General features: G+C 39.1%; 60 protein-coding genes and 6 long non-coding RNA genes across 174 annotated transcripts in view; 32 read left to right on the top strand and 34 right to left on the bottom strand.

The window, feature by feature from the left end:
- The window catches only part of golga4 (golgin A4), a 27,332-nt gene extending 10,444 nt beyond the window's left edge, over positions 1–16,888 (top strand). For 6 of the 9 annotated variants that reach the window (XM_077612746.1, XM_077612744.1, XM_077612741.1 and 3 more), the window contains 19 exons: positions 1–15; positions 107–205; positions 646–787; positions 886–1,076; positions 1,840–1,923; positions 2,768–2,915; positions 2,999–3,177; positions 3,349–3,447; positions 3,533–3,688; positions 3,792–7,465; positions 7,579–7,700; positions 7,940–8,070; positions 8,854–8,940; positions 11,199–11,222; positions 11,739–11,807; positions 12,166–12,241; positions 14,243–14,340; positions 15,388–15,474; positions 16,305–16,888. The exon at positions 1–15 is cut by the window's left edge and continues 42 nt beyond it. In XM_077612746.1, coding sequence (XP_077468872.1) covers positions 1–15; positions 107–205; positions 646–787; positions 886–1,076; positions 1,840–1,923; positions 2,768–2,915; positions 2,999–3,177; positions 3,349–3,447; positions 3,533–3,688; positions 3,792–7,465; positions 7,579–7,700; positions 7,940–8,070; positions 8,854–8,940; positions 11,199–11,222; positions 11,739–11,807; positions 12,166–12,241; positions 14,243–14,340; positions 15,388–15,474; positions 16,305–16,322 — 5,499 coding nt within the window. In that variant the 3' untranslated portion in view covers positions 16,323–16,888. The remainder of the gene's footprint in view (positions 16–106; positions 206–645; positions 788–885; positions 1,077–1,839; positions 1,924–2,767; positions 2,916–2,998; positions 3,178–3,348; positions 3,448–3,532; positions 3,689–3,791; positions 7,466–7,578; positions 7,701–7,939; positions 8,071–8,853; positions 8,941–11,198; positions 11,223–11,738; positions 11,808–12,165; positions 12,242–14,242; positions 14,341–15,387; positions 15,475–16,304) is intronic. The other 3 variants (XM_077612742.1, XM_077612739.1, XM_077612740.1) reach the window with 2 other exon arrangements.
- Positions 16,889–17,337: 449 nt separating this feature from the next.
- On the top strand, positions 17,338–59,861 carry itga9 (integrin, alpha 9). Its single transcript, XM_077612485.1, has 28 exons — positions 17,338–17,971; positions 18,200–18,327; positions 19,546–19,652; positions 23,080–23,203; positions 24,149–24,216; positions 26,185–26,314; positions 26,392–26,477; positions 26,571–26,633; positions 27,586–27,723; positions 27,978–28,083; positions 29,220–29,314; positions 30,238–30,328; positions 30,632–30,677; positions 30,759–30,910; positions 32,152–32,312; positions 45,481–45,633; positions 46,355–46,431; positions 47,365–47,512; positions 50,618–50,704; positions 50,793–50,872; positions 51,393–51,476; positions 51,844–51,952; positions 52,024–52,131; positions 53,388–53,513; positions 53,594–53,713; positions 53,780–53,875; positions 56,167–56,286; positions 57,551–59,861. Exons 1-28 carry the CDS (start codon positions 17,796–17,798, stop codon positions 57,647–57,649), a joined length of 3,078 nt encoding a protein of 1,025 aa, XP_077468611.1. The 5' UTR covers positions 17,338–17,795; the 3' UTR covers positions 57,650–59,861.
- A 2,658-nt stretch (positions 59,862–62,519) lies between these two features.
- On the bottom strand, positions 62,520–82,285 carry zc3h6 (zinc finger CCCH-type containing 6). 33 transcript variants are annotated; one of them, XM_077612457.1, is made up of 25 exons: positions 81,777–82,285; positions 79,933–80,149; positions 79,740–79,862; positions 79,427–79,670; positions 79,197–79,342; positions 79,000–79,125; positions 77,782–77,896; positions 77,294–77,696; positions 76,825–77,216; positions 76,566–76,751; positions 75,077–76,490; positions 73,830–73,995; positions 73,449–73,754; positions 73,175–73,377; positions 72,981–73,092; positions 69,298–69,451; positions 69,001–69,213; positions 68,689–68,825; positions 67,012–68,332; positions 66,686–66,931; positions 66,001–66,045; positions 65,827–65,904; positions 64,416–64,473; positions 64,275–64,325; positions 62,520–63,080 (listed from the first exon to the last, which is right to left on the bottom strand). In XM_077612457.1, exons 1-13 carry the CDS (start codon positions 81,860–81,862, stop codon positions 73,611–73,613), a joined length of 3,762 nt encoding a protein of 1,253 aa, XP_077468583.1. In that variant the 5' UTR covers positions 81,863–82,285; the 3' UTR covers positions 62,520–63,080; positions 64,275–64,325; positions 64,416–64,473; positions 65,827–65,904; positions 66,001–66,045; positions 66,686–66,931; positions 67,012–68,332; positions 68,689–68,825; positions 69,001–69,213; positions 69,298–69,451; positions 72,981–73,092; positions 73,175–73,377; positions 73,449–73,610. The 33 variants fall into 33 exon arrangements, with proteins under 33 accessions (XP_077468583.1, XP_077468588.1, XP_077468582.1 ...); XM_077612462.1 differs by lacking the exon at positions 64,275–64,325 and having other exon boundaries at positions 64,371–64,473; XM_077612456.1 differs by lacking the exon at positions 64,275–64,325.
- On the top strand, positions 71,351–73,782 carry LOC144084254 (uncharacterized). Its single transcript, XM_077612486.1, has 4 exons — positions 71,351–72,278; positions 72,946–73,116; positions 73,209–73,381; positions 73,454–73,782. Exons 1-4 carry the CDS (start codon positions 71,421–71,423, stop codon positions 73,599–73,601), a joined length of 1,350 nt encoding a protein of 449 aa, XP_077468612.1. The 5' UTR covers positions 71,351–71,420; the 3' UTR covers positions 73,602–73,782.
- Positions 82,286–82,916: 631 nt separating the features above from the next.
- Positions 82,917–94,191, top strand: fbln7 (fibulin 7). The gene is made up of 8 exons (XM_077612769.1): positions 82,917–83,165; positions 83,895–84,057; positions 85,006–85,182; positions 88,089–88,214; positions 88,281–88,418; positions 89,956–90,093; positions 90,440–90,578; positions 93,014–94,191. Exons 1-8 carry the CDS (start codon positions 83,091–83,093, stop codon positions 93,384–93,386), a joined length of 1,329 nt encoding a protein of 442 aa, XP_077468895.1. The 5' UTR covers positions 82,917–83,090; the 3' UTR covers positions 93,387–94,191.
- On the bottom strand, positions 82,985–86,783 carry LOC144084399 (uncharacterized). Its single transcript, XR_013303791.1, has 3 exons — positions 86,105–86,783; positions 85,110–85,174; positions 82,985–85,025 (listed from the first exon to the last, which is right to left on the bottom strand). It is a non-coding gene; the product is annotated as an uncharacterized LOC144084399 (long non-coding RNA).
- A 2,174-nt stretch (positions 94,192–96,365) lies between the features above and the next one.
- Positions 96,366–103,470, bottom strand: tmem87b (transmembrane protein 87B). Of its 2 annotated transcripts, none has more exons than XM_077612768.1 (19): positions 102,926–103,470; positions 102,015–102,075; positions 101,858–101,949; positions 101,653–101,787; positions 101,519–101,572; positions 101,269–101,434; positions 100,977–101,038; positions 100,336–100,519; positions 100,153–100,252; positions 99,976–100,069; positions 99,521–99,592; positions 98,835–98,943; positions 98,700–98,758; positions 98,508–98,611; positions 98,359–98,432; positions 98,203–98,273; positions 97,865–97,917; positions 97,733–97,763; positions 96,366–97,638 (listed from the first exon to the last, which is right to left on the bottom strand). In XM_077612768.1, the coding sequence occupies exons 1-19, from the start codon at positions 103,070–103,072 to the stop codon at positions 97,597–97,599; spliced, it is 1,710 nt and encodes a 569-aa protein (XP_077468894.1). In that variant the 5' UTR covers positions 103,073–103,470; the 3' UTR covers positions 96,366–97,596. The 2 variants fall into 2 exon arrangements, with proteins under 2 accessions (XP_077468894.1, XP_077468893.1); XM_077612767.1 differs by lacking the exon at positions 99,521–99,592 and adding an exon at positions 99,751–99,821 and having other exon boundaries at positions 98,835–98,944; positions 102,926–103,177.
- Positions 103,471–103,627: 157 nt separating this feature from the next.
- On the bottom strand, positions 103,628–116,706 carry mertka (c-mer proto-oncogene tyrosine kinase a). Of its 2 annotated transcripts, none has more exons than XM_077612765.1 (19): positions 116,451–116,706; positions 115,444–115,759; positions 113,707–113,807; positions 113,477–113,647; positions 111,041–111,130; positions 110,127–110,242; positions 109,865–110,054; positions 109,374–109,519; positions 107,819–107,954; positions 107,099–107,249; positions 106,512–106,600; positions 106,277–106,372; positions 106,118–106,198; positions 105,944–106,036; positions 105,724–105,842; positions 105,277–105,386; positions 105,022–105,181; positions 104,426–104,562; positions 103,628–104,348 (listed from the first exon to the last, which is right to left on the bottom strand). In XM_077612765.1, the coding sequence occupies exons 1-19, from the start codon at positions 116,530–116,532 to the stop codon at positions 103,937–103,939; spliced, it is 2,796 nt and encodes a 931-aa protein (XP_077468891.1). In that variant the 5' UTR covers positions 116,533–116,706; the 3' UTR covers positions 103,628–103,936. The 2 variants fall into 2 exon arrangements, with proteins under 2 accessions (XP_077468891.1, XP_077468892.1); XM_077612766.1 differs by having other exon boundaries at positions 111,041–111,127.
- A 967-nt stretch (positions 116,707–117,673) lies between these two features.
- sft2d1 (SFT2 domain containing 1) lies at positions 117,674–126,091 on the top strand. The gene is made up of 8 exons (XM_077613297.1): positions 117,674–117,899; positions 118,582–118,668; positions 118,949–119,031; positions 119,715–119,796; positions 120,035–120,070; positions 120,142–120,200; positions 122,539–122,568; positions 124,497–126,091. The coding sequence occupies exons 1-8, from the start codon at positions 117,834–117,836 to the stop codon at positions 124,534–124,536; spliced, it is 483 nt and encodes a 160-aa protein (XP_077469423.1). The 5' UTR covers positions 117,674–117,833; the 3' UTR covers positions 124,537–126,091.
- A 1,007-nt stretch (positions 126,092–127,098) lies between these two features.
- Positions 127,099–129,075, top strand: prr18 (proline rich 18). Its single transcript, XM_077613295.1, has one exon. The coding sequence runs from the start codon at positions 127,284–127,286 to the stop codon at positions 128,010–128,012; it is 729 nt and encodes a 242-aa protein (XP_077469421.1). The 5' UTR covers positions 127,099–127,283; the 3' UTR covers positions 128,013–129,075.
- A 12,371-nt stretch (positions 129,076–141,446) lies between these two features.
- tbxtb (T-box transcription factor Tb) lies at positions 141,447–146,720 on the top strand. Of its 2 annotated transcripts, none has more exons than XM_077613307.1 (8): positions 141,447–141,832; positions 143,001–143,265; positions 143,343–143,477; positions 143,637–143,698; positions 144,254–144,315; positions 144,393–144,578; positions 144,865–144,997; positions 146,210–146,720. In XM_077613307.1, the coding sequence occupies exons 1-8, from the start codon at positions 141,624–141,626 to the stop codon at positions 146,487–146,489; spliced, it is 1,332 nt and encodes a 443-aa protein (XP_077469433.1). In that variant the 5' UTR covers positions 141,447–141,623; the 3' UTR covers positions 146,490–146,720. The 2 variants fall into 2 exon arrangements, with proteins under 2 accessions (XP_077469433.1, XP_077469434.1); XM_077613308.1 differs by having other exon boundaries at positions 146,214–146,379.
- A 1,355-nt stretch (positions 146,721–148,075) lies between these two features.
- On the top strand, positions 148,076–203,158 carry pde10a (phosphodiesterase 10A). Of its 10 annotated transcripts, none has more exons than XM_077614233.1 (24): positions 148,076–148,418; positions 148,496–148,809; positions 148,877–149,154; positions 178,472–178,603; positions 187,499–187,527; positions 188,295–188,418; positions 189,170–189,219; positions 189,310–189,450; positions 189,754–189,909; positions 191,821–191,871; positions 192,384–192,442; positions 192,562–192,613; positions 193,438–193,580; positions 193,731–193,823; positions 193,945–194,131; positions 195,030–195,172; positions 196,029–196,112; positions 196,199–196,349; positions 196,452–196,607; positions 196,902–197,074; positions 198,663–198,774; positions 198,867–198,947; positions 199,912–200,000; positions 200,553–203,158. In XM_077614233.1, exons 3-24 carry the CDS (start codon positions 149,082–149,084, stop codon positions 200,650–200,652), a joined length of 2,379 nt encoding a protein of 792 aa, XP_077470359.1. In that variant the 5' UTR covers positions 148,076–148,418; positions 148,496–148,809; positions 148,877–149,081; the 3' UTR covers positions 200,653–203,158. The 10 variants fall into 10 exon arrangements, with proteins under 10 accessions (XP_077470359.1, XP_077470360.1, XP_077470361.1 ...); XM_077614234.1 differs by having other exon boundaries at positions 148,076–148,423; positions 148,527–148,809; XM_077614235.1 differs by lacking the exon at positions 148,496–148,809.
- Positions 203,159–209,102: 5,944 nt separating this feature from the next.
- On the top strand, positions 209,103–211,698 carry pla2g12b (phospholipase A2, group XIIB). 2 transcript variants are annotated; one of them, XM_077614247.1, is made up of 4 exons: positions 209,103–209,604; positions 211,074–211,138; positions 211,276–211,441; positions 211,561–211,698. In XM_077614247.1, exons 1-4 carry the CDS (start codon positions 209,160–209,162, stop codon positions 211,677–211,679), a joined length of 795 nt encoding a protein of 264 aa, XP_077470373.1. In that variant the 5' UTR covers positions 209,103–209,159; the 3' UTR covers positions 211,680–211,698. The 2 variants fall into 2 exon arrangements, with proteins under 2 accessions (XP_077470373.1, XP_077470371.1); XM_077614245.1 differs by having other exon boundaries at positions 211,074–211,150.
- A 7,856-nt stretch (positions 211,699–219,554) lies between these two features.
- Positions 219,555–258,824, bottom strand: mcu (mitochondrial calcium uniporter). Its single transcript, XM_077613568.1, has 9 exons — positions 258,617–258,824; positions 242,620–242,730; positions 228,660–228,726; positions 226,327–226,497; positions 225,863–225,967; positions 225,628–225,788; positions 224,959–225,162; positions 223,445–223,561; positions 219,555–222,675 (listed from the first exon to the last, which is right to left on the bottom strand). Exons 1-9 carry the CDS (start codon positions 258,731–258,733, stop codon positions 222,595–222,597), a joined length of 1,134 nt encoding a protein of 377 aa, XP_077469694.1. The 5' UTR covers positions 258,734–258,824; the 3' UTR covers positions 219,555–222,594.
- Positions 258,825–264,293: 5,469 nt separating this feature from the next.
- micu1 (mitochondrial calcium uptake 1) lies at positions 264,294–283,747 on the top strand. Of its 3 annotated transcripts, XM_077614242.1 has the most exons (13): positions 264,294–264,431; positions 265,439–265,606; positions 267,332–267,515; positions 268,106–268,268; positions 268,967–269,010; positions 270,707–270,718; positions 276,552–276,666; positions 277,420–277,502; positions 278,175–278,375; positions 278,934–279,071; positions 280,910–281,018; positions 282,578–282,667; positions 282,749–283,747. In XM_077614242.1, the coding sequence occupies exons 2-13, from the start codon at positions 265,443–265,445 to the stop codon at positions 282,907–282,909; spliced, it is 1,464 nt and encodes a 487-aa protein (XP_077470368.1). In that variant the 5' UTR covers positions 264,294–264,431; positions 265,439–265,442; the 3' UTR covers positions 282,910–283,747. The 3 variants fall into 3 exon arrangements, with proteins under 3 accessions (XP_077470368.1, XP_077470369.1, XP_077470370.1); XM_077614243.1 differs by lacking the exon at positions 270,707–270,718; XM_077614244.1 differs by lacking the exons at positions 264,294–264,431; positions 265,439–265,606; positions 267,332–267,515; ... (1 more) ...; positions 268,967–269,010; positions 270,707–270,718 and adding an exon at positions 274,759–275,870.
- Positions 283,748–285,203: 1,456 nt separating this feature from the next.
- On the bottom strand, positions 285,204–290,967 carry nolc1 (nucleolar and coiled-body phosphoprotein 1). Its single transcript, XM_077612734.1, has 14 exons — positions 290,801–290,967; positions 290,504–290,559; positions 290,161–290,312; positions 289,995–290,092; positions 289,810–289,918; positions 289,633–289,730; positions 289,355–289,463; positions 289,167–289,229; positions 289,018–289,107; positions 288,827–288,943; positions 286,353–288,734; positions 286,176–286,294; positions 286,012–286,095; positions 285,204–285,926 (listed from the first exon to the last, which is right to left on the bottom strand). The coding sequence occupies exons 1-14, from the start codon at positions 290,909–290,911 to the stop codon at positions 285,768–285,770; spliced, it is 3,747 nt and encodes a 1,248-aa protein (XP_077468860.1). The 5' UTR covers positions 290,912–290,967; the 3' UTR covers positions 285,204–285,767.
- A 406-nt stretch (positions 290,968–291,373) lies between these two features.
- mrps6 (mitochondrial ribosomal protein S6) lies at positions 291,374–292,510 on the top strand. Its single transcript, XM_077612737.1, has 2 exons — positions 291,374–291,825; positions 292,213–292,510. The coding sequence occupies exon 1, from the start codon at positions 291,487–291,489 to the stop codon at positions 291,817–291,819; it is 333 nt and encodes a 110-aa protein (XP_077468863.1). The 5' UTR covers positions 291,374–291,486; the 3' UTR covers positions 291,820–291,825; positions 292,213–292,510.
- Positions 292,511–293,675: 1,165 nt separating this feature from the next.
- Positions 293,676–300,262, top strand: psap (prosaposin). The gene is made up of 14 exons (XM_077612736.1): positions 293,676–293,844; positions 295,961–296,094; positions 296,221–296,295; positions 296,375–296,500; positions 296,742–296,945; positions 297,029–297,169; positions 297,450–297,506; positions 298,070–298,231; positions 298,328–298,420; positions 298,497–298,680; positions 298,760–298,923; positions 298,996–299,076; positions 299,163–299,270; positions 299,606–300,262. The coding sequence occupies exons 1-14, from the start codon at positions 293,676–293,678 to the stop codon at positions 299,639–299,641; spliced, it is 1,734 nt and encodes a 577-aa protein (XP_077468862.1). The 3' UTR covers positions 299,642–300,262.
- Positions 300,263–300,999: 737 nt separating this feature from the next.
- On the top strand, positions 301,000–309,089 carry slc29a3 (solute carrier family 29 member 3). The gene is made up of 8 exons (XM_077613675.1): positions 301,000–301,141; positions 302,235–302,300; positions 302,615–302,937; positions 303,114–303,196; positions 304,118–304,344; positions 305,089–305,251; positions 306,445–307,077; positions 307,741–309,089. The coding sequence occupies exons 3-7, from the start codon at positions 302,653–302,655 to the stop codon at positions 307,049–307,051; spliced, it is 1,365 nt and encodes a 454-aa protein (XP_077469801.1). The 5' UTR covers positions 301,000–301,141; positions 302,235–302,300; positions 302,615–302,652; the 3' UTR covers positions 307,052–307,077; positions 307,741–309,089.
- Positions 304,215–315,032, bottom strand: LOC144084874 (uncharacterized). The gene is made up of 6 exons (XR_013303938.1): positions 314,842–315,032; positions 314,582–314,667; positions 313,389–313,510; positions 313,207–313,325; positions 313,025–313,143; positions 304,215–304,225 (listed from the first exon to the last, which is right to left on the bottom strand). It is a non-coding gene; the product is annotated as an uncharacterized LOC144084874 (long non-coding RNA).
- A 5,899-nt stretch (positions 315,033–320,931) lies between these two features.
- unc5b (unc-5 netrin receptor B) lies at positions 320,932–363,926 on the bottom strand. 3 transcript variants are annotated; one of them, XM_077613464.1, is made up of 17 exons: positions 363,316–363,926; positions 336,090–336,320; positions 335,727–335,870; positions 335,417–335,520; positions 334,550–334,730; positions 334,022–334,189; positions 332,926–333,090; positions 331,373–331,405; positions 328,502–328,696; positions 327,753–328,121; positions 326,853–326,940; positions 326,506–326,680; positions 326,179–326,418; positions 323,573–323,722; positions 323,245–323,409; positions 322,993–323,171; positions 320,932–322,082 (listed from the first exon to the last, which is right to left on the bottom strand). In XM_077613464.1, exons 1-17 carry the CDS (start codon positions 363,404–363,406, stop codon positions 321,917–321,919), a joined length of 2,844 nt encoding a protein of 947 aa, XP_077469590.1. In that variant the 5' UTR covers positions 363,407–363,926; the 3' UTR covers positions 320,932–321,916. The 3 variants fall into 3 exon arrangements, with proteins under 3 accessions (XP_077469590.1, XP_077469592.1, XP_077469591.1); XM_077613466.1 differs by lacking the exon at positions 363,316–363,926 and adding an exon at positions 356,048–356,204; XM_077613465.1 differs by lacking the exon at positions 331,373–331,405.
- Positions 363,927–375,732: 11,806 nt separating this feature from the next.
- On the bottom strand, positions 375,733–433,538 carry ly6pge (lymphocyte antigen 6 family member pge). 2 transcript variants are annotated; one of them, XR_013304036.1, is made up of 10 exons: positions 433,177–433,538; positions 432,151–432,295; positions 421,899–421,991; positions 415,071–415,157; positions 408,759–408,778; positions 401,169–401,274; positions 397,236–397,344; positions 393,399–393,498; positions 392,867–393,025; positions 375,733–375,866 (listed from the first exon to the last, which is right to left on the bottom strand). XR_013304036.1 is itself a non-coding variant. In XM_077614222.1 (5 exons), the coding sequence occupies exons 3-5, from the start codon at positions 430,648–430,650 to the stop codon at positions 428,482–428,484; spliced, it is 372 nt and encodes a 123-aa protein (XP_077470348.1). In that variant the 5' UTR covers positions 430,651–430,736; positions 432,151–432,295; positions 433,177–433,538; the 3' UTR covers positions 427,881–428,481. The 2 variants fall into 2 exon arrangements, 1 of the variants encoding a protein (XP_077470348.1); XM_077614222.1 differs by lacking the exons at positions 375,733–375,866; positions 392,867–393,025; positions 393,399–393,498; ... (3 more) ...; positions 415,071–415,157; positions 421,899–421,991 and adding exons at positions 427,881–428,675; positions 429,800–429,916; positions 430,590–430,736.
- A 433-nt stretch (positions 433,539–433,971) lies between these two features.
- Positions 433,972–470,098, bottom strand: tacc2 (transforming, acidic coiled-coil containing protein 2). 23 transcript variants are annotated; one of them, XM_077612537.1, is made up of 24 exons: positions 469,580–469,606; positions 466,893–466,971; positions 465,890–465,952; positions 462,565–462,791; positions 454,329–454,778; positions 451,757–451,954; positions 445,431–445,531; positions 443,614–444,988; positions 443,203–443,238; positions 442,339–442,396; positions 442,071–442,263; positions 441,849–441,895; positions 441,645–441,754; positions 441,395–441,548; positions 440,927–441,064; positions 440,601–440,693; positions 439,810–439,869; positions 438,114–438,257; positions 437,414–437,490; positions 436,929–436,972; positions 435,744–435,904; positions 435,440–435,546; positions 435,157–435,277; positions 433,972–434,884 (listed from the first exon to the last, which is right to left on the bottom strand). In XM_077612537.1, the coding sequence occupies exons 2-24, from the start codon at positions 466,923–466,925 to the stop codon at positions 434,819–434,821; spliced, it is 4,056 nt and encodes a 1,351-aa protein (XP_077468663.1). In that variant the 5' UTR covers positions 466,926–466,971; positions 469,580–469,606; the 3' UTR covers positions 433,972–434,818. The 23 variants fall into 23 exon arrangements, with proteins under 23 accessions (XP_077468663.1, XP_077468662.1, XP_077468664.1 ...); XM_077612536.1 differs by lacking the exons at positions 465,890–465,952; positions 466,893–466,971 and having other exon boundaries at positions 469,580–470,098; XM_077612538.1 differs by lacking the exons at positions 465,890–465,952; positions 469,580–469,606 and having other exon boundaries at positions 466,893–466,970.
- A 296-nt stretch (positions 470,099–470,394) lies between these two features.
- On the top strand, positions 470,395–472,536 carry LOC144084279 (uncharacterized). Of its 2 annotated transcripts, XM_077612543.1 has the most exons (2): positions 470,405–470,553; positions 470,670–472,536. In XM_077612543.1, the coding sequence occupies exons 1-2, from the start codon at positions 470,538–470,540 to the stop codon at positions 472,139–472,141; spliced, it is 1,488 nt and encodes a 495-aa protein (XP_077468669.1). In that variant the 5' UTR covers positions 470,405–470,537; the 3' UTR covers positions 472,142–472,536. The 2 variants fall into 2 exon arrangements, with proteins under 2 accessions (XP_077468667.1, XP_077468669.1); XM_077612541.1 differs by having other exon boundaries at positions 470,395–472,534.
- A 283-nt stretch (positions 472,537–472,819) lies between these two features.
- On the bottom strand, positions 472,820–477,301 carry LOC144084280 (zinc transporter ZIP9). 2 transcript variants are annotated; one of them, XM_077612545.1, is made up of 7 exons: positions 476,963–477,301; positions 476,651–476,765; positions 476,433–476,570; positions 475,278–475,340; positions 474,255–474,340; positions 473,538–473,672; positions 472,820–473,453 (listed from the first exon to the last, which is right to left on the bottom strand). In XM_077612545.1, exons 1-7 carry the CDS (start codon positions 477,056–477,058, stop codon positions 473,202–473,204), a joined length of 885 nt encoding a protein of 294 aa, XP_077468671.1. In that variant the 5' UTR covers positions 477,059–477,301; the 3' UTR covers positions 472,820–473,201. The 2 variants fall into 2 exon arrangements, with proteins under 2 accessions (XP_077468671.1, XP_077468670.1); XM_077612544.1 differs by having other exon boundaries at positions 476,433–476,573; positions 476,963–477,299.
- A 4,722-nt stretch (positions 477,302–482,023) lies between these two features.
- On the bottom strand, positions 482,024–487,011 carry pdlim1 (PDZ and LIM domain 1 (elfin)). The gene is made up of 7 exons (XM_077613944.1): positions 486,763–487,011; positions 485,471–485,622; positions 484,948–485,032; positions 483,759–483,940; positions 483,517–483,662; positions 483,231–483,348; positions 482,024–482,599 (listed from the first exon to the last, which is right to left on the bottom strand). Exons 1-7 carry the CDS (start codon positions 486,853–486,855, stop codon positions 482,413–482,415), a joined length of 963 nt encoding a protein of 320 aa, XP_077470070.1. The 5' UTR covers positions 486,856–487,011; the 3' UTR covers positions 482,024–482,412.
- A 1,281-nt stretch (positions 487,012–488,292) lies between these two features.
- sorbs1 (sorbin and SH3 domain containing 1) lies at positions 488,293–527,072 on the bottom strand. 6 transcript variants are annotated; one of them, XM_077612962.1, is made up of 27 exons: positions 526,834–527,072; positions 517,483–517,532; positions 517,311–517,397; positions 516,457–516,567; positions 515,474–515,565; positions 514,979–515,120; positions 514,749–514,778; positions 514,077–514,219; positions 513,885–513,945; positions 513,668–513,742; positions 511,847–511,882; positions 511,646–511,748; positions 510,398–510,512; positions 509,104–509,187; positions 505,317–505,366; positions 502,846–503,024; positions 499,420–500,754; positions 498,630–498,694; positions 497,589–497,759; positions 497,132–497,178; positions 496,864–496,978; positions 496,649–496,774; positions 496,338–496,532; positions 494,142–494,237; positions 493,492–493,676; positions 492,532–492,638; positions 488,293–491,876 (listed from the first exon to the last, which is right to left on the bottom strand). In XM_077612962.1, exons 1-27 carry the CDS (start codon positions 526,938–526,940, stop codon positions 491,809–491,811), a joined length of 3,975 nt encoding a protein of 1,324 aa, XP_077469088.1. In that variant the 5' UTR covers positions 526,941–527,072; the 3' UTR covers positions 488,293–491,808. The 6 variants fall into 6 exon arrangements, with proteins under 6 accessions (XP_077469088.1, XP_077469092.1, XP_077469093.1 ...); XM_077612966.1 differs by having other exon boundaries at positions 493,492–493,544; XM_077612967.1 differs by lacking the exon at positions 499,420–500,754.
- On the bottom strand, positions 495,518–496,332 carry LOC144084799 (uncharacterized; the record flags this gene model as incomplete). Its single annotated transcript, XM_077613564.1, has 1 exon — positions 495,518–496,332. A coding segment is annotated over one exon (723 nt), but the record flags the coding sequence as incomplete, so codon positions are not given.
- Positions 527,073–527,535: 463 nt separating the features above from the next.
- On the bottom strand, positions 527,536–603,808 carry pik3ap1 (phosphoinositide-3-kinase adaptor protein 1). Its single transcript, XM_077612969.1, has 24 exons — positions 603,697–603,808; positions 603,029–603,139; positions 598,811–598,961; positions 570,444–570,510; positions 560,916–561,041; positions 552,521–552,633; positions 539,203–539,919; positions 536,276–536,502; positions 534,438–534,869; positions 533,606–533,814; positions 533,399–533,543; positions 533,070–533,212; positions 532,856–532,988; positions 531,836–532,032; positions 531,625–531,730; positions 531,488–531,550; positions 531,187–531,408; positions 531,058–531,108; positions 530,099–530,292; positions 529,949–530,021; positions 529,701–529,868; positions 529,095–529,165; positions 528,926–529,014; positions 527,536–528,546 (listed from the first exon to the last, which is right to left on the bottom strand). The coding sequence occupies exons 8-24, from the start codon at positions 536,307–536,309 to the stop codon at positions 528,432–528,434; spliced, it is 2,445 nt and encodes an 814-aa protein (XP_077469095.1). The 5' UTR covers positions 536,310–536,502; positions 539,203–539,919; positions 552,521–552,633; positions 560,916–561,041; positions 570,444–570,510; positions 598,811–598,961; positions 603,029–603,139; positions 603,697–603,808; the 3' UTR covers positions 527,536–528,431.
- On the top strand, positions 553,549–567,498 carry fam204a (family with sequence similarity 204 member A). Its single transcript, XM_077612975.1, has 7 exons — positions 553,549–553,850; positions 554,102–554,192; positions 554,553–554,583; positions 555,460–555,562; positions 557,221–557,310; positions 566,856–566,965; positions 567,168–567,498. Exons 1-7 carry the CDS (start codon positions 553,692–553,694, stop codon positions 567,217–567,219), a joined length of 636 nt encoding a protein of 211 aa, XP_077469101.1. The 5' UTR covers positions 553,549–553,691; the 3' UTR covers positions 567,220–567,498.
- On the top strand, positions 603,759–692,520 carry rab11fip2 (RAB11 family interacting protein 2 (class I)). 6 transcript variants are annotated; one of them, XR_013303826.1, is made up of 11 exons: positions 603,760–603,964; positions 605,012–605,556; positions 607,527–607,924; positions 608,315–608,669; positions 609,278–609,350; positions 611,096–611,297; positions 641,969–642,092; positions 671,073–671,111; positions 687,957–688,099; positions 691,554–691,656; positions 692,411–692,520. XR_013303826.1 is itself a non-coding variant. In XM_077612971.1 (9 exons), the coding sequence occupies exons 2-8, from the start codon at positions 605,204–605,206 to the stop codon at positions 678,065–678,067; spliced, it is 1,479 nt and encodes a 492-aa protein (XP_077469097.1). In that variant the 5' UTR covers positions 603,759–603,964; positions 605,012–605,203; the 3' UTR covers positions 678,068–678,072; positions 687,957–688,455. The 6 variants fall into 6 exon arrangements, 3 of the variants coding, with proteins under 3 accessions (XP_077469097.1, XP_077469098.1, XP_077469096.1); XR_013303825.1 differs by lacking the exons at positions 641,969–642,092; positions 687,957–688,099; positions 691,554–691,656; positions 692,411–692,520 and adding exons at positions 648,396–648,529; positions 675,246–675,578 and having other exon boundaries at positions 603,759–603,964; XM_077612971.1 differs by lacking the exons at positions 641,969–642,092; positions 691,554–691,656; positions 692,411–692,520 and adding an exon at positions 678,009–678,072 and having other exon boundaries at positions 603,759–603,964; positions 687,957–688,455.
- Positions 687,191–691,288, bottom strand: emx2 (empty spiracles homeobox 2). Its single transcript, XM_077612974.1, has 3 exons — positions 690,453–691,288; positions 689,469–689,653; positions 687,191–688,300 (listed from the first exon to the last, which is right to left on the bottom strand). The coding sequence occupies exons 1-3, from the start codon at positions 690,844–690,846 to the stop codon at positions 688,133–688,135; spliced, it is 747 nt and encodes a 248-aa protein (XP_077469100.1). The 5' UTR covers positions 690,847–691,288; the 3' UTR covers positions 687,191–688,132.
- Positions 692,472–700,372, bottom strand: eif3s10 (eukaryotic translation initiation factor 3, subunit 10 (theta)). Its single transcript, XM_077612968.1, has 22 exons — positions 700,222–700,372; positions 699,705–699,895; positions 699,384–699,520; positions 699,097–699,260; positions 698,525–698,724; positions 698,193–698,401; positions 697,933–698,104; positions 697,358–697,462; positions 697,172–697,270; positions 696,962–697,078; positions 696,674–696,859; positions 695,961–696,308; positions 695,793–695,897; positions 695,621–695,734; positions 695,262–695,384; positions 694,978–695,131; positions 694,695–694,876; positions 694,550–694,629; positions 693,833–694,482; positions 693,512–693,605; positions 693,250–693,428; positions 692,472–693,066 (listed from the first exon to the last, which is right to left on the bottom strand). The coding sequence occupies exons 1-22, from the start codon at positions 700,268–700,270 to the stop codon at positions 692,894–692,896; spliced, it is 3,831 nt and encodes a 1,276-aa protein (XP_077469094.1). The 5' UTR covers positions 700,271–700,372; the 3' UTR covers positions 692,472–692,893.
- A 955-nt stretch (positions 700,373–701,327) lies between these two features.
- On the top strand, positions 701,328–720,728 carry dennd10 (DENN domain containing 10). The gene is made up of 10 exons (XM_077612671.1): positions 701,328–701,373; positions 701,566–701,620; positions 718,852–719,048; positions 719,120–719,199; positions 719,268–719,416; positions 719,496–719,607; positions 719,703–719,803; positions 719,973–720,080; positions 720,166–720,260; positions 720,340–720,728. The coding sequence occupies exons 2-10, from the start codon at positions 701,575–701,577 to the stop codon at positions 720,505–720,507; spliced, it is 1,056 nt and encodes a 351-aa protein (XP_077468797.1). The 5' UTR covers positions 701,328–701,373; positions 701,566–701,574; the 3' UTR covers positions 720,508–720,728.
- LOC144085165 (uncharacterized) lies at positions 711,104–712,531 on the bottom strand. The gene is made up of 2 exons (XR_013304038.1): positions 712,189–712,531; positions 711,104–711,975 (listed from the first exon to the last, which is right to left on the bottom strand). It is a non-coding gene; the product is annotated as an uncharacterized LOC144085165 (long non-coding RNA).
- Positions 719,236–724,213, bottom strand: sfxn4 (sideroflexin 4). Of its 2 annotated transcripts, XM_077612673.1 has the most exons (15): positions 724,058–724,213; positions 723,843–723,908; positions 723,708–723,764; positions 723,620–723,646; positions 723,438–723,492; positions 722,624–722,649; positions 722,489–722,542; positions 722,341–722,403; positions 722,140–722,208; positions 721,855–721,945; positions 721,493–721,608; positions 721,338–721,423; positions 721,151–721,268; positions 720,954–721,079; positions 719,236–720,219 (listed from the first exon to the last, which is right to left on the bottom strand). In XM_077612673.1, the coding sequence occupies exons 1-14, from the start codon at positions 724,094–724,096 to the stop codon at positions 721,002–721,004; spliced, it is 945 nt and encodes a 314-aa protein (XP_077468799.1). In that variant the 5' UTR covers positions 724,097–724,213; the 3' UTR covers positions 719,236–720,219; positions 720,954–721,001. The 2 variants fall into 2 exon arrangements, with proteins under 2 accessions (XP_077468799.1, XP_077468798.1); XM_077612672.1 differs by having other exon boundaries at positions 719,236–721,079.
- Positions 724,214–724,320: 107 nt separating this feature from the next.
- prdx3 (peroxiredoxin 3) lies at positions 724,321–726,689 on the top strand. Its single transcript, XM_077612674.1, has 7 exons — positions 724,321–724,463; positions 725,153–725,243; positions 725,350–725,491; positions 725,787–725,922; positions 726,116–726,219; positions 726,297–726,462; positions 726,549–726,689. Exons 1-7 carry the CDS (start codon positions 724,428–724,430, stop codon positions 726,597–726,599), a joined length of 726 nt encoding a protein of 241 aa, XP_077468800.1. The 5' UTR covers positions 724,321–724,427; the 3' UTR covers positions 726,600–726,689.
- A 78-nt stretch (positions 726,690–726,767) lies between these two features.
- On the bottom strand, positions 726,768–734,581 carry tm9sf3 (transmembrane 9 superfamily member 3). The gene is made up of 15 exons (XM_077612670.1): positions 734,358–734,581; positions 732,781–732,976; positions 732,043–732,165; positions 731,325–731,485; positions 731,155–731,232; positions 730,827–730,958; positions 730,588–730,754; positions 730,273–730,367; positions 730,061–730,191; positions 729,135–729,274; positions 728,878–728,946; positions 728,660–728,806; positions 728,510–728,593; positions 728,339–728,415; positions 726,768–728,251 (listed from the first exon to the last, which is right to left on the bottom strand). The coding sequence occupies exons 1-15, from the start codon at positions 734,448–734,450 to the stop codon at positions 728,184–728,186; spliced, it is 1,761 nt and encodes a 586-aa protein (XP_077468796.1). The 5' UTR covers positions 734,451–734,581; the 3' UTR covers positions 726,768–728,183.
- Positions 734,582–735,437: 856 nt separating this feature from the next.
- On the bottom strand, positions 735,438–739,543 carry LOC144084643 (lysophosphatidylserine lipase ABHD12). Of its 2 annotated transcripts, none has more exons than XM_077613261.1 (13): positions 739,232–739,543; positions 738,040–738,149; positions 737,853–737,958; positions 737,654–737,773; positions 737,525–737,555; positions 737,399–737,444; positions 736,987–737,116; positions 736,635–736,672; positions 736,483–736,565; positions 736,293–736,375; positions 736,116–736,191; positions 735,911–736,032; positions 735,438–735,817 (listed from the first exon to the last, which is right to left on the bottom strand). In XM_077613261.1, the coding sequence occupies exons 1-13, from the start codon at positions 739,306–739,308 to the stop codon at positions 735,796–735,798; spliced, it is 1,044 nt and encodes a 347-aa protein (XP_077469387.1). In that variant the 5' UTR covers positions 739,309–739,543; the 3' UTR covers positions 735,438–735,795. The 2 variants fall into 2 exon arrangements, with proteins under 2 accessions (XP_077469387.1, XP_077469388.1); XM_077613262.1 differs by having other exon boundaries at positions 736,483–736,562; positions 739,232–739,539.
- A 186-nt stretch (positions 739,544–739,729) lies between these two features.
- On the bottom strand, positions 739,730–746,189 carry mocos (molybdenum cofactor sulfurase). Of its 3 annotated transcripts, none has more exons than XM_077612934.1 (15): positions 745,235–746,179; positions 745,089–745,178; positions 744,944–745,010; positions 744,181–744,825; positions 743,987–744,063; positions 743,713–743,912; positions 743,503–743,619; positions 742,942–743,295; positions 742,596–742,770; positions 742,391–742,478; positions 742,016–742,143; positions 741,561–741,657; positions 741,278–741,407; positions 740,919–741,023; positions 739,730–740,830 (listed from the first exon to the last, which is right to left on the bottom strand). In XM_077612934.1, the coding sequence occupies exons 1-15, from the start codon at positions 745,344–745,346 to the stop codon at positions 740,711–740,713; spliced, it is 2,505 nt and encodes an 834-aa protein (XP_077469060.1). In that variant the 5' UTR covers positions 745,347–746,179; the 3' UTR covers positions 739,730–740,710. The 3 variants fall into 3 exon arrangements, 2 of the variants coding, with proteins under 2 accessions (XP_077469060.1, XP_077469061.1); XM_077612935.1 differs by having other exon boundaries at positions 739,732–740,830; positions 742,608–742,770; positions 745,235–746,170; XR_013303822.1 differs by lacking the exon at positions 739,730–740,830 and having other exon boundaries at positions 741,575–741,657; positions 745,235–746,189.
- A 967-nt stretch (positions 746,190–747,156) lies between these two features.
- On the top strand, positions 747,157–756,623 carry LOC144084473 (poly(rC)-binding protein 3). 2 transcript variants are annotated; one of them, XM_077612937.1, is made up of 14 exons: positions 747,157–747,743; positions 748,806–748,839; positions 749,863–749,971; positions 750,052–750,075; positions 750,156–750,188; positions 750,275–750,391; positions 750,472–750,603; positions 750,991–751,119; positions 752,099–752,191; positions 752,917–752,955; positions 753,349–753,424; positions 754,411–754,460; positions 755,010–755,179; positions 756,280–756,623. In XM_077612937.1, exons 3-14 carry the CDS (start codon positions 749,894–749,896, stop codon positions 756,314–756,316), a joined length of 978 nt encoding a protein of 325 aa, XP_077469063.1. In that variant the 5' UTR covers positions 747,157–747,743; positions 748,806–748,839; positions 749,863–749,893; the 3' UTR covers positions 756,317–756,623. The 2 variants fall into 2 exon arrangements, with proteins under 2 accessions (XP_077469063.1, XP_077469062.1); XM_077612936.1 differs by having other exon boundaries at positions 747,164–747,743; positions 755,476–756,623.
- Positions 756,624–756,787: 164 nt separating this feature from the next.
- On the bottom strand, positions 756,788–758,548 carry LOC144084330 (uncharacterized). The gene is made up of 3 exons (XR_013303777.1): positions 758,376–758,548; positions 758,125–758,275; positions 756,788–758,056 (listed from the first exon to the last, which is right to left on the bottom strand). It is a non-coding gene; the product is annotated as an uncharacterized LOC144084330 (long non-coding RNA).
- On the top strand, positions 758,370–776,679 carry vwc2 (von Willebrand factor C domain containing 2). Its single transcript, XM_077612652.1, has 4 exons — positions 758,370–758,567; positions 764,338–765,035; positions 766,400–766,529; positions 775,903–776,679. The coding sequence occupies exons 2-4, from the start codon at positions 764,418–764,420 to the stop codon at positions 776,052–776,054; spliced, it is 900 nt and encodes a 299-aa protein (XP_077468778.1). The 5' UTR covers positions 758,370–758,567; positions 764,338–764,417; the 3' UTR covers positions 776,055–776,679.
- Positions 776,680–793,120: 16,441 nt separating this feature from the next.
- On the top strand, positions 793,121–807,482 carry ikzf1 (IKAROS family zinc finger 1 (Ikaros)). The gene is given in 9 exon segments (XM_077612651.1): positions 793,121–793,200; positions 793,202–793,413; positions 797,553–797,606; positions 797,731–797,844; positions 802,554–802,823; positions 804,058–804,225; positions 804,821–804,946; positions 805,668–805,802; positions 806,040–807,482. Coding segments are annotated over 9 exon segments (1,851 nt in total). The 5' UTR covers positions 793,121–793,138; the 3' UTR covers positions 806,750–807,482.
- On the bottom strand, positions 801,312–811,975 carry fignl1 (fidgetin-like 1). 3 transcript variants are annotated; one of them, XR_013303775.1, is made up of 3 exons: positions 811,846–811,974; positions 808,154–808,289; positions 801,312–802,764 (listed from the first exon to the last, which is right to left on the bottom strand). XR_013303775.1 is itself a non-coding variant. In XM_077612649.1 (2 exons), exons 1-2 carry the CDS (start codon positions 811,890–811,892, stop codon positions 809,286–809,288), a joined length of 1,968 nt encoding a protein of 655 aa, XP_077468775.1. In that variant the 5' UTR covers positions 811,893–811,975; the 3' UTR covers positions 809,199–809,285. The 3 variants fall into 3 exon arrangements, 2 of the variants coding, with proteins under 2 accessions (XP_077468775.1, XP_077468776.1); XM_077612649.1 differs by lacking the exons at positions 801,312–802,764; positions 808,154–808,289 and adding an exon at positions 809,199–811,206 and having other exon boundaries at positions 811,846–811,975; XM_077612650.1 differs by lacking the exons at positions 801,312–802,764; positions 808,154–808,289; positions 811,846–811,974 and adding exons at positions 809,199–811,206; positions 811,696–811,836.
- A 228-nt stretch (positions 811,976–812,203) lies between these two features.
- ttl (tubulin tyrosine ligase) lies at positions 812,204–817,080 on the top strand. Its single transcript, XM_077614111.1, has 7 exons — positions 812,204–812,871; positions 813,214–813,292; positions 813,415–813,647; positions 813,850–813,985; positions 814,056–814,325; positions 815,341–815,484; positions 815,781–817,080. The coding sequence occupies exons 1-7, from the start codon at positions 812,703–812,705 to the stop codon at positions 815,971–815,973; spliced, it is 1,224 nt and encodes a 407-aa protein (XP_077470237.1). The 5' UTR covers positions 812,204–812,702; the 3' UTR covers positions 815,974–817,080.
- A 5,547-nt stretch (positions 817,081–822,627) lies between these two features.
- Positions 822,628–824,308, bottom strand: nanp (N-acetylneuraminic acid phosphatase). Its single transcript, XM_077613503.1, has 2 exons — positions 824,166–824,308; positions 822,628–823,306 (listed from the first exon to the last, which is right to left on the bottom strand). Exons 1-2 carry the CDS (start codon positions 824,253–824,255, stop codon positions 822,665–822,667), a joined length of 732 nt encoding a protein of 243 aa, XP_077469629.1. The 5' UTR covers positions 824,256–824,308; the 3' UTR covers positions 822,628–822,664.
- Positions 824,309–838,530: 14,222 nt separating this feature from the next.
- On the top strand, positions 838,531–844,889 carry cyp1b1 (cytochrome P450, family 1, subfamily B, polypeptide 1). 3 transcript variants are annotated; one of them, XM_077613551.1, is made up of 3 exons: positions 838,531–838,625; positions 840,660–841,660; positions 842,768–844,889. In XM_077613551.1, exons 2-3 carry the CDS (start codon positions 840,672–840,674, stop codon positions 843,327–843,329), a joined length of 1,551 nt encoding a protein of 516 aa, XP_077469677.1. In that variant the 5' UTR covers positions 838,531–838,625; positions 840,660–840,671; the 3' UTR covers positions 843,330–844,889. The 3 variants fall into 3 exon arrangements, with proteins under 3 accessions (XP_077469677.1, XP_077469679.1, XP_077469678.1); XM_077613553.1 differs by lacking the exon at positions 838,531–838,625 and adding an exon at positions 840,425–840,584; XM_077613552.1 differs by lacking the exon at positions 838,531–838,625 and having other exon boundaries at positions 840,598–841,660.
- Positions 844,890–846,573: 1,684 nt separating this feature from the next.
- rmdn2 (regulator of microtubule dynamics 2) lies at positions 846,574–857,373 on the bottom strand. 3 transcript variants are annotated; one of them, XM_077613629.1, is made up of 12 exons: positions 856,989–857,373; positions 856,321–856,360; positions 855,369–855,829; positions 853,128–853,308; positions 852,945–853,047; positions 852,203–852,263; positions 850,238–850,313; positions 849,414–849,491; positions 848,817–848,915; positions 848,167–848,220; positions 847,999–848,079; positions 846,574–847,715 (listed from the first exon to the last, which is right to left on the bottom strand). In XM_077613629.1, the coding sequence occupies exons 3-12, from the start codon at positions 855,818–855,820 to the stop codon at positions 847,635–847,637; spliced, it is 1,266 nt and encodes a 421-aa protein (XP_077469755.1). In that variant the 5' UTR covers positions 855,821–855,829; positions 856,321–856,360; positions 856,989–857,373; the 3' UTR covers positions 846,574–847,634. The 3 variants fall into 3 exon arrangements, with proteins under 3 accessions (XP_077469755.1, XP_077469756.1, XP_077469753.1); XM_077613630.1 differs by lacking the exon at positions 856,321–856,360; XM_077613627.1 differs by lacking the exon at positions 856,989–857,373 and having other exon boundaries at positions 856,321–856,962.
- A 7,444-nt stretch (positions 857,374–864,817) lies between these two features.
- On the top strand, positions 864,818–871,089 carry cdc42ep3 (CDC42 effector protein (Rho GTPase binding) 3). Its single transcript, XM_077613286.1, has 2 exons — positions 864,818–865,331; positions 869,472–871,089. Exon 2 carries the CDS (start codon positions 869,635–869,637, stop codon positions 870,688–870,690), a length of 1,056 nt encoding a protein of 351 aa, XP_077469412.1. The 5' UTR covers positions 864,818–865,331; positions 869,472–869,634; the 3' UTR covers positions 870,691–871,089.
- A 19,305-nt stretch (positions 871,090–890,394) lies between these two features.
- Positions 890,395–896,442, top strand: opn3 (opsin 3). The gene is made up of 4 exons (XM_077613542.1): positions 890,395–890,734; positions 892,863–893,182; positions 895,000–895,251; positions 895,621–896,442. The coding sequence occupies exons 1-4, from the start codon at positions 890,416–890,418 to the stop codon at positions 895,885–895,887; spliced, it is 1,158 nt and encodes a 385-aa protein (XP_077469668.1). The 5' UTR covers positions 890,395–890,415; the 3' UTR covers positions 895,888–896,442.
- A 605-nt stretch (positions 896,443–897,047) lies between these two features.
- Positions 897,048–904,188, bottom strand: kmo (kynurenine 3-monooxygenase). Its single transcript, XM_077614175.1, has 15 exons — positions 904,034–904,188; positions 903,738–903,807; positions 903,551–903,648; positions 902,977–903,066; positions 902,612–902,660; positions 902,244–902,331; positions 900,603–900,768; positions 900,454–900,525; positions 899,481–899,602; positions 898,875–899,022; positions 898,755–898,812; positions 898,598–898,680; positions 897,984–898,085; positions 897,847–897,906; positions 897,048–897,332 (listed from the first exon to the last, which is right to left on the bottom strand). Exons 1-15 carry the CDS (start codon positions 904,094–904,096, stop codon positions 897,186–897,188), a joined length of 1,416 nt encoding a protein of 471 aa, XP_077470301.1. The 5' UTR covers positions 904,097–904,188; the 3' UTR covers positions 897,048–897,185.
- A 736-nt stretch (positions 904,189–904,924) lies between these two features.
- On the top strand, positions 904,925–917,181 carry ide (insulin-degrading enzyme). Of its 3 annotated transcripts, none has more exons than XM_077612434.1 (25): positions 904,925–905,450; positions 906,039–906,223; positions 906,484–906,691; positions 907,409–907,578; positions 908,186–908,308; positions 908,644–908,756; positions 908,851–909,013; positions 909,126–909,218; positions 909,306–909,397; positions 909,534–909,614; positions 909,731–909,834; positions 909,971–910,073; positions 910,178–910,300; positions 910,421–910,503; positions 911,685–911,829; positions 912,732–912,842; positions 912,960–913,080; positions 913,349–913,440; positions 913,537–913,648; positions 914,908–915,075; positions 915,204–915,476; positions 915,664–915,725; positions 916,550–916,622; positions 916,688–916,755; positions 917,045–917,181. In XM_077612434.1, exons 1-25 carry the CDS (start codon positions 905,365–905,367, stop codon positions 917,138–917,140), a joined length of 3,048 nt encoding a protein of 1,015 aa, XP_077468560.1. In that variant the 5' UTR covers positions 904,925–905,364; the 3' UTR covers positions 917,141–917,181. The 3 variants fall into 3 exon arrangements, with proteins under 3 accessions (XP_077468560.1, XP_077468558.1, XP_077468557.1); XM_077612432.1 differs by lacking the exon at positions 911,685–911,829 and adding an exon at positions 910,948–911,092 and having other exon boundaries at positions 904,931–905,486; XM_077612431.1 differs by lacking the exon at positions 911,685–911,829 and adding an exon at positions 910,948–911,092 and having other exon boundaries at positions 904,932–905,450.
- A 590-nt stretch (positions 917,182–917,771) lies between these two features.
- Positions 917,772–924,968, bottom strand: marchf5 (membrane-associated ring finger (C3HC4) 5). The gene is made up of 6 exons (XM_077612438.1): positions 924,555–924,968; positions 922,698–922,900; positions 919,374–919,504; positions 919,060–919,243; positions 918,810–918,976; positions 917,772–918,725 (listed from the first exon to the last, which is right to left on the bottom strand). Exons 1-6 carry the CDS (start codon positions 924,755–924,757, stop codon positions 918,609–918,611), a joined length of 1,005 nt encoding a protein of 334 aa, XP_077468564.1. The 5' UTR covers positions 924,758–924,968; the 3' UTR covers positions 917,772–918,608.
- An 859-nt stretch (positions 924,969–925,827) lies between these two features.
- Positions 925,828–945,432, top strand: cpeb3 (cytoplasmic polyadenylation element binding protein 3). Of its 3 annotated transcripts, XM_077612435.1 has the most exons (11): positions 925,828–925,952; positions 927,165–927,998; positions 931,865–931,949; positions 933,591–933,647; positions 935,758–935,781; positions 936,698–936,865; positions 937,236–937,325; positions 939,430–939,548; positions 939,828–939,942; positions 940,027–940,208; positions 940,971–945,432. In XM_077612435.1, the coding sequence occupies exons 2-11, from the start codon at positions 927,177–927,179 to the stop codon at positions 941,196–941,198; spliced, it is 1,890 nt and encodes a 629-aa protein (XP_077468561.1). In that variant the 5' UTR covers positions 925,828–925,952; positions 927,165–927,176; the 3' UTR covers positions 941,199–945,432. The 3 variants fall into 3 exon arrangements, with proteins under 3 accessions (XP_077468561.1, XP_077468563.1, XP_077468562.1); XM_077612437.1 differs by lacking the exon at positions 935,758–935,781; XM_077612436.1 differs by lacking the exon at positions 925,828–925,952 and having other exon boundaries at positions 926,050–927,998.
- Positions 945,433–951,019: 5,587 nt separating this feature from the next.
- btaf1 (BTAF1 RNA polymerase II, B-TFIID transcription factor-associated) lies at positions 951,020–964,648 on the bottom strand. The gene is made up of 38 exons (XM_077613502.1): positions 964,228–964,648; positions 963,312–963,435; positions 963,007–963,121; positions 962,177–962,311; positions 961,515–961,714; positions 961,268–961,401; positions 960,850–960,976; positions 960,500–960,568; positions 960,324–960,413; positions 960,163–960,258; positions 959,831–960,007; positions 959,598–959,738; positions 959,345–959,469; positions 959,007–959,127; positions 958,795–958,899; positions 958,536–958,685; positions 958,129–958,271; positions 957,833–958,007; positions 957,534–957,737; positions 957,038–957,458; positions 956,740–956,924; positions 956,504–956,657; positions 955,645–955,754; positions 955,263–955,464; positions 954,994–955,142; positions 954,761–954,913; positions 954,413–954,534; positions 954,157–954,324; positions 954,000–954,077; positions 953,791–953,920; positions 953,559–953,700; positions 953,372–953,502; positions 953,165–953,287; positions 952,809–952,961; positions 952,517–952,728; positions 952,287–952,446; positions 952,044–952,214; positions 951,020–951,839 (listed from the first exon to the last, which is right to left on the bottom strand). Exons 1-38 carry the CDS (start codon positions 964,239–964,241, stop codon positions 951,690–951,692), a joined length of 5,559 nt encoding a protein of 1,852 aa, XP_077469628.1. The 5' UTR covers positions 964,242–964,648; the 3' UTR covers positions 951,020–951,689.
- A 667-nt stretch (positions 964,649–965,315) lies between these two features.
- Positions 965,316–968,782, bottom strand: ccnj (cyclin J). The gene is made up of 6 exons (XM_077613231.1): positions 968,594–968,782; positions 968,266–968,358; positions 967,520–967,730; positions 967,135–967,434; positions 966,386–966,545; positions 965,316–966,278 (listed from the first exon to the last, which is right to left on the bottom strand). The coding sequence occupies exons 2-6, from the start codon at positions 968,332–968,334 to the stop codon at positions 965,936–965,938; spliced, it is 1,083 nt and encodes a 360-aa protein (XP_077469357.1). The 5' UTR covers positions 968,335–968,358; positions 968,594–968,782; the 3' UTR covers positions 965,316–965,935.
- Positions 968,783–969,610: 828 nt separating this feature from the next.
- znf518a (zinc finger protein 518A) lies at positions 969,611–975,884 on the top strand. The gene is made up of 3 exons (XM_077613701.1): positions 969,611–969,764; positions 971,879–974,023; positions 974,126–975,884. Exons 2-3 carry the CDS (start codon positions 971,893–971,895, stop codon positions 974,773–974,775), a joined length of 2,781 nt encoding a protein of 926 aa, XP_077469827.1. The 5' UTR covers positions 969,611–969,764; positions 971,879–971,892; the 3' UTR covers positions 974,776–975,884.
- A 50-nt stretch (positions 975,885–975,934) lies between these two features.
- Positions 975,935–980,125, bottom strand: blnk (B cell linker). Its single transcript, XM_077613608.1, has 16 exons — positions 980,012–980,125; positions 979,737–979,802; positions 979,389–979,435; positions 979,289–979,317; positions 979,076–979,193; positions 978,721–978,824; positions 978,483–978,589; positions 977,868–977,975; positions 977,764–977,788; positions 977,664–977,694; positions 977,487–977,565; positions 977,386–977,414; positions 977,197–977,246; positions 977,033–977,116; positions 976,806–976,961; positions 975,935–976,239 (listed from the first exon to the last, which is right to left on the bottom strand). Exons 1-16 carry the CDS (start codon positions 980,056–980,058, stop codon positions 976,075–976,077), a joined length of 1,245 nt encoding a protein of 414 aa, XP_077469734.1. The 5' UTR covers positions 980,059–980,125; the 3' UTR covers positions 975,935–976,074.
- Positions 980,126–984,053: 3,928 nt separating this feature from the next.
- On the top strand, positions 984,054–1,010,610 carry dntt (deoxynucleotidyltransferase, terminal). Its single transcript, XM_077613187.1, has 11 exons — positions 984,054–984,244; positions 985,726–985,900; positions 986,525–986,635; positions 988,267–988,437; positions 989,824–989,895; positions 990,115–990,238; positions 991,101–991,233; positions 995,067–995,169; positions 999,794–1,000,042; positions 1,000,309–1,000,392; positions 1,010,506–1,010,610. The coding sequence occupies exons 1-11, from the start codon at positions 984,054–984,056 to the stop codon at positions 1,010,590–1,010,592; spliced, it is 1,500 nt and encodes a 499-aa protein (XP_077469313.1). The 3' UTR covers positions 1,010,593–1,010,610.
- Positions 1,010,611–1,023,768: 13,158 nt separating this feature from the next.
- Positions 1,023,769–1,043,440, top strand: hs3st1l1 (heparan sulfate (glucosamine) 3-O-sulfotransferase 1-like1). Its single transcript, XM_077613333.1, has 2 exons — positions 1,023,769–1,024,018; positions 1,040,768–1,043,440. Exon 2 carries the CDS (start codon positions 1,040,940–1,040,942, stop codon positions 1,041,831–1,041,833), a length of 894 nt encoding a protein of 297 aa, XP_077469459.1. The 5' UTR covers positions 1,023,769–1,024,018; positions 1,040,768–1,040,939; the 3' UTR covers positions 1,041,834–1,043,440.
- A 9,707-nt stretch (positions 1,043,441–1,053,147) lies between these two features.
- LOC144084784 (uncharacterized) lies at positions 1,053,148–1,053,976 on the top strand. The gene is made up of 2 exons (XR_013303911.1): positions 1,053,148–1,053,470; positions 1,053,619–1,053,976. It is a non-coding gene; the product is annotated as an uncharacterized LOC144084784 (long non-coding RNA).
- Positions 1,053,977–1,057,152: 3,176 nt separating this feature from the next.
- Positions 1,057,153–1,058,460, bottom strand: LOC144084767 (homeobox protein vent1-like). Its single transcript, XM_077613496.1, has 3 exons — positions 1,058,064–1,058,460; positions 1,057,632–1,057,867; positions 1,057,153–1,057,544 (listed from the first exon to the last, which is right to left on the bottom strand). Exons 1-3 carry the CDS (start codon positions 1,058,308–1,058,310, stop codon positions 1,057,320–1,057,322), a joined length of 708 nt encoding a protein of 235 aa, XP_077469622.1. The 5' UTR covers positions 1,058,311–1,058,460; the 3' UTR covers positions 1,057,153–1,057,319.
- A 212-nt stretch (positions 1,058,461–1,058,672) lies between these two features.
- On the bottom strand, positions 1,058,673–1,084,723 carry kndc1 (kinase non-catalytic C-lobe domain containing 1). The gene is made up of 28 exons (XM_077613606.1): positions 1,084,397–1,084,723; positions 1,082,595–1,082,793; positions 1,081,936–1,081,994; positions 1,081,456–1,081,602; positions 1,081,248–1,081,365; positions 1,081,046–1,081,170; positions 1,079,803–1,080,438; positions 1,079,358–1,079,472; positions 1,078,838–1,078,909; positions 1,078,493–1,078,554; positions 1,078,231–1,078,389; positions 1,077,867–1,077,944; positions 1,077,700–1,077,784; positions 1,077,468–1,077,593; positions 1,066,093–1,066,505; positions 1,064,976–1,065,069; positions 1,064,777–1,064,874; positions 1,064,523–1,064,692; positions 1,064,254–1,064,364; positions 1,064,014–1,064,161; positions 1,063,623–1,063,772; positions 1,063,233–1,063,427; positions 1,063,021–1,063,103; positions 1,062,593–1,062,752; positions 1,062,329–1,062,451; positions 1,061,904–1,061,963; positions 1,061,571–1,061,728; positions 1,058,673–1,060,849 (listed from the first exon to the last, which is right to left on the bottom strand). Exons 1-28 carry the CDS (start codon positions 1,084,460–1,084,462, stop codon positions 1,060,621–1,060,623), a joined length of 4,239 nt encoding a protein of 1,412 aa, XP_077469732.1. The 5' UTR covers positions 1,084,463–1,084,723; the 3' UTR covers positions 1,058,673–1,060,620.
- On the top strand, positions 1,069,415–1,071,488 carry LOC144084856 (uncharacterized). Its single transcript, XR_013303933.1, has 3 exons — positions 1,069,415–1,069,464; positions 1,070,332–1,070,399; positions 1,071,423–1,071,488. It is a non-coding gene; the product is annotated as an uncharacterized LOC144084856 (long non-coding RNA).
- A 4,758-nt stretch (positions 1,084,724–1,089,481) lies between the features above and the next one.
- On the bottom strand, positions 1,089,482–1,153,174 carry adgra1b (adhesion G protein-coupled receptor A1b). Of its 2 annotated transcripts, XM_077613335.1 has the most exons (19): positions 1,152,497–1,153,174; positions 1,146,783–1,146,854; positions 1,142,552–1,142,623; positions 1,141,048–1,141,119; positions 1,140,789–1,140,860; positions 1,140,555–1,140,718; positions 1,139,158–1,139,371; positions 1,134,434–1,134,598; positions 1,133,172–1,133,391; positions 1,132,715–1,132,864; positions 1,131,949–1,132,110; positions 1,131,550–1,131,768; positions 1,118,409–1,118,619; positions 1,117,851–1,118,059; positions 1,102,756–1,102,883; positions 1,099,450–1,099,573; positions 1,096,407–1,096,552; positions 1,093,412–1,093,507; positions 1,089,482–1,093,161 (listed from the first exon to the last, which is right to left on the bottom strand). In XM_077613335.1, the coding sequence occupies exons 1-19, from the start codon at positions 1,152,721–1,152,723 to the stop codon at positions 1,091,751–1,091,753; spliced, it is 4,134 nt and encodes a 1,377-aa protein (XP_077469461.1). In that variant the 5' UTR covers positions 1,152,724–1,153,174; the 3' UTR covers positions 1,089,482–1,091,750. The 2 variants fall into 2 exon arrangements, with proteins under 2 accessions (XP_077469461.1, XP_077469462.1); XM_077613336.1 differs by lacking the exons at positions 1,117,851–1,118,059; positions 1,118,409–1,118,619; positions 1,131,550–1,131,768; ... (9 more) ...; positions 1,146,783–1,146,854; positions 1,152,497–1,153,174 and adding an exon at positions 1,117,170–1,117,740.
- Between the last annotated feature and the right edge of the window lie 259 nt (positions 1,153,175–1,153,433).

The following is a 1,153,433-nucleotide window of genomic DNA, read 5'->3' as shown; positions in this document are numbered from 1 at the left end:
GGAGAACTACGAGAGGTTGAGTGACTTTGGTTTTTAGATTCTCAATGATTTTTTTAAAAAGTTTTATCTGGCTAAATGCAGTCAAACCCTAAACCTATTTTTGAAGGAGTTACAAATGGACCATCAGGCAAAAAAGCACCTTCAGGATGAGTTTGATGCCACACTAGAGGAGAAAGACCAAATGATTACTGTCCTGCAAACTCAGGTAATTGTCCTGACACGTGGATTCCCACTTTACCAATTTCGTCATACGCAGTTTCTGGATATGATGACAATTAGGCTTTTTGTCGAGTCAATGATGATGACAAAGCCTATGTCCGATTATTATTATTATTACTAGGTTGTCTACCCTAAGTTGTGGAGACTAAGGCACCATTTGTTGAATGAGTTTACTCATTTTGGCTTTTGTTACTTGTGTGAAGTGCAGATTCTTAGTGTTGGGTATGAATATAAAGCTATGGTTCAGTGTACGATTCAGCATGATGTGCAGTACGTACTGTGTTTGAGTGCTAATACGTGTGCCTCATACTTCTGAGGTATTGGTTTCGAAACTGTGTGGAATTAGCAAGTTCTTTCCATTTGGCCTTTGTTTTCTCTTGGTACGCCAGTGTAAATAACAGTTTAATGAAAGTGTCTTGACAACAGGTTGGTTTGCTGAAGAAACGAGTCAAAGGAATCGCTGACGGTGCGTTAGTCGTTGAAGGTGATCAGCCGGTTTCTGATGCTACGGAATCTGAATCCACCAGCTCTTCAAATGACCAAGAAGTCGAGTCTCAATTGAATGAAGGTGTGCATGTCTTTTTTATTTCTGTAAAATACAGCCTGGGTGTCTTTTGAACATATAAAACCTTTTTAATGAGGCATTTTGTTGTTGTTTTTTGACAGAAGAGGGCGTCAGTGATCCAGCTAAACTTTTGGAAGCACTGCAGAAGCGAGTAAACAGACAAGAAAACCTGTTGCAAAAATGCAAAGATATAATTCATTTTCACAAGGATCGCAGCACCCACATTGCTACTGAGAATGAAACTCTGCAAGAGCAGCTGCAGGAAAGACTGCAAGAACTCGAAAGGATGAAGGTGGATCACTATTTTTATTTTCACCATAACTCTGATCTTCTTCAAGTTGTCAGCATATTAAGTCCAGTGCCATTACCTTGCTATGCACTCTTCCTTTTCAAACATTATTGAAAGAATGGGTCCGTAAGTGTATGTTTATTTTTTGCTACCCCATACAACCTATTAGAAGTTGTCACGTTCCATCTTTAGGCATAAGTATGGTGAGTATTAAGGTGTATTATAGATAAAAAGCACTGCAATTGTTGTGGTTTTGTCAGAAAAAGTGAGAAGCCGGCTGTGAACAAAGGCTGGTGAAAGCTACGGGTACGCTGAGTTCTTATTTTATCGTCCATGTTCAGGTTTTCAGTTTTGCGGAAGCCATGTCACTGTGACATCTCTGTAAAAGTGTTTTTCCAAATGTTCCCAAAATACAGCTGATATGGAATGGCAGGATTGCTTGGCATTTTGCAGTGTCCCAGCAGATATTCTTCTTGCAAGAACTGTGGCAAAGGGCAGTTTGACTTTATTGCTGTAATTCTGAAAACGGACCCAAATTAGTAGTGAAGGTTTTCATTAAAGTTTGGATAAGCAGTGGTGAAAATATATTGCTTCTACAAGCCACTACCACTTACACTGTGATTTGCATTATCTTGTTCTCTTTTACTGGTTTTAAGCGGTTTGGTTTGTGGGTGGGTGGTGAAGAAAGTGAAACTTATCAGAAAATCTTATAATCATTAAGATCAAAAGTGGCTTTGAACAAGTTGTGAATTTTATTTTCTTGTAGGAACTACACATGACGGAGAAGACGAAACTGATCAATCAGTTGCGTGATGTCAAAAACCAAAATGAACAGCTGGAACAGGATAAGGTTAGTGTGAGGCTTTTTGAAGATTTCAGTTTAAACTCCAAATTCTATTATCTTGAGGTAATTTTGTTTTTCATTAACCATTCCACTAATGTTAGCAACTTAAGTAAGGCCAACCTACACTTTGTCCTAGCCTACTTAATTACAACTAATGTGCCAGTTCTGAACAAAAGTTTTATTTAATGAAAAACAACAGCGACAGGGCAACCTGGCATGCCAGATTAATTATTCCACATATCCATTACGAATATATTACACAATCAATCTCAGAAAAACATTGGATTAAGTCCTTTTTCATGGGAGGAACCTTCAACCTAATGGGTGCCGATTGGACGATGGCTCTTCTGATCACACTCATCCCTGACCAATCCACATGAAGCCACAGTACGATATATTGGTTGAAGGATCTCCACGAAAACATTGTTGCCCATCATAAACGCTGTTAGTGACGTTCTTTGATTGTCTTCTAATGAAAAAATTAAGTGTGCGTCAGACAAAACTTGGGAAATCGACCTAGCGACAAGAACCAAGTTGCATTCTACAATGGCCAACCAAAGGCGTATAATCCACTTTGAACCACAGTATCACGTATTGGTTCACGGAAGGCCCAAAACATTGTTTTTTCTTGAATAAAGCAGTTATGCACTTAAAGTTGTCAAGATGGTACTGCATGCTGAATCAAAGAATCAGGCAGGACATGCAAAGCTGGAGGCAGGGAGTCTCCAAGAAAAATATTTTTTTTTAAATCTGAATGAGTGAAGGAATCCTGCAATAAAGTAGTTGTCTTGAGTTAGCACAAAAGTTGACTACGACCATTGGAAGCAAAACTGATGCTAATGACTTTTAGGGCATGGTGATTGCCGAGACAAAACGTCAAATGCACGAGACTCTGGAAATGAAAGAAGAGGAGATTGCCCAGCTTCGCTCCAGGCTCCAGTTGTCTAATGCCCAGAATGAAGAGTTGCTGGACCAGAAAGAAAAGGCTGAGAAATCAGGTAAGCGGACATAGTTTGTCGGAGCAAACTGTTGTTGGTGTATTGATCTATTCAGATGTTTAATGTTTTATGGATGGTTGTAGCATTTGAAGAACTTGAAAAGGCGATGGGTTTAGCTCATAGGGCTGACGAAGTACGGAAGCAGCTGGAGGTTCAGATGGAGGAAAAAATGAATGAAGCGGAAAGGGTCAATGAAGAAGAGAGGAAGAGTTTGCAGCAGGAGCTCACGCGAGTCAAACAGGAGGTTGTCACAATCATGAAGGTCAGGGCATACGGTTTTCACACAGTGTCGTTTTATACATTTATACACATTCCATTTCATCTGGTTGCACATCCTTCCCCGTTTTGGTAAAAACATTCAGTTATTGACTTACCAAGTAAGAGATTACAAATGTAAACTATTTGAAGCGTATTTTGTGTTTTTCAATATTAGAAATCATCAGATGAAAGGGTAGTCAGCTTGCAAAAATCCCACAGTAAAGCTCTGACTGCAAAAGAAGAAGAGATCATTGGGAGAATCAACAAAGCTGTGGTATATCTTAATGTTGGACATTTTTGACACAAAATCCTGCTATAGAATGTCAACACATTATGGCATTATCTTCTTGGATTTTCAGGAGCAGTGTAGAGAAGAGTTTGCTCAGCAAACCAAGGAAAAGGAGCAACAGGCCTTTTTGGCTTTGGAGGACGCAGAATTACAGAAGACTGCTCTTGTTGCAGACGGCGAGAATAGAGTTAAAGATATGCAGCAAGAGCTGGAAGTAGCAAAAACTGTGAGTTCTTATTTTTAATGAGTGTGATGTTACAGTATATTCCATATTTTGACTGGTTAACAACAACTCTCAACATTTAATGGAACACCCCCTATGTTCTCAGAGAATAATGGAACTGGAGAGCTCCCTTGAGAAAATTTCCCAAGATGGATCGTTGCAGTCCAATGAGCAATCCAATCTGTTGGGCCAGCTGAAGGATGACCATGCTGGGAAAATGTCCAAATTAGAGGAAGATCACCAGGCACAACTGGAAAAGCAAAAGGATGGCTTAACTCAGCAGCACAATGCTGCTCTGGAAGAGCTGAAGGAAAAACAGAGGGTTGATATGGAGACACTACTTAAAGAGAAAGACTTGCACAGAGAAGAAATGGACCAGAAATTGAATGCGCAGCAGGGAGAGCATGAAGCACTTTCACTTGAACTTTCTCAAGTTGTGACGAGTAAACAACTTTTGGAAGAGAAGTTGGTTGAAGTACAAGATGCACATTGTTTGGCTCTGCAGGCTCAGGTGGCAAAGCACAGTGCAGAATTGGAAAATATCAAGCAAGAGCATGAACAGTCGCTTGGAGGGGTAGAGAAATTGCTGAAGGAGGAACTAAATGCTTTGAAAATTATTTTAAAGGAAAAGGAGAAAGCAATTAAAGTGCTCGCTGAAGGAGAGAAAACACTAAGAGATCAGGTCCATTCCAATATAGAAGAACTAGGCATCAAAGCAAAACAACTGGAGGATTTGCAGGAATCATTATCTAATCTTCAAATGGAAAATTCTAACTTAAAAGAGGCTACCAAAGAATCAGAGAAAATCTCAAGCGATCTTGTTCAGTCCAAGAACGACTTGATAGATTTGCACCATCAGCTTGAAGTCGCAAACAATGACTGTCAACACAAAGAAAAAGTACGCCAAGATTTAGAGCAGCAGTTACAGCAGATCAAAACAGAGCTCTCCGAGCGAGAAAAGTCCCTCGGTGAAGATCTAAACACAATGAAGGAAGAGAAAACACACCTTCAGAAGCAGCTGGAAGATGAAAAAGCCTCTCAAGAGAAAAAGCTAAACAACACAGTTACAGAAATGGAAGCAAAACTAAAAACACAAGAAACAAAAATGGAAAAGATCAAAAAGAAGGCCAAAGAAATGCAAGATAATTTAAAGAAAAAGTTCCAGCAGAAAGAAGAATCTATGAAAATGGCACTTGCAAAGAAAGATGCAGAGCTTCAAGAAAAAGAGCAGGAAGTTCAAGGGAAAATTTTAGAAATGGCACAAAGAAATTCCCAAGGCTTGAGCGACACAATGTCGGAACTGCAAGCTAACCATTTGGGGGAGATGGAGAAACTACGAGATAATCATAAACATGAACTCTTGGAGCTCGAACGCTATTTGCAAGAGAAGTTAGCACAGCAGGAAGAGGAATTAACGGAAAAGCACTCGCACATACTTCAGGAAAAGATACAGGAATTGCAAGAATCTTCTCGAAATCTTAACAGGAGCAAAGAAGATTATGAGAAAGTGCTTACTGCCATGAAGGACCTAAGGGAGGAATTTTCAATTCAAGAAACTACTGGGCAAAAGCTAAAAGAAGAGCTTGGCGAAGCAGCGTTCAAGCTTGCAGGTTTGTCATCAAGCGACGCTTTGCTGAGAGAGCAATTGGAATCGGTCGAGAAGAACCTCACCCAGGCTACGAATGAGCAAGACTCCTTACAGGAAAAGCTCAATAGGACAGAGGAAGGGAACCGAGAGAAATTAAAAACGCTGTCAGACAATTTAGAGAACATGGAAAACCAGCTTCGAGCTATGGAAAGTTCCAGACTGAAGGATAGTGAGGACTTGGAGAAGAAATCTGAGGAAGTCGCCATTCAGCGAGAGGAATTGGAAGCACAATTCCAACAGAAAATCATTTTGTTTAGCAATCGAATGGAGCAATACTGTAGGGATGTCCAATGCAAAATGGTGGATAGGATCTCTGAAGTTGGTGAGAAAGTTGAGTTAAGAGTTTCGGATTTAAACCATAGACTTTTGTGTAGCCAGAAGAATATTTTGCACCTTAAAAATGTAGTTTCTAGCAAAGTGGATAGAGTTTGCACTTTAGAAGAAAATCTCCGTCAGAAGAGTGAGGAGAATAGCAATCTATGCATTTCATTAGAACAGGTGACTGCTCAGGTAAATGCTCACATGGAGCAAATTGAAGCCTTAACACTTCAGAATGAGAAGAATTCTGAAAAGGATCGGAAGATTCAAGAGTCCGTCGAATTAAACAGAGTCATGTCAATTACTTTGAAAGAAACAGAGTTTCAAGTGAGTGACTTGGAAAGCATCATCAGCGATTTGAAACGTCAGCTCGACGTTAAGGAGAAAGCCATACTCGAGCTGAAGCAGCTGCACAAAGAGGAGACGCAAAGGACTTTAGATCAGACGGAAGAGACCTTTCAGAGGTTGAAGGAGGAGCGCGAGTCCACTTCCGAGCAGGCCAATGCACTTCGAGCCAGCTTGTCTGAGAATGACAACACGGTAGCCTCTCTGAAGGGCAGACTCGAAGAACTGGAACGCGCCGTGTCCGAGAAGAACGAAGCTCTGCAAAGGCTGACGGCGAATTTTGACAATCAGTCCATTAGCAAGTCCGAGATGGACCAAGTGTTGAGCGAGAAGGAGCAGAAAGTAAGCAGGCTGACTGCAGAGCTGGAGAACTCCCACCTTCGGCTCTGCGAACTCCAGGAGCACTTGACCTTAAAGGTAAAAGAGTGCGAACAACTTGCATGTAATCTGGAGCAGCAGGAAAGCATCAGGGAGAGGGAGAGGAAAGAATTGGTTGAAAAGATGCAACAGAATGGCCACTTGGCACAAGAGATGGTGGACAAACTGCACCATCTTGAAGAGGACAACCACAAGTGCAAAAGCCAACTTCAATCTCAGGAAGCCGAATTTGAAAGGCTGAAAGAAGAGATGACAAAGAGTAAAGAGGAGTGTGTGAAGAAAACGGAGGAGAGGCTGACGGCGGAGAGTACTCGGAAAATGTCTGACCTTAAGAAGAAAGCTGAGCAGAAAATCAGTCAAATTAAGAAGCATCTTACGACTCAGCTTGAAGAAAAGGATGGCCTTATCAAAACGCTCGAGGTTAGCCACGAACAGCTCAAGAAAAATGAAACTTCCAATAAAGAATGCATCGACACGTTAGAGGAGAAAAACAGATCTCTCGAGGAGGTCCTGGTCGAGCTCAAACAAGAGCAGGAGCAGCAATTGGAACGGATCAAAACTGATGAGAAGGGGGTGACGGAGAAGTCTTTAGAGGAACAGAGGTGCATGTATGAAGAGAAGCTGTCTGCACTTCAGCAAGATTCATTGCAGCAAAAGGATCTACAACAACGAGAAACTCTCGGAATTGAAGAGAAGCTCAAAGAAGCAGAAAAGCAAAACCAAGAACTTCTTCAAGAAGTCAGTACTTTGAAAGAAGAAATTTGCCAGAAAACTGCTCAGTGCGATCAACATCAAGCTGCCTTGATGCAGGCCCAAATGGTTTCTGAATCTGACAAGAAGATAGAGTCTAATACTCTTCAACAAACTAAGAGCATGTTGGAAAATGAGATGAAAAACCACTCAGCGGATCCGGATGATGATTCTTTTGATTCTCTTAAGAGCAAACTAAATCAGATGAGGAATGATAAGGAGAAAATCCAAAAAGATTTTAGTAGATTGCAGAAAGATATCAGATTAATGAGGAAAGAGCACGATCAGGAACTTGAATTTGCAAAGAAACAGTTGTTTGAAGAGAGTGAATTGAAGTACAAGTAAGTTTAAGTTTCATTTTGTTTTATGTAGAGAGGCACAACATTAGCTTTTATATATGTAAACGTAACCGTTATTTATATATTCTTTCTGGTGTTCCATTGTATTTCAACAGAATGGAATTGGAAGACATCCAATGGAAGCACAAGTCAGAAATCAAGCAATTAGTGATGGAGTTTAACACGCAAATAGCTGTAAAAGAGAAGGAGATAGACACAGCAGTCAAAGAAACCATTGGTGAGATGATCATCTTAAATTGCGTCTTATAACAACAGTCTTAAATTGGTGAAGTTGAACTTTAATTTGAATTAAGCCTTTAGTTAGATAAACGATGCATATACACACATGCTTGGTGCTGTCTGAAAGCATCATTCGGGATAAATGGTCTAAACCAAATTGGTGGGTGATTGATAATTTCCGTGTGTTGGTAGTTTTTAAATGTTTGAATCTGGTTATTGTGTTAAACTCTCTGTTAGGTAAGGCCCAGCTTGTGGAGGCAGAACTGCTCAGTAGCCATCGAGAGGAAACCAGCCATCTGAAGAAGGCGATTGGCGAGAGGGAGGATGAATTGAACAAAACTGTTGAGAAATATGAGCAGGTCATACAGGTATACTTGGAAAATTTCTAAAAAATATAATTCATATACATAAATATTGGTTCATTTGCACTGTATATTTTTTTTGCTTGTTAACACCAAAACAATGGATCTGAAATGAAATGAACAACACAATTTTTTTTCGATTTATATTTAGGGACTTGTTTGCCTATCATTCACAGCCATCATGAAGTGCGTGTTCCATTTGAAATCATTTTCTTCTAGGCAATATCCGTGATCAAGATGTCTTAGAGCACATGTGTCAAAGTGGCGGCCCGGGGGCCAAATCTGGCCCGCCGCATCATTTTGTGTGGCCCGGGAAAGTAACTCATGAATGCCGACTTTCTGTTTTAGGATCAAATTAAAAAGAAGAGAATAGATGTATATTAAATTTCCTGATTTTCCCCCTTTTAAATCAATAATTGTCATTTTTTAATCTTTTTTTTTTGTGTTTTTAGTTCAAAAATCATTTTGTAAAATCTAAAAATATATATTAAAAAACTAAAATAAACATTGTTTTAGATCTATAAAAAACTGAATATTCAAGGCTTTTAATCCGGTTCTTTTAATCCATTTATTTAAAAAAATCTAAATATTATATCTAAAATGGTCCGGCCCACGTGAAATCAAGTTGACGTTAAAGCGGCCCGCGAACCAACCCGAGTCTGACACATGTGTCTTAGAGGGTGGGAGTTTTGAAATAACAGTGATATGACCAACATACTTGAGGGATGATGCTTTATTGACACATAGGAAATGACTCAGCCGTCGTTGTTTTTTCTTTTCTTTTTTCAGAGTCGAGAGGAGGAGATGGGGGTTCGAGTGTGGCAGGTCCAGAAACAACTGGAAGAGCTGCAAGCTAGTAGCCACAAGACTTCAGAGGTACTTCTTTTTTTAGCGCCATTGGCAATTCTAGTAATCCAATCATGTGGCTCATTTCATCCTGCTGTGAATTCAATTAACTTTTCACTAGTAACTGTCCAGTCCATTTTGATGGAAAAGTCTGCCAACAAATGAACAAAAATGGATTGGATGCCAATGAGTTAATGTTTTGTGACCTACCACAGCTCTTTGTATGTTGAAATGATACAAATTCAAGGAGTGGAATTTAAGTGCTATCTGTGCTTCTACCTTCTAAATATATATGATATATATCATGTATATTTGCTGCGTGTTAAAAGTTAACAAATAGTTGCAATTCCATTTTCAACCCTAGACTCTACAAGAGTAACTGGTGATTGAAAATTGAATAGTTCATCACCTGAAATTAAAACAAAGATTTCTTAATAGTACATTTTTGACGATGCTGGACAGGAAAACAACACGGCCTAAAGCCTTGTTGGTTTTGGTTCCTATGCCATTGAGCTAGCTGGCATTCTAACCATCTGACACATCTCAATTGGTCAGTCTTGAGGAAATTTAGGATTAAAACAATAGAAGAGACTACTTACCAGCTACATTCACTTTCGTGTATGCGTCCAGTTACTAAATTAAGCCTTCTCACGCAGTGTTCGTGTTGTTCTACATTCCTACACAACACGATTTTCCAATAAAACGATTGAATTTGTTGGAGGGGGGGAACAACTAACACGATGATCGCCACAATAAAGGAACTAAGCGGAAGGGAACGAAGTGCGTGAAGATGCTACATTTATGACGTCACTCCGTAGTAGTATAGTAGTATTCTATACAACGAAATCGGGCTGTTTTACTGCTTTTTGGGGTTTATTTTGTAAAGAAAAAGACTATCGATCGAGGCTCAGCAAAATCCAATCTATAAAGTAAAGTACTCCCTCCCCCCATACGCAAGCACTCGCGATAGGGGGTCTTTATAGTTGGGAAACAATTTACTCTCATGCTTCTTTCCACTCAGTCCTTCTGACCTCAGTGGAGTGTCTTCTTTCCAAAGTGTAGCGGAAGCTGTGGAGTTGATTTGAATTGCTTAGGAATGTTCTTTTTGGAAAGCAAGCGATGGAAAGGCTGTGGCCAGATTCGGTCTCTGCTCTTAATTATTAGTCTTTGAGGTGACTCAATGCATGGGCCTCATTCAGCAACACAGTCATACATGAGAATGCTCACTGGAAGGCGGCCAGGTAGGACAAAAGCACCTCTGGGTGATGGTTGACCCAGGTGATGTTATACTTTGGGAGCCCAATGACAATTCTTCCATCCTTAGAACACAATATTAGATACACAAGAGTTAGTTGATCTTGGTGAGGTAATGGCTTTATGTACGGATTGTGAGTGTATGATCATGCAGGCCTTAAAGGGCCTCGGAAGCCATTTGCCGTTAAGAGTTGGACACTTAGATGGTCCACCAGCAATTCATTGTTCAATAGGCACTTGGAAAATAGGCTTTTTGGATATTTCTTCAAGTCAAATTTGCAAATCTTAATAACGTCGGCGGGAGTCTGGAGTCGTTTAATCACAAACAAAATTTTAACAGGAATTATATACAGTTAGAGCGGTACAAATGCAGTGCTATCCTCTGATGAATAGATTTTTGAAAATTGATCGTGGTAGTCTGCTTGGGTTTTTAAAGTAAAAGCAGCTGGGTCTTCAAAAAGTCTACACATAATCAAGTGCGGGGTGTAGTTTGCGTGTGGGACTGTCTGCAATTGTGGCACTGAATTATGGATTTACAGCTGCAGAATGGTGAATTTGGATGACTTCATGTCTTGTCTGCTTAAGTTGAACTTGAATCTATCGTTCTTGATTATTGGCATCATGATTCGTAAAGAGGGGGGGATCTGTTGATTAGATTATTATGTTCAACTAAATGTTGGTTTTGACATATTACACTTAATAATATTAAACCCAGCTTTATTGTTTTATTTTATTTCATTTTGGTTTTATTTATGTGATGTAGTTGTGATCCATTACAAAGAGGAAGGCACTGAATATTTTATTGAATTCAAATTAATTTAGGCATTAAATTACATTTACATTTTTACATTTAAAAACGTTTTGAACAATGGAGCCAAAATGTTATATACAACAATGCCATTGCTATTAAAATGCAACACAACTTCCAGAATTAACGGATTCTTTAAAAATGTCAAATGGGAATTAACACTAAGTACGTTTTAATTCCGCTACCTTATAAAAAGCTAAATGTTTTTTTTCTTTTATCTTTCAAGCAGATGAGCCCCGAGGGACTGCTGGTATGTATATATTGTATACATGTACACATGTAGATATTGCTGTTTTTTACCCCTTTTTAGAGCTCATTTATTCACTGAAATATTAACTTGACATTCATTTGACACATCATCATCATGTAGTTCTATGCCAACAACTTACTGTGCTCTTTCCTATTTTTACAATTTAACATAGCTGTCAGTTCTCTTCAATTGACAATTTATTGTTTCGTTACACTAATTCATCTTCCTTCAGATTTTCAAAGCGAATGTGTGATCCAAATAAACTCTTTTCAGCTATCCCATTCCATGTTTTAATAGCATAACGCAGGCCCTTAATTTGTTTATTGTACATCATGACTGTTAAAAAGATTTTCTATTCCCGTGATAGCTTAAAAAAAAGAAGCTAGTAACCGCATCAATTGTTTGACCTTGTTGTTTCCCATTTGATGAAGAAGCATGATTGTAAGAACACACATGGCTTTGCTTCCTGTTCCAATATAAGTCGTGTAGTTCTCACCGAGTTTATTTGCTCTTTAGGCGCAGCTTGCTGAAAAGACGACTATGCTAAGCGAAGCTCGACTGAAGGAGCAGGGCTTTGTTGAAAAGGTGACTACCTGGACGAGCATTGTACACTTCCACCATGAGCAAAGAAACACCAAATTTCGTGCAGTGCGTTCCCAGATGTAATTAAGTGCCCACCAGCAAGTGCTACTGCTCCTGCTGCATCAACCTAATTACTGCACATCTGTGTACATTTTGTGTTTTACCCATAATAAACAAGTAGAGCAATGCCTCCCGCAGTTTCGCTCCCACGCATCATCTTTCTTCCAAATATCCCCAGGGATGCTCCGCTAAGTGATGCTCATTTATTCCTACTTACCAATTAAGCTAATGACCGGTATTAACCTACCGGGGTCGAATGATTTCTTCCATGATCATTTTTGTGCTCGTTTTTTTTTTTTAGATTCACTCACTTGAGGACAAGATTAAATGTTTCCACCGGAACACAGTGGTCACTCATCTGGGGAGCACGTACAAAGGTAACACTGTAAATCACTTAGTACTTGCTTCTGGAGTACGTTTCTTCTTTTTTTTTCTCGTTTTTATTTATTTATTTAGCTCAGTAGCACAAAGATTTTTTTTAAATGATCTGCAGTACCCAGACTCGAACATATGCACATAAGCTTATCTGTTCCTGGCCATGTCTACTCATACATCAGAGGGGACTCAGGATGTGCAGAGGTAGTGTGTGGGGGTGTTGTGGCATGCAGCCGTATGGTCTGGTTTAACTATTCTTAAGAGAACAATATATCCAACTGTGATCGAGGCCTCAGATGAGCTCTGCGGTTTGAAGTGGGCTTTGGTCTTGGCGTAATGTAGGATTTGGCATGTTGAAGGTGTATCTTAACCCCGTGGGATTGTAAATCAGTGGCATATCTTCATGTACAAAGGTATTATAAACCTATCATGGGTTGAAGTGGATGACCCTCTCCTTTTAAATGTTTCCTGCTGCTTCTGTAATAAAGTGAAGCTGCTGTCAGAAGGTGAAAGGTGGGAGGGGTGTCTGTGAAGCAACTATACTCAGAATTAAGGACTTTTGCAGGGGGGGGGGGGATGTTAAATTATTTTACACAGTGTTGGAAGTCTGTTTTTAATGCCACTATTTTTGTGGCAGTTTTTAAGAGCCACCATTCTGAGCTGTGTTACCTTTTGGAGCAGAAGATTACATAAACTAATTTTAAACTTAATATCCGTAACATAATATCATTTCTCCCAACATGACAATAATTTACTTGACGAATGAATGCATGATGTATATGGATTTGCACCAAAACGTTTGAAAATCTTTTGAGTGGAAGATACATGAATGTATGCTGTAGATGTGATATTAACCTCTGAGGACCTTGCGTCTACATCTGTGGAGGTCACATTTTTGGTTGTCACAAGACTACAATGTTAAATTTTGGACTACAAGGGCCTGCCGTCCACTTATGATGTGGACATTTTCTCAGAAACATCATGTAAAAAGATAATTCTTTGTTTTTACACTAAATATCAAAGAGAAAATAAAAATGCATGCCTTTCAAGAGTCTGGGTCTTAAGAGGTTAAGTCGATTTAAAAAGAAAAATAATAATTGAATTAGGTAAGAAGTCAGGAACAACTGAAATATTAAATAGCTTACTAAAATATAATTAATCTCTTTAAATCAGCCCAATGTTTTCTTACTGTGAGATAATAACATGGTGTCTGGGGCATTGAGGGGTCAGGAGGACCAAGGCGATATAGAATTTATGGACAGCCATAACTTCATACCAGGAGATCAAAGGCGTGTTTGAATTTGTCAGACATCTCTTTCCTGCCTTTCCACCTCTCTGAGCGTCTCTCCACAGGCACACACAATCAGTTGTACGTCAAGAACTCCCAGCAATTTAACGTGTATTAGAAGAGGAAATGAATCAACGATTCTGTTAACATTTTTATAAAATCTTCTAAAGTCTTCTCATTCAAGTCTTCAGAAGGCAGAAGCAAAAATATTTAATCAAGATACCTGCATTTGCAATGTAATTCAAAAGTTTGATAACCAGTAATTGTCAAACATTGTTTTTTTGAATTGAAAGACTTTGTGGACTACCACCTGAATGTTGTGGTCTGAGCTAGTATTCCAGAGTTATAGCAAATTAAATGCAGTGCTTGTTGAATAGTAGTAACATCTGTGCCAGTAGTAAAAGTTCGAGCAGTTCTTGCCAACAATGTACATTCATTGATTTTTAAAGTGTTATGTCATTTACCTTTCGGCCAAGAATTAAAATGCTCATTCAGGCTGATCATGCTGAGCCTGGACTCTAAAGCCTGCACTTTTATTTAGTGTTTAATTTTGCGGCCATGCCACAGTGAAAGTGCCCCCGTTAGTTTGTTACTAGAGACGCTGGGGGTCTAGCAAGATAAATTTGTAACAGCTTGGAGCATGTCATTGGATTATTACCGGTCACCTAAGGCATGCTTTGTTTTCACTTGACTTTCTCGATTTTCTCTTTTCTAGATGCTGCACTCCACAAACCTGAACCTCTCTCGGAAGCCACCGAATTGGAGTACCTGAAAAAAGTCCTCTTTGAATACATGATGGGACGAGAAACAAAAGTATGACGTTATTTTTCTCTTCTTTTTTTATATAGTTGTGAAAACATAATGCCAATAAATCTCCTTTTTCGTTACTAAAAGATTGTTGCCAGGCGGAACTTTTTGGCACTGAAATGTCATTTCCTTGTTTTCCCAAAATGTGGTTTGTTATATTTTATGGACCTATTAAAATATTTGAAATAACCTCAAACACTTAAGTGTGGAAGCTAATAAAATTTAGAGATTAAAAACACAAAACAAAAGGTTTCTTTTAGTTCCAGTAGTGTTTTTGTATTTATTGTTTTAAGGCAATTTCACAATTTTGTACAAATACTTTTTCACTTACAAGGCATATGAAGATATTGATCATTTTCTCGACTCAAAATGGAAAACAATAATTCAAAACAAACTTCTATGTGATCTAATATGTGTCGTGTTAGTATTATTAACGAATACCAAAAGGAAAAATGTATCCTACATCATTATATTAATACAGTAGCTGTTTTTTTTCCCGTTTAAGATGGACAAATCGGTCCAGTTGATTCAAGGGTGCTTGGTGACTTGGTGATGGACTCTGCGGCAACTTCTAATTGACATTGATCTCCTTAATTAACAGTGCCGTTTCCATGGTCCTAAAGTCAGCGGGACTTTCCCGGCACCTTCCAAAGAGTCTACATTAATAGCAACATGGCAGGGTTGTGTGCAGGATGTCCTGCAGGCAGACTGCGAGCGCATACGTGTTGCATGACGCACACACTTAAAGACACGCTGCCCTTGTTTATTGTTAGCGAAGCAGTTGGGTTTCTCAGTGCAGCAGCCCTGGTCCTGATTATCCCCGTGGTTATGGCTTAGGCACACTGGCAAATAGGCCTGCTGTTAATTATGTGTGTGAGATCTTTTTTTTTCTCTCTTTATTTTTGAAATGGCTAAAAAAATTCATTTTTAATTGGTTGAATTCATCAGAACATCACATTTTTTTCCACTTCACTCTTGAAAAATAGAATGTTTAGCGATGACACATTAAAAATCTGTTGAGTTTCAACTTATTGTTTTTCATGTGTGTGACAGACAATGGCCAAAGTGATAACTTCCATGCTCAAGTTTCCTCCAGACCAGGCTCAAAAGGTTTTGGACAAAGAAGAGGCCAAAGCAATGGTAGGATAAATATATATCTGTTTACACTTCAACTCATTAGTGTTAAATAAACTTGACATGTTAACTACAATGACAGTATACCATAGACCTCAACTAAACCAGACTAAATTGGACATCAAGTCATATAGACTTGTAAACATCTGTCAGTTATGGTAACAGACTAAAAAAACAATCTTCAGGTATCTGTTCCTAAAACTATTATTTTTTTTAAATGGCTTCTTGTACTTTATCCTTTTTTTATAGCATCCAGGTTTTTAGTGCTACTGCAAGATGATGGTGATACTTAAAAAAAGGCTAACTCATTCACTGCTATTGAAAGAGACATCAATTTCAATTGAACTGGAATGCCTGACATTGACTGGCTACATTAAACGGCATTGAGGGCGATAGACGTCCAATCCAATTTGACTCCAGTCAAAATTGATTGGACATCTAGCGGGGTCAATGGCGGCCACGCACTTGTCATAATAGCAGAATAAAAACAGGGACACCATGACACGAACTTACTTGAATCATATCGCATTTAAAAAAATACAAGCAAGATAAATCCCAGTCATTGACACACAAGGCAGTCATGATTTTTTTTCCCACCAAAGCTCCTGAGACCTAAATTAACAGTTAGTGTGAGACTGCAACATCTCAAGAGTTCACAGCAAATAGTTGACATCTCCCCATTCATATCTGTGTCTTCTATGTTTGGTTGTCCCCATTTAAGTACAGTGATGACTTGAGATGAACATTTAGTTGCTAAACAATATAGCAATAAACATGTTTTATTACTGGATACAATATAAATATTGTCCTAATGATCAATGTTGCTCTCGCCACAGCCTTGGTTGAGTGTTTAATGCAAAGACAAAAATCAGACTGCTGCTACTGCTGAAGGGGAAGACTGCCAAGGATTTGCTCAAACCCTTCACTCTGCATTATGTCTCTGTGTGTGTGTATGAATGGCTACACGTTGGGATTTTAGCGTGCTTTGTAGTTTGGAATGTATGATTAACACTACAAGTATAAGGGAATTTCAATGCAAATCTTCCATAAATCTGCATTTGTTTGGAGAGCGACTCGTGTTTTAGAAGGTACACTATTTAATGTGTCTATACACAATGGCCTGTGCAATAAATGGTACTCTTATCACATATCAAACCCGACGGTCAGTTGATTTAGAGGTTTTCTTGTTTTGTATTGTTTGGTTCCCTTGATCTCCTATTCTGTAATCTTTAAACTCTGTCCTCGTTACAAATTTTATTTAGCCGTCAGTTGACCGTGTTTTCATTCCCCAAGCTTTGTAGTTCACCCGATACCCCAAAAGACACTGTAATTTGTATTTAAAATGGAACAGGGCTCTCTATATGACTTGCTATACATTTTCTGTATAACAAATAAATTAAAATAATATTTACAAAATGTTCTCTCTGCCTTACTCATTTTTAGTCACTTTTGTGCGATTGGCTGGCCACCAATGCTCCAGCACCCCCTGCAACCCTTATGAAGATAAGCGGTACAGAAAATGAAAGAATATGCATGTGCCAAACAATCAGCCACCCTTGTTTTCTTGTCCATTTATTTAATTACTCTTTGTGATTGATAGATAAAACAAAAAAAACATTTATAAAATCTTATTAGGATAAGAATGTATTTGCGGTATTGCACAGTATTAAAATATAGTGATTAAAAAGCTCGCCCAAATTAAATGATGGGACAGTTTTATGTAGCTTCTTTGTCCCGTCCCGGAAAAAAAGACATTTGTAAGAGTTACTCCCAGAAAATAAATCGAAATAGATTTTTATATTTCCAATATAAAATGGGTGGGTTTGCGTTCACTGTCAGGGTGTAACCGCTGGAGGGCGCCAACGCGCTCTTATTTCACCTCAAAATGAACGTGTGGATTCAATGCTTCTATCCACATGCATCACTATTCTCCTTTCACACTAAGTCAAACTCACCGACCGCCACCAACCACCGCCGTCCATTTCACCGAACGCTCGTGCTTTTACTTTGTTAAAACGTACAGTTCCCTGTTTTTCCTTTGTCAATTTCCGCTAGCTTGATGTCGAATGACCGCATTCATATCGGCGTCAATCTGCCAGCGTGCAGCAACTTTATCAGATGACCTGAGAACGAAGAGGAGCTGACGCACCGTTATTTCGTGGACCCGAACTTTCCTAAACGAAGCTTTTCCTCATGCCATTCCAATCTGGGCGCTACAATCGAGTGGGAAAAAAACGCTCTACGTTATTTTGAAAACTTACCCTGAATACTTTAGCCCTGATTTGGAGACGTTTACTGCGTAATTACGCACCAAACGCCAAAACGGAATGGCTCCTCGACGAAGACAAAAAACGGGAGTACAAGCTATTTTACACGTGTGCCTCTCTGTTTCTGTTGTTTTGTCATATAATATAGACTTAAAACACCCATCGGTGTTCCATGGACCTAATTCTAGTTTTTTTGGCTACTCGGTGCTGGAGCATTATAATGACAACACTCCCTGGTGAGTTATTTTATTCTATTATTTTATTTTTGCAGCTGTATTGACAATGAATGGCATTTTAATAGTTCAATTTAAGTTTATTTTGATAAATAAACAATATATTTTTTTAAAAGTATAAAATTTCAAGACAATCAATGTAAATAGATCCCAGATATCTTCAATGAAACTACATTTCATGCATCTATTGTGATGACTTTTCTACATTGCTTCTTCTTTTGGTGTGTTCAGGGTCCTTGTAGGGGCCCCCAGGGCCAACTCTACCTTTAGTAGTTCTGTGCATGTTCCTGGTGCAGTTTTTAAGTGCAGAGTCCATAACAACCCGGAGCGCCGCTGCACAGAGATGGACTTGGGAAGAGGTCAGTCGGGCTTGCAGCATCCTCACCACAGCCATGTGTTAAGTTGAGATAACACACACACAAAATGCCTATACACACAGTCTCACCTTCCAAAATCGACAAAAAAAGCCGCCAACATCTGCTTTGTTTTATCCAGGAGTGCAGCCCTTACTAATGTTTTCTTTTAGTCACATAACCTGCAATATTCACATGAGACAAGAGGCTTCTGTGTGCATTGATTTGGGGATTTATTCCTCAACTAATATTTTCTATGCCAAAAAAGCTTCCGCATCCTATCTTTATGTTTTGATTTTAAGATGAAGAACACTAATTAGGTCATAAAACATTCTGGTTTACATTAAGTACTGTAACATCATGATCATGTTCAAAATTCAAAGGATGTGTTGAAAAGGGATTAACATACATCTATAAATACAGCATTTTTGATTAAGTATGACACACAGGAGAACATTACAACTTGGATCTGTCACTGTAATTTTCATGCGGTAATTTATTAAAACAACTTTATGAACATATCTCAATGTCATCTTATCACAATGCAATCAAATCTCTCAAGTAAAAAAAACATTTTTATTTTGGTTGACTTTCAAACTGTTCTAATTTCATTCACCCATCATCACCCGCACATTGACTTAATTTAGTCCATGCGTTTCAAAACCTTTATTAATATTATGGTCATTTTTAAAGTTGAATTTTCACATTTTAAACTTCATAATATGACTGACTTTCATAATTCTTGAAAGACAAAGCAAACTAATTTATTTATCATAGTCATTTGCCATCACCACATTCCCCATCTTACAATCTCCCAGTTAAAATTTGCCTGTGATTAAAATACAAGTGATTTGTCTTATTATCTGGCGCTGTCAGATCCTTTCATATATCACCATAAATTCCACTTCCTATTTTATATAATACTACCTTTTTTCACCCGCTGGTGTCCTTCTGTTAGATCACAAACATTTAGTCTTTTAATCGAGCAATAAAAGTAAAACACTTATGACCAACACGTACAGTATGTTTTTGGGCCCACAGCTTTTTTTTCTACCTAGCAACAACCCTTGTATAAACAACAATCAACAACAAACACTGGTTTTAATGTTAAAGCATATTTTTGGCCAAGCTGACAGGACGAGACTCAAAAGGGTGACAATGGCAGACAATTTTATTTTTGTGCTGATGTTGTGACATCCGCAAACGGATCTCATTGTCCATCAGGAAACAAGCCCCGAGAGTCCTGCGGGAAAACGTGCCAAGGGAACAGAGACGACGAGTGGATGGGAGTGAGCTTGGCCCGTCAGGACAAAGCTGACGGCAAAGTACTGGTGAGCTGATTAATGAGGACTGGGCCACATTACAGCTAAATCGTTGTTCCAAAAAAATAGTTACACCATGTGCTTTAACATCACTTATTTTCTTCGTTGTAAGACAACAGTTGCCTTCTTCTGTAAACTGCTAATTAATTGCCTGGGGTGGTTTTATTTCAACTTTGTTTTATTTATATTTCATCCACTTAACAAAAAGTGGAAAGCACCGCTAAACAATATAGACATTGGGACTGTGTAGCCCAGGGGTGTCAGACTCGGGTTGGTTCGCAGGCCGCGTTAACATCCACTCGATTTCATGTGGGCCGGACCATTTTAGATATAATATTTAGATATATATTTTTATAAATGGATTAAAAGCCTTGAATATTCAGTTTTTTAATAGATCTAAAACAATGTTTATTTTATATATTTTTAGATTTTACAAAATGATTTTTGAACTAAAAACACAGAAAAAAATGATTAAAAAATTACAATTATTGATTTAAAAGGGGGAAAATCAGTAAATTTAATATACATCTATACTCTTCATTTTAATTTGATCCTAAGACAGAAAGTCAGCACTTACTTTCCCGGGCCACACAAAATGATGCGGCGGGCCAGATTTGGCCCCCGGGCTGCCACTTTGACACATGTGGTGTAGGCAAATTAATTTTTGAAGGGGTAATGAAGAAATCATGCGCACATTCCTTACCACCAATTAACCCTTTTCACAAAGCACTGCTTTCATAATTCATAAATTGAAAAAAAAAACAATACAATAAAATACACTATTAATAATAATGTCAAAGTTAAAGCAAATAAAATAAGATATTAGGCTGCACTCTCATGTTGTGTTTCAAGGTAAGAAATACTGATTAGTTTCATTGGAAAGTGTGGGTGAGTTTTCCCATTCGCACAGGTAGGTCTTCCCTTAGTTTTCAACCAGTCATAGAAAAAGCGCTTTTTTCACAGAGTTTCTGTTTATCTGGGTGATTTGAGTGCCAATTTGGAAGATTTATACCTTGGAGATTTACTGTATATGATGAGCTCACTTCTGGATACTTAGAGTTTATTTATTTCAAACATCATCGACAACTTACTTTCTGAGAACTTGTAAAGGCTTTACTGTAACCTGCAATCTCACTTTGTGGGTTTTTGCTGATAGTAAAGCCTAGTTCGTTGAGTCTGGCTGTTTCGGGAATGGGGTTTGACTAAATTGTTTTGCTAATGATAGAGAAAATATAGCATCTAGTACAAGAAAGCATGTTTTTGTTGACATTACCCCCCTCTGTGGTGGTCCGTGTATTACCGTGGAAGCAAAATGGTTTGCAAGGTACTATTGTTCATCATGTAGGAGAGGGTAAAGATTTCAAAATCATTATGAATCACCGAGATCTGCTGTAATCATTCGTTTGTGTTGACATCCTTCCGGCTGACTTCCTCTTCAGGGAGAAAAAAATGACTGGAATCTTTCACTCTATAAGGATTTTGGAGTCTTTTCAATGTAAATGTAAAATAGATACTTGTGGAATCTATTGTCATGACCTCAAATCAAGCTCTTATGCCTAGCTCCAGTGTCAGGAATGCGAGTGAGAAGTTACGCAACCTTTGGCTGCTACGTGTTGCGGCTGTCTAAATAGGTAAATGATAAAAGAAAGGTGCTGACTTTTCAAGCCCACGTGCTGCTTAACCGCTCGAAAGCGCATTTTAACCATTTTTTGGTTCTCGTCATCTGAATGAGCTCATGTTTCAACGCGACAGGGGGGAACCAGCTGCTTGGCAGATGTTTCTTCCAAAGGTCTCGCTAAAGTAGAACATGACAGTAAGCTGCAGCTATATTTGCAATGTATTCTTTTAGGCAATCACCACTTGACTTTATGATGTAGTAGTTACAACCGGGGTTAATCGAATCCAATGGTCCATAGGTGTGAATGTGAGTGGGGATAATTGTTTGCTCAGGTTTTGTGGATCAAATCAGGAGCAGTTTTGAATTACAATTATCTAATAATATGCATTGAATAATGTGATTAAAATACGTCACAATCATGTATAAGTAGTAAATGCTATTGCATTTTTTTTATATTTACTGCTTGCAAATGCAATGAGTAAATTGGCTGCAAATGGCTAAAGAGGTTTATTTTTTCTTAGTCAAACTGGGCTTGTTTTGACCAACCAATAAGAGGCCAAAAATAAGAAGGTACATATTTGAAATCTGATGGAGAAAAAATGGAAATGTAGTCCCAATGTCATTTAAGTATTTCAAGACAGAATTAGGGGTGTGTGGCCCTTTCTGTGTGGGATTCGCATGTTCTCCGGCGCTTGTGTAGGTTTTCTCTGGGTTCCCCAGCTTTTTCGCACGTCCCAAAAATATACATGGTTTGCTGACGGAAAACCTTACGTTTTTCGTGTGTGTTGTTTCTCTTATTGTACCCTGCAATTGTCCAGTTAGCCAGGATAGGCTATAGCACCCCGTGACCCTGGTGAGGATAAGTAGTTCAGGAGATGAGTGAATGAATAAAAGGCCACCACTACTGATTCTCAAGACTTTGGGCAAAACATGGAGCAAAAATTTCAAATCCATAAACAGTCCACTTGTCACTGCAGCCAACAGAATGTATATCAAATAAAAACACCACATTAAATCAACACAATTTCATGGATATGTATTAGAATGAACAGTACCTTGTAATTATATGTCAGTACCTCACAGATCTGAGGTCCTGGGTTCAAATCCAGGTCATGTCCATCTGTTTGGAGTTTACACGTTCTCCCCTGGCCTGTGTGGGTTTCCTCCAGGTACTGCGGTTTCCTCCCACATTCCAAAAACATGCATATTAGGCTGATTGGACACTCTAAATTGCCCCTAGGTATGGGTGTGAATGTGCATGGATGTTCGTCTCCCTGTGCCCTGCCATTGTCTGGCCACCGATTCAGGGTGTCCCCCGCCTCTGGCCCCGAGTCAGCTGGGATAGGCTCCAGCACCCCCCGCGACCCTAATGAGGATAAAGCAGTTCAGAAAATGAGATGAGAGATGAGACTTCTGATACTGTTTAGGCTAGCTGAAAAGGCCTTGCTAATCATGATTATTGGCCACCGGCATTATCATGAACGGTGGTGTCCCGTCTGGTTCATTATTGCCAAAGCCTTACAAAGTGTTCCAGCGTCATTACAGAAATGAACGATGAACTTTTCACTCGCTGTGTTTTGTTGCTCTGTTCCAGTGATCTCTACAAATCATTTCAATTTTATATTCTCTAAATTAGATACAACTCCTTCCTACTGCACGTTTAACATCGTGAGGGCCTCATTGAGTTATGTATCCTGTAGAACGGAACATTGATGATGGTTGCATATCCTCTTTAGACCCATCGACTCCAGCCCAGCACGATATTAAGCAAACACAATGTGGTGGAGGTCAATCTAAGTTTTATTTTATATCCACCAGGCTTGTGCCCATCGCTGGAAAAATGTCTACTACCACTTGGAGCATATCCTCCCCCATGGATACTGCTCCATCATCCCACCCAATCTCGAGGGCAAGACGCAGCCTCTCATTCCATGCTATGAAGGTACAGTGGCTCTTTAGACAAGTTATTATTTCAGATTATGTGTCTGTCGTGTGGTCTTGCCAGCCCACTTCTTTCTTTTTATCTAAGGCAGTATTATTCTCATCTATTTGCATCGAAGTGAGCCGAGAAATATCACACTTTTCAGTCAAAGTAAATGGCATTGACAGTAATCGATAGTGGAATGTCTAAAGTTAAACACAATTAGTAGCTGTGCTGCTTGAAGATTTCCAAGTTGCTCTAAATTAGAAATAATAATTTCTACTTCAGCTATTCTCCCTTTGTCAAACCACTGCCATTATAGTTTTATTTAACTTTCAAACTCATGCTGGGCTCACACTAAAAGATGTTCAGTCTCAGACTGAAGACCCAAAGCCAAAAGGAATGTTGTACAATGTTTTTCGGGCTCATTTTCCTCTTGTTTTTGACAAATTAATATGCTCCAACTTGTTTCAATTTTGCACTGTGCAATTACATAAAAGTAGAGGGAAGTGTAATGTGCCAGTCCAACAAAAGTGCACTTACAAAATCGAAAGTATGTTGTTTTGGTCCATCCTGGAAGGATATTTGATAGCCTATAGCCGCTTTTCCAAAAAGTTCTGAATGCATTTGCACGGCCAGTGACTCGCACTTCCTTCCATGACTTCGAAGCTGCAGCATTGGCAGAGCGAGACTTGTGATTTGTGTTGTATTGAACTTACTGCGCATTTTGCACTGATCCAAGTTGAGCTTTTTTTGTAACTTGAGAGGGTCGCTCTCAAAGCGAGTGGTCTCGTTGGATGTCGTGCTGCTTGCTCCTTTCTGCCTACGCTCAGCTCCCCCAGACTCCTCTTGGATGTGACCGCCTCCTTGACTAGCTCCATATGGAATGCCAAGAGGGAGAAAACTTCAGTAAATGTTGGATCAAGACACAGTGAAATAATTTGCGGTTTGTTTTTGTGTGTCCAGATTATAAGCGGAAGTATGGGGAAGAGCACGGATCCTGCCAAGCTGGGATAGCAGGAGTTTTTAGAGAGGTCAGTGACTGTTCTCGTTCATCTCCGAAGGATTATGCAATTGACAAATTATGTTTATTCAAAAATTTTATTGCGTATACTTAATAGGACTCCTTACCTTATCTGCTCAATATTTGTCTTCATTTGACTTCTTGACTCTTTGCCATCACGAGAACATATTTACATTTGTCGCCGACGTCTTTTTATACGTGAAGTTATGTAAAAAAAAAAAAAATAAATAAAAAAAACTAGTAAGCGATTCATGAGGCCTGATTAACTGAGGTTGTTTCCTTTGGCTGGACCAGTCCCTAATTTTACCTCTGGGGTTGATTTATATAAAACCTTTCCCTTTTTTTCAATAAAGCGGAGATGCACTAGTGACCAGTGACATCATCCTCTATCGCACAATAACTTTTTGTACAGCACTGCATACCTAAACAGCCTGAATGAAGCCCATCTGAGCAGAACAGATGAGGTCAAATTGCCTCATTCCATCACATATACTGTTATGTTAGAGGAAAAAAAGTGCACGTGTGTATAAGGTATGCATTAAAATGTCAGGTTTTCAATACATTTGCAATATAAAGTTTTCCTGATGGAGCCCTGAAGTAGAACGTCTCAAATTGCTGTCAGTTTAGGTGAAGGCGAGAAAAGACATATTTGAACTTGGAATGCATTCTACTTCAACTGCTGATAAAATTGTGTTTAAAATTATATTGTCGTGATGGAATTGAGTCACATCCTTTGTCATTTTTAATTAAACTGACAAAGCACTTTTTAAAACAACAATTAAACGTTAACTTTGAAGAAATTCAGAAAGAAAACTTTTTAAAAAAAATAGTATGACAGAAGCAGCGGAAATCGTATAATTTGCCCTTAGAAACACTGTAATAATAGTTAAAAAAGAGGCCACACTTTTATGAACCTTAACTTAATATGGCTAAATGTTTAATATTCGATGCCTGAATTTTGAGCATGGTGATATTTTTTATTCCCTTATAAAAACTGATGGATCATATAAATATGATCCAAATTTATGACAAATTATATTTGAAATTTTGTAGCCTTTTGGTTCATAGGAAGCATTAAAGGCTCACTTTTTGAAGAATTTTAATGTGCTGTCAATTGTTTAGCGGTTTGGGCTTAAAAGATGTTGACCAAATTCTCACACAGCTTTCAATAATCATCAAACCTTTTGACCATGACTGTCCAAATTATTTTTTTTTAAATTGAATATAGAAAGTGCGGTTTTAAAAGAGTGAGCTCATCAAAGACATCAATAAAATGAGTTGCTTAGACTTTTGAATGACACTCCACCCCCCACCAACTATCCATCACTCTTGAAAGAATGTATGGAATTCTTTGAAAAGATGTCCAACTGTTAAATTTTAGTTTCGTCTGCCGCATGGGCTGATGTTTGCCATCTGTGAACGCTTACTACGACGGTGTGTGCGTGCATGTGTCACTGGTTTACCCAAATTTAGTGCCATAAGAGACACAATAGACTAGGATGCTTCTTACTTTTCATTCATTTTTTTAAATAATTTTGAATTTATGAATGACTGGTGACCAGTTTAGGTCGTAGTCCTCCTTTTGCCCCAACGTCAAGCAGGGCTCCAGCACCCCGCAACCCTAACAAGGATAAGTGCTGTTCAAAATGAATGAATAAATATGTAAGTTAGCGTGTGGTCAACCTTATGTATCATTCAGCTGCAATGACATTGCATCACCGTGCCAAACCGTGACAATACAATATAAAGTCATCCAACAGCTGCCAATTCTGCACAAGCCCTTGCAATTCTCGTCCTACTCATCGGCCTCCAACCAGGCGGTTTAGCGGCAGATAGCGCGCGACCGCCTGTGGCCTTTGGTTAACCAAAATTTCACCCTGCGGGACTTGGCTTTTCAACTGAAGCTGTGCAGATAAAAGTTATTCACAGCCGCAATGAAAGAACTGCTTGGGTGAATGTAATGATTGCTCATTTTCAGGAGCTGGTGGTGATGGGGGCCCCAGGGTCTTACTACTGGACCGGGACAATTAAGGTTTACAACCTCACGTCTGACACCTTCTACAGTCCTAACAAAGAAGATATGGACTCCCATAGATTCAGCTACCTTGGTGAGAGGCTATTGAGAAGAATTAGTGTGGAATATAAAACCCCAAATTAAGCTAGCTGACTCCACATGTGTGTACAGGCTACGCTGTAGCTGCAGGACACTTCTCCTCTCCTAATGTAATTGACATAGCTGCGGGGGCCCCTCAGCACAATGGCAGCGGGAAGGTAGTGACCTCATCTTTCTGCTTTTATTTTCTAAATGGTGCCGCTTGCTACAATAATGCTGTTTTTTTGTTTTGTTTTTATTTACCCACTCAGGTTTACGTTTTCAAAATTGATGGCGGATCTTTGGTGAAGAGCTTTCAAGCCTCAGGGAAAATGGTAGGAATACATAGTATTAAACATTTTATGCAGATGCTACTGTTTGCTGAGGGTCAATAATTGATATGATGCTGTTCTTTAGACAATCTAATACTGCATTGTTGAGATTTACATTGAAGTAAATGAGTTCATGTTTTCCAATCTAAGCCCAACACAGTACTGGCCTACATTTTATATAAGAGCAAAATGATTGCTAATTAGTTTGACTTTTTCCCTGGAAATGATTCAAGTGTTATTAGTTGTGTTGGGCATATTAATGAAAAATATTTTCCAAATTTGTGGTCTTAAAATTTTTATGCCTGTATTTTTTTGTTTTAGTTTTAAACACATTAATACAATCTTTTGATAATTTATGTCACATTTCCAAACAAGCAATATCCATTTACGCTGTATTAGATTAGATTAGATAACTTTATTTATCCCATATTTGGGAAATTTCATTGTCACAGTAGCAAGGGTGTGAGAATACAGACACAGAAAAATACATTTTAGACATAAATCGATAGGCAATAAATACGTTAATAAATAAATACATAAATAAGCGTGTTGCTGAAATATATATACGTATATATATATATATATATATATATATATATATATATATATATATATATATATATATATATATATATACATATACATACATACACATAGATGTACATGTATACATACGGTTGGTCTTAACATTCAGCCATTAGGCCATATATACAAACTTTTATAGTGATTCCACAAAAATTTTCAAACAACTCATCAATATATGGATAAAATATATCTGGAACATATACTAACCTGTATAGTTTTCTGTTTTTGACTATTGAACTATTCGTTTGAATTTCAAGCACCTTTACAAGGAAACATACCATCTGTCAGACTGTCTGCATATGTCAATGATGAAATAGAAAAGAAATGTCTGTGATCTGACACAATGCTCTGTGGCTCGGCTTGGTTCCAGATGGGCTCTTACTTTGGCTCCTCATTGTGTGCAGTTGATCTGAACAAGGACGGCCTGTCAGACCTGCTGGTGGGGGCACCTATGCACAGCCAGTTGCGGGATGAAGGCCGCGTCTCTGTGTACCTCAGCATGGGCAACGTGAGTAAGGACCTCGTGGGTCGGCACTATTATACAATGAACAGTATGTGCTTCAGTTTACGACACATTCAAATCATCTAAAATGAGTTCCACATTGGTGCACGCTTTCTCAGTATTCACTTATTTCGTTTCCAGTATAATATAGTGTCATGGCTGCAGTTTTCAAGCTCCATGTGATTCCATCGTGAACATCCATTTGCTGTCGAGAATTTCCTGTGTTCATTCCTCCTTCTTTGTCTATATTTTTTTTTCAGGGAGTAATGGAGGAGCAGGCTATTTTAAGTGGGGACAGTGCTTACAACGCCCACTTTGGAGAGAGCATTTCCTCAATTGGAGACATTGATGATGATGGCTATCAAGGTCAGTGAAAAGTAATGGCATCACGGTTCACTTACTGTGTGACTCAAGGGCCAGCATAGGCCGCCACAGCTCAGGTGGTCTGATAGCCATCAAGTAATTGCTGGTGGTGGTGGTGGACTTTCGGCTTATCCCCTCAGGAGTACATGACACTATTTTCTGAAATTGCAGTTTAGTATGCTCCTTGAACTAGAAATATATCCACTTAAGTGATCTTGGTTAACTTAAGACCCCGTATTGCATTTACAAATTGTGCAAACGTAAACTAAACAGCCGAATCAGAAGTAAATTGATCCTGTGTGTGTCTTTAAACGGGCAATCAAGAACTGGTTTTGCCATTTCAGTTACTATTATTATTATTGTCCATTGGCCACTCTTATGATTTGAAAGTGAAGGAAATCGTGACTGTTCGGAACAGCGTAGTATTTGTTCAAGCCGAATCATGAGTGAAATAGTCCTGATTTGTTGACTTAAAGCTCAAACTTTCACTCTGACATTTTATTAAGTTGTTGAAACTGTCAATTTTCCTGACTATTACGTGACTTGAATTTACGGGTTTGACTTGGCACCTTTTCATTTTTTTTAAAATTATTATTATTATTTTTTTCTATTTCCCGGTTTAATCTTTGCAGCCTAACCCCGTTCTTCTGTAAGGAGGGAAAATGCCAGCTAGCAGTTATAAATTATGTTAGAACCCATCATCATTATAACAGTTTTGATGGCAAAAGAGCCTCACTGACTGACATGACTACCATTTTATTTTAAGGAACATCTGTAGAAATAGCAGTTTTTATTCAAATGTCTTGTTGAGTCATAATTAGTTAATTACTTCATGAGAGAAATTGAAATGCAGCGTCCCATTTTACCACCTCTGCTTTAGTATGCTTTGTGGCCATTGGATATGGTAATGCTATTTCACTGAGCTTCCCACGCTTTATAGGCATGTTTCCACTCTCTGAGTTCACACAACTTTTTATAGCCACTAACAACACTTAATTGTCTATTAGGAGTCTATAGCTAGCTGTTTGTGGCCCTAGTGTCTACTGTCCTCCAAATCGCAAAAAGAAACTGAAGCCTCAGTGCTTCACAAACATACAGTCTGCCATTGTTGGACTATATCATCCTGTATTTCCCTGCAGACGTTGCCATAGGTGCACCGAAAGAGGACGACTACGGAGGAGCTGTTTATATCTATCACGGGGATGCGAAGGGAATCATCAGCAAATATTCAATGGTAATACATTGAAATGAAGGTTTACAAATGTATTTATCTTGTGGCCCCCGTAGTGAATTTTAAATCAAAACATATGGTCGCATGCATTAGAGTTAAACAGCAAGTCTTGAGGTAAAGTCTTTGAATATTGTGAGGTTGCTGCGGTCTTGGGTATTAATGTTCGTCCCACAAGAATTATATAATTGAGCTGTGACCATCACGACCCACAATGCTCAAAATCACGTAATTCACATAACAAGCCGTTTTGGGCTATACTAATGATTTCATTTATTGGTTCTGAATGGTAAAACAATATATTGGCTCATATTTTCATTTTTGACATGTTTTATTTTAGTGTGAGGAACAATGGGATTTTTGTTTGGGCGAACATATTCTCTCCATTTTATTGTTAATATTAAAAAGACAGGATTGTTTTGTTTTTGCTGTCATAATGTCTACAATACATGACATTGAAGTCCTGCTCAGTGTAACACGTGTAAGCTAAATTTAGACCTTTAAACAAACGAACGTTCTTCTATAATGAAAAAAATCAGTAGAGTCAGTAAGTAAGCCTTTATTTGACCCACAATGCAGATTTTTTGTGCCATTTCTATACCTTTAATGTAATACAACATTGCATTTGCATTACAGTAATATACTAAACCTATTTCTGTATTTTGTAAATGAGGAGCTTTTTTTCCCACACTCAAAAACAAAACAGCAGAGCTGAATTTGATCTGCCAATTTTTTCAATTCTTGTCTTAAAGACAACTTCAAGGACACTTCATTCCATATTTGACATGTTTTGGTAATTAACTTTATTAATGATGACTGTTCTTTGACTCAACCCCAAGTGATTTTAAATCTGTCACTGTGAAAAACAAACAAACAAGTGCTCGTCTTAGCTTGAACTGTGCTTTAATGGGGGCTATCTTGTGTTGCAGAAAATAACTGGGCGTAGTGTCAATCCTGGTCTCCAGATGTTTGGACAGGCCATATCTGGCAGTGTGGATATGGACGGCAACGGATACACAGGTAGGATCTGGGAGATTTGATAGATTTCCCAAACCACATCATAAGATGGAACGAAAACCTCAACATTGAGGAAAAAGAACCTTAAATATTTGCCTCTTTTAAAGTCAAATATTTGACACCCGTTCCTCTGCAATAGCAGCAATAGAGGCTCGTGACAAAGGCATTTTGTTGACAGCATTCCTCGGACGACATTCAATCTGAACCAGAATGACTTTCAATGAGTGTGTTTATCAGTTTGAATTGCAGTTGCAGGTGTATTGAGTAATGAGGTGTACTGTAAGTTGTGGTGTGCTCTTGTTGCAGATGTCAGTATTGGAGCTTTCATGTCGGACAGTGTGGTTCTACTGAGGTGAGGATCGGTTTAACTGTATTATGTTGGTTGCACTGTTTTTCTTAATTCAATCCTTATTCCTTTACAATGCAATGCAAGGTCCCGGCCAGTTATTACAGTGGACGTCTCCATCTTCTTGCCCGTGTCCATCAACATTTCTGTACCTCAGTGCCACGAGGGTTATAACACAAATTGCTTCAACATGACGGTCTGCATGCGCTTCCATGGAAAACAACTTCCTGGACAAATAGGTGAGGATGAGTCAGTTGGTTTAGAACACACAGTCCATTTCCATCATACCCTTGAGCTGTTTCTCAGCACCTAAATAAAACTAATGTCAGCTACTTAAAACACTTAAAAGTTTTCGCAGCTTATGAATATAATTTTTTTTTCACCCTGGCTGCTCTAAATTCAATTCGTAATGGGAAAATAATGGAAGCCAAAAATCTCATTTGGCATTCACTTAAGTACGAATTTTACTTCTTGACCTTCTGGCGGTCATTTGAACAGAGGGAACCTTTTAAATGTTGAGCAATACCGCTTGGACAGGAAGAGAGTCTGTGTGGTTGGCCTTTGCTAAGGGCTTATGGAGGTGCAGAGCGGTGACGTGCCGTCCTGTTCCAGTGTTTGGGTGTGGTCTCTCCCAGTTTTCACCCCCAGGAGAGTAGGAGCCGTCTTGCATAATGACTGCATCCTGGTTTGTCAGAATAAAGCCCGTCTGTTTGGCCGTCTGGCTAACTGCGTGGAAAGAGCTGCGCCATGTGTTTGGTGACGTCCTCAATCACGAGTGAGCTCATGGCACTCCTTCCACTGGATGGTGGAAACAGAGGGGTTTGGTCCTGCTGGAGTGTTTGCCCCTCCCAGTGTTTTACCAGTGTAACACCCTGTGAAGAAATTAGCAGTACTACTGACTGAGGGTGATTCATTCATGGTACTAGAGCTTGAATGACAGGAGGTGTGTGTGTAAGGCTTTCTCAAAAAGACCAGGAACACATGACTAAAAGTTTATGATTTTTCTTTCAAGTACTTTGGGTGTTCATTTTTCTCCATCACTAAAGCTAGTGGTCGAACCAGCAAGGGTGTGTGACCAGATGGAGGATTGGTTTCCTTTTTACAGTCATTTTCATCATCTTCTCACCTTAAGATTCATTATTACTCATGTTTTTTTTTCTTCAAAATCAAAATAGCTAACTGCTTTTATAAGACACGTGGGGATTTGGTTGCAGTCAATGTTTTTTAGAGCACCAAGAAAACATTGCTTTTATTATTTCTGTGGGTAATCACGGATTTCGGAACATTCCATGAAAAATGCAATTTTCATTTGGTAGCTGATATTCTACAAACAAATTTGGAGAATTTTCCATCATTTCTCATGACTGATGTGCTTTATTACAATAGAGTTATACTTGAGGGCTCAATGCCCATTTTCAATTTCATGGGAGATTACCAGTTGGTTTTAGTTGCCACTGTATTTGTGTGTGATCCTGGTTAGAGCTGCTGTACAATCTGACAGCAGACGTGGAAAAGAGACAAAAGAACCTTCCTTCCCGGGTCTACTTCATTCAGAGCGGCTCTCAGATCAGCCAGAAAAGCCAGCAGCTCAGCCTGGACGTCAACAAGGACAAGTGTCAGCCCTTCACGGCCTACGTCAAAGTAAGTTTGGACTCTCTGCTCTTCGTGTTTGCTTTGCTGCTAACTCCCTTAAATAGTCTCTCAGTTTGTTTCCCATGCTGGAAACACTCATCATCCAACAGGACATTAGGACCATTTCTCTCAGAAGTTTGTTTTTGTCTCCATCTGTTTATTTGAGAGGCCAAGTGCACACTTTTCCAGTTAAACATGTTCACAGTGTTCAAAAACAAGCAAAATTACCATCCAGGAAGTGACATTATAGAATGCGGAGGCTACGAAAATATTGGGATCCTCCCTATCACCAGTTGCCGAGGGTAATGTAACAGTCATGCGGTTGATGGCGCGTGAAAAATCATACTGTCACAAGGCCGCGTTATTTCTTTTAAGTGTACGTGTCTCAGAAAAAGATAGAAACAAAGTCCTCTTTGTCATCACAGTCCCTCTATTGTGTTCCACTGTGATTAAAATTGCGACGCTACTAGGAGGGTCCACGTCCTGAGGGCGTAGGCCACGCTCGCCTTTTTAAAGATGGCAGCACATGGCAAAGGCGTGTAAATTTCATGACCTTTTCTTACAAAGCAATCCCTGGCACTTTCTCTGTGGGAGGCTTTGCTACCAATGATGAATGGATAAGTAACATTTTTAAATAGCATGTAGTGTAGCAAAATGCAGAATTTGAAATACAACATTTTAAGAAGGACATTTTTTTAGCACGTGTTTGTCCTTAAGTTCATAGAATCGCCATTTTCAGAGGTCATCTGGTTGCCTTTTCAATGAGTCTTCCTGACGGGTTGCATCGTGTATCTTTCTTACGTGTTTTCCACAGCAATTAGCCAGTTCTCCAATACTCCTGAAGAGGTATGCTAAATGGAAGCACCTGGTTTCTCAGATGCATCCTCATGGGTGGGTTGTCAGCCACACTGGGGAGCCGTATACAGTAGAAGCACAGAACATAGGGCGAGTGGCTCAGCAGGGTGCAGGTCTCGTGTTGCTTTTATGTCAGCCAGACGTCAAAGCTGATTTCTTGAGCTGTGAAATGTGAGAGTTGCTGGGTGTTGCATTTAGGCTATCGAATAGGGCAAGAAAAACATTCTAGCTGGGACTCTTATTAGCTGTCAAGCCTATTTGTTGACTGAATTGATTGGTTTTGCATGCCATTTTAGGAAAATATTACAATATACTGTTAAGGATTTGTTCAGGGTAATGGCCAACAGACATGCTCAATTTCTACCATCTGAGTTCACGGCAAAGTCTAGACCGCCGAATCAGGAAGTCACCGCACTTTGAGAAAACATAACATGACAGCAGGTATGCCACATACTTCAGCTCATATTCAGTATTAGCACCAGAAATTATGCAAGTCTTTTATGTTGACTATTTTTAACATGTTTGCATTGGCATGTGCTTGAAGCACACTGACTGTCCAGATGTTCCATATTTGGTTATTTTTAGTTAAATAAACCGCACACTTGATGTTGCCCCCGTTAGAGAAAAACATTAAATAGAATAGAATATGAATGAGGGACTGAATAAATAGGAATAGAATGTCACTGTTAACGCAAGTCATCCATATCTATTGGGAAAATCAGTTTGGCGTCTCCACTTGACAGCATGGCACTAAGAAAAATGACCAGAAACATTATTAAAGTGCAGTGAAGGAAAATATAGTATTAAACAAATAAATGATGGTCCATGTTTGTTATTTTCAGCTAAAAATGCACTTGCTTTTGCCCCTGTTTGAGACTTAAAAAGAAGTTTGTACAGTTATGACTAATTTAAATGACCAGAGGTGCAACATTTTGTTGCCTTACCTGATTTGAAATAATTGACATCTTTTTCTGCTATCAAATCAAATCAAAAGCTTTTATTGTCATCATACACAGCTGTGTGTAACAAAATTGGTGGTGCTACTCCACAAAGTGCGTTTTCCCAGTGAAAAAAAACATAAGTAATATAAAAATATAAAATGGGGAGGTTATGTGCCCTAATTGGATCCAAAAATATTTTTTAGGAAACATTCCTGACTTTACAGGTGACAACATACCAAATTCAGCATATGCTTGTGTATTATATTCAGCAAAGTGCAATTAGGCATTTGTTCAACCTGGACTACTCTATTTAAAATAAAAGCCTTGATTCCTGAAAATAGCACAACAGCATATGTAATCTCTATTAGAAAATGAAAATGTGGGAGAACTAAGTAAGAATGATAGATTTATGGTAATTGGCAATTAGCTGAACAATGGTAAATGTGTTTAAGTCAAATGAATGCCACAAACACTAGAGCGATGTGCTCAGTTAATCGCATAACTGAGTTTAATGCAGCTGGTGTGGAAGTCCAACTCTTCGCAATTTTCAAGACTGCAGCATGTTCAGTGGAGCGACAGGTGGAGGGTTAACATTGCATTGTGATAAACAATATGTCTCTATATGGCATAGTTATTATTCACTATGTCTCTGCATAGAGTCTACATGGCTTGCATTGCTTTGATTCATAACCCGTCCTAGTAAACAAACCCTTTAAACCCATCCCTTATTAGGTGCTCTGCACTTCCCCTGACCTCCGTCTACAGTTCCGTGTCATGCTAATGGACTTGTTTACATGCTCTGACAAGTGTCCGTCGTCATATGTATGTTCTTGTGCATTTGCAAGGGCATTTGTGGGCATTAACCAGAGTTTTGAAGTTCACTAGAGGCATTGCTGTCTCCATAGAGGGACTAAAATAGGCCCCCAAAGTCCGGGCTGTAACAGTTGTGTGTTTAATTTAGCTTGTAAAGTGTCATGCTTGCTACACCCCAAACATGTGCACTTTACTCTGGCCTATATTCCACTGCCCTACTAACATGTGCTTAGCAGAGCACGCAATTTCAAAGAACATTGTCTTTTGACGGTGTTCACCAGAACAATATCTCACAAATTCCCATTGTTTTGTTCCATGATCAGCCTGTCAGCAGCCATATTCTTAAACAAGTACTTAAGAGACTGTGCTGAGCACCACTAAGCATCCAGTTAGTACATAAGTTATCTGATATAATATTTAAGAAAAAACAGAACGGAACATATGTCAGCTAAAGTACTGTATTCACAGACAAAACAAAATTGAAGCCGTCACGATGACCACAAACTGTTATATTATTCTAAGATGCATCATGATCTGGGTTTTAGTGATTTCACTAGCAAAAATATTCTTATTTTCTTCCACCGCAGTCAGCAACAACATATTATATTTCAACAGTCATGTGACTGTGCTGATAAATGAGTTTTCTCTGCAAGGTGACTGGTCTGGCTAACTTCCCCATCATTCCGGCATCTCTGGTATGTGACGCACTGGGACTCTCGTATCGTTCCATTCTTCCCACTGTTGATGGATGGTGGCCTATGGGAACAGGCAGACTAACTCCGTTACACCAGACGTAGACTCTAGACTTATTCTCTCTGCTTTGACTCACTGTTGCTTTGTGATTACACTGTTTTATCCTGATATATTCCGTAAATGATCTCACAGGTTGAACACTATCTGCTCCAATTTGCTCAGATTATTATTTTTTTAACCAAGGAAATACAAATAATATAATCTTCTAATCAAAAACCTATTTTATTTATTGGAGGCATTTTATAAGAAGGGTAAAAATTAGTTAGTTAGCTTGTTTTTGTTAAACAAAAGACTCATTCACAAGGTGAAATTTCATGAAATCCAAGTAAAAGTTGAATAAATGTAACTCACCTATGGATTTATCAACAACCTAATAAGACACAATTGTCAAATGTAAAAAAAACAGTGTAAACTGACCCATCTGTAAAATCAAGATTTCTTGTAACTTAGTGAATTACCCGAATTGTATATTGATGCGCTAAAATTCTCTAATCCACTCATTTAAATATGTCAAAACAAATCAAATGTGGCATGTCACCGGCCGGCACATGGCCACTTTCTTTTGACGGACAAACAGGAAACCCTGGTGAGAGAAAAGCAAGCCAGAAGTTCCTGTAACAACCTCCCAATGATTCCCCCATGCGGATGCGTGTCCCAGAGACGGACGGCATTTTGTGGCACGTGGAAGCCCAGAACCGGGGCCGCTGTCACACTGCCGGCTTTGTTTGCCTTTTGACAGACAAAATACAGACCGGCCGAAACGCGCAGTTCCCTTGAAGCCGTCCTCTTGGTTTCATTTACATTTTACAGAGAGAGCTGATATAGTGAAAGTTCGTAGCGGGAAGCTAATCATATCCAGCTGTCTTCTGTCACACACGACTGCACGTCAAGCATCGTGTCTTAAGAATATAATTAAAATGTGCTGTAACAATATCTGGAGTGGAAAACGTCAATAGCTAATACTTGGTGCTTTGTCCCGAAATTTTTGCTTTTTATAACACGATGTAGTAAAGATGAATCATTCCGGTTAAATTTAGCACACAGACTAATATTTTTGTCAGGATTTCCCTACATGGTGGTGCCAGGGGAACGTGAGACAGTTGTTCTGCAGCCTTGTTTTGGGAGTGCTCCGCTAATAGACTTTTTCTTGCAGTAAAACATCTGAAATTGTTCTCGTAAATGTGGGGTGGAGTCATTAGTAAGGTGCTGTTTCTACTACGGATCATTATACCCAGTCTCTTCTTGCAGTCGTAATTCCATCATCATATCTGAGTAACCAAAGCTTGCGTTGATTGGATGATTTGTTGACTTTGGCAGTTCGGCACACTAGGCAAAATGGTCGTGCTGGATTTTGGCCGTGTCCCTACCGCATGATGCCACCACAAGCAAATTATGGGTGGCCAAGTCTGACCACAATGAAGGGGATTCTCTAGCCATGTTTCCCCGACTTCCACTGCAGAGGAAACACAAGCGAGTATACTAGAGAGCACCGCGTTGTCATCCTACTGAGGGAAAAGACAAAAGGCTGCCATTACTTCATCACTTGGCGTCTCCACGGCACTTCCCTGAGAGAAATGGCCGTGTCTGTGTTGTCATTCCCCACTTGTTTTTGCTAACAGTTGTTATTTTACATGTCAACATCATCCTGTGCTTCTTTTACGAATGGCCATCGTCTGCTGAAGAGCAAATGTATACACTAGATATCTGTTTACTTCCAGAAAAGAGAGCTCTTGGAGAATAACTATCTCAATTTAGGTTTGCGGGGTGCAGGTTTATTGGGGTTGGCCCCATAAATAATGTCTCCAATGACAAGAACAAAGCAGAAGTGGCCAGAGGCGTTTGCAAAGTGTGACAAAATCAGCGACAGGAAGCATCTGGAGCCTTCCTCCATCGCTAGGATGGAACTGTCTCAAACACAAACACAACACTTTTTTAGGCCACCCCTCCCTGTTGCTTTTTAATGCATTAAAGAGCTGGTAATGCTTTATGGAACTTATTTGAGGAAATTCAACAGTTGCAAGTGTGTCATTTTAACGATATTAGAACCATCCGCATCTGGGCAGCTTAACTTGGAGATCAAAAGATAAAACGCTTCCTGTTTATGGAGAAAAGTTAATCATGGTGTTTGAAGAAGTTAATTTCTCAAAGTGAAGAATGTTCAGAAGGCCCAGCTTCTAAGAATTTTGTCTCGCTCAGTGAAATATTTTAAAATTAAACTCCCTGCGTTCATACAAATAAACATGTTTATTTGAATGCAATTATTTGCCTATCTTTCGTATGAGCTTTACAAGATACTTAGTGGAGTGGTGACCTGACTCTGTTTGATTATACATTGTTCAGAAACCAAAATGCTTCCTTAAAAGGATGTCATCTGGATTCTGTTTTTTTTTCCCCCTCAAGATGAGCTTTAGTTTCTGTACTTGCACGTGATTCAACAGTTCACCCATCAGCCATGCTGTTATAGAGGGGAAACTTCTGATTATACTGATGAGGGTTGCAATAATGATTTTGTCAAGTTGGGTTAAAAATTTGGGGATTGTAGAAGCAGCGAGAGTAAACATATTGAGCAGCCCACCCCTTGGTTCTGCTGTTGTGGTGCTACAGGGTCATTTCCAGAATGAAACCCTGTGTTTCTGAAAATAGAACAGAAACAAATGTCTGATAGAGAATAAAGCAATGTGGGAGGGTTGAGTTCGCTGTGAGGGAACCCATCTGTGTATTTATAGGCGATGGGCACGCTTTCATTCAAATACCGCTTAACATAACACTGCAAAACACTAACAGAATCAGGTATCTGTTGACAGAATGTAGTAAAAATAACAATGCAGATGATTTTGGTATGTACGAACAGTAAGTATTTCCCATCTGCTTATATCTAGTAAGAACGTGAGGCACCTATATCTCTCTTCTTTTATGAATCCCAGCTGTGGTTTTCACCATATCCAAAGGGTCAAATACCTTCATCATGACACATAGGAGGCTATAAATGAACATAATTTGCATTTATGTGAGCAATGTATTCATAAGATGTACTGTACTTGGAATACATTTTTGAAGTGAGGATGTATTGCTCCTTATCTGCTCCCAAGGGAACATATTCTATTGGCTCAGCTTGCAAAGCTGAGGAAAAATGAGTTGGTCAGCTTCATGAGAAAAACACTCATTTAAAATTGAAAATCTTGTTATTTTGTGAGCTTGTACTTAGCATGCCCAATAAGACGCTTTTTATATGACAGTGCAGATGGTCTGTTTCCCATCTGTTAGCCGGTGAAGAAATATGTTTGCTCATAGGGTGTATTTCAACATTCGTACACTATCTAGCAGTTTGCTATTTCGCAAGACATTTAGATTTTGATCTACTTTTTCATGTACAGTGGCAACCACATGAACTTGGGTTTGTCTAAAATGAATCAAGGCGCAACTGAATCTGTTCCTCTGTGAACTTTGTGTTTAAATAAATTGCCAAATGTAAAACACAGCATGTCCATAATATTTACAATTTGAGATAACATTTTTTGTTCTGTTAGTTTAGTATAAGCATACACAAAAGAGCCCTGTATATTGTTTTGCCTATTATAATTAGGTAATGACCCAACTTAATGAAACCTGGTTTCTCGAAAAAAAATTGCCCTGATTAGTTGATTTAATATTTCATTGTTGAAGCTCCAATTGCTAACAAATTGACTTTTGCAACGCAATAACCTCTTCAGCGCTCTGTTTGTTTGGATTGTGTCAGGTTCACTATGTTGTGATGGACAGCAGGTTGTGGAGGTTATCAGGTTAATACCTGAAGCTGGACAAACATCTCTGCTTACCTCAGCCACTAACATCACACAGACCGAATGTTTGACCGCTTGTTGGATATTTGTTGAAGTTTTTCGGTGTATACATCTGGTGCGAGCTGTACTTTCCAGTGACTCTTAAACTTCCAAAGTCCAAATGCTTGTTTTCCTGGCTTGTTAGTTATTTTTAGTTTTATCAACCTGCAGATACGAACAGAGTTGTAAGATTTTGGTGATGACGTTCTTTCTTTTGAACTTCGCAAATAGTCGTGTGAAAATTTGGGTTTTTGGCAGGATGCAAATATGACAAAAATATACTTGAACTACATTCAACATTTTCACACAGTGGAAGGAGGAAAAGGTTGGGGTCTTAAAGTTATAACCATCTAGGTCAGGGGTAGGGAACCTACAGTTCGGGAGCCATATGTGGCTCTATTGATGGTGCATATGGATCCTAGGTCAAATATGGAAACTGCTGGTGAGAGAGCGGAGTTTCGAACGCACCAATAGGAGCGTCACGTCGTCACTTTGGCGCCGACGCTACCTTTAGCAACGCTTTGATCTTCATTAGAGTCTTCTTCATGCATATTCTCATTGATACTCATTGATTAGCAACAGCGTAACAATGTTGTCTAAAGAATTCAGAGGCTTTTTATAGTTTAAAAGTGGTGAAATGACAAAAAAGGAGATTTACATGTATTTTGACTTTAAAATTGGCTCTCAATGAAAAACATTCGAAAATATTTATTGTTGATGGCTGTCTCCGTCCAAAAGGTTCCCGACCTCTGATCTAGGTGTAGGATCTGGCAATATGTCATTAAGTGAGAAACAATACACGGAAAAAGATCATAAACAGCTCGCAATAAACGTACACACCCGGTCTCTCTGTCCTTGACTCTGACACAATGACAACTGTCGCATGGAGGTGGCAGCTATTTGACACGTCACTGTGTAAAAAGTCTTGTATGTACTGGCACAAAATGACATGGATAAAACTTAACTTGCTTGGTTCTTCAGAAGTTATGGTCAAAGTGAAGACTTTAATGGATTTGATCAGGGGTGTCAGACTCGGGTTGGTTCGCGGGCCGCGTTAATGTCAACTCGATTTCATGTGGGCCGGACCGTTCTAGATATAATATTTAGATTTTTTTATATAAATTGATTAAAAGAACTGGATTAAAAGCCCTGAATATTCAGTTTTTTGTAGATCTAAAACAGTTTATTTTAGCTTTTTTTTTTTTATATATTTTTAGATTTTACAAAATGATTTTTGAACTAAAAACACAGAAAAAAATGATTACAAAATTACAATTATTGATTTAAAAGGGTGAAAATAAGGAAATGTAATATACATCTATACTCTTCATTTTAATTTGATCCTAAAACAGAAAGTCGGCACTCATGATTTACTTTCCCAGGCCACACAAAATGATGCGGCGGGCCAGATTTGGCCCCCGGGCCGCCACTTTGACACATGTGGATTTGATAGTGATTTAGAGTGAGTTCCAAAGTTTGGTAAATAACAAATTTTGTTGATTAGGCTGTTGTCATTTGAATGACTGCTGATATGTAATATGAACACATACTCATTCAGCCTATTGTTCTCCATTTTGTGTTAATACTATAATGTATAATGTCACTCTTGGGCTTTGGTAAAATAAAATTGCCCCCAAAAATGACTTGTATATTAAATAGTTTTTTTCTTCATTGTGCATTTATTTTTCTGACGGAACTTTAGACCTATAGTCTGATAATTATGGTAATTATTTTTAATTATTCAATTATGCAGCAAAAGTATCTTTTCTGTGTAGGTCATAGGGTCATTGGAGTGATCGGATGGATAGATAGATATCTGACACGTTTATTAAGTGTTTGGGCACAGGTTCTGCTACTTTGAAAAGTCTTCCATGACATTGTGATTGAAGTTTGGCCATAACTTGGTGCTTGTTTTCATTTGAATTTTCACGTGAGCAACTTGGCCAGTAAACAGACACCTATGGCGCTTCAAAAGCTGAGAATCATTTTCCTCAAATGCTGCTTCCCTTTACTACATCATTCTAGTTCAGACTTCTCACGTCTTCAAACAGAATTGTGGTTCTTGAGAGGCCGTTTTTCTAAACTCCTCTGGACTTGGCGCCGCCGTACACTGTATGGCAAGTTATGCATGTCTCATCATACACACAGCTCACCCTAACGTTCGACAGGCCGTATTCATTCATCACTTAACCAAAAAGGTTTTTCCATTGGATTTAAGTTTCCCTGGCATTCATCCCGCCAATGAAAGGACCTCAAGCTGCAAGTCATTTAAACGCCTATTGTCCTAATATGGAGTAGTGTGTGTATTTGCGCGTGTTTGTGCATGTATTTCCCTCACAAGTTAATAAAGACTTCCCAGGAGCACAATCCAGCCATGTGCTTTTGAGGGTTTGGCTAAGAGAGGAGCTCTTGTGCATTTCAGGGAAGCGTGAGGCCTTTAAAGATCAGAGCCCCCTGCACCCTGACGTCACTCCTCCCATAGACCCTCTGCGGTGGAGCTCAACTCTTAACCAAAGAGGTGGTGGGGGGTGCCTTGTTTTTTAAGAATTATTTTGATGAGATTACCATGATCAGAGTTTCTAAAGAACTACGAATGTGGAGTTTGGGAATGATCCGCGTTCAACCGCATTCATTGAACGCTTTTAAGTGCAAACATGCATTATGTATGCATGTAGCCAACAAATACGTTGGTTCTGAGTGGGAACATAAACAGAACGTTGGCTTAAACTTTGCTCCATAGTGAGGTGGTGTTTTTGATAAAGCTTGGTGCCTAGGCTGTTTTCTTTCATAACACATGAAATGGCAAGCATCCTGGGATTTCATGACATGAATGCAGATATGGAAAGGAAGAGGACTGAAAAGAACAGCACAAGTGAAGGAACAAGAACATTTGTCATGTTAGGTTTGAGGATTTACAGTTGCCAAAGAATCGTTGGAAATAAAATACTTCCTGCTGGGCTACAGTGTGACTGGAAGCATGAATAAGTCACTATTGAGATGGGATATGGGATTACTGTTACCGCGCAGTCATTTGAACCTTTTTAATGAGCTTCTTTTATTTCAAAATAAATCTTTGCCAACCTCTATTGGCCTGCTCAATCCAAGTGTTGTTTTTTTTAGAAACCCACTGGGGATGATGTACACACAGAAACTGTATAGGGAAAACTAAAATATTAATATATCACCTTTTTTATCACAATAATGAATCACAGTAGTTGAAAAAATATATTAAAAGGCTACATCGGACTTTGTTAAAGAAACAATGGATTTGTCATAATTCAACTTTTGAATTACCAAAATGTGAGAGTCAGAAAGTACATCGTAAATCTAAATTTTCTTATTAAAACGAGAGGCACCCGCCAGAAATTCCTTTTCTGACCTATGTGACCTATGACCTTATTACCCCAAAATTCATCACTTCTTCTGTTTCATTTTACAAATATATGCAATCCTTATGCAACATGTAGGGTAGTAGACTAACAGTTTGTTGAATGTTTTAAGTCAAGTTGCCAGGATTCTGGGTCCTAAAAATGCATCTCCCTTTGCAGCAATATGTTTTTTTGGTTTGTTTTTTTATCCTACTTCCTTGACAGTGTTAAAATATGAGCAGTGTCGCTGCCAACCGCTGAACAAGCAGATCTTCCTTAAGCATGGGACTTTCTTTTGTCCTCTCTCTCATCTTGGCAGGCGGCTCCGTCAGTCAGGGATTAAACGGTCATCCTATTGACTGAGGTCAAGTACCGTGTCAAAGGGGATGTCAGATGATCTGCAAAAAAAAATAGCCCCTAAAAATTCCGACACACTACACTTCCTCTGCTAAATTTTTTGAGAGTTAGCATGCTGCTACTGAAGCCACAAAAACTGACAGACACTATAAGTACTTCTTTTTCCCTCTGTAAGTTGCAAACTCTACACATAGGTTATAAGCACGTTCCTGTAAAATTTGACATCTAAACCTTATGGAAGCCTTTGTTGCAAAAATGGCCCATGACAAGCTTTCTGTTGTCAACTGTTTTGCGTCAAACAGTTGTTTGACTGTGTCCATGAATTTAGCCAGCAGTTAACACTACGCTGGTTGCCTTAGGAATTCTTATGAGCAATGTCGGCACAGGATCAGAAAAGTGTTTGCGCCAAGGGGTGTGGTGCCAATTGGGAGCATTGATCAAGGGATAAGTGTACCATAGATTTGCAGAGTATTAGCCAACAGTCTCTAGCGCCTAAGATGTGAGCTAGTTGTAAGTTGTGAAAGTTACCCAATCAGGCAGCTTGTGTTTCTTAAGATAATGGGCGTTCTGTTAAAAGGAGACATACAAGTCCCTCCACATAACAGTCATTTAATGAAATGATTAGGTCTATTTAGTGGTAGACTAGAAACAAAAGTTACTCTTTCAGCATGCAATTGTACAAAAACACAAGTCATTATGCCCCATTCCATGCTTAAACCCTCACGTCTCATGTGGCCTGTGAAAATGTGAGATAAGCATGAGACTTTTAGGGGCTACAGGGCCTGAGGAATGAAGTCCCAGGGGGTTCAGTTCACACAGGGGCCAGTGGACAGGGGCCATTTGAAGTATGCTACTTTAATGGCTTCTGGGGTGGAGACACTTGCCGTCAAGACTACTGCCACTTCTTATGTGCTGACTCCAACACTGGTCATGTTACCACTCTCCAAGTGAAAGGCAACACAGCCCCAAAAACACTGTGTGTGTCCAATGGGGCGCCAATCTTCAGTCCATTGATGAACTGAAGTCTGACCTCTGTTTCCGACCAGCTGTTTTATCGTTATTGATAGTATGTAGTTCCGTGTCAGTGGGCACTGAATGACTGCAAAAACAGTAGGATGAAAAAAAGCATGTGTTTCAGGTTTTTAATTGGACTTTTATTGTCGTTAGGCGCATTAGAAGAGTTAAGTATCCACCTAAGTTGCCAGAGTAAACTGTAGGACGGGGAAAAAACTGTTCAAACTTACTATAGGAGGTTGGAGCTAGAATTGAAGACAAAGACTGACAAAAAAGTAATTTGGAAAACCCAGAACTGGAGTTTTCACCTAATGTACGGTATCAGTGGAGATCAATCATCCTATGCAGAGCCTTTTTTTTAACAGTTACATATATCATCACCATTGCCAGCTCTTTATCTGTGTGTTGCACTGCTTCCCAAAGCAGACCCAAATCTTCTGTCTGTTCACGTCCTGCTGTAATGAGCAGGACGTGAACAGACAAACTGTTTCCTGCTATTACTCTCTCAGTAGTGATGAGCTGTGTGGGTTCACCGCTCATGATCTTCACTGTCTTCAGAGCCCAACTGGCCGCGTGCCGGTGTGAGTAAAACGGATGGGTGGGCGGTCAATGGAAAATCTTGTGAAAGTGGGCAAAAGTGAGTGTGTGATGCCCGGAAATAAAGGGTGTTTTCATTGTGGATTTTGGCACGCCGTGGTTAGATTACTGATGAAGCCTGTGCGTGGTTATACTGTTGATTTTGAGACAACGTGACCTGACCCACTCTTTATATATAACCGACAAAGGAGATGAAAAAAAAGCTTTTTCCGTATTATTCTGTCATCTAATAAAGATAGTATGTGAGTTGATCAAACGTAGCTACACTTTCTTTCTCAGCGTGTTTCCAAAGGTGATGCCAAATCAAACCTGTTCTCACGTGGTCTCTGATTGAGCTGCTGGTTACTGAAGAATAGTTCTCACAACCATCAGGTTAAAAACAATGTTGAGTGTATTCAGATTACTACACTCCAAACTTGGCCCCACTTTATTATATTCAGTACATTTTAGTGTGTTGCGTAAATCCGACAATAAAAGCAATGAAATAAAACATCCTGTTTTGCAAGCATTCAATGTGGATTAGGCCTTGTGTGTTGGATTTCTACAAAAAAATCAAACTAAGGGGGGTATCGTTAACAAACAATTAAGAAGAATGGGTTGTTGTGAGCAGCTTTTTAGTAAAGCAGAAATCACAGCAACGTTTTGATGCTTTTTTTTACAGAAGGATGTTAAAGAGGTGTTCACAGCCATCACATTTGAGGTGGCCTACAGCCTGGGGAAGCATGTAATAAGTGGACACCAGGAGGGAGACCTGCCTGCCCTCACCCCAGTGCTACGCTGGAGGAAAGGAAACAAGATTGCAGTCAGGAATGAGGTACGAGACTTTAAAAAGACGGTAAGCCTTGTTGTGGCTTTGCCAAGCTGATTTACAGGGAATACAAGGGAATTTCATTCCCATCCGAACAAAATTATTATGGTTTTCACCTAATTGCAAACAGATATTATCCCTTTCCATCAAAACAAGTTCACATTAAATAAATAAAATTAGGAAGGGATCCTCCTGCACCAATTATGCATGTGAGTGTTGTGTAAATGCGTTTTCACCAGTTATTAAATCATAAATGCAACTGAGAATGGAGCACACATTAAGATCCTAATGATGTGGTGGTTCCCATTTTATTATAATGTATATGAGATTTCCTTGAGGGGAATCCAAGTGACATAATTATTATTTTTTTTACATCTGTCACCATTAACTTGACACATTTTTTAAAGCTGTCACCACCAACTTGACACATTTTTTTAAGGCTGTCTCCACTAACTTGACCCATCTGTTTTCAAGAGGGGCTAAATGTCTTAAAAAAATGGAAAGGTTTCTACATTTCAGCATCCACAAATAAACAAAATTAGAAATTCATGAATGCCATAGAATTCAAATTTCTGATCTGTTAGGATCAAACTTTCCCAATGTGAATTAGCTGGACTGGTGTAAAAAAAAAATAGCCTAACTTTCTATAGATACCAATCCAACATCTACACAACACTGCCCCCTATATTCAATAGGAAGTCATGCTGAAATGTTTTGTTGTCCTCAGACTTGGTTTGAGAAGAACTGCCTGTCAGATGACTGTGCTGCAGACCTACGTCTCCATGGGAAGCTGCTGCTTTCTGGGTAAATACAAAGCTACGTCCTTCTTGTCTCATCCAGTCTCTGTTTTGGACCTTTTTAAAAAGAGGACACATCATCCCTTGTGGGTGTGGGTCCATCATGACGCATGCTTGGAGGATATCCATGTGTTTTTCCATGCGCAGGGAGTTCCCTGTTTTAATGCAGTATTACTCTATGAATGTTCAGTTGGAGTAATTTGTTCTTGTAGGTTCTAATATTTAAATGATAACATTTAGACCCGTTTTATTTAATGAAGCAGTCCTATAATAACATAATCTTGTAGAAGATTTAGTCTGTTGTAGTAAAAGATGCTGCTAGCTTCTCTTCATGTGGCCTTTTTTTGTCATTTATATTATTTATGGACATGTGGAAATTTTATTCCAATACTCAGGCAGATGTTTTCTTACTTTCATCCTCCTTCTTTTGTATAAGTGGAAACCACCTGTTGGCATGCAGGATTTTTAGACACCTCCACAATTGGTTGTCTTTGAAATCGGTGGCCACTTGGATTCATTTTGGCGTTGTTTCTTAGTTCAAGCGACGTGTTTGTGGTCCTAAATGTCCTATTCAAGAGCGTCATCATTTTTTTATTTAGTAAAAGTTTGTTAATGTTAAATAGTGTGCTTCTAGTTGAAGGTTTTTGGGAAAAAAAGGGGGGAGGGGTCCTACTACAATGTAAAAAAACAATATTAGACACAATGCTAATTCATATACTTGAGGCTTAGACAGATTTGTCTGCAAATGGAAACTGAACTATTGCATTCTCTTTACAACGGCAAAACATGTATTTTGACGCTCTTTTATAGGCTGTCGGTAATGTTTATAGGTCTACCTAATGCTGTAGGTTTTTAGGAGCTAATATCTATTCCTGTGACTGTTCAGATTTGTTGAGACAATAGTTTATTGGCTGCACTGTTTACGTTCTGTTCCAATCAGGGCACACATCAGGCCTCATTTGGCTCTGGGAGGAGTCAGGAATGTCTCCTTGAACTTGACCATCTCCAACGCTGGGGATGACGCATACGACACCAACGTCTATCTCAATTTCTCCCGAGAGATTTTCTACATCAACTTCTGGCAGAAGGTTAGTTTCTAGGTTTTCATGATTGCCATTTCCCTTTCTTCATTTTACCTTACTAAAATGAAGACTTACCTGAAATAAATGGATGATGGTCCTAGATGTGGGCACAAATTCCAATGGTGATTTTGACATCTTTAAAACTCATTGCGCTGCACTGTGTCATGCAAAATTGATTAGAACGGCTACTCATGGAAATTCACAATTAATTACCAATAAAATTCAACCCACTGCCATCTCCTGTGATACCTGGGAGAAAGATTTTCTTATATGTAGATGGGTTTCCCAGTGGCAACCCTTCCCTGTGATCACATTAGTTGGAAGAGAACCAAGCAAGCAATGATGGATAAAAGCTCACGTCTAATAACACACAATAAAGAATAGATTCAATTCAATGAGGTGAGGGCGTGTATTATTAGAAAAGCAGGTTTAGGGTGCCTTTGTTAATTTAATGTCCTGACTGACCTCATTCGTCAGGTTGCCAGATTTTGCGAAGCCTCATTCGTCAGGTTGCCAGATTTTGCAAAGCCTCATTTGGTGCAGGAACCCGAATGATGTGCTGCACAAAAAACAGGATGGCTTTATGAAGCACTGACAGAATAGCTATTGATCACATTAACTGCGCTTTCAAACATTTCTAATTATGATGATGAGTGTTGTTTTTTTTAGTTGCGCAGCTTTCTATCCTCCCCAGTGACAATTTCCTCCAGTAAACCCAGCATGAACTTGTCTAGTCTTTAGATTTAAGAGTGAGGGGGGTCATAGCTGGCTGTTTTTGTTGCAATGAACGCTGTCAAAAATCTGCGGAAGCCAATTGCTTGGACAACATTGCTGGCAGCTGTGGTAGCTTCAGCCTTTTCTTTCAATTAATGCATGAAAATGGGCTCTTTTTTCCTCTTAATACAATTAGAATCATGATCATTGCTAAATATCTTTTGAATCACTCTTACTTTGTTTTCAAGAATGGCAGGCTTTGTCAGTGGAATATGTTAATAGCTGCTTGGAAAATGACAAGCTAAATTATTTTTTTTTTTAAATAGAAAGAAAAAAGTATCTTAACTTAAGGTTATTTCAGTTAGGTGGAGCCCGTTTGAATTCAAATTTCAATTTTAAACACATAGGTTACTTGTTAAAATCCTTGGGCAATCATGCTTCTGCCTTCTGCTGCAATTTAATTATCTTTGGCGATGGTAGTGACAACACCGGGTTCTATTTCTCGTTTGATCAGCATAAGTGGACAGCATATCGTAGCTGTTTATATTTGCTATTGGATTGGTGATTCAATTATATATTGAGATAGCCAGTCATGAGATTGACAAATCTAGCCTTTAGTTCTAGGTTGTCTCCAGCTGATCAAGGCCTTTTAAATTTCGAGATGCTTATTTTGGTCGTACAGCATTTAGTGTTTTATTTAGCAGCTAAACGCACTTGACTTTATGATGGGATCATCAAAACTAGTTTAGTAATTTAGCAACCACGTAAAGCCAAATGTTTACACATTGGGAGGCTACATCCCTCCCCAAAAGACACCACCTGTTTATTGTCATCTTCATGCGCTTACTCCATTTGAGGCTTGCTATGAAATTCACGAACACTAAACAGTTACACGACATTTAACGGGCCTGGTATTTGTGAGAATGCGGGCGCGCGTTTTCACGTGAGGCCAGACAAAGTATGCCAGAAGACAGCAAGAGAAGAAGTGCTGAATAAACAGACTCTTTTCATAGTGCTCCCCATGGAAGCAGTTCACGCCACATGTATGTGCTCTGCTCTCGCTCAAGGGCCGCCAGGTGGGTGATGAGTAAACAGGCCTCCTTTCCCCCTGTGCGCACAGCCCCAAGGGATGGGTGGTGTTTGTAGGGAGGAGTACAGGAAAGAGAGGAAATTCCATCATTGCCAGTTGTGCTTGCCCCCCACCTCTCCATGAAAAAAAGGGCTTGTTTAAGTTGTGTTAATGAAGACATGGTAGACTCCCACAGCCTTCTCGATCAGCAGAACCATAGCAAGGATCGAGGAAATGCGGCTTGAAGCGTATATTGCGATATGATCTAATATGGATGTTGCAATTTATCGGGCGATGCTTGTCTTTTTTTTTTTGTTTACAGTTGAATGCAAACAGAAAATGTTTGTTTAACCATTTATTTATTTTTTTACTCGCTGCTGTAAACAATTTACAGGTTATATTGCCCAGCTCTGGTCACCAGTCTTGCTTACTGCTTATTGATTTCGCCTTTTTGGAAGTATATTTAAAAGACTTGTTCAAACAGTGCATTCAGAAATCTTCCATGTCTGACCCCCCAGCAGAATGTTACGGGAGTGAACGCTTGTGAACGGTCTGCCCTCGTTCATGCTCCCACTCCACAAGCTCGGCCAAAACCCTCCCGGTGAACCTTTTGCTATACGAATCCTCACTGCTCGCAAGGTCAGGGCCTGAATGTTTACACAGTGCAGCCGGTGGAGCTCCATATTGTTTAGACAAGCTTCCAAACACACAGTCTGGAACCTGGCCAATTTACCCACCCGCCAAGATTAGTGAATGTGTGTGTGTGTGCGCACCGTCTCCGCTTTGTACATTCTTTGTACGATATAGCACATGTATAAAATCAAACAATGTATAACAAGATAAACTCACCAGCCACAAAACTATCATCACTAGTTTAATCTCCCTATCAAAACTGGGCCTTATTATCTTTGTAAAGTTAGAATATTTGATATTACCCTGTATTAGATGAGATAATGCTGTGCAAGAGCAACCTCACATGTACAGGTATTAGTAGCATAATGTCAGACTGGTTGTTACATATGCCGCACTGTTGCCGGGCAGGATTTGAACTTCGACTGTGGATAAACAATTATTAGGCGAGAATGTCTTGCCCGACCCTTTTAAGTTGACTTCCCGTTGGTGCAATGAACAGGTGTTTCAACAATGTTGCCTTTATATTTTACACACGCCGCCACTGACAAACTTCACCTGCTATCAGAACTGATTGCACGGTCATGATTAGCTTTGTCTATACAGTGGCTTCCTTTTTACAATTCCCACGTCACCTTCGCCGTCTCCAGTCCGTCTGGCAGCCCCCCTACTTATGTGTTCTATCTCTCTTTTTGCAGGAAGAGAAGGGCATTTCCTGTGAACTTGTCGAATTGGACTTCCTCCGATGCAGTGTGGGATTTCCTTTCATGAGGGCTCAGACTAAAGTAGGTCCAAGCCATCTGTGAACACATTCTTTGTGCTAAAATTTTTGAAACATTTCATTATTGCCACCATCTTTGCTTGCTTCTTCAGTATCATTTTGCAGTCCTTTTTGACACAAGTCAGCTCTCTGGGGAAAATGATACGCTGCAGTTTTTGGTGCAAGCAAAGAGGTTAGTTCTCACCTGCCGTTTCTTCCAGTACACTGACGCAATAAATCGATATTTATTTTTGGTCGGACCAATAAAAAACAGTTTTAAATACGACGCTATGAAGTTGTACACATTAGGGAGTAATACCTCGCCACTTCGACTATTGCGGAATCACCACATGGCGGCTTGGACCAGACAAATCCAAATAAAATGTTTGTGTAGGAACAATAATACAAACAGGAAACGGGGAAAAAGAGACAAGTCACAATTATTGTGTCTACTTTTGAGTGTTAAACAACAATACAGAGAGGGTTTTTAAGGTCCAAATAATATTAACTACACAGCATAAAAGCACTCCACTTACATTGCGGTTATTGACGCAGGTCTTGGAACATATTAACCGCCATAAACGAGGTATTACTGTACTCCCATCCAAACGATACATCATGTTAGATTGTGTTTACGATTGCATGTCATGTTTTCGGCTTGGAACGTTAGAATATGATCCAATCAATTGAACTAAATAAGTTCTTTGTTGCAGCGCCAATCCTGAGCACAAACTCTCGGACAATAATCTGGATCTGTCCATCCCGCTGATTCATGAGACTGACACAACGATTACTGGGTAAGAAACCATATAAAGCGCTGGCGCTAATACTTTAGCGGGATGACCATGTGGCCGGAGTGAGGAAACGAGGGAGTCGCACCGGAGGTGTACATCAACATGAAAGGCCTTATCTCAAAATGTTTTATCACCGGGTAAAAGGAAGAGAGAGAGAGAGAGATGTAAAACAGCTTAAATCCGCCAGAACTTTGACATGTGATAAGGCGGCTGTGTCTGCTGTCTGTAACGCGAGGGGAGGCGTCACAGACCATCTGGCTCTTATCACAACTACTACGGTGTAGAAGGGATGCTCGCATGGAGCTAATACCACTATAAATCGCTAACTTGTGAATAAAAATGTAAACATGACTTCTCCCCGGTCCTACAGTGTGGTGACACCGACTTCTTTTGCGTATGGAAACTCCATCGATGCCTCGCGCTTTGTCCAGCTTCAAGGCATGGAGTGTAGCTTTCAGCCTCTCAATGTGACTTTCCAGGTAACATAGGCAGTCATCTGTATTTATTGAGCTTTCAAAGTGCGTTCATGCCTTGTCTCTTTGTGTTCCAGGTGATTAATAACGGGCCCAGCCGGCTACCAGGCTCCACCGTGGATATCAGGATCCCCAACCGATTGGCTGGCAATGGAGCTGATATGTTCCACATTGTTGAAACACAGGTGAAAGGCAACAGTGGTTTCATTTCCAGATCAAATCCCAACTTGTTTTTTGATACAACTTTAGGCAGCAACATCTTTTGCCCGTTCCTCATCTCGTTGTCAGTCTGACAACTTGTGGTGTGAGGCGATAAGTCAAAACTGTTGACGTTGCTACTGAAGCCGGCCAATCGTTTGGTTTCACGAGATTTTGCATTTGGATAAAGGAACACAATATTCCCAGTTGGCTGCGATATTTTCCTAACCTTTGCATTGGCCTTTTCATTGAGGTAGATCATGGGGGAGCTCAAGCTGTTAATTGTATTTACTATGAATGGGCGGACAGAGTTTGACTATATCCCACCCTCCTTGAGCCCATCTGGAATCACTTTTAAGGGATCAGACAGTTTGCACGGAATGGGAAAGGGACACCTGAGGAGCAGACTAATGTGCCACGCTGCTCCCAGTTTGGCATCAAAATGCCTAAAATTGTTGCCTCAAAGACAGCAGAAAGATTCCCACTTTGACTTATTAGCCATCTATTTGTTTGTATATATTCCTGCATTTATTTTTGATAAACTTTCTTGTCTCCTGGCCCATATGTTCCTCATTTTTGGGGGGTGCAAATCCCTCAATCTTTCTCACTTGACGTGTAAATAGGTTTTTCCAGCAGGTTTAGGGCCGATGAATCATCGCGGCAGAAATGGCACGATGAAGGCAGCACATAAGAAAGCAATGTTTTGTGAAGTTTGCGGTCTCCCGTGCTGTGTGGTAGCAGAGCAGACAGGAAGTTGGGAAAATGGGTTCTTCATGCAGTCGTATCAGCTTCCAATCGTACAATACATTGGTTGTGGAGGGCTTCTTTTTTTTTACCCTGTGCTGATAATATTTGACAGTTTGGTGTTGTAAAGATTTGGGGTCACATTGTGTTTTCTTGATAAATGCTGGAATTTCAGATGAACCCTGACAATGGAAGCCATGGAGTGTCACCTCCAGAGCTTCGGGTCAGACTGAAGAAAGGGCAACATGAGAAGCTTTCTCTAGAGGGGGAAGGGAGGCTCAGCTGTAAACTTGCTACCTCTAAATCACTCCATATGAGAGACCTTATGTTGGGGAAAACTTCCTACTTTCCCCAACTCAGTTCATTAGTGGGGTCAGATCATTTTAGGTCACGGAAACCGTTGCTGTCACTGAAATATTCAACTCTAACACGTTTCTTCTGAAATTACATCAATTATACTATGTTGGAATAGGGAATCAAAAATCATGTCTTTGTTCAGGTGGCCGACAGCCGCGGAAACTGCACCCCGCATAGGAACCCGGCACCGTGCATGATCCCCCAGGACCGAGAGAGCATCTTCTACACTTTATTTGCCTTTTTCACCAAATCAGGCCGCAAAGTCCTGGTAACTGTGCGCCATGCATTCAGAATTAAGTAGTTTTTGTTTCTGTCTGCTCATTACAATCCCTTTACGATTTGTCTCAGGACTGTGACCGGCCTGGAAGAGCGTGTATGACAATCTCCTGCACGTTGGGGCCACAGCTAAAAGAAGAAGCTTTGAACGTAGATATCAAACTGTTGCTCAATACTGAAATTCTAAAGACGGTAAGAGTTGCTCGCTGCGTGCGTATCGTTGTGATCTTCTAAAGCTAAATGCAATCTTTTCCGCAGGATACTTCCTCTGTGGTGCAATTTGTGACGCGAGCCCACGTCCAAGTAAATGATAGGACGGTGGAGGTCCCGAAAGGCTTGCCAGAAGATATCTCTGTGAGTACAAATGTATGAGTGTTACTGAATGGTAATTAACAAGAAGTCAAAGTTCCACGATCCTCGATTTCATGTGGGCTGGACCATTTTAGATATAATATTTCGATTTTTTTTAAATAAATGCATTAAAAGAACCGGATTAAAAGCCCTGAATATTCAGTTTTTTATAGATCTAAAACAATGTTTTACCTTTTTTTATATATATTTTTAGATTTTACAAAATGATTTTTGAACTAAAAACACAGAAGAAATCGATTAAAAAATTACAATTATTGATTTAAAAGGTGAAAAATCAGGAAATGTAATATATCTATATTTTAATTTGATCCTAAACCAGAAAGTCGGCACTCATGATTTACTTTCCCGGGCCACACAAAATGATGCGGCGGGCCAGATTTGGCCCCCGGGCCGCCACTTTGACACGTGCTTTAACAATACAGACAAAGAAGACACCAGAAATATTGACTATAATCAAGTTATTTCATCTCACCTTCAAAAAAAAAAGTATCTTAGTAAATCCTTTTGCTAAGGTTACTTGGAATTTTAGGCTTCTAAAAAGATTAATTTTGGAAGAAATATGTCAAACTTCTGTGTGTTTTTTAAATGTCTTGTAAGGTCTCTTCCAACATCAGATATTTTGAGGGTTTTTTCATAGGTTTATATTAAAATGCAATTAGTTACAGTTTTCCATGGTATATTATTTGATCAATTTACTATTAAAATCCTTTCAAATTAAAACAAACACTTACATGCTAATACGTTCTAAAAATTGCATTTGATTTTGTGTGTGTATGGACTTCCAATTGTTTCATTTCTGTTACTGTTCCAAATCCACATTTAACTGTAAGACTGCTTTTGAACGCTAAAGGCTAGCCTGACATTGAACAGCTGAGGCTCTTGGATAAATGGTGGCACCTCAATCCCATACAAAGACCAAAAGACCCCGTGCTGTCATTTGCCGACTGATTGAATGGCTCAAAAGATTAAATTGAAGACCCCCGGATCCTCTAGGTACCATCTCTCAAAAAATTACGTTATAGTGACCCAGCAAGAGGAATTCTGACCTCATCTGTGCTTAGCCCCATCCTCCACCATCACAAGTCGTAAATAAACATCCACAGTAAAGTTGGATTTGCGGTCCCAGGTTACATTACCCGCCGCCACTGACCAACAAGCTGGGTTCCTCATTACTCGTTTCATGTAAACACAGGGACATACAGTAAATCCCTAGCATTTTAACTTTTACACGGAGACTCTCATTCACAAAAGGAACCGCTTGCAGGTTGCAACAGTTGTCGAATTCTTGAACTTAAAGTCGAAAGAATGCGTTAATGTGGGAAAGTATTTGGTAAAGAGATTAGAATCTTCATTTCGCACTTTCTCGCCAGCTCACGGCGTAATTGGGTTTCAAAGCGCAGGCAGCTGCCTTTACTATGACGTCGTACAGCTTGTGTCATTGGGGAGTGTCCTTTATTCTCTGGTAAAATGGAAATAATTTGGCCTAGAACATTTTTGCATGAGTAAATAAACAGATCTCATGATGTTCCATTTGCCAGCATGAAGACAAGCTTCGAGTTGTTTGAGAAACAAAGTTCTTTTTTTATTTGAGTGAAGTGAATGCACTGTAAATACATGAAAGCATTCGGAGTAATTTGATTTGTGAAAGGGAATTGCAAACTTCTTGATGCCAAGATAAAGCACTTATTTCAATATGGGGGAAGCAGAAGTCACAGTGAGGAAATCGAACAGTGGTAAAGGGATGATAACAGAAGCTTTAGTGTTCTAGTGTTCTTTAAACCAACTGCACATGGCTGACAATGATGGATGATCAGTGGATCAATGTACTGAAAAGCACTCTTAAGCAGAGGAAAGAAAAAAAATACTCTTGATATGTGAAGACATTCATTTTACAAAGGGAATGGATGATTTAGTGATCCTCTGACCTTATAAGATGAATGAAGTTACATATTAGTGACCAAAAAATCACCTTCATTTATCAGAAAACATGTTGAATGTAGTCGTCTAGTTTTTCAGCTCAAAATCTGAATTATAAATAGTTCAGAAACAGGACCCAAACTCATTAAAGTACATGAGGTACTGACTGATAACATGTTGATATTGTACTCTACATACATTTATACATTAAATGCAGCTTTGAACTTAAGTAAATCAGGTCGCAATTATTCCTTTCCAAACCATGCAGCTAAACGTAAAAGGAATTTCCAGCTATTTCCCTCTAAATGTTGATATCCTTTCTGTTATGTTTATTTTACTGTATCTGTGTTTTGCAGCTGATTTTTGAGGCGCTACACAGTCAGGAGCCCAGAGGCTATGTGGTGGGCTGGATCATCGCCATCAGTCTGCTGGTGGGCATCCTCATCTTTTTGCTGCTCGCTGTGCTGCTATGGAAGGTACAGTTAAACATCATTTTACTTTTTGCTAAAGCAAAATCCACAGCCGGGTATACAATTAGGGTCTGTACATTTTACGTTTCGCAAAAGTCCCAACGTCACGATACTTTTACACACTAATTAAATCGTAGAATCTGTCAAAGTTTTCAAAAATCAAACATCCAGACTCAAAAAGATTCATTAGTATTTGAATTGTGTTAGAAAAATAATCTTTGGAACAGTTTTGCCTCTGCATAGATGAAACCGATCATGTAATAGAAGGTAAGGTCATCAAAGGCAACGATTTTGGCAGTGAACGTAAGACTCGATGGAAAACATTAGTCGAGACACGTTGACTTTATCGTGCGACAAGTCGGAATATGAAACTGAAAGTGGGTCAATATTAAAGCCATAATTTTTGGTGATGCTAGGGCCAACAACACAATTTCCCACACTACACATTGTCCCATACACAACGCGTATTAATCATTTTTCCAATACAAATTATTGAATTTCTTTGGTGGGGAAAAAAACTCTGGCTGAGCTAAACAGCTGAAAGCCTGCTTTTGATTACATTACGTCCAGTTACTGACTCTGGCGTCGTGGCGAACAGCGAAATGCCATTTGCGCGTTTTGGGTTGATTTTATGGTACACGGTCGATTGGTCGCCGGTCTTTTGGTCGCCGATCTTTTGGTCGCCCGGAAGGTTATTGATAATTACCATTTAAATCGTTGCTCAAATTCCCTAAAGACAAACAGCGAATTACTATTTAGTCATACTTAATGCCCTAGTAATTATTAGGCTAAAGAAAAGCTCCAAATTTCGCGGACTTTTATTGTTTTTTTGTTGGAGAACTTGTTAAGACCCTGACTGACATCGCTTCTTAAAGGGACAACGCATGTACATACAAACTCTTATACACTCACATGTCGGCTCAGTGAAACTGCTCATGGCCATTGTTGGCTTTTATTGATGTGTAGACCGTGTTGTTTTACCTCGTTTTGTCGCCGGTCTTTTGGTCGCCGGTTGTCGCGGTCCGGGCAACCAAAAGTCCGTGACCAAAAGACCGGCGACCAAAAGGCGGCGACCAAAAGACCGGCGACCAATCGACCGCACACGGATTTTATAAACAAAAGGCCGATGAGTCGTGGCTCAGTGAAGTCCTTATTTATAGAATTCAATAATCGACCCCCTGAGGTGACAGTGGGACTATAAAGCTTATTATCGTAAAGTTTCACCGATATATTTTGTTAAGTACAGTTGATATTGAGTCATTTTTGACAGATGGGCTTCTTCCGTCGGCGGTACCGCGAGATCATCGAGGCGGAGCGGAACAGAAAGGACAGCGACGATAGCTGGGACTGGATGGAAAAGAACCATTGAGAGTTGTGGGGGTCCTGGTGGAGCCAAAGAGATTTTAGGGATCGGGTCGGGACCAACGGGGGCGCCCCCTTTACACACGACTGCCGCCCATGTCGGCTCCGGGCCCAACAAGCCTTCCATATGTGGAAGAAGAAGAATATTCTCCATATTTTCTGGAGACTTGATATGTTTTCGAGCGTGGGGATCCGGGAATTTCAGAGGTGACGGAGAATAGCCAGAACTTGCAGCTGGCGGCGGCGAGGAGCTGCAGGTTGAATGTCCCAATCTGGATTCTGGTGGACAACAAAAAAAAAAACTCAGGGCTGTGTTACATAAGCAATTTTGACACTTTAAGCCATATTGTGCAAGAAGAGAAGTTGGGGCCATTCTAAACATACTGCGCCTGTCGTATGTTTTCGTAAAAGCACTGATGTCTGATACGCCTGAATTTCTCGACTCCAGAAATGTATCTTACCCACACTAGAGTCGAAATGTTCCCTACTTAGGGAGAAGACCATTCTATCTTCTCTGCCCCCCCTTCCTTTATCGATACCATCAAAAACTAATGTTTTTTATACACAAAACACACACGCACACAGTTTAAAACACTGTAGCCTCTCCTCATTTCGCACAGTTGGCCCACACAAGTGCAGTAATTATTTTGGCTGAGGTCTTGAGAAATATTAACACCTTTTGGGTCATAGTTTTTTTTTCTTTTAAATCATCTACAGCATTTCCCATCCTTTTTTAGAGTCAATTCACATAGTTTACATTAGGGGGAAAAAAAAGCATATCATCAAGCAAAAAATCGAATTAACAATCAACCGGAATATTGATTTACAGTATTGTGTGGGGAAAAAAAATATGGAAGGGTATCCGTCCATGTTAACCAGCAATATTTCAACATTTTCTACAATGTTTCACATGAAGGATTATTTTCAAAGTGCAATGTGCAAGTTATTCTTTTTTTTTTTTTTTTTGAATATTCGGAATGTAGATGACGGAACCCCCAAATTAATGCATGAACTCTCTGGCACCAACATTAGGTGCGCCTGCATGTTCTCGTTTCGGCTAATGCTGTGGAACATAGTTAAGCAGGACCGATTCATAGCGGGTGTGGTTTTCAATTTGAATCACAATGTTATTCTGGGACATGTTTCTTATAATGTTTGGTTTGTTTAGTTGGTTGCTTGGCCAAACGTCTTTAAACAATTATCAGTGGAGTTCATTCTGTGAACACAGCCCTTTTTTTGGAGCTCAATTAACACGGGTGCATCTCAGTGTGTTTTCTTCATCTTAATTCATCATGTTATAAATTAATTCAAGTCGTGTTTGACTTGATGTCAGGACCTAAGATGTTATGATTTAGGATTTTGAAGCTGCGTGTATTAGGCTTGATTACGTTACAGAATGCCACAAAATTAATTTGAGTCGGCCTGGAATGGAGTGTGAGTCAGATCCTAAATATAGGTGGGGATAGGCTAAACTACATCACTATTTGTAAATTTATTCTTTAGGGCCTACCTTCAAATTGCATCAGCAATCTGTCAGCCTGATAACATAGTTGCCCAAATCATGTCAAACCCCCACGAGTTCATTTGCCTGGATTTAACCGCGACCACTTATCATGACCCTGTTGACTATAATGCAGATATAAAACATAACAGGAAGGCATTGGTATATTTCATTTGTATTGTCTCAAGTTAAAAAATGACTTGGGACATTATCCTATCAGTCAGCGAATAGAAAATAGGTTTTCATGGTCTTGTTTTTAACTGACTTTCCTCCCACATTACTCACTTTTTAAACCCAGATTCAGTTGTGAAAAAATTTAAGGAATAGAAAGGTGCAATTCCAAGTATCAATGTATTTTTACATTTGTTTCAGACTGTAAGACTGAAGTGGTGAGAGGCTCGCATTTTTTTTATTTTATTTTCAAATATTTCCTGTTGTGTTGTGTTGATTGGATGGAACACATTTCTTTAGTTATCAATGATTTTCACTGGCATGAAAAAATACTGTGCACACTTTCACATCTTCAGTCCACGTCATGGCTAATTCAAAGCCTAATGTTATTGTAATGGAAATCATCTTTCACCAAAAATCACACGTTCTAGGGGGCTTTATTCTGAATATACTACTGTCACTGAATATCAATTCTAATATAGTGTTCGGTGTTTTTAATGATGTTAAAGTTGTATATTTATCGAACGATAAATAATTTTAGAGTGACTATTTGTGTTGAATGTTTTTATTTGTTTTCTGGCGCCCTCTAACGGTGATGGTGTAAATGTACACAACATGGTCACTACCCATTAGACATTTATACTACTAGTATTTCAAATCTCAACTCTCCAAAACATAATAGCTTAAATGCATTTTTATTAATACAATAAAGTGCCTGTGTGATAGGTTTAGTTAAGCATTAAGGCTTCAATTCAGAGTTCGATTGATTCAGATGTAGCTGCAATACTGAAAGTGTAGATGTGAAATGCACAAAAAAATATGTAAAAGATTGTTTTCATAATAACGTGTATTAGTCTAAATACACGTTATTATGAAACGTGCATTAGTCTAATACACGTTATTTTGAAACGTGTATTAGTCTAATACACGTTATTATGAAAGCAATGTATTTTTTCGTGACTGTTTGTAATGCGCATGACCAAGGTCGAAGTTCTAAGGGCCGCCGCCATTTTCAAAATGGCGGATGAACCGGCAGCCTGTACGGCAGTGGACTGCAGAGCAGCTCAAACGTGACGATTTACCGAAGAAAGACTTGATAAAGTGCTTCCAGGACAATGCAGCGCATTCGGTACGTTGTAATTTGGGGATTTCGAAGTTCCAGTTCTCAATTGAAGAGTGCTTTTTGACGGTAGCATGCTTGGTTCGCGTGATGTAGCCCCGCGTGGATGGACACACAAAATGTTTGCAAACAAATTGGCTACATTGCGCTACCTCCTAACTATTTATGTTTAAAAATAAATCATTCCATTGTGTTTTTCAGTTCGTTAACGAGCACAGACATGAAGAATGTCGCCCAAACGGCCAAAAAGGAGCAGCTTGTTGACGCCATGACGAGCTGTTTGTCATCGACGTGAGTCATTTTTTAACTACTAGTTTCTATTTTCTCTATCCGTGTAATAATTGTCAGCGTTCAATAGTCAAGGCGTTGCTCAATTGGCTTGTTTTTCATTAGGATACATTCAACTTTTCAATGAAAACACACTAACTGGTCTGATATTGATTTTTAATAGCAAGAACCTGTGTGCATAACTCACACCCACTTAAGTGTCATCATTGGTGTAAGGAATAAAGCGTACACTTATAGAATAGAATAGTATACCTTTACCTGGGGATTTTCCCTTCACTTAAAGCACGTGTCAAAGTGGCGGCCCGGGGGCCAAATCTGGCCCGCCGCATAATTTTGTGTGGCCCGGGAAAGTAAATCATGAGTGCTGACTTTCTGCTTTAGGATCAAATTAAAATGAAGGGTATAGATGTATCTCATTATTTCCTGATTTTCCCCCTTTTAAATCAATAATTGTAATTTTTTAATCAGTTTTTTTGTGTTTTTAGTTCAAAAATCATTTTGTAAAATCTAAAAATATATTTAAAATAACCATTGTTTTAGATCTATAAAAAACTGAATATTCAGGGCTTTTAATCCATTTATAAAAATTAAAAAAATCTAAATATATCTAAAATGGTCATGCCCTCGTGAAATTAAGTTGCCGTTAAAGTGGCCCGCGAAGCAACCCGAGTCTGACACCCTTGACTTAAAGTAAGACCTCAGGGCTTGGACCTTTTCATTTTTAGTTTTAAATGCAGTTTTGACAAAAACCTAAGTGAGACATTCATTCAACAATAGTGCAGGAGTTAATTTTGACTCAAGTTCAAACATATGGTAAAATAACCATTTTTCCCCCTGAAAAACTCATTCAGGATGAAATATGGGAACTGAATGTGGGTCATTTGTGCATAGTTAAATAAGCGATTACATTAATCACTGTTTTGTAGAGGTTTAAAGCCACGGTGTAAAGGTGATAAAGCTGTCAAAATTGACGAGAAGAGACCAAAGAAGTCAAGGCAGAAGTTTGGCATGAGGTAGAACCCAAGTGTTTCATGGTTATTTTATTTCTCATTTTCATGTAATGTGTACTAAACCTACTCATTTTGTATCTTACGTCGCTTCAGGGTCTGCCCAAGTCAACCAAATCAAGGCTAAAGAGAGGGTGACACGGTGAGCTGCTGGTATACGGGGACATCGGAGGATGGCAGTCGTTGGCTATGGAGAGCAGGGGTCTTCAACTCTGGTCCTCGAGGGCCCCTAACCAGTATATTTTCCATATCTCCCACCACATCTGAATCAAATGATCAACTCATCTGCAAGCTGTCAAGGAGCTTGATCATTATCCTGATTATTTGATTTTGGTGGAGGAAGACATGGACAATAGACTGGATAGGGGCCCTCAAGTACTGAAGTTGGAGACCCCTGTTATAGAGACTCGAATCATTTTTGAGTCTCTCTGCATCGGACAAAAAGAAAAAGCAGACCAAGCCAGGAAGCTTCAAAGTCATCATGGGTAGGTCTAATAGTTTAATCTAACCCACCCCCCTCCTATGGCTTTAATGTTGCTTGCCTTTTGCAGTGGGACACAGCCCTGCTGAAAGAGTGAAGGAGAGATGGCATAATTGGAAGAAAAGCCTTACTGGTAAGAATCCTTTTAATTGTGACAGAAAATACCTAACTTGTTTTTTTTGTTCATTTCCCAGAGGACTTTTGCACTGCTGGATGGCCTATGTGAACATTTCTCAAATTGAATAAAAAATGTTCTTGAATTGTGTACATGTCTTATTCTTCATTTACCTAGCAAAATAATGCACATCATTTGACAAGTATAAGACTTTATTAAAAGGAAAACATTAACATCACATTGAGGTGTTGGTTGTTTGGGTCAATCACTTCTCCACCTGCAGACATGATGAAAACACTTAGAACAATAATTTTTTGGTACAATTCTAAGTGTTTAATCTTAAAATATCGACTAAATAATATCCTTTTAAGGTCTAGTCTCACTTTGCCAGAGAGCTGCAGACTACTTATATGAAACATACAAGATAATGTTTTAATATTGCATTTAACTTGGATGAGTACTGTACAATATTATACAATAAACACTTGCTAAAGTGGAGAATCCATATCTGCAACCAAAAGAAATAGCGTTATAGAGACTGTAGATTCAACAGATAGGATTGGGTGTTTTTTTTAACTAGTTTACCTTGATCTGGCCCAGTGTCCTGGCAGAAAGGCCACTTCCTTCAAAAAGTGAATCCCACTATGTCAGCACCTGCAACATCTAGGCCAGGTGTCAATCGGCCATCAGTTGCCACGGAAAGGCCACTTCCTCCAAAAAGTGGCTAGCTGCATGTTGATGCTAAACAGAGAAAACTTGCAACAACAAAAAAAGCAAAAGTGTATATAGTAAGGCTTTTTTCTTTAAAAAAATCGACATAGTATAGTAAGGCTAAGAAAGTCGGAGAATAAATCTGACTTCTGATTCGTCTCCTAGTTATTGCTGTGGTCCAGTGGCAAAAATATTGATTCAGAACTTGAGGTGGGAATCAGGAGTGAGTTCAATTCCACTCTTTGCAATTCACAAATTGTTTATTGAGGTGATGAAAATGATAAATATAACTTCCAATCATATCATTTCAGAAGTCACTGTGGTCCAGTGGCAAAGACAATGGGTCAGAACTTCAGGTGGACTCAAGTTCAAATCAGGAGTGAGTTCAATTCCACTATTTGCAATTCTCAAATTGTTTATTGAGGTAATGAAAAGGATAGATATAACTTCCAATCATATCATTTCAGAAGTCACTGTGGTCCAGTGGCAAAGACAATGGGTCAGAACTTCAGGTGGACTCAAGTTCAAATCAGGAATGAGTTCAATTCCACTCTTTGCAATTCTCAAATTGTTTATTTAGGTAATGAAAAGGATAAATATAACTTCCAATCATGTATAGGCGGGCCGCCTCGTGGTGTAGTGGGTAAGTCACCTGCCTGCGACGTGGGTGTCGAGGGTTCACGTCCCGGTGTCGCCGGTCAACGACTGTATGGTGTCGGCAGTCGGCCGAAGGCCGACTGTCGAACACCACCAGGAACCCCCCCTCCCAACTGTCTTCCGGTCAGCCTTCGGCTGACCGGAAATATTGTTTTGCTGAAAAAAATGACTAAGTCTTTATTTGAATGAAAAAAGGATTACCCATTTACTGAACTACTAGCGTAGTGATTAGTCAAACGAGAGCGGGATTCGAACCCCCATCTCCCACATGGCAGTCAAATCCAGTAACTTGAGGTCTGTCTGACCCATTGTCTTTGCCACTGGACCACAGTGACTTCTGAAATGAGATGATTGGAAGTTATATTTATCATTTTCATCACCTCAATAAACAATTTGAGATTTGCAAAGAGTGGACTTGAACTCACTCCAGATTTGAACTTGTGTCCAACTTCAATTTCAACCCATTGTTCTTGCCACTGGACCACAGTGTCTTCTGAAATAAAGTGATTGGAAGTTATATTTATCCTTTTCATTACCTCAATAAACAATTTGAGAATTGCAAAGAGTGGAATCAAACTCACTTCTGATTTGAACTTGAGTCCACCTGAAGTTCTGACCCATTGTCTTTGCCACTGCACCACAGTAAAGTTGGAAGTTGTATTTATCCTTTTCATTACCTCAATAAACAATTTGAGAATTGCAACGAGTGGAATTGAACTCACTCCTGATTCCCGCCTCATGTTCTGACCCAATGATTTTGCCAGTGGACCACAGCAACAACTAGAAGATGAAGAATCAGAAGTCAGATTTATTCTCCAACTCTCTTAGCCTTACTTGCTATGTCATTTTTTAAAGAAAAAAAGCCTTACTATACTATGTCATTTTTTAAGAAAAGCCTTACTATACAATATCGTTTTTTAAGAAAAAAAAGGCTTCCTCTACTATGTCATTTTTCAAGAAAAAAAGCCATGCTATACTATGTCGTTTTTTAGGAAAAAAAAGCCTTACTATACTATGTCGTTTTTTAAAGGAAAAAAGCCATACTATACTATGTCGTTTTTTAGGGGGGAAAGCCATACTATACTATGTCGTTTTTTAGGGAAAAAGCCTTCCTCTACTATGTCGTTTTTCAAGAAAAAAAGCCATGCTATACTATGTCGTTTTTTAGGGGGGGAAAAGCCATACTATACCATGTCGTTTTTTAAGAAAAAAAGCCTTACTATACTATGTCGTTTTTTAAGAAAAAAAGCCATGCTATACTATGTCGTTTTTTTAGGGGGGGAAAGCCATACTATACTATGTCGTTTTTTTAGGAAAAAAAGCCTTACTATACTATGTCGTTTTTTAAGGAAAAAGCCTTACTATACATGGTCTTTTTTAAACAAAAAAGCCTTACTATACATGGTCATTTTTTAAGAAAAAAGCCTTACTATATATGGTCTTTTTTTGTAAATAAAAAGCCTTACTACACTATGTCGTTTTTAAAGACAAAAAAGCCTTACTATACTGTGTCATTTTTAAAGAAAATAAGCCTTACTATACTATGTCGTCTTTAAAGAAAAAAGCCTATACTATGTTGTTTTTTAAGAAAAAAGCCTTACTATACTATGTCGTTTTTTACGAAAAAAAGCCTTACAATACTATGTCGTTTTTTTAAAGAAAAAAGCCTTACAATTCTATGTCATTTTTTAAGAAAAAAAGCTTTACTATACTATGTCGTCTTTTAAGAAAAACGCTTTACTGTACATGGTTGTTTCTTTTAAATAAAAAAGCCTTACTATACATGGTAATTTTTCAATAAAAACCCTTAATATACATGGTCATTTTTAAAGAAAAAAGCCTGACTATATACATAGTATTTATTTTTTTAAACAAATAAAAGCTTTACTTTACATAGACCACTTTTTTAAAAAGAAAAAGCCTTACGATGTCCAGCCATTCAAGTCATTTTGCATGCCAGCTTTACGTTTGTACCAAATCTCGGGGTATTCTTTGCTCAGTTATGAAGCACGTCTAATAAGATGAATAAATATTTGACATTATCGTCGACAAGGAAAAAGAGTGTCGCCAAACTTTCGTCAAAACATATACATATAGACTGGAGATTCAACAGATACGATTAGGTCTTTTTACCTTGATCTGGCCTAGTCTCCTCTCCTGTAACCTCAAGGATGCATGTCCTGGGCGCACAGGAATAGCTGCATCTCGATGCTAAATAGGAAAAAAATGTGGGAGAAAAAAGCAACAGTTATCATATATAGATATTCAATAGATAGGCTTAGTTGTTTTTGTTGGCACTAGTTTTACCTTGATCCGGGTGTGTGTTCTTAGCACAGGAAGAGCTGCATGATGCTAAACAGGGGGAAAACTTGATTTAACCAAGCTATTTAGGAGTTGCCAAACAATTATTACAGGAAAGGCAAATCTTCCAAGAAATTTAATAAACAATCAAGATAAAGAATGAAAATAAGTTACTGAGTACTTCGTGCTATTTTCCCCCTTTCCAGACAAGGCGATTACATATGCAGACTATCATTAACTGATAGGAGAAAGTTGGGTTAACAGTTTTTGTATAAATTATTTTTTTGTGAAAACAGAACAATGACAAATTGGAAATGGGCGCTTAGCACTCGCAAGGAAAACTATCATTATACACTACACACCGGGAACAAAATGCCTCTGGATGTCATTTTAGTGTGAGCTTTTTCCCAACAAACTGTCTACTAATGCCGCGGCTTTGTTTGATTAAATTAAGTCTTTCTACGCGACTCAATAATGGAGAGAAAACGGACAACATACTTTATAAGTCAAATGGCTAGCGTCGTCGTGATGCTAATGCTAAAAGGAACCCAAACTTAAATTGTCGACGGTGTGTTCAACCTGGCATTAAACTAATAGATTTGTTAACATTTTGGGCTCAATTGATTGTTAGAAAATCTCCCGGTAGCGTGATTAAAATGCACTTAGGCCAGTAAATTGCTCAACGCCTTACCTCGTCGGCATGCTAGTCGTCCCTCAGCGTGGAAACGGCCGTTTGAAAGGGCGAGATACTGCGCATGTGCAGCTGCCTCGGCAATAGGCGTAACCACGCCCATATTGTCCCGTCATATTGATTGCGTAACCACGCCCATATTGTCCCGTCATATTGAATGTGGAAAAGATGGTGGTTTGTCGTCCCAACTCGATGTCCATGTTTTGAAGATGACATACAATAGTTGTGATTTTTGTGGTCTTGATGCTATAAAACAGTATGTGTCAGTACACTAATTTGACCAAATATTGAGTAATATTTTTACTTAGTATTCTACACCAACTCACCTTTATTCCAGGCCACCTGACTCCATTAAAAGTTTAACATTTGAAACACAAAGAATGCTTCATTGTATTGTATACAATAACTCAGTGGTGGACAGTCAGGGCCTGCAAGGCCTTCTCTGCTGCTAAAAATATCTGAATCACAGACAGATGTTAATTATTATTTGTCCATGAAACTTATTAAATAATTCCAAATTGTCTCTCAGCTTCCTTTCATTGCTTTCCCCTGGTTGCGCTATTTCCAAGTGTGTTTTCATATTTAAGCATTTAACCCGATGTAAGCGCTGGATCCAAAAACAAAGGAAACTATGCGGGGGCTTCTTTCTCTCAGTGTTGAGAGAAATACGGATTTACATTACCATCTGTACACTAATAAATACTAAAGTGTTTAATGGGACGTCGGGCAAAATACAAAACGACCTGATCACAGCTATTGCTGAAATGATGGGGGAAGAGGTCAGAAGGGAAATTAATAATGCACCGTTTGAGACGACAGACGCGAGTAATCAGGGTCGCAGGGGGTGCTGGAGCCTATCCCAGCTGACTTTGGGCCAGAGGCAGGGCACACCCTGAATTGGTGGCCAGCCAATCGCAGGGCACAAGAAGACATTCACGCTCAGTCATATCTAGGGGCAATTTATAGTGTCCAATCTGCCTACCATTCTTTGGAATGTGGGAGGAAACCGGAGCACCCGGAAAATACCCACACAGGCCTCAGGAGAACATGCAAACTCCACACATTTGGACCGAGCTGGATTTGAACCCAGGTCCCCCACTGTGAGGCCGACACGCTAACCACTCACCCGTCGGGCTGCACAGGTTATTATTGCTTTTTTAATGTGTCGCAGCTGTAGCTGGAGTAAAGGTTTTATAGTCATAAATTAGTTATTGAGGGTGGGATTGATTCAGATGCAGCACTACTGAAGGCCTGCACGGCCCGCCACTGGTTGGAACGAAAACCCGCACCCACTGTGGGCCTTTCTGGAATAGTTTGGAGACCCTTGTACTAGAGTAACTATTTGGTCATGTGACACCCATTGCTAAGTAACCTTGTCATGGAGCCCTGCATTAAATTATTAACCGGCTGCATGGAGCAGCTATTTCCAGTTGAATCGCCTTGAAGCTCTATGTACACAATGTCTTTATTTCTGTACCACGACCTGGTAAGAACAGCAGTGGCCGACCAGGTGGTCGCACCCTTTGCTTGTCACCTGTGTCACCTTGTGCTGCTGTGTGAGAGCGTTGAGGAGCCAGAACACTTCAGCCAGCTAGTGGAGGCAGCTCGAACCTTGGCAAAAGCAACTGACAACATGACAGCAGTGGCCTGGAAGTAAGAAGGATTTATATCAAGCGGAAATGAACAATTTTCACTGTATTTACAATTTTTTAAATATATATATTATATTTAGATATGATAGTGTTTCCATATGGTTATAACTGTAATACTTAATTAATACACTTCTTCATAATTGTACTTGTATTTAGTATGGTATGTAGTAATAACTGTGGCCATGTCTACTATATCTGTAATATTGGAGGGATTATTGTATACAGTTTATGTGGTTTGTTCTATTTATCTAAGATTTTGTGTTGGCACTCTAGATTAGCAACATATTGGGATTCATTGGTGTATCTAAACTGTATATCAGTAACACTGATAATCCAACAACAACAAAATACTTTTTGTTTATTTCCAGACAGGTCAGCGAGACTGATGATGATGTGCTGCGTAAGGAGATGGGCTCACTATTAGAACCAATCACAGTGTCAGGCCAACATGTGCTGTTGGTAGCTCAGAAGCTCAGCATCCAGCCCACCTTGACGGAGCACAAAGAGGAACTTGTCAATGCTGCGCAAACACTTTTTCTGGGAGTGGTCAAAGTATGGATTGCTTCACCATAATACGTTTCTCCATAGCAATGACCCTCACATAGACAATGATAATTGTAATACTGCATTGCAGTGCTGTGGTGCAACAGTGTAAAACCTTACCGAGGTTGTTGTATCCACGTTCTAAGACTTCCTATTTTTGCCCTTTTTTGCAGGTTCTGCTGGTGCATGACAATTCTACAGTGAGAAAAGTCCTTTCAGCTGCCACTCGGGTGTCCGAGCACCTCTCTGAGCTGGCGTCCTGCTCAGACCTCCGCTCTCTGCTCAGGGTATTTCAGGTCTTCTCCGATGCCTTGCTTCTCCTCAGCCATCTGACTGGGGAAAGGGCAGACTCATTAAAGGACCCCCTGCAGGCCAAAGACCTTCGAGACTACCTAGAGACTCTCAGGCGGTGCGTACCCATGATTCACACTGCTACCTGCACCGCCATCAAACACCCGACGAGTAAGGAAGCTGAAGTTGCCAAGAGCTACATACTTGACAAGGTGAAGAGCACGGTGTCTGACATTGTCAGCACACTGAAAAACGAATGTCAAGGAGGACCTCCAGGACCCTGTGGTTTTTACACAAAAAAGAGGAAAGATTTGTCTGAAGTACTAGAAAGTTGGTCCAACTCGTCGACGCCGCCAGGTCGTGACTTGGACTGCCTGCTTCGAGATCTTGTCTTTCACTGCATGGCCGTGGCCAGCTGTTCTCGGGGAGAGTTCCAGCAGGAGCTGGTGCTCCACTGTCGAAACCTTCTTCACTTGTGGACTGACATAAAACTGATTATAAAGTCCCTGCAGGATCATGAGGGTCGTCTTCAAAACATTTGCGCTTCATTACAGGAGCTCCAACAGGGTCTCGACAGAGCAATGATGACCGCCATTCTTCACCAACTATTGGATGTATTTCTGATCACAACATCTGCATTCCAAGAACTTTCCAGAGCGGTGAGACAAAGTTTAGATGCAGACGCCTCCACACAGATCGATCTTGGCTTTCTTCAGGCACAAGTGGAAGAGTTCAGTTGCTACTTGGATAGAATTATCCAGGTTGCCATTTTTTTCTCTGCTGTAGCTAATGATGCCAAGAGCCTCGAGAATGTGGAGAACTCCCGAGTGTGTCTCACCAGATTCGGAGCCCAAATTGCTTCTTTGGCCCTAGAACTGGCTGACAACACTGTGGAAACACTTCAAAAGCTTCAGGAAATGTTTCCCAAATGGAAAGAAGGGGTGAAGCAACTCCAGGATGCGCTCAGCATTGTCATAGACATCAGGGCGTTTACGAGTTTTGCCATTAAAGAGATGATGAATGAACGCGACGGTTGTGACATTGCATACAGTAAGCGTAGCTTCGAGCTCTTCAAGGATCACACGACCAAGCTAATGTGCCACATGAAGCTGGTGATGGACTTCACCAGGAGGTACCTGGACCACAGCGAAGACGCTATTTACAGGAACGGCCTTTTGGTGCTGCTTAAACAAGCTCGGCATTGTCAAAGCAAAATGAACAGATTGGTCAGTGACATGCTTTTAGGTCAAAAACTGGATGTGGAGCACTATTCAAACTTTTCTGACAATGCTTCGGCTGCTATCCACCTTTTTGAGGTTCTCATGGAACGACTGGATGGCACCCGGCAACCAGATCTACTCAGTCCTTTGTGGGAGGATGCGCATAAACTTGATCTTTCAGAAGATGAGTCTTGCAACTTCGAGGAGCCTGGGCTGGGAAACTTGGGCTCCCCAATTCTGGATGTCATTGAATCAGAAAGGGAGGAGTCAGAGTTGGATAAAGAATGGATGGAAATGGAGCTGTTTTCTGAATTTGCTCATAATTCAGACATAGAAGACGATTTGGAGGAGCTTAAAGTTGAGCAGACGCCTTTCGAATTTGAACTTTTACCCCTCCTACAAGAAGTTGTGACCGTAACAAAAGCAAAAGATGTGGCAGTCCTCAGCCGGGCGTGCACTGGTGTTCTGGAGCTGTCGAACTGCTACTCCCAGGCAGCAAGGGATGCTTTAGCCATGATGGACTGTAAGATTTTGGAAAGCTTTCGGGCTGAACTGCTGTCATTAACACCTCAGCTCGTCCAGACGGCTCAAGAAATGGCAATGAGTTCCTCACTGGGCATGGAGAACGTTGGTAGACTCTGCACTCGGTTTTCTGACCTCGTCAAAAATATTCGCAAGGTTCTGCTGCCGGAAAGCGAACCCTGGTTTCACCTGGTTCACGCTGATCTGCGTCCAGGTCAGTCAAGGCAAGCCGATGTGAAACGGGAACTTACTGAAGTGATTAACCGGTGTGCTGACACGGTGCAGCTGCTGACATCGTCACACGTGAGCCCTCCAAAGGAAAACCAGGAGACGCTGACTCTCTTGCACAACAAACTGAAGAAAGCCCAGAACAACACGAGATGCCTGATGGAGTTCATGGCTTCATCTGACCCTCAGGTCGATCAGCTAGAGGGGCTGTGCGTCCTCTGGGGTTTATCCGTTCAAATTCTACTGAATTCCCTGGACCGGATTTTAGGAACGTCAGAGATGACCAGCCGTCACACTCCTCAAATGCGACTTTCATTTTTATCGGAGAGCTCGCTGAGAATCCAAGACGCTACAAAGCTAACGAGTCTGAGTTGTAAAAGTCAGTTTCAATCGAAAGAGTTGACTGCTTACGAAGGGGAGCTGAAGATGTTGACTGAGCACTACCTCAAAGCTGCGGACGATCTTGGGATAATGCCTTGTGTCATGCGGCTCATAAAGACAGAGCTCCTTCATAGGACTCTTATCATTAAGATAAAAGAGCTCTTTGGGCTTTTAAGCAAGGCAAATGAAAATTATGAGACAACACTCAACATGTTGGTCACCCTTGCTCATTTTGCAGCAGAGCACGCCGGGGAGGGCGAATCCGACAAAGCGAGGGAAAGTTTCGAAAATTCAGCCAGCTTACTTCTTGAAAATATAAAAGACGCTACCCGAAATGTGGAGGACAGCTTCGACTACATGCAAGATTCCTGCGAACGGGCTACCCTGCGCGCCATTAATGCCAATATGTCTTTTTTGATGTCTGACATCTTCAGCCAGCTACGCCTGATGGCACAAACCTGCTCAATTACTGACACATTCGATCTGGAGGTCAAGATTCAATGCTGGTCAGCCAAAGCTCACTATTTGGTTGAAGAGATTACAAAGCAAGATGGGATCACCCAGGAGGTAAAGGAGAACATCAGAACGGGACTTCAATGCACGCCAACAAAAGGATCTATTCCAAATGTCATCACAACAACCATCGAAAAGCGATACAATGATGGAAATAAAGCTTCATGGCAGACATGTGAATATGTTGCCGGACTAAAGATGTCGGCTTGGACTCAATTTGGATCAACAAGTAGAGCAAAATATGTAAGTAGTCATATTTATTTTGTGGTTAACTCACCTACTTCACGCCTTCCGAAACATTAAGTGCTTTAAAACGTGCATGCAACTATTATTGTTGTTGGTTCTTGTTTTTTCGGGGTACTTTGGCTTTGTCCAATATTTTTATTCATTTGTAGGACTCTGGGGGTGAATTTGAAAAACACGCTCACAAATCTAACAATAATCAAATCAAAAGGAATGAAAATAATGGTCCATGTCTGGTAATTAATGAATCAACAATTCTTGATTGTTGATGGCGTACAATGAACGTGTTTTAGAATTTGTTTTAATGTTAAATAAAACAGATCGATGTCGTTATTTCACGTCTGAAATGATTCCTCAGTATGTCTGCCAAATGGTAGCCGAGCTAACATGAGTAGGGTTCTTGTAAAAAATATTAGCCATGGACGTTTTTATATTTCTGTGCAGCTATCTGGCTTGTGTGGGTTTTCTCCGGGTACTCCGGTTTCCTCCCACATCCCAAAAAAAATGCATGGTAGGGTGGATAAACATTCTCAATTGCCCCTAGCTGTGAGAGTGGACGTGAATGGGTGTCTAAATCTTCCATAGTTGTCTGAATGGCTACAGCACCCCCCGCAACCCTTGTGAAGATAAGCGGTATGGAAAAAATACAGAATGAATTTCTGTGCAGGGTGTTTTTCGATTTACAGACGCATCTTCACTGACCTCCACCTCCTTATATCTGAAGCAAGAAAGCGCCATCTGGGATCCCGAAGACAACAAGATAGTCCAGGAGACCACAAAGATGGCGGAGACACTGTGTCACATGACCCATTACCTGAGAAAAAGAGGGCCGTTACTGGTATGGACTTATAAGGGAATAATTTGTTTTATACAAATATCCTACTATTTAATATTACATTATCTTTTGAATTTTGCTGTTGATTCATTTAGAACAAAGAAGCGTTTGTGATCGCCGTCAAAGATGTGATGTCGGACTGCCAGTCGGTGACGAACTTTCTTCAAGTCATAGCCAACCGTTGCCTGGATGCACAATGTGGACTGGAACTGGCCCACATCGTGGAGCAGATTCTCACCATCACCAACCAGCTCAGCATTCTTTCTAGGTGAGAAAAACACAGGCTCAAAAATGAAACGTAACTACAAAAAAACGTAATGATACGTTATACATACTCTAGCGTCAATTCTCTCACACCTGGCTGCAAGTCATCTGATGAGATTGTGGTGAAGAACACGCAAAATCTTCTGCATACGGTCCTGAAAGGCGTCCGCGCTGCAGAGACGGCCTGCGTCACAGTAAATAGGACAGACGTGCATTTGTTTTAGTGAATGAGATTAGAGAACCTGAAATGGATGCAAATTCTCCTTTTGAGGGTTTAAAACAGCCTGAGCCAAACTCAGATGAAGCCGAGGCGACCGCATTGTGCTTCCAGTGGAGGAGGAAGTTGGAGATGCACAGATTCCAAAAGACCTCCAACCCTGAAACGGAAGAACGAGGTTTGAGGAACATTACACCAAGTCTCGCATCGCCTTTTTAAGGTGGCTTCGACTTGCCTCCTCAAAGGAAAGGTCACAATAGACATGTCCCACGATGTTTGCCTTAAAGAGATATTTTGCTTTGTGACATGTTAATTTTATTTGTAAATTGTGTAGAACGATAGAACTGCATACGGTAACACGCAAAATGCCTTTTGTTTTGAAGTGAACAGCATTTCTCAACCTGAAAAGATAGAAAAGCCAAACGTTACACACAAAAAATTGAAACGTTTCTACACAAGCTGTGAAACTTTGAGGTCATTCCAAGGAAAATTGTCAAAATTATTGGCCTACGAAATGGGGTCAAACATTTTGGAACACCCTGTATTTAATGTAGTCTGTCACCCAGCTGGAGTGAAATACATTCCAACTCAATACTTTTCTACATCAGGTGCTTGCGCAGATATTTAATTCATATTTAGATATGGACAGGACAACGTATTCAAAAGCTGATTAAAATAAAGGATATTCACCAATACACATACAATGAACATGTCATTTAAAAATGTTTTGAAATCAATTTTTAAAAATCCAATATGACTTCAGTTTCAAATACAAACCCTTTTGAGGCAACACATCTGATATAAAAACATTTAAAACAAGTCTTAATTGAAGTTCAGCTGCAAAAACAAGTTTTAGTTCAGTTAAAAAAAGGGACACTCGAATCTCCTTAATTCACATTAGAGAACATCATTTCCATGTCAGAGATTAATTCAATTGTTTCTCATGTAATGAGTATTGCAATTTCTTTTGACATTTGGGTTTAACCGGAAGCTATTATCACAATTATATAAATGTAATGAATATAAATATATATTAATTTTAACGATGAAAAGATACTCCAATTATTATTGTTTTTGGATAGACCTATTATGTTAAAAGTTACTTACAATTGTCGCTAAAAAAAGTTTACTTTATGAAATGTAGACCATATTAACATAACTATCGATTATGTGTAAATTTGATATTCACTACACTAAATGTAGTTTAAAGAGCATTTCACATTTCCGGTTGAAATATATTGTGAGTGAATGCAATACGTAAAGACAACATGAATCTTGTTGTATGAATTTGGTCTAATAGTGCAGCTATTTAACTTCCTAACAAATCCATAACTAAACTAAATTACCACAGATCATTAACATACTCACTCTCAAACCACCCACATGACTACCGACCGGTATGTGAAAAGCGAAAGTACATAAATAGAGTCATAGCTAAATATCAACTGGCATGTATCATCATATAAAAATTCAACGCTTTACTGGGAGAAAGGAGACGCTGTGGGATCAAATGTTTTGAAGACCTCTTTAAGAGTCCTGTCTTCCAGATCTTCTTCCTTCATCTGCTTGAGTTCATCCGCGAGAACGTCCTTCTGTTTCTCAGTAATCTCAACGGGAGCTGGTCCTGCCAATTTGGCCTGTCTGCTGCCCTCGGCGTACTGCGGCCGAATCAAGCCCGCCACTGCCAGGACCGGCAGATTGTGTACTGCGTGCGGGGTGCCGACGCAGTCCTGATGGGGGTGGCGTGGAGGTGAGCCGTCACGCGCTGTCTGATTGTGAGCAGTGCCCCCTTCTGTGATTTTCGTCTCACCTGCTGAGACATGACTCGGGGTTGGAGGAGTATCTTTCTTCACCGGGTTTTTGAGAATACCCACTCTTCTTGGTGGGTCTCCCTGATCCTTTTGAACTGGCTCGGTCTGGCCGCGGGGGTCGTATAGACTGATGCCCCCCAGGATTCGCGTGGGGCTTTCCAGGACTCCCCCAGAGGAAGCCAAACGTGGTGCGTAAGGCGGCAGTTTCTCCGAGAGAGAGGGGCTCACGATGGTTTTTGGCAACTCGGCTTCCACGGCTCCCTCTGCCGTGGCTTCCTTCTGACCTGGCAGCTTAGAATCCAAACTTCCCGTACGCTTGAGTCTGGGGTCTAAGTTCTTGAGCTGACGCGGGTCTACAGGTCTCTCTGTCGAGGAGCCCGACGACAAACGAGCGAAACGTTCCTTTGAACGAGCGCCCGCCAGTCTGGGGTCGGTCGGAGGAGGACTGCTCGGAAGGGAGTGGTCCGGAACACTTGTTCTGTTCATTTGAGCGTCTGCGATTAGAGGCGGCAGTGGTAGATTGATGGAGTGCTCCTGTTTAGGTATGAGAGATGGGATCAGGTCTTCAGCGGCCCAAACCACTGTTTGGGCGAAAGCCGGGCGTTGAAGCAAAATATCCATCCGAATATGGCTGGATTGCTTCAGCTGGCAGCGTGGGTCTCGTAGAACCACACCCGGACTGGCCTCCAGTGGGATAAGGGCCGCTCTGTCCCGGAGTTCCCTCTCCCCGTCCTCGTCTTCATCCCCGGGGAGTTTTTTCTGTGGAACTGACGGGTTTTGCTGGCGGTAAGCGCTGGACTCCACAGGTCTCGGTTTCCTGGGGTCCCTGGATAGTCGTGGTGGATCCATACCTGCGTCAGACTCCTTTTTCATTTCTGGAGCTCTCTGCCGGGGTTCTGCCTTCACACGTGGGTCACTCGGTTGAGTTCGCTCCTTGACAAGTCGAGGGTCACCCACAGGTGGTGCGGGGGCTGCCGTTGTGGTCTTGGACTGCTGCATCTCACTCTGCCTCTTCAGAGATTTGAGGATGGACGTGACGCTGCTCACGTCCTCTTCATCACTGGAGTACCAGTTGGTTATTTCATCTGAAGGGAAAATAAAAACGAGTTCTTATCTCCAAGGACAAAAAAAACAAGTTTAGGACCCGAATGGAGACTTGCCTCTAATTGTATTCTTATCATCTTGACTCTCTGCACCCCGTGAATTGCTCTCATGTGGCTTTGACTCTGCCTGCTGCTGAGTCAGGTGTAGAATGATGGCTTTCTGCACCGCTGACGGTAACGACTCTAACGGGACATCTGGAATTTGCTGCTGGAGTTTTGGGATCTGCTTCGGTCCGGGTTCTACTAGCACAAAACAAAAAGATCCACTTTACTTTAGGCGCCTGTTCTGTCACACTGCTATTAACATGACACTAACCTTGATGGCCCACCGACTGTTTTTGCAGCAGGTTGTTGAGAAGCTCCAGTGGGTTCTGGCCCATTGGTGGAAAAGGAAATAGGTTCTGCAGCATCTGAAGTTCAGGTCCTGGAGGGAATGGAGGCCTCTGACAGTTTATATTTCCATGAAAACCTGGTGGCGGACCAGATGGAATTGGCTGCTGCATTGGGTATCCATGGGGGATCTGCTTTCCGGGAGGACTCATGGCACTCATGGGTGGTCCAGGTGGGTAGCCCACAGGACCTGGTGACCCTATGGGGGGGATTGTGGTAGCGTCGGGGCCTGGAGACATCAAAGCTCCACTTTGTGGTTCCTCTGGTCTTCCGCTAAACTGGTCAGTGGTTTCGTTGGGATCGGGGCAGTTGGACTCACTGGTAATAAAGAGAGAATGCAGAATTCATTGGAGGCTCGCGGAAAGAATATTTGACCATCTTTTGATTTGACTTACTTCAAAGCAATTTTATGAGCTAGATCGACAGTAGGTTGAACGCTGATTTCAAAGATGGAGGGAATCTTCCCTCCCTGAGAAGACTCATCTGTTGGGCTGGCGTGACCTGGTGTGGGGAGCAAGCCTACACCTGGAGGTGGCTTGGGAAGTGGGGCAATGCCTTGTTTTCTCAGATCTTCCAGCTCCAACTCATCCTCACGAGCATTCTCCTCCTCAGTATTCATGATCTTATGCGCCCGAGAGAGCAGACGGTTCGATTCTTCTGCCTTTGATTCGCTTTGAATATGTCTCACCTTATGGAGCAGATCTTTTGTCACATCAGTCAGGTCATCATGGGAAAATTTGCAGTTGTCGCCTTGATAACATTTGGCTCCGGTGTGAAAGAACTTGCAAGGATATTCACGTTCAAACCCAAATTAAGGAGCCTCACAGAGTCAGCACTTTGCTTTTGCTTTACATGCGCATGCGTAATTATCAATGAAGGATATTGTGCATGTAAATGCAATGATCTCCTTTGCTGCAGTATCCCTGGAGGTAGAATTTACAAAGTTCCCTCTTTTTATCCGGGATGACCAGCTCATGTTCAAATTTACACTGCTCTCCCTGCAGAAGAGATACTCGGGTTTACTGTTTGATGCATTTTTTGAACACCAGGAATTTCCTAGGATTTTCGCTCTACCTCGAGCAGAACCTTGAAAAGGGAGTTATCACATTCATCAGTTTGTGTGCTTATTGAGGGACTTGTTTGATCTAGTTATAGTTACACAAGTTTCTCATCTATTTTGCGACCTATGGAGACCAAACCCGTCAAATTTACAGAAGACACCTGTAATCTCTTACCATATCTTGACAAGTTATGGACATCTTTTTGCACTGTAACAATGGAGAGTTTCTTCATTGTCACTTGCCTGAGTAACTTTAATGATGCCAAACATTTCAAGGCTTTGATTGAGTTATAGGCCATCATTTCCAAAAAGTCAAGTCAGTATTTGGCAGTAATCACTCACTATCCAAAACAAATGTTCACAACTGAAGTGCTGCCCCCTACCTACCCTGTCCAGCATCTACAAATCACGGTGCCTTAGAAGGGCATTCATTATAAAAGACAATATGCATCCTGGCTTCCACTACTTCAACCTGCTGCCCTCTGGAAGGCGCTACAGAGCCATAATAGCCAAGACAAACAGACTCAAGCACAGTATCATCCCAAGAGCTGTCACCATACTCAACTCGAGTTCTGCAACTAGGACCTAATCAAGACTTATTACTACTACTTATACTACTTATTTATTATGTTGACCACTTATTTATCTATTACTATTTTGTGATTATTTATTTATCATTACTATATACTGATTATCAATGTGTTTGTTGTGGTGAAAGCTTTAAATCTCATTATACTTATATACTGACAATAAAAGCATTCAATTCAATTAACTCTCCAGAGCAAGGGCTTTTACCTAAGATGCATTTTTTTCCAAATGACTTCTCTAGTGTTACTAGGTAGAAAACAGCTCTGCCCTAGGCTTTCTAGTTTTAGTTGACCCCTGCATATTTACGGTTTGGCATTTGCACATTTTTGGGAAACCCCATCACTAATTTTGTGACTTGTGTCAAGTCAATAAAACATCTTGTGGAATCAATAGGCAATTACAAAAGTTTTACAGCATTTGGCACGCTTAATAGGTAGATAATTGGTAGTGAACCTTGATACATCGGCCCTCCAGGAAGTACTTGCAAATGTATCTTCCGTTGTGTTCCACTGTGTGCTGACTGATGAATTCTTTGCTCATAATGAGTCGCTTTTTCTGAAAACCAGCATTTTTGACTTCCTGTCAAATAAAAGGGAAAATGTTAGCAACCCCACAACAATTTGCTGCAGGAAACGGTTTTGTGAACATACAGGGGGCATGTCTTCCATGTCCATATCAACCCCTCTGCCTCGTCCTCCACGTCCAATCCAGTGTTTGCCCCCCTTCATCTTTCTATTAAGCGACCCACGTCCTCCACGGCCAGATCCAGGTCCTTTGCCTCTTCCTCTTTGCCCAACTGCAGAGAAAAAAAACATGCATTTGATTACTAACATGCTACCTTGTTTGAGATGAGATATTTAATACGTAAATGATTCCTTACATTTATGTTTCTGGCCTCTCATGTTCCCCCTCCTCCCCATCTGGTCTTTCGGATAGCGGCCCTTCCCCGGGCCAGATGTGGACTCATTGGACTGAAAGTACTCTAATTGACCATCATAGTGGTCCTCTTCATCTCCGTAGTCATAGTTTTCATCGCTGTAATCGCTATATTTGTCAAAATTGCTGCTTTTGTGAGGCGGGGACTTGTGCGAGCTGCCGCGTGGCCCTTTCTGGTCTCTCCCGTGCTGGAAAATGAAGAGTGATAACTGGTAATTATTATCCATCTCCAGGTATATTAGGGTGTATAAACATACCTGAGCATTCTGGAGGTCACAATCGCGTACAGATCCGTGAGTGGGCCTGTTTTTGGGTCTCCCTGGGCGCTCATAGTCAGAGTCATAGCTCTCAGAACTGGAGCTACTCGAAGATGAATGATGCTGAAGAGAGGGATATAAACCGCAAATTGCATTTAGAAACAAATATGCGTGGTAAGATTCTGTATCTTACTTTTTGTCTGTCCCGTCGCCTCCTTTTGGCCTTTCTTTTCTCTCTGGTCTTTTTGTGGCGTTTCCTGGAGTGCCTGTGGGACTTTTCTTCTTTTTCTTTGACTTTTTCCCGGTCCTTCTCCTTTGGCTTTTCTTCGTTTTCAATCACCTCTTTGTGTTCCTCCTCTATCCCTATTCCCTCGTCGTCAATTTCTCCATCTTCCAACTCTCCATCCTCTCTGAAATGATTTAACCATTTACAGACAAAAAAAATGAATGAGCTGTCAAAGATGAATGTGTCATTGCTTTAATGCCAAAATTGTTTGGATATTGAGCATCATTCTTTTAAAGCGCAATTCTATTTGCATTAATATGCAATTTCGTCCAAATATTGTCGAGATTGAACTATTCATTCCTTCATTTTCAGTACTGCTTATCCTCACAAGGGTCGTGGGGGGTGCTGGAGCCTATCCCAGCCAACTACACGACCTGAATTGGTGGTCAGCCAATAGCAGGGCACAAGGAGATGGAGAACCATTCACGCGCACTCCTGCCTAGATTGCAATTTAGAGTGCTCAACCAGCCTAGCATGCTTGTTTTTGGGATTTGGGAGGAAACCGGAGTACCCAGAGAAACCCTACGCAAGCAAAGGATAGTCTGAACCTTAGATTGAACCCTCTCTCAGTATTGTGAGGCCAACCACTCGACCACCGGACTGCAAGATTAGAGTAACACTTTTTTTTAACCAAACTACCATGAGCAATTCAAATGACTTTTTAAATAAAGCACTTTTGTTCAGTTACAACAATGGTTGTTTGTCTAATCATTCATTTTCCATACCGCTTATCCTCAGAAGGGTCACCGAGGGTGCTGGAGTCTATCCCAGCCAACTATGAGCAGCAGAATCAATCTCACACTGTCCATTCCTAAATCACATGCATGCACCACTACACCATCAGTGTAGGAAGCCAAATTTGTCTTCAATATGTTTGATATCCAGACTGCGATCAACTATCCTTACTAGTGAGACAATTTAGCAGACTAGTAGAACAACGGGGGCAAACAAATAGAACATTTACTACGTGACATTTCAGCACATTTGGAAGAAATTTGGCATTGTAGAATAAGCCAGCTACATGTTAGTAGTGATGGAAATCTCTGCACTAGTTACCATCTGCAAGTACATGAGCAGTTAGTTCGTGTTTTTGGAGGTCATTTGTGAGCATTTATTGGATGCCGTTGATACTCATCTCAAAAGCCAATTTACAAATATGCTCATAGTCCCCACTAGAGGGGAACTAATTATATTTCTGGTGAGGCTAAAGTACTTTAAAGCTAGCTTTATGCCCAGGAGATAGTTGTAGTCTGTGACAAAGGTGCTGTCACAGGTTTCTCTAAGCATGAACCATCAGCATCAACATCATGTTAACCCGGAGTGAACAATGGTTCAGCTGCAGTACCTCAAGCGGCCAGCAGAGGAAGCACGTTACTAAAATGGGCGTGTTATAATACGTCATTGCTGCTTGCAGATGGCAACAATGCAGCCAGGAATTTATCCCACCAACACAATGATCAATCATGGTCATGATGATGAGGACGAGGATGATCAAGTTTGCCATTGTATGTAAATGCTCGTGAGTGAGTCGGTTTTTAAAGACACAGAATAGCAGGACATTTAAAGCGACACTTCAATGTACCCAAAAAGCATGCAGGGATTGTAAAAGGGGGGTGGGGGGCACCAGAAAAAAAATGTATAAAGTGGCAAATGATGAAGAGGGGGGAGAAACAGAAAACAAGCATGTCGAGGCACCGCACCGAAACGCACAGATGATTGTGTTAAGAATGACATTAAGATTGTTACTCGACCTTTCGTCCCCTGCCAGCTCAGAGTCTGTCATATTTTTGTCAAAAACGGGGACTGGGGGACTGGAAACCAGGCTCACAGAGGCCATTGGAAATCAAATCTGCTTCACTTCTCTGTCCAGTACGAGATTAATTAAATCAAGCAGTCAATGAGACGATGTGTTGTGACAGATGCCTGAAGACTTTCGACTGCAGGAGAAAAAAAACTCACGGTGTTTCATGTCTCGACAGAGACAGTGTACAGACACTCTCCTCTTTCATACCAATGACGTTTTAACCCTGTGAGCACAGCTCGATACCCCGCTTTGCTATTGTCCCGTCGGTTGACAGCCGCCATGGTGAAAGAAGAGAGCAAACGGAGGGAGAAACAATCTGTGTTGTAACCATGTTCGTTGATTTCAGCATCTTCACGGGATTTCTCAACAGCGATATCATCTCAAAATGGCTACTGAGCACCGCCGCACACATTCCCCAACGCTGTATTCGTCCGCACGTTTATAGCCCAGCGCGGATCTAAGTGGAGCCCACAGATGAGCGCCTGTGATTGGTCTGATTTGCTGAGCGTCACTATAACGACGTTTGCTATTGTTCCAATTTGCAATCAGTCATCTCGCTCACACACATGCACAAGATTCGTAATTTCATTTATGGGAAAATGTGTATTTTTAAATTAATTTCCCATGCCGTTCACTTTTTATATTCTTCATTTTTAAATTTGCATAAGAAAATATGCAAATTGTTTTATTTCGATAACTCATTTTGAGGTATCCAGGTTTTACACAATTTGACCGCTAGAAGTCGCTGGAACCCTCCAAAAATATAAATAAAACAGATTGAAATATCCCATTGCAGACGCAAGTATACAACAATTAAAAATGAATGAAAAACTCACTTTTTCGTCAATGAACATGTTTTTTTAATTAATAATAGCAACAACTCCAATTTATTAGTATAGGCAACAATTTGAATTGGGCTACAATTGCAATTTCTCACTAATAAACACATCCTTAAGGTCACAATTCTGTAATAATACAGTATATTGGACTTTCTGTACACACAAATTATTAAAATGAACTTATATCGCCGCTTGTATGAACCCTAGAAAATGAAGAATGTATCTTAGATTGGTGGGAGGGATTCCTGCAGCAGGAGGCGACGTGTAGAACTCAGAGAGCAAACTAACTATCCTTAGAACTCCGATCCATCTTAGACACCTGATGAGCATCCCACAAAAAGATTGAAGAACTGAAATACAATTCTCAAATTAATCCAAGAGTGATTTGCTCCAAGAAGAAATCGTTTGCTTGACTTGGAGGTATGGGGCTGTCTTTTTGGTGCAGGTGTTTACTTTTGCTGGGTTTGACAGCTGGACATGGCCATGCTGCAGTTCAGGTAGGAACATTTGTTTTTAACATCATGATTATAAGTTTAAGGTGAATAGCATTTTCCATCTCATTCAATGCGTAACATTCTCCATTCATGAAATCATCTTTGTACTACTACTCGAGTCTTACTGCGGCATCTGGATGGAAGATTTCAGATTCTGGTGTCTTGTCAGATGGAGGCATTTCCCGTTAGCCTCGAGCATTTAGAGCAAAGTCTAGAAATTGCACAGGTCAAAACTATGTACAAGATGATTTTTTTAATGTCTTGAAGCTATTTGCTGTTGTAGCAAGCCCCCTCTTTACAGGAATTCAAGGTATGCCGCCACTGAGAAATTGCTTCAATGAGCATGTGATTAATAAACCTTACAGGAAGGATTAAATGCAACTCTGTACTGACTTGGCATCCACTTTTTTCAAGTAAACTCCTTGTGGCATTCATGCTACTTTGATTTTGGTCATTCAGAACCATCCAATGAGCTTCCACTGTCCTGCTGCGTGCAAAATATACAAAGGAACCGCGTTTGGATTGAGGTCCTTCAAACATCTGCCAGACAGATTTTTGTCTTGCCCTGTTTGGGTTGCACTTAGAAAAGAAAAAGGTTGACTTTGTTTACCTACTGTCTGATGGAAATAGGGATTTATATGTCGAATAGTGTATCTTTTACAGTCAGTTACAAACAGAATGCATCATTTCTTCTATGAGTTTGATCCCCAAATGTTATCACTTGCTCTGCAGACATGCATGGATAAACACCAAGTGGTTGGGGTGCTGCGACAGATGGAGAAGTTTCTGAAAGGTCAGGAGCTTCGATTCACTGAGGGCTTCCGGATTATGAAGTCCAAATTGGCAACACTTCAGAATTCAGTTTCCAAGTTGCCTCAAGCGGATCAGTCAGCTGGTTAGTATTTTTTTTTTAATATTAGAAATATGCTAAGAGGCCCACAATATAATAACATCATCCCCCTTTAAAGGTTGAAGGTGTCAGGTTTAAGGATTTTTTTTAAATGTACTATGTCTTTAAAGCACATTTGGGGTTTTCTGACCATTTAAAAATCATTTTCTTTGAAAAGGAGCCTAATAATGCAATGTGCAAAACCATCATTTCATTTTCCTTTCAGATGTACTACAGACACATGCTATTGTTGAAATTTTTTTTCAATCTATAATGATACAAAATCATGTGTTACTACGGTTGTCATGTAAAGGATTATTGTGGTTTCTGTGGGAAAACTTTGCCGCAAAATAGTACATAATAACATTATGTTTGGATTTAGTCAATCAACATTTAAAATGATATCTTCTCAGAATAGTTTTTTTTTAAAGTGAAACGAATTCTATGATTTTTCCTCTGAATGCCAAAATAAAAAAATGTAAAGTAGTAAATAATAACATTGTTTGGTTATAGTCAATTCCAATTTAAAACGTTTTTCCCCTCAAAGTAATGATTTTTTTTTTAAAGAAGCTAGACGACTTCCATTATTTCTCCGCACACATTTTTCTCATGTGTTGCGTTTCCGTCATGAAGCTTATCCTGTTCATCTGGAAAACATTGAACGGCAAAATTGGTCTCAAGGCACAAAAGAACAAAACACATGAGTTGTTATTAAACACGTTCTCTCATAACCTTCATGGAGGAAGCATAAATGTGCCATTAAGTCGCAATTGGATTGCATTTATAACATTATGTCATGCGAATACACTATATTATGCAGACATTCAACTTTCCAGCCCATTGCTAATCATCACGTGTCCAGTGACACGTGTACATCCCCAGGCTGAGAATGCCACTGGAACTTGGGAGGCCTATGGCGTTCACCTCATTTGATCAGCCTGCTTCTCCCTGCAGCCCCTGCCACTTGCCAGCCCCTGAAAGAACCGGAGCACGGGACCAAGTTTGGATCCAAACACTTGGCCGGGCACGAGGTGCATTTCGCTTGCTCGCACGGTTACCATCTGGTGGGTTCGGCCACACGCGCTTGCCAGGACAACGGCACCTGGAGCGGAATAAACGCCATCTGCAAAGGTGAGCGTGACCTGCACTCAATACCAGTGATAGCTGGGACAAAGGACACTGAAATGTAACTCCAACTCCAAGTGCCATTCATTTCAAATAACTCCATCTATCAGGACATCCAATACCTGTATTGTTTATGCCACATATGTCAAAGTGGCGGCCCAGGGGCCAAATCTGGCCCGCCGCATCATTTTGTGTGGCCCAGGGAAAGTAAATCATGAGTGCCGACTTTCTGTTTTAGGATCAAATTCAAATGAAGAGTATAGATGTATATTACATTTCCTGATTTCCCCCCTTTTAAATCAATAATTGTATTTTTTTAGTCATTTTTTTCTGTGTTTTTAGCTCAAAAATCATTTTGTAAAATCTAAAAATATTTAAAAAAAAGCTAAAATAAGCATTGTTTTAGATCTATAAAAACTGAATATTCAGGGCTTTTAATCCAGTTATTTTAATCCATTTATTTAAAAAAATCTAAATATTATATCTAAAATGGTCCGGCCCACATGAAATTGAGTTGACGTTAACGCGGCCCGCGAACCAACCCCTGCTTTATGCTGATTAGGGTCATGAGTGTACTGACCCCCATACCGGATGATTTGGGGTTTGTAGCCAATTATACCAAATAAAGGCAAACAATCATTCACAACTTAAGACAGCGAGCCAGAAGTGACCCGCTTGTACGTATAGAATTAAATGCTCTCATTTTTTCGAGAAGGGCGCCACAAAAACACAAGCTTGTGAGTTGTGTGATCAATTCCATGCACTTCTGCATTTTGCTCAATTCTCTATCTGCAATCACATTCATTCATTCACCCCATGCCGTCAAAATGGCAGCCAATGAGTTAATAGAGAACCTTAAATTGCGCCCAAACCGACAGAAAGTAAACAAAAAAATGCCCAAGAATCATCAGTAACATACCATACATACCACATATATTGTATGCAGGGGTGGGCAAACTATTCCACAAAGGGTGGGTGCAGATTTCCATTCCAGCCCATAAAGAGGGCACCTTTTCACCAATCTGGTGTCCTACAAGAGCAATCGGCAGATTGCAGTCAGGTGCTTCTTGTTTTCCGCAGAAATCTCATTGGTCAAAGTGTCTGTGCTGGATCGGTTGGAACAAAAACCAGCACCCACAGCGGCCCTCGAGGACCGGGTTGTCCACCGCTGTTTTGTCCAGTTCAATTTTCATAGACATGCAGCCTTCTTCCCACTGCTTGGACTTCTTCGACATTCCAATAGAAATCCTAGTTAGATGTGGTATCTAATGTCCAAGGACACTTCAAACTACCTGTAGTATATCATTCCACATTGCAATGTTTTCCCAAGCCAACTTTGTGCCTCCTCTGAACAAGCAATGTCTGTAAGACTCTTTCATCCCCTCACGCTATCTCGCTCATGTTTCTTGACAGGAGATTTGAGCCTGAAATGATACTCCAACTCTGGTCTGATAGTGCTGAAGTATGCTAAGCATGTACTTTGTAGTCCTTCAGGCCAAGTTAGCAGCCAAATAAAAAAATCCCATTTTTTTTACTTATTTGTTGGCAGTGACTCTTCGAGCAATATGAGTGGGCATGACTATGCAAGTGTTTGTATTTTTTTTTATAGCTGGCATCAGGATTGTACTTTTAACCATGTAAACAAAGAATATTGACATAGTGTTTAATGAGTTTAAAATATCCAGCAGCTTGACGTGGGCTTCTAAAAGTTAAGACCATACACAAGCCAACCAAAGTATTAAATGAGTTGGTTGTCATTCAATATTCAGTCGGTATAATCCTTGGTTTTGAACATTAAAACCGGACAGTGATGAATACAGATTTGATTTTTTTTGTGGCTATGGCAGGAGGATCAAAATATTGAAAATGTGTATTTACCTTTATGTTACTATGCCCTAACATTTTTAATTAAGGTTCAGTCCTTTTTACAAAATTCTAAAATAGTAAATACATTTTTCTAACAATCGCTTAAATTAGATTATAGATTTTTTTTTTTTTACTTTTGTTTTACTATTGTTTCTAGTGCCTGTTTCGTGCATGTCAATAAAAGAGATAGGTCGCATTCAAATCTTGCTAATAGTTTTAATAATATATGATACCATTTAAGTGGGAGAAAATACTACATTTGAAATTCTCACACATTTGTCCTATCACTGCTGAAATTGCAAATCTATTTTTTTTATCAAATGCAGTCCTTCACAAAGTTGAACAAACATTGAAATACAGAACATACAAGAAATTATTTATTATGAAAAGCTGTATAAATGGTAAAATCATCAATAGTGGAACCAGATTCCCCACATCCCTGTTAAAAGAATAAATCATGTGGACGAGGGGGCAAATTTGTTATTTATAGTTCATGTCTGTTAGCATATTAATTCGCCTTTTATACAGCCTTATTATTATCTAGTCATTTTCATGTCTGCGGTACTCCAGCTGATGTAGTGTTTGCAAGTTTAAGCGGAAAGAATTTTGTCTGGCGAATTCACCGCCATGAACAAGTCCATTAAAGACAGTGATGTGGATAGACAGCGTTAATGTCAATGCTTAAAGAAACGTTACTTTTACAGAAACAATGTTATAACATAGTCATTGTTTCCATCATATTAAACATTTCAGCTTTGTAGTCAAAATCGGATTTTGGAATATCGGACTCAGCACTAAAAAGGATGGAAATTACTAAGGACTTTTTTTAAAAATATATTTTTTCTTCTTCTCGTGGCAAGACTCAAGCTGTATAAACAAATTGTGTTTATATCTCATAACCTTTTTTTTTAAAGGTATTTTTGTATTAATATTGGAAAGTTGCAATGTGATTTACTGATTTTTTTCCAACTGGGAGAGATGATCCTGTGAAGAAAAAATGCTTTCAATTTTTATTGATTTTATTTTTCTTTCTTCTTGGACTTCAGACGTTAAGGCATGTGCAAGTAACCCCTGCCAAAATGGAGGTACCTGCGTGGAAGGTGTCAATCAGTATAAATGCACCTGCTCACAGAGCTGGAGTGGCTCTCACTGCCAGCACCACACTCAGACTGGTATTTTCGCCAAATAAATCCCACAGATCTTTCCCAGTCTAAAGAACATTGTCTCCTTTTCCGTAGCTCCTCCCGAGTGGAGCGTAATGAACGATCCGGCCTTCAGCCGAAAACCTCGCTGTGCCCAAGTGAACCGGGCCCAACACTGCAGCTGTGATGCAGGCTTCCACATGAGCGGCACCTCCGACAACAGTATCTGCCAGGGTGAGCTCCTGTTAGAGTTCATGTGTTAGTTACTTCTGCCAAAAGACAGAGTCTGTCCAATAATTATGTCCCAGGGTAATATTTTAACAAGAAAACATGTGCTGGAAAAATCAGAATCTTCAACAAGTAAGTCTGTAAGTCTGTAACAAACAAAATAAGCCTCTCAAGAGCTGATTAGCATACATTTAGGTCAGAGTTCGACAGCTTTAAGGATGTCTGATACAAGTATTCACTGTATTCTATAGCAATCATATGTTTTTTTTGGTAAACAATGCCCAATTATTTATAGAAATGCACAGTATAGTATAATATAGTAATACCTACTAAACTTAATTTGACCACAAAGTGGTGTTGCTCTGAATAATCCCTGTAAAACAGTTTTTGTGGGGGCATATTTGCGTACTATAGGATTGCTATGAAGTGGTGTGTTGATGTTGAGTGACATTAGAGTGTCCTGAATTCATGTTTTCTTTGCTCCTGAATCGTGGACTAGTGGTTCACACTTTTGCCTCGCAATTTGCTCCCGCCCACATTCCCCAAAAACAGGTTAGGTTGGGTTGGTTGGTAAATCTACATCGTTTATAGATGGACTCAGCCGTGACCCTAAATGAGGACAAGTGCTGTATTTAATGATTAGGAGAAGTAGGAATAAAAAAAGAGTATTTTTTTCAAAAATATTTTAACAGTTCAAGCAACACAGTAAACAGGATTGCATTAGTTTTATACAACCTTGGCACAGTCTGTAGTACCTTGGTTTTGCGCATAAAGTGAAAGTTTTTCTTTCTTAAAATGTTCCAATTTTGCAAAACATGGATGGTACAGTATTGTACTAGTGAATAGCTTTGTTCAAATGATCCATTATTCACACATAACTTTGATGCCTACTTGTTACATCATTAAAATGATGAAAAAATCTGGATAGATTGTGATAGCTCTAGGTATGTTACAGATACATTCAAACAGAGTAATGATGTAATATTTAGAATATGATACCATGTACCAACTATCCAATCACAATATTCATGTCTTCCTTAAGCTGTCATGTATTCACTGCACATGCATAATTCTTTTAATAAATCTTGATAACATTAGATTTATTTGGTGCCCCGGTGGCCGAGCGGTTAAAAATATAAATATATCGAAAATGGTCCGGCCCACGTGAAATCAAGTTGACGTTAAAGCGGCCCGCCAACCAACCCGAGTCTGACACCCTTGCTCTAAATTGACCCTAGGAATGAGTTGAAATGTGAGGGGTTATCCATCTCCCGGTGCCCTGCGATTGGCTGATGCCGGTAGTTGACTGGAATAGGCTCCAGCACTCCCCACGACCCTTGTGAGGATAAGCAGTATGGAAAATGAATGAATAGATTCATTTGAATTGCATATTTTTTAAGCAACCCAGTAGACAGAAACCATCTTTATAGTTTTGATTTTTTTTAATGGTAAATTTCCTTCATCCCAAACATTGCTGCCGTCCTCTCTACAACAGCCCCGCATGGTCCTAACTGAGATGCCTGCCTTTTCCTGTTTTGAACAGATGTCAACGAGTGTGAAGTCTACCGTCTGGATCAGGGCGGGACGTTATGCGTCCATGAATGTGTCAACGTCCCGGGTTCATACCACTGCTCCTGCCCCGGTGGCTACAAGTTACTCCCAGATGGGAGGAGCTGTGAGGGTGAGTGACAAGAGGGCACAGGGGACAAAGGCTATATTCACAAGGCCTTAGCAGCTGCAGATCTGACTGAGTATGTCGGAGCAAAGGGGGTGCTTACCTGCAATTTGCAATAGTGCAAAGCTTTCCAACGCTTAAATTCTTCTCGTGACCAATTTTTTGGAGCAAAATTTCTGGCTCCTGAATGAATGAGCTCACCGTTTCCCAGCAGAAATGATCTTGAAGACATGGAGCATTTATATGAGACCAAACCAAAAAACTAAATAAACAAGTGGAGCGTTCAGACTGCGGACGCTCTGGCTGCCGGCCCCTCGCTCTCCTTACATGCCTGTGCTGTTTTGTCTTCCAGATGTGGACGAATGTTTAAACGAGCAGCACAACTGCAGCCGAGGAACAACATGCATCAACACCGGGGGGGGCTTTCAGTGTGTCGACCCAGACTGTCCCCGATCCCATGGCAACATCACCTACGTCAAAACATCTCCCCTGTGCGTCTACCCTTTCGACTTTTTGGCCCGTTTATTTGTCTTACCTCTTCGCCTTGGTACTCGGACGTTTGGTCCCCGGACATTTGGTCCCCGGACGTTTGGTCGACCGGACGTTTGGTCGACCAGACGTTTGGTAGAACGGACGTTTGGTAGAACGGACGTTTGGTAGAACGAACCCGGCGACCAAACGTCCGTTCGACCAAACGTCTGGTCGACCAAACGTCCGGTCGACCAAACGTCCGGGGACCAAACGTCCGGGGGCCAAACGTCCGGGGACCAAACGTCCGGGGACCAAATGTCCGGGGACCAAACGTCCGGGGACCAAATGTCCGGGGACCAAATGTCCGGGGACCAAACGTCCGTGGACCAAACGTCCGGGGACCAAACGTCCGGGGACCAAACGTCCGGTCACGCTTCGCCTTGCGTTCAATGAGCGCTTCACGTGAACGAGAATGGCGCTCTAGGGGGGCATTTTTACTGATAACAGAGAAAAGAGCGGCAAAAAGTAGGACATCCACTCCAAATTATTTAGTTTGCAGAACTTTCGATTTCATTAATGTAGGCTCATATTCTATTCATTTTGTTCATTACACCCTTGAGTTAAAATAATGCATGTGTCAGGTAATCTTCATTCATTCGTTCACTAATTCATTCATTTTCGGTTCCACGTATCCTCACAAGGGTGCAGGAGCCTATTCCAACCAAAAAAACTTTTAAAATATATTCCTGTGACGATTCATAATATGAACATTTTTTGCAACAAGACATCTTATGCACACTGACGGAAAATAAGGGATACATCTGGCATGCATACATCCCCAAATTAACATTAAATTGCCTTTTTTACCACTCTTGTCAAACTAGGGATAAAACTTGAATCAGCTAATAATCCGAGTATTAGACTTACCACTGCAATTATTTTGTTTGAGGCAGAATTTTTGATTAACTTTTCAGATGGGACATCATTACTTGTGCAAGTGATTGTGATTGGTGAGGTTTTTTTTAAAATCATTATTACCCTTGGAGTGCAGCTCAAAAGAGGACGACACACACACACAGAAGCCACATGAGAAGTCCAAAACTACAAAAAGATTTGCGGTTATAGCGGTGTAATCGTGACACAAACCATATGTGACAAGCGCATGCCTGCTCAGCAGAACCACAGTGCCAAACATTAATTTCTCTTTAATGCTGTCCAATTGCTGAGAAACATTACAACATCTCTGTAAATCCAAACTGCTCGGTCTTAAGGACTGAAACCTAGCCCTGAGTGCGCTCACTGAACCGGCAGTGTGGTCGCACGCCAGTGCCAGCAGAGGAGATGACTGAAGCTCTTGGCAGACACTAACATGGACAAAGACAAGCATTGCTTAGCGCCGCAGTTTAGGCCAATCAGATACTACATTCCAAAAGTGATAGCCTCACCAAACACACAGGTTTCGCCTTTGCAAAGCAAGTCATATGCCAAGTTTTGAATGACGCTATCAGAAAGGTAGTGATTCCAAATATTTGTATGATTTTAATTGGTGACACAGCTTATGAAGTCAGCTTTTCAATTCGTTGGAAACGGTTCTTCGTAACCGCGTGTTCATTTCGAGTGATACTAACTGATGTAAAATATTATTTGGAAAGGAAATTGCAGATGATACGCATTTCCCATAATTTCCTAGATTTGCTAGTGTTTCGCAAATATTGGACGCCACCATGTATTTGGAATGTTCCAATCTTCAAATGTATCTCAATGTAGTTGTCTTTAGGATTAAAATTCTTCTTTGAATAGTGATGTAATGGAACTGACATGGGGCATTAAATGCAAAGTTAGTACCAAAATACACCCAAAAAACATTACATGGTTTATGAAAGTCTTGGCCTTTCATGAACTTGTTTGTAAGTGGTGCATATACAATCCGGAAGACTTAAAATTATGTTGTGAATGGTGAATTATTTGAGATTCAGTATAGCTCAATATGGCTGTTTTAGGAGTATCGGATTTGGTTGCAAGTTTGAATTCAATCCTGTAGTCGCATGAGTTTTGAGTAATGATGTTCTTTTCGGCTGCTGCAAATCAAAAAACTTGGCAAACATGTCCACTGAATGGGACTACTTCTTTAAAACTAACCATATAACGAGCCTTATGTAATATTTGTAAATAGAGCATTTTAAGGAGGTACCAGTACTGCTCACTTTAACACACAAAACATGTGATTAGTAGTCATTTCCTGGATGCATTAATTTAAAAAAAATCAATTTTATGGTCTATAAAGTTTCAGATAGGCGCCGTATCGTTATGAGCAAAACGTATATTGAAAAAACTAAACGGATTGGAACAAAATTACAAAAAACTACATTGGGACATCCGTGTTTTTGGGAAGATAACGTCAGGAAATCAATGCTTATCTTTGCGTGCCCTCACTATGTGTTTCTGCCCCATGTAGTCAGTGTGAGAGGAATCCCTGCCCAATGGAAAGCCGCTCATGCCACCTCGCTCCCAAGACCGTCTCCTTCCACTACCTCTCCCTCCCCTCCAACGTCCACACGCCGGCCACCCTTTTCCGAATGGCCACCACGGGGGCTCCGGGCCGGGCGGGGCCCGACAGCCTGCGTTTCGGCATCGTGGGAGGAAACTCCAGGGGGATCTTTGTCATGCAGCGCTCGGACAGACAAACTGGCGAGCTGATACTGGTTCAGCAGCTGCGCGGGCCGCAGGAGATCAACGTAGACGTGGACATGTCGGAATACGCCGACCGTACCTTTCAAGCAAAACATGTGGCCAGAGTCCACGTGCTGGTGTCACCTTACAACTTCTGAGGATGTTGAGGGCTAACTGTGCTGATCCTCTTCATCCTTTTCCATCCGCTCGCAGGCAAGAGCGCGCTTATCCGTAAGATTTTAGAGTGAGAGTAAGACTTTGCAGGTATCCTATTTGGATTATAAATTACAATCAGATATTTTATTCAGATCATATCAAATTTTACCTCATCGCAGATTCTAATTGTGGTTTTGCAAGATGGAATTTAAAGAACATATCTTGAATTTGGACACATTAAATACTGGCGCCAGTTTTACAATGGAATTCGTAAAACTTTTCATAGGGAAACAGAACAGATTTTTAAAAATATTCTGTAAAAAAAGTAGGACATTTTCCATAAGACTTCAGGCAAGTTACTGAGTACTGAAAAGAAAATGAATATGATTCAAAAGCAGGTGTACATATTAACTAAACTCTTCAATTAAGAATTCTTTACAATATAGTGGCAATCAGCCCAAATTTTGGCATTTCCAATTTAAAAAAAAAAAAAAAACGATCAATTTCCCTAATCAAGGGATTATTTTGTTAGATTGTTGTGTTATTGCATAAAACTACCACCAATAGAAACATGGACACCTGTAGTATTAATTTCTGGATACATTACTGCTGATTTTTGCATCATTTATTTACACAATATACTGTATATAAGCACGCTAGTCATTCCTACAGTATTTTTTCCCTTAGAATTTTAGCTGATCTACAGTAGCGGGACATTTCATATATCACGTCATACAGTGTGTTTTGAGGATAACCACTGCACAATTGTTATTACAATAAAAGGAATAAACTCAGTGTAACATTTCAGCTTTTGTTTATTTATCTCACTTAATCATGATCACTATCCCAGCACTTGTTGTCATGTAAGAGTTAAGTAGTTGAAACTACAGCACAGAAATCCTGGATAGTGATTAAATGTTCTCTAAATGAATGAAAAGAAAGGCTTTAGCATACTTCCAAAGCATTTTGGAGTTCATCCGAGACATGGCAACTGTCAAAACTTTAAAAATACATCTCACTTTTTTCCCTTTCCAAAATTAAATGCTAATGTTCAACATGTGTGCCATCCTGGGTTTTACATTTGTGGAAAAATTACATCTTTTTTTCCCAGAAAAGTGGACACAAAACATTACAGAATGTCATGTTTGAAGTATATTTCAGGTAAGGATAAGGTCACAACAGAGGTTAACAAATTTAGTTTGACGTCACGTTACGTATAACTCACAAATGTTACATTAACTGGGAGCGCGTTTTTCGTCTACGGTTTGTTTTTAATCTTCTAAATATCAACCTGTCTCAACAGGGAGTGTCGAGAGGGGTCAAGAATCAAGAGAGAAGAAAAATACATACTGCAATTAGCGATATATTGCATTGCCTTAATGAAATGAAGACAGTGGAGGTTTGACGAATAGGGATATTGAAATAAAATCAACGTTTATTACCCAAATTAACTTTGTTTATTATCACTGTGCTTAACATTTGGAGGTTTTGTCTTTGCTACCTTCCTGTGCAAGGGTGTCAGACTCATGCAGGTTCGCGGGCCGCTTTAACGTCAACTTGATTTCAAGTGGGCCGGACCATTTTAGATATAATATTTAGATTTTTTTTAATAAATGGATTAAAAGAACTGGATTAAAAGCCATGAATATTCAGTTTTTTATAGATCTGAAACAATGTTTATTTTAGTTTTTTTATATATTTTTTTAGATTTTATAAAATGATTTTTGAACTAAAAACACAGAAAAAATGATTAAAAAATTACAATTATTGATTTAAAAGGGGGAAAAACTGGAAATTTAATATACATTTACATTCTTCATTTTAATTTGATCCTAAAACAGAAAGTCGGCACTCATGATTTACTTTCCCGGGCCACACAAAATGATGCGGCGGGCCAGATTTGGCCCCCGGGCCGCCACTTTGACATATGTACTGTAGAAGGTTTGTATGGTCCTCCATGCTTGTGTGGGTTTTTAAATTCTTCCCATTAATTTGAAGGATTTAAAAAGTCACCAAGCCTTAAAAGAAACTAAAATCAACACTAGTGACATTACCAAAAACTGGACATCCTTAGAAAATTGATGAAAAGACAGGAATATACATAACTATCTCCATCATAGGAAGATGCTTAGATGAGAAAAAAAATCTTGTACGACCGATAGTAACATCTTAATTAAAAGATTGCCTGAAGAGTTAATAACTGATGCACAGTGATTTGTAGTTTGACTGTTGAGCAGATTATTTCCATGTTTTTTTTTACTTTTTGGAAAAATCCAACTCAGATTAAAGGTCGAGTAGCAGCATCCCATAACCAATCGTGTTCCACCTCTACTCGCATTAGCGTGTTTTGTTTTCGAGGCTTATCCTCAGGCACATGATGCGTCCATTCCAAGGAGAAAGGACGTTGCCAGCGACAATTGGAGAATGTCAAACTTCCTAACACAAGCCATTTGCTGTGGAAGGGGAAGAAGAGAAAGAGAGAGATAATATACAAGAAGGCCTTGAAGCAAAGCCAGGTTCCAGTGTATTTTGGCCAGGGGATCTCAAACCTGCAGCAGCTTGAGTGCTTGCAACGGGCCAAACACGCAAGTCACTATGATACAAATGAAAAGTTACAAAATGATGCGGTTAACACATTTCAAAGAGTATTGCAACTCACTGACTCTATGTTGAGTATATTTTTACTTTCAAATTTGACCCAAAGCCATTAAAAGATTTGAACATATTAATCAACATGCTGTTAGTTCTCTGTCAATTTCAGGTCACAGTGGAAGTTTTGTTCTCATAGTTTTTCCACATCAAAGGATCCGTTTGAATTTCACAAGAAGCAGCTTACCCTAAGAAATAGTTTTGAGGAAGTTAACCATGAGAAAAAATAAAATAAATAAAGGGTATTTGAAACAATGTTGTTTAGTTTTTTTCATGTTAGTTGGTTTTAAAATGTACTATACATCTGTGATATGCAGGTATATAGTAAATGATTCTAAAATAAGTCTTTTTATTGAAGTAATCACAGAGCAAATTTCATTCAAGGAAACTCAACATACTTCTGTAATTAAATCTAAATTAAAACGCTTCCCCACACATAATAAATTTAAAATTACATGAAAAATAATCTCAAAAAGGAAAAAAAAACAACCCTCATGTGTCATCTTCATAATTCAAATAGAATTATGAGCATAAACAAACAGGCATCTGTATAAATACTCAAGGTGCAGGTGTCTGTAATTCAAATAAACCAAGGATCGAGCGCCATCATAAACACATTCCGTGTTTCCGACAACCACGAAAATGGAAACGATCGTCAACACGGACATAACAGTATTCTAACCCTCTCGGTGATCAGCTTGTGCTTTTGCTAACCACTGATAGCATGGCAATAGTACTCCTACTCCAAACTACAGCGACAACACCATCCAATGGAAATCTCAAGACAAAAACAAAAGGGAAAAACAAGAATATTGATCATGGAATGCAAACACAGCAACGAAAAATAAGACAAATTTGTTCAGTATATTTATAAATTGGTCCAGCTTTGAAGAAGACAAGTGTAAACGCATTAAGAGTAAACATAGCGAACAAATGACTTAAGTACACTTTTATAGCAAATAAATAAGGGCACTACACACTTGCTGACTGACATATTGCTTGAGACACACAAGAACCCCCAAGTATACTTAACTACTCTATATGCCCGAGGTTTATTTGTACAAATGACGTCGTCTTCACCCAATCATGCACGACAGATGCATCAGCACTGAGACTATTGGAATGTCACATCAAGCTCCATACAACAATGACATGTAGGCACAGTTTTGATGGTAAGAGTGCATAGAAGCAAAATGTTCTCTTCCAATGTCATCTCCCTCCCCATGACATGCATACTTCCAAAATCTCACTTTAACTCAATGAGATAATAATATTATTGATTCCTTTTGGCTTCCTATTGATCTGCACATCTTTATAAATAAGCTTCCCATTGAACTCATCATGAACACAGTGTGTCTTTTGAGTATGTACATGCACAAGGTCCTGTTTTAACTTGTAAAAACCCGTTTAATGCAAATAAATACAGCACTTAATATAAAATCTCTTCATTTCTTTGGAAAGAAAGGGTTAAACTGATTATCTAAGAGGAAAAAAAGATCAACCAGTCATTACGAGTCGTGAGGAGCCACTTGCCATCTCCCTTGCTGAGAGGTTCGAAGGTCATCACTCCAGCTTGGACATCTCGTACTTTGTCGTCATGATCTCCTACAGAGCAAGTTAATATTTTTTTTATTGAAATCTGCAATCATTCCTAGCATACGAATGGTCAAAACAACTGAATAGATTTAAAAATGAATACCTCGTCAGAATCGAGCAAGACTGGAAGGGCACTAAAAGGTAAAAAGAAAGCTTGAATATCATACAAATCATTTCATTTCATGGAATCAAAAGCTGTACTGAGTTAGATAAATATGAATGCTCAACGACTTACACATCAGTGAGGGAGCTCGGAATGTTTTCCTCAACCCATTTTAAGTCTTCCTCCTGGATGGAGACAAAAACAGAATCAACACTGCCGCCTGTAGGAAAACACGGACTGCGGAACACTTGTTGCACTATTGCAGGCTTTTTAGAGCTCCATTTAGAACATTGTTTTATGTTAAATTAAGCAAAATGACTAAAACACACTATACAAGCCCAGACATTGTGATATAGTGGTAACCATGTTCCTGCTTTGTGATTTCTAATAAACTGCTTATCGTCCCCGACGTAATCTTTACTATTGAAAATCATTTGCACAGTCAAATCAATTTTAGGTGAATTACTGACCGAGTTTGTCTCCGGAGATTTCACAGCACCGTTAGTTTCATTTTTTGTGACTCTCAGTTTAATACCATCCGCTGCGGGAGGAACAAAATGTTAACCAGAGCCAACAAACTGTCCATAACAAGATGGACCCATTTCAGCGTTTGCATGCTGTCTCACCAATGTTTGAGGAGGTGATAAATTCCTCGATTTCCTCGTCATCCGAGTCGTCGATGAGTGGCGTGAAGGCGTACCTGTGGGATTTGACATTAGATCATGGGGAACTAAAAAGGAGACTGAAAGGAAAAAGGCCTTGTAAAATAACTTGCCTTTGGTTGTTTGCAGATGGTCTCCACAGAAACATTATGACAAGTAGAATGAGGGAGAACAAAAATCTCCAGAAAGCATCTTCCACCCACAATTCGATCCAATCCTGCAAACAAATTAGGCCCCGTTTGTCGTCATTTTCTATTCAAGATATAAAACCCAGCTAACGCATCTACTTAAAACATACTACGTACCGACTGGCAATCTACAAGACGGAATTTCTTTGTTGTCCAACCCATGAAAATGATGGAAGCTGATGAACAGAACATGGAGGACAAATTAGGGGACTGGAACACATTTCGACGACAGGTAATGCGCATTTCACTCACCAATAACTGCAAATATGAGGGTGTTTGTGAAGTGTCTGTAGAGAGACAACTTGACTGGATTTTTTCTCAACTTCAAAGTCTTGATGGTTTGAGCCAGGCTGACAAATATGTAACAGGAAGTCAAGGCAAAAGCGTAACTCGATTGGAATTCGATTGAAGTAATCTGGAGTCACTTTGCACCCTTCATTAAAAGATTTTTTCTCAATTATTGGATGACTCAGGAGAAAGTATTTTATGGTGCAAAGTAAGATAGTATTTCTTGCATTTATAATAACAGAACTTGAAAAAGGTATTAGCAAAACAAGATTGTATTTTTGACTTTACTCTAAGTGCATTAACCACAATTTTTCAACTATCTCCTTGCCATAATTCAATCGCAGTTTCTAGAGCCGCAATGGCAAACACCTTATAAACAGATGCCTCTCTGAGCGTGTCGATTAAAATTAGGCAGCAATGGCTTTAAAAGGGCAAAAGAAGCTCTAGTTCTTGAGCACTTGACTCCATTCCCAATGTGGTCAGTGAGTAAAGCCGCATGCAGAAGCACGTTAACAGTTGGGGAAGAACAAATGGCATCAAAGCAATGAAATGTGATTAATTTGAATTCAAGAGAGCGCTACACCAGGTTGAAGTTCTCCTGAAGAAAGGGAGCCACAGAAGGAAAGGTATATATGTGCATGGAAGAATATCCACCAGCATAGAGAGGAGTCAAGCAGAGCCAGGGGAATGTTAGCCAGCAGGGCCAAGTCAGAGTCTTTGGCCTGGAAAAAAGGACACAACGGGACAATCGCGCATGAAAACGACGCGAAAGTCGACAAACGGGGAAAAAGGGGACACAGAGTATTGAGTTTTGGGTGGAAGGAACGATAGATTAGTGGAGATGAGTTGACTTCTGAGACTAAAACAATGAAAGGATATGAACCAGATGATGATGGAGTCTAACACAGCCAGAACAATCGCCGTAATGAGAGCTGGGCCATTGTCTCGACTCTTAAATGCAGCAGAAAAACACACAGACTTATTTTAACATTGATCATGGATGCATGGTAGGCATTGCAAAACTGAAAACCTGCCATAACCGGAGGTAATTTTGTCTTTTATCAAATCAAATATTTTTTTTATATATGACGTGGCAAAGTCTCACCCCGGTGATCCTCAGTATGCCCTCAGTGGCAGCGAAAACAAAGTATAGAACTCCAAGTCCAACCACGCGGTGCATCACAGTTCCCAATCGAGGCCTGTTGAAACAGAGGCTCATAATTGTCATGGCTAGATCAACACTTAATCATTCAAAATCAGACGCAGTACGTCGTCGACCTACTTTACAATTCCGTAGCCCAGGCTGACGATGATGACGAGCAGTCGGGCTATGGTTCTCTTGAGGGCCGAAACCAGCTCGGCGAATATCAGCAGGCCTGGAGCTAAATGACCCAAACAGCAGCACCATTAGCAACAATGGTGGCAAAACTGCTTCTTTTAATGCCAAATATTAGTCCACACTCACAAGCAGAGCCAACCGTGTTGGTGTTTTCATATTCAGCGCAGAAGACCGCCTTCTCCACCATTCCCAGGAAAATAACACTGGCGATCCAAAACTGGATTCTAAGTAGATCTTTCCAGTAGCAGGAGGCCCAGATGAACCAAAACAGCGCGAAGAGGATGTACACCACGCACATGACCATGTAAAACTGTCAACACATTGTATTAGTTGTTCCAATGGCAAGACAGCAAACAGCAGAACAAGGAGCTGAACCAAAACAAAGACTTCTATGATGATATGCTGTTTTATGAGAACAATGTAGTATATTTTTACTTATTATAGGAAAAACTGCCCAGTTCACATGGATTGGACATCTTTCACCTTTAATGGAAGCTAATGACTTTCCAGTTTTGTTTTATCCGTGCGCCACGTTTCAAGTCGAACGTTACCATTCCGCATTCTTAAGTTAAGTTTCATCACTGTAGAGTTGAGTAGAGTGAATTTTTATAATATTATTAAAATTGACCATAGTGAAAAGGAGAAATTTATGATATATAATTTGCCATTTTTTTGCAATTTATACAATGTTAACAATCTATCACCAGCACTACCAGACAATGATTTAAAAGCAACAAAGTAAATGTAATTTCATGTTGTCTACTCACAATCATGAGAGGGTATTCGGTGATGGAAATGTAACCATGTCTGCCTTTCATCACCACATTCACTGCAAAGAGGGGAAAAAAACGCATGTAAGATGTCAAATATCCAAAGTACTATAATTAGTTTTCATTTTCATCCATTATCTAGAACACCCCCCAAATACCCCATACATACTGGTAGTAGCAACTGCAGAAAAAAAACTACTAACTTTACTTTTTATTTTTTTTAAATGTTTATATTTTTATTGATAAATGTAGGAAACTATTGTAAAAAACAACAACTAAAAAAACTCACTAGTTAAATTCCAGTTAACATCTTGTTTACTGGGCACGATCTTCACCACAAGTAAATAAGGCCCATCCTTCCAAGTGGAAGCGATAACATTGTCTTGGATGGCTGTACTGGTATTTTTCACTCTACCACTGCTGTATTCTTCAGTAATCCATTTGTCAGTTCCATCCTGTATAGTTGAAAAGATAGCACATAGAATAATACAAGGTGAAACTGATATAAAAAAAAAAGTACAGAAGACAGTTTTACTGACCACCACTTTTCCTTCAACAGGTGGTTCGACAGGTCGAGGCGCTGCCTTGGCTTTCTGCAGGAAGTGGAGCAGGTGAAATCATAAGACAATAATTATATGACTCGACTGCAATGAGTGTTTTAAAAAAAACCTACTTTGAACATTGGAAAGGAGCGCAAATCACTGTTACAGATTATAGGCTTGTGTTTGTGCTCGATGTACTCTCCTTTTACAAGGGGATTTGGATCAAGACTCTTCCCATGACTGAGTGGTGTTTTTTCATACATTTCCTACAGAAAAGAATAATTCTTGTTGTAAAAGGGGGGAAAAAACTCAGATTTTACATACAATTATACTTACATCAAGATTGTTGAAATCGTTGTGGCATGGATAGTATTTCAAATACCAATGAATGGTGAATTTGACCTCTTCAGGGCAGCCAAATGACAAAACTGAAAATGACACGATTAATGGTGTCATTAAAAGCCTCAAAGTGATATTTTTTTTCATGTCCTACCTTTCAGTTCAATGTTAGTTTCTTTAAACATGGATTTCCTCAACAGTAGCGGTCTTGAGGTCTGTTGAACGACATTTATTTTCCTTTATTACACCACAGCTTTAACATGACATTGAACATAACAAATCAAATTAACATATCGATGTAAAAATGCAAGTGTTTATTAGAATTGCACTCAAAAGCCAAATATGAGTAGTCCATTGTTCGTGCCCAATAAGTAAGGCATTGTTGGATTAAAAATAAATAAATAAATAAATGTCTAAATGGGACATCTGTCTGTGTTTTCTGTTTACTTTTGATGATTTGTGAAAGAAAACTAACTCTTCCAGGTTAAAGAAAACAATAAATGGCCATTTAGAGACAACACCTGAAACGTCTCTACATGTTTAACCCGATGGTTGCCATTGACGACCATAGATGTTGAATCCATATTGAATGGGACGTCTATCACTGTCAATGACAGTAAACCTCACAGTTCAAATTGATTAGACGGCTATTGCTGTCATTGGCAGCGAATGAGTCAATTATTGATTATCTAAACTAGCTTTAGAAACAAAACCTTAACATTTTTATGGCGATAAAACTTCCAAGTTAGAAATAACCTAAACATAAAAGCACACAATTAGGAATTCTGGGAGAAAATAACAACCCGAAATCCAGTACATGTACGTTGCCCAACAAATTTGGAGTAAGATAGCTAGCCACATTGGAAAACAGCATTTCTCGATCATAATATTTATATTTCATACGACATCTAAACATTAACAAAATAGGCTTCAGATTATTTAATGACCTTTATCTGTAAATTGTTATGGAAGGTTAAATGTCGGACACGGTTCTTAGATGACAGCAAGCTAGCATCATAGGGCTAACACAGTTAGCCTGTCAGCATAACTTGACTCCATACTTACTCTTGAAGCAGTAATTCTCCATAAACCCGTCTCTGGGGCAGCAGCAGCAGTTTCGAAAGTAACGTGTAAGAGTATATAAAGAAATGTCAATGTATAAAAATGATCCCTGATCAAACAGCTCCACGTACACATTTTAGCAGCTGCCATAATGTCAAAACGTGTGAACACTATTTATTACGAGTTGTCTTGAACGCACCGTAGGAATGAACTCATGAAAGAATCTCACATTCAGCTCCATATAGGCCTAGTATTAATGACGCGTGACGTTTAGGGACATCACTTAAAAATGGTAGGCTTTAGTGGTAAAATGGGGCCAGAACATATCAAAACAAGATACAAAAATGAAAATTGTAGTCACACGAGTTGGCACATTTATCAGAATCATCTATATCTGCCAAGTATATATGTATGAAGGGTACATGGAAATTGACTCTGGTATATAGAGCCACTCTAACATAACAAGAAAAGACACTTTCTAATATAATTATATAGTCATAAAGTAAGTGACAGAGAGCCATCTAGCAATTTAAGGATAGCGGTAGTAGTGCAAAGGCAGCAACAAAATTGTCTAAAAAGGTCACGTATAATGCCCACCACACCTCAATGGATCTGTCAATTTACTAAAATACACATTTGCAACCCATGTGAGGACCATAATGAGCAACATTCCAAAGAATATTTACAATAACAAAAGAAAAAAAGTAAATGTCTATAAATTATTTATTCTGACAGTATACAATATCCATTCATGTAAGTTATTTACTTTACAATATATACATACACAAAATACTAGTTTACATGAAACCATTTCACACTGTTGTGAATTCTAAGCTTTATGTGCAAACATTTTTAGGTTGACATATTCTGCGGGCAGACCAAAACATAATTGTTTTATAAAAACTAATACCGCTACAAATGCTGCCAGTGCAACATAGCAAAATGTTTAGTATACAATCCCTATAGTTTTTTTTTACTACAATACGATACTTAAAAATGCCTTGGTACCAAACTTTACAGCAGGTGAGAAATATCACTGGAATTGTGATCTGTCCGTGTACCATCTGAACCGCTCCTCAAAAGAGGAGTGTCCAATGTTCCAGATCTTGGTGAAGTATCTGGGCCGATGACCACCACATAACGGCCATCTTCATCCTCTTGCTCCATGTTCCCGTGAATGTCTGCAGTAATTATTGAGTTTTCTGCCTCCTGGCGGCTGCATGATGGCGAGGAGGTGAGGACAGGATTTTCTGACGCCTCTCCATCAGGGCTGTCATCCTGGAAGCTGGTGTTAATGTAGATGATATCCTCTTTGCTAAAAGACTCTGGGAACCTTTCAGCAATTTTATCCAGCATTCCTCTCAGTTGGGAAAAATGGGGCCGGTCCAAAGGATCGGCTCTCCAGCAGCTATACATTATTTCATACCTATTGACAGACGGGCAATGATATAAATCACCTCTGATTTCAAGTTTCAATTTGTGAATTGAGTTGAAGTCACTTACAGGTCATCCAAACAGTCTGTTGGCTGCTTCAGCCTATGTCCTTCAAGGAGGTAGTCATAGATCTCATGGTTCTGAATACCAGGGTATGGCGTCATCCCTCGTGTAGCAATCTCCCACATGGTTACACCAAATGCCCACTGCACGTTGAAACAAAGTTCAATTTCACAGTGCTTCTTATAATAGGCTATAGCATTCATACTTTTTAATCGTAAATATTGAAATTTTTAGTTTAAGATAATTTGGGACCATGTTTTTAGGGGGGGAAACACTTGAACACACCTCACAGTGCTGCTTAATCTTATAAAATAGTCTAGCTTTTGTTTCCCTTAGTCAGGAAGAGACAACATTGGTATGAAAACAGCCCTATTATCCTGTGGAAAGGGTACTATTTAAATTAATTAATTCCAATAGCCTTTAGTCATTTTTTATCATAAAACTGTACTTTTATAGACAAATGTTTTGACGAGATTTACAAAAACAAAAACAAAAGAATTAGACAGGGAAAAAAGCAAGGCAAGGTGGATAATGTCTTTGTGATGATATGTATTATTTAGAGGCGGGACTTTCAAGAAACGTGTACTAACTGGGGTGCTTACCACATCGCTTTTAACAGTAAATACTCTGTCGGCCAGACTCTCAACAGCTATCCATTTAACAGGCATTTTGGCAATTCTGCCCTGTCTATAATAATCTCCACTGTAGATCTTCTTGGATAAGCCAAAATCCGCCACACAGACCGTCATGTCATCTCGCAGCCTGGAAGGTTAATAATAAAATAATAAGTAAGATGACAACTGTTACTAATACTTTATACTTGTACTACAAGTGTAGCATCTTTGGCAATAACTCACATGCAGTTGCGAGCAGCCAGGTCGCGATGCAGAAAGTTCCGACCGCTGAGATACTCCATACCAGAGGCAATGTCCACCATGAACTTCAGGAGCGTCTGGGTTGGTAAGAACTGGGAATAGTTGAAAATTTAATGAGAAAATGTTAATTTGATCTACAATATTCCCTCGATTATCGCCACTTCACTATCGCAAATTCACTTCTTTGCGTTCATTTTGCTATTAATCATTTAAAATCTTTTTTTTTTTAAAGTTCATAAAAATGTGAAAATCCACGCTTAAGCGGAAGCCATCTTGCTACTGGGACTCAGCACTGAAGAAAAAAAAGGTAGTTATAATAGGTGTGACCCTACTTCACGATTTTTCGATTATTACGGCCATGTTTGGTCTACATTAACTGCAATATTCGAGGGATTACTGTATTATACCACTGCTAATTAGTTTCCTTACTAATGGATTCTCTCCCAGGCGTGAGCGCAGCAGGAAGGTGTGTAGATCTCCATATTTCATAAAGGGCAGGATGACCATAGGCTTAGGGAAGTGACCAGCAACGGTTTCCAAGCACACACCTATAGAGAGCAGAATTTTACACAATTTTCAGGATGGTAATGGTAAATAACGATTATTTTCTTTCCAAACCAAGAAAAAGATGTAATGTATGTGTTCTAACCAAGCAGCTTGATGACATTAGGATGATGGAAGTCTTTCATGCAGGCTGCTTCATAAAGAAACTCTTCTATTTCTCTCTGAGAAAAGCTGTCCACTGTTTCCAAAAAGATTTAATAATGACTACATAATTCAAATCATTAAATGGTATCTGTAAAATTGAAGGAATACAACTTGCCTTTCATTGTCTTCACAGCAACCTTTTCTGACATCCCATCTGGTTGTTTTAAATGCCCCTCGAACACAGAGCCAAATTCACCTAGTTAAGGGGAGAGGCTATTAAATAGGCTTGAAAGTAAATACAATTTTCTTTCGCGCTTATTTTCTCCTCATGTACCTTCGCCGAGAACCTTTCCTATAGACAGCAAGTTCCTCACGACCATCACATCCTGCAGTTTGGCATGAAGTTCATCACTGACGCCGAGATTTACCACTGCACACAAAAGTAATGTATAGATGAGTCATTAGAATATGCAAATGTGAAAAGTCATCCAAATAAAAATGCATATATTTCATGACTGTGACTGAAAAATTTGGATTTTGCAGTTATAATGTAGTATTTGGGAACATACATGTTATTCCAACAGCTGACCGATTGTAGGACCTCTGCGGTTTGTATTGGACGATTGGCTGTTGCTTTTGTCCACTTCCCAACAACCGTCTGCAGGGGGAAACGTTAACAAAGAAAAGACAATGAAGACCAATACATTCTCCACACTCACAGTATGGCAATGCTTTTGTAGATCTAGACAATGAAATATTCCTACAATCTCTCGAAGATATGTCTTCGGATATGCTGCTAATTTCCTGAATGTGTGTAATAACAATATCCGCATCCTGAGAGGTAAGACTGAGTCACGAGTCAGCGGGAATGTAGAGTACTTGTCAACTTTTGCAAACAGCAGCTGCAGTTATACTCACTTTAAGTCCAAAGAGTGAGGAAGCGGGGACAGTTTAGGAGTACAAAGCGTCATATCTTTTTCAAGGCTGACACTAGTTATAAATAGATGACTCATCTAGACGTATTGGCTACTGAACAGCGTAGCAGTACAAGAGGTAAAGGTGCAGGCAGCCATGCCATTTCAGAGATAAGATAGTGGAACTTTAAAAAAGGGGGGTCTTGATTAAATTAACACTGATCAGAGAAAATTTAGCATACCCAAGCCAAGAGTCAGATGTCCTGTTGCGTACACAGATAGCCACCCAGAGGACAAGCATCAAAAGAGAGAATCCACACACCACACCCAGAACAACACTGACAGAATCTGGAATTTTGGTGCCAGGGCTTGAGGATGGTGATGGACCAGATTCTGAAGGAGATACATAATATAAATTCCAGGATACTGTTACAATCAGAAAACCGTTATCAACTGTGCAGGAAAATAGTATCGTTATACCATTCTTTATGGTTCTTCAGATCTACCAATATAAGATGCTAACCACGGTAATTAGAAAATAATCACAGTTTAATAAAATGTGCCAGAGGTGGTGGACAATGATTGGATTAAAAAAGGTATAGTGTTTAATAATTTGAAACACCACTTAAAAAAATAGACACCAAATTATGTCTGAAATTTTGTAGTCTTTTTGTTTTGAGGGACCGTTTAAGAATCGGGATTTTAAAAAAAATAATTTGCTGTAAATGATTTAGTGGGTTGGGCTTTAAGCAGTGAAACAAGTCCATATTTTACACAGGACACATTTAATATTTTTTAGATTTTTTTTAATCATGTAAAATATGTAACTTAGTTGGCAAAGGCTCCTTCAATACATTTTCCCAGACAAATTACAACTGTACATTGTACTTTTAATGTTTCTTTGTCATTTTGAGGGGTGCAATTCATCGAGTAAGAGGAAATAAATCACGAGATGAGCTTACTGTCTTCTGGCACAAACAACCACACTCGTGGGCTGACCATGCCGCTCCCAGCACGCGTGCATGCAGCCACCTCCACGCTGTACGTGGTGTTGAAATCGTGCACTGCTATGAAGGCTATGTTGGTGTAACTGTGGATCTGAACAATAATAGTAGTGTCACAATCAGTTTTAAAAAAAGAGGTTAATCATTCCACATGAGAAGGTCACAGGTTCAATAAGATAAGTACTACTTAAAAGTGAAAAATCAGCAGGGCCGACATTTTTTTGACAAAACAGAGTCAGCGTGAATGACAAAAGTATGTGTCGCTGTCATCACCTTTGTTTTTTGTTGCACCTTCTCCCTTTTCTGCCCACACATTGTACCGTTCGATTACAAACAAAAAGTGCAACCATAACAGGCTCATTTACAGGAAGAAAATTCCGCTACCCAAGAAATTCTCCAAAACGTGTGCTGGCTACCACAAATAAAATGCCATGGAAAAGGAAAATATTGACCAGTTGCAGTAGAGGACACCATGTGACAGACAAAGCCCTGTATTTCACAAGAGTGCATGTTAGCATCTGCAGTTCCTCTGTTCTCCCAATATGCTGACTGTCTGACATCCCATGCAGAACCCATGATTCAGACGAGCGGTCATGTCTGAGGCACCAAGCTAACCTATTGCTTACTACACTAAGTGTGGTATAGCTTTACATGCACGCATTTCCAGTCAGCGCTGAATAATGGAAAGCTTTTGTCTGCATCCACTACTGTGACGTCAGCAACAATGAAGAACACAAAGGAGATTAAAGCCTACAATACACATCCTGCTGTATTCATATTCACTTTTCAGTGATTCACAGCCAAATGAAAAAAAACATTGACTTTTTTTTCCACATGCGTATCCTTAACTTCATCACAGAGAGGAAGATAAGGAAATAATATACCATTGTCTTAGAAAACACTAATACAAACCTGTCATCAAAAATATGCTATCCTTACATAGATAATATTGCTATCATTACTTAGGGGAACTGTCCTCAATACGATGTTTTCGTGTATTACATTGTTTGCATATTTTTTTTCTCATTCATCCAAAGATAAATTATCCGAACTCTGTCTTAGATACATCGTCACCACATTAGTCATTCATTGTCCTTTTTCAAGGAAGGAAACTAACTTATACACTTACGTAAGGTCGGGATATTTAGTGGAAACTCACAATTCCGCCTCATTGGAGTAATGGGCATACCATAAACACGTGTTCTTGATAAATGCAACATATACATAAATCTGTACTTTATGTATAGTGAAAAATATGGATAGCACGACTAGTAATTGATTGACCAATTATCAAATTACCCCATCTGATTTGATAATTGTTTAGAAATGCTGTCCACCTGAACTTATTATTTCGGGCATTTTTACTTGGAAAAAAATGACAGTTATATAGTAGCGACATAGAATTTATACTATACCTTTTTGCAAGGCATTATTTATATTTCCAATGGTCAAATATTATATATCATATCGGATAGTAATATAACTGCACATTAAATCTGAATCAATTGCTCACCTTGTTGGCTTGCGTCCCATGTCGGACAATAATGTCGTAGCCTTGCAGGATACCGTTGATCTTATCATCTGGTGGAGGCTTCCATCTGATCACCAGCCACGTTTCATTCAGTAGCATGGTGACGTTTCGAGGATAAACTGATGGCACTGGGAATAATGGAAAGCAGAAGGATGACACTATTGTATAGTTGTATTACACTTGCCCTTTTATGGAAAAACCAATTATTTAAAGAATGTCCTGTTTAAAATTTGATAACAGTTTGGTATGCGGTCCTTGCCCAGCCAAAATAACCCCCACAGTGGGCCTTGAAGGGAAACTCCACCCATCAGGAACCCTTTCAACAACCCATTTCCTACATGGTTCTTTAGGAAAAGTGGTGGAATTTGTCGGTGGGAGATCACATTTCAATCCACCTAATGGAGGGCTTTTGATGAATGGTACATCTATTAAGAATAATAATGATATTAGAATAAGTCCTTTTCGTTACACACCTCCCTCTGTTGTGTTGCTTTGGATCCAAGGGGACACCGGCGATGTCCCCACCTCATTGCTGCAAGAAACGCTCATGTTGTAAGAAGTCATGGCTTGCATCCCGGAGACTTCACACTGGAATGGCGGCACTGTGACGTTGATGAATCTGGTAATTGTGACTTCCCCTATCCTGCGACTCACCTCTTTCACCTTGGAGGCAGAAAACATGCAATGATCTATCCGAGGGGCATTAAAACATGCACGAGCAGAAGTGACACTAACCCTGATGTGGCATTTGGACAATGGAGAGAAGCCATCATGTCCGGGCATCCAGCTTAGTGTTAGTTTACTGGACTCTCTCGCTATAACGGTCACGTTAGACACAGAACTGGGAAGCGCTACAAAACAAATACACCCATATTACTATATATACACATCTATTTATTCATTCATTTTCAGTCCCGCTTATCCTGACAAGGGCCGCATGGGTGCTGGAGCCTATCCCAGCCAACTGCGGGCAGTAGGCGGGGGACACTGAATTGGTTTCCATTCAATTGCAGGGCATGCTGAGACGTACAACCAACGCACACTGATACAAATGGGCAATTTAGAGTGCTCAACCAGCCCATCATGCATGTATGTTTTTTACCCTGTGAAAACAATAACAACATAACAATATTGGTCGTACACATTATACATGAAAAAATATACCAATATCTAAGTGCTAAGCGCACTATACTTTGTATTTTTTTAATCACTTTTTGCTGGAGAATACACAGATCATATGAACATTTTTCTTTTAATTTGCTTTAAATTAGTATTGTAATCACAGTTTAAATCAGGGGTGTCAAACTGGTCCTCAAAGGGCCAGGATTTGGGTAATCAGTTGATTGCAGTCAGGTGCTACTTATTTTAGAAGACACCGCATTGATTTTTAACCTTGCGATTGTACAACTTAAGACGTATTTGAAAAGGTGCCATTGTGCCAAAAAATATAATAGCACAAAGTACAGTAACACCGCCAAAGCACTACATCCCGTGCAGATTTGAGAATAGGGATGGCAATACATGTAATGTTATAGAAGGCAATTGGCAAGGTTTATGAATTCAATATTTGGCATGGACAAATTCACCGTTGGAATGACAAAGAAGCTGTTCTTGATGTTAAAGAGTTGTAATCATTACTGGTTGCATACCTTTAATGTTGATGTTTGCCTCTCTGGATGTGGTGACCCCTTTTAAGTTGTAAGCTTCACAGCTGAACTGAGTGAACATGTTGACACCTGCTGTAGGTAGACACATTCAAAAACAGGAGTCAAGGTCATTTTCAAAATTAGATCTCTTGCGGTAAACACTAAATACCAATTAAAACTAATCTGTACAACAGGTATACTGCATTCATAACATGTAAGACTAATCTTCACTGGAAAGGAAATAATGCAATGAACATATGAAATAAAAACATCAGTGATGAGTCAAAAAATATATGTTTATTGTCATGTAATTCTATTTTTCTAAAAGCTCCGGCTTTGCTCAAAGAGGAGCGGAACAAACATCCCTTTTGTGCTTCGTTTCGGAAGCCGAGCTGACCACAACACACTGAATGTTTTGTTTATATTTCTTGACCTTCTCTAAAGCACCAGTATGAAGTGCGCCACACTTTTGACGCAAACATTTTTCTTCTTTTAAATTTAAATGGCAGGTGCTCTCAAAGTCTAACATGCAATTATATGGAGCTTTGGAGAAGCTTTTTGGACTAACGTGCAAATACCTTGGCAAATGTTTAGGTAAATTGTAAAAATTCCATGACCGCATGCCTCACTCTGAAAGTACGCAGCAAACAGATGTGGGAAGCAAAGTGGGAAGTGAGCAGGTTTGACTCAAGTCACAACTAGAAGAGGTCATTTGTGACCCATTCTTGTAAATGTGGAAAAACAAGAAAGAGAAATTTCAATCTTAAATAGTTTCGAGGGAGATTGTGACACCAAAATCACTGCTTTACATGTCTATTCAGATACAGAATATATACATAGATAACAACATGAAATTATTTATTTTTTTAAAGTTCCTTAATGGCTACTCTTGGCTAAAGAAAAAATACTGAAATAAAAATAAACATCATGTATTGTTATTTCATTATTGTTATGTTTGCATTAAATCAACCACTTTGAAATGACAAATGGTGGGTTAGGAGTCGAGTAGAAGGAACTTTTGCAGTGTACCTCCAGCAATCTATAATTATGAGGTTTCTAGAAATCCGGCTGAAACCTTATGTTTCCATAAATAGAGTGAAGTATTTATGGGCATACGGGCCGATTTTCCAACAGCAAACCACCACATTTTAATGAACCCAACTGTAAGACATAGAACACTACAGTACACTACGACTCCTACACTACTGTCCTATTATAATACTTTAATACTAATAACTCTGGTTGATCATGTCTCCTAAAATTGACATTCAAAGCATTAGTAGAAGTACAGCGTGTTTAGATGGAGTGTCCAGCATTAATCTTAACAAACACCCAATGGCATCAATGATGCCCTGAGTGACACCAACCTGGATGGTGTGAATGCCTTTCCATCAGCACAGCAGAACTGCTAAGGTAGTCAAGATGAAGCAGAATAGAAACCAGACTAACGGATGCTTAATGAGTTCAAATGCTTGTATAAAGCCAATGACTGACTAACTAAGTGTCATGTTTTAAAAAAAATGTTGGTATTGCAAGGCCTTTGGGGAGAATATAACTTTTATCATCTATTTTGCATTATTAATCTTCATGGCCATTTCCAAAGATTATTTTTAATCAGTTGAAAAAGGCTCCATGATGTTGTGAGACTAGGTCAGCCGGCGTCTTAAAACAGATTGTAATTTTTTCATTAAGCTATATTAATGACATTTGACATGAAGTCCATGGAAGCCTTCTGAGGAAAATGAGGAAATGAAACATTTGTTCCCCACGACAAGTGCAATGTGTGCCGTGAAACTACTGAGCTAAGATTGCTGCAGCCCGCAACCCTTCCCTGCGTCAGTGGGCTGTCCTGTGAATGAGGTCTTTGTCCCTGGAGCCAACCCCCGAACAAAATACCAGTATAACCCCCCACTTCAGCCCCTTCCTGCCCCGGCCCTTGCACACACTGGACCAAAGCACAGCTCTGAACCTTTAACCCATTCTGCTACTGGCTTATCATCAAACAGCAGGAGCGCTTAGCCTGAGGCACGAGGTTATGCTTCTCATAACAAAGTAAACTGACTGCATTTCTGAAGAAAATATGAAATCACCCCTTAAATTTTAATCAGTAATTTAGGCTGAATTCTTTTGAACACTTAAATGTATAAACATATCTCAAAACACCACCTTGAAAAACTTCCCTGCACAAATCGCCAGTGTTAAAGGGACATTAACAATGGTCTCATAAACACCCATAATGGGTAAAATCTCTTATTATAAGCACATTGTGGATGCTGACATAGCTGCAAATGAAGCAGAATAGAAAGCACCAAGAGCACAATGAAAACTGAACATATATACCAGATCAATTTGTCTCCAAAGTTCGGGTTTACATCAGACTGATTATTTCTTTTGCATCACAACCTTCCAATGTAAAGAAAGAAACAAAAATGGGCTCACCTTCCACATTGAAAATGCTTGGAGAGTTATTGTAGCCACCAACAGGAATTCCATCACGTAGCCAGCGAATATTAATAGGGTCTGGAGGTCCCACAGCCTCACATGACAAAGCAAAAGGAGTGTCCTTTGTTACGTTTTGATCCTCGGGTTGCAGGATAAAGGTTGGAAGACCTGCAAAGAAAATTCAACATAGTGATGACAGGAAAACAACAAGCCTGCTATGGATTTACCTTCTACTTTGATGGCGATAGGTTGAGAGTCCACCATCATGTTGCCAATGCTGAGCCTGCAGCGATATTCGCCAGCGTCTGCCTTCTGAACCTCGGTAATGCTGTAAGACATTTTAAGATGTCACATGTATGAAATTGTATAGAAGAAACTACACGGACGCTGAAATATTAAAGTGTAAATAACCTAAAATGTCTGGTAGAACTGTGTCAAAGTGGAGGCCCGGGGGCCAAATCTGGCCTGCCGCATCATTTTGTGCGGCCCGGGAAAGTAAATCATGGGTGCCGACTTTCTGTTTTAGGATCAAATTAAAATGAAGATTATAGATGTATATTAAATTTCCTGATTTTCCCCCTTTTAAATCAATAATTGTAATTTTTAATTATTTCTTTCTGTGTTTTTAGTTCAAAAATCATTTTTTAAAATCTAAAAATATATATTAAAAAGCTCAGATAAACATTGTTTTAGATCTATAAAAAACTGAATATTCAGGGCTTTTAATCCAGTTCTTTTAATCCATTTATTTAAAAAAAATCTAAATATTATATCTAAAATGGTCCAGCCCACATGAAATCGAGTTGACGTTAACGCGGCCCGCGAACCAACCCGAGTCTGATACCCTTGCCCTAGGGCCATTTAAAAAATACAGGCCTATACAAGCTCTTCCCACACTCCTTTGCCTTTTACCCCTTCACAATAGTATCAGTACCATAAAACAACAATTGCCACGAAAGAAATCTGATCACTAAATTTAAACCACGCTTCTGTTGAAAAAAACAAGACAGCCAACGTGTTAATTTTCAGTTAAAACCACTCGAAAGCAATTCTCATTAAAAGGACACTTTCGCTTTCATTTATGGTAAGCAACGTTCCTTTACTTTCATGACAATAAAACAATAGCTGCTCTCCAAAGAGGTCACTTAAAAAGTAGTGTAAAGTATATATTAAAGTACTATATATTTAAAAAGTATATATTTTCAATTATTTTCCAAAATGTTTTAACACATAGGTGTCAAATTCAAGCACCAAAGCCCAAATCTGGCCACTTACGTCATTTTTTGTTGCCCTCCAAATGCAAATCTTTCTATAATTTGTTATGTTAATTTAACATTTTGACAGACCGAGCAAAACTATAACAAAGATGTGACCCACAACAAAAATTCGATAGACACCCTATCTAAACTGTGGCTGAACAATACTGGAGGAAAAAACGACATTGCAACGTTTGAGGGTTGCCATATATTGCAATATTAAAAATTGAAGATTTTTTACAACTAGATGACCTGGTTCACTCAGTATGAACATATTGCATCATATAATACAGTTTAATCCAAGCAAAGGGGGTTGATCTGTGAATTATGAATGAAGATTGCTGTATTTACTAATGGGTGATCCAGGTAGCTTTTATAAAGCAAAACAAAAGTTTGTGTGCTCAAAAAAAATGTACATCTTGCAATAGGGCTATTGCAATGGCGGTGTTTTAATGATAGATTGTGCAGGTCTAATCTAAAGCATTCAAAAGTTGAGGGAGGGAAGCTTCCAGAAATCGACATTGTTTTGAGACGTCACACAGTAAACACAAATGCCCTTACACTTTGAATTAAAAAAAAGTCATCTGCGTAATCTGAGAGGACGTTCCTCAAACATTCTTGTAGATCAAATCTTACAGCCTTTCTTTTTTCATTTAAAAAAATGCATTATTAATGAACGAGAAAATGACAAATTCTGGGCACCATTACCTGACAGTGGAGAGAAGCCTTGTTGCCCTATCCATAATGGTCTGAAGTTCATTGATCAGTACATGCATGTTAGTAGCCAGGTCCTGACCATTCTTCATCCACAATATGCTGGGCTCCAGTTGAGTATCGGGAATATCAATGGAGCAGCTGAATTTGGTTTCATGTCCTTCTGACAAATGGATGGAGTCCGCAGTGGTCTTGAAATGGAGTCTTTTAAGCTCATCCGGGCTGAGGTATTCTCTTGAGGCATGGCTCTGCACAATCAGGGGATCAGAGGTCCTGACAGGCCGCTGCAGATTCTTGCTGGATTCCTGGGCTGTTTACACAGTCGCATTAGGTTTGAATCAAACTACTTCCGAAAAACAAAGCCGAATATTTACAAATCACATGGCTGATGAGTTCAACTATGTTAACTATTATTTATTTTGACTACTTATTATGTTGACAACATTATTTATTACTTATTTATTTATTATTTCTCATTGTTATTCATTGATTATTTATTTGTGTACTTCATGGTGAAGTTTTATATCTCATTATACTTGTATAATGACCATAAAAGCATTCAATTCAATTCAACTATTCGTTTGGTTCAAACATTGTAAAGTTTACTTGGACTATAATCTGCACTTTACACAGAATCTAAACTCCAGCGCAACAATATTACGTATTACTGGAACAGATTCAGCCCGGGTTCGATTCCCGGTCAGGCAACTTGTTTTTAAGGGACTCAAGATGGAAATTAGCCTTTGGCTACAATCTTACATATTTACATAAATATGTTCATTAACATGAACATGAATATGAATACTATGCTCATTAATATGTTCTGTCCCTTATTAAATAAATCAAATACTCAATACCTATTTTGCTGGAAAAATAATTCCATAAATCACCCTGTAATGATAATAGATACCAACTGTATTCGTCTTTCGTTGAATTAATTGTTAATTGAATAAAATCTGCATGCCTTTATGTATTCTAGAAATTAAAAAGCAATAGTATACCACTGATGGAATTCCACACAGCCAGTGCCATGGTTGCAGAGCAGAAAATCAATCCAAGCGTGCCAGATGAAGTCTTTGCCATTTTCCCCCAACTATTCTTCGTCCAAGCAGGAAGAAAACAGACTATTTTATCGAAGCAATGTAGAGACGCCTACATCACATCAGTAAGCGCTTTGACGCAGTTTGTTTGGAGACTTGTCGACGCAAAAGCAAGTTTCCCAGTGGAAAGAAAAAGTTTATTCGCGTCGACGTCACAGGTGGGACACCATGGAGGCGGGACCAGCAGTAGGGGGGCGCGGGGGGATTGTTTACTATTGATTAGCGAAAATAATAAAGCAACAAAACCATCTCAAAATGGCTATATGTGTTTATTTAAAACTTTAGAATTAAGAGCAACATTTAATTTGTACTCCCCAGTAATGATACTCTCCTAGATACATAATTACGGATATAACTGCGAAGTTGCATGAACCTGAAATTAATGATCAAACACCTGTTTATTATAAACTTGCTTGATTAATCTCTAACTCTGGTATTTTAAAAGGTATATTCATTAAAATAAAAGCAGAAGGGAAAACAAACGGATCCTATGTTAGATTGCGTCACCGTGTGGTCAATGTTAGACACTAACATTAACTCAATATTGAAGCAAAAAAAAATAGTATATAGGTACTTGAGTAGATTTCTATTTCATAACAGTTCTGTGGCAAAGGATTCAAAGTAAAATGAAAGTTTAATCTATATTGCCCGAAAAAATCCAAAGTCAGTCCTTTAAACGGACACTTGTGTACGTGGTGTATGTGTGTAAGTGTATCTATGTGTGTGTACGTGTGTGTGAGTGTGTGTGTGTGCGTGTTTGTTTTAACCAAATCTCAAAAGACACAAAAATATGCGTGTTTTAAATTGCGCTGAAATTTTTATACCACTAGAGGTCAACAAACTAAGGAAGAACTCAAGTAAAAAGTGTTCCTGGGTACAAATACGTTTGCCAGTAGACATTTAAGTAAAATATTTTTCTTTTTTTTTCATGTTACGATAATAATAACACTAAATCCCAAATGCAATTGAAATTTTAAAAATCCAATTTGATATTTTTCTAACACTCCGTGTTGACGTTTCACAGGAAGTGGATGCGTGGAAAGGAGGAAGTGCCCACCCTGCACTGACATGACTGATCTGGAATCAGACAAAACAGATGATTACACAAACAGTCAACGTAAATATTTGCATCATAGTGACCTCAAATCAGTTTGTACGAGTGGGGGAATCCAGGAAGTTGCTTTGCTGCTGGGAAGCTTGAACTTCTGACAATATTCTTCAAATGATCAGAAGTCGTTTTATAAATCAGCATCTTAGTTATTAAATCGTCCCATTTCTGAGACCATGGATAAGCTTCGTCGCGTGCTAAATGGCCGAGAGGAGAACGAGGAACTCGGTCTCACAGCGCAGGTATAGCCAGTAAACGGCAGCATACAGACGATGCTAATGCTGTCAATACTTTTAAGTTTACTCTCCTAAAAAGGAATATTCTCCCAATAATTGATGGCATTTTGCCATTGTATTTTCTATGGTATGGAATGTTTTCAAAGTGTCAACTGTCGTTTATTGAGGCTGTGAAGTTGTTTCACTCAATGGCGTACTTTTTGTATTAAACTATGAATATTGTCATGATATGTCTGTATTAACGAATGAATACTTGTTACACGCTATCCAAAGGAGGATAAATTAAGGTAAGATTCTGACATTACATTCTTACATGACATGAGTTGGATTGGTTGAATATGACCCAATTCAGATGCATATTAGTTCTTATGTTTTGATGGACTTTAACTTGAATAGCTCTTCACACTCGAGTTCATCGTGTGATTAATTTAGCTATTATCGTTTTAAAAATGTAGACCCATTCTAATTTATGTTTTAAATAATACAAGTGGACATACAATTGACACTTCCACCCCATCACATACAGTTTAGTTTGGGCTAGTTGTGTTGAAAACTAACTATTCTGTTAGTGTCAGTCAGCTCATTGCAATTTTGCTGATGATAAAATTTGTGAACCATATGTAGTAAGTGTGCAGGCCTTTGGGTGACATGAGTTTGTCTTGTGACATCCTCCCATTGTTCTCACTAGGTTTTCGAAGCCACCTCGCTCAGCTACAGTACCAGGGTGAAATGGTTCGTCATATGCTTTGCCTCAGGCATCCTGTGCTCAATACTTGTGAGTTTTGCCACTTTCATTTCATAATTCATTAGCTGTCTTGTATGTATTTATACATGCCCTGGGGATGGGGTGCAAAAGTAAATCAATGTTTTGTTTGTAGTAGTGGACGTCCTAGAACTTGGCATCAAGAAACACAATCTAAATATATATATTTTTAAAACTATCAATCTTTATTTCTTAGATATATGAATGCTTAAGTCAGCGATCACATCTAAGTTGTAATAATGTAAAAACATTATTGTTTGTATGTAAGAAAATGTATTTGTTTACAATTCAGGGCTCAGCATTGCTTTTCCTTCCAAATGGACTCAAACTCTTTGCAGTTTTCTACACACTGGGCAATATTGCTGCTCTTTCCAGGTAAGATTTAAGGTATTCTTAGAGTGGTACTAGTAAACAATATTGCACCTTCTGGCCATTTGCAATCCAAATTTAGACTGTATAGTTGTTCATCACCAACTTTGGAAACCACGAAGTCAATATTTCAATTTGTTTTTACTTATCACTGTTTACATGGTCAAATGCTATTTTTCTACTAATTTTTCCACATACAAAGTAGTTCTTTGCTGTCAGAGTGGGGGCGGCTGCGTTTTACTAGCACATATTACAACAATACTAGATATAGTTTAGTAGCATAGACTCGCAAAATGGTGGTTGAAATTTGTTACGCCTCTAAAGTAGTATCTGCGGGTATTTGGATGCTGTATTGCCTTCTAAGTTTTAACACAGCTCCCACATAATCTCATCTAACTGACGTGTTACTTCACACTATCATCAGCTGAGAAAAGAGCTGTGCTCATTAGGGGTGGGGGGCTTCATCATTTTACACTCCTTGACGTCATTGAAGCATCGGGAAGGAAGCTTTGAATGTGTGTGTGTTCTGCTGGCATTTAGTTCTAAATATTTATTTCACCTTTGTAATTGTGTCTCTTTAGATCCAGGAAAGTTGCTTTCTTAATTTAGCATTTTCAAGAATTCATTTTTCCAATAAATTTGGATTGAGTCCATGTTTCTATTTTATGACCACCCTGTCTCGTTTATAGCACCTGCTTCCTTATGGGACCACTAAAGCAATTAAAGCGCATGTTTGAGCCTACAAGACTAATAGCAACCATCGTTATGCTGGTAAGACCATTACTGGCATCCCTTACTCAGTGTTTTCATCAAGTGGTAATTCATTTAAATACTGCATGTCTAATCTTTATGGACATGCACGCTTAAAGCATTAGGGTCAAGTAATTGTTTATTTTCCAGAGTTCTAAAGCCAATTAAAACTTTTTTTTTTAAAACAACTTGTGGACATTAAAAAGCCGTTGAGAATGTTCAAGATTGGCTGATAAACTGTCTGTCACTTCCCCTTTAGCTTTGCCTCATCTTAACGCTATGCGCAGTGTTTTGGGTAAGTTCACAAACGAAGTTATGATTGTTTTGAGTTGCGACCTCAATTAAAATGCACACTTTTTTTGACAGTGGCACAAAAGGGGCCTGGCCATCATTTTTTGTATCCTCCAGTTTCTAGCAATGACGTGGTAAGTATGAACAACTGCTGCAATAAATGCATTTTTTTTTTTAAAGTTCTAGAATAACAAAATATTTTAGATTTTAGAATAATTAAAAAAATAAATGCAGAAAGTTTACCTTTCCTTGGAAAGCGGTTTAAAACTAGTTTAAAATATCTTGTAACGTTACAATAGTCCAAATTTGAATAACTAAAGCTAAAATGTGAACAGTTGGTGTTTTTAACACATAGTAGTCACCAAATGATAAGCAACAAGAGAAAAATCTGTTCCGGAGTGACAAGGTAATGAGATTTTTTTTTGTTATCTTTGTTTGCCTTTCCACCCTGGCCACCATTACACATTTTAAAATGATGTATACTCATTGAAATTAACTATTGTGTTTCATTTTCTTTCTGCCTTGAAAGGGCGAGATAACAATTTCAGAAAACAATCTTCACACACGTATAAAGATTGGAAGGACCAATTGTCACTAAATATATAGTTCTTGTTATTTTATCCAGATAGTGAGCAATCTTAAACTGATTCCTCCCTTTATGTGGAACTGAGTAGCCTTAGTTTAAGACTTGCACGACAGTTGGCCAGGTAGGTCAGCTTGGTTTTAGCCAGGTGGTTCCTGACTCATCATCAGCCTACTTTAATCTAACTCCGACTGTATGTGGTCCTGGCAAGTGAGAGATGGAGGACATGTTTTTATCCCACTGTGCTGTTTACACACAGGACTAAGTCTTTGCCAGCCTCTTTATCTCTGCCATCATCACTCGTAAATACACCTTAGCAACAGTGAGGGATTTTGTCACGCTACCGTATGATTTAAACTACAACCTGAATTGGCCACTAAACAGTCCAAACCACATATACAATAAAAACGTACAATTATTCACCCTCGTATTCACACTATAATAGTTGATTTGCTGTTTTTATTTAAATTTCTTTGCAACAGTTAACTATTGAAAACTATTTTAAAAGTCGATAATACTAAGCTTCATTTTTGTACATGTCGGTGTTAAATGCCACTAGGAAAAGAGTCACAAAATATGAAAATTCTCTTTACCCACTACAAAATAGTTTTTTTGACATTTGGCTGCTCTGAATTATTGTTTGATCACTCTCAATGTTGTGATCATGATATATGGATCAATAAAAAATCTAACGGAAAGTCCACACAGACTCCTTGGGGCAAGGGTGTCAGACTCGGGTTGGTTCGCAGGCCGCTTTAACATCAACTTGATTTCACGTGGGCCGGACCATTTTAGATATAATATTTAGATATATTTTTTTATATATAAATGGATTAAAAGAACTGGATTAAAATCCCTGAATATTCAGTTTTTATAGAGCTAAAACAATGTTTATTTTATATATTTTTAGATTTTACAAAATGATATTTGAACTAAAAACACAGAAAAAAATAATTTAAAAATTACAATTATTGATTTAAAAGGTGGAAAATCAGAAAATTTAATATGCATCTATACTCTTCATTTTAAATTGATCCTAAAACAGAAAGTTTTTAAAAGTAACTGGAACTGTTTTAGAAAGTAACTCATGATTTACTTTCCCGGACCACACAAAATGATGCGGCGGGCCAGATTTGGCCCCCGGGCCGCCACTTTGACACGGGCCTTATGGGGATTAGCCACATATAACAGCTTGATTGTCTCATTTTATAAAGATTTTTAAATACAATCTGTGTCCTACAAAACTATACCCAGCCAGATTTTGAGAGTTGTCATTCTTATTCTGACATTACATTATCTGTATAATTCTTATCCTAGTCTAATTAAAAGATTGGAGAAATTATACTTTTGACTATTTGAAGGTCACGGAGGTCAAGGTCTAGCTTTTCTGTAAATCTGAATTCCATGTGTGATGTGAATATGAGCGTTTTTTCGCTTAAGTACTGTAATGAGCGTATTTGTACAATCCCAACAAAGGATGTCAGTGAAAGCCCAAAGGGAGGTCCGTGGGTGGAAAAAAGAGAGCGTTTCATCAGCATGACTGTCAGCGTCGTAACAACCCACCATTTCACTTACGTACGGAACATTCACTTCCGCTTTTGCTGGAGTGGCAACCGGGATCACCACGGAAACCACAAATCACACATGCCAGCCTCATTTCGAACAAACACTGCTAAAGTTCACGCCCACGCGGGAGCTGAGCCGTCTGGCTGAAAGCAGTTCTACAATACGGGCATAGGCACTGACCCACGCACTGGACTGGGACTGGGCAAAGTTCAGAATTCAGCCTGAGTGTGTAAATTGTAATCTAAATTTTGCAATACTCACTTCCTCTTATTCTTATTATACATGCTCTTTTGTTTCATCTGCATTTACATTTTGTTTTTCAGGTACAGCATCTCTTATATTCCTTTTGCCAGGTAAGACAATCATGATCAATAGTAGATTGGAGTAAAGTGTCTCTTCTTGAATCTGAAAGGCAAAAACAGACTTTTTGTTGCCATCATCATCTTGATTGTTTTTATCTTTTAATCTCCGAGCAAATGACGCAAGAGAGAATTCTCAGTAAGGCGACTGGACAACAACATGTTTTTATTTACTCTCAAATGTCCTACTGTTTTCCTTTCCCATTTGGTGGTAATCCTCTCCTCTACCACCAACCCTGATTCACTCCATTTAGACCCAAACAAATTACGGCTTGTTTTTTCACATGGACTTTGTAGCGTTATGATGTTTTCTTTAATCGTACCATCCCAATACAATATTTTATCTTGAGCCAGATTTATTGTATTTTACCAGTTTTTGTCTGACATCATTGTGGTAAGGTGTTTTTCCTCAAATCACCAAAGAAAATTGTTATTACAATCCTCAAAATGATGGCTGGTCCTCAACCTCATGCCCCATTTTTATATTTTCAAGAATGGCAACATCTTTTTTAAGCCAAATGTCTTGAATAATTATTGGCAGTGAATGCATTTTGGGATTCCCCAAGTAGTGACAGTTTCGGACCCTGCTGAGTTCACCTGTCACATTCCTTCATATGGACATCCTCCAAGCACAAGGAAGAGGTGCGATGTTGTTTTGCCAATCCAGATGCGGTCAGGATTATGTCTAATTTGGAGAGATGACCCCCACTCAACAAAGCCTGGGTTCTGCGTGTGTTTTGGTGTCCCGGTAATCCATCCTAACAGCTGAGAAACATGCTATAACCTCCCAGTTGTCCCCCTCCCCCCAAACCAAATGCTGACAGCAAAACAAAGACACTCTTGCTGCCCTTCTACAAACCAAATTCCTCAGAACAAAAGTTGGACTGTTTATTGTGTTGACATTCTAATTCTGGTTTACGGATAAAATCAAATCATTTCTCAATATGTTTAAATATACAGTCCCCAACAAATGTATAAGCTTATTAGCAATTTCCATCCAGATGCTTAGTTCCCTTTGAATTCAATTCTGACACTAAATGTAGGCAATCCACAACGACACATGGCAAGTGGACTTGATCCTCTAATGAATTTTACCTTCCTGCCTGCTCATAAGCTCCCTCGCCTAAAGTAGGAAAAGTACAGAAGCATGCCGTATGTGCGCTTCCCACAGTGCTTTGAGGCGAGCTTTGCTCTACATTTTCATAAAAAAAAATGGGGGAGGTTTCAGGAGGAAGTGTATTATTTATTCATAGCGCAGTGAGGTGATGCAAAAATAGCATCAAGAGAAATTTAAAGCCAACCCTGGGCTGTTCAAAAAGGATGCTGGTCCACAACAGCTAAAGCTTCACAAGGAACAAGTCCTCTTTCTTACACATTGACCTCCCCTCCCCCCAGGCCAGGCTATGATTCAACCCCCCCTTCTCCTTTTAACCTTGACGGGCTTCACACCTCCTCCACTGAAACGTAACTGTGGCTGTAGGCAATGTCTGCATAGCAACACTCTCATAGCAAGAACAGAATGTGGCGAGGGGAACGGAGATGGCAATGGTTTGTGGTTGCCATGGCGATGACTCCTCTTGCATCATTGCTCAACACAGATCACCTGGCAAAAAGGGGGGGCCCCGCCATCACTATGAACATGTGGAGCTTCCCCGCCAAAACACATTCACTTATTTATGAGACGCCCCACCCCAATCGTAGTAAGAACGGCTGGAAAGGCTTTTATTTGTCACATTTCATTTCCTACGCATCACAGCATTTTGTCCCCTAGGATGTTGGCCTATATATTACTGGATCTTTTTTTTTTGGTTCATATGCTCCATATCCATCATAGCACATGGATTTTTCAATATAGTGTGTCATTTTGAAGTGTATTTGATTGTATTTGAACTAATTAGGTCATTTTCTACCCCCTCCTCCAGGGATGCTGTGATGAAATGCTTCACTACCTGTCTGAGCTAGAATTCTGGAATCCACATTGGTCCTCAATATGCAACTGCAAGAACTGCAACTCTGCACAATATAAACTTTTTGTTTCACCTCCCCATTATGCCTCAATATAGTGAGTGACCTGTTGATTTACCCCGGATCTGATTTTACTTCCTTTTTTCTATGATTGCCTTGAGTGCTTAATATATTTCAGATTGGTTAAGAACAGATGTTTTGGATTTGAAGCGATTGGACATTGCTGTGCATTGTAATTTATAACAATTGACGGCTGTACATGTCTTAAACTGTCTTACACGCCATTGCTTTTCATAAACCCTTTTGACATTAGTACAGATAGATGCAGTGCTTCCAAAATGTATTACTATTCCTTTTGTCGCTACATGACCAGCTGCCCATTATATTTTCATAGAAATTTCCTTCTTGACTTTTGGGCATCGGAGGCAGTGCCTCACTTACTCGTCACTGGCATCTTTGATATACACACCGCTTTTGATCTTTTCCAGTTATGCAGTGTAAAAATAGCCGCACATGTCGGTATCTGATGTGTACGATACTAGCATCCTCCCCCATCCAGTAAATGACATTAAAATTGAGCATTTGTAAATGAGATTTTCTACCAGACACAACAGTGACCCAGTTAATTATGCTTTTCCGAGCAGTGCGGTCTTGGCGTGACCTAATAACCCATTACAGCTTCCAACGGACTCCCTGTATGCTTCAACACGATGGCATCATAGCCTTTGAGATTTTAGTTGTCATGACAACCTGCCAGAACATTCATTACCTTAGCTACCCCCATCCAAGAGGCAGATGTTCATGTGGTGGGGACGAGAAACTACGGGTTTTACATTAAATACATCCGTGCATTTGCCTTTCATTGAAGAAATTATTTCAAAGCTGTTTTGGGGCTTTTTTGGAAGCCATTTTCAAAAATATCACAAACCCTGTTGTGCAAGCCCCTCCTCATTTCATTAGGCTTGCGCAAAGAAGAAGAATTAACAAAGTCCCCCATAAGTACAACTTGTTAAGTAACAAGGAAATCCATCTGGACCGTACACCTTGTAATCTGAGGGATCAAAAAATGCCACAGATTGAAAGAACCCATGTATTTTTCTTTTTTCTGTGTTGGGGGAACAGTTTTAGCTGCTGTGTTTGGATTGAAAGTTGTATTTTGCAGATGGTTCCAACTGTTTGGTGATGAATTTGATTTAATCCACAGGTCAGAAAAAAAGTGGCGGTCCAATCAGTGCCAGCCTTTATAAAATAAAATAAAAATAGTATTCATTCTGCTGAACAGGACAAACACAGTTCCAAAAAAATCCCTGCACAAATTAGACATTAAATTAATTGAAATGTATTATAATGGTAATATTTATATATACAGTGTTCCTTTTCTTACGCATTCCTGTTTGTAATGTGACTTATCTGTACACTGAAACATTTGTAAATGCCATCTAAAGTTCTCATTCAATGATGATGTGATGAGTATGCTACATGATATCGAGTTCAAAATGTATTGCAAAAAAAAAGATCAAACCATTTTTAATAAATTATGTATACTTACTCATAGGTGCTTATGTTTAGACTCCATGCTTTTAAATTGTTGGAATCTTTTGTGTACTATGGACTTTTGACTCATCAGTTATTGGACATTTTAGTTTGATGGAATGAAAATGAAGGGTTCCAATCGTATGCGTGTTTAAAATGTCTCTTGTTTTTAGATCTTTATTGACTCACAATGTGCTGGTCTTTTTATTATTATAAAATTGGGGGTTAGTTTACCTTTCTTTTAGCAAATTACACTCTTCTCCCACTTAACTACTTTTTCGGAGTGCCAAAAATACCCATGTGATATTTTTACGTATTAAAAAATATGAATACACATTTAAATAATATAATTGAAAAAAATAAAGTTTATTTTTTATTTTTAAATGGCATTTCGTTTTGATTGTTTCAAATGACCAAAAATAGTCACTTGTCCTATGAAGGGTTAAAGGTGTAACGCATGCTTTTGGGAATTAAAAAGGATTATCGAGCCAACTCTTGACAATTTAACCCCTTAAATTCAACTGTGTTGTGATTGTATTGTGTTGTGTCTGTATTCTCACCCTCTTGCTACTGTGACAATAAAATTTCCCGAATACGGGATGAATAAAGTTATCTAATCTAATTTCATGAGCAATCTGTGAGAGATATATATTCACATTTAGGCTACCTATAGAACTTTTTTTTAACCTATTTCCTTACCATGTTTAAATTCAAACCCAACCTAAACCCACTCCTTCCCAAACGTCGAGGATATGAAGATCTTTCAAGACCCCCCTCAAACACATAATAATCCTCGGATCAATGACTCCCAATAAACAGCCTAAGTGACGTGGAGCATGATGACACGTGAAAGCAGCAGAAATGAAGGAAATAGCACCCCCATCTCGCGCTTTAGCGTTTATGATTCATATTTGATGGCGTGTGTGAAGCGTCTCTCTCTCTCATCGGAAGTTAATAGCTTCATGACATCAGCGGCTCCTCTCCTTGCCTTTGTTTGGCGTTTCCCTTGGCCACGCCCCCTCCGCCCTCCCTCCGATAAAGTGGTGGGGCGTGAGCGCTCACCACGGTGGGATTCCACGCTCGCCAAGCTGTGGACAACAGGTGCACTCGGCCCCCCGGACCCGGACCATGCCCCTTTGCACTTTCAAGCACTTTTTGCACACTTTTCTATCCATCTTGACGCCGTGAAGTCGTGGGGGAGAAGAAAAAAAATGCCTTTTCCGCCTCTCAGTCTGCAGCAGAAGATCCCCTCACCGGCGAGGGATTTCTTCGGCAAAAAGAAAGCCGTCGTGGAGAAGAGGGACTCCGGGAAGGAGAAGCAGACCTCCACTTGGACGACGGTCAACTTGAGAAATTTGGGGCGGCGGTCCCAGCAGGAGAAGTGCAAGATCCCCTCGCAGAAGGACACGCAGGGGAAAGCTTCCTGGATGCCCACCAGTAGAGCTCAGGACCCGGTTCCGGCTTTGGTGAGGCGCTCCTCCTCGGTCGATAACGGCAGGCCGTTCCCCAGTAAAGAGGAGGGCAAAAAGAAGGAGATCCAGTTTACGCTCAGCCTCACGCCGGAAGCCATCGTGGTCATCCAGAAGCGAAATTTGGAGAAGCAGATGCTGGCCAAGCAGCAGAAATGTTGCGCGAGCACCGACTTCCGGCACAGGCGCGTCTTCCCGTCTAAGAAAACCTTGCAGGGGGGCTCCAAAGGGGCACCTGTGGTCAAAGTGGAGGAAGCCGAGCAGGATATCACGGCCATCGTGAAAATCTCGCTTTTGAACGACCAGCACAAGTATGACGATGTTGAGTATGAGGAGGAGGATGATGGAGACGTGGACGAGACGGTGATGAGGAAGTGTAAAGAATGGCTCAAGGGGGTCGAAAGTGCTGCAGCTTTGGGAAAAGTGGACAAACTTTCCACTCTACCGCACCTCAAAAGCTGCTGCTCGTAGCTGGACTCGAACCATGATCCACTGATGCAATGGAAAACAAAACGTCTTCAGGTTGTTGTTGTTGTTTTTTTTATGAATTATGAACTGAGGAATACTTCCCAAAATGACTCAATGAGTTGCATTTTTTTAACTTAAGATGCCTTCTGAATAATGGTTTAGACTTTAGGCTTAATTTCAGTTTTTTTTTTTACAAATGCGGTTTTGGGTTTCATGCAGCGCCCCCTGTCGGCTCAAGCAGGGACTTGCCCAAAAGAAGCGCCGCTTTGTGTTCTCACAACGATAAACCCACTTCATTTGATCTTTTATTTCCCGTTAAATGAGAGGTTTCTATCATCTGATGTACAGTATTTAATATTTGCACCCGGAAATTTATAGTCAGTGCCATTTAAAGTCATTTTGGATTGTCTCACACAGCTATGAAATATGAACTTGATTGTGCCTCTTTGTTTAGGGATGTTGATTTACTGTCAGTTTGACTTGTTGGATATGAGTGACTCTTTCTTGCCATTGTAGCTACCTGAGGTCATTTGGGTATTAGTGTCCGAATAAGCCTCTTAGATTTCCTGCTAAGCAGGGTTGACCAATGTACTGTAGGGACCAAGTACTGGAACTCCATCAGAAAATTGCCTCACCGAGAGAAGTCTTTTTGTAACTCTCTATACTAAAGTGTAAGTGTGCAATTTCCTGAAATGAATACAAAGGTACTGTACTTTTTTTTTAAGCCTGACTACATCTCCTGGCCACGATGAATACCAGTGATGGATATTTGATACAGAAACATTTACTGTATATGTACATGCAAATGTGCATTGGAAAATACTTTTGATCTTTGTACTTGGGACCCACTGCCATATATCGTCGCTGACCAATGAAAAATGTTTTTACGTTATCTCAAACAGGGAAAATATTTTGGGTTTTTTTGGGATAATATTAAGAGCATGAACATTTTGACTAAACTGTTTTTCATTGGATAGTTGAGTCGGGCCATATTGAGGTGACGGACTCATTGTGTCCTTTTGTGTACTTGAAGGTCTGTCACACTAATAAACCTTTTATTATGATATAGTTGTGTCCATGGAATTAATTCATGATTTTGCTGTATATACATAATCCATACATTTCTGAACCATTTTTAATGAAACCGCAAATATTTCTTATTCTTATATATAATATATCTTATTCTGAGACACTGCTTCATTCAATGAAATCAGACAAAAACAGATTCACTACAGCATGTTTTAGAATATTTCTATACAGTGTATATATACTGTATTTATATTGAATCTATTGAAAGAAACCTTGCAGTCAAAAATTAAATCTTATAACCAATCACAACTATAAAGTAGCTCAATTTATCACAATGGATGTATCTGCTGTGCAAGTTTATTTCTGCAAGATACATTGTTCAAACATTTTGTTTGGTGCTGCACCAATTTTCTTTCTTCCATTTTATAAGATTATAAAGTTGTGATAGCTCTCTTTAAATTAGGTGGACAAAAGACATTTGAATAGAGTACTTTTCCCCTCCTTTTCACATTTCCTAGGTATCGGATTGGGACTCTGGGATGCTCAAAATGAGGCAAGTTGGATTTACACATACAAAAAGATGCGATCGGGACATCCCTAATATGTATAGTATTTAAAGTTCAAGTACATATCGTAGTTTCCTGGTGTTGTGGATTTATTGGGGCTGAATAGATAGGCTTGTTGGATGAGGGTCGTCGCTACTGTAGATGTTGACAAAGTCTACAAGTACATGTATTGTAGCACGCGGCAGGCTGAGATCACGGCTGAGCACAGCCGTACCAAGACTTATCAGGGCCCCCTGTGATGCCGGGCTGATGATACTGACTCGGTGACCCAAAGTTGTGTAATCCTTGGCTATTGTGCTCTTTCAATCAGCCTTGTTACAAGCCTTCTAGTCTTCCTTTGCTCACAACACTCGTATTCATTCCAGTCTGTTGGGGGCTTGAATTTGTGCTATTATCGCCAATACTGGAGTCCAAAAAAAAAAAAGAGTCATTAGCCCTCAAATCTATGGACAATAAATACTCCTCTATTTGTTACCAATGAATCTTAACTGCTAATCACACAGAAACATTTTGAACAGATTTGTTGGAAACATTTGCATAAAAGCCTTTTTGATTTCTCAATGGAAAAACCAAGGTCCATAATGTATGAATGTTGGGTTTGCATCAAGTTAATTAGTTGGAATCACTGTTCTAGCCTCTCACAATCTCACATTTCTTTCAGGATCAAGTATTTTTGCCCCCCAAATGCCCACTTTAATGGGTTGTTTGGATTTGTCAGCATGACATATCACACTATTATTCCTTGCTGGAGGATGATAGCATTGGAGCCTAGATAACTGCTACCTCAATGACAACAAGTAAACAGTGTGTGTGTGTGTGTGTGTGTGTGTGTGTGTGTGTGTGTGTGTGTGTGTGTGTGTGTGTGTGTGTGTGTGTGTGTGAGACTTGATTAATGCTGAACTAGCTTTTGTGAATTTCAAACACAGAAACAAACATACAAAAACAAAGCAAGACATTTCCAGCAAAAATAAGCTCATTGGAGGAAATTATTGGTTCAAGTGCATGAATAAAACTCTCAATAATTCATGCAATTCCGATATAACATTCATTGTTGGATGTATTGAAATTTATTGAGTTTTTGTACTTATTTACAAAACTGGGCATAGCAAAAACACAAGGTTAGGCTACTGTGTGGTTACTGTTGTTAGCAGAGGACAAACAGCAGTGTCTTTTAGACAGGTTTATGTTCTCCAAATATATCGGTGGAGACTGTTTTGGCTGGAGGCAGACCTCAGTTCGGAGAAACTAAGAGAACTGGAGAAGGAAGGCAGGCAGTGGAAGACATTCACCAACACACTATCTCACATCTCTGAGGAAATATTTTTGGCACATCCTTCCATCTAGAAATGTTTGAATATAGCAATACTAGAGGGTTTTTGGGCATGAACAATGCTGTAAGAGTTTGGCTTGGGAATTGAAAGGGAATTCGAATAATTCTGTCAACCTGAACTGACCCAGAACTCAAGTGCGCTACAGCTTGAGGTCACAAACAGATGGCAAAGCATTCTCCTTCAGGATTTTCTAATGAAGAATTCATGGTTTTATCATTTGCAGCAAGTTGTTTATGTCCTGAAGTAGCAAAGCGCCCCCAGTCCATCACATCACACGAGCACCATGTTTAACTGTTTATTGCAATTTACTTATTTCATCCATAAAATGCACCCCTTATCTTGAGAATTATTCTGCCGTTGTTTATTTGATTTTATGACATCTTTTTGTGCAAAAGTATGATGAGCTTGTGTTCTTTTTTGTCAGAAACTGTCTGGAAAATAGCTGAATTGTGAATATGTAGTTATTCAGATGTTTTCCTGAGTTCCTTTGTGACCTTTTGGATGAGTTGTCGCTGTGCTCTAGTGGTCATTTTTTTAGGTCGGCCACTCACTCACTATTATTCCATATTTTCGTGATTAGTGGATTATGCTTGTGCTTTAGAAATGGTTCATAATCCTTTTTTTTGTTAAAATAATATTAGATTTCATTTACTAAATTTCACATCAGTTTTAGAACTTCTTTGGATTTTTTGCAGCTTTTTATGAAGTTTGAGCCAACTTCAATTTATCATACTTATTTTATTCCAGTTTGGAGTTAAGCAGTCACAAATGTGGTTAGTAAAAAAATTGACAGGTGTCTTTCAATAGTTTTGTTGCATAGTCCCTTTTGTCTGTTAAATTTAAAGAGTTTTTTTAAGTATAACATCATTTGTCCTGCAGCGCTACCTTGTGGCTTACTGGTAAATTATATGCCCCCTATAAAGCCAGTAATAAACCTCAATAGAATTACACATACATAATAAAGTTGCAAGAATGACAGATTTTATTTTAAAATAATATGTACGGGACATTAAAATTTAAACATCCTTTTATTTCCAAATGCAATATACCCAACAGCCCAATTCACAATCTGACTACTACATGAATGATTTGGGACTTGATGAATATATTTACATTTTCCAAAGTATGCAGTGATCCACATTTTGACTGGCCTCACAGCTCTGGGGTCCTGGGTTCAAATCCAGGTCACGTCCACCTGGGTGGAGTTTGCATGTTCTCCCCAGGCCTGCGTGGGTTTCCTCCGGGTACTCCGGTTTCCTCCCACATCCCACAAACATGCAGTTTAGGCTGGTTGAACATTCTAAATTGCTCCTAGGTACGATTGTGAGTGAATGGTTGTCTTTCTCTTTGTGCCCTGCGATTGGCTGGCCACCGATTTAGGGTCCGTAGTTAGCTGGGATGGGCTCCAGCACCCCCCATGAGCCATGTGAGGATAAGCAGTTCAGAAAATGAATGAATATATTTTGGTCATTGTTAATCAAAGAAGATTATTTTAGTGCATTCAGTATAATTAAAAAGCAAAACGTGTAAAAAATATGTGTCTTGAAATGACCACTTGTAGGAAAGTTACACATGCTAAGGAGCCAGATGAGTAATTAGTAGTTTAGGTTATTAAACTTCCTGAATGATGAGACACAGCCCCGCCCACTGTGACACTTTATCTAGGCTCAAATACACAAAACTCCAAAGCGCATCTGTTCTGACTGGGATGCTGACACTTTCCCCTTTAAGTCTTGAAGTCAAATGAATATTCATGAAGATTGTCACTGCAGTGCATTCTACATTTCCGTGTTAGAGTTCGAAAGAGTTCATTAAACAAGCTTTGATCAAATCTTAACTAACCATAGTTTTATTTTTATTTTTTAGGGATATTTGACCTTCCTCTTAAAGCACTCTGCTGGGATTGACTTTGATTTTGACTCTCTTGTTGCCGTCTTGACGAGGTGTGAAGAGAGCAATAAGCTTCACAGACCATCCACTTTGGGGTCCGGGGTGGGGGTCAAACATGAGAGAGATCCTGTCTTATCTAGCCCTCCTGTAAACGCCCAACTTCTATACAGGAGGATGTAATTGTCTTCTCTAATGACTTGTACTTGAGGGGAGGAGACAAAGAGAACACCATAAAGAACTTTAGAGGGCTTTCAGTACGAAAAGCGTGGTCCTAAAGTGCTGGGCAAATGAAACTGGCCGTTGTTTCCTCACCTCAGATGGAGAGGCTCCGTCACACAGACGGACATTGAAGTGAATCTGGGCCAAACAAGACCAAGGCAAGGACACCTGCGGAGGCCTAATTGGTCCTCGCTGCCATTAATGGTTTCCTGTGGCTGTGTGTTTACTTCTCATTTGTTCTGTGTGCTTGGTTTCCCAGCCCCCGATACAAGCGAGACTTGCTTTAAATCTCAATTTCCCACCATTCTCTGAATGTCTGTCTGCCAGATTCGGAAACAATAGCTGTTGGTGTGACCTATACGTTTCTTTTATTTTTAAACGTAGCCTTTATTTTACTAGGTAAGACCATATAAGGTGCCTTGTTGATGATGGTGACCAACCATATGTCTCGAAACTTGGTAAAAAGGTTGAAGATGTTACTTGTAGATCAGGGAATGTAAGTGTGAGTACACGTGCACATTCGAGAGGTCGCCAATTACAATTCACATACAGATCACGATACAGTGTCAGTTGACTGCATCCCCGCAAGTATGGCAAAACACTGTAATTAAATGGAGTCCAATGAGCCAGAAGATTTTGTAAAAGCACTCTAATAATGCTGTATTTTGCGGACTATAAGTCACACTTTTTTTTCAGAGTTTGCGACAAATCCTCAAGTGTGACCTTATGTTTTTTTTTTCTCTGACCAATGAAAACATTTTTTTAGGCTATAGTTCTCCATTTAACTATTTTTAATTTAAAGTATGTCTGTTCTTGGTCTCCGATTAAAAAATAAAAATATATAAATATTGTATATTATAAATATATAATATAAATATAAATAAAAAATATATAATAACATATAAAAAATGAATATAATAAATGTTGTCAATAAATATATATTTATTTATATATATATATTTATTTATTTATATATTTATTTATATATTTATTTATATTTATTTATATATATTTATTTATTTATTTATATATTTACTTAATTATATATTTATGTACATATTTATTTATATATTTATTTATTAACTTATTTATTACCTATTTATTTATGTCTAAAATGTCTTTTCCTGTGTCTGTATTCTCACCCTCTTGCTACTGTGACAATGAAATTTCCCGAATACGGGATGAATAAAGTTATCTAATCTAATCTAATCTAATCTAATGTATGTTCTTGGTCTCTGATTAAAAAATAAAAATAGCCCTACCTAAAATGCGATTTATATTTCAATGCCAAAGGTGGCACTCTTTCAGGGGCAAGTAGAATTTACTGCAAAAGAAGAAAAGTCTCTCACTGGGTTTTGGGCTGATTTAAAATATGTGCAATTTAATAGTGAATTATAGAATTGCAGCTGTTTGGAGCCAGGCAAAAACTAGAACTCTCTCTCGAAGTTAATCGTTTTTTGTTTTGTTTTTCTTAATGACATGAGGCCTCAAATATTATTATTTCTGCTGAATCTCTCCAATACATTTGTTATATTCCATTTTACACCAAATTGCACTTTCCCTCATGTTTTTACCACTAGAGCACATCAACTTTCATTATCCATTTTTTTAAAAGTCACGATATGGCATTAAAATATGGTCACATGGAATGGAGTGAATATTTGAATTGCCTTTTCGTAAAGTAAGAACACACTAAGGTTGGAAAATATAGCCATGCTCGTGTTGACCACAGCGTGGGTAAAACAACGCCCAGCCCCCCTAAAGGTGCGTTTTTTCCTGACTTTAAGAGCAAACACAGTTCCCAGTGGATGCTTGTTTTATGTAGACCCTCCTGAAGGAGAGACCTGATTACTCACATGGAAGTGAGAGGGCCACAGAGCATATTGACTGTCGTCCTCTCCTGGAAAACCACTGGGAAGAAAATGTTGTGATTATGTCTTCTGCAAAATGTGATGATTCTGTTGTCAAATAATACCAGCAGTATGAACAGACGTCAACATTTTTTTTAAATTCTCTTTATAATTTGTTGTGGTCCAGACCAACCATATGTATATATGTACTTCTATGTGTATGTATGTATATGGATATATTTTTATATATATATATATATATATATATATATATATATATATATATATATATATATATATATATATATATATATATATATATATATATATATATATATATCAGCAACACGCTTATTTATTTATTTATTAACTTATTTATTACCTATCTATTTATGTCTAAAATGCCTTTCCTGTATCTGCATTCTCACCCTCTTGCGACTATGACAATGACATTTCCCAAATACGGGATGAATAAAGTTATCCAATCCAATGAATGACTATGACTTCTATTTTGTTGTTAGAGTGTTTATATTCAGACGTTTTCTGCCAAAGTGTGACAAAGTGTAATTTTGCGCAATTTCATAATAAAATATGTGCTAAAATTTGCTGTTGTCATTTTTTAAGAGGTGGAATGTTTAACACAGCCCGTCAGAAGGAGTTCATCAAACTGTATAGACATGTGATGGTATAATTTTTGAACTTGCTCACATGTTTTTAATCAATATTTTCTCTAAGAAAATAGAGAGGTAGTATCTTCCCCCCGCTTGCTATTTGTTGACTGTAACAGTGTTTAGTGCAAGTATACAGTGCAGATGTTAGACGAGGCTCCCGTTGTGGCCACCATGTTGGCTCCACGACATCAGGAGCTTGCTCCAGAGGCGAGTGAGGTCTTGACGCTGACAAGTCTTCCAGCAGTGTGAAATCCCACCACTGCACAGACAAACATGGCGAGACAGCAACTCCCGATGCTCCACCTCAACCCTCCCATGAAAGTACATTCCTCACAAGCTTGAGAAATACCCAAAATAAAAGCAATTAGACGCAGAGACAAAACATTTTCACATTTCCTACCTCAGACACGTTATTCATTCGATTCATTCACTCAATCTGTTTTTACCACTTAATAATAAACACCGTTGTTTGTATCAAGTAGTAGTTTATTTGAATCTTGATATAATAATTTGCTGTGTTTGTGTCCATCTTGTCATTATCTCGTCAGCATGTTGAATTTCACAAGTATGCAACACTGACCTCCAAAATTAGATTGACCATAACATACACAGTACACATATGTACCACATAATAATTTTCTACTACCAAAACAGTACTCTCAATTCTAATTTAATAGTATTATTGTTTCTACACTCGCTCACAGCATTGTGAGACATATCTAACATTTCATTGGGCCCAACACAGAAATTATTTAACTCCTTTACCAGATAAAATTGCTTTCAAGTGTGACAATTACAGTTAAAAAAAAACAAAAAAAAACCTAACGTATTTTCCGGACTATAGGTCGCACTTTTTTCATATTTTAGCTGGGCCTACAACTAATACTCAAGTGCAACTTACATATATATATATATATATATATATATATATATATATATATATATATATATATATATACATATATATATATTTTTTTCTTTTTTTTCTGACCACTGACAGCCTATTATGCTCTTTAAAAGACATAGTTATCTGAAATATGGTTATGTTCAACAGATGCCTATTTAACCTGATATTCTCCATTTTCCTATTGTTAGTTTGACGTTTGTTTTTTTCTTTGTTTCTGATCAAATAAAAGGCTTTTAGGCTATAGTTATCTGAAAAATGGTTACGTAAACAGATGCCTTTTTGGCCTGCTGTTCTTCATCTTACTTTTGTTACTTGGACATATGTTTGTTCTTGGTTTCTGATCAAATAAAAAATTGCCCTCCCAAAAATGCCGACATATCTGATCCACTTCATTTTGAATTGTTTGACTGGTGCGACTTATAGTCAAAAAATACGGTAGGATTCTCAACTTAGTGTATACTATGTGACAACATTTGGGCGGATAAACATCCATTTTGGAGCTGCGAAAGGCATTAATTGATGTTATGCACAGATCTTTTCATATTTTTGTATTGGATCCAACCTGATTTTGCAGGTGTACCTAATGAAGTGCCTATAGGACTGTTTGAGGTCAAGGGGGGCTTGTATAGATCTGTTAGCCGCTTCACAGTCCCGTGAGTAAACGCTGCCTTGCTCAGGAGTCTACTTACGAGCCAGTTTGCACCCATCAGACAAAGTGTGCTATCACCCGAGTGTGCAGTGTTATCGGGTGTGAGTTGCACCACACTAAGGCTTCTCTTGAAAAGTCGCACACCATTAGGAATATATTAACAAGTTGACATTTTGTGTACAGGTCACACATCACAGCAGGAAGTAATAGTCAAACAAGTTTTTTTATTTTACGTGATTAGAAATCTTTTATTGCTTCCCTTTAAATCCTTTTCCGTTTTGTGGTTACATCCTTTAAATCAGGGCTAAAAATTAGCTTGTCTAGAATGGTGTATTAGGAATTGGCCTTATTATTCAAATATCCGGTTGTATGACTTTTGCTTTTCATACTATTTTTGGGTGTATTTATTTCAATTTCTTAGCTGCGTCTTGCTGGTTTTCATTTGATAAAAAGCACTTTGAATTGCCTTCTGTTTTGTAGTGATGTACAAATAAAACTGTCTTCCCCTGCATTGTAAAAGCACGCCACAAAATAACACTATTACGTAGCTTTGGGCCAGGGGTGTCAAACTCATTTTTTTGTCACGGGCCACGTGGTAGTTTCGATTACATCCGGAGGGCCGTTATGTCTTCTAACTAGGCTGCCAAAATTAATCGATTAATAAATTGACATCTATCTCGATCGTGCTAATCGATAGATCATTTTTGGACATTCAAATTAGTACAAATTGTTTGCAATTGTTGATTGAAAATGAGGAAAGTCAGGAAATAATCTACAATCTTCATTTGAATTTCATCATAAAACAGAAAGTTGGCACTCATCATTTACTTTCTTGGGCCACACAAAATGATGAGGTGGGCCAGATTTGGCCCGCGGGCCGCCACTTTGACACATGTGCTTTAGGCGGTACACTTTCAAATCGATGAAAAATCTGTAAAAGCTTCTGTAGTTTACATCATGTATACGATAGTGGCTGATGAAAAAGCACTTCACAGACCTAGAATTTAAATCTCCATCAGCCCTGACAGAAAAATTCTGCTGTGTAATTTTAAAAAGAAAGATTTACTCAGGTGTCTTTATTTGACATTTTCATATCACGTCAGGATCTTTGGGAAAGGGCAAACATTGGATGTGAGGTGAATCTATGGAGGTGAGACAACGATATACACGCACACACATACTCACACAGGCATGCAGGACTCATCTTTCTCTCACCTCTGTGCCAAAATGGGCCAGAAGAGGATGGGTCTGTTTAAAGGGAAAGAGCATAAACTTTGGGCTGCTGAAACTAGCAAAAAGCAGGCGATAAATTGTGTTTTCTGGTGATAATGCAGATCCAGCATGGCCGCAGAAGCCTGCCACTCTAAATTATATGTATTTGTTCGGCCTGTGACAAGATTAATCAACAAAAAAAAATATTTTCCCAATGCGTTAAAGTGCTGAAGCCATGTATCATGTTTAGAAATGGAGAAAATGGCATTTTATTCCACTTCTATTGCAAACCGGGTTAACTCACAACAATGGTCTATTATTGATAAACAATTGAAACTTATTAAGACACACTACTCTCTTTGTAATGCAATTGATGTAATGCTTCATATCAAGATGCTTAAACAGTGTTAGTGTGAGTAGTTTTTCATTTAATTTAGATGGTATTTTTACCGTGTTAAAGTGAATTTTGCAACATTTGGGAATTTTAGAGAAAGCGTTTCATTTTACTTGTAGTTTGTGCTTAGATTTGCTTCAACCATTGAAATTACTCATTTAAAACAACTTGTTACAACGCTTTCAACCCTAAAATGTGTTGTGTCAATCATCTTGACAATTTTTTTTATGTCTGTGTCGAATAAACTCCTATTGCTCATCATGTAAAGTTGAATAAGATATGCATAAAAGCACTGTTTTGCATGCCAAGTAGACAAACAAGGTCAATAATGAATTTATTTATTAATTTTTCACAAATTTCCCGCAAATATTGCAGAACAAATCATTTATTTTGGCTGGTTGGACAGAATCAAAAGTGCGAAATAATAAATGGTGAAAATTGGAATGTATGGTCACCTCAAAACGTGATAAAATAGAAGAAAACTAGTATTATTTTTCAATTCAGGGCCTCCAACTTAGCCAAAATCACCAAGTTGCATAGCACTCTGGTTGGCATCCACTAATCTAATGAATAAATAAATAGTATATTTAATAAAAAGTTCATCGAGAATTCCAGAAACTAGTTCTTTATCCTTGAAGATACTACTGGTCCTTAATAGATTTGAACACAAGGATGACTGACAGCTGACTTAAAAGTTGAATTATTTTTGGGTTGTACCCGTACTGTCCTGTGTGGAGTCATATACTCGCAGCATACAGACCAATAACGTTAATTCAAAGTCCTCCCGCCACACAGGAAGTGGTCTAGTGTGACACTTAACGCTGTGCATGGTGTTGGAGGAGGAGAGCGAGGCGCCAAATGAAACACCGGGACTGTGGGAAATGACACTGGCTATTACACCTCTGACTTTTACATCTCACTTACCTAAGCTCCTGTATAGAAAGAGCGGGGGTGCTTTTTTTTTTCCAATCATGCAATATTCATGGAGTAGGAAATAATAAATAAATGTAAAATGCCACCCCTAGATGAAAGTGCCAACATTTGCAACATTACAGCCAAAGTTTATGAGTAAATTAGTTGGTCTTTTTGGTACTCCTTCAATGCATGAAAAAAAAGGATGTTCGTTTATTTTTTGGGCCTAAACCAAATGATCCCCTAGCAAAATTTAACCGAGAGTGTTCAAGTAAATGACACGTATTTATCTGAGTCTTTTCCCAATTGATGACCCAAGATTGGTGATTTGAACCATTTAGATAGAATCTTGTGTAATATTTAAAAGAACCAATGAGAGATTGAGGTAGTCTTTTTAACTGTTCCTTTAACTGACTTGGTTTGTTTTTCTCTGCTTGCTGTCAACTTGGGTCCAGACTTTTGGACATGGAGACAGACTCTCTCTGCTGACTGCAGTAGGAAAGAGGCGTCCAACATTTGGTTAGTAACACAAAGCAGCCACAACACACCGCCGCAGACTTACGGAAGTTTGCATGGAGTTGTTAGACACTATCGCTGTTTAATGTTTATTTTTGTTTTGTTGCGTATCTTTGGAAACAGGTAACTCATCTGCACTATTTAAATGGACTGTACTACTTCTATAATAAGACCTATAATAGTCTCTTATTTGGTATTCCGTCTCACAATTGTTGCCCTTCTCATGAGGGAAACACCACTGCAAAATACAAGCGCAATAAATTCATTATAATATTCCATTGCACCTAGAATGAAGTGTAGACATGATGTGTACTTGTGCTGTGTATATAACGTTGACAAATAATAACACCAAAATAATATTAAGAATAAAACCCAACTTTCCAGCAAATAGCATCATTTGGTGCAGTACTCTTAAACAGTTTTTTTAAAGTATTATTTAGGCTTCAGATAGAGGTGATTAAAGCTATGCATGTGAAAATTTTAGTTTGTATATTGGCAGCAAACAGATTGTAGTTTTATTTTTTTCTTCATAAAAGTCCAACATTTTAAAAGTTATTCCCACTGTCTTGTCTTTTATGATCGTTTTCTAAGAAACATATCCCTTTTTTTTCTTTTTAGTCAATATACTGTAATATATTTGTAGATTCTCCTCTAATTTTCTTTCTTTCTGATGATGGAAAGAAGTTTGCAAATGTTAAGTTAACCCTTTGTTGATTCATCTGGCCTGGGACAGATAGTGCTGTCAATGGCAATGAAATATGAATATGCACACGCAGTTTAAATGATTTCCATCACCATCAATGGCATGCAGTGAGTTAAATGCTACAAAAAAATAAAAAATAAAAATAAAATAAAAAACCTTTAGAATATTTACATTTTTTAAATGACCAAAAAACAGTCACTGAGTCACTGTCCCTGAAAGAGTTACTTGCCTTTTATTCTGCTCATTTGACCTGTTATATATTAGATTGGTTAAACGCAAAATCATTTAAATGACATGTATTAAAATGTTGCAGTGTATTTTGACAAGAAATAATTATTCCTTAAATATTTAGAGTGGAAACAAATAAAATCAAATGTAAATGTGTGTAAGCAACTGATCCTTTTATTTCTTCTACAGGTGAGCCTTTGATCTAAGTGTCAATATTTACTGGTTCTTGTAATCAAGTGGTCTTAGCTGCTTCATTGAAGGACCGTGGGTTCCTGTGGATTCAATGGGTTTCCCCCCCAGCCAATGGGAAACAAGTCGTCAAAGATCAAAGAAAAATCGAGCCAATCAGCTTTGTTCTAAGCGACCATCCTGACGTGGACCTTCTCCTCTCTCTCCATATATATTTGACTTTTTTAGCGCACAGAATGCCTAATTCATCCACGAGTGGCAATTTTTGACTTTTATTTTTAATTTTTGTTGTTGTTCACGAGTTTTGTCGAAGTCGTGCGCCTGATTGCACCTTGGTCGGAAAAAAGGATGTCTATAGCCGGGGTTGGAGAGTGTCCCGGGAAGGCCGCTCAGTACCGGGTGGATCATCTCCTCAACGCCGTGCAAAGTGAGCTGCAGGCCGGCAGCGAGAAGGGAGACCCCACGGAGAGGGAATTGAAACTTTCTTTGGATGACGGAGAACTTTGGGGCAAATTTAAGAACCTGACGAACGAGATGATCGTGACAAAAAACGGCAGGTGAGCCTGTTGCATTGCAATCCGACATTTAATCCTGAAATGCACGAATTGTTTTTTAATTTAAAAAATGATGATGATGATGATGATTATTATTATGATCATTAGTTGTTCTTGACGAGGCGAGAAAGTTCGTTCAATCGCCCCTCCCAGTCGAAAAGTTACGTATTGGACAGCAGACTTAGAGTATTCTCGGTTGAAATAAAGTAGAAGTAGTAGTCTATAGCCGTCAATTGCATGCAATGAGTTAAATACCCTGGGGGAGGGAGACAACTTTAACATGTTACTTGAAGTTATAAACTGTATGTATTTATATTTTTATTCATTTCTATCCCAATAATTTAATCTTTATAAAGATTGTATGAATGCATTTTTAATGGCATGCAATGAGTTAAATACCCTGGGGCAGGGAGACAATCGTAACATGTTACTTGAAGTTGTAAACTGTATATATCTCGGTTTTTATTCATTTCTATTTCAATATTTTAGTCTTTACAAACATTGTAAGAATGTATTTGAAAAAAATGGAATACAAACAGCTATACATTTACAATGTATAGAATAATCATTTTGGATATATACGTTTTGAGCCAAATATAATCACATGATTGCCCTAAAAAATAATTTTCAAATGACCAAAGCTAGTCAATTGCTCTATAACATGTGTCAAAGTGGTGGCCCGGGGGCCAAATCTGGCCCGCCGCATCATTTTGTGTGGCCCGGGAAAGTAAATCATGAGTGCCGACTTTCTGTTTTAGGACCAAATTAAAATGAAGAGTATAGATGTATATTAAATTTCCTGATTTTCCCCCTTTTAAATCAATAATTGTAATTTTTTTAATCATTTTTTTCTGTGTTTTTAGTTCAAAAATAATTTAATAAAATCTAAAAATATCTATAAAAAGCTAAAATAAACATTGTTTTAGATCTATAAAAAACGGAATATTCAGGGCTTTTAATCCAGTTCTTTTAATCCATTTATATTAAAAAGAAATCTAAATATTAGATCTAAAATGGTCCGGCCCACGTGAAATCAAGTTGACGTCAAAGCGGCCCGCGAACCAACCCGAGTCTGACACCCTTGCTCTATAAGGTAAAGGTCTTGGGTGTCAGTGAACTTTTGACCACTGTAGCCACCACTTTAATCCACTTTCCCCCTTTTTCCTTCCAGGCGTATGTTTCCTGTGATGAAAGTCAACGTGTCCGGATTGGACCCGAACGCCATGTATTCTTTCTTGCTCGACTTTGTATCTGCGGATAACCACAGGTGGAAGTACGTGAGTGGGGAGTGGGTTCCAGGGGGGAAGCCTGAACCACAAACCCCCAGCTGTGTCTACATTCACCCGGATTCACCAAATTTTGGCGCGCACTGGATGAAAGCCCCAGTGTCTTTTTGCAAAGTCAAACTCACCAATAAACTTAACGGGGGAGGTCAGGTAATACATTTCAGGCCTTCTCATTTTCTCCTTTCCATCGCTGGATGCAATTCAACAAGTTTACCTCGTTTCAATAGATCATGTTAAACTCCTTACACAAGTACGAGCCACGCATTCACATTGTGCGGGTTGGAGGCCCACGGAGGATGGTCACCAGCCATTCTTTCCCAGAAACACAATTCATTGCTGTGACAGCCTACCAAAATGAAGAGGTTGGCCCAAAAACATTATATGTTTATTAATAATACACAAATAACCACAAGTGTGCAGTTGTGTGGGGGTTGTGTGTATTTGTATTTATTTGTTTTATGCACGATACATGCTTCTTTTTTTAAAGTACAGTAAATGTTGTTTTCATTGTTATATTTTAGATAACCGCTTTGAAAATAAAGCACAACCCTTTTGCCAAGGCCTTCTTGGATGCAAAGGAGAGGTAATTTGGGGGCATGAACCTTTATAGGGGTAAATATTTTCAAAATTTTTAGCTTAGACGATTTTTTGGGGGGTATTTAGATTTAATTGAGTAACTTATGATTGTGAGTGCGAATGGTCGTGCCCTACGGTTGACTAGCGACCAGTCTACGGTGTAATCTGCCTTTCGCCCCAAGTCCGGCATCCCCCGCAACCCTTACGAGGGAGGATGCGTGGTACGGAAGAAGAATGAATGAAAAGCCAATTGAATTTAGTGAGATGTGTTTTCATAAATATGCTGTACATAATGTATTATTTGACTTTAAAATTATCATTAACAGTCTCTTAGTTTTTGTGTTAGATTTGTAAACTTCATTTTTGTTCTTGTACTTCTAAGTGAGATTTCTGACTGCTATTGACGCCGATAGACGTCCAATCTTTTTTTAGCTTGGAAGGCCTATCGTGATTTTTCACCGTGGCAAAATGAATAAACGTCTATTTCCGTCAATGACATCTCATGAGTTAAATTGAACTCGCTCTCCCTTATCCTGATCTAAAAGTGTTTTTATTTCCACAGATGTGATGACAAAGATATCAAAGATGAAACACCTGAGCACCAGCAATCTACCTATTCTCCATGTAAGTGTCTTTATTGTGGGGAAAAAGATGAACATCACTAAGGGATGCTTCACCCTTACAACCTTTGTGTGAAACAGTAGGCAGTTGGTTTCTTCCCGGGTCGGGCTCTCTCTGCCCCCCTGCAGCTGCAAGTTCACACAGCCAATTTGGGACCCCCATCTCCCTGTCGCCCTCCCAGGGCTGCGAGCGCTACTCCACATTAAGGACCCACCGCTCGGTACCCTACAGTGCATCTTCTTACAGTCATCGAACTAACTCGCCCAGTGAGTAACCTGGCCTTCATATCCAAAACACATCCTCTCCACGTCTTAACAATTACGACAAAACAAATGATACTCTTTGAGACATGGCCTGCATTCCGCTCGCTTTTGTCCGAGCAGTGCACCAAAGTTGTAAATTGCTCGGCCATCAGATGAGGAATGTTTACACCTTCATTTGAAGGGGTAAAGGTCATCGAGAAGAAGCCAATTAAAGCGACCGCCTGCTTGGTGGCAATAGTATCTGCATTTAAACCGGTGTAAAACTTGACTGCTTCTGTTTGTGTTGCAGCAAATTACACAGATAACTCCTCAGCGTGTCTGCCAATGCTGTCAAATCAAGACAACTGGTGCGGTCTACAGATGCCAACACATTCCGGCATGATGTCTATGACGCACAATTCAACCTCTGTTAGCAATTCCAGGTCAGTGTCATCCAACAAAGTACACTAATCAGGGGCACAAGGGTGATACGTTAAATTAATCTATTCAAAAATAAAAGTGCGCCTTTTTGATCACGTTTGCAGGATCTACACACTGAGGTATTTTTATTAATATTATGTTTCTGAAGTTATATAAAAGAAATGTGCGGAAAATGCAACAAAAAAATATTAACCAGAATGGAACTATAAACTGCATCTGATCAATTACGATGAAATATTTCAATCTTTTGACAGCAGCAATATATAAATTTCTTTAAATTACTGTAGCAAACTTTGAAGAACAAAGAGAAAATATACAGTCAAGAAAAGATAGCTCTTTATCAGACAGGATTAGGTTTTTTTTTAAAATAAATGCATTCACATAAAACAAAATGCGGAAATTATACAATTTCCTACATTGATTGGAAATAACGGAGAGCCACTGTTTAAATTTTAGTGTAAAGCAGAAAATTGCAATAGAGTGAAGGCTGTCTTTAGTGGGCCAAACTTAATGTTATTTTCCGAATTTGCTACGGGGCAAATAAAAACTGGGCAGCGGCCCTACTTTTGTTCATCTGAAATGCTACTCGGAGAAGAGTAAGCAACCGTGTGCGGTCGATTGGTCGCCGGTCTTTTGGTCGCCGTCTTTTGGTCGCCCAGACCGCGACAACGGGCGACCAAAAGACCGGCGACCAAAAGACCGGCGACCAAAAGACCGATGGTCATTTTAGCGTGTGCAGTCGATTGGTCGCCGGTCTTTTGGTCGCCAGTCTTTTGGTCGCTCAGTGTTTGGGTCCAGGCGACCAAAAGACCGACGACCAAAAGACCGGCGACAAAACAAGGTCAAACAACACGATCTACGCATCAATAAAAGCCAACAATGGCCCTGCGCAGTTTCACTGATCTGACGTGTGAGTGTATAAGAGTTTGTATCTACATGAGTTGTCCCCTTAGGAAGGTACGTCAGTCAGGGTCTTAACAAGTTCTCCAACAAAAAACAGTAAAAGTACGGGAAATTTGGAGCATTTCATTAGCCTAATAATTAATAGGGCATTAAGTATGACTAAATAGTCATTCGCTGTTTGTATTTAGGGAATTTGAGCAACGATTTAAATGGTAATTATCAATAACCTTCCGGGCGACCAAAAGACCGGCGACCAAAAGATCGGCGACCAATCGACTGTGTACAGTAAGCAACATATCTTCTTTCTCAAGTCAGTACACCAGCCTGTGGTCGATGAGCAATGCAGCGCTGACCCCAGTTAGCCCGGTCTCCCACCACTCCAGCGGGATGAGCAACAGCAACTTGAGCTCCCAGTTTCTACGAGGCTCCAGTAATCACTATCCCAACCTGGCTCACTCGGTGTCAGCGCTTTCCTCTGGGCCCCCCATGTACGACAGCAGCGGCGCGGAGGGGCACGACTCGGCTCAGTACGAAGCTGCTCTTCAACGACATTCTCCAGCTTGGACTCCTGTCACGCTTCCCTCTGTGTGATGGAATAAATAAGACTCTCATTCGATCATGTATTTGCTTTTCACGAGACTGTTTTTAAATTCCATTTCTCAAGGAGATCCTTTCGAGATCTTCAAATGTCTAACATTTTGTGTAACAGATTAGTTTTGTATCATTTTTACAATTTCTATATTTATGATCACTCAACATGACTGACTGTTTATTCTGCGTTGTTGGGAGGACAATTTCTGTTTTCAATGTGCTTATATTAAGTGCAAATTCATGATAAAGCCATGATTTTTACTGCGAGTGAAGTTCAATACAATGTCAAACTAGAACTATTTTGTAAACCTTATTTGCTTTATACATTTAGTGTACAGTAATGTTATTATAATGAGAGGTAGGGGTTATGCTAAGTCCACTTCTTTGAAAACCCCAAATCAAATTACTATTATAAATTAACAAATTAATCCAATTATCTATCAGATTTTTTGCCTTTAACTGACTTGAAGGAGATGATTCCAGGGCAGGTAGAACAAGCTAAATGACTGAAACGCATACAGTACTTTGATTTCAGCTCTAGGCCTATTTTGTATGTGTTTTTTATATTTCTCACAACAGTCCCGTGACTTGAAATGGGAATTTGTCTGGGAAATTGCGCCCTCTTGTGGAGAACTCTCGCTCTTCTCAACTGGTCTCAGCATCACTGAGTACCAGGTGCTGACCTAGTCACTTAACTTAATATAGTACATTTGTCCTTGAATCATACATTCCTTTTGGTTTATATTACCAAGTCAGCTATACTGTTTTTGTTTGTTTGTTGTTGCCAAAGAAAAATTCATTATTTAATAGGGCATATATTGGAAAACTCATGCAGCTATATTGACTCCATTGAGGTGAGAAATAGGAAAGCTATTGAGGTAAATCAAGGCTGACCAACAGGAAGTAGAGTTGCAAAAGGTCAGCATTTAAGGACATCATAACACTCTTCTTTATGAACATCATCTGATTTTTTTGTCTCTATAGCATGCATATCATCCAGCCAAAGTCCTTTATAAAAAAAACTTAATTTCTTTTGTCTTTCATCCCTAAAACCACTACATTTGAAAGAGATAACAAAGAGACCACGAGTATAATGTTTGACTGCAGAAAATACATTATTGTATTGCAAGAAAAAGCTGGGTGATCGATCATGTTTTGGAAAGAAAATGCATGTAAAAAAACATGAAGGCAGGGGTTTTTCTCTAAATCTAATAATCCCATTATGATCACAATGAAAAAAGCCTCTCTGCCAAAGTAGGCAGCATTGACGCAAGCATGTGTTGACGTCAGCAGCTGCAGTGGAAGGGGGAGGGGGGCATAGAGAAAGAGGTGTTTGCATTTAGAAAATACCACCAAACACCAGCGTCAGCGAATGCACCCCTTCACAATTAAAGACTATGTGCGAAGACGCTGGCTAAATTAATATTTTTTTTCAATGTAAATAACACAACAAAAGCTCCCCGACCCCCCCTCGAAATCAAATGCGCTGCTATGGGCGTTACATTGGAAATGTAAACCAGATGTGAGGAAAGGAATATGATCTAGTGACCCTCATGGTGTGTTCATGAATAAATCAGGATGTGGGAGAAATGAGAGAAGGAGGGAGAGCCAGAGAGGAAGCGTGTCTATGCGTGTGTGTGCTCAACTGGTGGCACCCATCTGTGACTTTTTGGAAAAGAAGAGACAATGTGTGATATTTGGTTATCACTGCCGGTGTTTGAACACAAAGCGAGCGAGTACTTTATTTAATTTTGAAGTCATTTAGATTTTTACGCAACATCACCATTGAATTGTTTGATTGTGACTGGTCAGCAAAGGCCACACACTTCCTAGATGCTCCTCAAAACACACCGCGTGTCAATCACCCTCACGTGTGGAATGGGGTGTTCTTCGACGTCCAGAAAGCTTAATGGAGCATTAAAAGAGACGGTAAAGTAGGCTTATCATCGCGCACCGATCGTTCATTTTTACGCACACGCGTCCACCGACGCACACGTGACTTGCAGATTTTTTTTGTCCCGAATGACGTGTTTCAAGTATATGTCAAGGTACGGTTGATTTCCAATGAGTGGTCGCCCCTTCATCGGGATATCCAAGAGTTCCCGCTGTGCGTCATCCTCTCGCCCGATTGGCCGTCTGACGTCGTCACGAGCCATCCGTCTAAAAAAAAAGTAAATAAAGCCACCTAAACGTTTTCATTGGAGAATCGCTAGTTTCCCCAAACTCGAACGCGATGCAGTGACAACATCCACTTTTCCACGGCACACGAGCTCGTGCGTAAATTCCCATTTCAAGTCCCGCACTGTAATCCGCCGCACACGTGAGTGTCAAATCGCTTGATGTTTTTTCTTCGGCTTTTCACCCCCTTTCTCTCTCTCTCTTTGTAGAGGCCACGCGATCGGGTGGCGACAAAGTGAGTAGACTGGATAGATTACGCACAAGCGACTCTTGGAAGAAGGATGCACGAACACACACGAGTCTGAATGAGCGCCCCTCGTCGTGGTCGTCACCCCACGCAGCACCGTACCGTTCCACGTGTGGTGTATCCTGCCGGTTGACGACGTCCGAGTTGGACGCTGTCACACCCGGCAAATGTCGAAAAAACGGAAAAGTCTTGACGATTTGGGTTTCGAGGAGTCTCCTCAGCAAGGATGCAGTGATCAAGGTAGGAAAGATCTTTTTTTTTTTTTACAACTGGCTTTGATCACTTCCATTAGAAGAATGTGTCTGTCGGTCGTCCCTAGCTATTTTTAATCTCAATCTTGTCTGGGGCTGTGGATTATTTGCTGTAATCTTTTATCTGTTAAGGCACATTTGTTGTGTCTTTATGTTAGGATTGGTGCAGACTTTAATATTGTGACTGCATGAGTATAAACTTCCATATTCAATACAGGACATACATACATATATACATATAACATGTATGTGTATATATGTGTATGTGTGTATATATGTATGTGTGTATATATGTATGTGTGTATATATATATATATATATATATATATATATATATATATATATATACACACATACATATATACACACATACATATATACACACACACATATATACACACATACACATATATACACACATACACATATATACACACATACACATATATACACACATACACATATATACACACATACACATATATACACACATACACATATATACACACATACACATATATACACACATACACATATATACACACATACACATATATACACACATACACATATATACACACACACACATATACATATATACACACACACCCATATATACACACATACACATACATACATATAGAAATTTCCGCATGTTTGTCTGCTTAAAGAAGTCAAATGATTTGGCATTGTTTTGAAATGTGAAAACTAATGTCTAATTTTTACTCCTTACATTGTTTCAAGTTTACTGTTAGAACATTTAAATTTGTAGAAAAATAATGCTGACGTATCAAATGAATCTGCATATAAAAACTGTTGTGTACTGTTGGTTAGAAACCGAAAATGGGTCACATATTCATAAGTGATTTGTCGTTGACAAGTTGTAAAATGAAATTAGTATTGGTGCTGACAGTAGGATTTATTGTTTTTCTTTTTTAATGAATTACATTGATAGATATTATTCAAACATTTTATGTACCTAGGGGAATATGTAGTCCGTTCCAAGTTGAATTTTCCTTTTATTTGGAAAAGTAGCATTATTTTATTAGACATGGTGCTGAATGGATGTCATGTACAGTATTCACACATGGATTGCATTCAGAGCTATTTGAAAATATAAGCGTTATGTTTACAGATTGGAGAAAATTCTTAAACAATAACTTCTCCTTGGCTCATTGTAACTCGTAGATTGACAACAGTTAAATCTCTGTTTCCATAAAAACATTCTTATTTTCCTTACAACACAAAGTCAACGTTACACTTTGAAGTTTACAGTGTAACACGCCCAATTGTGCTATAGCACATTACCGGCTGAAGGCTGTGAACCGAGCATGCCCACTACTTGCTAACTTGTAATCTAGAGTGAGTGAAATGATTTTGCAATTAATAAATCACCCCCATATAAGAAAGCCCTCAAATTTCAAGACAATCGGTTCACGAATGACGGAGAAGTAGAACTTCAAAGTTGGTGTCCATTGATGCTACTGCTTTTTTTTTTGGTAGTGATGTCTTGATCCGATACTCAGCCCGATACGGCAATTTTTGAAGAATCGGTCAAACATGTCCGCGGTGTGAGACTACTTCTCGTTAGAAAGTAATAAAAGTAAAAAAGTCTCTGTAAACAGACCATTTGTAAATGGTTGTTTATCTCATCTTGTCCCTGTGATTGTAAGGTGACCTGATTAATCCTTAAACTCATAAGTGAGTTGACATCAGTAGCGGATTTGATCATGTGATGAACAATATCACACATGAGTATTTGAACTTGTAGGTTTATTTGACTTTCGTATTATCCAGAAATATTTGGTTTTAGACTTTGCCACTTGCGTTGCACTGAAAAAAAAAACATCAGTGACAACGTGCATGTATTCAAAGAGCGATAGCCTTCCGGCAACAAGCTCATTGTTAAGTACAGGTGTTTTCAGAGACACAGTAAAACCTGTTTTGATCCTTCAAATCAGGGGTGCCCCTTACGTAGATCGCCAAGGAACTATTGGTAGATCGCCAAGGAGCTATTGGTAGATCGCCAAGGTACTATTAGTAGATCGCACCACAATAACATTTTGATCCCTCCCCTCTGTCGATTTCCTTAGTAAGGCTCTTATGAATTTGACGGTAAGCTTTAGCATGAATCGAGAGTGGATTTTCGCCCCCGTTCCCTGCCGCTCCCATCCATGTTGATAGTCTACTGCGAGATATATCATTACATAATTGCTGAGCTTTGTCAGTGGCCTGTAAAAAAAGATAGATCGCGGAAGGTAGATGTTGGAGCAAAAAAGTTTGAACATCCCTGTAGTGAGTCATGTGTGATACCTTTCCACAAATGTGGTATGTTCTAAATGCCATCGGTGGATTGCAGTCAGGTGCTTCTCGTTTCAGCACAACCCCCATTGGAACAAAAAGCTGCACCCCCATTGCGCCCCACGACTGCTTTGCCCACCCCTGAATTCTAACCCTAACACCAAAGTAGATCGTGGGAATTTGGCTCATTGTTAAGTAGATCTTGGAGCAAAAAAGTGTGAGTGCCCCTGCTTTAAATTTATTAAACATGCTTCCATATACAAGTTACCCTAATACTTTTTTTTAATTACAACTATCTCACCACCTGCAAATGACTGAACCCTGACAACATTTTTTTTTCATTCTTGAGTTTGACTGCTGGGTGCAAAAGGTTCACTGCTTGACAATAACATCCATTCTCTGTTTGTGCCTCGGAGGCATGTCATTTCCTCACAATACTAGTTCCCTATGCTGAATGGGGACAGGGGGCCCCACATTGGCTCCCAAACCATTTATGTCACAAGTCATGTCCGTACAGGCCAGACGGAACATTTTCATCATTGCGTGTGAAACTCGTCTAGTGGTGTCAAACTGCACAAAGCAAAATGTCTAACTGCTAGAAGTTGATGTAGAGCTATAATTGTTATTATTATTATTATTGTACACTGTGGAATTTCTGAATCCAATCATATTTAATCACAATAATAGTACCATAAGGCGGCCTGGTGGAGCGAGTGGTTAGCGCGTCAGCCTCGCAGCTCTGGGGTCCTGGGTTCAAATCCAGGTCATGTCCACCTGTGTGGAGTTTGCATGTTCTCCCCGGGCCTGCGAGGGTTTTCTACAGGTACTCTGGTTTCCCGTGTGCGTCGTTTGGTCGCCGGTCTTTTGGTCGCCGGTCTTTTGGTCGCCGGTCTTTTGGTCGCCCGTTGTTTGGGTTTGGGCGACCAAAAGACCGGCAACAAAATAAGGTAAACCAACACGGTCTGCGCATCAATAAAAACCAACAATGGCCCTGAGCAGTTTCACTGAGCCGGCGTGTGAGTGTATAAGAGTTTGTTATTTACATGAGTTGTCCCCTTAGGAAGGGACATCAGTCAGGGTCTTAACAAGTTCTCCAACAAAACACAATAAAAGTACGGGAAATTTTGAGCTTTTCTTTAGCCTAATAATTAATAGGGCATTAAGTATGACTCAATAATAATTCGCAGTTTGTATTTAGGGAATTTGAGCAACGATTTAAATGGTAATTATCAATAACCTTCCGGGCGACCAAAAGACCGGCGACCAATCGACCGAGTACCCTGGTTTCCTCCCACATTCCAAAGACATGCATTGTAGGCTGATTGGACACTCTAAATTGCCCCTAGGTATGAGTGTGAGCGTGAATGATCGTTTGTCTCCTTGTGCCCTCCGATCGGCTGGCCACCGATTCAGAGTGTCCCCCGCCTCTGGCCCGGAGTCAGCTGGGATAAGCTCCAGCACCCCCTGCGACCCTAATGAGGATGAAGTCGTTCAGAAAATGAGATGCGATGAGATAATAGTACCATGACAAAAATGTCACTCAGTTGAAAACAAATCTCGGTGTCATCTGTTGTGAGTTAGCACATTCATGGAGGAAGACTAATATATCATGACTATGTGGTGGGTGCCATTTTTTTTAAATCTAGAAACTCTGAATGATTCAATGATTACCCGGTGACTCAAACCACAAAACTAAAACTGCAGTTGAAGAAAATACAATGAACTGTTCCTTGGTCTACGTTCTTGATCCAGAAACATGAGCTTGTTTAAAGTTGTGTAAAGTGCTTCATCAAGTTTTCCGAAGATGCATTCATAGCGGAGGAACACATTGAGGATTCATTGTCTTCCTAATGATTTGGCCAGCAATTATACTCCCCAGTTCAGGATTCAACCTGTTCTGGGACAATGCGTCACAGGTTTTTAGTTCTTTCTGGACCCACGCCCAAGTGAGAGGTTCCTCTGGCTAACACAGAAGGAATACACGAGCACTTCCTCACCACGACTGTGCCTGACATCTGTGAACACTCAGGGGCGGACGCCCACTCAAGATGCTACTATTCTGCATTTGACGATGATGAAATAGAGACAGAAACACGGGGTTCCTGCATATTGGCTTTAACGACACTTTGTCGTCAGGTTGTTTCATCCTGCATTTTGCAGGTGCCCGTGAGGTTATTAAACACTGTCACCACGTTACATTGACCCCTCTGGTCCAAATGGCTGTTTATGGATGTAGCGCTATTAGTGAGGCAAGTAAAAGTTGCAAAAGAGGAACACGTGTACTTTTATGAACCAACTTTAGTATCTTCAGCATCTGGAATCGGATGTCAAGAGCCTATTATCCAAAACATGTTGAAACAAGAAGTTGTGTATCGCTGCATTGCATCTACTGAATATGGCGGCGAGTGTGTAGGGAAAGAGAAAAATGGAGTGCATGCTGTTGTACTTGCTTTTATACTTCATATTTGTAAAATGTAAATTCAGGCAACAACACAACTTTTGAACCCAGCAGTTTTCAAACAAAAGGGAAAAATTGTAAAATCTTTTTTTTTACCAGACTTGACTTTATTGATAAAATAATGGAGTTCTTAATTTTAATTTATTGTTGTGTAGACGATGACAATGATTATTATATTTTCCTCTCACACAACCATAAAAACGACTTTTGTATATATATATATATAGGCGGCCGATAGGTGAGTGATGGGGTCATGGGTTCGATCCCAGGTTGGTCCTCACTGTGTGGAGTTTGTATGTTCTCGCCAGGCTTGCGTGGGTTTTCTCCGGGTACTCCGGGTTCCTCCCACGTCCCAAAAACATGCAGGGTAGGCTGGTTGGAGACGCTAAATTGCCCCTAGGTTTGAGTGTGAGCATGATTTTTTTCCTTGTGCCCTGTGATTGGCTGGCCACTGATTCAGGGTGTCCAATGCCTGGTGCCTGTAGTTAGCTGGGATAGACTCCGGCACCCCCTGCGACCCTTGTGTGGAAAAGTGGTTCAGAGAATGAATGAATGAAGATGTATAAATATATATATTACGCTTATTACTGGTTGAGTCTGTGCGGGTATTTGCGTGTGATGCAACCATGTTAAGAATGTTTTGTCTTTTAAATGATTTATTATACGTAATGTGAAAAAAATCAGTAGTCCGCACATAGTGACACTCTACAGTCTACAACATACAATATGAAAGTGCATAAATTTGTGGACAGATCCAGTTTACTGTTGAGAAATTTAGAATGTCATCAGTGCAAGCCACCTGTTTCACAGAATAAAAGTCCTGACCTTTCATAACCTCTATTTTTATAAAATGCCTCCGTCATGATGCTTAAACTCAATGAAAAGTAGACACTAGGTGGGGCTACAATATAAAAAAAAGGAGGAACATAAGGGATCTCCACTTCGATGCATGCATTCAGTGAATGAATGAATGATTGTCAACCTACCTGCCCACTTGGGGTAGGAGTGTGTGAGGGGTCTTTTTGCGAGTGTGTCAGCTCGACTATATCCATGTGTTATCGGTAAACAAGCAGAGCTGACGTCTGGTCGCTCATCTTATTTGGCAGACATTCTGACAAGCCTGGACGTCAGCGCCCATATTTCTCACCTATGATTCATACTCACTTTATTTGGCTTGTGATGAGGATTGCTGCAGGCAGCCGGCTTGCACTAGTCTTCTCAGCCACACCCTCATTTGTGGCTATTTTGTCATCTTGAAGGTCTCCTTATCTTTTCTCTTTGAGGCATTGGATGAACTTTAGTCAAAATGGGATGATTATTATAAAAAAAAAAAATGCAGCCTTTCTGTCAATTTTTTTCTACTTTGCTATTTGCATTGTATATTTGTTGTTGTTGTAATACTTTGAATTCATTTTAGACAGGTTACCTTTGATTTTCATTTACAAGTGATGCTTTTGAATCTGACATTTGAAATCAAATTGTGCTTGCAATTTGTACTACTGTTATGTAATTGTATTTTGCACGCTACCATCATTCGATGCAGATACGGAATAACAACATGCACTATAACAACACAGTTTTTCGGGCAAATAATATTGATTATTTCTTCATAGTATTTCCTGGATCTGAAATTTTATTAAAAATATATTAAGTTCCTCGAGATTTTTTTTGCCTGAGCCGATACTAAAACACTTTAAAATTACATAACAGCTTTTAAAAATATAGTAAAACCTAAAAGCAAACTCTTGATATTGTTCCTAATGCCTTACAGATCTATTATAAGGTAATTTAATAGAAGGTAGTACATTTAAAAAAACATTTGGATGCTCATTCAATGACAAAAATAGATTGTGTCGGTGTATATTATTCTATATTCCTGTGGTATTGTACTTTAGATGCTTCTGCTAAATGCTTTCACAACAGGAACATTTTAACAGTATATAATTCAAGATAATTTGGGTTTTAGTGTGCCCAACAGTGACTTGACACAATCACTTGCCCTACAGTAAACACACGACCTTTTTGTGGTGCAAAACCCTCGACAGCACATCTCTATTGTGGCGACATTTCTCTCATTTTGTCTGGTTTGCAGAATAAAAATGATGGGACGAGCTCCTTTCAACCCCTTAAGATTGCATGTTAAAGGATGTGTGGTTAGTGGTTTGAGGGGGGCTGCCATGTGTCTCTCGTGTTTGCGTCATCATATAAAAAATCAAAAGGTATTTCAACCCACAAGCCACTTGATGTTATATTATGTTAGCAGCATAAATCTAAAGCTATGTAAATTAGCACTTGTAACCATTCGTGTGTGTTCTTGTAATGACACCCACAGACTCATGCGCATTTCATATTGCAATTTTACCGGATTGGACAGTGAAGCGTTTTCTATGGCTTAGTGACGTCAGCGAAGCAAATGAACGCTTGTGAACCACATGCTCGTCATCGCCATAGTCTTCCTCTCCAATTACACATGCAAAATCTAGGTCACAATTGAGGGCCAGTAGAAATAGGCGGGGTTTACATTAATGGCAGACGCATGACTTTGTGTGAAATTCATTTTGTGCTTTGATATATTACACTCGCCATTTGGGACGAACGCTCGGCTGAATTCCCGTGACGAGTCTGGCGATCGATTCATTGTCTTCAATATTTTATTTTGTTTTAAACAGAGACTCGGAATGTTCTGAACTCCATTTCCATCCAAGTCTTGTGTTGAGTGGATAGTGGGGTTGACTAGAAGTGTGGCTCTGGCTCAAGTTTCATAAGATCGTGCCATGTCGTTTGTCTTTTGAGCTGAGTGAATTATTACAAATGTATCAATTACATACCTGTCAACCTCTGCCGATAACTGCCCTTATAAATGATTATGATTCCCCTTACAAACCCCCAAAAAACTTTACAAACACCGTACGACTCGTACGGTGTTTGTAACGTTTTTTTGGGGTTTGTAAGGGGAATCATAATCATTTATAAGGGCAGTTATCGGCAGAGGTTGACAGGTATGCAATTATTTATAATTGTCTCATTTACTAAATTGAACTATAGTACAAATGAAATAGTTGCTGATGCAAGGTAGGATTTGTCTTTTTTTTATTGTTAGTTTACAGTAAGTCGGTGGATGTACGTAAGACATATGGATTGTATATAAAGTTTCCACGTTGAATTATTTTCCTTCTCGAGTCATATTATTAATAGATACTAATAGCGCATCATCATAATAGGTTTACGCTAATGGTAGCAGCTTGTTTTTTTTGTTTGTTTGTTTGTTTTTCCGATAAATTACATGAATGAAAAGTTATGTTTGCAAATAGACCAAACACCATAAATCCACTTGGATTCACCATTTGATGGCACCACCTTCTTTCACTGTTTAAAATATAAAATTGCACATTGCTAACCTCTGCCATATAGAAATTACATCCAATTAATTCTATAACCTTTTCATGACATACTCTTTTGTGGCCTAGTTTTTCATAATTTCTTGAACAAATTTGACAACTAGGAACAATGAAACTTGGACGTTATACTATATGTACTGTAACATAGGAATACCAAATTTTATCGACTAAACACCAACCAATATAGATATAAGTCGCATTTTCGGAAATGCAATTTTTCATCTGATCCGAAACCAAGAACAAACATACTTGAATGGAGCTTTGTACGTATGAATAACGTGCAGAAATTCCATTCAACATCATGAGCGACATAAGAAGAGGGGCTTAATTAGTGCCAGCTCTGTGACGTTGCTGACGTGATGCCCTAACGGCTGCTGTGAGTGGCGGTAACCCGCATGCCCCCGTCTCTGACTTCACTTCCTCTGGCTCTGACGCAGATACCCCCTCCGTCCTCCTTCCCAACACACACCTACACACACACACACACACACACACACCCACACACCACCTAGCCTAGCCCTAGCCTTCCCCCACTCTCAGCATCCATGCCCCCTCATGCATTTTCCTCACTCATTTAACCTCTTTTTTATTTAATTTAAATGCTTAGCCTTGCTGTGCCGTGCTCTACATACCTGTGTGATGTATTCTGCCTACTACAGCTTTGACTCATGCTTCCAAATTGTTAACACATTCTCCTTCATTTATAATTGCGTTAGTCCAGCATTGGACGGGTTTGGTACAAGCAAATAGGTGACCACGAAAAAAACCACCGCTGGCAAAAATATATTTTATTTGCATGTAGCATGCTTAAAAAATTACATTTAAAATGAGCATTGACATATATGGCAGGCAGAAACCTGAGGGGTCAATTCAGGATTACTGAAAATCAACACAGAACCATTTTTTTTCATCCTGGATGCCAAAATGCATCATGATGTAGGGATTTGTCCTTCACCCCGTACCAAACTTGTCACCGTTATTCTCGTCAGGTGGCCATAAAAGGCAAGCCTTCTCTTGATCAGCATGTTTCCCGTTGATAAGCCGCCACTGCCTGCAACTCTGCTGCAAGTTAGATGCAATATGCAATACGTAATGTTACCGTAATTGGTAAACGGGCCCGATCACATCATTTTCAGAGCATGAAAATAGTTTTTTTTTCCCTTTATATTTTTATCTTTAAATATGAGCTCATTTAGTGCCATTGACAGAATTCATTAATTAATTCATGCTCAAGTGATATTTTATTACAATTTTATTTCCTACTCCTGTAAGTATGGGTGGACAATATGCAAAGTTCTATTCAGAAAGGCTGCATATGATATTAAGGGTGCACGTTTATAGCCAAATCGAGATTACAGTAATCCCTCGAATATCGCGGTTAATGTAGACCAGACATGGCCGCAATAATCGAAAAATCGCAAAGTAGGATCACCCCTATTATAACTACCTTTTTTTTCTTCAGTCCTAGTGGCAAGAGTGGTTTCTGTTTACGAGTTTCAGCATGAATTTTCACATTTTTATGAACTTAAAAAAATAAAATAAAATAAAATTTCTTCAGTGCTGAGTCCTAGTAGCAAGCACAAGACAGGGGAGTGGCTGCCGCTTGCGAGTTTCAGCATGGATTTTCCTATTTTTATGAACTTATTTATTTATTTTAAATAATTAATAGCAGAAAAAAATCGCTAAGAAGTGAATTTGTGATAAGTGTCTGTATTCCTCACAATTATTCATAGGGACAAACATAATGAAAGTGGTTTTAAATACAAAATACAACTATTTTAGAGAATGATTAGGAAAAATTACCCAATAATTTCAATTTCAATAAATGTACAACATTTTTTTTATATTAAATTTTAAATTGAAATTCATTTTTAAATGTCATCACCCAAAAAATTAGGTTAATTCAATTGTGGTTGCCAAAGCTGTGATCAGAATTAAAATTGGATTATTTGTGCAGCCCTATGTCTTAGCCATTTTTGCTTTCTTATTTTAAAATGCATTTGTATGTATAATTAAGTGAAATGACTATTAAGGGGTTTTAGGGGCAAAGTATCGCTAGCTCTCACTGTTTTCTATATTTATTTGTCATTCCTGAAAAAGTTTTGAAACTATAGTTGTGCCATTACAGGGAAAATGTGGTACTGATGTGTGCGTGTGTCCTATTCTGGAAAAAATATCCCAAAGACCCTTGTAGTGCACCACAAAGAGTAGTGGAGCCGACGCAAACAATGACGGTTACATAATGTCAGATGTAGACGACAGGAGAGCGAAGTGTAAGATGAAAGACTCATGTCCTAATGGCGACTTTGCAGTAAAATCCAAACAAAGATTGAGTTATAAACAAAGAGCTCATCTTTTCTCCGAGGCCTGCGCCTCTTCTCTGGGTGTTGCATATACCGCAATCTGACAGCCACTCTTGCAAGGCAGCGACTTTAATGATGTGCTCTGATTTGTATTTCCATTAACCTAAATTATGTACTTATCTCACATTTGTCCTAATGGATCACAGTGCACGGTGACGTCCATTGACGTCACAGCAAGATGATCCGCAATGCAGTCGCATGCAAATTTTGTCCACGGCGGGCTTTGTGTAAATGTAGGGCTTCGTTTTCATCTGCTTCTTCTTTTTTTTTTTTTCTTTTCTTTCTTTCGATTGCATTTTCAGACAAATAAAGAGCCAAGCCTAACAGTGATCTGCCGCTTGGTTGTCGAGCTAGTTACGAGCCAAGCTGTGAAGATGTGCATAGCTCCCTCAGCCCCCCAGGGACCCTGTATTTTCATGGGCCTGCCTCTGACGTCAATGCGCCGGCTGTCCTGTGGATTGTCAGAACAGACTATTCAGTTGGGGAGGAGGGGACTGCAAGTCTCTGTGGTGTGTGCGAGCAAGCCGGTGTGTGTGTGTGTGTGTGTGTGTGTGTGTGTGTGTGTGTGTGTGGGTGTGTGTGTGTGTGTGTGTGTGTGTGTGTGTGTGTTCTGCATGTGATGTGTGAGAGCCTTTCTGTGTGCCTCAGTAATTGTGACCATGCACCTCTGTGCGTGTATGTTCCTGTTTCCGAGCTCGCATGTGATCTGTAAATGTTTCACTCACATCCCACTCGGCGTGTAAACGTACGTGTATGGGGTGTGCAAAAAAACTAAAAACTAAACTAAACAAAAAAAGCACCTACTGTAGATTTCCCCGAATTGGAAAATGTACTTAAGTGGATAAGGTTGGTAGAAAGCACCATAGAGAGAGAGCCGACGTTAGCGCGTGAACGGGAGACAGAGGTTGCAGTCATCATTGTTCAAAAAGAGCCGAGAGGCCGGAACGTTTCATCATGGCCGCCGACCACTTGGAGTCAGATGGTGATCCCGCTGTGGACACGAGTGTTGCTACAACCATAAAGCAACTCTATACATGTGACAGAAAGACAAATGCATGCACTGTAGAGCAGTGAATCTTAACGAGGGGGTCGTCAAATATTACATGTACAGTATATTCATATGCTGATAATAATAGAAAATCCAGATCCCACACTGAAAACAATTCAGAAATACTGCTATTAGATGGATACTGTGTATTGCTGGATGATGATTAAAAAAACTCCATTAGTAACTTGCTTTTTTAAGAACTGAGGGTGAGAACAGCTTCACTGGGTATCAAACGGGGAGTTGTGGCATCCCTTGTGATCTCTCACATTTCCCTTTAGGTTATTCGTCCAGAACCGTTTCACATAACCTAATAAGCGCCCAGTCACGAACTTTGGAGGGTACATTTTAAAGCATTTGTTTTCTAATTTGAGACAATGAATAAGCTTCTTGAAAGCCCTGAAAAAAATCTTCATCTACTTTTTGTTAATTGATATACTGTTTTGCGTTTATGTGGGTATTAGGGTTGACTCGTCTGATCTCTATGGATTTAAAGTGGGTGGAGCTGCAACTCAGTGACAGTCTTGCCGTTCCTGACGTGCAGCTGTGCGAGAGGAAAAGTCGAAAATAAAAATAAAATTTTGCATTAATTATTTTAACATCAGTCGAACTGAAAGCTGTTCGGGGTCTGCGGACATCAACTTCGATGACGTTAGGTCGGTGTGAAAAAAATAATTTGGGTGGGATTATTTCATTCCTGATAATAAAACTTTTAATAAGAATGACTTTATAATGTTAATATAGGTGACAGTTTTAAATTAATATAAATAATAAATATTAATAAAACCTAAAAATAAAAAAAATCATAAAAAATATAAATAATAAATAAAAATGAGAAATAAAAAAATAATACGAAATTAAAAAAATCATAAAAAATATAAATAATACATAAAAAAGAAAAAAAAATACAAAATTAAAAAATTATAAAAAAATATAGATAATACATTAAAAATAAATAAATAAAATCATAATATAAAGAAGATTTTCAGCTAGTGGTGTCCCTTGAGATTTTTTCAAAGTGTGCCGCAGCTCAAAAAAGGTTGGGAAACACTGATGTAAGAGAAGGGGAACTAGATATTGTTTGTTCGCGAGCTTGTCTGGTCATTTGCTACACTCGAGCACTGTTTCAATGGCATGCTTTTGAGGTTAAACACCTGCTCGAGGGAATTGATTTTTCTTTGGTGCACGGCAATTCAATTGATTGACTTAAATATATTACTTGTGTCACAAGTTTCAAGTCTCCATCACATCCATCATGACATCTCTTAAACATTAATTTCAATCACACAGAACGATGACTTGACCTTCAGATTTTAACTACTTGTAGTTCCTGTAGACACCCTTTGGAACATTTGATATTCTGATTCAGATTTCTGACTCTCCACATGCGAGGATCATTCAATAAGTAAGGTCAATTTTTCAGTATAAGGACTACTAATGATAATAATAACAACTAGTAATAAATAATAATAAAAAGCCTACTTTTCAACATAGTATCCCAGTACTGACACATCGTACTTTTCCCATCTGTGCACAAGCTTTGTGCCTCTCGTCAAGACTTTGAAGGGAGCGAACAAGCGAAAGTCTGAAGGTCTGTGCTGCAAGAGGGGTTGAGGGAGCAGTTCCCAGCGCAGCTCGGTGATGGCCTGCACCCGTTTGGGCTGCTGTGTGAGGCCTTGCGTTGTCATGATCAAGATTACTCCTTCTGACTGATGACTGATGATTGAAAACTGATGATTTTTCTTTGTTTTTCTTGACCTGCCTCAGCAGTTCACAGTAGTTGGCACTAAGTTTGAAAGTGACAAGAAGTCAAAAGTGTTGTGAGCGGCTGGCTGGCTGAAACATCAGTCCAAGGGAAGACGGAAGCTTGTGCATAGATGGTAAAAGCGTGTGCGGTCGATTGGTCGCCGGTCTTTTGGTCGCCGTGTTTTGGTCGCGGTCTTTTGGTCGCCGGTCTTTTGGTCGCCGGTCTTTTGGTCACCGGTCTTTTGGTCGCCCCGACCGCGACAACGGGCGACCAAAAGACCGGCGATCAAAAGACCGACGACCAAAAGACCGGTGACAAAACAAGGTAAAACAACACGGTTTACGCATCAATAAAAGCCAACAATGGCCATGAGCAGTTTCACTGAGCCGACGTGTGAGTGTATAAGAGTTTGTATGTACATGCGTTGTCCCTTTAAGAAGCTACGTCAGTCAGGGTCTTAACAAGTTCTCCAACAAAAAACAATAAAAGTCCGGGAAATTTGGAGCTTTTCTTTAGCCTAATAATTACTAGGGCATTAAGTATGACTAAATAGAAATTCACAGTTTGTATTTAGGGAATTTGAGAAACAATTTAAATGGTAATTATCACTTACCTTGCGGGCGACCAAAAGACCGGCGACCAAAAGATCGGCGACCAATCGACCGGCGACCAATTGACCGTGTACCTATACCAAGAGCGTTATAGTGCTGGGAGACTATGCTGAAAATAAAAGTACTCAACTGTATTAGAAGTCCTTTTACCAAAAAAAATCACCTTAGTTCTTCAATGACCCCTTTAATTGTAGATCGTAATTGGCAGAAATTAGAAGTTAAATATTCAAACCTCCCCTCACTATGGGGCAGGATATTTAAAAAAAATAGCAGGTAAATTATTACTACTACTTTATAATGTCAAGCAAAATCACTGTGACGCAGTCGTGCCTTGACTTACGAGTGACTTTGTCCCCTCACTTTCTCTCTGTAATGAACATTATAGATTCATATTTCACAAGTGCTGGAGATTTTTGCCATCAGCACTAATAAAATGGGAGAAAAAGTCATAGCAAGTTATTGTACCTTTTTTACACCACTTTCCCAAATGGAAGTGAAGAGCGACTGAATGCGTCAGCCAGAATTCATTATGTTCGCCAGTACGTGACCTCTGAATGGACCAGCTGCCGGAGAGTGTAGGAATGCCAGTGATTGATAGTGCACATGCTGACGTAACCCGCCGTCGCTCCCACACCTTCCTCTCTGACTCTCGATATGATCAGAATGTAGCGCTGCGGCACAGAGGGTTTATGCTGGATCATGTTGCCTGACCATTCTGACGAGCTGCTAAGGTGCACTCGGTACTACTAAGTCAAATGTTGAATGCTGGAAAATGGGGAGCTTTTTTTCCATTTTGTAACCCACGACTTGGGCGAGCTAAGAAAAGAGCTGATAGTTTATTCATGTAGGGTCGGTCTATAGTCAACTTAATGATCAATGCTTTTTTGAGGTGGAATGCAACTGTTGTAGAGTGGTACAAAGTTAAATATGTTGCTCAGGCACGAATGTTGGATATTTTGATGGCGGTAATTTGGAGTATTACTTCAAGTCATATAATGACTGTATTTTTCAGATTATAAATCACTGTATATGTCGCACTAGACAAAGATTGTACAAAGAAATGGAGGATAAAAATATACACTGGAGTATAAGTATGTTCTGCAGTTTTGGGGGAGGCAATCTTTATTTTATCAGAGACAAAGAGCAAAAATATCTCAAACTAACAATAGTAAAATGGAGAACATGGCAGTTTTTTCAGATAACTCTAGCCTTTAAAAAAAAAGAAAAAAAAAGCACAACAGGCTGTCGGCAGAGAAAAAAATAATACATATATGATATTAGTTGCAGGCCCAGCCAAACCAAGAAAAAATAGGTGCAATTTATAATCCTGAAAATACGGTATATTGTATTGCATCAATTAATATCAAATTTGAGAGTACAATATCATTACTATGATGAGTTGATTCATATAGATGGAAGAAGTAGCTCCCAAGTATGAATATTTAACTACACTTCAGAAGTCATTTTAATAATTCGATATGATTTGACTTGCTGTAAATACTTGGGAAGCGCATGAGCCCTTTACAGAAGCAGTAGCGCAAAAGAAAAATATTTTTCATGTCACGAAAGAGAAGTTAACTGCAATCTTTTGGTAGATAAGAAACCATTTCGACCTTGATAACGCGAATATTTCGAGTCTAAATTTTAGACTAACGCTCCATGCACTTCCAAGTCATTGATGGAATAGCTCATCCACTCTAAAAGAGGATTTACACTGCAAGTACAGTATATAGTGGCTAATTCTAACTAGTGCCAATGTTGTATTTTTGCACTTGGCGCAGTACATTCACATGCAGATCTCCAAAAGAAATCATAATCGGATTATATTTCTGTTTTCATTTGAATTGATTTATTTAGAGAATATATGAATACAATTTGGGCAGCCCGGTGGAGCGAGTGGTTTGCGTGTTGGCCTCTCAGCTCTGAGGTCCTGGGTTCAAATCCAGGTCACGTCCAACTGTGTGGAGTTTGCATGTTCTCTCCGGGCCTGCGTGGGTTTCCTCTGGGTACTCCGGTTTCCTCCCACATTCCAAAAACATGCATGGCTGATTGGACACTCTAAATTGCCCCTAAGTATGGGTGTGAGTATGCATGGTTGTCCGTCTCCCTGTGCCCTGCGATTGGCTGGCCACCGATTCAGGGTGTTGTCCCCCGCCTCTGACCCCGAGTCAGCTGGGATAGGCTCCAGCACCCCCGGTTTAGAAAATGAGATGAGATGAATACAATTCAATACAATAATATACATAACCAAAAAAGAATAAGTCATGAAAAATAGAATTATCAGTTCATTGTGAGTTATATTTTATTAATGACTAAAAAATAGTCATTTGCCTTGTAAATATTTGGAAACATATCCAAAACTTACAGACGCGCGTGCGCGCACACATCAGTACATAGCGTATGTGGATTGAATTTGTTCTCGTTAAGATAATATCCCAAAATTCTGGGTGAAAGCGAGCATAAGGAGAAATCACCCCAATCTGTTGCCTTCAAAGGAGCGAAGAAAAGGCGCATGTGTCGTTTTATTGTGAAACCAAATCATCGGAAAATGCCTGCTTGTGGCTGACTTGACAACCACGCTCTTTCTCGCTTTCTCTCTCGGCGTGCGTGTGTGCGTGTGTGCGTGTGTGCGTGTGTGCGTGTGTGCGTGTGTGCGTGTGTGCGTGTGTGCGTGTGTGCGTGTGTGCGTGTGTGCGTGCACGTGCGCGCGCGCGCGTGCATTTGACTGCGCTCGCTTCCTCCGCCGTCGCCTCTGCTCGCTCGCCCAGTCTGCTGCTGCACATCCACGGCGGAGCCAGACGCCGAGGAGGCGGACAGACTGGAGCTACGCTCGGCCAGCGGTGCTGGGTGGAGGTGCGGTCGGTGGTGGCGGCGCGGCGCGGCGGCGGCGGTGGTGGGGGGACAGCACACGACCCTCCTCGCCCTTCCCTAAATTTAGGACCCACTTTGTCCTGGAGTAGTTTTCTTTCTTTCTTTCTTTCTCTTCTTCTTCTTTCTTCTTCTCCTTCTTAATTTTTTTTAAAATACCACATTTTGGGTTTAGCGCACTTTTTCCTCTCTCAGTTTGCGCTCTCTGTCCGACATGGAAGATGGTCCGTCTTCGACTAGCTGTTTCAGAAGGTTAACGGACTGCTTCCTGGGTGCAAGTAGGTAGACTTTTTATTTATTTATTATTATTATTATTATTTAAAAAAAATCTTAAGGTCAATGATTTAAGATGATGCCCAAGACTGAGTGCTGCAACAGTTCCGTGCGACGCAGCGACATTTTGACGTGGGTTGTCTCCTCATGTGAGCCCACTTAAGTTTATGAATGACAAATTTATGGCTTTTCCACGGGTGGGGACCCGGGAAGGAGCCTGATTCGCTGTCTGGCTAGCGTGTGCGCTCCAGTTTAATAAAACATGGAGTGACACAGAGGGAGCAAAGCATGGATGCAACCTTAAGAGCGCCAACTCAAGTTGCAGCCAATTTATGAAATGTTCTTTATTGCTCGCATGCTGTATTTATATTTTCTGCAAAAAGTCAACTCTTCTATAAATACAGTCAATTGCCTCCCTGTTGTGCTAAACAGAAATAGATTTATGGGGGCCCTTCTATTTTACGACCAATAATTGATTATTATCCACTATGAAGTGATTGTAAAACTTTTTCACCGCAACATTAGACTTTGTCAACATTCAATATATTAAAGAGCCCAATGGAATGATGAAAAGCAACAAAGCCAACTAAAAGTAAGAAAAAAAACATTTAATTTTGTGAAAATGTGAAATGTGTTTTTTTAATGCAACAACCAAAACTAATTTGTGGACAGGAACAACATAAAAAGGACAAGAAAAAACACTGGACTGTTTACAATAACTTAAAAATGAACAAAGCTTCCTAAAATAAGGAAATAAAATGGCAAAGGAAAACAGATACATTGTTGGATTATTATTATTATCAAACTATAGAAAAAACGCAAAGGATCTAGTAAAACAATTAGTGAAAACAACAATTAATCTTTTCCTTACTGTTTTTTTCTCAATACTCTTCCAATTATTCCTTTTTATCTGACTTAATTGGTGCTTTTAAACATTTGGCGAGCTCTGTACGAATTCATGACCTATTTTTTTATAACCAATCAAGTAACTGTCGTATTAACTACCACAAAACATAACATGAAACTGGTTTCCTTGTAAAAATTAGTGCCACCTGATTACATGCTTGTAAAATTCTTTATTTTCAATTCTCTTGAAGTTTCATTTCTCAGATACGGTCACATCTAAGTGTGTATTTCTCATTCCACATTACCCACCGCATGGATAACGTTGTGTTTGATAGTATTTGCGATTAACTGCGGCACATGCTGTCATGCCATTTAGGATATTCCGACAGTGTGTCCGATGACCTTTAGGGAATTGCATTTCTTGGAAAGCTTACACGCAAAAACAAGCTGTTGGGGAATTTAGTAAAAGCCATTTTTGTGACATTCTGAGAGAATTAACAATGAAGAAAAATGATGTCATTTTTTGGCCCTAGCTATGATTAGATGTGTAATTACCGCGCCATTAACATTGTCGAAGCTCTCAGTAATCGGCTGTCTAAACTTACAATGATTTATAATGCCGTTGTCAAAAAAAAATCCTCAAGTGCGGGAATTGATCGGACAATGGTTTTTGACAAGACAACAGAGGATGAAGAAAATACACCTTTATCCCTTCAAGGCCATGACGTGGAAATTATTTGTATTTCACCAAAACTAATGATGCGTTCAGCTATAATGATATACATGTTTTGTAGGGATTTGTGACATGAAAGTAGGAGTGTAGATGGAGTAACTCAGTCTTTATTATAACGGAGTTCAAACAAAAGGTTCTACTGACAAGTAGGTTTGGTATGTTCACAAATAACAAACCTGGTAATACTCAGGAGTGGGTGAAAAGTTCGCACTTAAAAGAATAATTACCAACGAATACGTAAATGTCTTCCTTAGCTGCAGTATTCTCAATCACATAGCTTGAGAAAAGTAAAAGCCTTGGCCACGGCTTTTTTTCGTTCGTACATCAGACGCTGATGACGTTGGTAAAACCATTAGCCATGACATTATATAATGGCCCATTCCTTTAGGTGTCAGAAATTCTGTAAAGCTACCTTGCATTTTTAATCTTATTTGTCTCCTCAAGGAGGAATAATTCCATTTAATGATGATAGCATTGTTAAAACAACAGACTTAATTGTGGCCTAAGACGTTTCATGTGACAGGTCAGTATGAGTGTGTGGACTGGACTTTCTGTGGTTTGTTTTGGAGCAAGTAATGCTATGTTTACCATTGTTTGTATCCTCTGAATTTTGGCTTGATACAAGAGGGACAAACTAATGGGGACTCGAATTTGTTGACGTGGCTGGTTGCTCATCTCATTGTAAAGCTCGTAAGCCACCTAGTTAGATCCAACTGTTTTTGGTGGCTGTATTGTTGGTCAGCTGTGTTCATTTAAGGTCAGCCTTAATGTGATCTTGCAGGCGTTTTTTTTTTCCTTTTTTTTCAAACCCAATTGGGTTTTCGACAAATTGGTTAAATGGATGAAGAACGCTAAACATTGCCAGGCAGGAAGTCCTCACTCTGGACATTTCCTCCCTGACCGCATGCCTTCTCGCTTTCATGGACATCTTTTCCTGACACTTAGTGAAAATGTAAACATACACTCGGCTCAATCCCATGGAATAAAAACACAAGCTTGAGTGAAATATGAATGTCAAATGATTCCATTCATATTTTTGGTGTGTTTTTGTGTTCAAAATAGCTTTCAGCTTTCCTTGTAACATGTACTGTATACAATGCAAGGTTAGATAAATATAATGATGCACCTCTGCTTACCTTTGGCTTTTTACATGACGGTGTTTCAGACGGCGTTGTGTCTTTGACTAGCCGAACTGCCAAGTTATGGGCAGAGAAACATGACATGAGTGTAATTATACTTTTGCGATGTACTGTACCTGTACCAGGACCAAAAAAAAATCGTAAAATTCACATCAGTTGATCTACTTGGGTAGTTGTTTTAATAATGTACTATGGACTTTCATATTGTGTTAGCTTTAGCATCAGGGCTGAAATTAGCACTAAGTATTTTTGTAATGTCCAGAGATGTCCTTGATTCGATTTTGTGATCGGAAAGAATACGCAAATAACTGTTTTGCACCAATAAGCCAACTTCTTTGCATTCCCTTTAACTGTGGTGCTTTTTTGCACAGTTGGGCAAGTTATCCTCCCATACAGATTACGCAAATCTGACTTGGGTAATCGACACGGTGAAACGAGCACTTTGACACTTTAAAACCACATTGCACAACATATTTTAAAAGTATGCTAAAGACAATAACAATTCTCTGTCATGTTACTATTACAATGATTCAGAGAGTTTTGAAATATATATATATATATATATATATATATATATATATATATATATATATATATATATATATATACATATATATATATATATATATACATATATATATATATATATATATATATATATATATATATATATATATATATATATATATATATATATATATATATATATATATATATATTCACAAATGAAACAGGTTGAAGTCCACCTCACATATCAGCACAAGAAGAACAGTATCTTATGCAAAAGTGATTAGTTATTCTACAAATATTGCCCAGACATTGCAGCACATATGGCACATATTAGAATGTTTGTCTATTTAATGAGACAAAAACTCACTGTAAAATACAAAAGCATTTGAAAAAAGGCATTTTTTTAATAATCAAATAAAACCAAGAATGGTAGAAGATGAAGGAAATATTTATTCGTAGTGACTGATACCAGGATTTAAAAAAATAATAATAATAATGACGTCCTTTGAAAGGTGTCCTACTGTTTGAATGCATTCTTGAAATCAGCTGTTGACCACTGTTGAAAAAGACGGGAATTTCTGAAGTGTGGACATGCGCAAGTGGCAGCACTGCGAGACAGTGACCTTGAGTAAGTAAACACTCTGCCATTTTAGTAACCATGGTGAATTCAGGATAAAATTCATAGTATCCCAGCTGAGATATTGCAGCGGTTAATGCAAAAGCTCAATAGAATGCATTCAAACATCCTAAAAATGTGAAAATTCCATAACCGTTTCTTGAATTCCACATCTCAGACTTCAATTCCTCTGAACAACATATTTTTCTCCCATCACTCATGGTTTATTAATTGGCATAGGCAGCCAATGATCTAATGTTTCTCTCTAATGTTCATTTACATTGAACACCTTTAGAGGGAGCCCTGCATCAAGACCATTTCTGTTGCTTTAACAAAACATTTACGTTCAAGCCAAAGTAAATAAGCATGAGCTGCAGTTTAAAACCTTTTATTACCAAATATGTGACACCCTGGAACGGTGCCAGGGCACAGTGCATGAATTTAGTGACAAAACAGATGACAGGCTCCTCAAGGCATCCTCTATCCAATGACCCCTCTGTCAGCTGGTCAACGTCTTGATATCTGAGGGGATGGGAAAAGGCCACGGAAGGATAGATTCAATTCCAACTTGACCTCATGTTGGAACTCGGCGAAAAATGTGACACAGGAGAAGACTTCTGGGGTTCCCATTAGATCTTCCCATCAGTTCAATATTAGTCCAGATGTGCGGTAACGTACGCGAGTCCTCGTAGGTGATGCCGTTCTTGAAATTGTAAGGCTTCATACTCACTTTTACGCCGCCGTGCTCGACTCCAGCTCGGTAACACTCAACTTTTTCTATTATCTTGAACAGGATAAGCGATATAGGACATTGCTGTGTAATCATAAAGTTGAGATGTGATGTTGCACTTGATAGGTGTCTGTACTATGTCTCTACTTGATTGCCTGCTAGGGCACACACCAAGATGTTTTATCTACATCTCGGTTTGCCATTTATAGCCCCCGCCCTTTATGTGTAATGACCTGTAAGTGGAAATAATGCAAAGTACATTTCCATGGAGATCTTTCTCACTTTCTGTCTCCTTCTCCGATTCCCCAATGTGATTATTTCAATATAAAATATTTCTCTTTTATACATTGTGTTGCATGGCATGCAGTTGTTTTGTGAAAAGTTAGCGATTATTTAATGACCATAACAAGTTAATTCTTTTCAAACCACCATTAACAATAGTGACCAAAAAAATATGTATATATATTTTTCAGTTTTTATTTCTTAAAAATGACACCTGATTTGGATGTATAAATGTCTGGGTAAAATTAGATTAAAATGGACTGAGTATTGACGCATAATACAAATACATAAATTATTTTTGAGTGCTTGCACATCGAGAACATCTTGGATATTCCATTATAGGTATAAAAATCCTCCGATTTTTACCCCAAATCAAGTGTGACTGACAGAGAGGAGTAGAAATACTGCATGTGTACCTGTATTTTCACACACATGCACACACACACACACACACACACACTCCTCCCGGCTTGGTGAACAAAATAGGTGAAAAATGGGGGAGGAGAAATCAAAGCTTATTTTAGGTGCCCGCTGAATGTGGACGTTGGCCGCTGTGCTGTGCCCCTCTCACACGACAGATAAGATAAGAACCATATGCTCTTGAAACCTCCTGGCAAGGGAGTCCCAGGCGGAGCTGCTGACGCACGCTCCCTCCATCCAGCCCGCCGCTCCCCACCCCACACACATCCTCTCCCTTCCTGCCTCAGACTCTTGTCATGAAAAGTGAAAAGTAGTACCCTGGCTGCTTGCCCTTGACTCTCTGCCAGGTGGTGTAAGCTTCAATAGAAGTGGTCCTTTCCCCCTTTTGCTCGTTTTTCACGAGCGTGTAACTGAGGAGAAACTTGCTTCCCACTAAAGATCAGCAAAACTTATGGCATTACCACTTGACATCATCTGACCATAGCATGGAAAGCACACGCTCACTTAACATGCTCCTGCACAGCTCACTTAGAATATGACCACACTAACACTTAACCATCACCGCTTATCCTTGTTATTGACCTGCAGGTACATGACAGCGAGTCACATCTTGTTTTCCCACCAACACATGCACAGTCAACGACATATATGGACAGACAGATCAAAACTAGGTATATGCCCCAAATTCGATAAGGGATCAGAAATCGAGCCGATCATGTCATGGAGTGGAACCAAGTGAAAAATAGTGTATTTAAAATGTAGTTATTGATTTTATTTCAATTCAAGGGCTACAAAGCAACTAAATAATCTGCAGGATTACAAGAGGCATGTTTGTAAATAGATATGCTTGTAAATCCAGGTCACGTCCACCTGTGTGGAGTTTGCATGTTCTCCCCGGGCCTGCGTGGGTTTCCTCCGGGTACTCCGGTTTCCTCCCACATTCCAAAAACATGCATGGTAGGCTGATTGGACATTCTAAATTGCCCCTAGGTATGGGTGTATGAGTGTGCATGGTTGTCCTTTGTCTCCTTGTGTCCTGCGATCGGCTGGCCACCAATTCAGAGACTGCTGGGACTGGCTCCAGCACCCCCGCGACCCTAATGAGGATAAAGCGGTTCAGAAAATGAGATGAGATGTGTCTTCTGACTCTTCCCCTAAACTAGTGTTGAAAAATTAAGTCGCCTCAAGTAATATATTTCAGTGAGTTAACCCTTGAATTTTACCATAACAGAATTTTCGGGATTGTATTTTGTTAATCTATAGCAGGGGTCACCAACTCCGTTCTCAAGGGCACCAATCCAGGCAGATATAGCGAACAGACTGGATAGGGGCCCTCAAGGGGCAGAGTTAATGACGCCTGATCTATAGGCAGGCTTCATTCTTACATACAGACATACATTATATTTTCTTTGTTTGTTTTATATGCAGTGTTTGTAGAAATAGGGTAAACAACATCATTTTGTGTCATTTAAAATTCAGATAAACCATCATGTGTCAACTCAAAAGTGACAGTTGTTGGTACCAAGCAAAAAATACATCAAATAAATAAAACATCACATGATTGGTGCTATCCAAAACACTTTTGGGACAATTTAGCTTCACATGTCATCAGTCATATCACAGTTGTCATTTAAGACAGGCTTTGAGGACACTTTGACTCAAAACACAGGGTTTTTTTATTAGAGTGGCTTCAGTTTAGTCTGTCCATCTAACAATATTTTGACATTCACCATAATGAGTTTTGTTTTTGTATTCAAAACAGTTTCCGCTTTTTTGTAACATGCACTGTATATAACGGAAGGTTACAGAAATATAATGATGCAGCACTGGATTTTGAGTGAAGCTGTACTTCAAAAGCAATAATCATCATTTGTTTTCTTGGGCTCTTTTTTGTGGGATGTTCTTGTTGAAGGTCCTCCTTGAAACTCCCATGTTAACAAGTACTTGCTAAGCAATATACATTTTTGGGATATATGTAAACATTACCAGTGACAGAGTGGTTGGGACGTCCGGCTTAAAGTTTTGAGATCGAGGGTTTAAGCCAGGGGTGTCCAAACTATTCCACAAAGGGCCGCAGTGGGTGCAGGTTTTCATTCCAACCCATCAAGATGACACCTTTACACCAATCGGGTGTCCTACAAGTGCAATCAGTGGATTGCAGTCAGGTGCTTCTTGTTTTCTTCAGAAATCTCATTGGTCAAAATGTCTGTGCTGGATCGGTTGGAACAAAAACCTGCACCCACAGCGGCCCCCGAGGACCGGTTTGGCCACCCCTGGTTTAAGCCCTGGCTCCAGCCTTCGTGTGTAGAGTTTGCAGGTTCTCCACATGGCTGTGTGGGTTTTCTCCGGGTACTCCGGTTTCCTAGCCTGACAGGCGAGACGCAACATTCCATGTATCCTCCACGGAAATATTGTAGTGTAGAATTTAAACCAATTCAGGGTGTACCCCGCCCCGTCTACAGACCATAGTTTTCTGGGATAGACCTCCGCGATCCCCATGAGGATAAGTGGCATGGAAAATTAATGAAAAAAGTATCATAGCGCCACCTCTTGTTTTGGCCTGCTCTGGACATGAAGACAGTTTTGAAAAAGTGTTGACACGCTTTTCCCATGATCCTCCACTACGGCATTTATTTCCTTAAGGTCTTGACATTTAGTGCTACATCACCCCCTCACACTTTCTTTAATACGTTCAGACTAAAATCTCCTCGTAAGGGAGGAATTTCCTTCGTCACTTACCTAACAAGGCCTGGTACCTCATTGGCTGTGGCAGTGACAGACTGAACTCAACTTAATAACATGCGCGTTTGTTTAGACTGCTGAGCAGGAACTGTTGTGCTGATGAGTTACCAAGATTATTAGATCATTGGCTGTGTTAGTAATTTGATGTTTATATAGACAAATGCAAACAAATCTTGTCTGAGTCGTGCACATGTACACCACATTCATGGTTATCTCTTCACAATGAGACTTTCGGAGATGAGAAGCAACTTGAAAATCTGCCATCTTGGTTGCCAATTGACATTTCATTCCTGTATTTTAACGAATCTAGCAGACCTGCAACAGTAATAAAAACATAGAAAATCAAATATGTTGCCCAAGAGTATAGAACATTCCCATGCAGTCCCAGTTATTGTTCTACACAAAGGTTGTGGTTAGAAAAATAAGGCCTTGCTTCATAGCACTTTCTTTTTTTCCCACCAATTCTCTAAAGGAGCCTCATATAAAAGAGATGTGCCGTTAAATAGACTCTGGGGCTTTTTCTTCTTGTGTGAAAGTGTAACAGGTCAAATGTCGTCAAGAAGTTCGACATTTTCCAGTCCTGGTTGAGACATTGGAGGAAAATATTAGTCGCTAAGAGATGTTGGATATATTAATAAATGACATTGCCGTTTTTTTGTAGGTGGTTTGACGTCTGCTTGCTTCAATGCTTTGAATTCAGTGCAGCATAGCAAGTACTTTGAAAGCAAGTTTTAAAAAAAAAAAGCATTTGAGTCAGATCTTATCAAATGAAAAGGTTGTAAACTGTCATTCTTTCTGGTAAGAATCTATTGTTTTGCCATGATTCCACATAAATGTTCATAAAATACGCAAATAACAGTATAGTATGTTATTTCTAGTTGATTGGGCCAATTTTGACGCAATCGGCCCAGCGATCCAGACAGACTGTGACTCGGTCGGCCTTCCTTTTCCCAGTGTCAGGGTGTGGCGTGTTGTCGTCCAGATAAGTATTACGTAACAATACCTCACTGCATGAACTCAGCCTTCAGCTTTTACACAGGAAGCACAAGTCTGAGTCAGGCATCATATCTCTGCCAAATGGGCTTGACTCACCCGTGAACATGCAGCGCAACAAGCTGCTGGCCGCTAATATACATCACTCTAAACCTACGTTTATTCAGTCAATATAGTTGCAAACTCAAATCCTAGTTTTGGTGTGATCATCGAAATTTTAAACATTTGAAAATGAGCCTGTTTTACTTCTTACTTAGTCGTTGATTCCTCTCATGCAGACCAGCATGTGTTCAAAGCCGTGTTTGATTTTATTTTATTTTTCATGTAACAGCAAAATTCCCTGTTTTATCATCACACCGCCTGAATTGCAAACTTTCCCTCTCAAATACACCATCATGTAGAAGTAAACACTCTCGAGCTGACCAGTTTTTCCTAAAGAAACATCCCGTTCTCATCCTGTTAACATTTGCTAAAAACGACAGAGCTTAGCTGTTCTTTCAGGGAAATGAAAGCATTCACCCGTCACCTCTTTTTAAAAACATCCTCCATGAGATGCCAGTTGTGCAATTTTCTGCATGTACATGAACAAATAATTACCAGAAATCTCGAACAACTTTACTCTTATTATAAACGGCAAGCCTTGGATTTTTTTTTCTGACTTTACAGGAACGATCAATACTTTTTCTGTGTTAAAAACCTGCCGCATGACAGTGTTCCAAATTGCACAAAAGTCATGCCCGATTTTGCCGACTCTCGTAGCTCTCTCTTCGGAACGCCCCCGCTCCCTTTAAGTTGCTTTGATTTATGAAGCCATATTCTGCCGATTTGCGTCAGAGCTGGCCAGGAGTTTCATGAGGCCTTGCACTTCTGAAGCACTGTGTCTCGTGTCTGGACAATGTCAGAATGCAGAGCCGCGTCCTGCAATTGGAAAAGCCTCCTTACCTCCACCTTACATTTCCTTATTTGCCTGCAAATTCAGGTCTTTTATGACCGGCACTCGGACGTTTCGTCGAAAGACGTTTGGTCCCCGGATGTTTGGTCGCCGGACGTTTGCTCGCCGGACGTTTGGTCGCCGGACGCTTGGTCGCCCGGACATTTGGTCACCCGGGTGAATATAATTTTGAGAGCTGGTTTCAACAGTAAACTCTCTGTCATGTTGTCAAATGTCCGGCGACCAAACGTCCGGGCGACCAAACGTCCGGGCGACCAAACGTCCGGGCGACCAAACGTCCGGGCGACCAAACGTCCGGGCGACCAAACGTCCGGGCGACCAAACGTCCGGGCGACCAAACGTCCGGGCGACCAAACGTCCGGGCGACCAAACGTCCGGGCGACCAAACGTCCGGGCAACCAAACGTCCGGGCGACCAAACGTCCGAGTACCAGCGAACCCGGCGACCAAACGTCCGGTCGACAGCCCGTCCGTTCTACCAAACGTCCGGTCGACAGCCCGTCCGTTCTACCAAACGTCCGGTCGACAGCCCGTCCATTTTACCAAACGTCCGGTCGACCAAACGTCGGGTCACCAAACGTCTTTCGACGAAACGTCCGGTCACGGGTGCGACCTTGACATGCATTTATGTTTACTTAAACGAATGTTTTTTTGAATTATTTCAAAGGCCGGCGGCCAATGGCATATTCACCTGAGGTGCACGCTGCGTAAGGCAGATCAACTCTGTGATGGTGTAAAAGTGTGGGTGTTGGTTGGTGTGTGTCTTGTGAGTAACTGGTCAATCCAGATTGTTGTCTGTTTAATGGTTCTGATTGGGATTATATTAAAAAGAACTCAACTTAATCAAGAGTATGCAAGGGGATTTTTTCCCCCTTCTCATTATACCTCAACATTTGTGTGTGCGATTAAAAAGTCTAAGAAATTAAATGAACGCTTTCAGGGACAGTGACGAGTATAAAAGCTGTTTTCTTTTCTTCAAATTATAGCTCAACATTTGTTTGTGTTATTAGAAAAAAATGTCTAATAATTTTAAGTTACTCAAGGGTATTGAGCACTACAGTGGACAGCTATTGAAATATTGACACTTATGACTTAGCTTTAACCCTCAACTATTCTCATCATTAAAATAACCTAAATATTAGCAATTATTATTTATATTTTGATTGTGAACCATTAGATTAGAACTTTATTTCATCCCGTATTCGGGAAATTTCTTGGTTGCAGTAAAAAGACAGACAAGACACACAAGACATTGTAGACCTAGGTAAAAAATATTTTTATTATTATTATATTATATATATTATATTATATAAAAATTATTGTATTTTGGTAATGTATCGGGGTGTCAAGATACTAAATTGTCTTCACCCGACCTGAAACAAAAAGCCAATTTTTAGAACTAATTTGCAGGCAGTGTGTGTTTGAAAAAGTTGTCATTAAGAAAATAGCAAATCTAATGTTGTCAAAAATAAGTGCCGTATTTTCCAGACAATAAGTGTCTTTTTTCTTTGTTTGGTTTGGGCCCGCAACTTATATATGTTTTATTTTCCCACTCTGTTCCACCGACAGCCTGCTATGTTGTTGTTGTTTTTTTGTAGGCTATTGTTATCTAAAAAACTCTTGTATCAACAGGTGCCTATTTAGCCTGTTTTTCTCCATTTTACTATTGTTACTTTAACCTGTGTTTGTTATTGTTTTCTGCTAAAAATAAAAATTGCTCTACCAAAAATCCAACTTATATTCACTCCAGTGTGACATATATATTTTTTCCTTCTTCATTGTGTGTTCTTTACAAGTGTCAATTTATTCTCAGGTGCGACTTATAGTCTGACAATTTACAGTATAATAATAAATCGTATATGAAACCAAATCCTCTAAACAATAATGGGGCAAAAGACTTTTTCCTTGACAACAAAGACAGACGGTAAACAGCAGCACTTAGCGACCTCTCAAGATCCTAATTGCCTATTATGCACAATCAAGTCCTTCTTCATTCTCTTGCCTCTGTTGGGGGCTCCGATCCCCCGAGACTCAGCTTGACTGTAAACATAGACGATCGTGTCCTGTTTATATGAGTACATAAAGTACTGCCATACTTACCAAACAGTAACTGTATGCCATGTGTTGTCACATAAGAGCACTTATTTCATTTCCCTATATCTCGTTTTCCTCATATACCGCCCTAATATGTTTATACCAAATCCGCCCCGCATTATTTATTCACGAACACTGCTGTGCAGTAAGTGAGCTAAAACCCTGCTTTGCTCCTGTGCTTCTCAGGTTTGACAGATGAGAAAGTGAAGGCCTACCTCTCTCTGCATCCGCAGATGCTGGATGACTTTGTGCTGGAGAGCGTGAGCGCTGAGACGTTGGACAGATGGCTGAAAAGGAAGACCAGCAGCAGGGCTGCAGGTACACACGCCAACACACACACACACACGCATACACACGCACACTTGTTCAGGCGTAAACTTTTCGGCATCACGCCCGACTCATGATTGGATCTGCTTATTTAAGTATATTGACACAGAGTTCGACCATTTGTCATGTTGTTCTTAGGTCACATGTTTGTGTGTTTGAGGCCGCATAATCCCAAATAAATCGACCACAAATAAGAGCTGCCCTGGATATCAACATTCATTTTATGCTTTTACAGTGAAACTCCATTTATCATGGTGGATATATTCTCCATCCACCCACAGCCAAAATATGCTGCACAGACCAGCCATTGTTTTTTTTGTTTTTTTAAATCTGTACTTTACCTTGCTATTTACATTTCTGACAACTTGAATTTATATAATACACTTCCTAAATAAAATGGATCACATACGAAAATTATAAAATACTTTCATTACTTGATACTGCAAAATCAAATCAGAAAATGATGCAATCTATGTTCTGCAGAGTATAATTTTGAACAATAATCTTGCATAAATATAGCAGAAAGTCCCTTGAACTCCTCCTAGTCATTTTCATTTTTAGATTAGATTAGAATTTTATTTCATCCCGTATTTGGGAAATTTCTTGGTTGCAGTAACAAGACAGACACAAGACACACAAGACATTGTAGACCTAGATAAGAAACTGGAGCCACACACAGGAAGTCCACAAGGTGGGGACCTTCTGCAGACTGAGACTGAGGGTACCACACAGTCCCTCAGTAGATTCGGTACACACTACATTTATTTTTAATTTTACAAAAATCTCCTTCCTAAACGGTAACAAATCATTTGAGTAATTGATGACAGGTCGCCACAATTTTATGTTAATCGGCATACATCTTTCAGTAATTCTATTCCTTTTAACATCTTACATGAACAGACCATACAACAAGTACTCACAGTCAAATACTCTCTGTGCCCTGTAAAAACAATAGCAATAAAATAGTAAAACATGCTAGTTTATTCTGTTCAAGGGACATCCTTTTAATCTCAAAGACTTTAGCCCTCAGTTAAGGAGGACTTGAATATATTCTTGTAAAACCCCATACTAACTGTAAAACAGATGCTCCATGTGTCATGCCTTCCTGCAAATGCAATGGCTTTGTATTCAATTAAATAATACCATATTTCATGTTAAGTACATTAGCTAGTGAGTATATAGAGACAAGATCATCCCTTCCTTTTGTGACATTTTTGTCTTGTTTTTTTCTTCTGAAATATGGTTTCCTCGGGTCAAATTAAATTAAAAATTGCTACAGAGAGCACTATCATCTTCCTCGTATGTCATTGGTTGGTGGCCCACGATTTATTTTAGTCACCAGACCGAGGTTTTTCTCATGAGGCTTTTCTGGGGCATGTACTTTTAATTTACCTCTTTGGTTGTTTTAACGTACAGCTCATTCAACTCGTTCAATCGTCAAAGTGTGTGATAGACGGCCGAAAGAAAGGGAACGTGTCCGCGGGGTGTTTACAGGTCGTTGGATGTGTTCGAACGGGCCATGTCGAGTGTGCGCCGTGTGCGCTGCCGCTCTCAGCGAGCTGTTTCCCAGACCAACGGCATCCATCAAGGGCCCACAGCCCTGGCGAACAGCCCAGTCGAGCTGCTGACGTCAGAGGCGTCCTCCAGAGACATGCAGCTAGGCTGAAGGGGGCCCAAGGGAGGGGTATGGGGCTTGGGTTTTCGCTAGTTGGCGGTGGCAGCTAGGGTGCTGGCTCCTTGTGTGTTGTACCTAGAAAAGGAGGAAACTGGCACAGGATAGATTTGTCACTTTTTTTGGCAGCCGTCTTCATACAAATGGAAGCGTGTCCACGTCTCAAGGCCCTAGTGGTAATCAAACTCTCTGGCGCCGGGTAGGAATAACTCACTGGAGGCATTCAGCCTGGGTCAGTGCAGAAGAATCAGAGCAGAACTTTATCACAGAGTACTGAGGGAGAAGATGTCAATCACTTTACAGAGGAAACATGCAAGAAGAGACGATCAGTGCACACATCCTTTACTCTTTTTGACCCTGGAGACGCTCACCAGGACCTTGTTTTCATCGAAAAATACTACACGAAGAGAGGATCAGTGCCACAGAGCCTTTGCACTTTTTGGCACTGGAGTCGCTCACCAGGACCTTGTTTTCACCTTACGGTATAAATCTGTTCAGTTAAGCAGTGTGCATTTTATTGTGGTTTTGGTGTATGTGATTGGTTAGAAACAGCCAAATCTTTCGACTATGCGTTTTTCTACTTAGTTTTTTAATTGGGCTTCCTCTATGGTAGAAACACTTGTGACTCCCCAACTCCCAACGATCAAGATGTTGATCAAGACGAAGTTTCTTTTTAGACCGCGAGGAGTGAGGGCTCTAAAAGTCTCTCGCTATGTACTTCTTGGTGAGGACACTAACTTAAAATGACCACTAGTGTCGCATTTGTTGCTCAGATCGGAACCAAATTTGGTATGTACATTCTAGAGATCTATACGCATGAATCCCCTCATTTTTTGGGGGCTCAGGGCTGATGAATTAATTACAGAAAACTGGAAGTCTTTAGGCTCATGTGAGCGAGTGTATACGCTTCACGCTGTTTTGTGCCTGCAGTCGATCACAAACCTCTACCAGGAGTAGCTACTCTGCCGTGTTTTTTTTTTGTGTGTGGAAGGGTCCATTACACCTAAAAAAAATCTCCGGATTTGACCCATGTTGACATTGCGCGAAGCATTGCCGTGGGTTCGTGGAACAGTGTTGAACAAGTATAAAGTGAGCATGAGCTGACAAAAGCGCATCAGTCCATTATTTTTATGGTTTGCTAGGCAATTTCATGTGCCGTTTCAAACGATCACGTGAAGTTGCATGTGGAAAGAAATGTTTCTATTAATGGGAATGTTGCTGGGAAAAATAAACTAGTTATTTATAACTTAATAGGCCTAAAACATACTGATTCGTTCTACTTGAGCTCTAATTGCCATGAATGTGGCCTGCGAATCAAAATGAAATTGACACCCCTGCTCTATACAAATTATAGACATTTGCCCACCAATATACCCATTGTCAACAGCCACAGGAGGTCTTTATTAGAAATATACATTTATTCAATCCAAAAAATAGAATTCCCATATTTAAGTTTTTTTATTTTTCTCTATATATCTTTTGAACCTTAAGGGCACTCAAAGTGCTTTAACTTTGTCTCCTCCTTCAGCTGATAATGACACAACAGCAGGAGAAACTGGCAGTTCAGTATCGTGGTCAAGGACACATCTGCATGGTCACACAAGCTCAAAATGGAATTCAGAAATTTCAGCTAGGGAAATGCTCACTCTCAAACCCTTCACAAAGCCCTGCTCACAAACAAGAAATAAGATCATCCCGATATATATATATATATATATATATATATATATATATATATATATATATATATATATATATATATATATATATATATATATATATATATTTAATGATTTGACAGTTGGAAGGCAAAACACCCAAACAAATAACAGTATTATACGTGCTATTGATAGACAAACCTTTTTGTTTATTTCACATTGGTAGTAAAAACAGATGTTTTTGTTCTATTTAGAGTTCCATTTCCGTGTTAGCCCTATTCTTGTGACACTTTTAGGACTTGATGAGTTTTGGTGTTGTTTCTAAGTGCAGCCAGCCCCTGTCAGCAGTTGACTAGCACTGAGTTAACAGCTTCCTGGAAGCAGTCCCTGCAGCATGTCCCGTTCTTTCTCATCATGTGATGGACAACAGCGGATTACATCAGACTTGTGTGTATGGGGGGGTGCTCATTGGTGTGTGTGTGAGAGAGAATCAGAGAGCGATAGGCAGAGATAGAGAGATTGTAAAGGTTATGCTACAACATGTAATTCCTGATCCCCAAAAACATAACACATTTTGATATACCGTAGAATAAGTCTGCAATTGACTGGCAATCAGTTCAGGGTGTATTCGTCTCCTCTCCATCGTGAGCTGGGATAGCACCGCCCTCTCCGCTGCTGCTGTTTAGGTGATAGACTATTTTAGGAGGATCTAGGCAAGGAAGATGATCTTTAAAACCTCCAGACTACTGAGGGACTGTGCGGTAACCTCAGTCTCAGTCTGCAGAAGGTGCCCACCTTGTGGACTTCGCGTGTGTTGCTCCAGTTTTTTACCTAGGTCTACAATGTCTTCTGTGTCTTGTGTGTCTTGCTACTACAACCAAGAAATTTCCCAAATGCGGGATGAAATAAAGTTCTAATCTAATCTAATAACAATCAGTTTTGTATTGATGATAATGAATGTATTGATAGAGCTCTTTCAATCAAAATGGTTTACAGATTTGTAAAAACAAACACGGAAAAAATGAGACGGGTAAATGTACAAGTAAAATAGTAGCAGGAATATACTCGCCAATGTATATTCACTTCTTTATCAGTAATTTAATATTTCATCTCAGACATTCAAACATGGTTTGCACCCATGACCTAATACCTTTTAACTGTTCATAGTCAAATTGTTATGGACATTGTTGTTTTAGACAACTTTACATTTTTGTATCTACACCACAAATTCATCTATATACATCACAGAATGCTGTCAGAACCTTACAGAATCCTGTTTACACTGGACACAGCGTCAAGGCAGAGGCACAGATCAGATATTTTACTTCGTTGTTGTTTCACATGCATGTCTGGTTCTACTGGTACATGACTGGTACTTTGCCTGAGTTAATGAGTTCATTCAACATTGACATGATTAGATCTTATCATTTTATTGGTTAGAGACTAAATTAATTGAAATTCCCCTTTGCAAAATGCAATTTAACAGCAGCTGTGTTAGAGTAGTGATTGGCATTTAGCAAAGAGCAAGGTCACTGTCCTGTCGATGGCAACTCATGATTCGGTTTGCGATAGTTTTGGAAAACTTAATCACAGCAGTTGGGTTGTCACTACGTGGACTGGATAGAGTGATTTTGGGTGTGTTATTACCAAAGAGAAGAATTTTCACACTGGCACAGGTGTCAATTATTTGTGGAAATTCACTATCCATCGTCCCCATTTTCTGTAGATAGCAGGGGCCCCCTCTATTCTATTCTGTTCTATTTGAACTGCGCTAATTCAGATCAACGGGGTTATCCATTCAATGCTAGTTTGAAAAACTGCTCGGAAAAATGTGTATTCAGTTTCAGATTAGACGGTTTCAAGTGGGCCTAAAGGGCAAGTGTGTGAAGCAGCTGATTCCCTATTTTAGTTCAGAGTGTGGATCACAGTGACACGGAGACAAAGATGTGTTTGTGTGGCATGCCCCAATTCCACATGCCCCCCACTGGTGGGATAAGAGCTCCATCTCACCTGCAGGGCCTGCCACCAGGTAGTGGGGGCGGTATGCGGGAGTGCATGCCAGCACAACACGATGTCTAAAAACCAGCTACAAGACGATATATCATGTTAGATAGCCAAGATATATGAATAAATGTAGTGTATATCACGTGTTACTTGATGATAACCCATTTTATGTGACACCAGGGAGTTATATTTGCTCCTTTTTATGAGCAAGACCTCCAACTCTGGGTGTCATTGTTTTGCATTTTCTACAACCGGAGGTCTGCCATGTCCACACTAGCGGAAGACAACTGCTCTAACCAGTATGTCCACCATAAACGAGGTCAATGCAAGACCACCACTCGCCTGACATGTATTGAGCGCTGAGTCGTTGGCCACTCTGCATCCTGTGGGAGATTATGTAACTGTGGCAGCAGATCAATAAAGCGCCTGTCAACGATCCTAGATGTTAGAAGCAGCCAACTGAGGGATTGGGCGTGGGTGAAAGGTCTCAATCCAGACTAGTGTCCACGCACCTTATTCCTGTTTGCATCTTGTCAATATGTTACTAAAGAGCTTTGAGTTTGACAGCAGCATCGTAGCATCTTTGTTCATTACGTAAAAAAGTTTTTTGTGTAAAGGCTATGACTTGATTTGTGTCTGACGTCTCGGCAGTTTATTAATTGATCGCGATATCGTCATTAAAATTTTTTTATATATCGTCACAATAATGAAAAGTCTGAACAATAACAGTGCTGGTCCTGAGTGGTCTAGACAGAAAATCCATAGACACGCCAATCGAGTAGTCCATAAGACCAAAGGTTTTGGGAGTCAAGATCGAGAAAAGACCAAGACCGTCGAAATGCACAAGACCAAGATCTGTCTTCAATGTATTACAGCACAAACCTGTGCGTTTTGATTCCAAAATAAGAATTAGCATGTCCAAAGGACCAAAAAAACTCTCATTAACACCCATCATTAAGTATAAAGTTAATCGAACAACGACTAGTTGATGTCCGCAATAGATATATTGGATGAATTGATTTGGCCTAATTTTTCTAAGAATACATGTTCCCTAGGTTTACTGAAAGCATATGCCATTTGATTTCCAGTAGTCTTGGTCACTGTGGTGGGAACATGCAGATACTGAGTCAATAGGTTAGAAATCAATCCTTCCTCACTCGCGTGATGGAACCAAACTGAACATGCGTTACATTTGACGATTGAATTTTTGGCTTTCTTGCTTTATTCCAACGCAGCACAGTTTATTTAGACAGTCGACCATCTTAAGCATCTCGCATAGTTTCCCATCCCATGAACCCTAATACATACGGTATACAGTGAAAACGACTACAATATTACGTCATACTGCGTCAAGACTGTTGGGATTCCTGTCATTCAATCAACATTGTGTTTCCTACCATTCTTATTTAAATGAAATCCTATACTCTAGTCTTCAGTAACAGATGAGTCACGTGATTATACTGCTATTTGCTCATGTATTTGTGCTGCATTTTGTAAAAGGAGGGTATAGATTGGTATAATTGGTTCAAGTTGGTCTCAGGCGTCAACAAGTCACATTACAAAAATAAAGTTGGCTTGTCCCATTTTTCTCAAAGGGGTTGCATTCTTCAAGTGCAGCTCCCTGCCGTCTGTTTGACGTCACACATGGCCAGGGGTTCACGCTAAAATAGCTCTCACGGCTAAGTTAGGAAACTAAGGGAGGCCTGTTTAAAACAGCAAACAATATGGCAGGCTGTAATTCTTTCTTCACATGCACAGAGGGTTATTTCAAAGCTCTCACCGGCTTCAGTCAGCAAGATTTCTTTTCTACAACGCACCCGAGGCTTTGCATGGTTGGATCACATGAAATGTTATCAAAGAGATCGGAGCAGTCTCTGCTCTTGTGCTCTGTTGACTCATGTGTACTGAAGACTGCTCAAATTGGGTGGGTATAAATCCACTGTAACTGTTATCATTGGCAATCACCAGTTATTGTCGACGTCTACATCCAAAGTCAATTTCCACGTGTTTACTGTCTTCCGAATAGCCTCAAATCCCTCCAGGAATTTGCTCCAGAGGTCTCAGAATTTTGTATTTGTCCAGTCAAATGATTTCTCGCTAGATTTGACTTTCAATAGCATCGGAACCGAAACAAATGCCTCCACGAGTAAGTGTAGAGGAAACATAAATCCATAGTTAATGTTCTATGTGTAGTCATTATCTTAATTTATTCATTTGAGTAAAATCTTGCAACCAGTCCTGAGAATTCACCAACTTTTCAATGGCCATTTCCTACTGAGCGTCTTGCATTTGTATTACTGCTGAGAGAAAATGGACGTAAACATTCATTCATTTTCCATACCACTTATCCTCACAAGAGTCACCGGGGTGCTGGAGCCTATCCCAGCCAACTACGGGCAGCAGGCCAGGGAACACCCGGAGTCAGTGGCCAGCCAATCGCAGGGCACAACGAGATGAACAACCATTCGAGCTCACACCTATACCTAGGGGCATATTAGAGTATTCAACCAGCATATCCTGCATGTTATTTGGGATGTGGGAAGAAACTGGAGTACCCAGAGAAAAACCATGCAAGCCCAGGGCCAACAGGAAGGTCCAGACCAGAAATCGAATCCTCGATCGCAGAACTGTGGAGTTGACGCACTAACCACTCGTCCATCGGGCCCCCTAGGCATAAACAGTCAACCCGAATTTGACAATACTGCTTCCTAAATGTTTAAAACTGTCTTGGTTTAAGAAACTCCACTAGAATGACCAGTGGTACTAGCATGCAAATATCTGATTGAAGAAGAGCATGATTCTTTTCTTGCCTTCACCTTGTATTTGAAATTGTTCTTCATTTGATAGTCGCCAGATCTAAATGTGTGGAGGGTTAACGAGAGGGTGGTCACATGTGAGTCATTTGCTCCAAAAATACGGTCGATCAGTGTCTGGCTTGCGTAACGGAGCAGTCACCGACTAGAAATACAAGATGTTTTTGTTAAGCGCCACGTGACTGACATTATTAAAGCTAGGTCATTAATAAACACCGTTGCATTACTCTTATCGATAACATCTATTATTCACACAGTGTTGTCTCAGTTCTGTTCAATAGACACATAATCGCGTTAAACATCATAACCTGACAATAAGTTAAGAAAGAAAATTAAAAAAAATCTGAATAATATAGTTTCTGTGTTTACTTACACAAATGTTTCACTGAATTATCCCGTCTGAGAAAGACATTTTTTAAACATTGTCTGCAACAGTATAAATAATAAACATTGTTCATTTTTCCATTTAGAGATAGCTTGATTTTCTCTGTAGTAGTTATTAGATTAGATTCGATTAAACCTTTCGTTGAATGATAACATGACCCATGTATCAATAATAGTTGTATCGCCATATTGTGAGATAATAGTTTTCGTGAGCCTTGTTCAGCAAATCGTATTGTATTGGAAGGTCTCCAAAGAATCTCATCCTTAATACCAAGTAATCCTATACAACATGCTACTATGGCTTCTTGTTCTTGGTAATCAGCTTCTCTAATATCAGTTTGTTTTCTCTTCACAGATGACACTTCATCTAAAGAAGTCAGCAGGGTACGTTTTGTCTTGAACACAGTGTGGTGTTGACCTTTTCATGAGATTTGTTCCAAATGTTTTGTCTAAAAGGGTTAGGTTACTTTTCAAGCCTTTGAGCCGCATGTTAGTACACATGTCGCTGTCACCTGAATGAGAAAATCCCTAAACACTTGAGTGAGATGGAGTATGTCTTAACTGGGCCATTGGATCAAATTCCCTAGTAAAGCTAGCCACACCCCGCTCACACTATGCCTACAGGAGTCAGTATCTCTGTCCCCATCGTGGGGACAAAGAAAAAAACGAGGGTCGCTTAACCTTTTTGGTGCGTCATCCATACGTCCGTACAAACAGGATGTGGGAGGGTCAGATGTATCCCTCGAGGGAGGCTTTCTAGCGCGCCGCTCTCCTCGCCTCGCCGCACCCCCTTTTTCACCCTCCCTATCGGGGCAGACATGACAGGTCTTTGGCCCCGTACGAGGCGGGAGGTCTGCTTGTTACGTAAGCACACTTTTAGATGAATGTGAGCATCAAAGCTGGTCAGCGCTTTAATCAGAGCTGTGGGGCTACGACGACTCTTCTCTCGGGACGCCGGATACAGTTGGTGATTCCTCGGCTAGGATGCGGGGAACATTGTGATGAGAGCGTTTTTCCCTTGTGAATGTCAGAAGATCCTAGTAGTTCATTCACCCTAAAAATATTGGAAAATTTATATTTCCTTAGTATATTTAGCTTTTTCCCTTTAGGTTCACCGTATGGAAAACAATATCTCCGTGTCTTGTGTCCAGCAGTACCAGGACACCAACATGCAGGGTGTGGTGTATGAACTCAATAGCTACATAGAGCAGCGCCTGGACACTGGAGGAGACAACAAGCTGCTGATCTATGAACTCTGCAACATCGTTAAAACAGGTACAGAGGTTCAGGACTGCATTGCGGTCGTTTATCTTTGTGCATTAAAAACCTTTACTATTTGTGTCCGTTGGTTTAAGTCCCGAGCCCTACATGAACTTATCCCTTCCAGTGTTGGCAGTCTGTTTTCAACTCAAGCGTTATGGCATGTTAATAAGTACGATAATTAGGGCTAGGCAAAGTTTTCATTTTTAATCACAATTTTTAGCCTGAAATAATGGCCATTGATCACAATCGGCATTGTTATTCACAAAGTGCAACAGTAAATATAAAAGTGTTGTATAGCAGATTTTTATTTTAAATGTACTGGCATAGCATTTGTTGGGCAAACACTTTTTACCCCTCTCATGTACGAATTATGATGTATTTTTGAACTCTTTGCACACCACTCATTTTAGCCCTTTGGTGCAATTGACAGTGCTTGATGTCCATTCCATTGCGCTGAAACATTGGACATCTATCGCCATGGAATGAGTTAAAAACTCGGAGAAAAACAACAACTTTAAAGTGCTACTTGAGTAAAGCGTGCATTTGAATTTCATTACGTTTTTATTAACATTGTAATCATTTATAAAACAAAAAGGCCAATGACTTTTCCTTTGTTGGCTTTGAAGCTGAGGTACAATTCAAATAATTGTGTTAATTCATTTGTGAGTTAAGGCAGAGTGACGTTCTCCAAGCTTTTATTATTATTATTATCATTCATTTAGACTTTTCTAAACTGATCATTTGGATTTGTTTGTTCCTACAGCAACAAAAGCTGATGGATTTGCACTTTACTTTTTGGGAGAATGCAACAATGTAAGCACTAAAGCACAATTCTGAAACTAGAATATTTTTGCATTTGCCATTATTCTCTCACTTTCTTCTCTTTCCTGTACTTCCACACAGAGTTTATGTTTGTTCACCCCAACGAGGACCAAGGATGGTCGCCCAAGCCTCCTCCCTTCTGGCCCCATTGCATTTGGGACAACCATTGCAGCTCACGTTGCCAAGACTCGCAAAACACTTTTAGTAGAGGACATCATAGGGGTAAGCTTTCTATTTGCCAATTCATCTTAAATAAATAATTGTAGGAACCAGTCAATTGTTCTATTCTATTAGCTCTATTATTGTATTGTTAGAGCGGGGCCTTTTTCCCGCAGCTTGTGCGTCATTGCGTCAACAAGCATGGCCGCAAATCTAGCATGTAATCAACAGTACTTGCAAATGTTTTTGTCTGTATTTTCAAGTGGATGAAGTTCTAGGGTTAAAAAGTTTGATATTGTTTCACTGGACCACACAGTGAGTCCGCCACTCTTTGCGGAATACACTTCATTGTCTTGTGTGATTCAGGACGAGCGCTTCCCAGATGGCACAGGGCATGACTCAGGGATCCGTGTTCATTCTGTCTTGTGCCTCCCCATCCTCACTGCCATCGGAGATCTCCTCGCTATCCTGGAGCTGCATCGGCACTGGGGAAAAGAGCCCTTCAACCTCAGCCACCAGGAGGTAAATTCGGGTAAATTCGAGTAAATTCTGCCAAGAAGAAAACACCACATTTAAAATAAGATGCTTGGTTAATATTTGAAACAATGTAGTATATCCAATTTTCTATTATAAATGAGTCACCTATTCCCCAAAACATTTAGGAATGATTACTATTTTGATAAAAACTTAATTTAATTCACATTTAAAAAGTAAATGCTCACTGATTACGGCCTCAACTCACATTTAAACTGGAAAGACTATCTGTGTTTTAGTGTCTTTGACAATTGTAGGCATCAATGGCAGCCAGTGGTTTAGATTAGATTAGATTAGATTAGATTAGATTAGATAATTTTATTCATCCCGTATTCGGGAAATTTCATTGTCACAGTAGCAAGAGGGTGAGAATGCAGGGAAAGACATTTTAGACATACCGTATTTTCACGACTATTCGGCGCATCGTATTTTTAGCCGCAGTGTCAGTAACGAGTGCTATTTCTGTATTTTAAACACACAAAGCCGCACCGTTTTTTTAGACGCATATATATATTATATATGGATGAACATCGAAACGCAATAGCGCTGGCTACCGGAAGTAGCCTATTTCCGGGTTCCGGTGCGCAGTGACTGCTGGGAAATATAGTTCTTGCACGCTACACCCACATGCTAAAAACACGTTTTTAAAAAGGCAACGGAAGCAAAACTAAGTTTGGTTGTACTTTATTTAGACATTTTACAACTTACTCGCGTCATCATCACCCACAAATCCATCAAAGTCCTCATTTTCTGTATCCGAATTAAACAATTGCCCAAATGAGTCTTCCAAAACGCTGGGTCCCACGGTTGTAGTTCTTAAGCCTCCGGGAATGACGGCAAGCTCCGAGTTATTATATATAATATATATATAGTTCACAGTCTACCTTTGAATGCTCCGTTGAAGCCAACATCTAGCGGCAGGATTTCTTTTGTAAATACAGCCGAAATGACGGCGAGCACCAAATTAGTGTGGTCGCCGTCATACTGAGTGTATTGAAGAACTCTATATCCCAGCAGTCACTGCGCAGTACTTTATCAAAGGGAAATAGTAGAGTCTGGGGCTGCTTGGCGTAATTGTATATATATATAGTTCACAGTCTAGCTTTGAATGCTCTGTTGACACCAACATTTAGCGGCAGGATTTCTTTTGTAAATACAGCCGAAATGACGGCGAGCACCAAATTAGTGTGCTCGCCGTCATACTAACTGTATTGAAGAACTGGGTGTATTAAGAACTCTATATCCCAGCAGTGACTGTGCAGTACTTTATCTACGGGAAATAGTAGAGTCTGGGGCTGCTTGGCGTAGTTGTCCTATCGACTGATTTATTTTATTTTATCGTGATAACAATTTTAGTATTGGTCCATATATAAAGCGCACTGGATTATACGGCGCCCTGTCTATTTTGGAGAAAATTTTAGACTTTTATGTGTGCCTTAAAGTCGTGAAAATACGGTAAATAAATAGGTAATAAATACGTTAATAAAAAGTACTAATAAATATAAATAAATTAGTAAATACATAAATATAAATAAATAAGCTTGTTACTTATATATATATATATATATATATATATATATATATATATATATATATATATATATATATATATACATATGTATGTCTAAAATGTCCTTTCCTGCATTCTCACCCTCTTCAAGTGGGAAACTTTTGTCTAGTGGACATTTTTGGAAGTAATCAAAATCCAACAAACCTACTTTCTGACCTCCCTGCCAAAATAGATTGGACATTTATGGCAGCCAGTGAGTTAAATAAGTCCCCTGTAAGGGTTAAAAATAATAATAATAACAATCAGTGCATGAAAAACTTAAATGACATTGTTTTCAAAAGATCCGTTAGATTTTTTTTTCCACAACCCAAAATTTGACTTCATTTCAGGTTGCTACGGCAAACTTGGCGTGGGCATCAGTTGCCATTCATCAAGTCCAGGTGAGCAAACGTCCACAGAGACGTAAGCACACTCTTGCAAATTCTGTATATACTACCATGTAATCGACTCAATACGTGTTTGGGTATAAGCAGAATGCTGAATCGCCCGCTTATTATGATGTTAGTGGCATTGTTTGTTCTGGTTCGGCACCCTATTTTTAATGGCAAAATCCACTGTGTACTGGTACGGCGTCGCCACCGAGCCCTGTCCAATCATCTAAGCCGTAGATTCAACAAACAGGTCTCGGAGGACGTCATTACGCCCCGGGCGCTGTTTTTATGTGAACCCATGGCATAAACACCTCAGAAGCAGCGTCCCTATGCAGGACTGGCCACGGCGGGCCTCCCAGACTCTCTGAGCGGCATAGCACTGCAGCGCTCTGCACTCCAGGGCTGGCTGCTTGCAGCAAAACACTGACGCTAGACAGACATGTTGCCGTGTTTAGAGTACAAGCAGAATGCTGCACGCGTGCTACCAGTTCACGTATGACCTGACCTACTTCTTCTTTTAGGTGTGCCGAGGCCTCGCAAAACAGACTGAGCTCAATGACTTCCTACTAGATGTGTCAAAGTAAAAGTCACTCTGTTTTAGCCACAGCACTGCATTCTCACTGGAAAATTCATGTTTACTTTCACGTCTTGAATGTTTTGGGAAATGTGTCAGTGCGTCTTTTTTTTCTCGTTTCACAGGACGTACTTTGATAATATCGTGGCAATAGATTCTCTACTTGAACACATTATGGTAAGTTGGTTTCTGTTTGACGTAAGTAGTAGTCTGTTTATGTTTTGTATTTATCACTGAGAGGGCCAGTTTCTATTTTGTAGCATTTTTTTTCAGTGTAGATTTTTTCATCTGCAGTGGTACCTCGAGATACGAGCTTAATGCGTTCCGGGACTGAGCTCGTATGTCGATTTACTCGTAACTCAAATGGACGTTTCCCATAGAAATGAACTAAAAACTAATTAATTCGTTCCAACACTCTGAAAAAACACCAAAAACAGGATATTGCATTAGAAAAACATTTTTATTTATTCTAAGTCACCATCTATTAACAAAGTAACAAATAACTAGTGGTTTAATAGTACTAAAATGTGTTTAATATTACTAAAGTTAGACGGATTTCGCGGCGGGGGCAGAGACCTTTTGCACGTCAACGCGCTCGTAACATAACATAAACAAATTTAAATGAACTTGGATTACAATGAAGACACACTCAAAAATAACTTTAATCTAACCTTACACTAAACTTAATTCTAATTTTGTTTTACATTTTTATACCCTTCTTCTCCCGGGTTGGCTCTATTTGCCCTGCCTCCACCCTGACATTCAGCTGCAACTAGAAGCAACCTATCGAGGGTTGTTTGCGTTTGTCTTCCCTACAAAATATTCCCAAAATGATGCACACAAATGTCCTCACAATAGGATAACGCACAACTACTTGCCAACGAGAAGTAGTATCCTCCTCTCGTATTAGCGAACAGTGAATTAGTGAATTCTAAGTTGTGCTACACCGGTTTTGGCTTTCGGAAAGATTTCGGGACTGGCTAATTTGTCTCTCTTCGCAGATATATGCAAAAAACCTGGTGAATGCCGACAGGTGTGCACTCTTCCAGGTGGATCAAAACAACAAAGAACTGTATTCTGACCTGTTTGATATTGGTGAGGAGAAAGAAGGCAAGCCAGTCTTTAGGAAAACCAAAGAAATTAGGTAACAGTACAGAGCACAAAGTTAAACTTCTCAATCACATCTTGTTTTGCCAATGGTTTTGTATTTGCTCCGTCTTGACTATTTTTTAAATCATTCTAATATTGAACTAGCATGTTAAGTGACTGTTCCCCTTTCATGTGACCAATACAGGTTTTCTATAGAGAAAGGAATTGCTGGACAAGTGGCTCGGACAGGAGAAGTCTTAAACATCCCAGATGCCTATGCAGACCCGCGGTTTAACCGGTATACACCAAACATAATTGGCACTGCTTACTTTGAATGAACTCAAGCTTTTCTCCATTTTGAACACACCATAAATTGACATGCGGACCTGGCGTAGTGATGGTTTGATCTTCTTTGACAGAGAGGTGGACCTCAAAACCGGTTACACCACACGGAATATCCTGTGCATGCCCATCGTGAGCAGGGGGACTGTTATTGGAGTGGTGCAGATGGTGAATAAGTTAAGCGGTAGTGCCTTCACTAAAACAGACGAGAACAACTTCAAGATGTTTGCAGTCTTTTGTGCCCTGGCCTTACACTGTGCAAATGTGAGTTGCTCAATCAATATGCAGCTCAATAACAGCAATGTTACCTTTTTTGTAAATGATTCTTTCATAGCAATGATCTATAATGAGGATAGATGACTCTAATATGGAAGCGTTCATTAGTTTGATGATTTCACGGATTATAGCTCTAAATCAACATGCTCATCGATTTGGATTACTTCATGTACAAAAGTATTGTTATACCTGTGTCACCTCACCCACGTCAAGCAATAATATACTTTGGCACAATCGTTCCTACAAAACAGCAGATCATTATGTTAAATATTTAGTTTTATCAAGATATATAAATACACATTTATTGTACTGTGATTAACTAAATGGCACACCAGTGTTTGCCATGGTGACATGCCAAGCAAATGTTTAAAAAAAGGCTTGAATTTTGGACTGCTTTAGTACACTTGCACTCAAAGCATAGAGTTAGGGAGTCGGATTGAATTTCCAAATGCGCCCAAATGAGCTGACCAAACCCGTTTACACAGGCGGAAACACACACTCACCTCATGTCTCAAGCAGCTTCCTTATTTTGCAACGACACATTGCATTGGTTGATTTTAACAAACACCTACTCAAATACAAAGTACAAGATTTTGACCACTTTTTGGTCACAGTTATTGTCTAAAAAAATCCACTGTAAACCACTGACATTAGTTTGACATCGCAGGTTTCAATTTGAATGTGGGCAGGCCAAAATACATACATACACTATAACAAAAAGTATAAAGCTGAAACTCACTGCTGAGTGTATTTTTGGGGAGATTTTTTTTTTTTAGTCTATGACAAGATCTTTAGTAATTTTCGGAGAAGGGAGTGTTGTCATTTTGTTAACCTTTGCGTGTACATACTATATGCAGTTGCTTGAACCTTTCCACTTTGTGTCTAGATGTACCATCGAATTCGCCACTCTGAATGCATTTACAGAGTGACAATGGAAAAATTGTCATACCACAGCATCTGCACCTCAGAAGAATGGAAAACACTCACTCAGCTCAACCTTCCCACTCCCATTTATAAAGAGATTGAAATGTGAGTGACCGTCTTGTAATGCTTTGTGGACTTCATCTCTTGAGACCTGCAATGGTCTTAAGCAGGGTACACATTAGTGATATCCCAGTCCAACACTCAGTATATGCTATTTTTGGAGTATGGTTCGATCCGATCCAGTGTTCTGTTTTCAGAACCATCAAGATTTTTTATAGCTGTAAATTCAACCACTAGGCAAACATGGTACTCGGACGATTCGCCGAAAGACGTTTGGCCGAAGGACAGTTCGCCGAATGGACGTTTCGCTGAACGGACCGTTTGGCGAAACGTCCGTTCGGCGAACTGTCCTTCGGCCAAACGTCCGTCGGCCAAACGTCTTTCGGCGAATCGTCCGGTCACGGGCAAACATGTATGCTCTATTGGACGACTTCTTTTTAGAAATTAGTGAGAGTAACAGAGCATCGGGTAATATTTGTAAACAGAGGACATCTTGAGATGGTAGCAGCAGGAACCATTTTAATACAGAAATATGATGTGTCATTTACTGGTTGCATTTTTTTAACTGGTCTTAAAATATGGGCATCGGATCAATATCTGATTGGTATCGGCAAAACATACTTAAAATACAATCAGATCGGAAGTTAAAAAAAATAGCATCGGGAAATTCTAGTACTCACATACAACCAATTTTCAATATTTTAGAGCCCCGGCAAGTGTTGAGACCAAAATCTGCTATTTTTCTGCTTTTCCATTTTGTGGTGTTCAGTACTTGAGATGACCATGGCTACTGTATGTTATTTTCAATCAGTTGGGAACTTGATTCTTCTTTTACCAGATTTTTTTTTTCCGGTTAGTCTCTAGTAGTCTCAATCCAAATTCACTCCTTTTCTTCCTTCAGGTTTCACTTTGACATCAGCCCATTTGAGGAGATCTGGCCTGCCGTATTCATCTATATGGTTCACAGCTCCTGTGGAAAGAGCAGGTGAGGTGCAGCACAATTTTTAGGGTGTAAGTATCCCATTCAAAACATTATTTCACATTGTTCCATCTCTTCTCTGCTTGGTTTAGCTTTGAGCTGGAAAAGCTGTGTCGATTCACCATGTCCGTACGCAAAAACTACCGGCGTGTGCCCTACCACAACTGGAAGCATGCTGTGACGGTGGCCCACTGTATGTTCGCCATCCTACAAAAGACCCCAGAGACCTTCACAGAATTAGAGGTTGACTGCTCATTGGGTCACATTTTGTTACCACTAATTATTGAAATAACATGATGTGAGGAAAAGGTTGCGTGGTTGCAAAAATTATGTTTCATTTTACAGAAGAAGGGTCTCTTGATAGCCTGCCTGTGTCACGATCTGGACCATCGAGGGTACAGCAACACCTATCTGCAGAAGTTTGACCACCCGCTGGCTGCTCTCTATTCCACCTCAACAATGGAGCAGCACCACTTTTCTCAGACTGTCTCCATTTTGCAGGTAGAGCTCCATTATGCAACACCTTCTTCATATCTACGGTCAGATTTTGTACAATTCGAGTGCTACGGATCAGGCCAATGGACCTTTGTGTAACAAACACTGATTAGTATGACAGGTGACGACAAAATAATCTACCTTAACTGTGTTCATCTGGAATGTGGGAGTTTGTTCATCAGTAAAGTCCTGGAACGAATGGTCATCGGATCTGTCATGTTTTACAATTTTTTCCTTTTCTCTTAAGTCTGGCTTATAGTGGAGCTTTTGCTTTTTTATTGATCTCTTTGTTTCTCATAGCTGGAAGGGCACAATATTTTCTCCAACCTGAATTCCACCGAGTACGAACAGGTGCTAGAGATCATCCGAAAGGCCATCATCGCCACGGATCTGGCCCTTTACTTCAATAACCACCAGCAGCTGTCAGAGCTTCTCAACACAGGTGTACTCGACTACAACAACCTCTCACACAGGTAACGCTACAGTCAAGTTGCCCAAGTTGAGTTGTAATATCCGGATCTTAAATTCAAAACATGCTCAACTTTAACTCTAAATGCTTTCTATATCTTATAAAATGAATGCCCAGCTGACTATATATATAATACAGTAATTTGCTTGTTACATCCAATTCATTGCAAAATATTGGTAGGAAGGCTCCATGGTGGAAAGCGCTTATCTGATTATCATCTGGCTCGAACTCAAGGTCTGATTCTCCATTAGAATGTAATTATGCCTGCGTAAGATTTCAATGGGAATCTTTTTCTTCCCGCGTCCCCAAAATAGACTGTTTATAGGTTTGCGTTTTTTATTTTTATTTCACGTTTAAACATACATGGAAACTCAATAGTGATAAAACCTACAGTAGTACCTCCCAGGTCTTGTCTACACTTGTCTTCCTCACTGCTGCATCTTCAGTGCACCAAAAATGTCATTGGATTGGATTGGATAACTTTATTCATCCCGTATTCGGGAAATTTCGTTGTGACAGTAACAAGAGGGTGAGAATGCAGATATAGGAAAGGCATTTTAGAAATACTAAATTGTTTTTCTCTTCTTTAAATGACTCTCATTTACTTTTTTCTTCACTACGGTTAGACCATATAAAAAGTTGCAAAGTTTAGACACACTAACATCATGAGTATCTTCCCTGGCAAAATCTATAAAGTAGCATTATCGCCACCGATTGTTCCGGAGTCAAAAGTTACCCAACCACACTTTTGCATTGTCAACTTTTTAGACAGTTAATGTTGTCAAAATTTCCACTCTGGAAGGAGTTTTCCCATTTTTGCATTTTCAGTCCACCAATAAGTCGTCGGCATTAGGGAAAGGTTTTTGCGTTTTCACCCGTTACTGTTGTCGTGTAACTTAAAAATTCTGGCGACCCATCCAAGAGTAGAGTAAACAATGGATTTTTTTATATCGTACATAGGCAATTTAAAACGACTTACTACAACTACCATAATTTTTTTCATGTTGAACGTTTCGATGCTTAATGATAATCTTTGGTTAATGCCCAAGTAAAAAAAAAAAACTTTTGCATGGCAAACCGCTCGTAACATAACATAAACAAATTTAAATGAACTTGGATTACGATGCAGACACACTCAAAAATAAGTTTAATTTAACCTAACACTAAACTTAATTCAAATTTTGTTTGACATTTTCATACCTTTCTTCTCCTGCCCGGCCGGGTTGGCTCTATTTGCCCCGCCTCCACACTGACTTTCAGAGACATTACAAAGAGGGAGTTGCAACCACAGAGACATTACACGAGGGAGTTGCGGAGAGAGAGACTGCCCATGATGTTCTTATGAGCAGCATCTCGCATCCGCTGTTTGTTCGTATATCAAAATTTGTCTCGTATCTCAAGATGAATATCTGCTCAAAATTTTACTCGTATCTCAAATTGCTCGTATGTCGAGGTACCACTGTAGTTCGAAGCTGAAGTAAAAGCTGTAATCTTCAGTTTATTACAGTTGAGTTGGGTAGAGTTCCACACACAGAAAATCAAGTGAGCAGTGCGTCAACACTAAAGGCGATAACAGTTTTACTCACCGCCAGGGACCGTGTGATTGGCCTGATGATGACAGCATGTGACCTCTGTTCTGTAACCAAGCAGTGGCCGATCACACGACTTATAGCCAACGACATCTATGCTGAGTTCTGGGGCGAGGTATGCATTATAGTATTAAAGCAGTTTACGATGCCTTTTATTAAATCTGTGTTATATCGATTTAAGTCATCTCCATTTTTGCTTTTTTTAAGGGAGATGAAATGAAGAAGATCGGGATACAGCCCATCTCAATGATGGACCGGGACAAGAAGGATGAAGTTCCTCAAGGCCAAGTAAGAGCCCCACTTTGACTGACCTGACATAAGTCATTTGTTTTGGATCCAGTTCTTTATCAAGAGTATCATTTTTCATTCTGATCTTAAATTTTAAACTCTAAGTCGATTCAAGGGAACATTGTCTCCCACCGACATACATCAGATAGGTAAAGTTTAAATCAGTAATTAACCTAATTCACCCCTAACACAACTTTTTTACAACTTCTATTGACTTGTGTTCTGTCTTCAATTTAAGAAAATAAAGTAAAATAATTAATTGTCACAGTGTTAATTATTTATGATATTGGTTAAAAAATGTCACTGTACAGCATTTTGTGAATTGCTAAATACTGTATATTGTGTGATTAACAAATTGAGTTTTTGTAGCCATTACAAATCACATCCATTCCATTTTGATTGGAAACGGCAATGAATATTTATTCGTTTTTCCCTATTAATCTAGCGCTGTCCATGGTACGGAAACATGAGCATGTGCAGCCAGTCTTCCCAGTTTAAATGACTTAGATGTCCATTGCCATCAGTGTATGTAATGAGTTGAATACTATGAGTAAAATAATCAACAAGTATTACTTGCACTTACTATTCAATTAAATTAATTTAGTTTGTATTATTGTTGTTTTCATTCTTTCTTAACATTATTAGATTATAAAAGTGTTTATAATTACATGTATTGATTTTTTTTAATGACTAAAAATATCTACTTGTCTTATAAAGGATTTACTCCCATATAAGCCACCCCCGCGTATAAATTGCACCCTTAAAATTGCCTTAAAATGTTTGAATTTCACATAATTACAAATGCTTATATGCAAGTAAATACGGTAAACGGACTGTGACATTGAATGTGAACTTTTGCATAGCTGGCTACTTAAGTTCATCTTGAATTTTCTATACTAACTATGGACAGGCAATATGTGTATTTTATGGTAAACAAATGTTTGTCATTATTCTCCATTTCTAGGTGGGATTCTACAATGCCGTAGCAGTTCCATGTTATACGACACTAGCAAATCTTTTTCCTCCATCCATTCCACTTCTCAGAGCGTGCAAGTAAGAGTTTTTATACTTTGTCTCACAGACTACGACGAGATATTTTTTTACCTTTATTAGTTACAAAAAAAATTGAAGCTTCGCATTAAAACTAGAACATTTTATTCTTGGAGAAATTACAATGATTTCTCTGCATTCTGTTGATTTTGGGGCATCTTGGGGTCACTTCCTTTTGATTCAAGAACATTTCGGAGTCACTTCCAATTGATTCTGGGCCTTTTGAGATGACTTCTCATCGATTTTGGGCCTTTCGGGATCATTTCTTATTGATTTTGCGTGTTTCGGGGTCGCTTCCTATACATATTGGGTCACTTTGTGTTGATAAGGGAGCATTTTCAGTTGAATTGGGGTTTTGATTGAGTTTTTGGAGCTAAACTGCAGTAAAATATATTGGTGTTATATAGTTAGCATGCAGGGTAGGCTTCAGCCTCCTGTTGGAAATTGTACAGTACAACCTCGTGTTTTCGGGACACGCTTTCAATTTTGTACTCGTGATAAAACCAAAAATCCTTGAAAGCAGGCCTTTAAAAAGAAGCACTACATGTGTTGCAGGGAGAACTTGAACCAGTGGGAGAAGATAGCCCACGGCGAGGTGGAGGACGTCGTTCCGAGCCGCCCTTCTGAGTCAGGTCCTGTTAAGGTGGACAACTGAAAAACCAAAGGCTTGTTTGAGTGACCGTCGTTACGCATTCAATCTGACCCCTGCCACAATTATGAAGCTTTTATTTAGAGGGGAGAGCAGGAAGAGCTTGATCATCAAAAAGTCGCCTTGACTTAAATAAAAGAAAAAAAGAAAAAAAAACACAAGTTACCTCAAGGGTGACGGGCGGCGTCAACGTTGACGGTTTTACCGTTCCCAGAGACTGACAGCTAACAGGGAGGGACAAAAAATAATAATAATTAAAAAAAAAAAAAACATCACCCCTACATCCACTCTGTTTGGGAATTTATTTGTTTCAATGGATTTGTGCCATTTTTGGGTTTATTTGGCTTTGTTTATGTGTTTTGTTATGGTGTTTTTATTATTGTCGTTCTTACTATTATTATTATTATTATTTGAGTTGATTCTTTGTCGATTTGCATTTGAGAGGCCTTACACTGAACATTTCACAGTAAGGTGATGTGAAACCTTGGTGTGTGGGTTCATATCCTTTTAAAATGGTACTGTTTGCCTTCTGCGGTAAATGAGTCGCTACTACTTCAGCTAGGTATTCAGAGGCAAAAGGAATGTGCAGTACATTGAACACGCATGGTTTAATAATGCCACCTTAGAGAGGAGGGGGACATCCGAATGTTTTTCTTTCTTACTTTTGAGCAAAAATCCTTTGCAGTACTTGAATAAAGACACAAACCTGTTTCAACACAGAGACGACAGAAATCCCGCACCATATATTTTATAACAAACAAGGATGAACTGCGACCACAAGCAGACCAGGATTACTGATCGTCAACACTGTCACAAGGGAGTCACGATGTGTGGCTCTGAAGTTGACCCCTTCGACCCCCCTTAGCCCCCCCACCCATCACGACACTGCCCCCAGGCCATCGCTAGCACTTGGAACCTGCTGCAAGCAGTCACATGTGTTTAAGACAGCTTTTATATGGGATTTCCAAACATAGAACGCGACTGGTGAAAAAAAAAAAAAAGAAAGACTTGAGCACTGCTCTGTCGTCAGTGTCAAATCTGATAAGCTGCATGTAACTCTGGGATTGTGCCGAAAGATTGTCGCTTGAGTTTTTGCAGGTGTGTTTTGCTCGAACACCGACCGCCCGTTCTCCTGCAAACCTTTTTCCGAGATCTTCCTGAATACTTTTTTTTTTTTGCCGTCTGTCCTTAGCCGTCATTCCAGTGGACGTAGTCCCTCGAATTATGTGATTCCCTGACGCAAAAGTGGCCCCAACAGTGTGAATGTACATTTTGAAAGTGGATTGATCAAAAAGTCTACACACCCGTCTTCCAAATGCCAGAATTCAGATCAATCTTTTCAGAACTTTGCACTATTACTGATTTATAACCTTTTCAAAACATTTGGAAGTCTTTTCCTAAGGGTAATTCAAACACTTGCATAAGTGCGCACCCTCTTGTTTCACTGAAACTGAAAATTGACCATTCAAATTCAAACTTTAAAGTCCCACTTTCACATTTTTTCCCACACTAAGCAAAAGATTTGAATCTTGTCAAAAGATATTCAAATAAAAATGATAATGACTCACACAGATCCATAACTATTGAAATTGTGCAATTTTTTGTAGTGTTTGGCCTCTGCATAGATGAAACCGATGACGTACCGAAAGGGAGGGATCATGGCACGAGGAATATTAAAGAGGTACTCGAGGATCATTGACAACTACTTTGTTTTATTAATTTAAATTATGAATCTATTCGGGTTTTTTTTCCTTGACAATGTCTTGGAATTTTGTTCAAAATCACAAATTTAACATGCAAAATTTTAAATCAATGTTTAACTTTTAGAAGTATTAGGATGGGGAGGGGGTTAATGAAATGTAGTTTAGATTATGTTTAGGCACTTTGTAGGGTGACTTGAGTATAAAACGGTGTGCACACTTTGGCAAGCATTTTTCATTTTTGATATTTTGTTTTCCCCCCACTTTCCCCCCCAAAAATTCTTATAGATAAGTTGTAAGCGTTATAGGTCACAAAACCCTTTGAAATGTTTTTTGGGGTGTTATTATTCTTCTATCACAACTGGCACAGGAGGGGTGTGAATTCTTTTGATTTCCACTGATTGTTCTTTTGATCCTGAATGTCGCATGTGAATTGATGTGTTCTGTCTTACTCTTTGAAATTGCTTCCAGTAAGTTCCAAACAAGAGCAACAATTAGCATGCACTTAAACTGAAGTTGAATTTGCATAGAAAGTACAGTAATAGGTGTGTACTGTGTACAATCTAGAATCGATATTTGCTCTAATGGTGCTAAACTGAATGGCAGTCATGCACTTTCTGAGTGTGTTCGTGTGTATGAGTGTGTGTATGAGTGTGTGTATGTGTGTGTGCGTGGGGGTGTGTCTACAAGAGTGCGTGCGAGCATATTAACTTTCACCCCACTTGGTTGCGAACACGGTGAAGTCCACAACACTGCACTGTTCCTTCTACTTTTCAGCACCTGTTATATCATTATCTGCACTATGTTAAGCATATCTTTATCAATATTCTTGGTGATGATTATCAATATTATGGCTATTATACCTATTATTTTCTTAATTAGAATTCAATTTAAATTAACTTATATTTTTTATACAAAGAAAAATAATGTTGGCCTCTTTTGTTTGAAACAAACAAAATGGTCTATACAAGTTTCTGTTACCCAGAATAATTGAGGAATGTTTCAAATGTAAACGTAAGAGCAGTAGCCAAAATGACTTTTATTAAATACCTGAAAAGTACAGAATTGTGTTGTTTTTTTGTGTGTTGTTGTTATTTCTCACCTCTTTTTCTACCACTAGCATATTTTAGATGTCAAGGACAAATGATATGTAACTTATCATGTGAGATCTTGAATGCAACACAAAAAGTGCCATCTGAACCCAAAGAAATATTTTTTCATGTCCTTGTATAATTTTCAAATTCACAATTTTCAAAATGTGGTATTTGTATATTTTGTGGTTGTTGTTTAACTACTTTTAGTTATTTTGTTTTTTTGTTACACACGCTCTTAGTTGATTTTGCCTTAATTTTGCTGAATTTTATTTCCACTCTTGGCTTATGGTTTTCTTTATGTATAATTCAATTCATTTAATTTGGTCAAAATACATTGTAATCATATTTTTTTGGGGGGGGAGCAAAAACATGATAGTAACTACTTTGCCTAAATGATTTATTTACACTTGTGACTGTCATATAATAACTTTTAAAATGATTCATATGCCTACCAATTAGAACGGTAGTCACTATGCATTATTTTCACTTTAACCAGTGTAACCTCAAATTGGTTATATATGTATATGTATATATGTATGTATATATATATATATATGTATATGTATATATGTATATGTATATATATATATATATATATATATATATATATATATATATATATATATATATATATATGTATATATATATATGTATATATATATATATATATGTATATATATATATGTATATGTGTGTGTGTGTATATATATAGATATATATATATATATATATATATATATATATATATATATACTTTCTATACATATATATAAAAACTGTGTATATATGTATATATATATATATATATATATATATATATATATATATATATATATATATATATATATATATATATATATATATATATATATATATATGTGTATACACAGTATTTTATGGGATGTTGGTTAACCACGGAAAGGTTTGGAAAGAATTTTAGAACTAATATTCTCATGGGAATAACATTCAGATGGAAAAGCAAGTGAGGTTTCCCAAGATTGTTTATGGTTTCCTGGAAATTATCAAACATATCATCATTTAATCAACTAAAGATCATGTAATGCAGAAGACCGTGTATGTATGGAAACTGTTGATAGTACGTTTTAGTTTGGCAACAAACTTATTAAATTAAATATACGAAGTAGAGGGAATACAACTCTTCAACTGCCATTGATGATAATAGACACCTAATCTAAATGTGGCACGTTTGTCTTCCTTCTGCTGTAAATTTAAATGAGTTTGTCACCACTAGATGTCCAATCTATTAGAAATGGGGGGCATGGCAGCATTTAAACGTCTATGGCTGTCAATAGTAGCCAACGAGTTGAGTTGCTTCTTTTCTTTAAATCTGATAGTGATTTTATGACTGCAGTTCAGTTGTAGTTTACTCTGAAGTAAATTATATTTGCAATTACCATTTCTTCTTTTTCAAACATATCTTCAGATACAATTTTATGTACTTTGTGTAATATATTTGAAATCAGTATTTTAGTGTTGATTTTGTGCCAATTTATTCAAATTAAGAGCATTTGGGCCTATAAAGGAGATGTAGTTCATTGTTAGTCATTCTGGATGTTTTCATTTCACCACATTGGAGTTTTAGCCTATCACACCAAATGCAATTTGGCCTGTAAACTTGAAGACATTCACATTTTTTCTAATGCAAGTTAAGATGTGTTTCATCGCAAGGATCAGAAGATAGAGTAGGATATGTTCAACAGAGACCGGCTGGCGGTGTTCGTGACGTCTGATGATGTATGTGAAGGCTCATCTGTATTTGGATGAATCCTGAGGGAAATTAAACTTGTTCCATTTCCTCTGTACCTAATGGCTGTTTTTTCTTTCTTTTTAGGGATCACGTGACGTGTCAAAGAGGACGGCGAGTCCCCGGCGTCTCGGCGTCAGACGTCAGACGTCAGGTTCAGCAGTTGGCTATCCATTTTATGTGGAATGGACAAAGTTAACTTTTTTCTGAGTTCAACGCTCTTTTGATAATAATAAGGAAAACTGTATTTTTATATTAATACTCTATATATATATATATATATATAATATCTGAATCATATACTATATTTTGTCCATCAATACTTATTAAATAATTCCAAATTGTCTGTTAGCTTCCTTTCATTGCTTTCCCGCTGGTTGCACTGCTTCCAGATGTGTTTTCATATTGAAGGATTTAACCAATCACATTTCAGCCATTATTTGTTGCCAGGGTCAGAAATCTGCCTCAAGTCCTTCACAATCAGTTCTGCAGGCTCTGCTGCATTAAATAAGTGTCGATAAGACTTGCTTTAACAAATCAGAATTCGATTTTGGGACACCAAGGCCTTTTCGCAGGCGTAGGGATACGTCATTGTCTTCTCGCAGGCGTATATATTTGAGGTCAAGACTAAACAAAGTTAAGTATGTCTACTTCATGGTGTAGAGGTTCGCTCACCTGCCTGCCATGTGGGCAGACAGGGTTCAAATCCCAGTTGTTAATCATTTTTCCCTTAAATAAAAACAACCGTGTGTAGTCAAGACTCTCCAATAATGACAATGTCAAGTGTTGCTACTTCACTTCATTTACTGTGGTGCAGTGGCAAAGACAATGGGTCAGAACTTCAGGTGGACTCAAGTTCAAATCAGAAGTGAGTTTGATTCCACTCTTTGCAATTCTCAAATTGTTTATTGAGGTAATGAAAAGGATAAATATAACTTCCAATCAGTTCATTTCAGAAGACACTGTGGTCCAGTGGCAAGAACAATGGGTTGAAATTGAAGTTGGACACAAGTTCAAATCTGGAGTGAGTTCAAGTCCACTCTTTGCAAATCTCAAATTGTTTATTGAGGTGTTGAAAATGATAAATATAACTTCCAATCATCTCATTTCAGAAGTCACTGTGGTCCAGTGGCAAAGACAATGGGTCAGACAGATCTCAAGTTAGTGGATTTGACTGCCATCTGGGAGATGGGGTTCGAATCCCGCTCTCGTTTGACTAATCACTACACTAGTAGTTCAGTAAATGGGTATTTTTTTTTTTCATTCAAATAAAGACTTAGTCATTTTTTTCAGCAAAACAATATTTCCGGTCAGCCTTCGGCTGACCGGAAGACAGTTGGGAGGGGGGGTTCCTGGTGGTGTTCGACAGTCGGCCTGCGGCCGACTGCCGACACCATACAGTCGTTGACTGGCGACACCGGGACGTGAACCCTCGACACCCACGTCGCAGGCAGGTGACTTACCCACCACACCACGAGGCGGCCCGCCTATACATGATTGGAAGTTATATTTATCCTTTTCATTACCTAAATAAACAATTTGAGAATTGCAAAGAGTGGAATTGAACTCACTCCTGATTTGAACTTGAGTCCACCTGAAGTTCTGACCCATTGTCTTTGCCACTGGACCACAGTGACTTCTGAAATTATGTGATTGGAAGTTATATCTATCCTTTTCATTACCCCAATAAACAATTTGAGAATTGCAAAGAGTGGAATTGAACTCATTCCTGATTTGAACTTGAGTCCACCTGAAGTTCTGACCCATTGTCTTTGCCACTGGACCACAGTGACTTCTGAAATCATGTGATTGGAAGTTATATCTATCCTTTTCATTACCTAAATAAACAATTTGAGAATTGCAAAGAGTGGAATTGAACTCACTCCTAATTTGAACTTGAGTCCACCTGAAGTTCTGACCCATTGTCTTTGCCACTGGACCACAGTGACTTCTGAAATGATGGGATTGGAAGTTATATCTATCCTTTTCATTACCTCAATAAACAATTTGAGAATTGCAAAGAGTGGAATTGAACTTGAGTCCACCTGAAGTTCTGACCCATTGTCTTTGCCACTGGACCACAGTGACTTCTGAAAGTTTCAGTTTCTAATCAATACACTATGTAGTTCAGTAAATGGGTAATCCTTTTTTCATTAAAATAAAGACTTAGTCATTTTTTTCAGCAAAACAATATTTCCTTTAGTCTTCATGTCATCACTTTCATTTAAGCCGTCTTGATAAGAAAAGCAAATGTCACCATATTCAAATCTGCCTTTTTCCCCTCTTCTCGAATTTGGAAAATAATATCAAGGCAGTGCTGTAATTAAGAAAGAGTTCAAGATGGTAAGATGTTTTTTTTAAATGTTTTTAATTTATTTATGCCTCTGTAAGAGAGTTTTTCTGTGTGCTTATTTCTTATTAGGACATTATGAACAAACTAACTTGCGAACTTTATAATAATGAATATTTTGAGTAACAATAATAGCAGAAGCTTGGGTTTCTACGTAAACATTCTAAACATTAAAGTTGAAGTTTAGAACAGTTCCTTGGTGGCTTTTCTCTTTTCTTTTTTCCAATCATAGAAAATTGATTTTAGTCAAAAATTGTTGCTAAAATCAGGAGGGTGTGGGTGAGAAGACAGAAAAGTGGTGATACATTCAAACATCTTAAATTTCAGTATTTTCTTGGAGTTAACAAGTGCCTAAATTAGAATTAAATATTTGGTTTCTTATTTTGCAGTGAAAATACTTCACATTTTGGCACAGCTTGCATATTATACAGCAGATATTTGATGTTTATTTTACTAAAACTTTACGATAAAAATGAGTAATAATTTACAGGCAACATTACTTGAATTCAACATTTGCTGAACATGAACTAAAGAATGTGAATAGAAGCAGCAAGGCCTCCAAAACTGAATAATGAACACAATGTCTAAACTTTTCTCTTTTCACACTAGAGGGCAGCAATGAATTGAAGGAAAATCTTTTTCACTCTTATGTATATACTATTTTGGTAAAATGCATAAAGTTAGTGACACATATCTTTATCTGTAAGGTCACCTTTTGCAATAACCATAATTATTTTGATGACAATAAATGACAAAATAAATATTTCATAGTGTATTCCAGCAGCCCGGTGGCGCGAGTGGTTAGCGTGTCGGCCTCACAGCTCTGGGGTCCTAGGCTCAAATTCAGTTCACGTCCACCTGTGTGGAGTCTGCATGTTCCCCCCGGGCCTGCGTGGGTTTCCTCCAGGTACTCCGGTTTCCCCCCACATTCCAAAAACATGCATGGTAGGCTGATTGGACACTTTAAATTGCCCCTAGGTATGAGTGTGAGCATGAATGGTTGTTTGTCTTCTTTTGCCTTGTGATTGGCTGGCCACCGATTCAGGGTGCCCCCGCCTCTGGCCCGGAGTCAGCTGGGATAGGCTCCAGCACCCCCCGTGACCCTAATGACGATAAAGCGGTTCAGAAAATGAGATGAGATTCTCAGGGGGACGGTACTCACGTCAAAAGGTTATTGACTCGCATGATAATTTAATCAATATACTGAGTACTCTTTTTTTTCTTTATGTTTTTGTTATTTTAAATATTATTGTATCAGGCCTTTTCCACATACTAGTATTTTTCACTCACAACGACATTTGTTTACATCTCTATCTCGTGAGAAACGGTTAGCCATTAGTGATGGAAAAAAATCCGTTTAGCTTAAATTTGTGATGACATCAGTCCATCAATAGATTCTAGAAAAAACCACCAAGAAAAAGATTAGTGTAACATAAAAATTGATGAGAGTTGACTTTTGCCCCTGGTAAGCGAGTGCCCTGCTGTCTGTTGGAGCCTAATCACAGGTCAAAGTCCACTTCCAGTAGGAGTGGATGCTTGTTGTCGTCACTCACTCTCAAAGCTCCGCTCACCCTGTTGACAACACATTTGACATTCTTCTAACAATGTTGTTCCGGGCCGTGCCTCTTCTACTGCTCCTTTGTGTGTCCGTTGGCATTTGTGCCACGCTGGGTCACTACCAATCCACAATACAGCAGGAGGAGGTTGCTGTGACGGAGCCTCAAAACAATGCTGTAGAAGAAGTCCCACTACAGGACCAAAACAGCCAATTTTCTGAAGTATTACCGGACAAAACTCCCGAAGTGGCCGAAAGGACAGGAGATGTTGAAGGCCAGCAACAACCTTCTACGGTCGGAGACAAGGCAGAGGAGAGAAATGAGATTGAGCCAGTTCTGATGGACATTTCTGCATCCCTCAGAAAGAACAGCAGTAACGATTGGGGTCTGATGTCAATTAGAAACAGTTTCCAAACCGTGCACGGCTACTTTGACTACCTGGTTGAGCTAGTAGGGGGCCACGATGGCGTGTGTCAATACCGTTGCAAATATGGTGAGTGACCTGAATTTTTCATTCATTCATTTTCTGGACCGCGTATCCTCACAAGGGTCGTGGGGGTGGGGGGTGCTGGAGCCTATCCCAGCTCACTACGGACACCAGGCGGGGGACACCCGGAATCGGTGGCCAGCCGATCACAGGGCACAAGGATGACAAATAATCATTCACGCTCACACTCAAAGCCATGAGCAATTTAGAGTGTTCAACCAGTGTACCCGGCATGTTTTTGGTACCCGGAGAAAACCCACACAAGAAAACTCCACACACTGAGAACCAACATAGGATCAAACCCAAGACCCCAGAACTGTGAGGCCAACGGTCTAACCACACGGCTGAGTTGTATTACTTGATCAAATTGACATCAAATGAGGTTCTTGTTTTCATAACACTGGGTGAATTACCAATTTCGTCATACGCAGCTGGGTATGATGACAATTAGGCTTTTGTCGAGTCAATGATGATGACAAAGCCTATGTCCGATTATTATTATTATTAATTGATGCGTGTGGTTTACCTGGTCAAGCACAATTCAAAAAAACTTGGGAGCTTCAAATTAGACGTCATGGGTGATGTAATACAGAGACAAGCTCATATAATCTTCCATCTTATCTTTTAAAAGGTCAACTTTGACTTAAGACAGAGGGATGGCTGATGACATCACACTTGCAGAGTTGAGATCTCACATGGCAATAAACAGATAAACACTATCATTATTATAATAAACATATTTAAGGTCCTCAATAGTCCAAATATCATTTTTCATTTATTACAACAGCTTTCTACTACCTTAAAAGGTTCTTATGCATTTTTCAAAAGATGTTTATATTTTGTGTAAAATTGCCAAAAGTACAAAAGATTTTAAATCAGCTTACCATAAGGCGCACCTTCAATGAATGGATTATCCTAAAATTTGTTTCATTTATAAAGGTGCAACCGATTATAAAATGCAGTAGTGGTGGTAGTAGTAGTAATAGTAGTAGCATGAGATTGTGTTATGACGCCACTAGATGCAGCTGTAGTACTAGTAGAGGGCTGTGTTATGCATCAACTGGACGGAGTTGTGCTAAAGGGAATTTCATACAATGATTCACCAATATATCGGCTGGCCACCGATTCAGGGTGTCCCCTGCCTCTAGCCAGAAGTCAGCTGGGATAGGCTCCAGCACCCCCCGCGACCCTAATGAGGATAAAGCGTTTAAGCAAATGAGATGAGATTCACCAATATTGCTCCATATATAGTAAATCACATGGGATTATAAGGCACTCTGCCAGCTTTGGAGAAAATATAAGTATTTTAGTTGCGCCTTTTAGTGCGGATAATACGGTACCTAAAAGTGTTCAGTGCGCCCTACATGTAAATAACTTACTTTCAAAACTGGTCATTATAATCTTGAAAAGTCCCCTGTTTTGATGCAGCTCGGCATCACGTCTCAACATAGGTGTAAGGTTATTTGTGTTTTCAGGAGAACCCCCCAAACCCCGTCCTGGCTACGAGCACCAAGAACCCAATGGCTGCAGCTCATCCATGGTGGGATTCCAGGTGGATGTTACCCTCGGTGACCTGCCCAAGGCACCAAACAGCCACCACACACAAACACACATTCTGATTAGCTCTTGTAATCCCCATCAAATGTTTAAAATGAACAAGTGTTTCATCTGTGCCAGATGGATCTTGGCATCCCTGCCATGACCGAGTGCTGTAACCAGCTTGACGTGTGCTACGACAACTGCGGCATCGAAAAGTATGACTGTGACACCAAGTTCCGTTCTTGTCTTCGTAACATTTGCTCTGACCTCAAGAGAAGTCTTGGATTTGTGTCCAAAGTGCAAGGTGAGACAAAGCCATGTTCACTATTGGAGCCATTTTGAGTACTATTAGGCAATAGTTCTAACTTTGTCACTATTCACTACTAATGAAAGTACTCTGCTCGTGGTTTTCCTACCTCTTAGCTTGCGAGTCTGTAGCAGATGCCTTGTACAACACGGTTTGGACTCTCGGATGCCGGCCTTACATGGACAGCCAGAGGGCAGCCTGCGTTTGTGAGGGAGAGGAGCGGGATGAACTGTGACATTGAATGTAAGGGACATACATTTTGTGTGCAGAAAAATATGACACTTCTGTATATTTGATATTACAAGACAAGGAAGACAGAAATTGACAGAGACCAAATTGAATGTCATTACAGGATGCCTATGGAAAAGTGCATTTCTACTCTTCCTATTTGTTCAGGCTCAAATTCAGGCGTGTATCACTCCAATATTTCTTTCATAGTCCAAACAAAACAAGTGTTTTTGTGGACATGAAAGACCAAAACACATTGTAGGTAAATTGTAAATTGTAGAGTGATTGTAAATTATTTGTTATTTATCAATGTAAGCAGAACAGCTCCTCATATACTAAAAGTTTACCAGCCACAAACATTGCTTTTCAAATTACATTAATAATAAAAGTAATAATCTGATCATCTACATATGCTGCAGGAAATTATCTGACTGAACACGTTAAATGTGCTTTTATGATATGATGAATTGGTCCATCTTTGGCTGAATTGCATTTTTGATGCAGTTTTGGAATGACATTACACAATCTGGATCTCATTGGGGTACCTAATGTTTGTTACTGGCAATTTACATGAATTTATTGCTTGACATGGACAACAATGGACGTCAAATTAATGTAAACTTGGAGTGGGTGTGGATTCTACAGTTTCTGTGCCATAGACGGTTCTAGACATCAATCCATTTCAACTCTCCCAGTCAAAATGGATTGGACGTTTAACGCTGTTAATGGCAGCAAATAAATTCATGGATTGGCTGCTTCCTTATACTGTATAATAATGTTCAATGATGATGTAAAATAAAACTACATATAAGTCAACCTACGTTTCATCTTTTACAGATTAGGCTTTGTGACCAGAGTTATGACTTCATATAAATGTCGCTTACCATATCTTTCACAATTTTGTGCGGGAGCGTGGAGTGTAGTAGGACCCAAACGTGGATAAGTAGGCAAGGACAGGGAATAGAGTGCACTAACGAAACTTTAATAAAGCGTGGTAAGGTTCTCTAAAAATAACAAAGACTTTGGAATCAAATAAGAAAATCCAACCTGACGGGGAGGACGTGAGGAAAGGAGGATCATGGGATATGGGTAACACGGGCAATCCAACAAGGACTGACAAAACACACAGGGTTTAAATAGACAGACATGAGTTGACGAGACAATCAGAAACACCTGGGTCATACAACAGCCAGCAAGCAGAAGATATAACTGGGGCGGGGAGACGACAGGTGAACGCAATGGGCAATCACATGGACAGGTCACACAGGGGGGAAAAACATAACAAAACCAATCCCTAACAATATCTATAAATTGGCATCAGCATACGAGCACAGCAATGTATTGAATTTAATCTAGTTTCCGGCAGAGAGTTTTTGTTTCTGCCCATCACAGTACAATATGGAAGCCATACAATGATTTGTATTTCCTTTACGAGATGTGTACGATGGATGGCAATAACTGCGTCATCTGTGTAATTCTTTGACCTTGTAACTGCAAATGAATTCAACAATGAAGAGCAACGTCACACAGCACGATGCACAATGCTGATGTCAGCCTTGTTCCACCCTGGGTTTGTGTTTAACAGATTGTCCAAAAGTATTGATATTCGCTAGCCCCTGTTTAAAAAATGATGGAACAATTTCTTACTAAATACAATGTAAATTTAGGAGTTGTGGTCAGAAATGGAAACTGTAAATATGGCAAAAAATGGGAGAAAACAACAACAAACATTCTTGCTATTACCCCATTTTTGGAACCACGGACACAGTAAAACATGGTGGAACAGCAAGAACAGGTCCCCTACAAGGCTGAGTTCAATGAGAATCTCCCAAGCTACACAGCAGCACTTGACAATGGCAAAACACCTGCTTGTAAACACACAGGACAAATGCGCCGTAATCACACAATCTATCCAGCATTGTTCTGGTATAATGCAGGCAAGCATCAACCCTCATCCTCTTTTGGCCAGCTGGCTCCCAGCAGGCTGCTTTACTGAAAACAGGAACCTGGTATTGCCTGGATAGCTGGTTTTTGGAGGAGTACTGAGTCACTGTTTCACTCGAAATGCAGCTGCTCACAAGACATTCAGCTTAAGTCCTTACTGGGCGCTTAATGTGCTGTTTACTCATAAATATTTATCCATGCATCCTCGCAAGGGTTGCGGGGATTGCCGGAGGCTATCCCAGATGACTTCAGCGAAAGACAGATTACACCCACGACTGGTCGCCAGTCCGCCGTAGGGCACACAGAGAGAGACAACCATTCACACACAATCATACCACCAGCAGCGAGAATCAAGCCCTCGTCCGCACGCACCGAAGTCAGGCGAGTGAACCCCAACACCATCAGAACAGCCATAAATATTTATATATGAGAGATATTTATTCGGTTTTTTTTTAAAGGAAATTCTTTAGAGTTTTATTTTATTTTTTAAAGGAAATTGTTTAAAAACCTAATTTCCTTTTTGGTATGGAAAGAGAGACCTTTTTGGCAGCAAAAATTAAATTGAATCACAACATTATTCCAGTGGAAATAATCTCAAACCATCTGTGTGTGTGTTGTTATGAGATTCCACTTCATTTTTTTAAATGTTTTGGCGCTATCTTGTCTATCAATGTAGGCAAATATTAAAAATGCGATGATAACCAGGGGACAGGAAATTGAACTTTAAAGAAGGATGTGGTTATGCATTTCAATATATATGCAATGTTGTTACTTACTCAAATCCATTGCATGCAGATGCTCGTGTATTATCGTGTAGTGGTTAATGATTCTCATTAAAATGCTCAGAGGAGCACATAAACAGATGTTCCTTGCGTGCCAAGTGACATATAACGCTTCATCAAGTCCAGCAGTAATGGGTGAGCATATTTCTCTGCAATTACTTAGGTATACTTTTAAGTTAAGAATAATGCAAATGATTGGACTAAAAAGCCCTTAAAACCATGCGTTAAGTGCCTTTCAGGTCATGATTCTGAGAAAGACCTCAAATGTGAGAAAAAAAGTTCTTTATTTTTTAGCAGCAGTTCACAGCCCACTTTTGGGTTAAGAATCACAGATTCAAAAACATTGCATTAAAACTAATTGCATGATATCTAATTGTCATCAAATGGATTGTGGTCATTTTAGCAAATGTCACCGAGTTAGGGAAAAAAGTTAATCTGCTATACAATTTAATTAATAATTGCTTATTTTTATGTTTAATGGGTTGATTTTATTTGCCTTTTGTCATTTTCAGAACGTTTTGCATTGCGTTGTGTAAAATGTTTCTCAATAAGATGCCTGGAAAATGAAATTCATTGGGTTAATAAATTAACCTGAATTGATGAATGCGATAGTCAATGTTTTACTAAGGTTATGTGAGGTCTTCTTGAAAGAAAACTAAAAATATTTTGGCTAGCGACCATTCAAAGGGTCTTCCTTGCTTGATGGATGGATTAAAATTGCATAAGACTTTACAGTGTGATTAATGCATGACTTCCTCCAAAGACAGATTTTTTTCTCACTCCGAGCTGTCGTCCTTATCCCATTGAGTTGAGGAATATAATTCAAGAGAAAGTGTGTTCCTGATTTATTTTGAATTGTTTACAAGACGGGAAGGTGCAATATCACAGAGTGGGCGAGGGTGTTGAATCCCTGTTATTATTTTTTGTACTCTGCTTTTCTCACATTCTGGTAAACAAACGGTTTGTTGTAAAAACAGCCCTTTTCTTAGGAAGTATGTAGTGTTATTTGAAGGTTTTGTTATACAAGTCTAAATATTTTAAAGGTCTTTATTTTTTTATGTCAAAACAGACTTGCATAGTTCAGAGTTTTTGGAAAAGGGTATGTGTCAAAAATATGAAAATATATACTGTATAAAAGTCAAAGGCACCTATTGACAGTGGCAGTTGGTCAGTCCACTATGACTGGACGAACGACCACAATTCATGAAATGACATTAAAACATTGTACAACAGTTGTTGATCGCTTTCTAAATTTGTGGTAATACACCAAAATTCCTGTGATCAATGTATCAACAATTAAGAAGAAAGAGGTGCAATCCTATAACAATATCTTTTGGCAGTGACATGGTTGCACTCTATTGGCACTGCAGGAGATGGAAATATTTGTATTAAAATAAAAAATAATTAGACATTGTAAACACATTCTGGTAGTGAATTTTAAACAGGTTGCCGTCAACGCCATTGTTACAATTACTACTCAAGCACCCTGACACTAAGCTTCTGGTAACCTTCTATAGAGCCACTGTGGAGAGCATCCTGGCATACTGCATTACAGTGTGGTACGCTGGAAGCACGGCAGCAGACAGAAAGGCCATGCAAAGAGTGATCAACAATGCCCAGAAGATCATCGGCTGCTCTCTGCCCTCACTGGATGACATTGCCAGCCCTCGCAACCTCAGCAGAGCCAGGAACATTGTCAGGGACCAATACCACCCTGGTCACAACCTGTTCCAGCTGCTGCCCTCTGGCAGACGCTACAGGTCTCACAAAGCACGGACAAATAGACTTAAGGACAGTTTTTTTCCCACAGCCATCAGGACTCTGAACTTGCGTTGACAGGACACACAATCCCTTCTGTGCAATAACTTTGGGGTGTGCAATAACAATGTGCAATATCTTAGATTGTGCAATATTTCAGAATTTACCTAGCCCGGATGTGACTTTTTATACTTCTATATTACTATTTATGTTTTTTTTTACTGGGAAAATGCACTTTGTGGAGTAGCACCACCAATTTCGTCATACGCAGCTGTGTATGATGACAATAAAGGCTTTTGATTTGACGTGCGTGACAGCACAGCCACAGTTGGCCTTCTCACACTCATTCACATCTGAACGTAACACACACCTGGGTCACACCACGTGGTTTTTAATTGACTTCAGTGCTGGAGGTACTGAGATGAGTCACCTACAGGGATGAGTATGATGAATTCCTTTGCAGGCCGACTTCATAATACGGAAGGGACAAGTAATGATAAAGATGGATAGTAATGGGGCAGAACAATGTCACCATCATTTATTCTTCCATCACTTACCATACAAGCACCTTTAATGCACTAAAACGGAATAGAAAGGAGGACGTTTTAGTATAAATAACATTATACTGTAACCTACGCAAATACAAAGAAGGGTGGCATGGCATCCCCCGCCAGTCCTGTCACATGTGGTTATCACAGAAAGGGACCCCAAAAGACTGGGTGATGTGATACTGTGTTTCTCCATGGTTCATTTAGGTTGATGTAGGAAGAACATGGATTCACGACTGAGGGCAAAGATAATAGCTAATAAAGCGATAATAGTGAAATGATAATAGCTTGGATTTATGCGGCACCCATGCCGTAACACAAGGTCATTTTATAATATTATGTCTGCGTGATTAAGATGGTGACATTGGACGAGAATAATGGGTTTAGATTGTATTTCAAAAATCCTGTTGAATGCACCATTGTGGTTTCGCGCAGGGCTTCCAAAAATGTAAAGTAGGAGTCTAAGGTAATTGTCTCAAATTCTAAAGCTATATGTTAAAAACCATCTGTGTCAAACAGTGGAGGGTTGTAGCCAGAGATACTGGAAGAGGGCTGGTTACAATATCCATATAGCAATAGGAATAAATAGCTTATGTATATCGCAATATTACATTACAGTTGTAATGAAAACACTTCTACTTGTAGAAGAAAGAAAAAAATCTGTTTGCATCACTTCACTCTAATTATCAAGATGTGAGGAACCTTCTACCTTGATGTTCAGGGATAACTTGAGCGTGGAACAAAAGCCATTTGAGAACAATAAACAAAATAAGACATTGATGGCTCTTTACTTCTAGTGTAATTAGGATGCAAAAGGAGAAAAATCGGGGGGATGTGACAACATTGTAATCGTTGCTGCTGGCTTTCCATTTAGTTCAATTGATACATAAAAGTAATGGTAACATTAACACCAAACTGCACTAAAAAGGCCTGTTAAATTTACCACAGTTGAAGGGAAAAAAATACTATCCTTATCGTTAGTGTTGCGTTTTAAATGTCAAAAATAGAAGTAACTGTGTAACATCAGAGACAATGTTACAACATTTCATGTAAGAATCATTAAAATAATAATCCAAATGCCTTGAGATATGGATTTAGCCTTATGTAATTCACATTTTTCCAAAACTAGGCAACATATAAAAAGATTCTCCAAAGACTTTTGGTAAATGATGCAATAGTTCTTCTGTTTTGGAGCAAATGCAATGAATTTGCACACCATTATTTTTATATTCACTGACAGCTGCTAACTGAAAAGCTTCTTGTAAAGGAACCCCAACCCAAAAATCAATATGGGGTAAAAATCATTGTTCATCATCAGGTCAGTAAAAAGTAGTACTTATTGTTCACCTTTTGGGAAATCCTTTTTAATAGGCACTTCTCTGCAGACATGTGACTGTTATGGCTTACCTTGACCTTCAAAACACAAAGAATCATCCTCCCGTTGTTATACGCTGTTTTTCCTCCCCGGACTTTACAAATCAAGCTTCCTTTAGCCGCTGCATGGGTGAAAGCATTTCAATAGTGTTACGTCGTGGCGAGGAAACGTGGAAATGGACCCAATCGCATGGGAAGCAGGCAAGGACGAGGGAAGTGGCGCTCAAATGAAAACTTTAATAACTTAGGAGGGATCTTTGGAAAATAACAACGACTTAGAAATCAAATCACAGAATCGAACCTGATGGGAAGACAAGGGGAACTGAGGAACATGGAACAGGGAGCATAGCATGGCTACTTGGCATGGTCCAAACAAAGCAAACGATCTGACAATGACCAAGCAATCAGTGGGGTTTAAATAGACTGACATGGGGTGACGAGACAATTAGGAACACCTGGGGAAACACACAAGGGAGGAAGGATACACAAGGGGTGGCGAAACGACAGACCTGAACACAATGGGCAATCACTCAGACATGACACCAGGAGGAAAAAAAGCATAACAAAAGAAAGCAACCCAAATAAACAGTGTGTGGGAAATTGTATAACCATATTCTGTTGCTGAACCTGTGAGCCTTTCAGTAGTGTGTATGAGAGTTTATCCCAAAATACCCAGAAGGCCCCTTGTGCTTTGTCATTTGGCTTCGTTGACATGGCAACCAAAAGAAAGCAGATGCTGCAAAAAGCCATATTTGGAAGTTACGTTTTCCCAGTATATTTATGTCATGAAATCTATGAAGACATTTATTTAAGATGCTCTTGAAGTAATGTAATGAGATGGAAAATATCATGGCTTTTTTCAGTAGCTACTCTTGGAAATAAGACATTGATTTTCTGCTGGCTCAGGCAGGTTTAATCAGATTTGTACACTACATTATGGATGCAGAGAAGGAATTGCAGACAAGTATTGGTCTTAAGCAACAACTGGTATTAGTGTGCAAGCTAATGACAGCCAGTGCAGAGATGGATTGTTGAACCGCTTATCTTCACATGGGTTGCAGGGGTGCTGGAGCCTATGCCAGCAAAGTACAGCCAAATGCGGGGCACGAAGAGACAGACAACCACTCATATCTAGGGGTAATTTAGAGTGTTCAGCCAGCCTACTCTGCATGTTTTTGGGATGTAGGAGAAAACCAAGTACCCAGTACACCTGGGATCAACCCCTCGTCCCCAGAACTGTGAGGCCAACGTGCTAACCACTCGGCCAGACCGCTATAAACATATTTTTGGGACAGGTAATGTATTATACTAAATATTCTATACATTTCTGACGCTTCCTTAGATTTTCGGGGAGTTAAATATGTCTCACAAGACATAAAAGGAAGATAGTCAAGGTATTGTAAATAATGTCAATGCATTAATTCAAGATAGTGTGGCAGAGAAAAATATAAACAAATTAGCCAGTGGACCCCGAGCTCCAAAACCTGGATAAGGATTTTATTGATAATTGTATTACATTTCTCTTTTATACATATTTCATAAATGATACAGGATTTTACACATTCTTTTTTTTTGGCCAATATTACAGCATCATGTCATCAGAACCATAACGTCCAGAAAGAAATACAAAAAAATAATAATAATTGGAGGTCAGAATGAAGTACAAGATAATTATACTCGTATATGCTTCACCCTTTAAAACATAAGTGCACGCCAGAAAAAAAAGATTTAAAAAAGCCACCACGTGGCACCTGACATTTTTTTTAAGTATCTGAAGCAGGACGTTAGGAAGTGAGGTCAGCAGCCAAAGACCCTCTTTACTGGTGCACTGACGATGGACTTTTTCTTTCCATTCTGGGTGGGAATGCAACACACAGTAAAGAAAAATGGATGTGGCTAAGGTGTGATGGGTGAGGAACAAATTCGGCAGAAATATTTCTAAACACGCAGGCCGGTTCCTGCATGGAATCTCTACAAACGACGTTCTTAAATTGTCTTTTGCCTACTTGGTCTTTTGCATAAACATTTTTTTTGTTTGCTTTTACATAATTGCCCATGTAAACATACATTCATGCAACACCCTCTGTATATAAAGGTCTCTATATTTGATGTATTTAGATTTTTAAAAGACATTGTAGCCCGGGGTAAACAAATGCTGGACGGTGTGATTAACAAAAAAAAAAATCAATAAATGATCACCTTCAACATGGAAGCGACGGATATGAATGGCACGAGGGTGCAATGGAATTGATCACTATTGACAGGCAGCAATGGTGGCAAAGGGTACACATCAAGGCTAATGTTAAGGTTCACTCAACATCAACGTGTCTTTCTAACGAGTCTCTTCACTTCAAATATTCCAATCCAACAGTCCTTCCTAATTGATGTTTTCCCTAATTGCTTTCGTATCAAGTGTGAAAATCCTTAACCATCCCAAAAGGCACCTTATCCCATCGCTACACACACCACATGATCAACAGATCAGACCAAATCCTATCTGCATGGGTTACTTTTAACCAGATCTAAACACATGCAATTCAATAGGAAATCTGCAGTTAAAGACCAGGATCTGGTCATAGGATGAGGTCAACTGTCAGCTCACATGAACACATGCGTTCGCGTACTATGTGATGACATGACAAGGTCGCGGCTGAATCTTCTCGGCGTGGCGAACTACGTTTTCACCGCACGCGAGAGATGGGAAACGAATGAGTTTAGACCTTTCCGAGCGAAGGAATATTGTGACCACAGAGAAACCAAAACATGAGAAAAATGCAGGGTAAGGTATTGCCACTTAATTCAACTGTCTGTAGTACTTTCCACTTAACTCATTGGCTAACATTAACGGCGCTCTTTCGTTCATTCGCTCCTCCTACTCAATGAACTCAATGACGCTGAAACATGAGCATTCACTGCCAATCTCACAGTTCAAAAGCTTTAGTCGTCTATTATTGTCAAAGGTTGGCAAAAACGTAATAGTTTAAGGATTAAAAATGAATAATCCAAATCCCAAAATGTTTATATATTTTTTTCCTTTACAGTGCAGTCCTAATACAGCTTTTATTTTACATTTTGAGACATAAAGTGTCAGAGAGAGGGCCACCACCAAATCCTCACTCAAAAAACAAAAACAAATCAAACATGAGTATTTGTCCAGAGAATATGGCTTCTACAAACACAAATACAACCAATCAAGGGCTGACAGAGTCCCTCACAAACTACTAGATATATGAGGCAAAGAAAAGATTGCATTGGAGTAAAAAATGACTAGGGCACGCCTACACATTCACAAAGTTCTACTGAGGGCATACCACCGCATGCAGTCTACCCTGCCTTGTCATGGAGGGAGCAGGGACGTGGGACAACGACAGTGGGGAGAGAAAGCTCACACGGAGACTTTTGAAATGTATTTCACCTCATGACTTGAAATTCACTTCAACCCAAACAGGGAGGATGCAATGTTATTTTACTCAAGAACGGACGATTGCAGTTGAATAACAGTCAAACTGGATTTGTCAGAGTGAAATGTTAAAGAAAATATGTATATGCTTTTTTTTTGTATTTGGCTGACAACGTGATTGAATCCTTAACGGCGTGGGTCACATTTTAAGACGAGCTTCTCTCCCCACTGGGAAACAACGAGCATCTGGTCATTGGGTTTATTTGATTGTATACATACATATAGATAGATTCATTTTAAATTCATTTCATAACAAATATACTATGGCTTTCAAAATAAAAAGTGCCAAAATATTTTTTTTTTGGAATAAAAGAACACACAGTGATGTTGTTGTCGGTAGTATTCTCATACTTGCGTAGGCCGGGCCGCTGCGGGGACAGGAAACCGGGTTCTAAACGGACTTCCGTCAAAGGTCAAGTTGAAGAAGGATGGCTGTCCGTCAACCTGGCGGAGGCGTGGCCAGAGTCTGGAGAGGCAGAAGAGTTCAGCCAGAGAACGAGAGGGTCTCTTTGAGCCTTGCTTGTAAACTTGTTTCATGTGTGGGATTGCGACGCTTCTCAGAACTTGCCCCCATGCCAATTTGTGTGTCTGTGTGTCTGTGCATGTTGTCGTTATGGCGAATGTTGGTTCTGCCTTGATGTCACACACACAAACACACACAGACACACAAATAAAATAGAACAATAGTTTCTCCTGTGCTGGAGGGTCAGCTTGTGGTATTTCCTGTTTGCCCTTCAGGTTCACTGCAGGCTCTGTGTCCGTTCAGAGGCTAAAACAAATAGCCAAGTAGCAAGTTTAACGTTGCCATCACTGCGAGGTTTTTTTTTCCAGCTCACCATCGTCCTTTCTTTGATTTTCAGTTGCAATACCAAACAGTAGCTTCAGTTAGGGAGGTAAAAAGGGAAAAGAAAAGGGCAAACACTCCCGACTTGAAGAGGAGGATGCAGGAGAGATGTCGAGGAGGAAAGGTTTTATATAAGGCAGGGGGAGGGTGCGGGGTCAGATCGGGATAGAAAAGGGTATGCCGGCAGAAGAGGGGGGGCGTTACTTTTCCCATCAATCTTTACCAGCGTTGAGCTGTTGAACTGGGAGCTGAAGCTGTAGCGGGTCTCTAAGACGTTTCAGATCCAACTCCACCTAGAGGACAGGTAAGAAGTGAGACAACAAAAAAGTGCCTCTACAACGGATATTAAAAGTCTACACGACCATATTTATGTCACATTCTGCTGGTGGTGTTTTCCAATACAGAACCTGCATCTCAGCTGGCCAGCAGTGTTTAAAAGCTGACGATGCCAAGGTATCACTTTGCTCGTCACCATTGCAAAGTTTAATTTTTTGCAGCCTTTTGCTGTCTGTTATTCTTTATTATTTTTGTTTATTTGTCACATTTCTTGTTTTGTATCCTCCGACTTGTGACATGTTTTGTTTTGGCCTCAAACCCTTCTCTAGAGCGGCATTTCACCCATCGCCTACTTAGCGCTCTGTTTTTTCTTACTCCTGACAACAACATGGATGGAAATGCCAAAATGTATGCCTCTTATCTTCATACTGTAGATTTGGACTATGTGTATGTTGGAAAGATGGAAAATATGCCATGTAGTGTCTGCTAAAATATCTGAACTTTATTTGCAGTTCCTATGAAACACTTTAAAAGGTGGCAGATGAGTGCTGACTCCCATTTAACACAATCTCAAATGTGATTGCATAATTCTATACACGTCCGCGGTTATAAGAGGGTACGGGTACTTGAGCACCCACATAAGTGTAGTTATTTTTTTACTTGTGTGGTACTTAATATGTTGGAACAAGCTTTCAAATAATGTATCTTTTTATTTTGATTTCGTAGACTATCTCTATTGTATGTATGGAATGTATAAGCACAAAAGCATTTTGACAACCATTGTACCTCAGTTATATCCTCTTTGAGCTTGTTATACTTTTCAATGTCAAAGCGTGTCCTTTTCACCCCCTTGTGGAGGAAGAGTAGATACTGTCGGTCCCTGGCGTCGGGGTACAAGTACTCCTGCAGGTGAAAAAGAGATACCGCATTTTGTAAGCAGTCATCTACCAGACATTGTCTTTGACGTTCTGCCAGATAGATTTGATTATGGGTTATTGAAATAGCTTGGGTAGAGGTGAATTATGAATGCCGAGTCAAGGGCAACACTGTCACGGTGTCAGGCTAACATATGGCCAAAAATTGTTTAATTGGGGTGGGATGTTACAAAGAACAAATTATGTTGAAAAGAGGAACTTCCATTGTGAAATTGCATTTTACTGACAAAATGTACTTTTTTGCACGGCAACGCGCTCATAACATAACAAACAAATTTAAATGAACTTGGATTACGATGCAGACACACTCAAAAATAAATTTAATCTAACCTTACACTAAACTTAATTCTAATTTTTATTTTTTATTTTTATACCTTTCTTTTTATACCTTAGGCTCTATTTGCCCCGCCTCCACCCTGACTTTCAGATGCAACCTATCGAGGGTTGTTTGCTGTTGTATTCCTTTCAAAATATTCCGAAAATAATGCACACAAATGTCCTCACAATAGGATAACGCACGACCACTTGCCAACGAGAAGTAGAATGCTCCTCTCGTATTAGCGAACAAGCTCCGCCATTTGCACTGACTAACGGGGTGAAAAAAACACTGAAAAAATGGCAACGCTCCGCCCAGTGCTCGTAGAGACATTACACGAGGGAGTTGCGACCAGAAAGACAGTACGTACCCATTATGTTCTTATGAGCAGCATCCGCAGTATGCTCGTATATCAAGATAAATATTTGCCCGAAATTTTACTAGTATCTCAAATTGCTCATATGTCGGGGCACTCGTATGTCGATGTTTTACTGTGTGTCTAATAAGGATATAATCTAACATTTAGGTTCAGGAGCAACTACCACAATATAGCAGGTAATCACAAGGAAATACAGAGTTTTTGTTTAAGGACTGTGACAGAATAAAAATAACTAAAATTACATTATTGTTTCAAATGCTCTTCTGACAATAGAATTCCCTTTAGTGTGGATATTCGTGCATATGTTATTGCCCTGATGCAAGTTAAAGGTGAAGTCAAAAAATTGAGTAACCCCATCTGCAGTGGTTGTGTAAAAAATTCTCAAGGGGAAGCTAAAACCTGAAATTACATTGATTCAAGTCAGTCTTACAAATGATATTCATTCATCCAATAATGCGAGGAGACATTCCAAAGTAGAAATGCAATTGGGGTGAGAACTGGTAATGGCAAGGGTCAGAGATGAGTCATATCATTTTCATGCTCATCAAAGCTTTTATGATCCCCTTTGTCCCCTGGTTGAGGCACAATCAGATCTCAATTTCAAAACCAGGATTTTCCTTTTGATTTATTCCCCGTCTGAGTGAATTGGCAACAGTGTCAATTTTCTTACCTGGCGTGTGAGCACAAAATAGGCATACATAGCCATGGCTGTGCCATAGGTGATGAAATAAGTGACAGGCTCCATGATATCCCAAGAGTACTCCCACCAGGTCAGTCTGGCCAGGATGCCAAATTGGGTGGCCATGTATGCCATGCCGCCCCACAGCACCCAGGTGGTACGTCGCTCTGCCTTCCTACTCAGCTCCTGCTTCACCTGGTGAAATAAATTGTGGTAGGAAGTCATGCACCGTGTGTTAAACAGAAACTCATGTATACCTAAATCCCTTGGGCAATATGAAGCTATCCACATACAGTTTTGGTCAGTTCTGAAAATCTTGTTGCATGTATAGAAGACATTTTTTTTTAGACTAGAGAAATTTCAGGTGCAATTCTGATGCTATATCGATTTAAGATAGATCACCAAAGAAAAGGAAAATTGATTTTATGATTGATAAATAATTGGCCTGTCCAGGGATGATTGTTTTTTTTCCCATTTAAAATGTGAAAGTTTTATTTATTTTTTACATTGTTATGTGTATATTTATTATAGATTATATCCAATGACAGTGAAGTGAATAGATTTGGGATTATCTTTTTTAAAGATGCTTTTACAGTTGATTTTAACATATTTTTGGACTTGAGGATGAAAACAACGATTATTCATTAACAGTTAAAGGACCTTCTCAAGAGGGCGGAGTTCAGAGTTCAGGTCCTCCAGTCGTCCAATGAGCTCGCGCTCTTTACTGAGTTGGTGTTCCTCAATGCGTAAGGTGGTGTAAAGCTGCTGCACCAAGAATTTGACATCGTTCAACCTTTCTGTCTCCTCATGGGGGAGCAACTCTGAGGAGAAGGCAAATAAATCATGAAAATGATTTCTTGCTTGCCCTACAGGAAACGGCCACGGATATCCTTACCTCTCCTTGGTGGTCGCACAAGGTGGGTCGTCTCATTGATGACGAGTTTGAAATCATCCAGTAACAGGATGTCTATTCCTGTAGAGGAAGCGACCCTTGCTCCATCTGAGGGTTGAAAAAAGAGAAACATGGTGAGAAAGTAAAGTGGAGCAACAAAAGAGTTCCTAGTAAAGCACTCCACACACCCTCCAGCTCTCTTGATCATCGGCTCGCTCCGATTATCACAAGAGGGAAAGCAGAAATCTTTCTATGCTAAGAGAGGATTGTGTGCCTCATTGTTCTTCCATAGTAAAGCATTGAAGCGGTGAAAATTTGCCGATAAAACTCTTTTGCAAATCTCAGCAGCAAGAACACTTAACATCATCAAAATACACTTAAAACATGAAAGGGCTTGCAGATGTGGGAGTTGGATGCATTGCGCGTGTACAGTAGATGCATGTGTACAAAAGAAAGCGAGAGAATACCCGTGGAGTATATGGCCACCCGATCGATGCCTCTGTCCTCTGCTTGCAGCTGTTGCAGGAAAACTCCCACACAATCACTCAGAGGCTTGAGAGTGAACTGACAACGTTCTCGCCTGGATGGCAAACTGACCGAGATGACCGGCAGCCCATTCTGGTAGACCACTGTCACCTCTGGGGGAAAAAGGACAAACATTAACAAGATATGAAATCAAGCCGTTCACAATGCAAGAATTTGTCTGGAGACTGCGAGTGATGGAGCCGTGACATCCAAGTTTTATAACAGAATTTCAAATTATAAGAATGCAAAATGGACACTTTGATCTGCTAGAAATATAAGCCTTTAGGACAGTGCTATGGACCTCAAGATTGTTTAATAAGTTTGTGTTACTGAAAAGCACAGTCAAATATGAAGACCATTTTGACCATCCCTGCCATCACTGTAGTAAAATGAACAGACATCCACTTTCCATCCTTTCATTTTCGAAAGCACTTACTGTTCACTGCACACTCCAAGCCTGACTTAAAAGGAAATTGCATTTACAGCCTCCAATGGCCAACTGTCACTCATCTTGAATTGGCAGATGACAGCGACGATAAATAAAGAACCAATGTACCCGATGTCACCACACCACCATAAACCAAATCACCTATCAGACAGATAGAATGACAGAAAAGTACCAGAATCCAAGTAAAAACGATATACAATCGAACCCAAAACACATACAACACGCCTTCCAACTAAGACGTCTACAAAAAGCTCTTTTTTTAATCTTTTAGTGTGCCAATAGACGTAAGAGTTGTGGAAGTACATCTTGTGACTGCTTCAGTGTGATCATTGTGCCTATGCTTCTGTTCTGTTCACAGTGATATTACTTCTGTTGGGTAAGTTAATCTTATGATAAAGTTAGTAAACTGTTTTGAGACACAGTCTATGTGACTGTAATTAATAACATTTTCCTAAAGATATCCAAATATCTTTAACAGATGTGTTGTATTCTAACAACTCAAGCTGCATTAGAGACAAGAATGAATGCCTTTAGGATATATTTTTCATTTGAAATCATTGAATTAAACCTATGGAAAGGCAAACTTGGAGGTGCCCTTTTCCAGTTTCTCCACATAAATAAACGCTGCATCAGAAAGAGTGCTGTATACACATGATCAATTAAATAATGTATAAAAAAGTAAGTAAAAAATAAGCATCAAATAGTGTACATGTATAGTTTCATCAAAAATAAGCCCTCTTTACACTGCCAAGCCTGCAATCAATACATTGTAATATTGCTGACCTTTCCTTCTTCGGGCAGTTACGTCAATTCCCCGATGCCAACTATTGATATTTTGTATTCCCATGCACAAGCTTAGAGGCCTTTTAAATTATGCCTGCGTGGTTAGACTGACAAATGTGAAAACTAATACACACTTTCTCCAAAACACATTTCCACAAGGAAATGAAGACGTGAGAACATCATTAAGATCATTAAACCCCATCTTAAAGTTGGATAGAGATAACATAACAGTGTGTAATCCAGCTCTACTGGAACCTGCACGATCCACTTAACTCATGAGTGCTTCTTAATGACAGGGCAAGTAAATCTACAATGGACGAAATCCAAGCTGCAGTGCCACCACAGTAACCTCTCCCTCCTTCTCAAGACTACTGCAGTGAATCAGCACATCAGCTGGCACAGGCGGCACTGGCCAGGCCCAGCTAGTCTGGATCGTCACCAAATACAAAAGAAGTGTGCACATTAAATCACCCGCCCACCGCTAAGTTTCTCTCCACCTCTGCCTGCTGCCTTTAATTTCCCCTCTGCGGTCATCATCGCTGAGGGTATGTCTCATCTCATAATCCCATAGCTATTACATCTGAGTTTAAGATAAGATCAGCAACTTTTCACCCCCAATTTATCATTCCTCCCATCCCCCCTGACAATCACTCTTGCTTTTATCAAAGAAGAGCAGAAGCTACCCTAAGAGAGTTTCTTAAATGAGAGGCAGCTGCCATTTGAGACTTTACTGTGTATATATATTTCAGCAACACGCTTATTTATTTATTTATTTATATTTATTTATTACCTATCTATTTATGTCTAAAATGTCTTTTCCTGTACCTGCATTCTCACCCTCCTGCTACTGTGACAATGAAATTTCCCAAATACGGTATGAATAAAGTTATCTAATCTAATCTAAAGCCATGGACCATTTTTTTTGAGAGTATCAAAGGCAAAATGAGGGGGTTTCTCAAGTAAAAGAATGATTTTTGCTTCACCACTGGGTTTATGTTCGTATGTTCAAGACTCAAACGGAAATTACAAGGAGGTGAAACCTACCCTCTGATGACGCCGGGGTAGTACACAACATTCTCTGCCCGTGCCATGAAGGGGAGCTTCTCCAAATCTGGACGCACAGAGAGAAAAAATGACTGTTATTTCACCACAGTAATAATAGCATCCATGAACTTATTTGCTGTGGAGGATTTGAGAACCGTCTGAAATGTTCAATCATAGTTTTTGGCTTTTTTTCCCCAAGATGACAGCCGCATTGTTAGTTATAAATGTCTTGTGTATTAAAAAAAAAAAATCTAATTAATTAAATCATGTTAATTCTTCTGAATTTAAATAGATTTTTTTGACTTCTTTTTGCAATCTTAGTAATGTTTCTATTTTAAAGTCATTGACAGCCACAACATAACCATCAACAACATAGATGCACCGATAACAAGAGCATCAAGAGAAACTGCAGTGTGCGAAAGGCAGCCTAGTTACATTTTTCAGTTGTGCCAGAAACTTGAGGGAGGAGGGGGTGCAGTTGAGCACAGCTTGGGGAAACCCTTTTTCTCATGCTGCAAAAGTAGGAGTGTGCATATGCACAGCACGTTTCAAATCACACAGCTCACGACATATTCTGCGGAACCATGATTAATCAAGCCTTTTAAGGCAATAGATTTCCTTAGTGAAAATGTAGCATACAAGAATGGCAAAAGCTCTTCAATTTTCTAGTCTAATTTATTTCCATACAATCACACATACGTATTTGTTCATTGTATTTGGTATATTCATTTTCCATTCAATTACATATAACCATACGCATTCATTTTTATTGCTGTTCTGTTACTGTCTTCAGGCTTGTGCCTATTCTCCTTTCTGTAAACATTTGAAGACTCTTAAAAGACAAAATAGGACATAGGAATTTATTGTTTAGACTTTGTATTTTTCCACCACATATCTTTGCCAGAACACTATAAACGCTGGCCTGGTGGTCACTCAGGGCGGTCCCCCAGAGAAGAAGCTTTTTCTTTCTAGTCCGCCCATGTTGGGGGAGGAGAGGCCCAGGCAGGTTTACAATTGGACTTTATAATAATGATTCTTTCCTGTCTTTCAGTTCTCATTTAATTTGATACTTTGTTCCATGTTTTATTCATAATTCCCATTTTAATTTGTTACGAATCGTGTCTTGTCATCTTCTGTTCATTTGAGATCATTAAAAAGCTTGAAGAAAAGAAAGTTGACGCCAGCTATCTTTTGCCTTGACTTTTTCCTCATCAGTATGCATAAAATATGCCACAGTCGTAGCACGACAACCTTAACTAAGCACAAAATAGACTCAATTTAGCAATTTTTCATACTGTGAGGAACATGCAAGGTAGATAATAGTATGATAATGTATGCAGAAACAGTTTGCACAACTTTGACATCATGTTGTTATAGTATACTAAATAAATATAGTAAACATGTTGGGGTTTAGAGTAGTGCAAACACACAATTTGCAGGTTAGATTTCTTGTCAAAGTTACTACAGTTTGACTAGATGCCATTTAAATACAAAGCAGAGAGAGACTATCACAGTACCTGATGGGCAATCGTTGTCTACTCGCGTTGGTTAAATCCAGAGTGACAGTGCTTTTAGTCAGGTATTTGACACAAAACAAACTGCCAACAATACAAGCCCTGGCAGTGGTGACATGATTAGATGAACAAAGACAGGTAAGTCCCAGCTAAACTCTATCCATCAAATTATTTTCTCCCATTACTTCAGTGTTACGGGGGAGCTTGCGTCCATCTCACTTCAGGTGAGAGACAGAGCACAGCCTTAACCGATTGCTAGTCAACCGCTACACACATAAAAACAATCATTCACACTCACTACATTGTTGGAGTGACCAGAATATTCTTTTCTTTTCTTCCAAAACATCCAGTTAATTCATATTTGATTACATCAGCTCGTGTACATAAGTTTCTTTAATGTAAAGCCGCCCTGCGATTAGCTGGCCACATATCAGGGTGAACCACGCCTGGTGCCCATAGTTAGGTGGGATAGGCTACAGCACCCCCGCAACCCCTGTGAGGATAAGCGGTTTGGAAAATTAACAAAAGAATGAATGAATAATGAAAAGCCATCCTACAATAATCAGACACCCCACTACAATAAATCATAAATCCCAGTTGTTTGTAATGACCCTTTTTGATTTTGCATGTGACTATACCAGTGTTTCAGATGAGATTTTTTGAGGAATGCAAAAAGGCTACACTCATTAAGCACACAAATAAATTTGTGTATTGCACTGATTGCAGTCTCATGGTATCATGGGAGGCCAAACACTGAGAAACATTTGTGATCGTCTTGAATTGCTGCACGCGCAGTCGAGCTCATTTACTAATTTTAAGCAGCAGGGAAAAATTGCAGTGGGGTGGCATCATTCACAAACACCAACATGACTCTGACGTGGGCATGTGACCATCTGCGGTGAGAATTTAAAGTGTGTTTGCAGGTGGCCTAAGTTTGTCCATCCGTCTGTTCAGCAGCCTGTTTGAAAGCAGCAGTTGCAGTATGTCTGAGCTAGGCAAACCTTCCAACGCTGCCACATCATACTCTCAACACACACACACACACACACACACTCAAACTCCTCCCATCGCCTCTCACTCCCTTGGCATAGAGCCACTGAGATGCTGGGTGAAATATTTAAGAGCGAAGCTGCAGTCAATAGCACAACAACCTTGGAATCAATGTCATCCCACTAAAAGAGTGGCAGAAAGGGAGACGCTGGGCACAAATAGGGGGGACGAACGGATGATCTGAAAGGGAGGGAAGTAGAATGACACAGAATGGGAGGATAAATGGAGCAGCAGCAGGGGAGTGATAGAGATAGATGATGGCTCAAGTAGAATGGTGAGAGTCGTGAGTGTGGTCGTGTGTTTCAAACCATGTGCTGCTGCATATACTGTGCCCTGCAGCAGACACGCACACCAGCCCACCTCAGCCACGTCTCAAACGTGTTTTCCCTCTTCAATGTGTGTGGGGGGTGGGGGGATATTGAAGGGAAGCAGCAGCAGTAGACAGGTCGGGAGGAGGGAAGTTGCTGCAGTAAAGGAATTCCTCGTCTTGAATCAGGGGGTTGCCCCTTGCATTCCCCCTCCTCTCGTTGTCTCACTCTCACTGAATCCAGATATGCTGGTTTCATCATCTCTCCCTAGCCATCTGCACTGCGCTTCACCTCACACTGCATTTCACTGGACCTCTGGACAGGTTATAAACGGTGTAAAATTGGTGGTAAAAACGTGTGAACAACTGAGAGCATTTAGTGCTGAATTTCTCAGAAAACAACATTCATAGAGAATTATCCAAGGAACTAGGAATAGAGCAAAAGAGGAAACTAAATACATTCTACAATTTCTACTTTCATCAACATTTCTGGTTATACCATTTGCACATGATAAAGAAGCACCTGTAATTGTTTTATCATTACTTGGGCTGGACGGAATTTTGATTAAGCTTTGGTATCAGTATTTTTAAGTCTTCATGTTGTGGGGGATGTAAAACAGTATTTACTAGGACTGGGAAATACAGAACAAAAAGTCTGAAATTTAGGCTGAATATTGTACGTACGATATAGTATATTTATTGTGATATTTTATGCTTACACTTGGAATATACTGCATCAATATGATAGTCTAATTCCATATCACATTTAAAAATAAATCCATATTTATGTATGTTATATCAATATACCACCAAGCTTTAGAGAATGAAGAACTTAACAATATAATTTGGGGAGTGGATATTATAAAAAGTCCGAGCTGTTTTCGTGACAGAACTAAACCACAATCTGCATTCATTCTCAGTGTGGAAATGGTAACACCCGTTGACTGACAGGTTTGGCTTTATTTCAGCTGAAGTGAAAACGAAGCATTTTAACAGATTCTCTACCTCAGGGAATTGAATCTTAAGCATGTGATAGTTTGCTTGAATGCAATACAGCATTGGTGAGGAATAATTTCAGTGACATAATTCCCATTTCATTATGACCTTCCGGCGATTTGAAGCACTCTGTCATTTAGCTTCACAATGGCTTCATCCATCTATGTGCTAATACGCTTTTCTGGGCGGCTACATCACAGATAATGCAGCTGATATCTCAAAGTCATTCATGACATCCTGTGTTCATAGGGCTGCGTCCCATGTTGCATATAATACTGCCTTACTGAAAATGACAATTGTTTCAATAATCCTATTTAACAGATACCTGGTTAAGGTCATGAGACAAGGACATATTTACAGTAAAATGGATATAGGTTCGAATTTACCAGCATGCAAGTCATTTGGTATTCTATCATGTTGTCATTACAGCAGTGGCGGGCCGTCAGGGCCTTCAAGGCCTTCTCTGCTGGCCTAAGAAATATCTGAATCATTATATTTTGTACATCAATACTTATTATTCCAAATAGTCTGTTAGCTTCCTTTCATTGCTTTTCCCCCTGGTTGCACTGCTTCCAGATGTGTGTTTTCATATTAAAGCATTTAACCAATCACATTTCAGCCATTATTTGTTGCCAGGATCAGAAATCTGCCTCAAAGCCTTCACAATCAGTTCTGCGGGCTCTGCTGCATTAAACAAGACTGTTGCTTTTAACCAATCAGATTTCGAGTTGGCAACACCACAATGCTTATTAAATGTATCGATGTAAAAGGGGCTGTTATTTACTGTAGTTAGATAATAGGCAATGCCCCAAAAAGAACCTTGCTTAATGTTCTGAATGACTTTCATGTGGATTGTAAGGAAAAAGGAGAGTGGAATTTATGAGCTATTAAATTAGAAAGACAATGTTGTCTATGATTGCACCACATGTGAGAAGGAATGAAAGCAAATGACACTCCCATTACTTAACCCAGCAAGGCAACGGCAACACGGTTGTTTACCGATTTATTGCACTTCTATGTCACGTTAAGGGACTGCTGAGTCTCACACTTTATTTTCTATTTTTCCCGCTGTTCAAATGACACACATAATTCCCCATTCCCGAGAAAACAAAATGTCAAATACACTTAACCAAGATGTAGCTGTACACAACAATTGAGAATAGTATTTCATTAGCTGCATATTTTTAAAATGGCTTGAATCAATTAGGTTAGGTTCATGAAATCTCAGAAAAGAAGATTACAAACTTTAAGTGGTGGATTTCAACTTGTGACATTCTAAGAAAAGAGCATGAGATTGTAATCTAAACATAATCGGAAAACGAGTGTATCCTGCCTTGTAAATGAGATGTAGAATGATGTAATATATGGGACAAGAGTTACACAATTGTTTCCAGAACCAGGTTGAATTCACCTTCATTTGAATTTTCAAAACACAGTTAAAATGTCTCTAGTGCAAACTAAAATAAGAATGTGATCTGCTGGTATTTTGCTCAGCATCAATATGTAATTCAGTAATAAGCAAATGTTTTTTTTCTTCAGATCCAATGTCACAATTATAATGAGTGCAATGATACTGATCCCTAAATTCCCCACCAGGATTTTTGCAGGTTGCACCTAAATACAGTAGTGTTTAAACATAGGAACTGAAAAGTAAATCAATCCACTGTCGACTTCCCTCTGAAAGATAAGGCAGCCATTCAGTACTTGCCAGAGCAGGAAGAAGAATTGTGTGACAGTTATCACAGTGAAACTTATGCAATAGAGAAAAGGCTGAAAGCTATTGACTGATAATGAAATCTCTGGTCCTATTCTTTAATGCCACATTACTACACAATCTCCACTTACACTCTGAGCAAACTCTTACAAAGCACAGTAGGCCAAACATAAGCTGTTCACGATCTGATTTCCCCACTGCAATGCAGACTTGGCTAGCTCAAACATTAAAAAACACAAAACAAATAGTGGTTTAATTTAATCTTAATATTCTATTTCATTTTGCTAAATTGCCTTTAAAACCCTGGGTGTTGATCTATTGATGCCTGCTCATAGTGTGTATATTACAGAGGACAAACAACTAGCGTTAGATTGTATATCATTTGGCTGGCAGTAATAAAGCCACCTCACATGACTTCTCCACGGGCCAACATTGTAAGAAACCTTTGCATTATTAAATGGCGGAGCGGGCTTTCATGCTCCCGCACTAAAACATGTGCTCTATTGTGGAATTCTCGTAAAGAATTTGAACCTCGTGAGATGCAAAAAAATGTTTTTTTAAAGTCCTGTAACCACAGCAACACGTAAAATGACATTTACTCCGTACACATAACACCGTATACCCAATGCATAGACAAGGGTGTGGGAGCAGGTGCTATTTTTACAGGCACGATATGACCCTTTTTGATCGCGTATACACCAGATGGCACTTGCTGTTCGTGCCCGTGATCATTGCATTGCGAGTCACGCAACACCCATCCCTTTTTCGAGCTACTATGAACCTGGAAGAAGCGGCGTCTCCCCTGCTTCTTCAATCTTTTTTTCCATCAGTTTACCCTAGACCCGGCTGATTATCAAAAACTCTATGCAGACCCTGTCATTTACGCAGACACCTGCTATTCCTTTTTACTGGGCCCTGATCTTAAGGTGATCCTACTATTCTGCAGCTCATGTCCAGCAAGCCCTTGCATCCCAATTACTTCTGCTGAATAAGCAGTGTCCTTATGCATCCTAAATTCCTTCTCCCCATTTTTATGAGTAACCAAACGAATAGCCATTTCTGTCTGCTATACTGGTTTTATATATACATCATATGTATATGCTGATTGTGCAGATTGTATTATTATATAATAGTGTACATGTACTATTAACCTGGATTGTTAATGACTTCATTTCCCAAATGTTGAATGCTGTTCAAACAATTAATGTTTGAGTAATTTGGTTAGTTCTGATTTATTGTGCTGCAGTGGCTGAAGGCAATGAATAATTTCTTCACAGGTTTTAAACAATGTTAATATTTGGATAGTATGCCAGAATTTAGTGATGATCTCTGGTACCTTGGAAAAGCAAAAATTAAAGTAGTTACCGCAGTAGAAATATTTTGTGCATATGCCAATAATTATGCTGCAATTTAAAAAAAAATCTTTAAACATGTATTTAACAACAGAGATATTGTATAGACAACTGTCTTAACTTGTGAAGCAAATGAACTGTAAGCAATTATACGTATGTCACAACCATATATTTATTATCTGTCTATATTCTGAAAACAAGTTCATAATATATTTGCTTTAACATACTGGTGTAAGTTGCCAGGACACTTTAAAACAATATTAGAATATGTTTTACCATTATGAACCCAGTAATGAACTGTGTGCTTGTGTTGTGTGAGTCCAAGTTTGACATTCAAGCCAGACTACAACATTGCAGCCCAGTTAAGGCAATGAATTCTTCCAGAGGCCACAACTGCTATTTATGAAACGGGCCATGGGAATGTTCCTTTTGAAGAAACATTGACAGTATTCTTCCCCGTGACAGCCTTGTTCCACTGACACAAAATGCCTTGGCTAGGAGTGAGACCAACTATAGAAGGCAGCGCAAGATAAGACAACTCAAGAGTTTAGCTATCAATCAGTCTTGGTAGATTTCTGATTACATCACTTTGTGCTTCACAGCGAAATGGAAAGCGAGCGAAAGAGAGGACCTGAAATCGGACCCCATGGAATTGCTGTTCTCTGCCTTCTCAGCTGTGTCAGCAGCTTGGTCTGAGCTTTACTTCGCTCCATTCCACATAGACATGTCATGGCATGCAGCAGGAAGGGCTCCAATGAATTGACAGACGGGATCAGACACTTCAGAGGTTGTTGTTTAAGTTTAATTTGGAACTTTTGCCCCCAGGACGCTTGTCATTCAAGTGGACATGATACACACTCTTATACGACCAACATTAGCATGTAATAAATATGTAGCACCTCTAAACGAATACAATTTGTTTCAATTGAACTTGGACAAGATCCAAGCTGCTTGCTAGCAGCATGTGAAAAGAATCACACGTGTTCAAGCCCATTTTAAGTCAAGCGGCATTGCATCAACATTTCATCCAAATTTAATCTATAAACATTTTTCTTCGTCTTTTCAGTAATATTTATGAAATGTCAACAGGTTACCAAACATTGGACTTACGGTCGAGGAGGAAATAACGCCAATGCCAATACCAACGTCATATCAATGTGTATTATTTTTTTCTCCATTTCTTACAAATGCACAGTACCCATATTTTTTTCTCAACACTCTATTTCACAACACACTGGTTGATCAGAGAGCTTGCTTTCCATTCAGAGACTATGTATGGCAAGACGCCAGGAGCGGTAGGCTGTTCAACCTCTAGTTTGTCCCTAAAAGCAGTGCTTGGAGAGTAACACACTATCAACTCATGGTATCCAAAACATTTACATGAAAGATTCGAGGTGTCAAACCATCTATGGAAACTAACTGTGGTAAAGCAAAGAGGAGATGTTGGTCCCATTATCCAGCATCTACGTCACAGGTCAGCAACCAAGCTCAATGAAAGTTATTAGAGTTGTATGGATGCACAGCAGATGAAGCTTGATCCATTATAGAAGACAAGGCTCAAGTACAAGTGTCATTACTAGGAGGAAAGGTGACTTGCACTGCATACTAATATAGTAAATGGAAATACTTGAGCAGGGAGATATGAAGACCGAGTTTTTTTTCTGAGGATTATGGAGAGACTTTTTAAATTTGAGGGCTCTGTCATTTAGGGCACATGAAAGGGCAACAATAGATGACACACTGAACTGAGATTAGAGAAGAGGGACAAATTTAATAATAGTCTTAGGCAAGCTAAGAAGTCGGATCCAGCACTAATCTCAGTTGACTTTATTAGCCGTTTTCCAGCATCATCAAGTATCCCTGCCTCAACCTCTTGTGTGGTCTGTGCACTGTGTTTGTCATCCCTCCCAGAGCTGTCGAAGCTGGACCCAGCACGTCAAGCTCACAAACACACACACACAATGCACAACACAATGAGATACTGCCTGGGACTCTTTGCCATCTGAAAATTGGACTGTCTGCTTATTTGACTGCTACATCCATTCCCTAAGCCCTGGAGGTGGCGAGAATTATAGATTTAGAGATGCTGGCCCACTTTTTGTTGAGTCTATTTGAGTTAAGAGGTGGACCTGTATTGCCTACAAATATTTGATGCAATTTGTATTAAATAAAGAATGAGGTGGCCCGGTAGGCGAGTGGTTAGCACGTGAGCCTCACAGTTCTGAGATCGAGGGTTCGATCTCATGTCTGGATCTTCCTGTGTGAAATTTGCATGTTCTGCCTGGGTTTGCATGGGTTTTCTCTGGGTACTTCGGTTTCCTCCTGCATCCCAAAAACATGTAGAGTAGGCTGGTTGAGATCTGTAAATTGCCCTAGGTGTAAGTGGGAGCGCGAATGGTTGGCCGTCTCCTTGTGCGCCGCGATTGGCTAGCACACCAATTCAGGGTGTCCCCCACCTGGTGCCCATAGTTGGCGGAGATAGGCTCCAGCACCTCCTGTGACCCTTGTGAAGATAAGTGGTATGGCAAATGAATGAATAAATAAATGAGTGATTGCACAATGAGATGAATACAGGAAAAATACAATTTTACATTGCTTAACACATTACATTGCTACAGTGTACTACACGAAACCTTTTATGTGACAGCTACAACTGATAGCCATTAGCCTTCAGTATATCAGGCGCGATGACAAGAAATTTTAAGCGGGCTGTCTGCTTCAAGCTTAGAAGACAAGATAAAGAGGATTTTATTTTTCCATTTCTGAAAATGCAGGGATCTGGATTTAAAGTTATTTTAAACTTATATTTTGAAGGTTAAAAGAACGCGTGTGGAATTTGTGGTGTCTTGTTCCCAATAGCAACAGCAAATATCCACTAAATTACTAAAACAAGATACACATGCGTGTGTCCACACGCATAAGTAAACACACAAAATACACAGGTCAATCAATGTCATCATTAGACAATGTAATGTCATCTCAAATTTACAGGCCACTGTAGGCTTTCTAAGTCGTTAAGCGTTAGTGATCTGTGTGACATGATGGAATAATCAATTTAATTTAAAACGAAATGATAAAAAATATAATAATAATATAGCACTATAGTCAAGGAGCAGTTTAGCAATAACCTATATGATTTATTGTGAGCATTTAGATATTTAATTTGCTAGATGAGAAATGCCATTTGAAATTAATAACATGTATTGGCTGTTCTGCTTCAACAGTAGAACACCTTTCCTTACCTAATATATTTTTAATTTAGGTAATTAAAGTTGAACAGATTTTACTGTGGAATTATGAAAGTAAAAATTGAAAAAAACGAATACATTTTAATGAATGTTTATCAAAAGCTAACGGTGCTCAATTGCTATTACATGTCAAAGTCTCAAATAATAAAAGAATACATTGAGATGTTGACCGCACAGGACCAAAAAGTTGACCTTTTGTCTTATCAGTTTATGGCAAACTAAAACTAATGCCAAGGTAAAATTTTGAGGCACTGCAGTAGGAGTAGAAATCCATACAATAAGTATGAAAATAAAATGGGTAGACAAGGTTACGTAATGGAATGTCTACTTAACAACAACAAATTCTGAGTAACTTCATAGCCCACAGCTTTGCAGAGGAAAATCGTCGAGCCATTAATTCCCCAACTTCTTCACACATTGAACGATGACAGAGGTTGTGCATTTCCGTAAACTAGTAGTATATCTTCGAAACAATCAGAAGAACCAATTCCAAAGCAAGTGCAAAACATGGATTAAAGAACACCTTGTTCAAGAGCTTTGTGCGCAGATTTGCCCTCATAACTTGATTTATGATGCGTAGCGTATTTACTGCTGGAACTACGAAAAAATGACAACAAGACAAAACTTTTTCATTGCAATCCATCCACATAAGAAATTAGTCAAAGATGTGAATTTTCGAATCAAGGTATCCTATATACTGAAATTAAAAAAATGAAACTCCTAGCAATTTGGTGGGTTTAATATCCGGAAATTCAAAAAAAATGCTAACAGTTCAGAGCTGTCTACATTTATTTTTAAAAATTGGACAACTTATAGTTTGATTCTCATGGGAAGGCTGCAGTGAAATTGATGCATGCCAAGCAGCAACCTTTGGATGGATCTGAAGGCTCAGTTTTACCCGAGGGGAAGATAAGTGCCGATGCTGCAGTAATGAAGTGATGGAGGAGGAGCATGATTGATTGAATGGGGAAAAAGAAACACAGAAAATAAAAAAGGTATAAAAAAAATACAATACAGCTGGTGTAAGAGGCCTAGCTAGAAATTAGGATAGCAAGGTGAACTGACCTTCATCCAGGATGATGTATGATATTTCAGCTTTGCTGATTCCTCCACTGTCCACCAGTAATATCTGGCAAGTCAAATACTCCCAAATGAACCTTCTTTGTCTCATCCCTGTGGATGCTATGTTTCATCTCCTTGTGTGTTTATATCTCATCTCATCTCATTTTCTGAACCGCTTTATCCTCATTAGGGTCACGGGGTGTTTATATTCAGACAGCAATTTAAAACTATCACTGTGCACACTTACCTCTAACAATTCAAAATTTAGGGATCAACATGCCAAGCCAAAAGTTGGCAATTTCACAAAACACTGCAAGTGTGTCTTTCTGGGTTTCATCAAAAGGTCTTTTGAAATAATTTGTTACTTTGTGTATTTTTTGAATAATTGCTCAGTGAGGAGTTGATAAGTTGGACTAGATCCTGATTCAATTAAATTTAATGTTGGCAGAGTCTAGTTGCTACTAGACTGTTTATTTAATTTCAAATAGTTTGTGGTATCACAAATTGATGTCAACTATGGTCAAAGTTAAAAAAAAAAAATGCTATTTCATGAACTTACTTTTCTTTTTTAAAAATTAAAACCTAATGTAATCCAAACACTGAAAGATCTTGAACAATATGATTTAAAAAACATTGAGGCGGTGGTATTTTTTCAGGATAATGTATGTTATAGTCAACCCGCAATAACAGCACGCTTTTTCCTCACTAATGTCATCCTAACGTGTTCAAAACCACATTATTTCCACCCATATTCTGTTTTTTAAGAGGCCCCTCATAACTACAGCTCCGAGATTTTTCTTGCACAGCAGTGGACAAAAAAGAACACAAAGTCTGACCATCCATAATGCACAATAAAATCAAATGTAAACACAGGCTGATGGCCCATCCCTCCCTACCTTCTCCATTTGATAAGATTATGACACAAAATCCACATTCACCAACACAAACAAAAGCACATTAGACATTTTCTCACTGACCCTGAGCAAATAAGCGCGCACACACAGACACACACACACACATGACGGCACTGTAAGAGGTACCTGGCTAACACACTATCCAGATCGGGAACTGTAAACACTAAAGAAACAAATAACATGTTCTCATTAAATTTCCGTCCAATACAAACTGGAGTGTGGATAAAGGTCTTATCTTGGAGGAAAAAAGAGCTCTCTTGACCTTGAGGTGCTTTTAAGAACATCATGTGTCTGCATCCCTGGATATAAGCAATGGTGACCAGATGTAAAGAGTTGTGATCTTAACAGGCAAGTTGAGATAAAAAGACAAACTGACAGTGTACAAAGCTGGAAAACAGATATAACAGAAGAATAATAGTGTTGATAAAATCAAATGGGAAACAAAGCAATTTAGAAGCAGCATTGGAGTCAAGGATGTTAAAGACTACAACACCACGAAAAACAGGTATGCTCATAGTTGAACCAAAGTGTCATAATTGTTGGGTTTAAATTCTCATCATTCCTATGTGATATATCTAATTATGGAGACACAGCCTTGCTCTATAAACCACAAATTATTTCAGGTTAATATTAAACATTTATTTTATTCTCATTTTTTGTATTAAAATTCATTGCTGATAATGTTTTCTCCATGTGTAATATAACTCAGATACGCACCTAATTCAGGTTTGATTGAAACAATTAAAAAATCACTTTTCACATACAAAAATGAACTATTGTCCCTTTTTTCAGATGGCAATCCTCACCTTATATAGAGAAAAAAATCAACTTGACATACTGTTAACAAGGTGAATTAAAAGACTGACAAAAATTTATAAGTAGGCTTCAATGACTATAAAGTACTGTAGTTACTAAAAATCAACTTCTAAATACTGTTAACAAGGTGAATTAAAACACTGCCAACAATTTACAAGTAGGCTTCAATAATAATAATCGGACATAGGCCATGTCGTCATTACCACAACACAAAAAGCCTACTTGTCATGTCAATGACTATAAAGTGCTGTAGTTACTAGTTACTAGTTACCCAAGGAAAGACTCATTAATTGCTTTGCTCTATATGTAGAATCTGCTTTTTGGGCCAGAGAGTACGTACAAATTTGTACAGTCTATATATCTATTATACTAGATTTGTGAAAATATTCTTCAAAGCAATTATCCCGTCAAAAATGATATTTTTATAATGGTCACTGTCGCTTTCAGTAAAGACTATTTGCATAGCTCCAAACATGTTTATGCACTCGTAATGCTGTATAAATTGCATTCCTGATTTGCCCTAGTGTACACTCTTGTCAAACCTATATCAAGATTTTCTTCACATAAATCTGGCCTCACATAACTAACTGCACAGGCTGCTTTAGATCTTCAACAGCTAAGTAGCACAATGACACCCCGATGGAGTGTTTTGCTTTGAACTCCATGAATACATTTCCACTGTTAATGAGCTTAATCAAAGAGCTTGGGTGACTTGCATACTAACGATTTCTAAACTGAAGATTATAGAAAACAACTATTAATTAGTTGTCAAGAGAGACACATTTCAAAAAAGATGTTTTGGGTGTAGCGGGTAGAAAATCTAAAATTCAGTTAATGTATAGTACTGAAACCGCTAATGAGCCCTTTTGCACATACCAAAACAGTTTACTTAAATGGCTCATACTTGGATTGGTAATGTCAATAATATGTGAATTCTAGTATAACCAATTCTGGATATTCAACCCACATGTAAAGAAGGCCACTAACCTGTGAAGACAGGGCAGTGGGAGGTTGAGTGAAGAGTGTTGATTGAGTTGCTGGCCTGAGGCCATGTGCTCTCCTGACAGTCTGGCGAGTGAATGGCGCAGACAGTACCTCCTGCGTGAGAAAAAACAAGAAAAAAAGGAATAAATAGGTTGGGGAACACCATCACCAGTCCTGAAAGGAAATAGAATGACCGAGTTTTAGTATAGTGAAGCACCAGCAGGGTTTAGAGTAGCTTCCTTAAAGAGGATTAAAATAATGAAGCGTGAAAGCAGATGCTCTTTGGCTTCCCTTTCTCATCGCAGAGTACAACATTTAATGTTTGGTGAAATTTAAATACACCATGTGGTTGCAAACGTCTGTACAAGATGTTATCAAATACAACCAGTACATTCATGTGTATGTGTGCATTCTTATTCCCGCACAAACAGTCAGTCTACTTAAGGCAGCAATAGCATGGAATACCATTTACTTAACAATGACAATACTATTAAAGCAGGAAATAGAGTTGCCATGGCAATGACTTTAATGCAAGCTAATCCACCATATTTTTTTTGCATATGTCAAAGAATATTCATGAATTTTAGGTCCAAGCTACAGTAGTTCAAAATGACACTCAATGTACATATTATGCTTAATCATAAACTGGAGCTGCTGCTGGTACAGATCATATCATCTGTGTTAGCCATTTTTATGATAACATTCAGCCTCGATAAAGTAGTGTTACAGAACTTTTAAACAAAGAATAAGGGAACATTAATACGAAAGACGTCAGAACACCATGCCACAAAGCAAAACCTTACTGTATTTATATTGCTAGGAAGTCTTTCATATATTCAACAGCTTAATACCAAGGATACTGTAACACTGGGAAGAATAGTAATATATAAATGTTTGCTTTCTCTGTGACTGGAAGCAAGGACTGTTAGGTAGATGGTCAAGGAAAGTTTTTTTTTTTAAATCACATATAGGTTAGTGGGGATTTCAAACTAAACTTCTCAGATTAAGCAATCCTATGCATAGATCCGTATTTCCAAACTGGACATTGCACTAAAGCTCGCCATTAAGATAAGCATTGAACCTTGGTACGATGCTCGAGTGTTGCTGCATGATTATTGCCTCTTGCTTATCTACTTTAGGTCAGGCATACTGAATCAACCCTTTCTCAGGGCGTGCCGTCAAGAGTCCAGTGATCACAAAAATTGTCTAAGAACAGGTCCCAAACTCCCAAGTGTTTTCAAGTGTGTTCAAAAGAATGGGCTCATGTATATTTCAAGCCGTCCAGTGCAATAAGGGAACTTTTACAAAATGTCTCAAAGTTAACAATCAAAAAAGAGACAAACAAAGCATTACCAGTAAAAACATCACTATTAGATGGGCATTGTTTTCACATTTGTCATGTCATTTTCATTTTGCGATATGTGTTGGGATCAGAGACTGCTTTATACGGAGTGAGCAAGGAATGAAAGACTCACTAAGGGATTAAAAAATTTAGCATGTTTCCAGACATTGAACTGTGACAGCTTTCTTTAGCAGAGGAGTATATAATACATGAAGTGTGTGGAGTCTATCCACTGTGACCTATCTGGACCATGAGGCCTGTTGGCCAAGGAGGGGAGGCCCAATCTATTTCTGGTTATTTGATTGTCAAAAAAGATAGCAGCTGTTCTCTCTAGATAGCTGCTCTCCAACAGACCAAGTAGAATCCTATTGCAACCGACACGCACATAACACATATGAATCGTCTGATAGGAGAGAATCAGCAAAAGACACAATAAAACGTCTCCTTTCGTGGGAGAACACAACAAAAAAGGTTTATTTTTTTCTTCCTGAAGTGGAAAGTCAAATTGAAGATTCAATGTTTCATCTGAGTTGCATCTACTCTGAGTCGTCATGTTTCAGCATTTGTCCCAATTTGGTTCTTTGGGACAATGCGGAAATATTAACTGTGCAATAAATCTTCTACTCTCTTATCTGACAATCTCTCATTCTCTTATCTTTCAGTTCCTTCAATTGCTCGTTCACCATCTCTACAATTGTAACGGAAAAGCAAACAGCGTGCTGGAAATGGGGAAAGATGGTGGAGGGTAAGAGTGGGCAGGCGAAAGGTAATCACTAGCCACGGGGAAGAGAATGAGGAGCAGACGACTAAAATGACATTCCCGACACATTAAGCCCATCTGGTAAAACCAGTGGCTAACCATGCAGAGTTAAGTCGGCGGGCTACTGCTGAGGGACTCCGGGACAGTGAAAGACGGGGGAAAAATGTATCCACTTAGGGCCTCCCTGGAAGTTCAGTGATGTCAAGCAAGAACTCAAGAAAAAGAAACATTGTGCTCAAAAGTACTGAGTGCAGGTCTCAAACTAAATTCAAAGGAATTGCTAAATCATTCAATTTTCAAAAAAGCAAGTGGTTATTTACTTTTGCAGAGAGCAGGCAAAAGTTCTCATGTATACAACAGCTACTTTATTCTACTTGCTGTTATGTTGTAAAGCCAACACAGCAAAAAAGCCACTTGGTTTCAGGAGGACAAAGAGCTGATCTGTCATGTTGGTCATCTAATTAAATGCATTGCAACCTTTAAATGAGACAGGAAACATGGAGCATTTTCCTCAGTTTTCAGGAGTGATTATTTAATCAGATAATGAATACCAGCTTTGCAAAATCTTGGGATTTAAAAATTGCATCCGGTATGTTTTACAGCCCTCCTCCTCTCACAAAGCCGCAAAATAACTGCTCTGCAATTTGCAAATGCACTCATGGTTATGACCAGTAGGTAAATCAGTTTTTGAGTGGAATCAAATGTGCCCATTTTTGCACATGCAGACATTTCTTCATTCAGATTCTCTCTTGAATCATCCTTTCAGTTTTTTTTCCAATCCGTAACTTTTGCTCTTACCTACATATAGCAGTGCATACATAAAGTCGCCCTGTAAAAATCAACTTTACAGGTCCAATGCCTTCTTTGCTTTATACTGTATCGTAGTAGAGAGTTATTATGTTTTAGATTGCAGTACACAAATCAAGTAGTTTAAATCATTTATTTTCCTGAGATGAAAAAAAGGACATTTTAGTCTTTGGGGTTAGTGGCTATTTATTCAATTGTACAATTAACATCTAAATTAATTGAGGCATGAGCCACATGATTATTGTAGAAATACACCAAAAATCTTATCTTTGTGGTTATCTACAAATAGTACAAAGCTTGGTGGAAAAAGAAAGAATCACTAGAAAGATGTGAGAGCAATATTAAGCAGACAGAAGGAGAGATGGTGGCATCATCATCAGTATCTTGCTTCACAAGTTGGCGCTCAGCGAGCATAGAGACACTCACCCCCGCGCAATGTGTGATGCAATAACGACTTTCATGCATACGCAAAAAATGAGGGTCATAGAAAGGCGGGTGAACAGGAAGGAGGATGCTGTCATCTTAGCATCACTCACTAAAGTGCTGATGAATGGGCACGCTATAAACAGCCCTCATTCATAATAAAAGACGTCAACTACAGAGGCTTTATTCCAGCTATGTGGAGAATAAAATGTGCATTCTAGAAACAGACGGAAACTGTCCTTTAACCATTGACTAACATTGTAATGCACGTCTCATGCTGTAGTCGCAATAAACCTAAAATATCAGGATCATCATAAAGTTGGAAAGGTCGATTAACCCCAAAATAACAAACTCCTCCAGGTTTATTACACAATTGAAACCCATGCTCCTCAGCGTTGATGTTAAATGGAGCTCCAAAGGGCTTGTAGGTAAGAATCACCTAAAAATGAAGACAGGAAAAATTGCAATTTGAAAAAATACCTCAAGGACACCTAAAAACACTGCACTGAATGTGTAATTGTTTTAATTTCATATAAAAGGCCCAAACGCACCCCTTTGGCTGCTGGGATTAAGATGACGATCAGCAGTACAGAGAGCAGAAGTGTGGATGTGAGGGGGAGGAAGCGAGTGAAATAGCATAAGAAAGATGAGGAAAGGCTGTGGAGGGGAAAATTCTATCTTCATGCATGTCTGCTGTGAGTGTCTTTACAAAGCACTCATCCTCAACATCAACTACCTACCGATTCCGCTACAGTGCATCGCCAAGGTCATTTAAACAACTAGGAGAGACAGTGCATACTGTATAAGCAGCTTTTAACAATCCCCGAATCTAAGTGGCTTTAATTTTACACATCTATGTAACCTTTGCTCATTATTTGAATGGGAATTCCTCTGTTAAAACGATGCCTTTAAAAAAACATTTTTAAATCTTCAATAGTGTTACAAATAAAGAAAATTGTGTGTAAAAAATAGTCGTTAGATGTGTTAGCCACCTGCTCCAAGGGGTTTTCATATGGCTGCATGTTTGATACGACGAGTCGGTGCTTTTAACTGACGTTCACTTCATCAATCTCATTTTATGGCTTTTTCTCTACTGAACTGACATACCATGTTGGGTGGCTCGCCTCAGGACAAGATTCAATTCAGGAGACTTATCTACTCAAGTTCAAATTCAATAAACGTACTGTCTGTCTCAATGACCATATATGTTGACAATAAATCCATCATGCTCATTGTAAAAATGATAAAAACAGAAAAGTCTTGCATACAATTTATAATTGAGATTACAGATAACAGTCAAACAATAGGCACCGGCTCAGCAGAGGAAACGAAAGAATCTACAGCATGGCGCCGATAATCACTTGTCTCACATCTAGGGTGGACAAGTATGTTGAAAAAGAAATGTGAATTACGTGTGGTGCAAGAGTAAAGGGATGATGAAATAGACAATCTCTATAAAGTAGAACAGAAAATGACACTATCACTGCAACAGCAGCACAACAATGTGAAAAGCTCACAACAATGTCAGAAATATCAAATTAACCTTTTCTTTTCTTTTCTTTTTTTAAATCAAGCTTAATGGGGCGGCACTATTTACCAAATACCTTCTTGGCACGCAGGGCAAGCATAGCCTCAGGCTGACAAAGAAAAAAAAAATGAAATGTTGTTGGAATTCTCCAACCACACCCATCTGTTTAATCCTTCCATTTCTTTGTGCAGCATCTATCAAGTTCATGTGCAGGTTGGGTTATCCCTAGTGTTACCCCCTAAAGATCAAAACTGGTAAGTGCTCAAGCAGTGCAAGTTCAGAGTGTATTTTAAATACACTGATTTGTTTCAATCAAAAGTATGAATTTTCTACAATTAAATAAGATAGCTGTTGTCACTAAATGATCAACATTTATTTTTTATTGTTGGAGAAATTTTTTTTTTAAGACTCTACATGATTATAAAAGGTGGTTTCAATTCTCTGAGCATAGATGACCTACTTAATCCACAAATAACGTCAGAGTTTTTCCATGTCCATAAATAGAGCCTTCACACCTCCAATGGAACACAATGCTATTTTAATTTGTCATGGTATTTGGTTTACAAAAACGTTTGATTCTAGACAAACCAGTTGCGTTAAGCCAAAAAATGACCCTACTACGGAGCAACATTTTGAAATGGAATAAAAAAATTGTGCATTATGAGGACCAAAACGACCATAGAAATGGGACTTCAGATTTTGGGGGGATTTTTTTTTTAAATTGTGCGTCACATCAAGCCAAACACACAATCTCCTGGGGTAATAATTCGCTTAAAATTTTATGCAAATACCCAAAATGACATCACTATATTTTTCAGAGTTGACTTCGATTTAGCTTCAGAACCACAAGACTACATCATCAAATTATTCTTTTTCTACAGCCTTTTTAAGAACAAAGGAAACACAGAAATCTGCCCTATTTGCACGACCATAAAGCCAAAACTAAACACTGTCTCCATGGCAATTCTCTAGCAACGTGTCCTCCAACATCTCCTTTATACTATTTATAGGCTACTGAATGACTGGTTAGCTGAGAAAGCATGAGTAACACTGTAGTGAAACTTGAAACATTTCTGCAACACTGCATGCTGTTTGTCTTTCTCCTCACAAGTATGCTACAAATCAAAGACTAAACAAGGGAAACAATGACAAGCGTTTGAAAAAAGCGGGTTCAATGTATATATGAAGTGTGACAGGTTTCTGGGGATGAAGCTGGTGGAAGACATGAGAGGGATATGCACACACACACAAGGAAACTTCTAATAAAGAACTCCAAGTAGAATTCTTACACTAAATTGTTAAAAAAGCATTTAGTGACACTAGATCTTGAGCATGACATTCAAGACCTGAGTCAACTCACTCAAAGAAACTTTCACATATATAGATATACACACAATTGTGTATTTTATGCATTTGTCTTAGCTTTTTAAGCCACTCCAGAAGAAGGACCTAGCTTAAAAGGACATGAACTAAAATAATGCGGGATGTTTAGTTACCAGAAGCATTCAGTGTCTATGCTTAATTTACAGTTTTGTTATTTTATGTGAAGAGTTATTGGAAAAAAAACATGTGATATTTTTTGGGGGCTTTATTACAGTAATGTTTTTCTATTTTATGAAAGTAATGAATTTTTGCATTATATTTAAATGAGTGCACCCGCCAGAGAACAGAACGTAATGGGTGCCACCATGATCTATTCACCTCAGCACAAGCGAGTGATTACTTTTCAGGAACAAAAAATTCTTTGTTAAGCAATAAAAATGTAATATTCAGAGGGAAACAAGCCACTTTCAACACTTTTTGTTGGTGGATATTTTTAAAATATAGAATCAAACGAGGACTAAAACCATATAATTCAATTTACAACCTGAAATAGACCAAATAATAAGATTTGGTCTAACACTAACTATATTCTAATGTATTGATGTTGAAACACATTTAAAAAAAATAAAATAAAATAAAAAATATTAACTAAGCACACTTTAAGCAAGTACTTCGAAAGACCAAAATTCTGAACAAATAAAGTTTGTTGCTAGCACACGTTAGAGCGATTTAGCTCTATTTGAACAGTTACACCCAAAGATCAGTTTTTTTTTTAAATCAAAATGGTAAACAATATACAAATCTGGAACATATCATCTTCAAGTTTGATGCCTGATCAACAATGGATTACAGTTGCAGGACTATTTACATAAGCAATCCTGTTACAGCCCAGCCTCCTGGAGGTGCCTTTCAGTTGAGATAAGATTGTATCCATCACCTATCATCCCGTTATACCCACCTGACTTTCATGTGACACAAGAGAGAACATTTTAGTCCAAATAGGTATAGGACACTTTATGGCAAGGTTGGAAGACAAGTCATTCAGAAATCACATACATTTGAGTTAACAAGGCCAACAGCTGATAATGCTTTTAGTTTAATAGATATTTAAAATATTTCTTCAAATTTGCGTCATAATTTTACAACAAAATTAAAAGAAAAACTTAGTTTGCATTTACTTAATGAACTGCCATATCTAAAATAGCATGCATATTTTGCATACTATATATCAGATATTCCACTTTCTAATATAATAGGCATTCAAAAAAGGAGCTCAATCTGCACATTGGTTTAAAACCAGTAGGCTAGTAGACATGGAGACTGAGCAGAAGCCAATTAGCCACTAAGACGCTACACTTTAAATGGTTTTCCTTCAATGGAAGGGAAGTCTGCTGAAAAGATGTGTGCATCCTTATTATCTTCATGCCAAGTTAATCTCCTGTGTCTGTCTTCCATGGCAATACTCCAGTATGTTTAATTACAGTGTAAACAAGCCAGGTGATGAAAGTGTGGTTCCCTGGGCCTCATCGACTGATTTTATGTGCTCAGAGACCAACTTGTCGCAGTTAAAGCTCAGTCAGTGCTTGACTTCTACCACTCTAATGAGATTGTTCACAAAATAACTCCAGCAAATACAAAGAAATCTTTACAAACGTGTTTAAACCGGTGGAAACAGTTAGAAATGTAATGCTAGGGAGATAATGCACATAGGTCTGACAGTAAAAAAAATAAAAAAATAGATCACCAAATGTGTATTTTTATGCATGGTTGCTATAATAATCAATTAATTTATTCACTTTTTACTGCATCTTCTTTTCAAGGTAGTGGGACAAGCTGGAGTTTACATCTGACCCAGATCACAATTGCAGAACCACACACAGGCAAACAAATACATGAGGTTAAAATCTTCAATTAATCTAACCTCCGTATTTTCAAATGTGAGAAAGCATTAAAAAAAAAAAAAGCTCTAATGCAATTTTAGCTGGAGTCGGTTGTTTTGATTTCCAACAATTGGGATTAATAACTATTTCATTATCATCTGCTTAAATTCCAATTTAATAGGCGTGTTGAATTTCCATGCTCATTTAATCGCCTTGGGCACAATTGAACAGTAGTAATAAAGCTTCCACGTGAAGGCTGCAACTAACGTGCCAATCGCTTAGCGTAAATAGCTGGCCGGACAAAAAGGAAACCGCCAACAGACAGCAGCGTGCTTCGCAACGTGAGTTTCTAAGCCACTGTAGAGAAAGAACCTTCTCAAGTGGAAACTAACAAGCACTCCCATTACCCGTGATGTCCTCAACACAAGAGCAATGTCACATTCATCCAGTTTAACTGAGACCAACAAAGCCCTTATTTACATGGCAACATAACACCACTAGGTCTTACCCAGTGGGGAAAGTCTCCATGGAGAGTGGTTAAAAGGAGAGAAGCCCTATCCGTCTTGTAGGCATTGAAGGAGACACCTGATCTTACTGTATGTTTAAATGAACTAGACAAAAACAATGGAGGCTGTTTGTGACAGCAACCGAAACGAACAGTGTGGGGTACAATTACGCCACTTTAACTGCTGAGCATCAACAATACTAAAAACTGTATGACTGAATTTTCATGTGGAAAAGCACGGTATTTGGGCAAACAGGGTTGTCTGTTAGCTTATTTCATTTCAAACAAAGCAACGCGATTTCTTTCTGTTTCCTGAATATTTTTGAGTGAAAAACTGAATGTTCCAGACCAAAGCAAGTGGAGCAAAAGTGACCCATACCATGTAGTAGTATAAAAGACAGAACCATTAACCTTATTTGCACAAGTCCCTATTTGATAGTGAACCATAAAAACATGTATATATGTTAAATACCGTTCACGTTTGTCTCCAGTGTGTCATTTTCTCATCTCTCATCTCTCAAATGATAACAATTAGATCATTACACTTCCAAATTTCTATGGGGCTTTTACGACATATTTATTGCTTGCTCCACAAGCACTTCCTTGTGGAGCAATATTCCTGCCATCAGAATGCCTCAAAAAAAGAACGTCCTCTTGAAAAAGCATACCAGACAAGTACTCCATCATTTTTTGTAGTTTGTTGTCTGATTCAATGTGTCAGGACGGAAAAGAAAAGAAAAAAGCTTTAACATTAAAGTTGCATGGAGTGTCCATCTACACAACTGGTGTTTGAAACTGACTTTCCAGGTTGTTACGATGCAGGATTCTAATTCCTATCGTGCTGGTACCATAAAAGAGGTGATCTTACCGGTGTGGGAATCCTGTCTTTAACAGGATTTTAATGTGCTTTTCAGCAACTAATTGAGAAGCAGTGCACTGTGAGCCCGATGAGTTTTCCTCCTGATGCCAATCAATTGTTGATGTGTCTTCTCTTTCTGTCCCGCGCTGATAAGATTGTGTCTCTTATTGGCACTGTTGTAAATATTTATATGCCTGTTTCAAACACATTATTCATTTTCTGAACCGCTTATCCTCACAAGGTCACGGGGGGTGCTGGAGTCTAGCCCAGCGGACTTCGGGCACGAGGCAGGGGAGACCCTGAATCTGTGGCCAGCCAATCAGAGGGCACGAGGAGACGACAACCATTCACGCTCACACTCATACGTAGGGGCAATTTAGTGTCCAAACAGCCTACCATGCATGTTTTTGAAATGTGAGAGGACACCGGAGTACCCGGAGAAAACCCACACACGCCTGGGAAGAACATGTAAACTCCACACAGAAGGACCGACCTGGGATCGAACCCAAGAACTGTGAGGCTGACGTGCTACCACTCATCCGCCGGGCCGCCCCAAATACATCATAATGTTTATAATGCACTGAAATAGTGGGATAACACCCTGGTATATGCACACAGATACATCATGATCTAAAAATGGTCAATGCACAATAATCTGATTACACTTTCATTTATATTGTTTGAATATACTACATTTAAACATGACTAAATGCATTCTAATAATGTTCAGTTCAGATGTTTCACTGGCAACTGAGGAAATGCTGGACTTGCTTCCACAACAGATTTGGGGAAAATAAAGTGAAATAGGGAAATAAAAAGTGTAATAAAAACCAACCATGAGTGAAGCATTTAATAGGACCAAAAAATAACTAAGCTTTGATTAAAATTTTGAAAAAACAATTTTGAGGAAGATATTTTAGATCATGGTGAGATGGCAAATACTGCTACAGACACACAAACATATTCCAAATAAGACTATGATCTGTACTCTGTGTTGGTTTTATCACAGGAGTTAGGCGGGTGATGTTCAACTTTACAAAGTTGTGACAGTGTCTCTGGTTGGTATTAAAAATGTATTATTATATGTATTTAGTACATTTTTCCACCATTTATATAAAAAATCTGTGATTACTCATTTACACTAAGTATCTGTCCCATAATCACAAAAGACCAAGAATAACCATTTAGGCTCATCCCAGTTCCAGATGTTCAATTCTGCCAGCATCATTTTGCTGCCTGCATTAATTTGTGGCAGTGAACTTGCAAAAACAAGGGTACAATAAATCGATACTTGGTGAAGGAGAGGTTAGACCTTCCTTTTCTATCCATAATTAGCTGTATAAATTAGACAGTCTTCATGTTTTTGGAGGGCAGAGCTCTAGCAACGTGATCGATGTGGGAAGCAAACAAAGTAGAATTTGGATATATATGTGGTAATGCAGTCACCATATAGAATAAATCAACACAGCAAATGTTTTACAAATCCACTAAAAAGTCAAATTAAGCATTCCACGCAGGTTTTTAGTAATTTCACAATTCCAAGAATAAGAAAACATGAACTGACAGCAGAGCATTGCGTTTTGAAAATGTGAACTGCTATCAGAGTATAATGAGCTTCATCTGAATTTGATAACCATACTGTGAGTGAAGGTGATGACCTTCATCTCTAAGCAGAAGTCTTACCTGTTCCCCTGGCAGCAGACACAGCAGCAGTCTGCTGCCCTCGGGAGGCAGTGTAACCGAGCAGTATGTCCATTCATCACTACAATACCGAGTGTATTGTCCTTTGCAGACTTCAATAGAGACACGCTGGTCCACCCATAAACACGGGGCAGCTAATTAGTCTATGTCAAAAGCTCAGGTTCGCCAGGCGCTTGCCAAGGGTGCAATCGCTTTCACTATGCTAACGAAGACGTGACCGATCACAGTATCTTCTGCACTACGAAGAATAGATTTTAGTGGCAGACAGCCATGCAGTCACTGCAGCCTCCGCCTGACAAGGAGTTAAAGAATGAATAATACTGCACTGTGTGTACTGATGAGGCAGCAGAAAGAGTAAGAACACTTTCTGTATTAGTATTCGTGCCTATCAATGAACCCATCCAGGCCTGCAGGGACATGGCTGCTGAGTATGAAAAAAAAGGTCCATAATGCAAACACAATATAATTGATGAGTGGAAGACATTAAGATACACCACTAAGAGAGCCATGGAAATTAAGACGAAATCGGTGTACTGAAGATATTGAGGAGCCCAAAGCTCAATATGTACCTTTTTCCCTCGAGGACGTTTAGGATGAATATCAAGTGTCCAACTTACAACTATTTATTTTCATAGGTACACAACGGCCAAAGGCCTCACCGCACCCCTTTTGCCTGCGCCATATCTTAAATTTTTGCATAAAATGTACTCTGGAAATTGATAAACAGCACACAATCAGGAAACATACATACTAGTTGGGGTAGGAGGGCAAGTTAGAATGGTACTTTGTCTATAATGTATGGGCCCAGCTATTGTCTGGCGACCATTTAGGGTGTGCACTGCCTCTTGTTCAATATCAGCAAGGTTGGAATGTTGACCGACATAACACAGCAAACATGTTAGACATTTGAAATGAATACATTTAAAACAGCAGAGTGACTAATACACGATACAAACCACACTGGTACTTGTATACTTTACAATCGACGTTGATATGACAACCCATTCTAAAACTCTTTAATACTCTTTTTCTAGCTTCAATGGTTCACTGATTCAGTGAGAAATCGGATTATATAAAACAAATGAAACAGCCAAGATGAAAAGAGTCAAAAATAGAAAAAGCATATTTGCTGAACAAATGCAACGCTGGTAATTAGGGAGCAGAGAGCTTGCCAAAACCCATGCACACAATTCATATCAGGCCATGCTGTCTGGTCTTCTACACCTCAGTGGACAGCATGTCTGTTACAGGCAGTGCCACTGGGGCCGTCATTTCAAAAGTGAGAAAAAATACTTTTTGTTTTTGTGAGGGTGTGACACACCGCATCACATCAAGCTTGTCAGAAAAAGTAAGAACATAGAGGCAAGTAAACACAAGTTTCTTTTACTAAGAGTATTTTGTGCTGGGAGACAAAGCTACTGGCAAGCTTGTCAGAAAAAGAAAGAATATAGAAGCAAGTAATCACAAGTTTCTTTTACTAAAAGTAATTTGGTACAACAATGTTTGCCACCCCTCTACTTCCTGATCTGGACTAAGCAGCATACTATGGAAACTTTACTCTAAACCCGAGAAAGCAGACCACCATAGTGATGGGAATGTTTGTAATATTCTTTCCTTTCCATCTTTCTTTTATTAAACTGGGTCAAGATTCTGCAGATGTGCCAGCAGAATCAGGTGACATGGAATTGTGGAAAATCTATAAAAATGAATTTTGCATACTGTGTACAGTAAGTCATATCACTACCTGATCACATTATGCAAAAATATTAAATACTACATGACTTAGATCAATGTCATATTATCGAAAGAAGCATTTTCTTTCAATTCATGTTCCTTAAACGTCACAGTGAGAAAATGTGGACAACAAAGGCGGGATGTGCAACAATAATAAAAATGGAGAAATAAGATCGATTTTACAGTGGAAGACTAGCGCTGTCAAAATATCATTTTTTTATAGTTTGCCTGACCAGCATACCAATATAATTTTATTCATCGTAATTCAACCGTCGTAATCCGCCCATCGTAACAAGAGACACAAATATTTATTCGACATAAATACCATGCATGACCACATGAGGGCAAAGTAATAACCATGCTGCATATTTAGGGATTAACAGTTAAATGTATTGACATGAGCAAAACAGATGAGACATATTACACTGAGAATGAGTCAGAAAAGAAAGGCAGGGGTTCAGTCAACCCTGAAATTAATCATTGATGAGTCGATCTCCATTCTGAGACAAGTTTTTAGGACCTGATGCTTAGTTCTAAAATTGTATGATTTTGAGGGTTAGGGGATTTTAAGATTCCATTGTAATTTAAAAAAAAATGTATCATGGTCCCTTGCCAATGCTGTACAAGAACATTTCTAACTGAAATAACAGGATTTCCACTCCTCAGTTAAACAAAGTGAAAGAGCAATTTAGTCCCATATAACATTCTTTAAAACAAGAATGACACGCTTTAACTCCAAAAACAACATGTACACATCATACCTCAGACACCAACCACACTTTCAAGGACAAGCTCACAGTAAAGTGCCAGCTGCTGATGGCATGTTTGTCAGTCACTTAAGCAAAATGACTTTTCCCAGTTGACAACCAGTCTTTTATCACACTAATCTGGATAACTTCAGAGCAAAGTCAGTGAAGGCAGCACGGATAAATGAGTTTACGCCTACATTAATTGGATTAGAAGCCGGGAGGTGCTTGAGCTGGTGACCCCTAGGACTAAGACCAACTGCTCAGACTCAGTGAACACAAGAGTTGGTTGCAAAAAATAAAAAAATAAAAAAAAAAAAAAATATATATATATATATATATATATATATATATATATATATATATATATATATATATACATATACATATACATATACTATGTATATTTATGAGAACCCAAGTTTGAAATAATATCTGTTTATTATTGGTGCAGTATATTTCAATACTGAATCCATGCAGGGTTATGTTATCACAATTCACCAAGTGATTTATCATATGTATTTTTTTACAAGGACAACTTACCCGCAATGATTTCACTCCCAGGACACTCTTTACAGGAGCTGCATTTTATATGACAGCAGACTCAATAGTAATCTGGAGGAGGTTAAACGTAAGCCTTTAGGTTCCTGAAGCTGTTATGCTATGAAGACATGGGAAGATGCAATCATGCAACCACAACAAAAAGCATGTTTTTTGTAATGTCCCACTTACACAAACTAAAATTTCACATGCATAACAGTGACTCTGAGTGAGTATCATTTACTGGTTATATATCTTTAAAAAAAATCAGATTGAAAATCAAAAAGTCAATATTGAGACATCCTTAGTATGAGCTGTTGTTGAGTTGATTTGAAGGGACAATATGTCAAACATACAAATAGAAAATGAAAAAACTCATGTGGGACATGGAGAAATACTATCACTTGCAAAATTGATTGGCTCCAGGCTCCTGACATTAACATCATTAACTTAAACGCATTATTTTAAGTTACATCAAAACATTATTGTACTTGAGTGTGTGTATAACTTTAGGCATCGATAGACTATATACTGTCTTTTAATATTTACAAGATTTAGGAGGTTGGCTGGAATAGATTAATTGCATGCCCATACATTTCATTCATCTTCCATAGCTAAATCAAATGATCAAATGATCAGCAAGCTGTCCAGAAGCTTGATAACGATCCTGATTATTTGATTTGGGTGTGTTGGTGCGGGGAGACATGGAAAACAGACTGGATAGGGGCCCTCGAAGACCAGAGTTGGGCAACCCTGCTCCACACCAGCAGGCGGCCAATACATTTCAATGGAGGAAAAAAGTGAATTGCTTTTCAAGTTGAATTAAGATATTAAATCCATAAGGTGAAGTCCATAAGGTCCCAGTGCACATTGTAGTATAAGGGAGGAGTCACAGATTACTACATTTGTGCTGAGAGATGCAACGCAAACAAGGCAGAGCGTGAAAGGAACTGCATGGACTTCCTCATTCTTTAGTCCAGGCTAGGGAGCTGCTCTCTCATTGGGGCATTGCGGTTGTAAAAGCTTTGAGCAGAGCTTCAGCATAAGACAAGATAAGCAAGTACTGCGCTGTAGTCTAACCGCTTCATAAAAATCTGTACCCGCCTGCAGGAAAACACATGGATGTCCCAGATGTATGGGGAAACACCCACAGGGAGGGGAGAGCCAGCAGGCAGGCTGACATCATCTATACTGTGAATGTTACTGTGAACTATCATGTTCGCTCTCCGTGTTGATGTTTATAACTATCCAAGGCACACAAGTCCAACTGAGACATTTCAGGATGTGTGCAGCCATTGGTGTTACTGCAGCAAGCACACCATCCTCCAAATTGCTGCAGTTTCCTTCAGTATCTCTAAAATACAAACTCAACATTTACAGAAAACTCTCAAAAAGCCTTGAAGAAATCACCGGGCAACACTTCCACACGTTCAAAAAAAAAAAAAAAACACACACACACACAACAAAGTTGAAGGGTATGATGGCAAATGAAGAGTTTAGTAGTGAGCCGCCGGGGCAACGCCAGATGATGGTCTTCACCAGCAGGCGCTCCAAACAACTGCATTGCCTCCTTGTCAAAGCTCCCCGTTCCACTCTGCGTGGAAATATGGTCGACTCTGGCAGGCGACGCCAGATCGAGAAACGTTTCCTGACTCATAATGTTACACAATCTTAAGGCAATGGCATGACGAGAAACCTTGAGGCTAGTTAGCTTTACTTCCGTAGCAAACCCAAACCGGCCGACGCCGTGCTCCTCGCTCCGGGCAGACCGTTGCTCCGCGTCCTCCTCTCCCTCACCCCCTTGTCTCTCTCTATTTCTCTCTCTCTCTCCCGGACACGTCCTGGGACTTACCGGTCTTATGTGCTGCTGGTGCCGCGGAGAAGAAGCGACGAGTGCGGGGAGGCTGCCGGTCGCTGCTCCACCGCTTCGGGACAACAGGAGGACCGATCTGCACACTTTCGCAGCCATCTCTGAAGTGAAAGCTCGCCGGGGAAGGAGACTGCTGCGGGCTGACCGAGACGCAACGAGGGGAAGAGGGAGGGAGGGAGAGAGGAAGTGTGGAAGGGAGGCGAGGGAGGGAGGGAGGGAGGGAGGGAGGGAGGGTTTGGAGTAGGTGGAGAGGGGGTGCCTGTGGTGGGTGTGTGAGTATTGGCCACAGCAAAATGATTTGCATGAACCTTGAAAGCAAACACCCTGCCAAGAATGCCAGCACATGCTGCTGGTTTCTGTACCAGTAAGACCAGTACCAACACAGAACAAATACAGCTGAATTGGTTGATTTTTTTAGTACTGATCTTGTGAATGCAGAAACCAGTGTATATGCTGTATTTTGTTTTAGCAGGGTGGTCAACAATTCATTCATACATTCATTCAAGCATTCATTTTCTGAAGCGCTTTATTCTCATTAAGGTCGCAGGGGGTGCTGGAGCCTATCCGAGCTGATTTTGGGCCAGAGGCAGGGGACACCCTGAATCCAAGACCAGTACTAACACAGAACAACTACAGCTGAAGATTGCTGGATTTGTTGATTTTTTTAGTACTGATCTTGTGAATACAGAAACCAGTGTATATGCTGTATTTTTTGCAGGGTGGTCAACAATTCATTCATACATACATTTATTCAATCATTCATTTTCTGAACTGTTTTATCATCATTAGGGTCGCAGGGGGTGCTGGAGCCTATCCCAGCTGACTTCGGGCCAGAGGCGGGGGACATTCATGCTCACACTTATACCTAGGTGCAATTTAGAGTGTCCAATGAGCCTACCATGCATGTTTTTAGAATGTGTGAGGAAACCGGAGTACCTGGAAAAAACCCACACAGGCCCGGGTAGAACATGCAAACTCCACACAGGTGTACCGACCTAGATTTGAACCCAGGAGCTGTGAGGCCGATGTGCTAACCACTCAAGCCGCCGGGCCGCCTCGATAATTTTAAATATAAAAGAAAACATCAACTATAAAATAAACAAAAATAAATTTTCCCATTAAAATGTATGAATGGGCGCTAGCCCCGAGTGCCCAAGCAATTGCTCAATTGATTTGTATTAAATAACCATTGAGTTACATTTTCATGTTTTTCAGTAAAATGTATTTGTTGCTTTTGTTTCTAAACATCGTCATTTTGTGCAGCTTTGCATGTTTCTTTTGTTCATTATGATTTTGAATTTGAAACCAAAAATAAATGTAATTTTGGGGGGTTCGTCAGGAGCTTACCATCAACAAGGTTATTATCATTTATCATTTTACATGGAGGTGGACTGATGACATTTTATTGAAATAAATGAAAAGAGCCACCTGATGGTGTAGTGGTTCATTAGCCTGACTTCAGCGCAGGCAGTGTAGGATCGATTCCCGGTTAGTGGTGGTGCGATTGTTAGTGCAAATGATTGTCTGTCGGTGTGTGCTTGTGCCCAACGAGTGGCTAGTGACTAGGTTAGGGTGTAGTCCAAATTTCTCCCAAAGTCAGCTGCGATAGGCTTGATGATCGATGAGAGGAGTTAAAATTAATGAAAATTATCACCATGACATGAAAATACAGAGGCATCAATGATTGTTTCAGACCACATCACTCAAATGCTAAGATTAAACTCTAAGGACGATTGTTTATCGATAAAAATCAATCAGCAGTTTCAGGTAATCCGATCTGCTAAAAGACTGCTGATCAAAGGTTGATGGTCATCGATCATGTGTCAGCAGTCTGCTAAACATATTTTAAAACACATTTTTGCCACCTGTTTATTCATACGTAGCTATCCATCAAAGACAAGAATTACGTATTTTCAAAGTAAATACATTAATATTATATTAATATGTTTGAAAATATAGACATTACATTGGTGTATGATTTCCGACTTTCCAAAAAATGCGTGTTAATTTCACTGAATATACTCTTAGTTGTCCATGAATGTTTATTTTTAGCTTGTACCCAACGTTGAGAGATGACCTGTCCAGCATGTGACTTGCCTCTTGCCACAAATTCAGCTGCCATAGATTCCATTAGTCCATCCATTTGTTTTGGTGTTCCCTTCACCACAGCTAAACAGTAAATCTGTGTGATAGAGTTAGTACATAACTTTTTACAACAAATGCATTTCCTGAGGCAACTCATAAGAGGGAATCAAACACGAGCTCTATAATTGCCTCAGGGTGCTCAGACCACTGAGCTAGCACCCAGGTGGTTCCATCTCACTAGTACTTTTGGATATATGCAAACTAATTGTTAATGGAAAAATGCCATACAAGAGTCTAGAAGGAAAATAAAGACTGAGAGACACTGATTCTGGAACATAAACATTTACATAACAACATTGCAGAAAATACAATTTACCAGATGCCTCTACATCATCGGATAAAATTTTACTTTCATTCATTCATATTCTAAAGCGTATTATCCACGCGAGGGTCGCAGGGATGCCGGATTCTATCTCAGCTAATTACAGGCAAGAGGTGGAGTACATTCTGAATTTGTTGCCAACTAATTGCAGTCAAAAGAGAGAATTCATATTTCACATGTTGTAATGTTTAATACATTCATTTATCTGAGATTAATTGACATTTTTATGGGCATTAGCACTGCTGTCAACCGAGGTGTTTGGTTTCTTCAGAATTGCTTCCCCTATAAATGCAGTTAAAGACGAGGTAATGACCCTATTTTGTTAATGAGTGTTCAACAGACCCTCCTTGGTGGAATGTAACCTGATCTTTGACAAAGAAATTTCAACTGCCGCACCTGTATCGGTCAAAGGAAAGAAATAGATAACAAATTGTACTTTGAATAGTATTCTGATTTATAGCCTTCTATAATATCTTTATTCCATTAAGTGAACATTGTACATATGTCCTTGTTTTACTATAGTCAAAAAGATTTGGGTCCAAACACCACTCATGCTGTCAGTTGTTATACGCAAAAAAAAACCTCTGTCAATATTATAGTTTATCTAGGATTGAAGATTGTTTTTCTAATCTTTTGACTGATTCAAACAATTTTTGTCCATCTATTTTATGTTTATTAAATCAACACCATCACATAAAGGGTGTTGAATAAAAGGCAATTAAAGTTCAAAAGCAATTTCAGACATGAATGATTTGTCAATACCTTGAGTCCTCACCGCATGTCACACATTTCATACATACTATTTTTAATGAGCAAGCCAAAACAAAAGCAGTGTTTGCTTTTACTACATGTGCACACACAAAGACTCAGGCACACTAAACTGAAACTGGAGCCCATTATCAGTATACAGCGACAGTACTATATAGATTGAATTTCATTCTAATATCAAGCAGCTCAGCAAAGACCCATCACATATATTGCTGGGAAATTAAAATTAAAATATTGATATTAACCTCTTAAGGCAGGGGTGTCAGACTCGGGTTGGTTCGCGGGCCGCGTTAACGTCAACTCGATTTCATGTTGGCCGGACCATTTTAGATATAATATTTAGATTTTTTTTATATAAATTGATTAAAAGAACTGGATTAAAAGCCCTGAATATTCTGTTTTTTATAGATCTAAAACAATGTTTATTTTATCTTTTTTAAATATATTTTTAGATTTTACAAAATGATTTTTGAACTAAAAACACGGAAAAAAATGATTAAAAAATTACAATTATTGATTTAAAAGGGGGAAATCAGGAAATTCAATATACATCTATACTCTTCATTTTAATTTGATCCGAAAACAGAAAGTCGGCACTCATGATTTACTTTCCCGGGCCACACAAAATGATGCGGCGGGCCAGATTTGGCCCCCGGGCCGCCACTTTGACACGTGTCTTAAGGGGACACTCATTTTACACTAAAAAATTGCATGGCTCTCAGAGAACCAGATTTTCCACATTCAAACGCACAAAGTGCAAATGTTAGTGTGAAAAAAGTCCTCTGCTCTGGAGCTGTGGTCGTGAGTTATTGGTTCTCAATGATAGCATAGTTTGACTGTGGTTATTAGATGGATTTAAAAAAAAATAAGATGGATAAGGATTTATGAATAATGTTTGGGATTGGCCCTATGGCCGACAAGGTGGCTTCACATAAAACACTTGAAATGTACACATCCTGTGATTGGTTGCTCGCTAAGGTGGCTCTATTCAGATCAACAGTCACGCCAGAGCCACATGAGGACAGCCAATCCCCAAGATAGCCAACCTGTCCCAGGTCTTAAAGAAAATAAGAAAAAAACACACACAAAGAAATAGGCGAGGTTGTGACTGCTTGGGTGCGGCTTTTAGCATTGACAGATGGAAACATAAAGTATACAATCTAGTCACTGTAGTCTCATTTTAATCACTGAGGTGAGTTTATTGATTTTTACGATTGAGGTGAGGCAACACCCAGAAGTGCACAAGGACATTTGTGAATATTATTTCCTCAGTTGTGGTGTCATGAATATGGTTTTATTATGGAGGGAATAAACAGTTTCTGTGAATCAATTAATATATCCATGTAAACATAGTCAGCTGGGATCCTAATATTTTTGCTGTTCTACTTATGTATTTGAGATCATGTTTCACCCTTGCATTGCTTACACAACTGAGCAATGATATTAGCATTGTACTAAATTTAATATAGTAGTGAGTTTCTTGTTTCTTGTGGAATCCTTCTGTGAGGTAGCCCTTCAGTTTTCTGTGTCAAACTGACCCATTTTCAACTTTTCTCTAAATTTTGGAAATATATTCTTCTACTCGCTTCATATTTAAAAAAAATATATCACCATTTTGGGCTATTCTTTTTCCTTTGTCTTCACTAAAGGGACAAGATGAGCCTTTGCCAGGACACTGTGTGAAATTACAGTTAATGTTGAACGTATTAGCAGTCAACTGGAAGTCAGAAAATGCACAGAGAAGGTGCCAAAAAGGAGAAAAGGGGATTTTCAAATCCCCCCAAAATTTTCACCGAATTTAAGTTGGTTTAGTTACTTTTGCCTTCTTTTTTTAGGTTTGGGTGTAAGTGTGCATGGTTGTCCGTCTCCTTCTGTACCTTGCAGTTGGCTGGCCACCGATTCAGGGTGTCCCCTGCCCCTGGCCCGGAGTCAGCATGGATAGGCTCCAGCACCCCCCGCGACCCTAATGAGGATAAAGCGGTTCAGAAAATGCAATGAAATAAGATTTGTTTTTAATTGGCCCTGATGATTTTTTGTGTGTTTTAAGAGAGAATAAAAATGAAAGACAAACATGAAACGAAGCAAAGAGCCATAGTATACACAAAATGTGTTAATTAAGAAGCAAACAGTCGCATTTATTTCACCCAGGAGCCGCATGTGGCTCGAGAGCCACGTGTTCGCCACTCCTAGAGAATATGATCCTAAAAAACGGCGAGAATTGTTTTATACAAAAATCACTCTCATTTGGTTCCCATTCAGTTACTAGCATTATAAATATTTAACTAATTCTTACAGATAAAGAAAATGCATTGCGTACAATTAAGTAACGGGAGTGTGTAAGTAAAGTTACGTGGTAATTTTGCTTGCGCTACATCATATTTTTCAGGTAGCTCCTTATATGGCTGGAATTAAGCCCCTCCTCCTATTTGACGGCTAACGGGGAACACGGAAGTGCGTTTACTGCGCTGTTTTTTTTCTTCTGCAGGCGTTCTGTTTAAACGCGCTCTGGAACGCCGAGGATAGTTTTATTCCCATCTCAGTGGTGTCTGTGTTGCCATTCACGTAAGCAATTTCATATTTTCCTTACCAATGATGCTCTTCAACCGAGAAAAACGATACGGCTCCACCAATTTATTTGCATTATGTGCTAGCGTTAGCTGCTTGAGCGAAACAGTGTTTACTGTACTATATCCGTGGCATTACTTCCACGATAGAATGAAGGTGATTATTGGTTAAGGACAATAAAAGATCATTAACTTTTAGCATGACCCATTACTTTGGTTCAAGCTGTGTTCAATAAGTTTTGTTATGTGTATGCGATGCTCACAAGTTAAACCCTGACTTGTAGTTAAACATAAGTCCAATCTTTGGCTGTGGAATTGTCATTGTCCTGAATTGGGATGACAAACCCCTTTTTAAAATGTGAGAACTTGTATTAATGGTCCTTTGTTATTATGCAGGTACAAGAAGGAAGGAACTCTAACTTCATATGAAAATTAATGACCTCCCAATAAGTTAAATGCGGTTTTGGTTGGTTGTTTGTTTGTTGTTCTTATTTGTGCTTTTCTCTACTTATTTATGTTGTTGACTACTTATAATGTTGAATAGTTATTACGTTGATTACTTATTGCGTTGATTACTTATTACGTTGACTAGTTATTACGTTGACTACTTATTATGTTGACTACTTATTATGTTGACTACGCATTATGTTGACTACGTATTATGTTGACTACGTATTATGTTGACTACGTATTATGTTGACTACTTATTATGTTGACAACTTATTATGTTGACTACTTATTATATTGAGTACTTATTTATTTACTACTTATTATTAATTGTTATTACCTATTGATTATTTGTTTGTTGTTGTTATTTGTGGAGTGAGTGGTGAAGCTTTAAATCTAATTATACTTTTATAATGACATTAAAAGCATTCAATTCAATTCAATGTTATAAGACTGAAACATGTTTGTGCTAAACTCTGCTTAGCCCAAACAAGGAGTGACTAGCTGCTCAATTTTGCTTCGCTATACTAACGTCTCTACCCTGACACTGTATTCTAGCAATATGTTCCGCTTGCGGGCACTGTCCGCTGTGTGGGTTGGCATGGCACACTTGCCTCGAAGCTACCACAATGGGGCAGTGCGAAAATCTGGACGAAGGAGACTGATGCTTGCAGCTCTGGTTGGTGTAACTGGTGTCTCTGCTAGTGCTGGACTACTCTGGAAAAGGTAGGACTGAGTTCTTTCAAAATCTCAATAAACCTCTTGTTAGACAAATTATCAAAATTATCACAACTTCCAATAAACATGATTTGTTGCTTCACATCAGGGTTGCATTGACAGTGTATTCTAAAACTGTGTGAATCCATGCAATTTTTTTCATTTTGCCAAGATGGGTATCTAAACTGTGACACATGGTCCCATAAGCCAAAATGTTATGATTTGCACCTTTTACTAAAAATCCAGGAACATGAACTTGAATATACTCAATGATTTCACAAAGTCATTTTATCTTCATTTCATGCAGTTTAGCTGGCCAGGTTATTGATGCACTATATCTGGAGTGTCCTAAAAACATGGCACCTATCATCATCATAATCAGGAGCAAGACTTTAAATGTGTCTGCACCTTTTATGTTTATATGTTTATGACTTACTGCAAGTGTTCAAACTTTTTTGCTCCAAGATCTACTTTTCAAGAAGTTAACGTTCCACGATCTATCGCTTTTACAGGTCACTGACGAAGGGCAGCAATTATGTAATGATATACCTCGCAAAATCCACTCTCCATTCGCGCTAAAGCTTACTGCGGACAAATTCATAAGAGCCTAGCTAAGGAAATCGAAAGGAGGGGAAAGATCAAAATGTTATTGTCGTGCGATCAACCAATAGTTCATGGTGATCTACCGGTAGATCGCAATCTATGTAATGGGCACCTCTGGTCTAAAATGTTTCAATACTGCAATGTGAGCAACATAACAAAGGGTGCACATCACTAAGCTTGTAGTCACTGGTGACTAACAGGATACCCAGGTAGGGTGTTAATTTTGCATCCCACTGTACAGTCTTTCATTTAAATAACTCCCATAAATCATGTAACACAGCAAGACTACAGATGAATTAAATGGTGATTTCTTGCCAAGTTACACAATACACGTGATATGGCAGGTCATGTGGCATATTTTCCTTTCCGTGCAGAAGGTGTCACTGAGTTTTGATTGCTTTGCATTGCTAAGGAGGCTGGTGTTTATTTAAGACAAATTGTTGAATAGGGTGTTCAAGTGCTGACACGAGATCCCAGTGGCGATACGATAACTGTTCTGCAGGAGCCAGCGTGATGGATGATACAATTGGGTGTTTGCGACCGTCTGCAGGCTCTCACCCTCGCCACCGCTCTGTTTGTATCTCATTACATCAAATTATTATTATTCAGACCACCCAAGACTGTCTCCGTAGATCATTATTATCGTGATTTGTCAAATGTTACAGGAGGATAGTGGTCAGGGAATTGACTGTGTTAGAGAGTTCAGCATTTCAAAGTCATATTAAAGAGATAGACATAGCCTAGAATGCCGTTAAAGACCTTCATGTAAATGATGGTAGCTCAATTAATCGAAATATGCAAATCACAAATATCTGAGAACTTTGATAGTGGAGAAAATGTTTAAACACAGAAAAAGACACCTCATAGACGTTGGCATTTAGGAATTGGACCAGTGTCATCTTTAACAAGGCATCTTTGGCCCTCAGAGACATACTGACATTCCCCTCATTATCTCATTTTTTTTCTTCAAGTAAAAGTAACACTATATATATGTAAGAATACACTACAAAACTCCTAATTTCTCCTAGGAGCAATTCTGTCTACTACTTGGAAATATTTGCTGTAATTGACATTTTTTCTCCAGTGTTCAACTTCTCATCTAACTGTAATCTGTCTGTTTTTGGAAACTAGAGCGTATGCTGATGCAGGGCCATCAGTACGTCATTCCCATCCCCAAAATGGAGAAGATTTTGTGAAGGCTTCAGACAGTGAATCAGAAAACACAGTGGAGACAAGCAGTAGTGATGACGAGGCCAAGAATGAAAGTGGTGAAGGGAAAAAAAAGAAGCCACGCTCTGGATTCCGTGACCGCAAGGTAATCAATAACCAGCCAATTCGAACAATCAGCCACTCTCCTGTTTGATTCCTTTAAAGGCACGTCTATCAGAGGCCCCAACAGCAATCAATATGCCCTACCAGGTTGTTTTGACAGAATATTTTAAAGAGGCAATCATTTTGCATTTTTGCCATCATAAACAGGAATGCTAATTAGGGAATGGGTGGGAGCTGAGAAGAAAGTTAAGTTGTCTTCTGTTTAATGCTTGTTGATTATTTCAACTTCAAGGATGGAAATTAGGATTTATGGGTAATTTCTATTGGAGTCTGCTGAAATATCCAGCGTGTCAAAGCACTTTTGTGACTTGTGCTGCCATTTTAGCATTTTTGGTGGTAAAACTTGGGGCTTGTCCCATCTGCGGTTGCCATAGCAAGCGCTAGCATGCCACATAGATGCGACAACAGGACGATTAGGATGAATGATCACCTTTTGTCTACATCGGAGCTTTGCAACACATTTCATGCTGCACAATGACCTGTGAGAGCAGGAAGAATGAGCCCTAATGTTCCCTTTATAGCTACTGCTGCAGTTTGATCTATAGAAAGATAATAATTTAATGTGTTCGACAGGTAATGGAGTACGAGAATAGGATACGTGCGTACTCAACCCCAGACAAGATCTTCCGGTATTTTGCCACATTGAAGATTATTGGTGAGCATGGAGATGCAGAGGTTTACATGACACCCCAGGACTTTATACGCTCTATCACCCCAAATGAGAAGCAGCCGGAGAGTAAGTCACAGTTGAATCTTACCACAGACATTTTTGATGCCTGAATTCCATTTGTTCTTCCTCTTTTTTCTTCTTCCTGGGTTTGGCCTGTTTAAAAAATACAAGTGTAATCTTGTTTGTACTGCTTTCTGGAAAAGGCTACTAATGCATGTTTGCAGGGGCAGATTTGATGATCACAAGGGGGTGTGTGTGTGTGTTCATGCCTGCTTCATAATGCTGTTGGTACATGCGTGTCAATTAAATAAAAAAAAGGAAAATATACAATGCTAGTGTCATGACAGTACATGATTGGAATTTTAGTTTTTGATACATAGATGGATATTATTTACCAATCCAAGCAAAATCCTTGGATAATTAATTGTAGTTGTTTCTCAGTTGAAACATTGCGTGCTTGAAATTTTCCATCATACAGGTATTTTCTTTTGTTACCTATTTTATAGCATTTTACAATTGTTGCAGGGTTTAAAATGATTCAAAGACAAGCATGGATGACTAATGATCACAAATGTTGAGTCTTTAAAAAAATCTGCTATGTGGAAATGGGTTGTGGATAATCATTATTATTCATTTGCACGTCAGTGATCGAGAAAAATGTTAGTGCCATTTACTGTGTCATATGATCATGCATCACGTTTTTAATGAGGATGTTTAATCTAATACATCACTGTATTTGTTATTTTCTTTTTTTCTCCCTCCAGATCTTGGCCTTGATCAGTTTGTCGTGAAGCGCTATGATGGAAAGGTAAGCAATGGCAAAGAGACAGAGTCAAAAATATAGTTTTGTTATGGTTTTGTACTTCCAGCTTCAGTGTTTTTTTTAATCTTAATAAACTACAGTTGTGGTTTGCACTACTAGCTGCAATTAACTTTTTATATTGAAATGAATGGTTTAGCCATGAAATCAGATGGAATGTTTTGTTCTTTGTTTTTAATTTTAAAAAAGCACTGTATTGGAAAATATAATAATGAAAATGGGATATAGAATATAAAGAAAAATGGTTTTTTGAAGTATATATATTTGCGTGGGAGTCCTCCACAATCCACCCACACACAACATAGTACATTTAATTGATGCTCTCCACTAGATAATGCCTTATCAGACCCCCTCCTTCACCGCAATCTTCAGTAGAGAGGATTGATGAGTACTTAAGAGCTTAAGGGATGCTCTTCACAAATTTCAAGGTTTTTTAGTTACACAAACAGTTGAACATGCTCCTTGGGAGCCATACAACATTTTCGTAAAAAATGAAATAATTAAAACATGATTAAATAAGTGAGGCACAGAATTAATTATGTTTACATTCAGTCAGAGAAAGCACTAATGGCAAGCTGTTTGGAGGCGTTTATCTTGAACCCAAGCAATATTTGTCAGTCAAATGTTCCAATAAAAGCTCTGCCACCACAATTTCTTTTTTAAATTATTATTTTTTTAATCTCTAAACTTTTGGGAGCCAGGATTTCAAAGCTCACAATGGCCAATTGACAGTTTCTATCTTAACACGTACCACAAGTTAGGGTAACTTTTATGCCAATGCTTCCTCTTTTCCCTTTCCCATTATTTTTAAGTCAATATTTTAACTTTTCATTTACGTGAACATCAAAAAGAGTTTCATCTTTTCTTTAATGAAAAGGAAAGTTTCATAGTTTGTGCAGCACTCAGCGTGTGTACTGGTCATTTTCTTTTTTTTTTAGCCTCTTTTGTTCCTCTTTACAGGCCATATGCTTCCTTTATTTGTTAGCCAAATTTCTGTCCATATCACTTTGTCTTATACTGCATTTAGATTTTCTTGTTTCGCAGCATTCCCTCCAGTGTTGCTAAAGATGTATTAGATGGCCTTTACGTGTAAGAATTTGAAGTATAGGTGTTATGTGCATCTCAATAAGTCCCCATTGGTTATTTATTGCACATTTATTCCAGGTTCAGCCCACATATAAGGCAAACACAACACACCCAGTGTGACTGTGAATGAACATCTAATGTGTTTACCGACTCACCGTGTGTGTTTTAACTGCCCAGAGAACAGAGGCATTCTGAAAGTATTAATGGGATTTCTTGTTTTCCCCAAAAAACAATTTGTCATCGTGTCCATCGTTGTGTGTTTTCCACCCAATGAGTTCATGAAATTGTACTTTTTGCAGCCACTGTTAACATGTAGCTGTTGTTACCATTTTATTGTTGTTGATTTTATCATGTTTTTGTGTACTGTCTCATTCTCATAACAAGTAATTGCACCATTTTCTCTCTCTTCCCCTCCTTGTGAATTTCCATCTTTCTCAAAACCCCATCTTTCAAATCTCCACATTGTTTGTCTTGACCCCGGCCTCCAATAAATCCATCCGGTGATGCCTGGTTTCAACCCAAAATCTCCCCGCCCCTTCTTCCTTGCTTCCCCTTCGCCCTTGCCCCCAACCCTGCTTCGGCCCCTCCCCCACTTCAGGACTTCTGGCAGGTAATGGGTGTGTAGTAAATTGCATGTGTGCACTTGAATGAAATGCTCCACATTGTAGTCAATATTCAACATATGCCTCTCCTTTTCCTTCATACTCTTTTTTTTCCTCCCTCTTTCCTCCTAATGTTGACTTCAACCTTCTATTCTATTGTTAGTGCGGGAGAACAGTTAAACATTCTAATAACAAGTAATTTAACAAATCATTCCAATGTGCACAAACAACACTGGGTGTCACCCAGGGTTTGTTTTGTTGTTGATGTCCCAGGTCAAATCACGTGATCGGAAATCGGGCCCGATCATATTGGTAAAAAAGATTGGGTTGTTAAAATGTATTTGTTTACATTTTCAAGTATTAATTTATTAGCTTACTGAGTAAGGTAACAAATAAAATAATTCATAAATACTATACAAACAACTATTACATTGTTATATTTATAGTATTAAACCTCACCCTTCTATGTGATTAATGGGATAGGCATTCGGATATACTTTCCCCCCCCCCCCCCCTTAATATTACATTTCATCGGTATCAGGATTCTCCAAATCTGGTGTCTCAGACTCGCATGCAAAAAATATCTAATCGGGATTTCCCTATTTTGTGTAGTAGCCTCAATTAGGTTAAAACTTAGTTTAATAATGAAGGAACTGTGATAGAGACACATTACCAATTGCAGCTGCAGTTATTGTCTAGTGTTTCAGCATTAGACAGTCTAACACTACGTTGGCCATTATACTAAAGATTGTCCACGGCTCTTCGTTTATTAAACCTGCTGCTTGCAACTTTCTGCTATACCAACCATATTAAATTATTCAAAGGGAACTTTCGACTTTATTTCTCTTAAAAATACTAAATGCTTCAGCAGCAGAAAGGAGGAGCAACTAAAATATCGACCTCACCGGAAACTATGTAGACCAATACTTTAAATATAGATGCCATAATCAACGGCAAATGTATATATATATATATACATATAAAATATACATATAAAAATCCCATAGTCGCTGTTCCCCTCCACTCAATCTTTCTTGTTCTTTATAAATAAAGTTTTCCTTCATCTCCTTTTGTTTCCTTTTTAAGAGTTACGCTTCCTTCTATGTGCCTTGGTTTGGCGCACATGCCCGTTTCGTCAGCATGCTCCTTTACCAGTGTCCTCTTTAAAAAGTAGCTGGTGGTGGCACCCTATTTCCTCGCATGGTGGCAACACAGGGGCGGTGGAAATGGCTCTTTTAGCTAGCGCTGAGGCTGTATGGATGTGCTTCGAAGCCTTCACCAATTCATCTTTTGAAATGTTCACATTTAAACACTGCATGGTGCCTGAAAAGCATGGTTTAAAGTCACTTAAGGCAGGAAGTATGTACACATCTCTCGTCGGCAAATGGTTGCCTACATAATACGGGCCTGTGAATGAAACGACACCAGTCACTGAGATTGCGTGTGTGAGATTCAAATTAACAATTTTCTCGTCACCATAGCTGTTATGATGTTCACTCTTTTTGATTTTACAGGAAGTTCCAGGAGCCCTCGCGCTGTACTTTATTTAAAAACAGTGGTACCTGGAGATACGAGCTTAATGCGTTACGGGACTGAGCTCGTATGTCTATTTTCTCGTGACTCAAACTAATGCTTCCCATAGAAATGAACTAAAAACTAATTAATTTGTTCCAACCCTCTGAAAAAACACCCAAAACAGGATATTGGATTGGAAAAACATTTTTATTTGTTCTAATTCGCCATCTATTACCAAGGTAACAAATAACTAGTGGTTTAATACTACTAAAATGTGTTCAATATTATTAAAATTAGACAGATTTCACGGAGGAGACAGAGACGGACAGAGAGAGAGGGGGGACAGAGGGGAGGGGGAATTTTTGCACGGCAACGCGATCGTAACATAACATAGACAAATTTAAATGAACTTGGATTACGATGCAGACACACTCAAAAATAAGTTTAATCTAACCTTTCACTGAACTTAATTCTAATTTTGTTTTAAATTTTGATACATTTATTCTCCTGGGTGAGCTCTCTTTGCTCCCCCTCCTCCCTGACTTTCAGATGCAGCTAAAAGGAACCTATCGAGGGTTGTTTGCTTTTGTATTCCCTTCAAAATATTACGAAAATGATGCACACAAATGTCCTTACAATAGGATGACGCACGACCATTTGCCAACGAGAAGTAGTATATACGCCATTCGCACTGACTAATGGGAAAAAAAACACTGAAAAAATGCAAGGCTCCGCCCAGTGCTCGCAGAGACATTACAAAGAGGGAATTGCGACCAGAGAGACATTACACGAGGGAGTTGCAGGGAGAGAGACAGTGCCCTTGATGTTCTTATGAGCAGCCTCTCGCGTCCGCTGTCTGCTCGTATATCAAAATTTGTCTCGTATCTCAAGATAAATATTTGCTGAAAATTTTACCCGTATCCCAAATTGCTCGTATGTCGGGGCACTCGTATGTCGAGGTACCACTGTAGCTATTTTATTCAGTTTTTACTCTGCTCTCAACTCCATCAAAAATTGCACATAAACAGTTGCAGAATTCTTTTCTTTTCATCCACCTACGCGCTTCTAATGAACAAGGGGTTTTGGGTCACATGGTCATCTGAGGTCATACTTTTTTTCTCGTGAGGCAACTGCCATTTCTCGGCAACCAAAATGCGTCGGCTGAGCACTCTGTATCAGGATAAATTCTGAAGTCATGCTCCAAGAATAATTATGACCTATTACAGCACACCTGTTCTGTAGGATCTCTGAGGACCAGAGACAGACAGTTAAAATGTTCCATCTACCCACACATCTACTGCATGCAGTTGGTGGTCATTTTGTCCCATAGAGAATTTCATAGGGGTGCTTCATCCAGAATAAGTGGCAAGGTCGGAGAAGCTCTTCATAAAATTGCACAGTATAGAGGTTTATGTAGTATATAAACGTTCTGAACGCACTTATTTATTCATTGATTTCAAGCTTTTTAGCCGAGGAATTACTGCTTCTGAGCAATGAATATGTAAAAAAACACATGCCTCAATGACAGAAATCGTTTCATCTAGCCTTTCACAGTCAAAAATATATATATATATATATATATATTTTCTACACTGAGCTTTTAGTAGAATATCGCACATGTTCTAAGAGCATTTTGTCAGAGTGTACTTAAAAAGCATTTCCGTGGCCTGATATGAAATGAGTAGAAGGAGCCACTTGGCACGCTATCTACTGACTGCAAGACCTCAGTGAATGATGAATTAGATTTGTTGGATTTAAGATGTTAGTTCAAATGTGTCTAGTGCCGCTTTCTGGCTGCTAGGAAACAGAGGAGATTAGCCTTGACCAAACTCTCGACCTCCCTTGGGACTTGCTCAGTTATATATAACAGTGATTCATTTGACAGCATCGTCGGCAGCTCTGTCCTTACTAACCATATCTGTGCCTTGACTCGCAGACTAGTCACTTGCAGTTTCATAATTTTCCTGCAGCTATAATCTTAGATTGATGAGAGAAAGATTGGCATGCAAACGTGATCTGTCTTAGTACACATATTTAATAAGGGAGCATGCTCAGATTCCCTCTGACAGCTGCGATGTTGACACGAATCAGGAGCCACACATTGTCAATTGAAGCGCTATCTTTTAATTAACTTGAGTACTAGTAATTAGGACTACACTCATTTGTGGATAAGTAATTTGTGACCCCTAACACCATTAATTAGCACTACATATACATGCTCTCATTTAATTTGTTTTTAAATTCAATTGATATTGTTTTTTTTATAATTAATTGCTTTGCAAAGAAAAAAAACATGCCACTTTATGAGATTGACAAAAAATGACTTTGGAGCAGCCTCTTTCCCAATGTCACATTTAAAAAAAAAAAAATTTCTCTCTTCACAAGAATTTTCTCAACTGATGTTTTTATTTTTTCCTTATGTATTTTTCTGCTTCTTTCTTCTAGTCATATTAAATGCAGGTGAATCAGTCATAAAACTAGTTGTGGAGTACAATATTTACATTCACTTGTACGTAGTTATTTTTATTTTATTTTAGAAAAGACTGGATGCAAGTATGATCAGCAGTCCAAAAGAGATTCAAAGGCTCAAAGTTGACAGGGATAAAAATCCCAGATCCAAAACCCCCAAATGGGCAAGGAATGGCCTATTTACATAAATAAATTCAAGCTAAAGCCGTGGTCTCTTAAAGTGTATTTGCCATTTCATTTAATGTTTTTATCGATGGTCTTATTTTTAAATGTAATGAAGGAAAGGGCTAGATCCGGTTAGGTTATTTCACATAAATGGGATTTTTCATATTCAATTATCTCTCACACATTTGTTTTGAGGCTCATCTAAGTATCAGCTTCAAATGCAATCATCTGTCTTGCAGATATTTTAAAAACTTTCTTTTGCAGAATTACAAAAAAAATCAGTGAGATTCATTTTATTTGCTAGAATCCATTGCAACGTAAACTCACAGGGATTTGTTTACACAGCATCTTAACATTCCATAAACAATTTTAAAGACTGCATTAACTTTAATGACAAGTAAGGAAAAATTCTGACGAATGTTGCTGATGTGAATTAATTATCATGTGTTAGAGACAATTAGTGAATTTTATGCAAAATCTTTCTACCAAATACATAAAACTTTTTTCTATATGTGACAATTATACAACATCGAGTTAGTTGGTGGCAAAAGTGTATAAATCTCATCTTAAATGTAGTTGCAGATAAGCATGTAAGAGTCATTTACCTTTGAAAATGGCCACCAATGAAACACTTAATACTGCATGTCTGGTGAATGTTTTTCTCATCCTCTTATGACATTCTTCTCCTTGCATTAGTTTTTTAGGATGACTCGCTATAATTCCATTTCCTCTGTTCATTGCACAATGTGGTATTTCCGTAACTCAATAAGATTTTTGAGTTTTAACCACAACAGGTGATTACGAAATGGTAAAACAGTTTTTTTTTACTCCTTTTTTATTTTTAAAGTAAATGTTTTTTTATTATTATTGACGTGTTTACATTTGTTTCAGTATGTTATGTGTGAAAGACAGTAGTTGGAGACCCTGCTAAAGATAGCAGAGGCCATGCTGTCTCTAACAGTTCTTTCTCATCCTTCCTCTTCCTCTGAAATGGACCTCATACAGACGGAGGTAACTCCACCGGGGCTCAGTTTTTTAACCCCTGACCCCCAACCCAACCCCTCCCAAGGCATGCGCCGTTTATACAATACAACCACTCTTTGGTAGATCAGTTGATTGGAAATGTTTCTATTTGACCTTTCTTTCACTTGAGTGTGCAGTGTGCATGCGATTAGGTTACCCTCTCATGCAAGGCTGTAATATACACATGCAAACAGAAAACAATGTTAGTTGTGTGGACAGTTGTATATGTGTGAAAACCCGAATTCCCTTTGTTTGGAATAATACCTTTTGGTTTGTGTTCCAGATGTGATTTATCTATAATGTGTATGTTTGTACTGCGTTCTTGTGATGTTTCCCTCTCTTGTTATGTCGATGTCACACTGTGAGTACAGTCTCTGAATTATGAAGTTTTTTTCACCTAATATTTGCCATGCCCACTCTCACTCACTTGTATGTATAGCGTTATGTGTATGCAGCACTTGCATGATTTAAAATGCACGTACATAATGTATTCAGTTTAATGCACACTGGTTCTCCTATATTTTGTGAAAGAAAAGTTTCTTTTTGGGGTGTGTATGTGTTATAGACACAGCACTGGGAACTAATAATGCTTGTTCTTAACAGAATACCTTTGTGCTCTTTTAATATAGTAATGATCTTCTTTGTTTTTTTCTGTGGTACTTTGAGCAGAAAATAGCCCAAGAAAGGGAGAAGTTTGCAGATGAAGACAGCATATTTTACACTCTGGGGGAATGTGGCCTCATTTCCTTCTCTGACTACATCTTTCTTACCACTGTGCTGTCCAGTAAGTGCCGATTTGTCCTTTTGACCCAATGTTCCTCTAGCCCAGAGTTCTTAAATTTAATACAAACTAAATATCTTTTATATTTTAAAACTGTGACGTATGAAAAGGATATTTTGTCGTCAAATTCAACGGGATTTTACTTTTAACTTTTGTACATCACAATGAAAACTCTGGAGCTGACTTCCCAGTTTCCAATAGCTACTTTTAAATTTATCCGCAGCTTAAGCGAGGCTATTTTAATCCGTTCTTTTGATTAAACTTCCGCAGAACATTTCAAGGACAAGTCATTTTTAGGCGGACAAAGCAGGCAACTTTTTGGTTTCTTTCGTTCAATTTCATATAGCCACATAGCTCTATTATAGAGAACTTAAATGTGACACATTCTACTGACATTCATTTTAGTTCTGAATTTTAGTGTCTATGTTTTTATTATTTTGTTCAAATGTAAGGCAACAACCGAACAGATTTAATGCATTTGACACATTAACTGCCTTTGACAGCAATAGACGTCCAATCCATTTGAACCCTCCCACTTCAAATGGATTGGACATCTATTGCTGTCAGAGGCAAGAAGAGACCGAGAAGATCTGAGGTTATTTCAAGACAAAAGAGCAGTTGGTGTGTAATCTGGTGTTAGTCAGCCCTGAATTGTTTTTAGCAATCTTCAGGGTCTGTGAAGTGTAATGTGTCATTTCCATACTGCTTTATCGATTTCAGAATGAATTTCTTTTTGTGTCTGTTTGTTGTCTCCAGCTCCCCAGAGGAACTTTGAGATTGCTTTTAAGATGTTTGATCTCAATGGTGACGGAGAGGTAGACCTGGAGGAGTTTGAACAGGTTCGTCTGAGATCAGCAACATTCATTGTAAAAGCTTGTCACACATTAACAAAAAAAACAAGAGCGCAGCACTCGTTTCAGGCTTAGATAATTGTCTCCGGAAAAACTAATGAGGCAATTTTCGATATCGATAGCTAGAAGGAAGTAAAGATTTATTCAGGATTTCTTTTAATTCAAGTGAATGGATTGGATGGGATAACTTTATTCATCCCGTATTCGGGAAATTTCATTGTGGCAGTAGCAAGAGGGTGATTAGACAGAACAACAAAGCAAAAGCACAAAGTACAAAGCAAATCAAAGTAAATGGGATCATTGAGAATCACCAAATCAGATCATTGAGACAGAAAAGCAGCAAAAACACAAAACGAGCAAGAGTGGACGGAGCTACCGCCGCCGGCTGCCACTTGAACGGCGCCATCTTGGTTGCGGTAGCTAAAACGGATACAGACTCAAAAAGACGTAAAGTTGAAAAAAAACTGGAACCACACACAGGAAGTCTTCCACAAGATGGGGAACTTCTGCAGACTGGGACCGAGGTAGAGGTTTTAGTTTAGTGGAGAAGGCTCTGATCATTTTAAAGAAAGGCAACTCCAATCACTCTTGCGGCATCCTAACAGAAACAACCTTCAACAAATTATTTCTTAAAGTGATCTATTCGGCATCTGTCTGTAGGTCCAAAGCATCATTCGCTCTCAAACGAGCATGGGCATGCGACACCGAGACCGCTCTACCACAGGAAACACTCTAAAGACAGCCGGCTGCAGCTCGGCACTCACCACCTACTTCTTTGGACAAGACCTGAAGGGAAAACTCACCATCGGCAGCTTTCTTGAGTTTCAGAGGAAGCTGCAGCATGATGTGCTGAAGCTAGAGGTATCCATTAATGCTTAGTTTTAATGGCTAAAAACTATGTAAAAGGGTTCTTCTTCCTAAACATAATATTTGTTCTTGCTGTCAGAAAACCTACTTTTGAACATTTTGTCTCAGAAAGACTTAATGCCTCCCTGGTTTATGATTGGTCAGCTCATCTAGTAATTATTGCGGACTCATCTTTTGCTTAGTAACAAGCTCCCTCTTATGTTACGAATTAGCATTTTGAGAGCTCGGCACCTTCTGTGACAAAAGAATGAAGGCTGCCGTGCTGCTGTCAGTGCTACCGCAGATATAAATCGCCAGGATTGGCCTGACAGGACCAAGGTCCAGTCCACTACACTAAGACTCACTCAGCTGGAACAAAAAATGAAAATGAAAAAATGCACACTAAGATTTAATGCTACCGCTCCATTTCTGTTCCTGATTCAACATAGTGCCTGACACTAGAATTTACCGTTTCCCATCGTCCCGAGACAGCCTATTCATTTGTTTGTTCTCGTGTGCCGCACTTCGTTCTCATTAGTCTCCCCCTTTTGTGCTCCCCCCTCCCCCCTCCAGTTCGAGCGGAACGATCCAGTGGATGGACGAATCTCTGAGAGACAGTTTGGCGGTATGCTGCTGGCGTACAGCGGCGTTCAGTCTCGAAAGCTCAAGCAGATGCAGAAGGGATTGAAAAAGATGTTTAAGGATGCACAGGTGTGTGAGGTTGTAGGTATTTCATGTGAACATAAACTCTTCAATTGCCACTAATTGACATTGTTGTTAGAATGTGTGATGGTTTTGTGTGGGGTGTGTGTGTGTGTGTTAATAGTAATCAAGATTGTCCACCTGGGCAAGTTTTCCCCCTTTTCCTCATCTTTGTCATCTGCTATGGGCTCTTTATAGGACGATCGGACTAGGTTATTGAATTTTAGGTTTAAAGGTGATATATGTTTGGAGAGATAAGAGAGACTGTCGAGATGTTGACAATCTCACAAAGCCAAAATATCATTAAGTCGTCTTAATAGGATTGAAGAACATATTGCTCCCAAGCCATATCTTTTGATGTGCACATTTTCTACAATCTGCCAACTTCGTACAGGTGCTGCACCTGCCATAAACCATTGGTGACAGCTACTCGTTAAGAAATACATTGATCCTCCCACATTCCAAAGACATGCGGGGTAGGCTGGTTTGACACTTTAAATTGCCCCTAGGTATGAGTGTGTGCGTGAATGCTTTTCTGTCTCCTCGTGCCCTGCGATATTACTATATACTATTCCACAAAGGGCCGCAGTGGGTGCAGGTTTTCATTCCAACCCAAAGAGAGGGCACCTTTTCACCAATCTGGTGTCCTACAAGTGCAATCAGTGGATTGCAGTCAGGTGCTTCTTGCTTTCTGCAGAAATCTCATTGGTTAAACTCTCTGTGCTGGATCGGTTAGAACAAAAGCCTGCACCCACAGCGGCCCTTGAGGACCGGTTTGCCCATCCCTGGCCTAGACTCAACTTTCCAAGAGACGGCCGACTAGCCCGAAAGTATCTGTGCATTCCAGCAACAGGTGGCAACATATAGTAGCTACTTGCCAATGGGTTACTCTCAGGCCAGATAAAGTTGACAAATTTGTCCTGTCCTCCTCACTACAAATCAGTGACTGTGATCTATCATATTCATGTATGTCCCTAAGAGAGATAAAACAATGGTAAAAAAAAGAAGGTAATTGTTTGAAATTGTTGCACTTTAAAGGGAACCAGTTTCTTAAGTTTCAGTCTAGAGAGAAATATTTGATAACTTTTTTTTAAAATCATGACATGATCTTTTTGCCATAACGCATACCAGTCCCCCCAATCCGTTTTGAGGTCTAGCACTATAAATGGATGCTTTTAAAATGCGTATAATGGCCGTGAAAGAGTTAATATGCATGCTTTGACTTTACTATTTAAGATTATTATGACTGCTGACAGCAAACTCCGAATGTGCACTTTGACTCCCTTTAACCACCATGCTCACTTGACCATGGTTTCCTGCTGGTTGCGTGTCTCTGTAATGAGCCCTGTCAGTCAGGGTACAGAGCTCTAGTCTTGCGGATTAGATATGTCCCATCCCTTCGTCTTCGAAGACAGCATACGCCCCGTGGATGGCGTTCAGGTTTCTGCAGTATTTGACGGCGTGGCTGATAAGCTCAGCTGGATAACGCTAGTGTGATGGGTAATATGCAGCGTCGAGCTTGGCCTCACCTGCATCTTTAAGAGAGTCTGTTTAAAGAAGATTTATTTTTTTGAGCAAATGAGCAGTTCAGCGCGGTGGCGGTCACGCTGTATTATGTATGTGGGCCTGTTCTGCTGACACTCCATGGCGCACTGTTCATCCATGCATGCCCAATGCCTTTGCCCATTTTTGTCACACTGCTGAGCTGCATCGTGCTCGCGGCTCGCAGGAATATTTGGGCGACCTTTCCATTATTTCGCCGTGACCCGGTCACGGTGGGTTACATGCCGTATTGGTTTTCAATTGTTTGCCTTTTTTCTCAGCCATGTTTTCCTCCGTTTGGGCAGGGGATAACATTTGAAGAGCTGGAGAATTTCTTTACCTTCCTGAAGAATGTCAACGATGTGGACACAGCGCTCAGTTTCTACCACATGGCCGGAGCGTCCATAGATAAAGGTGAAATCACTTTCACGCTGACCTTCTCTTATAATGACTTGAAGGGCTTTCATTCAAGCTGGAAATTGTCTTCTCACTCAATCTGCGAGTTGTTTTCAAGTCTCCCTTTAAAAAAAAAGCAAAGATCATTTTGATTGACACCATTCCAACTCTTGTGATGTCCTGAGCCAATACTCACTATCACTAAAATAAAAAACAAACGACCCACCTCAAACATTTTTTATTTAATGGTTGTTTCCAAAACAGCCCATCTGTCACTCTTTAAAGTCAACCAACTACAATTTGTGCTTGCTGAAGCCTGAGCATTGTTAGTCAGCAGCAGATTATGGCTCATTTCGTCAGAGTCACGGTCAATCAGCACATCGCAGTTGTTTGTCACATAGATCTGTTGCTTTATTCACATCCACATCTTCCAAAATCAAAGTGCACAGGGAAACAAATATCGCGCTTTTATCAGCTTCCTAATGAGTCAGCGGTTTCGCCATTCTGAACAATGATTCAGCTTTTTAGTTCTGTCTGCACATTTATTGGCTCTGATTCACCATGGAAACAGCTAATAGAATTGACCACAGCCTGGGCAAAGTGCTCGTTTTGAACCTACGCTTTAGTTACATAAATGCATAAACTTACAATGTCAACATCAACTGATGGATCGTCTGTCCATATTTGAGTGTTATCCATTTTATATTGGTGTGCATGTATGTGTATGTACTACATATATATGTAAACACTAAATTGTCCCTAGGTATGAGTGTGAGCGTGGATGATTGTTGGTCTTATTGTGCCCTGTGATTGAGTACCAACCAATTCAGGGGGGGTGTTCCCTACTGCCCACAGTCGGCTGGTATCGGGTCTAGCACCCCAACGCCCTTTGTGAGGATAAGCGATACAAAAAGTAAATGCATATGAATGTGTAAGTTTAAATACATGTGTGTGTATGTCGGTATGTATGTATATATATTTATGTATATGTATACACATGTATGTATGTGTATATATATGTATCATCACTTTATTTTATTTTTTTACACATACATTCAAGATGCATTATGGGATTTATGGAAGCCATAACCTCTACTCACTACACTTTCCAACAGTGCTACAAATGGGAACTGACTAAAGTGCTTCTGAGTTAAGTCATTGTGTCTCTTGGAGTTGGGCCAAAAAGACCAGTCGTAGAATCGTTTTTATTAATTTTATGGCAATCCTTCTTATCCCATCCTAGCTTTTTTTTTTATACGTACTCCTCCCCAGCTTTCCCACTCTTTCATACGATGCCCATTTTAAGCGTGCCCATCAATAACAGTGGATAAGATGAATTAGTTTTTCCACATTTCATTTATTTCGTCTGCCCGGGGCTTTTCCACCCCGCCTACTCAGTTTTTTGTCTTCAAATCCCTCCATCTTCTCCGTCATTTCCATATCTATCGAATTCTGTACACTGCGAGTGGGACTCCGCAGCTGCTGATGTACAGGCAATTAATTGCGGCGTCCACCACACAGACCATTATACTTTTCCACTAATGAGTTTTTTTTTGTCTGTGTTCCTCAACTCCCAGTTACCATGAAACAGGTGGCTCGTACCGTCGCCAAGGTGGAGTTGTCGGATCACGTGTGCGACGTTGTCTTCGCTCTGTTCGACTGCGATGGTAATCAGACGCTAAAACGCGGTGGTCTCACACAAGCAACTATTGAGCAAGAAATCATCTTTTTCTCCCCCTTTACTTCAGGGAACGGAGAGCTCAGTAATAAGGAGTTCATCGCCATTATGAAACAGAGGCTCATGCGGGGGCTGGAAAAACCCAAGGACATGGGCTTCACACGTTTGGTCCGCGCCATGTTGAAGTGTGCTCAGGACACCGCTTGGGACTTTGCAATGCCAAAAACTTAATGGAAACCAAAGGTGAGGCGAGTGGGAGGAACAAAGTTTTTACACACATTTTCATTCTACACTTCCAAGGACGGCACCCCTGAGGGGCTTCGTGACCCATTCTGGTGTTAGAAAGCACGTAGCATGCGCCTGGAAGGCTTGCCATGAATGCAGCACACGTTTGTAAAATGGAAATTATATAGTAAGTATTTATTTATCATTTTCATATTCAGTGCAGACATTGAGAACATGCAACCTTTTGTTAAAAATCTTGACTTTTTTTCTTTTCCTCAAATATGGCTTGTTAAGTCTATAGCTAGTAAATTCTTGTAACATTTGAGAGTTTTGGGAGGGTTCATAAATTGTCACTCTGAAATGTATCGTTCAATGTGTGTATTATGCAAATGGTTGTATGCTTACTAAAACACTTTATAAAAAGAAAGTTATCCAAATTAAAAAAAATGTATTGGTTAAATTTTTCACCTTTTCCCCCCACACGATAAATAGGTGCCATGGGATTTTTTTCTCCCATTCTGTGTTGAGCAGGTTATATCCAGTAATACGGTGGCTCCATTAAATCTAATGTCCAATCAACAGGAAATTATTTTGCACTTTCATGGAGTGAGCAATAGAACAGTGGCAGTCTGGAATCCTGTAGAGCTTGAAAGGGAAAAATATTAGTATTTTCTTTTAGACACTATCACTAAAAGAGCAGCTATAACCCCCCAAAAAATTAAAGTCTTATCATGATCACCTAAATCAAACGAGCAGTTGCTTTGCTTATTAAAAGTGGGCTCAATTGAAATAGGCGCTTCGGTTAGTTATGCTTAACACTTGGCAGTAAAATGATTTTATGATGGCTCGGCTCAATCTGTCTTTTTTTTTTTACTGTAGCACATGCCAAGGAATTTTCTGACAACAAAACATGAATAATGAGCAATTTCTGTCAAACAAAGGATTCGGTATGCTGACACAAGACTGAACCAAAGCCTGTCATGCTGCAGTGACAATGACATTTTCATTACAGGATTGCATCTTTTGGGTGCCAATACAATAAATTTGTGTATGCAACCACTATAATCATGTTTTCCAAAACACTGTTCCAAGCAAATCACAATATCTCATCTCTCATCTCATTTTCTGAACCACTTTATCCTAATTAGGGTGACGGGGGGTGCTGGAGCCAATCCCAGCTGTCTCCGGATTAGAGCCGGGTCCAGTACACCCTGAATGGGTGGCCAGCCGATCGCAGCAGGGCACAAGGTGACGGACAACCATGCACACTTACACCCATACCTAGGGGCAATTTAGAGTGTCCAATTTGCTTACAATGCATATTTTTTTGGAATGTGGGAGAAAAGCGGAGAACCCGGAAAAAACCCACACATGCAAACGAGAGATGAGAATATGCAAACTCCACACAGGTGGAATGACCTGGATTTGAACCAGGGACCCCAGAGCTGTAAGGCCAACGCGCTAAACACTTGCCCCACCGGGCCGCCCCAAATCACAATATACTATCACCCAAAATTATAGAGATAACATAAGGACATAGTACTATTTTTTAATACCTTGGTCCAATTGGCTGTTACTCCACAAAAAGAGTTTTGGTCCTAGAAAATTCTGGGTAGAAAAATATTATTAGAAAACATTTTGATTTTAGTTACACGGAAAAATATCATTATTAAATGGATTATCTCTTGGTTTTAAAATTAACAAGGTCTCTTTGAACCTAGGCTATTGAAGTGCTGACTCATTTCCTTGAAATAGGCTCATGAGAATAGAAATAGAGGCTGAAACGTGCACTAAAATCCCCAACTCCTGAGGAATTTCAGACAAGAAGCCATGACACAAATATTAAGAATAATGTTAAAATCTGGAGATGGCATTAGGCTTTCATTTTGTATGTTAATCTTATCCAGCATTAAAGTACATACATTATTAGAAACCTCCATGATGTAATTACCCCCTTAAAACAGACTCCATCTAATGTACATAAGGCTTAAGCCCACAAAATGCTATTGACATATATAGGGAAAAAATGCAATATTAATTTTGAAAATGCATTTGGGGAAATTAAACATCCCCAACCAGTTTGATTGGATAACCTGGCATGATTTAGACATGTATTGTGCCCTTGTACAGAAACTAATTATGCAAATAATAAATAAATTGGCAGACTTTTGTATTGTCAATTTGCTCTACTTTGAATATTCTCCAAATCCCACAATTTGGTTGAAAACTGATGGCGGGTTCTTTATTCGTCTATATTGCGACAGCGCCACCTAGGGCCGGCAAAATATACAACGACACCATTCTTGAAAATACAGTTCCATTTTAATTTCACATTCAGGTTGATCGACCAATAACAGTAAAGTAAATGCAAAGAGAAACATGTTTATCCATTAGCCAACTGACACTACAAACAAACAAGTTAAAAATTAAATTTCCTGTGAAAGATTGAACGCAAACTGCCTTATGGGGAACATTGAAAATATGTGAAGTCCTAATTGATGAGCTGCAATAAAACAATAAATATACAGCATAAAACAGCCAAGTTTTCCACTAAATTGTTTAAAGTAGAAACACTAACACGTCCAAACTCTCACCTATGCTCGCATTATGACTTGACACTCTGCGATCATGAAGTATTCATTATAAAAAAGAAAAAATTTACATTAGAAAGAAACAAAATTAAAATAACCTTACTGGTTATTTTCTTCATGTTTCTTGCCTTTATGGTGATTTACTGCCTTGTGGCTATGAGCAGCCAGTCGGCATCCGCAACTAATATAAACTTTGTCAAAGTCCTAACTGTTTTTGGAAGGTGGTCTGTGCCACTACAGGTGGTGTACAGTTCAGTCAGGGTCATGGGCTCTTCAATCACTGTCAAACTTGATGGAGTTGACCCCCATGTCTATGGGGCCACCCTGGTAGCTTCCTCTCTTCTTCTTGGTCTTTTCATGGCGAAAAGATTTGCCTTTTGTAAAGCGGAGAACATCGTTGGCTTTCTGGCCCCAGTCGCCGTAAGAGCCCATCTGAAAACAAGAAGTACATTATTTAATTTTTTTTTAAAAAACGGGACAAATGAGCAGGACACCTTTTGCTGGTTCTTCCGCTTACCTTAGCGTCAAAAGAATTGTCTGCGAACCGGGGATCCACTTCAACGTCTTCTTCCCTTACTCTTCGGTAAGGTACGTTGGAAGCCTGGAAAATATCAGAAGTGGTGGGTTCACAAAATAATACTCAGGTGTGTTTACGTGGGTACATAAAGCGGGGGGCTTTACCTTCTTGGTTTTGGGAAATGTTTGGGGTGTGGTGGCATCTTTTTTGATTTTGGGAGTCGTTTGTTGCACTTCCTCTTGATTTTGCTTCGACTTTTTTGCATTTTGCTTGCCGTTGGTACCTATGACAATTGAGATGATCATTTGGCTCGGCCCGCTGTTTTGAATGCGTTCACTTACCGTTGGCCTTGGGTCTGGTGGCAGCCTCGTCGTCATCATCATCGGAGCTATCTGAGGAGCTGCTGCCGTCTTTGGCCTTAGCAGCCTTGGGGGTCTGCGCAGGTGTAGAAGTTTTACCCGTGGTTTCCTCCTCCGAACTGCTATCACCCGACGAGGATTCTGCGGGTTTAGGTTTAGATGCAGCCATGGAAGCTTTCCCATTGGCGACGGCGGCCTTGGCAGGGGTTTTCTTAGATTCCGTTTCTGAGTCGGAGCTGTCGGACGAGTCGGAGCTACTCTCCTCCGCCTTCTTGGCCGGATTTGCTTTTGCCGGTGTAGCGACGGCCGCGGCTGTCTTGGTAGGTTTCTTTGCTTTAGCGTCGTCCTTGGAAGCTTTCCCATTGGCGACGGTGGACTTGGCGGGGGTTTTCTTAGATTCCGTTTCAGAGTCCGAGCTATCGGACGAGTCGGAGCTACTCTCCTGCGCCTTCTTAGCCGGATTTGCTTTTGCCGACACCGGTGTAATGACGGGCGCGGCTGTCTTGGTAGGTTTCTTTGCTTTAGCGTCGTCCTTGGAAGCTTTCCCATTGGCGACGGCGGACTTGGCGGGGGTTTTCTTAGATTCCGTTTCAGAGTCCGAGCTACTCTCCTCTGCCTTCTTGGCCGGATTTGCTTTTGCCGACGCCGGTGTAACGACGGCCGCGGCTGTCTTGGTAGGTTTCTTTGCTTTAGCGTTGTCCTTGGAAGCTTTCCCATTGGCGACGGCGGACTTGGCGGGGGTTTTCTTAGATTCCGTTTCAGAGTCCGAGCTATCGGACGAGTCGGAGCTACTCTCCTCCGCCTTCTTGGCCGGATTTGCTTTTGCCGACGCCGGTGTAACGACGGCCGCGGCTGTCTTTGTAGGTTTCTTTGCCGGGGCTTTAGCATCGTCCTCGGAAGAGTCTGAGTCGGAATCTGAGTCTGTGTCCGAGCTACTCTCTGCTGCAGCCTTTGCTGGAGGAGCTGGCGATTTAGTCGCAGCGGCCGCTTTAGCCGTAGCGGCCTTGGATTTAGGAGGTTTGGGTTCTTCCTCGGATGAGGAGTCAGATTCAGATGTTTTTTTTGCTGGGGTGGCAGCCTTAGAAGAAGAGGTGGTAGCCTTAGTCTTCGCTGCTGCCACTGGCTTTGCTTTCACGTTCTCGTCTTCAGATGAGGAGTCAGAGTCTGAACTACTCTCTGCAGCAGGAACGGCAGCCTTTGCAGCAGGAGCGGAAGGCTTGCCGGTAGCCGGCTTGGCTTTAGCAGGCTCTTCATCCTCAGATGACGAGTCAGCCTCAGAGCTGCTTTCTGCTTTGGGGGGAGCAACGGCTTTTGCCACTGGGGCCTTTGAAGCTGGAGTAGAGGTTTTCGCAACCGCAGGCTTTGCTTTGACTGGTTTGTCGTCTTCGGATGACGAATCTGAGTCGGAGCTGCTTTCTGCTGCTGCGGTGGCAGCCTTTGCGGGGGTGGCAGCCTTTGCGGGGGTGGCAGCCTTTGCGGGGGTGGCAGCCTTTGCGGGGGTGGCAGCCTTTGCGGGGGTGGCAGCCTTTGCGGGGGTGGCAGCCTTTGCGGGGGTGGCAGCCTTTGCGGGGGTGGCAGCCTTTGCGGGGGTGGCAGCCTTTGCGGGGGTGGCAGCCTTTGCGGGAGTGGCAGCCTTCGCAGCAGGTTTACTTAGCGGCGTCTTGACTTTAGTAACGGGTGCCTTGGCCTTTGCGGGCTCTTCATCCTCGGATGAAGAGTCAGAATCTGAACTGCTTTGAGCTGTTGCTGCTGCCACAGCAGGTTTCCCCGTGGGCTTCGCAGGCTTAGAAGCCGATGCGGCGGCTTTAGCTGGCTTCGCCTTGGCTGCTTCATCGGACGACGAGTCATCAGAGTCCGAGCTGCTTTCTTTGGCAGCCTTCGCCGCAACCGGCTTGGCTTTGGCGGGAGTCTTAATGGCGGGAATGGCAGCCTTCGCCGCACCTGGCTTGGCTTCGGCTGCTTCATCGTCGGATGACGAGTCATCAGAGTCTGAGCTGCTTTCTTTGGCAGCCTTCGCCGCAACTGGCTTGGCTTTAGCGGGAGTCTTGGTGGCGGGAACGGCAGCCTTCGCCGCAACTGGCGTGGCTTTAGCGGGAGTCTTAGTGGCGGGAACGGCAGCCTTCGCCGCAACTGGCTTGGCTTCAGCTGCTTCATCGTCGGATGACGAGTCATCAGAGTCTGAGCTGCTTTCTTTGGCAGCCTTCGCCGCAACTGGCTTGGTTTTAGCGGGAGTCTTGGTGGCGGGAACGGCAGCCTTCGCCGCAACAGGCTTGGCTTTGGTTGCTTCCTTCTTCTTGGAAGGTGCCGATGGTGTGGCGGTTTTAGCGGTGGGTTTTGCTGGAGCTTCGTCTTCTGAGCTGCTGTCTGAATGTATGAGAAATAATATTGTTAAATGCACAGCATGTACATCAGTGCTAATACTAACTTGGGTTAGAGTGGGGGGGAAAATTAGTTACCGGAGCTTGAAGAATCATCTTTTTTGGCAGGTGTCGGTTTAACCGGAACTGCCTTCGCTGGTGTGGCCTTGGCCAGGGTTTTCTTTGGGGGCTCTTCCTCTTCATCTGAACTTGAATCTAACAAGACACACACACACAGAATAAATAAAACAATGTATAGTTTGAAGCAGGCCAAGTATGATGGTTTATACCTGAGCTATCTGAACTGGACGACTCCTTTGCAGCAGGCTTTTTCACAACAGGTTTCGGAGCTGGAGTCTTCTTTACCGGTGTGGGTTTTGCTGCAAAAAAAGTGTTGTTAGACTCTCAACAATGAGATTACATCTTTAATTGGTCTCACCAGTTGCTTTACTAGGTACGGCATTCTGAATAGAAGTGGGAGGTGGGACAGCACTGTATTTTCCTGTTGAGAATTAAACTTCAAATGTTAAAGGCAATAACTGGCAAGCTAATTTGCTGATAACTGCCGCAAATGGAAATATGTCATGGAGTCCATTGACATGTATTGAATTTCTAAAATGAAAACACCTGTTTTAGGTTTCTTGATGGGCGGGGCTTCCTCTTCAGACGATGAGACGTTGTTGCTGGACTCTTTAGCAGCAGCAACGGTTTTCACTTGAGCGGGTTTTGCTGGGGCCTAGCAAACAAATAAAATTTAAAATGGTCAAAAATACTGAACTAGAATTACAATTTAGTAATTTCTACCTGTGGGTAAAAAGCAATGCATGGTGCAACAATTATTACCAACAGTTTAAAAAATTGTTTTTAATTCTCCCCTGTATTCAACAAAATGCCAATTTGTTCACCTTGGCTGGTTTTTCGTCCTCCGATGAACTTTCTTCACTGCTGCTCTCTTGTTTCTTAGCAGGCACTGGAGTTTTGGGCTTTGCGGCAGTCACTGGCTCTGTAATACAGATGAAGATATGGTTGATTATCTATTTATAACAAAATGTAGTAGGATATGAAAAGGCCGAAACACTCACTTAAAGGAGCTTTGGTAGGTTGCTCCTCTTCAGAGTCTGATTCCTCACTGCTAGAGCTGCTGTCTTTCTTTCTTTCTCCACTAACAGCTGCTGCAGGCTTTGCGGGAACCTAGATGAGTAAAAAAAGAAAAACGAACAAACTTATGATTACAAAAATGTTTTGTTATTTAATATGTGGCTACTACCTTGGCAGGAGCCTTCTTTTTTCCTTTCGAGTCACTTGTGTCTTTGCTTCCGCTTGATGCAGCTTTCGCTGCCACAGGTTTAGTTGCTATTGCTTTGGCTGGTGAAAAGGAAAAGTGTCTTGATACTGGTTTCGAAAAATCGATCCTCACAGTGCAGTAATATTACCAGCAGGAGTCGTCTTTTTAACTTTGGGAGCCGGTTCATCCTCCTCACTGCTGGAGCTGGAGCTCTCTTTACTGACTTTGGCCTTCTTGGCTAATGAACCAGCAGCTCCAGTCTTGTCAGCAGTTGTTTTGCGTTTTCGAGCTTCAGGCGATCTAAGCATTTATAGATATACAGTTATACGATTTAGTTTCGTAAGGTGAGGCATGGCTGTGAAAATCATTGACACGTGTTTTGTTAACTTGTTCAATGAAAATATTGTATGAAGTTCATGAATACTTTAACAATTGTTATACTGAAATGCAAACTCCCCCAAAGCAATATTTCCGACATAAAGACAACTTACTTCAACCAGAAGTCGTAGATGTTGAGAAGGCGCTCTTCATTTGGATCCTGTGGACTCTAGTAAAGAAAATACAGAAACAAGTGAATTCCCCAACCGCTGCACAAATCTAGTCGATCAGAAAATGTAAATTAATTATTCAATTCTTAAATCAGAAACATCCCGCGGGCAGATTTGGTCTTGGCTAATCCACGTGCTAGCTTCTATACGCACAAGGCTGTAGTTTGGAATATATAGTAGCACGAGATTGTCGAAATCTTAAGAGGCGGACAATGCAATGATCTGATACCAAACACTTACCACTTTAATCTGCTTGACAAAGTGCCCAGCCGCCTTGGTGAACTTATTTTCCAGCAGAAACGAATACACATGTTTGTACAAATCGCTAGGCACGGACTTTTTCTCCGCCATCTTCAAACACGCTGAAATGGAGGAAAGTGACCAAGACTCTTGAGCACATGTGCGCATGCGAATTGGAATGACAAAAAAACTGAAGATACCTCACTCCCAGAAAAAAAAGTAATAGTTATCAAACGGGAATTTCTACGTAAAGGACATAGCTCATTCAAAATATTTCTAAGAAGTTAAAATACAGCAAAATATCTCTGGAAAGTTCAACTTATTTAGAAAGAAATACTTTAATTCAGAGCGCCAACAAATATAGTACAGAGTGAGGGGTCTGTCACCATGCTTTCTTGCTAGCACAACCATCTATGATAAAATAAAATAAAAATATTTCAAAGCGCAAATTACATTCCTCTTTGAAAAAAATACACAATAAATGATAATCAACAGTTTTTAATAGTTGTTGACATTTTTTTAATTTCGTCTCAAACGACGCGTGCAGGCGCAGATATTACACGTCATCAAAGAGTTCCTTTCTTCTTCCTTTGGTCGTAACATGGTGGTCGACTTTGAGGAGATGCTGGCAATGACAAGCACCGATTAAGCATTTGCTTCAAACTGTCGCTAAAAAGGCGGAAACAATGCCACGCTACGAACTCGCCCTTATCCTCAAGGCGATGCAAAGACCGGAGACGGCAGCGGCTCTCCGGCGGACCGTGGAGGCTTTAATGGACCGGGGCGCTGTGGTGAGAGACATGGAGAATCTTGGACAGAGACTCTTGCCTTATGCGATGTATAAACACAACCAGAAACACCAACGAGGATCATACTTTTTGATCGACTTTTACGCATCTACAAGCATCCTCACGGGCCTTTATGATCACCTACAACGTGATGTGGACGTGGTGAGACCTACTGTTCTGAAGAAGGACAAGGAGACGTCCCAACAAACATGCTGTGGCTCCAAACAATAATAGGACGTAAGTATGGTTGTATGGTGTTATTTTTTGTAGTATAGTCATGATAATTATGTTCCTTGTATATATATATATATATATTCAGCATGACATATGTACCCGACACGACACTAGGGGTTTATTCTGATAGAATTGATTAGTATTTTGCATTTTCGGTTTTCTTAAATAGGTATTGACAGTGCAACATTGATTGTTGTGCTCTTGCAGTACAATAACTTTTTTACACGACTAATTTATGTAGTGTTAATCCAATGTCTCATTGTTAAGAATGTTTCAATTCCTTTTTATTTAAAAACATGATCACAATTGTGAGATCAATGTCTATTCTGCAAATGCACACCATGCTATGCATACAAGGTTGTAACTCATTGATTCTGTTTTATTTTGCAGGTGTTTGTTTAGATGACAAGAATGTGCAGTATGCTGCTGCCCTGAAGTTTTTCTTTTGTTATAAAAATATTCTTTTTTTAATAATTATGTGAGTGAGTGTATGAAGAACTTTGTGTAATAACATTTGTCCTTTGTGAAAAAACTGGATCGTGTTATTAAAAAGTTGTGCACATCAAATCATCCTTTACATAAAAACAAATTAGTAACAGTTTGTTTAATGTTCGTTTAAACAGTTAACATTTTATAATTTGGGTAAAAATACAATTTATGGAAAATAAAAGTGTTACTTTGTGTGTTATGTACTTTTGTTTTTCTCCCTAAATAATACATCTATTATATTGCTGAAGAATATTGACACACCAGGTCTTAAAATTTGAAAATGGCTTACATTTGTGATCATTTGTTAAGAATTGGTTAAAAAGTAATACAAATCACTCAAGTATTTACATCAATCAATCAGCTTTATTTACAGTCTAAAGGTCTCAGCTCAGACAAGCAGGATACAACAAATAGTCACATACAAATATAGTTACATGCCAATAAAAGCATAATCAAAAAGAAAAGAAATATACCACGTATAAATACATTTATTTTTTAAAACTAATATTACTCTACAAACTGTTGCGACTGAAACTCAAATGAGCACAGGTGTTTCTGGGGTCTCTCAAGTCTCCAAACAATAAATCTATTTGTTTATGCACACATCAATGCACAAGAAATAAGTAAACAATGTATAAATCAGAGCCATACATACATAAAGCATTTTAATAGAAAATGTAATATTAAAAATAAGGTAGAATGAACTTATACACTTAAGTTTCCCTTTTCACAAAATACAAAGTGGTCCGGCGGATGAGAAATTAGCGTGTCGGCCTCGCAGTGGGGGACCTGGGTTCAAATCCAGGTCGGTCCACCTGTGTGGAGTTTGCATGTTCACCCTCGGCCGGTGTGGGTTTTCTCCAGGTACTCTGGTTTCCTCTCACATTCCAAAGACATGCATAGTAGGCTGATTGGATACTCTAAATTGCCCATAGGTATGAGTAAGAGTGTGCGTGTGAATGGTTGTTTGTCTCCTTGTGCCCTGCGATTGGGTGGCCACCAGTTCAAGGTGTCCCCCGCCTCTGGACCGAAGTCAGCTGGGATAGGCTCAATCACCTCTCGAGACCCTAGTGAGGATAAAGCGGTTCAGAAAATGAGATGATATGAGACAAAGGGGTCCAATAATAGCGTCAAGTGCGGGTGGGGGCTTCTTGGCTGGGGCCCCAAGCATCTGCCTTACTTGCCTGCCTGCTAGCCCCGAATGTGATCCACACACGCTAGTACTTTACTTAGAAAGGGGTATAATGAGGATTATTTTTTTTTACAAATTACCCCGAATAATCACTTGCCTGTGGAGGACATCAAATAATGTCCAGAAGTAAATGGTCGGTGGTCAGGTCACGAGTGAAGTGACGCTAAGTCACATGTTTATGCCGAAAAGTCAGCTGACTTGTCGTGATAAAGGCGTGCACACAGGGCTCAATTCGCAATTGCGAAAGGCTTCGATCGAGGTGACCAAAGACGGCAGTGCATCAGCCGTGTTTGAAAACAGCGGAATCATGCTTCTTCTCACACTTCTTTTTGTTTCCTCAGGTAATTTCTTAACTCATATGTCAAAGTCAACATTGAGAAGATATCCAATTTCTCGCCGTAAATATACTTTGCAGTTGTGTAACTCGTTCTCCAAAGGCGGAAGTGTTTGTTTGTAAATAATAACAAATGAACGCCAGTCCAGTGCAACAAAATGCGACCGATAGTTGCGATTTTAAACATTCGTGTCTTATTTTTTTGCTACCTTGTTGTACATTTATTAAGTGTGTAGGCGATTTATGAATAGTATTTGTCGACGTTGAGTGCTTATCGGCACTGTCAGGCAAGCTAACGTCGTTAGCATTCAAGCTATCGGCCCTGCCTCAACTAAAGCTTTGTTATTCTTGATCAAAGACAAAGTTATCAATTTGAAATTTCTGATTCGGTCGATTCTTAAATATTTTTAAGTTACTCCCACCATCAAAGCTTTTCTTTTGTACATGTTTAACGTGACCTTATTTCATTTATTTTGCTTTACTCTGATATGTTGAAAGGGAAGTTGTAATGTGATCATCGACAGCCACTTTCATTTCAGCATTTTAAAGTGTGCAAAAAGACTGTTTGGCATTTTGTTCTGCTTATTTTCACATTTCGTGTCATTTTCAGTTCCCCAAAGCTAGATAAAAGAATTAACATATACTTGGAAATGTAGAAGTCACCAGACACCGTTTGCGGAACCCTCAATGAATTTCCTCTTTATTTTACTGCCAAATCAAATACAATCAAATTAAAACCTCACTTCTACAGCACGTGTCTTTTGTCCTACTCAATTATGGTCGAAATAATCAATGGTTAATTTGACCGTTGATCTTTAACACTTTTGAAAATGTCTACTCTCTCACTCATTTTCTGAACCGCTTTACCCTCACTAGGGTCGTCGGGGGGTGCTGGAGCCTATCCCAGCTGACTTTGGGCCAGAGGCGGGGGACACCCTGAATTGGTGGCCAGCCAATCGCAGGGCACAAGGAGACAAACAACCATTTATGCTCACACTCCTACCTAGGGACAATTTAGAGTGCATAATCAGCCTACCATGCATGTCTTTGGAATGTGGGAAGAAACCGGAGTAGCTGGAGAAAACCCACGCAGGCCCTGGGAGAACATGCAAATTCCAAATTCCAAATTGACCCATTTATTTCTTTTACAGACTAATTACTAAAACTAAATTGTTACAAATGCCAAACACGATAATCTTCTCTAAACCTTTTCATACTTGTAAACTGACCCATATTCATAAGTCAAAAGTACCGCTTAATGTTTTGTGGATTTAATGATGATCTATAGCCACTGCATAAAAAATAAAAAATAAATCTTCAGTGCCTCTTTGTGTAGTGTAACGTGTACGGATCATCAAGGACTGAGCCCTCATCACAATACTTGCCCTTTTTCCCCCTCAACATGTAATCTCATTATACTCGTATAACGACAATTAAAAAGGATTCAATTTAATACAATGTTACTCTCTTATGCCATCCAGTGGAGTTATATGCTAATTACTAATTGTGGACATTTGGTTATGACCAGGGTTGGCATACTATCCCAATGTCAGTGGCCCCTTTCCATGTCAGATGTGTGAGGGGAAAAAAGGAAGCTGTATTTGATAATGAATAGGCTAGTCCCTGTCAGGGGACTAACCATTTTGCGCCTCCCAGAGGGCCCCCTCAGAATACCAATAAGTTGAAGGGCTTTACACTTAATGCTCTGTTATAAATATACTGACACTTAAAAAAACATTTAAAATATGTTTTTTTTTTTTTTCAAATGAATTGTGACATCAATTACCTCGTCCGTTACCAGCCATTTTTCCACAAGACGATCCCTAGTGTATCACCCTATTTCGATGAGTTTAACTGATCTTCCAAGAGCCATGGAATGTTCTGTTCGATGATTACATGAACACAGAACCCATTAAAAGAAACATACTTGGCATCTTTTAGCAGATAAAAGGTGGTTTCTACTAGTTTTTTGTTCTTTCGTATGAACATCAATTTTTCAGGAAAGCTTCATTTGCCGAATTCCGAGGGAAAAACATTTTTTTGCGAGGAAGGGAATTAAAAAAACATTTAAAGCATTAGTAAAAGTGCATATTAAATGACAAATTTTCAACTATATTTTGCAGCTGTGGGCACCCCTCTGCTGGGCACTGAGCAATGTGCTCGTGGACCCCCATACTGGTGTCAGAATGTGAAGACTGCATCTTTGTGTGGTGCTGTGACTCACTGCCAGCAAAACGTCTGGAACAAACCCCAGATGGTAAGACTTGACTTTGTACATAACTACTCTGATTATCCTTATTTTTTTAAATAAAGCATTTTTTATAGCTTTCAGAAATACTCATTTAGATTATTTTTTTATTCCTGATTTTCAATTTTGTTCCAGAAAAGTGTGCCATGCGACTTATGTAAAGAGGTGATCACAGTAGTAGAACATTTTTTGAAAGACAATGCCACCCAGGTAATATAGACTCATTTCTAATGTCTTTGAATATAGTGCCACCCCCTTTTCCTATGTTAAGTAAATTGTATGATTGCAGATTGAGGTTCTTGGTTACATGGAGAAAGCCTGCCAGCTCATTCCTGATGAGAAATTATCTTCAGAGTGCAAGGAGATGGTTGCCAATTACTACCCTATTGTCATGGCAATCATCCTTGGAGAGTTGGTGAGTGGGCTTCTTTCGTATTCTTAGCTTGTGGTGCGTTATAATGATGACTCTGGTTCTATGCGAATTGAACGAAGAAGCATTTTCTTCAGTAAAGTGCAAAAAGCTGACTCAGGCCGACTGATAAGGTCATTGTGCAAGATGGAACCTTGTGACCGCCTGTGTTGCCACCTTTCACCTGCTTTGGTGGTCAGCATGTCATTTGTTGACTGTTGTGGATTTCGCTTCTTTTTTTTTTTAGGACAATCCCGGTGTGGCTTGTGGAGCCATTGGCTTGTGTCGCTCCCAGCAGATGGCCTTGGCTAAGTTTCAGGACCAACTTCTGTCCAATGAGATTCCACAGATTGACCTCTCCCAGTCAATGTCTCCTTTTCTCCTGAACGTGCCTGAGCTCTTGTACCCAAAGGAAACCTCCGAACCAGAAACTCCGGTCAAAGCATCTACCGTAATGTTTCTTGGCTGCACTCTTGTGATAAAGTATATTCCCAATCTGTCTTTTAACGTTACTTGATTGCGCTCTCTTCTTAGGCAAGTGACGTTTGTAATGACTGCATCAAGTTCATCACTGACACCCAAGAAGAAATGAGGACGAACGCCTCATTTTTAAATTCTTGGATTGAAAACGTGATGGAACAATGTAACAATTTAGGACCTGGAATGAGCGAGATGGTGAGCAGTAGACACTGCTGTCATGGTTGTTTTTGCAAACCTTAAATATAATGAAGATAGCTTGTACTGTGAAAAGTCAATGAAATGTTCAACCTTAATTGAATGTAGTTAACAAGACAAATTAAGACACCCTAACAAGCTTGCACTGAGAGAAACAATTCACTTCTGTTTGTCCTAAAAAAAAATCAGCAGCTTTAAGAACGAATGAAAAAAATCTCAAGATGGCAGACCCAGCACTTGTAATGATTTCTTACTGATTTTGTTTCTCTTCTCTCCACAGTGCAAGAACTACGTCACTAAATATGCTGATCTTATCCTTGCGACCATCAGTACAATGGTGAGTCCGTCTGCGAATTCAGTTGGCTTCGTCTTTTTTAAAATTGTTATTTTAAATTTGTATTAATGTTAGTGCTACTCCAGTGTGGTTTGCTGATATCTTTTGTGCAAGCCCCTTCATTCTTCATTCATGTCTTTTCTTCCCTTTTCTCTGCTGATCTGCAGGATCAGGTAGGTGTTCAGCATTTAGATCTATCCTTCTACCTGCACTAGTTTTACTTGCCATGCTCTGTCTGCCACCTGCTTGCACTAGCTTAACATAAATAACATTTTAGCTTAACGTGCACAAAAATGGCTTGTGTATGAGTGATGTGTACCTGGGTCTTATGATCTATTTGAGAATGTCAGCTCTGCCTTTAGCAATGGAATCACCATCGACAATCATTCAACACCTCACTCACACGCACATTGGCATTAATGGAAGGTTCCAAAAATGAACATTAAAGCTTTTCTAACTTTGGGGCATGATGACTTTAAACTGCCCCAGTTGTGTTTTGGCACAAGGCTTCTTCATCCATGGCAATTTCCCCAAACTAACTGTATTTTTTTTGTCCCTATCCGCAGGAACCTAAAGAGCTTTGTTCTTATAGTGGTTTCTGTAGTGCTGTCAAAAAGTCCACTCCCATGTTGAATTTGCAACCTGCCAAAATTCTTCCTGCTGTCAAAACCTCTCCTGCCCTCAAACTTGTTCCTGCAACTAAGGTCGATTCTGCCAAGTTGATCAAAGTAAGAACCAAACCTTATGTTCTCAGTCACAATTTATTAACATGATAATTAGTGGTTTAAAAGACCTTATCGTGATGAAGTCCTTCTGCGTTGCAGCCGATGGTTCGTGTAAGGGATTCTGCCAAATGTGCAATCTGTGAGTTGGTTATGAAGGAAGTAGAAGAAATGTTGGAAGATCAGAAAACGGAGGTGGGTCATGTTCCATGTAAAGGAAGCTGACCTCATAGTTGCTGTTCTATTTGAGTCCCGTCTTTGACGCTTTCAGGAGGAAGTAATTGAAGCTGTGGAGAAGGTTTGCAGTATTTTGCCCAAAACCCTAACTGATCAGTGCAAGGACCTGATCGAGACCTACGGACAGGCAATCATTGATCTACTAGTGCAACAGGCTGACCCCAAAACTGTTTGCACTTTTTTGTCACTCTGCAATGGTGCCAAACGTGCATATGTCCGTAAGTACTCGTAATTCATGACTTTTTATTTTCCTCGGCATGGAGCGTAAAAAGCCTTCAAGGTATGCTTTCTCTCCAGCTGCCCTCGATGAAAGCGCCTTCAAAAGTGGTGGTTACTGCAAGGTGTGCAAGATGGCTGTCACCTACATTGATGAAATCCTGGAAAAAAATGCAACCGAGCAGCAGATAGAAGAAGCAGTGAGGAAAGTTTGCAGTTTTTTGCCTGACTCTTTCCAGACAGAGGTGACGAGATTGATGTAAAACTACAAACTTTTCATCCGTGCATCATGCTAATTCTTGATTGGTTGGTTATAGTGCGACCAGCTAGTTCAACAGTATGAGCCTATGCTTGTGCAGATGCTCCTTCAGGTGCTTGACCCAGACTTTGTTTGCTTGGTGGGTATATTATCATCAACTTTTGTAGATTAGCCCAATTTGGTCCACGCTAGTCACACAGATCTTGTGCATCTTTGTGTTGATAGCAAGTGGGCGCCTGTCCTGAAGCGCTGCGTAGGCTGCTGGGAAGAGAGCAGTGCATCCTGGGACCTTCGTTCTGGTGCAGGAACATGGAGACGGCAACCCGATGCGATGTAAGTCAATCGGATATACACTACTTTTAACAAAGTTGGGAATATTGGGTCTAAATTCAGCATGAATGTAAAATACCCTTTATAGGATAGCTTGATTAAACCTTCAAACTTTTTAAATCCACACATCTAAATGTTCAGTGTTGTTTACTAGAATGTGCCAACAATTAATTAATATTTCACCTATGTGAGAATTTGAATAGGATATTTTAAGGTGTAAGACTTTACAGACAGGCAAACAACTGGGTGCTAAATTTATTGACTGTTTAACATGTGGTGAAACAGTCATTCATCCTGATTGTACGTAATAAATTAATATTATGTTAATTGTCTTTCAGGCTGTGACTCACTGCAAACGCCACGTTTGGGCGTAGAAGAGGAATAGCACCCACTGACACTTTTTGGGGAATTAACTGCATTGCTGCTTCATGTTTTTTTTCTCCAGAATTTTTTTTATTAGACTAGTGACTGCTTGATTTAAGGAAAGGGACTGGATCCCCAGCCTCTCTGCGGTCAGGGTTGGGGTTGTTGTTGATTACATGTATAGACCTGCTTTCTCTAAACAGGCCAATTTATCACTGTAAGATTTCTCAGTTTGGCAATTTTGATTTGCCTACTTGTTCCTGCAAAATCTAATGATGTAGTAATGAAATTGATCTTCCAGATGTGCTACAGTATCAGAAACGGGTCATTATTATGGCTTTTCTCCTTGCAGAAGCAAAAGATGTTTGAAAAATGACTGATGGATGTAAACTTTAGGAGCATGTTGGATACTAAAGCAAATGTTTATTTTTGTCAGTCATGTTTTATTGTGGTGTATTTTAGCAAATAAGAAGTAATAACATGGCCTTGAGTGTTTCTTCCATTATTTGCACTTACACAGCTGTTTGTAACTGGTAGTTTTCCACCAAGCGTATTGTGTTCTGCTCCATATCTAGAACTAGCTGTAAATTGATCTGAAAATTTTAACTATTAAATGAGCCAAATCACTGGAAGTTTGTCTCATTTTAGTTGACACTCTTTTTCACAGCCTTTTGGAAATTGCATGAGATTTGAGAATGGTAAAACTATTTATGGCCAATTCTTCAGACCAGAGCAGGCTGTTTTTTTCCCACCCAGAGCGCCATTCACAATAAACTGCAACTAAAAAGTTGCACACATCAACACAGACATTATGATAAATTATGTTTAAATGCTTGTAATAAAAATTTAAAAAAAGTAAGTCACATGGCACTCCTGTTTGTAAAGAGCCTTGAAAAAATACTCCAGATTTATTTGGGTTGAAGTTCAGCATTGTGGAATAAATGCTGATGTTGCTTACAATAAATGATTGTAACATAAAAATGTAAATACATTGCAAAAAGTGAGCTTGCCTGTGTGACATGACGTTCTTAATTTAAAAAAAAATGACCATGTCCACCATAGAACCAAAACAGTCATTGTACTTTTGCTGCAACTTTATTTTGAAAAATCACCACCGGTCCTCATTGGTGCAACTTTATTTTGAAAAATTACCACCGGTTCCCATCAAGATTTTCGCCCAGTATAGTACTTTTCAGAATCACAACACCTTTATTACTTAAAAAAACGCGTTATGGAGTTTTCATGATTTTATGCAGTCTAAATGTTTCAAACAAATATATTTTGAATATGAGTGACCTACCACGTTTCATGTTTACCAAATTGTAGAAGATCAAGTTTGACTGAGTTCTTAGTTTGAAAAACCAATACCGGAAATGTTAACTAACTAGTAAACAGAAGGGCTGGCTGGTTGTAAACATTTGATTCGCCTCACTCCAGTGTCCACAACTGAAAACTATCGAGGAGCGACAATTTGAGTCATTTTGACACGAAAATGCACAAGTACCAGTACAGTAAGTGTTTTATACGTTTTTGTGTTTTTGTAAAAGCTCAATAACAGTGCGTGTGTGACTCCATTTGTTAAATGTTTTGTGTTAAATGCCTCAAAAGAACCGGGGTCACGTTTTGTCTACTCTGAAAATCAAACATATATTCTTAAATAATTCAAATGACAACCCGTCCCAAGACGTGGAGAAGAATTTGTCCTCAAAGGAGTGGGGGAAAAAAACTTACTTCCTCGCTTGAAAACGCTCAGTTTGCAGTCTCGAGTTGTAAAAGCGAGTCATTGCAGTTTACAGACTGCAGTCATGTGAACAAAACGCTTCCTCGTTCTTACAATATAAAATGCACATGTTTGCCTTTCTGCTGACTTGCTACTTCCCACTGAATTTTATTGTTCACCATTAAAAAGAGTGTCTTTAAATGACACCAACCGTGCAGATGGCTAAATACTGAATTGTGTAAAGTATGGTCATGTAAAGTATAATCCAGCCCACTCTGCAATTGCTAAACCAAGTAAACCACGTGACTAGAGGAGCACAAGAATATTTCACTTACTAATAGTAAGTGAAATATTCTATATAGAATTGATCTATTATCTTCGTATATTGTTATACATAGTAACTATGTATAACAATATACGAAGATAATAGATACATTCTTAAATTAAACCATTGCCCATCATTATATCAATAAACGTCCATTGAAGATAGAGATTTTTTCAGAACGCTTCCAGTAAAAATAGATTGGACTTCATATCATACCTGTCAACCTCTGCCGATAACTGCCCTTATAAATGATTATGATTCCCCTTACAAACCCCCCAAAAACCTTACAAACACCGTACCTCGTACTCGTACGGTGTTTGTAAGGTTTTTTGGGGGTTTGTAAGGGGAATCGTAATCATTTATAAGGGCAGTTATCGGCAGAGGTTGACAGGTATGTGACATATCCTTATCAAACTGCCTGCTGTTGGCTGATTTAGGCTCCAGCACCACCGCGATCCTCGTGAGGACAAGCGGCTTGGAAAATGAATGAATGGACCTAAAATGAGGAATTAATTGGTATTTGATCATGATTTTTATTGTGTATTTATTTTCATCCTAGGTAGTGGTACGCATAGAAGACAATGCTTACCCAGCATATAGTTGGTCTTCTGGACAAACAAAAATGGTAAGCTTTTTCAAACACTACTTTAGAATCTTATAAGATGGTCTCTGACTGTGATTGACACTCCCAGATTTTTTTTCCTTCACATGTTGCCATTATAAACATAACAAAATAAGGCAAAGAAAAACCTTAACACATTTAGAGTAAATCCTCCTTGAATTAGTAGTCTCACAATAGGATAAGGTGATGTATGTTATTTTTTACTCTTCACTCATATTTTGTGGTATAACTTTAAAGGATACATCTTTCTTTCTTTGTAGTTTACTGTACTATGTATTTGCTTTTCACATCAGTGTGTACTTTGATTGTATTTTCAGATTTCTATATAACACTATATATACACTGCAAGTGACAAATGGACGAAAGGGTCCCTATGCCCCCCAGCCTCAATTCCTCCTACATTCCCGTTGCCCTTGACAATTCTACTTCATTCGAGGATGAGGACAGCGGGGATCAGAGTCCATCAGATGCTTCCCTGGCCATACGCTACACCCCCGATGACCGCTGCTGTTTGGTCTACATCATCTTCTTCCTCATGGGCATCGGCTCTCTGCTGCCTTGGAACTTCTTTATCACAGCCAAAAGCTACTGGCTTTACAAAATGGGCAACGGCACAGAGGAGCTACGGTCTGACCTCAGCGTGAGTGAGATATTAAAGCATTTTCTCCAATTTTGCCCATGTACTGAAATAAGCACAGTAGAGCTCTTGTATATGTGTATAACAGGAATGCATGTGACTGACTGAAACGCTTTAACAACATTAGCATACTTTTGACAACTCTTTGAACAAATTCTTATTTTTCTCCCTTTTTTCAGGACTACTTTGAAAGTTACCTGACATTTGCTTCAACGGTGCCTTCCGTGCTATGTTTGATTCTCAACTATGTCCTCGTGAACAGGTCATTTGCATAATCCTCATTACAAGTGATGTCCTATGAAAAGAAGCAAACACTATTATAAAAAAAAAGGAAAACATGATCACATTTTCCACTCACTAACACTGAGCATCATACATTTTGTACTTTTTGGGCTTGACATTGGGTTTTAACTCATTTTTAGTATTAATAATTTCAAATAAAATGAATAAATCAGAAAGATTTGGGAATTAAAAAAGGATAAGTAAATAAATACATTTAAAACCTGCAAAATATGAATATCCTAAAAAAATGATGATTAAAAAAACATTAAAATTAAAACAACTGCAATTGGCTGGCAACGAGTTCAAGGTGCACCCTGCCTCCTACTGTCTCCAAATTGTTAAAATAAATAAATAAAGAATAAAGTCAAATTCAATTAAGTGTGATCCACTTGTAGTTTACGCTGGGAATTTTATTTATTTAGTTTTTGTTTTATAAATCTCTAATGACCTTACAGTTGAACTTTTTGGCTGCCATTGACGGCAATACACATCCAATCTATTTGAACTGAAACGTCAACTCCTGTTAAAATGGATTAGATGTCTCTTGTCATCAAGTTTTTTTTAAATAAAAAAAATCCATATTTACTAACAACTGCAGCACATACTCTATGGCCTGGCCTAGCATTGAATAAATTCAGATAAAGATTTTTGAATACCTAGATGTCCCCTTTTCCCAGAAAGGGTTCAACTGTGGCGAGATGTGACAGAGGAGAAAACATTTTCAGTTTTGGATTCTGCCCCCAACAATTAATTACACAGGTCGCGGACAGCAAGAGATTTCTTGGCTTTCAAATTATTGCACGGTGTGACCATATCAACAGATCAGTCTTCTCTTTCTTAAATGTTGTGTGCATTTGTTTCCTTGTCAAAACTCTACAGTGTGCTCCCTTGCGTTTTCCAGGGTCTCACCAAATGTGCGAATCTTGTCGTCTCTCATCGTCATCCTACTGGTGTTTGTGGTGACCACTGTGCTGGTCAAGGTGGACGTGTCCCACTGCAGGGTGGAATTCTTCACGGGCACACTGGTTAGTGTGGCTGTTGTCTGTGGAGCTTCCAACATCTTCTCTGGCAGTGTATTTGGGATCAGTGGACACTTCCCTATGAGCATCTCGCAGGCACTCATATCAGGTAGAGTAGAGGATTTGTAGTTCTCCCCTAGGGCTTGTTTGGGTTTGCTCCGGGTACTCCGGTTTCCTCCCACATTCCAAAAACATGCATGGTAGGCTGGTTGAGCACTCTAAATTGCCCCTAGGTATGAGTGTGAGCGTGTATGTCTCCTTGTGCCCTGCGATTGGCTGGCCGCCAATTCAGAGTGCCCCCCTGCCCTGGTGCCTAAGGTCAGCTGGGATATGCTCCAGCACCCCCTCCCGCGATCCTTTGTGTGGGTGGATAAGCGGTACTGAAGATGAACGGAGGAATGAGTTCAAATAGTGATGGCTCTGTATGATTCTTAATCATTTATTTTTTAATACTCTTGCGCTCAATATTCCATAATTTAATTAATGTTTAAAAACTTGTGATTGGGCGGCTTAAAATCTAACAAAACGGCTTCCCCAAATGATCAAGAAGTCAGAACTCATTGACCGACAGCAAATCTAATGAACATGAATATGTGAGATAGCGTGAGCACCTGCCAAAAATGCTACTCAACAAAGCAAGCAGTTAATATTCAAACCATGAACTTCAAAAGTATTAAGCAAATGTCATAACTATTGCAATATTGGTTGCGTCTTGATTAAGCCTCTGCGGCAAATATTTTCGACCGTTCCAAGTCAAAAACTGAATGTCAACGCCCCCCCCCCGGTCCGGTTTATTGTAAATATGTTCTCGCCAGCTTCCGTGACTGACTGTGTAATCCATGATGTCAAACAGGTCAGGCGATGGGAGGCACATTGAGCGCCATCGCGTCAATAGCAGACCTCGCTCTGGCAGAGGACGTGACAGACAGCGCGCTGGCCTATTTTCTCACCGCGGACGTCTTCATTCTGCTCTGCATCGTCGCGTACCTGTTGCTCCCCAAACTGGCCTTTTCAAGGTGCACAAACACTCCATGGAGATCCATTCACAAATGATCTTTTTTTTCAAATAGCACATATTTTTATGAAGAGAAATGTGCACATTGGTAGCTCGGATAAGTCTGAGCTTGTCTTGTGGACCGTGCAGTAGCCCCGAGATGAGTTCATCCTTCATTAGTCACACAGTGGAGCAAATTGTTGTGACGATTACAAACTAGTCTAGACTTGAGATAATGGGTGAGGAAAAAAACCATACCAATTTACTCACACATTTAGATTATTAATAAACCTATTGATCGTTGCCAAATGAAGAAAATTACAGTTTGTTTGTTTTAAATGTGGATACTGAACTTTTACTGTACTGTTGCTTTTTTTCTTATCAAAATGAATAACACCATGCACAGTCACGTTTGTTATTGTTTAGCTGACAGTAGATTGACGTCTGAGCTGTCCTAATTGCTATTTATTTTGGCACATCACCTTGAGATGAAAGCTTGGAGTAAAGCGCCACATTTGCCACATCATAGCTCCAAATGGCGTCACCAGAAGACAAAAGTGTTGTCTTTGTCTCAATTGGAAACATTTGGATGCTTTTTTAAAAAGAAGAGTTGGCAAATATCATCAAGATGTGCTTCTCTTCTCCAAAAAGTCAAACTTCATTATGATAACAGTACAAGGCTAAAAAGCTATCCTGTATAATTTGTATATTTTGACTTTTTAGGGTAGCCTTAATACTAGGTTGTGCTACCAACTTAATACACCCAAAAAAAAAGTATACCTATTTTGAAATATCCTGGCCAAACATTGGAGTCAAATTGTTTGTACTGTATTTTCTGGACTATAAGTCCCTTTTTTTCTCCATATTAAGGCTGGCCTTGCGAGTAATACTCAAGTGTGACTTATAGATCTATTTTTCCCCTGACAACCGACAGCCTGTTATGTTTTTTTTAAGGTTATCGGAAAAACTCATGTTTACAGATGACTATTTATCCTGTTGTTCTCCTTTTTAATACTGTTACTTTAACCAATGTTTTCTCTTGGTTACTGATAAAAATACAATTGCCCTCCCAAAAAGGCGACAAATTCTCCAGTAGGAAAAATGCCGTACATGTGTTTATTTTCCATTATTTGATGTCTTTATCAAAATAAGTAAATCCATGATACAACTTTTTTTCCCTTTTTGATCTCATCATGCACATTCGTTTTTTTTTAGATATCACATGATGGCTGCCACATTTAGCATTGCAGCAGACGAAGCAGCAGCATCTCCCAAAACGCCTCCATTAAGGCCCATTCTCAAGAAGACGTGGGTTCTCGGCCTGAGCGTCTTTTCCGTGTTCTGCGTGACCATCATGGTGTTCCCCGCTGTCGTCTCCGGCATCCAGTCGGTCGACAAGGACAACGGGAGCCCCTGGACCAACACCTACTTTGTGCCGCTCGTCAGCTTCCTCTTGTTTAACGTGGCCGATTTCTGCGGCAGGCAGTCCACCGCCTGGCTGCGGGTGCCCGGCCCCACCAGCCGACTTCTTCCCACGCTGGTCTTGTGCCGCTCCTTCTTGGTGCCGCTTATCGTCCTCTGTAACTATCAGCCCAGGGACCACCAACACAGTGTGCTTTTCGCTCACGACGCATATCCCATCGTCTTCATCTGCCTGTTAGGCTTCTCCAACGGCTACTTGGGGACTCTTCCCATGATGTACGGGCCCAAGGTGGTGCCCCGGGAGCTGGCTGAGGCCACCGGAGTGGTCATGTCTTTCTTCCTCACTCTAGGACTCGCCGCCGGATCCACTCTGTCCCTTGCTATTGTACACGCTATCTGATTATGGGCACGCGTGCAGCTCTGAAGGTACGTTGCAATATATATGGCGGGCGAGTTGACCTCTCAGTGAAGACTAGGCCTGGCCGATGCATTGCAAAAATACACCGGTGACTCATGCCTATCCAAAAATGTTTACGTGGCTCATTCCCTTGGTGCCATAAAGTAGTGCCAAAGAACCTCTTTAATTCAAGTGAATCTCCTCAACTCACTTCATCATAGGTTCATACCAATCCGCCTCCAAGTTGGCTGCAAAGAAACTTTTACTGCTTTGGCAGAATCCTAAACATTCAAATCCCACTTTCTGTTTGTTTGTTATCTTACAGTATTTGAAAAAAATCAATCAGTGTACAGCTTGTGTAGTAGTCATTGCATGTCCTATGAAAATTAGTTCAAACAGCCATTTTCACGAAAACACGCAAAAGTCACCAGAGCGAAAAAAGAAAAAAATAGCACAACTTCACATGTTATCCATTTTAATGTTATTAGAAATTGCTCCAAGTGAAAATGGTCAAAACAGTTTAACAAGACGTCTATTCTATGAATGTAGTATGGGGTATTCCCAAATGTTTGACCCCATTCCGTAGGCCAATAATTTTGACAATTTTTGTTGGAATGACCTCCAATTTTCACAGCTTGTGTAGAAACGTTTCAAGTTTTTGTGTGTAACATTTGGCATTTCTATCTTTTCAGGTTAAGAAATGCCGTTCACTTCAAAAGAAAAGGCATTTTGTGTGTTACCGTATGCTCGGACTCAGTCAAAGAAGGCACCAACTACAAAACAAATTAGGACTTGGCACCAAAAATTTGAAGAAAAGGGCTGTAATGTGGGTTTCCACACTTGCTCTTCTAACACTCTTTCGAGGACTACGCAGGAAGGCTTCACAAACCTGCCCCACTGTCCCTCCTGCCTAAAAATCAATGGCCTACGAAATGGGGTCAAACATTTTGGAAAACCCTGTATTTGCGGGCCAAACTCAATGAAAAATGCACTAAACAGGTAAAAGTTTGGTTGTGCTCAAATTATAGGAACTACTCAAAATATTGGATCTCATGTCTTAGTTGGGTTTATGGTATATGTGCTATCCTGAAAACGCCTGATGACGTCTGATTTGGGAAGGTAAGCGGGGTCGGGCCTGGTTAGCACTTGGATGGGAGACTAGCTGGGAATACCAGGTGCTTTAAGCTCTAAAGGGAATTAGCTCAAGTGGTAGAGTGCTCACTTAGCCTGTAAAAAGCAGTGGTATCTCTAATTTATATAGATGGTGGGAGAGCGCCCGCTTATCATGCGAAAGGTAGTTGATTCGAATCCCGCATCCCCCAAAATAGTGCAGCGTTGGGAAGGACACTCAGGCTATCTGACCTCATATAACCATGAGTTAAAGATTTCTTTAATTTACTTCAAGGAGGAATTTGTCTATGTAACTGTAAAATTCTGTTTTTTTGTACGTTGATTACCGTGATTGTCTTAAGCTTTTTCTTTGTGGAATTTCTTAAAATCTTGTGGGGTATACAGTTTGTATATAAAAATCAACAATTTGGTATATACTATATTTCAGTGGCGGTCCGTGAATTTTCTAGTGACGCCTGCAGCTGTCGGAATCAATCCAACCCTCAAAAACTATTTTATGGTTACAAAACCTCTACTGCAGCTACAGCTATGACACATAAAAAATCATCAATAATAACCTCACACAATTGAAATATTATTTAGGAATATAGCCATATTTGACTCACCAAAATCCATCCTCCTTCTTTTCATGTGTAATTTTCCCTTAAATAGAAGCAACCATGTGTACTCAAGAGTTTCCAAAAACGACAAGGTAAGGTGTGGCCACTTCATGGTGTAGACTGTAGAGGTTCGTTCACCTGACTGCCGTGCGGGCAGTTGTGGTTCGAATCCCAGTTGGGAATTATTTTTCCCTTAAATAGAAACAACCTTGTGTAGTCAAGACTTTCCAATAATGACAAAATAAAGTGTGGCCACTTCATGGTGTAGAGGTTCGTTCACCTCACTGCCGTGTGGGCATGCAGGGATCGAATCTTGGTGGATGATGAATCATTTTGCCATTAAAAAAGACTAAGTCATTCAGTCTTTCCTTAAATAAAAGCACCAAATGACCATGTATAGGTGGGCCGCCTCATGGTGTAGTGGATCAGTCACCTTCCTGCCATATGGGAGGTGAGGGTTCATGTCCCAGTGTCGCCAGTCAACGACTGTAAGCCATTTTCAAGACGGACTTTTCAAGAAAAAAAAGCTGGACATCATTAAGAAAGGTTGGTCAACTCCAAAGCAAGCAAGCCTGTCACAACCGGGACCGAACATTTTCAGCACTAAATTGAATAAAAACGTTTGCCAGAAATGCGACAGGATAAGCTCGACTTTCAGAATTAGCTTCGATGTTGATAGAAAAGGAGGATGGATATTGTTTAGTGGTCATTTTTGCAAGAAAAAAGCCTTACTATACATGGTCATTTTTGCAAGAAAAAAAGCCTTACTATACGTGGTCATTTTTGCCTTACTATACATGGTCATTTTTTCCAAAAAGCCTTACTATACATGGTCATTTTTTCCTAAAAAGCCTTACTATACATGGTCATTTTTGCAAGAAAAAAGCCTTACTATACATGGTCATTTTAAAAAAAAAGCCTTACTATACATGGTCATTTTTGCAAGAAAAAAGCCTTACTATACATGGTCATTTTTGCAAGAAAAAAGCCTTACTATACATGGTCATTTTTGCAAGAAAAAAAGCCTTACTATACGTGGTCATTTTTGCAAGAAAAAAGCCTTACTATACATGGTCATTTTTTTTTAAAAAAAAAAGCCTTACTATACATGGTCATTTTTGCAAGAAAAAAGCCTTACTATACATGGTCATTTTTTCCCAAAAAGCCTTGCTATACATGGTCATTTTTGCAAGAAAAAAAGCCTTACTATATATACATGGTCATTTTTGCAAGAAAAAAGCCTTACTGTACATGGTCATTTTTGCAAGAAAAAGGCCTTACTATATACATGGTCATTTTTGCAACAAAAAGCCTTACTATACATGGTCATTTTTGCAAGAAAAAAACCTCACTATACATGGTCATTTTTGCAAGAAAAAGCCTCACTATACATGGTCATCCATCATAAATATTCATGGACAAAATATAATAAACATCAGTCTGTGTTTCAGATACTATTTTAGACCAACAGAGAAGGCCTTGCAGGCCCTGATGGTCCACCACTGAGTTATTGTATACAATACATACAATGAAGCATTCTTTGCGTGTCGAATTTTAAACTTTTAATGGAGTCAGATGGCTTGGAATAATGGTGAGTTGATGTAAAATACTAAGTCAAATGTTACTCAATATTTGGTGAAATTGGTTTACTAATACGTACTGTTTTATAGCATCAAGACCACAAAACTCACGACTATTCTACGTCATCTTCAAAACAAACAATGAGTTGGGAGGACAAACCACCTCTTGGAGCGCGGTAATCAAGCCACTATCTTTTCCACTTTCAATGCGGCGAGACAATATGGGCGTGGTTACGCCTAGACGCAGCCGAATTAATTCAGCGCATGCGCAGCAACCATTCCTTTTGGAAGCCTTTCACACGCTGACGGTCGCGAACACGCCAACTAGGTAAGGAATATTCACTGGCCTAAATGCGTATTTATCACGCTATCGGGAGATTTTTCAGCAATCAATTGAGCCCAAAACGCCAACAAATATCTTAGTTTAATGCCAGGTTTAGCACACCGTCGACAATTTAAGTTTGCGCTGCTTTTCCTCACCTGTGTGGCGTATGCTACTAGTTAACATTAGCGTTAGCGTCACGATTTGCCTTCAAAAGTATGTTGTCCGTTTTCTCTCCATTATTGAGTCGTGTGGCAAGACTTTAAATTTAATCAAACAACGCCGATTCATCAACCGACAGTTTGCTGGGTAAATGCTTACTCTAGACATCCATAGGAACGATTTAGTTCCTGTATGTAATTATAGTTTTCATTGGGAGTGCTAAACACCCGTTGCCGATTTGTAATTGTTGTTTAAAAAAAAAAAATCACTTGTACAAAACTGTTAAGGCAACTTTATCCTAGCTGTTAACGTCAGTCTGTATATTTAATCGCCGTATACAAAACTATTAAGCCAACTTTCTCCTAGATCACTGGTGTCAAAGCGGCGGCCTGGGGGCCAAATCTGGCCCGCCGCGTCATTTTTTGCGGCCCGAGAAAGTAAATCATGAGTGGCAACTTTCTGTTAGGATCAAATTCAATGAAGACTATACATGTATATTATATTTCCTCATTTTCCCCTTTTTAAATCAATAATTGTAGTTTTTTTAATCCTTTTTTTTTCCTTTTTGTGTTTAGTTCAAAAAGCATTTAGTAAAATCTAAAAATAGATATATTTAAAACATTCTGTTTTCCACTCTAATATTGAACATATTCCCAAAAATATTGTTTCCTTTTGAAATGAAAAACAAATTATTATAAGATATTTTCCCTCATAAAGAAAAAAAAGCTCAAACTATTTTTTAGATCTATAAAAACTGAATATTTAGGGCTTTTGATAGTTATTTTTAATCCAATTTAAATAGAAAGAAATATCAAAATATTATTTCAAAAATGGTCCGGCTCACGTGAAATCGAGTTGACGTTATTGTGACCCGCGAACCAACCCGAGTTTGACACCCTTGTCCTAGCTGTTAACGTCAGTCTGTATATTTAATCGCCTTGTCTGGAAAAGGAAAAATAGCACTTGGCACTCGCTAACTAATTTTCATTTTTTATCTTGATCGTTTATTAAATTTCTTGTAAGATTTCTCTATCCCGTAATTGTTTGGCAACCCCCAATCCCTTGGTTAAATCAAGTTTTCCCTGTTTAGCATCAAGATAAAACTACTTCCCCAAAAAACAACTAAGCCTACCTGTTGAATCTCCAGGCTCTATATATGCTAACTTATGCTTTTTTGTGTGCAAATTTTCCCTGTTTAGCACCAAGATGCAGCTCTTCTAGCATGCCTAGAGCACTATTGAGGCTATAGAAGAGTTGAATCTCCATTCTATATATTCTAACTTTTGATATTTTTTTTGCATGCAACAGGCCTGAGAGATCTTCCTCGCAAGTTGTCCACTTGAATCATATGGTGTCTCTGTACTTCTGAAAATCCAAATTAAATAAAAGCCTAAATCATCATGGTGATGTTTCACTGGCCATTTATTTGCACAGCTCTTTGACTAAATCTTTAAGGTAAGAAGGATCTCAGTTAATGTTAGAGCAGGAATTCAAAGTATTTATTTCCCCATTTTTTTTTATTTCTTCTAATTTTATTTAAAGTGTTTATTCCCCCATCTTTTTCTTTCTGAGTGTATATACTGTTCTTTTTTCCCTAATTTTATTTTCTAAGTGTTTATTCCCCCAGCTTTTTCTTCTAATTTTATTTTCTAAGTGTATATACTGTTTTTTTTTCCCTAATTTTATTTTCTAAGTGTTTATTCCCCCAGCTTTTTCTTTCTAAGTGTATATACTGTTTTTTTCCCTAATTTTATTTATAAGTGTTTATTCCATGTTTATTTTTCTATTTATGTTTATTCTCCAAGTGTATTTTTGTTCATCTATAACCATGTCATCATCTGCAGGTGGAGAAAAGACTGGCCAAACCAATCAGCCCTTCAATGATGGAAACACTTAAGAGCAAGTTAAAATCTTTTCCAGTTAATAAAAAGACATATATACTTTGCAAGATATTTTATTTTGAAAGAGTTTGGAGAGAAGTTCTGGCATAACACCCATATACATTGTAAAATCTTTTATTTTGAAAAAATGCATAGATTGGTTCGCACAGGCCCTCCAGCATTTTGAAAAATCAGTTTTGCCTTCATCCATTTTCAAATGGACAAGGGCACCAGGTGGATTTCTGAAAATAAAAAGGGGTCAATACACAAAGTTAAGTAAAAAACCATTCGCAAGGTCTTACCTTTTATTTTGAAAAAGTTTGGAGATAGGTTCTGGCGTAACACCCAGCACCTAGAAATGAGGGGGTGCGTCAGCCTATCTGTACATAGGCAGGAAACCTGGTCCCCCTTGGGTGGAATTCTGGAAAACAAAAAAAGGAGGTCACTACACAAAGTTAAGTAAAAAACCATTCGAAGGTCTTACCTTTTATTTTGAAAAAGTTTGGAGATAGGTTCTGGCGTAACACCCAGCACCTAGAAATGAGGGGGTGCGTCAGCCCATCTGTACATAGGCAGGAAACCTGGTCCCCCTTGGGTGGAATTCTGGAAAACAAAAAAAGGGGGTCACTACACAAAGTTAAGTAAAAAACCATTCGAAGGTCTGACCTTTTATTTTGAAAAAGTTTGGAGATAGGTTCTGGCGTAACACCCAGCACCTAGAAACGAGGGGGTGCGTCAGCCTATCTGTACATGGGCAGGAAACCTTGTCCCCCCCCTTGGGTGGAACTCTGGAAAACAAAAAGGGGTCAAGGCACAATAAAGTTACATAAAAAAAGAAATAGACTAGGGCCTAATTAAGTCAAATAAAAAAAAAAACTCCTACGTTTAGCTTTTTTTTCCTATAAAACATCAAAAGGGTACCCATTATTCAGACACTGCAAAAGAAGGCAATATTAGACATACTCCTGATAGTCTGGTTTTCTTTGTCTGCTGCAGAGAGACTAAAAAATGATTCGAGTCTTTAAAAGCCCCTATCCAGTCTATTTTTCATGGTTTCCTCCACAAACAAATAATCAGGATCCTGATGTGGTGGGAAATATAGGGCCCACAAGGTACAAATTGCATGAAATACATAAATAAAATAAATCCTACTTCTGCCTTGAGTTTTTCAGTCAATTATTTCAAATCCATTCTTTCTTAAAAAAATAAATATCCAAAAAGCTTCCGTTTTTCTCTTATGTTGAGGAAAAAAATGTTTAAAGGAGTCAAAAATGACACCTGCACTATTGTTGAATAAATATCTCACTTAGGTTTTGTCAAAGCCCTGAGGTCTTTAAGAAAGTCAACAGGGTAAAAGTATATAATCTATTCGAGTGCACAGTTCCACTACATGGCAGATTTTTTTGTACCAATTACCAATTTCGTCATACGCAGTTATCTGTGTATGATGACAAAGCCTATTTTTGATTATTATGTGCAAGTTCAGAAAGATGTGAAACTCACAAGCGGAAGTTACTCCTACACTTGCCACTATAGTATTTTTTTTTAAAATTAAATTCAATAGGGATGACCCTACTTAACAGTTTTTCCTTTATCGCAGCCATGTCTGGTCTACATTAACCGCGATAATCGAGGGATTACTGTTTATTCCTTACACGTCCACTAATGGCATTTGTGTGGGTGACTTATCCACAAGTTTTTGCTACTAAAAAAAACACCCAGCTAGTTAGTGTTTTCATTCAAAAGTAGAATGTATCATGATGAAAAACGAGCCAATTGCGCAAAGCCTTGAATACTGAACGCTGACGTTTAAATATTACACGGATAGAGAAAATCGGAACTATTTAAAAATGACTCACTTTGTTATGGCGTCGACAAGATGCCCCTTTCTGGTCGTTTTGGCCACATTCTTGATGTTTCCCAGCAGTCTGTGCTCGATGAGGGACTGAAACACACAATGGAATGATTTCTTGTCAAACAAAGAGAGATCGGTAACGCAATGTAGCCAATTTGTTTGCAAACATTTTGCTGTCTGCACACACATGGGGCTACATCACGTCAACGAATTATGCTCTTAAGACGAGAACTGGGGCTTCGAAAACCCCAAACGACAACGTACCGAATGTGCTGCATCGTCCTGTGAGAAGTTTGTCAGGCTTTCTTCGGCAAATCGTCACTTTTGAGCTGCTCTGCATTGCACGTCCGTCTTGCCTCCTGGCTCATCAGCCATTTTGGGGTTTGACGTCGGCTATTTGAACTGTGACATCCGGCCACGCCTATTAAAAATAGACACACACAAAATATACATTGTTTTCATAATAACGTGCGTTAGTCAGTGTGTGTGTGGAGGGGCTGTAAATGCTTTTTGGTTGGACTTTAATACTTAAAAAAATACATTGTTTTCATAATAACATGCATTAGTCAGTGGGTGGGGCGGGGGCGGGGCTATAAATACGTGTTGATTGGGCATTCATACTTAAAAAAAACCACATTGTTTTCATCATAACGTGCATTAGTTAGTGGGGGGAGCTGTAAATCTTTTTGGTTGGGCTTTAACCCTTTAAAATACAGTATTGCACATTAGGAACATTGTGATGACATGCACTTTAGTGTTTGTTTTTTACTTCTAGACATATGATTCAGATATTTCTTAGGCCTTGAAAGCCCTGACGGCACACCACTGCTATATTTAAATACATTAAGGAATGCTAGCCTTTTCTTATGTCTATAGCCAACAGGGGGCGGCAAATAGAAACATTAGGAGCACCGCTCTGTTTGTTATGAGGAATTACATGTAACTCCAGACAATCATTTTGTACATTATTACAGTGGTGGACTGTCAGGGCCTGCAAGGCCTAAAAATATCTGAATCAGAGACTGATGTTAATAATATTTTGTCCATGAATACTTATTGAATACTAATTCCAAATAGTCTTTCATTGCTTTCCTGGTCCTTAAAGGGCCGCAGCGGGTGCAGGTTTTCATTCCAAACCAACAAGCGGACACCTTTTGCAAGTGTAATCAGTTGATTGCAGCCAGGTGCTACTTATTTTAGAAGACCCTGATTGGTTAACATGTTGACACTGGATCGGTTGAAAAAAAAAAACCAGGACCCATTGCGGCCCTTTGCGGAATCGGTTTGAGACACCTGATTTAACCAATCATATTTCAGCCATTATTTGTTGCCAGGGTCAGAAATCTACCTAGTTAAAAAAAAATATATATATATATATATATTGTTTACATAATAACGTGTGTTAGTCTAATACACGTTATTATGAAAGAAATGTATTTTTTCATGTCAATTTTTAATACGCATGATTTTAATACGTTCAAATTGGCCGCCGCCATTTTCAAAATGGCGGATGAGCCAGGATGGCAGTAGACTGCAGAGCAGCTCAGACGTGACGATTTACCGAAGAAAGACCTGATAAAGTTCTTCCAGGACAATGCGACGCATTCGGTACGTAGTCATTTGGGGATTTCGAAGCCCCAGTTCTCATTTGAAGAGTGCTTTTTGACGGGAGCATGCTTGGTTCGCGTGATGTAGTCCCACGTGGATGGACGCACAAAATGTTTGCAAACAAATTGGCTACATGGTGATACCTCTAGCTCTTTATGTTTAAAAAGAAATCATCCCATTGTTTTTCAGTTCCGCAACGAGCACAGACTGCTGTGAAATATCAAAAATGTGGCCCAAACGGCCAAAAACGAGCAGCTTGTCGATGCCATAACGAGCCGTTTGTCAGCAAAGGGAGTCATTTTTTAACTACTAGTTTCTATTTTCTCTATCCGTGTAATAATTGTCAGCGTTCAATATTCAAGGCTTTGCTCAATTGGCTTGATTTTCATTATAATACATTCAAATTTGCAATGAAAATGCACTTTAACTGGCCTGATGTTGATTTTTGATACCAAGAACCTGTGTGGATAACTACACCCACATAAGTGCCATCATTGGAGGTGTAAGGAATAAACCGTACACTTGTAGAATAGTATACGTATACCTTTTACCCTGGGCTTCACTTAAAGGAAAACCTCAGGGCTTGGACCTTTTCATTTTTAGTTTTAAATGCAGTTTTGACAAAACCTAAGTGAGACATCCATTCAACAATAGTACATGGGTTATTTTTACTCAAGTTCAAACATATGGTGGTAAAATATTTTCCCCCCCTGAAAAACTCATCCAGGATGCAATAATATGGGAAATGAATGTGGGTCATTTGTGCATTCAAATAGTTAAATAATAGCTAATAGTTTCATCTAACCCCCCCAGCTTTAATGTTGCATGCCTCCTTTTGCAGTGGGACAAAGCCCTGCTGACTGAGTGAAGGAGAGATGCATTTGAGTGGTGTTATAGGAAGAAAGGCCTTCCTGGTAACAATACTTTTAATATTGATAGAAAATAACTCACTAGGTTTTTTTATTGTTGATTTATAGGCCCCTGACTTTTTCTTCTTCCAGAATTCCAACACCAAGGGGAGATTTTCCATCCATTTACCTGGGGACGTCTGCACTGCTCCATTTTTAAATGCTGGCTGGCCTATGCCAATCTATTTTGAGAAATGGAAAAATTAATGTTCTTGAATCATATACAAGTCTTATTCAGCAAAAAAATGCAAGCAACATGAAAAGTAAAGATTTTATTAAAAGGAAAACATTGAAGTGTTGATTGGTGTGGCCAGTCTTTTCTCCACCTGCAGACATGCACAGAATCCATTGTCTTTTTCTTTTTTAAATTTCTTTGGGAGGATCTAATTCTAAGAACAAAACACTTAGAATAGAAAATACTGCACAAATGTTTGACTAAAATGTCTCGCTGTGTGTGGCCTTTACCTATAAGATGGGGGAAGAAACAACTTATGTTCAGTGAAACCTCACTATGGTGATATAATTCTGATATCACATCGAGTTATACAAGATGATTATATTTTAATTAATTTGGATGAATATTATACATTAACCTGCCAACATTCTTCAGAGTGTGGAATTTAGAGACACCACATCTGCAAGGAAGATCAGTTGGAGATGCTCCAGATTCTAGATGCATGCCAAAAGAAAAAGCATTATATATAGAGACTGGAGATTCAACAGATAGGATTAGGTGTTTTACCTTGATCTGGCCCAGTCCCCTCTCCTTTAACCACAAGGGTGAGTGTGTCCTGGGCACAACTGAATAGCTGCATCTTGATGCTAAATAGGAAAAACACGGGGGGAAAAAGCAACAGTTATCATATATAGAAACTGGAGATTCAATAGATAGGCTTAGGTGTTTTACCTTGACCTGGCACAGGATCCTCTCCTTTAACCCCAAGGGTGAGTGTTTCTGGACACACAGGAAGAGCTGCATCTAAACAGGGAAAAGTTGATTTAACCAAGCTATTTGGGAGTTGTTAAACAATTATTAAAGGAAAGACAGACCTTACAAGAAATTTAATAAACGATCAAGATAAAGAATGAAAATAAGTTGGTGAATGCTCAGTGCTATTTTCCCTTTTTCCAGACAAGGCGATGAAATATACAGACTGACGTTAACTGCTAGGAGAAGGTTGGATTGACAATTTTGGTATAAATGATTTTTTTGTGAAAACAGAACAATGACAAATTGGAAACGGGTGCTTAGCACTCGCAGTGAAAACTATCATTACATACAACACACCAGCTGGGTCGCCAATAGGCGTAACCACGCCCATATTGTCCCGCCATATTGAATGTGGAAAAGATGGTGGCTTGCTTACCGTGCTCTAGGAGGTGGTTTGTCCTCCCAACTCAATGTTTTGAGGATGACGTAGAATAGTGGGTGATTTTTGTGGTCTTTATGCTATAAAACAGTGTCAGTACACTAATTTGAACAGTTTTTACTTGGTATTTTATATTAACTCACCTTTATTCCAGGGCATCTGACTCCATTAAAAGTTTAACATTTGAAATGCAAAGAATGCTTCATTGTATTGTATACAAAAGCAGATATTGTATACAATACAATGAAGCCTTCTTTGGTTCGTTTTGCCAGGGAAAACCTTATTGGACATGGTCACTATTTTATTTTTGTACAAAAAATAGCCTTACCATACATGGTCTTTTTTAACCAATAAAAGCTGTAGAAAATAGTAAGGCTATCTTTTTTTTGTACAAAAATAAAATAGTGACCATGTCCAGTAAGTCTTTTTCCCCCTGGGAAAATGGACCATGTATTGTAAGGTTATTTTTCTTTAAAAAAAAAAAAAAAGTAGACCTTTTTTCCTGTTAAAAAATGACAATGCATACAAAGACCTTTTTCTTAAATAAATAAATAAAAACAAACAAACAAGATCATTAGGCTTTTTTCTTTTAAAAAAGGACCATGAATAAGGTCTTTTTTTAAAAGACCATGAATAGTAAGGCTTTTTCTTTAAAAAAAAATAGAACTGCTTTTTTTTCTTACAACAAAAGACCATCTATAGTAAGGCTTGTTTAAAAAAAAAAAACACCCTGTATGGAGAAGAAAAAGGAAAAAAAAATCAAAGATTTACGCTGATGATTTAAAATCAAATACAACAGAATTTGGAATGTTTTAACTGCACTTTGCAAATCACTGATAAGCACGCCTAAGTGATGATCCCAAGCCGTAATAATGTAATGTCAGGCTTTCTCAACAATAACAACAAACTACACAAGCTATTTGTAAACTAAGAAATATAATTTATTGCATAAAAATTATTTTTAGTTACAGGTACGAAGGCTAGATGTTTATTTACAATTGGTACTTAACAGAGTTCAAATGTCACGCAAATACATTTTTAATTTGTAAAAACGTTTAATTTCTTTCCGCGCCAAAGTCTTCTCAAACAGGAACAAAGAGGAATAAAGTCCATCGGCAGCAACACAGAGCTACATTAAAGAATCCCCCCAACATCGTGGGACAATAAATACTGGTCTACAATACCAGTACCCGCAACAAGAAAGCCACAAATAGCGTCCATATCATTAATTTGATTATCCAGTCCAGAAAAATCACACCACAGAAAAAACAAAACAAAGTCAAGCAATTCGATGCCACTTTTTGTTTGATACAAAATCAAAAACCCTGTCTATGTTATGCTCTTATTTGAAAAAATAGAATTACTCTTCTGGGAGGCAAAAAAGTCAAGATGCTTTTCTTTGCTTTTGCGCTTGCATAGCACTTAAGAAATATGCACCCCGCCTTATCCTGAAACACACACACACACACACACACACACACAATCGCACGTACACACAACCAACCAAGGTTAGAGCAGCCAAACGTTCAAACAATCGCTCATAAAGGTAGGATGTGAAAAAAAAATCAAATAAAAACCAGTACACACCCATTGCAGAAGGGATACTTCTGCTCTTTTGGTTTTGAGATTTCAAAGATGTCAACACTTTTTTTTCCCCCTCTCTATTTTTACACGCTCTGTGATAATTGTCAGCCAGCGTTTCCTTTCTGAAAATAGCTGGAGAAAAAAAAAGGATGGTGGGGTAACACTGTTAATGAAAATAGCTTGAGGGTCCTGACCACAAAACAGGCAGCATAGGAAACAGGGTTGGGGGTTTAATGAGCTACAGCTTAGATTCGAGGTAAAAGTCATCCACTTTTTGCCAATTCATCAATTGTGACAAACGGAGCTGTGAACCCTCCCAGCACATTTTAACCCACCTTTCTTAATCCAGTGGAACCCCCAAAGTGGAACGCTTGAAGTGTAAGCGAAGAAAGCATGTTGCTGAACGCAGAGCAGCTAAAGTTAAGCAGTGAAAATCAATTTGCAATTTGCCAACAAACAGTGGACTCACAAATCTATTGAAAAAAAATGCAGCGTATAATCGACTCAACGGCTTCTATAAGCGTCCAATCTTTTTTGAACAGCCTCTCCCTGTCAAAATGGATTGGACATTTCAATAAACATTCCATCGCAGTTAAAGTGTATGCATGAATATTTCTAAGCATGTTATCAAATGTTGTTTATGTTTTCTATTTATAATAGCAAGAGTTCAGATAGAAATAGGTGTAACCACAAGGTGGCAGCATCGTTCTTCGAACACGTTTCTGTTCTCAGCGTGCTTTTGATTGGATTGTTTAGTCTGATATACTTTTGTTAAAAATGCTGTGTTGCGTCCAATTGTGAGGACACTTCCACAAATGTTGGCTTTTTTTTTTTTTAAATATCAGACGGAGCTTTGCCCTGAGCACAAAAATGGTTTCGATTTGCAGTGAACGACAGAATAAAAACGTGTAAGACCATCGAGAGGGCTGAAACGTTACTTAAAACATTGCCTGTAAGATTGAACGCTAAAGACAGGTGAATCTGCATCCTTCAAGGGACGGCGTTCGACTTTGGCGGCTCCACTTAAAAAAAAAAATGGCGTCACCCCCGTGACAGAGTGAGCTGCCCTCTGCTTAAAAATCCACTACGTCCCTGGAAATGGTTCACAGGGAACCAAAAGAGAAGAGCAATGATAAACAATCCCCAAATATGGATGCTAACTTAAAAAACTATACCGCAAAGGAAACTTTTAAAGGATGACCAGAGAACTCCTGCGATGAATTCTCGCCGGCGAGGAGGGCTGCAAAGTGGGAGGAGAGATTACACACCAGCATCCCCTGCCAGTTGCAATGATATAGTGTGCACGCCAAGGCTTTGAGGCATTTCGTTAGTACAATAGAAACAGTCACTCCTTCAACATGGCGAGATAAGAAGAGCTCTTCCCTCGTCCCGGTTTGATTCGCCCCGCGGCCAAAGAGCCAGAAACTCCGTTCGGGTTGCTTCTGCACCCCGAGGTTCACAATGGTGACAAAGCAATCGGGCGAATGGCCCGAGGTGCGAAGTGGCGTTCAATCAGGCGCTTCCATGCCGCTACTCAAACGTGGGTAATCCCACGTCTGCTTTTGTCATATCCTTCCGGCTTCAGGGATGCCAACCGACTACATTCCGTTTTTGTTTTTACCCTGACAGCGGCTCTATTTATATACAGAACGCGGACGTGGTCAGTTTCCGACTTTTAAGGACGAAGCGTCTTCGAGCTTGCTTTCAGATCTCGACGACGTTTCGGAGGATTTGGACGGAGCGGCGAGGGGAATGATTGGCGACGAGGTGACCGAGAGGTAATATGGCGTACTGGAAAAGGAACTGAAATGCGTTACCATCTGTGTCGTGGTGGAAATATTTATAGGCATGTTCATGATTAGTCGCCGATCAACAATCCCCATCTGTCGTCATGACGACCAGCACCTCGCTCTTGCCCATCTCTTCTAGCGCCGTCGCCAGAGAGACCAGATCTGCGTCACCCTGGTGACAAGCTTCCCATAAGTCCAGGAGAACTCCTGTGGGGCTGGGCTTTGTTGCAAAGTAGTTCAAGTACCTTTGGGGAGGGGAAGGAGGAGTTAATATTTACCAAGTCAAGTGGAAATTCCTTCATGTAGATTTAGGAATTTGGAGATTTCTTTATCGGCCACCTATAATACCATCAAAATACCTAGTGTGATGAGGTCGGGCAAGTTGACATTTTCAAAAAAATGATGAGGAAAATGGGTCTTTTAGGACAAAAAGCGGAAAAGCAGCAGGTCGGGACCTTAAAGGTACTCAGCGGTTTTGAAGCAGATGTACTGACATCCAATCAATGTTATGTTGGTACATTCCTGCTGATCACATGTAAGTTGTATATCAAGCAAGAATGGGGGGAAAAAGTATATCAAGCAAGAATGGGGGGAAAAAGTCCACCTAAAAAGCTTGAAAAAACTATCCAAATGTTCATTATTAAGAGCATTTAAACATGTAGTTTGTAGTAAACATGTCTATCTTTTTTTGGGGAATGTTTTGCAGGCACCAAATTCCAAATGAGAAAATGGCCAAAAATTTGAGGAATTTAACCATTAAATTACCTCTTTCTTTTTAAACATATTGCTCAATTATTGTATTGTTTTGTTTACATTTTATACAACTTATTTGGTCTTGGGGTTTGATTATGTGATTAAAGGTTTTAAAAAAAAAAAAACCCTGTGCTGTCAATGCTATGAAAACATGCCTGCGGAAAATTTAAATAAGGCATCCCTTCATCGATTTCCCATATTGTGGGAGTGAACTGGAACGCAATACTTGCAATCAAGTGGGACTGTAAATCAATATAATTTCCTACATGTGAATGAGCAAACTTGGGTGGGCTCTACAGTGATATTAGTTCTCCTAATGTAAAAAGTGTGCCTTGGCTAGTTGGGGGGGATAAAAACAGCATGAAAGTGTAAGCAAGGTCTTGAAAGAGTAAAAGGGCTGACCTGTCAAAGCCTAAACTGCACGCCAGTAATCTCCAGTCGCACCCTCGGGCGCTCGGCGCGTCCAGACTGGCGCAGATCTTCTGGCGGATGGAGCAAGGCAGGCGGAAGGCATATGGTCCTACTTGAGAAGAGGGCAGGCAAGAGCCTGCTGAGGGGAGCGGCGAGTGCGGGGGGAGCGTCTGGATGGAGTCAAGAAGAAAAAAAAAGTGGCGAAAAAATGGTTGGAGGACAGTCTAGCGCGGCTGCCGTTACCTCCTGGATGTCGGTGTGCAGCTGAAAGATTTGTCCCTCCCCTTCCACTTGTCGCACACAGATTTTACAAGAGAGCAGTGATACCGCCAAGCTGCTTCGTTCCAGGCTGAAGGTGCAATGCAGAGGTCGCTGACTGCCGCTCCAAATGTGATAGAACGGGATCTCCTGGTAGAAAGACCAAATGAAGCTCAACAAGAGAACATCTATGATTTGTTTACATTTTCTGTTACACTTCTCGGTTGTCCGTCTATTGTCGTCAATGTGTGTTTTTCACATTTATCTTCTTTTTCTAACAACCACAACGTGTCGTCGTGAAAGAGGTGCTCACCTGGTACTTGGCCAGTAGTTTGCTTCTCCAGTAAGTGTGAGGGATGTCGTGAATGGACAGACGCAGGTTGTGGTAGCTGTCTTTAAACAGAAGTGGTTTAGGGTCCTCCAGTAAGACCCCACCGAGACTTCGCTCCAGATCCAGCACTTCCTGTAAGAAGAAAGGCTTTGGCATTTAATCCCTGTATTGATTTTTCTATGGATTTGGGCATTAAATATACCTGCACATACGATGAGAGCAATACGCGTCTTACTGTCTGCATTATAAATACTAATTCCTACAAATAGTGGAGTGTAATATTTGGTGACATTTTCTCTCTGATTGGTGGCTTAGGCAATGAAAATGTCTCACTGTAAAAAGTGTTTATGAAGGCCCAACAATAGTTTTTAATACAGTCGTACCTCGTGATACGACCGCTCGTCATACAACATGCTCGTGTTACGACGGAAATTTCTATCGAATAATTCGCCCGAGATACGATCAAAATTTCGTGATGCGACCAAGCCAGGTGGCCATGGCACTGTCTTTTTTTGCATCTCTTTCGTGTATAAAATATATCTACGAGCACTGGGCGGACTTTGCATTTCCACACCCGTTTTTTTCCCCCACATTGGTCTACATTTACATACAAGGTAAACAACAATGAATCGGCAGAGTTTTGCAAAGAAAAGATCTGGAATACACTCGGTAATCAGACACGGGGAAGCGGCAAGTTCCAAACAACTCTTGATGCGTTCGTTTTGAAGACTCCGGCGGAACGTCCGGGTGGGGTCAACCCGTTACAAAGGTGAAAGAGATTAAAACAAAATTAGAATTCAGTTTTGTGTGAAGTTACATTAAACGTTGAGTGTCTGTATATATTTATCCAAGTGAATTTAAATTTGTTTGTTTGTTTACGAGTGCGTTGTTGCCGTGGATAAAGTCTCCCCGAACACCTCCCCCCGCCTCCGTATGTATGTCGCTGACTATATCCCCGGCGAAATGCGTCTAATTTTACTTCTATTAAACACATTTTATTACTATTAAACCACGCGTTATTTATTACTTTGTCAATATATGGCGAATTAGAAGAAATAAAACATTTTTTCCAATCCAATATCCTGGTTTTGGTGTTTTTTCAGAGGGTTGGAACGAATTAATTTGTTTTTAGTTCATTTCAATGGGAAACGTCCGCTCGAGTTACGAAAAGCTCGTCATACGGTCTCAGTCTCGGAACGGATTACGATCGTATGTCGAGGTACCACTGTAGTAGTGTAAAGTCAAAGAAAAAAATGAATAAATTGTTGGATTGGGCGCAAGTAAAGACCGATGTCAACAACCCTGACAAATTCGCAAGTTGGCCGCGACTGTCAGCCTGGTGCTTTCTAGCATTGATGTGGTTAGCACGTTTCCTCTCAATACAATCATGCATGTTTGAAACATCCGCGGCTGAATACAATTATGAAGGAGAAGACTGCTGTTTTTGAGTATATTTCTCAGTCTGCCGCAGTATATTGTTCTTTTAAAAATATATCAATACAAATTAGTCACTGTCTGCACATCTCGCGTCACCCGTTTTAGTATAACATACAATGGAGAATGAAATCAACATATAACCTAACAACGTGCTTAAATGTAGGGAAGAAATGTCAACTTGAGAAAATTACTTTTACAGCACATTTAAAGTTTTTAAGTGATCTCAGGTGAAATAGGTACAGTCTGGTGATTGAAACATAATTCCGAAGTGATATCAGGTGAAAGGAAAAATATATCCTGTCACCTGTTCATATATTTCTCAAAACCTGCCTTGGAGAGAATGTAGCCAATTTCAAGGGAAGTGGGAGACAGAATAATTTTTAAGAGCGAGCTATGTATATGTATGCACAGAGAAAGTTGCAATACTTGAGAATTATAGCATAACATTTCATTACTCAACTAGACGCGCTGAGGAATATAAGCAGAGAAATGAGGGAGGTCAACAATCTTTTGCTGAAGAACTCTTCATGCATTCATAAAGATTAAGGAGACGGTATAACTCATACATATTTTTTTGAATATAGAGACCAGGGAATGATTCCGTTTGAGACGTCTGATTTAATGGCACTGTGTTACTAACCCTAAACATCCCACCATCTTATTTCAATAAGGAGTCTATGCTTATTTTTTTATTTTTAGGCAATCACCACACCCTCTGAAACCTCTGATAAGATTAAAATTGTCATTATACAACCAGCAAGCAAAGTCATTGTAATTTACCACGGCAGCAGATAGTTGAAAGCCGTTCCAAAAAACGTCAAAGGACCCGTGAATGATAGATTTCTTTATCCTTTTGAGATGTGCTGCCCAATATTCGGATTTCCAAATAGGCACTCCACAATTTGACATTTCAGAGATACCTTGTTGAATAATCCGTATTTTTCAGGGCAAAGGTGTGATGCAAGTCAAAAAGTGAAGGTGAAACTGAAGGTATTCAAAGGCAGTTAAAACCTCGAATTTTCAAATTGTTGTGATTTTCAAGTCTGAAAAGGATATTTTTCACAAACAACTTTTTGCTGAGTGACTCGGAGGAACGTGGGATAGCATTCAGTCCTTCAAAAGATCTCAGGAAAAGAAATGCCCTCACCAACCTTGAGTGCGTGAGGCGTGTCGTGGATGCAGTAAACGCGAAGGCTGTAGTCCAGGGAGAGGCAGGGTGCTTTGGGCGCAAAGAGTGCCAACTGAAGGCGCTTGCAGGCCGGTTGCGGAGGGCACGACTGACCCACCAGGCCGTACGTGCCCAGCTGCTCCATGAGAACGTGACAGCACTCCTCCTCCAACTGCAGATAGCAGGGAGAAGACAAACTTTCCTCTCCCACCGTCAGCACCTCCTGGGGGAGATAACAGGAGCCAAGTGGGTCTCAACAGTAGCGTCCAATGGGGACCACTGTCTCATTTCCGTCGCGACGCAGCCTTACCTCCCATGCTCCCTGGTGGGTCTGCGTCTTGAGTGTGAGTGTCCAGTCAAGTGTTGGCGTGTCTAACTGGGCACAGTGGGGCAAGGTGAGGACGACGGGGCGGTTGAGGAGCATAGCAGATGGACCGCAGCTCACGGCGGGGCTCAGCACCGTCTGACTGCCTTCAGACGGCAACCTGTGAACGTCACGCGAAGACGGCTCGTTTCAAAAGCTGCCAAAATGTCACATTCGACTTCCAGGAGAACAAGAAGAGGAGTCACAACGCGATATTTCCCGCTCAAGTGAGATTAAGGCCCGCGGCCCCGTGCACGTGCGTGGCAAATTGCGCCGAGATAATGGACACTTACGTCGTTTTGTCCCATTTGCTGATAATGAGGTACATCTCGTAGAACTTCCCCTGGGGGATGGTCCCAGGCGGGACCAGCAGACTCACACCTAATGGGGACATTACATTTTAAAAACCATATATCGACCCTTTTTATATTAAATATGCAGTAATACCTTGACATTTGAGGAATTTGAGATACGGGTAAAATTCCGAGAAAATATTTGCCTTGAGATACGAGACAAATTTTGAGATACGAGCATACGAGACAGCCAGGTGGCCGAGACGCGAGAGGCTGCTTATGATTTCAGCGCACTGTCTTTCTCGCCGCTTCTCCCTCGTGCAAAGATCTCTACGAGCACTGGGCGGAGCGTTGCAGTTTTTTGGTGCAATGAAGGGTAGTGCAAAGACAAGGCGTATGATGACAATCAATATTAAGCATGAAATAATCGAAAAACATGAGTAGTGTACGCGTGACTGAGCTAGCTCGCCAATACGTATGGAGAAGCAGAAAGTTCGCTTGGAAAGCCGAGGTGGAATACATTAATCTCTTTGCCTAGGTTATTGCACAAGAAGGATTAAATTCAGTGTAAAGTAAGATTACAACTTTTTTTAAAGTGTGTGTATAGGATTTTAAGTTAAATTTGAAGTGTATGTTATGTTACGAGCGCATCCGTCAAGTCTTTCTCTATCTATCGCTCTCACGAAAAAAATATTTAACAGGCAAGAAAGCATCCTAAATTAACCGCCCTTTCCCGTGATGTCATGAACACCATTATCTCAGGCACCTGTGCGCGAATCTTTCAGTGTGTAAGTGTGTGGGTAGAATTGATAAATGTATATACATGTCTATATTTTCTCCATTATTCACACGAAGGTCCTTTATTTTAGGTGTTGTCTCTCGATGGAATGCATTGACTACCTGTGTTGGGGATGGTGAGACGCCCCCCCAGATGACCCAGGGTGGCGCTGGTGCTCAACCCTGGATCTCTGGACAACGTATGGCTGTGGAATTGTCGCTCCCTCCCTCCAGTGCCCACAGACTTAAGGCTGAGGATCTCGCCGTCTGCTGAGCACACGTCAGCGGGGATCTCCAGCGAGGAAAGAGTGGAGGAGTTATAAACCTTGATCTTGAGATTGGGCAAGGGGTCCAGCAGGGGGGAAGTGGTCATGGGAATTTTGTGGTGGCATTCGTTAACACTCTGCTGCAAAGAGAAGAGTGGCCCGCGGAATGCTCCCGCTGTGACCGTCAAGTCGGGGGGTGCTGATGGATGCTGAGGGTGAAGGTTATCTGTGGACACACACACAAACAAGAGTTCGAGAAAGGCTTTTCTCTTATCTGCAAAAATGAAGCTGCCCACAGCTGAGAGTGCAAAAAGTGATGCAAGTGAACTGGATTAATGTTGCTAATTAATATTTGATGGTCCGAACAAGAGAAGAGATACCATGACAAATGCTTTGAACTCTAAAAAAAAAAGGAATGTGGGGAAGAAGGGAGAACTGTCTACTTGAGTGGTGTTAATGGTATGACGCTATAAAAAAAAAATTCCGGACAAAAATAGAAAGATGTACTGTAAGTAGAAACCAAATGGGAAAACATAAGTCTATATCAAGGGGGAAAAAAGGCAAAAAGAAAACGCTGTGTGTTTGTTTGTGTTAATAATACCTTACCTTGTCTGGGAGGTTTGTAGTTGCCAGGGTGAAAGGCAGCAGTGAGAGCAGAAGAAGAGTCGGTGATGTCTCCGTGGAGATGGGCGCATCCGCGGCGGTACGCCAATACGCCCACGCACAGCACCAGAATCACGCACAACAGAAGCGCCCCCACTATACCGGCGTAGAATGCCACACCCATTTCTGGAGCAGGTGCTGAAAAAAAATGTTTCAGAAAATGTGAGTACACCAATGTTCACATTAAAAAATCATTCAAGGGAAAGAGAGGTTAGTAAGTATCGCGAGTACACACACAATTTTGAATTCATCAATAATAGGATAGCGGCTGAGTTGTTAGCGCAACGGCCTCACAGTTCTGGGGTTGAGGGTTTGGTACTTGGACGTTTGGTCGCCGGACTTTTGGTCGCCGGACGTTTGGTCGCCAGGAAGGTTATTGATAATTACCATTTAAAATTGTTGCTCAAATTCCCTAAATACAAACTGTGAATTATTATTTTGTCATAATGCCCTATTAATTATTAGGCTAAAGAAAAGCTCAAAATTTCACATACTTTTATTGTGTTTTGTTGGAGAACTTGTTAAGACCCTGACTGACGTAGCTTCTTAAAGGGACAACTCATGTACATACAAACTCTTATACACTCACACGTCCGCTCAGTGAAACTGCTCAGGGCCATTGTTGGCTTTGATTGATGCGTAGACCGTGTTGTTTTACCTTGTTTGGTCGCCGGACTTTTGGTCGCCGGACTTTTGGTTCCCGGACGTTTGGTCGACGCACGTTTGGGTCCGGGCAACCAAACGTCCGGCGACCAAAAGTCTGGCGACCAAACGTCCGGTCACGGAGGGTTCGATCCCAGGTCAGTCTTCACTGTATGGAGTTTGCATGTCCCCCCCCGGGCTTGTGTGGGTTTTCTCAAGGTACTCCAGTTTACCCTCACATCCCAAAAAGCAGGTAGGCTGGTTGAACATTCTAAATTGCCCCTAGGTATGATTGTGAGTGTGAATGGTTGACGGTAAAACGTAAAAGAAAAAAAAAAATATATATATATAAAGACCTGGTTTGGTTGACCCAGATATGGCTTTCGTCCAAAGTTTAAAAATATAAAACGAGGACAGAGGATTTCGTCATCCGCCTGTTTCTTTGAGGAAAAAAAATGTAAAAAGCGAATCACTTTACAACAGTTAAGGAGGAGCAGCAATCTCAACGAATCGTGCCGTTTCTAGTATATAAACACGTGCATGTAATTTGATGGATCTGCCAATCTTCCTGCTATAATGTTTTCTCTTTCCACTGGATTTGGGGTTGTAAAGGATAATCCAGCAAAGTAAAAATGATCGTCAGACATAAACCCAACCCGGATGAAGATCTTGGCCTCATGTTCACCTGCTCCCTACCGAGTTCCATCTCTTTCCTCTCCTGCTGTCTGATTGCCGGTTGGGATTAGATGGCTCAACGCAGCCTCTTCAGCCCTGACTACTCAAAACAGCAATTAGGCATAATTGCTGTTTTTATTTGCTCCTGGGCTCTCCTTACAGTTGTGAATAGTAATTTACTTTAAAGCCCATGTGTTAAACAAAAATGCATGTGTTGACAATACAAACGAGTGAAGGTATTGAAGGCACTAGCAGCTTTTGCGCTAGCCAAGTAAGCCACCCTTTATTAATTTTTCGCACCATCCTCTGTGAAAGCCGTAATTGAGGCGGAATGTTGTCAGCAATGACAACGTTCAAGAAGCGACGCGTCGCTCTCAAGACGCTGGCGCTGTTGTCAACATTCAGCTGCGTGTCAAAATCCTACTTTGATGAGTTCTACCCTTGAGCTTTATCAAATAAAAATGTCAGAATGGCAAAAAAATGCCTTGCAAGTCGTGAAAAGTGCATTGTGACCTGTTGATTTGAAAAATGTTCAAATTGCATATTAGTTTTTATTATTTGATAGTTCACTGTGTAGTAAACCTGTTCCAATTTAACGATATAACTAAATGAACCAGATACGACAGAACCTGTCTGCATTATAAAATTGACCGTTTTTAAAAACAGACTATTTTAGAGTGTGCCAAAGTTAGTGCAGAAACGACTGAACCAGACTCTAAAAAAGTAAGACACTATGAAAAGAGTGTTCTAACTGGTGGCACCATCGCGCGATAGACAAGACAATGCCGGAACTCTCACACTTTTCCCATACTGCAGTCAGAACCTTGTCGAAATGAAAAAAGTCGATATCAGGTAAGTTGCATGAGTGGAGACAAACAAGACAGGTAAGAAAAAAATCAGGTGGTTAACAAAAAATAGAGAGGAGATTGCTAAGGTTATTTGTTGACAAGGCAGAACAAGAAGACGACAAAGAACAAGAAAGAAGTGGAAGGTGATGTACAACGAGTAACAGTGGAAAGGGGTGAAAAAAGCGCAGGAAAGCCAGGGGCAGACTTGTTTGAAGGGGAGCGCCTCCACGCTCATGTGGCACGATGGAACCAAATCCGACAGGCGTCCGCACTTATTACCAGAAATGGAACAATAGGGAATTAGGTGCATTACTCCAGCCTCACTCCCCTGAGCCCATGTCACATTGCTCTGAAGGAATTAGCATCACTTTAACGCTAAACCAAATCACAGATTAGCTGAACAAATCAACCGTGCTGTCTTTCCACCTCACAGCTGGTAACTGGCAACTTTCTCTTCATTTCACACACACTGTGTATTTTAATTTATTACCAATTGCAGGACACTGTGATTCAGAGGCATGAAAGTAAGGCGAGACATCCTATTTTGAGGGAACGTACGACAATAACACTGAACACAACACAGATGTTAGGAAGTCACGGCAAACAACACGGAGTATGAAAGGAAAAAAAAAGTGGCTAAATGACTTACGATGGCTTGCATGTTCAATAGAAACCTTTTTATCTGTTTGAACAGGAGAGAAAACAAAAGACAAAAAAAAATGAAAAGAATGGACCATGTTTTTGCAAATCAAAGACAGAAACAGAATCCAAAAAACAAGAAAAGTATACACGTTTACATCAAAAGATAAATAAAATAAATAGTCTGCCACAGCTACATTAAAATAGTTATTTAGTCAAATCCAAAAGACTGGCAATAAAAATTGGTTACAAATACCTAACAGCCATTCTTTGTCTGTGCTGTGCAAAGGAGATGATTAAAATTGTGCTATCAAATCTGGCCATGACATTCTTTTCCCCCTGGCAGGATGCAAAACTAACTTCATTCCATTTTTATAAACACCTTTCCCTAGGCAGGAGCACCCACAATATTATATTACAAGACCAAAATACACATCGGCACACTTGATACAATGCAGGCGTACCTGATAAAATGACCCCTCAATCCTAATGCCTTCAATTCCCATTCGTTCAACAGTGGGAGCCGCCAACGACAACAAAAAAGACAGTAACGACAGCTACATTTGTTTCCTCTCAAAGCAAAAACAAACGAGACACGAGCGAGCCAAATAATAACACCAGAAACGATAAAAACCAGTCAATCAGTGATCCGTAGAACGCCAAGTGACACATTCACAGATAGTCTACGGTGGAACGCTTCCCTGTGTCACAATGACTTGTGTGTATCTTTCCCTGGCAACCTCATGAGTCCGTTGTGTTCGCTAGATCACAGAGGGTTTTTGTTTTATCTGCTTCTCCATGCAAGAGACTTTATGACAGGAATTGCGTAAATAGTGTAGAAGTAAAGCTCAACCTATACTGCATCCACCCACTCGTTTGCTTTGTCCAAATAATTAGGCGTGTTGCGATAGATGGTTTTGTGTGTGTGTGTATGTCTTAAGTGGCCTCCGTGGATGTCTATGTTGTTGACTGTAACACACTGTCAGCTGAATCTCTCCTTGCTCATCAAGGGAAACGCAGTTGGCGTCAGGGTGAATCTGACTCAAGTTTCATATGCTTTACACTGGGCTAATTTTTCCACTCTGATGTATCATGCTTTTTTCCCATTCATCTTCTCGCCTTCTTTCACTCTCCATCTGTGCTGTTTTGACGAAGCCTTCTTTTGCGGGCTAACATGTTCCTTCTTGAAACATCCGTTTTTTTCTTCTTTTGTTCTTTTTCTTTGGCACTATCATGTCCTTCCATGCTGCTACTCAAAGTTTCACACCTTGGGGAATACATTTCTGTACAAAAATCGCTTGGACACGCACCGCACCCTATAAATGTAGTCTGACTTTCCAAAAGAATCACTTTTTTTTTCTATTATCCTCTGAATGACCACCTGGGGCGGCAAATAAAATCGAAGGGGATTTGTTCTGATGGAGGCCTTCGGCGCGCTACATCTTCTCAGATACTACGCAAATGAAAGCTTTGCACAGATTTAGTCTGTATTCAGGGTCCAGTAAAGGTAAGGGTTGAAATATGAAATGCGTGACGTTGACTCGGTACATTCACGTTACTTACTGCGTGAGCAGAGCCCCACGGTACAGTTTTTATTCTCCATCATGCTCCCGCTGCAGTGCTTGCCCCCATTCCTAGGTGGAGGGGCTTGGCATTCGCGGCTTCTCCAATGGGTGCAATCAGTGCTACAGGCAGACCACTTTGCCCATTCGGTCCAGCCTCCATCCACTGGAATGACACAACAGAGGCGAATACGTCAACCAGCAACAAGAGCAATGAATTGAGCATGACTTGAGTCATAATGAATTCTATGTAATGGGTTAAAGTGTCTCATTTGGCAATCTGTAGATGCTTTCTTATCTGATTCATTACATCTGGCCGACAAAGCTCCAAGTGTCACGGCGGTGTATAACATGTAATTAACACAGTGGTTCTGACGTGAATGACAAAATGAGAGCAATCTTATTGCGCGACTGATGATGGGAGCAGTGGGGAACACAATTTGTCTTGTTTGACCTTGTCTGACATCTGTTTTTAAGCAATGTTTAGCTGTGGAATCGATAGTTGATCTCAGCTTTTTGTCTATCATGTCAGATTTCTGAACTCTAGAATTCTAAAAAATATTACAATCACTACACTTTACATACTGTATGTCTTTGATTTTTATACTATAATATAGACATGCATGCAATAACATATGAAATAAACAAGCAATACTGCTATGTTAATTTAACACTAATATTTTACAAAAGATATGGCTTGTTGTAAGGATGTAGTAAAATGTAAAATAGTCGTGTGTATATATATATATATATATATATATATATATATATATATATATATATATATATATATATATATATATATATATATATATATATATATATATATATATATATATATAGGGATTCTATTCATTCATTTATTTATTTTCTGTTTCACTTATTCTCACATGTATTGCATGGGAATTCTATTTGCACTTTAATTTTACCCATTAAAAGCCTTTTGGAAAAAAAGAGGGTTTGGACTGTCACTTATTTAAAGTATTTTTTTTAAATTACAGGGATAAACTGCAAAATAAAAAATCTGTCCGTCTCATCTGAAAAGCTGCATGACTACAGGCGACAAGGACTAAGACAAATGAGACTGTCATGCTAACCTGGGCACAGTGTGGTGCAAGTCACTCTCTGGAAGGGTTGGCCTTCACAGAAGGCTCCTCCATTGAGTGGGGCAGGGTTGGTGCAGCTTCGCGTTCGTCGTTGCCAGCCCCGCCCACATTTGGTGTTGCACTCGGACCATTCGGTCCATGAGGACCATCCGCCGCTCACTGACAAACAGACAACCAACAAATGCCGAATGCATTACTGTACTAGTACATTTTTAAAAACAGAAAAAACAATGCCAGAAAAAGCAGTCTTGGCAACAGCTTGAACACAATAAACCTAATATATAATGTCTCGCTCTCCCTCTCTCTCTGCACACACAAACTCAAGCAATGCAGCACAATTTGTAGAATTGAAGACCAACTGGATGAGATTCAGTACCTTTCAATACCATAATCCAATACAGGGTAACTGTATCAAACATTGTAGAACTGTTTGAGAACTCAGTTTTGAAACTTTGAAAGTTGTGTTCTCGTTTTGAGTGGGAGGTGTAAAAATGATGAGAAGGGAAACTTTGACATTACCGTAAACAATGAGAGTTGCTGTGCTGCTTCGTCTTTTGGCCACAACATTACGAGCCAAGCAGGTGTAGTTGGCTGTGTCTGAGAGTCTGGCCTGTTTTATTATCAAATTGTTATCAATGGTGATCATAAAGTTGGAGTCCTGCGAAGGGACAATGACATCTTCGTTCTTCAGCCAGTCCACCTGAAAGATAAAAGAACCTCATTCGTAGATCATTCTTCTAAAGGAAGAATCAAAAATCATCCATGACAGTCTTTAGTAGTTCTGTTGAATATTGGCAGTCAGAAAAATCATTAGAAATGGCTAAAAGCTCGGTAAAGATCTATTGGGTTGTTGCTGGGATATATAAAAAATATAAAACCAAACTGCAGCTAAAGGTAAAACAAAATGTTGGGGTTGGCAAAAGCAATCGCTAATTATTAACAATACAGTATTTTTGCTTAACTCATTTATGTAACCAAAATTTAGAGCATTGTTGGAAACTATTCTGTGCTTCTGTATTGTTTGAATACCCATACGTAGATACTATTTAATAAAAACTGTAGTAAATTCTAAAATGTCAATAATGTTTTCAATTATCTTTTAAAAACAAGCCCCTTTTTATTTTTCCTTAATATAGATGTCATATTTGGAGAGAAAATAGTTTTAGTGGTTGAATTTAGAATATTGCGATTAATTTCTGACTTCTCAGGGAAGCCCATTCTTCAGTTTTATTCAAAAGTGTCAATTAAATAGTAATTTCTTCAATCCTAACCAAAATGTTGAACCCAGAGGCCACCAAAATTGATAATTGTCTATCGAACATCTGAGACGACAGATGGAAAGCAATTTATCGAAAGTATTCTCCAGTGATTGTGAGAGTGTTCTACCTCAGCAGCGGGCATGCCCTCTGGGGGGCGGCACTGCAACAAAACCTCCTGTTCAAGTCGCACCTCCCGCCCCAATGGTTCCTGCTCAAAGTTTTTCCTCAAGTCTAGGGCGCAGAAACACAGATCAAGAATTAGCGATACTTATGTTGTGACTTCTAACTGAACATTCACTTTACCACTGACATTACATAATAGACGTACAGTGTAACAATCACACATCATTTCACAAAATCAGGCCGGATGAACATGTATTAGCTTGATAGATGTTCTGATAAGCAACAAAAATTGCCCAAAAACACACATTACTGACATGCTATGCGGACATAGGCGCGGTTGCTCTTGGTGGTGCCGGCTGAACTCCAGGCCACACACTGACACCAGTAGTCCTCCAAGCCAAAGAGCTCCTCCACTTGGGTCCTCGACACTGAAATGTCCACCTCCCTCACCACCAGGCCTATGGGGAGACAGCAATAAAGCGAGATAATGCACATCAACAAGGAGTTGGCAGCAGGCCAAATGCAGTTATTGCACACATAAAACCTTGAAAGAGCTAATGGAACATGCAGTTGAAATGATGTTTGTAATTGAGTATGCTGTTTAGGTCTGTAAAATACAAGGTGACATTGCCATGTGTTTGAAGATTGGTTTACTGGCTATCTTGGAGCTACTTCACCTGTGACCTGGTCCAAGCTCTCTCTGGTGACATGATCATTTTGATTGACCCACTCCCCGTTGCACTTGAAGTAGATCTGTGTGGCCGGTGACGCCCTGCATCGCAGCTGAACCGGACGGTTCTTCACAATGAAAGCATCTTCTGGTTCAAGCAGGAATTCTGGGAGTGGTTCTGCTGGCGCTGATGGATAAGAGTCCGGGAGAACCTCGGCGTCACTGTAGTCGCTGCCCTCTGAAAACATTGATAAGACATATAAAATTGATAAGAAATAATTATTCTTCCTCAGGAAAAGTGCAGAATCTGGTAAATCAAAGCCTTACAGAGAGACCACAATCGTCCATGTTTCTAAATAAGAGCGAAAAGGATGACCTTCGTTGGACAGGCAGCTCAGATCCTGACATTATCTGATGACAAGCTCGATACAACACGTCCCCACTGACATTTGTGTAAAGAGCTTTTTCTAGCAGAATGGACACAAATCTCAGGCCCTGTATTTGATATTCAAACGTTTTTTTATGTCGTTGCCATTTTGGCGTCAGCTTAATGCAACTTTAAAGTATGAACGCTGTAGATCTGGATCTTAAAACGTAGGATTTTAAAATGAATTTGAGCCACCACCCGAAATGTTTCATTCAAGAGCTGCTATCTGTAATATAGATAAAGCTGTTCAAAAGCAGTTCTCATTAATATTTTTACATGCTTAAAAAAGTACGCTCATCCACAACTTCAGGATGCGAACCAAAATGATCGTTTTTGAAGCAATATTCGTCCATAAAAACTGGCTAAAATGCATGGAGTGTGCGAAACTACAACTGAGCAGTAACCATAGTGCATGCTTTCAAGACATTTTGTGTCATTATTTTGAAAGGCTTTGAATTTTACTGTATTTTTTTTTACACATCTCCAAGGGTGCATAAACAAATTCCATCAATCTGTTAAATTCATCATTCCTTCAAGCTGTTCAACATTCAAAAACCGGCAATATCACAAAGATATGGCTCTCGAAACTCCATTTTACATCATTGTTCTATTTGATAAAACAAAGACGCGTGAATGTGGAAATTGTGAGGCTTTTAACAACAGACTCGGGGCAAATACATTTTCATGGCGTTATAAATGTATCAAGCTCAACGTGATCAGCTATTCCACAACCTTAGAACAAGAGAAACTACTTAGAGAGTTACACACTTCTATTTTAGGAACATGAACAGTTTTCCACCAACCACCCCTCTAGCCCACTTTTCCCCCTGACAAACTCTGGGCTTAGACATGAAAGCAAAGCAAAGCGGAACACAGAAAGTGACGGCAAGCAGGGAGCAAGTTTGGAAGGCTCGCACGCCCAAATCAGTAGGGATTTATATGGGATTCAATGATAGAGCATTGAGGTGTGTTTTCGAAGTACACTCAAAAAGCACTCTAAAGCAAAACCCAGCCATTAGTCAGTCATCTTTACACAGAATCTCCTGACAATCTCTCAAATAAACATATCCAAAGAATTTCTACCCAGTGACTTTGTATTGAAAAAAAACAAACAAACCTGTGAGTGCAACCTGAACCAACAGATAATACTCAAATATGTAACTTAAATCCCTTGCACAAAAATGCTTTACCGGGGCACCTGATGTCAGGTCTTAAGGTTCACTTGCTGAGGTAAGCGCTTTTTGATAAAAATAAATAAAAAAAACTCCATATACAACAGACCAGCAATTTCCTCTCCCATATCCAAACATGTTGAGCAAAAAATGATAACGTAAAACATCTTAGCACGCAACTATTTTCCTTGCAGAGAGCAGGCCAGTGGTGTATGTGAGAAAGATAGGAAGACAAAACTGATTAATACTATAGAATTTAGCAATAAGTGGAGCTTTTAATTTCCCCAGCTGGAATTTCTACCCAAAACTTCAGTGGTTCAGCAGAGGCTTCATGTAAAATAGATGATTGGAAGTTCATTTTTTTCATATTGTAAATATATTTGCAAATTTAAACAAATCAGAGGTAAGCTAACATCCTAAAAGAACATTTCACGGTTGTTAGCTCTTCTAATTAAGTTGCCTCATAACCTCAAATTCAAGTTTTAAATTGTTCAGACCAACAAACAGTCAATGGAGATAGTGGGACCTGCTTTTTACATTGTGTTTAAGTATGAAATCCCACGTCAACCTTGATAAAAATGACATGAAGAACTACAAGTAAGTACACTTGCAGGTTCATAAAAGTTTGGTCGAAACGTTAACACATCTAAACATGGATTACAATTGTCACGGTGCTTCTCTCACGCCCTCTCTGTTTGTTCTCTCCTTCTGTCCTGTTGCTAGAATGTCGCTTCCAGCCTTTCAGACTTTGAATTCTCGGTCAATAACCAATTGTGTTGCTCCTCCCCAACCCTTACCCACGCTTTTTTTTCACTTTGCCCAGCATTGATTGTTCGGTGTTCAAACAGCATCTGAAAAAAAAACAGCCTGTCACTCTTCAGGCATTGGGAAAGCAGGCGAAGGGAGAGTAAGAGGGCGGAAGAGTGTCACCAGAGACAGCCCGATGAAGCAAGATGGGTATTCACTCAGAATAAAAGACAAACCCTCCAAATTTGTATAAATATCTTACTTCATAAGCCTCAGTCTGTGTGTTCTGGGGCCTGCAGAGTTTAAACAACACTTTAAGATTATGAAGAAAAAAGAGCAACAATAGTTTTTTTTGGGGGGGCAACCTCACTCCGGGATAATGGAGCTGGGAGGTTTTAAGTGGAATCTGTGTTTTTGGGCCAGTGTACAGACGTCCATCAGAGCTTAGCAGCCGGCAATTTGTGCAGATGGGGGGGGGGGGGGGCTTCAAGACAACAACTCCTTGCAGTGCAGCACAAAAAGACTTTTATTGCTCTAATGGCAGACAACAGACAGCCGGAAAGCACAGGCTTCTGGACATTCTTTTCAACAATTCTGTACACGTACAGAGGCACCAGATCCTAACCAGTGTTTATCAAGTCAATCACCTACCTTTTGCTATAAAGAACCATATCCAAGTGTAAAACACTTAAGTGTGATGAAATGGTGAGCATGTCAAAAAATGAAATAGTAAATGCACTACATTTACATGTAAAAAAAACAAAGTTGGCACTCAAATCTGGCTGGTTTTTAATACTTGATAGTTATTTGACCAAAAGCAATGCTTCAGGGAACGCCCACTTTTTCAGTAATTCTGGTTGTGACATCACGATGAGAATTGATGATCACGTCTAGCTAGTACATGGTGAATGACAGAAGGCTCACATGGCATCATGGGAATAGAAAGCCAATTGATAGCATGCCAGCAGACTACAAATTTCTGCAACTTTTTCTGGTTGCCATATAATTCTTTGGAGATTTTTAGTGGGCAAGGCCAAGTAAGCTGAGAAAGAAAGACTAAGTAGGGACCAATGTTATTATTAAGCCTTTTTGGTCAGTTTCCTGAATGAATTTGTGTCCATAATATGTTCTGCTATCATAAAATCTATTTTGCTGTATTATTTCATAGTAACTTTAATATAAATAGATTTTAAATAGTCGGATATATTGGGACATTTTTGTCACATTGTCAGCCCGGTAGCATAATTGTCCCCATGTAACTAATAAACTAGTGAAATCCTGTTGCTTGCTAAACTAACAAATGCTCAACTTTTTATGTTGATTGTCACACACTTTACAAACACATCAAGTCAAGGTTTTCTGTACCACATCGTACTACTGTGGTTAGGTGCAATGGACAATACATCTAGGTGAAAATGTGTGTAGTAAGACTAAGGCTGTCGGGAGTGTGGCAAACCGAGAGCCTCAGCACTGTGTAATCTAAGTGACAGTAATGGAGCGTGGCCACCAAAAAGGCAGGACTGGGGGTCTGGAACAAAGAGACATGATGGAAAGAAAAGCAAAAGCCACATCAAGAACCACTCACCGACAAGAAAAGTGGCGGCAGGACGGGGATGTGAAGAACTTGAATAAAAGTTGTTGTGGTATGGTAAACCTTTGATTCCAGCATAACTGGTAAACACAATTCTAGTCAGGATTCAAAAGAATGGAAGAGGCTGTTTCACACTGCGCTTAAAGGTTGCAAACCATAAGCAGAAATTTGAATAAAGAACATTGTTGTGAGTTGGAGGTATTGCACTGTATGTAGAAGTACAGTACATCTCAGGTGTCGTGCAAGTACATAAACTCACAAATAACAACAAAATATTCCCATTCTTCTGCTACAGCTGGGAGTAGAACATAAAAATGCTCCTCGTCTTTCCCCCTTGACTCCAGTCTTGCCTGCTGGATTCAAATGGCTTCAGTAAACACACAAATAGGTACAACAACAGCCCAAAGCTATGAAGTACAAGCACAAGTGACTCACTGAGGACAAACATCTGCGTGAACAGAAAGCCAAAAGTGCTGCTCTTATCAAGCTGCACAGTATCATTCAGATCAAAACAAATAGCTTATAGCCAGATGAACTAAACTTTACCTCTAAATGTGACAACACAGGCATTTATAGACTACCTCTAAAATAATGACTTTCAGAAACCATTGCGTAACAAATCTTCACCATGATTATCGCACATATATAGTATGTATAAATCAAACAAGCTGCGAAAGAAGACGTTTCCTAATGAATTTGGCACATGCAGCTATTCATCAGTGAATTGCAGAACAAATCTCTAGACCAAACTGATGTCGTTATGATTTGGCTCTCATGCGTTTGTTTTGCCATAATTACATCTGCCAGTTACAAACCATGTATGGCCCCAAACAAATTATTATATTGTGCAAGTGCTTTAAAGATATAAAGAAATGTGCCAAAGGAAAACCCTCAAAAACTTGAATGTATGGCTTAACAATGTGGCCAAGACATGGCCCACACATGTTTTAACTCATCAGGACTCAGCCAGAGGAAGCAGATACGATATATGGGGTTAGACAGTCTCTCCTTGGCTTTCTAAAAGGTAATTAAATTGAATGATTAATGTAAGGTCAACTGACTTCATGTTGATCAGTGTAAAGAGAAGGCTACAGAGGAGCTCGACGGAAGAAATGCATATCATAGAAAGTTACATTTTAGATGGAAAAATGAGACAAAATTAGACAAAAGCCTTGTGTGCACATTGTCTGAGTGCAGATTGTCCACAGCGTCTGTTCACACACCAACAAACGCCGACTGAGTGTGAAGATTCAAACAGTTTGCCCATCTGACCTCCCTCAAACACACGTAGACTTGCACAACCAATTACACTTCAAAGCAGCCTCTTTCCACATTGGCATGTGGAGAGGCACAAGTCATCTTTTAATAGGGAACTCACTTGCAAAAAAAAAAATACACACGTACACACAAATTTATTGTGGTTCCAAAGACGGCAGGAGGCCGGAAGCTGAATTTGACGCCCCGCTACGAATGCGCAGATCGAACACTGTGAATTCCCGTGGCTTTGACATGATGGCCTTGTGAATTTCTTGTTTGGATATTTTGATGCAGCCACCAGCATGAGCAGCAGCCACATGACTCTGACACTTTACACGCCCCACGAAGACTCCGACAGACTTAATCTCTGACAAAGACGGCCACAGGCATTAAAAATGCTTTGATTCTTACTTATCTCTTCTGCCTGTACCTCTTCACATTTTAATACACCATATCAATTTCGGTGAATATTCCTACTTATCATAAATTTGTTAGCTCGATCTGAAAGTAGTGAGAAAAGTTAAAGAGTTTCGAATAGTGGTGCTCAAACTCTTTACAGCTGTCAAAGTACAAGGTAACCGCAAAAGGTTCTGTGTTTTATGACCAACCATTCGATGAAGTAGAAATACATATATGCGCAATACGTGAAGCAATTAGGCGTACTGTGAAGCGTTTATTGATCCCAACAGGGACAAAATTAACACAGTTGCTACCATTGATAAAGCTTGACGTCCAAACCCTTTTGACTTAGTCATAGTTCAAATGGACTGGACATTCATTTGGGTCAACGGCAGGAATTAAGTTAAAATACATTATTGTAGTAGGCCAAAATGCTAAGAAAAAGGAAAATGTTTCATTTTTTTGTTATGGTTTTTATAAGTCACAGTTCGAACATTAACTATCCTTTTTTGAGTGGGATATTTAAGGATCGAGATAAATAGTATTATGCTTAAAAGGTTATTACAAAACACTTGAAAAGAAATTGTCTTTTGTATTTTGAGTTGATTATAACTGAACTGTAATTAGTTAATGGACTTTAATGAATTAAAAACAAGGTAGTCTAAACATTTATTATTTAACGTATGACTAGAGGGAGCCCGAGCGCAACTTGTGGTACTCTTAGCACGCTTTGACAACCACTGATTTAGAACCAATGAGTCTTTTAAAGCCCATTACGTAATGGACAAATTAAAAATCTTTAATCTCTGAGCCCCTTAATGGTCACTCACAACACAAAATCTACAACATTTAAAACAATTTGTCATAAATAGGACATATCAGTTTTTAATCACAGGGAAAAAAATATCACATTGCTCAAAATTCATGTACCAAATATGATACCAGTATTAAATGTTAAATGTATGTTGAATCAAAATAAATATAAAGTTTGGCTCTGTCACAACTCTAAATGATTTTCTACTAAATCAAATATGACACCCACAGAATATACACTTTAGGGTATTCACTTATTGAAAGGTTAACATTTGATGTTTTAAAGGGACAACTCTTGACTAGCAGATATGTGTTTTTGTGAAGAAAAAAGGAAGCTAGAGGTGACCAAAATAAATAAATAAATTGAAACAAGATTGGCAGCGGAGGAAGGCTGAGTAGACGATGGAAATGCAAAGTGACAGAAACGCTTCTCTGGTCTGTCCAGCATGGCTGGTTGATGGAACTGGAACAGACCAGGCAGGTTTGATGACATGACACACATGCACACACACAGCACACAGACATTGAGCAATAAGGAGACAAATTAAAGATCGGTTGCATGGCTTAAAGTTGTCTTAACCTATCGCACATTGGCATCCTTTCAACCACAAGCCTGGTCAACCGGAAGAAGAACAGATTGCTCCTCACCACATTCCAATGTGCCTGGCTGTGTATGTGTAGACCAGCACACATTTACTACATTTCCAAATTGTAACTCACAGAATTTGTCTACAAAAGGATCATGCATCCAATATGTGAGAATCTCTACTGATTAGAATCCACTGCGGAAACTGGAGGAAAAGATCAACAAGAAGAGTAACTACTATTACGTATAAATAAATACCACAATCAGCAGTGATCTTTTGACGATAATTGATTTTGCATAATGTACTACCTGGTTTATATTTATCCCTGAGAGTACGAAGAGGGACAGCCTACTCAAACAGAGATTGTATGAGTGTGTTTTTAAATATGTGGGTAAGTGTGACTGCAAGATTGGGCGCGCTAAGAGGATTTCGTGGTTGTGTTGTAGCAGCCAACCCACTGGTGCCACCAGTGCCGTAGAGCGAACTGGACAGGCAGGGGGTGGGCTCCAATTTGGCTGGGGATGTCTTCTGTCGCAGCTAGAGGGCGCCACCCCCGCGGAGCTCATTAATCATAGCCCATCAAAAAGTGGCCCTTTGCCGTTTGTGTGCGCGCCCCAGAGACCTCCCGCCGTATGGGAACATGGGAGTAGGCAAGTAGCACAATCAATCACTATCAAAGGTGCAGAGGGAGAGGCTGGGAGAGAGGGAGGAGGAATGGCGCCTAAGACAATGTTGTTTTCCTATTATCCTCTCCAAATTACAGAGCAATGTCGCACTTGGAGGTCAAACTACTACGTGAGGTGCGCCGCGCGTGCGTGTGCTTTTCTAGTGACAACAGTACAGTAAGTGTTTTGTATGAGGCGCCACTGCTCGGCTGCCACACCACAGTGCGGCTGCCTGATGAGCGTTACGCAAATCTACCCAGTGTGGCCGGTTGCCATGGTTGGTATTCACTTGGAGCCCATTCCTCTTGAGGCCTGCGGTCCCCACAACTACAGGCACCACATGACTCCATTTTTTTCCCCTCTTTGTTTTGCCTGCTTACCTTGCAAGAGTTGTTTGGGGATTGTTGTTTATTGGATGTGTGTATAGTATGGATATGTGTGCGTAGGGCAATAAAGACGGTGAAAAGGTGAGCAGTACACTGGAAGTTGGGGCTATTTAAATGGGAGTAATTACATGAGAAGATGAGCTGCATTCCTTCCCGAGGGCAAGCTGATTATAGGCCTCTCCTCTCTGGGCCCCTGTAATTACACACACTTACCCACCCCTCCACCAAGCCCCTCACCCCACCCCACGTCCCTCTCTACTCATCACAGACTTGATGGTAAAGTCACCCGTCACACTGCTGCATCTTAAAAATTTCCCAAAAGTCCACCTGACATTCTCCACGTCTTTATTGCAACATGCACCCACTTGTTCACATGAATGGTTTGTCAAACATTTTTTGCCAGCAAGTACCAAAAGTTTTGAGAATTGCATCAAGTAGATATAAATAAAATTATAGCCGATAGTTTAAAAATCAAATCCATACAAATCTGATAATAATTAAATACAATAGAACGGGAAAGTATGTTAATTACTAGATTAAAAAAAGTTAAAGCCAATATATTGTAAAAAGGTGGAACATTAAAATTAGTGATACTTCATGTAATACGAGAGAGATGCCATAATCCACTTTGAGAAACAAATGCCTTGTGACTACCAGGAAATTATCCAAATTTATATTTTCTAACTGATGGATCAGTCTTACTTTTTTTTCCCCCTTTAAATCGCAGTGTTTGGATTTTAACACATGCCAAGCACTTCTCTTGACCACTCCACGATAACAGATTTTGCCCTGCAGATGAATCTGTTTTGTTTCTCACCCCAATTTAGCATCCTTCAGCCCTGCTTTCACAATGACCTCACACTTTACAGACTTTGTCAAAACCAGTCAGTCTACCCCAGTCAGCGAGTTCAGTCAGAATGGAGACGCACAGTCTGCTAATTACACATTCCTCAACCTAGCGCCCCAAATTGTTGCAAACAACCAAGGATTAGACGACTGCTACTCTTTCATTTTTCCTCGAACACCTTCAAGTTGCTGTGTGACAAAAAGGAAACAGTGGGTGTGGTTCTGGGGATTTACTTACTAAAGTTACAATATGCTCCCAACAACATCAACAAAATAAATCACATAACCCATTATTTACCCTGATTTTTTTAACGACAAAATTTGGAACGTATATACTTCTAATGTTGTGGGTATACTTTTGGGCACGCAATTGATGATTACAAGAAAAGTTCAAAAAGGAAAGCTGGAATGAAAATGATGTGATGAACTAAAGAACCCCCAACCCTTTTAAAATAATAAATGTTGTTCTGGGTGAAGAGACAGCAGTCTTTTACTCGACCATAAAATAAAACAGCCGTTCTTCCCCAATCAAACACCATTGGTCAACCTTTCAAGTTAAGCTTGTTCCATTTACAACAATTCTTTAAATTTCAGGCTGGTTATCAGGGCATGGCTATTCACTGCACATGCATATAATGGTAATTAGAAGAAAGCCATCAGTACAATAAAGATAAAAGATTAAAAAATATAATTTGCAAATGATAAAGGAAATGTAAAGGCAGTCCAGAATTAAATATTCCCCTAATTCCAACTTTCTGGTTCGATGTTCAGTGCCAGGTTGACCGTGTGGTTAGTACAAGATCGGATGCTCAGCATTTTTTGGAGGGATCTAGCATTTATGTAGTTCATACAGCTGTGTACTATTGCCCTGTCTCACATGAAAATATATGGATGCATGTTGGATTGAAGATTCTGAAATTGCTAAGTATAGCTCAAAATGTGAGGTTGACGTCATGCTTGTCTGTCTCTTTTAGCTCTGCCACTGGGGTATAAGCTCCCTTTCTGTTTATCAGTTTAAGAATTAATTCGACCATTTAGAAGATAACTTTTTCTTTTGTCATCTTGTATTCTTAATGACATAATTCCCAACGCAAGTAACATAAAAAGGGCACAATCAAGTCGGAAAAACTTTAAGACAGTATGTGGTGAAAAAACGGCTATTCCTAGAAGCGCGTCTGTGTGCGATTGTGAAAGGGGTTGGCAGAAGGCGTTGTGTTTTTCATTATTTGATATGACAACTTTGCATGCCCGAGGGACAGGAAGTGGCCTGGCCCCATACAAATGAAATCAGACACTTGGATCAGGTGAGAATTGAGAGAGAGGAGAACATCGGAGATATTGGTGAGAGAGGATGATTCATTGCAGGAGAAAACGGGATTAAAAATGAAAGGTCTCCCTTTGTTGGAGCTTTGCAAAGACAGAAATAGAAGTAATCGAGGAAAGAACTTGAGCGAAAGGACGAGAAAATGGGGGTGATGGAGGCGCAAGAACAAGGACTCTTGGAGGAGGGGGAGGAGGGAGCCAAAGGTGTAAGACGGTAGCTGTGCCAAGTGTTATGTGAAAAAGGAGGGACGGCACGTTGCTGGAAAGAGCACGGGAGAAAGAAATAGAGAGAGAGATGCAGAAATAGTCCCTGGGTGCAGTTGGAGTGCAACTCTTGATAACTCTCAGTGAGTGAGTGTGTTTGGGTGAGTACGCACATTGCACACTGGCCATGGTTGCCACAGTATTTGCTTCCGATGCCTCCTGTAATGTGTTGTGACAGGGGCTGATTCTTGTGACTAACTGCTTTGGCAGGAGAGCCTCTCTGTCATGCTAATGAACAGATGAGTCGGATTGACAGCGGATCGACGTGCCATGCGTGTGTGACGAACGTCACTTCACACACATGCGGGCGCACGTACACGACGTACTCCAGAGAGCGGCTTCGGCAATATCTGCGAAACTCAGGGCGGCGTGAACGAGCCCCTGTGCAAATGAAACACATGGATAAAGAAGGCGAATAACAATCTACACAAACATTGCGACGTTTGCGTCACTCTGCTCCTTCATTATGTCTCATTGCGTCTGAGAATTCCCAAGACATATTAGCCTAGGATCAGTGAATGTTACCTAGTTGTTACAGAGAAAATCCTTTCAATTGTATTTCCAAGTAAGAAACTGTGGAGGGAAGAGAAAAATTGAGAAAATACTGTAGGTGAACAAAAAGAGCTGCTACAATACTCAAAAACGGTCTCTAACTAAATTGATCCAACACTTGCTCTATATTTAAAATCTAGTTATCTTTCAGTTTAACGACATTAGTTCTCTTCCCCAGTGTGATGAGTCAGCATCCATGTGTCAATCATTCATGAGATCTTGGCTCCTGTCTAATGTTTTTTTTTTTGCTGTGCTGCCCTGCAGTCAAGGAACGTGTCCTTGCCCTGTAGCGGGGTAAGGAAAAAAAAAATACTAAAACTAAAAATCTTATTTTTGCACCATTGGGAATGCTTAAGTGACTATTTGCCATCATTTTGGGATGAGTTAACAGTGCATTTTGATATGTCATTGTCCCAAAATGTATATTATGTAATGACAATAAAAGCTTTATGCACAAACTAAGATTACAGCCTGCATATTCACTTATGAGAAGTTAAACTTTTAATTTAACAATCAGTTGTTCTCACACAAGTACTGATGAAAGCTAAACAATCTGTAAATTAATTCAATGTGTTCTTGTTTGAACTGCTGTCATTTAAAATGAAGATACTGTCATCCAACATTAGTCATTGGCCTATGAATAGATGTATACATCTGTGGGGCTAAAATGGACAAATGTTGTTACCAGTATGTTTTTATGAAATATCTAAACTGTCTATCTTAACTGTTTAAACTAACCTAGAAAAAAAAACAATGTTTTCTAAACCCTTCGTTGAAGTATTGATTTTTGTGATATTAAGAAAAATGTGACCAATAGAACTCTATTTTTTACCTATAATCTGTAAAACACAATTAAGATTTTTTTCAGGGGGATCGTAAAAAGACAAGATAATTGGGCAGCATTGTGGCATAAAATGTCGAGAAAAGTGTTATAGAACAGATAATTTGAGGTGTTTAATCATTAGCACATAAGTGATGTAAGAGTTGAGTTTTTGAAAATACTTTTGAACAAACCCACATCAAATTATTTTTTTACTTCCCCTAAAAAGATTTTTATTTTAGTCACCGTGCTTTTACATTAAAGGTGAAACAATATTCAGATGATTTATCTTCGTCTCAATTTTTCAGATCCTCAAAACCTGAAATTTGGACAGCCAAATGTCAGCTTTTGTTGTATACATTTATTCAGATTCATATGGAGAGAATGTTCTCAAGAGGTGCTGCTGTACTGTAATGCATTGGCGTAATCTCGCAATCTGAAAAAGTAATTATTTGAATGGTTCTGATCCACTGAGCCTCTCACAAACAACAGGCAGCCCAGGGTCAGGAGGCCAGTAACTCCCAACAGCATCATATTGCTATGTTTACACGGCACATTGTTTTCAATCGTGGATTTTTTTCCCTTGAATTGCTGTGTGTGGACTGACTCCCTCCTTGCCTGTCCCAGTCAGTGCTGGTGAAGAGGTTTGTGTAACCCATTAGGATGATGAAGAGGCCTTTCATCAGTACACAGCCTCGAGCCAGGCATTGACAGGAGCTTTACTTCGACAAGCCTCTCAAACCCACCGCTCAACACGAGACGGCACCCAGAGAAGAAGACCGCAGGCGATCCCCACTCACAGAGGGTCCCACACATTCAGATATACCTAAAAAGAGCAACTTTTCACTTCAGCTATCACACAAGGGAACAATTTCAATTACAACCAAATAACAATCAACGTTAATGTTGATGACAATAATTTACAATTATCCAGGCTAATGTATATTAATCGCTCACATCACCACAGGCACCACTTACAAAAGGGCATTTTGAGGCAGCAATTAGCTTGTCAACATGTTGAAATTGTAAAACAAAATCATCGTCTACAATAAACAACAAAAACCAAAACCTTTCATTTTTCGATTGACACCGTGGCCTTTTATTATACACTTAGAGTATTTACTTTAGTTTCCAAAACAATCCAAAGCACGAGCATTCATGGAGTCTCTTCCCACTCTCTGTTTTGAGTTTTACTTTGAGTTCGCTGCATGATTGCCACAAGTTACTTAAGCCGTCGACTCTACGTCTAGCCTTATATACGTGATATCTATACTTTGGCCACCCACTGCATCTTTGCGAATACGAGATACCCCAATTTGTCAACTCTCTTAAACGAGACCCACATATTAACACAGGAGCGTATATAACAGCACCCCCAGAGGTCACAGCCAATAACAACTACTGTTGAATGTAATACACCACATCTGTGACCATGTCTATAAGTCCATTACGGCAAAGCTGGGTAATAAGGTGCGTAATAAGTCCCGGAACATGTTGAATCAATCAATAAGAAGTGGATGCTGTTCCCGTAATATACGGCACAAATTAACCCCTGGCCTGGTCTGTTTCCTGCAAAATGACAGGTGCGACTTTGGAGAAAGACCTAATACTTTTTGTTAAATTAAAAAAAAATGATTCTGACAAGCATTATAGTCAAGGCTCCAGTCATCTGTGACCTAATGACAGAAAAGCAATTTGGAAAACTGAAAGATTGTGTGTAAAAAAAAAAAAAACTACCTAAATGTGTGATAGCATAACAAAGGCACTTTGGTAGCTATGCGGTAGATAATGACTGTATTTTAAATCTGCCAATATGTGTATGAAGAGGAGAATGGGACAACGCTCGAGAGAGATCTCCTTGACTAATTTCTCGCTCAGCATTCCGATCTATTTTTAATCATCGGCGCACATAGACTAATTGCGTGCCGGGCATGCAGGGCTCAGTCCAGATGGGCCAAGTCATTCATCAAATGGGTAGTAAGAGTAGGCAGGACTTGAGCGAGGGATAGAAAGAAGACAGGTATGGAGGAAGGGGAGTGATGAAGATAAAGTGAGAGCACAAGCGACAAGTGGAAAAAAATGAAGGAGGGAGTGAGAAATTGATAAAGACATGGGACAAAAAGGGAACACGAGCCAGAGGAACCACAGGAGACAGGACGACCTGTTTTCATAGGAGCGCTATTGATTACTTAAAGATGAAAAGCCAAAGAAAGAGTTCTGCTTAGAGAGTAGATAAATGAACTCGCTAAAGTAGGCTAAGAAACACAAAACTGGGCTAGAGTAGCGAACAAGATTGCACAATCTAATAAGGTGGAGGCAACGCAAGCAGCTGGTGGCAGATGCTTAATCCATTGCGAGGGTGACTAATAAAGTCTGATGGATAAAAGGTATGACAGGTTGGGAGTGGGAATACTGGGCTAAATATATACACCAAGAGCATTAGAACACTGGATATAGGAGACAACTCGCTCTGATTAAATATTATTTTTAAAAACAACCAGTTTTCCGGCAAAACTTTTAAACAAAACCCAGTTGTTAAACATTTTGTGTACGAGTCAGGAAGCTGCAACACTGTTTTTGATATAATAGCAAAAAAAAAAAAAAAAGAACTCAAGTTGTTGCTATTTCTTAATCAAGGTCACGTTTTGGAACTTTCAATTTGTCAGAAATGTTCTTTTACTTTGCAGAAATAACTACTAATGACTATGTTGAGCTACTTGATTAACTGATGGACGACATCTTTTTTCCCCCAACAATGCGACTTAAATTTTCTGTATGGCATGACTTACCAGAAAAAAGGTGAGACAAATTAATAATTAGAATTGACACATCTATCCAATTTTGTCTTCAGGTTCATCACCCAACCTAATTATGAAACAAGTAAAGCGCATCACTGACTGTAGGACCTAAAGGTCTTGAAGCCTAACATTGTGATCTGACAATTACACTTGTGTGTGCCCCTTAAATACACCTTTTTTTCCCATGTGAAACAACAGCAAACATCAACCTCTAGTTATTTATCAAGTAGAACGTTGGGTAGTTGTCTGTGCGCTTTCCCATCATTAAATATTATTCAGTGCAGAATGAAATGACTAGGACATTAATATGCATTACATATTATAGCCTCCAATCACTTTAATGGCAGTGGAGACAATAAAAACAATCAGTGGGGCAAATAAAAGGAAATGAAAAAAGGGACTGGAGGAATGGTAAATGGAGAAAAGAGGAGAGGTTACCCAAGTGCGATACATGGCTAGTGTGACAAAGAGAGCAAAGCACGTACACACACACACACACACACCTGAACCTCTAGAGGAGTACAAAATAATGAAAAGTACACTGCAGCACGCTCTCCCTTCAAGCCCCCAACAACTAGCACAAACACAGGAAGACATTTTCCCACCTAACTCCCTTTATCTCCTCCATGACCACATATGAGCAATAATTCCAATCTGTGCCTGGTCGTCCACTTTCCATCTTCCCTCCCACATGCACAGGCCCTGGCTAAAGTTGCATATCATGTGGTCCATTAAGAATCCAGGGGGTGTGAAGCACTGAGACCAAAATATCCACAGCGCACTCTGTTTCTCTCACCAACTCATAGACAGAACGCCTCAAGGTAATATCACAATAGGATCTCCTTGTCCCGGTGCCCCCATGCACTTCTATCATTCATTTTAATTGAAAAAAAAAAAAAACAAGCACTGAAGGCAGCACTAGAAGGATTTAAGCGGCAGCTCAAGGGAATTTGTGTTTTCTATCTGAAAAGTGAAATGATAACAGTTTACTGTTTCTAAATATATTGACCTTTCAGTAGATGGTATTTAAAAAATCTTTTTCCCCTGGTCACAACTGAGGTACTTTTAAGCCCATATAGAGGGAAGAAAAATCCACTGTAGACAAAAGTACGGTGTAAATACTGTCAGAGCAACAAGTTGAGCAGAAATGTATTAAATGTCTTATTAGAGGAAGAATGAAAGCAAAAGGCTAGTTGAGAGAAGGCTAATGGAGTTGACTCATCCATCTAGATCTGATTGACAGATTGAATGTGGCAGCGAGAACGCTCACGCAAGTTTTTAAATCTCTCTTGGGTTTTTCAAGAACAGTTTCTATCAGCTCTTTTGAGATTTGGGGCTTGGCGAAAATCAATCTCTGGTGTTTCAAATTTCAACAAGAAATAACTCTGGATCACTGGTCGATCAAGGCCCATCTTATATTTCATCATACAGTTGAACATTTTGAACTATGTTGATATATGATGTTCAACCAATACAGAAGAAATGCATGAGAATTAAACGGGATGTTCATAGTGGTTTCATAACGGGGGATGTTTTTTTTTTTTAAAAAAAAAAATTATAAATACAGTACAGTAGCGTTTATGTTTGGTGTATTTTTATTTTTACCCATGCTTCAAAGCCTGCTCTATCTAGGGCATTGGTCAGCAGTTTTAATCAATTTTCAAAACACAGGAGCACTAAGGCACCCAGGATTTCCCAGCAGGGCTGGGGAGAGTGGACATAGCAATAATAATAACAACAAAAAATCTAATCTGAATTATGCTCTAAAGAGATTAGGTCAGAATAATCCCTAGAATAAACACAAATAGGGAGCGCGATGGAGGGTGCCAGTTCAAATAGAATGTCCAGCCAAACTGCTTATATGTATGTACACTCTACATATATTTTGGCATTTCTGTTTGATTGTTTGTGAAAAGAAATGGTGTTCATTTTAACAATGATTTTTAGCCGGGTTAGATTAGATTAGAACTTTATTTCATCCCGTATTCGGGAAATTTCTTGGTTGCAGTAGCAAGACAGTCACAAGACATTGAAGACCTAGGTAAAAAAAGGCGTCACACTAAGTATTCTAAAGGGGATTAGAATATAGCCCTTAACTAAAATTACAATTGGCATTTTGTTCCGGTTCTTTAGCCCACATGTGACATCAGGAAAGCACAATTCATATTAAATTAATACAACTATGTCTGCCAAGTATTATCTTGGGTTGCAGATTTGATAGAAAAAAAATCACAACATCCAATTTACATTCCTTCCTTCCTTATACCTGCTGCTGCTAGTTCTATTACTTACCAATATTAACCAATTGTAACCCACGCTTTGATTGACTCATTAGTTGTGGCTTTGCCCGGTGCTGACGTTGTGTGGTCAGGGGTCGGAGATCAGCGTGGACTAGGCCAGAAGAGACCTTGAGGTCACTGGCTGCCTTTCTGCTGAGACATCTTTTGTCCAGCATGCGTGGCTGCACCACTTCATGTCTATTCAGAGTCTATTCAGCAGCTTCAGATAAGTGTAATAGAAGAACCTGCTCCATTGTCTGATGCAAACTCTGTTTGAGCTGGGCTCACTACATCTCCCAGCGAGTTCAGAGAAACAGATAAGTCTCAAAGAATAGGGGCGGATTTACACAAGAGAAAAAAAAAAGACACGTTGAACACATTCAGGTCAATTCCAGCTCTCTAACAACAAGCTGCTTGAACTCATTTGATGATCTTCGTATAGTCTCAAAAAAGAAGAGAAAAAATAGACTTCTAATTCCATGTACTGCCTGTTCCTCTAAGCAGGGCATCTAAACTCATTCTCTCAAATATAAGTATGAAGGACTAAAATTAACCAGATTCAAATGTTGCCAATTAGATTTGGCTGACAAGAGATCAATGACACTGCTAATCAGTTCACAATTCCCAAAGTGTTCTGTAAGTGTATGATCATGCCCACAAAATGACCATATTGCTCCAAAAAAAAAATCCATCTGGCGGCATCAGCACTATTGTGAGGACAACCAAGTCAGAGTGCTACGGCTTTCTCGTTTAAAGTGCCTCCATTATTACCTTCCCAGAATGCAAATGTGCTACGGGGCAATTAGAGGTTGAGCCAATACCAGTGTTAGCCCATAAAAATCTGCCCTTCCATGATCATTCGGCAACATGACTCATTGGAAAGACTGAAACACCGGTCTTTAATTGTGTCATAACTATGAGTCTATGCTTAAAATTAACTGTGGCCCTTTGTATTTTTCTCTTACGCTGCTGGATCCAAGCCACGCATACGTTAGTGTCAGGCTACGCTAATGAAATAAATAAACTTGTAATTGTACTTGTTAGGTCAACATAAGTGGCAGGTAAAGACAGGGGGCCTTTGGGGATAAATGTCTTGTTTAAGATCTTTCCCCATCAAGAGGCATTTAGGCAGGTTAGTGGGGGCTGCTATTTTGTTTGTAGAGACAGGCACCCTCATCCAGGATGTCTCAGTATAATTACACCCTACACGAGACCTTCATTGCTGTTCTCTTCACACGGAGAGATGAAAGACATGAGAAGCAGGCATGTAATCACTCTTTTTTTTCCAAAATAGCAGTAGCAAAAGATAATAGAAGGACAACAGGTTAGAGAGTGTCTGTGAGATTTTAATGAACCTCCCTTGTCTCTTGTTTAGTTTTGTCTACTGTCTTTCATTACCCTCACAGTTTTCTGTTGTCTGCGCCAAGATGTGAAAACTGCAGGGTTATCTAAAGCCTCCTTTTTGGAGTTTTAAGATGGACAGAGATTTACTCACTCCACACCAGTGACCAGCACTTGCAGACTGAATTAAGAGAGACAACTGTGAGGGACAACATGCAACTCAAAAGCTCAATGAACTGTATGCACATTTGTAGGTATTCATAAAAGTGCACTGTGCCTTGTGAATGGAAAAATGACAAGAACACTCACGAGCTGGCTTGTATAAAAAACAGAAATCAGACATAGGAAGTTATACCACTAAAACCTTGTAAGTGGGAAATCCTCTTACCAGCTTTGGTTGAATCAAGACAACATCGACAAAAAGAGTTTAAAGAAACACAAAAACCCCAACATGTCTTAATTTTGGGGCATGCGCGTAGGTGTTTGTCCATAATAACAGTTTTGAATATAAGGATGCGAATGAAGAAAATCAAGAAGGCAAGAAAGTACATCTGAAAGTCCCGAGATTCTTCCGATAGTGTTCCGGTATATTATTTCTAAAAAAAAAAACAGCTCAACATGATTGTGATGTTGTAGCTGCAAAGATTCTCACAAAAGGTATGAGTCATGACAATAAAGGCTAGAATGGCATGTTACATCCTTGGCGGTTACTTCAAATGTATAGTTTTAAGTTTGGATTTAAAAATACTTTTTCTGTCACAGCTTCTGTTTTAACATGCTTCTTTGACACCCAGGTGTCATGCAGAGAACATCCTGGAGTCTGGCTGTCGTTATCATGTGGCCATGTCACCTTTTATAGAGTCCAGGGGGTTCATTTGCGAGACTGAGAAATAGCTTATCATCACTGAACATTAGGGGCTGGAAATGTTGTGGGGCAAAAGGAACCAGTAACATTTCGATGAAATTTACTGATAGGGAACAAATTTTCATTGAAACTATATTCCTTTTCATCTTTCTTCCCCTCTGGTTTTACTGCAGATCCCATTGCTGCCAAACCTGCAGGACACTATGTTCGCCTGTCTAACTGTGGTACAAAGGCCCCCAGGGAGGGGCTACAAACGACCCATCTGCCAAGGAATCTGCCAGTCCGTCTGTCTGGCTCTCCACAGGTATGTCTGTCCGTGCATAAATCCATGTTTCATTTATTAAGTCATGGAAGAGGAGGGCTGGTGTTGGCTGCAGCGTGAAGGTTGAATCCATAGACAGGCATTGCTCTGTGTTTAATGACCCACTATAACTATACCTATTCATCTCCCGCATCACAGCACTGAAATGCACTGGAAATGGTCTTTTGCCGAACATATTGCGCCATGTTCAATCATAAGTCTTCAATGATGTTTTTCCCATGGCCTTCCGTTCAAAATTCCTCCCATTAGATGTGCAAGAAAGTCATTGAACCTTAGCGTACACGTGACTACATTCTAATGCTATTAGAATGACCAAAAAATGTCGCCCGCCTGTCTCCGAGGAAGTACTTAAGCACAAATAAAAAGTATCCATCTCTGATTCATAAAGGTCAGTATTACATTCATTAGTGAAAAGTGCAATCTCTATTTGCACACACAACACACACACCTTACTGGCTTTCAACAGAAGCAGCCATCAGAGCAGAAACACACAAAGTTAATGAACCCTTACCAGTCAGCATGGCTGTCCATCTGCTTTCGTAATCCCCATTAACTGCTGGTTGTGGGTGCAACCCAATCAGCCATATGAAAACACACACATTGAGAAAGTGATTTTTTCAAAATGTTTCCCAGAGAAAAAAAAACCTTGACTCTTTGTTAGTATGCTTTTGAACACAATTTTAGAGGCTTTCTGTTGATTTACCTGTCATAATAACAGCGTGCCTAGTTCAGCCTCAGTAGCTAATCTAAGCAGAGTGAGGTGAGCATGAGGTCGGGTACTGAGCCCATCTGGTCAAAAGCAGGTAAGCGGCTTGAAATACACACACCCACCGACACATTTGATGCACACTTAAATCTTACCTTAATTAGATGCAAGTACTGTACATCTGTCACATCAGGCCAGACCTTGTCCTGCTACTTACTCCACACGTGGCACTTATTTTGAAACAATGTTGAGGTCGTCAATCAAGTAGGCTTTTGCCATGCTCACCTGGCATGACGGATAAAGCAGATGGCTAAACAATGAGGTCTCCTGTACAATTTGAAGGCTTGACAAAGCAAGAAAAATGTGCGTGTGTAGCTGATAGAGATTGGGATCGTGATCCTACACTGGCCTTATGCAGGAAAAGGAGTAATGCCTACATAACATAGCTGGCTTCCCATTAGTGTGCAGCCATTGCAAACTGTCATACACCCACACAACTCGGGCCAAGATGAGCCTGTCAGCTTTTGATTAAGACCTACATTTAACGGAGTGAGAAGTGTGGTTCTAGAAGTGCCGATTCAAAAAAAAGTAGGAAGATTTAAATCCTGGTAGTGACGATGGTTGAGGAATTAAAGGGTACAGAAAGGGCAGATCTTGTCTTGCTTTTTCTTTCACTTGTATTACTCTGAGAAAAATCGGATGACCGACTTGTGAGTTGGTTCCAATGGTGTTTGCACAGGCCCCAAAAAGAAGTAAATAAACGTGAGACAATGACTATCATAGTAATATCGCGGGAAAATGTATTCTATTTGCTGTTGTGTGCTTAAAAATTCAAGTTTATCTGAAAAATTCAAACTCCTTCAGATACTGACAAGTCACCAGAGAAATAAAATTATTCCAAAGAAAGTAAGGCAAACCCAGTATGATTTTTTTCTCCTCATGGCATGTATGAGCAGGTTTGATTGTTTTTAAGTGTCACGTGTACAGTACAATGATAACAAGGTCAAAAACAAAACAGCGGTACATGCATTTAAAAGAAAATAGCACCAAGAGACAATACGCTGTGAATGTGTGGTAGTATCCTATCTTTGACAAAATCAGAGATTAAGACGCATCCTGAGGACCTCACGAAAAAGTGGCCAATCAATGCTCTATTATTGACAGACGCATTGAGCTATCGAGCAACATGGTGGTTTAAGTCCACCTCAATCACCGCATAAATATCACCTCGGCGCTCTCTTGACATGCAACCAATCAGTGTCGCTTTGATTTAAAAACACGAGGGCAGGGAAGGTTCAGGAGGGAACTATAAGTTGTGTGTAAGTCATTCTGTTGCCTCATGCAAGTATGTTGGGATCAAACCACATGCACACAAAGGGTAGGTTCATTTGTGTCTTCGCATCTGAAGATATGCACTTATATGCTCAGTGTTGCCATCACTCCAGGGAGGTCTATGTGTCACTCTCTTACTTTGGACACACCAGCTGCTCAGTGTGCGCTTTGCAGTGTTAGAACCCCCTTCCCACTTCACAGAGGGGTGTCACCCACATCCACTTCCACACATCACAAAGCTCTCTCCTAACATCCGTGTCTTACCGACCCATGGCAACTCGAAAAGCCCCCCCCCACATTCAGTGGCACCCTGGGGGCAGCTGGGACCCTAATAAGCGTTACACTCGCAGAAATGGGATTCTTCATGGTGCTCTTTAAAGAGCCATTCCTAACTCTGTGAGAGAGCTGACTGGCTAAAAAATGATGGTGTGACACTGATATGGATGACAGAGATTGTTATATGTGGGGACCATAAAGCTATAAATACACTTGATGAGCCTATCAAAAGAAGGAAAAAAGGAAGACGAGGAAATGGGGATGAGAAGGGAGTTATTTATTAATGTGGAGGTAGTGAAATGTAGCTTTGAGTGTTCGATTCAAGAGATGAGATTTACAAAAAATATATATCAGCACGCTTGTGTGACTCCTATCTACGCCCCTAAAGCAGTGCATATGCTATCCTACTGCAGTATCTTATTAACATGCTTCAAGCAGAGTTTTCCTCTGGTTAAGCCGAGGCTCTAGACACACGCATACAAACAGGCACAAACACGAGCATTAACAGATTGACTTTGGTCTAAGCTCAGAGGGAACTTGGCTCAGAGGGCTTCTTGAAGACAAAAAAGCCACTGCTAAGAAGATAAGGGGAAATCTCCATGCCCTGAAAGAACTTCTCGGTCAGGGACACATGCAGAGTGCTGGACCACAGCACCAGCCAATCAAATGCTGACCGTGCCTCTGATCTATGGATCTCACCGAGACTGTGTGTCCGCACTCGCGGGTGTGTGTGTTTGTGTGTCCATCGAAGGGGGTTGCTCGGGATCAGGCATGACCCCCTGTAGCGAGTCCTTATCCTATTGGTCACGATGCTCTGAGTACTGCTGAGAACTCAAATGAAAATTCCTGCACTCATGCCAGTGCACCAGCAGGTATCTCACATTAAAAATACAAATTTAACTTCTTCAAAAGAGGCATCATTTCACACAACTGCTGTCCTATTTAGTATTTCATTTTTTAATAGGCCTATCTTGCATTTCAATCAGTCAAACCATGCAGGCGTGATCAGATCCCGTGCTTCTGTGGGTTATGCGTTACTCATCATCAAGACGCCCTAACACACACCTAGGTTAAGATTGCTCTTGGGGAACTTCTGAATGAATTCGGAGTGTGTGTTCTCCCGTCACCCCTTTCACCCCATACAAAGGGGCATAAAAAGCCCGACGGAGTCTGCTATTCATCCAAAGCACAATGGAACCCCACAGAGGTTTTCTTCCTATTTCCCCGCCTGTCCCACCCATCTTCCCCCACAGGGCAGGACAGAGGGGCAGTGGGGGATCCTGCCAGTCTGGCCAAGCAGCAACTCAGGCCCCATCTGCCACAAAAACTTCATTCGAAGCCAGCTTTCTACCAACTGCACTAGTACCCAATGAGTTGTTCTTGGAAATCCGCGATTCAAACAATACTGTACTTGAGTTGTTGAATCACTGAAACAATCCAACTTCTTACGTGAAAGCACTCAGGTAGGAGAGAACGTTGGTTGTGTTGTTATTGAACATAACTCCACCACATTCTTGAGTTCAATAAACAAAGCTTATTGGAATATTTGTATGTTGATCACTTACAGACCCAAATTACGGGGAAAGAAAAAATAACCTCTAGTCATCTTAAACCAGATGGCCAGTCTGAAATGCTCCTCTGCCTCTATGTCTTCTTTCAAATGTTCATTGTCAGCTTCCTACTCCATTTACCTTGCGCTTTTGCTCCTTCTGCGGAACCCCTTGCTATTTGCGGCAGATTTATGGCCCAGCCTAACATGCACAATATTGGCAAAGCATTAAACATGTCTACTCTTATACTGTGAGCTCTCTCCATCGATAAGAGCCTTAATAAAAACATCTCCCTGGAGGATTTGTGTATATTTCTTTTTCACATTATCCTCGATGCCCCCCCCCCCCCCCCCCTCCGACTGATTATAGACTTCTGTCTAAACTTCTGCTTCTTCTGTGGCTTTGTAAGCTCTAATGCTGCTCCTTTTCACATTCTCCTCTTCACAGCCTCATTCTTCAGTCAGTGCCAGAGGTTTAATGATGCTTGAATGGCACTGCTAAGGAATTCTCTTCTCATTTCATGAAGGATATTTAAAAGCCAAGCCTTGAGATATCAATCTATCTTTCTGCGTCTCCTATAAATGTAGCCCTTATCAATCTGCTCGTTCTGGACTCAGAGCTTATATGTGATGAACCTTGCATATCTAGGTTCCCTGTGGATAAGCACATTTGGAAACTAAAGTTTTTAGGAAATATACGCCAAGTTTAGAAAACGAGTGACTTGTCAGATTGTCATCACGGATGAAATTTAATTTGTTTCATGACTACACATATTTTTGAAAACACTTGTCAAATTGGTTTTCCCAATTGAAAGGAATTGAAATGCAATTATGCCATTCCAGCCTTCACTTAAAATAGCCCGACTTCTTTTAAAATGATTTTTTTCACCATTAAAAACTTATAACTCAGCAGTATTGTGCTGCATAAAAGTAGAAAGAGATAAATACATGTTTTTGGCTTATATACCTAAAACTTTGCAAGACAAGGCAATCGTATTTCAAGAAACCACTCCATTGTGAAACCTCTGTATAGTCATGATGAGAGCTCAGATCAGATTTAGCGCTACCATAGTGGCTCCTGGCAACTTTATACAATGTACGTGTTTTACATGAGTTTTTAAGAATAAAAGATCACAGAAAGCCTTGGTTGTTGAGTTAGTTAATAAAGGTTTTATTACAGTGACAGACCTTATCACTGAGGCTTTTTATTATTTCCTATGGGAAAAATTGCTTCCAAATCTGAGCATATTGCAAGTCGAGAAGTCTCCTGAAAAGAATAATATTCAACCGAGGAGGTTCTTTTGTAGCATGTTCACATCCTCTGGGCGCAATTGGCACACTTGTTAGAACAGCCACTCTTTCATCTTGTCTTTAATAGCCTTTTGGTCCCCTAAAATCCTTCACACACCCCTGCAGCCCCCCGGGTCAGTTATGTCGATGAGAGCTAAGCAGCTGTTACCCTCCCAGTTCCTGGTCCTTTGCCGTCCACAATGTGAGCATCATAAGCACATTTTTAAATATTAACAAAGACCACTTTGCACATATGAATAATACAGCAGAGAGGCCAGTGGCTGGCCAGCGATCCCATCCACTGCCGCCTGATGGCCATAAAACTAATGCATTGCTTCAGGACACAACAAGCCCGTGTCTCGCATGCTGACAGGACCAGCCTGACGAACCACTCTGGCTGAAACTCGGCCAAAAGAGAGATTTCTCTGGCTTTATTCACCAAAGTCTTCTGTCACCTGTTAGAATATACAAAACTAGGGATGTCCCAATGCTGAATTTTGGACATCCAGGTTGATCTTTTTTTTTTTCTTCTTCCAAGTATTTTTTTCCAAAACCCAGCCAATAGCCACAATTTTAGTCCAGTAAAAATAATGTTAACCAGTAAATGACAAATCATATTTTTTTGTATGAAGGTGAGCCAGGTGGTATTTCCTCAAGAAATGCTATGTTTACAAATATTACATGATGCTCTGCTACTATCATTAGTTTCAAAAGAGAAGTAGTCATACTCAGCGGACATGTTTACCGAGTGGATTAATTTACAGCAGCCCAAAAAATACAATGGTACCGAAAAGATTTGCGACTATTGGATCGAATACGATATTACGAACAAACAGATACTAAAAAAAAATAGTCGTATTGGGCGGAGATACCGATAGTGACATCACTATTGTAGCAGTATACGTTTGAGTCAAGTAAATCACCACCAAAATTGAAGCAAATGTACTCAATTGAAAATCAGTGTCTTCCGACAAACAATTCCATTTGGTCTTCAAGTTGATACGTATAAATCAAGAAGAAAAGAAAGAACAATACCACATTCATCAACACTCATCCAGACCTTCAAGGGAGTGTCTGACCCATAAAGGATTCTAACTTCCAAATATTTAAGTGGTACTTTGATATGCCTTGCTTTGCTCAAAGTTTGTCTTGACCTCCCAGTCCGGACTGGTCTGCTGACATTCCTCCCACCCCAACAACCCCCAGGGCCATCTCGACATTTGATTGCCATGTGTAGTAAACATGGTAGAAATAGACCTCCCACACGCCAGTTCAGTAAATCTAATGAAGTCACTGATAATGACAGCATACAAGTTACTCTAGACAAGTGTTCTAGGTAATTCATGAGTATGTCAACACTGAGAGATTATTGCAGTAATGAGAGCACATTCAGCCAGAGAGCGACACAGGAGGCAGAAGAGTATGTAATAGAGACAATTGTGTCCCATCATGCATTTCCCTAAATTTAGTAGTATCTATGGCTCGCTCTCTTCTATACAAAAACTGAGCTATTGTTCCCTCCTGCCAGCCCTGTACAGGACCTCAGTTCAATATTACACACAGTTAATAATAAAAATTTTCATGCAAGCATTTCGGAACAGTCTACAATTTTAATAAACATAAGCTGCTTTTCTGCTCTGCCTGTTCAGTGAATAACACAAAACACACACACACATACATGTGTATTGTGCATAACAGTCAAGCAAATAACTGAAAGTCCTAAAGAGACAATCCATGTGTCCGATTACTTCTGTTATTCATGCCAAGAGTAAACCAGTGTTTACTGCAGAGGTTTTTTGGGGGGAATCTGAATTGCTCTTTTTTAAATTGCTACAAAGTTTATGCTACAATTCTGTAAACCCCCAGATACTACTGTATCTCTGTTTTGTATTTCAAACGCAACAGAGGGAGAAAAAAAAATCCTGGCTCTAAACTGGACCAACAAGGGAGAATGCCATTGTCACCCCAGTGTCCAAGTCCCATTAGATCACCCACAGTGACCTGGTCTTTGTGCCAAGTGAATCATCTCCATGTGAGCTGGCTGTTGTGTGGGACAATCCAAAAGCCTACACTCACTTCAACTAATGCAGCTCTAATGATGTATGAGCCGCTGAGTAAATTAAAACCTACTTAAACAACTGGCACAATCAAATTTCCCCCGTAATGATCAACAAAGCAAATTTAAAAAAAAAAACAATCATTTGCTGTCTTTTAATGTGCATTTTAATTAGTCCAAATTCTCTGTGGGGAGTTTTTTTTTTTTAAATTAAACTTTAAGTAGAATTTTTAAAATATGCTCATACCAAGTGGAGGTTTTCCACGTCCATTAAATAAAACTGGATTCCAAAAGAAATATTAGCCAAATGTGGTCTAATTCCCTTTGGGGATTTTTTAAAAATTACATTTTAAATAGTATTTAAAAAGGTCATACTAATTGGAGGTCTTCCACGTCCATCTATACTAAACTGGATTCCAAAAGAAATATTAGCCAAGTGTTACAGTATTGACTTATTGTCTACCTGGAAGGACATGCACAATAATAGTGTAGTAATCATAACGTCACGATGTGTCATCCTCTAAAAGTGAATGACACTGATCAAGAGAATATTTGAGTTTGGAAACTTACCGGTATCACACACGACATTTCCCCCGATCAGAAGCAAAAACAATATTGGACCGCAAGCTTGTCCACGCTGCATCCGAACAGAGAGCATCATTTCCGGCTACGCGTCTGCAGCAGAGCGTCCAGGGGTCCGCACACGGCGTGGCTCAACCACACAAGTCTCTTTTGTCCACTAAAGTGATGTCGTAGAATATCAAACACCGTCCGATCCCACCATCAAGTCACAATAAACGTATCCGAATCAGATACGATAATAAAAAATATTAAAAAACGCCTCGGTGCACTTTTCCTCCGTAGTGAAACTTAAGACTAAAAAGCATATGAAAACAAAACAATATTCCCATCGGCGTTCATGTCCAGCTTGATGAAAGTCACTCAAAAGTTTGAAGCCGAACGAGCGATAAAGTGATGCTGAGCAGCGTCATTAAATTAAAAAATAAAAACTCGCTCCCACAAAAAAGGTGATGTTTTAAAAGCTGTGCTCCACGCCGACTGGCCGCTCGAGGTGATCTGGACTTGTTTCCGGTCCGCCAGGTGTAAACACACGCCACCCGCACCAACACAATCAGGATTGGCCAATCACATCGCAACCTCCTCCTCCTCGTTCTTTTCAGTGCAATGATGACCGAACAAGTGAATCTAAGTTGAGCGAGGAGGCAATAAATTGCAAATGAACGAGAGAGAGAAATATCGAGAGAAAGAGAGAGAGAGAGAGAGAGAAATCCCGGATTCACCAAAGTTTATTATCATATGTCTGTCTTTCTATTATTTCTGTCTGTCTGTCTATCATTTCTGATCCCTTACCCGTCGACTATTAATACATAAATCATGGAAGGTTTATTATCTGCTGTCAATCCGCACTTCTTCATCATAAATGTTCCCCTGGTGGCCACAAGGGAGCAGCCTTTCATTAATGAGTCTCGCACCTATGCGGATTACAACGGTGTTTATACAGTGCCCTTCATATATGATGGTCGTAGGTGGTTTGTTTAATGAGTGGACAGCACTAGGATATTAAAAAGGAAGAACAATTAAATCCACACTACAGGGAAGGATTGCTTATGGAAATGAAAATGGGTGTGAGAAGAATATATTGCAGATTGAATGTTTTATGCTGTGAATAATGACTGCACAACTAATATAACAAAGTACTATACGTACTGCATGATGAGTGTTTGATTGTGTTTTTAATTTTGGTTTTATTTTTCTCTATTATTTTTTGTAACCCAGAAAAGGGCAGTAAATGATAGTGTAGTTATACATCTGACTGACTATGCGTCTTGTGGATTAAAAACACATTAAAATATGAATAATAAAACATTTACGAAAATAGTTTTGTTAGAAAGGTGTATATAATCAACTTGTATAGCCATTTTTCCATTCACCTTCTGATACATAACTAAAAAACAAAGCTCAGTTCTGTGCTCTGATTCAAAGAAATGAAAATTGCCTTGACCCATAACCCAAAAACTGCAAAAGGCTGACTACACTTCAAGTGCATGTGACACTCTTGTCTGGAGTCAATGGGTAAAGTTTAGGGAATTTGCGTCCACAAAAAGCCATGGTTGTTCATCAGACACAGACCCCTCGGGCAGGATTGTTGAAAGGACCTTTCTCCTAACTGAACTACTACGATTCAACTTTTTGAGTTTTCCTGTACTCATCATAGTAGGTTAAAGCAACTACACTGTATGTGTGACTTGCAATCTTTCCAAGAATCTTTGTATACTCACCTTAATTTCTAGGGCAAAAAGGAGTACCAAGTTATCAATAAATGGAAAATAATCCAACATTTTGTTAAGAATTATTGGATAACTTCATTCATCCCGTATTCGGGAAATTTCATTGTGACAGTAGCACAGGGTGATTAGACAGAACAACAAAACAAAAGCACAAAGTACAAAGCAAATCAAAGTAAATGGGATCATTATGAATCACCAAATCAGATCATTAAGACAGAAAGGCAGCAAAAACACAAAATGAGCAAGAGTGGACGGAGCTACCGCCGCCGGCTGTCACTTGAACGGCGCCATCTTGGTTGCGGTAGCTAAAACGGACGTTTTCGACGTTCATAAAATAACTAACACACAATATAGGCTTGAGGACAAATTTTTTCAACCTTAAACCAAAGTCATTCTCCTAGTTCAAAGGATTTGGACTTTTATTGTGGTCAATGTCAGTTTAGGCGTGAGAAGACTTTAAATGTCTTGGCTGGTAATGGTGATACCTTTTCTAATTAAAGTAGTCAAAGGCACCTACTGTTTAATGTAAAATGAAAAAGCAGAAGGTAGTTGGGGATGTAAGCAATATGTTGAGAATCATAAAGGCTCCACCAAAAAAATAGCTATTATTAAGAAGATAATGAATGGGTCATTAAAGCAGACTGTTTGGCATTACAGAGTCTCAAGTGCATTGTATTGGAGGCTTGACATAAAAGAGTGCAAACTGCATATCTCTGAAAAGCAGAGGGGCTCTAAAAATAGGCGAGGTGTTCCAGAAGATGCGATAATTGAATATTATTTTCAGGAATGATTAAGTTGACCTATTCAGTAGACTAATTATTTTTTTAGAGCCCTGAGGAGAACTTGTTTAATAGATTGTGGTTGAAGTGAATAAGGCAAAAAATAAAGCCTCCAGGCTTTTGGCACGACACTAAAGAATTTTAACCTTTTAAAGAATGAATACTCCTGCCGACAATAAGATGTCTTTCTGGTTTTGTGTCCAGTATCTCTTTCTTCAGATGTGTTGAAAGTTTAAGGTCAGAACTTATTTTCAGTTTTTTCAGTTGCAGTGGAAGTGAATCTGTGCTCAAGCCAGTTTACTGTGATTACAGCAAAAGAGCACCTGCAGGATTTTACTTGGAAAATATATATCTAAAAAAAAGTCATTTAATGATATCACAAGGAGGGCTATTTTCGAAGTTTCTGTAGTTCATATTATGGTACAGCATACTAGACTTGGTTTAGCTCCATCAGAAGTTTGTGTTTTTCTGGGTTAGGACCTCATCCAGTTATGAAATGTAAATCAGCTTCAAGTCATACTGAAGAATACAAACTGATTTACATAATAATTGCCAAAAACGGAGTTTCAGTGAATGACTTTGAAGCGACATCTTGGCTATACTGTCTGAAAATTTATCATATCATATGAAAGCCCAAAGGTAGGTACAGCTGCACTGGGTTTTGCTGTGTATACATAGTTTTATAACCATTAGCTTTAGGATATTTTGTAAAAAAAAAAAAAAAAAGTGCAAACCACATCTTAATCCATTTAAACCAGAAAATGTTGATTATGGTGTGCAAGTAGAACTATAGCATTATTTTATATTTCTGTGCATGATAACCTTATATCTGTGTATGGAGTTATTCATTCATTTTCTGTTCCGCTTATCCTCACAAGGGTTGCAGGGGTGCTGGTGCTAACTTTAGGGCAGTAGGCGCGGCACACCCTGAATTAGTTGCCAGCCAATCGCAAGGCAGACTGAGACGAACAACCAATCACACTCCCACTCATACTTAAGGACAATTTAGAGTGTTCAACCAGCCTACTGTGTATGTTTTTGTAATGTAGGAGGAAACCAGAGTATACGGAGAAAACCCACACAGGCAAGGGGAGAACATCCAAACTCCATACAAGAAGTTCAAAACCAGGGATTGAACCGTCAATCTCAGAACTGTGAGGCAGAAACGCTAACTACTTGGACGTGGTTCTACCTGGACTGACTTTTATGCACGTTTTGTAGGAAGTGTTTTATGTGTACGTGTGTACGGGTGTGTGTGTGCATCCGTGCACGTGTCTCTTTGTCACTTTTCATTGACTTCACCTGTCCTCCACCCATGTAATCCCTGGACACACCTGAGCCCATTGGCTTCAGGGCTTTTAGCAGATTGCATGTGTCGCACTTAGGACAATTACATTGATTGTTGCCCTAGAAACTCTGCTGACTCCCTGCCTTGCAGTGGAGGCATGTACTAAGATAAAAAGTCTTGCGAGCTTTCACCCCCCCAACCACCCCCCCATATTGCATTGTCTAACGAAATCAAATTTAAAATAGTGCTAAGTAAAATGAAAGAAGTAGTGTAATTTAATTGCTGATCTGCAAGCAGTAGATATGATTTCTGGAAGATAATCACAACAACTTTGTATTAAATCTGTAGATAGTATTGTCACGTTCTGTAACATGCAATGATTTTCAGTAGCTAATTACGCCAAAGAAGGCGGGGCTGTGCAACCCACCCGCGGCGAAATAGCGCACCCAGTATTTAAGGACCGCTGCGACAATCAGCGGATTGTCGGAGAATTGCTTTGTGCTTGCTTACCGCCATGTGTGCCTGATTGAGATCTCCTGCAGTCATATGGTTGTATATTTTTGTGATTATTTTGGTACTTTGCGTATTATTTGTTATACCTTTTCATACGCGTGCTACCTTTGTTAAATACATTCTATTGTGTGTTTTGATTTCCTTTGTCTGAGTTGTGTAAGTATTCACAGAAATATAATAGTTCAATTACATCAGAGTGCCAACAAGAAGCAACATGCTTGTCATTGATTGTCAAAATTGTCCAAAATTGGGATATCCAACCCCTAATATTATTTATAAGTGAACTTGTTTGTAAAAGAAAAAACGAAATTGATGAAGCTATTAAAGATCTTACAGGAAGTTATTTGTATAGGTGAGACATTTTCTGTTGCATTATACTATATTGGTCTATTAAAATTGAATAAAATATATACTAGGGTCCATGTTGCCGTATTTTCCGGAATATAATTCGCGATTTTTTTTATAGTTTGGCTGGGCCCGTGACTTATACTCAAGTGCAACTTATATATTTTATGTTGTGCTTTTAGGCTATCCAAAAAATCTTATGTAAGGTTATTATTATTATTACTTTAACGTCTAATGTTTTTTCTTGGTTTCTGGTCAATTAAAAAATTGCCCCTCAAGAATGCAACTTATGCTTTAGTGCGATGTATGCTTATTCTTCACTGTGCATTCTTTGGTTGGTGAAACTTGTAGTCTGAAAAAAATAGCCAATCTGAGCATGTTGATATTTTTGAATGAACACATTCTTACATTTTATTAAATAAATTGTGTTTATTCATTTCCATGCGTTCAATGGATATTTGGCGTGGATGTTTCAGTAGAGTGATGAATGGATTTAATAGAAGCTGTAGTTAAAGGCAAATTGGACTCGTTTCATTTGCCTAAAATAATTGATTTTTCGCAACTCTTTTCATGTTGTGAAGCATTTGGTCTAACATTGATTGGAATTGATGAAAAGAGGTGTTGTGGGACTAGATTGTGTCAAGAAGAGTGGAAACACTAATTAAACTTGCATCAGCAGGAAGTTAAAAACACTGAAACACATTCATCGTCTGAATCACAAAACAAACCTCATCATTGAAATAATTTGTTTGTTGCCATTTGTTCAACGGTTCCCAATGCCAACTTCATAATGGATTAGCATAACCTTTCAGAGACGTGCAAGAATCGGGTCTTTCTTGACTTTGATCGAAAAATGCTGAAATTTGGGCCAGTTATTTTTATTTGCGTACCCAAGGCTGTGAAATGATTTGCTTAGGATAGTATATGCCATCCCCTGTAGGCCTGTGTCAGGTAATGTCTTAGTCTATTAGCCCTGATATGAACTATAAACCTAAATTTTGTTTATTAGAGGGGCATTGGAGCATTGTTGAGTGATGATATTTCATAAGGGAAGCATTATGTACACTTCATGATATTGCCTGCTCAACACATTTTTGCTCTGCTTGTCCAGCCTTCCTGTTTATGGTTCCAGAGGGCTTTAGGACACTGTAAGTCAGTGCTTCCTGTGTGAGAGCAACATTATGGTTTCATTCCTAGATCTAATTGTGTGATACATTACAAAATGTATTAAATGTGCCATCATCTCCATTTTACTTTATTTTTGTAGTTTAGGGTATTACCTGTGTTTAGACAAATATTGTACCCTCTTTCTATCCTTTGGTTTATCTCATTCATTTTACATCTCTTCTGTTCATATGTATCCTCTCTTTTATGATTCTTGAACAGCTGTGATTTGTTTTGAGAGGCGGCAGGAGGAAAGAGAGAAATGTTTTTGTTTTTTTTCCCCTGCAAGAATCTTCAAAGAACGCCATAGGCTATGAATGAGAATAGTAGACGCAGGCACACAAGCAGGGATGCCACCAAATGATCCGAGGCAATATGAAGTTGTAAAGGGAGGGCAAAAGAATCGTCTGGAACGGAAGCAGTTGTCCAATTTTACTATTCACACTTTTGATCTAGAAGGAAAATCCTCAACGCTGACCAAAAAAATCGTGATTGGACGTTTCGTCGAAAGACGTTTGGTCCCCGGACGTTTGGTCGACCGGACGTTTGGTAGAACGGACATTTGGTCGACCGGACGTTTGGTAGAACGGACGGGCCGTCGACCAGACGTTTGGTCGCCGGGTTCGCTCACTGTCAAATTATGAGAGAGGGAGACAGAGAGTTTACTGTTGAAAGCGAGCAACCAGGTAATCTCTTGCTCTCAAAATTATAATCATGAGAGAGAGAGAGTCCGTTCTACCAAACGTCCGGTCGACCAAACGTCCGGGGACCAAACGTCCGGTCGACCAAACGTCCGGGGACCAAACGTCCAGGGACCAAGCGTCTTTCGACGAAAAGTCAGAGTGCCGAAAAAATACTATAATGCTGCCATTACACACTTTTGCCTGCCAGGAACACAAAATTACACTTCTAATCCTCAGACGCTGAGAGATACGATTTGGGATTATATTAAGACTTTTCTAAAATGATTCGGATAGGTTATTGTTAAGAAAAAAATGAAATACCATGAAATGCACATAATTGCCCTCACACACCAACACGTTAGTCCTTGTGCCGAAACTGAGACTGCCTCTGAAGAGGACTGAATTCAGAACGGCTTTCAGATAACATTGTTTCAAATGCGTTGGGCCTTTAAACAGATAAATTGAGTTATGTGCTGACATTACAATCATGATGCATTGCTTTTATGCTAGAGCATTGATGTGCACCCTATAAAGTAAAGCCCCAACATTTACCAAAGGTTAACAGTTACTAATTTCTTGACTCAGCATGGAAGAGTACTTAGTGATCCATGCTTGACCCAAGTATTGTACAGTAGCTGTGCTTGTCAAGTTGCCAGACAAGATGAATGGTGGCAACATACATCTTTCTGCAGACCTTTATGTATTCTGTACCTAAAGCCGATCGCCATGTGCAATACAAAAAAATAACTGATCCCTTTGACGTAAAACATTAGTGTTTCAACTTAAATTGCTTTTTTCTTAATAGGACTTTTTGTACTATGTTATATTAGGAACCATAAGTCTACAGTGTTTTTTAGGACAGAACAAGATGTAGCAGCACAATGTGTTCGCATACGGTGTAGCTAATTTTCTTCCGTTCAAAAACACGCGCACACTCAAGCAGGCACACAAAAGGCAGAAATGAAAATGATTGGCTAATGGTCAACTTGCCAATTGAATATGAGAAAGAATGATTGCCCTTTTCCATGAGTCAGACAAGCAAATGAGCCCCGGTCTTTGCAGGATGTAACCTGCCTCAATTGGGAGGGATTAGCTCCCAGAAAACCTCCAAAAGATAATCAGTAAAACATCCTCACAGTTCATATGCATTTCCTATTTGGAGGAATTGCTATACTCTCATGTCACTATTTAATACATTTTCAATTTGGCACAGGAGAGTTCACCCTGGGAAAGTGTATTGTAATTGCACCCCAACTCATAAAGCAGTAGTATATTTGTCGATGTAATAAAATTTAAAGTACTTTCTCAGCAGCTACAATAAAATAAAATAAAAACAACAACAACAAATAAAAACAGCACTTTAAACTATGTGTTAAAGGAAAAAAAACAATCACAAAACTAAAGATGTTTTGTGCATAGTGAATAGTTTGATTAACAAGAGTCATGTTTCACTTCACATGATCAAGCAGTCTATGAAAATAGTCTAAATGCTTATTTGTTAATATTTTCAGGCACAAAAAAAGCCAATCAAGATAACAGTGAATTTTTGAGTTGAGTCTGACTAGCTGCCGCACTAAATGGCCAATTAAAATGGTAATAATAGGTTGGATTCGTGCAAGCTGGCCATGAAAAACAGAGGCTGACCTCACTGTGCAGCCAGTTAGTGGTCATGTTATTAGCTTGGAAAAGAGCTCAGGTGTGGGGGCGCGTTTTGTTTGTCTTCACATCATCTCCCATCATGGTAATATCACCTCATTTCAGAGCAACAGCAACAGGGGAGAAAGAAAAAGAGGAAATATGAGCGAGAAGGAGGTAAAAGTAAACCAGAGGAGTGAGTAGAACTAGAAAAATGCAATTTCCCCCAATAAATGGAATATTGTTGTTTTTTCCTGTGATGAGTCAAATTATACACTTCAATGTCATCAGTGAATGTGCGCAGTGATCACAATCCTAATCAGAAGTCCTTGTGATTTGCCAGTTGCGGTACTTTTACTTTTCATTAGATGCAAATGAGCAATATGTTTGCCAAGCAAATATATGCAAATCATTTCAGTCAGCTGAGAATACAATCACAAATTAGGTGCTGGACATTATTCAATACTGAATAAGGTCAGTCAAAAGCAATATTTGAACCATCACTATTAAGATATGTATTCACATGTAAATAAATATACTGTATTTCCAATAAACCTTTTCACCTGTGGAATATGGTGACTTTTCTTTCATTCTTTCAATCCTGCAGTCATTTGTTGCATTTTTTTTAAATGTTGGCGTTACGAAATATAATATGAATAATTGCCAACTATGTTTATACACATCGTGTATTTTCAGTGCTTTCAGTCTAATTTAGGATCAAATGGTTTGTATAATCATTTGTTTTTATTTAATTTTAACTCAATATTCCTATTTCATTGCCATTGCATAATTTTAAGGTAAGAGATTGGTTCAAATTTGACACTATAAAAGGGAAAGCAATATGAAAAACCAATCTGTTTACATTTTAATTCATCCGGAATGCCTTTGTTGAAATTTAAAATCAAATAGCAAAATTATATTATTTCTTTTTCGAGCAAAGTGCAACACCAATAATCTGTCTTTATAAAAAAAATGACAATACTACATGCATAAAGTCGCAAGGGGACTTGTTGCTGTAAAACGCTAATGACATTATTATGATTATTCATCTGGCTCCATCTGAAGAGCGCAGTAGAGAATGCTTATGTTTACATGCTGCTGGAATTTAGTATTTCTTGTGCAAGTTGTTTGCTTATTGCCAAATCATTTCACTAGTCATCGTATCTGGTCAGAAGCCAAGATGAACTGTATTTCTTGCCATGCCCAAAATATTGTCAGGTAGTTCTTCATTTGTGTAAAACCAATACTGACAATATGACATTTTATGTCGCCCCAAATCACATGCCATGAGTTTAATTTGATCATAATAATCGAGTGACCAGGTAATCATTTCAAGTGCCAGTCATGCGCTTCAGAAAAGATGTTCTAAATATAAAGGTGAGTACACGTATCTACCTTCATGCTAGCTGTCCAGCGTCAAGTCACTTAAGAAAAAAAGGACAGCCAAAAGGTGAACCAGTACACATTAATCAGAAGCTGGCAGTGACTGCTTTCCTAGCCAAGAGACAGGGGTAAAAACACTAGAGACACATCTGCTACATGTGGACTTTCGTCTTCATTCTCATCATTTGGAAAACAACTGTCTTTTTTTTCGTTTCGTGGAAACTCATCTGTGACCTCTTGTCATGCAATCAAAGTTCAGCCATTTCAAAAGCGAGTGATCCCTTGAGGTGAAAAACAGTGATAAATCTGACGCTGAGAATTTCACAACCTTCCACCCAGGGTCTTTAAAGTCACAACAAAAGGGTGACGACAAGATACAAAAGAACAAGCACACAACTAACTCTGTGTTAACATGCTCCCAAGCTGCCTCGTTCCCTTTGGATGGCACATTGCAGCCTTTCATCTGTGTATGCATCCTCTCATCTCTGTTCTTTATCGCTGCCTTATGAGCACGCTTCAAACATTGGGGACCAGTTTAAAAAGCGGAGGTTCCCAGTGCAGTGCGACACTCAAATAAATCCTACAGAGATATAAAAAGAAGCCTTTGCTTTTGACCATTTTTCACTGTCTACGATTGCATTTGTATGAATGGACCCTTTTTCTTTTAATTAAAGCATATTGAGAGCTGTGTTGTTACACTGGTCGTTAACTTTAAAAGCCGATGCTATTAACGACCAGGAGAGGACGGATCCAGAAGGACGCAAATGGCTGAAGCCAGAATATGATATACCAGCAGAAAAAGCAATGCAGCTTTTCAAATGTAGAAATCAATACACACACACACACACGCACACAAGCTAAATAAATGAAAGGAAAGACAATTCACGAGGGTCGATATGCGCAGGGGATTCAGAACAAATAGGAGCCTCGCGTGTTTATTTACATTTTCTGTACATTTAGGGCCATATTTCAACCATGTATTGACCATTTGTTGGACACTTGTGTAAGAAGAAAAAAATATCTTGTTTTTGTCATGTATCATTTGGATGTTGACTTCTGGCCTACTATCACTCTTATTCTCTTGCTCGATTTGTCAGGAAAAAAAGCTTCCTTCAAGTAAAGAGTGGGCTTCACTGAATGGCAAACAATATGAAGCAAAGCAAAACAACTTGATGTAACCCCTAAGAACCTCATTGGGCAAACTCACTAGCATATAGCAACACTCAGCTTCCACAAAATTCAGACAATCCAAAACATCCTTCTGAACGCATGGCAAAAAGGCCTCACAGAGTCAAAAACGGGAAAAAATACAAGCCAATAGATTCACAAGTCACCGAATTGATTGTGTATCCGACATAAAATCTCGGAAGCCAGATATTAAATAATCATAAATTAGATTGAGCTACTAATACCTCATTTCAATTACCTTAATACTGCACTTCCGTCAACTGTGCATACCTGTGCGATAGGGTTATTGTGTCATGAGAAATTAGATTACACAATCACAAACGTCCCAATCGGGACTCATGCATATTTCATCCCGTCTGCCTTTCGTAATTACTTAATTAATTCACCGCACAAAGAGATAGACCAATGCTAATCCCCGCCCCTGCCCCCTTTGGGGAATCCCAGCAGTACAAAACAAGTTGCAGGCCATCACAATTTTCTTTCTCTTTGTTTACTTCAACAATGTACGTAGGTTGGGATTGAGGATTCTAAATTCCGAGTTAAGACCTTGCTGATTCAAGTTAAGTTTTTCCAGCCCACTGCAAGTCTTACCAAATTTCATCACCTCTTGTATCTGCTCTCAGAGAAGAGAACTGATTACTTTATTTTTGGTGGCGGAAGGTAGGAAGACGATACCTGCTTGCATAATTTTGCGAGCAATGTACAGCTTAGCTTCAGTTGTTTTTTTTCTTCCTTTGCCTCTTTTACTTTTTTGTTCTGTTCCTTGGAGTGGTAAAATGCCTCATGCACTCCATTTGGCCTGCAGGCAGATTAAGATGTATAAAAGGGAAGCTTTTTATATGCACTCCCACGTTGTCATGCTTTTGAATACTCAGCATGGGCACAAACATTGGGCAAGGAAACATTTAAACATCATTTTTGCGCCTTTTGTTCAGTGTTAAGATTTGAGCTTTGAATGTTTAAACACTGAAAGAGCTTTAAGGACATTTCCTTAGGACTGATGAAGTAATTTTGGTCTTTTTCTATATGTGTAGTCTACATTTCCTTTCTTTCATTGAAAATTGTGGAATGCAGTTGGGAGTGTTTGGCACTGCTACCTCAAAGTTGTTTGGTTCAGTTCACTATCATTCAAAATCAGTGGTGTCTAACTTAAGGCCCGGGGGGCCAGATCTGGCCCCACCATATCATTTTGTGTGGCTGACAAAAGCACACCAGGTTCACTGATAACACCAGTGTGACCAAGATTTAAAAAAAATAATTGTTATTCTTGAATACGTTAATATAACTATTACGTAGAGAATGACAAATATAAGTTTGACCAAGTCCAAATGATCAAACAAGAGCCCTATGATAATAATTGCTAAAGAAAACGGTTGATGAATCAAGGAGTAATTTCACTTGGTTCTAAATCAAAATAAATTGGCTTTATATGAAATAATGACATTTATTTAGAAGCACACATGCAGTGATCACCCTATATGGGTCCTTTCAATTCATTAAACAGACAGAACCCCATAATTATCTAAAATATGCTGATATTTTACAAGCCCTCGAGTTAGGGTCATTCTGCTTTATGGGCTCATGTTTTTATACACTTTGGGTGCTGCAGTATTTTTTGGGACTTTCTGTATAGTTTGCTTTATAGCAACAGTAAACAAACGCATGAGTATTTGCAAACATTGTAACATTCATTTACTCACCTCTCCTGAAGTCCAGTGACAATGCCAAACAACATCAATCGCTGGAATGATGTTGACCTAAAATATCAGTCGTCACGCCCTTGAATCCTTTTGCCATGATATGAGAAATGAATGAGGCTGTGCCCAGTAAGAACCTGCAGAAACAAATAATTTGTGTAATTCAATATCCACAAGGAGATAAAGGCATCCCAGTTGAGCTTGCGTAAACATCCGGCAAAGTAACTGGTGACCCGCGGCTCTAAGTTCCCACACTGGGACTGTAGTGAAGACACAGTGTCGTCAGTGAGGGAAAAAAAACACCTAACACTCCAATCATTTTGATTGTCTCAGGGCTAAATCCGTATAGATAATTACAATGACTGTTTGGGTGGTACGAAATTTCCATTGCAGGTGCCCAGAGGCTCTTGGGGGACTTGCACCGTCTCTTCCCCTCATTAACTCTTCTCGTCATTGCCCCTTGTCCGCCTGATCCTGTGAGCAGTCTCGGCTGCTGGGTAATTCCGAGCCAAACAGTTGCCGGAGGCTTCAACCGTACCCTACTGATTTTTAACCTTTATTAGATCGTGCAGTTTTCTAAAAAATATTTCCAGCAACACTTCTTTGCCCAGTTATTTGATCTCAAATACAAGGAATCCTCAAAGGTGGAGGACAATTTTCACATCATGGAGGAAGTTATCCACTGTTAGATCATGTCGGATTTGAAAATAATTGTTCTCTTCAAAAGAAATGAATGGGATTCTACAGTAAATAATCCATTCCAAGAGGAAACACACTCTATTTTAAAGCATTTATGAACTCTATTTGAAAAGGTATTGTTATTCATCCTTCATTTTCCCAAAACCTCTTTACGAGCTTTTTGTTTTGAGTTGATTGCAAATTTGATATACAAGAGATTCTGTTATGAACTCTGAAAGTGAATGCAGAAGCCATATGAATGGCACCCCAGTCTCCCGTTAGCTCATTAGAATGTATTACATAGCGTTTGACTCAACATTGATTTTGCTTTTGTCTTCAATACCGGAGCTTTGATGCCCTTGAGATTATTACCATGATAGAAATATAAAGGAAAAAATACGCTCACACAATAAAAACATAAGTCGAAGCGGTCAAGAGGTCCGATAGAATGCAGGTTGAAAAACATGATTCTGTGTTGTCATAAATTTGATAAGGGCCGTGCAGGGATGCTGTTCTCATAGAAATCCACCCACGCATGCACGCACACAGTAATGAGTTAGATTTCACATTATGATTTTGCACATAGCCGTTAAAGCTTGGCTACAATGTAATTATTGCCTGTGACAAATGAAGAGGTTATATTCAAACTATTAAACAGCTCATAGCTTTTGATGGAAGACATATATGATCTTTTAAAAGTAGCTTGGCCAGAAACCAGATTCTACTTTTTCCTTTTTGTTCCTAGCTCATTCGAACACAATACGCACAAAATATTACGTGTGTCGTGTTTTAAATCATGCCATAATGTGGGATTTGACATTTATGGAAAATAAATCAAACAACGCACATTTCCCCCTCTCAGAAATACAGAGTTGAATGAGCGTAAATGTGAATGCGCACACATTCCGCACAGAGGTGGACTCTCAAATTCTAATCATTGAAAATCAATGGAAAACAGGTAACTTATGGTGACAGCTGCAACACACTTCACTGAGCTGCTTCGCTTTCCGCCGCATTGTGACATGGTGAGCTGGTCTAAGCAAAGCGACGACTGTCACCGCTAATCTCCCAAATCCAATAGGCGCATGCTCACGCTTAGAAATGCATCAACCACCACTGGCGCGGAAATATGTTATGCTTTACACTCTGCATGTCTCATGGTATCCTGAATCACCCAGAGGGGAATCAAAGTCAATGTTCCCCAGAGGCCCTGTTCTGTGCACTCCCAAAGGTTTTGTCCCATCTCATGCTGGCCAAGCCCAGGCAGGCAAGCTGTGCTTTGATGACTTCCTTCTGCCTTCAGTTACAGCTCTGCATTTTAGGTTTGGCTGGCATCAAAATAAAAGGAAAGGGGAGGTGGGGAGGATTAGCATATCAGAGGTACAGATTAGCGATGATGTGGTGTTTGCGTGTACTGACAGAAGGTGGTAATGAGAAAAAGCCCCACCTTGCTCCAACGCCAATGCTAAACCTGATAACCCCCCACCCGACTCCACCCGATGCGAGCAAAAGAGTTCAATTGGAACGACCGATAGGGGAGCAGGACCTCTGCTTCGTTATCTTCCCCTTTCAGGAAGACAGGCTGCCTGTTTTTTTTTTCGTTACCAAGGGAAAGGCTGCTGAAAATGGGAAATAATGCATTGAAATGACTTCCAAGGACCTATCATATCAAACAGAATGTATATTCTTATTAGGAATTACATTCAAACTCTAAGTAGTACTAAGCAACCTTTGTTGAAATACATTTGAAGACATTTTACTGGTGAGGCTGTATTTGGCTTATTTCCCTCTGTGCGCAACTACAAAACCTCAGCCTGTAATACAGGAGACATGACCTCTGTTGCCCTTTTTGCCACAGGACTGATAAGATCTTAACCTAATGGATTTTTCATTTGTTGGTCTTGCAAAATCAATGTTCTGTTTTTGCTTTCGTAGATGTTGAGAAAGGATTACAATATCCGTTTGGACACTTATATTTCTTCTGAGATTGGTTTGTATTTCAAGGATGAATTTTTAGGATTTTGTTTCTTTTTACAGGACATCAACGTTATGGTACAGGGGCCAGAAAGTTTTCATTTAAAACACTTTGCAAAAGAATTTAAGAAATACACACAATGAATACAGAATACCATGATGGAAGCAGACTTGCAACAGAATCAGACCCAGTTACTGGTATTATTGTTTACGGTATGTTTGACTTACACTTTGGGGGCTAATATTTGGGTCAACCGCAGACTAGCCAAGGACAAAAGACGCAGTTCAAACTTAATTTTTACTGCAGCAATAATTTAGGGGTTGACCACAGGTTAGCTGCTGGTCAAAACAGGGATTGTAGGAATCACATATTTATAGCTCTACTAACAGAAATAATAAAGTTCATCTTTCTGGCAAAACATTTATGATAGCTTTAGAAGGGCAAAATCGATGTCAGTCTACAAAATCTGTCCTTGAATATTACTATCAAGGCTTACAGCGAAAATATCTCAGACAGTCAGACTTAGGCCTACGCCAGGTAGAACCTGTACGAGTAAGAATGTAGGGATGTGTTGTTTTTGCAAACACGAATTGTCTGCTGTAACAAAAGCTCTTGGCCTCACTTGGCCAAGACAGAGGAACGTGACAGCCTGGAAGGAGCATGACAAGACCGCCCGACACGATGATGCCTGGATTCTAATTGTTTGATTTGCGCACCACACCGTGAAGTACTTGTGAGGTCACGCCTTTGTAGTACAAACGTACATCATAGGTGGGCTGAAGGACAGTACAGATAATTTGCTGTAAATTGACTTTACGCTGGTCAAGGGCAAGATAACATCAGCAGGGTCCTGTATTGTACTTTGAAATGGCAATAAATGGTTAAATTTTCTACTGATTTTTAAATAGCGTCTTCTTTCATTAAAGACAGAGATGGAGTAAATTAATGGAACATTTAAAAATATCACACCTTTTTGTCAACATCACACCTGAATCATACCTAGATTCTTACGATTTGCTATGCCAATCTTGTTTCTAAATCCACCAGGAATTCAGTGAGTAGTAGTAAGAGTGTTTTGGGAGAGGAAATCACGCTGGTTACATTCTCAGCAATACAGCTCTCCATAGATCTCCCCCAACTTGTGCCACCAACATATAGCCTTATAATACTATGCATACAAAGATATCCACTGATTTTAGCGGCTATGACCATGCTAAAAACAGGGATGAGCATATTTGGCAAAAGCGTCGCCTTGGCAAGATGTCACCATGGAATAATAAGTTCACTGCAGAAGAGGCAGCAGACCTTGGGTTTTTGTAGTTAACTCTGTCCCAGATTCCGACATTTGGGTCAATTTCTTAAAATGTTCACTTAATACCTCATTGAAGTAGGGCACTTTTTATGATGGCTGCTGCTTCAACTGGGCTTTGCGTTAGGAGTTGGAAAACTCCCACGCAGCTTTAATTACCATTCTCAAGAGTCGAAGAATAGCAATATAAATAGTCAATCAAAGTGAGGGATTTAATTGAACAATTATGGCAAGCATGTTTATTTGTCTGCTGAAACTTGTTAAATGCTACAGACTTCAGGAAACAAGATGATTTAAATTTGCTCCAAGATATGTTTCTTCACAGTTGATATAAGCAAAGAAATGCAAAGAAACGGCCAAAGTCAGAGGGTGACACAGCTATCTATAGTTTAATTTAAATGCTTCAAATAAATTTGTCGGTTTTCTAAAGGAATATTCCTGCTTCAAAGTCATGATCCATCTTTGTCCCATCAACATTCCACCCAGAAAGCTCTTATCTTTTATATGGGCTACCATATTAGATTTTGTCATTCCCATAGTTGGGCTAGAGTAACACATTTTCTCTCCCAAAGGTGTGGCTTCTCCGTCACACCTATCTAGCCTTTCTCCCCAGATTATTCTCACTACCCCGGGTCCTGTTTTGTTATGCAACACTGCCATGTGCCAGCCATTATGCGCTAGCCGCCAAATAGTATCAGTGTCCAGCTTTATTTCCATGACTCCTTTCTCTATAGCCAGGGGACAGATTAAAAGCACGGGTAAGAAGTTATGCAGGCCTTGCTTCTCCTCCTCATTCTGCCTCTTCCACCAGATATTAAAACCCACCCACACCCTTGGAAAGCAGAGCGGCTGTAAAAAGCACCGCAAGAGGAGGGAGGGAAGGAGGAATCATTACATGCAATTTATAAACCATTAAAGGCCCTATTAAAAAGCCTGCAATCTAATTCATCCAGCAGTGGGCGCTGGCAATGATGGTAGGTGTGGGAGACAGTTCAGTCCTTCATTTATTTACACAGTGTGCTTGGGCACTCGTTGAGGGTGTGTGATGAGATCCATAGTGTCATTGTGACCAAGGCTAACTGCTTGCCCCTGTACGGATGCCCAAGTCAGCAGAGGGAGAGCGTAAAACATGACAGACGGAGAAAGATGGATGGCATCTCATAATACAGTTGTACCTTTCATTCATTCATTTTCTGCACCACTTATCCTCAAAAGGCAGTGATATGTCTACTTACGAAATTAAGTCGTTGCAAAAGTGGTTTCGTAACTTCAATATTCCGCAATTAGAGTTGCATTTTACATGTAAAAGCCCTAATCTCTTCCAAGGGTGCCCATACTACACCAAAAAAGCCTTTAAAAATTCTAAAACTAGACCAACAAGGGTCAGAGGCACACGAAATGCAATGTGGAGATGCGACCACTCTTAGGCAATGAGAGGCCAGCGGGGTGTTGAGACATAGCCAATGGGAAAGAACCTCTACAATGCCAATTTTAAAATAAATTCAGGATGCGCCAAGTGTATTTACATTTCGGTAAGTATTGAGATTTCGTAACTTGAATTTCTTCTGTTTTCTGAGATAAATTTTCCCAATGAGGCCTTTCGTAACCTGAATATTTTATATCTAGAGATGTTCGTCAGTCGAGGTACCATTGTTGTTATGTTTTGGACAAACAACAACAGTGGATTTTCTGTCCCGTTGGAGAAAAAAAAGGAGACCAATTTTCATGGACTGAAGCTCCTGCCCTATTTTCCTGACAGCTTGCATCACATCTTCAATGTTGACGTGATCTCCAAACTCCGCCTCTCGGTGTTCCAGCAAAATGCCCTGTTGATCACGTCCGACAACAAAGACACCACCTAGCACAAAACCCTCTCCCAAGATGTTCCCCTTGAAGCCCTTTCCAAAGGCTCTGAGGCCATTCCGCCACACTCCCGTACGGAGAAACGCCAGGAGGGTCAATCTGCAGTCCAAAGAGTCAAGTGACATCAGTGTAGCTATCACTGCGAATTAATGTTTTTTTCGTTGTGAAAATGGTCATGTTTTGTAGTTTCTCAAAGTGCCGAAAGGCTTCCTCAATTAATTGTGATTAAATTTGGGGCACTCTGTCTTTCGCCACTAATTGATATGCAAATGGTGACTGATTTAGGTGCAGACCATTTTGTTTGGCTAACATAAAAAGACCTTACAGTAAACAGTAATATAGGAGAAGGTCAAAAGGGTCAATAATTGCAGCATTGACAGCGTCTTGCTGGAGCCTGAGGCGTTATCACCCCCCTCTTATCCATATCATAACAACACCACAGTCAATACCATCCAAATTGAGCTTTCGTGCAGAACACAGTGGAAATCAATATTCTTAAAAAGGTAACACGTCAAACTATTAAATAATGCATTGATCTCTATGTGATACGTAGTGCCTATAAAAAATCTATATACATTTTATCCCCGTTTAACGTCGCTAAAGCTGTAAAGCAAGCTTTCATATGATGGTTTTATCGAGTATGACACGGTAAAGTAGGTTTTAGAGAAATTCAGATGACTCTTATTTAATAATGCTGCTTACCACTTTTTTCTCCTGGGAGACAATTGTCAAACTGTACGCCAACGGTTGACAGTTCATTGTTTTTCTAGTAGTGTACGTAGTTTGATGAAATGTTCTCCCTCATTCATAAGAACAAAGATGCAAGGGATGACTGAATCTTCCAACTCAGCCCCTTACGTAAGCTATGTTTGGAATATCTCTGCAAACAGGCGGCACATCCCAATTTGAACCCATTCAGCTTTTGTTTTACAGCTGTCAACATTTGGAAGACAAATTTAGCTCCTCAGGCTGACTCAGTAAGACAATTGCTTGAGGGCATCAAAAACTCAAAAATGATCTGAACATGAAATTCTTCCAATTGTGTTAAATAGATTATCAGAATCAGGTTAAAAAAAGATTGGGTTTTAAAAATGTATTTATTTTTATGTGTTAGCTCATTAGATGCCATTGATGACGATAAATGATCCAATTTGACTTTCGGGCTGGCAGCGATTGACTCAATGACCTTGAAACATGTTCACTCAATACCAGCCTTCCCAGTTAAAATGGATTTGTTTAGAACTGCCCTACCTTGATTTTAACATGTCAGGTTTTTACCACTGCAATAACGGAGAGGGAATATTTAAGTAATTGGTTCTGTCTGGTGTTAGAGGTGAATACTGCAATGGAATGTAGCTGAGTTCAAGCTTCATGTCCGAGGCATGCTCAATTATATTAAAATAATTTGCTGAAAGGGGTACACGGTCGATTGGTCGCTGGTCTTTTGGTCGCCCGGAAGGTAAGTGATAATTACCATTTAAATCGTTGCTCAAATTCCCTAAATACAAACTGCGAATTACTATTTAGTCATACTTAATGCCCTAGTAATTATTAGGCTAAAGAAAAGCTCCAAATTTCCCGGACTTTTTGTTGGAGAACTTGTTAAGACCCTGACTGACGTCCCTTCCTAAGGGGACAACTCATGTACATACAAACTCTTATACACTCACACGTCGGCTCAGTGAAACTGCTCATGGCTATTGTTGGCTTTTATTGATGCGTAGACCGTGTTGGTTTACCTTGTTTTGTCGCCGGTCTTTTGGTAGCCGGTCTTTTGGTCGCCCGTTGTCGCGGTCTGGACGACCAAAAGACCGCGACCAAAAGACCGCGACCAAAAGACCGGTGACCAAAAGACCGGTGACCAAAAGAGGGCGACCAAAAGACCGGCGACCAATCGACCGCACACGGCTGAAAGGCTAGTAACAACTAGTCAGCAGGCTGCAGTGGTGATTTTGAGACCCCTGGTCTATGTAAACTACTGAGTCTACAAACAAAGGTAATAAAAGCAGTATGTGACACCGCTGGATATTTATTGTTCTAAAGGAGGAAAAGGAATCGCCTATTTTGAGAGAAAAGCTTGTTTCGCAGTGACAAACGCAGCCAGAGATTATCGGCTTCAGGGCGAAGGTAATTGTTTGTGGAAATAATACGATGCCGTCTAGCAGATTTGGCAGAAAATGGGGTTTAACCGAGATGCAGAAATATTGCTAATCAAGGTGAAATGCGTACAAGCACAGAAGAAAATGCAAGGCAAGGAAGAAGTTTTAGCAATTAGCTGCCAGAAAAAGGTTATCCAGAGATATTGATGTAGCGCTATTGCATGTTATTATTTGTGATCAAATTATAGTGAGTGGCATTCACAGGTTGGGTCTTCTGTATTAGCCTTTAGGACGATGAGTGTGAGAGGAACATCCCATGTGGGACTTCAAATGAAATTGCCTCTGATATGCAGGGAAGTACCAGAGGCAGTTATGAATGCAGAGTCAATACAGAGACTGAGAATAGACAGGGAGGGAAAAATCGAAAAAGGGCAATCGCAAGGCAAAATAAAGTGAGTGGGATCCGGACACAAAGGAGTGACAATGAAAAATGGAGGCAGTTAAACAGATCTGAAAGAGTGATCTGTTATTACACAAGGGTGGATACAGACTGTAGTTTTGTTTTTTGCAGAATAAAGACAGTCATCAATTTGAAATGTCAAGGTTCCAGGATCCGACCTGAACGGTGTCAGTTATAGAGCGGAGGAGGCACGCTGACCCTCCCGTTTGTACATTCATCACATGCGTGAAGAAGACACCCCTCTCGGGGAATTCTGGGTATTCTTGCGTGGCCAAACAGCATTGGGAAAGGTGGCCGTGGTGGAGCGGGTGGCAGCCGGGCTTCTTGTTATTTACTGCTCACTTAGCCCTTCTGCACCCCGACACACACACAATTTATGAGGACAATTGTAAGGCTGGGCGCGCTCCACTGGAGCACTTCCTGATGGATGTACGGGGAGCCACCAGAGGAGAGGGTGTGAGACAAGGTTGGTGTTTCCGGTGGTTTTCATTCACTATAAACCGCTCCTTGAGCCTTAAAACAGGTCAGATAAAACCAAGAGTAATGAAACTCATTTTGTTACAAGAAAAATATGTATGGAGTAATAAAGAAATGTGTTGTGACCGAGCCGTTGTTGTACAAGTGCTTCAGAGGAATTCAGATATGTTTGCAAGCTGAGTTACCCACTCTTATGTCTTTTGAAATGTCACTGACACGCCAAATGTCACTAGAATGTCAGTAGTTTTCTTAATGATTTTTTTCATCAAGGTCACGATTTATCCACTTTTCCAAATCTAGGTGTTTAATCAGAAATGGTGTGCAGAGCTCAACGATCCATCAGAATGATTACTGATTGCAAATCTTTTTCAATGAAGAAGAAAGGGATTCACAACTTTTTTTAATGGATGACAGTACTTAAGTTTTGTAAATCAATAATGCAATAATGGTCTGGCTTAGTGGGGGCAACAAAGCCCTGAAAGCACCAACCCCCCCATCCATAAAGTCTTATTTGAGCTGCTCCTTAGTTTGCAATAAAGTTGTCTTTTGGGACAGCTACTGCTATTTTTTTTAGTCACTTTGACCTTTGCCCGGGTAAATCTGGAAATATGAAAAAGTATGTATGTATTGTGGTTTGTGAAGCACTTTACCTACAAATTAAGACGGAAAAAAACACACTGGTATTAAGTAAATAATTTTCAACCAACAATAGCTCAATTCTTTTAAAGGGCTTTAGTTTTGGTTATTTTCAAGTTGAACAAAGCTATTATTCCCCATGTGGATATTAGCGAAAACGGTAAGGAAATGAGAAAATACTTTTTGTGATCATTTCTGACAGCGTGGAATCTTTTACAAAATGTTATTTTCGAACACTTCCTGATGTTTATTTCATGGTAAATAGATTTTTATTCAAGAGTTTAAAATTCAATTTATGAGGAAATGGCAGTTTTCAAAAATTTCACCTCATAAATAAAACATTCTTGAACATTAATCTTGCCACCACAGTTTACATTTCTTCTTTTCATTTCTTTGTGTAACTGTTTTCTTTACATAAAACAAAATACAAAACGGCTTGGCCTTCACTCTTCCCACAATTGACAGACTGAGCACATCTGGTATGAATTTTTGCTATCATGCCAGTCAATTACACAAAAACATCATCAACATAAGCAGATAAAATGTATTTTTTAATACTCTGCATCCATCTCAAACAGTATATCCAAACTATGGCCCGTGGACCAACTGCAGCCCAATTCCTAGTTTTTAGTGGCCCTTGGCAAATAATGAGAATATCATTGAATATATTGGTTGTGATTTTCTCGACTGTTTTTCTTTTTCCTGCAAAGTTTCTATGAATCTTAATATATATATTTTGCAATATCCTTATTGTTGCCTTCCTCCTTAACCCATTCACTCCCATCGAGTGTATCATTCAATAACTTCCAACCCTCCCAGTGAACATCAATTGGATGTCTACCACCATCAATGGCAACCAATGAGTATAAACCTACAAAAAACATTACTACATACATGCAGTTTAAAAAAATTGCCCTTGCATTCCTAGTTTTACTGAAAGCGGCTCTTGAAGAAAAAAAATGAGACCCCCTTGATCTAGGCAGTGTTCCAACCTGACGTACACATAATTCCTTCCCTTAAAAGATTTAGTGTTGATCTTCAACACACTCTTAATGACCCCGTACAACACCTGTATCTTAGCAATGAGAACAGTATTGAAGCCAGAATGCAAGAAAAAAGGTGAGCGATAATGAGGAGCGAACTGAACTGCAACAACAAGATAGCAGAGATAAAGATAGAGGTTTTTTTAAAATTATTATAACATACCTTTGTTTGTTCGCGCTTTATTTTTGCATCTCACTCTTTATCGTTATTTTTCCACCTCACCATGATAGCACATAAGTGATTCGTGATTTGTTGTTCATCCACAAATTGATAGAAATGACAACATGATTGAATTATTGCAGCAAATAATGACTAGTTCATTCAGTAGATTAAAATATGGTACATAATTTTTGTCTCCTTTCTAATTTTTTCACTAGTTCTAAAAAACCCTGCGACTAGATGGCAACCAATTCAGGGTGTACCCTATCTACTGCCCATTAGGGTAGGTAGGCTCAAGCACCCCGCAACTCAAATGAGGATAAGTGGTTTGGAAAATGAAGAAATGAATAGTTCTAAACGTTTTTTTTTAAATTTAGATAAAGCTAACCTAGTAGCTTCTCAGGAAGTGAACTAACATCTCCCCAGTAACCTGCAACTGTCAATATTTTCCGTCTGTACTAGGTTTTACAGTGTCATTGTACTGCCTCAATCAAAACCACTTTTACTGTACAAGAGATGAATGTTGAATTAATGACTTTTGTGATTTTCTGAGTGCTGAATGACTTTTGGAGCACCAGCTGGCAGTTTTCTTCTTTTCCTTTTCTCATTTGGCAGCTCAATCCTCCACATGACATTGAATACTCACGTGCCAACACCAAGCCCAAACATAATAAAGTATTATCCTCTCAGCCTGTGTCATTGTCTGCAAATTAGAGAATAACTTATTTCATCGTAGATATTGTTTTCATCGATATTCGGTTAGTAGTATCCTGCAGACAGAACCCTGATGCTGACTCCTGCTTTGCCCTATTTATATTTTAGCTGACTCAGCCCCCATTGCCCTCCAGTGCAATATTTACAATCAAGAAAAGTAAGGAAGGTGATATTCTAAAAGACGATAGCTCACTCAGGTAAAGTTCCCTGCCCTCCAAACACTATCTTGCCATATTATGCAAGTAAAGCAGATTAGAAATGGCATGTTACTCCTGTTACATAACAGCATAATGGGCTGGAACTATGTGGGGAATCTGTGCAATACTATCTAATTGGAACCACGACTTCATTAGAATAACTGCCACCATATTTGTGAGATTTATCCTATATTACTATCAAGTGCAGCATCTTAAGAGTGCAACATAAGTTCAGCATTCCCAGATGAGATAAGGAGAAGACAGTCGTAAGAATGAAAAAGTGCCAGAGGCCATCTGCACGTGCTATTAAACCGTCCATTGCTTTGCACTAAATCCCAGCAGTGGAAAGAGTCCAGCAATCAAAGCGCATATGGCGGATGAATGGTGACTGAATTATCCTTCAAATGTAGGTTAATGAATTCAGGAGCTAACTGCACTGGTGAGCATCACATCCTTAACAACCTGATGGACACACCTGTCCATGGGGAGAAGCCAGGGAAGGGAGAGTGCTCGGGGGCGTGACTATCGCGGGTGGGATCGATGAGGCTAGTCTGTCGAGGGCCGGGACACCCAGGGCAAGGCCGTTCATCTGGGGCTATCACGAGCTAATGAAACACGGTTAAAGAATGATGAAGACAGAGATGCCTACCTAGTACAATGTCAGGGTCTTGTGTGCGATACATTCATCACCGTCGCTGTCTACAAGTCTTCATATGTAGAATTACTGCATTAGAGGCACCGACTGCTCCAGTTTGGTGGTCAGCATTAATTTGCTAGGGAAGGCATAGGCAAGGTTCCGTTGTCGTCTTTGGATTTGCCCTTCTAAATGATCCATTGCCTTTGTGATTGTGCTAGTAAATGTTGATGATCTTGAGCATCCCGTCAAGGCTAAAAGGCTGCTCATAATGATCGTTAAACCACCAAAATAACATAGTGGACTCACTTAACTCAAAATGTAATCATTTTGGAGGATTAAATGTAGTATTTTAGACAAAAGCACGCAATGTTAGAAGAATTATTGATATTCAGATACTGCAGGTATGGAGGCTGCATGATTAGGAAACTGTCAGGATGTTCAATTAATGCTTCGGATGAATGGGAAAAGCTTATCCACGTGTCCAAAAAGGTTTCTTTTGGTGTTTTGTTTGTGTGTTAGGTCGCTGCCAGCTCCTCCCGGTCCAAATACATTGGACATCTATCATGGTCAATGTCAGCCAATGCTAATTTATGAAATAATATTAGCAAACAATATTAGGGACTGTGGTCTACTACTGTGGGACAACTGAACAAAAGTTGACATTTAAAACCTTCAACCCTTCATGGACAAGTTATTACTTTTAGTCATTTAAAAAACTGCCAATTTCAGCAATTACTATTAATAATGTAGTTTTAAAATGATTAATAATAGTTATATTTTTTATAAATTTGTTTCTAATTTGAAATACATTCACAAATTGGGTTAGAATGAGGTTTAATTACTTAGCTTTATTGCTTAGCAAGCAAAGAGACTTGGGCTGAGTATTTATTTCCGTTAATTAAAGTGGGAGGATTTTCTGTCCCAACCCTTGTTATTAATTACCGTAAATCTCTGTCTACAGAAAAGGGAAACCGCACCAAATCCAAATGTCATTCCTAACCAGACAAACATACTTTTTTAGAATAGGCACATTTGTACTAACAGATTTTGCTATCTTTCGCCAAGGTCAGCAAGCATTCTGTATAGTGGCTTAGTTTTTCTCTTTTCAGAGCAGATATGGACAACAGTGAAGTGCAAATGAAATATGAATAATCCCTAGAATGGCTCATGTTCTCCCATTATGTTCAGTGTTTTCTCAACCACACCAACTGGTATTACGACCTGCAGAGTGAGCAAAATTGCTCTCTCTCATTTTGTCCCTTCATCAGTCGCACTTGTGTTGCTGCAAATGGGACAGCGACCAAGGGGTCTGCACTACAAGCAGCAGATTAGAGGATTATCATTAATTAGATGTCGGGGACAGAGAGGGGCTTTGCCTGTCTTGGCCATGATACAATATCTGTTAATCTGCTATGCTCCTGGATAAAAAGGAATCAACCCATTGACAGGAAAATTGGAAAAGAGCGACAGGGCCAAGGAATAATAGGAAATAAGAACAAAGAGGTAAAGGGCAATTGCGGGTATACTACAGATAGGAGGAAGGATGAAAGAAATGAAATTTAATATCACTGAGGTCCACTTGAAGGTACACTCAGTTTTCCTATAGATGCAAAGACGTGAAGAGAGGTGAAATATATACACAAAAAAGGTAAAAAATAAAGTTTGCTTCTTACAAGACCTTGTGATTATTTCACGTGGAGAGTCATTTTTCCGTATTTCATATTTTTCCACAGCTCAAACTAAGACACGTATTCCAGATTTGAGGGCTATTGCATTAAAAAGATCAAGTCAAAGTGATTTCATATCATGTCTAGGAATTAATTTGAATAAATTAACTCCTAGACATCATAAACTCCATTTTAAGTAACATTTTAACATCCATCCATTTCCTTTAGTACCATCTTTTCAGGGGCTGCCGCTAAATTAAAGCCTATGTCCAGGGACAGCCCGGACTGGCATTTTACCACCACTTATCATCAAGGTATGAAGAGAGATTGACTATATCATAAAAAACTAAATGAAGATCTCAGCCAAGTAAAAAAAAAAAGTAGCCGCTCTCTTTCATCTGAGTTACTAGCAATGATAGCATTGGCGAACATACTGAACATCACCACATCTACAATTGAAAGAGAAACAAAGAACAAGCAAACTTCTGGATTAAGTCTTGAGAAATGTGTTTCTCACTGATAGAGCTACTTTGACCATTTCCCTAATTAACGATTCCTCAGACGCTTGGCAGGTAAGTGAGGTGACTGACAGATGACTGGCTCCAGTTTGATAAGGCACTGGTCTATAATGGAAGATCTGACCCTCATTTTTTTATGCCATCAACCCAGCCCGGAGTGCCTGTGTTTACTTCGTCTTATTTGACAAGGAGTTTGATGCTGTGCCTGAGGCAAGCAATGGAGCCAGTAAATACCTCCTAGTAGCAGGGAGATAACAAGCACCCAACAGCCACTATGTAGCTATAGCAAATGTCCTCCTCATCTGGACAGATCACCCACTGTACGAGACCCAAGTTGCTTCAACGCTTAAGGCGCAGCACGTATTTATTTTATTTTTTTTACCCCCATAAATCAGCGAGTAGCACCTAATTTGAATTATAAGGAGGTAATTGATGGAAAGGGTGTGGGACACCACCTTTCATAGGGCATTCCCTCTATTTGAGTAGAGTGACTCCAGGCACCCCTATGAGCCCCTCTCGCCTGAGACTCTAATTACATTGGGGACCTGGAGAATTCAAAAGATTTAGATATGAGGTGGGGTGAGGGAGGATTTCCAATTTACTGCGCTACTTGATGTTTGCCCCCGTTTGTGCTGTAACTTGTGCTTGAGGAAACACGCGCCAAAGTGCAACATTTGTGCATCCTGATAAAAGCTGAACATTATTAGAATGCTGTCACGCCTGTATTTATCTCCAGGGAGTGTTGGATGCTAATCTTTGGACACTGAAATCGCTTCTAGAACTAACTAAAGCTCACTCTAATGTTGATTTGAGTCTCTGGTATTTAAGCACGAGGAAAAACATCTGATATTCATCGATGCATTTTTATATTGTGGAACATGAGAGTTTGAGCTCTTTAAAGGCTGTCGCACTTGTGGTGTATTCAGATCTTTTTTTAATATGCCCTAATAGAAAGGTACAGGTAAGTTCAAGTGTAGTCTAACTGGATTTGGATATTTTGTAACTGCTGTTGTATATTTAAATCCCATGTGCGCTCTGCTCTTTCTTGCTAAGGAACACTAACTAAAGTCATAGGCAGATATGTTTTTGAGCTACCCAAACAAGTCCTGAAAGCTTTGTTCTGAGGGTGTCTAAAAAAATGACCGTCTTTGTTGTGATACTTATTCCAAAAGCATGAGCAACCTCAACAAAGAGAGTTTAGAAAAGAACAAGACGGTACAGAATATCAGAGGTTCCACAAAATATGGTAGCTGACTAGTGTTACAAAAATGGCCTGCACTTAGAAAACTTAAGGGAGACTTTTGTTCGGGGTGGCAGTTCAGCTGTTAACTTTTGATTATAGACTTGCCGAATGTTAAACGTGATGGATGAAACATCCTCCATTTTATTGTTATAATGTAATATAAACTAATAAATAATAATGGGGAGTACATGCACTACAACTTTCATTGTTGACTGTAAGACTGTCACCTATTATTTCTATTGCCTGTGGGAATTTTTCCATATTTAAATCTGAAATGAATTTAACTATGGTCTCTAAATCTGTTGCTATTCCTAAAACCTTCCACACTTAATCCACACATAATCTAGGAAAGATGACATTTTATTTCGATCATTTGATTTCTAATAACGTTTGTCACCGATATTTACATCTGCAATATCCAGAGAGATCTATAGTCTGTGAGACATTTCATTAGTTTTAACTGATATCTTTTCATCCTCCACCAATTACAATTTTGTGATGAAATTCACTTTTTGGGAAATGATAGTGCGCAATTTACCTTCCCCCTGTTTTCTTTTAGTTTCTGGCTTAGATTACATTTTTGCTCGACTGAGAACAGCCCCCTGTGGAGTGTGGAAGGTGCTGTCTCAACAGTTTAAACATTGCTTCCTTGACAATAGACTCTTTGAAGCATGATAATCAGAAACACATTTTGGTTATGAGGTCAACCGACAATAATTGGCAGGCAGGTTGGTCAATTAACACTTTTCCTTTCGGAAGTATCTGGGTCTGCAAGTGCACGTTAATACATGGCTCACCTTCATTTAGTAACTATGAAACATGTTCATTTCTTCCATTTGCATGAATGGTTAACAAACATTAAAGAATGCTAATTACACGAGCGGTTGTTAATATCAGCGAGCATGCATGACTTTCATACAGACTTTGGAATTATTAGGCTGTAAAAACGAAAAGGGATTTCTTTTAGGAGCGTTCCATTGTTGTCTCATAAAACACATGAAAAAGTTTAGAGAGAAATGAGAATTTAGTAGTGTTGGGGGGGGGCTTTGAAAGTTCCCAGTGATTCAGTTGTGATCATTTGAGATCAACAAAGACAAAACAGGCAGCGTGAGTGCGGAAAGAAAGTGTGAGAAATGGACAGTAAACTTCTTTCATGTTTAACGGGGATGTTTTGCAATCGCTCTGAGTGGCCGGCATTATCAAAAGCATGTTTGACGTACTACTTGCTTCTTGTTGACAAAGATCCAGCACAAAAGAGAAAAAAGGCAAAGTCATGAAGGACATAGAGCAATGTGATCCTTCCTCGACACAATCTACAAGTGAATGATTTAACGGCACAAATTTACTCTTTAATTGAGCATCCAGTAGGCGAAATGTCAAATAGCAGTTCCCCATAGGGTGGCATGAATGCTGTTTTGTTTGTTTGCTTTTGTACAATGTGTGTGTGTGTGTTAGTCTCACCTGTGTGGGAGTGGGACGGACAGAATGAGGCCTCACAGCACTGGGAGACAATCAATATGTTGCAGGCTTTTTTTCCGTGTGGAAATTTGGAGTCCGGCTGAGGACGAGCCCGGGGAGCATGGGAATGTGCTGCCAAAGGTCTCGTGACGCTGGCCTTCCCTGTTTTTTTATGATACGTGACAAGATAATGAGTCTGTAGCACCCCTGAAAAATCCCCCAAAGGTGTATTGTTGCAGTGTGGTGGAGTGCTACTGTGCTTCGAGCATCATTCATAGAGGCTCTTTTATTTTAAGTGTGATGATGGTGCAAACAGAAGAACTATATATGAGGATGTTACACTAGGTAGTCTATAGAATTTCCAGAATGTGCAATTGTAGGGTGTTTAATTAAGAGGCCTCATTATCTGCTATTCTAAATGTGGTGTTGGCAAAATTATAATTCAAACTAAATCATTCAAGCATTGTACAAAGCTGTATGACAATTCTGTGAAACCACATCCATATACCACCTTTTTTTTTTTTAAGTTTCATACCTATAAACTTCGCCAAACTGCTGATATTCCTCCTTAGAAAACAGAATACAGGAAGGAGTCCAACAGCAATAGAATAATGATACAGCATCTTCACAGGAGTCTTGAAGGGAAATAAGAAAAAATATTCATTTAATAGATGGAATATTAATGCCAGTGAAAACAGGGCCAATGAACTTTTGCTAGTGGTAAAAATCAAGCTTTTTGGACATGAAGTGAATCAATCTTCCACACTTTTTAGATCAAAGGTTGCAAGATGTGCTGATTGAGGTGTGCATTACATTTAAGTGGAAGTGAAGCCTCTTTGATTTCTTCAGTATGACACTGGAAGTACAAAATGTATTGACTCTTTCCCATTGACATTTTGATACACGATCAGCCAAGATTCATGGAAGCCAATGCCATGTAAATGACACGACATCTGAAAATAAACCATAGATTTCAACTCTATGTTGACTGGGAGGACCAAATGGCAGCCAATAAAGTGATATAAAACACCAAACTATCTTTCTAAAATGTTGCTGTGATTCACAACATTATAAAAAGCAACAAAAGTAACTTCACTACACACTGGGGAATAAAAAACAGACGGAATGAAGTGACGATGTTACAGCAATTAGGCTTGATTTAATTATGTTGCAACATATTTAGGATGCACCGTAGGCAGTGTTAATTGGGACAACTTGCTTTTTCCACCTTTTCTTTGGTATTTGCAGTCAATTATTTACACTCGTTTTGTGCACAAATTAAGATCTGATGTATAAAAAGAAATATTGATACTTTTTGCACACTGTTTCAATGCGTGCAAAATATGCCGAATGTTGACATTAAATTGGAAAAGGGCATGTATTCAAACGGATAAATGAATTTTCTTATCTAGCCATTTGTTGCTATTGTTGCATTTGGTTTGAGTCAACCTGAAATATGGCGTTAACAAAGGTCACAACCAATCTCCGACTCCCATTTTTTTTTTAAATAACATCCTCATTTTCTCCTACTTTCTCTTCCCCTGACTAAATATGGCAAGTTGACTCACTCAGAAGGACTTAGGGGCAAAAAGTAGATTCATAATATAGCTTAGACTTGAAAGCCTTTCCAACGCCTGTTTTTTTATTTGTTTTTTTGTTGTTTTTCCAGAAGCGACAGGGCGCTGCAGGTGTGGTAAAGGCCGTTCACTAGCAGATAGAGCCCAAGGATTATAGCCACTCTAGATAAAACCACCAATGTTGCCTCCTGGGAATTCTCACAATGATTAGTCTTGTGCTTCTGGGATGTGAGACTGACGGGGGAGACAGTGGGGTCCTGAGGCAGAGCAGGAGGAAGCCCAACATCGGCTGTCAGGCGGCTAATGAACATCAGTCTGTCACATTAAGATAAACAATGCCCGCAGGGCAACTATATTACAGATTACGAACATTTTGAGAAGATGGCTTCCACTATGCTATGTCATGTGGCTGGCTGAACAAAAACAACCCATATGACTCTTGCCATTTTGTTTCTGCCAGCATCCGTGACTTCGCGCTGGCCACTGCTGCTGGGGCTGAAAATGTGCAAGGTAAGTGCTCCCTTCGGCCACCCACTCCAAATCAGGAGTCGTTTTGGTGCCTGTTGTAAACTGATGGGCCCTTAAGATGCCATGTCGGGGAGAAAGAAGGGCCCGGAGTTATGGCAATAAAACAACATATGCTGCTCGCCTGCATTTTTTGCACTTAAGACGCTCTGTTATTCCGTACGCTCCGATTCCTATGTTAAATTCCCGTTCGCCTACTTTTGAGAAGTCATTGAGCGTCTTTGACAAAAGGCGGGCAGAGTGAAAATCTGCTGTTGGCCTTGTTGACTCATCGCGGAGCAGGTCATCTGACCATTGGCAGCAGTTTGGGCCGAGCGGGGCCATTAGTCCAACCTGAGAGAGCTGTGTAGTCACTGCTGCCAAGCTGCTCCGCTGTCCTTCAAGCTTCAGACCCACCCCCTTTGGGGGCCGACTCCTGCTCAGTCAGATCCCACTAAAAAAGTAGAAGGTAAATCCAGCACACGCTCGTGTGTGCACGCTTGCCTGTGTGTGCAATGTCGTTGAGTGGCACAGATATGAAAGACCACCAGTGGCAAAATGGCTCTCCTAAGTGGAGTTGTCAAAGGAGGTTCAGTCCCAGGTGGGCTAATTGTATTTGGTTGGCCAGGTGACCTTGATCTTGGCTGCTATGGAAACGTTTCACCCGTGACTTTGCGAGGTGTCTTGGTGGCGCCGCGTTTCTGTAGCGACAAAGCCCCCTCACCTCACAACAGAGAGAAATTGCCTGAAGCAAAAGGCCGGAAATATTAGGCGGGCACCTTGAGTCCACAGAGGAGAAGACATTTTAGCTGGAAATCTTTTGTTGTGCATCCGCCATGAGCCCACTTCAGAATGATAGTTCTATTGATGCCGTGGTTCAATCGATGGAGCAACAAAGTAGTGGCACACAGAAGGTGAAGAACTGCATTGGGCAATTTCTTTTAATTTGGCGAGTGAGCCTCCTGATGACGTCCTGGTACACCCGGCTTCACTTTGGTGCGGGCTCGGTGGTGGTATGATTGTGAGTGCAAAAAAAGGATGGAATACCTCAAGCTCACAGAATGCAAAATTGAGCTAAAAGACTGACATCCACAGGTTTCATCCACAAAAGGAATCCTCTCTAAAAGGTTATGTACAAAAAAGCCCATTAGGAATTTGCCAGGGTCCAAACTAAAAAAGTTGAAGACGAATGGTGTTCTCTATACTCGGGAAGGATGAGCCCATGATGAATGTTTTTGCATATGCTGGCTTTCAAACCAAATGACATTCCTAAGGATGACAAGCATGAGCTGCTTCCGGAAATAATGCTAATCGTAGTGTCTCCTAGTGTAGGTCTTTACGGTGCGGATGTTCGTAAGCTCTGATTTATTGATGGAGTCATTAATTCCCATATTCCTTTCATGCTTCTGAAAAAGACCCTTACTGTTGAGCGTCACATATCTTTTTGTTTCCATAACATTGGATGAAAAACAAATATCAAAGGAGGGCACTCAGTGGCCAAGTAGTTATCCTGATCTAAACTGAACTCTCTGGAGAAATTAAGAAGGAAATAAATAGACCATCTTTCCAACCCATTTGGCTCCAAAACATGTCATTTGTTGGAGTGCAGTTAGGAAGGTACATTCTGACTTTATCGAGAGCATTTTTTTTAGATTAGACAACTTTGCTCATCCTGTAATGAATTGAACTTGCACTTAACCTCATTCTTCAATCCCTCTTTTTTGTCATGACTCATGTTCATGAACTACATAAACAGGATTTGTGAGGAAGAAGAGAGAAGAACCACCTCTCATCTTGCCGTATCCCGCCCACTGTTAGCCGGTCTGCTAATTTTATACACAAAAACAGCAGGAAATACAGATTGTGCTCTTGAATTTGGTTGCCTTTCTTTCACCGACAAAGAAGCTTGAGAAATGTGATTTTTTTTGCAAACACTGCTTACGAATCCTTTTTTTTTACCCCTTGAAAGGAATTTGGACTTAGATGATAACATTGATTGAACAGAAATCAATTCCAGCGAAACCCTACTCTAAATAGAGACTAAATAGCTTTTGGATTGTGATTTAGTATTTACACCAAGCAAGCATCTGAAGCTGCTATCTCTGCTCTTGCAAAGTGCCCTTGGAAGCAGTCTTTTATATCTCAATTAAAGCGCTTTCCCTGCGCTCCCTTGCTCTGAGCGCGGCCATTATCACCATGGCTCCCGATAGCATAATTACGTCCCCACCCCGCATTACTCCATCACCTCACTACACCCACGCATGCTGCATTTTGGACCTTAGCAAACTCACCCCAGTCTCTTGCAGCAAACACAGCACATTGGGTCATCGTTAGAGTTAAGCTGTGTAGCATCGGTGAGTGTGGCCAGGCTGAAGAACTGCACCCCCGCGTTGCTCAAAGCTGATTAAGGAAAGCCAAAATATTCATGTAAGTAATTACTCTTTGACAATAAAGTCATTTGCAAAGTATACATCCCTGAAACAAAGTAAAATATTATGAATATTTTGTTCAGCTCCATTTTAGGACACAAGACGTTGTAATATTGATTAGAAAGCATTTGGGGCGATTCTGAGAGATTCACCTGAAAACTGCGTGACCGGATGTTTCGTCGAAAGACGTTTGGTCCCCGGACGTTCGGTCGCCCGGACGTTTGGTCGACCGGACGTTTGGTAGAACGGACGTTTAGTGGAACAGACGTTTGGTAGAACGGACGTTTGGTCGCCGGGTTCCCTCGCTGTCAAATTATGAGAGTTTACTGTTGATATTTTGATATTAGATATTTAGATATTAGATATTTAGATATTAAACTCACTCTCTCTCTCATTATTATAATTTTGAGAGCTGGTTTCAACAGTAACAACCCGGCGACCAAACGTCCGTTCTACCAAACGTCCGTTCTACCAAACGTCCATTCTACCAAACGTCCATTCTACCAAACGTCCATTCTACCAAACGTCCGTTCTACCAAACGTCCGTTCTACCAAACGTCCGTTCTACCAAACGTCCGTTCTACCAAACGTCCGTTCTACCAAACGTCCGTTCTACCAAACGTCCGTTCTACCAAACGTCCGGGGACCAAAGGTCTGGGGACCAAATGTCTTTCGACGAAATGTCCAAGTACCGAAAACTGAATATCTCTAACTTTTTGGGAGTTGTGAATGTGATTAGAACTGCAACACTTTACAGATTTTTTTTGTGACCCAATATTCATTTTGCGGCATTTCAGATTCACATTGTTGTTAATTCATTTGGACCCAAATCAAAATGAATTGGATTGAGTGTATAAACAACTGTCATGCATTTCTTTAGAGTAACTGTGTTTCTATGCTTTGTTTATCATTTTCTCATTAATAATTTGAGCCACTTAAACTCACGAGGGTCGTGGGCGTGCTGGAGCTAATCCTTGCCAACTATTGAGCAGCAGGCAGGGGACAACTTTGAATAGGTTGCCAGCCAATTAGAGGGCACAAGGAGACAAACAACCAGTCCTGCTCACATTCCTACCTGGTGACAATTTAAGTTTGTTCAACCAACCAATCATGCCTTTTTGGGGGGCATGTGGGGAGGAGAAAGCCAAGCATTCACGGGAAGAACTTGCAAACTCTACACAGGAATTTTCAGAACACACCAGAGCTTTAATTCTCAATCTCAGAACTGAAATGCGGATGTATTGACCACTCCACTCCACCATGCTGTCTTCATGAATAAATATACAAACAAAGAATATGCACTGGACAACTTATGTGTGGTGCCCACGTGAAGAATGATTGAAAGACAATGTTTACTGTGGTCTTCAGAAAAATAATTACTCCTGTAGCGTGTTTCATGCAAAACAACTTGCGATTTCTTCCTGGTGTTCTTGGAATTGCTTTCTAATTCATTTAGCACCATGCAACGTGTCATCATCATTTCGCTGCGTGCTTGTCCCGCATGAGAACTGCTTCTGCACCGCAGGGTGCGCTTCGTTCTGTAAAATAGCAGCATATTCTGTAGCTGGTATGCAATCTTGCAGTGTAATCAGCAGGCCTAATGATCCCCGGTAGATGTCTGCCTCTTCTATTACATTTCCGCTGCCATGTTTAACAGTCGGCAACAGACATTGTGGCTTGAAAGCGTCATTTTCTTTTCTCAGAAGTCTGAAGGAGATGAAAGATTTCTCAGATGATATTGGCTCACAGCATCGCTTTGAGTTTGGATCAGGGGATGCAACGCTTTCTTTAGATGGACCTTGTCACTCAAATCTTTCGAGGCCAAGATTTGTGCTCCTCAAGAAGTGAAGTTAAGTAGTATATCATTTACTTGCATTTATGCTTCCTGCCAGGATACCTCAGTACCTACAGTTTTTTCTGCAACATCTTTGAAATAATTGGCTCCTGAGCTGCAAGTTTGAGATCTCTGTCCAATGTGGATGTGATAAAAAGTTTTGAGAGAAGAAAAAAAAGAATCATGCATAACATTGTTAACCTTGTTTCCATGAGAACATGACACTTATTGATCATGAATGTCCAAACTGAGAATAAATCAAAACCTGACGCCGAAAGGAGAAGGAAGAAAAAAAAAGCTTTCTCAGACTGTAAATATCAAAAACAGATTTTACACTATGTAGACTGACAACATTGCTCTGAATTCGGTCTTCATTTTGGAAAAGGTAAAACTCCGGATATCCCATATTATTGAAATCACCATATTGGTAAGTGCATTGATAGTTTCCTCCTGGTTGAAATAGCGTGGAGATTTTTGGAAACATATATAATTACAGTATGAGCTCACTTGCATACTCATAATGGCAATGAACATGATGCATTTTAAAACCCAATGACTATACATTTTGAAACATTGCTTCACCTCTCTTTGCTACATCGTTACTGAGTGTAAAAAAAAGCTGATGAATCAATTTCTAAGTGAAAGAGTAAAAGGGGCGAATCAGCCTTCTGAACAATTTGTATTAATCAATTTGTACCATTAAAGGCAATGAAAATTGTTGGCAGACAGCTTAGGTAGCACATTAATTCTAATGGCATTTCTGTGCTAAGGCCTTCAGGTATTGTGGCCCTGTTAACCTCAGTGAGCTTGTCTGTCTGCATTGTGGGGCTACACATCACATCACTGTTCACACTACACACACACACACACACACAAGCGCGCACACACACACGACATCATTAAGAGTCCATCTATCAGTGCACCGTCTGTGCCGTTTCCCCCCTCAGGTCATTGTGAATCATCCGGGAAAGAGCGAGCGAGCAAAAGAGACAGCGATACTGTAAATATTTTACGTACTTTTGTACGACCGAGCTCTCCTAAAATTCAAATGACAAAGTAGCATTCAGTTTCCGTGAAAAAAAAGATATAATTTTAATATTGGCTAAAAATATTGAGAAGCTTTTGTTTCTTCATTTAGCTGCTGAGGCTTTGGACTTATAATAGTTGATCTTTAATTTAGAACCTGTTTTTGTTTTTACCTCTGTTACAAAATACAGTTAAAAATATCAGCGTGGATGTATAAAATTTAATTGAACTGCCGCTACGTTCAATCAATATTTTTGTATTATCACAACAATAAAAAAGTAGGACGAGGCATGAGAAAAGTGAGCTGAGAGAACAAATTATGCAGCGAGCCAATTAAAAGATGTCTGTTTTTGTTGGAGACTAATAATGATTAGGAGTGAAACATAATAATTACAAATTCATAGACATGGAAACAGACAAACAGCTATACATCTTTTCATCAACAATTAAAAAGGACAGCCCACCAAAATAGCCTTATCACATAATTTATATTGCCAGCCAGTTTAATGCCAACCAGACTGTCTGCTGATGAGGAAAATGTACTAGTTGAAAATAAAAAATAACATCAAATGTTGAAAAGGCCTAAATAGTTTGAGCTGCATTCAATATTAGAATTTCTTAATGTCAATGTATTCTTATATGGTAAATATTAGAAAACAGATTTAGAGGACTCTGTCATATCTCTTTAACTCTTTGGGCTACGCAATTTGACTACATGAGAAGGGAAAAATACCAGAAACACCTCCCGGCATAACACATTTAAACTAAACCTCCTACTGCTATTAAGATGTCTTTGACTAAATCGGGCTTGACGAATATTTTCCGGTCTAGCACCTATCTGAAGCCTCACGTATAAGACAAGTAACAGCATGGAAGGAAGTAGCAAGCAGGGCACGTAATCAATACATTGATAATACTTCATAATCCAAACTCACATGAAAAAGGAGGATTCGGACTTTAAATTGGCTGTCAGAATGAAAGACGACACATTTTGATGAGGCGGCCGTAGCATGGACAAGCAATCTCAATGTCAGACATGGCCTGGAAAACAAAACAAAATAACTCAACGTCAAACTTTGTGTGGTCTCCAATGACCAAAGATACATGGGAAGGTGGACTGCTTCTTCAACATACAACACACCAAAAATTCACGAAATCAACTTGTCCAAAGTTTATGCAGCTTCTCACCAAAAATGCACAGTTTCACCAAACTGACAAATTTACCTTGCCAGGATGTGACTTTTTATATTTTCATATTACTTATTTATATTTCTTTTACTGGGAAAACACACTTTGTGGAGTAGCACCACCAATTTTGTTATAGCAGCTGTGTATGATGACAATAAAGGCTTTTGATTTTATTTGATTTTTATTTTTTTAAAAATATTCCCAGTCATTTGTAAAGGCCTCATTTAGTTCAAATGGGGAGGGGGGAAAAACCCAATATCAACAATAACCTGAAAAAGCCCTATGATCTACAGGAAAATACCCCAAATCAAGAGGAAATGATACCAAATGTACAGGAAATTACAAAATAAAAATACTAAAATACCCTAAAATTAACAAGGACATGACCCAAAATTACTTCATTGACCTCCATTGACAATGATAGATATCCAATTTATTGAAATAAGGAGGAATGGCTGTGAATGCTTAGGCATCCCATTCGTTTTTAATGGGGGGGACGAACCAACATTCACTACATTCGTTCATTCGCCATTCCCAATCAAAATAAATTAGGTGTCTGTAAAGGTAGCCAATAAGCCAACAAAGAGGTGATCTAAAAAAGTTGCAAAATTAATAAGAAATGAATGAAATATTACATTGGGTGACCCGTGGGGGAGAGAAAGCATCACTCTAGGCAATTTCCCCAGAAAGTGTATTTTCCTTTTATCCAGAGTAGTTCACATGGGATCAATAATGCTGCTCTTCAGGAACTTTGAGACTCGTTTGTTTTTAGTTTCACTAATCGAAACAGCGTCGTAGAGCAAAATGGCACCATTGTACTTAGTTTTTATTGTTTAATTATGTTTGCAGAACTAATCATAAGAAATCAATTTGGGTTCAAGACGAAAAAAAAAGCCAGATGGTGGGGCTGATCCATTCCTTGACTGCTTTGACATGTCCCTCTTCTCTTTGACAAATGGGCATAAAGTGGGTTGGGAGAAGATCACCGCTCATGAAAAGGTGTAATCACAGAGGGGGGAAAATGGAGGTTGCCAGAAAGGAAAATAAAAGAACGGGTGAAGACTGAGTGTGAGTGAGCAGAAAGGAAAACTTTATCATCCAACGTGTCAGTCATGTGTCTGTCATCACATCATAAAAGCAGCACCTTGCTAAAACGTTAACTGTTTCCGACAACTCTGCTCAATGAAGGGAAGATGCGTGCAGAAGGAACAAACTTTGGATAGAAATATATATAGTAGTTGGAAAAAAGGGAAGAAGCAATAGATACAGACAGATGCCTTGTGATGTGGAGAGAAAATAAATAATAAATATCCAATTGGATAGATGCTGACCATTACATTTGCTCTGGTAAATGGAATTCTGCCATTGACTTTTAGGCACCTACGAGAGATATTACCCTCGAAGAAATATAATTTTCTGCCTGGTGAGTTTCTTCGCTTGCATCTCCCGCCTTTCACTCCAGAAGGAGTTTTTACATTTTTGTGGTTTCAGTTACCAAAACACCATCTCCAGCTAAATGATAGGATACGTCAACCACCACCATCCATGTCCATTGTCGTATAAATGGCCCCTGAGAGACCATCTGTTAACTCACTCTTTGAGTACTTCTCCCTTTTCAGAGTTGGATGGGGTGATTAATTATTACTGTCTATCTGCAACAATGCAGCAATGATAATGGACTATATTCCAGTAATGGTAAGAAGACTGCAACACACAGTTAAAAGAAAGAGAAGTTAAAACGCTTGCCAAATTTGAATGAATAAAACAGTGGCATGAAACAGAATCGACAACAGACGTTCAGAATTTGCACCTTTTTAACCCAATACAAACATACTACATTTTCTAAACAACAAGAGTCGAGGAGTGTTGGATGGAGCCCAGCTAACTATGGGCACCAGGCGGGGGACACCCTGAATCAGTGGCCACCCAATAGCAGGGGACAAGGATACGGACAACCATTCAGACTCACACTCATACCTAGGGGCAATTCAAGTGTTCAACCAACCTACCCTGCATGTTTTTAGGATGTGGGAGGAAACCGGAGTACCCGGAGAAAACCCATGCAACCCCGGGGAGAACATGCCAACTCCACAGAGTGAAGACCGATCTGTGACAAAATCCTTGACCACAGAACTGTGAGGCTGAGGCGCTAGCCAATCCTTTGACCCAATGTGGACATTTTAATAATTCAGACTTTCACCGTTTTTAAATGTTTAAAAGACTTCTGAACTAAGTGGGATCTGTAAACTGGAAAAGAAAATTCCTGCCTAGCTTTCACAGGTAAGTTGGTGAAAAACGTTAATGTTGCTTCACGGGGGAGCAGTCCCACTGGTGTTTGGCTCCGGCTGTCCGGGCAGCAACTCTCAGCTCCCACGAGACAAACGAAGGAATAATCAGTCATTAACTGGTGCGGGCCCAGCCACAGCTCCAGAGTCCTGTGTCCCTGGGTGGATCAATAGTCCAGGGTAATTAAAGAGCTGACCAGAGAGGGTGGGGGGCATGTTGCCAGTAAATCCACCGCAGCGACAGGATGCCTGCAGCCACAATGACTACAGCTCTGACACTGAGAATGCCACTAAGGCAGCTTGACTGACCACACGTATAAGAAATCGGACACATGAACCGAAACATCGCACACAGCAGACCTGAGCGTGTTCCGTAATTACCTGACGTTTTGGATGAGTTTGTTACCGCAAAGAGAGCCACGCGAGTTAGTGGAGCCTGCTGTAAAAATTGGCAGAGATCATCATAATGATGGTGATTTAGAGTTTTATCCTGAGCACAAACAACCGATGATTAATTGCGCCTTCTCGTGCATCCATGCAGAGAGGCAAATCTGTTGAGCTGTCAGTACACATGGTGATTTCAGTTCACTAAGCTGCCTTATTATGAGGAATATTTGTTTGGAAAAGGTAATTGCGCAAGGTAAAGCTAAAAAAAATTAAGCCATGCATCTTTTCACGTCCAAAATATCAAGCGAGCACGGCTCATTTTGAGTTGGATATATCCTTCTGCGTTGCTCAATCAAAACAATTATGCATGAAAGAATAGGGGCAATCTCCATGGAGGTTTAAAAGACTCATTGCCAGATACAGAAGTTGTTGCTACACAGGGTCGAGGAACTATTAGGCTTAAAGGGATTTAATTTGTTGACGTTTCTGCTTGCTTTCTGCTGTCTTTCATGAATAAAAGCACCAACATTATCTTTGTCTGGTAATTACTTTTGTTTGATGACCTTATGCTTTAAAGTGTTATGTGTGCCTCTGTGTCTGTCATTTTCACATAATTTGATATCAATGAATCGATCAATAACTATTTTATCTTTGCATTTATTCCATGATATTAACTATTCTTCTTTAAGAAAAGATAAACGACTCCTGTCACTTTTTCATCTCAGGTAAATTAATAAGGTGACATTTACTGTATAAATACAATAGCCTCTTTATGTATCATCTCTGGACTTCATTATCAAATAAACATAACGAGAAAACTAAAATAAAGTAATAGAGAAACATAGAGATATGTTGAATTGGCACTGGACATTTTTAACTTTGTTCGAGCCAAAGTTTGTCTCATGATATGAAGGACAATGTTCCACAGTTCTGCTGCATGAAATGGAAATGTACCTTAAGTGTGATTATTTTGACTCTGGCCATTAGTAAAAGCACTGTCCCTGAAGCTCTCAAAGTGCAGATTGGTTCAAATGGAACCAATAGCATCAGACAATAACCATCAGTAATTGAAAAAGCATAGCTGTTCTGTTTCTGTGTGGTTGAGGCTAGAATAAAATTTTCTCTCCCGTTACTTTCTATATACGAGTTATTTTAAAAACTTTAATCTTGTGCTAGGCTGCAAGGTAAACTGGACTCAAATGTCGCAAGTGGTTACAACTCTGATGGGAATAATTTATTCAAAAAGTAATTGTGAGGGGATAAATGAAAGGAAAGCGCACTACTTTCTTTAGAGAAAAAAAAAACTTGACCAATCACCTTGCATTTTTTTGCACACATGGAGTGAGTGACTGTCCACAACAGTAAGAAATTAAGCTTTGGGGAGCAGATGAAATACAATAATCACCTGTGAGTAAACTTGTGACTCAAGTTTCTGGTGCCAACTGAATCCCCCACATTTTGCATGCTCCATTGCTCACTTTAATCTGATCCATTAGTGCCCCACACTTCTGTTTAACAAGGACACCCAGGACTCATGTAGCTGTGAACCCTTTCACGCTTGGTACTTTTTCCATCTAAGTCCAGAAGGCTCTTTGCTTACAATGACCAACAGCAGTCAGTACAAGATTGTGTGGCGTATTCAGATGCAGGGAGATTGTGTCGACTGATGAATAATTAGCTCCTACATACGGTGACATATCACTTCCTATATTGAGATCGTTAACAAACAGAGTGTAATGTCAAAGGGGACAAGGCACCGCATTTGTCACAGAAAATGTCAGTCATCTCGCAAGATGTAAGGTGGCTGTGGAAGAAGCAATAGAACGTAGATTTTAAAGTGAGTGTTTGAATATTAAGTAGGCTATACCTATAAAAAGTTGTTGTTTTTTTTAAATCAAGCTATAAATGCTCGCATTACCTAATGTTTACATGAGAGATCCCATTCCTCCGTCTATTTAATCCCATCCATTATCTGCGGCAAAACATGTGTATCCCGTGTAACTCAAGCTTTTTTTCCCTCTTGCAACTGGGCTGATTAAAACTCACACAACTCTTGTTTGTACATAGAATTAATTTAGTTGGATCCTTTAAATGACAGTTTTTCATTTTGTGACATTGCTTTTAGCCTATATTTTAGTTATTTATTTATTCATTACAACTAGTCCCATAGCATATTACAAACATGCCTTGTTATATTTTAGATGGCTAGCAAGTCATTATATTTTAGCTTGAACATCCTACAACAAAGTGGGTCTACAATTCTACAATCAAAAGTCCTGCTCATATAAACAAATACGCTTTCTCGCTCACATTCACAATTTAGATTCTTCAAAGAAATTCATGTATTTTTTAATGTTAGGAAGACAGACAACCTATACAAGAACAATGAGACCTAGCAATGAAAATATTGCATTTTCTATGTGTCTATAATGTGCTGCTACGTCTTCTTTAACAGGGCCAGGCAACTAACATTACCCAGAAGCTTAATGTCATCTCGGACATTTTAGAATGCATTTTACATGCCACGTAATGTTTGTCCATAATACAAATACCATGGTTTCACTTTTATGTCTGTCTAATTCCCAATGATAACATTTGTTTTCTTGTTGGGCCAACAAGCATGTTAAATGTTTATTCGTTGGGGATGGGACTTCTCAAAGTTTCCCTTCTACATTGTTAATCTCCGTTATTTTCTGTAATATTGCAAGGGCCATTTGGTAAATTAGAGTTGATGTGCTTGTCAACTGTAGAGGTTTTGCCCTGGGTATTTTTATTTTGAACAATAGACACACTAATGGACTAAATTACTCAGGGATGCTTAGACGTTGAGGGCCTGGAAGATTGCAGGTTCACATCTCACATCTCCGTCAGTATTTTGCGTACAAATGAGAAGTACATTAACAGAACATCTCAGTTGTTATTTGCGTCCCTTTCCTTCACAGAACATACTTGTTTATAATGCCGTACGTACATTCAGTCCTTAAAAGCATTAGTTCAAGTGTACTACCAATCTTAAGAACTTTTGTAAATTTTGAGTATTTCATATAATTGTCGTATTTGAGCACAAGATGAACTTTGAAATTGCAGGGATATAGAAAAATGAATGAAAAAGAATGTTTTTACACGAGATAGATGACATCATAAAGTGGTCCAGAAAAAGAAACCAAAAAACATTCCAACTCCAGTGCAAACCTTTTTTGAGGGGTCCTTTCCTTAGCATCATCAGCGACTTTGTAATAGGAGAAGGCTTTAAGGGTATTTAAAATATTGTATTTTCTAAACCGATGTGCAATGACTAAATCAAAAATTTGGACGACGCAGCAGAATAATGTTCAAAATGCTTATTTGCTACACTGCTAACACTCCAAATAGTCACCATCTTTCTTTATGCTGAACATTTTAAAATTGCCACTGAATATCTATGCTACCTCTAAGGACCTGCCATACTGATGACTTTCCAGGCAAAGAACCTGACCTCTCACTGAGTTAATCCTTCCAGGGACTCTATTCCTCATTGACTATTGATCGGACTGATGTTCTTTCCATTAGGACGTACAGGAAAACTTTGTCCAGCATTGAAGGAAGCAGTGAACAAGACAGGAAGCTGCAGGAGCACAAGTCTATTGATTCTGTGGGACAGTGACTGTGATGGCTTTGAACAGCCTCGGATCAACAAGAAGTCCCCAGACGAAGGATAGTTTTGTTCCGAATGTGGGAAAAACAGCCGCCAAAGGGTGTGTCACACAGCAGCAAATATGCCACTGTTAAAAAAGAAACAAGTGGGTATTAACTCTAGGATACCCATTGGCAGAAAACTCGCAGTCGGAAAGACCTGCTGACTGATTCAATTTATCGGGAGACTGAGACGTTGCAAAGAGGACAACAGCATTGTTAAAAAGGACATTTTCGTAATCATCACGGTGTCACATAAACAGCACTGATTTGAAGCCACATGGAACCACAACATTCTTGACCAAAACAGTTTGTAGCCAATTATTCAATAATTTCTCAATTCAACCTAATTTATTTGAAATGGCAGATTATTTTTATTTACTCCCAATATATAAGTGATAACTTGTGTAGAGTTGTCTTAATATTGTGGTAAAAAGCACACGTGTAAGGAAGAAAAGATGTGATGGGGACACAAATTGTCCTCTATGTTTGAGCTGAATTCTGTGGGATGTCGAGTGCCTCACAACCCTCAAATTACATTTCCTTTCACATGCTGTGATGTCTAAACCATGAGGCCTCTGGCACAAAGGCAAGTTTTTACAGACAAGCGATGTGGGAGATCTGGAAATATTTGCATGGAACCTGACAACCATCATTGTGTAGGGGGGAATTGAAGGGCTGCATAAGATGCACTTTAAAATGGTGTTTTCAATTTCCAAGGAGAGATGAAAACGTACTTTATACACACTACATATTTACAGTTTAGGTTAATATCTAAGTCTTCGTTTCACTGTTTCTGGACTGACACTATGAAATTACTCAATAACCCTGTTCTCTTTGTTGATTGAAAATGAACTGTCTGTTAATTAAAGATAAATCGAAATAAAGGGCCTGTTCAAACCATCAATTCAAATTCATTTTGGCAATTAAACGCACTATACTTCATGGATGCATGAAATGATGTTAAAGATGAATACAAAAATGTTTATTTACCTCTGCATCATGAAGTCCACCTGTTGAAAGAAAAACAAGTTTGATTTAGAAGTTTTGCAGGCAGTGATGTAAAGGTTAAGCTGGTAAAAGGGCTTTTCTAAGTGGATGGAAATTTTAATTCCTTAAAATAGCATTTTACAAATAGTTTACTTTGATTAAATTTGCCCCATTTTTGTTTCAAATAAGGGATTTTATCCCTGTACATTATTTTTTTTATTAGTCATTCAGGATAATGAAGTGTATTGTGTAGTGATAAACCACAAACAATATTCTCTCATTCAAAACTAAATATTTCACCGGTGTAAATATAAACTCTGTCGTCCACCCCGGAATTATTCCCCCCCTGGATGATATGATTGATTGATTGATTAATGTCCACGGGAATGAAGTCACCACCCGATTCTTTTGAAATGCTAGAGTGAGTGAGCGAACTGACAGTTTGATGAAGAACCAATCTAGCAGCAGAACAAGAAAAGCTTATTGGAATTCATTGCTTTTGAACGGCTGTCATATTTGAGCAGGTCAAAATTTGCTCTTCCCAAGGCTGCAATTAAAAAGGGCTGCATGTGACTAACTGCAGTCATAAAAGACAAGCAGTTGCTCTCTAATCATACGCACTCAGATGTCAAAGAATGGATGTGTCTTCAAATGGCCCAGCGACGAGTGAAAAACTGAAATTTCTGAGAAAATCATTTCACTGAAATGTTTTCTTTAAAAGCTTTTTTTGTGTGTCTGTGAAACTGAGTCATAACAATAAGCAGGTAGGCAAGCAGTCTCGATATTTAGTAGTAATACGTTATGAAAAGTAAATTGAACTTGTTGATGGCTTTTTGGACTCGGTATGAAGAATTACTAATAAAATAAAACAAATCTCATTTATTGAAGGGGGGGGCAATGTTTCATGCCTACTCGTGACAAGTGGACCTTTGAATAATTTGAAAACTCCTCACTGGAAGCTCTGAACCTGGAATTGAACCCTTAATCTCTGAACTGTGAGGCCAATGAATTAACCACTCGTCCACTGGGCTGGTCCTTATCTATACAAGGATTTGATTTTTTTTTTTAAAGAAATGTTTTACCCAAGTAAACAATGTGAGAGGAAAAATATGCACCGTTATTTTATGAGTGGAACATTTTGTTAAAAACATTTCTTGCTGCAATTGGTTGGCGACCAGTCCCGTGTGTATACTTTTTGTCAGGGGTAGACTCCAGCTCAGCCATGGCCTTAATGAGGACAAATGCTACAGATAATAAGATTATTTTTATTTATAACAAAAATTTTAGGTTATGCATCCATGACCTCACCTTCTATCTTTGCTTGCGAATAATGTGAACACAAACTAACCCACAGTGAAAGGTATTTGGGTTACATCGGGTCCTTGCACAATTTTAATAGATTTCATTCTAACAGATGCTGAAGATTTTCTCCTAATTTAAATCTCCAATTGCCAACGGGTCACTAGAAGTGTACAGCGAAGATGGAAATGTCCCAGGAATAGATTAACAGAGCAAGCTTTTATGTTTTATCACTGAAACACACACAGATGTGGTCAGGTTGCTTTGAAATAACTGAGTCAATTAGCTCGTCCATATGGTGCAACAGCGATTTGGGTATGAAAGAAAAGCAGAGTCGAGTATGAAGAGATTGTCTCAAACCCCCCCCATGCACCCACCCTAACTAGCAAATGTCCCTAAAGGCAATACTTATGAACACCTGACTGACTGAAGGATTTGCGGCGGTGTGCTGCTTGCGATAGCTTCGGCACGACACCTGATCCAAGACAAGCTGCTAATAAGAGACTCCCAATATTAGATTCACATCACTGCACCTTTTAAATATGTTTTTCTGCATCTGTCAGGTCTAGAATACTTAACGCACACTTGTGTGATGCCAGTAACTTCTTTACAGTAACAAATATGATACAATTAACCGAAGGGAACCGAGCTATGAAAAATACGCAGCGTGTACTAAAGCGGCGGCATTCCACTATCATTTGATGAGAGGTTATAAAAAGGATTCAAATCACTCTGCTTAATATTATCATAATCATGATGTACTTCTTGTGTGTTTGGCAACCAAAGTGTGATTTTCCTTCTAGTCTAATCCAGTTGTCTTCCAGACCGCGGTGAATAATCCAAGTCATCAAATGGTTTTAATGCAATATGGCTTGTGGAAAGGTCACCTACAGATCTGCCATTTCTTATAAATCCTGTCCACTCCTCCGGTCAGCCAGTCACTAAAGGTCACGGCAGACTCCTCTCTTGCAGAGGACAAGGAGCTCAGCCAGGGTATTTTGTCATCCAAAATACATTTATAGTCAAATTTTAACGCAAATACATCCTTTCCAGACAGTTTAAAGGCTTTTTTAGCACTGGATGGAATTTATTGCCTTCATCAACTACATTATGCGGAAATTTGACAATCAATTCATCAGTAAATACTTAATACATGTTATTTATGGCTGTGATAAGTTTTCTTATGAATATACATGATTTTCATTTTCCTTTCCTTCTTTTTAAAATCAGATGTTTTCACAAATCACACAATTGACCAAACAGAAGAAAATCTAATCTCCCTGCAATTGGCTGTTAAGCCAACCAGGGTGTACTCTGCCTCTCGCTCCGAGTCAGCTGAAATAGGCTCCCGTTAGCTGCGACTGACTGTAAAGGGGATGAGTGCTACAGAAAATAGATGGATGGACTATTTTTATTGAGGTGGGCGTATGCTCTGATCTGCAGTTTTAAAGTCAGTGTGACCAGAAAAATGCTCTCCATCCAGAATCAACAGCTCCCATAATAATTGCAGCCAAGCAGTTTGGTCCAATTAACTACTTTTCAAAAATGAATTCCATGTGATATCATTGGCAAGTAGAGGAGAGATTTTGCAGACATGTTTCACTATTTCCTCACCAATGAATATTAACCATGTCATGCACTAATAAAAAAAATTCTAACACTGTCCATGAGTTAAATGAATGTTCTACCTAAACGCCTAATTAAAATTATGGTTATGGGTTGTTAAAAGAAGGAGTCAAAACACTCCAGATGATTTATTGATTGCTTGATTACTTCCCAGAATATTAAACTTTTTCCTAGAAAAGTGCCTTTCTGGCGCCTTCAACACCTCTTTAGATTTTCTGCTGAAATTCAATGTGGAATCTTCAGTTTCCATAGATCTAAACAGTTTAGTGGCGTACCGGGACAATCTGCAACAAAGTGACACATTGGAACTCTATAGCCAGCCCCTGCACTAAAAACTCTCTGAAAAAGTACCAAATGCGTCTCCCCTGAGCGCAAGCATATTTATTATTAATATGGGAAATCATGAGTGGCTTTTAATTGGAGATGCTCTGGTGGGCGTCTCAGAGGAAAGCGGGGTGCTGTCACTGTCAATCTGCAAACTAGTCCGGCTCTGAGGAAAACGACGGGATGTCACACTTTCATCTGCACCTCCTGATGACTGTGAAGGATGTAATTTGAAGACATCCTTGTCCTCTCACCACAGTTTCTGATTAGCAACCTCAACTCCAAAGCTGGAGCGTGCTAATTCAGGAACGGCGGCTCGGGAATCACCAGTGGCAGGTATAGCATAAAACGGCATGATATTCAAATGGGAGTTGCGAATCATCTTGTCTGTCAATCACAGACAAAATTAGAAGAGGAAATTGCATGACCCAGAATAATGACCACTCCATCAGAGGGAAAAGAGATGCATTGAGGATATATTTAATAAGTAGTGCAGGAATCAAAAACCAAATGTTCTGCGTGGACGGTACGCATATGAGAGCTAGGGTTGAACAACCACTATTTTGGCACAAGAGGAAAATTTCTTCAAGTTATGATATCCATCCCTATTCTTTTATCTTGACGTCCTAAAGTTCAAGTAATGATTGCCGCCGGGCATGCTCGTTAATATAAAAGGCATACTGAAGGAATGACTCTTAGCTGCATTGAATGACTTCCTGTCTGTATTTGAACACTTTTAACAGTACTCTATTCACAAGTGAGGCCAGATGTCAAACATTTTAGAAAAAAATATTTTTCTAAATCATATTCAATCCTGGCGGCCCGGAGGACAAGTGGTTAGAGCATTGACCTCACAGTTCTGGGTTCACTCCTAGGTGGGTCCTCACTGTGTGGAGCTTGCATGTTCTCCCCGGGCTTGCATGGGTTTTATCTGGGTACTCTACTTCCTTCCACACCGCAAATCCATGCAGCGTAGCCTGGTCGAGCACTCTAAATTGCCCCTAGGTATGAGTGTGAGCGTGAATGGTTGTCCGTCTCCTTGTGCCCTGCGATTGGCTGGACACCGATTGAGGCTGTCCCTTGCCTGGTGCCCATAGTTAGCTGGGACCCCCCGGGACCCTTGTGAGGCGGTTAAACTGCCTGTGAATGTTTATCTTTCAGTGCCCTTGACAGTGCTAGACGTTCAATCCATCCAACGAATGATTGTTGCCACCCCTTCCAGTCCAATTGGTCAGTGGCAGCCAACGAGTGAAATGAAGGGTTCAAGTTCCCCTTTTTCATTTACACCTTCTTGCCATGCACAGGTGTTTATATGTGCTACTTCCTACAGCTGCAACCTACATTCGCACTTCCTCTTAACACATGTAGGTAGCAACAGCTGCTACTACTAATATATATGTGCCTCTTGGCTCTATGGGTGAAGCAAAGGTTAACCTAAGCCCGACTGACCATGCCATGGCAGCGGTTTGCTGCCCTCAAAGCCACTTAAACACAATCATTTCACATCTAGGCAATCAGTCAACAGCCACGGGCTCAATTCTCACCCACAGAGCTGTGAGACGGGGAGCGCTATCAACCCGTGATGGCGAGCCTGCCTCTCCCTCCTTTGTCACCTCACTTACTGTGAAATCAAGTCAACACAAAACATCATACATCTACTATTATAATCAGTCAGATTTTACATTTGCGTCACAGCTGCCAAGTTTGAGAACTCAAGAGTGAGAGAGCGAGATCCTGGCACATTGTAGAAGAGAGAAAGCATGGCTAATTATAAAAGCACTCTGACTGCCTGCTTGTAGGGAACCATAGCTTCCAAGCTGCTCCATGCAGAGTGGGGAAAATGAGCCTGTCAGTCCGGTCCCAAGTTGCAATGATGAGGGCAAATGAGGTAAGGTCCTGGGAGTCTTTTGGAGGGGGCATACAAGAGAGGTTACACAGAAGGGCGTGAAAACACACAAACTTACACACATGCGCATATATATATAAATATATATATAGTGTACATAACCTGATTGCCTTGATGTGTGAGCTGTCAGAGGCAAAGTGGGTCAATATGTGACAGACAGGAAGACATTTCACATCCTCGTGCCAGCCATCCTAGTGACTAATTATCAATGGGAACAATCTTACCGATCATACATTTGCAGATGTTCTATTGCCTTTTTGTAACTTGTGATATTAAAATGACAATTCAAATGGGGGATATTTTAAATGTGCATCTAGTCAGCTGTTATAAGTATTCATTCATTCCTTGTCTGAATGCTTATCCTCACAAGGGTCACATCGATGCTGGAGCCTATCCCAGCTAACTATGGGAACCAGGATAATAGTAATAAAAGGGTTAATATTAGAGTCAATGATGTGTTCTCTCTATTATTAAAAAAATAATAAAGGTAACTGTTATGTTTTTAAATTTGGACAGATGGGAGGGAGGACATAAATAGAAACGCACAGTGACTTGGATAAATTATACTTCAATCCAATTAACATTGAAAATAATGACCAAAAACTGATGTTTTCTTAAATACAAAACAAAAAAATACTGTATTGGATTCACATTTTACTGTCATAATTGCATACCATAATGGCAAGGAGGAAAACTGTGATAATTAACAGAAATCTTAGGCGACTATCAAAATAGTACTACACTAAAACTAAAAACTTAATTTTCATAATATGAAGAGATACACCACCTTTCCCCCTCAAGGAAAAATATGGAATCTTCCAGTTCATTCTAACAGGTTCTGATGCATTGTATATTATGGACTTGTCAATTAAAATGTTGCTGTAAACATAAAAGCACAATGTGCCTCATCCAAAGTCATAAAACCGCCTTCATTACGAGAAATTTTAACATAGGTGACTGTTCCAAGTCATTTGTGGTAGGTTGTCTGATTAACTAGATTGCAAGCAATGAAGTCCCACTTGTTCGACTTCCCCTCTTGCTTTTTAGGACGGACGGCATCTGTTGCTTAGCCATGCATAACAGAGAATAGCACATCCGCCGAGTGTAGAGGTGGAAATGAAGCGATCAATTAGATTTTAAAAAATGACACTGTGTATTACCTAGCAGCTGTTAAATCGGTCAACCCTGGCAACAGTCCTCTCTCGGCGGAGCGGATGAAGGGGCTTGTCTGCGCCGTGTGTTACATCCTGGAAAAATACAAAGAAAGTCAGATGTGGCCTGGAGCTGGAGTTTGCTTTGTGGACTCTCGCTGTGGACAGAGATGGAGGAACAGAGGATGGAGGTGGGTCAGCGGGACCCCAGGGCCCCCAGGAGGGATGGTGCAGGGACTTGGGGTCAAGAGATGGGCCCCTTACAAATGGAGGTCCACCATTTCCTCAGGCAACGGCCGAGCGAGCCATTTTCTTAGTTGCTATTCTTTGTAAATCTATCAACTAGAAGTAGCCGTCATGCAAGTGTCGACCTTCACCAGGACTGAACGTTCCTCATTTGGATACATACCAAACCCTACGCCTTTACAGCCCCCACCCCCAACCCGAGATTACAATTTGGATTTTTTGACTTTGACACCATTCAGCACTACACTGAGGGCAAACAATGGTAAAATTGGATCAGTACCAAGTTGCAAACCACGCCAACATAATGAACATGATATAAATATATTGTGGTTTTACTATTGTATTGGTAAAACGATGTTCAGGCTTCTCAATTAAGCCATACTATATTGACCTCCCAAAATGGTTTGTTTAATTGTAATGCTTTTAGTTTCCTTAAATATATGCATGTATGCAATTAATTGCAGCAAAAATAAACAAATAACAATATAAACAAACCACAACTCATTACATAGATTTGAAACAGAAAATTATAAATCCAACCTATCACTATTAGCATTTTACTGTAATGTATATTTTCACTGTTTTCATTTGTTATCATGAATATTGTAAAGAATGGAAAAGGGTAGGGCAAAGTTGTAATTTCAAAGTTATAATTAGAATCATTCTTTCATTTTCTGAAACGCTTATTCTCACAAGGGTCAGAAATTCACATCATACCAATAAGAACCCTGTGGACAAAACCAAAGTACAATGTTTGAATCAAACTGCAATAATGATAATGCAGCTCTATCCAGAAACAATCAAAAACACAGCAACAGTATAATAAGAAGCTCAAAAACAAACAGTGATAAAAATACATCTTCCTAGGTAATAATACTTGTGCCTGACTACTGCACTGTACATTCATGACCCCAAACTCAATTGAGGCACATACCCAGATTTCATTCTCTCAATAATCTCCTCCTTTCAAGCGGTCAAGCCACAGTCAGCCCACAAAATAAGGAAGTTTGAACGTTAGAGCCCTGCCGTTGCCTCATAAAAGAATTCTAAAGACATTTAAAACCTAGCAGCAAACCGCTGAAGTGAAAGTGGAAACGAAACAAAAACTTTAATGAGCACACATCTGAGTGAGAAGCTGTTTCTGACAGCAGCGAAGGCACGCGATGTGTGATTTCATTTGCAGGCCTAGCTTCAACATTTCACTTGCTTGGTGTTGTTACATAGAGGTGTACTCCACTGGGTGCCTTTTCCACAGCTTCCAGATTGGTAATGCTTGACGAGAAACGGATGTGTTATGAAGCGAAGGAAAGTTATTCCCACTTTGGAAGCATACGCCGTTTTAGAACGGTACCTATATACAATAAGGTCAGAAAATTGTGAGAGGCTGCTCGCATAAGAACAAAATGACCAAAGTCGTGACATTATAATCATTGAGCACAATGAGTTGAAGTGATTTAATCTACAGGAAGTACAGCGAAATTGCCGAGTGCTTGGTTCAATTAAGCTTTCGTAAGTGTTTGACGTGATAACTGCTAGTGACGGAAAGTTACGTATGGTTCCTTTAACAGGAACTTACTGAGATTTTTTTTTCTAGTAATTACCTCCACTTTGCTCCAAGTCTAAGTACTGCCTTGACCTTATTCTTCCACGCCATTTTTGTGGTGTGGACCTTTGTACTAATGGGGCAAAAAAATGTCATTAGATGTCTAGGTTCTGATGGTGTTAAATCTACAAGAGAAGGAATCTTCAATTGATTTCCAGGCGAATACATAACTTGCTTATTTGAACTGTTGGTGTATTTCATAGATGTGATGCATAAAATTAAAAAAGAAGTTTCAGCCTATGAACTGCGATTACATCTAAAATTATATATATAGATATATTATTATTTTTTTAATTCAGGCCATTTCATACAACACAGATTGGAAAATGTTGCAAAGTACACAAGTATATGACCGCCAACTATAATTATAATTTTCCATTACAAGTTCAAAAAAGCGTACTCTCAATTATTGCATTTCCTAATTTGAATACGAAATGGTTATGTTGGGACACATTTGGACCGAGACTGCTGTTGCTCTTTTAATTCAGGGAAGAAAGACAAAACTGTGTTACATTGCCGCAAAATGTGAGCTGTAGGCACAAGCAGCTATTTAATTGCTTTGGGTTCTATTTTACATTCAGACTGTGTCTTCCTCATAATATTCTGTCTACTTCGGTCTCTTGTCTAATGTTTTACTCTGTCAGTGCACCTCTCTTTGGAATTATGATTTAAGCGCAATATCAAAACACACACACACAAATGTATTAAAGTGTAACTTATTTTAGAATGATATATTTTCTTATGTTGGTCTGCCCTTTTGTATTTCAGTCGTCAGATTCCACATGTTTTGAGTTGACTTCCTCAGAAGTATGTCAATGAGTGAGATCACAGAAAAACAAACCAGCCATGTTGATTTAAGACAAGTTTAGCCGTACCAAACCAGCTAGTAAACAGGTTCTTTTTTTCTCACACATTTGGAGTGCAGTCAGGGACTTTGATTATGATTTTTTAGAGTATCACTTGGGGGTCGTAACCACTGTGCATTTCAGGTTTTCATTTTCATTTTATTGTATGAATTCTTACGTTTATTTATAGCTATGGATAACTAAATAAAAAATAAGACCTTTAATGTTTTATAAAACAAATGACTATTTCTGTCATTTAAAAAATAAACTATCCCAGGTAACTACAGGCCCCAGTAGGTGGACACCTTGAAGTCGTGGCCAGCCAATCACAGGGCACAAGGAGACAGGGTTTCCAACCAGCCGAGCATGCATGTCTTTGAGATGTGGGAGGAAACCGGAGTACCCTGAGAAAACCCACGCAAGCCTAGCGAGAACGTGCAAATTCCACACAGGGATCGAACTCTCGACCTCAGAACTGTGAGGCTGACGCACTAACCACGAGTCTACCGGACCGCTTTTCAAAATACAGTCGTACTTAAATTATTAAAATTTTCATTTAAGTTTTTTTAATGACCAAGGTCAGAGTCTGGAGCAGATTCAAATGATTTCCAATTGGAAAAGTAAATAAAATAAATGAATTTTCAAGATTTAATCTGGAGAGCACGATTTTTTCCCTAGTTGAAAAAGTCAATTTTTATTCCAAAGAACATAGAAAAGGTATTGAGAGTCACACAGGTGATTTGCATGCTTATAAAAAAAAATTAAAAAAACATTTCCGATATCCTTGAAACTCATTTGGGTATAAAGTGCAAAAGTAAACATTATTTTGAGGCACCAGCACTTCACCTTAGGTTCTTTGCGGCTTCCACCTCCTTCACATTCTGCTCTCAAGAGACGATAGCGTTTGCACCATTTCGCTTTCTGTTATTGCTGAAGCAAAGGCTGTCTATTTTTGTTACTCCCAATAGGAACAGGATTATACAGAGAAAGAGCTCTTTTGATGAGCTTTTTGTAGAATTACCTCCTTTCCACTAATTTGATCTGCCTTGGAGGAGGAGCACACAGTCTGCATCTTCACGTCAGGATGCGTGATTTTACTTTTTTTCCCCCAGAATACAGAAATTTTGGAAAATATAGTCGGCGGTTATGTAGTGTTTGTGGAAAATGAGGTTTGCAGTGCTTAGTGAGTAATCAATGCTATTGAGTGTTCAAAATGAATTGAGAAAAATGAGGATAACGCAGTGAGACGAGGGGAAAGTGGACTTTGGAGCCAAAAGCAAATCGCATCAGTAACTGCTGCAGTCCGGGGTGAGGGCAAGCTCACTCAGCCGTACCGTGCAAGTTGTTTAATTAATTTTGGAGCGCAATATCAACCGATATAATTGAGCATTCTCCACTAATGAAGATCCTCTGTGTTGTCACCAGTGAGGCGCTAATTGATGGGAGAATGATGGGAGACAGAAGAGAGGAGGGTTGGGGGAATAGGGGGGTCCTCTGCGGGATATGATGATGGAAGTGCTGCTCACAGTTTTCAGCTTGGTTGCTTTCTACTCGACAAGTTTTTTTTTAATTTAATTTCACCAATGACTCACGGTCTGCTTTCATTCACTTTGAGTTTGCGATGTGTTTGAGAGAAGCTGCCTCAACAATGTTTACCCTCGGAGTAAACGAGGAAAAAGAAAATCACAGGAGTCCGCAGGACGGGGATGGAGGCAGTTTCGGGGTTGCACAGGTCGTGTTGCGAGTTTCTATTGAGTAAAGCGGAGGGTCAAGGTTTTGTGGAGTGAGGGGTTGTGTGAGGCGGGGTGCTGGTGAAATCACTTGAGGGAATAATAGGACAGCTAATTGGTTTTGACAAGTTTGGCGAGCTGGAAGCAATGTAGGACCTTTTTTTTAAAGCCGAGACAAGAGAATATCCAGGAAAGCTATGAGATAATCAGGGGTACCATTCAGGAGTCGAATGAAGAAAAAGAGTGTGAGGGGCCCGAGAAATAACACTGGGCCCGCTCACGACCCTGATGAGTCTGAGAGAGGACGTGCGGTCTTGTGCAGTCTCAAAACAGAAAAAAACAGAAAACGAGCAAGGTCGAACTTATTCTTCATCGTTACATCAGCTAAGAATGACATATGCATGCAGATGAATCATCTAATCGTCATTTAATTGTTTTAAATTGCAATTTTGTTGCACAGAAATTGCATATCAAGGCCAAATGTATTAAGTCCACCCCAAATTTTTAAACATTAATTACATGATAGTATTCAAAAAAAAAAATCTAGACTCACAGAGATCCATAACTATTAGAATTGGACTATAACAATAGTTTATGTAACGGTTTGCCTCTGCATAGTTGAAACTGTTGACGTAGTAGAAGGTAAGGATCCGACAAAGGGCGTATAACTCAATGGAAAACTGTATTCGATACTCATCATTCTTTTTATGTATAAAAAAATCCCTCCAAATCATTTTGGGAAGAAAAGATTCTTGGTACTTGTACAATGTTTGTACAGTAAAGGTTGTCAGATGTTAGTAGGTAAAGAAAAATATCTGATTCAGCTGAAAACAAAGGAGTTTATCGATCTGCTGTGTGTGACTCGAGTCAAGAATCGGACATCATCCGATAGTGCATACTGCCACTTCAGGTCGACTGGCAGCCTGATTGACAGTCAGCTTCCAGCATCCGCTGAGGAGACACACTAATGCACCGCAATGAGGTGTTTAAACACCGCTTCAGGATTAACTGACTTGTTGGGTGTGGTAAATAAAACAGCAAACACACCTACTTAGAAGGAGAGGGATGACCACACGGGCATACAAAATTCTATTCTCAATTGAATGGAATGTCAAACGATGCAGTCACGGCTCTATTAAAAATGCAGAGCAAGGCGAGCAAAGCATCCAGTCAAGATGATCCCTTCAAAAAAAGGAATGCTGAAATATGGTAGTCAGATGGCAGTCCTTTGTCAGACTAAAAATGTGTGAAGTAACCAGTTGAGATAATGACAAATACTAGCCTCAAGCCTGCTGACAGCTGCATTGCTCCATAAGCCTTTCAGATGGCATCACATAGTAAATATGCCAAAAGAAAAGGCATTAAATGATTGATGTGAAAGCGCCTACTTGGGAATGATATAAATTGAATGCATTACGTTATACGACTTTTAAAGCTTCACCTTAAAGTGAATACGTAAAAAGTAGGCATAAAAACATATAATTAAACCATTTTCCATTTGGCTTGTCCTCACAAGGGTTGCGGGGGTGCTAGAGCCTATCCCAACCAACTATGGGCAACAAGTGGGGGACACCTTGAATAGGTTGCCAGCCAATGAATGCACAATGAGACAAATCAGCATTGGTCAATTAGCCTACCGTGCATGTTTTTAAGATGTGGTAGGAAACCAGAGTACCCGAGGAAAACCCACGCAGGCACAGGGAGAACATGCAAACTCCACACAGGAAGGTTAGAACAAATCAGGGATTGAACCTTCGATCTCAAAACTGTGAATCAGATGTGTTAAGCACACATCCACCATGCCCCATATATAAAAGTCCCTTTTAGTACTATTACAAGTAGGTAAAATGAAAAGTTCAGATCACATGGAAAAAATATATATTTACATTATAATAAACATAAGAAAGCAAAAAAAATGTCTTTGTTCAGAAGTGAAAATGTAACACATTTTCATGCTAAAATTAGACTATCTCTAGATAGTTAAATTTAAGACTGAAAGAAATTTTTAGACCTTTAATTTTAATGCAATTTCCAGGGTAAATCTAACAGACAATTTAATGCAAAGCAGCTGAAAATAAAATTGAAAGACTAATATTACCACACAAAATGTAAGTAGGAAACCCAGAAAAGGGCGAAATGTCACTGTTTGAAAACTTGAAATAATCTTTTATCATTCCTTTTAGTGAGTTATGGATTTCAAAACCAGTTATTATTAAATTCGTTCTGTATGTATTATGAGGCAATCCTACATTTAAAATGTTTTACAGTTATGTTTGCTCTCCGAGGTACATCTAACGAGAATGAGTTCTACAGCTCTGCTCGAATGTCATTTATCTATTTTAATCATACTGCAGTGGTTAAATGTAGGAAATGGTAACTTCAGTGCAAAAGCAGAAATGTTCACATGTTTCACCTTGTCCTTGTTTTCCGCGTGACTCCATGTTGTTTCACATTAGTTCAGCGCTGCGAAAAGGCGCTTCAAGAATCAGCATGCGGTCAACTGTGACTGTGGAGGAAAAGAAGAGAAGAAAAAAGAAAAATAGTTAAGGCCTTGCTCTCTGTCAGCTTTCCCCTCACTTCCTTGCTTGCTCTTTAATCCTGGCCCCCAACACGAAGCGGTCACAGGTTTTGACAGCAGACTGAAATGACCTAAGCAGTTGCCGGTGGGGGGTTGGGAGAAGGAAGGATGATGAATAGAGGTGGACCATTATTTAATGAGAAAGGATTTGGTATTTATTACCAGGTGTACTGCAGTTACACAACATGGTCTCCTGGGGACTGACCTACATCGAACATTTCTAAGAAGCGTTATTAAGAGCATCGGCGTCAACAGGTTCTCTCCTTAAATTTTCCTTCGTGTAATGCAACGGAGGTCGGCCTTTTAACCGAGTGTTTATCACATCCGACTCACAGTTCTGAGATCGCGGGTCCGATCCCGATGTTTTACGGCCTTCCTCTGGGGAGTTTGCATGTTCTCCCCGGGCCTGCGTGGGTTTTCTCCAGGTACTCCGGTTTCCTCCCACATCCCCAAAAAACATTGTGTGTGGTCGATTGGTCGCCGGTCTTTTGGTCGCCCCGACCGCGACAACGGGCGACCAAAAGACCGACGACCAAAAGACCGGCGACAAAACAAGGTAAAACAACACGGTCTACGCAGCAATAAAAGCCAACAATGGCCATGAGCAGTTTCACTGAGCCGACGTGTGAGTGTATAAGAGTTTGTATGTACGTACATGCGTTGTCCCTTTAAGAAGCTACGTCAGTCAGGGTCTTAACAAGTTCTCCAACAAAAAACAATAAAAGTCCGGGAAATTTGGAGCTTTTCTTTAGGCTAATAATTACTAGGGCATTAAGTATGACTAAATAGTAATTCACAGTTTGTATTTAGGGAATTTGAGCAACGATTTAAATGGTAATTATCACTTACCTTCCGGGCGACCAAAAGACCGGCGACCAATCGACCGTGTACCAAAAACATGCATGGCAATCTGGTTGAACACTCCAAATTGTCCCTAAGTATGAGTATGAGCGTGAATGATTGTTTGTCTCCTTGTCCCCTGCAAAAATGAGTAAAGTTTCATAACTCAGCAGGTATGGAATCCATCGCCCACTAATTTGAGTGTGGAAAACCCATCTTTCGCCTTCAAAAGTGTTGCTGTTACAGTAATTGCTTTCCGCACAGCGGCAGCAACTAAATAAATGTCTTCGTTAATAAGCATTTGACCATTGAATTCTCTTGACAGGCAAGAAGGGATGGTTTGCCTCAGACAGATGTGTCATTTCAATGCTTCAATTCATCAAATTCCTGAGAGCAGATTTATAAAGTAGTGAATGGCTTGTTTTGTTTACAAATGTAATCCCACCTCCTGCGTGTTAGTTTTACCCCCATCTGTTAAACAACGCTCATCCCATTAGTTTCCATCACTTCACATGAGAACTGGCTCACTTCTTGTTGAGCCTCCAGCTTAGACAGACAAAAACTGCAGCCCAAATTGAGTCGGATGTTCATATTCTAAACACCAGTATATCCCCTGTGTTCTCTAACCTTTCTATAGTCCATATATTAGCTATGTACATTTCATCTCTCATATGCCAATCAAATACTAAATTAAAGGTTTAATTAAGAAATATTGGACTGGAGGATTTAGGGGTTTGCGGATTGTTGGCTAGAAACGGGCCAGAAAATTCTATCGAAACATTTCAGTCATAGGGGGCATCACACAGTGGCGGAATTACCGTAATGCATCAACAGGCGGATACCTATAATCTCAAATTCGAGTTACACGGGGCCACATAAAATTCCTCATACATAATATTCAACACAGTTGTGACTTATTTACGCACATTGTTTTTTAATTAAACAGCTGTATTCTATGGACTATAAGTCGCACCTGAGTAAAAGTCATACCACTCAAAGATTTTTTTCTTTTTTTTAAAGTTTGGATTAAGAAGTCACGCCATAAAGGAACATTTTGGTTATCATTTTGGTGATGAATTTGGTGTTTACTGAGCAGCAACAGAAGTTATGTACTATAGTGGGCTATTTCCCTCAGAGATAGAGAAAATCCTGAAATGTAAACAGCACATTTTTATTCTATTACAATACATCAGTGGCGGGCCATCAGGGCCTTCAAGGCCTTCTCTGCTGGCCTAAGAAATATCTGAGTCATATATTATATTTTGGCCATCAATACTTATTAAATAATTCCAAATTGTCTGTTAGCTTCCTTTGATTGTTTTTCCCCCTGGTTGCACTGCTTCCAGATGTGTGTTTTCATATTGAAGCATTTAACCAATCACATTTCAGCCATTATTTGTTGCCAGGGTCAGAAACCTGCCTCAAGGCCTTCACAATCAGTTCTGCAGGCTCTGCTGCATTAAACAAGTGTCGATAAGACTGTTGCTTTAACCAATCAGATTTCGAGTTGGCAACACCACAATGCCTTGTCGAAAAGCTCCAGTATTTGTATTTAATCATTAAATGTTGCTAAGAAGTGGATTTTACCCGTTGAAGGCGCAATGAGAAAATGCACGGACCGCCACTGCAATACACACGTAGGTATCTGCTTTGTATGTTGTCCTCTTATTCCAAATCTCTACCATTGCCTGCGGCCCCAAATTTCTTAAATCCACCCTTGGTGACACATAAGCCTCACCTGTCCAAAGCATAATAAAAGGATATTTATTTAATATCCAGAAGCTTACATAAATGTCACCATCCACTTGGCCCTTTGTAATAAAAAATAAAAACTCAATCGAGAAGAGAATACAAAAAATATACTTTTCCCTTTGTAATCACCTTTCCAAGCAAACACACTGTAGTGTAGGATTCATCAAAATTAATTGCAGTGGAAATGAATTTCAAGCCTAAGGTACGTCTCATCAAAACCACACTCTCCTTTATCAGGGTGAGTCACTGCATAAATTTTATTCGGTGAACATCCTCTGTGTTGCTGCCACTACTTCATGAGCTTCTGACATATCTGATTCTATTATAAACTGAATCTACGTATGCAATGCCTACATTATGCATTGAGGTATTCACAGCCAGTCATCCATATGCAAAACAAACCACATACAAGAAGTTAAAATGATACAAATTGTGGACAAAAAAACCTTCTACACAGACTGCTGCATTCATAAAGCCATTGTATGTACTATGTATGTATACAGTGGTACCTCGACATACGAGTGGTACGACATACGAGCAATTCGAGATACGAGTAAAATTTCGGGCAAATATTTATCTTGAGATACGAGACAAATTTTGATATACGAGCAGACAGCGGACGTGAGATGAGGCTCATAAGAACATCATGGACACTGTCTCTCTCCCCGCAACTCCCTCGTGTAATGTCTCTGGTCGCAACTCCCTCTTTGTAATGTCTCTGCGAGCACTGGGTGGAGCGTTGCATTTTTTCAGTGTTTTTTTTTCTTCCCCCATTAGTCAGTGCGAATGGCGTATATACTACTTCTCGTTGGCAAGTGGTCGTGCGTTATCCTATTGTGAAGACATTTGTGTGCATCATTTTGGGAATATTTTGAAGGGAATACAAACTCAAACAACCCTCGATATTGACTGAAAGTCAGTGTGGAGGCGGGGCAAAATACACACACACACACACGTATACACAAAGTCAGGAAACTTTAACATACGTGAAACACCATTCCCTCAGACAGACCTTGGTACTATAAAACTATAAAAGACTAAATATTTCAAAGGAAATATAAAGGTAAAAAATATACAAAATATATTCATTTCATACTTTGGACAATATAACCAATTTGGCGATTTTATTTTTCATGAAGTGCAATTCCTAAATACAATGTATATGTCGATGTGTTCGGACCGTGCAATAAATTTTTGACATTTCTCAAAAGTGGAGCAGAATATATATTTTTTCTTCTTCTTTTTTGTAATTAGGACTCCATTTGATGTAGTTTGAGGCATTTTTCTAGAGTGTCACTTTGTCCCTGCCCTCGAGACGGCCAGCTTCACAGAAGGTGGGCCAGTTAGTTATGTTGTAAAGTAGCTCAGGCAGGGGAACACACTCATTAAACAATTCGTCCTCTCTTCTCTTCATTATGGTCCCCTTTCTTGAACATCTCCTTTCTTCCCCTTTCTTCATTTTCCCTATTTCTCCTCTTGCTTGTTCCATAAACTAAAAAAGTACTTCTCCCGGAGTCCAGAGGTAGATCACTTTAATTCTGCTTCATAGATCTTTTTCAAAAAGACCCAAGACCCGAGGACCTCGGAACCAGTGACCGTTAGATGAACTCTGGCCAGCAGGCTGGTTCCTGGACGCTTGTAAACATGGCCATCGTCTCACACGCTCTTATTGCCCCTTATTCCTCCTCCCCTGGCCTCTAAAGGCATCCGTATTTGAGTGTTTTCAACCACTTGTCACACTCTCTGGTCTTGTTGGCTGTCACTTTGTACAGAGAGACCGCTTAATGATTTAAAGGTACATGGCTAACACATGACTCATTAAGTTGTTTTTGGAGGAAACGTGGATTGTAAAGTCAGTTGGGCTTGAAAAAGAAAACTGTGACTGGACTCATAAGAAGGAGTATCTTTTACGTTTAGAATTCACAATTTTTATCATCTCATTTGGAATATTCTTCCAATTTAAGCCAACTATATACGTGTAGTTTGGAATTGCTTTATTGCAGTACAATAATCGCAAACTGGGCTTGCAAACCTATAAACTGGTGGTTTCAACAGTAAGAAAGATGAAATACTTGGTTTTATTTTGCTTTCTTTGTTTAAGTGTCCTTCCTTAAAGGGCAGGATTGGAGGATAAAACATATTACAATTGAAAGAACGCACCTATGATGATGACCTTTGCTTAGATGACGTACATGCACAGCGTGTGAGAAATATGATGACTGACATAACCACAGGCCTTGGAAATTATTGGCTATATTGTTTATCCTGCTTAGGGTCACAGAAAGCTGGAGTCTATCCTAGCATTCTATATTAACAAAAGGAGAAATAAAACCTTAGACGGGTACCAGTCAATAATAGCGGACATCCAAACAGAGAGCATTCTCAACGGGACTTTACAGTTTGTGGTGTGTCCTGCATTCTCTCTAATGATTGAAAAAAATGGCTTATCAATGAAAATGGTTGCCACCCTCTGCACGATAAACCATGAATGATACCAACCTTGAATACTGCACCCCATAATTTGTGGATTGTGTCCTTCCAAAATGTGTCTTCACCTGACCTGATGTCCCTCTTAATTCCAATAGTATCCTGCCATCACATTTAAGGGAACATTCAATGCTGTATGAAAATAACTTACACAACAAAGAAAAGATATCATAACTTACATGGAAGAGAATTATGGTAATCATTAGTGTGAGGACCGTAAACAAAAGGCTTTAGTAGTTGGTGGAAAATTTTTGATTTAGACAAACAGAGCTCGTGAAAACAAATATTTTGAAAATAAAAATAAGCATACACAAGACATTAGGTGAATATCATCACTGTCAGTGAAACTTAAGTGTGGTTAGAGCGCCTTCCTGTGGTGGTTGCGCACCTTGCATGATGGAAAATTGCCGTGTCGGTCGGTAGTGAATTATTTTCTTTTAAAATACCCAGTTTCAGCATTTGAAAATAAAAATGTCTTAAGATGTTTCAATGAAAACACTCCATCTCTCAATGTTTACTTGAAGGAACTCGAAATAGTGTCCAATTAAAATATATTTTCATCTAAAATACCTAGTATGACACACATTCAACAAAATCAGTTACTTGGGGAAAAAAAAGACCAAATTAATAATTCATTTTTTAAATGTTTAATTTATTCATTTTGACATATACATCAACACAGAAGCATTGAAAATTACATGCATTTGCATACAATTCAGAATATACAGTGTACTACAAAGCAATGATACACCAGGGTAAACAAATAAAGACTTGCATAAATAGTATTGTTTAAAAAGCAGGTAAATATTAGTGACGCAATTGTATGTCTTCGATAAACGTGAAAACTTCCCTTTTATGCTTGAAATCTTTGTGTACATAATATTGATATCGGACAGTTTTAATACTCGGAGTTTCTATTCCTCAACCATACAAAGCACCTGTTTAGAGGTTTAGGTTTTCTATGGATCTGCAGTTATTGCTAATGACTTTCGCACCACATTCCAAAATAGCTCATCAAACAACCTTTGGGTGAGAACACAATAGCACACTAACAGACTTCTACTCACCCTTTTCTTTTTAACCTCACTTTTGAGTGAGTGGAATGAGAGCTTTAACTGTGCGTGTATGTTTTTTCGTGGAAATAAATCCCTAACAGATAATGAAGCACTTTTTTTGTCTCTCTTATTTAACTTGTTTAAAGTAAATAAACCATCACAGCCACGTGAGCTCTTCTTAATGGCTTTAATCCTATGTGGTGTGCATAATCCAACAGGCACATCACATTTGAGCACCTCTATGCAATGTAACTAACACATGCATCTTGTGAACCGGGTAAACTCTACCTGAAAAAACTGTGGTACGACAACGTAAAAGTCAATAATATATAGCTGAGTGTACGCGGTCGGTCAGCTGTGTTTGTGATATTGCAGTCGCTGCTGTAGCAGCAGTGAACGCTCACACCCGGCGTCTTGCTGCTCTGACTGTTAGCCTGGCTGCAAAAGGACTTGTAGGAGCAGGATTTCATAACTCCACCTTAAAAGACATAAATTCCCTTCCACTCATTCATTTCTTCTTTGATTAGGGAAAATGTAAATTTGTGTTCCGAATGGCTAAAATCTTTCATATCTTATCCTTATTTGCGATTTCTAGTGTTCGGCAGTATCTAGGGATAATGAAAAACAAAGCAGACATTCTAATATATAGTAATGCCTTGCCACTTTGCAGATCGACTATCACCACATTTCTGCTTGTTTCTGCCAAATATATATGAAAATTTATAATGTTGAAACAATAATACAAACGAGAAATGGGGGGAAAATACGCAAAGCCCAATTACTAGTATTTCACTGCTCCTCAGAGGGCAGTGTCTACCTTCAGGAGTTAAATAAGAATACAGAGGGATTTAAAAGGTACAAATAATATTAAATAGACCATGAAAAACTGTGTCTTAACGTCACGGTTATTCATCTATTGCGGCGGGGCTTGGAACCTATTGAACGCGAAAAACGAGGTTTTACTGTACCACTAACAAATAGAAATTTCCCACAAATAAGAGGTCTGATGAAGTACAATAACTAACTAAAGTGTGACTGGGTGAACCTCAGAACCCCACACTTAGCGATTTTAATTATTGCACAATTTAAACTTTTACACCCTATTTACTAGCTAGAGCAGGGGTGTCAGACTCGGGTTGGTTTGCGGGCCGCTTTAACGTCAACTTGATTTCACATGGGCCAGACCATTTTAGATATAATATTTAGATTTTTTTTAAAAATAAATGGATTAAAAGAACTGGATTAAAAGCCCTGAAAATTCAGTTTTTTATAGATCTAAAACCATGTTTATTTTAGCTTTTTTTAAATATATTTTTAGATTTTACAAAATGATTTTTGAACTAAGAACACAGAAAAAATGGATTTAAAAAATTACAATTATTGATTTAAAAGGGGGGAAATCAGGAAATTTAATATACATCTATACTCTTCATTTTAATTTGATCCTAAAACAGAAAGTCGGCACATGATTTACTTTCCCGGGCCACACAAAATGATGTGGCGGGCCAGATTTGGCCCCCGGGCCGCCACTTTGACACGAGTGAGCTAATTAAGGTATAAAAACGGTGCTACTACTACACCGTCACGCAGTGTTGGACTCACTGTTATGTCCCACAACAACAGCACAAGCATCAGAGAAGCTGGGACATGTTCTTGAACCTTGACGGTTGCAATCTTCATTGTTGGAGCCCATACATGTGTAACATTGTAGGGCTTTACCTGAATATGAGGCAACAGAGGAAAAAGTAGTAGTTATTATGAACATGCACAATTATAAGAATTGAGTACAAATGTTTGAATGCAAATTCCCATCAAACTACCGCCATATTGGTTAAGCCCAGATCGGAATAGAGTTTACAGTATATGAATATTTAGTCGGTTACTAAAAGGCTTTGGAAATGATGTGGTGCATGAGAGGGGAACAACAACCTACATTTATTATTATTATTTTATAAATGCACAGTTCCAGATGTTATTTGATGGGTTACATGATATTTCCTGTCACTGTGTGAAGATGAGTCCCAGCTAGGGAAGTGCAGGTGTTATACTTGGCAAGCACATGCCTCATACTGACTCAAATCAATCCCCACAGCATAAGTGCTCTACACACACGCTAAAAGCATTAGCTCGCAGTCCTATTATAGGATTAGATGTTGAGATTGCACGGTAGTTGATAGACAAGGACTAATTTAAGGCAAAAATAGCAAACATGACAATGCTTCATTTATATAGTGCATGTCTAATAACAACCTATCTAAAAGTAACTAATTTAAAAATAGGAATACATTTTTGTTTAAAAGACTGTATACATTGACAAGGTAGAATAAACTTCACTAGCTAGTGTTCGAAAATTGGAATAGTTATATTACAAGATAGATCAAAATTAACTTACCATTTGATATGAGCAAAACTTCACAAAGCAGGATCAGCAAACTGTATCGTAACGCTCTCATGGTGCTTTTGTCTTGATCCCAGGATGTAAAGCAGGTTGTTGTTCCCGATGAATCCCCCGGCAACCTCACCCAAAACCTAATCTAATCTGTCAGACAAGCTATTATTTAGAACAGATAAGATTAGCAGGCCCTCAATATGTTCACTTTGTTGGAACTTTCCGAGTTACTAACTCCCAAAACGAACACAAAGTACAGTTGTGGAGTTCCATCCTGAAACTGGCGCATCTTTCCTCTAGCCACGCCCATTCTTGTCGTGAGCGCTCACCATTTTCCTTTTCTGCTCAATGCCGTATTGTTATGTGCAAAACAACACCCAATTATAAATGTCATTCATTTAATGACAATGGGATAAAGTATTTAAGTATGCAAAAAGTGGAATTCTTATACCTCTGATAATTGATTTTTAAAGGACATTTTATAGTTACAGCCACTTTGTGATGTTGGTTATACCATGTACGTGATAATGGTTTTAATGCCAGGCAAATTGAGACGTGCCCCCGTGTGAAGTGGCACCTTTCCAGCAATATTGACTTTTAAATTACATTTTTCTCAATTAAATATTAGAAAAATGAAATTGTGGGTTTTCCAGGTTCTTAGGTTTTCCAATTCTTAAATAGAGTTCTCTCCGCTGAGATGGAGACGGTTAATGTAAAATAACCTCTGAACTTTTCCTACAAAACTGAACTTTGTAATAGTTTTTCTATTCGTTTACATATGCAATGATCACAGACACCTAATACATACATACTGTGTATATTTTTTTGTAAAATTCATCAAGTGACCTAGCTACACAGAGGGCACAGAATAAAACAGTTGTCCTTTAGTTTATAACTTCATATATTGTAAAAAAAACATGTTTTATCAGTCCAAAAATACAGTGTATTAACCTGGAGGATTTTTCGCAACAGTTAAATATTAGCAAAATAACAGTTTTTTCCCTTCTTCAATAAATAGGGGCTTTTCGTTGGGATGGAAACAATGGTGTTATTTTTCCCTATAATGTAAAATGACCTCTGAACTTTTTCAACAACATAGCATTTTGTAATAGTTTTTCTATTTGTTTAGATATGCAATGATCACAGACACCTAATACTATGTATAATTATTTTGTAATATTCACCAAGTGACCTAGCTATACAGAAGGCACAGAAAAATAACTGTTGTCCTTCAGTTTAATAACTTCATACATTGTCAAAAACAGGTTTTATCGCTCCAAAAATACAGTGTATTAACCTACTGAAAATGTGCCATTACAACACAGCATACAAAAAAATACAAACTTTTTTTGCAATCAGACTACTTCCTGACTTGAGTATAATCAAAATATATATTTACAGACACAAAACATCCTAAACTAGCATATGCATTATCTGCACTTTGACATATTGTGCAAAGGTCAAATCAAACAGGTCACCTCTTGCACAGATTATGTACAGACCAGTTACTGTATTTCCAAATAAGTCCCTTACTTGATGACAAAAATACTGCAAGAAAACTGACCTCCCAGCAATTTGTTGTTGTGAAATTGCCTTGTTTACGGCTTGTTGTCGTTCGATGTCTCGGTCTGCTTTGGAAGCAATGCTGCCCAGGGATCCTCCAACATGGACGGACTAAAGTACCGCTCGATGGACTCGGACGTCTCACGCTGGAAACAAAGGAAGAACTGGCTTGTCATTTCATTAACGTAACAGTTTCTTTGTTTTTACAGTTTTCATCTTTTTTATATTACATTTTAATATTTCTTAATACTTTATACCTTTTACTTCAATGTTTTCATGACCTTTATGACTCGACTCCAACCATCTCGTGTGAGAGGCAGTCATCGATCTATTACCTTAGTTTCTTTATGCTAGTCCTGGACACCATTCAGGCCAGGAAGGCTATTGGTCCTGATGATCAGCCATAAACTACTGAGGGACTGTGCAGATCATCTTGGAAGAGTTCATTCTACATATTTTCAACCACAGCATCAGTCTGCAGAAGGTTGAAGGTTTTATCTAGGCCTACATTATCTTTTCCTGTGTCTGTGCTTGCTACTGCTACAAACTGAATTTCCCAAATACGGGATGAATAAAGTTGAATCTATTTGGAAATCTTAACATGGTGACCAAGTATTCAAAGTCAATTTGCAATTGGTTGGACTGAAAAAAAAGTAAAATAAATGGCATGGGGTTACTTCCCTTAATTTTGGGGCATTTACAATACACTTACGTTTCAGCTCATCGTCTGCCATTGACGACGTAGGACGTCCTTTCATACGTTTCGAGTTATTACTAGTTATATTTCCCAATGAAGATCCTTTTTAATGGACGGTACGGTTTAGCCACCTTAGTGTTCTGATTTCATTAATTCGTATATTTTGTAAATTAGATTGTTTTCAAATGTAGGACGAGATTTTGATATTTGAAATGTTTTTTTTTTTGCCATTGGAAACGAGTGGTGCATTGATTGCCCAAAAATTGCGTTTTGGACAGAATATAAAAGTCATTAGAGCTTTCCCAAATTAATAAAAATGTTGAAATTCACCTGATTTGAAGCTGGTGTAAAGTTAGACGGCGACCCGAAACTGTTTCGCCCTCGTGGCTTCTCTCCGTAGTAACGGCCGCCGCTTCCGGACATAGCCGGAGAGCCGCCGAAACTCCGTCTTCCCCCACCGGACCTATACGGGGAGCCTCCCCTCTGCCCCCGGTTAAAGCCAGGGGAAAACGGAGGAGAATTGGGCGAGTGCTCGTGGTAACCCCGGCCAGAACCACCGCGATGTATTGGGCCTCTATAGGGTGAGCGACCCCAACCCGAAGGCGGGGAGGAAAACCCTTCGTTCCACCGAGGTCCAGACGGATGCCCATCCATGTTGATTGAAAACTGAAAACAATTTCCTCCACGTGACGAACACCACCCGGAACAAGAAATATCCCTCGTACGGAAAAAAAACCCTGTTTATAACTGCAGCGCCACCCAGTGGTCACCTCACACCACTTGTTTTCCCACAAAGCTGTTTCAAGCAAATCTTTTTTTTGGTCATAATCAGATATATTGTGTTCTTTTGAATAGTTAAACCCTCTTTTCATGTAATGTTCCAGTAGGTTTAATTAGCCATTTTGACATATTCTGAAGTGGTGGGCAAAATTGTTGTTGCTAATTGTTTAGTCTCAAAAAACAGTCGGAATGTTCCCAAAATATAAATTTAACCTTTGTTGAAACCATGTTTAATGATGTTTTTTTTGGGCCACTTTAAAAAAAAACTCAAGTCACTTCCCCCACAGGTGAATAAGCTCCATCATTGCATTTGTTTTAACCGACAATAAATCATACATAAATAAATTACGTCTTAAATTGACATCTTTTATTGCACTTTGTAAGCAGATGCTATACAGCAGCTGTGTAGACAACTTTTAGTCATAAGAGTGACACAACCACCCAAGCAGGACTGCAGCACATCTGTATACAGTCACAATTAGTTTGGTTTATATCAAAATAAAATAATAAAAATAAAGTCCAAGAATATCCTCATGATTGCTATGACAAGTATGACAAATATCTACAAAGTTACATGAAGAAAACACAATAATGTAATAATTAAAACAAAAATAATCATGTTTGTTTCACACGGAGCACACATCTCATCCCTAAATAACACTTTCTACATTGTATACAAAATAAAGCAAAAAGGGTTTTGTCTTCTCTTGCATGCAATAAGCTACTGAGTTTTCTACTCTAAGCATTGATGAATTGTATAAAATGGGTCAATGCTCCATTTTCTTTTTTGGAAGAGGCATTACAGTGGGTAAACAGTCTTCTCCCTCAGTGGCTGTCATGGCAACAATAAATCCCACAGGCAATCATCATCATATGTTCATTTGCACACACACACTCATACACACAGATAATCACACACACACGCACACACTGATATCAAAGTAATTGACTTGGGAGTATATTCCAAAATTTGAAACGACAACCCTGATACAGAACAATACAGTGATACATCAAAAATATACAGAGTGATTAAAGAAAACTGTCCGTGTTCATCCTGTACGTACATGGTCAGTAGAAAATTCAAACAGTGTGGTTTCTAAAGTCCTCCTAAGCATGTTTTCCCTCCCACTGAAGCTACTCACATGTGAACAAGGCTGGTTGCGTAAGACTGATTCACAATGGTGTCCGTTTGCTAACACCTGCCCATTTTGGCTATTAACTCATCGCAGATCTTCGTTAACTCCTCGATCTCTTTGTTCTGAAAAATAAACAGTTTTACAAACAAATCATGAATTGAGGAAAGAAGAAAAGCCTCCCATATTTGCAAAAATCACTTCTAATTAAATGCAACTTTAAAAGTCAACATCTGAGGGCACTCATTGAATTAAAGGAGTTTTTCAAGCTATTTACATTTAGCGTCATTGATCTGTTTTCTGTAGAATTGAGAGCATTCCTCTTTCGGTACATTGCGTCCATTGTGCGGAGCCTTTTAAGTGATCAAAGGTCAGATAAAATGCTCAACCAACAGACCTTTTGTTCCAAAGTGCGCTCCAGAGAATCCACTTTCATCTGCTCCTTCCTCAGACTGGCTTGGTGGGCTGCCTGCTCCTGCTTGGACTTGACCCTCACCTGAGCTATTTCCGAATTAGCCCTGGAAACACAAGAGACCCTTTTCTAGAACTCCCATAAGCTCCAGGTTTGGAAACAGTTCATAAAAAGGATGAATGTTTCTCAAATCAAATCAATCATCTATTGTTTTAATTGTCTTTCTTTCGATAAATAGCAATTGAAAAAAATTAACATGCCAACTTACTTGTCTAGCTTCTCCTCTGCATGAATTTTCAAAGCTTGGTATCGCTGTTCCTCTTTACGGACCCGAGACAGATATTCTTGAGCGCATTTCTTCAAAACCTCTTCATTCTAGACAGGGTGACACACACCTACTGCGTCAAGTTTACGATTCTATCCGCCACGTCATATTTCTGCAGAAATGTGTCAGATTGATTCATATGCTGGAGATTACCTACAACGTCATGAACGCAGCAAATTTTGTCATAGCTGCAGGCGGTGTCACCTAGCCTTAATGTCTAAGTAAAACAAAAAACATACTACGTTACCTTGCGGAAGCCCTCAAGCACATCTTTCATCTTCTGGTAGCGTCGAAAGAGGTCGGCCAGTGACTTTTCCACAGAATTGAGGTCGGCTAAGGCCTGGTCCTTTTCCACAATCAGCTGTTGAATGGTGTGGTGGGAAAGAGACTTCTCTTTCTGGTCATCTTCTAACATGTGCACAAATATAGTAAATGTATCAGAGAATTTGATGGAGAAATAGACATTTAAAACATGTAACACATTTGTAAAATGTTTTAGGTTGACAGTTTATATACACTTGATAGATTATGTTAATTAGAGAAGGACAATGAAAAATGGGGGCATCCATGATAGAAAAAGAGGGGTTAATTTTATGTTAAATGTCATTATGTCAGCATAATCCACGGAACCATTTCAAAACATTTTGATAATATTATTGATAACATTTGTTTTGTGGAAATTCACACTGGTTTTGTTGTAATTATCGCAGTTAGCACCTGTATTTCAGTAATTCTTAAAAGCACTAGTGGTTGGATAATATAAAAAAAAGGATGATACACTTTTAGCCGACTAAAAGGTAAAGTGCCTCAAAACACTGCAGGTGTAAGACATATTCTTGTAATTGCAACTTCATCACTTAAATACTTGACATTTCTTTTTTTTTTTCCATCTATTAAAAAGCAAACCAAAGTCGCGATTGCTGTAATCAAATAAAGCACGTGGCAGGCGCATCAAACAACATCTTGACCATGCTGGCCTAAAGCTAAAGTGACAAAAATGTTATGGCTTGTACACAAACGAGCATGGTGAGTGAAGTGGAATGACAACAAACAACGTGAGGCAATGCTGGATTCCCCTTTTATGACCAATGATGAGCAGATATGAGCAGGCACACACAACTTGAAGTCTGCAGTACTCACCTGGCATGCCTGTCAGAGTTATCAAAAAGTAAGAGGCAAACATAGGAGCAGAACAGAAACAAGGGAGTGCGTTAAATCAAGCTGGGAGCCGACAAGGCGTGTGAGAGAAGAGCTTTAGCAAAGTGTGACAGAGTATCAGATTTCCAAAGTTCTGTAAAAAGACATCAGCAAGCACCCAAGCTGGCATAAATTTCTAATTTGCAGTGCGGCAAAAAGTGGCATTGGGAATTGTGATTCAAAACAAGATTCATGTGCATTCAAACAGCTTGTGGAGCTCTTTGTGCAAACTCACCTATCATCTGCGCAATAGTCTTCTCATACTCAGAAACGATTCTCCTATGGAAAAGAATTGGGATGTTATTAGACGGAAATATGGCTCGGCACTTCATATATTTCAGCAATGGGTGTTGCTTGAAAACCTGAAAAGCAAAACGACTAACATTTGAAATGCCCTTATCTTTGTTTTTATTTGCCTTCTTTTTTTGCTCGCAATAAACTTGATTGAAATTGGAAAATGTAAGAGGATTCATAGTCCCCGTCCTCCCATCCTTCTTATCCTGGTAATCATCCATATGAAATAAGCCAAGACTAATTGAAGCTTCTGCTAGCTGGACCCTGACCCACCACCTTCTGATTGCCATCAATGTTACTAGATATCAAAATTAAACCACAGACATTTACGCAATTATTTTATTAGTTCAATAAGAGCATTCTCAAAGCTGTGGCATTTTGCTTTGCAGGGCTATATTCATGACAATTCAAACCTCCAAATAATACCTCATTTCTTGAACTTCCTGTCGGCTGTCTTCATATTTCCTCTGCCACTCCAGCACCTCCCTTTCTTTTGTCAGAATCTAAAACAGGAAGCATCTTAATGAATTTGGTGTGAAAGGCTCGTGGATACAAAAACAACACCATGTGACCCATATTTGGTATAATCAAAATATATGTAAGCTGATTTTATAATTTAGAGGAACTCTTTCAGTGCCAATGGTGTGGCTGTTTTTATCATTCTGGTGTGAATTTAAATTTGTTTGTCACTAGAAGACGCCTCGTCTATTTGAACTGGGAGAGCGGCCCCCCGCAGTTCAAATGGAATGGACATCTATCGCTGTCAATGGGAACCATTGTGTTCATAATAATGCCAGTATATATTTGTGATGGCCATTTATGGTGATTCTAAAAATTTAACAGGGAAAACACTGTACCATATATAGCAAGCAAACTTTGGAAGAAACATTAACAAAGTATTTTCCAAATTTTAGCAATATGAGCTCCATGAACAAAATTATTATTCTTATTATGTTCTCTCAGGGAACAAAACCCACTTCTCCCCCATAAGATGGATTTGACTTCTTCATGTTACAGTGGCTATACAGTCTGATTGAATCGAATTTATAATAGAAAATTCATAACCAGGCTAAAAAATTCCAGCAAAAAAATCAATAAATAAATAAAATAAATCACATTTGCGCACCTCCTCTTTGGCGATTTCCAACGAGTGGTCAAGGTCTTTAGGAAGATGTGGACTATCTCCGTCAATATAGCTGGGACCGGTCCGGACATACAGCGAGTTCTTGGAGAGCGAAATCTCTGACGTTGAAGAAGCATCTCTGTGCTGCTTCCAGGTTTCAATTGAAAGAAGAGAGAGGAAAGGAAACATAGCCAAGTTACAATCCAGACAGGTTTGAACACGCTGCCCCCGGCTGGCTACTCTGACCGCTCTCAAGGGGTCGGGGGGTAACCTCAACCCGAGCTACAGGGTGTCATATGTAAATGAGGCAGGCTAGCAATGTTCCTGAAGACTTGGTCAGCTGCAGTATGAATTGATGGAACAGTCTTCATAGCCAAGTGATTGGCTTGTTAGAAAGCATAGCTTGTTTGCGATTGGTACAGGCAGAGGAGGAGGGCAGAAAACACATACTGTATAAAAAAGAGGGGGGGATGAGATAGCAGCCTTCACAACATGGCAAACGGGTTAGTGTTATGTTAAAGCACTTTATATATTATTTCTTACAACGGTCAAGTGCTGGCTGATTCCTCACTTCTCTTCAAATTACACCAGATGAGGCCTGACCCAAACGTTAAATTTAATTTTAAAGGGCAGGGTCGATAAACCATGGTACGTTTTAATGTTTAAGGACCTCTCTAGGTCTCTAAAACTATTATGTCCTGAAGGATTTATTCAATGGAGACGGATTAGGCTTAGACCACATGGAGGTAGATAAATGACATTGAGACTTGTATGCAAAAAAGGGACGAGAGGGAGCATCAAGAAAAAGACAGAAAATTGTCTACTTCAACTCTAGACTTCCATTCATGGGGCTTTTTCCTGGCATTGCTTCAAATGTATTTAGTGTGCATACAACAACAACAACAAAATCTTAAATATTGACAGTGGCTGCATTGAATGAGAGTAAGACCACCCCCCTCAGCACAGAGCATTCTGACTTAAATCACATACTAAGTATGATTTCCATCTTGTGATGCAATGCCTCTCATTTGGCAAAAAAGTAGAACACATCACTTTCTGCAGCAAGGTTACTAACAGAGATAAAGTTTACAACATTTCAGGGATGAAAAAGGAGGATGACGGAGACTTTAGTAAAGGATACTACAGTTCTAGGGATATATTTTCTCATGACATATGTAGCAATACAAAAATCTAACACACATACTACAAGGGAGCGACAAAGTGTATTATTTCTAAAAGAGCTAGGGATACACAATGCAGTCGCCTGGTATTTGGACAGTGATTTTGTTGGTTTAAAGCCTAAGAGAATCATGAGTATATTGGCACTTTGTTTTGATCTTTGTGAGAAGTGCAAACATGTAACCTTCATGATATTGTAAAATGAAAATTATTATGCTGCAAATACTGTCTTGTAAAGTGTTTACGCAGCAAAAACACTGGCTGTAGGTATTTTGCGCCTACATCAGTGTTTCCCAACAATTATTGCATCAAGGCATATATTTTGCAGATGTACAAGAGCATATTCATAGTTATTCCTCACTGTCACTATACATTCCAAATCAGCACACTGTTGGGAATCACTGCCCTTTTACAAATTCAGTCTGTACTGAGATGCAAAGCTAGAGGATTGACTGTCAAAATGTCCAAGGACTGAGCAGACGTGGTACAAGGATGGGTTACATATAAGTGTTCCTCTTACTTTCAGTAAGGGTGAACCGTTGATGTTCCACCGTCGTGTGCTGGGTTTCTTAAGGCGCGACTGTGAAATGTGTGGGACAACGCTTGTGAGAAGCACTCAGAGTGGTGTATACAAAGCATAATCGGTAACCGTGAGACTGAAGTTAAGCACTTGTGTAAAATATGTCAGAGGAAATACTGCTATATATTCCAACGCTGACAATAAATTGGGGATTTAAAAACCGGAGTAACTGATTGACATCTACTAAGAGACCATATCTGATTTTTTTTGGTACTCTCTCCATTTGAGGAAAAAACGGAATAAGGAGCTTTCCTAATAAAAATATAGTTTGACACCCTGTAATTCTTTCTTTTAGAATTTAGAATCTGTTTGTTAGCAGTTTTAGTAACACTAAATTCACAGAATGTTATAAAAGGAACAACCCAACAAAAGATGTCAATGATAAGCAATGAATGCCTTAACTGCTTCTCCAGTACAAGAATATACATAAGCAGTTGCATTCAAGCCGCCTGTAAACAGCCAACATGCAAAAAAGAGGCAGAATGGCACCAAACTCTGTTCCTAGGGGGTCAGCCTGAAAATACTTTCTGCAAGTTTTTCTAGATGAGGGAGACTTGACACTGGACTCTGCAGTGGTTCACTGAAAATGGTGTGTTTAAGGACAGGGATACTCATGCACCATTTCTACAGCGCTGGTCATCAAGATGCATCCTGGCAAAATCCCTTCACCCCGCAAACACACACACACACACACACACTTACAGCAGGTGCAGGCTAAATCAGCGGAGTACCTGGGGGGCTACATTGGAGAGAGAGGGGCACTGAGAGATGTTTTTGGCTACTTGCAGAGCTTCTATCCTCAAAGCAGCAAGCACCAGCTCCTCCTGGGCCGCACAATTTGGGGGAGTTGGGGGTGCGACCCAAGGATGTGAAAGTAAGGGAAAAGCATATAGAAGACTTGAGTTGGTCACACACACGCACGCAACACTTGGCACACTTCACTTATAAGCTATCACAAAAAGGGAGGAATGAAAAGGAAAGGGTGGAATGTTTACACAGAAAAACACACACAAAAAAAGGAAAATGAAACGTGAAAGTTATCAGGTTGTTAACACACCTGTAGTTTTTGGGCGAACACATTAGGGTTGGTCTCAGCGAGGTCAGGCTCCAGGTACTGCACAGGATCGTCACACTCAGACAGTCTTTCTAACAGTGACGCGGTCAGGACGGAAGCAGGGATCTCTTGGCTACTGAGCTATAGTGAATGACCGGGATGGGGTGGGCAAAGGGCGGAGGGGTTGGTTGAGGTCAGCGTGGTACAGCAAGCGCTCAGAAGCTGAACTAGGAATGTGTTTAGTGTGGATTTCCATATCCTGTTGTCAACCTGACTAATGAGGATCTTACTGGGGGCGTACTTGTGGTTATCTAACTGTTGTAGCCACACAGTCATGGGAAACATACCTTAACTTAAATTAAAGGACAGTGGAATGACAGCGATGTTTTTTTAACTCCACAAACAATCAGCTGTACAGTATACAAATCTACCACATTCATCCCAACATATATTTATGTTTTTCCAACACACCTGCTCATCCCTCTCCGTGCTTTGGGTTCGACTGAGCACTTCGCTTTCTCTTTTCCTGCCTTTATCTCCAGCAGATCCCTCAGGACCAGGCCTGGCACTTAGGACTGGGGACTTCATACTGGCTGTTATCTGAGCTTCCATTTCCTCAAAGCTCCTACAGAGAAAAAGTGAACATTCACTTTCAAATTGTAAAGCTTGGTTCATGTAAAAATGCAGAAATAAAATGTCAACTTCACGATGACAGACGTACCCTGTACATGGGGAGTTGGGTTCAGATCCATGTGCATCTGTATCCTTTGGTACGTTGTTGGATAACGAGTCCAATTTAAGGTATAAGGATGGTTTCTTCACAGAGAGCGGCTTCATACACGAGACAGTGTGTTGGCAACATATTTTTGATTTTATTAAATAAAAACTGATCATACCGTTGATACATCTTAGATAACATACTCACAGGTGAAGAGCCAATCTTTTCCATGTATTCTATTTCATAATCTGGCACTGAAAGGCAGAAAAGGATATATCGGATGCAAATGAATGAATTTTTCGTTAAAAAAATAATCTGCAATACGGGATGAAATAAAGTTGTAATGATCTAATCTAAATATTTTTGTTTTTATTTGAGTTTAAAGGTGAATGTACAAGATCGGCACAGGTAGCCGAAAGTATGTCTCACCTGAAGACTGAAGACTTCTTTCATTAACAAATGATGTCAGATCTGACGGCTGAGGGAAATCTTGTTGGTCAGAGTTCAGTTCTGCATCCACATCATGCAAGCCTCCCCACTTGTGAGTGGTGGAAGAGGCCAACTTTTCCTCATCCGTTGCGTGGTCGTCCTGTGGTTGAATGGAGGCAGGATCATCGGCATCCTGACGTACAAAGAAATCAAGTTAGACAGAACTAATACAGCAAAGTACAGTGATATAACGGACGCCTGAGTTTACCAGTGAGCTGTCGGACAACTGTGATTTCTTTGGTGATTTCTTCACCCTGAAAGTGTTACTTAGGGAAAAGAAAAGTCATACATTATGTTCATCATTCTTTACAATTTCTAACTTCTTCTAGCTTTTGATTCTCGAATGTTTGCAAAGCCGTAAGATTTAAAAATCTATTTGATTCTTGCTTTGGAAAACAGTCAACTTGCCAAGCTAGCAGGTTGGTTAGGAGGATATCCATGACAAAAAAAATATCATCAGTTGTTACAGGAGGCATGAGGCAAAATGTAGAAAGCATTAAACAAAATCTCTAATATTCCAACACTAATTGATGGTTTGTACCACTTAGAATTGGATAATTAAAAAGCATCATCAAAGGGGTGGGGGGGTCTGCCAATTATATTATTACGCAGTATACATGATTTGATGTAGTTAATTATTGCCAGAAGGTTTTCCATTGCTTAGTCCTCAAGAGCACCAAAATATTACAGATGTAAAATGTTTCCTAAAGTATATTCAAGTAATACTTTGTGGTACAAGTTATTTGGTAAAAATGACAATTCCCATATCTGATAAATGTGGATCCTAGTATTTTATTAAAAATTCGAAAACAGAGCCACATTGAGGCTACTGGATTAGAATTTAGATCAAACATTTAATTAGCATGTCATCTAGCCTGTGTGTATTGTTACTGTAAATAAGATAAGTTGACAACTTGTTAGGTGTTTAGTGTTGTCACGGGTGTTGAAATATTAAAGTATAAAGCGCTTTGATGACCCACCAAAAAATAAGTAGCGATCATGCGGTTTTATAGGGATCCTGATGAAACTGAGAGGGAAATATGGTAAATAGTTGCATTATCCCTGTACTTACAACAAACAACATAGACTTGAAGCACCTCTGGACTTCCTGTGATATGAGAATACAGTACATAGCATGGATATGTAAAATCTAAAATCTACGCACCTGTGATCAAATGCCAGGAGGGGGATTGTGTAAAAAAATCTGATATTGACAAATAGTTAAAAAAAGGAATGTAGGCGATAAGCTGCGTAATGTAATTGAAAACTAGACATCCTAGGGAAGTAAAAATAAACAAATATAATCTGCCATTTGTACAGAATTGTGTAGACTTTTCATAGCCACTGGTCCAGGTGACTTCAGAGAGACAAAAGCCAGTAGGGTAAAGAAGTGAAGGGCATATTTTACAGCAAAACTAATGCAAACAAAGAGACAAAACACAACCGACAGTGTCGATACCTTGAGTGTCAATACTTAACTTACGATTTGATAGGAGCTTTCTTTTTTTTGGCTGGTTTGTTCTGATTTTGATCCTCCAAATCCCCGATACGGTCATTGTCATTTTCCAAGTCGTCATTTGACAACAACTCAAAGGAGGCTGAGGCTTTAGGAGGTGAGGACGCTATCTGGTTGGAGGATTTAAAACGGTCCCCTACGGAATCATCAAAATCAAAACTGTAAGAGGGTCCGGATGCTTTGGGAGAGTCGACCACAGCTGTCTTAGTTAAAAATGGATTGAAATTTGGATCGTCCCATTTATTTGATTCAAAGTTGTAAGAACCTTTGGATAGAGGCTTTTCCTCTTCATTAACATTGTGTTCTGACGGAAGGTGGTTGTCCAGTTGCTCCGCCTGCCCCTGATGGGGCTTTTTTAATCCTAGTTTTGGCTTTCTCAGAGGCATTTTGTGACCAGGTTTCTTGCCTAGTTTCTTGGGTGGGGGACAAGCTGCGTGTGATGCCTCACTATTCTCTTCCGAGTAGTCAAACTCCAGTCTCACAGACTCGCGTTTGGGTGGAATGGGATGGTCTTCGGGGCTAATAACCGGTGCTTCAATTGTAGCTGGATGAGGAGACACCCTCAAAGCAGGGATAGGGGAGCTATCTGACGGGGTAGAAATTGGGGCAAATGCTAGGTCTTTGCGACCAAGATCTGGTGAGTTGGCAATCTTACTCCCACCAGTCTTGAAAGGGTCGATGCCCTCAAAACTCTCTGGATCCCATTTGTAGGAGCCACTTGGAGGGACAGGGAGGTCTTCTGTTGCGGGGGGAGGAGAAGGGTTGCTGTTCTTCTGGCACGTGGGTGAGGCAGAGACAGCAAGACTGTCGACTAATTCTGTATGAGTGCTTTCTTCTGGTAGTGGAGGTGGAGAATCTACACGAGTTTTTCTGGTCTTTTTGATGGTTCCTGCAGGACTTCCCCCTAAAATAGGACTACTACTTTCTTTTACCTCCTGTGTCACAGTTTGAGGCTTTGCACGCTTAATGATCTCCGGGGTGCTACTAGTTGAACTGGGTTTCTCTGGGTTGGAGTTCTGCCTCAGAAGAGGCTTCTTCTTCACCGATCCAGGGCGGACTTTCTTAAGCCTGCGGAGTGTTCCTGAGTTGCTTTCGGTGCCTACACTGAAAGATTCTGAATGTGGACGGAAGCCTTGTGTTCCAGATCCATCCAAGTCAAAAGTGTCAAGTTCTCCTCCCTGGAGGCTGAGGGAACGAGTAAGTGGTTGACTTGTTGACTCTGGGGCAACTTTTTCAAAGTTGTATGAGCCACTGGCAGCAATCGGCTTATCCTCATCAAAAACAACAGCGAGGGGATCAGAAATCAAGTTAGACGAAGGATCTCCTTCTGAAGCGTCTTGACCTGAAAAATATGGAGAAAGGAACACCCTGAGTTTATTAGTTTCATTTATTTATACAGAATCTGTGATTAATATATTAAGAATGGGAATTCAATCATCCTTTTGGGACAAAGGATCTGCAAAACATGGTAATCTCTAAGAATGTACTAAAGTGGCTGGTGTTATCGTATTACTTTTGGGAAACAAAAATGTCACAATTGCAATTCTGCTGGGTGAGAGTGTTAATCTACTAAAAATAATCAAGACTCACTTGAGGATTAATAAATCTTCGGAACTAATTACAATAAGAGATCTCCTGTCGATGCAGACAGGAATGTGTAAAGAGGATGAAGAAACTCCAGAAACGTCGACAGCATGGAGCAAAACAAGCGTAATATTGTGTAATTCCTAGGAATACCTTTCATAGCTCTTCTGAGGTTACCTAGACACATTTTTTTTCCTCACCTTTGCCATCAATAGTTAATAGGTGACTTTGCAAATCTGCGGGGCCCTTCACAGGAGTTGTCGATTCAGGGGTCTCGAACGCTCCATCAGAGTCAGAGCTCCTACAGCAAAAAGAAAATCACATATTGAGTCAATTCTGCGTTGAATCAGTCCAACACCTTGACTGTGAAATAATGATCTTCAATGATTTACCAGAGGAAATATATTGGTGTCAACTTGGAATCGATGATTAAAGATGAAAGAAAACGATCCAATATAAATACATTTGTCTTTCCCAGCACAGGCCACAGCACCAAAGAAAAAAACCCATTCTCTTGGATCGATGCAGATGATGATGATTATGGTGTTGTTGAATAGCATGCGTTTCTCGCATCCCATTCTGTCTCACCTCTGCCTGACCAATTCCCTTGCAGTCATAATCATGTTTTCATGATGGGGGCTCCAGGAGAGACGCCGGAACAGTCCTAAAGTCGGATCCAGGTCTGGACTGCCTGCTGCCCCTCCCAGCAGCGTGTCCCAGCCCCAGCGTGCCCACTGCAGTGGAGAGAGAGCCTGCCACGTACTCACCGCCATATCGTCCAAAAAACACACGCCACTGTCTGATATACACGTAGATGCCCACTATTCTGCACAAGTTATCTTCTGCTGTGATTTTCGATATTCAGCTCTTATTTGTTCTATGTTGCATATACGGTATTTTTCACCTATAGAACCCCAGTCAGCTCTCTTTCCATCTGAATGAGACGGCAGACTGCTTGCACTCTCTCACTTCTCTCATCCTTCCTCTTTTCATCGACTTTCCCCCTCCCTGCGCGTCCTTCTCCAACACTTGACTAAATCTAGAAATAACTTCCATGTTTAAAATGTTACCATGGACACAGACACACCCTTTGTTTTTGGGATATCACCACTGTCGCACAACGTAGCTGAATGTGCACTGTGGAATGAGTCCCAAATGGACAATAAATAATAAACTCCATGGCTTTTCACTCAAAGTCCATTAGTAGATGCTGAGATGTGAAAACCCAGAAGCTAGCAAAATAAGTGAGTAAAAAAACCTGATGTTTTAGGTGAGCTACAACAACACAAGAGTAAATGAATTTCTTAATGAATGTTGAGCTATGTTTTATTTTGGGTTAGGTCATGGCACTTATTTCGGTCCCACATGTGCAGTACAATGCTAATTTTAAACACCCCAAAAAATGGCAAACAGTAAAAAAAAAAAAAAAAATTACAACCTCTGGAAAATACTTTGCAATGAGAAATGTGTAGTTTTACGACTAAGAAAAGGAAAGCTGGATTTAAAAGACAATAACCAGGATTTAAAATCTGGATTTATTTCCAAGGTTGATTCTCACCCACTAATGTACAGCAACCTATTGAGACAATTAGTCTTCAAAACTAGTTCAGAACATTTTTTGGGGGGGGTGGTCACCCTGAATAGAAAAAGGATAGACTCCAGCACCTCCAGCATTGAAAATGAATGAATGAATAATGTATTCCACCACCCTTTGCGCAAACCAAGGCTGGACAATCGAGGCCACAGGCAAAGTACGTCTGCCTTGTATTGATGACCAGTCAAAATAAAATCCCAATAGCTTGCAAAAGCATGTTATATGCTGGTTAAATGTTCAGCTCAGAAAGCCATTTTTCCCTGCAACTGCAAAACTGATGTTGTCATAGTAACTGGAATTGCCACCATATGTTTCATTCATGTGAAAATATATTGGTTATGCAAGGCAGTCTTGCAAATGGATTTTACCCAGACAAAGCATGCAAAATATGCAAAATATAAGTGAACAGTGAGAGAGGAAATCAGAACAAACGTAAACAAATGAAGCAGCCACACCCCACAAAATAAATCCAACAGCCATGACACTGGAAAAAGGGTGCGTGGTTTCTTGCAACTGCTCTTCACAAGGATTAACTGATCCCTCTAAATCTGTTTAATCGGTTTTGTGAATGATAATGATCAATAATCTCATCCTATATCTCTACACACTGCATCTAAAGAAATGTTGTTTTCTCTTCCCACTACCTTCTAAACACCAACTTTTTTCCACCTTTTTTTCCCGTGTTACTAAACAATTAAGTGTAAATGAGCGTGAGGCTATCATGTCAATATAGACCAAAGTTTCTTGGTGAATGCATCCCACTAAAGAAGAAAGCAATTTCGATGTGTAAAAGTGGTCCCACTCTGTTCTAGCAAGGTAATAAAGTGGTTGTGTTTGTTCTTCACAGCCATAAATTAGAGGCAAATACACCAACAGAGAAAGCCACTGTTTGTTATGACACTGTGCAACAGTGTCAAGAAAAGTGTTGATGTCGACGGTCATGGGGAATATATGAAATAGCTAATTTTATTTAATAAGGAACGATCTATTTTTAATTACAGCTGTCAAATCGGGATCAGTGCAAGTCAAGGCGTTTTAAAACGTATAACAAGCGATCTAATTAGCTGCGGTTAAGGGTTAAGACAAACAGGATTTCATACAGAGAAGAAAACAATCCGATGAATAATGATTTTCAAAACAATGAAATACATTGGTTTTCCTTCCTGCCTTAAGAAAGAGGTTATCCCACATGGCCTAATCTGACATATTAAGAGCAGGCAGATGGCATATCAAAAACAACAGTGCTGCAAGTGCAGCAAAGACAGGGTTAAAAGGATTATCATTATGATAATGAGATCAGATGCAAGGCACCTCTCAAAAGTCCCAACATCCATCACAACCGACTGTAACACAGCTCTTCGTTTGGATTCAAATTTTGCGTTTTAAAATTTTGTCTCAATATTGAACACAAATACAAGAGCATAAAGAATACATTGATTGCTTGCCAGTAAAATAAACAAAGCAATATGACATAAAGAACAACTTAAACAACCATCTACCTCTCGAGTCCAGATTTAGAAGATTTTTCTTGTAATAAATCATTCATTCCTACATTACAAATGACATCTCTCACATACTCGCTCTGCACGAGTCCTCGCTCCCTAGTGCAAAAGTGTCTGAGCTATAAATAACACAAAATGGAGCATTCTTGCCCTGTCTCTTAGCTCGATTCTCGTCCAGTCATCTTCCTGCACCCCGTCCCCTGTTTCGACTCTGACTTCTGCCCATAGCAACAATGAGAGCAGGCCAAAACATTAGCCCACCAGCTTGAACTTATTCCCTCCATCTGCTCCATATAACATTGATTCACATGTGTACGAATGTGCCTCTGACTGCGCATGTGCACTGATCCCTCTACTATTTACATCACAAAAGCAAAATGACAACAAAGCTCCGTTGACTGTACTGGTTAAAGAGACAAGTTAACGGCTAAATGAAGGGGATGGGAAAAAAAGCAACCAGCCTGAGACTCACATATGTTCTTGAGTAGGACAGGAGGTCTGTCCTTGCTCCATGGATTCGTTGGCTCCCATTCTCAGCTTACTCTGCTCTTTCCACCTGCCACTGTCCACATGCACCTGCTTCCACTTAAAACTCCTTCTTGCATTTGCTGTGATCCTTGCAGCAAGGCAGCAATAGAGGCGAGTACGACCTCCTAGAGCTCTACAGAAGAAAATAACAGCGTCCCGCTCGTCGCATCGATTCACCGGATGATTAAATGCTCGTCAATTTATGCATAGCGTCTCTCATCCTCGGCTTCTGCACACGCCGGAGCCATCGTTCCTTTTATCCCAAGCCCAAAATTGCTGACTCAATTAAGTTCAAGCACAGAGTAATCCAAAACGATACAATAACAATTCAGCTTTCTTCCTGTCTTTTGTCTGTCTGAGGTACCTCGTCCCTTGTTTTTATGTGGCTGAGCTCTATGATGCTGCGCACACTGCCTCCTCCCCCTTCTATTCCCTCTGACACCCCCCACAGCAGCAGAAGATGCCTGTGCCTTTAAAAATTCAAGCAGCCTTTCCGAGGTGACTACCATAGCCATTAAAGAGGGAGTCAAACAATAGCCCATAAAAAAGGCAATGCCTTCATTTTGCCTTTCTTTCACCTCCTGCATCCAAAAGCTTGATGGAAAAAATATGCATACACCCGTAGTGATGTCAGAAGCTAAATCCTTGACAAGAATAGTAGTTATAAGTCATCCAACTTTTGAGGTCCGTCCCATTTCATTGTAGTAGTAGTCATAAGATCCAACTCTATTGTTGCAGCAAATGCAAATAAACAGCCACATCTAGCAAACATATTGCCTCTTAATCCTTAATAGGGCAACTTATTATTCATGGGGACATTCCATTTGGGGTCATGCAGGCTACAATATTAATATTTGGCATACCACTGTGGCCTACATGACCCGAAATGTGAAGTCCAGGTACATTATTAATTTTATATTTTTATGTATTTTATCAAATACCATTATAAATGATTAAAACAAATTAAAATGAAAACTGGCCCAGATAACATGCCCATTTTTTCCTGATAATTTCATGGTATTTAAGTCATTGTGTGCTATTAACAAAAATAGATATCCTATTCATTAAAATGTAGACAACTGGCTGCGAATGCTCATCTTTCATTAAATTATCACTGTCAGCCCTCCCAGTATAAATTAATTGGACTTCTAGTAGCCAACGAGTCAAATATTTGCCCTATAAGGGTTGAATTATCCCACGTCAACCCGAAACAACCACCCACCCACTTTTAATGCTGACTTAGCGAACTCAAGACCGTCCCAGCTGACTTGGGTCAAAGGTCTGGTATATTTTGAACTGAATATATGTGCCAGTCTTATTAACTGAACTCCGCACCAATTTTGAGCAGCATTGTAAAGTCCATTAATGTACTCCACTTTGTCATTTTTAGACATCTGCTATAGAACAAGTCCCATGAGATGGAATAAGAGCTGGAACATGTTTCACTATGTTCCTATCGAGTGTCCAAAAAGAAAAGAGAGGCCTAGGGGTCCGGTCTGAAATTTAAGGAGGATGAATCTGCTATGCATTCATGGAAAGGTGTGTGAATTCGGGCTTACAAAAACAGAAAGTGCCTGCAGCACTGAAAATCTGGGAACAGAGATTCAGGACTAATTTTCACCAAAAATGGGAATAACAATATAATGAATGTGAAAATGAAAGTCGTTCATCTACAATGCAACATCAAGTCAGCTCTCTGGGTCAAATGACATTTTCTTCAATGGGGTATTGCATGTGGGTTATCCAAAAATGTGCATTTAAGGAATGCTAACATAACTAATTAAATGCCACCATTCAAAAATGAAGTTCCTTCTTAGTATGGCCAGGTCAATGTTCAAAGCATGCAACGTCATCTGGTCTTGAATTTCAGCGTCAAACGCAAATCAAAGGCAGTAATAAAATATTCATTGCGCCGTGGAAGTAAGAAATGGTCTTTTCCTTGAAAGATTTATCAGATGGCACACGTGAAATCAAGGTCACTGCCATCAGAACTAAAAGGCTCTTAATAAAGAGATTGACGTTTAGTGTAAGCGGAACTAAAGTAAATTAAACCTCTTGAGCGTAGTAATATTTGGTTGCAAAGGAAAATTTCTATATATTTCCTAATATATACATGATAGATACGGGAACCAGGAGTAAATAGTAAACATTTCTTTAAAAATAACCCACATATCAAGAAATCAAAGAGAGCCAACTTGAACTGAAATAAAACCCCTTGCCAAGTTGACATTAAAAATAACAAAGTGCAATACTAAATCACTATGTAAGGTATTGTGGAAAGAACTGTTCATAAAAATTACAGTGGGTAGAGGTAGCTTGTAATTGGGTCATAGCAAAACAGCAATACTTCAATCAAAAGTCTAAGGAGAAATAAGATATTCAGCCATATGAACATGCAAATGGAGCTTTCAGGGAACCTTAGATATCAATATCAAGTTGTCAAGACAGTAGCAGTATACCTTGCAGTGTTCATAACATCATTTATCTATTTTAAAGTCAACTCTGCGTGCCAAGAGACGTACTACTCAAAAATACGTTTTTTTAAAGGGAACATTTCTATCTGCTGGTTGTAAAAAGTACTGCACCTTGTACTACAAGAAGCGACTAGAGCACTAGAAAAAGTACAAGGCACTGTTTGTGTTGTGGGTAAAACTAATTAGTGCATTGTCCACCGCAATATATTTTTTACAATATGTGAAGTAGACTTGCTTATTACAAATTATTCTCTATTTATTGTCATATTCTGATTTAGCAGCCCAAAAGGACTAGTGTCAGACGTGGGTACAGCTACCATCTGAGCTGATAGGATGAACAAAAAGAATCCGCCTAACTCAAACAAACAGTTGTATGTATACAGTTATATCACACTAATAAAAAGGACAGTTTGGGGAAAAGTTGATACCTTAGAAGGAGGTGGGGAGATGAAGAGGTGTGGCAGGGGTCCTCACACTTGTGATCGGAAGGTGCAGTAGTAGGAATGGCAGACTGGTGGGAAGATGCAGGTGAAGAAGTGGGGAGCTCAGGAAGGGGAGTAGGTGGGATGTGTTTGGGTAAAGTTAAAGGGAATTCATCACCCTCCGTGTGCTCAGTGATAGGGGGTCTAGAGGAAGGGGGACACATTAAATCAACAGTTGCATCTTCTCAAGTGAAATAGACGTACCTCACAAGTCCTCTGTGGCTTCAGCCTCACCAAATATTGAGTTGAAGAATGACAAACATATGAAACATTTCCAAGTATGGCTTTGTATTACAATTTCAATCGGTTGCCTGGCGTGCATGGACAAACTTACTCGAATATGTCAAGCTCAGTTGTAATAGGCTAACTAGAGGAGTGGATTTGGCCCTGATCCAGGTTCATCTTATCAGGAGTGTTAGGCCTTAATCTGACAGGCAATGTGGCGGACACCCATGCAGCTGCTAGCACTTTGGGCAAGCTTCCTGCAAGCTCTAAAAATATTCAGGGAGTCTACAGAACTAAAGCAAGTTTAATTTAAAAAAAACTCAGGGGTTTGAGTATTGTGACTGAAATGAAGAATTTAAAAAATCCCACAACTCATCCATCCTATTTGGCTGTGTTGCATGTCTCATTTTCTAGTCAACTTGGCAAATGCATGCCAGAAATAGACAAAGTCACAACATAGAGTCAAACAATCTACTTCAGGCTATAAATCAGTCAAAAAAAATAAATCAAGAAAAACCTTACAATTGAGACATTTTATTTTTGTGTGTATATATGAATGTCAGTTGATATATTGTATAAGTTAACAGGGGGTCAATTCTTACTTGGGCCAAATTAAATTCCAAAGAAGCAAAGAGAAAACCAAAAGAATGAGAAGAAGAAAAAAGAAGAGAGATCCTTTTCAGTGACACACTTTAAAGGTAGTTGAACACTTATGGAGTCTGTCTGTGTATCTGTCAGAACACGTTTGGCTATGACTGGTTCTTGGAAACCTCATCAAAAGCATATTTGTTGACTTATTAGTGGAAGTTAACAGAGGTGGTATAATTTATATATACAAATGACTCCAATAAAAAACAAAAACACCATTACCAATTCTTGACCCACGAGATTAAAACATATCAAGCAGGTGAGGAAGGTAAAACATGATTTGAATAAGTCAATTCAACTCTTTACCACCTTCTGGCCCCTCATCTAACTACTTGACCCTCCCCTATGCCCATCTGCTAAGGTCAGCAGAGTGCAGTCATCACCTCCACACCATATGCTATATCCACCTAGACCTACTTAATCAAGTACGCAAACATTAAAAAAAGGCATTGACTTTAAAAACAACTTACCCCCATTTTTGCCATTGGGTCTAACTAAATTAGGGGAAACGCTTCCGTAGAGTTCCAAACCAACAGAGGTACAGTGCTTCAAAGAATGTCCCAGGGCTTCCCTTCCAATCACTATTTCACTCTGATCGAGTCAGTCATGCACACTCAACACACAGCACATGCTCAAGTGTTTGTCTTCAAGTCTGGCTTTTGTTCAACTGTCTGCTTGGTGTAAATGACTTCAGAGGACCGGGTAGAAGAGGGCAGGCTGGGAAGGGAGGGACATGTTCATCTAGGGGTGGAGTAAACACATATGGGAAGACTTGCCCTGCGAGAGCATTTTTGTGTACATTGATGAAATGTCTAATAATTATTCTATTGTTTCTTATTAAAGTATGTGATTAAAATGCCTTGAATAGAAAAACGAGCCATAATTTGAAGGCTTGTCCACTTAATCCCAGTTGGTGGCAGTAATGGAAGCTAACTCATTGTGTGGACAACTGTCAAACAAATTGCTCATACTGCATTTTTAAGTGGCCAGTTGCAGGAACAGAACGTGGGCTGTGACTGGCAGAAACAAATGCTAATCTGGCATGTCACACGGCTGCTGGGCTTTCACTAGTGAAGCGAGAGTCTCTCATAAAAGCCATTGAAAATAATTGTGGACATCATGATACACAATCCGTCAACCGTGACCTGATTTAATTCTTAGCAAAAGTCAGTGAACATAAATGTATCTCTTTGAATGGCAAAAACCAAATGCAAAGGTACCAAAATCCTCAGTATAAAATAGAGCATAACCATTACGTCAGCGTAATCTCATCTGCAAATCTCACATAAGAATTTTATTTTAAAAAACACTTAATGTGGTAATTTTCCCCATCGAGTCAAGAGTTCTTTGAATCTCTTTGAATCATATAAGTGGCTCCGTAGTTATGGATTACAAACATGTGACTTTCCATCCACTTTGAGAATGTTAAGGAGAAGCATGACTCCCATTGTTTATTCTTACTACAGGCGGCTTACTGAACTGACAAGAAAAAAAGATTCATCAGGTTTGTTCTTTAGTAAAATCTGGTGTTATGAGTAAAAGAGGTGTGTCATACCTAAGATTTCATCTCAACATTGAAAGAAACTTGAATGTTAAAAATAGAATATTAGTTTCAAGCAAGGATACTAGTATTTTAGCCACTTACCCACTTTCTTGTTTCGCCCAAGCAGGTTCATTGATTGTTGTTGTGGTTTCCTGCGCTGTGTTTTCTGGTTCCTTCTCTAGATGTTCACTGTTTGGCCTTTTCTCCACTTCTTGGTGGCTTGTAATTTTCTGACCTTGTTTTAAGGGCTCCTGTTCTACTTTGCTCTCCTTTAATTCCACAGCCTCAACAGTGATTTTTGATGATTCTGTGGGCTCAGCTTGATGTTCCAATATTGCTCTGCTTCTTATTGGATGCTGTTCAATACATTCCTCTTCATTTTTGTCAAGTTCTGTTTTCTCCTTTTCAAGTTGCCCTGTTAAATCCACCTCGAGTTGTAGCACTGTGATGTCTGTTTGCCCCTGATGGATCTGATCTAGCCCCACAGGAGCAACTACCACTTCAGTAGGAGTGAGAAACTCTTGCTGGGGAGAGTCCAGAGGTGGGAGGGGTCTGTAAAGTATCATAAGAAGAGAAGGGGGAGATGGAGAATTGTTTAGTTTTACACACATGTCCAAGGTACGACTGTCAAACTACAAATGTGTTTGGTTTGCCAAGGTACAGCTGCCTAGGGTTTCTGGTTGTTTGTTTTAAAAGCTGTACTTTATTTAATTGGGCGTCACACTGTGTCAAGCTAAGGGTGTCGTGTGGGAAAAAAAAACAGCTCCATTCAAGATGTGGAGAGATGTCGCAGTTGATGTCATCCTTTCGATATAAAGGGCTGCATTACTTCCATTAGGCTCCAACATCTGACCTCAGCTTCAGTCAACACAAAGTGAAGCACTGTACTCACCTCCTCATTCATATTCATTGTGGGCCTGTTCTCTTCAACAATACTATACACAAATGATAAACATTGTTTCACTCCATACAAGTGTAATTAGTAGCTATAAAAAGATGAAAGTTAACGGTGATGTGTTTATGTTGTAAAAAAAAAAAATCATTAGGTGTTTTTTATTGCCTAATTTATTGTTGAAAAATAAAAAACCCAATCACACTATATATGCATTGGGCATCTTGTGAAGTAGACATGCAATACATGTATTTTAAAAAATATTCAGAAAACTGTAATATTTATGCACTTAATAGTGTAACCTGAATAGCAACAGATAAGAATCAAGAATAACAATGGTGGAAAACTATTCAAGCCCCCGTGTAGTTCTGTTTATTCCAATTAATTTCATGTAAAAAGGCATTTACTTAAGAGTAAAAATCTATAAGGTTTCTTAAAACCCTTCATGCTTTACCTTAGGACTTCTGTGCTCTCGTGTTCAGCCTGAGCAAAGGCAGCAGCTTCTCTGAGAGATCTTATCCATTGTGAATCAGATTCTTTTTCCATTAGTCCAGTGGGGGAATTGTCTGACGTATGTGGCAGTATGGTGTCTGCAGATGCTTGTTCAGAGTTGCAGGTAGAATGACATGCCACACCCTCATCCAGTGCATTTGAAAAGGAGGTGTGATTAGAAAGTTTTACATTGTGCGATATCACTGGCTGTGGGAGTATTGAATTATCATCTTGATTGTTCAACACTACACTGGTTGTGTTTGAGGCAATGTTGAGTTGTGACTTGCTAGTTGTGTCTTTGTCATTTTCCATTGTCTTCAAAAGACTCAAGTTGTTATCAGTATGGCAAAGGTTTGAAATGTCAGCAGATGGTGGGTCTTGAGGAACTCTTGTTACACTTGGTTCATTCTTTATTATTGCTTCATTGTGTGCTCCTTTTAACTCACTTGTTTGCATTACCAGGATATCTGAACTGTCTTCACATAAAGCTGCATTGTTGCCCCTGGCAAGCTCCTCTACATGTGCTCCTGTAGGAGTTTGGAGTGCTGAACCATGTGCTAGGGCTGAGCTTTTATTGGAGCACTGGGGCTCAAGAACCTCACATACTGTATCTGGGATTTTATTTTTCTCAGTTTCACTCTTTTGGGTGTTCACAGCCTGTGCAGCACTCTGATCCTTTTCTCTGGTACTATTGTTTATATTTTTATGCAAGTTGGAATCCTTGTTATCGCCCATGCTGACATCTGTATAAAAGTAATTATTTTCTATGTTGTCTTTTTCAGATCCAGAAAATCCTGAAGGCAAAGGGTCATGATCATCCAATAAAGGAACAACAGAAAGGGTGTTGCTTCTAAAGTCAAAATGATTTTCTGGTAACAGTCCAAATGATTCCGATGGGCTGTTTTCGGTCTTGGCTTTACAATTTTCACTTTGGCGAAAGTCATTGTCCTGCATTAAATCTGTGCTTGAATCCTTCTCTGCTAAACCACATTTTCTTTCAGTACTCATTTCTTGTTCAAGCTCGTTTATGTGATCTGTCTTTGTTTTCTCTAGCCCATTTACTTTTTGACTATCATTTAAATCACAGACAAAAGGCGCAAGGATCCTGTCAACTCCAGAAATTATATGTGATTTGTTCTTTTCAAATGTATCGACAGCAACAGTTTGTTTGCTGATACTGCTGTCACTGTTGGACAACTCATTCTGACCTTCTGATGTCTCAAAAGAGCCATTGTCTCCTTCTATGGTGTCTGTCACCCCAGATACCGGTGCTTGAAGCAATTTAACCTGGCTGCCCGTCTTTTCTCCCTCTTGAAATGGGTCCCTGCAACCACCCGGAAATCCATCAGTGGAATATTTGTCCAACAAACTCTGCTGCAGTTCCTCCTGTTGCTGGGCCAAACTCTTCAGTTCAGTACTTGAACTAAAATCAGGTGGAGTGTCCCTGTTCTCGTGCTCAGAAATCGAATGGTTTTTTTGTTGCATTTCTTCTTCCAATTTTATAACCATATTTGGTTCAGTATTTTGGATCTCTTGTTTGGGAAACAGATCCATGTCTGCAGTTGCCTCTTTAGCGCCACAATCTGACTCTTCATTCTGTTGTGTCACATTTCCTATATCGATGTTACCACTGCTTTCTGTTTCCTCTAGATTAGTGAGCTTTTCGGTTTTGTCATTGAATGACACAAAAGTTTTCTCATCCATATTCTGTTTTTCCTCAACATCGCATAGTTCTGCAATATTACCCTTCACATTGGGCTTGTTACAAGAAGTGAGGTCAGGTTTTGCCTGAATCATTATATAATTGGAGTCATTATTTGCCAGTACAAACTCTGGAGGCTTTTTCGCCTCATGTAAAGTTGTCAAGGTATTGTCAAATAGCAAATATTTGCCACAATCAACATTATTTCCAACCAAAGATTTGTTTTCAACTCCATCGTTAGCTTCCCCTTGTTCCTGATCATCCAGTAAAGGCGTATGTATCCTGCTTCTGTTACAATCAGCATTGACATCACTAATACCGTCAGAAAGAGAGACTTCTGATTCATCACCCACTTTTAAGTCACTTAACAAAGGGCCTTGGCATTTCAATAATAATGTAGGTTCACTGGCACATTGCTCACTAACAGGAATTGGCCACTCAGTGACTATAGCCTCTGAAATTACTGACTCATCCCTTAGTAGGTCAACAGAAGCCACAGACTTCGGGTCCTCCCTAGATTCCATTGGCTCTGTGCTAATTAGTGCGTGTGATTGTGGATGATCGAAGTCAGCAGCAGGCTGAGAGCTTAGTTCTCTCTGTTGTGTCTGAGGGGGTACGGAGCAGGTCAACATCTGAGTTTTAGGCTCAGAAAAGGAATCAAGATCATTTGAACGCTGTCCCTCCATAGAATCAGTGAAGACATCTTTGATTACCTTACAGGTAGCATTACTGACGGAAAGGGAAGTACCTATTTCACTGACCACAAACGTTTCACTTTTTATCTCCTCTGGCTTGACAGGACTGATGTCCACATTAATTTCAGGTGTGTTAATTCCCTCTGGCATTTGACATGAAATTCCAATGCCATTTTCTGGAAAAAATTCTTCCTGATTTGTAAGCACTTGAACCCTTTTTTGGCATGGTTGATTACTGATTGACCTAGGGTTTGTCATCTCCTCATGTTGCTCGGGCGGCTCCTTATTTGTTGGTTCATTCACTTCACATTTATTGTTTTCTGAAGGGTCTTCAGTGTTTTTTGCTGGTTCTGAAGCAGCATCTGTTGAAAAATCTGCTTTTTCGATGCCAATATGTTCAGTCCTCCCAAGACTTTCCTCAGTGGGCCTTTTTCCATCTCTACCTGACGGATCACAGTTAGCATTCTTGGATTTATCTTCGTTATCTAAAAGAATATCATTCCCAGACGTTGTTGTGACATTTTGAATTGCCGCTCCAGCTTTAGTAGATGTTATGTCAGTGCTGGTTTGTGGCTTTTTTAAGCCGAGAAAGTCTGGGTAAGTATAACTCGCCTCGACAACAGGATGGTACAAACTCTCGTGAACTGTCAATGGGGGCAATGAAGCGCATCTCATAGCAGGCATAGCCATATTTTGTACCTCTACTGTAACACTATGGTCTTCGTTGACACTGTCCACAAAGCGAACTCTGTTGCTGCATCCACTTTTTTGACGTGCAGACTTACCCCCACTTGTGGTTTGGTTCCCAGCCTGTTCTTGGATCTTGACTTCTGTTATAGGTGCCGTGGATTTGGGTATGACACTTTCCGGTTGCACCTGTTGAATTCTTGTAGTAGAAGTAAGTGACGTCTCGGTGATGGCCGACGCCTTGAAAGTGGCTCCTGAATGTCGTAGCTCCTCCAAATTTAAATTTTCCTGCGTTCCGGTTCCGCTTTCTGTATTGCTTTGGCCGCTGTGAAGTGGAATCGGTGAAAATGTTGCAGCGAGCTCCTCCTCAGTGCACAGGGTGTCTGTGACAGTAATGATCGTCTCATCATGGCTCGGTGACTTCACACATGACTCTGCAACATCAGTGGGTGGACATAGCTTTTTCTCAGCTTCCAACGCCTCTCTAGCAGCCCCCTCCGGAGGGCTGAATGAACTGCAACCAGCGACATCTCCACCCTCCAGTCCTGCAGCACTATCATTCAGATGATGAGCAACAGCAAGTATCCCATGGGGGAAATGATTAAAATTGCCTTCAAGGCAGAGAGGCTCAATTTCTCTGTCGCTTTCTTCCGCGGGGGAGATTGCTGCATGTGCGGTGCTCGTCTCCCTCTGTCCTTTTGAGCAACTCTCAGTTGATGTGTGTGGCATTTTGCTGTCGGAGATTTCTTCACTAACAGCCTGTTTCCTTTCGTTTGTGAAATCAAGTGAGTAAAAGTCAGATGAGAGCTGAGCACTACTATCCAGGAGTGTCCTCTGTTCTTTGTATCCCTCCGAGTGCCTTTCCGCCTCTCCTTTCCCAATGTCCGCAATAGAATTAGTAGCTACTCCCTCCAATGAATCAGAGCTCACTTTTACTCCCTCACATTTTATCACTTCTTGTATCGTAGGTGTTGTTAGTGGCAACGCAGCAGCCTCCACTAAGGCATCTTCAATGGACCCATCTACGCAACTCTCTCCCACACATGCTGTGATGCTACATAGGGCGCTCTCTTCATTGTTTACCCACGCCTCAGTGTTAAAAACATCATGATTTGAATTATTTTCTGATTTATTATTGAGATTATTAGCTGTAATTTGGTCTGTTCTCGTATCCTTTTTTATGAGACTTCTGGTGGTATCTTGAGTCCCCGGTAGTATTTTGTCGATGTTATTTTTTCCAGACTGAGCATCACTTTCACTGATCTTATCAGACGGATTAAATTGTGAAGGAACAAGATTGGAAGCAGAAGGGACAGAGTCGATAAAATGATCCTTCTGGCTATGAGAACAGGATGGGGAGGTGCGTGGCATCCTCTTACTACAAAATTCATCATTATGCTGTGTTATACATGTCATTGTCTCTGTGATTGGGACTGAAACAGACTCTGAATGATTCCCTGGATTTACAAAGTGTGGCGCCTGTAATTCATTTTCATCCTGTGCCATTGTTCTATGTTCCATTTCAGTCTCTTTGTTTGTCCCCGCCCTTTTCTTTTTATTGTGCTTTTTTCGATCTCTCTTTTTCACCCTTTTGCCTTGCGCAGCTTCACCCTGTTTGTTTAATGCAGGGATCACTTTTACGTCATCAACACTGCTTGATCCCACTTCCTTTTCTGAACATATTTTCCCAATTAAATCTTGACTCTCAAAATATGGACAATTCAACTCAGGTGATTCTTTAAAAGAATACAGTGTCCCAATATTACACGTGGGACTCTGATTTTGGCTTTTTAAATCCACAAGCTCATTTTTTTGTTCTCCGTCTTCTTCCAAATTCTGTGGGCTTATTTTTCCAGTGGCGGAGTTACATTCAACATATTCTTCATTCAAACTGCAATTTTCTGCCACTTGTTCAAACATCTCTGGGGACTTTTCTGTACATGTATCAGATGAATTCTGCTTATCCTCTGTGATTGATTGTTCTGATTCCAAATTCTCTGTTCCAAGTATGTAGTCCCTGAAACTAAACAGAACTGTATCCATCTGCTTGCACTCTGCCTCACTATTTCCATATGCACTTTTGTTTATGAGCTTATTGCTACCATGATCCAACAAATCTTCAAATTTAGGCGGTGATGATGAATCATCACACTTTGTAATTGTTTCTTGCCCAGCTTTTCTATCCTCTTGATCTAATGTTTCATGCTTTGGCTTGATGGATTCTTTGAGATGAGGAACACTCAATGAGGCCATTTGTTCCTCACATTCCTGATAGGCTGCCAGAAGTTCCTGGTCATGAAGCACACACGGAGTGAGAGTCAAAGGTTGGCCAGCTGGGTGAGGTGTGGCAGTGTGCAGAGGTAAAGGTGGAGCATCTGGAAGGAGTGGCTCAGCCTCGTGAGGCCTGAGACGAGGGTAGGGTGACACAGTTAAAAGTGTGGATTTGTAGGCAAACAGCTGCTAATTCCACGATGCCACACAGCACCACTTGTGGCGGACAAGGTTCATGCTCAAGCTCTGCACCAATGCAACTTCAGGAGAAATGCCGATCATACTGTATGTCAGCTGTTTCCAAGCATTTGGTTGTTAATAAAATACCAAGTTTAAATCCACAGCACCAATTGTTAAAAGCCTACCTTTAAATATCCAGCCATCACCAGGTTATAACAACTGCAATAGGTGCAAAACAATCAGTTATTTAAGCACTGGGAAAGCATTATTAAACAACAGAGTTTAATAATGCAACAGTTGGGCCACAGCTGACCTCAGTTAGCCATACATCACAATGCTGTGAGATTATCACTTATATATGCAGTGTCTTATATAAATATTTTTGAAACTATAACTCCATAGTTCTAGTTTTGATAATCATATATTTCACAATCTTTATCATTATGCTGGCACCAAAATACCCAGAGTCCTAAGCAAACTGAGCATTAATTTGTGGCTGAATCAATTTCTACATTGTATTCCAAAATGCCTTTTATTACCAATTTATTGAATTAAAATGTTATTTTTATTCCATGTGCTGACAATGAGTTTCTATAATTCAAATGGATGTCCTAAAGAAATTTTGGCATTGTTGATAGAATGTATATACAAGCATTAAAGTTAAGATTTTTTTCCAAATTGTGTAATGTATTCAGGTTTGTCTTTAAAATACAAAATACGTATAAAAACAGTTTTTTTTTACATATCTAGTTGTGCAGCAATGAGTGATGTATAAGGCACCATGCCTGGTGTTTTGGTAACTAATCAGGACTAATGAATTAATTCATCCAAGCATTGAAGGTCCTCAGTTCTCAACCCTTCAATGGAAAAAAACACACTATAAAGCTATCAATCATGAACATGTAAAATAAAAAGGATAATTCTGTTAGCTTCATGGCATCATTCCATGCACACTGATTATTTTACCATCATGAAGTCCAGTACCTGTTATCTAGAACTACTGGAGGATGATTGACTTCCCTGTGATGCTGCAAACCAGCCAGCAAGGAGTTCACCTGCTCATATGTCCTTTCTCCTGAACTAGTCTTAGGTCTGTCAACACAACCCCGGGATATAGGCATATACACAGAGAAAAGGAAGATCTCTACCATGAATTCATATGTTGTGCAAATCTGCAGCCTTAAAACAACAAATACAGTCCACTTGCTGCCGAGGAAAAATTATGTACATTTATTCAATATGTGGAGCAATTGTGCCATTAATGAATAGGTTGTAATTAAAAAAAACAAATTAAATAACATTATATTCCTGATTTAAAAAAAATTGTACTACTGTTTCTTCTCCAATCGGTAACAATTACTGTGGACAAGTCATCACAAAAAGCTGCAAAAAAATAAATGTTTTCCATCCCACACTTACCCAAGAGAGGACTCCCAGATGTTAAATTCACTGCTGAAATCTAGACTGGGCAGCAGATCATGGGGAAATTCCAACTCCTCTTTGTCTTCAAGGGCTCCTGTAGCACTTTGGCTCTCCTCTACACCTTTGATGACTGGGACATCCAGGAGCAAGGGCTGGGATGGCAGATTTTGTTGGCTGATAGGCTCCTTGGACAATTGCACGCCGGCATCTTTAAGTGCCTCAGTCTTTAAGGAGGGGGAAAACCATAAACGGTGAGTAACAAATACAAATGTGAGAAAAAGTAAAGTACTAATCACCAACCTATTCTTGGTTCACTATACTTTAACTCAACATTTCGCATTTTCTTTCACATGCACACCTGCAGAATTCAACCTCGAAAATAAACAAAGAAGAGCAAATAACTCCACCCAGAGCTACACAACATAATAAAACTTTTGTGTGTACAGCCTGGAGTGATGCACACGTAATATTAACGGATACTCCATTGCAACTTCCCAGTGTGCTTTTATAACAAGTAAAATGTATACCTAAGCAATACAGCTTTATTAATATTCAAACACCTGCTGTTGTTTACTTGAATTTTAAATGAATATAAGTTGCATCAAATTCCAGGAGTCTTTTTATACCCTTCCTCGTCTATACTTTTCAAAATATATAGTCTAATGGTTTATGGCAAGTAGTTGTCACTGTCAGCATTGAAATCCATGACTAGACAAACCTGTCTTTATCGCTTATATTCTGATGAAATATAGTCACTAACTGTAAGCAGCTGTCTAAATAACATAGCACCCTTAAAGCATATCACTTAGTAATGTGTGAACTAAACAGTGACTTAAATGTAAAGCTTTTAAAGTCCAGTACATCATTATTATTTTCAAAAAAAAGTGCAGATGGACATTGGTCAATTGGAAATGCCTAAAATAAAAACTACTAAAGTATAATGCGTACAGTATGAATTATTACGATTAAGAGGACTTGTGAATTATTTATGAATGTTTAAGTGCAAAGAAAGCAAGGACACATATCTTAGCTAGTATATTTGTTGGATAATAGTGAATACTAGATAATAAATCGATGTGGTTGACTTGCCCACTTCCTTGATTTATATCAATTATTTCTCTTCCATCACTAATGTGATGTCACACCTTCACAGTTTAGTTAATTGGGTGTAAATATGCAGTTCAGTTAAGGTGGAGACCAAAAATGCTAATTTGGCTGGTGTCACCTGTATTGTTTTGTTTCTTCCCACGGTCAGTGGGAGGGAAAAATGAGTGCAATTTTTCCAGTGTATTCACCTAATTATGGAAATCCAAGACATACAACATGCAATTGCAAGAGAATTTGCAATTGCATGTTGTATGTCTTGGATGAAAGTTCATAAGAAAATGGATGATAAGATCACTGTGAAAATTCTACATTAATTATAGCTCAACTTCAGTTTTTAAAAAATGGTTTACTGCGAATCACTTTTCTCACATTGGAAAAATATTCAAATTTACGTTCACACTTGTGGACTCATTTGAGCCTTGTAATCAACCTGACACACTTTTTAAATTGTGGAAGGATCTGAAAAATAAGGAAAAACAGAAATGCATGTGGACTCCTCCCAGAAAAACAGACATCCAATCCATTTTGACAGGGAGGGATGGCAGCAAAGCTCTAGCACCCTCAGTGGCACAGCAACATCAATCCTCCCTGTTTAGATTAATGTGACAGTTCCCATTGTTATTGACAGGAAATAAGTTAACAATACTACAAAAAAAGACTAGCAAAAACAGATGCAAACTTTCTGACCCCGTTTCTTCCATGTGAAATCTGAACATTATCAACATTTCAAAATGTATTTGTGAGGTCCAGGTGTACCCAATGACACATCAAGTGAATGTATCCTCTCTTTCCAAAGAACACCTAATGTCACTTTGATAACTGTCCACTCAGCACAAGCAAGGTTACTAAGACACAAGAAGCCCTTTAATTAAAAATCTATTTCCTAACTCATGTCAGTCCACCCCAAACATAAATAGTACACGCTTGGTTACTTATTAAGCCGACTGGAAGCGAAATGACTCACACTCTTTCAATTTCCACAGCAAGAAGTTCCAACAAATATGTACTTACTCAGTACGCTCAATGAGATTCTACCAGCTTTCCTTTCTGTCCTCGCTGTCAACAGGGCGCCATGGTTTGTTTTGAAACACACAAACATGCCGCAACGCGTGCAGCCGCTCTCTTGGTCGATCCTTGACTGAGTGCTCTTGGCCGCCCCTCCTTCTACTGCTTTCTGCCGCCTCCCTTCTAGATTTCCATGCAACTCCAGGGGCTCTTTAACTGCGCAGACACGTGCGTGTTGCTAGTACAAACACTGCTGCTGCTGCTGCTGAATCACTCGGCTGGCAAGGGCTGGGAATTCTCCTCCCCCATCCAGCCCCGCATGCTTCCTACACCCTCCCCTTCCTCACCCCTGGTTTCTGGGCGGTGCCACCCCTTGCTTCCCTTCCTTCCCTGAGGTTTACCGTATTGACCCGAGTATAAGACGATCCCCTCCTTTTCAAGACTCAAGTTTGAAAAATAAAATAAAAACACTTCAAGTGGTTAGCGCTCACAGTGGGAGACCTGGGTTCAAATCCTGGTCCGTCCACCTGGGTGAAGTTTGCATGATCTGTGTGGGTTTTCTCCGGGTACTCCGGTTTCCTCCCACATTCCAAAGACATGCATGGTAGGCTGATTGGACACTCTAAAATTGCTCCTAGGTATGAGTGTGAGCGTGAATGGTTGTTTGTCCCCGTGTGCCCTGCGATTGGCTGGCCACCAATTCAGGGTGTGCCCCGACTCTGGCCCGAAGTCAGCTGGGTTAGGGTCCAGCACCCCCTGCGACCCTAGTGAGGATAAAGCGGTTCAGAAAATGAGATGAGATGAAAATAATGACAGCACATTGGAAACAAATGATTATAACAATATATTGTTACTCAAACTCATACCTAGGGGCAATTTAGAGTGTCCAACCAACCTAACATGCATGTCTTTGGAAACCGGAGTACCCGGAGGAAACCCACGCAGGCCTCATACACACACAAGGTTATTCCTCTAGTCTTCCTTATTTGTATGATTTTAAGATTTTAAGAAATATCAGACTATTTTTTCCCTATATGTACTTAGTATGTTTTTTGAAATAGAATATCAACATATTATAAGGGTGCCAAATGTCCATAAGAGTTATTATGTAGCATTGTAATAACAAAAATGTTTGTTTTTCACACAAGCAGTGCTTGTTTAATTTTTCACTCAACACAAATTCACACTTTTATTCCCATTCATTTTGTACCTGTTCTGTGTCATTTTCTTGCGGTGGAAACAGAACAACATGTTCTGTAGTGCCCTCTTCTGGCTGAAATTACAAATTCGATGGTTCAAGACTAATTCAGGGGATGGGAAAGAAATTATGCTGAGTGCTTACAAAACATAATGAGGACTAAATGTAAGTACTATGCAGCATCATTGTTTTCTATACCATCACATTTATAATCCACCTTTTTGGTGTGTTTGGGGGGGCATGGGGTGGTCTCTCTGTATGAGAAAGAAGCCAATTTACATTAAATCCCATCAAGATAATCCAGAATTCCAATTCAAGGTCTCACATGTGCACTTGTGTGTGTGTGTGCGTTTGTATATATTCATAAATATATGCACATAGTACACATATATTGAGCAAAATAAATGCAATGATGCACTATACACACACTATACTATGTACTGCAGAGGTTGTATCATTATGATGATCATTATTATTAAGTAATGTGGTGCTTTACTATGGTATAAAAAGCTTTTCACCTTCAATTGCTTTTCATTTGATATCATACCAGTATCAACACTAATAGTAGTACTATATCAAAGTAGTTTTAAAATTATAGTACAGTGACTGTGCTAGTTGCACTAACAGTACCAGTAATTGTTTGCTGAATTTTCACAAGTGTTAATCTGAGTACAGTTGCAGTTTTAGTGAAGCATTAGAAGTAGTTGTAGTACCAGTAGAGGTAAACTATTTTTTGAGTAGTAGTAGTAGTTAAGTTATTATTTTACCCATGGCAGTAGTATTTGTCTGAGTTATAGTCTACTAAAAGTAGTGATGGGAGCAGTTTTGTGGAAACATTACTACTACAGCAAATGTAAGTACTTATTTGGAGCTTTTATATATACGTTAGTTGTTGCCCTGTAGCATTTTTAGTAAGTAAGTAGTTGTGTGGCTATAGTATTGTTTGTTTTTATTATTATTGCTATTAGTAGTAGTACTAGGAGCAGCAGCAGTAGTAGTAGACAGATTCTCTTACCAAAGCCTCAGTTGTGCTGCTCTCATTCCCCATGTCTCATCAGGCCAAGTGGCATAAGGACGCTTCAGGCCTTCCCAGACTCAACAGAGAGAGAAAAAATGTGAATGCCTTCTTCCACGGGATTAGAGCAACAATATGTACAGGTATGTATAGGTTTTAAGATTAGGACGTGGTGACGCAGCACCACTTGCTCAGGCCAAAGTTCAACCTTAATAGCCTGAAGAATGGGTGAAAAGCCAGAGAGAGTATGTTCAACAAAAACTTAGTTTCATCCCATTAAATTCAATGAGTAAGTTATTCTTTTTTTCCTCAGAAAGGGATTATTTGGAATAATGTTGGTGTTGAGTCTTTATCAATATTTCATGTTTTTATTAATTGTAGTATTTAACGACACAAGAGGTGGAAAATACATCTAAAATACAAAAAGTGACCAAATAAAAACGGAATAAATGTCTTTTACACACAAAGGCTTGCAGTCAGTCATTATATTGTCATCTACAGCTTCACTACTCTCACAGGAAAGCTTGTTTCTGCATGTCTGATACTACACAAAAGTGCACACGCACAATTAGAAAGCACTGACCCGCAAATACAAGATTTTATAAATAGATACTCTCTCGTTTGACAGTTTTCCCTCAGGTTTTCTGAACTGTTTGTCACAATTCATTGAAAACAACATCACGCTCAGTATCTCACAAGCTCAAATATCTTTTTATCAAAAATCATGACACCAAAACTGGCATCAATAATCCTCGCATTTTCATTTTAAAACATCTTTTCCTGTGTTCCAACAGCATCAATTCTTCCCAAATCCAAAATAGATTAAGAGCTTGCATTTTTCAAATCTCCTTAGACTGTATGTTATATTTGCCCTTTCACCAATTTTGCTAGTGAGTGCATTATTATTATTATAAATAGGAACATGACATGGCTGTAATGTGTTTTGTGCTGTTTATTCTGTGGCGCAGCAACACTTCTCTCCTCCTGTCTGCTTGCTCTTTGGATGAAAGGATGTAATTTCAGCCTTCAAGCTGTAATTGTGTACGCACTTGAACTAGGGGTAGCATTTCGGAGTTTAATGTAGCAACATAAGAATAATAGTTAAAAATTGGATCATAAACGCCTGTCAAAAACGACCATTCAACAACAAGGCCGAACTGAAGATTGCAATTTACTGCCCTTTTTGCAATTCCTCTACTTACATAACTTCAAACAAAACCTGTCTTTCTAATAATACTCTCTATGAATTGTATGTCCAATCTATATATGCATTCTGCACAATGTTCCTTCAAAATGACAGATAATTATTACAAAACAAAGAGCAGCATTTCACTACTCACCACCGGCAAGAAGACGATACGTCTCCTTCAAGCTTGCACAAGCTACTCCGGTCTGTGTTTACTATCTGACTAAAGTTCTGTCCTCTCCTCCGTCACGCCTCAGTTTCTCTGATGCTATTTTTGCATTGCACGTGGGGCGAGCAGGTGGGGAATGGGCGCTAAAGGGGGTTGACAGCGGCCTGAGGTGAACGTTGGACCGGAGAAGTGAAGAGAGTGGGTTTGAGGGGAGAGAAGGGCAGTACTGAGGGGCGGGAGGGAGAGAAAAACGGAGCCCAGGAGGCCATCATTGCTCAAAGTTAAAGTGAGAGGTCATTCTGCTGAGTGTTCTTTCAAGCACTACTTGGCGTATGAATGGTAGAGCATAAAGTCAAGAGACTTTGTCCCAGTGGGAAAGAACTTAGTATGAACTGTAACAGAATCTAGGATGCAGGGGCACCCTAAACCAACAAGTAACCTCACAAAAGGAAGAGTAAAAAAAAGAGTGGGTGTTATAAATGCGTGCCCTCATTTTCGTTTCTTATCATGGCTTTATCACATTATTGGACAAATAATTTTCCAAAATAGTCTTCTGCATGATATTTGAAAATACAATTAACTTAATCCACATATTTATGCATGAAAATAATAGCTTGTAGCAGATATTTTGAGGCACAACACGGGTGAAAAGTGAGCCAGCCTTTTGTTCTGTATATCTATGATTTAAGTTCGGCATTCTGTATTCAAGAAATTCCTCAATTTACTTGTTTTTAATCATTAAACATTCTTAGTTCTTTTCTGAATGAAAACATATTTTGATTCAATACTCTTCAAATGTATAACGCAGGTCAAAAGTGACCTGAATCCATTTTTTTGTATGCACTATAGCGTTATGAAGAGATATCTTTTTAAATACATTATTTTTTGTCAATTTCAAGAAGTATAGAGTAGTTTTTCATTTTCATGGCACAACAAGCAACAACAAAAACAGAGCGATCCAAGGGTTAATATCCCTTGCAGTTCAATTTCTTAATTTCTCATACCTGTAGTTCCACAAGCATGAAAATGTTGATACATATTTCTCTTCACTCACCTGGCACCAACTACTAGATCTGTAATTGCGTTGTTAAGGACAGATTTCAGCAACACATCTTAACTTTAGTGCACTCAGCATGTTTTCAACCCAAGTAAAAATGTCAACGGACATTAATTTAATCAAAAATCCTGCATCCCCCTCTGATATTTCATCCTCCCCATCATCCTCGCTCTTACTCCCCCTTTCTCAGCTCCCATTGCCATAACCAAGAGTACCATTTACACTGTCACAAACAATAAAATTAACGCTGCGCAACAACTCCGACCGCCATTTACCTGTCTTGGTGATATTCCAATGCAGCCCCCCATCCTGTATTCCATGCCCTCCTCGGGTGAAGTGACTCTGGCACTACAAGGCTTGCACAGCACCTTCCTGCAGAACTGCATCCTCGTTAGTCAGCCGCAGCATCGCAGAGGGAGCAGAATCTTTGAAAAGATGCGCGCCGGAGTGACTCATGAATACACTGCCTTGCATTGCCTGTGGGGCATCTGTGACATTCTTTCAAGCCATCGTTATATAAATACACATAAAATCTACATTACATAAGGAATTCTGGGTAATAAAACGAGTGATGGGAAGTGATGCTTTCCAGCCTTGAGTGCATCTCTGCCTCACGTCAATGTGAGGATGAAACACACACAAAAAAAAACGGGTTTGGAGGGAAACAGAGGAGGAGGAGACAGAAATGAAGGCAAATAAAGGGTGCCTTTCCCTTTAAATGTGGCAGTAGGCAGTGAGAATGACGAAAGTAGATGGTGATGGAGAGCAGTACAATTGCAGCTAGATTAACAGGCAAATAAGAGAAACATGCCATCTGTATGTACGTGTGTGTGTGTATATATGTATACTATATATTTTTTTCAAATGCAAAGACAAATAACAATTTGCCTTTATAGTCATCATAATGTATGCCATTTTCCAACATTGCTTTTGTGAAAAGTAGCAATAAAATGAGAAAAGCAACACGGCCCCTTGATAATTTTGCCACTGCTGAGGATACACTTTTACTCCGAGCGCTTTTATCCGAGGTATGAGGATAGACGCCATGGATTGGTCACATGTACAAACTAATCCCCTAAAGACTGCGTCACACCGGATAACTAACTGAGCCGTGGTCCACTTTCAAGCGCCTCACTGCACCTTTCCCGTCAGATAATCATCAGTCTTATTTCAATATGGGAGAAATGAGGTCGCCTACGCCTCACTTGGATCTGAACAACTTTGACTCTGCTGATGCAGAAAAAAGCAGGTATGTTTTAACCAGCCCACGCTCCTTGGAGTCCTGTGCGCGACTTGGCGTCAAACCTGTGGAGCTCCTTATGAAATCGCTGAATGACTTGTGTGAGCAGTGTGTCTTGCCTGCAGAAGCGGCGAGACTCGTGTACGAATCCAAGGAAAAGGAAAGAAGGAAGCTTTTGCAACTGTGCCGAGACGAGAGGGAGAGGATTATCCAGCAGGTTGCCATGAGGCCGAGCCCTACGAAAGTTGCCGGGCGAAAGGATGACGCTGCACTTGCGAAGACGGTGGATCCGTTTCCTTACGCAGATTTGTGCAACAGGGACAGTTGTGCCCGTAAGACATCCTGCTCTACTTGGGAACCAGACAGGAAGACGGTTTGCAATCTAGGTGGCCTCAGGCCTTCTCAAGCTATCCAAATGAAACTTCAGAGACTCACTGAAGACATCAAGAAGGAGATGAATGTCCCAATATCGCAGACGGATCGGAAAATCGTGGCTCTCATGCTGCTGAAGCACCAAGAAGAGTTGGACCGCCTCGGCGACAGGCAGCGGAAGGACGAGGAGCGAGAGGAGGCCCGCAGGCTGCAGGAGGCACGGCAGGCAGAGGAGGAGAAAAGAAGGAGCAAAGAGCTAATGCAAAGTGTCCAACGTTGGCACGAGGAGCTGGAGGCTCGTAGGAGGCTGAGGGCGTGTCGGGAAGAGGAGAGAGCGGGACAACTCAAAAGGGAGGTGATGTTGCAAGAGGAGAGGTGGAAGAGGCTGAAGGAGCAGGTGGAGGCGCAACGTAGAGGACAAATGGCAGCAGCGCAGAAGGACGCACAAGTGAGGAAATATTGCCAGGAGAATGTATTGAGGGAAATGGAGGAAGTGGACGCCAAGCATCAACGCTTGGAGATGCAGAGGGCTGTGGAGAAGGAGTGGAAAGCCAGGAGCAGCAAATTACGCCAGGAGGAGAAAGAGATGAGGCGTCTTCGGGAGGAGAACGCAAGAGAGCTGTTGCATCACATCCTCCGAAAACAACAAGTGGAAAAGCAAATGGAAGAGGAGACAGCGCGTTTGAAAGAGTCGCTGCAGAAGAAGATGCATCGTTCTTGCGAGAAATACGCCCGTGACGCGGCGGCTCGGCTCACAGCGCAACAGGAACGGGCGGCCCAGGAAGAACAACAGATTCATAAAGCGCAACTTCGAGCCAAGCTGCAGACCATCCAGCATCTCACGCACAAACGTAAACTGGTCAGGATGAGTCAGGACCGGACGCGGTGGGCCGCCGAGAATGTGGCCACCCGCCAAAGAAAGAGAGTCCAGCAAACGCATCGGCACAACAGCCGGAGGCAGCAGCGCCACCAGCGGCTACGGGAAAGCGTTCGGAGAGAGGAGGAGGCTTTGAGGACTGCGAGAGAGAACAATGTCGCCATGAAGCAACGGAGGTGCCTGAGGCTGCTTAAGGAGCGAGAACACGTCCGACAGGAGTCGCGCAAGCAAGCCATCGCGTCCTTTCATTTGAGGGAACGAGTGAGGCAGGAGACGCAAAGTCGAACTTTTGCTCAAATGGCTCAGGAAGCTCAATTGACCGCCTCCATCGCTCGCCTGAACCTCTGAGACATTATCCATAGCAAGGGGTCACCAACTCCAGGGGCACTTATCCAATCTGCTTTCCATATCTGCCTTCTGCAACACACCTCAATCATCTAACCAGGATTGTTATCAGTCTTCTGGAGATATTGCTGAGGAGTTGAATCAGGTGACTTTGAGGAGGAAGACATGGAAAACAGATTGGACTGGAAATGGTGACCCCTGATCTGTTGTGACAAGCAGTACAATCGATGCTTTGCCGCTAGATGGCAGAATTCATGTGTACATGTATCCATATGTTGGCATCCATGCAGCAGAATAGCTTTTAATTCAACCAAACAAGCCAAGATTCCCCCTGGGAAAAGTTAAGACTAAATATAAATACTAAAAGATGTAGAAATGTTTTCCTATGTGCCTTGACTCAATAAAGTTTGGGAAATAAACGTGCATTTTCTATCAAGACAGTCGTTTCACACTTTAGTGATACATGACAGGTGTCATGAACATTAATGAATGATTGGGAAATAAACGTGCGTTTTCTATCAAGACAGTTGTTTCACACTTTAGTGATACATGACAGATGTCATGAACATTAATGAATGAACACCAGCAATGACGAGTGTCATTAAGGTTAACCCTAAAAAAAAATATGAAAAAAAAATAACCGAAAGACATTTGTCAACTTTTGCCACAAAATTGACATGATTTACTCAATGACAGTTTAATGGCACTGTAATAAAAATAAAGTCTAAACTTTTTGTTCATGCCTACAATGTCCTTAGCTTCCACCTGATTTTATTACTGCTTCAAAATGTAATTCTCTATAAAAGAATGTGAGGTCATAATGTTAAAAACAGTGCCTCAAAACAGTGCTCCTTGTAATATCATGGCTACAGAACAGGAAACTGAACCCTACAGTTCTAAAGAATCTTTTGTGCTGTTTTTAATCAAAGATTTTTCTTCAATTTGTGTAAAGCACAAATTCATTCATTAGCGCCATCTGATGGAACAATGACCTGTTTGTTCCTAAGGCAAATTGTTCAAAAATGTGTGTTTTTTCTCGTAGGTGTGGGCAACCGAGCCCTTCTTAGTCATCATGAACCACCACAGCCAGCAGCATAGGAAGCCCCACTCCGAGAACAAAAGTGAAACTCTCCTCAAGCCCCAAGTTGCTCTGCTGCTGTGGGGGTTCTGTTTGTTGTTGACTCGCACGACCGCGTCTGCTACTGCTGATGATGTCAGGAAGAACGTGCACCGTGGCAACAAAAAGGAAAGTCCCACCTGAGAAAAGCATTCCAATACCAGTTGCACCGATTTGATTCTGAGACGACGTGCGAGTCTGGAGACAGAAACACATTCATTCCTGGTCATGACGGTAATTGAATCAAATGCATCAGGGGATAACTTGTCGGTCGTGTCTTACTGCGTGCAATATAAAGTAGGTCGCAATGGCAACAATGGGTGCGGCGGCTGAAAATGCCAACAAGTGTCCCTGGATGGATTTTTTTTCCAGTCCCGCATGCATCAGAAAGGCAACCAAACCGAAAGATGCAGGAGCCTAGTAGACAAAGGAGAAATGATTTTAGTAACGTGGCAATATTACTAATTTTGTGGGAATTTCTATTCAAAATTAGCCCTTGGAAACAATCCATAAACACATTAAACAAAAAACAAGCAATTAATGTATACACCAAGTATATATAGACCATTTGCTAACTATACTCAACTTTAACATTATAATATATTATTGGTACATTTTTGTAAGCAAATTAGTGTCTTTCTTGACATAGACACTTTTGTATTGGAATTACAGCAACAATCTGTTGGTTATTTTATTAAACAGTGAGACCTTTTTAAAATGATACCAGTGTAAACTGTTGGTTTAAACCAGTTCTAAACCAGTTCTGCATGAGTTGTCATCCAAGCATTTTTTCACTGAGATTCAGGAACGGTATAGATGAAAACTTAATTGTCCTTAGGTATGAATGTCTGCATGCGTGGTTGTTCATCTCATTGTGCCCTGCGATTGGCTGACAACTAAATCAGTGTGTCCCCCGCTTTCTGCCCAAAGTTGACTGGGACGGGCTCCAGTGCCCCCATGACCCTTGTGAGTCTGAGTGGAACATCACAATATTCTCACCTTGTGTAGAATAACAGCCAAAAAGACAATGATCTGCACCGTGACCTGGCCCGTGGCTACCACTGCACCCAAGGCGAATCCATCAACTATTTGCAAAGCAAAAAACAAACAGGTCAGTGCAAGTAAACACAGCTTTCAAAGCCCAAATACCTATCAACACATTAGTTAGTTAAAAGAAAAGTTACATGTTTCATTGATTCAGTAAAAGCCATCTTTGGCAAGATCACTGGTCAGCAGCATTAATCTGCTCAAACCAAATTGGTATTAAAAACAATTCTGACATGCCTCCTCAAATCTTAATATGACAATACACAAAGGTGCTGAAACTAACTGCCAATGATGTTTTTTTTTCGTCCTCTGCACATTTAACTAATGATTTATTATTTTTTTGGTTAGGCTGCAAAAAGAGTCTCTGGTGATTTTTGTATCAAAGTGCACCCAAATCTTGGGTGTCACTTAAGGGGGTGTTGGGGGGTGAGGACGCACCCGGGCCTTGAGGAAACTCGGTTTACGGGCGTAGAAGGGGCGCGCTTAGGCTAGGGCAGAGTGCAAAACAAAGCTAAAATGATACACGGCGGTAAAATATAGTGTTTAAGTTTGAAAATATTTTTGTCAGGCTGCCCCTCTTTGACTGAAGCAGCCTGGTGACATATGTGGTTTTTTTTGTCTGACACGAAGTTCTACAGGTAGAACTGCTTCGATCTTTTTGGCAGGGTATAAAAGTAGGTTAGGTTTTATAACATTAGGTTCATAACCTCAAGGTGCTGTAAAGTTTTGCTGTCATAAACTTTTTTCCTCAACACTAACACTGAGTTCCTTCCAACCCACCGAATGAGAAACGCTGCTCTAAATACAGGCCTCAGAGAAAAAATAAAAATAAAACAGAGAGAAAAAAACACATGGTGGTCACATGAAGTCTGGATATTGCTTGGTGGATGATCCTTTGTACTTAAATATGTTGTGTCCCAGAGGCAAAGACACACTAACAGATGTAAAGTTTTTAACTTTTCTAATTTACTGTACCTGCAGCGTGAATAACCAACCCCAGTGTTGCTGTGATGGCGTCAGTGTTAGGAGTCTTTTGTCCTGAAATTACAAAGATTTCATCTGGGTCACCTGGCCAGTTTACACAATCAAAATTACAGATTTATATTCATATTCCATTAAATTGTATTATTTTCGCAATTGTCTATCTTCCTCATTTCACAGCTTTTCTTTTCGCTGCATTGTGAGACTTAAAAGTATTTTTCCATTCTTTTGTTAGTCAGTTTCAACCAATCTGAATAAAGCGTCTGATCATATTACATTTAACCGCCAACAGGGAGAGGTAATCACTAGAATGTTGTTTTTGCCACGTTGACAAGCCTTTTAACCCTTTCATAGGACAAGTGACTATTTTTGGTCATTAACAAATGTTAGCAGTTATTATTAGATAGAAACAAAATTTCAATTTATTAATCATCATTGTTTTTTCCGTTATTTTTTTGATAAAATATTTATAAATAAATGTTAAAATTATATAATGAACATTCATTCGCCCCTCCCACTCAAAATGGATTGGCGCCAGCAATGGCAGCCAATGAGTTCAATGCGTGCCTGTAATTCCTGCATGAAAAGGTTAACAATGCGTCTCTGCTTAGTTTGATGAATAGTTTGTTTAGTGTTGATTCTGAAATGCTTTAGGAGAAAGTTGCTATATTATTTGATGAACTGACATTATCTACCTGTGGTAATATGAGACTAATTTGAGGGGTGGCAAACATGTGGCTCTTGAGTCGCATGTGGCTCCCGGCTAATATGAATGCGGCTCTTTGCTTCTTATCATATTTTGTATATAGGGTCATTGCCTCGTAGTTGATGCGTGAAGCCTGGCTAAGTTGATGTGTGTTGAGGGTGGACAGGTACCTTGAAATGAACACATTGTTGTTTTGTAAGGGGAAGAGTGTTGGGGTGAATAATATGGTTTTAATTGGGTGTTTGTGTGTGTGTTTGTCTGTCTGTTTTGGTAGGTCACTTTGTGGTGTAGCTCTTTGACTCACCCAGGTTTTTTTTTTTTTGCTCTTTGTGCCTAATGTGTTGGCCACCCCTGGATTAGGTGGTGTTAGTTAGTACCCAATTGAACTCCTGGTGCCCAGATTTGACAAGTGAGTTCTATGTTTGCAAATCACATCCACCTACCACACAAACAGAAGTAAGCCCCCAGTTGATCCACAATGAACATGAAGGTGAAGCCGGACGTCAAAGCCACTCCGATCCACAGCTGAGGCAAGGGAGCTCTTTCATTGGTGGGCGTTGCATTCACAGCAAGCACAGAAGCTGCTAAGAGAAGATTCACAAATATAAGGCCAAACAGACATCAATGGAAACGAAATATATAGTTATGATATAAAAGAAACCATTCTGGTGTTTCTGGGACTCTTGCATTAAGCCCACTCCTTCGGGGATGGTGATGGCTAAGGCTGTACCACACAAAAAGCCTGCACCCAGGATGGAGACAAAGTGCAGGCTTCTCTGGAAACACACAAACACACACACACGCACACGCACATGCACGCACACACATATGCACACAGATTTTAACTCTACAACAATGACTGGAAACCCACATTTCTTCCCCACGTGGCCATTTAGGGACACAAACCACAGTGTTTTTTAAGGCCATGCGAGCAAAACGAACACTTAAAAATCCTCTTTTTTTCAAGACTTACCTCCGAAAGTCGAAACAAGAGTGGGATGAATCCAAGTAGGAAGCAACCGACAAACATAGCTACCGATATTAAAGTAATACTCAAACCCCCATCCATTTTAGCGACTGCTTTTTCAGGACTGATTTATTTCCAAGTCACGGGTGATGTTTTTTCTTCATCTTGCCTTGTGAAACCCAAGAATAAAAATGTCTTCATGAGGACAACATTTGTCATAAGACATATTTCCCCATTCTCGTCTTCCACGTCGATGTTCCTGTTCTTGCGACTCCTGCCTGTCAGAGATTAGGTGGAAGTTGACCCCACCATACTGGAAATAAAATTACTTATTATATAGTATTTCATTCGTTTATATTGAGTTTGTCCCCGCCCCAACAACGTCCGATTCGCTGCAAATTGTTCGCAAACGTTTGTGCTACGTTTGTCCAGCAAAATGTTGTTTCTGTGTGTACCAGGGTCAAAATGCATAAATCTTATCTGAAATAAGTAACAGTTACACAAAACTTGGTTACTAATGTATTATTTTATATTGTTTATCTAAATATCAGAACTAGTAGTTTGTGCTTTGTTTCCTGTACGTCAGTTGTTAATGTGACACGTTTTTCTTGTAGTTTTTTTTTTCCGGTATTGTGGTCTCTTTTTTCTCTATAAGTCAATAAGGAGGTAAGCACAACGTGCCTGAAGAAATGTTTGTTTTTGGTTTTAAATTTTAACGTGTGCAGAATAATTTATTGCACTTCTTTATTATTAAATTTGAATAGTGGAGTGTTGGCATCGCTGTGTGTTTGGTAGAATTTTTTTGTTTGGTTTTGACATCTTTGTCATAGCTAATAAAACGAATTGTAATTACATTACCTCGGCATGTTTCTTTAGTCCTACACTGCCCCCGTCTGGAAAAAGTGGTAACTGCATTTCTTTTATGCCATGACATTAAAGGTGCTATGAAATTGTAAACATGTCTGATCTCCTTTTCTGAACCGCTTTACCCTCATTAGGGTCGCGGGGGGTGCTGGAGCATATCCCAGCTGACTCCGGGCCAGAGGCGGGGGACACCCTGAATCGGTGGCCAGGCGATCGCAGAGCACCATCAGACGGACAACCATTCGCACTCACACCCACCCATACCTAGGGGCAATTTAGTGTCCAATCAGCCTAGCATGCATATTTTTTTGGAATGTAGGAGGAAACTGGAGTACCCAGAGAAAACCCACGCCGGCCCTGGGAGATCATGCAAACTCCACACAGGTGGACCAACCTGGATTTGAACCTAGGACCCCTGAGCTGTGAGGCCGACACGCCAACCACTCATCCGCCTGGCTACCCTATTAACATGTATTATTGTAATGTAATAAATGTAACCCTAAACATATACAAACAATAATTATTCAGAAAAAAAACTAAATCTATAATTGAGAGCTGTTGTCCACATAAGTAAACGACACATTTTGGGTCACTTACTTGCACCACACCAAAATATGGTGGCGCAAATCATCCTTTTAAAACGTGACCGTTTTTTAATGACTAAAAATTCTCCTTTTATCCTACACCCCTTTCCCCAATAGAACAATAAAAATCAGGCTTGGCGAAGATAATCTTTATGCACATCCATCCTAACATGTCCTTAGACTGGGGGGAGAAAAAAAAGAAGACAAACAGAGGACAGCTATTCCACTGTAATTGGTGTACACTGGCTTCAAAAGCTGAGGTGAGACCCACAAAGCATCCCTCGTCAAAGGGAACTCTAAAGCACATTAAAAGCGAATTGCTTTTTGTGTAAAGTGTGTTGGGGGTCATTCCGGTCACGACGAGCGCACCTCTCCAAAAGCGCACGCGCACCCAAAGGCGCACTCCATACTTTCTAAAAGACGCTCACATTGTTTGAAGGCTTCCACAAGAGCTGTACATATGGCATCCGGGTTGCAATTAAATGTTTTTAAGATGTTTTCCCTTTCTTGAAGAAGTTTCCTTTCCCTTTTTTTCTCTCTCTCTCACAGCAGCTCTTTGGCAGAAGGAGGGAAAGGAGGGGTGCGGGTGTGGGGGGTTCGCATTGAATGGCGTCCCTGATAACAATCTGGTCAGCGAGTTGTTGGACTTCCATTGGCCTTCTCAAAACGTCCTTCAGACAAAAAAGCCCAAGACGGAAATAAAGCCCCACCTGGTACCCCTGTTTGTTAAAATAATAAATAGATTTTGTTTGATAAATAAGCAGAGGAGGGCGTCAAGTATAAACCAGGCGCATCGGGGCAGGTATCACCTGCTCTTTCTTCTAGCACGGTCATTTGTATTGTTAAATATTGTTAAATGATCACTTTTCGTCCTCATATCTGCCACGTTTGCCCACGCTTTGCATAACAAGCAACAAAAAAGGGGGGAAAAAACAAGCAAAAGGACTCGACTGCTTTAAACGAACACCTGTCCGTCATATCGCAATATGGATATGCTGACATTATTTGTAAGGTGAGGTCTTTCGTTTACTTTACAGCTTTTTTTCGGGACTTTTACGAGAGCAAAACGACCAATCATATCTCGCCTGAGTGTGTATTTGGACACTTTATCGAGCGCATATGGACGATTACATTGCTTCCAAAACATATTTGAACAGTAAATTAGGGAGCGTTTTTATTTTAAATCCTTAAGAAGACCATTATATTTGAGAACTGCATTAAATACGTACTAAATAAGACGCCTATTGACATACAGGTCTTGGAGCATCCTTTGTACTATCTTTTGCCATAATAGGATTTTTGTTTTTATACTTTGGTTTTTGGTTGGTGCCATGCGTAATAATATTTGTGCACATGGTTTATTTTTCAGTTTTGTTGGTTATTTGGCACTTTATACCACATTGTGGTTTTCTTCCTTTTTTGTTTTACGTTTCATCTATTTTTATATTAACGTGCTACATACATTTCCCCGCATTTTTGCTATACAAGGAATGCGTAAAATGTGCCACCACACGCCAAAGAAACGTCAAATAGCGAATCAAAAACAAAATAAATGTTCCAGCTATACGTTGGGGGTAATAAATTAAGACCTGGTTGTGCGTTTTCTAACAGAATGCCGATATTAAAATGATATAGTTGAAAGAGGATTTCGATATTTAATTATGAAAATTTCTCACCCTACAAATCACCATTCAACTATTATATTTAGTTTTTTTTCCAAACAGTATATTCCATCAAGCGATAAGGAAAAATGAATCACAAGTTTGTTATTACAAAATTTCCCGCAATTATAACTTTAATTAGCTCCCAGAATAATAAGTGAATGGACGACTGCCTTTGTTAATGGCAGGTAAGCCTATTTAGACATTTAAAAAACGTTTCTGGACCTGAAATCAAGGAAAATACTTTTAATTTAAGCTAAATCAACCGTTAAACGTTAAATCATTAAACAATTTATATTTTTCATTCCCTTTTTTTAAACCACCAAACCACACACAAAGAAATACAGTAGTGGGTCTGCATGAGAGGGGGAGAGGGTGCAAGACGTGCTTTCTAAAAGCTGATTGGTCACCTGACACATGCTGTTGATTCAGGCGTACAAAAAGATAAGATAAAGGCCTTATAAAATGGCAGGGATGCGCGTGCAGCACGCACTGTCGGATGCCTCCTGCTGCTAGGGTGAATCAGAGCTCCAGGTAAGTGCATTTTACTCAGGAATCTATCGGGGAATGCGGGGTTGGTTGTCACAGTTTCACTATGTCGTGAATATCTTCCGATATCTCTAAGAAGAATCTGCAAGCTATTTTATGAAGCTTAATATCCACGATGTTCCAACTTTTATGTTTTATTTTTAGAAAAAATATTTGTGTTTAAAACATGTTAATATCAATCAGAAAAAGACTGACGCTTTTTGACGGCTGATGTTAATATCAATCAGAAAAAGACTAACGCTTTTTGACAGCTGGGATGCTATTACAGACAATGAGGTGATTGTCACTTAGTTTAGATGAGACAACTAAAAAAAAACTTTAGTGTTTTTAATTATCTCTACAATTTTGTAACCGCTCAGAAAAAAATAAGGAATAATGTAAAATTTTAAATTGAACCTAAAAATGGTTGCCTCTTACCTCAAAGTGATGTGTGACGTCACAGTAGAAACTGTTTTTTTTTTTCTGGCCACAATTGTGATCGTTTCAATACCAATATTTTACAACAACGTCCTCTGGCGGTTGAAGTAGACAACGAACCCCACTCTCACATATCTATAAAAAATACAATTAAGGGAATGAAGTCATTCAAAACATAATACATGTGTTAATTATATATGTTGCGGTGAAGTGTAGAAAATACCAATAATTAACAATACATGACTCAACATAGCTTTTGGAATGCAGAATGTTATATATTATCTCATGAGTAATATGAAGTACAGCTATCGTATTTATATCACATTAGAGAGCCATAATATTGAATTCCTAAACCGTAAACTTCTTCACATTTGTTTTTATTCTAAATAGGATGTTTCCCCAAGAATTCTGTGCCCCAACTGATGCGGAGACAAGCAAAACCGCAGAGTCGCACATGAATCCAAAAGACGACGGTGTGCACGCGCATCCAAACGAAAAGACCCCATCCAAATGCGCACATTCTGCACTACGCGGCCGACGAAGGGTGAAAGCCAACGACAGAGAACGTCATCGGATGCACAACCTCAACTCTGCTCTCAACGTGCTTCGAAACATTTTGCCGACTCTCCCCGAGGAGGCCAAAATGACCAAAATAGAAACTCTGCGCTTTGCCCACAACTACATCTGGGCCTTGACTGAAACTTTACGCATAGAACAAGCGGCAGACTACTCGCCTGTCCTCGGCCGTCCACCTGCAGCTTCCTCAGCACCGTCTGATCTCAAATGTTGTGCCTCATTATCATTTTATCCCAAAATACTCTATTGTGAGAATACTATGTTTGATCACGATTGGCAGTATTAGAAATTCATTTTCCCAGCCTTATTTATGCACATTTTCAGCAGCCATTGTATTGTTATGACCGAGATCTACGTTTAAAAAAAATATTTATTGTAAAGCTCCGATCAGTAAATTGAGAAAAGGGGCACCTTAGTTAAACTAAAATACGTATTTATTTGGCATTGACATTAAAATGTTTGAGATATTTCTGTGAAATAGTTGGTCTCATCAATAAAAAAACAAGTACAAAAATTGTGAATTGTGTGATGTTGAGCATGACAGTCCCTTGTCTCAAAACAATAACAAAAAAAGAAAAACAAACAGATAGTGGTTCCTCTCTTGTGAATAAGTCCCTAATTACCATTCAACTCAATGTAATTCAAATAAGAATTTACCAATTACAGATACTAATGTTCTCATGTGCAAATCATGGTTTGTCAACTCTTCCAGTGTGTACACAAGAAGAGTAACTAATTCAAAGCTAAAAGTTTGGAAGTGTCTTAGAAAGCAGCGTGCAGTCTGAGGCCGAACTTTCATCTCCTTCTACTTGGGAAAGACCGTGACCACGTCGTAGCCTTCGGGCGGGGTCATTCGCTCGCGGGCGTGCTTCTCGCAGTAAATCTGATCCTCCACAAAGAAATGTCCTTTCTGTTTCAGGTTGACGTCACAGTCTGTGCAAGTGTAGCACTCGGGGTGTCGGAACTTGTCACGCAGCTTTACCAACATCCCCCTGTGTCATAAAAGCAATACTTCAATCTCCACTGCAAGACGAATTACTAAGTGTAAAACTCAAATGTAACAACCTAGAAAAATTAGAGCTGGCAATGTTTACACTAATTTATTCCCGGCATTTTTGTAGGATTATATATTAGTACCAATATACCTTTTAGTTAAGCAGTTTTTACACTGAATTTGACAATTTAGGGCAGCAACAATTCCAACTGATCAGTAGTGGGTGGGAAAAAAGTTTTTTTATTGGTTGTTTTACCAGAATGACCAGTTTTGGTAAACGTACCACTTACCGAAAGCAATTCTTAAAGTGATAGACATTACTAGAATATGTGAAAACCTCTCTCAGTGACAGGACATTGAACATCTCCCATGAAATTGTGAATAAACAAAATAAAATGTCATCTTTCTTTGGGCAACACGCACGCAAAAAAAAGACCGGCCAGTTAAACTGGATTGGTGTCAATAGATCATTCAATGATAGCCATCTCAATTGAAAAAGATTTGATAGCCAAAATTACAATTCCAAATTGGCAGGGCTGAACTACAGCATAAGATGGCATTGTAGTAGATGCTCAGTCCAGATGTGTAATGTGTGTACATTAAAATGTAAAAAAGGCTTAAATACTTACACAACCCCTGATCCACACTTGTCACAGACAGCCAGCTTCTCGGTATTTCCAACAGAAGAGCCAATCTTTGTTGTAGGTGCTTTCACACTCCTGAACCCTGAGGGTCTGTCAGAATTGCCTAAAAACAACCATCAGTCACGTATGGAGAACATTTTTAAAACGGGTGGCCTGCTGTTCTATATACAGGGAGTAGGTAACATAAATGAAACATGCAAACATTTACTTCTTCAAAACAGATTGAAAAGAGAGGAAAAGTCACTTGGAGAAAAAAAAGGGTGATCTGTACCTGTTTCAAGAATCTCCTGAAGCACCTTGAAGGAAGCGGACTGTCTTGGGGGCTCGTCTGACTCCTGGTTCTCTTGCAGCATTTTGTAGACTTCGGAATCTTCAGCTGTTGGTGGTCGCTTAGTGGACTTGGATGGATCTGCAGCTCTACAAGGAAAGTATCAAGGAATGGATGTTTGTTTGAACCACAAACAAAAGATGGCGTCATGTGTTGACCCCATCGGCGCACGAGTTTGTTCTCACACGTCAGGCTCGTTGGTGGTCGTCGATGTTTTGACTTCGTCCACGGCAGAGTTGAAATTTTTAATGTTCTCGGAGGAGTAGAGGCCAGCCGGGTTGTTGTACTGGTTGGTCACAACATTGGAAGCAAAACCTGAGAACGGCAGAGCACTCCTGTTGTGGCCGGAGCCTATTTGTTTCATTTCCTGCCAAAGTCAGAGACAAGGATGAGAAAACTGTGGCATGTAACAGTTAGTGTTGCACCCATAGCACACTAAAAGAACGTCAGTGGTATCAGCGTGGTAACATGGCGTGTCCAAGATCTACTTTCCAACCGTTGGTTGACCTACCCAAGATGGCTGCCAGCTATGCACGCCACAGTAAAAAAAAGGAGCGCTTGTTGCCCTTCCCAAAATGATAGACATCCAATCGCTTTGCATATTTTTTTAAATTTGTTCAGTATTAAATCAATAAAGCCTTGACTTTGATGTGAATGTTGCCCCTACCAAGATGGCTGCACTGAGACCATTTTGGTAGGTGCGAAGAAAGGTCAAGCTTCTGCCGTGAATTGAAATGAGTTTATCATTAGTAGATGTCCAATCCATCTGAAGTGGGAGAGTGGCCACCCCAACTCCCACCCCATGTAAATTACTTTACATTTGAGAATATTTCTTGGTATTGGGAGCCAAAAAAATGATTAGTAAATGTCGCACAACACATTTTTAGGAAAACAATGGGCTCATCAGGCCCAAGGAAATGTTATAACAGAGAGAGAGCAAGCCAAATCACAGATCGACCAGGTCACGCCACACACAAAAGTATAAAATAGCAAAAAGGCATCCAAGTGACAAATCGCATCCAAGCATTCAACACGCGTGCTGGTGACAAATCTGCACAGCAACTAGACCGTGTGGCCTTTGGACAACACACATCCGGCTGGCCTTTGCTTTCCACTCGGTAGGCAGGAACCGACCGAGTCTGACGTCAGAGCTTGGCAGATAAAACTACTGTCGTCTAGGAAACCTCCTGTTAGGAAGTAAACAATGACTTCATCGTTTGCCGCAGGGGTGCGGCGAGGACAAGGTTCAGACTCGCAGAAAATTATACGGCTACCAGTAAGTTGAATGCGCTGAGTTTCTTTTAAATGGCTGATGAAAGAGAGTCATTGTGCAATCCTCAGTTTACAGTCCATGTTGAGTCTGCAGACACGCACCCTTGGCTCTGATGCAAGATTCATCTTGTAGGGATGTGATTTTCCTTCTTCCGACGACAGCGGCGACCACAACTTATTTTCTGATCTGAAATCGAAGGAAAGGATAAAGAATCTTCAGGTATGATAGTAGCCATTTCAACCCTTTTGGGGACAATGGCAACTAAAGTGACAGCTATTCAAAAGTTTTTGTATTTAAGGCCTTTAACCATTTATAGTGTAAGTGGCTAATTTGGAACATATAAAAGTACTTTAATATTAGCATTTAAATAGAAATGATTAAGCATTATTGTATTTCATATATATATATATATATATTAGATAACTTTATTCATCCTGTATTCAGGAAATTTCATTGTCACAGTAGCAAGAGGGTGAGAATAGACACAGAAAAATACATTTTAGACATAAATAAATAGGTTATATATATATATATATATATATATATATATATATATATATATATATATATATATATATATATTTCTATGGTAATAAAACCCATTTAAGAATTGTGGTGTCTTACCTGTCAATGGAAAGTGCCATCTCCTGTATGCACCCCTTAATTTTGTTCTGCGCTTCCAAGTGAGTCATGCTGTTTGTGGCTTCGCCATCAATAGCTAAAATCACATCACCAATACAAAGGTTGGCCTGGGCTGCTTTGCTTCCAGGTGTCACCTGCACATGAAAAGGAATACTTTGTAGAAGAACAATTTCATTTCAATGGAGTCTTTCATCCGAATTGCTCCCGCTCTGGGAAACGGACCCTCATCAAGTGACTTCAACGCGTGTTATTGTTTACAGTATACACCGAGGCGAAGTTGCCTGACCTGATGCAAATGATGCCCTGGAGACAAGAAACTCTGGTGCGGCTTAGGAATTTGCAATTATTTTAATGGGTGAGGTGAACAGAGTACTGAAACACCCAAAATAGAGCTGTCATTTTACTAAAATCCTTAGAGCCAATGAGAACATAACGCTAGTGTATGTAGTACACTCATTGCTCACATTACAAAACACAAACTTCTAATTATAGAGTGAATTTAATTTGATGAGCAATCTTAACCTGTCTACTCTATGTTTCCAATTTCAGCGCTGATTTGGCATTTAAGAAGCCCTGGGGGGGGGGAAAAATCTCTTCTAGTCAATTTATCTAAGTTTAAATGTCGAGCACTACTTTACTTAAGCCTTTACAGGGCATGTGACCACTTATAGTAATTGAAAAACAAACAAACAAAACTTTACCCCCACAAGATCTGGTGTCTATATAAACAAATGTGGATATCACTTTTTGGGTTAAGTAGGCCAAAATATTAACATTTTGTATACAAAGGTAGGCGATATAAATCCAAATGTGAGGTACATACATATATTTGTGTATACAATTTTAATTTAAAAATTCAAATTAAAGTAAAACACAAATAAACCAATATAACACGCTTAAGTCAATTTGAAAGAACAAATAATAAACTCTTTGGCTGCCATTGGCGACGATGGACGTCCAATTCATTTGGACTCAGAGAACTTGCATTTGCTGCCAACTTTCCCAGTCCAAATGAATAGGGCGTCAATCTTAAATGGGTGGCTTATAAAGGGTTCAGCTATCAGATTTATTTAATTTCTTTGTGATCCAAAACACATGTGATGCCAGCTAGGGCCTTGACATTCATAGATCAACTTCATAACACTTCACCACATGTAACTTGATTTTAATCATCGGCACGTGCGTTAAAATGCATGCTAGTGACAATTTACTTGAAAAATGGAGTTTAACCAAGCCATGTGTGACCTGGGTAGCGGATTCCCATCTAAACTTACCCGAGAAATAGTCAGCGGTTGCTCGAAGTCTTTTCCTCCAACTAACCTGAATCCCCAAGGCCCGGGACCTTGCACCACTATCCGCAGAGGCATAACTAAGAAGTTCCGTACAAGTTGCTGTCGAGGAGCTTCAAGTTTTTGTCAGGATGTCTGTCTGTCACTTGCTTCTATTTCCTCGCTCTAAGTGACCTGCGAGGTGATCAATGGTCGGGAGGGGCGGAGCCTCAGGTTAGTAGGACGACAGGCATTGGGAAACCTTCATTTTGTTCAGGAGAATCACAAGATCGTCTATTGCCCAAAGCGCGACTCTCGCTACTACTACAGGCAAAAAATACACAATACGATATCAAGTAATGCAGGGGTCTCAAACTATTGTGGGGGCCATTACTTGATATCTATTTTTTCTTCTTCTTTCAAATTAATGTCAGTTTTCATGGGCATTTGTCATTAGGTTATTGTCCAAGTGGATTTGTTGGTCAAAGTCAAATCATTCAAAAACATAAAATTTGTTCAATTCCTATATTTTAAGGCTTTTAATCATTTTAAATGCACTTTTATTTGTAATGATTACAAAAATAAAAATAGGGAAAACAGTAAATATTCAGTTTTAAATTAGTTTTTCCCCAGGCACTTAATTCATTTTTAAAGGGCGACAGAAAATGATGATGCCTTGACTTTGACAACTGTGATTTAGAAGATTGGCATTTTTCTTAAATATTGGAAATGTTGATTTTTGTGGACTATTTGATGTGGCCTACACTCACCCAACGCACAAAAAATTACGTATACTTCTATGAACAACTGCCATGGAGACTCGAGAGCGATATCGCTTTAAAACGCGATCTCCGACGCTCCATTTGCAACAGTAGGATTTCCTTGATGTCGGTGCCGTGTTACATGCAAGTTTACCATTTATGGTAGAGTTTAATTCCAGGATGTGGAATGTGCCGCTCCCAAAACTTGAATTCCTTCCAGCATTGCTGCTGAAGTGGAGTGGGAAAGCTTCCGTATGATGACTGAATCAAACATTTATGCTGAGTTTACTAACACAGCTTGGTTCTTCAATTGTTTGAAGTTTGAAGATCAATCCAACATTCCAAAAAGTCTATGCAAAACACACCTTTGAACCCTTTCAGGCACATGTAAGACATTTAACCCTTTACATAATAATTTGAATAACTTATTTTTCCAATTAGTATTAATTACAATGGATTTTTTCTACTATTTCGTTCAAATAATATTAATATGTTCAAAGAATAAAATGGTCATAAAATTAATTTAATAAAGTAAAATGAATAAAAAGGGAAATACACTGGTCATGGCACACTAACATTGAGTTTTTTTCTTCATAAAATTTAACTCATTGCATGCCATTGACAGCGATAAATGTCTGTGAATGCTCATTTTAACGCTCATTTGGCCCTACCGTTCAAAATGGATTAGAAGTGTAGTGCGTCAAGTAAATAAGGGGTTAAAATAAATGGTAATTTCTGCTTGAAAGGCTTATTAAATACTGCGTAACACAGCCACAGCAGTGTATAGCGTTTTATTCTAATATTGTCAATGTAACAACACTGCAAATGGAAGCAAACAAACCAAACTCGCTGCAGGTTTTGTGTTGCACACACTCAATCATAACATGATCAATATATATGGAAAGCACTTTGTTGCTCTTTTGAAATGGACAAGTTCCAAGTGAACATACTCCCAATACAGAGACTAGAATTAAATCGGGAAAGCATGACAACGGAAGTATTCCACAGAAACATTGCAGAAATACTCATAAATGAAAATGAGGCACAATTTTGCATTAAACGTAAGGCATTTTGAGCTCACAAATGGCAGAGAGATGTTCCTATGCATCAAACTTCCTGTGCTCAGTAACGTTCCACACTGTGACAAAATCCTTCAGGTAGATAAAACGCTGCACGTGATTAAAAGCTTAAACTGAAGCTCTGATCAGATGCAGTCTATTTCTTATTTTACATATTTACAATCCTTCTTATGCAATCACCTTTCACTATATTTTGCATACATGGAATCACATTCATATATCGTACATTCATACATCCGGTGATGTGTTATGACGCATAAAATGACAAAAGCAAGTTGTTTTTACACAATAATTCCTGTTGCTCTGTAATAAGAGAGAATGTCAGATGACTTGGAACACAAAAAAATTGGATGAGCTCAAGTGATACAAAAACTTAAAAAAACAAACAAAAAAAACAGGTCAACAGCAGAGAATAAATCATGCTTTTGTTAGGTGACAAATAGTGTTGCACCGATACTAGTATTGGTACCATTTTACCACTAAAATACTGGGGAGTACTAAGTAATAGGGTGTGGATATTTTGAAAAATAATGTTCAAAGTCCTGTTACCTACTGCCGGTTGCCCTACCCAAGATGGCTGCCAGCTACGCATGCTGCCATAAAAAAGAAGAGCCTGTTGCCCTTGTTATGATAATAAAAGTCCAATTGTGTGGGAACAATCATCCATTTTGCTGTGATTTAATCCATTAGAAGTGGGAAGGTGGCAGCAAAAAACAGTAATTAATTTACTCACCCAATTCCAATGGACTGGATGTTTAATGCCTTCAATGGCAGCTAATGAGTTAAACAGCTATTGACCAAGCCGTGATTACTTTACATTCAACTAGTTATGCTGAAATGTTGCATGAAAAAATAAATAAACGTGACTATCGCCTGAATCGGGCCCAAAATTGGGTATCAGTGCAACACTAGTGAAAAAATACCGCAACATTCTCTAAGTAATTGTATGCAGGCACACTCATAATACAGTTTATTGTAGTCATTGTGACAACGGTAAGGAAGAAACACTTGATTTTTGCCTCAAAAAGCACACATCAGTGAGGGCGAAGTGCAGATTGCTACCTGTTAAATAAATGTTTTTAAACCATATCATGTGACACTCATCACTGCACAATGTATCGAATATGATGTAATGCAATATCCTTCTATAGTCTGTATAATACTGAAGGGCTACTGATAGTCTGGCAATGTTTGTTAGCTATTTACTCTTAAACACTTATATAGTATAAATATTGACTGTTTATCTTTTTTGAACTGCCCACTTACTGGAGCGACAAGCACTAAGAATAACTCTAAGTACGTAGTAATATACATGTTGTCAAGCATAATACAGTCTGTGAATTGTGAATTTGAGGACATTGTTAGGATTGCAGTATTTATAAGGGGGTTAGGAAATTAGAGTCAATACACATTTTTGGATTACATTGTGATTTTGACTGGTTATATGGTGCACTGGTGTTGACTACACTGTTCAAATCAGTTTTGAAATCCAACCTGATTTACAAAAATATCTATCCATATTCAAAAGGCCTCTAAATTGCTGTACGTTTACACAATTGGTAATTTACCGTATTTTCCGGACTATAAATTAAACTCACGAGCGACTTATATAATGTTAAAATATTGAATTTTGCTTCGGCAGAAATGTTAGTAAACCCTGACTGACCATGGAGTAAAAATGATCCACGATCGGTCGCGGCAGGGCACTCTTGGCTTGTGAATAGGAAGCACCAAGAAAGAGAGAAAGATATATAAAATTTGATTAATTTTTTTGTCGTTTCAATTATTTGATTTAATCCATTAGGTTCTGTGTGCATTTTTATTTCCATTCATTTTCATACTGGAGAGGTAGTTTTTTTTAACAGAAATATTTTCACAGCAATCTGGACAGTCTAAAATTATCTCTGGAGTTGAGAGATGGAAGATATGAGACCTGAGCGAAGAATCGACAATGCAGGAACACCTTGGAGCGAGGCTGAACAACAGTTTGGTCACTGGAAACTAGTAACGAATGTGACGCTACTAGTAAAGCTAAATTAAGGTAACGGGACAGCCGTGGGTTACCAAAACTGTCAGTGTAAGGCAGTGTACGATACAAATGTTAGAAAAATAGCAGACGATGCGGCCGTTATTGAGCCCAATTGCTGTAAAGTTGTAGCTAGCTAATCTGAAGGAATCTCACGTTAGCATTAGCACTGCGAAACTGTGCAATGCCAAGTAAGGCAACTATTTATTTCTTGTAAAGTAAAACCAGTGACTGTGTAAAGATACTTGGCGAACGACATAGATTCTTGCCCCAAAATGGCAGTCCAGTGTGAACTTTTTATGTTTTTTTGCTGTCATGAGGCATTTTTGACATAAACACTGGAGCAATTTATAGTCCAGAAAATACGGCAGGTTGAATCTCACAATGCTTTATAAAAAATAAAATAAAAATCACCATTTTCTGAGAGACACTGTTATCTTTAAAATGTTGATGATTAATCCTGTAGTTATTTGGTTTGGCTGGATTTCCCCAAATGACCAAGCAGGATGTTACATGCTACCACGCCTGTTCTATGGTCACAATGACGCGAGCATTTTACCGTGCTATGTGTCAGTAAACATGTTTATGCTTTAAAATGAGGTAAAAATGATAAAGTGTCAGAAAATATTTACACAGTTGACCTCCGTTATCATGAGTTAAATGTCATTGTTAAACATGTGCTTTGATTGTGGTGACATGGTTGCTGAGAAAAACAGACGGCGGAAGCACATTTGAAAAAAAAATCAAACATGCACACGTGAGATACTGGTTTGGAAAATTTTTTACACTGTGAATATTCTAGCAGTGCTACCAAGGATTAAAAAAAATGTAAATCCAGTTCAGGTAATAAAATCTATTGCTTCATTCATCTTCTGTTGTGCTGCTTGACTTTGTCTGAGGTGCTACATAAACATATGTTGTGTAAATGACATGACGTGATTGGAAGCTTGCATCTGCAGGATAAAAATATCTTGATATATATATATATATTTCCATAAAGAATATACTCAAGGAGACCAGCATGTGTGTAAAACATGTATACATCATGCTGTAGTTTGGGCATTGAACATACTATACAAGGACTGTGCAATTTTACATTCTTAAGAATGAACTATAATCAATTCAGATTAATGATAACCCTACCACACGTCCAAAGCGGGACAGGCAAAAGTGTGTTAAAGTTGCTCTACAGTTTCACCTCCTTTACGTAATTCCCCGGAAAAGTTCCAAACCGATTTGTCCTTTTGGACGTACCTGGAAATAAAGAGAATACAATCAGATTGTTAGCGTGTTTACTCACACAACACAAAGAACAGTATTTAAAAAAAATCAATTGTCCGCAAAGTCTGTTTTGATCATTTTCCACTTGTTTTAGTCACCAAAAATGACACAATATGGCAATGAATCAGCACCCTAAGAGTGGTCACAAAAGTAGACATCTATTAGAAACCCCCCCATCTCAGAACAGTTATTTTAATGCATTTCTTTTGTTTAAAAAATGTTTTAATGCATTAATATATTTTTAATAAATATTCACTTTAATTAGAATTATAGTTCATATTATACTTGTGTTTTTTATTTTGTGTTATGTATTTCTATTTAAATAATATACTCCCTAAAATATGTTCAATTAATTAATCCCCTTCACTTAAAATCATTATTGCATTATCTTATTGCCCATCTCTACAAATATCAAACATACACTACAAAATATATTTCTTGCGAGCTACAAGTATGAATGTATAAAAATGTCATCAAAAAATGTAAGGAAACAAAAAAAAATCCTAATTCATGCATGAAAGGGTTAAAAGGATTCACATCAGTCGGCAGAAGCCCAATATAGACGCATACAATACGACACAGGAAGACTGACTGCATTCTCTAGGAATGTGAGGCCTGCGGTACATACCAACAAACCAGCCGTCATCGCATTTTTCCATGACGCTGACGAGATCTCCCTCCTGCAGCTCCAGCTCGTCTTCGTTCTGCGGCGCGTAACTGTACAGAGCTTGGAAACTGGAGCGGAGCAAAAGAGACAGACACTAAGACAGGGCGGACATTTGAGTGCCGCAAAAAGGTATCAATCAAACCAATGACAAATCAAATCCACCATATGGCTTTGCTTTCTTTCTTTCTTTCTTTCTTTAGAATGGACATTCTTGAGTGGGGACTGCATCAAAAAATGATGTTTGTTTTAAAAGCTTTGGTTTTACCTTACAAACACATTTTAATGTATCCTATGGATTAAAAATGACATCATCTTGTTCACAAATGTTACAATAACTTCTAACTGAAATGCCCTAACCCTAACCAACCTGACAAAATGTGCCAAGTAATCCAAATGAGTATTTTGAAATTACAAGATATTGACAGCTGAGCATGGCAATGAAAAAAAACTTTTTTAAAAAATAAATAGTAATAAAAAAAATTGATTCCTTGAATTGGCTCAAACATGAGGAAAAAAAGTATACCATATTTTTGCAGCAACACCAAAATTGTTTAATTTCATTGAGCCAGAATCAGTAGTTTGCTTTTGATATTAAATCATTTTTTAGTAAACACTATAACACAATACATTTTATACCATTGCATTGCCGAGATTTCTACCGCCCTGCCCATATATTGAATTAAATTGAATTGAATGCTTTTATTGTCATTATACAAGTATAATGAGATTTAAAGCTCCCACCACATTTGATTATTGAAATATTCTTTTTTTTTGTGTGCCTGCAAGTACTGAAGCAATTCCATGCATGCTTTCATTTTCACTTCCTATTACAGTACAGTCGTAATGACCACATGTCGAAATAGTTCTGAGCCCAATATGTTGTTGTGACACCCAAATGTACACATTTATGGTCCTACTTACATTCCACCGTTGAGACGGCTGGGCTCCGGACTGCTGCTGTGGGACAGGGGTTGCTGGGAAATGATGACAGATTGTTTACTGGGGTGGCAGTGCAGTCTGTGAAGTGCGTCGAGAGGGTGCTGGGACAACTTGCTGCAGTAGCTCACTGAGATCTCAGTTATATTCAAGATTTCATTACACACTGCCTAGTAGTAGTAGCAGGTGAGTCCCAGGAGAAGTTTAGGTTGAAATGTGGGGAGTGAATGAAGGTGTTAAAAGAGTGAGGCAGAAAATTGGGGCAGGAAAGTAGGCCCAAAAAGTAGAAAAGAGGAAAGGGAAGTGATCCGTTAAAAGCCACAGAAGAGCAGGTGAATGTGGAGACCAGGAAGGAAAGCATGGAGAAGCAAGACAGCAGTATGAGTTCATGTGAAGGAAAAATGAATTATTAGTGTGTGTATTTATTCTGAAACTATATTATTTGCATGCAGCATTTAATAAAAGAGATGGATGCAGCTGTTAAGATTGCAGTTAATTTTTTTGTGGCAATGCTGAATGGATGAACAGGAAGGATTCAAACTGTATGTTTTTTAAATAAATATAATTGGTTAAATTATTAATTCTACAAAGTCAGACAGAATTCTGGTTGAAGATCGACTGAGGAAGACACTTACCGCCAAAGAGTTTACGTTGTTGTTATCATGGATATCAAACAGCATGACAGGGCTTCTGGAGTTGCGGCCGTGGTAATCAATGTCATTTGGCGGGGGCTACAAGACAAACGACATCACATTACCAATTAAGACCACCAAAAAAGAGCTTACATTCTTAGCATATCACCGTAGTCCCATTTAAAATCACGGAATAACACGGTTTGGAGAAGAGCTCTACATCTTAAGCAGTACATCTTTAAGTCACTTATTTCCATCTATGCCACGGATTCAAATATACTGTATGTCCAAGGAATTAGCGATTAAACAAAAGATCAGACTCAGATGCATAACATAACGCATCATAACGAGAAACATAAGCGCCAATCTCAACAATTTTGGGTTAGTTGCACACGGCATGCAAACCTGTACCAATAGCACGTCGTTTAAATGAAGTTTAATTTATGCTAAAATAATGGTCAGTACAGTTGCGAGAATATTACTTTGAAAAAAGGGTAGAGTAAAACAAAAACAGTACTATTGTGCTTCTCTAATTGTAAATGTTACACTATTTCTATTAAACTAATCATTTCCTCCTTTACCAAGTCTCAAAACCACACTGCCATTTTGGTAGTGGAATGTTTAGACCAATGAGATAGAAGCTGGAAGTTAAAATAAATAAATAAATACTCCCTGAGAACATAAAAGTGTGTGTGTCGACTGAAACTAGATTTGAACTATCCTCTCAGTAGTCAGTACCCTTGACTGTCACAGTTTAAAAATCTACATTAAAAAGGGTTAAGAATGAGAAAGACTGGTTATACATATGCGCTTTTAACATTCATTTGCTGTAAGAAAAAAAACTGCTAACATGTAGTTCTTTTTAAAATGTTTTTTTTCTCAATTTGGCAGTAAGGGTAAAATTCTGGCAATCGCACAAGCCAGTATTTTACCAAACTTATTTATTCATTTTTTTAAACGATTCCTTTATAGTAGTGTGATCCAACTGCCAAAACACTCATGTTAGATCACAGGTGTCAAAGTGGCGGCCCGGGGGCCAAATCTGGCCCGCCGCATCATTTTGTGTGGCCCGGGAAAATAAATCATGACTGCCGACTTTCTGTTTTAGGATCAAATTAAAATGAAGAGTATAGATGTATATTAAATTTCCTGGTTTTCCCCCTTTTAAATCAATAATTGTATTTTTTTAATCAATTTTTTTCTGTGTTTTTAGTTCAAAAATCATTTTGTAAAATCTAAAAATATATTTTAAAAAAAGCTAAAATAAACATTGTTTTAGATCTATAAAAAATGAATATTCAGGCCCTTTAATCCAGTTTATTTAATCAATTTATTAAAAAAAATCTAAATATTATCTCTAAAATGGTCCGGCCCACATGAAATGGAGTTGACGTTAAAGCGGCCCGCGAACCAACCCGAGTCTGACACCCTTGTGTTAGATCAAACCTTCCACACGCAAATGTTAGCCGCACTACAACAGCAAACACTTATTGGAGGGGTCCCAAAATCCCAGGGTGAGCCTGAATTCTATCACGGCACACCATGCAGAAGGTACCTCTGGGGGGCTATTTTGTCTGTTCCCAGTGGCGGCACAGCTACTGCCCCCGTTACCCTCTGCACCTTCCAGCCAGCCTTCCAACACCGGCCCGCCACAAGGGCTAATGCTACGCGACAAATGCGTAGATGGAGGGGAAAGCAGGAAGCTCTCCCCTTGAGGAGGAGTGAAAGTGAGGTAAGGAGTGGCGGAGTTGGGCCTGGGTGGGTACGGCGGGGGTAGGGGGGAGGCAGATGGCGAGGTCATGGGAGAGATGCAGTATGGGCTGCCGGTGATGACTGGCACGGGGCTGGCAGAGTAAGGAGGGGGCAGGTATTCGCCGCAGCGGTAAGACACAGAGGGGAGAGGGGGCAAGGGGGGCGTCGGGGCGGCAGGTGGGCTTCCGCCTCCCACGGTCAGAGAGATCCACTCAGAGGACACGGCGTGGACTTCAGGGGACACGGAGCGGCAGGGGGAGCGAGGGAGGGGCAGCGGCGAAGTGGTCAGCCGATTACGATACAACTTTACGAGACGGGGGTGTGAGAGGAAGAAAATGGAGGGAGAAAAAAGAATGAGAAAACTTGACAAGACGGAAGAATGAAAATTAAAAGACGGTGTGAAGGTGGACGTAGATGGAGTCAAACTGTTGTGTTGTCGGTCCTTACCTGAGGGGAAGCGTTAGTGCTGCGCTGTGGCGAAGAGGAGAGAGGAGGGTCCGGGTAATCCAAGCCATTTTTCACACGCGGTCGTTTGTGCACTTCGACATAGGTGACAGGGAAGATTCCTTGGCGGTTTGTGCCTGAGATTTTGCCTTCATACCAGTTCTCGTCCACTCTCCGAATAAGCGTGATCCTTTCTCCCTGCAGTCATTTTAGAGCAGGGGTGTCAAACTCCATTTTTTGTTTATTGTAGTTTACATATGCTCACGGTGTCACAAAAAAGCCAAAAAAGTTTCTATATGTTGACTTTGTCATACCTTTCTGAAAGACATCTCCACCACCGTATCTCCTGCAAAGTTAAAGCGAGCAATAGCATCGCCGTATTCCAGCACCTGCACTGGCACGCTTTTCTTAGGCTGTGCTTTCTGAGTGGGGGGCAGAAGCTGTGCAAGAAGACGTAGCAAATCTAAGTGATTTTGAAAAAAAGGTTCTTAAAAGGCAAAAGAAATCCCTTAATCAGGAGCTCAAGTACCTCAACGTAACTTCGAGGGAAAATCCCAACTCTTCCATGATGCTCCCCTTCATACCAGTTCTGATCCACCTGTCTAATGATGTACACGATGTCTCCCTTCTGAAAAGGTAATTCCCTAAAAAACATTCCAGACACATTCAATCCTAGTAAATGTGTGCATCTGAATACATGTACGTTTCAATGACTGTATGTAATTGTAGTACTAAGAGTATTGCATCAAGTGAATGTATTAGGATCACAACTGAACCTTATGATTATATTCACTTACTTTAGAGTTTCCGCTCTGAAATCGAAGCGTGCCATGGCTGGCGTTCTCTGTGAGGGGAAAAAAAAAGAATTGTGAAAAAGAGACATCCAAAATTCTGGCATAATGTTGTTAAGTAGATATTTGAACTGTATCTCATAGTTCAAATAGTAGAAACTCCTAAGAGAATGTAGTACAGTTGCACAATACTTAAATATAAAACATATGCTTGATATTTTTTCAAAGTTAAGATTCTATTCATCGTGTTTTATTGTGGAACGTATCAAGTTAGCAAATTCGGATTTTTCTTAATTCTGTGAAACATTCTTTCAATTAAAAAAATGATTACGACTACCTTTTGTTTGAAAAACATTTTGTAGGCAGAAGACAACCCTCTGTATTTCCACTCAAGCTTGACTCATGCACTAACGGACAATGCAGCCGCTGTCTTTTTCCTGTTTGCAACAGACTGTATTTGTACCTCAATGCCTGATTTCCGTTTCTCTGTGTTATCTGTAATGTTGAGCAGGTCTCCAAAGCGCTCATTGGTGATGAACTGGTGACATGTTGGGACGATGCCAGTATGACGCCTGGACGCTATGTCAGCTTCTTCCTGTTCCCGCTTAAGCCGCCGCTGCTCCTCCAACATTTTCTGCCAAGGAAACAGACTGGACTGTTTTTCCGTTCAGATAAACTTAAACCCCTGATGCAATAATAGAGTTGTTCAATATAGTTCATTTTCTTCTGTTTTCTAGCAATGTGACTTTCAATAGCAGTGAATTAAGGCTGAAAGCAAGACAAAATGACAACCAAAATAGCTCAATTTATCATGTTGGGATTATATTTTATATATCTGTATTTACTTAAAAGAACTGAAATTCTACACAATTTCCTACATTTATTTCAACATGTTGTCAAGTTTTGACCGCTGTTTAAGTGACTTGGTCCATCTGGTGTTAAAACTGAGAAGTACAAATGAATGTAATCTGATTTTAAGATTCCTGTGCGGGTAATATTTGATGATATTATATAATAATAAAACTCCTGATAGATAGTGGGGTGGGTAGATGGGGCGTTCCAAAATTGATTATTTTATGTCATGCAGTTTTTGAGTAAATCTATTTACCATTTTACAAATGTAAGAGAAAAGAATGCTTTGAACTAATGCCCACTAAAATGACATTTTTAGTTCATTGCTGTCTTTTCTAAGAGTGGGAAAATATTTTTTTAGTAAGGATAATATTTCAAATATTAATTAGTACTGGTGGATCATGTATCCAACAACATTAAGCTTTTTCAACACGGTAGGAAAAAGCTGTGATTTTGTTAAGTAGGTTTGTCCTAAAAAGATTGTGTCTACTCCAGAGAATATGACCTGTTATTGATGAATATGCAGTAGAAAACTAGAGCGGTGACAGTTTATTTATCTATTTTGTAGAAATTTTGAAGACTAAGTGTCCTACAATTCTGCAATGACTCATATGTAATAATAATAATCATCATAATAATAATAATTAATCACCTCTTTGTCTCCATGGCGCCTCCTCAGAACTTCATCCTGGCTTTCACCATGTACCGGGGATGGGTCTAACAAAAAGGAGCAAAAAATGGATATACACAGTGAGAAATTTCCTTCTTAGAAATACACAAGAACAAAACATTGTAGAAAAAGATGATATTGCAGTCAAATCTCGGATTCCAATGAGAAAAACTACAAAGAAAATCATCAGTGAATTAATGATCAATGCACACATTGAACAAACTCTACTTCTCTCACACGGAACCAAAAGCCACCCATGCCAAACTTCATTTAGCATGCATGAACAGAAAAAACAAAATGAACACACAATGATCAAATGTGTTCATGAAGAAAATTAAGAGATTCAGGAAACTAAAATGTGCAACCTAAACACATTTAGGTTGTAGAAGTACGACATATGTTTCTTACCTTTATAACTAAAATGCTTGATAGGCTCTATTCCCTTTAGTGTCTCAGAAAGGGTCAAAATAAACATTTTTATATACCGCTCCTTATATTGTGTGTGAGTCGAACCTGAACAAGCTTGCCTGAACCTCCTACAGTCACTCAAATGCTTCGATGGAACCATATTCATTCACATTGGAATGGAAGATCATCAAGCAGCACACGCAAAATGGCATGGAACTCTCACTGTCACTTCGGAAAAACAGCACACAGAATTAAAACAGATGTGGGTGCGTTGAAACGGGAGACAAGGTGAAGAGTCGAGCTCAATGAGTGACCACAGAAGAAGAGAGGAAGATGACAGTCGTGATGGAATGGAGATAGCCACCTCTGTGGTGAGCTGCCAGCGGCCGCAGCAGGTTCCCGTTGCTGTCCAAGCCCTGTCCATTACTCAGCTGCTCAGAGACGTCTCCATTACTCAGCCTCTCCAGGACCTCCAGGGAGGATAGACGCTGAGGTATGGAAGGTCTGGGTTCAGGAGAGGTGCAGTGAATGCCTGTTGTCACCCTGGTGGCTGAAAGCGTCCTCCGTGGCGGTTGGGATTGAAGGTTCTTCCGTACCCTGAATGGGGCGGGGCCCATGAGCAACAGATTTCCAGGCAGTAAGGTCCTCTTCTCCGTAGGCCTTTTCTCCCGATGGACGGTGGCTTGCTGTCTCTCGTGCCGGAGGATAGTAGTGAAGCGGGTGTAGGAAGCTGGACAGGAGCCTTTGCATTTCGTGGGTTTCAGGGGGAAGTGGTGCTGGTTTAGATGGTGTAGATGGTGGTGGTGGTGAAGTGGGTAAGACATTGGAGGCAAGTTGGCGGGACTGCGGCCGTTCTCCGGGGAGCTCTTCTCGAAGACCTGCGGAACTTCTGGATCGGCGGAGGAAGTCGACTCGACCCTAAAAAGGTCTCCGTCATTCTCTACGCTTGCAGAGCCAGATGGCAAGGTTTCCTTTATCTCCCTTTCGCTCGCCTCCACAGGAGAACAGACATTTGTCCAGGATGCGTCGACCACTGACAGACTCTCGGCTGGCACCGCCGAGGGCAGGCAGAGTGCGGCACAGTGTTCTGGGCTGCGGTTGGAGTTGGAGTTCAACGCGGGCAAGGAGGAGGAGCGGCCGGGTGTCAAGGTGGACTGTCGAATGAACATTTCAAACTCGGTGACCCGTGACAAAACCGTGTCGCGCCGAATGTCGGCCTCTGACTTTTCGCCGTCTTGCGTCTTCGGCGCTTCGAAGAGAGACGCCAAGTTACGGACGCTCCCTTGGGGGCTGCTGTCCACTGAGCTGGGCCTCTGGATGTGATGCATATTCCGGTACAGGTTAGAAAATTCGGATGCACATCTCTTAACTGTAGGGGGAGTTTCCAAGGAGTCTGAATAGCCACAGCATTCTTTCTCTGTCCCATCGTGGTCCAGATCGGTACACGTGTACAGATCCTCGCAGCTGTGCGCCTTTGGTTGCCTCGAAGCGTGTGTCCTGCATTCCTGGGTGTCACCAGCAGGCGGCAGCAACTTGGGCTTGAATTTGGACGGCAGGATTTGGGGTATGCAGGCTTTGGCAGCAGAAAGAGGCTTCTTATTCTTACATTGGTTAGCAATTGCGTTACCGGGGGGAACCGATTGACTATTTTTAGATGAGCAGGGTGAATCTATACAGCCATTCCCACCTTTATAATCCACTGGCAAGCATGCAGGACAACAGAATAAACAACATATTAGATTACAATGGTCACATGTTCACACACAAACACACTAAAGCAGAATTAGCCACATTTCTAAAGTAAATAACTAGATTAAATTACATGAAGCCATGAGGGCAGACTTGATGCAGTTTACATCAAGGTGTAGAAGCAGCACAGAGTAAGATGGAAGAAATTTCTTCTGTAAAAATACTAAAAGAATTGACAAAAATATAGAAGGATCACATGAATATGAAACAAAGTGTTAACAATATTCAGTGAAATGTTATGCAATGTTGGAGGTCAAGGAATCGGAACTCTGACTGCAGTATCAATAACAGCATTTAAAAATGCTTTACCGAGTTACCTAACATTTTAATCCACATTGCCCACGAATGCACCACAAATTTGCGGAAAGAGGATTTTTTTTCAAGCCCAACATTTGTAAATGCTGAGTAATGATACTTCCTTGCTCTCTTGAACTCGACGTTGTGATCCAAATGGGAGCAGGAAATGACACTTTCACATGCTGTGTGTGACACACGTCTGCAGTGTAAGTGTACCATCTGTCACTTCTCGTCTGCTGTGCTAATAAACACACAAGGGAGAGCTTTGCCTGATATTATTATAACTAAAGCACGTGGCAAATTATCTGATTTTGCAATAAAACTGCTTTGGCGGAGTAGGAGGAGGCTGTGGTCTTTGGAACATTAAGACAAAGAATTTCTTTCATTCATTTAAGATAGTAAACAGTGACTGAGTCAATTGGTAAAGGTTGAACGGTGTGCTTGTCATTTGTTTGGATCAACAGATGCATTGTAGAGAATCATCCTCTAAATTGACTCTGTATGGATGCCATTTATACACTCGATTTCTTCCAAAAGTTAGCTCTTCTTCAAAATGTCTGCATTAAAGTTGATAAAATGGGTCTTAACGTAATTTAAAATGAAGTAAAAGAAGTTTGCTATGTTTATGTTGAGTCATTGAACAAATTTAATCTGGAGTTTGGGCAATTTCCAATTGTCTATGTTACATTGCGACATTTCTTAGAACATTGTTAACGGGATATCCACGTTTTATGATAAAATCTAGCATTTTTTTTATAGATATTTTTTGTTGACCACTCTGTGTATCAGGAATATTTCTACATCTAAACTTTGCCAACTTTTCAGCAAGAGGTGAATTATTTTTGCTTGCTAATTAATAAATAAATGAATTGAAAGTACCTTATAGCAATAATAATTTATTTGGAAAGTTACTATTTGGGTAATTTAAATAAAAATTAAATACATGGGCATCCCATTTTGGGCCACAATATTAACATTTGGTATACAAGTGTACGTGACTGACATGACTCAAAATGGGATATCTACATATATAGATGCTTGCTCGCAATTATTTCCATTATTAATCATTGGGGTGTTGAACTACAATAATATTATTTTATGGTGACATGTGACGTAACGCAACATTACATGACTAGTGCTGAATCATGTGCCTGTTCTGCCCATTCTTTCCCTTCCTTGCATTCCATCTTGTCTCCTCCCACAGTGTTTTGCTCTGTGGCCATGTGCTCAAACATTCCTGCCTCTGACCTCACACTGACAGCTGACTTCCTCCAGCCCACCCACCCTCTGTGTCCCTCCTGTTTACCTCACCCCCTGGCCTGCCCAGTTTTGAAGAGCCCAGCTCTTGTTTATCTCACTCATCCCTTCTCATCCATCCCCTCCCTTGGAAGACTTTGGAGTCTTGCCCTACCTAAACCTTCCTCGCGACAGGAGCGAGAAGGGGAAAAAACTCCCAAGGTTAGAATCCAGACTTAGCAAGCTTGATCTTTCACTTTTCCAAAGCAGATGTCCGGTAATGTTATCATCCATGTCATTGATCATAAATCAAAAGTGACTGGGGATGAATGCTGCGGGGTGATTGGCTAAAGATGTACAGACTCTAGCAGAACGGAAACACATGTTCATCATCAGTGCAGTTTTTTTTTTCTCTTGCTTTTTTTTCTTCAGCTTATCACTTCTCTAAGCTTTTCCACCCAAGACTCACGGCCCTAATTTCCATGCATGTTAATTGACTAATAGTTACCTTTCGAGGAGGATGAGCTGCCATGTCGCTTGTTTAGAGCTCGTAGACCTTGTAAGGGAATATCGCCACCTTCCAGAACAGTCTTGTAAACATGTCGGTCAGATTCTGGAGCCAGAGGCTCGTTTTCTGATGACCTTCCATCTTTCTCCACCTCATTGTGTGCAGACTTGCTTGAGGTGCTAGACAGCAGGAAAACAGACATGCAATTAAGGTAACTCATCCGGAGGAGTGGATTTGATGATAAACAGTCATACTAATTAGGCAATGGGTTGCCATATGGTTCTTATTTAGGATATCTCGAGGTAATTCCTGTTTTGGGAGACGTGCGGGGGTCAAACTAATGAGAGGAACTTGAGAAAGAGCAGAATTTAGGGGGAGGTCTTGGAGAAAGCACTCACTAGTACAGATATCTTTGCATTCTGTAGAGGCCAACGGGACAGCGGTCTATAAATATTCTGTAGTGCAGCGGTTTTTAAACATTTTACTGCAAAAATGAGCCAAATAGGACATTAACAACATTAACTCTTTGGCTGCCGGCACAAGACGGTCATCCAATTTTGGCTGGGAACGGCTGAAAGTAATCAGATAAGTACATAGTAAAGAAAAAAAAAAGTTAAATTTATGGTAAAGTATTGTGATTGCCATTGATTTTATGTAAAATAAATAGGTATATACAATAAAGGGAAAACACACAAAGTGCTTCGGTGACAGTATTGTCTGGTAGACATTCGTAGATTTATTTTAATAAAAATTATGGTAGTAAAACTGTTGTTTGATGAAGAATAACAGTTAAATTAGAGTTCTTAAAAAATGTCTGATGGGAATTTGACAGGAAACCTTTCAGAGTTTTAGAGTACAATTCTGGAAACCAGAGCTTCCAATACTGCACGATAATTTAAACCTTATTTTTATTTAAAGAGTGTATTAAACAAAAATGTTCAGGAATAAAGGTCAGTTCTTTTTTTTAAAATTTATTTTATAAGCAGTGACATCTTGCTTAGATTTTGGGGGCGTATGATAATTTAATTCATGAATGAGCTAAATATTATACTGAGAAGCTCCTATATTTGTTGAAAAGAAACAATTCAAACATCATTAAAAGTGAATCCTCTGTAGTTACGTTTAACACAACCACTGGGGGCCCTCGTGCCACACTTTGAGAACCCCTGCTCTAGTATATCATCCCTTCCACCTGCATGGCATCTCATGTTCACTCTTATTCTCCTGCTCACGTGCCACTCATGGCGCTGCTCTATTTCAAGACAAACAGGGTCATTAAACTGACAGGGCGTATGGCATTATAGAAACATTCCAAACCTGAAATTTCACCCATTACTAAACATCTGCCAAGTCAGTTTTACAAGCTTGGACACAAGCACGCATGGATTCTTTATGCTCCTTCTCACTACCTTGACAAAAAGTTCTTTCATAGCTGCTGGAAAAATATGAGAATTCCCAAATGCAGTGAGCCAATAAAATTATTTTGGCTTCCAGTGAGGAGCTCTGTGGTTAAAGTTCAGATGCAATGCGAGATCCAAGATAACTTCTCAAGACCATAAACGTAATGGAAGCGACTTATTTTACTTTGGATGGAGGAATGAATTACCAGCACATAGACTAATATATGCTATGGAAACCGCCACTTATCTTCTTTTAAATACTGCCTACACAAAAACTACACTTACAATAAAAATAATAATAACACTTCTATAACCATCTTGTTTCAAACAGACCTCAAAGGAGAAAACACCCCATACTAAATATATGTGCCATTGAAGAAAGTCACTTTAAGACATGAGGTTTCCTGGTATGCCCATGTGTGAACCTCCACCCAAACAGCTAAACATCAAAAATCTCTTGCAAAATAAACTCACTCACTGCCATCGACGGTGATAAAAGTCCAACTCATTTGAACTGGGAGGGCAAATAAACAAATGTCAAAACTATAGAAAAAAGGGTGTTCATACTCAATATAAATGAATGCCAATTTGAGATTTTGAATGGCAAAAGTCCCGGCTGTAACGTTTGTACCAGATGGAAGCCAAAAAGGGAGGGAAACTTTCTTTTCCCAGTGGATGCTTGACTTTTTATTGCCGAGAGACAGGAAGCAAATGAGACAATGGAATAGGCTTTGCTTTAATATCAGATAACATCTATTCATAATTATCCAGTAGCTGGTTAGTCTAGCCAAACACTAAGTAGGCGATAACGTTTTTTTTAAAGCTATGCGGGGCCTGGGCGACTTTTCAGGTTTCTTTCTTAAATAAACTCCGAACAAACAATCTCTAACCTCTGCCTTGCCCAAAAATAAAGACAAACAGAGAACAGAGTGTTCTGGTAGCTTGCTGCCTAATTCAAAGGTTCCCCTCAGGAAGCAGGAATCCCCCGCCGAGACTGACGTTTATCCCCACCAGACGCCCGAATAATCAGGAGCGAGTGTATTTGTGTGAGATTGAGAAGCGTGAACTCACTAGTTCTTCAGGTCGGAGGCTGTTTCCAGGGGGCTGAAGGAGGGGGTACTCTGCAACAAACCAAACAAAGAAGTCATTGATAGATCCACAGGATGGTGTCCCCCAGCTAGAACAGAGGCAGGCGCATTAGCAATGGCCGAGAGTCTCTCGTCGTTTTTCTTCTGCTGTTCACTCGCTGCCGTGGCTTTCGGTCTCCACCTTAGCGTCTCTGGACCGCGCTTGGCATGAACTGGGAGAACGCGTGTGTTTTGGCCTGCATGCAAGTTAGAGGCAAAAAAACGGCAGTGAGGAGAGTGGAGGAAGGGGAGTGGTGTGTGAGTGGGCGGATGGCTTTTGCATCAGTCAGGGGGGCGCCCAAGCTGGGAGGGGGCTGTCACAGGCTTAGCCAATGGACTGCTGTCTCCCGGTGAAGCCATCGCTTTTGTCTGGTATTGAGTCACTCTCATTACCTACCGCCTGAGCAGACCGGAGGACAATTAACCAGCTGCTGGTGTAAACAGGCCCAGTTACACACTTATTTGATACTCAATAACACACTCAAGGGTTGAAAGACACAAGTTCCGGCAGGAAAATACACTTTAGGACCGATGCTTGAGTGGTAAATACATGATGACAAGGAGAAGAGCAGTTGTAATCTGGGAAAAGTTAGTGGTTGGTAACCAGAAGCACTTTGAATGAGGCTACTAATTTTAGGTCACTGTTTCTGCTGCTTTGCTCCCCTCACACGTCACAGCAGGTAAAAATAACAGACTCCACATGGGCACTCTGAATATGAGCTCAAGTGTTGTTAGCAAATACGATTGCACAATCCCCACCGTAGCCTGCTGCTAATACCGTGTCCACTTCGCCACCGTGGCGCTTCCCCAAACGTTGGCCAGACAAGTAGCATTCTCAACACCCCATTTGCCACAACATGCCTTTCTCCTTAGTTGCCAGGGTAGAATGATCATTTATAACCTATCCGAATAAATGCCTCTCTTTATACGAACAGGACATCACGCTGGCAGGTCTGTGTTCTGATCTATTTAAAGCTAAATGTTCCATCGTAACTTGGAGAGAATGCGTGTCATTGAATAATCTCATGCTCTTCCTCGCACCTCAGTGGCCCTGAAGATCCGGCATACAAGCTAGTCCTGGGCGATATGACTATCTATCGTCAAAATGACAGAAAATGACGTATGGTCACATATTCCTTCTATCGCCACTTTGGGCGCTTTGAATAATATATTAGAAAAATACACTGTACTCAACTTTACAGAGCAGAATTGCCACTAGATATTACTTCATCATCAGCCAGGCAACATTAACATCATTTAAGATTGTCCCCAGATCACCTAGCACTGACACACACACATTCGCAGCCTCAGTAGAATGTATTTAAAAGTAAAGAGTATAGTCATCCTAATCTGTTGATTACCATAATGTCACTTTGCCTTTAAAAAAAGCTTAAGAAAGCATCTGACTGTGATCACTGAAAATCCCAAGGTTTACAAAGAAAGAGTAGGTTGACTTAAAAACAACACATTCAGTAAAATCAGTGAGTGCTTTCACAGTCATTTTTGACAATAGCCACATTGTATTTAGAGTTGCAAACGGAGAGCCATTACGAGTCTGAACCCACATAAATGTATCATTATATTATCACATATAAACAACAAATTGAGCAATAACTGGTTTTTAAATCAGAGGCCAGTAAAACTGATAACAGAATATGATTGGGATATCTCAACTATTTTAATAGTAACACCGTTTTTATATTTTTTTAGTTATTTAGTTATACGTGATGAAACCGGTCAGAACTCTGCTGGCATTTCAACTCGAAATATGAAGTTGATTCACATGATTTACTTTTGTGGGCCACACAAAATGAAGAGCCCCCGGGCCCTGAGTTTGACACCAGTGCTCTACATGAATCGAACTGCCAGCTATGTGAGTCAACGGCGATGACAAAGTTTCAGCGGGAATTCCATTTTTCCTAACAGGTGTCTCCAACTACTCAGAAGCTAGGCTCCTGTGTGCCGCTTTCGTATTCAAAATAGCGATCATGAGTAGGTCATGGTAACATGAATCCCATTCTTTCCAGCACCTTCTCTGCATTGATATGTTCTCGTGAAAACAAACAGCACCCCCGATGTGAAAGCCGCGCCTCATATCTCATCTCTGCTAAATGATTTAAGGTAAAGGTTAAGTGAATAACAGAGGTTAAATATGAAAGCACAATGAGCCGGTGGGCTTACAATGTTGCCTCCTTTAGAGGATGCCAGGTGGCAGGCTTGCTGAGACAGTGTGGCAACAGCCCCCTCATCAGCATATGCTTGACAGATGGAGTCATATAGTCGCTAATGTTGGGTGGGGGCAAAATACTCATCCTGTTCAGTCTTATAAATACTTCAAAAAGACTGTGTATCCTAATGTCAGAGTGTGTTATTTACGAGTCCACAATGTGTTGGTATTATCCCAGTGGACACTGTTGGGTGATCCATAATTTATCTTTTTAAAAAATATATATATCACAGCTGTCAGTCAGTCTGATAGGCTGAAGCAAGTCATCACTACAAATGATTGACATGCAATAAAAATGTGGAAAAGACAGAGGAATGCTAAAAAAAAGTAAAGGGTCATTTTTTTTAACTTGTAGGTTATTGTTACTTAATCTTCATATGAATTCATTTTTTCATTTTCCAATCCCTCGGTTCAGAAATTTTGCAAAGGGTTCAATTTTTTCGTGCAAAAGTTATTTGTGCAATGACAGTAAACCAGCATTTCAGAGTTTTCAAAGATGACTAATGGCTTCCTATTTCAAAAACAAGCTCAACAAGGATTTAGTTCTTTCAAGAACTACTACATATTATATGCTACTTTTCAGTTAGGCGTGGTCCTCCACAACACTCCAAGAGCTAAGAGCTTCACTTAACTCCTCAAGCACAAGAGTTTCTGTCTTGAGTCATGTCAGTCCCCAAGTAATCACGCACAAGTACCGATACGGCAATCAAAGTCCAATGAGTCTTAAGGTCAAATACTTCTCATACCAGGTGCCCCATTGTAGTGACTTTGACATTAAACAGAAGCAAGACATCAGGCTGAGAAAGGAAGGAAAGATCCTAAACCTCCTTCCCATTTCCGATAATTTGGAACTACCGGAATAGCAGCTTCTGCCTCTACAGACCTATGAGCTCATCTGAAAGTCAACTCTGCCACCCCATATAAACCGGGATGAGGTGGCATGACCCGACAAGGAGGAGAACATCTGCTCGTGACTAGCCAAAAGACTTGTTTGGTGCCAAGCATGCCGAGGTGTAGATGTCAACAAACTTGCCTGGGATTGTACTGTACTCGATTAAAAAAAAGGCGAGTTGAACATTTAAATCAGTCAAACTTTAGCGCACCACTGGTGGTACTCAAACCACATTTTGAGAACCACTCTTCTAAAGCAAATACACATTGCTAGGATATCTGCCTAAGCTGATATGTGCTTACTCAGCTACAAAGGCACTCAAGAAATGCTGAGAAACACTTCTGAAGGGAGTAAAAATAGACCTCAGTCAACTATTTTGGGCACAATTGAGAGGAACCGCTACATTATCAGGTGTGTTCACAGTAAACGAGATTACAGCGGCCAAGTGTTGTCATGTGTGACATTCCGTACGACCTTAATCGTCTTTTGCGTTTATGGATTTTGTGAGTGCATGTCGAAATTGGAGTCACAGACAGACAACAATTAAACATATAGGTTATCACATGCAATTAAATATGATACAGGGACATTTTAAATATAGCAACAACTTACCGCTTTGTCAAACTCCATCTCTGAAAAGAATTTATACCACGGCTCATTCTCTAAATCTACATCTTCCAGACATACATCCTGAGTCTACAGGGGCATGGCGACAAGAGGAAGAGGAGGAAAAAGACAAAGAGAAGACAGTTCAGACAGCATGGAATAACACACCAAGGTAATGAGCTATTAGACATTATATCGCAAAGTTTGGCTCGGTAATCCTTTATGGAGCGCTTATTAAACTCATTGCCTGGCATTGAAACTGCGAATATTCGCTGCCAGGCTTCCCACTCCAAATAGATTGGATGGCTAGCACAATCACTGGCAATCAAAGATGAACATTCACAGCCATTCCTCCCAGTTTATCAAAGGCAAACAATGGGTTTAAAACGGTAAAAATCGATTTTTGAGTGTTGTTGGAGTATATTTCTCTTTTTGTTCTTAATTGTATATTTTTTCTAAACTGATATTTTATTAATTCATAACTTCCATATAAACATTCCATAATACTAGAGACATTAATATAGTTGAGATATCATATTCTCAGTCATGTAGGCTATACTTCTACAGCAAATGTTAATATTATGGCTTATGTGACAAAACGTGATGTTTGCATTTGTGGACATCAGTCTACCCCAAAAGGTCACCTGCCCTATAAAGGGTTAAAATCATCTCCAATAATGTAATGTAATATTTTACCAACATTTATACCACAATAATGAATGAGCATGCAAAGTGGGGCAAGAGTGAAAGAAAGAAATTCATTCTATAGAATGCTAACTAAACCATAATCGTCATCCTAGAAACAACAGCAGCACACACACAAGTAATTCCAATATCAATTACAGAACGTTTGTGTGGCTATAATTCTGGTAGATATCACAATGCCAATCAAGGTCTAAGCAGCAAATATTCACGTATGGAGAAGGACGGCCCTCAAGGACACCACCTCTCAAAGGTTAGCATTTCAATTCCTCTCACCCCAAAACACATAGCACCCACGATTTGGCACCCCTCGCAAGCCGATTCAGCCCAATAACCTTAAATTGAAGACGAACGACAATAGCTCCCCTTGTAAGCGATATCCCTCCCCGATGTAAGATGGGATCGTCTGTCAAAGGAAGAGGATACCCTTTAGGAATGCACCCCACAAGGCGATTCGAGCTACGTTTCCTCCGGTGCCGAAGATGCAGAGGTTGGTGTGGGGGGGGGAGTGGATGGATATAGGAGCGGGGTGATGTCCACACAGCATGCAGCGAGAGAGTAAGCGATAGAGCGTCATAGAGCGGGTGAGCTAACATACCGTTCTCTCCAGTTTCAGCACCGATGATTTCCCCGGCTCGTACTCAAAGATGCTCTTGGGCTCGGCGCGGTACTTCCTGGTGTCGACCTTTTTATCCGGGGGCTCCCACTCATTTCTGTTGAGAATCGAGTGTCAGGGTGGGAGAGAGAGAGCCAAGCCTCATTATGTAGTCACCATGGCAACCATCTTTGGCAAAGTCATTTCTTAATCTAAACGTCATGACAATCCCCCAGCAACACTTTTTTTTTACTTGAATGATGACAGAAATGTCAAGATATGATATCTACAATCAAAGTTTTTTTTTTAAATCATTCTCATTGCAACACCTCATATATTTTATAGCGTGTGTTCAGGCATTGACTTTTTCGTGACTAAGGAGGAAAGGTCAGACCTCGACATGTCATCCACAGCTTTAACGCTAATGCTTCCAATCTTCTAATCCTCCATCACCTGTTCTCCTTTATCACTCATCTCTCAACAAGCCCCTCCTCCTTTGCCAACTTCGATGTGCTTGTGTGAGTGTGAAGGTGTTAATGACACACATGAAGAGCAAAAGCGGATGCATGCTGCTGGAGTCACATGGGACAAAATGTTCATCTTAAAGATGGAAAGCCAGACAACTGTTGGAAATACTTTTCCAATGAAGAGTCATTAACACTGGGCATTGGGAAAAACAATTTCTAGTGTTTAAGGTCTAGAACTGATGTCAAAGTACCACACTAAAACAATGCTTAGTTGCACAGCATTCTACAAAACTGTGAAATAAATACCTCACAAATTACTAAATATTTTATGAAATCAAAAATAACCACAGAAATACAATCACTTTATGCCCCCACAATAAAACACCTAAACTATTTTTGGGGCAATTTCATAGTATTTAACTCATTGCTTGCCATCGACAACAATAGATACCCAATTCCTTTAAACTGGGAGAACTGCATGTGAACGCTCATGTTTAAGTGAATAATCCTTCGCGGTGTCCCCGTCAAAATAAGTTGGATGTCTAGTGCCCGTCAATGACAGCCAATGAATTAATTAAATGTCTTATAAAGGGATGGATAGCATCCTCAAGCTTTGTGTTCTTTTTCAATCATTAAATATTGTTGCTGAGTGTACTCCATGTAAGTAAATATTAAAACACTTGATTTTTAATAAAACAGTATCTATATGTATTTTGTTCTCCACGGACTGATCTTGGTCTACAAGATGACATTATAATGATGGTGCATATTACAGTCCACTAACCTCTTAGCAGAAGGCTTGAGTGATGAGGACCGTGTTGGCACTGGCATTGTCCTCCCTCTTGAACCAATATTTGCATCACTTTGAGATCTTGGCACAGCTTTCACTAGAAAAAAAACATACATTAAGTACCAAAAAACCCCCACCTTAATTCCACTAATGCCTTGCCAGAAGTGAGGCGAGTCAATCAATTTCCAAACTTACCATCTTCCAAGTAGCCAAAGGGGTTCGGGCCATTCTCTGTAGTGCAAGAATACATTAAAATGCATGAATCAATGATTGCATCTCTGAGTGTACTGTATTTATGACCCATCATTTTTTAAAGGCAAAGATATAAATCAAAGGGGACCAAAACGATGTTTTCAGCTTTTTCCTGCATTTAGCACTTGGTTAATATCACCGTTTCACAAAATGCAATCAAAGCGAATCAATGCTAAGCACTTTACGGGATAAAATGGGATCCCGCCTCCAATGAGCATCGCGGTGAGAGTAGTGCAATAGCTGGTGGGGCAAAAACTACGACACTTAGAGACATTCTAAATAAATATGACTATTAATAGATTTGACCGACAGACAGTTCAGGGTGAACAATAGTGGTGCACAGATACCAATATACCAGTTACCAATATGAGACACTTAATAAATGATGTCATTGGCATTTGAGAGTACTATGCAAAAACATGCCAAACCTGCATGATACTATGTACTTTTTAGTTAATCACTAGTAAACATCCAATCTATTTCAAATGGATTGGACATGTAGCGCTGTCAATGCCAGACAATGACTTAAGCAGTGTCTAACCAAGCAATGATAGCAATTACTTTACATTCAACTGAGTATGCATTAATGATTAAAAAACAACAAAATCTCTATTTTAAAAAATTAGTATCAGTATATGGCATTGGCTGATACCACACAGCCGGATATCGGTATCAGGTGGCAAAAAAAAGACCTTTGCAACACTAGTGTTCAGCTTGCCTGTGACCCTCAAGAGAAAAAGTGGTACATATAGCAAATATATGCATAAATAATATTCAATGAATTGATATAAAACACACACTGGGTGAACACGCTTTGTGTTGAACTATTTCTTCATGATACTGGGAGTAATAGCAGTCAATTTTCTGTAGTTAGAATCTGAACTGATGCTTAACTTTGACGTACAAAACAAGCCTGTACCACCATCTAGTGGGAAAGGTACTACACTATATATATTCAAATGTATATACACATGCACATTGTAATAGAAAGTAGTACTTGAAATATTGTATAGTTTGGTATCTTTCACTCTGGTTTTTACAGGATTGTACTTTGCACTGGCATAAAACTACAGCATTTTTTTTCCATAAACGGGTCAATGTTTGGCTGCTTTAATGACATGAGAATGGAAAATATCTAAAATGTAGTCTTGCTACAAAAGAAAACACCCAGTGGTTGCGTAACCACGTACAGGTCCACACAACTTTAAGATAATTACAATTATAAAAATTGCAGTTTCAATTAGTTTTGAGAGCATTTTAAAGATAGACCTTTGCACCTGATGATGAATTTTAGCTTATTAAAACTAACTAAGTATTAGATTAGGTGTCATTGGAAAAGATTTCTCATATAAGACATGTAACGTAGAAGATGCAAATAATTGAACTTGTGTATTGAATTAATATTGTAAATATAGAGAAGGGGGAAGGCTTTTGAGAAATATCTGTCAAACATGTATGGTAATAAAGTTAGTAAATTGCTGACAATATATGTTTTTAATCACCCGGTGCAAGGTGTGTATTTGTTAGCAAAACACACATTTTAAATCATCTTACAATGCTTGTATTTAACAACACAATACAACTGGTTGGATGGAACATGTAGACTTGGGGGAAAAAAGACTAAAAATAGAGGTAAGTTTTGAAGTATATGGGTGTTGTACTATTAACGTAGGTGAGTCAGGTAAAGGGTAGCAATATGTCAGAAGTATTTACATGGTTGGGGATTAGTAAAGCCATTGAGAGTAGAATTTCACTAAAAGATACCTTTTGATTTCACGTGAATGTCATAGTTTTCAGGGAATATGTAGGTGGGACGGTAAGGGTTTTCCTCAATAGGCTCTGAGTGAAGTGATGGAGAAACACACCACAATGTGACATTGACACATGCCTCCACCCGCAGTGTTTGGACACATGCAAGTGAAAGGGTGAAACGTGATCATTGCATGCTATGAGTTGGCAAAGAATTCAAATAGTCTCCTACCCGGTATCTTGTGAATCTGCTTAAACATTGTCTTGTACCAGTCCTTGGACTTTTCCGTGTTCTGAAAAGAGGATGAACAGGGCAGGTGAAGAAAATCAGATTTTAGCTATGATAATTATTTTATTATATTTTATTTTCTCAGTATATACTTTTGTGGGGAAATGGCAATTGATATAACAAGATATGACTTACCCGCACTGGCACAATGGGCCTGTTGAGTGGACTGAGAATAGGCGAGTGCAGCGATAGTCGCTGTCTTTTGCCATCCATGTCTGCAAGGGAACTGACCAAGTCTCTCGCAGGATCAGGGCTTTTGTCTCTTTCTGGGGTGGGCGCTGTAACCCCCCAAAAACATAAGGCCATAATAATTTTAGGACAAGTCAAACTTGATGAGCAAAATAAACTTGAGAATTCAGTCTGTTCCATTTTTACTCATTGGACATAATATTAGGCACTACATTTGGACCAGACAATGAGCTTTAACACAAGCTTTTAAGACAAATTGCTTCAAAGATGAAAGAGAAAGTTTCCAGAAAGTGTTACTTTTAACGATACTTATTATTGTGACAAATCTGTAGAATAGTAATGTACCTTGTCCCATGACATTGATGCAATTATAAACTGTGGCGGCTCTTATTTGGTTAATACATTGTAAAAAAAAAATCAATAAGGTATGGTCGTTTAGGATTTTAGGTAGGTACAACTTTTGAGTTTTGGGCAACAGTTTTCCATCAACACTAAAGAACAAATGAGTGCAAAAAAATAATAGCGCAAGAAATGGGTCATTACATTTAATCAAAAGAGGATAGATATCACAACTATGCCCTCAAGTACTATTTGTAAGTATAAAACAATGGCGTATACCTTTCATGTGAGAAAGATGCTTTTTCTGCTCTGTTGTGGGAGAATGATAAAGCCGAAACCAGGGTCATGACGTGACGGAAGAACAACGCAACAAAGTGGAAGCACAGGTTAGGAGCAGCGCACAGACGATGAAGCAAGCGGAAAGTCAAAGTTCACACAAATAAAAGTGACAGACATTGAAGCTTGTTTAAAATGTTGAAACCCCAACTCAAGAGACAGACTTGACTCACCTCTGTTGTGTTGCAGCAGAACTATTGTGGGATTAACTGTGCTGGTGCATGGATAGATGGAGCTGGGGGATAATGGGAAACAATTGTTTTTGTCGCATGTAGCTGGAGCCTGATTTTCTTTTATGCTTTCTGGTGAATTGGCCTGAAATGGAGAGAAAATACAACCCACGTAATGCATATTGATGACACCGTGACAGCCATTCAAAGGAAGTCATACCGCATTTTTTTGGGCTCACGTGCATAGCGCAGGCCATTTGTCATTTTTGCCCCATATGCATAATACAGTATGAACAGACCGGTACAAAATTTTACAAATGCAAACTGGGCCTTTTTCATATGTGGATATGATATGGTATCGGTTGATTCCACACAAAAGAGTCAGGAGGCAGAAAATAATCAAAAACCACAGCAAAGAAATAAAAAAGAGTGACTTGGAGTCTGAAAAATACGGTAATTATAATACAATTGACAGTGAGTCAAATCACACTAACTTACCTGGCAGTGGTTGTGATTTACAGGAGTGAAATCAGCTGTGACGTTAGCACTTCCCTCAGCCAAACATCCATTCATCTGGCTTGCGCAGATACCTGCAAAAAGTCCAGATATGTTTGACAGTGCAGCGACAATAGCAAACACATCCGGCTAATTAACGACCCAAGCCCAAAGAAGGGAATGTTTTCGTTTGAGTCAACGTGCTGATATCCCCGGAAAAAGGAGGAAATAAAAGATTCTCCCACAACCTCTGAATTTTGTCATGAGAACAAAGGGCCTATTCAGTGAGCTGCAAAGCCTCATTGTAGTCGTGGCCTTTATAGTCCGACTCTACAACAATTAAAGCATCGCTCCAAAAGACTTGGCCGGCCTCCAGCACTGTCCCGATTGCTCATCGCCACAAACAGGCTCACATTCAAGGCCTCTGCAGCAAAGTGCAATGTGGGCACGCTGTGACAAAAGAGCCCTTTGACACACAAACGAAAATATGAGCAATTGCCCTTTGTGGTGACCCTTAGTTGCCTAACGACCACAGATTTACTTCAAAACATCATTTGTTATGCAACTTTGACAACTTAACTCATTCACTGCCAACTAATATTGGATTGGACAACTTTATTCACCCCGTATTCGCTTATATTTAGAGTTTGTGCTGTGGTAGTTACATATATTTCAAAAATATTAACACCAATTGATGTTTATTGCTATAAATGGTAACCAAATTTAACTCATTAGTTGCCGTGGATGTCAAATCCATTTGATTGGGGAGAGGCGTAAGAACAAAGGTTCATGTTCACCACCAATGGATGTTTTAAATATATACATATATTTCTTACTGTAACTACCAGACTTAAAATACTTGACAGTAGGAATTCATTTGTAATACAAATGTACATTACAAATGTGTTAGGAATTTAGTATTATTTAGGAGTTGAATCTAATTCATTTATTGGGAAGCAAATGTGGCATCTACACCAGAGGCTTACTTGGTTTTGCGCCAGACCCCTCACTGCTGCTGCCTTCGTCATCAAAGTGGATGAGAGTGGCCTTCAGTGTCACAACTCCTTTCCCTTTGCACACCCTGCTGGGATCCAAGTCTGAAAATCATTCCCATATTGGATTGGATTGGAAAGCTTTATAACCGTGTTGCTGAAATATATATATATATATATATATATATATATATATATATATATATATATATATATATATATATATATATATATATATATATATATATATATATATATATATATATATATATATATAGAGAGAGAGAGAGAGAGAGAGAGAGAGAGATACATACATATATATACACACACATATATATACACACACACACACATATATATATATATATATATATACATACATACGGGTACATACACATACATATATACAAGCACATATATACATACATACACATAGATGTACATGCATGCATACGGTAGGTCTATTACACATACACATAGTATAGTGCTGGTCTTTTAAAAAAGCTGAAGACTCATGTTTTTAATTCCTCATATGACAAATGACTAAAACTGAACATTTTAAACTAGATAAGCGACCGTTCCTGTGAAAAGTTTGTCAATGCTTTTCCGGCGCGTGTGCCACTCACTGAAGTCTGGGCTGTAAAGATTATTTGCGTGTGGCCATAATGCTGCAGCCAATGGGTGGGTGTAGGTACCCTGGTGTGTAATTGCCAAGAGCACTCAGTCAGAGAAATATAGTGCAAAGCACCCACACCTTTAACATGATTCCACATCCTTCTGAGTTTTTATTGGGGAAGGAGAGATGTTCCACACTTGTTGTGCTCAAAGATTAATGAGAAGGATATCACCTGCAGAAGGAATCAGCTCAGGGGATCCTTTCATGGTTGACAGAGGCGTGATCTTGACGGCATTCACAGCCCTGGGACCTAATCGTACTCGAGTAAGCAGAAGTGCGCAGAGACAACAGTTCAGTTTAGCGTGTCCTGAATGCAAAATGCTCCCGTCTTAGAGTAGACTTACCGGCGGTTGGCTTGGGTGATAGGCTGCCCTCTTCTGGACGCACCGTCGGGCTATTGGGTGCAGAGGTCAAAATAAAATTACTATTGTTCTCATCCATTAAAAAAAAGTGAATATTCAATGGAAGGTAATTCTTTCGCTGTTTGATGCGTGCAACTTCCTCTCCTCCAGCTGACAAGACTGTGTAAACCACTTTCCCACATTGGGTTCTAATATTAGCTGTGGTTCAGGCTGAACTATTTAACCAGACGTGTGATGTATTTCAGAATGAAAAACTGTGACAACTAAAGCAAAACATCATGCTTGCTTGGTGATAGGGCTGTAATCAGACCATATTCAGACTCCGAGTGAAAACCAGCAGATAAAATCGGTTGACCTTGGGGTGTTGTGATGTAAATAACAATCTTGGATGAAAATGAACACCTTAAATGGAATACAAGTGTCCTAAAATGACTAACTCTGAATGTAGTAGATTGTTTCCACTGTATCCTTCATAATGATTTATGCTCTCACTGAAACTTCATGTTGCTAACTTTTGCTGCTACATAGTGCCCCATGGGGAATTTAAACTTTCCTGTCGCTAAATTTAAACTGTTAGTTAGATCAGCATTCATGTCACGATCCTCTTGCCTAACAACACAAACTAACAAAGGATGTTGCTTGCAAAATGTGCCAAAAATGCTGCACGTCGATTTCCTTAAACCATCCGATTCTGTCAATAAATTGGACATGTCTGGTCATTGAATATGTCCGATCTAGCTTCATTAGGGACATTTCTATCAATCCACTAGGCCTCCCTTTGAGGCCTGTCAGCACCACTGATATAAATCACTTCCAATGAAGTAACCAAACTTGCCAAAACTGTCACCTCACTTGAATGATAAAAACTTATTGGATGCCAACAGTATCTAAAATCAGCCAAATTGAAGAAAGGATTGCTCGCACAAAATATGGCGGATTTTATTGTCATTCAACTTCTGGTAGAGAGGATGCTAAGCAACCTAAAATCTTTTGGGGGAGTTGGAGTCAATCCAAAAACATCCCAAGGGGACATGAAAAAGAAAGCTTGACTAAATATCACTCAGTTCATCCATTTGTGCACCACTTACCCTGTCGAGGGGGTGAAGCCTAATCAAAGTAAAAGCAATTAATAATGTTATAATGTTAGAAGTCAATGCTTCTATCATCACTTCTTTCAACTCCTCAGATAGACCTCCAATGGGTAAAGATGGACTATAAAAATGATAAAAGATGAGATGACAGCTCGCAATGTTTTTAGTTTGCTGCATAAACACATAGAGGGCAAAGATTTCTCTTGGCCTTTTAAGGAAGAGATGGCTCAGAAGAGATCCATCTGTGCTGTCTGCGGAAATGACTTCTGAATAGTTCAGGAGCTGTGAATGGCTAACAGTAATCCTGTGACGACAAAATATGAAGAGAAAAAGAAGGAAGTCCAGGGGCTTGGCAATTTTAAAGGCTCAAAGCGTCATTTCAACCTTCACCCACAAAGTGAAAAATATCCAAGATTGCAAAATTACGTCATCTGCAACTACTAAGAAACAATTTGCCGATGCTGAACAATATATTTACTTTTCGACGTGTAGTTACCAAACTTTGGTTAGGCCATCAGGAACGCACAACGAAGTGAAAAAAAGTCCATCTTTTCACATTAGTATAGCATCCAATCACCCTTCTGCTGTGAATTTAAACATGTTTTCACGAGTAGACATCCAATCCTTTAAAAGTGTGAATGAACAAACCCACAAACTGATTGGACGTCCACCGGCGTCAATGACAAACAATGTGTTAAGCGATGTCTGACCAACACAGGATAACTATCACTTTACAGTCAAGTGGGTAGGCACTAATTTAGTATTAAAAGAAAAAAACATTCTGTCGGTACAACACTATAAATGAATAATTAAAACTAAATACGTATAGCCATTATTTATTTTGCAGTCACAGAGCCACAAAAGAAGCACGAAAGAGCCACATGCGGCTCTAGAGCTGTGGGTTCCAGACCCCTGTACTATACATTTACATAAAATAAGAACCAACTAGATACATACACATTTGACCTATTAAGGTAGTAACAGAATGCTCCTCTGTCCTTGAAATACACATTTATACATAACATTTGATTTCTAAAATGCCGTCATGCAGGCAAGTCCTGCAAAGCATTTTGGCGGAACAAACATTTTAGATCCATGACGAGATAAACACAGTATGTCTAGAGGAGCAAACCATGTCACAAAATTCTCAAACATGTCCACATGAGCTATTGTGTGTTTACCCTCTCATCAATTCCTATAATTTTTTCCACTAATCCTAAACATGACTAAACCTTACTTACTTTTTGATGAGCAAGTTTGCAAGAATGTTGGGTGACCTGTCCTGCTGAGTGCATCAAGACTTTGTCATACCTCCCGAGACGTCTGGCTAAGCTGAATGGATCTCAGCTGGACTTCCCAGTTTTGACCTTGACTATGTAGGGGGTCTGTTTGTTTCTGATGGCAGGTGTGGCCAGATGGACCTGTCACCACATGCCACCTGGGAATGTGGCACCCACTCTGCAGAATCCGTGCAAACCGCCACATCAAATCTTCCTTGCCCTCCCTCGTGGAGCGAGGCTTTGCCTCTAGACTCAGTCGTGCCTCAGTCGACATGATGCACCGCTACTATGTCTACTATTCCTTGCATGTTAATTGACATATGGTGGGTATGTTGCCAAATGGGAGGAGGGATTTTCAGTCAGGCTAAAAATACTTTGTTGATAGTCAAAGTAGTCTGTGGCTTTTGTTACATTAACACCATAGAATTGGATGTGTCGGGATGCTTGCTAATATTGTAAAATGTTAACGGGCGAATGAATAGCAGTGGTGTGGCGCAACACGTAAATAATACAATCGCAAGCATATATTATTTATCCTCTGCGAAGAATATCTAACATAGCGGCTTACTCTACAGTTTTTACTAGCTCCAATTATTCAGAAATTGTGTTATACTGCCCCTATGTGGCCAAGGCTTCTGACCCAGCAGAACAACAAAGTCAACATAGTATTTACATTCTACCAGTCGTGTCCCGTCAGGGCCTTCAAGGCCTTCTCTGCTGGCCTAAGAAATCACAGACTGGTGTTAATTATATTTTATCCATGAATACTTATTAAATAATACCAAATTGTCTGTTAGCTTCCTTTCATTGCTTTCCCCCTGGTTGCACTGCTTCCAGATGTGTGTTTTCATATTAAAGCATTTAACCTATCACATTTCAGCCATTTTTTGTTGCCAGGGTCAGAAATCTGTTTCAAGGCCTTCACAATCAGTTCTGCAGGCTCTGCTGCATTAAACAAGCGTCAATAAGACTGTTGCTTTAACCAATCAGAATTCGATTTGGCGACACCAAGGCCTTCTCGCAGGCGTAGGGATACGTCATTGCCTTCTAGCAGGCGTAGGGATACGTCATTGCTTTCTCGCAGACGTCGGGATACGTCATCGCTTTCACCAACTATGATTGGCTAGTGATAGAGTGGACTAGACAGAGCTACCAAAGTGTATCTGGAGCGAGCTGCACAAGCGAATATATTGTTGTGTTGATTTAATAGCGGTTTTGTCAACCCGCAATGGCTGAAGGAGGAGAAGAAATGGATTTGTTTGCAGATTTACTGTCAAAGCCATTTTCAAGACGGACTTTTCAAGAAAAAAAAAGCTGGACATCATTAAGAAATGTCGGACAACTCCAAAGCAAGCAAGCCTGTCACAACCGGGAACGAACATTTTCAGAACTAAATCGAATAAAAACGTATGCCAGAAATAAGACAGGACAGGCTCGACTTTCAGCAGTAGCTTCGATGGCGATAGAAAAGGAGGAAAGAAAGGAGGATGGATATTGTGTACAGGTAAAAAGGATTTTTGGTGAGTAAAATATGGCTATATTCCTAAATAATATTTCAATTGTATGAGGTTATTATTGATGATTTTTATGTGTCGCAGCTGTAGCTGCAGTAGAGGTTTTGTAGCCATAAAATAGTTTTTGAGGGTTGGATTGATTCCGTCAGCTGAAGGCGTCGCTAGGAAATTCACGGACCGCCACTGCATTCTACTTTAACTCATTCACTGCCATTGACATTGATGGACATTAAATATAATTGAACTGGAATGGCTAGCACTAAGATATCATGTTTTACTTACATTTACGGTGATAGACGTCCAATCCAATTTCACTGGCAAAATAGATTGGATGACTAGCGCCACCAGTGGCAGCCAATGTTAATCATTTTATTGTAAGCTTTTAGATTTTTTGTTCATAAATAATTGTTTTATTAGGGTGGGGGCAGATTTGAGAATTACTAAGCGCTGTGATTAAACACGATAATATAAATAAAAACAAATCATATTTTTTGAAGATAATAATCCATTTCAGTTTCGTTTGATCTCATCTGATGTAAATATCTGCGTCAGGTCCTAATGAACTCATTGGCTGAATGTTCATTTGCGGACAGCCCTCACAGTTCATCTACTTGGGGTAAACTCATTGAAATTCACAGCAGAAGAAGGATTGGACAGCACGAGACTACGCATCCATCATTGTCAGCGTCACGAAAAGAGTTGAAGTCTATTCATATATCTACTTTTGCGTCCTCCCCACACACCCAAGTGACAGAGTGAGACTGGGATGTTATGTAATGCCCGTTTGACACTTGTTTTGTCAACGGCCAGCAGATAGGTGAGAAGTTATCCGGCAGAGTGTGCGGATCCCAGAAAAGAGCTCCAAACATGGCTCGAAAAGGCTACACCAGCGCAGCAGCTTATTCCCCTAATTGAGAATCCCTTGCCCTGCACCCTCCCAGCTCTCTTCCATAAACAGCTTCCACACTGGACAGCAGCCGGGGATTCTACGCATTCCTCCAGCAAGCTATTTGAAGTTCATTTCAAACAACTCCAGCATAAAAGGAAATGTATGTAGCGTTCAAACTGCAGTCATTATAGACCTCACAGAAGGATTACATATTCATGTCGATAATGGAAGGAGCTTAAAGTGTATCTGGATGGACAACACTTCAATGAATTCCTTAAAATCCTTCTAATTAACTCGTTACGGTGTCAGGAGAAGCAATAGCTCTAATGAAATTTTCTGGTACATTTATTTGGAGGTCTAAATGAAAATGAAGTCAGTTTCCCCCCCCCATGTGTGCCCATGATATGCTCATGGTCAGATCTCAGGGTTAGAAAACACTCTGTTGTAACTGCAGTTGGCCTCTTTGGACAAAACGCCTTTTACAAACATTGTTTCCAAAGCAGGCTTTTAATAGGCCTGCTAGGCTTTAACAGACATCACAGTAAGAATGCCAGTAAGCTGAAAGTAACCAGGAAACGACATATAAAGCAAATACTTCAGGCTATACTAGAAGAATGACTGCATGGAACATGTGCCCGGAGCCCATGAGGTGTTAACTACTTTAAAATATTATAATTAGAATTTTGTTTTGGTATATTTACAAGATTAAAACAACACGACTTTCAGGAATAGCAAACTCTCACAAGCATCAAGTATGTTAATCACGGTGACACTATGTTCAGGTGGGATAATCGTATAAACGTTGGGGTTGGAATGTCATGGTGACACTTCATTAAACTAAAGACCTCTTTTAAATGGATTCTTTTATAAATTGTAAAATAATACTGAAAAATACTTCAGGAAAAGAAATCACAGATTCCTTAGTCCAGGCTAGTGAAATGAACATGATCATATCATACGGTATATGTTTTAAATAATATCTATGTTAAATATATAGCATCACCTAATGTTTTGTCCTTAAGTAGAGTGTAACACAAAACATAAAATACTGAAAAATATGAAATTATAAAAGAGACTGCTCAAGAGTAACTGACATTTAGACCAAAAAAAGAGGCTGCAATTTGGGATAAAGTGAAACAATGCTCACAATGTGGTTTGATGCCATCACAACAGAACCAGCTCAGCTGTGCTCAGATTCTGTGTGGCTTAGCTCATAGGGCATACTGGACAACAACAAGTCCAATCTTTGTCGGAGAGAACGCTTGATGCGTCTCTGCTGGATGTTTTGACTGAAGCGTGGATTGGAAGCTTTGAGGGCCCTTCTTAATATAACACTTGGAAGACCTCATGCAACAGGCCAACTTAATAATTGAGTCAGAGGATATGGCAGCTAATGTTGAATATAAACAGCAATGTGATAATCCAGCAATTTCAGGCACTATGAAGTTATCCTCGTGTGAAATGGGTTTACAGCGGGACTCCACCGGGATTTCCTTTGAGCTATTTAAGGACACGTACGGGACGTCAAATCTAACTTGCCTCGTTACATCCAGACACAACACAACGCAACGGAATATCATGCATGTTTCTGCTGTTATCAGTATCACAATAATAGTCCTTCATGTATTTCATAAGGAACCATATCTTCTCGCATATAGGCCGTATTTGTAACTCCAAAAATGATGACTGAAGGGTACGGTTTATATGCGCACAAGACTTGCTATACTCTTTTTCACCAGTAGATATGGGCAAAGTAACATTTACTATTTGTTGGTTATTTTCTGTTTTGCAGGGTCTCTATTGGAAAAACTACAATTTTGTAAATATGAATATGTGTCGCAGAAACCTTTGAAGAGAGTGAATTGTAAAATCCCAATTTTGTCATTCCCGGCTGATAAATTATGATGAATTTCGGCTCCAGCACCCCCCACGACCGATGTGAGGATAAGCAGTTCAAAAAATAAATGAATGAATAATCTCAATGTGTCAAATGGTAGCAGAGTTTCTGTAAGTGATGACAGAAAAAGAAGTGCGAGTTATAAATTTCCAATCCATCGCTCACACTCGATCATTGCGGTGAATGTGATGATGAGTCACCTCACACGCTCATTCTTTTTTTAATATTTGCCGGCAGCTGCAGTGACACTGTTGTTTTCCATCAGTTGCTGACATGTTACAAATCAGACAGAGCAGGTGGAAGAAAGGGGGCATGGCGCTTGAGGCTGCCGCAGTCCAATTCCATCATCAAAGCACAAATTGCATTTTCGATGCTTCCTTTTCAAACGCTCCTACGTGATGGACCTTATCGCTAAAGCACCCCACTTAAAGAGAAAGCGGACAAGGGGCAATGGAGGTGGTTGCTAAGTAACCTGTTGTGTTGTAACATTAACATCCAATGAAAATAGAAACCTGGTGTTTACCTAAAACACCCATATAATTTCAAAAGATCCCACTAGTGTGCTTATCATGTAAAATTTTCCATTCGGTCCACGTTCTAAATTGCATTGAATAATCTTGTTCTGCCACTTACTGTGCACTTAGAGGAGATTACATGTCCCCAATTACCATATTGCTCACATAGCAGCAAATAATGGCCAAGCTCACTAAGAAATGCAACCACGCCGCTCACTTTTACACCATTTGTTCAAACATAGATAAACCTCCTAATTAAACTTTTTTTTGTGTGTGTAAATCTTTCACCATGATTTTGGTGATTCCAGTCGTGCAGCGATTGCCCTGTTAACAAGACAAAATGGCACGTAAGACGGGCAGTGTCGAGTAGCACTTGTACAGGTTCATTAATATTGATCCCTGTATGGGGTTTATACCAAACAGTCTAATACCAATCCCCTACAATACATTCTTAAAAAGGGAAAACAAGACACGACAAAACCAAACAGTAGCTGACATGTATTTACCTCCAATGGCATAGGACACTGTAAAAACAAGCAGTTCCGACTCTTTGTCAAGCCAGCGGTGAACACAACATGCAAACTGTGTGTCATGTCATGCTGTGAAGCAAGTGTATGTATGCCTGTTTCTCACTGCTGTGTTAACACTAAGTCAATACTTGAAAGACTCTTATAAAATTCACTCCAGATGGATGAGAATAGACACATGACATCTATCGTCGTCATTTACTAAAGTAGGCAGTGGGTAGGCTGTTCTTTTTGAGTAAACAACAGAGATACTTCACTGATCCTGTCAAACCAGGTGAAAAGAAAAAGAGCAAGCCTTTGTTTGCTTTCCTGAAGGGGCAAACTTTGTGTTTTTATATATTAAAGATGCAAAGGAGCAATAGCCCAGAAAGACACATTGAAAATCGGAATACTCAGGACATATTAGAGTGAGGGGATTGCCGTGTTTGCGCAAGGGAAAATGGCCATTGGAAGTCATGCATCCAATGCCAATGTTTTGACCTGTTGTATGAGTCAAAACCAAAACCAAAGTCTGAATGTGAAGTGACAATGGGAATGTAGCAAACACACAAAAAAGCCTAGCTTTTTTCCTTTTCTCTTTTGATTAATTATTTGTTTGTGGTAAATATTTTATCAGGCTTGTGTAGCATCATATTACCACACCCATTGAAATTAAAAGCAAAATCCATCACTGTGAATGGGAGTGCAGAAACAATGACAGAGACCAATTTAGAATTTCTCACCAATAGAAGCCATACTTTATGTTGAATTAAACTCAACCAGTATATCGCTGCTGATGTAAAGAAATGGAAAGAACCAATAATCTATACTGGTATCAGTTTATAGTGAGTAGTAAAACTCACGTGTGCTGTGTGACATTTGGTCATGTCACATGCTGTTCTGTTTGTTCTGGTAGAGCATGTAGTTAAACAGTCTATGTCAATACGAGCAGGGGCTCACATATACTACTGTGCACTGATATAAAACTGCTAAGTAAAACTTAAATTAAAAAAGAAAAAGCTTATGCTCAGCTATAATTAAATTGCTACACCCGTGTTGATCATACGTGATATCAATGCTGGAAACTGATGTGCAAATGTGGGAGTAAAGTAAAATTGAACATCATAAAACACCATGTAGGAAGGCAGTAAACGAGATTGCTTCTGCATGCTGTCAAGATGACACAGTATTTAAACATTAGTTAAAAACTTACATGATCTAGCAACAATTTTGTACTAGCTATGATGCTTATTTAACTGTCTATTCTCATAGATTTGCTCAAAATGAGATTGCCCAAACAACTGTGAAACAAGGAAAATCCAAGCAGCGGTCTAAATTTAACAATTGCAGTGATAAATTACATCTGGAATGGGCAATAAAGTCATGAATAGCTTCTGTGAGGGGCATGCAGCACAATACAGTTTAACCCACTGTGAGCATTTGCCTTTGCTGCAGTGACCGTCCTGGAAACAAAACTGACTCACAGAAAATGGGTTGCTTCAAATAACATTGACATTGAACATAGAACTGCTGCTGCTTGGTGTCATCAGAAGTAGAAAATAAATCCAACTGTATTTAGAAATAAGAATAATAATTTGAAAAAAATGAAAAAAGGGGAAGAAGAGAAGAAAATGTGCTCACCTGCACTTGCTGGTAATCATCCAGTGTTGTGATGGCTTGTGCAGCCTGCACTCTCCTCGGATGGCTTCTGCCTGTCTACCAAACACGCACGGACACTGCACGCACATTCGCACAAAGCCCCGGCTGCGTCAAGCTGCAGTAGAGCCACTAGCCTTTCACAATAAAAGCACATAGCTCAGATGTCAGATTTATTTTTTAAGTGAATGTCCTCATGAAACAAAATATTTGCAGTATACAACAAAAATATTGTGCGATAATTGATATATTCCTATGTATGAAGTTCAGTATTTATGTTTTCCAATATTACTGTATTATATGACAATGATTTGTATATTTTGCTGAATATTACATGAAAATACTGTACATTTTATTGTTATATATGAAAAAACTGCACTGACTTATCACACTTAGATTGGATAATATGCTTACCCTTATTGTAAGCGTAGAACCCAAAGAGAAATAGATTTTTAAAAATAGAACAGTTGTTCAAAGCAATGTGTTTCATACACAGTGCAAAACAAATTTGTATGGATATATTTTCCTTTAAATCCATCCAACATTGCCTTTCAAGTACTTTTTAATGGAATATATACTGTTTTTACATCCAAGGAACGAAGGAGAATCCCCTTAATTGGAAATCCAACTTTTAAGTATCCATATCTCACAGTAGAAAGTGCAAAGGTAAAATTCGCTCTACACATGTGACACAAATCTGTCCTTTAATTTGGTGACCAGAACATCTGTATCTATCTTGAAAACTTATTCATCCTATCTTTCAATTTGACAATATTAGGAAGAGAAGTATAATTTGTATCTTTACCATGAAGAGTGGTAGTATGGCAACTAGTGTTGGGATCGGGACCGATACGTCACTGAAATTACATCAGTGTCGGAATATACTCGGAAAATTATGCATGTGTGATGCCTATTCTTCAAGATCTTGTTTTCAAACGCTGGTTTCCTTACCCAAGATGGCTGCCATTTACGCATGCCGCTGTGAAAAAATGAGCACTTGTGGTCCTTCTTAAGCACAAAGAAAAATATCCATTTACGTGGCATCCCATCAACATTCTGCTGTGCGTATGAGTGAGTTCGTCCTTAATTATTTTCCAATCCATTTGCTGTCAGCCCTCCCATTTTAAATTGATCGGACATTTAGCACCATCAATGGTAGCCAATGAGTTAAGCATGTCTGACCAAGTGATAATAGCAATGACTTTACATTCATGTATATGCTGTAATATTAAAGAAAAAATAAATCATTATATAATTGGTCAATACCTCTCTACCAGGTATTGGAATCCGAAGCCAAAAATGTCATTGATGCAACAATAATGGTTGTTAATTTCAGCAATAAAAAAGAGTGAATGCAAATTGCTAGTGGCAATATGCCCAAGACTGTCTCTCTGTCTAAAATAAATACTTTAAAATCACAATAAAAATAGACATGCCAAAAAAAAAACCTTCTCAGAGACACCCAATGTGGCTCTTAATACCACATGTCACAGTATAAGATTTTTGTTTTTGCTATGTGGTACTAAAATTAATCAAAACAAGTTTCTGAATGGTAATATTAGGTATAGCTCAATTTACGTTCATCAACGTAGTCGACGTGGAACAGGAGGAGCAGAAATCTTGTGTCTTGGAGGTCTTTGAGGAGGTGCTGGGGCCGGGGAAGAGATATAGCGCTTGTATGACATCTTATCAGACGCACTGTAAGACAAGGTGGTATATGTGCAACAATTACATTAGAATTAGGACAAAAACCAAGAATACAAATAAACGTTTTAAAGCGCTTAAAAGTAAAAAAAAGAGGCGAGAACTGAATTCTATGACGGCATGCAAAGCGGTTCTTGTAAATAGGTGAATTTCCCAAGTTTTGTCAGAAATATTCTTAATGTCCCCATTGTATGACAAGAAATGATGATTTTGCGAGCGCGACTAGGAGAGCCAAAAGGTCTCAATGGGATCTGGTGCATATTGTTGTGAAAAATATATTCCTATGTATATTTTGGGAGTATCAAATGCCATGGTGTTTTGTTAATGCTGACATTCTTTTAACTGGGCATACTAGGTTCATGATCGGACTGACCTTTGTGAGTTACGTGGAGGAATTCTGGGAGGAATTAGAGGAGCCGCTTCAGAAGGTCGCTGCATAAGAGGGAGGTTTTCTACAGAGTCCTTTGACCAAAAAAATAAAATAAATATTGCAACCTTTACATTGATAAAAGAAAAACAAACAATGACTTCTTAGGATGTACCTCCAAATCTGGATCCGTCCCACTACTGTAGCTTAAATTGCTGTGAGTGCTGAGACGGTTGCTCTCAGTACCTGATGTAAAGGAAAACGCGCTCAGTTGTGATGTCATCAGGCTCACATATAAAATCTATTAAAGTCTCATACAAGACAGGTATCATATGTGTATTGTTCAATTTTTGTACTGTTTAGAACGGTACTCGGACTTTTCGTCGAAAGACGTTTGGTCCGCGAACGTTTGGTCCCCGGACGTTTGGTCGACCGGACATTTGGTAGAACGGACGTTTGGTCGCCAGGTTCGCGAGTCCCGAGGTTTGAGTCACGAGACTTTCATTTGTTTAACCCTAACCCTATTCACTCAATGTTAAATAATAGTCATTAAATCCCTATCCACCCAATGTTAAAATCTATCAATTGCATGCAAAACCGTTCTACCAAACGTCCGTTCGACCAAACGTCCGGTCGACCAAACGTCCGGTCGACCAAACGTCCGGGGACCAAACGTCCGGGGACCAAACGTCTTTCGACAAAACGTCTTTCGACAAAACGTCTTTCGACAAAACGTCCGGTCACGGTTTAGAACAATTGTAAGCATGACAGTCAGACCCACTGGATGTACTGGATGTGCTTCCTGTCTTCCAGCTTCCTCTTTGGATAGACTGAGCTGTTGAAGAAGTTGGATGCACCATTCTAGGCGATCCGTCATATAAAGCACACTCCAGTGTCACGGTAGCTCCACAAATGGAGTTTCTCGGCAGTGGAGCACTTATGTTGTAATCTGATAAATGAGACATAATGTCATCCTTCTAATGAGTTTGTCTTGAGAATGCCATTTTAAACATCCATGGAAGATATTACCAAACTCTTTTCCTGTCTTGTCTCTCTCATTGTGGCGCTTGTTGATGCTCTCTCTTAAACGCTTCAGATTATCCTAAAGTGCAAAAACACAAGCAAGTTGCAATACTCCCTGATCATGAATAATTATTTCACTGATTGTGACCGTTTTACCTGTTGATAGCGCACTGAATTTGCTCTGCTCTCGTGGTCCAGCTGCCAAGCTTTAAATTCACGGACAGCTTCGTCCACAGTAATTTCTCCTACTTTGACCCTCTCTTGTAGGGTAATGAGCTGTCGCTGACCAGGGGTTTTCATCCCAGCAAAAGGGTCAAATAAAGGCATGGGGACTTCCATCGTAGGATGAACTGCAGGCAAGCAGATTTATGGAATAATACATTTAGGCAAAAAAAAGTGCTGCTCAATATTTTGTAAAGGTTTGCAGAAGTTCTCCATCTTGTGGAAGACTTCCTGTGTGTCGTTCCAGTTTTATCCAACTTTACAACGTCTTTTTCTTGAGTCTGTATCTGTTTTTGCTACTGCAACCAAGATGGCGCCGTTCAAGTGGCAGCCGGTGGCGGTAGCTCCGTCCACTCTTGTTAGTTTTGTGTTTTTGCTGCTTTTCTGTCTTAATGATTTGATTTGGTGATTCTTAATGATCCCATTTACTTTGCTGTGCTTTGTACTTTGTGCTTTTGCTTTGTTGTTCTGCGGCCTTTGCTGTCTAACTTGTAACTAACTATGTTTTTTTCTGCATTGCCCCCTCCTTACTGTCACAATGAAATTTCCCGAATACGGGATGAATAAAGTTATCCAATCCAATCCAAAAACTGACGCTCTACACGTGGGAACACTACATGTTCAAATGCATGGTAAGAAGGATTGGTGGCGGTTAAATGAACTCCAGAGATACTTGATTGGACGTCTGTCACCGTCAATGGCAGTGTAACATGATCACTCAATGACAGCTTTCCCAGTTCAAATGAATTTAATGTCTATGAAAAAGGAATTGGACAGTGAATGACTTAAGTTTTAACATAATTCACAACTTTGTTTGACACTGAAGGAAGTTAAAAGCATCCAAATGTTTAGCTGTAACATGTGAAGTAGATCAGTTATTTAAGTATATTTACCTTTCTGATATTCCGCTGTTTGACTTTGGGACATGGATTTATCTGAAAACACTGTCAAAAATAGAGTCAACGGTACATCACAGGAGCAAAACGAATTCGCAAAAGGTTCAAAGATTAAATGTAAAGTACCACGTGAAATATAAGCAATAGGCTTTTCAGGTTCAGGCTCAATTTCAGGTCTGGGAATTGGGGCTGGTGGCCGGGACAGGACGGGTACATTATCTTCATACACAGTATCATATATGTCTGTACTAGAGAGGTCGTACGGGTCAAACTCATTGTCAGTTTCATTCAGTTCAATGGTTTGGATTTGCTCTCCTTCATCCAAGACTTCACTGGTGTGAGGTTTTGCTGAGAGTCATGAAGGAAAAAAACACTTTATGTTCATTATTCACACACATTTTTAGGACAATATTCAAAGTTTGTTCACCTTGAAAAAATGTCCTCAACATAGCTTCTTCTGGATTTTCACCTATTGTAATCATCACTTCATCTAGAGGAAGAGTAGCAATATGATCACACTTGGTCCAATATGAACAAAAACTGATATATAAAAAAGATAATTACATAGGTCATCTGCACAGCCAGGGTTTATGTCCAACATTGACTCATACATGTCGCTAGGAGAGTCTGAGCTCTTGCTGGCTGACATCACTTCATAGTCCTCACCCACCTCATTTGGATATTGGTTGTGAGCCAAGGTACAGTACATTTTGAATCAAAAAATGGCAGTCAGAGTGTGAGGGAAAACAATAAAGCAGCTCATTTTTGGACTTACAATAAATCCATCAATAAACTGCCGGAGAGCTGCGAAGCCACTCTTTTCCGCCAGCGTGTTTGGATAATCTCCGTTCTTATTCATCACATTGTAAGCTTGCAGCGCTCCGGGAATCTGAAGGAGGAAACTGGTCAGCTTCTTTAGGCCGTATTTTGCAGCAAAGTGGAGAAGAGTGGGAAGTTCTTCATTGCGTTTATCTGAAGAATAAAGTGTATTAGTTATGAGGTCCGCTAGACAAAGGTCAACATGGCAGATGCCTCTGTGTGAAAGCCCCATTTTTTTTTAAAAATTTAAATTTGGAGATGAATTCTGAACCTATATTTTTTGTGGTAAGGTTAGAGGTAATTTGTCAACACAGTTGAGTTTTAACTGCATAAAATGCCATTGTTCATACATCCAATCCCATCTAAATGTCTGTATTATAGATTTACTTTATTTGCACCATATACAAACTCTCAATAGATGAGCCACAAAAAAATAATGTCTGCTTTTAATATTGGTTAAATTGTGTCAAACTACTTTGTTAGGAAATAAACATCTCTTGATTTGCATCAGGTTTTGTTTAAGTTTGATTGATTTAATAAGGGACAGCACATATGAATGAACATATCCCTATTCATGTTAAAGAACATATATATGTAAGTATGTAAGATTGCAGCCGAGGGCTAATTTCCATCTTTAGTCCCTTGTGTAGGGTTGAAGGTAAACGATGACGCATACAAATTCTAAATAATAACCCTCACAACAAAGTAGATTGTGGGAAGTTGAAAGTGAAAGTTGAAAAGTAGATCTTTGAGCAAAAAAAGTGTGAACGCCCATGCACCAAATGTACCATATAATCTGCATGTGTCATATTACTAGAACATGGGCAAATGTACTCTATGCCTTCCATGTTAACATTGTAACTTCTGAAATAACAAATACAATAAATATATATAAATATATGGATGGAGTTCTCTCATTTACTCATTTAAGGAATTCCCTCAAACAGGTTAGCAAGAATAGGTAAGTTGCACTCACAAGCTTCCATATTTTTTTCCTCTGTCTGCCTGATTCCAAACATCTGAAGACCTGGTGCTGGTGTTTTAGATTTTATGGAGTCAGTTAGAATGTTGTCCAAAATGTCAATTGAGTTGGCCCCTAAATTGAAAGCCTGGAAGAAAAACAAAACAGACTAAATATCAAAATATACCAAAAAATAGCATGGAAACTGAATATATAACACAAATCTGACCTGGCAGAGGAAATTTATAGGATCAGCAGCATTTTTGAGACAGCGGCTCACTTCTCCCATGTTGGTATAGTATGTGACACACTTCAAGCTTATACGTAATTGGTTTAAGCACAGAGTGAGGGACACCACACCTGCGGGCATGTCTAGCAAAAACATACATTTATTTACAAAAGTGATTTCAAATACTTTTCACTAGTCCCTTCAAAAAAGTCACTTTTCCACTGAACACACTAAAGAATTATTGTCAAGAGAACAGGTTAACCCGGTTTTATGATACACATTTTCAAAATATATGCCAGTGAGGAATATTAAATTCCAAAACAACCTACCAGGTGCAGTAAGACTTAATGTGTACTCATTCACAACAGTGCCTGGAACCGTTTTAGTTGAATTATTTTCAGAAGAAAACTCTACTTCTGATAATGGGAGCTCATCTATTTTTTCATTAAAGATGATAAAAAGGGTGTGGTCCACCTGAACAACAGAAGCAGATCAATATGGTCTGAAAAATGTTCATCTTTACACAACAGGCTTACCCCAGTTAGAAGTCGGGTTGGTTGGACAGTGAGGCATTTGATGTGTACGTGTGCACTTGTTTCATTGGTTACTGAAAAACCTGCATGCACACGTTCATACATCACTTCCTGTTTTTCATCAGAGTTGGAATCTCTTCTTGCGCAGGCCCCTGTGACATGCAGTTGTTCGGGGGCTATGCCTTTGTTTACTTGTTCAGCCTGTACTTTGCCTTTAAATAAGAAAGAAATAAGACAAAATCAGGCAAGTAAGAATAACAATGGGTGAAAAAAATATCTGTTGGTTTATGTTTGATAGCTGTTTTATCTTGTTATGGAGTGCAGAATTCAAATTCTGCCTTTTGAGCATCTATTTTGTTTGTTTCTTTGCATTCGGGATATGTTTGGAAGAGGTCAGTTGTTTTGAGGTAATGAGGTCAAAGGTCACATGGGTCAGAATTTCTAGTGGTTTGCTCATAAAGTGCTACTGTATTTTTTTAAATGTATAGTACAAGCACAAATCTTCTGCATGTAATAGTTTTTTAAAATAAAAAAAATAAAAAACAGGATCTCTTGTTCATAAACTGAAAAATTGAAATCACTTTTGAATTATGCACTCCAAGATTAGTGACCTTTTACATTTATTGTGTGTTATTGGAACATAACTAGAGTTTCGACCCTAATGAGGATAAAGCGGTTCAGAAAATGAATGAATGGATTCTTTGACTGTCACCGTCAGTAACAGCCAATGAATTAAAAAAATAAAAGGGTTGTTACATCCAGCAAAAGAAAAATTGTGTTTCCCATGGTCAGTCTACAACATATAAAAACTATCTTGATGAAATAGTTGGCCTACTGTTAGTGATGGTTTCCAATATGATGGAGACGTATACAGAAGGCTCATCCTCAGCGTGCATTTTCCTCCAGCTGGACCAGTCTTCAAAGACATCCGCCATCATGATGTCTTCTTCGGACACGCCACATAACAACGCCACCACTTTATGTGATGGGTGGAGCAGCGTCCGAAGGGCTCTCCGCAGCTCAGGCTCAGACATGAGGTCTATGAATGCCCCACTGAGGAGCAACAAGACACAGTTGAAAGTGACGAAATGGTCAAAGTTGTATTCGTGGAGCTGATCAGTTGGGTGAATGGTATGAAGCAAAACTGCATTTTGGCGGAACATCTTAGAGGATTTTTGTAGGATCTGCTTCAGATATATTGCCCATTCCTGAGCCTCGGCAGTGTGCAGAATTAGTAGTTTGTACGTTGAGAGGGATGCAGGAATAACTGTAGAAAAAGGGTTAAAATGTTGATGAGGTACTGTTCCTTTTATAAATGTAAAAAACTGAAAACATGTTTATTCAACAAATTTAAAGTGCAGAAAATCTGTTTACTTAATAGAAAAAACAACAAGTTCATTTATCTGTTTTTTGGCCCAATTAACTTAATATATTCAATTTACAGTTTATAATCAGAATAGTAAATCTTAAGTAGTTAACCCTGGGAAAAAAAAATATAGTCATTTTTTTTTAAATTGATCATAAATCAAGAACACACATGATACATTAAAGTAATAGTAAAATAGGGAACATTAGACAAAATAAACACCTATTAATATAACATATTAACATTTTTTTTATAACTAGTATTTTGTTTTCATTTAAATTTTAATACAAAACAGTTAATTCTCACTGATTTCATCAAGGACCACAACTTGATGAAAGCAAATGATTATCCTTATAATTACCCCCAAAAAGATTTTTTGCTTTTCCTGTGGAAAACAATAATACTAATCATAGTCCAACATTTCTCAGCAACTAGTTTGGAGTTCTCATTCCACATTTCAATCAAAAATATTAAGAGCAGCATAATATAAACAGGTTTTGACATGCTATTTTTATTAGCCGACTCGTCGACTCATCGCAAAAATAATCTGTGTTTAACCGACTATCAAAATAATCCTTCGGGGGGGGCATGCAGTAAATGACAGTCCATAAAACTGGAAATGTAAGTGTTAATTTGCATTAAAGCTCTTTCATTTCACCAATCCATGGAACATTTATCGCAATCCCTGTAATCATCACAAATATTATGATAATGATGTACAGTGGTGATATTATGCCTTCATTTCCCCGTAGCCGCTACTAGTGTTTATCAAGGTAATGTTCGACAACATACCAGCTGTCCGGCGGTGGAATGTCAAGGTGATTGGGCTTTGAGCATGAATGTCCGAACTGTTGGCTATTTGAGTGCACAGAGTCCACAAGGAATTGGACAAGCACTGCACTGTGTCAACAGCAGTCCGGGTAATTCAGTTTGACTCATTAAAGTGTTTAATCAGGTCAAGTTCACCTCTGTGCTCGCTAACTGGGAACGAAACCCAACACGTGTAATCGCCTTCATCACAGTTTGCCACTGATGGCTGTGCTGAGAGAGTTGACATGCACTTTATTTGTTAATGGGCTGCTGCCATGCGCCATCAACAGTCCAAGTTGTGAGACCAAGAAAAAAACGACTCATGAAAATAGGGCTGAAAGTTTTTCTTCCTCTTTTGCTGGAATCATACACAATGATTAATTCCATGAAATTCGAAATAAATCACATTACAATAAATTAGTTCTGGGCCAGGGTATGACAAAAATATGAGACAGTGAAGTATGGATCATTACAGAAAGATAAGTTGGCCCACTAACCTGATTCTCCTCCACGAGAGATGTGATCGTCCATGGCTTGGGTGTCTTGAAGGTGTCCAATCAGATTACGAGGATCATATCTTGAAAAAGTGGTCTTTTATTTCTTTCTACAACAAGCCAAGTTGTGTGGTTCGGCAAAAAGGAATGACGGCTTTCACTGGTTGATGTTATATATCAATAGAAACTTTCAGTTTCCTGATTTCAGAGACTCACCCCACTTCCTGAAACTGTTGAAGTGAGAAACACAGCACACATGACTAAAATAAGCAACAATTGAGTGACACATGCACTTGTCATTTTGTGTGTGAGCGACACTATACTACTATTGTTATCTCTTTCAATTTCATATTATAATAATTACTAAACAGACCGTAATAAAAAAAAATACAAACAACTTGAGAAGCATTGAAGTAGAGCAGATTTCAACCTAAGCAGCTAATTTCAAAGCATCGCCTTATTTGGTAGAATGGGCCCACCCTTAAGTGTGAATGAAGCAGGTTATAGCTAAATTCATTTTTTGACCTTTGCGATCTTTGAGCTCATTGCCCCCAAATCTAATCACCTCTTCGCTTTCATATTACAAACATATCCTCTATTGTTATTAATAATCCCTTTCTTCATTCTTACATTAACGCAGAGGTGTAAAGGTACATTACTTTCTTTTGTAGCTTTCTTCCATGGGCGGAAGTAATAAGGTAAAAGAGAGGCTTGTGAACAATTACCATTTGCAATTTCACATACAAAAAAATAAAAACACAAACACATCAATACCAAGCACACACAGATAAACATAAGCATAGTTTACCAAACAACCTTTTGTGTTTATAAAATATTTTGGATAGATGATACTGGCCTCCAGATTTCCCACAAGTGCTCACATAATGTCACCGCGATAAAACCAACACTAGAGGGAAGCAAAAAATCATTTACCAGAGTGGACAAGAATTCCTTTCAGTGACAACCATGTAAAAACTTAGTGCATTAAGTAATAAAAAAAATACTATTCGGCTCTTCAAATAAAATGAAAATATATATATACTTATTAATGCAAGAAATGCCTTTTGATACACTTCTATTTGTATTAAAGACAGTCATTGCATGCATAAAAATCTCTTTTTTTTTAACTGTTAACCTTTCAACTCGTCTCTTCATTCTTCTAAAGTGATTTTAAATTATTTTGTCATTTAAGGAGAGGTTCAATCCATTAAAACTTGTAGACATTGTAAACCTTGTTAGTTCAAATGAATTAAAGTTCTAATGCTGATATTAGCAGCCAAAAAGTTAAATATCATCAAATTTAATACCCAAGGTCTAATACTAAGTTTTTATTGTGTTAACATAATGTATTAAAAAAGGGTATAAAAAAAACTGAAAACCAAAACCTAAGCATTTAACTGATGCTTTCAAGGCCTGGCTTCTTTGCCCTACCTTGACTGCTCCAAGTATTACTGCTTATTAAAGTAAATTACACAGCATATACTCATTGTCGTAATATTGTGGCAGCTGAATTATTAAAGTTTCATCATAGCACTGCTACTTGAGCACAAGTAAGCTACATGAAAGCCTCAATTTAACCAATCAGTGAAGCTTTGGACTGTGTGTGGTTTCTGAGGTAAAACACATTTTTATTTAAGTGTGGTTGAAAGTGTTTAAGGCTACACGAGTGGAACATTTTCCTCAGAATGATGTTTCCATATCTGGACAAGGCGAAAGCCAATGAACACACAGCAATTGCATTAAATAACCAGATCTTTTGGCACCCCTTAAAGATTCTGCAGTAATACATAAAATAGTTCTCAGCAGCATCCAACCACCGAACCGCCACATTTCTTTTTGAAGATACCTTACATAACCAAATAGAGTTCTCAATGCAATGCCCAAAAAAAGATCTTCACCAGCCAATTCCATATTTATAGGTTGGTGTAGTTTTTTTGTTGGCATCACCTGTGTATTTGCAATGGATCCAATCAAAGTTTCCTAATACGGTAGTTACAAAAGACAGCTAGCTATTCACTTGCCTTACAATAAATCCAGACCGTGACATCAATTTACTTAGCTTTGCAACTCTCCAGTTATACAATTAGTTTGGTTTCTACTTTGACCTTCTGCTATGGGGACCTTTTAATGACTGTGGCAAAAGTTCACTCTTTGGCTTTTGAAGCTCATTGTGAAGAACAGGGTGATCCATGACCTGTATTTAAGAACAATTTCCTGTGGAAAACGAATCCCCTAATTTTTTATAACCCTGCTATTAGACGCCATGTGCATGACCGTCCCGTTACCTTTTGTTTGGTCTCTTTTAAAACCACTATCTATTAGGTGGCTCAAGTTAAATCCCTACAGCCTGAGTTTAATAAGACAATATTTTGCTCCTTTATTTTAACCTTGTTATCCAATCTCAATATCTATTTTTTTTCCCTTGCACACAGCATCTGCTCAAAAATGTGTTGGCTCAGAACGAAAGACATAAGCGTGTATTTTAAGTTATTCTGCAAAAAGGGTAACTTAATTATTAATAATTGTTTAGTTTTATTTAGTTTAGATTCCCCCCCTCTAATTCATTCAGATTTTCAATGTGTTTATTGTTTTATAAAATGTTTAGTAGTTTAGTTCTTTCCTTGCCATTGAGAGACGTCCAATAATGCGGCTCTCTTTATCCTTTAGATGGGAATTTAAATTACTAGTTTATTATAGTGGAAGTCTAATCCATTTGAAATGAAAAAATGTGTTTACCTGTCCTTTATTTCAATACTTGAGAGCTTGAAACCTTTTTGTGGAATACCCACACTTGGTCAAGGTATCTCTACCGGCCCCCGAATAAATTGAGTTTAAAAGCAAGATTAGATCAGGCATTCGAAATCCCAAGAAGTTGTCGACTAAAATAAGGAGTTGTATTTCCAATGTTGCTGCTATTATTGTTTTCTGACCTTCTCATTTACTGTACTTCCCCATCTTAAAAACACTCCAGGTTATTATTACCAGTGCCTTGCCATTTGTTTGGGAGACTTTTAAAGTGGCGGAAACTCGAAATAAAGCCCGATCTGGAGACACGGGGTGCAATCTTGAAATGGAAAACTGAAATGGGGAGTCTCTAGTTCAAATGTTATTTGGATGATAGCCTGCAAAAGAAAGAGAGTGTGTTTGGTTTCTCATTGAGAGTCACCAGCAGGGCTCATTGTGATAAGAAAATAAGTCTAATGTTACCTGATCTGGTATAATGCCGACCAATTACCACTCCATTGCACTTCATTACAGGACTGTAATAGGGCCTGGGGTCAGGGTTTGAGAAGTAGCAGCACAGGGAAATTGAGTGGTCATTGATAATATGATAAACCAATGGCGAATGGGATCCTCCAACAAATTATTGAAATTTACAGTAGGTAGAGGAGGAAATACTATAACCTCATTTGCTAAGCAGCTGGCATGCACTTGTATAAGTGCTCTAACACAATGAAAGGCATGGTGAAAGAAATTCAAAACGATCACACTACTTCTTTTTTTTTGCTCTTAGTAGAAAAGCACTTTACGGTAAAAAGAAAATTGAGTCCCAACACAGATAGGCTAATAGAACATAAAGAATTCAAGAAAAGAAAGGAAGAAGACGTACCCATTTGTTTGCTTTAAACCATCCTTAAAGGGGGCCCCTAGAATAAATAAAGCAAATAAACTGGCATCAGACATATATTTTCAATCCATCTAGGTAATCAGATTCTGTTTACCTGAATGGGAACTATTCTAAAATGTTATTAAACTTTAAATGGAGTTTAGGCATGGAATAACTAGGAGCAGGAAACGATGAGCAAACAGGAGGATAAGAATCCAATTACTATTAAGCAAGCAATGCATTGACTGGTAAAGAGGGAAATAGCTTTGACATTTTCCACAAGCGCGGCTCCCACCTGACAACGTTGTCGTACGAGCCCGCAGCAAATTCAATTCAGCAGATTGTAGACATGCGCTCGCCACAATAGACGTGTGTGGTGCTGCAGTACTTACAGTAGTATACTAATTGTAAAAAATAAGTGCTCTCTGGATTAGTAGTAAACGACAAGATGAAGGGAATTTTTTTGAAAAACAACGACAAATCTAGCAAAATGTACTTCAGAAATGAACAGAAAAGTAGGTGGTGAATAATTGGATTGGAATAACTGCAGACAATACGTTCAAAATGTGCCTTTTCTAGAACACTTCATCACGTCCTCACCCGATAATGAAGGAAATATAACTTATGAATCATTTACAAGACCTGTTAAATTTATCTCCCATATCTAAATAGGCAATATATTGAATGCATGCTTCATTGATCAAAACTGTTGTGGAACAACTTATCGAGGAACCATCTTTAACTCCTATTTAAAGATTATTTTGCTTTCATCTACAGTCTCCACTCAGCTGAAAACCACTACAACATGATAAGACAGTCAATTTGGATGTCAGCTCTGTAATCACACTGTCCACTAGATAAGTGCAACTTTTATTTATTTTATATTGAGTCCCTATTCGTCTAGTTGAAGATAATAGTTTCATTTTCCAGACAAAGTTTGCCACTTATCCTCATTGTGGAGCAAATGTGACACATTTCTACTTCATTAGGATTCGCTGGGTTGACAAAGATTGATTCACGTGATGAATTCACAATGGCTAAAGGAATAAGAAAGCTTTTCACCTTCCACCAATGTCTTTGTGTGTCTTTTAATCGTATATTTATGATTAGAGGTGACATCAAATGAACATAGATAAATAACCCCATATGCAAACACATTATATTTATGATTTCAGCACATGGATGAGGACTACGTATTAATATTTCACGTGATACACAATTTGGATTGCAGTATTCTTTGCAAGCTTATTACGGGTAATGAAAATAAATGAATGAGAAAAATTGCTAAAATCAATAATAACAAAAAATAAAAAAGCTATTCTAGTTCTGTTATATTTGTCTTGACAGTGTGCAGCAGAGGGCAATTGAAAAGATGGAAAAAGAAGAATGAGAGGCAGCTAAAGCTTGTATGGAATAACAGAGAAACTTAAAAGTCAGATCAGGGAAAACGAATATCTGAGTATGAATTAAATCAATTTCTTTGTTTGTGACTTAAAGAAATCTTCAATTAGAGTAACTTTGGGAAGGCATGTGTCGATAGTTCTTGCAAACCCTGATCAGAACCATTTCTGAACGATGTCTCCGGGGGTTCTGTCAAGCACTCTTTATGGTTGGACTGGAAAATGAACTCTCAACTTATTTCTGATTTATTTATGTTTTTCTAGAGTAATAGTTTTTTTTAGAGTAAAAAGCTTGGGTCTGCACTTCCACTAAAGAGCACAAGAGGTCAGAGTTCCACTACAAATCCAGAGGATTTAATCTGTGCTCCTCATGTACTCTTTGTTCTAAATTCAAACCAATCCTTGAAATAAGTTTGCTTCTAACATCATTAACTAGGTCTTTAAACTATAATGAAAAGAGCAAAATATTTCGAAATTTAAAATGATTTAGGAAGATCCAAATCTAAAACCTAATGTAATACTCTGACATATGACATTAACATTGATATTATTAGGTCATGACCAAAAAAGGACTTGTATATAGATACATAGATGTATATAAAAATATAGGAAAAAGGTTTCGGCCACTGACACAAGTCAGTATCAAAATACTGCGTGCAAGTAGGTTTTGTCCGTAGTATTACTTTTAGCAATACGTGACGCATTGAAAAGCTGATATGAACTGTGAAATATAACATCCATAAGCTTTAGCAGTCAGTTCATCAAAGCTTATGTCCACAGTGCATGGTGTGAGTCTGTAAGCTGTTGTACTGCTGCAAACTGACCACTGAAGATAAAGCACACTGAAGGAAATGGTTTACTGGAATTTACCATCTGATCAGTGATATCTCTCTTGTTTGGAAGAGGTTTGTGCATGTGCTGTTTTCAGCAGAGTTTGTGCAAAATGAAGATCAACTCTCCGGGCTGTATTTTATATAATGTAATATATATAGTTAAATATGAAAAATTTAAAAAAAATCACATCTCCTATAAACCTGAATTTACTAAATTCAGAGGGTGATATTAACATTTCATTGCATGCTTATAAAAATAAAATTCAAGTTTTTAATTCCAACAATTCCTACTGGAAAAAACAGGTCAATTTGTTCATTCTTTCGCTTGTGCAAATTTGTCATTACATGCATGATGTAAATTTGACCTCCTACTTTGACCACATTCTAATTTATTAGCTTGTACAAATGTCAAGACAAATGACACATTTTCGCAAAGAAACATAACTTTATCAAATTTAGGAAACAGCTTGAGCAGGAACCACAAATCCATGCCTAAGACGAACAAAAATATCAGTCTTCCATTTATGCTAATCTGTTGTCCCATTTTGGCTGAGAAAAATGGATTTGGTTATTCAAGCTGTTACTACCTCTTTCACCTGTGTCACTTACAACATTAAGACTCAGAGGATTACAAGGAAAATCAATAAACAGGTTACATGTATGTGGTGATACTATCTCTGTGGGAGCTTACGCTATTCTATGTGTGATGCTATTCCATTACGGCAATGCCCAATCCAATAATGCTGAGAGCCGTCTCCGGCTTTTTGAAAGCAAATTCAGTAAGCAGGACTCCACTGTCCGATCCACTATGAACATTCACAAGGTCGAAACACAAGTAAAGCACGCCGAGACAGATGAGTGAGATTTTGAAGCCTCTGCAGAAGGAGAGTACGGAGGTGGTGGGTCCGACGACTCTGCTTCTATAGAAAATATTTTACTTAGGCCAAGATTTCATGACATACAAATTCTCTGTTACAAAGATGCATCGCAACAGTGACACCGATGATGGTGGTGATACTGATGATGTTAAAGGCTACATATAAACATATAAACAAAGGACATACCCTATTACAAAGATGCATGGTTTTAAACCGATGGCTGTGATGTGGATGGTCTCTATGACATGGGCATGACACGGATTGAAGGTGATGTCATAGATGTGATACATTATTTGATTACTTTTCAAGATTATTTCACATCCACTATGGATTAGATATTTAAAAAAAACTCACGCAAATTAGCACTAGTATTTAGCATTGGCGAGTTCGTTGATCTCGGAGCAAAGAGCGACAGAACATACGGACAGACTACTGTTCCGCTCTCCAGCTCTTAACAAGCATAGTAATACATCAGTCAAAAGCAATAATTTTACTCTTAATGAAATTCCAATTTGCCTTCAGAGCATTTCACGTTGACATTTTCCACATTGCATCAGCGGCTTGATAAAGTTTTTAAAATGCAAAAACACATCTAAGAGGCTAAAGAGCAGCCCGGGTGTCAGCGTGCCTGGCAGAGGACTATGGTACTTAATTTTTATCGCCACATGCCCAAGGCATTGGAAGCCTGAATGTAACATTGGCTCCATTTTCATTATCATCATATGATTATGGATTTTACTGCATTTAGCTGATAATACAATTCGGCGCTCACCTTAAAAGTGGTGGCTCCGAGGTTTCATTTCTGCCCAAATGAAATTTTCATTTGACAAACAAGTATAATTAGGCTGCACTTCTCATTCAGTGTCAGTCTGTTTTCTGATTGAACTTAGACCAATTTGGTGCCACTAAATGAGTTTGAATAATTTCCATTCTGAATGTCTTGGGGACATTAGCTGTAGGAGTGCTAAGTGGCAGCATGCTTTTTGAAGTTGCTGATTATTTGAGTCCACCCTAGTCCACCTATATACATTTTCAGCTAACTTCAAAGTTAACAAAGGAAGAAAAAAAAAGCTCCACACAGCCTACCTTAGAGTACAATGAAAAAGTGAGTGTTTTTGCCCAGGTCTAGAAGGCAAAGTGAAAATTACTTTAATAAGTGTGTAATGTATTTCGTTAACTCCAATCCTCTTGCTTTTCCACTTTATTTCTTTGATGTACCCGCTTTATTTTGAACTCAATGAGTGGATTTGATTCCGAAACTATACACGTAAGAACTAATATTGCAATGGAATCATATTAAACCTCCTAATTGTTACATGTAACATCTGAATTAACTGGCTCTAATTTTAACTCCCTGATATTGACAACAACAATTTACTTTAGCACTCAGTGCTAAGAGTTAATACCTTATGAAGTTTTACTTAGAGTGCGACAGATTGCTGCGGTTTAAATGTACTTAATAGCATTTCTGGAAAAAAAGAAATTGGGTTTCTATAGACACCAAAGTTTATTTTCTAATGGGTATACCAGATTAACTTGAGTCTAAATAGTAACTACTTCAAATGGGTTAATCCAGTCCTTCTCACCAAAATACAGAAATAAATTGAATGTGACGAATAGGTTGTGTAAACCATGCGAGGGCAACGGCAATTGGGGATCACAAAATGCAATGTAAGATTGATGAGAGGAAATGGGGATTTTAAGAATGGGATTCAAATACGGGAGCAGGGGTAAAAAGAGAATAATTTATGTGGTTAAAAGACTGCTGTATGTCAATAAGGAACAGAATTACATTCCATTATCATAAATACAGGAAGCCAAATAGTGGCTGGGTTAAAGAGAAGCTGAAGAATGAGACAGTTATCCGCGGAAAGAGCGATTTTTCTCTCCACAAGGATAATCTCCATCTCTTCCAAAGATAATTTCATTGGGTAAAGGTTTTCACATCGCAGCAAGGGCTGACGGTGGTGTTCTCATAGGGAAACCGTTCTTAAAGTTCAATGTGCTGTACACGTTTCACAGTGCTGTCCACTTATACTACGTACAATTAGGCCAATAGGAAACAATTCTAAATAAATCTTAGTTAAGCAACTTGGTTAACTGATTTAGAGCCACTGATGGTAATAGATATCAAATCCATTTTGACTTGGAGTCTACAATAATACATTAGGACTTCAAATCTGTCCGGGGACGAATTTTTATCTTTCCTGACTCTCTGCCTGTCTTCGTAAATTCTCATTAGACTTAGTGCCATCATCATCTCGAAGCTCACCTTTAGCTAACAAGCTGTCGCATAAACAAAGTTGAAAAAGTCATGAGAATATAATGATAAACTGTCATCTCCCCTGGTAAGGATTTTCAAAGATTGAATCTCTGCAAACGCACTCCACAAACACTGATAAAACCAAAATCGGACTGTGGTATCTACAACCCACAGTTTGCGTTGCTATCCATAAAAAGCCGCTTAGCCTTGGCAGCTGGTGCATATTTGGATGATTCCAGTGACAGCACAGCAAAAAGATACTACCACCAACTGCAGTTCAGAGCATTGCTACTGTAGAGCAGGGGTGCCAAATTTATGTTTGTTATGGGTCACATCATAACATTTTTTTCTCCACCAGTCCACGCTAAATAAACTAAATTACAGCAAATTGTTTATCAAGTAAGTCAACAGTTATTTTAATAGTCAAATTGTTTAGACGTTGTTGACCAAAAATGCTCACTATCCTCATTTATTAGCCTCTTTATTCGAAAATTGTTTTTAATTTTTAATTTAAAAACATTACTTACATATTTAATAATAGTAAATATGATTTTTTATCTTTTTCTTATTATTATTAGTTTTTCCATTTAGGAAAGGGAAACATTTATAATCATTTAATTTCAGTTTTTCTTTTTTTTAAAGAAAAAAAATAAACAACATTTAATAAATACATAATTATTTACTTTTTTAATTTTCAATTTTTCAACATTTCTTTTTTTAAAAGGGAAAAAATAATATTCTTTGATTTAAGCAGTCCTCAATTTTCAATTGAAAACCAGTAAATTTGATTTAATTTGAGTGGATGTACACAATGCTTCTGGTTTGAAGCTAAAGTAACTAAATTCATTTGAAGGAGCTCTTTTAGCCATAATAGGCAAATTAATGATATGGCATTAGGAGTTTACTCAGTCTCAATAAGCATATGAGTCTGCCCATTCAAGATGTGCAGTGAAATCCCAGGTGAGTGACAGGTGCCAGCGACAGGGCTGTTAGGAGAGAGCGTTTGTTGATATAACCATGTTTTTCTCTCTTTGAGCGCCTGATCTGCAAAGGTACACATAAAGGCCCTCCTTCAGCAATGCACACAGAGCACTTGGAAAGGAGCACATAAATGCCCCCTCTCCTGCACCTCCCTACACATTAAACAGTGTGGAGGAGGTGCAGTGGAAGCACAAGAGGGAGGCTGGGGGACTCAAACAAACGCTGGAGAGTGGCAAGTTTGCATTTGCCCATACCAACAAGCTCCTATCTCATTAACAAACCGCTGAAATAAAAGAGAGCTTTTTTGGCTCGCAGCTATAAAAAAAATTATCATAGTGATGATGTTTCTCAGCCGTCAACAGAGCTGTGATAACGTTGTTTGATGATGACTTTCCCATGAATGTTAAGCAGCCGCCGCGGCAGAGGAAAGGAGCTTATCAGCGCCTAATGCCCATCTCTAATTCCTGCCCTTCTTGAACTAGCCATTTTCTAACAGCATTAACTGTCAAATTTACATCCCGTCTTAATGCCACTAAAGAGTACGGGGGATGAAGAGTAAATGACAGCAGTGTAATGAGGAAGGCAAGGCATTCCGTTTCCCACTTCTTCTCCCCCTCTTTTTCCGTGAAAAAAAGGATTTTGACAATATGGGTGCCTTTTTCTTTGCTCCTGTGGTATGAACTTACAATGCTCTAACGGTACACTGTAAAAATAGAAAATAAATCTTATAAGGCACGTTTTCGGTAAAATACTGTCTGCCGTTGATGCCAGAATTTTACCAGAAAAAAAAGGTGGTGGTGGGGGGACCATAAAATACAATGCAGTGCTTCAGTGACCGTAAATTTGGCAGTAGGTTTTTGTATATTTCTTTAAATTGAAAATCATACAAATAAAAACAGATTTTTTTTTTTAAATGTTTGTCTCCACCATTAGACCATTAGGTAACATTTTGTATACAAGCCAATAAAACCCAAGTCTGAAACTACTACTCATTATTGTATATTTAAAGAACATATTTTGAATGTTTTTTCATGAATAAAACATTTATAAGAGAATAAAATGCAATTAAGAACAATATTATTCAGATTAAATTTAATAAAAACTAAATTGTTTTTTTTTTAAATGTAACTTTTATTTAAATTAACTGGGAGAGGTCAAAATAGATTGGACGCCTAGCGCCGTCAACGGCAGCAAATGAGTCAAATTAGTGTCCTATATGGGGTAAAAACATAAGGAAAAATTCATACTATTTGTGCACGTAAAATTAAGGATTTTACAATTGTAGTAAAAAAACAGCATTACCTTTTTGCGGTTTTATGTCTTAAAATAATAAAATCGTTCCAGGAGACAATTAATTGCTACATTCAAAAAAATATTGTTGCCACAGCTTTAATATGAAAATAAATTTAGACACATAAATTATAACCTTGACTATGGACAGCAGTGCACATCTTTTCAATTAATTATTTCTTGTTACGATTGAATCCTGCGAGCCATTTTATTTCCCATTACAGTCTGATCTATAATAAGGATAATATTGTAATAGGATGTTACTGTAAAGCTGCCTCCACAATAACGAACATGCAATTTATTTAGATTCATCCGCAAGGTTTCTTGTGTCTAAGATGGCATTTAAGCTTTCGACAATGGATGCTATTATCATAATTAAATCATCAAGGTAATATTTCTCATTTTTGATTTGATTCACTTTGCTTCAACCCAAAAATATACACACCCTTATTTCATATTCGCCAACACCATTTCCACCTATCACCATCAAATATGAAATCATTGTTTGCAGACATGCATTGAGGATGGGTTCAAATGTATTTCATTGTCTCCTACATCTTAAGTGTGCAGGGAGTCCTAGTCATTCAATAGTACTACATTTTCGCTCCAGTTTCGAACAGGAACATTTGAATAACTACAGAGAAGAAAGCTTACACTTTTCATCTTATGCTATAATCAACCATACAAGTGAACCCTATGAATATGTAGTCCATTTCATTTAAAAGGTCAGAGTCTGCTGGTGCGGGCTGGTCCAGATTAAATCTGAATAAAACCGAATAAAGATTCAAACTGGGCTAATTTCATGCCAATCCAGTCGGCTCCAGTAAAACTATATGCAGAAGGCATGGGGGCTATAATTATTTGGAAAAAAAGAGAGCAAAGATAAATTGGCAAAAAAGTTGAAAGGCTTCTCACCTTTGAAAGATAATGATTTCAATTTAAATGTATCAGTATAATATGTGATCCATCTTTATAGCTCAAAGATCACATTTAACATCACATACGGATCGTAGATTTTCATTGGTCGTTGACTTCACAGTTATGATAGGATGTCCGGAGAAATACAGTTACAATTTACAAGAGTTAAGTCAATGTCAGTCAATTAACACATGTACTAAATGTACATATAAGTAATGCATATTGTTTTTTAATATATATTTTGATAAATAAGGTATAGTTCACCCTAATTTTTGCTTTGTCTTGAATGCAAACAGTTAGAATAGAGGCATGTGATTCTGCAGTTTAAAAGATTGTTCAATTAATTAAAAGAGAAGCTTGAAACCTGAGATGTAAAAAAAGAGAATAAACATCCATATCATGCACTCATTTAACTCATTGGCTACTATTGATGGCAACAATCCATTTTTACTCCCTTGTCGTCAATAGGTCTTTTCAATATCAATTTCCTTCTTTCGCCAATTACCACAGCACATACATCAAACCTTTTCGAAGCATTTATTCATTTTTCGTCCGCCTATCCTCAGAAGAGGCGTGGGGATGCTTGAGCCTATCCCAGCCAACTTTGGGCAGAAGGCAGGGGACACCTCCAATCGGTCCCCAACCAATCGTAGTGTGTCTAAGCTACATTTTAATATCTTAAAATAGTATAACATACAGAGAGATCACCTATTAACTGTGAAACATTTCGAGAGGAATGCAGCTGTGCCTCTTGTTCCTTTACAATCGGCTGGTGCTGAGCTCTGCCGGTGGGCACAGTAGATTTGACACAAGAGTGCTGATGATTCTCATCAGTTTAATGTGTTTATGCTTGCTAAGCTCTAAAATCTGATTGGTGCTCAATGGAGTGCGACAAAGTTAGCACATTTTCTCCATGGGCAGTCTTTCGCTCTCACTAGGCCTGCTACACAGGTTCACAGTCAGTACCTTGATGCGCTCTTCAACATGTACCTACAAGTCGAAAAGCATGCTGTCTCTGTAATTTGTGTTATCGAGCACAAAATAGGCCTTGACACAAATACAGTCAACACAGATATTCTTTTTTTTTAACTACATCATGTCTCCCACCCTACACATTGATCCTTTTTACACCCTTTTCACACTAAATACTCCAGTCTTATCTTCAGTGCCCCCACCTTGCCAGACTACTGTTGGAGCCAATGAGACTGGAGGCCTATATGACAGCTAACATATCCGTATTAATTCGAATGTCATGCCTCTGAATCAATATTGTAAAAGAGTTTATACACAACTCATCAGCGCTGTGGTAAGTGTTTTTTGGGTGACAGGTAAGATTAAGGAAGAGACTTACGCCCATCTTTCAGGAACTGCGTATCTGTTATACTGCTTTTTGATGTTTCAAAAAATGTTGCCAAAGCATAATCAAAAATGTGCTTGCATTGGGATCATATGGTGTTTGTTTTATATTAAAATATTTGGAAAAACGTAAAAAACATTAAGCGTAAGTTTTTTTTGTCTCATTTTTGTAATTTCCACTTTATCGGATATGGATTTCGGTTTTGAGATTCATTAGGCAAAATAATTAAATTTCCGTTTCATGCACGGTTTCAAACTTGAGGCCCGAGGGCCAGATCTGGACCGTCACTTCATTTTGTGAGGCCTGCCAAAGTATATAGTATTCCGTACCAAGATCAGTTTGACATTGTCTCACACAATTACAATTTATTCACACTGTTACGGAATGTATGGTTTAAATAAATAGGTGCATTAGTCCGCAGCAGCTGTTGCTAAGCTGTGTTGGATAGTGGAAAAAAAGGAAACGGGAAGCTGGGCAATGAACTTCTCTAGAAAAGGGTACGTAATTGCACTGAAAAGTTTCCAAAAGTGACAACGATCAAATAATGAACCCCTTATAAATGCAGAACATTCTATTTTGTATGTTGCAAACAGGGTTGAGTCAAAAACTTTGCTACAGTTCACTCATACTCATTTAGAGACATTGTTCCGAAGCAATGCTCAGGATACGGATAGAATGTGACAAATTCTGTCAGAGTAAATATGGTTTAATAAATGAATTAGCTTCATAAATAATGGCTTTAATGACATTTTAGGGGACAATAAGCCAGAGCGTTGTCAGGAAATAGTTGATGTATGAGTTTCATGCCTCAGCGGTTCCTCAAAATGAACAGGCTCGGGAAGATAGCAGTGGCTTGCACCTAGCCTATTTCCTCGAATTATCTACTTGTTGTCAATTTGCACAGTGGAATTACACATGCAAATTGAACTGCCTGCACAAACACCACTTGGAGATGATAAAAACAAATTAACAAAGGCTATAGAAGGAGGATTTATTTCACTGGCTAACCAGGGTCAAGCAATACATGTATTTTACAATTGTGTGCACAAATTTCTGGTGTAATTATATCAGTGAATTATTTCTTGCAATCCAAATTCCACCCCAACCTTCTCCATACACCCAAAATTAAGTTAATAGTCTTACAAATTTTGGGTTCTTTTCTATGTGGTTGCGCTCAGGACCAAGGTCAAAGGTCAAGGGTTTCGTGAAGTCAGGCTCAAACAATGCACATCATAGTGTTAAAATATCTACTATCACCTTTTTACATCTTGCCTCCTATTGGCAAGGACCTCCATGTTTGCTATTAGATATCTAATTTACTTTGTACACACAGTACTAATCTGCTCTAATGAATTCTACCACACTAGATCGAAATGACTTAAAATTATTACCACTTCCGCAGATTTGCTTTCCTTCATTTGAGGCCCAATTTGGTGGGCTTGTGAAAACAGTCTGTCACAGCAAGATACTAATAATTAGGGTTTTAAGATGATTAGTTTATCTCTGTGCTCTTCCAGGCCTGACTCTTATCCACCATGGCCAAAACTTAATAAGAAACTCCAAGTTTTAAACAGCCAACTCCAAATTACCAAGAAATGATGGAAATAATGAATTGGAGAAAGTGTGGGCAAAGAGAGAGAGAGACAGGGAGGTCGCTGTCAGGAAATCTTTGTGACAGTATTGAAGTGTGATTTACAGTAAAATCTAGTCATCAATAAGGGCATTTCTACACCTATAACAGCAAAATAATGTTGCATTAGTGAGAGCTTAGCAATGTAATTTACCTTCAAATGTCATTTTCTCATCAACTAGTCACACATGTAATTTAACTCCCATAATGCTGAGTGAGTGGTAGAAGTTAATGATTAAATATTTTAGAAGATGACTGACATTTTCCATGTTCAAGATGACATTCAATATATTAAAAGTTATATCTGTCCAGTTTGATGTTAACTTTATTTGGAAAGATCTGTCATTTATGGTATCATGAGGCCAAGGATGTTACAAGGTCAAAGATTCTACATGGTTCATATGATTGTATCTTTTTTCCCCGTTATATTTTACACCCCTCAACACCGTTTTGAAACGCAAAAATATTTTTAATTACAAATAATAATAGCTCTGATAAAAAATCTATTACACAATGAACTAAATATAGTGGTATCTGAAAATTACAGTTTTAACAAGCTTACATAATTTCTCTGTCTCACTCTTGCTCTACCTCTAGTGACACAAAGCACAGTCTTAAACTGTAGATGTTACCAAAAGAAACTTAATGGGAAAGAGTGTGAAAGAGCAATTTAAGGCGAGATGTGCATGTGCCAGTGCTCTGGGTTATACAAGATTTGCATGCTAATCTTCCTAATAATAATGTCATGCCCAAAGCAATGGGGGCAATAGAAGGAAGCTTATCTCACTAGGAATATGGCACAAAAATAGGTTAAAGGCATACTTGTGGTTTATGGACCTCACCTCATTTGGAAATACATCACTGACAATAACGTGCCAAATGTTTTTGTTTGAATGAGAATGCAATCATAAAAAAAACTAAATTTACACCAAAGGTCCAAACATACTATAAAATCATGTTTTACACTATAGTAAATACTATAACAAAAGCATTTGGTTATTGTTTGTATGCATGTATGTATGTATGTATATTATATAGTGTCTCAGGATCCCCAATGATGAGTAAGAATTTTTGACAACAGTATCACTCACCCACATGTTGGTCACCAGGAGCCTTCCCTCGGGTTGTACCTGAGGCAGGGTTTGATGGCCGATGTAGACAAGTGATGTAATGACCTTTGTCCCCCTTCCCGTGGGCTCACCACCTGTGTAAGGGCCAAAAGGGTTGGGGTGAAGTAGCTAACATCAGAAAGTTGCGACCCAAATTAAACCCAACTGACTGTTTCGTGAGATAATCAAAACAAGCACTCTTGTGCTACTATAGGCTTAAAGGCTGTGTCAAAGCGCACACATGCCATTTACTGGATAACTCCTAACCTATACAGGAAACAATCAGTCCACAATTAATTGAAAATAAAATAAAAAATCATGCTCCGAGGATCGATGTGTATACATCTCCAAATGTACCACCCATACTTTATTGTGATCCATCCACAAATGAAATAGGCATCCATTTAAAAAAAGAAATGGTAGTGTACACAACATCATCAACAACAACATGAGCAGATACTTTACATGTCTGTGATATTAATAAAAACGAGGAAGAGACAAGCAAAAGATTAGCTTGAGGACATCGATATCTATTTAAATCCCTCAGCAAACAAGCAATCAATCAAAAAAACACTGTTATGGTCTACTCCTCTGTTGTGTTCAAGTTGACTTGGTCCAATTTGGAGAACCATGCACATTATAATGAATTAAGTATCTGCAAGAGTTGTGCAATGGAATTACCTCTTGGTACGAATAGGCTTATGTGAGCGATAGGAGTCAATTTTTAAGTAAATGAGTGGTTGATTAAATGCAAGTGTATTAGAGTGCATTTTGGGAAGTGACGTTTTTGTGAACACAGATTTTTTGGGGGGTTTACTAATTTGATCTAGAATATAAAAAAAATTCTAAACATTTCATTTTTTTGTATGACAGAATTATACAATTTATTATTACTATAATTTATTTAGTTTTATTTGATTTTCACTATTTCAGTATTATTATATAAGTCAAAGGCACTCCAGAACTGTGAGGATGAATGTGGTTGGCTTTTCAGTTCAACCTGACTAAGTCTCAGCCAATTGGCGTTTCTTTTGGGGGTGACGTCACTGTGTTTACACGGAAATGTGCACTTGTCTTTACAGCTGCTTGTCGAACACGGAGTTAATCGCAAATTCCTTCTTTTAATGCCATTAATGGAATAAAGTGTATCAGTATGTACAGCGGTCTTCTGCCCAAAGGTTTAACAGAAGACGATCTTAGTCCGGATGATCAAGAAGAAGAGAGTGAATGTGTTGTCAAGACTCCTACGGTGATCGATGATAGAAATGAAACGACAATGTGCCTGCCTGGCATTTCAAAGGAAATTTGGGAAGTATGTTTTATCTTATATCCAATTTAACGTGATCTATAGTTCATCGTGTATCGCTGATCGTTGGTGTTGCGAATGCAGCTGAGGACGACTTTGATTGCTGCTTTTAACCCTTTCTGATGGATGTCCATCTTACAAAAAGTAACAATGATGCATGTTTGAAGCATCCCATTGATAAAATAATTACTATGTAATGGATAACAACAAGCAGGATGCTGACAAAACTCATGGAATGACTGTGCTCTGTGTTGAAGAAATTTAACGTGCTGCGAAAGAAGAAAGAAGAGACGATGATGACAAAAATGCCGAGGAAAAAAAGAAGAAAAAGACGACAACAAAAGAAAGGTTGAGATAGTTTTATATATATATATATATATATATATATATCATAAAGTAAATACTGTATTTCCTCATAGTGGATCAGGTTGTTTTTTCAACCTTTCTTTTAACTTAACTTCAACATCGACCAGTGCATTTCTAATAAGGCGGTTGTTATAAGGCCCCCATTATACTTATACAACACAGATTATTATGATGGTTAATAACACAATTAAAGTATTTACATTTTGTAAGAGCTCATTTGTTTCAGGTCGTTGACAACCATATTGATGGTCAGCTATCTGAGGAAATTCAGTATTTGTATATTTTGTATGCGATGCTGGCTTGTATATGTTCTATAACTGCATTTCTCATGTCACTAAACAGGAACCGAAGGTGAACAGCAACCAGAAACAAGGTAGGAACCAGTATGTGATCCGACATTGGAAAATGAGTCGGGAGTTCTAAAAGGAGATTCCAAAATAAAAGGCAAAAAAGTGACATCATAAAATGTTCAAAAATCACATTTTGTAGAAGGAAGTCTACCCAAACATTAAAAATTATGTCCAAATAAAGCATACTGGCAATCACTCAGTTTTCAAAAATGCCAAGATGGAGAATCTGTTACGTCCACGGGAGACGTCGAGGCGAAGTAGGAGGGATTAGGACCCAATCGCGGGGAAGCAGGTGAGGACGAGGGAAATTGTGCTCTTAACCAAAACTTTAATAACTTAGGAGGGACCTTACAAAATAACAAGGACTTGGGAAACGAAACATGAAACCAAACCGGACTAGGGAAAACACGTGGAATCGAGGAACAAGGTAACGTGGATGCATGGTAAGGGAATTTACGCAGACGATCCGACAATTACATTAAACTCAGTGGGGTTTAAATAGACACATCAGGGAATAATTTCGAATCACGTGCAGCTGCGCAAACACAACGGCAAGGCAGGAGGGACAAACGAGAGTCGGGAAACAACAATAGCAGGCTGCTCCTAACAGAATCCCCAATTAACAGGCATCAGTATTGACTCATTGGCTGCCATTGAAAGTGGTAGGCATCTAATCCATTTTGAATGGCAAGTGATCGATGCTAGCCGAACCAATGAAAATGGATGGGACTACTTGACCCAAAATGTGTGTGTGTGTGTTTTAATTACCAAAAGTAGTCACTTGCCCTACAAAGTGTTTACCGTAGTAGCTCTACTTCATATATGTTTGAATGAATACTGAATAATCATAATGAAAGGCCAGGAAAAGTCACTATTTTAACTCTAATTTCTGTCAGCAGAGAGCGTCAGGAGGGGTTGGAGAAGCACTGTGATGGACTTAAGCAATATTTTGGTGTAAATGATCGATTTCATCCCCCTGCATGCTCCAAACCCCCACCAAAGGTAATAAAACCCTCTGCCTTACATCTTATCTGCGGGCGAGGTTTAATGCGGTGCCTGTCGTTGCTTTTGGTAACACTGTCACATCCTTTGTGATTCCATGCCACCATGTCCTTTCATTGTTTTATATGATATGACATCTGGATTAGAAAAATCCTCCCGGAAACTCAACCTGACATTGAGAAGAATATTAAGGATTATGTTCGGCTACATTTAGTGATAAGATTAGAGGCACACTCCTTTCTTGTGTGGTTGAGATTAAAGTCAGATGTGGGGTTCTCACTTCACTGTGCAAATCCTCATAAAACACCCAAATTTTGCTTAGCAAGAGAAACGGGAGCTTGAATGTAAAAATTGTGATAGCTATAAAAATATCACCATTTCCTCCAGCATGTCTCACAAGTTGTGCATGTTAATATTCAAGTGAAACTGCAAATGAAGCTAAATGTAATGAGCGTTATAACTGACCTAGAGAATAAAGGCTGCTCCCATTTCAATTTGAAACGATTGTAGTAATTATTTGGGGTATATTCATATTTAATTCAATTGAGACCGTACTGATTTAGTTTCATTTTGATGGGCAAAACCATACAGCTGAAAAGATAAAGAGGTTGAATGAAACCCAAACTTTTTACATCTGTATACTCATCCTCTTTTCATCCCTCAAATGCATTTTGTCAAACAATGAATGTCTTAGTTTTGCTTATGTCAGGGGTGTCAGACTCGGGTTGGTTTGCGGGCCGTGTTAACGTCAACTCGATTTCATGTGGGCCGGACCATTTTAGATATAATATTTAGTTTTTTATATATAAATGGATTAAAAGAACTGGATTAAAGCCCTGAATATTCTGTTTTTTATAGATCTAAAACAATGTTTATTTTAGCTTTTTTATATATTTTTAGATTTTACAAAATGATTTTTGAACTAAAAACACAGAAAAAAATGATTAAAAAATTACAATTATTGATTTAAAAGGGGGAAAATCAGGAAATTTAAAATACATCTACACTCTTCATTTTAATTTGATCCTAAAACAGAAAGTCGCCACTCATGATTTACTTTCCCGGGCCACACAAAATGATGCGGCGGGCCAGATTTGGCCCCCGGGCCGCCACTTTGACACATGTGGCATATGGCATCCAAAAAAGGGACGTCACTGTCGGCAAATATTATTAATTTTACAGCCTTATTGAAATTTGTGAATGTTTTGGTGTGCAGTGCATTAGTTTCCTGATATTCATTTAGAAATATTTGAGTTCAGGTCCACAAATGTTTTCCTCAAAGTAGACACTTCTCTCGTATTTTATTTATTTTGGGCGCTGAAGAAATCTGGTGGTCTGCTTTCATAGATAGTCTCACCACAGCAGAACTGCCTTGCTATCACAAAGCTGCGCTTCGTCCCGTAATAGAAATTTGTAATTAAAGTGACATTTATGTTTGGTAATCTCCTGTAGCATTTTTAAGATTTCCCCACTAATATCCAATCAAAAAGGTTTTCATTTGTAAGGAGAAATCTACATATTTGTAGTAATGGCAAGCATATTAAAAATACGGCCCTGGGGACTTTTGAAGTTAGTCTTTGATTTCCCCACCACTGTACTCTTATTCCCCCCCACCCAAAAAGGCTGATTTTTTTTCTCCTTCCCCCCTCTTCATGTAGTCCGGCCTAGAAAAGAGCATAGAGAAGGCCATCGCTGAAGGGGACACTGCAAAGGCGGAGGAGATGAGCGACAGACTCGCCACTCGAGAGGTACATTGTGCTGATAAGAGATCTTTGGGGTGCTCGCGCTGTGACAAATCAGGCTAATGGATCCGTGGCCATTTCTGCCGCAAAGACATAGAAGGAACATAAACACACCCAGACGGCCACCATTCAGTCCTGCAGCCCTTTTCCATTGAGTTAATGGAAAGCCCTCCCCTTAGTTTTGAAGTGCTGCAGTTTTAAAGGACTTTTGGCTCTGCTTTTTAATGAAGGGAACATTGCTTTCAAGCCAATGCTTAAATAATTCCGCAGGTAGGAGTTTCATACCTTTGAAGTGTACATGTCCCCTAAATGCAGTGCCTGAAGTTTGTAACGTACCGTCTTGGTAGGCATCAAGGATCAAGTGGTTTGAAAGTAATTTAGCATAAAGTGTATCCCCACACATGTAATTGTATGTATAAAGGAACACAGAAGCCACAGTACTTTGCTTTCCTTTCCTTAAAATTAGAGTTCTTTGTTTCTTGATGTATTTTGCTGAAAGCATTCAATACATGTTGACATCTGGCAATATTCACAGACATTTAACACTAGCAAGTAACTATGTTCTTTGACATTTTTTTCTATCCAATGGCACAACTGTAGGAGTTTCATTGATGAGGTAACAATATTACATACAGCCAATCACTAGTGATTGTATTAAATAGTTTAATTGACCATGCCCCACGAAACCTTTAGCATCATCACGTGAAATTTGAAGCATTTAAAGTTCTCGCCATTGTGTAGAATCCATTTACTATCTAACAGTAAGTTTTATTGTAAAATATTCATTTGAGTGCTGTATCTTCTTCTAATGGCAAAGATACAACAATATATACACTTTTAAAAATATGTATTTGTAATGTTTTTTGTCCCCCGCCTCATGCCCAAAGGCAGCTGGGATAGGCTCCAGCACCCCATGCGACCCTAGCAAGGATAAAGCAGTTCAGAAAATGAATGAATGAATAATGTCATAAAATAACATGTTATCTGTTTATATAAACAGGAAATGTTCCAAAAAACATCTAATCTCTGAAATTCTGGATCCTGTTAATATATAAACAGGTTTATTAATCGACTAATAGCAAGTGCTTTGACACTCACTGATACAGTACATTATATTCTTATTCAAAGCTTGTGCAAACTATACAAATTGGAAGAGTTTAAGAAAAGCAATTGTGACTGGCACCTGCACTGTAATTTCAAAAAGCCTCTTAGAGTGCTGGTGGATGCAAGCCGAGGTTCTTGCATCTCTTTGCATTTTGCCAGAACGGTGATGGCACCTGACGGCATTCTGGCATCTTCTTGTTTTGCAGCTATCATTTTATTCCCATGAGGGGAGTAATGTGACCAGGCAGAAGTAATGTGCTTTGAACTTAACTGCAACTAAAAAAGCCAGTCGCCTTTGAACTCAAAAGCAGTAGAAAACTGGTCCATCCATATAAAGAGTACTGACAGGGATGCTTCATGCCAAAAGTCTATTCTGAAATACATTGTAATTGTAAATGCATATGCTCAGTGACAAATCTTTATAGGAACAATAGTACCTGGTCTGGCCAGAGGCTTCATAATTGAGTGGCTAATTTGGTAAAGAAGCTTAGAGTTTTAATTTGTTCATGCTCACATCACCCAGACAACATTGTGGCAGGCTTTACAGAAAATAAACCACTATGAACAGATTTTCATAGCTAAAGACACTAAAGCATTATGACAGCTGTGAGGAACTAAAGTGGCCTGCTTGTCCCTCTAGGCATTGTTTTGGAAAGAAAATGCAAAGGTTTAAGGCTCATAGCCTTTTTGGTAATTATATATATTGTGGTTTCCGTTTATATTCTACCTTCTTTTTTCATCTCAATATTACAACTCTGCAGGGAATGGTTGTTAAAGGTCTTATTAAGTCTGAAAGCATGTTGATCAGTGCACACAAGCTATACACGATGACAAACGGTGTTTTAAACGAAGTAGTTACATTCTCAAAGATGAAGTAATCGCAACTCCTATGAGTTACCAAACGATCACAAGTGTCCACATGGCTAAGCTCCCAGATTTATTTCTTTAAACCATCTCGTTTAAGTCTATTCTCTCTTAAAGATGTCTGTTTTTTATTTCTCGTCATTGTAATACTGTTATTTTTTAATATATATTTCTTAGAAGCTATGAAACACACATGGTTGGGGGGGGGGGGGGGGGGGTTCCTTAAATAAATCCATGTAGCCCAGTACTTTATATTTGAAGGTCCAAGTTCTTCAATTAAGCGGACAGGTTCTCCTTTTGATGAATGCACACGCTTTTACAATACTTATTATAAATTTCATAGGGGCTAATTAATTCTGTAATTAGCATAACATTTAGTGACTGACACATGGTGTAGCCCCAAGCTCCATCAGGAGATGTGATAGCGTCCAGAAACTTGCAATGGACAGATTGATTTTGCAGCTCTTTCAGTTGAACGAAGCGGTGCAAAAATGTTGATAACAAATTGCAGCTATAAAGCTACAGGGCCTCTTTCGAAAGTGAAGCTAACTCTGCAGAAAGAGTATGAAATGACATGTATTTATTTGCTCCGCAAATTTATATTATTCAGTGTAGGAAATGATTTTGATCACTTCAAAACGCCTACTAAACAAATAAACAAAAAGAATGTACTGTGGAAGAGAATTTATTAGTTTTAGGGGGTTTATCCATTTTTGCGAGTCCAGGAATAAAAATACATATTAAGACAAACCTGACTTTGAACTCAGCAATATTTTTCCTCTAATCAACTCCTTTGTTATTGTGTTTCATTCATCCTTAAGATGAATAATTACTCACTTTTTTTTCTATTTAAATAACAGTGCAAGTAAGGCCTTTTGAAATTGAGGCTGTCCTTTTTGTAGAGGAATTGGCTTTATTTTATGACAAAAGACTGTCACACTGCGTTAGAGTGTGGAGTCTCCCCGTAGCACTCATCTCAACTATTAGAGAAGCATTACCACTTCAAAACAGAAACTCTATTCATACCGCCACAATGGGGCATATTGGGTCCATTCCATGACTGCAGGAGGCAAAGGAATATGAAAATGAAAAGTTATATTAATTACACTGTCAGAAAGCCTATACTGAAGATCCCTTTTGTTGTGGATTGAAACCATTCACAACATATACAACTTTGACACCATATAGTTTTTTGTCCTGAAGCGTAGTAATGTTATCTTGAAATTAACAGATATATATTCGGTTAATTTAGTCACCTGATTTTGACTGTGTTATAGTTAAAAAAAACATAATGCAATGCTTTTGTTCTGTCAATTCCACAGCATGTTTTAATTCTCTGACATAATATCAAGAATACCGTTAGGTCTCCCATGCCCTGGGCTTCTCGCATGCATCCGGGCGATGCGCCAATGTAGCAGTTGTGCCAGGGAGAAGATGCTAACCGTTTATGATGTTTTTTTTAATGCAATTTGGTAGAGATAGTTCAGTCAGAGTTGAAACTGCTAAGTATATGTTTTGGCGTTAAAGCAAAAAGATCTATTTATTATTTGTTTTGTAGCTTTTAACTGATTCACTGTTATTGACAGCCCTTGACTGGAAATTCATTTGAAATGGGATAGATGCCATGAAGCTTATTTCAGTACCTTTCACGGTGATAGACCATGATCCGATCGCTGCCAACCGTCCCAGTCCCAATGGAAAGGACGTTCATCGCTGTCAGTTGCGATGAGTGAACTTTGGCCTCGAAAGCTACCCTTTTGGAGGCCACCCTGAATAAATGAAACAAAGGAACAGAGGCATTTTAACAGATCGACATAGCATCTTACCTAAAACAAAGACTGAACTAAGGCGGTTTTGTGATATTAATTTCCCCCCTCCCTCTTTTACACCTTTACTTTGCCCTGCCTGTGTTGTAATGAAGAAAAAAAGGTGCCTTTATCAGATTTGGACATTCTCCTCACCACCATGCGAGAATTAGGCTGGCTGTCCGTGCGCAACCCCCCTCAGGCCACCGTGTGGAGAGTTTAGCGAAACTCTCTTCTTTGTTCTCTTTCCCTTCATCATAAGCAATTTATCAGCCAATGAACTTTTATTGTATCTCTAGATGACTCACATTAAATTTTCGCCCATTAATTTTGAAATGGATTTCAAAATTGGGTACAAAGCTTTTATCAAATGCCTGGGAATCTCATTTGGATTATTGTATTTCATTAATTACTTGATAGACAAAGCATACTTTTCATTGTAGATTTGTGTGCTGTTTAATTAATTAGCATGTTTTCTCTTTTAATTAAAGCCATTTTTAAATTGCAGCCCACAGCAAAACACATATATAATTTGTTTGTAATTATGCCTTAATTGATGGTAGTAAAAGCTTAGCACCCATGGTTTCTTTTTTCCCCCCTTCACGATTGCCGTTTATTTCTAGTCACTCATTAATTAGACTGTTTTCTCTAATTAGCTTATAAAACTGTTGATGGCATATTATTCTAAGTGTGAGTTCAAAGCTTCCTAATAAGCCCACCCCACTCAGAAGAGGCAAGATAATGGGTTGTGCACAAGCAAGTGAACTTTTTTGTGTCTCTTCTGTTCCCTAATGATGACACGTCATGTGTATCTCAAATCAGATTAGTTGAAGAGAAAATTGAGACATTGCTTTTGGGCTGTGTCCTCCATGGAGTTCCTTTCCTTTTGCCTGCCATGTAATTGTGTTTGTCAAAGTGGTGGCAAGATTACTAAAGTTCTTCTGAGGCTGCTCACAGGGATGAGCCATGGGATTTTGCATTGTAACTGACATAATGCAGTATTTCACTTATTCATGCTTCTTTACTAAATATTGTGCAACACATTGATGTTAATATTGAGGAATTAATTTTAGTATTGCAACGTTTGGCCTACAAAGGCAACCATGACTATAAGTTGGACCCACCAGATCTTTTAAGAAAATAATATCTGTCATCAATAAACCAATAAAAATGGGAAAAAGTAGCGTTTTACAGTGTGAAAATTATGATATATTGTATAATACCACGTTATAGTACATATTCTTCCAGCACAGTGATACTGGTTTTGCTGAATTTAATAATGAAGCAGTTATTGCAAATTCTACCAAAAAATCAATCATTGAATTGCCGTAATTTTCAGACGAAAACTGCTGCTTTTTCTCTCATTTATAGTCCAGTGCATTTTATTTATTACATATTTGTATAGAGGCCAATGAGCTGCATGTCTTTTGGTGTGAATGTCCCATAAAACAGTATGTAACCAGCAGTTTATAGTCCGGTGTGACATAAAAAACCCAGTTTCTTTTGGGGTGGTTTATTGTGAGGTATCACATTATAATCCGGAAATTACAATCCGCATTGTTAATATTGAATGAAATTCATCCATTGAAAAAGACTGTTGATTTGACAAGGTAGGACACAAATAAATACCCGTATGCTACACTTCTAAATCTCTGCCATATTTTGAAATGATCAGGTCTACAACAGCTTTAGAAAACTTCAATGTCCTAATACTGATTCTGTCCTGGCTAGCTGGTGGTCAGGGGGAACCCCTCAGTGACCCACGGTCGCGATGTTCATTTAACGATTCAAATGATTTACTCTCACTTGGGTTTTCTTCTTTCGGATTTGCAACTTATTGTATGCTTAGTTTATTCCACTCTGTTGGGTTGCATTTGGATGACATAGGGTCTCTGTCTTCTCAAAGACGATATGGGTGGTGTCCATTGATCTCTTGATCCTATGACCTTATCAATGTTGCTGCAACAAAACACGTTTTCTTCCCCGTCTGCCCCGGTTTTAAGAAATTATGCTGAAATAACACACACACACACACACTCCCTAAATCTGATATTCATTCATTTTTTTATATAGTGCTTTTTTCCAAGGTTGACTAAGGCCACATTATTTAGGCATTAAGGTAGTGTGATAAGGGAATTAGGCTGGTCATTAATCGTTTACACGTCAAATGCAGCGGAGCAGCTCGGGGAGGTGATTTAGTGAGGCAAAGCCATATAGCCCTTGTTAATCCACCTCTCACACGTTTTAATTGGAAGAGTCTTCCTGGATTGGAAATTTATGAATGGCTTTAAAGCAATTTTGGCCTTAAAGCCATCATTTATTTGATATTGTTAAAGGAAGCTTTAACACTATCCACATGGAGACACATTTTTCATCTTTAATTGAGGTGTTGAATTTTGAAGCTTTTTGATTGGACCTGTTTTGGAAACCATAGGTTGTATTATTTTAGTTGTGAAATACTCAATGCCGCTGGCAGCTATGTTGTATTTTTTCAGTGTTAAATCGAATTGGGGTCCCATGTTCTCATCTCCATTTGAATCTCCATGACGACCTAAACTTGAATGAATACAAACTATTGACTTAACCTTCGTCGTGGCCTTACGCTGCAGTGGCGGCGTTGAGTACAATGATGTTTTTTTTCTTTATTTGGATTCAAATCTAAGAAAGGTCAGAGTATTAATCCTCAAAATAAACCTTATTTTTAACAGGGCTATGCACAGGACACGCAAGAGAGGGAAACTACAGAACAGGAGCACGATTATGACAGCCACTTAATCGTACATTAATATGTACGGCAGTGGAAAGAACTGACTCTTAGGGCCACATAAACATAGACTAAATGAGGCTTCTTGTCTCATGCCTTTGTCCTAGCTTTGTACTTCCATTCTTATTTGCACCAGCTTTTGCTGTGAGAGGATTTGGCACTAAGATGCAAGGGGTGGGGGAGGCAAAAAAAATATATCCTGAAAAGTGGATCAAAAAGTAAATGAAAAATAATGTCATATTACAGAAAACATGAGAGGCTAATTTGTGCCGACTTTTTGCTAATTTTGTTCTCGCCACAGAAAGAGGAGCCGTCACCTGCTCGGCGCCACAGCGCTGACAGTGCCAGTGATCCATGAAATAAGCTGCCGCTGGCTTTGTTCAGATAAGAATGAACAAATCTGCACAATGTACTGCTCTCGGAATCTCATTTTCATACTTGCATGCAGGCTGAGGGAAATAAGCTGTTTGCAGGCTTGATTAATCAGACATTTGAGGGTTTTTTTTGTTTCTTTGATCTCTTCTGTCTCCTAGGTAACTTGGTTGACATTATTAATGTTGAGCCTCAGCTAAGACAATTACAATACTAAGGTGATTAAAAAGGGGGAAATTGTAAACCTTTGTTTAAAAAAAAATCATAAACTAAGGTATGAAAGTGTGGTTTAATTTTCATTTTACAATGTTTGAGAAGCTTTCAAATGGCCCAAAAGGAGAGGAGATGTAGAAAAAAAATGGTGCCTCGAAACAAAGTCATTTAGCGTCATGCTGTTTCATGTGATTGTTCCTCAACAATATTTGCTCGTAGAGCTCAATTTTAAATCGGAACTCGAAGAAGAAAAATAGGTCGATCTCGACGATCAGATATGATATATTTAATCGACCATATTTATAAAATAAAGATGCACACGGACTAATTTGACAGCTTTTGAACAGTTAATCAACAGTTCAATGTTTATGGTTTTCAAGTAGATTTTTGCACTCCAGGTGATGTAAACAAGCTAAACACATAACAAAGAAAATTACACGTATTGCATGCTGAAATTTAAAAAAAATGCAGATTTAATTATATTGATTCCAAATGTGAAAAAAACTTGAAGTAGAGAAACGAAGCTAAAAAATAAATATAAATAAAAAGACTCAATCGGCCAATATGAAAAAATGTGTATTTTTATGCTAAAACATTGGCCAGCCTTACCTTATAACGACAACTACTGTAAAAAAACAAAAAACAAACATTTAATAAGCGTGCATGTGTATATTATCTCACCGATGAATTGCTATTCAGAAAAATCGACACCAGTCCAACAAAGAGCAAGGAAAAGCCCTGGCGTGCTATAATCTGCTTTCACTTCTAGTGCAAAGGCACACGTAGTTTCCCGTTGTAAGATTTTGCAAGAGTAGAAAACATGATTTGGAGAATTTTAAAATGGCAAAGGACTGTCATCATATGTACCCTCCAGGTTATACAGGCTTTTTCCTCTAGTTTTTTTTTTTTTTTTACAAATCTTGTAGTGGCTGTAAAGATGAATGCCTTAAGGGCCTTGCCACAGCTCGGCACTTGCAGTCAGCCGGAGCCCTTATCTTAAATCCAAGCAAAGTACCATTAATCTTTTTGAAAGACCTTTATGGCTTTTAATGTATCCCAAATTAGAACATTTTACACCCTTGGTTCCTGAAATATAGTGATAAAAAGCCTTTAGAGTTTAATTTTTCCTGCCTGCTCGCTCTGACCTGCTTAATCCCAGCATGCATTAGGCGATATTTTAGTTTCAGTCTTTCTAATAAAGTTTATCCCACTTAATTATAATTGAAACATTTTTTTCCCCTACCAGGCCCTTTTTCCCCAAAGTGTCGCAGTGGTGGCACATTTCTTCATTACTGAAGACTTTCTTCCCCTTTGATTGTGCTGCGAATATTAGAGAGAATTACCCCAACAACGTTTGGTGAAATTGTTGTTTATCAAAGTTTGCTTGCCTCCGCTTGAATAATAAACCTATCTCAGGAGTGACAGAGGAGGCAGGATTTAGCCTTTGTTTCTGTGTGACTGGGGTTATTGGGATTATTCTGCTTCACAATACCCTCGTGTCTTCCCTGGGATTTGAATGTTTGCCTCTTGCTGTCACGGTCCTTCTCTTCTCCACTGTTTTGCCTCTAGTATTCCAAACAGAAAAGTCGCTACTTGTGATGATTGAGATATGTGTTTTTCCTCATTATTTATTTTGAACTGCTTTTCTTAACAAGCAGAGACATTGAACAATAACAACTCATTAAGCCATTGTTTTGTATGAAAAGAAAAAAGATCTATTGAAATTGGCACCTCTTACGTAAGCATTGGTGGGCTCATAATGAATTCATTCAACTTTATAGCTAAATTTGAAAAAAATTAGAATTTGTTCAAGGGGTGGTCTTTTTACGTTTTGTTCATTTAAAGTGTGCCCCTGCCGTTGTGCATTCAAACACTTTCTGTTGCCAAAATCGTGGCATTTTCTATAGTCTTTCAATTTGTGAATCCCTCTAGTAAATATAGCGACTATTATAAGAAACAAAATCGCAACCTTTGGCTGTAATTGCTGCTAAGAAACAGGCGCTGTAGCCAATTACCTATATTCTATGGCAGGGGTGTTCTAACTTGTCCAGCACGGACTGTTTAACCAATTTGACTTCTTCTAAAAGACTGCAATCAACTACTGACAGTTTTTAGACACCAGATTTATTAAAGTGTATCCTATCATTGGTTGGAATGAAAACCTGCACCCATTGTGGCGCTTTTGGACACCCATGTTTTTGGGGATATTTTTCCCCCGGGCCCTTCCATGGTATTGAGATCTTTACTTTTTATTTTGTTGTTTGCAGTTATATTTTAAAGACTTCAAATGTTTTAGCATTGGGAAACATGATTCTCATACTGCATAAATGCCGAGTGGAGGAGGCACCAGAGACCAGTCAGACAGATGTTATTTTATGCCTCAGACTGATTTCCATTCTCTAACGGGCTTCTCCTCTGTCTCTAAATAGTTGGCTGTGAAAATCGCCGGAGCCACTGATTGCCGTGACTTTGTGCAGCGCAAACAGGAAGAGGACGCTTTGAGGGCAGCGAAGAAAAGGAAGAGGCAAATAGCTTGGGGGTACGAAAACTCACTCCATCCTTATGTTTGTGTCTGTTATCCAATCTTCCATTTTGTCAAGTACAGTTAAGACGAAGGTGTTGACGTCTGGGGACTTTTGAGTCATCAGTCATTTTTAGATGCAATCCGACAGTTTGAATGAATATGTCAAGTGTTCGCTAATGCACTGTTTTTATTTTTTTCTCCTTTCTCCTTTTGGCAGGTTCGAGGCAAAAAAACGCTGGGAAACCAAAAGCAACATGGGCTACATGTGAGCAAGATCTCAGGGAGAAAGATGTTTTTTATGTTAATTGAATAAAACTCAGTTTCTTATGGTAAACTGATATGGTTTAGTTTGATGTTTTTGCATAGTTAAAAGCCGCAAGAGTGTGTGAGCTGAGGGCGGAATAGAAAATCCGTCTGAAAGCAGGAAAAAAATGGGACATTTAAATTAATTCCCTAGGCGTCCATTGAAAGTCTGCATTGTGTTAGTTTTCCATTACATTTCAGTGATTTGAGCGTTCTGGCCTTCAAATTAAATCTGCTGTACATTACTGGATGATGTGTTTATTTATTGCTGTAAAGTGGGTTAATCATGGAGGCGCTCCTTTCTTCTCCCCGGGAAGAGAAAGGAAAGATTAGGTCCCTAATGCAATGTACAGGATAATGTGCGATAGGATTTGTGGGAAGAAAATGAAATTTGCCTTCTGTAAGTTGTTGTTAGCTAACATAAATTGCAAGTTGAGAGAACGGCTGACTGTATGTGTGTGTGTAGGGGGGTTTCTTTGGTGTGCCAGATACATGAAACGGAGGCTTTGCTTTGCTGTTGGCCGTCTCCCATGCTGGGAGACATACTATTGTTTCTGCTTCTGAAACAACAGGCACGCGTTTCTTGAAGCCTCCACTCGGCGCTCTTTGTGCGATGAGCGCTCTTCAGCATGTTAACTAGTCTAAAACTGTAACTTTGATCTTTTTCCCCCAGCTTTTGCCCACCAAGCTGCTTTTAAATGATCGTTCTTATTCTTGTAACTGTTAATTCTAAACAGCTTTCGAAGAGTTACTTGTGTTCATAATTCTTGTGTAGTTAGTTTTATAATGGTGGGAAATAATTGTTTGCTTTGGTAATTGGGATTGAATATCACTTTAGTGCATGGATTATTATTTTTTTGTTTGTTAGGCTTACAGGGCACTCATTTAACTCATTGGCTCTGATTGACGGCCAGAAACGACCAATCAATTTTGACTGGAATGGGCAATTGAACAATTGCATAGGTCTCCAGTGTCCACTGTAGTTTGGGCCAATTTATTGTTCAGGCTTCCCCCGAAAAAAGAAAAAAAAGTATTTAAGAAAATATATACATAAAAATAACAATATATTTTTTTAAATACAGTAATGAAAAGCTCAGTGGTCCGCCAGGTTTATAAAGCAGCAGGAAGAAACCCTGAAATTGCCAGTACAGTATTATACTCAAGCAATTTTTATGTTTTAATGCGCTTCCAATGCTGTAAATTGCTTAGAACATGTGCTAATTAAACCATTAATTATTTCTGTAATGCGACATGAGCCAAAATTCTGTTAAGCACATCAAAGTACAACATGGGATTTCTTCACTTTGATGACCGCAATGAAAAAGATCTTGACTGAGAATTGAGAAAAACTGATATGTTCAATTAACAGTATTGAAAAAAGCTGAAGTAGAGCCTTCGAAAGTTGTGCTGACTTTGCCGATTATACGAGAAGCGTATGTTGGCTGGATCCCAAAGCGCACTTGAAATAGCACTTCAATATGATTGTACTATTTTCTCTCACCATTTCTATAGCAGTGTTCACTTCGAATTAGCAAGTAATTAGCAAATATGCTGGCGCTAACTACATGAGGTGTCTGAGGTGGTCAACCTAAATTAGAAGTGATTTGCAGTTGCCATGGCAATGGCATGGTGCACATTTTATTCCATATTAGAAACTAAATGACTACACAGTGGTACCTCTACATACGAGCAGCTCTACCCACGAGATGCTCGAGATACGAGAAAATTTCGAGCAAATAATTCGCCCTAGATACGATCAAAATTTCGAGATGCGAGAAAGCCAGATGGCCATGACATGAGGCTGTTTATCAGTGTAGCGTACTGTCTTTTTTGCCGCATCTCTTTCGTGTATAACAGATATCTACGAGCACTGAGCACATGGACCAGAAAACGCACAACGCGCATGCGCGGGCAAAAAGAGGGCTTTCTGGGTAATGAAGTATACTCGTGCACACAACACCGATAGCCAATGGCACCCTTTCTCAGAATAAAACTCCATTACCCACAATCAATACGTGGGTAGGCTGAGCTGTTGCATTTCCTGTTTTTCCTTCCTTAGCCTGTTAGCTCCCGCGATCGCTCATTCAAGACTACTTCTCGTTGGCAAGTGGTCGTGCGTTATCCTTTTGTGAGGACATTTGTGTGCATCATTTTTGGAATATTTTGAAGGAAATACAACAGCAAACAGCCCATTGATAGCGAACGTGAGGGTGGAGGCGTGGCAAACAGCTAACCCGGAGAACGAAGGTAAAAAAATTTTTAAAAAAATAGAATTCAGTTTTGTGTAAAGTTACATTAAACGTATGTTTGAGTGTGTCTGTATATATTAATCCAAGTTCATTTAAATTTAAATTTGTCGTGGAAAGTCATGCATCTTCTAGTTTGAGAGATGCTAGTTTTCTTGCTACTATTGCTGTATTCAAGTGGCTAGGTAATTTTCTATGAAAGGGACACCAATTAGTATGATAAATGAGTAGTAGTTTAGCACCCCCTCCTCTGATCATGTTGAGGATAAACTAATTAAAGTCAATGTATATTTGTTTACGAATTGCATTTTTCTGTAGATAGCATTCAAAGCAAATTGTGAAAAAGACGAGCGCTGATTCAAGAACAGTGCGTCACCCTATCCATAGCATCTCCCGTTATTAATCTCTTTGAACACAAGATAATGCCTTGAGCAGAGATGATTCTGCTTTTAAGCTGGAAAATCCACTTTCCCCCCTTGTCATGTGGAGGAGCTGTTTTCAATAGTCTGTAACTGGAGGCCAGTCTTAGCCCCTGACCTAGGCTGATTTGTCGGGGAACACAGAGACAAATTCCTTGGGCATATGACGAACATCTTCGAGGAAAAGTGTTTGTTGTGAAGAGGGGGGTAAAAGGAGAGGAGGGAAGAAAACAACAACAATCCCATTAAATGGTTGGGAGGCTTTTCTGGTAAGAAAGGGTAACATATGTTGGCGATAATAAGACATCAGCCCTATCTCGTACTGCTATCAGCAGGTAGAATAAGATTAACTCAAAGGAAAGATACCTAAGATAAAGTTGCTTCTTTGTACACCTCACACATGAAGCAGGTATATATTAAGAAACATTCAAGAAATGCTATTATACTATAATGCAGTGATAGACTTGTTTTTGTGCACAGTTTAAAGTTTTCAATGGAGTAAAAAGGTATTTAACTGTGACTTACATGTAATTGAGCAGTGTTTCTCATCGTGCGGCCCACGGACTCCCAGTAGTGGCACGCAGAAGACCAACTGAAATAAAAATTCATTTTTTTTAATCTACAGCAGTACATTTATCAAGTACAGTTCAGTTGTATTACACTTAAACGACAAAAAGATTCCAATTTTAAGGTTTCCCCTCAGGTAGAGAAACACATTGGTGGTTCCGCTACGTTCATTCATTCATTTTCCATGCTGCTTATTCTCACGGGGGTCGTAAGGGTGCTGGAGCCTATCCCAGGTACCTCTAGGTGTTTAGGTGGGGCATGCCCCGAATTAGTTGCCAGCCAATCGTAGGGCAAAGTGAGACAAACAACCATTCATGTTAAAAAAAAAGGTCAGGGTATTTTCAAACTAGTATTCTTAATTATTACATACCATTTATTAACCATATGTAGTGTCTTACAAAAACGGACATTTCTGAATTAGAGTTTTAACAAACAATACAATGCAATGCAATTCAGTGCAATAGCAGAGAGCTGAGACAGACTTATTTACTTAGCAACCCTAAAATTTCACCATTGTCCTTTTAAGTGGATCACAGAACGCAATAAAATATCTATACTTTATCCACACCTTTATCTAGCATTGTTTTAAACTCAAATCAGAGTGCAGACCAGTGATAATTCTCAAACTGTATCTTACCCCTACACCACTTAGAGATCCTATTAGTAATCTATTTTTTGTCCAAACTTTATTAAAGATATATTTAGATTGTAGCTCCTCTGTTGAATTTAACCAGACTTATAGTACATTAAATTCCCTCTCCTGGTGATCCCACATTGGAGGGGTGACAAGCTGTGTGGTTGTTGACATCTTCTCCAGCTAATTTAATGACCTGTTTAATTCTGGCACGTCAACCGCTCTCAATGTTTTGCAGGTTTAATTAGCGTAATCACCGCTCGAGAAAAAGGCCACGGGGTTGTTTAATGGGTCATGTTTGTCAAGATGCACAGAATTATAACACAAAAGACATGTCATTCATGCAATACTGCAGTCTTCCAGTAATTATGGGTGTCAGAATTGATAATGACAGAAAGGATTGCATCTTGTGAAAGCCAAAAGGAACCTCTGTACTGTGAGGAAATTACTTTGACAGTGTTTTGTATGAACAATAGACTTGGTGTTAGGGTAAACACTTTCACCTCAGTGGCAGTTTAGTTTCGATGCTAACATCAGTAAACGTACATACAAGCTAGTTAAGTTGCAAAGTACAGTGCAAAATACAATTCACTTCCCTCAAACTGGGATATAGGCCAAACTGAGCATGTATTTGAACTATGATAAAAAAAATAGTTTACTCTGTAAGTTACTTACATGTCCTCTTGATTACTTTCATTGGAAATATGCTTAGAAAGCATGTGTTTTATCATTTAGGATGAGATTAAAATGAACTTTTAATTAATTCTTTTCTTTGCTATCATGGAATAATAACTCTTCAATGAACAAAAACGCTGAGCAGACAGCATACATTCATTTTCTCTGCCAGTTCCACATAGTGTGATTTATCTGAATACATTATGAAAGAAGTTTGTTAGTATTTCATATTTTTACATGAAAATGTTTGATAGCTCGAGGTAATCATTTCTATCATATAGTCACAAAGCAAAATACTCTTTTAGCTCAATTTTAAGGGTGACAAAATATCCATATGGTCATATCTTGGGATACTTTGTATCTAACTCTCCAAGTTCAAATCATTTTTATGTCTATCGATGTCGGTGGCATGCAATGAGTCAATAAAGACACAGCCGTTAATTTACAGGAACATTGCAATGCGTTTCTGTTATTTATTTCTAAAATGTTTCCTTGTAATATTCTCATAGTCTCTGTGGTGGACAAAAGTTTTTGACCGATTGTCCGCAACAGTCCAACAAGAAGATATTTTTTTCCATTTAGAAATAGATTATTTTTAGCTTTATTAATAGTATCGTAGAACATTGTAGATAATTGTTTTCGTGAGCATTGTATTGCAAATTGTGTCGTTCATCGCTCATTTCTTGACCCCAATCAGCAGCTAAAATAAAATAATAAAACTGCAGCGATTAAACTGACTAAAATGTGAATGGCCCCAATTTGTTTCTAGTTGTTTGAAAAAAGTATTCAGAGCGTATTTTCTAGTTCAGAACATTGGAGGTGATTGTCTACAAGTATAAAGTAAAAACGGATTATAATGTATGTCCACTATATTTATTTGGGTATGCATTATTATCTATGATATGCATTTGCATTATCTTAATGTTTTGGCTTCTTGTGGCATATTTGTGTATGATCCAGAAAAAAATATTTCCAGTACTGGTTTAACCATTCCCTGATTTACCCCTGTAAAACCCAGTTCCTGTGGTAATGTGGTAATTCGTGCCACAATGTGGTAATGTGTCAATGCGTGCCACAATGAAGAACACTTGCCTTCTGTTTAGCAGGCAATTATACGGGGGCATCTTAATTAAAGGGCGGAAGAAACTCGTTACTATATTTCTGTTTTGATACTGCTAATTCGTAACGACAACAGTGGCACTGTGCTCCTTTGTAAGTGCTCGTCCTGCCATGGTCGAGGCTCGTCTGACTCTCAGGCCAGTTAAGCGAGGAACTAATTTGTGTCCAAACCCCAAGGAACTCCAAACTCTTCCAAGTAATTCCCTTATTTCAGACTTAGAACGTTGTCTCGGCATAAACAATGGCTGGGCTTTGTAAGAGTGATGCTAAAACCTCTGCCAAGTATAATTCATCATTTGAATGACAATAGACCACTTAGCACTGCTTAAATTATGTCTGTGTTCCATCACCACGACTTCACCGTCTCAGACTTGTGACAGTGGACCGTCATATAAGTCTACGGGTTATGTGGCGCTCTCTTATCTCACACGCAGTCCTTCGAGTTTACTTTTGACAGAAACCGCTCAGACATGACATCTGGGTCATAAAAATATACAGTAAGTTAAAGAGAAGGACCACACCAGAATGTTAGAATAACAGGTGCACAAGTGCAATAGTTTGACCTTTAAAATAAAATAGTAATACGGAGGATATGTTCATGACCTTGACTGTCTTTTGGCCATTCTTTTTTTTAGCCCTTTATCTTTCCCTTAAGCAATTTTGAAGGTGTCACATACTACTTGAATGAACATTTAGCTTTTTTTCTATCCTAGTAGTACAAATGAGAAAGGTTTCTCTTTCAGAAACGACTGATGGTAACAGAGCATCGTGTAAACAGAGCATTTCTTGGGCTGACTTCAATACTGAAAATTATTTGTCATTTAATGGTTACATTACTTTATTGCATTATTTTTACTGGATGAAAAATGTTGGCATCGGATCGGTATCGGCAAAACATACCTTGAAAAAAACGGATCAGATCGGAAGTAAAAAAAATGCATTGGGACATGCCTAATGTGAAGCCATTCAAAGTTTTTCTTAATATTTATTCAATTTTTAAAAAGTTGTTTGGTCCTTATCTTTATTACGAATAGCTCATCCTATATGAATAACAAAGCAGCTATGACTAACAAGGGCTTGTTTAGGTGACTACTGATAGCTTAGTTGCACTAGTGCAGGTGCTTTACTGTAAGGTCATTTACCAATAGACTAACAGGGAGGGAAATTAGGTATCCATCTTGATCTGAAATAACAAAGTATCATGTTCATTAGCTGACAGGTACTCCGCGGCTTCTTAGCCCTCTGTCGACATCTTGTTCTATATACAGTCATAACTACCATAATGAGATTGGCTATTAAGAAAGAAAAGAATGAAAAAGACCCCGACCATCCGCATAGCTCACTAAGGTAAAAAGCTGAACGCTATCACCCTGGAATTCAATCAGTGAATTATAGCTTCTTTGTGTGTGTAGGTCCAGCGAGTATCTCGCACTACTACATTCATTTCAAAAAGACCTCAATTTAATTAACTCTCATATGTTGAAAAATTTATGATTTTTTCTGCAACTCCCTTTGTTGGAGCTGACTTGAAGATGCTCTAAAGTTATTTTGATGATTTCCTTCTAAATACATGAAATCTGCTTGAAGATAAATGGGGAAAATATGGACTTGAGCTGAGAACAAGTGAGTCTCTGAGTTATAGGCATAACTGTTTTGGTCTGACTTTTGACATTTTTGTTTTAGCTAAGGTTTAAAATGCGCTGGTGCAGTCACGAGCTGAAGCCCAGTGTCATCACTTCTTTCTTGCCCGCCCATACCCTATGTAAGGTAGTTGGTTTTTCTTTGTAGCGAGGACAAGTACCACAATGCCTTTAATATGGGCATTTCCTGTATCGCACAATGCACACTAAACAATACGGTGACATTATTTCAACTCCTGAAAAATGAGGTAGAGAAGACTTCATTAAGAGCCACACAAACGGAAACCTAAATTTATATAGTGAGGATAACGAAACGTCTCCCTCAGGCGCAGACCCCCGAAGCACATTTTGCATCCCATACGACTCTCTTAAAAAAAATCAACAACAATGTGGTGTCAGAAATGGAATAGACATTTTTCTAACTGCCAAAGGACGAACATGAAAAGGTTTTCATTTTCAGCACACATACATTTACACACAATCACACACCCTCCCCCCGTAAGAAATTATTTACGTAAATAGGGACGTGTTTACTTGGCGGAGAAAAATGAGGCCCTGAACACAGTGCTAAGCCTGGCATGCCTCAACCCTCTTACCATCAACTTCAGCCTTATTAAACTGATTACCAACTCAGCCTAATTAATCAGAGACAGTGGCCTTTCTTGTCATGCAAGGAGGGAGTTCTGTGGCTCAGTGTTCCTCTCTCACTTCTCCCCACCCATACCCATCTGTTCTCCTCTGGTCCCACTGTCCTCCCTTTTCTTCTCCCAGCTTTGATTGAAGTAGGGGAATGGTAATTTTCATGCATCATGTGGGCTGGCTTGATGCAAGGACAAGTAGCAATTACCTAAAACAAACAAAGCTAAGATTGCTGGAAACGCTACCTCTTTATTCAAGCTCGCAAAATAAGACAACAGAACGAGAGCATAATGGTTGCAAAACAGATTTTATGGGCTATTTTGTTTGTTGTTTTGGGACCACTGAGGTGTAGCGTGCACTGCCAATATTAGGATGTGATTGGCACTTTGCGGTGGCATGTTAAACGTTCTGTTTTCAGTTTTCAAAGAAAACCACTATAGGCTCATTTGACATCTGAATTTGTCAGCATTGCTTGAATGAAGTTTTCAGCAAATGAGTGATTAGTTGGCTGGTTGATCACTGACAATTTCCCTGATGGTGGAGATTTTATTTGTAAATGACAAATTGAAGAAATTAATATCCAGCATCATCTACAAGTATTAACCATACCCAATTTGCATGCTAGTTTTTGTTTTCGTAACAGAAATAACCAGTAAATTACAGCTGTTTGCCGCAGATGTATTTTTAATCAATTTTCAAATAAAATAATTTTCTTTTCTTTTTTTTTTCAAAAGGGAAACCCCTAACCCAAATCTACTCCATGAGTCAGAGTTTTCGAGCAAGGGATTTTGAGCAATATTCAGTCAGGCAAGAGAGAAATAAGTAATTGCATGCAGCAGACTTAAAATCTCATATCCCCGTTTTCCCAGCTCACACTTGCTGCTGTTCTGACTGATTGTGTCATCTTTGTTTTATCCTGCTATGCTCACTTTCTCCTCTAGAGAGTCTAATAAAGGCCCTTTATTTCTACAGCAATCACACCAAATGCCAAGTCTGACTGGTCCCCCTATTGCTCCTAATTAATGCTTGATTAAAGAGTGAAAATCAGGATTCTACCAGTGACTTGTTTTTCCAAGGAGTACGGAATTAATCCCCTTTGGATCTTGCGGAATCATTTAAGGATTCGCCTTGTTCTGTTTATCAAATAAACCAAGTAATTAGAGACTTTAGATAAGTAGGCTAAATTGATGCCCGCCCTTTGTCTTCCCCAGCTAGTGCTGGCTGATAGAAACAGCTGTGTTGCTCTGGTAATGTGCAGCTTTATACTTGTCCAATAACAATGCCCTTTGTATTTGCTCGGCTTGTAATTACGCTGGGGAGCCTCCTTGACCTTGGTAAGCGCATCTATCTTACTTCTAAATCAGTGTATTTCATTTCTTAACCCACAAAGATACATCACATGGGACTTTACTGACATTCCCATGAATGTAACTCAGACTACAGGCTGCATTAGAGCTCTGCAGAATTGTGCAGTATGCAGTCAAGTGCTGGGACACATCTATCCCCTCGCTTAATCCTAAATTTAGTCTGTGGTTCCATTGTAAGTGCAAAGTCGCAGTCTTTGGTGTGGGTTGTCTTTTTTTTTTAACTTTCACCTGAAAACTCAAGGACGTTTGCTCAGATCGCTAGGATTGGCAGTGCACAGAGTGGATTTCATTATATTTAAGTGCGACAGAACAGATATCCTTACATGAACATACAGACAAGAGAAGACTGTATGCGAATTGCTTCACGTTCACGTTCAGTGTTTGATTTGCATGGAAGAATGTATTTCCAAATCAAATGTGTATTTGCCATAGATCTTTACATTGTGTTTATGTAAAGGGCCAGCATTAGTTCACTTTGGCGTCTCCTTTCATTTTCTCTTTCAGCCTCCATATTGCCTTCATGTAGCCACGTGGTCTGTGTTCTTTATTCTTTTACGACAGACCTAACGCTGAGCCTTCTAATTAGATCAGGAATTATAGCGTGGATTAGGTGTTGGAGGGGCACGCCAGTTCTTCTGACCATGGTAGCTATTTCAAGTCACCATTTCAAAGTTATACGCTTAATACCGTTTCTACCCCTCCCTTTCCCCTCCTTGCTTCGCATTATAACACAGCTGCAGGAAGAGTGACAAACACTGTTAATCTCTTGTTTGCTGGCAGCCCATTACAAAGGAGTAAAGAAGGATTTTTCGCAAACGCTCGTAAACACTCAAAATTCAGCATTGTCCATTACTTCTTAAACACAGCTGATAACAAGCATCATTAATTAAACTGGGAGTAAGTGGGGTTCCAAAAATTAGACTTAATAATTGGACGCAAGCATAAATAGAATGCTTGTTTAGGAACTGTTTCCTCTGAAACTCCCAAATGTTAGCAATGTAGATTAAGAGTCTTCGGCTTTTTTTCCCTCATGAGGTTTATACCAGTCCTGGGGAGAGGTTTAGTCATGGAGTGCTCTTTTAAATTGTTTACCACATTTTACCAGGAAAATGATCAAGTACGCATTTAATTGCTTTGACAAAATAAATTACATCCCATAAGCTATTGTCTTGCTGCCAAGTCCAGTGAAGTTTTAAGAAAAAATATTTAAAAAATCTTACAATAAAGCACTTAAATTTCAAACACCCAGATTGACAATGGCTCAATTATTTGATCGCTTCCAACTCTTTCCAATTTTTCATTTGTATTTAAGAAAAATAATTTTCATTTATCACAATTTTCCTCCCTCCAAATGGATCCTTTAGTTAATTTGTTTCACTTAATTTAAAAATAAGCATTTTTATTTTTGGAAAATACGTGTGAGCATTTCTAATACTACAATTGGCGGGCCGCAAAATACTGTCCCTTAGGCCACAATTTTGCCCCTGGGGTCCAGATTTTAGACCCCTGTCCAATATGAATGTAATTAAAAGATTTAAGAAAAAAACTATTGCAAAACATAGTAAAAACATGGTAATCATATATGTACCATATTATTTTTGGTCCTTCAACTAATACACTTGTGTGACTAGATTTTATGTATTGAAATATGTAATTTAGTTCTCAAATGCTGTTTTACATGGACTATCTTGACCAGTTCTTAATGACACAATTAAACCTGTTTGTCTTAAAGTGATATCACTAACAGTCATCTATGTGAGGTATATTTTAGGGACATAAAGAATTGGATGTTATGTTTCTATTGTTTATGTGACATGAAAACCCAACAAGGCCTCTGAGGACTGATGGCCTCATCTTTTGTTGTCAGGGAAAATCAAGTCAAGACAAGCCCATTTGCCTGACCGGAGATGGTAAAACCTGTACCACCAAATTCATTTGTTGTTGTCGATGATATAAATGCAGAATGTTTTGGGTGACCAAAAACACTTTTAATCATTTGGATTCAAAATAATCTGCACCGAGAAAAAGTCGGGTGGATTTCATGCCAATCTTTCTTCCAATGAATGACTGCTCAACACAACACAGCAATCACTTTCAAACAAATAACAGCCGTGTTGGACCGAGATTTGCCCTTTGGGAAACAAACAATCCACCTGTTGGAGACTGACGACAAAAATTGGACAGAAATCTCTGAAATTCCCAAAAGGTGACACTGACTCCCTAAGGGCCAAAATGTGCACGGTATGTTGGATGAACAGCTGCCAAAAGTCACAGTTGAAACCCATATGGGCCCAAATTAATTGGCGCGCACAGGCCCGGGCTTGATGTGAGCATGGATACATAATCTGTGTGGGTGGCCGAGAGGTGGCTGGAGATTTGAGCTCGATTCCCAGTCCTCAATTGCACGTTTTCACAGGGCCTCCTGAAAGTTCATCTGATAGACGGACCGGAGACCTTTTGGCACTTTCTAGAAATTGTTACTGACACTGATGACCTCAGCCTCATTTTATGGGCCTCATGGTAATATTGTGGCCATTACATAGTGACTAATCTGGCGGACATGTCAATATTTTTTTCCAAAATCATGTCATTTATGTCAAGTGACAATAAATGAGCCATCTCTGGTGACTTTGCTTTCGTCATAAATAATCACCGTATCTCTTACTCGGTTGTATTCAGAGTGCACTAGCTTGATTCACTTGGACAGATCGTCTCTAGTGGGGCATTCTCAAGAGGGTTAAAACCATGCAAGTGACAGCACACTTAAAACAACAGGGCAAGCCTACCTGTAATAAGTGGTGTGAATCAATGGCAATGAGCCAAGAGAAGAAAGTTATTCTTATCCATGGTCCCTGTTCTATATATAATACACACACACATATTTGAAAAGTGGTGTATATATATATATATACCACTTTTCAAAGAATCCAATAATATTTAATATTTAAGTCTGCCTACTATTTATCGAGTAAAGGTTTGACTAAATAGATGAAAAGTGATAAGGAAAAGAAAGAAAAAAGAAAACCGGATTCTTTCAGTAGTCGATGGAAAGAGGTTATTATATACTACGATCTTTATATCGCACACTTCCATACATATTCATTGGCTCACAATAATTTCATTAAGAAAATACATTTGCTATGGTTAGGTTAGGCCACCTTAAGGAAATTGAGTTAAATGCTTGGTCACGGAACAAATTAAATTCACAAGTACCTTCTTATACGACTGTAAACAAGGAGTTGGATTACATTACAAACTTTAACGAAAGCAACGTAACTGCCACTTAATTTGGCGAGTTTTTAAAAAACTTTTTTTGCCACTATCACAGCAAAACAAATGAGCTCTCAGTCAACAAATTGCCACAAATTCCCCACCCAATCCCCCTTTTCTTCCCCTGGCCCCCAACTTCCAGCCTTGGGAATTTCCATTAGAGGCGTTTGAGTCAGAATCAGCGCACAAATAAATGCAGCACTCCTGGGAAATCACAGCAACATGCAGATACATGTTAAAACGCAAGAGAGGCTTCTCCACTGTGCCGGGTTTCCCGAAATCCAGATGTGGTGGACGGGGAATCAGGCTTCCACGCCAATAATAAAGCAATTAGACAGACTATTATGAACACCTGTGACACTGATTGGCACTATGTAGTTCGGTCTCATCGGCCGCACTAAAGACGCCCCAATGTTGCTAAGTTCACCTCTAACAAGGGCTATAATGACCACGCACGCACATGCATGCGCACTCACAGGAGGTTCACATTAGAGGACGTGCTCATCCCACATAGCTCATTGCGTCATGTATTATTGAAAGCCACGCTTGTGTAAACACAACTCCAGTAAATTGGGGTCTCAATTTTTCAGTTTCATTAAGGTTAATGCAGTTTTAATTGCTGCTTGATTTGGAACCTATTAGAAGTAATTTATAAGTCCTTTTCAGGGACCCTCAAATGATGATGTGTGGGATTAATAAAGTAAAAGGCACCAGTTGGAAATGTGGGTCCCCGCCGGGTTGACGTGCAGTCTATGGATGCCTATTTTTTTCCACTCTTAACAGCTTGCTTATTTGCACAAGTGCTTTCAGGACCATTGAGACAATGTGCTGAAGAGAGGGTTTTGGCATCATGGATTGCATCACGTACTCAATGAGCCACTGAAATAATGCTCATGGCCTGATGAACATGGCTGTTTTGTAAGTAGCTTGCTGAAAATTATCAAAAATTACTAAAATGGCAGTATTGCGGCAGTGGCAGTAACTCAATAGTTCAAATCTGTTTCTTCTACTTACATGTTGGGAAAGCTTAAACTAAGAACACCACAGGAAAGGCTATAAAGCTGTTTACTGTACTTGTACTTCCTGTTGTTAAGTCATCAAATTGTACACTTGGTGTTTATCTTCATGTACAATTACTTAAAAAAAGAAACTTGCCCTTTTTAACAAAACTGTGTGACCTAAAACAGATCCCAGAGGTACACCCTATGTGTCGTGGGCATTGGAAAACCAAATTATTTATAAATGGACATTCACTTTCATTTTTGCCATCTCGATATATCATTTGTTTTTGCCAAAAGCCATTGGAAGAGGATTGACATTTTTTGCAAAAACAGGAAAACATTGAGTCAAAATTCCGACATTATGGATGCTGGTTGTTCACTGTCGCAAATTAAATTGTTAAAACACATTCTCAACATCCTCTGAGCTGTATAGTTTCCCTTTCTATTCAGGAAATTTTACCCCCAACAAATCTATGAAACAGGTGGAACTCCCACTTACACAGCTCACAGGTTGCAGTGTAGGACTTCCCGTTTTGCATGTTTGTAAATTGCCAACAGAAGTGAATAAAATGGTCCCATCTGTAAACTGGTGCGCCAAAGGCCCACTTCAGAGACCTGAGATCAATTTTGGAGCATTTATTCTTTGAGTGTGGCACACAATGGGAGCGTAGTGGAGATCAGTTTTCAATTGGATAATAGTTTTGTGAACCGAGGGGATTCAGAGGGCATTGCTTTCACACATTCTATTGCCTTCGTATCTCTGTAACACAAAACCACGCGCTGCTTCAGTCTCAACACCTCCACAAACCTTTGCAAATTCAATCCGAATGCTACTGCAATTTCACACACTGTTGTAGCTTCTCTTAATGACGTCTCCAAACAAAATCAAACTGAACTCAATTAGATTTCTGTTTTCTTTTAATTTCACAGTAAATTGCTGACAGTTTACGCAAGGATATCTATCTATTATCTAGGTATCCATTAATCGTGGTTACTATTTAGCTAGCTTGCTTTCTAGTTTTCTAGCTCTCTGTCTTTCTCTGTGTATGTCCGTCCCTCATTTTACAGTAGTATACTACTTCGACAATTCCCAAGGTTACTGACCCCTCAGCCTTTAACCTAACATAGCCACTAGATGGGGTATGATAACCACAGACAGGCTCTCCCATTGGGACGTATCCCCTGCACCCCCCAACTTTAGCTGGGCGCAGCTTCATGGGAGAGGTGAGGGGAGGAAATTGTCAGCCAGATCCCTATCATCCGTGCAATCTGTGTCTTTTCCAATTCAAATATTTCTCAAGCTAATTTAATGTCTTTTCCCGCAAAGTATCCCCCCCCACGTTTTCCCTTTTTATGCAATCCCAATCCGTGGATGACTTGACACTTGAGTCGTTATCACATTAAAAATAGACAATGCTTAATGTGAAAGCTGTTTTGATTGATTTTCACAATCTTGCATTTAATATCGATTGCGTTGTGATCTCATATACCATTTCTATATTGGAACCTCTACTGTATTTGAACCCAATTAAGGAACTGCAAATTGAGTTTATATTGTTTACAATTTATTAATAATTTCACCCTGGACTTGAGAAATTCAAATGTACTCACAAGATCAAGATGAAAGTATTACAACTATTGTTTCTTTATAATGTACAAATATTCAAGGCTTTCCCACTTTTAGAGGTTTACATCATTATTACAGGCATTGTTTTTGCCCAAAAGTTTGTTATCAATATGATTTTGAAAATGTAGTTGTTTTGGTTCATTTTTATATGAATTAAATCTCACAGGAATAAAAGTGTTGGAAATTTTACTAATCCCTTTGTGGTGAATAAATTGAATAAATTATCCAATACCCACTTGAATGTTTTAAATGGTTCATGCAGAGTTCATTTGCATCAATGGCCAAAATAGATTTATTTTACTTGGGGCACCTATGTCAACAGTAGTTATAGGAATTACTTTGGATGCAATCCCATTATAGGTTGTCAAATATTTTGATGCCATAGGTAAATGGCAGATTGGTGCCGAGGACAACAACTGAATGGAAATTAAACAATTTCTGGAAAATAAATAAATAAATATATATATACAGCCCTGTCCACTCACCTTTGCTATCTCGGGCCTCACCCCAGTTGGCAATATAATACTGAACAATGAATTTTAAATAAAGTCAAACATTTGCTTCATGCTTCTTCTCAGTTTAAACAAGACATTTCTGATGGAGACGTGTGGATTTATTGTAAGTAAGAGATATAAGAGATAACTTAATCCCCAATTGGATTGTAAAGCCCAACTCTACTTCACAGACATCCACTCTGTCATACTGCTTTCTTGACCTTTTGTCTCATTTCTCTGTGGGTAATGAATGCTTTCGGACTATTTCAGATGAAAAGATCTTGCACATAGTCCGTCGCGTTGGAATGTCATATCAGAAAATCACCCAATCAGCATGCCGGTGTTGAGAACAAACAGAGAGCTAGGCCGCTACGTGCATAGAAGAGTGGTGCACTGGGTCGTCTAGATGTCCATATAATAGACTGGCTTATGATGTGTAAATAGCACGCCACTTAATAGTCCTCTCCCTCTCTGACAGAACATTTTGAATCACATAGAGGGCAGCGTCTCCCCGGACACACACAGAAGGTCCTGTCGTCCCAGTCTTCATTCAGCCTTTGCTCTGGCTTTATTATATTTTAGGATCAGCTAAAACACTCCTGCGTGAGTGTAAATGTACAAGATAATATAGGAGATTTTAATAATATACCACAGCTTCAAATGAAATGTTATTACCTTTTCTCATAAATTCAGTGCTTAACTTTGTAAATAAAATCATTATTCATATTCTAATTACTTTAATTTGAGAGGTCATTCACTGCAAAAATGGATAGTCTTTTTTTTTTTCAGCGGTTATATTAAAATCCCCAAAGTCTCAGTAGTTGAAAAGTATAATTTACAAAAACACAGAAATACAAAAAAAGGCATATTTCAAATGAACTGATGCGTTATGTTCCCTTACTCTCCACTGGTGACCAGTAAATGAAATTTAAATCACATACAGGGTAGTGATTATCAGAGTTGTATTCTATGTTAACACAGTATATTTACAGATAAAATGAAAATTAATCTAAGTATAATTAAATTGCCACTAGTCTAAAGGTGCTTCATCACAAATGAAATAACTTTTAGAATTATTTTATCGTGGAATGTCAAGTAGTTAATACAAAGAAAAATCTTCATACTATTCATTCAATGCTCCAAACTTGTTTATGCACTTTATTAAAAATAAGTAGTTAACCTCATAATTCTCTTGCTCAAACACATTAAAAATAAAATTTACAACTTTACTAACAAACATGCCCTAAATAATCAATTGGGCCCTAAGGGTGCTATAGTGCATTTTGCAATTAATAATTAGAACACACTATTTTTCATGTTTGCTGTTTCATTTTACTCGAAAAGCACCATGACATTTCTTACAATAGCCTTGAAATTGCAACATTAAGTCAATGACACACTTTCTCTGTGTATTGGTTTTATTTGTTTGACCAAATTTACACATTAATATAATGCAACACATGCTTTAATTTCACACTGCATGGTGCAAAAAAGAAAGTCCCTGAATAAATAACTTCACTGATGATGCCTGGCAACTGCTCGATCAGCCTAGTGTGTATTTGTGCTACTTTCCCTTCGCAGCAATAAATAGATGTGACCTCGGAAAATGTATCACTCAACTCATGAGCTGTCTTTGATTCGGGACGCTATTCCTGTCGTACCCAGGAGACAGCAACAGTTCTCACATGGAGTGACCGCGGAGCTCCGTCTAAACTCCCTGCTCAAGGTTGCATCAAATCTGTCTGTTGTTTCACAACTACCGCACCCCACAACCCCCTCTTGGAAGTAACACCCTCTGAGGTGTTGTGAGTGTGCAGGTTGAGGTGGGTTCAGATAGGATGATCAAAAACAATGCAAGAGGATATAAAATATAATTTTACCTCCCTCTTAATCCCAGGCTTCCACCAATGACCTTTGATCTCGCAGCATGCGCGGTGTGCTGAGCCGCCCGCTCGCGCTGCTCGCCGCTCTGATCCTGGGAAGCAATCACCGAGCGCTCTACTATCAGAGAGGCTGCGGAGGAAACACTCTTAAGCCCACGTCTCGAAGTGGGCGCCCAGCAAAAAAGCAAATGTGCGGATGGAAAAAAATGACCAAGTGCAGCCAAGCACACAGAAGCCTGATGTGTTGGAGAGCAACACGATAAAGTTAAAGTGGATATTGTATCTACAACACAGCTCGAGGCCTACTGTGCTTCAACATTAATCAAAAATTAGACTTACGCTGGTGAAAGTTTGGTTCATGTCAACTTTTTAAAAATTCAAGAATAGCATATCAGCTCTGTTGTTTTTGTTTTAAGAGTCAAACAGTTTTCTGTCTAAAAAGGAAACACCGGTAGTCTAAAAGGTGTTCACGAAATTTTCTGCTTTATTGTATTGTATTTTTAGTTATGAAGAACTGACAGCATCACGATGAGGGCTAAAATTGTACACTCGCAAGTTACCAGCAGTCACAAATTACCAGCCATGCAAACATTTTCAATACAACTCACAAGAGTATAAGGGTTAGATGCAGCTCATCTCATCTGAATTTTTAGCATTAGGCGGGGTCCACACTAGCCAATCAGAGGCCACATATAGACAAACAACCGTTTCCACTCACATTTACACCCAAAACTATTTAGAGGACTGGTTTTTGAACATTTTATATCAAGTACCACATCCAAAAGTAACTACAGTTGTGTAGTCAGAAAGAAATGTAAAAAAAAAATGAACAAAAGTTTTATGTATTTAAAAAAAACAGTTTGAACATTAATAACACACATTTTGGGGTAAAATGGCAATGTACTTGAGGCTTCAGTTAAATGGTAACACACTTGTGTTACTAAATATTTGAAATAATAAATAGATTTACTTGGAAATTGATGTGTAGTCACTTGAAAATAATAAAACGATTGGTAGTTAATCTGGGCTATCTTTTGCATATCAATAGAGGGAGCCCGGATACCAATGGTGTTTCTCATACAACACTTTTCAGAACCAATGATTTACAGTCTGTAGTTGATCCAAGCATGTTTTGCAAGAACAAGCAAAAGGACAGGGATGTGCAACCATTTGTCAAACTTGTAGACAATAAAGAAAATATTTCTGATAATTCATTACTTCTCTTAGTGCTAACTCAAGTTTAAACAAAATCGGTGGAATACGGTAGTAAAATCTTGCACTTTTTTAATCAAAACAAAATCTGAAATGTTTCCAATTTTAGTTGTGTGAGTCATTCAGTGCTCTACTGAGGGTTACTACAGTCATTTTTTAAGGAACTTGGAAAAATTGTTGGTTTGGAATATGCAGGTGCATTGCTGTGTACAGTATGCAATTGCATACTTCTAGTAATGACAAATATTACAACCTAATGATGCATATATCTGTCACCCCATAATTATTCAGTCTTTAAGGTTTTATGTTTTCAAAGGTGTCAAGTCCAAACAGTGAATTTGTAATCACCGCTTGAGAGCCTCATTGTGGTGGCCTCGGGCATGGAGAATTCCCCACATGAGCGTTTATTTGATTGCTTAAGAGCGATTTCCGGAAACCAAGTTTTGGATGGCCAGGAGCTGCCTTGTAACAATTATGGGGTTAAATGGCAGTTGGCCACACAGAAGGGCATTTGCCTGCTGGCAGCCCCTTCCTGCTTCGGCATGGTCAAAGGTCAAAGACTTTTCAGGAAAAGTTCATTTCTCAAGCCCCCTGAAGCAGGTGGAGACCCAGGCAGCCATGTTTACTCTAACAGCAAGGAGAAAATGAAAAAGATTTCATCTATGATATCATTTGCTCAAGAGCCAAAAGTTTTGTCTGCTTTCCATCACATTGGGCATATTCTGAATCTATGCAATCCGTGAAAGTGAATCAACCTGCAATATGTAACTGCATTACTAGTATAATTTCTGCCATTCTGGTAATTGATTGTTTGCATGTTCCCGTGCTATCGATGGTGCTAGAAGTCCAATACATTCTGACTGGGAAGAAGGAATGCTCATTCGCTATGACCTAGTCAAAATGGACTGGACCTCTAGCTCTGTCAATGGCATTGTAACAGAAGCATTCACAGCCAGTCCTCCCAGTTTAAATAAATTGGACGTGTATTGTTTTTAATGTCAGGCAATGAGTTAAATACAATAAAGTTTAAAAAGAAAAAAATATTAAGTGATATATGGGGCCATGATCAGTGTTTTTTTATTCACTGTTATTGTATGATTGTTTTAATTAACAGTTTATCAAAATAAAATTGTATTGATTCATAAGAAAGATAATGACCAACATTAGTCACTTGCCCTATAAACGGTGCATAAACGGATTTGATGATCCTTGGAATGTTTTTAAAGAAACATTTATCAAGCAGAAAGCAACATGCAGTGAACACTGGATAAATCAAAACCCATACTTCAACCTTTTAGAACACACATTTTACATTTAAAAAAAACTGATAAGATGGCAATGGTTTCTTTTTTGTTTACTCTGCTAGATTGTGAGGTGTAATTTAATTTAAAAAAAAAGAAAATCCCTTAAATGTTTTTGTGCATCTTTAGATCTTGAAGGCATATGCGGAATTAAAGGAGAAAGGGGCAAAAAGGCAGATCAGAATGAAGCCGACCCCTCGTTGCTCCCGCTATTTGGATTGGTTAAATCTTTGGGACCTGCAGCTGAACCCATCAGGAAGGGCTTAAGTGTTTAGGATTAGGGATCTAAAAGGCATTTGGAGGCCTTGAATCAAACCCCCAGGACCGGGGCGGAGGCAAGTTTTGCTGTTTGGCCGGCACCATAATCAAACAGCGAGAGTCGGCACCTTAGCACACCTGCAGGAAGGGGCCACTACAGAAAAAAAGGTCCTGGTAAGACAGGGTTGGCGAGTAGGCAGAGTGACAACAGCTGGGGTTGGTGCACTATGGTGTGGCCCAAGGGCAAGGTCAGCCCGACAGACTGGGGGGGAACAGCAAGAGGATTGTTTTCACTCCACAAGTGAAAACAGCAAGTGTGGAGACAGTGAATGCGCCAGCTGTGGCAGTGGATTTCAAGTCCACAACCTGACCTCGTATTAACACTTTGAAGGGAAGCTGGATGGCTAATGACTGCTGACCTTTAGCCTCACCTGGGTTTCCCCCACATGGCGACCTTTGGACAGACTGAGTTGATGAGCGTTTGTGCCCTGGTGGTGCTGGAGCCTCTCCCAGCCAATGGGCAAGAGGCGGTGGACAATCGCAGGTCACAAGGAGACGAACAACCATTCACGCTCACACTCATACCTAGGGGCAACTTAGAGTGGTCAACCAGCCTACCATGCATGTTTTTGGGATGTGGGAGGAAGCCCGACTACCCAGAGAAAACCCAGGTAGGCCCTGGAAGAACAAAACTCGTCCAAAAGCATAATTTTGGCAAAGAAGCAACTTGTCCATTTAGTAGTGATATAAAGGGCTGCAGTCTACATCAGCGCGAGAAACCTAGCCACAGTGAATACAATGACCACTACAAACAGCCCTCCCTCCCTAAAAACACACACACACCTATTGTAACTATGGACACACGTTTCCAGGACATGAGCAGACACTGCAGGATATTTCCCATTAGATCACTTTTTCCTCCGCATAATTTGATTCCCCGTACACATCGACATCTGCTGATACTACTTTAAAAGTTCTACTAATGAAAATAGTTTGATATTTTAAAAGTCCCTCTTAAAATGTAGTTTAATTGAATTTCCGGGAGTTGGTGTGTGGTTGCAGCAGAGTGAGAGTCAACCTGAATCCATCCATGAAAGCGACAGGATTCACTCGTGTCCCCGGGCCTAATTGGTCTGGACAGTTAACATCAAAGAAAGCTGGGCTTTATATGTAATCTGCTCGCTCCTCTGCCACATTCTCACGCCGGCACTTTTTATATGTTCAAACCTTGTAATGAAGGTCATTCTCCATCAATTCACTTTGATCTAAAATGGCAAAAAAACTTTGTATTTTAATAAAAATAGAAGTAAAGTCATCGCTTTCTAGCTTCATCTGTCGACTACCCACAGTTTTTGACGCACTACTACAGTAGTGTACCGTACTCTGCAAAAGTGGTAGCTCATCACTCAACTTGTTATGGCAATGTGACTGACGACAGTAAATATATCTTTTAATTGATGATAAATGTAGAAAAAATGTTTTCATGCAAATGGTAAAAACTATATAGGTGTGAACGTCTTGTGACAGGTTCAAACATTTTCAGAACACAAACTGCAATTACACTGTGTGAGATTAGCATAGTTTATAATGATTTATGGATAGAACATTGTCAATTATCTGAAAGTAGCAAACAAAATTGTTGGTGATAAAATTCACCTTTTTGGAATTTCCCTCATAGCAGACTAAATATTATCATTTAGCCTTTTTAAATTAGTGGGAAGTTCAGTAACTTCGTTTACTGCACGCCAGTTTTGATTCACAGGAAGCGCTCTAGCACTCATTTTGGATGAATCATACGTTTTCTCTGAGATGAAAGTTGCATTGCATGCTCGGGCAGAGACTCTTGCAGCTGTGTATTTTTATCATTCTTCCCGACTCAGAAATCAACTGTCTGAAGATCAGCTGCTGAAACACTGTAATGAACCACGGGTGCTAATACTTGAGGATCAGTTGCACTGGATGAGGCAGCTTTATCCAGTTATTAGGGTAATGTAATGGAGTCTCCTAATCCAAACCCACCAAACTCTTCCACTGCAGGGGGCACAATCGTGAGAAAGCACGTTCTTCCTTTGCCGCTAATATGACGCTTTGCATAGAAACTGGCGGCCTGTTCGTTAAAGTCCTTCACACTATCTCCCATAAAATGATTTTCTCCCTTTTCTCTCTCCCTCCAACAAATGCAGCGCGGGCAAGCATATTCTACGCTGCTTTAAGCCAAATTAAACCCCAACTCTTTTATTTTAAATGAGAAAAGGGAAAAGAGTGCTGACAATCTTGATTAGGCCAAACCAAAGGAGGGAAGAGAAGAGGAGCAAAATTAAATGGTATTAAAAATGTATAGAGGACATTAAATTAATGCCGTCCAACGCAATTGGTGCTAATTGGCAGATAATCCAAGAGCTCTGGGCCGCCTAATGCCAGCCTGGGTAACGGGACAAGCCGGGCCTCGGTTTGCTCCCCCCATAAAGTCCTGCAAGCCATTGGGTGAGGTCAGAACGTGATGGAGGGGGAAGGATTAGCGCGAGCATTGTTGGCTCTTTCCACTGGAACATGACCTTGACGAGAGTTTGGTTCAACCTCGATCCCCCCCCTTCTTCCTAGTATCGCAGCAATGAGAACTTTAATACGATCATAATGAGCAGTTTTGGGTTTCTGAGAGTTACACATGAAATGCAACCTGACATTCCTACAACTTTAAATTGAAACCCTCTTTTAAAAGACTGTTCGCATATCAACGTAACCCTGCAAAATGTCCTTCCAAATTAGGATAATCTTGATTTAAATAAAGTAGCACATATTGAATTGATAAAACTAAGAGCAAAATCCAAAATGGGACTAAATATACTTTTAGTGTTTATAACCTGTGTCGTATTGTATATACCTTTCCTTCACGTAATATAATTTTTGTTCTTTACATAATTTCATAAGAATCAATAGGACACAGGTCTCAAACTTGTGACCCAAGGACCGATTGTGGCCTACATTACACATCCAAATATAGTACTAATTACTAATAATATTTCTTAAACAGTAAATAATTATAAAAATACTCTGAAATAGTTAAACAAAAATACTGCAAACAATGGAATTAAAGAGTTATGCCATGCTAGTGATAAAAAGACTAAATGTCAGTTGCTTGAAAAATATTTCCTAACAGTCTGTCTAGTAATTTGTTAATTGGGAATCAAAGAAGATTCTTGTGAACATACAAAATTCTGGTCTAGTCCAAAAACAAGGTCTTAGAGGACCATCTACACCTGGCTACGCATTGTGCAGTTCAGCAGGCTACTCTGAAGGGGCTTTCAGCAACTCCTTGGCTCCTATGTTACAAGCAATACCTATTAAAGCACATCTGAAAGAGATGTATTTCCACCAAGTGTTTGAAGATTTTTTTCCATTTGCATAAAAAAGGGGGCCTCAGCAAAACTGTAACTTGTGAACTGATCAAAACCCAGGGGCTGTTCTCCAGTTCAATGGCTTTCCCCCTTTGACACGTAAGAGGCTCTCTTGAGGCGCCTTCGCGGCGGTGGCCTTGGAGGTTAGGAAAATGTAGCCTCTCAGACCATACGGGACTCCTCTCTGGAGGCTGGACAACACTCAAGTCTGCAGCAATAGAAAGGAGCTGGTTTGCTGCTGTGGATCCGCTCGTCAACGGGCCTCACTAACATTCCATAAGAGGGCTTTTATATTCCTTTGGACTCTCTTTCATGTTGAGAGGAGGAAGTTTGTTTCTGTGTGAGTGTTGTGTGTGTGTGTGTTGCTTTCAGGGTGAGATTTTTTTTAAAAAGCAGTAAAGAGGGTTTTCATATTTGTTTCAGACTCGTGTAGAGTTTTCAAAAAATAAACTGATGTCTGTAATGTCACTGACAAATCTGTTTATGTATATACAGTATTAAGTTAATTTGGAGCTTTCCAATATAACCTATATGCACTTGTGATTCGGAATGTATAATAACCAATGGAATAATCCACTTTTTAAAATGTGTATTTACATTTGAGGACAAAAATATCACACTAATTCAGGTTAGGCATAGCCGCGGGTGTTATTTGTTGGAATACATGAGGAAAGGCAGGGTTCTCATCTGGAATGATCTTAAAGAAGGTCCAGTGCTAAATTCCTCTTCCCAACTGCTTTTTATATGTTGGCCAATCATTGATAGAAAAAAAAACACTTATACTGAGCAGTTTTGACTATTATTGAATACCTCCACCACAAAGCATTAAAGAAGTAGATCAGTGGCGCATGCAAGAAAATATGCTAAGAATACATAAAATTTGAAAGAACAGTGATGTGTTCAGTAATATTTTACAGCAGAGGAGGTAAATCCTTCACACTAGTTTGATTTTCAGTCATTGTCTGATGACCATGTGCAGCTTGACGGTTAGCCATTCTACCCTTCCCTTGCCTTGCTCTGTGACTCAGCTGGTTTCACTTAGAAAACATGGAGAGAAGGGGGTCACAGGGTCACACCATGACCTCATCAAATTAGACCCAACCGAGTGAGGTGTTTAGCACGAGTTAAAACAAGTAATCTGAATAGCATTAAATGCAAATTCACCAACCATATGCTCACTTCAAACAGGGACAGAACTCATCTTGCGATGCACCCCCTACCGATGCAGACCCCCCTTGCTTATACACACAGCAGAACAACTCAGCAACTCAGAGTTGGGGGCTATTAAGATGACAAGGAGTTTCTGTCATGCTAAACCAGGTGTAAACATTTCAACCAAATTATTTCATATTTACCAGATGACCATCTACCGCAACTGTAACCAAGCTCAAATGCATGCTGATTGGCTACCATTGATGGCGCTAGACATCCAATCCATTTAGACTGGGAGGGGTGAATAAACATTTCCCAGTCAAAATATAGAGGACGTCTAGAGCCATCAACGGCACTGAAAACGGATTCAATTCAAAATAAAAACAACATTGGTACTCGTACAACAAGAGTGGATAAAAACGGAAAACGGAACTGATTACGGACTTCAACATCACTAAAGGTGTTTTTTTTTACTTAATAGTATTTAACACACTCAATTCATTTCAAGTGAGAGGACTGGGTGTTTCATTTTCTGGACCACTTATCCTCATAAGGGTCGTGGGGGTGCTGGAGCCTATTCCACCTGACTTTGGGCACAAGGCGGGGAACACCATGAATTGGTGGCCAGCCAATCACGGGGCATGATGAGACGGAGAACCATTCACATTCATACCTAGGGGCAATTTAAAGTGTTCAACCAGCCTATCGTGCATGGTTTTGGAGTAGGGGAGGAAACCGCAGTACCCGGAGAAAACCCATGCAAGCCTGGGGAGAACAGGCAAACTCGACACAGGAGGACCGACCTGGGATCGAACCCAGGACCCAAAAACTTTGAGGCTGACGCGCTAACTACTCATCCGCCGGGGCGCCCATCAGTAATTTTGTTTTTATTTAAATGGTATCTATCAATAAATGGTTTATAAATTATGAAAAAGAATATAAAAATAAAAGCATTAATGATAAAAAATAGCAAAAATTCCATTTTTTAAATGACAAAAACTAGCCACTTACCCAAAAAAGAGTTTAAGCTTTTAAATGTCAAAATTAAATAAAATATAATAAAAATATGTTTTTTTTTAAATCTCTAGCTCTAGAAAGAGTTAAAGGTGATGAACACTTTAGTGATCACTGTCCCTGAAAGAGTTAAACTACTAACATGGAAACAACACGGCGAAGGCATGAAACGGTCTCGCAGGTCAGCGAGAAGAAAAGGCATCAGAACGTTAATACCTTCTGCTCAAGCGCATAAATGTTCCGCCATGTGGCCCTGTTAGCGAGAGCGAGGGCCTGGTCAGGTTGTGAAGATTATGGGCCAAGACTGATTTTGCACCCTTGGGCGGTGGCTGAGCCGGGAACATGTGGCAGCTCATATGTGCTAATAAGCACCTGTGGAGAAGAGTGGGAGGTGGAAGTTGGAGCTGAAAACCCCCGGCGGGCTATGCAACCATGCCACCTGCACAGACCTCCACTATACCTCTGACTCACTGATGGCTGGGAAACCTGAACAGACCAATGATCAGGATTCTCATTTTAGGATTCTGGCTGGAATTTCCTCTTTAATTTTTTGTGCTTTTTGCATACAAATTACCCCTGTTGGTTTTAGATTGAACCCTTTGATAAGCAGCAAACATGAATTAGCTCCTGCTCTTAAAAGTCATAAGCACACTACCAAAAGTTACATGCATTTTGAAAAGGTCTGACCCCAAAACAACATTGAGAAATAGCTGCACCACATTTACACAACTCTCGGTGACGCAAAATAACACTCCTAAAATGTGTCATGAGTAGCACAATCAATTCCAAGCTTGTATAAAAGTTCACCTTGTTAAGAATCAGTCGGTGTGTGTGTGTGTCTGTCTGTGTGTGTTGTGGAGAAAGTTTCAGCCTTCATTTCATTCAAAACGGTGCACAGCTGCTGATGAGGAATGTGAGAGCAAAAAGAAGACATTGTGGGAGAAAGCTCTCCTGTCAATCAAAAGAATTCATATTAAATTTGTTGAAGCTGTGAAAGCATTCTGACGGGAAGAAACAATGTTCCTCATGTGTTCTCCATGACCACCAATTCTCCTCAACAAATGTCCAATCACACATTTAATTCCAAATCAAGGTAGGAATGGCAAATGCATTTATTTTTCTTCCACAAAAAAACAGAGCATCACATACGTGAGTATTTTTTTTTCCTAGCGAAAATCAGCGATGAACAGATATTTCTGCGTCACATTAAATACGAATGCGGTCAAATAATTGACGTAACATTTTGTTAAAAAGTATTAGAATCTTGTATATTTTCTATACACGTGGTTTTTGCAATGGCATAATCTTTAGAATTCTGATCCAAGTTATTTACATGGATCAATGACAACACATCAAGTACTAATCGCTCTCCACTGATTTACTGTGTTTCATAATTCTACATCTGGATTTCAAACAAACACATGAGACTCCTCAGCATTCTTTAATCTCTTTATTTTCCTCATCACAAATGCTCCCTTTGTGATTTAGCAGGGAGATGCCAAGAAGAGGGCTGTTTGCACAGACGCATGTGCGTGCTTGACGAACTTTTGCATATGCGTGTTAGGCTCACAGAACCAAATAAAAAATATTTCATTCTGCATTAGCACTATTTTCCATGATTGACTCCATCAGATACTCCAAATGCAATATTTCTCTTCTGAAAGTTAGTTGGAACAATATTAATAAGATTTTCAATTTATTTTTTAATTGAACTGCTAACACAGAGTTTGAAATCATTTTAATTATTGAATATGCATGGGAAAAAAGTCGTCTATGTCAGCAAACGAGTTATCGTCTGCACATTATATGATTGTGTGCATTGCCACTTTGCTTTTAACTTTCTCTGAAACATTACAAATATGTAATTAATGAAACAGATTCACCTCATCTGAAAATTCAATTTGCAGTTTGAGCTTAATTGATGACAAGTTTTTCTGTTCATTTTTCTTTTATTGGAATCGACTTTGCCTATTTGCCAATTCAAACTAGTCACTCGCATTGTCTAGTTTTGTGCTGACATTGTCACACCGATGATGTTTGCTGCCTGACGTAAAACTGTAGTGACACTTCTGTCCTCTGCACTTGGCAACTTCTAATGCAATTCACACGGTGAAAACCTTTTGTTGCAAACAGTAAAAAAATAAAAATAAGGTTTGGAAGTGTTGCATCTCATCAACAGAGCTCCCTTCTAACTGTTTTTATCACAAACATTAAAAACAAATACTCCCTATTTAATGTTACTGTTTGCCAAAACATTTGCACTGTTGATTATAAAAAATTACAAGCATTCTAAACATATTTTGGATTTTCTAACATTATATATCTTGAAACATTCCCATTCTGACCACCCCCTAAAAATTGACTAATGTTGCTAATTCACCTGTCAGTAAAAACACCACTAAGTTATCATTATCTTAAACTATGTCAATTCCCAAGAGATTTACACAACACCACAAAAAAATGATACTCTCGGCGCAAAGTAAAATACACATGGGCCACACACATTTGAATTTGTTGTTCTTCTTTTTTTCCCCAAGTGAATACAATTGTAGTTTATTTTTATTTATTCATGAAGTTTAAACGTTTTAAATAAATATTTACATAGTATACTTCATGTTTGAAACCCCTGTCCTCAAAACATGTAAGAAAACATATACATATAATTTGAGCATGAAAGGCTTAAATAAATCAAGTTCTTAATTAATTCCCAACATGAGATATATTGCTTTGAGTTTCAGCCCCCCGCTGTTTTTGCATTCGTCTTGTAATGAAAGTTGGTTCTTCCGTACCTCTCTGTGGTCCTTTGGACCTTCAAGTAGCATAAGGAAGGCCTTGATAGTTGACTACATGTTTGAGATGCCCCCCTCCTCCTTACAAACATTAAATAGCTTCAAACGTAAGGGATCGTGATCAATGCTTCAAGTGAAGGAAGCATAGCAAGAGCATGAGATCAAACCCTGGATTATTGGGCCATTGTCTGCAAAGCAGCACTCTCCACTTATCAGAGCAGGTATAATACCAAAGGAACACTATTCGGATTAAGTGGTGCCCCTTTCACATAAGCAACAAGTGACAAAGGAGGAGACTGGGCAACTAACCTGCTGTTTAGATAAAGGTACTCTATCAGCTCTAATAATTGCTAACCGCCTCTTCTGCCGTTCCATTGTCCACTGACAAGTGCTTCTTAGCCTTGTTCTAATTGCTGACAGATTTGATTTTTTTTTTGCAACAGTAAGCGTTCTGTTTGTAGCCTTTACATTCAAGTAATTACTCACCCCTCGCTCCCCACTGGCACACATTCTGTCCTCAGGTTTTTCTAAATCTTTCTCCTCCTTCCCTAAAATGTCTTTCATCACACGCTTCTACAAGATTTAGTTCAAGTTCAAACACATTTTTGTGGGCTGATTTAACAGGCTTGTTTGTATCAAATTATCACGAGAAGGCTAAATACGATGTTAATGCTTGCTTGTGGGTGTCGAAAAAGCAGATTTCTCATAAGGAACTGATCAATGCTACTTGTAGTTTTCTGCATGAAACGCCAACATTTTTTCAATGAAATTAATGTAAAGTTATAAGAAATAAATGTTTGATTTCTGTCCAACCCAAAAATAAGATGTCCACATGGTATGTGAATGCCAGGTCTACATGATAATTATAGTATAACTTCTCATTTTTTTAAATAATAATTATCATTACAATTTTGCATCAATCATACATGTGCATTGGTACATTTGTTTTATATACCATACACTTTTAAATTTAAATAAAATGCAAATGAAAATTAATATAATTCAATTAAAATGAATACAAACAAAATGGCCCCAAAAACATTAATAATAATCATAACAACAATGGAGTGTTTTTCCCCCCATAGTATGGGTAACTTAATTCATTTAAACGGGGAGAACAGGGAAGTCGAAATGGATTGGACGTCAAGCTCCGCCAATGACAGCAAATGGGTTTAATGGGGCAATAAAGGGTTAAAGTTGTTTTGTTTTGCATAGATACATCAAGTTAGATAGAAAGAGAATTCAGTATAGTACTTATTTTGCTTCCCTCTATATTGGGGGGCAAGGAATGCCTTCTTAGAGCATGCAGGCTGCATTTATTAAGAGGGGAGCTAGAGGGCTCACTCCAAAAGCGGCACAGGAGGGAGAGCCTTTGTCAACACCACATTAAAATGCCAATTAGGCCACTAACAAAAGTAACCCTTATTTTTCACTTAATGCAATTAGTCATTAACTGTGATTCTAAGTTCTACATTTATACAGGATCCTTTTCTCTGCCAATTATTCATAGTTTCATGTTCATAAAGCATTCACAGTTTCAAAGCAAACATATTTTCAGTGCTGGCGTCTGTGTTAATCATCCAACCCACACATTTCATGGATTAGTCATTCACATTGCATGAAATATGAGACAGGGTGAAGCTTTTCCTACTGCGTTTGCCCATTATCAAGAATATTTATATTGCAAGGTTGTGTTTGTATACCGTATATATTTAAACATATATTATATACACACGCCCACAAACGTGCCACTTTATATAACTACATTTGGATGTATGTATAAATATAAATATATATATATATATATATATATATATATATATATATATATATATATATTGCCAAGTAGTATATATATTAAGAGAGCAAGACAATAATAAACTCTAATCCCACAACAAGCAGCTCAGATAATTATGAATTTCATGAATAATTAACAAAATACATTAATATGTAATCCATCTTTGCACTGATGTATTTCAAACAGCTCTTTTGAACACCAGGGCATATGATGAGCATCAAATTGACATTTTGTGGTGGAAAATACCACATTTTGGACAGGGGTGGGGGTAGAACACACGCCCACACATTAAAGTTTTGCATAAATAAGAATAGTATTTTTACAATTTACAAAAATTAAATTATGAGAACATAATCAATTGAACTGTGTAGGTGAAACACTCAATAATAAAATGCTTTTGATCAGGAAATCAATATTTTTAGCGCATTCGAGTGCGCCACAGTCGATCTCTTCTCCACCTGTTTAGCCTTCCTAGGTCAACCTCATATGAGCCTTCTTTTCTACCATCATAACTTTTTTGCAACTCTGTCTTACCATAAACCTTTGAATAAGAAGTAAGACATTTACATGAATAGAAAACTATCTGTGAAAAGATATTCTAAAAGAAGTTTTTTCAATATCTGGAAGCACCAACTGAGCATCACAAAAGGTCATGAGCCTCAAATTGCCAATCAAACATGGCAGCTCAGTTTAATGTCATCTGACTAACCTTTTGTGGTTGATATGACGCAAGGATTAAACAATATTATAGCATCTCTCCATCATTGGCCTTGACCTTTGTTGTCACACTGACAGTGAGAAAATGATCTAGTCATCAGTGTGTCACCCACAAACAGACACAAAAGTGTATCATTTAATGTACAGTAGCATAGATATCCCTGTGAAAGTGCATAAGATGATAAACTTCATTCTCCAACCCAAAATAAATGTACTAAGTATATACATTTTTGTGGCGCGGTCATCAAAATATCAATGTAAACAAAATTTGTATTTTGGAATGTGTCTGTTTGAGAATCAAATAATTTGTTTCATTAAAAAAGGAAGTTAGGGTACTTACAATTGCCTCTTGTTGACATTGGGTCACTTCCTGCACATTTGGGCATTTCCAGGGCCACTTCCCATTGATTTGGAGCATTTTTGAGTCACTTTTTGTTGATTTATAGTATTTTGGAGTTACTACTTCTTGCAAATATTGTGTCATTTTTCCCCTGTAAAGTAAGAAGAGATACCATTTCAAATTTGAAAACTTAGATGTTTTTGCGATTGGAAATAATTCGTATTTGTTTTATTATAAAAGCCACATTTCTACTAACATTAAGGGCAAATAAAAAAAAACATATGTTTTTGGAATGTTTCAAAGTTGGAACGGCATACCGAACAAGTGGACCATGAAAGAATACAAACTTTAACACGTGGGGAGCTTTGCAGAACATCCTACATTGAACTAACTCTTTGAATTGCCAATAATTCACAGGTACAAATCTTAAGAAAAGGCACGAAAACCGTGTTTCACACGGTATGGCAAAAATCAAAACATCTGGCAGACACGTTAACTCATATGAAGTTATCGTATAAGGAGATGACAGTGTGTCTGTGACATGCTTTGGCATGCAAAGAAGAGCACGAAGGATGTTGAAAGACTAGAACAGTATCTCACCTGCTTGAAAAAACACTCCTGGGAACAATGACTACAGATATACAAAATTCATTCTGAGACTTTAAATGTGACTCAGAGTCACACTCAGACATACACACAGATGCACGCTCACCCATAAGTGATCATTTTTTACAAGGCCAAATTTCACTGGAAGTAACCAAGGAAATGCATTCATATATACACTTTTTACATAGATTTAAATTGAATAAGGAACAAAATGCATCACTTGCTCATTTCCGGTCAAAAGCATTGCTTTAATCTCAATAGAAATCTATTTTTTGTGTTTTAATTTTGGGCTGAGTAGACGACCGTTATCGAATGACAGTATAGTTTAATCTGTTTTTCAGCATGTAATGCGATGAGAAATAAATAGCATCTTCTACAAATGTTAGAGTTCTTAATGTTGGTAAATTACTTAAATATCAAAATGGCATTAGTTTATTGTTGGAATCATATTTCTAAAATATATTGCTTAACAATTCAATCACAATACATCTACTGTAAAACACTTCAAATTTAAAAACATGAGTAAGAACTAGTACTCCTTTTTCTTCAAGCTTGGTTATGGTAAAATGTTATATTTATGGTTGGCTCCAGCTTGTTCTGATTCATTCCTTAGCTATGCTGGTTGCCGTACATATGCCTAGACATCTGGGGGATTTCTTTTAACGTATTGAGCTTCCGTCTCCTTGTAAGGCATACACTTATTTTACTTGCAATATTTCTGCTATTGTGTTATTACTGCAATTAATTTCATATAAATGGGGTAAAGTGTTGGGTATAATATAATAAATAATCATAAAATGTAATATAATATGTAAATATACTTAAAATTGTAATTGGAAATGTGAAGTACCTTTCAAACCAGAACAGAATATAGCAAAAATAAATAAGTGTATACTAGTTACTACTGACTGTACCTATCCATACTCATTTGATGCTAGTACTGAGGTGAACACTCTTAAGAGTGAAATTGTTCATTTCATTTTTAATGTAGGCAAATTGCTATAAAAATGAAGAGAATGAGTAGCTGTGTGGGTTGTTTAGCCTCGTAGAAATTGATAATAAGATGATTCCATTCTGCTTCTAGCAACGAAGGTTTGTAATGATACAGCCCACTCTATTTTTCTTCACCAGTAAGACGTTGTGTGTAAAAAAATGTGATGGCATCCAATACTTAACGCATTTTTTAAAATTATGTTGTACATGCTGGCGGAGTGTACATTCGGATGGTCGAAAACCAAATAAATAACGGTTTCAAACAACAGAGGTTCCACATTTAGCTGTAGATTTGTAGGGAACGCTATCCTGTTGAGTAACATAAACAACAATTTGAAGTGCGGGATTTTCAGCCCATTAACTTTACACTTGAGTAAGCTATCTGGAATGTAACAGCCAATGTCATTAGCAAAAAGAAAACATTAATTTCTTGGGTCAGTAGCAACTTTACTCCCCAAATGTCTGTATATATAGAATACTAACTGTTTGTTGCAGCTCATTAAAAAGCCATTCAGTTGGATGATGATCATTGGGTTGACTGTTGTTTCTTTGATCCTCCGTGTAAGTGATGATGGCTCAATCTTTTGCATTCGAATTTAAGACATTTTAGCATTTTACAGAATCAAACTATGTTGAAAGTAACCCCCACTCGCATATTCTTTTTGAGGTTAAAAGGTGGAAGTGAACACTTTTAGGGAGTCGCCAGGCTCCGACTTAGTGGCCTGTCTAAGCTCTGCTCTTCACACTGGAATTGCATTGCACATCTGCATCCATATATCAATGAATTTCCACAAAAAAACATTCCTGAAAGCAAAAGCGGGGATGATTTGTGCACCTCTCTCCTTTTTTCATTTAAATTTATTCACGATCCAAAGTGATCACTGAAGTAAAAGCTAAAGGCCTTTTAAATCAGTCAGTCTTGCAGAACTTGTAGATCACCTCCACATTTCGAGCATAAATTTAGTACCTCCCACCAGCAGATGGTCAATATGGGGTTAGACATGATTTTGAGGACTTAATAAATGTGATAGAACATACTCTATGCTGTGTAATTTTAAATATAATAGTTTAAACCACAGCCAGGTGCACAATAGAAAAGGCCTGTCCTAAGGGGGGCAAAATTGTTGAGTATTTGGGCTCAAATTTTGTGAGCTGGTTCATTCATATTTTGGACAGTTTACAACCTTTTGAGTAAGTTTCTTAGAAACTAATCTCTAATTTAGTGATTGAAGTTCATTTAGAACCCTTTCAGGGATAGTGGCCACGAAAGAGGATAGCTTTCAGTGGTTGTTACTTTTAACAATTAATACATAAAGGGATATTATTTTTTACTTAAAAGACGTTTTTTTTACACTTACAACCCTTAACCCTTTATTTTGTCTTTTTTCCCCATTAAGAATCATTATGGTATTTGTTTTTTATTTTTATGATCATAAATACATTCTAAAAATATACAATGGCAGTAAAAAATACATGAATTATATTAAAATAAACAGTTTAAAGTTGATTTTTTTTAAACTCAATGCATGTCATCGAGGGCAATAGGCGTCCAATTCATTTAAACTGGGAGGACTGGCTGTGAATGGTCCTCTTTCTGTCATTGACAGCGTTAACCGTCCAATTTTCCATTTTAACAAATGGATTGGACATCCAGCTCTGTCGAATGGTAGCCAATGAGTTAAATAAGTGCCCTGTAAGGGTTAAAAAGGGTTATAGTTCTCTCACTTGATGAGAATAAGAAGGTAAGATAATTTCGATTAGGCGCTGCCAATTTTTCACTAACCTATCATTCAGTGCAGTACTAAATAAATAACTATCAACAGTGTTTGATAAACCGCCTAGCTAAAGCCTCAGCCTAGTTGTGTGCACAATCGTAGTGGATGCCACCACGATAAAACCAACACACTTGTGTGTTTGGTTAAGATGTACTTGTCAAGTGGGCTGACAATCACATCTGTGCTCATTCAAGGGAACCTCTTATCTGTGCCTCCATGTCCTACTCAGGAGACATAAGCACTTACGATGTTTGTATGATTTTGCTCTCAAGTACACACATCCTGTCACACACGTGTGTATGCAATGTACTTACGGTTAGACAGAGATGGTAAAATTACTTGCCCTATTTTATACTTGATTTAAAAAAAAAGAACAAATTGCGGTTAGTGGTTAGCACGTTGGCCTCAAAGTTCTGGGGTTCTGAGGTCCGGATCCAGGTCGGTCCTCCTGTGTAGAGTTTCCATGTTCTCATGTGGATTTTCTCCCCCATTCCAAAAACATGCATGGTAGGCTGGTTGGACAATTTAAATAGCCCCTAGGTATTGAGTGAGAGCGTGAATGGTTGCCTGTCTCCCCGTGCCCTGCGATCGGCTGGCCACCGATTCAGGATGTCCCCTGCCTTGTGCCTGAAGTCAGCTGGGATAGGCTCCAGCAACCCCCGCGACCCTTATGAGGCTAAACGGTTCAGAAAACGAATGAATGAAATAATAAAAGTTGACCATGTGCCAACCACCCAACCCCAACACTGTTTCATGCGTAATAGGTCAAAATGAGTATTTAAACCGGTTCAAGTTTGCCATTAGATTGTCAAATTACATTTGAACTTTATATTATGTAAATTACCTGTTTTGAAGTGAGCTTTCAGTGGCAGTCTTTGTGGTATTTTGAAAAACCTCATTTTCCTACAATGGTTTGCTCCTTCATGCATCTCCATGCAGTACACCCAACAGTTCTCTGCACACAGAACATATACCCTTTTTTTCATCCATCACATTAGTATTAAATGCATTTGATTCTTTTTGTTTTTTGCTTAAACAACAACTGATACCAAAATGTGTCCCCATAGCTCAGCCTGAATTATTAAACAAAATTCTATTGGAGGCATAAACATCATAAGAAAACATAGGGAAGTCTTGCTTCTCGAAAACTGTTGGAAAAGCTCATGAGTTCTATTAACATTTAACTCTTTCATGCAATGAGTTCCATATTTTGGAAAAAAAATGAATCAATAAATATCAATTTAGAAAATCACACAACTGCAAGTATAAAAAGGAGTAAAATTGAAGATGTACGTTTTCAAATGTAGTGAGTGTAGGACACCGCCATAATGAATTTATACAAAACTTGCAGAGTCAAAATTTAATAGTTTTGGGAAGAGCTATAACCTGATTGGTGATTCCTTAAACTGCAGCGTAATAAATCATAGCAATACCTTTGGCTTCATATATTGTCGGTTTCATAACACCATGTTATTATATTATTATTACACTTATGATTATAGTTTAGCATACCAGAGAGTCATCTTGGGCGTTTTGTTGCAAGCTTGATTGGCGCAGATTGCTGATGTACTTCCTGAATATCTGCCGGCGTGAGCAGGAAGTGACGTCAACCAGGAAGTCTCGCTCATATCTACACGACAGCAGTAGTTAGCAAAGAGCAACAACTACGCTTTTAACTCATTTTATATTACTGTCATCTATAATAAAGTAAAAAAAACACTACTATCATCTGTGTATCCATGGAGCAGGAATATGTTGGGTCGTTTTAAATGACATCAAGGTAAGAACCATTCACTTAGCTCAGTGTGAACTGCTAGCACGGCATCTTTGCCAAAGCTAATATCTTCTGTTTTATTGATTGAAACAATAGTAAAATATGATCGCAATTTTTTGTTAATTCGGTTTTGAGTTTTAATACTCCTATTGTCTTGAGTTGATTGGTAAACGTTTTTATTATGTGTAAAGTCAGGTTAAAGCAGGGGTGGTCCGGTCCTCGAGAGCCCCTATCCAGTCTGTTTTCCATATCCCCCTCTACCACACCTTAATCAAATGATCAACTCATCAGCAAGCTGTCCAGAAGCTTCTTACCGATCCCGATGATTTGATTCAGGTGTGTTGGTGGAGGGAGACATGGTAAACAGACTGGATAGTGGCTCTCGAGGAGCGGACTTGGCCACCCCTGTGTTAAAGAAATCATACCGCGTCATGTTGTGTATATTGTATTAAATCATTAAAGCCCCATTTGTAAACGTAATTTTCTGGATAGTTTTGGCTGCATAAAACCTAACTAAAACAAAACTACATTTAACAATACTATGCCTGCCAATATGCTGTGCAGGCACGATTTACTGGCAGACCATCATCACGTGTCTATAGTCTTCTGGGACCATGCACTGCACCATCATCACAACTATCTGTATGTCCTCAAAATGTGTCTTAAATGACCATAAAGTTGAATTAATAACCCTAACAGTTTGAGTAACAAATATCACACTGAGCCAGGTCAGTGGCAGAGAAGACCCTCAAGGAGGCTGTTCATCAGATGCTCTTTCATGCCACTGTGAACAGATGTTTTATTATAGAAAGCATAAGAATATCATGCACGTCTGTCTCAAATCTGGTCAATTAATGAAACTATTCATTTTTAGTTTGTGGGTTTGAAATAAGCCTTTTGTGGACCGGTAGCAAATTTTAGGCCTGTAATTGTATGGGCATATTTGAAAAGTACGTATATTGTGATATTCTTCTATACAATAGTTAGTTACTTTAAAAAAGCATTTTGTTACTCTTTTTGTGCTAATGTCTATTTATATTCTCTCCCCTCCAGATGACTGAACAGCGGCTTGGATATTTGGGATTGTTGCTTTCATAAATGTGCCTTACTAATCTTCCACCTTATGTAACTTTAGGGGGGCAACAATAACCTGAAGAAAAGAAACCCTTCTTAAATATGTTTGTTTCATGTTACATGCTTATTTTTATAACACTATAAAAGGCCCATTGAAAACCAATACGGACCATGTCACTAGCTGAACAGTCTCAAAAGTGGTTTCCAACTCATGTCCAAGCTACTGTTCTTCAAGCTGCTAATTTACAGGCCAAGGGCAAAAATGGCACCAATGACGCATATACCATCATTCAGCTGGGCAGAGAAAAGTACTCAACATCAGTGGCAGAGAAGACCCTCAATCCCGTTTGGCGAGAAGAAGCTTCCTTTGAACTACCAGGCTTACTTTTGGATGGCAACCTCGAAGTCTATGAGCTGTTGTTTATCGTTATGCATCGGTCCTTGGTTGGGCTGGACAAGTTCCTGGGTCAGAGATCTATCAACCTCAACGAAGTTTTTGACAACAAGCAACGACAGAAAACTGAGTGAGTATTCAGAGTACTACAGTAGTGGCATGTGATGCTACTCTAAATCCCATTTTTATTATGAGACACAGTGGTTGATTTGTACTGTAGCACTTTTGTGGCTAAAATAATCACTGTGATCAACATAGTAGTCAAGATTTTGATTTAAATTACTTATCAGGTCAAGATAAACATCTACACTTAAAATGGTACTTGAATGTTTTCAGTGGGAAATGAAACCACTTTGAAATGATCATTTTACAATGAATGATAATGAAAAAAAATCATGTAGTCCCAAACTTTGATGATCGATTAGTTAGTGATTTGTCTAGGAACCTTAATAGACACAAATGTGCCAACCTGTCATTAATAGTGCTTCCTTGTGAGATAGCTATTACAGTATGTGGTCACCCACCAATTGTTTAAGTTCTTAAATGAAGAATCAAAAATGAAAGTTAAGCGAAACGCTAGACGCAATCGCCCAAAAACTCCCGGGTACGACTGTGTAATAATTGCAGTTGCAAGGTAATCTAAATGATTTGTTTAATTTTGTCCGGAAATTTATACTAGTGTATATATAAAACATAAACCAAATTGGATCTGGTGTTAATTAGCTCACCAACATGGAAATACTTTAGCACTTCCCCTCTGCTCGCCAGTTTGGAAAATTGCAGTATGTTATAATCAGTGTGAAAGTGGGACATATTTTTCTTCTTTGAGCCTGAGCTGATTTGCTTCAAGGCCGTGGACCTTTTCAGCTGGGTGTCTGTAATGGATATGGCCCGTGTTGCTCTTCGGCTCATTCCCACACTGTATGCAAGTCTGACAATGACACGAGGAGCCTAGATACTATGACCGCATTTCGCCGTCTCTGTGCTGCATTTGTGCGGCCCATTTGTGATGTTTTTGAATTGAGATATCGGGGAGGAAAGACTGTCTCGATATCTGAGCAAGCAGCCTTAATTATCGCACACCTGTGTTTGTTGATTGTGAGGAGTTTCCCAGCGGTCCAGGGGCCACGCAGGAGGATTGTGGTTCCAAGCACAGGGAGGTTTATCTTGGCCTTGAGACACACTTGAGCTGCACTGTCGGTGGCATGCTGTGGCTACTGATCTGACCGAGCATGGCGTGCAGCCTGGGAAAGGGACTCTTCATGATTTGGCTACCGGGCCATGAGCTTGACGGTTTAGAATACTGCTCAACAGCTGCAGTCCTGTCTATGGTCATTGTTGGCGGGGACTAATTTAAATATTCTTATTCATTCATTCATTTTCCGTACCTCCTCACCTCACTGCTGGAGCCTATCCCAGGCAAATGTGGGCAGTACATGGAGGACATCTTGATTTGTATGCCATCCATCCATTTTATTGGTGTTTTTTTGGTATATTTTTTCATTCATAGTATTCAACTCAGTGGCTGCCTTTGGAGGCAATAGACAACATGAAGGCCTGGCTGTGAATGCTCATGTTTGAGTGTCATCGCTAATTCTAGATGTCCAATATATTTTGACTGGGATCACTGCTAGCCCAACTATCTTGAAAGAAATTGGACGTTCACGTCTGTCAATGGCAGCCACTGAGTTGAATAATTCCTCTATAGAGGGTTAATGCCCCAATTGCTTGTCTTTGCAGTTCTGAACAAAGACCAGATTTGTGCTAATGCCACTTTATTTTGAATGCATAAATCCCATTACCTCCAGTTGAAAATGCAGGGAGGTTAAATGAAAAGAAGACAAAAAGGAAGGCTGAAATATTTATATTCAAGAGCATCCTATTTCATCTATTCTGTTTTTGAATGACATATTACATTCTCCCAATATCAAAGGATTTGAGCCTCTGAATTGGTGTCAAGATTTTGGATTAGTATGCTCAAATTAACCCTGTATCATTCTTGAGTTCTGCTTAAATGGATATTCAACATAGATAAAACATTCTTGTTTTCAACAATACGGCCCCATGGAATATGCTAAGCATTCTCATTTTATGTTTTAGCTGGTACACCTTGCAGTCCAAACCATCAAAGAAGAAGAAGGAGCGAGGACGCATTCAAGTCAGCATCCAGTTCATGCGGAATAACATGACAGCCAGTATGTTTGATCTGTCCATTAAGGAGAAACCCCGCTCACCTTTTTCTAAACTTAAAGTCAAATTAAAGGGTCGAAAACATGACAGTGACACATCTTCAGCCATTTTACCTCGCTCTGTAGCATGCGACTCAGATCCTAATTATGATCCAGCTGCCACACTACCACGATCTCAGCATGAGACTAAAGCTAAGAGATCGTTACTTTCTGGTGCCCAGAAACTCTCTGCAGCCCATTCCATGTCAGATCTTATTGGGACACACTTTCGACCAAAATTAGACTCCATGAATTCCATCGAAGAAAGTGGTGAGTACATTTTCTTCTTATGTATAGAACTGTAATCCATTAAATACAGAAATGTTGATAGTTTGGTAACAATGTGTACGTTACACTTTAAGATGCACAGCATATCCGAATACTGTGGCTGAATGCTGAAACCAATTCTTATTTAAAACATTTGCTATATTCTGTTTATATTTAAAAAAAAAAAAACGTTGTTTATGTATCGAAACTTTATTTTAAGTCTTCATCCATATAGTTACACAAAGATGTTTTATATTTATTTGGACAAAATGAGATCACATTAATCAAGAAATTAATTGTTAAACTACAAACTGCAGAAAATCCAATTGTACTTCAGGTAAAGTGGCATTTTTTTTTAATTAATCATGCAGCGGTATTGCTTTTTGGCCACAGGCACAGCTGCTCCTCACAGGCGTTCTCAGAGTGAGGTACCAGGCCTCCAAGACAACGAGGCACACGGTGACCCTTTTACTGATATCAGTGACACCCTGCCACAAAAGTATGCCACGCTCCCACGCAACCGCAATCCCTTCGAGGGGGATCAAGGGCAGCTGTGGGACAAGCCCAAGGAGAAAAAGGAGAAGATCAGTCTACTGGAACGTATGACTGGAAAGAAGGATGGCCGCAAAACCAGCAATGGGGGTCGTTTGGGAAGTTCAGGCAGTTCGGGAGACCTGCGCTCCCCCAACCCTTTCAGTGGCGATTCACAAATGCACTCTAACCCTTTCGGCTCTGACTATAAATCAAGGTAAAAACGCTTCATAATGTAGTGAACCGGCATTACTATATACTATCAATGCCATAAATTTCAGTAATCTTTGCATTCCCATGGCCTTAAGACAGATCTCAGGTTGAAGGGTTGTTCAGGTATTCCCATTAATGTTTCTCTTGTCTGTTGTCAAGTGTTTTTGTTCCATTGAACCTGTTATGTCTTCCTGGCATCCATTGAGAATCGAAGAACACTAAGGCTAACATCATTCTTTATCAGAATGGAAGGTGTCATTAGAGGCTCTTTAGAGAGCTTTGGCTTGATAACAGAGCCCTCTGAGCAATCATAATGAGATCCTCTAAAGTGATAGACCACCTAATTAACCACTTATCTTTATAGACCCATCTTAAATGTGGTCTTTTCTTTCAGCGGCATTGGTCAGCGGTAATGTGCTGAATTTTTACATTAAAAGAATTTAATGTACAAAATTGAATCCATTTCAACCATCACAGCTGTGTTGGTGAAATACAGTCTTTTTCTGTACTCAAGTATTCAAACAAAATGTGTCTACAAGAAGTCAATGCCTCTCTGCCTCCTGACACTTGTATGCATAATTTACTGACCTGTCCTTTTTGATTGCTTTTCAGTGACAAAAAGCCATTCGGAAATAAAGACCTCACTCTGAACCAAGGGAGCAGAAACCTCAATGCCATGAAAAATGTGAGACTCTCAGCGCAATTCAGAATGTGAAACCATGATTTCTCATGCAACTTCCCCACATTTACTTGAGCAGAAAATGCAAGAATTGACTTGCAAAACGTTGACACTTTGTAATAGAGAACAAGCCTCAAGTCACATTTGATGCAACAGCTGGTGACATTGATCCTTGTGGCCTCTAAAAAATTCAGATGTGCTATTCGACTAATTAGCAGCTGCATGCTCATCATCATGTCTGCTCTGAATATGAAATACTTAACTGCGAGATATTCATGTAGTTAGTTGAATTCTATGGTTTGTATTTGAAGGTAGTTGAGAAATTACGTCAAATTGATTCCTGGCGCTTTGTTTCATTTAGACAAAACTTCTACCTTATTATCTTAGAGCCCATGTTTTCAGAAATTTGATGTCTGCTACTTCCCAGCAAAATTGGTATCTATAGCAATAGCTCAAGGGATGCCTAAATGAGAAAGGGGATGCTGATAATGGCTTTCGTCACCTTTCTGCGTGAGTGTTGAGGTCTGTCATTATCCACACGTGCCCCATGCACATGCTGCACTGGCTTGCAGAAATGGCAGCTCCCATTTCCTCCTCTTCAAGGCCCTAATTAACCACATGCACAGGCGTGGAGAGGATAGCACACACATTTCAAAGGATGAAGCATTTAAATTCTCAAAGCTGAGCTCATTAGAAACGGTAATGACACAACTAGAGAATGGCAAATGCACGTCTTATCTTCTCCAACTACCTATTGTAGAGAAACGGTAATCATTACTTTGCCAGTTCATTGTCAAATTCAGACTTTTGCCCCCATCTACTATCCTAAATGAGAACCAAACATCCATTGCAATATAGTGGTCAGTTTCCTTCCCCTGCGCCAAATGGCCCAAGGTTTGTATCTTTTGGTACGATGCACATTTAATCTTCGGTAGTCAAAATCTTTGAGAATTTCTATTCCGTCTCCACTCTTCCCAGTAGCCTTTGTGCTTTTAAAATGATAAGACACCTGGCAAACGGTCCAACTCTGAGCCATTCTGTATTGTCCTTCCTTGCAGTGGTCACATGATTGAGGCATGGGAGTGCAGTATGATAACTGTGGTATTTTAAACAAAGTCCAGCCTTTGCTGTGCTATCGATTTTGCGGGAGGATGGCTTGGCATTAGACTGATAAAGTGCTCCCTCATTAAAAACGATTAACAGCCCCCGTTCTCATCCAAGATCTGATAGTTTTTGGAAATGGACATTGTAGGACTGGTTTCACACAGAATAGTTTAAATCCAAACTACCAAAACACAGTTCGTAAATTTTGTTGATTCACATTCTTTTGTGTATCCTTTCACATTGCAAATACAAATGCTACTTGTACATTACGAGAATCTGTCCATGACATAACCCACGCACACTATAACTTATCGACGCGTATTGCGGTGGTCATGGAAGTAAATAACGGTCCCTTTACGAGCTGTTTTTTTGTTGTTGCAAATTTGGGTATTTTACTATAACGGACCAAGGTTTTGTGATCCAGATACCTTCACGTGATATCAAGAAAATCAATATTTTTCTGCATATTGCTAAGAAATCTGGTTTTGCCATCAGTGAGAACTTATCCTAAAATATTTCAACTAGTTTTTGTGAGCTACACTATGCCAATGATAAAGCTGAAACATAGTGTAAATAGATAGCTCAATGTGAGTTCATGACATGAAAAGTTGAAGCATATTTTTTTCTTGTCCTTTTTCCATGTCCAGGATGTACAGGGGAGAATGGAACCCTATAGAAACTTGTCCTTTGATGAAGTGGTGCAAGACCTCATCAAGCATAAAGAAATTGTGAAAAAGAAAGATGCCCACATCAGAGAACTGGAGGACTACATTGATAACCTGCTAGTACGTGTCATGGAGGAAACACCAAGCATACTGCGGACACCCTATGAACCTAAGAAAAAAGCAGGTAAATTTAAGTAGAAAAACTACCAAAAAAACTACAATAGTTATATCTGTCACAGTAGTTAGCGGATTGTCTTGCAGTTAACAAAGTGGAAGGAAAATTCCTAATTCTATATGAATGCACAGTTTGTCCAGTTCCATATTTCCTTTCAGAAACTTGAAATTCACCAATATTGTGCTCATTAGGTACGTAAACAAAATGCTATTAATTAATGAATTTAAATCGAATACACTTATGCCAACAGCTCTGATATAGTTTCAGTGTTGGCACTTGCAACATTGGCCTGTTGCTCAATCAGCTTCTGTCATGTCCATACAAACCTTTCAGGTTAAAAAAAGGACGACAAACATGTTTACTCGAAGCTGTGGAAGCTAGCGTATGCTGTTTATTAAAAAGTGATATGTGGCTTAAAGAATTTGTAACACTTATGTTTACTCTTAAGCACACTTCTTAAATCAGCCACATTTAGTCAGGCTGTTAATTCCAGCTGCTTCCTCAGCTTCAATCACCTCTCTTGCTTATTTTTGTTTAAAATGAACAAATTCAACATTCTCAATATTGCTTAGTACTTTTTTATTTCAATTGTGAAGACTATCATTTATTTAAAAGTTTTGGTGAAAATTTTCAACTGGAAATAATATTTGACGTGCAATAGTTTTTATTGAAGAATCATTCTTTGTTTTTTGCTGGAATTTCACTACATTTTATTTCATCTTACATTTTAATTAATTTGGGTATATACCCTTTTTGTTACCTTTTTTCTCACTAGCCTTCATCTCTTTCAAGGTAAATTACTGGGGAGTACATAATGATTGACGCTAAACACAGATATGTTACATTTGAATTTTAATATGTGTATGGTACTTAATGTAAAACTGCTTACTGTATCCCATTACCCCCCATGACTTATGTGGTATTAACACTGGTACTAAGAGGCTTGTATTATCGACTGATACAACAATGTATAACGGTTATCTGTTTAGGTTTTTGTATGTACTGTAAAGGCAGTAAATCACAGCACTTTGGTTGTGTCTTTCGAAGAGTTAACACAATCAATATAACAGTGTCTTCATACATTCAGTAAACCCAAAACTATTCGATGAACAAATTGCCACATCTTTTTCGCTGAATGGAAGGGTTACATTTTTTTATTACTTTAAGAAAAGCAGCTTCATTTTGCAAAGTGTTAAATTATGTGTTGTACTGTCATTATAGTGGTTTTACACCCAGGGGTAAATTTGAAGTCTTAAATCACCTGTATGATTGTACCATTCCTGCTCTATGTATTCCGTTTTTTTTTTCTGTTTACGATACCAAATTCACAGTTGAGATTTTGTGTAGTGTACAAAAAATATTAGTTGGGCAATCAAAACTGGGTTTTGTTACGTTTACAGTAGTTATTTTTTCAGAATGTACAGAAAGCCAAACTCTAGTGAATGTATTTTAGTTAAAGTGCAAAATGTCTCCTCACTGAACCTTACTTGCCTTAGTTCCAAAGACTTTATTTAGTTAGATTTATTTTTACTTTCACAATTGAACTTCCTGATTCTCGTCTTAAATGTGATCAAACACGGATAGCAGGTTGACGCGTTTTCTCTGTTTGAGCCGCTTCCAAACGTAACCATTAGTTGTTGAGATGGTGGTTTGAAGCCAGGCTTGATTTAAATTAAACTTTCTTCTTGGCTTCTGTCTTCGGACAAAAGTAAATACACTAATACCATTTATTTATACCAATGCGGTACGATGTGCATAGAAACAAATGGAGTTTTGTTGAGTGATTTAGCTTTTAGTACTTTTGTAGCATGAAGACTGTACTAAACATGTAAAATCAATTTTCCAATTTATATAATCCCCTCACTGATTGCCTTCTAATATGTGCTCAAGTGTTACCTCTGGTTATGCACTTACCCTTCTGCTTTAAGTGTGTATGTATAGCTAGCAAGTTAAAAAGGACCTTAGTTGCAGGTAGTATTGTTATCACTGTAATCAAGCTTTGTATTATCTGTCCCCCTTTTTGGGAAAATTTACTGCTCATTTTGTTGTGCTTGAAAATATTTGACAATATATCCTGTAGGGATTTAGAAGTGCAGTAAAAAAAAACCTTACTGTAGAAAATTCAACACCTGTTTTCCATTCAAAGTAAATGTGACATCATATTAATCCTCAGGAATTTCAATTGTTTGACAACTCAGGCATTTTTATAGCTGGAGATGATCCAATAAACCAAATAAATCAATAGATTCCTATTAGCGTGATAGACAACAGCATGTAATTTATGCTTATTCCCACCAGGTGCCTGCAGAGTGAAGGCACGCAGCTTCTTTGTGTTCAGCTCAAATGATGAAATAGGAATATTAAGGATGAGATTCATAATACATTGAACACATTTGGACCCTGAAGGGGATTTAGTTCAAATGAAAGAAAGTGATTGTGTTGTAATGAATTAATTTGGCCCGTCATTTTTTTCCCTTTTAGCTTGATTGCAACGTTTGCTTCATGCTATACAATAATTTGGTTCTTTGCTAGATGTCAGACTGCGACACGTAAATCTAAAATGAAGAGCAGTTTCAAATCATTTTCTAGCACAACATTCAAAGGCAGTGACTATCATTATGATTACTTTTTCTCAGCAGCTGCTTTGCATAATGTTTTTCATCCAGATAATGCCATTTTTTGGATATGCAAAACACTAAATATGCTCCGAGGTAGTGTTCCCTTCAAAACTCACAACTGTTCTACACAGCCAATAGACACCCATGAAAAAAAAAGTTTGATTGATGTGTAGAATTGTGGGTGATTATAAAACCATTCCATAAAACATTGCAAAAGTGAAGTCGAATTTCTTTACCACTTGAAGCCCTTTTTTTCCTGCCTTGTATTATAATTTAGAAATATACTCGTATATTACTTTGTCTGACACAACAATTGAAGTTGCACACTGAGATGAGTTAAGTTCACCAACATACCAGTGGTTTGGTTATTCCACATGCCTTCTAGTCATTCTATGTTCTGTTAATAATCACTACATTTTTTTGGAGGGGTTGTTGGGGCCATATTTCTGTAAATTTATTTTCAAGACCACCCCATTCTGCTTGGACTTTAAAAAATTACCTTTTCTGAAATGTTCGAGGTAAACTGACATATTACATTAATATTTGCCTTTGGTGGCCAGTTTGAGGTTTTTAAACTGGCATGTTTTGAAACAAGGTTGTTTTGAATTTTCGGGGCACAAGAAACAAAATTGTGTTTAGGTTTGAAGTTCTTAATTCAGAAATACTCACTGTATGTCATGTGCCAATTGTAAAAGTTCTAAAAAAAAAAAAAAAAGCTTACTCCTAAAAATGGCAAAAAACTGAAACTTTGATCTATTGCTGAAACTTTGAATTATTGCTGTTATTGAATACCCAAAGCACTGTTTGAGAGGCACAGGGAGGATTGTTCTGGTCTTTTCAATAAAGTCACTCTAAATACTGATGACTCAGTGCTCACATACTTTTTATTTTTAACCAATGCATAATTGTTTCAATCAAACATGTATTGTCCATTAAATTATAATCTAGAATAAAACATTCCTTACCTGAAATATACTATATGTCCTTCAATTTTTCTGAAGTCATTATCCCCTCCCTCTTGCATTTAAACCTTGATCAATATGAGTTTTGTTTTATTCCCCCTTCCTGCCTAAACCACTTCTTCATTTTGTGGACAAAAGTTTTAGATTGATTGTCAGAACTCTACTATTTGCCTGTGGAAACAAGACTATGTGGAAGTTTAGAAACAAAAAAGTAGTACTTGCCTCTTTTACAGCCTAACACTCTAGCTGGTGACTATCACAGGTTAAAACCAGACCTCCAATTATTCTTTTGTACTGATGCCACCTGTAACAGAAATAAAATAGCTACCTGTGAAAGCTGGGCAAAGTCACACACAATGCCTCTGAATGGTATAAAATATAAATTATCACCTGTGCTCAAAGTTGATTCATTCTACATACATCATGATTAAATTTTTATCCTGTGTGGCAACTTATCATCTGCCCTGGAAGACACTGAACACAAAAAAGTTTGTAATTGGGCTTTATGTAGGTGTCACCTGTTGTATTCATAAACTAATTGGCACACTCATTGTCGTCTTTACGCATTCATCATCTGATCAGATTACAACCATGGCAGCTTGTACGGCGCTGGCACGTGTCATTTGAGTGCTTCCCAAATTAAAGCCCATTAGACCCATGTGCATTATATCATATTGCTGTAATTTGAGGAAATATCCCCCAAAGTTGTTACGTAAGGGCCCAAATGTGTTACATCAGGGGTGCGGGAGGCAACTATAGGTCACCTGCACGCCTTTTAAATATGGATGGGCGTCAGCGTGGCAGATCAGTGTCAGCATGCACGCGTCTGTGGATGGGATGGCCTCTGGCAATCATGGAGAAACTTGTTTCTGGCGAAATTTAGCAGATGGATTAGGTGTTTCTAGAGAAAAGCAAACTTATGCGGGCAGCTGCTCTGAACTTGTTGTAGCGAGGGCCAGATGTCAAGGTCAACCCCCTCCAACTCCCTAGGGTGTAGACTCCACCCTTTCCTCCAATGCAGGACTCTTGTTGCATAGTTAGCTCATCTAAAAAGCTCAGCTGGTGCTTCAGATAAATCAGGTGTCAAACGTGCTGTTGATCCTAAAGTTGGGTATTGTGTTGAAAGCATTGTTTCTTTTGATAGCTGCCACGCGTCTGGTATCAGGTGAACAAAGACAGATGACAACTAGAGAAAAGGAACAATGTGTCAACACCAGTGACAATCCAAGAGCTGTGTCAAAAACTCTGGTCTAATACTTCATTTGAGTTGGACCTTTCAGAAAATAGTTTGTAGTTAGTAGAAAACATTTCATTCCTTTAAACCAGTGAGTGAGGGAAATGTAATTGTGATGCTTATGATCAAAACAGTAATACATCCTCGAAAATATTCAAATATTACCAAGTCCAGAATGTGTCATGGTCTAAATGAAATAGTTTTTGTTACTGCAGTTCAAGCAACGCTTGCCTGTTCACCTTATATAATCATCCAAAAACGTTCTTCTTTAAACTTTTCTGGCATTATGAAGTCACAAATTTCACAAAGCAGAATTCAATTTAAGTGGAAAGCAGCAAGAAAGACTTACTGAAAGGAAAATTTATCAGCCTCTGTGCTAACTGCTAAGATGAAGGTGTTTCATTTTCACAAGTGTAACAAAGTACAGCATATAAATAACATATAATGCAGTATATAATAACCATGTCTGCCAAGTAGTGGCTGCTTTGTGGTCATCAGTGGGCTAACACCATCAGAGGGGTGGCTTGCTGCTTATCTGAAGTGTACTTTATTGTAGAGAGAAGCCATTAAAACTTTACTGGAATAGATTGGTAAAGCCGTACTAAAACTAGAGTAATTCAATCAATCAATCAGTCATCTCCAGACAGAGGAGCCATGCTGGAATGCTGCTAGGATGCAGATGTACCAGCCAAAATACTCCAGGGGGGGAATTACTAGGCCATAAATCCAGGCGTCATTTTGACTGTGGCCTATTTCACGGTAAAAAAATGAGCGCAACCTGCTTTCATTGCCCCATAAAAATTTGTTGGGTTATGAAAAGCTCAACTAGATCCGCACAGATCGAAACATGTTTTTATATAAACATACATGGCATTGAATCACGCAGACCTGCACCATGTTGTGACAAGCCTGTTTAAATGAATGATCCATGACATTGAAGACACGAGACTTTGGGCTCATAACAGGCCTGCTATGTTATTTATGAAATAAGATGATGAAAAATGAATACACAACTCGATCTACAATAATTGCAGTGCAACTTTAAAAAAACAAACTAGTCAAAACAAGTCCACTGTGGAATGTGCTCTTTTAAAATTAATTTTTGTAACTTCAGATATTAGTAAAATACTAAGTGTTAATGACTGCTCTAATAATTCTTCCAATAAAACCTTTAAAGTGCAAGACATCTTGTATAAATTACATTAATATAACAGGCAGCTAAACAGACATGATACAACGCAAATATGATTCACCTACCAAGCTCAATCAGTCATCTTGCTCATGCCACACCTTAACGAGTTTCGTCAAAATTACGGTACCACAAAAAATTACTTTTTATAGACCATAACAATCAATAAAATGTAAGTTTTATGATGACAAATGTTAGTCATCTGAAAGAAATGATTGTATTTTGGCTGACCGCAGAATAATTTGACCTATTTCATTCTGACCATTTTCATGTAGCAAACAGTCAAACATATCCTAGTCAACACAACCAGTGGCATCAGACAGTTGGCATCAAGTGGGCATCATTATTACTAATTAAGATGTCTGAATATGTTGTCTGGCTTCTCACTTGCCATTTGGAATTGGATTTTTTTCCATGAAGCTTGGAAAGTGCCAAAGTAGACAAGTTGAGGGCCTGAATGAAGGTAGTGACGTTGCATTGTGTACCTATGGGCACACTGTAGCTCGGCTGGCATAAGTGGAACTGGCGCCTTTGGGTGCCAGCAGCTAAACAAGCCCAGGCTTGAGTGGAGAGTTTCTCATGTTTGGGTTGTGATCAAGCAAATGTCTTTGAGTGACAGGTTCCATGGTGCCCCTTTACACAGCTGCATTCTCCAGTACATTATTTGTGAGTGCAATAGACATTTTGAATGTGAGAGTATTTGTTTTTACTATTCTTTTCATATTTTTACCTTATTGCTAAATGAAATTGCATAAAGATAATGATTAATAATCATCATCATATTTTGGGTCATGTTGGCCACTCTTGGGTAACAAATGTTAAAGGAAAATATAACACAATATAAATGACCTTTTGAAAGGTGCTTAAAGAATCTAATTTTGACCAAAAGGAATTGGAAAAAATAATCAACTATGCCATGTGTTGACGTCAGTCACGCCACATACTTACAGCAAATAAATGCATATATAAACACTGGAAACAGGAAAAATGAAGCTACGAAATTAAAACATTTCTGTAGCTGTGCAATCTTTGTCTTTCTCCTGTCTGCATTTTCTTCAGTCCGTGAAAGGTTGTTTCTCTAAAAGTCGCGCACTTTACAGTGTGTAGCCAATGCATGACAAGTAGGCAGGTTTTTTTTCTCCACTATTACACATAGGAAAATGAAATTCTGTGTTTTTTCACATTGTTAGACAAGTTTCTTTCCGCATGGATGCCCTTGATCAAGGTATTTTCTTGTGCTTTAATATTGTGGCCTACATGATCCAAAATATAATATGTGGATGCCTTTTTTTTTATTTAAATAGCCAAAAATACTCCTACAAAGTCTTACACTTTCATGTTCATTTTTACGGTTTTCATAATTTTTCTACAATATGTATTGTTGTAGCCTTTTATTTACAACCACATATTTTTTTTAATAAATCTGTTTAATTGTAATCACTTCCAGAAGTGATTGAAATGTGTAAGCTTTCATATGGGTGGGAGTTCACTTATATTGAATGATTAGTGTTCACTGCCTCCTCTCTGCTTACCATTGCAATACCTGCCAATGTGCATTCATCATTCTTATTGGTGAATCTCCCGTGACCTCACGTAACGCCCCACGTCCCATCTTTAGTCCGAGCGGAGAGCTAATCAGTCAGAATAACTGAAAACACTTGTGGCATTGTGCAAACTCAACTTTCTCTGCATGATTTAATGCAGGGGCAGGGAACCTATGGCTCCGGAGCCATATGTGGCTCTTTTGATGGGTGCATATGATTCACTGCTAACCTGTGAAGTAAAATGTGGAAACTGCTCGTGAGAGAGCTGAGTCCCAAATGCACCAATAGGAGCTTCACGTCGGCACCTATTTATTTATTTTTCCATTAGACTCCTGTGCATGCACACTCTTATTGATCATCAGTGAGAGCAACAGCGTAACAATTTTTCAAATGAATTCAGAGAGTGGTGAAATTACTAAAAAAAGACACATTCATGTATTTTTACTTTTAAATTCTGAGTATGGCTCTCAAGGGTTGAGGGTTATTAACTCCATGGCTAGGTGAAATTTGTTATGTAATTGGTGCTATAGTGCTCCTAGTTGTTATTACCATTATAATTTGATGAATTGAGGATAGAGTGACACCATCATTTTCATTCATTCAATCATTTTCTGTACCGCTTATCCTCACAGGGGTCTCTGCCGGAGCCTATCTCAGCCAACTGTGGGCAATAGGCATGAGAAACTCCCTGAACGGTTGCCAGTCAGTCGCAGGGCACAATAAGACAAATAACCATTCAGGCTCACACCAATGCGCAGGGACAATTTATTAGTGTTCAACCAGCCGCAGTACAAGGACAAATCCACGCAGGCACATGAGAACAACCAAACTCAACATTGGAAGGCCGGAATCTATAAGATATACACGTCTTCTTCCAACTAGGCTTTACATTACATATTATATGAAGTCTTGTATAATCTACTTGACTTGGCTTTGAGCCATCTGGATTTGTTTTTGAAATGTATGTTCACTGCAGATAATTGTACTGCACTTCTCCAAACAGCTCATAGTGTTTGATTGACATGCTGCTCTTGGCCATATGGGCTATCATCAAGAATTTGCATGCTCTTTTTCCTGCCTCCAATATTATTGACGGTATTCACTGTTTTGAAAGTCTCACATTGCTGCGTGAAGACCTATCAGACCTTGTCTTGGCTAGCGAACTTCCTTTGTGGAGACTTTGTGTAGAACTCTTACAATTTGCAAGTGAGATGACTTGTCAAGCTTTGGAGACTTGCAGGTGGCGCAATTTGTCTCCCTGTTTTGATAAAGCTGAAGCACTGAATATTGGCAAAGTGTTGTTAAGGCTCAACATGTCTGTGGGTTCAGCGAGTGGTGCAATTAATTATGTCGCCTAAGTTTTGACACACATAATATTATGCTGTCACTCTCTTAGACCTGATGTCTTCATCCATCCCTTGGAGGTAATTTGCGGGTGTCTGTTAGTCGTCTACTCCAGGGTAGGAAAGCCTGATAGTTTGGAGGATTAAATGTATGAAAACATAAACAATAGTTAAAACATTCAATCTTCCCTAAACATGAGTATGTAAAATCTTGGAAAATGAATGAGACATTAAAGTATTATTTCATGACGTTAATTTATAATTTGACGTCCTCTCTATTTTTTCCTTCCATGGAAAAAATGATGGGATTGGGCTCTGCTACTTAAGCAAACTCGCAAATCTGCAACACTCTCGCTACTCTCCCTCTTGCTCGCTCTTCTCTCTTCATTCAATTGCTCTTTTATTCTGTTAAAATGTTTAAAACAACATCCTCTCAAAATAAATAACACATTTGCGATTCATTAAAAAGGAAATTACTCTATAACATTATTACAGATTGTGATTAGGCATGTGAAAATTCTAAATGTCAATTTAATGTTAAAATTGATTTTTTTTCTTTACTGTGACGCATTTGTAGTGCAGTGCAACAAAGTGCAATTAAATACTACTGTTACTTCTTTGCAGATGATTGTGAAAAGCCATAATCTAAAAATATAGAGTGTTGCAACAGATATTTATTTTTGCTTTGTTTTATGGCGATGTCTGTCCTGGAAAGTTTTTTTTCTACCCTTGTGAGGTTTAGCGGTCCAAAAAAATGAATGAATATATGGTGCAAAAAAATGAATGAATATACAGTGCAAAAAATGACTGAATACAATTACCGTATTTTCCGCACTATAAGGCGCACCTTCAATGAAGGACATATTTTAAAACTTTTTCTATATATAAGGCGCATCGCATTATAAGGCGATACAATAGAGACTGGGCTTACGTTAATATGCATCCATTAGACGGTGCTGCGCTAAAGGGAATGTCAACAAAACAGTCAGGTAGGTCAGCCAAACTTTATTAATAGATTACAAATCAGCTTTCTGACAACTCCATATACTCCCAACATGAATAGATAACTTTTTAATGATTTTCTCCGAGGTAAAGTATTCATATTTTCTTGACACAGCAGTAGCATAGTAACTCATGTTGAACAGCTAGGTGAATGAACACCCGTCAATGGCGGCGACTGAGTTAAATTCCTTCTGACGGGTTAAAGCTGTTTTTGACCAGACTAGCGAAGCCAGATCTGCGTTCCGAGGAAGAAGCAGTCGCAGACAAGTCTTTCAGTTTTTCTGAGGCATTCGTTTGAAACATGCAGTCCCCTCTCCTCATGCGTTGAACCAGAACCAAGTGGACTGAGCTCAGTGGGCCACAAGAGCGCCATTGTTCTTCGTATTAATCAAACTGAAGAACGGCAGGTAGCATTTCTCGAGCTCACCCCACGCGCGCAGAGCCTGCCAGCCTTCATGAATAGAGTGCTTTTTTAGCTGGCAGCCATTGGCCATCGGAGCTCCAAGAGGATGTGTGTCTGTTTAATTAGTGTGATGAGCTCAGCAGAGTTTATGTGCAGTGTCAGACAGCAGGTATTAACCCCTCGAGTTTGACCCCGCGATGGGGGCGGCCCACCTCAATCTTGACATCTTTCTTTCCTCTGTTCTCACTTTCTTACGCTTCATTGGAAAAAGATTACCCAAGCAAAACAGAAGGTGAAGAAGAGAAGATGGGTCTTCACCCTGAGTCTGTTTTATACCAGTCTCTCCTACTCTACTGATGCATCTAAATAATAAGAATGAAAATTTTGTGATGATTCAAAATTCCACTCTCATAGAAATGAATGAAAATGGAAATGGGGATTGTCAGGATCGCATCGTCCGTAATCAATTCCAACTTGACTTGTTAGCTGCGATCAATTCTAAATGACAGCACCAGTTAAAATAATAGGACTTCTAAAACATCTAATGTCAGTGATCATGTTTAAAGAACAATTTGTGCAAAATGTTTTAACATTTAGTATCCCAGATGAACACTAAAAATGTAACTTGTTAACATGATTACTAAATGTGTAAAGATTAAAATGTAAAAAGAAGCCAATGTACAAACAACTGCTTCAAGCAAGAACACAATGGTGCTTGTACTGCTATATAATTTTAGTATTTTTTTTCCCTGAAAATCTCACATTTTACATTGTACAACTTCTTGGACAGGGCGGCCCGCTGGCTGATTGATTAGCGCGTCGGGCTCACAGTTCCAGGGTCCTCTGATTTTTCCCACACAGATTGTGTGTGGAGTTTGCATTTTCTCACCAGGCTTGCGTGGATTTTCTCCGTCTACTCCAGTTTCCTCCCATATTCCAAAACCATGCATGGTAGGGTGGTTGAACACTCTAAATTGCCCCTAGGTATGAGCATCGTGCCCTGCAAATGGCTGGCCACCAATTCAAGGTGTCCCCCGCCTGGTGCCGGAAGTCACCTGGGATAGGCTGCAGAACCCCCCACAACCCTTGTGAAGATAAGCGGTTCAGAAAATGAATGAATGAACTTCATGGGCATGTGAATAAGTCTTATGACTATACTGCTACATTAAGAACATGCACATATTCGTTTTCTCTCATTTTTTGAACCGCTTTATCCTCACTCACACCCATACCTAGGGGCATACCTAGAGTGTCCACTCAGCCTGCCATGCATGTTTTTGGAATGTGGGAGGAAAACTGAGTACCCAGAGGAAACCCACGCAGGCCCAGAGAGAACATGCAAACTCCACACAGGTGGACGTGATCTGGATTTGAACCCAGGACCCCAGAACATATTTGTTTTGTCTTTTCAGAGGAGGAAACTTGACATATATACACATATAATCGAAAAGCTATCGAAATAGACTCCAATATAACACACATTCAAAGACGATAGTTAGTGTTGTGGCTTTCTTGCATTTGTTCCAGCTGTCTCATAGATCATTCCAAGGCACATTACTTTACACGAGTGTTAACATCACCCAAAGGCACTCTCTTTTAATGCACTTAACCACAGCAGTATTTCCTTTAGCAGCTTCGGGTGTTTGCTAAAAACAGAAAGGTTGGAAAACATAAATTGTCCTTTCTACCATCATAAAGTTGATGTTTTGCTTATTGAATTAATTGTACAGTTGTTGTATTCTCAATGTACTGGCTAATAATCCACTGAATATGGATATTGAGCACTTTGACTGATAAGTTACAGTAATGATGGTAATCTTTTCAGTGCTTTTGTGGCTGAACTACAACAGATTTTTGTAAGAGGGCATCATAAGGACATTTTGTGAGAAAGTGCAGAAATAATATCAAATTGAAAACGATAACTTTCCTTTTTTTTTTTAAATACTGTTGTCAGCATGAATAGAAAATGCACAATTGGAGACCTTTTTTTCAACCTTTTTAAATTTTCCTCGTCTTTGTCTCGGGCAAAGAAATGGTTTTACTCACTAGTTGTCGTATAAACCGCTTTAGAGAAATTACGTTTCAAAAAAGACGTCTTTTCATCGTGACTTATCCTTTGCATTTTTGCAAAACCCACAATAGAAAATAGAAGAGTAATTCTGGATTTCCTAACCTCACTACTGCCACGAAGGATGTGCGTAACAAAGAAGTGAAGTCAAAGCATGTCAGCTTTCTACAAGGAGTGTTTGCTGCACACCCTCGGAAAGCACTTTATTAATTGGATTTAGATATTTGCAAAATGATCTATTTAATGGGATTACCACTAGTATAATGATCTTATTTATGAGGGAAGCAATCCAAGCTTTGGGGCGGGCTGATAATACATTTCCAGCTCTTTGGCAGTTAATGTTGTGTTACAAGGGGAGATAAAGTTGAAGTCCCATTGTAAGTGAGTAGGTAGGTTTAAGCACAGTGAAATGGAGCCGGTACGGTGGCAGGTCAGACGGGCTTGAGTGGCCGCAGTTGCATTCCAGAAGCCTGTCTGGACTGCAGGTTCAAACCTACTGAACTTCTTACAAGTTCAAGATAGACATAAAGAGGGACACAGAGAGATAGAAGTCCCCCGTCTAACCACTTCACCAGCATAATGGCCCTTTCTTACATCTTTATCCCCTGAAATATCTCAATGAAGCTTTTAAAGGCCCTGTTTCCTCTTTAATGCCTGGAAGTAATGTCTTACCTTCTCTTAGCATTGCAACCTGAAAACCTGATACCATAAGAAGCGTTCAAGTTATGTATGGATTCATCAAAACACCATAAAAGTAATTGACAAAGAAATACTTTTACATTTGCCAAGGCTTTCAAAATGCATTCCTTGATATGTTTTTTTTTTTATTCTCACTTATATCCCCATGTTGTCACCAATGAAATAAAAGTATGTAAATGCACTTATTTTTTGCCCAGGAGAGACTTTAAAACATTACCATTTCAATATGAGGTTTGATTTGTGTTTTAAAAAATAGGTTATAATCTTTTCACTTTAAAAGGATGTATTCTCAAATGGGATTATGCTAATAGACTGCAATTTGCATAAAACGGGTGGAAATATTAAACCAGATTAAAAAATGTTGAATATTTAAGGGTTTTATCCATGCTGTTAGTCAACAAATATATTCATTCTCCCAGAGAATATTAGAACCTAAATCTGTGACAAATACACAGACAGTTTTGCAGTTGCAATGATATTCTTAAAATAAGTGTATCTAACTACATATCTGTAATCATTTTCTACATTTCACTGCTTAGTCTCTTGTGATTTGAGGGTCCTGCGAACATTAGTTTCAAATGGAGGGTTTTACACAGTGCATCTTCACATGGCTCAATTAAACAACATTAAACCTAAAAACAATTGTTTTTTTTTTTTTGTTTCCTTGATTCTTACTTTCAATTACATCATTTTAGAAACACATTGAGTGTTGCAGGGTAAAGTAAATTTATAAACACGCATGCCCCTTCTGCTGTGTTTTCCTGATTTGTCCTCAAGCCTTTATGTAGAATGTTTAGCTTTCATTTTTGTCTCTCAGGCAACAAAGCTTTATACAATCGCCATTTTTACATTTAAATCAAGATGTTTTTTGGTGGAAGTAAAATCAGTTCGTTATAATGTTCACGTGCATAATAAAACATAATATATATTTTTTAAATACTACGTAAGACAATTGAGAGAAGAGGTGAGGTTGCAAAAGGCATAAACAAAATATATCTTTTAAATGTACTTAAATATCTCAGCTATTTGTTTTGATGTTTTTCAGTCTTTGTTCCGACAAATAAGTACTTCAACGTTTAGAGTCCAAAGTATCATCACAACACATGAATCTTTTTCATAATAGTTAAGTTTGAAATAGCCTACCATAAATTTGTGTGCAAACTTGACAGCCTCCTCCCACAACATACAGTATTTGTAAGGCTTTAATCAGTTGCAGATGTCTGTCTTTTCTTCTTTATCAAGCAGTTATAACTCTCTAAATAATTTTTCAAGCAGTTCCACTTGACTCTTTTGCAAGTGCCTTGTCTCTTTGACCTGCGCTCCCTTTCTGTAATTAAAGAAACAATATTTGACATATTTGCTCTATTATGTGTTTTGTGGAGTTCCAATTTTGCTTATATTGAATTATGAAGTGCCAGCAACTGCATTCACTGCCCTTTTGGAGATTTATGAAATGGCCATGAGACACTATTATTCAAACGTAATAAGGCTTTGCTTGTGGAACAATAGCCCATAAGTCTGATCAAATGAATCTCTTGTTTCCAGATTAGGAAGTTAAGTCTTTAAAAATGATTCCAGGTCATTCGTAGTGCTTCTGTTGGCGCATTATTTTCAACAGATTCATCAAGAAGCCAATTTGTTTGACTCATTTAACCACCTTCTTATAACGCCTTCACCTAGTCCAATTTTCCTTATGCCTATGATACTTCTCGTTTCCTTCAAAACCCCAAGGCCTTCTTAGATTTAATGATACAGCTTCCAGACTAAAAGACTTGTGCGAGTGCTTTGTTCAAGTGTACTCTTGGCAGTAGGTTTATTGAAAAGAAATAAGAACATCCACAAAAGGGCTCGGATTTATCCCTTGTAGCCAAACGAATGCAGTCAACCTGAAGGTGTATAAAAGGGAGTTGAAGTCATCGTCTCGAGGTTATGGGGGTTTTTGTGATCAGTTTGCTATTATCCACATCGGGATATAATGCAAACGGTGGGCGTAAGTGTTGTGTTCTGGTGGGCAAAGACATTTAATGTCCCAAATCTACAGTATGAATAAAGTCATATTGTGAAGTGTGTGGGCTGATGTGCTTGGCAGTCAACCCTGACAAGTAGATTAGCTCTTAGTGGGCCACCTCTGAATGGCATGCACACGAATCAAGCGTTTTCAGTCACAAAGCTGCATATCAAACATCGAATGCCCGTAAACATAGATGAAAGCGTATCAAAACATGGGAAATGGGAAGAAACACTGTATGTTCCATAGCGTCTTCATTGCTGTATTGGTTAACAGGAGTCAAAAATCGGCATGTCTAAAATGTGGGATAATGATTATAAATGTGACAGGCTGAAAAGTAATTACAATTGTCTCACTGTGTTTTCCAATAATGCCTCAAACATTTCTATAAAACTCATTTAAATCTTTCGCAAGTCCAAATTCAGTCTCTAAAGCCATTTGGCACATTTTTCTCCAGTTTACATTTAGAGAGGATTAGCTCAAGAGCTGAAAATAATCACACCAGATGTCTGCTACAGCAAGAAAACTGCCTCACCATCGGGCATTAGACTGCGTTGAGTTCTTATCAGTCTCAAGTCAATGCAATCCTCTGGCTGGTGTTGTGCTTTTATGTACACGCACTGAATTACATGTCACCTATTTGAAAACGGTAAGCAAATCAGCCCCTTCCCAGTCAAAATTGATTGGACGTCTAGCACCGCCAATAGCAGCCAAAGAACGGCATGTGAATGAATGATTTTAAATCATTATTGTCAAACAAAAACATGCCACTTCTATAAAGTTTAATGGCCAAAACTTGTTCATTGCTAGTTAAAACAATGGCCATCTTAGAATTTTAGCGATTACTGAGAAACGTTGCGTCAATATAGGAGCATTGGTTGTGACAGGCATCAGCTGTCATGGCATATTGCGCATATTTCATGTTGCTTGTTTGAGCCTGCGGCTAGTGTTTGTTGGATTTGTTTTTTAGCTTTAATGAGCTCTGCTGGAATGTGGTGTCTCCCACATGTCTTTGGAAGGGCAGGGCCATCTTATTGCTGCCACATGTTGTGCTGTGAGTGACTCTTCCAGGCCTGTGTGGTCAGCCGGTTCAAAGAGCCGACGCTCATTTGTTATACAACTTTATGCAAGAGCGAACTGATACTTTGCTGTTGTCCTGACCTGCTCTGACCTCGCACACTTTGAGATCATCACCAAGCACTTTTGGGTGGATTAGATGGCAAATTACTGTACGTCTATGTGAAATCACTTATTTGAGTCTGTTCATAGTTTGAACTCCTAACAGTAAAGCCTGTTGGATGGTTCTGGTGATAGCTAGCAGTTGATCACTGTCAGATCCCGCAGTTCTGCGCCGTGCTACATATGGCAACAATCTGATATGGTAATCCTCGACTGAGGTTATGAGTGACTAGGTGTGGGCTCCATGGATCAGGCCAACTCCATAAATTCTGATGTTAACGTTTTCTTTGCAATAGTCGAGCCCCTGCTGATGCCCGACAAGACATATCAGCAGGAGCACAAAACTTTAAAAGTTTGTAACTAGAAAAGAAGGAATACGTTTCAGGGCAGTGTTTCTTGACGTTGCTAAAGCTACTGATCCAGATAGTTTCACATGCACACTCACTCAACCTTTATAGATTAGATAATGAAGCAAATTGTTTTTCAAACTCAAAACAGCTCTAGATCGTATTACTGCACACAATGGTTGAAACAAAATTTATACACAAAATCAACATGTCTACCATCATGTCATATCAATGCATCACATATGTACTATAATTGTGATGTAAAATGTTGAGATTTTTTGTGGTAGCACAGTTCACACTGCCCGTATGTATTTTGTACTTCTTCATAACAATTGCGAGTCAACTTTCTACAAAGCAAACCAGTTTCTTCTTCTATCAGATAGAAGCCTAGCAGTTAGGAAAAACAATAAAACCTGTGGATTGGGCGCCAGCTAGTCCAAAACTTGGTGTAAAACGCAAAACAAACCTGGCATCCATAAACGTGGACATTTTGGGTCATATAGGCTGTACTCATAATTCTTCTAATAATAATTCAAAATAAATTATTAAATACATGAAACATAAAATCTTATGATTAATTAAATAATGTTCTGTTAACAAAAAATAAAATTACATTTTCGCTGGTTTTGGACCCCCAATAACAATCGATATTGACTAGAAAGTTTCCAGCCATCAATGACACCATTATACAATCAGTGCCCTTAATGGGTAATTAATCTTAAGGCATATTTGCGTAAAATACGCAAACTGTTTTGCCTTGCCCACATCTTTAGTTCCCGGATGTTTTTCAGCCTCAACAATCCGTTGGAGTCTTTCAGGACATGCAGGTCCATTCCATGTGGAGGCTAGTGGGCCATTTACAATAATCTCCTTTTTACTGTTTAGAGGCTAATTATGTAACATTACACCTGCCTCTCTGAGCCTGGCTCTGGCATGGTGGAGACTGAGTTGCTCCCCCCACCGTATCCCAACACACACCACCACCACCACTCCACTAGGGGTGGTTAGAGTTTCTTAATGAGATTATCCCAAAGCTAAAATCTGCTTTGTGTCCCTTGCTATATGGCAAGATACTGGATCAGCGGAATCAAAGCTGAGAGGGGGGAATCATTGGAAGATGGAGGCAGTCGACCTCGTTTCTGTCTCCTCCACCAACCCCCCCTGCGTGTGACTTGGACCGGATTCGTTGCTATCACACATGACATTGTGTGCAAGCTTTGCATAGGAAATATCTTTGTCTCACTCTGATGTTTGCTTGCCTCTATGTTTTCGTGCTTTTCTTTTATCTTGCTGTCCAGTTTCTATTTGCTTTTGGATGAAACTTCTCAGTAGACACTTAAGGAATTGAGGACAGATGGGCGGAATCATGAACATTAGAAAAGAAATAAAAATATTTAGTCTGGCTGGAATGTCAATTTATTTTGTCAAATTAGGCTGCATTTTGGTAGAAATTGAAAGGCAGAATTTAATTTAGTGTCAGTAACATCAAAATTTGCAACTCATCTGCAGTTAAAGGCTTTCCTCCTCCCATTTATAAATATTCTAACATTCTTATGTTCAAGGCAGACAAAGATGAAAATCCCACAAAAGAATAGAGTAGTAGTAAAACAAACACACTAAGACTCACTGTAGATGCATTCATGCAAATTCTTTTGTCCATGCAGCAATGAATGCAAACACACAAGTATCTTGTGTAAAGACAAATTTTCACTGACCGCTGCTAGAGATAACATGTAAATATTTTGCCCACTTGCTCAAGAATATGATGTTGATTAAGAGAGTAAAGGTTAAGGTTAGGTAAGGGGCAAGGATTAGTACTATAGGCTGCATCTTGGGTTACCATAACAGCCAGACTGCTGGGACTAGTAATAACAACAGAAGTAATAATAATCACAGACTAATTGATTGAACCTTGTGGGTTCCTTGGAAGAGTCATATTTGTAATAGTGGGTTCCTTAGAAGAGTCATATTTGCAATAGTGAGTTCCTTGGAAGATTCATATTTGTAATACTTACACCTTAGTTACCGATTTGACTTGGCGATGAATGTTTTTTGTTGTATGATTTTTACTTGTAAAGGAATAAGGATGTAAAGCATATTTCTAATTAGATATGGCCAACACCAATTTCTTACAGTATGACAACTTAGAACAAAATACTACGTATGTTACACCTAAGTAAGAAATATCAGATGACTATCATTGTCCAGAGGTATAAGGACACTTAAATAAATGTTGGAAAAGTCTTTATGGGATTGGGGAAAACATGATATTTGGGTCTGCTTTTTTCCTCCTTAATACATTTCCAATGTATTGGAACTCCAGATCCACAAAATCAGGTGACTCTGATTCAGTCTAATGAGTGGCCTTTAAAGGGGTGACACTGGTTTGGATACTAAAAAAGTACAAAATGATAATGGATTTTAATGTCTCCTCAATTTCATTGCACTTTATTCATCTGTAACGTCAGAGCCTAGCAGTCTGCACAAGATCCTATCATTGCATTATAGTTTGTTGCATTTCCAAAGAAGCCCAGGAGCCCTCAAGCTATATACTGCTACAGAGAGCTATTTGCTCTGCGTCAGCGGAGTATCCTGTCATGGAGAGAAAATCCCGTTTGAAGTATGGCCCCCGTCTTTCACACTGACGATAATGCTACTGGCTTTATCGTGTCCTCCGTGCAAAGCCCATGTCTTCTCTTTTGTCCGTCTCTCTCTCCCCCACTCCTGCACACCCCCTGGCTTTCCTCTTTTGTGTCACTCTCTGTCACTGTGCACTGTGAAGAGAAGCTGTCCAAACCTTATCCCCCTGAGGCATGCTGGGAAATGTAGTAGAGTTTATGTTAAGGGATTGTTTGTTTAGTTTGGGGTACTTTTATGGCTGAGCCTTTAACAATAGACTGATGTAGATTTTTTTGGGGGGGGGTGAGGATTTTGAAAAAATGATAAGTTTTTATTTTTATTTTTTTTAAAACATCATATTAAATGCTTACTTTGACTATCTTTTTAATTTGACGGCAATATGTGTTTTATTTAAGCTTTTTATGATTGAATCAATTCAAAGGTAAATACTTTGCATTTTAAATTAGACAGACTATTAGTATTCATTCTGCGCAAGCTCTTCTTAAATCCACAGCTTAAATGCAAATGCAGTGCAGTCTTTCCATCCATGGCTTTGTTGGCCTCTCAGAACCTTAAGCTGCTATCTTAAATAGGGCCTCTCGTGGCATATGCATGTGCCATATTTTATCTGCTGAATATCACAATCATTTCTAGGACATCAAATATTTAGACAGACCATACAAACAAGAGACAGGAGAGCGAGCATTAAACAAGCCTTTTGTGTGAAAACAATAAATTGGCTACCAGCCTTCAATATTTTCATATTCAATGACTCGGGAAGATCAGCGTGATCCCAACATAAAGAGGGTCTGTGAACCTTCTCTCTTAAACTGTAGCAGGCATATATTACTAGGCTTAGAGCTTGGCAAGTGCTGTACCCCAAAATAGATTTCAACCATTTTCAATGAGGATGCATTAAATAAATCGCTGCTCGGCTAATCCATGAAACAGTTCATATTTTTGTGCGAGACAGTCCGCTAGGACAAAAGCGCTCCACTCACCGTGCCTCCATCTGGAGACAGACACACATAAAGATAGATATTTAGAGAGACGAGGCATGGGGGGATCCAGCTCTAATGTGACAGAATAAAATAAAATAAATCTTATATATATATATATATATATATATATATATATATATATATATATATATATACATATACATATATATACACATATATATATATATATATATATATATATTGTATATATATATACATATATATATTTATATATGTGTATATACATATATATATAATCTTTCTGTGCCCTTGCATAGCTATCACTATGATAGTTTTTCTTTTCTTCCAGTGAGTGCAAAAAACTTAATCTTCCTGCTAAAATGTGGGCATGAGGGCCATATCAAAACATGTTGTAGATAAATGTTAATCATATTAGCATTTCCCAGACTTCCGTAAATCTCCATAAATAGCATGGTGAGGTTTATCCCTCTTTTTTGCCCATTGAGGCAAAATGATGAATTGCTTTTGCCATGCATGTAGGCTAATGAAAGCTTTGCTCCTGGGCCTTACTTCACAAAGGCTCATGATTTTTCCACTTTTGACTAAAATAAGAACCTGTTCCACTTTTAATTAATAGTGCTAACCTCTTCTATGCAGGAGTACACGCTTAGTTTTTCCTAAATTAATTTTTAGGTGAGACCTGGTTATTAATATTGAAGAAACAAGCCCTTTGTATTGAAGTAGCAGGGAGGGAGTATTACCCTGCAGCTTTACAACAGTTTCCCTCTCATGTCACGGAAAAGAACAGATGACACAGCTAAAGCTTTTCCCACCAGGTGGCTATTTCATTCACTTCAAGTTACACTTGTTCAATGGATGTCACTAGTACTCAAAACACAGCGTATACGTGCATAATCTCCGTTAATGTGCATATGCCTACATTATGGTTTTGAAAGTGCAGTGGCACGAGTCTTTATTTCACAGTGGGTCGTCATCATTGTAATTGTCCTTCAAAATGATTACCCTTCTTATGAAAAAGGACAGATGTTATGGTCACTCATAAACATCCAATGCACTTGATGTCAAATTACACTTGACTTGTGTTGAACTAAACTCTGTACTTATAAAACTTATAAAGAAAACACCCAGGGCAAAAATTCAGAAAATAAACGCAAGGACAATCCCAACATTAAACTTTGATAAGATGTTGAAGGCTGCAAAATATCATTTATTTATTTATACATATGTTGCAAATCTTTGCCTTCTTTGTATTTGCAATTCCCACCAGACAGACTTTCCAATAAATTCAAATGAACTGTTTGTTATCTCTTAACTGTATTCCTATAAGGTATTTTACCACAGTTGAAATAACACAGGAGTCCAATAATCAAGGTGCTCTGATATTTGAATTTACTAGCTGTTAAAAAAATCAGATGTGACACTGAGCAGATACTCCAAACCAAAGTGGTAGTTGAGCACTCCTTTGTGATTTCATACCAATTAAGGCAAATCGACGAGTACTTAAGATTATTGCTTGTGAGTTTAACAACACATGAGACTGACCCATCTTGAGTGTGTTTCTTTTGCCTCTGTATGTGGTCTATAGACATGATTTATTTCGAATACAATTTTTTTTCCAGCATATTCTTTCTAGTGAGAAGTCTTCCACATAATTGCTGTCCCCTTCATTTCAAGAAGGGACAGGGTGGATGAGCTGGGGACATACAAAAAAACATATTTGTTGCCCCCTCATCTTGGGGCTTTGGCGGAACTACTCTGGCATGAACTGCACTAACCACTGTCTCCATGGAGACGAATCACTTCAACCCCACCAGTTTTACCCAACACATAGTACAGGGTTGCAAAAGAAATTAGATTAAACAAAAAATGCATAGAAAATACACTTGTTTGTATTGTGTCCATTGGCAAAGAAAGAACTACCCTAATGTGTAGTGTCTGCTTTAATGTAAAAATGCCTTGAATATGAGTTGAATAGCTTCCCTGCTGGTGAGACGCTAATGGGGGTCGGGGGGAGACTTTGGCAGAGTGGGAAGGCCAAGAGAGGAAAAAGCCATCCCAGAGGTACGGATGGGGCTGCTGTGATAGTTGTGAACTCTCCTAGCATTTATGTGTCAGCCAACAGCCTCCAGAAGGAGACTTGAGATGTATTCTCTACCGTCTTGCGGACAAGGACTGCCTCCCTCAATTAAATGAGCTTATTCAAAAGCATAAGCTCGTCTTTAATTAAGAAGAGCTTAGACATCTCCTGAAATGAAATCAGCTATGTTGAAGACATATGATGTTGCGCTCTCCATCCTCCATCACTCCATACACAGACTTGGGTTCTTGCAAGACATAGATATGCCAAAGGGAATCTAAGAGTATGAATTTGAAGCGATTTTCAAAGTAGATCTAAAGAATTCCTCATCTAGCTGCACCCTGGTGTCACAGAGTGGAGGAGAGCGAGAGAGATTGTGGCTTTAAGTAAATAATTTGTATGATAATTCATTACAGAGCTGTCTTTTTTAACTGTAATTGGTCTAAATGAAGAGACATTTCACACCATTTAGATTTTTAAAAAGGAAAGAAAAAGAAAAAGAAGGCCAGCATAATGAAAAGGGGCCTGCCTATCGGACTTCAGAGGTTTGCTCTAAATGAAAATGTAATTGCAGGCGGAATGGTACAAGAGGAGAGACCCGCGCTGCAGATCCGGGGGTATCTTCAGACAGCCGAGCAAAAGCTAATGACTGAGCAATTTGGAACATTTACTCACCCCAAAGACTCTCATTAAGTCAATCACAGGCTTAGCCGAGACCCACTCGCTGCGATGGTGCCGGCCCCGCGTTTATTCCGACATCAATCAGGAGGGGCCGTCGTCGTCTTCTTTCAGAAGACACAAAAAAACGCCCAAGTAATTTATTCTGGATCTTTGAGCGGATAATGGCCAATTATTTGTTTATAACACTGGTTAAATTTTCATTAGGCAGATTAATGGAATATCATGTACTGTCAACACTGGACTGAGGGGTGGTGTGTCAGAGATAAACGGCCAAACAGATGATGTCGCTTAGTTAGTAAATTGGTTTTTCTGCCACCCCCTTTCCATGCTGGGAAAATGTAAAGGTGGACAATGCATTGAGGGTAGGGATAGGAATAGCACTCATCATATGACATACGTACCTCATCCAATGTATAGTGTTTTATTGTTCTATATGTCCATCCTCTATATGTCCTGTTTTCAATTGTAGATACAGGGTTTATTTTACACAAGCAGTATTTGAAGTGATATCTAAGATTGGTTATAGAAGCCAAGTTATTTGAAATACAGAGAAGGTTTTTCTATTAGCTGAGAGCTGAATCTAACATTATGCAACCCACACTCTTTTTTCCCAGGTATTTCAATCTGGAAAAATTGTGTAACATATTTTTTTTAGTCTGACAGCGATTACAATAAGGTGTATACAAATGCAGTGACCCTTTTCTTTCAAGACTTTCGTCCTTAGCGATAGTTCACTGTTCCCTATCATTAACTAATTCATTACAAAGACAATGACTAGATACTAGTTCAGGTATTATATTTTGCAAGTAACCTGTCCAACACTAAAGCTTTCTAAGTTGCAAAGTGTACTACTGAAGATCTAACTACTTCTCATTGAAGAGATCCTCATGCATCATTACATTCTCATTATCAACATTTCAAGGAGTTTATCCATCATTTTCTCCATGAAGCCAACATCTTAGAGGAGTTCATTTATAGACGGCTGGATCACAATCTGCCAAACTTGGGTCACCACTTGCTCCCCTATCCAAACAGTCATCAGCTGAAGGGGGTTATCATTGAGCTGGACTATCTGTCACCCGGCCACGGACAGCCAGCAGGACACAAGGGCCTTTTAATTAGGCCTACTGCTCCTCTGTGGTGTGAAAGACTCTTGGGCCCCTTTGATTCCCTGTTGCTCTCCCAGCAGGAAGTGGTTGGTGATAATTGACACAGGATTTCCTTGTTAACCAGCAGCAGACTGTGGATTAAAGTGACAGAGATCTCCAGAAGAAAATGGGGTGTAGATAAGGGAAGGGGGGCTGCAGTGGGGACAGCAACTATTTACCACTCTTAAGAAACCAGAGAGGAAATGGCAATATCAGACTGGTGTGCAGTCCTGCTGAGAGATGTTGCCCCCACTTATCTTAGCCATTTCAGCTTGACTGATCAAAGATTGGCTTTCCTTAAAATAACCTGGACACAAGGTTGAGTACATGCTCCCATGCCAAGATTTTTTTTGAAGTGGGGGCAAATTATTATCTTTTTCTTTCCTGCCGAGGCTGCATGACTTCTGGTGGAGGGCTGGCGAGATAATCTCATTTCATTTGTACAATTACACTCTATCGGGGAATAACAGTATATTTGCAAATGACGTAATTTCCCATTTTGCACTGTCTGGGTCACAAAGCTTGACAATAGCATTATAATGTCACCGGGAGCCGTATCCAGTCGACTGTGGTCAAGTGGATGTAATCCTCTTTCTTCATATCCAAGTGGTATGCAGCTAGTCCTCTTTGGAAAGTTTGGACATCCCACAGTGTGTCATTATCAAATGAAATTTACTTATTTAAAGGCTTGGTTAAATCATACTCCATGAACCCACAAATTATTTCACTGAGAACATATTGTCTTTCTTAGTCTTAATTTCCAAGCATTTATATATCATTCACATATCCATTCTGGTCAGAAGCAATAAATGAATCTTCATGAGCTTGTGTACTCGACGTAATAATTCATTCGCCTGCCAAAACTAAATTCCGTCTAAATGGACAACCTGCCCAGAATGACCCAAATGTGGAGCATTACTTGATCTGGTCATTTTCAAATGTTTACTGAATGAGGTTATGGCAAGCTTCCAGCAGTAAGCCGAGGTCACTCGCTGGTCTATCATATAAATCATATGAGGAATTCCATTCTCTACTATCCCCTAAGCCCATTCATCTTTGCAGCGGTAGATCTGTGTGAAAAGGAAAAAAATAAAGAAAGTTTTTGCTTTATTGTATTTATTTATGAAGAGTATTTTACCTAACTCGAGACAAATCTACCATGCTCTGTCCTGTCATAGAACACTTCCAATTTATTTCAATGGACATGCTTGTCTATGAGCAGCTTAAGTGTGCAGAAATTGCAAAACAACAACCTTTTTTCAAAATGACTTACATTTACAATACTACTTGTTTCATCACAAGCCCAGTGTCAAGTCCATAAAATGTGTCATACCAGTGTTTAGATTCTTTCTTACTTAGAAATGCTGCCCAGGCTTTCTTATCTGGGAACCCTTATAGGTACTGTATCTTAGCCATGCTCCCTAAGACTTCAATATGTGAGCATTAACACGCTTCAAGGTCCTTGATTTCTCTACAGGAATTACTGGGTTGCAACCTGGAGGGAAGGCTGGAGATTTGTTCATAAGTAAACAGGATAGAAGTGCAAGCAATTACAAAAGCAGCACATGTACTACTATCATGAAAACACAGAAGTCCTGAGCAAGATTTTGTCATTTTCAAAATCGTTTCAGTTTATTTTAATCTGTTGTATTAGCATAAACTCTTAGCTTTGTTAGCTCTTCATTGTGCTAAATTACATTTTACTTCAATCATTTAAGACTATGAATGATTTTAAAGTCTGGCCTAAAAGATTCTGACAGATTTGCTCAATTGTAAAATAGTCAATCTCATATTACTCCATCATATTTTAATAATGAGCTTTAGTATTGAGTCAGACTGAGTGGGAGTTTGCTCCTGATTGTAGTGTACCATTAAATTGAGCCTTTTTTTAATTGTGGTATGATTGTAGTAAGTGCATCTTATTTGGCCAGGATAAAAATCTGCTCCTATTGTTTTACCTTGTGGAATAATTTGGAAACCGCTGCTCTAAATTTGAAAGAAATAGTTGTAGTACACCAATTCTTGACTGAAATCAGCTGGGATAAGGTTGATCTCACCGAATCTATCTAAATAAGGACAAGTGGTAAAAAATAAGTGGATGGTTTCTTATTGCACTTCCTTTTTTGACTGTCTAATATTTTGAAACGAATACATGATGGTCTTAATCCTCTTTATCTACTAGAACATTAATTTCATTGTAAAACTCACATAGACTACGTGTCCACTAATATACTGCCTTAGATAACAGTTATTTTTGCATTTGTCAATTATCCACTCTCCCAAGTTATTTCTTCCTGATTGCATCTCATTTAACGATTTACCATTTGAACAACTAAAATATGTTGCACGCAAGGAACGTAAAGGTACATCCTCAGATTGAGAGGGGAAACGAGCTGAAGGGAGGAGAAAGTCATGACCTCTCTTGGCCACTCCACCTTGGCCAAAGGATTAACCAAACAGCGGCCACTGACAAACGTTTAGGAAATCAGAACCATATGCTTGAAGGGAGGTATACTGGAGCGATTATTTGTTTTTGGTAAATTAATGAGGGCTAATTGTTAATGTCATTACGCTGCGGGAAGGGCACCGTAAAGGTCAATGGTGGGGAAAAAATCAAGGAATGCTGGCTATCAATCGTATTTGAATATCACAGATGTTGGGCTCACTTCCAACCAAGGATTACGATAGGCTAAGTTTTCCAGAAGCAGACCAAAAAAAATAACATTGCAGAATAATACCATTGATTGTCAGCAATACACTGTTTTTGCCTTACATGCTTAGTTTAAACATGTAAAAAAGTAATCTCTTCATTCATTACAAACGACTGCAAGCAGCAGGAACTTGTCGAATATTTGATACAAAATATTTTAATTAACATGCACAGTATTAACATTAGACTTTGTATTTTTTTATTAGCATTTAATAGATCATCAAAGTCTACTAATTTACATTGTTGTGTCACCAAGTAGATTTAAAAGTTTTTTTTTAGATGATTCACTGTGCTTTCTAATCCTCGGATTGAGTTGATTTGAGGCTGAACAATCGTAGTTGAATGCTGGACAGAGTAGATGGTGGCTCAAGTGCTCCCCAAGTGATTTAAGAGACAGCAACAATGCTTTAGAAAAGGAAAACACGTTCATTACACTTTCTTACTCGCTTATCTCTCCCCAAAGACTCGTCCATGAAACCAGTGAAGTTGAATAGCAGGCCTCATCCTTCCTGCGAAAAGTTTCGCCACAAAGCCCTCGGGTGAACGTGTCATTTACATTTCTTAAACGCAGACCCCTTGACCTCAAAGTCTCTGGGGTCACTACTTCATTTCAAAGTGTTTGTATTACTCGGGTGCTCACCAAGCACAGAGTTTCATGCTTTGCTCCAAATAGTATAAGCCGGTTTGGTACGTGTCTGTGTGTAGGTTGCAGGACTGCTGTGATGGCAAATGATTACAAATGTCTCCGTTCTAGCATAATTGGATCAAGCTGACTCAGAGCTTATTGAACAAGATCTCGGTTGTTTCAAAGCAGATGGATTAACAATTAAATTTGTTTGGTTATTCCATGCAATACACCTTGAAAAGACAATAAGGCGCATTAACTTGAATAAATTACATTCCTTCCACAGGGAATATCATTAGCGGGGAATTTGCACTTAAAGCCTCCCAAAAGACTTTCTTTTACCTTTCATCTTTGAAAAAATAGAAAATGTCTGCAGTGATATTGACTGCTTTACTGATGCCTCGAAACGTTGTTGGTATTTCCAGATGAATCTAAGAGTTTTTTAACTAAATTTGCTGATAATGAATGTGAATCATGATTCCCTGATGATAGAGAGACATGCTGCTACTATTGCGTTATTAGATGTTATTACTACAGTCTTTGTTTAATAATATCATTATGTTAAACTTAAGCCAATGTTGTGACTACACTGTTTATTTTCAGACATCCAAATTTAACTTGAAATTTAAGGGACACTTAACGGTAATGTGTGTTATATACATTTACCGCATTAAAACACCAAGCACAGGAAGTCTGTATTCTATTTAGTGTTCTTTTTGTGTTGAAGTCTAGGAAAGGTTTCAAAGAAATGTCATAGTACTAAATAATGAGTACATATTTATGCAGAGGGGTAATATTTTAAATCTGACTTCAGATGGTTTTTTATTTTGTATTTTTAACTGCCAACTTTTAAGATACTACTTAACTTTCCTACTTCCACTGCAAAGGTGAGACTTTGGTCTGTCCAGCCAAGCTTGCAGGTAACATATTAGCTTGACAGAGGAAAATATCATTTGTCCAAATCTTTATTTTAAAGCACAATGAATGTCATCTTGTGTTGCAGCTCTTCAAGTGAAAGGTACTTGGCCTCACTTTTTAATATATGGGCACACATGGTGCCGGTCGAATGTTTTACGATGTGGGCAAGCAACACCTGGTTAATGTTAGCATCCTCCTTATTGTATACTTGACATTCCTCACATCACTTTCTATTTCATTCATCCAACGCAGGTTAGCAACAGATAGCAAAATCTATTTTTTTACCAAACCAAAGATTTTGCGATGACCGGAATGAGATAAATGCATGCTATATTTTATGAATGATGTTCCTGCAAGGTCATTTTTATAGATAACGATACACATCGCAATAATGTTGCGGTCGTGATTTACACTTAGCCTCCTGAGGTTCGTCATCTGTATATGATTCAGGCCGAGAGACTAAACCTTTTCATGTGGCTAAGATCATCCGAGAACCTTATTTGAAAAGGGTGGTTGGAAGTCAAACAGCTGCGGCAGCGGAAGTAATTCATATTGTGTGGTAGAGTCTGTCACCCAATGTCTTAGTTAAGCTTGTTATCTATGTATCTTAAAGTGATGTTAACAAAGGCAACACTTCCCACAAGGTGCATAAATGCTGTGACTGCACCAACAAAAAGCAATGTTCAATTTATTTGATAGTCATAGTCTACATTAGGTTTTGCAGTAAAAGCCTTTGTTCACCAAATGAGTTTGCCCTGATCCCTCTTTGTGAACCTTGTCGCAACCACGTGCTCCCGAAATGGCTTGTGTGCATTTTAGTCCTCGATAATAAACCAACAGCTGTAGAACTTACAAATGTTTTAGCAGAGTTAATTGAGTAAATTGAAGCAAGCTGCAGAGCAGTGCTGATCTACGATCCCCTGTTGAGGGCCCAGAAGGGAGACAACAGATTTACTGCGAGGACAGTGGGCGGCCTTTTGTTGGGGCCCTGGTTCACGGGAAGTTTGAGGTCAATCAGGATTAAAATGTTTTAGGGAACAAATGAAGTAATTTGAGCACAATATAAGGAGTGCTCTGCCGGCATTTACCAGGGATCCAGGTGAGATTTATTTGATTTTAAGCCCCACGTCCCCTTTTCATCTCTCTATGTACCCCTTCCCTATTATTTGGGATTTATATAATATGAGGAGTAGACCTTTTTAACAAGCTCTTTAGTTCTGGTTGACATAACTGAGCAAGAACAATGAACACAAACGGATACTAAGGAGAAGAAATCTCCTTATTCTTTTGGGGAACTTTTGATGTATTTTGAATGGAGATTTAGATAGACTGCAGACATAGATCCGTGCTTAACCCTTCATAGGGCACTGATTTAACTTGTCGACTGCCGTTGACGGTGCAAGATGTTCAGTTCATTTTGACTGGGAGAGTCTGGCAGCGATTGATCGGTCTCATACCACCCAATCAAAATGAAGTGAATGTCTAGTGTCATCAATGGAACTGAGAGATAAGAATTCATAGTCAGTCTTCCCAGTTTAAAATAAATGGAAGGCTATGAGTTCATTACTTTTAAAATTACAAGAAAATATGTTTGTTTAATTTATGGATTTATTTATAAATCAATATAATATAATAATATTTATATATCAGTCAAAACTCATTGTTATTTTTTCTTCCGAATTTGTGTTGCTTCAATGTGATTGTACATTTTGCTTGTTTTGCTGGAGTTATACATTATAGGATATGAGTATATCTTACTAGCACGTACCCGCTTAGCTGTAGCTAAGGCATGTTAGAAGTAATCTAATTGCTCGTGTAACTAGAATATTAAAACGGATGATCCAAGAATAAAAACTGAAATCAAGCATTCAGGTTCTCTAGTGCAAGAACTTTGAAATGAGGTTATGCCCTTTGGTATATTCAGTAGCAGTCTATCAGTTTAATTTGAAGAGAGAGCATAGCATTGAGTAACAAGGGTCAAGAGTTTGATCCTGCTTTTCCTCATGACGAAATGAGCCAGGTGGTTACGATAGTCCTTCTGTGCAATGATTGTGTTAAATCGAGCATTAAAGGGCAATTTCTTCAATTTCTTGGTGCCAGGAGTAAAATGTGAGAGAACATGACGGCTGTTCTGCACCACGAGGACTCTGTGTCACAGTGATGTAATCTAATAACCTAAACAAACAATACATTTTAATATAATCTCGTTGGTGAAGAAAGCTGTTTGAAATAAAATTTTTAAGGTTATTTTGAGTTACCTTATATGCAGGGTTTTCCTTTAGTAAAGAAGAAATTGCAATTTTCTTTTATCTCACCCTCCTAGTGTTAGACAGCCATGTGATTTGGAAGGAGACAAAGGCGAGAAGTCCTTAAGAATCTGGTTTTGGAACACGAGTGATGGAGAAAAAATATCTTGGCGGCTTAGGCGTTGTGGACTGAAAACAGCTGTAAGTGATTTATGAATTATTTCCTTGTGTGACTCAATTTAATATCAATATAGGATAATATGCAAGCACTTGCTATTTTTACGACATTTAATGAATTAAATATTTTAAAAAGGAGCCAAGACTCTGCTTTTCTTAAGATGTAAGTAGGCTTTTGTACATATGGCAAAGTACTTTAACTAATATAATCTGCATATTTTATCGAGCTTACTTAAATAATGTTTCATTAATTGTAAAAATTGATAATAGGAAAGTAATAAGCTTTAAAAAACATATGCTGTGACATCCATTTATTTTCCCTGCCGCTTATTCTCGGGTATGTTTTGACATATGAAAAGGGCAGGTTTCATTCCACGTCCCCAAAACATGCACGGTAGACTGTTTGAACACTCAATTGTCCGCAGCTATGAGTGTGTGCCTTGTTATTGGCTGGCAACCAATTGAGCGTGTATGTCGCCTAGTTAGCTGAGAAGCGTTCCAGTACCCCCATGACCCTCGTGAGGATAAGCAGTATGAAAATTGAATAAATATATACTGAACTTTTGTTCACATGTAGGAAAAGTGATCAAATTATTAAATCACATCACAGTATACTGCTGCAACATCTTGTGTTTGTACTTACAAATAAGATAAATAAAATTGATAGTTTTAACTCAGAATAATCAGTTTGGATAGAGGTACTGTGATTCAAAGCCCACTCTAAGAAGCACACACGCAAAAAAATAAATGCATTAACGCAGGCCCATCTGTCTAATGAGGATTTCCACAAGGCAAAATAAAGCATAAGGTTTATCATCACAGTTCATACAAATTGTCTCTTCTCTCAAATCATATTGACAATCCCATGGTGAAGCCCAGCAGGCTATTATTGGTCTGATCTTGGCCCAAATATGTAGCCCATGTCCTCCAATTCTGAGTGTTAATTAGTCATGTTTTGTCAATGGGCTGCCAACTACACCATCTTTTGATGCCTTTAACGCTCAAACGAGGCCAACAATTGGCTTCACAACCTCAACATTCATTCATACAGTAGAGTCTGAGAGCAACTGCATGGGGGCTTTGTAGAAAAAAAAGGGGGGGGAGTTGACTAACACAAGCATCCCCCCCCTTCCAACACACACACACACACACAAAGCAAAACAGGTTAAGAGAGTTAGAGAGGAAAGATGTTTCGGTGATGGTGGGGTTGGTGGAAGGGAGAAATTGCAGGCCAAACTCGTTTTCCGCTTGATGGGTTGGCTGGAGAGAATGTGCCTTTACTAGGTAAATGATTAAGGGGGCTGGAGGGGGCCAAGCTCCTCGGCTATTATGTACTTCAAAGGTCTGCAAAGGCAGGTTAAATGAAAAGCAAATGTGCTACCCCACCGCTCAAATACCTCAAATGTTTTAGCAGGTGCAAGCAATGAAGAGGTAGGCAATGACAGCGGTGTACTGCACCTTGCTTGTGAGTCCTGGATGGATCCTCTTTCTAGGAGGGAGACAGTGTCTGGAGTTTTAGACAGGTCCATTGTGCACTTGCAAGAGGGAGGTCCAGTTCTGCTCAGTGTTCTCACCACTCTGGCCTCCTCAGCTGATAGCGCAAATTGGGTGCAAGTGACGTAGATGAAGGTTTTTGATTAGGAGGTTGACTTATTTGGTTGTAGAACTTTGTGGTTCAGTGAGAAGACAGCAACGTAGTTATAATTCATTGATCTAATTGCATGTCATTGGCTAATAGGGTGATATCTAAATAGCAAATAGGCTGGCCATCCTGTGCAGGATTCCAAGAAAGATAAGATGCTTGGCCGTGTCATTCATTCTAGACTTGACAAAGTTAATGTTCAGTATTGTTAGAGATTCTCAGAAGTGTTTATTTTATTCTTTGTTTTTTTCATTAGAACTGCACAGGCTGGGATAGGCTCCGTCACCACCACGATTCTTTTGAGGATAAGTGATACGGAGAATGAACAAATGAAAATGTTAATTAAAACAAAATGAATAGTTATTTGCTCAAGTTTCACTAACACAGACAGAGCTGGGAGGTGTGACAGTAATCATTTGCGACCATCCATTTCACTCAAATTGGATTTTTGGTAACGCTGACAGTTTATTTAATTGCCTTAGTGACCTTTAAGAATAATTCAAATTCCTTGCAGTTAAAATAATTGACATTGACCCTCAACCGGAATACATGTCCTTTAATTCTCTGTTGTGAGAAAAAAAAAATCAATGGGGTTTACCTCTCCCATATCGGCAAGGTCCGTGACATAATCACCACACAGTGATTACAGGTTTCCTTGTTACAGAGCAATTACCTAATCTTGGTCTTTATCACCTCTTAACATCATCTGTGCTATGCATCAGTAAGGCTGCATCGCTGCCTTTCTCACTATGATTACTTAGCAATAGGTCACCAACTACATCTGACGCACTAATGCAGTAATTGGTTCATTATATAAGTGGGCATGTAATAGCAGTAAGCACTGATTAGCACACTTACGATACCTATACTTACTTTTATGTGTGGCATTTGAGAGAATTGTCAAATGTAATGCATGATTACATGAAAAGAATGAAAATTGGAAGAATTAATACATTTAAAAACATTTTAGCAAATGAGTCATAGTTTTTTCTTAACCAGCGCTCCTCATAGTGTGGTATGAGTACCACAACTGGTGCACATGCTCCCTAAAGTTGTACGCAGTGACTGAATTGTTCTACTTCTATCGTGCATTCATCAAGTACAGTTTTATTCAACTTCAAACACAAAATATTCATATTGAATGTTTACGAACGCTTTATTTTCAAATGCAAGTTGCAAATTTCAGAACTCACATTATTTTTTTCTATCATACAAAAGCCGATTTCAATTCTCAAAAAATACCTTAAACATTGCCTCCCTTTGATGGCAAAAGACATCCAATTCTTTTGAACAGGTCAATATTTTGGTCTAATGAATTAACATTGATTGGTCCTGATGCCATGAAGTCCCTACATGCAGCAAAATGTATGAGAACAACATCTAATATTTTAATCTTTTAGTAATGATGTGATGTTACATTGTTACCCGTTGAACTAATTCACCTACTTCAGAGTTGGATTTTTCTGGAAAATTCTGCAATTTTTTCCTATGAGAAATGACTGTAATATGCACTTTTTCAAGTCAAGTTCTTTTTTCCACAACTCTGGTTTTGCACTTATGGACTGCACCGTTTGAAATCTTAGCGTCTTATCTGCTGTGTTGAGTGTGGGGTTCTATTCTACCATGTTTCTCTTTTTTTCCTCTATCTCTGGCACCAAACTTATCAAAATAATGTACACGAAGATCATTTTTGGCTTGCTCCTGAAAAACTGATATAAATTTCAATCTGCGTCTGACAGAAGTTTCATTTTGCCAGGAGTGCAAAAAGAGGCAGTCTTTCATGTGCGTGTGTGTGTCACTTATTTGTGAACACAAGTCAAAATTTAACCAAAGAGGCCTTTGTAATGTTGTGTTGAGAATCAAGAAACATTTGCATTTACAGCACAATCAGTTAACTGCTAAAGTATTTTACAGCCAGTGCTGTTTCCCAGATGAAAATAATTTAATGATTCTTTCCGGGGGGGGAGAATTTTATTCTGTTTATCAACAACACCTGTTCTGAAAGAAACAGCTCATTTTAACTGAGAAACTGACACGTCCTAGGTCTCAAACTCAAGGCAGGGGGGCCTGATCTGGGCTGCAAAAGTAAATTAGGTGCATCCTATTCATGTGAACAATAATGATTTCACTTCCACAGAGTTCACGATGAATTTGATTGTGTTAGTTATCAATTTCGTAGCAGACAATGACCCTCCAAAGGAAAACCATAATTATAATGTGCTCCAAAAATGATTTTTTTTTAATTATTTTTTTATTCTATTTTTTTCCAAAAAGAGACTGGTTACTGGATTTTCTACAATGTACACAGTGGCACATCCTCCCTCTCCGTATCACTTCCAGGAGCTAGTACTCAACATTTCTTCCTCACAATTTTTTTGATTTTTCTTTTTGTGAGTCTGTTGTGGGGCTCATGTCACAGTGAGGGATATTGAACATCACTGGCCATCATGCCAATCGACAGGGTGCCATCAGCACCCTAGGCCAGTTTGGCTCTGACTTCCGTAGAAGGAATTTTGCACCCTCATTACACCTCAGCCACTCTAATTACAACCTGCTCAAGAGCTGTTATTCTACACCTCACACTGACAATGACAGCACCTCCTCTTTGAGGCCAGTTTTCTGTTCTGTGGCGCAACACAACACCTCTGTAAATGAATGACGCCATTCCTGTAGAAAAACTCATGCAGCAGGTACCAATTACTTCCAGCATTTGGACTGTTTGGACCACATGAATCTATATTTCTCCAATTTTGACAGCAATGATGTGCTGGAGCTGTAATGTATTCAAATAGCTGATGATGATGAAACTGAGCCTAAGTCTTTATGGCCCTTTTCTTGTTGTCATGGAGGAGAAATCCATTTAAACAACAGGAAGCACCATTGAATGTGTTCCATGGTGTCCTATCATACACACACATAGGCACACACATTATTGTCGGAGATCCTGTGTTATGCTGACAAATCCTCTCGTGGCAGCAATCACCTAAGCGTCTTCCATGAAGGGGATGTTCATATTCCTCCACTTATTTCAGAATTTATTGTGTTCATCACTAATCCAAAGATGGGTTCCTCATGTAATACCCGCCATCTAATCATTCTTTGTACTCCAAAAGACTTGTTAGACAAGATCCTGCCGACTGTAATTGTTTTGTCTATAGCTCCCTCAGCGGAGTGCAAATAGATTAAAGCTTTTGAAAGTGTATCATTATTTTGTACAAAACTAACCCGTTCAAATATCTGACGGAGGGATGGCACATTCACTGCGATGTAAACACCTTGCTGGTTAAAGAACACTGCATTCCCATTGTTCCCCTAGAGTGGTTGGCTGTGAAATCTGGGTAACAGCAACCTGTCTATGCCTGAACTGTACTAATCTAAACGTATTACACAGCATAATGTTTATATACAAGTCCATATTAGGCTGGGTAGATCCTAAAAGGTTTATGGCGACCATTTAGCATCAAGAGAGAGAGGCTTAACATGGCCGTGTCAAGATAACATGCAAGCGCCCGTGTTGTTTTCAGTGGCTGTCAGCATAGATTTTACAGTGGCTGCGGGGAAAGGGGGCCATATGTGCTTAAGATTCTCATGCAAGGGCTGGAACTGCAGGAGAGCTGGGACAAGGACATGCAAAAATAGAACACAGAGACAGATAGCTCTCCCTGGCCAAATAGATGTTGCGGAAGAATTGAGCACAGCGGGGTAATTTGATTGGAGAAGCGGGGGATAACGTGAAAGCAAATATTTGGTTGAAAGTGACAACTCTCCTCTCATCACAGCCTCACTTGGTCATCTGTGCACAGAAACTAGGTGGAGCTATTGCTCACGCTTGCAAGTCTGATGGGGAGGAATAAGTCAAAGAGAAGGAGCTGAGAACATTGTTTGGGAAATCAATGCAGTAATACAGGCTTTGACCAGGAGTTCAAATACTGGCAGTCGTGAAATGCAGTATGAAATCATTTAGCTCCTGCAAATGAGGAAAAATGTTGACTCCTCATTAAGTGACTCGCTCCAGATGATATCCATGAAGGGAGATTGTGTTGCACTTGTGCTGAGTTGAAATTTGCAGCCGGAATTATGCTTTCGCTCTATCTCGCCCATCAGCCATGCATCATAAAAGCAAGGGTTTAGTGTGAGATGAATAATCTTGCTCCAGCATGCCTCCTCTCGTCGGCTGCAAACCCCCCTACCACCTCACACAATAATCGTCAGAAGGCAAGCCAGCTTAGTCAACCCTGCGCTACGGGCAAGGATAATAATTGCTGTATTAATTGGTGTTGTCCAGGCTGGACTAAATATAAGAGATCCCAGTGGGGCTAATAATTAATGTTTTGCACCCTCACTTTCTCTCCCTTTGCTCTGCCTTCATCAGCACAGGCATCTCCCTGCACGCACTTGTTTTCAGTATCATTAACTCATTGTCTGCCATTGACGGCAAAAGAAGCACACTTCATTTTGCCTGGGAGGGTTGGCAGTGATCGTTTGCTGCCAGCCCTTCCCGGTAAAATCGGAGGTTATTTTCAGAGTGAGTCATGAGTAATTATTCATTCAATTTTGAATATGCAGTGATAGAGAAAATGGGGAATAGAAGCCAATATTTACATTAAGTGGGAGAAATAGCTGCTCTCAGGCATTTTTTTTTAAATGGCAGAAACATTTTAGTCATTAAAAAACAAATGTTTCAGATTGTGCCGCCTGCTCGTCATGCACTGGCTACCTGCGCTGTTGGAGAACTCATTTTTAACGGGCCCAGGAAGTGAAGCAGGCTTCAGCTCAGTCTCAGACGGCGAAAGGGTTAAGGCAGCAACAGATTACACAGGTACATAAAAAAAAGTGTGAGTGCCTATTTTCTTAGCTATTTTTACCTGTTTTGACTGATTTGCTGCTATCCCTCCCAGTCCAAATGGATGGGATCTCAATTGCCGTCAATGGCAGTGAATAAGTTAAAAACTGCATTTTATGTTATCTTTGGCACATTTCTTTGACTCTGCCGCCAATCAAATTACCTTAAAGATTTTCAATTTAATTTACATTGGCTCCCGTATCATCTAAGCACCAGCCCTCGGGGTATGTGACTGGAAAAAAGCCTTTGTTAAGGTTATGTTTAAAGGCACGCTTATGCAAATTAAGGGCCATGATTTCCTGAAATAAGTAGATTATTTTATGTGGTCCTTCTCCGCCGGACTATTAGTCCAACGAGCACTACAAGTCGTCATTTATTTGACTTTTGTTTGCTTTACAATTCTAGTTTTACTTGTCTCTCCTGGTGTGAACCTGTTGAGGTCCTTCTAAAAGAAATATGCCTCAGTGCTTGTGAATTTATTGCCAAAGAGGACTAAAAGCATGTTTTGACGGCACACAGGAGCATGGGGTACTTTTACAAAGCACTTCACCCACAGGAAGAGGATAATTACAGGCTGCATTATGTGCCATAATGTCAAGGCAGAAATATAGAAACTGTAAAGGACATTTTGAAAAGGCCTTACAGCATTTGTGTGGATACATTTTTTTTATTGCCGTTAAAATCTGAGATGTTTTCATTCCAAATATTTTCAAATGCCATTCTAGCAACCATCAAAACATCTTTTTTCCTCTTATATGTGGTCTCATTAATTGTGCAGGTGTTGGATATAGACTTTTTGTATTTCTCTTTTTGACTTGGATTTAAAACTAAAAACAAACAAAAAAGTTTTGGGAGGTTCTTAAACCTGAGCAGCTGTTTTGGAAAGATTAGGCAGTTTTGTTTAAACAGGCTTGATTAAAAGTCATTTAAGATCATATCTTGCATGTCACAGACTTAAATATTCCCCATCAAGTTAATTTACTGTAAACCACAAGCAACCATTTTAATAAGACCCAAACCAAGTAGAAAAACAACACTGGTGTGTAACAATGAGCGGTGGGAATTGACCAAGGAACAGCTTGGCTTTTACAAACAGGCAGGGAATTAAGATTATATAGAGGCCCACTTAGTTAACAGTTCTGACAGGGTTATTTGACCATCTGCTTTAATTACCAGGTACCAAGACAATCTTGAGCTAATGCCTCAGTATAAGCAGTACAAAGGTGCAAATTAGTTTCCACTTGACAATGCAGGGTGGGCCGTAAATTGGACTAACGACATCATCACGCTCAATCATGTGTTGCCTCATTATTCAACTAGATTATGAATCGAATGCTGTGAGTACATAGTCAGCGTGTATTGTTACTCAAGCTGTGAGAATGTATGTTGCATAGTATTACATGTGTTCACATGTTGACTTGGAGTGTTTGGCCACCATGGTTGGTATTTGAAAGGCAAAGGTTTATGAAGCCTTGGGGCAGATTTAAACAGCTGTCGTCTCTTTGTGACTTATACCCAAAATTTATTGTAGAACTCTGTCCATTTTTTTCCAGTCTATGAGCTCATGCAGATCTCCATCAGCATGAAACTCTTCTTGTCAGACTCACAATTCAGAAGTGCAACTTTGTAGCTCCTCTATGACATCTGCAGCACCTCTGCTCAGGTCATGACATGAGAGAAACCTCCAGTATTACTTTTCACTTTTCACCCGTACTCACCTCTGACTCAATAGGTCTTACGTTAGTCAACTATTGACTAAGCGGCTCTCTTCAACACGTATTCACCGTTTTCCGGATATTCTCTTTTTTAGTGTAGAAAAGAGGGGACTTTGTTGTTTTTTAACCAGGCGTTCATTAGTTGAACAGATGTCTTTTCTTCCAGTGGCTCTCCTTCTGATAAACAGGCCTGAGTGCTGACATCTGATCCCTGAAGCTAACAGCCCATCCTGACCAAGTGATGGGAGGAATAGTGATCAGACAGGCGATCGTGTGGCTTACATTCTTTTTTGTCTAAATCCATTGCAACATTAACTTAGATAATGGATACTACAAAGAAATTACATGAAGATACGCTGCATTGCTAATTGATAAACTCCTAGATTTCTATAGATTTTGAAAAATTTCTAGGTCACGTTTTAAATTTGGGGCATGTCATTTCCTGCTTTGTGTTGATTTTGGGGCGTTTACAGCCCACGTCTTATTGATATCAGGTCACTTTTTTAAATTCGGAGCATTTCCTGGTCACTTCCTATTTATATCGTGTCACTTCTTGTTCCATGTCACAATCTGCTGATCTCGTATCACTTCCAGCTGGTTTTGGGGCATATCCGGGCCATTTCCTGGTGATAATAGGGCACGCCCCATTGATTTTGGGGCATTTCCGGGTCATTTCCTCTTTTTTTCAATTATAGTAGATTTCTCACACGAGGACAGTTTAGGTACGTATTTAACTAATTGCCAATTCTCTTTGATGGATTGGACGTCTCGCGTCGTCAATGGCAGCCTATGAATTATTGTAACACATTGAAATGTGATTGCTCATCCGCCGACTGAGTCTGAGAAGAAATCAAAACAGGTTGGCCCCATTTCTTGGCAAATGGTTCCTCATGGAAGCTAAACACGTGGCAGTGAGAGCCTTTTCTGCAGGAACACGTTGTTCTAACTGCGCCTCAACCCAAGTAATAACTGTCATTAATTAGGCTGATAAATTACATCCAAAACAATGCCATGTTTAAATGGTTCAATTTAGCTCCAATTCTAAATGAGATATTACATCAAAAGCCAGCTGTTTCTCTATGTTAGCCTATTTAGAGTGGCACAGTGCCTTGCTGAAAGCATTTTAAAGGTTACGATTTCCTCAGATGATAACGCGGTACCTTTTAATGAAATTCTAATTAGCAATTTCATGGACTTTGTTAGCAACCGTATCTGATTAGCACACATTTTCACAGCCCACTTTAATTAGGCACACTTACTGCATGCAGTTTTAAACCTTCCCAACATTTGAAGAAGTAGCGAGTCTAAAATGCACGTTGTAAACAAAAATGGCGACGAACTACATTTGACTTTATATTAATCGTTGTGTACATTTTCCATGCCGTTTTGTTTTTATTAAGATGCCATAATTGGTTGACATTTATCTCTTTAATTTTGCTCGACTAATAACACCATGTGCAACAATTTCAGCACAGCAATTTATGAGGAACTGATCGAGTGTTTTGGTAATCTTCACAATATAATCACATTACATGTTTTCCCAGTAGATTGCACGTCTTCTGTCCCATTGTGTCACAGTCAATTACACACCACGTCTCTGCTGAAGCTTAGTGACTGTTGACCACAGCACCCCAAAAAGACAATCTGATTTCACTTCCCTTCAAATCATTTCCCACATTTAAATCTAATCCTGGTTTTACACTATGAACTCTGACCCTGAATATCAACTTGACTGCATTTGGTATTTCATGTTCTTTGGACCCTCAGAGTGGGAGTCTTCACCTTCACATAGAAGACTGTTTTTGACACAACCTTCACCTAGCCGCCTCACACCGGGCCCCTATGGACCCCGTAAGGTCCCTAACCACACAAGTGTTTCCACGGTGGCGAAACTGTTTCAGTATGAGTGACATAGCAGTCAGTGTGTTGGGGCGAAGGGTTTTAAACATGCACAAAGCGTGACAGACCACCTTGGCCCGACCTCCTTTGCCCCATCCCTCCTTTTAAAACACAGAGTCCACCCTGTCAAGTCACATGTCGGAGCCGTAATTTCGACTAATAATTACCAGACATCACCACAATGAAACATCAGTGTCTGAACTTCTTTGGGCCAAACTGAATTTTAATACATTTGGAAAAGGTTGGCCGGAGGCAGGAACCCCGCTCCCTGAGAAAGTCAACCCACATGTGGAAGCACTTTGGGAAGTGATAAATGATTTGAAATCCACAGCGTCCCCGAAAATGGAAATTAGGCCGAACAGGTGTTAAATGGGAACCACTGGTGCGTTTTCAACGGGAGGCGGTGGCTTGTGGGGCCAGATGTGACGGGGTGGGCACAAGACGAGGAGGGCGTTTACTGGGCGCTCATGGCCTGGGGTGTGTGTGATGTCTGGAGTACCCATGTGACTGACCTCCCATACGAGACATAACGGATCACTTGTGTCAGCTGTTCCCTCCCACCACCTATCCGCATTGTGTACAACAGGCGTATCAAACATGTGGCTCAAGGGCCATTTGGGGCCCACGACGCTGTATTTTGTGCACCGATACTTGACATTTCAATTAACTCGTTCCATTGGAGTAGACTACTTAACAAGCAGTTAATACCTTTTATACATTTTTTTTTAATTGAAACCAACAAAACAAAAGAAAAACATACCCAACATTTTTCTTTTGATGATAAATGGCTTGAACAAATCACAAAATTTTTGGTGGTCTCTGGCATTCCGCCAAGCACAATATATTCAAACACCCAATTTCATAAGAGATAGAGATCTAAATGGCATAATTACGCTCTGATCGGAAAGGGAATTGTTTTTTAATTCACATTGAGTCAGAATATGCCCGAGTATTGCAGCCGTTGCAGGAGAAAAATGCAGAATGATTCTTTTCCACCATTCCTAGAAATTTAAGCAAAAGGGTACAAAGCCTGAAACAAAATGGCAGAGTTGGAGCCATTCCAAACAGCACAAGTCATTTACGTTGCGAAATACACAAATTTTGCTAATTGTCCGGGAAAATAGGGCTAGTGAGTAAAAGTAACATGGAATCGGGTTTCTTTGACAACGAAGTCCCTGACGTAGCCTCTATTCTATTTCCTTTCTATTCGCCGCATTTTGACACACACGCTCGCATAGCGATAAAATGCTATACTATGTTATACAAGGTTTGCAAGACTTTTCTGGATGAATTTCTTCTTCCCTTTCAGCTTGTCAATCTAAGTCATTGTGCAGATTTCATGGAAACTTTCTCAGACCAGGCTCAATCGTCCACTTGTTTTCGCACCAACTCTCAAGTTGTTTTGTCACAGCTGTCAAAACACGAGGCGTCAACATCGGGTACGTCTGCAGTTTTGATTGATGTTGATGTGTTCTATATTGCTGTAATCTGCTAGAGCAGTTTGGACGATACTGGTCGAGCAAACAGAGGGCTGCTGGTATTTCAAAAATATAGTCTGCAAGGTAATAGCACACGCATCGTCCAGATGGAGCTTAATCCAATCTATACATCAACATATGTTAACTATTTCATTAACCTTGTTGTACAAAGCACGGCGAGGGAACATGGGGAGTCTGCATTGTTTTGACATGACACTGCTGGATGGGAGTTTAATTAGCTGTTCCATTAATAACATAGCAAACTCATTTGGAAGAACCTGTCCTCTTTAAACCACAGGAACAAAGAGTAGGAGAGTGGAAATCAATCTCAGCTTTGTGCCTGAGCCACTGACCCGTTCACGCTTTGAAGATTGCTGCTGCAAAAAAGCATCTGAGAAGTTATTTAACTACAAACAGAGCCTACCTTCCCCATTCCAGCTGCATAATCAGGCATAATAAGTGACTGCAAAGGTCCACTTAATGTATTTCTAACACTGGAGACCTGCTAATCCTGTCAGGGGGAATGAGATGGAGGGGGAAACCGTGCCGAAGCCAAGCCATGGAGCTCAGCATTTAACTCCATAACCATGCAGGCAAATGCCTGGGCGCCTTTCACACAAAAAGAAAAAGGGAGGGAGAATAAGTCCAGCTTGGTATTGCAACACAGTCTAGATCCATTTTTCCGCTTTAGTGCCCGGCGAGAAACAGTGAGACTAACAACAACAGTAGCCGTAGCCGTAACAGCCCGTCTCACCCGTCTGAGTCCTCATAAACCCACGCCATTATCGCTCTCTTTATGGGCCTTTAAACACGCAGCTTCTTAGATCAACCTCTTGGCTCTTCTCCGACAAAACATGTCATGCTCTCTTAATGTTTGTTTACAGCAGGGATCTCACGCAAGAAAAAAACGGAGGATATAATGTAAATCAACTTCATGCTACAGTTTTTGGGATATTTGCAATCTTTTGCACATTTATAGATGTTTGCACTTTTTCAAAGGAGTTTTTTAATGGTCTTTTCTCATGATTTGTCATGGTTTTTGCTCTCTTTTGCATTGATTTTATGTCCTTTCTGGGTGAGTTCCTATTCACTTGTCACTTGCTGGAGTCACAAGAGTTCATTCATAGAACAACTCTGGTTTGCTTATCACATCCAGTGCTAGCCAATTTCTTAAACTGAATGAACTGTACAAAGCCAGAGAATGATTTCCAAGCTCAAAAATTGGATGTGCCCTGGTAAATGCAAGAAAACAAAAATTTATTCATGAACTTTAATCAACACTCACGGCAAGAGTCATCAGATACCGTATTTTCTCCGGGTTTGTTTGCCCAAACACCTTTATATTGGTCTTTGAAATTCAGGGAGCCCATTAACAGTTCAAGCATATAATCACATCTCTGTAATGAGGTATTAATTAAGCGAGGGGCATCTATTGGCTCGCTAAATAGCCTCATAAACAACTGACTGGAGATTTGTGATTTTTGACACCATTAAACAAATCAATATTGGGTTTTGCAGACATCCGCTCCGTCTGTCTCTCTGCGCTCTTTGCCAATCAGCTCTGTGGAATACTAATGAGGGAATTAGCGGCCTCATATTCCGCTTGTGTCCCATCAAACAGATCCTTATCAAGTGGGTCTCATTTGCATGGAAGAAGACTCTGCTTTGTAGGTAAAGATTTGACAATATGTCACTCATTATTCAACCCCAGCCCAACTATTTCTGCTGTACTTCCACTCCATTTTCTTTCACTGATACCACCAACATACACAAGGACACCTCCTTATTTTTTTTATACTGCATCGACATGATGTTGTAACATAATAAACACAGTGGTGTGATGTGTATCTTCTCTCTTCCTACAACGATTTTCTTCAACCACCCCTACAAAACAGAGTGACTATATAACTAAGAATAAAAAAATTAGGCTTGCATGATCACTAATTACAGGCGTATTACAGTCTGATCTGTCAGTATGTCAGAAGCTGTTTTGATCGAGGTGTTCACAAATGATGACACGGCAGTGTCACATTTGTCAAAGTGAATTGGCGCCGCTTCATGGCATATCCTTGCAGCATTACATTCTTCAAGTTTAGGTTTCAGCAGGCGATACCAGCAAGACAGAGCATCTCATTTAATCTATCTTGGGAGTCCACACGACAGTACTCAGACCACGAAAATGAGTGACAGGGGATGGTCCGTTGTCTTTGTGCTGCGTGTGTGGCCGCCGGGCGCTGAGTTAATGCAGGAGATTGACTCTTAATTGCAGAGGGGCACGCTCATCTTTTCTCATTAATATGACGGAGCCGGAGCCCAGAGATTTTCTCATCACACAAACACTCCATCACCGTCCAGGTTAAGTGCTGTTTAGATATCGACTTTCCTGCAGAGGATTTTTCCAGAGCGCTGTGTGTCAAATCTTGAACACAAGCAAAGGATGAAATGGGAGTGAATCAAGGTTAGGAGAAGTCTGCCGTGTGGGCGCAGTAGGAGATGTGGGTGGGGGTCTCACGAGAGGCTAGGCTCAATATATGGACGGGTGAACCCTTTTTGGAGCGCCTAACAAGGCAGATGAGAAGGCCGCTTATGGGCTCATGTTACGTTTGCACTTTGTCCAGCCTGCAGATCAAAAGACGATCCAAATTTGAGGGTTTTACCAATAAAACTGAGTGTTTCTTGATGGACACAGATGTTGCTGGTGATACAGACCAGAAGAGAGGACATCAGTCTGTCAGTCTGTCTGTCTTACTCCATGTCTGGAGGTGGGGGTGAACCTCTGCCGAGAAAACCACCCTTGGCTCTCCGTGATGCATAACCGTGAGGGATTAGAAAGCACAGAGCAACAGACTGTTTGGTGGAGCACTAAAATGTGCTCCTCTGGGGCTCATTGAAAAATGATTGCCGATTAAGTGTTTGAAGTCTGCCAAAGTCGAGAGTGCGTTTTTAGCGCCATGATGATGAAACTCTATCTTTCCTGCCGGTGCGGACAATTTTCCCTCTCTTTCTTCCGCAAACTGTGCTATGATGTGTGTTCTCTTGTCCCGCCTGCAGTTGAGGTTGCCAAACTCATTTCACCTCTTGGACCTCAGCTTGACAGGAAGCCAGACAACCTAAAATGATAAGAGTGAATTAAGCAGTTCCTCTCCAACGGGAATGTTATTATACTGCCTGAGAGACTCATTGATTTTTCTTATGAGAACAACAGGTGAGCATGTTGAAAATAACTTGCTTTTTATATAAATAGCCAGTAATGTGGTCTCAAAAGCTAAACGTGTTTTTGTTTTTATTTTGTTGAAATTGGTCAGGTTTAAGCGGCTATCTCAAACAAGTGAGTTAGATCGTACATGTCCCACTGGAAAAATGGCAAATATTGCAAATGAGCACTGCCAACCCTCCCAGTCATTATGGTTTGGAGGTCTAGCGTTATCAATAGCAGCCAGTGAATTAAATGAACGTCCTATAAAAGGTTCATTTAACAGTTGATAAAATCTCCCGGATTCATCATAGAAGCATACAAAATGTCAATTTTCCATAATATGTTCCCTTTTAAATAGATAGAAGCAAATTGAATGACTAATGTAGTCTGACTTTAACATGGGTCAGTCCAAGCCGCCCCGCAAAAACATATGGAACTGTACTTCCTGTGATTAATTGCGCTCTGAGACGACTCCTACTCTAAAGCGAGCTTGAGGAATTCATTGTGGAAGAGACAATGTCGAGAGTGATGACAAACACAGCTTAGTGTTTTCCTGCCTTCACGTCAACTCTTTGCAATGGCAGCTTTGAAACTGCAGCGCTCCTCCATCTATTATTGAATCGCAGCCATTTGTTTTCATTATTGCATCAAAGAAGACCTAGTCAAGCGGCGGCTATTTTCTGCTGTACTATGGCCTACGGAACAAATGCGACTCTGGAGTCACTGGGAGATTATGCAAACAGGAGGGAATTTGTAGCTTAATAAAGGGTTAAACCTCACATTCTTACATTACTGCGTGAAGAGGAACAATCACTCCAGTGCAGTGTGGAAAGGCCGTTAGCTTTGCTCTCTTCTGGGATGAATATAAATATTCACTTCAGACATAATTTTGTTCTAAGGGGACGTTAGAGTTAGGGTTAACATTAACGTGGGATGCCACATTAATGTTCATCTTAACGTGATAGCACTTGAAAGTGGTGTTGGTAAACAAAGCTAAAGGTTTGTTCACTGAGCTGAGCCTCTTCGGAGGGCCAGAGGTGACAGGTAGAACGCGCCCCGGCGGACAGGTGGAGGTAAACTGAGAGTTGTGCCACCCAAGGGGAGCGTGAACTTGAGATGTGTCCCTCACCGTCCGTGAAGGTGGAGGTCAGAACACTACTAAGATGCTCCAATCAGGTGGAAGGGATGGAATAAAGCCACTAGTGGGCCAGGTCACTGACAATTAGGACTCATAAAATATCATCAAAAGCTGCCCTGCAGTACTCGGGTGGTCAGGACAGAACAGAGCATCTTTGTGCAAGAGGGGAGGTATCACTTGAGCATGAAACAGACACACTTGTATCGCTACATTTATCTCCTAATCTTGTTGGGATGTTCCTCAATATGCAAGGGCTAACTTGTATTAGAAAATTCCAGTATAATTCTAAAAATAACAATGTAAGAGAAGTCAATGTTCCTGTCAAGTATTAAGTGAGTAATATTAGCGAGATAAAAATAAGGATCACTTGTGGTTAGAGAAATGAACAAACAACAGACCATTTGTGTCATTCTTTCTCAGAAACAGACACAAATATTCCCATATTTTCCTAATGTACCTTATTTTCTTCTCGTTGTAGTCCGTATATCTGCCAAAATCTTGAATTATGTAAACTAGTATTCAGGCACTTTTCATGAGTCATAACCTTTCCACACGTGACTTTTTATTTTAATTAATCTTGCCAAGACATCATAATACGGCAACAAGCCCAGCGGTTGTTTGCTTTCCAGCAGCATCTCTATCAAAAGCAGGTTTATTGTTTGTTTTTGAAATCTGGTAATTAAGGCAGCTGCAAATTTGTATTTCTGTTGTCTGAGGCCTGAGGACAGGATTAACAGCATTTAGCATTGTAGAATGTAGCCCGCTTCCCTAAATAGGCTAGATAAAAAAAACAACAACAGGGAAAGATGAGTTTGAGTTTGCTAAAATTTGGGAAACAAAGCCTTTTTGACATACTTCTATGTAATTGTTCAGTTGCGAGTCAATCAATCATCCACACACATTGTCACCATCAAGTACACTACTCTAATTAATTACTGCCTAATATCCCCCCAAAACATAACATCAACATACTGTTACACACAAAAAAAGAAACCACCGCCTGTGTAAATGACTGATAAGTAATATTTATGCTTGGTGCATGTCAAGCTCACTGCTGACATAAATCACTCTTTGTGAAGTGAGACAGTTGCTGCTCGTGCACCTGTGTGTGGATTGTGTTTTTTGACACCAGAGCGAAAAGCGGGATGCCAAAAGGTATTTGAAATGGCCGCAGCGCTTTGACACTCATTACCCTGCTATTACAAGAACACGTCAAGCATGAACATATTTCTCATTTCTACGGAACAAAGAGTTACATTATGGCCTAGGAATTCAAAGATGCTCGCAAGGACTTGCTTCCCTCAGGCAGCACCCATGGGTGACAACCCAGCTCTTTGGCTTATTACTCCTGCCTGTCAAGCGGCAACACTCAACTTCTTGCTCAATAAGTGACATGATTTGAGCTGTCAGCGGGAATGACCCGAGAGGAAGTTTTTGGTTAAAATGCCGCTTGTGAAGGCAGATCAAGGAGATAAACCGGATTTAAGCAGGTAATGAGTCATTTTAACGGATTCATCATTTCGCTTAGGCTGACGCACTGATACTGATAATATCGGCTCCAAATTATAGCCTATGAAAATATCAACTTTACAGGTTTCACTGATGTGACAGTACAAAGATCGGAGCTAGAGATTAGGACGCCTGCGAGATGAGCGCAAGCCTTAGTCACAGCCCACAAATCACAATTGATTTATTTCACCTAGTTTTCCAACTGTCTTAGCATCGTCATTGGGGGGAAAAAAAACGAGAGGGAAACAATTACTTATTTTTCCGTCCAGTGTTTTTTCAATTTACTAACTCGTTATGGTTGTATGGATTTCAACTTTTAAAGTTAAAAAAACTCATGTCTTATGAAAAAATCAGATAACTGTTAAATTTATGGTAAAATAAAGTAAGCTATGGTTACTAAAATTCTAGCAAAAAAAACTATTGCTATTTGTAAATGGCATTTGAATACTTAAAATAAATTACAGTATTTATTTGGTGTTTTGTTGTTGTTTTTTTAAATCCAAATAATTGCTATTATTCTCCTGTAACATCCCGGAATCCCGTATGCAAAGATGTTGAGAGGCATAATTTCCGGGAAAAAAAGTTGATCTGATTGGAAAAGTATTTTTCCCCAGAAGTCACAAATTGTTAATGTAATTTCAGCGCTTGTTGAGTCAATATACCCTGCAAGTCTTTTCATATCCTGATGAATGAGCAAGCATGTGTAGCACCTTGAGGAGATACATTGCAACACCTTGGCCTCAAATGAGAGGGGGGGAACAACCATTAGTGTCTTTCATCAAGACCCAACCGGAGGACATGTAATTAAGCCATATTTCTAAGATTTGTCAGATCAGGGATAGTATAATCACAGTCTGAAATATCATGCAAAAGCAATGGTAGATTTTGTTACTAATGACTCATTTTAACATTCACATGTGCGTGTATGTGGTATATGTTAAGTTTATTTTGCTCTACTCTAAAACTATTTCAAGCTATTCATGCATGGTAGGCAGATTGGACACTCTAAATTGCCCCTAGGTATGGGTGTAAATACGCATGGTTGTCCGTCTCCTTGTGCCCTTGCTGGCCACCAATTCAGGGTGTCCCCCGCCTCTGGCCCGGAGACAGCTGGGTTTGGCTCCAGCACCCCAGCGACCCTAATGAGGATAAAGCGGTTCAGAAAATGAGATGAGATAAATGTAAAGGTTGACTTGGCTTTTGGGGAAAATACGAGTAATTGTTGAAATTTGATGGGGTGATTGTGTTGTGTTAAGGCCTCCGGTGCTTTGGAGTTTGTCAGGTTCACATAGTTTGATAGACTTAGTAAGTCAGACAACATGGAGTGTAACTCATCACAAAGATAAATGTCAGACTTTTCCATGGCTTCCCCCAAAGGACGCTCTTGGCAATCAGCTTGCAATCACTTCATTCATGAACTACTGCAATTTCTAAAGTCATCATTCACCGTTTTTTAATTGGTATGCCAACTAACATCTGTTTTGTTGTTAAATGCATACATGTTAATGGTTAAAAAATATTTCTGAGCTATATTTTTACTTGGCTCTCATTTTGAATTTCCTGACTTTTCAGGTTCCAACCTATGATTGTCTATAATAGATGATAGTGAAATTGTTGTCCTTCCAACATTCATTTTTGACATCAGTTACTGCGGATTTATTGGTGCTCATTCTCTAAGCTTGTACAGCAGCCCCTGAGGGGCTGCTAAATCTACCTTAAGACTGGTGGTTTAACCCCTCCACTACCTTCAAGCAACTCCTCCCCCTCTCAAAGATGGTCTTTCAGACATTTACTAATAAACAACAGGTCACCACCTGCCGCGGCAGGTGATTTATTTGACCCAGAATGGCCACATGAATGGGCGTGTACTGAGGAGGGTAGCGAGTTGGGCTTTAAGGAGGGAATACCTCCAGCTCCACCGCCCTGCAGGCCTGGAAGTCAACGCCCCCACTGTAAACCACTTACCACTGGCTCTGTTCTGCTTCTTATTTGACCGCTTTCTTTATTTGCTCAGTAAAAACGGCCTAATCATTCCTGTTTATCACCAGCTAATAAAGCGCCCGGGGGGATTGACTACTCACCTCTTTGGCAGGTGTGTGTATGTGTGTAGATGATGACATCACAAACTAAAGTCCAGCTGCCTCTCACACAGCGAGGCCCAGCCTGCTTGCTACTAGTCGGGCCAAACACAGGGCCACCGTGTCATCGCGCATGTGATGACGGATTAGGGCATGCCTCCCTCCATCTGTCCAATGGATTGAAATGATCAGAGGAGGTACAGGGCAGCATCGTGTCCAAGAAGCTAACTAGCGCAGAATTATTGAGGGACAGGAAATTAAAACATTCCTGCAATGCCGATCCACCACTAAAGGCAATTATTTTACAATCTCGCTTGTCCCTTCTCTGAACCTTCAGTCATTGGGAATTCTGTTTTTAGGCCACAAGCAGTTGGCCTTTTTTGTACATTCAGTGGAGACTTGCAAACGCTGGTGATATAAAACAATAATGCTTAACTGATATATTTCGCAATAATGATAAGATCATTTGTTTCAAACGTTTTACATCATCATCAATTTGACATAAAGCCTGTAAAACTTCATTGAAATAAACGTTTTCCAGAAGGTGATGTAGAAATAAATTTGCTGAGATCATCTGGCTGCAGGAATGTGCACACTCTCTACCACTACAAAAATTTAAACAGATGTCAAATAGGAGTCAGTGCACATTTTCAACTAGTAAGCGCACTTTTAAATTAATATTATTGTTATTTAAACAAAAAAAACAAATGAAAAACCCAGAAATAAACCCTAGTTATGGCCCTCAATAACAATGTAATGTTGCTACTTTTTAATGTCACAGTATTTAATTCATTTTCTCACATTGACAAAGCTAAATGTGAATTGCATTTAAACTAGGAAGACTGGCCCTGAATTCTCATGTTTCAGTGCCATTGTCGGCGGTAGTCGTCCAAATCTACCCTTATGGTTATTTTGATCCTTCGCTGACAGCCTCTCGCAGAGTTGGGTGTCTAGCACCATCATTGGCAGCCAATATGTGCTGTAAGAATGTTTAATGAGAATAAAAATGTGATTTCAGGCTTTAGAATTCTTCCGTTTAAAGTATTTACATAATTCCTCTGGAATCTGGTCAATAAACTGCAGATGTTCCGCAAATAATGTATCATCCTCCGGTATCCACTTCCCTCTCAACATACTACGCATCGGCACATGAACAGTTGACTAAATTATCCCTTAAAATGAAACTTTTACATCTGTCACATACATCCATGTATGGATTTTACAAGAACCAAATCAGACAGAGGGAAATTGTTCCAGAGCTAAATGGCCTCCGAGTTAGACTGCATGCTTTTATGTGGGTATTATTACCAATTTTGTGGCCACATTACACAACCTCCTTAACCGTGGTTAAAGTTAAAGCAGTCACTGTAAAAGTGTAAGCAGGTGTGAACAAAAAACGAAATAGCAAACTGTGACCGTTCACAAAGGTTGACCCCAAACCTGCGTGTAAAATATTAACAAATGGAGGGAAAATTACAGGTGTATTACTTGAACTTTCAGCAGCATGTGGAACCGGTTAATGCTGCACTGCTGATATAGCCTAGCGGGCTTCTCTCATTAACAGGATGGCCGAGGCAGGAAGGCGGGGGGGCGCGGGGTGACGGAGACCAGTGGAGTCTATTTGTCCAAGACCTCAGTATACCTTTAAAGGCTGCATGAGGATGTCCATGTTTCAGAAAAGTCAACCTCCCTTAAGGCCTTGTAGCTGTGATCACGTACTTGCCCCATCACTCTTCTTGATCAGATCAGGGTCATATGGCGTTGGCAAGTACTTCATTTGTTCTAGCCACCTCCAAGCGCGAGATGGGCGGAGGTGACTCAAGTGGAAACATCCACACTGAAGAGTTTAAAATGGACAGGATATTTTTCTTGTAATAGTGTTTTGAAATCAGGCTTTTAATATTTTATCTGTCTGACTGCAAGAAATGAAAATATGTGTCCAGAAAGGTCAGCGGATGAAAGATTAACGCCAGAATTGTCTACGAGTGTGTGTGCACGCGCCTGTGTGTGTGTCTATTCGTTACTTTATGGCTTGGGGGTGTCAAACTCAAGGCACGCGGCCTGATCGGGCCTGCCACGTCATTTTGTGTGGCACGCGGCAGTAAATCAAGGTCACCGTTTTCATAATTTTGGCTCAGGTAAAGGTAAGTGTATGTTTTGGTTAATCCTTAATGAAAGATAAAAACATAAATCATGGAATATTTACCTTTTTAAATTTAAAGAATATTTAAAATATTTTTCACAGATTTTGGCACGGTAGTGGTTTGCACCTCCGCCTCACAGTTCTGAGATTGAGATTTTTTCCCCAAATTAAAAATTCATTTAATATATTCACAGATTATCTGATATTTGCAATTAAAATCCTCAAAATAGTTGTCGTTCCATTAGTTGCCGATTGTCATAATGACTCTCCAGGGGAGAACGAAACAGTAATGTGGCCCGCGAAAAAGATGAGTTTAACGTGACATGATGATTTTCACCTTTCTGCACTCAGTTTAAATGATTTAATCACTAGTAAACGTCCAATCTATTTGAAGTGGTCGAACGTCCGTTCATTCCCTGTAAACCGTTCCACTTAGAATGGCTTGGACATCTAGCAACATCATTGGTAGCCAATGTGTGAACACGACTGCTGATTATGTTGGAAATTACGCTCATAGTTCCGTCTGGCATTTTCTTTTATAACAACATGACTGATTTTTATTCCTCTCCAGAGTTGTTTCTGGCCACTGTGACGTCAAATTTTCCTCTGAGGAATATATTGGCAAATGTTTGTTGTGTATTTACTCATGCCGTCGAGTAGACACAACAAAGTCGCCATTTCTGCACTCAAAGACGAGTGTAATAGTCACCCTCCTTTTTGCTGTTTTTGGTCTTCATATACTCGAGTGAAGCTTTTCCAGCAGCCAGTTCCTCGAGGCGCCTGGTTGGCAGGTAGCATACAGTTAGTTCATAAAAGCTTATTTGCTGGAAAAAAAGCTGCTGATGAGTATAGTGAGGCTCCAAAACACAGGGCATGAGACTAATCATCTTCTTTCACTTCTGTCTGTGCTAAGTAAGCAGTGTTAAGTCAGTCAGGGAGCAGTTTGGCTGCATGTGACCAAAAAAAAAAAAGCAGTTATGTGAAAAGCATCTATTTAATGCCTCTTTTAAAGCGTAGCCATGTCATGTACATTACATCAACCTTTAAGTCTGCTGCCTCCTACAACAATCACATGAAGGAATTGTCAGGGAAAATCTCCATCTACACATGGCGGCAAACGCGGGTGAGCGTGTTTATGTAAGTGTGTTTGTAAACTCATGCATCTATTTTTCTCTCTGTCAGAAATGCGAAGTGTGAGTTGTATTTGAAAGGTGGTAAAGCGGCTGAGGCTCTTTAATTTCCCCCCTCTTCACTGGCATGAGGGATGGTTCAAAGGGTGACTCTCTGACAGTGCATGTGATCGCTTCTCCGTCTTTTATCTGCCTCCCCACATTAGCACGTAAATGAGGCTGCACTTTGGGTTTTGGGAGCTGAAGCGTGCTGCGTGTAAACAGGAGTTGTACTCTTATCATTATTGGACAGATTTTCGACACCCTAACACCTCCCTTTCATTAACATTCAAAAAGGCTGGGATTTTGACACAGCCTCTGTTTATACACATTTTGAATACTTGGTGGTAGGGATTGTATACAAAATTGTGTATACTTAATACCTATCGAGGGGAGTTATTGGCAACCTCGGCATTGCTTTAGTACACGATAGCTGACCCAGTAATTATTGCTATATAAATTTGATTTTTTTTCTTCTATTACCATGATTTTATAATGAAACACTAAACACTCGTATTTTTCTGTCGAATTAAAAAAAAATCATAGACCCATTTTCCCTTACAAGCTATGTAACTGATTAGCACTGTTACACCAACATGAGGGTGAAACCCCAGTGAAGCTTCTTAAGTTAGGGGATGGTCACCTCATTATTATAATAAAAAAATACCACGGTTTGACATCAGAAGCAAGAAAGAGAAGGATTAATGACAAAAATGCAAACAATTCTTGGATTTTCTCAACATTTTTAATGGTATTGGTCTTCAGTTTTCCGGGTTCTTAAAAGTTACAATGTTGATAAAGCCTCTCAAAAAGATATATACTCTCGCTAGTGTGTTAGTTGAACGCCAGTTAATATTTGTTATTCTATGCTAGCTTGCTAATAATAATTGCGACTGCTCACATTCGCAAAGGCTGATATTGTCGTTGATATTTTTCACACAATGAGGCACAACGTAATTTGGCGATCATTTAATTCCAGATCTGCATGCCCATTTAGACAGTGCTGTGTTTTGATGTGTGCCTCATGTCGACATGTTTGCTGGAGTGTGTTCTCAGGCCGACAGTGGGGTGACTGCAGTGGGGTCTTGAAACTCCATTGTGATTCGAGCAGAGCTTATCGCTTGGGAGTGAACTGGCAGGCTCTTAAAAGGTATTATATGTGCTCCCGTTCGCCTTCCCTCTGTCTGACAGGAGCCCTTGGGATGAAAGGGAAAAGCTGTGGAAAAAGAGACACCGGTTCCCGACATGGGGAAGTCTTTGTTTCTATTCTCTCTATCCCGAGTCTCCCCAGGAATCCTAATTTCCACTATTCACCTACCTATCGGCAGATAAAAGCTGGCTGAACGGGAAAACAGGAAGGGGGGGTTGCCCAAGAGCTCCTCAATTGAGACAGCTTGTAACCAGCGTAGTCGAGGGGGAAGCCACACAAAGCTCCGGGAGTGAGAGGAGGTTCGGAACGTAGATCTTCAATTGCTTTGAATTCAAATGCATTGGTTAGCTGGTTGGGGAAGCCTGCGAGCAGCGGTTTGACAGAACGACGTCACATGACATGGGATTGGAGTTTCATATAACCCTCCCGAAAAAAGAAAAAAAAAGAAGAGCCAAGTGTCAGGGTCTACGAAGAGATTGAGCTCCTCAGCCTCCTCTCCCTCATTATTCCGCTTTCTGCTTTCTTGAAACCGCTCTTATTAAAGCTGTTCTCTCCTTTGAGGAGGGGGTGAGATGGTGATGTCCAAGTTCAGCAGATGCCAAGCCTGGCAGCTGACGGCCCTAATGCGGGCGCTTGGCATTAGAATGAGGGATGCCAGTCTCTGGGGAAGGGGAGGTGTTAACTTCTAATGGCTTCCTCTGCCACGGCCCTGACATCTGCGGGGCTCCCGGCAAAGAGAGTGAGGCCTTTTTGAAAAATTAATGGAGCTGAATGCATCTCGCAGCAAAAAGAGGGGCTGGATTAATCAGCACATTAAGGGCTAGCTCCGGATTGGAAATCATTATTGGAGCTGACAAGGTGCAGAGATGCCAGCACCAGCTCCTTTCAGGAATGCATTTTAAATAGCAGTTTAAAAAGCCTTCAGATGTTGGCATTATCTCGCGTGACCAAATTAGGAGCAAATGAGAAAAGTTTATCTGGCATTTTGGAGTATTGAAAGAGCTTAGGCTTTATAAATTATACAGTGTGGTTCTTGTGCGCGACGTGGTGTGTCTCTTTGTGCATGTGTGCAAAAATAGGGTGCAGCTATCTGGGACGCAGGAATTGAGGGAAGGAAGGAACCGCAGGTTTCAGATTAAAAGTGGGTGGTTTGTTTTTTTTGACAAAACTTTAAAGGGGATTAATTTCTACGGGTGCTTGAAACCATCATACTATTTGTGCAAATGAAGAGTGGATGTCTTAACAACCTGAAAGAGGCAGACACTAAACTGATTACTGTTGACCACCCGTGAAAAGCATGAAGAGTGGAGTGATTTAATAAGCGGGGTGTTTTTTTTTTTCTTCCCCCCTTTCAGGAATAATCCCCTCTAATTTTTTTTTTTTTTTTTCCGGAGAAGTGATTGGGCTTCGTTACAGTCATTATTAACTCAATGGCCCCCATTGCCGGGGCTAGACGTCCAATCCGTTTTGACTGGGAGAGGGCGACTCAATGAACGGACTGGACGTCTATCCCGGGCAATGGCACATTAACATGAGCATTCACGGCCAGTCCTTCCAGTTTAAACGAATAGGAGAGGTGAGTTTCAAAACCTTTGAAGCAGGCTCGGACATCAATGGGACTCTGGGAGGAATTCCAAATGTTTACCTGACTGTTTGATCTTTAGAGCACCGCTATCAGATATGTAATGTTGGATAGAGATCTACATTACGGCTGTTAGCCACGTTTAACTGCTCACCGGACAATTGGAAGGACCGAGCCCTCACAATCATTTACGCAATCTGCGTTGGGCGGAAATGAAAGCGTCCCAAGCTAACCAGCATTTTATGTTGCCTCGAATGCCACGCACCGCTGTGTAATTGCAAGAGGCACAATTTAAGTCGAAAAAAAGATGAATACAGAGATGCAATCAGGATTGTGATTCACCTGATTTTTACGATTTTACAGGGACGTGGGAAACGATACTCTTGAAGAAGCAGGCAAATTGAAAAAAGAAAATAGGAAAGGGATTTCTGTAATTAGCTTGAAATTAGACTCTTATTGAATGATGCACCTGTCACAGTTTGACATAATCTAGTTGCATTGCATTTCTTTATCAAGCAGTTGTGTCTTGACAGCTATCTGGTTAGTTGAATTTATTATTGTAATATTTAGAGATTTGGAAAAAATAATAATAATAACGACTCGCACATTGAGCACCATCTGACGTTTGGAAACGCACTAATGTGAACTTTTGAAGCCCGTCATACATTACGTTATAATGCATCACTTTTATTCAACCATAAAAAGACACAATTTCTGGAAGTAGGGATGCTTTGCTCTCTCTCCCGTGGGTCACTTCCTGAAGATTTTGAATTACTTTGACAAAAAATAGTCATGTTTTATTCACTTAATATTTGTTGTCACGTGCTCACGAAGGGCGTGTCACATGATCAAAAACATGGTCTGATTGACTGAGAGAATACTTAAGTAGTATTGGCTATCGGAATTTTGCAACTTTATATAGATAAATATACATAATACGTTGTTTGTTTTGTGTCTTGTAACGGTAGGAAATAGGTGTTTGTGAGCACTCAGGTCGAGAACATTACTATATTAGAACATTAAACTCTGTAGTTGTGCTTGGAAAGCCAATTGTGTTTTACTGTGAAAAGTTTAATCTCATCCAAAAGCAAAGTATGCATGCGTGCGTGCACCTGTTATTTTGTGACCAGATGAAAAGTGCATCCGATTGAAATGATCCTTCCTCAAATGAATGATCCCCTCAGGCGCTGACAAACTTCACAAAAGTGGGTGTTCTTAGAGACACATTCCCAGCTTGTCATTACTGCCAGTTATTTCCCCGCTTGCCGTTCATGCGTCAGCTCCTCTGTGCCCCGTGGCCACAGCCTCGGGCGCAGCATTCTAAGTAGTGCTTGAACACACCCGCTTTCTCCTCTTTTCAAAAGCTGTTTCGGGCTTACGCCTTTGCTTTTTTTGCTATCTTTGCATTCCCATACAAACACATGGATTAGGTGAGCTAGCTCTGTGAGAGAATATTTTTAATGTGATCATCAAATCGGGATCTTGGACGGTTTGCCACCATTTTCAACATTCCGCATATATGTTTTTTCCTCAACATTTCAAATTAATCCAAGCTATTCCTAAAAAAAAAAAAAAGAACAAGGGCGATCTTGCCAATATCCTGCAATTAAACTATCTTGAGAGCAATTAAACAAACAGAGGTTCAAAGGTCAAAGGCTGGCACCGTGCGCAAATGCCTGGGTGCCTGTAGTACAGTGTGGAAGCAGTAGCGAGGGCAGCTGCTGGTGAGTTAATGAGCGAGGAGGGCATGTGGCCCCCCGCCGCTACTTGTTGCCACTTAATGGCCCCACTAATCCCTGCAGAGGCAACGGCTGTACACACAATTGGTTTGCCCTCCATGTGGTAATATATCCCAGTGGCTGGTTCTCACACCCAACAACAGCAGCACACAATTGAGAGATGCGGCCCAAAAGAAAGGACGAGGCGCCTCATTATTTGTCATTCACTATGGAACTTTCACCACAAGGCATTGAGGTCCAAAGGCTGTAAAGTTGAGCCAATTATATATTTTTTTCACCCAACTTTTATCTATTTTGTGCTTCCTAATAGCAACTGCTCATATTTTCAACATTTTCAATGCGTCAGTAAAGCAAGGTATGTATAGTGCGTAAACTACACTATACACACTAATTTGACCCTTTTTTCTTGTTCCCTCCAAAGTTGGAAAAAAACTGATTACATAGGAGAATGCAAGGTTTTTTTGTTTGTTTCTTTATTTATGGCCATGGAATCCAAAACTGACCTTAGTTTTTCTCTATTATGTATTTTTTTTAACTACAGGATCCCACTTTTCTATAAATGTATATTCAAAAACTCTTTACTTAACCCTTCATATGTGAATTATGTTTTTTTATATTGCATTCATAACACAGGGGCATCAAATGTAGGGCTGTGCAGCCAAGTGGTGTCCACAGGACAATATTTGGTGGACCCCATTTGACATCCAATCGGAGCATTAGTGTTGCGATTTAATCATGATTTAAACTGAATTAATTACTTAAAGTTCCATTTTGGGAAGAAAAAAAATTCATTCATTTTCCACACCTCTTAGCTTCGCATGGGTCGCGGGTGTGCCGGAGCCTATCTCAGCCAACAGTGGACAATAAGCCAGGAACATCCAGATCTATTATTTAAATAGTTATAAATAATATAGCAGCAAAAAGGCAAATAAAAAGCATAAATACATGACAGAAAATATGAATAACTAAATAAAATAAATTAAAAATATTGAAAACATTTAACAATAAATCAAATAAATTGTACTTAGAAGAAGAATATAGACAAATTCAAATAAGTATGACCTTTATTTTATTGTGTGCGACCTCACATTTTGACTGCCATTGACAGCAACAGACCGCCAATCTATTTTAACTCTCAGCTGAATTGGGTTGGGCATCTATTGCTAGCATTTGGTTCTATAAATTTAAAAAAAAACTATTTTACTAAATACCACACCACATACTCTTTGACCTGGATTAAGTGTTAATTATTCAGAACTAATATTATTTTACAAATTCCATGGCTTACTGTGTTTTTAGTAAAAAAGAATTTGCAGATTAGTTTTGGCGTCCATACTGAAAACTTTGTTTAAAATTTTAAAATAACAGATTAATGTTTTCAAGATGCCCTGTATTTATCGAATCACTATAAAATATTATTCTGACTAACCATTCTTTATTAAGAGCATTTCTTTTAATTGAGGCCTACAATGGCAAATGTGTATTCAACGCCAAGATCTCCCGAGCAACCGACTCCATGATTATCATGTTAAGCGAAATAATAGCCAATTAGGAAGCCCTCTGAAGGTGAGCTACTAGTTGTGTCGAGTGTTTAATTGCTTCCCAATTCATTCAACACCCTAAAAATGACAGGAAGCAAACGCAATTTACACAGCAGAGAAACTACAACTTCGCCTAGCTTCTTCCATTTCATTTACTTCACTTTCTTCTTTGTATTTTACAGCCGCCTGGATGCCCTGCGGCACCAATCTGCCTCTCACAGGTCAGTTTTAGCACGACGACAGACATCTGTTTAGGGGGAGGGGGCTTGTGATTGTAACAGGGGCGTAACCATCTTTTCAGAGCTGATGGGCACATATTGTTTAAAAGGAAGTCCCACTTTTATGAACAAATGATCATCTACTGGTTCTGCCACTCTTATTACACACAAATGATAGAGGATGTAAAAAGGTTTTGAATTATTTGTGGGGATGCTTTTCAAAGCAAAGCTTCTGATGTATATATTTTTTTCTCGTCCACTAATGTGGCATGCTGCCCAGCAAAAACATTTGTTTTGAGCACTTTTGAGAGCCACAGAAACATATTTTACCAGTGCAGATGGCCATATGGGAATTGATTTGCTGGTGAGATGAAAATCCAAACCACACACTGTAAAAACATTCCACATCTGAGTGTGGTGGTGTCAGCGTCACGGGTCCTGCAAGGTAATATGTCTAACAGAAATATCATACTCAGAAATACTGTATCAGTTGTAAAACTGCAGAGATTAAATGGTTGGTTAGTAGAACACAGGCATTTTTTTTCTAAGTATGTTTTTTTTCCTTCGCAAACACAATCTAATCAAAATATTCCTATTGTCTGGACGATAAGTTACACATTTTGTGCAATACAGTTATTCTTAAACTGATACTTGAATTCATTATCTTTTAGTTAATTTAAAATCACATTTTATTGTATGCGCTAATAGTTGGCCGATATATCGGGGCGATAAATTGACTTTTTCAATCTTGGCTTTAGTCATCAGCGGGAATATTTCATTTAAAAACCATTGTATGCATCCACCCACATGGGTCCACTTCTAATATGAGCTCCTAGTTTGACTCATTTGTCATTTTCAAACTGTACATAGGTGTCCCTCTAGAACACAGGTGTCAAAGTGGCGGCCCGGGGGTCAAATCTGGCCCGCCGCATCATTTTGTGGTGCGGCCCGAAAAAGTAAATCATGAGTGCCGACTTTCTGTTTTAGGGTCAAATTCAAATGAAGATTATCGATATATATCATGTTTCCTGATTTTCCCCTTTTTAAATCACTAATTGCAATTGTTTTTAAACCATTTTTTTCTCAGTTCAAAAAGCATTTTTTTAAATCTAGAAATGATGATATAAAAATATTTTCTCTAATTCCACTTTAATATGGAACATATTTAAAAAGATTTGGTTTCCTTTTGAAATTAAAAACAAATGATTAAAAGACGTTTTCCCTTACTAAGAAAAAAATACCGTATTTCACAACTATAAGGCGCACTTAAAAGTCTTACATTTTCTCCAAAATGGACAGGGTGCCTTAGAATGCAAGCGCCTTATATATGGGAGAAAAAAACTTAAAATGTGTCATTCATTGGGGGTGCACCTTATAATGCAGTGCGCCTTATAGTCGTGAAAACTACGGTAACTCAAATAAATTGTTTAGATCTATAAAAAAACTGAATATTTAGGGATTTGATCCAGTTCTTTTAACCGTTTTTTTAAACTATCTAAATATTACATATAAAATGGTCCGGCCCACATGGAATCGAGTTGATGTTAATGCGGCCCGCGAACCAACCCGAGTTTGACACCCTTGCTCTAGATTCTAGAATGTGCCCATACACATAGTGCCGCCCACCTGCACAGCATACAGACATGCACAACCCCTCTTGATACAAGCAAAGAGCACACATGTACACGCCTTCCTTCCCTTAAGCTCATATCCAGATGTGTGGCGCTCTTGGCGAAGTCTGCTTTGCCAACTGAGCAGGGCACATTAATAACAGCAAAAAGAAGAAGAAGAAAAAACAGATTCCTCTAAGCGTTTATATATGTGGAACTAACAACACTTATTTACACCCCATCAGTAATTTGGGTTGAAAAATGTTTTGACGATCTTACACCTGCTGCAACATTTCTCTGAGCTATTGAACAATATTTCTGCCTCTTATGGAATACATCATAGCAAGTGGTTGTTGGTTATGCTATGTATTTTTTATTCCATTATATTTTTATCTCTTTGCTGTAAGCCAACATTCTCGATAGCACCGACGAGTCTGTTGTGTGCAAACAAGCCAGGAGCCGAAGAGGGCAAACCTCAAGGGGTGGTGCTTCATATTGCTCTCCAAAAGGATTATGGGGGATTTTGTTCAGAGACACCTCTCCACACCAAAATGAGGCTATGGTGAATCAGATATAGAGTGGTGTGGGTCAGTATTTGTTTTATGTTACAAAATACACATAGAAGAAATTCAATTGCTAGTTTTTTTATTCCCTTAAATAGAGAAGAAAGAATTGAGATATGAGCATGGCATAAATTAAAGTTGTATCGCAAGGCATTATGGTATTTCTAGTAGTACGATAATTGGACAGCCTCCATATTTTAAATTACAAGGTTCGAGAAGTGGTGAATGTTACATGAAATTGTTGAGTTGAGACTGAAACTCCTTCAATCCAAACTGAATGAATCAATAGAGTTAACAGTAGTATTTAGGCACCTAAATTGGTGGTCATAACAGACCGATGATTCGCTGCCAGTCAGTCATTTGAACTGGATTGGACATCTCGTGGTGTCAGTGCAGCCAATGAGTTAAATGAGACCCCTATAAAGGGTTAAAAAAAAGTTGTAAATTTGGGACTAAGCGGGAAAAACGCCATCATTAAATTTGCAATGCAAACAGCCAAAATCTTTCTAATGTGGACACAAATGACCAGTTGAAAGTCCAGAGGGTTTAAAAAAAGAGAGGGCCAATCATGTCATCTTTACGCACGGTGGGGAATGTATACGATGACCCAGCCAGTAAAAAGAGAAATAGAGCGAGGCTTTGGCTGCCGTTGCCCTCATCATCCTTGATAAATGGAGCGGGGCTAGAAAGGCCTCTTTTGAGTGAGCTGTAACTTTTGGCAGCTCTTCGCAGGTGTGGGTGATCTTTCCTCCTCCCCCCTCCTGGTCCAGAGCCTCCGTGTCCTATCTCTGGCCTCCATCAAAGTGGACGTGCCGCCCCAGGTTCAGATTAGCTCCACTCTGAAAGAGTGCTGCCCTCGCCCTGCCTCTTTCCACCTTCCACTTGCACATGGCCAACAAAAAAAGGGAAATTAGGTCTCGTTTAGCAGATCGTCCAGCGCCGCTAAACGGCACCCCCAGATTGTCTGCCGATTGCCCCCCACCTGCCTAGTGCTTATCTTTGCTTTTGCCAAAAGCACGACTAAAGCCACCATACGCACACACTTACAATCCCCTCTCCAGCTTGTCTGGAAGAAATGTATAATATATAACTAAGCAGGTTCAGTGATTCATTCAAACATGTGCTTTGTCACAATGTTTGCTTTGTGGTCTTCCATAAAGACTCACTCAAGTTAATATTTCCCTTAATTGTTGTTGATTGAAACCATTGCTTAACACTTTATAGAATGACAAATGGAATACATTATAAAACATTTCAAGAGCTTAACTGACAAAAGCGTTCAAATACAAGTGGTTAATCACTATTTATTTTCCCTACTTAGTATTTGTAGTGACTTGCTTTTTAAAATCAAATCCTTTTGTGCTTTTAGCCTGACTGTGAAAACACCTGTAAAACTTGTAAGATTGTTTTGGTTGAAAGTCTATTTACTAGAATTTACCTGGGCGTGTTGATCATGTGAAACTAAATATCCCTAATTAAAGTGTGGACACCTGTGGCTTAGAATAATGTGCAGTTTATAAATGCATATTTTTCTTAATTTTAATGAAAGGTGGGTGGGCTAACAGTCGTTTGATTTTCTCCATTATCCTAACTTTACCTGCCAGCCTAGGTATATGTTTGTATAGAATTCACAGAGTATGTGCTTTAGTAGCTAGTAAAATAATATAGTGTAGATTAAACATATGTATTGACGGCAATAGTCGTCCAATCCTTTTTGACTGGTAGAGCCTGGCAGCCGCCCTTCGTGTCTAGCCTTGCAGCCCAAGAGTTAGGTGATTCAAATAGTGTGCCGGAAAGCAAAAACATTGATTTACCTCTTGATCTGGATCTAGACAATATTCAAAGAGTTGTTGGTTGACCCGATGTAGAGAAAAGGTATAACTCTTGCAACAATTATGTTTGATCTACCTTCACGTTCAAACGCCCATGGTTGGGTGAGACCTATCATTTGTCTCTCTTGTCAGTTTCCTGTTTTCCCGAGCAACTCCTCTGACCTCGCTGTCAGGCCCGCCTGCCCCGAAGAGCACTTTCCCTTTCCTCGTCCTGCGCAGGGGATTGGAGGGGGCGAAGGATGAGGAGGAGGGGTTCTAACTTAATCTGACCCATTGCTCAGGTCAGTGAGCTGCTTACTAGGTCTATCCAAACATAGGAGCCTGTTTTGCTAAAGCTGTGGAAAGAAGAAGTACCCTCTTAAATCAATACTTTACTGAGAGTCGTGCACATGCAAGGTTGTTATGCGTGAAACCGCAGGAGGCCGAGCTGGCACGGAACCAGCGGCGTGCTCCTCTCCTCCGTATACTCCCTTTGACTTGAAAAGAGAAAGCCTCTGTATGGCCAACAACCTCCTCAGGCCTGTGCTTTTATGCTTATAATTTTAAACTTTAGTCCAATTGACCTTCAATTGCTACAGTATTGCGCGTCAAAACACAACAGCATTTTCATCCAGTGCTGTCGTTTTTATTACAAAGGAGAACTGCATTCTCAAATGTTTTCAGCTGTGTGCACTTATCTTTTTTTTTTCCTCTTGACATGCCCCCCCCCCGCCATCCCCTTCAGAAAATGAGGGAAAAAAGCAGGAACTGGTCTTAACATGACACTGCAGGGAGACACGTGTGATTGTTATGAGCAAGCTGGAGTATTTGGAGATCTTGACTTTTGCTGTTCAGGTATCATATGATCTAAAGTGGAATGTAGAAATCAGCCAGATTTATTGTTCCTTTTTGGCTCAGCACGATTAGAGGAAAATAGGAAGGGGAAAAGTTTCCCCCAGCTTGAGGAGGCATTTAAGGGATGCTTAAAGACTTTCGGCCACTTAACTGCCTTGTTGCAAAGAAGACCAGATGGGTTTGTTGTGGATTGTCATTGTGGCATTGCTTTGCAAACCTTTTGTAACTCTGAGGACAAAATGGACATTTCCGTACAAACCATTAGGTTTTTCTGCGCATCAAAATTCAGGAAAATCCACAATTCATTATCTTGCAAAAATATACAACACTTGCAAACAATAATTAATATTTATTGTAACAGGGTGTAATTTGGAAATGCCCCCCAAATTCACTTTTATGCTAAAAAAAAGCCCCAGATATGATCAGTATAAATATTTGAAATGAATTGTTACTTTGCAGAAAGTAAGTAGTCTAAAAAAATCAATTTGAAATAATTCACACATTTGAAAAAAATCTGAAAATCCTACTGCTTCTATTCAGTTATGCCAAAGTCATACAGTTCCAGCAACATTTAACCAAAAATAGCCTTTATTCATTTTCCCAAACTCAACAGAAGATGACCCCAAATGATTAGGAAGTGATCTAAAATTCCCAAATCAATAGGAAGTGACGAACAGTAGGTAACCTAGAATCGCCCCAAAATCCAATAGGCAACGATCAAGTTTTCCAACCACCCTGAAATCAATCCTATGTAATTTCTCCCAAAATTGTGTTTTCTAGTATTTTTTGTTTCATTTCGAGTGGCCAAAGATGCTCTTCTGAAACGGAGACCTGACTCTTTACTCTTAAGCACGTTGGGAAGTCATCCAGTCTGACGCTGCAAAAGAGAGTCATTCATATCATCTTGAGTAATTTTACCTCAAACACCTTAAGCGAAGCGTGGCACACAAACATCACAACTGGTTTAAAAAAGGGCACTTGTTGTGGTATTTAACAAGGGTTCTAATTCACACTAATGGTTCCATAGGTTCATTGCTCTGAGAGATGCAGTGGCCATTCTCAGCATCTTAATTAGGATTCTAATTTGTATTAACACTGGCTATCCTCTTAAGGATAATTATATATCTCAGTTGTGTGCAGGCTTAATGAGGTTAACCCTCTACTGTGAATCAAGGTAGTCACCTTAAAGATTAAAAAATGGCTGCTGATTGAAGTGATTCTCTCAAAGGTGTGTGATGACCATTGGGATGTGCTCTATGTAATCCCAGTGGGAAAATGAGAAATTGGCGGTGTATACTTTCATTGGGGAAGGCAATAATAATTTTTAGCTAAAACTGTTTGGACTGTTCATTGGGAAGGAAAAAAAGAAGTTTAATCCTTTCAGGGATATTTAGAAGTTGACACTTAATTTCTTTAACCCTTTGTAGAGTTAGTGACCTGTTTTGGTCATTAAAAATTTCAAATGGCAATTATCATTATAGGATATTTACTTTTGAATGATTATTTTTATGTCATTAAAAATTGATTTGTTACACAACATGTTAATGAAAGCTAACTTGTTAGAATTAAAAAGGAATATAAACAGTAATAAACTGTGGTTACAGTGTATAGTAAGTTTTTAATAGTGGTCAACTAACTTGTATGTCCCATTCATTTAAACTGAAATGACTTGGCGTGAAATCTCATCTTTGACTGCTTTTTTAGCACTTTGTAGATAATTGGTGTAACCCATTGACAGCGCCCGATGTTGGATAGTGGGAGGGGATCCGAAAAGAACATTTCTTCATCCCTCGCAGTCAAAAATGGATTGGACATCTGTTAATGACAACCAAGGAGTTAAATGAGTGTCCAGTACAAGTTGAAAAAAAAATGAAAGCCAGAATGTGTGCATTGGAATGTTAAAATACAACAGTTTGGGGAGTAGCCTATTGTTTTTGCATGCAACGTGATCTGAGTGACATCCTTTTTACCTTGTGCATCCATGCCACCGTTTGAATACAACTTAGCTTTTCATTCAGCACGCTATGACAGCTCCTCTTGTTCTTGTGGCCTTTTCTCTAGCTCGACCAGTCACTGAACCATGTTTAGCTGCTATGGATAAGGAACTGATACTTCTCTGAAACCCGTAAGTCCTGTGATCCTGCGCCATTTCCCTTTCAGTACATACATGACATATTGTGTTTGGCAAGTACTAAAGACTACATACCCAAAAATAACGACTATACAATGTAACTATTGATACAACGTGATTCATGTGTAATTTTTTTCAAGCGTCGGAGTGGTATGATTGTTGTTGACAGCAGGATAATACAAGCGCTGTCTGATATTTTTGTTATCTCAATTAGTTTCGTGAGAAAATGAAAAAGCAATGGGAACAGCTCATTATAATCCATCACAGTTTCATACCGCTGCAACTGACAATTTATTACCACATTAAACCATAATTGCTATTCGTAGGCCACTGAGGTTCACGTTGGTTTCCAAGGCGCTCATATTTTGGATTCCAAAAAGTGGTTTTTCAGCCCTCCTTCTCTAACCTTGCCTGCAGCGGCGGGGGATGAGGTCACAGTGGATGATGAGGGATTGCCTGGGCAACACTTCCACTAAAAGTCAATGGCTAAGACTAATGTGTGAGGAAGTAGACAATATGAAAAGGCCTCTTCCATGTAGGTCTGCCTGGAGCTGACAAACACCTGTTTGGCTTAATCTGTAATGTCCACTACATCTGTCTTGGAATTTTTAGTCTGATTACAATCAAAAGAAAAGAAAAAAAGATTGGTTTTAGTCAATCTTTTATCAGTAGTGGGTGTCCAATCCATTTGAAGTGGGTGGCAGAATGAAGAACTGTCAAATGAGTCACTAATATTCTATATTTTGAAACACAATGAATTTCATGACTATTTGCCAGTCTAAATGTCATTAATTGGAAAATGTTATTGATTAACATTTAATAGTTATTTATAAAGCAAGTGACTATTTTTCGTGATAGGGGGAAAAACACAACTTTACCTCATAAACATATCGACATCACATTTTGCGTCATGTAGCCCAAAATAGGAATATTTAGTATACAAGTGTGCCCTATATGAAAATGTAAAACACCTATGTGGATGCCTGGTCTCAAGTATAATTTTATATATTATTTTTGTTAATGTATTTGTTTTTATTACGTTTGATATTTTATATTTTTATGAATAACATACATACATTTAGACTTCACCTCTCCTTTTTTTCATTGAGGATACGTATAGGCTGTCATCCTGAAGGTCATACCTTCACTGTACTGTAATCCCTCGAATATCGCGGCTTCAATTATTCAACTTTTTTTCAGGGCGAATTTTTTTTCTTAATTACATTTTTTTTGTGACTTTATAAAAATGTGAAAATCCACGCTGAAACTCACAGAGGCAGAACCCCCTGTCCTCCACCCAGCACTGAAGTAAAAAATATATATATATATATTTATTCTTTCTTTAATTGGGGGGGGACCCTACTTCGCGGGTTTTCGTTCATCGTGTGTGTAGACTGTCTGGTCTACATTAACCGCAATAATCGAGGGATTACTGTAATCAGCGTGTTACCTGAAAACCAGGAAGCATCTTTTTGTCTGTGCGGGAAAGGGTTCGGTTGCAGGAGAAACAGGAAATGAAGAGTGTTGGGCTTGTCTGTCCATGCTGATCCTCAAGCTGACCAGGAGGCAGGCAGTCGTGTAGAGGGGAAGGGAGTGTGAGAAGACTCACGTGAGGTCATGAGTTCAGAGCCCAGGTGTTGTGCCTCGCAGCAGGACACTACCCGGTCTAAACTGTTTCAATGGTTTTCGAGAGTGGAAAGGTTAACTTGAGATAAAGAGCAGAACTGCAACTCTCTGTGTGTAATACTGATTAACATACCTGTCAACCTCTGCCGATAACTGCCCTTATAAATGATTACGATTCCCCTTACAAACACCGTATGACTCGTATGGTGTTTGTAAGGTTTTTTGGGTGGTTTGTAAGGGGAATCATAATCATTTATAAGGGCAGTTATCGGCAGAGGTTGACAGGTATGATATCACAAAATGGCTGCACTCCTAAGCGGTGTCAGATTTTTTTTAGCATTAATTTCTCCGTTATCAGAAATCTAGGAAAATTTTGATTCAGATACTTGGTAACTATTTTAGCATAAATATCACATCTAAGGAGGAAGAGGAACAAATGTTATTTTAGGGGTCAAGTAACCTTGGCAAAAATTATGTGGGTGACTGACTGACATTATGTAAAGACACCCACTTACAGTATGTATATATTTGCCACAACCCACAGTTTTTATCAAGGTATCTTTATTATTCATGTATTCATAAGCGATGGGGCTTGAACACTTGTTTAGGCATATATAATGTCTTTATTTTTATTAGTCATTTGTTCTACAAAATGTCACATTAGTTTATAATAGATATATAGCAGTATGATTGCTATTTTTTTGAATCCATCCTACCTGGAATGCCCACAATCCATACATTCCTAATTACCATTTCATTGATTTAATTTCTCCTCCTTCAGAGATGTCACTTTGTGTGGAAAATGTATTCATCCCGCAAATGCAACTCTTACTGACGCTAATCTTTTCGGCAGAGCAGAAATCTCATGAAGGGATAATCTCAGATAAATATAGTTAATTGAGGCCAGGTGAACTTTCTTTATCTGCTGCATAGTCAACCAATCTGAAGTAAATGTGATAATTAGGGCGGACATGTCTTCTCTGTGAACAGAGCGAAGTCATGTCCCTCAGCCATTTTCCTCCAATTATATCTGATTTCACAACACATCAGAGATCCATAGCGCGGAAGCTCTGGCAGCATGGCATTGCGTACGTTCATACACAGTAGGGGGAGTCACATCCATTCATGTGCGCGTGCGTCAGTCTTATATTATAGTGCAACTTTTCACATCAGCAGATTTTGAGATGACAACGCCATTCCATTAAATATGTTGTGGATATGAATTAAAAGGAGATGAGGACTGCGGACATACATACACAATCTGTGCTCCACTGAGCCTGGCCACCACTTCCACCCTAGAGAAACCCCGTCCTAATTACTCATTCACCCCGACAGAATCTCCTTAATTACAAACTTCATTAGCCCGCAGGACTTTGTTTTTCTCCTGCAAAGGAGAGAGCCGGGGACGACTCAGGCCAAGGTGCAGCAAGGGTGTGAGTTAGCTGCTTTAGCACCTTTATCCCTCCGTTTTTCTTTTTTTTTTCTTGTTTTGACCCCAGCCTCAGATCTAATTAGATTTGTGTTAAAAATCACACACCTTTTAACTAGCCTCTGGAGTCCCCGCAAAAGGACAGCAATATGGAAGCAAAGAATTGCAAAGAAGGGCCAGCTAATATAGACATATATGTGTATATGTTTATATATTCATTCTCATCACCGCTTGTCCACATCAGGGTCGCAGGGTGCTGTAGCTTTATCCCAGCTGACTCCACACAAATGGGGGACGACACCATAGACCAGTCGCCAATCTGTCGTAGGGCACACATAGAAACAGACAAGCATTCATACTCCCAATCACACCGCCACTGAGTGGGAATCTATGCCTGAACTGTAGTCAGGAAAATTAACCACTACAACATTAGGTAGTTTTACACATACTATAGACGGTACACGGTCGATTGGTCGCCGTTTTTTTGGTCGCCCGGAAGGTTATTGATAATTACTGTTTAAATCATTGCTCAAATTCCCTAAATACAAACTGTGAATTACTATTTAGTCATACTTAATGCCCTATTAATTATTAGGCTAAAGAAAACTCCAAATTTCCTGGACTTTTATTGTTTTTTGTTGGAGAACTTGTTAAGACCCTGAGTGACGTAGCTTCTTAAAGGGACAAGGTATGTACATACAAACTCTTATACACTCACACGTCGGCTCAGTGAAACTGCTCATGGCCATTGTTGGCTTTTATTGATGCATAGACCGTGTTGTTTTACCTTGTTTTGTCGCCGGTCTTTTGGTCGCCCGTTGTCGCGGTCCGGTCGACCAAAAGACCGGCGACCAAAAGACAGCGACCAAAATACCGGCGACCAATCAACCGCACACGCTAAAGACACCTAAAAACTATGTAGGAAACCCCCTAGCCTTTTATTCAAATGGAACTTCTTCCATCCAGTCTTCAGTAGCTCAGTCATCAGCACGCTCAACTGCCAAGGTGATGAATCTGGAATGAAAATTGTCTCTTAACCTGGATTTAGACCACAATTCATCACCAAGCCGTTACCTTATTTGTAACCAATTGAAAGCAATGTCAAATCAAATTGGACACCTAGCCAATGACTCAAACTACCAATGTACGATGTAACGACTTCCACTTCAAACAGTCAAAGCACTTAGTCGCCAAATTCACGTTCTTCTTTAATTTGGTGTTTCCGCTGAACCCCGAGTCAGAATGTTGGCTTCCACAACATCAAGACACGAAACTCTTCCAAACAACCCCGCAGACTATGTTGTCATACATACCGGAGAGCGTTTTTCCACTTAAGGGGGAGTGTCCAGTCCGAATAGACACGCCCACCCCAAGCCACACATGGAGTGCATGAGCACATAGTTAAGAGCCCCATACAGAAAGCCTCACGGAAAATATTGTTTGGGAATATTAGTCATGTTAAAACTAACTTTACGGGTTTGTTGTGTTTGGAGGGGTGCTATTATGACAGTCCTGATCAAGTAGTTGGCCCCATTTCACAAGGATACCACAAATAACACTTGGAAAGGTTCTAATGAGAGTTGGCATAGAAGTTGGCTTCACATTTCAGAGTTGTGACTTTCTGCATATGTCTTGATTGGGCTCGCAGACGCAATTTGGCACATTGGGATTCTCACAAACAGTGCGACAAGCACATACGAAGTTGATTTTTTTTCATGTGTTACTTTTATTCCATCCATTGATTGTTTATGATATATCTTCTGTTTAGATTTGTTCAAGGTTTCGTTGACATCCATTTGAATGACAGGCTCAGAATTCTCACATTTCAGCGCATTTCAGTGATGAACGGAAGTTCGCCCCCCTCAGTCAAAATGGATTAGATGTCGCAGTCAATGAGTTAAATCAATATCCTTTGAACATCATAATAATAACAGTAAGTTTTTTTAAACACTAACAACAACTTCAAAAACACATATTTTTCAATATCTGATTCCAAATACGAAAACAAATTGTGACCCATCCATCGTCCTCTGCTGTGATTTTTATGTTACTTCACTTTCCAGACACTTATTTGCACCCAGACTCAGCAAACAGAAACGTGATATATTATAGTGATGTTTTCTTTAGGGGGGCAACTTTTCCCCCACTTTCTTACCAAAAGGGGGAAACACTTGGTTTGTAGCAGGTGTGCACCTGTCGCATACTGCAAGCGTCATCTCAACTCACTTTTCCTGTCACAAATGCGCCACCATAAAAGAAAACAACAGGAAAAGAGTGTCATTTATTAGACGTAGCGAGTTTTCGTGGTAAAAATCTTTCCTTCTCAGCATTAATCAAGCATCTTTGCTAGGCAGATGACTCTCATATATCAGCGGTGATGATGAGAAAGGGGACTCGCAGGTCAAAAGATGCAGAATAGTTCAGCAGGCACATGTGATATATTTAGTGAAGCCATTGTTTGTTTTATTTAGGGAGCGAATTGAGGATTTTCCAAACTGCAGGGCCCCTGAGGTATTTTATCAGGTGTACAGTCCGCCATGTGTTACACATTAGGGCACTAAGGGGAATGTAGCCGCTTGCACATAAGACTTATAAAATGTTTGTAATTTCAGAGGATGGGGGGGTCCACAATTGCTCCCTTCAGAGCTGGCGGACGGATGGAAAACACGGCACTTGTATGCAAATGAAACAGCATCACATTACACATGCACTGCTCATTAAAGAAAATAAACCTCGTGGAATTTGAGGGGCTGGAGCAGGAAATGTTGTGTTGTCTGAAAAGGAGACGAATAAATAGGTCTTATGTCACAAAGCCTTGCGTGGCACAAGTGCATCATGGGTAGTAGGGTCAAGTACTAGTTTTTCACCATTTGGATTTAAGGGTTATTCCAAAATTAGAGGGCAATTGGGTTTGAACATTCTCCTTTATTGTATGTTCTGCTGCATATTCATTCAAATTAATTCATAAACTTTGAAAGGTTGGATTAGTTCATATTGCCGTTCAATGGTTAACATATGAGAATATTTATTTGGTGATTACAGTACTTGTAGTATCAGTTTATTGCAAATACATCGTAATGTTAGCTTGCTGAGGATAAACTTACTTTTTTTTTAAATGAACTAAAACTTTGAAAAATTGACAATAAGATGCATAAAATTGTTGCATAAGGTGGAGTGAAACATTCACTCAAGGTTAACTGTGTCAAAAATAATGAACATTAGAAGAGAGGACATAAATTTTCTAATCTTTGTATGTCAAGTGCAGCATGATTCACTGCTTTCCTGTTCATTATAAAAAGGCAAGGTTGTTGGCATGATGTGGGACATGTTCACAAATAATTGTTTCAAATATTACGTTTATTAAACACATAGTTTTACGCAAGAGACAAAATGACACCCAAAAATATTTGAGCTTTTTTATTTCTCAGTTTGGTTGTTTGGTTTGTGGAACAAAAGAAAAAAAATATGGCATATTTCCTTATAAAACAATTTTCCCAACATTTTTATGGGGTCCCAGGACAAGTAAATTTACTTAGAAACATCATGTTTGTAGATTATCATGTAAAATACCCATCCTCCAAATCAATAATGTTTAGTATGACACGTGCTGCGTTCAATGACCTTAAAGTGGGGAGTCAACAATCATTTAAAAAAAATAATACTAATAAAATCGTTTTATATCCTATATATTGCATGTCCTTCTGCAAATGAGCATCGAATCCATCCAATAAAAGCAACTTTTAATCATAATTATGTTGCATGCTGACTCCACCCGACGAAACTGCAAAATGCTACGTTCGTAAAATCCTCACTTCAACGTCACGTCCGACTCATTAATCAAAAAAAGCCGGGGAAGGAACTGAATCCGACGCTGGTATGTTTAATTCATTACGATATTTGGAGATAGATTGTAATTGCTCGTTTGTCTTGTATATTTATCGCTGCGTCTTATGCCGAGCTCGGGTACAATTGTGTGGGCTTCGTTCTCTCGTTTCATGGATCAATTTCAGTGGCAATTTGGGAAGCGGCTCAAGTTTGTCGTGACGCGGCCTAACGCGGTGCCACGGACATCGCAGGAACCGTCCAAAAAGAATTAGAATCGGGAATTAGATTTTTAGAAAAGGGGGCTCCAAAATATTCCAAATATTCTTCTTGTTGAATATAAGAAGCGATATTGAAGTTGTCCGATGGCTCAGCCTGCATTCAAATGCATTAGTGCCGTCAGCGGACGTCATTAGAGCTGCTAATTGCAGATTAGAGGTTTTGGGTCAGTGAGGGTCACGTGATAGGAGCCCCTATACTCTTTTCATGACAGGATAATTATTTCATATTGCACGCTAAATGTTTCATACTGCAAATTGTCCGTAGTCAAGTTGGAATAAAGCAATAAAAATGCGCCTGGTATTCTCCAAGGTTGATGTTGCATGTTTTGGCCATAATTTAAATTAGATCTAATTACTTCCTTGACACTAAAATAAATTTTAAAAAAATCTGATTCAAAAATATATGAATGAAGAGTTTTAATGAACGCATTCACGACACTTGAACCCTTATGAATTCAAATAACTCCAGATATACACAGCAATATTGTAGTAATACTTGCTATTTTTGTTTATCACATCAAACCAAATATCTATGAAATATTGTGGCGTGAACAGTTTGAATTTTTCTTGTTCAATGACGTTATGTTATGATTTAACAATTATAGTTCACAATTTTGAGATTACAATGCAAATCAATTTCAGGTGGCATGTCATGATTATCTTTTACAACCATTGACGGCAAGAGACGTCCACTCATTTTGCCTGGGAAGGTGACATCCAATTAGAATGAAAATAATACAAAAAAATGACATTGTTAAAAAAAGAGTAATTTTTTTGGATCGTTGTTTAATCATTAAAATAAGAATACACCTTATTTTGGAAAGCAAAAATAGAATTTTATGCAGAAATCAAATTGGCTAATAATAGGAAGGTTATATTCTAGCGGCTTTATTGTCAGTAACTCGCGTTTCGAACAAAGCAAAAAAAAATGAGGTTGAATGGGAAGGATTGTCAGGTTAAAAGATATGCATTAAATTTATCAAATGGTGGCACGCAGGCTCTAATGAGACTCGGTCGTGTCCACAGAGGCTGCGCCAAAATGTTGTTTGTGCACGGCGGATCAAGGCTCGCCGCCTCCATTGCACTTTCTTTATCTTAATTCCAAGTTGAAAAGATATAATTATCTAGTTTGAACAGGAGCGCTATCAAATCCGTCTTTCTAGGCGAGGGAGGGTGGGGAAAGCTCGAGTGGATTGTGCGGCTGTGAGCCGCTCCGTGTTGCCCGAGATAGGAGTAATGAAGTTGTGGAGTCCGGAGATACAAAGGGCATTAACCTCATTAGCATGAAACCTTTTCTTCTAACTATTGTGGGACCCTTTCAGTCCTCTAATCCCCCCCTATTTCAAAGCTGGGTTTGTAATAAAGCTTTTAGGGTTTTTTTCCCCCCTCACTGCTATTCTGCAAAGATTTTTATTGCTGTTGGAATCAAATGGACCGATTAAGAACACACACACCCTTACACACACACACACACCCTCTCACACACACACAAGTGACTTCATTTGGGGGTCGTTTATGAACAAATAATGTAAGGTTGCGGCGCAAGATTTGAAACAAAGATCCCATTTTGGTTTGCTTATCGCGTCGTGAGGGCTCGTCAGATTGGGCTAAATTATGTCCAAGCAAGCCCCCTTGGATCCGGATTAAGAGATTAAAGTGGACCACTGGGCAATGCTTCCCCTTCAGCCCCCCCTCATATTACTCGCATGATAATTGCCCGAACTGATTTGCACTTTCACAAAAGCTCGTTGAGACTCTTTGGAACGGCACGCACACACACACACACACGCACACACACACACACACACACACACACACACACACACACACACACACACACACACACACACACACACACGCACATGCCGATTTTTTTGTGCTTTTTTTAATGCACAAAACAATCAAGAAAAAATTTCCCCCCTCCAAAAAAATCCTGTGTGCTTTTGCAGCGAGCGACATATTGATAAAACTTTATTGACAAAATATTGACAATGACATACTTCTTGGAAGTATACTTTGTGTTAAAATTGTAGCAAATTTAACACATACACAAAAACTATTTACATTGTGTAAAAGAGGGTTTAACAGTAACAATAACTGGGTTTTTTTCTGTACATGGAATACGCTCAGTGCTTGGAGGGTTTGTTTTTTTCCGTCTATAATTCATTTTTAGTCCTTTGTGGCATCTTTGAGTGGAGGCTGACGTCCTGCATGACAGAAGGCGTGCGTGCGTGTGCGCGTGCGTGCAAGGGCCCAAGCACAACCACACACCGGTAAAGCTTTAGAGGTTCAAGGATGGATTCCTTTCCTTAAATTCTCTATTTTCTTCTGTCTAAAAAAAACCTTTTTTTCTTTCAAAATAAAAAAAAAAACACGATAAAGCACTGCTACTTCAAATGTTTTCACAATCACTTTTACACGAGATTTAGGAATTAACTGCACACTGTCTGGGGGGAAAAAAGTACAACACCTCTGTGTCAGAAAATAGAGTTAAATAAAAAATGTTTAGGCTTCCTTTTGATTGTGTCAAATTAAAACAACTAGCATGCAATTCAAGTTTTTTTTAAAGCAGTTTTGGTATCTTGAGTGAAAGAAATACAAGTGCAAACGTCCAATGTGAATTGGAGTGGGTAGGGGTTGTGTGTGGGGGGAAATGTTTTAGGTGGTGTGATGGTGAGACCCAATGTGTCAGTACCATGTTCCTGCTTGTTGTGTTGCAGGCCACAGCAGCAGCAGCAGTAGCAGCAGCATCAACGCCACCGGCCTTCCGTCGCCCTCAGCCGCCCATCCGAGATGGGAATTGTCACATTGGGCTTTCTTCCGAGCCGACAGTATCCGCCATGGACGTCCTCCTCCGCTCATAGTAGGTTTGAGACTGTTTTTTTTGTTTTTGTTCTTAATCGTCCGAAGTGACATCGATCTCCTCCGGGCTGGACTGCTTAGTGGCCATCCTCCAGCGGTTTATGTGATGTGAGCCCTTCTTCTTCTGCTGGGACTCGGAACCTTCCTCTTCCAGCTTTTGTCTCTTGAACTTTGTCCTTCGGTTCTGAAACCACACTTTTACCTGGAAATTTAGAGGGGAAATTGAATGAGGGCCTTGAAATTTGGGCAATACGATCACATTACTATCACTACGTTATGACACAATGATCAACTAACCCCTGAAAGGCAAGTGACAATATTTATTTAGTATTAAAAATGGGATCAATCATTAACAAACAATGTCAATGTTATTTTGGTTATAAATTAATCAAACATTCGACAGACAAATTAGGACCATTTTCATGAAGGAACACGGAAATACTTTTCCTGTGCCCACAATAACACTCATTTGTTTTCTCTCTATTTGAAGTTCCTTCCTTTCAAAATGATTTGGACGCCTCTCGCCGTCAATGGCAACCAACGAGAAAACTATATTAAAACAGTCCAATCACCCCCCCACCCAAAATTCAAGTGATTACCTTAATTGTAAAAATATAGTATTCGCATAACATGTGCTGTAGTAGTTAGTAAAATAGGAATCTTAATATTAAAAGCAGCAACTGACGATAAAGAACGAGCAGTCCATTGAGAAAAATGACTCCAAATAAAAGGAGTAAAAATAAATAGACAAACGAATAACACTTTTCAGGCTCTCCTGGTTCAAATGGATTGATTGAACGTCTGTCTAGGCGCCGTTAATGGCAGCGAATGAATGAATTCAACGCCTTATAAATGGTCCGTCCCGTTATCCCCATTTTAAATAGTGCTTTGAGCTAAACCCACTCATCTGATCAGTGCAGGTGGAGAATTAGCAACATTCATTCGATCAATTGTCCGAGCCCGCTTTGCGACCCCCCCTCCCCTTAAGAAGCCCCTCTCAGTGCGCTAATTGAACGACGTGCCGCTTCATTTCTCCCTTCAAAGGATTCGAACAATGTGTCAAAGACGGCAGCGCGAGCCGCTTAGCTCACCCGCGCCCACAAATGGTTAACTCCTTCATTTGCCCTCCATTTTCAAAGGCACTGGGAATAAAGTCATCCCATTCAAGACCCCCCGAAATGAGTGGAACCAAAGGGGGAGTTAACTATTTATTAATAATAAGAATATCTTGCATATTGAAAAATATTATTACTCTACCGTGGGTGCGAATATTTTTTGAAGTAAATCTAAAAGGGATCGCATGATAAAATGACAAAAAAAAATGGAGCAAACAGTTTTTCCCAGAAATGAATCGAAAGTGAGGGTCTTACCTGAGTTTCCGTGAGGCTGAGGCTGTGCGCGAGCTGTTTCCTTTCTGCGCCCACCACGTAATGATTTTTCTCGAAGGCGTGCTCGAGCCGGAGAAGCTGCGACGGCGAGAATGCCGTGCGAATTCGTTTGGGTTTTCGGGCCAGCGCGTTGTGCAAAAGGAAGCTCTCCGGACTCGTTTCGTTACCTGCAGCCCGGCAAAATCAACACAAAAAATAAATTACAATTAAAATTACAAAAAATAAGAAAGATCTATCGTTGTGTAATGTCAGTATAGATTATTTAAATGCCCAAATAAATGGAATTAAACAATAAGGCCGCATTTTAATTCGTTTTCTTAAGAAATGAGACAGGCCAATTGAAGAAATCCTAAAATATAAAGTCAATTCTGCATTGTTATAGATAAACATGAAAAAATAAGACAAGCCAATTGAAGAAATTCTGGAAAAAAAAAATATATTCTACATTGTTTTCAACGTTTTAGATACACATGAAAAATGAAGACAAGCCAATTGAAGAAATGATGACAAAATAAAGTCAATTCAATTTTTTTTAACATTGTAGGTACATATAAAAAAAACTATGGCAAGCCAATTGAACTAATGCTGAAAAATAAAGTCAATTCCAAATTGTTTTTAACAACATTATAAATAACATTTGTTTTTGAAAAGTAGAAAATGGGAAACAATTGTTTCGGTAAAAATAATATCGTTTCAAAATGTAATGTTAAAAGAAAAAAATGCGAACGTCATGTCATCAAAATAAAAAGGTGTTATTTCATTGTGCACACTTGCGCAAAATAGCATCACTTTTTAAAATACGATATATATTTTAAATGACAAAATCAACTATTGTAATGAATTGATTTTTTTCTCTTAATTATTATCACAAATAGTGTTCGAATTTTCTTTTTTTTAATAAAGGATTATTGCTTTCGAAAAAAAACGGGGAGGGAAAAAAAACTTTTCCAAGTGATCCGAACGTACCTTGAAATCTGTGTCCCAAGTATCTATATCTGTGTAATAACCAAGGGTAGAAGGTGGAGGGGTCCCTTTGCTGGCTGCCAAAAAGAGGGTGCGGGCTGTGGGGGGACGAGAGCGGGTGAGCGGCCAGCGCGTGCGGCCCGGCCACCGGATGCACCGGCATCCCCGAACCGGGCTGGTGCGAGACCGACTCGGCGAACACCAAGTCCGGGTTAGAGTAGACCCCCCTGCCGCCCGAGTGGAAGCCGTTGAGGAAGGGGTTCATCTGGCCCGTGTTGGCGTAGCTCAGGGCCGCCGGCCGGATGGGTTCCTCGGCACGCGACGCCGGGACCACCGGATTATCCTTGGCCACCAACGACTCGATGGTGAAACACCTCTTGGGTGCGGGTTGAAACATGGCGCAGTGCTCCGGGTTCCCCAGTTTTAAGTGCGAGTTAAGCGCGGAAAATACTCCAGAAGTTGCGGAAAGGGGTGGAGGGGGGGATTTGAGGGGGTCGCAGCGTCGAGTTTTTTTGTTGTTTTGTTTTGGGGTGGGGGGGAAAGTGTCCTTTCGCTCCCAGACTAATCCATGGATGTGATCGTTCTCCTCGGTGCGGGCGGACGGACGTGTTGTTTAGTTGATGAGGCTAATTGGCGCGGCGCTCCCCGTGACCGTCGACGGCTTCCTCCGGAGCCTCTAATAGCATGCTGATTGGCCGCTGCCGTCGCATCTGACTGTGGAGTATGACGTCCGTTCGTTCGTTCTTTCGTTCGTCCGTTCGCCTGTTCGTTCGTTCTTTCGCCCGCTCGGCCGCCTGGAGCTGCGCGACGAGCAGCGAGGCGCTTTAAAGTGCGTGAACGCCGCGGCGGCCTGGCTCGCAAGAGAGGCGGACTCGAGCGCGACCATTCGTCCAACTCCACGGCAGACGCCCCCCTCCCTCCCTCCCTCTCTCCCGTTTCGTCTGCGCCTGCGCGCGCACCTCAGTCAAACTCAGCAAAGGCCTCTGACACGTCCGCGCTCCCGAGCAGGCTTGTTAGAGAGCGTGACTCCTCCCGTTGACGGTCCTAGAAGTCTAATTTAGTGTGTTGATCATCCATTTTGACTGTTCGTTTCTTCTCTCCTAGGTGAAATGGATTGGACGTCCAGAGACGGCAATGGAAGTCGAGGAGTTCATTCAGCGGGGGAATTGTGTGTGTATGTCACAGTAGGCCGTGTGCCAGCAAAAAGGTGAGAAATCTTTTGATATAATAGTTTTAAAGTGATAAATTCGTATAGAGATGAACCCAATGGTTCATATTGGGTTTTTTTGCGTTTGTGAAGGCATCATTCGTTCAACACGCAATTTAACCTTTTTTTATAATGCTAAATTATTTTAAATTCATATACAAAAATGATGAGCTTTATACACATCAATTGTGATTATTTCTTATTTGCGATGCTCTAGAAAATCTTACCGTTTTAAACAAATGTAAAGCCTCGGTTAGTCATTCTGCCCATACAATGCAGCACAATTTTCTTTTACATTTTATTTTTTTAAGGCAATATCATTGTGGTTCATTTTCTGAAGCAAGGTTTAATTCTAGCTTTTTTTCTAATATTAGTTTTGTATTTCCATTTACAGGAGTTTACAAAATTCTGTAACACCTGGATTTTCACTCCGTAACTCAATATTTATCATGCACCTATCATTAATGCATACAAAATCAAGTTAATTAAGTAAACGTTCACTTTGCTCTGCCTTTGAGTTGTAATCATATTAGTAATTGAAGGTGTGGGATTATTTTTCTTTGGTTTGGCCTGCTTTTGGCGTGTCAAGTTCTGCTAAACTTCGTGGAGCTTTAGTGCCCTCTAGTGGTTACAAGTTAAACCGTTTCTAAGCATGTACATTAATTACTACTTGGTTTGCCTTTCAGAAAACGTCAAAATATGATTGATGCAGCAACTGTAGAGATAGGCTAACAATATGCACCTTATTTTACAGTAATGTTTTGGAAACGGGTGAGCACGCCAGAGGCTTTCATTAAAAAATACCACAAAATAGGTAAGTGGATGTACACATTTTTAATAAAGGCTTAATCTGTTTCCATACAACTTAGTGTGACACCATTTCTCTCTGCACAAAGAAGAACTGGATGCATCAAATGGGATCCATGTACTAATTAGTCGAAGCATGCGCCTCAAATTGGATACTTCAACCATCATCACGAGAAAACGCCATTGGAATTGGTAATTTTTCAGTTCTACGGCCAATATTGAGACGTATGTATTTCAAAACTGCAGCGCCAAGTCAATTAGAATTAAAATGAATATGCATGCATAGGAAAAAGGTAGCGTTTAGCTAAGAAACCCAAATTAGACCAATACACCGCGAAGATAATCGTTGACCTTTAATTTAGCTAAGTGAGCCAAGAGATATCGAAAGCTGTCCTTCTATCCTTTCCGTAGACCCTTGAGTGACGTCGGCTCAGCGGCGGACGGTGGTCCAACCGTCATCGTCCGTCTCATTCTTGATGCGACGCGCGTCTTTGTCTGCACGCCAGTTCTTCTCTCCCTCGGTATCTTTGTCTTGGTCCTGCTCCTTCTCGCGCTTATCTCGCTCTTCGCGCTTCTCTTCGCCACCGCGACGCCAGGTGCTTCCTGCACAAACGGAATTGCTCTTTAGACTAGAGCTCTTGAAGGCGAGCCAACGACGAGGATATTCCCTCGGCCGTGCGGCAGCCACACTTTGATGGGTACGCGACGCCACCCACTGGCCGATGCAGAAGTGCAGCTCGTGGACGATACCCGTTTTCACGTACACTCCCCAACGAATGGAATTACCTTCGTTTTGTTCTCGTTGCGGGGCTTTTTGATCATCACGTTTCTCTCTGTCGCGCGGGCGATCGTCAAGTTCGCCGCCGCGACGCACGTCGCGCTCGCCGCGTCGGTCGGGTTCTTCCCGCCGAGAATCCCTCCAAGTACTTCTTCCTTCGTCGGATTTCCTCCAGCCACTGCCCTCTCTGGTAAAAAAAAAAAGTCAATGAATTGGGGAAAAAAATATACGCTCAAGCGCAATACTTTGTGTCACAGTGTCAAAACGCACTTTTCGTCCCCGTCGTCATCTTGTCGGTCGTCGTCTTCGCCGCGTGGAGGTCCCCAGCTTTCCTCCCTTGCCTTTTCACGCTCACGCCAACCCCCTGCGTCATAAGTAGTTGGTTTGTTATTCCCGATAACACAAATATACTTTTTTTAAAAACATCATTTCAGTTAATTCATTGCTTGATATTGATAATAACAGTTGTCCCAACGATTGCCTGTGAACGCTCATCATTCAGTGCCATTGATGGCGTGAGACGTCCAATCTATTTTGACTGGGTGGGAGGAATAAACTGATGTCATCCATTGCAAATCGTAAAATGCTCACCAGCTCTACCAAGTGGCTTCCAGGCTGTGCCGTCATCACGATCCCGTTCGCGACGTGGTCCGTCGTCTCCCCTTCGGGGTCCCCAGTCATCATCTCGCCTGGGACCCCTCGAGTCATCCGCACCCCTCCGAGGACCTCTGTCATCGTCGAACCCGCGGCGGGGTCCGCGGTCATCGTCGAACCCGCGCCGGGGTCCACGGTCGTCGTCAAATCCGCGCCGGGGTCCACGGTCGTCGTCAAATCCACGCCGGGGTCCGCGGTCGTCGTCAAATCCACGCCGGGGTCCGCGGTCGTCGTCGAACCCACGGCGGGGACCACGGTCGTCGTCGAACCCGCGGCGGGGACCACGGTCGTCGTCGAACCCACGGCGGGGACCACGGTCATCATCGAATCCACGGCGGGGACCACGGTCATCATCAAATCCACGGCGAGGTCCACGATCGTCATCAAATCCGCGGCGGGGTGCGCGGTCGTCGTCGAAGCCACGGCGCGGACCTCGGTCATCGTCCATTCCTCTATGGGACGGACGGTCATCATCTCCGCCCCGACGCGGCCCTCGATCGTCATCTGCGCCTCTGCGCGGGCCTTCTCCTCGCCTGAGAGGCTCTTTCTCCTCCTTGTCATCATCCCGGCCCTCTGGCTTCAATTCCCTACAGGAGGCCACCACGAGGCTTAGGAGAGCAAAGAACCACAATAACCAAGATGCGCTCAACCAACCTGTCGGGCACGGCACGACGCCACTCCGATTCCCCCTCGGTGCGCTTGCGCCATCCTCCCTCGTCTTTGTCGGCCCAGTCCTGTTGGGAGCGAGAAAAACTGGACTCAATATCTGAGAAGCGGGCACGGGCGAGCGGAGACCCACCTTTGATTTTTCCTCCGGGACGTTGCGTCGCTCTTCCTCACGACGGCGCTCGCGCTCTTCTATCTCCTGCTGACGAGCGCGCTGCTTTCGTTCCTGCTCTTCCAGTTTGCGCAGGCGCTCTTGGTATTCCTTCTGTTCTTCCTCTCGCTGTTCCTGCTCAATGCGCTCACGCTCCTCACGTTCTAGGATAGTACCAAGCCCACAAAAAAAACAGAAAAAACAGCACGTTGGGCTTGACAAGTAAAGCCTCTGATTAACGAGTCCGTGTAGAAATGTTACGGACCTTTCTGGAGTTGTTCCTCCTGAATCCGCTGTTGTTCTTCCTCTTTTTGAAGGTAAAAGGCCTTGCGTCGATCTTCTTTACGCTGTCTCTTTCTTTCCTCCAGACGGTTCTTTCTTTCTTCCACCAAGCGCTCATCAAAAGACTTCAATTTTTCCTACCCCCCAAAAGATGCAATCAGATTAATTATTTACAAAAAAGGTTCTTTATTAGATTCATGTTTTCCCCCAAACGAGTCCCGTGCCTGGTGATCACTAAAAACCGACCCAGCTGTAACGTTGTCTCACCTCATAAATGAAGCTACGAGCAGCAGTGATTTTGGATAAAAAGTTTTCTTTGTCCTCGATCATTCGGAACATGCGGTTCTTGTGTTCCAGGGCCTTTTCCCGTTCCACTTTCATGTTACTGATCTGCAACAACAAAACAAGTTAGCGAAGGCGGAAAGCAGAGCACTACAGTCGTTGACTTTCGCCCAAGGTGATAGACGATGGGCCAGGGTTGGCGGCGAGTCGACAAATGTTCCTCCACCGCCAATCTGCCTAGTTCAAATGGATTGGGCAGGCAACGGTGACAAACTAATTTGAATTCAGAGCACGGCTGTCTATCATGGTCAATGCCACTGAAAGAATGAACATTTTGAACCAACCCGGTCCTCCTCCTGGAGCTCCCACAGTTCCATGTCCTTAACCCGTTGCTCCTCATAGGCCTTTTTGATGAGCGGAATTTCCTCCAGTCGCTTGGCCCTCTCAAAGTGGTCGATCTGCGGGGAGAGACCGTGAGCGTCCAACGGCGCTTTTGCCCAAGTCGCTCGGCGTTACCTTCTTCTCCTGGTTCTTCAGACGTTCTTGAAGTTCCTTCTTCTCTTTCTCCAGCTGCTCCACTTGCTTGGCCATGATGAAGTCTGGGTCCAATTCCTCCAAGTCCTGCACGACAAAAGGCACTGCTGCAAAACGGAGCCACTAGAAGCCGTCGCCATTAGACATTACCTCAATATCGATATCCTTGAAAGCCTTGGCTCCCAGTTCGGTCTTCTTAATTTGCTCCAGGCGTTCGCGCACCGTCTTCTTCTTGATCTGCTCATGCTCTTGCATAATGCGCTCCTTCTCCCTCTCTTTAGCCTCCAGGCGCAAGCGCTCCTCCTCGGCCTTGCGCACCTTCTGCATTTCAGCCTCCCGCTGCTCGAGTTCCTCCTTCTCGCGCTGTATGTTCAAGCTCTCCAGGCGCTCCTTGCGCTCTTCGATGGTTTGTCTGCGAGCGAGGATGCGCTGATGATCTTTGTGGGCATTTTTCAAATAAGCCGCAATGGCCTGCTGGCTTTGCTCATCACGCTCTTGCTATTAAAAAAAAGGAAAAAGGAAAAAAAACAAGTTGGCATTGAAAATTTGTTGGGACATGAGTAAGAGGAAGAATGGAAAAATCAGGTATGTTTATCAATATTTTTTTAAAATGAATGATTCATGTATATATCTTTTTTGAAACCTTTATAGGACAAGTGACTATTTTGGCAATAAAAAAAATGCTTAAAGACCTAGCGCCCATGGGTTGACTTTACACATTGGGTCAATCAAGCCTTAAAATTTGCATTTGGGTTGACAGGTGTTTATTTTTGAGGGGCTGGGCAATGATTACACAATTTAATCGTGCAAGATTAATAGTGATTGACTCCAAGATATACTACACAAGAAAAGATTGAGCTCACCAAAGTGGATGTTGGTTTGATGACCTGCAGGGCTTTGGCCAAAGAGGCAGACATAGCAGTGAGCTGGTTCCTGATTTGCTCTGACGGCATGTTTTGCAAGAAAGGACCCACTGGAGCGTCCTCCTTCGTCGAGTAGTTCAGGTCAGATCCAAAACTCAAGGTCCGAGAGGTGTGGTCAATTCGAACCTTAATAATGAATGTCGGATTATGATCATACCAACGAGTGGTGCTATTGAATATTTTTAGAATTGATTACTTACTACCTGATTTAAAGCGAAGCAATCTTACCTGCAGGTCACAATGTCTGGCCGCATCAACAATGGAGCGCTCCAGCTGGAAAGCATCCACAAATGGAACCAGCGAGGCTAGACGACTGAATTCAATGCTTTGATAAATTTGTGCAACCTAGGGTGTTTGAGAGACAAAAAAAAAAAAACTATCACGATGAAGTTGTGCTTGTAAAAATAAAGAATGACAAAAGATTTTGGTTCAAATTACTTGTTGTAGGAGACGTAAGATGGTGTTACTTTGGAGGTGAGGGACATAGTGCTGAAGCTCAGCTTCTTTCTCACCTTGGTCTCTCACCCAATTCAGCACCTGGGAAAATAAAAGCAGAAATATGTAGCTCAAAATATCTACTTTAGGGACAAACCACTACACATTGCGAAGTCCTGAATTCTATACCTTGGTGACTCTTCCACTAAGCTTCAAAGGATGGAAGTCGACTTCGAGCCAGTTGTGAAGGTCTTTCACCTCGGGTACGACATACTGCAACAAGTTAAATCTCACCTGGAAGGCACATAAAAAACAAGCTCTTTCACAAGTTTCAACACCAAACTGCAGGTTTTCAAAACACTTCCAGGTATTCAACCAATTTCAAAGACTTCCCCCAGTGTTTTAGGAGCCTGGTGAGTTGCCAGGCTATAACTTTTAAGTTATTTTATCTTTGAAAGTTATCAGCAATGGAATGCTATAACATTTACTAAGATTTAAGTTAAGTGTAAAAAAAAATTCACATTCTAATTGATTTGTGTAAAATATGATTACAAAAATAATCATGGTGGGCCTCCAGTGGGCTTCTCTACAACCAAGATTTGCAAGTTTTAAATATCTTTAAATAAAGTGAAAGGGGGAAGAGCTGCCATAATCATACAATTTCTCATTAAAATGTATTTTACATTGGCATACCGTTATCATGGTATAAAATGAATTACATTCTAATGGATTTTTTTCCCCGCATCTCAACCAACTCTACATACCATATCATTGATCAAACTTTGGCGGGTTGGCGGTGCCTGCAGACCCAGGAGGGTTGCCAGCCGACGGTGTTTCTCAACAATGATACCATCCATATCCAAAAGCCGAGCGATATCTGTGCGCTCTGGGGTGATGGGAATTGAAAGCGTGGCCAGGAGGACTCTGGTGGACATCCTGAAAAAGGCGTGAGTAAAAACAATTCAAAAAAACACTTCATCTCTATCCATCTTTCACAAATTGAATCGTTGAACGAATAAGATACCTCTGCATCTCCTCTTGTGTAAGATTCTTGCGCATCTCTCTTGAGAGATGATAGAGCCGGTGGAGGGTGCAAGCATGGAAGAGAGCATTACCGGATTTCCAAAACACAGTAGACACCTTGTTGTAATAGTTGGCCATGAGCTGGGGTTTGGGTGGCTTCTTGGAGAGAGCAAAAAGACCGTGGATGTCCTCAACAGCCTTGAACGCTTCCTGCGCAACGGACAACATTTGTTAAACAGCACCCTTCTCTTTTCAATTGCAACAATAGAGAATATTTACAGACCGAATCGGCCAGGCTTTATGTTTGTACATTTTTTTGTAGGAGAAACAAACCTGCCAGAGCTCCATGCTAATAGCACTGTCCAGTTGAACCAGTCGGGTTTCCAGGTGCATAGACTGACTTTCAGGGTTGTTCAGGTTGATGGCAGTGCTTTGGTTGTGGTGTCGCTGAATCTGGCCCAGATGCATTCGTAGGTTATCGCACAACTTGCGGAACTCTGCCTTCCGGGTGTATTGAAGGCAAAACTTGAAAGCTGAAAAAGATGACAACATGTAGAAAAGTTGGGTTAGCAACATGTATTCGTACTGTACAGATACCTGAAACACTCCAAGCTAATGTTGTCATTAGACAGGCAAAATTTAAGCACTTACAAGGCTAACTTTGCAGTACCTATAAAACAACCCCACCCTTTTTTTAACAATGAGGCAGAAACAAAATATAGTGGCTTCTCACAAGTTGGTTAACGTCTTTCAACATACCAAGTTATGAGAAATGGGAGTGTCCACCTCAAACTTAAATACAATTGTTTACAAAATACCTTAGAAGCTGTTATGGTACCAATTAAACCCAAAGAACACGCATCCAAATGAACTGTTAAAACAACTAAGAAATGCACAATCAGTACCTTGCTGAGCAATGTCATGGTAAAGGCGCTCCACCTTGGAGTTGTTCCGGAGAAGGTCCAGGCACTGGCGGTAGGACTCCCACAGAAATTTCACCCACGGGGTAAGGAGCAGACGATCGGTACGATCCTGAGTGTCCTCTCCACTAACAGCACTCAGAAGTACACTGTAGGAAGACAACCAAGCATTAAGTTGTGATGGGACCCACTGCGCCCATAATCTGGAAGCATTAATCTAACAAGCTAAACAGGCTAAATATAATAAATTACTTGCAATATACTTTGTTCACCTTTCTGGAGTCTGGATGTTGTCTAGATCTTCGATGTCCAAGACCATTTGCTGAGACTCCTCTTTAGCCATTTCGGTCTTGTCCTCTGCCAGCTTTAAGTAAGCCCTGACCACGTCCTCTAAAGACTTGATGTTCACCTGATGGGCCAGATACAGAGGACATGTTTGATGTATATACCATATAGAGAGAATATACAACTGGGGAATATTTATCATTTCAGGCATTACAAAACAACAAACGGCAGTGCGATTTTTCCCCGAGATTGCTTGATTTGCACAGAAGAACATATTTTAATTATCAACTAATACATTTGAATCTAACCTGCTGACAGATGTTTTTGTACTGGTAAAGACCCTCCTTGGCCAGGTGGCTCTTGCGAAGATCCACGCATAGCTCCAGGTATTTGAGCATGATGGGCTCGTGGATCTTCTGCCATGTTCGATGTTTCTTGCTCTTGATGACATCGTACAAGACATCCAAGGCAGGTTGTTTCTTGCCAACCTCCAGAAATTCTGAACATGACAAGAAAAAGACCCTCTTAGACTCAGCATATGGGTGGGATCACGAGCACAACTTTTCGAAAAACACTAATTCTAAATACATAACAGACCAATGTGGAGATACATTTGTATGGGCGTTATAAAGGAAGATAACTGACATCAACAATGTGGCGATGTTTCTCTGTTCCCTGAAACCAACAAGCGCGGCCTTGCTTGACTTCTGCGCCATTCATTAGCATTAGCTCTATGTTTAGCAATGCTTCAGGCAGCTCAAGGCTAACCGTCCGCTAGCGTGCTCCCTCTTCTGTCATGGGGCATGTCAAACGATTCCGACTCACCATTCGCTCGTTTCAGAGCATTCTCTGGGCGCTGAAAATACGCCGGCATTTTGGTGGCTTTTTCTTCAACTCAAATCACCGATCTGCTATGAATTTTAGAAGAATTCACCAGTCCATCCAGTCCACGGGTTGACCGAGGAGACGGCGTTGCCTGAGAAAGGAAGAACCGTAGGTAAAACATATGTAAGGCTAGATGTCTAAGGGCTGAGTGAGAGTCGTATTTTGCAGGCGGCCATCTTGCGTCGGTGGACTTCTGTGGCGGGCTCTAATAGGACATAATCGAGTGGGTTTCTCATTTAAATTAAGACGAAAATTGTTTTGTTAATGACGAATTTACACATTTATTAGGAGTTTGTGATTAATGCTGGATGTTGAATTTAAAAGGTATAATTTTGAAGTTGCACACGTAGCAATTATAGTGCAGCTCTGTAGTTCATGAGAAAAAACAACCCTTTTGGAATCGCTTAAAACTTTTATTTTCCTTTATTTGTTTTTAGTTGGGTACATTACCTTGGTTGAAACGGACCAATCTAAATCTATCTCTAAGTACACGTTGAGCAAAAGTTCAGTCGCAAAATGGCTGAGATCTGACGACGCCCATCCCCTCGTGAACCTCGCGTCAATGGTTGCCAGGTGCGTCAAACGCTATCCACCATAAATACGTTTTACTTTTACTTACATTTATTTTATATCTTACCTTTGCTAGGACTTGGTGAATGGTTCTAGATGGCAAAGTGCATTACGGACAACAGCGTGTTTTACGAAATGTAGCTGTTTATAAAAGGGGGTTTTAAACAATCTGGCAACTCTTGCTGGCTAAAATTTGCATATGCATAATTGATGTGGCGCGTTCACAGTCACTTAAACTTTATTTGCCTGGGGTCATATTTCAGTAATTTTTTGTCGTTATATAAGAAAAACAAATGTGTAGTTATATTGTCAATTAATTGATAATGACAACCGTCTCTTCAGATGGATTTTGCGTGATGTTATGTTCAAATTTTATTCACTTAAGATCAATGAAAACAATTTTTTTCTAGTTATATTTGAATGCATCTTTTACACTTAATCTGATTGGTCTACTAACACAATCTGGTCTCCTGACCCGGAAGAAGGAAGAAATTCGCAAAGAAGAAAAGCGGGCCAGCAGAGGTAATACAACGGGCATAAGTTACCAATTTCATGTAATTATGCATTGATCCGTGCAGTATTTATGTGCAGTTATAATATTTAAATAGATAATAAAAATATTTTGGTTTTCTTGGTTCGATAGTCTGATTTTTCTGTTCTGATTTTGCGTCTGTCAGTCGGTTATTTTATTTGTGATTACTTCGAACTCTGCAGGTATGGAATATGGCATCGACTGAAACTCCATCTATGCTAAGCATTGGATTAATTGGTAAGTTAGTGTTTTCGTGTTCTCTAGAAAAATAATATTCATCGTGTTTTTCATGGCAGATTAGCGAAAGTTTGTGCAATAGAATCACATGATTGCAGTGTCAGCCAAATTGCTCCCATTGCAGACTTGTATAAAATGTGTACACTGAAAAACAAAAATTGGGGAGTTAAAAACAAATACATACATATATATATATATATATATATATATATATATATATATATATATATATATATATATATATATACATATACATATACATATACATATACATATACATATACATATACATATACATATACATATACATATACATATACATATACATATACATATACATATACATATACATATACATATACATATACAATCTGGCAACAGTGCTATATTTTGTATTATAATTTATGTTTAAGGCTGATATAAGTATATTGAAGGTTTATATAAGTGCATTTGTATGTTTAAGGCTTGTATAAGTAACACGCATTGGTTTGTACTGAAAAAAAAAAATTAATAAAATGGAGAGAATATGTACAGTACTGTAGAGAGAGAGAGAGAGAGAGAGAGAGATATTTGCAAATATATATATATATATATATATATATATATATATATATATATATATATATATATATATATATATATATATACAATCTGGCAACAGTGCTATATTTTGTATTATAATTTGTGTTTAAGGCCGATATAAGTATATTGAAGGTTTATATAAGTGCATTTGTATGTTTAAGGCTTGTATAAGTAACACGCATTGGTTTGTACTGAAAAAAAACATTTAATAAAATGGAGAGAATATGTACAGTACTGTAGAGAGAGAGAGAGATTTATGTATTAGAAACTGGCCAAAAGAAACGATCTAATGACAATTGCACCGTTTTCTTCTTTTTTTCATCATAAATGATGCAGTAGCACTGTATGGCATCATTCAATTGATTTGCAAACTTTGCACCACTCTCACGTGCATCAAGCTTCGTTATTATTGCCACTCGTTTCAAATGAAATGGCTTGCCTCTTCCTTGCAACTCCCTCAATAGAAGCCTTTAGCTTTTTACCAACCATATTCAATATTGGATGCATGAGATATTTAATGATACAAATGAAAAAGGTTCTTTGCACACTGGAGATACATTCACGCACTTCCGCATTGAAACGAAGAAGAAGGTAGATGCTGGGTGAGCTGAGCTCTCACAGCGCCAGGCGTCGGTATTAGCGGCGGAAAGAAGTACTACTCCGAAAAAAGCGAAATACAAAATTGGACTTGCGAACATTTTTGGACTTAAACGCAATTTGCAGACATGTTCGTATGTACCGTTGTTCGTAAGTTGAATGTTCGTAAGTAGAGGAGCGTCTGTATAGTCAGGCTTTTGTCTTTAAAAATGACCATGTATATTAAGGGTTTTTATTAAAAAATGACCATGTATAGTAAGGCTTTTTTATTAAAAAAAACGACCATGTACAGTAAAGCGTTTTTCTTAAAAGACGACATAGTATAGTAAGGCTTTTTTTCTTAAAAAATGACATAGTATTGTAAGGCTTTTTTCTTAAAAAAAACGACATAGTATTGTAAGGCTTTTTTTCGTAAAAAACGACATAGTATAGTAAGGCTTTTTTCTTAAAAAAACAACATAGTAGAGGCTTTTTTCTTTAAAGACGACATAGTATAGTAAGGCTTATTTTCTTTAAAAACGACACAGTATAGTAAGGCTTTTTTGTCTTTAAAAACGACATAGTATAGTATGGCTTTTCCCCCTAAAAAACGACATAGTATAGTATGGCTTTTTTCCTTTAAAAAACGACATAGTATAGTATGGCTTTTTTCCTTTAAAAAACGACATAGTATAGTATGGCTTTTTTTCTTAAAAAACGACATAGTATAGTAAGGCTTTTTTTCTTAAAAAACGACATAGTATAGTATGGCTTTCCCCCCCTAAAAACGACATAGTATAGCATGGCTTTTTATCTTGAAAAATGACATAGTCGAGGAAGTCTTTTTCCCTAAAAAACGACGTAGTATAGTATGGCTTTCCCCCCTAAAAAACGACATAGTATAGTATGGCTTTTTTCCTTTAAAAAACGACATAGTATAGTAAGGCTTTTTTTCCTAAAAAACGACATAGTATAGCATGGCTTTTTTTCTTGAAAAACGACATAGTAGAGGAAGCCTTTTTTTCTTAAAAAACGATATTGTATAGTAAGGCTTCTTTTCTTAAAAAACGACATAGTATAGTGAGCCTTTTTTTCTTTAAAAAATGAAAGCAAGTAAGGCTAAGAGAGTCGGAGAATAAATCTGACTTCTGATTCTTCACCTTCTGGTTGTTGCTGTGGTCCACTGGCAAAATCATTGGGTCAGAACATGAGGCGGGAATCAGGAGTGAGTTCAATTCCACTCGTTGCAATTCTCAATTTGTTTATTGAGGTAATGAAAAGGATAGATATAACTTCCAATCACATTATTTCAGAAGTCACTGTGGTCCAGTGGCAAAGACAATGGGTCAGAACTTCAGGTGGACTCAAGTTCAAATCAGAAGTGAGTTTGATTCCACTCTTTGCAATTCTCAAATTGTTTATTGAGGTAATTAAAAGGATAAATATAACTTCCAATCACATCATTTCAGAAGACACTGTGGTCCAGTGGCAAGAACAATGGGTTGATATTGAAGTTGGACACAAGTTCAAATCTGGAGTGAGTTCAAGTCCACTCTTTGCAAATCTCAAATTGTTTATTGAGGTGATGAAAATTATAAATATAACTTCCAATCATCTCATTTCAGAAGTCACTGTGGTCCAGTGGCAAAGACAATGGGTCAGACAGACCTCAGGTTAGTGGATTTGACTGCCATGTGGGAGATGGGGTTCGAATCCCGCTCTCGTTTGACTAATCACTACACTAGTAGTTCAGTAAATTGGTAATCCTTTTTTCATTCAAATAAAGACTTAGTCATTTTTTTCAGCAAAACAGTATTTCCGGTCAGCCTTCGGCTGACCGGAAGACAGTTGGGAGGGGGGGTTCCTGGTGGTGTTCGACAGTCGGCCTTCGGCCGACTGCCGACACCATACAGTCGTTGACTGGCGACACCGGGACGTGAACCATCGACACCCACGTCGCAGGTAGGTGACTTACCCACTACACCACGAGGCGGCCCGCCTATACATGATTGGAAGTTATATTTATCCTTTTCATTACCTAAATAAACAATTTGAGAATTGCAAAGAGTGGAATTGAACTCATTCCTGATTTGAACTTGAGTCCACCTGAAGTTCTGACCCATTGTCTTTGCCACTGGACCACAGTGACTTCTGAAATGATGTGATTGGAAGTTATATCTATCCTTTTCATCACCTAAATAAACAATTTGAGAATTGCAAAGAGTGGAATTGAACTCATTCCTGATTTGAACTTGAGTCCACCTGAAGTTCTGACCCATTGTCTTTGCCACTGGACCACAGTGACTTCTGAAATAATGTGATTGGAAGTTATATCTATCCTTTTCATTACCTAAATAAACAATTTGAGAATTGCAAAGAGTGGAATTGAACTCATTCCTGATTTGAACTTGAGTCCACCTGAAGTTCTGACCCATTGTCTTTGCCACTGGACCACAGTGACTTCTGAAATGATGTGATTGGAAGTTATATCTATCCTTTTCATTACCTAAATAAACAATTTGAGAATTGCAAAGAGTGGAATTGAACTCATTCCTGATTTGAACTTGAGCCCACCTGAAGGTCTGACCCATTGTCTTTGCCACTGGACCACAGTGACTTCTGAAATAATGTGATTGGAAGTTATATCTATCCTTTTCATTACCTAAATAAACAATTTGAGAATTGCAAAGAGTGGAATTGAACTCATTCCTGATTTGAACTTGAGTCCACCTGAAGTTCTGACCCATTGTCTTTGCCACTGGACCACAGTGACTTCTGAAATAATGTGATTGGAAGTTATATCTATCCTTTTCATTACCTAAATAAACAATTTGAGAATTGCAAAGAGTGGAATTGAACTCATTCCTGATTTGAACTTGAGTCCACCTGAAGTTCTGACCCATTGTCTTTGCCACTGGACCACAGTGACTTCTGAAATAATGTGATTGGAAGTTATATCTATCCTTTTCATTACCTAAATAAACAATTTGAGAATTGCAAAGAGTGGAATTGAACTCATTCCCGATTTGAACTTGAGCCCACCTGAAGTTCTGACCCATTGTCTTTGCCACTGGACCACAGTGACTTCTGAAATAATGTGATTGGAAGTTATATCTATCCTTTTCATTACCTAAATAAACAATTTGAGAATTGCAAAGAGTGGAATTGAACTCATTCCTGATTTGAACTTGAGTCCACCTGAAGTTCTGACCCATTGTCTTTGCCACTGGACCACAGTGACTTCTGAAATAATGTGATTGGAAGTTATATCTATCCTTTTCATTACCTAAATAAACAATTTGAGAATTGCAAAGAGTGGAATTGAACTCATTCCTGATTTGAACTTGAGTCCACCTGAAGTTCTGACCCATTGTCTTTGCCACTGGACCACAGTGACTTCTGAAATAATGTGATTGGAAGTTATATCTATCCTTTTCATTACCTAAATAAACAATTTGAGAATTGCAAAGAGTGGAATTGAACTCATTCCTGATTTGAACTTGAGTCCACCTGAAGTTCTGACCCATTGTCTTTGCCACTGGACCACAGTGACTTCTGAAATAATGTGATTGGAAGTTATATCTATCCATTTCATTACCTAAATAAACAATTTGAGAATTGCAAAGAGTGGAATTGAACTCATTCCTGATTTGAACTTGAGTCCACCTGAAGTTCTGACCCATTGTCTTTGACACTGGACCACAGTGACTTCTGAAATAATGTGATTGGAAGTTATATCTATCCTTTTCATTACCTCAATAAACAATTTGAGAATTGCAAAGAGTGGAATTGAACTCGTTCCTGATTTGAACTTGAGTCCAACTGAATTTCTGACCCATTGTCTTTGCCACTGGACCACAGTGACTTCTGAAATGATGTGATTGGAAGTTATATCTATCCTTTTCATTACCTAAATAAACAATTTGAGAATTGCAAAGAGTGGAATTGAACTCATTCCTGATTTGAACTTGAGCCCACCTGAAGTTCTGACCCACTGTCTTTGCCACTGGACCACAGTGACTTCTGAAATAATGTGATTGGAAGTTATATCTATCCTTTTCATTACCTAAATAAACAATTTGAGAATTGCAAAGAGTGGGATTGAACTCATTCCTGATTTGAACTTGAGTCCACCTGAAGTTCTGACCCATTGTCTTTGCCACTGGACCACAGTGACTTCTGAAATAATGTGATTGGAAGTTATATCTATCCTTTTCATTACCTAAATAAACAATTTGAGAATTGCAAAGAGTGGAATTGAACTCATTCCTGATTTGAACTTGAGTCCACCTGAAGTTCTGACCCATTGTCTTTGCCACTGGACCACAGTGACTTCTGAAATAATGTGATTGGAAGTTATATCTATCCTTTTCATTACCTAAATAAACAATTTGAGAATTGCAAAGAGTGGAATTGAACTCATTCCCGATTTGAACTTGAGTCCACCTGAAGTTCTGACCCATTGTCTTTGCCACTGGACCACATTGACTTCTGAAATGATGTGATTGGAAGTTATATCTATCCTTTTCATTACCTCAATAAACAATTTGAGAATTGTAAAGAGTGGAATTGAACTCATTCCTGATTTGAACTTGAGTCCACCTGAAGTTCTGACCCATTGTCTTTGCCACTGGACCACAGTGACTTCTGAAATGATTTGATTGGAAGTTATACCTATCCTTTTCATTACCTCAATAAACAATTTGAGAATTGCAAAGAGTGGAATTGAACTCATTGCTGATTTGAAATTGAGTACACCTGAAGTTCTGACCCATTGTCTTTGCCACTGGACCACAGTGACTTCTGAAATGATGTGATTGGAAGTTATATCTATACTTTTCATTACCTCAATAAACAATTTGAGAATTGCAAAGAGTGGAATTGAACTCACTCCTGATTTGAACTTGAGTCCACCAGAAGTTCTGACCGTTTGTCTTTGCAACTGGACCACAGGGACTTCTGAAATGAAGTGATTGGAAGTTATATTTATCCTTTTCATTACCTCAATAAACAATTTGTGAATTGCAAAGAGTGGAATTGAACTCACTCCTGATTCCCACCTCAAGTTCTGAACCAATATTTTTGCCACTGGACCACAGCAATAACTAGGAGCAGAATCAGAAGTCAGATTTATTCTCCGACTTTCTTAGCCTTACTATACTATGTCGATTTTTTAAAGAAAAAAGCCTTACTATATACAGACGCTCCACTACTTACGAACATTCAACTTACGAACAACGGTACATACGAACATGTCTGCAAATTGCGTTTAAGTCCAAAAAATGTTCGCAAGTCCAATTTTGTATTTCGCGCCTTTTTCGGAGTAGTACTTCTTTCCGCCGCTAATACCGACGCCTGGCGCTGTGAGAGCTCAGCTCACCCAGCATCTACCTTCTTCTTCGTTGCAGTGCGGAAGTGCGTGAATGTATCTCCAGTGTGCAAAGAACCTTTTTCATTTGTATCATTAAATATCTCATGCATCCAATATTGAATATGCTTGGTAAAAAGCTAAAGGCTTCTATTGAGGGAGTTGCAAGGAAGAGGCAAGCCATTTCATTTGAAACGAGTGGCAATAATAACGAAGCTTGATGCGCGTGGACTCAAGTTCAAATCAGGAGTGAGTTCAATTCCACTCTTTGCAATTCTCAAATTGTTTATTGAGGTAATGAAAAGGATAGATATAACTTCCAATCACATCATTTCAGAAGTCACTGTGGTCCAGTGGCAAAGACAATGGGTCAGAACTTCAGGTGTACTCAATTTCAAATCAGGAATTAGTTCAATTCCACTCTTTGCAATTCTCAAATTGTTTATTGAGGTAATGAAAAGGATAGGTATAACTTCCAATCACATCAGTTCAGAAGTCACTGTGGTCCAGTGGCAAAGACAATGGGTCAGAACTTCAGGTGGACTCAAGTTCAAATCAGGAATGAGTTCAATTCCACTCTTTGCAATTCTCAAATTGTTTATTTAGGTAATGAAAAGGATAAATATAACTTCCAATCACATCATTTCAGAAGTCACTGTGGTCCAGTGGCAAAGACAATGGGTCAGAACTTCAGGTGGGCTCAAGTTCAAATCAGGAATGAGTTCAATTCCACTCTTTGCAATTCTCAAATTGTTTATTTAGGTAATGAAAAGGATAGATATAACTTCCAATCACATTATTTCAGAAGTCACTGTGGTCCAGTGGCAAAGACAATGGGTCAGAACTTCAGGTGGACTCAAGTTCAAATCAGGAATGAGTTCAATTCCACTCTTTGCAATTCTCAAATTGTTTATTTAGGTAATGAAAAGGATAGATATAACTTCCAATCACATTATTTCAGAAGTCACTGTGGTCCAGTGGCAAAGACAATGGGTCAGAACTTCAGGTGGGCTCAAGTTCAAATCAGGAATGAGTTCAATTCCACTCTTTGCAATTCTCAAATTGTTTATTTAGGTAATGAAAAGGATAGATATAACTTCCAATCACATTATTTCAGAAGTCACTGTGGTCCAGTGGCAAAGACAATGGGTCAGAACTTCAGGTGGACTCAAGTTCAAATCAGGAATGAGTTCAATTCCACTCTTTGCAATTCTCAAATTGTTTATTTAGGTAATGAAAAGGATAGATATAACTTCCAATCACATTATTTCAGAAGTCACTGTGGTCCAGTGGCAAAGACAATGGGTCAGAACTTCAGGTGGACTCAAGTTCAAATCAGGAATGAGTTCAATTCCACTCTTTGCAATTCTCAAATTGTTTATTTAGGTAATGAAAAGGATAGATATAACTTCCAATCACATTATTTCAGAAGTTACTGTGGTCCAGTGGCAAAGACAATGGGTCAGAACTTCAGGTGGACTCAAGTTCAAATCAGGAATGAGTTCAATTCCACTCTTTGCAATTCTCAAATTGTTTATTTAGGTAATGAAAAGGATAAATATAACTTCCAATCATGTATAGGCGGGCCGCCTCGTGGTGTAGTGGGTAAGTCACCTGCCTGCGATGTGGGTGTCGAGGGTTCACGTCCCGGTGTCGCCAGTCAACGACTGTATGGTGTCGGCAGTCGGCCGAAGGCCGACTGTCGAACACCACCAGGAACCCCCCCTCCCAACTGTCTTCCGGTCAGCCGAAGGCTGACCGGAAATATTGTTTTGCTGAAAAAAATGACTAAGTCTTTATTTGAATGAAAAAAGGATTACCAATTTACTGAACTACTAGTGTAGTGATTAGTCAAACGAGAGCGGGATTCGAACCCCATCTCCCACATGGCAGTCAAATCCACTAACCTGAGGTCTGTCTGACCCATTGTCTTTGCCACTGGACCACAGTGACTTCTGAAATGAGATGAGTCGGAAGTTATATTTATAATTTTCATCACCTCAATAAACAATTTGAGATTTGCAAAGAGTGGACTTGAACTCACTCCAGATTTGAACTTGTGTCCAACTTCAATATCAACCCATTGTTCTTGCCACTGGACCACAGTGTCTTCTGAAATGATGTGATTGGAAGTTATATTTATCCTTTTAATTACCTCAATAAACAATTTGAGAATTGCAAAGAGTGGAATCAAACTCACTTCTGATTCGAACTTGAGTCCACCTGAAGTTCTGACCCATTGTCTTTGCCACTGGACCACAGTGACTTCTGAAATAATGTGATTGGAAGTTATATCTATCCTTTTCATTACCTCAATAAACAAATTGAGAATTGCAACGAGTGGAATTGAACTCACTCCTGATTCCCGCCTCATGTTCTGACCCAATGATTTTGCCAGTGGACCACAGCAACAACCAGAAGGTGAAGAATCAGAAGTCAGATTTATTCTCCGACTCTCTTAGCCTTACTTGCTGTCATTTTTTAAAGAAAAAAAGCCTCACTATACTATGTCGTTTTTTAGGAAAAAAAGCCTTACTATACTATGTCGTTTTTTAAGAAAAAAAGGCTTCCTCTACTATGTCGTTTTTCAAGAAAAAAAGCCATGCTATACTATGTCGTTTTTTAGGAAAAAAAGCATTACTATACTATGTCGTTTTTTAAAGGAAAAAAGCCATACTATACTATGTCGTTTTTTAGGGGGGAAAGCCATACTATACTATGTCGTTTTTTAGGGAAAAAGCCTTCTTCGACTATGTCGTTTTTCAAGAAAAAAAGCCATGCTATACTATGTCGTTTTTAGGGGGGGAAAGCCATACTATACTATGTCGTTTTTTAAGAAAAAAAGCCATACTATACTATGTCGTTTTTTAAAGGAAAAAAGCCATACTATATGTTGGATCTAATCGATAAACATTCAATAACTTCGAATTAGAGGAAGCACACAGAGTCGGCCATGATGAGTTTTATCTAGCTTCAGCTGAAGGAGGGGGTCAGAGCAGCCAGCGGCAGGAGCGCGTCTATCCTCCAGCCTGACTAGTTTGAACTCCCTGAATCCCCCCAGCAGGTCGACTAGTTTTATTGACAAAGGTCATGTGACATAGGTACAGACTTTAGGCGGGAAACTGAACAAAGAAATGGGAGTGTCATGGTAGATGACGCGCCCCCAACTCATAGGTGTCACGGACGGAAATTTCCGCTAGGTCATGCAAAATTCTATTCTAGTGACTAAACTAAATAAACCTATTGACTAATAAAAAGCATAAGAATACATTCCATACTCCACATTTCCCCCCTGTAGTTACTATGAAAGAATTTTCATTAGACATCAATTTATATCCCTCCCATCCAGGTTCTAGAATACAAATATCATCAACAGTTACTTTCAACAGGGTATGGAAAATAATAAAATCACTTGTCAAGGCAGAGGCGAAAAACTCGAGGTATTTAGCGTCATTCGAGAAAAATTCCTCTGCGTCCCTCTTAATGAGCGAACACAATTTTTTAAGTCAAGACAAGTACAATTACCCGGACGGCTCGACATCGTGGGACCCGTCACACTTCGAAAGCGCAATAATCTCCAGTATGGTTTGCCATGCGGTGATACTGTATGTCACTGTAAGCTACCAGCGTGTGCTGGATAATGTTTCAAATCATAACTTTGATACAGGGGATTACACACAGAAAAAATACAGAACAGAAACAAAATCGCAAATGAGGGAGTTGCAAATTTAAACAGCATTGACTGGTTTCGTCTGGGATGAAGGTGCAGCAGTGTTCTCCCATCATGGCACACACACCTCCATCCTCCGTCCCGCAACATCCCTAAGGGCTTTGACAGTTTGGTTAATAAACACTCATGTAACAGTTCAATGTCTTTACATGAAGCATAACTTTATCCACCCCAAGTTGGGAAAATAGCAACTGTATGATTTTCTGGGGGGCGGACCACAATTATGGTCACCAGGACCATCACTACCCCAGATTGCATCACGTGGTTTGAATTGCACGGATTTTGCACTGATTTTGATCTCTTATCTCTTACTGTTATGTTCACTCCCCTTAAAAGGAATGCATCTCATCTGCACCACTGCAGATTTAAGTGTGGCGTCTAGACCCAGTGAATTCAGGTTGTCAGGATACCACACGTCTTCTTCATAGTAGTTCTCCAGATTGTTCTTTCATCTTGCTGTTGAGGGATCGAAGACCCTCCAGGGCCTTGGTTAAACTCCCGTCAGCTGCTGTGTTGTTCGGGATGAACGTGCAATTTGGTCAGCGAGCTTATACTCATCTGGTATGCTGCGGGGAACCCCGATGTTGATGTAGGTTGGGTCCCCATCCAAGAGCGGACCGCTTGGCTCTGCCTTTCCAGTGATGAGGCAGGACGTTTCCTGTACTTGTTTTCCAACTCGAGTCTCTGTGGGCGGGGCGTTCAGATACGCCCAGGTTGTCACTGACAGTGCAGTCACTGACAGTCCAGTCACTGTGATGTGGGTGGCAACAGCTTTCACTGTGGCTTCTGTATAGAGGTGCAAAGTCTATGGGAGGTCAGGGTTAAGTGAGGGGTGCTCGTGGCAGGTGAGTAGACGTCAGATGAGTTTCTTCACGGACAAGGGTTTTGACACCGTCCGACTTAGTCCACTCAGAGTCACCTGTCTCGAACTCTTGACCTGAATCGACTTTGACTTTTCAGTGATCTTTGCTGCTGTGGAGGTTGGTGAGTTGGGCCACGAATGGGTCTTCCCATCGTGGAGAGAACCAGGACTTCACTTTTATGACTCGGATCAGGATCCAGTCACCTGGCTACACCACCTCCTGCAAGATAGACAAAAGATCACGGCACCTTACATGTTCTTTGGATGAGTTTCTCTCCTTCATCTTCCCATAAAGGAAGTTGAAATGGTCTTCCAATAACTATCTCAAAAAGTGTTAATCTCGAGCTAGTTCTACCAGTTGTTTTGCCATGTTTTGCACTATGCTGTTTGAAAAATGAGCTCCATTGTCACTCCAGCTGATTCTGGAGATCCCATGTTCTTTACAGATCAATAAAATAACAAATTAATAAGTTCCTACAAAAATTTTAAAATAGGTATTTATACCTCTTCACCATACCTCCCCCCTGTTGAGACATTTATGGCTCAATTATGGAATACATTTTTGGTAGGTACGGTAGGCCTTTAGCTTTGTACAGTTCGTCTGCACTGTTCTTGAGATCGGCTCAGTTTTGGTGTTGTGTATGCTGCTGTGTTCTGTCGTTGTCTTTAACACGTGCTTAACATTCATCATTATGTTTGTGAAAATTTAAATACCTTATCAGTCAAAATTAAACATGCTAGCTGATATTCTATTTTGAACACTGCTTCCTTGTTAAGATCAAAACCCATATTTGTTTTTTCCTCTTTCCTACAATTACACAAATTAACTAATCATACTAAGAATAGGAAAAATACAAAAAGCAAACCAGGCTGCTTTCTCCCCAGGAAAACAGCTTTCCCGTTCTCTGTAACAGTTTAGATTCACATCAATTAATATTCACAAACAAAATGCACACATTTATAATTCTAAATAGAATTGAACCCAGTAAAATGTAATCACCCCTTGTTTGTCAGGGTCAATATTTCTAGCATAATTGTATCCTTTAGAGCAATTAAAGCCCATTACTTTTAAAATGCATACTAATCAAGTCCCAATTCATCTAACAATGTGTATTGCGTTGCATATTAACCTCAGTGTTTTGAAATTCAAAATATCCCAAACTAGTAGTCTTATTATCAAATGTAACATTCCATTGTCTTCGGAGTTTGCCAATCATCTCCTATAAAACTTTCTTAATCAATATTTTTCAATAGTCAGGCCTAAAATTAAATTCTAGTTACATTTCTATCCATTGTAGTTTCTCTTTTCTCTCTAATTGTTTACTTCAAAAATCTGTAAGAAGATCTAGTCTCAATTGTTTACTTTAACTATCTGTAAGAAGGTTTGGTCTCAATTGAAACGCTTTCACTTTTTTTATGGAGACAATAAAACCAATATAAAAAGTTCCTCATGGCTTACAGCATTGCTCCCCGAGCAATAATCTTTCCAATCAATATTGGAGTGCTTGCCATTTTGTCTGATTACGTCAAAAGTTTATCTTACCTGCCTCCGCATACGTTTCAACTGAGAGAACCTTCTTACAGAGCACAAAATGGATCCGCTATTTTCATGTCTGCTGGTTTGGTCAGGAACATTTGCACTCTCATCCTGGGTTGCTCATCATGTTTCCTGTTGAGAAATGCAATCTCCCTCTGCCAACCCAAAATTAATGCGTTTCTTTAAAGTTTTTTCTTTTATGCAGACATATGATTAACCTCATCCTCCAATTCCAATCGTGTAGTTAATAATGGCGTTTGGTACATTCCACTAAATTGGATTTCCATATTTTTCCGGAACGAAATATGGAAACTTTTGTCAATTCAGTCAATTATTCTGTTAACACAATTTGGATGCCATTATCACAATAAATCAATAGTACTTTGGAATTTGGTATCAAGCACTGTCTTTTCAGTGCTCCTAAATTTTGCATAGCAGATTTGTTTCTCCACTTCAATTTTCACATTTGGAGTACTGCTGCTTTTTCCATTAAAAAATTTCCTTGGACGAAATATTTTTCCATAATTTGGCGTTGCCATCCGTGAAACGGCTTATTGGCAAATTCCGAAATCGATTCCAATTTGCTAAATCATTTTCCACCTTGATACCTAATTGATTATATCTTGATGGTCGGCCAATTAGAAACACAAAAAGACAAACAAACAATCATTCACGCTTACTCATTTTCAGAAATCAGTGGTCTGCAATTTTTCATTACTGGTGAAGAGCGCCATCCCACGTCTGGGCTTTTTGGCAGCTTACCTCCATTTTGCTGTCTTATCAGCCTAATCATTCTCAAAAGAAATAGGTTAACGTCATTTGGTTGACATCAACTGTTTGATGCTAATGCAATTCGTATATCATTAATATTCTAATAGTCATTAAAATGAACCACGCCAAAGCATATTTCACTTGTTCCGGGCAAAACAAGGAATGCTTTTTGTGCACTTAAAAACATTCCATGCCTCTTCCGTCCCAGGGAAATCATGCCTATCCTAAATCAATTATTTTATCCAAATTTACCTAATAATTTGGATAAATGCCATTTCTGCGTTGTTTTCATGTTTGATATCATTAATAATTTGGATGATTCTTAATACTTAAGTCTAAATCGCAAATCACTCTCATATTTCTAAAACCCAATAGTTAAAGCTCTGGCTGAATTCCTATCCGCTCTAAGAAGGCGGTTTTATTTAAAATAAGAGCCATTTTCTGTGCTCACTGTTACCTCAATTAAAATTTAGGGAAAATAACCTTTCACTAGGCATTTCCTAATATAAATATCAGTGTTTAATAAAGGACCCATAATTTGTCACTAATATATTACAACACTGTCATCTCTCTGTCTCTCTCTCTTTCCCTCCCCCTCCGTGGGGAGACAATCGGACTCAAGTGATTTAGGTTCAAACCTGCAGTGGCATTTGCATGCTGTGGTTCCTCTCTCTCTTTGTGCAGGGGGAGGGGGCCTTGGGCTGGGCTGGTGTGGGCTCTCTCCTGGGTCCAGGTGTGAAATGGGCAGTAAGAGCTATGGGCGAGCCCCCCCCCCCCCCCTCTTTTTGTTTGCACCGGGTTTGCTTGGCTTGTCGGGTGAGGGGTGTCCGCTTCTGTGAAGGGGGCCTGGCCGTAAAGTGGGCTTCTTGCCTGGCTCCACATTATTCGGCCATTTTCGTCCTTTGTTCTGTCTTACATGTGCTCATTCCCCCTTCTCTCTCCCTTTGTAGCTCATCTTGCCAAAGGCCGTACCTCTTGAGCTCATGTTCAATGATCTTCATAGGGAGGGCCCCAATTTTGAAATGTGTGACTATTACCTGAACTTGTGAAAAACATATAATTCTTGTTCTTCATGAAGATAGAAAGTTTCTTGAGGAAAGACAACCACCTAAAGCAGCTCCTCATCCTTTCTGTCCAGAATCTTCACAAGCATGTTAACCATGTTTTTGTTTCATTCTTTAAAACAATGGTCACATGTTACGCTATTAATACATTTAAGGCGATATTTTACGGCGATTCTCTAGGGACGTCGCATCTAATTTATTATCTCTTTAATACTTATCTTTTATTATCCTATTTATCCGTCTACGCCGTCTTTTTAACCGTTATCATGAGCGCATACCAAGCGCGTACCAAGCGCGACATAAAGCGCGTCACGGCCTACTTCCGGTTCTTAACAAACGCTTCTGGTTTATATAATAGTAGTACTATACTTTTTAATCGAGCGCTTTCTTACTCATCGGGTGCAGTATTTTTGGAAGCTTTATTTTTGACAATCTCCAGAAATCCTTTACCGAGGGACTATTTCACCCCCTAGGTTAAAGCCGCGTCACCAGCTTGCCTTACGAACGTCACTTATGGCCGAAGTGTACGTCCGCCGCATACCTTGTGTATTACCTTCTTTTTTGACATACATACTCCCCAACGATATGCATTTATCCCCGATTTATGAGGCGTTTTTCTTCGACTTTCTCACGATTGGAAAAACGGGATTCCCACCAGCCTTGTCCTAAATATTAATTTTAAACAGCCCCTTACCGTCTCTGTGCCTCCTCCTTTTCGATGGGGGTTCGTTCTTCAAGCGGGCCACGATCAACCGAAATGCCCTCTCTTTTAAAGTAAGAGTAGCTGACGTCAGTATTCTCGGCTTTCAGTCCACCGTGGTCCGAAAATTCAGAAATGAATCTCCCGGGTTTCTAAGGCACCAGAAAATGTTGGATCTAATCGATAAACATTCAATAACTTCGAATTAGAGGAAGCACACAGAGTCGGCCATGATGAGTTTTATCTAGCTTCAGCTGAAGGAGGGGGTCAGAGCAGCCAGCGGCAGGAGCGCGTCTATCCTCCAGCCTGACTAGTTTGAACTCCCTGAATCCCCCCAGCAGGTCGACTAGTTTTATTGACAAAGGTCATGTGACATAGGTACAGACTTTAGGCGGGAAACTGAACAAAGAAATGGGAGTGTCATGGTAGATGACGCGCCCCCAACTCATAGGTGTCACGGACGGAAATTTCCGCTAGGTCATGCAAAATTCTATTCTAGTGACTAAACTAAATAAACCTATTGACTAATAAAAAGCATAAGAATACATTCCATACTCCACACTATACTATGTCGTTTTTTAAAGGAAAAAAGCCATACTATACTATGTCGTTTTTTTAGGGGGAAAAGCCATACTATACTATGTCGTTTTTAAAGACAAAAAAGCCTTACTATACTGTGTCGTTTTTAAAGAAAATAAGCCTTACTATACTATGTCGTCTTTAAAGAAAAAAGCCTCTACTATGTTGTTTTTTAAGAAAAAAGCCTTACTATACTATGTCGTTTTTTACGAAAAAAAGCCTTACAATACTGTCGTTTTTTTTTTAAGAAAAAAGCCTTACAATACTATGTCATTTTTTAAGAAAAAAAGCCTTACTATACTATGTCGTCTTTTAAGAAAAACGCTTTACTGTACATGGTCGTTTTTTTTAAATAAAAAAGCCTTACTATACATGGTCATTTTTTAATAAAAACCCTTAATATACATGGTCATTTTTAAAGACAAAAGCCTGACTATACAGACGCTCCCCTACTTACGAACATTCAACTTACGAACAACGGTACATACGAACATGTCTGCAAATTGCGTTTAAGTCCAAAAATGTTCGCAAGTCCAATTTTGTATTTCGCCTTTTTCGGAGTAGTACTTCTTTCCGCCGCTAATACCGACGCCTGGCGCTGTGAGAGCTCAGCTCATCCAGCATCTACCTTCTTCTTCGTTGCAATGCGGAAGTGCGTGAATGTATCTCCAGTGTGCAAAGAACCTTTTTCTTTTGTATCATTAAATATCTCATGCATCCAATATTGAATATGGTTGGTAAAAAGCTAAAGGCTTCTATTGAGGGAGTTGCAAGGAAGAGGCAAGCCATTTCATTTGAAACGAGTGGCAATAATAACGAAGCTTGATGCGCGTGAGAGTGGTGAGCGTTTCACGGGCATTGAATCGTTCGACCGTCAGTACCATTTATAAACAGAAAGATCGAGCAGCAGGACCCAAATATTGAACGTTGCACAAAGTTTGCAAATCAATTGAATGATGCCATACAGTGCTACCGCATCATTTATGATGAAAAAAAGAAGAAAACTGTGCAATCGTCATTAGGTCGCTTCTTTTGGCCAGTTTCTAATACATAAATCTCTCTCTCTCTCTACAGTACTGTACATATTCTCTCCATTTTATTAATTTTTTTTTTTTTCAGTACAAACCAATGCATGTTACTTATACAAGCCTTAAACATACAAATGCACTTATATAAACCTTCAATATACTTATATCAGCCTTAAACATAAATTATAATACAAAATATAGCACTGAATCAACTTACAAACAAATTCAACTTATGAACAATCGCTCGGAACCAATTGCATTCGTAAGTAGGGGAGCGTCTGTACATATATATAGAATTATTTTGCTTTTAATAAGTTTATTTTAAGTGTGCTGTTTTTTTTTTTACTGTAAAGTTGACATTCTTGGTAAGAGCTTTACTTTTTACAGTGTGCCAAGGGGAGGCATTCATTTAAAATGTCTATTTTTTTCTCCAGAAAAAGATGTGAATGGGGACACTCTATGGGTTTGGTGTTACCCTGCAGTTAGCTCAGAACTTCGAAAAGTCCTGCTTACCAAATGCTGTTTGACACAGAGCAATGAAGAGTTTCACACATTTGTGTTCGGTCAGTTCTGTCGTACTTGGTATTACATCAGCACGATGGCGGTGCAAGAGCCTACAGCTCTCAACAAGGTACAGTACTTGGGAAAGAGGTTGCTACTGAAAATATATACTTTGAATTTTAATTGTTTTCCCATTTGCAGGTAACACATTTGTCGGTGGCGGTTATAGCCAAAGACTTCAATCCAGAGAAATATGCTGCACTCAATCGAATATTGTGCAGGTAGGCGTGCCAATGTTGTTAAGTCATACTAGAAAATCATTTGAGAGGAACTTTGGTTTATTATTCAGGACGTACATCAAATATGGCAGTCCAGTGAAAATGATGGAGGTCTACATTGCGGTCCTGACCAAAGGTATTTGTCAAAGTGAAGAGAATGGCTCCTTTTTAATCAAGGACTACGATGTTCGGCAGGCATTTCTGGCAGGATCCATTAAAGGTAACGACAGAATAGTGCACTTTATTTCCGTATTAGAGTTAACGTGATATCAATAGTGAATGATAGTGTTTTGTATCAGATGTGGTATTGCAGTTTGGTATGGAAACCATTATCCTGTACACTGCTGTTATGCTGAAAAAGCGAATTGCTGTCCACCACCCTCGAATTGAAGCCTTGTTGGAATTCACAAGGTAAATATAATATTCACTGTATTTTTTAAGTATTATCTTGTAATAATGGTCTCGCTAGTTTTGAGGCTTGCTTACTCCCACTGTTAATGTTTTAGAGCGCTTCCTGCTCTTGCGTGGCACAGGAAAGATTGGTCGATCCTGCATCCATATGTGCATCTGAGTGACAGTGAATTGGAGCATCTCAGTAAATGTCCAGGTAAAAAAAAAGTTGTTTGCTTTGTTTCTGGTAAAAATAGACAAAGTGAACCGAGATTCAGTGAATTACGGAAAGAGACAGTGTTACAATGACCACATCTTTGCAATATTTGCTTTCTTATCATATTGGATATCAGTTATTTATGTGTGAGTATTTTTTTCCCCTACAGGGTATATAGCAGGATTTGTTGATCCAGAAGTTAGCAACAGAACAGAGCTTTTTGATGTGTATGTCAACCTTCCAGAAAGCATCATTACTATATCACAGAGTGCTAAAGGTGCTGTATACATTTCATTAAAGGATATCCTACTACTCCAGAGAAATACTAGAAAATAATATACCTATGTTATATTCCAACACAGAGAGTATGATGATGGGGAAGTTACACAAGGAAATCGGCCATTTAATCGTCCAATCTGCAGAAGATACAGAGAGGTCAGATAGTCACGTCATTAAGGTGAGATTTTAGTTTTTGAAAGATGTGAGCAATGAGGCTCATTTCCTCTCAAGGCTGACACTCTGATTCTCAATTGCAGGATATTTCTTTGAAGACCAAACAGATTCTTACTCATTTGGGGTCGTTGGCCGATCAGTGCGAAGGCTCTAAACTAACTATGGAACATTTAAAGCAGCAACATTTCCCTTCGGCAACAGAAAACTTCTTATTTCATCTAGCGGCTGCAGAGCAGATTTTACAAATATAAGTCATAAGGTTTTACAGGTTTCCTGATGCTGGTTAACACGTTGACCATTTGGGTACGTACACTTGCTGCTTCAGCAGGCGTTGATTTGAACAACAAAAGTATGCCAAGTGTGCCAGTTCATATTTTAGAAGTCCTACTGACCTCAAATTTACAAATGCATGGGCTGACACCTATCACTTTTTCACAAGTTGCTTTTAAAAATAAAAAATGTTTGGTTGTCATACAGTGATCAATATTTTGAAAGCTATTTTGGAGGTGCTATAAAATGCTAAGCGTGACCTAAAAATAATAAAGGACCATATTTTGGTTCAGAAAGTGACAGAAAAGGCTTAAAAATAAAATGAGATCATAATTAGTCTAATTGCAACCAATGTGTTGAGTGACCAACCTTTGGTTGTTGTGCCACATTATACCAAACAATATAAATATTTTTCTATTCATGTTACCTTCAGTCTGAACCTAATGCAGTAACTTCATTTGTATTGTACTATTGCTCATAGTCCTCGATGGTAGTACAACTCTCCACCGGTCATCATGATCTGTATTTCTTCCTCAACATTTTCTTTCTTTATCTGGAAAACAAGGTCACTGTCAGACAAACTCAGGTTAAAACAATTCAGCCAAGATCTGTCAAGAATCTTACCATCCCTAATTGAGGGAAAAGACTGAATGAAAGCGGGATCATCAAACCGAGAACATATGCCAGACTGATGCAACGGGTAGGAGCGACCAATAGACTGTTCTTCTGGAAAACTCTTGTCCTGAAGGAGAAAAGCGACTAAATTCACCGACAATTACAATCGAATTGGATCATTTTGGAATCAGCTGACCTCTGTAAGACTGAAAGCAGGAGATTAGGAATTGCAGCAGTCGTCCCAAACATCACGGCTCTTGAACATGCAGTTTCCCTTACAGCCTGCCAAAGAATAGTGCGGACAGCCAACATCATGTGACATGTTGCTTGGGAAATGTACTTTTTGATTACCTTTTCTGCGGCAGCTTTAGATGTGCTGACAAAATTCCCATTGGAATCAAATACTTGGATTCCAGTTTCGCATTCCTCCGCTCTGATGGTATACACGTTGAAGAAAGCAAGAGCAGCTGGTGAGAGAAGACATGTTAGCCTCTGAAATATAATCACACTATCATCGCTGTTAGGTGGAATCCAACAATGCCCAAATGAGCTTTTAGATTTTTTTTTTAATTTAAGTAATAATAAATCTTGTGTTACAAATAACGTGATGGTACAATATTTAAGAGCCTTTTTTTTAAACATTGATTTATAGTGAGAATTCCCCCTGACCGCGAAGACACATCTGATATCTTTTATTTTAGAAGAGAAGAAACCTGAGAGTGGAACTGGTACGATAAACCTGAAGAAATTTTGGATTGGGAGGGTACTTATTCTCAGTCGATTCACAATAATTTGAGGAAGGGCCTGCAATTAAAAAATAAAAATAAAAACAGTATATTACAATCTTCAATTGTCCACAACGAACAATTTTGAAACAATTCCCACACAACACTAAATGAGTTACCTATCATATTTCTGTAAGCTATATGTTAAAAATTGGCCATTACTATATTGTGACTTTTTACAGTTTAATTGAATATAATGACTCTTGCACATACCCCTGCACATGTTGCATATGAGATCGTCCCTGTTATCAAGAGGAGCTGCTTCAGAGAAGGGGTCTGACCCTACAGATAAACAGATAAATGAGACAACTCCTCATTCATGATATGATTATTATAACTGTCAAATTGGGAGGTCCAACAAAGCTTCATCATTGACTTTATTGATTCTCATTTAAGATTGAAAAACAACTGTACCTGCTCCGTGGAGGAGTTTCTATTTGTGTAATTGAAGCTGGCGGTGTAACTTTGTAGTAAAAACTGCAAGGAAACACTGTAGTAATTAATGTATATCATACGGAATACAGATTTAAAACATATTTTAAAAATCCATATAATAATATACCTGCCAGAACAAAGCTGGTTTGACACTTGTATGCGGCAAAAAGCTGCCAACCACCTGCAAATAGACATTTCCCCCCCCTTTCTTTAAGTAGTCCTTCTACTACAGTAATACATTATAATCGTATGGCAGACATACCAAAGGAACTGTAATTGGCAAAAAAGCTGGGGAAGAAATATGAGAAGAGTGTTAGAAGTGAAACACATTTGTTGAGTTCGACAGAATCACAACTAATGGTCTAACAGTCCATTTGTCAGGAGTCACATTAACAGTGTTCCCCAACCTTTTTTTGAGCTGCGGCACATTTTTTGCATTGAAAGAATCTCAAGGGACACCATCATCTGAAAAAACTATGTCGCCTATATAAACAATAGACATTCTCATCAAAGTTTTATCAGCAGGAATCACATAAACCTCCAAAATCTAATTTTCACACTGATCTGATGTCACCAAAAGTTGAGCTTGAACAACCTCCGATTCGAGTGATGCAAAAATAAGTAATGTAATGTTTTTGATCGCATACTTTTCTCCAAATATTACTTAAATCGCCTAATATTACACAAAAAAGTGCTCACACAGACCTTATAAAAGTTGATGCCCTACAAACCAAAAAACTTCCGGTTCATGTTACAGAAAAATAAGCAAAAAAAAGACTGTTCAGCATTTGAATCTTGTACTAGTATAATCTGTAATTTAACCTTCATCATATTTTGATTTTAATCACGATATATTCATATTAATTTATTTCTCTGAATATTACATTGTATGACTTCTTGCAATTTCCCACGGCACAGTGGTTGGGAAACACTGCATTAACACACCAAATCAATAATAAATAGTTTTGTTTCCAATCCATTCATATTTTCTATAAGCACTAACCTTTCCATAATGTTCATTTATTCATCAGCAATATTTTTTTTCGTTTTAAAAAGTAATTTGAAATGTACTGTACCTGGAGGACGATAGACAAGTGGAATTATTGAACCAGAATCAGCATGCACCGATGACTGTCCAAAAAAAATTGGGGTTAAAAAAAGGTTCATTATATAGATACAGGAGGAAAACATTAGAATTAAGAAATTATCCAAACATCAATTTAGAAGCCAAAACTGGCATTTCTCCTGCATTACTTACAAGAGAGAGGTTCCATGCATGCTCATCCTGCAGGTAAAGAAAAAAAAAAATTTGTGCATAAAAGACAAGCAAAAAGAGAACATCTGACCTTTTTGTTGAGGTATTCTCCACTTTTAAATTGGGTGTGATTTTCTTCTATTTCTTCCTTAGTGGATGAAGATAATTGAATATTAGTGGCCTATCATTATATACATAGTATTATTGTTGCAGACCTTGTACTCACATTTGATGACAGTAGAAGTAATGGATTCAAAAGATTCACCCAAGTCTTTAGTCGACTAAACACAGTCTGAAAAGTAACACGTTGATCAATGAAAAATGCACACAAAATTAAAGAAGGAGCAATAACGGTATACTATTATGATACATATTATAATATTAAAGTCATTTGATTTCGCAAAAACATGATGTTGTAGAGAACGCCCACAACTCAATTACCTCCCCATGGCTCTTCCAGTATACCAAATTGGGATCCATCACAAAAGTTGTTTATTACAAGTCAAAAGAAGAGGGATTTCATTTTAATACAAATATTCCTAGAAAGGCTAACATGTTCTTAAGGTCAACCGGGAATTACTTCCGTATTCAGTCACATGGCCATCTGAACACTTCAGTGACACTCGGAATTTTTTTACTAAACAAAGTCGAAATTCACGATACCGTTTATCATTTTATTACATCATTCGTTTTTATTTTTGTCTATAGTCCATTTTCCGGAACAATATAAATATCTACAATAATAACAAGCAAAATACATTTATACGGCGACAACGTAGAATTCAAACGCCCCATTCTGACATCATCCAAAATGGCAGCCAGCATTGGCAGACTACTTAGGACGTCTGTGAGTTGACAACTTTTTGTTGAAATGTGTTATCTATTTGTTGTTGTTATGTTTTTGCTGTTTACGCGTAATGTCTGCAATGAATTCTATTCAGACGTGCTTTCGAACGAGCGCCACATACTGCGTGTCGCATATTAGCGTGCAACCTGTTCATGACCTCTTTCAAGCGAGTGTCGTGTATACTTAATGTAATATTCAAAATAAGATAATTAAAAAAACTAAAAGAAAACTGGCAGATTTTTTGCCAGGAACGTGTCAAATAGTCAATAATACAACTGGTCTGTCAGTCGCTGTGCTTGCCTCCAGGATTTGCCGCATTTCCGAGATTACGAAACTGAAATTAAGAGATAGGGCAGCGCTTAATCATAAAAAAAATATTGTAATAAAATGTCCTTGCTGTTGATCATATTTCAATCATTGATTTATTTTTTGGGAGAATACAAATTCTCAAAATTCGTACTTTCTTATGAATTACTTTAGTTAGAGCATCATTTTATTCTTTAATCGTGGAGCATTTGATCCAGGTATTATTATATATTAAATAAAGTAATTAAAGAGGATTGCCTTGATGTTTGTGTGCAAAAGTCATGTTTTCATCAATTGTGATAATGTCACAAGATTGTCAAGAGTAGTCTGTTTTGCCTGCTGAAGTAGCAGTCCATGTGTAATTCATGGCTGTCATTTTCCAGGCAAGGATCGCAAGACCATATCAGCATGGAGTGGCTGCGACGGAAAGAATTGCATCTGTTCCTGCACTCCAGAAGGCCTGCCTCTCTACCAGTACGCATGTTACCTGCCCATTTCTCATAAGACCACTCTGAAGAATCTTTCAATTTAGATGTAGTTCAGAGTGCAATAATGGGTATAAATGTGTTCATTCTTTCAGGTACTTGCAGATTCATCCCCGCTGTCACACAGCCTGCGCCTGCTTTTAAAGCCACAGCTGTCTACAATGGAGATTTCAAAGAGATGAGCCTTGCTGACTTCAACGGAAAATACTTGGTCCTCTTCTTCTACCCACTAGATTTGTGAGTGCTAAAACGCCATCTGGAAAAACTTCACAATGTCCCATATATCCATAATGACCATCTAGTCATTATACATGCATCTACTTTAGGAGGCCATCAACGTAAGACGGTTTTGAGACAATCATGTGACTGAAGTGTCTCTAAACATTTGACGGCGGATGTAAAAAAAAAACATAAGAAACATTATAGAAAAATACATAGCAAAGCAAATATGAGCCAATATATAAGTTTATATTAGCAATGAACAGAATCTCCAATGCCCTAGTTATATACTGTAAATCTTGTTTTATTTTAGTACCTTTGTCTGCCCGACGGAAATCATCTCATTCAGCGACAAGGCGAATGAGTTCCATGACATCAACTGTGCAGTAGTGGGCGTTTCTGTGGACTCGCACTTCACACACTTGGCGTGGATTAACACCCCTCGCAAGGTATGCTTTTCTGTGAAGGACAAAGAGTTCAACATGACACCAAAATCAGCAGTTGTTTTACAAGTGATGATTCAACTATGCATTAATAGTCTTAACAAATGCGATATTAAAATGAAATGCATATCTCCTCACGGCATTACATTGACCAAAGTCAAAGTTTTAGTCCGTCTTAATTAGTGTTTTTGTGTTGAAGGCTGGTGGCTTGGGAAAGATTCATATCCCTCTGCTTGCTGACCTCACCAAGCAGATTTCCAGAGATTATGGTGTGCTGTTGGAAAATCCAGGCATTGCTCTGAGGTACTGCGGCATCCCCCTCAATATATATTGCTCATGTCTTTGTAATATTTGACATTTCTGTGCCACATTCTATTTAGGGGTCTGTTTATCATCGATCCAAATGGTATAGTGAAGCACATGAGTGTAAACGACCTGCCTGTGGGTCGTTGTGTTGAAGAGACCCTTCGCCTTGTCAAAGCGTTCCAGTTTGTGGAGACCCATGGTGAAGTGTGTCCAGCTAGCTGGACCCCGAAATCACCAACAGTGAGTGAATAGTATTCTTGAGTCTACTCATTTAATTGCCTTGTTTATAAACGCTGCATTGAAAAATCATTTTTCTTTTATTTTAGATCAAACCAACCCCCACAGGATCCAAAGAATACTTTGAGAAAGTCAACTGATTAAGCATTAAAAGTCCATGTTATATTTTCTTTTTAATGCACTGTGACATGGGCAAACATGCTAATAAAACTTAATGCATGTGAAAATAATCTACAAATGTTACTAGTCTCGTGTGCAATAAAAATGCTACTCTAGCTGGTAAGACGAAAGGCATAATGTCACAACCCTTGTACATAAACATGTTTTATTTCCTTTTTACAACAATATGCAGGATGAAAATGTCTCATCTGACATTGATACACGAGGTGTCAAAATCAACTTCAGTGTGGAAGAATTAAAAATAATGAAGTACAAGTAGGCCACATACTGTATATAAACAATATGTAAGGTAAAATTAAATTTTTAAAGACCGCACCACTCCATATGGTTATGTAGACAAGGGGTACTTTAGTTCTACAAAAACGTGAAAACAAAGCTTGTTCCTTTTGACATTCACACGTGGCGTGTTAGGTAACAAAATAAGGACGAATGAGATGTGGAGCCTTTTTAAAGCTTTAAATAACAAGAAATCAAGTGTGAAAGAAAGCGGACCAGCCTGCCTCCACAATGCATCCTTCCATTGTGAAGCTGATCCTGTCAGTGAAACAATTTGATCACTCGATGGTTTGGTATAAACCCCCATGCAATTTCAGGCAAGATGAAACGGCACCACCAGCCCCACCCCAAGCACAACATATCTTTTTGTCTTCAGCTGATTCGTTTTTTGTTTTTTTTTAAAAACTGGAAGAAAAAAAAACCCACCCTATTGTAAATCTGTACAACAAAAATAACATTTTGGGATCTACATCTAAAGGTACATTAAGGTTATATACACTCCCCTCATACATATATTATCTTTACATGTAGACATACTTCAAACCCAACGTTAAGAAAAGAAGATTGAACCTGGGGATAGCATCCCGTCCATTTTTTTTTTAAGTCTGATACTGTACCTCAACTGCTGATCCAGCCCTCAATTCTTGCGCCCACGGTGAACCACAGCAGGAATTGAACATTTCAAATGGATGAATCACTGTAACAGGAAAATTAGAGCCGACAGAATAGGGGAATGACAGCAACTTTCCTGACGTGGAAGGAAATGGGAACAAAGTACTGCACTGTGCACTAACGGTACTGTGAATTGACTTCAAGAATACAAAATAGAAATCAAGTCAGAATATGGGCGCAAAGCCAACTCCGTTATTCTGACACAATAGAACAAATAAAGGCTTTCAAATATACTTAGGCCTCTTCACTGAAGAGAGCTGCACTATACCATCCATAAACATGTATGTAGCCTGGTCTCAGGTGGGACTGGTTAGGAAGAGAAGCCACATAAGCCTTAAACATTTGCCCCCAATATCTGTATGAAAGCAAGTGATAAAAACAGAACCTTATTTGATGCCTCATCAGCAGCCTTGCATCTGATCACTCCATGTTGCAGCTTTGAAATTCATTCAGAAAATGGAAAACTACATTGTACAAAGTGAGATTCTCACAATCTCTTTGCAAGAAAGAAAACTAATAAAGGATGTTGTGTGCCGGCCATCTTCCAGGATACACGCAGGCGATTCCGTGACCATGATTCACCTTGCCGTGCTGCTTTAGTCTATTTTCACGTTTGTGTATATCTTCCTCACAAAGGCACTTGTTCCCATGTATCCAACTGCACCTAAAAACGAGCAAACGCACGTTCATTCGAATGCGTCATCAATTCGTATTAGCGCTTTTTTCATTGAGAACACGAAAGAGGACTGACCACACATGATTCCGAGAGCAGTGCTGAACACAGCCATGTAACCAAAGTAGAAGGATGTCTGGAACAGCCCGTACATCCTGAAATATTAAATAATTTAAAAAAAAAAGATTGAGTTAGGACTATTTCTAACCACATATGAACATAAAAAAAAAAATCAGACTCAAAACTCACTTAGTTTTGAAGAAATAGTAGTAAAATGAATACATGTAAACATAAACTGCCGTGGATGCAGCAGACAGGAAACTTGTCCATTGCCTGTTAAAAACAAACGTGACAGTTAAAAGATATTTTTGACAAATTGCCAGCAGACGAGACGCTCACCATCTGTAGTCCTCTGCGTTAAGCAAGAAGTACGTGCACACAATGGTGACACACACAGTCACAATGCAAAGGATAACCAGCACCAGCATCATGAAGCCATATACATAGTAGATTTTATAAGCCCAGAAAGATGTGAAGATGAAATACCTGATGAGAGAAGAAGTGTTGAGTGATGATAACACTAAAGTATCCTAACCTCCCTCGGGATGTCGACTTACATTTCGATGAAGATGGAACCGAAAGGAAGGATTCCACCAAGACAGACGATGACAGCTGGTTCCATGAACCTAATGAAACAAGAATTCCCACGTTTTCTTTGTGTTTGAGCTAAAGTGGCAACAGATGATAGCATTTTGAAAAGCTTATTTCCTTTGGGCAACTGTTAAGTCAAAGCCGGAGGTTTTGTAAACATTAATTTAGAGCGGAGCCTGACCTGGTAGCACCCCCAAGGTTACTTCTGAAAAAGCACACCTACCATTTCTTTTCTGGGATTGGCCTTGGCACAGCATTTACCCTGCATGGAAAGTTGGGCTGGCCGGAAAGATTCCTCCCCAAAATCGTTCCCACCAGGTTCAGCGGCAGAATGACGAAGAAGCAGATACAACAAACGGCCACCTGCAAATACATAGATAGGGTTCATATTTGTCATTGAGAGCGATAGACATCCAATCCGTTAAAAGTGGGAGATTTTATTACAAGTAGACGTTGAAACCAACTGGACGTCTACAAGCGATCAACTCATGTAAATGCATAGCAGAAAGAGGACACATGGTAATGAAAAAGTGACAATGGAGCAAAAAATGTTTTGTGTAAAAATGATTGACTTTTTCTTTGTTAAAATTGGTGCCTTGCCTTACTAATTACGTGCCTACTGGATGAATGGAGCTGGCTTTAAAGCAGTCTTTGTACAATGAGCTAAATAAACAACCCCAAACGGAAGACGAGCATCCGTGTTCTCAAGTGTGAACACACCCACAGGTGTGGCTGTGAATTGAAATGAGTTCATCACGAGTAGATGTCCAATCCATTTGAACTGGGAGGATGGCAACGAATGACACATTTCCTTCCCTGTCAACCCTTGCAGTGCAAATGCAATAGACAGCTATCCCTGTCCCAAAAGGGGAGGGCAATAGAGAACAAGTTGTTATTTAGAATGCATAACTGAAGGCAATTTCCAACTACTATTTGATTGTTGCTAATGTAGTTTTTGAGCTCATGAAGCAATTAAATATAATATAAGCAAAGTTCTGAACTTTTCATTTGGGGATCCAACTAGTAAAAATGCATGGTTCGCTGTTGACGGCAGCAAATGGAGTTCATGTCAAAGGAGTCCCTTTGCGTTTAAAAATTGTTAGTTGTATGTTTTGCTACATTGCCGTTTGAAAATCTGTGTAAACCCACCATGGTGCCAAATGGGATCGCTCTGGAGGCGTGGTAGTAGATTGCAATAAAGTTAATGAAAAAGGCAGTTCCGCACACCATTGCTGGGATCATGAAGGCCCCAATGAACATTTGCTTGATCCATCTTCTCCCTGTATTAGTTAAAAAAATAAAATAAAAAATAAACAATTGCAATACAAATGCAAATCCCTGGTTTCATATATGACCATTACCTCCTTGTTTTGCGTACAAGCTTCCACCGAAGTAGCCATTGACAGGGGAAGTGGCAGCATATACGAAAATGGCTGTGCTCAGCATTGATCCTCTCCTGCAGGGCACATTGATTGAAAGCTCTTGAACATGTGGGAAATAGGTTTTAAAATATATTCAGCTTTAAAAAGGCAGTTTAAGGGCCTAAGTACTGTTCACCGTTGAAGAAGAGGACAATGTTCCTTCGTTCAAATTCAAATTAAATTGAAAAGCACTGGGCTGTTGGGGGACTTTGAGCTAAATCTGGCATTTTTGAAAGACCCGAATTGAAGACTTACTCTGTATAAAGATCCTCAACCATTGCCACAATGATGACAATTAGCGATACAGAGAAGATCTGGCAGCCGGAACCAATGAGCGAAGAGAAGATCAACGGATGGCTCGAGGGACGGAAAACATCTCCGTGCACCTGTTTCCAGCCGTATTCATCTCCCAAGTCGCGGTCCTATTGAGGCAAATCACACTTGCATGTAAAACAATTTGCAAGAATAAGTTGCTGTCACTCAAGAAGCATTACCATGTCATCCATTTCTTCCTCTTTGCTGTATCTGGCATAATCCTTTCTGAGGGTTCTCATTAAAATCATGGACACCAGACCCACCAGGAAGATTACCATCATAAAGGAGTTGAAGATTGAGAACCAATGAATCTGAGAAGAATGAGAGAATGACACGAATAGATTTTTAATTCCTGAATACACATTTCAAGGTTGCCTTATACTTAACATTTGACGTAAAAAAGAATGCTAAACCTGAACCAAAACAGACAGCGAAAATGTGTAAAGCCATTCTAACATCATGCTCATGTTACATGACCGAAATCAGACGTGCAACTAACTCACTCACCCTATGCTGGAAGAAGGATGGATCAAGGTACTTGTCAAATCTGTCCTCAAACTTCACATCTGACTTCTTCCATTTGACCTGTACACGCATGATTTATAGCTTTTACATGATCTATTCCAGGCCCAACAATAATTTCAACCATGTAAATTAAATAACAATGCGATACTCACAGAGTAAGACATTGCAATCCTTGTGTTAGGCACCAGTCGAACTTTGCCCTCGCTAGTTAGGTTGACATCAACAATTCTGTTGCCGTTATAGCCGATTTCCAATTTCTTGTAAGTCCAAAGGTAGTGATCTTCTCCATTTTCATCTGCCTCACCGACAATACCTGGCAAGAAATGAACACGGTTAAATTTTTATTGTCACCAACCTAGGCATAGACAGGCAGGGAAAAAATAAGGTTCTATCCATGCAAACGAATTCTTTTTTTTTTCCCTATCTTGGAACCAGTCAAAAAGAGGAATGATCTCTTAAAATTTGATTAAACAAGAGGGTGGATGTAGGAAGGACAAAGTCCATAATCTATTACTTTCCTTTTTCTGATCGTATGTAAACAACACAGGGCAATGTACATGTACTCCACCCATAACCTACAATACTAACATTATTAAACTGACATTCACGCTATTGTTTGAGCAGCGAAAGTTACCAATCAATGGCAAAACTAAGGTCAATAATCAGTTTTAAAATGATAAAATGAAACACTGCCTCCCATAGTATTGGAGAGAAACCACGGGGTGGTAGAGTGGCTAACGATGAATAAATTGGTCCAGACATATTTCATAGTTTATGGAATTTTACATTGTATAGACAGCATGCGTGTGTAACACCGTGGAGAAGCAGATTGTAGTGATGTGTATTTTTACAATTCTGGTTGTCACTTACCCCAGATAGGCAGGTCATCAATGTACATTTGGTACCAGTAGTGATTCTTGATGGCATACACAAAAGCATCCCGTTTGACTTTATCCAGGTCAATTTCGCAGTATGTTGCCTGTAACACTTCATCTAGAAGCATTAAAAAAGAAAAAAGATGCTCAACATAAACAGTATGACTGGTTTAATAACATTGCTCAAGACTTGAGTTGTTTTAACAGCTGCAATCCAATCAAACTATTTTTTATTTATTTCAGCCTAACAGCAACCAATTAGGTTGGGGTAAAAACATTTGGAAATACTAAAAAAAAAATCCCAGCAATGTTGAAACGGATGACAACTCCCTTTGTGTGGTAGAAACTTATAAATAGATTGAAATGTTTTGACATGTTCAGGGCAACGTAGTGCCAAAAGAATCTTTGTTTTAATCAATTGACGTGAAAAGAAAACATCTATCAATTTTAATCATTTTTTCATAATTTTCTAAAACTGTTATTAGGCTCCTAATGGCTCACAAACCTCTACATACATTGCATTTCTGCATTAATTTACGTTAATATATATTTTTGTAAACATGTTTTAAATAAAGACAATCACATTTTGCAAAGCCTCTTTGCCTTTAGCCAGTATTCTGTTAATGGTGTAAAATTAAAACTTTACTTCAGTGCCCGGAATTGCCTGGTTAGACAAGAGTCAGAGAAGTAATTCTTCCGTCATATAAAATGTGTGTGGGCGACGGCTGGATACCTTTGAACTTGATGTCAAGGCCGCTAAATTCCAGCTCCACTCCTTGCAAAGCTTCTCCAAGTGTTTCATGGTAATGACTGATGGTTTTCTTCGTACCCACACAGAAGGGTAAAGAGAAATACTTGTATGTCTCCTGTCGGTTGTGGTAAGGCCCTACTGTGTTCATCCATAATACTATCTCTTCCTTATCTCTGTACTGAATGGGAAAACAAGGGTTTTTAGTTTGAAAGAAAGTTTTTGTGTTTAATACACCTATGACAAAAGATAAACACTGTTAACCAAGGAACATGTAGTATATCCAGTTTTAAATGTAGATGTTGTTTTTGTTACATTACTATGATTTTGAGGACAAATACTTTTGTAGTGATAGCAATCCACTTTCATGTACCACATTGCAAATTTCTGACAACTGCAACACACTCTTGAACAGTATAATAACTATTTTAAATGGATAGAAAACAAGACAAATCATTCATTCATATCAGGCATATATTTTTTTAGTTAGCGCACCTGTTAGAGATTAGTGTGAGCCCTGCCAATAAACTAGTGTTCACAAGCATGTTTCTTGGCAAATATAATAATAATAATTCTTGGCAACTTGTGTTTAATGGGATGTCGCTATGGAGGACTTTTGCGAAAACACTTGTTCATGCGTACATGTTACTTTTTGTGATTCCAACCCCACATAGCCTCTTGTGGCATATTTTGGAATGATCCTCACAGAAATCTGGCTGAATCTGGGCCAAAGTCTTTTGCTTTGAAACTGACAACATTGGGGATCCACAGCTGCTAAATTCCAAGCTCACAGTGGTTAGTATAGGTTAGTTGTTGATGATTTCAACAAAGCAGACTTTGAGTGTTGAGTGATGACAGATGATGAAAAATTAATCCATTTTTATTTTTACCTGTTAGGTTGAAGTCTACATATTCAATTACTTGCAGTATGTGAGGTTATGTCAGGTACATGGAAGTTCATGTCGTTTATATTTGTTTAAAAAAACGACCAAGATGCAATCTAAAACATTAAGAATCCACTATAATTATTCCTAATTTGGATCATAACATTCAATGGGATTTATCAATTCTCTTATACCTTCATTTCTAGTTGGACTTTTTGAATGAAATACAAAAGGCCATCAATACATCTGTCAGGCTTGTAAAATGCAAACAAAACATTGTTTTAAAAAATGATGACTTCTAATTATTTGCCCAAATCCCTAGTTACGCTATTTCATTTTTTTTTTGCGATAGGGGCCTTAACGGGATTTTCTCTACTTATTTGTGAGTGAAACTTGAGCGCCGCTTCCGCCGGCCGGTGCTCCGAATTAGCTTGAGGTGCTAAGCAGCTATGCTAACCAAACCAAGCAGAATCACATAGGCCGATGAGCGTTGTCAGGTTAGCTAGCTAAATGGCCATGCTCCTTTTAGTTCACTTATCCTAAGCAATATGTAAACACGACGGCTGTCACTGGCGTCCCTTCCAGGCTAAGGGAAAGGTTAGCATGTTGCCCATAGCACAAACGTCCATTATATGAGAGGAAAGCCCTCTTGTTTCGGCCTTAGACGCGCAGCCTTACTGTGTGCTCGTGCTCATCTGCTTCGACAAGTGACAAGGAGCCTAGTAGACTGAGGAACACCGCAGCTGCCGCCCTCCACCTGGAAGATCCCATTCTTTTCGGGGAAAGTGTGCCGAAAGATCGGGTGTTAGCTTAGTAGAGCTATCCCACCTTCTTCCTGGTTGTATGACTGAGGCGATTTTTTGGGACGCTCTCGTTCTACGCATATGGCGTAAGTGCTTCACGATTCCTCATCGGATGCACTTCCGATTGGTCGAAGAGCGTCACGTGACTGTTCTTAGCCAACCACGTTGGAGAGTGCTGAATATAACGATGAGTAAGGAAGCTGGCTGCGCATCAGCCGCAACCTTCAGCCACGTCATCCGACTTCCAAAACCGGAGCTTCACGTTAGACAAACAATCCGTTGCTCGTCACAAAACAAAAAGAACAATGTAAACGCCTGGAAAATGTTCTTAGTCCGAGCGATCCTTGGACTTGTCCATTATTTTCAGTGCCGTTGATGACGATCGACGTCCAATCAGTTGTCTCTTGCAAAAAAAATCAATATAAACTCTATAAATGAGTTTATCACAAGTACTACTTTGCGTCCAATTGATATGAACCGTGAGAGCTGGTAGCAATTTAACGAATTTTATTCCCTGCCAGCTCCTCGCAGTTTAAATGGATTGGACGTCTATCACCGTCAATAAAAAGATCACGCATTTTCTAAGATTTAATTTGTACTCAAAGACAGTGTAAACTAGTATTTGAATTTTGCAAAAGTTGCAATAAAGTCCACAGTCCAATAATATAACAACTGTGACCAGTATATTTGTAGTTTATTAAGATATAAATAGACAAATACAACAACAAAAGAATCCAAATTTTGGCAGCTGCAAATAAGTACAAATGAATAATGAAAAACACAGAAAAATCCCAATTTATGTCTGCAGGTAATTACAAATCCACTTGAAAAACAAACACATTCTGTTAATACAAAGCCAGCTTCAAATAATTTGAGCAATTTAAATTTTGGGCAACAAAAAGTTGAACCTATGAAAGTAAGTAAGTAGTAAAGGATCAATGGAAAAAAGAATACATTCAGTAATTGGTGTTATTTTATTTTTTATTAAGCAAACAAGATGATCCTGAATGAGTATTGGCTTAATTCCTAATTAATTTGACATAACAGATTTTTTAATGATCAATTAATGAATTACCATACAAATCTCTTAAAAAAACATCCATACACTACACTTTTATTCAAGCATCATCACAAAGTTACAGGCAACCTACTGGAATTTTTTCTTATCGTAATTATAGTACCTGATGTTGGCAATGATCAGCACGTAAATAATATGTTAAATCTGATATAATGCAAGTACTAATTTGAATACTTTAAAGCATACACTACATTGTCATCGGAATTTTAACAACAGCCGAAGGCGTGTTCCCATGTTACAAAGACAACACAAACTTTCTGTAGAGAAAAACAATGCATTGACAAGTCAATATACTCCTTAACATATATATTTTTATATTAACTCAAATTAGGTATGAATTGTTTCCTTACTTTATGATGTCTGGCAGGCGGGGGTCTTTGTACAATCCATTGTGCAAATACCCTAAAGAACCTTCAAAGGACACAAACTTGACTCGCTCAGAATTCTGAGTACTCACCGCGACTTTATACAACTGGAAGGAAAATATACAGTCAATATTTTATATAGCATTTTTTTTTAGAGGGATGTTCATTAAAACGCTCCATATTGTCTTACTTCCTGAACATTCTGAATGGGAACAGGATCATCTTCCGCATGAAGGAAAAGTAGCGGGCTTTTAATTTTTCTTAAACTGCAGAATAAAACATTCACATCAATTAGGCGACGATCAATTGTCTCAAATTACAATGTTTTGTTTTTAACATATGATTATTGTCCATCTTCAAAACATACTTGTTTTCAGTGGGAAAGATAACTTCATTTTTAGCCCACGGTTGTTGAAAAAAGTATCCCCAGCCAGGAATTTTCCAGTAATACTTAAAAAAAGAAAATGCAAAAAAAACAATCAAAGTCTGTAACAATATTTTGATTTGCATATAATAAACATGAAATTGAATGAGTAACAACTATTGGCAAAACTTACCCAAGAAAAGATATGATTTGGTAGCTTCTCTTTGGCCATATGAAAGGTCCCTTCAAGAATAATGCCATCTAAGACAATACCTGCTGATACAATCATAGTAAAATGACATATTTCGTGCTTAATAATTGCTAGTGTAGTGTAACTGAGCCCACCTTGCTCTATTAGTTTGACTGCAGTGTTAGTGGACACTCTGTAAAAGACATGCAGTTATAGTGACATAAATTTGAAGTGTAGTTAAGTTCAATATAATACTAGAGAAAAAAATAGATGTACATTTTTAACAATTTGTCTATTGTAAACCTAACCTTAATGAACAAAATACATAATTTTTATACTATCCCAGCCAACTACAGGCAATAGGTGGGGGTTGCCAGCCAATCGCATATTACTGTATATTCTATTTTTTCTGTAGCATGGAATGTGTTAAGAGTGATTTTTCTGCCACAATTTTTGGAGCAAAATCCAGTCAATCTTAAATGTTAATGTTAACCAACTCCAACTCACCCAGTGCCAAGAGAATGTCCCCAAAAGACTACCAGGCTGCTCCCACTGCGTTCTTTGACCCATTTGTACACATGGATGGCATCTGTAGTGAGTCCTGCTTCCTTTGGCTCACCGCTTGAGTCCCCAAAACCTGTCAAGGGTCATTCAGACATCAGCATTAAGCCGTAATTTCCCCTTACTACCACTAGATGACGGTCACGCAAAGCAGACGTTCCACTGCCTAAAAGGCTGATTTAAAATTTACTGCTAATTACTCCCTATAAATTCCTTTAGGCTGGACTGATTATGATGATCAATGTTAAGATTACGATTGCTGCAATAATTTGGATAGAATACGTGCATCTGATCAATATTCTGTTTTTAATGAATCATTTCATCATGTTTCATTATCAGGATAATCATTTTCACCAACCTCTGTAGTCAGGCACCAAAACATGGTACCCAAGGGAACTCAATACCTGTTGACAAATTAAGTCATATTTGCTCTCCTAATATAATTTCAGTGATAATCAATAGGTTGGGGGCATTGATCACTTATTTTTGCAACTCCCACCCGATGAGTAGCTGCCCTGTTGAAATAGTGAGAATTAAAATTTGCACAAATCATGGTTGTGTGTGTGTGTCTCTTTTAGAGTTTAACCATAACTAATGTACAAATCGAACATACCTTGTACCTGTGTTCCCATGTAGATGAATAAATACTGGAACTCCATCATTTAATGTACTTTCGTACCATGCTAAATCCTTGCCTTGTGCCTCCCTCCATCGACTTTGAGGAACTGTGTGCCTGGAAAATTTCAACAAAAAAAGCCAAAGCTAAAATCTGCTTTGTTAAAAAAATTATCACCGTTTAAAATTAGACTCACCATACACCAAGAGAGATTCCTTCCTCTGGTGTTAAGTACATATTAATGGTGTGATTTAGGGAGAAATCAACAGGTTGACTGAGGTCAACAAAAAATGGAACCTTGACTGCAAACCAAAGACAAAGACAATACATTTTATAAGCAAATAAAGTGTTTACAGGGATATCTGTATTGGGAATCCACTTACTTCTAAGCTTGTTAACTATGTGCTGGAATAATTCCCATCCCACTATTAATGTGAATGGTACCAAGATGAGTAGGACAAACAGGGCAAATGAACTCTTCTTCCACCAGGACCTAAACAGATGAAATACAGTACATGTGTAACCAGATTTCTCCAGAAGGGGCCTTTTTTAGTAGATAAAAATAGATGAATAGATTTTTATACTATCTATTTCAATATTTTTCCACCCTCCTAGTCCAAAAACTTGTATTACAGCTCAATTAAAAGCATAAAGCAGTCGATAAATAGGTGACCTTTCCGGGCTAAAAATGTATACAAGTGACAAAGATACACAATAGAACATAAATACTGTAGATATACTACAGGCATAAAACATTTCTACTGTGACTGCAGTAAAAATGAGGTGATGAGTTTAACGATGAGATGACAATGTCAAGACTCTTGGTGGAATCGGTTTGACATTGTTTGGAGGCAAACACACAAAAGAGGGTGTTTTTAGACAGTTTCAAGCTAATGAACAATCCATTAATGAGTGCGTGATCACTCTAATATGAAAGAAGAGTGTTTTGAGTGAAATGACTGATTTTTTCATTCCCGGGGGAAACATCCAAGATATCTCAAATTCCAAGAACTCATTTCAGGGAGATTTTTTTCTCGACCCTATACATCTCCACCAAAGAAGGCACTTTGAAATAAAATGTATTATTATTATTACTATTAGTTTTCTTAATTTTATGACCATCTTTAACCTGAAGAAATAAAATGCAGGTGATCGCCTGTGAACATGTAGCCTGCCTCAACATGTATCTTATAATATATAAATGCAATTGATTATGTAATCTGATTGAAGTAAGCTATTAAAACACAGTGCACGAGTTATTATTTTGTCTTTTATTATTATTTTGTAATTTGACCAGACCTATTAGCATTAACATCCAGTTTTACATAGAACACATTTAGACAATCCCTATCTCACCAAGCCACCCGTTTATTTATTTACCTTGCTAGGCTGTTGGCTACTAGGCATTACAACTGTCAGGTTTCACCACCGTTCGAGTTAACAACAAAAAAAGTGGCATAATTCGTCTTTGCAATGAGGATTACGAGGGCAAACGTCCATCATATATTAGTCATTATGTTGCACAATGCGTGTTTTTGGACAGACGTAAAGAACAATTTATAGATGTCAACTTACTCAGTCTTTTTCTTATGAACCTTGACCCTTGTCCGAGCGGAGGTTGTTTCAGCCCTTTTATTATTCCTTTGTCTCATTTTGAACAACAGTGTGTGAAGTGTGTTAGGTTATGTTAGTGTTGGACCCTGTATTTACGCTTGAAACACAGGGAGAAATAATCACAATAGTGATTCGTTGTTGCTTCCTCAATCCAACTTTACTGAAATGAGGGAGGTCTGGTCAAGACATCAATAATCGAATACCGAGATACATCCAGTCAAAACTAGTTGCACATCCCCAACATGCGATCGTTAATGGGGTGTAAATTAAACACTTCAACATGTCACATTAGACACCCTTACTATAATTGTACCATGTTTCAAAGGGGGGCGGGGGGTCATAATTTAAGGTGGGACCAGTCATTCATGAATGCATGCAGTCTTCTTGGAATAAAATGGAAGAAGGGAAACTTATTCATGCTTATCAAAAGAAGTTGCTGTAAAGTTAATTTATTACCACTTTTTAATACTGGGGTACAATATTGTTCAATAAAGTGATGCATTCTATTGATGTCATTAAAATCCATAAATTTTCTGTATGTATATAATGTTTTGCATGCAATTTGTCATTGCATTGTTGTTAAATATTCAGTACGCCTTGATAAAGCAATAAAATAAATAGGTATAAAGAATATTTACTTGAATTGTCCCCTGACATACCAGAATTACACAATACATAATAATCTTATAAGTACAGGAAAAAATATGGTATGGACTATTGATTTTAACAGCTCTTTCAAAATTTGAGGTTTACATAATTCTGTCTCTTTTACGTCACAACCTTTTCTACAGTAGATAGTTTTCTGATAACGGCCACAATAGACATGAATGTTAAAATGAGAATAAAAATGTGGTTTTGAGGGATTGTGTGCATGAGAGCGGCACCAGTAATGGTTTACTCACTCAATAACAAACTCGGGGTGGTGTGAGGGGAAGTATAACGATAGATGTAGGCTTGTAGTATTCATCTTCACTGGGTAAAAAACTGCTTTGGATTTCTTGTGGCAGGATAAGTGCCGTGTTTGGAATAAAAACGATATAAAGCCCAACAGGGATAACCAGAGGAAGAAATGTTAAGCATCTTAAATTCAGCATCGGTGATTGCATCAAGTCTTGACTTGTGAAATTTTGTGTTGACCAGGAACTGCTTATTTACACTGGAGATTTGTAATAAATTCTTTGCAATGATTACATTTCATTACACAAGAGACAAAAACATAGAGGTCTACATAGATGTAAAAAAAATATTCAAAAGCTCAGACAAAGCTGTTTCTTTCAGGATTTTAGGTACTGAAAGGATTCTGATGGTCATGGATTTCACTAAAACAAACACAGCAAATCAAAAAAGATCCCTGTCTACACTCAGCAGGTATCTACAATCATTATATGACTCCCCCAATTGCCTGTGGTAAGTTTCCAATGTTTGCTGAGGAAATAGATGTTATGGATAAACACTTGAAGAAGCATGGAGCTCTGGCAGTATGTGGGAGCCAGCACTGAGAACACATGCTGTTGGTGAACCTTCTGGAAGTTGATGGGTCAAGTACACACCAAATGTAACCTATAGATGTCCAGATAAAATAAAAGATAAAATAATAATTGTATACCACAAAATGTAGAAATAGATTTGATGAAATTTCGCCATTCACCTTTCCATTGCGGTAAGCAGAAAGCGACATCAGAGGCTCCTTTGTTTTAGTTGCAGTGTTCTGATCGACTCCAATCATTTGGCACCGTACACATTGGCCTCTGACCTTTTTATTAATCACACAGGAACAATATACGTAGCTTGTTAAGATTATATCAATAAATATTACACATACCTGTCAACCTTTGCCGATAACTGCCCTTATAAATGATTATGATTCCCCTTACAAACACCGTACGAGTACGGTGTTTGTAAGGTTTTTTGGGGGTTTGTAAGGGGAATCATAATCATTTATAAGGGCAGTTATCGGCAGAGGTTGACAGGTATGATTACATCTCATTTCCTTAATTGTCAACTCACAATGAATCGAATGTTGCCAATAATCACGTGTGACCATACATCCTCCTCAAATGGTTCAACCCCTGAGATAACAAAATTGGCTCGGAAACGACTGATGATGTTCTGTGTGTCAGTCTGAGGATGATCTTGCCTTAAAAAGGAAATGTGGTTATTGCATATTATTTCATTATGCTCACCTAATTACCCAATGTTATGTAAATGTAGAGGCGTTATCACACCCTGATGTATTTCACTCCACAAAATCCACATTGCTTATTTTGCATAAGACATCATGAGTTCAAACCTGCTGCTCATTACTTTGTGAATGAGCTCCACACTTGCACGGTTGATCATGAGATACTGAGCTTCATTCACCAGGGAAAGCGACGAGGAGCTGGCGGCTAGAAGGAAAATTCCATTTTACTGGCTGTCTAATTTAGGAATTTGTCTCTGATTGAAACCCCTAAGGTGTGAACATTTAAATTCTACATTACAAGTTGGAGGAATTACAGCATATTTGTTGTCATAGTTTAATCAGTTGGGTAAATGCATCTGTGATTGACTGGCAATTTATTTCAGAATATGAAATATAAACAACCCAAAGTCAGTTGGGGACAGGATATACTGAAGGTTGCTTTTAACTCTAAATAGCAATAAAAAATAGGACGGTTGGATAGAGTGGACGTTGGTCCACCATAAAAGTAATATAGTAATTAAAGTGCTTTAATATGGGTTAAAGTAAACTTCTGGCACATTTACCTCCTGTGTCAGACTTGTTTTTCATGTGTCGAGTGTACTCGGGACTTTGTCTTATGAGGCGACATGGCTGTCCAACCAAGTCTGAAAGCCACGATGCAGCCTCATCACCGCAGTCCATAGTCTCAACCCTGGAGAAAACAGGAGGATTGTGTCTGAGAGACCCCGTGGATAGACCTTGAGATATCCAACACACAGAAAATATTCTACTTTGTAAAAGTTAGGGGTGAGGGAAAGTTTGTTTTAAATTATGATCCCTTGAAATGTAAGTTCTAGTTACAGAGTACAATCTAGAGTGCTGTAAAATGAGAACATGATGCTGGCAGCTGCAAGTATAAATATCAAACATATATGACTTGTTTCCTGTCCAAAGCTCACCTATCACCACAAACTTTACTCTGACAGACTGGATAGCTTGCGTGAGTTGCACTTGTGATTTCCAATGGAACTGAAATGGTATTCATCCCTGCAGGACAGAGGGAAATAACATTTTTTTGAAGAAAGAACATTCACAGACTGATTGACAGTTGTTGTTTTGTTTTTGTTAGAGCAGCGTTTCATGTTTAGAGAGCTGATGACTGACTGACTGACTGACTTGAAGCCTGAAGGAGCAATTCGTTTGAGGACAGACGAACTTGTGGGCGAATGAGGCATAAACGTGGCTCTTGCTTCTGACTCAAGCACACGCCATTTCCATTTACCACCATCCAACTTCTGTCATACAGCAAACCCTGAGGTCCTACTGGCCAGTTGTGGACCTAGAATAGAAAATAAAATTAATTGCATAATGGATAAATGTGAGTACTTATATAGCACATTTAATGACAGTGCTTCATATTAAAACTCATTCACACACCAAATAATATGTTATAGTAAAAAAATATTCAAACTCAAACAGTGACAGGATGACATCAGGGGGATAGTATTACCTCAAACGCACCGCATGATTTGATGGGATATATGTAGATGTTAGTCAGTGTACGAGGCCCCTCGTGGCTCACGCACAAAAGCTCAAACCCCTTCTGCATAACTTTTTTTTCTTCAACTTTGCATGTCACTTCCTTAATATTGACTGTTGTCTCTTCATTTGATGCGCTTGCTGCTTTAAGCCTCTCCAGTCTTGCATGGTTTATTGTCACTGGTTTCTTCACAAAGCACTCGGCAACAAAACTCAGAAACTTTTGACAGTCGTCAAATGTTGACATGTAGCCAAATGACACGCGAACAGATCCTGTTGGCTGCCCATCCACCATGTCGATGGTGTCTCCGCAGACGTGGCCGGCCTCAAAAGAAAGATACAGTGTCATTCAACAAAAAGAGAATACTCTTATTAGGTCTAATTGTTTACCACTAGACGTCTAATCAATTTTGTCTGGGAGTGGCTGGCATGATAATTTGCCAAATCAAAATGGTACCGTTAAAAGCGGTCATTGAGTTGCAATACACTGAGAGGTTAAATGTATTTCTACAAGCCACAGTCTTTTTTCTACCTCCAGATTTCTTTTCATCTGCTGATTTGTGATCCCAAGAAAACTCTGACAGGCTCCAGTGTTGCAAAAGCAACCAGTACGTACATGAATGTTGAACAAACATGCCATCCTGTCTACCTATAAGAAAATCATGGTATTAATTAGTGCAAGCACCACACAACATTCTTTTAAAATTAGTTGGATATGGCATTAGAGATTCATTGTACGCACCTGAGAATATCCAATGATGTCTCCATGAGAATCAATTAGGTTGAAGTTTAGTATTGCACCCTGTGTGCTCGGACTGTCAAACTGCCCTTGTACGTACATCTGGGCTACCGGTCGCCCGTTGCCATGGCAAAGACTTGACAGAAGAATGTAAGTGTAACGTGCTAAGCCAAAGGTGTGCTGTTGTATGTTTTGAATTCCCCCTGATAGAAAGAAAAGCAACAACAGATTGTTGTTAACCTTGTTGTTTTTCTTTTTTTATGTCAGAGTCCCTTACCGGTGATCCTGTATAGAGCTTCGAAACTGTGGTTTAGGGCAATGATGTCCAAAAATGAGACAGTGCCATCTTCGAATCTCACCCAAGGAAAAAAAAAATGAAAAAAACATGACAAGGTTACAAGAGCTGAATCCGCAAATACATGCTGTTTTCAGAGGTCTGTCCATGCTTGGCAATTTTTTCCGTGGCTTTACCTGTCAGAAAGGTTTGCAGCCTGCACATAATAATCTTCTCCAGAAAGGTAAGCGGATGCAGTGCCTCCTCCAAAATAAGCCTTTTTTAGTATACCTGCTGAATTATTATGTACAAGAAGAGCCCCCAGACCAGTAGGGAAGCCAAATATCTTGTAGAAGGAGACAGGAATAAAATCAGCAGGGCAGTCTCGGAGGTTTAGTGGGGAACAGCTCACAAGCGAGGCTGCGTCCAGCAGCACAAACCATTGGCCTCCATGGTTGCATGCTGGGTAAAGACGTCTTGCCTGGATGCCTTTTACATGGCTAAGGGGATACTTCCTCCCTGAGAAGTTGCTCTGTGCCGGGTAGCAGAACAGATGTGGTGTCTGACAAAGCGTATCTTCACCCTGAGCCTTATCTTTAGCCCTATTTTCCACTTCCTCAGGGAAGACGGGCAGGCTAACCACTCCCCTGTTCGATGTTAGTCCTCTTATGCCGACAACAGATGTATGGTTGTCAGTGAAGTAGCAAAAGTGACTGCCAGCCTCGCTTTCTGTCCGTGACCTCCAGGGGAAGGCTTCTGCCACTAATTTGATAGCAGCCGTACAGCCAGAAGTGAAAATTACTGAGTACTCCTCAGGGGTAGTGTTGAAATGCTGCAATATCCTGGAAGAAAATGATCTTTTTGTTAAAAAAAAGAAAAAAGAAAAAAACTCATTTCATGCAATGCAGTTTTAAAAAGGGCCTCATTTGGAATTTGTCTAAGGTAATGATTGGAGCTCACCTGTATCTGACCCTCTCCACGGTCTCATGCGTCAACCTGCTGCTTGGGTTGTGACTGTGGGGATTTCCTATTAGGAAGATGAGGACATATAGAATTTTTACATCTCCGTAGAATTACATAACAAATAAAAGGGTGCTTTACAGACCATACACGTTCCTTGAAATATCCAGACAGTAGCTTCTAACCAGTGATTCCGGGTATAAAGTAGTTGCTGCATGATCCAGATATACAGTACCTGTATACAATAACAAGAACTGTACACCTAGTTTGCCAACAGGCCAGAATTATTACCTTTAATCCGTGTGAACTCCGCCTCAAGCACGTCCTCCAGGTTTTCTCTGTAACCATAATGACCACACACCTCTTTGAATGTTTCTAAAGAGTTAAGGTTGTGGAACTCCATCGAGTGTGATAAGGCGAAGTCTCTGCGTTTAACGCTGACACTGACCAATACCAGAAGGAAGACAGCTATTGATTGATTTCCACGCTCAAAGTCCGCTGACCATGTGCTCAGTTTCACAATTCAGTGAATCGCTTGCGCGTGAACACAAGACCACGGTAGACAGTCCTGCTGTGTCACAACCTTAACTTTAACTAATTGCAATTTAAGTAAGAGATACAGCACGACTATAGCAAGTCAACAACTACTCTCTTTGATGCAACTTCTTTGCTAGTGACTGCAGACCACGCCTCATGTAGTATATTGATACTATAACTGGTTTTGCAATAAAGAGAGCTACACATGTGTGAAACTTGGCTCCGCCGTCTATTGCTGATATGGATATATTAACAGTTATATAAAGTGCAAAGTTATCACACCTCAGATGAAACAGATACTATAAAGTGAGATATGATAACCGTACAGGTACGCCCTCCTTTTAACAAAGACATTTTTACGAGATCCATTTGCTTCCTAGCATATGGAAACCTTGGGCATATGAACACGATTTAATAAACATGTTAGGACAGAGGTCAACACACTCATGTCTTTAATCAGGTTTGGCATGCATTTGTAAAGTTTAATATAAACAGTTTATTCAATTATTCTCAAAATTAGTCAATTCAAACCCATGTTTTAATGTTTATTTGATATGCTCCTTTTCCGGCAAATACTGTTGCAGAACGAGCGATTGTGCCACCCCGATAATGCACCTGTTGACAATGCTATGACCATCTAACTGTTTCTGTCAAATAATAATATTCCTGTGATTTGTTTACTCAAGGGAAACTTGTTTTGAAAATGATGGCGGCCATCAAGATGGAAGCGTTGATGATGTTGTGGAAGAGGCTGAAAAAAACCCTTCAAGGACAACATGATGGTTTGACAGAAAAGGCTAGGAAAGTTTAGAGATGATTGAAAGGAAATAACTACTTATAATATGTATATGATTGAGGATATATTGTGGTCAAATAAAAATTGAAATAAAAAAATGTAAATTTGATAAAGGAACGGCTGACACGCCCAAAATAAGAAATGGCAAAATTCTTTTTTTACTGGTTTGCTAGCTGTCTTTTACATTTATGACATATTACACAGTGTTAATTTATTATTCCTACCCGAACATCATAAGGTTAGTAAGCAATTGTTTAGGGTGAATAGTGTAGGTTATTACATCTAACTGGAACTATAGTTATACCAACACATTTTAGGTAATCCTTCCACCGTAATCTCATTAGAAATAATCCCAGCCTCAATAGAACCATCAGCACATGAGGTAGGATTAGTCACGAGTTACTTGGAATTGAAATGTTTAATCGTCTTCAAATGATAGCGATATGAATCACTGCGGAATGAAAGAATGGACTTTTTATTGACCTATTTTAAAAATAAGTCACTTATCAAAACAGGACACTTGCTCGTGCCTTTCCTTCCCATAACTAAATCAAACGGTTTCCTTCACAGATGAACTACTAGGGGTTCGTATTGGACTGTTAACTGAGTAGCACTCAGATGTGGAAAAGACAGCCATTAGGCTCACAGCAGCCATCATTGTTTCCGTGCAACACAGTGAATAGTAATTAAATATGCCACTTATGCTCCACTGATTCGCTTCCCTCACAATTTTGAAGCTCGGCCGAATACATTTTTCTGTGCAGAAGGGCTGTATTGTATCTAGTATGGCCTCATTTCCAGGGCAGAAGGGCTTGGTGTGGGGGAGGGCAAGGAAGAGCGTGGGGGGAAGCGCCCCGCAAGGACATTGTGCTTAACATCACTAAATACCTTCAACACCACATTGTCCTTTTAAGCCTTCAATTAGTCGAGCTCTAAGTACAACGAACCAATTTCATACATGTTTTTTTGTTAACCCTTGAACTTTTACTCCCAAGCGACAGTTGTATCTCGCCATACCGCTGCTGCTGTTGTTTTTGTAGCAGTATTTGACGTCGATTAAAAGAAAAAAAAACTGCTTCTCCTTTTTTTGTAGTGGACCTAATTGCATCCAGCGCTATCTTTGGCTGGACAGCGGCCAGTCGAAGAAAGCCTTTGCCCTGCCCTTAGGCCTCAGCCAGTGGATCTTCGTGTGGAGGAACGCCTCTTTGGTGGCAGGAACAGGGAGAATTAGGCAAGAGATGTGGGTTCACTTGCCCTGTGTAGGGGCTTATCTTGGGCTAAGCTGAGAGACTAATAGCAAAGCCAGCCTCCGCTCCAGCCGGTCTAAGGGCACAGAGAGCCATCTGTCCTCTCTTCGGATAACTGACAACAAAGGAAGTAAACATTTAATGCGGACAACAAACTCAGAGGTTATTCCGTTTGGAGCTGCTTGATGTAAAGGAGAGAAGTCAGTGGTGTGAAAATAAGGTTAGTAGATTTGTCTAATTTTCCTTTTTGCATAAGGCCTCTATCAGGAATCGCAATTACAAGAGGTCGGGTGTTCGCCGTCTTCTTTGGGCAGACAGCAGTTTTGCAGTCAACTATAACGTTAGCAAGGAAATATTATTTATCCTTATGTACAATGTCTGGCTTCCATTAGCGGCTCAAATTGCTTTAAACTGGTTGCTTTTCTTTGGTTATGTGTATCAATATTACTTTACTGAATTTCAATAACGTCTTTAAAAAGTATTTGTATAACTATCACTGTTATTAGAACATTTATTTGTGGTAATATTTTTTTTACATGTTCCACCAACAAGATCTTTACTTAATTTGTTGAAGGAATATTGAATGCAATGAAAATTTAAAAAATGACTCGCTCATCAACATTTTAAACAATAAAAAGCAAATCATTTAGGTTTTCACTTGCCCAAATGTTAAATTGGCTGTTTTAATTGTTTATTATGATGTATATACTACTCTGTAGACGCCATTGTGTTTCAGTGTTTTGTTCGGAAGTCTTGAGTAGGTTTTGACATACTAGAGGTGACAGAAATGGGTCAAAAGGGTCTTAGCATTAACCAAACAAATCCTGGCCTATAGGATTAGAACGAGGTGGGGTTGTTTATTTGATGTTGTCACTGTAAATTTATAGTAACACAGAGGAGAAAAAAAGCATCATTGTTTGCAGCCAAAAAAACTCAATGGTATTAATTGGATTAGTGTACAGATTACAAAAAAAGATTCATTGTCAAATCTTTTTTAATTTTAATTTTGGTGTAGGAACAAGATTAGGTATAATTGATTTCCCTCACAAATTTAAATAGCGCATGACATGATGTAAATAAAAACAACACTGCAATCTACATAAACGCTTCTCGATTGGAAGTCATCATTAAGAGGCGGATCAAAGTTTTCAGACAGTACAATGCCACACAAATTTGCTAACATGCTAAGTTTGAAAGTAGACAAGCAATGGTTTGTTGCTACAAATACATCCAAGTTGTAACGTTAAGTTAAAACACCTCTCTATTTTTTGTTTCCTTTCAGGTTTGGAATGGCAGGGATGTATTTTACATTCAATGTAAGTATACAAACAGAAATCTGCGGGTAGGTAAATAAATGGTCATGTAGTACAAATGTAATTGTGCAGACAAAATCCTGCGGTAGGACCAGATGAATGTGGATTAACAAATAACAGCTCCTGGGCATTCACTAATGCCATGTTGCCGTTCCTCCTTCCTCTTTTTACCTCACTGAGGCATTAAGGAATTATCCTAGGACGTTACATTTTTCTTCTGAAAGAAATATTTAAATAAGGTTTCTCATGGCAGGAATTGTTGCACATGAATGTAGTAAATATCAAATTCCTATTTGACAAAGTCCTGCTACCAAGGAGATACATTTTGCACAGAAACTGAACTGAAAGAGAGGTCAGAAAACAGAAAACTTTCCTAGTATAAAAAACATATAATCCAATTTTTGGGGGAGTTTTCAGTCTCTCTGTGTATGATTAAGACAAGTCCAAAAAGGAATGTCTCCACACGAGATTCATTTGTTCTGTATAGACAACAAAGGCTGGATTCAGTGTCGTCTGTGCTGAAATTGTGTGTCAGTACATTGGAGACCATCACACACATATCACTTGATTGTCGGCTTCCACAGTAGCATCCTTTGTGTCTTATCATACCCAAGAGAGTCACACATCTTGCATTAAGCCGGAACCAAAGACTTGGTCCCATGTGAAGATCGCACCTCGTGATAGGCTCATCTTCCCTGCAATCACAACTACACGATCAAGAGCAAAACCTCACTGCTCCATAGTCAATGCCCTGATGAGGTTCTCAACATTCTTACAGATTTTAATCAGTTTTATTTTTGCCTACGATTCGGACAAGGATAATGCAATCAATGATTTTGTTATGAAAGCTTTTACTTTTACATAATTGTATTTATTTGTTCTGGAGGCCTCTTCAAAGAAGAGTGGAAGAACGAACGTTTATCAGGAAGTGATGACCACAATTTCTGCCTCTTCCATCCTTTTTATAGCTGTAATTAAAGGGCCTGGAATATATTGCTTGCCTAAATCCATTTAATGTGTTTACAGAGTATTTAGATCCAAGTTGTGAAAAAAAAGCATGTCTGAGAGGGAAGAAATGGCCTTAGATGGGAACCTGAATGTTACATTGACACTGAGGCTGCTGATGCACGGAAAGGTAATTGACTAATGTGTAGTCGTGCAATTATTTCATTTTATTCGATGAGTCCACGTTTTTAAGGTTTCTTTTCATTACAGGAAGTTGGCAGCATAATTGGAAAGGTAAGTTCATTTTTAATTCAAACACCATTGTGTGACTCACTCATTTGCAAGAGAAGTAATTGGGGTATGTTTTCTTTCAGAAAGGGGAAACAGTGAAGAAAATGAGAGAGGAGGTCAGATGAAAACTGAGTGTAACTTGACACGTTCTCACAGGTTTGGAACAGAATATGAATTAGGTTGGATATTTTTATTTTCCCAGAGTGGCGCTCGCATCAACATATCAGAAGGATCATCTCCCGAGAGGATAGTAACCATAACGGGGCCTACAGATGGGATCTTCCGAGCTTTCTCCATGATTGCACAAAAGTTTGAAGAGGTCAGAATTGCCGACCTCCCTATATTTACAAATTAAAGGTTGGGATAACATAAACAATACTTGGTTAATCTTTTCCTTAGGATATAACGGCAGCAATGACAAACAGCAATGTGACAAGCAATCCGCCTGTGACACTTCGCTTGGTTTTCCCAGGGAGCCAGTGCGGCTCGTTAATTGGAAAAGGAGGATCTAAGATTAAAGAGATCCGAGAGGTAGGAGGCCTTGTGTTCCTTCAATTTTCTATAAGGAACTTGTGTGTCTGCATACATATGAGAAGAGAAAATGTCCTATCTGACGTTAAAGCCTAAAGTCCCTTCAATTATTAAACACTTAATTCAAGCCTCCATTAATTTCTTTAACATACACTCTGCACAATTATTTCCACATGAGAATGTGAGTGACTAAACTGATCAAAGTTTATTTAGTTGCACCTATTTTCATTAAGCTTGTAGCTGTTTTTTGTTGTTGTTGTTTTATGCATGTCCGAATCTTGTCAGTTTAAAGCTGCAGGTGCTGGGGACGGCATTTCGACTTTAGGTGATGGAGTACTCTTCCTGGCAATAAATAGCCATTTTGTTGTGTTGTCTGTTCATGTCAAGACCACAGGCGCCCAAGTTCAGGTGGCTGGAGACATGCTGCCGGATTCGACCGAGAGGGCTGTCACAATCTCTGGCACGCCACAGGCCATCACTCAGTGTGTAAGACACATCTGCTCCATTATGCTTGAGGTAAGTACTTTGAAACAGCTCTTCCTAATCATTACTTCTGACACAGATCCATGTTAAATTCGTTTATTTGTTCTATCTTGTGGAAAAATCTTTGAATTTTGTCTGGAGTTGAACTGAAGTGTATTTGTTATGCCAGTGGTTCTCAAACACCTCAAAGAATACTTGTCTCTTTAAGCTTTGGGTTTTATTAATTTCTTAAAATCAGCATCTTTTTGTGTGGAATTGGACATGTTCTTAAGCTTTACACCTAAAAAGTTGTTCCTAAATTCATGAAAAGAAACACTTGAACAGAACTGTGCTAGATAAATGCCCTGTTGAACATTTACATAATTCAGTCAATCGTTCACGTACCACTAGACTGATTCTACAAACCACTGGGGGTTCTCTTATTACACTTTCAGAACCACTTTATTATGCGATTTTTTCCACATTAATTTCAAATGTATCTACAGACATAGTATTATATTTATATTTAATCTATATGCATTTCCCAGATGATTCACAAGGTACAACTTTTTGAACATCAAGCCATAGTTTTTCAAGTGATGTTTTCAGTATTAATTCTGAACAATTCATAAGCTTGAAATCAGTTTACTTTTGCATTCATGACGCTGCTTCAAATTAGCTTGTCGATTTCTTCATAATATAATGAAGTATTTTCACAATAACTATTTGACTGCGTGTCATGGCATACTTTGTATTTTAAGGATAAGAGAGTTGAGATAATTAATGTATCTCTCTTATGAACCCCAGAGCAAGTGCACCATTGCCCTCATGCTTTTAAAAATGAAAAGTTCTGTAAATGAAGAGTTTATTTCATCTTTGGCATGCAAGGTCTATGTAACCTTCTCAACCGATTAGCCGACTATTAAAAGATTCAGCAAGGGATATAGGCAATGTAAAATGCATCACTGCTGCTTGGTGTTCTATTCCTGAAATGTTCTCAGTTTCTTTGCCTTCCCCGACTTTGTCGCTATAGTCTCCTCCCAAAGGAGCAACTATTCCCTACCGTCCAAAGGCCATACCTGCTGGAGCCCATGCAGTATTAGCACAACAGCACTCTGCAGCACAAGTAAGTTACCATCTATAAGAAACGTTTGCCCTTCTGCAAAAATGGAGGAATTGCTTGTTAGGTGTACAAGGTTTTCTCAAAGACATTCATAATAAGAAACAGTAACCTTGATTTTGTTTACCATCACTATGGAGTCATTTGTATTCCTGCAATAACTTGTCAGCCTAAAGAAAGCAGCTCACAGAACCCTTTTTTGTCCCAATTGAAGTTTATAATGAGCGGTTTAAAGATATTTTCGGGGTTAACATTATCTTGACACTATAAAAACTGAAGTATCAGTTGTCTAACAGCATTAAAACCTTTTATATAACAAAAAATGTGGGCATTGATATTAAGATAATATTGTGATAAAACATTCAACTGTGTAGCCAATGAAAGGCTGAAATAACTGATGAACCATTTAAATCGTCAAGTCCCCGTAACGATATAACCACTAAATTTGATGTTTTCCATTAACTGGCTTGCTACCGCTTTGAATTTGGCACAGACGTCTCTTATTTATCAGACATCTTTTATTGAATTTCTGGCATGGGCAAAATGGGGTAAAACATTTGATGACATTTAGCTGAAATTCCATTAAACCGATTACAGCGATTGACTATGGAAAGAATGTGGGAATGGATTTTCACTGAAGCACTCAATTCTGTGGTTTAGCCTTCATGGTCAAATGAGAATTTTATGTCAGATGACGGCATCATCACATCTCTTTTTTTTATTCCATCCAGGCATTTGCACTTCCAGGCCATTATGCTTTTGCTCAAGATGTAAGTGTGTTCATTTAAAGACTGACTCTTCCCATTTCTGTCCAACTCTGCCCACTCCTACCAGTCCCAACAGAGCCCTCTCTTAACCCGTCTCAGCATCGATTCAATTCTGATTTGTCAACATTACTAACACTAACATATAATAGCAGCATGTTCTGATGTAAATCAAAGTTTAAAGTTAGTCCCTTCTTGAACAAGTTGTAGTTTTATAGACAGACATGTAACTGTATTTTCAGAGCACAATCCAGCATGCTTACTGAAGGAAATGAATCTTCTCACTGACAACATCTGTGATGTTTGTGAAACTTCAGATTGTCTCTGTATTGTAGTTGTTGACTCCTCTGAAATAATCCAGTTTGATTGGTTAGCTCTAACTTCCTTCCTACCCTGCAGTTGACCAAGCTTCACCAGTTGGCTATGCAGCATATTCCCCTCCCTTCCCTTGGGCAGAGCAACCCTACCTTCCCTGGTACGTACCCACGGCTCCCCGGGGAATACCATCTATCCCTCTCTCGTCACTCCTCTTCCAATCACAACATCATACAGCCCTGTCACATCAGAGAGCATCTTATCAAGGATGCCTCCATTCTGCCAAAGTTCAATCTCTCTGTCAGGACCATTTCTAATGCCCCCAACCCCTCATCCCCATCTTACCAAATGTATTTGGAGATAAAAACATAACGTTAGTGTGTATACAGTATTAATTAAAGTACTGGGAAAATCCAAAGGTGTATAAATAACATATAATTGGGGGTTTGTAATCCCTTTGCGGCTATAATTCTCCAATTCCAAAGGAAACATTCTGAGGTCAAAGGTCATTAATAGTGTTTCTCCATTCCCACAAATGCAGAAGGATAGACTCATTCCACACTTCTAGGTAAAATGCCTGGCCAACATTCAAAAAATCAATACATTCATTGACCCATAACAAAATACATTTGCCATACAGTTTAAACAAGTTATCAAATAACGAAATGTGAAAATTACAGTCATAGTTACACATTTGTAAATAATTCATATTTTATCAGTTTTCTAGATCCTCTGAAAGTGTAAACCCATTTACCTAATTTCACTGTCTAACCCCATCCCTCCCATCCAGAAACATTTCCCGAAATCTAACATTAACTAGGCCCAGACTATCCTTGACATCAGCCACCTACATTTTCACGCAATCTGCTACAACTAACTGAACCTGCACCACCGCACAGAGAGGGTTGATGCAAAATAAGTCATACAGTGTACATACAAACTTTAGAATTGTAGCCATGTGGAGTATGTAGCTAGAATGTATATATAGTGTGTAATGTATAGTACATATGAGGTGCCTAGAAATGTTCTATTTACTATACCCATGTCATCAAAAGTAATAATCATTACAAGTGGGCCAACTTGTACCATAATTGTGGAAGCCATTCGTGCCATGCAGTTGTTAGCGTTTTGTGTCCTACTTTACAGGATTGGATGCTTCCCCCACAAGTTCACAGGAACTGGCAATACCTAATGATGTGAGTGTCTCATTGTTTGTGTTGTGGCAGTGCAAAAATCCAGCCCAATAATTTGAATGCTGTGACTTCATTAACACTATTTTAGTGGCAAGCTTTGACAAGTAACACACAGACATTATTAATTTGATGCCAGACCTGTATCCTCTGTTTAGTTCATTCAATTATATTCGCATCCCTTAACTTCTAAATGGTATATTTTACTCATTGGCTGCCATTGACGGTGATATGCGCCTACTTAATTTTAATTAGTCGGGTTGGTAGCAAGTAGAGATATGAAGAAGGATGAGGCGTATGACAAATGTCACGTCAAAACAAAGAGAGAGTTGCATGCATGTCTCAGCTATCTGTCTGGAAAAATCTTCCAAATTTTTCATTATTCATCAACGTGAAATAAAATATCTTCTTACTACCTGAGTTTACAACAGGGAATCCATTCCTTTTAAGAATTCAGCATGGTGATTTTTTTCTTATTTTGCAGCTCCCCTATGACATTTATGCAAAGGGGAAAACAGTTTTGCTATTTACATTCTTTTACTGCTGCTCTTCTAGTTTATTGGCTGCATAATTGGAAGACAAGGCAGCAAGATCAATGAAATTCGCCAGGTGTCGGGAGCTCACATCAAAATTGCCAGTGCCACTGATGGTTCAGCCATGCGCCAAGTCACGATCACAGGCTCACCGGCAAGCATTAGCGTGGCCCAATACCTCATCACTGCCAGGTAAGACAACGCACATCTGCCATTTAAAGCGAGGCAGCACAGTACACACTGACATAAAGGCCAACCGAGCGGTTGTGGGATAGCAAAATAATTGTGCTGAAAGTGGGGTTGGATTTGTTGCAGCTAACCTCTTAAAGCCTGTTGATTATTTTTTTTCTTCTGTTTAAAATCCGGATTGCCTCCTCTTTATAACACATTGCTGCACTGACTCTTTTTTTCTCCTCTCTACCCCCTCCTTTTTGTCTCACCCTCTTTTTGTCCATTCACGTCCATTCCCTTAACCTCACGGCGTGCAGCTTAGAGATGGCTAAATACACCATACAGGCTGCTTCCGCTGCGGCCACAGTTGACCTCAACATGAGCTACCCTCAATCTGCTTCCACTGCCTCCAATGCCGCTACCTCTCTCGCCGTTCTGGCGGCCACCACCCCAGCCCCCACCAACATTAACGTCCATTCTCCCGCCACCTTACAGGCCATCCAAAATGCCCACTACGCCCTCCCTGTTTCCAGCCTGCTTGGCATGAAAACGCTTCCCCTTTTGGCAGTCCACCCAGCGGCTGCTAGCAGCCTAACACAGAGTTTAACCCCTTACACTGCAAAAATCCCAACCTCTAGCGTCAAAAAGTCGGAGCGACAAAAGTTTGCGCCATATTGAGTCCGTCTTTTCCTTATTGGACATAGGTTTACAAAGCGCGGACACAAGTATACAGGGTTTTCTAGTAAAGCACTTGCTTTCCATCGATCAGGACGGCATACTTATTCATTTTAAAGTAGGCGGCAAAGGCGCATATTTAAACAGCATCAATTGTAAAATATGCAATGTGCAAACTCAGGCTTGCTTTGAAGCGCAGAAAAATACATTTTTCTTTCTGGTTTCACGTCACAAAGCTGTGTATGAAGAATTCTCCAGGAAATTTTTATTAATATGCAATGTTTACTTTCTTTCTACCTAGACCTCTTTTTGATGGGGAATTAATTTCTTTAGGCAGCAGGCTGGAAAATGGTTTGGTTGTATACAATAGAAGTGGTTGTGTTTAGTATAATTAACAAGGATTGCTTCATTTCTCTGTCATATTTCCCCACATTCCTTCACCATAGGCTCTCATCAGGGCTAACGGGCTTGGGTGTTCTGTAGAAGTGTGGCACTGTTGCAGCTCTGATGGGATTATTCTAAAGCCACACTGGATTCTAGTGGATTTGACTCTGCACAGTAATCCCGTAGAACAGGAGTGGTCCAAACAAATCGTTTATTGTTTCTGCTTGTTTTTGTCCAATTTCTATCGCAACTGATTAACCATTTATGTCAAAAACGGATGCAGCACAGGTATTGTTACATACCCGTCGTCTTCCCCAATATTTCTTGGTAGTGCTGAAACATTGCAATTTTTCGTAATGCTTGATGTGTATGATGTGGATTTGGAATAAATGTGACTTTTTATGGATTTGAAGTGGTGTTTTGATTTTTTTTAACTATCAGGGAATAGCTAATGGTGTGATCATACCGTATTGAACGCAAATTATTCTCATGAGTAGCTGAGTTTACATTGACGTGAAAAGTGAATGACTTGGTAGGTTTAATTACTTTCTTAATTTCCAGTCATGTTATTAAAATAGTTGCATTCATCAAGAGAATGAATCTGTTGTTTGGTGTATAGGACAAGACTCTGTCAAAGCATAAATCAGAGTATTTTGAGGTTTTTGATAGTAAACATACTTCCATATCCCAGGTGAACAGAAAGAAAGTGCATCATTTAATCCCTGTAAAGATTCAGCACAAGAAGTGGCTACATTTGTAAAATGAAAACAAAAAATGTTAATCTTTATTTAACACCCAAGTGTATACAATAATGCTTCTCGGGCTGCTTGCAGTGGTTACTGTGTCCCCAGTGCTCTGTCCCAACCTTGAATTGACCCTCCTGAAACCATACGGGCCATTTTGCTGGGATTAACTGGTAAATTGTGCTGATCAATAGTTAATGGGGCCAAAATATGATGTCAGGGAAAAATGACATTTGACCCCAGGCAAGGTTTAACGGAAGAGAGCACTGATGTGTGTACAGTATGCTGATGAATGTTAAAAGCAGTTTTTAGGTCACAGGCAACCTCTGATGCCATGATAATGATTTCCATTTTGTATCCAAACAGAATATGATGTTTCTATCAATAAATTTCAGAGTGTAAAGGCGAGTAATTGATCTTAGTAGCACTCCCAAAAGTGCTTTATTGTACCATTGAGGATCACGATTTTGTTACAGGTGTAGCACTGCTTTTTGTATCTATTTTACACAGCCTCTAAAGCTGAATTTATCTGTCTTTTTCACTAGGGAGACTTGGTGTGTAAAACAACACAAGCCCTGGATGGCCAAGTCATTGCCAAAATGATGCCTTTAAGGGCAGTAAAAGTTACAGAGGCGATATACCTGTGTAAATGGTACAATTAAATTCCATGATGGTCATTTAGGGATGTCAAATTTGTCATTTGATTATCCACAGCATTTGTGTTGTGTCAGTACCAATTTTACACAAAGGTTTATCTCTTTATATGTCAATGCCATTAATGCATTGCTATATGCATCTTAAAAGTGAGTTCCCAATGTATTCAACATACCAGGTTCATGTTAGAGTTATTGTGTTTTGCTGCTGTTTTTACTAGTCCGGAAACCATCATAATCCCGATTTCATAGCAGTTTTGTGCCATACTTTTAAATGTATAGGTAAAAAGAAAAATTACCAGTTGTAAATGAGCTGGATGAATCAAATAATACATCCATCTCTCCATCTTTCCATCCATTTTCAGCATTGCTTATCCTTGTCAGGGTGCATAAGGGGTGCTGGAGACTACCCCAAACGGATGAAAGGCAGACGACACCCTAATCTGGTCAAATCAAATGAGGGTTATTACCAGTGTTCCTGTGAAAAGTAATACAAATAAAACAAGAATACCATAGTAAATATTCCCTTTTTGAAAACAAACATAAGGAAATCTTCTGAAGACCTGACTTTCTCCCCCTCCGCAGTTCACTCTTAAAAGCAGCGCCGTCTGGCGGTCACATTGTTCCTTGCTACGGCGTCCAAACCACGGCACTCCGCCTCCCTGTATTTAATAATTTGGAGGGTAGAACTGAAATGCCCGTGTGCGTGGGGCAGAGAGGAAGGGGCGAAGGGAGTGGGGGTCGATTTGGGGGAGACGTTACACTGTTTGAAGCGCAGCAGTGAGCGGAATGCCTTTCCCACTCTTTTGAGACGACCAAAGTTAAAGACGCGCCGACATCCTCCGGAGAAGCATCGTCGTTGATCAAAGTGGACCAGTTTGCACTTGTTCTCATCATTTGTTGCTTGTCTGGCTTCTGTCCGAACTCTGTCCTGGTCACCTTCCTGGATGACAGGTACGTTCACATCAATCTCATTTCGATGCAGGAATATTATCCTCTTTTAATGGATCATGTCATTATGTTCATTAAAAACAGTATCTACTGGTGTATGCATTCATTCATTTGGTCATTCATGCAAATATAGGAGAGTTTAATAGGATTGCACCTGTAGATGCTCTGTCTTTGTTTGGTGTGGAACTTGAGGGTTGGTGGAGAAAATACAGTAGAACACTCATTGCATGCACAATGCAGTTAGGACATTCACAATTTATTCAGGTAGGTATGAGGATTGGCTCGGCTGAGCTATAAGGGAAAATTGCAGCTCAAATGTCCGGATGTTTTCTTTGTATTACTGCTTCACTGAAATATAAATGACACTTTATCTTTGTGTGAACTCCCTCAAAATAAAATATACATTATGTCTCATCCTGCCATTTTTCAATTTTTTTTTCTCCGTTTTACTTTGTGCCGGGTGGAATTGTGCTGACCAGCACATTTTCACCATTATTTTTTGGGAAAACTTTTTTTGGATGTAGGTCACTTTTAAGATTTGCAGCGTGAGGATCAAATTCATTTCGACAGCCGTGCAGCAATTCATTCTCCGGCAGATGTCTTAATGCTCTGCTTTGGGGAACCTTATTGCTCTAATTGGATTGTGTTATTCCAACCCTTTATCTGTGCAAAAAGGGTTTTTAACATGGCATCATTAATCCGATGCTTTCTCCGCCTTGTCAGGTTGGCGCCTAGAAGCAAATACTGTCTTAACCTCTCATGTCTCATCCCCTGGGATGTGCTTTGTCACAAATTGACCCAAAGTAAATAGTTCTATTCCCCTCGTGTGTAGATGGCATGTTTAGATGTCGGAAATGTAAAGATAAGGAATTAGATGCAGCATGTGCAAAAAGAGAAGTGCAGACAGCGGCACAGGCATCTTGTGTCACTATGTCTGATTTAATTCTTGCCTCCGGACCTGCTTTTCCTCTAAATGACATCCAGTTTGATGTGACAGAGGGACAGCGCTTTACTTTAATTCACTGAGACATTTGGAATGTGATCTTTGCTGTGGAGGTTCATTGCCAGCCAACCTGTGTGAGCCTTGCCCTGTTCATAACAACAGCCCTAAACACAAATCAACACAAGAGGCTGCTCCCATGCTTCCAAGCGTATTGCGTCCTCCGCGTGTCGTCGTTCACGTGGACGAAACATGATAGTAAGAGATTTGATTCTTTTTAATGCTGCCATCATGCATCAGAGCTAATAAGAAATCAACGAAAACAGAGACGTCTCAGCTCATGCGTGGAAAATTCCTGAAGATGAGTCCTTTGCCTGAGTTTATTTTGGCCCTATTTATAGCTTTCATGTTAAATTGCTCAAAGCTAACCTGGAAGAAAAAGAAATCACTGAGTGACATTACTGTAGAAAGCAAGAGGCAGGTCAACCTTTTCTCCACAGCATGTGTTATTGAAGACTTGTCAGTCTCATCAGTATGAATTGAATGAGCAATGTCTAATTAGTCAAGCTTGAGGTAAACAATTTTTCTCTGAGCTAATTCTCCTTCTCGAGACGTATTGGCTTCATTTCCTATCCTCGATAATGAAAGCAACAATATCTGTTATGAGTCATAAATCAACGGTACGGTGAGAATCACTGAACCGTGAACTAACAGCCAGGTTAAATCTCTCCTTATTCTCAGTGGCTTCCACTCAGTTTTCAACTGTGACAAATTCAATGACAAGAACAAAATGTTGACCTTTGACTTTGTGAACGTGTATCGAAAGTGACATCACTAACCTGCTCCTATCTGCAAAATGAGCTGTTCATTGTTTCTCGTGTTCCAAGTCAGTGCAGAATTTAAATGTCAGTAGGGATCAAGCTCTTATAGTTCTTTAAAAAATCATGTGGATCAATGCCAAATTTACAATATTAATAGCTGAGCAGAAAAAAATCAGTATCTTGAGGTAGTAAAAACCAGTTCTAGTATTGTTATGACATATCTTGATTAAAGTTGCTTAGTTTTAACATTCATCACCTAGATTATTGCAGTTCAAGTTTTATTAGGTGGCATAATAAGAAAATTAATTGCCCCAATGAGCCAATAAGGTGCATTTAGTACTAATGCTTTTTCTTAATGTGTTATTTAGTGTTAAATGTTAGTCTTGTAATTCATAAGACTGGTCTGGGACTTGAAGCTGGATTTGTTTTTTTTTTTGGGGGGGGGGGGGGGGGGAAACATGAAGTACTTGACATTGATGTCATTTAAGGGTAAAATATTAAAACCTTGATAAACATTAAAATAGTTTTATTTGGCTTGATCTTAATTTAATTGTGATTTGAAGTTGTGTGATAAAATTCAATTACCAGTGCATCTTGATCATGTTGTTACTATGCAAGTAGTGGACAGTATGTGTCACGCTGACTTTAAATCGGGTTTACAATTTTTTTATTTATTTCCCTCTAAATTTCCTCTAGCAGTTGTTCTCTTCTCTCTATTATTTCTCTCATTCGTGGTGATACACATATAGCTGTCGTTTCTACGGCATATATTTTAATCTAGGGTAGGGTATCAATTATTCAAGTATTTAAATGAATAACTATTCTGGGGAATTAATCTTAGACTAATTGCCTATTAAATAAATGAAGAAAAAATTAATGTACGCTTTGCATGCAAATAGCAGAGAAAGTGTTGATTGGGTTTCAATCAGTTTGTTTTCAGGAGAAGAAAAACATTATGTCACGCGAGGCCGACACAGGGCAGAGCCACCTGCTCTCTGCTTTCCAAAGAAATACTATCTCAAATGCGTTGTGCCATTGTGACTCTACCGATGAAAAGAAAACGAATAGACGAAGTTCAGTAAGGTTTGTAAAGTTAGCTATTGTGTACACTTCTGCGGTGCTCAAAATGTTTCCAACTGGACTGATTCTCAGAACTCAATTGTTGTGCTCATTTTTTCTAAATAAACTCCCCTGAGGGATGCTGTTACTTTATTTGGGTTTGCGTGAGACATCATTTTAATGTTAATGGGTTAAGTCGGAAGTAAGATAAAATGTTCTTTCTGGTACATTTCCTTATTTTGTTGCCAAATGTAGATTTGTGTGTTTTATGCCACCCATGAGGATCTGCATGGCACATTAATACAGAACTGTATATAGACGCCCCCCTGAGTGTCTGGGCTTTCTTTCCACAATTGTGCCTGTTTCCCTAAGTTCTGGTTATTCAACAATGCAAATTCATATCAATGTACTTTTTTTGTTTTACATGTAGTGCATATGTTTTTTTAATTGACAGTTTTGGAGCTGGTGTATTTCCAACATCGGAGTTAGCTCCTAAAAGCCCAATATTAGGAAGCATGCTGAGACATGTCACAAGTTCACTTTGAAAAGAGACCACCCGATGTGAAAATCCCCTTAGTTCAGCTAAAATATACCCTGATAAATCCTACTGTAATTATCATTTTCCTGCTTATTTTCCCAAGATAATACATGCAATTGAAATCACTTAAAATGATTTTTTCCTACACCTGCAGAGATCATTTAGGTTTATTTTAAAGATTTAGAACTGAACAATTATGCTAAAACATGCATTACATGGACTCTTATGACTGCAAAGGTTTAATGAGTCAAGAAGGCACTTTTCAAACTTCATTTTAACTTTCCCTACTAGCAGCGAGTTGCCACCGTGTAAATAGAAAGGCATCACGGATGACGTGACTAAACACGATAGAACAATTGCAAAATTTAGTTTTCATCAGTCCATGATAAATAATATGCAATGAGTTTGGCTGTGATTTCAAACAAAATTGATTAAAAAAAATACCTACCTGTTAAAATTCCCTACAGAAAAGCACTAGGATTAGCATTTTTTTTATATCTACAGTACACTAGTTTAACACTTGTTCACAGTAGAGCAACACACTGAAAGGGCTAAACCAAAGGGCAGATTTGTATTTCAATAGACCTTATCCAATGCTCAGGAACTAACAGCCCAAGGCAAATAAGTGATTTACAATAAACTACATAGCAAGATTAAGGTTTAGAATAGAAAAGACCTTGAAAAGGCTGCAATGAATACAATTGTATTCAGAATGAAAGAATCTTTTCCGACAGTAAGGTTTTCCTTTTGTCCACTGAATTTGTTCTCTGGTTGTCCTTGATTCCTCCTGCCCTTTTTGTATCTCTTTCAAAGATGGATCACAAGCTTTTACAATAAATTACTTGTGTCTTGTAATGTCACAATAAATATGTATTTATATATTTTAGTTGTAGAACAATAGTATTCAACGGTCGTAAACTACTTTGGATGTTATTGGATCAGTTAGTCCTTTTTTGTGGTCCTCTGTAGAATAGTTATTTCCCCAAAACATGACACATACGTTATTTTCTCTTGTACAACATTGCTTAAACCTTTGTTTTATACCAAACCTAAAAAATAAGACGGCATCTGTGGGTAAAAAAAACAATATTGATTTAAAATTTAGCATGATTATGTAAAAAAAAATCGGTAATCAATCATTTTCCTCACTCATATTAGGTCATTTGCGTTTATTTGAGAAAACAACTTGATATCCTCTCAGTCAGGCTGCATGCAGTGACTATGTGACAGCTCGTAAGAGCTGTTAAGGTGGTTAGGTTTGAGGTCCCTTTACTAACAGACTCATCTGTTCATCTTGATTTCCCTCCCTCTGATGCCTTTCAGTTTCACGAGAACTCAAAATCTTCTTCCTCAAACACAGCTAATCGGGTAGAAACATTGGTCATGTACTGATGGCTGCCGGCAATCACCTTCAGCTCTTTTCCCTCTCAGTGGGTCGAATTTCATGAAGTCGGCTGATAAAAAAAACACCACCACCAACAACAACAACAACAAAAAACATAACATATGCCATTCAACTTGTTACAAACGTACTGTTTTTGGTTTGGACATATAAAATCACATGAAGTACGTGCACATCGGCATAATTTACCATGCTTTAAAATGCAAGCACATAGGATTATGTTAAATATAGTTATCGCCCAAAAATAATTCTGTCATTTTATGAAAATCTTAATATGATTGCAATAGCAGCTTTTGCCTGGCCTCAGCAATTGGGGGAATGGAAGTAGGCCACCGAACGCGGCAAAGCATCGTAGCAAGCATTTGAATTTCAAAGTGCCAGAGTAAATCAAGTTTAGCGAGAGGCAAAAATAAAAAAATATTGAGCACAGCTTTTTATAAAATGTGCTGTGTTTGCAGTTTACTCCAGGGTTTCACTCTTCCCGTTGTGTGGTGTATTATTTGTGCTGTGCATAAAGGTCACGTTCAAGTGATGTGCAATTACGTGTGATTACAAAACAATAGAAGACTCCATGGAGGGTTTCGAGCCTGTGAATATGTACGATGAAAAGTAAAGCTACTTACTTGCCTTCCACAGATTATGTTCTTTTTCAAATCAATTCTTCCTACAGTTGACTGCAATTCATGTTTAAGAATGAAATTGATCCAGGTTCTTTGTTCCGTTTAAAGGAGCAGAGGCTTTACAATGTTTGATTCAAGTTCCTAATCTTTGTCAACGGCTGTTTGACTGATGCAGAAAACTGCTCCAGTATTGGGCAGCATTGATCTCCTAAATGTTCTCCATCCTAACCATCCAATTGATTTATCTTGCAGTCTTGGCTTGGACTCGCAGGGTGTTTGCTCGACATGATGGAACAAAGCCATGTGAATTTGATGCCGTTTCAAAGCCCACACCTGGGATAAAAAAAGTGAAAATACTGAGCCCATAACCCCAGTTTAATTTTCTCTTTCCAGATGGACTGGCTCACACCTGAGATGTGAAGTGTGTTATGTGAGCCAAGGTGTTTTCCCACCTCACTGGTGGTGGGGGAGAGATGCTCCACTCCGTTGCCATGACAGCAGAGGTCCTCTTTGTTCTCTGGTTTCTGATGAGTGGTGTTGGGAGTAATCCCATAACGACCTTGCCACTTAGCCGTGAACGCCTGGAAAGGGTTTTGACCCAGGCTAGAGAGGACAAAGCGGTCCCCAAGCCGCTACAGCCTGCGGACAACGAAACTTTTGGTCTGAACCGAACCGGCGCGAGCCGTGCCAGGTCGAACCTCAGCGCCTACATCCGAGGATCTAAGGGTGGGAAGTCCCAAGAGCTGTGGACTGAGGAAGACAATCTTAAACAAATAGATGTGGGCCCCACAAGTGACATCACTCTGTCTTTGGAAGCCATTGACGAATATGCCTACCCAGATTACAGGGGTAAAGGCTGCATGGATGAGAGCGGTTTTGTATTCGCAATTGGTGAGCAGTTCACCCCTGGTCCGTCCACATGTCCTTGCCTCTGTACAGATGAAGGTCCACTATGCAGCAAGCCAGATTGTCCCAGATTGCATGCTCGCTGCATTAAAGTGGATACCAGTCAATGCTGCCCGCAGTGTAAGGAGACAAAGAACTACTGTGAATTTAGGGGAAAGACCTACGCCACTCTGGAGGAGTTTAAGGTGAGTTGGTGGATGAGTTTACGGATTTGTTTGACATGCACAAAGCGGGGAAAAAAATGCTGACAGATCTTCTTTGGACGTTCGATTAAGAATGAGTCTATAGCAAGCCCGCCATAAAATGTGGTTTCCCTGCAGCAAACAAGCGGAGAAGAACGCGTGAAGGCACATTTATAATGGCAAAGGTCAGCACTTGTCTTTGTTCTCGTTACAATATTTCTGTGAGCTCAATTTCAAGGCGCAGCTCCAGCCAAGTCTTCTCATGCTATTGCCGCTGTAATAGTCTTAAAAGTGCAAGCTAGTAGTGTCTCTCAACCATTAAGGCACACAGGCATCAGGTACGTGCTGCAAATAATTATCAAAACCAGTGCTCCATTTACCCTTTTTATGTTAGTGATGGCCTAAATGGGACATCGAGCTGAGTAAAAGCGGCTTTCTGTCAAATATGTGCAAAGGTTGGCTTGCTCAAAATTCCTTTCACAGAGGCGTCATACATTAGCCTTTGTGCTGTGGGATTTGCAACAGGCAGGTTGTTATGCGTGATTGCTAACTTCTTAGGGAAGTGCTGCCTGGCTCTATTTTTCACAGTGAAGTGCCAAGCGGAGGCACAAGCCTCTGCAATCAGCAGCAACGCTGTCAGAATTAACCTTAGCTCTTTTGATAGGACTAAAGGTGTGCTGCTATGCTCAAGGGACTGCCTTTTACAGGGAATATAGGAGCTGCATCTCATTTCGATCTATACACAATCAGTTCCAATCTTTTTCAGGCTCTGAGACGCAGGGTAACAATTTCAACTTGTTTTCCTCAACCTCTGCTCAAAGACTTTCTCCTCATGGTTTACGTCCCATCCTTAATTGTTGTTTAGTGTCCCATTTGATCGCGAAGCCATCTTGATCATTCATTTGACTTCAAATTAAACTTAACTATTCAACATCGAATAAGAAACGTGCTGCATTATTTAATGATTTGAATTTACTTCTAAATGAAAATAAACATATGGCAATTTAGACTAAATTTAACTCAAGTAAACGTTTGTTAAAATTAAATGAGTGATGATGATGTCCTCACATTTTACCAGCAAGTTAGGAACGAGGCATGAGATGACCTAAGGAAAAAACAACAACAAGATAAAAAAGGAAGGAATGCTGAAAAAAAAACCATATAGTTTGGAGACAAAATGACAGACAAGTAGAAGGGAGAATCTGATTGGTTATTGACAAGAACAGGTATAACTGAAAACCTATTCAGACAGGACATAAACTGAAAACACAGGAGATAAAATCTCTTCTTGTAAAGTTAATATGATTTTTTTATACCCCTCTTAAAGGGCCCTTACCCACTTTACCTCTACTAATTGTGTTTTGCAGGTCTCTCCGTGTGAAAAATGTCGATGTGAGCCAAACGGAGAGGTGTTGTGTTCTGTTTCGGCCTGCCCTCAGACAGAATGTGTGAACCCGGAATATGAGCCGGATCAGTGCTGTCCAATCTGCAAGAGTGGTACGTGTGGACAAATCTGACTGATATCATTATGTTTACAAAACACCGCAAAGGGCCTATAGTGTCAAGATTTTCAAATTTTCAATGTTTACTTGATCCATTTCCAATAAAACCAATTTTGAAGTAACCAATAATTTGCTAATTACCCTGTGAACTCACCTCTCCAATCGCCAAAATCTTTCCATGACATAACTAACTCAAAAAGAGCACTTTTCTTCGTGTGTTGTTTAATTGTACCATCAGGTTTTTCAGAGTGCCCATATCAACTGTCTCATATCAACACAGTTTTGTTTTCAACCACTAGTTTAAGAATTTATAAAATACTATAGAGTGCATTGCCGCTGGCTCCAAGCCATAGTATCCCAAGCTTCACTAACACATCTACATATAAAAAGCTTTTAAGGTTGTAAAAACAAATGCCCGTTTGAAATGACTAGCTCTGAAATTCGGTCAACAGAAATTGGCAATGAGTTGCTCCTCCTTCAGATTGGTTCCTAAGCCTGTGAATTGATCGTTCGTTCAATAAAGTGAGTTCGACCAATGGGGAAAAGCTCATGCATTTCAGCAGTGACTACATCACACATCAGCATTTCCAGAAGGAAAACCGGGTTTCCTAATATCTGCAAAATCCCACCAGAGACTAAGCCTTAAATAAATACAGACTCTTCTGGGGTTGAAGGAGGGGGTCGTTACTGTGTCTCTTCAAAGTAGGAAAACAATTGTGTTATCTTGTGGGTGCAGACTCTGATCTTCACAAGAGACATTTTTGAAATGAAGATATTTCACTGAATTACATTCAAAAGATATGCAAAGAACTCTAGATAACATTCAAACCAATTGAATAATAAAAAAGGACAAGTTACACGACCCAACTGTTAGTGGAAGTGTCATGATCAAAACTTAATTAAAAAGTGAACATCCTGTTTCTTTTCCTTATGCATTCAATGGCAGTAGACTGCCATATTATTCCTGCGATATTTTGTCAGACAACATCATGATTGCTTGTTCAGTTGTGTAATTCGCACATGTTGAGAGTGTTTTGTTTTGCATTTGGGCAGAGTTCCATCTTTTCTTTTTTGGACTTTGCGGTGGATTTACCAAGCTGCAGCTGTGTGTACATCTGTTTAGAGACAGATGTGAATGGGTATGAAATTATATTCAAAAATGCTACCAAACCCTCATGCTCTTCCAGCCGGGGAAGGATTTGCTGTGTTGGACTGTTGTTCAACATATAGTATAACTGCGCAAAAATCACATAAGAAAGATGCTACAGACTCGAATTATGCTATAAACATTTGCAAATGCAAAAGTGAAAAGATTAGTAGCACATTCTTGTCAGAAGCAAGGCCATCTTCATATATGCAGTTATGAAACCTCAATTAAAAGGTCAACACATTTATTCAGCCAGCTCCAATAAGAAGGGAGGTGGACCAGTGGACCTGTTTCATTCATAAATACATGAAGAGTATCCATTAAACCTTCTGAGTCATTTGCAAAAATCAATTCATTTGAAACAAAATGTTTTTTTCCATTCACCCATACGGTTTGTTTCTGCTTCCTTATATCGAGGACTTGTCATCCTACCATTTTCTCCTTCTGTCAGAGGAAAATCAGCATCAACAAATGCTCCCAGAGGTTGAAAGGGACTATAAAGAAGCCCGCCAATTGGTGCGAACGAGTTAGCAGTGTTCACGCCAATTGGCCACCACCACACTTTTTCCAAAGTGGGAGCTACGTGTCCAGGAAATTGCTGCTCTAAAACATATAGCTATACACCCGCTGACGCCTCACAGAGGTCTAGATATAATTGCCGTAGAAAACCAATTCCGAATCAGTTTCAGTCATGCACAACAACTTTGAAACACACACACTCACACATCCCCAAACTCCTGTTTCCGTCATCCAAAGCAGATCAGTGACAACAAGAAATAACATCATATTAAATGATATGATCTGTTCATATATCCTGTAGTCAGTGAAACAGGAAATTACACCATGCAAACAGTGAGTTTTGTAATTAACTGTGCAGCACCACCAACCGGCCACGTTTTAAACAATAAACACAAAAGGCATCTTAAATGTGCAATGAAGCCATCCTTGACCAAAATGGGGCGGCAGGCCTGAAGGAATCATCATCATAATGCAGACTGCAAAACACTAAAGATTTTATTTTTCTGAGCTATTTTAAAGGTCACATTGAGTTGATAGCATTTTTTAAAATTCATATTTGCATTATTTGTTTGTTTTTAATACATACAAATGAATTAAATAGGCGTTTTAGATCATATTAGGGGGTGGGATGTGTTGTTTAATTGGGAACACAACTGATATTTTTTCGCTGAGTACACTGTAAAAACTGGTTTGGCCAACTGTCGATGAGTGCTATTTAGAAGTGAGGGCTGACCTCATAGCCAGATGGTGCAGAGTTGGCTAAAGAGCCGGTCACAGACCTGTAAAAAAAAGAGGAATTGGAGACCGCTTTCCACCAGATCGCTGCCTAGTATATGTTTGTCACCAGAGTGCCTGGGTTTTTTTATAAAAATGGCACAAAAATTTGCCTGTATTTTTCCCCCTCACATTATACTGTCTGTAATTTGCATCTGATAGTGTGCACTAAATTCAAAGTGGCATTTAGCATGAGATCAAATCTTTCACATTTTCTTGCAACAGGACGGTGACTCAGGCTGAATGCCATCTGATATGTCCCCAAAGCCAAAACACTGAACATTGCATCTTTGCAGATAAGGGTAATGCCTATTTATACGAGATATATACTATCTTTACCTTTGCTCTGAACCTGTCCTACGAGCAAATATTAGAGATGCATAGCTATTCTCGAAAGGATATGGGTGAGCATAGCTACCACAAGTATTAATTAGATTCTACTCCAGGGAGTCAACTGAAGACTTTAAATCATCCAGAGGTGAATATGAGCATAAATAGTTCTTTGTATCCATGACCCGAACTCGGATAAACTGGAGAAAATGAGATGAGATGAGTTAGTTCTTTGTAACTACAATTAGCTTCTAACCAGTTCAGCCATAAAGAGAAGAAATTGGATGGTTGCATTTATGAATGACAATTTTCCAAAGCCAAAAGCCAAAGGTTGAAGGTTAGGGAAATTATCATTTCAAATTACAATTCATAAATATCAGTGCTATTTTCACTTTTACTAATGTGTAACTTGCGGTTTATATTGCAGTCTGTAACATTGCAATTTTTATATTGAAGCGATACCTTATCACTCTCAGCACTTTCATGCCCTCTTAGCTTAATCACTTACTCATTGGTCCATGTGTTAAAATGTTCATCACACTGTCTGCTTCTCCAGTTAAGCCTTTAATTAAACTTGAAAAAAATATCCCCTATTATTTTAATGATGTATGTAAAATAATAGCCTGTTCATTTGTTTTACAAATTAGTATCATTATGATTCTTTTGAAAAAATTTACTGCGCTGGGGGAAAAAGATTTACTTGTTTTTCCCCCTCCTCAATACATTCCCAAATTACGGGATCGGGACTCTGTATCGACAGGTGAAGTAGGTGAATCATTGATGAGCTTGAATGGGAACAACTAATCTTCCTCTCGTTTTTACATTTATGCCTCTTTCTTAAAGAGGAAGAATTAAAATGATAATAAACACTAGCCGTCACATTCCACTAACCCACTATTAATCACATGGAGTTCTACATGTGACATAGAAGGGAAACCTCTTTGGCCCAACATGGTAATTATTGCAAAATCAGGTTATATGCGGTCATTAAAGTTGTCACCTTGCTACCAGATGCTGCTTAATTGTAGACAGATGTTAATAGCTTGTAGGAAATGTGTCACATCAAAGCTCACCTCGTTAATGGCGGAATAACAAATTTCTCATCCAGCAGTGCTTTACCACATAGTAAATTAGGGAAACCGTAAATTTAGAAAAGTAGCCTACAGAAGGTGAGAAATGCAACAAAAATAGACTAAAGAGTGAAACGTTAGACCACATCCAAATGAGATTCATCATTCAACCACTCTGCTGTCTGTGTGGTTTGGCTTGACTGCAATTTTCCTCCCCATCACTTTCCTCCCTAAATACAACAAAGATTTGCAATGTTTGATGAGTTCATCAATTATACTCTGGCATTATCGTGGCCTTTTCAGGCATGCAAAATCGATTCCTAAGGCAGGGTCCCCTGTCTCAAATGTGTTATTCAGTTGCTATGCATAGAGACATTTGGGGGAGAGCCAGGGGATAAAGATGAAAGTGCCCAGACAGTTGTTCATGAATATCAAAGAACAGCTGTGAAGGGATGCAGGTTTTCAACATTTCACTGATCATTCAAAATCATTTCACTTATAAACTTTGACATTTGCTTATGCTGTCAGCTTTCATTTAGCCATGGGAACATGTTAATTTTAATATCTGATGCAAATGGGAAATGAACTCTTCATTATTCCATCATTGCACTAGCACACTCAAAGTATTCAATCATTCAGCAAATTGATTGCAATTGGTGTTACACCGATAATACGGTACACGGTCGATTGCTGGTCTTTTGGTCGCCGGTCTTTTGGTCGCCCGGAAGGTAAGTGATAATTACCATTTAAATCGTTGCTCAAATTCCCTAAATACAAACTGCGAATTACTATTTAGTCATACTTAATGCCCTAGTAATTATTAGGCTAAAGAAAAGCTCCAAATTTCCCGGACTTGTATTGTTTTTTGTTGGAGAACGTGTTAAGACCCTGACTGACGTAGCTTCTTAAAGGGACAACGCATGTACATACAAACTCTTATACACTCACACGTCGGCTCAGTGAAACTGCTCATGGCCATTGTTGGCTTTTATTGATGCGTAGACCGTGTTGTTTTACCTTGTTTTGTCGCCGGTCTTTTGGTCGTCGGTCTTTTGGTCGCCTGTTGTCGCGGTCGGGGCGACCAAAAGACCGCAACCAAAAGACCGGCGACCAAAAGACCGGCGACCAAAAGACGGCGACCGGATAATACTGATTCCGACACCCGGCCGGTGCTGTCTATACTGTGCCGACACAGACACGATCTTTTTTGGGAAAAATACCATTTTTTTTCTTAATACTGAATCAATTCATACTCACTTGGAATGTAAGGTAATCACTAACATGATTTGGTCACACACTGCTCAACTCATTTTTTGGCAAACCTCCCACTTCAAATAGATTGGATGTTAACTAGTGAGAAACTCATTGATAGGAAGAAAGAAAAAACGTTTTTCCTTGAATTTCTGCTTCATTGGACGTTTATCATCATCTTGGAAGGGCAAGAAACTCGCTGATACCGATGACGTGATTTTAGTGCCATATTGTGCCGATACTACATTATAACACTAATTATAATATACACTTGAATTGAAGGCAATGTTCTGCATCACACATTTTTGAAGGACACTTTTCTTGTCTCTTCAATTCCAGCCGTCCATTAGTCTTGCAGGTAATCACCTTGGCAACACACAAGGAAATAAAGTGTGTTCTTCAAGACCAATACATTAGGGTCATCACTAATCTGGAGGGTTGTGATAAACAGTGCGACCCGACGCCAATATCACTTCAAACACAGAAACTTGAGACGTTGCGGCCCTGCTGCCAAGAGCGATAAAGACTCATTTGAATGAATCGAAAAAACATTCATTAAGACCCTTTATTTCTTCTTAAAAAGAGCACTGCGTAGGTTATTTGGGAATCAATTCGAAAAAGCAAGCATTAAGAAAAATTTAGGACATGTTTGCGTATAAAAATAAATACGTACCCACATTTTTTTTTAAATGTGGTAATTTGTACCATTCAATAAAAATAAAAATAACACTATATAAATAAGAATTTGAAAATCTGCCAAATACTTTTTTCAATGGCATTGTATCTATATCTTGAATGCATTTATGATTTTTTTTATAAAATTGGTCCCTCTCATGTTTTATATATGCACACATCAAATGCCACTTTTATTCGACATTTATAATGCAAATGCACTCAAGAAGTCCATTAAGATGAGTGATTTTGTCTATCTTTCTCTTAGGATAATTGAGGTCTGCTGGTTATCATTTCTTTTTAAATAGTGGGGTGTGATAGTTTTCAATATGTCTTTTCTTCCATTACTTGATGCGGTGCTGCTTTCAAGGTGCGGGTGCTAATGGTGTTTCATTTCCACGTGCTGCCTATATCACCTCTTAACAAATTGTAATGTAAGTCTGGGTCCACGTACAGTCCATTTGTCCCCATGAGTGCTATTGAAAAGCTCTTTTGGTAGATAGTGCTGCAAAGAAAAGAACGAGTGATGCACAGGGGGCCAATGTATTAATAAAGCCCAAATGAAAATGATAAAACGGAATGTTAAATCCACGTCGGCGCCACTGTGAATGGTTGTGCTTCACGGACCGTAATCAGGATAAAGTTTGAAGGTTGATTCATAATATTATTGTCCTTGCAGATCGTTGATATACTTTTCTTGAGAAAGGATTTTAAAGACGCTTAATGGTGATGAATGTAGTACGACGGCAATGCAAGACTACAGGGTGAGCTGTTTCCCAGCAAGGGTTCGTGCGGACATCCAAAGGCCTTACGAATGTGCTTTTGCTGACATTTTGACAGGCTGTTCACGTTGATTGATGTGCTAGAGGCATACTTCCTCTGGGTGCTGACACCCAATGAAATGCGGCGACTGCAGTGGAAAGACTCCTCATTTTTCAGCCTCCTAATTACAATGTAATGTACAGCACAGCAGGGAGAGAGCTTGTTAGTGTAAGGGATGGCTATTGTTATGCTATACCTGATGCTCCCAGGAACAAGTGCTGTCGAGTTTCTATTTTGTGGCACGGCAGCGGAGATAATGGTGGCTTTATGCGCGCTTTTTTTCTTCTTCTTTGCATCCCAATGCACCTTCAGTAGGCAACAGCCCGCTGAAAACATCGACCACAACGTCAATATGTACTGAAATTATATTCAATGGGTTGGAGAGATAATTTCCATTCGTTGGCCGGGACAATTTACCTACGCAGCGCACCGTGTGTGTTCTTGCGTCATCATTTCCTTTATAGTTGAAAGCAGTTTTGTAGAAAATGATGAAATGTTCTATGGTGGAAGTGCTTCAGGATTTAATTAAAGGATTGTGTAATATGAGCTGTATTATGTATATTTCATTGGCTTTCAGGAAAGCAGAAGAGGAATTTAATATTTAAATGAATTTTCCATTTCATTTATTGCATGTCCCCCAATTAGCTTCCCTTCTGCCGCCTGCTTTCCCGTGGTGTTTCCCATTGTCTCGTCAATATGTGAATGTATTTAACGTTTTTATAGTGAACATTGCACGACGTCCAATCCATTTTAACTGAATAAATCTTTGTTTGCCCCTTCCAGTCAAGATGGATTGGACGTCCATGACGCAGAAACGTAAACATTCATCGAGAAAACTAATTGGACGTTACAGACAATGAGTTCAATACTGAAATTAAGAATAACACTCTCGAGTGTAGTTGATGCCTTTAACCTTAGTGTATTTGTATATTTAGTCATTTTGATTTTATTATTTGATCATTTGATTCATTCAAAATGTAATTTTTTCATATATATTTTAAAAATAATAACATCTTGATAACAATTTCATCATAATTTCAGCCATGACTCAAAATGTAATGTCCACATATGTGGACACCAAGTCTTTTTATTTTTTATTCTTTCAATGAAATAGTGACTTGCCCTATAAAAGGTCGTTAAATTAAATGTTCTTCTTTTCGCTTTTGCATTTTTTGCCTGATCATCCGTCGCTGCCTTACCTCATTCTTCAGTAGGTTCAGTTTGATACTTTTGTATTTTCTATTAAAGTTTTTGTAAATAAAATATATTTGCCTGACTCCACACTCCATCACAATTAGCTCGCCTCTTTTGCGTGCTTGTACTATGGCGACCCAGACCTTTAAAATGCAACTTTTAGATGAGGCTAATGTTTCATAACATATGCCTTTTTTTCCTGAGCTTCAAATTACCCTAATAGGCTCATTTAAATGTTTTAGATTATTGCAGTAAAAAAAGATCTTTAGACTGAAGCTAAATGGAAAATTCTCCCTGTATAAAACAGGGACAAGCACTCAATGGTCTCAGGAGCCTGCTAATGGCATTGAAATGCTAAAGTAGTTGTAGACCTGAATCTTTTGGATGATTCATGAAGGTTTAGGGAAAATGTCAGACTGCGAATTTCACCTTTTAAGTGACGCTGGTCAAATATTCTGATGTATCCTATTTAAATTATACTGCTTGCTTCGGATGACTGCGGGTGAGAAAAGGGCACTGCGTTACACCCATAGTAATAAAAACTTGATCTCAATATGTGTTATCTCCTATATTATTTTCCTGCCCTTTTTATCATTTTATCATCACATAAATCTGGGAGAGGCAAGTGGGAAGAAACGCATAACGTCTACTGACACAGTTAGTGCTGTGGTGGCTTGTGTTCTATTTGTCTTTGAATAAAATGTTGCATACTCTTATGCAAGGGAAAATATTTAGTATAATGTATAATAGACATTGTTCTAACCTCAATTCCCCAAATTAAACTTAAACTATTAATATCTTAAGGAGTGAGACTTTTACTCTCTCGCTTAAATTCCGTTGAGGACATGATTGCAATGGAGGATTTCGGTTTTAAAAATGTCCAACTTTTCAAATGGTATTGTGTTATTGTAGATCTGTGTGCTTTAAATGAATAGTGAGTTTTTGAAGAAATCTGGCCTGATTTCCCACTTCGATGTGTTTGTTATTTGTTAGACTTCAAATTTGCTAAATTGATACTCATTTTTTCAAACAACAAATGTGCTAAATTATCTACAATTATGTATCCATAATCTCTAACTCAGTAATTATTAATAGAGAACAAGGACACATCAACAAAAGACTTTTTTGCCTCAATTGAAATTTGTAGTCAAATCACTATTATTCAGTGACAAAATAACTTCTTTACCCTGACTTAGATTGGATTGGGTGCTTTGTGAAAAGCCTCGAATCTGAATTTAACCTCCAAACAAAAACAGCCCCGTTTCCTAACGTAACTTTTTATGCAATTGCAAAACTGAAGACACCAGAAGCAGCTCATTGTAATCTTTCCAAATCACATCTGCCTTGATAAAACTCTTACATTTTGATGTAAGTGCTGACCCTCAATTGCATTCTAATCATCAGACTGTGACCGTGGTGGTCTCTTGAAGGGACTGAATAACCTTCGAAAGCAGACTCGACTTTTGATTGAAATCCCAAACCACGGCAACATAGCCTTATTCTCGGCGTGCCCGCTATTGTTCGCACTGAATTATGATTCAACGTGTTCCTCACCCCTCGTCATTTTCCATATTTAATTCTGTCAACAGGACCCAACTGCTTTGCAGACACGACAGTGATACCGGCCGGACGAGAGGTGAAAATCGATGAGTGTACCATCTGCTACTGCACCTACGAAGAAGGCACCTGGCAGATCGAACGCCAAGCCACCTGCAGCAAGAACGAATGCCAACGCGGTTAGAGACTGGCACAGCGGTAGGAACGTTGGCTCGAAAAACACCAGCGCCGGTCCATGTGAACACTTGGCCTTTCACCCAGACTTCCGGACATCAGGGTCCGCCGGCTCAGAGTTCGGAGTCTGTACTACGCAAAGGCTTTTTACGAAAATTTGTAATCCGCACATAGAATATTTATTTATCTATGTATTCAATTATTTATGACTATATACAAGTACTGTCTAGATGTCATGATGATGAAGTAGTTACACCTATTTTTATAGCCTGTGTCTTTTAATAATCAGCCTGGATGACTGCAAAGTGAATGTATAGAACACAAAAGGCTGTCTTTGGAGGCTTAAACTTCGACGTCGTCATAATTCTGACAAATCCTAACACCTGTTCCTTAACAAATGCAGTTCAGAGGAGCGGCCGTCTCCGTCCGAAGTAACTGGCCTGTCCAAGGTAAATGAGTAATTGAGATAAAAGTGGAATTAAAGCTGACTTGACTGTTTCTGACTTGTACTACATTCTCTAGTCTGTTTGGATGTTTCAAATGTACTTTGATTTTAAAAGTGCTTTTTTTGTATCTTGGTGCTGTATGTTCCTGTTTCAAATAAACGGCAGTCTGTGGCTCTGCGGGTGCCCGCACCATGCTTCCGATCATCCTGTATGACATCCACGGGGCTCGTTTTGAGACCACTTAATGACTCAAATGTTCCCCTGTGGTCGTGAAAACATGGAAATGCAGTAGGTGACATTTTGGGTCTCATCAAATCTGGCAAACATGAGAAGAACACTATAACAAAAAACTAATCAACTTCTCTTTTATGTTAAAGAAAGATTCTGTCTAATTGAAAATGTAGACTAGTTCTCTAACCTGCGAATGATGATTCTGTTGTTGTTGTTGTTTTAACTAACATTCACGTTCACCAACCCACCAATTGAACCTACAGCATGAATCATTCATTCATTTTCCATACCGTATATCCTCACAAGGACCGTGGGGGTGCTGGAGCCTATCCCAGCCAACTATGGGCACCAGGCGGGGGACACCCTGAATCGGTGGACAGCCAATCGCAGGGCACAAGGAGACAGACACCCAATCATAGCTAGGGGCAATTTAGAGTGTTCAACCAGCCTACTCTTCATGTTTTTTAGTTTTGTGAGGAAACTGGAGTACCCGAACCCCCCCCCCCCCCCCCCCCTCAAGCCCGGTTAGAACATGCAAAGTCCAAACAGGAAAATCCAGACCTGGGATCGAACCCACGAGCTCAGAACTGTGAGGCCGACGCTCTAATCACTTGGCAAGCCAGACCTCGGAAATGAAATCTGACATATTCAACATGCGTTTTATATGTCTCCTCCAGTTTCAAATGGATAGTAACGAGTGCAAGTGTTTGGCCTCGGCCGGCGCTCCCTCAGCCAGCGGATGAAAACGATGCCTCATAATAAGTCCAGGTAATGAGCGCTGAAGGGCAGGCAAGAGATCAATGAATGCAGATGCTGTTTCAATGTTTGCAAGCTGTCTCTTACATGAGCAGCACGCTGCCCTCACACTTTACAATGTGACGGTCATGCAGCACCACCGGGGGTTGCCAGACAACGGCGTAACATCTCCAGTCGTGAAACGTGCTTGTGAGCCTGTCAGCGGGATCCCGGCTAAACCAGCCTCATCTCGTGCACACGCGAGCAGACTGGCTTTTCTACAAACAGCTGGGGAGAAGGGGCTCAGCTCTATTAAGGTTTCTTGTCAAACCCAGCGCATCTGAGTCTTTGACTGTCTTAAAGCAAATTCATTCTTTCAAGATGGAATGGAAATGTGTTGAAGCACGGGTACATGTTAAAGCCGCAGACCCCACCCCCCTCTTCAGTCCAATATTATTAATCAAAGCAAAGAAGCTTTAAATCCAGAACATGTCAAAAATGAAGATGATTGCGCTCGTCTCATTTTACTTGCAGAGAACAAATTCGGCACTCAATTAAAATCATTTCAACTATTTTTTATTTTCTTTTGTTTTGTGACATAGCTTAACTCATTGACTGCCATTGTCAGCAACAATTAGACATCTGTTGCTGTAAATATGTCTTTTATATCCACGTTTCTCTTTACTAACCTAAATAAGCTTGTGAGTTAAGATTGTCATAACTTTTGAATAGATGTCCAATGTGATGTCCACTGTCTCTGAAAGAGTTACTTTTTTCATTTAACATAACCATTACCCTGAACAATTTACTTCAACTGCGGTCTCAGGAAATTTTAGCTAAAAAACAAAAAAAAGGACAACCTGATTATATCTGAGCATAAATCTGACAATTAATTCTCCTGGGTTGGTTTTTTTTTTTGCTTTCAAATTAAATTCCCTCAATGGTACGCCTCTAAACTGGTCTTCCTCTACACAGGCCATTAATTGGACACATCTGTCAAAGACGCTCATAAAGGATTAGCCTCTACTCCTCCAAACAGTGCAACTCTGTAATTAGGACTCCCTGCCCTGTTCTGGCCACCATACACTTCTGCTGATCATATTACGGCTGCTGATGAAATTTATTACACTTTTATTGCAAGCAACCAACTCTGTCATTTGCAATTAAAGCGCAACAAGTTTCACTGGCACACAGCTGTGGTTTTAAAAATCAGAGAAATATGAAACTCCAATAAAATTCATTAAATACAAACAAAACACTAATAAAAATAATTTAGTAGTAAATAAAATATAATTTAGCAAGAAATTGCATAAGGATGCTTTTCTGTAGAGATTTTGGTATATTATCTGGTCCTTTGTTAACTCATTGGCTGCCAGTGACGGTGCTGGACGTCCAATCCATTAGGACTGGGAGGGACAAATGAACATTCACTCCCTTGGATGTCAATCGTTGTCTTAGGGGCCACTTCTGTTTGATTTTGGGTCACTTTCTGTACATTTGGGACATTCCGAGGTCACTTCTATACAATATTGATAATTTTCTGTTGATTTAGGTGGGTTTCTGGGTTACTTCTTCTTCTTGGTCGCTTCCTGTTGAATTGGGGGGCATTTACAGGTCACTTTCTGATGAATAAGTTGATAGAAAAAATATATAAATACATATGGGAAGTTTTGTCTTGCCAACAATCTCCACAGATATACATTGGAGACACTAAAAATAAGACTTTCCTGCATTTATTGGTGTGGCATTTGCCACTAATAGTTTACATTTTGCATTGAGTATTAAGCTATAACTATTAGTTTATTTAATTTTGTTTAGCGGGTAAATATTAGCTCTGAAACAGTGCTGTGTGATTCATCCTGCAATGGTGATCCATCTTCATGGATCTGGAAATCATTAGAAGTGAATTATTGCGTAGGATTTAGTTTTTTTTCCCTTCAGCACATTCATCTTAGGAGAGGAAGAGATGCAATAAGAGCCACGGGTTCTACATTTTTAATGGTAGACAGACTGAATTCATTTCAATTGCAGAAAGGGAAATGAGTTTTTAACGAGAATCAATTAAAATAAACAAAGCCTTGTAATTTATCAGTGAATTTGGACCTCTCCGAATTGCTGCCACACCTTTGAGTTCCTGCTCTAAGATGAGCTTTTCACAAGGCACTTTGCTTCCTTGAACTGGCACTCATATTATTTGGAAATTAACATTCTCGGCACTGGGGCCAAATGCGGGTAAAATTCGATTTGTAACTTCTGGATTTATTACTAAGCCCATCACCACAAATCCACTCAACCCAACTTGGAATCCCTGTGGTCGTTCCCGTGCTTAAAGCAAGGAGACATGCGTGATGCTCCCATGTGTTGCTCCTTGATCAATCTGAACGAATCGCTTCTCCATCGAGCGCCGGGATCCTCAAATTGCCTTTTATAGATAAAGTATCGTTACTGCCGCATGGCTCCCAGGCCATTAACTCCACACTTTTACATTCTCCTTCTCGTCTCCTGGAGGTATTGAATTGCCCTTCTGTGCATATATACAGGTGTGATACATGCCACCCCTTAAAAAAAAGAAGAAAAAAAAGAAAAACAAGCCTAGCAAAAGCCCTAAGCAAAAAAAAACATATGTCATGCTGGCAAGTTATCTGCATCAAGGGTCCTCTATTTTCTTTACAAAGCACACACAAGGTTAGCACAAGTTCATACTGGCCATCCAATCCATCATCCGTGAGTGACAAGACAGAAACATTCCCCCTACAACAGATCTGCTTGCTGAAGACCGGCTTTTTTTTGGTGGTTTCAACACGGCTGTCAGGTTGAAGCTCTTATTGTGAAACGTGAAATAATGGAGAAAAGGCAGCTTTTCTCTGAGCCATGATGTTTGTATTTGCATGAAATCCCTTCCTGTTGTTTTTTAATCTAAGGTAATACATCATCCATGTCATGTCTTGATAGCTCCTAACCCCAATGCGGATACCCTTGGGATATCGTGCTCATGAAAGGTTCTGAAAATAAACGACGCTGTTGAATCAGTTTTCCACATTTTGTGCCCAAACAACTTGAAATAACAGGCAGGAGAAAAAGTATCGGTGCAGACTGTGGGTGTCCATCCCGAGGGGTTCTCTTCTGTTTCAAAGGTTCAAAAGAAGGGACTGTTTGGTGGCAGTTTAATAGCATGAGCGAGTAACAAGTCCATATCCTGGGCTGACAGCGAAAGTCCATTACCATTGTTGCCGTTTTGCCTAATCAAACATTTTCTTTGTTAGTCAAAGGATGGTTTTAGTTTTATGCAGCATGGAAATGTGAAATTGATGGTCCTACACGTTCAATTGGATTGGAAGCCACTGGCAATTAGTGCTAATGGAGAACAAAAACAACGTTTTTCCATGGTTTCTCTTTTTTCATGATTTGCGTGTGGTCTAGATGGGTTTTTATGTCTTAAGCAGGTATATCATGTTTTGTTTTATTTACAGTTTTTCTTAGTTTTTCACTTTTTTGTAGTGTACACTTTCAGGTTTTTTTGCTGCCTTTTTTCAGTTTTCTTTTTTTTTTGCATTGTTTGAGCTTTTTGTGGGTTTTTTTTTCTGTCAAAATAGTTTAAAAACACCAAAATCAAAAGAAAAGGACCAGTGGAAGTGACCAAAAAACCCTCAAAAATTAATTCGCACTTGACCCAAAATTAACTCATCACTCGTTGTTGACAGTGGTGCACATCCAATTTATTTAAACTAGGAGGTTTGGCTGTGAATGCTCGTTGATGTCTCTTGGCATCCAATCCATTTAGACTGGTAGAGGCAAATGAACTTATGCTTATTTGTCCCAGCCGCTCTAAATGAATTGGATGTTGAAAGCGCCATCAATGTCTTAACAAGAAAGTGACCTCATTTTCTAGTTTGTCATTATTCAAATACAAAGTATCACTATAGTGATGCTTTACCACTTGTTTTAACATAGCTAACAGATTATCATTGACAAAAACATTAATAATGTTTCATGATGAAACGCATTATCGTCGATGAATAGGATTCTACACTCATGAAAGTCCCAAATCAACTCATGATGCCGTTATTCATTTTTGAAAGCGTACATCAATTGGGCCAAAAACGTGGTTGTAGAGTTTGCACGCCTGGTTGCAAGAGTAAATACAGCTCTGGTTTTAATGAAATTGTGGCAACAGTCGTTGGTTCTGTCATCAATCATCGTTTGTCCTTTTTTTTTCGGCTGCATGAACGGTCCACTTCATTCGGAGCCACAGCACAGCGGCCTAGATTTTCAGCAAAATGATGACATGCTGTCAAAAGAGATGCTGAAGATCAGTTCTTTTTTTATTTTTTCCCCCCATGCAATATTTTCTTCACAAATGATCTGCTAGGCTCTCTTGTCATGCTTTCACAACCTTACCAGTGTCCCAGAACTGAACTGATCTTAAGATTCCACCAACCGGTCATCCAATCTTTATTTTGACTTTATTACCTTTCAGGAATTGGACAATACTGCACAAAGTGATTTAAAGAAGAATAACAATCAAAACACAAACAAAGATGTTTGAAGTGAAATATCCATAATCCATAACAGCTGGAGTATTTGGCCCTTTCCTGCATTGTTTTTCACTTTTTTATCGTGAGCAGTTCTACCTCACACCAAAAAAATAAATCATATTCATATTTAATTTCTCCTGAATTGTAATGTCAGTAGAGGTCCATTCCCCTTCTTTATCTTCCTGCTAATGTGAGACCTCAGCTCACCATACCACAATTCTTCCCTGATGTCTCCTTTGCTAAAGAGGACGGGCATTATAATCTAATTTACTCTTGATTTACAGCTGCTTGTGCATCTGCTATAGTCAACATATTCATCATTCAGAGTGACATTGCATTATGCTGACTCTCCCACAGGGAAGGCTACCATTAAACATGCTCATACAGCATCATACTAGCCCGCAGGCTACTTGGCGGGGGACGGGGTGAAGAGTATGTGGGAAAAGTTTTTATATTAGAAGCATTATAAGGAGCGCATTTTTCACTCCCACCCCCATCATGAAAAATGTACAGCGGCATACTCATTACTTTGCTGAGCTAACTGAGGGTGACAAGTGGAGAGCGGCGGCTTGGAGAGGGCAGGGAAGCAGCACTACAATCAAGCCTTGGGCCCCTCTCTGAGGACATGGTTGCCCACATTGCTCGCGGAAGCGTCATCCACGCACTTGCCATCGTTCCAAATGATCGAGGGCGTTGCGCCACTGTAAAATATTGCACACTAATACTCTTGTGTGCTCACTGGGTGCTCTCACTTGTTTTCTTTCCCACACTGTGAGGAATATGAGTAAAAGGATACCCAGTCATTTTTTTTCATCATCTAACAAGTCATACGGTCGGGCACTGTGAGCTTAGAGTGCGATTCCTGTGATGCATTTCCAGCTTATTGCTATATGAAATGAAATTAAAGGAGTTTGAATCTGTTCTGGAATAAATAAAGGAATCCCACCTGAAAAAGAAACAGCTGCTGCAAAATTACAAGCCGTAATCATGAATGAATATTTTATCTGGAAGTGTGATTCCTGGATGTAAAGTGATAGGATCAGGGTGTTGCGGGCTGTTTGGAAGTGACCATCTGTTCCAGTAGCTGTTTCTGTGTACTATATGCTAATAACTTTGTGTTCACAGAGGTGAGAAAAAAGTATGTGAAACAATTGAAATTTCTTAAGTTTATGCTTGAAGAATTAAAAAAATGTAGCCTGATTATCAATATTATCATAAAAGAAAAAGCCATTTTAGCGATTGCGATGCTAGTAGAATAACAACGACCAGGTGTACTCCAAGATTAACTAGATACAACAAACACTGCCCATGCTGTTGCCAATTATTAGTGGATACTTTATCTGTAAAACCATCACTTGTTTTTTGAGCCCTTCATGAGTCATTTTTTTCCAGGCATCAAGGCTGACACACCTAAAAAAAATCAAAGAAATTTAAATTTGGGCATTGCATTTTTTGTTCTGATGATAAAGGACAAAATTGACTTCATTTTTGACCATTCTTGTCACAGAACTTTAGTTTTTTCAGGTCATGGCAATTTATCAGACACCTGTGCATCTTGTCCAAAACATTATTTCCTTCTAAATGTTGACCTCGGGGGAAAAAAACCTTGCATCTTAATGCAGGACAAAAAGTTTCAAATCAAAACAGTGAGCGTTTCAACAGCTGTGGTCTTTTCTAATGTTGGTTTAATGCTTCAAAAGAACCGACAACAGGAACTCAGGCCTCACTGTCGGTTTCTAATAGTTTGGGGCAGTTTAGATGAATCCATTCACAATACTCTCCTAACTAAAATGGATTTGGCCCAAAGCAGAATCTCCCCATATTGTCTTTAAATCACATTCAAAAACCCCTGTGTAGAAGCGACAATACTGACACTCAATTCAGAGTATCTGATCCCATCAGCCACATCTAACCTGTGCAAATGAACACTGCAATGCAGCATCGGGTCGACTGAGTTGGCCAGTAAATATTTTTAGAGCTAGTGGAGGATGCTTGAGAAGGGCTCAGAAGCGAACTCATAACTCGCAATTCAGAAACAGACTGCTCTAATGGTAATAGCGCTACCATCGCAAGCATGCTTTGGTTTTTAAATTCCAGCAACATCACGCTGAAAACTGAACTAATTGAAAAGGAGAGATTTAAGAGGAGGGGGGCGACTCCAGATGCCATAAATCATGTGGATATCTCAACATAACTGCATTCATTACAGATGCATGAATACACAATCAACACGGCTCTCATGAGGCGCACAACGTATGCAACAAATGGCCTGTTTTTTTGTCAACACAACCATTGTAAGACTGAACCCATCACAACTCACAAGTGTCATATCTGCCCTCCTTTTGTCAAGGCAACATTGCATGGGCGACACATTCGCCACTCTTGCAATAACTCATAATTAGGCTATTTTTAACAGATCCCCTTCAACAGCTCGTGGGTGTTTACATTTGCAAATGACAGGCTGACTAAAACTCATCCATCAGCAGGCATCAGCTTCATCACTGACACATTAACATGAATTCATTCCCTCCCAACAAAACCCCAACGCTTGAGTCCCTCGCCAGTGAAACTGCGGCACACATAAAGGTCGGTGTGTTTAGATATACCCTATGTACATTTGCACAATTTTGCCAACCCACACAATTTAATTAACATAGAAATTTTATTTTTGCTCCAGTGAATTGAAGACGGCTCTTTCAAGCAAGCACATTCACCAGATTATGCCCTTTGCAAAACAACATTTACAGCTGTGTAATTTACATAATATCCAAAATATTTACTTTAAAAAAAGGCTACAAATGCAGTTTTTAAAAGAAATTCAGCCGACAAGCTTGCAAAAAACTTACTCAGGGACTTTAGAGAGTGATTGAAATTTTCAATGAAAGTTCAACAGGGACCTTAGAAGATTGTGATATTTTAAATTCATAATAGATCTTTATAATAATTCAACAGGGATCTATAATTATTTGGCTCTACAGTATATTGATTTATTAAAGGCAGAGTAATGATATTAGGCACATTCTCATTCATTATACACATTGATTTTCAACACTATGCTTTGTACAAGCACTCTATCTAGTGGTCAATTGCGTGAAGGGCAACTGTTCTCCCTGAAAGACCTTTAGTGAAATTTATCTCAGGCATCATCAGTACCGCGCATCCTCTGAAAGGTTGCCGAAGCCGAAAGGGAAACTACACCCTAGACTGGTCGCCAGACAGCCATAAGGCACACAGACACAGACGACCATTCACACTCAATCATACCACCAGCAGCGGGAATCGATCCAACGCCTGCCCACACCAGACTTAAGCGAGTGAACCACCTCAGTACACTATCAGGTGGCACTTTAGTGGAATATCCTTTCTAATTAATTAATTAAAGCACAAAAAAATGAAAATGATATTTTGGTTCGGGAACACTTTCTGATCTGGCAAGGCTGAGGTGCAGCGCGCCATTGCCTCTTGATTTCCATACTTGAGGGTCGACGGTGCATCATGTGAGGTTTAAAATGTTAATATTATGGTCTTGACTACTTGTAATTTAACAGAAAGAATTTTTAGAGGGCTCTCTTGTGCCCCAACATAGATTGCGCCCTGGGCGCTCGCTCAGATTGCCCATAGCAAAAACCGACTATGACAATTATCAACCCACCTGAGAGAGTGTTGAAGAAAATATCCATATCCCATGACCTATCTAAAAACTGATTTTATACGGCCAGTCTCTTGAGAGGAATGCAATGTGGAAGGTTGACAGAGTAAAACAGCACAGGTGAGACAATCCTGAGGGTTGACCAGAGGCAAAACAGCAAGTGTGGCGAAAGAAATTGAAACCAACATTACCTTCTTAACAAAATACATAATAGATGTTTACTATCATAAACTGTCCACACCCATGACCTCTGCGCATGTCATGCAATTTGATCCGAGCAGCCAACAAAGGCAGTTTCCCAGCAACCATTGCTCAGTACACAATTTTGCCAGAGAAGATCTATGACATAAGATGGCTAACAAACTGACACAATTGCATCAGACTCAGATGGCTCCAAGCCTTTCTCTGCAGGGTCGTGTCTCATCAGACGGCGGAACTCTCGAGTATGCCGGCCTGCCGGTGAAGACAGACCCCAACCAGGGCGCCTTGACTCAACTTCTGAATCTTACTCCCTAGCTTGGCAGGCCCCCATGGGTCCAAAGCGAGATGACGCCCCGCTTTTGGATCCATGGAGCTGCCAGTTGCAGTGCCGGAGCAAAACAGCGTTTATATTGACTTCGAGCATGCGGTCCCTACACTGCGGGTGGCCCCCAATGATAAAGAAAGGTTGAAAACAGCCTCGAGGCTGTCTGATACAGAGGTGAGAGAGAAAGAGGCTTAGAGTTCGAGGAACATCCCTCATGCTAAAAGATAAGCAAGGCTTGCTGGTAAACATTTGTACGTGTGAATCTGTTTATGGTAAAAAATTCTATTCTTTATCTTAATCCAATGCCTGCAGTGTGACACAAATAGCCCTACAACTTGTTCACATGCAGCGTCTTCTTTGCCGCATACTTTATGTGTTTGGACATCATTTGATAAAATATTTTTCCTCAGAGCTCTCATCAGCTGAGCGTCATTTCAGATTTACTTCAGCAACACAGGGGTCAGAACTCGCTAACTTTTATTTAAAAAACAAAAACAACTTTACTATACTATTTAAATATATATGTACATACTGTATATATATATATTTTTGTTCTAAACTACTCCATAAATATTGTATTGTGCCTATACATTGCCTTATATGCTCTGCTTCCTTTTAACTATGTATACAACCAAGCCATTGAAAGTTTGCCTTAAAAAAGCTTTTTTTCCCTACACCATGAAACGATTTTCGATTTCTTATGTCCCTTCCAAGTCTTTAGGAGTGGAGTGAGGGAGGCAGCAACTTCGATCGAGGCACAATGCTGAGAAACCAATATCATTGTAAGTGTAAGCTTGTGTCCTTGTTTTTAAACTGAACTCTGATAGAATAATGACTTTCTGTGTTACAGCTGCAATGGGTGCACCAGATCAGGCCAGATTACACTGTACACGTGTATCACGTATCATGAAGTGTCTTGTGTGATGTCTAGACATTGATTTGTGTCTGTGTACATCCATATGCAGTGTCACTTTAGGATCTGAAAAGATGGACAATATTGAAAACAGAATATTGATAAAAGAATGCCCATGATGTCCATGGGTTAATATTCTTTTCTTTTCTTTTTCCTTTCATTTCTATTCTACCTTTCAACAATAATTCAAAATTTGCTTTGAGAATCAATTTAACTCAAAATACTGTTGAACTAACGATTTTTTTAAATCATGATTTTCCATTAAACGTTGCAGTAGTAGTTTTCTTTCAACATGGCTTGATGTTCTACAAATCGATTATACTGAGCAGTAATTATTAGGAGTGCTCACTAGAGGGCAATCTAATGCATACAATGAAATAAAATACACTACTACACTAAAGATTTGATATCAAAAGTAATAGTTTAATCATTTTTTTTTCATTGAAAATTTAAGTTGCTCTATTACCAAAAGCAATTTGATAAGAATATGGCCAAATCTTAATCAAGTTGGTATATTGTGCTGTTTAAATTTATCATCAATTATCAGATTAAATTTGTCCTAAAATAGGTCCAGGATACACTGTGACACTTCTGAGGGCACATGCCAATGTCATCCACAAATTCCAACACATTTATCAAAATAGTACATATCTCATTATGTGTATTACATGCTGTGAATAAATAGTTTAGAGTATAAAATCCAGACTGTAGCTAAGAATACACAAATTTTGTGTCAAATACTGCATTGGAAAGAAATTAAATAAACTGGTGAAAACTAATTCAGAGTGAATGTATGTCAAGTTATTTGGTTTAAATAAATTGGATGTCTATCGCCTTGCAATGATTTGAATCTGAAGAACAGAAAAAATCATCTATTTTTGAGTGGCTTAGGGCTGTAATCAGTGTGTATTTAATTTCAGTTGTAAAAATAATAGAAAATGATGAATATTTACACAATAAAGAAGTATACAATGTTTGTATAGTATAATAATTTTTAATATTGAAGTTACAATAAATGACCAGAAATTGTCAGTTAACCCCTAAACTTAAAGTGTCAACTTTTGAATAGATCTCCACTGTAGTGACCACTTTGCCTGAAAGGGTTAAAGCAATGGAGAGCAATTGTTGATTATTATTTGAAATGCCTCAAAATTTGTGTCTGGGAGTGGAAAAAAAGGCTATTTTGGCTTTACTCAATTGTCATTGTGTAAATGAACCCAGTAAAGAACCCACTTACATCCCATGCATGTGTCTGGGAGTGCCTGCTGCCTGTTAGGGGGTGCAAACCTGTTTCCTACCGGGGGGCCCAGGCGAGCAAACTTTACCGTCTTTTGGAGCAAGCAGCTCCAGATGGCTGAATCCAGAGCAGCTCGTGGTAATCGTGGTTTTCACAACCCAGATCAATTTTCCTGGTGCCAGAAAGCCCCCAAGATCTGTTTCCTCTGCTGATTACACCACGGCCTCACCCATAGTTTTCCCCCAAAAGAGCAAAACGACAACTGCTTGGGATGATTAACGGTCGTCTGCAACGGTCAGACTACCTCTGCATCTTATTTTGCCAGAGTTCGCATAGAACAAGTAATTCTGTTAAGACTGCTGTTGCGGTTTATAGGAATGTTCACAGTGCACTACCCAAAACTTGTTTTTTTCTTCTTCCACAGGACACTGGAAAGCGAATGACGCCGTGTTTTTGCTCATGCAGCACCCTTGTCTCGCATGATGGCCACCATCAGCCCATTCAACCCATTTTTACTTGCACCCACGTTTTCTGTTTCATGCACACAATACGCAATGAGACAAAGTAAATAAATAAACATTCAGAGGTGTTAATTTCTATTCTGTTTGTGTAGTATTTATAAAAAGACAATAACGATATCAGATGGAGGATTTCTAAGTGCTTTGTTATGATCATTTCACTGATTTACATGAGTGGTTTTCAGCTACTCTAAGAGATGAGCACTTTGTGGGTTCTACAAATAAAGAAGAAAACATTATAGTGTGTGTGTGTGTGTGTGTGTGTGCAAAAAGAAAAAAAGAAGAAATTGTGTGCTGGAGTTGATAGGAAGGTACCAATGTCTAAGAAGTGAAGCTTTTAGAAACTAATGAACAAAAATGAGTAAAGTTTTGTTTACCAACTCAAACAAATGGAGCTGCGGCATTGAAAACTCCTATGGAATTATTCATTGCTCAGAGAGAACTATGATGTGAAATGTTTTTGTATGAAGCGTCATTTTGTCTTTGGGAGTAATTTGGTGTGGGTGATTGCCAATGCTAAGTAGGAAACAATGAAAATGTAATTTGCCTTTTATTTTTTTCTGCAGCATTACCGAGTTTTAAAGATTCTGCAGCAGGAGGCATAAAACTTTTGAAACCAGTTGAAGTGATCTCAGTATTTATAATCTTACTGCAGAATCCATTTGATGCTTTTAGTATTAGAGGTGGGAAAATATATTATAAACATTGGAAGTCTGTCCTGTGTGACTTTTATGATTATCTAATTCATTAAAATGTTTTTTGCCGTTAACTTGTTAGTGGTTGTACTGAGAGCTGGATTAAGCTCTCACTGAATACAAAAAAATGCATATAAGACTGTTGGTTTGCCACAAGATTGCTCAAAAAGTCTTAAATTAATTTCTTTTCAAACCCTTTACTGGCCAAGTGAATATTTTAGATACGAAACAAATCAATAGAAGGATCCATGAAGACCACACAAATGTTGTCTCAATATAAAAATTTGGTATACATGTGTTATAATTTTATTCATTCTTATGAATAAATGCAACTAAAATAAATAAAAACAAAAACACACTGCTTACACATTTCAAAAATCAGCAGCAGCAGCAACAGACAACGATAAAACTCTAAATCATAAAAACTAGGAAAACTGACTGCTACGGCTCATTTCTCATTACCATTGTTGGCGCTAGGCGTCCAATCGACTTTTAACAGGAGGGATGAATTAACGAACGTTCATCAATGCCAGCCAAAGAACTAAATGACTCACTTTAAAACCAAAGAGTACCAAAGTTTGAAAAGTTACTCTTGCGTCCATGCCGCCCAATCAAACCACACTAACACTCTCATCGTAATGAGACCTCTATTTGCTCAAAGGAGAAAAAAAGAGCGAGCTCCTCAACCCCCGTTCCACCTCGTGGTCTCCATCTCATCACTGGTTGCTTTTCAAAACAGCCTCACAAACATCATGATTGATTCAAGCGCTATCCTGCAGGATCTCGCAATGCCTGCCTGGGCCGGAGATTAATTTCATTTCCTCATCTTAATTTTTACTCGTCGCCTCTCCATAAAAAGGCTAAATGTCAAGCATGCCTGACTCCTTCTAGTGACACGTCTATTCCAGCAGATAATTACCATAAGGAAATTGATGCTTTAGTGTGCAGGGGGGAATTTAATTTACCCCGACAACGTCACAGCATAATGCTTTCCTAAAGAAAGAGAAATTTTCACTTTGCAGTTGACTTTTTAGAGAAATTGGACTATTTAATATGATTATCAGCCTTGAACGTATTTGACTTATTAAGGTGCTCTAAGCAATTAAGTGCTACATGCCGCCCTTGCTTCCAAATGTGAAACATTGAATACTGCTTAAGGATCCATGAAATAAGAAGCTGGCGCGTATTGTTTGGTAGTCAGACGATGACATCAGCGTGTGATGTTACTTTTCGTTTTCTTTCCAGACTCAGCCTGTGATATAAATTACGGCAACACGACTGGCGGATCAAGCTGGAGGATCCCAGGTTTCTGTTTACTTTGAGTTGTTGCCTGTGTAAGCAGAGCACAGCGTCAAACTCAAGGTTCTGGGTCAGATGTGGCCCGCAAACATTAATTATCTGTATTGACACTTTGTTGTTTGCTCAAATCAACAAAAGGTCAAGGACTAGAAAGAGCTGAGAATATTTACAGTTTTTTTTCCCTCACATACAACAGCTTGTAGACAGACCCAAGTGATCATCCAGTTGTAGTACTCGCGTTGCCTTCATGTATTTCGTGGCAGTCAATAAAAAATGGATAGTCAGTTATTTAAATAGCGATAAAAAAAATAGATTCATGTTTTAAGAGTTAAGCTAATAGTAACTTGTAAATCCATGCCCACTGTAGTAACCGCAGGCTCGGAAAGGGTTCAAAAGTAACGATCTGAATAATTGTCGTTGGATCATTGATTAATTGTCGATAACAATTCATCGCGGTAACCCGAGTTGCCAGAAATAACGGCCCTCTGAAAGAAACCGTAACTCTGATGACCCCCCCTACAGTGATGACTTTGATACCGCCGGCCTGGAGGAAGTAGTGTAAAGTGTTGTGTCATTCCAACTCCATCTTTTAGTGAGTCATAATCAGATACCCTCAGATCGAGGTGAGTCATGTTTGCGTCCCTGCATTCCCTCTACAAGGCAGAAGGGGCCACCTAGCTCATACTTGTTTTTTTTTTTTTTTGTTCTGGAATCGGCGTGTCAAACGTGAAGAAAAAGGAAAAAAGCCTCTGACCCAACACAAAGTATTGAGGAAGTCGCAAAGTGTTGCTGCAATCCACATTTTAGCCAAGAAGACATAGCAGGCCACAGCGCTCCTGTTTAAAGTTCCTCCTTTTGCAAGCAACTGCCTGAAAGTTGTGCTTCTCAGGAGATAAGAGCCAGTGACTCAGCAATCCAGTACACCACCACTCCTGAGATAAGACTGGGGGGCCTAAAGATGATGGGATACTGGGAACGTAAAGTCAATTTGTAATCTTAACAAAACCGAAGTGCCATTCAATGATATTACACCATTACGAATATACTGTTAATTGGACCGTACGGGAGAAGAAATGTGAAAAAAGTTCCTAATAAACATTGATATGAGATTAGTATAGAAGAATTTCAAATAAGGCGTGATTCAATTTGGCCATCATTATTTATTAAAAATAACCACATAAATATTAATCATTAAATCATATAGATTGCAATCATTTCCTACAGAATATTAGACCTTAGCCATTGGCTATGGAATTGCTGTGGAATAGTTTTGAGAGAATTTAGAGACTATATTATTGGATTTCTATATTATGGGTGGCACAAAAAAATGTGAGGAATTGATTACATTATAATTACAGCACAGTTCTATATACTTGGCGTAACAGTGGATGAGGTGTTAGCACGTATGCCTTAGGCTTCTGAGAGTGGGTTCTGACTTTCCTGTGTAGTTTAGATGTTTGTCCCACACCTGTTTTTTTTCTTAATATACTCATTTCTCCTCCTAGTCAAAATGGTAATAATATATAATTTTTCACAGTCAATTTTCTCAGTTTAAATAAATTTGACATCTGGCGCTATAAATGACATCCACTGAGTTAAATATTGTGAAAAAAATCATTATAGAAACATTGAATTTTCATCTTGTTTTTTTAGGCACAATTTGAGCACCAAGGACAACGAAACCAACTTCCATCTAATTAATTATTCTCAGCATTGACACTGATTCATACACACAAAAATTACTGCAAAAGAACACTTTCACACTGGATGGGTGCGTAGAAACTCCAGTGACCTCGCAATTAGTTTAACAGCCATTAAAAAATCTAATCAATTTTCCATAATAGTATATGTCTCATTAGATGATATGTCTTGTCTCATCTGATGATATTGCCATGATTACACTTGGTCAAGTAAGTGTAGAATAACATACATGATAAGAGGAAATATTATCAAACATGGAGCATTGGTTTGTAATGTGAAGTAATTAAATTTGGAGGGAAGGAGGTCAAAGTTTCAAGGTCACAAAGGTCAGGACCCCATTTTACATTAACTTGATAAGTTAAACTCAAATTTGCAGCATAAGTGATAATATTTGAGACATGACTTATCAGGTGTACAGTAGTCGTGCTAATTTCATGGGCTCCCTCAACGTGCCAACATCGGTGACAGAAGGGGAGCTGTCCAATATGCAAGAGTACCCCTCACCCCCCAACACCCCTCTTCCTTCTCTATCATCACCCTCGGTGAGAATGAAATAAATAAACAATGAATGGTCCACTCTTCTCGCGCGCGCCTCATCCCATCTCATGCATGGCTGCCAGTAATGGTCTACTGGGTGTCAGCTTTTATTGGCACGGCACAAAGCAAGTGCCACGACGCCCCGCCACACACCGGGCCTGTGCATAAAAGCAAGAAAAATGCCTCAGTTGAGGACACTGTAGTCATGTTGGGCTGGAACGAGGAAGTGCAGTGGAGAGGGGAGGGACTGAGGGCGCAGCTCCATGGGGCCGTCGCGCTACGACCTTCTGCACATGGAGCTGGAGACAGTTGGAAGAACTTCATACTGCAAACTCAAGGAATAGCAGGTAAAGTGGCTTCCACTAACTTTTAGCTTAGCTACGGCGTGAACGACTCTCAGATGGGGGGATAGCTCCAAAAAAGCTGACTGAGATCTTCAGGGGTCTTTTTTATGAGGGATGCACCTGCTGGAAAAAGACTGCAGGTGCCTCATCTCATTGTATTCCTGAGGAAAATTTTCCTTTGATATGACACTAAACATTCCAAGTAATAGTCTTTTCTTTATTTTTATTTCTGACACAAATTTGACAGATATTGCTGGAACCAAAATTTTATAGGAAAAAGTATTATTTTTGATTTTGAAAAATGAATTATTCAAGATTAATTTTCTTTTTCAAATAGCATAATACGGCATCTTGAACTGTTTTTCTTTTTCTTTCGTGACACCTGTTGCAAACGATGTGTCCTACTGCTATGTGCGTTAAATTGAAGGGTTTACATTAAAGTAACCAGACAGCCGAGTTAAAATTTTTTGTATATCATCACGGTTTACCCGGTTATCTTATCATGTCTCTTAAAAATGATCTCCGGGGAAAAACATGATCGTTTCCTCACCTCTAAAATTAATTCAACTTTGTCGTTAAGGTGCTTCCTTGAATAGGTGAAAGAAAACGGCCACGTTTGCTGCTTCTTAACTAATTTTGTCCTACTAAGAATTAAATGCTTATAATTTTTTGGATGAACAAAAAGACAGATCTTAAAATACATAGGAATGTTCTGTATTTTAACATTGATACCTCAGCACCTTTGGAGATATAATTCACTAATAACTTTATTCTGGAAATGTACAGACGGTTTTATGTTGTTGAATATTAATACACTTTCTTTAAATAACTAAAATGAATTATCTCAACATTATACAAAAAAAGCAACACTTCCCAAAAAATGATTTCAGTTTTCTGTCTATTTAAACCTTGGAAACACACCTGCACAAATGACTTTTCTTTTTTTTGGAGTAAAATGTTAGAAGCAGAAGTGCAGAAATGTGTGCATCGTGCGCTGTCAGAAGAAAGAGAAGTAGGAGGGCAGCAGGCAATACAAGAAAGGCAGTTATTAAAATGATTGTACCGTCTGAATAGCAGACTAGCGAAGTGTGTCACATGCAAATGAAGCAAACTTCTCTTGACTGCACCTTTGCTCCCCGTCACCCCCTCTATAGGCCCCCAGAACACATCTGCTAACTCTGTACGCCCGCTTCTATCGTCCATACCACGAATTACTGATGCAATGCTTCTCATCTTAAAGAATATAACTCCGCCTCCTAATTATTGATCGCATGTAATCTTGTCTTCAAGGCTTTTCTGAAATCTACAAGATTGTTTTACATTTAAATTTAAAGTTGTATGAAATCTGAATTTGTTGCGCAAAATGACTAAAGCATTACATTTTAACTTGTGATATAATTATGTTCTGAATTGTTTATGCGCAGGTCTGTTCTTTTCCAATCAATTTTTTATTTTAAACAAAAAAATACTTCTTATAGTTTGATTCTTGTTTTTTTAAAGTTCAAGGTGCTTTAAAATAATCTTGCATTGTGTGTGAATGTTGGGTCTATTTATTATTTCTTCTCGTTAAAAAGTGTTGATTTTTACCATCATCAAACTCTTGGTTTGATAAAGCAGCATTAACTAAACAGATGCAAAATAAAAATTTCAACAAAAATCATTGTGAAAGTCTTACTTGTTTTTACCACTGGTATTCGACGTTTAAGGTGCACATAGGTGTTTCTCATTTTGTTATATTATTCACAACCTACCAATATAATGCTGTGCAATTCTATAATACTCTCAACTTGGTTAAGTAATACATACTTGAATAGATGACTTGAATAACTATCTATATTTCAATTAAGTGCGTAGGTGGGGCATTAATGGTTGAGACTGTTGTGCACACATTAATGCGCGTAGTTACAATTTCTCCGTTATCATGAAATGATACTTGACAGCTTCTTTCATGTGTCCCCAACTCACTGGTGAGGCCGTCAGTATCTGTTAACGGTTTCACTTTTTCTCATCTCCACCCAGTTTTCTGGTGTCTCTATGTTTCACCCCTCGACGAAAAGACCCCACGCCCCTCCTTTTTCACCGACCGACACCAATGTATACGCACATGCAACCCACAAGCCTCTTCCTGCCTCTCCTCACATCAACTCAGACCAAAACTTTTCCAGTACAACACATGCAAACCGACTTCCTGACTATCGAGTACACACCATACCTTCCAGAGTAGGTTGTGGCCGAAAGTATGTAGGATCGCTTTTTTTTTTTTTGTTTCCGTCAACCAACGCATTTGCGATTCATTAACACGCGACAAATCATCTGCACGAATAACCTTTCACCCCCACCCCCTCCCCTTTTCTTTCCGACCACTTCGTCTGACTTGACTCCGCAAAATACTGTTGCGTTGCGACACATAAGCCTGCTTGCTTCCCACTATTTGTTCCAAATGTGTGGAGCCATCTGTTAGCGAAACAGGAAGGCCACGCTTCCCCTTCTCCCTTGGGCTTGTTTCGCTATTTTCAGGAGCTTCACTTCTCCCTGCGAGGCCACTTGGACGCTGTGGCGGCCCCAGCGAGCGTTTCTTGAAGTGCCGGAGCTGTCGGGCCCATCTGCTTCAGGCTTGAGGGCCATTTATTATTAATGGGGCCACGAGCACTGGTGACTCCTCAGATAGTCAGCCCTGGCCAAAGAAGGGGCCTCTGGTCACATCGCAGTTACGATGCCATTAAGTCGGCCAGGCGGTAGAACCATTCTAACTCAATTGGCTGCCATTGATGGCGCTAGACACTAAATCCGTTTTGGAGGGAAGGCAGGCGGCCGGTCGAATTGAATTGGAACACTAGCACCGTCAATGAAAGTGAAGAAACTAGGGCTGCCACAATTCAACAACTAATCCATGAACAAGAGAATGGAGAACTATTTGATAGTCAATTTTTGACCTAAGAACGTTCAGGTTCCCCTTTTTAAATTAATTATAATACTAAAAAAACATTCAATTTTATTTTATGCAAACAAGTCATTTTTTCCTCAAAATTCAAACATAAAAATGATTTAATTTTCGATCTTTAATGAGGCACGACATAAGTTTACTTATTTTGGAATTAATAACAAAAGTGATTTACTTTTGTGGGCCACTTTAAATGACATCGCGGGTCAAATTTGGCCCAGAGCCACAAGTTTGAGACAGTAGAGGCATTCTTGACTTCAAAATTGTCCAAATTCATTTTTAAGCCCCTTACTACCTAAATGTGTCCTTTTATTTACATTTCTTTTACATTTATTTTCACCTTTATTTTATCTAAAATTTCCAATGATAAAAATAATGGGGGAATCAATTACTTCTATTTATTTATTTATATTTAATGTGATTAATAAAAAAAGAGGATAAAACATTAAATTCTCAGATTTTTCAGTAATCTTCGATCTTGCGTTGAGGACTATACTGATTTGGTATTCAAGGAAATGTTATTTTTGTGAGTAACGTGCACTTAATTTTGTTCTGCGGGCCACACAAAATGATTATCTGGCCCCATTGGGGGCCTGGGACACCAATTTGACACCTGAGTCTCAGACCAAACAAAGAGAACTTCTCCATCCCAACTCTTTCTCTCGGCTTCTTTCCCTCAATTGCCATCCATTCTGCCGCCTCGACATCAATCTCGCCGACACCCTCGCTCCCCTTCCGGGCTGCACCGAGGCCTCCGACTCAGCCATGCGTACTCAGTAAATTAGAGAGAACATGAGCGTTGATCAGCTGAGCACGGCAAGCACCCGCATCCTCAGTGACCTGAGGCCAGTTAATTTTCTGCTTAATTTTGCCGCGGTCACTTTGCATTTTTTAGATGATTACGTGGCAGGAAATTAACAATAAATAACAAATGTGGTCTGAAAGCCTGTTCCCGGCTAGCCGGCGTTATCTGGGCTGAAGCCGGGCTGCTCTCCCATCTCAGACTCTGTCAGACTTGTAATGAAATTGTCTGTAATTCTTTGCAAAGTAATGTGGGCGACAGCCGTGTGACAAAAGTGATCTCGCCGAGGTGACATAGTGAGAGTCCACCCTTTACCCGGCTCCCGCTTTGTGTAATGTTTCCTCTGCTTGCTCTTGATTAAATGTGCATACTTTTACATCTCAATCTGTCCCCCATTAGAGTACTTGCACCGCATGGAGACAGAAGAAGCCCAGGAAATGACCCCGATGCCAGGTAAGCGACTGCTGCGTGATGGAAACACAATAGCCGCCAACCGATTATTACCTCGAGGTAATTTCAGTCTTTGGGGGTCCTTACGAAGTGAATGATGGGAGCTTTCTGATGTGCACCACCCCAGGCCGAGACAGCCCGTCCGGCAACGACGCGGCCGAGGAGGCGGAGGAACCTATGGCTCTCCCAGAGGACCTGTCAGCGGGCTCCGCCCATCCGCAGCACAGCCGAGGGGACAAAGGTATACCCCAACCCCCTTTACCCTTTTTTTTAATTGCGCCTGTGCGATCTTTCTGCTGTTACTTTCACATTTCAAAAACATGAGAGCGAATGGTTGCCACGTCTGCTTAATTGTTTAGAGGTTTAAGCTTTGAATCCCCAAGCAATCTGGATGGATAAAATAAACTATTGATAAAATTCTAAATGGAATAACATTTTATATTTAGTAAGTCCATTAACTTCCTATGACTTGGCGTCCTCATGTGTGGACATCACATTTTTGGTTGTCAAAAACTACAATGTTAAATTTTGGACTACAAGGGCCTGGCGGCCACTTATGATGTGGACATGTTTTTTTCTCAGAAACTACATCATGTAAAAAGATAATTCCTTGTTTTTACACTCATCAGGTCCCAATTAGCCAAAATATAAAAGAGAAAATAAAAATGCATGCCTTGAAAGAGTTTGGGTCTTAGGAGGTTAAAACTAGCCGCCTGATGGTGTAGTGGTTCACTCGCCTGACGATCAGCGCGGTCAGGCTTGGGCTCGATTCTCGCTGGCGGGAGTATGATTGTGAGTGCAAATGGTCGCCTGTCTCTCTGACTGACTTACGACCAGTCTAGGGTGTAGTCTGCCTTTCGCCCAAAGTCAGCTGCCAGCAACCCTTTTAAGGAAGCTAGGTACGGAAGATGAATGAATGAAAATGAATAATTAAAATTATCTCTAATTTTGATAAAGGCATCCTTTGTTTTCATCTTTGTCAACTCATTTCACTCATGCTCCTTTGGGTCCTGATTTAGATGTTGTACAGCAGGGGTGCCCAGTATGTAGATCATGATCTACCGGAAGATTGCCAAGGAACTATTGGTAGATTGCCAAGGTAGTATTGGCAGCTCGCACGACAATAACATAAAAAAGATAGATTGTGGAAGGTGAACTCCTTGATAAGTAGATCTTTGAACAGTACCTGGAGTAAGTCATGTGTGATACCTTTCCACAAATGTGGTATGTTAGAAGTGCAATTGGTGGATTGCATTCAGTTCTGAAGCCGGCAATGTTGTGGCAGCTATTTGGAGAATCCTTCATGGTTACACCCACGTTACCAGTCAAGCAATACCGTACATTTTGACTTTTTGATTTCTTGCTTGCTTTCTATCTCTTTTAAAACTAATATTCAAACAACCATAAAAAAGCACGTTTAAACCAAATAAATTGGGAAAAACAATGGCAGGTAATGCGTGAATTAAATAATGAAATGCAAACTGTGATCAAATCAAATTTTACCGTATTATTAACAGTTAATAATTGTATTCCCTTATTTGAAAATTTCAGCTATCTCGACGATGGCCCCCAACACTCATTTAATCCCTCCCAATGCAGCATTTAAGTCAAACTAATGTCAACTTGCAAAGTGTTACATACATTTTTTTCCCCAATGCGATCTTTAACAAATTAGGTGAGACATACTTATATCTTCTAATCCTCTGGATCAATGACAGTATCTAAAATAACATGGCATTTAGGTCATTGGCAAAAACTAAAATAAAAAGGAACCTTTTGATCCATGGCATGTCATTAATATGCCAAATCTTAAGGAATAGCTAATGTGGACTTGATTTGAGTCTGTCGACATCAAGAGAGGGAATACTGCATCATGGTAAAGCTAAGGATACCAGGAAATTCCCATCTGTGCTGTACATCAAGTCCTTTTGAATGGCTGCAACCAAAATATGGAGAACATTTTCCACATTTTGTTTCTCATTAAAAAAGTATTTTATCATGATGTATTAGGGCCACACCAAGAAAGAAAATAAAAACTAGCCCTACAGGAATATATTCAGTTAAATAGTTTTACATCATAATATTGTGAGATTAAAGTCAAAATACCATTTTATTTAAAGTTGTGATGTTCCGTAATTTTCTTTAACGAGATTAAAGTCAGAATACTTTGTCGCAGCTCCAAGCCAAGATAAAATTATTTATACTTCGTTTTACATACTTTATGTAAGATTTTTGGGGGGCTGGGTGGTGTAGCATCATCTGTGTTTTTCCACTCATCCAGATAACGGCAAAAAGTAGCGGTACGCAGTGAGAAATGAAAAGCGAGAGGAAACTGAAATAGGATGTGTAAGAGTTTCCTCAGAAACAAGTTGCCGTCAGACAGTTTCAACACTCTGGGAGATAAAGCACTCGGGAACAAGGCCACCAAGCTTGAGAAAATCATCGCAAACACGCACACAGCACAACGATTCTACTGCAGCTTAAAAAAAATTAGACATTACGTATGACCATGATACAGTTATATATGCCTATTACTTCCCCAAATAGTCAGTATAAACCATCGTGAGGTCCTTTTATGTATATATAGTTAAAGAGAAAACACAAGAGGAGGAAGTCTAAGTTTCTCCATCTTTGTGTCAATGCCATAGAAACAAAACCAATAATTGCCATGCACAATTTAAACCCATGACTGTATTAAACCCATTCACAAAAGTCCAAAGTAAAAGATAAAGTAAAAAGCCTTTTTTTTTTTTTCTTTTTTTTTTTTTACATCCGTGGAACTATTGTTGGAAATGTGAAAGGATAATCTGGGCTAACGATATTAGAAAAAAACTGAACATCTCTAATACACTTCATATCGTGGATCGTATTATAATTTGTGTTTAAAAAAAGAAATAAGCGAATAAACTGATTTTTTTTACATGCTTGGATGGAAAAGAAAAAATTAAGGACACTGTAAAAGTGTATGTTTTTATTGGGACGTGTCGTTCCAGTTCCTTGCACACAGGTTGGTGCCTTGTAACAGGAACCCCAAGCAGGCTGAGCATGTTTCAACACACTCGACAAGAACTTACACACTTGCTATCTAACTTCCCATATCTGCTATCTATCAACACCCAAATGTGCCAATTAGTTCTGTGGCAGGAATTGCTTCTCCTTTGTTTGCAAATCAAGGATAACGTTTATCCACTTGGACCCACGACTGATTTACTGCTAGGTGCTTTGTTTGTTGTCCAACCAAAACAGCATAATTGCCCGTGACAAATGTGGTATAAAGTCAAAAGCATTCTTCCTAGTCCCGGTTCAACTGCAACTTCCCCATGTCCATGAGCAGCCCGACATTCACGGTTCCCTTCTGTCTTCTCCAATGACCTCAGTCATGCAGGAGGCTTGCACGACAACATAAACACACTTGAAGAACCGTTTGAAAAGGGTTTTTTTCCCTGTTCGTTTTAAGAATTGAATGGATATCTTAAAAAGAAAATGTGACGGAAAGCAAACATTTTGGTAAAAGATATAGACCTTTTCTACATTCATATTACGCCTTTTAGATGAGAAATTCATTTAAATTGGGTCTGCATATGCAAATAAACGACTTTAAATAAGTTTAATTTCACAATATCAAATTACTATATTACTGTAAATAATGATTAATTATGATAATGAAAAGAGATAGATTATAAACCCACCAACATAAAAATGCATGAACACTGATTGTTTATTTTATTTTATTTTTTTGATACATTTCCAAGACCATTTAAAAGATCAGATGCAATATGTGAAATTAAATTAGGAGGGATACGAGTATTGTGGAATTCTGTAATGTATTGCTTTCGGCTTTGCATTACTTTTTCACAAAAAGCTTGTTTAAAAAAAAAAGCTTGAACAACAACGCTGGTTTTTCTTTAAATGTGAATGTCAAGCAAGCAGGAGTGAGGGGAAAAAAGTCAACCTGTTTCAGTTACATGTTGTTTTACAATTCCTTTCCTGCGCTTCCCTTTCTGTCACTTCTCCATAATTCTTGGTATTTCAGTTAGACAGGCCCTCTTTTTGAAGCTTCCCCTTTTCCATGGATTCCAAAATGTTTCATGAGTTCCACTTCTTCCTCTTTGTTGTTAAAGCAGTGTTTAAAATGCAGGGAAATCAGACTGTTAGCAGGCCGTGCAAGCCGCCGCTTGATAACTTGTCAGTCAATTTTCTTAAACAAGTGATGGGAAAGAAGAAGGGAACTTCTCTTTTTGTGGAAACACCACCAGTCAGATAAAAAACGCGGCTGCGGTGGTTTGTTATCCGTCGTGCGCCTAAGATGAACCAAGTTGACGATTCAGGCTGAAGAAAGGAAGAAAGTTGACTAGAACTTGCGTGCGTGTTCATCTCACACTCTCGGCACGGTAGTCCTTAGCTTCACACTACTTCCTGCGTTTCTGTTTCCTGTTTATCTCAGTGTCAACGAAGAACGATGGTGTGCGATGATCTCATCATTGATATCCCCAAACACACAGCGTTCACCTTTTTTTTAAAAAATGTGTTTTAACACATTGCTTGAGTGTAGGGTGACTTTAGTTAGTGACATTATCTTATCGCTCGAAGCTGCCCATCCATTTGAAGTAAGAAATGCAAATGGATTGAACATTTATTGCAGCCAATGCCCCCCACTGAGTTAATAACATTAAAATAGAGTGGGTGACCAGCATTTGGAAACCAGATCTCCAAAAGTACATATTGCACAGCATCAGCACATTATTTTTTTGCACTCCCCGATAATGTCATTTTAGTGGCTAGTATAATATCTATATCATCGCAAAATAGAAAATGCCATTCCCTGCCAAAGTTAGCGTTATTATTTCATCATCTGACATGAACTAATTCCACATCACACAATAAGACTGGCAAAAATCTTGCTCCTCTTCTAAACCGTGGCCCTTCCCCTCCCCCTGCCCTCTTTTCCAGCCTGTAACATTAAAGTTGAGGCTCGCAGTGATGAGGAGAATGGGCTTTCCTGTGACATGAATGGCGCGGAGGAGGAGGAGTGCGCGGAAGACTTGCGCGTGATCGGTGCCTCGGGGGCCAAGGTGAACGGCTCCGAGCCGAGCCCCGAAGCCAAGGTCTTCTCCTCGGCCGGCGGCATCCGGCTATCCAACGGGAAGCTCAAGTGCGATATCTGTGGGATAGTTTGTATTGGCCCCAATGTCTTGATGGTGCACAAGCGAAGCCATACTGGTAAGCAACATGCAATTCATCATGCCATCCACATGCAGCCAATTTAAAAAGTAAAGTGAGAGGATGGCGAGGGGTAGCAAAGTGTCTTACTTTGAATTACAAAATGAAGACATCAAATCGGGTCTTGGTCCTTTTTGTTTGGCATGAAAGTCACGCTTCGTATCACTTGGCTTCTTTCTCTTTGTGCATTCTTTGCAAACATTAATGAAAGTGATAATCTTGTAGTTTGGTTGTGTGTATGAGATTCAAGAGAAAAAAATAACGAAAAAAAGAACTGAATAAGGCAATGAGGCAAGTACATAGCAACTTCTTGGGTAATCAAGCTGCAAAGATAATCGCCTTCCTGGCCCGAACCCCCCCCCCAGTTGAGAAAGAGGGTGTCTCTATACAGCAATTAAATCTGATCTAGCTATTAAAAGTTTTTCAAAAATTGTCAATTGATATTCAATCATAATGAACCCAAATCAGTCGTGGGGAACATTTTCAAAAAAGGCACTTAACTGCCATGCTGTAGAAACTAATGACACTCAAAATGGAATAAAGGAACAGTGGACTAATGTAAATGAAAGTAAAAAAAAAAAGATATAATGAGGTGCCACCTATTTGCATAGAAAATATTCTGTGGCGAGTCTTTGCTCCAGAAATGCTTTTTTAATGAATTCCCCCTTTGATATACTTTTTGCTGCTTCACTGGTGACTCGTATTTCATTGAGGTGGAGCCTTTGAGAAAAGCCATATTAAAAGCTTCTCACAGAATGCCACAACACCCGAGGAGGCTAGATATTGGCTTATTCCAGGAGCGCTGATCAGGAAGACTGGCTTTCAACACAAACTGTTTCCTTCACTTTATTCAAATGAGGCTGAATTTGCATTGTGATGCGCGGCTCTTATTTTAGAGACGAAGAAGAGGAAAAAATGAGAGTTTCAGATCAAATTGACCCAGGCAATGGTGCATTACGAAACTGCCAGGCTGAGTCGGAGAGGCTCTTGTTCGATCAGAGCGCCTGGAGTTGGGGGGAGCACGGAGAGATGGAGCGTCACTGTGGATCAGCCCCCAACACACCATGCCCCGGAGCCGCTCCATCATCTCCCTCCTTTTCCTCCCTCAGATACTTTGAACACACTTGGCCCCATGTTGCAACATGTTTTTTTTCCCAACGAAAGAAACATTTTTCAAGGTCATTGTTTCTGCTGCCACGTTACAGTATTTTCTGTATTGTGTTCATGCTCTCAGGAGAACGTCCCTTCCAGTGTAGCCAGTGTGGCGCTTCCTTCACCCAGAAAGGCAACCTGCTGCGTCACATCAAGCTGCACTCTGGAGAGAAACCTTTCAAGTGTCATCTTTGCAGCTACGCCTGTCGCAGGAGGGACGCTCTGAGCGGGCATTTGCGCACCCACTCGGGTCAGTAACGTAAGATTCAGACACTCGCTAAAGGACAGATTCTGCTTTCAGGGGGGATAGATATGATGTAGAATCTACATGATGATTATGAATGATCTACATTGTAGAGCCAACACTGTAGATCATTCGTAATCATATCAGGTATTAATGAATATTGTTGTAAATAAGAACCCCCTGTAGGGGTTCACTCGCCTGACTTTGGTGCGGGCAAGCGCGGGCTCGATTTGTCTGATTGTGATTGTGAATGGTCGTCTGTCTCTCTGTGTGTCCTATGGATGACTGTGTAGGGTGTAGTCTGCCTTGTGTGCTCACAGTGTAGTAAAAATGTGTTCATTGTTCTGACTGCATTCAAAATGAATTGAATCTTCCTAGGTTAGAGAAAACTAGAAGTAAAAAAAAAACTATAAATAATCATTATTCAGAAAATTTTGTTTTTTTCTGAAAAATAAATGAAAATTCTAAATACAATTGCTTTAATAGATAGTTTACAGTTTGTCTTTTTGTATAAATCATTTGACCAGTACATTTGAACTTTTGGAAATGTTACTCCATCAATTGAACTGAAAAATAGATGTTTGTTATTTTCTTGTTATAGTTGGCAAACCCCACAAGTGTGCGTACTGTGGTCGGAGTTATAAGCAGCGCAGTTCTCTGGAGGAGCACAAGGAGCGATGTCACAACTACCTCCAGTGCATGGGGCTGCAGAACAGTATCTACACAGGTTTGTGCCTCATCTTTACATCCTTTTTCATAGAGATGCCCTTGTTAGATTGCTTTTGTTGTGAGTTTTTCTGGAGCGTTAAACACAGGTTCCCCAAGGGGAGGTGCTTTAAAAATGACAAGAGAGTATACAATCATTCCGGTTGGACAAGTGGAAGCTTTATTCACACAGAAATCTCGTGTCTCCTAATAAACCCCAAAAAAACAGCTGTATCTCCCTAAAGGGTCGAGAGGCGAGGAGAAGATAGGGCCACTTGCCCAAACGAGGTGTACCCCAAAGGACTTTCTTTGTTCCTTCTTCCTGATTAATAGATTGGAAGGCAGCCCCCACACCTAAAGAGATGGAGTTGCCTCTCCTGTGTAGCCAAAGGCGTTGCATGCTGACTGCCTCCCTTGCGTGAAGTCAAGTGTTTTCAAAAAGCACAACTTACCACAGAATTAACTTCAGAAAATAATACTTTCCAAATAACTCTGTTCAGATACTACACTATAACCAACACAACACAGTAGAACTGTAGTAGACTCTACTATTTAGGTACGATCATTTCACACTGAATTTGGAAATCTATCCACACATCATTCGTGAACGTAGAACAATAGTGCTCTAGTCAGCAAGGAAAGAAGGAGAAAAAAGCAGCCCCCCTACATTAGTACCTATATAACTCTTGAGCCAACACCACCTATTTTGACGCTGAAACCTCCTTCTCTGTCTTGCTTTCCAGTAGTAACGGAAGAAAGCAGCCAGAATGAACAGAGGGAAGACTTAAACCAGACGGCATCTGACAGAGCCTCGGCGCTAGACAGACTAACTAATAATGTAGCTAAGCGTAAAAGCACTATGCCACAGAAGTTTATAGGTAAGGGCTGAAATCTGCTTCCTTTGTGCCTTTACAAGTATAAACGAATAACTTCATTTTTAAACATTTAAAATGTCATTTTCCAATGTAATTACTCTGTCAAGCCTGATTAAAGAAAAGTGCTACCACAGGGCAGAGAGAAAATAACGAAACAAGTTTAGCTGAAGATTTGTGATCACAGCATGCAGGTCATGATTTTACGGATCTATGAAAACCAACACGCCTGTATTTCCTCAGGTCAAAACCGTCTCTCTGATCTTCCGTACGAGGCAACGGCAGGCGAGCTGATTCAGCCTCACGTCATCGATCAGGCCATCAACAGTGCCATTAGCTACCTGGGGGCAGAATCGCTCCGCCCCCTGGTCCAGCCCTCCCCGGCCCCGTCTTCCAACATGAGCATGGGCTCTATCTACCCTCTACACAAGCCGCTCCCCGAGGCCCAGCCCGCCACGGGCCACAACCTGTCGGCCAAAGACAGCGCGGCGGAGAATCTGCTTCTGCTCTCCAAATCCAAGTCCACATCTAGTGAGAAGGATGCCTCTCCGAGCCACAGCGGCCAAGACTCCACAGACACGGAGAGCAACAGCGGGGACCGAGCCGCCGGGGCGGCCCCCGGCCTCATCTACCTGACCAATCACATCACCTCGGGGGTGCGAAACGGCACGATGCCCCTGGTGAAGGAGGAGCAGCAGCGACAGTACGAGGCCATCCGAACAAGCATGGAGATGGCTTCGGAGGGCTTCAAGGTGATAACGGCAGATGGCGATCAGGTGAGGGCGTACAGGTGCGAACATTGTCGCGTCATCTTCCTGGATCACGTCATGTACACAATACACATGGGCTGCCACGGCTTCAGAGACCCCTTTGAATGCAATCTCTGTGGCCATCGCAGTCAAGACCGATACGAGTTCTCTTCTCACATAACGCGAGGGGAGCACCGCTACTGACTCCCGCAGACATATGGTATCACATCAACAAGTACAAGTGTAAGGTGCGAAAACACACCCATATATGTGTAAAAGTGTCATTTTATACCGTGTGCATGTCTGTTGAATAGGGAAGTGTTCCAAAGACATCGGAATCTCATTTCAAATATGAAAGTCGTGTAAACAAAAAATGTCAAAAGAAATAGTGTTCAGTCACAACAAAATGTTGAGCCTAAACAGCAGAAACAGTACAATAATGTTGTTATCTTGCATTATATGTGTTCATTGGAACATTTTTCCCTCAAGCAGCAACCTTATATACATTTTCTTAGATAAAAAATAAATACATTAAAAAAGTGCATTTTACAGGCGTGTTCACTGCTGGAGATGTTTTTAGTGCAAGCTAATTGTCTGTATAAAATGCAATCAATTAAATGTGTCAATGTAAGATAAATTCATCATGGTTATTTTCCAACCTATATTCTCATGACAACCCTCATATTATTTATGACATTTACTTGCCAATTTGTTTTGTATTTATTACAGTAATGTGTTTGTCAATAGAAGAGCTGCCAACTTTCCTGTTTAACTGTATTAAATGTGTTTATAGTGAAAACATGATTGCTGTTGAATGGAAAATATGAAGACAATTTCTTTCCTCCCCTGTCATATAAGAATTGTTTGGCTCACAAGATTTCCGCCTTGTGAGGCTGAAATGACAAAATATCAATAAAGGATATTTTATATACGTGAATTACTTTGTTCTTATTGAATTAATTCAATGAGAAAATTAAACGTGGTTCGTATTCAGTTATACTGTCCAGTATAGGCAAACAAAGTAATGGCATGCACATTTTTTATATACTATAACAGCAGTTTCCCCAAACTATACACAGTACACCCAATTATTTTACAAGACATCTTTTAAGACAAAATGTTCCTCGTTTGCTAAATGCACATCTCATGATGAACCGATACAATCAGATTTTGAGATTATATTGTTGGGAATTTGACAGCATCGTGTGATTTAGCAGAAGTGGCAATGTGCTGTGGCTCCATCAAGGCCTCACGCTTGACTGGGACCCAGCTGGTAAGGAAGGGGTATTTGCATGAGAAGGCCAATCCTAGTAAACGCTGCTTCCCAATTCCACATCTCACTTCCTTTACAATGTTCTCTTAATAAGATGATGACATTAGATTGAGGTCATGCCTTAATTTTCTTTTAACAAAATGTTTACGCCCAATTTGTATGTTGGCTGTTACTGTAGATGACTGGGAAATATAGTTTATACAGTGTAAATTGGGGTTTAAAACTATGGTTTTGAACTAATAGAAAATATATATTTATTGCCTCTGCATGTGCATGAAAAAAGCTTATATTTGACTAGTGCCTTGTTACAGAAGAAATTAAGAAAACAAGCTTACCACCATATGTCACAGTTTGGAGACTATACTCAGTGGATCCCAGGCAGCACCAGAGGAATTCTGTGCATCTGTCCCAGTCCAGCTGTGAGGAGTCCGTGTGAAGCCAACCAGGGGGGTTGTGTGACCACTTGAGCTGCTGGCGAAACCAACAAAGTTTAAATACACTGGCCAGCCACACGAGCATTCAATATTTATGAGGGACTTGACAAAAAGATGAAAAATAAATGACAGTCTTTTTTCATGGCCTTCCAGATTTGCAAAGATCATTTCATTAAAATTACATGACAATTTCATTTCATGTGTGTGCACTCTATAATTGTACCCTTCCAGAGGGGCGTGCGTGTGACCGGCCAGGTTCTTGGCTTGAAATGCCTCATCAGACTGTGGTCAGATTCACTTTCTTAAGACTGGTAGTCAGGGACAAGGGAGGAACCACATGAGTCAATTGTGGGATACTTCCTCAGAGTTCTGTGAACCAGTTGTCCTGGGTGTCCACTCCTGTCAAGAGGACAGTTCTTAGGATTCATTGTGTTACTCAATTTCCGTGGCCATGATTCACACATCCATCCTTTGGAGCTGTTACCAATGTTACATAGATGCATGGGACATATACTAACAAGAGAATACTACAATGGTATTCAACAATTACTTCTTAACCCTTTTTAACTAATTGGATGCCATTGATGGCACTAGATGTCAAATCCAGTTTGACTGGGAGAGGTTGGCAGTGAACCATTCAGCCATAGTGCTGAAACTTGAGCATTCAATAAAATAATGAAAAAATATATTTTTTAAATTCAGGGGACATATCACTGGCAGCTATAAATAGTTTCAGCAAGTCTTTAACTTTATTAATGAAAACTATGTTTTGGGCCTTGCAGTATAAATGGGCCTTGTAGTATAAATGTCTTAAATTCCATTACCAAAAATAAACATCTGTTGCCAAACAGTGCATATTATTTCATGTGATTTTAGAATAATCAAGAAAAGTATTTCAGAAACAAAATGTCTAACAAAATCAAAACAGATTCAACAGACAAGGAAGGTGTGTCCAACAGTTTATTTAGCAACATAAAAACAAAACAAATCTATTTACATCATATTTAATGTGCATTGTTAAGGTCTAAGACTTTCAACGGCCACTTCCAAATGTCTTATTCCACTCCTCATACAGCTCCAAGTCCTTCTGTGAGACACTTGGTCGCACCGTCTTCAGAGCTTCTTGGAAGTCATTGTAGAGGATAGGCCGTACTTGTTCCGCTGCAATGGTGGCGATGTCGGCGAACTGAATGCTGCGGATGGGTCCCAGAGCCGCCTCTCGACACAGCTGAGTCATGTCTGCCCCGGAGAAGCCTTCAGTGCTGGCTACAATGTGCTCCAGCTCCTCCGCTCTCAGCTGGTTCTTCTCTCGGGCCATGAGGTTGGCAATTATTTGGTGCCGGGCGGGGCCCTCAGGAAGTGGGATGTACAACCTCTTTGCTAGGCGACGACGGGCGGCCTCATCTATTTCCTGAGGTCTATTGGTGGCCCCCACCACCAAGATGCGATCGTCCGCTGCCGTGGCGGCGCCGTCCAACGAAACCAGAAACTCTGTTTTGATTCTGCGCGACGCGTCATGTTCCCCGTCAGTGCGTTGCGACAGCAGCGAGTCAATCTCGTCGATGAAAATGACAGCAGGCTGGTGACAGCGTGCGATGGCGAACAACGCTCGCACCATTTTTTCCCCTTCACCCACCCACTTGGATGTGAGCGACGACGCGCTGATGCTGAAGAACGTGGCACCTGACTGGCAAGCAATGCATTTGCCTATCAACGTCTTCCCCGTCCCTGGGGGTCCGAACAATAGGATTCCCTTTGGCGGGCCCCGCAGGCCTGTGAAGATGTCGGGTCTCAACATTGGCCAAACGACAATCTCCTTTATGGTGGTCTTGGCAAACTCCAAGCCTGCTATGTCCTCCCATAAAACAGGTGGTCCGTGGTCCATGATCTCACTCATGATCAAGTCCACTATCTTTGGCTCAAAGATTTTGAGACGTTCATCCACAATCTGTGGTTCCCGGGTGGAGCTGGATCCCGTTGCGCCTTCCTCTTCGTCTTGCCGTGGCTTTGGAGAAACAAATTTAGAAAAAGCACCACGAGACAAATTGGCTCCCAGGGATTTCTTCACGGTGGTGGTCGCTAAAGATGCGGCTCCTCTTTGGGGTTGATGGGAATATTTCTTCTGTTGCTCCACAATTAACTGCTCACGGGCTGATCTGAAGTGACCGGCAGGTTTCTGCTCAGCTGCTGCTTGTGCCCCCCTCTCACCTTTACTTGTATCTGGGTTGTAAAAATTCTTCCGTTTCGATAAACTAGAATTAGGAAAAAAGTTGGATTTATAGTTGCCGCCTGCAGGGCGTGTGTTACCCTGAGGAGGACCTGAAGGAGTAAACATCGACTGCACTCTGCTGTTTGGACGTGAAAAGGAAAGGTTATTAGCTGATGTGCCCTCAGAGAGTGTTGGTCTATCCACAGAAATAGTAGCAGTGTCATTACCCTCTCTTTTAGGTTGTGGTGACCAAAGAGGTTTGAAGGATGTGCCCTCTGACCTGCACGCAGCATTGGAAGCAGACACGGATGCAGAGTTGCTGATGCTGCTACTCTCTTCTCCAACCGTTATGCTAACATCTGCTGGTGCCACTAGGGATTCTGGCCTTGCTTGAACCATCTTCTGCACGCAGGGCAAGTCAAGCAAACGCTCCACGGTGAGGGATGACTCCCATTTGTCGCTATGGTTTTTCTGATTACGGGCCAGATGAAGGGCACTTTCAGCATAGTTGTTAAGCCCCGTGCGGGGGTCATCTGAGTCCAACACTGCTGCGTAGCGCTCCGAGTAGGTCCTGAGCAGGCTGCCCGTGGCGGCCTCTGAGAGGTGGGAACTTGCCCATGCATACTGAATGGAGAGGATGTGGGCCCGGTAGGCTTCGGCCGTCTGTTCAGGTGTAGAATTGCCAGATGAAATGTCAAAGGACCTCCTCTGCCATTCGTCCAGGTGTGCGCCACTCATGCCTGGGCTGTTTCAGCATAAGGCAAAATTGATGAAAAATTCAATATGCCATGATATTACAAACAAAATGTGAAATGACCGTATAGACCATTGACGATGGAGTGAATGTGCTTCAAGAAAATTAATCAATAATTAAACACTATTAAAATAGACCGTAGACAACCATGCAACAGTATGCTATGTAAACACAATGACCATAAAATATGCGATGTGAAGATAAAAACATCGAACGAACAAAAACCTCTACGGACTACGGACGGTGTGAGGACGTGACCTTATTTATTGAATAAGAAAATTTCATTGAGTAAATACAATACTCCCTTGCGGTGCTGTTAGAAACGCAGTTTCAAATGCTTTTGCATTGAAGTTTGCAAAAGAACAACCCGGATGTATTCCTCGTATTTCGATGTTTTGTCATTAGATCGATGTAAATAATTAGGATAGCATTCTGTCTGTTTAGTTCTTCTAGTAATGAACGGGTAAAATATACACTTACGTAGTGGGAAAACTAAAATTATTTAAGAATCTTTAAACACCGCCTCAAGGAAACTTTACTTCGTTCTTCATGTTGCTGTTCATGCACACACACACTGACCAACTAACTAACTAACTCGTTTGCTAACGACACTTATTTGGGCAAACTTACCAAAGAACTTCAAATCGCAAACTTAGATTTCGAATTGTCGAACACATGCCAAAAGACACGGATCACGACAAAACCTGCAGTGCCATCTTGTGTTGCGTTGTGCGCAAAACCGTGATTGGTAACCCTTGCTTTGCTTTGCATTTCGGGAAATGAAGTGCACTTGAAGTTAAGCATTCACTCTGTCACCAATTGTCAAACAATATACCACAGAAACTATATCATACATGTAAATTAATTACATATAGGACACTTTTATACCTTTATTAGTTATATTACCATTATAAACAAGTATTAACTCATTTTTATAGTGCGAGTGAAAACTACATTGACCATAGTTGAGGTCGTTTAATCTATCGACAAGGAGGAGACAGTTTCAGAGTGGAAAGCATGTCTTTTTTTGCGTATAAACAATTCGTTTTAGCGTTTTCCTAACTACCCGATTGCGATGTCGTCATTTTTAAGTCTTTGTTTGAGTCGTACCGCATCTTAAATCAAGTTGGATAATTTAGCAGCGGTCCATTTAAGACAAAACCGGATGCTGCAACCTATTCGCTGCAAATGGAACGAGTCTGCAGCTGCTTTTCCCCAGTCACACCCTGGTGTGTTACTGGACACTGCTGCCCCGATGACTGTTGAATAATCAACATTTTTCTTTCTTATTTTAAATACTATACTGTAACCGCTGCTTTGGCTCCGATCCCCTGATTTGGATGTGAGTTTAACGTTTGGACTGGATATGACTGGCTCGTCATCACCATGGCCCGGTCAGAGGAGATAACACTGGACCTAGGCAGAAAAGTACTTTAAGTCCAAAGTGTTTGCTGCGATATTTGTATTTCCACCTACTGTGGGTGACCATGGCCTCTCAGATGTACACTTTTGTTACCCGGGACGACAACAGCACTGTTTATGCAGAAGTTTCCAAAATCCTCCTGTCGACTGGACAGTGGAAGAGGCTGAAAAGAGACAACCCCAGATTCAATTTGATGCTCGGTGAACGGAACAGGCTACCATTTGGACGACTAGGTAAAGTAGGGTTTTCCCATTTTGTGATGATGTAGAAACCGACATCTGTATGTGCTGCATTTAGTGTCCACCCACTCAGGACCTGAAATCTGCAGTGACTGCAGGGTTTCTCACCCCTGCGTCTTGGAGGATCAATGTCTCCATCACTGGTTAACTCATTGACATTCATCAACAATGATAGACATGCAGTTCATTTAAACTGGGAGGACCGGTGGTTAATCCTCATCTTTTACTTCCATTAGACATCCAGTCCATTTTGACGGGGGGAGGCTGACAGCGAATAATCACTGTCGTCAAAGAGTTAATGTGCAAATTTAACATTGAAATTTTCTTTCATTTTAGGTCATGAACCTGGGCTGGTGCAACTGGTGAATTACTACAGAGGTGCAGACAAGCTTTGCAGGAAGGCGTCCTTGGTCAAGTATGTCCAACAATGTAGAGACGTATAAGATTACTTTTTCATGTTGCCATGATGTTATATTTTGCTCTTGAATTATTGAAAGATTTTACATTAGCTGACATCAACCATTTTTAAATCATCAGGCTAATAAAGACAAGCCCAGAGCTCTCCGATTCGTCCAACTGGATTCCTGAATCCTACATCATCTATCCCACCAACCTCAACACGCCTGTGGCTCCTGCTACTAATGGTCTCAGCCATCTGAAGAGCAATCCCAAGACGGATGAGCGAGAAGTTTTCTTGGCTTCCTACCACTCCAAAAAAGAAAGTGGGGAGGGGACTGTATGGATAGCAAAGTCATCTGCTGGCGCCAAAGGTACAACATTATGACAGGATTTTGCAATGAATCCAAATCAAATGTAATGGCAAAGTTTCTCCTAAAACGTTCATTTTACTAGCGAACCTTAGTTGTTCATCTAGTCTGAATAGTCGGAGTAGATGTGTTTGAAATCAAGAGTAGTGCACTATTGGCTTTCCATTTTGGCATTGGGCAGCGATAACATGCTTTCTTATACCAGGTGCTGGCATTCTGATCTCACACGATGCTAACAAGCTACTGGAGTACATTGACAATCAAGGACAGGTTCATATTATTCAAAAATACCTGGAGAAACCTTTACTTCTACAACCTGGACATCGGAAGTTTGACATCAGGCAAGTCTTGAAGAATTAGCACAAAACATCTATAACTATTCCATGCTAAGAATTTATACTATATCATCAGGAGTTGGGTCCTTGTGGACCACAGCTACAACATCTATTTATATCGTGAGGGTGTGCTGCGGACATCTTCCGAGCCGTATAACAGCTCCGACCTCCAGGACATGACCAGCCACTTGACCAACCACTGCATCCAGAAGGAGCACTCCCAGAACTACGGTCGATATGAGGAAGGGAACGAGATGTTCTTTGATGAGTTCCGTCTGTACCTGCTCAACACTCACGGCGTCACTCTGGAGTCCACTATATTACCTCAAATAAAGCAAATCATCAAGTAAGCCCACATTGTGCTCTTACAATTGTATTCCTTATAACTGCAGATATAAAGAGTTTACCATCTTCTTTTTTGTGACAAACTGTAATAAGCAAAAATTGGAGAAAAGTTAAAGGGAGCAATTGTGAGTGGTTATCTATTTGGTGATTGCACCGCATTCAGTAACCCGTACTTAATTACACTCTGTGCGTCGCACATGGTGTGGAAATTGCTGGAGGCTGCTTATAACGTAATATAATCATTAAGAAATTGATTTGTTCAGACAGCGCAATTCTCAATTTGGAAAAAAAAATCAATTGTGGTTATTTAGGGTTAAAAATTTGTCTAGCAGAGCGTATTATTATGGGGTGCCCATTACATAGATCGCTAAGGAACTATTGGTATAATCGCTAAGAAACTATTGGTAGATCACCAAGGTACTATTGGTAAATTGCACAACAATAACATTCTGTCATTTTCCTTAGCTAGGCTCTTATGAATTTGACATGTCCACAGTAAGCTTTAGCGTAAATCGAGAGTAGCATACATGTTGATAGAGTCTCATGCGAGGTATATCATTACATGATTGCTGAGCTTTGTCAGTGGCCTGTAAAAAAATAGATCGTGGAAGGTTAACGCCTTGAAAAGTAGATCTCAAAAAAGTTTGAACACCCCTGCAGTAAGTCATGTGTGAAACCTTTCCACAAATGTGGTATTTTAGAAGTGCAATCCGTGGATTGCAGTCAGGTGCTTCTTGTCTCAGCACAATTTCACCTCATTGGTTTAAGTGTGTGGTACAAAAAGCCCTGAATTCTAACCCTAACAACAAATTAGATAGCAGGAGGTTGTCTCATTGAAAAGAAGATCTTAGAGCAAAAAAAGTGAGTGCCCCTGGACAATCCTGTAATGAATAATTAATCTATATTCATTTTTCTTTTTACTAACCCCCCTACTGTCCCAAACTCCTTTTACTAATATCATTACGCAGTTTGAAAGCCAACACACAACTGACCAAGCTACTTATGTTAATTTGCAGAAGCTGTCTGTCGTGCATTGAACCAGCCATCAGCACGAAGCATCTCTCCTACCAGAGCTTCCAGCTGTTCGGATTTGACTTCATGGTAGATGTGAACTTCAAAGTCTGGCTCATTGAGATCAACGGAGCACCAGCCTGTGCACAGTCAGTAGTCATACATATTTGCACAAAAGCAACTTTGTACATGTAATTACTGCAGCCCTTATACACTAAACTATCCATTTTGTTTATTTGAAATTCATGCTCATTTAAAAGAAAGAAAAAAAAACATGTTAACCTAAAGTTACTCACCGGTAATGTTAAACCTCAGCATTAACTTTGATTTAAGTTTTGGGGGACTGCTTTTCACTTTTAACTAAGGTTATTTACAGTATTATTCCACGAATACCATGTGAATTTGACTCCTTTTCACTTACGCTGTCTTTTCTTGTTGCTGCTAGGAAACTGTACCCAGAGTTGTGTCAAGGCATAGTGGATGTTGCCATTTCCAGTGTGTTCACCTTAAACAATAGTGGTGACTCTGCATCGTCTTCGCCTTATTCTTCCTCTCCATCCTCCTTGTTCTCGACCAATGTTTGTTCTTCCCCCAAACTGAGAGGGCCGCTTCACATTGGTCCCTTTACTCGACTTTAAGCACAAGCAAATCTCCTCCTCTTCTTCAATCTCCTCTGCAAGGCCATCAACTGTAATCCGAGCATTTATTTTACCTCTTGTTTTCACGCATGTATCCGCAGATGGTGTGTGTACGTATTTGCTATTTCTGTTCATTTAAAGGATGGAACAATTCTGTGAGGGTACCTTAGTGACTGAAATTGTTCCTTACCGTAGCTGGGACAGATTTTTGGAAGGATTGAGAAAGTGTAGATGCTCAAGATGAAACTTGTGCCTTACATTTGAAGCCATTAGACTGTTACTGTATTAACCCCTTCATTTTTTAAAGATGCATATTGCCATTCGGCAGAGGAAAATGGTGAGCAAGGAAGCTTCCTTCATTTTACAAAGTCAGGTTACAAATCAGTGCTGCAACATTATCTGGTGATATAGGCATGGTTCCAATTATGTTGAACTGTCAACTCAATTATCTAATCGACTAACACAAATGTTATGACAATTGAGTTCTTATTAGTATGGTAATATCTTGTTTTTATCTGTTTCTAGTATTTTATTTATTTTTTGGTGTGTTTTGGGCTGAGTCTTTATTTTTAGTCTAAGGAGTGGCACCTTAAAACAGAATGTTGGCTTTGTCTCGATATTTCTTGCAATACATTGTCAATTTTTTTTGTGAATGACAAAAAAATGTTTGTTTAATTTCGACAGACACGTGACTGGAAAAATACATGGCATTTGTTTTTGCCCCATGAAAATATATTTTTACTGCATTTTGGGGGCAAAGGTGCCTTAGAGGGGATTGCATGTGGATTTGGTTTTAATTAAAACTCATTCATAAACTATTAAATTGGTGTAAATGTCCTTTCAACAAACCATGGATTTAAAATCTCATTGTAGTTTTCACAAGTCCTCCACATTTTCATTCCGACCAAAGATAAAATTCCTGCTCCATCTTGAGTATCTTCTCCATTTGTGCTGTAATCTGAATAAAATGAAATGATCTGAAACCGAGTATTGCCGTTGCAGAGGTGTGAGTACGTAGTATTGTGTTTTGTTTTGCTGATGTCTTATTCAAATGTTGCATGGTTGTTTGTCATAAACTGTGTTGCTAGAATAAAAAACTGTGACTTATCAAGTCTCTTTCATTCAAATACATACTGCAAATGAACAACTATACAAGCATAAGGCATTATTTTGTAGATTGGGAATAAAGTAAAATAAATTACGCTGGAAAGTACCTGACCCAACATTTTAGACATTTTGCATTATAGTCTGTCTGTATATTGAATTTTTATTTATTTTTAATTTTTTTTACAGATGCAAGTCAGTGTGGTCATCTCAATCAATGCTTGAGATCAGTGTCGCAAATTGTGCATTTGACTCTTGTTATTCTTGTGAATACTCTTTTATCCTTGGCTTTAAATACAGTTATAATTATTTTCACGTCTAATATAGTCTTTGGTTTGCTTTAACAAAAGATAGACAATATTTTTTTCCACCAGTGTCGTGCTTTTAACTATGTAGTAGATGTATTTATTCAGAAGGGGGCAGTATAAGACACATGAAAACAATGTTTTGCTAAGGAAATAACGCGGTGTAATAGTTTTGATCTACCAATATTAGTCATGTTGTTTTCTATAGAGAGAGCGTGTATTATTTTTTTACTTAAAAAAACTGTGTCTCGTCGTATTACCCAGGCTGCACTACAGCGTCTATTCACAGGCGCGATCCCGCTACTGATCGGCACGGGGGCTTTGACCTGCTCCGTTTCCGACCTGGGCCGATGCACCCCTCCTTAGACGACCTGGTGGTCCCGAGCTCCCCCGGGGACACCATATCGATACCGAACTTAGCGCGGACACCCGCTCGACATAGTCCGCTGCAGCTCAGAACTCCTGAGCTCAAACGATCCGCCAGTCTCAGCCTCCCAGTAGCTTGGATTACAGGCACGCGCCACCATGCCCGACGAAAGCAGACTGTGCTCCTAGTGCTTTTGACATAAATACACGTGACGTCACCATGCGTTAGGGCGACATCTTGTGGTTTCAGTCGACAGTTTTGACGACAGCCCCTCAGTGGCGGTTTGTGGTACTGCGTGGTCAGCCAATGTTCTGGATGTTCACTTTTGGATCTAAGCAGAGTGGCGGCTACATCAACTCATGAAATCAGTAGTCACCAAAATTACGACTTTTGCCATTTTTTTTCCCAGAAAGAGACGGTGTATGAAAATGTGTAATATTTTTGTAATGTTTATAAAAGACAGAGTCTCGCTATTTCGCCCAGGTTGCACTACAGCGTCTACTCACAGGCGCGATCCCGCTACTGATCAGCACGGGGGATTTGACCTGCTCCGTTTCCGACCTGGGCCGGTGCACCCCTCCTTAGACGACCTGGTGGTCCCGAGCTCCCCCGGGAGCACCATATCGATACCGAACTTAGCGCGGACGCCCGTTCGACATAGTCCGCTGCAGCTCAGAACTCCTGAGCTCAAACGATCCGTCAGTCTCAGCCTCCCAGTGACTTGGATTACAGGTACGAGCCACCGCACCCGGCGAGGAAAACTTGTGGCACTAACAATTTAGACTTGGATGAATGTGACGTCATGATATGTACTATCAATTTTGGATGAAAACAAAATCGAAAATCTCATAGCATTTGTTTTAGTAAAACCAAACTAATTTACAAATTGTATCATCCCCATTCTTTAGTAATCTGCTTTCAATATTTGCTTTAAATAATTATTCCAGGCTGAAGGTCTATCATGCCTCCAGTCATGTTGTTTTTGGTGTGTTGACGAGCATTTTTTTAACCTTTTCTGCATCTGCGTATTTGACTTTACATTACAGGATTAAAAATAGCTGGATTATCTAAAAAATAATCATGCATGCACCATACTGGAAGGAAATCCACATCAATGTTCTAATCCGAGCCGTTCCTAAACTACTTAATTAAAATATAATCAAGGGTGGGCTGCCGGTGGAGTGGTTAGCACATCGCCCTGTGATTGGCTGCCCACCAATTCAGAGTGTCCCCCGCCTCGTACTCAAAGACCCTTGTGAGGATAAGCGATTCAGAAAATGAATGAGTGAATAAAATATAATCAATTTTCTAAGGTCATCAGACAATAGTCATGTTTGGTATGAAACCAATTGCGTGTGTCGGACACCATTGAGCAGTTTACAGATGGATATTCATAATTGCAAGTGTTTTATAAAAAAAAATCCTACTTCAAATCCAATCCATTTTTAAATTGGTCAGAAAATAGTCTCAAAATGATTGCGTTTGATCACAAGAAACAGGGCTACGGAATTATACGCATCATCTCTAAGTACTGAATCAAAAAAATGTTCATTACGTAAAATAACTTAGTTAGTTACTTAAGTAAAATCTGAATTCGTGTTTGGTGTCAAATCGATTAAAAATGAGCGTAGAACACACAGTTTAGAGAAGAATCCCGCAATCTAATGATTATTACATGCAAAATGGTCACGGCCTTCTCCAAGTAGCAGCAGATTAGTGCTTGTTTAACAAGTTTCCACATTCGCTGCACATATAAACTGTGATGTTTTTCTCCACAGGCCCAAATTCATCCTTATCCGTTTGCGTGTAAGCTTCTGATGTTCCATCAGATGAGTCACTACTCCAATGTCCCGTGTCTGCAGATCCATCGGATGAGTACGATGAGTGTAAAATGACGTTGTAGGCAGGCTTGTCGTCATCCTCGCTGTCCGAGATGAGCTCCTCTTCAAATCCTTCCATATGGCAAACTAACATTTGATCAAAAGCGTTGTCCACACTGTAAAAAGAAATCGATCATGAATAAAGCAGCGTGGGAACAAAAACAGAAGAAATCTGGCAAATTTTTGGAGGGATCAAATGCTACTTAATGCTCATTTGATGTAGCGGTACAGCACATCATGCACATATAAGGAATTATTTACTTACTATGAGCTGGTGTGGCTCTCGTGAACTAGATGAGCCATCGAGACATAGCGATGCTTGAGAGCCTCCGTCGGTGCGATTCTTCTCTCAGCTTGAATGTTTAGAAGACTTTTTAGAAAGCTAACAAACTCATTTTGATCTTCAAATTCACTGATGACTTCTGTTGTATCCTCTCGTTTCTGCTAAAACAAAGATTGCTGACCCATATTGTTGGACCATTTGACATGAAAAACTATTTTCCAACACTGAATATAATGAATGATTTGATCAGTCATCAAGCAAACAGATTTGTCACATTTAGGAGGATTTATTTCAAGAGTATTCTAATAAAAAAATGGACAACTTACAGTTCTTAAGGCATCCAAAGACTTTAATCGGGTCTTCCATGTTTTAGTCTCTTCTCTGTTTGTAAGCTTATATTCATTTGGAGTCTGGATGAGCAACAAAAACATATGAAAAAGGCAGTTTGAAGTATTTTAATACTAAAGAGTTCTATATTGATACCTTTAGTTTCCACTGTTTAAAGTCTAAATTGGTGAAATACTTCTGGCTGTATTTGCCTGCTGTGAGGAGTGAATCGGCTGGCTGCCCTCGTATTTGTACGATGGTTTTCATCTTTTTGGGGGGCAAAACACCGGTCAGTAGACGCTTTCTTCTGTCTCACATTTATAATAACGGAAAGAGAATTAGACTCTTTTTTTTACCATCTGGTACTCGCAATTTGTGGCAAAAAGATGCTGGCCAATGTGCAAGAATGTGAGAGCGCAGCCGAGACCCCACATGTCCACTTGCTCAGAGATGGGGAGGCCAAGGGTGACTTCGGGGGCTCTGTTTGGCAGACCATCAGAAAACAGTAAGTACATTTGAAAATAAATGTTGGCAAATGGGTTAGCAAATTCCAAGAAGCACTTACCGGTACCCCATTGGCTGTATGGTCATCCCTAGTGTCACTGCAGAGGATTGAAGGGAGCAGCCAAAATCTATTAATTTCACCCTGAATGGCTCACATGAATGATTTACCAGCATAATGTTATCAGGCTTCAGGTCTGCATGAATGATTCGGATACCTTTAAGAGCCTCAAATGCCATAAGCAACTGCAGAATAAAAAAGGCATTTTTTCTTAAGAGTATTTCCATCAAGTTGTTTCATAAAATCACAGGTTTACCTGATGCGCAATTGGCCGTATCTCACTGATGGACAGTGGCTTATTCCGTTTCTTCACCACAAAATCGAAAAGGCTCATGTCTAGCATTTCAAAAGCCAAACACGTGTACCCTTCGTGCTCAAAGTTTTCGATATATTTCACAATGCTCTTTTTTACCGGATCCAGAACCCTCACAATTTCAAGTATTTTGATCTACGGACGAAACAACACCAACGAGAGTCATGAAATACCTCATGATGTTGAATAAGTATCGCTGATTTGATACCTCCATTTTGGACACCACATTTGACTTGGTTTTTAGGACCTTGAGGGCGACAGTCTGTGACGTGCTCAAGTTTACACACTGAGCAACTTTACCGAATGTCCCTTCACCAATCAAGTCCTTAACCAGGTAGGTAGTGCTTTTACTGGTCAGGATATTGGATTGTAACTTTTCAAATGGTGTAGATGTTTTCTTCTGATCTACAAACGCACAGATTAGTGCACACAAAAAGGTTAAAAAGTCAACAGTGATTCATTGCAAACGATAAATGCCAATGCAGAAATACCAACCAGATTCAGAAGATGAGTGTTGAATATTTGAGTTTACACCCATTGCCATTGTACCATTTTAACTATATTATGTGGGGAGTGGGGGAAATCATTTTCTTGTTGGGGGCTATATCCTTGTGTCAAGTGCATGGTCAGCAAACACAGCCACTCTATGAAGTCATGCCATGTGATCATTGATGTGACATCATAGCCCATGATGACACAAGATAGTATGTTGTCATTTCAAAAAATGCAGGAACGGGTTACGACTCGATGCAAGTTTAAAAAAAAAAATCAACAGTGAATGGTTAACTGAAGATTTTGTTATGTTTAGTGAGGAGGAATTCATTCATTCTTTTAGGGGCACGGTCACTGCAGTGAATAGCTATTCAAAAGTAGAAACCTAAAACTTGGCTACTGTGACTATTTTGGTTGAAAAATATTATCAGCAATTATTCTTCCATTAATTTTCTGACCTACTTATTCTCACAAGCGTCGTGGGGGGTACTCCCAGCTAACTATGGGCACCAGGCGAGGGACACCCTGAATTGGTGGCCGGCCATTGACAGTATTACCAATTATATACATATTAAATGATTTACTCTAGCTGTATTTTTTATTATAAAAAGAATAAATTAATACAATTACGATGAATAAAGACAGAAACAAACAATCTAAACTCAATTTCTTTTCATAGGATTGAACTCGTTGAATGCCATTGATGGCGACACACTTCCAATTCATTTAAACTGGGAAGACTGGCTATGAATGTTAATGTTTTGCCCTCAATCGGCAACATTTGAAGGAAATAGTGCATAAAAGTTTAAAAAGAGCGATTTTTATTAGGGCAGTAACAATTTTCTGACAAATATCTTGTTTTTGCTGTAAAAAATCATTTTTTAAATTCATGACAGTCACAGTATGAATTTTATTTTCATGTTACAGAACCTGCTTATGAAACAAAAAAAAAATCACATGTTCTTAGATCTCAATACATTGGTTTGATTTTTTAAAAAGGTTTAAGCCCTTACACACTGTCAAGGGATACCGTTTTTATTTAATATTACCATTTGCCCTTAATTTACTTTTGCCAAAACATCTTCCAGGTCCAATACAGTTGAAATAATGTAGTCAGGTTTGGCTGCACCAACAGGCACGGCATCACCAGACTTATTAATCCAAACTGTAGCACGCACTTTTGCCATGAACCCTCCTTGAATGTCGGTGTCCAAAGAGTCTCCGACCATAATACAGTCCTGGGCCTCCACCTGCAGCAGATCAAAACACAGTCTGAAGATAGATGGGTAAGGTTTTTGCTCAGCATAATCTCCCCCCACCACAATCCTATCGAAAAAGGCTTCACAACCGACAGCCTCCACTTTTTCCCTTTGTGTTTGAGCATTCCCGTTGGTCAGCAGCAACAGTTTGTATTTCCTCCTGAGTTGTTTTAGAAGGTTGGAGATTTCAGGGGCAAGATTAAGTAGCTCCAGTCGGCTATTTTTCCACAGGTGGTAGCACTGAGCTGCCAAGGTGGGTGTTGAACAACTATCCACGCTTTCCTTAATACTTTCATCCCAGTGACCCATTCGGATGTCATCGATGGATCTGCCTGATGTCGGCTCGGACTTCTCGTGCAGAAGCTTCTGCATGAACTTTTCACAAATGTTGGTGATGGTCCCATCATCAAGAGCCAATGTGGTCTTCAAAAGTGCATGGGTCTGCAAATTTCATACAAAATATTGCAATTAAAAAACGTTATTTGATCATAACAATTGCTGATAATGCAGTGGCAAAAAATACTACTATTCTACACTTCCATATGTTTTCCATGATGATGGTATGCGAGGGGTCTTTTTCGGTGGTACTTAAAAAATAAATATTCAGAAACTATATTAATTTGAGTTGAAATTTGACCCTTTACTCTACTTTATTTACTCCATCCTTTAACTAACCCCCTATTAACTACACATTGGCATCCAGTCGATAGACGTCCAATCAAATTTGGTGATGCTCCTCCAAGGCAAAATGGATTGGACGTCTAGTATTGTCAATGGCATCGAGAGATGGGAATTCACAGCCAGTACTCCCAGATTAAATGAATTGGACATCTATAAATGACATGCAATGAGTCAAATATGATGAAAAAAAATCAGTTACCTGGGGCCATATTTAGCATTGTTTAGTATTTATTATAAATACAAGTTAAATAAGATTAATTTAGAAATTAAAATGACATTAAATTATACATTTCCCTTTTAATGTGGTCATGCCGGTAATAGTGTTATTGGATCTTTGTATTTTCTAGGTCATATTTTGTATAAAAAGCACAAATTGAGAACTACTGATCAAGACACAAAATGTGCAGAATCAGCAAACCGGGGGAAGCAATTGGCTGCAGAATAGATCCAATTAAAAAGGACAGCGCTTATAATTACTAGAAATATAAGTACAAGTGGCTGTCATTTATTAATTTGACCGCAGGGGTGTGGTTTTCATTTCAAGTGAATTAAAAAAGGCAACCAAGTAGTTGCGAAAGAGCATTCGTAGAAAACTAAACTACTATCAGGAGAATAGCACCTTCTGTATCGCATATCGACCAGCCCCATTGGTGTCGATAAGTGTGTTGTCCAAGTCAAATATTATAGCTTTTACAGGGTTTGCGTCCATTGCTCGGCCACACTGCGAACACGGAAACCGTTTCAATGAATCGCGGAAATAACTGCGGCATAATGAACGGTTTTCATGATGGGAATTGTAGTTTTTAAAATCACAGCAGCGCAACTACGATTCACATCCTCTTGAGGGCGTGAAGAAACCAAGATGATGATCATCACCATCATTCAGTCTTCATATTCGAACATTGCTTTAAAACCTTTGCTGCAAACAATATTAAACCATTTAAGTGTTTTTTTAAATTATATTCCTTGAGGAGATATATTTCAAACTTGCTGAGCACATTCAATGCTTGAGTTAAAGAAATGTAAACAATTTTGAATAAAATCTAACTAATAGTTAAACATTTAAACTTGAAACAGTACTTAAAACAAAGTCTAATAGATTACGATAAAAGAAAAAAAACATAAATTGAATTATCGGTGGTCCATGTGTATTTTGCTCTGGGATTTTTTTATTTCAACTATTTACTTTTTTTTTTTAATCCATTGTGATCTCACATCTTCAATATGAATTTCCTTCTTTTATTAACTACCATAGCACATACTCTATGTCCTGTGCAAGCAGTTTGGAATTGCATCTCAACGGTCAATAAAGTTATATTCAACTAAACGCAACATTTTATGAAGAAAAAAAAACATGACAATAAACACGGAAAGGGACTACTATTCTTCCTTGAACTTTGGAGGTGTAACTAGAACAGAGTAAAAGTATGTCTGAAGTGTTGAATGGATGCCTGCAAACGTAAGATTTCTCACAGTCAAGTAGAATCAAAACAGTCCCGCGTTCTTATGCAACCAAGTCATTCTTTCGTCTGGCAACGAGCCAGCGGTTCACACGCGAATACGTGCAGGATTGTTTGTCTTCCCAGCCCAATCAGAACACACAGCAAGCACTTCTCACATTACCTGAGATCATTTCTTTGAGTGTTGCTCAGGTGCTTGCGTGAGTACTGCAATTGGCCTTTAAAAAATACCATAGATAAGATATAAACCAAGAAATGGTGTGAGACGCTTAACTTGCAAATATCGCACGGAACAAATAATGGCTGCTCTTGGCACGCAAAATGAGACGTTAGCTTACTTAAGAAGCAGTCATGCACCAACTGAAACTTTTCTTAAAGAAACAAAATGGAAAAAATGCTTTTAAACAATGCAGAACATTAAAAGTGCATGGAAAGTGCAGGTTAATGGAATAAAAAAATCACAGATGGAATTTCCCAAATGAAATGAGGTCAGGTGCGTGGGAGAACTTCAAGTTTAAGCACATAAATAAACATTTAATTCCACCCTGTTTATGTTCTGTACACTTGACTTTGGCCAGGAGTTGGGGTATGCCCTGAACTGTTAATCAACGTCATAATTGACCATTTACCATATTTTGACTGACAACCTTGTCTAATTAGAGAAACCGAGATAAACATTCGCATGGAACACATGTTAGTTAACTAGACCAACAGGCAGACTTAAAGCTAATTCTTATAGGTAGTACTCTTTATTTCCATCGTCTACCCAAAGTCATGTTAGACTGACCCTTCTTTAATTGTGGACATACACTGGAAGGTCATAGCTAATTCTAGCACTTAGTTTAAGCCATCCAAACATGAGTCTTTGTTACTTGAGCTAAAGGACCTCAAAGGACTTTATTACATGACATTGAGGAGAAAAACAGCCACTGGTACATTTTACTTGCAGAAGAGTTAAGGTGATTTGTAAATGATGAATTCATTTATTTATTTGGGAAATTCTTGAACACCACTATATACATTTCCAACTCTTGCTCAGGTGATCAACTAATCACACGTAAATTGTCCAATACTGAGCAAAGGCTGATTGATTGGGACAAGCCCTATGTAAAGTCACAATGATTTACATATAAATGCTTTCATTTCAAGGTTTATGCGTTTTTGACCACCATTGACATCAATAGTCATCCAATTTTCAATTTTAAACTGGGAGGACTGACAGTGATTTGTCATCTTTGGTGTTGCTGACGTTTGATGGATTGGACGGCCAGCACCGTCAATGGCGGCAAATTAGTTGAACGTCGTCTAGTAAGCAGACTCATCTTATGTTTTTAAAATACTACAAAATGCAACATCCCAAATGGGTGGGTGCTGGTGCCAATTTTTCATTAACACTCAAATTGAGGGGAAACATGTTTATCATCTCCTTTTTCAAATTTTAAGGAGAAAAATAAATCTGATGACTTCGCCAATTCTATTGGAATTGAAATATTTTTTTTAATTTCGAAAGTTTGTCAGAAGAATATCAAGTACGAGCAAAATATAATCCAGTAATTTACAAATTGTTTAGCACCTTCTGCAGTCTGGTGAAAGTGGATGTAATTGATCTCAATATGTTGCCTAAACAATGAACGAAGCTATATTAATTATAAAGAAATAAATATAATCTCAAGTTCATAGAAAACAGGATCATTACCTAAATCACACCTGATGAGCTCTCACGGCACACTCAAATACCGCGACGCCATGCTTGATAATAACAACACGATAGCATCCGCCCTCTGCATGCGCTTACTATAAATAAAGTTTCAAAGATAAACTCAATCTGGAATGGAAAGAGAACTCAGCTGTTCTGTCTTTGTCACGACGCTTCCATCAGGCTTTGCCTCTTACGGTCACATATGCACGTACACACATACATACACGCATGCACAAACATACAGGAGATTGTATCAAGGATGCAATTGTGCGAACTAGATACTAAACAGAGAATGCTGTGACAGTGGAAGAGTGCACGTACTCACAACATACACAACATAATTTGGTGCAGGGTGATGCCTCTTTCTCCAAGAATATTCTTATGCAGGTGTTATGTAAGGGTCTTTCCTTGTTTCTAAATTGCATTGCATAGGATGCAGCTAAGTTTTGTCTTAGCTATGATATTGGACAAGTCTTTCAGAATGTTGGATTGTGGGAAATAGAGCCACTGATCATTTTTGGGTAGTTTTCCAGAGATTACAAAAGCTGCCTGTTCCCCCCTCTGATACACCTGAATTCTCCTGACCGGCCAATGAACCAGCGCATGACATGGGAGGGGTTGTGGTGGAGTTTGGAATATGAAACCTTTTGGAAGTTTAAAAAGAGGAAGAATGAGAAATTGTAAGATTTCTTTGGGCGACCAGTATAGTTGTGACTGAGTTATGAGTGAGGTGCAATTATTATACTTATACATTTGTATTTCTACTACATTTAATTTGAAATAGTATTGAATTGTTGTAGCTGTACCGAAATCAATCTCTAAGAAATGGGAAATAATCAAAATATTAAAAGCATAACTAACTAGGAAACATTTTCAATCAAAGAACAATTTCTACATTCGACAAACGGCGACTTAGTTTGTCCATGTGTATACGTGTCTGAGTGCTTACTCCTAAGTTTGGTGTGTGTGTGTGTCTGTGATCGCTACATTTAATTTTTCTTCTCTTTGTATATGTTCCCAGGTTAATGGCTGATCTAAAGAGGATAAAACCCACACGTTGGGACTTGACTGGCAAAATGTTGGATGTGAAAACATGGCAAACAAAAAGGAGACCCAATGAAAACACAAATGTGGATATACTTACTGTATATGAGCATTTTAGAAATACTAGTTGTCTATAGCTTCTTGGGAAATTGTCACCAACAGCACTAACAGAATCATATTTCACTTCACTTCATGATCATTACAGACACACAACCACAATTGACAAAAAGCCAAAAATATTTCCTGGAAGACTGACATCAAAGGTTCAATGTCACGGAGCAATTTTCTTTTGTTCTATTTTAGGTTATTAACATATACCCGTGACGTTTTTCGCTTCCATGTGAAAATGATGACAATTATGTTTTGAAAGTTAACCCTATCAGGAACAGTAATGACTGAAGTGGACAGTACAAAATTAGGACCTTTAACTTTTTACATAGCAAAAGAATGCTTACATAATAGCAATCATAGATGTATATTATTCATCATTATAGTTTTTCCATTCTTTTTATATCATAATAATTTTCCGTACCACTTTATGCAAGGATCGTGGGGGGTGCTGGAGCCTATCAACCTCAAGTAAGACTCTAAAACAGATTAATTTTTCATGGTATTTAACTCATTGAATCCCATTGATGGCGAAAGAAACCATTCCAAATATATTGGACATCTATCGCCGTCAATGGCAACCAGTGAGTTATATTAGTGTCCTGTAAAGTAAAAAAAAATATATAGTACTTATACATAAGATGATCCACTCATGTGACACTCCATATACCTCTGATAACATTTGACAACATATTGAAGACACGCTCTTTCATAAAATACATCATGAAATAAATAAGAGGAAGAATCTGCTTTTTTAGCAAAGTATTTTAGTGTGATTTTCTCTTTCAGATCATTCCACCTGTTGTTCTATGTTCCAACAGTCTTATTTTCTGTTTGATCTGCTTACCCAATTTGAAGAAAAATTCCAACCGGTTCTTCAATTTTTGGACCTGTGTGATTATACATTGGCAGTGTGGGTGACAGGTGGCCTCCGAGCTGTCGGGCTGACGGCCGCAGGTGCTGACACTTTCCATGTGGAGTACATTTTCCTTCAAGGAGGGTTGATGATGACATGACATGCTTGATATCAGTTGCCTAACTCGGAAAAAGGCATCCAGGTGCATGTAGGTCAGGCATTGACGCGTATAAGACATGACTCCACTCAATGTTATGTGTCTTTAAAGCTTTTCCTGCCCTTGTGTAGCTTCACTGTGAGATCACCCACCACGCTTGACAGCCTATTTTGAAGAAGACATTTCTTGCATCCCTTATTTTTTTCCTCAGAATTAAGGTTAAAAAACGTTCAGCTTCATGAAAGATTGTATTTTGTAAACATCATCTACAATTACTATTTTCTACATAAAAATCATTGTGTCTACCTTATGATCAGTCAGTGAAGGAAAACATGGCATTCAGTTTGCATCAACATCTGCTTTTTCTTGTGACTATTGTGAATTGAGAATAATTTCAGGTTATTTTCGATGACGAAGGACTGGTGAGCAAATTTGGATAGAACTGCAAGCAAAGACTGACGCAAATGATGGTAACATTCCTGGATTAAAGCAAGAGTGAGTCAAACTGTCTAGCAAGCAGAACAGTGTGTTTGGAACATAGATAATTGTGTTTTATTGCTTAACTCTACCACAATGTTGTCTTTTCTAGACATGAACTACTCAGCAGGTCTGAGTAGTACATTTGCATGATCATCTTCACTCATCAGAAAGCCTTTAATGTTTAATGTAGTTTCTTTTTCATTTTATGAATTAAAAATACCTCATGAATATACTGGTAAAAGGCCATGGTTAGTTTTCGATTACTGTACTGTACTGTATGATCACTGTGCCGACAACCAATTAATATCTACCTACAAAACATTGTGCGCTCTTTTTAACATGAGAGCGTATAATACATTTGGATAGAAATCTGCATTATACATTGACATTATGACAGATGTAACAAACACCGGTTTATTTTGTTGAAAAAAAAAATCATTCAAATTAAACGACTCAATCATTTAGCTGGCCTACTAACATTTTTTCAACCCCATTCTTTAAATTCCATTTAAAGTGCAATAAGAATGCGTTTTCAGGTGGCAAATCTGCCATAGTTATATGTTATCTAGAGTTCCATCCAAAGCAAATTAAAGCAACAAATTTACTTTGCTCTTTAGCTTCTCAGCACTTTGTAATGTATTTTTCCAGGAATTGTTACACAAACTTGATACCTGCTCGAGCTTGATATTTTATCTGATGGAACAGTCTTTTAATGCTTACCGCCAAACGATCATTTATGCATATTGCGCTACTGTCCTGTCAGCACCACTCCTTTGAGTGTTCTTTCGTGACAAGACGCATGCAACATAGTCATGTGACACAGCGGTCTCATGCAATGTCATATAAACAATTGCTAAAGACATATTTTACTACTGAGTAATCATCTATTCTCCCTCAGGTTGTCATTCAAAAATTATGCACCATCTGAAAGATTTAGGAAATCCGACATTTTGTTAGAATAAAAAAAAAAAAATAATAATAATAATAATAGAAAACATTTTTGCATTTGTAAAGCCTCCAAAAGTTTTAGAGCATTGCGTGCAATGCTACTACAACCTTGTCAGTCAAGTTTGAGGCCTTCGAGCACAATCCATTACCTGGTTACAGGAATGTAAACGACAAAGAATGTAGCTCATGTATCAAAAGACAGTCACGCACACACGCAGGGGAATAACAGATTTTTATGAATGGAAATGCTTTTCTTCATTCATAAATTCATAAAATTGTAAAGCAGTTGCGCATTGGAAATAATTTTGCAACACAAGATGGACGTAAAGATATATGACATGTCTATGTCCACTTATTTCTCATCAATATATTTTGAAAATAATAAAAGTGCACATTTTAATAGCCTTTTGAATGATCTAAGACAAGGAGATGTAGACATTTGTGAAAAATATTTAAGAGTAAAGGGCATTTTATTCCAAGGGAAATGTCTCAAATAAGAAATGTACAGTATAGGGGTAAAAAACAAAACTTTTTTGCCTGTACTGCCAGTGCAAAACTAAGCAGAAGAGTAATCTCCACTCAACTAGTCACTATTAAGATGTCATTTTCCAACAAATATCAAAGTTTAAAAAAAAACTAAAAAAAAGACTAAAGTGCTGTTTCAATGTCTCTGCTCCAAATTCAAACCAACGACAGAAAAAGGAAATGTACTACACGTTCCTCCAGCTTGTGAAAGCCATATGCAGCTGTCAGCACTTATCAAAGCCCTCCTGAGACAAAAGTAATCCAGAGTGACAGGTCAGCTCTCACCTCTCAAGCAGCGTACCGTAGGCATGACGCCCCCCTCCTCCCTCTCCGTCTTCAATCATTGTAACAACAGCACATTGGTGAGCACATGGCACATAGGCAACACAAAGACATAAGACAGACATTGTAGGAGGGTTTTGGTGCATGGACCATGTTATCCATCAGACAACTCTAACAGGCTCTCATTGTCAGAAGAGCCAGCAGTTTGAGGTCATGCTGTCAATCCCGGGACGAGGGAGGGACACTAGAATGTAATTAGAATTCAGTCTGGGTTATTAGAGCATGTCTGCCTTTGTGCCTTCAACCGCACACAAACACAGGCCAAGAATGGGAACCTTCATACATTTTGCCTCAATTAGACTGGTCAATATTAACACTGTTGGCTTAACTTAAACATACTAACCAGTGGAGTCACCAGTACTGACTGGACGTGCAATAGAAATCTAACAATGCACCTGCGTTCATAGAGTTGTTCTAGTTTTAGAGCATGAGGGAAACTTCTTAACTTTTTAAGTTTGCCAATCATATGGGGGCCGGAGGGGGAATTAAATATTAATGCTGATTTTTCTAGGAGGAAAATGATGGAATATTGTCGAAAACCAAGAGTCAAAAAATAACTTTTCTTAAAAATGGTTTTAACCCTTTCTGGGTTAGTGGTCACTGCAGTGGACAACTATTGAAAAATTGATACATACGACCTTTAACCCTTTACTGGGCAGGTGACTATTTTTGGTCATTAAAAAAAATATATAACTAAATTAAAATATAAATTAGAAATAATTTTTGAATGAGTAATCATGATTGTAAATTTTCATCTTATTTTATATAATAGTAGATGAATTAATACAATGCAAATGAAAGCTAAACAAATTTAAACAATTTAATGGATACAAACAGTGGTTTGCACCTCAAAGTTCTGTGATCGAGGGTTCAACATCAGGTACTTTCGGCCTTCCTGTGTGTAGTTTGCACGTTTTCCTGGCGCCCATTTGGGTTATCTCTCACATTCCAAAAACTTGTTAGGCTGATCTGACACTGTATGAGTCTTTTTATACACTGTTTTTGAACCTCAAATAATTTCAGCCACCTCAAATTACAATGCTTTGTTAGTCTCGTAAAATAATAAAACTAGGGGAAGTGATCTACATGTCTGGTGGATTTAGTTTGGTTTTGGCTGTTTTATTGATCTAATCGTTACCTTTTTTCTTGGGTGAGTATTGAATAAAAATATATTCACGTGTGGCAGCGTCAAAGGTCACCATCGACAGTTGGTTCACTGTTCACTCTCCCATGCCACCAGGACGCTCGCACCGCTTTTCCCATTGATTGGTCACTTGTGCCGAGACCCCCCGTGTCACCATTATCTACTATACGCATGTTGAAGAGCACACTAACAATCACACACTGTTGTGGCAACAGGATCCAAACGTCTGTCCAGCAGTTCGTCGAGAGCCTCCAGCCCCCAGAGATCACATCAGCATGATTGAGATGTCAACGTTAAACCTCGTCATCAATTTATTTTTCTTGAATAAAAAGAAACAGGAGAAAATATAGAAAATTAACTCACTCAACACTATTGACAGTGATAGACATCAAACCCATTTCAACTGGGCTGACTGGCTTTGAGTGAACATGTTTCATTGTACGGCGATAGATGTACAATTTGATTGAGGGTGTACTGCTAATGATCAAATGATCTTTTTTCATTCCCATGATCTTGTAAAAGTCAACAACATCCTCCAGTCCTAAGCGATCAGAATAGGAAAAATATAGAAAACAATTAGCCAACTTGCAGCTCTGATATAGTCATTTCTGAAATGCAGAAATTCCACAGGCTAACAATCGAAGACAAAGATCACGATACAGGGAAAGCAGTAAAGACAAACGCTGCTAAAGCCTGAGCCCCCCCAAATCAATTTTTGTGTAATCACGGCATTATTTTACCTTATACTGTCAAAAAGCAAACAAATCCAGAGTCGTAAACAAATGCCCTTGCCGAAAATGTAGGATTCCTTGTGCAGCTAAATCAGATCATCCCAATGTTGTGGCTGAGCATTTTATACACGCTTTGTTTTCCACATGACTGGAAAAATAAGTCACAGTCCAGAGGATAAATACTGCACTTGTTTGGGTCTCTCCAGCCATGAATACACAATCTAGACAATAGATTGTCAAATGATACCAATGCTTGAGAACACACTGGGACAGTTCTTCAAATATTTCTGCCATTACATGAGTTCAGGCTGAACTATTTGAAATGAGTCCTTTAAAAATGTTGTGAATTTGCGACTCAATGTTTGGCCTCAATCAGTGTTCATGTGCGGTTTCAAGGCTGATGCTGATCCAGCAATTCAGGGATGGGCTCCACCCATGTTGCTGTGTCAGGGGGTCATTCTCGCTTTTCCTCTCTCACCCACTTTTGCCATTTTATGGTGATTTTGTATCCAGTTTGAACCTTCTCCCCAGAATCAAGCTATTTGGGACATCTTTCCCCCTCTGACCTATTCTCAATGTTGTATTCCAACGCATTGCACGATAAAGACAATGAGTTGCGGCTACTGTTTTGCAATAATCTGCCGGAATACTTACCTTCGATTACATTGTCGGTTTCAACTATCCAGAAGCAAACCGGTAGTTGGGTTATTTTTATTGTACACTAACAGTTATAGATCTGTGCGAGTCTTGACCATTTATTTTTAATACTCTGACAAGATTCTATCATTTAATTAGTGTGTTAAACTTGTGATGGTGGGGCCTTAGGAGTGCCAATATATTTGAGGATCCTGCAACTGCTTATGAACAGAGCTTGGTCGTGTCGTGGTTGGAAGGATTTTGCGCTCTAGCCTACATGGATGCTCTCAATGTTTTTTTTTAAATCTCCACAAATTAATTTTACCCTTTGCACGTGTTACAAAGTATATGAAAGTACCAAAATAAATCTCTAAGAAGCCTTTTAAGTGAAATGACTTAAGGTAATTTATTGGAAAAAGATTAAGCATTAGGCTTTTGAAATGTTTTGTTTCATCCCAATAAATAGCCTCCCTTGATGTCTTAACCCATTGTTTCAACTTTACTTTGTGTCTTTGAAAGCCATTGTATCCATTACAGCATTTTCATGCTGTGCGTCGGGACATGAAACGGCACCTTGCGTGACTTCCACTGCTGCAGGCTGCCGCCCATTTAGCCAGACTGTCTGTTATCATTAAAACCCCAAAGACGGTGAAGGGGAGGGAGTTCCTGAGGAGAGGCAATTTTCTTTTGCGTCCTGTCTCAACTCTGACCTCTCACAGCAGGAAGTAGGTAAACACCAGTGACAAAATCATCTGCAAGCTTCTGTGATTTTTAAAGAGAGAGCTGCTATTAGAATAGCAACGTAGTCGTCATGCGGAGATGAAATCGGATTAGACCTCGTCGGGTGAGGGGCCTAGCAGTGAGAGCCTGCTGTGTCTTTTAGGATGGCTACTGGAGAAGGTTTGCACATGTGGTGAAATTAATACAAACCTACTCAGTCAAAAGTACAACGTACTCCCGTACAATATAAACTGAAGTGTGTTTCATGAAATGTTATGCTTGCATTTTCTTCATGTCCTTGTTTTTATGGTCGAGAAATCATTTAGGGTAAGGGTCAAAATTGCTTAGCCTAATATTTTAGGCTTTCTAACTCACTTGGCTATCATTGATGGCACTAGAGTTTCAATCCATTTTGAGGGGGAGTGATGCCCTTCTCAGAAAATAAATGGATCAGACGTATAATGAGGTCAAGGGTATGCAAAAATTAGCATTTTGAGTCAGTCCTCACAGTTTAAATGATTTGGACAGTAGAGTGTTATTGGGGGACATAGCCAAAGTGGCTGTTTTTGTTCATTTAAATTTTGTTTGCTCATTTTAATTTATTAGATGTTTCATTAGTATATATTATCACATTACTTTCATAATTCATATTATTTTTCATTAAAAATATGTTTAGAAAATACGATAAAGATTGATAGTAATATACATGAACAGCACAGTTTGAGTCATTTGGCCACATTAACTAACATGGCAAATGTACCAACATTTTATGTGTACTATGTCAGGACATTATGAAGTATTATTATTATTATTAAAAATGGTCACTTAAAGAAAACACATTGCAAAAGTTAGGGTTTTTGCTTAGATTATTATTCTAAACTGCTCTACCATGTATGTGGCACAGTCATAATTCTATTACGCATTTCATTTTTCCAATCATCAACAAGTGGAATAAATCAGGTCAGTCCTGAAGGCCAAGTTATCAAATGAAACAGCAATCAATAACATCATTTTATGCACAGTTAGTCTATTCACTTGTAGTCCTAAATTACTTCAGATAGAAAACAACAACGAAAAAAGTATTATAAAAAATGCCTTCATCCATCAACTGTCTTTATAAAGCACTTCAGTCTTTATTCACTTGTTCGCACGTAGTTATTTTCCATGTAGTCCTGCCTACTAGGCCATTAGAAACAATGATGGATGACATAAGTTGTCTGACAGCAGTGGAGAAGATACGAGCAAAGCTTTTATAGCTGGCATAGATTTGAAATGCGCAGTCATGCGGCGAGACTCATATTAAGCCCCCCATTCTTTGCAAAGAAGTAGCAAGAGTTCAACTGGATTGAAAAGGTTTTCCTCCACTTAAAAAAAACGGTGGCCTGCACTTTCATTCGGAATTCGAGGGGGAAAATGCCCTTTTAGTGTGAGAACGGAGGGGAGATGCCTTCACGGGCTGGTGGTTACGCTCTAGCAAGGGCCTCAAAACAAAACAAAAAAGAGCTACCTCCATGAATGCTCAGTTCATCTGCAAGGTCGTTGGGATTCTCATTAGCACTCATCTGCACAACTTGGCGAGGCAGCCATTTTATTCTGTAAAGAATTGAAAAAAGTGCAGCGGTGTGGGGGTGGGGGTGCTATTGCACTCTTCGAAATTTGGAGAATCCAGTGATCTTTCCGTGCTCTATCGTAATAAGGTGATCATGGTCGGACAAAAGAACGAGCTTTGGTTGAAATTCAACCTGTTGAATGCTCACCCACCTGGATGGGATTTGCTTGCTTTTAGTTGTGGTGAGAGTTTCATTCAACTGCTTAAACATGTTTAGTCACACAGAAAAAATTGTCTTGAAGTTATTTAATAGACTTTTCATGCTTTGAGATGATGTTGCTTCTAAAAAAAACCTTATTTCTCAACTTTAAAAAAAAAATCTTTGACTGGGACTTTATCCAGTCATAGTATCCATGTAAGTTTTATGCATATGTTTATATTATTGTTGTCTTTTTTTCACCATGTTGGTTTTTCACCCCTGAGCTAATGGAGAGCCCCTGTTAAATTAATCTAGTGTTAAAGCTGACAAGTGCAATGTAGGCTGAATTTAAGTTTCTTGTGCGGACTGTATCAATGATATTTTCTTAATTTGTTGCGGGCCAATAAAAACTGGGCAGCGGTCGTTGCTGGCCCACGGGCTGCAATTTGGGGACTACTGCAATATATAGCATTTTGAAATATTATTCATCTAAAGAAGAGTTTTATCATAGTAACCTCTTCATGTGTTGTCCCCAGAGGCACAACCATATTTGGTGAAATTGTCAATGTTGACACACAGATGATGAAGAGCATGTGCGTGACTCCTTTACATGTTTCCTAAATCGTCTCCAAAGGAGGCCCCTCCACTTCCCCCACAGGTTCACAAAATAGATGTGAAACGTGAGATAAGCCGAGTAAGTGCTCCGAGGTCATGTGTATATTTTCACTGCGGGCCGACATAAATCAAAGTAATGAATGAACAAATTTTACCTAATTTCTCAGTGTGAACTAACGCAAAAATCCTGGTTTGGCCAGAAACACGTTACAATGTAACCGTACCTCTTCTGCAGGTGCAAATCATCACCTGCACACGCCTTGTTGCGAACTCCTCCCTGACCTCCATTCTCACTCACACGCGATGAGCCATTGAAGTGTCAGTCATGCAGGAAGAAGAACGGCTCTTCCGAATCAGCTTATTAGCATTGAGTCGCTTTCTTTGGCGGCTCTTGGTGTGCACTTCCACTACAGCCACACAACACCTTCTTGTATGAGTGGATTAACCAAATGCTTCAGCATCTCAACAATAAGAAATGTGTGGTTCAAGAGCTCAAGGAGGCTTTGCGCAAATAGGTGTTGATTTAAAATGTTGTATAATTCAAGGATTTTAATTTAGAAGGCAAATATGGTTTGATTCAGCTACTGCCAGATCCGCTGCGACACATAATTTCTTTATACCCGCAAAAGTAAATCATGTGCTTTGACTTTATGTTTCTTACTGAAATGAAATTTCAAATAAAAACCCAAAAGTATGAACAAAAAATGTTTGTTAAATGTTGGGGATCAATAACAAAAAAGTGTTTTGTTGTTAACAACCAAACACCCATGAAAACAAATGACTTAAATAAAATATAGCTACAAAAATAAAATTGAAATGAATAGTTGGGGTTTAAAGAAGGGGGATATGACCGCATGTGTCGAGTAAATAAATAAATTAAAAAGGAAAATATGCCGGATGGCTGGATTCAAGTACAGACGGACAAAAGTGACAGGAAGCAGATGAAACTGACAGTCTAAAAAGAAAGTACTATTCAAACAGTACAGGAAATATAACAGCTGCAGCTACCTACTTAAAGAAACTCAATAGGACGATGTGATCAGAAGTACACTTATCGAAATAATGCATGGAGTTTGTCTGCCTATATTGTATGCATGTGTGTGTGTTGAAAATTTGAACCTTAAGCTTTATTTGTACCATCTACTGAAGGACAATTTGATAAAAAAAATAGAGGGAAATTAATCAATTTATGGACGTGTTTTTAAATTGATTATTTACTGTATGAATAAGGATAATGCTGTCATTGCTAACAACATTGGATTATGGTGGACAGCTACCAAAGGTTTACACAAATTAACCATTTAGAGTGACTATTTTTGGTCATTAATTAATAAGTCTTAGCAATTATTAATAGTCTTGTGATTTTTAAAATTATTAGTCATTTTGTATTGTTTATGTTTTTATATAATTGTAAATACATATAAAAATTGATACAATCTTATAATAGGTCATTAATGAAATGCTATAAGGTATAAAAATAGAAATACAGTATGGAAACGGCTCCATGTAACACTTTTTCATTCTCAGCATATTTGTATACCATTGACGTCAATAAACATAAAATTCATTTTAACTGAGAGAACTGGTTGTGAATGCTCATCTTTTAGTGCCATTGAAAGGAACATTAACAATGTGTAATACAGTTATCCAAATATATCAGAATATGCATCAGTTTTTAAACAAATGTTATAATATCATAAGGGCGTGGATGACGTGGCATGGTTCTCCTCGTATAAAAGAGGCTGGTTTCAGTCCACAGTTTGGATTGTCTCCACCCTCTTGGAATAACTTGCAACATCAAATCCACAACCACACCAGCATCTCAACTTGTAAGTCACTCATTGAGGGGAAAAAACTGGAAACCCGGTAAGATCACTTTGCATTCACTTTAAAATCTTACTGTAAGGTATTTTCATGCATTTTGGGGAAAATAGTGAGCACTGTTAATATATATGCATACTTTGATTATATAAACTACAACACTAAACATGCCTAACATAAGTTTCATTCTATAAACGTGAAGAAAAAACAAGTGTTTTGGGGTGTAATAATAACTAGTGTTATTGGGGACCATAACCAGATTGTATTTCTGTTTTTATTTTATTCAGTTTGATTCATTTAGTTTTGATCAACCTTTTCATATTTTACAATTGCATTTATTTATAAAGAAATGAAAATAATTATTTATAAATAGCATCCACCTAAACGTGGATGTCAAGTTTTGGGTCATGTAGGCCACACTAACATACTAACTTTTGACATTGCGGCTTACATTACCCAAAATATAATGTCCCTGAATTGCATGCCAGGGCTTTGTGGTATTATTATTTTTTAAATACCAAAAATAGTTAAGTGCTCTTTAAAGGGTGAATACTGTAATATTGATTAGGATTAGCAAGTGGACGATTCTGAGGAAGTCCAATCTCAAAAATACAAGAAAATCACAGACACATAAAAATAAAAACATATTATACTCTATTTATTGCAAAAAAAAATGTCCATAGTGAATGGTAGGAATGTCATTGTGGGTACCTTTCAAATTGATAGCGACCAGTCAGTTGTAGCTGCTAACTGAAAGCTAGGACTGGCTTCAGTTCCCAAAACAACCGCCCTTCACTGAGGTCACACACTATGGAAAAATGGATGGATGGATGAATTATGGGGTTCAACGGATATTTGTGTAATATGAGCTGCTGTCCGTGGTGCTGAAACTGCTCCCCAAATGCCACTGGGTCACAGCAGACGCGATCAGGAGGCCCCACTGGAGCGGCGGCTCTTCAAATTGACACACACCATCAACTCCACAGGCTCAAGGTGCAATTCTATGTCACGTACAGGCGTGAGACTGCATTCCACACCAGAGCAGACAGAAATGGCAGAAATAAATGACTCAGCAGTAGCCAAGGCCGCCTGTGTCGTGCCCTCGTTGTAATTTAGCAAGTAGTGCTTCACAAGTGGCATTCTCCTCCTCCTGGTGGCTCTTTTAAAAAGCACAGCAACAGGTCAATTTTGTTTGTGCCTCGTCACACTGACTCGGAGTTAAATATTTTGTTGCTCCATCTTGTAAGGAGCATGTAAAAAAAACATGTTGGTGTCACAATGCCTTAATTATGTTGGTGATGTAGCCTACCTTGACAAAGATAATAATATTTTGATTACTCAATTAATAGGGAATGCAGGGCAAGCGGACAAAATGCAGCCTAATAGTCTGAATTAGGCTTTAAAATGGTAGTTCAAAACGCCGGTTCAAGTGAGAGCTTCGAGTACATTGTTTGCTGGATAATTACATACTTAGTTCTGTTTAAGTGTGGTTCACGCTTCGACAAATTAAAACCACAAAGTAAACATGCAGGTTAAATTAAATAAATAAGTCGGTTTGGTCCAAGGAGAAAATGATTTCGTTTGACAAGCTACACGATAGTACAACTTTGATACTAAAGATTTGGCCTGGTGCAAACAAAATCAACTTTTGACGGTAACTAAAAAAATATTTTTATTTGTATTTCATGCATCTTGAAAAAATGTTGTAGCTGCCTGCGCACAATCGCAGCATGCAGGCAGGAGGGTTGGCGGTGCTGTTCAGAGGAGGGGATGCTCGCAGGCTGGGCTACAACTAAAAAAAAGAAAAGAAAAGAAAGAAAGAAAAAAAAAACTTTCCGCATTATCAAAGCGCTCCAAAGACGCTGAGTGCAACCTTTGGGGATGCAACTCTATGACAAGCGCAAACAAAAGTTTGCAACCAGTGCAACAGGCTGAGAATGGAGAATATATATTGCACACACGTAGTGTGATTCACTCAACTTTAAGCTTCTATTGATATTATTTGTATGTTTATCTTTTTTTGCTGCGTTTGAATCGACTTGCTTTTTTTTTTATTTACCATAATATCCTTCCCCGCAGGATCCTTTCCCGATGGCTTTGAATTTGGACAAGAGCGGCGCAGAGACTTTGACGAGCCTGTTAGTGAGCTTTGGTACAATTTTGCTTCTCTTCCAAGTGTGTCGCTGGTTCGGGCAGGGCTCGATCGCTCGCATCCCCGGCCCCTTCCCCTGGCCCATCATCGGCAACGCAGCGCAACTCGGCAAGGCGCCGCACCTGTATTTCGCGCAAATGGTGGCCAAATACGGCGAGGTCTTCCAGATCCGACTGGGCTGCAGGAACGTGGTCGTGCTGAACGGGGCGTCCATCAAGGAGGCGTTGATCAAGCAGGGCTCGGCGTTTGCCGGCAGACCCGATTTCAACTCCTTCCAGCACGTCTCTAACGGGGACGGCTTCGCCTTCGTCACCTGGTCCGACTGGTGGAAAGTGCATCGCAAGGTGGCTCAATCCACGGTGAGGATGTTCTCCACCGGGAACCAGGAGACCAGGGAGACTTTCGAGCGGCACCTCCTGGGAGAGTTTAAAGAGCTACTGGAGCTTTTCTTAACCAAGACCGAGCATCAGAAGTTCTTCGTGCCCATTTATTACCTGGTGGTGTCCACGGCCAACATCATGAGCGCGGTGTGCTTCGGCAAGAGGTACCAGTACGAGGACGAGGAGTTCCGCCAAATGGTGGGCAGGAACGCGCAGTTTACGGAGACTGTGGGCGCGGGGAGCATCGTGGACGTCATGCCGTGGCTGCAATATTTCCCTAACCCGGTCAAAACTTTGTATAACAACTTCCAGTTGCTCAACAAGGAGTTTTTTTCCTTCATTCTGGAGAAGGTGGAGGCGCACAGAAAAACCTTTGACTCGAGCACCATCAGGGACATGACTGATGCCATGATTGTAGCTTTTAATGATAAAACGGCAGGCTACTCACCAACCAAGGATTACGTGCCCTCTACTGTTGCAGATATATTTGGAGCAAGTCAAGACACGCTGTCCACAATGCTGCAATGGATCGTCCTCATCCTCGTCAAGTAAGACATTTTTTTTGCGTGAGGGAGCTTTGTGGGAGGCCTATGGTCAGTTATAACTATTTCAGGGACAGTGATGACTACATTGGACAGCTATTCAAAAGCGAACACTCGAGAACTTTATTGCTTTATAGTTTTTGTCGTTGAAAATTTTAATATTAACAATCATTTTATATATAAATTGCAGCATGGTGGACCTCCTGTGTGGAGTTTGCATGTTTTTCCTATGCCTGCATGGGTGGGTTTTTTCTCCAGGTACCCAAAAAATGCATGGTTGACATTGTGCGCCACGATTGGCTGGCAACTAATTGAGGATGTGCCCCGCCGACTGCCCATACTTGGCTGGGATAGGCTCCAGACCCCTATGAACCTTGTAAGGATAACCGTAATGGAAAACGAATGAAGTTATGTATTACTTTTCATTCCTTTAGAGCACAGGTGTCAAAGTGCTCATAAAAGTAAATCATGCGGTACCACATTTTGAGAATCACAGCATTATCTTTGGTGTAACGAGGCGTTTTTACATGCTGAAGGCATGTCAAGTTGCTACTAAAGTTGTTTTTGTGGGCACTATCTTCAATGCCCTACACCTCCTCCAATTATGAACCAATCATCTTGAAACGAGGCTCAAAATCTAGTGATCCTTGGAGATTGTTTTTTTTTTAAAGCTTTTGTACAAAGGCTATAATTATTTTGGATTTAAGGAAGATTCTGAGTAAGTCAGTAGGGGGCAATGCTGCAGAGTTAAAAATGCTTCCTGTATGTTTCAAATTAGTCCACAGGGAGCATGTGCGTCACTAACTTCAGCCTGTTGTGTGCTGTAGAACATTTGTTTTACAAATGTTTACTGTACTTCTCACCTTTGTCCATCTGTATAGAAGAGATTGTCTATAGTAGTTTAAGATGACCTCATGATCTCATTTAGTTATCTTAGTTTTCCTTGCAGTATTTTCTTTTACCGTTGTAAGTCCATTCAAAAGGGCTTTCACCAAACAGCGTCCACAAAGTTAATGTAATGAATATACTAACTTGTATTCTTGAATTTATACTGTGAACAATGCTTCAATTAATTTTGGAATAAACATGCCGGTCTGACTCTTTCATCAAAAGGTACCCGGAGATTCAAGCGTGTCTCCAAAATGAAGTGGACAAGGTGGTGGACCGTGGCCGCCTCCCTTCCATCGAAGATCAGGCTGAGCTTCCTTATGTCATGGCCTTCATTTACGAGGTGATGCGCTTCACCAGCTTCGTGCCACTTACTATCCCTCACTACACCACCACTGACACATCTATCAACGGCTACACAATTCCAAAGAACACAGTCGTTTTTATAAACCAGTGGTCCTGCAATCACGACCCCGCCATCTGGTCACAGCCTGAAAAGTTTGATCCCCAACGATTCCTGGACCTCAGTGGTCATCTGAACAAGGACCTATGCCGCTCCGTGCTCATCTTCTCTCTGGGGAGGCGGCGCTGTATTGGAGAGGAGCTGTCCAAGTTGCATATCTTCCTCTTCACAGCCCTTCTGGCTCACCAGTGCCACATACGAGCGGATCCGGACGCGCCACCTGACTTAGGCTATACCTATGGGCTGACTCTAAAACCAAACACTTTCTCAATAGCCGTGTCGCTGCGCGATAGCCAAGGCCCCCACTCCCGTCTTTCAGAATGAGTACCGGAAGTGTTTGAAAAGCTCGCGGTACCAAACATCGCCCACTAGGAATGGCTCCTCTGGCTCCAAAACACCATCAAAATGTTTAAAGTTTGGTACAAACTTTGAATTTTGACTGCATGGTAACATAAATGCTTCAGAACAACTCAAGTGTTAAGCAGGGATACGCCAAATTGGTTTTCAGCCAATCGCAGAGCACGAGACAAACAACATGCTCACACTCACACGTAACGACAATTTAAGCCTACCATGCATGTTTTTGAGATGTGGGAGAAAACCAGAGTACCTGGAGAAAAGCCACCCACGCAGGCATGGGGAGAACATGCAAGCTCAACAAAGGGGTGGGTGGGGCTACGTGTGCATGCATTTTCGGGGTTGTTTGAGCAATTTAGAACATTTTTGTGATGTTGGCGGTCAGCTGTACCCAAGGCTCACTTGTATTCTTCAATTAGTGTCATAAACTTTAGCCTGTGCAAATACATTTGAGATATTTTTATTTTGGTAAATGCTATTCAAGCTAATCTCAAGACACTATGTTTTATGCTTGTTGTTTAGGCGGTTGTGGATTGTAGGTGGACTTGTCTGACTATAAAATATGACAGCAATGAAATGTGGTACATATTTTGTCCATAAAGTCCTCATATACCAGTAGGCTGCCTGTCTTAGGTAACTGAAGGAGGCTTGACATTCAATGTGCGCTTGATAATTACAACAAGAAATTTCTACCGAGTACTTATATAACTACAAAAAAAGGGACTGTCTAGATGGGATCACATTAAGCCTGTGAAAGTATCTGAAATCAATGCACAAAACCATCCAAGGACACAAGAGAAGAGTGTTTGCTCTACAGGCTGCTTCAACATCAGATAAAAGGCTACCAAAATCTGCAACTACAGTGTTTCACCACCGGCCAGGGTCCAGCTTTTAGCTCTCGTGAGTGGCCAAAAACATTGTCATGAGGGATGTCAAGAGGATTACAACATCAAGTGCTTGCACGTGATATAAACTTTGTTATAACTTACTAAACAGAAACTAAGATTGAAGAGCCTCAAGATGCACACTCTCACAACCACACAACTATTTGATAACAAACCACACTACGTCATCTATCATATTTCACACCTAAAGTATTCGTTTTAATTAGTCCATTATGCAAATTAACAGCTTGCTTGTTTGTACACATAGCTGGTTAGGAAGGAAACAAAATCACTAAAAGCTGATCTAATGAAGGCAAAAAGTGAAAGTTAACTTTGAGAAGTTTAATTATATTGACCATTTGTCTTGAGTTCAAATGCATCAATTGTGGAGGCAGAAGGGCTACCAGAGCACAAATTCCCCAAGTTAGCATTGCTAATTATGAAAATACAAGTTAATACTTGATACAGCATGATCATTCAGTAAACACAAGTATAAGCTTCTACAAAGTTGTTTGTGGTTCAAGAAAAACACCACTTATCACACACACATATCCTTGACATTTTTGCAATTTTCTTTACACTACAATATTATGCGTGTTTCTGTAGTGACCCCATATCATTTATTAAAGTGCCTGTAATCTCAAAATAATGTGTCTGTGAGTCTTGTATTTCAGTTCTTTTATTCATCTGTCATCAGTATTTATTTATTTAGCGATACCTTCAGAGTGAGCAGAGACAAAATGAATGCTGAAATGCCACACACACACATTTATAGCTCATTACTAATCCTATAAAAATGGGCAAAGTTTGTCTTTGAGGAAATAACTTAAAAAAATAAATATAACATTTAGAAGATGTCAGTTGTCTTAAACTGTGAAGAAATGACAGAACCGGTCGCATGGTGAGAATCAAACCAACAAAAAAATGCAGTTATGTCAAAACAAAAACCAAAGTTATTATTAGGGTTGCCAGAAATATCACACAAAAATTACATCACTAGCAAAACTGTCAAACTTTCAAGCAATATACGTCTACTGAAACTAGTTGACTCATGAGTTGCCATGGAACCAGCAAACAGTGCTCCATTAACAATAACTTAGAGAGGAAATTTAAATCTAGTAATGTCATATCAATAAAACAAAATAAATCAAATTATATACAATTTGTATCACATAATATGAACGTTCAATGATTTCAAGTGACTAACAACTAACCTCTTAAACTGTTTGTTTTGTTGTAATGGATGTTTAGTCATGCCTTGCTGGAGTGATTGACATTTTAGTACAGCACAAATATATATATAAAAAATTGTGTGGTTCACAAATCAGTTCATTTAGATTTGTCCATTCAAACCTTCAATACCGCTATTCCTTTAGGGCAGGTAGGAAGTGTTTGGGAAATGCTTTTCCACACACAGCCGTTATCTCACTGTCCCAGAACATCCTGTACTTGATCATCCAGACAACGTGTGATAAAAGCACAGTAGATGATTACTGATAAGGTCGCCGCGTTACCATTGCACATTCAAGATGGAGACAAGTTGTAAAACATCATGTCAACAATGGAAGGCTTTAAATTGTAATTGATGTTAATCTAAAGAGTAGAGGGGAGGCACGGATGGTAGTAGAATGATGCCTCATGAATATGCAAAGTCAATATAGTGACCTTCCTTATATGTTTTCCCTCAGACTTGCTTAATTCTGTGGAGGGAAAATGAAATATTGTACAAAAAGGAGTAAGACTTTAAGACAACTTTGTACTTAAGACTGCATTTACAAGATAAGGAAGAATCTAATCAATGGCTCATGATAATCTTATTCCTTCTTCTCCATCCAATTTCATGGTCGTTTTAATATTTTCTGTCTTCACTCTAAGGATGTTTGCAGTTCCACAGTTGTTTTTAAATAACCTGCTCAAATCATGTCGTCAGTGAAACTGTGCCGGCTACTCGAGAAATAAAAAGTCAAACAGCCATTAAAATCCACAAATGTTTAGAAGGGCGGAGAAGAACTAATTATAGGTTGCGTGAGAAGGTACTCTAAACAAAGCGCACATTATAGTAGAGGTGATTTCAATTAATTACACAAATTCTCTCATCCTATCTCAGGAATTTGAGCTTGAGGAGACAAATGTAACGTGCGCTCATGCAACCAAGCACGAGCAAAAATGACTACAACTACAAGCTATATTTATACAATGAGATTTGGGAAATATGTCAGCATTTTCTTGCCAAAAATAGTGTATGCTTTATAATATATTGCTCAAATAATTAGTTCATGTCATAGCAAAGTAAAAACAAATCACATAAAAGAATTACCAGACTGTCATCTATTTCACAAATTTATTGAATGATTCAATTTTCATCAATCATTTAGTACACACAAGTCAATTAGGGGTTACAGTGTAGCCTCGATAAAAGGTATCTTCATAATTTATAAACACAATTATTACAATTCCTTTGATGTTCAATAGCGTAAAATCCCAATTAAGCCACATTAGCATCCATGTGTAAAGTGACAAGAGAATATTTTGCTTTTACGAAATCAGAATTAAAAATGATAAAAATACATAAAACAACAAATAATGAAATAAATACAACTCTGATTTGCATCAGATTTAAACTTAGAGTGAAGGAATTAAAGCATTAGGGAATGGATACGTTTAACACCCATCAGTCATAAATTAGCAATATAAGTCACCAAAAACTACATTCGATATTTTTGTAAAGTCCCCAGCATTTGTGCTTTAGGAATAAAAATATTCCAAAACATGCAACTAAATGGCTCCATATAACCTGCACAAATCATATAAACATACTTCACACCAATTTGTAAATTATTACATGCACCCGGATAAAATGAAATTATATTTAAATTTAGATTTAAGATCAACTAACTTTCAAATGTTATTTTTGTGTGGTCCAAAACATACGCAACCAAGATAAATTAATCTCCCCCATCCAAGTGCGCAAAAACCATAAACAAACACCAGATAATGTGGTAGCACAAGTACACACAACTGGGGTTGTAGCAATGTTCAAAATCATCCTTTAGCTTATTAGCTACCATTGACAGTGATAAAGTTCCACTCCATTAAAAGTGGGAGGGTTGGCAGCGAATGAGAGTTTTCCAACATTTGAAAGTGTGCCAAGAGAGAAAGCCAATTATAAATGTTTCTTTTGACTCCACTCTGAACAGAAGCAAGAGTCAACCATGTTATACCTATGCAAGGTACAGTAAAATAGAGCCATTTATCAGCAAGTTTAGGACAATATTATTGTCTGAGTCGCTTTTGTTATTTACAAAGGACGGAACAGATAGTAGCAACAACTACAATAACAAGGCTCATATTGCCATTGAAACTTAGTATTAATAGCACACGCCCTTTGCTACATCTCTGAATCACCTTTAGGGTTGAACACTCCAAGGTCTGGAGAAAGAAGGTCCAACTCTTTCTGTGCTTCTTCATCCTATTAACAGATATTTGATGTTAGTGCAGTGCAGTAAAAGAACAGTAGTTTTACTAGTCATACACCAAGACTGGGAAGCGCCTCGATCCGATCGCCTTATCAAAAATCTGGCCTGTTTACATAATTTTTAAAGGATTGGAATAGGATGAAAAATATCAGTGTTTTTTCCCCTCCCGGAATACTAGAGATCCATGAAATAAATGGTTGGTAGAAAAATCTGTTTATCACCCAGACCCTTCAGTATTGAACACATTTTTTGGAGGGGTTGAGACGGTTCTTCTACCTCTTTGGTCACAGATGGTATTGAGCCAGCAACTTCACAAATCTCCCTCGCCTTCTTTCTGTACCCAATGTCTCTGTAACACTGTCACAAAGAAAGAAAACTTGAGATGTTCATCCTGTGCGATTATTGATATTCAGCCAAACCTATGGTTTAAAGAAGGTAACAGACCTTGGCAAGAAATACATAGTTGAGTTTGGAATATCCTGGATGGAGGTCTTCAACCTACAAAAGATTTCTTGAGGTGAGCTTTCAACAGAAACAGGTAGTAGGCCTCATTGGTTATGACTTTTGCAGAGTGAACTTCAAACAGCAGGACAAATGCATTTTTGGCAACTTAGCTTACATGTCATGGGCAACGTGTTATAACAGGGAGCATCAAATTGATGGGTAAGGATACACAAGACGCGAGGAAGAGGCACGCACAGTACTAGCCAGGAGCAAAATTCATGTCTCAGCTATATAAACAATCAAAACGAAAGAACATTACACCTTTCTAAACACTGAGGGTTTGGCCTCTCAAAACTTGGCACAGGAGTTATTAGGGAGGAACTTGAAAATGAGCGTTTGTCAAATGGGACACGAGAACATGTTTTAGTTTAATCAGTTAAAGTTGATTTTCTTTTGGTTAGAGTGTGAAGTTCTTTGTGGATTGTTGTTGTTGTACATGTTGCAACTAAAGCGGGGGACACTAAAGTATTTCAGGGTGATCAGTATTCTGCAGGGGAGCGCTGCACTTGATGGTACTCTCATGTGATGTACTGTTTAGATTAAGTTATTGAGTGTAATGAGTGGTCTGAAATGAATGAAAAAAACAGAACCTTCAAAAAATTATTTAGCGCATCTTCAACTGTGGCGCTGGGAGGTTCTCCAAATAACGCCGCGGCAACTTTCCTCTCAAGCCAAGACAACTGGGCTACCTGCAAAAGGGACACCAGACTTCAGTCAAAAGTCATCTTTCTTGACAAAATAAATTACCAATACTCATTTTGGAGGTAAAATCTCCAAATAAAGGGTTGAGTGTTGTTGACTTCAAAGACAGTGATCTCCCAAATACCTTATTTTGTTTGTATAGCGAGTCTACCATTTGGTCTAGAAAAAAATTAAACGAGTCAGCTAAGTCTCGAAATGAAATGCTGATGGCCGAAGGACTGAAAATGATCGGAAGCAGCATGGACATAAATGTACCACACAATGCTCAGCAGGAAATATGCTCTTGTTTACAATCTGATTTAAGTCTAACAATGGGCAGCGTACATACACGAGCCCTCTCTTGAACATCCTCAAGGGGAAAACAAACTTCGAGGAAACCCAAACAGTGCTTTTGATAAAGGGCAAAGAGTGGGTGTGTTAGCAAAGCCAGAGGCGCGGGCGCAAATATGTGGCAAGAGATCAGAGATGATGTGTGTCACACACACCGCGTAGCACCAGCGGCCTAGGAGGTAGTAGGACAGGGGGTCTTGAGGCTTCAGCTCAATGGCTTTATCCAGATGATCCTGAGGCAGAAGGAAAGTAGACAGGCAGGGTGAACATTTTTATTGTTGATTCATGGCTGCTATTTCCACTGCTTTCTGTCCTGACCTGATCTGTCCTGCTTCACCAAGCCACAACTATTTCACAAACATCTCTCACACACGCGATCGTGACGAGCAGCCGTACGCTTCATCCTCTCACGCACCCTCCCAACAGCTTTTCCATGCGCCCTCGTTGTCATTTTTTTCAAAAACATATTTCACTTCTTTTGCTCACCTATGTACGTAAACTATGTTTTGGGAAAGCTCCTCTCAGAGAACAGAAATACATCTTTATTACAAATACAAGTGTATCAGCAAAAGATGTATAAACAGTACTTTGTTGTTTGTATCCCTTGATTTATTCACTGCCAAGGACAGTTATCGACATCAAATTATTCATAAAATGAATGGATTGTGCCGAACTATACGACCGGATCACGAACATCGCTACTTAAAATATCATACAAACCTAAACCTACACAAAGAGAAACCCAATTTTAGATGACGCACTCAATAATTTCTGTATTTTCCCATTTTGTACACCATTGTAGTACAAGTACCAACATTAAGAATAATAGAAAATTCAGAAGACATGATTTGACGGATGCTGAGATGATTTTTTTTTCATATTGAATACATGGATTTGAATTTAGCTGAATTTAAACAAAGCTAAAGATCTTATACTAAATCGGCAAAATATGTTCACTCTAAGTAATAGAACAACTTACCTTGAATATGTAGCCATTTTTTATCTTGTTCTGCACTGTATCATATTCAGCCATTATGCCACACATGATGGCATACCTGTAAGGAGCATTTTAAGAATTAGCACTGAATTAAATTTTATTTTTTTAAAATACTGATTGATTTTTAAATCACGGAAAAAAAGACTCCAGTTTAGGCCAAAGGCTTTAATTTATCTTCTTTGCAAACGGGTTCTATCTGGGTAAATAAAATGAAATAATCTTCTATCAACTGACTCAAATTACAAAGAAAGGATGCTTCATGTTTTTCCCCTTTAATGATGTGATACTAAATGTCTATTGTGCAGATCAATTGCTTGTTTTACATGTTCAGGTTATCCATTGCTAAATTGGTTTTGTCTATCATGTACATATAATAAAGAATATAATTTTGAAGTCGTGTACTGGAATCCTTAAGTGTATCTTGAGATTTTTCAGTTTGGATATAAGTCCAACAACGGGCCTCGTATGAAATGAATGGTATTGTGTCATTGGTGTGAATGAATATTTGCTTTGTAGATGGAACAATTGAGCTGCAGATATTTATAGATCGCAGACAGCAATTGGACACAAAAAACAGTTGTGTACAACTGGTTTGACCAAAACCACGTGCAATTACTGATTGACACTTCAAAGTAAACTATTGGACGGCATCCAGGTGAAGAAGACTTGCTTTATAATGTAACATTGAGATTACGAAGCAAATGAGACTTTGTATGATTCATCTTCTTAGGTCAGATGATGTTTTGTGTTTGTACGATTGGCACTGTGATGTTTTGATTTGTTAAAAAGAAAAGGTACATAGAGAATTTAGGAATAATATATTTTTTTTAAACTCTCCATTACACAGGAAAAACAAAGCTCTTTAGTACAGTAGTTAAAATCCTGAAACTGAAAGGCAGCTCTATTAAACAGCTGCCAACTTGTGACAGGTCAGACAACACATGGTGATAAGTTTTCTAATGGCAGTTGTGCTTTGTAAACACTTACCTCAGACATAAACCTCCTTGTGACACTGCCTGGTTCTGTTCCCAGTCCCTACCTTTGTTTTACATAGGACTTTGTAACCACTGATCTTAGATTGTGTTTTTGCTCGGTTTAAGGATCTTGCAAATTCCATAAGTAGATGGAGGATTAAAAGATAAAGTTTAGAAAAGTTGTTTCTTTTAATTAACTAAACAAACACTGTGTTATATTTCTTAAGTGTTGTAGCACATGAGTAACCTAATGCGTATTAGGCTCACAAACATAAATGACTAAAGCAGAGCCAGTTTATGATTTCCAATATGAAGTTATGCAGTCAGATATGAATAAAAAGTTTATCCTTTTAACAAAACTATGAGCAATAATACCTGGAAAAATGAAAGAACATTCATACACTACATTCAAAGTGGAATACTACTAATGGAAAACTAGGTATAGAATGAAGGAATGCAAAAGGGATTTCTGATAGCATCCGACGCATTCTGCCACACATCTTAAAGCAAGGTGAGTTCACAAGCAAGTAGGAAGGCAAAATAAAAAAAGGAATCGACAGAATGAAGATTTTATGCAGTTTCACAAAAACACCGCTGCATGTGGTTGAGGCACAATTTAACAGTGGGAAACGTGGTAAGTGTGCTAAATAAGAGAACCATTGTTTCTTCTTCCTTCTTGTAACCGCGTAATGTATCTGTGAAAAGTGCGTGCATAGTTATTTGTCTAGATGCATGATAGTGAGTTAGTGCTCTGGGCTGTTGTGCCAATCAACGAGTCTTACATCCTTGAATATGACATTATGGGAAAGTCCCTGTGCTTTAGTCATTCACGTTCACTAGTTTACAGGTTATGATTGGACAATATGTGTTATGTGCATAACAATGTTTTTCTTGTTATGTTTTATGTGCATGGTTTAACAGTTTTGAGAAGAGAGATTAGAACACTGGAGGAATATACTGCAATTTAACATACCACTGGTGACTTTCCGCACATGTCGGGTTCAGCGCCACTGCATCCTCACCAACCTTCTTTCCTAAGAGAGAAATAAACAAGTTACAACCATTGACAGATTTTGACAGTGCAACGACAAAGCTTCAATGCTAAACTATCGCTGACATCCATTAGCCCCAAGTGCATCAAGCGCTATGGGAATTTTGACACGGACTGTGAGCTGCAATCTAATAAGTTAAGATGTAGTGGATTTAACTTTTTGTTCTTTATAATTCAGGCTTTTAAATCTAAATTCTTAAGTAGTTTCAGAGTGGGTGTGATCACACCATTGGGAATCGTCTAGTGTATTTTTCCAACAGAGCATGACCTGAAACAAACCTTTCTGTTCTAATTGGATCTGCTTTAAATAATGTTTCATGCCAAATCGGTAAGCTACTGAAATGTTGAAGTGTGAAGTAGAAGTGCAATCGCTTTTTTCCATTTAGTGGCAATAAGAAGATTTGTAGTGAAGTCTGGATTGTGCTTTGAGTGTTTACACAGTGGATGCAATTCTCGTTTCTTTTTTTTCTAACTTTCCAAAACAGTGTCAAAGTATTTACCCTCCAGGAATTGCGTCACTGCATACGAGTACTTAAGGGCATTACCAATAATAGCCAGATGTAAGATCATATTAACTACAGGGCAAATGGAATTAAGCACCACATATTTAATTTGTAAAAAAATCATGTTAAGTGGGTACATAGGAGAGACAGTATAAGATTACCAGTTTCTGCATGATTCTTCTTTTCCTCAAGCGTACCGCTGATGTCATGAACATCACAATGTGCTCTAATTAGTCGCCAAAGATATGCAGAGTTCTGTCCAAACTAGAAAGATACGAATGCTCAGTAACAAAACAAATATGGAAAAATGGACCAAAGGTTCACATCTAGGCACGTTAACAAACCTCCTCTCGTTGCGTTGTTAATATGAGTAGACTCTCTCTTTTGTCTGCTTCTGTTCCCTGATGCAAAGAGTCGATCCTCTCAAGTAAACAAGTCAACTTGTCGGTTGTCTCTTGCCTTTCCTCCCACTGTTCATCTTCGCTTTGTACCTCTTCATCTGAGTCAGTCAGTGCGGTTATATACCTGTAAAATATGTGATTATTCCACCAATTCTAAACAGATCTTTGCAAATGTCATCACAGCCCATTAAGAAGACCTGTATTGAACTTTGTATGTGGGGAAACAAGAAGTTAGTGCTCTGTAAGCCTCAAAATAAGCGTACTTTAATGCTGTCAAAAGGTTATTTCGAAATTTGACATTTTTTTATCAACAAAATGGGTGCTCATTAGAAGAGCTACTAAGTGCAGAAGACCCAAAGGACGTGGAGAGCTCTCTAAAGAGTTCAGCAAATCTCCTTGGTTACACTTTACAAAAACAATCCTTGGTTACCAAGCTTTCTTCTGCAAGGCTTTGAGCATGCAACCTAGTTTATTCAGTGTGTAATGGCTGACAGGGCCAATAAGAAATTTCCATCCTTAACAACCATTGACTAATTCAACAGGGTATTCTTTCAACAGCCTACATAGAGGAACATTTAGGAACTGGTTTTAATTTGTGAAAAAAAATATATTTCTTTCAATGCTCAATAGTGTGAGACACCCACGGTTGCAAAAAGCAAGCCCAGTCTTAAAAGTGGGACACATTAATCTAGGGATTTGTGGGCAAGACATTCACCTTATTCACAAAACCACCTATTCCTTCATATATTTTAATATCAACAGTGATTCCCATGACGGAAGTTGCACTAGATAAACAAAACCTGTTTTGTAGAGAGACTGTAAGTTGATCAGGGTTACTTGTTAAAAAACAATATTTTCATGCTTATATCAACAAGTCTCCAGTCACATGAATGCATTTGAAAAAAAGTCGTAATGTCCTTGAGCTATGGCAGTATGACGTTAATGAATGCAGCAGGTACTGTTCTGAAAATACAAGTTTCTACAAGACTTTTAAATGAAGCCTCTGAAAGCTTGGCACACATACATGCTGATTGATGTTTTATTTTATTATTTGTAATATTAGTATTATTTTAACATTCAGAAAAATAGTTGCCCTTCCCCAGACGCAATTGTAACATATGCAAGAAATATAACTTGACAATACTATCAGACCATATGTTGCAATTTTGTTACATGAACGCCATTTGAGCTGAACAGAATGGATGGATAAATTGTGCAATAGGCTCCCTTGGTGGGAAAGCAGTATAATCCCTCAAGGGTTTGAACTGTATCCCTTTATCATTCCCACTCTCCCCACCCCTTGGACCACAAAAAAAACATGGCAGGACAAATTCTTTAATTAAAAAATGTATGCATGATGTGCTTTCAATAACCTCAGTATTTGATGCTGCAAAAATCCACCCACTAGCACCTTCACAGCCCCTCTCAGACTAGTAAGGAGGGTGAAACATCGGGAGGCAAATTGGAAACATATTGTTTACTGCTAAGTTTGCCAACACTAACAATGACCTCAAAGGCAGTATCTGTATATCAACTCAACCTACTAAACTGGATATTCAATGTCTACGTGTGCGTAAGATGACAAACGAATCCTAGTGTGAAGTGTTTAACAGGTGGAAAGGAGCAGTCCGACAGTGATTGAAGATTCAGTGACACCTACAGGCATGCTGTGATGTTTTCTTGGCACTGCTTGTATGTTAGTTCCTTGACAAAGCAGCACAGGTCTTATTGAAGGAACACCCAAGGAAAAACATTCTGCCCAACTGCAAAAGACTTAAGAGTTGTGATGTACCAAAGCAATCTTCAGTGAGCTATCAGCGCCCGATAATGCTATTTTAGGTGTATCAAATTTTGTCACAAGATTGGAGCCGATCCAGTCGAAACGAGTGTTTTCAGTACCATCTAGCTTTTTGACTATAGTAAATAAAGCCACTATCCAAACATGTCTGCTGAGTGGAACAAGTTCTCTTTATAAACTAATAATGATGGTGCATTGTGTAAGCATAGAATTTGTTGAGGTGGTACCACTAGGGTTTACTTTACTACTAAAAATATCATTTGTCATTTAAAGGTGACATTATTTTTTTCTGGATGAAAAATTCTGACATCAGATCAGTATCTATAAAACACATCTTGAAAATCCCTAACCCTATAATGATCATGTTCAGATGAGACAATACTCACCCTCCCTCACTCTCCGCTTCTTCAGAACTTCGACCCCCTGCTCGAGCTCCAGTAATGTGGCTTCCAGCCCTTTTCCTTCGTGCAGGTGTGTTCCTGTGGAGAGGAGCAACCCGATGTACCTCCAGTCTATCAGCCCCTCTTAGCTCTTCGGCAACGTGACCTTGCCGGATGGGTAGGGAATTTTTCAATGCCTTCATCTCGTCCTTCAGCTCTGATACACACTGAAGGAGGGCCTCGAGGCGGTCCATTACCGCCATCTGATCGCCAGATAGACCGGGACTACCCATTAACGTGATGCCGGTCGCAAGTTCATTATTAGTGTGCAAGTAGTGCGCTGGCAATGAGGCTCTCCATCTCATCTTATAGCCCTGATAACACGCCACAGCCAGGCCAATGCCAGCCACTCCGGCCAAGGCTCCCAGAATCAGGACTTTGCTGTCCGTTTGAGACATGCTGAAAATCTGCACATAAAGGATACATTTGGGTTACTGATTGTGAAGGAGGGCAATTGACTTGTTCAAATCAATTAGTATCAGGGATGATTTTTGTGATGCACATGTTAATCAATGTGTCTTTGATACCTCGACAGGTATTGAGCTAGTTATAAACTGCAATAAAACGCAACATTTGTAACAGCTGTCAAAAATGTTTGCTAAAGAAATCTATCATATACTCAATTTCTTATTAGGACGAAAAGCCATGTTGAAATAGTTTTTCTTCTAATGTAGTCGTTTAATAACGCATCATAAATACAGTGATGTCAATATGAATCATGAAAGAAAGCGTATGTCACACACTTGCATCATAATCATCTCAGTTTTTAAAAAGAAATGCTGAATCTAAACAAGTGGGAGCATTTTAGACAACACAAAGTAGTCCGATCTGTCAACGAGAACATTTCTGCTTTGAAGTTACAAAAAATTAAATCAATAAATAACAGTGTGTTATTTACCTACAACTGTAATCAATCGGGTGGCTGTTAGCTTCGTTCCCTGTCAAGGACGTAAACAAAGATGTTGGCCCTGGTTAAAAAAATAATCGTGTGGCACTCAAGACAATCAAAACAATCGATATTGCAGTACACCTCCTCATATTTGAAATACAAAACACATTTTGATGTTTATGTAGATCTATTAGAAGAAAATTCACAAGGAATCGCCTGTTTTGAGACGGTTGGTTGATATTCAGGTCTAAAGTGTATCAAACAAAATCGTCCGTGCGGTTTCAAGGCAGCGAATATTCGTTCTGCTCCACCAAAACTGCGCACTTATTATTATTGTAATTGCAATTTTGTTGTTACCTTTTTTAATGATTGCATCCAATTTTTTGTCTCTAAATTTTAAGTTATTATTGTTATTATTATCATTATTGGTATTATAATTATTAGTATCATTATTGGTATTATTATTATCATTATTGTTGCTGTTATTATTATTATTATTATTGTTGCTGTTATTATTATTACTATATTATTAGATTTACATCAAAGCGTGGTGATGAAGATCATTTCTCACTTCAGTCTCCATTTTTAAACTTTCACATTAAGAGATGTTGATCTTATCTTTATCATTTTATTTAAAATATGTTTTTCATTATTCTACAGTAGATATAGTCACTTACCTCTGGAAATTCCTCCCCCTGCTTTCTTTTCAAAGGACACTGACTATATGGGCTGACCAAAATCAAATGATCACATCAGCCTTGGACTTGCAGTCAGTGCCGCCCTCAACAAAGTTTATTCAAGCATTATAATAAATAGCTTGAATAGAGCAGAGGATTTGGGTGAATATTAATTTTCCTGTTTAGAAGCTTTTTCATAAAAAGAATGTTTAACTTCACTGAGCAACGTGTTACACCGAGTATGTCCTATTCTGTACAGACTCAAAGAACTGAATCCAGCATGCAGTTCTCTCAAGCACTTTGAACAAATTATTCTTCCTTTGTCCACAACCAACATTTTGCCACCACGGAACAAAAACCTTCCTGCAATCGTGAAACCTGGCGGTGAATGGAAAAGATTAAGCTTTCTGCTTTCAGTTAATTCTTCGAGTTTATTTTTCAGGCCTTGATATGGTGATAAGTGGGGGTGTATCCAGTTGTGTCCTTGTTCCCCTTGGTTCAAGACAACAGATAAGTAGATAATGTCAACACTAATTTCACCATTGCACACACATCTCAAAACACAACTCAGGAGCAACATACACTGCACTGGAATACAGTTCTTTGGTGCATGCAAAACGGCACTGACGATTGGACCCTCGATCTCAGAACTTTGAGGAGTATGTGCTAACCACTCTTCCACCATCCAATAAATGAAGGGTTGACCTTGTTGGGTAGAGAGCAAAAAATATCACAATAATTTTATAGGTCATTTAGCTGGCCTGTTGAAGGCAAGTAAGGAATGTCAAGCCTCCATCTTTCTAAACTCACACATTTTGCCAGTGCTTGACAGTCACTGCCCTCTAGTGAATATCACAGTATTTCATATTCCTGTTTCGATAACAAAATCAAAATTTTAAGGTAATTCATTTTGGCATTTGAAACACACTAATTAATTCTAAATAAGATATCCCTGTATTTATTGAATACAGCAAGGTTATTTGGGACCATAATGAGTTTGGGAGACAAAAGTAGATACACACACATATGGTACAATAAATGTATATTTCAATTCATATTTTGTGTCTGTACCTGTATTCTCGTGTACACAAGTTCTGTGTGAGAGCTTTTTCCCCATCTAATATTAAGGGATAGGGCTTCGATGCCAACCAGCCGCAATAAAGTCATTTAGCCAACAGAGGGAACCAAATAATACTCGACTGTGTGATCATCTTGAAGTTGAATTATTTCTGCTTGTAAGTGTATCCTTAAATAATATCCAAGGGTTCCTCCTTATGTAGCAAGTAAGATTTGGTGTCAGGATTTTTGACCATATATCAATGGGTGGTTTATGGGTGGAGAATGCTATAGATTACGGTCATAAACGTCCTGAGTGACCTGAGTGCATCAGGCAAAATTCCTCAGTAGGCCCATGTATCGTTTTCTTTCAAAGGTGAAAAGAGCCTGAATCTCATCTATTTGAGGACTCGTACAATGTCTCGTGTATATTAAATACGTAGAGCAAAACGGAAGTGAAAACCTTAACTTCTATTTATGCATAATGATAAATAACCTGATTATATAAAAATATTCACACAGTATTTTCAGGTAAACAGCCATTCATTTCTGAGTGTAATTCTAAATCATGCACACAATAAACGTTAGTCTAACACTAGGTAATTTAGACACAACACGTAGGTTAAAAAAAACAACAACAAAACCTCTAAAACACTATCGCTGAACAAAAATTGATCCCAGGCAGCCCATGTTTCAGCCAGGCAAATGTACCATAAATGTTTATGTTCGTGTAGCTATTATAAAATCCTCTAAACTAATGAATAAACCACCAAAAGGCAACAAAAATACATTATCTAATGTCGATAAAACCAAGATGCAACAATGCTCTCCGTGATCTGCACGGGCTGCAATTTCTCCTGTTGCTCCATCATTGGCTTTTTGCATGTGGTTGCTGAAAGCCAGCACAGTGCCTAGAATAGCTAAGGGTGGGGAGGGCCAGCATACGTGCATTTGGCCTACTGAGTGCAGCACTGTGGAGTGTCTTTCAACCGTCCGTTGGCCTGTGGAGTGGAAGCTGCTTCCTCGTATGCATGCCGGTGGTCAGCGCCTTGCCTACACACCCTCAACTATTTCTGTCTTCTTTCATTTTCTTTCATTTCCTTTGTCTGAAACACACAGCCACCTATAAGCATGATAAAACATGCGTTCAGAGGAAACATTTTGGTGGAAGAAATTTGTTTTCCAGTAGTGCAATGTACTTTTTAAGCCCTTTTTTAAGATAGTGAAGACCTCTAACGCATTCTAGGGCCAGTGAACCTTCATTCATTCATTTATTTTCTGAACTGCTTATCCTGACGAGGGGGCAGGGATTGCTGGAGCCTATCCCTGAATTGGTGGCCAGTCAAAGAGTGAGTAAACATAAAAAAAATACATATTCTTAGCTTTTACTATTATGAATTCATACAATGTTAATGTAAAATAAATTAATGGAATTTAAATGAAATAATAACAGAAAATGACACAGTAACGGCCCCAGATAACCCTCTTAAGTTGATTTTATTTCGCAGTATTTAGTTAATCGACATTGTCAAACAGCCAATCCGTTTTGTCTGGGAATGAGCGAAAGTTCAAGATGTCAAAATCACATTTAGCGCCATCAGTGGCTCTCAATGAGTTAAATGAGTGCCCCATAAATCAGTTCGTGCTTGAAAGGGTTTGTCAATTTTAGCCAGCCTTGTGGGTAAAGTAGTGTCATCAAAGAAAAAAAGAAGAGTAATACAATAGCTATTTTTGGACAAAAGATAAAATACAGCCAGGCATCAGTCATCAGAGAAAATTGACTTTTAAGGATAACACTGACATTCCTGTGGCTTTACTGTTGCTTATCAAAAGATTATGTGTGGCTGATTAAGACTCAAGCCATAATGAGTGTTTGGTTGCACAAAAATATTAAGCATTCCTCAGGTTTAAACGTGTCAACACACTGCTCAGCTGGGAAACAGTGTTCACTGAAAAGGGCCAAAGGGGTAAAATATGACTTGTCCACCTACATACTATACGAACTTAGTTAGCTAAAGAATGTATATTTCTAAACCTAGAAATCTTCCTTATCTCCAGATCTGCTGCTCAAATTCTTTCCCCCTCTTTGAATCCCCCTTTCCACTGGCTGCGATCAGTGTCTTAGTGGAGCTGTAACTTAGTTTATTTCTTTATATAAAAAAATGAAAACAAAAAAAGTAATTGCTTCTATTTTAGACCCAATATAGTCACTTTCCCCATAAAAATAAAAGGGCTTAAGTTTAATTATTTTTACGTAACTGACAGTCATTGACTCTTAAATGTGCACTGTAGTGACCAATTATATTGAAATTCATTGTGCTCTACGGTGTCTTGTTTTTCCGTGTTACTTGATCTAGTAACAGAAGCTGTAGACTTTGATTGACAGAGTTGTCGTGGCTCCCAAAAAAGAAAGATAAGGCGCCGGATGTGTCTGCCCACATGATTTAACCCCTGGTGTGGGACAGCACAACCGCGACCTGGGTGAGACTAAGCGGTAACGTTAATGAGTGGTACATTTGTACATTTAAGTACAGTTGCTAAGATTGACACTGGCAACAGTCAGTCTGGATCCCTCAAAGTGTTTAATAACTTGAGCTCTTAAAGATAATCTCACCATTATTAAATGGTCACAGCTGGAAATCAAATCGCATGTTTTAAAGAACTGATCCACATAGGAGGTAAATACCACTAGATTCCACAAGTATTAGTATCACTTTGTACAAAATATATGTCTATTTCGTACAGTATGAGTATTTTTATTCTTGTGAAGACAAATTATCCTGAAGGCATAATTAATTTGGTTCACACAAGAGTTTGTTTGGATTTCAATAAACCATTGCCCAAAACCTAAGCTAAGTAGAAAAACAGGAAGCAATCATTTGGCAAGATTGTAGATGATAAAATGGAGGGGTGAAAACAACAGGGTTGTGGTTATTTTACAAATAAACAAATATGCATGTGATTACTGTGTTATATTCACTAGAATGTGCTTAATTTCGAGCACACAAGAATAAATGTGCCTTCTCCGTCACTTGTGAAACCGAATTTTGTAAGATTTTTTGCAATTACATGATAATTGCATACATCCATCAATTACTGACAACTCGCCCACACGAAAGGATTATTACATAATGCCGCTTGTGTACATTCTCGAAATTCCCTATGGTAGATCCTGTTCCAATTGTGTGAGATACGGTGTGAGATACTTAAGTGATGAAAACCAGACATTGCCAAGGGGCAAAGACTATCAATCTGCTAAACTCATTTCATCATCATCTTGAAAGAACAAGAAAACTGTACTAATTGTTTAAAGTTTTGCCAATTTGTCTTTTAACAGTGGGTAAATAAATTACATCTATACGTGTAATAGAAAGGCAAAGAACGATAAAGAGCTAAACGACAATATAACAAACCCATTGAGTGCCTCCAGGTGGTCAGGGCGAGGCTTTGTGGTTTTTGGCTGTGGTGATAGGGGCGAGCAAAGCGGTCTGCTAATTCTCATGGACATAATAGCACTTTAGCTGTGGATGGAGGAGGATGTAGGCAGTTGGAAATGGCCACAACCACATGGTGATTGCTGCACAGAAGCACCATGGAAGGAAATTCTAGTGGGGAAAACTACCAAGTTACATATCACTTGTGACTCATTTGTCTTTCTAAGGATGCGTGACAGACATTGACAGTCTTAATGTGGATGGACTACATCATTTTAGATAAGATGTTTATTTCCTTGCAGGACTTTTTTGGGCGGGGGAATCCCAAAGTTTACTCTTACATGTTTATCAGACTTTGATATGGAATGCATTCCAGGAGTTAATCCATGTTATTACATTTGTGATGTTGTATGATGTTCAACATCTAACTCAATCAGCTTATGATAAGAATTAAACTGATTTGCATGTTTGCTCTACATTTAAATTGGAACAAATATTATTAAATGAAAACTGTTTTCAGTATTCTTTGCTTTAGGTAAAAAAAGTGATTCACTTGATGTTCATCACCCCTGACAAAAAGAGAAAAAGACGAAACGAAAAGCTTCCCTGTTACCTTGAAAAAAATAAACTGTAATTCAAATACAAAAGCATAGTTTATTATTCAAATGCATGTCATATGAGTGAATATTGCTCATTTAAAACATATTTCAAAATCTATGGCTGAGATTTTTGCTGAGCTAGTTTCCCTGAAAATAATTACCATGAATTAAAATTTTCTTCTTTCCAAATTTGGTCAATTCCAAAACAGACACCCAAGCGAAGGGACTAACTTTGCTCTGCGTGGTCTACTGCAAAGGTTTCCATGAAAACACGCACATCACAGACATGCATAGCTATATACATTTTAGGATATAGCCACAATGTAAGACAATGTTTAGACTTCCCACAATGCCATCTCCTTCACATGACTACTCATCTGCTAAGCTTTTGAACAAACCCCTCACCATCAAATTGTGGCATCAATGGCATCCACATTGACAGATGCAATTTGTTCTGCAAAATTTATATTCTTATCATTTTAGAATGATTTCCTCTAGAAAATGGCCTTTCTAAAGGTCCTTATCTCAGCATTACTAATTAATACCTGCCTTTGATAAAGCATGGGATAATCTGCTCTTTAATTCTTTTTAAATAATATACTATATGGTAAATGGACTTACACCGACACAGCACCTTTAAATGACTGAACCAGTATACATTATTTTCCTTTAGATCACATCTCATTTTGTAAAATCTAAAAATATATAAAAAAAAGGTAAAATAAACATTTTTTTTAGATTTATAAAAAACTGAATATTCAGGGCTTTTAATCCAGTTCTTTTAATCCATTTATTTAAAAAAGATCTAAATATTATATCTAAAATGGTCCGGCCCACATGAAATCGAGTTGACGTTAACGCGGCCCGCGAACCAACCAGAGTCTGACACCCCTGCTTTAGATGAAACAGCATCAGGAGCAAAGTGGGGTTCAGTATCTTGTTCAAGGATACTTAGACAGGTGCACCAAGATAGGAAATCAAACCCACAATGTCTGGGTTGAAAAACGCATACTCTACCACTGAGCTACGTTTCCCCACGTTGCCTATATAGCCTAACATTATAAGATCGGAGACCATATAGAATGCTGTGAAAAGACCCAAAATAGCCTCTTTACCTCATCAGAATGTGAGAAAACTCAACATATTACTCACACGGCCTCCCTTAAATAGGAAGTGATACTGCTGAAAGTTGCTCTGTAATTGGGTGTGAACAAGAATGGTAGCAAGTGGAGGAGGAAGGGTGTAGTTGCTTTATGTGTCAATTGAGTTAGGCGTAAACAGAACTCAAATTCATTCTGTAACTATGAAGTCAGTTGCATGTACCTTTTCAGCTCACCTCAGCTTTCAGAAGTGACAAGAAAATTGTGTTTACAGCCTGAGCTGACCTACTACTTCAGTCTGTTTGCTGTGTGGAGAAGTGACATCAGCAGAGCATTTTAGGCCAAGAGAGTAATAGAAAGCTTCATTGTTGGGTTCTCCTGAACTGGAGGGAAATGTGAGTCAGAGACAACACCGAAATACATATGCATGCATGCTAGTATGCAACGGATTATATAAATGTGCCCTCAGTTGTCATAATTTGAAGGGGTTCTTGAATTATTAATGTCTCATCTCATCTCATTTTCTGAACAGCTTCATCCTCACTAGGGTCACGGGAATGATTAATATTAACTATTTTATTGTCATTGATGATGATAGATATCCAATCAAGTGGCTCTGTTCATGTGCTTCTAAATTAGTTTATCACCAGTAGACATCCACTCCATTTAAACTGGCCCCCACAGTGAAAATAGAGTGAACATCCATCGCAGTCAATGAGTTAATCATGCCCATTTATTCCTACTACAAATCCCTGATAATGTATACAGTCTCTGCCAGTTATGCAGGCAACATGAGTTTAATTCCCAATCATTCACCCTGACAACTGCACACTGATGGGCTTCTCACTCACTTACGACTACTGTCTGTCCAAGTTTATTAGTGCAAGTGTCTCATTGTAATTCATAAGAGACTTTGCAAAGCTCAATGTAGAAAACACAGTAGGGAATAGGGAGGGAAAGAAAGCAAATCTGTCTCCAAAGATGTGGGGGTGTGCTAATATGATGATGAAATGCATCATGTGGCTGACAGGAAAGCGTTCATGTTCAATTACCATCACTGCTTCTGATCGCCTGTATTTGACTTACAGTACTAAATACATGCATAACTAGCCAAAATAGAATGTAATAAAGCAGGTTTCTTTTTTTATTGCCATTTTTCTGTTTATTTATGGATAGATGTTTTTCTTCTAGCCTAGCAGGTGCACGCAAAGTGAAATATGCCTCATAATGTAGTCAGCACTAAAGCTAGAAATTGTCCGTGAGCAGTTCTAGTTACCAAGATGATGAGATTTACGGTTTATATATGGATTAGAAATAGAGAGAAAATTACATTCACAATGGCCTTAGTTCGCATCAATGTATCTTGGCTAGAATGCAGTGTGTGTATCTTATTTGGTTGAAGCACTGTCCTATGACCTACATGTCCTCTGCAGATACTGCAGTGCTGCAGTGTTCTGCGGCAATTAGCCCAATCGTATTGGCGGACCAGCCTGCTGCAACTTTCAAGGATAGGGCTTAGCATATTGTGTATTCAGCCAAATGCTGAATTTTGACAGGAAAAGGGAGGTGGTGCTTGTGAAAAGAATGCATTTGATGGGCAGATAAGAATAAAGACGCTCAGAAATATTCTAGTCCGGTCAAATGCCTGCAGGCTGCCCACAGCATTTACAGAGGAGCTCTTATCAGATGTGAGCGTTTACACAGTCAGATCAAATGAGGCAGGGTGAGCGCATGGACCTGTGCACACTCTGGCTCAAATCATTTAGCCAGACATCCACATGCTGTTGGTGCCACCAGGAAGCATTGAAGGAAAAATAATCTGAGCACCGGATGGGAGAGACAACAGACAGGCACAGGTGTCGCTCCAGAGAGAGGGGAGGGTAATGAGAAGAGAGTGAGACGAAGAGGAGGGATGAAGAGCAGAGGAGAGGAGGGAGGAAGGGAGATATAGGAGGAGACTCGACTTACTTCATAGAGGAATTGGGGCCGAAGAGCAATTCAGAAACAGCTGTCCGGCAGACGTCCCGGTCGACAGAAGTGCAGCCCTGAGGCAGAGAAGGGAGGCAAGGCAGTGTCAAGAAGACACAAGAGAAGCCGACCGCACACAGACAGACTAAGACAGCGATTCAGGAGGATAAAGCCTTAACTGAGAAGGTAAGTGAAAGTTCATTTTAAATCTTTAATGTGGAATGCTGAATGTCATAAGGAGTTGTAGTGTTTTAGGCTCACTTGCCTAATAGATGCCTTGGTTCATATGTAGTACATATTGTGTATATTTATTTACCTCTTCAGCAAATCTCTCAAGCAGATTGCTGGCTTAGACCGACACGTGTTATGCATACAAGTGGTGTAAAGCAGGTTCTTGTAGTCAGACACTTGACTGCCAAGAGCAACATAGCATGCTCCCTCAAGAGTAGTCTAGCTATGTGCCTGATGTACATCCACAGTAAATACAGTTTTTATTATTATTCAACAAGCAAATGGAGAGAAAGAGTCTATTTTTAAACACTGTATGTTGGAATTCTTGACACATTTGGTTTTCTTTGATTTGGATTTTCTGGCCATCACACGCCAATGATTATGCTGACAGCGTTCGGGTGGTAAAACGGGATCAAGATAGACAGAATAAATGCTCCACCCTGCTTTCACATTGCCTCCAGGCCCCTCAGAAGTAAACCCATTGCCTGTAATTGAGTCCCCCACCCCCTTTTTTTTTAGGAAATAAACACTTCAGACTAGTCTAAGGCTACTATTTTCACTTGAGGTTTTGAAAGGCATGAAAGCAAAGCCAATAATTTCCAAGGGGTCTTTATATGTTGATAATTAACCATGAATATCAAACAAGAACAAACAAAAAAACTGGGAGCACTATAGTTAATTTCGTGAGGAACCCATATTTAAAAAAATACGGAAGTCCCAAACAGGTCACATTTTAACAGCTGCACTTATTGCTTAATGTAGTGTTGCAAGAAATATGCAATGTTTTCATAGGGTTATACCACTATTAATATACTGACCTATTTCTATTGCACGTGACATGCCCTCAAATGCCCACGCGAATCACGAGCCACACGTTTGAATGCCAGATGCCAAAATCTTTCAACACTTTGCTTCTTATGCTGCCCCCACACTTAATAACTAAGTCCCTGAGCAGGGACTGATGAAGCAAAGCTCTGTTTTTAAAGAGGTTGGAGCAGCTCCAAATCACTCCGTGCCCATGCAGATAGCTGTTGCTGACATGACGATATTATGGTTATCACCCAGAATAAATGCTCCGGCCGGTATATTTAGCAAGGAGTATCATCAGATTCCATTTCCCCAGAGATATAAAAAAACGTGACCGCATTTTATTGTGGTGGCGCTACTTGGCTCTAACTGGTTGGCACGTGCCACGCTAGCCTTGTTTGAACTAAGAGAAGGGTGCAAATCTGCGCCTGACTTTGTGCCATATGAGAGTGCCTTGAAAATTGTAGATTCATTTGATCTGTAAATGTTTCACTGACTTGTTTACCGTAAGCAGCTGTGGTTAAGTCAATTGTTTTCCTTCCTGAATGGGCCTGACGAGAATTTATGATTGTTGAGATTCTGACTGTTTGAGTCATTTCCAGGGAGCTTAGTTTCTCCTCACCACACCTCCTGCAGGTGTGTTGGCTGCAGTAGCCAAAAGCAGCAGGATTGTTTTCCCAGTACTTTGCATGTGACCTCTGGAATTCCTCTCATGTTTGCCATATAAGCCAAAATGAGCTACCAGCAGGATGTCTGATGTGAAGGTCAGGGCCTCTTGCTTTCACCACACCGCACCAGCTGACTTGTTACGGGCCACAAATGCTGACCTTGGCTGGGATGAGCAACTCCCTTTGAGAGTACCATTTTTAGGTCAGAGCAATTTGCCATTTCATCAAGTTTACAGATAATCCAGGGGTATGCTGTAAAGACATTGGTACACCTGGGCACTACTCAGCCAAAAGCAGATAATAGGGACTTGCTTACACCATTGCATATACAAAAGCTTACATTCTTCCCAAAAGACAGAATTTGGGTCCAACATTTATGAGGTCTGAAGTCAGTGCTCTTAGAAGACTGGCTCCACTTATTGCTTTTGTTATTCTCACAGGTGTTTGATGGGGTTGAGGTCAGGACTAGGTTTGCTTGTTAATAGTCTTTTTCTTTATGGTAGAAGCCTTGCAGAGGGAAAATCTAAAGAAACCTGTGACCTGTGTCAGCCCGCACAATGATGCTTTTAGATCGTAGAAATTTTACACTCTTGAGCCTCAACTGTACTAAGCTCTTAAAAAGGTTTGAGAAACAGTTCTGCTTTGAGGAAAACATTTACTTAGTCGTGCACAACACATATTCCCTTTCTCAGCAGGCGGAGGTCTAAATTAAGAGAAGAAAAGCGGCAGTTAAAAAGTCTAGTATTAGCTAAATGCCAGGGTATAAAAATAAATTTTAAGGTGTGAATGCAACATTTCCACTGATGTGGCCATTCTAATTTTCCTAGGTAAGCCATACCATAACTCTGCAGCGCAAATAGAATATGCTCTCTATTTAAAAACTACAAGATGTGATGAACTTTTTTCAAGAATTTTCAAGAAAAATGGAAGGTTTGACATTGACCTTAATTTTCGACAAATTTTAGGGTTCAAAGATAGGTCTTTTGAGTAAGACTCAAATAATAAATAAATAATCATGTTTTGAAAGCTGTAGGTACAGCGCCAGAAGAGAGTGATAAATGTAAAATATTTACACTGGAAGAGCCTAAAATTGAAAACAGCTCTTTGGTAAGTTTCTCTGGAAGAAGATCAAGTAAGAATGTGTGTTTCAATGGTTACCATCATGAGTGAGGCTTGTCAAACGGATATCTGGTGACAGGCTTAAGGCTACAGCAAAGAATAGACAAGGATCAGGCAAGAACACTGTGAGAATGAAAACAAAGTATCATCTATGAAAACTACGGATTATGCTCAACACTTTAAAAAACACTGCAACTCTCTTTCGTTTGTATTTGTTAGGCAAAATGGGCAAATACATTCTACTCTTGATGCCTGTTATATATTCAAAATGCTATAAATCACAACTGCACTCTGGCATGTCACAAAAGCACTCAAATACACCAGAACAATTGAGCAGTGTTGTTGCTCACTGCGGTAACGATATTTGTCACAACTATCTACAGGATAACTCTTTGAGTCAAAAAGACTTTTCCCAAAGTGCATTTTTCTCACCTTGTGCTTTATAGCTGCACTTTCCACAGAACTGGAATTCATGTTAAAATGACTGTCAGAGCAGCAGTTTCAAGTCCCAGTGAGAGAAGGTCTCTTCGGCGCCGCACTAATGTGATGCTGAATAAACACAGCCTGTTTCAAATGTCTTTGATAAGATTGACGCAGTATATCTGTGGCCTGCAATGTAGTATATATGTTTTTTAAAGTGTTTTTTTCATTAACTTTTGTTTTATTTTTAGTGAGACTAGACCTTACTGTTTTCACTAATATACTGTCAGTCGGTCACTTCTGACACATGTCATGAATAAATGCCTATAAATGGACAAGCACTCACTATTGCCACTCATTGCATGCAAAAAGAGAAAAAGAGAGACACGGAATCTTCTCTTTTCTCTAGTATTTCATCTTAACAATGTCTCACTATGGCAGCCAAAACAAATGTGCTCAGCCTTTTTGCAGGGTTCACTCCGCTCTAAGCTTGTGGTGACATTCTCTGGTTTGTTTGTAATGGAAAAAACTCAGCGAAGGCAGAAAGGAATCAATAATGTCATCAAATTGTGTACCCCTTATAATATTTACTCATTCTGATAGGGTTTTAGCCTTTTCATTTCTACATTAGAGTCTTGTGTTCATCAAAGCTAAATCAATTTGCAATTTGCGTCACCTTCTTTCTTCAAATCCACTTGCCTTTATTATACTGCTGTCTCCAATCCCTGTAAAACCCTCGCCCGTCTTGTGCGTGCCTGCGCAGTAGCGCTTGTGCTAAAGCAGGGTGCCCTCCACTGATCCTATTAAAGTCCCACTTTACTACCCCTCACCCAATCTGCTGGCCAGCTGTTCCACATTAGCACTTCCATAATGGCGTATACCAAAAAAAGGCTGACGTGAAAAGAGAAGCAGACTCATCCTCCTCGCCTTCTACATTTATCATTTATCAATCTATATTTATTTACTTTGAAACACTGCTTACCAGTAGTAACTAAATTATTTGACAAACCTGAAATTGTTAGAGGTTCATTACAAAAATAGAACAAAATAAAAGCTAACATTTTTGTTTCTATGATTTCAGACAAAAGGAAAATCAATCCACCATCTGAGCTGTGCTGCAGCCTTGTCACACCTGCATGGACAATGTAACGCTGATGATGTAACTCAAGATTCTCCCTGGGGAGCTGTAGTCCGGAAGTTATAGTGCACTCCTACTATTTACCCCGAGTCCCAAAGCCACAGCCATGCCAGCAAAAGCGCCCATATACCTGAAACCCAGCAACACTAAAAGGGGGAAAAAATTTCGCCTCCGTGATATTTTGTCACCAGACATGATAAGTCCCCCACTTGGCGACTTTCGACACACTATTCACATTGGCAGAGGTGGAGAGAGGGATGCCTTTGGAGACATGTCCTTTCTCCAAGGGAAGTATGAGCTTTTACCTGGAAAGCCTCAGTATGGCATCCAAAGTGAGTTTCTGCGAGCCAATAGTACAGGTGATGCTTCCTTTACAGAGACCCCATCTCCCGTTCTCAAAAATGCCATCTCCCTCCCATCCATTGGTGGCTGTCAGGCACTGACCCTACCATTGATCACCTCCACTGTATTCTCCATGGCCACGGAGCCCATAGGCCACATAACGGGGCCTACATCCTCAGTAAAACCGGACAGTATTGAGGATGTGGAGATCCTGCAGATGGATGCTTTGTTCCACACAATGGACAACTTCAGCAACAAGGCCTCGCCTCCCCCTCGAAACATACAGACGAAGCCTGATGTTGTTCTGGATCTCCTGGAGAATATGAGGAAGTCCAAATCCAAAGTTATCAAAGCTAACATAACAAACAAGAAAGAGGGCATGGTTGAGAAGCAATCTATGTGTTACATCAACGGGCAGAATAACAGCAGCCACAAAGCTAACGGAAGCCTTCACAGCAATACAAGCGGCGACAGCTTTGAAAGTTATGCAAAAGATGACTACAAAGCCAAAACTCACGATGAAGGCAGTAGTCTCACTGACAAAATCGACGGTCTAGAACGTTTTCGCGACGACATCAATCTGGAATTCAAGCAGGAGCGCTCCAAGTGCAATGGCGAGTGGGTGGACAGAGACAGTGGGGTGGAGGAGGGCCGCATCAGTGATTTTGACATTGAGTTTTCCAAAGAGAAAAGCACATCACACGACTCCCTCACTCGAATCACAGGGTCACTGCTCTCCCTTGAACTTGATCTGGGCCCATCCATCCTGGATGATGTGCTTAACATAATGGATAAACCCGCAGTGAAAAGCAGGCCTTGAGCTGCACTGAGGCCCTTGGAGGAGAAAGGGAAATGATCAAATGATCAACCTCAAGCCAGGAGGAGACAAAGGACTATTTGAGCTACGTTAGACAGAGCTGCCTATGTTTTCATTACCAAAACATATAACTATTCTGGCTTCTATGGAGTGTTTTCTCTCTATCTTCTTTTCTTTTCTGGCCATGCCGGCATGTTCATATGCATGTAGTACTGAGTTACAGTATTGTGCCTTTAATTGTCTTTTTAAAAAATAAATATTATGCATATTTCGACAATGCAATATTCAGTTTTCTTTACCAGATTTGAGGTGTCAAACACTGTTGTTTATTTTTCATTGTTTTACCAAAGCACTATTTAATTTTGTTTCTTCATATTATGCATTTTTTTAATGAAACCACAATATGCATCATGTTTTGAATTCTAACACAAATAAAATAGTTTTGCCTGATCATGCCACTTTATTGATGCAAATGCACCACAAATACAAGGTTGACAATCATAAGTGTTGAAACGAACACAATAAGAAACATTTAGAATTACAAAAGAAGTAGGGATTGAAAGAAAGGGCAAAATGGAGTCATTTTCCTTCCGCTAACATTCCTTCCATTCTGACTCCCAGCCCTACAGTGGGAGCACCGGAGGGTCTTCGGAAGGCGCGTGCACCATTTGTTTGCGTGTAGAGGGGACACGCAGAGGAGGGGTCTTTGACATTCTCTGCATTCCAGCCAAGGAGCACAAATGTCCAGGACCAGACATAAATCAGCTGTTTCAAATGAAGTGGGGTGGGGGGCTTGCCTAGTCACACTATTCATCAGTCAAAATGTAGTGCCTTGGGGCTAGTAAACGACAAAAATACAACCTAAAAGCAAATTTGGTTCACTGCTGACCAATAGATGGATCTTTTCGTTCATCCCAACCACAATAAAGAGGTGTTGACCCGACATTTTTCAAAATAAAAACTGTCTGAAAGAGAGCAGCTAAGGTCGTCTTTTGAACCTAACTACCACCTCAGCAGTAGCCCTCACAAGTCCTCGCATTATGTGTCTGCACATGTGCTACTGCGATGCGTGAGTTGAAGCAACAAAATCCTCTGTTTTTGTGATAGGAAGCGTAGTTCATGTGCAAATAATCAACAAAACCCAGACCCATTTATTATATTCCGCTCTATCCATTGACAGCGCCATTGTGGTGGACATGTCTGAATCCCCAAGGGTCCATCACGTATCCATAAACAACCACAAACTGCTCACTGAAAGCATCTGAATTAGTCCTAGAACCAGATGTTAGAGAAAGCCTACTGTATGTATTTGCAGAAAGGTACAGGCATTGGAAAATCCCAGCATTCGTGTAAAAATGTTTGAACAGACATGCAACGTTCATACTTGTGTAATGAAAACCTTTGTAGATCTACCTAATTACTATTTTTACACCGGCAATGGTACTTAAATGGTTTGATGACAGCTTACTTCAGATGGACCCCCAAGAAGCTGCCTTTGGTTTTTAAGAGAATCCATCACCATGATCTTGTAGTGTGTTGTGTAACATTTCAGAAGAATTTCTGTGGGGGATGCCAGAGATCTTTGGACACCAATAGCAGGAAATTCCAGCGTTTCATGAAATCCAGTACAAATATTTGACATATGTTTGAGTCTGAACACCGAGTATTTGTTTAATGGCTGTGTATTTAACATTAACGGTTTATTTTTGTGTTTCTATAGAGACTAGGAAACTATGACTTATTGCTTGTCTTCTAAATGTTTGCATTTTCGGGGTCTATAAAGAATTCACTTAGACATTGAATATCAGATAATTCCAACGACCTCCCCCGCATTTTAACTTGAGACAAGGAAGTGACTTTGCCATTACTTAGTACACTGGAATTTTCCAAACAGTCATTTAGCTACCACCAACAGAAACACAATATTTACTATTTGTCCAGCAAACCAGAGGTCCAGTACCTCAGTTTTCCTGTCTTGGGTAAAGTCGTCACTACACAGATGAATAAAGTGAAGGCCAAGGGCCACCAGAGCCAAAGAAAGCAGAGTGCAAATATTTCCACTCAAGTCTTAGAACAGAGAAGCCTACTCTTTTTTACAGGGAGGCATTAATGGAGGAGCCCTTCATGTGGGCCTGAACTATGAATGAGTGAGTGGGAACATTTAATAAGATGTTTCCCCTTTTCATTGGTCATGAATGGAGAAACAGGAGACACAAAATGAAGTCTTGCTTTTATTCACCTTATTTAAAAGAGTAAAGTCCATCCTTGAATGATCTACTTCAGATTTCAATAAAATGCCACCTCCCACCATTTGTTTGGACTATGCTTTGTATTTGACTCGACTTTCAGGGCAGCTTGGCTAAATGCATCTGTGTTTTGTCACAGAGGTATTCCGGTGCTTCAGAGGTGACAGTGCTCTGTTTAGCTCTCGCCCTCGTTCCTCTAGAGCCCTCAGGTGCTGAAGATACAAACCAAATTCTCCGTGGTTACTGTCAGACAAACAGCAGTCAACAGTGCACCCACTCTAAGCTATCTACAGGCCAAAATCCATAGGGTATGAGCTTTACTTCCATCTGCAGCGCATCAACCCTTACTCGGGGTCTTTTTATTCAGCCCCAAGAAGGACTTGACTCTTCTTTTGTTGTCTTATGAAAGGAATTTCCAGACCAGCTCTACTAATTCAGCATATAGTATCTCACATTCAAACATCTTGTTGGGAATCCTTAACAGAATTTTCCCAGTCTTTTTGTCATATATTATGGTATTTTCACCTGTTCAGTATGGATAAATCTGTTTGTCCAGAAAGCAAGGAAATAATTTTACTAGTGTTGCATCGATGCTATTTGGAATTCCAGATACTGATTCCAACACCTGATGCTGTACCAATGTCACATTTTTTGGGTTAAAAAATTGAGGTTGGTCTTCACTGTGTGGTGCATAGGACTCCAGCACCCCATGCACTCCATGTGAGCATAAGCGGTTCAGAAAATAAATGAATGAATATATTGGGCTCCGAGCTTCCTGTGTGGAGTTTGCATTCCACAAGTGACAATTTTATTTACATCTTAAATCAAGTGAACTTGGCAGTTCTCCTGCCAACACTGTGACAAATACTGCACGGATGCTCGAAAATACTGCAATAAGTATTTAATTTGTAAACCACTACGGGCAATATATTGTTGACTCAACAATGTAAAAATTTTACAGTCTTTCATTCTATTTCCACATCAGGAAGAATGCAACCGGGACAAAGCTCTAAAGAGTTTCCCATGGATCGCTGCTTTTTATATTACAGAAGTTTTACTACAGCTTCACACAAAGCTATTTGTTTAGAACATTTCACATGCCACCAACGCAGAGCGGACACAGCCCACCATGTTGCCCACTGGGAGTCTGTTGTTGGAATGACTGTATTCATACATTAGCTCTTTGCTACATTTGCTCGAAGCAGCCGTCTCTGAATTCCTATAATGCCGTGAAAAAGGAGTGGCGCTGAAATAAGGGAGTGTCTCCCCTTATAGTTACTGGGTGACATCATGTGACTTCTTTTGATCTGGTGGGTCAACAACAGCATCGCTGTCACTCTAATTTGATGACATGGCTGCTCTCAACCATCTTGGAGCCAGTTATGCGGTTGGGTCATTGAGGATGCATGGGAGGGGCAACTATTGACGGATGCATGCCTGTCCTATAATTAGCATAGCCGATGCCAACAAATAGAACCAAACTTAGGTCAGTGTTCAAATTTCTCTGCAGAAAAGCAGTTGGATTGCTCTGCATTTTGGCTTTATGGATCATGGTTCAAGTCATGCTGTATAAAAAAATAAAAAAATAAAAAGGAGAGGTCAGACTGTCTTTATCGCTACTATTCAGCTGATATTGAGTGACTGTCCAACACTGTAGACAGCATTTATTAAAGCAGGAATTGACCCCTGCTGACATTAGATCTGCTCAATAGTCAAACGCAATGCTGACTCGTGTGTCATGACAAGGTTACTAGGTGTGATCAAATCTCACATTCTGCTAGAAGTGGGAGGCACAAGACCCCATTGGTTATATTGATTGGTAAAATATGTATACTGTGTTATCAGGATTAGGATTTGTAATAACAAATTTCCAAAATAACAGTATGCCTAAATGAACACTCAGACTTCTGTTGCCAGGGGGCAGGAACAAAATTTCCTTATTTGTGACATACCTCAGGGCTCTTGGTGACAGACATCTATTCAAAGTTACTAATAAATTATTCACTGTCTCTAATTAACCTAACTAGCATGCAAAATAAGCCAGACCAATATAGCTGTAGTTACTCCTAGACATATTGGAGTGCTTATATTTATTTCAATATTATCTCAATATGTTATAGAAAACAAATTTATACTTGGAGATCATTGACCATTTTGCTTACAAAGCATTTGAAATATTGATATCGGCTTGTATGTTATGATTTAAATTAAAAGTGTTTCCTAAAAATAGTACATCAGTGCTAAACACTTGGCCCTGGCAAATTTTGATAGTGATAGGTGGTAAATTCCCAACAAAACTGATTACAGTTTTAATTCATTTTTTTGTTGCAGTTGTTACAGATGGCATGTTATACCTGTAACATTGCAGTAAAGCATGCAGTTTATGCACATGTCAGAGGAGAGCATTCTTTCCTTCAGGATTCTGCCTTTTAAGGTACTCTTCCCACTCTGATTCTCCTTATTCCCCCTGCATGTGTGATCCCTCCGTTTCAGTGGGTGCCCCAGACTCTCAGTTAATATTTTGTCACCAACCAGCCATGCAAACAGAGATTCGGGATGTGTTCTTTCTAAAACAACACTAAAAAGCAGCTGATGGCTGGATTTTATGGTTGTTTGGACGAGTTTTTAAACAGTCAATTTGAATCAGTTGAATTGTAAATGAACACGACATAGCAACTTCCAAAATTAAGTAAAGAAGAGTTGTGGGGACATTTCAACTAAATTCTGTAAAAAAGAAAAGAAAAATGCATGATCTAGGACTGCTATAAACTACAGAGTTTTAAGCAGGAGGAAACAGAAGCGGCCTGAACATTTTGGTAAAGTATAACATCCATTGATACAATTGGTCATGTGTCCTGAACAAACCAAACTCGTTAACTTTGTTTTTTTCATGCCATTATACTCAACACGCCTAGTTACAGTAAGAACTAAGAACCTTTTTCTCCATATAGTAGTGAGGGACTAGGGCATGACCTGATTTTGTCACCTGGTGTTCTATTGCCCGTACCAGCCTGACTTTGTCTTGTCACTGAAAATTCTCCTTGACCTACATCTAATACTTTGATCAGAGGTAAACATGCTGCACAAATAACGTGTAGTTGGATAAATCAACTAGTATTTGGAGAGGTGAAACTTGTGTAAAATTAACCTATTGTAGAAAAGCTTTTGTTGTTACAATAGTAACCATTAAGCTGTCATTTTTCAAATGAGTTGTAGCACAATAAAAAATAGCTATAGGAAAATTGACTTGTGTTTATAGTGTCTGTATATATATGTACATTTGAAATATATTTTAATACAATGTATTCCAAGACAGCACTACTCGTGCCACTGATCAGGTCAAAATCTCTTAAAAACAAACAAACAAATAACCATACAAACAAGAAAGTCTGAGGCAACAGCAAATATTTAAAACTAAAACAAAACGTACACTTTGATGGTGTGGTGACAGCTCCCTCTACTGTTACCAAGCTTTGCCAGCTCTGTAATAAATGAATGAATGAATGAACGAATAAATAAATAGATGGATAAATAAATGAGTAAATATTTAACTAAATAAATAAATACGGGGCGGCCGGGTGGAGTGAGTGATTAGCGTGTCGGCCTCACAGCTCTGGGGTCCTGGGTTCAAATCCAGGTCAAGTCCACCTGTGTGGAGTTTGCATGTTCTCCCCGGGCCTGTGTGGGTTTCCTCCGGGTACTCTGGTTTCCTCCTACATTCCAAAAACATGCATGGTAGGTTGATTGGAACTTCTAAATTGCCCCTACGTATGGGTGTGAGTGTGCATGGTTGTCCGTCTCCTCGTGCCCTGCGATCAGCTGGCCACCGATTCAGTGTCCCCTGCCTCGGGCCCGGAGTCAGCTGTAATGAGGAAAAAGCGGTTCAGAAAAAAGGATGAGATGAGATAAATAAATACATAAATAAATAAACTATGTGTCTTCTGTCTGTGTCACAATGTCTGCCATCAGGTTATTTATTTTCATGGTTATTTTCATTTTCAACAGAAACAAGCAATGGCATGTGATACAAATGTTACCAGTAACCCAGTCTAAATAAATAACAGACATTTGTAGGCTTTCTTGGTTTTGTGTTGTGGTGACGTTACCTAACGTGGGCTGCAAGCGGGATGAATATATCCTTTGACAAAACCCCAACCAGAGCCCCTCATTACAGTTGGTCTCAAACTGCAACTGAGCCATGGGTGTTCCCACTTCTTACTCTTAAGTCGGCTGGGAAAATTTCCACTTAACCGATAAAATGGATGGATGGTTCTATTTAGAATGTGTGGTTACTGACATGCTCCTGTTTTAAATTCCCATTTACTGTATACTGTACATGCACATACAATCCAATATTGAATACTATATTGTATAAAACGTAAAAGAATTTACTCTCTATGTACTACATATGTATTTTATTTGTTTAATGAATTCATTTTTTCTCAGTAGTATTCCTGGCAACAATATTGCATGGGCATAAACTAGTTTTGAACTCATGGAAAAGGATGCATTTGCAAGATCTAGAGATATCACAACAGCCGTTTGAGAATATGCATGCATTTATTGCCCCTTAATATAATAATAGAAAATGTCATAGATGCAATTTTTCCAGGACCATTTTTCAAAATATCACACTTTTTTAGCTGATGTAATTTGGAAAGGCGACAGGGATAATATCATCTTGCTTTCAGTTCACAGTAAATAGGTTAACAAGCACTCTAGAAATCCTAATAATTATAATAATACAAGGCAATAATAATATGAAGCAGTCCTAGACAGTTTTTCCATCTCAAAGATGGTGTGACTGTGTCCTATTTCTATTGTTGAAAAAGCAACAAAAGACAAAGAAAAGCCGTCCATTGTGTTCAAATCTAAATGTCTTTCTCATATAAGTGCCAATGAAATTTAATTACACAGTAACTATTCCTATGCTATACCACAAACTTTAGGTTCTTGTGTGAGACCCAAACATGTTTGTGGGCAGTAATTACTCTATTATGTGGTCATCATATAAAAAGCAAGTCCAACTGGTGAGCACTTGCTGACATGTGTGTAACCACTGGGTGGCACCCTGCTTGCACTGAATACTTCGATGAATACTCTTCTTGTCACCATAAGTTGCTCTCTTGGTTTATATTCTAAGGTTCACATTTTTGCAGACTTGTGGTGTTGTTTGTGTCCTCTTGTTAAAGTTGAACATGTGATTTAAGTTATCACTTCTTCCTTTGCTTCGCCCTAATTTAAATGCATGTTACAGTTTTCTGGACTATAAATCACACTTTTTCATGGTTTTGCAGGGCCTGTGACTAAACTGCAATTTATACATTAGGTTTTTTCTCTCGCTCTCTCCCCACCAACAGTCTTTAGGTTGTTTTTAAAAGGCTACAGTTATCTGAAAATCTGTTATATTAACAGATGCTTATTTTGTCTATTGATCTCCATATATAACTATTGTTACTTTAACATACTATGTTTGTTCTTGGTTTCTAATCAGATGAAAAATTGCCCTCCCATATAAACGACTTATGTACACTAATCCAGTGCAAAATATTTATATTATTTACCTCTTCGTTGTGTATTATTTTACTTATGTGCACTACTCCACTGCGAAATATTTCTATTATCTACCTCTTCATTGTGTATTCTGTGACTGGTGCGACTCATAGCCCCAAAACTATGGTGATTGTGTGACAATTAATTTACATTTTGAACTAGAGCAGCCATTTAGAAAGCTTCCATTTTGTAATTAGATTAATATGCCAGGCCTTGACATTTAATTAAGCCCTGACATATCATATTGTCTTTGCACTAACGTTGTGTGTGGCACTTATAATAACCTTGCCCTACATTAAAATGACCAGACAGTTATTTGAAGATGTAATCGATAAATCGTGTCACCTTTCATGGGAATCTTTGGAGGACAGATGGGATTTGCAATTGAAGTGGACAGAGCAGTTATGAGCGCATCGCTCTAAATCAAGAGACAGTTAATCAATGAGTTTCATCCAAATTGAGGAATTATGGAAAGTGTCTTAGATCCTGAAGGTACAGTGTTTTTAAAAAAATATATATTTTTAATAAGAACATGACAGTACTGCCATCAACAGTAATTTAACTCATCAGCTTGCTTTGGCGGCAACAATAAGTGGGAAAGGTGAACAAACATCCATTCGCCCATACCAGTCCAAAAAAGATTAGACCTCTCTCACCATCTATGACAGTTCACTATGATCACTCAAAGCCAGCCAACCCAGTTGAAATGGATTTCATAGTAATCACTCTCAATGCTAGGCAAATTAATTTAAAACAGATCTGTGATTCCTATTACAAATGTCTGATGTAATGCTAAGCCAATAAGGAAAATTTCGGACTTTTATAACTATAAATGAAGCAACTTGCTCTCATCATCCCTGGATTTTAATCTTATTATAATTAAGAACTGTCATTGAAATGTTGGAAAGATTTTTCATAGTTACATAGTATCATCAGCTTGACCAAATGGGAAGCATTATATACAACTAATAAACAGCAGCAGATTTTCAAGTCACTCAACCATTTTTTCATGAGCATATCATTGACTTAATTTCCTCTTATTTCCCCACAACTCTTGTGCTGTATCACTGAGGAAATAAAGTGTGGCATTAATGCATGTTCATTTCCTACCTATGGCTAAGATTGAATAGGGTGAATTAGAAGAGAATTTGTAGTCATGAAGTGTCTTTTATTCACATTGTGGTCATGTTGTCAATGGAATTTTTCCGTTGGTTGATATGCTGCAATAGATTTTTGTTGAGATATGAAACTCGCCGTTGAGTTGTGTTAATTAACTCAGAGTCAAGAAGTATTTTCCATTTGAATGAAATCTTTGAATCCGAGAACTGAAATGAGAGGGAGAGCGAGAATATAAAATCCTTTATATTTGATGCTTTACTCTTCTCCATTCTAGATGTCTCTCACGACAACGTCATGTTGCTTGCTGTGCAGGCTGTGATAAAAGTCAGGTGTTCGCATTTGATCGATGCTCTGCATACAAAGTCACTGTGGATCAATAACACACAACGAGAGTCACACAAGCAATAAATGTTAGAGGTTCGACGCTTGAGCGGATGGAGAGGTGATGTAATATGTCTATGTATTATTTTATTGAGCCACATGGAATATATGCTAATAGCAAGTCGGCTGTAAGGAAGTTAGAGTTATTCTCTGTATTAAATGTAAATAATATATGAAACTACAGAAGGAAAAAAATCCACTTGAATGATGTTAACAGATCATATGCGTTTTAGCAACAACAACAACAACAAAAAGAAGGTAAAAAATGTTTCTGCATCCTTTCTAAGCATTCATTCACTTTTCTCCTCCTTGGTCCAAAATGTTACATCCCACTTTGATTTGCTCATGATCTCCTGTGATTGATGGTTAATTTTTCATAGAGCCAAGTTTTATAGTACAGCTTATAGCTTCTTTTATTTCCTGTGGCTGCTATTATGTAGCAGTTGGAAGTCATCATGTGTTCCCGCTCTGCATGCCTCATAGTGGATTATTAAATGCATGGATTTCCCATATCATTAACCTTTTGCCTCACTGAAACAGCTTTTAAAGGCTAGCTAGGAAATGGCATTATGACGAAAGCACCATCCATCCAACTCATCAAGGTGAGTATCTATAGTAACAATGGGCGTGACAAGACACTCATCTTGCTTGCTGAGCTATGATCAGAGGTGTCATTAATCACGATCACCAGGTAATGTATAGTTACTTCTCGCTGGATATATGTGATTGATGATTATATGTGAGGGGATCCGGCCCTGCTTAAATCACAAATTGGTATTTTTAAAACTGTCTAATTATGCCATGGATGCATGATTGTATGAACGGTACCAGATATAGAACTGTACTTAAAACCTTTATAAGCATTTTCTATTGAAGATGCTAGTGATTCAATCCAGAGGCGGCAGACACCCTGAATCGGTGGCCAGCCGTTAGCAGGGCACAAGGAGAAGGACAACCATGCAGAATCACACCCCTATCTATACCTACAGGCAATTTAGAGTGTCCAATCAGCCTACCATGCATGTTTTTGGAATGTGGGTGGAAACGGGAGTGCCCGGAGGAAACCCACGCAGGCCTGGGGAGAAAATGCAAACTCCACACAGGTGGACGTGACCTGGATTTGAACCCAGGACCCCAGAGATGTGAGGCCGACGCGCTAACCACTCATCCGCCGTGCAGTCTTTGGCAAGGCATTTTTCATAAGTAACCATTTTTCCTTCGTTCCAACTGTTGCTATGGCAGCAACAACTCACATCGACCATTGTCAAATTTAATATACGTTTATAGACTTGGATTACATAGCCCCATAATTACTTAGGTAATTATACATATTAGGCATTCTTGATGGGTTTCTACCTCTTTTTCTATAAATGATGCACACAGAAAACACCCAGGATGTTTCCCTAAGTTTAGTGTTTTGGTGCAGTTCGTCTTAAACATTGCTGGAAATTTCATTATCGCCAATGGTTTCGCACATCTTTGTTCTTAGCAGTGAATCTGCCATCAGAGTGTGCAGCTGTGTGTCTGAAAGAAGCAATCTAAAAGGAATCCCTCTGTGCTGGTGCACAGCCAGTTTAAATTCACAGTTAACAAGACTGTAATGTTTTTCATTCCACTTGCAATGCATCTCTCTGTTATATCATTCCTGTAACCCAATTTTGAAGGGAAAGAACAGTGAATTTGAATGAACAGTGGTAACTTTGCTCTCTGTTGAAACACCCGTAAGGCTCAGCTACAATTATAAAACTAATTTTGTGGTGACTACTCCTGGCATTAGGTGCTGCTATTAGGAATTTGCATGTTTTTTCTTCATCATGAGGCACAATTTGTTTACATGTAGCCTGCATTCTTCATGGTTAGAGGACAAGAAAATGGTCACATGATTCATTGCCCCTTTATGTTCTTGGATCGTGTTCTTGTTATAGAGGATGTAGAGGTTGCATTCTGTTTTTCTGCATCTCAGGGGATGACAAAAACATGGATAATCACTTATCTAACCACCTTTTTGAAAACGCGTACGCAATCCCCGAGTTTCTACTGTCTACCGCAGGGTTAAATTCGCCTACCCTCTGGTTCATTGCAGCAGGTATGGGAGGAGGGGGGAATGGTAATTGAGATTCCCAGCTGAAGCTTTCATATAATCCTTCATCATTCAGTGGCGCTGCCATGTGCCTGAGAGATGACCTCTTCGGCCAGTTGGGGCTCACATCTCAAATGGCAGGCACTTAAGTAAGCACTGAACGGTTGACTTACGCACTTCACACAAAATGGTCCCCAAACAGTTCTGCTGGCAAAAAGTCGATACCGGCTCTCACATCCGAGACATTTGACAGGAGCTTGTAACGAGGAGAAAGAAAACTGTCAAACAAAAGAGATTTTTTAGCAATCATTGGGTTTTCTTTTTCCTATTTTTTTATATAATTCAGAACAATAAATCCCCTATAAAATGCATTTGATGAAAAAAGTTGCCATTTACGTAAGGCGTAGTCCACTAAAGGGATTTGGACTCTCCAAAAATTATGAGTGACATTGAGAAAATGGACAAAGAGATGATTCGCAAGTGTCCCTGGCCCTGAATCAAGTACAGCTTCAACATGAATCCGTAATTGCCTTAAATGAAAAATGCGGTTTCAAAAGTTCAAAGAGAAGTGTTCTGTTTGTATTTCCTATGAATAAAATGAGTCCAATTTGGAAATGGAAACACCACAAAAAAAATCTGTATTTTCATTTTTTTTTCTTGCACTGATATTAACCTGAAGAACCATTGAACTCTTCTAAGCATTTTTCACTCTTATATATTCAACACCACGGCCATAGTATGATTGGGTGGATGTATTCTGTCTGGCTCTTGCTATCTTTCTCTGGGATACTTCCTTATCTGCCTTGCCTTTCACACTTACTTGAGGTGTGACTTGAATCACAACGGTTACAGTGCAGTGGTTCGGGGGAAAGGCCCGTAAAAAAATCATTTTAAATTCTTCCAAGCATAGATATATTTGAAAGTCTTTGCTATATAATAATAAGAAGTTTGTCGCTAGTGAAGTCCAATCAATTTGAACCAAGAGGGGTATTGGCTGCAATTCAAATGGATTGAACGTCTATCATCATCAATGGCAGCCCAAAAGTGTTTTTTTTAATAATCGAGAAACAGACATTTATTATTTCAGTTTATTTTAATGTGGTGATATTCTTTCACTTCTTCCCCCACGAGGACCCAGTGGTTATTAGGCACTATTGTATTTTCGGAGTACTGGACTGTGGTTGTAAACAACAAACTTCCAGAAACTTCTGTCAGACTGAGCCCGTGTGCATGTGTGTGTATATGTGTGTGTTAACGTGTGCCTGGCCTCATTAGAGGAAATACACCCAGATGCCAGCTATTTCTTTCCCTTTGGCCACCTTCACAAATATGTCATGATCGACCCAAGTTTCTCAGGCCAATAAAAAGTGAAAATAGTGGAAAGTCGAAACAGCTTTCAGGATGAAGTGAATAAAACACATTTGGATCTTTTAAAAATACAACAAAAGACAACAATGTTGCTGGCTGTTAGTGTGCATTTTTATTTAAGGAAAAGAACTGGCATGCTTCATATAACCTTGAATTGTTTACTGTTGGCGGTCTGCAGTTCTCATCAGGTTTTGACTCATCAGCAATCCATTTAATCAATTTGGTTGATTTTGTTCTGTCCGACTTCTTGCTTCCTCAGTTCCTCGCTGTCCTTGGCCTTTCCACACTGACCTTGAAATACTTATTACACTGTCCTCACACTACATCACTGTCCCTAAGACTACCTTGATCTCAAGTGCACACACCCCTATAGAAGCACCTGATACAGCCATTCTTTGATGTCTAAAACACACATTTCCGGTAAAAACGTAGATTGTATAAAAGAGTGATGCATCTTTAATTGACGGAAGACATTTTATGTGTAGAAGTTCTTTTTATTTGGTTTTTGCGGCCCCTTGCTTTATAAACTAATGTTTAAAACCCACTTTCCATATATTGCAATATATGAATATGTATGTATAATGCATGCATTCAAATATCATATTACATACACAATTTATTTTTCATCATATAGTTGAATTTATTTAGTGAAGTACATTTTAAATATATATAAAGTAGATGGAAATATAAAATCACCATATATAAACAATATAATTTCGAATGTATTACATATATACCATGTAATGATATATGTGAATTAATGTTGAATATAGTACAGCGAACAAATGCGTAATTATAGATGGAAAATGATTCAGAAACATAAATTAAACATATGCAAACAATAATGAGCAATATATGGAAACACAATTAAAAAAATATTGTCAACATGTGTCATAAAGAGTTACATTTTTTTTAATAATCTGGTTATAAAACATTGTCTTTGTAACCCCTTCCAATCCACATAGTGTTTTTTTCAGTCATGCAATATTTAAGGTGCGTCCTCCACTCTGAGGAAATTTGTACATGGATGCTGCATGCAAATGATTCATGTGACGATCACAGCAGTGCAAACCGTATCTGTAATGAATGTGTGACTCAGCACTAAGCTTCTCAGAGAATTTAGCTTTGCCTCACTGGACTTTAAGCGGCTTTTTATTTATTTATTTTTTACAGTAGATAAGTATAAAAACTCACTTCAACTTTTCTGTGAAGTAGCAAGTGGCATGTGCAGTTGTCAAGAACTATTTAGTTTTGACTATTTCTTGTTTTGTTAATCAAGATTGATATTTAAAACTAGCTTTAAGAGGCTTTTATTCCTGTTATGGTTTTCGACTCACATCGATCAGCACTTCTGTGTGGGATAAGTTAAGCGTTCATCTACTAGTTCTGGATGTCATATTAAACTGGATACGTTAGAGCTTCAACTCTCAAGGCAGCTCTGAGTACCTGTACCATCAACCGCAAAAAACATTCTTGTGTGACAGTTGTTTTACTCTTCCTGGCAAGCTCATGTCCAATGACTCGGATGTGATTTTCAACTGACAGTCGGTGTCTGCATTTTGGCAGCTAAAGTCTTTTGAGTCGTTTTTGTTTGAGGTAAGTAAATCAACCATTCAGTGCTCGAGTGCCTGTCATTTTGAGATGTGCGGCTCAAGCTCAGTTGGCCCTAAGAGGTCATCTCTCAGACGCATGGTAGCGCCGCAGAATGGTGGACCCAATGAAAGCTTGAGCTGTGAATGTCAAATTTCATTGCCACAGTGCATTGAAGCTGGGGGTGGGCAGGAGAATATGACCCTGAGGTGGACAGTGGACACTTGGGGATTGGATGTTTTTCTTCACCTAGAGTTTAGATAAGTGATTGTCCATGTTTCTGTCATTCCCAAAGGTGCTGCTTGTCCAGTTTACTTTGAAATAGCAGACTGGCACCATGTAACCTTCACATCTCAAATAACAAGCACACAATCCAAGAACCCCAAAAGGCAATGGAACATTTTGTTGTTCTATGACCATGTAAAAAGCCAACTAGAGGTAAATATAATTGTAGTGACTGGAAAATTTCACCATGTTTCTGAACAAACTCACAGCGGTTAGATAGCAAAATATCCAATGTACATTCATGTTCACAGCTCTTTTCAATTAAAAAGTGTTTTATTTTTTAATGTTACACAATAATACATCGTGAAACCGCAACAGTCTTGTTAACAGTGAATTTGAGTCACATTTTAGTAATTTACTGTTCAATTGAACTAGCTCTTCAGTCTCCTTTTGCAGCAAATTGCCTTTGCACCCTCACGGAGGGATTACTTTTTGATTGCTTCTTTCAGGCAGACAGCTGCGCACTATGATGGCAGATTCGTATTGGACAATTTTTTTTAAATTTTGTTTCCAGATTTATTTTGTCATTTCTGCATCCGATGAAGTAATTTGGTCTAGCCCAAGGGCTAGGTACTAAAAAGTTTTTAGTTCAAAACAAAGTAATCAGTCAAGTAGATTGCAGTCGACACATTTGCTCAAATTTCACACTAAGAAAGTCCATTTGGAGTATAATATGATGACATCAGTATTTCAGTGTTGATACTTTTTGGAACACTTCTGTCTATATTTCCCAGGTAGCCTGTCCAACACTGTTCATCGAAATTCTGTTGATGAAATCTGATTTTAATTTCTTATATCTTAAATTCAGTCATGCATAGTTAATGGAAACACTTTAATGACCGTGAAAAATCTGAATATTAATTTATGCTACATATTACTATTTTCAATTGGATTGCTTCAATTGCAATGTCCTTATTCAAAACATGATCATCAGGATATGAACATAAGTTACAGCTCCTCGCAAAAAAGAAGAAATGAGTTGTTAATTATACAATTGCTTCTAAAAGTGAAAACTGTCTTTCAAATAATTGCTGATACCTGACTATGCATAGTCCTTCACCTGACCTTTACCCACATTAAATCTAAGCAGGGGAGCCAGACCCCTCAGTGTGATGTTGATACAGACTGGATTGGATGGCCTCTCTCTGTCCTAGTCCCTTCACAGTCTTCTCCGATTTCAACCAACTGAATGGCTACAATTTCCAACTGTTCAGTCATATCTCTGTTGAGAACTGCAGGCAAAGAATTCTCTCTTTTGTCTGTCTCACTATAATATCAAATTGCAAAATGGCATCTATTTGAAGTGGACAGATTATTTTCACGAATTGGATTTTCATGTTTATGAAGAAAAAATACACATCAATAATGTGCAAGGCCAAGTGCCATTTTTTGTGTTTTTGTGCTGCTTTTAGCAAGCCAGATAATTATACTGTATAATTTTACAGTTACATAGTTTTTGAAAAGACAGAATAACAAACATCTTGATTGGATTTTTTTCTTAAACTTAGTGTCATCACCAGCATTCACACCTAAAAGGTTGTGTAGTCTAGCATATATGCTTACTTACCTGTTTGGCTGTGTGCCACCGCTGAATTACTACAGTCAAGACGCTACAGGGGAGCAAAGAAATACAATACATACTTCTCTTCTCTCTGGCCATGTGTGAACACTGGTGACAATGGTAACCTTTTGGGTGTCACAATTTAATTTGAACAAGGGCACAAAAGATTATAGTCTACATTTGTATTTTTTATCCATCTCTGATGTCATGCTTTTATTTCTACGTAGCGCAAATGTAGCATGAACCTTATTTAAATTTCCCTCATTGGGTTACGTGTAAATGTTTACATTGTTTGTCAATTGTAGAATTGAGGCTCCAGTCGAAGACTCAGTGTGATTAGATTTTAATTCTGCCTGTCCTCTTAGTGCTACATGGCATTTAACTTGGAATGCATCAAGAGGAGCTGTGTGACATTTTCTAAGCATGCACAATTATTTTGCATTATCGATTTCCATTAAATGCTCAAGTTAAAAAGTGCCAAGTGCAGCTTGTTTCGACATTGGATTTCCAAGCACATTCTTTGTATCAACTTTGCTAAAGATATTTGACTCCAGGCCATAGTAACCTTTCATAATATCCTGCAACTCACATTTACACCCTGCTGAGCTGACAGCAAATTCCATCTTAACTCTTTAAATAAAGTGATATTAGCATCAGTCATTTGAAGTGTAGTAATGAAAAACTGCCACACTCCAAAGTGAGAATCTGAAATATTTGAGATTAATAGTCATGATTATATTGCCTGAAGCTTTTCCTTGAAATGTGAAGTATTGCCACTTACAACAGTTCTTATGATTCCAATTATTTTTTATTTCTACTTAAAAACATCGGATAGACTCAGATAAAATAATATTTTGAAATTATTTCAGATGTTGGGAAACATTAACTGTAATTGTTATATTCTTAAGAGGTGGAGAACATTTTAAACCAAAATAGTTAACTCCAAAATCTAAAATTCAAGTTTCTCATGAGCATCTAGTCTCTCTGCGACAGATGATTTGCTTTTGCAACAACTGAGATGTGCTGCATTTTGCGATCTTGGTACATCAATTTACACCACCAAGTCCAATATAACACATCAACAGATTTACACCTTTTATTTTCCCTTGAGGTGTTGGGTGGTTATTCATAAAAAAAAGTGTAATGAGAGAACAAGCCTTCAGGCAGGCGCATAGAGGCTAGACTAAAAAAAAATACACTGAAACATTCCAGCAAAAATATAATGAAAGTGAAAGCCATGTGAATTCTGGTCAAATTAGCTTTGTAAACATGTTTTAAATGACATTGTCAATATTTGTGAAAACTGTCGAAAGCATCTTCATCTCAGAGCCTAAATACTTTTTTACTGTTTTTGAAGGCTAAGGTTTTTTTATCGAAAGAGTTGGAGTATCTGCTCATGGATTACTTTTATTTAAAAGATCACATTTTACTCTGGAGTGGTTAACTAAATAACTGACTCTGTTATTAACCAAAGAACAAGATGCAAGAGGTTTTCAAGTGTACAAAATAGGACAAGAATAACACGTTATTTTGCTTTAAACTAAAACAGAAAAAAAAAATAACACTGCATCTTCAAATGATAAATACTGTATTGCTAGTGAAGAAAAGATTTTTCTGAATAACCATAATATCAAATCATGGATTTCCTGTATTCCTGAAATCTTTTTGACACTCCTCCTACATGGCCATCATTATGCAGCCACACTCATATACTGAGAACACGTCATTAAAAGACAATCAAGAGTTTAATAGGGAAAAATAAACACTAACTGACCTTTGCAGATATTCCATTTGCAGATTTCCATTCAATTCAAAGATTTGGTGTCACGTACTTCATTGGACGTTATTAAAAAGCATCCAGCTGGTTTTAATCATGAAGAAAATGAGATTGCGGTAAGAGTACCAAGGGCTACTAATCTTTTTCCACAGTGGTCTTCCTATGTGGATAAAATCAGATGTCTGGAGGATGGAAATTTCTCCTCAAAAGGTCAATGAAATTACAGGCATGACAAATTCACCAGAGGTGCTTGTGGTCTTCATTTGAATCTAATTGAATGTGAAACAGAGCCTCACAAATTTGTTTTTGTCGACCACAACAGGCAAATGGTTGATCAATAAAATGTTTTTGTTGTTTTTGTTTTTGCTATTCTTTGATATTTTACAGCGTGCCTAAACATGAAAATAACCATACATCATAAGTGTGCTCTTCCTCATAGGCATTCATTCATTTTCAACGGCATTTACCTTTGTCAGCAGGGTGCTGCAGAATTCAGGTGAAAGGCGGACTACAACCTAGATTGGTTGCCAGTAGGGCGTGGGGTACCCATAGAGACAAATAACCATTCACGCTCACAATAACACCGCTACAAAGTGGGAAACGAAAGAACCACTGCACCATATAGACGAAGTTAATAATAATTCACAAAAAAATCTATGAGTCACAAGTGTGTGAAAATGGCATTTTGTGTTTGTCCTCTTCTCTGCACATTATACAAAAAAAAAACGGATACACAAAAGTCTTGCTACTCCTCTGTTAATATAGGAAAAGGTTAATAGGCAAATAATGTTGCTAACATGTTTCACGGTAGTGTACTTTTCTGTGACCATGGGTTTTAAATTGTGATTTTTTTGGGGGGGGGCACTCATTTATTTCACTGACTGCCATTGATGTAGCTAGACGTGCAATCCAGTATGACTGGGCGAGGCGAATAAACGTTTATCCAAATGGTTTGGACATTATATATGAAAGGATTCATGTGACTCTTGTGAGGATAAGCGGAACGGAAAATGAAATGGTGAATGGATTACAATTATGTCACTGTTATATAATGTATATATTTTTTAAATGACTTAAAAAATACTCAGGCGGCCCGGTGAATGAGTGGTTAGCGTGTCGGTCTCGCAGCTCTGGAGAGCTGGGTTCAAATCCAGGTCACGTCCACCTGTGTGGATTTTGCATGTTCTCCCTGGGCCTGTGTGGGTTTCCTCTGGGTACTCCGGTTTCCTCCCACATTCCAAAAACATGCACAGTAGGCTGATTGGACACTCTAAATTACCTCCAGATATGGATATAGGTGTGATTCTGAATGGTTGTCCTTCTCCTTGTGCCCTCCTATTGGCTGACCACCGATTCAGGGTGTCTCCCGCCTCTGGCCCGGAGTCAGCTGGGTTCAGGCTCCAGCACCCCCAGCAACCCCAATGAGGATAAAGCGGTTCAGAAAATGAGATGAGAAAAAAATAGTCACTTGAAGCGTAACATTTTACAGTTCAAAAGCAACTTTAAGTGGAGTATATATATTTGTCCATTTCCCTCAAAAGGCAAACATTTCCAAAGTCTTCCCATTGTGCTCTAATGTTTAATAACACTCACTGTCAAGTGACAGTGGTACATTGACCCACTTTCTGGGTGGGCGTTCCGTCTGCAGGGCTTGTTTGAAGGAGCAGCGAGGCGCTGTTCGTAAGTGGAGGACGCGACGCGACGCGCGCTCCAGCCGAAGCCACAACGAAGCCACCAGGATGCCTGAAAGCACCTTTTTCTCCCCGCAATGAATCCCTACAACGCGACCATAACCGAAAGAAGCACCGAACATTACCTGTTTGCCCTGAGCACCTACAAACTTCTCGCCTTTGCCATCGGAACCATTGGAGTGTTTGGTTTCTGCAACAACGTTATTGTCATTCTGCTTTACTGCAAATTCAAAAGACTTCGGACGCCGACCAATTTGTTGCTGGTTAACATAAGTTTGAGCGATTTGCTGGTTTCTATCCTCGGAATAAACTTTACATTTATCTCGTGCGTCAAAGGAGGCTGGATTTGGAGCCAAGGAACATGCGTGTGGGACGGATTCAGCAACAGTTTATTCGGTAAGAGCGACAGCCTGGAATATCATGTGTTCATCATATTATTATGTTTTTAAACCCATTTCTTGATTGTGAAGTTTAATGTATATGCAGCTTTAATGAACACCCATAACTGGTTTGTAATCACAGCCTACGCTTGTTATTTAGACTGTCATTCATTTTTTTTCTGAACCGCCCAGCCTCACAAAGGTCGCGGGGGTGCTGGGGCCTATCCCAGGTGACTTCGCGCACCAGGTGGCGTACACCTTGAATTGGTGGCCAGCCAAATTTAGATCGTCATTACCACGATTATCATAGTTGATATTTAGTTAAACGGCCAAAAGATGCTCAAAATATAATTGCTTTATAATATGATGCAAATGGAACAAAATCCACTTGTTAATAGAATAACAAATCCTTAATGTTTATGTCCAGCAGTTCTACACAATTTAACCACCTCATAAATAGTCCAACGGTGAATATGCCTCATTTTATACTCAAAATACATCTATATATAATTTCAAAGAACTTGAGAAAGAATGATTCAATATTTTTACACATGGTGTTGCATATGGGAATAATAGACCTCAAGGTTTTCTGCACGTCTCTATAAAATCAGCGTTGTAAATGGTTTACACTCCGCTCCACACTGAAAATGACCTTCAGGAGCTTATTAATAATATACATGTACCAGAAATTGAAAAACATTATAATAAGTTAATGGTGTAATTTTATGCAGAGTACTGCTTCATGCTTTGAAATGCTTTTGACACATTTATCTTGCCTCCAGTGAGAGAAACGGTGAAGTGTGAATGAATACAGGGGGTGGTCGTGAATGATCCATCTAGGCAGCTGGACAAGGCGACCATGAACAAAAAATGGTATTAGCTGAGTAATCATGCTATGTTCTGGTTTCTTCTTCTTTTATACTTTATATTACATTACCTACTAGCCAGATGAATGCTTTTGTGTATACACAGAAATGTGATTTGTATTACAAATGAATACACATAGGTAAGATGTTGATGCCTACAAAACTGGTTGAAATTGGATCTCTAATTTACATTTTTCATCCAATAAATTGCAAGGTTCATCAATGGATTGACTTTGAAATGTCCTGTACTTGGCGCACATTCAGATGACGCCTGGCTTTAATGCAGGTTTCAATATGGGAAAAGTCATTAGTGTGGTATGATCTTCTCTCTTTTCCGGTTTCAGATGCTAGAAATGTGGGTTGCAGTGGAAATGTTATTAAAGCGCAATAAAGTATTGTTTGAAAAAGCAATTCACAGTCAATTTTAATTGACATTTTCCAAAATGTGCTGGTTGTACACTCTAAACTGCCCCTAGGTATGAGTGAAAGCGTGAATGGTTGTCCGTCTCATTGGCTGGCCACCGATGCAGGGTGTACCCCAGCTGGTGCCCATAGATGACTGGAATAGGCTGGAGTACCCCCGTAACACTTGTGAGGATAATGATTGAATGAATTTCCCAAAATTGTAACATGTTGAAGTCATTGGCCACCGAAAGAGGAATGAGGAAAAAAAGTAACAATTTTGGACATCTATTGTTGTCAATTGCTGTGCACGCGTTAATATGCTACAAAACTACTGCATATAACAGACACTAAAATTATAGCACTATTAATTGTAAATTTTTATACAACCCTAACTGACTTCATTAAATTCTGCAAGTGCATCATAAAGTCTTCTTGCGGTGCAAAAATTCACATTGTTGGCTCCGGACCAAAAATAATGTAGCACAAGTCTTATCCTTGTACTGCATCCTCCAGAGTGGGGATAAATGACCTCTGCTGGGAAAGATGCCATATCATCATTATATCTTAACCAAAGTATCACTCAGTGGAGGTCATAGACTGACACAAAGCCAAGCTGGAGGACCTCCAGCTTTAAAAGCTGCCAGTCATTTATTGCAAAACTTGACTAAAAAATAATGAGCACATTTAAATGTTTAACTCAGCCAATCTTTGGCATACCACTACAGAAAGCCTATTAGTTGTACTTGTAACACACTTTGATGTATTAAATTACAATCGTATCGAATCTGCTACGTTTCAAACCTTACAACAAAATACCGCACGTATGAGTAGTTTTGGCCCAAGGTCATGAATTTTCATTTGTCCCATTGCCAGGCATCGTCTCAATCATGACGCTTGCGGCGCTGGCCTACGAGCGCTACATTCGGGTGGTCCACGCCCAGGTGGTAGACTTTCCCTGGGTGTGGCGGGCCATTGCCCACATCTGGCTTTACTCCTTGGCTTGGACCGGGGCTCCTCTCCTGGGTTGGAACCGCTACACACTGGAGATCCACCGACTGGGATGCTCTTTGGACTGGGCATCGAAGGACCCAAATGATGCTTCGTTTATCCTCCTCTTCCTTCTGGCTTGTTTCTTCGTGCCTGTTGGCATCATGGTGTACTGCTATGGGAACATCCTCTACTCAGTACAAATGGTGAGACATTCAAATTTACCTTTGATGAGATGTGACATTGAATATGAATTATGAATGAGTCTGAATAGTAAATAGATGTGCATGGGAAGGACTTATTAAAATTCTGTGGCAGAGAATACAATGGATTGCCCCACCAAGGTCATATCAAGTAGATGAATGAAGCACCAAATGGGCACAAATCTATTTGTTGTTACTCAGCTATAGTATACCTATTTATCTACATATGTACAGAAATACCACATTTATATAGTGTAGTAGTGGAAAGAATTATATTAATTGAAAAAAAAAAGGTTTTGGCATCTGACAGCTATGTTTAACTAATTCTGGGTGATAATTCCAAAAATGATCTTCATCTTGTTACAACATTTACTAGCCATATCCTTTTTTTCTTCTCATATTTTATTGTGTGTAAATATTTAATCATGCACATACTGTTTGTTAAGTACAGTGCTTTCACCTGTTTTAGGAATTGAAATCCTATTGTTCACAACACTGACATGATAGAAATGAGTCTATAACTCAACAGGCAAGATTCTGTTAAGTATAAAAAGCTGACAGACCTATATCGTTAAAAATTGTGTTGACCAGTTTTATCAATAGCTTACTATACTTAAACGTACTGTACGAAAAGTGAGTCAAGTGTTTGACTTCCATTTCAGACTTGATGATACAAACTCACGTGATGGAGTTCATTTCCCAGACAAGTTTAATATGTAGAAATGCTAAATCCGGTGAAAAAGACCCAAGTGGGCGTAATATTAGATTAGCTATCTCATTGATTGCTAAGATTGATTGAATACCGTGAAGCAAGTGAGGAAAAACTGAGTGGTCTACTGAGAGACGACCAGCAGACCGTGGAGTTCTTGAAATAATTCTTAAGGAAATGTGCTCAAATGCCTATTTTTTAACAAAGTCTTGATTTGCTCTATCGAGAGCTACTGAACTGTACTTGATGCCAGCAAGGTGCAGTAGCTGGAATCATTGTTACATGGCACTTTCATAATAATCCTTTTCTGACTATAGAACACACACTGCATACGTTATATCTAATAAAAGGGAGCTGTGACCTTCGGCGGCTGACGGACTGCCGCCTTTCCTTTCAATCGCGATGATAAAAAGCTTTTGTGCCTTCGAAGTTTTTTCCGTCTGCCGCCTGGTAATAAAAGGAATAGTGTGTGGGCTGGACCAATGACAATTAAATACTTGTGTTAAACTTGGTCATTTTCCTAAGAGCACTTGGCAGACTTCTGTGAGAACTCTCATTGTGTGTTTAGCGTGCAAATCTGTGAAATGTGTTGCTTCGGCAGGGTAAGTGTGGAAGTGGTGAAACATCAGTCACCTGCAGCATAATGTCTGTGTGGGCAGTTTGATAAGTACCACAAGTAAATGCACCTCCTATCTACAGGCTCCCGGTCTTATTTTGTTAAGACCCAGCATCGCTCGCAGGTGTGAGTGGAGCAATTACATATCGCAGCATTTAAGAGTGGTTATATGAAGATCTTGAACAGCAATTTTTTTTCCCCCGAAATATCTCACAGATGGAGATTTCAGTAATAACGCACAGAGATACAGAGACCGAGGGAGAGAGAAAGAGAGAGAGACAGAGAGAGAGAGAGAGAGACAGAGTGAGAGAAAGAGAGAGAGAAAACAATATATATGATGAATCACATTTTGTAGCAGTAATTTAAAGTAGAAATTGTTACATTTTTATTTTAAATGAGTTAACTATTATATATTATAAATAATATTATACAAACGAATTGAACTTCTCTGGAAAAATTGAAGTGACTCCTGCTTTCTCCTCTTTTTTTGATTAGCTGCGCTCCATCCAGGATCTTCAGACAGTCCAAATTATCAAGATCCTGAGATATGAGAAGAAGGTGGCCGCAATGTTTCTCCTCATGATCTCCTGCTTCCTGGTGTGCTGGACGCCCTATGCCGTCGTGTCTATGATGGTGGCTTTCGGCAGGAAGAGCATGGTCTCCCCCACGGTGGCAATTATCCCCTCATTTTTTGCCAAGTCCAGCACAGCCTACAACCCCCTCATCTATGTCTTCATGAGCATAAAGGTTGGTAGTCATGTATTCTTTAACTTTTATAAATGGAAGGAGTCCCAAATGCTCCAAAAGCACCAGTCTAATCTAATACTACATTTTCCAGATTAATTCCAATTGACTCTTGAGTTAAAAGTAGACCTAATCAATGTCATTTCATTAAAAGGGTTATTTGTTCTCCCCTTGCATTTGAAGCAAAAATGGAACACACCAGATGTTTCAAGTAAACAGGCACAATGGCATGTGGGTGGGAAATTGTCACTTTCATTTGTTATCCCGAGAAAGATGTGTGGTGTGCTCGGCATACAAATGAGGGGGTGAATGTCACTGTCACATTAAGCACCAGACCTTCATCTCTGTCCTGTCCTCCTACTTGCCTCACAGTTTCGCCGTTGTTTGCTGCAGCTGATGTGTGCAAGATTATCTGGGCTGCAGCACAGCTTCAAAGAGCGCCCCCTGGCTCCGGTCGAACGCCCCATCAGGCCCATCTATGTTTCAAACTCATGCGGCAGCAGAAAAAGACCCAAAAAGAGGGTGACCTTCAGCTCCTCCTCCATTGTCTTTGTCATTACCGGCGATGATTTCCGTTGCTTCGACGTGACGTCCCCTGCGGAGTCCTCTACTAATGTAATCCAAGTGAGGCCACTTTGATCCCCCAAGACTAGACTTTTCACCCTGTACACATTGTCCCAGGTTCTGTTATAAAATTACAAGATGCGGTTCAGCAGCTATAAATGCTGTGTAGTGTCATATTTCTCAAGACCGGTCCTAGTCTCGGACCACGTTTTGATGGTCTTGGTGTTCTCTCGGTATCGGACTGACAAAGTGGACTCTGGATGAATCAATGCTATTGAGGATGGACATCAAATCTGTTTTAACTGTGTTGCCAGTGCGAGACGTCCTCTCTATTTTGACAGGGAGGAGCCAATGAATTCAGAGTTTATTCCCCCTCCCAGTCAAAATGGATTAGATGTCTAGCTGTGGTCAATGGTTGCCAATGAGTTAATTTATCAAACATTAAAGCCATTTGAACAGTAAAAATGTTGTTGATGTGTAACCTTACTTTCAGTGCTGTGGTTTGTAATTGGACAAAGTTACTGTGTGGTAAATGTAAAAACAGCTCGTTTTTAAAGCAGCTCTCGTTCGTCTGTGTCAATGACAGCCAGAGTTATGGAAAAACAATGAAACTGCATATGGTAATACCATTTCATCACCCCTAAAAAAAATCATTTTTTGGGGCCCGGATAATGTCATCTTGCCATGTGTGCTTGGTGTAGAACTTTCTTAAGTAGTAATCATTCACCCGAAATATGGAATACAATACTTGTGGGTATCCCGAATAAGAACAGTATGGCTAATAAAATTCCCATGCTTGCTTAGAAAAATACTGTATTTGCAGGTATGGTATTAATATTGGGTATATTGATCCAATAAAAAACTATTTTTGAATACCTGACTCCAATGCCTTCTGTGTTATTAATCAAATTCTCTCAGAGAAGAGGTTAGCCATTGTTAAAAATGTCAAGTAAACGGAGGACCTATTTCATCACCTCCAGAGCTGAATCCTATGTTATCATAGGAAGGGACAATATAAAGATAGCTCATGACAGAGCTGAGGATATTCATACTCTATTTTTTTATTCTAAATTACTAGTTAAATTATTATATCCTCATTTTCTGTTCCACTTATCGTCACAACTAACCCAGCCGCCCACTGTTTCCTAATGCCTATGAATTGTATCACATAAAAGTCATCTAACCCTACAACTTTTACTACTGCGCTGTAATCAATGACACTTTTGCACAATGAATCTCAGTAACGTGTTTAATCGAGTATGATGTATTACATTTTGTCGCCCTAAATGAGAATTAATTCATTCCATTTAATCACTGCACGTGAGGTTGTAATTGCTGCAGTCAGACGTGAGAGATGTTTCCTAGTGTAGTATTTACAAGTTCCTAAATACTGTAAGCCTGTTCCACAATTTCTCAGTGGGAATACTGAGCTTGTTGATGTCTGGAGGATTCTTAATGAGCAGGAAAGAGCCTCCCAAAAGTACTCCTGTAGCACCGAAGAATAGGCCACGATTTATCACCTGTGACAGAAAAACAAAAAACTGTTCTTACTTTTTTTTTATCAGTAGACAATAATTACATTTTCAATCCCATTATGGATGTTTGATGAAACATTGAACAGTGGATTGTCAATAGAACATTCCAATAAAATGTATTTCTTTTTAAAAAAAGACAGATTTAAATAAAAATGTCAGCGCTAATTCGATCAGCTATCACTGCCAAGTGTTTTATAAATCTAAATAATAAACATAAATAACTTCTAGTGATGCTGTAGCTGTAGCTGGAACAGTATATAATTCCCCCTAGGGATAAAAAAAATACAAGGGCAGAAATATACCTCAATCCATCAGTGGTGAAGGTCAGTTTAAATGCGTCTTTTGTGCTCCAGTTGCTAGAAATGTTTGGTAAAATAAAAATGCCCCACTATGTATATATATATATATGTTTTTTTTATACTTTCCGCATGAGAGACGACACACTGAGCTTCATTGATGAGTGAAAATCAATAAGGATTCCTTTAATTTAAAGGCTTACTTTGTCTTGCCATTGCCAGCGTGTCACAGCTTCATGGTACCGTGTTCTTGTGAATGTGACCTGATTGAGGTGGATGAAATTAAATGATTATTTGGCTTTTCAGTAACAATTGGCTCAAAGGATAAAAGTGGACTTGCCATTGTGTAAAGTGGGACTATTGTCTTTGGCATGAGAAAATGGAGGATGTTGTCAACATGCTTTCGAAAAAGAAACCATTTAGAGTTGACGTGTGCACGCATCTTAAAGGAGGAAAAAAAAGAACAGGTCAATTATATGAAAAGTGAAATTCTAGACATTGTTAAACTGTATTGGATATTTGGCACTGTCAAAGCCAGCTAATGTGTTTATTTAAAACTGCAAATTGAAGAAAGTGTTTTGGTCTTTGTTCATGTGTTTCCATCATCTTGCAATTGGGGAACTAGTCACAATTTATCTTCATTTTAATTTTAGATCATTTGCAACCTGTCTGCAAAATGTGCATCTCGTAAATTAGCATATAGAGTCATTAGATTGATTACAGTTATTTGGATCCACTTTGGCACCATATGCTGTTTACTAAGATGGAAACATGATATATTATACACAATATTGCTTTGGATGGAATCTATTGATTCTCTGTACGCTTCCAGAAATTTTGAACATATAATATGGAGAGGCAAAAACAATGTCATTGAAGATTTTAAAAAAAAAGATTACTGAAAAGAAACAGAAGATATTGTATGCTGGACACATACAATAAACGTTACATTACTTCAATGTAGTTGTACATAGCCAGGTCTGCGATTGCATGGTCATCTGGAACCCGCACTCTGGTATACTCTTGCAGGACGGCACCTGTGTTGTACAAAACAGTAGTCAAACTATTGATTGGAACTGATAACACCATTGTTCATAACAGGAGCACTTACTGAAATCTTCATTAAACTGTTCCATTATTTCATCAAACACTTTGCAATCCTCGAACCCCTACAAAGCAAGCCCATGAACTTTTTTTTAAATTATCATTTTGTCTTTTAAGTGCTACTTACAGCATTCATTCCCTGTCCATAGAAAGGAACCACTGCATGCGCCGCATCACCCATAAGGACACATTTGTCACCAATGTGATATGGTGAGCACTTGACAGACACCATGGCCTGGGCAGGCAATCGAAAATAATCTCTTTTGAGAGCATCACTAAGGAATATAAATAGGAAGAAAATTGGATTTTAGACCTCTTGTGTCTATTTTAACAGCTGCATACATTGGCTTGGCTTTTTACTACGTCATCCCATTTGACTAAGACAATGTAACTGTTTGCAGAGTAAGATAGGCAGAGAGAAAAGCACATATTCAGTTCTTTGCTCCTCACGCTCTAAATGAAGCCGAAGCTGCGAGAAAGCCTGGAGCACTGGTAAATCTCATGTTATGTGCTCCCCGTCTATCAGCCACAACACACGCTTCACCTTCAATTAAAACCAGCATGTAAAAGCCAGAATTCAATTTCACACTTCGCATACTGTGCGTGTCTGGATATAGTTGATGAGATGGGAAATATTCTCAGTGTGCCATGGTTTAGTAAGATGGAAATAAACAATGGAAAAGGAGGCAGAAATCAACAGTGTCAGAGAGGTAGAGGTGAGGAAGTCACTTACATTCCTATTAATGGTATGCTGTCAGGAAAGTATTTTTGGAAAAACTCAATGACTTCATCGCCTGAGGTGATCTTCTCAAACTCTTCAAAGGGCATGAAGAGAGTGCAGGTGAAAGTCTTATCCTATAAAGAGTACAAGAAAATCACATAGATTTCATATTTTTTATTCAGGGATGTTTGGGAGTAGTATTTCTCTCATGTATGCACATTAAAAAAACATATACCTATCCAACTTACTGCCATTCTGCCGTACCACATTATTTTCAACTGTTTTGTTGTCAACGCTGTTCTTTGACTGTAACTTCAGCTATATTAAATACCGCACCTACTAATTAGCAGCCCATGGGAATCAACGTTTTCAAATCTGTTCCGAACTGATGAAGATGGATGATCTGGAAGTGGTCAGTGTCTAGATACTATCTTAAGTCAATTTTGAAGGTGGAGGAAAAAAGATCATGGTTAAACTGTAGAAAGCAGCTTTATCTTTAAAGCATTCATGCCTTTAAAACCAATGGGACATGGGGGATGTACAGTAGTATAGAAGTAATTCCATTTGACCTTGTTCACAAACAGAGTAAGTGCTCAGTTTGTTCCCTTGAATGATACATTTGGTATTTAAAACAGGTCATTCAGTTTTCTATTCAAAAGAAGCTTTGACAGATATTTTACCTCGCATTTGAGACAGTAAATGATCGGTTGTTGATTCAGCCATGTAGAAAAATCGTTTCAGGTTTAGAAAGTACAGAGAAAGGTTTCATGGAAATGGTGACTAAATGTGAATAATACGTTTAAGACATGTCATAGAGCAAGACTCCTTATTTGTAACTCTGGAATGGCAAATTATGTTAAGTTAATTAACCACTAAAGGTCAATCATCACTTGATTCTGATTATGACGTGTTAGCAAATAATGTGTGCTGATGACATTTCAAATCATGCATGCACATTGAGAGGAATAACATTAATTTTACCGACCAAGTTGGGGAGTGCAATCATCATGAACTTGTTCCGGGGCCAGATGTGAAGATAATTGGCCTTCATGGCAAACTGGGGTCAAAAAATGAGCTTGGGTGAAAACATTAATGCCTGAAAAGGGGGATTATTTCACTAAAAGCCACACTGACCTCTCCATTGACAGGTGGCATGGTGAGCTCCATGTAGCCATGAGGGATGTAAGTCTGATTGTAGTTAAAGCGGCTTTGACGAAGGAATTGCTTGCGAACAGCTGAAAAGGCTCCGTCGCAACCCACAATCAGGTCTGCTTCTATATGCTCTGTGGAGCCATCTGGCCTGAAGTGCACAGAGAAACCATGTAAATACTCAAAACACATACATCAGTCACTTTGTACATTACACCTGTATTTTCTAATGAGCAGTTAGTGGTTGAGTTGTTTCTTCTTCTTAGGCCCTGTTCAGACTGAAAAAATCCATTTTTATGCCATCCAGACTGAAACTGGTAATTCAGATTTCAGAAGGAATCCAATAATATTGAATCAGATAAGCCTATAGTAGTGTAAACGCAACCTGAGTGTTTTGTGTTTAATGCTCACCCCAATTGTTGGCAAGTGAGGCCTGCAATTCATTGATATTGTCCTGGGTTCTTTTTTGTTGTTGTTATTATTTTGTTCTCCTAAAGAAGTCGTCATGTTGCCATTGGCATCAAATATAAATAGAACCCACTTCTAGTGGGTTGTCCCGTTGCTGGGATACAGAACTACGTATCCCGAATAGTGCGTCAGATCTGCCCTGTGCCCCAAGCTAACGCAAGTCGATGAACTGCACTTCATAAAGTGCATAAATGTTATGCCTCTCAGTCACCCTTCCATAACCACTCTCACACATTATTTGAGAAACAGATGTGATGATCTGAAAAACTGATATCTGATTGGTTAAATTTCATTATTGTCAATCTAAAAGTTTTTAAAATTGCATTTAAAAAAATAGTACTTTGTTTAAAAATATTAAAACAATTACATTTTAGTATTGAAACGTTACCCATCAAATACGCTGACAATGTCAGAATCTGAAAGTGAACCATTTGGATTATGCCCCAGGTAAGGGATGGTAATGTTCCGGTGCTCAGTTCATATATTTGCTTACATGCAAAAGCTTATTAAAATGCATTCGGTTGTGGCTCATTCAACTTACTACACTATTGGCCAAAAAATCCGAGCATGAAAATTAGAACACCGCGGGGTGGAATGTGATGCATTTAATACGAAAAGCAGTTTGATTCAATGAAACATTTTTCACTGATGCTCACACCAAGTCTCTTGTGTAACATAACCTTGGGGTGTTTCATTGCAATTGCCAAATTAGAAAAATGCATAAAGTCAACCATGCTTCAAGACTGCTGCATAATTAGCACACTCTAGGCAGTTAACATGTTTCAGGCCACATTCACTTGCATGCAGGTACACAAAACATGATCAATAAAAGCTAAAAAAGAAGGAAAAAAACTAATTTAAATGAGATTCATGCTGTCCCACATTAGCCGCAGTATAAAAACAACCATCCAAATCAACTTGACATGTGGTTTAGAATATAAACACAAATTTAACTTATAAAAGTGGTGCTACTTGTGTGGTCACTAATTTAGAATTTGGGGTACCGTTATTTAATATATTTAGGTTGTAAAGAGTTTGCATATTCTGTTTTAATCATGTATTACACAATGCCCCAACTTCATTGCATTTGGAATTAGCAAGTGTGTGCACATCTGGTCACATTCTTTTAACCACGTGTTCAGAGATATAAAGATTTACCTGCTAAAGGTCATTCGCCCTGATTCAGCACTCCAGTCCTGTAGTTTGTAGTCAAAGTTCAACTTTGTGTTTGCATATGTCTCAGCCTCTGTTGGAGTAATAATTTCAATTTGTCATGAAACAATCAAACAAACAAAAAAATGAAAAAATAAAGGAAGAATTTTCTACAATTCATTTTTAAGTGAAATATAGAACACTAATTTCCTAAATACATTTGTCACTTGTACACAATGTTTGGGCAGGAAACAGATTTAGTTTAATGTCACATTGAATTGAAACTGGCATCATCCTTAAGTGGTTGTTATGACTGCAGATTTGTCCCATTCTTGACTTATTAAGTAATTCCAGAAGAACTAAAGAAAACTTACCTGTTAGCAGCTCTTTGTTCAGATTGGCTCGATCGACTGACAGGATGTACTGAGGTGAAAACAATTGTCTCATTATAGCATAATTTCTCATGTTCGGCTCTATTATCAAGCATTGGTGAACACAAGTGAACGGTGGTTGTACGATGATAATCCAGCATTATTCAAATACGTAATTTAATTCTATACAAATTCATATTTGCCAACAAAATCATGGATCAATTTTATTATCATCTTGAAAAAGAATAATGAATAACTATTGTATATATGAAGCAGACCATATAATTATTTGAAATAATAGCTATTTCCCTCTAGTTTAAACTAATGCAGTATGACATTGCAGTGCCTTGATATTGTTGAGAAATTACCTGGCCTTTTTTGCCATATGGAATTGCAGATTGAGCGCCATTTAAAGAATGGATCATTCTTGCATGCATGGGGATCCCCTGAGACACAACCTTAAAGAAAAAAAAAGGAAAGTAACACAAGATAGCACTACATAAATATTGCAATATCAAATGTTATATTTTTCTATAATTACTGATTTACATTTTCTTACTCCTTAGTGTAGAGGAACAAATGTGCTGTATCATATATATGTATAATCTTCATGGTAGTATATGGGATATTAAGTCAGTATTTGTTTTAAGGTCAATTGTGTAGTTAACTTGGCAGGATTAAAGCTCCTGGGGCTGGCAATATTTTGTACCTTCCCCTATTGTTTATGGTTGAAAAGGTCAATAATAGAATACTAACAATTTGTAATGTTAATATGCTGCAGTTTACAGGGACACCATTAAACTGGAAAAAAAAACACCACTATTCCAATATAGGATAACGTGCATTGTTTAAATAGGTACAAGGGAAGTCTTGTATAGCATATTAAAGGTTCAAACAGGTTTGGGAAGTCTTGTGCTATAGCAATACGGTATCTCAACAAACCTTCTCCTCCATTCCAACATGCTTGAGAGATTGACGGCCTCTGTGTGATAGAGCCAGATTGATACTTCTCCCTTTGACGATTTTGGCTTTCCGTATATCTGGCCAAGACGGCAGACAAAGACTGTATTCTCACCTACATTTTGCATTATCAGATGAGAATCAAGTGGCATTCAAATATCTACTATACCATTGCGAGTTTCATACACATGGACATCAAATCCTCTTTTGGCGAAGAAGCAGGCATTCAATGCACCAACCTAAAACAAAATAAAAATTGTCAATGCTCATCTCTAACAAACCTGGAAAGACTTGAAAAGGAAAGATTTCCAGGCTTTTGTATATTTTTTGTGTCATTTTTGTAAGATGATTCAATATTCAAAACAGGGTTGAAGTGCAACGTGGCTTTAAAAGGTTGCTCTGGGAATACTACCATCATAAATGTCAAGAAAAAATATGGGGTATTTATTTTGACTCATGTCTTACCAGTCCACCGCCCACCACTGCCACAACTTTTTCCTTCTTCGGACTGTCACTTGTGTTCTCCATTCCTGCTTTGGTGGTCTCTCAGTCAATCGGGTGGTCTGTCTTCTTCGGAGTAACAAAGCTGAGCATGAGGTCAATCTTTAAAAGAGGAGGAGCAAAGTGAACGCCATCATTGTGTGCCTTTCGAAAGTAAACACACAACTTTGCGTGTCCTTTACTATAGTGTTGCTCCTTGTACCCAATTGATGTTTCGGTGGTGTTTGGACAGCGCTTGCTTGTTATAAAGGACCCCCCCACTGAAAAATGACATAACCTTTTTCTGTAAAATGCATGACTGGAGTCTCTGCAGTATGCCATCATAATCATCTTCTGGAAACCTTTCCCCAAATTATTATAATAGTCATAACAGGTTACACCAGCCCTAAACCAGTGTTGACTGGTTGTTAAAGGTTTCAGTTTTTTGTAAGTATTGTACATACTTGTGAATCAGAAATTTAATTTAAAAAAATGAATTAAAAAAAAAAAAAACACCATTCTATGCTACAACAACAGTCCAGGACCTAAAATTATGAAAAAAATGACTAGATTCTTTTGTTGAGGGTTGAGATTTGTCTCCATCTAGTGGTAGTATGTGTTGACGTCAGAATTGTGCGTTTGTCGACGTCACTTTTACTCTTGTTTTATTGTGACAATTATATATAGTGTATTTTTTTTTCATGAAGGCAAACTAAACACAAGACACAGAAAGGTCTTATTTCTCATTTTCTGAACTGCTTTTATCCCCATTAGGCCAGGATGTGACTCCTTATATTTTTATATTACTTATGTTATTTTACTTGGAAAACACACTGTGGAGTAGCACCACCAATTTCGTTATACGCAACTGTGTATGATGACAAAGGTTGATTTGATTTTATTAGGGTCGCGGGGGTTCGTTTGTAGCTTTTGGACAGCTTGCTGGTGAGTTGCTCATTTGATTCAGGTGTGGTAGAGGAGGGAGATATGGAAAACAGACTGGATAGGGGCTCTCGAGGACCGGACTTGGCCACCCCTTTAACTCGATCCGTCCATTCATGTCGATGCACAGGTTTTCTAACTGATACACGAGTTAGAAAGAACGTCTTACTGACGATTATAATTTCTCACATGTTGTGTAAGGTAATAATTACAATAACAGTTATATTTAACTGTCGCAATGTAAACGGTTCAGAGATCTGACATGTTTCATCAGTTTTTCTTGTGATAATAACAATCACGTCGGGATCGACTACTTTTGACTGAGTCAAGATGGCGGTCTGAACGGCACAGTTTGTTGTCCATGGGTACAAAGTATGTTTAAGTGTATCAACCGATCAGCGCAGTGTACAAGATATTTCCAAGCGTCGGGAAGCAGCTTCCATCTCAAGAAAGGAACTAAGTAAGTGCAGACCGAAGACCTTTCCCATTAGAAGAGGTAAATGAGTTTTTATCCCGCTTCTCCGGTTAGCTAGCCACTGAATCAATACAAGTACCGGTTGGGGCCGATAAGCCGGATACATGACCTCAGTTTTCCACCTTTAAACATTTGTCCTTTTTATATTGTCTTGATATATCGATATATTTATAATACACCAACTCATCGGTGTAATTTAAGTGTGTTTTATATAACAGTACAACACAATTTGATTGGCATCTAACCAATTTCTTCATGTTTTCTGGTCCAACCTTCATTGTTGATGAGTCAGGTTACTCCACAGTGGGTGTATCCCCATCCCAGTATTATTGCCAAGTGCTGTGATTCATGAAAAGTTATTGAATTTCCTGATAATTTCTCTTCTGGCTGGATTAGATCATTGTTGATTGGCTGAAGATTCTGTTTTAATCAAAGTTCAGTTCAGTCAATGCTATTGTATTTCATGTGGCAGCATCGTTGCCTCAGTTGGAGCCAGGGGAATAACAGGTTTATACATTCTACATTCCCGAATATTTGTGTTGATTCTGTGCTTATGGTGGTCTTTTTTTATAGGCTGGTGTCAACATCTCCACTCAGAATGATGGACCCAGCTCTAAAGAGTGTGGTCGCAGACATAATTCGCTCTCCTGAAGACAAGCGAGTTTACAGAGGCCTGGAGTTTAATAATGGATTGAAGGCCATGCTTATCAGTGACCCAACGACAGATAAATCATCCGCTGCTTTAGATGTACATATTGGTAAGAATATTGCTCTGCATTATAACCATTTGTTTTGTTGTACATTTAAACACGCATTCATCTGTCAGCAGTATTTTTTGTAAATATGTATCCTTCTAGGATGAAAAATTAGACAGACATATTATTTTAAATGTACTTTCCTATGTTGTAGTTGTGTGCATCACGAATGGATGGATACAAATGAATTCAACTAATTCCATCAACAGTCCATTTGAATTAAAAATCAATGCAAGACAATCATTTTACTTTTTAATTTTCAGGCTCATTATCCGACCCGGTGAACATTGCCGGTTTGGCGCACTTTTGCGAGCACATGCTCTTCCTGGGAACAAAGAAATACCCTAAAGAGAACGAATACAGCCAGTTCTTGAGTGAGCACGCTGGCAGCTCCAATGCCTTCACAAGTGGGGAGCACACAAACTATTATTTCGATGTGTCTCATGAGCACTTGGAAGGAGCCTTGGATAGGTAATGGACCATTTTAATTTATTTTTCATTCTTCATAAGCTATTTAGTTTCTGTACACTACTGTCACCTCTTGCTTTTGGTGGCAGTTAGTGTGGGCCAAGGTAATCTTTAGAAATTTTGGATTTTGACCAGGATTAAGAATGCACAAGAATGTTTTGTCAAGAAGAACATGGAAAGTTGTACTCTCTAGAATTGTAATTATATATATTTTTCATCCTTCATAATGCAGCAAATAGCCGAATAGATAACCATAACAGTGTGCTTTTAAATATATTTTAAAAAAAAGTATGTTTTGGTTTAAAGATGTAGGTTCCAGCTCCATTGCACACTTTGCAAGCTGGTTGTCTTTGCATTGCTGGGATGGGACTGCTCACATAACAGCTATAATGCTTTGGAAAAAAACACTCAGTCATATGGGGGGTATTGGATTACCTTCTTTATAAATGAGGAGTATTTGAGCTGGCACCTGTTTGCAGAATAGACTAATTCTTGTCCACTGCTGGTCTGTAGCACGGACCATCTGGAAGAATAAAATTCTGTAGGCTACAGTTGATCTTGTAATATTAATGATGCTCACTCACCATGTGTCAAATGTATTGCTAATTAGACTTTTTGGGGTTGAAAATTGCATTTCAAATTTATTGTTGTTGTCATTGTGTTAGAACGGCATCATTATAGGTATAATAATCTCATCAATTTCTATTGTGTAAATTTTAGATTTGCACAGTTTTTTCTCTGCCCACTATTTGACGAGAGCTGTAAGGACCGCGAGGTGAACGCTGTGGACTCTGAGCATGACAAAAACCTGATGAATGATGCTTGGAGGCTCTTTCAACTTGAGAAGGCAACTGGCAACCCAAAGCACCCATTCAGTAAATTTGGAACAGGTAGCTCTTGATGAATTGACTTTACATACTCTATTGTTACTTGACATAATTTTCCCAAGTGCAACTTGTTTTCATACTAACAGCACTTTTAAAATGACAATGGAAGCACTTGAACACCTAGTGAAGATATCACAATTATATATTCTTTTTGCCTAAATACTTTGGATAGTTGAGGCTCGGTAATTTTTCTCAAAACCATTTTCTCCATCAGTTACATTTTTACTAGATAGTTATAACTTCTTCAGCACAACTTGTTCTCTTTTTTTGTGGCTCCTTTATTATATTCGGAAATAAACACCTGGTGGCAGTCTTGTACTACGGGGAAGAAAGTTAGTGACTTAATCTTTTGTAAATGGGATCTTCAACTGGGGGCATTTTGATAGTTACAATTTTATGATCACTCATAATTAAATATTTGGCGTATTCTGGCACTCATACAGAATATAAAAAAGGCTTCAAATCTGACAAACTAAAATCCTAAAAATATTCGTGTTCAGATATTAGACCTGTCACATTTGTCAAATGACCTGAAAGAACATTGTACATTTCTGTTATTGGAAAATATGTTGTTGAAAAACAGGGTACTCCATTTTTGTTGTTGTTGTAGGTAACAAGTTGACCCTCGAGACAAGGCCATCTAAGGACGGAATTAATGTACGCCAGGAGCTCCTTCAGTTCCACTCTGCATATTACTCCTCTAATTTAATGGGTCTCTGTGTTTTGGGAAGAGGTAAGAAAAGGGTGAATGGAAAAAGAGGAAAGTGTTCACATGATTGACAGCACTATAACTGTTTAACACAAGCTTTTTTACGTACTTTCCGACAGGTTTGGGTCAAGTGTATATCTACTATTTTTTTGAATGAAGCACGTGCAATCTATAAACATCCTAAACTCAAGGCTCAAGTTAAATATTGTAATTGTAGATCATTTGTAAGACAATCGATTTTACTAGTCAAAACAGAAATGCGTCTTCATCATAAAAGTTCCTTTCTCCAATAGTTTTGTCAGAAATAATTGTCTTTTAACCAACAATGTTGTTGTGTCATACAATTTTAATATCCACAGAATCCTTAGATGAGCTGACCTCTATGGTGGTCAAGTTATTTGGAGAAGTGGAGAATAAAAATGTTCCTGTCCCGGAATTTCCTGAACACCCTTTTCAGGATGAATATCTGAAAGTGAGCTTTTCATCTTGGCCTTGTGTTATTTTGTTGTTGTTGTTTATTTCCAGGTAACATTTGACTAAGATGATTTTCACGTTTATTCTTCCAGCAATTCTACAAAGTGGTACCCATAAAAGACATAAGGAATCTGTATGTAACATTCCCCATCCCAGACCTGCAGAAATACTATAAGTCAAACCCAGGACATTATCTGGGACATCTCATCGGCCATGAAGGACCTGGAAGTTTGTTATCGGAATTGAAATGTAGAGGTAGGGTGTGTAGAAAAAGAGTACTCACATAGCAATAAAGTTTAGAATGACTGTCAAAGCTTTTCCATAAAAAAATGATGTATAACTTTCCTGAAATTGGCATTCTGTTGAGGTTGGGTAAATACGCTTGTTGGAGGTCAAAAAGAGGGGGCCAAAGGATTCATGTTCTTCATTATCAACGTGGACTTGACGGAAGAAGGTCTTTGTAAGTAGTGCTTTGTTTTTAGCTGTGGAGTGATTTCTAGAATAAATAAAAATGTGAATAACCTTTGCCTGTTCGTGTCGCCAACAGTGCATGTCGAGGACATAATCTTCCACATGTTCCAATATATCCAGAAACTGCGCACAGAAGGACCTCAGGAGTGGGTGTTTCAGGAATGCAAGGTAGCTACAGTGCTTGATTCATTGTATAAATTATATTTGGGGAAATAAAGCATGTCATTGTTATTTTAGGTATTTTCATCTGGCTATAAATCTGCAACATAAATAGCTATGACTCAGATTCTGTCTGTCTCTGTAGGATTTAAACAAGGTAGCTTTCCGGTTCAAAGACAAGGAGCGACCTCGTGGTTATACCTCCAAAGTAACTGGTCTACTACACGTAAGTGCCAGTGTTGCCTTCATTAAGTTTTATTAGAGTATTAGAGCTTGTGGATACTGCCCTGACAGTCAGTCACTAGCCCTCTAATGCTACGTTTCACTTACATTTTCTCGCAGTATTTTCCACTAAATGAGGTTCTAGCAGCAGAATACCTTTTGGAAGACTTCAGGCCAGACTTGATTGAGATGGTGCTGGATAAACTGAGACCGGAATATGTCAGGTGGGTGTAAGAATCTTTAGAATCAAATCATTTCAAAAGGAAACTTCTGTCCTCTGCAAATTAATAGTGCTCCTTTCTCTGCATGACTATGATGCTGTTTCATGTTGCATATCTGTAATCAAATATATTATTCCAGAGTTGTTTTAGTGTCAAAGTCATTTGATGGTCAAACAGACAAGGCAGAAGAATGGTATGGAACGCAGTACAAACAGGAGGGAATATCCGACGAGACCATCAAGGTGAATTTACCATTCTGATCAGATTAGTCTGTCAGATTTTTTTTCTGACAATAAATGCTTTCGATAAATGACATCAGCGGTAACTCAAGCATGTTCTTTTTCAGAAATGGGCCAGTGCGGACCTCAACGGCAAGTTTAAGTTACCAATAAAGAATGAGTTCATCCCTACCAACTTTGAAATTTACCCACTTGAGAAAGACTCCCCTTCTGTCCCTGCTTTAATCAAGGCAAGTGTGTTTGACAGGAAAGTAGTGCCACTGTTAATTTCATTAGAATCTGCTGTGTTATTCTGTTCGCTCGGTTCACGGTGCATCAAACAAATGTAATCCACTTTTGTGGCTTTTTAGGACACAGCAATGAGCAAAGTGTGGTTCAAGCAGGATGACAAATTTTTCCTTCCTAAAGCGTGTCTGAACTTCGAGTTTTTCAGGTATGTAATTATTCTGTCGCAAATGGAAAATTAAATATATTAATATCGTGATTTCAAATTAGTGTCATACAATAAGCTACTTTCTTTAGTTATTTTCAGATTCCATAACTTGAGTGGGAGACAATTGTACCCATGGCTAAACAAATGTGCAAAAACAGTTGGTTTAATTTCAAGTTTAGATTTTTTTTTACCAACACGTCAAAACCATTTGAAACGTAGCATTAAATTTATCCCAAAGCATTTTATTTAACATGAGTATACGATCAATTTCATTTTAACTTTACTTTTATCGGTACTATTATACGGTTTATACTTTTCAAAAGATGAATGAATCACCGTATATTCCCACTGGAAATAAGTATACTTTACATGCAATCATCATTTTTGGTTATTTTTCTTCCAATGCACTTTTTTTTTTCTTTGACCACTGCTATTTCTCTACAGCCCGTTTGCATATGTGGACCCATTACATTGTAACATGGCTTACTTATACTTGGAGCTCCTAAAGGACTCCCTCAACGAGTATGCATATGCAGCCGAGCTAGCTGGTTTGAACTATGACCTTCAAAATACCGTCTATGGGATGTATGTAAGTATTCTGATTCCCTCGCTATGACGTCAATGCTGCATCCCAAACCTAAAGAATCTCCTTCTACTCCATCCCAGACTGGGCTGTAGCGGCTCAGCCAGGCCTCAGTACTGTGAATTAGGAAAAAAGTATCGTTATGCACATTTAATGAATGAATTCCCATAAAATAACTCATTGGCTGTCATTGACGGCGATGGACGTACAATCCATTTTGTCCGGGAGATGTCCAGTGATTTAGTTTATAAAAGTGTACATACTAAACCTGGCTGATGTCAATATAGCTTCTATTCTGTGAATCTTTTCATCCTTCATCAGTCTCTTTCCCTTTCAATGGTTTATCTCCCCCAAATCACCCATTTCTAAAGAGCATTTCCGTTATATCTCACACAGGCAGGTGCAGAACTTTTATTATCACCCTGTTCTGAACAACTAACAAAGTTGGTGTGAGGTTCCGTCACATTTGTGGGGGACACAATGCCAAATATGAGGCTGCATATACATACTCTTCCGGTCATTCTTCAAATGCGTGGCCTGTCTGTCAATCCCATCAAATTTTTGTTGTTGTTTCTGTTCTTTACTCTTCCTCCTGTAGTCGCTACTTATATGCAGATCCACTGCACTGCAATATGACCTACCTGTTGCTCAGGTTACTGAAGGATGATTTAAGAGAGTATACATATGCAGCCCGCCTGGCAGGGCTTGTGTATGGCATAGACTCAGGGATGAATGCCATCCTAGTAAGTAAGACGCTTGAATCGTGAAGGGAAGTGGAGCTAATTTCAAGGCATTTCAAGTGTGGATATATATAACTGCTTTGCCTACTTTGACTGCTTTATGCTGTTTTGGGGGAATTTTTGCTTGCCGTTTCGATCTCATCGCAGATTCATTTGAAGATGAGTCTGACGGTTTATATATGGTCCTTCACTACATCAGAATGATTTTTTTAAATTTAAAATTAAGCACACTGAAAGTTTTTTAAAAGGCTTCAAGAATTAGATTTAAGATAAAATCCATTTAGTCTCATTGTACCTCATTTGAGTGGAAGAAAAATTTGCTAATGTTCAGGAGCTTTTCTGTTTTGAATTCAAATAATGAACAAAGCGAAACGGACTGAACTTTGCTTTAAGGTAATTAAATATTTTTTGCCCACTAACAAACAGGACAATGCAAAAAGCTCCTGAAAATGTTGAGTTGCTACTCGAGTGTCAACTGTGTTCAACTACCACAAACATTCATCCCTAACATTCTGCTTTGTTTGGAAAAACACACTAATCCCTCTGTGTTGACATTGATCATCATTAGCACTTTCTCTTTAAAATCAATGGTGGTCTCTCCTTGGGGGCAACACATTGAATCTGTGAGTTGTGCCAATTAGTTGGAGTGTGGACAGCTGGCAATTTGTCAGGGTTAGTAACCTTGCAGGAGTTGACTGTGACCTAGAATATTGGTAGGAATCAGTGTGATTGCTAAATCAAGAAGTATTGATGACACAAGTAATAAAGTGACTTTGAATCGCTGACTCCAGATCCAATATTCTTGCACAAGCCGAGAGACAACCATCACATTGATAAATGACTAAAATTGTTTGACGTCCACTTGACCATGCCCTGAAACTGTCTGCTCTTTGTTGCTGCTCCAGCTCTCTGTAAAAGGTTACAATGACAAGCAGGACATCCTGTTGAAAAAGATCATTGAGAAGATGGCCACATTTGAGATCGATGAGAAGCGTTTTGACATCATCAAGGAAGCGGTATATATTTGTATTTTTTGGAGGGGAGGGGGGGGGGGTGATCATTTTGTCCTGCCACAGACGATTTGACATTATTTCAAATACGTCTGTAAACCCCCACTCCCTTGTCTTTGGCAGTATATGAGGTCTTTGAATAACTTCAGAGCAGAACAACCACACCAGCACGCCATGTACTACCTCCGTCTACTCATGACTGAAGTTGCATGGACTAAAGATGAGCTCAGAGATGCGTTAGAGGGTGAGATGCTTTTTATGTGCAGTGGTGGCTCATTTTGTGAGTCATACATTTCCGGTTATATAAACTGGGAGGACGGGGTGTGAATACCAGCCTCTCCCAGTCATAATGGTTCAGAGGCCTAGCGTCACCCATGAGTGCCTTATTAAATGTTAATACACCATATTTGAATTCAAGTCATTTTTCTAGAACCTGTTCTTCAGTGGCCGCAAAGTAGGTCATTTCATTGTGTGCTTTTTTCCCTCCTAGCAATCTGTGATCTGTATTTCAGATGTAACTCTCCCGCGCCTCAAGGCGTTCATACCTCAGCTGTTGTCACGGTTACATATTGAAGCCCTTCTCCATGGCAACATCACCAAGGAGGTCCGTTGGTGTTCTGCTATTTCGAAATGGTTTATAATTACAATTCTTCACCGGCTAAACTATATTCTTACCCACTCTCCTCTATCATGAATTTAGTCTGCCCTTGGCATGATCCAAATGGTGGAAGACACTCTCATTGAGCACGCACGCACAAAGCCTCTCCTACCAAGCCAACTGATCCGATACAGAGAGGTGCAGGTTCCAGACGGTAGGTCGCGTACTCAATCACACTCCAGTCAACCACTTGTAATCAAACCCCTGCATGTTTCCACAGCAACCAAACAGAGGGGCCCTCAGCCTTTATGCATGTTTGGCCATTGTTACTCGTCTTCTTTAAAAAATGCTTCAGTTAATTGTAACATCTCTGATTTTCACAAAATGTGCATACGCCGTATGTATATGTGTATATATGTATGTATGTACTGTTTCTTACCCCCAATTCAACCAGTAAGTACTACTTTCATGTTAACCAATCGACAGGTGGCTAATAATAAATGAGATTGGCCCCGATCACTTTTTGTAGCTTCAGTCAAAAGGGCCTTTCCAAGCTAATCTAATGCCTCAAAACATCTGTAAAACTTTTGTACATTTAGGACCGAAGTAAAGGAGTAGCGTGCCTCTTAAGTGCACGAGCGAAACTATATACCATGGTCTCCTAGCTTGATTAGTCTTCTTCACAAACTGAAGTTGATCTCAGAAGGAGCCAGGTTACCCAGTATGTCGCCACACATTATTTGAGAGAGAGAGAGAGCGATAGAGAGAGAGAGAGAAAGAGAAAGTATTAACATCAGCTAAAAAAACTTTAAGAGTACACTTTGGAACCGTCAGCAACAAGGCAGTTAGGCACACCTTGTCAAGACTTCTCCCACCATTTGAGCTCTTAATTCATTTTAGGCCTCCTTCCAGTAGCAAGCTATTTGAGTCTGAAGCAGTAGAACACCTTGACACGACTAAAACTAAGCATGAAATATGTGGCCTTGGCGTTTTGCCAACTAGGAAAAATTCAGCTCTAAAAAGTATGATAAGCATGGACTTCATTAACCCTGTCATACACAAATTACGATATCATTTTTTTAACCCTAACAGGGCACTCTTAAGTCATTGGCTCCCATTGACAGTGCTAGATGTTAATTCGCCGCGCCCACTCAAAATGGATTGGATTTCTAACGCTGTCAATGTCACTGAAACATGAGCATTCACAGTCTCCTCACTTTAAATGAAATGGGCGTCATGCAATTTAATGAGTTAAATACAAGGGAAAAAATTAAGAATTTAAAAATATATATTTAAATCATATTTACTGTGAAGGAACTACATCTAACTGAATGTATCAATCCTGAATATTGTTCCATACACTAATCAATTCTCTTTTAACTTGCTCTGCTCTCTATTACGAAACAATCCTATCGTTAGCACCAGTATTTGGGATAGATGCAAAATATGTGAACCTTGTTGGTTTCCTGGCAGGCGGCTGGTATGTTTATCAACAACGAAATGAGGTGCACAACAATTGCGGCATTGAGATTTACTACCAGACCGATATGCAAACCACCTACGAGAACATGCTGCTGGAGCTCTTCTGTCAGATCATTTCCGAGCCGTGCTTCAACACGTTGAGGACTAAAGAACAGCTGGGTGAGATTCCTTCCGTTAACGGAACAGCCGCTTTACATTTGAATTTGTACATGTGGCATAGGTTTCAGTATATTGCACAGCGCGCTTCACGATAAGTTGTAACGCATTTTGTCCTTTTCGCTCTTAAGGCTATATTGTGTTCAGTGGACCAAGGCGGTCCAATGGGGTCCAAGGCCTTCGCTTCATTATCCAGTCAGAAAAGGCGCCGCATTATCTGGAGAGCCGCATCGAGGCCTTCCTTTGCACCATGGAGAAATCGGTGGAGGAGATGAGTGACGAAGCCTTCCAGAAGCACATCCAAGCCTTGGCTATCCGCCGCCTGGACAAGCCCAAAAAGCTGTCTGCTGAATGCGCCAAGTACTGGGGAGAGATCATCTCCCAACAGTACAATTTTGATCGAGGTGAGCTACTTCAAAGGTCCTCCTCACCTTACTGCTACATCTGAATCCCAGTCAAATATATTCAAATGCCCTTTTGATCTGGGGCATTTACTTTTCTTACGCATTAAGTTGAGTGCATTTTTGGATTGTTCTTGTAACCGAGTTGTGCTTGAAGAACATTTATTTGAGTCTTTGCGTTTTGTCACAGATAATGTGGAAGTGGCCCATCTGAAGACGTTATCAAAAGATGACATTATGCAATTCTACCGTGTAAGTCGATCAACTATTTTGTGTTTCTGCGCCTGCTTAAGAGAGGAGAGATGGGGAGAAAAGAGTGATCACAATACAAATAACCAAAATACATTAATAGTAGAAACAATGTATATTCTCCATTTAGTGTTTCTGGGAAACTCCTCATGTCTTTTGTTTACATTTGTTACTGAATGTTTTTTTTTTCCCATGTCAAGCAAAGATGATGAGAATCCTACAATTATAATTTTATGTTGATTAATATGGGTAGCCATTGTTAGTGACAAACAAAACAAATTGTAGACCAAAATTTGTACAGTACAACCAAAAGGAGAAAGTTCGAATATGTTTTCACTATTTGCGATATTATAGGGAGGGGCAACAATACATTGGGTTTACTAAAACAGTGAAATATCTATCTAAATCTTTGTGTACAGTCAGCAAACGTTGCTGCAATAACATAAACTTAAAACCAGCTATATTGAGCCTGTTTGAAAAAAATCAATTCTGTTCTCCAAAAATACAGTATGTGCAGAATATATATTTTTGAGGTAGGGTTCTGAAGACTCCATTGAGGAAAAAAAACAGAAATTAATGTAGCCTGGTATTTAAAATATATCTTTAAAAAATATATGATTGCTCACATTTTCCTTTTCCTAATACTTTAATTTAAAAGTAGAAACAAAATCAAATTCCATGCAATCAAAACTTGAACCTATTGAAAAGATTTAGTACACCATCCATCTAACAAATGTAATCAAATACACTTGCGGAATTTTTTTTAAAATGTAAAAATAACACATACACTTTAAACAAAGTTTCCTGACCCTTGCGTGCGCCCACAGGAGCGCCTGACCCTCGATGCTCCGAAACGACACAAGATGTCGGTGCACGTACTGTCTAGAGAGATGGACACCTGTAAGTATCTACAGTGATGTGAGCCAATTGAAGGATGCCACACAGCTGACTTTTGTCTATGTCAGGTCCACTTGTTGGAGAATTTCCTGCTCAGAATGATGTCAACTTGGCACCTGCACCTTCTCTGCCACAGGTAACTACCCAGTTAACCATTTCAGTTCCATTGACAAGGACCGACGTCCAATCACGCGGCTCGTTTCAGCCTTCTGCTGTGAATTTAAATAAGTTTGTCACTTGTAGACGCCCACTCCATTTGAATCGGGAGGGTTGTCAGGGAATTAACAAATGCTCATTCGCTGCCAGCCCTCCCGATTCAGTTGGAGTGGATGCAAATGGCTGCCATTTTGGTAAATTTCACGTGGAGTTGAGTTGTTATTGTGACAACAGAAATCTTTAAAATGGGATTTTCCCATGTTCCACAGCCGTCGTTAGTCCGAGACATGACGGAGTTCAAGAGGAGCCTCCCTCTCTTCCCCCTGGTTCGATCTCACATCAACTTCATGGCAGCCAAATTGTGAGTGCACCTGGTGCGATTTGAATAAGCCTGCATGAGTGTGTGGTGGAGTACATATGAATGTGCGCGCATGCAGGATTCACCAGAAAGGAAATGCTTTGAAACAAATGTGTGTGATCAAGATACAAAGGTCACCATAGCGGTGTGACTCAATGTTAGAACCTCATGTTCAAGTTGAACAGGAGATGCAACACTTCAAAAAATGATGTCACAGTTCTGTATAAGCTTTTTGTAGAACTAGACACCACCAAACAAATACATTTTTACTCATGCCCATTTTCCATGTTGAGATTGTTTTAGTCCTCCCACAGTTGTTTTTAACTCATTTTATGTTAGGGCCCTTTTGATGAGCTTTTGTAAAATCAGCTTACCACGAAAAACCTCGCCCATAGGAAAAACAAATATTTATTTTTTATTTCATCTCACAATTCTTCTAGACGTAAAATGACATCTCAGGGGTACTGACATGCTGATTCTTTTTTGAACTTTCAGTTTTAGATTGAAATGTTTTATCAGTCTCACCTGTATTATGTATTTTTTTCATTTAAATAAATGTGATCAAGAGCGATTTCATTTCGGCATCCTGTGGGCAGACATGTTTGGAAAAATACATTTAGGAATATTTACAAGACGTGTTTGGAAAAATACATTTATTCAACAGAACATTTACATAGTAATTTAGTGAGACCGAGTGAATGCAGGAAAGCTTGATCATAAACGTGCAAGGTTAAATGTCTTTTCATTGGGTCAAAAGAGCAATTTAGGAACTTTTATTGTGGCCACACCTCACACAAACTTTTGCAAAATCAAACTGTGAAACACCTGCTAAATTTTCAGTTACAGTTGAACTAATAGACATTCCTAGATGTTGCAACATTTGTGTCAGTGGTATTTGTCAGAAGGCTGAGTGGAAATAGAGCGGGTCCCTTTACAACATTCACAGGTGTCTCCACAGTGACATACATTTGATCACGTGACAAAAAGAGTTTTTAATCAAAATGGTATATTCGAGCAATGCGTCCATGTTGACATCCCTCTGTGTAAAATTCCGAAATTTTCTGATTTCTTTTGACGAGCCTCTTAGACAATGAAGGTGAAGGCTGCCAAGGCATGACAACAATATCTTATAACCAGCTTGAAGAAACAAAGGAAAATTCATGGCACCTACGTAACTTCATGCTTCCTGGTTGTCAGACCTCTCCGGTTCTTAACATTTTATTTATTTTCCATACATCTCAAACACGGGCAAAATAAACATTTTCCAGTAAATGATATAAAACAATTTGTTATAAAACAGTTAACCTTATACCACCCTTAAAAGACAAGTGTTTGAGCCTCTTTGTTGCTGTTCACGTGTATGCATTCTGGTGCGTTTATCCATTTCCAAAAGTGGTGTCTCTGAGGTTATAAATAAATGTTGGCAGGAGTCAGGTGGGAAAGTGACACTGACATGACTCCCTCTTTCATGACGGTCAGGCTTCTTCCTGCTCTGGAAAGTTGAGAATCTTGCGATGAGCTTGCCGCATGTACTGCTGCTGTTTAAAGTACACTTTGAATGACCCCTTGATGGCCACGAAGGCGATTCCTCCCTGAAAAGGGAAAGATATTCACATGATCAGAAAAATGTTACCAGGTTTGTAGCGTTAGAGTTGCAGAATTGTCTTTTGGCCCACCAGGATGGTCCTCTGCAGGTTGGAGTTGACACTGCTGAACATGAGCTTCCCCACAATAGTGGCGATGGTGGGGAACACCAGAGCGCCACACAGGATGCGAGTGGCTGAGACGTGATCGGCCAAGGGGCTGGCCTCAGCGGGTATGCGCGGGACCGGGCAGCCGATCCCTGCGGTGAACATGGGCGCCACGAAAAATGAGCTCACATGAGTTCGCAACTGAAAAGGAACAAAAGCAAACGCCTTTGCGAACCGGGGAAGATGCTGTTGAGGATTTGCAGTTTGTTGGAGTATTTCCTCCAGAGACGCAGGACGTAATCCTCCCAGCGGATCATTTTGCCGAGGATCAGCATGACGGGAATGGTGGGCAGGCCGATGAGAAGGAAGAGCGGGTCGGCACGCTCCATAACATCAAGGCCCTCCTTGTGGCCCACTACCTGCACTCAAGACAGAACAAACCACCACATTCCTTCAAGACAGGCATTTCACTCCACATTTAAAATCTACTCAACCAGAAAGTGCTTTTATATTTTAAACTCAAACTCGCATGGACTCCAATGGTCTGACCTGCATGACGGTGACGGCCCCATAGGTGACGGCGGTCCAGTAAATTGAGCCCACCATGATGCCTGCGGCGGCAAAGGGTCCGGCCTTTGATACGAGTCGGTCGGCCAGGTCCAATACGTAGACCACAGGACCTTAAGGAAAGAAAGAGCAAAACACACTGGTGGGTCTGGGCGATTTTAAGATCGTGCTCAAAGATCAGTAAAATACCTCCTTTAAGGCAGTCTAAATAACTTCAAAATAATTGGGTAGTATGGAAAGAAACAACAAAAACATGACTTTTTGGGGGTGTTTTGGCCTGACATTCTTTGCACAATGAAAAATATGATAATGCAACCACTGCATTAAATATTCTTCCATTGCAACAACACTTCTCAGCTTTGACAGAAACACATTCAACGTATTATATTAATTCCTAAGGATGACAGTGATTGTGTTGTATTCAAATGTAACAAGGCAAGAGGCGACATCTTGAAGGCTGTTTTTTTCTGAATTGATGGAATTATTTTTGGCCATGAGACAGATTTTGCCAGAGAAGCACAAGTACCTGGCGCTCTTTGCACAGCTGGTGAGCCGTGCCGTGAGCTACCAAAACAAAAACATTGGGCTCTTTGGAAAAACTAACATAACACTTGAGCTCATCAACAGTGCTAGACGTACCAGAGTGACCCTACAATTAGTTTTTTTCACCATGACCACACAGGCATATTAATGATTACAACGCTGAAAATCAGGGCAGAGCTCTTCCTAACGTTCCAATGGTTTTAATGTTATTTCATAAATTAATTCAATGGCACTGAAACATAATCATTCAATTCCACTCGTGGTAAGTAAAATTCAGTTCAAGATCCTGCAATGCTTGAGTGCATTTCTGTGGCTTATTTTGATGACAGACGAGGAATGCTTTCTGCTCTACGCCGCATGAGCCTTTGGCGGCCGGAGGAAAAATATGGGTCGCTCCTTAATGATCCGCCGACAGAACGGAGACCCAAGCGTTTCATTACATCCGCTCACAGCCGATTTCGGAATTAAGATAATTAAAAAGGGGGTCAGCAAACCGATGCTAGAGTTGCGTGTGCATGTTTGGCAGACTGTGGAGCAAACGAGGACACGCTGTCCTCTGAGCCGTGTTGATCTGCTCGCTTTGGCTCTGCAGCAGGTGCCGATGGCAGCGCCGCCGCGCAGAAATACGACGACCCGCGTCCATCGCCCCTTGCGCCGCACCTCTGTGCCAATAAACAAAGGCTGGGTAAATAGATAAGCTGATATGTGGCCATGGGGTTTCACAGTGGGGAAATGAGAGCTCTCCCTTGCTACAACCTCAAACTTGAAAGCTGTCAACAGTGTCAGTAAGCTGTGAAATTGCTCTTTCATGCAGTCAAAAACAGCAATATTAGCATTTCACAAAATTTCACTCTCTGAACAACAGGTTATTCAGTAAATCAAAGGTAATAATGCATATAAATGTTAATGGTTCTTGTGCTCTAACACAAGCACTGCACAAAAATAGACATTCCTAGAATATTGTAGTCAATAGTCATTGCAACAGCAATGCGGGTGAACTACTTAAGTCACCGTGCTGAATTTAGGCCAATATAAGAGAAAGCCCAGAACATATTCATGATCTATATATTTGGTTTTTACAATAAGGCTTAATAGATTCAGGGTTGTGAGCTTGTAGATGGATAATTAATTATTTTTGAAGCATAGGTTCCAAAATACACACTTTGTATGATGAACAAAGGCATATATAAATCACATTTTGGTTACTTTTTTATTACTCAGGTCAAGAACATTTTAGAAGTTGGCAAAAAAATATAACACTGCAATGCACTCAGAAGTTAAAACTAGTATTGGGTGAATTCTTTTTTTTTCTTAATGACAATGAGTGACCAATCGATTATTTTCCATACTCAAAAGAATACTTTTTTATCTACTGTCCTAAATCAGAAGCATGACATCACATTTTATTAATTTAGCAAGCCTCATGCTAAATTGCTCAGTCTTTGATGAGCTGACTTATCAGCTTTTTATTACCGTACTTTAACTCATCTCACCAATCTCAAACTCAAAGTACAACCCCACATTTCTGTCTGACAGCAGGAAGTATGGCTGGAAGATTATCTATTTTGAATCAGCAGGTAAGGTGTACATAATTTCTTACACAGCCATTTCTAAAAAATGTTATTCAGAAAAAAATAATCAAAACAGATGAACTTCCAGTTTGCATTAAATGAAAATGATACCATGGATTCCATAGTTGATTTCAGGGAACTTCAAGGAGCAAGAGCAAGCTGTATTTGTAGATATCTACCAAAATAAAACCAATAATTTTAGATATTAAAAAATATCACTTGGTTCAGTCTACAATGTGGTTAACATTAATGATCTCCAAGTGGTATGTTACCAAAACACCCTGTAATAAAGGACAAAGGAGGGAATCCTTATCGGTCTTAGTCTCTCTGCGAATTGCTATCAACGTCATTGCTGGTAAATTAGTTAATGACACAATAGATCAACCATGAAATTTATACTTCAACATAATTGCTCATCTGAAATAAGCTCTTTAAACAACTTTGTTTGTCAGCGTTAAAATTGGTAGCACAGTAATTAAGAGTTCCCCGGGGACCTCAGCACCAATTAATTCTGATGATAAACACTTTCATCTTAAAATAGCAAGCGTCCAGCCAAGTGGTAAATATCACATGCGGCAGGGTATGTAGTAGGGTGAAAGAAGTGAGCTGAACCATCGGCTTATAGCACCTGAGTGAGTGACAGCACAGCCTTGGTCTCTATAAATATAAATGAACCTCACAGGCTTCCGCCAGACAACATTGTCTTGAGGCCAGGTCTCATCTCACATTGCAGCATCTTGCCCTTTGAAGATAAAATTTGAGTAGCCCTGTGGCTGATGGATAATTCAGTGTGCATTATTAGCCTTAACTAAGTGCTTTCAGGGTATAAACATTGTCAACGCAGGCTTCTACCATATCCTAGCATCTAATTGTAGAATATTTAGAACTAGACAACTCTATACTAAGCAGATTTTCAGCAAGTTTAGCTTGGGCTGGTGTTTCAAAATAGCTGGTCAGCTTAACCAATCAGAATCAATGAAGCTGCCATTTCTCCAAAACATAATATTTTGCCCATTCAGCCAGGAAGTCCAACAATCGAACAGCCCGCTGTTTCTCAGTCATTAGTCACTATACACTTTTATGTCAGGCTCTAACGTTACTGCCAAAGAAGCAAACATGGGAGAAAACTAACATTCTGCACTTTGTTATCCCGAAACCTGTTTAATCAATACCTTCCCAAAAGGTCACTTACCCAGTTTAGGAAAGACAATGAGATATTCTGCATTACACTGTGGACAGGCTACACGAGCGGTGCTGTTGCCACGCTGCTTCTCATCCACCCAGCGCTGTAGGCAGGCCTGGTGGACCCACTTGGTGGAACCCCGGCAGCGACACGGTCGTACCCACTCCGCTGTGCGATCATCCTCGTCTGTTGCGAAGCACACCCAGCAGCTCCTAAAACCAAGGAATGATAGAATGGTCTGATCAAGAAAAAACATGCTACCTGAAATACATCAAGTCACTTTAAAATCAATCAACTTGCCATAGAAGTAAAGCTGAATAATGTCCGCTTATATTAACACTTGGGCAACTGTCTTCACAGCACATCAACATTACCTTTCTTTGAGTTGTCATGACGTCAGTCAGTTGACAATGTAAATAGTAACTTTAGGGCTAGTTTAGAGTTCGACAAGGATAAAGGAGAGCTATCTCTCACCTACTTTTGAGATTACTTGAGGTAAGCCACGAATGTCAATAGTAAAAATATTGGAATGCAAAGGCTGAGAGACTGGGGAGCTGAAAAGATCTCAACAATGCACAGCGGATAGAAGCGAGGGAGGTACAAAACAGTGCTCCAACTGATTCATTAGATCCTATTCAGGTAACCTAGCCCACAGCAGGATAGGATTTAATAAACCACTGGCTAAATTGACTCCTACAAGTGGAAATTGACACTGTTGCTCAACATTTGCCTCTACATAGGGGAACAGAACTCCAGGAAAAGTATGTAAACGTGAAACAATATTAAGCTTGGCCAAAATCCATATTTGGATTCTATAAAATACATATTATTTGCATCACAAAGATGAAAAGAGTGAAACAATCGTCAGTGATTTATTAGCAGTCACTTTTTTTGCAATCAAGGTACACAATTTAATTGACAAAGATCTAAAACTACAGCAGCAAGCAATAACATGTATGACATTGCATCACACAGTTGCACGCTGTCAGGCCCTTTATCATTTTAACATTGTACTTTGATGACACTGGATTATGCTGGAAATAGTAATAGCTTAGTTCAGTAGAAATGAAACTGTGGGTGAGGTGGCAGGAAGAGAAATGAAGCAGAAAGACACTTAGTAGACACATTATCACGTAAATGTGAATGTTGATGACACTTGCAGTATTTATCACGCCCTGAAGAAAAAACCTTGACCACTTAATAGAATGGATAAAATGATACAGTGATTATCGTGATAGATTATTTTTTTAATCCTAATGATTTTGTTTCAGTAGCTGTAAAATGTGTATGGCCATTGAGAAAGAAAGCAAGGGATCAATAATAATAATTAGGATAATAGTAAGGCAAGAAGGTTGTGAAGCGCCTAAAAAATGTTGCTCACCATCAGGTTGTGCAAAACTGAATTGCAGATGTCAACTGATCGTTGAAAGTAGGCCAAGATAAGAGGTGTGGCAGTCTTATACTTGTCAATGATCGTAGCTAAATATCCTAAATGTACAAGATCTACATCTTTTGGCCATCATCTCTTAAAATAAAAGTGTTTCCCTTGCTTATTTTTTGTAATGTGTTTTTTAACGGTTATGGAACAAATACGTTTTGTGCAACAGATGCATACGTAAGATAAGTTTACTGTTCCCTACCAGACCAATTCACAATCTACAAAAGCCTACAAGTCGATGAGCAAAAAAAGGTATTGACTAAAACTAAAAGTACACATTTTAACACAATTTTAATCAAAACACTGTTGATATCATCTACCATACCTCATTAGTTATGATTTGCCATGACCCGTGATATTTTTATTTCCCACGACATAGTGATGCAACGTAATTTTTCTATTAGCGTACTAGCGAAGGTAAGACTTACCTGTCGAGATTCTGCTGCAAGACCACCGCATCTTCGTCCGCCATTGGCGAGAACAGTGTGGCGTCGTTTTGGAAGTCAAAAATTAACATAAAAACAAAAATGCGTGAAATCAGAGACCGGCAATGGCGAAACAAGCTACCAAGGCCTTCGTGCTGACGCAAGCCACCAACTACTAAGCTACAACCGAGGACGATCCTACTCATTCGTGGTCATTGCAGGTTATCTATCTCTTCGTTACAGCCTGTGCACAAGTGCAAATATTAAACATGTTTTTTAGCCGTGTTCTAGTGTTCGATCGCTACCATATCGATGTGGACGCTTGAATTCAGATCCGATGTCAGTCGAACTTCGAGGTAGTGCAACACCGCCATGAGTGACAACGTCATCAAAACAAGGACGTGCCCACGTGAAATCATTTCCCCCGTCAACATGGGAAATGTAGTTTAACGACTCTTCTTTCTAAGCAGGAAAAAATCACAAATCTAAATTTTCAGTTGTGCAGCAGCAAAATAAGGTCGCAAATTGTTTATAATTGTTTAAATAATATATTTTATATAAATAAACATATCAAGTGAATGAACTTGGTCACCCAACGCGATACATTGAGCAATTTTAGTTATGATTTGTTGGACATTTACTGTCAAAATAGTCTGTATGTCTAAAGAAAAAAATGCATTATACGTAAGGATCATTTTGTTAACTTAACTCTTTAACTGCCATGGCAAAACATTTTAAAAACCCAATATTTTTCCCCCAATTCCGATTCTCTGGAAAAGACGTGATTGGGCCTGATTTTCCGATAAATTCCGATCCGATTTCTGATCGGGGACAGCCCTAATCAGAACACATGCAAAAAATAAATAAATACATTTTGAAAGGTTTTGAATTTTTACTACGGTTGATAAAATAGATTTTATAGGTCTTCTATTTGCCGATTTGAACCCTTACTGGGACAGGAGTCATTAAAGTGAAAGTGACTATTTTTGGTCATTAAAAATAACGTTCCCAGTAGCAATTATTATTGCTATATTCTTTTATTTTGATTATAGTACATAATAAATGTCTGTCCGATTAATTGTATATAAGTATAAATCATTAAATGACCCAATGAGATTAAATATTAAATAACTTCTGCATTCAATGGTGAAATTCAACATTTCCCCTCACTCGTTTAGCGTAGTTGTTTGAAACATTTTAATTCGTTTTGATGCGATAGCTGTGCTTTCGAAAACTACAACTCCCAAGAACCTTTGCTGCATCATCCATGCGCCGCAGTCAATCAGCTGTTGAGGCAACTGCTGACTCTCTCGGAACAAGGGTTGCTTGTCATTTCTAAACCTAGACGAAGCAAACAGAAATATATTTATCCACCGAGTCCCAAAAGGGTGAACGATAAAGGTAACTTGGCGACGGACTGACAATATCGCTGTGGTGTTTGTTGCTTTTGTTGGGGGATACACACATTTGGATTAAATGGGGATTTTTTAGGGGAAGGCAGGTTCATTTTGAAATGGATCGCATGTCTTTATTAGAGGGAAAATGTATTTTTTTAAATCGAATTGGGGAAATATGTTAACGAAGTAGACAGTTGGGCTATTCTGATGACCTTGGAAGCTGTTGGGGGAGAAAACCCGGATTAACTACCGGGGTGTGTTCAATGCAGGCTGTTGCTGCTGCTTGCTGGTGTTATTACATATTTTAAATGAGTTATAAATTTGTCTTATATTTAATTTCTTTATGCGCTAAACCAATGAACTTGCATGTGCAATTGGATGTTTTTCAATGCAACTATAATTTGTAATGATGTAAAAAAACAACATATTGCATATTTTAACATATACTTTTGACCACTTTCCTGATATTTATGCATTTATTCGGATGCCTTTAGCTTTGCCTTGTCCATGTTTTGATCCAAATAAATGCGAATATGGGAAATAGGCTCACGAGGGTCGTGTTATATATGAATTGGAATTCTTCCACTGAAATGCAAAGTGGTATGAATTTGACCTGTTAGTGGCTAAGCTGCTCTAATTATACATGGAATTACTTTGAAACCCACCCTTTATGCGTGGGTTTCATCTGTGTCACTGCGGACCTCAACCATTGCGCTATAGCACAAAAAAGCTTTACTAACAGAATGTGTTGGGCTATTTGTGTCCATATTAAGTGTGGAGAGAGAGTGTTCAGTCGGATGCTTGCGCATGAAAAATTCCACTTGCGTGACTCTGCAACATTTTGCATGGCCAAGTGTGTCAAATTCCCGGCATGATGGGTCAAGGTGCCTTTTCTCCCTATGGAAGGACAGCTGTATTTACTGACGTATGCAAATGAGCGCAAGGGAGGTCCTCTGCCCCACACAATTGAGTTTCACGTTGCAGTTTAGAGTTTCCTGTGGAGAAAACGCAACGTGGCGAAATCGACGCTACGCTCCGTGCAAATCCGCGTCTGAATTCCGACCATGTTGTCTTAGGGATGTAGGTTCGATGAAATGCGTGATTACTAAATGGACTTTGTACTGGCGTGTTCCTGATAACGTCAGATCGGTCAAATGTACTCTGTGCTCGACTTCAATACTATAACAAGGACGCGTTCAATGCATCTGTTTTGCAGCTCTTCCAAACCATGCAGGATGATTTACTGATGGACAAAAACACAGCCCCGGCTCACCATCAGCAAGATCCGACGCAAATAGACCCTCCTCCTTCCTCTTCCACCTCGACCCCCTCGTTGGAGCCGTCGTCCTCATCACCGGGGTCGGAGAGTCCGTCGACCGGGAGCAACAACGCGGACAAAGTGCCGATGGAGTCCCCGATTTTGCCAGGCTTGAATTTCCATCAACCAGCCCAGGAGATCGACGGTCCGATTCCCTCCCCGTCCTCCTCGTTTGGCAGCACCTGGTCCACGGGAAACACCAACGTGGTGGACGAGAGCTTTTTTCGGGGAATACCCTCCGTGAACGGGACGATGCTCTTTCAAAACTTCCCCCACCACCTCAACGCGGTTTTCGGGGGCAATTTCTCGCCGCAAATGCCGCTCGCCCCGCATTCTCAACAGCATCAACAAGCGGCGCAGCAGAGAAGATCCCCCCTCAGTCCCAACCCAGGCCCCTTCCCCCAGAGAAACGCTTATCAGACAATCATGAACGCCGCTAAGGGATCTTCTACATCCGTATCGTCACCCGCTTGGAATAATCATCAAAACGCCGGCTGGAGCACAGGCTCCAACCACCCTTGGAGCGCCGCGCAAGCAGGCAGAGACCCTCGCAGAGCGGTGGGCGTCGGTGTGGGGGTCGGTGTTGGAGTTCCTTCACCCGTGAGCCCAATTTCCCCCATGAAAAAACCTATTATTGCACCTCCAAAATATCAGAGAAATGGTCCCTTTAACCCTAAAGGCTGGAATGAGGACGTTGCCTTCAGGACTGACAGCAATATATTGCCTTTCCAGGTAAACACACTTATTTAATAGTCATGGTTAGTTTGGTGGTCAAAGTTTGTGCAGATTATGTGCAGTTCTAGGAATGTCACGTTTTATTCATGTTTTTTTCTTTGTCATTGCTAATAGTGCAGCACCAATATCATTTTTTGGCTCCTCCTACTAATTCCAACTTTATAGTAGTATAGCGATACTCTACCAGTGCCACATTTAAAAAATAAAATAAAACCATGTTTTTTTTTAAACACTAAATTACTGCACACTCACTTGACTGTAAATTAATGGCTATCATGTCTTGGTCAGACACTGATCGCCTACCATTGACAGTACTAGGCGTCCAATCCATTTGAAGTGGGAGCACTGGCAGCAAATTAATGCTCACTATTTAATACATAAACCTGTTTGAATGTCTCATAGTGACTGTTTACTAATAATGGTGTGGCTCAAGAGACCCCATATAGTTATCTGGGGTCTCTTGAGCCAGGTTTTGTTGTTTAGTTAAATAACAACATCGCTCATAATGAATAATGTTATGTTGAAGTTGTCTAAAATGGAAGGCAGTCACGTATACTTGGCTGGAAAAGTGTTTCTTTCTTTCACGGTGTTGCAAGGTTGGGGTTTTGACCAGATACATATTTATAAAATAATTAAAAAATTAAAAAGCATATTACCAAAATAATATTCAATCCAGTAAAAAAAAAGAAAAAAAAGGGCACGGAGGAGACCGAGGGTTCAATACCCGGTCGGTTCTAACCTTCCTGTGTGGAATTTGCATGTTCTCCCCGTGACTGCGTGGGTTTTCTCCAGGAAGTCTGATTTCCGCCCACATTCTTAAATCATGCTTGGTAGGCTAGTTGAACACTAAAATTGTCCCTAGGTGTGAATTTGAGTGTGAATGTTTGTTTGTTGGTCTCATTGACTAGCAACCAATTCAGGGTGTCCCCCACCTTCTACGACTGGGATAGGCTCCCGGCCCCCCGTGGCCCTTGTTAGGATACGTGGTGTGAAAAAATCATAAAAGACGTCTCATTCAATGCTTTGTACAGTACTTCTAGTACAGTTAAACACAATTGCTCTCTCACACCAATTAGTGTGACACAAAGAGAGTAAGTGAATCGGGTGAGGCCTGTCAGATGGCTAGAGAATGTCTGTCAGCTCAATAGCACTATTAAATGACAATCTACAACCCGTTCATACATGTATTGCATTGAGCAATGAGATTGTTTCACAGGCCCCCTACCTTGGCATTTCCAATTGCAAGTACACTACAATAGTGCATAGTCCTACTTGTGTTGTAATGATTTCATACTGTAAGTACAACTCATTACAGAATTAGACATTTACTCCCCTAAAGGAAATAGTGATGTCAGTGTTGGTCAAACCTTACCAGGCCGTAAACACAATTACGTCATAACTGTTAATGTGGAGTTGTATGTTTCTCAAAGGAGACACTTTTACATATTCTCACTAAATTATGACGAATGGCTAGTGCCAGTGTAAAGTAAAATGGCTTCTCCATTGCACCAAACGTATTGGCAAAAATGCACAATACATACACAGTATAAAAATGCATCTTATTTGTCATCCATCTTTTTTTAGGTACAGAATCAACATGTTACAATCAGAACTCTACTAACATTTCTCAGGCTCTACAATTTTGATTTCTATGGTCTTAATAGAATTCATTATCAGCACGTATATATATCTCCAGTCACCTTCACCTACTAACAATGACTAAGTATTTTCTTAGAGGACCTTTGGGTGCCTCACTGATGTCATCTGTGCTAGTGTTCACACCTATCTGCTTAACAATTAAAGCCATAATTGGAGAGGAGTTATCACGAAGACGCAAGGTCAGGGTGCCAAATGTCAACTGGTTTGTTTACTGTCGTGACACTTGGGCTAGTTGCTGAGTCAAGCAGCAGGCGTATCCACAGCCGCTATACAATGTCACATGGAAAGCACATGACAGGTGTGCCAGTTCTGGTCTACAGTTTCCTGATTGCACCAAGAACGAAGACTTGAGCATTTTTCTTGTACATAGACTCTCTGGTCAAGAATTCGAAAGTGCTCACCGCAGACACACGAAATAGATAGTCATATTATTGGTTGTCTCATCAGGTCAAATCAAGATTAAATACTCTGTCTTTGTGAGCATAAAAGGTTGATCGTCCAACTCAAGGTGTCAGTAAATCAGCCACGAAGGTTTTTATTTTATTTTATTTTTTATCAAATGCTGCAGGTGAATTCTTCCATCCCTTGTGCTCGGATGTGTAGTCTTTTGTGTTGGACGACTGTTTGCTGAGGCTGAAACGTGGGGAATGTGTGGAATTCTTCTTAGCGTATCAGTGTGATGCTTAAGTCCCAAAGTCACATGAACATTTCTCGAGATACTTTGATACAAAGAGATCTCGGTTGGTATTTGTAGTCGTTATCACTTCAGACCTCATCTCAGCTTCAAACAAACAGTCAAATGCTGTCAGGTGGTCATGCAAAATAGGAGCATTGAACACTTGGAGGGCCTAACTGACATCATTTGCATCAACAATGAAAACTTGGTGTGACTTGTTTTCCAGGAACTTATTGAGCATTCATTTTTATCCTTTCATTCAGCTGTTTATTTAAACTTACTAAATGCCCTTCACAAGTCTATTTAGAGTTATAGAATTGTGTTACCAGATGACATTTAGTTAAAAAACGCACAGTAATTGCAGAGGCAGCGTGAAAAGGGCATCAATCACTGTACCCTTCATTCTAACCTTTAGGGTCCATATGTTGAATTAATTATAAACTATGTGTGGAAGAGAGTATTATCTGTTTAGGTTATTGGACCAGATTGACCTGCCCCCCTGCTCTGAGCATCCACACTGATCACTGAGGAGGGCAGAGCAAGGAAACCAAAAGCTCAGCGTTTTAAGTATTTAGCATTTGTACCAAGTGAGCAGATTTTTATCTGTATGGTGCTGTCAGATCCAGAGTGCGGGTGAATAACGCTTTTGAATGCTCAGCCGAATGCATAACAATGGTGTTGGTGTGCAAACAATGCCGCTTTGGCTCGCGCTGCCAAGCCTGGAGCGAGACACTCTCAGGCCTCACCTTTGGCACATATGTCACTCTCATGCATTCATTCACAGACAGTAGGCGTTTGATCAGCTGTGACCGCATGCTTTGACCTTCAGCCATTCCACATAAAATAGTTTGTTGTTCTGGTTTGTGAGGGGTCAGCGTGCTGCACCAGATCAGAAAATTCATCTGCGGAAGTTTTGTTTTGCAGCGCACGATTACTAGTTATCTGTGCTAAAGACAAAAACAAATCCAAGTGTGACCATGACAACTGCACCAACCTCAGGTTGATGGAAGCCCTTAAAACCTTCTCTGATGCTCAAATCAGTCTGATTGACTCAGAACGGTTTCTTTTTATTAGGAGAGTGTCAGGGACAATGAAGGGAAATATCCACAAGACTGTGGTGAGGCCAGCCTTGTGGTGTGTCATAGAGACAGTTTACTCTGAGGAAAACACAAAAGGGAGAGCCAGAAGTAGCAAATATGAAGATGCTTAAGCTCTCCATAGGAGTGACCGGACAATAGGATTAGAATTGAGACAATAAGAGGTATAGTGAACGTTAGACATTATGCAGACAACATCAGAGAGACCAGACTTTGATGGTTTGGATAATAAGGATTAGGACTATATCGGTCGTAGAATTATGAGGGTGGAACTGCCAGGGAAGAAGGCGAGTGGAAGTGAAAGTGACAATGCATATATCATAGTACTTTCCAATATTGTGTTGTATTCAAGCTTGTGTTTATTTTGTAATATAAAATGAGACACATACTATAGGTTCTGACCCATGTTCTCCTTTTTCTTGTTTTTGCAGGACCGGAATCGACCTTTTGATGCATTTAGCTTGCACTCTTTGGAGAATTCTTTGATGGATATGATAAGGACTGACCATGACAAAGGTAAAGCAAACTCTACAATTACCCATAACTATCATTAATGTTATATGCAAGGATCATTCTACAGAATTAAAAATATTCATTTTAATGAACCAATGAAAAATGCATTCAGTATTTGTTGACTATATTTTTTGGCACCTGATGTCTGAAATGCATCTCAACAGTCCATTTTCCCTGAAAGAGGTTATCAACAACACCACCATCTGCTTCCTCTTCCTTACAACAATTAGCACCAGAAGTAGGGTACATTCTCATGGCTGTGCATCCCGTGTTACATGTTTACCATTGTGGTTGTCATGTAGAGAGGCATATGGCTGCTGCAAGCTCCCCCACCAACCACAGGGCAGCTCCACCCTGTTTGTACAGCACTCCAAAGTCTTCATCTATGCTGTGGACTCCAAAAGGCTCTTAAATTCTTTACATCCCACCATAGAAAAAACATGTTGAAGACAGGGGGCATTAATATTTACTTATTGACTGTCATTAGTGATTATGTTTCACTGCCATTGTCGGCGCTAGATGTTCAATTCAATTTGACTGGGAGAGGGATTAAAATACATGAGATGTCTATCTCCACCAATGGGAGCCCATAAGTTCATTAGACCTTGTTGTGGACTCTAAACCAAGTTATTTAAGAGTTTTCTGAAAATGACAATCCCTTTTAAAAAAAATTGATTTAGTATTAAGCTATTTTCGGGGTATACCTGTGAAACATATTGTTATCTTTGTCCATGTCGTGCTTTAATATGGAAGTTAGTAGTAGGCGTACATCATCACATTAAGAGGGAGAGCAAACACGGTCACTGTTTGGCTTTCTACTTTGTTGACAAGAGCGTTGGTCTAGTGATATGAATTGACACAAGGTCTTTCGGGAGCAAAACAAGCCTTCCAGGCACACACTGGAAGTCAAATGAGCCTGTTTTCACAATGTCAAACAGGGATTGTTGCAATATTCTTATGCCTTGCTGCGCCATTTTGGGTAAGTGTTAGTGGACTTGGTCAGATTAACTTTGCTATGTCTGTCGCCACTCTGTATAGAAGGTAATGGGAAGAACAACGGCTTGAGGAGGACACTGCTCTTGGTTTTGAGAGGGAGCGTTTAAATAAAGTTTAGGTGAAAATTCATTATCAGCTTTCCCTAACATGTTGGACTTCACCTCATAACATTTCAGGACTTTACGCCGAGGTGATCACAACAGAGAAGCAAAGGCCCTGTACTTTAAGCATACTGCATAAAGATAAGATAAACCCAACAGTGTGACATGGGTGTATTCCATCATATTTTCATAATTTTCTGCAGCCCGTGGACAGTGGGTTGTAGTTGGCCCGTGAGCCGTCATTTGGACACTCCGGATCTAAATTGTGTGCAGCTATGAGGAAACAGTTGTTTGTATAGGTGGCATATTTTCACGAGTAGTTTTTCTTGTATGAATGAAAAAGAAAAACAATGACAACGCCTCACGTAGAGCATTGACAGATGGAGCTGTCTTTGTCACCATATCAGAATGCAGGGTCTGTTGATTTCCCAGTCATTTGGTTCCCTTTGTTTACACTCATTTCCATGTGAAAACATATATTTTCTAATATTAACAGGTTGTCCCTATGCTACATGTTCAATCCAGTTTTTTTTTCTTTTCTCGGAAGGACGTATGGGCATTAACTTCCATCATCCTGGAGCTGAACACATAATGCCTCTGAACAGTAAGTAGCATTTGATTGTGATGTCATCCTGTATTTCTCCTGTTTTCCTGCACAAATCGTGAATTTAAAGGCGATAATGCATCTATTTGTGTTAGGAAGGTGACATTAGTACACATTCTTTGGTATGGATGGGGCAGAATGATAATGACTGTTGAAAGGTAAAAGTAGAATTGTTACTTCAATGTCACAATGGGAATCGAATGTTGATCCATTCTCATTTTAAACACTCCTTATCCTGGTCAGGGTTTTGGAGTGCTGGAGCCATCCATTGTGGAAAGTCTTACCAAATCAGAGTGTAGAGTACCAAATTGAACCACACCACTTGGTGGAAACATAACTGAAGTAAACCCACACTGATCCATGTCCCTAAAAAGTGGTGCACCTGCCTCCCCTTGGGCCTGGCTTCCCTGACACCATAAACCAAGGATGAACCCCTGAGCACAGTTGACCTGTGAAAAGCATTACTATAAATAGCTCTACATGTAAAACTAGAATATCCTAGTACTAGTCCGCCAGTGGGCAGATTACCAACCAGATGAAGAAATTGGGTTTTCATTTCATATACTCTATGCATTCAACGCGTTATGTTTTTGGTAATGGACACTCTCTTCAGACAGACTTTCTGAATAAACTATCAGCCTGAGATGTAGATGATAGCATGGTTCACTTGACCGAGAACTAATCCTGTCCCTGCCCATTCAATGATGTCATCTCAAAAATATTGTAAATTTAAGCACGCCAACCTCTTTACGTCCATAGAAATCAGCCATTAGAGCCCTCCGCCCAAACAGGACAGACTGAGATGTAACCCAGTTCCAACCCATTACTTATCTCCTAGCTGCTAGGACCTAGCTCACAACCCTGTGCTGTGGTATCTGTATGTTTCCCTGGTTGCTAGGTGACTTTGTTACGGCAGAGGCTTGAGGGAGAAGTGGACAATACTACAGACAGCCTATACTGAATTGAAGGGTTCAAGAGTCAGATCTAGTTTTAATGAAAATATGAAGAGGAGTCTCTGGGACAATACACTATTCCCTTAGAATAATCCCACCAATGCCCCCCTTGTAATGTCTTTTAAAGGCCAATACTTGTCTTGGAGTTACAGAGCCAAAGAAAACTCTCTTGCTGGTAATATTTACTGAGATACTCTAGATTGAGACTGTTTTTGGATGCAAACAAGACAAGGAGAATTACAAATAATCCCATGAGGAAAATTCTACAACTACCAGCAATATCATAAATTATTGTTAGCTCACTAGCACTTTTGAAGTGATCAAGTGTTTCCTGTTTCTGTTTCTTTCTATTAAATTGGAACAAAAACAAAAAAACTACTTTAGAACCAATTACAGGAAAGTCAGATGATCTGAATCAATAATATGGGGGACAACATTTGAACCATGGCAGAAATTAGAATATGATGCTCTTATTCGGTAGAAAAAAATAGTTCTAGTATTGTTGAGCTGATAGGTTTTTTTCTGGCAGGTGGTTGGGAGATTTATTCTGCAGTTCCCGATAGTACCTACTTGTTAAAATTAACAGTTGTAGCTTTGACTTTCCATTGATTAAACAAGAGGCTTGAGGGGCATTCTGTCCTTTTCCATTCTGCGTGCAGTTTTCTCTCTTTCCATCCTCTCCATGCCCTGCGGAAAGTTTCCACTCTCTCAGAGTCTTCCACTCCTGACCAGAGAACAAATTGTAATATTTTACCAAGTTCATGATAATGACTAACCGGCCTGCCCTTAAGTCGTGTGTACTTTGTTTTATTGTCGCATTTGGGAATGAACACGGAAGATTAGCATGAACATCACCATTTGTGGTTCATTAAACTTTGATAAAAATGTCCGGTAATGCGTTACACTACTAAATGGAGAAGCCACTTTCATGATTTAACCTCACCTACCAGTCTGTTGACAAGACAGGTTTTTCTACCAGCTGTATAATAATCCTCCCTCTGTTGAACAAGCTTAGGTGTAGCCATCTGTGTTTTCCCGTCTCCTTAGGGATACTGGTGTTATCACTACAAAATATCTTTGAATCTCTTCCCTACCTCATGCCTTGAACCCCATGTCTCTCTTCTGTCTTTCTCTTTGCCCACTTTGCTGACAACTAGCCCGGAGCTTTGGCCGCAGAAGAGGTAATATTTAACTCTCCCGTTGGGCACCTGCCTGCTTTTCTTACTACTCTATATCTCTCGTGAAATGAGGGGTGCTTCATATATGCTGAGATGAATTAAAACATCTAATTAAAGTCAAAGCCGTTCAATTGAAACAGACTAAGAAACCTGTCTTTTCATTTTACAGAAATGTGGTTTAGTTGCAGATCTAGCTAGTCTATCTTAGAAATAGGCACCAGCTTTTTGCATTATTGTTCTATTAATGTGCCTCCTTTTTTGGAAATTCATCTGCAAGCTAAAATGTGGAGGGCGCTATGGTACGTTTTGAAAATTAAGCCAGCAGCATCCGCAAGGAGAACCTAGTACGTGGATTCAATTAAATTTCCAGGTATACTGTAATAGTCTAACTTTGATGCATTTTCCTTCCTCTCCTATCATCTTTTATACTATTTTGCGTATAATGTCCATCTAAATATGATCCTTATAGCTTGTTCCTCTAGAGAATTGATGTATACAGGTATGTTGTGATCTACTTCACATCTATGTCTATTTCTATATGTATCTCTATTAGCTACTACAGCATATGATAGCTACAACTGCCACTTAATGAGCCTTAGACAATACCAATAGCTTTATGAAGGCTTATAGGCCATATTCAAAGACAATGTATTCTTATCATGAATGATTGGGAATTTTACTAAATTTGCACTGACCCTACTATATATGCAACAATATAACTAAATGTGATTCAGTGATGATGATTTTAAAATTCAAGATCCAGTGTTTTCAATAACCTGCATTATTTACCTTTGAAAGGATCTGTGCCATTCACATATTTCTGTTTATGCATACATCTCTGTTTATACATATTTCATGTCTCTCAACTCCCATCTGTCCTTCTGTTGTCTTCCTTACCTTTCCCCTGTTCCTACTCTAGGTCGTTCCTACCTTTTTCCCTTTGAAGATGGTTTCCTTGATGATGGCCACAGTGACCTTTCCTTGACCCCAGGTTTGAACTCTCCAACCCATTGTCAGAACGGTGAAAGGATTGAGCGATACTCTCGTAAGGTCTTTGTGGGAGGCTTACCCCCGGATATAGATGAAGGTAAATTCTTTATCTTTGGATATTTTTCCAATTCTTGTATCAATGTTACCCTGATTGTTGTGTTAAGAACAAACTAAGTTGCAACAAAAACCCCATAATCATTTTAAAAATGCATGGTTATACAGTGATGTCAAAATGCTAAGAAATGGAATCCTTCTACTACAGCGTAGTACTACTATTTCTAAAAGAATGAGTACGTCTACTGTACCTCATGACTACTATTATACCCAAAGTATTTTGAAAAAGGAAAAAAAAATTGAACTCCTAATACTGCTTGTCATTGTGTGATGCTCCTTAAAACCATTGTAATGCACATTACACATGAATGATGCAAACATGTCTCCTACTGCCATCTTTATTATTTTTACAGACGAAATCACCAACAGTTTCCGTCGCTATGGACACCTGGTTGTAGATTGGCCCCACAAAGCTGAGAGCAAATCCTACTTCCCACCGAAAGGTAACATTAATTCTCCAAACAAAAGCAGGATTTCCCCAATAGACATCAAAGAGTACACTCATAAATATCACCTTAGGTGTTTTCTCACAATCATAGTGAGTCTACAGCGTTCATGTTACTCAGCAATCAGAGCACATGCTGCTGCTGTTGATCTTTATTAGCAATTTTAATGAGATTTTACTCATATGTCTGTACTGCATATTGTAATGCTTACCTGAGGCAGGTCAATGTTATCTTTTTTTTGGGGGGGGGGGGGGGTGGGGGGGGGGGGGGAAATAAGACTAGCAGAAAAGCAAAAAACTCTTTATGCCCTCTGACCCACCAGGAGCTAGGGACGCTATTAAGATATCCTCAAAATAACTGGCATTCCACATACATGTGCTAATACACTACATCTGGAGGACCTCTCTCCCACACTCATTTCTCAATATTATTGTTTTTCTGAATCGGGAGGACTCTTTGGGAGTAGGCTTGACTACTACCGCCACACCCAGCAGAAAAAGTATGACAAGCTGGGGGAGACTACCATTCTATATGGGTGGAGACAGTGATATGTTATGTATCTTAAATTAAATGAAAAAAATATATACCTTTTAATACCCCTGCAGAAACCTTTTTCAGTCACATGACCCACTTAAATTGGCAGGAGACATGAACAGAGAATTTAACACTCCAACATTGTATGGAGTTTTTTTGCATCCTTCATTAAATGGGTTTTAGTTGAAGAGGTGGCATATATTAACAGAGTTACATTAAATAAATGCTTTTATTCTGTGGATGCTTTGTATGGAACAATCAAATGCTTGCCCTGGCAACCACAATGAAGTCTGGTCACCTTGGTGATGTCAGGGACATCCGCTCGATGTCATCTAACACCGCCATCACGGTTAATGTTGCAAATGTTAAGGAGCTATTTTGGTCTGTGACTGAGAGTGATGAAGAAGGCAAAGCTGCCGAAGCGGTACCAAAGTGGAAACTACTACCCCTGTGTAAAATAGCATCATATGTGTTAAAATTGCACTTGTTTTCAAGCAGCAATTAGAATACAACAAAATATGGAGAAGGAGACAAGGTGGTTGCGCAAATTTGAATATGGCCATCTGCACAGTCTAATCCAATACAAGGTCTAGACCCAAATGCTTATGCAAAACTATAACGACACATTTTGATTAACATCATTTGACACATTTTACCATTTTACACTACAGGGTCGTCTATTTGTATTCAATCCTCAGTAATAGATAGATTTAACAGTAATTTGCAGGCAGAAAGGCATGATAAATGTTGGCCCATTTTCCATTCATTTTGTAGTTACTCTCTATCATATGTTTCCCGAGTTCAACTGTTCTTTCCTGTTTTGTCAAAGTGCTGTTCCTTACTGTATTTCAGGAAGGTTATTGTTTGCGCAACAATAAGACAAGGGATTGTAAACAATAATCTGTAGGGTGGAAAATGATGCTGTGGCCACTTCCCCCGTCTCTCTTGTCATATAAATCTAGAGCACAAGCCACTGCGGAAAAAAAGTTATTCTTTTATCGTAAAACATCTAAAACGAGAATGTTATGTATTAGAATTGTATACTAACGTTCGTACCGTGAACATGAGTTGGACTTTCATTTTAGCATTTACCCTGCACGTTCTGCTCTCTTTCACTAGCAATTAAAGGATTTTGGATCCTCAATTTTCATGACACCATACTTGTGCTTTCTCTACCTTTTCTCACTCACCCACTTCCCTCCAGTGACTCACTCCTCTACCCTCCATTGGCTCCCTTCCCCAGGGTCTCACAGAAGGCTTTGTTTTCTATTTTGGATGGAAGTTTGTGAGCTCCTAGCAAGCTTGGCCATTTCATTCCATGCTTTGTTTGTTATTTTTTTGTTTTTGTTTTCTTTTTTGTTTTTATAATGGAGCAAAATGGGATTGCTAAAATGGGATTTCCACCAACTTCCCATACAATCCCCAGCAAAGGAGCGAATGCTCTTTCACTGGCACCTTTCCAGTTCAAATGGATTGGACGTCTTCTAGTGATAAACATATTTCCTCGCCTAGTTTTACCTGTTAATCAGAAAACTTTCATTTTTTAAATCTGCTTACCTTTTAACAGGTTATGCCTTCCTACTGTTTCAAGAAGAGGCTTCTGTTCAGGCCTTGATTGATGCATGCATTGAGGAAGATGCCAAGCTCTACTTGTGTGTGTCCAGTCCCACCATCAAAGACAAACCGGTAATTAGAGTCCTAAAGTGCAGTTTATAATGTTAATAAATAAGATAAGCATCAATTGCAGGCCTTGACAGCTTAGCTACTAAAGTAAAAACATTTTGAGGCCATGTTTAATCAGACCATGCTTAAATGAATGCTGTTCCTGCCTCCCCATCTAAAAAATATGTCCAATGTAATTTTCCAGAGGTCAGCATTCATGTTTTTTTTCCCTTTCTAAATGTTACTAATCTGGGTTAAATTGGAATTGTTGTCATCAATGCACCTTATTTTCTTTCCTCACAGGTCCAAATCCGTCCTTGGAACCTGAGTGATAGTGACTTTGTCATGGATGGCTCCCAGCCTTTGGACCCCCGAAAGACCATCTTTGTGGGGGGAGTACCCCGGCCTCTCCGTGCAGGTAGTTGCTATAACTAATGATATATTATTTCATCCCAAATCTTAACCTGAATGACTGATCAATCATCTTTGTCTCGCGATCCAGTGGAGCTGGCAATGATCATGGATCGTCTTTACGGAGGTGTTTGCTACGCTGGCATCGACACCGACCCGGAGCTCAAATACCCGAAAGGGGCTGGCCGCGTTGCCTTTTCCAATCAACAGAGCTACATCGCAGCTATCAGTGCCCGCTTTGTTCAGTTGCAGCACAATGACATTGACAAAAGGGTGCGTAAGTTCACGTTCTCAGTCTCCTTCCTTTCCAAAGAAGCGTTTTTGACCACAGCCGAGGTTTGCGCCGTCAATCCAAGGACACGACGCTCTGCCGCACATCACAACATTCATTATGGTGAATGGTGAACGTCTCATCTTGCAAGATTGAAAGCCTCACTTCAGCTCTCTCATGACTGTGGCATGTTTTACAGTTTCAGCCATACAGGACTGGTTCAATTATAGTTCTTCCTATATATTCTAGCTTAGGCTTCTCATGCTTGACTGATGTTTGCTTATTTCAGCAACACCAACCGAACGAATAGACTTTTTGACTGTGATCCAGTGCGGTTGCTTGTCAGAAAGAAACGGGTCTCTTTGGGATGAAACTTTTAATTGTCCCCACCTTTTCTGCATGAAGAATAGAGCTAAAGCACACTACTTGAGGGGTTTGACTAACCCTTAATTCCCCCTTAGTTTTGATTCTATGGTATACAGTGATATTTTGGATAATTCTATGCTTCAACCTTAGTGGGGACATTTTTGGAAAGGCCCTTTGCTTTTCCAGCCAGACTGTGTAATGTTGATTAAGGTTCATCTCCTTACTAGTGGCTTCGGTTACACTCACCCAACGAAAGGCTGCCATAGATAGGACCAGAAACACAAATAGCAAAAAAAAACCTGTCACACACAAAAGAAATTCTCACAATCAACTCAAAAACTTGCATAATAAAACCTCCTATTACATTCACTCTCTGATGGTTCTGTTTTTCCCATCAGGTGGAGGTGAAGCCATATGTGCTGGACGATCAGATGTGCGACGAATGCCAGGGGGCACGCTGCGGGGGGAAGTTCGCTCCCTTCTTCTGTGCCAACGTCACGTGTCTCCAGTACTACTGCGAGTACTGTTGGGCCAGCATTCACTCGCGAGCAGGCCGAGAGTTTCACAAGCCCCTGGTGAAGGAGGGGGGCGACCGCCCTCGACACGTGTCCTTCCGCTGGAGCTGAGTAGTGTGGCTGCTTGAACATCCTGTACCCAGATCCGTACAAATTCTCTCTCTCTATATATATACATATAAATCCCACTAACATGACAAATAATACCGCACAAAGCATCTAATCTTTACACCTTCTGGCCCAAATCTTTGTGTTCCCCTCTAATGAAGCATTGTGAGAATGAAAGCTAAGAATTTGCACTTTGGCAGAACACTATCAAACATAGAAGTTGAAACCTCCGAAACTTGACCACTCTTGGATCAGTCTTCTTTTAACTGAGTTAGTAAAGAGAGGTGGGACCTGACAAAAGTCTTTTAGTTTTGTGCCTAGCCATAAATGTAATGTCTATGGAATATATTTATTTACTGTAAAAAGACACTCTAAATTGCCCCTAGGTATGAGTGTGAGCGTGAATGATTGCCCGTCTCCTCATGCCCTGCGATCGGTTGGCCACCAATTCAGGGTGTTCCCCACCTCATGCCAGAAGTCCAGTGAGATAGGCTCCAGCACCCCCCACAAACCTTGTGAGGAAAACTGGTTCAGAAAATGAATGAATGAATGTAAAAAGAGCATGCACTTACTGTACTTTAAAAAAAAGACATCGTATACATACAATCAATTTATTTACCATATATTTTGAACTATAAGGCACGCCTGACTATAATCCACATCCACCATACTTTAAAAGAAAACGTTTTTCTTTATTTACATGCCGCATAGTACCATTAAGACGTCCCTCAAAAAGTCCAAATTGTACTGTAGTATGGGCTATTTACACCAAAAGACATGTAGCACATCAGCCAGTTAAAATCCCTAAATTAGACGCATGGGGCTATAAACTGTTGGGTTCAAACCGAAGGAAAAACGTAGTGCCTTATAATCCGAAAACAACACTACACACACAAAAACACACATCCAGACCATATTTTTCGGAGTATAAGTCATAGCTGAATATACTAAGTTGCACTGGAGTAAAAGTCTCATCAAATATGATACATTATAGTAATAATAATATAGTAATAAAGAAAGAGCACACATCTGTTAATGGAACATATTGACCTTTGACTTCTTTTACTCCAAAATGTAATCTTCTCTTCTATTTCATATTACAAACATCTTGCAAATTTGATAATAATCCTTTGCCAACTCACCAAAAGCGAGCTCGGCCTAAAGCGCCCTTCTGTGTCGCAAAAAAAAAAGAGTACGTATATCAATTGCAGGCCCAGGCTAACTATGAACTAAGGTGTGTTTTATAATCCAGAAAATACGACACCTATTTCCACGTGCGTGTATATATTAAGAAACATTGTATAATCTAAACGCCGTAAACCGCCGAAATTATGAAAAAACCACAATGTATCCGATTGCTCTCTAATTTTTGTATACCCCATACATGCACCAGATTAGTTTGCGGTTAATTTCTAGATCCTTATCTTTTGATAACGTTATTTTTTTTAAAGAATTCTATAACTATAATGCTGCAATGGCTTTGCTGCTAAATTGATGGTATGCCCACGTACGATAAGTGCATACCTCACGTGTAAAAAGATCTAGAGGGGCACTCTCAACACAAAGATTGCCGCCATTGAAGTGCACGTTTAATTAGTTCGCTGCTTGCGATCGACTTTTTAATTCTGCCCATGTTTGCACAACACGTTACAAATTCATCCAGGGGCAGTGAATATACAAGGCGGGTAGTGCTTCTTCTAGGTATCACAAATCCAATTTGGTGCAAAATAACCATGGCAAAAGCGTCTCTGTTAGGTGAAGTACTTTTTTGTAGTGATTGTTGTTATCATTGTGTAATTTTTATACCGTATCTCGTAAGGTCAGAGTATGCCTAGAGCTGTGATTCGCTTTAGCTGTCTGTGTCCGACATAGTGATGTTCCACAAGACTTAAAAGGCTATCGTACACGTGTATTTGTGCGCTAGTACACCCTTTCACACACTAAATTATTGTTATCCTTGAATTGTGAACTACAATAATTTCAAGTGACTTTTGTAATTGCAACAATTTACTGAAAATCCACCATTGCTGTATTTTGTGGTTCAAAATAATTATTTTATTAAAAAAATAACAAATCTGGCACGTCAACAAAAATGATAATGCCCTTAATGACTTTTTAGGTTTGTTATTACACATCTAATCGCTGTATTTCCAATGTACGCATACTGAGTTAGAGGGAAGATAACTTTAAATGAAAAGAAAAACAAGTGATGGATGACTTGTAAATGTCCAGAAGTCAACCAAAGAGCTTGTGCCGGATGACAAGCGGCCTAACACGAAGAGCTGAGTGTGTAGAATGTGCCTGTGGATGGGATGGGATGGGAGTGGAGTTTGAAAAGGGCACAAGTTCACTACACATTTATTATAAATAAAAGCAGATTAGGGGTGAACTTTATATGCCCATTTATTCTGTCCTGCAAAGCTTGAAGTAACTGACCTGCTACCAATCTATTTGTTTGTGTTTTGTGTTTAAGAAAAAGAATCTAATGATGGCAAATGACACTGGTTTGTAGCAGTCTTGTGGACAATCTTTAAAGGATTTTTGCAAGGTCATGCATGTGGTCACTTTTTCATTTTGCTGGGGGTTGATTGTGCCATGCCCTGAATCGCATCTCCTGTTTTAGTCACAAACTGTTTTTTGTTGTTTGCATTTATATTTTTTTAATTGTTTTTGTTGATGTGATGTCCAGAAAAATAAACCGGAACTGTTTTAATACCAATGGAAGGTAGACTAAAAGAAACTAACTTGATACGGAAATAATATGTATCCCTATGAAAGTGAGTTTGGGAGGTTTTTGTGACATATCTTTGCTACCCGAGCTGATTTTCTGTTTCTTCTTTCTCTGTGGGATAGTTGATTGTTATGCACTACTCTTAATCTACTTTTTTTAATTTTATTTTTTAAAGATGGAAAAAAGAGAAGGTGAAGCTTGCTTCTTGACTGACAATATCTTTTACCTCAATTTTCTAAACATAATACATTTATTTTCTAAGTTTATTCAGATATATAAAAATATATTAATTTAATCAAGAGAAATTATTTAACCTTTTTCTTGTTATTTGATTGATTTTTAAGAATTTATTTTTTTGAAAAGATAAAGAAGAAGTTGGCCCTATTTTAACTAATATATTGTTGCATAGTTTGTGTGAGTTTTGCTTATTTTATTGCAGGCGCATCGGAAAAAAAGATTTATTTTGTTTGAATTTTTTCACAACGTTTTGTATCTTTATAATCATTTGTATACTGTTTTTTTTTCTTTATAAAGCAGTGTACCTGAATTGTTCGCTTTTCAGTTGGTCTTTTTCCAAGATTAAATGGAGATAGGAAAAGAATTTTTTTTCTAAACATAACGCAGACACAAGTTGGCCAATACCCCCCAAGGTGCATCAAAACTGGTGGCCTTTATCTCATGCAACACTTGAATCACTTGAATTTGTCCCCCTTTTCCCTTGTCAAGCTAAGGACGTCTATGTTGTCATGTGCAATACTGTTTGTACCATTTGTTTAAAAAAAAAGACAAAAATCTGAAAAAAAGGCATAAATCTTTACCGCAGAATTATTTTCATTGTGATTCGCAAGAATAATTTTTTACTGTGTATTTACCGACTCTACCTGCTAGAACCTTCCAGTAGTATGTAGCCTTTGTACTGAGAAAGTTTAGATTATTTTCATTTTTCTTTCATATGACATCAACACTTTTTGTAAGAGGGGAAAATGACAAAATTATTCCCATATTTTTGTTTTGTATTTGCTGTCACTGATTTATTCTTCAACTGAGATTTACTTGGGGGAGACTTTCATATCTGGTCAATGTCATTCATAATATATTATTTTGTATTTTACTTGGAATTAATATTGTGATGCTGATTAAAAAAAACTTTGATATTTCACTTTTTGTTTTTGAATCTGGATGTTTTATTTTTAATAATAGTGATCATGTCACTTATTTATGGATTTTTAAAAATGCTTTTGCTTTGTCAATGTGAAAATTAATCTATTTAGTAGGCCTACATAAACAAATGATTGGGTTTTGATGGAAAAAAAAATATCTGTATCAAAATAGCAAAATGGGGATGAATAAACCGAATTGAGCATATGTGAGTTTTGTATTTTGTAGCAGCATGGCCGATTTAACAGAAGGCTCAAGCTGATTTGCTGTAATAAATAAAGTGCATCTCTTCCTTTTCTTGTAGTGTGCACGTGTGATCTTAAATAAAGCTCCAATACATATACAGAATTTATATAATCTGCGGAAGTACTTTCATATACACTCAGCAAGAATTCCCAAATGTAATGCTGCGGCATTTCTGTGTGCAGTCAAACAAACTTGTGGCCCTTTAAGGATGCGTGTTTATCGTGCCATTTGCTTTTCCAATTTAGTGGTTGGGAGACATTGACCTTGCGCTCTTGCAATTGTCAATGATCAAAAAAGTGCTTTTTAAATACAGACGCTCCCCTACTTACGAACGCAATTGGTTCCGAGCGATTGTTCATAAGTTGAATTTGTTTGTAAGTTGATTCAGTGCTATATTTTGTATTATAATTCATGTTTAAGGCTGATATAAGTATATTGAAGGTTTATATAAGTGCATTTGTATGTTTAAGGCTTGTATAAGTAACACGCATTGGTTTGAAAAAAAAACATTTAATAAAATGGAGAGAATATGTACAGTACTGTAGAGAGAGGGAGAGAGATTTATGTATTAGAAACTGAAACTTTCAGAAGTCACTGTGGTCCAGTGGCAAAGACAATGGGTCAGAACTTCAGGTGGACTCGAGTTCGATTCCACTCTTTGCAATTCTCAAATTGTTTATTGAGGTAATGAAAAGGATAGATATAACTTCCAATCACTTCAATCCAGAAGTCACTGTGGTCCAGTTGCAAAGACAAATGGTCAGAACTTCTGGTGGACTCAAGTTCAAATCAGGAGTGAGTTCAATTCCAGTCTTTGCAATTCTCAAATTGTTTATTGAGGTAATGAAAAGGATAGATATAACTTCCAATCACATCATTTTGGAAGTCACTGTGGTCCAGTGGCAAAGACAATGTGTCAGAGCTTCAGGTGGACTCAAGTTCAAATCAGGAATGAGTTCAATTCCACTCTTTGCAATTCTCAAATTGTTTATTTAGGTAATGAAAAGGATAGATATAACTTCCAATCACATTATTTCAGAAGTCACTGTGGTCCAGTGGCAAAGACAATGGGTCAGAACTTCAGGTGGACTCAAGTTCAAATCTGGAGTGAGTTCAAGTCCACTCTTTGCAAATCTCAAATTGTTTATTGAGGTAATGAAAAGGATAGATATAACTTCCAATCACTTCATTTCAGAAGTCACTGTGGTCCAGTGGTAAAGACAATGGGTCAGAACTTCAGGTGGACTCAAGTTCAAATCAGGAGTGAGTTCAATTCCACTATTAGCAATTCTCAAATTGTTTATTGAGGTAATGAAAAGGATAGATATAACTTCCAATCATATCATTTCAGAAGTCACTGTGGTCCAGTGGCAAAGACAATGGGTCAGAACTTCAGGTGGACTCAAGTTCAAATCAGGAGTGAGTTCAATTCCACTATTTGCAATTCTCAAATTGTTTATTGAGGTAATGAAAAGGATAGATATAACTTCCAATCATATCATTTCAGAAGTCACTGTGGTCCAGTGGCAAAGACAATGGGTCAGAACTTCAGGTGGACTCAAGTTCAAATCAGGAATGAGTTCAATTCCACTCTTTGCAAATCTCAAATTGTTTATTGAGGTAATGAAAAGGATAGATATAACTTCCAATCACTTCATTTCAGAAGTCACTGTGGTCCAGTGGTAAAGACAATGGGTCAGAACTTCAGGTGGACTCAAGTTCAAATCTGGAGTGAGTTCAAGTCCACTCTTTGCAAATCTCAAATTGTTTATTGAGGTAATGAAAAGGATAGATATAACTTCCAATCACTTCATTTCAGAAGTCACTGTGGTCCAGTGGTAAAGACAATGGGTCAGAACTTCAGGTGGACTCAAGTTCAAATCAGGAGTGAGTTCAATTCGACTATTTGCAATTCTCAAATTGTTTATTGAGGTAATGAAAAGGATAGATATAACTTCCAATCACATCATTTTGGAAGTCACTGTGGTCCAGTGGCAAAGACAATGTGTCAGAGCTTCAGGTGGACTCAAGTTCAAATCAGGAATGAGTTCAATTCCACTCTTTGCAATTCTCAAATTGTTTATTTAGGTAATGAAAAGGATAGATATAACTTCCAATCACATTATTTCAGAAGTCACTGTGGTCCAGTGGCAAAGACAATGGGTCAGAACTTCAGGTGGACTCAAGTTCAAATCTGGAGTGAGTTCAAGTCCACTCTTTGCAAATCTCAAATTGTTTATTGAGGTAATGAAAAGGATAGATATAACTTCCAATCACTTCATTTCAGAAGTCACTGTGGTCCAGTGGTAAAGACAATGGGTCAGAACTTCAGGTGGACTCAAGTTCAAATCAGGAGTGAGTTCAATTCCACTATTAGCAATTCTCAAATTGTTTATTGAGGTAATGAAAAGGATAGATATAACTTCCAATCATATCATTTCAGAAGTCACTGTGGTCCAGTGGCAAAGACAATGGGTCAGAACTTCAGGTGGACTCAAGTTCAAATCAGGAGTGAGTTCAACTCCACTATTTGCAATTCTCAAATTGTTTATTGAGGTAATGAAAAGGATAGATATAACTTCCAATCATATCATTTCAGAAGTCACTGTGGTCCAGTGGCAAAGACAATGGGTCAGAACTTCAGGTGGACTCAAGTTCAAATCAGGAATGAGTTCAATTCCACTCTTTGCAAATCTCAAATTGTTTATTGAGGTAATGAAAAGGATAGATATAACTTCCAATCACTTCATTTCAGAAGTCACTGTGGTCCAGTGGTAAAGACAATGGGTCAGAACTTCAGGTGGACTCAAGTTCAAATCTGGAGTGAGTTCAAGTCCACTCTTTGCAAATCTCAAATTGTTTATTGAGGTAATGAAAAGGATAGATATAACTTCCAATCACTTCATTTCAGAAGTCACTGTGGTCCAGTGGTAAAGACAATGGGTCAGAACTTCAGGTGGACTCAAGTTCAAATCAGGAGTGAGTTCAATTCCACTATTTGCAATTCTCAAATTGTTTATTGAGGTAATGAAAAGGATAGATATAACTTCCAATCATATTGTTTCAGAAGTCACTGTGGTCCAGTGGCAAAGACAATGGGTCACAACTTCAGGTGGACTCAAGTTCAAATCAGGAATGAGTTCAATTCCACTCTTTGCAATTCTCAAATTGTTTATTTAGGTAATGAAAAGGATAAATATAACTTCCAATCACATATAGGCGGGCCGCCTCGTGGTGTAGTGGGTAAGTCACCTGCCTGCGACGTGGGTGTCGAGGGTTCACGTCCCGGTGTCGCCAGTCAACGACTGTATGGTGTCGGCAGTCGGCCGAAGGCCGACTGTCGAACACCACCAGGAAACCCCCCTCCCAACTGTCTTCCGGTCAGCCGAAGGCTGACCGGAAATATTGTTTTGCTGAAAAAAATGACTAAGTCTTGATTTGAATGAAAAAAGGATTACCCATTTACTGAACTACTAGTGTAGTGATTAGTCAAATGAGAGCAGGATTCGAACCCCATCTCCCACATGGCAGTCAAATCCACTAACTTGAGGTCTGTCTGACCCATTGTCTTTGCCACTGGACCACAGTGACTTCTGAAATTAGATGATTGGAAGTTATATTTATCATTTTCATCACCTCAATAAACAATTTGAGATTTGCAAAGAGTGGACTTGAACTCACTCCAGATTTGAACCTGTGTCCAACTTCAATTTCAACCCATTGTTCTTGCCACTGGACCACAGTGACTTCTGAAATGAAATGATTGGAAGTTATATTTATCATTTTCATCACCTCAATAAACAATTTGAGATTTGCAAAGAGTGGACTTGAACTAACTCCAGATTTGAACTTGTGTCCAACTTCAATTTCAACCCATTGTCCTTGCCACTGGACCACAGTGTCTTCTGAAATGAGATGATTGGAAGTTATATTTATCCTTTTCATTACCTCAATAAACAATTTGAGAATTGCAAAGAGTGGAATCAAACTCACTTCTGATTTGACCTTGAGTCCACCTGAAGTTCTGACCCATTGTCTTTGCCACTGCACCACAGTAAAGTTGGAAGTTGTATTTATCCTTTTCATTACCTCAATAAACAATTTGAGAATTGCAAAGAGTGGAATTGAACTTACTCCTGATTCCCACCTCATGTTCTGACCCAATGATTTTGCCAGTGGACCACAGCAACAACTAGAAGGTGAAGAATCAGAAGTCAGATTTATTCTCCGACTCTCTTAGCCTTACCTGCTATGTCATTTTTTAAAGAAAAAAAGCCTTACTATACTATGTCGTTTTTTAAGAAAAGAAGCCTTACTATACAATATCGTTTTTTAAGAAAAAAAGGTTTCCTCTACTATGTCGTTTTTCAAGAAAAAAAGCCATGCTATACTATGTCGTTTTTTAGGAAAAAAAGCCTTACTATACTATGTCGTTTTTTAAAGGAAAAAAGCCATACTATACTATGTCGTTTTTTAGGGGGGAAAGCCTTCCTCTACTATGTCGTTTTTCAAGAAAAAAAGCCATGCTATACTATGTCGTTTTTTAGGGGGGGGGGGGGGGGGGAAGCCATACTATACTATGTCGTTTTTTAAGAAAAAAAGCCTTACTATACTATGTCGTTTTTTAAGAAAAAAAGCCATACTATACTATGTCGTTTTTTAAAGGAAAAAAGCCATACTATACTATGTCGTTTTTTAGGGGGAAAAGCCATACTATACTATGTCGTTTTTTAGGGAAAAAGCCTTCCTCTACTATGTCGTTTTTCAAGAAAAAAAGCCATGCTATACTATGTCGTTTTTTTAGGGGAAAAAAGCCATACTATACTATGTCGTTTTTTTAGGAAAAAAAGCCTTACTATACTATGTCGTTTTTTAAGAAAAAAAGCCTTACTATACATGGTCTTTTTTAAACAAAAAAGCCTTACTATACATGGTCATTTTTTAAGAAAAAAGCCTTACTATACATGGTCTTTTTTGTAAATAAAAAGCCTTACTATACTATGTCGTTTTTAAAGACAAAAAAGCCTTACTATACTGTGTCGTTTTTAAAGAAAATAAGCCTTACTATACTATGTCGTCTTTAAAGAAAAAACCCTATACTATGTTGTTTTTTTTAAAAAAAGCCTTACTATACTGTCGGTTTTTACGAAAAAAAGCCTTACAATACTATGTCATTTTTTTAAAGAAAAAAGCCTTACAATACTATGTCATTTTTTAAGAAAAAAAGCCTTACTATACAGACGCTCCCCTACTTACGAACATTCAACTTACGATACGTTACTATGTCGTCTTTTAAGAAAAACGCTTTACTGTACATGGTCGTTTTTTTTAAATAAAAAAGCCTTACTATACATGGTCATTTTTTAATAAAAACCCTTAATATACATGGTCATTTTTAAAGAAAAAAGCCTGACTATATATACATAGTATTTATTTTTTAAACTAATAAAAGCTTTACTTTACATAGACCACTTTCTTTTAAAGAAAAAGCCTTACGATGTCCAGCCATTCAAGTCATTTTGCATGCCAGCTTTACGTTTGTACCAAATCTCGGGGTATTCTTTGCTCAGTTATGAAGCACGTCTAATAAGATGAATAAATATTTGACATTATCGTCGACAAGGAAAAAGAGTGTCGCCAAGCTTTCGTCAAAACATATACTACTTCACAAAATGCTCATGCGCCATGGTTAAAGGGTTTGTAGAATTTATTACAATTCCACTTTCATAAACAAAAATCCACTATTACAGAAATATCTACAAGTCCATTCTCTCACTTTTTTTCTTTTTTAAATACTTCTGTCAAAAACCATTTTCAGCTTGGCCCCTGATGACGGTTTAGTCAATGTGACACTGCATCAAGAGAACAGCATTTCTTCAGGCCGTACACTCATTTGGAAGTTCCGGACACGTCAGTCTTTTCTGCATCAGAGTTGCGAGTAACTGCAAATAATAGCCTCATGTGGTGAATGAGAAGAAGTGCTTGGCCTGACGTCACTGTTTTTCAGATTGCCAGAAATGAACTTGAGAGCAGAGTGTTCTGTTGTGCTTCTACAACTGAGGATGAAGGCGAAATAAGGTTGTGGCCCTGCATTTTTAAGGCAGTGGGCCATAAAAAGTAGTAGCTACTTCAGATTTTACACTGCTGAAACTAACGGATTAAACTATACAAATTGGCAGTTAAGTGCAGGATTCACTGAAAACTTGGGGGAGTAAAATTATACAGATATTTCACAAAAGGGCTTAGCAAATCAAGCAGGTAGCACTAAATACGGAGGAACTTGAATGCACAAAGTTCTTGCAGGTTTTGTATGATCCTGACCAGGTCCTGCTTGGTCAGATATGTGAGGTTGTGTGCCGCTAATGCAGGGAGTGCATGAAACTGTCCAGGTTGTATTCGCTATCGTACTGCTGCTGGTCCCAGAGCTCTCCCAGACCGTCCAGTACTGATTTCATGGAGGCCTTCCCTGAGGTTGACGTAGACTCTCCGGCCCTTTCACCTTGGCCACTCTACAAGTACAAAAAAATGCACACATCCATTAAAAATATGACTCTGATTTAGCAGCACAGTTACAGTTTGAACCTGAACTGATAAAACTATTTCAACAGTTTTCTTTTCGGTAAAAATTAAACGCAGATAATTAGTCTCCTGGAACAAATTGAGATTTGTAGCCAATCGATTTTGAGCCCTATGGAGAAGGCTTGTGTTCTCACTTTGTCAAGAGTGAAAAGGTTGAGGAGCTGGTCTGTTCCCATGCTCTGCAGGCTTGCATTCTCCTGGCTGATGATGGTGTTGGCAATATTCATTTTGAACTTCTGCAGACCCATTATCTTCTCCTCCAGGGTTCCCCTGGTGATCAGCCTGTACACGTTCACCACCCGTTTCTGATGGACACAAAAGAGAAGCAGTTCAAAACGGGGAACACGGCACCCTTACCTACCAGTTCGTCTGAATACCTGGCCTATCCTATGTGCCCGGTCCATGGCCTGCAGATCCCTCATGGGGTTCCAGTCATGCTCCACAAACACCACCGTGTCAGCACCGGTCAAATTCAGACCAAGACCGCCAACGTGCGTGGTCAGCAACAGCACATCAATGGATGGGTCATTATTAAACCTGGAGCAACAAACGGCTTTTTAGAGGCGTCCAAATCGCACTCAAGTGTGGAGCGACGCCGAAGACGCACCGGGAGACGATGGCGTGGCGCAGGCCAGCCTGCACGCTCCCGTCCAATCTCAAATAGGTGACGGCAGGCATTTTGGGTTTCAGGAGGTCGTGTTCGACGATATCCAACATACTCTTCAGCTGACAGAAAATTAGCACCCGGTGCTGAGCCACCACTGCCTCCGTGCTGCCTTCGGAACCCCCGCCGCCGCCAACTCCGCAGTCGAGGAGCAACTGACCCGAAAAAACAAGCCAGCACTTTAGTTTGCACAGTAAACGGCCTATTGAAAAACGCAAAGCTAAAAGTCGAGCACCTGTTTTAGTGCAGAGAGTTTTGGAGCGTGCTGAATGTCCCGCAGGTTGGAGTTTTGGCCCGCTAGCTGCTCGATGATGCGTTTGTACTCTGGATGCTGTGAGGTCAAAACCAAGCTCGGGTGGTTGCAGAGCTTGCGCAGGTACTGCAGTGCCTAGAAAATTATAAGACTTTTTATTCTCACTCTGTTCATCCTTCTGCTGTAAAATTAAAACACATTCGCCACCAGAAGACGTCCAATAGATTTGAAGTGGGAGTGCTCGCCGCAGGTGAAGAGTCACTACTTTGCTCTCAGCCTTTCCACTTCAACTGGATTGGACCTCTACCACGGTAAATGGCACGGTTATGTTGACTCACCTGGAAGACATGGCCTGTGGCCTTCAGCTTGGGTTTCTCCTGCTGCTCTGGAGAGGTAACTGAGATGCTGTCATCGATGTTTGCCTTAGCGCGAGACTTGGCAAAGTCTTCGTAAAGTTGAACCTGAAAGTTTAGAGGAAACATTGATGAAATACCAACACATGGGACACAAACACTTTTAGGTAAGGCCAAAGAAGTGCATGTTACCTGCAGAGGACTCAAATTGCAGTAGTAGTCCTGAATTATTTTTGGAGGAAGATCTTGGAGAACGTCCTCTTTCATCCTTCTCAAAAGGAAGGGTAAGACTTGCCGATGAAGTGCCTCCATTGCCAGGACACCTGGAAAAAAGAGAGCTTAATTGACAGTTCTCTGTTTGTGTGTGCAGTTTCCATACCAGCTTCTTGTTCACGTGAAGAACTTTTGGCGTCACGACTGGCCAGGATCGGTTTTCCGTAACGTGCAGCAAACTGGCGCTCCGTCCCCAAGAAGCCCGGCATGAGGAAGTCAAAGAGGGACCACAGCTCCAGAACGTTATTCTGGGGATGAGATGAGGATTGAAAGTCATGAAACACTAGGTAAGGTGATTAAAAGGTAGAAGTTAACAATCACGAAGAGGAGAAACTCACCTGAATCGGCGTTCCTGATAAGATGACACGGAAGTTGGCGGCCAATTGTTTAATAGCTTTGGAAAGTTTGGTTTTGCCATTTTTGATGATGTGACCTTCATCAAGAATACAATAATTGAATTTGATGTGTCTGTAAAAGTAGAAATCATAACGCTTGTTAACAAAATATTCTTTGAAATAAAGTCTGATTAATTCATAGAGGTACTGACTTGAAAAAGTCAATGTCGTTTCGTACGACATCGTAAGACGCAACAACAAGATTGTGTTTTTTCACTTGGTGTTGTAACCTGAAAGCAAAATGAAAAATTTGGCTTTCACTCTGAATGAACGCTCCCCAGACAAACATATGCCCTTCAAAGACCTTACCGCATTCTCTCTGTAGGCGGCCCGGTATAGTGCAGAGGGTTGAGGTACTCTCTGGCGCAGAACTTGCCAACCTCATCCACCCAGTGACCAGTAAGTGTTGGGGGGCACACCACTAATGACGGTAGCGGGTTGCAGTCTGCTGCCTTTGTCTTGGTGTATTCTTGAGTCCTGAAAAGGCATCAACAATTTAGAAGGTTGGCTGCTGCTCACTTCTAACAAAATCAAAATCCAGGAAACATCTGGGCTTTAACATTACCTGAGGTAGTGATCTCCTGCTAGTATGCAGATAGATTGCAGAGTCTTGCCGAGGCCCATGTCATCACACAATATACCGTGCAGCTTGTACTTGTTTAGGAATGAAAGCCAATTCACACCATCCTGAGAGATAAAACTAGTGGTCACTTCAGAAAATGACACTATAGGTTACCAATAATACAAAACATCTATACCACGGTACGAGAACCTTTCTGAACAGACAGAGCCAGAAACTATTCACATTTTGAATGTTATTTCTTGAGAGCCATAATCAAAACTTTTGTCTCAAAAAGAAAATGCTGGTCAAAATGGTCTCTAATATAACTAACAAATTTAAAAAGGACCTTACCTGCTGGTATTTCCTTAGTTCTGCCTTAATGGGCACGGGGATAACGTAATTCTCTAACTTTCTTCCATCTAGCAGTTGTTCCAAAAAGCATCGCTCTCTGGCCTTCTGGCGGATGAGTTCAGTGGACATGGCAGGGGGGTCAGGTATTCCCGCCTGGCAAACAAGTGGGGAGATCAGTCAAGGTGGGGGTGCTCAACAAATCTCAATGTTGAATCTGAATTGTGTGGCCATACTTCCAGCGGTAATAGGCGGATGAGTGTAGCAAAGCACTGCGTGGCCATGAAACGAATGCTGTCACTGGGATCGCTCATACGTCCCAACACCGGTACTACCAGCAGTACGATGTAGGGCACGATATCAACGTCCAACTGTTCCATAACGCCTGTAAGTCATCCTGTCAAGGACAATTGCACCTCAAAGTAAAACTGAACGCCTTGTTCACAATGCACATTCTTTAAAAAAAGACCAGCAAGATATTCACATGAGAAAGCATGAAGGATACAAGCCAAAGCTTCAATGGACCCCTCCTGTTTAGTGCAATCATGAATAGCTGCTAACCACGGTAGGACGCACTCAAGAAAAGCATCCATGGTCTCCAGCATGGATATTTTACTAAGCACACCTACACACCGTGCTGCCATGTGACGCACTGCTGTGTAAGGATGCTGCAGGCATGTAAACAGATGAGGAAGGTGTTCCAGCAGCTGAAAATACAGGAAAACAAACATGCTTTTTCTTTTCGCACAATACCAGTGAGCAATCTCCTCTGCAATGAAATACTGTGCCAAGGAAAATGAATTGGGATTAATCAGGTTTACTGGAGCGGATTTTGTGATGAGGTCACTGCTAACACAATAGAACCGCAATAAAGGTAAAAATCATACCAGAGGTTTGAGCTTATCGGACATGGCTCCAGTCATGACTTCGAGTACTTGCAGTGAGTTTACCAGTTCCTGAGCTGCAACATCACCTCTCTCCATCTGAATCTCCCTATCTGGAATACAGGAAGCACACAACCAGGGTCATGACATTTAATGAATTTTCCTATATTATGGTTCTTAAATTGTGGTACGAGTACCACCAGTTGGACACAAGCTCCCTCTAGCGTTATTGAAAAGAGATGATTAATAATTAATTCAATACTGTGCCTTATTCACCCACAGTTCAGTTGTATTCAACTTTAATTTAAAAATAATCCATCACATTTAATATTGAGAAATTGTTTTTCAGAAATAACTTTGTGTAATCCAAAAGTGCATTGCACCTTATCTACATTACCACTTAATTAATTTATTCTATATGATTGTCTTCAAGAACAAATTAAAGGTATTATCAAATTTGTAGTATCATTTTGTAATGTGAAACAGTTGTGGTTATATTATAATAAAAAACTCAAAGGTCACAAATATCAATGCTTTGAAGTTAGCTGCTCGGAGTGTTTTTCTAGCAACCCCCTAAAGTGCAAGGATATATACTCAAATTGGAGCTTGTAAAAATAACTGAAAAAAACTTTTTTTTTTCCCCTGAACATCTCGGCCTACTTCAATAATGCATTTTCTCTCCCAGTCAAAATGGCTAGGATGTCTAGCAGTCAAAGGCAAGCAAGGAGTTAATATTAGTGCTGATGGTGGTGCTCTCAGAGAGGTATTTTTAAGGTAATAGCTGGGTTAAAATGTTTGAGAATCACCATCCTGAGACATACAAAACGAGTCTCAAGATAAAGAGTGTTCTTAAGCAACATACCAATATCATTATTTTTATCAACAACAGCCCTCAAAGGTCCCACTGTGTTCTCCCAAAGGTAAGGCAGAGACTTTGTGAGGTCAGCACCAAAGTGCCTTGCAATTGTGGTAAGGGAAAACTCCGCCCCTCTCCTTTGAATAAGACATGGCTTCCTCTAAAAGACAAAAAGTGAAAAATTCAAGTACAGGCACACTTTATTTTGTACCTTAACATGGCATTACCAAATCCCTCCATACCTCATCATTCTCCAAACCAATAGTGCTGCCAGGTGGAAGGTCAGAGGGGGGAGTTTTTGAAGATTTAGGAACAGGGCCCCTTTTACTTGTGATTGCAAACGCTGCCCTTTGATGACGATACAGAGTCATGATACCTCGAGTTTTGGTGACCATGTGATGTGGGCAGTCTTTGTCCAAACTGCTGCCTGATGACCATAAGAAAACAAGAAAATGTATGTATCAAATAAAACAGACTGTAGAACTCAAGAGGTATTGAGGCAAATAATTCATTCTTAATTTAACTTTCTACTCCAGCTACCTTTAGAATTTTCCTGTGGGGTGGGCACAGGACAAGCAGACGAGGGCGTAACAGAAGAGTCCGCGCAGACTGAGGCACAGAGGTTTTTGATAATTTTGGGATTGGGACAAGGCGAGCGACCACCACACTGCTGTAGCAGCTTGGCAATAAAAGAAGCAGCATAGCTCTGAATAAGTGTATTTTCTTCACGCTTGATGGACTCCATCAGAGGTCGGACCAGTGGGTTGAGTTTGTCAGGGAGTACTAGGAGGTTGATCACGGCACAGGCAGTGAACATGTGGACCCGGAGATGCAATTGCTGCCATTCATTACTGGTTTCCATTACTGTGGCCTGTGCCTGCTGCCGTTTACTGTCCAATGCTTGCCACGGTTTTGTCTTCAGATTCAAACCTGATGTTGACTCTGTGAAGATGGTAGTCAACTAGTGGAAGTGCAAGAGAAGGAGTTATATCATTATAAAAAGGTATACATGAAGTCAGTGCGGATTTGGTCATACCAGCTCGTTGGCTTGATCAATGGTGAAAACGCTACAATTGAGGCGGTCTTGAATATCGATGTGAGCCTCGGAGAACAAGGCGATGAGCTGCTTGCACTCGTTTTGCATCCGTGTGAAAGGGATGGCAATCTCATCGTAATACAAGTGCTCTGAAAGAATAGCGAGAAGACGAGGCTGCACCGTGCTCGACACCATCTGGCAATCCTAGTCGGGCGAGTCAAAAGGTCAATGAATATTTGATTTGAAATGTACCGAGTCCTCACACATAAATGTACTAAAAAACAAGAAATATGTTTCACCTTTTGAAGAGCAGCCCACTCACAGAGCACAAGAGCAACAGCAATTCGCTGCAGTGCAGACTTTGAATTGAGGTGAAAGAGCAGCAACTGGCCTAGCGACTCAGCTGGACGGATCTCCTGAGTTGCGGCATTGAGATGAGGGTCACAGATACACCTACACAGAGCTCCGAGCAATCTATAGAAAAGAGAGCAGAGAATGGTTCTAGAAATAAATGTTTAAAAAAATGATATTCATGACACAGCCCCATTGCTCAAAAAGTGCCAAAGTTTTATACAGTTAAAATATGGCAACTTACTTGGCAGCCATAAGTCGAGCGCGAATCACCACATAGTCCCTTGACACAGGGTCATCAGTCACTGTCTCTGCCCCTGCTATATACTTCTGGACTGTTTCCTTTACCTGGTTGGTCGCTTGGCGTGCTTTTGGACCAGCTTTATCCTGGTAAAAGAACAGACTTCATTAAATGCCATGTGAAATAATTGGTGCATTTCAATTGCTGATCAGACATACATACAAGCTTGCAGCACATTTAGAGTTCTTTAAATGTTGATTGCGTTTGATAAAAATGTCAGCATAATCAGGACTGTTAACAAAAATGTTCCTGACTTCCTATCCTGCCCCCCTTTATAAACACTTTTTAATAACTAGAGTCCATCTAATTAAACAACTTATATGTTATAAGAGTCAAACAGAAAGAAGAACCTTGCAGCGGGTTTTCACTTCCAGCAACATGTTGAGATCTATGGGAATGTGCGAGGCTTGCATCATGAGACAAAGCCAGGCACCCATCCACGGACAGCTGGCTGCTACCACATACTGTTGAGGGGCCTGTGAGATAAGCTCTGTCCATACCTGTATACAAGGACAATGAACAGGCTTGATGTTAAATAAATAAAAGCCAATAGCAGAAAAACCCTATCCTGCAATGTGTTGTATTCAGTCCTCATTTGCAGTGACATACCTTTTGTAGGAGTTCCAGAATTTCCTCATTGCTTTCGAGTATGCAAGACTGGAAAATGTGGCGAAGCATATCTTGCATGATAGGATTGATCCACAATGCACAATTCTGATGAAAAATTAATTGGGGGGAAAAAAACCCACATCAGCTAGTAAAAGTATTATAAAACATTCATAGACCACATCATACAACACAACATGCTTATACAAGTTTACCTGGTCAGATTTAGATAGCAGTGTGTAAAGTGTTTCCAGTGCTGCTTTTCTCACTGAAGATATTGTATGTCTCAAGAAGGGCCAAACCCGGGGGACCAGCACTGTTAATGACTGCTGCGTACTAGAAGCCAAAAATGATGTAATAAACACATTAAGAAACACACCTCAGACACTAAATGAGTTTAGAGCTAACATTTTTTTTAATTTAAATTGGTTTCATGCACAAGATGGTCAACATTAGTACATCACCTGGTTAAAGTTTGCGACTTCACGCAGTGCTCATCAATTAACATTATCTATCATTCCGCTACGACATTGAGAACCTTACTTAGACCAACCTGCACTGCCGAACCTGCGGGTAGGTGAGCAGGGATGATAACAATGTCATGATGCTGTTGGTGGACGCAGTGAGATCATCCAGATCCAAAAGAGCATCCCACAGCGTATTTATGATGAATGGTACCTGAATGGTACAGAATGCCATATTAATATTAAACCTTGAGGAGAAGGGGAATGTGGAAAAACCAAACCTAAAAGTTTATTTGAACCTTCTCTGGACAACACATTTGAGTACTGCTCCTGGAAACTGACCTTACTGGGGAGTAGCTGTACTAAGCCTTCTACCACTGGGATGAGTGCTGCAGCTGCTACAGCCCTGACATCATCATCGAGGTCCTGAAGACCCTCAGTAATGGCAGGGAGCAGGCGTGGGAGTAAAATGGAGATGAGGTCCTAAGATGCAGGGGTCGGGGGGGAATTACAGAGATTTCGCAAAAGCCCCCACAATCAGGGGAATAGTGAATACTAAATTGAACAGCTGCTACCTGTCGGACAGCAAGGGCATATTTGATTCCAAGCAGGCCCCCGTGCCGGACCTCCCACTGGTCTTCTTTGAGCAGCTTCAGTAGGACATCAACTGTCATAGACACACCCGTCTCACTCATGTAGCGAAGGGCCACACCAAGCGTCTGAGCACACGTCTCCCGGACAGGTGCCACTACCTGGTAAGTGATGAATAGAGATCGATAGAGAACTTAACAAATCTGTCAAACGTGAGTGCTTTAAAGTTAGTGTGTGTGACTGTACGAATACTGTTTCTTATGATCTCTAATCATGTGGACGATAAACCAGAGTGGTATCCGAGATAAAAACCAACCTCATCAGACACAAAGTCTCCAAAACGATCCAGAGCAAAGACACACAGCAAACGGATGACGAGGTCTTGTATCCACTCCTCATGCTGCCGCATCATCTTATCAATGTAAGAGGTCCCAGAGTTACTGGTAAAACATTTCTTCATTCACTTTAATCATGTACCTGCTCCGCAGTGCTTCCCACAAGTTTTCCACCTCCAGCACCATGGGACTTGAGGATTTCTCTAAGACCAGTGCCTGCACCATGACGGATCTATAAACAGTTAAATTGGTTAAAATGATCGATCGCCATCATTGCGGTCAATGAGTTAACACTGCACCAAAACGTTTTGCTTGTACCTCCCAAGAAGGATTAAAGAGGTCATTGCAGAGCTCTTCACTGAAGCTTTCTAAGGGCCACTCTTGTGTCTAAAGATCAAAAGACATACATGATTCATTCATTTGATTTGGAAAATAGCCACATTTTGATACATTTATGGATATCATGGGTGTCTAAACCGGTCATCGGAGGCCATAGGTTTTCATTCCAACCGATGAAGATACATATTCATCAATCTAGTGCCTTAAAAATGTAATTGATTGCAGTGAGGTTCTGCTTATTGTGTGCCACATCAGTTGGAGCAAAAACCTGCACCCACTTTGTAGAATAGTTTGGAATCAGATGTGTATTAGTTAGGGTTAGGGTTTACCTCCTCTGAAAGACCAGCGTTATCCGTAACTTTGTTGATTAAGACTTTTTGCTCCGATCCTGGTTGGTCAACCATGTTGGTGGTTTTCCTTCGTTTCTCTTCAGGCTCACCTTCAAAACTGTCATTACTAAATGGCAAATGAGTAAATGGTAAAACAGTGAACTAAATTATTTTAAATAAATACATTTTAAAAATCAAAAATATATTCCTAGCCATATTTTAGGAAGCAAGCTTAAAACCTCAAAAGCGAAAATTCATCAAACAGCCTTAAATCTGTTTTTATGTACAGTGGAGTGGCTTCAACAACTACACTATCATACTGGATATAAATTTAATAAATATTACATGTACTCCATATGGAAACAAATACCATTCAAAAGACTGCAATATGCAGAATAACCATGTTTTTTTCCCTTACCTTTTTTCATTTGTGTCCAAGTCCCTGGATTTTTGTTTTGCAACTAGCTTTGCAAGCCTTTTTGCTTTATTCTTTTGGCGATTGCTCATGCCTGGCCGGAATTCGGAGTCGATCAATTCAGCAGCTTGAATAGGCTGCGAAGATATATATTTGTCAATGCATTATTCAATAATATTAAAAAAAGTGGAAAAAGCCTACTCATGCTGTTCTGTTTAAGAAAAGTTTTAAAGATGAAAGAAAGACCTACAACATGGTTACGGGAGGTGGATCCTCCACTTAACTTGCTTCCGTGAGGTCGGGACCCACTCAATGAATACGTACAGTCGAGGTCATCATCGTTAAATAACTCCTCTGTATCCATGCCAATTGCAGCACCTATGTCAAGTCCAAGTTTCTTCTGAAGAAGCTTTCTTTGACAGGCCAGACGTTCCTTGGGGTCCATTTCACCTGAAAATATAGAAAAGTTAAAGGCCACAGCAGTCTGGTGAATTTTTTTTAGAAAACTATATTTCAAATTACTATGTTTAAAGAAAAAAATAGAGACGGCACGAATGTTATTGAAAGGTGAAAGCCGTGTAAACCACCGAAAACTCCAATGTTTCTAAAATGTAGGATATGTTAGTGACATGCTATTATGAAAAGTGGAACAATTGTCACGTCAAAAAGAGTGGGATTGAGAATTAATTTTCAGTCAGTATAATAGTAGAAACTCATTACTTTCATAGGTTTCCTAAGAGTGAGTAATACATCAGAAATGCAGTTTTAATTACAATGGTGAGAAGAAAAATGTGTGCACATACTTTATAAATGGGTCCGATTTATGAGCGTTTAGAATGGAACACTTTGGTCGTGTTTGAGTCCCAACAATTCTAAATGTAATCATTATTATGGAATCATGCTTTGACCTACACATTTTGTCGTCCTGTAATTCAAACTCCACTCCTGCTGATCCCAAAAGAGACGCTCCATGTTTGAGTAGGCGGGAAATGTCAAAATGGTAAAAACTCAGCCTGTCACTAGTCTGATCTTCAGTTGATAAGGATTCTGTAACAAAAGAAATACATTACTTTCATTACAATGAACTGGTAAAGTACTAACAAGCAACAGTATAGTGTATTTTGATGTGTTATCTTTAAAAAAAGTTAACTGTGGAAAAAGAAAAAAATCTTTAGGAGCCTTGATTTACTTATGAAAAAATAATCACCAATTTGCAGGAATTTCTACACCTAAATGTTGAATAGAGCCAATATTAAGCAAATCGTTTTTTGTAAAATATCCTAGGTAGATAAATTTAGAGATTGGGTATAAAAAAAAAATCAGATTATTTTAGCCTTGATTGTCCAATTATCTCATCATCTCATTTACTGAACCGCTTTATCCTCATTAGGGTTGCGGGGAGTGCTGGAGCCAATCTCCGGGCCAGAGGCGGAGGACACCCTGAATCCATGGCCAGCCGATCGCAGGGCACAAGGAGACGGACAATCATGCATTCTCACACCCATATCTAGGGGAAATTTGGAGTGTCCAATCAGCCTACACTGCATGTTTTTGGAATATGGGAGGAAACCCACGCAGGCCCAGGAAGAACATGCAAACTCCACACAGGTGGACCGACCTGGACTTGAATCCAGGACCCCAGAGCTGTGAGGCAGACACGCTAACCATTCGCTCCCCCGGGCCGCCTTTGTCTAATTAAACCAAACAAATATACAATTTGCACAGCAAGCCCGGGCACTCACCTTCTTTAGGGATTGGGGCAGGCTTCCACTCTGGAATATTTTTTACAATAGCCTCTACAGCTTGACCTGCTGCAATGCGCGTGTCCCAATTTGGACTCCTTAGGTAGGTCAAGACCTTTGAATAGATAGAATCAATTTATTGCCTTATCCATTCAAATGCCAGATGAGCAGAGCAATTAGAACAGACAATACAAAACACAGCTAAAATATCTTAATTTAGAAAAGACATCTCATGGCACCGTGTTTAAAAAAAACCTTTGTGGTAATTTTTTTTAAAGCTCTTTGTAGTAAATAATCAAACATACCTTTGATAAAAGATTATTTAGTTCATGAGGGTGTAGTTTCACAACTTCTCCTAGTTGCTGGGCTGCCGCTTTCCTGGTTACTGGAGTTGTTCCAGTGTCAAGTAGGATGAACAAACGATCAAGTCTAGAAATAAGCATATAGAGTCGGTAAAGACAATGCACGACAATGTGTGTACGCAAGAGTGGCCGCTAAAAAATATAAGCACAATTACATGAAAAGCTTCGCATTGATCTGTATGCTTATGTAAAATAAATCAGGAAGAGAATTTGGAGTCAATCATTATATTGTAATTTTGTGTAGCCATTTACGAGTATTTGTAACCAAGAGTGGCTTTTACTGCTTTACATAAGCAGTCTATAAATACGTTGGAGTGGATTAGAGGTGTACAGGTTTCCCCCTATGTAAAACTTCAAAACAGAGCTCACTATGCAAATGATGATCAGTGTCACACCAAGAGGACTTGGAACAACGGAACACCTCAAACATCCTACAATGCATAGCAATGTAAATATCAGATTGCTGATAAATGTATCAGTAGATGATGTAAATCAACACCGACACTATACCGATCATCACATTTTATGTCATCCCTGCATCTTTTGAGCATCTTGCATCAAACAAGCAAGGTTGCTCTACACTGCAGAAGAGACCATTAAAATGTAATATCCGACCAGCAATCCCAGTCAGTTTTAGTCATTAGTCGGATTTTAAACGTGTCGGTACGCGTGCTCAAGTTTTCTGCCAACATTACACTGTTTGTAAACCGACTATTTGGGGATCTTAGTTGTCGCTACGCCGTTCTTGGCGCAACTAAACGTCACACTCTGTTGTTAAGAAGGAACGCTAGCTAATTGTTAAGTAAAGTCCATCACATAAAAAAAAACTATGTGTAAGCGTAATGTAGGCCGGCGTTACCTTGTTACAGCCATGTTCAGCGGTCCTTTCGTTCTTCCCGTCCCACATTCAAGCAGAAGCTAGTAACTCAACACGATCGGTGTGGAAGGGTTCCAATGTGGCAAATAATAGCAGGCGAAATCATGAGCTAGTTAGCTACTAGCGTTAGCGAGTCGAGGCCCGATCGTGTGGATGTGCTACTGACCGCCCCAAGTGTGTCGAACCGAGACGAAGACTTCAAAATTCATGGCATCAAAGTTGTCGCTGTTGCCTTCTAGGTTTCTTGTGCCATGAAAAATTACCAAGTACCACACACATATCAATCTGTAGCTTACGTCAACCCGCAGAACTCTTCGCCGATGAATATTTCAACCTAATTAAGTATAAAGAGTTATTTTGTGTCGCTGTGAGGGCGATCCTGTGGACTGTTTTTATATGAGGGGCCATCTTGCATTTATTCCTTCCTCTGTGTTAGACGCTCGGTGATTGGCTACACACATCACAGGGAGCCAATCACGTACACGTCTAAAGAGGAAACGAGTAGAGAAAAAAACGTGTAGGACGTTTGTTTTTTTTACGCGTATATGTTATATTGGCGTGGTCGTAGGCGGGCTTTAACAACACTGCGTTGTATTCAATACATAGAAACACATCTTTATTCATTTATATACCTATGAACGAAACCAAACAACATCGTATTTATGCATCATATTTTGACATGCCTTTGTTTTCCCCCAAAGCCTTTATTATTAGTCACTGTTGTTGTACTAATTCCCTGCTGAGTCGTCGCTGTTTGATTTGATTTGCTCAAATGAAAGTAGATATGGAGTGATAATACCTAGAGCTGACCATGGTGCTGAACGCTTTACTAAACTTTGGGCGACTCAAAATGGGAATTTTCACTTAAAACATTTTAGGGGAAATTAAGGTCAAAGGTTTAGGGTTAGCGAAGGGGTGGAAAACAGACTGGATATTGGCTCTCGAGGACCGGACTTGCCCACCCCTGGAATATATTGACAAGTTACACAAAATGCAGGGACTTTTCTTATCCCAAAAGGATAGGTGCTGTAGAAGCATGTAATAGTGTCAATCATAACTTTTGGTAACAATTTGAAGTTCAACAGAGGTTTGTATTTTAATTAAAACACTTAGTGCACAGCACTGACTGAAATAATTTGTGTACAGAAGAGCAACAAACTTTCCATATATGAACTGATTTTTTTTGGAAACAGTTCACAGTTATGCAAAAAAAAACAAAAAAAAAACATCTATACAAGTACAAAAATTTTCAACGAATGTGCGCCATTTATTTTCCAGAAAGGGATAGGAATCCGGTGCTGGTATCGCCTCAACTAAGTATTGTTCTCAACAACATGGCTTAGGCATCTTTTGTGCAATACTTTTATGTATTTTAGCTTAAGTAAATAAATAAATAAATAAATAAATACTTTGGCATGGCCAAATTATTACAATTTGAAGTAATACCGCTGTGCAAGGACTCTAGTGGTATACTTGAAAAGCCTCATAACAGTTATCAACTCAACAAAAACCCTAACACTAGATCTCCAGAGAAAAAAATACTACAGAATAGCTTAAACCTTGAGGTCCAAAGTGCGGCATGTATTCATTCAACACCCTTCAAATTAAAAACGTGTTATCTTTTTTCTGAACTCCTAATACAAAGAAAGATATCTTGACTTCTATTCAATAACTAAATGCCAGAAGTCCATCACCTGTCAAAGCATGGAGCAAAACTATAAAGCATGCCGACTTGATAAACTCTGTTAGTTTGGTTAGATTTTGGTTCAAATGAGGTAGTTATTGTCTGAGTAGTGCCCTGCGGGGGTCCGTTGGAGACCTGCATGGTGGTAGTGGGGGGTAGATATGAGGCAGCCCTGAGGTTTGCTGCAAGAGATGGTTGCGTAGCTTGCTGGGCGTACTGCATGCCAGGACGGTGCCGGTACGGGGCCGCAGTGGCTGCCTGACTCAAACTATGGCACAACGTCTGACCTTGTTGCAGTGGCTGTTGGCACTTCTGCTTGTTGGCCTCTTTAACATCACTGTCATGCGCACTGGATTAAAAAGGGACAATAAAAATCAATTTGTGTTTTCCTTTAAAGTGTACTTTTTTGAGAGGTCCGAGGAGTTTTTATAATTCATTGTAGAGTAGAATACACACGTGAGGAGTTTCTCAGCACATGGGACAAGGTTCTCCCACATATATCCACTGAGCCGCTGCAATCGGGGAGCCCATGTGGGGGATACATGCAGGATCAGGCGTGAGGCAGCCACGCATGCTGCAGCCACCAGAGAGGGTGCAAAACATAAAAACCCATGATCTAAAAAAAAAGAACAAATAGGTAGGATGTAAGTGCATGAGATGAATAGCTATATAAGTGTATGAACTTTATACCCCCTTAATTTATATAGAAATGTATAACTGTTCAAGTGTCTACAACTGTTAAATATTTCGTAACATATTTTACATATTGACACCAAGACTTAAAAAAAAGCTTTAAGAATATTTTACCTCTGTTTTAGCTTTATAGTAGAGGATAAATAAAGTTGATGTTGATTGAACTACAAAATAAAAAATAAAAAATAAAACAGGAATAAAATATTTTTTTACATACACAATTTTATGTATGATTCAAATCAGCGACAATAGGCATCTATGGTTAAAAAAAGGCATTTGGGATGATCTGGTATGTGCCTAATTTGGTACAGTAGGCATCAAGAGGTTAATTTTACTTTTTAAAACATAGCTTTACATTTTCCTATATTTTAAAGCAGTTGCTGATGTTCAGATTTTCTATAATGTCACAATAGATTACACAAAAATGATATTTTCAGGAATGCGTGAATGGTAGCCTACTTTACAGTTAAAAACTGATTTTACATGCAATATTAAACTTTTGATAACATCACCTTGCAGGGAGACCTCCAGGAAGTAATCAGCATACTTGGCCATGTAAAGTTTTGTTTTCTCTAGGCAGGACATAGGCCAGCCATCATGGAGATCTCCCTCGTGTACTGCAATTGAAAGGTAGTATTCTATGAAATGAGCAGCAGTGGGGAGGTACAGGTTCCACTGGAAGGATTCTAGAAGGAAAAGCTCCATGTGTAGTAGAGCCTGCTTGGTCAAAACAAGGTTTATGGAGCTCATGCATCCGAGGCTGTTCAGAATGTCCAGTTTTGGAATCCTGTCCTCTCTTTCCTCAAACTTGCCTAAAAGAAGTAAATCTGAGCATTACAACACGCGAAAAAACTGCAGAAATTTCCTTCCAATTCATGGGCTCAGTTACACACTTACTGGCCAAAAGAAGACATGAGAGCGAGACCATGTGAAGCTGCTGAATAGTGACATCATAGCGGTCCATGAAGAGGTCCAGCAGGTAGACGGCAAGGTGTCTAGCTGTGGGACACAGTTGGAAGTGGTTGCTGATGATGGCTATGAGATCTGCAAAGTATCGCCTCAAGTTGAGCTGAGGGGACTGGGCTTTGAACGAGGGCAGCTTGAGCTCCTGATTGACAACATTTTGCATTAGTCCTTCATTCTGCCTAGAGTGCAAAACAGTGATGAAACCGTACTGAAGCAGGTCACCAACAAATAAAAATCCCGGAAATAAGAACCTTCAAATTAGTAATGGCAGGTTTCATATGTAAGGTAACTCATTGTGGTTCACATTATTAAAAGGTAACTTCAAATTACCTTAAAACATAATTTAAAAAAAACATTTAAGAACAATTACATGCAGCAAAACAACCCAATGCTGCTTCTCCATGCTTGCTTTGGGTCTGGTCTCCACCTTTTGAGCCTTGATGTTAATATTGTATTCGTCTTCAATGTGTTCAGAAACTGAACCACTCTGTAATTTGTAGTACATTATCAGAATCAGTCTATTTGATCAGACTGGGAGCCACAGTAAGTGATGATAACAATCTTGATTCAAATATTTTTCAAGTTTTCAGAAACAAAACTATAAAATCTTATTTTTGATGCGACAGTCAGCTCTAAATTACACAGTTCCTACCCCAGACACCAGTCTGGAGACTTACATTGCATCTCAGCGTTTGATAAATATCTGTAGCCAGTTGTCCTTTCCACCATTGGTCCTCTAGCTCCATTTAACACAGGGGCTTTTGAAATATCTGAAAATACAAACAAACAAACAAATGAAGCGTGATTGCATTCTATCAGCAATTATTTCGTCTGTTTACCATGTTAAACACATTTCACGAGAATACAACAACGCCTGATTTAAAGACACATGCTGATGCGGCAGCAGTCGGTACTGTTAATGCTAGCAGCAGCAACTGTCCTGTCTGTTCATTCATAAGTTTCAAAGAACTATATTGAGAACATTCAGAAAAGGGGAAACTTCACCTAATGTGCACATGAAGGTAATGCAACAGTCCGTTTCGTCAAAGTAAATTCCAGAGTATATTCGAAGAACATACTCGCAAACCGCACTGAGTACTAATCAGTCAGTTAAACTTCTTCGGTCTGCATGAGTCCAGCAAACACAGCTGCAGACTTCACCGCCACCGGAAATACAATCATCAAGGTGAACCGCTATCAATTACAAAATTAAACACTCTACTCTGTATATTATTAACACATACCTGATGAGAAACTGTGTTATGGTATATGTTATTTCAATATGACGTATAAATTCTGAGATGATTTTTTAAAGAGAAAAATAAACTCTAATATTTGGTTCAACTTCAATCCAAGGAATTTTTATTTATTTCCATTTGTCATTGAAAGCAACACGGTGTGCGGGCAGACGGACGGACGGATGGATGGATGGACGGATGGATGGACGGATGGATGGACGGATGGATGGACGGATGGATGGACGGACGGATGGATGGATGGATGGATGGATGGATGGATGGACGGACGGATGGATGGATGGATGGATGGATGGATGGATGGATGGATGGATGGATGGACGGACGGACGGATGGATGGATGGATGGATGGATGGACAGATGGATGGTTGGACGGATGAATGAATGGATGGATGGATGAACGGATGCATGCATGGATGAACCAGTCCAATCGGATGGACGTCTATCACCGTCATTAGCAGCCAATTAGTCCATAATTAATAATAAACATGTTAAAAGCCCAATCTTTTTATTTACCAATCCTCTGAAAATGACGTGATCGGACCCGGATCCCCTCAAAAGTTTGGGCACCACTAATTTAACGTCCATCGTAGCGAATGGCAGTGTAAGAGTTAATAAATGCATCGATAACCATCTTTGAAATTTTTGTCAGATATTCAAAGTTATCCTAACTCAGAGGCAAATATGTTTATATGTTTAATAGGACAGTGAGTAAGGCATAGTTGTCAGTTTCAAAAAATCTAAGAATATTTTGGTTTTGATCGATTTCGGCATAGTCAGGATGAGGCTTGAGACAGGACGAGCTGCAACCGAGTGCCATCAGGCTAAAGGCTAAAGGGGCTCAGAGGCTGTAATCCCCGGATGATGAAACCATCATGGCTGCCACTCGCTGAGCTGTCAAGCTCTCGACAAAAGAAAAGGTAAAAGCCGAGACACTACTCTCTCCAACAATTCTTCGCCCCGATTGGCCTTTAATTACACCGTCGCAGCGACACCCCGCAATAATATGCAACGATCGTAACTTTGCCCGACGTTTTTTTTTTATTCTTCAAGTTATTTTGTCTATGCAAACGCTTGGTGCGTCACGTCATTTAAAACAAACGAAACGCCACTTTGCGTCACATTTTCACAGTCAGCTCGACAGCAAACGCACAAAGCTTGTTCTTCTGGGAATTGAAAACAGTGACAAGTCCTCCGCTCGTCTGTATTTAAATCGTCACTTCCCAGTTCCCTACGCGTCTGTCGGCTACATTCTCGTCACTTTGTTGTGGTTAAGTTATAGTAGTACAATGGCCGCCCCATTCGCCGACGAGGCTGCAATGATATGATTACTTTAGGTGGCTCCTTCCGCTTCACCCATTAATGGATTAGCAAATTCCGAAAGGGATCTCACTGCATATTGACTGTAAATGGTGATCAAGTGGTAGTGCACATAAGTGAGCCCACCGGCAGTGGCCGATCACCGAGTTATTTAAGAGTTCCGTGTTTTCCGCCATCGGGAAATGATAGAATTTTCAAACAGAACAAGTTCCACCATATCTAGCAACAGGTGGACATGTAGCAAAAAAGGGTGCATATATTGTGTGAATACTGTCTGGTGAAGCAATGATTCCCAACTATTTTGTGTGCCCCCTAAAATTATATGGATGCTCAGAAGGGTGATGCTTTGCTTTTCTATGATCAACTGTGTAATTTTAACACTGGGTTACTCGTATGGTTGGTGCAAAATTGTCCAAAAAGCATCTGTAGCTGGTAATTTCAGTGATACACAGACCTCACTGAAGATGATCCATCAAGCAACCTGTTTAGGGACAGAGGGCTTAATCATTCATGTTCATATCCAATAAATTGAAACTGAATCCTAAAACTTCTGAATATTGAAAGGAAACTTTCAACCGTGTTTAATTCTTTCAACAACACCACCAGACTGGTCTCCAAAGAAAAACTAAATTTGCTTCTCACAAAATCTATGGATAGACAGTGTTTCAAAGCATCACCCCGGGTTAATTTCATTTTTAAAGCACAAGCAAAACATTGGAGAATGCAGATTTTTCTTTTCTTTTCCCAAATCAGAGTTTATAACAGAGTCCTGCTTTTCAAGACCGATACTTACTTAATTGCATTTCTTTGTTTATAGTTTATGCATACACGAGGGGGAAATGCTCGAAAGATTTGTCCTAAACAAATATAACTTAACAAAAAAGAAAAAGGAAAATACATGTTTGTACAATAGCAGGTTTATTTTCTAAATGAAAATTATTTGTTCTGACAGCTTTTCAAATGAAATCTTTAGCCTTTGTTTAGTGCACAATAAAAAATAGTCATTAGTGTTCACTTTCATACAAATGATGACTACCCAATGATTAGACATGGACATAGAGGGATCATTGAACATGCATTTGCCGCCTCCCTTCGACAGTCAGATGGGATTGAATCCAGCACCCCCGTGACTTGTGAGAACAAGTGGCACATTTAATGGCTGGATGGATGATTTTTCTTTTATTCGGTTTTTCATCCTGCATCATTTTAAAGCAGTAAAACCTGAAGTTTATTCATTGACTAAAACCCTCAAGTTTATTTAAACATATTTTCTGGGTAAGTACAGTATAAGTATAGTTATTTGAAACTCAGTTCAAAGTTCTCCTTTTCTTTCGGATTTATTGTTGGGACAGTGACAATGACTTCAACAGAAACTTTGCTCAGTAAAACAAACACAAATATATTGAGCCATTTGTCCAAGTAGGACTGCCACATATATTTTTGTTTTAAATGAACTGTTTATTAATCATTTTAGTTATTAGCAAGTAATCATATCAAATGTCAATTGCAGTTAATCGTAACAGAATGTGGCTGTTATATTCAGATACATCAAAGGTTATTGGCTTTGTTTAATGTGTGATCTAAAAAACAGACATTTTTTGTTGATAATACATATAATACATATTGTATATTAAAAATGTAATATTGCTATATTTCTTTTAAACTAGCTTGATTTTAATAGATGTGCATTGATTTGATTTATTTTTACTCACAGGAACCTGAAAGCCAATGGACTTGGTGAATATTTACACAGTTATCTCTGCTCCAAATAAAAAGCAGCGCGCTCGAAAGAACAATCGAGCTGGGCGCAAACGGCTCCGCCGAACGAAACCTTCAGCTCCTCGCTCAACTATGCAACGTGAAGCTCAAAATGGACCAAAACAGATGTCCGAGGAACATGAACATAGCACAGAGTGGCCTTCCTCAAATAACCCCCACTTAGAGTCACAACCAAGTGAATGCTGGACAAACCATAGTATCGATGCACTCAGGTTCACGTGCTGTCATTGCAAAGACAATCAGGAGTACGTTCCCAAAGACTTAGTAAGACACTTCAAGGAAAACCACAGAGGGAGCTCACCTATTTTTTCTTGTCATATGTGTCCTTTTGATGCACATGACCTCTCATACCTAAGGGTACATCTGTTAAGCCACAAAGACACTTTTTCTAGCTGCAGCATATGTAAGGATGACATAAAACGCACCTGGGCTGAACTGAGTACTCATCTCACAATGTGTCACTGCCAAAATGGCAAATATTCTTGTGAAAAATGTCCAAGATTCTCTACTGATGATGTGGCAGTGTTTTTAAAGCATATGTGTGTACATCATCTTGGCCTTCAAACAGCAAACGAGATTGAACTCGACAAAAGTAATACTCAATTTGCTTCTGTAACAGCAAATGAAACTTTACGTTGTCCCTACTGTAGCTATGAAGCATCTCAAAATCTGGTGCTTGCAAAGCACATTAATGCAAACCATGGTTGCCTGAAAGGTAACCAGAGAAAAAAGGAGATCCGTTCCAAAGCAAGGAACTCAAACAATACCCACATAAGGCCGAGGTTAACAAGAAGTTCAGTCAAAGAAATGTGCTGGTTGACACAGGACTGCCTTTCTCTTCCAGGTAGAGACTTCCTGAATAAATACTGTGAATTGTCTGATCCCCAAACTACACTAGAGAAGACCCAACAGTTTTTAATGAAGTCTGTAGCAGGGGAAAAGGGTGACCAGAAATGGACCAAGGCTCTTAAAAGTGTTCTGTCCAATGTTCCTCAAGATATTAGCATCCATCCAAAGTCTGAGAATTGCATCGTGTCCAATTCTGAGGAGCTCACTGTCCTCACAGTCCAGAACAAGATAACTGTAGCCCAGAATGGTGCAACCTATCCTAAGAGGTTAAAAGTGGTGGAAACAACAGAAAAAGAAAGTCTAACCCCTGAAAGTTCTGCTGCCGATGCTCATTATGACAATGGGCAAAACCGACGTCAAGTAATTTTGAATGATACCCCATATTGCCTGGACACTGAAACAAAAGTAAGCAAAGATGTCTTGAATCATTCTCAAAACAAACCACTTGAGTGTGTCAAAATCCTGGAGAATGGAGAGAACCAGAAATTAAACTTAAAACACGGGGGCGATGTAAAGCATGAAGACATGCAACTGGGCTATGAGGAATTCAATATTTCTTGTGAGCCAATCATCACAACTGAGAGCCAAGAGCAGAAAGCCACTCATAAAGACAAACCAAAAAGTACTACTTTGAGAAAAAGAAGGAAAAGAAAGACCAGGTTTAAAAAGGTGAAGAAAGTAAGCTCTGAGCTTGCCTTAAAGATTGTGTTAAAGAAAAATCCTGTCAAAGAAAGACAGTGGGTGTCACAAAGCCCTCTACTACCAGTGGAAGACCAGTCCAATCTACCAGTGGAAGACCAGTCCAAACAACCACCTCCTGACACAACAATGCAGGTCTCAATACCTATGACTGATCAGCGTGACCCCAAAGAAGCCGTTATAATAGCACATGCACTATCAGAGACTGAACGTCCTCTACATGGCGGCACAAAACCTGCCCAGTTGAAAAATATTCTTAATGAGCAGCCTTTCATGTCTGAAGATTTTCTATTGCCGTTTGATAGAAAAAATGACAATGTAAATAAAACACTACAAGTTGTGCAGACTGTTCATGATAAGAGCATCCTGTCAAATTTAATGAAGACTTCCATCGAGCTGTGTCCTGAGAGCTCGCAGTTCCCTTGCTCCAACGGATCCCCAAACTGCAGTCCGTCAGCTGTTGATGATGGGGCCACTCAAAGCACCCCCAGCAACTCTCCCCCTTTTTCTCAACCTGCTATTACATCACATGGTAAGACTACAAATGATACTTTATATTGAGATGAAAATGGGAGTTAACTCACTGTTAGATGCTGCAGATATGTCTAAACTAGTGTCGAATTCAACTTCACAGGTGTTATGAACCCAGCAGGGAAAAGACAGAGTGACCATGATGTAGAAGTGCCTCCCCAATCCAACCCAGACCTTCTCAGCAATTCTGACCAGCCAACGAAGAAAGCCACGGGACACAAATCGCGGCCAGCCTTGGTACACTGCCAGCAGCCACCTCCAAAAAACCTTCAAAGAACACTGAAATTGATAGCCATGAATCCCTCTCAGTTGATCAAGCGTCCTGTGAGAGACCAGCCAGTCGTGGTACTCAATCACCCAGATGCAGACGTCCCAGAGGTGGCCAGGATTATGAATGTGGTCAGCCGGTACAAAGGAGACGTGCAGAAGGTCGTGCTGTCGCAAAGGACTCTGAAAGCGCTGTCAGCTTTGACCAACGGGATACATGAAGCAAACCTTTATATGGACGCTCAGAATCAACCGCCATGGCACGGGGAGAACCTAGTCCAGGAAAGGTTTGTTTTGAAGCTTAAGCTGCGGAGACTTGGCAGGAAAAAGTACGAGGTGGTTGATGCAGTTTTGCCCAACAAAATAGTTGCAAAGAAATTCAGTTGCTGGTTCTGCGGCAGGGTCTTTGAAAATCAAGAGGTGTGGATGGTTCACCGCCAGAGGCACCTGGTGGACTGGGAAAGGCCAAACTGTGAAAACTTTTAAATGTCGCATACACTGAAAAAAATGTCTGGAATATAACTGCAATACAACAAAACAATCATGGAAAAAGTGACAATCATGTTTTCCAAGTCTTAATTTAATTGTCGCACATCCTGGACAATCTCAGGGTAACATTACCTACCATAATCCTCATTCTCGGCCAGGTGTTGCTCCTTTAAAACTATCAATGCAAGGAGTTTATTTGTAAAATCACAAAAATGTGATTGCGTAATTTAGTTTGAGTACCCTTTCTGTTGACCGACCCTTTTTTAAAATTTAAATACACTGTTGCATTTTTTTAAAGCAAACACTGTAATTGTGTATTGCCACACAGTTTGAGCTCTATATACGGGTAGGCTATAGCATATTTATGATTTTGGAATGGGATGCCAAGACCCATGTTAGTCAGAGATACCAAAACTCTGTATTGTTAAAGAAGTAAAATAAGAGCAATAAGCTGTTTTATTCAACATTTATTTATGGCTCTCATAAATGGAAATTATTTTGGGGCCAATGGAATATTTTTGTAAATGTTATGTAAATTCCAAATGTTCAAATCTAGTATTATCGATGACCGATATGTTTTCATGCATTACTATGAGCAGATTTTCCTTAATGTGCTACATTTTATACCTAAAGTTGTTTTATGATGTCAGCAAATGATAGATTTTTTTTAAAAATCTGACCTTGATTGGTTGTTTTTCCAATTGCTTTTGTTTGACGTGAAAATGTTGATCTATTTTTTTTACTTGCACTATTAGGAGGATTTCTATTTCCGTTACCTCACCCCAAGTTGACAGCAGTCTCAACAGTGTCCTCCTGTGGCAAATGCATTTCCTAAAGCATGACATCTCAGTATTGACAGCACAAGAACGAACCGTGGTGTGTCTCTGTGTTGGTGTCACACAAGGACCATCCCTTTTTAGAACTCATTGTAAATATCAAATCTTCAATTCAGAGGAGAGATTTCTAATTGTATTGTACATAGTCGAACTAGTGGTACTCTAAGAATAAGATGTACTTCTCATAAAGTGCCTTAATTTCTTTTATGCAACAAATCTGCATGAACATTATTTGATCGGAGAATAAAGTTATTTTCCTGGTGACATAGAGACTTAGTTGCATTTTTTAAAAAATATTTAATGTCTAGGGGCAAAAAAATCCACTTCCGATACAGTTACAGTCTCAGGTTTATCGCAAATTTCAATACTACATTAGCATTTCAAAGCATCCGAATCAATCATGCTCAAATCTCCTGAATCTGCCACTTTGTAACCATGTGACCTGTAGACCCCTTGTCTATTATAAACTAGGCAAGAATGCATCAGGAGTGTGGTGATGTCCAGATGTGGTTGTTTCTTTCAGAGGGCGCAGCATGACAGCATCCTTGCTGTTACTTTTGCTGTCTATCAGTACTAGTGGTTTCTTCTGATGTTTTTCGATGATCTGAGAGATGCTGTGGAAATACTAACAACATAAATAAGAAAGGGGGGGGGGGGGTCTTATTTCTTAAGCTCTCACTATTGACCCAGACATTCAGTATTAGAACAGCATATTTTTAAGTATTGCTTGGTGTTTTAGATTTACATGTATAACTTGTTTCCATTTTCAAATGACTTGTTTTCAAATGTATTTTTGGGCACATACATTACAATTATTTTTTTAACTTGCCTAAAAATAGGAAAAACTACCTCCATCCATCACTTTCACATACACCTTGTCCTCAATAGATGTGCAATTGAGCTGAAGCTTCCTCAATTTAGGGTGAGAAGTGTGTTCCGTCCCTGAGTGATTACCAACCAATCACAGGGCTCATAAAATCTCAAGTATATTTGTCTTGCTTCTGTAAAAGTCCCTGTGACTTATCTTAGCTACACTCCAACAAGTTTTTGTTTTAAGTTGTGTTTTAAAACCTGGATATTTTTATGAAACAAATTGTACCTGAAAATATTTATTGGCAGAAAACAAATGTCACTATCTGCTCTACCATAATTGCCAGTGTTTTGAAATGAATGGCAAAAAAGCAAGCATACCACTTCTGTTTTCTTCTCACTCCCCAGGGCAAACTGCTGTCTTGTGTGTATAAACCGGATTGGGATGTTGTACACCTTGTCCTTGTAGTACACCACTAACGTGTAGGGATGATTTGTGTCCTGTCCAGAACTCTTCCTCACCATGAAGGCCCCGTCCTGAAGTAAAAACCAACAGAGGGTCAGTGAAATGTCAATGACTACGTTGTGGAAGTTGACAAAAGACATACTTCTTTTGCGTGAAACAACAGCTGGTAAGCAGTATTGCGGTCACATTCGCCAGAAAACCATGACTCTTTATAGATGTCTGCATCCTAAAGTATAGGGGAAATTAAGCAGTCAATGGCAAGGATGTCTTTAAATTGCTATTCATTTTGGTCTTTGCGAAGACAACCTTGCTTTGGTTGATAGTCCCATTTTCACCAGAGTGACTTTCAGTTTGTTCTAGTACACAGAGACAATTTACAAAGTACCGGTAAATGCTTAGAAAAGAATAGTAACAACTGCAACTTCTGCTTTGTTTGTTATCCAGTAATGTCTCTGATGTGGTTGCTTTCTTGTATGTAGACAAAATGTTACTTACTGAGGAAAGAAAGACTTGGAGGAGGTATCCTGTAGAAGTGTCCAGACAAATAGTAAATCAGATTTTGAATATTTTTTCCCTGGTGTCTACATGTGCCTTACATTGGGTGCTGCATGTCCAGAGTAGTGAACTTTGGAGAATGTGGTCTGCAATCTTTTTGAATTATTGGCAGCGTTCGGCCTGTAAAAATAATTATGAAATTTCACAATGGGCATGCATATGCCTTGTAAAATCTCTTTATTGAGTGAAAACTGTCCAGACAAAATAAAAATATTTACACTCAAAATCTCTCTGCTTTGCAACTTGTACCTGTAATAAGAATCACTGCATGATTTTGGAAAGGGACACAAAAATGTCATGTAAAAACCTCTAACCTACCTGCCTTAAAGGAGGTTTGGGCAAACTGAAAAAAACAAATCAAATCATCCATAACTATCCTGAAATGTAAAAAGCACTATATAAGTAGTATTTCAGTGACTTACCTTCTGGGAATAGGTTTGGGTGGGTAAAATAGAGATGATTCTGGTGGATCAGTGCCATGAGACAAAACTACAAAAATAAATTCATATGATCTCTCAATCACAAGTCTTCTAGTTTAATGTCAGTTTACTTCTGCTGTTACACTTGGCATCATCTAGGTGGCACTACATGCTAAACTACTCTACTGTACTTCATGTGGGGCTTACAATACTGTTATTATAGATGCTGTAAGAAGCATTTCCTCTCTTTAGTATTCACCTTTGTCAGGATCCAACACAGTGCATCTTGAGTCACTTACATCCTGATGGTCCTGGATGGACAAATGGCAGTACTTATCCATGACATTACAAAATTAGTACTATTGTCACACAGACTTAAATACAAACACCCACCTCTTTGCCCAGCACATCATAAAATACTGAAAAAAAGGCACATTTGTGATTCAGTTTGATTGTAAATATGGAAACATCAATAATTTAACAACTTTGTTGTTTAACCTAATTCTGCTGTTTGCACCAATATTTGATTAGGCTAAATATTCTTGAGTCTTTTTTTCATGTCTACATTTTTCATATGTCATATTAAAATCTATTTTCTGTTTTCAAGTTGTATGTTACTCCCTTTTTCTTGTTAATTTGAAGTACATCTTACCAGAAGGGGGATTCTCAGCAGGTTCAATATAGTTGTCATCCTCATTACTATCATCTGGATTGATATAGTCTTCCTGTAGAACAGCAGCAAGAGAACACTTGAACATAAATGGCTGTGCACATTCGATGGGAAGTATAACCATTTCTACAAGATGGATAGCTGGAAATTTAAAAAAATATCTCTATGTTGGTGTCTTCATCTTACATCAGTATTGTCCATATGACTGGGCTGTTGGGGGAATCGCTGTGGTTCTTTGCATCGTTTGACGGCCTTTCTGTATCCCTTGTTTGGCCAGTTATTGCAACTGTCTGCAAAGAAGCCAGATTTTAGCATTTGCAAAATGCCCTCTTCTGACCCACTAACTCAGATGCTTGTTTGACAATGTTTCTATTTTGCAAACTTGCCGAAAACAGCAAAAAAGAGAATGAAATAGGCTACGGAATGTGATCAAATCATGTGTGAATTTTGAATGTTTCAACATAAATGATTGTGCTACTATTTTTAATACAAATGAAATTTGAAAAGCAAAATACACTTGAGTGAACATGACAACACTGACCAACATAGGCCTCTATAGGGAAGGATGAAGAAGATATTCTGGTCATGACGCTGTGGCTGGGAGGCGGCTCATAGTTCACATCGTTCCCTTGCATTGGATTTTCATATACATCATTATCCTGGGAACAGTGTGCATTAAATTGTTTGCTATTTTATAGACAACTGTGGAGTGATGTCGGTAATTTTACTGTATTGGAAAAAAGTTCAAATTTACATATTCTGGTTCTGCACCCCAAACTTGCTCTGAAATCACCAGACAAATATTATATTTTGAGGAGAAAAATGTCCACTCGTGAAGTTTTTACAGTTTTTACCTTTGTAGTCCCTCATAGGTACGTCTGGAACTGGTTTGGTTTTCAGTCTAGCAAAGATAGACACAATAAGAATTGGATCAATGATGGAAAAGTGATTTAACATGCTGTAGTCATTCCTTTGATTAAGATAATTTTAGCATCATAGTCCTTCTTAATTTAAATAACACTGAAAGCAGAACATTTACCACAATTGCACGCAAACATTGACCAGCACACCTTTATTTCCCCCCAAAGTTAGAAGAAAACATATTGTTCCTTTCAATGCACAAGTGGTCTATGTTAGTTGTTAAGTGTCGAAATGGGTTAGTATGTAGGTATTTTAAAAAAGGATACAAATGTTAATCGTACCTTTTTAGTTTAATTAAGTAGCTGCTGTCATTTTTCTGGATGTCCTGAGTGATCTTTTGTAGCTGTCTGGAAAAAAAGCAACTCTCTTGATCAGTGCAAATGGGAACAAGGTTAACATTAGGAGTTCCCTTGGTTACCTTTTTTGGAATGGCAAAATGAACATGTTAGGCAATAAGTTTGAGATAACAGCTCTAACACATTCCAATAATTTCAAAATAGAGGTTATGTCTTCATTCATTTAGTGACAACAACAACAAAAACATCATAGAACTCACCGAATCTTTGCTGTGGCAGAAGCAGTGATTTTACTGATAATTTCCATACCTAAGCAAAGGCTTTATCTCCTCTGTACAGTAGGTCTGTGTAAGTCACACTTTGTCCCCTAAAGGTTGGATTTTATTTTGGCTGGCTCTATCAAAAAAGAAAAAGGAAACAAAGAATCACTTCTCTTTTCCACTCTAAAACAGATGCACAAACAATACCACAATTTCCAAATAACCTCTTTCCTCAACAGGTGCGTTGGTTATACTGTCTTATGACGTGTCTATAAAAATGATGTTTTGAATTCACATTGCAGCCCAATAAGTACAATACAATAATTTTGACAGTATTTTGAAATGACCAATCGCAATGTCATACAATTGACAAAAGCAATACACTTAAATGTTACTTTTTTTGCTTTTTGTTTATTGAAGAAACCGTCAGGGTGAATAATATGCAATGATTTGCAAACACTAAAGAGAAACTGTACCATTGCAATTTGACAAATTATTTTTAACATGGCTTGGCATGATTGGATTGGATTGGATAACTTTATTCATCCCGTATTCGGGAAATGTCATTGTGACAGTAGCAAGAAAAGGCATAGAAACATTTAAACACTTTTTTGTTTGTTTTCATTTTAAGGTGGTTGAAAAAAGTGACAACTGACAAAACAATGGCTAATGGTACTCACAGTTGCTGGCCTGAATGGTTCATAACTCCATCTGACAACTCAGTTCAAACAACAGATAACATGCCCAATGATCTGGTAAGATGATTTGGTATGTGAGCCTATTTATAAACAGTGGATGGCAGTATTTCACCACACGATTTTGTGATTGCCATCTGCCTCTATTATTTGTCCCTAATCTAACATTTGGAGGTGATACTGGGCTCCACTTTAAGGCATCTCTTGGGCACACATTTGCTTTGACTAAGTGTCTCTTCTGTGTGATAACCACAAGGGAATGAGAGCTGCATTCCAAGGGAGGGTGCCCATTGACACTGTATAGGCCTGACATCTGACATTGAGTTAAAGTCCTGGTTCGGACCTTTCTGTGTGGAGTTTGCATGTTCTCCCAGGCCTGCGTGGATTTTATCCAGGTACTCCGGTCGCCTCCCACATTCCAAAGACATGCATGGTAGGCTGATTGGACACTCTAAATTGCCCATGGTATGAGCGTGAGCATGAATGGTTGTCTGTCTCCTTGTGCCCTGCAATTGGCTGGCCACCAACCTCTGTCTCGAAGTCAGCTGGGCTGGGCTCCAGAACCCCCTGCGACCCTAGTGAGGATAAAGCTGTTCAGAAAATGAAATGCAATGAGATCTTTGTTAAGTGTGGGGCTCGTTTAAATTGACAAATGATTTATGATCAATTTTAGAAAAATAAGCAAATCATTAGGAGAATAAAGATGACTCTGTCACATGTTGATAAAACACACGGCCCTTCATTTCGATCACTATAATGCTGCATCGCTCCATTCATCTATTACTGTTAATCACTGTCAGCGTTACAGATGCATGGGGCGAAATCAGATAACTTTGGGTGAGGGCAAACCAAGACTAGACATGTCTAGTAGTACAGGCATTCACACTAACCATCGGGCTACAGGATTATTAAACTATGTTATTATTAACCTGTCCTGAGGCATAATTTTGGGTTGAACTTTATTACAGTTGGGTAGCGAGGCAATCTAAAGAAAAAAATAATTACCATAAAATATGCAGCAATACCAACTAAATTATGTATTCTATTCTTCATAATTTATTGTTCCAGGTCATTCCTTGCTCCAACACTTTCTCTTCTCTTTCTCTTTGACTGTAAAATTCAGTATGAACAACAAAGAATAACAACAACTATTTTTATTTTATGGACTACAGGTACTAATTTAATGGAGAGCTATTTCATGAAAAAACAAAAACAGTGGTATTCCTTATAGAACATCTATTTACATTTATCTAGTATGCCTAATGGAGATTTTCAAAGCACCAACATGGCCTACAGATAAAAGACAGCATCCAAAATAAACACAAAGTAAACACTCTTTAAAACAAATTCTTGTGGTTTAATCAGGAGTAAATCAGAGCAATTTTGTCATTTGAGAGACTTTCCCTAGTTTAAAGGAAATTAACATTGACCCAACACTTATTCCTTATGCATCTACAGTGGGGAAAATGGTGTCTGTATAAATCAGACTTAGCCTTCTGACACGACTAAAATATCAAATAATTCACCCCAGCGGATACTTATACACCGTCCCGATGATGAATTATTTATAGGAGTGTCTGTGCTTGTTCAAATGAGACACAACTTCTCTGCAAGCTTCTATCTTTCCTTTGTATCACCAACTGCAACCCTTGTGTAAAGTGACTTTTAAATCTTAATAACTCACTAGCTATTATAATAGCATTGAATTTCATTTGTGAACAGTTCTTCTAAGTGCATGACTTCTCGCTTTATATGACAGGAGTGTATGAATGGAACAAAATCCAATGATTTGACGGTGAATAAAAGAGTTTCAGCAAAACCTTCACATACTGCTCTTTCTTAGAGGGCATGTTGGGTGACGTGCATGGTGATAGGCCAATATTGTATTCCCTACTGTATTCTGAGCAATAAATATGCTGTGAAGCGATAATAAAAAGGCTGATTTTCAGTGGAAATGGGTCAAGTTGCCAGCACTCTCAGCATACTTATCACTCACCTTGCTCATAAATAAGGCCACTTGGCTATGGTCCCACCCCCCACACTGCTCTCTGGATGGCAAGTTCATTTCAGCCACAGCAGGGATACCTGGGTTGAAGTGAGTGTGCCTGTAGAAGTGCAGTAATAGACTGACCTGTCACATCTTGCAGCTCCAAGGTTCAGATAAAGCATAGAGCAGTGCACAGTGGGAGGCCATATTTCATTATTAGTCTCCCACATCCTCAACTAATGCAGCAATTTATGGCTTTTTTGAACAGCTTGTTTTTCCTTTCAATTTTTTCCACCCCCCAAAAAATGGCATTCCACTGATTTGTCTGAAGTTGGAAGCAAGATTTTATTTATTTAAGGCTATTCACCACCTAGTTCTAGTGACTAGATTCAACATTTCTTTTCATTCTTAAAGAAAGCATGACTTTAAGGTCAGTGAGTGGTGTTCTCTTTCAATTGCTTTTTTTCCTGGAGACTCATTTTTTTTAAATTAAATTGCTATTATGTCTGAATAATTGTCTGTCTAAACTTTATATGCACTGAGACTGACTGACCAGCACTCTTATGTATACCCCTTTTCATTGTCTCATTCGGAATGAAACGATCACTTTCCTCTTCAATTTTTTTGTCATGCACCAATAAGACCGCAACTTAACACCTAAAATGACCTAAAAAAACTACTGTTATGTGCTTATTTTGAGTTCCTTGACTATCTGAAGTTATGATTTCCCTTGTAAGGGTGTAAAATATTACATATAGAAAACAAATTGAATGATACCTTTTTGTAAGACACCGCTACTGACCACTTTTCCCTCGGCCACCACGTGGTCTACTTTGCACCTGTGTGTGCAAAGGTTGTTGATGAAACTCCAGAGAGACTCTCTTTTTTTAGATAGTAAACTAATTAAAGTGGTGGAGCAGATGGCGCAGACTTGGTCTGGACATAATGTGTGAGCAAGTGGCAAAAATGAACTGGACATGGCAGAACAGCTGTGTGAGGTGACCAGTATACAGGCAACTCTCAGGGCAGAAGCTTCACACTCATTCCAAGAGACCTATTTTCAATGAAACTTTTAAGTTTTGTTATTGGGTATAACTCAGTCAACCGTTTCCTTAAAACCGCATTTATGGTGCACTGTTTTTGGCAAACAAGGCCATGCCTAATTCTATAGGGAATAAAACACCACCCAAATGTGCAGGTGTTTCTATGGTAAAAACCAAAACTACAACTTCCACACCTGTTGCCAGAAGTTTTCTAGTCTATCAGTAACTGACAAAAACAGCCATATAAGAGCTTTTTCTCCTTGATGAAAGTGTAGTAGAACAAAAGCAGAAGAAACATTTTGCTCATTCCAGAAAAGATGTCCAATTCTGCCATTGTGCCATGGGTTAGGAAGCGGTCAAAACCAACATGCGCCAGTGTACCCGCTCATGTGGTGAAATTTAAGGAGGTGAGACTGTACTTAGTAGAGAGGAAAATGGGCTGCAGCAGGAGAAGCTTTCTGACTCAACTGGCCAGGACAAAAGGCTTTATTGTGGATGACATCCTCAGGTTGGGAAAGAAAACATGCTTCTTGTTACTCTTTAATTTGTGTGATTTTTATATGTTGTTATCCATTCATTCATTTTCTGAACCGCTTATCCACACAATGGTCGCGGGGGTTGCTGGAACCTGTCCCAGCTGACATTTGGCAGCCAATTTGCAGGGCACACGGCGATGGACAACCATTCAAGCTCACACTCAGAACTAGGGGCAATTCAGAGTGTTCAAACAGCCTACCGTGCATGTTTTTGGAATGTGGGAGGATATCGGAGTACCCGGAGAAAACCCACGCAAGCCTGGGGAGAACGTTATGTTGGTAAATTACATTCTAACACAACACAGAGGGATTTTCACAAACTTCACTGTGAAGTTGAAGGGGGAATTTTTCTATGGTTTCGGTTTCAAGCAATTATAAATAACCTCTGGACTGCCCATGAATGTGAAAGGAATGATCGTACGAGTTGTGAGCTTTTTTTTTTAAACTCGAAACTGTCCAGAAATTCACATGTATGATGGAAAACAAAGCTACATGGTAAATTTCCAAATAGCTGAAGTTATTCATGTAGGACGTTCATAGGAATTGACTCAGTTTAGAAGCAAATGGAAATTCATATATTTTATTCCCGTAGTGACTTTGCACTCATGTCTGGTACCCTCAATATCTCATCTTAGTTTTATGTCTACTTCAACCACAAAATTATTGTTATATTGGTTTCAACTGCAAATAGTGCCCACTGTTAATGAATTGTCCTCATGAGAGTTGTATAACCGTAAGTGTGTGTGTTTTTGAGTCTTTGTGCCTGCAAGCCGCAAGACAGCTTGGCCATGGCAGTATTCCCAGAAACACAGCTTGAACGCTACTTCGGTTACACTCTGCTTGATACAATGGTTTGAAAGCAACGGCAGGAAATAGAGAGAGCCTGCATCAAACGGACGTTAATTCCATAAGCTGACAAAACTCATAACAACTGCAGTTTGATGCCAACAGCGCAAACCTTTAAGTTTTACACCCCCCCCCCCCCCCCCCCACACACACACACACACACACACATACATACACACACACACACACACACGGAGTAAAGGCCACAGTCAGCTCAAAGAAAAGAGCAGAAGGGAATTTACCAGGGAGACTTTTCAATATTAAAGCTATGTGACTTTTATGCGTCCTTGTTTTCAGGTTCACATTCACTATGATTCTGGCAAATCCAAACAAACATTGTGCTTGCTGTCTTCCTCATGACACATTTTGGCAATTAAAATTTGGTTTGGCATTGGTCACCAACATTTTCTAGCAGGTCAATATTGTTGAAACAAAACATGGAAGCATAGGGTGGCCTAGTGCGGTCTTTGAGAGCTCCTATACAGTCTGTTTTCCATATCTCCCTCCTCTACCAAACCTGAATAGAAAGGTGAATATTTCTTAAATCACTCTGATGCTTAGTGAAAAATTTTAATAAAGTGCTCAAATAATTGTTTTTCATTTACAGTGATGATATCACTCATGTGGTCTCTGAAGACAGTGGGTCATCATCTCTTTGGGCGTGGCTAAAGGGTTGTGCCTTGGAGAATCTTTCCAAGATGCAAGTGCTGCACATCAGCTGGTTCACTGACAGCATGAGAGAGGGAAAGCCTGCTACTATTGAGACAAGACACCTTATTCAGGTTTGCTCAGATATCAAACAGACTTAGAAAACAAAACAAACCACAGCTTTTTATTTGGTCAACATAGTGTACTGTAGTTCCTTTTTCTTAATTCTTTTTGCTTTTTGGTATTTTTTCAATGCCTCACTCTCTCATAAAACAACAACAGATTGGACGTAAACTATATATATATATATATATATATATATATATATATATATATATATATATATATATATATATATATATATATATATATATTCACAAATGTTGAATCATTGCTTTTCAGTATGAAAAAGGCAATTTACAGGAAGCGAATTAGATGACTGCAAGCATATTGTAATGACAAGGGTTCAGCGCTGTAATGGATTTGGATGTCACCAGACTGTGAGATGAGTGTCATTAGCTTGTTGCCCCAGAGACAGACAGTGATAAAATAACTTATCTAAGGCAAACAGTTACATTTCCATGTTGCTCAGCTCGGTGCTTGGCTCTGCTTTTCGGGGGTACATATCCTCTAACATGTCTAGACATTCAAACACACAGTAGCATTCAAGTGATTGACATAAAAACATACGGAGCACAATCCAACTAATGCCATGCATATTTACTATGTTTTGACTTCCTTCACATTCTTGTACCAAGGACACATCACCTGCATTGCAAGAAGAGTCAGCATCTGTCCCTGTGTCTGTGATTTCACAGTATGCCTGCCAGAGACAGACAAGTACAGATAACAAAAACAAGATTTTGACAGTAAGAAACTCTCGTCACTTCCCTCCAGTATTTTGCCCCACACAAAAAACAGCATCTTTTTTCTAACAGTTGATTGGAGGTGGATAGAGAAGGCAAAATATGAGAGTAGCGTTAGTCTCAAATAATATTACCCTAGTAAAAGTAGTCACCTAAAAAATTTACTCAAGTACAAGTAAATCCCACCTATATGCAGAACTTTGTGCCCACTGCCATCAGAATCTACAATAGCCAACGAGCATCCTCAGTCAGAACCGAAACCTTAGGACAATGACATTCACACTCACACACATGTAGTGCCAACAATGCCAAGTTCCTATTCACATCCCAAATGGAGGTGAGCTTCTGTTTAGGCTTCTCCTTTCCCCTCTCCTCATTAACTCTGTAATCAAATCCATAATGAAATCATTAACCTCATGTACAACCAATGCAACTTCTCATGGGAAATGTTACATACTCAGGTGCATTCGCATTGAAATAGCCTGTCAGACTGAAATGCAAATCAGAGTAGTATTCCTAGGACCTTCTTCTGACAGCACATGTGAAAGACACAATGTCACCATAGCAAATCCTTGGTCTCTCTGGTGATGCATTTAATGATCACATTTCTAAGGAAACACTACGTAAAAGCCAAACCAGGGCTCATTCTCTGGTTTGTAACCTCAGAGAGAGGATAGTTATGATTTCTCATGAATAAAAACCTGAAATAAAGGTATCACATCCTCTTAAGCTGTAATGTAGCACCGACTCATCCAAAAAAATGAATGGTAACATATCCAGTACATGCTATCTCGCCTTCCTCCCTAGCAGCTCAGCCTGCTGCTACTTTCTGTTTCACACTGTTTAGAGAGTCCGCTTTGAGGGTGTGTTTACAAGTGGATGAGTTGCTCCATCTCCATGCGGTGCACTAAGCGGGTCAGTGCATCCCCGGGTGAAATAGTGTCCTATTTACTGACCCGAGGCTTTATGTCTGCACGAGATAGCAGGTGGTGCAGAGCCCTCAAATGAGCGCTTGGGTTAAAACACAAATAAGGACTCTTATTTAGTCTTGTCTTGGTCTGGTCAAATCCCAGAGCATTCAATCTAAGCCTTATTTGGAAATTGCAAATGGCTAAGTAGTTTATCAGACATACTTGAGGTGACATCTGTTACAAGTAGATAGCACTATGTAAGAAAAATATGAAATACTAAAACAAACATTTAAAAATGTCAATTGTAAATGTCTCCTTAAGAGCACACTTGCAAGTTTTCATAAAACAGTTATGAACAATTTAATTTTCATTAGCCTCCAATGTAATAAATCATTAAAAACGTCAAGTATTGCTCGCAGTGCTGCTTGTGAAGAGCATGGCGTACTCTTCTTTAAGAATACTAAATGTGGCATTTGAGGGGGCAACAACTTCCCCTGACGGGATGTAGTGTGTTCTTGCATTTTTAAATGCCTTAAAATGATGTAGTCATTTAAAGTATAATTACCGAAAAGAAGCGTCATGTTCTCTAACCAAAATTTCACCAGTTTTGTACTAGATGTTTGAAAAGCTGTTGATAATGAACCGATTACCATTATGTATTGTTCATTTCATGTTTCCTGAATTTTCCCTTCCTTTCTCTGTCCTGATCTCCTCTGCCTGCAGGATGCTTTTGAAATACTGGCAGAGAACTACGAATTCAATGAGCTGCAGAGTTCATGCCTTGCCTTTAGGAGAGCTGTGTCCGTCTTGAAAAGTCTACCGTGGACTCTGCAGTGTATAGGGGCCACTCAGGGCTTGCCCTGCCTCAGGGAGCACACCAAGGCAGTTATAGAGGTGTTATCTTTTTAAATCATCTGATTTAATTCAAGGACAGAGACCACATTTAATTAATTTCTTGAGGATCTGTTTAAAGTTGTAGTCAGAGGAATGGTACAGTCTGGTCAGCCCGTTCACTTGCACTGTTTTTCCATTACATTTACTGCATGTCTTTAAGACTAATTACACCTTGTTTTTATAAGACAAAACTTCAAACATGAACATACCTTGTAGAGATGGCGGGCTTTGGCAGGTTTTGGCGTTTGTGCTACAAGCAAATGTCAAGATTTGACAATTTTGGGGTTAAAAAAAAGAAAATCACTTGCTCCTCTAGCTTGACTAGAAAGTCTCAACTTGACAGGCAAACTATTTTGACTATGATCTGCATTAGAGGCCTTGTCGGAGAATGCAATGTTATTGGACCCATCAATGTCGCATACGGTCCTTCTCTTGATATAGGTTTCAAAATCTGTCAGATCTGTCAGCTTGCAAGCGAGATCACTAAAGAAAATAACATGTCCCAGAAAAAATCAAATTAGACTTGCAACGAATGACCTCATGTTACTGTTGTCTCTGTGGCATGCAGATGCTTATCCACTGCCACCCTTTTCTTTTCCCTCTTAGAATATGGATCATAGATCAAAACAAGAAAATGACATGACATGAAATAAAGCGAAAGCAGACAGAGTAAAAACAAAACAGCTTGAAAGGTTTTTGAACATTTTGAACATGACGCTCGGACAGTACTCACTGAAGATAAAAACCTCCTGATTTGAAGGTCTGGCAGCAATAAGGCAGTGTGTGTATGTGTGTGTGTGTGTGCATATCTGGGTGCTCTTGTATTGTAGTCTCACTGTAGATTTCAGGTTCACTTACAAATCGACTTGTCAGGCCATTACTTACTTCACAACCCTAAATTAATATTATGTTTAACAGAAATATGAAAGTTTAAATTTCAGGTTTTAATCTCAACAAGAGATGATGCGGATTTGTCCCATATCAAATACAAAAATGACTATGATACACATTTGTTATTTTAATAACCTTGTCAAATGTTGACATGACAAAAGTAAATAACGAACCTAACTTTCTAACAAAGTAGAGAGAAGTATGAATTCAATGATGGGGAAAGAGCATCTCAAGCAAAATAAAGTCAATACATGATGAGTGTTTATGGTCGTTTCAACTTATTGGCTGCCATTGACAGCGATCGACATCCAATCTATTTGAAATAGGGGGGCTGGCAGCAATGAGCATTCCCACTTAAAAAGGTTTGCGTGTCTACTAGTGATAAACACATTTATAATTCGCAGCAGAACAATAAAAAGAGTCACATGAATGAATGTCTTTCACGGTCAATGGTGGTAAAAGAGTTAAATAAAACGTGTCAAACTTGTTTTTCAGGAAATCCTGCAATGTGGCCGTTCATTTGAAGTTGAAAAAATACTCTCAAGTGAGCGGTATCAAACCTTAAAGGTCAGTTAATGAAAAACAAGTCAATCTGCACTCTAACAACAGCCAGCCATTGCTTTCTTAAAGTGCTTTCAATCTTCTTTGGAAATGATTTGCATTTTTTTTTGGTCTTTGTAAAGGCCACCCATCCATACAACATTTCAGACCTGCACTAGCTAGCCCCTTCTCAAAAGAGCTCATGTCTTAACATCTTAATAAAGGCCTTTCCTCATTTCCTGACAGCTGTTCACAAGTGTATTTGGGGTTGGACTGAAGACAGCAGAGAAATGGTACCGCAGGGGGCTACGCTCATTTAGTGAGATTCTGGTAGAGCCCAGCATTGAGCTCAACCGGATGCAGAAAAGTGGTATGTCAACATCTCATTTTTTTCTGCTTTTTCATTTCACTGATTAGAGAATTCAAAACCCACCTATAGTTGAGACCTGAAAGAAAGTGATTTCGAAATTAGAGCCAGTGAACAACTACAGGGTCAGTAATTTAAAGCTAAACTACGATGAAAAACATTGCTTGAATACATTTCTTCACATTGGGATCCTATTTTTCACCATACACAATACCTACTTTATACAAATAAACCAGTAGAAGTTTTCTACATAGTGAGCAATGAGTAAAACCTTGTTATTATGGAGAATTATATTCCCAAGTTTCATTTCTATGGTTTGTTCATGGCTCAAAATGCAGCTGGCTGCATGACAAAGTGTGTTGCAGTAAGTAGTACTTCAAAACATTTGATTGCACAGCTCACGTCTCAATTTACTGTATTGACAGACACCTAGTACATAAAAATTACAATCTATCATTCCTAACATTGTTGTGACTCTGAGTGCACACAAATTACGGTTTTGTTGACATTAAAAGCATGCCTAAACTTTTACCTTCACAATACGTTTTACGTGGCAAGAAGTGGAACGGTGGCTCATTTGATCAGACATATTGATAATTTTGTCAGAAGTAGGTAGTTTATGTCCCAAGATGTTAATGTTTTTTTCAAGCAAACACTTGACAAAAAAAACAAAAAACAAATAGTTGAGATAGAGCAAACCAAAATGACATCAGTTCATCATTTACTGACATGCACCAGCAGTCGCCTTCCAGCACAACATATCAAATTGTATCTCTTGTAATTCACCACGACTCTCTACTTCCCCAACTGACTGTGATTGATGGCTGGCTCCAAGACTAATAACTACATGGTCTTTCCCCTGCAGGTTTTCTGCATTATGGAGACATCTCAAGGGTTGTCACTAAAGCAGAGGCTCTAGCCCTGGGGAACATTATTGACGAAGCTGTCCATTTGGTCACATCGGACGCCGTAATTACACTGACAGGTGGCTTCCGCAGGTAGAAAGCATGTCTGGTCCTCTCCTTGTCAATGTGGTGGTTGAAACATGACTATTTTTTTAGCTGATGTAATCCCAATGATCTAATCAGTATTTAACTTCTAATTAATATTTAATTGCTATTTTAAAACATTTAACTTATCAAATCAAGCTTCAAACTATCAATGACATTTTACTCACGAGTGGATTTGCATTGATATCCATCCTAATTCCTCCCGAACACTCGGGTCAAAGGTCATATTAGTTTGTTACAGTCAGTTAGTATCTTTTTTTTGGTCACTACTGTAGACTTTGGCAAAGAAGTGCTCTGAGTGCAGCTATTTTGCACCTTGCTAGAGCTTCTTGCCTGAGTAAGTTAGGAGCTTTCCGGTCTCTGTGTTGTAAAAATCCAGTTATATCTGGTTGTGAGTGAGTGCACACATGCATGTGCGCGTGTTCAATATTTCAGAGGTAGCAGTATGGGCGCAGTAAGGAAGGGCACTTAAGTCAACACGGGTGACTGAACCCCCACTTTGTTGTAAGTCTCAAAGAGTTCATGGTCGACCACTGTTCAGCCTTATGACTTGTTTTCTTCTTTCTATTAAAATATATTTTCCCTATTTGATTCAATTTCACAGTGCTTAGCAGATTTCAACTCTCCATAGAAATTGATTAGTTTGTAAAAATCTAATATGGTTGTATAGCCAGCATGTGTATTGTTACGTTATTAATGCTTTTGTTTACTGCTTGTAGTGAATTATTGATTTCCTCATATTGTAGTACCATTGCTTTGTAGCACCCAACTGGAGGGTGATAAAAATAGCCCACCAGTATTTGGCTCCTATCTTATTCTCCTTGAAAATAACTTTCTGATCGCAAGTTACTGGTCAACTATGATAAAGGTTCATTGCTGTAATGCTTGGAAATGTTATACTTCTCTTGACATGAGAGAAACATTAGTGAGGGTAGCCTCCCAATACAGCATAGTAAGTTCTAACTTCAAAGAGCTGAGTGACAGCTTGAATGATGTCTGATTATGTAAATAACTGCTCCTCAAGGGAAAATGTGGTAAAAGAGGTGAGGAAAAAAAGATTAGCGCATCACGGCTAGTTAACATCAAGATGATGAGGAGCAACAGTACACGATTTATTGGAGAGGAATCTGCTGAAACGCATAACAGGCCCTATGAAGGAGCTTTTTTATGACTTCAAACTCAGCAGGATGGAGCACATTTAAAATTCTTCTTATATTTGGTCCAGGGTCTAGTGAAGTCCCTGAAATCTATTTGGATTCATGTAGAGCTAAATAGAAGAACAATGACTTGTAGATTTTAAGTAAATAAATGATTAATTGACCTTAATATTGCTGAAGAGTAGCTACATATTTCTTTTTTTCACCCTTTTTTAAAATTAATTAATACTGTAGGTAATTAGTCCAAATGGATTAGACGTCAATCGCTCTCAATGGCAGACAATGAATTAGTAGTGGATCTTTGTTTGGGCCCATCACACTGACATATCTTATGAGCTAATATAATTGCACTGAGCACCACTAATCACCCACTAATTCTCTTCTTTGTAACATTCTTGAAAAAGCACTTCCTAAAGCTTTGACAGATGTAATTAGCTATAATTTCACTATTGCTCGAAGTCTTTTATTAACCTAATTACTTACCACGAATAGCCTTTATTAAAATCTCTTAAAATAAACATGCTCTAATAACTTACACATTGAAATGTGAGTCAGATCCCAAATTTACAAAAAAGTAACTGTCACTGGAGTAAGTCAAACTGTCACCCATTTCACAGTAAAGTGGCACGACAACAATTTTGACACTGCTGACATTAGTCATTTTAAAGGGATAGCTGTGCAAGAAAAGTGACAAGTCTCCAATACATGCTGTTGAGGGGGATTAAAAATAGATTTTATTGGAAAACACAGCTTCTGTGTGCAATGTATGTGAAAAGCTCAAATAGTACCAGCATGTCTTAGGATCCTCTATGGATGCTATTCAACAACATCATGATTGTCAGGACTGTCACCCAGTGACACTGAACCTCTCTCAAACCCAACAGTTACAGCACATTCTCGGGGCATGAACCACACTGTTATGTACTATGTCTCTTCACTAAAAAACTACTAAAACTAAATGAAACATGACTATTAAATGTAGAATTTTGTCCAAAGTTAGCTGTGGTCATCTACAGTGAACAAGATGAAAGGGCAAAGAAAACTGTTGGAGTCTAAAGATTTGAACAAAATGTTAATCAGGAGATTTAACTCTTTATCAGATGTTTTTTTCTTCTTGAACTCATGTTGAACTCTTTCATTATGACTTCCCGTTTCTTGTTGTGAGGAAAAGTTTTGAAGTGACACATTATGCCGAGGAAAGTGTCTCCCCCGTCACCCCTAACTTTAAGCTATGAGTAAACTTTTCTTTCCTCACATTCTTTGACATTTCCAGAAGCAACACTTCACACGTCTGTATTATTCATACATGTCACCCTGTCATCCACACAAATTTGTAAATAACCTTTAATATTTCATGTGCTTTGTGCTGGAAACACTTAATAATTCATCATTTTTCCTCACGCAATATAAGTGTAGACCAACTGACTTTTTTTGTGTGTGGTGACACAACTGGCCATAAGTGAATGCCTTATAGAGATTTCAACGAAAAGGAAGAAAAACAACTTTAACTTGAGTGAATAGGACTTATGTGCTGTCATCCATCTTTCTGCTGAATAAAGCTGTGTTAGGGAAAGTAGCTCCTACTTACTAATAATGCAGCTACTATCCAGAGATCTGAGAAATATAATGCACTGTATAAGTAAATGTAACCCACCTACTTCCCCAACTACCCATTCTTATGCCATGCACTCACTCATAGTTGTCCAAGAGAGGATTGGCTGATGATGTCAATCTCCCTCCTTTTTTATGGTCTTGCTATCCATGGTGCACATTATTGCACCATACTAAAGTGAGATATGCCAGTGTGGCTGAGGCAGCTGGTGATCTAGATGTGTTTTGACATCCAACACGGACAAGAAAAATTAGCTTTGCCAATTAAAAGTGCTATAGGGGCTCACAAGGAAGTTCCATATTCAGCAAATGAGAATCTGCAATGGAAATACAAGTCAACTGATTAGGCCAAAATTTTAGTTTCACATAGCAATTCCAGACCCTAGCTTGAAAAGAAGTGACATTCACTATCATATCACTATGCTGTTAGCCGTGTCATTCATACTTTCGTGTACAAAAGAGGTTTTGTGTGTGTGAGAGTGTGAGTGAGTCCAAATTGCTGATTAGTTTGAAATGGCACCCGTCCTGTTTGGCAGCAAGCAGAGGCAAAAGATCGGGCTGAAACAGAGGCCAACTTTGAGAAATCAAGAAAGTTATTTTGTTCACTTGTATGTAGCCTTTCTATCTTGTGTGTTTGTGTCAGCACAGTTCTCACTGATGACAAACTGCTCACATGGCCGTTTTAGTGGGTTGTTATAATCACAAGAGCATTATGTTTCTTTTCATCATGGAATATGAGCGCTTCAATAATGAGGCTTGAGAAAGCCAATTCATGAAAAACACCTTTTCTTTGTAAAAATGCAATGTGTCACCTGTGTCTGGAATTTATTAAATAATACGCTGCATTGTTGAAATGAGTTTTTTTTATTATGGTGGGTGTTTATTGAAAAAAAGGACAACAAAGGGTGTTACTTCATAAAAATTAGGTCTATACAGGTGGCCACATCCCAGAATCAAACACCAGATCTCATAAATCAGACCTTTGAGTTGAATATGCTTACCAATTTCCAACCATGCAGTCTCTGCATCACATGCTGTCTTTTTTTGTTGCAGGGGGAAGGAGGTTGGTCATGATGTGGACTTTATTGTCACAACACCTGAGGTGGGAAAAGAGGAATGTGTGCTACGTCACCTCATCGATAGCTTCAAAAAACAAGTAAGTAATGGATAGATTTTAAAAGCATATTCACAGATGCCCTGTTTGGTCCAGCCCAAACAAGGAATAAAAAAAAAATCCATACTAAATGTATTTTGGTGTGGACCATGTAAAGCAAACTATGAACTATCTTGGCGTGACTACGCTTTAAGTGGTTTTAAAAAAAAAAATCAATATGAGTATTACTGAAGTTGTTGGGTCACTAGATTTGTAGGACGAGTAAAGAGTCGGAGACAAACTGAATCAATGAAACTGTGAACTGATTAGTAGCCACCAATACCATCTTACCCCAAAGGCTTGACTTCTCTTTCTAAAGTTTTAAAAATGAACCCCAGATCTGTGTACCCTATTTTTTTTTTTATCCAAACCTCCACGTGCCTAACGTCCTTCAAAGCTCTAGCGACAATAATGACCCCCTACTTGCTGTTACAACAGTGTTCCCACCATTTGCAGCCTCTTGTTCCATACAGGCATAGCAGGTGATCTGAAGTTGTGAAAAGCATGTGCGAATATGATCTAACATAAGATTGTGACTTGAGCTGGTGTTAAAGAGGATTTAGGTGGGCAAGAAAGGAAAGTGGGACATTTCTGATGTTCCTTCATACAGGCTAAGTAGAAAAGGGGTAAGGAGAGCCACTGATTAAGAGGCGTGGCAAAGTTTGGCGACTTGCTATGTAACCTTGTCATTGTTTAACATGTCCCTCAAAGACTCAAATACATTCCCTCATCTAATATTAACTCTGTGACATTGACCTATATGCAAATGACAGTCAATAGGAAAAGGATCCAAAATGTGCATGAAGTAATGGCCCCAAAATGTGACCCTTAAATTCACACGGAAGTGACCCAAAATTAGTTCATTAATTTAAACTGGGAGGGGCAAATGAAATAGATTGGATGTCTGGCAATGAGTTATAAACTGTCCCTCAAATGAAAACTCAAGTTTCCTGACCGACCATGATCAGCATCCTCTACGAATGTGTTTCTTTCCAAAGCCCTCTATGCATGGTCTGTCATCATAATATGGTTTGGCTTTATTGTTACACACTTGTGGTAATGTAATTATGTGAAAAACAAAAATCCCGTTTTTTTTCTACCCCTGGTTGGGCTCCTTGATTCATGCATTCGGCTAATACATATGAGATTAGATTTCTTCTTTTACATCTTCCTCAAATCTGAGCAAAAAAGTTAACTTTGACAGGCATTTGGAGCAAATAATTGCAATGTTATCAAAATCAATTTCATAGCTCTTGGCTGAGACATGCTAATATGCCACTGCCAGGCAGATTTTAGACTTTTCCTTGAGTTAGACAATTTACAAGATGAGATCACAGTCCTATGCTTTCATCAAAACATTTGTTTGTCCTTTTTATATTGAGTGTCGTGCATTGACCTAATTAATTTTTAAAAATGCATGTAAATAATAACTGGAGGGGAATAAACGATTTCAATCATCCCCATTTGCCTCCATACTTCTTAGAAGCAAAGCTTTTTGGGATAAGATTATCTTTACACCTGCGTCCTTTCTATGTAATTCCCTCTGTAAACTCTGGCAAAAGCTTGCTCTCAGATGTTTGCTGACATTACCTGCTGCTTGGGAGATGATTACACACTGCCATTGGGCTAAACAGTCCACTATGTTACTTAGGAACTTTGCGACGGCCCCTGTTTAAAAAAAAGAAGTATTTTTGGGTGTATGCGTGTCAGAAAAAGAGCAAGACAACAATCAGAGAGACTACTTATGATTTATTGTTTGTTTCTTGTACTGTAGGGCCACGACTTTAAGAATAAGGAAAGGCATTTAACTCATTAATTAGTATTGACGGCGCTAAACGTCCAATCCATTTTAAGTGGACATTTGTTCATTTGCTCCTCCCAGTAAAAATGGATTGGACGTCTAGCTCTGTCAATGACATTAAAAGAAGCGCATTCTCATCTATAGCTGTCAATGGCAGACAGTTAGTCATTGGTCCATCAGACAGTCATCAGAACTATTAATGCTTTTCCTGTAAGATGATGAGCATAAGAAGTGAAAAATCCTGTGGGGATAAATGAAGGCGGCCTCATGTTTTTAAAAATAGAGCAATCATTAAGTGTGTCTTTACGTCAAAGGGATTCTAATTGTAGTTGAATTATTTTATCCTGTCCCTCAAGTCACGACTATTCGGCACAACACGAAGGAAACTTAAAAGACTATGCTCCCTTACCTAATGGAAGGTGAATGGTTATCTGTAATTGCAGAGAGAAGGCAGGCAATTCATGGAGGGTGACTCCTCTGATTTTATATAATGAAGGGGTTTTAATAAAGAATAAAGGTAAAATTATTTGCACTTGCTTTGTTCCACAATGTACCTTAATGGATGGATTTTACATTATGTGAAAAAAATTGATTGTTTTCATTTTTGTACATGTGTAGTATTGATTATATGTTGTTTAGAAATGCCTGGAGTTGCTTTTTTATTTTTCAGAATCCACTGTTGAACAATTACATCAAGAATCAATATAGTAATGGCCTTTGACAGCCGCATATTACAGTTCGTCATTGAGATTTTTTTTCTGGTTCAAAGCTCAAGGTACTCCTAACATGGAGTACATTGTATTTTCTAATTCTTTTGTGTTCATTCCATTCCATTTGCACTTATTTTCTTTGGTACCCATCAGCGCTCAACTTCCTCCTCCGGCACTCTGAAAACCTACTCGGCAAAGATTCCCATTATCTGCAGAGAGGAGCTTTTTTTTCTCTCCCACCAAATAGGCTTTAATGGTCATCTATGGCTGTGTGACATCTCAGCCATCTTCTTTTCTAACACTTTTAAATTAAGCTAATGATCCTCCCAGTATTTCTGTTTTAACTTGCCTCTTTCCCCCTCTCTCAATTATTGCAATGATTGCTTTCCAAAGCTTTTTGAAACGTAAATCCAAATCATCTATTCTCAGAAAAGATGGAAAGACAGAAAAAGTAATCATCACTCAAGGTCATGATTTAGAACATAACTATTTGATATAATTTGCAGTAAGACCACACTCAAATGAACCTTGTTTGAGGAATCAACAAACCAATGCGTTGCAACAATCTGCTTCAATTAAACTTGTACTGTAACTTTGGCTATTTATATAGTGGAACCCAGGGCAGCGCGGTGGGGCGAGTGGTTAGCGCATCAGCCTCACAGCTCGGGGGTCCTGGGTTCAAATCCAGGTCAAGTCCTCTGTGTGGAGTTTGCATGTTCTCCCCAGGCCTGCGTGGGTTTCCTCCGGGTACTCCGGTTTCCTCCCACATTCCAAAAACATGGTAGGCTGATTGGACACTCTAAATTGCCCCTAAGTATGGGTGTGAGTGTGCATGGTTGTCCGTCTCCTTGTGCCCTGCGATTGGCTGGCCAACGATTCAGGGTGTCCCCCGCCTCTGGCCCGGAGACAGCTGGGATTGGCTCCAGCACCCCCCGCGACCCTAATGAGGATAAAGTGGTTCAGAAAATGAGATGAGATGAGAGAGGGGAACCTTTGCCGCCAGAAGACTCAATGAAATGATCTACACACATTTATACACACCGCCTCCCGTATGCTTCCTTCCAAGACATACCGTAATCTTTGCCGCATTAAATGATAAAGCTAAGGTCATCATCAGCATGTTGTAATTAAAGAATAACTTCCCTACAGTATTTAAAGAGTAATCACTTCTCAGAAGGACCAGAAGCAAAGACAATTATTGTATCGGCATAGAGGAGAATTTAGGAATTTCTAATGACTGAGAGAATGAAAATGGAGAAGGAAATGGGAGCAAGTATTAAACCTTTGGGGATGTTTGAAGGTTGAAAGTCTAAATTAACATCTTGAACTCTATTATAGAGGCTGTTAGATAAACAAGCTAACTGATGACCGCAATAGAATCTACAATTCATATTAAGAGGGAATGATTCACCAAGCCTAATGCTTCCATTAGGTACATGAATAATGCTGTAGACATTTTCCCCTCAATGCAGGAGCTATTCTTTATAGATTCCCCTACCACACCCTAGTACATTCACTGAACCTTCTTGTAGACTTCAAATATTGTGCGCCTAAAATCGGTCTTTGACTTTAAAAAACACCAACAAAGAAATAAAACATATTAACACCAAAATAACAGCAATCCTCATGGGTAAGCTTGAATATTTATAATAATCCCCAGTTGACAAAAACCCATAGATTTCTGTATTCAATGTATAATCATCTTTGACCAATAATAAAGGTACCTTAAAAAATGCAATAGAACAATTATGGTCTGCAAGCTCCAAAATGTAAAGTTAATTTATAAAGTCATGGGCTTAAGATGAATGGTGAATTTGTTTCCCCATTTCTGTCAGGACCTTTGAGTTCACATTTCAGCAGGGTAGACTTTCTGTCCTTTTTTCACTCGACTGCTGCAAGAATATCTCTATATTGCTTTATGAATTATTAATGTAGACTTTGAGTCTTCTATACATCCTAAAAATCTACACTGTGGACTCAAGTTGTAACAAAAAAACATTCATACGATCAGAATTTCATTTCCTACAGATACATAAATATTCTAAATGATCATCTTGACCCCCTAATATTAATAGCCATAAAAAATGCTCTTGTTTTTTTTTTTTCTTTTGCTTAGGGAATTCTTCTCTACAGTGATTACAGGCCATCTACTTTCCACGTGTCTAAGCTGCAATGCCAGAGATTTGAGGCAATGGACTATTTTGCAAAATGTTTCCTGATCCTGCGCTTGGAGGCTACCCGAGTGGATGGAGGTCTCAGCTGTGCTGAGGGGGACAACAGGGGCTGGAGGGCAATACGTGTGGACTTGGTATCACCCCCGATGGATCGTTACGCATTTGCTCTCCTGGGATGGACCGGATCCACGGTAGGCTGCAAAAAGAACAGAAAACAAACACACAAAAAAACCTAGGGTAATGTTTGAGAAAACAATCTGAATCAATAGGCACTTTTTTTTAAATTGCCATGTCAAGTTTTTTTATAAAGCAACTTGCTTTTCTATGTGACAGTCATATTAAAGATTTAAAAAATGCAACAAAACAATGGTTTCATGCAATAATGTTTCATGTATTAACAAGAGATTTAAGACAATATTCTCTTTTTTTTAACCAATTGTTTTTTCTCTCGTTACAGCAGTTTGACAGAGATATGAGGAGGTTCGCTCGGATAGAGAGAAGGATGATTTTGGACAATCATACTCTTTACGACAAAAGAAAGGTACCACACATTACTTATCACATATACTAACAGTGAAATTCATATATGTATTGAGTTTGTATGTTCTCTTCTTGTTTGTGTGGCTTTTCTATAATTGGCTAATGTGCAGTTCAATTTAGGTTTAGCAATACTACAGAGAGTAGAGGGATGAAAAAAGTTTTTCCTCTTGAACAGAGCTTGTTTTTCTGCCAACAACATTAGAAAAAAATCTTCCATATCACAAGATGACTAAGTGGTTAAATGTGTGAGACATTCTTACAACAAACAAGAAAGCAACAGCTCTTAGTCACTGTCAATCTTTAATGCTGTCATTTCTGAGCTTGTGCTGGTTATATCATTGTACCATGTTTGAATTTGTTCCCATTTACGATGCTTAGAACTGAGCGGCCTTTATCAAGTATATAGACAACGAATAAAGTGGATCATGGTGCAGATTGACATCGGGGCCGCTACCATATCACTGGAATGGCCCGTCAAAGCCTCCTTGGGTATAGAGGTCAGGGTCTCGGGATCACCGAGTGTCAATTTCATGCCAGTTTTATGCACAACTCACCAACTCAGATGGTGTTTATTAAAATGCAAGGACAAAGCAGACCTGCTGACAGTGCAGTCACCCGTGCACAGAAGTGGACAGTAGAAGTCACACCAAAACATACGCTTAAACATTGTATGAGCTGTAAATTATGTAGAAAGCAGACAAAGTGTGCAAGAATTATTAGGATGTATTGCCCTTACCTAAAGATAAAGAAGCCATAAAGACTAATATCTGTTTTAAGCGGGGATGCTATAAAGATGACGATTTAGAGAGGTTTTTAATCTTGTGGGTTTCACAAAGTCTCTGAGTTTATACAATAAGGCGTATCGACTCAATCCAATCATCTCCTGACTAAGTGTTGGCTGCGGGGCAATCTTGACGAGGCTTGCAAATGGCATACAGAGATCGACTAGATTTATACACAGTAAATAGGAATCCAATTTTAAATCTCTTCCATGGATGGGATGATGTCAACTGAAGACAGGTGAAACACAGCAGTGAAAAATGGCATAAATGACAAAAAAATGTGTTTTGGGTGCTATTATTTGCAGGAGTTGCTCACACAGAAAGGCTTAAAACAACAAATTATGCTGCATATGGCCTTTGCAAGCGTAAAAAAAATAAAAATAAATGCTGCATATGGCCTGTGCAATATGCTCTGCAGAGCAATTCCACCCCTGAATGAACAGCTAGTCACATTTAGGTGGGATAAATTTGTATTGCCTTCACCATATTTTTTTAAATACAGAACTCAGTGTTAAATCCCATAATCTGGCAGGTTGACAGTTTAACAAAAATGTAGCAAAATGTTTTCTTTGGCGTGAAGGGATTTAAGAAGAAGATGATTTGAAACAAATGTATTGTTTTGGGGGGAGCTTGTATGATATGCTCTTTGCTTTGTTGTGCACATAATGACAGGATCTAAATGACTAAATCGTTAATGCCCATTGAATACGAGTACAGGTTCATCTAAAACGGAATTGAAACTAAAACTTTATTCAGTTTGGATTTGAGTTAGCCTTCACGCATTCTATGTAAGGTCTGGAAATGCCCCATATAAAATGATGAATCGCCTCCCGGGGCATTTTCTAGAGGTGTTAAATTGCATTCAACACTTGTGAACTGATGGCATTGCTTGATTATCAGCATTGGAGCAAATAAAACACATCAAAGTGTGGATTTAAGAGGTCATTTTAGTAACAATTGTGGAATGAAACTGATCTGGGTCAGAACTCCTTCACTGCACTAGTGTTGTGAGGTTTAGATGACAGACTAACTGAGACGAGCTGAGAGGTTTTTGCTTCGGCAAGCAATGACTGACATCTTTAGGCCAACAATTTGCAGTGCCGCAGGCATTTGGAACCAGCATCAGTAGGGATGGGAATTCGCAGAAATAGGTCTGCTATGATAGTAGTCTCTGCTGCAGTATCTTGTCAATGTAGTGGCTTCTGTGGGATTATTGGTGTGTCCTCTGCTGTAAGTCTGAAGGTTTGTGATAATTAATATGTGGAGTGGTCCTGATGAATGAGGACAGCTGGAGGATTTCATCATACTTTGACAGAATGCTCCCTCCCAGAGCAGAAGGGATCCATGACCTGACCAACACCTGCAAACACACTTGAGTACAGCATGTGGGGAATGACCTAATGTTGAAAACAATTCTGTGTGTACAGTAAATATTGTCTATAGGATGTTGTCAACAGTACAAATGCTGCAATATTGCCAATCAAAAGTGTGTGTGTGTGTGTGTGCGTGTGTGTGTGTGTGCACGTGTGTCTTTCAGGACCAGTCTTAAAGGGTAATCACTCTTGTCTTGTCTAGGGGTGTGATTAATGAAGTCTCGGTGAAAAGGGTGCAAGCGTAGATGTCGCAGCTATGTCTGGTTGCAGTCACTGATATGGGAAGCTCATTTATAGGATGTCTACCTGACGCTCGCTAAAAAAAGCTTTAGGCCCATGTAAGATTCCTGACGGACACTGAGTAGAAAATACATGCTTACAATAGTGTACCTCCTTAGTTTACATTTCAAGGTAAATTAGAGGGGATTTCCACACTGGATGTCTATTTATTTATGTCTGATATCTTAAATAGACATGCTTGGACATATTCTGTTTTATTTTATTTTGTTCTATTCTAAGTCATTCTTTTCCATTCCATTCCAAGGTTGCTTCATTCAGTGGTATCATTTTTCATGTGCTTTAGTATTCTTGGTTATTTCACCATTAGTATTATCGTAGTGAAATTCTGCTGAGTATTAGTGAAAGGACATGGTCAATAAATATAAATAACAATTATAGTTTTGTATAAATATGTTATGCACAGAGGGATTTTCTTAGAAGCATTCACTTTCACATACTAATTTCTGCTTTGTAAAAATGACACTGAGGGGACATCGAAAATGTTGCTTCAGTAATTCATACCCATCCATTGATTCTTTAAAATATCCTTTTAAATCCCAGAATTTCATCAGACGCTGACAATTCCCCCAATTCTTACTGACACTCACCAAAATGTTAATTTTAAAAAGTGATCAGCCTGTAAAGATAGTTCTCTGCCCCCCAGATAGAGAGTAGAAATTAATATGAAGCTCACTGTCAAATTAGAAAATCTGGGGTGTAGAGTGCTCACAGCTCTTTTGACCCACCCCCTTGAGAGAACTGGATGACTGGACAATAACAGGGCAATTGCACTGGGCTTTGGGGAGCAAGGGTTTTGAAACCTCCAAGATGGTGGAAGTTTGAGGATAGGCACTAGTCAGGAGAAACATCTTAAGTGTGCAGGGGAAGGGGAGGAGAGCTTTAATTTAGCGGATGGTGGCACATGGACCCTCAGGGCATCCCATATTGTAAAAGCACACACCTGTGCATACATTGTGACAGACAAATGAACTGTGGAGGATGTCCTCTAAACAGTCAGATGGCTGTCGGGTATGTTGAGGAGTCTGAAAATTAGCTGCTGTGCTTTTACAAATGAACGTGCATTTCTCTGCACACTTACTATGCATACTCACAAAACACTCCTCCCGTCTTTCCTTCTGAATTTTAATTACAGTTTAATCAACAGAGGGAGATGAAAAGACATGGTGTGGTGGCATTGGAGGTGCATTGTCATATACTGCTTGAAGGTCAGGAGATGTGGTGGTTTATTAAATGCTTGGCGCGTGCAGACTTTCAAGCCTCGATAAATGTGTCTGAAACAGCTGCATCTTTGAAACTCTCTTTATCTGGTAACCACTGAAAGAAGCTCCACACAAGCACAAAAATGCACATATGCACATACATTGGTAATAGCTTACCCGCACGCTCGCAAAGTAGGTTTCACGGTTCCAATTTTGTGACAGATTATTTGAGTCACTTATTCTCAAGAATACAATTCTGTAACCCTGTAATTACAGGACGAAAAATATAATTCCACACCAATTACAAGATTGCACAAATATGTGCTTTCTCTTAAAAGCTATTGCGGTTGTCACCCCAGACCATTCTCTCTGAATCCCATTTTTAATTCCGATTAACATGTACAATAACAAACCATAAAATTGCTCTGTTTGTTACTCATATTTCCAGCTATCAATCATGGGAATTGCAGGAAACAAAATACTAAAATAAGGCATGCACTCAATTCTATTTCGTGACCTCATTATAGTAAAGCGCTAGAGGGATAGTTTATTTCTCCCTTGCCTCACATGGGTGCAAACAACATCTTGCATTTTAATTAGATACACAAAGTAATCATTATTATGCTTTTCCTGGTGTAATATTTGGGTGGAAATGAAGTTTCCGTGGGAAGAAAAGTAGGTTTTATGTTTGTCTTAATATTACAATTTACAAAGTATACTAATATACTGTATGTAGATTAAATTGTAAACAATTTATATGTCATGTTATAATCACTATCCCTATTTCAGAGGATGCTATTTACTTTAGTTATCCACCTTAACCTTTTCAAGAAAAGTGGTCATGACAGTGGACAGCTAAAACATGTTTATTTATTTATTTTTTTATATTTTAACATTTCACTCTTTATAGGAAAAGTGACTAAAAATACAAATATGAACTGCCTACAGCCCCAAGCAAGCATTACAGTTAAAATTCCATCATGGAAAATAACTTCTGTTTAAGGCTGAAATTAATACCATCAAATCATTGGGCATTAAACACGAACCTGTGGTAGGAAAATTGCTCGAGACAGAGCTAGAGCTGGAAGATGAATGGTCGGATTAAAGTTTCTAGGCATATCTCAGCACCACAGGATTCTTGCTCCTTATTGCTCATGTAAAACATTTTCTTATAAGCCCCAACGTATGGCTATAAGGTAAGAATGGCAAATTATAAAATTCATTTGGATTTGTAAATAGGATTAGGGAAATTGGACTGTTTCAAATGTTTAGCTATGTGATGTGTGGTGACTAACTCTTAACAATTATGGAGCATAGCCACCAGCAAAATATAGTAGCTGTTATGATTGATAGCATGAAGTGTGAAAAAGTGAAGAAGAAAAAACAATGCCAATGACAGAATTTCAAACTTTCACAGATGATAGAAAAAGTGTGAAGTTGCATTGCAGGATGAGTCTAATCAAGTTTCTTGGTCTGAATGGAGGCACATTTTTATCCATTATTGATGAAGAGAAAGGCAGACGGTTTAAGGGATGTCTGGCCCATGTTTGCCTCGTCGTATAGCTTTAATTGACACTGAGCTGGCGATGGCACAGGCACGCTTCCTCTCTGGGCTTCTGTTTCAGTTTGGCCCATGATTTATTTAGTGGGACACTCCAATGAACAATCACTGGGCTGGTTCAGCCTGATCATGCGGTCACTGTGTAACCTTTGTGTGATTTGACTCTACATTACCAGAAAAAGTGAGCAGGTAGCATATCTTACTAAGAGGAGTGCTGACCTCTGATAGGTTGTGACCTCCTACGTTATATTGTTCCCTCAAATTTTGTGAGAAAATGAGACAAAAATACTTCCCCGACTAAGTTGATGCCGTTTATTCGCATGCACCATTAAAAGAGACTTTTTTTAAATGTAGTAAATTCAAGTGCAGAATCCGTAAAATGAAAATAAATGAGAATAGATCTGGGTATTTTAGTGCTGTTATTAGCATAATTGTTGATTGCATAAAATAAACCCAAGTTAAATGGAGGGTCTCCCACTCTTGTAATACTTAGGTGATACGTAGGATCATCCCAAAACACTAAATGTATTCCACCTTTATCCACACATTGCTATGAATTGAAATTTTGAAATGAATTACCTTGAAAACCTCTGCCTTCTACTTCCATGCAGACCCCATCAGAGCCCCCATCAGAGCGATTGTTTCAAATGAGATCACATCTCTTTGCTCATTTTAAAATGAGCCTGCTTCAACTGATTGCCCCTAACTATTGCGATGAAATGGAAAAGAGGCTTAACAAACTCTTCACAAGGATTCTCTCCACAAAAAGCTTCTTCTTAGTGGACTCTTGAATAAATGATAGTCTTAATTAAATTGCTACGAGAGTGACTTTCACATTTTCTTGAAACGAGCTAAGAGTGAAATAACATTTTTAAGTGCATTTGTCGACCTGCACCCTTTTATCATATCATGAAAGCATTCAGTGATCCAAATAATCTTACTTAAATGCTCATGCCGGTTGTATTTGGATTATTTTTGCTTGCAACACACATCCTGAAACCTCTATATAGACAATACCCATAATCGTCTTGAGCGCCAGCTCCCTGTTCAACAAACCAGTTAATTATTCATAAGCTTTGGTGCAAGAGAGAAAGTTAATTTTCTGCTATCATTAGAGGGGTGTTCTTTTTGTGGCTCAAAATGAAGGCGAGAAACAATGTAATGTACAATTGCAGGCTTGGCTGTGAACATTGCCGCATTTTACTTTTACGTTTAAGAAAGAACAACTTTCATGTTGTACTTTATTTACCAACACATTTAATTAAATCTGATCGCCAGCTTCAAGTGTTTGTTGTGCACTAAGAAAAATATACTGTAAAAACTTGACAATATCTTGGATATTTTGTGAGTAGTACCAGCAGTCTAAGTGAATCTAAGTCTGAGTTGCATGAACAGTAAAAATAACTGAAAGGGATTGAGAATGTATTCTTGGGATAATACAGTATTAATAAATGCTTGCTAAATTCAGGCATGATAATAATGTATCACAAACTTTTACGGTTTCTATGAAGCATTAATAAGCCTGGAAACATCAGTCTGCCATTTGTTATAGCTAGCCATTACATTTGGGCGATTCGTTCCCAAATGTTTGCACCTCCACAAGTGTACAGGGCAATAGCATTTGTGCATATTTAAGTAGGTATCCCGCCACTTGTGATGAGGAATGTATTATTTAATGGACCTTTGTCTGCTTTACATGCTGATTAGCGAACCATTAACACGGTTGGATCAAGACAACACTAAAGCCAATATGGCTGTTTTATAAACAGATGTGTTTTTTATGACTCTTTTCCTAATGGCTGGTGTGATTAGTGAGTTGCTTGTGACCTTCCGGTACATGTTACCAGTGTTTGACCTGTGTCCTGCAGAGGGGAAGATAAGAGAACAACAACTGTGATTACGCAGCATGAAAGTGAAATCCACAACACCACAGCAAATGTTGCATGAAAAACTGCTGTATTATTAAATTTGGGATACCTTTAAATATTGCATAGTATATAATTTCCTAACAACTCCTTCACTTTGAGCCTAGACAAATGCACACTGAAAACAAAATAGACTAACGTAGTCGAAGTCAAAGACAAACAATTACTACAATTTCTTCTGTTAGCAATGCCAGATACTTGGCGGGTGTTAAATTTGTACAACTTAGATTGACCTAAAAATGTCTTCTGGAAGACGCATATTAGTGTACAAAAATCTGCAGTTAGAATATCATCATAACATTTATTCTGTGCAAATTGTTTCCCTGGCAAACACAATGAATAAAGGATGCAACGATCTCTAATGCATATGATATACAATAATGTTATGTTGTATAGCGTATTTTTACTGAAATGCCCTCCAAAGTCTTCATGACATTCGAGCTGAGCTGCTTTTCAGTTGTTGTTTTTTTTCCCCCCCGTCTCCTTTTCTGTCATGCTTTGATGTGTCGGTGGCGTCTGTCCGGCATCGGGCAGGCAGCCATGTCCATCTGCCCCATCCATCAAGCCTTGGACCGGGTGGCACACAGTTTGACGGGTAACAGAGAAAAGGCAGATGTTTTGCAGGGACTCGGATGTTTTCACATCCACGAGGGACGTCATTATGGGAAGGACGGTGAAACATGTAGCTGATTAGCAGCTTATTTAGTGAAGGACACTGATTCGCGGTAATGTGAGCACTCTCATTTTGGTTTGGAATTTTGATGGACTGCTAATTCTTGATGTTAAAGTAGCAGTGATTAATACAAATATGAGCCTTTTTTGCCATAGGTTAAAATATTGTAATTCATGGCTTTTGTTTCCAATGAATAACATGGAACGTTTTTAAAAAATTCTCAACCTCTTTTAATGATACAATGAGCAAAGTTATATAGGTTTTTGTGTGAAACCCGGTGCTAATAAAATTTCAAATTGACCCTGACGGAGGCCTTTGCGGTATCACCTCTCAGTGAGGTACTTTAAAACTTATAATACCTCTCTTTGACTCAGCTCCTATAAAAGGAATAAACACCATTTTTTACATTATCAAGTTTGTTTTTCCTGTGTATACCCAAGGCGGAGAAGTCTGAGCTACATGAGAATTATGGGCACAGTGTTATGCAAAGTAAATCAGCACCTCGCTGAGGGTACAGGAGGGTTTTAAGAGTCGAGAAAATTTAACAACGCTCAACAGGAATGACTTTCATCTTGATCCGCAACAATGGCTTAATTGGTCATGTTGAGAATCTCATCTGTGTTTTTCTCATGCAGCTGCCTCCCATGTATTGTTGTAGAAGTGGATTTACCGCAAACCACAGCAGCCAAGCCAAGCCCTCTTTTTTTATGTTATCTTCCACTCCTCCTCATAGCCTCAGCCTGTTATCACCCAGGAGTTCAATATTGTCTAGCGCTTAAATTACAATGATGTGTTTCTGCATGTTATTTGATTTAAGTTGTTAGAGCAATAAATGGGCCTGGGGTTATGATCAAGGCAAAACTAACCACTTAATATGCCTTAAGATGATTCCACTGTGATACATTAAATGTTCTACTCCACTAGATTTCCCCCCCCTGAAAACAAACAAGTTATATTCCTCTAAATATTTTCTCTGTATGAGTCAGTAAGACCAGAATATAACTCTCAATTGTTTTTCAAGTGACAGAGTAAACTGATTTCAAGAGGATAATGAAATTATACTACAGATAAGAGGCTGGTCATAGCTTTGACTGTTGCCAAAAAGTCAAACAAAATAAAGAATCATCCAAGTCTGCCTGGATGAAACATAGAGAATCAGATCACAGTAACACTATCCCACTTTGATTTCTGGTGTTGCATTTTTCATCAATAAAATCACACCTTCAGAGAACACACCCAATCTTCTGGTCTCAATGAAATATAACAAGAATTTTAAGTTCTTACATTTTGTATTGAATTACATTCAAATATAGTACTTGGTTTTATTGCGAAACAGCACAGTATTGAATTTAAGCTAGGATGGGAAAATAGGATTACATTCAATAAAAGCGTGATTTCAATATTAACATTGGGTGCCATTGACGGTGCTAGATGTCTAATCCATTTGAACTAGAATGCACAAATTCATTCGATACCAGCCTTCCCAGTTCCAGTAGATTGGGCGACTACTTGTGAATAAATAAGTTAAAGATCCATTGGCTTCTCTACTTTAGGTGTACTGCTACTTTATTCACACATATTTGCCTCGTGCCCAACACATGCTCACATCCTTTGCATTATCTGTAACAAGTTAGTGCTTTGTACTTTGCATTTCTCTCTAGGCTGACAACCTGTTACTGTACACGTGTCTTCAGCTGACAGCTTCGCTTCTCGTTCTTTTGGCTTTTCCTAACGTCCTTTTGCAACGTGTCAGGTCCAGTTTAACACTCGAAGGCAGGATTTGTCAAAATCACAGCTCATTTCTCTCCAGGCAGCACTGCTCCCAAGGTGAGTCAGAGCTCATCAGCCTTCTTATGGAGACAACCCCCCCATCACATGGCTTTGGTAAACAGCCAACTGCTAATAACCAAGTCATGTTTTGTCAGGGAAAATGCTCATCTCATCCACGGTAGCACAAGTACGTTTACAGCAAAATATAGTAGGTAGCAAAAGAATGCAAGGAAGAAAAGAGCGAAATGGTGTAGAAATGCACAATTAACACATTGAGACACTTGACTCAATATTAGACTGGAACTATTGTAGGTAAAATAATTGATTAAATGTTCAACATTTCTTGTGTATTTTTAGTGCCTTTTGCTAAAATGAATGGTAAAGAACAACCGATTACCATTATTTTGTTAATTCGTGATTCTATAATTGCACCTGTTCTGCCGACGTGACATCAGATTCTCCTATGGTGTCTAGTTTTCTAAATCCTCTACCCATTCCAATGATTTTTTTCATTTTTTGTCTTATTGTTAGGAAGAGTTTCTGACAGCTAGGAGCGAAGAGGACATATTTGCTCATCTGGGTCTTGAGTACCTGGAACCTTGGCAAAGAAATGCGTAGGCATCCACTCTTCCTTGAATCCTTGACACCAGCGTTGCTCCCATCTGCTTTCAAGTGTCTCCATCTTTGTTTTTTGTTTTTCAAATTTCATACAGGTGTGCATTGATGATCCTATTTGTTGTTGTTTTTATATTAAAAGCCTATGCACAATTCATAATGTTGCTCATTCTTTTATCAGGGAGTGAATAAACACTTTCCTTCATCCACAATTTGCTTGTCTGTAAGTGTCGTACTGACACATGCAATACAAAGGCAATTGAATTCCATCGTGGGCGACTAAAAGAAGCACAGGAGGAGGGAGGAAGCAGAAGAGAACGAGAAGTTAGCAGGGGAATTGGGGAGGCAGGAAACAATGAAAAAGAGGGGTGAGGGCTTGTTGAGAAAAATGTTGCAATCACTCTCTCGGCAGGAAAATGCACAGCGTGAAGCAGGAGAAGGTCTTGCGGGAATTGAGTGGCGGGTAATGAGCTTCAAATAAAGAGCCTTCTGGGTTGCCATTTAGCTTCTATTTTAATCTGCGTCCAGTGCAGACCATTTAACTGGCATCCGATCATTCAAAAACCACAGTCAATAAACACCTCAATCACATGTTAACATTTTTGTATAATAATATACTGTAGTACATTATTATTAGTAATATGTATATCCATTGGTCAAAAATGGGTTTAAAAGTAAGGTGAAGTGGAAAGAAAACTAATACAGATCTTGGTGGTGATTACAGCCACTCATGAAAGTGCAAATATGTCAAAATAATTTATATAGTGGAAAAGAGTCCAGAGAAAATTTATTAATTAAACATATCATTGAAACACATCTGAAAGTCAATAAATCCCAATTCATGACAATTATCAACCCACTTTCGAGTACAAACCATTTTCCCGAGATACAGTACAGAAACAGATAGTACAGTATTTATCTATCCTGGTCTGCACTATGAATATTTCAGAACATTCATACCTTTCCCCCCTGGTAAGAACCACATCTCATTTCCTTATTCCTGACTTTTAACCAATCCTCCATCCATTTTCTATTCAAATTATTGCTTTAGCTTTTCAAAGTCTGGCATGCACAACCTTTTATTTTGATGTCTGAGGTCTAACTAAGATGACTGGTGTGTGACAACATGATGAATTGCATGCACCCATTTGCATAGAAATAATTTGCTGATTTGCCTACCTGTCGTCCAAAAATAAAATCAGTTTTAGATTTCTCTATGGGTAATGATATTCAATTTACCGTGTTCACTCAGATTGATGTAGCAAAATCCTCCTTTTTCTTGCATTTATACAGGCTGTATATTTGCAATTTTAACAGCACAGGCCCGCGTCTTTATTTCCCAATCGTTCGCTCTTGCGCCTGACCTTTTGATAAGCATGCACACATTGTTTTATTATGTGGCAATCTAAAATGACATATGAATGCCCTGCACAACTATTTGTGACAGCAGATATTACATCATTGACTAAGAGAGAGAGAGAATGATATGTTGACAGTTTGCATTGATGGGAAGTGCCCAAAGATTAATGGGTTGCTCTTTGAGAAGGACATATGTACTCAGGGGAACTTGCATCAAAAGGTATTCATCTCTAGAACAAGCTAGATGATTTCATCGAAAAGTGGCTTAGAAGTTGCAAAGAGGTTACTGCACTATGAGTTCAGATCAAATATATCCGTATTGAATTAAATTAAAATAAAATGTCACATTACCAAACTAAACTTTGACATTTTTTTAAGGCAGAAGCATATCTAATCATCATAAACAGAACCCTGATCCATTCTGAGTCAAACTCCTCAGAGTGAAGCCAAAGCCATGTGCAAGGCACTATGACCAATTCGAAGATAGCACAACCTAGTTATTGCAGGACAGCTGTGAAAAGATGCCCACAAGTTATTACAGACAGTATTTTAGAGATGCAAGCTACACCGTGGATTAAAAAAAATCTCTTTAGGTGATGAAATCCATGTTTTGCTTCTGAAATTAACTCAATGGCTGGTTAGGGGCAACATTCGTTCATTGCACCCCCTCCTCTCCCAGTCAAAATAGATTGGAGGGTTAGCACCGGAAATGTTACTAAAATGGGAGCATTCACACCTAATCCATACAGTTTGACATATATTGTTGGCAAAAGCAAGCAATTGGTTAATGTTAACAGATGGAGGAAAAAATTCATTCATAACCAGGCAGCATGGCTTTGGTGGTAAAGTCTTTCTTTTTGAAGCAAAGCCATGTGAATGACTATGTCAGGAAATGTGTATGGATAGGGAATGGCGGCAAACAGAAAAGGATTTGTGGACTGGAACCTGACGGAATGAGGAAGGACGGGAAGCAACTGTGAGGACATTCAATCAGGCATGAGTAAACCCTGAAGCATTAGGGGACAGCAATTCCTATCATGAGGTAGTAGTAATATGGGCAATAACTTTGAAAGCGTTTTATTGACATGTGAATGTACGTTTTTTTTGTAGGTACTTGTAGAAGAAATATTAACTAGGCTTCAAATATTTCTAAACATTTACTTACATCTTTGTGCTGTACCGATACTGATACGGCTACAACGAAATGTTCTAAATGTTGGTCACCCTACCTCACGGGCTTTGCACCCTGCCTTAATTTTTTTTTTAAAATGAATAAATAACTGAGCGTTTGTCACCCCTCCCAGGATGATGATGAAGGTCCAATCATGTGGCATCCAATTATCTTTCTGCTGTGAATTTAAATAGGTTTATTTAATGTTCATTCATTCGCTGACACCCCTCCCACTTCAAATAGAATGGATGTCTGCAATAATTTGTCTGAAAAGCTTTTTAATCAGTGTATCAATTGATATACTCAACCAACCTTCTCTAAACTTTAAGTAGTAGTCAGTAACAGGCTAAATGATTATTTGCATTATAGTTTTGAAGTATGGGGTCACCCTCAAGTATAAGTAGAATAGAAACAGGGTGAGAACACAAAATGGTACTGAACGGTAGAAATAATATCGAAATCTTATATGTATTGCGTTTGTTTCATGCAAGTATTTTGTGATCCTCGATGATGACTTTTATTTAACAGATGAGGAAGTGTTTTCACTAGGGAAATTTCTATGCATCTTTAATTGTCCGTCGAGCACAAAATTAGCGCCTGTCCTAATTTATTTGGCTTAATTTATCAACAGCCTCACTTGGACGCTAAAACTTGCTTTGGTTTTTGCTTTTGCAGGGATTTTAGCAGTAATGCTTCTTACAAGGTAAGACTTACATTTATGTGGACATGATTTTGCTTCCCGCTGTTGTAATGTTGTCTATGTTTCCAAATATAGGCTTTTATCTGTCAATTTGATAAGACCTGCTGACAGAGTACAAACAAAGAGAGAAAATTAAAGCTCAAGCCTTCTGCTGCACTCTTGATCATGGGCACTCCCCCCGTCTAATTGGCTTGCTTCCTTTGACCAAGCTGTGGGGTTTCAGTTGAGTTAATAGGGTCATGTTTGTGTCTGCAATTTGAGAAGCAACCTGGCACAGACACACTTTTCTCATTCATTATTACAATGTTCAGTTTATGGAACCCCACAATCTTCAAATGGCATTGAAAAGCTGTGATCATCCTTTCAGCCCTCACAGCAAATCCCAACTTGAATTTGATCTTTTTGTCTTTACCTTTTCAAATACTAATGAACCAAGCCCAGCTCAACTTTTCATATGATGTGCTTTCTGTTGTCCTACTCTATCATATCTGTTCTCTGATGCAGGAAACTATCCATCAATTTGAGCATCTGGTGAGTTGAACTAGCACACCACTTGTAGGAAGAGAAGGGATGATCAAAATGGAAGGCAGAAAAGAAAAGAAAAATGGCATTGTGAAGTGGTAAAAGATGAAAATAAACAGCTCAGGAATAATTAAAAATATATATCAGTAAATATCATCAAGCAAAATGAAAAAAAATCAGTGTCATTAATAGTAATATAATATTTTGCACTGCAGTTCTTTTTATTATTATCTTAGTGTCTAGTACAATAACAAAGTTTTTTTCTTCTCCAATGGCCCAAGGGGCTCTCTTCAGATTCTGTGAAAGAAGGAGTCGACAATGCATTGAACTTTATAGCTCTTGTCTTGAGGGCTGCAAACTATACTGAAACAGCTGGAGGTAATTCACTCGGCACCATTTTGCTGCCTGTCAACAGCTCATGAGCACCCCCACTAAACCTTTTAACATATTCTATTGTCTTTAAGAGCAGTTTTCGCTTTTCCTCCCTGGTTACCGTATGTTATGCTTATGCTTTGTGTGCCTGTGAGAGAAGCGAAAAGGGGCTTGAATATCTGTGTGTGTCAAGATTAGGGCAAGAGTGGAGAAGCCCATGTATCATTGATTTGCTTGCTTGGGGCTTGCTGTACACAACATGGTATTAAAATGATTCATGGTACTTGAACCTGGCTATGGTGATATTGAGATACTGTATCAGTTTGCCATTTTCTGTCACTGGTTCAATGAGCAAATGCCTTAACCGACACAAGAGGGTTCTTCCACATGAGCTGAGTTAATAATCTAATAGCGACATTTGTTTTCGTCTCCAATTCCCTTCTCGGCTACAAAATATAATCTATCTATTGGAGTGGAGGGGGTGGGGGGCACCTTTTGCCTCTGCAGCACACAAATAACAGTTGGATGACAGCTAAGCAAGTGTAGCTGGTACCATCTGGCCCTCCTGGTGACTCAGTCAATGTGACAATGATGATGGCTGTATAATCATCTCAGCTGCATAGCAACAAAAAATAATTTTGCGACTGTATAAGAAATGTATTTCTATCATTGTCTTTCTGATCTGGCAACATTGGGGTGCAGTGTGCCATTGCCTCATGAGCTCCATACTTGAGTGTAGACAGTGCCTCGTGTGAGGTTTAAAATGTTAATATAATGTTCGAGAAAACTGATAATATAATTGAAAACTTTTTTTTGAGGGCTCCATATAGATTGTGCTCTTGTATGTCGACAACATTGGTCGTAGCTAGAGCAAATAACTGTATCTCCGTTACTCGTCATTAATCTTTTGTTGTGCTATTAGAGCAAAATACCCCCAAAATATCAGTAGCTTATTAGTTCTTTGTAAAAACATTATGATTCATTTTAATGAACTGACCAAAACTGTATTTCATCGTGTCTGTGAACCCTTATCGATTCGATGAGCAAAGAACGTTTAATTGCTAAGAATTAATCAGCCATTGGCAAAGAAGGGATATTAATCAATGTAACCTTTGTAACTAATAACCTTGTGATTCTTTCAAAGCCCAAGCACAGTGAGAATTTGTTACCATTAGAGGGTGTCGAGCAGCCATTATGCATTGATATGGATTATTTGTGAATAGGGGGTTAAATTGTCAATAGCGAATGAAAGTGATTTTTCTTAATGAGAGCGTCCTGCTGGGAAAAGCTGACTCACCTTGTAAATGTGTTTGCTGTCATGGGAACAAACAAAGTTATTCTTTCTGTGCAAAGTCCTGAAACCCTTTAAAGGTGCTTTTTCGTCATTTGGGTTATTTTGTTTTAAATGCATTAAATATGTTTGAAGATAAGTGATGAAAGCATATGTATGGTCAGTGGACACACCTATGGGATCTATCCCCAAGCCGTTTTCCTCCCTTTTAAAGCCTAATTATATATAGTACCTGAAGTTTAATATTTATATAAATTTGGTAGGCAACAACAGTCTTTACTTTCACCCAATCAAACAATTTATTAATGTTTTACTTCAACTGGACAGCATCTATAACATGATGTTGGAAACTACAGGGAACATTCAGGAAACTGCAGTTTCTCATTGTTTGTACTGTGCATGCTGTTTTTATTTCATTTCATTGTGTTATTTATTACATAAATAAAAGCATGTGCAGATGGTAAAGGTTGCTATACAGAGAAATATAAAACTGGTGCAAATGACACTGTACTGATTCATTTCTACTCGGTCATGACTTTATTGGTAATAAGGTTTTAAAGACCTTGCTCTTCTCTTTCATTGCATATTTTCCTTCATTTTATGTTCCACCAAAATCTATGAGGTTCTTAAAACTTTTAATGTGTCTCTTGTGTCATATAACAATACTGGTGAAGCCTGCCTTGGTTTATATGCTGCTAAACCTCGCCAAATTGCATTAAGTTGTGTTAGATTTTTTGACGGATGTGCTTAAAATCTGCTTTGTTCTGCTTTGGTTTTATGGGCATCTGCTTTATGTTAAGCACTGATCTAATAAAGGATAGATTTATTTATTTTTTGAAAATAAGCTGAGATTCCAATTTCAACATCACCCTCATGTGTTTTAACCATATGAGGCCAAGTGCAGAGATTAGTAAAGATTTTTATAAATCGTATACTCTAAATAAAATCAAATTGACATTTTATTCCAAACTAAGAAGCATCACAGAATGAAAATCATGATAAACTGGGATACCTGCAAACTAAAACAAGCGATTGCTTCGTTCCCTAATCATTGCTTTGTACCTCCACAATGTTCCGTTTTTGTCAATGTTTTGGTAAATGGGGCATAACTCCACCGTTGAGATTTGGCATACTCAAATATCTATTTGTGTGATGCCTCTAGTTTGCAGATGGTTCAGGCTGATAACATTTCCAAACAGGTGGGTGAGAGTGTCTCCTAATTAATATCCTCATTGTTCCTACTTGGTCAAGCATGCATCAGTTATCTCAGCGGAGAAAATCACCCTCACTCTGATTGTATTCCAATTCACTAAAGCACCACTAGCATTTTAAATTACCAGTACTCTGATGTTCTTTCTATGCTCTGTGGAGATGAAATTGCCTGTGGTTATAGTCTATTGTGGAGTAATAGCTAATTGGGTATCTTTTGAAAACGGTTCATTTAATGCATCAATAATATCACCCTTTACTTTTTTGATTTTTCTCCCTCGACGCAATGATATTGGTGTGATTATTCAGCTGCAACGTAAAAATAATGATGATAATACAGTCAACACACAAACAAAGCCCTTTGAAAACAGTGGAACGTTTGTATTAGTTTGTAACACTTTTAATGTGGAGTGTGAAGTTCATGTTGCGTAAAATTTGACAAATATACTTCGGAATATGACCAAAAGGAGAATCCTGATGTGAAATTTAGAATATCTTCAGTGATCCTACGGCCTCATTTTTGTGAAAGGTTCTTTAGAATTAAAAAGTTGAGACAGTGTTTTCATTCAAAGTAATGAGAATTGAAGTATTAAACCTCTACAACTATTGACTACAATAGTGCAAAAGAGTCTATTTTGAATTTGTTGATAACATCATTATTGTTTCTTAGATGAATGTTGTATTTTACTCCTCTGCATGGAATAAGTGACTCAAGCACATGGACTGTATTAGTACCCATAATTAATTTCAGACAAAACTGGCTAAAAAGCAATTCCATCTGCTTGCTACAACTTTAACCTTTAGCAATTGGATGCTGGGTTTTTCAGTGCGCAATTGTTTTTCTGTCTTTCTTTTTTTGTACAAAATTATTTTACTTGGATAAACAAGACAGCAACCACAGTGTGCTGCTCTGTTGAGTTTATACTGTAGGAGATTTTGAAATTACAACCCAGATATTTTTCTGCTTGGTCCTATGAGAGGGCTTGTGGGGGCCTGGTTTCATTTATCTCACTGCTGCTAAGATATAAATGAAGGTTAAGGCCGCCTAGACTTTGGTCCCTGTTGGGGATGATTGGGAGAATATGAAATGAAGTGGTTAAAAATTTACATTTTGCTCTCAGGAAATATCTGATATAATGTGTCACTTCCACTCACTCAACAATGTATTTTTTTTTAATGATTCTTATGTGTTTAGGCACATTTTCATGAGGAGAATGTACAGAAGAGTGCATAAATCTTGGAAGAACAGGCCATATGTATCTTGTTTTGCAAACAATCAAGAATTAATTTTTAAAGGGCGAAATGGAAAGTATTAATATTTGGAGAATAAAATATTAAAGTTGTTTGAAAGCTTTTGGACCTGGCATTTATTACGGTCCCTATTTATATGCACAAAGATACAAGTTTAAATGTTTGGGGATTTTATGTTATTGTGTATGATGGATTTAGCTTAAAACAAATAGGGATTTCTCTAGGTTGAATTTTGAATGTTGCAAAATTAGACCAGTGAAATTTCTGTTATGATGCCACTGCTTGTTGATGTCAGAAGTCAAATTCACCACACAGTTGTATGCCAACATTTTTGGAGACACCTGTTTTCTTTTGAGTGTAAGCTCATCAATGTTTTGCATACCTGCCAGTTTGTATTGCTTAGATTTGTGTCTTGTTGTTTTTGACATCATATTGTTTTTTTATGAACACCCTGTTATATATTTAGTGTGTTTTCCCGTTTCAAATTTTCCAGTTTGCATATCATTAATTCTCAGTACATGATACATTATTGCAGGTGTACCTTTGTTAGGTGAACATATGTTTAGATGTCATCATATTGGTTATGCTTAAAAGTTCACATGAACATTGATGTGGCTACTGAAATTCACAACTACTTAAAGTCATGCCTAATAGACAATCCAATGACATAAAGAAGTTTTAATTCCTATACTCAAAAAGGGTGACCCTAAAAAAAGTGAATCATTTAGTTTGCATCCAGGAAAATGTTATCTAACAGAATACAATACAGTAGTTCATTCGTTCATTTATTAAGGTGATCAAGAGTAACTTCAGAAAATGGTCTAATGATTGTATAAATATTCCACTGCAATAAAGTTTCTGAAACCAGAATACCGTGGCAAAAAAATTGAATTTGACTTAAAGGAAACATATAATGCATTTCTCACCGATTATATCTTTATATACCAAATTGCTTTCATCAAACATAATAGTAGACTTTATTATTTTTACAGAATTCTCAAAATCACACTTATTCACTGCTATTGTTAATGATAGACTTCCTGCCAGGCGCGGTCCCGCATATTGTTAGTTTTTCCAGACACTTTTATAGTTTAAGACATCATTAAAGTCGGCATTGGCTACCATAAGACTTTCTTGTTATAGTACTTCATATTTCCTTTTGAAAGTGCATATTTCAACAACCATCTGCCTGGAATCAGTACATATTGTATGGCATTGACAGCAGAGCAACCCTGACAGGTCCATTACAGATGTCATATTACTTTGAATGAATAACGCATGAGAAGCTAAATGGCTCCATAGGAGTTCAAGTATAAATATTTAATTGTCACAAGCTGTAGTTTTTCAGCAGGTTTCATCAAGTTTTGCATGTAGGGTACAGACCTAATGACATGATGCCCTTGGACCTATTTTTAGCTCTGACAACTTTGACTATGCTATAATAGAAAGTAAAGTTACAGACAACCTTTCAATGATTTTATTGCTTGCAATGTATTCATGCTTTTACTTGGAAAATCTGTCTTTCTGCCACCTTGAATCAAAATAACATTCATAAGAAATTTCACAGTGATTTAAATCGCCATCTTTGTGGATGCTTAAAATGTAAGTTTTTAGGGTTTTATGGTTTTCCATTGGCCAATTCTCCCATGTAGACTAAACTTAGCAAAAATCAATGCATTATTTGTTTCAAAGTATATATTTGATATACACAAGATACAGATAAACTTGAACTCTCTTTAGCTCCATAGTGCTGACTGTTTTAATATAGTATTGAAGTATTTAAAACTTCAATATTACACCTACTGTAATTTCAGTGTGTTCGCGTATTGTGTTTAACTCCTTGGCTGACACTGACTGCACTTGACGTCTAATACATTTTGACTGGGAGGGTTGACAGCAAATGATTAAAGCCAGTCTTTTTATATTTTTATGACCCTGTCTTGTTCAGCTGCTTAGCTACGCACACTGGGAATCTAAATGTCTTTATGATCTGAACAGTTTTAATGTGCCACATGGGAGTTTTGTGGCAACCATATTTGGCAATGGCAAGCAATAAGATAATTTAATGTGCATGACTTTCGTACAGATGAAGTTTGTTGCAATATATGAATAAAGTTAAGTACATGACAGACGGGTTGTCAGAGGCAATTCTGGATTGCTCACCCTAAATCACCCTTGTCTGGCAAGCCCGTTCTTCCAACAGCCAAAATAATTAGCACTTTGTAGGCATGTAATAACATAAATCTGTCGAAGACCTCTGCTCTGTATATGTGCTTTTTGCATTATGTGATTTGCGCAGCTTTGTTAAATTACAGCCTCTAGGGTGCATAAATGGGCGAGGAATGTTTGAGTCCATTTGCAGATCCCTGTGCTTTCCCATATTCACAGCCTGAATTAAATTGGCAGTTCAGCTATTAACATATTTTTTTGTCCCGCCTAAAGAGCTAATAAAGATGCAAACTATGCAAATAAACACGGCAGAAATAGAAGCTTTAAAAGTCATCAAATATTTGGATGCATGATTATGGTACTTGAACAAACATGCAGGTACATGGATTGGCCGTCAATATTTATTTTACAAATTCATAAAATATGGAGGCCTTGTATTGGAAAACCAAGCAGGGGGATGGATAGATTTCAGAATTGTTTTTTTATAAGGTACTGTCATTTCTTCAACTTTTTTTTTAATTGTATTTATTTATTTTTTTGGGGGGGGGGGGAACTGTTATGTTATTAGAAAACGTTCTCTGCCTATCACAGTGACTCTTTTCTGAAGAGGTTCTTAAAAGCGTAAGAAATGGCTAGTTGAACTGAGGTCATCTGATATTGTATAGCCATGCACCCATCGTTTAGACTTATGAATGTGGTTTGAAACCTGCCTGCTAGTTTGCTCTCACATCCAGCAGCAGACACATAACAGAATAATGAAGTCTTGCAGCCAAGACACATTTCATATCGGAAAAAGGTGTGAAACCTCCCTCGCGAAACCACAACAACCCCCCCCAAAAAAACAACAACTTCATTTTCACCTCCCAAGGACTTCCTCTTAAGGACAGAAGGCTTATTTTTTTGTACACACACATGGAAACAGATGGTGAATTCTCACCCGTGAATGTGTTAACAAAACAAAATTCTAACATTGCCACATCACCTGTAGCCAATTACTCATCCATAACATTAGACACATGCTGAGAAACCCATGCTATTATGCTATTATATTTTTTCTAATTACGTAGTTTTGAATCCTTTACCAATAACAGGGTAGACATTCAGCCACTGACATTGATGTATGTCCAATTTATTTAAATCGAGAGTCCTGGCTGTGAACGTTCATCTTTCATTGTCATTGACAGCGTTAGACGTCCAATCGTTTTTGACTTGAAGGAGCGACTGGCAGCAAATGATCGGTGCCTTCTACTCAAAATGGATAGAACTCCTCACTGTAACCTTGTCTATAGCCCTGTAGATGGGTGACATTCTTCCATAACTGCAAAAGGACATTTGTGAATGTTTTGAGTCTGTCATTGTATGTCTAGTTGCATCCCAAAAGACACAGGAACAAATTTGGGTAGTGGATAATACTCTTCAGAGTTGACAAGCAGGAATTATAGTAATTTCTCTAATTTCTCTGCATTTAATACATGGCAGGGCTGCTGAATTCCCATGAGATGTTTCTTGTCTCACAGCATTTAGTAACGATCGCAGAGGGGCACCATTCTATTGGCAGATAAAGGACAATGACATGCTGTGATGAAGAAGTCTGTTCTTGTAGCAGCCAGCATGTGACTTAAGGTACTTGGACACCACTTCCAAAATAGTATTAGGTTCCCTTGGTTAACAAGACATCAGTCCTCTATGAGCTTTCAGATTGAACTATCTATACAGAATGATGCAAGTTGACCGAGGATTCGGAAACCACACTCTGCTTTGTCCGTTTAATGGAAATTTCATCACTAGGAGTGTTTACCTTGGGATGGAAGAAGGTTGATCAATGGCTAGTTCGTAACACTACATTTCACCCTGTAAGTGAGTATTTGACAAAAGACTTATTTCTTATTTTGACCAATGACTGTGGACATGAAAATTTAGATCACGCAGGTAACAAGTCAAACTCACACCTGATAAATGATTTAGCACACGTACGCACCAATTTATTGTTTAATTGACTATTACTACCTAATATTATTAGGTATTATAATATTATTAGTATTCTTAAATAATAGGTCATCAAGATGCAATATAAGCGTTGAAACAAACCTAAGCACACTCTTCAAACACTATACATTTTTAAGGCATCAGACATGACCCTGACTTGCTCGCTTTATCCAACTCGGCTGCTGAAATATAAATGCATCCTTCACTTGCCCTCTATTTGGCTTTCTCTCTTGTGTTTTTACCCACCGAGCTTCCACAATATTTTGAGACAGGAAGTCATCACTTTTGTTGATACGGTTATCTGACAGTAGACAGACACTAACTTTTTATACGTTTCAGTATATTCTGAATTTTAATTTTAAGGACGCCTTAAGATTTGGCACATAAAGACTCTCCTTTGAAAAGGCGATCACCAGAGTCTTCATGGCTCTATTGTTTCTGATTCTGCAATTCCATTAAAATTTATTTAATACTGGTCGCGCTGTATTGAAAGTAGAATAATTATTTGTTTTTTTAATTGCTGTCAGTATGCTTTTATACAAAAATAATTTAATGCATATTTTACTTTTCCAGCTATTAATGTGAAAACTCAAATCCCTACCAGGGGTCTTATGTTAGCAATGAATGGATAAAGCAACAAACAAACTAATGAATGAGTTTGGACCCCCAAACAAACCATTTTTTAACAAAATGATTTTGGCTGGTGCACTGTAGTTGGCCAGTCTTTTTAATTTGTCACAATTTCACTAATCTCAGCTAATGCTGTGTTGTGTTTGCCTGTTCTCTCTTTGGCTGAATAGGTTCATGTGGCATCCTTCCACTCATACAAACACAAAAACATCTCCAATAATCATATCGTTTTTGATGTGACAGGATGTTTGTCGATATGTACCTTGTAATTAGTTGGCTACCATTCTGGTATCACCCAGTTTCATCTTTAATAGGGTCCAAGTCACCCAACAGCCTAAGGAGAACAAGCAATGGTGGATCGTTTATATAAGGATTGTGCCTGATCATCTTGGCACCACCTAATTGTATGGAGAGCACCTTGACCTGATCACCTGACAGTACTCAGCTCATAGAACCTCCCTCCATCCTGCCATCTCTCTCTCTCTCTCTCTCTCTTCCTCTCGCTCTCTGTCTCTCTTCTCTTTCCACGCGTGTCTGTGTACAAGCTCGTCAGAAAGAGCAGTGAAAGCGTTCGACTCCTTTCCTCTCCTGCATCTGATCCGAGAAGCGATAGAAGAAACAAACGGCTTCATTTATTCACTGTTTACGTGGACCGGCTGTGAAGAAAAATGCATTCCTTCCTTCGGCATAATCTTCATCTGCATGATCATTAAATGCTCCCGAAAGAAAAGAAAAAAACGCCACGCGACCCTCTGACATCCTCACCGAAGTAACCACTTTTCTCACATCTTTTTTCTGCTTTGTCTTTGTGAAATACACACTGCGAGGGTGTGTCTTGCACGTGTTTTTTGTCACTCATGGGATTGAATTCTTTTTTAAAATCAATTTTCACAGGTGAGTCTAGGTGTTTCTTTTTCTTTTAAATTGCCTTGAACTAAATCAGTCTTTCAATTTAAAAAAATACACATTGATATTACTTGTTGGTAAAGAAATCCTAAAGAGATCAAGTATTTATAAAAAAAAAATGTTAAAATGACATACCTAATAAATAAATTAGATACAGTACAAGGTGCCTGCAATTTTAACTTGGCATATAAATGGTTTTAGCTCATTTTATTTGTATTATTTGGCCAACAGACAATTTCAAATGGATTTAGTGGGCTGTTCTAAGACCAAATTACTTGATATTGCAAGGTGAAGAGACCATAACCATTCAAGTTTTTGTTTTTCATAATGATAAAAAAATGCAACCTCATAAAGACCTGGTTTCAATATACGTAAGATCACATTTGGGGTTTTAATGTGTTAAAAAAATATTTTTGTTTACTTATTGTAATTTCACAGTACTGGCTGTGAATGCTCATTTTTCAGTGCCATTGACTGCTTCAGACGTCCAATTCGTTCTCCCAGTCAAAATGAATTGGACATCTAGCGTCGTTAATGACATGGAATGAGTAAAATGACTACCCAATAAAGGGTTAATACACTATTGATACTCCTTCATCGTCCCATAGTCTATGATGTTAAACCTGCTTCGAAAATTTCAACTGCTACCTTTTTACATCAGGAGACTCAAATTGCGACCGGCTGTGCATATCACCTTTCATTACATATGCTTGCGGTTATTAACTTATGGGAACCTGTGCCCATCTGAAATATCAGGGATTTTTTTCAAAAGACGAAAAGCCACTGTATGACCAGGGTGAATAATTATATATCACGTGCTATCTTTTGATAAGTTCATGTGTGTTCCAAGCCAATTATTTAGATATGTTCAGTATTGCACACGGACGGCCCGGTGGGGCGAGTGGTTAGCGCGTCGGCCTCACAGCTCTGGGGTCCTGGGTTCAAATCCAGGTCACGTCCACCTGTGTGGAGTTTGGATGTTCTCCCCGGGCCTGTGTGGGTTTCCTCCGGGTACTCCGGTTTCCTCCCACATTCCAAGAACATGCATGGTAGGCTGTTTGGACACTCTAAATTGCCACTAGGTGTGGGTGTGAGTGGGCATGGTTGTCTGTCTCCTTGTGCCCTGCAATCGGCTGGCCACCGATTCAGGTTGTCCCCCGCCTCTGGCCCGAAGTCAGCACCCCCCGTGACCCTAATGAGGATAAAGCGGTTCAGAAAATGAGATCAGATGAGATGAGTATTGCACACACTGTACTAAAGTTGCTCTGACAGTAATTATACATATGAATGGTTGAGAGAGTTAGTGGGGCTTTTCAATTCACAGCTATGCTAAATTCCTGGACTGAATATAAACAGATCATTTACACCTACACCTTTCAGGTAATACACAATCTGTTCTGAAATCTGGACACACATTTGTTCTACATGTGTGGCGCTTCTCTGGGAAGTCCTTGTGTACCTTAAAATCAAACCATACCTGAAAGATTAACTGTTGAAATCTGTAACATTAGCATGTGGCATTATAACATTCTTCACACTCACATAAATAATGTGTCAATGGAGTCAAATAATAAAAATAATAGTTCAACATATGTAAATTAACTGCTGTCAAGTGTTATAAGCTCTTTCACATACCCACTGCACATTTTAATTGCCGCATGCTCAAGTGCAAAAAGGAACAACCATGTTTTTAAGCGAAAGATGACGGGGACATGCTTTGGTCTTTTGTTTTTATTTTACAAAGTTTTTATTTTAATTAGCATTTTTGTCAACATCCAAACTGGGCTACTCACGGACTTTCCACTGTACCAATCCCATGGATGTGGAGTCAATAAACATTACCATAATTTTTCAAAAAGGGCAATTTACTCAGTGGAATCAAATGGACCAATGACTTCAGATGCACTGGGTCATGGGAACTTCTAATATTCTGACATGGGCTGATGAATAAGGACAGAAGGTCAAGATGAAAGCTTGGTCACTCGTTATTTTTCTACCCGAGTGATTCTGCTGAATGGAGCATCTGTTTATTGGAAGCTCAAATGGGACAGATATTCTGTTTGTGTTTTGCAGTCATGCTACCCAAAATATGAAGGACGTTTCCTAGAAACCAGGATTTTGCTTTAGGATTTTTCTTTTCAGTCTTGCTGTCATTCTGACACGATTTCTCCCTCAATATATATGTTGCTCATACAGCAATCTATATACTGTACTGTCATTTGAAATCAAACTGAGCTAATCAGTACCACTTGGTGGAAATGTTAATAATCATATTTGAAAAAAAAACAATGGTCTTTGATGGATATTTGTACTCAGTCAGAGAATAGTATATATTCCATATTGTGAGGAGAAATTCTTCTAGCAAGATTTTAAAAGGTGGAGGAGGAGATGACAAGAAAATCTTTTTCCAGTGAGTGATTTCCTATTTATTTGATGGACTTGGTCCAATTGGCTCCACTTTAGCATAGAACGAGACAGAGCGAAGGAAAGAATAAAGCAAAACAAAAACAAAAATATTTCCCCTCAACGTTTTTCTAATCAAGAGCAATTGAAAACAACAAGGAAGAGGAATTAATATTTGATGAAGGTTTGTTTGTTCAATTAAGAAATGAAAACTATTAACCGCGGAATACAGAGACATTTGTTTAAAATGCTAATTAATTCTTGAGCTTTTCTCTGCATGTGGATGTCTGGAACATGTTGGTTTATTCATCAAGGAGAAAAAAATATGAATGAACAACAAAGGGCCTTCTAGTTCAACAGTTTTCATGATTCATTTCAAGGCTTTGACTTAGGTTAAGTATAAAAAAACATCTAGAAATCATTGGGACTTTTGCATTAATGTTTGTTGTATTTGATCAACACAATACAATAATGCAACGTGTAGATTACGATACCAACATAAGACAAAACAAGAAAAGGAAACCATCCTTTTTTTAACCACCACTCTCTTGATTTACTCTTTCGGTGGCATGCGTGATGATAGAAATGAATTGATTAAATTGCCTTTTCCGTTTTCGACGTCTTATCCATTTGAACTGAGTTCGTTCTTTCATTGGCTGCCATCCTTCTCAATTCAAATGGATTCAATGCCTATTACCATCAACATGCAAATCATTTAACTTGTATTAAAATTCTCTTTTGCCAAGAATTATGTGAAGTGTCACTCTCCCTCAATGTATGCTTCCTTTTTGTGTATAGTAAGCATTTTAAATGCTTATGCTGTTGCTGGTTTTCCCATTTTGGTTTTCATTTGCCATCACCACAAGTGGGCCAAAGAAGGATATTTATAATGGATGAGCTACTTGTGGTAAATAATGTGGGTCAAATTAGACTGAGCGAGCATGTGCCACAAGCATTAAAATAGAATAGTAAATAAAGAGTGTGTGAACAAAGAGTAGGTTCTAGAGGGAATAGGAAGCAGGAACTAGTTGTGTTCTAAGACTTCAGCCTTGGGAAAACGGCAGCTGCTGAGTGGGATTCATTTAAAATCCAAGGCAACTTTAAAGACATCCAAATGCTTGTATTCCATTGGAAATACAGTGCAATGAATTTATATCATTTTATATTCTGTGAACCAATAAGTGGTTTTAAATTAAACAATAAATTCTACTCTGGCGTTTCCTTGAAATAACAGATTTTATTGCAACTCATAAATTTGGCGTCAGTTACAAATGGGCGTGTTGTTGTTTCCAAGTGCATTCCTGTGGAAGAGATTGTACCTTGGGCTTAAAAATAATTAAATAAATGATCTAATGCTTTTGAAAGCTCATTAGTGGACTCCAGAAGATATTTACCGGATCATACTTTTATGAATTATTTCAGTGTTATTGGCAATGACGAAGCTGATGATTCACAAGGGCTAGACCTTCTATTACTATCCAAATCAATCAAATTTACTCCATAACAACAAATTTCTGGTGAGCTGTGGTCATGCAAGAACAAATAACATAATACCTAACCGTCGATACTTTGAATATCGTATCCAGGTTCAACATTTCAGTGTTGAGTCTTTGATATTTTTTTAATACTTTGCTATAATGTTGATCATCTTAGTTTAGATTTCAAAATTGACTAGCAGCAGGCTGACTTCTTGATTTAGCATCTTGACTGCCTATATGATATTTACTACAACCGAGGTGAAATCCCTGATCCTGGATTGTGCCATGTTTAATACATCATCATGTTTTTCATTCACCATCCTGCCTCTCCGGACTAATCACTGATCGGATCAGCCTTGTGGGGGGAAATAGAGGATTAGCAACAACTGCACACTTATTCTCTCTGTATCTGTATCCAAGCTTCCGAATCCAGTGCAAGCCATTGTTGTTTTAAGTAGCTTGGCAATTGAGCGCAGACGCAGGCTCTAATTGTTCCTCAGAGTGGAAGGATGCTTGCCATTTGGAGATACCTCTCTCACTATGTATTCTTCATCATGATGTGAAACTGTGCATCTGAGAAAAGCCAACTGCCAGGACCTCTCACTCCAATATTCACTTCATACATAATAAATAAGTCACTGTGAGTTACAGTACAGCAGTATAACTAGGCTAATGCCCAGATTTGCATATTTGTGCTGAATTCCATAATTCATGAAAGTGCAGCAGGCAGAAATTTGCGGTGCTAAGACCTTTGTCCATATGCTGCACATCACTTAGAGACGCATCTCCACCATGTGCAGGCACAGAACCGCATCAAAAGCAATTCTGATATTGTCACTGACTCTTGGATGGTGCATCTTCGTCAACAACGTGAGTCTAAATTCAGCCCTCAGGGCGGAGATTGATGCTAGTTTTTTTTAGAGAGTGTAGTATGATTGAAACGGCAAGGAGCTAAACATCCTAAAAAGGAACTCCCAAAGAATGATGTTCCAAGCTAGTACATTTGCATCCTTGCACAGTAGGTGTACCTCTATTTGCTGATTCTTGTGCCAAAATGAGCAACAACATTCATCTACAGCGAGTTTGGGGTTGAGTGGCAGTCAACAAGCCATCAGTGAACTGATTATAAATAATTAATGAAGTTGTTAATGTATCATTAAAAAGGAATAGCTATGTTTGGGGAAAAGGCATTAACTATCTATTTGAGCCAATTACTCTAACTTAAATTAACAGATGTATAAATCGAAACTGTCATTCATTTGCACTGCTCATTTTGCCAGCGATGCACTGAGCGTTACATTCTCTAGTTTGCATGTAATCTCTGCCTTGTACACTTTTCATCTACACTTATCTTTCCATCCGAACTTTTAACACACTTAACAAGCAGGGATTTAATGTGCAAACACCAGAGGAGAATGATAAATTCATTCGAAATCTTGCTTTAAAATCACATAGCTTGGTGCCATGGCAACATTAAATTTCAGGCTAACTCACATGGAAATATAAGGATTTGACAGGGGGATATCAAACCCGTACTTTCAATGTAGCAATATTACTCCATAAATGAATACAGTGGATGGGTAAAAAATGCTTGGCAAATTCCAACTGGTCTGTTTTGTTCCTTACCCATGTGTGGCTGCTATTCTTTGTCCCAGCCATGTCATATTTGACAGATTAACGGTGCTATTTCTTCCGGGGGGAGATCACGACCCTGTCTAGAGGAGAACGATTTGTTTTGATTCATATGCCCCTGCAAGGCCAGGCTGTAAATACTGCTTCCCAGCGTGTGGGTGGACGCACTTTCATGAGGCGAGAAAACCAGATGATGGTGATTAGCATGGATTAAAGTTTTTGAAACGTTTTCCCCGTTTCTATTGGACCTTATAAAGAGAGCACTGAAGAAAATATCTACTCTGCGTAGATGTATTCCGAGCGAGATAGCTAAGTTGTGTTACGGACATCTTGAGCTCATGTTTATTAAGAAAACCACAGTCTCCAGAAGTTGTGCTGGGAACTGTCTGTGGTACTGAAAGAGACTCTTCAAGATCTTGCTCCAGCGTTTCAAACCTAGCAGCAATCTTACACTTAACTTTATTTTTTTTAAACCTGAGATAAGCTTCTTCTAATAGTCAGAACTTATGAAAAACATGTATCCTACTGTGTAAAATGATGTATGATTGTGAAATGTCTAGTGACATATTGATAAGCAATTCAAAAAACATTAGAGTCTCCTATACAGCATCTAAAATAGAGAGATAGAGGGACAGACATGAAGATAGAGATAGAGAGGCTATTGTTTTATCCTTGGCATCTTCTTTTTCAAATCCAAACATATTGACATTCGTATGCAAATATCTTCATTACATTGTTTGGTGTTTTTACAATTCCGCAATTTGTCTGAAGCAGTTCTTTAACATGCTTGTATTTCTGTCAGTTGCCAATTATGAAATGGTGATGATGGTTATGTGATAATTCTCATCAATTATGTTATCATACTTCAGCTGTATTGCTTGTAACTTTTGGGCCGGAAAACCTTAAACATAGGAGCCTATTATTCGGTTCAGATACAACTAATAATTTGTATTTCTAAATTGTTTTCTCTCACTAAAACTGGATGCTTGTATTAGATGTTTAACTCAGCAGAGAGCCCATCACAGTGGCGAACACAGCAATTATGAAAAATGAAATAGAAAGCTTTTAGCGACCTGTGCAACAAATGGGGCACATTGATGATTTTTTTTTTAGGGCAGCAGATATCTGAGTGCTTGGGCAACCTAATGGGGGTCCAGCTAGATATCCCTAGATTGCATGTGACTGAGTTGTTGGAGCCTCAGATGTTAAATTTATATTCCAGTAACACTTCCACTGGTCAGGGATTCAAAGCAAGACACCCAGCAAAGAGGCAGAGTCATTGCAAAGTCATCGCCCAGTAAATGACAATTATAACAGTACTTGGAGTTAAATACGGCGAAATGATATGCTAAATGTCTGATTACTCTGTAATAAGGCCATCTAAACAATGACAAGCACTCATTTCCATAAGTAATTTAAGCCTCATTCAGAATGTAGGCAGCAATTACCACCCACATGTCACTACTTAAGTTTGTTGCAATGTTTAAAAGAAAGAAAGAAGGGAAATACAGATACTAATTCATCTGGTTAGATTCATTTGGAAATAAATTGTGAAATAAATCCCAGCTCTATTATCCAACCAAACACCTAATGGAAAACACAATTTTCTAAGAAAATAATGTACAGGTCCTGTATGTGTCAATTTTCAATATACAAGCAGTATTACAAAAGTTAATCTTCAATTTCAAACTTTTCTTTGTCTAATACGTATGGAGCCCTGGTGTCTGTTTTGGGAGTTGAAAGGAAGATAAAGGCACGTGGATGACCTAATACACTTCACTGTTGTTTTACTCTTTTCTACATTTTGTTTTGTGGTCTTTACTCATGGCAATGTGAAACTTCTTGCTAATCTTTAAAATGTAGATCACATTTGGTGTACCATGCTGTGCAACAACATAGCACTATATAAACTATGAAAGTTATAGTTAAACTTTAAGTATATATTGAAAAAATGAGACAATACAATCAATGGCAAGACTCTCCACTCCCAATCTGGTGGGAGAACATTTAATTATATTCCTCGTTTCCCCACTTAATATGCATACTATTGAGTTCATGAGATTTTAATCATTCCCATATAAGGTTTAGTCAGATAGCGATGTTGCTGAATTAAAAGTGATCTGTACTTCCATCCAATCTCTACTTGAATTTGCTGCACTTCATAATTGCTCCATACAGTAAAAACATGCTTGAAATGTTCCACTTCAATCATTTATATAAAAAAAGGATTTGTATTTGTGTGTTGTTTGACATTATGTTATCTTAAAGAATGCATTATGGAAAACTAACATAAAACATGATGATGTCTTTCCGAGGCATTCATTTCAAGACACATACGCCTTTTTCACTTGCTTACATTGTACTAATAATTACTGTGTGTGCCCTTTTACCTACATACCTATTGGCCCATAATCCCGTTGACTCATTTCAAAAGATTGCGAGAGCACACACAGCAAGCCAATAAGCAATGTCCTATTGAAAATCTATTTTATTTCCCCATGACACCCCTGATACTTGCTTCCGAAAATTGTCTAATGAAGAATTCTTCTTCAGCAAGTCTACCTATGAAATGGCTTTAGCTGCAAGAACCTGGGGTGATAAAACAAGTTATTGGTCCTGCGACCTCCTTTGCCTCTTATCTCTCGTAAACAGTATGGTTGGTTTTATTGGTCCGTGGAGGGAGAGGAGGGGTGACTGATGACATATACGTGAAGAACAGTGCAACAAAATGTCTGAGGAAGTCTCTTACTTAAAGTCGTGTTGATTAATCTTGAGCATGGGCGTCATACATCATTCTGACACAAAAATGATCAAACGCACTGTGTCTGCATCTTGCTTTTGGGGGGAATAATGCGATACCCTCATTAGCCTTATAGGGGCTTTAATGATAGCTTTTGGGTTGAGTATCAGGTCTGTACAGATGATTCTGTTTTGAAAGTCACCCTGCTGAAATGGCACAATGTTTTATTCCCTCTGTCTCCTCAACCCGATTCTGTCAGATACAGAGCATGGCAGATGTTCAGATATTGTCATTACTTTCCAAACAGTCCCCCGCCAGTTATTTGAATTATATAGAGGGATTACTTTCAAACCTGCCATAGGTACGCTTGCCATAAGGAACAAGATAACGAATCTAGTGACAGAATGCTGATACAGGTGTTCAGTGTTGCTGTGAATGAGCGCTTATTTTTTTTCCCCCATCCTAATGTTTTGGTTGCAAAATATTGGGCCTGTTCTGCCTGGCAGGGGCAATGCCAAAAAACAAATCATAGTGCTCAGACTCCATTCCCCAAATACTTTATTACTTATATATCCCGAGGAGTATATTTATATAAGTATAATCCCAGGTTTGGCAAAATATCTTGGCATGAATTATCCTGTTTAGGGATATTATCACGTTATGATAGGAATTATTTTACCGCAAGTTACATTTTTATTTTGAGAATATAGTCAAAGTTTATTTAATATCAATGCATTTACATAAATTACATTAGAATATATATTATAATTATTTTTATTGACTAGTTAAAATATTACATTTTCAAATGTCAAACTTCACCATTGTAATATTTCAACTACACCATCACTGACTACAACTTAAATACAAGTTCAGCCATTTAAGATTACATAATAAAATGCATTAATTTTCTTTTACAAATAGGACTTAAACCTCTTAAAGTTTTTTTTTCTTTGTTCGTCTTGAAAATAGGCAACAATTATTTTGCCTTTATGGTATGTAGTGCCTTATTTATTCTCCCTTTCCAGTCAAAAGGGGTTGAACGCCTAGCGCCGTCAATGCCAGCCAATGAGTTAAATCACCCTATAAACAGTTAAAACTTACATTTTCCATCACCAGTATTGATCTTGTAGGGATATGTTGACAGTTGTTATAACTGACATAATGGCCTTGGCACAAAGTAAATAAAGCTGAGTTGAAACATGCTAAATAATTGCTTGGTGCGACATTGGCACTGAGGCATCAGAACCTGTATTCTAATTTATTGATATGTGCTCGCATAGAGAAGTCGAGGCTTCCAAGGCATTTCTTGGCAAGAAATGGAGGAGGAGATCGTTATCCTAGAGAAACACTTTCCTAAGCTCTTATTTGCCTGGCAAGTAGGACTTTGTAAGTCACTAACTGAGTTCATTCCCTTGTAATGCTTCCTTCTTGCAGGCATCATTTGCGCTGTTGATGATTTAGGGTGTGATTTATGAAAAGGGATGACCTTGAAAGCATATCGTTATGATTCGTGGCTTTTTCTGAAAAAAAATGCTTTTTCACCTGTATTAGCCTAATCTTTTTGGAACAGCTTGTGACAACTGGAAATACTAATGGTGATGAGGTAAAACTTTATTCTTCTTAAGGTCACGGCAAAATTTGAAAATGCTGTGACAGTTGTGCTATGACCAAGAAATCTAAATGTTTAAAAATTCTACAAAGACCTTTAAATATCATAAGCGTGCGTGTTATCTGCTGTTGCAGTTGTCTCTCTCCAGCTGTTACATGGCTTGCTTTGTTTGTGTCTCACCATGAATGCCCTGCATCTTCCATCATGCGTATTTACCAAAGCACGCCAGCCATGGCCTGCTGCTGAAAGACTCGTAAATGACTGTGTGATACTTTTACTCTGATGCGTGCAAAACCCGAAAATGAGCTCTAACTTCAGCACACTATTATCTGGATACTTGCAGTGTAGTGTTGGATCACATCAGTGCTTGGCAGCCCACAGCACATATTTGTGATGGCAGGAAAACACTGGCGGATCGCTGATATGAGACTTCCAACGGGAGGTTTTTGTGCCAAAGAGAGAAAGGCTTTCCAAGTCGATGTTGTTAAAAATTACATACCAGCTGTAGTTTGGAGAAATAAACAAGATACAGTATAGTTCAAATGTGTTTGAAAAGTGGCAGATCTTTTTAGAATATTATTCAGTGTTTCCTCTTGCGCTTTATAAACCTGGCGGGATGCCAGTCTTTTCTGGCGGCCCTGCCAGGATGAAAGTACTGAAAAAGAAGATAGTATATAACAAAGTATTCCTATTAGAAATTGGTCTGGTGATTAGTTTACATGTGGTCAATGAGTGAACAAACCAGTCCCAGTCCTCTGCCGTAGCACTGAATTGTATTGTATTCATGTTTGTTTGTTACAACTCAAAATTCAAGGCTGTGCCATTTTGGAAAAATCCTGTAAACATAAAGTTTGTATTTTGATTTAATTTATTGCCTGTAAATGTATTATCAAATGCATGATGTACCTCTCTACCACCATGCTTTGCACATTTTCTAAAGGAAAATCTGATTAGTAATATTTTATAAATTTCTTTCGCTACAAGGGATTTTAAATGCAACTACAGATGTGATTTAAATATGTAGTTTAAGTTGTTTCCACATTTTTTTTCTTTCAGCTTTGGGATACTTTGCGAGGGTTACTACAATCAAGTGGAGATTTTCTATTTTATTGACCTTCAAAAGTCACCTGGGTTCATAGTAGTTGTAGTGAGACAACAGCTTGCATGAAGGAAAACATTGGGAAAAAAAGTTATGAAGAGAAACAGGTTGTGATTTAATGATTTTGTACACTACGCCGATAGCATATGAGTTGCAAATGAAATACTATGTAATATATGCTTTGCCCTAGGGTGTATTGTCCAACGCAAGCTGCTCAACTCTTGGCTGTATCTGGCTTACTCTCAATGTTCATCCATCATTGGTTTGTACCCTTTATCCGCACAAGAGTTGCAGGGCTACTGGCGCCGATCCCAGCAGACACATGGACGGGGTTGCGCCCTGACTCAATGTCTTGCGTGTTTTATAATATTTTGGATCTCTTAAAATCCCAATCATTTGAAAATTATCTGCAGGTTCTAACAATTTATCAAACCTTATCCGGTAGAAATATTCATTTGATTGGATGTCTGGTGGTGACAAGCTAATTTAAATTCGCAGGTGAGCAAGTAGATAAGGCACATGATTGGACACCTATCATCGTTAATGGCAGTGAAAGATGATGTACCTGCTGGGAAGCAACATAGAAATTGCGAGTGAGTTATCACAGCGACGATAACCAGAGTACTTACTGATTCATTTTTTTCTTGTACTTTCTGACCAGCATTGGAACATGACTCCGAATGATTCTCAGGCCGGGGAATTGCTTGCTCCAAGGTGATGAGAAATTTGGTCCCTTTTATCTGGGAAATGCCTGTCGGGATTTGACCCAATGTCAGCTGATGCTTGTGGAACATCTCGGATCATAGACAAATACATAAATTGAACTGACTCCCTTTATGCTGTGGGGTTGGTAACACAGACACAAGAGATGTTGCTGCTTGACAATCATGTACAATAGAATTTAGGTAGATTGTCAAAGCCTCATCATCATGCGGAAACGTTTTTTTGTGTGTTTAAAAGGGATTTGGTGTTCATATAAAATTTGCAGGTCATGTTTAGCTGGCACAAACCACAGGCATCATAGCCTATTGTTTTATGCAATGCCTGCAGTAGTTAGAAGAGACAGCATTCCAAATGAAACCACTTTACAGGAAGGAAGAATGGAAAATGTTGCAAAACCATTTGCTTGAAAGCTGCGTTTAAAAGAAATCACAGGTGAAGCACTGTAATTAGTGTGCAGGGCCACATGTCTCTGCAATTAATGAGAAGATAGATTGCCCCTTCATTAAATTTACAGCAAAGGACTCTTCTCACATGTTGCAGTCGATCAGAATATTGTTGTATCCTTTTGTTCGCCCTGAAATATTCAAATAATACTGTGCAGCTAAGTGGAGGCGTAATTTCCATTCCAAACATGGAGGGAAAATTCTCCAATGCTGCTTCTCTAGAATCAATTCTTGCACAATAGCTGAGTTGTTAATCGTGGAATGTTGAAATAGCTTCACAGACGTCAGATTTTTCAGGATGAAATGTAACAGTAGGTTGTGTCATCACAAAATTCTGAGCTCTGTGGCTATTGACCTTTTACCTCGTGACTCCAAAACCTGTCCAATTTCATATCAGAAACATATCCTTCAAGTTTAATAACAATCCTTTAATACGTTCTTGAGTTATCTTGAACACAAACATACAGACAAACAGACATGCGCTAACCTCTGTGTCACCTATACTTGTAATACAGGCAATAAAATATCATTACTTTTAGGAGGACCGCCTCTATAATAATAGTTTTCCTTTGATTTCCTTTGTTATTTTTGTTTCTTCTGCTTATTTATTTTGAAGTTGAGCTCTTTGCTCAAAGACATTTTCAGGTCACTATTTTTTTCACTTGCATGGTGGTGCAATACGGAAATTTCCATCAATGTTTGGACCCGAAATGGACAAAATACCATTAAATTCTGCACTGGTTAAAAGAGAACCATTGATCTAATATGTTATTAATTATATAATGATGATGATGATGATTATTATTATTAGTATATTAAACCTATTTGAATATCACTTTGGCAATACCCCAATGTTCAGTCAGGGCAAAGTTTAAAAAAAAGTTATTACTTTAAAAGTTAATGTTATTGAAAGGGAGAATAGATGCAATGACATGTCTTTACATACATACATGAAAAATTCATAAACACGTGGTCGTTATCCGCTGCAGGATGCCATAAAATGGTGTAAAGATAAAGCAGCTGTTCCACGCATCTAATTAAAATGTATATTCTTCGGAGAACTCTAACAATAATCAATCATTTTCTCTCAACGTCTTTGTGATTGAGCCTCTTTCTTGTTGTAATTATTTCGTACTAACGTGCACAATGAGCGGCCATTAAAGAAGCAAGGCAGGGCTGTACAATATCGCCTGTTTGCCACAGTTGATGGCAGCAGGCTTAGTGGAGGGTTTGATCTGAAGATGTATAGTGCCAGCTGTTTGGGTTAATTAGAGGAAAGCCAACCCCTGCGGCGCAGTAAACCTGTGCAGCCTTTCTCTCTTTGTCGGCTGAGATATAATGAATAGCACACATCTGAAGACTGCCCTTTTTACTAAGCCCTTTTGCTCTCGTGGCAGACAACTTTTTAAGGTCTTAATAAAATTGAGCCAGGGCTCCTCTCTGGCGTTATAATGATCAGCTCGAGTGGAAGAGGAGAATTAGATGGATTTGTGATACTGTGTCTTTAATGCCTTCTTATTCTGAATTCTTTCAAAAACAAAAAGAGGAACTCCCTTTTAATATGTGTTATCATTATGCATTGCATATCTTGGTTATTTTAGTAACGGCACATTTTTTTAGTACAGTATTTGTATATAATAGTCACAAATTAAGGTCTGAATATAATTTGATAACTAATTTGATTTAGTTTTAGGCATTTAGTAGAATTTGGACCCCAAGGCATTGAGACGTAACAAATAAAATCCAAATGCGCTGTAAAATACAGCATATAACAAGATGTACAAGTGAAATAAAAGAGAGTTATATCCAATATAAACCCTACAGGAATACAATAACACATAAAATTCAGTAGTTAAAGCCACAGTACAGACTCAAAGGTGATTCAATAAAAGGCACTGGTAAGCAAAGAATGTTCATTTTAAAAGCTAAAAAATACAGCATATCTTTACTTTTATGTGGTTGATCCTTCATATGTTGGCAAGAAAGAAAAAAAAAACAGAAGACATTTGATGTGTAGAGTAAGAGTTTATGTAATTCTTTTTGGCCTTATGAACCAACAGGCTTTAATGTCTCCCTTTTGGATTTTTTGATGACGAGCCAACTTGTTGACACTTTTGTTGGAGTGGATGCAAGATGACTGATTACTAAGCAAATTTAAATATTTTTTGTGCATATTTAATTACTATCTGTATATGTAGTGGGAGGTGCAGGTAAGAAACTAAAGTTTTTATGACATCAGCAGATACCGTGTTTAAGCCTGTGCAAAAAAAAAATCCTGCTGGTTAAGGAAGTGAAAAACAATGTATAACAACAACTTATTTCACACATTAAAAAAAAATAAAAAACGTTCCCTACAGTATTTAAGAATACTTAAGTCTCATTCTTTAATTTTGATGTTGCCATATGCCGTATGTTCATGATCATCCACGAAGTTGTCTGCTAACTAAATGATGGACAAAAAATATGCTGCTCACAAATTAACCTTGCAAACAGCTGTGCGTGGAGTGTTCCCAGTAACTGTCCAATTCCACCAAGACTAAATTTCACCTTGCCCGTTTGTTCCGACGACTGCTGCTGTTCACATGTCAGGGGATTGAAATGATACACCTGTCGTGCGTCTGAAGGACATGCGAGCAAGTCACCGTGGAAAAGTGATCACTTAATTGCAGTTATTTTGCGATATGGAAGTAGTATGAGTGAATAGATAACTATCCATTGGGGGGAAAAAAGAAATGAGGGTCAGTGTCATGTTGAAACAATGGCTCCTTCCTGGAGGTGGCGTTCCGTGAGATGAGTGGGATTGGATGAGACAGGAAACTTGTGAAGCTGCTGAGCTGTTCGCATTGGACGTGGCAGCTCCTTGCCGTGGAATGGCTGACAGGCAGGAGAGCAAATTAGAGCCTATAAAGACCTCACTGTACAACCACACTGGTCCTGTCGTGACTGAGGCCACGTGGAAAATCAATGTAATATGCCACTTGAACCATGTCACTTGGAAGTTGATCGATGGATAGTACATGTTGTTAAAGATCGATGGATAGTACATGTTGTTAAATTGTATACATCACAATATGCTTAAACACATTTGGCTACACTAAAAGATACCATTACGTATGTTGCTTTAGTTTTTTCCAGTCTATAATTTATGACTTCATATCTTGAAATTAAATTAAGCATCTATTTTTAAATAAATATCATTCAGATATTTAATTCCATTGCATATTTTTGACATTTGACATGCAAAGGAAAAGTTAACAATTTAACCATTTATATTTTAACTCGCGTTTTCGATGATAAAAAAGTTTAAATGAGGATTTTCAACTTTAACCTGCAAAACCTTCCTGCACTCCTCATGATCTTTTTCAAATGAAAATTATGCATAAGACATGCAGGTGTTTCTCAAAATATTTTCCCATGCAAGCACTATCTTGTGAAAATGACCTTAGCCAGGATCTAATTGTTTCCAAAGCTTGGCTCCTTTGTTTTGACTAGCCTTGTGTCAGCAACAACTCACCCTGATTGTTTTCCCCAAAACAGCTTCTGAAAACAAGCTTTTGGATCATAATTAATGATATACAGTTAAAGCAGGAAAACATCACATAAAAACATATGTGCATATATTCATTCATTATCGGTACAGCTTATCCTTAGCAGTATGTAAATCTCATCTCATTTTCGTACCCCAGAGCTGTGAGGCCGACGCACGAACAACTCGCTCCACTGGGCCCCCCAGTATGTACATATGTACTTAATGTATATATATATATATTTATATATATATATATAGTATATAGTATATATATATACTATATATATATATTTATTTATTTTCATTTAATTTTCCATTGTTATTCTTTGTTCTCATCAGTATGGTCAATCTAATTTAATACCAAAACTCAAAAGCTCAATGAGTTGGTGAGTCGGCTGGATACGGATGTCCTACAATTGATCCTTCTTGACAATTATAGGAAATCAAAGTCGCCTACAAGCGGGAACGCAGTTGATTTCCTGAGCAAAATGTGTCTTTATAAATCTCAGGCTCTGATATGAAGGTAGTCTGCGGAGAGACAGTATGTGTATTGATTGTCGTATGGATTCTAGGCTAGTAAAGCAAGACAGGGAGCTCTTGTTGGGCCGACTGGCCTTCAGCCACAATTGCATTGCTGTGTTATGTTTCCTAACGAGCTGCTTTGCTAGACATTTTTCAGCCTGAGAAATTACAGAATCACTACATAACGGGTTGATGCAGTGGGAAGAGAAAGAAGATTGGATGGAGGATGATGAAAGAGGCTCAGAGAAAGACGAATAGATATCATCCTTTCGAGACGATACACTTACAGGACACGTGGATTGTATTTAAGGGCTAGATTGCATTTTCAGGGGAATGAGGATTTCCATTTCCATATAAATCAGACATTCATCTTGCAGCACATACCTCAAATCTAAAATCCTTTCTCTTTTCTCTCTCTTTTTTTTACCTTACAGATGTGCTGTGGACTGGCTGCAATTTCTTCTCCTGCTGTCCAAATTGCACGGCCGATAAAACCTGCACTTTCCGCCGGTCTCGTTAGCACTGAGCCCAAAGAGCCAGATCTGGTTTACAGCTAAAACACAAGTTCCTGTTCTCGGCTCTCCGTCATTATTTCCCACTCTCACCATGGCGTGTTTCCTGGTGTCTGCCTTTCTTCTCATCCTCCAAACGTCTGCTGCACCCCCCCAAACAGGTGTAAGTTTTAACAACGAGGAAGATGTGGCCTTGTCTCCTCCTCCGGGGACTAGCAAAAGACCCCCACATAGCATTATAATTGGGGTGCGCAAAGGCGGCACGCGAGCCCTGCTGGAAATGATGGACATACACCCGGAGGTCGCTGCCGCAGCAACGGAGGTGCATTTCTTTGACTGGGACGAGAACTATTCCAAAGGTTTAGAGTGGTACCGTGAACTCATGCCCTACTCATACCCTCACCAGATAACAGTCGAGAAGACCCCAGGATACTTCACGTCAACTCTCGCACCCGAACGCATCAGGGCAATGAACTCGTCCATCAAACTGCTCCTGATCCTACGCGACCCGGCCGAACGGGTCGTCTCGGACTACACGCAAGTGTACTTCAACCGTCTGGAAAACCACAAGCCGGTTCAAGCCATCGAGAACCTCCTGGTACGAAACGGCGCCCTGAATACCCGCTATAAGGCCATTCAAAGGAGCCTTTACGACATCCACGTGCGCAACTGGCTACGTTATTTTCCCCTGGAACAGATTCACATCGTGGACGGGGATTTGCTCATCCACAATCCCTTGCCAGAACTTCAGAAGGTGGAGCGCTTCCTCAACTTGCCACCCAGGATAGTGGCCTCCAATTTTTACTTTAACCAGACGAAGGGTTTTTATTGCATTCGAAGTGACGGTCGAGAGCGATGTCTGCACGAGTCCAAGGGACGACCGCACCCGGTCGTCAACAGCACTGTGCTCCAACAACTCCGTTCTTACCTGCAAGAACACAACAGAACCTTCTTTAGGCTGGTGAAGCGCACCTTCAACTGGCAATGATGAACTAGAACGTATAAGTAATTCAAAGGAAGAAGTCTGTCAAAAGGTTGAAATCAGACTTTAAGCACTTTAGAGAAATGATATTGAAAGCCTGTCCGTTTTGAGCCGTGTCTGCTCTAGTTTCTGCCGACTTGTTATTAACTCCGTTTACACTATAGGCCAAAAGAGAGGATTTGTCAAGTTTTCACATTTTCTCCTTGCTGCAAGCACAAACGTGATCAAATTAACTTGATGAACAGGCTTTTTTTCTGTTTCTGTCTGTTTCATATCCTCGTTCTTGATAATAAATTGTTCTTTTGAGTTTCTGGCATGCCTGCATTTCTCGCTCTTTGCATTTCTTCAGAACGAAGTCTCCTATTCTCACAGAGGTGTTTCTGCCGTGGAAAGTAGACCTCATTTCAATGAAACGCGTACCTGGGAGCACAGCTTTAGTAGTACAGAAATCACTAATGGTTTTGGACACCGAAAGCAGTGGCCTGTGCCCACAGCTGAATCAGTTCATTTGAGCCAGATCCCGAGAGCTTTCTTTGCATTTCGCTGCTGTTTTGCTGAAGGTAACAGTCAGGTGTTAGGATCAAGTGAATTGCCTGGAAAACATTTCCCTTTTAGCTGTCACTTGCCAGAATAATACTTGGAAGGCATTTCATGCTATCCGCAGCGTGGGTCTTGTTTCTTTCATTTGAAGTTGACGGTCTATTGGGAATTGATAAAACTATGGAGTCTGAACAAAAATGTGGCTTTTTTTGTGCCACAATGAAAAATACATCCCTGCATGTTGGCTCTTCCAGTCGTGCGAAAAGGCCTAAACCGAGGACACCCATTAAACTCATTTAGCAAATCCATTATGAAGGTGAGAGGCTGGCAGCGAATAATTGCTTAACATTTGCACTGAAAAATGAGCATTCGCAGCCAGTCCACCCAGTTTAAATGAATAGGACATCTATCGTTGTCAGTGTCAAGCAAGCAGGACTGAGTATTGATAGTAAATATAAAATTGCAAATCTTCTCTGTATTCAGTATTTGTATTTAAAAAAAAATTGAAAAAATGTAAATAATCTCCTATTAATTTATTGTTTAAAAAAACAATGAAACTTCAATTATATGTTTTATTTTTTCATCTATAGATTGAAAATAGATTAAACAAAAATATTTTGATTATATAAAATATTTTATCATATAAAAATGTTATTTGTTAAAAAGGCATTTGTATTTATTTAATACCAACTTGAGCATGTTATTGGAAAACACAAACATTCACACTATGAATTCTCCCGTCTGCTCACCAGGGGTCACTTGCACACCAAAATAGCTCACCATGGGGCACGGGGAGAAAATTAACTCTCTATAAGGCAAGTGACTTTTTGGGTCAGAAAAACAAACAAACAAAAACATATAGAAAAGATAGTATTTCACTCATTGCCTGCAATGGTAAATGACACATGACCATTTAAACTGAGGGGAGTGATTGTGAGTAATCAAGTTTAATGCCGGCTGCCAACCCTTCCAGTCAAAATAGATTGGACGTCTAATCCCGTCAATGGTGAGAGTTATATGAGTGCCGCACAAAGGGTTATTGGATAAGGTACTGTGCTCAATGAAGCTATGTTCTTTTTCAAAAGAACCACCAAAATATATATATATTCAGTGACCTGGTTTATATATATTTGTCCTGGTATGTATTGCACAATAAAAACATAATCCCTCCCACAGCTTTTTATTCCTCTGTAAACGGTTATAGATTCACAAAATTGTTGCAGTTATGAACAATATGTGAGGAAACAGGGAATACAAACCTATCTGTAGTATCCATTTAGTTGCCAAACTAGCTTTTTATCTGAAGTATCTTTCAGCACAGGTTGGTTGAGGAGAGAGTCTGAACTTTTAAAATAAGTCATTTAAAGGCACCAATACTGACAAGTGGCCGCAATTGATTGTCTCGCTTGTCAACTCATGTCTCTGATGAATGCCACTCTGAAGTATAATTAAAGTTTTAAGGGTTGAACCAGAGCAATCTGCAGTTGATGTTTTTGCTGGTCTTGTCATTCACAGAAGCCCTAATGATCTGTCTGGATAATGATTGATGAAGTACTTCATCAAATCAAAGTGCAAGGAGCACTCTCTGCTTGCTAAACATAATATAATCGTCAGGAAGGCTCGATGGACCTGAAATACACACCACTGTGCTGGCCACATTTGCATAACATTACACACTGCTTTAGTTTATATTAATGAGCCAATCTATCCGAAATATGAATCCCAATTTTTTTTTCGTCCTCCTTTGTGATTAACAATTTATTTGTTGTTGGCTCTTTGTTACATTGCCTCAGGTACAGTGGGGATGTGTTTGATGACATCCTGTGGGACTCAAGGGGAAGAATGCAAGCACGGCACCCGGCTCAAGGGAGAAGAAGATGACATGCCTCCTTATTTGCAAAGCATTATTAAAGTCTGTGATTAATCTGAGGTGTTTGGAAAATATATAGCCCAGTGTTTTGAGTTGGCATTGAGATATGCACGATTGGGGTAGCAGAATGTTACACAGAATGTTACACCACTTCTGCATGCCAGTGGTTTTCTTTTGTTTTTTTAATCTCAGGTGCTGTTATACAGTGCTAGTTACTTTTATACATATAGAATTAAATTGGAGAAAATTTTGTGTGAACTCAGGCTGTGCATTAATTTTTTATCAACATCTGGCACATTTTATGTCACAATAATAATATAACGATATTTAGCAATTACTAATTAATTGATGAAATAGTATTTTCAAACCGTTTGACGTGAGGACCCGCCAAAAGGAGTGGACGTCGATCACTGTCAACTGCGCTGAAACATGATCATTCACTGCTAACCCGCCAAGTTTAAATGGATTGGACGTGTGTCACCATTAATGGCAAACCAGTGAGTCAACTGTTAGATTTATTCATGAACCATATGCTCGTGTTGTGTGATTTATTACAACACTCTGGTATACTGGTATAGGAAAATCTAGTGGCTATTCCGCGTAATTGATTTAAGAAATATTGACATTGTAGAGGTAAGTCCAGTGTTGTTGTTGTTTTTTTTGTGACAACAGGAGCAATTTCTAGATATTTTTAATGTGAATTCATATAAATATATTGATTCCTTTGGGGATTGTATCTACATAGACTTGCTAGACATTCCAATCAATTTGGGAGGTTGGCAGCGAATGAACAAATGTCTGTTCATTTGGTTATTCATTGCCATCCTTCCCAGTTCAAATGAGAAGATTACTTTTCTTTTGGCTCGAATCTCAGCTTTGGTGGAAGCCCACACATCACTGTAAACTGTCTTATTCATAGAGTAAAATCCCCTTGCACAAGCAACTAGACATGCTGCCTGTTCTTAAGGCCTCAGTCACTTCCCTTTCCCAGCCTCCTTTATACCTCAAGCCTCCCCGGCAGTTTATATCTATTCAAATCAAGTGCTAGTGTGACAGAAAGCTTTTCACGGTGGAATATGAAATCCAACTTCCTATGGGTGTAGAGTAAAGCCCAGAATCCCAGCTCTGATTCCTCCACAGCCAAACAACAACAAACGTCTGAGTGAACAGCCGTGGCAGCGAAGATCCCATTTATAGCAACCCTGGCCCACAGGAGGCCAATGTCACATTTTGCTATTTGCAGACGTTACAGAAAGGGGCAAGAGGGAGCTTGTGAAAGCGAGAATGTCTCACTTCAGCTCTGTCAGTCTTTTTGCATCACTTTTTCCTGTCAAATGGGATTATGACTCGTGTTGGATATTTCTTGGCACATCTTTTGTTCATTCTAGACTTTTTTTCATAGCTGCTTGGCTCCCCTTTTAGCGAGAGAGGTTCATATTTTATATCCTCCTGACTACCAGTAGTTGAAATGTGTCCTCTTTAGAGGACATTTGTAAACCTAAATATCTCCCACCTGGTGCATCTAATCGCATTAACTTCTTTTGTGCACTATAGAGGACATTCAGAGCTTTTCAATGATACCAAATTTCTTTTGCAGTATTCCAATTACTTCACATAGATTGGGGAATGTCAAATGTGATTCGACAACATTTTTTTCCTGGTAGTCAGGCGGATAAAGCCATCCATCGCCACGTATAGATCTTATTATAACAGCTCATCCATTTAGTGAATGTTTCTAAGCCTAACAACATTTATTTTCTCATAACAAAAGAAGCGCTCGACTCAGACGGCTATTGCTTCGCTTCATTAGGCCCTTTTATGTTTTTTTCTCCAAAAGAACAGACAGATACAGTTGTGTTGAAAAGGGATTTTACTGGAAATGATAACATCAGTTTATACTCCCTGAAGTCAACCACAAAACAAGTAGCCATTTGAGGTGTGTTAATCCATTCACCAAATGGCCATGAATAAGTGGAGAGCAGTCTCGCACATAATAAACAATCTTATTCACTTTACGACATCCCGTGACAAAACACAATTCTGAAAGTTGGCATTTAGCTTCTTGTAATTAAGTATATTCTATTCTTATTATCACTATGCACACTGACTGCCCTCTGCCTGCACTGAAGGAGTTAAAATTCACAGTGTGAAACCCTTCACGTCTCTGGTAATGCAAACCTAAGATTTCCAAATAAAAATCAAGAGAGAGAATTATGTTCTCAATGAAGCAAAAGAAGACATTTTCAAGTACATTCTAAATGGGAAAGAGATGATACGATGATATCGAGTTCATAATCATTCATATTCAGTTTTCTTGAATTGCGTCTTTACGAGGCAGCATGAAATGAGAAAAGTTACCCTTTTCTTTATCTCAAAATGCAGCTGTTATAGATAAGAGGTTCTAGTTCTCGTCCTTGTTAATAAAGTCTTTTATTTTTCATTTTTATATGGCGTGTTGCTGAGTCGATCCAATAAAACAGTTATCTAGGCATATCAAAACATTAGTTACGCCTGCACAACGTAATGGCACAAAATACCGTACTATCTGTACCAAACAAAAAAACTTTATTAGATGCATATTTTGTTTAAAGTGCCTGTGACTTGAAATCATCTTGATTTGTATGTATAATCTATTCTTTTCTATTCCACATTTGGCATTAATATACAGTTTAAAATAACTATATTATTCAATAATCCAATTTTTCTTTGCCCGTGAATATTTACCGAATCAATCATTTCGATTAAAAATGGTGTGCAATCACTCACACACACACACACACACACACACACACACACACACACACACACACACACACACACACACACACACACACACACACACACACACACACACACACACACAACACACACACACACACAAACACACACACAAACACACACACAAACACACACACAAACACACACACACACACACAAATAATGATGGGTTGTTGTTAGAAGGAATGATATCCCATTACAGCTTTTTCAATTTGCAACGACATGAAGTAGTGGCTGATTGCGCAAACGACAAACTCAAGCAGAAGCTTTCGCAGAGCCAAGCGAGTATGCTCATTCAAATTTGACATCGAACCCATTTGCTGCTATTTATAAATCCACCTTTCTCTCAAATCTGTGGAGACTCATTGAATGTCTCAAAACCGCTTGTTTTAAAAGTATACAGGGCTTTTGATGCACACTACTATAAATGCATTCGTGTGTTTCACTTGTAAAATCTGCACATAACTGTGAATGTGATCAAACCTAGAGCAGGCATTACTTAACTGCTTGTATTGGTTGTCCTTTGTGCTATTACTAAATATTGTGTCTGGCAAACACAGGTTTTATTTTAAGCAAACAATCAACATGTCAACTGTTTTGAAAAGCCACATCCCCTTGGCCCTGAATTTATTTCATTTCAACTGCCAGCATTGGCCTGCCTGCTCTTTGATCCTCAGCCCTCCTTGACGTTGAAACACTGACAAGCTGACTCTGTGAAAAGGGAGGAAAAAAACTTGACCAAGAAATATGAGAAATCAGCAGTATTTGCTCTCCTGTGTGTGTGTGTGTGTGTGTGTGTGTACATGTCATGTTAAAATTATTTTATGATGCTCTTGAAAATGACAGACGTCCAATCAAATGCCTTTTTTTCCTTCTGATGAATTTGAAATGAGTTTGTCACTAGTAGTTCTCCAAACCCTTTCAACTGGGAAGGAGAGTTGCGAATGACAGTTCAGTTATTTCCAGTTCAAAGGGATTGGACGTCTATTACTGTCAACGGCATCCAATAAATTAATTTCTTGTAATTGCCTCACATGTTTCTTTAACACTTAGAATAGATTAAGGTTAAAGTCAGATGGGATAGGTTCCACCTCATCTGTGATCCCAAGTGGTACGTAGAATGATAACAGGATGGATGGATGAACACATTGATTAAAACATTAATAACGGAACAGAAACTGAAGGACAGTAGAGGGGAAACATTTTTCTTCACGTCTGTTATTACCAGTACTTGAAGAGGGATTTGTGTGTACTGTATGTATAGGCATGTAGAGATTTGTACATGTATCTGGCAACAAAGTAACCCCTGGCCTCCTCCGAAGATAGCTTATCTAATGATTAAGGAGACACGGGGTGCATCCATGTACTACTTCCTCCCCACAGACCTACTGTACAGTATCTTCCCCATTGGCTTAGTTTACAACATAACAGGCCAGCTGTCATGACAACTCACCTTTCATTTATTCTCCGTCCTTGCAACATCCCACATATCAAACATTGGCCATTTTGTCAAAAGCCCTTTTAAGCACATGCATTCCAAAATACATAGTGCGTGTGAAAAGTATTTGGAGGTAGTTCAAATGTGGTCCTGACCTCATTTAGTTAGATGAGGGATGCACATTGTCAGTATGATGCTATTTTAGACATTTTCCCCCTATTTGGATAGTGTCATTCCTAACTGCGAATTATTTCACTTTGTGCATCAAGTGAAATGTTCTGTTGATGCTGCTCACACATTTTTCCGTAAATGTTGTGGTGTGTTCTTATTTAGCGATGTTGACACGTGTTTTCACTCCTTCATAGAAATGCAAGAAAAAAGAAAATATAATGTCAACTTGCAGGCATTTTCCACACCTATTATACATGGCCCCACGGATGATTATCCAGGGCTTCACGTTGTTATGAAGATATTGTGCCGACTTATTCTCCACAAGGTTGTGACATAAAGTGCATAAGTGTTTGCTAAAAGCCATGACAATGATGCACCGCAAAAATTCTTCATTAATCTGTGAATGTGCAGATATCTACAACCTTCATTCCCTTCTGTGCTACAGTATCAAGGGGGGGGGAGTACTCCCTGTTCTCTGGAGGACGCCTGGAAGCCACCCTGCTGCCCACCTTATCTCTGAATTCCCACCGCTAGTAGAAAGGGAGGTCCTTTAATTTGACTCTTATCATTGTGGCGAAGGATTTGCGATTAAATAAAGGGTATGTGTGTGTTTTCTGCTGGAGGTCAGAGCCCCCGCTGCACAATGCCAGTGGCTCACAGCCTCCCTTTCCCATGCCTACGTTTAATCATGCATTTGCTGTCGCAGTCAAACCAGCTGCTTTTATTTTCTTGTCGTGTCACATTCTCATACAAAGTCACTGTATTCGCACGTGGAAGGGGGACAGGTGGCCTTGCGACCGACGAAACTAGTCAAGCGAGATGTCATGGCGCCAGTTTGACCACAAAGGTCGCAACCCTTGATATCCTGCATTGAATTTCCAGGTTGCAGAGAAGATGGCTGACTTGGAGTCTTTCTGCGACAGATTTCACAGATGACAAGGAAGCAGCCAATCAAATATTTTGAATTGTTCATGTGACTTCTGTTGTCGGGGCTGGAACCTTCCACAACACAATACAACACAGCAGTAGAGAGGGAAATAGGACTATGACAATAATAAAAAAATATTGAGAGATTAAAGTCACAATATTACAAGAATGAAGTTATGCATCCTAAGTTTAACAGACATTATTACGAGTTTAAAGTCCTAACAGTACGAGAATTAAGTCAAACATTCTTATATTATCAGGATTTAAATTATAATATTAGGATATTAAAATAGTCATTTGTTTTTAATTTTTTTGACATATACATACTGTAATGGAGTCCTAAATGATTTAAAACAAGATATAATTCCTTATTAGGAAGCGACTAATAAACATTTTTGGGTCCCGATACTAATTCTGACAGCAGGCCGTTGCCGATACTGTACAGATAAAAAAAGAGTCATACAAAACTCAAGCAAACAAAAACTTGAGTGAGAAAGAAAAAAAAACAATATTCAGCGTTAATATTTTCATCTAGCCAACATTATGCTGTCACCCCGCTCCTGCAAATTCAAAATGCATCCTTGATTATTCTGCTGGAGAGAGTTTTGTTTTTAATATGGAGAACAAAGGTGCTCATGGGAGACTAAAGACTCATCTGCATTGCCAAGAAGACATTACAGGAGAGTTGGAGACAGACAACATCGTGGGCCCACCCGGTTGGGGGTACCTGGAGACTCTTTTTGAAGTGGTAATCTGCTAGCACCGAGAGGAGGGATGCCGAATTGATATGTCTTTTGACAATGACTGTCATTGTAGTTGCCCTGAGGAGTGTAACGAGAGGGAGAAACATGTTGAAACAGACAGAAAAAAGAGCCATCATCACAGGAAATAGCTTTTGATCACCTGACTTGTCTCACTGAGGTTACAATAGTCCTCATGAATTTTCTTCGGAGAATTTGAATTTCGACATTATTGGTAATGTGCAGTTAAATTTGAGCTACAAGCATTTTTAAAACTAGTATTAATGCCTAGAGCTTTGACACATCAGCCATGTTAGCGCTCTGCTACTCTGTGGCAAGCTCAGATAATGTTTCTTTGTAGACATTGCTTTACAATCCTGATTAGATTTGCTATTGTTTGGGGAGCCTGGGATAACATTGCTTCAGGTGATTGTCTTTGAACCAGACACAAAATTAAACATTCTGTGTTGTTTTATTTTGTAGCATTTATCCTCATAGCACAAAATTCCTGTTAATGTTGTATTGTCATGGAAAAACCTTTTACTCGTGTACGCAGGTGGCCAGAGGTCAACGTTCTCGAACTAATAAAAAAAAAAGTTCATTAAGGAAGTTGATAGGCTAATTAATAATAAATACGGAAGAAGAGGATGAATTTAAAAACAAATATAATATTAACAGTGACCTCACTTGCTTAATTCTTATTTATTCAATCAATTGTCAGGGTTACGGGGGGCTGGAGACGATCTCTTGTGTCTCTTGTGAAAGGCGGACTACACCCGAGACTGAGTGAGAGTTAGGGGAAAGAATCACAGCACCGATGGGTGGCTAATTCATTTACTCTTTTTTTTTCTTTTTAATCTGTGTTTAAAATTGCAGAGCTCAGTCAGCATCAAATTAACCATCTGCTTGGTTTTATACACAATGCACACAATCATACACACTTTCAGCCCCAGGAATCCCGGCATCCTCTTGAAAACCAGAAAACGCAGTGGCAAAGCCCCTCAAATGAGGTCAGCCGGGTTCTTGTAACATTATGGCCTTATTGATCACCAACTACTAAATATACAATGAGCATTGAGGAAGGAATAAAGAGAAAGAACTAAGTACGTGTGCAATAAAAGATTCTAAAAAGACAAACTTTACTGAGCTATGACAAACTTGCAACCCTGAAAAATGCGGTTAACATTATGAGTTGTCGGTTAGGAATTTCAATAAAACTTCAAGCATTACTCATCTGCTCCAACAAATTCATCAAGCATCAAGCTCAGGAAATAGACCATACAAATATACAGAACATTTTTAAATGAACTGTATACCCCAATTTTAGTTTCTTTGTAAAAGCAGTAACAAAAAGTCATGCTAAAAGTGATGACATTCTTATCATCTAAAGCACATGTGCCAAAGTGGCGGCCCGGGGGCCAAATCTGGCCCACCACATCATCTTGTGTATTAAATTTCCTGATTTTCCCCCTTTAAAATCAATAATTGTAATTTTTTAATCATTTTTTTCTGTGTTTTTAGTTCAAAAATCATTTTGTAAAATCTAAAATTATATTTAAAAAAAAGCTAAAATAAACATTGTTTTAGATCTATAAAAAAACTGAATATTCAGGGCTTTTAATCCAGTTATTTTAATCCATTTATAAAAATAACTAAATATTATATCTAAAATGGTCCATCCCACGTGAGATCAAGTTGACGTTAAAGCGGCCTGCAAACCAACCCGAGTCTGACACCCTTGATCTAAAGACTAATGTTATATTGAGGCAGACTAATCAATTTGAAAACATTGAAAGGCCATTCACCTCATAACTATGTGTGAGTATGAATGTTCATCTACTATATTGTTTAGCATGACGACCAGTCGTAGTGTGTCCATTTTTAACCTTACATTGGATCGAAGTAGTGTATTGCTGTACTGCACGTAACATTTAATTTCCAATAGGATATGTTGGTAAGTTTTTAGTTTCACAGCAGCATTACACTGAAGTCAAATTATTACATAAAACATAAGATTGGCACATATCAACCAAAAACAGTTTAGTGCCATAAGACGGTTCCCTAAGTCTGTTTCACTGCAGCTGAGGGGATAAACTCCAATCCCATCAATGTGTCAACTGCAAGCTACCTCGACAAGCCTTTGAAGTGAAGTAAGTGATCTTACTCTACCGCTGATGAACAGCTAAGCTTTCATGTCTCGTTTTGACTGAGTAAGGTACGTTTGCTTCTTTCAAATTCACCAAAAGTACTTTGAAAAATATGCAAAACGCAGCATGTTAACATGCGGCCTTTTGAAAAGAAACATTCATCATGGAACACGGTGAAAATGTGACCATATTTTGATGTATATTGTCATTTTCCAGATAATAAGCAAATGCGAGCAAGAGGAGAGTACATGTTGAACATGAGCTGTAAAAGCTAGAGCTCATATTTTATCAGATAGCATCAGTACATGCAAGCCAAACACATTCCAGCTCATGAGACCTCGAGAAGCACAAAGGACATGAAGCAGGGTTGTGCAGTTGTGTAAATATTTGATCTAATTTTGCATGCAAGTGTTTGCCAACCTCAATACCATCTTGAATCTTATGAAGATCTACAAACAGTGTATTAATCTGAGTTGTTGTATATATTAGGCTTAGCTTTAGTAAAAGTCAATATTTGAACTGTGCACTTTGTGTATCAGTTAGGGTTAAATTTAACTTTACATTGAGATGGGTCAACCTCTATCACCATGTCATAAATTCATAGTGAGCACAGTTTTACCTGCCTGCTCTGGCTTTGACATGTCGTGGCATTGATGTGCGTCCCACAAGCACAGCCCGAGAGACTGCGTCGAGAGACCTTGAAAAGTGTGGAGGCCTGTCTCCTACTCTCCGGGGAAACTAAAAACCCTGAACTGATAAGAAAGTGTGCAAGTAGAAAGAACAAGGTGTTCTTCTTCCACGGTTTACCTCTGACGTGGACACCATCTGCAAGATAGGAAGTTGCAACTGTGACAATAGACAATAGACAATCTTTGTTTTTTTCTCACCACAGATGTATCTGTGACTTGAAACTAAGGGAGGGTTAATGCTGACGGAGCAAGGCTTTTGCTCAAGCATCTTCAAGGTCCCAGAGGAGGGATAAATGCCCAACAGGCTGTGAAGCCCCACTAGACTCAACCGGCACTCTCCTAGGTAAGTTCTCTTCATACTTCAGAGATTATAGGATGCTTTCAAAAAAGAAGAAAAAATCAAGTCTGATTTTATTTGAATCAGCCTTGCCTTTCGTCAGAGAAAGAATATTCTAACAGCTTTGTCTATTATTTTCTTTTTTTCCCTTCAGTGGCAAGCAAGCTGGAGCAGCTCTGGGAGGTTTTTGCACTCGCTTTTCCTTTTTCCTATGCATATACCTCTTTGAGAAGTTGCTTTAAAGAGGCATAGGGCATGGGAAAATGGGGCTGCAGAGGTATTCCACCCTTCTTCTCGTCATGACAGCTGGAATCTAGGTTTACACATGGTTGTAGAACGCTCATGTTTTAAGTAATGTACACATGTGAAGTTTGTGATGTTGCTCATTGATTACATTTTCATAGATTGTGACACTTTTGATTGGATGTTAGCAAGTAGCTGGTGTGTCCGTCCCAATTATATATACTTCATTTGTTTGTTTGCAGTTTTGAATAAAGATCCCATGCATCAGACCAATTGCATTTTTCATTTAAAAAAAACCATCACAATTATTGATATTTGATATGGTGGATTAGCTAAATTCAAGAATTTTAACTTACTAGTACTATATACCATAGTAAATTAAAATTAAAATACAAATCTTCACAACTGTTAAATACATATGTGACAAAGTATTGTTTGATAAAATGCTTTGTTTTACATGAAAAAAAGATTATCACAATGCAACAATGCACTACTAAATATAAACTTTGAAATAGTCCTTTGAGGGTTTTTTTTAGCTTTTTTTATTAGAATTTTTATTTTTGTGAATTGTAGTATACGTTTTATAAGTGTAAAATACACATTAAACCCCCCAAATCAAATGAGAAGTATTTCATTTATAATGAAACTATATGATATATTGGATTTCTTATCTTTTTGGTCTAAAGCTGGTTCAGTATAAATAACAATGTAGACTTTACCTTGTTCCGTTTCAAGTTTCACACAAAGAATGAATTAAATGAAATACAAATGCTTTCATGAACAAATGGTACGCTGTATTACATTCATATTTAAAATAATGTACATCCATCATAGAGAGTAGGCAATTTATTTTGTTAATCACATAATTATACTTTATTATCTCTTTGGCTAAACCTGAAAATTAGAAGTGGGATAAAATAATACAAAACTTTGTCACATTTCACCTATGTCGAAGTATCGCCCATGTTTTTTTAACACAAGCATATATTATTGCTCTGGCATAGCTATACATACGTAGAAAAATATACATTCACAACTGTACACAGCTTCATAATCTCCCATTGAATATCATTGAATTACTCAGATTACTGTACTATTAATGATTACTGTAACTGCACCGAAACACAGAATAATTCTTATTTTTGTCTAAATCTGAAGGTTCTCTATCTACAGAAATCCTTTCTTTTCCTGCTTTCGTAAAGTATCTTAATCCTATCACAGTTATAATCAGATGACAGGCAAGGGACAGTTTGGAGACTCGTCTCACATAACTTGCATTTAAACTTTGTTCACCGTGTGACACCCAGTTTTGGCTCCAGTCTGTCTGCTGCCATCCAGCTGCAACAGTTAGCACCTCCTCACCTTCAACACACCTGATTGAAAAGGATCAGGGAGTATGTAGCTCATTGTCATTCACTTACTGTGGCTTTCCCCCCTTAAAATACAGCATTTATTGATGCTGGTGTGGCCGTTAGATCTGCGAACAAGCCCAGCTGCTGGGATAGAAGAAAACATTCTTCAGGTTAATTTAACTGATAGATAATAAAATTATACTATTTTTTTGTAATAACCAACATACTCACACTAACAATATACAATTTAAATGTTTAATTTGAGTCAGTGGATAGTACATTGTGGATGAGGTCAGATGATGACCTGCACTGACACTCACTCAACCAGCAGGTTGCAGCGTTTCCTATGTGGTATCCTAAATTCAAACAGTGAGTACTTGACGGGAAACTTTATGACAGGGTGACTCAATCAGTCACCCATTTAGCTAGTGCTGCTTAATGACTTGAAACGTGAGGCAATACACACCTTTGTCAGACATGAGGGCGCCTTCCTTGAGTGGCTTTCATCTATGTGTGAATTGTTCGACGGAGGAGACAAAAGAGCTCAATGGATATCAATGATGTGGCACTTACTTCTGCTTTGATGTGTCGTTGAAGATGTAAATGACCCAGAAGCAAGGAGCCACCATGCCACCAGACGCCAAATGAAAATATTTGCCTGCAGCAACCAGGGGAAGTACCTTCTGATTGGATCAAAAATAACCTCGTATTCTATTTAAAAATAAGACACACACAAGTGCTTAATCCCTTGTCTGAAATAATTCCTAAAGAAAATGTGGTCAGCAACACACTTAGTTTTTGGCACAATAGCTGGTTTGTTTGAAAATAACCAACATTGGTCAGTATTTGTCAGCAGTAAAAAAATACTATGCCTTCAGAAATTGCAAGCATTATAAAGCATTAAGGTGAGAAATCGACATTCTCGATATTGATTTCTTTGGTCTAAATAATTGAGTGCAAAACATTTTCTTTGTTTTTGATTGTATGTCAAAAGATTAGTCAATAGAAAGCGCTGCTGTTTCTAGGAACTGTCCTCTAATGACGTGGTGCTGAAACTTTGGGGCGTCTTTCCTGGTGAATCTATTGAGGAGGGACACACTTCGATTTGCATATGCAAAGGTTTCGGATAGAAACTTGATGGTTATAAATGAGTTTAAAGGAGAGCTTATGCCTTTTTCTTGTAGACTAACTGGCGTCAGCAAGTCTGCAGCTATCACGGTGTAATGTGATTGAATGCAAGTAGACAAGGCAAGCACTAACGTGTCATCTCCTGACCAAGTTTATTGCGTCGGAAACCAACAACCCCTGCATGTTGTACGAATTCAAATGTGTATTTTAATTTTTAAAAAATCAAACATTTTCTTTATTTAAGTATAATAAGTACCGAAGTATTATATTCGGGATTTATCCTTGATTCATCTTTGTCGACTTTATCTGTGATATTTGCTGCAGGGCTGACCTGTTTTGGACGCAGCCCTCTTTTAAACTGTATTCAGTGTACATGAAATATTCAATCTTATTAATCTCATTTGTTGTTAAGAGACTTCAAATATGTGCTACTTTTCAGATATTTTATGGAACACATTGAGTTTCTCAAGCTTCAGAAATCACAAAACACAATCTAAATTTGACCTGGAGACATCAACCAGAGATTAAAATTAGTATCATACAAAAACTCAGACTATCAGGAGCCATGCCGGAGGGCCCCTGCGGTACTTGTAAACTCATCAATGCGCGGCTTAATTACAACTATTTGTTGACCATGATCTGCCCCATTAGGTGGCGTTTGAAATGCAAACTGGGGGCTGGGGTGAGGGTGGGTGTGTGTGCTTGCATTTGGGAGCCTGAAAAAGATTCATGGACGTGGAAGTGTAGGCATTTCGTTCCTGTCTGTTCATGCATACATACATTCTTAAAACATTCTGATAACTGTTGTATTATTTTTGTTGGAATTGAAGTAGTGATAAATGGGATTAATCTCTTCACAATAACAACGGCCAACACACATGCACACACACACACGCGCACGCACACGTGCACGCACGCCCGCACACGCTTATTCTTTGAACTTCCCACACAACGAGCAGTAATAGTTGCATTAAAAAGATAAACTTTATTCAGCTGATAAATACAATTTATTTTTAGGCTTTATATACAATTCTTGCATCAAATAAAACGAACCAAAGAAAGACTCGAAAGCAGCTCCAAATTGCACTTGTTATTAAGTGTTCGAGTGAGAAGTCTCTTTTTAATACGTCTCTCAGTAGAAATGTGGGTTGGGGAGCAACACAGGGCGAGGGGCCATCTGCTGCATGGGCACGGGGTAAAAGGCTGCTCCGGCTGGGGGGTAGTGAGCTTGTTGCCCAGCCATGGCGTGGTATTGAATAGGGTGGAGATGTTGGAACATGACCGGTTGCACTTGGGGCGTGAGGTCCTGCACCTCCCTTTTGAGCTTCATTCTCCGGTTCTGGAACCAGGTCCTGACCTGAAGGAATATATAATAGATTCATGTCTAAAGCAAAATAAAAGTGCAATGATTCCATCCAAAGAACGTTTGGGGTTGTGCTTTTACCTGAGTTTCAGTGAGTCCCAATTTGCGCGCAGTCTTCACCCTCTCGCCAGCATCCAAATACTTGTGCTTGTCGAATATCTTCACCAGTTTGCTGATCTGCTCGGGGGTGAATTTGGTGCGCACCCTCCGCAGCTGGGAGCACTCTTTCTCCGCTTCACTGGTCTCACCCACAGAAAGACACTCAGAGGAAGCCGCTTCACTATCGTAGCCAGAAGAGTAGCCGCTCGTTTCTGAAACTGAATTTAATTCCATGTTAACTCTTGTAAAGTCATTTCTTTAACGATGACAGACGTCCAATCGAGGTGCATCACTTGTAGACGTCCAATCCATTTGAACATGGAGAGATTGCCAGAATGCGCTGCTGATCAAATGGATTGGACGCCTACCGCCGTCAATGGCAGACGCCGATTAAAAAGGCAGGGGAATACTTACTCGGTGACGAGCTGCCTGTTAAATGCGAGGGCGATGTCTCCGTCGGTTTAAATGATTTTGCTTTGGGCTGCACGTAAGTCTTGCCGTAAACTGGTGGGCTGGGCTGCACCATGCACGGGATGTGCGGCCTGCAGGCGGGCACACCCTCTTTATCCTCCGGCCGGTCGTCATGGTGGCTCCGGGCCAGCCAGTCCACAGAAAAGTACTTCACCATGTTCCCTGGCTTGTTGTGACTTGTCGTGTCCATGTAAGTGACAGCGGAAGAAGAATGCGGTGGGTCAGGCGGGAGCGCACTTTATAAGAAGTGGCTCGACGCCATCATTTGCATATGTAGAGAGGCTTGTTAACGCCCGATCGATCCACATGATTGGAGGTTAATGGCTCGTTATTGAAGTCTTTACATATCCTGTGAGTGTGTGAAGACCTGGCGCCATTGAGTCTGTTAAAAGTACCCCCAGCCCATCCCACCCCACCCGGATCATACATTTGGCTGGTGCGGACTGAAACTGTGGGTTCCTGCAGGAACAGCTGGGAGGATTTAGTAATAACTCAAAAATAGAATTTTGTACATCATGATTGAAAAAAAAACACGCTAACTGCACACACGAATGCATTCTCAGCATTTATTGGAAAAATCACATTCGCAAATTCAACATGATGACTAAAATCGTTGAAACTTTTCAGGGTGATTAAATAATCATCACCGAGGGCTGTTTCATATTTGCTAAGAATCAGTTAAAATACTACACTACCAAATTTTCTAACCCAATAGATGGCGATAGAAACGTGCTCAAAAGTTTATAATCCTAGAATCCCCACCGAACAGTCATATTTTATCCGTGAACATTATGATTCTATTGCAAATAACAATCGCAGACAAGCATTTTTTTTCAAATGAGAGGTTTAATCAGTAGGTCCATCAATGCCTGTTTTAGTGGCTCAAAAATATACACAATGTGCTTCTGCTCAATTTACGCTCCCATTACAAGGTTTAACATTGTTCATCATGTTATCATGTTTAGACTTTGGCACGGACCAGTGGGACCTAATAGATAAAAACATATACTTACAGGTCTAACCAATGAGTTCTATCAAATATAGGCATCATAACAAAGCATTTTTGTTAGTAGTTAAGTGATAGGTGAGTAATGATGCATCTTCTAAATATCTGCTCCAACCGGTTCATTGCATCAGCTTCATCCAAGTTTAGCAGCACATTGGCCGTTTTGCATGGCGTTCCTGTATTGACATGTCTGCGATACCCTGTTGCGCATCGGCGCCAGCGATCCAACAGCCCACTTTCGGCCGAGTCTATTCAAATGTGGCGCATCAAAGGAATTACAGTAGCAACACAATTACTCTTCAATGTCGAGCCATTCAAATGGAAATATAGCGAAACGAGACGAGGCGCAAGAAAGCACGGATTGGACGCAATAACAGGAATGGGGCAATCCCGATCGCGATACATCAATTGAATATCAATGTGTTGCATAGATCCCGAATAATTAATCCGATGGGTTACTCCCAACAATATAGGACTAGTTTTGATACCGTGCATGAGAGGTCGCTTCTTGTTCCAGTCATAAGAACAATGCCACGATTTAAGTGACCGTTATTTTTATGACAATGCAGATAAGAAAGAGGCCGACTCTGGTCTCGTCCCTTATCAATCCAGTGTCTCCGAGGAGCCAGAGTCCCCTCGAGCAATTTGAGGCTATTTATCTGGAAAGCTTTGAAGATGCTCCTTGATTTTGTTAGATAGGAAAATAAAGAGCGCCCGTGATGTCGCCTTCACGCTGTGCCTATTTCCTAAAAGCTGACTGACAGACAGGCTCCCACCTCTGTCTGCTAGGCTGATAACCCACCGAGAAAGTTACCCTTTTGTATTTTAATGTACCCCATCTATTGCATGCAATATTGGCTCCATTACAATGTAAACGTTGACTTTCCCCCCAATAACAAACTCGTGGTAACATAATAAATGTTCATTTCATTTACTTTATGTGCATGGTGTTATGCAGTTTTAGAGTCAATTTGTATTTGGATCTAATTCTTTTTTTCTCTGCTGCTTGTAGCCACACCAACATTGAATGTTGATTTACCTGGATAGATGAATGAATGAATAAATACATTTGAATCCATGACCATCTGCCACTTTACAGCATCTCCTCAAACAGGGCACTTTCCTCCCATTTTAAAAATATCACATTAGATTTTATTACTTGGACAACACAAAAATTATGGCACTTTGCTACAATGCACCACCCAGGCTTGAACCTTTAATCTCACAACTGTCAGGCAATGTGCTGACCAGTCGTGCACCGGGCCACCTACTTTTTAAATATGCATGAATCCTATCTTTAAACATCTTGAAAACAAAAACGTTTACATTTCGAATGTAGAACAAATTGTGACTGTCCACACAATGAAATGTTTTTATTCTGCATCTAAGGATAATGTGGCTGAAACAGTTTGTTGCCATGGTAAGAAGCAACAAATTGCAGTGGTTCAGTTATGGGTCGCTGAATGACACCTTGAGGCGGGAACAGGTTAGGACTCACTGGAAGGAGGCTTTAACCTTTCTCAGAGTGTCCTGAACCCTCCTTGTTTCACGCTCCATTGACTGCTGGGATTCCGCATCACTGGCTGCATCATGCAAGTGAATGTCAGAATTGCCTAGCTGGCTGATGCGATGGCGAAGGTAGACCTGCAATTTCCAGTCTGGGATGTAGTTGAAAATGACCTCCTGGAAGGCGTGGACCTGACTCACCACTTTAGCTATGCTCCTTTTACACCCCACGTAACAATGAGAAATGGGATGGGAAAATAAAAAGGAAAAGATGAAAAACATTAATAGTAGTTTATGAGATTTTCTAAAGTAGCTTCACTATTTCTTCTGTGACCTAATTTGAAGACAACATGGAGGAGGCTGGTTTCAGTCCAACCAGCTGTAGCGCTGCTTGTCTCTGCTAGCCCTTTTGCCCTGAGCATCTGTGTATAGCCATCGGCTGTGAAGCATCTGGACCGCAACCTCTTTTCCAATCAAACCCTCCTCTCACGGGTGCCATCTGCTACAGCAGTGGCCACCTCTTAATTCAACAGCTGCCTCATTCCTATCCAACTGCCCCTCGCTGTGACTCAGCATCTGGCCAGTTCGGCTGGCGAGAAGGAGAGGGAAAAAAACAAAAAAAAAACCAAGTGGGCCAACTCAGTCATCGATCCATAGTTGAATAGGGGAGGAATATTTTGGATATATTGCCCTAGAAGAATGTGTACTACATGTGATACTATTTTAACCTTTGCAGAAATAGGATATGATCAAACAAAAATGCATTTTTATAACAAATTGATCCCATGTGACCTGCGCTGCTGTCAAACATGGCGTCCATCCATTCAACATTGACACATGCTATAGTCTTCTGACATATAACCTAGAGAGCTAAAGGTCAAATGCAAACTACACCTGAAACTGGTGGCTGCTCAACCAGGCATGACATGTCATCATACCTAAGCTTGGTCCACTTGACAGCTCCGCTCGTGATGGTGAAGGCTCCAATTTCCCGCTGTTGCACATGCATGGCTAGGATTTGTGCTGAAGGCAGGGTGGGCCTTCTCCTCTTGTGTTCTTCCGTGATAAGACAACAGTCATCACTTTTCAGGAACACCTGAGGAAAGAAGTTAATCCCAAACATAGTATGTGTTTGGCCCTGAAATAAAGTGGGAACCTTTCCAGCAAAACAGCGAGGGACAGAACCAGATAATACAATTGAGACACATTTCCCAGTTTCACAAAGTGTGGCCAGAATAGCCGTCAGCACAACGGAGTGTACAGGCAGTCACCTGCACAGCTCGTAGCTCCTCCAGTACTTCAAGCATCTTACAAGGCAGATGTTTCCATGCCTGTAGTAGGCAAAAATAAATACATTTTGGGTGGCCATCACCAGGGTATTCATTTTCATTTAAATATCATCTTTTACTCATACACAATTTGTGCATTTAGAATTGCAATTACTTATTAAAAATATAAAAATAAATATAAAATATATATTTTAGTTATTTAATAAATGATATAATTATAATTGATATCTCTGGTCTCTAAAATATGCATACACAACATTTTGGGTCACTGAGGTCACACTTGAAAAACTAACAAATGTTAATAATGTGGACATCAGAGTTTAAGATATTTAAAGTTTATGTTCCTATTTTTTTTTAATTATGAGAAATAAAAACACATGGTATAATTTATAGCGAGGCACCCTTACTGGTAATTTCCTGACAATCATATTCTCTAGTCCTCCTAAGACTTGCATGGCTGTAGCAAAATCTCTGGATTCATAGCAATGCTTCCCAATGCATATAAATTTGATCAACAGGGAAACTTGGTCCTGAATGAAAGGAAATGGGAAGAAACAGATTACACAGGTCACAGTTCTTGTCACATAGACATATGCACTTCAATGCACACGCACTATTTCAGCCTAAAGGCAAAATGTCTATTGGATGACCAAGTGTAGACTGCAACTCACCTTGACTGATTCACAAACCAATATTTCACCAGAGATCCATTTTATAACGCTGTCAGAGTAACCAATTAGCTGCTGCAGGTATGACCGTGATGGTGTCCCATCATGTGGCAGACTGCTGCTCTCTACTGATTGAATTTGCTGAGACCCAGTGCTTGAACTGCTGTTGGACAGGGACGTAAAGGAAAAAAAATGATGCAAACCCAAATGTTGATGGAAGGTTAAAAACAAAACAAAACAAACTACACCTATGAAAATAATTTAGATTTTCAATTCATGGACAGCAATATAATTGAATTGAATTGAATGTTTTTATTGTCATTATACAAGTATAATGAGATTTAAATATAACATAATTATAATAATAAAATAATAAAAAATAAAATAAAATATAAAAAAATATAATACTGTACCGAAGCATGAAGGCTTACTTGTTTTTCCTTGAGGGCTTGTCTGTGATGCCTTGAATTCTGGAATTGAGGAAATGGACCGGGTGGCATCGGTGGAAAATGTCCTGCATTTCAAGATTGACGTAAATGATACAATCACGGTGAAGCGTTTCCCCCTAGTGCTCAAGTAGAACAACTGCGCCACCCAAAAGAAACACAAATAAAAAAACAAACAGACAAAAAAAGGTTTTTACCTGCTGCAGAAGTGTAAGTTGCTGGGCTACATTCAGAGCACTGCAATTTTTCTGGCTGAAGGACTTGTGAACATCACTGCTGTAAGGATCGGCTCCTGGGGAGACGTAGCAAGGCAGGGGCAGAGCTGCAAAGATGGAGAAATTCTTCTCTTTTGGCGGAGATGCTGAAGGCTGTACGGCTGTTGAGATTTTCCACTAAGAAGATGACAGTTAGAGAAAAAGAGGCTTTCCTAAGAACTTTGAAATGACAAACATTTGTCGGTGATGCCGGCCAGAACAAAAAAGAATCATTGTTCAAGACCGCTAGCGTGATAAAACAAAATTTTCTCTCAAAAGAAAAAATGAATTTGGGGATAGGGATGAAAAGAGGACATTGATTCTAATGAGTACCTTCCTCATGTGATCCTCAGTAGCCCATTGAATATCAGGATATTCTGCTTCACATTGGATTTGACTCCCATTTCTTAAGCTAAAAATTGGACTTGGTGGACTTAAAAGAGCAGTGAGAAGGACTTGCCCTCGACTGTCCACAGGAATGACCTGGGAGGGGGAAAAAAAAGAAAAAAAAGGCAAAATGAATTATTTTGCACTATTTCAAAACTCATTTTATGTCTGTTGGATTGATTTCCAGGCAAATTACAATGTAATGTGTATGCAAAAAATATATTTTCAATGGCATTAAATTAGAGTGGATATAAAAACATGGACACTAGAACATAGAAAATGATATTTTATGAAAATATTGTAGTTTGCTATGAATGTATGTTTGATGTGCACTTACATCATTACGAAGGAAGTTCTCTAAAACATCTGCAACATTAGACTTTGGTGCGAAATCAACAATTTTACAATCCATAATCCACATGTACAGCAAGTCCAAACTGCGATGAAAGATGTTAGCACTATTTTCAGATTTATCTGGACCCTCTCTGTAATAAAATAAGAAAAATAGTATATATGTATAAATGAATATAATTTGCCGATGAAGCTCAATTATCTTGGTTGTGAATTCTTATGATACCTCATGGCCCTGGAGAATGTCTCCATAATAAACTGCAATAACTGCTCAGGAGTGCAGAAAAAGCGATACGTATACAGGAACTGCTGAATGTACCCTTCTGATGCAGCATTTCTGTGTAAATAGAAAATGTTGCATGACCCAAAAAGGCTAACGAAAGTCATCGTTTCCTTATTGCTTAACTTAGTATTTAGTGCACTACGTATTTAGTTATTTGGTCAAATGTGTGAGGAAATGGAAGCACAGTGAAAAGTATCAATATAGAAAATTACTTTGCATAAAGGTAAGCCAGAAGACCTAGAGGAGTGCCAGCATGCAGATTTTGTTTTCCTTTGTGAGTTGTAAAGCTTAAGATGCACATTTCTTCAGCGCTTTGGACAAAAGGACACAAAGAGCCAGGCAGTATTGATGTGTCCAAGCCCCACTGATCCACGCTCTGTGTCTGTAATGAAACATGAAATCATTTGTATGGACACAAAAAATTAAAGTTGCAGTACGGCGTACCACTAATGTACTTGAAAATCACCTCGAGGTACTTCTTGACATGATTCAAAAAGATCACTTTGGATCTCAGTTCTTCAAGCTCAGCCCTGAGTTTGGATATCATTCCTTTGTTGTCAAAACCTTTAGAAAAAAATGTCATTTTGTACTCATTTAGATATTGTAATTAAAAATTGCATGTAATCATAATTTTAGCATCATAGTGCATATAATAAACAACAAACCTTGATTCTTTCTCTCTTGCTGAATTAGTTTCTGGTAGAAATTTCTCATTTTCTTAAGATTCCTTGTTTCAATGATCAGCTGCTGCTGCAATTCCTGTTCAAAAGAAACCACACTCAGTGAATCTTTGATTCATTTTTAATTTATGAACAAACCTTTGGCCTCTTTTTCCCCACAGCCATTCTCGTATTTAATTCTATCTTTTTTTACAGCAAGCAACAAATTTCAACAGATCCTTTGAAGTCAACAGTGAAAAGAATGCAGCTGACTGACTTAAGATGAGTTATTGGTGTCTATTTTAAGCTTTCATAAGTGGGTCACCAACGTGTGTAAATACAAAGACAATTCGTTAATATTCGTGTAGAAATGATAATCAAATCTTTTGCCAAGGGCCAAATTCAACTATTAAATGTTCCGATCCAGGTTGCAGAAAACAATATGCAGATTATTTCACAAGTCCCCAACAAGATCTGACCCTATTTAGCCCAAAGCCTGACCGTGTGTGATTGGATTCAGTATTAGGTTTAATGCATTCATCATGCACAAATGATTACTTTTATTCTTCAGTTTTTTCCCCCCAAAAGGCACTCTTTTAATCAACATTCATTCGCCCCTGCCTGTAAAAATAGATTAGACATTTAGCACTGTCAATGGCACTGAAAGTTGAGCATTCACGATTAATCCTCCCAGTATAAATGAACTGAGTGTCTTTACTATCAATAGCATGTAATGTGTGAAATACTATGAAAAACAAATCTGCTTCGGAGTGTTACTTGTTGCCGTTATCAATGTTTTTTTTCTTTCATAAATGTAGCTTTTATTGTCATTATATTAATCTAAACATTGATTTATAACTTTATAACAAATACATAAACATACAATAAAGATAAGTAATTAAAATAAATGCAATAATAACTGCAAATGGTATTTGACTTTTTTTCTTGATCATAAATGGTTCATCGCCCTATGAAGGGTTAAAAGTCCTAAGTGTCCAAAAACTCTTTTTTTAATTAACCAAAAATAGTTACTTTCAAAGGTCAACTTTTGAATAGCTGTCCACTGTAGTGACTACTGTCCCTGAAAGGGTTAAAGTTAAATCTGACTGCTATCTTCACCCACCTGTATTTTAACATTTAAGCATGGCAATCCTGAATACTGGCCAAGACTCAAGGCATACTGGAAGACCTCTTGGCTAAAAGAATCCTCTCCAAAAAAAGCCAAGTCCCAGGCGGGCCTGAAGTACAAGTCTGGTCCATCGGCTGTGGATCCCGATGAGATAATTTGCTCCGAAACTAGAGAATCTCGCTCCTCCATAACTTCTAGGCAGTCAGGACTCATCTGTTCAAAACAAATATCAGGCAATTGTTCCATTGCTTTTGAATGGCATTCCACTTTAGGGAGGCTTTCATCGTTGGCCCCAGCCAAGTGGTCTCCTTCCTGAGTGAGCCCTGCATCTGAAGCATCCATGTCTATGTCACCCCGGAGAAGGAGTGTGCAAAGATCGGCAAGAGAGGAGAAACAAAGACAGCTGACTGAATCACATGGGCAGTGAAAAAAAAGGTTATAGAAAAGCAAAACAGTGAGCAGTCAGTCTACTTTGTACTAGAGTGGGGGTTATTAGTATTTGTACTGCACAATAAATGTAGTGTGAAACTCATGCCCCTAAAGATAATTGTGCTGAATTCACCATACATGTTTCTCCTTTTTAAGTCTGTTTCTAACCAATACTATTGACCCACTGATATTATAAATGAGTGCCACAGATTGAAATGTCAGTTTGGAAGCATCCTTGATAATTGAATTTTAGGTTTTTTGCAAGCATGTCTAAACTTAAAAGTCCTGAATTTCAAGAAAATCCATCCAGAACACAGCTTCAATTCATGTGACTTTCGTCAGCAACAGAAGAGTGACAATTTTTGTAAACCACACGTACCACAGGCAGCTTTGGAGCCAATAACTTTCTTTCATGAATTGTGAATGGAAAAAAATGAAGGTAAAATATTTTTGAAGTCTTACATTTTTGGGGGGGGATTCCTGATGCAATCAATACAGCTACGGCACGGAAAAAAACCTGAATTTCCGGCTATGTTGACCCACCTAACCTCCATATCTCCCTCCCTTAATAAATATTGACTTTATATGAAAGTAGGAAAACAAATGAAAATCATCTGCAAGAACAGACTTCACTTTTAGAGCATCTCTTTTGATCCAAATGCATATATATAAATGCAAAAAGACATGAAAACAATTATTCCCTTTCATTCACGTTTCCTTTCAGCCACCCAAGTCCTCCCCGCTGAAAGGATTTGCTGCACATCATTAATAGTGGAGAGTAGGTTCAACATATCTTCTCAATGTGTTTAGACACTGCTAAGCATTCAGTGAAACAAAACACGTTACCATGGGTAACGCTATTCATGAATAGTGCTTCCATTATGCACCCTTCACACTCAATTAAATGACATACATGCAAAATAATAAGTGTACACGTGAAGAGGCTATTTTCAATTAGGACAGAACATTAATGCAACTGCCCAATATGCTCAAAATTTCACTCTATTGTGGGTAATCCAATCATCTTTCATTTTCTGAACCTCTTATCCTCACAAGGGTCACGGGGGGTGCTGAAGCCTATCCCAGTTGATATTGGGCCAGAGTCGGGGGACACCCTGAGTCGGGGGCCAGCCAATTGCAGGGCACATGGAGACGGACAACATACAGACGCTCCCCTACTTACGAACGCAATTGGTTCCGAGCGATTGTTCATAAGTTGAATTTGTTTGTAAGTTGATTCAGTGCTATATTTTGTATTATAATTTATGTTTAAGGCCGATATAAGTATATTGAAGGTTTATATAAGTGCATTTGTATGTTTAAGGCTTGTATAAGTAACACGCATTGGTTTGTACTGAAAAAAATAATAATAATAAAATGGAGAGAATATGTACAGTACTGTAGAGAGAGAGATTTATGTATTAGAAACTGGCCAAAAGAAGCGACCTAATGACGATTGCACAGTTTTCTTTTTTTCATCATAAATGATGCGGTAGCACTGTATGGCATCATTCAATTGATTTGCAAACTTTGTGCAACGTTCAATATTTGGGTCCTGCTGCTCGATCTTTCTGTTTATAAATGGTACTGACGGTCGAACGATTCAATGCCCGTGAAACGCTCACCACTCTCACGCGCATCAAGCTTCGTTATTATTGCCACTCGTTTCAAATGAAATGGCTTGCCTCTTCCTTGCAACTCCCTCAATAGAAGCCTTTAGCTTTTTACCAAGCATATTCAATATTGGATGCATGAGATATTTAATGATACAAATGAAAAAGGTTCTTTGCACACTGGAGATACATTCACGCACTTCCGCACTGCAACGAAGAAGAAGGTAGATGCTGGGTGAGCTACAAACGGTCAGAACTTCTGGTGGGCTCAAGTAATGAAAAGGATAGATATAACTTCCAATCACATCACATCATTTCAGAAGTCACTGTGGTCCAGTGGCAAAGACAATGGGTCAGAACTTCAGGTGGACTCAAGTTCAAATCAGGAATTAGTTCAATTCCACTCTTTGCAATTCTCAAATTGTTTATTTAGGTAATGAAAAGGATAGATATAACTTCCAATCACATTATTTCAGAAGTCACCGTGGTCCAGTGGCAAAGACTTTGGGTCAGAACTTCAGGTGGGCTCAAGTTCAAATCAGGAATGAGTTCAATTCCACTCTTTGATATTCTCAAATTGTTTATTTAGGTAATGAAAAGGATAGATATAACTTCCAATCACATTATTTCAGAAGTCACTGTGGTCCAGTGGCAAAGACAATGGGTCAGAACTTCAGGTGGGCTCAAGTTCAAATCAGGAATGAGTTCAATTCCACTCTTTGCAATTCTCAAATTGTTTATTGAGGTAATGAAAAGGATAGATATAACTTCCAATCACATCATTTCAGAAGTTACTGTGGTCCAGTGGCAAAGACAATGGGTCAGAACTTCAGGTGGACTCAAGTTCAAATCAGGAATGAGTTCAATGCCACTCTTTGCAATTCTCAAATTGTTTATTGAGGTAATGAAAAGGATAGATATAACTTCCAATCACATCATTTCAGAAGTCACTGTGGTCCAGTGGCAAAGACAATGGGTCAGAACTTCAGGTGGGCTCAAGTTCAAATCAGGAAAGAGTTCAATTCCACTCTTTGCAATTCTCAAATTGTTTATTGAGGTAATGAAAAGGATAGATATAACTTCCAATCATATCACTTCAGAAGTCACTGTGGTCCAGTGGTAAAGACAATGGGTCAGAACTTCAGGTGGACTCAAGTTCAAATCAGGATTGAGTTCAATTCCACTATTTGCAATTCTCAAATTGTTTATTGAGGTAATGAAAAGGATAGATATAACTTCCAATCATATCATTTCAGAAGTCACTGTGGTCCAGTGGTAAAGACAATGGGTCAGAACTTCAGGTGGACTCAAGTTCAAATCAGGAGTGAGTTCAATTCAACTATTTGCAATTCTCAAATTGTTTATTGAGGTAATGAAAAGGATAGATATAACTTCCAATCATATCATTTCAGAAGTCACTGTGGTCCAGTGGCAAAGACAATGGGTCAGAACTTCAGGTAGACTCAAGTTTAAATCAGGAGTGAGTTTAATTCCACTATTTGCAATTCTCAAATTGTTTATTGAGGTAATGAAAAGGATAGATATAACTTCCAATCATGTCATTTCAGAAGTCACTGTGGTCCAGTGGCAAAGACAATGGGTCAGAACTTCAGGTGGGCTCAAGTTCAAATCAGGAGTGAGTTCAATTCCACTATTTGCAATTCTCAAATTGTTTATTGAGGTAATGAAAAGGATAGATATAACTTCCAATCATATCATTTCAGAAGTCACTGTGGTCCAGTGGCAAAGACAAGGGTCAGAACTTCAGGTGGACTCAAGTTCAAATCAGGAGTGAGTTCACTTCCACTATTTGCAATTCTCAAATTGTTTATTGAGGTAATGAAAAGGATAGATATAACTTCCAATCATATCACTTCAGAAGTCACTGTGGTCCAGTGGCAAAGACAATGGGTCAGAACTTCAGGTGGACTCAAGTTCAAATCAGGAATGAGTTCAATTCCACTCTTTGCAAATCTCAGATTGTTTATTGAGGTAATGAAAAGGATAGATATAACTTCCAATCACTTCATTTCAGAAGACACTGTTGTCCAGTGGTAAAGACAATGGGTCAGAACTTCAGGTGGACTCAAGTTCAAATCTGGAGTGAGTTCAAGTCCACTCTTTGCAAATCTCAAATTGTTTATTGAGGTAATGAAAAGGATAGATATAACTTCCAATCACTTCATTTCAGAAGTCACTGTGGTCCAGTGGTAAAGACAATGGGTCAGAACTTCAGGTGGACTCAAGTTCAAATCAGGAGTGAGTTCAATTCAACTATTTGCAATTCTCAAATTGTTTATTGAGGTAATGAAAAGGATAGATATAACTTCCAATCATATCATTTCAGAAGTCACTGTGGTCCAGTGGCAAAGACAATGGGTCAGAACTTCAGGTGGACTCAAGTTTAAATCAGGAGTGAGTTCAATTCCACTATTTGCAATTCTCAAATTGTTTATTGAGGTAATGAAAAGGATAGATATAACTTCCAATCACATCATTTCAGAAGTCACTGTGGTCCAGTGGCAAAGACAATGGGTCAGACCTTCAGGTGGACTCAAGTTCAAATCAGGATTGAGTTCAATTCCACTATTTGCAATTCTCAAATTGTTTATTGAGGTAATGAAAAGGATAGATATAACTTCCAATCACATCATTTCAGAAGTCACTGTGGTCCAGTGGCAAAGACAATGGGTCAGAACTTCAGGTGGACTCAAGTTCAAATCAGGAGTGAGTTCAATTCCACTATTTGCAATTCTCAAATTGTTTATTGAGGTAATGAAAAGGATAGATATAACTTCCAATCATATCATTTCAGAAGTCACTGTGGTCCAGTGGCAAAGACAAGGGTCAGAACTTCAGGTGGACTCAAGTTCAAATCAGGAGTGAGTTCAATTCCACTATTTGCAATTCTCAAATTGTTTATTGAGGTAATGAAAAGGATAGATATAACTTCCAATCATATCACTTCAGAAGTCACTGTGGTCCAGTGGCAAAGACAATGGGTCAGAACTTCAGGTGGACTCAAGTTCAAATCAGGAATGAGTTCAATTCCACTCTTTGCAAATCTCAAATTGTTTATTGAGGTAATGAAAAGGATAGATATAACTTCCAATCACTTCATTTCAGAAGACACTGTGGTCCAGTGGTAAAGACAATGGGTCAGAACTTCAGGTGGACTCAAGTTCAAATCTGGAGTGAGTTCAAGTCCACTCTTTGCAAATCTCAAATTGTTTATTGAGGTAATGAAAAGGATAGATATAACTTCCAATCACTTCATTTCAGAAGTCACTGTGGTCCAGTGGTAAAGACAATGGGTCAGAACTTCAGGTGGACTCAAGTTCAAATCAGGAGTGAGTTCAATTCAACTATTTGCAATTCTCAAATTGTTTATTGAGGTAATGAAAAGGATAGATATAACTTCCAATCATATCATTTCAGAAGTCACTGTGGTCCAGTGGCAAAGACAATGGGTCAGAACTTCAGGTGGACTCAAGTTCAAATCAGGATTGAGTTCAATTCCACTATTTGCAATTCTCAAATTGTTTATTGAGGTAATGAAAAGGATAGATATAACTTCCAATCATATCATTTCAGAAGTCACTGTGGTCCAGTGGCAAAGACAATGGGTCAGAACTTCAGGTGGACTCAAGTTCAAATCAGGAGTGAGTTCAATTCCACTATTTGCAATTCTCAAATTGTTTATTGAGGTAATGAAAAGGATAGATATAACTTCCAATCATATCACTTCAGAAGTCACTGTGGTCCAGTGGCAAAGACAATGGCTCAGAACTTCAGGTGGACTCAAGTTCAAATCAGGAGTGAGTTCAATTCCACTATTTGCAATTCTCAAATTGTTTATTGAGGTAATGAAAAGGATAGATATAACTTCCAATCATATCACTTCAGAAGTCACTGTGGTCCAGTGGCAAAGACAATGGCTCAGAACTTCAGCTGTACTCAAGTTCAAATCAGGAATGAGTTCAATTCCACTCTTTGCAAATCTCAAATTGTTTATTGAGGTAATGAAAAGGATAGATATAACTTCCAATCACTTCATTTCAGAAGACACTGTGGTCCAGTGGTAAAGACAATGGGTCAGAACTTCAGGTGGACTCAAGTTTAAATCAGGAGTGAGTTCAATTCCACTATTTGCAATTCTCAAATTGTTTATTGAGGTAATGAAAAGGATAGATATAACTTCCAATCATATCATTTCAGAAGTCACTGTGGTCCAGTGGCAAAGACAATGGGTCAGAACTTCAGGTGGACTCAAGTTCAAATCAGGATTGAGTTCAATTCCACTATTTGCAATTCTCAAATTGTTTATTGAGGTAATGAAAAGGATAGATATAACTTCCAATCACATCATTTCAGAAGTCACTGTGGTCCAGTGGCAAAGACAATGGGTCAGAACTTCAGGTGGACTCAAGTTCAAATCAGGAGTGAGTTCAATTCCACTATTTGCAATTCTCAAATTGTTTATTGAGGTAATGAAAAGGATAGATATAACTTCCAATCATATCATTTCAGAAGTCACTGTGGTCCAGTGGCAAAGACAAGGGTCAGAACTTCAGGTGGACTCAAGTTCAAATCAGGAGTGAGTTCAATTCCACTATTTGCAATTCTCAAATTGTTTATTGAGGTAATGAAAAGGATAGATATAACTTCCAATCATATCACTTCAGAAGTCACTGTGGTCCAGTGGCAAAGACAATGGGTCAGAACTTCAGGTGGACTCAAGTTCAAATCAGGAATGAGTTCAATTCCACTCTTTGCAAATCTCAAATTGTTTATTGAGGTAATGAAAAGGATAGATATAACTTACAATCACTTCATTTCAGAAGACACTGTGGTCCAGTGGTAAAGACAATGGGTCAGAACTTCAGGTGGACTCAAGTTCAAATCAGGATTGAGTTCAAGTCCACTCTTTGCAAATCTCAAATTGTTTATTGAGGTAATGAAAAGGATAGATATAACTTCCAATCATATCATTTCAGAAGTCACTGTGGTCCAGTGGCAAAGACAATGGGTCAGAACTTCAGGTGGACTCAAGTTCAAATCAGGAGTGAGTTCAATTCCACTATTTGCAATTCTCAAATTGTTTATTGAGGTAATGAAAAGGATAGATATAACTTCCAATCATATCACTTCAGAAGTCACTGTGGTCCAGTGGCAAAGACAATGGCTCAGAACTTCAGGTGGACTCAAGTTCAAATCAGGAGTGAGTTCAATTCCACTATTTGCAATTCTCAAATTGTTTATTGAGGTAATGAAAAGGATAGATATAACTTCCAATCATATCACTTCAGAAGTCACTGTGGTCCAGTGGCAAAGACAATGGCTCAGAACTTCAGCTGTACTCAAGTTCAAATCAGGAATGAGTTCAATTCCACTCTTTGCAAATCTCAAATTGTTTATTGAGGTAATGAAAAGGATAGATATAACTTCCAATCACTTCATTTCAGAAGACACTGTGGTCCAGTGGTAAAGACAATGGGTCAGAACTTCAGGTGGACTCAAGTTCAAATCTGGAGTGAGTTCAAGTCCACTCTTTGCAAATCTCAAATTGTTTATTGAGGTAATGAAAAGGATAGATATAACTTCCAATCACTTCATTTCAGATGTCACTGTGGTCCAGTGGTAAAGACAATGGGTCAGAACTTCAGGTGGACTCAAGTTCAAATCAGGAGTGAGTTCAATTCAACTATTTGCAATTCTCAAATTGTTTATTGAGGTAATGAAAAGGATAGATATAACTTCCAATCATATCATTTCAGAAGTCACTGTGGTCCAGTGGCAAAGACAATGGGTCAGAACTTCAGGTGGACTCAAGTTTAAATCAGGAGTGAGTTCAACTCCACTATTTGCAATTCTCAAATTGTTTATTGAGGTAATGAAAAGGATAGATATAACTTCCAATCATATCAATTCAGAAGTCACTGTGGTCCAGTGGCAAAGACAAGGGTCAGAACTTCAGGTGGACTCAAGTTCAAATCAGGAGTGAGTTCAATTCCACTATTTGCAATTCTCAAATTGTTTATTGAGGTAATGAAAAGGATAGATATAACTTCCAATCATATCATTTCAGAAGTCACTGTGGTCCAGTGGCAAAGACAATGGGTCACAACTTCAGGTGGACTCAAGTTCAAATCAGGAATGAGTTCAATTCCACTCTTAGCAATTCTCAAATTGTTTATTTAGGTAATGAAAAGGATAAATATAACTTCCAATCATGTATAGGCGGGCCGCCTCGTGGTGTAGTGGGTAAGTCACCTGCCTGCGACGTGGGTGTCGAGGGTTCACGTCCCGGTGTCGCCAGTCAACGACTGTATGGTGTCGGCAGTCGGCCGAAGGCCGACTGTCGAACACCACCAGGAACCCCCCCCTCCCAACTGTCTTCCGGTCAGCCGAAGGCTGACCGGAAATATTGTTTTTCTGAAAAAAATGACTAAGTCTTTATTTGAATTAAAAAAGGATTACCCATTTACTGAACTACTAGTGTAGTGATTAGTCAAACGAGAGCGGGATTCGAACCCCATATCCCACATGGCAGTCAAATCCACTAACTCGAGGTCTGTCTGACCCATTGTCTTTGCCACTGGACCACAGTGACTTCTGAAATGAGATGATTGGAAGTTATATTTATCATTTTCATCACCTCAATAAACAATTTGAGATTTGCAAAGACTGGACTTGAACTCACTCCAGATTTGAACTTGTGTCCAACTTCAATATCAACCCATTGTTCTTGCCACTGGACCACAGTGTCTTCTGAAATGATGTGATTGGAAGTTATATTTATCCTTTTAATTACCTCAATAAACAATTTGAGAATTGCAAAGAGTGGAATCAAACTCACTTCTGATTTGAACTTGAGTCCACCTGAAGTTCTGACCCATTGTCTTTGCCACTGCACCACTGTAAAGTTGGAAGTTGTATTTATCATTTTCATTACCTCAATAAACAATTTGAGAATTGCAACGAGTGGAATTGAACTCACTCCTGATTCCCACCTCATGTTCTGACCCAATGATTTTGCCAGTGGACCACAGCAACAACTAGAAGGTGAAGAATCAGAAGTCAGATTTATTCTGCGACTCTCTTAGCCTTACTTGCTGTCATTTTTTAAAGAAAAAAAGCCTGACTATACTATGTCGTTTTTTAAGAAAATAAGCCTTACTATACAATATCGTTTTTTAAGAAAAAAAGGCTTCCTCTACTATGTCGTTTTTCAAGAAAAAAAGCCATGCTATACTATGTCGTTTTTTAGGAAAAAAAGCCGTACTATACTATGTCGTTTTTTAAAGGAAAAAAGCCATACTATACTATGTCGTTTTTTAGGGGGGAAAGCCATACTATACTATGTCGTTTTTAGGGGAAAAAGCCTTCCTCGACTATGTCGTTTTTCAAGAAAAAAAGCCATGCTATACTATGTCGTTTTTAGGGGGGGGGGAAAGCCATACTATACTATGTCGTTTTTTAAGAAAAAAAGCCTTACTATACTATGTCGTTTTTTAAGAAAAAAAGCCATACTATACTATGTCGTTTTTTAAAGGAAAAAAGCCATACTATACTATGTCATTTTTTAAAGGAAAAAAGCCATACTATACTATGTCGTTTTTTAGGGGGAAAAGCCATACTATACTATGTCGGTTTTCAGGGAAAAAGCCTTCCTCTACTCTGTCGTTTTTCAAGAAAAAAAGCCATGCTATACTATGTCGTTTTTTTAGGGGAAAAAAGCCATACTATACTATGTCGTTTTTTTAGGAAAAAAAGCCTTACAATACTATGTCATTTTTTAAGAAAAAAAGCCTTACTATACTATGTCGTCTTTTAAGAAAAACGCTTTACTGTACATGGTCGTTTTTTTTAAATAAAAAAGCCTTACTATACATGGTCATTTTTTAATAAAAACCCTTAATATACATGGTCATTTTTAAAGACAAAAGCCTTACTATATATACATAGTATTTATTTTTTAAACAAATAAAAGCTTCACTTTACATAGACCACTTTAAGTCGTTTTTAAAGACAAAAAAGCCTTTATGTCGTTTTTAAAGACAAAAAAGCCTTACTATACTGTGTCGTTTTTAAAGAAAATAAGCCTTACTATACTATGTCGTCTTTAAAGAAAAAAGCCTATACTATGTTGTTTTTTAAGAAAAAAGCCTTACTATACTATGTCGTTTTTTACGAAAAAAAGCCTTACAATACTATGTCTTTTTTTAAGAAAAGAAGCCTTACTATACAATATCGTTTTTTAAGAAAAAAAGGCTTCCTCTACTATGTCGTTTTTTAGGAAAAAAAGCCTTACTATACTATGTCGTTTTTTAAAGGAAAAAAGCCATACTATACTATGTCGTTTTTTAGGGGGAAAAGCCATACTATACTATGTCGTTTTTCAGGGAAAAAGCCTTCCTCTACTATGTCGTTTTTCAAGAAAAAAAGCCATGCTATACTATGTCGTTTTTTTAGGGGAAAAAAGCCATACTATACTATGTCGTTTTTTTAGGAAAAAAAGCCTTACTATACTATGTCGTTTTTTAAGAAAAAAAGCCTTTCTATACATGGTCTTTTGGTACTGACGGTCGAACGATTCAATGCCCGTGAAACGCTTACCACTCTCACGCGCATCAAGCTTCGTTATTATTGCCACTCGTTTCAGAAGAAATGGCTTGCCTCTTCCTTGCAACTCCCTCAATAGAAGCCTTTAGCTTTTTACCAACCATATTCAATATTGGATGCATGAGATATTTAATGATACAAATGAAAAAGGTTCTTTGCACACTGGAGATACATTCAGGCACTTCCGCATTGCAACGAAGAAGAAGGTAGATGCTGGGTGAGCTGAGCTCTCACAGCGCCAGGCGTCGGTATTAGCGGCGGAAAGAAGTACTACTCCAAAAAAGGCGTGAAATACAAAATTGGACTTGCGAACATTTTTGGACTTAAACGCAATTTGCAGACATGTTCGTATGTACCGTTGTTCGTAAGTTGAATGTTCGTAAGTAGGGGAGCGTCTGTACTCATACTTAAATTACTAGTGTTCAACCAGCCTACCCAGCATGTTTTTGGGATGTGGGAGAAAATACACAGAGAAAACCCACGCAAGCCCGGGGCAAACATGCAAACTCCACACACTGTGAGGCCGACGCCCTAACTACACAACCGGTGGGCTGCCCATATTCAAATTATCTATTGAAAAATTAGTCAATGGGATATAGAAAATAGCAAATGGCAGATAGAAAATAGCAAAATGTAATTGTTTAGAATCAACATATGTAAAATTGACAGACTAAGAGGTGAGGTGAATGAAAAATACCTTTTAAAAATTCAGCTCACTCGATAATGGCATTTCCATTCTATCATCTCTTTTCACTTTCGGTTTGTATGATTCGGGGGAAGTGCCTGGTTGTGGAACTGATGTTCTATGTGTAGTGGAGTCCACTGGTCCTTGAATATGTGAAAAGGGAATAGTTAATCAGTTTTCTATATTTACTATGTTCCAATTAAAAGTAAAAAAAAAAAAAGCAACAATAACAAAGAACACTTTGCCTACCGGGTCTCATATGAGGTGTATCTATGCTCAATCTTTTTTCTGTGTCATGTGCACTCAAATCTTTAACCATGGATCTTGATACTGGCTGGAAAACAGTAGCATTGGCTATAAACAACATCATCCAGCCAAACAAAATGTTGCTAACAAACTTGACAAACTGAATTTACCACATTAACTCTGCTGATTAGTTGGTTCCAAACATTCGTAGCATCGGTCCCTTGACATGTTAAGTAATCACAACAACTCTGAAATGTATGCATAATGCTAATGTGGTTATTGAGAACTTCAGGAGAGGAAAACAAATGGCCATTCTAGGAGTCATTGCATGGCACAGTAGAAATGAAAGAATCAGACAATTAACAATCTATTACTATATAGGTAGTTAAAAATATGTCGTGGTAATGGCAAAATCGTTTGAATCCAGTTGTTGTCCAAACGTTAAGTTCTGAGTGCAGTGATCTTAATTTAAGAGGGATGACGAACCTTGCTGATTTAGAAAAAAAAGGTTGTAATCATTTTGCTTGTTTGAACCTGTTTAGCCATGGCAATGGAAGGTCTCTCCATGGGTGCGTTCTTTGCCATCTCAAGCAGAAGTCGTTTCAGTTTATGAGGCATTACAAGCTTCTGATTGGGCAACAAAGTGAATTTAGCGGTTGTCCACAGGATAGCAGCCACCCCATAAACACAGGCCTAGACAGTAACAGACCAATGTAATCAGAAAAAAAACACTGGGCATTGAAGGGCATTTTTTAAAAAAAACTTGTTAATAAACGGATGCATATCATCACCATACCTTCTCAGTTACAATTCCATGCTCTTGATATTCAGGAGAAAGATAAAATATATCCTGAGATTCTGTATGGGACACATTTATACAATGCTTTAAAACAACAAGAACAAAATATTATGCAAATATATACAAAAAAATGACTAAAACAGTGCACCAGTGTTATTTTAGTGGCTCTTTTGTGCACTTTAAAGTCCTACTTAAAGCAAGAGGCATGGGGCCAGAGGACTCACAGTGCATCAAAGATGAATAGTGAAGTCACCCTTGGTGGTACGTTGCCAACTGTCTTTCTTTTTATATTTCACTTTCTTTTTTTACTTTAGCAGTTAGAAAAATAAAAAGTGATCTTACCAATGTTTTTAGGAGTCAAGAAAAGCATTTCTCCTTGACACCCAATGTATACAGTGTCCAGGGATAAGCATGCTATTGAAAATAAGATAGAACATACAACAATGATAAGTTATTTAAAAATCAATTTAAATGAAAATAAGCGGAAAACATTTGCATTCTCCTTATAAGAGCAATTAAAAAAAAAAGGTGTACATTCAGAAATGAACCTTTTGTAGGATAGTGGTGACTACATGTAGATGTATTCTCATCTCATGAGTGTCCAATCAGCCTAACAATGCATGTTTTTGGAATGTGGGAGGAAACTGGAGTACCCGGGGGAAACCCACACCGGCCCGGGGAGAACATGCAAACTCCACACAGGTGGACGTGACCTGGATTTGAACCCAGGACCCCAAAGCTGTGAGGCCGACGCGCTAACCACTCGCTCCACCGGGCCGCCCACGAAATATATAGAAGAAGAAATAAAATCATTGAAGAAAAAGCAACCACAATTTGTCAATGAAAGGGTGAAGAAGTGTACCTGGAAAGTCAATATAAGTCTGTAGGGATGCCAGGCAGGTATAACAGAGAGCCCATAGCTCATTCACTGTCAGCCCTAGTCCACAATGCGCAAGTAATTCCCTTAGTGGGATCCACTGAAGGAAAGAGAAAGGGGGGGAAAAAGAATTGCTGACTTCATTATGTATATCCTTTTGATAACATACTGGAATTTCCTTAGCCTACTCAATGCGAAATTGCATTATCCTTTGCAAACTCAATGAAAATATAACAAGTATATACACTACCAGTACTACTCTGCACTGCAGAAGAATTGTGATGACATTTTAATGAGCCATTATCAAAAGCTGTCAGATGTTGAGTAGTATAACAATATAATTAAATGGTGAAAGGAAAGTCCAAAGTGAGTATCATCTAACATAAACATTTTATATACAAATCCAGGGAGAAATCAGAGTTCAACGAACCTCATGCTGGGATTCTTCATTGAGGAAAAGCATGCTTTTGGTCATGAAGTTCTTTGGCATGTAGAGTTTGTGGTGCTTTGATTTTTGCGCCCCGAGGGTGTCGTATTCCACATCCACGTAGTTGTGGGAAGCAAATTTGCAGCAGGAGGCTACATTCTGAGTCGTTTCCTTTAATGTGTGATCAAGACGTTCTTGGAAATGGCTTCTTTCATGCCATGATGGCTTGCTGGCCTCTTCATTTATTCTTCTTGATATTGAATATTCAGAAACGGAGCTCACGCAATCATCTTCACTACTACATGGATAGGACTCACAGGACCATCCTCGGTTGACTCTTTTGGATCGGCTACTCTGCGCGGAATTGGAACACGAATGCTGGTCTGCTTCAATCTCAGTGAGATCTGATATAGGTATGGTAATATTTCCATGAGGGGGGGTGGGACAAGGTGGATTATTGGAGTCAGGGACGGAGCAGGAGCGGTTGAGTGCCCACTTTGCCGTGTTGAGTTTTTGCTGAGCTCTCATTCTCAATTGAGACTTGTTGTGAGAACAGCAGTCCAGCTCGTGTGCTAAACCTGGGTGGCATCTGTCGGAAATTTCCTCATTCCAGAGCGAGGAATCCCAGCCAACGCACACCTGTAATATTCCATCTGCTATGATACGTTCAACTGAAAATTGTTGACCGCATTCTAAAAGGCATTTTTCCAATGGGAAACTTTGAAAAAAATGAATCACTCAAAACCAAAATACAAAGACTGACTTAAATGCTGTATATAGCCTTGGATTGTTAATTACTGTCAATTAAAACAGTTGTCCCGATTCTAGGAACCAATATGGCACTTAAATGGCTTGATTGGTAGCGGGGAGTACCAAGAAATAACGTGCTGCTGCTGCACAATATGCACTTTGCAGATCTAGTTTTAAACCGCTGAGTGACCAACCCAGGATGGTCACCAGCTATGCACACTGCCTTAAACAAAGGCGCACTTGTCACTGTTCCCAAGGTGATGACAAATGTGTTACATCCTCCTACTGCTGTAAATTTTAATGAGTTTATCATCAGTAGACGGCCAAACCATTGGAGGTGGGACCAAGCCATGTTAGCCATTACTTTACATTCAGGTGAGCATGCATTTATCATTAAAAGATAATTATTAGAAAGCAAAGGTATCGGTAGACAGCTGGGTTTTGGAATAATATCCAGAGACGAAAAAAAATGTTGGTACAACACAAAATTGCCAACCTGCTGCCTGCGTACACCGTTTTCCTTCGTAGATTTTTTCAGAGATTGGTCATTGCTAATATCATATGAAATCTGTCTTTTGGATTTAGGATGTTGCCACATTTCCTCACAGCTCTCTTGTTTATCTGGGAAGGAAGGGGTCAAGTATGAAATCACAACAGAGATCAAATATTGACATAGCGAGGAGATTTGATGGAATGACCTTGGAAATTTGATATCGATTCAATGGAGAGCACACGCCGTCCAACAGAGGATAATTTACGGCACACAGCTGCAGATGAAGTGTGGCGCAGATGTGCTTGAGCCTGATATAGGATGTCCTAAAAGATGTAATGTTGAAAAACATTTAGTTTTATAAATGTGCAATTATTTATGGTATACTACGAGAATGGGAATCTGTTACTTATTACCTTTATGCGTGGTCTATCCTCTGGTTTCTTTTCCTGCATTTTCTCCAATAGCTTGTGAATGACCTCTCCCAGCTCAACCTGCAATTCTGGTTCGATCACAAAATTCAGTGCCGCAGACAGAGTTGAACCCAGAGAGAAAACATGGCCCTGGATTCCAACAAAAAGAAGGACTTACATGTATTATGGGTGTCATTTTCTGTTATAAATGCGATTTTCTGCACTGCACAACCTGTTTGCTAATATTTTTTAATAAAATGGTTCAAAGTACATGATATGAATGCATTTATATTCTTATGATGAAACCCAAATTAAGTGTAAACGATGTCAACACGCTCAATAATTAGTTGGCCAGGGCTAACTGCCATTGAGCCACTCACTGTAAGTGTCATGTTAAAGGTTGTGAGTCCATAAAACGTGATTCAGATATTAAATGGGAATTTAACTGTCTCTGAGTCTGCTATGAAAAAAAATATTTCATACCTCAAATGTACTGCCTGTGCTGTCAAACTCAGGAGGCACAAATAATCCTTCAGGATCATCTGAAAGCCAGAAACAGATACTCTACTTTGTAATTGCTATAAGATCATTTACAAAGACTGAAGGGGGGTTAATTTGAGCATCATCAGATATACTGAAAAATAAAAAAATAGTGCTCCAAACCATGGCAGGTGTCAAACGAATGAAGGGATTTAACATGAATGCAACTGCAAAATGCAATTATAGCTTTAAAGTGAGCGTGTTGTTGCAAATGACACAGTAGTTGCGATCAATACGATTTTGTATTGCTGACATTTGGTTTTACAAGATCAATAAAAGCGTGGGATTAGTGTGCATGCACAAATCACTGAAGGGATGAGATTGGTAGCATACTGTGCAGAATGAAGATTAGGGAAATACATTGCAATTAAAAGGCATACCCCATGAACAATCAGAAAAGAATAGTTACGCATCAAGGAGGAAAAAAGGCCTGGGGCCTTTCAAAAAAACATTTAGCTGTAAATATTTCAAAAAAGAAATGAATGTAATCATACGTTTACAATCTTAAATAGTTTGATTATCTTAAACTCGAAAGTACAGGAGTTGAAAGGGGCTTATTTTTTTGGAACTTTTTCATAAAAAATCCCTTGCTGTTGACTCACCGCTAACCTGCTCCATAAAGCAAACATTTCCATGAGCGTTGAAGGCCAGCGTGTCCGGAGTGATGCACAAGGTGTGGAAGAGGTGGGAGGGTCGAATGCTCTGCAGAGCTAGAACACACTCTGCACACACTGCACACACATCTTCTTCAGACAGACACCTGTCTTGCAGAGTCAGGATGTCTGCCAGAGACACATTCTCCTAGACACAAACGTTCACAGAGTTACGTATGTCCCCATAAGGAAATATTAGCCTTAAAAAAAAAGAATAGTCCCATATTATGTTTAGAATTGGTGATTTTAAATGACTTTTCTTCTGTATTTTAGTAGCAGTTCTTCGTAGATAGATGATTGTCACCAGTACAAATAATTGTGTGAGTAAAGGGTCCACTGCTCAATCTGACGATTCTTGAACGCACCATTATGAGTATTGCTGTCCTACAAAATGCAGTAAATTAAAATTGTACTCAATAGTAAAGCCATTTGGCACGATGTTCATGACATCCTCCACACGGACGCCACACCACGAAGTGAGTTCTACACACCCACACAGTAAAGTGAGTCATTAAGAGGAAATGGCCCCAGTTTCCAATGGTATTGCATCCAAGACAGCATCAGCCAGACTAATGTCCCCTTCTGTTCTGTTGTCCCAATATTATAGATGCTCTTTTGTACTTATAAAGGGTTTGTGTGTGGTGAGGGGCAAGAACAGATCATCCACATTATTACATCCCACATGATCTCAATATTAGTGCAATTTAATCATTATTTTCCCCCCATAATGTTGTTGTATGCAAATAGAAATGCATATTTCAATGCAAGTTCAGCCATCACCGAATGTGAATTCAAAGCAGAACTGTTTGTTTTGATGTAAGAATACTGTATTCCTGTGAGTTCTTACAGGATGATAAATGCTACTGTCCTTAAACCACCAGCTGCAACTCTATAAATAGTCATTTTCACTTGGGAGCAATGCTAAGAAAAGTAAAAAATCATACAGCATAAAGAATGTCCTACATATAGTGAGCTTTGTGACTAGTGGCGATCCTTCTTGGAGTAGTCATGGGTTTGCGTATGCGGTGAAACTGAGATGAGCAGTGAAAAAGGCTCCAGAACTCACAGATGGCGTGCAATTTTGTTATGAAAATGTGTTGGTGGGAGCTTTTGTGGACTTGACATGTAGGAGCTATCTTTGGCAACTCAGTAAGAAAGCATCAATCCCATCCATGAACATTTAGCTGTAAATATTTCACCCACATTCAGGTTTTTACTAGCAGTTCCATCAAATCACCGTGGAAATTATAGAGGCTTTAAATCAGCTAAGGCCAACATTCTTCTCATTAGAGTACGCATATGAATATGATGTGAGACTTACGATATTGTTTATTAGAAAATGCAGATTAACAACAAAAAACAAATCTTCATACCCGGGTGACAATATTGTTATCCCTGCTAAGAAATACAGTATTTGCTAGTTTCAGTACTGGCAAGATAAAATAATAATGATAATATTATTTAAAAATAAGTAAACTGGTTCTGTCAGATTTGGTACTTACCAGCTTGTGATTGTTTCTTGTACTTGGCTTGTATAATGACAAAAAAAGGAATTTAATTCAATTCAATATGCTTTACATAGTTAAACAGAATTATTATTTTTCTTTTTTTTAATAGTGATTTGTTGCAAATTAGGAACAACCGGTTTTAATGCAATTCTCCTTGATGGCTGGTCACTCAAATATAAATTTTATTTAGTATATGCAAATCTTAAAGAACAAATATTTTTTCTGGAAGAAAAAGAAAAATACCTCATCTTCGAGTAAAGGAGGTAGGTGGTCCATTTCATTGTATGCGTCTCTCCACCAAGTGTCCATTGCAGCAATTTAGTTCGGCCAAGCCTTTATGCCTTAGAAAAGAGCCGCAAACCTTCTCAGCTTGTGGCACCCTGTTCCGTTCGGCTTGGTTCCAGATGTTACTGCCAAAGACATCCGCTAAAACGCGTAAGAAAGCCGCATTACGCATGTATTACTGCAGTCGAGCAAACTTGCACTTGGGAGATTTGTTGCCCATGAAACAGGCTTGTTTGTTGTGTTAAGTAAGAATGGTTGTTCCCTTTGCAAAAGAGCAAGCACATATACAGCAGAAATCACTTTTTGCGCTTTTACCTATTTTAGCCACTAGAGGGCGAAAGTGTATAAAGAAATTCCAACATTTGCCATTTCAAAAGGTTAATGTGGAATTAGATCAATAAGTATTTCTTCATTACAGACGAAAATGAACAGTTTACTCACATATACTATGCACATTGCTATTTGAACTCATTGCCTACCGTGCACGAATCCTGATTTGTATCTGTATTGGGCTTAAATATTTTCATGACATTGATTTAGGACAGGAGTCAATATTTTGTAGCCTTAATTTTGTAGTTAAGTATGTGTTGCAATGGAAAGTAATATCATTTAAAATATAATAAAATATAATTTATAATTTAAAATACAGAATGCTATTGTATACACTACTATAGTATAATATAGTATACACAAATTAAGATACAATTATTTGATTGAACGATCCATTATTTAAACTAAATCAAATAGTAAGAAATAAAATAAAATATTTTAAAAATGCATATAAAAAAGACATGAGTAATAAAAACCAAATAATTCCAAATCAAATAAAATATAAAGATAAATATTCAAAATTAGTGTAACCCTTTTGTTATTTTGGTTTGGGAATTTGGTTTGTTTTGTTTTCATATAGAGCTCCTTTGACCTCACCCTTTGGTTGCCATTGATGGCTTTTGGCGTCCAATCCTGGTCAACTGGGAAGAAGAGTTGAGATTATTTGATAGTTTCGAGCCCTTTCCAGTTGACATAGATTGGACATCTATTACCGTCAATGCATTTGTTCACTGCCAATTTCCCTTTTTGGTAACTACCATAACATATACTCTGCGCAACCTTTGACCAGGAGCGTGGAAACATTTACAAACGTTCAATGTTCCACGTGGAGGCTCCAGAAGTGTTACCCTATATACATTACAATGACATATCCCCAGCTGTTTTGCTTTCACCACTGTAGGAGGAGGTGGCACACTTGGCTGTTGTGTTAACAGACGGTTATAGGCCCCTATAATCCACTGGCTTGTTGCAACAAAACCATCACATGATTTTTTTCTCTCCTTTGCAGTTGTAAGAGGTTGCGTCACCAATGGGGAAAGCTATAAATAACAAAGATGGGCTGTGGGGGAGGGAATCATGGTGGATAATCGTCAAACACTAACAACAGCACAGATTGGCAGCTATCATCTGTTTTTGAAGCCAGAATCGTCTTCCATTAAACAGAGGTTTAATATTCACTAAGTATTTGGTATGCATCACACCACAAATGATTTAATGCATGAAGAAATTTGACAGCACAGCAGGGGCCTTTGACTGAGAAGAAAACAAGTAGAGAGAATATTTACATCACACATTGAAACGTCAAGACTTGAGTTTTATGACAAAACAACTTACTGTGGATTAAGGATTAACAATTTCTTGAGTAAAACTGAAATATAATCGTTTTCTCTTACATAATGCAATGAGTAAAAATCTTCTCAACCTCTTGGAACAGAGGAGGGCCCGCAGATGGAGGAGCAGAATTCAAAGCAGGTTTCAATCATTGGCACGTACTGCACTTACAAAGAAGGAGAAGTGGAAGTAGGTGAGCGGACAAGTGGTGGTAAATCAGGCCATGATAAGGGCTCTATTTTCATATCCAATGCAGGTCTACACTTATGCATTGTTTTTCCCATAGAGAAGACATGTTAGACTGGGTGTTGGTAATAGTGTGATCAGTTGCATTTGAAAGAAAAATGCATGATTTGTTTTTTTTGGGACCCTGTTATGATGATGTATGACCAGTTAAACAATTTATAGTACCTTACATTTGAGTGTCAGGATCGGAAAAAATAAGCCTAGTCCATTTCTTCCTGTCATCTTTTCCTTTTTGATTTCACCACGTCACCTTCTGTTATTCTTTATCGCTTATAAAGCTCTTTCTAGCCCTCTAAAATCCACACCCCTTCTGTTTGAGTCAGGATTTTATTTTCAAGGACGTCATTAGCATGACAAGCACACCTTTCTATCACAAGTCATTGTGGGGACGATGGTAGAAAAATGTATGGTGGAAAAAGGGGATGAAGGCACATTGCCTAAAAAGATTTCAAAAATCATACATAAATTGGCACAAAACGGAAACAATGCATCTGCGTTTCTTTCTGGAAGGAACTTTCTCATTTTCTGACAGTTAAAAACAAAAGAGCATCTGCACAAAGAGACTGCCCAAACTCCTCTGCAGTGCCTACATTGGTGCGTTAACGCCTCAGTGAAAGTAGAGCGCGAACGTGTATGAAGTGCTGCTTGATATTCCACATCTGATTACTCACGCGTGCCCACAGGCGTAATACATTGTCTTCGGCTAACAACACAGGCACATTCTCACTTGGACTCTCCCCACTCAGGCTCATATTTAATAGCTTGTTTCACACAGTGGTAATTTAAACTATAAGTAACTGTATGAAAAAGAAAATATTTCCAATAATTTGTCCAGGTGTATTTTTTTGTGTACACCAAATAATCCTATAGATATACTTACACTTTAACATGCTCACCTTAAGCTTACCGAATCAAAATTGTTGAAATGTTTCAACATAGGCATGGTGGATTTCTGGTATTACTGTAAACCTTCTTGAAAAATATGAAGGAAGCCTTAGCAGATACACTCGGTCCCACAAGCGAACATATAAAAAAATATGGTTATTACTGACCAAAAAAAAAGACGCTAGACGCTTTACATTTGCTTACAACATTTTGGCAGCTTCCCTGACGATGCTTTGTTTCACAATTAAGGCTTATAATCCCCCCAAAAATCCAACCAGACACCAATAGACAAAAAAGTCTACACACTTGATTATTCTGCCTGTAAAAATGCAATCACTGACATGGAGAGATGAAAAATATAAATTTCTAGTAATTAAATACTGTTGCTTCGGGGCCAATTAAGTAAAATTGGATACATTTCCATGATAATCTTTCACAAGAGACTGTGTAACCACGAATTGGTTTGAAATCTCTACTGTGTACTAATTATGGGACAACTCTGGCTTGCCGCCCAGTTATCGCTTGCAGTAAATTATGAAAAAAAAAATTATTGACTGTGGCCTACACAAGAAGCTTAAACCCAGCCGGCGGTTGGGTTTCAGTTCTTAGCTTTGCCACTAGATGGAGCCAGAACACAACAGTTCCTCTTCATTAATTGAGTTCTCAAAACCAAACAACAGGTTCAGATCAAGGCATGGAAATGGGTAGCATTTCAGCATTTTGTTTTACATAAACTTGTATAAAATATAATCCAATGTGATGAATTTAGATTTCATGGTTGTGACATTTCTAGACATCAAATCAATTTTAAGAGGGAAAGTTGGCATTGCATGATCATATTTCACTGCCATTGACAGCTATAATCCAATTTGACAGGGGGGCTGGGAGCAATCATTCAAAAACTGATTGGGCATCCATATTAATAGGTAAAAATGAATACATTCTAAAATCCCCATCGTTTATACGCAATTCTGATCCCTGTTTAAGAAATGAAAATGTAAGGATTTCACATAGGCCTTCGCTTCTTTGATTTTTTCTTTTTGTAAGTAGCACCCAGAGAAGAAAGGTTTGGACACCACTATTCTCGTCTGAAATCAAATTTCTTTGAAATATCACTGTTGCTATGTATTCCATGTAAAATATGATACCCAGACACAGCGTTCCAAGGATTACAATGATCTGCAAGATGCATGGGCTGAAGGTTGTGGACGCTTATAGCAGCGACACGCATACAAGCACACAACACTGAATCCAAGCCTGCGGCATTTAGAAATCATACCCTACGGCAGCTCTGTGGGAGATCTCTTTTGTCAACAGTGTGGCAAGAACGCAGAGACCTTTTGCCTTACGCACATTTACCACCACATATGAAAGAAGGCTGACTCACAAACACGTTGTAAAGATACTCTGGCTAGTTACATGGTGAAAAAATACATTTATTGGAATCTGTGTCAATGTAGAAAAAAGTGAAAACTGGCTTTGGGTTTTCTCACTGTACCACTGGTCAGTTTCAAGCAGTTGCCAGGTGACCCAAAATGAAGTCGTCATGCTCATTTGGGTCAGCATACCTGCTATTGCTGACAATAGAGAGGGTATTCTACAGTGGCACTATGACACCAAATACATTGAAACAAAACATTTAGCAAATACTGGCACATAAATGAACCAAGACCACTGTTTAGTTAAATAATGTGATTTGTCCTAGTAGTACCCATTCCAATGTCTTTTTTTATGTGAATGGTAATTTGTCCAACTATCGCTTTCCCTCTCTCAATAAAAATGTATATAGGCCTATCCAAAATTTTGAATATCAAGTAAAAGTTCTTTTATTTGGTCAATTTAACATTAAAAAATGAAAGCAACCAATTTTATTGAGACATTAAAACAAAATGACGTCATCTCTGTTGTAACCTTGCTGATTTGAAGATTTTCAGCTTATTATGACAATAACCTTTTCACGATATTCATATTTTCTGAGTAGTACTGTATATACGTATGTAAGTCTGTGGTTAAGTAATCGAGTAACAATTTCATCTCCCGTCTGCCAGTGTCTATGCGACTATTAAGGATATGGGCCAATATTTTACCACTAAAATTCAACCTTTAATTACTCATTTGTACAGGACCGTTGGAGAAACTCCAATAACTCTGTGGAGAGAGGGATTCATGCAATGTCTATGAAAAACAGAAAAAGACCTACAAAAAAATCAACAGATTTTACCATTTAAAAAAACGGCATTGAGCATTTCACGAGTGGCTCGCTCTTCTCATTTTTACAGAAGTCGCATTAATTAACGTGATATTCCTGTCCGAACAAACATCACAATGAAACTTAATGTAAAGTCATTTGGAGAGCGTTAGATTGGGTAGTGCACTTCTATTCCTCATATACCAGGGAAAATCTCACAACACATTGAGATCGGCATACTTATGTTAATGACAAACAAAATGACAACAGATTAAAAGGCATTAGACAACAAAAGACAATTCTAAACTCAGATACTGAGCATTAAATTGAGAGTTAAGTTTTTCCCTATTCATATATAGATTTACTGTATTCATAAACATTTTTAAATCTGATGGAAAATAATCAGGAATCATTTTTTTATTCACACAGCAGGAGTGCACATAGTGCAGAAAGACATTTTGTCCATGCCAAGGTGATTTTTCGAGAACAGGGTTTGCGGTATGTTGATTATATGCAACTTTTTTTTAGTTTTTTGGGGGGGATTTTCTGATGAAATGCATGGGGTTTTGTACACTCCTAAAAACATCATTCATCTAACACAGACATGTGGTTTCAGATGGTACGCAACCTCTATGGCTCTTTACCATACTCATTATAGGTGAGCCATAATCATCAGAAACGTCTAATTGGATTTGTATTTTATAATTAATGTTGGAATAAAATGATGTCTTTTTAAAGTATGCTAAAGCTAAGGCTTTGACGGAATTGATATGATAAACTGCAGCAGTCTGTTCAGGTCAAAGGCAAATCAAATACTCGTGGGTGGACAAAGTCAAAGAAGGAAGTGATGGTTGCATAAATTAGATCATGCTTGAATTGGGATTTTATCATAAAAACATGTGACAGGTAAAATAAACTTGCCAATGCATAACCTTATTTATGTGTTTTGTCATAACACATAAGCCTCAACATTAGATGTTGTATTAATCTTTTTTTTTTTCCTGGACCTTCAGACCCCACTGGAATTATGAATTTGGATGTCTTTAAGCTCATTGGATATTGTTTAATGTCTAAAAGTTAGTAGTAATTCATTTTGCCATGCATGAAATGTTTTTTTAATTTATTTTTATTTTTTAAGATCACTGAACTAGTGTTACACTGGTGCCTTGAGATATGCCTTGATGAAAGTGAAGCGTCATGGAAAATGAACGAATGAGTGAGTGACTGAAAACCCTACAATGCTATTGATAAAACTAATTAAAAAGCTTTTGGAACTTATTAAGCCTTTCAGCGGTCACTACACAGGGCAGCTATTCGAAAGTAGCTTTTTTTCCAGTTTGAATTTAATAAATAGACTTAAGAAAACTTAATTTAAATAACCAAATTAATACAAATAAGAAAAAATAAGAAATAATGATGAAAAAAATGGGAAATTAGGAAATATACTCTGGTAATATGTTAAATGAGTGCCGTGGACGAATTCCCCCCAAAATAATCATAATTTGTGCATGTAAGGATTAATGGAGTTCTTATTCATCTCGATACGATACAGGTTATATGTCACTAAGAAATTAACTCATTCCTCGAGGCACCACTGCATGTCCTTTGTGGATGAAAAATATTACTGTATCTTCATGAAAACTGCAGTCACATTGTTACAATTGATAAACAAGCCTTTTCTGAAGAAAATATAATCGAACCGAGAAAACACCATACAGAAAGCATATTCAATGCAAACCTGAAAAAACACCTTTCACGTAATTTTTTTCCATGTCTTCAATGAGTATCACTTAAATGCTTGACACATTATTGTGTGTCATTTAGAAAATATCTTGTACTTATACATAATTGTATGACTGAATGGCAAAGAAACATAAGAAGTCTACAATTGCTGGTTTATTTGTCTAAAACATGTACGAGATGAATTGTTGCAAGTTTTGGTTTTGGTTAATCTGATCAGGTAATGGAGCGTAAAGCATAAAATCTTGCAGCTTGTTGGCTTTGAGCACTAACCCACATATCCATAAATACGGCCATTCGATTTCCTTTATGCAGACAGGGATATGTAGTGGTAAGAGCGGAAATATTTTCTGTTCACGTATATCTTCTGACATGTTCATATATTTTTTCTGAATGAAATAGATTGTTTTGGGATTAGGTTTTCTTCAGGGAGAACTTCATATATTGTAGTCGATTTCTGTCCAGTAAAAGATACAAATATGGGGACATTATTCCACACTGATTGAGATGATTTACATGTTATATATTCTGGGAGAAACTATTTTTTTTCTTTTTCACGAAGCAAAGAGTGCTGCCGCCATCCAATCCAGACTACACAGTAGTTTCATTCTTCCATGGTCCAGTGCGTATATTCCCTGTACTGTCCGAGCTGTAAAGGAGTCCCTCATGCAGGCCACCTTTTAGAATCCCATTCTGATTGGGCGGATTCTGCGGGTAGGATTGTCTGCGCGGGGCGTGCATGTCCAAATGGTGATGCGTAACATGCTCCTCCTCCGCAGTTTTGCTGCATCCGCACAGGAACACGCCCGCATCCGCTGCCTCTGCCGGGCACAGTGAAGGGAAAATATCCGCTTTAGTGCAGCACATATGCCGGTGGCATGGATTATGACATGTGATGGCCTCGTGCGCAGTAGCTGCTGCTCCCGTGTGGCACGTATGCTGGCCCTCGTGGAGGCCCTCGTGGACCTGATGCGGACAAGTGTGAATGTGGCGCTCGTGAGTGCTGTGGGGGCTATCCGTGTGTGAGCTGTGAACGCTGCCTCCATCCACATTGGAGGGGATATGGTAGGCGTATTCCCTATCGCTCCCCGCACCACAAATACTGGTGCCGGACCGGCGGCTGAAACGACGGGCTTTAGTCCTGCCGCTGCTCTTCAGACAGGGGTGCAACTGGATCCCCGGCCGGTAACCCTCGGGATCAGCGTGTAGGAGCACGTGTGTGGCAGTCGGTTCCTCCTCCATGAGCTGCTGGCTATGCAGGGCAGCACAACATGGAGTCACAGGTGTCAGACATGTTACGTGATTCTGTGATGATGAATGGGCAGCATGTTTACAGTGACTTACGCTGCCGTGACTACAGCTAATCACAGCTTTACACGGAGATTCGTGGTGGCAGTGACCGTGGCCGTGCGATGGAGTATCTCCATTTACGTTGACTTTAGGCGGCACTTGCCCATGTGCGACGGAGCAATTGTCAGCCCGCCCGCCGGGACAGCACGAACACCAGCAATGCCAGACATCATCCCGTTTGGCACAATGATGGATGAGGATGAAGAGGCCAAGTGTGACAGAAAAGGCACCGTACAGGCAACTGAAGATCATGTCCAGGAAATGACCCTGGGACACAGCCAGCGCTCCGAAAGTCCAAGTGGCCAGGAAGAGGAAAAGCGTGAAGGCCGCTGTGCGGAGTTGGGCCTTGAAGGAGTGCTCATTGGCCAGCAGGGCGGGATTAATGGGGATACCCGGGCAACCGGCGGGGCAGTGGCTCCCGGTCGCTGGCGCCGTCAGCACGCCGGGCTCAGCCGCCTGCTGGCAAGGAGTTGGCACGTCGATGGAGGCCAACCTTTGCTGCTCTTCTGTCAGCTGCTTGAGCTCATACTTCTTTTCAGGGTGACGCCTTAGTTGAATGAAGGTACAGAGGAAGTAGATGCACGTCACAAGGACGATGAGGGCCACTGGGCCGAAGAAAGCTCCCAGACTTGGCTCCCAGGCCATCCAACAGCTGTGGAAAATAGAAAAAATAATCAGATTATAATATTCTCATAATTTTACGTTAACTGACTAAAATACAGATGACATTTCTCAAATATAGATGACGAAGAATTGATGTGCCTGCTCTGTTGTTCATTAAAACTAATGTGTGTGCAATAAATGCCTGTATTTGTTTTATTCATTGAATAATAACTCCCCCTTGTATACCTTTTGACAGCCACTTTTTCCACTGAACTTCTTGAATTGAAGTGTGAACTTACTATGGTGCTTGCTCCACGCTGCCATAGTTGTCAAGATTGACAGCTGCGGTTACCCCACAGATGATGAAGGGCACTCCACTGCTGACTAAATAAAATCTGGAAGATAAGATGAAAAAGGTGTTTTGGTAGTTTTTTTAAATAAACAAAAAGTTGCTGAGCTTAGAACAAATAATGCATTGCAGCCAGTGACAGCAATAGACGTTAAATCCATTCTAACAGGGATGGGTTGTATTAAATGATAATGTTTAAGTGCCATTGACGGCAGACCACCATACTGACGAGGGGACTGGCAACGATCGTTCGTTTGCAGTACAAAATTCATTGATTACATAACTGCCTTTTGAAAAGTAGATGTTGACGTGTTCACCTGGTTTCAATGTTCAGTTTTACAACAACTCAGGTGTGAATAACTGCATCAATGGCAGCCAATGAGTTAGTCAAAATCAATTTGATTGTGTGAAATTTCAAATGAAAACAAAAATGGCAGTCAATTTTTATCCAAGGTTTATCTTTTATACCTAATAAATAAAGCATTTTTATTTATTTCTTATTTTGTGTCTAGTTAAGCAAGAAGAAAACGATTATTTGCTTTCACTGGCGATTCATTGAAATACAAAAAAGAACACTTTGTTTGTCACAGTGCGGCTCTTAGCATTCGTCTCATCATTCACCCTTTCCCTTTAGCATTAAATCTTCTTGTGAAATTAATGTTACACTTCCTCAGGGTAAAACTGAGGCCACAAATCTGAAGATGGTTTCGTATTTACAGTACTATTACCTTCAGGCAAAGTTCTTTCTGCATGGCAGCATAGCAAGTTTTCATAATCTGTCAACGGCTGTCTGATAAGAACAGCTTTTTAATTGTAAAATCTGAGTGCCAGTGATGCTTGCATCAAAAACAACTTAACAGTGAAGCATAAAAATTGTATGCAGAAACATACCTAATCCCCAGCAGCTTCCTCTGCGCTGTGTCCTTTTTTGTGTGTTCACTTTGCCCTGCCATCCACTTTCCTACATAACACTATGCTATTTCCTCTTCCATCCTGTTCAATCTCCACCCGTGTCACAGGTGTAACCTTCACAGCACTCCATCTTCCTCCTTTCTCCTTTCTCTGTTTCTCCCTTTCACAATACATCCCTCGTCACACAGCAGGCATCCACAAAATTCAATTATAATCAAGGTTTTTGTCTTAGCCACTAGTACTTGGGGGTGGGGTGGGTGCATTGAGATGGGTGAAGCTGAGAAGGGAAATTGGGAGTGTTGTTGGAGATGGTAGTCGTTGGGGGGCATTACCAGCCTGTCACTGCTTCTGAGTGGAACAATTCCCTCAGGAGCTCCCTACCCCCACCAACAGAAAGCCATTTACACTCCTGTCAGCAAGATAAGTGTAAATGAGAATAAATGGTAAAATGTAAGGCGGCTGACCTATTTAACCGCAAGATCAATAGAGTACATGGCTTACATATGTAACTGTTTTATGCAAATAGATAGTACATCCAAATCTGTGCATGTAAAAAAAAAGTCCAAGAAAAAAAAGGGTCTTTGTATTTGGAAGAGAACATGTTCTGAAGCATACTAAGACAAATATGTTTTGATACTAATAAAAACTAAAATAATATCGACCATATACTAGTTTCTTTCAAATTTAGCACAGTATTAACCACTTGATGGCTGAACATATATTTAGCAAATATACACATATTTGCTAGATTTTTCATCCATGTATATTTTGAAAATTCTTTACACATAGGTACTTAGTGTGTATTACCCCAATGAAATGTATAATTGTTAACTCATTCACTGCCAGCTAAAAGCATTTGCTTAGAATTCACAAACTGTTTGTGATGTGGTAATTTGCAAAAGAATTATATGTATAGTAAAAACATCAATTGAGAGCACGAAACTTCCACTCCATTTTGAATGCGAGTTAATTTGCTCATTCACTCCTGACAGCATTGGATTCGACGTCTAGCACCCTCAATGGTAGCCATTGAGCTAAATGTAAATTCAGGCTTCGAGAGTTTAAAAATGGGGTGGCACCGATTTCTCACCAAACTGCAATTGTTTTCTGATGTACCATTAGATTGAAATTAGATGGAGGGACAGGAAGGTAGATCAGTAGAAATAGGTTTGATAATGGGAATGGGGGAGGTGATGATTGGGGAATGGGAGTGTGTTGGGGTGCAGCAAGAGGAGAATTGATTTGTCTCCAGATGCTAAGTCTTACTGCATGAGCATGTCTGAGAGGGACCATTACGGTCAATCATCATGGATCAACATGGATGCAGTGCTGCATGATCCAACCACTTGCCCCTGTACAAATGATCTCATTCACAAGCTGTGCATGGTGGTAGCGGCTCAAGAATATTCCGTATTAATATGCTGAATCGTGGTATTGGCAGATGTATTTTGCCGGAAAAAAGGCTGTTTAGAGATAAAGATTGTCCTTCTTCCTTTCTATTGCCCTTCAGAAATGCTTTACTGTGTTGTCTGCCTTTTTCATATAAAAACCAAGCTGAATAATACTGTTATGATTCAATCAACTTGTTACCGTTGATCGCCATAACTTATTCTCATAAAAATGTCAAAATAAATAAATAAATACAAATTGGTTAAAATTGTGATCTGTGTTTTGAAGACGACAATGAGCAAACCGAGCTGTCGTCAAACAAACGATCGCTGACGATCCAATTTGCTGATTGTCGTACACAAAAATAATCATTGTTTGTATTTGAGCTGAACTAAAAGCCAGTCATTTATTGCAGCCATGCAAGACAGAGCAAAAAGAAAAAAAACAGTAACACACTTAGATGTCAATGCTCATTTTTCAGTGCCATTGACGTTATAGGCGTCCAATCAATTTTGACCGGGAGACTGACAGAGATTTTCACTGCCAGCCTCCCAATCAAAATTGATTGGATGTCTAGTCCCGTCAGAGGCAACCAATGAGTTAAAAAGGCAAGGCTTAAGTTCATTATTTGGAATTTTGTGTACCTCAAGAGTGGCTGTTTAGGGGGTCTTGGCGGGTCACCGTCTTTGCTCAGTGGAGGCTTCTTTGTCACCTGCTTATAAATGTTCCTCGCTGTCACGCCGAGCCACAGCATTGTCGCTAAAGATGAGTAGTGCAACATGAACCCGACCTGAAATGGTGAAAGATGGAAAATGGCTAAACGTACTTTCTTAACTGGTCAATGTCTGCCAGGGGGGTCAGTGTTTTTTACACATAATTTAAAGTGAAGGCATGTCTGCTCTTTAAAATATCAATATCATGCCAAGGGTGTCTCTGACTGCTTCCCTGCTTTGATATTCTGTGTGCCTAATTAAAGAGACCATCGAGCACATCAGTGTAAAAGGTTGAATGAGTGCAAGGTTGTTGATAGAATTTTTGTGCAGTTTTACATTTGGATACCAGCAGCTCCTTATCAGTTACGCTAGAGGACATCAGGGGTGCTGCCAGAATAACAAATTAGAATATAAATGATAGTCACGTTGACGCCTATCTCGTGAGAAGAATGCCTTGTAATGCGTACCTGCACTCTCCTAGTTTGAATATTCATAAATTATGCTTGAATAGAAGAATTGATCTAACTTTGCCAAAAGGCTTTGACAGCTCATCAAAATAGATTTAAAAGGGAAGGTAGTAGATATGATGATGGAAAAATATTAAAATCCTCTATCAAATCCTTATTTTTCAGTTTTAGCCCATGGACTACAGTAGTAGTTTATTTGAGTCCTGGTCCTATGTCCTTGAGCATCATATGTAGAACTGGTTTGTCAATCAGCCTGTTGGAATACCTGCATATATTTAAGCCTCATTAGTACCAAGAAAAGAGGAGAAATATAATGGCTTCTAGGCATTTGTAAGCCAGTCAACAAATATTGGGTGTAAATGAACATAATTTGCTGGTTTTGACCCTCATATCTATGCTGACCAGCTGGCAGTGGAGACATTTGGAAAATGATAAAACAAAATTCTGACTACTTTTAGAGATTTGGAAAGTTTGTTTTCATTGGATTTAATGGGTGTAAAGGCATGTTATTATTAAGACTGCAAAAAAGACTGATATTCACCAATCTTATTATGTAGTGGTAAATAAACCAGTGCAATCAAATGAGTACTTTCAATGGGTTCCAACCCCCGCCTGCAATGTTTCATAAAAACATCACAAGTTCAACCAAACGGGACATTAGTATGAATAATGCAACCAAATATTGGTAGTAAAAACAACTAACTTCTATATTAACAAACTAATTTTTAATAAAAACAATAATTAGAGACCAGCAAACTAATTTGATTCATTGCATCATACAAAGGGCGGCATGGTGGGCGAGAGATTATTACATCTGCCTTCCAGTTCTGAGATTGAGGTTTTCAATCCCCACTGGGTTTTGACCTTCCAGTGAAGTTTGCATGTCTTCCTGTGCGTAGATTTTTTCCGGGTACTCTGGTTTGCCCCCATGTCCCAAGAACACTCAAAATTGCCCGTAGGTACGAGTGTCTACATGAATGGCTGCTTGTCTCATTGTGCCCTCTGATTTGTTGGAAACCAATTTGGAGCGTTTGACTATTTTCATTTGACGTTAAAGCTATTGATAGCAGGAAATCTTGAACAAATATTAAATATTCCAGGCTATGTCTGCCTCACTAAGCAGAACGTTGATCACAAAGTCAACAAAGGATGAGCTGGAAACAGCCAAGTGGAATCTAATTAATGTTTTTTTTTTCCATTAAAGAGCAGCAGACTAGCAAATGTGAGCTTCCTAGACACAGTGTTGAGGTTTTTAATGGCTTGTTTACTGACCTTTTTGACCACTATTCCATTTTTAGACATCACTTCTTGCATTGATGTAAGGTTTTCTTTTTCATATCATTCAGGTAATTTTGCATTTCAGCTAGGGCGACAGAGAAATTCTACAGAAAAGAAAGATTCCGCAAGCTTCTTCAGAACCATCACCCTTTCCGGGATTACTGCAAAATTTTCGGTTCAAAATAAACTCGGCTATTATCTGCCTTTTTGAGTCATTGCACTCTGGTCTCCCGCGCTCATAGAAACCTTAAGCGTCCCAAGCTGGAAATAATATTTACCAAATTCATCGTGCAAATGTCAGAAGAGAAAAACAGATATAATGTCATTCATAAGTAAAAAGCAAAGGAGAACACAGCTCTTTATGATGCCAAGTAATTTTATCTGCATTTCAATCAACTGTAAAGTGTATTAATGATAGTTCTCAAGATTTGAAACAACACATACAGTTGTTTGTTGACGATGATTGAGCATAAGTGGGTCCATGTAAGACCATTACTTTTCACATAGCGTAATATCCATTTAGCAGCTATCTTTATCCAGAATAGACTAAGCTGCCAACAGCTATAGTTCTTGTTTCACCATTCACTGTAAATGGACCACAGTGATTTCCCTCTCAAGGTACTTCAAGTGCATTAGTGTTGTTTCATTCACACAAAGTGGTGGCCCCGTGGTTGAAGGTGTGCAGCATCCATTTTCCTTTTTCCAACGATATGTTTTTAGAACTATCTAAATGTCATAGCAATAAAATATGAACACAAGTATTGGGACATTTGATTATTACAAGTAGAGGAGTTGAAAAAAAAACAATTTTGGAGTGGTGTGCAGGGAAGAGGGGTAAGGTGGAATTGTCTATGTATCCAAAAGGGGGGCCAGTCACTGATTCTGTACGAGAAGGCCCTGCATCACAATCTACTTTCAAGCCCAATCCAAATGTGTCTGATGGGGTTGAGGTCAATGTTCTATGATGACCAGGCAGTCACATTCCTTTGGAAAAAAACTCGATAAACCATAATGTTACTGCCCTTGCCTTGAAATAAATCAAGGCCACTGAGCTACTCAACAAACATTGATGCTGTTGCTAAAACATCCTAAAGCAAATGTGCTACTTCCACTAGAATTGTAATTTTATTGTTGTTTTAAAAATGCCCCGTCACGGACTGATTTCAGTCCTAATGCCTCTATAAAAATGTCTAACCACTGTATTAGCAAGACTAACAGAATGCACTTACTGTTTGACATATGATGGGATATTTGATTCGATTGATGCCCCCGGCAAACACAGCAAAGGTCAGAGCGGTATGGAAACAGAAGTTGAGAAGTATATGCCATCCCTTTCGACTGATGCGGATTGGACTGCAAAAGAAAAATCAATATACCCAAAAATTATAAGCACAAACTTATTTTTCTTTCAGAGCAATAACACATTGCCCTCAACACAATTTCACCACATCACTATAATGTTAACCACATAAACACATTTTTGCTTGTATTGTGAACAACAAAAATAAATGTTTTTGTTTAAATTGAAGCAATCTTACTCAGCATAAAAGCTGCGTTCCTAAATCTTCTAAATTACTGTACGTATGCTTATATTTTATGTACTTGTATTTACAATTAGCCACTTACAAGTTATGAGTTAATTTAATTCATCAGCAATCATGTCACAATCTTTAACATTAAAGCAAGATGTGGTTTGATCACTTTCTTATTTAAGATATGAACATTTTGTAGGGGGATATTTTTATTTTTTGCTTCATTGAAACCACTGCTCTCCTGATAACCCTTTTATATTACTATAATGTTGTGATTTAAAAAAAAAAGAAAAAGAGTATCTTAACATGTTATTAGCATCACTATACAGAGTGGCATTTGCAAACAAACATTATTCGCTCAGAGATGACATGAACAGGAATGGGTATCTTTTCCGGTTCACAAAATCAATTGAAGCTTCCTTTTCTGTGTACTTAAAGTATTTTTGTTTTGAGCCCAGAGTTACATAGCCATGAGCAAGGCACTTAACCCACTTTATCACATTCACTCTAGTCAAAGAATAGGCTGAATAGGTCATACAACAGCAATATACAGTTTGGCACACGTTTTACTGTTGTGATCCAGTAGCAGTTGAGCCAATTTCAGATAAAGCATTGGCAGGAGTCAGTTACAAGGCATGTCTAGAGCCAAGCTGCACCGCTCTGGTGCTGCTGCCTTTGCCATAGTCGAGGTATTGAAGTGCATCCAGCAAAGAGGCCATAAATCAAGCTGACTGTTGGCTTCCTTGAAAGGAGATTTTCATAGGCGCCGCACTGCGTTTCATTGGGTCAAGTAAATTAACCTGCAACCCCGCACACCCCTTAACCCCAGAGACTGGGATGAATTGAGCTGTCCTCTTACCTTGTGCTATGCGCATTGAATGTGAATTTCATTCTTAAAGAAAAGCTATAGTAATTCAAATTGGTTGCCCTTCACTCAAGTACAGTAGGTACTCACTGAACCTTATTTTAAAATCTGGATTCTTGTGGTATAGTACTTCTTACCAAAATCACTCTTCAAATTATTTTTCCCCCTGTATTTGCATGTATATATTTGTGTCCGTGGTTTCCCTAAACATTCACTGAGCCAAATCATTAGCCGAAAATGAAGCTGGCCTTACTCAGTATATTTTATGGAATACATTTTTAGCCTGGTGATATTTGTCACATCTCTTCTTAATCTGTTGTTTCCCATCTGTGGGACGTATTCATTTTTGGTTTTCCATCGTTGGGTCTGTAGCACACAGAACTAATGATGGGATTAGAGAGCACAGGGGGATGAGGGCAACTATTTTTGAGATTTCATTTCAGAGGACGGAATGTAAAACATACGCATAACCCAAACAATAAATAAACATTTTAATTTCTTACTAGAAAATGGGCCATGGCAATAAACATTTGAGAACCACGGTCATAACCCTTTGGCATTAAGGTAAGTGCATTTGATGTCAGAAATAAAACAATTCTAGAATCTACTGTGTCTAGCCTTAAGCAAACCCCCTTGAATTTTGCCTTTTTATCACCCTGTTAGTGCTTCACGGACTAACAATCAGCTTGAGTGATACTACACACCTAGTGTTCTGAAAAATAAATGGCGTTTAATAGTGAGGAAGAATGAAATAGGGACAAAGGAGGGAGAAGAGACATAAGTGAGCACCCTTAACAAAAATATTCTGTGAGCATTTTAAAGCTTTTATGTGGAGTTTTTGTCTCTATAATTTCATTTCAAATTAGACTTATTTATTCTTTGATAAAGGTAAGATTATAAAATAAAACGTTCACACTCAGGCATGCATTAGTTTATTTTTTACTTTTTATTGTGGCTAAGTTGCAACCTTCACTAGTTGACAAGAGAAAGCATTTTTCATTACTAACATTGTCCATGCACTCACCTACTCCATCATACTCCTATCTGGCCTATCTTCTCTCTTACCCCTCAGTAAGAGTACAGTAGTTAGTATATATCAACACTACTTACATCTAGGTAGCATATATACAATCTATCATGTTTTTGTCTTACTATCCCCCTGTCTTTCTTTCTCTCTGTGTCAAAAAAAAGCCTTTTTAATCCATCTCATTTTTTTTAACAATCACAATGGGAGTATACTAAACTCCCATGTGGCACATTGAAAGTGTTCCAGTGTAGAATAACACTTAGCTTTACCATTCTCCATGTCTAAGCAGCTGAACAGGACAAAAAATTTAAAAATAGCCTTATTATCATATCAGATATTAACTACAAAAGAAACTACCTTATTAAGAATCAAAAGAAAAGGTATGACACTACTAAGACTAAACTATTGAATCCCTGATCTCTTTTTAGAAAACTAGGTCAGATAACAGTAGTAGAAGCATTTTTTTTAAAAATTGGACATAGGAATGTAGCATGTGTGATAATTTATCTATTTCTGATTAGACATATACCATAAAGAGTCTTTAGAGCAGGGGCAGGGAACTTATGGCTCAGGAGCCATATGTGGCTCTTTCCATGGGTGCATATGGCTCTCCACTAACCTGTGATGTAAAATATGGAAATCACTGGTGAGAGAGCTGAGTCCCGAACGAACTAATAAGAGCGTCACTGTGGTGTTGACACTAGCTCTGCCACCACTTTATCATAATTTTGTTTTTATTACTCTTCTGCATGCATGATATCATTCATACTGATTTAATAGCAAGAGCATAACAATGTTGTCAAAAGAATTCAGAGACTTTCTGCATTTTAAAAGTGGAGAAATAACAAAAAAAATCACACATTTTCAAGTATTTTTCTTTTTCAACTTTGAGAATGGCTCTTAAGAAATAACATGAGAAAATATGAATTGTTTACGGTTCTCTCGGTCAAAAAAGTTCCCGACCCCTGCCTTAGGGGATTGAGACTATCAGCGCTTAAAGTGAGAACGAGGCCCTCAGGCACATGGGACATATCATACATAATAGTCAATTGCAGAGCTGCCAATGCACCTTTCAACATAGAAATTTGCTTAAAGCAGTGAATTAACCTACCGGTGATGCACTATATATGTGATGATGGAGGCAAAGAGGCAGAGTAACATGACTGCAGTGCAGGCATACACCACTGGGTGCAAAAATTCCCCTGGGAATGGGGGGAAAGACAGCACCTTCTTCAGATCCTGGGGAATAAAGTAAGCAGACGGGAGATTAGAGGAAAGTCGGCCGTTTCGTGACAAATAATATGAGCGGTTTAGTTTAGCTAAAACATCCCACAAAATCTGACAAAGGTCAAAGATGATGATCTGTAAATACTGTATGCTATTCCACAGTACACTGTAAACAAGAGAGACAAGAATAGGTAAAATGCAAATGAATTTCTAGATTGGATCAGATCAAGACTAACTACTTTGTTGGTTTAATATTCCAACCCAACTGTACATATATTACAATATCACAATATCACATTGTAAGTTCGTTGAGTGATATTACCATAGAAAATTAATGTTTGTCCTTTTCAAAAGAAGTGTTGTCAAAGACAGTGGTACTATCACCACAGCACCAATACTCAAAATAGTGAACATATTGTATTGAAAAACATCTTGCGGCTAATATTAGATCAGCTGCATTGGGAAACACAAGATAGTGGTCTCAATTTTGGCACATAATGGAAACAGGAATATTGACTGGAAATGACTGCAATATGGGGGAATTATATCAGAAAACCTCTAAAAAAAAACCTGTGGTCTGATCAAACAAGAGTTAGACCATACTAATTTCTAACGTACTGACGATATAGGGAAGAACACATTTTCCTATAACAACTGAACATTGGCATTCAATTTTCAGGATACTAAATAGAACACACACAACACGTAAAAAACATTTCTGTTCTTTTAAAATATTACTTTTTTCAATATAATTTGTATCAATATATGAGCAAATGTGGTTTTATGCACATTTTATCTCAGTTACGTACTTGATTGCCGAGGTAATAGCCAAAATCGCATTTACGTCTACCCACTCATCTTTCTGCGTTGCTGATGGGAAAAAAACCTGTGGCATTACTCACTCCTTTGTGCGGTATGAATCAGCTAAAAAAATGCTGAGACATTTTTCCAGCCCTCTATAATGAACAGTTTACTGTAAAAGCTGAATTTATGTTTACTGTTTAGGTTGCACTTAATCAAATTTATACAATACAGTTATGCAATGGACTTATGAATGCAACTGTCAGCCAGCCTCGAAATAAGAACGATTTGATCCTCAAAGAGATGAATATTTCCATTTCCATTATTCTTTATTTTAAAAAAGTCATTAAACCTCTGTGTGTAATAATTCCAATGACAGAGAATGAATGAAAAACAGGGAAAAAAATAATCGTTACAGCAGCTGATTGGGCAAAACTCAAAACAGAAAGAATAGAAATTGAACTGGAAAAAAAGACTAAGTGAGACAAATATGCTGTATACTTTTTTTATGAGCTTCGATGAAAAATGACAAGACAGCATGCAGGGTTCCAACATATCAAACAACTTCCCGCATGTGTTAATGAATGTTAAACAAGCAAAACTGAAGTTTGTATTTACCCTGTGAGCGATGTCATAGAAGGACACTGAAAATTGGTTAATTATAAATTACCACGATATGAAATTAAACTGATGGAAAACAAATGCCTACGGCACCAGTGACTGCTCAAATGGTTGCTCTAAATTTTTAACTAGATTCAGCATTGTATAGTTTATTTTAGTGAGTAACATAACCACACAAGCATCAATACAGGTAAAGTTCATAGAGTGGGTTGAGTCAAGTGAGGGACCATATTTTGCTAATTTTCTGGAAAGGTAACAGTCGTAAACACTGCCGACTCTTTCCCACCAAGAAAGAGGCTTCTTTACATTAAGGCCCTGTAAATTCCTGTCAATAATTTAAAAAAAACTTGCGTTTTGACTCTATGATGGAAGAAGAAACTGTTTTGCTCAGTTTTACCAGGCAGATCACATGAACAGTATAATAATGACTGTTTTGTTGGCCAAAAAGGGGGGGTGTATACGAAAATGTGGTCCACTGAATTATAAATAAATCTGCTTGTAGAGAAATATGCTTAAAAAGCAATTGGTGGATAAGTCAGGAAGGCAAACCTTAAATCTTCAGTTCCGATCATGTCAAGACAAGGCAATAGCACAAGGACATCCCAGAATATATTTTTCATGATAGTACGGACAATTTTTGAGAGTCTGCATTTACATGTGTGAACAATTCTAATTTTAATTAGCGTGCATTATTGATATTGGGCCTCCAGTTAAATATTATGGACAAATGCCTAAGACTTAAAAAAGGTGAAGCAGTTCTTGTGAGGGATCGAAGCTCGAGACCCTTTTTACTACCATACTGGTAGTTGGTAGGCTACAGCCAGCCGTGAAACAGTTGGAATGAGTGTACAAACATCCAACTGCTCCTTTAATAGAAATGTGTGAATAATTGCTGAGCGAGCTGCTGTCCCAAGTGAAGGAACTCATGTATCTTGTAGTATGGGTAAAGGAAGAGGAAAAGACCGTTGCCTCATACTGAATACCAGGAATGGTCCTTGTGCTTGTGGATATGAATAAAGCAAACAAAATGGAGAGCACGCTCAGTCTAAATTGCAGTCTGTATACTAACGTCGTGAACTGATGTCATGTTCTACTTTAAAATGCAAACTCATTGAGATTGAATCGACGGTGCCTCTGCAAATCGTAGTGAACATTTTCTTTCAGTTTACTCAGACTTATTAACCTCAGCATGTTTTGTGTTTTCTTGCAAGGATGGCTTAAAAGACCTTCAAGACATAGTAACAACCCTGTGGACTACTGCCAAAATGGAACTGAAGAGACTTGCATCATCACCCTTGCAGCTTTCTGAAAAGCAGCACAATGAATCGTTTGTGACTGAAGCCCCAGAAGCAGGGGAGGCAAACATGAACAGCAGGACACCCTATTTACACACACAGTGAACAGTTAGGATTTACTACCAGCCCAGTAGGAGATATTAACGCTTTTAGAGCTTGTTGATCCTTCCGATCTATTTTCAGAAGCGAAGTAGGCGAGATTTGCTTTCAAAAAGCACTATGCTGGCCATCTTTAAAATTCAAAAGAAACCATCAATACAGGCCATCTGCTTTCGTTTTGGCAAAATAATAATATCCAGAGAGTGTGGATTGTCATTTCTGACTCCCTAAACTTTCCCCTCTAAGGGCAAGTTTTCAAATTGGTTATTCATGGGTACTTTCTGGAGTCAAAGTTTGAATATTAATACACTGGGAGGTAACTGTCCACTAAACACTATATTATACATGTGCCTTATAGACACCCATAATAAACTTTGATTCATATTCCACAGTTTATCCTCACGGGTGTCATAGTATACATAAGACATACTGCGCAAATAGCTCCTTCTTAGAGTTAATGGTAGACCAGGAAGTAACAGAAAGACCAAAGCAAGCTAGACTGTGAAGGTGGCACTAAGTCTGCAGTAGCTGCATAAAACGCAGTTTAATGAACCACTACATTATTGATTGCTCACTGAAAACCATTATAGGGCAAATAAAACTACCGGAAAGGCAACAATCTTACACCATCTGTTCTTGGCTGTGGAGCTTAAGATTTTGCTCAGGAAAATTTAAATGCGAAGATGTATCAAATTGGAGAAGTGGTACACTCTCAAGAAACCATACCTGGACCCAAAGGTAGAAAGATCCTTTCAAGTTGGAGAGGTTTAGGACAGATGTACAAGGAAAAGGAACAAGAAAAAAGTGCTCACAGTTTGGTAAATCCCCATAGAAATGATCATGTTCATCTACAGTGTGGTTTGAATAAATAGAACTTAAATTTCCCCAGAGTCAGTAGTGGGGCACGAACTAACAGAAGGAATAGATCTGAATTGATGCTTCAAGTGCTTTGGTTTTACAAACTTTGAGTTTGATGTACAGCTAGCTTTCCATGTGCTTTGTAAGAAAAGGCTGTAATGTTGTAAGACTCTAGTTGACCTAGCTGTCATGGTGACTGATGGGCCATTTGGTGCAGTTAACAGTATGCTCTGAGCAAGTGAAATCAGTTGCAGAGCTAATCGAACATCAGCAGTGGACAAAAACTGCCAGCTCAAGAAAATATTTTTTCTCCAGGCCACTTATGATTTTAACTGCAATCATATTACTTCACTGTGCAGTAACCACTTTATTACTGTGGATCCACAGCAACACAATGTGACCGGCCCTTTGACAGCACAATTCATTACAGCAATTAGCTAACAATGCAATTTAACCTGTTCTGGATTAGCACTGACATGTTACATCTGAACACACCTCTACTGCCCCTCAGGCCGATGCAACCAAAACTACCTGATCCCCTTCTTGTGTAGCAACAACATTAATTTGTGACCTGCTCTTCCGTATCCAAATTCAGATTATAAAAGTCAATTAAACTTGATCTCATTCTTAATCTCTGCTCTCGGGCATAGAGAGTCCACAATGGTAGGGTTTTTGTTTCCACTGTAAGGGCTACGGTTAATAACTTATACAGAAGCGATTGCTTCATACGAGCAAGCTAGACTTGGAACTGAAGAAGTTGTCATAGTCAGACAAGCTTGAACCTACTTTTGTAATGAGGGAGATGAGATGAACAAATCAACAAACATTTGTTTGAGACTGATCTTATGCAATCACAAGCCACAGCAAATATTGGATACCCACTCACTCACTTGCTCAAAGTTAACTTTTGTCTCAATACGTTTTTACTGAGCATTTAAAGCTTGAACCCTAACAGAACACATTGCAACGGCTCATACTGAATAAAGCTAAAACGTGACGCTTTGCATCTCTGTATGATATTCACCATCACTTTTTAATTGTCATATACATATTATAAACCAAAAAAGTACTTTACATTAGAAATTATTGAACTAATCTACATATAATATCATCACAAGATTGTGTTTTACTCTGTTGTGAACTAGAATGTGGAACTAAATAAGGGAAAGAACACAAGTTAAAATCCCGTTGCAAACTGCCTGTGGGGTTGCAGCACTACATTTTATCATCCTTGAGTGGCCCCATGAACACTGGAACGGAACCAGGCTAACTCTGCAAATCAAACTCAGCCTGGCTTCCCCACCGTCCATAGGATAACAGAGTGTGACAGAACACTGGTGAGACGGAACTTCCTGACTTAACAACAGTCTGAAAAACGGCCATGCACCATTAATGTGGTTCATCAATGATTCAACGGCACCTTGAGGCTGTCACTCAGTTCACAGCTTTGAGATACATTCAGGCATGTAATCACCGCCGCCTGGCAAGTGTTCAGCTGGATGCACCGCAATACAGTCATCAAATGCTGTAGAACGGAGTATAGAGCAATCCATTCATTACCACTATTTCTCAGCAGGCATTACCCTCAGCTCAAGGCTAACTAGATCCTTCGAAAATAGTTTCGGCAATCGTTCTTTGGAGATATTCAAAATGTACTACTATCAATTACATGAAATATATCAACATTGTGAAAGCGGTTACTTATTTGTACACAAAGCACAAAATATAATCTCCTTTCCTGTACTATGACGCTATTACCAAATAATATATTATTCTAGGTCTTGGGAGCCATGAATCAAAAAGTCATCTATCTGCTCGCTATTCCAAAGCAACCACCTAAAATATCATTCCCTTAGCTGATGTGAAGTCGATGGTCAGCTTCAGTAAAATTGAATGTCCTTATTGAATATTTAATGTTGAGCTCATCAACCTTTGTCAGTACTTGATTTACACTACTAAAATCCAAAGCTGCCAACATGTTTGCTGTCATTTCCAACCCTTCCGCGGATATATTCTGAGAAATGCATGACCGCCTTGCTGTAATATGAACACCCAGCCAAAAGAACTATTAGAAAAGCGCACAAAAAAGATGTTGTATATGTCAAGCCCCTTGTAAACAGTGCCCGAGTGTGACTAATTCATCTACAATATGCTGGTACTCCCACGCAAAAAAGAATGCTCTACTCTATTGCAAAAGTATATTTTAACTGAGCACCTGGTGAATATTCAAATGTGCAATAAAAACAACTTATCAGCATTAACAAATGTAATAGAAGCATAAATGAAACATCTTTGTTATTGAACCACTTCTAATTACAATGCCTGAGAATACTTCTACCTACACTGATGTTCTTTTGACATGAAGACATATTGTGGCACTTGTGATATTGCATACATGTAAATGAACTTGCTATAAATTTGTAGTATTTGAAATATTTATCATGGTCAGTCTAAATTCATTTCATCTTATTTGCTGACATGAAAATGGTTTAGAAGGCTTCACATGTACTGTGTAGTTAAGTACGTAACTACAATATTTATTTTAAAGTGGCACAGGTTAACTTTGCAAAACAAACGCTAAAACACTTATCAACAACAAGATGTTGCACCGAGTCGGGAGAGGACCAGCTGGTCATCACCAACCAAAGAGTGCCGAATTGAACCATATAATTGGGGCGTATGTTAGAAGTCTCCAAAATCAATGTATTACTCAACGAGCGGCTGTCACCATTCATTTATGTGTGGCAAGGCAGCCAGAAGAAGTTGTTGTCGCCAGAGCCAGAGAGTCAGATATGTATTCAGGCCTAACGCTGGTACGTTTTACAAAAAACATCAAGCTATATTGCAGCTTGTTCTATTACCAGAAGACACAAGTTGCACCTTTTTTCTGCAAAAAGGACATTAGAATAGCACTTTTAACATTCTGCTTTGATTCCATATACAGACATTATAACAGGAAGGATTGAGTCTAAGCGAAGCCTCTGCAGAGCAACAGCATGCAAGTAGCATCTCTAAAAATGCATTTACACTCTGGCACCAATGGTCATGGAGGATAAATGAGCCAGCCTCTGTGGCACTTAACAGTGTAACAGAGCTCACATTTATCTGTTTCCGGCCACCATTTTTGCGTGTGTTCTGTTTTGCTTTGGCATATACAGTGGTACCTCGTCATACGACCGTTCGTCATACGGAATGCTCGTCTTACGGGGGAAATTTCGATCGAATAATTCGCCCGTGATGCGGTCAAAGTTTCGTGATGCGACCAAGCCAGGTTGCCATGGCATTTTTTTTGGCATATCTTTCGTGTATAACAATATTTACGAGCACCGGATGAGCTATTCAGACCAGGAAACGCACAACGCGCATGCGCGGTGAAAAGAGGGCTTTCTGGGTAATGAAGTATACTCGTGCTCGCAAAAGTATCCCCGGTAGCAACTCTATCATAGGCGCCGTTCGATGGGACGCGAACACAGATGCTACAAGCTAAAAGGAGCCGCTAGCCAGCGCCCCTGTAAGCTCCCATGAGAAATCCGACTCGGATCGCTGCCGCCTGTGCGACGAGGAAACAGAGTCGTCTGAACACTTATGGCTCCGCTGCCCGGCCTTAATGACCGAACGCTACCATCGCGGCTTGGGCAACTCCCTGGATGAACTTATCCGTGTTCCAGTGGCAGCCCTAGCGCTGCTGAGGGTAATCCTCAGGCGCCTGAGGTGAAAAAGAAGAAGAAGAAGAAGATGAGCAGCGGGGCGATCGCTGATAAGACTGCTTGCTGCTCGTTGGCAAGTGGTCGTGCGTTCTCCGATTGTGAGGACATTTGTGTGCATCATTTTCGGAATATTTTGAAGGGAATAGTACGACAGCAAACAGCCCATCGATAGCGAACGTGAGGGTGGAGTGTTTGTTCTGTTTACGAGTGCGTTGTGGGGAGGAAAAAAAAAAAACGAAGCCCCTCTCCCCTCGGCGAAATCCGGCCAATTTTAGTTAGATTAAACACTTTATTTCTATTAAACCACTCGTTATTTATTACTTTGTCAATATATGGCGAATTATAAGAAATAAAACATTTTTTTTCAATCCAATATCCTGTTTCTGGTGTTTTTTTCAGAGAGTTGGAACGAATTAAATTGTTTCCCATTCATTTCAATGGGAAACTTTACCTCGAGTTACGAGTAACTTGTCATACGAGCTCAGTCCCGGAACGGATTAAGCTCGTATCTCGAGGTACCACTGTAGTGTTCTTCCTACAGTGCTACCTGACTGTGCAATGTTAGCCATTTGATAGCTTTACTATACGACAGCTTTGTGATAGTCACACGGTGAGCAGTAAGCAGTCCATGAAGAAGCTTTAATTTTAAAAATATTGAAAACGGGAAATGTAGATATAATATAATTGTGACAGGCCAGGGCCTTGAGAATGCAGTATTCACCCAAGAAAAGTGGATTTATGCATGGCCCAGGCTTGAGTCTCACACTTTAGAAAGTGTGAGCGATGTTAGTGAAGTTTAGCAATTTGTTCTGTATTGCTGCTGAAATTATATGATTACTTTTTTCTAGTCCAAGGTGAAGCACCATGAAATGTAAAGCACAAAAGCATCTTTCAGTGGAGAGAGCTTACACTTAAAAACAGGCCAAAACTGCACAAAAACAATATAATGGACACTGCTATCTTTCATTTGGAAAAGTCATAAAAATGTATATATGACTTGAAAGAATAATTATTTCATTAGATCAGACCGAAAACGATGTATGTTTGAAATACGATAAGAACTTTCTTTTTAATTGGGTTTATACAAATAGTCAAGTCTCCAGCAGGCCTGCCCACCCATTGAGTGTGAAATTAAACAACCAAGTAAATATTTTGCTATCTCCCTTTCTGAAACCGTGTGAGTAAGCCTGTCTGCTGAGTCCCATCAGAGCATGTAGAAAACAAAGGATTTGAACTGCCTATGCCAGAAAATCATTGAAACCAGAAATCATTGTGTGCAATTAAAAAAAGGAAAAGAAAATACATTCATGAGTGGGGAATAAAGATTATTAGGGTTATATAGGATGCAAGATTACGTGCTCGTATTCTTGTCTAGGTGACAAGTCTGATTCCAACATTCTTGTTCCATTTTCCCTTCCTGCTGAGTCATTTTAACTCAATTGCTGTCATTGAAGGTGCTGGACTTCAATTCAATTTCAATTAGGACGGCATTAACATTAATTTATTTGGCCTCTGCCCGGGCAAATGAATTCTAAACATCTACCATCGTCAATGCCACTGAAAGATGCGCGTTTATGGTCAGCAATTGTCCTAGTTTAAATGAATTGGCTGTCCATTGCTCTCAATGGAAGGCAGTAAGTTAAAATGCAATTAATGTGTGTGATATAACCATGCAATTATTACAAGTTTTGTACTTGAAAAAGCCCAACTTTACCACTGATGCCCATAATCAGTTGTAAAGAAACCACAACTGACTATGCTCTCTAACTCTAATTCTTGACAGCTTTTTATAGCCCGCGCTAACAGATAGCCACATTATGGTCTCCTATTTGAGATTATGTAACAGTCATTTTCAGCAGTGCTTATCTTCCTCGTAGGACTGCACAAGGGGCCAAATTGCATCAACAGCTACCCCTAATTAAAAACCAAGAAACCAGACGTAGGTCTTCAACCCTGAGAGTTAATTCAGAAACACACAAATGCCGCCCCTCTCCCTTTATGAAAAATATACTACTGTAGTTTATTAAGTCACTTGTAGGCTGAATCCCAAAGGTCACACTGATCGTAATTGGTTATTCCAGAAAAGACCACCTATGCTTTGGCTAATAACAGTTTTTCAAGTATGTTATGGGAAACGAGTCACCTTTGGCCCCATCACATCACAAGTGTTAGAAAAAGTGACAACCATTTTTTTTTTTTAAATCAATTTCAATAGAGATGTTGGTATAGTGGGACAATGTCTTTATGTGGTTGTCTTGATTGTATTGTGTAAACTAATACATTAAACACGTATTTAGTAACCCATTTAAAAGACAGTGACAAAAACTCAAAACAGATGCACAGTTGGGACGCAGTCTTCACAGCATGTCCTAATTTCTACCAGTCTTTCTCTAGGGCTCACAGCTGACTGGAGAGCAGCTGGAAGGATGGCAGATGGTACACGTAGTGCCACTACTAGTTTATACATTTCTCAAATGCGTGACCATAGCGTCACCCTTTTTAACATTATAAGTTAAAAACTACCCTCATATAATTCTTGCTCAGGAAAATGTAATTGCATTAAATGTTTTTGTTATTAATCTATTTTAGAGCAATATGGCAGTTCTCATCCCCAATTGACAGAAAATGTACATTTGTTACACATGAGGAGACAAACCACAGACTCCTGCAGTCTTCCATTTAATTAACCCTTTCGGAGACAGTGGTTAAGACAATAAACAGCTATTCAAAAGTTGAGAGTTAAAAATATACGTATATTTATATATATATATATATATATATATATATATATATATATATATATATATATATATATAAATCATGACTGGATTTTATATATTTTTCTAATTATAAATACATTTATAAGTAAATGTAAAACTAAATTAATGAAATTAAAATGAATGAAAAGGGAAATGCACTCTGGTTACGGCCCAAAATAACTTTCTAGAGAAGTCTAATTTTTTCCGTTGCATGCCATTAATGAAAATAGACGTCCAAATCATTTAAGCTGAGAAGACTGGTTGTGAATGCTCATGTTTCAGTGCCATTGACAGTGCTAGACCTCTAATGTTTATTCACACCTCCCAGTCAAATGGATTGGACATCTAGCACTGTCAATGGCAGCCAATGAGTAAAAATGAGTGCACTGTAAGGGTATTAAAAAAATAATAATTTGTGAATGGGCGGGTTAAGATGTGACAAATTTATCTTTTGAAACACATGTACGCAATGAAAGCTGAGTAAAATGGGTGCCAGAGCTCTAAACTCATTATGCTGAATCCGCCATGTGATTAATGGCTAGTTTACTGTCGGTTATGAGAGGGTTCTGGCGACTGTGGGGGATCACTGGATGAATCGTACCCTTGCCCTTTCACACCAAAGCACATCTGCAGGCAGCAATTTGAGTTAAATGAGCCACAGCTATGTGCATAGCGTTGATGTGACATAACACTGCTAAGCCTGATTGGCGAATGGTTAAAGTCAGAGGACAGTGAGGAGTTTGCATGGCTGCCTACTCAGATTTGAAACAATTGCAAGTGAAAGCACACTATAATAGAGCCAACACTTAGCAGCAACCCAAACACAGTGTGAACAACAGATTACTCATGTCCTCTAAATAATCTTTTTTTTGTTTCACTTGGAAGAATAAATGAATTCACATTATGGTAAAAAAGAGGTTTTGTTTAACTGAAATACTAAAGAACCTAAAATGCATCCATATGTGGGTTTATTATGTTTGTCTTTAGCCTGCGCTTTATTACCTATTGCAAATTTAAAATTGTGACAAAGTTATTTTCTTGGATTACACTATGTAGTTCAAACGTCATATGATCTAAAAATTCTCCCAAATAGTCTGACAAAAACCTGAGCCGCGATAATTCATTGCCTGCCATTGACAATAATAGACATCAAATTCATCTAAATTGGGAAGACTGGTGGTGCCATTGACGACACAAGACGTCCAATCAATTTCAACTTGGAGGGGCGAGTGAACGAATGGATTGGTCATCTAGTGCTGTCAATGGTAGCCAGTGAGATAACATGGAAGTGACTCCAAAACTCCCCAAAGTTAATAGTATAAATTTGAAAAGCTACAGGAAGTGACTCTTAAATAGTCAAGTATCCCCATTTTCTCGCTGCTTAATACAATTAAGTACTAAATAAGATAGAGGGCATTCATGTGTTTGGGCCAAGGAGAGATGATTGCATACTCTATCTTAACCAAAGTGACTGTTAGTTGGATTTTGTTTTTTTGGGGGGGGTTTTTCTTGTCGCTTGCCACAGTGCTCCAGGACACAATCAACAAACTCTGAACTGCAAAACGAAATTCCCTTTTTAAAACTACTGAAGGGAGCGGTTTGTGTTACATACAAGTAGGAATAAACAATTTTCTCCTTGAGGTATCAACACTATCAAACATTATATTTAGCAGTTTGAGAATAAAATGGGTTAAGACCACAGCAGGCACACTGACAGATGCAAAGGCAAAATTGTTTGATAATACATCTGATGTTTAAAAAAAGCATAGCTCGCTTAAGCAAAGTGTTTAGTAAAATGGTGCTATTATTTGTATATACTTTGAACTGTAAAGGGAGGACTTGCAGACAAAGAAAGTTAAAAAGATTAACAGGAATATTCATGCCAAAACAAACTTATTTTGTTGGTTGTACAGGCGTGAGTGAAAAATGTACTTGTCAGAATTTAGAAATAAACACCTCCATTTAAGGGGCGGTCTGGACCCCTGTTAGAACTGCCACACATCAAATGATCTGATGTAACAAAACAGAACTAGCCAAATTATATCACAAACAAATTATAATCAGTGTCAACTGACACACCTGTGAATTTTCCATACACACCTACAAATTTGTTGGTGGGTGGGCTGTACTTTTCTCCGAATTTCTATTCTACATCTAGCAAGACTTTTTGGAAAAATTTATGCAGCAGTCTGAATGTGAACCATGAAGCAATGAGGTTGTTTTAGCAGCACCAGTGTACCTAGCAAGGTCCAAAAAGCTACAGGTCAAAATGTAAGAGCGCTGAAACACCACCAACACCTTTGAAATTCACTACAAAGCCTCCCCAGAAGAGGCATCAACATGTAGTGAAACTGGTTAGCTTTTCTCCTTTAACTGTGTCTGTATGTGTTTCCACAGCAATTATCACCACATGAAAAGACATTTCAGTCTTTATACAGTAGTTATGATTGACTACCAGTTGTGGAATTCTGCATATTAAAGACATTATAGAATACCTGAACACCTGTACTTCTCAATGACATTTTAAATATAAAGAAGATGGCTCAGAGGTGTGTTTTGGTTGAAGTGTGGGGAGCATAGAAGCTTGTCACAGTGATGGAGACAAATGACGAGGCTGCATTGCTGTAAACGAGTGAGTCAGCCCTCCACGCAGACACACAAGGCCGTGCTGGGTAGAAGGGGACGAGGTCAGGGGAACTGTTCATGGTGCTGAAATTTTTGAACATTCATAACAGCTCTGTTCATTACTATTCAGGGGGGAAACACATTCGGGCAAGCTGTCCCAACATAGCTTTGTTGGCTAATTAGTGTGACTACGCAGAGTAAGTGGTTACTAGGAAAACAATTGTAAACAACTATAGAAAACCAGTACGTAATGAGGCAATTACAATATAAAGTGAGGATCAGTATACCTCTATGAAAAGAACGTGAAGAGCATGTCATTCTTTCTGACCCCAAGTCCAAGAGAATGTGAAGGAAGTGTTTTTATATATTTTCCTATAAAGCTTCACTCAATCAACAGGGATAATCATTGGGTTGTTAAATCATTGGTAGAGTACACCTCACTCATACACACACCAGCATAAGGTAAACGTAAATTGATTAGACTCTAAGAAATAGCATTGTCCTTTTTCCTTCTATGCTTCAACGTCATTGTGTGCATTTTGCTGGATCACTGAAGTACAGAAAGTGATCCAGTTACAACTGGAAAGTGATGTAATAGTTTGTGCTATAAATCACTGCCATGCTTCTCAATGCCTTGCTGTCACAGCAGTGGAACTAACTTTACAGCAAGTTGACCTGATTTTCCTTGAGGAGCACTGCAGCAGAGACTAGGATGGCATTATAGCTTTACACTCTCTAGGCTTTTTTGTCATAAATTGCTTTCAAATGGACAACTCAGAAGCCAGCATGCTGAGGAAAATGCTTTGAGCGTGACATGACACGATTAAGCAACAGGTCTGGTGTTGGCAAAAAAAAAAAGCCTCCCAAGCAAATAAATCTCGTACAGAGATGATTGTTGCAAAAGGAACCAGGCGAAGAACATTTTTGATATGAAAAGAAAGCGAGCGTGATGTCACAGGTCTGTTAACAGGGGTCTTTTTCGCGTGCACTGCAGAGACCAGGCGGGTGTGGTGACTGCATTCGCAAACGGGGAATCACAAGCGCAAAAGCTTCCTTCCAGCAGATCATTAACTTGCACACAGTTTTTGCTCACTGGTCTACCGATTATTCCATTGAATTCCACATCGCCGATTAGAATCCCGAAAACGGCAAACGTTGCGTTGCATCCCCCCCATGCCACGAGACGCACGCTGACTGCGCGCTTTGCCAAGCCGAGGTGTAGAAAAAAACATGCTCGCGCAATTACAATATGACATCTGTTTCCGTCTAGTAACAGTTTAGCATTCTCCACGGACACCCACCTTCTTCTCTACACCCCCTCCACCACCACCACACGCGCATACACCCACCACCGCCACCCCAAGAACACACGCACACGCTGCCTGTACGGCCGCACTTTGTCATTCCTATGCGGCGTTTTCCAGCCAGCTTCCTTGCCAACACGCCTCATAAAATATGCAGGTAAACGGCAACTTGGAAAGCAGCGACAAGCATTTCAAGCACATCACTTTTCATGCACCACTAACAACTGACCTCCCAGTCTATCGAATCCCACTCTTCGGTAAACATCCGGAGGATTTCTTTTCATCCAAAAAATAAATAAATAAAATAAAATAAAATAATTGAAGCGAGCGCCAAAAGCGGCTCTGTGCATGGGCCGGCTCGGGCGATGCGATTGCCAGTTGCGCTTTGGTTAATATCCTCATGAAATCAGCGTGAAGAGGGGGACGTCGTCTGGAGGAGGCATCTCGGCGCGGCGACGGCGTCGAGATCAACTTGAGCGGCACAAATCAACCATGCTAGGCTTCAGAGTCCAACATTTTCTCTCGGTGCGATGCTTGCGACCAATTAAAACACCACTTGCGCCCCGAGGCGAATAGCTCCTGACAAGGCGCTCCTTTCCTCTCAGACCATCACTTCTTTTTTTCTATCCTCTATTCGGGGGGAAAATACATCCTAAATCAAATCCATCTTCCTGGGATATTTACAATATATATTTTCTTTAAAAAAAAACACGACTTATCCACGCACTTGACGAATCTGCCTTTTAAAAAAAGCAACAACAAAGGGCGCTTGCAAATGCCCTCTTCGTGAAACACGTGACTCCCTCTATTCTTTATTGGGAAACGCTGTTTTCCACCCATAGAAGAAGTGGAAAAGGAAAAAGGGGAGGGTGCTAACATGAATGACACTGCCATCTCACAAAGTACTCACCATGAGCACGGCAAAGTTATTAAGATGGGTGCAGTGGATGGTGGTCGTATTTCCACCGGAGCCTGTTATGTGGCAGCCTTCTGCCCTCCAGCCACCATGTCCATCCAGCAGGTCAAAGTCCCAATAGGCTGCGGTGGGCTCTACCCCCAGTGCGAAGTGCCTGAGTGCAATTGTGACGGAGTGCACGGCGCTCCCCAGGCTGCAGCCATCTACAAAATAAAAAGGGGGGAAGATGCAATGTATTCTATAAAAGAAATCAAGGGGAAAAGTCAGCGTAAGCGCCGTAGAATCAAATCATCAGCATGCATGCGAGACGCGTACCGCGACGCAAGACCGAGCTTGCAGCAGAATTGCCAATGAAGTGCAAAACGTTGGCGCAAAATGCAAATAAAAGCAAGAGGTGGCGTAGTATTTATTCGGGAAGCCGAAAGAGAGAGAAAAACAAAACAAAAAAAACTGCGTCCGTGTCAACATGACGCGAGGAAGTGCAAACATTTGAAGCAGGTGACGACAGAGCGTTGACATGCAGACGCGACGGTCGAATGGATTTCCTCTTACCTAATTTGGTGAAAGCAACTGGTGTTGACACGCTCCTGCGCTTGCCGGCGTCTGCGAGGTTGGACGAATTCCCTGTGCACGGGAAGAGTTTGCCATTGCGGAAAACGATGAACTGCAGCCTGCAACTGGAGTTATCAACAGATTGCAAAGCAGACGAGGAGGTGTGTGGAGCATCCAGAGGTAAATGGATGGAGGCGACTGCCACAGAATTCTACCAAGTGGGGGGAAAAAGAAGAGGTGAACATTCACTAGTCTTGCCCCCCAATTTGCCCAGTGAAACGTAAAAACACAGCAATTTGCATGACCTTATTTTTTTTAAAGGGTTTGTTATCCTCTATGGATGAGACCATTAAAGACACTTGTCCAAAGCAGTGAAAATCCTGTTTGAAGCGTTCCTATTTGGTCAGCCTCTGCCGCAGAGGTGGAAATGGTTCTTACCATTTCAGCTTGAGGGCACATCAGCACTGGCGTTTGATTTAAAGAGACAACTGGTCTGACTTTATATTCTTTTCACACATTGAAACAACAAGCTCTGCCCACAAAATAACAAGATTTGAGTGAAATATTTGGATGTGTACACACAAACACAACCAAGTAACATGAATAATTATTATTTAACAGATTTACTATACATATATATTTATGTCGAACATAGTGTGGCACATTTACGAGTATAGGTAATGGTGCTGAAACAGTACTATAATTACATCATCAGAACATGTATTTTTCGAGTACTAGTTTCCAACCGCTGGTTTCCCTACCCAAGATGGCAGGCAGTTAAAAAAAAGATTGAAAATGTGCTTGTCGCTCTGCCCAAGGTGATGATGGATGCCCAAAAATTGGGTGTCCAATCATCCCTCTGCTGTGGCCTGGAATGAGTTAATCACGGGTAGACATCTTGTAGCAAATGAGTGAACGATCATTCTCTGCCACCTTCCTCCTTTATTTAAAATGTGAAAGAAAAAACTCAGATTATCATAACACACAGAGCTCAACCTTTCCATTCAAATGACAATAAACTCAAATGACAATGTTTTATTGCATAGGTCAGCAGCACAGGCCACCGGGTCACCATATGCGCCGCCCGCAGACCTGTTCTAAAAATAGCCCACCGGCAAGAGAAGATATATGCAAGCGATCATTTGAAAAGTAAACAATTCCAGAGTTAAAATGTATAAGATGGTAATTAAAAAAAGTACTACCTAAACTTCACTGTTGTATGAATTATCTAAATTGACTTCATTTTTACTGACTCCAAAATATAGTCATAGAAGAAATACATCAGAATTCACCTACAATGTGCCTGTAAAGAATTTTTTTTTAATCCTACAAAATAGCGTTATGCAGAGACAATACTTGATGTTTACATAACATTGTCCCATTTATGAACATCTTAAAATCGGTGATAAGTTTCCCACCAGACGCTAAGTAAAGTAGTGATTAGGAAATAACTGAGAAGGTTCAGAGCTTCTTGGATAAACTGACTCTCTAAAAAGACACTCTTACAGCAGTAAACCGATGTCAGGTGACCACAGATGGTAACATTTCCAAAGAAATATTATCCAAAACTCGTTAACTCCAAATCACAGTATATTTAGTTGGTTAAAAACTGCATTGCTTCCTTCAAGCATGTGACTGTGGTTCTTAGTATCAGTCTTAAATTTTAGACATAAATTTTACCTATGACTTGACTCCCTTGATTGGGAGGGCCAATGAACAAACTTTTTTCACTCATTTACCCCTCCCAGTCAAAATGTATTGGACCTCTAGCACAATCAATGGCAGTTAAATGAGTTAAACATTTATATAGGTATAGTACCTAGTTAATGGGCCTCCCAAAGAAAACAAAACTAAAATGTCTTCCAATGACAAAAAATGAGTTTGATTTGATTGTAGTCTTTGTTTAACCAACCCTGCAGGTTTTTTTGAATGTGGGGGATAAAGAGAAGAACCTTGTGAAATTTTACTTGGGCTCAGGAGGAAAACAACAAGAAAACAACAGCTTGCTAAGTGCTGGCCTGCAGAATTACTGATCAGCACAATGGGAGATTTGCATAATTTTTGTTGTAATCATGGGCAGTCCCATCAACAAAAACATGGCCAAAGACATGACCATGAAAAAGAGGTGAGTGAAACAAGGAGAGTACAAATAAAGTGTACACAGGAATGTGTGCTATCTGGTTTGAATGGACAGCGCTATGCTGCAGCTCCTCGGGCGGATCTGACTCAGAATGTTACGTCAAAGGCTTGTGCCACATCACAAACCTTCACTTGCCTGCAACAGATGGGCAGCAGTGAACAACACTGTTGATTAGAAGCAGTTAATATTATGAATTGTGTGCAAATGCTGACTTACTCTTAGGCAAATGGAATTGCCTGAGGCTCTAAGTTGTTTCAGGAAAATTCATTAGTAAAGTATTCCTCCATTTTCATATGCAGTCGATAAACATATACATAGTATATAGCCACGGCAAAAAGTATTGAGGTCGACAAACAAATTCTGCAAAGTGTTCCCTCATTTTATCCATGCCGGTTCTCCTCATAAGGGTCACAGAGCACATAATTAACAATTGATCATTGACATGAAAGAACACAAAAGACTGGTCTTTTCAGTAAAGGCAGGGAACGATGTTTGCCGACATTCCATTGATTGATATCATTCACTGGCAGCTCCTGTGAAGCTGGCATTGGCGTAGTGTCACCATAGCAACGTGGTCATGAATCTCCATGACAGTCTTCTTACGAATTAGCACTGTGGGGTGAGCAGGCACCTATAATGTATGTGGAATAGCTTTACTTACATATCGGTAGAGTTGAATATGCAAGACTAGGGGAAGGGGGAGACAATTCAGTTAAATGAGAGTACACACTTTAGCAGCATTCATGGCTTCAACACATTACTCTATATATTCCAAAAGTGGTATAGAACAGTATATAGTATTGCAAACATGCATTGTTCTGCAACCATACTTAACAATAATTATAATGTTGAATTTAACAGCAGATTAAAAGTTATGTTGATTTAATCAAATGGGATGGCTTCTGAAAATATCCTTCTTATATATCAGCCAGGTGCCCTCTTAGCGAAGGGGAGTAATGGCAAAGAATTCAATGATTGGTAAATTTTGCCCTTGCTTTCTGCCAATGGTCCTAACTACTAATACTTGCAAATTTGGATGATAAAAAAAATACTACTTTAGTTTGGCCATGGGCACTACTACGGCACATCCAGCAGATCTAAGAATAGTAGCATATAATAGCATAATAAAAAAGAAAAAAGAAGAAAAAAAGCTTTAAATGTATTTTATTTTTAAACCGTATTAATCCATCCGCACTAATCCTTTGAATAAATCAAATGAAACTAATGGCTCTGGTGGTAATCTTTATCTCAAAAGACTAATGGTAAAAGTCAGAACCACTGATGGTGAACTCAAAGCACACTAATTGTGCTTTGTAGCTTTATTTTTAATTGTATTTGTACTTATTCAACAACTTTTACATCAGAGTATGTGAAATTCTGGATCTCTAGAAAGCCCTATTGTAAATAAAGAGTAATTTTCGAAAAATATTCAGTAATTTCACATTTGGATATACAAACGTGAGGCAAGTCTGTTTTTTTTCCAAACACAGTTAATGCATAGAGCTACTATTTGTCATTCTGTTTGTGTCTCAGTCTCATGCTGTGAAATCAAGCACTTTTACCAGAAGCAGGAATAGGGTGGAAGATTTATTGGAGAGCTCTTGTCCGTCGAATGCACATCCTTATAATCGATCTGTTGAAGTATTACCATAGTGTGCTCACTCCAGTGGTTTAGCTCTCTCCCATCCTCCATTTATGTGTTGATCAATGATGGTGCCCTCTCCCAGGTCCACCTCAAACCTCCAGCAGTGAATGGGACCAAAGCCAAAAACTGACAACTGTTTGTCTACGAATATGTGGAGGAAAAGAGGCCTGTACTTCTCAATCCATCAAGCATTCCAATATAGATGGCCATGTTGACAGCCATTCTGTTAGGGATTGGTTTTGTTATGTTTTTCCCCCTGTGTGACCTGCCCATTGAGTTCACCTGTCGTCTCCCCGCCCCTGGTGTATTTGATTGTCTCGTCAACCCATGTTTGTCTATTTAAAACCCGTGTGTTTGTCAGTACTTGTCGGAACTTCATAATCCTTGTTTCCCCACGTCTTTTTCCCAAATGTTAGTAAAAAAAAATAGATGTTTTCCGGTGAACTCATTTACTGCAATCAACAACAATAGACATCAAATTCATTTTAACTAAGATAACTGGCATTAAATCATCAAAGATAACCTTGATGATAGCTGTCCTTGCTGATAGCAATTCTAGGCTACACACCATGCTACAAACTGCCACACCGATAAGCCCAAATTTACATAAAAACAAATGCAAATTCCATCAGAATTGTGCATTGTTAAACATTTCAAGCCCTATGTCCATGTCTTAGCAGCGTTTTTTTCCTTCTTTCTTAAAACATTGACAAAGTGCACAGCTGTTTTCAGCAATACCTGAGATGCAGCTTCAGCAACTTCCTTTCTCCCAGTTTTTTTTCCCATGACCTTCTAATTGATGTAAGACTAAATGCAACACTTCACTACTGCCACAACAAATAACACCTAATATCTATAACCTTTTGCAGACCACTCTCAATCATTGGTCCCTTGGCAGTGGTGAGCTCCCAAACACCATTGACCTTTGCAAACACTCCATGGGAACTCTCCAGTTTTTTCTCTCTACAATTCCACACCATATCAGACCGGCAACCTCGTGCATAGCTATAGCTCATTTTAAAGGTATGGTACGCCACAGCAGTTCAATATAAATGTTCTCGATGGGGAAGGGAGAAGGTTTTTACCCTCAACCTTTGGTCGTTTTATTAATCTTTCATACCTCAAACCCCCACTCAAAAATATCTATAGTACAAATGCATGTATTTGAAATGGAAAATACAACAACAACCTTGAAACTCCTGAAATTACCATACAAGATGAGCATCAGTAAAAGCTTTTGGTTTGACGTTAAAAAAAATCTTTTGATGGTCAGATTGGGAATTTAGTTGAAAAAAAAGACTGAATAAATGACATTGATTTTGTTTCTTTTTTTTATTTCCCTGCAACTCCTCAAGTGAAGAACATGGAACCGCCACTTTGTGGTTTTGATGTTTTTTTTTCTTCTGTTAACTATGTGTTTATTACTATGGGGTGACAAGTAGTGCTTTTGTCTGCTTAATTATTCATGTGCTCACAAGAGAGATTTAGTGCCATGTTTGGCACTGAATTTTTTTGCTTAGTGTTTTGCGTTACATGCGCCCTATCTACCCTTACTTCTGATATTATAAATTAATAATCCGCAGCTCAGAATCATCTCCAACCCAATTTTAGTTGCATATTTGCAATAACAGAACATTAATAAAACAAATTTATGGAAGGGAACGATTTTTTCTCACCAAAACAATAATATCCTTTCAAATCATGTGGACATCTAAATTAGGTCTTTACTAATATATTTCTAACATCACAATGAGCTTGTAGTATTGATTGTATACTGTGAGTTATTTGGAATGTCCTAGAGTTTCATATCCAATTGATATTCATATTGTGTTTCAAATTCACACAATTAATTTTGCATTAATCAAATAGAAATGTATTTTTCCTCATCAAGGGCATGCAAGTACAATAAACAAGAGAGAGAGATTGACTCATTAAATTAGAATACAATCATTCATCTCAATGAAATTCATGGGGGGGATTCAGTCTGGTGGGTACAAATTTGAATGTAATTCCTTGATAAACATTAACCATGGATTAAAGTTAGGGAAAGCACAACGCCCCAGCAAATTAACACAACATTAACGAAAACCAATTTATGGGATTATTTGACAAACTATCTCACGGTTGAAACACAGCATGACTGTGGAAAAAAAAAGACGACTATCAATGACAGATGGAAGACAGTGGTCAGATGGGTGGTCAGCAGGGCATATTTTCAGTGAACCAGTGCCAGACATAATTAGATTGTTTTCCCCCTACTATTATCTGTAAACAATAGGTAAGGGTCTCATAAGAATAGAAGTGTCAAGAAATGACAAATGTGCCAAATTTCAATTTCTGCAATTGCTTTACTATTAACATGAGCCCATCTGGCAATACCATGGAAACAGTAAAATAACACAAACTGTAGGCTTCATTAGAGGATATGATATACAGGTGGCAGAACAAAACATGGTAGTATAATATGGTGTAAGTAGTATGAGTCAGACTAACACATTACCAACGTATAAAGACAGGCATAAACTGTGGTGGTTGAAGCAGATAGTATGTTGATCGACTGGTCTTATTACCACTGTAAAATCTAATCTATTACCTTACAGCAGACAGAATGGCTACAATTTATCTTTAGTCTGTCAGGACCTGTTTTATTCCCAGTGTAACTGGACCATAATGGCTTGTGACAAGACATGTCCTGCGGAATAAGAAAATATGAGATACAGATGTCAAATAGCCGTGCAATTTTCTCTTACCCCATAAATAGTATATGGGAAAATAGGTGAATCCATGTGCAAAGTAATGGATATTGTAACTGTTATTGAGGCCAGGGGAAAAATAGTTTTAAAAAAATCAATGCAGAAATTGTTGCAAAAAAAATAAATAAAAGGATGGGGCAGCAGCTATATACATTCTAAACAGGGTGTCTGCAGGTTGGAACAAGTGCAATTTTAGACTTGTTTAGACCATTGTGGGTTAAATTTAAGACCTTCACGAAGTATTAAAAATAAGAAAAAACAGACCCAGATTGCATTCAACTGACATTTATTGTCATTGAAACAAACACAGACTACAACAACACAGACTACCGCAACATTTTCAGTTTTTTTATTTTATTTTTCAAAATAATGCCTCTACTTAAAATGCTGAACGTTGAAAAGAACCACATTTATGCATATTTTAGATATTGAGATGGGCAGGAAAAGAGAGAGCCCAGAAGTGATAGAGTGTGTGCGCGCACATTCGAGTGCCTTTACTCCTAGGGTGGGAGCTTCAATGGTCTTTTGCACAACGTGCAGTACGCCTCAGTGTCATTGTCAGGAACACGTTTGAGCCAGTCCGCAAAATCCTGTCGTTCGAGCCAGCAATCATTAAATCTGCATTTACTCATTGCTTATATTTTGTCCAACTGCCATTCGTCTTGCATTACTCGACAACTATTTGCGCCTTGCGCCAATATCCTGTGACGACCTACACACTTCCGCTTCACATCTGTAGTTTTATTGTGCTTTCCGCTAACAGTGATTTCTGCTAACAGTGATTTCCGCTAACAGAAACACAAGGACAATAAGCCACCAAAAAACGGAACGGCGTGCTAAATAGACGCAAGAAAAATATTTTTTAAATGTATTCTACATCGATATTTTGCACTTTTGCACTAGGTCTTAAATGACAAAAAATGAGATTTTGGACTTACAGTGGAAAATATCTCGGTATTTTAGACTTTTTTTAGGCCTAAAATTGAAAATGTCTATTTTTAGACTTTTTAGACTCCGGACACCCTGTTCAAAAGCAGGAAAACAATTACAAAAAAAAACCTATGAGATTAGCAGTTTTGACAAGGCAACATTTCCCTCCCAATTATTCTACTATTCTATTGTATGTATGCAATCTATCTTTGGACCCTAAGCAAGCAAGATTGATTCAAGGAAGCTGAAAACATAAAAAATACACTGTCAATGTCATCTCATTTTGTCATCTAATGTTTTTCTCCATGCCTCCATTCATCTACAAAGCATAAAGCGCCTTAAGAGGATACAGCAATGAACTACAAAAGGAGCACGTATTCTCTATGGTGGTGTTTGGTGATCTGGGCTTTCCACGAAACGGACAGATTTTGGACTATTGTAGGGATGCCAGTCGCAAAGAGCTCTAATGATTGCCTGCTGCCATTGAAGTCGAGCCAGAAACATGCAGCCAAACGAGTGCAGTTACAGGACAGACAGCAAATTAGAATTGTAGCTCTTTTTCCAGACATGTCAGGGGAACTATTATTTATATCTCAATATAGGACGCAAGAAAAAAAATGTCATGGTTGCTGTTCACCAAAGCAAATAAACTGTTAGAAATATTTAGTTGTTCTGATTCATTTTGAAAATTTAACCAAACGATGTTAAAAGTGCAACACAAATTTTACATTGACATTCAAAAAGCCAATCACCATAAACTATAGTTAAAAAATAAAATAAAATCTATTTTTTTTAAAAAGCCTGGTGGCAGTAATAATGCAGAGCGAGTCAACTCAGAAAGTGAGCTGTGCTGCTGGCAATACCAACAGATGATCCCTCATTTTAGGATTCTCGATGGGTGCCATGCATAGAGCGTATCAAGAGCTCCAGTATGGATTAGCTGGGCTGGGAGTTACTTATGCATTTTAGGAGAACACAGTGTAGAGCCACACTGGATTACACAGCTGGAAAAATGTTACAGAGTTTAATGGATAGGAGAGTCGAATAGAAACAGCAGGTAGACAGCATGCGTAATCATTAAAAACTTCAGGACGCCTTTTCATTTTTGTGCCCTCATAAAGCCAGATGGTACCAAAGCGGATATATCTATCTATCATTCATTCATTCATTCATTCATTCATGCCGCCCATCCTCAAAAGGGTTGCGGGGGTTGCTGGAGCCTAACTCAACCCCTCTTTGGGTGATTTTGCAAACTTTTCATTTGCCAAATATATTTAACTCTGTTTGTAATAAATACTTGAAGACTAAGTGTGCACCAGCAAAACATTGCAAAATGAACTCAGTGTCAATCAAATACAAGCATTATGTTAAAAAAAATTGACATTTGGAAAATGACTTTGTAATTAATTAGGTTAAGTTAAAAAGGAAAATAGACACCTGGGGCTTCAAACAATATTTTAACAAATACGTGAATGGGTGAAAGCGCTAATTTCCACATCAGAATGAACGTTAATTATAACATATAGAGTCAGCCAAAGAGAGGACGGAATGCTCTCTGTGCTGAGAGACAATGATGTGTTCTTGTAATTGTACCTTTTAAAGCTGCTTTGATTGCAGATTCCGCCAGAAAAAAACGCTAGACCAAGTATAAAAATATCTCTCAGCCTCTTAAGCCAATGTTCTAAATGAGTGAGTAATTGACTACACACGAAAATATGAGGTTTCTGCTAAAAGTCCAAAGCTGATTATCTTGGGTGTTGTCATAAATTACTTTAGCCAATAAATTAACGTATCAAAGTAAATTGGCAGAGAAAAAATGAGAACATGGCAAATAAATTAAAAGTGCCTGCCACGGGTGGTCCAAAGCAATTTTAGTAAATGATGGGATTGGGACACATGCTTCAGGACTGGACGACTTGCCCAGAAGAGAGTCTTTGGAGGAAATAAGATGAACTTCCCTGCTTTTCCACAAAGGAAAATTCATCTATGTCAGTCACTCATGGTAACAGACAACCATCTGCTGGGCCTGCTGGCCCCCAGTCACTGACGGAACGATTTGTCTTCCTCTTTTTCTGACACACCGTATCATCTCTCCTTGTTCGGAACTTTGTACTCGATTCACTCAAGGTTTGGGTGTGCAAAACTGGGCACAATCTTGGCGTGAGTATGGATGATGCTCACAGCTGGACAGATGAAAATAGTGAGACGATTGCTGTGATATTTTCTTAGGTTTGAGCACTAACAATATTATACTACAGTACTATTTCTGCAGAAATCATTGTCGTTTTAGATTTACGCGTGTTTTTTTTCTCTAAACCTTAGTCGACATTTAGTATTCATGGTCTCTCACAGCAGCATGAGAAATATATTGCAATGTTTTGGACACATTCAGCAGGAATAGAAAAACATTTAAGTGTTTCTATGTCCAGAGTATGATTGATTTGACTTTATGTTAATAGGGCCAACAATATTAAGACCGGCCTGTGCATGTTGGCTGATGTGGCTGATTAGTGTTGCATTATGTATTAAACACCTTGAATGAATGAATATACAACAATTTATCAGCATTAATACATGAAAGGCACTCATTAACTCTTCAAGCCCCCTATATTTTCATTCAAATGAACTGACTAAAAAAAAAAACCTAATGGATGTACAAGCTTAACACCGAGTGACATTTTAATCAGAGAGTCTAACATCCATGTAATTAACTCCTTGTATCTTGTTTGTCAAATACAGGGCAAATAATTACATCTAAGATCTTCCTAAACAACTTTATGGTCAATCTGTAGATGCATTGGTTAGTAATTCTGCTTTTCTTCTGAGAAAATTGCAGACATTTGGTCCTAACATATTCCAATTACAGGCAAATTATGACAACATTAAAGATTTATATATAAAAAGTGCTGTGTTTACTGACTCGAGGTAAAGTGGGTCATATTTGGTTGTTTCAGATCCTTGTGTTTCCCTTTGCTGTACAGCAGCTGCTGGCTCAATTCTCCTGCAACACTGTCCCCAGATAGAGTCTTAACCTGCAGGCCAGCTGATGCATACATACAACCAAACCCTCAAACAATAATACAAAAATTCATCCAGTTCCACCAGCCCTCAAGTGGAAAAATAAGTACATAAACACACCCACGCCGAGCAATTAAAAAGGCAGTGAAGCTCTGTGGAGCAGAAAAAGGCTGTCTGAGGAGAAAAAGGTGGGGATGCACTGCTTGTTCAGCCAACAGGCTTCCACTAATTACCTGTCAATGGTGAGGAAGAAAGAGGTATATTCCAAACTGTTACCTTCCATGAACCAAAGAAGTTTAGTATTTAACCTCTTGATTTGTCATATTGGAAAAGTTGTCATTTGTCCTTGCACTTTGAACTTTTCATCACTTATCCACAGTGGAGCCAAAGGGCAAAAAACTGTTCAAGGTTAAGTCCTTATTGGATCGAAATAGAAAAAATACATCTCACGGTATGCTTAGCTGGCAGCCATCTTGGGTCAGTCACCCAGTGGTTGGAAATAAAATCTTGAAGAATAGTATATATTGTGCATCATTGCTGGGTTATTCGTTTGGTACTCTCCAATACGGATGATGTCATTTTAGTGCCGTAACTGTGCAACATTAATATTAGTTGAGTTCTTTCTCAAGGTTAGTAGAAGAAAACTAGACAACCAATTCAACTTCAGGTAGATAAATCCAGTATGTACTCAAATATCTCCATGTTTTTGCATATCATGATTAAAAAAGCGACTTGATATCGAATCAAATGCCTGTGTCAGGTATTTTGCAAATGGAAAATAAAACAAGAAAGCAGGGAAAGCACCAAGAGTTATCTGCATGGAAACCCTATAGAAGCTCATTAGCCGTTTCTGTTGCATAAGATAAATTTATTGCACAGCGTTATAAATTTGCACTCGAATAAATACATCTTCACATTACTCTACAATGACTTGGGCAAAGTTAGTGCTAATTCACTTCATTCACCTCCTCTGAATTGGTTTTAGCATGCAATGATAGCCAGGTAATTGCATTTTTTACAAACAAATGCATGTGTGTTTAAAGTCCTTGCAACAAGAAAGCAAATGGAGCACATGAATTGTTTTGCCTTAGAGTTATTGAGCTGTGGTGAATAACTACACTCATCATATAAATGGTGAGGAATGCTATGGTATTGTAAGTATCTTTACTCACTGCAAGCCATTGACACTATGTGTCCTATCCATTTTGAAGGGCAGATAAACAAATGACGAACGTCCTCCCGAACACATACTATGCTAGATTAAATAATTAACTGGTCAAATTTTTAAAATGGCTATTCTTATTGATAACAAAATATATATTTTTTACATTTAACTAGTAATTGCTTTTTAAAAATAAAAATAAAACATGCGACAAGAGGTGCAAATTACTTGGAGTTCTATAGAATAGATTAATTTAGTGCAGAAGAATGGTTGTTAACTCAATGTTTGGTCTCAACTCACTTTTGTGTCAGCTTTTATGTGTGCCTCCTGTTTGTTTACACAATCCACCTAACCTGACCTTATGATTGATTTACAATGAAATCTTATTCAAGCCCAGTCAGCCATCATCGCTTAATAGGTGTTGTCATGATTAAAACATTGATTAGTTTATGCATTACTACAAATAAGTAGAGCCATTAGTAACTTCATTAATTCAGAACGCCAGTACACCCATCGCTGTGTCTACCAGGAGACAACAGCTTTGCACATTCAGGAGCATTTAAGTAGCACCTCAATGTCTCCCTATATTTAGTCCCCTCAAGGAGGTGATTTTTCAGCCTCCTATTTAAAACGTCCATCTAGAAACATTAAAGAGGGATGTTGGGAATAATTATTGAGTGTTGCATTGTCCTGACCAAGTGTGACTTATAAGCCAGCAGGAACATGCGCACTGAGTTGCATGAACAGCCCTGAGGTAAAATGTAGCAAAGTACTTAAGCTGGTGCCAAAGCACAGAGACATGGCAGTGTCACAAGAGAAGAAGATTAGAGGAGTGGAATAAGCCCAATAGCACAAACATGTCCATTGACTCGGTCTTGGCAGACCAGCGTACTAACAGGCTCTATTATTATTTCAATACTAAGTAACTAGCCATTAAGAAGAATGTTTGAAATGTTATAGATAAATACTACTTACACAAGGGCAGGATTATCTTATTTAACAGCATTTGCTGATAAAGATATTGCTTACTGAAGAGATAAAGTATTTACCATGGGGAATGTCAATGGATGGTGTCTCAAGGAGTGAGCAAATTTAAAGTGACAGCTAAAAAGAATATTCACTGACTCCCAAATAACAATTACACACACATCCCTGCCATCTGTCATGTTCAAAATTGAAACAGGTGTCATAATTTCAGAAGTTTCCATGTTCACAGAGCACATAAGAGTCGCAAACAATGTGTTTATCTTTAAGTCAAATAATTACAAAAATATGCCCTCCCGTGATGTTTTCGTGTAAGATGTCTTGCATTCCCCAAGGAGGGCACAACTTAAGATATTCTATATTAGTTTCCATTACTAAAAATACAATGCATGTATACGTGTTTTGTACACGCTGGTCTGTTGGTCGTTATATGGCTTGAGTTTTCTGACCTGAGGTAGAAATTTCTACTCAAAATCTTAAGAAAGTTAGAGCAGATTTGATTACGTTACCATGCGGAGATGACTGGCTGGTGAGCTTCGATTTATTGTGTCGCATTTAAAGTTGAGGAAGGATTCACCCATGGTATTACTGCCTGAATCCTTGGTAGAATGGGTTTCCAGTCGAGGTGATGCATCATACAGTGGAGGCTGTTGGAGTGCCGTGCAAGACAGACCAAGAAAGTTGGAGGGCCGGATCAGAAAGGCCTCCAGAGCTATGTTAGCGGACACCTGAGAAGAGCGGCAAGAAGATGAATAGATAAAATATGAATATGAATATTTTTTAGGACAGTTGGAATTTTGTATTAAGGGGGCATACTATTAAGCAGGGTAGCTTAAGCGTGAGCTTGCGTCGTTGCAAAAAAACATGATGAACCTCTCACGGTTAGCTTTTTTTTTTTTAAATAATACCTTTGATATAGCCTGATTTTCTGCAGTTAGTGCCACGTCAGCAATGCGTTCAACACACTGAACGATTCGAGTGCATGCTCTTGCTTCATTTTGGGCCATCCAGAGGATACGCTCGTCTACGAGCATCATGTTGCTGGCTATCTCGGATATATAGTCTCCTAGCTGCAGGGACATAAGAAGACATGCATTTCGATCTATACATGCACAAAATTATAATTGAAATGTAAAAAATGGGAATTGGAAATAAAACAGGCTGAGAGATCATTCACACCTACCTATCAAGTCAACAACAGTCACAATTGTGAAGGAATAAACAGTGTGTTCATTCACTATAAAGAGATTTAATTTAGATTAGCAGCTCTGAAGGGTAGTAATTGTGTCCCCAAGATGACAGCTTGCTATTTACTTACTGCACTTTTCATTGTTGCCTCGTTTTACTATTTCTCATTAGACTAACGCATGTGCCCTCCGTTTACCCAGTCTTCAAATAAACCTTAATACTATTTTATCCCCTGTGACCTGTTAGGGTTAATTGGACGCATTAGAGTTAAACTTAGCACTACATGACATTCAATCTGACTAAGGGCCTAAGATTTTCTTTGGCCAAATACACAGGATACGTTCACAACACGTCTTCCTCCTTACATCATACGGTACTGGTCATTCTAGTCAGAAGATACAAATTGTTAGTATCCATTAGTTTAAAAAAAAAAAAAGACAAATGACCTGTGCCACATTACACAGCTGAGTTCAGTGTTCTACTTACTTCTTTGCGCTTCTTTGCCAGCCTGGTCAGTCGCTCGACTAAGTGCGTTACAAAGATGACATCCATTACATCAGTAAAGTGAGCTGCTCTGCTGGTGAAGACCACTAACTGCTCCACCAAAGGTTGGGCATTGCTAGTGTTGATGGTTATCTGTCATCGGACAAATGTTAAAATCCATTACAAAAGAAGAGACAACCATGTATAGATTAAAAATACTATCATCTGAAACACATTTGGAATAAAGTGTAAAACAAACCACCAATACGATGTCACATAAATCACCCTCAACAGTTTCCCTCAAATAATGAACTCTACATATCTAATTAGTTGATTTGGCATTGTGGTATTATGATATAAAATGAGCCATATCGCCTAGCGCTGTGTGGCATCACGATTTCCAAGAACCCCAAACAGATGTTATGCTATATCCTAGTCCGCAAACCTTCCTTATTGATACCTGGGTAAGCTCATGTAGTACACGTGTGAATTCACTGGCATATGGGCACTGAGTGTAGTCTTCTTCATCCCACCGTCCAGTCCGATCACAGCGGCGCCATGCTTTCTTCTCATTATGGCTCGATGGCTGAGGAGCAATGCCCAAAGGGTGAGGGGCGGAACCAAACGTTGCAGGAGCGCAAGGAAAGAAGGCCAAGATTCCTGCAAGAGTCCTGGGCCAGCTGAAATTAAAATATAACTATACATCATCCGAGGAGTTTGGCATCAACGATAATACTGTAAGAATCATAATGCTGAAGATCATCTGCTTTGAAGGCGCCTGATCATTTCCCTACCCTTACTTTCACTACCTGGTCATAAATGGAATTAAAATGGTCCCAAACTAAAAAAAAAGCAGGCCTCATTTTCCAGGCCATTACGTGAGTGCACCAAGAGAGTCAGAGTTTGTGTGCTTATGAAGTTGAGGAGGGTGACAAAGCAAAGAGGCTGACAGCTGCACTTCCACGTGACAAGAGAGGATATAGGCTTTAATGGAGAGTCTTGGTGTACATTTTTTTCATTTAGACAAAAAAGAAAAAAGTCCACCCTGGATGAAAGTAGTAGTTCAGTAAAGGTCAGTCAAGTGAAGTGTCTTATCTGTGTATATTTCTGTATGCAAACGATAGGTTTTGAAACTTTAATATACAGGTTCCCGCCCTCTTCTTTCTTTCTACATACCCGCAAATATCGAGAGTAAGCATTATTTAAATCTATATATGTAAAATTGCTGTGGTTCAGTACAATTCTCTTGTGTCATGAAGAGATCCTGTCTGTCACTTTTTTATACACAACTTCCACCCCCATGCCAACAACTAGTCGGCCGAAAGTAGAAGCTTGTGTTATTGAAGTTCCATTCCAGTCGATGTCTTCACAATGTGTCAGCCACTACATTCGTTTCCTACGTTCTCGAACTTCCCATCACCACAGCCACTTCAGTGGTGGCCAATTAGAGAAATATTTAAATTAGATTCAGTCAACCAAGTGTTAAATTAAAAAAATTCACAAATCTGCAGCTGAGCCCGAATAGACCAAATAAAACAAATGACATTCCAAGCACTTGCAATATAAATTCACATGAAACTAAATAAGTTTACACTTGTCACTTTTCGACAAGATTTACATCTAATGCAGAAATTATCTGCTCACAATAAGCATAATTTTTGGGTAGATAATTTGTTATTGCTCAGATTTCAAGGCAATAGAGCATACTTTTCAGTATCTCACCTGAATTCCCCCTTGTTGTTGGTGACTCGGTCAGCAGGACAGTATGGTGCAGACATCTCCAGGACAACTATCTCCATCTGCCGTGAACTGTTGCCACGGGAACTAGTCACCAGGCATTCCCAGGTGCCGGCAAGGCTCACGTCAATGTTGGTGAGGATGATCTCACTGGTGGAGAAGTAAACAAGGAATCAAAGAAAAATTACTTGACGAACTTTGTCTTTAAAAGTAATAACAGCATATAAGGTACAGACAAATAAAAATATTACCTAATGTTCAAACCTTTTCACCGAATGTGAATGCTTTGTTCATCTTGTTAGGCCCCAAAACAATTTAGATTGTGAGCCTTTTTTGTGTTTTTCCTTTTTAAAGAAATTGATTTCTGTTTAGCTTGGTTAAAACTGGTCCAAGTAAGGCAGGTGGAACAGTAGCAAAAGGGAAACACAATATTTAAAAAATGACGCATCTGGAAGGCTTCCTGGAATCATTATGGCATCTAACTTTAAACTGAAATGAATTAAGTTAGAAATAAATACAGTAGATGGCAAAAGTAAAAATTTCCCACCCACACAACCAGAAGCCTCCCTCTTTTACCTGTTACCATACTGCTGCATCCAACTAAAACAAGCAAAGCTGATGACACAATGTAGCTCAGCATTGGACAGTGTAATTTTCCTACATTATAAGAAAAAGGTCACCCAGATTCATCTGATAATGAAACATGAAGAAATCAGTCACTTGTGAAAAGCTAAAAGAAAAGGCACATTTATCAGCCACTGACCTACATACAGACTAACGCTGCACCACTGCGGTAAAAAGACCCAGTGGACTCATAGGCACATTAGTGCTACCAGCTGATGTTCAAAAAATTGTTTGAATAATGTTGATTTTGAGACAACAGCGTTTCAATTTGTCCTTTTGTCCAATGCAATTTTAAAATCTGGCCCAATTCTCAGTGAAGCTTCAATATACATATAAACTGGGTTCTTCTGCCTGTTGTGTAAACAAACAGCACTCTCTTTCCTGCACAAAATGACTACTACTTAATACTATTTATGCTATACTGATTTTTATTTGCATGACAAAATTTTGTCTATGCTACGGAGGTCAGTGAATTTCCCCATGGTGGATGAATAAGGGTCTATTTTATCAATTTACAGAACGTGTGGGGACTCATACATTGTGCTTCTACAAGAGGTAATACCAATTTAACGACCATATAATATACAAGAGTTGCATCAAAAGTAGAACTGAATTAGATGAATAAGGTTCTCATTCAACCAATCAAGGAACACTAACAAAAACATTACTCTTGCATCTCGGTTCAACTACAAGGTATTAATAATTTTGTCGCTGCATTAATGACTGACTGGCAGGCTAATTTAAAATTGCATTGTCACCTAGAAAATTGATTTGTAAATAATTAACCAAAACAGAAATAGCATGCAAAACGGAAAGAGGATCAATAATGATAAGAACACCGGAGGGAACTGTCGGCATTAGATTCAAATACAGATTGAAAACAAACGGTGTCGAGCAACCTCCAAAAACTGTGACGAAGACACTTTCTTCCACTACAAAAATTCTAATTTGGCTCATTAACTAGCAAGTGTAAGAAAGCAGATTTGCAAAGGCAGGGCACAAAACCCACAGACACATGTAATTCCAGCGGTAATATTCTGCAACCATTTTCTTCCTCATTTTGTACAAGATTACGCCGATTAAAAATGGAAAGGATTAAGAGGGATACAGCCAAAGTATCTGCTGAAGCTAGCCACAGGCTTTTGAAATGTTTGATTAATGAAACATGATTCACAGGATGGTCCCACTGCTACTGCTAGTACAGTTAATACAGGGAGTTTGGCCTGACACCATTACTCAGCAGGAGTCTGGCACACATCGGAGAACCATGTGGCCTCAGGGCTGTTATGTTCACTGAGAGAAATGTAAACAAATCATCTTATCAACGCAGCTGCAGCAGCAAATAACACATGCTAATTCGATGGCACAATGTGAGGACGGAACTGAAGGCTCCAAGAAAGATACCCAAACAATGAGTAAACAAGAAAAGTGTGAACATCACACTTCTGCCTAAATCTATTTCGTGTACACAATTTGTTGACGTCTCATGTGGCCAAACGTAAGACAAACAGAATTGAACACGTACAGTACATTGTTGAGTTTATCTTCGCAGAGGTCACTTCACTGAGACTGTGCAACAGCATGTGTCAAATCTAGACATAGGCCTTAAACCGCGTACTAAATATTATGTATTCAGTCTTCACTGAAGAGACATGTGGAGTGAAGCCTAATGACTCACAGGACATTGATCCAAGGTGACAATCCCCAACAGGTGCAACTGTGACTCATCATTTGTTCACTGTGGTTAAACTAGCATGGAGAGGGACAATGTGTTAAAGAACAGACTTTTTAGATTGAAATGTTTCTCTCTCGAAAAACTCGAATGAAGTAATAATGTCAGAATTCTACCATACTCAGCACATAATTTGAATTGGAACACTGAAGTTAAAATTTGCACAGGCTGACTTTCTGTTTGGACTGATCTGTGTAATAAAGTCCTCACATGTGAAACTTACTTCTGCTCCTTGTGGGTTTTCTGCCGATGGGAAACATTTCAGGTGCCAAGACAAACATGACCTACATGAGCTCCCAGTGGTGGAACAAATTGCATTATTTGTCTTTGCTTGAGGCCAACAATGGGTAAGTGTAAGTAGGCCCGCAGGAGCAATGTTGAAGAATTTAACATGTTTCTCCTATGGCTCCTAAAAATAGTCACCATAGTTAAATTTATTGTACCGATTACAAAATGTTTTTGATCCGATCTAGTGATTAGAAATCAGGGCCGTTTACATCATGTCCAGAGGATTGAATACAGGAGACGGGCGTCAAGGAAGGAAGATGCAAAGCTAAGCTTCTTGGCATGAAAACATCCAGAAGAATAGAGTGATATCGGGCAAGGCTGGTGCACCAATGGAAATAACAACTGTTTTGGGTGGGGCTGAAAGTAATTTCCGTATGTCATGAAACCCTCTGTGCGTCATTTGTGCAAATTCGCTGGACCATTTCTGCCAACTTTTCCATGTTCACAAACATTTTGCCAAGGAGTACATGGATCAAATCTAGACTGTAACGGAATTCGCATATCATCCAAGTCTGAGGGGTGATGACCTTGCCCATTCCCTCAAATATGTCCGTTAGCTTCATGAGTGTCAAAAGTGTGAATATGAATTTTATTTCAGAATTGTTTTCGGTTTTATTTTAATTCATTTATAACTGTGATGAGTCTCTACTAATGAAATGCATGTTTTGTTGTGTTCTATTGGCTCAGCTGAAAGAGTTTTACCTGAGCTGCGGACTCGAAAGCTGTAAAAGCTGGCAAGGTTCCACCATGTGTGTTGTCACACTTTATTTGTCACAACACTGAGGAAACCCATGACAAGTTGCGGCCATGTTTGGCACATAAATTTCCTCGAGCTTTCGTCTGGGTTGACAAGATCGCAAATAAAACACAAACAAAACCGAAAGATGTCATTTCACAAGAGTGATTTGTGATATTCTGATTTTCCTCACACTGTGAGCAGTGCACACCACAGTCATTGAGATTTTGCATGAAAAATTGACTGAATATTACTTGCACAAAGCTGAAATGCTAAATAACAACAGGTGGAAAAAAGTTTTCTTAAAAGTGTCACTTAGATGTGACTGGCTGGTTTAGTTAATTCTTTCTCTCTACACATGGGAGTAATTCGTCATGGGAGACAACACGTCACGCTTACTGGTTTTGGCCAGTTTTTTATGTTCTACGTCACCAAAGGATCAGTCATCGAATTGTTCAAAACAGGCCAACACATAAAATAACTATTGATAGTACGATATTGATTCTATGAGGGAAATTATACACTTAGTTTGATGAAGCAAATACTATAATTAGCTGCCATCCTTGTTGCTTAACTAAGCCATAAAGCATCAGGGTCATTTTAAATGTACAAAACCTGTGTCAGCAGCTCATCAATTTTTATTTTCAAAGAGGCAATTGGTCGTTGGTTGCAGGACGATCTTTAAAAAAAACTACGCAAGGTTTCTACTTTTTTATTACAACAATTATTTTTCAGCATCTGTTACTCTTAACGTCTAAGCAGTAAGATCTACGGGATAGGCTGGAAGGCCAGCCTCTCTCGGGACGGGCTGCAGATTGCGCCGAGATGTTGGCTTACTGCCAAGTCAATTTTTTCCTATCCTTTCAGATCCTTATCAAGGGCGCCAATGACTAAAGTTAAATCCTAGCTACTTTAGATGATTGAGAGATATGGAAGGAAAGGAGGGATGTGTCCGGGTCTTTACATATATTCTGTTTGTTGGCTATGAAGGTGAAATTGCTGTGCTGTAATGTGTTTTTCATTCAAAATAGGGTGGCAGAAGTTCAGTGGATGATCAAGTCATCATATTTCGCTAATGATGGTTACGATCCCGGAGAAACATGAACATCACCTCATCATAGAGTCGTTAGCACATATAATTTTACGTCTTTGCAATGAAAACCACAAACGCAGAGGTGATGAGCAAATGGGGAGCGTCCTTGGCAACATTTGAAATGTTAAATTTACCCATAAAAGGAGTAGGTGGACAACTTTCCATTTAACAGCTCATCAACCTTCAACCAGCTACATTTCTTTCATCCTATAAATCATTCAATTTCTAGCGTGTACCTGGTAAGCAGACAACAGTCATGAAGCAAGGTGTCTTCCACATAAACACCATGGTCCTCTTGCATGGGTACAGCATGGCCATTGTGATGCCAATACAGCTCAACAGAAGGGTCCAAGTAAGTGACAGTGCACTGAAGAGGCAAACGGTCTCCCTGGAAAACCAGCTGCCTCTGGGAAGGGATCAAATGAAAGAGCGGCACCTCTAAAGCTCCATCTAGGAAACGAAGATAGGATAAAACTGCAGGGTCAGCATACTACTGTGTCCGGCATGTCTTCAAGCATCACATGTTTTAAGGGTTAAGTTCTGCATCCTTGTGATGAAAAATAATTTCCTGTCTTTTCTACGTACTTAAGATCTGCAAATGAATGTGATTCTAATTAATTACACCAAGGCACCCTGCCCACAAAGTTGCATTGTGTACAAACAAATCCTGTCAAGGTCAGACTAATCCCTCATCGTTTGCACATGCCGTTGCTGCTCCTGCGTGAGATAAAAATCAGTTGATAAAGGAGGACTGCCTTGACCACTCCTCTGGACTCTCCTTGACTCCCTGCATGTCCATCTTGATGGAAGGTTGTTGTATGATGTGGGCTACTGGAACATTTATAGTATGGTTAGGGGATACTCCCTTATTTCAGTTTGTTCGAATAATAGGAAGCCATGGGAGTGTGAAGCTGTGCACTGCAGACATTCCAGAATCAGAACATGCAGCACATTTTATAAGCATGGTCGTGAACTCACGTGATGGTGGCTGTGTTCCGAGGCCACTGAATGTCCATTTTTATTTATGAACCAGGATTAGCCTCAAGCCTTTCCAGCAAATTGTACCACCTTGGGAATCATTTCCGCGGGTGTTCAATACAGGGCTAGACATTTCTTGGGACCTGCTCCAAACAGCAACACAATCTTTGCCTCCACTTGTATACAATCAATTTTGGATGTTGCTGCCATTTGACAGGAAATTTGATGTAGGATTCATAAAAGTGCCTTATACTTTCAAACATTTAACGTTCAAAGGAGACACAAAAGAGGGGGGTGGTTGAGAAAGGGAAGACTGTGAGTTTAGGGATGTCCCAACTCTATACGAGTTCATGTGTCTACTTAATTCCTCATATGGACCCACTTGCCTAGTTTGGTAATCATAGCATTGAATGCATCTGAAAGCACTCAATGGATCTTGCTTCTGTGCCACATTTAGGCATCTAATTGGTAGGATTTCTCAATATCAGCTACCTTTTCAAACTGTTGGTTGTATTCACCTCTATCGGAACAGATTGGAAAGGCAGTTTGTAATGTTAACTGTAAACACCATCCACCACCACTTTTATACCGAGGAATAAGAAATCCTGTAAAATGTCTGTCTGGATGTATTTCAATCAGAAATGAAGGTACTTACCACATCTGAGTTGCTGTCCACGAAGATTGCGAAACTCCAAGCCATGGAGATGGGTGGGAAACATGCATACTGTGTTGTTGCCAATCCTCACAGAGTTGCTTCGAGTCCACGAGAGAAGCCACTTCAGCTGACAGTCACAGAATAAAGTTTCGGTACCGAAGTGTCTGGTGAGAACAGCAAGTGACAATTGCGATCACTAAGTATAAAATAGAAATATGAATTGCTCTTTCTTACAACACTCGAAGAGCCAAAAGGTGTGTGAAAAGTCCCACAGTCAAAGTGGAGAAGATATTCCCAGACAGATTCCTGTAAGCAGAAAAACAGCTGTCAAACTCACAATTCCCCTACTCAGTTCATCAAAAATCCTAAATGGCTTGAGTGGTGTTGTTATACTTAGGTCTCCAATAGTGCCTAATAATAACTACAATAATGCCTATTAGTAAATAACAATTGCTCCTAAAAAAATAAAAAAAATAACGGAAACATAACTTACACTTTTAAAAGATTGCCCAGATCTAGAAACATTTCAGGGTGGAAGCAACCTATCCTGTTGTTGGACAGGTCCCTGTAGTAGAGAGATAGATTAAGAAAAAAACAACAACAATGTCAAACTTGTATTGTGTGGAGAACAATCAAAGGTCCTTGTACATATGTGTTATTGTGACAAAATCACTTAGCTTTATTGTTGTACATATTAGCAGACTTGGACGTACTTTGGAAATGATTGGCTACGACATCACAATTGGGGAAAGGGCGATGAACTTCACACTTTTTAAGATGTACTTCATATTCAATGGTATGTAATAACTGAATAGAAATGTGTTATCTGTATAATCCTGGTTCTCTTTCAATCAAGTGTTCATGTGTAAGAATTTGGACTATTCTTTTACCCTGCTTTAAATCTCCAGATGCTTCTAATATTTGCCAGAATGTAGCGTGGCCACATGCAAACGACTCAAACTTTATTGTTTTTTAAATGTTTTCTTTTTCTCGGAATATTAGTGTTGGCTAAAATTATAGTACACATAGATGAGGCTAGATGAAACTGCAACTGCATACAGCGGACGGTGAAACAATATAATACGATGCCATTTGCTGCACCCCATCATGCACTTTTACCCATTACCTAACTACTGCCAGTATATCAAACACAAAAAAATGTAGAGGGATTTGTGAGTCAATAGAGCTGTGTCCTCATGCTCTGTAATTAAAGACCAGCTTTGCAGGAACAGCTGCGGGAAAATAAACAGAGCCCTTACAATCACCAGTCGGGGAGCACTTAAATTAACACTTTGCTTTTCCATGAATTTGGGAAGACCTCATACATATACAAGCAAAACTCACCCAAAAATAAGCATCAGTAATTTAAAAAAAAAAAAAAAAAAACACGAGCTTGACCACTTTTTGAATAAACATTTCATGAACAGAAGGTGGGACGAAGACATTGGTGCATAGTATTTGCGTCATAACATATCAAAACCGTTGACCAAGGTCAATGCAATCAAACCATACAATACATTACACCATGTCTTAGAAGAAATAACTGGTCTACTACGTCACAGACAAGTATATTAGGGAAAACAGCTGCAGTAGACACAAAGTCCTTAAAACTGTTAATTACATCAGCCGCAGTAAATGTTTTGTAATCTACAGTGAGGGGCTGCAGCAGAAAAAACAACCCAGAAATTTAAACATTAAGGGCATTCTACCTTACTCATAAGCTTGATGCCTTGAGAGATGATTTGACAAGGAACACAAATTCTTTATATAGGGCAATCCTTTTTAAATCTCCTAAATCTAGTTTATCTTATGACTGTTTCAAATGCTTTCAGTCACCAGAAAATTTACAGAAATTGGTCTCTTGGGAAGGGGAGTGTATATATTTCATTTCATTTTGACTTAGTGATAAGGATAATATATTCATGTAATATGGAAAAACAGAAGGATTCTTCCCTTGTCCCCTAAAGGAGAGTATTACTAGACTTCATAATGCTTACAGTCTCCTCAAAGTCAGCAGACCACGGAAGGCCCAGGGCTCCACTGTGCTTATCAGATTATTCCTCAGATCCCTGAAGAGGACAAACAAGAAGGAGTCAGAGTTAAGGTGGTGATTCAGATGCTGTGAACTCAGGCCCTCTGTGGAAATGTGACTTCACACAAATCATGCATCATGACTTTCTTACAGGTCAGAGAACAACATTTTTCAAGCAGTGGTCAACTGATGAAGGGACTTGCGTAAAGTTGGGAAATAGCAGGTTGTATAAAGATAATCATATTGTAGTATATCGTTAAATGCTGTAGTATCAAACATTGCTCATACATCCAGTTCATATTTTTGAACCGGCCTTAAATTATACTATACCACATACATTGTGTAAATCTAATTTGAGAGACAGTTGTAATAAAATGGTGGAATTTTGGTTCCAAAGTATTTGTTGGTGAGACAGTACAGACAAGTTCCTGGTTGCTTAAATGACTAAAAACAGTCGAGAGGTCATAATACGCAATGTGGTTTCATTCAATGACTTGACATCAACAAACACCAGCAAACTAAAAAACTTCCACACGACCAAAATTCGTCCGTCTTGTTTTCTTAGCTGGCTCATCAACATTTACAAAAGGGTACCGAAGCAGCTCCATGACATAGTAGCCTTTTAGTCCAATTTGGACGATGAACGGGCGGCTCTCATCTCTGCTCTCATCTAAATTGTCTTTGATCGTGTGCAATGTGACACTGAGAGTGATTGCAGGGTGGAAACCCAGAAGTCATCCATTGTGCCTGAAGCACCTTCTTTCATCTTTGACCTGTGTTACCATCCCTCAGGATCTTTGCTGAATTAGCAGATAATATTTTCCATTTCATATGGACCGATTTACTGGAATTGCAAAGGTCAACGCTTTGTGACTACAGACCTGTGTATAGCCGGTCAATTTAAAAGTTTTAAGTACAGTATATTCTATTTCACTACATAATTTGAAATAGTAGTATAGTTTTTAGAATAAGATGCACCAATTCAATACTACTACTACTAATAACAACAACAAAAATATTACTACTAATAATAATAATGAGACAACATATTGTGATTTTTATTATTTAAAACACCAATAAATATGGCAAATAGTGCTTACAATAATGATATTGGATTATACAAAGCATTAAGGTTATTATATATTTTTTAAATTGAACTTGGGAGATGGTTGCTTTTAGATTTCAAATGTATCTATGTTTAGAATATAACTACTATTTTCTTTAATTCTTTTTTTGTGCAGATTATGAGAAAGTGACAGGATCCCATGAGAATTCAGTAATTATTTTAGAGATTAATATAACATTAGGCTAGTGTAGATTTGGCCCTACGCGTTTTGCTGTCTTAATTACTTTTCAGGTCTCAAAAAACAATCTAGATATATACAGAAGGACGAGTTGCAAAGATCAATTATGCCCCAAACTGCAATACATTAATGGAGGAGGATGTGTTATCAGGCTCATTCTCAGGGGTCTTCTTGCTCCATCTAATTGAGACAGCCTGTGCGCTGACATCACCAGTCCTCAAATACATGAATTGGGACACACGTGGCAGGTTGCTTTCTGGATCACTTTAAGAACATAGAACACACAAACATGCACACACATACACACACACACACACACACAATTTAATTTAAGAACATAGAACACACAAACGTAAACATACACACACACACACACTTGCACAAGGACAAAGTCACGATAACAAACGGTAAACCAGACCAGACTACACACCAAGCAGATCCCTAGAATAACAATTCCTTACTATATTTTTCATGTGTGGGCTCAGTGAATATATCACAACATTGATCCAATTATATAAATATACCACTAGATTTGGAAAAGGTCAAGTCTCACATGGAGTAGGCAAACAAAACAGAAGCCTGCTTCAGGCACTTGGGCACTCATCCAAATAGAAAGTGACGCTGAATGATGTATTTGATTGCCCATACACTTAATGAAATGAGACGACGTAATACACTGATTTGAATCACACTAACATTAGGGTGACTCAAAGTCTATAATGCACACAGTAATTTGTTTGCAACAAACAGGACTATATGTCAATGTAATAAAATTTAAAACAGTAAAGGGCATATACTGTACAGAGCAATGTCCATTATCGATTTAAACTGCAAGTACAGACAGCAAGACAACCTTTCTCTAAGACATACATAATATAAGAATTGTAATCACACAATTTATCAGGCAAATTCAGTTTTTTATTGTTTTGCTATTCAATTGTTACACCATCTGACATGAGACTTGATGTAGATAACCTCACGGAGATAGTGGTCACACAATCATAACCAGCAGTACAAAATGGCCTTCAGAGACTCGCTATGTTCTCATCAATCACTTCCACATGCCGGCAGAATACAATTCATTCTTTGGATAGAACAGAAGCTAAAGTTTGCAAACAGACACGTCATCAGGTGTTCAGCAACGAGTTTTCAGAGTGAACAATTTCAAATGCCAGTCCCCAAACCGTAAATCGATTAAAAGACTTCATGCTTTCCATTTACTCACCCTTAGGGTTGCTTTTGGAAAAGTAATAATGATTGTGTGGTCCAAAAGGGGCAGACAAAAACATACAACTTTCTTTTTTAGGATTTTCTTTTTTTTAATTGTGCGAGAAAGAAAAAAGTAAGTTTATCAGTTTTACATACATGTAGATTCTTCAGTTGAACTAAAATAATGAGCTTTGTGTGGTGGGAACCCATGATTAAATAGCAAAATTAACTGACCAGGGAACAGTGACAAGCTTTGTTCATGCTTTGCTACCGTGGGACCCATTTACAGTAACAACTTGGGTCCAGATTAGATGGTGGGGGCTCTGGGCAGGTTCACCCCATTAGCTAATACACAAAGACCTTGGATTGTGCCTCTCTGGCAATAAAATAATTGTAAGTTTAGATTAAACTTGAATAATTTTCCTCAACTGAAATGTGAAGACTAATTGAACACTGTACCAGGATCGACTTTGTGAAAAATGTTTCTGCTCAATCAAGATTGATAGATAGAATTGGCTATTAACTATAATTTCATGAATTTAATTAAAGTATAAGTGAGCACAGAATTTAGAAGACACTTCAGCACCGATGGGAATGCATCAGTCACCCATCTATCTGCCTGTTTGGCAATGTTTCCTGCAAGCCATTTCACGATTGTCTTTTGAATTAAATATTTAATCTACTTTTTTAAAAGATTTCAAATAAAGTCAAAAGATTATCTTGTACGGAGTGTCCATAAAGTCATGTAATAGGCTCCAGCATCCCCACAGCCCTTGTGAGGATAAGTAGTACGAAAATGAATGAATGTTAACACGTCATTAAAACAGTATCATCTTTTACACTAAATATCGCTATCAAAAAATAGTTGCTTTCTGTTCAAGCAACTCAAGAAACGCAAACACAACTGCACGATAAATGTCTCAATCTCTCTCTCACACACACACACGTGTAATGCTGATCCTGTCATGTAGCCAACCGCGCACGAGTCCAATGGGCCAGACCAAGAACCAGTTGGCAGCAACCTGTTCATTGAGCATACCTGGCACGGCATCAATTGCGAAGAAAAATCTATCCAAATGCTCTATCCAGCGGAACACAGAAGCTGAGCGTGCAAAAAGGGACACAATAAAAAGAAAGATCCATAGCGCTTTCTTATATTTCTCATAATTTTCTAGTACACCAAACGGTTGCCTCTATTGTAATTACTGAAAACTATAGGGGTATACCTCCTGTGTTATGTCCTTGTTATCTACAAACGTCAGTGTCACTCTATAACCAGGTAGGGAAGCAGTTCTTGGAGGGCTCCACAGAGGTGAAAGCAATCAATTGCTGACTTCAGTGGGCAGGCATGAGTTGTAGCGCAGTCATCATAGATCTCATCATCAGCCTGAACCTGTGAAGCCGCCTGGGACATTCCATAAAATGTCCTATTCATTTACAAGGTTTGCACACTGTCATTCTGCACTACATTAGACCTTTATCTTATCTATTTTAAGACATTTACTGTAGTAATTGAGGTTAAGCGCTCAGGCTGAAAGGTGAAAACTACTGGCAATCCTCCTGAAAGTTGCACTCCTAATTCCTACTATGTCTTCCTTTTGGCTTTCTACAGCTTGAGTACAATGACAGATATTGGGACTCGAGAGGACAAAACAATAAAGCGAACTTGATTTAAGTACTCACAGTTTTTCCAGAGCTGCCAAGCCATAGAAAGAGCCATTCCTCAACACAGTGATCTTGTTGTTATTCAAATTCCTGTTCAAGGACATAAAATGATTAGAAATAAGGTGACAATGTGGAGAGCACAGGTGTCACAAAACACAACATGTAAGGAGTGTACAAAAATATTGAATTATAATCACGCTAGACAGAATGTGTTGGAAAGCAATGACAATTTAGAACTAAAGAGTTCAGTATGAAGCTGTAACTTGCACTGAATAGGAATTTAAATCACTTTTGAATGACCTAATACAAAACAAAGGTAAAGATACAGTGGTAAATATGTAAACTTGTTATCAGGTCCACAAATGCAAATACTTAAAAGTCAGCAGTAGTATTGAAATTTTGTATGGGTGTATTGATAATTTACTGTGTTATATAACTGTAAACATATTGCAATATTGACATTTCGTCCGGCCCCTAAGGGACAAAAATGTTTCCACTATGTATCTGCAAAGCATTGCAGTCTGCTGTAAAGTAGAAGTTTGTGGACATAACATTTTGCCCAAGACAATTAAATTATATCATTTTGGGAGGTGTGTTAAATTGAAAATGTTTTATGTGCAGCTGACTAACATAAAAACTGATGGCAAGGTATCAGAGGTATAATTCCAAAATAAATCACAAAAGCTATTTAAAGTCCCTTCTCATGTTGATTTATGGGTAGTCGTTGTCTATAAAAGTCCTTAAAGATGATTACATCTATGTCCTTTTGTCTTTCTGTCATGAGTTATTTATCAATTGTGCACTGTGAATACTTCTTACAGCAGTATCCTAACGAAGTCATTTTTGGATTCAACTAAATATTTTGAACCCTAGGCTTAATTTTGCCATTTTGGCTTGTTGTTTCCGATTCACTCTCACTCACTTCACTTCCCTTCCTTCCATCAAAGTACAATCAGTTTGACATCTGTGCGGTTAGAAAATCAATAGCAATCACCTTGAGAGTCCCATGTCTCTGCAAGCAGGGATTTGAAATTGAGGTGACACAGTATCACAACATTACCCAAGTACCTGCTCATCCAATCAGAGCAGAGCTAATTTACATACAATGTGCAGATTAATGAGAGCTCTGGCCTTCTCAAATGCCAGAAAAAAAAGGAACAATAGAAAAAAATAAGACATTTGTTGGGACGCATTAAACTTGTGTACTCAATGTTCTATAGTTTTCAGAAACTTATTTGGGACTATATTTCTGTGTTATTAATGTTGCCGTTTCTTCTTTGTATCACTGTGAAATTTCTTTTGTCAATTGGAGGTGCAAGTGGCTGAGCCAAAAGTCAGAAAGCAACCATTTATATTGCTTTCATTATTGTTGATCCAGACATCAATATCATGCTGGGACCCTGTCACTTCTCTTTTATTTTAACACAATGCTCCTGGACTTAAGACATTTTGAGTTGAAAAATGTCAGCATGAAGTGAAATGGACATGGTGAGACAGTATCATAAGGTTCACAATGTCTTATCCATTTACTGATATTTTATCATTCATTTTCTGAGAAATGACAGCAAATGTATTTACAGTTACTGATGGATTTTGTTAGATAATGAGATAGATTTTTTTGTCACTGGATTGTGTTCTGTGTTCCCTGGACATCCCTCACAGGGACAGGCAACCTCTGTTTGAGCAAACTCAAGCGTGTTATTTGCTGTGTTTGTATGTGTGTATCTGTTTATTCGCCCTTATGTGCCTCATTCTGGCATTTTCTAATGTCTACAAAATAAGTGCAATAACAAAATTGATCATTATGAAAACAGACCACAGACTTCTGGGTATCTGTGCAACTGATCAATTACATTATCAATTATGATCTCTGTGGCATGATGGGGGAGACAATTGTGAGATTATAAGATTTTGGAGACTGCAGCTAACGCATTCTAGCACAAGCTACTGCATACATACTGCAAACAAAAATGATATGTTTATAAGGACATGGATGATCATGTGTAGGCTAACTGCAGCGACACCTAATGTTGAGGTGAATACCTGTCAAGTCTTAAAAATGGGCGTTATATGGAAACAAGTGAGATCTATGCCAGCGCTTCACTTAAACAGAAGCTCAGGCTCCTAATTTGTCCTTGGTACAGCTGGGAGACACACTGTGTGGTCTGACTGAAATGTAGCTAATCTAGAAGAGAGCCTGGCGGCCATGCACCAGAGACATCCAGCTGTATTATTACACAAGAGCCCAAACCAAAATAGCAACCGACACCATCCACACCAACAATCATAAGCATCAAGTGGATCCGAGATCACAATGTTAACTATTACAAACATTTTGATCCGCTGGCCTCAAGGTTTTGGGACACTTTTCTTCAACCAGTCAAGTGTTGTGTTATTCTAAAAGATGAAGTTACGAGCCATAGCCAATGAAAACAACATATTTTACATTGACTAATGCTGACCTATGATGGGAAACTGACATTGGTTCAGGGGTTACCTACCAGAAGTAATATATATTGCCAGACCCTTATAGTCTATACATGATAGTGAGGTACATCTGCCTGGGATTCAACCAATGAAAACTGGAATGGGAATTCCGAAGTTGTTTATTCAAGTGCTAGAGAATGAGCCAACGGGGAATTTAGCAGAATAAGGTGACTTCTTTTGACTGATTAACCCCATTCTGGCATGCATTAGAGAAGTACTCCCTACTGTCTTCCAAAGTTCCAACTTCTTTCTCAAAAAGTGGAAGCTTTTCTTGTAAAACCATAAGGTCATCATTCTGATGCATCCCTAAATCTAAAGCACTTAAAGTTCCTTTTTTTAACAGCAGACTTTTTTTAATCAAGGAATGAAGAAGGCAATGGCAGGGAAACAATTTAAACATTAAAAAGTCAGGTTCTAACATAGATTTCTATATTATAAAGTAAAGAACATGTATGCTTTACAATTAGCCAAAACTACGAAGCAGAAGAAGATTGGTAGTCACTTGGATATCATAAATAATTCAAACCTGAGCCAGATGTTTAAAGTGGAATCTTTAGAGCACAATTATTGCAATGCAGCTCCTTCTAGGTGGTTGCATCATTGTCCATTTTACTTTGCTAGGAAATGTGCTAGAGTATTGCAGGAACATAGGGATCCTTATTTATACTACAGATTTTTCCTTTTTATCATAAAGCCAGCTCAAAGCCAGTCTGATCTTTGGTGGTCACAGTTACTGGTTGATGTTTTTTTCTCATACAAAACTGTTTCTCAGTTGGATCAAGGTTGAAATGACTTGAGAAATCTGATTTTCTTCCTGTGTCCACCACTTTATTAATTCATTGCCTAGAAAAATGGCATTAATTTAAATTAGTGTTAGCACAATGTGTACTCCAGATGCATTAATATGAGAACATCCACAAAAAATGACTCAGGCTGAGAACATCAATGCTATCTGCAACTGATTGACAGTACATATAGCGTACAAACAGAATAAGACACTGAAAAATGTATCATTTGTATGCATAAGCTAATGTCAACAGAAAAGCAATATACAGGAATAGGCAGAATTGCAGAGGAAGTTTTTACTCAGATAGAGTCAAGGTTCAAACAAAACAAATGAGCCAGACTTGCTTATTCCACAAATATTTTTGACAAAATTCTGGAAGCATATGTGGAAATTATTTGCTCTAAGTTTCTGGTTTGTGCTGAAACTATATGTAAAGTGTACATATTTCACTTGATCGGTGTTCTTATGAATGCATTGTCTCTGAATTTACACAAAGAAATAACGTAGATTCATGTGGTATGTTGTGTGCATCAGTGAAATATTGTATTTGAATTACCTAGAAGTCTAAAGGGCACAAACAGAGTAATAAAGAAAATAAAAGTGTTGGGGGGCAATAAGCAAAACTATATTTTTAGAATGCAATAAGAAGAGAGAAACAGAAAGCTATTTAAGGTAACAATTGTTGGGGGAAGAGAGGCCTCTGCAGTGGTTGTTTACACAAATCATGCAATTCTTATCTCCTTTCATATGAATGAGGACAATATGGCAAATAGTCTACCTACGTGCAAGGGCATAATTTAAGGGAAACATTATGCATTTTTAAAATGCTTCCTAGGAGTCCCAATAACATTTCTGTGACGTCCTTGAGAAATATGCAAAGTATCAAGAATTACAGCAAAATCTATCAACTAATTTCTTGCTTTTCTTAAGCCTTTTTCAACCTGCCCGTTTGTGCACTCAATGAGGAAAGATTTTGACAGGCGCTTTACTGTAGAGTCCATTTTGGGTGTAAGTCTACAACAGAACAAATGGAGAGATATTTGTAAGTTTTGTAGGACTGCCTACACCAGACATTGGTATGTGAAAACTTCCCTGGATATCGGTGTTTATTTGTGCGGTGCATCCAAACAAAAGAGTGAGGAGGGAGGCCAGTTCAGCCTGACAAAAGGTCACATTTCCGAGCGCAGGAAAACTGCTTCCTGGCCAGCCAGAGCAACTCACCAAAGAATATGGCTGAACCATGACGCAACTCCATTAAAACATCCCTAGTTTACCTAAAGATGTCTACCAGAGAAGTCACTTCCAACCTTCCAAAGGTATGTAAGTGCAGTATCTTTTATTATTATTATTTATCAATAAGTGCCTCTTTAAAAATCTTATTTCCTCCATCCCTGCAATACACAAAAAAACCACTTTGACAAATTCAAAATACAGAATACAGGCCTTAACCAGTTCCCACTTAGAAGAACAAAAGCCCCTCTGCCTACAGAAAACTCAAAAATTAAATACATCACACTAAGTAGCGTGCAACCATTATTCAAGTGCACTCGCAGTTTAGAATAAGTGGTCGGCTGTAATTTGTCAATACATTTTGCATTTAATATTTGCTTTAACTAGTTGAAAGCACTACACACTTCTAAATAAATGAAAATATCTTTAAGTAGGGAAGTAAGTCAGTCCACCTGCAGAGAGGCAAGGAACATTATTAACCCCCCAAAGTGTACAGAGTGCTATTTCATCAACAGGAGAGAAGGCAGGAATACTAAGGAATGGTTCTCAGCATAGCAATTAAAGTGTAACATGAATATTTGAATAACTTGTCGTAAGACGCATATGATAGTTAAAAGCCAAAGCCAGAGGCCGCTTAAATTTGAGAAAACATATTTTATTGTTAATGTGAAGAAAAAAAAGAATGTTTTTTACTTTTGTTTGAAAAATGTTAGAGCAGAGAACAGATAATATGTGGCCATGTTACATTTTATCAACTCGATACCTGCCATATTTTCATATCCAGAGGGAATTACAAAAATGCTCATTGATGATGTCATGGCGAAAACCCTTATTCACCCTTCATTTCATTTTCTTAAATTATGATTGTGATTTTAAAAGTCACAAGTTGACAACAATCACGTTTATAACCATTCAAAGTCACATTGTTCTCAATGAAAATTCTATTTTCTATTAGTATCTAGCATGTTTGAGGCATTCAAGCTCAGTGTAAAACAAGTTTCAAATGCAATATGGCTTTATATTTCTTTTCAGAGAGTATATCATTACACATTTAGTTGTTTTCATCTCCATACTTTGGCAGGAACCTCAAATATGATTTGTGCAGCATTGATTAAAAAAATATTTACAGTAAATCATCCCATTGTCCATTTAATTCATCCATGATTTACCATAGCAAAGATTACACCTACTGATGAGCTGTAAACTGTAGATTTCTCATTATACTTACAGTGATATGGTTCTGTTGGGTAGAAAGCTGGGGTGCAGTGTTTCCAACAGGTCCACATCATCACACGCAACTTTGACCCGGACGTGCAATCCTCTCAGTTCTTTGGACCTCTCGGCCGAACACTGACAGTTGTCCACGAAGAGATCCGGACAGTTTCTGTTGGCCACGTTGAAATCCAAAAGCCCGAGCATGGCACACAGTAAATTCAGAATCCTCATGACGTTCATGTGTCAAGTGATGTCCTCCCAGCTTGTCGTTCGAATCATTTCACATGGGCTCGGTTTCAAGTCCAGCCTTTTAAACCGCGATGTCCGACAATGTCATTTCCACAAGTAGCAAACTGCCGGTGCTACTTTTTTTTCTTCAAAAGCGAAACCGCTGCGCGACTTGACACTTGGATTTTTAATATTCTTCCAATCTCCACCTTCGAATCTTCTCCTGACATGCGCCATGCGTAATATAAACTTCTCATGACGCGATCTAGAAGTTTTGAGAAACTTTGGTGCGCGCTTAACCTCAGTGTTTACCAACACATTTTATCTGAAATAATAAAAAAAGAGGGGGAAAAAACTCCAAACTTTTCTTATTCGCTGCTCCCAGACGCTTCTGCCTGCATGTCCACAAAGTCCCTCCCAGTCAGCTGGGCTTCAACTGGGATTCAACTGGGAATCGGAATTTCTCTGTATCTAAGGTCACGTGACACGTCATCAGTCCTCAAAGAAGTGCACTCCTGGGAAATTCAGTTTATGATGGTTTCTTTCTGTGCCAGCAAAACCAGTACCAAAACACACCCCCACACACGTTCACATACACACAGACAGCAAGGTTCTGCAGGATTTGTTGTGTTTTTGCACTTGTCTTGTAGGTTCAGAAACCAGCATTTGGTAGTTTTATTAGTAGGGATATATTCACGTAATTCTAACAATCTGGCGTAAAA

The sequence above is a fragment of the Stigmatopora argus genome, chromosome 11, assembly GCF_051989625.1.
Source record: "Stigmatopora argus isolate UIUO_Sarg chromosome 11, RoL_Sarg_1.0, whole genome shotgun sequence".
Lineage (NCBI taxonomy): Eukaryota > Metazoa > Chordata > Actinopteri > Syngnathiformes > Syngnathidae > Stigmatopora > Stigmatopora argus.
Note: the sequence above shows the minus strand (reverse complement) of the source record. Positions and strands in the feature narration are given on the sequence as shown.

Coding starts and splice junctions, on each gene's coding strand:
- itga9 (XM_077612485.1), top strand. CDS start 17,796: ATGGCTCCTCGACGAAGACAAAAAACGGGAGTACAAGCTATTTTACAC. Junction 51,953..52,023: donor CTCTCAATGTGACTTTCCAG/GTAACATAGGCA, acceptor TTTGTGTTCCAG/GTGATTAATAACGGGCCCAG. Junction 53,514..53,593: donor AATCAGGCCGCAAAGTCCTG/GTAACTGTGCGC, acceptor GATTTGTCTCAG/GACTGTGACCGGCCTGGAAG.
- LOC144084254 (XM_077612486.1), top strand. CDS start 71,421: ATGACCAGCCGTCACACTCCTCAAATGCGACTTTCATTTTTATCGGAG. Junction 72,279..72,945: donor CAACAAGTAGAGCAAAATAT/GTAAGTAGTCAT, acceptor ATTTCTGTGCAG/GGTGTTTTTCGATTTACAGA. Junction 73,117..73,208: donor GAAAAAGAGGGCCGTTACTG/GTATGGACTTAT, acceptor TGATTCATTTAG/AACAAAGAAGCGTTTGTGAT.
- zc3h6 (XM_077612462.1), bottom strand. CDS start 81,862: ATGGCCTCTGTGAGCCTGGTTTCCAGTCCCCCAGTCCCCGTTTTTGAC. Junction 80,150..81,776: donor GAGCTGGCAGGGGACGAAAG/GTCGAGTAACAA, acceptor AAATCATTTCAG/AGAGGATGGAGAGTTGGAAG. Junction 79,126..79,196: donor ACATGGAAGACATGCCCCCT/GTATGTTCACAA, acceptor TTTATTTGACAG/GAAGTCAAAAATGCTGGTTT.
- fbln7 (XM_077612769.1), top strand. CDS start 83,091: ATGGGGCTGTCTTTTTGGTGCAGGTGTTTACTTTTGCTGGGTTTGACA. Junction 84,058..85,005: donor TCAAGCGGATCAGTCAGCTG/GTTAGTATTTTT, acceptor TTCTCCCTGCAG/CCCCTGCCACTTGCCAGCCC. Junction 88,419..89,955: donor CGACAACAGTATCTGCCAGG/GTGAGCTCCTGT, acceptor TGTTTTGAACAG/ATGTCAACGAGTGTGAAGTC.
- tmem87b (XM_077612768.1), bottom strand. CDS start 103,072: ATGGCAGCTGCTAAAATGTGTACGTGGAGCTGTTTGATCAGGGATCAT. Junction 101,573..101,652: donor GCTCCTTTCCAATGTTCAAA/GTAGGTTTTTTT, acceptor CACTTCCTGCAG/AAAGCCAAGGCAGCGCCTCG. Junction 99,593..99,975: donor GCATACTGAGGATCACCGGG/GTGAGACTTTGC, acceptor CCTTTTTTCCAG/GCCAAAGACTCTGACTTGGC.
- mertka (XM_077612765.1), bottom strand. CDS start 116,532: ATGGCAAAGACTTCATCTGGCACGCTTGGATTGATTTTCTGCTCTGCA. Junction 106,601..107,098: donor ACATCTGACTCTTGGCTTGG/GTATGCTAAATT, acceptor TTCCCCCTGCAG/ACGGTTGTTGGGAAGTGGAC. Junction 105,843..105,943: donor TAATGTCATCAAGCTGCTTG/GTTAGAACACAT, acceptor TGCTCTCTATAG/GTGTGTGCTTGGAAACCGTT.
- sft2d1 (XM_077613297.1), top strand. CDS start 117,834: ATGGATAAGCTTCGTCGCGTGCTAAATGGCCGAGAGGAGAACGAGGAA. Junction 117,900..118,581: donor AACTCGGTCTCACAGCGCAG/GTATAGCCAGTA, acceptor TGTTCTCACTAG/GTTTTCGAAGCCACCTCGCT. Junction 119,032..119,714: donor AATATTGCTGCTCTTTCCAG/GTAAGATTTAAG, acceptor TCTCGTTTATAG/CACCTGCTTCCTTATGGGAC.
- prr18 (XM_077613295.1), top strand. CDS start 127,284: ATGCCTTTTCCGCCTCTCAGTCTGCAGCAGAAGATCCCCTCACCGGCG.
- tbxtb (XM_077613307.1), top strand. CDS start 141,624: ATGTCTATAGCCGGGGTTGGAGAGTGTCCCGGGAAGGCCGCTCAGTAC. Junction 143,266..143,342: donor AACTTAACGGGGGAGGTCAG/GTAATACATTTC, acceptor TCGTTTCAATAG/ATCATGTTAAACTCCTTACA. Junction 144,579..144,864: donor TCATCGAACTAACTCGCCCA/GTGAGTAACCTG, acceptor TTTGTGTTGCAG/CAAATTACACAGATAACTCC.
- pde10a (XM_077614235.1), top strand. CDS start 149,082: ATGTCGAAAAAACGGAAAAGTCTTGACGATTTGGGTTTCGAGGAGTCT. Junction 197,075..198,662: donor TACAACAACCTCTCACACAG/GTAACGCTACAG, acceptor ACTCACCGCCAG/GGACCGTGTGATTGGCCTGA. Junction 198,948..199,911: donor ATGAAGTTCCTCAAGGCCAA/GTAAGAGCCCCA, acceptor CTCCATTTCTAG/GTGGGATTCTACAATGCCGT.
- pla2g12b (XM_077614245.1), top strand. CDS start 209,160: ATGTTGTTCCGGGCCGTGCCTCTTCTACTGCTCCTTTGTGTGTCCGTT. Junction 209,605..211,073: donor TCAATACCGTTGCAAATATG/GTGAGTGACCTG, acceptor TTGTGTTTTCAG/GAGAACCCCCCAAACCCCGT. Junction 211,442..211,560: donor ATTTGTGTCCAAAGTGCAAG/GTGAGACAAAGC, acceptor CCTACCTCTTAG/CTTGCGAGTCTGTAGCAGAT.
- mcu (XM_077613568.1), bottom strand. CDS start 258,733: ATGGCTGCGAAAGTGTGCAGATCGGTCCTCCTGTTGTCCCGAAGCGGT. Junction 226,498..228,659: donor TACCCCGGCGTCATCAGAGG/GTAGGTTTCACC, acceptor TTTTTCCCCCAG/AGGTGACAGTGGTCTACCAG. Junction 222,676..223,444: donor TCAAAGAGGATATAACTGAG/GTACAATGGTTG, acceptor CCTGTCCTCTAG/GTGGAGTTGGATCTGAAACG.
- micu1 (XM_077614242.1), top strand. CDS start 265,443: ATGTTCCGCTTGCGGGCACTGTCCGCTGTGTGGGTTGGCATGGCACAC. Junction 277,503..278,174: donor ACCTGGAGGAGTTTGAACAG/GTTCGTCTGAGA, acceptor ATCTGTCTGTAG/GTCCAAAGCATCATTCGCTC. Junction 282,668..282,748: donor CGCTCTGTTCGACTGCGATG/GTAATCAGACGC, acceptor CCTTTACTTCAG/GGAACGGAGAGCTCAGTAAT.
- nolc1 (XM_077612734.1), bottom strand. CDS start 290,911: ATGGCGGAGAAAAAGTCCGTGCCTAGCGATTTGTACAAACATGTGTAT. Junction 289,230..289,354: donor CATCAAGAAACCTAAAACAG/GTGTTTTCATTT, acceptor AATTCTCAACAG/GAAAATACAGTGCTGTCCCA. Junction 286,295..286,352: donor CACCAGACCCAAGGCCAACG/GTAAGTGAACGC, acceptor CAATTGTCATAG/GTACCAACGGCAAGCAAAAT.
- mrps6 (XM_077612737.1), top strand. CDS start 291,487: ATGCCACGCTACGAACTCGCCCTTATCCTCAAGGCGATGCAAAGACCG.
- psap (XM_077612736.1), top strand. CDS start 293,676: ATGTTTATGCCGAAAAGTCAGCTGACTTGTCGTGATAAAGGCGTGCAC. Junction 297,507..298,069: donor TTGCGACCATCAGTACAATG/GTGAGTCCGTCT, acceptor CCCTATCCGCAG/GAACCTAAAGAGCTTTGTTC. Junction 298,421..298,496: donor TGGAAGATCAGAAAACGGAG/GTGGGTCATGTT, acceptor TGACGCTTTCAG/GAGGAAGTAATTGAAGCTGT.
- slc29a3 (XM_077613675.1), top strand. CDS start 302,653: ATGGACGAAAGGGTCCCTATGCCCCCCAGCCTCAATTCCTCCTACATT. Junction 302,938..303,113: donor AGCTACGGTCTGACCTCAGC/GTGAGTGAGATA, acceptor CCCTTTTTTCAG/GACTACTTTGAAAGTTACCT. Junction 305,252..306,444: donor CCCAAACTGGCCTTTTCAAG/GTGCACAAACAC, acceptor GTTTTTTTTTAG/ATATCACATGATGGCTGCCA.
- unc5b (XM_077613464.1), bottom strand. CDS start 363,406: ATGATGCTCTCTGTTCGGATGCAGCGTGGACAAGCTTGCGGTCCAATA. Junction 333,091..334,021: donor TTGCACCACACTGTGCCCAG/GTTAGCATGACA, acceptor GTGTCATTCCAG/TGGATGGAGGCTGGACCGAA. Junction 323,172..323,244: donor TGCACACCGACATCCAGGAG/GTAACGGCAGCC, acceptor GACTCCATCCAG/ACGCTCCCCCCGCACTCGCC.
- ly6pge (XM_077614222.1), bottom strand. CDS start 430,650: ATGAGAGCGTTACGATACAGTTTGCTGATCCTGCTTTGTGAAGTTTTG. Junction 429,917..430,589: donor AGTTTTGCTCATATCAAATG/GTAAGTTAATTT, acceptor CCTCATATTCAG/GTAAAGCCCTACAATGTTAC. Junction 428,676..429,799: donor TGTTGTTGTGGGACATAACA/GTGAGTCCAACA, acceptor ATGTCTTTTAAG/GTGGAGTTATGAAATCCTGC.
- tacc2 (XM_077612517.1), bottom strand. CDS start 458,697: ATGGCTATGCCTGCTATGAGATGCGCTTCATTGCCCCCATTGACAGTT. Junction 454,779..455,572: donor GAGAGCACAGAAGTCCTAAG/GTAAAGCATGAA, acceptor GATACTTTACAG/ACCCCTCCCACCTCTGGACT. Junction 445,532..451,756: donor TCTCCCCACCTCCTTCTAAG/GTATCAACTTTT, acceptor TTTTTGCTGTAG/GAGCTCTGACTCTGATGGAG.
- LOC144084279 (XM_077612541.1), top strand. CDS start 470,480: ATGGGAGAAATGAGGTCGCCTACGCCTCACTTGGATCTGAACAACTTT.
- LOC144084280 (XM_077612544.1), bottom strand. CDS start 477,058: ATGGATGGGGGTTTGAGTATTACTTTAATATCGGTAGCTATGTTTGTC. Junction 476,766..476,962: donor TCTTGTTTCGACTTTCGGAG/GTAAGTCTTGAA, acceptor GTGTGTTTCCAG/AGAAGCCTGCACTTTGTCTC. Junction 473,673..474,254: donor TGGCTGTTATTCTACACAAG/GTGAGAATATTG, acceptor TTTGTCTACTAG/GCTCCTGCATCTTTCGGTTT.
- pdlim1 (XM_077613944.1), bottom strand. CDS start 486,855: ATGCCTCTGCGGATAGTGGTGCAAGGTCCCGGGCCTTGGGGATTCAGG. Junction 483,663..483,758: donor ACCACCAACGAGCCTGACGT/GTGAGAACAAAC, acceptor CTTTCCTTGTAG/AGCTGCAGATCCATCCAAGT. Junction 482,600..483,230: donor AAGTGTGGATCAGGGGTTGT/GTAAGTATTTAA, acceptor TTTATGACACAG/GGGGATGTTGGTAAAGCTGC.
- sorbs1 (XM_077612962.1), bottom strand. CDS start 526,940: ATGTGCGTGCAGTGTCCGTGCGTGTTTGGTAGACAGGCAGAAGCCATC. Junction 500,755..502,845: donor CAGCTCATCCTCCTCGAAAG/GTAACTATTAGT, acceptor CATGCTTGCCAG/TGGATTATAAAGGTGGGAAT. Junction 496,533..496,648: donor TGGAGATGTCTTTCAGAAAG/GTATGACAAAGT, acceptor AAATGACTGCAG/GGAGAAAGGATCACGCTTAT.
- pik3ap1 (XM_077612969.1), bottom strand. CDS start 536,309: ATGGACGATCACATCTCTCGTGGAGGAGAATCAG. Junction 531,409..531,487: donor GTTGAGGACATTTTTTCAAG/GTGAACAAACTT, acceptor CATGACTCTCAG/CAAAACCTCACACCAGTGAA. Junction 529,166..529,700: donor AAGCACATCCAGTACATCCA/GTGGGTCTGACT, acceptor CCTTTACATCAG/GTACTGAGAGCAACCGTCTC.
- fam204a (XM_077612975.1), top strand. CDS start 553,692: ATGTACAGCGGTCTTCTGCCCAAAGGTTTAACAGAAGACGATCTTAGT. Junction 553,851..554,101: donor TTTCAAAGGAAATTTGGGAA/GTATGTTTTATC, acceptor TCTGTGTTGAAG/AAATTTAACGTGCTGCGAAA. Junction 557,311..566,855: donor ACAGACTCGCCACTCGAGAG/GTACATTGTGCT, acceptor GTCTCTAAATAG/TTGGCTGTGAAAATCGCCGG.
- rab11fip2 (XM_077612970.1), top strand. CDS start 605,204: ATGTCACTAGCTGAACAGTCTCAAAAGTGGTTTCCAACTCATGTCCAA. Junction 609,351..611,095: donor ACCTCAATGCCATGAAAAAT/GTGAGACTCTCA, acceptor TTCCATGTCCAG/GATGTACAGGGGAGAATGGA. Junction 671,112..671,388: donor CACCAATCTGCCTCTCACAG/GTCAGTTTTAGC, acceptor CATGCTGCCCAG/CAAAAACATTTGTTTTGAGC.
- emx2 (XM_077612974.1), bottom strand. CDS start 690,846: ATGTTTCAACCCGCACCCAAGAGGTGTTTCACCATCGAGTCGTTGGTG. Junction 689,654..690,452: donor CTTGGGACACAGATTTCAAG/GTACGTTCGGAT, acceptor GCCGGGCTGCAG/GTAACGAAACGAGTCCGGAG. Junction 688,301..689,468: donor TCAGCCTCACGGAAACTCAG/GTAAGACCCTCA, acceptor CTAAATTTCCAG/GTAAAAGTGTGGTTTCAGAA.
- eif3s10 (XM_077612968.1), bottom strand. CDS start 700,270: ATGCCGGCGTATTTTCAGCGCCCAGAGAATGCTCTGAAACGAGCGAAT. Junction 698,402..698,524: donor TTAGCATGGAGCTCTGGCAG/GTTTGTTTCTCC, acceptor TCCGTTGCGCAG/GAAGCGTTCAAGGCTGTTGA. Junction 695,898..695,960: donor TCAAGGATATCGATATTGAG/GTAATGTCTAAT, acceptor TTTGTCGTGCAG/GACTTGGAGGAATTGGACCC.
- dennd10 (XM_077612671.1), top strand. CDS start 701,575: ATGGCATCGACTGAAACTCCATCTATGCTAAGCATTGGATTAATTG. Junction 719,200..719,267: donor CTCAATCGAATATTGTGCAG/GTAGGCGTGCCA, acceptor TTTATTATTCAG/GACGTACATCAAATATGGCA. Junction 719,417..719,495: donor TCTGGCAGGATCCATTAAAG/GTAACGACAGAA, acceptor GTTTTGTATCAG/ATGTGGTATTGCAGTTTGGT.
- sfxn4 (XM_077612672.1), bottom strand. CDS start 724,096: ATGGATCCCAATTTGGTATACTGGAAGAGCCATGGGGAG. Junction 722,543..722,623: donor TGCCAATTACAGTTCCTTTG/GTATGTCTGCCA, acceptor GTCTATTTGCAG/GTGGTTGGCAGCTTTTTGCC. Junction 721,424..721,492: donor CTAAAGCTGCCGCAGAAAAG/GTAATCAAAAAG, acceptor ATTCTTTGGCAG/GCTGTAAGGGAAACTGCATG.
- prdx3 (XM_077612674.1), top strand. CDS start 724,428: ATGGCAGCCAGCATTGGCAGACTACTTAGGACGTCT. Junction 725,492..725,786: donor TTCTTCTACCCACTAGATTT/GTGAGTGCTAAA, acceptor GTTTTATTTTAG/TACCTTTGTCTGCCCGACGG. Junction 726,220..726,296: donor AATCCAGGCATTGCTCTGAG/GTACTGCGGCAT, acceptor CATTCTATTTAG/GGGTCTGTTTATCATCGATC.
- tm9sf3 (XM_077612670.1), bottom strand. CDS start 734,450: ATGGGATCTTCCAGGTGGAGGGCGGCAGCTGCGGTGTTCCTCAGTCTA. Junction 730,959..731,154: donor CATCCTTCTTCCAGCATAGG/GTGAGTGAGTTA, acceptor CATTCTTCTCAG/ATTCATTGGTTCTCAATCTT. Junction 728,252..728,338: donor TGCTCTCGGAATCATGTGTG/GTCAGTCCTCTT, acceptor GCTCGTTTTTAG/GTGCAGTTGGATACATGGGA.
- LOC144084643 (XM_077613261.1), bottom strand. CDS start 739,308: ATGAGACAAAGGAATAATAAAAGGGCTGAAACAACCTCCGCTCGGACA. Junction 736,673..736,986: donor GGACATTCTCTTGGCACTGG/GTGAGTTGGAGT, acceptor TGTCTTTTACAG/AGTGTCCACTAACACTGCAG. Junction 735,818..735,910: donor CGCCTGCCAGACATCATAAA/GTAAGGAAACAA, acceptor TTTTCTCTACAG/AAAGTTTGTGTTGTCTTTGT.
- mocos (XM_077612934.1), bottom strand. CDS start 745,346: ATGGAGTTCCACAACCTTAACTCTTTAGAAACATTCAAAGAGGTGTGT. Junction 743,296..743,502: donor AGATGAAAAGAAATCTGGAG/GTAGAAAAAAGA, acceptor CTTTCTTTTGAG/GCCGGCCACGTCTGCGGAGA. Junction 742,771..742,941: donor AATCATGCGGTGCGTTTGAG/GTAATACTATCC, acceptor TTTCTATTCTAG/GTCCACAACTGGCCAGTAGG.
- LOC144084473 (XM_077612936.1), top strand. CDS start 749,894: ATGTCTGAGAGGGAAGAAATGGCCTTAGATGGGAACCTGAATGTTACA. Junction 749,972..750,051: donor GGCTGCTGATGCACGGAAAG/GTAATTGACTAA, acceptor TTTTCATTACAG/GAAGTTGGCAGCATAATTGG. Junction 750,076..750,155: donor TTGGCAGCATAATTGGAAAG/GTAAGTTCATTT, acceptor GTTTTCTTTCAG/AAAGGGGAAACAGTGAAGAA.
- vwc2 (XM_077612652.1), top strand. CDS start 764,418: ATGCTCCACTCCGTTGCCATGACAGCAGAGGTCCTCTTTGTTCTCTGG. Junction 765,036..766,399: donor CCACTCTGGAGGAGTTTAAG/GTGAGTTGGTGG, acceptor TGTGTTTTGCAG/GTCTCTCCGTGTGAAAAATG. Junction 766,530..775,902: donor CTGTCCAATCTGCAAGAGTG/GTACGTGTGGAC, acceptor TTCTGTCAACAG/GACCCAACTGCTTTGCAGAC.
- fignl1 (XM_077612649.1), bottom strand. CDS start 811,892: ATGTGTTCGACAATTCGAAATCTAAGTTTGCGATTTGAAGTTCTTTG. Junction 811,207..811,845: donor TTGCGATTTGAAGTTCTTTG/GTAAGTTTGCCC, acceptor ATGCTGAAACAG/CCCAGGCATGAGTGGCGCAC.
- ttl (XM_077614111.1), top strand. CDS start 812,703: ATGGCCTCTCAGATGTACACTTTTGTTACCCGGGACGACAACAGCACT. Junction 813,986..814,055: donor CATCGGAAGTTTGACATCAG/GCAAGTCTTGAA, acceptor CTATATCATCAG/GAGTTGGGTCCTTGTGGACC. Junction 814,326..815,340: donor CAAATAAAGCAAATCATCAA/GTAAGCCCACAT, acceptor GTTAATTTGCAG/AAGCTGTCTGTCGTGCATTG.
- nanp (XM_077613503.1), bottom strand. CDS start 824,255: ATGGACGCAAACCCTGTAAAAGCTATAATATTTGACTTGGACAACACA. Junction 823,307..824,165: donor GTCGATATGCGATACAGAAG/GTGCTATTCTCC, acceptor TGAAATTTGCAG/ACCCATGCACTTTTGAAGAC.
- cyp1b1 (XM_077613551.1), top strand. CDS start 840,672: ATGGCTTTGAATTTGGACAAGAGCGGCGCAGAGACTTTGACGAGCCTG. Junction 841,661..842,767: donor ATCGTCCTCATCCTCGTCAA/GTAAGACATTTT, acceptor TTTCATCAAAAG/GTACCCGGAGATTCAAGCGT.
- rmdn2 (XM_077613629.1), bottom strand. CDS start 855,820: ATGTCTCAAACGGACAGCAAAGTCCTGATTCTGGGAGCCTTGGCCGGA. Junction 849,492..850,237: donor AAAATGGCTACATATTCAAG/GTAAGTTGTTCT, acceptor CTTCTGCCTCAG/GATCATCTGGATAAAGCCAT. Junction 847,716..847,998: donor TACCATCTGTGACCAAAGAG/GTAGAAGAACCG, acceptor ATCTGTTAATAG/GATGAAGAAGCACAGAAAGA.
- cdc42ep3 (XM_077613286.1), top strand. CDS start 869,635: ATGCCAGCAAAAGCGCCCATATACCTGAAACCCAGCAACACTAAAAGG.
- opn3 (XM_077613542.1), top strand. CDS start 890,416: ATGAATCCCTACAACGCGACCATAACCGAAAGAAGCACCGAACATTAC. Junction 890,735..892,862: donor ATTCAGCAACAGTTTATTCG/GTAAGAGCGACA, acceptor TCCCATTGCCAG/GCATCGTCTCAATCATGACG. Junction 895,252..895,620: donor ATGTCTTCATGAGCATAAAG/GTTGGTAGTCAT, acceptor CTTGCCTCACAG/TTTCGCCGTTGTTTGCTGCA.
- kmo (XM_077614175.1), bottom strand. CDS start 904,096: ATGGAGAACACAAGTGACAGTCCGAAGAAGGAAAAAGTTGTGGCAGTG. Junction 900,526..900,602: donor TGCCACCTGTCAATGGAGAG/GTCAGTGTGGCT, acceptor TTTTGACCCCAG/TTTGCCATGAAGGCCAATTA. Junction 898,681..898,754: donor ACAGTTTAATGAAGATTTCA/GTAAGTGCTCCT, acceptor TGTACAACACAG/GTGCCGTCCTGCAAGAGTAT.
- ide (XM_077612434.1), top strand. CDS start 905,365: ATGTTTAAGTGTATCAACCGATCAGCGCAGTGTACAAGATATTTCCAA. Junction 915,076..915,203: donor GAGGACTAAAGAACAGCTGG/GTGAGATTCCTT, acceptor TTCGCTCTTAAG/GCTATATTGTGTTCAGTGGA. Junction 916,756..917,044: donor CTGCACCTTCTCTGCCACAG/GTAACTACCCAG, acceptor CATGTTCCACAG/CCGTCGTTAGTCCGAGACAT.
- marchf5 (XM_077612438.1), bottom strand. CDS start 924,757: ATGAGTAGGATCGTCCTCGGTTGTAGCTTAGTAGTTGGTGGCTTGCGT. Junction 922,901..924,554: donor TTGCAGCAGAATCTCGACAG/GTAAGTCTTACC, acceptor CCTTGGTTTTAG/GAGCTGCTGGGTGTGCTTCG. Junction 919,244..919,373: donor GGGCCGTCACCGTCATGCAG/GTCAGACCATTG, acceptor TCTTGAGTGCAG/GTAGTGGGCCACAAGGAGGG.
- cpeb3 (XM_077612435.1), top strand. CDS start 927,177: ATGCAGGATGATTTACTGATGGACAAAAACACAGCCCCGGCTCACCAT. Junction 931,950..933,590: donor AAGGACTGACCATGACAAAG/GTAAAGCAAACT, acceptor TTTTCTCGGAAG/GACGTATGGGCATTAACTTC. Junction 936,866..937,235: donor ACCCCCGGATATAGATGAAG/GTAAATTCTTTA, acceptor TTATTTTTACAG/ACGAAATCACCAACAGTTTC.
- btaf1 (XM_077613502.1), bottom strand. Junction 959,128..959,344: donor CCGCAGGTTCGGCAGTGCAG/GTTGGTCTAAGT, acceptor TTTGGCTTCTAG/TACGCAGCAGTCATTAACAG. Junction 955,465..955,644: donor CCGATAAGCTCAAACCTCTG/GTATGATTTTTA, acceptor CTGTATTTTCAG/CTGCTGGAACACCTTCCTCA.
- ccnj (XM_077613231.1), bottom strand. CDS start 968,334: ATGGAGCTAGAGGACCAATGGTGGAAAGGACAACTGGCTACAGATATT. Junction 967,731..968,265: donor ATCAAACGCTGAGATGCAAT/GTAAGTCTCCAG, acceptor GTTGTCAATCAG/GAGCTCAAGCTGCCCTCGTT. Junction 966,279..966,385: donor TGTGCTGAGAAACTCCTCAC/GTGTGTATTCTA, acceptor TTTTTAATCCAG/TGCGCATGACAGTGATGTTA.
- znf518a (XM_077613701.1), top strand. CDS start 971,893: ATGGACTTGGTGAATATTTACACAGTTATCTCTGCTCCAAATAAAAAG. Junction 974,024..974,125: donor ACCTGCTATTACATCACATG/GTAAGACTACAA, acceptor TCAACTTCACAG/GTGTTATGAACCCAGCAGGG.
- blnk (XM_077613608.1), bottom strand. CDS start 980,058: ATGGAAATTATCAGTAAAATCACTGCTTCTGCCACAGCAAAGATTCG. Junction 979,318..979,388: donor ACCTATGAGGGACTACAAAG/GTAAAAACTGTA, acceptor TGGTGATTTCAG/AGCAAGTTTGGGGTGCAGAA. Junction 977,117..977,196: donor GGACTATCAACCAAAGCAAG/GTTGTCTTCGCA, acceptor CCTATACTTTAG/GATGCAGACATCTATAAAGA.
- dntt (XM_077613187.1), top strand. CDS start 984,054: ATGTCCAATTCTGCCATTGTGCCATGGGTTAGGAAGCGGTCAAAACCA. Junction 984,245..985,725: donor ATTGTGGATGACATCCTCAG/GTTGGGAAAGAA, acceptor TTTCATTTACAG/TGATGATATCACTCATGTGG. Junction 991,234..995,066: donor CTGACAGGTGGCTTCCGCAG/GTAGAAAGCATG, acceptor TTTTTGTTGCAG/GGGGAAGGAGGTTGGTCATG.
- hs3st1l1 (XM_077613333.1), top strand. CDS start 1,040,940: ATGGCGTGTTTCCTGGTGTCTGCCTTTCTTCTCATCCTCCAAACGTCT.
- LOC144084767 (XM_077613496.1), bottom strand. CDS start 1,058,310: ATGGACACGACAAGTCACAACAAGCCAGGGAACATGGTGAAGTACTTT. Junction 1,057,868..1,058,063: donor AACAGGCAGCTCGTCACCGA/GTAAGTATTCCC, acceptor AATTAAATTCAG/TTTCAGAAACGAGCGGCTAC. Junction 1,057,545..1,057,631: donor TGGGACTCACTGAAACTCAG/GTAAAAGCACAA, acceptor ATATTCCTTCAG/GTCAGGACCTGGTTCCAGAA.
- kndc1 (XM_077613606.1), bottom strand. CDS start 1,084,462: ATGGACACTTGGTGGAGAGACGCATACAATGAAATGGACCACCTACCT. Junction 1,064,365..1,064,522: donor CTGGCTTACCTTTATGCAAA/GTAATTTTCTAT, acceptor CTATTTACACAG/AAATGCTGCATCAGAAGGGT. Junction 1,060,850..1,061,570: donor GTCAAGTGGACCAAGCTTAG/GTATGATGACAT, acceptor GGGGTGTAAAAG/GAGCATAGCTAAAGTGGTGA.
- adgra1b (XM_077613335.1), bottom strand. CDS start 1,152,723: ATGAACGTCATGAGGATTCTGAATTTACTGTGTGCCATGCTCGGGCTT. Junction 1,146,855..1,152,496: donor CCCAACAGAACCATATCACT/GTAAGTATAATG, acceptor GTCCTTGAACAG/GAATTTGAATAACAACAAGA. Junction 1,141,120..1,142,551: donor CTGCTGACTTTGAGGAGACT/GTAAGCATTATG, acceptor TCTCTACTACAG/GGACCTGTCCAACAACAGGA.